Raw genomic sequence first — 900,695 nt, 5'->3', positions numbered from 1 at the left:
TCCAGATGTTTTTTGGCCTACAACTCCCATGATCCCTAGCTAGCAGGACCAGTGGTCAGGGATGATGGGAACTGTAGTCTCAAAACATCTGGAGGGCCAAGGTTGAAGAAGCCTGGCATAGAACATAGAAACATGAACAAAGGAGGTTTTCCTGCCTCAAGGAGGAGGAAGAGGGAGACAAGGATAAGGACAAGAATGTAGCAAATACACAGGCTCATCCCAAGACATCCTGCTGCCTAAGGAGGAACTGCAAGTGTGTGTGTGTGTGTGTGTGTGTGTGTGTGTGTGTGTACACACACAGAGATAGAGACACAGTTCCAAGGGGCATAGTATTCAAGACTGGCCAAGGCTTTGTTTTTTGGTGCCCAAGGCTAAAGAATCTCACAAGTATCTTTCCCTTAAAGTGAAAATACAACAATAACAAATTAAATAGCCAAAATAAATTCTGCCCTTCCATGACAACCCAAAATAAGCTCTGGAGGTGGCCGCCTCACTTTGCCTAATGGTAGAGCTGGACCTGTGAATGCGGCCACATAGTTATTATTACTATGGTGTGCATAATGAGAAAAGAGATTTCTAACGCCTAGTAAATGCAGGTCCAATCAGCCCCTGTGAGCAGAAGCCGAAATAACAATTGACAAAGATTCCTATTGTAAAAACCTCTTACGCCGCCCAGCTTGTGATTGCTGCTCAGCTAAGTTACGGCTGCTGCCCTTGGAATGACTGATTTCTCGACCGTTAGAGCAGATGCATAGAAGATGCTTCTTTACATTGGCTCTGCTATCCTTTGGGTAGAATTTCCACGGAGATTCTAGGAGTCCAGGTGGAACAGGGCTTAGGCCACATTCAAAAGCCAGAATCTTGGCTGGCATAAACTGGTGCAACTTCCTTGAAACCCAATCTAAAAAATACTTACAGATGCCAAATTTTCCATACATTTGTCTGTTTGCCCCTGCTCCCTGCCACACCCCCCCAGCTCTTTCCTCACCTTAGCAGGCAAGTGCTCTCTAAGGAGCTTTTCTAACATAGAAGATGAGTAAGTTATCACACGAAATCCCTGAAAAGAGCCTCAAGCATTCCAACATCCTATTTTCCTGTTGGGTCTCTTCAGTGCAGAACCATAGGATTCCTTGGAAGATTATCAAAGGTTCCACAATTAGCAGGTGGAAAACCTTCCCACCTATCTTCTTTGGAAATATACCACCATGGGGAAATCTTGGACATGCTCTGTTCCTTTATTAAATTTGTGCCCTGGGCTTCCAGAGGGCAGCAATCAAACATGTAGCGAAACAACAGCTTGTATCCGACGTTGCCCTAAGTAACTGCTCTGTCAGTGCAAGGAATTTCCACTTGCACATTGGAACTGACTCCCCGCACCCCCATGCAACCCCTCAATCTGTTCTAGGGCTTCCCCCCAAAAAACCCACCTGGACAATATTTGGGAAGTGTGCAGGGGGAGTAGAGACGGGGGAAAGTCCTGTTGCACAAGCATAACTCCTTGTGCTGACAGGACGATTACTTAGCACAACATTGGAAAGAAGCCAACACAATTAAAAAGGAAGCACTCTCAGTCCATGGAGGGCATCAAGAAGCCCCAAATGTCCTTGTGAGCATCCCATATGAGCTGTGGGTAGCATAGGACCCTCCCGAGAAGCCACAGGGTTCCATATTGATCAGGTAAAGATTCAGACAGGGGAGGGTTCTCCACAGGCAGAGGCTTTGAAAATCACTGCCCTAAGTGCCCACCAATGTCCTTTGCCAATGTGTATATTAGGAAATTTCTACCTAGAATCTGCGTTATGAGTATCAACATGCAAAGATTATCCATGTTTCCTTAAATGTGCGTGCTTGCCAATTGCTTCTTCTCACCATGTGTACATGCAGTGGAAATCCCATACATACGACTGGCAAATGTGTATGATCCATAAACAGGTTTCCTGCACACCCTGACATGGAAGGGTTTTCCAGGTATGGATTTTGTAATGTGTTCAAGCAAGCAGTGTTTGTGATTGTGGATGATTGTGGTGATTGTGGATGCGTAGCGCTCTCTGATTCCAAGTAAGTGCAAAATGTGCAATTTGGGGCTCTGTGTTTAATTGTACTCTGGCTTTGGTTACTCAAACCTGGGGGTCGGAAGGGGGGCAACAGAAATGAAAATCTATAGCCCTTTACGAAAGAAAGCCGGAATTCTGCTTTAAAAGGAACAAAAGCAATAATGGCAGAAAGCAAACCCAACTGCACATCTCTATTCAGTAGTAAGTTTCAATGAGCTGAATAAATCTTCCCCACGGAGAAGTGTGCAGAATGGGAATGGGAAACCACGACACACCAAATGTCAGACTGCAGCTCCCATAATTCCTGATCGCAGGCCAAGCTGGCTGGGACTGATGGGGGTTGAAGTCCAAACGTCTGAAGGGAAGAAACCATGTTGGGCAAGGCCGCTCTAGAGAGAGAGAGAGAGATGTCTTACTCTTTACTTATCCCTGTCCATAGGATCATGACATTGGGGTGTGGGGAATCACCCACTGAATTTTTTAGCAGAAAACCGTTCCTGGGCCTACATCTGTAGCCAGCTGCTGAATAAAGCTGCAGACCAATGTACTGTTTTGCATGAGTATTTATGCTGGCTTTTGTAAATGAGGCCAATTATAGTGGAAACAACTTTTTAAAAAGATAAGCTGTGCAGTTTCACATATTAATCCATCTGTGGCCCTGAGGCTAATGCAACAAACTGTCCAAGTCCAGAAGTCTCAGTGACTTTTAATTAGGAATGCCATACGTGGAACATTTGCAGAACTAGCCTTCCTTTGATTGTTGATTAAAAGCCCACTCTGCAAATGTTTCTACATCTGTAGGGGGAGTCTTTTTAAAAAGAAAGAAAGAAAGAAAGATCTCAAGCAGCTTTTTTCCATCCTGGCCATGTTGTCTTGTGCTGATGGGAGTTGTAGTAGGAAGGCCCCAGGTTGGGGAAACTGTTCCAGAACTGAGCACCTGCCAAGGATCAGCAGATAGGGAGGTAAATAGCTCATGATTAGTCAGGGTTGATAAATGCACATTAAGAAGAAATTCTTTAACTGTTCTTTCCAGTTAAATCCCACATTTTGCTCCAAAGAGCTCAAGGTGGCATACACAGATTTCCCCTTCTGCACAACAACCCTGTGAGGAAGCTTAGACTGAGAGAAGGTGACTGGCCCAAGGTCTGCCAGCGAGCTTCATGGCTGAGTGGGCTCTGAGCTCCTGCTCTCCCACAAATGGGGAACCTGTGACACACACACACACACCCCGGATGCTGCTAGATTAAAACTCCCATCCTCCCTGACCACTGGCCATGCCGAGAGGAGGCTGATGCGAACCAAGTCCAAAAAAACACATGGTGGGTCGCAGGAATTGCTCTTTTTAGTGCATATGTGTTGTCACTGTCACGTGGCACGTGTGAGAGCCAATGTGGTGTAGTGGTTAAGAGCGGTGGACTCGTAATCTGGTGAACTGGGTTTGATTCTCCGTTTCTCCACATGCAGCTGCTAGGTGACCTTGGGCTAGTCATACTTCTCTGAAGTCTCTCAGCCTCACTCACCTCACAGAGTGTTTGTTGTGGGGGAGGAAGGGAAAAGGAGATTGTTAGCTGCTTTGAGACTCCTTAGGGTAGTGATAAAGCGGGATATCAAATCCAAACTCTTCCAAACTGTCATTCTAAAGCCGTGGTGTAGGAGAAGATCATTGGAGAGCCACTGGTCAGCCAGGCAGAGAAACGCAAAGCCTCTGCCCCAAGGTGCTGGAGCCACTGAGGAGATTGATAGCATAAGTGAAATGTGTACACTGTAAGCGCTCCGACTCAGAAAACAAATGGCCTTCCACGCATTCCTTGGTGCTGAACGTTTAGCCAGCTTTGGCAAAGCTTCGTGGAAAACAGTGGAGCCACAAAAGGGTCACAGGCTGCCAGCTCTGCAGGCAAGGGGTGGCATAACTGGGCTCCTGAGCCCCACAGGGGTGCTGCAGGAAGCATGTACAATGGTACCTCGGGTTACATACGCTTCAGGTTACATATGCTTCAGGTTGCAGACTCTGCTAACCCAGAAATAATACCTCGGGTTAAGGACTTTGCTTCAGGGTGAGAACAGAAATCGTGCTCCGGCGGCACGGCAGCAGCGGGAGGCCCCATTAGCTAAAGTGGTGCTTCAGGTTAAGAACAGTTTCAGGTTAAGAACGGATCTCCGGAACGAATTAAGGTCTTAACCCGAGGTACCACTGTAGTTGGTCAAAGGAACTGTGGACTCCAAAAGGTTGAAATCTTCTGCAATAAACAAACAAGCAGAGTGAGGCCTACCTGAGTACTTCATGGCTGCTTGACTACTACCAGCTTGTGTGGAAAGTGAGTCAGTTGTAAGTAAAGCAGGGGATGCTACTATTTCTGATTCTGGCATGTTAGACTTGCTAAAAAAACTTGTCTTCCTGACAGAGCAATAATGTGTGTTGCTGCTTGAGCTAGTTATGAGCTGGTTGCTGTCTGGCTTCTTTGTAATATTTTCTCTCTCCCCAGGGTTTAACTGAGGTGGCTGTAAATGGCCTATCACCAGCCCATCCCTAGTTCCCTTAGTGTAGGCTGTTAGCAGCCGGTCATTTGGGTTACTAATAGACAACTGGCTGAGTCAGGCCAAATGTGTAAGCAGTGATCTCTCTCTCTTGAGAGATCCACCATCAAGATCCAGCAACATCCATTTACATGCTGCCACCATACACTTTGCTTTATCAGTTTTAGCCAGGACACAATATTTGTAAGCTCCCAGAGATACGAAGGGGTGCCATTTTTATGGACGATGCGAGAGAAAGATAATCATTTGAGGTTGCATTTATTGCACTTAGATTTTGTCTCCCCCCCCCCCAAAAAAATTCTGAATGGAAGATGTTCACATTCTACTGCAAAAACAGGGAAGTGCTGCAAGCTGAAACTTTGACTTCTGCAATTCAGACTATGTAGCTAAAAGAAATTTCTCCACAGAATTTGCCTGAGGCTGCTCTTCCTAGCCAACAAATAGATCCTCACATGAAATAATGGTAGATTGTTTAAACCAGTGTTTCCCAGGTATGTGGGCCCAAGCTGAGAAATAAATACAAATATCCTGCAGTGTAGTAGATCTTACTCATAGGTCTTCCTCTTGATCTGAGCATAGCTCAGGAATCCTTGTGCTTTGACCTGCCGCTGACCCACTGCAGATCCAGATCAGTTGCTCAGTTATCCCACTTCCTGTTGGTATCGACAGGACACCGGTCACCATGCCAGGGACTGGAGTTGTGGTCTACACAGTGCTAAAGATAGGCACCCTTAACAGCCTGAGTTATATTTAGCGTTTTAGCTGTGCTGTAATAGACTCCCTCACTCTCTCCGGCTGAAGCACAAAGTGGAACTCACGACTCTCATTCAGTCCTAGAGTTTCACGTGGATGAGCCAACCTCCCTTGTCCCACACACAGGTGCCCAAGATTCTTAGGGATCGACAGTCCAGATCGTTGGACTTGATGGCGCAAACTGCTACACAAGGAGCCGTGTTAGCCGTACCAGGATGTTTCAGTGGATGCTGCTGCTGCTGAAAGAAGTACAAAGTGAATCTTAAGCACTCACCACCTTTGATGCTGCATCTCTGCAGCAGCATATACAGCCAAAAATGACAGGTGAGCTGTAGGTCATGCTCAAGCCTATATCCTGGGGCCATCTGCAACATTGGAAATTCCTCCAGAGTTTTGTGGATTGAGCTGGGTCCCAGCTATTTACTTAGGCTTCAATCCTAACTATGTCTGCTCAGAAGTCAGGCCCATTGAATTCAATAGGGCTTACTCCCCAGGCAAGTGGGGCTAGGATTGCAAGCTTTTATCCATTCTTTCCCTATGGAATTCGTAGTGGCTTTAATCAAGCACCCCGGTGGCCTCACATCCAGGCACTGCTCAGGACCAAAGACCTTTAGATCGTCAGCAGTTGAGTCTTGTTCAAACTGTTCTACATGCCATACTCATCCTCTTTTTTTGGGGGGGGGGAATGTGGGTCACAACAACTAGCAGATTCCAGTATATCTGTAACTTTGTGGGACAGGTTTTTTTTAGCCTTGGCCACTGGTGAGGTTGGTCTACTTTGGCAAATGTGGCACTGCCCTCAACCAGCTCCTGCCTGGCTCCTTTCTTACAACCAGAGGATGCCTTCTGCTGTCATTGACTCTGGTGCCACCTACTGTTGGCCTCCTGCCCTATTATTCCCAGTCACCAGTCCCCTCTTGCCTTAGCCCAGAGATGACCAGGTGGTCATGTGTTAATTGACGGAAGAGAAAGGGGAAGTCTCTCCCCTCTGCGACTCTCTTGCTACTTCTGTAGACCTTCATTGTTGTCATTATTATTATAATTTATGAATTGCTTTGTGTCATGGCAATGTGTGTACACACACACACACACACACACACACACACACAGTTTTTAAATGAGTACAAAAGGCCAGGGGGTGGGAGAGGGGTAGTTTCTCTTTTGTTTTATTGCTGAAATCCAACAGGAGAAATTTTTTTTTTACTGAAGGTAGTTTAAAAAGCAATACAAAATGAACACCAAAAACACAGATTCAGTTGGACAAGTTTCTTGAAACAAACAAGCAAAATGTATTCAATTGTTTCCAGAAAATACAGAGAGTTATAGCTGGCAGTGTGGTCTGTTACCACATAACCTGTTTCGCCTTTCCTGTATTTGTAATTCTGACACTGGCTGGAAGGCACACTTGATTTAAACAAAAACTTCTTGCCCCTTATCAGTTTGGGCACCAGGGGCACAAAAGAGGCTCACGAGTGGCACGTCATGCGTCAGGCATTTAGAGAACGCTCTTAGAGAAGGTTATCAGATTGAATTGATCAGCCTGGGAATTTCTGAAGTATTGTCCTGTCTGGGGCTGCAGTTGCTCACTTGAACTTTATGCAGTTATTGCGCAAGCCATGTATAATGAGCATACACTGTCTCGGTGAGGCAAGACATCTCTTTGGAGAACCTCCCTCTATAAATGAAGCGCTATAGCTTCTTCTGCATCATGTGGCTGCTCTGTAATGATCAGCCAGCGCAGGCTGATTGCTCAAGGACGAAGCACACTACTGTTGCTGCTGGTGGTGGTTTTTTAAAGAGCCATTCTTTACCAGGTCCTGTGCTTATCTGGGAAGAGCTAACTTTTGGGTTTGTCCCTGCCTGCCCCCAGAACTGTAAGATTTATTAGCTGCTGCAAATGGACAATTCTTCCTAATTGAGATATCATCCTCACCATCCTCATTTCAAAAGTAACTACGTACTTCCCACTTTCTACTTTTTTATTTAAAAAATGCATATCAAAAGAATTTGAAATCCAGCATTAGAAATGCAATCTTGATACGGTATGATGAACATTTCTCTCTCTGAAGTTTTGTACCCTGGTCTGTGACATTTTGTGTTCAATTTAAGGTACTTTAAAAAATGGGTTTCCTTATTAAATTTCATATTTAAGCTAAAGAGCATGGTGGAGGTGGGAGTTCACTGGGTGATATTAAACAAAGTTTTGTGCAGAGTAGACACACTGAAATTAGTGGACCTAAGTTTGCCATGTTCATTCATTTCAGTGGGTCTACTCTGAGTAAAGCTTCATTGCATGCTAGCCATTGTGTTCCTCTTTCAAGCAAAATTGTTAGGGACTTCCATTGTAATTTACAGCCATGCCATGCAACTGGATAATTTTAGATTCTGGATGTTAATAAGGCAAAGTGTGGTGACTGACTTGGGTGGCAGATTCCCCCCCCCCCTTTGTTCCTGACACAGTTCTTCACTGACCTCTTTTTCCCTGGGGGAGAGGGTATGTGTGTGTGTGCCATTTTGTGGTTTGCTTCAGGTGCCAAAACATATTTGGCTGGCCCTGTGGGGGCCATCCTACTGAATGGGGCCCTGGACTGCCACCCCAATGTCCTACGTACCACTGGCAATATAAGCTTGACAGCTTGTGGAGGCCTGGGAGAAATGAATAGCTCAGATGTATGCTTGATAGCTCAGTTGGTTAGTGTGTGGTGCTGATAATACCAAGGTACGTAGGTTCGATCCCTGTATGGGACAGCTGCATATTCCTGCATTGCAGGGGGTTGAAATAGATGGTCTTCAGCATCCCTCCCAACCCTACAATTCTATGATTTATGAACATAGGATGCCACAAACTCTACTGCCCCAGCTAAACAGACTGCTGCTCTGTAGTGGGGAAAACAATAGTCTCCTGACGAAGTGTCTCTGGCACAGAAAGCTCATCCTGCACATTTTCCAGGTCCAAGCTGGTACATTGGCCATGTCCTTTTAGAAAAATCAAGAACAAGCTTGTCATCTTGCCCCAGTTTAATTATTTTACATGTCACAAGACCAGCCTCGGGAGTCTTCATGTTGAGGCAACTGGCCTTCAGTTTTTTGATGTGTTGATTTAAACAATATCTGAGTGTTTTAGCTCACTTCCCACCAGTGCCTCACAAGATTCTACCTGCAAAGCCCATGAGGTGTAGAAACATAGCCCCCTCCCCAATAAAACAGAACAAAGGTGTGTATGGTTGGGATGGAGGAGGCTTGCTTATGTTCTGCCAGCCTGCAGTGTGACCAGTCTTCTCAGTTGTGGTCACATCCATACCCAGACTGATTGAGAAGAGCTCTCTCTGCAAGGTACAACCTGCATCAGAGTTACAGGAATCAGCAAGAGGCCAGGCAACTTCCCCAAGAGCGTGTATATGGCTAAAGAGGCAAGAACTGTCCCTGGCCAGGCTGTTGCGCTCTCAACCCTTAAATGAGAGGTGGGGAAGCCATGGCTTTCCCTGGACTATCCAGTCCTACAATCCCAGCTGGGGCTGGTAGGAGTTGGAGTCTAAGGAGGGTTGGTGGGCACCAACTCCTCGCACCCAATGCAGAGAAAGAGGCAGATGGAACCGTTTTACCTTTACCACGAGGAGCCCATGGCACTAGTCCTGAAGATGCGAATACTGCAACGTGTGTGGGGTGCATGCCATGCAAACAAGGTTTCATCAGAGTTGGCAAAGGGACCTTCTGTCTTTCCTACTAACAAACTAATGGCAAAGCATCTCCCCTGCCCATTGACTCCGTTCCAAATTAAAAGCCTCCTGACTACGTGACCCTTAGCCCTGATGGGGTCCAGGCGACAGCTGGAGGCTCCTGACTCCGAAGGCTTCGGCGCTCTCCGCCTCCTCCTCCTCCCTTTTGCGTAGGAGGGGCGGGGGCGGCTCCCCCTCCCTCCAGGCCCCTCCCACGGCGCCCTGCTTAAGGGCCGGGGTCCGGGCGCCCTTAAAGGGACAGGCTGCGGAAGAGGACCTTGGTGGGACGCCAAGCTCTGGGCTGGGGAGCAGGGAAGAGCGTGGGCTCGAGGCGCGGCGGGTAGCAGAGCATGGCAGGAGCGGCGGGAAGAAGGAGGGGAGGTGGGCAGCCGAAGGGCACAGGCGAGCTCCTGCCGGCTGGAGCTTGGGGAGAAGAAGGGAGGCAGCGGCGGCTGAGCGTCGGGGGAGCGCGGGCGGTGCGCCGAGCACGGGCGGGCTCCTCCGGCCACTCCGCCGATTAGCTCGCAGGTGTGATACGCGCGGGGATCCGTCTGGCTTCTCCCGGTCCAACCCTGGGTGCGTGCTGGGGGCTTTAGAGCCGACGAGGCACCCTCTGCCTCTTCGGGCCGCCTATGGGCGCCGCACGTGGGGACACCTCGGTCTTCCGACGGCGCCGCTTCTTTAAAGGAGAGGTTGCCCTGCGCGTCCTTTCTGGGGAAGGGGCGCGATCGAGAGGCGGACCGAGGCCACCGGGCGAGCGGAGGCCAAGGCCACTCGCCCGCTTCCCGCCCCTAGCGCCCTCCCTCTCCCTAAACTGGGAGCGGTGCCCGCGCAGACGGAGCGAGGCAGCTTTAATCGGAGCCACCTGTCCCCCTCCTGGGACTCGCTGGCCCAGCGCCTAGGCGCCAAGTTGCAGGAGGGTTCAGGCCGGGTTAGAGGGGAGGGGAGGGGATGGCAGCCCGGGCGGCCCCGCGCGCACGGAAGGACATCTGCCCGATCTTTGTGCCAGCGCCCTGCGCAGCCTTGCTGCTGTCTAAGATCCGCTCCGCCGTCCCGCCCGCCTCCTCCTCCTCCCCCTCGGCCGCGGAGATGGAGAAGAGCCGCGGAGGGCGATGAAGCGGGCGGGAAGGAGGCACTTGCTGGCATCCCGGGCGCGCGGCCGTCTCGCCTCCTCCAAGGGCGACCCTCGACGGAGGGCAAGTCCTCCGCCTTGCTAGTCGCCGCCGCCGCCGCCGGCTGCCCAAGTTGGATCTCGCCACCTCCCTCGCTCCAAAGCCGTTGGGATCCCTCGGTCCCGTCCCCCCCGTCCCCACTCCTTGCAAGGATACGCTGGTGACCCCCGCCAGGCAGCCACGGAGAGCCCTTCGCGCCACTCGTCTGGCTCCGTGGTGGCGACAGGGAAGGCGGGAGAGGACGCGCGGAAGAAGGAGCCGAGGGTCGCTTATGCCTCGCCCAGCCAGCCGCCAGAGGGTTGGCGAGCGGACAGGGGGGCCGACCCCCGACAGCACCCCCCTCTTCCCGAGACCGCGAGGAGCCCAGACGTGCCCCGGAGACCAGGGGATGCAGCCCTCCGCCGCCGCACTTGCCCTCTAGTAAGTAGCCCCGGTTTGTTTACTTCTCCCTCCGCCGCCGCCGCCGCCGCCGCCGCAGCAGCAACAGCGGCGTCTGGCTAGTAAGTAACCCGAGAGGCGCCCATCCCGCTGCCACCTTGTCAATGTCACGCCTGGAGTTGTTCCTGGAGGGCTTTGCGCAGCGCCAAGTCCGTGGCGCTTTCCCCAAGTTCTGCACCCCCAAGGAAGAACTCGCCCCCCCTTCTAAAAACAACTCCCTTTCCTTGCTATCCCCCTCTCTCGCCTTCACACTGAAAGCAGCTCCCATCCACCCACCCTCCGGGTCGTGTTGGGAACGTTTCCACGAAACACCAAGCTTGGCTTGGTTGGAAGGCAAGAGAGTTTGGTTGGTGTGTGTGTATGTGTGTGTGTGTGTTTTGGCGCTCGCTTGTTCTCCCCTCCTAAATCGCCGAGTGTCGGTATTTTTACATCCCCCCCCACCCCCCTTCCAGCACCTTGCGTAACATCGCATCAGGCAGGACACTTTGCATTTATTTTTGGTTAATCCATATGCGACCTTTTTAAGCTGCATTTTTTTGCCTCGCTCCCTCCCTTCTTCCTTCTTGCGTGTCTGAGCCGGAGCCCGGCAGGGAGGGAGTCTTGTCCCGGTGACAAAAGGTCCTCTCTCCCTCTCCCCCCCCCCCCCCCATGTTCCTCCTGGGCTTCTGGCATTTGTCTACAAACGATTAGGGTTCTAATTGGTATTGATAACGCTCTTCCTCCCTCCCGCCCCGTCTCCAACTGTTGCTGCGGGAGGAGCAAAGGGGAGAAAGGGGGAAATTACATAAGAATGCTATGAATAATACGGTTTCTACTAATAAGGCGGACATACATTAGAGCATCGGGGTCTTAGAGGAAAGGTAGCTGTTGGGAGCGAAGTTTTTTTTGGGGTGTGTGTGTGGCGATTATTCATGCGCATCCGGAAGTTTGGGGGGGGGGGAGAGAGAGGGAGACCTTTTGGGGGTAGAGGAACAAAAAGTCAGACAGGATAATGGGGCAGAGTGTGGCATGTCATGGAAGTACCTTCTTCAGGGGAAGAATTACATCACCATCATCTTCTCCCCTCCTCAAGTATCCTTGGAAGCGCTACAGAAGTAGATTCTCCTGAATCTCTCCCCCTGTTCCTTTTTCTCCTTCTGTTCTGTAATCTCAGTTTTCCACTTTGTCCTCTGTATATCAACAACGTGCACTATTCCCTGCTACCCAGTTCTAACTAACTTTCCTCCCTTCCTTTAGTTATATTCTCTTAAACTTGGCGGTGGGGTTGTTTCCTGGAATGGGATCATTATAAGGCAAGTGATCCTTCTAGCCCAGTTAAAAGACATCAGAATCTCAATTGTGGAGGAGGGAAACCTGTGCTTCACTCCATCCTCAAATTTAGGATTTTTAAAAGTTTGTAGCTTTGGTTAGTGCAGTGCAGTGGTTAGATTATGGGGCTAGGACCTGGGAGACCAGGGTTCAAATCACAACCCAGCCAAGTTGGGCATCCTTGGGCCAGTCACTGTCTCTCAGCCTAACCTACTTAACAGGGTTGTTGTGAGGATAAAATAGAAAGGTGGGGGGCAACTCCCTTGAGCTTATTTTCAACACATAACAGTAGTAAATAAACAAAATATAACTCTCACACAGATAACAGGTAGATTTAAACGTACAGATATTTTAAGGAATTTTCATTATCCACAAAATTAAGGGGAGTTAAAATAATTTCCACTGACAGTTGTGTGTGTTACCTGGAGATACGTTTTGGGAGGAGAGGAAGGTGATAGTAAAGTGAGGTTTATAAATAAGGCCGTTTTGTTCTCCATAACCACCTGCCATGACTTGATATGAGTGGCGAGAAAGAAACTGAATCTAAAATGAAATATTCTCCAGGTTGGTTGGATATATATATTTTTTAAGGGGGGGGGGGATCATACCATTAAAAAGAAAAGAAAAGAACAACAAATCATACCATCAAGTGAAAAACTGAAAACTGAAACCTTAACATGGGAGAAAAAAGCAGAGTTAAAACCTTCTTTCATATATTAAAGATGCATTAAAAGCTATGCAGAATCGGAATGTTTTCACCCGCAGCCTGACCGCTGTCAGGGATGGGGTTAGTCTCACCGCCTTTGGAATTAGAAACTGGAAACTCTGCTCCTACTGGAGGTGAAGAGGGAGCACCCAGGAGGTTCTCTTCTGCAAGCTCCATGGATATACAAGGGAAGGATCTGTTCAGTTTCCATTCATTTCCACTGGAACTCTTTGCTGCTGTTCTTGGGGTTTTCCTTCTTCTCTTCCACCTTTCTCTGTGTACTCTTTAGCAATCCACAATGTGTGTGTGTGTGTGTGTGTTGGCCAATGCAGCACCAACAAAATTCACTGTTTACGGCAGCACCAACAAAATACGGCTGCAACAGGTTTGCCTATGTATATTATAAAACAATATGCTTGAAAGGTGTTCCCTACAAACGGAGCTTTGCATGCAAAATGTTGGGAGCTGTGATAAGGTAGATGTTCTTCCTCTTCTTCCTCCTCCTGGGAAAGAGAAATACGCAGTACTGGATTTTGAGGGCTTTCTCAAGAAGCCATCAGCCTTCACTTTCCTTGAGCTCCACAGAGGTGAAAATGTTGCCCTTCCATTGCGTCCAATAGCAAAAAATCTCTCCGACTTCAGGACCAAGGCCCAAATCTGCTCCCACATTTCGTAAGGTGGCAGTGGGGACATAGGCCAAGATTTGCTTCCACCTGAATTTATTCCCTGCACCCATGGCCTCTGCCTTGTTTGAAGAGGGAATGTAGTAGCTCTGAAATGCCTTGGGGTTGACCACCCTCAGCATAGCAGCAGTGACTTCCCAATCCTTTCGGCTCATAATCTCCCTTTTAAATAATTTTCCTAAATAAGTACTTATGTGATGCTTATTTAGAGGGCTTTAGGAAATATGGATTAAAGAGGCTGTTTTTTCCTCCCTCTTTTTAATACATTTTTAAAAAGTACAGTCAGAGCAGGGGGTGGGGGGTGGCATGCAGGAAAACTGGACAAGCAGGCAGGGAAGCAGGATCGAACCATCACCAACTGCTCTTCCTGCTACGTATTTCCTGGGGAAAGAAGAGAGAAAGGCAGCATTGGTGGTGTTCTGTGTAGCCACAGCTTGAAATTGACAGAGGGAAAACATAGCACAGGAGTCTGTACTTGCTTACAACTCTCATTCTTGAAAGATTTCCTTGGATCTTTCTCGTTCCCTTGTAGTTTGGCAAGACTTGGATCACTTGACATACCAGTAAAAAAACCAAGTATATTTGAATTTAGCACATTCGGAGCCTCTTGGTCCCTTTTCCATCCATTCTGTGCTCTGGGTTGAAACAGCATCATCGTGGAGAGTCATCTCTGAGACACAGGGGTGATTGGAACTGCTTGATTCCAGCTGTAGCCTGAGATTGGTGCATCAAGCCTAGATAGTTACTGACTTTATACATTTCCTCAGTAGTTCATCTTTGGGTTCTGTTTTGCCGCATTCCCTTCGCCCCACAACAGGGAGGAATATCTTACAATTCTGAATTGCTGGTCCTCTCTCAGCTCTTCATATCTGCCGTTCAAATTTACTGTCCACATTCTCCTGCCCTTGACATTACTGAAATGCTACTAAACATTTCAGGTCTCGGCCTTTGGAAGAGTTAAACAAACACAATTCTGTTTACGCTCACTAAGTGCCATCCTTGCAACAATCTCCAAATCACTTTAGCTCCAGACACTTGTGACTTCTTCAGCCTTCGTCACACTTTTCAGAGCTAGGCAGGGCTTTTTTCCAGCCAAGACTCAATTTTGGCACCTCTCAGTGGGCGCCATTCCCATTATAAGAGAATAAGGGGGTGTTTATGTCGAGTTTCAGCACCTCCTTTTCTAGAAAAATAGCAGTCATCCTGTGTCCGTGGCGTGGTTCTGTCCCCAACAGAATGCTTCAGAGAAATTGCTTGTCTCGCAGCTCCTCTGTGAAATGGCTACATTGCATGTAGGTTGTGTCAATGGATCCCAATACAAATGCAGGGAGATTAACAAGTGAGTGGAAAGCTGGAGAAAGATCTAATTGGATTTATGGAAAGCAAACCAGTGAAACCTGATCACAACCACCCACCTGCAGCAATATTGTTGTGCTTGTGCTTCCTCTGTACAGTGGTACCTTGGGTTACATACGCTTCAGGTTACAGACGCTTCAGGTTACAGAGTCTGCTAACCCAGAAATAGTACCTCGAGTTAAGAACTTTGCTTCAGGATGAGAACAGAAATTGCGCAGCGGCAGCAGGAGGCCCCATTAGCTAAAGTGATACCTCAGGTTAAGAACAATTTCAGGTTAATAACAGACCTCCAGAACGAATTAAGTTCTTACCTGAAGTACCACTGTACAGTGGTACCTCAGGTTACAGACGCTTCAGGTTACATACGCTTCAGGTTACAGACTCTGCTAACCCAGAAATAGTACCTCGGGTTAAGAACTATGCTTCAGGATGAGAACAGAAATCGTGCTCTGGCGGCGCGGCAGCAGCAGGAGGCCCCATTAGCTAAAGTGGTGCTTCAGGTTAAGAACGGTTTCAGGTTAAGAACGGACCTCCGGAATGAATTAAGTACTTAACCCGAGGTACCACTGTAGTTGAATATTGCACAGCTCCATGCAGGTAATTGTGACGGGACAATCTGGAAAAGATGCTGTGTCTATGTGGGCAGGTAGCTTTTTCATGGGTCTCGCAACTTCCTATTGCTGCTGCTGTGCAGTGCATTGTAGCTGCCCATTGTTGTGTCAGTTAAACAGACCGGCATGCTAATGGAAATACCGTTTTTTACATAACCACCCCTTGGAAGATATTAATTCAGTTAATGACTTTTCTCTTTTGCAAACAGTGGAGGCTATCAGTGGGGGTAGTTTTTACTTGTTTTATGGTGTGTTTGTAAATTGCCTTGAGATGTGTGTAAAAGGCAATCAATAAATTAATGTGTGTAAAAGGCAATCAATAAATTAATAAATGATGATGATAGATAAGAATAACAGAAGCCTTAGCTGGCAGTATCTGCAGCTGTTCACAAGTACTGAATATACTTTCCCACAAGTTCCCTCTGCATTTGCTTGATCAGGGATATTAACACATCAAAATGATTTTCACGTGAGAGAGGCGCTTCCCGCATGGAAGCTGCTTACATAATTCCTGTGAGTAGTTCATCAGCTGTGATGAATGCTTGGTGGCTATTTTGATACAGGTATGTTCAGCAGGAAGCCACAACTGACGGTGCAGTGGAATAGATGCATTGTCACATTCATATTTGACAAACTGCACATGGCACTCATAAAGTTTCCTAGGCAGAAGTGATCTCCATGTTAATACCTTTTTTCTGAATTGCCTTTGATCAGGAACCCCCAGCCTTTTGGGGCCTGGGAGACACATCTGAAATCGAAGAAACTGCCATGGGCACCTCAAAATACCCATTTTGCAGAAGGAAAACTGACTAATCAGGAAACAAATGCCAAACAACAGGCAAGCACCTATACTCCCAAAATAAAAAAAGATAAAAAGCTGCCTTCCAAAAAGCATTCCCCCCAAACAAACAAAATACATATTTTAAAGTAAAAAATAAGAAGGAGCAGTGGAAACCTTGGTGGACACCAAGGGATGTCTGAGGGCACAATGGTGCCTATGAGTGCCATGCTGGGGACTATCGTCTTAAATCTTTATGTCCCATTCTCTTGGTATCTCTGCCAAGAAAATGTGTGGCAGGTGGTTACTGGGGACAGGGCCTTTTCATTGGTGGCACCCTAGCTATGGAATGCTGTCCTCATAGAGGCTTGCCTGGCATTCACTTTGTGGTCTTTTGGGCACCAGGTGAAAACTTCTTTTTATTTCTTTTGCAGGTTTTTAAAATTTTAAAACCTGCTTGGAATATCTTCTGGTGTTGCTTGAGAGTAGTTCTCTACTAATTCTAATCTCTGCTGCTGGAGTTTTTATGCTTCAGCATTGTTGTTTTTTATTAGATGTCTTACCTGCCCTTCATCACAAGTTCCCAGGGCAAGCTGCAACAGTGTAAAACAACAACATTGGAACCAGCTAAATTGCTAAAACAATTAGAAGCATAGAGGGGTGCCCTAAAATACAGGTATATAGTGTGTCAAAGGCCAGGGCAGGAAATATTACTACTACTACTACTACTACTACTACTACTTCACCCACCTGGCTGGGTTTCTCCAGCCACTCTGGGCAGCTTACAGCATATCTAAAAACATCAAGCATTAAAAATCTCACAATACAGGGCTGCCTTCAGATGTCTTCTAAAAGTTGTGTACTTCTTTATCTCCTTGACACCTAAAGGGAGGGCGTTCCACAGGGAGGGCGCCACTACCAAGAAGGTACATGTTTAGTATACAACTGAACTGATTTGCCTTAGTGTGTCATCTCAACCAGGCGTGAGGCCTGTCTCTGCTCCAGACAAGCCAATAATTATAACCAAGGTTTTGTTCACCATTTACAGCTTGTGGTCTGTCTGGAATGAGACAAACCTTGAACCCAGGTTCAGATAACATTCAAAGCAAAACCATGGCTTTGCTTGCGGGAGTGCAGCAACAGCAGCAGGATCAGAGGAACAGCAAAATAGCCACAATCTCCTCTCCAGCAGCTTGTGCATTTGTGCTAAGCCATGGTTTGGCTTCACATCACTTGTCTCTGACTGAATATGTCGTTGGACCCTGACTCTTAAGCAAATAACATTTTCTTGGCAAAGATGACTTCTCAACAGAAAAGAGGCTTCTTTCACCTGTCCAGTTGGAGGAAGTAAAACTTCAGAATATTATCCTTGGCTAACTAGACTGCCTTTTAAGCAGGCAACAATTCTTATTTCAGGGCAGGTCTGTGTATGGAGCAGAATGAAGTGGCAGAGTCCTGCAGTTTTAGAAGTGACTGTACCACTCCAGTTTGCATAGGGTGGTGGTGGGGGACATGATTGGATGCCCGCATTTAGAAAGGAAGAAAGCAAAAGCCCTCGCAAGTTACTTTGCTATTTAAAACTGCCCTAGGAATAAGCTGGGCTGTGTAAACTTGATTTTTAAATTGTATATGGCGGGAGGGGCGGGACATTCACAAATGTACTCTGAAACAGTGCAATCACTTATACCATCTTGTTCTGCTGTACTTGTTGATTGAGCCTCATTCACACAACAGCTGTGTGTGCCTGGCTCGCATTTGTTTTCCTCCCCGACCCCCTTGGAATGAAGAACTGAGATTGTATGATTGACTCGCCTGTGGCTGATTTGTGATTTGAGCCCGGGCTGCAGATCCCAAGCCAGCTGCTGCCTTTACGTGATGGGTTTTGGAAATGCTGAGGAAGATGGATGCCCTGTGAAGTTGCGGGGGGGGGGGAAGGGTTTGGAGTTATTTCCATGAGCTGGGCTAGCCATGAGGACCCAGCGGTATGGATGCAACACTGATCACAACTGCTTCTCTGTATTAACTGTATCAGTTAGGTTCCCCTTTGTGCTTCTAATCTCAGAATGACAGGAAGACCTAATATCCCTATTGTATAAGAATCTCTGTGTGAAACTTAAATGGGCTACCACCCCCTGTGCCCACATGAGTGGGAGAGAGGATTATTCCATGCAGCAGGAAAATGTCTCAGCCTTTTCTCACTCCTTACAGAATGCTGTGATGTCACAGCATTCCGTAAGGATTGGGGCAAGGGATGTGACGTTCTCTTGCATGAATTGGTCCCGAGTCTTTTCTCCCACTTATGTAAGTGTTTTCTTGAGGGGTAAGACACATCCTACAAGAGAGGATGAATCCTTTTTCAGTTCTACCTCTCTTTCAAATCAGAACCAGTGAAGGCAGTGAAGGTCCTGTGCGGGTGCCTGGAGGCGGTTGGAGGATGGATGGCAGCTAATGGATTGAGGTTGAATCCTGACAAGACAGAAGTACTGTTCTTGGGGGAGAGGGGGCGGGCTGGTGCGGAGGACTCCCTGGTCCTGAATGGGGCAACTGGTCCCCTGAAGGACCAGGTGCGCAGCCTGGGAGTCATTCTGGACTCACAGCTGTCCATGGAGGCGCAGGTCAATTCTGTATCCAGGACGGCTGTGTAGCAGCTCCATCTGGTACACAGGCTAAGACCCTACCTGCCCGTGGACTGTCTCACCAGAGTGGTGCATGCTCTAGTTATCTCCCGCTTGGACTACTGCAATGCACTCTATGTGGGGGCTACCTTTGAAGGTGACCCGGAAACGACAATTAATCCAGAATGCAGCAGCTAGACTGGTGATGGGGGCAGCCGCCGAGACCATATAACACCGGTCTTGGAAGACCTTCATTGGCTCCCAGTATGTTTCCAAGCACAATTCAAAGTGTTGCTGTTGACCTTTAAAGCCCTAAACAGCCTTGGCCCAGTATACCTGAAGGAGCGTCTCCACCCCTATCGTTCTGCCCGGATGCTGAGGTCCAATGCCGAGGGCCTTCTGGCGGTTCCCTCACTACGAGAAGCAAACCTACAGGGAACCAGGCAGAGGGCCTTCTAGGTAGTGTCACACACCCTGTGGAACCACCTCCCATCATATGTCAAGGAAATAAACAATTACCTGACTTTTAGAAGACACCTGAAGGCAGCCCTGTTTAGGGAAGTTTTTACTGTGTGACATTTTAATGTATCTTTAATCTTTGTTGGAAGCCACCCAGAGTGGTGGGGGAAACCCAGCCAGATGGGCGGGGTACAAATAATAAATTATTATAATATCATTATTATTGTTGGTATCTATCTGTCTCAAGAGACCATGGAGAGCACCTCCAGGGATGAAGTCAAATCGCTGCATTAGCACCAAAGTGACCTCCCCTAGGCACAAGCCTGGGCAGTGTGTATGGAGGTCCTGGGCTGTCCAGACAACAAGACCCTCCTCTTGGCCTCAGCCATGTGATTCAAAGGAAAGCAGGGCAATATGCTTGGCACCAGCTTGGCTGCAGGAGTTGCCAGAAGAAGGCATACAAGACACCATCAACCATCTTAGGGACTCCCCTCTGGATTTGTGAAGGGTTTTACTCCTTAGCCCTTTCTACTCCCAAAGATATCCTGCAAGGCAGCAGAGGTTTAGGATCCTAGATGGGCTACCTTTCCAGGTTGATGAACCCCTTCTGTCCCTCACTTCTCTCTACAGCACATTCAGAAACCTCCTTCTTGACTGTTGGGTCCAGTATTGGTCTCATCCGCTCAATCGGCCACATCTTCGCAAGTCCCTAACTCAAACCCCAATGGGTTTGAGACCCATTGGCTACCCTCACCTGGTTTAGCCGGTCAGTTGAAGCCATTTCCAAGGTGTGGCCACTGTCCTATACTGACAGCTTCTAGGAGCCACAGGTGAGAGCTGAGTACAGGGTGGGGTCCAAAGATGGACAAACCACCCGAGAAGGAGCACAACATGTCCCCCACTAGCAGTATTACACTTCCCCTAACACCCCCTACACTTTTTCTTTTTTCTTTTTTTTAATAATTTTTATTAACAGTTTTGTTTAAATTACAATGCCAATAAACAATACAATATAACATCTCTTGACATAGATCTCTTCACTTCTTTGGACTCCCTCACATCTCCCGCTCCTGCGTTCCTGTTTATGAATTTTTTTCCAGCAAATTTATCCCCTTATTTCTATTCTTATTATCTAGTTTTCCAATGTTATATCTCTGATTTTAACTATCCTTTATTCAATTCTTAAAGAATTTAAATATAACCTACAACTTCCAAATTTTTTATCCTTTCTTAAATTTAGCTTATCTTCATAATTCACTTCATCTAGCTTAATGGTGCCAAGTTGTTTATACTCTCGCATCCTTCTTAACATTCATACAATTTACAATATTTTTGTAGATAAATCTTGAATTTCTTCCAATCTTCTTCCACCGTCTCTTCTCCCAGGTCTCGGATTCTGCCAGTCATCTCAGCCAGTTCCATATAGTCTATCAGTTGCATCTGCCATTCTTCCAGTCACCCCCTACACTTTTTCAGTAGGGAGCCAGATTTGACTGGTGCTGTTGTGAGTTGGTTTGGGTTGGTTCGGTTTTGCCCAAACGACTGCAAAAAGAAATGTCCTCGTTTTGTCTGTTGTATGGACTAATCCAGCCTTAAAGGTGGGGCCAAAGTGAGTAAAGGACGATGATTTGACTAGGGTCTGGAGTTTAGGTATGCTTGTTTACTTACACTCAGTGAAAGAATTGTCGTCTCTCTGCTGGTATATCAAAGGGAGAAAAACAGAGGGAGGGGGGGCTTGGTGCTTCTAGTGCTACTTTTGGTCCCATCTTTGTTCGAAAGGGGTTGTTGCTGATCGAAAGAAGTAGATCAGTTTGTGCCTTGCTACTAGTCAAGAGGACATAGGTGGCACTGTGGTCTAAACCACAGAGCCTAGGGCTTGCCAATCAGAAGGTTGGCGGTTCGAATCCCCGTGATGGGTTGAGCTCCTGTTGCTCGGTCCCAGCTCCTGCCAACCTAGCAGTTCGAAAACACGTCAAAGTGCAAGTAGATAAATAGGTACCGCTCTGGCGGGAAGGTAAACGGCGTTTCCGTGCACTGCTCTGGTTCGCCAGAAGCAGCTTAGTCATGCTGGCCAGATGACCTGGAAGCTGTACGCCGGCTCCCTCGGCCAGTAAAGTGAGATGAGCACCGCAACTCTAGAGTCGTCCGCGACTGGACCTAATGGTCAGGGGTCCCTTTACCCTTTACCTTTACAGTGGTGCCTCGCAAGACGAAATTAATCCGTTCCGCAAGTTTTTTCGTCTAGCGAATTTTTCGTCTTGCGAAGCACGGTTTCCCATAGGAATGCATTGAAAATCAATTAATGCGTTCCTAGGGAGACCGCCTTCAGACCAGATCCGGGGACACTCTGTCCCCGGACCTCTTCTGAAGGCTGGCGGGGGGAGAAGGACTTTTCTCCCCACCGCCAGCCTTCAGAACAGCCTTCTGAAGGCTGGCGGTGGGAAGAAAAGCCCTTCTCCCGCCGCCAGCCTTCAGAAGAGTTCCTGCAGGGCTGCCTAGGCTGCAGATAGCAGCCTGCTGCCCGGTGCGAGGGACGCTCTGAAGCAGAGCGCCCCTCGCGCGGGGCAGACATTCACAGCTTGGGGAGCCCTGTGGGGAACTCTTCTGAAGGCTGGAGGTGGGAGAAGGGCTTTTCTTCCCACCGCCAGCCTTCAGAACACCCTTCTGAATGTTGGCGGTGGGGAGGAAAACCTTCCTCCCACCGCAAGCCCCGGGAACAGAAGAGAATCGCTGCACGCCTTCTCCTCTGTTCCTGGACCTGTCCTGAAGGCTTGCGGTGGGAGGAGGGCTTTCCTCCCCACCGCCAACATTCAGAAGGCTGTTCTGAAGGTTGGCGGTGGGGAGGAAAAACCCTCCTCCCACCGCAAGCCCCGGGAACAGAGGAGAATCGCTGCGCGCCTTCTCCTCTGTTCCCGGACCTCCCACCGCAAGCCTTCAGGACAGGTGCTGCGCTTCCCCGCTGTCCCCGGAGATTTCCCTATGGGCTTTCGTCTTGCGAAGCAAGCCCATAGGGAAATTCGTCTTGCGAAGCCGCTAAAAAATCGGAAAACCCTTTCGTCTTGCGGGTTTTTCGTTTAGCGAGGCATTCGTCTTGCGGGGCACCACTGTATTAGTCAAGAGGGTAAGTGGGTCCTGCAATGAGACATTGCAGTGTGGTACACACCTGTTCAGGGTGCCAGACCACTTGCTCCATTCCATTCCTCCCTCTCCCCCAGCTTTCCATTACTAAGAATCCTGTGGTCGCTGAGCATGTTCTGTTCTCAGTGGTCCATTTGGGAGATTTCTCTCCCCTTTATCTTCCCCTCAGTAGTGGCAGGGTGGAGTTTCAGAGCTGCCCTCTTCGCACTACCAGTGCTGCAGTTTACCTGGGATTAGGGTGGTGTGGTGGTGAGGTTGAGGCTGCACGGGTGCCCTGGTATAGCCATGTCTGTGTTCCTCCTGTCCATGTGCCCACACAATCCTGACCTTGCAGCCACCCTGCCCATCTCCATCTAGGTCAGCTTCATTGATGATGACTGTGTCGGGAGGGAGGCTCCACAGTGCAGCCACACAAGCTGCTACTGCTTTCCCCTAAATGTATTTCATATTTCTCCAAACCCCGAGGCTTATCCCAGACATGCCGACACCTCTCTTCTGTTTCTCGGCAGTCCCATTTGGGCTGCATAGCTGATGGCGCTCAGCACTAGAGTTTGTTTTTTATGAGATTTATAAACCTGCCCATCACCAAATGGTCCCAGGACAGGGTGCATACATTATTAAAATCAAATTAAATGCAATCTAGGCAGAAACGTACCCGCCATCTAAAACATTAAACCTACTGCAAGTGATGGACAAAGTTTGCCTGCTTTTGCTTGGGATGTCCTTAAACCGTGGAGTGTTGTCAGAACTTCAGGACCTCCCCTGAACTGGCCCAACAGAGAACTTTTCCAGGGGTTTATTAGACCAGGTGAATGTTGTGATCTCCATTATCTGCTTCTCACTTATCTGAACTTATTTATTATTCCATAGTCTATGTTGTCCATGAGCTCCTTATAAGTGTTGTTGCTACAACACTTCAAACTTTTCATATTCACAAATTCTGGATGTCCTTCAGAATGTCTGGGTGTCAAGAGAACATTGTGTCAAGCAAGTGTTATTACCACACTTTCCAGTGCATTTCCCCATCACTTTCTTTATTGCCAAAAAGCCAGTTTAGGACAGTGGGGTTTGTTACGCAAGAGCAGCAAATCAACTTTGAGTGTGCTTGTCTGGATTTTCTGCAATGTGATTGAATTCCCCTTGAGCCCAGCACCATCAGAACTGAAGAATTCAGAGCCATCAGTTTGTTTGGAGTTCCAAAAACAAACACACAACAAGCTCAAAGTCCTGCTACACAAACCAGGTTACTCTCCCCTTGCCAGCTTTCTTAATTTCAGGGGAAGTCACTTCATTGTTGCCACTGCTAAACATATGTGAATCAGAAATCCTAGCTGATCTACCTCAAATTACCCAGGGATCTACCACTAGATCATGATCTCCCTTCTGCCTACCCCTAGTCTACAGAACAGAAGATATATATACTGGTTAAGCAGTAATTCCTCTCCCTGTGGAATATTGGGGCTGGTAGTGTTCTGTAGGTGGGTATTTAGAACTTCTAATGGAATTTTTGCACACTGTGAATCCCAGGATTCTTTGGGAGGAGGCAGCTATCACAGTTCAGCTATGAATGGGCAGTTCAGCTAATATAAAGTCAATCTCTGTATGTAATGTAGATGTTGCCCGCAGGCTCGTGAAGGATGTCTCCGCAAGCTTTGCTTTTCATAATGCTCCTGAGGGGGAGAATTGGGGAAGGCACTTTCACAGATCAGGGGTGTCCCCTTTGAATAAGACAATGGGTGCTATTGAGATTCGGAGTGCCTGTGACATTGCGTTGCAAGCTCAAGGTGTTCCAACTGGGTGTGAATTGCATCCCAGTGCATTGTAGAGCCAGTGCTCTTGAATCAGAAAACAAGGCATCAACCCTTGTCTCGGAGGTGCCCTTTCCCCAGGTTCTGACCACTTGTTGTCAATCATGGCACTCTGGTGCTCTGCAAGCAGAGCTGAAGGGTTCTTCTGGCTGGATTTCCAAAGTCCCAGCAATGTACTGACCTCAATTTAATTCTGTATTTAGAAATGGAGATGGCATCCTCGTTCTCTTTATCCTGTCCTTGGCTGTTTTGTGTGTGTGTGTGTGTGTGTGTGTGTGTTGCAACTTGGCACTTAAGGAGATGCTACTGTTTAGCCCTGGAATAGTGTGTATTTTAGAGCTAGGTGAATTGATCTTTGCATTTGCCCTTAAGAAGTCGCCTCTTTTGTGTTTTATTTTTTGCAGGTTAAGGGGCTGCTGTGAGATACAGGGGACAGTGAGATGAGGAAAGAGGTGAACAATCTGGCCCCAGCCCAGCAAAGCACTCAAGTATGATTATTAACATTATGCTTGTGAATAATCCCATTGAAGTCTGTGCTTAGTTTAAGCACATGCGTAAGTGCTTTGCTGGATAGGAACCAGGGTGCGCTGTACCTTAGAGCAAGGTCAAAGAGTTACAGTGCACCTTTAGCGAATTTCACAAGGGCGACCCTTTTTGGTCTGTATGAACCAGTCATTTATTATTAGTATTTTATTTGAAGAATTCGATTTATAAAAAGGTAGAGTGACCAAAAAAAGAAAGACAAAAGTGAGTGAGAATGATAAAAAAAAAAGGGGGGGGATACTCTGTTACATTTCCATACATTAGTATATAGATGTTTATAATCTTTTTATCCTAATACACACATAGTTATTGATAACCAAATATATTCTGTGTAAACTCATTCCAAATATCATTGTATTTATCCAAAGAGAGTCTGCATCTATAAGCTGCCCATTCATATGTTGCCAATATTGTCATGTTGTCAAGTCATTGATTAAGGGGAATTGTATCTTTATGCTTCTAATTCATCTGTATCTGCCTCTTGGCCACCATTAGGACGTAAGGAATCCATTTTCATTTTTGGGCACACTGCAATATCGCAGCCCCCCCAAAACCAACTTTTTTTAGGGCGAGTTCTCAGCATGAAATTGTGCACTTAAAATGGCCACTGTACTCTTGCAGGGGGAAATGGGATGTTCCTGTTTTTCGGGACACTTGTGGTGTATGCACACACACACAAACACCCGCCCACCCCCATAGCTCAAATGACATTTCATGTATGATATGTTCAGGGGATCATAACATTACTTTTGTTGTTCATTTCTGGTTTTCAATCTATCTCTCTGGCTCTGGATCTTCATCTTAGCATTGGGTAGCGAACTTGATGTTATGAAGGAACCATGGAGTTTCCAACCTCCTTTTCACTGTCTAACATTAATATGCTCAAACCACCTTGCTCTGGTGAGCAACCTGGCTGCTGAATTCTGCACTAGCTGAAGTTTCTGAACCATCTTCAGAGGCAGCCCTATTCTTCTTCTTCTTCTTTGGTCATGACTCATAGTCGAGTAAGATTGTCTTCCATAAACATGGTTTTAACAATGAGTCGTAAGGGACTGTGGAGGCCAATTCTGGATCCACACATTCTTCCACAGTGGGGACATTGGTTTCCTGGCAGGAGTTGATCACGGTGTGGATTTGCCAAGCATGCCTCCCTCTTAGCACATTTCTCCCTTACTTCCTGAGTTGCGTCCTGAGTGTCTTCAAAGCCCATGACACCTTTGGTAAAGGCTGTTCTCCAGTTGGAGCGCTTGCAGGCAAGCGTTTCCCAGTTGTTGGTGTTTATACTACATATTTTAAAAATTTCCCTTGAAACAGTCTTTAAACCTCTTTTGTTGAACACCAGCATTAGGCTTCCCATTTTTAAATTTAGAATAGAGTAGTTGCTTTGGAAGACAATAATCAGGCATCCACACAACATGACCAGTCCAACGAAGTTGATGTTGAAGAATCATTGCTTCAACACTGGTGATCTTTGCTTCTTCTAGTACAATGGTATTAGTTTGCTTGTCTTCCCAAGTGATGTTTAAAATTTTTCAGAGACACCGTTGATAGAATCTTTCAAGGAGTTGGAGATGGCGTTTATAAGTGGTCCATGTTTCACAAGCATACAGTAAGGTTGGTAGTACAATAGCTTTGTAAACAAGCATTTTGGTTTCCCTGCGAATGTCCCAGACCTCAAACACTCTGCACTTCAATCGGGAGAAAACCACGAAAGACCAAAGTCTGTCCCTGCTTCTGTGATACTTGAACGTTGGCTCTTCTTCTGTTAAAGATTAAGTCCTGGTATCAAGCAGGCCGGTTCTGGTGTGCATAACTCTTCTCACTAGACAGAGGTAGCCTTGAAGCTGAAGATGGAGCCACAAAGCAGCTGAAGCATGATGCAGGAGTTTCTGTAGTGTTAGTGGTGCATCAAATCTGATACAGAAGAAACCTATTAGCCTCTATGGGGAGAAAGTGCTGCCTACAGTGTGTTTAAATGTCCTTGAAGTGAAATTAAAATGGGCGAATCTTGGATTTAAGAGACTCTGGGCCTCTTTTTTGGGGTGTTTTTTTAAACTGGTCTCAGGTAGTTGATGCCATAATCACCATGAATTATTGATCACAGGGCTAAAAATACTTGGAAATTCACAGCAATGAATAGAAGAGCCTTTCCTACCAGCCTGGCCCAGCCCAGGCAGGGAGGCTGGAGTGTGTAAACTTGAGTATGTCATGTTACGATGCCTTCACAAATTTGATGCAGTCACAATAACCGCGAATGTCAGCTCTGAGAAGGTATCAGGTGTCTGTTTGTATTGGCTTCAATGCCTTCTCCATTTCCCCATGCTGAGGTTGAGGAGGATCGGGCAGGCACTAGGACCTAGGAACTACCTCCTAGCTTAAGACGCTTGAGAAACTGGCCCAGGATAGTAGCATCATTTAGGTCCCACCTTTTCTCCTTGCTGAGAGCCAAATATTTCACTGCCCCTTGCTTCTGCGACCCCAATACAACTCCTATACGTCCCCGTGGCAGGCCCCCTTTTGCCCCATATGTGCTGAGGACCGACATGTCTTATGCTCATGCAATGTGGCAAGAAATATGAAGCCTGCATTGTAATAGCACTGATACGCATCACATTTCCGGCTGGCAGAATGGGAGGTCTCTGTTCACAGAATCTGGATCCTCCCTTTTCTTAAGTCAGATGCTTCTAATTTGTTGTTGTTTAGTCATGTCCGACTCTTCGTGACCCCATGGACCAGAGCACGCCAGTCCCTCCTGTCTTCCACTGCCTCCCGCAGTTTGGTCAAACTCAAGTTGGTAGCTTCGAGAACACTATCCAACCATCTCGTCCTCTGTCGCCCCCTTCTCCTTGTGCCCTCCATCTTTCCCAACATCAGGGTCTTTTCCAGGGAGTCTTCTCTTCTCATGAGGTGGCCAAAGTATTGGAGTCTCAGCTTCAGGATCTGTCCTTCCAGTGAGCACTCAGGGCTGATTTCCTTAAGAATGGAGAGGTTTGATCTTCTTGCAGTCCATGGGACTCTCAATGCTTCTAATAACAAGGGATTATGTACACAAGGGTAGCTGCGGCTGGAAGCCCTACAACCCTCGCCAAGGGTAGGAACCGCCTGTAGCTGTTTGGTGCACAAGCCTAGGCCATCAGGGCTAGCCCAAAACATTTTGCCGCCTGAGTCGCGAAGGACAAGATGGAGCTCCCCCTCCTCCATTCGTTGTACAAAGGCCAACCAGATGGACGGTTAACTCTTAATTCAATGTCCGTGTTGAGACAGCATCCTTTGCCACACCTGAGGGCAGCAAGTTAACATGGTGAACAGGGCAGCCACCTTACGTGGCTTAGTCCTGTAACAGAGGGGAATGTCTGGTGGTTCAGAAGGAATAGCTGGGGAGGAGGCAGCTGCTATTGCCACCAAAGCCCTCAGCGGCCTCACTCTGCATCTGAAAGGGTGTGAAGGAGGGTGGCACATCAAACAGGCTACAGTTTACTGTAATTCTAATTCCTGTTCCTAGTGAATTAATAAGGACCTTGATGTACTACTGAATTGTCCTGGCTGTTTTCTCCTTTGGGTTCCCCACTTAGGCCTTAAAAGCCTATCCTCTTTTCTTTCTTTTTTTTCCTGTGCAAAAAATGCATACTTGATGAATACTTGAGTACTGAGCCTTTTATTATCAAATTTTCATTAAAGGTTTTCTGCGTAAAATACAGGAAAATTCAAACTAATCTAAAGGGGTGGGGGTGGGGAATGAAAGAGCAGAAGTAAAGAGAAAAGAATAGAAAGGAGAGGGGGGGGTGACGTTAAAAAGAATACAGAGCCCTCTGTCAACAATACATTTTAACTTTTATTCTATGTCATGAGGGTGGACCCTCCCAGCTCTCACCTGGGATCCTCACCGTCTTCTGCCTAATCTCCCACCTTGAAATACCTTCTTTTTAAAAGCCTATCCTCAATGCTAGGCCATCCATGTTGTTTTCCTTTTAGGAAGCAGCCTTATCTCAGGTTGAAGACTCTTTGGCCATCTGGCCCAATCTTGTCTCATCTGACCTACGGGACCTCTCTTAGGATCTCAGACAATGAGGCCTACCTGCTATCTCCCCTAATCCTCCTAACTAGAGATACCAGCAACTGAACTGGCTGTCTTCTGCATCCAACACATGTGGTCTACCACCGAGTTATGGCCCTTCCTTGGTGTCAAGTATGAAGGTGGGGGAGGCCTACCTGAAATGCTTAAAGGTCTCTTATTTTCTATTTGCCTGGCTGGTTCCTAAAAAATCATAATGAGGGGAGGGAACAAAAGAGGCGAAGTTGGCCTTACATTAGGGTTGTCCATCTCTTTGCTTTACCTTGGACATTTAACAGCAGCCAGACTGAGGACACCATTTAGGGAGAAGGAGCTTGGGGGCAGACACTTCTGGTCTTCAGCCTGCATGTGATAATTCCTCAGGAATATCCATGTCTCTTGTCACGAAGTATTCTAATTGATTTTCGTCGCAATTTATTAAAGCCAAAAAGAGTGAAAGGAAAGGAGGAAGTGCGGAAAAGAAAGAAAAGCCCATCAGCTCACATTCGCAATGCAATAACCATCAGTTCATCCGTCTTAGTTTACACATAAAGCTCGATCTATGTCATCCAAATGCTCAGATATGTATCCAAGTGAAGTTAGCCTTTATAAAAAGTGGTTTGAAATGCAGCAAGGGCATTGAGGTCTTCTGATAGCAGGCATTTAGCCTTGCAGGTTTGAAGTAGAAATCTCTTAGCGGCCCATAATGGTTCTCATCACCCTTTTTCATTGTTATGAAGTATACAAGTAACAAAAACAAATGCTCTTTGAAAGATTCCAGATATAGGCTCCAAGAGCAGATCTTCAAACCTTGCACTTACTGTAACAACTTCATGGTGAGTATCGGCACCTATTTTTCTAGAAAAAAAAGCACTGGTTATATTAGATACAAAGTCTACAGCAAGGATAACTAACCTGTTGCCCTCCAGAGGTTGGGCTAAAACTCCCATCATCCCTAATGAGCCAGGGGTGCAAAGATCCACCTGGCACGCACCTCCCCGGTTGCCCAGTCCCAGGCATGCAGGAGGGCGGAGCCAGCCGACCGCCTGCCTCGGCGTCTCGCTCGCTCAGTCGCCCCCGAACTCATGGCACAGAGCTTCCCGCAGCAGAAGAGCCCACTGTGGCGCTCTGACCGATGGGCAGGCTCTTCCTCGGAGTCTCGGGCCCCGGACTCTCGGGCTGGCACCCCTGAGAGCCCGGCGCCCGGGTGCCCCACACCCTTAGTGCCTGTGGGTGAGACGGCCCTGCTGTCATGTTTTGAACACGCATATGATAAACAGAATGCACCGGGGTACGGCGGACAGGTTTGCCCTCCCCTCATTTCCTCCTTCCCAACTTTCGCACATTCATCCATTATATGTACATGGAGCCTATATGCATGCAGGATTGCATGACTTGGAGACTTAAGCACCAACCAAGCACCCTGATTGCACCTCCTTGTGTATATAACTTGCGGAGATGTAGACTCTGTGCATACAGAGCTGATGAATGCATGCGGCTGGGAGTGTATGTGTGTGTGTTTGTGTTTGCAATCCTCCTTCCTCTCATTGTGTTCGTTGCACACTGCTCTAAACCAGTGTTTAAACATGCCACATTTAAGCCAGAGATGATCCTCACATTTCAGCAGAGGTGCAAATCTTGAGTATGCAAAGCACCCTACAAATCTTAGGCCAAACACAGCCAACCCTTTAATTGACACACCTGAATGTTTTCTATGGTGTGTGTATGGGACAGGGGATCAGATATCAAATCCCTAGAGAACTTCAGGGAGTCTCTAGTGCATTCCCACGTTAGGATTGACCCACTTGCATTGGTGTTATTCCTCCCCCCCCCCCATTGTTTAGTCTGCTCATCAGAAGTCCCCCATCCATAATATATATTTGGTCTCTTCCTCTCTTCAAAGTAACATGGAATGGCTGCATTGCTATAATTTGCAACAGCACAGAGTGCTTTCCTGATTTGTGCCCCCTGGGATACGCTGAGGATGATACCTTTCCGTGGAGATAGGCAGCCATGTGATTGTCATCATTAATCCCTGCTCTCCAGGCTGCATATGGATGAACATGTTTTGAGAAGAGTTATAACGCCAGTCGCATTGTGATGGATTTATTGGCTTTGTTACTTACCAAAGGAGGCCCTGCCATGAGGCGAGGCGAGGCGGCTGCCTCAGGCAGATGATTTCCGGAATTGCTAATGGTGGCCGTGTGGGGAGATAGACAGATTGGGCCCATCCAGGACCATAAGGTGGTGCTGTGCAAACCTCATCGAAAGTCATTTCTATGGGACTTGTCCAGAAGAATTTTCTAGTAGAGTGGGTGACATAGTATTTTGTGTGTGTGATGTATTCCTCTCTAGAAAACAACAGAGAAAGACAGCGTGCAGGAGGGAAATCTGATATTGCACTCATTCACTCGCCACACACACCCAACTTAAATGCATTAATTCATGCTCTGTGCATAGAACTTACTGTGCATGTAAAAGAAAAGGATTTACTGCGCATGCATTGTGCACAGAACCAGATAATTTTGTTTAGTGCACAGGTTTGAATTAAGGGATGGGACCCCATCTAGCGTTGCCGTATTTTGAAGAGCAAAAAAGAGGAGACATTTGCTGACTTAACTATGGATCGCTAGGATGACACTACCCATGAAAAAGAGGACATGTCCTGGAAAAAGAGGACATATGGCAACCCTACCATGGACATGAATCTTACTCTCCTACTTCCGCACGTTCCTTCTTCCTCGGTTGTTATTTGAAAAGGGCTTCTACTTTTCTACCATGTTGCATCCTGCTCTTCCTCTAAGAAGCAGCCCGGTTCAGCAGACCTGAGATTATCCCGTTCTCTGCCCCCGTCCCAAATATATGAATAGTGAACATTTTCTATAGTGCTTATATAGCAGCCCCATCCATGCAGAAAGGGACAGAATCGACAGGCTTGAAGGCTATACAAACTTAACTAAGAGCAAGTCCCATGAAACTCAATGACGCATACTTTGGACATGCATAGGGAATGTGCTGTGAGTTCCTTCGTACTGGAAGGAAATGCCATAAGCAGACTCTCTTAATCACCTCTGCTGGAACAGCATCAGAGGTAATTATCTCCAGTACAATCATTGCAGTTGGTATTAATAGTCGAAAGAACACTTGGGGTGGGGCAGAGAGCACTTTTTATGCACACCATTACAGATGTGAAGTTGGGTTATATCACCCCATTCATCATTTTTAGCAGTTGCTCACATTTTAGGAGATCTGCCCCGCAATATGAAGCAAATGTACTGTGAAAAGCGTTTACCCAGATTTTTTTCTTTTAATTGTCGCAAAGCAATTTCTCCTTCAATTATAATTGAAAATAGGAATTTTAACATGAATACTTGGAGGTGCCATTTGGTGAAAGAACACAGAATTATCTGGGTTTCCCATCATTCCTGGCATCCCCAAAGATCTCAGATTGCAATGTTGAGAAAGACCTTTGCCTGAGACCTTGCAGAGTAGACAATATCGCAGGGCTGGTGGGCATCTTACCCTCCCGATTTTGCTGGCATTCCTGACTATTGGCTATGCCGGCTGGGCTGATGGGAGATGCTTAGTCCTGCCACACCTGGAGAGCCCACAGGTTAGCTACCCCAATACTTAGGTTAGCTACCTGCAATACTGAGTGGTTTGACTCTGTGCAAGACAGATTTCATTCATAGGATGAATCACCGACGGTGTATTCTGCACTTTGATTGAATTACTCCATGTGCCACAGCTCTGTACTTAAATAATAGAAGAATTAAAAGTGGTATGGTTTGCATCCCCTAAAGCAGGCATGTCCAAAGTCCATTTTGGGGGCCTAATCCTGCCCGCTGGTCGATTTAATCTAGCCCCTGTGGCAGTATATCTCATGGGGTAAAATCAACGTGAGAATCAATTGTTCCAGAAACAGAGAAGTTGTTTCAGGAATCATCAGAAGACTGAGATTGTTTTTTTCCTATGCAAGAACATTTTCTGAGGGAGCTGTTCTTTGGACATGCGCAGTGTGACAGGAAGTACTGATAACAACGGTTCTATGTACAGTGGTACCTCGGGTTACATACGCTTCAGGTTACATACGCTTCAGGTTACAGACTCCGCTAACCCAGAAATATTACCTCGGGTTAAGAACTTTGCTTCAGGATGAGAACAGAAATCGTTCTCCGGCGGCGCAGCAGCAGCAGGAGGCCCCATTAGCTAAAGTGGTGCTTCAGGTTAAGAACAGTTTAAGGTTAAGAACGGACCTCCAGAATGAATTAAGTACTTAACCTGAGGTACCACTGTAATTTGTAGCTTGTTGTAAGTCTCTTGCTTGTGCTTTGTGGGGAGAGAAGTAGAGAGAGAGTGTCTTGGACTCTTGTTGGACTCTTTAAGTACGCCTTTACCATGGTACTGGTGAATGATTGTATATATATATTTGCTACCAATACGCTTTTATACCTGTCAAGTAAACTTCTACACTTGACTGAATCTTTATGGCATCCATGAGTGTTTATTGCCTACTGTGTGTACCTTCAACCCCAAGGAAGGAGTTGCGTTGAGATGTAACTCTGCTGAATATGGATACTGGCACACATGCATAGGGAAAGTGATGCTGGACCCAATCCTTCTAAATCATCCATCAGAGGTTGATGGGTTGATCCATCAATTACTGTATTTTTCGCCCTATAGGACGCACTTTTTCCTCTCCAAAAATGAAGGGGAAATGTGTGTGCGTCCTATGGGGCAAATGCAGGCTTTCGCTGAAGACTGGAGAGTGAGAGGGGTCGGTGCGCACCGACCCCTCTCGCTCTCCAGGCTTCAGGAAGCTTTCCGCAAGCCTTGGGAGCCCGCGGGAGTTCCCGCTGGGCTCCCTAGGCTTGCGGATAGCAGCCTGCATCCCAAAGCCCAGGGCGCGCTGAGCAGCGCGGCCCGGGCTTCAGGCAGATATCCGCAAGCCTGGGGAGCTCACGGGAGTTCCCGCCGGGCTCCCAAGGCTTGCGGATAGCAGCCTGTTCTGGGGGCTGGGGTCGGGGGAAGCTCGGGCTTCCCCCGCCCCAGCCCCGCACCTGGGGGGGGGGGATTTTTTTCCTTTATTTCCCCCCCTCCCCAAAACTAGGTGCGCCCTATGGGCTGGTGCGCCCTATAGGGCGAAAAATATGGTAGTTTACACAGTTCCCCTGGCAGGGGTCTTAATGCAGGCCTGCAGCAGTGTTTCATTTAAGACAGATGAAGTCTGGGGTCTGGGCACTTAAGAAAACAGTGCAAAAGTTAAGGGGATAGTGCACAGTACATGAAGAGTACAATGCAGATGACAATATGTTTGGCTTCACTAATGCAGGGAATGGCTGGGCAGTTTATAATACGCCAGATTCAAAAGCACCCCTGCTAGAATATGGTTTGAGCCCAGCCTAGTTCCAGAGAATGATCTTCTGAGAGTGTGTGCATGACCTGCTAGTATCCATCTTCGGAATAGAAATTGGGCATGGTGGGCAGGTGCTGAGGATTGTGTTGGGAGGCGCCAGGAGTGCAAATACCCTGGGCCCTGCCAGTGCCCTGTTTCCTCCAGTTGCTTTTTCAGCTAAGTGCTTGCATCTGTCTAAATGGAGCCCAGCAGGCAAAGGTCCGCCCAGCAAGGGATGTTCTCCCCACAAAGCAGCGCCGTATTTGGAAATCCAGTTTTTAATTACAGTTGGTGCTTCCAAGACTCCTGCTGGCAGCTGACATCTTGCAGCAAAAAGAGAGGAAGAGGGATGGAGAGGAAACCAGGATTAGTGACGGCAAGAGAGCAGGAGCCCAGGGCAAAACTGATTCCCGCCCTCTTCCAACCCCGTTAATGCTTTGGTTATCATTGGCCAAGTTTTTGCCATTAAATTTTTGCATTTCCTTTTCCAAATGCTAACATTTGCACTTGGGGCATCAAGCTGGTGTTAGCATTGGGGTGGAATGGAATTTTGTTCAGTGAACGTTGGGCCTGCCAACTTGCTCACTGGCCCTCTTCCTCCTCCTCCTCCTCCTGCTGCTGCTTCTGTGCCTTTAAACTGTAACCTTGCATGTAGAAATTCAGCCCATGAGGTTTTCCTGGCACAGAGAGGAATTGTTTGGGACAGGTTTTGCTTGCTTAAATTTCTGCATGCAAGTCTGTTGTAAAAGACACAAGAACCAGAGCCAATAAAATAAATAAAATTCTGCATCTCAGGGATGGGGGTGTGTGTATTACATATGTCTACAACACACACTGCAATGTAGTGTGTGTTTATGTACGTCTGTTGGCAATATTTTCCTGAGAGGTTTCCTGTATCTTGATGGGGGGAAGGTTCACCTGCTGATTTTCTTCCTACTATGTCACTTTTGAAGATACAGAAAGCTTCCACGGTGGTGGTGGGGGGGGAATGACATACCTAATCAACTTGGATGGCTTTGAGAGTGGTTGTGGGAAATTAGGATGAGGAATATGGTTTGGTAGCCTCCCAAAACTTATAAAGATGGATGGAAGAACAATGTTTAATGGCTGGATACAAACTCCATTCAAAGTAAAAATCTATGGTAATCACTCTTATTAGAGTTTTAAAATGGTATGATGTACTACGTTCTTAATAATTTTTGTGATTTGCTTTGAATTTATAAAATGTTTAGAAAGATGGGTCATTATAGATATGTGTAAATATAATGAATAAAACCTAAATAGCCAGGAATGAAATGGTTGTAATGTGTGTGAGGGCGGTATTCAGCTAACTTTTTTTAATATTTAGAACAGACCCATTAAAATTCATAAACATGACTACTTTGTCATGTTTATTAGGAGTCCATTAGGTCCATTAGGAGTAAAACCTAGTTGAAAACCACCCAGTTTTTCTCACAGCTGAGTTAAATCACAATGGCAGAAGCTGAGAACAGCCAAATGAGGGAGTTGACGCCTCACCTGTTGGATCTTGTGTGGAGAGCAGGGAGGTTAAAAAGAAGTTTTTCAAGTTTCCCCATTCTGTGGGCTGTATGTTGAGAACACCTGTCTGAGCTACACATAGGATTTCATCCTAAGGACCAAAAAAAACCCCAGGTAATGTAGCACATTCTGGTAAAATCCCTCAGTGGGATGGAAGCCAGCAGAATTCCTCTCAGTCCTTGTAGCTTGGGTAGTATGACATTGATGCTCTGCATATGTGCTTAGAAGTAGGTCCTCTCAAATGAGTTTGCAAAGAGGCCACTTTGGCAAAGAGGCAAGGTAGTAATTGGATGAGGCAGCAGAGCTCAACCTTTTCAGACCTGGGACCCACCTTTAGCTTAACCATGCATTTGGGAACCTGCTAGCTTGCTTCCTTATTAATTTATTTTACCAAAAATGTGTATGGTGTTAGTGCCACTGTTTGGACTTTACCTTAGTTCAGGTTGTAACCCAGGCTTGGTTCCTAATAATAATAATAATAATAATAATAATAATAATTTATTTGTACCCCACCCATTTGGCTGGGTTTCCCTAGCCACTCTGGGCGGCTTCAAACAAGCATTAAAAATACATCAAAATGTCACACATTAAAAACTTCCCAACCTTCTGCTGCACGAAGATCAGTCTTATTAAATGGTTTAGTAACTCACACAGTTTCAGAAAAGTGCAAGGCTCACAGCTAGATTTCATAACTGCTCGTCTTGGGTTTCTGCGGTCTGTTGAAGCAGTTGAATTGGAGCTGGGACACCAAGCTAGAGCAGTTTCATTTGGTTTGGCCATTTCTATGTCACTCAAAGCCATTTTGGAAAAGGGAACTGAAGGGACCTTTTTGAGGCAGCTGAGAAAGTTGAGCAGAGAGGGCTCTTCAAGCTGCTGGCTGCGACAGGGGCCTTGTCCCCATTTGCTGGCAGTAGAGCTGGGGAACCTGTGGCTCTGCAGATGTTGTTGGCCTCCAACTCACATCGGCCCCAGGCAGCATGACACAACTGCCAGGGGCAATGGGAGTCCAGCCATATCTGCAGGGCCATGGGTCCCTCACTATCCTATGCTGACCAATGGGCAGCCCTATGGCTTGCAATTATTGCAAGAAACATTGATGTATTATGGCGTGAACGTGTGGCGGTGTGAAATGGATATGCATGCCTGTTGAAGCATCGCTATGCTAATCAAGTTTCCCAGACACTCGTAAAGGTGCTTTTAAAAGATGCATGTGCATGCATCTTTTATTTCTGCGCTTTACGCACTTGCAGGGGAAAACACTAGCAAAAGGGCAGGTGTTTCACGCAGCCATCCAAATGAGTAGCCCGGCTCTAAGTGAAGCCAATGGAATTTGAGTGGGATTGTGCTAAGGATTGGGGCGTGGGGACAAGGCTAGCTTTAGGGACCGCTCCCAAACCTGTGTGTCTTTTCCCCTGTAGCATTCCTTCCCAAGACCTGCTGTTTTAACTGCTGCCTCATCCAAAGAAGTAGTTAGAGCTAATTTCTTTCCCTTGAAGTGTTTTAAATTTTTTATTATTACCGCTGGTACTTAATCTTTGAGTTGATGGAACTGAAGGTGCCTATCAGGCTGTGAAATAATTTTTTTAAAAGAAGAAGAAATGAAATGGTGAAGACAGGCTGCGTTGCGGCAGCTCACAGCCAAGGGACAGCAGGAGTCATAAGACCAGGAGGATGGGCAGCAGGGGGAGTGACAATATTGCTCCCCAACATCATTTAAAAAAATAAAAAATTGCTCAAGGACACTCGGAGACTGAACTGCTATGGAACCAAGGGCAATGTGGAAGGAAAGAAGAAGAGGGTTTTTATTAACTGCTCAGGAAATAGAGGCAAAATAACTGGGGAGTCATGGAGCAGATTTCCTTTGTGGCTGGAGGGGGGAAAACAGAGAGAATGTTTAATTTGCAGGGGCACTTTATAACCCAGTTTTAGAACTCTAGTGGGGCACCATTTTCTCTCTGGGCACTTCCAGGTGACCTGTCTATCAAGCATTCATCCTGATTTGTTTTTAGAGTGATTAGACAGTGGCAGCCATTATATAATGAGCCTTTGTTCTGATTTGTTTAGGTAGAATTGCGTCAAAATAAGTGTGGATCCCCCACTTTTCGGTGCATTTCCCCCTCACTTTCCTTATCGGAAAAGTAGATGGGGGGAAATAGATGGGAAAGACCTCCCGATCAACTGTAATTGTGCAATCTGAATTTACTGGTATGTGACTGGTATTTGCCACCCAGCCCTACCGTTGGGTAAAGTGAGGTAACTGCCTCAGACAGCAGGTGCAGAGAGATGGGAGCCATTACATCCCCTTGGCTGCTCCTTCCAGGCCTTCTATTTTTTTCTCCACAGAGATGGATCTTTCCATATCAAGTGATCCAACGTTTTTAACTCTTTTGCCTTGGCGAATCATATTCATTTTATTAATCACTTTTTAAAATGTTTTTAAAAATGTTGGGACGCGGGTGGTGCTGTGGGTTAAACCACAGAGCCTAGGACTTGCCGATCAGAAGGTCGGCGGTTCAAATCCCCACGAGGGGGTGAGCTCCCATTGCTCGGTCCCTGCTCTGCCAACCTAGCAGTTCGAAAGCACGTCAAAGTGCAAGTAGATAAATAGGTACCACTCCGGTGGGAAGGTAAACGGCGTTTCCGTGTGCTGCTCTGGTTTGCCAGAAGTGGCTTAGTCATGCTGGCCACATGACCCGGAAGCTGTGCGCCGGCTCCCTCGGCCAATAAAGCGAGATGAGCGCCGTAACCCCAGAGTCGGTCACGACTGGACCTAATGGTCAGGAGTCCCTTTACCTTTACCTTTAAAATGTTAAATTTTGTAACTTAAAAATTACAGTAAGTTGTATCATATTAAAAAGCCCATGACATTTTGAAGAAATTGGTGTTTTTAGTTTTGACACATCTCCATTTTGGGTGAGCTTTTAAGGTTTTTGTGTAGCCTGGCAAGGCCAAAATGGTCCTTGTTTTTTTGTGTTTTTTTGGAAATTTCAAACCCTCATAACTCACAAACGGGATGGGGAAAAGAGTAAAATGTTAGTTTTAGTTATGATCATTCAACAAGTGTACAAATTTTTTAGAAAATTGGATAATATGAGGTAAAAAAAGTTGCATCACTTGATATTTACGCTACATGGCCTGCCTTCCCCCCGCCCCCAAACTAGTCTGCTGCCTCAGCAGTGTAAGTTTAGTGTCATTTCAAAGAAGAAAATTTTATTTTATGTTTTAGTACTGTTTTTATTTTGAATTACACAGGAGGCACCATACTCTTTTCAGGGCTTAGGTTCTCAACCTGTGGGTCCCCAGATGTTGTTGGACTACAACTCCCATCATCCCTGAGCTCTGGCCTTGCTAGCTAGGGGTGATGGGAGTTGTAGTTCAACAACATCTGGGGACCCACAGGTTGAGAAAGGCTGGTTTAGGGCCTCTGAAGGCCTTAATCTGGCCCTGTGCCTCAGGTACTGTGGAAGACATAATATCATCACTAGTGGGGAAGTCAGGCTCTACTGCCAGTCTGGATGACTTCTGTATGTGAAGAGGGGAGGGGGGTGCCTTTTGTTCATTACCTCAGGTAGCAAAATGTTTCGGGTGGCCCTTTCCTTTCCTCCCTTCTGCTTTGAGGGAGAGCTGCCCCAGCTGAGAGAAGCCTTTTCCCTAACTTCTCCATATTGTTCCCAGTCATTCTTTATTAGCACCAACATCCATCTCAACATTTTTCATTTCTGCACCTGTAATTTTCTTTCACCTGGGAAGTACGGTGTGCCATAGAATTTCACCGAATTACACTTTACAGTGGTACCTCAGGTTACAGACGCTTCAGGTTACAGACGCTTCAGGTTACAGACTCTGCTAACCCAGAAATAGTAACTCGGGTCAAGAACTTTACCTCAGGATGAGAACAGAAATCGTGCTCCGGTGGTGTGGCAGCTAATGGGAGCCCCATTAGCTAAAGTGGTGCTTCAGGTTAAGAACAGTTTAAGGTTAAGAATGGACCTCCAGAAAGAATTAAGTTCTTAACCCGAGGTACCACTGTATAGGCTCGGGGGGGGGGGGAGTGAGAGAGCAATTTCTTAGACTGAGAATCAGAAGAAGGGAAACTGAGAGAGGGTGGAGGGAAAACCTATGTGATGCCAGAGCAGAAAGTTCGTCCTTACTGCACCGAGGTGGTATTTTCTGTATCGGGGTGGCTAATGTGTTGTTGTTGTTTTTAGCCTAAGAGCCACATTCACTTTTGGCTAACCCTCCAAGGGCCACTTGCTAGGGGACAAAAGTGTGTGTGACTGGCCACACTCTCTCATGCACAGGGCACACTCGCAGAGAGATGTGTGCTGATCAGTGTTGTGTTATGGCTCCCTCTCCACTCATCAAAAGATCAGTTCATAACTGTTCCACCCTCTTCATCTCAAAATTCAGGTGCATCCTGGAGGAGTGGAAGGGGTAAATGTATAAATAGTATGTGGGGTGTATATCTGCTTTGGATGAAGCCCAAATATCACCCTGAAGTGGGCTGCTCTGCAAGTATTCAGACCTCCTCCAAAGCAAAGTAGGTCTTATAATTTGGGGTGGTTCAAAGTGAAGTGATCAGCTCTCCAAGCTTGAGACCCACCCACTTAGGGTGTTTGGACACTTTTCTGGTCAATGGGATATCTTTCTGAACCTCCCACAAGCTCCCCATAAAATGAGAATGCTAGGGAGGCAGGAAGGAAAGTGGGTTTTGTGTGAGTGAGTCAGTGTCATTTTGTGACTGACAGCTATAGCTTCCAACTAGGGCTTGACTTTGCCAGGGTTCTCCAGTTGCAATTGGAGGGGATGATTACTCTTCTAGGAGCCGCAAAGTTGAAACAGTTTGAATTGTTGGTGGTAGTGTTTTGCTTGTGTGACCTTATTCCAGTCCAGACCAAAGCTTTCTTGAAATCAATCCTATTCTTGCATCCTAATTCCTCTTGACACTTGCAGTTGTTTGTTTATGCCTGAGTGCTAGCAATTAGGCAAGTCACTTCCTTTCCCCCTCCCCTTTCCATCCCATTCTGACCCTAGTTGCATTTGGCTGAAGTCAGGGAATTAAACACTGGGATGTCTGTGAATCTTTGGAGAACACCAATCTGAAATTTGGCAGGTTTTCACCCCTTCAGAAGCAGCTACACTACCTGTAAGTTTAATCCAATTCTGGCAAAAAGGTTTTTAAAAAAACCCATTTTTTTTTTTAGCCATTTCTTGATTTCTTCATTATAGTCAATGAAGAGACACATGAAGCTTTGGAAAACCAAAGCCACCCTTCACTGTAGATCTGAAGCAAAGCAGGTCTCATCCGAAATGGTCCGAAGCAGAGCAGTCCCTTACCCAAAGCAGATTTGCGAAGCATAACCCAATTAAATTGCCCTTGATGAAGCATAGACTTGGCTTGAGGAAGGGCAGTTTTCTTCCACTTGTGCTAACAAAGATCTTGCTTTGAGAGTATCCACTGTTAGGGTAAGATGTGCTGATCTTCCAATTCATGCAGCAGAAGGGGGAGAGAGATCCAGAACATTGTGCGACTGGCGGTTGCTGGCAGGGATGCCAATGAGTGTTGAATTTACAGTGATGATTTACAGTGCAGATGACTGATGGAATGGGAGAGTCTTCCCTCTTAAATATTTGATTGTCAGCTATACAAAGCGCCAAGCAATTTAGCCTCGAGCCTTTTGCATTGGAGTTTTTTTGCTGCTTCTTCTTTTTGCCTCTGTCTATCCTGTGTGTTAGAAGAGTCATTATTCTAACCAAAACAGGAACATAGGGAGCTGCCTTATAGTGAGCCCAGACCATTAGTCAGTACCGACTGCACTGGCTGGCAGCAGCTGTCTAGGGTTTCAGGCAGATTCACCTGGAGATTCCAGGGACTGAACCTGGGATGTTTTGCCTGCCAACCCTATGTGCCCTATAAAATATACCAAAGAAGAAGAATAAAAATGGAGATCACTGCAGTGAATGTTTTAAAAAGGAAATATATAATACACGAGCAGAGATTGAATGACGCTAAGAAATCAAAGAGACCCATTAGGAAAAAGCTAGAACGAGGAAGCATTGGGAAATGGCCACTGGGTGGCAGCAGAGGGAAATTTGGGTTGAGGAAAGTGTAGAAGTGGCTGGGATTAAAGCAGGGATGGGGAAACTTGTGGCTTGGCAGAGGCTGCAGGAGTCCATCTCCCATCAGCCCCAGACAGCGTGGCCAGGGGTGATGGGCTTTGTAGCCTTGTTAAGTTCTGGAGGGCCACAGATTCCTCACTCCACCCCCCCCCCCGGATGAAAGGGCGTCCAGGATGACGGAAGGAAATTTACCCGAGTGTGGATGTTTGGGAAGAACAGGGTTGTGATTGGAGAGGAGCTTAGTGGCAAGAGAAAAGGTGGAAATAGGTTCAGAAAGGGTAAAGGATTGTGAGAATGGATTGACTGCAAGGCTGGGGGGTGGGATCTGGGGAAGGAGGGAGAGTGAAAGCTGGGGGCAGGCTGATAAAGAGATGGGGTGGAGGTTAGCTGGAGAGCTGATCTGACAGAGGGAATGGGTGAAGGAGGTGCGGTTGGGTTTGGAGGGAAGAAAGCATGGCACCAAATGTGCCTATATTAATGGGTGGGAGGAATAAATCAACCTGTCGCTTTATTGCTCAGGGGCCACTTCACACGGGTCTTCCCCTAAATTGTTCTTTTTTAAAATGTGCAACTAAAAATGCAAAGCATGCACACAGCAAGCAGGTGTTCAAAAGTGGCACATCGTGCAGACAAGCTTGTTGGAAGGCTGGGATTGGCTCCCTTGTCTCCCATACGCTCGGTGGCTGGCCCACGTTGGTGGCTAAACAGCTGTGTGCGGTTGACTTTAGATCTGCTGGCAAAACAGCATCTTTTAATGCCTCCCTCCAGCTCTCCTTCTGGATCCTTTGTCGCTGTCCTTTTCCGACCGATGTTTCTTTTGTCCTGGGTTGCAGGCAATCCATGGTGGACATGGGCAGAGCTCTGACAAACACCCTGGTGCTGTCCATGGTGCTGGGCTGTTCAGCTGTCCTAATGGATGACTCGCTGCCAAGCTCCGGGGAACCAGTGGTAACGGTGGCCGTGGTTTTCGGGGGCTCTTCCTACCCCGTCCACATCCGCAGCCGGCTGACGCACCAAAGCTTCCTGGATATGCCTCTGGAGATCCACCCGGTCACCGTAGTAGTGAACGACACCAACCCCAGGACTCTCTTGACCCAAATCTGCAACATGCTGTCCAGCACGAAAATTCACGGGATCGTCTTTGAGGACAACATTGGCACAGAAGCCGTGGCGCAGATTCTGGACTTCATCTCGTCCCAGACCAACGTCCCCATCATTAGCATCAGTGGAGGATCTGCTGTGGTCCTAACACCCAAGGTGAAAAAACCTTTTCTTTATTTTGGGAGACTGGGGGTGAATGCAGTACACCATTCATAAATGTTTCGGGTTATAGCAGTGGATAGTCACTAAGAACCTGACTCCTATCAGCAAAATATATAACTGCCCATGACAGTCGTAGTAAACAAAAAGAAAGTACTCTGAGCACGTGCAGTTAATATTTTGAACTCGCTTCTCATTGCATTTTGCTCGTTTCCTAAATTGAGGCAGGCAACATCTCTCAACCTAACCTACTTTGCATGGCTATTGTGAAGATATAGAAGGAGGAATAAAGCTGGTGCAAAAGGGAACTTAGTGCTTGTATCCTAAGCATCAAAGTTTGCTTCCTTTAACCACAGTGATGTGTCATTGCACTATACAGTTTCGTATTTTTTTCCTGGGTACCCCACCCCTGCATTTTAGTACAGTTCTAAGGTTTCAACTAGTCTTAGTCTAGCCTAGTTATTGCTTTTTTTCACCGATGCATAATCCCTATCTTCAGTTGCACTCCAGAAGGAGTTGCTTTAGGCCTGTAGCCACAGTGGAGTGGGTGAGGTGCTGTGAAAAGAAGAGGGTTGTACATATATATATATATATATATATATATATATATATATATATCTATTTTAGTTTTATAGGTAAAATACTAAGGAGTCAGTATTTTCCCTAACTTCTCAGTTTAAAGCAGCAACAATACTGGCTCCTACTTTATAGTGTTCTGCCCCAACTGCAAAACCATTAAGATCTGCCGGGATTTTTAAATGTTACAGAATAATGTTTATTTTTATTAATAACATGTTAAAATTATTGTTGATTTTATACCGCTCTCTTATAAACTTAGGCTCTCTTAGAAACTTAATATCTGTTTGTTTTGCCTTGATACTGGCCCCATTGCCATCAACCTTTTTGCTCCTTCCTCACAAGACAGTCAAGGCTATAATCCTGCACTCACTTACCTGGGTGCAAACCCCATGAAACACAAAGAGACCTACTTTGAGTAGCCATGTAGACCATTGTATTGTTTAGTTAACTATACAGTGAATTCGTCATGACTGCCTGGACTTCAGCTTACCTGCGGTGTGGTAGCATTTGCAGAAAATACCTTGCAAAGAATACCATATCTCAGGTGAAACCACCAGAGCAAAGAAGCACAAAGTAGCTTCCTGTCCCTCTCTGCTTGCCACCACACCCTTTCTGAACCTGCTCCAAAGGATTGGGGGAACCCCCAAAACAGATTTAGTGGGACTTGCAGGGAGATGAGAGGGAGGGGACATTGCGCTGTGCAGCCAGAAGTCCTTGCACTGGCAGTGCTACTTGTCTGGATACCACCCATTCTGTATGGCTGTATGGTCCATCTCTCTCTCTAGGAAAAGTCTAAGGCTAGACGTTTGGGAAAATTATATAATAGAAGAAGTATTTGTGTTCTAAACAGGTTACTCTCATCCACTTGTAATGTGAATATTAATTCCCAATATGTTGCCAAATGTCTCATACACCATACAAGCAAAGTTAGGCTGTAGCAGTTCTATTACAGTTCCATTTCCCTAAGCCTGTTGCTACTGTTTTTATGGCCAAAGGCTATCAGGGGTCAGCAAACTTTTTCAGCAAGGGGCCCTCAGTCCCTCAGACTTTGTGGGGGGCCAGACTATATTTTTTTGGGGGAAATGAACGAATTCCTGTGCCCCACAAATAAACCAGAGGTGCATTTAAAATAAAAGCACACATTCTACTCATGTCAAAACACCGGGCAGGCCCCATAAATAACCCAGAGATGCATTTTAAATAAAAGGACACATTCTACTCATGTAAAAACATGCTGATTCCTGGACCGTCCTTGGGCCGGATTTAGAAGGTGATTGGGCCGGATCCAGCCCCCAGGCCTTAGTTTGCCTATCCATGGCTATGAGCTAATAGTTACCAGCATGTGGAGGGACAGGGTCCAGGGTCCTGATAATCTGTGTTGTATTCTCCTGTCCCTGAATGACCAGGAACTGTTGTTGTCGCTTTAGAGACCAATGATCCAACCAACCATTTATTTGTTAGCTGCTGCTAAAACTGCCTTGGTCAGGAAATGGAAATCAGATAAACTTCCTTTGATTATGGAGTGCCTACTGAAAACCTTCCGTACTGCTGAAATAGGGAAAAATGGACTGTCTCGCTTCGTAATGAGGGGAGGAAGCTGAGTGGCCAATGACTCTGTCAATATGTGGTGTCCGTTTATCGATTTCTGGACCAATTGTTGTAAGCAAGTCCCAACAAGTTATTGTGCAGAGAATGCTAATGTTGAGGAGAGGCTAGTGGGAAGGAAAGCAAAATGCCATCTGTTCTGCATCCGTCCCAAAGCCATTGGGATGTAGCTCAGATGGGCGATGTAGCTCAGGGTGGAATCCAGTCCCATGTTTCACCCCAGCATTTACCTCTTAAATCACCAGCTCAGAGCACGTGCAAGTTCAGCGCAGTGGTTGCTGTAGGGCACCCTGATTCCTTACAGGTGGGCTGTGCGCTGTGTAATTATTTTTGGCTTGCCTGCCTGTCACAGGATGTCAGCGACGGTTACTGTCACCTGCTCACGGGGAAATTTCTCTGAGCCTCGTTCTATGGCAGCACAACTTACATAAGACCAATATCATGTGTGATACTTACCTTGAGGGGTGGGGGAAGCCTTTAGGACATGATTAGGAACAATAAGGACCACCTTGGATCAGCCTCCTCACCTTCGCCATGCTCCATTAGTGCTCATTCCCCTGGCAACATGTGCTCCATAAAGCAATTCATGGAAATGTCCATCGCTGGCCACTAACAAGTTCTTGCTCTCCAGTCAAAAAGGGCCTCTGGGTTATTGACAGGAACTTGCTGCTAGGTCTCACCAAATTAAAGCCATGATTTCTAGAAGAGCTAGTAGGGCGATGTCTCATCATGCAGAAGCTGATCCCTGTGGTGGCTGCAAGCAGTTCCATCCATACCAGCCTATCTGTTACATGATGTAACAGTGGCAGAGGGAGAGCCCTGGTGGATCTTGCCACCACAAACCCACCCAAGCATGAGTCCGTGACAGTGGGGTGATAGCTATCGCCTGCATTTCCAGAGGAGCATCTTACCACATGGAAGTGAACATCAGAGGAAGGGGCCAGTCTATGATTCAGTAAGATCATTTTAGTCTCTGAATTTCATGGTCTCAGGGTGGGGTGCTCCTTTAGATGGTAAAATGTATTCCTTCACTTCAACTTGTGGTCAGCCCCACCCTGATGCATTTGGTATTCCTCCTGCTTGTTTTGCTAAATGGGGGGGGGGGGTTTGAACTTCTGCCCCAAAGGCCTCCCCCAATGGCATCACTGAAAGCCCACTTCCTGGCCAGGTGTTCAATTTTGTTAAACAAGTGCATATTCCTCTCATTTGAAGACCAACTCTGTCCCAGGTTGAGTTCAGTCTCCTGCTCCTCATATAATAGTGGTGGAAACAGGTGACACATCATTCGCTAACTGTTGTTGCATTGGAGTGAGGAAATAGCACCGTGCAATGAGATCATGACACATATTTCAATGGCTATAGATTGAAGGTGAAGGAAAGCGAGATTAACACAGGGGTTGCCATTTTGGGAAGCCACCCCCCACCATGTACTTTTCCACCTCTGTTCCACCCTATCAGCACACACACACACACACACGGCAGGAGCCCAATCAGATGCAACGGAACTGTTGTTCACATGTCCACTGCAAGAAAGTTGTGTGTGTGTGTGTGTGTGTGTGTGTGTGTAAGCAAAGAGGGTCAGCGGGTTGAACCTTCACCCATCCTCTGTGTTTCCTGGTTGCCTTGTTTGTTCCAGTTCCTGTCTCTGTTTCTGTTGGTCCAGGTTCCAGAGGTAAACCTGGAATTGGTGTGTGTGTGAGAGACTGAAACAGTGGGCTACAGCCAAGTAAGGCAAAGGAGGCAAAAGGGCTCAGTGCTCATGTCCTGCATGATCCTGTTGCTGCTAAAGGCTCCCCGCTCTCAACCCCAAAGTTAAGCGTACATGGGAACAGGCACACGAAAAGAAATATGCCTCCCACCATCAATGGTGGGCTATCATGGCTGAGGGGACAGTGTGAGCACGACAGCCCTGCTAACTGATTTAGCAACTGAGGTGCTCTCCATGGTGCTGAACTTTGTGCTCTACTGGGAAGGCCTTAAAACACACAGAGAGAGCCATTATTTCCAGTGTTTCTGACAGTAACCCAGATCGGTGCCTCCCAACTTGCTAGCTGTTCACACAAGGCTTTCCAGCACGTTGATCCACACGGTCCCTTTGCTTACCACTGTTCAAAGGTAGTGTAAGAGAAAGGCTGTGGTAGTCTTGTCATGTCTGTAGTGAGCAGGAAGAGAAGAGGAGAAGCTCCAGAATGGACGTTGGTTATAACGTTGGTTGAGCTGCCTAATGTGTTTCCACAGTGTTTCCTCGGGGCCAAGAACAACAGGAGAAGTTCATTTAGAGCATTAGCATATTGCATCCCCTCCCTCCTTGCCAACCTCCTTCCATGTTGTGCGTCAGCAGCAGGTCACAAGTAAATGCTGCATGGATTACACACACGCGGCGACCTTTCTGAGCACCCAGGGCTTGCACGTTGAAGGAGAGGACGAGAAATGCTTTAATGCATGTGAAAGCATGCTCACCTCCCCCCCCCCGTCTAATTTATTTAAAATAAACTAAAATAATGTGAGCACTTCCTTCAAAATGACACCAAGGCACAATCAAGCTCTTAAAAAGAGCGGGGGGGGGGGATGCTAATCACTGTTCCTCCCCACCCTTTAGCTAAACACCAAGTAATCATTTATATAGTTTCCATTTATAGCAATGCAAAAAAGAAGGTTACGCTGTTTCACCCTTCTCAACTGGATCTGATCAACAATTGAAATTTTGTTTTTCTATAAGCAGAATATTTTCATTTCAAGTGTTTTAATTCACTGATGCAAACACTGATCTCATAGGAATGCTGGCTCATTTTTATATTTTAGCATAGCATTTGAATACATTAAGGCATGATTATGGGGTTGCGTTTTGCAGCACAAATGTTGACTTTCTTGGGGACATTATAAATTGGGGTGGTCCTCCAGATGACCGTGCAGAATGAGGCTGATGGGAGCTGGAGTCCAGCATCATCTAGAGGGCCACAGGCACCCACTCCCTATCATAAATAATCATCACCAACAGCTTGTTTCAGAATCAGTTCCATGTTTTTGAGCTTTATTGGAGTACTCTTAGGGGAAACTTGTTCGTTTTCACATCATATTGTTGGCGTTCTAGTTTTGCTGTCACATTTGCAGTAATGAAGTAGCACCTTCTGTTTTCATTAGCCGCATTTAGATTTAATGCTAATGTATGGCTTAGCATTACGTGCATGAGTGCCTCGCTTGTTCACTTCCTCCTCCCTGCCATCGTCTCCAGCGTGGCCACAAGGAGGAGATCGGAAGCTTTCGCTTCCATTTTAAATAAACTGGAGCTTTGCATTACAGCTGAACCTTAAGGTAAAGGGACCCCTGACCATTAGGTCCAGTCATGGCCGACTCTGGGGTTGCGGCGCTCATCTCGCTTTATTGGCTGAGGGAGCCGGCGTACAGCTTCCGGGTCATGTGGCCAGCATGACTAAGCCACTTCTGGTGAACCAGAGCAGCACACAGAAACACCATTTACCTTCTGATTCAGTGTTCCTACCCCACCATTCTGCTGATGTACACCTCTGGATCAAGGAGTCTTCTGTCAGTAGAGGGGGCATGACCCTTAAGCCAGGGAAGCTTCAAGGAAGAAACCTTTGTTGAAAGCTAGATCTCCCCTTCCCCCATGGCAAGATAGTCTTCAAAATAGCCCCTGTGGTGGTATCTGAGAGATGGAAAGACCACATTCACTGGAACTCCAGGAGCTAAATGGTGAGCAGCTATCCAGGTTGTTTGGTCTTCTCTCTCTCCCCTCCCCTCAGGGCAAGATGGTATGGTCCTTAGGTAGTGGAAGTTGGGGGAGGGAAAGGCAAGGAGCAGAATGTCACCTACTGCCAAACTAGTGGTTTTAATGTTCTTTAGAGTGCTCATTTTTCAGGGGAGATCTTTCTTCAAGGTCCTAACTGATTTAGGTTTGATCTTGGCAATCTGTTTTCCTCATTTTCATCCAATCTTCGCTGCTGCTGCTGTCCTGGGATTATATACCTCTCTGAAACCCATTTGTTTTCTCCTTGCTCTTTCACTTGACAACCCCTATACCTCTGCTGCAACCTCAGATTCCAAGGCAGGCCAGGTCCTCTTCAACCCACATTGACTATCTCAATTTGCCTACTAAATCTTTCCTATGTGGTTTTGTCTGGAACTGCTTTGCATCCCTTTAGAAAACAATTATTTGGAAACTGCAGCAAAAAAATCTTGCTGAGTTTCCAAGTGAGTTTCTTCCAAAAAAAATAACAGAACACCTCTCCAACTCCAAACTATTTTGTAAATGTTTTAAAGATAAATACCAATCAGTTAATCTTGTCCTTAAGAGGGCCAGGCTGAGCCAAAGAGGGAGATTAGACAAATGAAAAATTCAGATGGATATCCAGCAAATACTGACTGAAAAACAAGAGTATTCAACAAAGTCAATTCTCCATGTGATTTCCCCCCTCCCCCTTTGTGTTTTAATACTTCAAGGTTTGGTTCGGCTTTTAAAATAGAAACATACACAGAGGGCAAGAATGAACTCACTGACTGTTTAGGCTGATTGACTTGGCTAGGAAAATTTTGACCCTGCCAAATGTTGACTCAAATGAGCTTAAGTTCCCAAATGAAAATACTCTGGACCAGGCACAGGCAAAGTCAGCCCTCCAGGTGTTTTGGGACTACAACTCCCATCATCCCTAGCTAACAGGACCAGTGGTCAGGGATGATGGGAATTGTAGTCTCAAAACATCTGGAGGGCTGAGTTTGCCTATGCCTGCTCCGGACCATGTTTCATTTGTGGATTGCGACATTCTCCATTGCTTTGTAAAACGGGATGTTCTGGAAATTGTGTTGTAGGTGGCGGAGCAACTGAGTCTTTTGAAAGTTATTGCTCTGTGAGTATGTATGGGTGTGTGCATTTGCCCAGATAGCAAGAGAATCAAATGTTCATGTAGGAAACAAGAACAGACCAGGAATAGCCATTAGGAACTGGGGATGAAAGAGACCACTTGTAACAGCTGGCCCAGGCAAAGAGCAGCTGAGGCAGAACAGGAAATAAGTGCCAGAAGTGATGACACATCTTCTGCCTCTATATGTCATCATATAAAGATTGACTAATTGAGTTCCACAATAGACTTGCAGATTTTAATGGTGGGGTGTGTGCTTCCTGTTTTAAAATCGGAGAGCTCTGAGCTACAGAGAGAGTTCTGCTGATGCACCCGGGCTTATGCAGCAAGCAGGTGGCAAATCTGGAAGCAAAAGGAAGGTTTTGCACCTCACAGGTCGTATTAAATTGGGAAAGGGTGAGTGTTGAGAACAAGAGTGGCCATCAAGCCTGCTATTCAAGGTCTGTGAAAATAGCTAAGAAGTCAGTAATGACGGACTATTTATTTACTTTATTTTTAAAACTATTCATGTACCCCCTGTTACTAATCCATCTCTCTTCCCCTTTCCTAGGAGGCTGGCTCTGCCTTTCTACAGCTGGGTGTCTCAATTGAGCAGCAAATACAGGTGATCTTCAAAGTCCTGGAGGAATATGACTGGAGCTCCTTTGCCATTATCACCAGCCTATATCCTGGATACAGTGTCTTCTTGGATGTGATACGGTCCTTCACAGATGCCAGCTACTTTGGCTGGGAAATCCAAGATGTCCTCACCTTTGAGATGTCCCAGGATGGGAGCAACTCCAAGATCCAAAGGTTGCTGCGTCAGCTAGATGCTCAGGTGATGATTGTGTACTGTTCGCGAGAGGAGGCGGAATACCTCTTTCAAGTAGCAGAACAGGCTGGTTTGATTGGACCTGGCTATATCTGGATTGTGCCTAGCCTGACCGTGGGGAACATGGATGTCCCACCTGCCTCTTTCCCAATTGGCCTCATCAGTGTGGTCACGGAGAGCTGGAAAATGAGCCTGAGGCAAAAGGTCCGGGATGGTGTGGCTATCATCGCCCTCGGAGCAGAGAGCTATTTTAGGACCCATGGCTACCTTCCCATAGTGGGTAGAGACTGCAACAACAAGACACCTTCAAGTATACCCACAAACAACACCTTCTACAGGTCAGCCCGGGCAACAGCCTATTAATTAACACGATTTAAACCCTGTTGGCTACTGGTGTGCATCAGAAATTAGAATTTGATTTGCAGCAACCATTTGTAAGGAAGATTTTGTGCCTTGGTAGAGAGACTTTGGTTTTCATACACTTGAGAATTCTGCCATTTTTTGCAATCATAATCCTGCATTATGGCCCATTTTCTACAAATGAAATCTCCAGCTTATTTCACATTCCATTCCATTTTAAACAGGCATGGCTCCCCCCAGGTAATTCTGGGAGCTGTAGTTAAGTGTGCTGAGAGTTGTTAGCAGAGTCCTATCCCCGCCACAGAACTACAATTCTCAGAGTGATATAACTAACAGTGTCTCTTCACAGGGAACTCTGGGAATTGTAGCACAACAGTAAAGCTCACCCAAGAGTCATTGCGCTAGCAGACAAAGGATTTTGGATACCACCCCCTTTGATATTTTGAAGCTCTTTGCTATTCTTCTTTCTGTCATTTGAGCCGATCGCCATAGTTTCAAGTGGGTTGTGTGGTCACTGGTACAGCAGTGAAGAATGAGAGAGGGTGGGAGGGAGAAAGAAAGAGAGCCGAGGAAGGCTCAACTGTTGTGAGTCAAGGGATGGCAAAAATCTAAAGTATGAAGAAAGCTAACTGAGTGAAACAGTTTTTAATTTCCCGGTTTTAATGAACAGTTCTGGAGTGTGACACTCAATAATTGAGCAACGGCTTTAACTTGGGAGTTATGTAAATCTTGGGCTTTGCTACTAATGGGTACTTGCACAACCTTCAAGTCACTCCGTGGGTATAAATAATAGACAAATAAATGGGACTGGTGCTGGTGGAGCAGCCTGAAGTTCATAACCTTGGAAGTATTAGATGTGGATGAGGGAGTCGGCTAGAAGGCAGCAGGGCAAGCGCAGGAGCCTTTAAGGAGGGAAGGATGATGAACCTGGATACATCCAATGAAGCTGAATCTTGGAAGATTCGGGGCAGACAAAAGAGCATCACAAAGCAGATCACTGTGGAATTTGCTCCCACAAGGGGCAGTGATAGCCACCAACTTGGATGGCTAAGAGGATTGGACAAAACCATGGAGGTTTAGTCTGTCAAGGCCACTAGACATAGCATGTTCTGCTTCCACTGTTGGAGGCAGTGATGCAGCGGCGGAGAAAGCCGATCAAGCTCCTGGGGCAGCTCATGTGCCCTGCACCCAGGGGTGGGGCCAGCCACCTGCAGGGGCGGGGCGAGCAGGGGCAGGATGCTCCGCGGGGTCTCTGAGGAGTCTGCCTGCCTCCTCCCACTCAGCCGCCCTACAACTGAGGGGGAGGCAGCAGGCAGACTGTTTTGGGCAGCGCGGAGCCTGCGGGCGCCCAAGCTACTGCGTCACTCCAGGAGAGATGCATGGCTCAAGTGCGCTGCAGGCCCCGCGGTGAGTGCCGCCTGGCATTTTGTCACCCCCTTCAGTGGTGACACCCGGGGCGTAGAGTTGTAGAGTTGGAAGGGGTCCTGAGGGTCATCTAGCCCAATCCTCTGCAGTGTAGGAATCTGAACCCACAACATGAAACCATACCAGATCCTGGTCTGCTTTGCAAATGTGCTCGCATTTTTATTGCTGCCATGTGCTCTCCCCATAAGACCACCTGCGAGAAAGCTTTTCTACTAAATTCTTTCTAATTCACCCTTGCATCTCTTGGGGAAAGCAATGTCTGAGCTCATAGGGAGGCGTAGGCATTTTCGGTAAAATGCACTTTAACCATCTTGCTCTGAACTGATGAGGTCTGGGTGGTTGTTGCAAGGTCAGCATGTGAGAGAGACGGAAGGGGAAATGTTTTCTCTCAAAGGAAGACAAATGGGGCACATTGCACTGATGAAATGGGGGGACTTCTTGCTTGCCCTTTCCCTCCTGGCAACATCAAAGTGCTTTTTGTTTCCTCCCGACAGGCATTTGCTCAACGTGACGTGGGAAAACAGGGACTTCTCCTTCAATGACGATGGCTTCCTGGTGAGGCCCACCTTGGTGGTGATCTCATTGAACCGGCATCGGCTCTGGGAGATGGTGAGGGCTCCTTTTTATTTTTCTGGGCAGCCTTCTCTGTGAGTGGAGGCACAGTCTCCCTTCCTGCCAGTGTAGTGTAGTGGTTAAGAGCAGTAGACTCGTAATCTGGTGAACCGGATTTGCGTCTCCGCTCCTCCACATGCAGCTGCTGGGTGACCTTGGGCTAGTCACACTTCCCTGAAGTCTCTCAGCCCCACTCACCTCACAGAGTGTTTGTTGTGGGGGAGGAAGGGAAAGGAGATTGTTAGCCGCTTTGAGACTCCTTCAGGTAGTGATAAAGCAGGATATCAAATCCAAACTCTTCTTCATCTTCTTCTTCTGCAGGAGGGTCTACCCACCATTCAAGCTCCAGGCTCTCCTGCTTTAAGAGTTTTAGGGTGACACATACCAGTGCTTGTGGAGGGGAGGAAGGGAAGGAGAAAATCAATGAAAGAGGGGTCTTGGCTTTAAACCAGGAGCCAAAGGCAACCCTCCAAGTCTCTCTATACCTAGACCTCAGAACTCCCCCTAAGCCACAATCCTCACTTTCCCCAAGTGTTTTTTACTTGGCTGAAATGTTCCCTTGAACTCTGATATTGCTTCTTGCTTGTCTGAATGGAGGATCATATGTGTGTGTGTGTGTGTGTGTGTGTGTGCAGAAACTGCAAAATTTGCACCCATTGCTCCACCCACTTTTGTCTCTGGCCCCGCTCCCTGCTGGTATGGGACCCTCAGAATCTTGCCCAGAAGGGACTGTGGCCCTTGGGCTGCAAAAAGAGTTCCCTGCCTCTGCTTTAAACCAAAGAATGACTTGGAAGCCCCCAAGTTCTGCTTCCTGTTGCCTTTCTCAGTTGTGCTTTGTGCTCCTCCCGGCTCCTGCCATCGAGGTGATGACTTAACTGAATGATTAAAAGCTGAAAACGACGCTTTCTTCAGGATCTGCATGGCAATCCAATTTCATTTCATAAACAAATGGAAGCACCATGAAATGAAATGAAATTTGGGATTCATTTATTCAGTGTTACACAACTAATTTATTTAATTTGTGGCGCCTTGGTAATGTATCACATGCTACGGGGCGCATAGCTCAGTTGGAGAAAGAGGGCGGCAATGCCCTTGTTTGCGCGAGATTACTTTGTAGTTTCGTTCGTGTGGAATTGAATTAAAAAACAGAACTGGACAAATTATGTGAAGGCAAATTGGCTTAAGTGAGTTGCAGATCAGAGATGAGGGCAACTGCGAAGCTTGTCAATCAGTTGCGTTCATCAGAAGTTGAAAACAAATTGGAACCCTTGTGGCAGGTGTGGCTAACCCACGGCCCTCCAGATGTTATACTCCAACATCAGTCAGCCCCAGCTAGCATGACATGGGGTTGGGGTGATGGGGGTTACAGTCCAACAGTATCTAGAGGCCCACAGGTTAGCTGGCTTATGGGATTAAACCACTGATATCCAGTGTCCTCCCTCAAGTATACAATAGGAGCTCTCCAAAATGCTGCACAATAGTGAAGGGAAATTTAAGTAACTTGATTCCCGTGAATTCCAATACAGAGTGACTTGATCCACACCTCCTGGACTGGAACATAATTACCTTCATATTTTGCACTTCTATGAACTTTTTGATACAGTTCTTGACTCGGAGAAAAGTACCAAAATGCATTAAAAGGGAATATTTTAAGATAAAGTGCAATTAGAAATGTGTGTATTGAGATAAAACAGAATTTAAATAGGGTGGGGTGGTGTTTTTTTTTGAGAATAGGTATTATAAATTGAATATTCTTTTTTAAGCCACAGTTTAATGTGGAAACAGAATATAGAGCAGAGTTGTGACCGAACACATGCAAAATTGGCATGGAGCAGAAATAGACTTACCCATCTCTACCTCAGAGGGAGAAAGGGCAAAAGATAGAACAAAGTTCTGTTTTTAGATGGTTTGATATCCTGCTATAGACACTGAACGTTAATTCCCCACCAGTATTTACATTTTGTGTGAGACTCTTCATTCTTTTGTCTAGTCCACAGGTCAAGTCCTACTGTTAGCCAGAGTGAGGCGGCCCCCTCAGGCAGATGATTTTGCGTGTCGGGAAAGGAAATTGTTAGTTGTTCCATTTATTATTGGGGCATTTTTATGGTCTGGGATAGGGGAAAAGTCCTTGTCAGTTTCCTGCCTCAGGTGTAAAATAACTTAATTGGCCTCGGATACTGTGCTGCTTGGGGTAGAAAGGGCACCATTTTCTGCAAAATGTCACAGGGACATGCAAAGCTACCTTATACTGAGTCAGATCATTGGTCCATCTAGTTCAGTACTGTCAAAACTGACTGGCTGTGGCTTTCCAGATTTCCAGATGGGAACCTGAAGATTCCAGCATCTTAGATTGGCCCTGTATAGTCAGGATTATAGTCAGGATTAATTTTGGGTTGTCCACGATTATTGGCTTCATTTATCCTTGCATGGTTTTACCGGTTAGAAATGCTCCATAGAATCATAGAATCATAGAGTTGGAAGAGACCACAAGGGCCATCGAGTCCAACCCCCTGCCAAGCAGGAAACACCATCAGAGCACTCCTGACATATGGTTGTCAGCCTCTGCTTAAAGACCTCCAAAGAAGGAGACTCCACCACACTCCTTGACAGCAAATTCCACTGTCGAACAGCTCTTACTGTCAGGAAGTTCTTCCTAATGTTTAGGTGGAATCTTTTTTCTTGTAGTTTGGAACCATTGCTCCATGTCCGCTTCTCTGGAGCAGCAGAAAACAACCTTTTTCCCTCCTCTATGTGACATCCTTTTATATATTTGAACATGGCTATCATATCACCCCTTAACCTCCTCTTCTCCAGGCTAAACATGCCCAGCTCCCTTAGCCGTTCTTCATAAGGCATCGTTTCCAGGCCTTTGACCATTTTGGTTGCCCTCCTCTGGACACGTTCCAGTTTGTCAGTGTCCTTCTTGAACTGTGGTGCCCAGAACTGGACACAGTACTCCAGGTGAGGTCTGACCAGAGCAGAATACAGTGGCACTATTACTTCCCTTGATCTAGATGCAATACTCCTATTGATGCAATACTCCAGTAAGTGTAGGCTCTTGAACAGTGCCATAGGCCCAGTTTTGTGTCAGAATGTTCCAGAATCTGCCATTCCCCTGGCCTTATTAGCACGTTCTGGCAATTAGACTGTGCTGGGGGTCCATGCATGCAACCAAATCCTACTGCTGATTGGAGAACTGGCATTGTCTCCCTGCTCCATGGTTGGACGTTTTAAGCATTTGAGACTGGGCCATTATTTTCTCTCTTCAGAAGTGGCGAAACCTAAGGGAGGAAAATAGAGCCAGTTGCTTGTGATGGCCAAGTGTGTGTGTGTGTGTGTGTGTGTGTGTGTGTGTGTGTGATTATTCTATCCGACAAACATGTGTTACTAAATATTTCTGGTTGGGTTTTCTATTCTTTTTGGAAGAGTGCCATAAGTACTTTGGCCGAGATGAAAGCTACCAGTGGAATAATATTAGTGTTAATTAAGTCAACCCTGCTGTTTGAGTAAATGTTTTCCATTGACACTTTCCCTTTATGATATGACTGGTTTGGGCTGTTAAAATGCTCTCTCGTGTATCATAGCAATTATTACTATTGCTTTGCCAATACTTCTCTTAAGAAACCAAGAGTACAATGCTATAAACATAGTCGATACAACTGCATTTGCAGTGTTAGGATGGACTTGTCCTAATATTCTCTCATTGAAGGTATTGAGGGAACTGCCAAAAAGCATATAAAGAGAACACATCTATCTTTTCAAACAACAATAAGCCTTTATCCCATCCATCCTAGTTTGCTGCATTCCTTTTGTGTTTCTAAGAGCAAAATCAAGTTTGAAAGGTATAGTTTGAATTCACCAAGTCTGCATACATACCATACATTTAAAGTCTGTTCCCCACCCACCAAAAGGAATATTGGGAACTGCAGTTTACCCCTTGTGGAGTCACAGTTCGTAACAAACTACTGTTTCTAGAATTCTTTTGAGCTGTGGGTGGGAGAATGTGCTAAATGTGCTTTAAATGTATGGTGTGTACACAGCCTTAAACCTGCATGCCTCAGATTAAACATGGCAACTTCAGAATTTAGATAACTACATTCTATAATTTCATTCTAAAAATTCATTTTTTGAGAAGGGATGCATAAATAAATAGTTTTCAGTTGATAATGTTCAAGTTTCAGTAGTGAAAGTAGCCAAAATGCTAAGTGTGTAAAAATGTACACTATATGATTTTTCAATGCTAAGTGTGTAAAAATGTACACTATATGATTTTTCAATGAAATTTGGTTTAAATGGCCTGGCTTTAAAATGTGGCACATCCGATGAATTGGTTGTTGCTATCTGAGCCTACCAGGATGCTGAGATAATCTCTGGAGGTCCTAATTTGGTGCCCCAATTGATATAGATATGGTGGGCTGGTCACTGAGGAGGACAGGCTTTTATGATGCTTTGCTGGTGTCATTTCAACATCAGTTGAAAAAACTTTTTCATTCCTGCAGACGTTTTAGCTCAAGGATAATTTAGGGGTCAAGTTGCTCACAATGTACTTGGGGTGAGCTTTGTGAACCCTGAGACTCATCTTTCTGAGCAGGTCTTGGCAACATCTCTAATGTCAAGTGATTCATGCTTGACTTGGACCACACTTCGATCTTATCAATTTATTGCAAAGCTTTTGTTGTCACAGTATATAAATAGACATAAAAATAAACTCTAATAAAAATGTAATTTCAGTAAGATCACAATAACTTGAGTAGATTTTAAAAATTCAGAATCCTAGCCACCACCACCCCTTTTTGCATTTTATGGAAAGCAACAACTCTGTGCCATTGCATTCTTTCCCTTTTTGCAACTTTGATCTAGCAAGGTTTTGACCCATCATTCCTTGAGATACCCAGGATTGGTTTCTGTAATAATCACCTTTGGGATGATTACAGAACTATAAAAGAGCAAGAGCTTTTTAGTGGAGTGGTCCTTTTAATCCATGTCATGGGAATCTCCTTACTCATGGATACGAGGTTTGATTTCTCCAGGGAAGTACAGTTGTACCTTGGTTTTTGAACAGCTTAGTCCCTGAACGTTTTGGTTCCCGAACGCCGCAAACCCGGAATTGACTGTTCCAATTTGCAAGCTATTTTTGGAAGCCAAATGTTCGACGGGGCTTCCGCGGCTTCTGATTGGCTGCAGGAGCTTCCTGGAGCTAATCAGAAGCCACACTTTGGTTTTCAAACATTTTGGAAGTCGAATGGACTTCTGGAACAGATTCTCTTCAACTTCCGATGTATGACTGTAGTTCACATTCTAGCCTCCAAGCTTCCTGGGGAGTGTGATATCCAGCTAAGTAACAGGTTGACCACGGAGAGCTCAGATGAGGAGCAGCAGACCTAGAGTTAACAGTGGGGCCATAGAGTGTGCTCTGTCTGGTTACTGGAGCCAGATAGCTGTCCCAGAGCAAAAGAAAATCTCTCCACACAATGCTCTGTTTAAAACCTAAGTTCCTCTTGCCTGGAGTTATAGCTAGTTTGTGTTCAATCTCTGTAAATAAATAAGAGCCTCTATAGCCAATTGCTGCCGGGACATTTCAAAATCTGGCTCATTTGAAACTAATATCACAAATTCTATTTCCAAAATGACTGTTATCTCCTGAAGTCAGTTGCAGCGGGAGTGTGGTCCCCCCCCCCACAAAAAAATCATCTCCATTCAATCAGGGAAACAGAAATAAAACATCTGTCTTCTGTATCCATACAAAACATACTGAATGCTAACTGCCCTTCCAATTGCTCTGTTGGCTTGTCATCAAGTTGCTTGGCAAATTGTTCTAGGTTGGGACTGCCTGGAAGCTGCCAATCTCTGCCGCCTCCCCAGTCAGGGCAGAGGCTGCCAGCAGCATGCATTTCCTGTGCCCCGGGGGCCTGTGTTGACTTCTGGGTCCGTTTCACGGAGTTTGGTTTCCTAGGAGCTGCACAGAGACCTGGCTCTGTCCTATGTTCTCCTCCCCTGTCAGTCTTATAGTCATTTGCAGCAGAAATTTCCTGCTGACAACAGGCTATTTAGGACGGCACAGCCGGGGTGTCAAAGGTGTGTACATGGCTGAGGGCCTCGTTTTGCTTGGTTCAAACTGTGTCCCTTGCTTTCTGCCCATTGCACAGGTGGGGAAATGGGAGAAGGGCATCATCCACATGAAATACCCGGTGTGGCCACGTTACGGATCCTTCCTGCAGCCCATGGCTGACAGCCACCACCTCACAGTAGCCACCCTGGAGGAACGGCCCTTTGTCATTGTGGAGAAGACGGACCCAACCACTGGAGTGTGTGTCCGCAACACCGTCCCCTGCCGGGAACAGGCCAACCACACAAAGAGGTAAATAGGAAGGCAGTTAAGGGGTGGGGGACTGCAACAAGGATTTCTGGAACACACTTAGCACAAGTCTATATTTAGGGTTGGTTTGTGGATATGGGGTGCCTTTTGAGCATTGAGCTCCCTGCTGCCTCCCCCCGCTGGCCAACTCCCCAGCATAACCCTGCAGCAGGGTTGACCAACATGGCGCCTTTCCATTGCTGCTAGTCTACAAGCTCCTGACCATCAGCCACAATGTCTAGGACTGATGGGAGTGGATGTCCACCAACCTCTGGAGGAAGCCATGTGGGCCCCCTCTGCCCCATAGGCCTTCCCATTGTAGCTGAAATAGGGCAGTATCCCAACTCCTGCATCTCTATAGCTCAGATATTTCCACTTGTGCAGTGGGACATCCCATGCCCTCCCTAAAATTGCTTTGGAGGGTTGGGGAAACCCCTGGAACAGATTTAAGGGGCACATGGGAGAGTGGGTGGTGGTTTGGAGTGGGAACCTTTGCACTGACAGGACTTATTGTTGCTTTGAGAACAGCCCGCAGGGTTCTTTCTTTCTTAACAAAGGGTTCGTGTTGTGGGCCGCTGTCATTCACCTTTATGCCTTCTTTCTCATCATAAAGAATATTCAGCAAGGCAGCCATGATCATGTTTGAATTCAGTGGCTTGATCAGATGGCCAGATGTGGAACTCAAATGTCCACATTTTTGGAGAATTCATAAAGGGGTTGATAACCCTTTGCATAATAACCTTTGGCAAGATGTTGGAACCTGATCTTAAATCCCCAAAAATTGGTATTTACAAACTTCCCAAAATCAAAGGGCTTTCTTACAGGGAAAGATCGAAGAATGAGTTCCTTGAACATTCTGAATGATATATTGCCAGGAGCAGTAAAGCCAATTGATATTACTTCTGTAGATTATTTGTATTATGATGGCTGTTCTATGAGAGCAATGATCACATTTAGAGACCAGAACCTGGCCAAGTTTATTTACAGATCAAGATATATATTTTTAAAGGCCCAGATAAAAATTCTCAGATTTTTTGAAAACAAGGCACCACTGAATCCCCTTTTGGAAGCTAAGCACGCAAACCCTAGTAAGGAGAAACAACCTCCCAAAACCTGGCCTGGTCTCCAGAAACAAGTGCCTCAAAAACTAAAAAGGAAAGATGCTCACCTGCAAGACCCGCGATTTCAAGTGAACGAAGACGAGGACCTCTTCTCCGTGGAAGAAAATACCTTAATCAGGCAATTTTGCCAATTTCCATCTCTAATACAAACTGAAATATTAGAAAGATTAGATATGCTAAGAATTAAGCTGGCCGGGGGAGATATGAATAAGGAAATCAATGTGGACGCCCATAAAAAGGACCAGACTTCCTTTAATCTGAACCCTATACAAGAACAAAACCCGGCAGCCTGTCGGCCACGTTACCTTCAGACAATTGCTGAGATTAATCTACCTTTAATCAAGGAAGCCCAGCACACCGAAGAGAACGCTACGCCACCTCCAATAAGGAGAACCATCCCCAAGGTGAACTCACCAGGCTCTTGGGACAAGCTGAGGTACCTAGATGAGGCAGAATTAGGCCACAATCAGGTACCGGAAGAACACCTACGGAAAGAGATAACACACTTCAAAGGCTTGGTGACCACTAATGTCAGTACTCAACATTCACCAGCCGAAATTATAGAACATTTGGCCAGTTTGCCATGCACGGAGAACAATGGGCCGGCTCATAAAAGAGTAATCCCTAAAAGTTCCTTGGGAAACAATTGACAAAGATCAGACTAGAGGCAAACACCAGCCGGTTCCCTATCTCTGCGGAAATTCGACACCATTAGAAATAAACAGGCTCAACCCTTACCCACAAATCAAGCAAAAGTAGCTCTTTCCCTGAAAGGCGCATTCAATCCACCCCAGAGCCTTAAAATTGTCTCCTGGAATGTTAACGGCTGGGCGACAAAACAAAGGGATCCTGAGGCAATAAACTTCATCTCTTCTTTTGACATTGTGTGCCTCCAAGAGACCTGGTCCCAACAAAGTATCGCTCTCCCAAATTATTGTTCCTTTAGCTCCTGTGCTCGCAAACTAGCTAACAGGGGTCGCCCTCAAGTTGGCCTCGCCTGTCTTATTTCAACCAGCTTATCCCTCACTATCTGTGAGGAACTTAAATCTTCCCCTTACTTTCTCACTATAAAGATCCACCTTCCAAAGACCAAAAGCCCATGGTTGATAACTACAGTATATCTGCCTCCAGCAATTAATGATTCCGACCGTAATGAAAGGTGGTCTGAACTTTCGTCTTGGCTCCATGATCTTCAAACAACTAACCCAGGACTTCCTCAAATCCTCTTAGGCGACTTTAACGCAAGAATAGGTCCCAACGACGACGCTATATTATCTTCCGCAGCACTCCTGGACAATCCCCTGCAGCCCCCCTGGGGAAACAGATGCTCTCTTGATCCCATAACAAATGCGTCGGGGAGGCTGATGGCCCAATTGGCCATCGAAAACGATCTTTGCATTGCAAATGGCAACGTTACTCCCTTGTCCTCGCAGCAGTTAATGTGCATCTCTTCCCGGGGAACCAGTGTTGTCAACTACATTCTATTGACGCCGGAGCTATTCTCAATCTCTACAAAAATGGAAGTGGCTGAATATTTTGGTGGTGACCACCTTCCATTGACTCTATTGTTAAACCTAATAGAGCCATTCTCAGTCCCCTCAAACTATAGTTCCACAGCACAAAGCTACCCTGTATACAAAACAAATAAATGGACAAGCCTCAGCTCCTCTCTTGCCCTGGACATACAAAAATCATTTGATATGCTTGCAGTTCCTTCTGACTCAATTCTGCCCGCTGACCAATACCGGAAATTAATTGATGCTTTTTCAACAACTTACATAACCACCACCTCGCCTATCCACCAACGCCTCTTCTCTGAATCACCTTGGTTTGACAAGGAATGTAAAGTCCTAAGAAGGCGAATTAGGAAAATGGTCAGAATCATCAAATTTTCCAACGACCCCAAACCTGTGCAGAGCTTCTAGATATTAAAAGGACATACAGAAACATGATTCATTGCAAGAAACAGCAACACATCCTTGAGGCTTGGTCCACTCTTCGTTCGGCTGTAGAGAGGCATGACTCCCGCTCCTTCTGGCGCTTAGTTAGGCCTTCGGCACCATTCAATTCAGCTACCCTGATTTCCGCTGACGAATGGATCGCCTATTATTCAGCCAGTTTCGCTTCTCCAAATCATCTTACAGATCACCTTCAATCCCCGTTGGACCTCTGTTCCTGTTCTCTTAGTACCACCTCCTCAGTAAATTTTACTTCAACCCGCATTTTCAACATCATAATGTCCATGCGAAGGAATAAGGCCCCCGGCCCAGACATGGTCCCGTTGGACCTTTTCCTGACTGATCCTCTTTGGTGGAGTGAACAGCTGACTCCTGTATTCACCGCTATCTCTTCCGCCCTAGACATCCCCGACTCCTGGAGAGAAGCTACAATAGTTCCGATTTTCAAAGACGGCCAGCCAAACACCCCTAGGAACTATTGCCCCATCAGTTTACTATCTATTCCGGGGAAAATATTTGCCGCTGTTTTACTGGAAGAACTCCTTTCATGGGTACATGAGAGAAACATTCTACCGCCAGAACAGATTGGCTTCCGGAAGTCAGCATCAACCATGGACCACTGTCTAACTCTTTATCACCTTGCCAGTAAATACACTGCACCAAGGCAAGACCACCTGTTTGCCGCTTTCATGGACCTGGAGGCCGCCTTTGATTCCATTCCTAGGCAAAGATTATGGTCCAAACTCGCCCATCTGGGAATTGATCTGCACCTCCTCTCCCTAATTATTTCCCTTTATTCAAACACCACAGCTCGCATTCGAATTGATCCCAACGGCTCCCTTACCACTTCATTTCCAACGGCCAGGGGCATCCGACAAGGTTGTCTCTTGGCCCCTTTATTGTTTAATCTTTATCTTCATGATGCTCTAAGTATCCTCCTCACCTAGCAGGCCACCCCGTTGCTTCCCTTTTCTATGCAGATGATGCCGTCATCTTATCCAGAACAGCTGCGGACCTAGCAAATGCAGTTAATGCATTTATCGCCTATTGTAAGGCGGAAGCTCTTAATATTAATTATAAAAAATCGAAAGTCCTCCACTTCACTCGTTCCCGTAAACTCAAGCTGGAGCCGCTTAAGATCACAGGTGGCTACTTAGAAAAGGTAAAAGCCTTTAAATATCTAGGCTTAATATTTACCTATAATCTCTCCTGGACCACCCATCTACAATCTGCCTCTCTTGCTGCAACCACGACCTCTAATGCCATTGTCCGATTTTATCATCAGAAGGGCGGCAAACACCTTCCAGCAGCAATTCAAATATTTAATGCCAAAGTTGTCCCTAAATTATTATATGGCTGCGAAGTATGGACTACAGCAATATCAGGTAACTTGGATCGCCCACTTCACATGTTTCTGAGATCTCTTTCCGGTGTCCCGAGATGTGTCTCAGGTGCAGCCCTACGACTTGAGTTCGCCCAGCCCTCAATTGTAAAACGAGCATGGAGTCGAGCCATTTCCTATAGCTCCCACCTACTAGCATCGGATGCTCGAATGAGAGGTGGTTTCTCCAATCTGATCTTAAGAGATATTCATAATTCTCCTTGGAAAACTACAATTAATCTCAAATTCCGCTCTCTTCTCAATTTGAACCGCAAAACTGTTTTTAACTTAGAGTATATTAGTCCGGCGGCCCTACCTCTAATCAAAAAGAAACTACAGCAACTTGACTTCTCTAACACAGCTTCCCATGCAAGAGGGCCGTGTTCAGGCTTAGCCCTAGCTATTCCACCCCCTGAAGGGATCCCTCTATACTGCTTCACAATTCCTTCGGAGGCTAAGCGAAGGGCCTTTACCTGTGCCCGTCTCAACTGTTTTCCTACAGCGGTTCTGTCGGGTCGTTACTCCAGAGTTTCCATCGCAAATAGAACATGCACCTGCAATGACACGGCTCTGGAGACTATGGAACATGTAATGCTCTTCTGTCCCAACTGGACAGAAGAAAGATCTCGGTTTCTAACTCCTCTCGTGAACAAGCTTCATCTCCCAATCCAGCCTTGGATAGTGTCCCTTCTTCTGCAGGATTCTGACTGTTGGATTACCGAGATGACAGCTAATTTCCTGCTTAGTGTGATGAAGAGGAAAGCGGCACCAACTTCTTCTTTAATATCACAGATGTAATCGATATGCCGCACAATCGAATCTGTTTTTGTATTCTCAGTCACTCGATGTTTTAAATCCCCCGTTACTTTTGTTATCCCCATTTTTTTCAAAGTATTTGCCCAGGACGATATCCACTTTTATCTCCCCACCCCTATTCCATGTTGTTATTTCTATGTATATTATGCTATGGCCACATGGCTAATGCAATAAAATCGAATTAGTAACCTTTGGAGTTGCTTCTTCAATGGCATGAACATTCCAGCAGGGTCTGTGGTTGAGCTGGTGGCACCTTATACAACAGACTCAATTCTTGTTGCCCTGGTGTTCTCTGTACCAATCCTCTGCCATGTGCTGACAAGCCCTTCAGCTGCTATGTTCATATTTATTTATTTCCCTCCCTCCCTCCCTCCCTCTACCCTCAGGTCTCGGGGCCATAGCTGTCAACTTTTCCCTTTTCTTGCGAGGAATCCTATTCAGAATAAGGGAATTTCCCTTTTAAAAAGGGAAACATTGACAGCTATGCTCAGGGCGCTTCACAGGATAAAATCAGAATATAAAACCACAAAATACACAACCAAAATAAAAACAACAACCCAATAATCACACACACACACACACACACCATTTTAAAAGGGCACAGTAGTCTTTGGATGAGGTGCTTGCACTTCAAATAGCTTAGTTGCGAGTAGGGCTTGGCGATATCTGGTTTTCAGCATTGCGATATATCACCAGCTAAACATTGCACTATGCCAATATATCGCAATGTCTATAATAAGGATGGGAACTATGTAGAAGCAAACACGAGTCTACCAACTCAAATAATCCCAGCATCATAAGCCGTAGATGCTGAAAGTTCAGCTTAAGCCTATTCAAAGTTTCTTGGCTCCTCAATATAAACTGGACAAGCATATCATGTTTGAAGCAGTCTGCCTGGCACTGACTTGCTTGCCCACCCACCACTCCTGCTGACCCCAAACCACAGAAACGACCCTCTGACTTTGTATGGATGTCTGAAATGGGGAAGGGCTGTACCCTTTGCTGGCTCTGTGTGAAGCAAGAAGATCAAACTTGTCATACCCTCTGCAGTCTCCAGAGCAGATCAGAGCCTGTGACTCTCTTTTCTGTATCTGTGGGAAACATAATTAACTTTCCAAGAAAAAAGGTGGCTGCGTGTGTCCGAGAGAGGCAAGCCATCTGAAGCATAGAGGGGCAAGAAGATGGACAAATTCACTGGTGTGCCGACTGTCTTTTGATTCAGTTGCAAAGCTGAGAGGAAGCTGCTGGGAGTCTTCTTTTTATATGATGCCTTCCTTCATCCTTCTTGACTCTGAGTGTGTGAGTGATAAAGTTACCCTTCCTGCTGCCTGCCCAAGGAATATGAGAATCTGCCCCAGCCAGGGCCCCAGTGAAGTGTGCTCAATATCCAGAACCACAAAAGAAGCACATCAGGACTTGACATATTTTAATTTACATCACACAATTAATTGAATTTGCATAAAAATTACACAAACATGATGGATGCTGGGCCACTGGCTGGAGGAATCGTTGCCGTTAGTTTGAAATGCCATTTGTTTGCTTCCCAGGGTGGCACTAGAAGTGGGAGTCATCTTGATGGATGAAAATGATTATCAGTCAATGGAGATCTCAGAGGTTTTTTTTTTTTTTTTTTTTTTTTTACTTCTGAAAAATTTAGCAGGGAAAACAGAGAAGTTACCTTGAGTGTTCCTGGCTGGCTGAGTCTTGGGAATCAGAGCATTCTTATTGTTTCTTTTCTTTCTCCGTTGTTTTTTTTTTTTAAATTACTGTTATATTTTAAAATAAATATAGAAATAACAAAAAAGAGAAAACAACTTGTATGCAAATCTCAATGCATCATAGTTACATCTGCTATGTATCATATCCTTACAGTGAGTAAGGCAATTTTAAGAACCAGGTAGTCAGAAATTAAGATAAACCTCCGTTTTGCTAAATGATAGCAAGATTATCAAATGAGATTATTTTTGTGTTTACTTTAAATTATCTTCTCCTTCCATAATAAGGGTCACTGTGTTTTTAATAGTTGCATAACAAAGTCGAATTCAGTTCAGCGCAGCTTTTCCTATCATTGCATTGGAAAATCTTCACTTGCTGACTTTCTCTTGGACTTGCAGCTTTCAAAGACAAAGAAACTAAAAATGCTGGCAACTGTAGTGTAGCAAGGATCCCAGTGAGAAATGCTGCTTCCTCTAAACCAGTGTTTCCCAAACTTGGGTCTCCTGCTGTTTTTGGACTACAGCTCCCATCAACCCTAGCTATCAAGACCAGTGGTCAGGGATGATGGGAGTTGTAGTCCCAAAAAACATCTGGAGGGACGAGTTTGCCTATGCCTGCACTAGGTGATACTTTAAATTGTAGTCCAAAAACAGTGGGAGACCCAAGTTAGGGAAACACTGCTCCAAACAGAGGTGGGGAACGTGTGTCCTGCTCCCAGCAGCAGCATCCTCCCCTCCAACTTCTATGTCTATAAAGGTAGCATTTCCCCAGCAGGCTACCTGGTGAGCTGGCCCATCAATTACACTTCCAGGACTGCATACATGTGGTGACCCAGCAAGCAGACTCTCAAGGCTGTGGCTGCTCCTTGGAGGCAACTAGCTGGAAAGGTGGTCATGGCAGTCGGTCTGCCGCACGCCCCCACCGAGACCTAACCTGAAAAGTCTGCCCATAGTTATTAATCACCTGCCTGTTGCCGACCTCTGCAGTCCTCTGATCAAAGTTGTGTCAGCCAACCTGCTGGGCGAAGAAGCAAGCTACTTTCCCCAGCTCAATAAATGTAGGTTAAAAACTATCGGAAGGCTTTTGCAGAAACACAGATTCTGAAACTAACTACCAATGGGCAGTATATTCACAAGCACCCTGGGGAAAAATGTGGTTTGGCAAGCCAGTTTTGAACATATGAAGCTGCCTTGTAGTGTGCCCATCCATATTGTCATCTGTTTATTTATTGGAAACATTTCTATGCAATATTTAAAGGTAAAGACCTTCTCTGTGAAATGAAACAAAAAAAAATGCAATTAAGGAAAATGACAGCATTCAAATATTTCAAATTTCAATAAAGAGTAACCTAGTTTTTTTTCTACTCTGACCGGCAATAACTAAGGCTGTCTTCTTCAATCTGGTGCCCTCCAGCTGGTGCTGGACTCCACCTCCCATCAGCCCCAGAGAGTGTGGGCAGTGGTCGGGGATGATGGGAGCTAGAGTGCCACAACATCTGGAAGGCCCCAGAGTTGGGGAAGGCCAAGGCCTCTCCTAGCCTGATTACTTGTTACCTTTTAGCTGGAGACGGTTAGGATTTGGACCTGAAACCTTCAGGGAAACCCCATTCTCTCCCAGTGAGCATTGCCCACTATGTGTTGTTGGCTGAATTGTCCTACCAGGCAGAAAAGTGTTGTCCCCATGCTTGCTTTTCTGGGGTTTGTAACCAGGTGCAGAAATGTGGCAAGATTCTATTTCCCTGTCACCAGTTAGAATTAAGCAGATGGCCTGTGCGCCAAGTTGCCATGTGGGGAATGCTCACCTGCATCCACGGCCTGAGATCAAGTGATGTTGCTGGTGGTGGCAGCAGCCACAGCAGTGGAGCACCCCTTTCCTTCCCTGTCCTTTTGAGCAGAGAGGAGGCGAGGACAATTCCCTTGGAGATCAGATCAGTACAAAAGGAACGAGTGAGGTGCCGACACTCTGATGTGTCTGGCTCTGACGTGCAAACTGGCTGTGAGCAAGTGAGACTTCAGCTATCATTTCCAACAACAACAAGTACAATCTTTTAAGCAAGTCTAGTTTTAAGGTGGAACCTAAGGGTTGTTGTTTTTTGTTTTACCAGGCCTGTATCAAATGCTTTCTTGTCAGAGCCAGAACCCCTAATCTTTCCTCTCTTTTCCTGGAGTGGTCTCTGACTGGATGTTTTTTCCAGACTGTTTAGAAGACTGCTCATCTCCCCGCATCCCACTGTGGTGTGCAGAGTTTCCCAGACGTGATTAGCATTTTTTCTAGTGCTAAGGATAGCATGTCCCCTTCCTTAGGAGTTGAGCAAAGATTGCCAGACACCCTATTTCCCCCTCTGCCCACTTCCTCTTGAGCTAGGAGGCATCCCTTCCATGAAGCTTCTTGTAATCAGTTACTCCTCCCTTCCTCCCTGCCTGCTGTCACCTCTCCCTCTTGCATGCATGTGTGTCTTGCCCTCCCCCAACCTTTAAGAAGGAAAAGGATTGCACATACTCAAGGGTGAAGGAACATTTCTGCAGACGGGACTTCAGCAAATTTGCAAAAAAACTGTCTGCTGTTTTTCTTTGGGACAGTAAGTGGAAATGAGCAGGGCTAGTAGCCCTCATTTGTTGTTGTTGTTTAGTCGTGTCCGACTCTTCGTGACCCCATGGACCAGAGCACGCTAGGCACTCCTGTCTTCCACTGCCTCCCGCAGTTTGGTCAGACTCATGCTGGTAGTTTCGAGAACACTGTCCAACCATCTCGTCCTCTGTCGTCCCCTTCTCCTTGTGCCCTTCATCTTTCCCAACATCAGGGTCTTTTCCAGGGAGTCTTCTCCTCATGAGGTGGCCAAAGTATTGGAGCCTCAGCCCTCATAGAGATGGGTATTTTGGAATCTGCTTTCTATAACTATCAAACCTAGTTGCGTGCCTCTTATCACTCATTCGACCTAGACACCTTGACTATGTGTGCAGCCCAGCTAGGCTGCGTGGGGCTCCAGAATGCCAGAACCTCACAGGTGCTTAGAGGGCAATGGCATGGGACAGAACATGCTGACAGCTGTGTACTTCGTGAGAGCATTTGCATGCAAAGTTGACTTCAGTAATCACCATCACACACAGAGAGAGGAAGAGAGAGAGAGAGAGAGAGAGAGAGAGAGAGAGAGAGGGGTTTGCGAGATAGGAAAGGTGGGAGCATCAGCCTCTCTTGCCACTGATAAAGTTATATTGCAAAAATTGTATGATTGGGATGTGGCTGGCTGCCACCCCCAAATGACTGGGTTCTAGCCCCTCTGAGAAAAGAGTGATGGAGCCAGTCGCTATAGTGTTGCTCTGAGTAAACAGGGAAGGGGCCAGGGAGTTACGCTTAAGAGATCATTGGAGAGCCCCAGCATGGCCACAATGCAGGAGGCAAAGGACTACTAAGCATGTCCTATGTGTGTGTTTTTAATATATCCTTCTTTCAGTGGAGAAGAACCAATGGATCCCTATACCAAGCTCTGCTGCAAAGGCTTTTGCATTGATATTCTAAAGAAGCTGGCCAAGACAGTGAAGTTCTCCTATGACCTCTACCTGGTGACAAATGGGAAACATGGGAAAATAGTTGATGGCTTCTGGAATGGCATGATCGGAGAGGTAAGGAAATACGCGAAGGTTGCATTTTCCTAGGAAAGTCTCTGCAACACCTGTATAGCGAGTAGCAGAGAAGTCATTGGATGTGCAAGATCTGGGACTCTCCTGATGCCTCTGTTAGAGTACTGTTTCCCAGACTCATTTTTGGACAACAACTCCCATCATCCCTAGCTAGTAAGACTAGTAGTCAGGGAAGATGGGAATTGTAGTCCGAAAACAGCTGGAGACCCAAGTTTGAGGAAAAAACTGTGTTAAAATGAGAATGGATATAGAGTTGGATCAATCCTTCTTCCCAGAGAATTTTAGGAATTGTAGCTGTTGGAGGGGAATAGGGGTCTCCTAGCAGCTCCCAGCATGCTTAACAAATTATGGCTCCCAGAAGGACTGTTTCCAGTGGTATCATAGTGCTGTAATGTCTGGTGTGAATGTGGCCTCTGTACATCATTTGTTAGAAAAGTTGGTTCCATGGGTTCAGTTTACATTTCTCTAGCTGTTGATCATACATTTTAAACCCCGTCCGTATTTAGATGCCATTTGCAGCATGGATGTTAACAGCCACATCCAGAAAAATCACATGGTGCAGTCCTCCCAGGACTGTTCCTATTCACAATACAAACTGGGGTGGGGAGAGCTATAAGACAGAGCTATTCTGCCTGGCTTTCAATTTGAATTTAGCCTGATCTTTTATTCCCCTTCCTTTCCTCCCCCTCCCCTTTTTATGAAGATTAGCCATTCTGGGATCCCACAGCTAATTCTCCCCCGGTCTCCTCGCTGGCCCAAATAGGTCTAATTTAGCCAGCTAGCCCTGGTGATCATCTAATGTTTATTGGATAGATTTCCCCCCTAAATTGATTTTTGAATTCTGAATTTATTGTCATTCATGTTTTATACTGCATTTCATGCTGTTTTTTCTTGCATCAATTAAGTGTTTTAAATTTGTTGTTAGCCGCCCTGAGCCCGGTTTTCTGAACTGGGAAGGGCGGGGTATAAATAAAAAATTATTTATTTATTTGTATTATATGTAGGAACACTTATGTCACAAATGTCCTGTGAAACAGGAAGGAAGGTTCTAGCCTCCCCTTCTTCCTTATGCCCTTTGTGTGCGGCAGGAGATCTTCAGGTAGAGCAGAAATCAAACGTACAGCTTGGCCAGTGCTGTCATGTCAGAATTTGCAACCAGGGAGAGTCAGTTTTATCTGACCTGTTAGAAAAGGGATGGAAAAATATTGACACATTACACCAGGCACAGCTTTGGTGTGCTCCAGCTGCTTTGGATCAGCCCGGTAAGGAGCCATAAATCCATCTGAACTGGCTGAGTCACCAGAGCAGCACTAAGTGGCCACTGTGTGTGCTGGCAAATACAGCTAAGCAGCCCTAAGAGGGGGGGAAGGCAGTCATTGGCAGCAATGAAATTGGGAGTGGGGTATTAGGCACGCAGCCCCGAATTCTAGCTTGAACGCTCGCTGTTTCTCCATAAGTAGAAACTATTCTCGCTCCAGGATTCCAGCTATTAAAATTTTCCACTAGAGAAAATGGGACAAGACTTCAGAAGAACCGGGAAGCACCTGTGATCTGAAGCTGCCTCAGAAACACATGGCGGGAACAGTTTTTCAAGCGAATCTTTCTGAACTTTCAGTATTGCTAGCTATGGGTATTGTTAGACTTGAGGGGTTTAAGATGCAATGGGAAAAACGAAACAAAACAAACAATTACAGATTGGCAGATACTCATGTTGGAATATTTACAACTACCAAAACTGATGGGAAGAGTTAGAGGAGTATTGAACCAGAAAATATTTGGAGAATATTTAAGGATTATATAAGATCATATTGTACCAACCACACCATATTAGCAGAACTTGAGTGATACTTGTAAACACAACAAATACTGTTTGTGGAGTTGTTGTTTAGTCATTTAGTTGTGTCCGACTCTTCGTGACCCCATGGACCAGAGAACGCCAGGCACTTCTGTCTTCCACTGCCTCCCGCAGTTTGGTCAAACTCATGCTGGTAGCTTCGAGAACACTATCCAACCATCTCGTCCTCTGTCGTCCCCTTCTCCTTGTGCCCTCCATCTTTCCCAACATCAGAGTCTTTTCCAGGGAGTCTTCTCTTCTCATGAGGTGGCCAAAGTGTTGGAGCCTCAGCTTCACGATCTGTCCTTCCAGTGAGCACTCAGGGCTGATTTCCTTAAGAATGGATAGGTTTGATCTTCTTGCAGTCCATGGGACTCTCAAGAGTCTCCTCCAGCACCATAATTCAAAAGCATCAATTCTTTGGCGACCAGCCTTTTTTATGGTCCAGCTCTCACTTCCATTTGTGGAGTAGATGGGAACAATATTAAAGAATATAAAACTGTGCAGAAAAAACGACAGTATAAACAGTACAATGAGAATGATTGGAAGACTCGTTTTGTCAGAAGTCTTTTATTTAAGTATTTTGTCAGAAGTCTTTTATTTAAGTGTTTATTTAAGTATTAGGAATGTTTTTTATGCACGTAAATCTGCTTTTTCTGCTTTCTTTTTTCTGTATTTTCTTTTTTCTTAATTGTTTTTTCTTTAATTTTCTTTTTGTAGTATGAGATTGTAAATTCTTTCTAAATTCTTTGTATATGTGTGTAATTTAAATTAATAAAGATTTTTTTTTTAAAAAAAAAGATGCAGTGGGGTGGGGAGGAACCTCCACAAGGTATTGAATTTAGCAAGTTGTGGCATAATGTTGCTGGCCCTATTCAGCCTCTTCTCAACCCTTGCCTTTTGGGGTGGGCCAAGAAGGAAGCAGGATCGGCGGCAGCAGCACCACCAGCACAGACCGTGTGCAAATGGGGGAGGAGCCAGTTGAGGCAGAGCCGGCCCTACCATGCCACAAGGGGGAAGTGGCCCTGCTTAAGGTGTCCCCCCGTGGGAGGATAGATGAAGGCAGGGTGTGCAAACGATACAGTGAGGCTTTCTTATTGGCTGCAGTTGTGGAGGGTCTCCATTTGAACTCCAGACTGAGAAATGTCTTGGGCTGCCACTGTCTTTTGCTGAGGGAGGAAAGGATTACTGCTCAGACAAGTTGCAGATTATAGCAGGGTCCACACTTGAGATTGAACTGAAGGTTGCAGGTTCAATTGTTGTAGATCCTGAACTTTTGAATTGGCACGAATTTTCATCCCGCCTTAACTACCCCAGCCCTGCATTTACAGCCTCATTTCCTCACTGCCACTATTTGGCTCTAATGCTTTCTTTGCCTTAGGTCTTTCTCCATCATCAACATCATCGTCTGTTGCAGGCAGTGTGTGCTGTGAATGTGAGTCTCTGTGCTGCGAGAGTTTGGGGTCATGTCATTCATTCATTCACAGGGCTATTACTGACTCACCCGCAGTTAGCTGCCCCCTCTGACCTGACTCGCCACCAGCTCCCCTGGTTCTGGGGAGAAGCATCTGAGCCTGGTCGAAAGGATCCCTACACTAAGTGGTCTCGAGAGCAGAGGCTGTGCAGGCGGGGAGTACAAAGAACCTTTATATAGCCACAGCAATGTCATTTCTCCTGCCTAGGTCGCAAGAGTGGAACAAAGCATAATCAGATGTTCCCAAGGCAGACAGAGCAATATTAAAGACAAGATGATATTTCTGACAGGAAGGGTAGAAGGACAGTGAACCTGACATCCATATAAAAATGCTGTGCAAACAGAAGTTTGGTGTCTTGGGAGGGAGGGTGCGCACTGCCAACTTACTATGGGCCATGAGGACAAGGAGCCAACGCAGACAATGCTAGGCATTTTGCACGTGGAAATCTGCCATATTTGGGAGGCATCTATGTTAGAACCATTCCCCCTTATTCTTTAGTTTCCTATAGCCAATAGTGTGTTTGTGTGATCTGTCTGTTGCCCTGTCCCAGCTCCTGCCAACCCAGCAGTTTGAAAGCACACCAGTGCAAGTAGATGAATAGGTACCGCTACGGCGGGAAGGTAAACAGTATTTCCGTGTGCTCTGGCTTCCGTCATGGTGTTCCATTGCGCCAGAAGCGGTTTAGTCATGCTGGCCACATGACCTGGAAAGCTGTCTGTGGACAAACGCCGGCTCCCTCGGCCTGGAAGCGAGATGAGCGCCACAACCCCATAGTCGCCTTTGACTGGACTTAACCGTCCAGGGGTCCTTTACCTTTACCACTAGTACATTCATGCAGATAGGTTGTCCAGGGAGCAATTCTATATACATTTCCTTAGGGCAGTGGTTCTCAACCTGTGGGCCCCCAGATGTTGTTGGACTACAACTCCCATCATTCCTAGCCAGCATGACCAGTGGTCAGGGATGATGGGAGTTGTAGTCCAACAACGTCTGGGGACCCACAGGTTGAGAACCACTGCCTTAGGGTAAGTCCCACTGTGTTCAGTGAGGCTTACTCCTATAGGAAGCTGCCTTATCCGTGTCAGACCATTGGTCCATCTAATTCAGTGACTGACAGTGGTTCTCCAAGGTGATTTCAGGCAGGCTTCTTTGCCAGCCCTACTTGGAGAGCCAATAGGGATTTAACCTGGGATATTTTGCATGCAAAGCGGATGATACCACTGAGCTATGGCCCTTGTCAGACGTGTGTGTATAAGGTTGCAGCCTCTTCCGCTTGTTAGAGATGCATCACAAGATAGGGAAAGGATCAATGAGTGCAAGATGCTCTGCTCAGTTTGTGTGCAGCTGGCTCTGCTGTGGTGTTTTGTGTGCGCGTGGTGGTGGGGATTTATTCCTGTCGTTTCATTCTTTTCTAGGTGTATTACAAGCGAGCAGACATGGCCATTGGGTCCCTCACCATCAATGAGGAGCGCTCACAAATTGTGGATTTCTCTGTGCCCTTTGTGGAGACCGGCATCAGCGTCATGGTAGCAAGAAGCAATGGGACCGTCTCGCCTTCTGCTTTTCTAGGTATGAGCTAATGCCGATAGCACTGAATAAGAGGGACTTGCTATAAGTTGTTGCTGCAGAATGGGGTGCCCTTGTTCACTGTTTCAGCCAGCCATGCCTTTTGCCATCATATTCTGTTCCTTTCTCTCTCCCCCCCCCCCGCCACCCACAAGTGTCCTGTAGCCACTGAACATACTCGTTCTTCATTTGGCTTTGAGGTGCTGCTGGTGGTGGAGTCCCGTCCCGTCCCCGTCCCCTCCAAGTTTATTTTTAAAGATGTATTGTGCTTCTATAAACCTCAGTGCCCCCCGCTCCAGGCTTCTATTGCCTCCTCCCTGTGTGCAGATGATGCTGTTTTGGCTGTACAGTAGAACCTCTACTTACAACTGCCTCTACTTGGGCCCAATCCAAGTTGTGACTGCAGCAAACCCGGAAGTAAATACTGGGTTTGCCGCGATTTGCGCATGCGCAGAAGCAGCTGCCACCGTCTGCACAGGAACGTGCTGCCGCCAAATGCACTTGTGCACAACGGCACTTCTACCAGCGACCCGGATCGACTTACGGATGGACCTCTGGAACTGATTACTTCTGTAAGTAGAGGTTCCACTGTATAAGGATTGGCCCTCACCTCCAATCATCACAAATAGATGAGAGGGTTTGCTGATAATGTGTGCTAGGGAGAATTGAGCACTTTTATAACTGCCTAGATATTTGGGGTGCTAACATTCAATTGTGGCTGTGCATAATGCTACCCGATTTCAATTTTCAAGCTGAAAACTATGATTTGTGGGAGAATAGAAATACTTCCAAAAGGAACACTTCGCATGACCGGTCGATTTCATAACATTGTTTGGTGTTGTTTCCCTTGGTTAATGTTGAATCTAAGCTGTTTTTTCATTGGCTGATTGTGGAAGCGGTGATATGGGTGATTCCCAACAGTTGGGGAGCATGTAATGAACATGTAATGAGTGACATCAAACGATAAATTTCTAATGAGATGATGCAACCGAGGGCAGGTAAAGGTTGTGGAGGGAGTGGAGAAGAAGAGAGGACAATGTAAATTGTAAAAGAATGGAGCCTCAACTTCAAAAAGAGGGGCGTTTATCGTTTCAAAAGTTCTTATAAAATGCTGTGCCGCTTTGCCTTGAACCAGAAAATTGGGCAACCAATTAAGAGATTAATGAATTGGGCTGATACAAACAGGAAAGAACTGAGAGAACAGAGGCTGTGGGTGACCTGGGAAGATCTTGTCATGAAGTGATAGCTTGAGAAGTTAAGGTGAGCAGTAGGTAAAAGAACAATGAGCATGAAATAATGTGTTGCTTTGGGAACTGACAGGAAAAGTCACATGTTTGGAAATGCTAAAGGGAAAGGGTATCAAGGAAGGTTGGCAGCAAAGAGATACCATCAGATGTACAGTTGCCAGCGATTCCCCTTCCAACACCAAGGAAATATAGCAGGGCTCGGAAGAGGCTGAGCTGTCAAGATATATGATATTAATTACACCCCCTTATCTATTAACATGAGTTTATTCCATCAGTGGAGGAAACTAGCTTAGTCTGGCATGATTTGTTCTTAACAAATTCATGCTGATCTCTGGTAATCACCCTGTGTTGTCCTAGAGTCTTAGAGATGTATTGCTTCATTATCTGTTCTGATATGTTTCCAGAGACTTAAAGCGCCAGTACATCCTCTCGTGTCCCTTTCGTTTCTTTTGGAAAAATTTGACCTTTTCCCAGTGGAGTCTCATTCACCTTTCAAAATCTGCTGATAGACCAGAGTTCTCCAGAGAGATTGTAGAAACTTCATTGTGATCTTCTCAAAGGCCCTCAGCAACATTTGACACACACACCCCAGCTCCCACACTGCCTTCCCAAAGCCAGGTAAACAAGGCGCTGGGCTTTGGGAAGAAGGCATGAGGGCTCTGACATGGTCCTAGATCTCTCCCACCAACCTCCCAAAGCCTGGTTAGTGATCTCCCAGATTTGGGAAGGAGATGGGAGGGCTCTCGGATCCTGTCAGAGCCTTGCAACCCCTTCCCAAAGCCTGGTGCCTCACTTAGTCAGCTTTAGAAAGGCAGTGCAAGGGCGTGTTTCAAATTTGGGCCTTGTGGTGTGTGGCCTGCAGGTTCTGTGTTGAAGTGTTCTTGCGGCGCACTTGGTATGAAAAGTTGGGCTGCCCAGCTGCAGAGCAAAGCAGTAAAGCAAGTTCATCAACGGTTTTATAGTGTACTCAGTGCTTCTTGGATGAAATGTACTGTAGGATAAAAATTTATTGCTCTAATGATGTCTCCTGACTGATGGGCGCTCTGTTGATGCATTGCTACCAAATGCATCAATTACTTGGTGGCGTCCATAGAGTAGTTTGGGACAGATACAGTGTGGGAGGCGGCACTTAAGTTTTAAACTTGCGTGTTGGATTAGCAGCGTTAAGAGTTCATTTCCTACTTAAAGTATCATTTTTTTTATCATGGGCCAATTAGCTTGCTAGCACTCCCCTCTGGCAAGCTCTTTCATCTGTTTAGTGCTGGATAGCTTGAGAATTGTGCTGAAGCCAGCCGTATAGCTTCAGTTTATACTGCACCCGTGGTTCCCAGAATCTCCCGTGTCCTTCCTTTTGTTTATTGTGGTCTAAATTCCTTACATCATCCCCACACTGTAGAAAGTCTAGCATAATACGGTCTCTGCATATTAAATATAGCAGCCCTTGGTGGTGGCGACTGTTTTATTGGGTAATTTGCTTGCAACCCCTGTTTACAAGGATGTGGATGTATTGTTATGGCTATTAACCAGCCATTCCTTTGTCGGGGAGATGGCTGGTTAATAGCCTAGGATAGCTGGTAGTTGTCTTTTAATGGGAGCTAATCATTAGGCAGACTCCTGATGTAGAGATCTCTCCAAAAAAGTTTCAAATAGAGGATGGCTTGGAAAGTGAAGTTATCTCCCTTCCTGCAGCCAAAGCTGGTGTAAGGTGCATGTGTGTAGCGAGATAGAGTCAGTCTGCATGGAATTGCAATTGTCTTTCCATATGCCAGGCAGTGGTCTAAACCACTGAGCCTTTTGGGCTTGCCAATCAGAAGGTCGGCAGTTCGAATCCCTGCAATGGAGTGAGCTCCCATTGCTCTGTTCCAGCTCCTGCCAACCTAGCAGTTTGAAAGCACGCTAGTGCAAGTAGATAAACAGGTACCACTACGGCAGGGAGGTAAACAATGTCTCTGTGCGCTCTGGTTTCCATCACGGTGTTCTGTTGCGCTAGAAGCGGTTTAGTCATGCTGGCCACATGACCCCGAAAATTGACTGTGGACCAACGCTGGCTCCCTTGGCCTGAAAGCAAGTTGAGCACTGCATCCCATAGTCGCCTTTGACTGGACTTAACCGTCCAGGAGTCCTATACCTTTTACCTTTTGACTATGTTCCTGCGTCTGTCTAGATTACACTGTGTTCCCCCTATGTTAGTAGCCGCAATGTAGCTCAGTGGTCAGGGAAGGAGCAGGCCATTTGTTTACTTTTCCTCCCAATCAGATTTGTTTGTGTGTGTGTGTGTGTTTAATCACTTTTTTTAAATGCTCCTGCTCAAGTACTTCAGTAATATCAAATAATCTTTTGAAGCATTTTAAAGTCAAATAGAGGGGCAGAGGCATAAAAATGGTAGCAGTACCGCAGCAATAGAGTTCTGATTGCACGAAAGGATGATTGTAGGTGCGCTTGAACACATCATAGGCTCATTTGAAACGGCGGCTGCACATACACAATGATGATGATGATAATTTTACTATTTGTATTCCGCCCATCTGACTGGGTTGCCCCAGCCACTCTGCGCAATTTCCAGCATATACAGAAACATAATAAAACATAGAGATATTAAAAGCTCCCCTATACAGTGGTACCTTGGGTTAAGAACTTAATTCGTTCCGGAGGTCTGTTCTTAACCTGAAACTGTTCTTAACCTGAAGCACCACTTTAGCTAATGGGGTCTGCCACTGCACCGCTGTCGTGCGATTTCTGTTCTCATCCTGAAGCAAAGTTCTTAACCCAAGGTACTATTTCTGGGTTAGCGGAGTCTGTAACGTGAAGTGTCTGTAACCTGAAGCGTCTGTAACCCGAAGTACGACTATACCATACATCTAAAACAGGTGACTTCCTTGAAGAATGATGGGAAATGGTAGCTTACACCTCACAGAGCTACAGGCCCCCAGCACCCTCAACAAACTACAGTCCCAGGGTTCTTTGGGGAATGTCATGTGCTTTAAATGTATGGTGTGTGTGCAGCCAATGAAGTGCAGGCCCCTTGGGCAGGGGCAGAGCCTGCTGCCACATGGTCACCTCCATGAGTTGTGTTGTTTATCCATGGGTGTGTCATAGCTGAAAAGGGCTTTCTCCTTTTCCCACTTGGGAGTTGAAAGATATGGACAAAACCAGACGCTTTGGTTCTAGCTTGTTATATCGCAGAATTTATTGTTTGCCCTCGAAGGAAGGGATGCATTTCCTTCCACTCTACGGAGCTCCCTTGGAAACGAATTGCTCAGTGCCAGGTGAGGACACTGACTTCTCATAGGCTCCCATTAAAGCCCCTCCGAGGCAGGCAGGGCTTCCTGAGATGCTGCCCCTCCTCCTTCCTGTTGTGAAACAAAAGCTGTCACTTCCTTTCTTGTGTTTCTCTGGCACCAACCGTCATCTATGCCGAAAGCTGAAGGCACTAAAATAAACAACCAAATAAACAACAGGGAGGCAGAATTATCGCTGCAATCAGTCGAGGGGGGTCATATCAGGCTCTCTCTTGGAACGGCAAACACATAATTACGGAAACAAAAGGGAATCTTTGTTGAAGATTAGTGAAAACAATATCCATTGGGAAGATAAATTAATGTAGCTATGCATCTGCAAGAGCCTTGCGTGAAATATTACCGTAGCTTTTTAGCTATGTTGAGTGAGTGCTGGCAAATGTTTATGTGCAAGAAAGGTGGTAGCCTGTCTTCTGTCAGTTGCTGGATCTGAAAAAGAGGCACACGTATTACGTTACACGAGTTAGCACCTCGCAGTATGGTGCTGAGCAAGTGAGCTACATCTTCCGGGCGTGGGGTGGGGGGGATCCAACGTCACGCTGTTGTACTTTGGAAAGCTTTGAAATGCCATCCTTGATGCACAACAGCTGTGTTTTGCCTTTTGACACGGCAAGTGATTGATTGGTCTAGTATTTCAAATAGAAGCTTGTTTAACAGTCGGGGGGAATCTATTACACCTCATGAGAGAGGAGCCGTTTCGCAGAAAGGCAGGCAGTGGCTGATTCCTGGGGAAGTGGAGATTTGTTGAGTCCACTAGAGGATCAAGTGCAAGTTCAGTTTAAAGGAGCATCCAGTACTCCTAGGGAGAAAAGCAGTAGCACACCGATGGCATACGCTTAGCAGGGAGTAAGTGCATTCGGAAATCAAGAGGGTACCATTTTGCCTACTGTTTTACAGGTGGGGATCGCTGCCCAAAGGCACAAGTACTATCAAAAACCCATCCGGCAGGGATTTGGAAAGTTGATAGTATTGACCAACAGATGTGCATTTGCTCAGTGAACCAGCATCATCCCATGGCTCTGAGCCGAGTTCCCTTGTGCCTTCAGTGTGGGTGGAAGCAGCCCATTGCATGCCTGGTCCACAGCTAGAATATTAAAATGGAATAGAGGCAGGAAGCTGTTTTTTAAGGGCAGTAGTGGCTGGTGGAATGGAGCAGCATTGCTTACCATTGCAGAGGGTGCCGCTGGTAACTGAGATGGGGGAGGCAGTGGGGTGGCTGGCATGATGTGGGTGCAGTGCTGGAGCCTGTCCATTTGCTCCAACTTTGCTCCAGCCTCCATGCCAGCTCCCCTCTGGTAGTGACCTCTGCCAGCCTTTACTGGTTAAGGGTAAGCGTGGCATGTAGAAGTGTACAGTGGTACCTTGGGTTAAGTACTTAATTCGTTCCGGAGGTCCGTTCTTAACCTGAAACTGTTTTTAACCTGAGGTACCACTTTAGCTAATGGGGCCTCCCGCTGCTGCCACGCTGCCGAAGCACGATTTCTGTTCTCATCCTGAAGCAAAGTTCTTAACCCGAGGTACTATTTCTGGGTTAGCAGAGTCTATAACCTGAAGCGTATGTAACCTGAGGTTCCACTGTACCCCACTTTAGAGGAATATGTACTTTATTTTATTTTTTTAAAAAAAGAGGAGAGGGCTTGTCAGAAACCTCTCTCGGAACCTCTTACTTACCGTTCAGAAAAATAAAAGATTCAGACATTTTAAAAATTCCTCTAGGACAAAGACACTTCTCTGATCTGAATTTTAAAAAAACACACACACATGCACAAAAACCTGGGAGATTCTACATGCCAGATCCTCTTAGCATCACAGAACAGAGTGGCTGCCTCTTGCATTCACAGTCCCCCTGGTACACAGTAATTACCTGTACTATAGTTATCATATAACATGTGTGTGTGTGTGTGTGTGTGTGTGTGTACCCACACATTTTGGACTGGGAACCTGAAGTGATCATCTCTAAAGCCTTTCGGAAGCCATAGAAATACTGGAGCAACTCAAAACAAAAAAGGCTCTTAAGAATGGGGAGAACATAAAGGCAAGAAGAGGGAGCTACCTGCTCCCATCTAACCATCTGGATGAAGGGCAGGGTGGTGGGGGCAAAACTAAGCCCAGAGAAAATTAGGGGCCATTCCTGCTGTTGTTCTTGGATTCCCACCCAGCGCTGCTTTCTTTTCTGGATCTTCTCTCTTTCTCATCTGCCTCAACATGCTAATGAAATGCATCTGATGCCATCAGATAAAGTTTTTGTCCTCCTTGACAGGGAAGGACAAGCTGACAAATGGGCCTCGGTTGCTGTATTTTGAGGACCTGAATTAATCCCATCCTTCAGTCTGCCCTTTAACGCTGGAGCTCTATCTCTCAGTCTGCTGCTGTCGTCAGACAACTGCTTGGGCTCTCTGTTTGCTCCTCTTCCCCTCCTCTCCCCCCTGTGTTGCTCTCTTCCTCAGTGTGGTCACGTCCACACGGCTCCTGCTTAGAGGAAGAGATGTGGTGTCTCAGCACAAGCCAGTCCTCGCAGTATACGCAAGCAGGGGAACCTCGGCCTCAGCTGGCATTCCCCCAACCTCATCCCACACTGAGTGATAACCAAAAGAGCAGCAGAGTATGTGCATCTGGCTTCCTCCACCTCCGACCCTTTAAAAGCAGCTTTGCGGGCACCTAGGGCCCTACAGGACGCGGGTGGCGCTGTGGGTAAAACCTCAGCGCCTAGGGCTTGCCGATCGCATGGTCGGCGGTTCGAATCCCCGCGGCGGGGTGAGCTCCCGTCTTTCGGTCCCAGCTCCTGCCCACCTAGCAGTTCAAAAGCACCCCTAAGTGCAAGTAGATAAATAGGTACCGCTTTATAGCGGGAAGGTAAACGGGGTTTCCGTGTGCTGCACTGGCTCGCCAGAGCAGCTTTATCACGCTGGCCACGTGACCCGGAAGTGTCTCCGGACAGCGCTGGCCCCCGGCCTCTTAAATGAGATGGGCGCACAACCCTAGAGTTGGACACGACTGGCCCGTACGGGCAGGGGTACCTTTACCTTTAGGGCCCTACAGAGGGACACGGGTGGTGCTGTGGGTTAAACCACAGAGCCTAGGACTTGCCAGTCAGAAGGTCGGTGGTTCGAATCCCCGCGACGGGGTGAGCTCCCGTTGCTCGGTCCCTGCTCCTGCCAACCTAGCAGTTCGAAAGCACGAAGTGCAAGTAGATAAATAGGTACCACTCCGGCGGGAAGGTAAAGGGCGTTTCTGTGTGCTGCTCTGGTTTGCCAGAAGCAGCTTAGTCATGCTGGCCACATGACCCAGAAGCTGAACACCGGCTCCCTTGGCCAATAAAGCGAGATGAGCGCCGCAACCCCCGAGTTAGCCACAACTGGCTAGGGCCCTACAGGACGCGGGTGGCACTGTGGGTCAGGGGTCCTTTTACCTTTACTAGGGCCCTGCAGATGTTGTTGGACTGTAGCTGCCATCCTCCCTGACCATGCTGGTTGGGGCTGAAGGGAACTTGTTTATTTGCAGATATTTCTGTCCTCCAACATGAAGGGGGGGGGGGAATGGTGGTGAAGAGCATACAATCAACAAGGAAGTTACATTAATAAAAGTTCCAAATGCATCACAGATTAATACATCGGCACAGCTGGATCACCCATCAGAGGAATTCTGAGTGAACAGAGGAGTTTTAAGCAGGTGCCTAAATGTCAGGAGATGCCTGCCTGGTGTTCATTTGAGAGCACACACCAAAGGGGAGATGCCGCCATTTCAAAGACCCTGGATCTTTGTGGACTTAAGACAAAGCTCAGGAGCAAATGGCACTACAGTGGTACCTCAGGTTAAGAGCTTAATTCGTTCTGGAGATCTGTTCTTAACCTGAAACTGTTCTTAACCTGAGGTACCACTTTAGCTAATGGGGCCTCCCGCGGCTGCCATGCGATTTCTGTTCTCATCCTGAGGTAAAGTTCTTAACCCGAGGTACTATTTCTGGGTTAGGGGAGTCTGTAACCTGAAGCGTCTGTAACCCGAGGTACCACTGTACTAAGGAGTGTCTCTCTCGAGAATTGAGGTGTCCAGGCAGGATTACAAGGTAACTTGATCCCAAGCTGTTTAGGGCTATATGGTAATAGTAAGACCTTAATGACGGCACATTCTGAGGAAGCTCTACAGAGACTTGTCCACCATTTTGCCCAAGCCTGCAGGGAGTTCAGTCTTACCATCAGCCTGATGACCTCCAACATCCTGGGTCTGGATATCACCAGTAATAATAATAATAATAATAATAATAATAATAATAAATTTTTTTATTTATATCCCGCCCTCCCTAGCCGAAGCCGGGCTCAGGGCGGCTAACAACAATAAAACACTACAAAAGTACAGCACAAACAACACTCTAAAATCATTCATTATAAAATTGCTGACCACACACTCAAGGTGGTAGATGAGTTTGTCTGCTTGGGTTCCACCCTAACCAGCATCCTCTCCATTGACACTGAGCTGGACAAGCATATTGGCGGTACAGCTACGGTAATGGCTCACCTCTCCAAAAGGGGATGGGTGAATGCGATACTAATGTCTCATACTGTGATGAAGGTCTGCCAGGCTTGAGTGCTGAACATGCTGCTTCATGAAAGTGAGTTGTGGGCAACTTACAACTTCCAGGAACGATGCCTCAGTGTGCTGCATCAGGAGGATTTTGGGAAGAAGAATATTTTTTGTCACTACACCACCTGTGTGCAGTGAAATTAAATGACCCCCCCCCCATACACTCAGTCTTGTTCGCGCTCTGTGTGCTTGTCGGAATTGTCAATTGCACCACTATTTTTTTCCATTCAGCAGCCCAACAGCCCACGGATAAAAACTGTTCTTTAACCTGTTGGTGTGGCTGACTATATTTCTGTATCTCCTGCCCAAAGAGGTGCTGGCCAGGGTGTGAGTTGTTCCTAAGAATTTTCCTTGCTCTCCTGAGACAGTGGTCTCCCACAATGTCATCTAGTGAACTCCGGGGACAGCCCATGATATCATGTGCTGTATTCACCACCATATCAAATGGCAGGACAGAATTCCAGACAAATGTGTGCTCTCCCGAGCCCAGCATGTTCGCACTCCTGTCCCAGTGACATCTACATTGGCTTGGTCATGTCCACAGAATGGAATCCCCAAAGACATGCTCTACGGGGAGCTGGCTTCAGGCACCAAGCCCGTTGGCAGACCAACGCTGTGTTACAAAGATGTCTGCAAACGCGGCAGCGTCAACCATGGGAATCCCAATCGCAGTGCCTGGAGACGGCCAGTCAGGTCGTGCATCCTTACCAGTGACCAGAGGAGGAATGTTTGGTGGGAGGAGCGCAGACAGAAGAAACGGCATGGTGCCTCTGCAGCAGCACAACTGGATGCCTTCACCTGCCCCAGCTGCAACAAAACATGTCTCTCCCCTATCGGTCTCTACAGCCACAGCAGGCGCTGTAACCTTCCAACGAACAGTTGGACTTCACCCCCAAAGGAGCACTCCTCCATTGTCTCCCGAGATAGACAGATGCCAGCAACTTAGTGTTTTTTACCTTGGTGTTTTTGCATCCAGTCACGAGTCCAATTGCTGCATCGCCACGCCTAATGGGGAGCCTGTGTCTCTCCATATGCTGCTGGACTTTGACTCCCATTGGCAGGGCCAACAGTCGGGGTTGATGGGAGTTGTAGTCCGGTAATCTCTGGAAGGCCACAGTTCCCTCACTGCTGACCAAGCACTGATGAAAAAGACATTGAGAACACTGGTTAACCTGTGGCAAAGACACAGGGAAACCATTAATCAAGCCACCTGCATGCACTCACTTCTCTTTTGACTCTCCTGGTGCGCAGAAACAGGTTCTCTCACCCAGGGGCAGAAACAGCTTCTTTCTCCGACTGCAGGTCACAGGCAAAAGTGTTCATTAAACCCATTTTCCAATAACCAGAGCCTGAAAAGCAGGGCAGGGGGAGAGCCGAATCCTACAAAACTTACACGCACAACTCAGGGATGTTGTAGTCCACTGACATCTGGGAGACTACAGGTTCTCCACTCCTGCTTTAGAACTAGGTGGAAAATGTAGTAGCTACAGCTTCATTTGTTTCTTCTCTGCCCTTTACAACCTTTTCATGCCCCCCCTCCATGCTGGACCTGCAGGGCAGGGGGCTTCCGATGCAACTTTTTCAGTCCTTAAAGAGGTAGAGCAAATCACCAGGTTGTAACCTTGCAACTGATCTTCTTGTAATACGTGCGTGTGCATCAAAAATTCATAAACGAAATAGAAGAGTTACATCAGAGTAATTACTAACAGAATGAGATGCCTTTATAATATGTTTTTCCTCTTTCTGTGTAATTAAGCACATCTGTAAGATGCGCCAGAAGCTTGGAGATTTCCTGTATACTTCATCATCGTATTACAATTTGTACTTATAGTTTCCCTCCCACTATCTGCATAAGGAATTTGATAAATATTGCTGCCCCAAAATTACCTTTAAAGACATTGTGGTGGATTTTGTTTTTCTTTCTTTGCTCACAAAATACCAGCCCCGGATGGGAAAATATTTCATACACTGAAGCAACTGGTCACGGGGTTGGTATTTCCCATTATTCTCTGCCTCAGCCCGGCAAAGCACATTCTGTTCATACACCTTGGTGTGCAAAACCGCATTTGACAGGTGAAGGGAAAACCATATTAATTTTTCTCTTCTGATAAAGGCAGACAAGTAGCTTTGGGGTGTGTTGTGTTGAAAAATATCCCGTTGACTTGAGAGCCTGTTCATTCTTACAGCTTTAAAATGTGGCTTAGGGTTCCTAAATGCTCCTGAAAATGCTTCAACCTTAGTTTTGGGAATAGTAATATTTACTGACAGTCCTGCACAGTGGGCCCATCTTCCTAACACCCCCCCCACCCTTCACAGAAGAGATTTTCTCACCAAGAGGTTACCTTGCAGAGAAACATTGAAGCTTTTGGTTCAATAGAGATTTTCAAGTAAAGACTACCATTCCATTATGCTTCAGAGGGGGAAATAAATAAAGATCTGGCCTAATTTGGAACTATTATTATTATTATTATTACTATTTTGTATTAAATTTGTATTCTGCCCTTAATCAAAGATCCCAGGGTGGTTCACAACAGAAAAATACTGAATGAGAATACAAAATGCACAATAAAACAAAGACAGAAACAAACCCCAAACTCACCTTCCACAAATACATTTAAAAAACCATTGAATGTTAATCAGCCGAATACCTGGTTGAAGAGAAACATTTTCACCTGGTGCCTAAAGGTGAAGGAGGTAAGCCTCCTTGGGGAGAGCATTTCACACAGAGGAAGCCACTGTAGAAAAGGCCTGTTCTTTTTTTTTTTGCCACTCTCCAGACCTCTCTTGGAGGTGGCACACAAAGAAGGGCCTTAGATGATGATCGCAGGGTCTGGGTCCGTTCATATGGGGAGAGGATTCCCGCTGACTCTCTAGGACATACCTGATGGACATTAGTTGCACACTCTATGGTATCTGCTGCAACCAATGAATGCAGCAAATGGGTGCTTTAGTTGAGATTCCAGCATTGCAGGGGGTTGGACTAGATGACCCTTGGGATCCCTTCCAACACTGATTCTATAAGAGGCACACACAACCACCAAATTTCTTACTCATGTCTGTCTACTGACAGCACTGGGGAGAGAGAAAATAAATGTCCTGTAGAGATGGGGAATGAACAGCCTTTTCCAGCTTGATAAGGACATCTTCCAAGGTCTTGGGTGTCACCTTAATTTCCTTTGCTTTGTTGTCAGAACCATTGCTGTGGATGATGCAAGTGTTTGTGTGGTGTGGTGCTATGGAAAGGTTACATAAATTTTAGTGAAGTTGACTCTTTAAGCACCTATCACCAGGGGTAGTTGTACTACTCTAATTCTTTCCATACCTGATGCTTCTCTCCCTGCTAAATGAAAGGGCCTCCAGTAGAAGACTCTGCCTGCCTCCCTGTCTTCATTCAGATATTTAATGAACTCGCATAGATTGGGGACAGAGTTTCCCCCCGCCCCCATTGAGTACCTAGGGCAACAGCAGCAGCATATTGTCTTAAAACAGCTCCTGTGTCTCTTGGGCTGTAATTGGGTGCAGAGGAATGGTAGGAGGAACCAGCTGGGGGACCCTCAAGGGAAGAAGACTCAGCGCCAGGGGATTGGTGGTGGGATGATGATGAGTGGTCAAAAGGAGAAGACTGGGAGTAGGAGGCTTTGGAAGCTAAAGAGGCAACAAGGCTAAGTGAGCTGGGAGAATCTGTGTCAGAGGGAAGTCCAGGATCAGAGGCAGAAGCTGAAGCAGGCGAGTGGGATGAGGGAGGACAAGAGGCAGAGAGATGAGTCAAGCTGGTGTCTTGTTCTCCTGCTGTGAAAAGCTCCCCTCCCTCCTTGTCTACAAGAACTAGAAGGGGCATGAAAAGGGTGGAGGAGAGGTTGGCTTCACACCGGCGCAGTCTCTGATTGCTTGGAAAAAGCCCTGGAGAGGAGGGAACTTTGATGACTGTGGGTAGACAGGGACTTTCGGTCTCAGCACATGATCCATGGGGCTAAGCTGCTGTGCTCATTAGGCCTGACACTGCACCAAGTCTGTGCAGACTGTGTTCTGACTAATGAAGACTCAACTCCAGCTTGAGCTGTGTTATTTACTGCTGGCCTACTCATAATATGGGCTCTTGTAAGTCCTGCATGGTGTTTGATACTGGTGCTGGGGTGCACTTCAACAGTGCCACCACAGCAGCCAATATGTACCCATACCTGTTATCAGCATTGCTACACACACAATCACCGTTCTTTCCATTTTCAGTGCTCAGACTGACACTGAAAGGGAGTCAGGAAGCTCAGGGGAATCCCACTTCACAGAAGTATTTAGAGAAAAAAGAGAGAAGAGTGGGGAGCCCCACAAAACAGCCCAAGGGGGACCAAGCATACTCAGAGGCCACTGAATGATGACAGACTGTTTGGTTTGGGGAGAGGAGGAGAGGATGAAAATGAGTCTTCCTCTCTGTAATGTTTCGTTGCAGGTCTCACAGGTTCTCTGTGCTTCTGACGTTTGGGGTGTTAATGTAGCCATAGCAGAATCAAACCATGGAGAAGAGGGTGGCAATATTGGGGAGGGTGTGGCGGGTTGTCTGGTGCAGTGAATGGAAGCACTCCCTGCTGCAACAATTCATTGCAAATCACACTCGCAACTCCTTTTGTCACACGCAAAGAATGAGCACAATAGAGGTGCATTTCACAGCATATGTTGTTGACTTCAGCAGGCATTGAATTCAAGTCTCCCACTGTCTATCAGACCATCTTTTCTCTCTATCAATGGGCAGGGAGGGGGTGTTTGTAGCATCAATGGGTGACTCTTAAACTGTCACTTGCCCTGGGCTGACTGGCTTCCTCTTGTCTTCTAGAACCCTACAGTCCAGCCGTGTGGGTGATGATGTTTGTGATGTGTCTCACTGTCGTTGCCATCACAGTCTTCATGTTTGAATATTTCAGCCCTGTTGGATACAACCAGAATTTAACCAGTGGCAAAAGTAAGTAAGTTTCCAAAATTGCACACAGCAAGTGAGCCTTAATTTTTTGGTGGGGGCAAAGACAAAAAGCAGGATGTAATAAGCGTGAGCCACCCTGCTATTATACACGCCACATTTAAACAGTTGCAAAAGATAAACAATTCTCAGCATCTCATCGAAAGCATTGACCTTTGGAAAGAGAGCCCGTGGCAATCTCCAGCAGGTGGGATTTCTCTGCCTCCCCACCACAAGAGTCCCATGGCATTCCAGTTTCTGGTGTAAGGATTCCTCCATTTATTTACGGTACTTACTTTAGTTATGGCATTTCCAGACATCTCCTTTACCCAGCAAAACCAGGGTGCAGTACAGCACTCTGTGGCGACCCAACGATATTTATTTCTTTATGGTCGCCATCTTTTTCACACCACCAGCACCGATAACATTTCCATGTGCACACATAAACCCCAAACAAGAGAACGGAAATGTGGCAAATGAGACTGGTAAAGATCTCTGTCAAAATATGTGCCGTTGTTAAATATTTAAGACCTGCCAGACATTTTCTGCAGTTCGTGACAAAATCTGGAAAAACAACCCTTTAGATTTTAGGAGAGCAAACTGAAAAGCACCCAAAATGCCCATTTTGAGTCCCCTGCTGTGGGGAGAGAGAGACCCAGTAGCCTTTCAAGCAAACTATACGAACACTGGCAGGCCTCCCTGTCCTGTTTATTTACATGTGCATAGATGGACCAGGTGTAAAAGCAAACAGGGCTCCTGTGCCTTTAAAAAAGATGCACGGAAGGGAACATGTCAATGCAGATTTTCTCACCTCTGCATGACAAAGCTGCAGAAATTCTGGCTTCTTTGCAGCTATGGAAGACACCAGATTGCATCTGGTAGTCAGCACATGCGAAGGCTGTTTAGAGACAGTGCCCTGCCTTGACTCCTTCCTGTAGGATATAGTGCCTTTGGATCTCTTCCGAATCAGTCTAGAGGGTACCAAGGAAGCCCTCCTGATCACCTAGGAGCTGGTCCTTAAGTGTTCCTCCTGCAAGGGCAGCAGCCTTAGGTCAGTCTGTCCTGGGCTCCTGTGCAAGGAAACAAATGCATCCATTGCAGGCTGATCCGATCCAGCTCTGAGTCATGTCAGCATCTTTTGTGTCTGAACTGTCAACAGCTGGCCGGATCAGCCAGCCTGATTTGTAGGCTCGCCTGTAAACTCCGTGAGCGGCTCCTCCTGTTAACAGCTTCCGCGTCTTAAGTGAGCTGGGCAGAAGATTTCTCACAGCTGCTTGGAGAAGCTGTCAGCCCCAGGCCAATCCTACCATCCCTGCCCTTGATAAATGCTCATTAAAACTTACACATCCTGACATGTGGGGAATGAAAAGGCTCCTTGGGTGCTGAGAGATAGGTCCCACCCCCCCACACACCCTCCAGCCACCTTTGGCTAGCCTTTTCTCCGGGAGAGCTCCCCAAATGCCACTGTCCCACGACCTCTGAGAATTTGCTGCTGAAGGTGGATCAAACAAAGGTAAAAGATGCTGGAAGTCAGGAGGAGACTGGTAGCTACAAGGAGAGAATAGCCTGGAATAAAAATATACAACCTATTTTTAGCTTTCATCATCCAACTCTGTAAAAAAAACACCAAACCTCTGGCAGAGTGTGAGTGGCTGGTACCCTGCTGCTTCCTTCCTTCCTCTCACTGGAAGCTGCCTTTGAACCATTCTAAACATTCTGGGTTTCTGATTTTAGGGTGGGTTTTTTTCTGTTCTTTGGCTTGTTTGTTCAGTATTGTTGCATTCTTAATTTAGAAATGGCAGCAGAATCTCATAACTGCAAACAGGAGAGAAATGGAAATATGAAGAACTCGCAAACATTCCTAACTGTGCCACTGTCCCTCCTTTGGCCTCATTATTACCATGACAAGGGACTGATGTCAATGTCCCCCACCTTCAAATCACCTTCTTCCTGCTGGGTCAAGAAAACAAGGTCCAGAGTGTGGCCTGCCATGTGCGTTGGACTGGTGACATGTTGGGACAGCTCCATGGTTGTCAATGGCGGCCATGAAGTCCTGAGATATCCCAGAACCAGCTGCCTTGGCATGGATGTTGAAGTCTCCCAGAACCAGCAGTCTGGGACTCCTCAGCACTGCCCCTGAGACCAGCTCTGTCAGCTCAGGCATGGAGACTGCTGGGCAGCGAGGCGGGCGGTAAACCAGCAGAATCCCTAATCTGTCCTGATTGCCCAATGCCAGGAACACACACTCTAGATCCCTGTAACTGGACAGAGAGCCTGGAGATAGAGAATCTCTATAGACCACAGCAACTCCCTCTCTGACCCTTGAGTCTGGCCTGATGCTGTACTGAGTACCCAGGTGGGCACAGCTGGGTGAGACCAACTCCACCCTGTTCACCCACCCAGGTTTTTCAGTGATACATTCCAGATCAGCCTCCTCATCCATAATCAGATCATGGATGAGGGAGATTTTATTCTGGCATTCAACAGCAGCAGTCACATACCCGAGGGCTGACTGATATGACAATCACAATTCCCCAGGTTGGAGGGGGGACGGGTACACGGCAGTCACCAACTGCCTGTGCTGTGTGCCCCTCATGCAGCTTGCCCCTCCTCCCACGACATGCCTCCCCCTGCCCAGAACTGCTGTAATTGGGCCTCCCCCTGCTCTCCCCCGCTCCTCTCCTCCCAGGCACATCGAAAAAAATGCCCTTTAAAACAGTTTAAAAAACAATTTAAAAGGATATAAAAGAAGAAGCCCTTTCTGCTGAGCAGCAGCAGCAGCCCTTATAAAAACCTATCAAGCCCTGCCCTGGGCCAGGTGGAGAGAGGCAGGAGCAGGGCCCTCTGGCTCTCAGCAGGGTGGTCCTAGAAAGTCTGAGATCTGCTTAAGTGAAGCCCCACATTAATTGTTTGGGTTTTGAAGCTTTCCCCTGTAGTCATAGGGTCTAGAAACTTATAAACAATAAATGATGAAGATTCTCAGAATTCTCAATAGATTATACTGGAAAGGCACTCCAAGTAAGATCGTGGTGCTTATTTGGGTCTTCTTCAATGTCATTTCCCAGGCAAGCTCTGCTGCTAATCTGCCAGCATTCTCAATACTGTGTCTGAGTTGAGCAATAAAAAGGTTGCAGCAATTGTTGCAATCCAACAAAGGTCAAACAGATTATGAGGTCTCTTAAGTACACTGTTGGGTTCTGGGTTGCCCTGGTTCTCTCCTTCTTGACCTTCTGCTTGTCAAACTCTGCTGTGCCTGCATCTTTAAATACAAGTGCATGTCTTTGCTTAACAAGTGGAAGAAGCAATCCCTTCCCAAAGCAAATCCTGCTCACATGATGAGCCTTAGCAGAAATGGCGGCCAGAAATATTTCAGCAGAGATCTCCAAAGTAAATAAAATGCACGTGTTTTACTTCCAAAAGCTTACAATGAACGAAAATGGCTTATTTCTAGCAGGCAAAACCTGCTGCCTACAAATCGCTTTCCCTTCCATCTTTTCTAGAATCTGGGGGGCCTTCCTTCACTATTGGCAAATCCGTCTGGCTGCTCTGGGCTCTGGTTTTCAACAACTCCGTTCCTATTGAAAACCCCAAAGGGACTACAAGTAAAATCATGGTGCTCATCTGGGCTTTCTTCGCCGTCATCTTCCTGGCCAGCTACACTGCTAATCTGGCAGCTTTCATGATCCAAGAGCAATACATTGATACTGTCTCTGGGCTCAGCGATAAGAAGGTGAGGAATGCTTGAGCAATGGTGGCAAAGGGAATGAATGTCAAGTGCTTAGGCCATGAGTGCAACATTTTGTAGCTTGGAATATCCCAGAAGGAAGATGGGCTAGTGCTCACTGAATGGCAGGACATAAACTCAAGTTGGTTTCATTTGCTGGCTTTGATAAGCAGCTAGAGGAACCCAAAAGATAGCTTTTGGTTACCAAGGAAAGTTAAGCCCACACAAAAGTTTCCTTTTCTGTGCCCACCTTTGCATCTGTAAGGCTGAAGATAACTCAATGGAGCTGCTTTTTTACTCCCAAAGTTTCTGACCTCTGTATTACTGACTCCCAAGACACTGTTGCAACATGGGCTATAAACTGAAATAAGTAAATGTAGAAAATTATGTAGAAAATTATGCTAAAATGGTGGTACTGAAGTACACACTCAGGTTGCCTCCAGACTGTCAGTTTTATACAGTGGTTAGAGTGTTGGACCAGGATTTTGGAGACCAGGGTTCAAATCTCCACTCTGCCATGAAGGTCACTCAGAGACCTTGGTCAAATCACTCCTTCTCGGCCTAACCTGCATCACAGGATTGTTCGCGAGGGTAATATGGGGGGGGGGGGAGGAGAACTATGTGTGCCATCTTGAGCTTCTTTGAGCAAAGATGGGTTACAATGCAATACATTAAATAAATAAAAACTTTTTGTAGGAGGGATTTAAGCACATACCTAAAATTTAGGTTTGCAGCCATTCAAGTGGATTAAAGGGCTCTGTCACCCTGGTGCAACAAACCTGTTTTTTTTTTTTAAAGGATCAGTTTTTTTGTGGTTTGGAAAGTGGCAAGGAAATGCATTGAAAACTGTGGGATGAACAGTTGATTTAATGGGAAGACATATAACCACTGTACAAACAAATCAGGAGGAATCCATGATGAAGGCTGATGGTTGTATAACCTCCCCACTACTAAATTGGAACAAGTGCCCAGTAAGGGCCAGGTCTAACCTCCAACTAAGCTTTGTGCAAGCAACTCAGGGTTGAACACTCAATAGTTAGGTTGGAGGAGCCCAGAGACCTTTCTGAAATGCGCATCAAGTCTGAATAGAGGGATGCTGTTTCCATTCTGGATCTGGCAACAGACTTGTCTTTGTGGTGTCCTTCCCAGTTTCAAAGGCCTCAGGAGCAGTACCCCCCATTCCGGTTTGGAACAGTTCCCAATGGCAGCACCGAGAGGAACATTCGGAGCAACTACCATGACATGCACTCGCACATGGTGAAGTACAACCAGCGCTCGGTGGAGGATGCCTTGATCAGCCTCAAAATGGGGTAGGTTGCTGCATTTCCCCATAAGAAAGAGCAGCGTGCAAGAAGGCCTCAAGGTATCTGTGCCACATTGAGTTCATTCATGGCCAGCCCTAGCAAATATAACAGGATAAGTAAATATACTGGCATATACTTCAATAATGACGTTGAAGTTGGTTGTTGGAACTGGCCCATTTCAGCTTCTGGTTCTTGTTTTCTGTTTGCTTGTGAGCCTCTGCTTCATTGATGACAGACTCAGGAAAACATTCTGATCACTTTTGTGAATGTTCCTGTATGCCTCTCACACAGATTGACACTATGGCATGCTGCATTTCTGAACACTTCCTTGGGGTATTCGCAGGACTGGCCACCATGTCAAAAATGGGCAGCCCATAGCAACTTGATCAGGTCACCATCCTATGAACAGGATCTTTATTGACTGAAGTTTCTCTACACGCTTGATGCTGTGTGAGATTAAACCATAAAGAAGCTCTCTGCTAATGATGACTATGTTTCAGTATCCTGTCACATAGCTGGCTTACTCTCTGAGAGAGTGTTGACTTAAGTTCCTGGTTCTCACTGTGAATCCCTTCTCTCAGTCAGACTCCACAAACATGTGAACTGGGTATCTATATTCTGTTCAAACATGATTATGTTTATTCTGGGTGGAAGTTTGCTTACTGCTGTTGTGAGGTAAATGTCACAGATGGAGTTCTGGCCATGAGACGCCCAAGTATCTTGTTTTCAGACTTTTCTAACAATCTGGATGTTTTGGACAAAATAAAAGAAAAAAAATTCCTTCCAGTAATTTTCTTTTATTTTGTTTTGACTATGGCAGACCAACACGGCTACCTATCTGTAACTGGATGTTTTGGAGTATGTGTGTATCACATGTAAGGTTCCTGTCTTTACATGTAATGCAAAATTTAACAATTTTGATACCCCGGTAAGCTGCTAGGTCAATCAAAACAATGATTCTCAAGCATCTTTATAGAGGTTTCCTTTGGTGCGTGATGGGTGCGCTTCACAGCGAATGCTGGTTTCACTCCTGTAGATGTAGCTAACAAGCCTCAAAATATTTAGTGCCTCCTAATTTTAGCAACAGAAGTCTCCACGTTTCCAGATTTTGAATGTATTACTCATTAGTAGGAGAGTCTTCTCTCTGCTACTAGCCTCTAAGTCATTCTCTAATTTCATTTGCTCCATTCCTTTCATTCACCCCTCTGTTGCTATCCTTTGATCTGTTGACCTCTTGTTGTCCTTTTTAAAAGGCAACTTGCACAGCACAATGAAGCTTGAGTGTGATGTGGTCTTCTAAAACTAAGGGAGTAAAAGCAGTGCAAGTTGACTGCTCTGTTGTTTATGACAGTGGGGTAATGCTTGCTTTCCCCCAAGGCCATACTTTCGATATGGAGAAAATGATTGCCCCCCCCCCCCAATCACTCAAACTGTGAGATTTTGCAGCTGGGAAAAATGTGATTTATCTTCCAAACTATTACAGTTGTGGCTGCCCTGGAGAATATGCTAGATACCACCATTTTGTGAACTTTTTTTTTTTACATGAATTGTTTGAATAGTGTGCAGTCCCCATCTTCACTGTTAAGAGAGGCACAAGTTGTTTCTGAAAAATGGCAAGCAAGAAGATGACATATGCTGCCTTCTCCTGCCCCTTGATTGCACTGCAAGACTAGGTTACTCTCAGCGTAACACTTTTTCCATTGGATTGAAGCTTCCAGGACTGTCCTACAAATATGGTCAAGCCCACAGATGAGAACAGCTTCTCTTGCTTTCTTGCATCATTTTATAGCCTGGCACTTGGCACTGTGTGACCTTCTAGCTTACCAACACCCCCCCCCCCAGTGTGGCTTTTGTAGTTGCTGTCCCTTAATTTTTTTCCCTCTCTCTCCATCTCTCTCTCTCTGCTTGATTCCAGAAAGCTGGATGCATTTATATATGATGCCGCGGTGCTCAACTACATGGCGGGCAAGGATGAGGGTTGCAAGCTGGTGACCATTGGCAGCGGGAAAGTCTTTGCCACCACCGGCTATGGCATTGCCCTTCAGAAGGACTCCAAGTGGAAGAGGCCAATTGATTTAGCCCTCCTACAATTCCTGGGAGATGGTAAGTAGTTCTCTTTCTCCTCCCCGCAAACACACTTTGCTTCCTCATCCTCAGGGGTAGTTACCAGTAGTCTCCTATGTATTTTTCTCCAAGGGGTCACAGAACAAGAAAACCTCTGTCTTAGCAGGTTGCGGGGGGACGGGGGACGGGACACCTGGCCACAACTGCCTCACAAACAAAAAGCAGAACCCTACTTAATCTTTATTCCCTCTCTCCTCTTTCCACTTTCTCATCCACCCCTCCATGTTCCCTGGCACAATCACAACAGTTCTGTGTTTATTTAAAATTGTATTTATTTTGAAGTGTGAAGGTGTTAAACCCGTCCCCCCCCCAAAAAAAAAACTTCCAACAGCCTGTCAGAACCTCAGACCCTGAGGGGCAAAAGAGGCAGAAGGATGGCCACCCCCTCACAAGTCCCTCACCCTCCCTCCCTCCATTATAGCAGTTGCTTTAAAAGGCATTTTCACATGCAAATAATAACTGGAGGATAAACTGGAATTTAAATTGAAGCTGCAATTTTAAACATGTTTACTCGAAAGCTAAGGCCACATTCCTAACCATGCCTACTGTCTTCAGTAGGGCTTGCTCCCAATTAAATGGGGTTAGGAGTGCAGCCCTACACCATCAAAATTAGTACAATTATATGATGTTTGTGGATGGGATCATTTATCCCATGTGGGACAAACTTTGCCCCCCCCCATGCATTTTGCTCCTATTGTGTCTCCTCCAATATATATTTTTTCCTCGTGTTGTTGCTGGCCAGACCCCCGTTTATATTACAGTTGCTGCATGTATTTAGGCCTCGGTTGTCTCCTTGACCCAATTTCCTGACCACCATGTGGCAATGCCTCCCGTCGGTTCTGTCTTGCTGGCTGCTTCGCCCCAGGGTGCTAGGACCACTGTATGCTCGGATTCTGGCTCTCTCCACTGAGCCACCAGCCTGTCACCAGAATTCCTTTCTGGCCATTAGGGAGAATTCTGAGAAGGTTTCAGAGCGCTGTTCCTCCCTGCCACACCGTTTGGTAGTCCACATTAAATCAAGCACAATGTCTCCTTGTCAGGTGTCTGGGAAGTTATCTCGCCTTGAAATCACTCTCTCTTCCCTTCAGTAGGAAATAAAGCTCTCTTGTCACTCTGGAGACCTTAACAAGTGATCTGTGTGCAAAAATGTTTAGTTTTTTTAAAAAAATGTGTGCAGGGTTGGGGGAGTTCAGATGGAAGTGTTTTAAGGAAATGTCGAACATAATGGGGGATCAGAGAGCCAGAAAAGGAGACAGGCTATGAGGAAAGGAGAGGAAAAGGGAAGGTCTGTACACTTATACGTATGATCAATGACAAATATGCTGTTATATGAACAAAAGCAAGTAAGGTTAAAGTACACACCAGAGAGTCCCTTTAATGAGTTCCTGTCACAGTCTTGACTTGTTGTCTCTTCTCTGAACACTGCTTCTTGTGTTTTAAAGCAGAGAGGTGTTCAGTGGTGGGGCGACAGTGAGGAGCATGGGGTGAATATCCCAAATGTGGACTCTGGCCTGGGTGGAGACCATACCTTCTGGCCTGATTAAGGAAATGCACTCTGCACTTGTACACAGGAGCTTTATATATTGGGGTGACCCACGTGGTCCCTTCCAACTCTACAGTTCTAGGATTATACTATAAGGCCCATGAAGCTGGTAAGCTTAAATTTAAGCTCTGTTGTCAGGGGAAAGGTTTTTCCATGGTATAGACCTCCAGAAATGCTTAGTCCTATGGAAGGTCGTGGGAACACAGGACATTTTACTTGAGTAGCCATGGGTATTTTGGCTGAGGTGGGCAATGAATACTACAAGCCAAAAATAATCTAAATTTCTTCAGGTTCAACTATCTGTGATGCAGCTAGCTGTGATGTCAATCGGAGGAGATCCCTTTGCTAGGATTTGACTGTCTTCCCTTCTTGTTATTTGTTTCTCAGGTGAAACACAGAAGCTGGAGACTGTGTGGTTGTCAGGGATCTGCCAGAATGAGAAGAATGAGGTGATGAGCAGCAAGCTGGACATTGACAACATGGCAGGCGTCTTCTACATGCTGCTGGTGGCCATGGGGCTGAGCCTGCTCGTCTTTGCCTGGGAACACCTGGTCTACTGGAAGCTGAGACATTCTGTACCCAAGTCTCACAAGCTGGATTTCCTTCTGGCTATAAGCAGGGTAAGGATGCCATGTAGATATGTAGTCCTATGTACATACCCCTTCGATATTATTCCTAATGTGACACATAGACAGTTTATTCTTCCAAGCCACTGGTCATATTTGAACAGAGGGCTTAAACCACAGTGTTGCCCTACATGCATAAGTACAAAAGAAGGAACCAGTGCAAAGTGATAGCTCAAGCATTCCCCTCTCCTCCCCTGCAGTTGGGAGGTGGACTAAGCCAAGAATTCAGTTTCACTTTGCCTGACTCCTGGTCTGTCCCCACGTTCATACCAGGAACAGTTAAAAACAATCTATTATTCACTTTCAAAACAAGGGTTATGCAGGTGGCTTAAATGAATTAGTTTTTATTTATTATATTTCTATGCTGCTTTTCATTCAAATAAATCCCAAAGCAGCTTACAAACAAAAAATAATCTTAACATTACAGATACCGTATTTTTCGCCCTATAGGACGCACTTTTTCCCCTCCTGAAATGAAGGGGAAATCTGGGTGCGTCCTATGGGGCGAATACAGGCTTTCGCTGAAGCTTGGAGAGCGAGAGGGGTCATGCGCACCAACCCCTCTCGCTCTCCAGGCTTCAGGAAGACATCTGCAGCCTAGGCAGCCCTGTGGGAGGTCCCGCAGGGATGTCTAGGCTGTGGATAGCAGCCTGCTTTCCGGAGCGTCGGGCGCCCTGAAAGCAGAGTGCCCGGCGATTCGGGAACACATCCGCAGCATGGGGAGCCCTGCGGGAGTTCCCCACAAGGCTCCCGACGCTGCGGATAGCAGCCTGCCACCCGGCGGGCGGGGCGCCCTGAAGCAGAGCGCCCCGCGCGCCGGACAGACATCTGCAGTGTGGAGAGCCCTGCAGGAGTTCCCTGCAGGGCTCCCCACGCTGCAGATAGCAGCCTGCCGCCCAGACAGACATCGGCCAGCCCCACAAGCTTGGGGGACAGCAGGGAGGCGCAGCGCCGCCATCCTGCTGTTCCCCAACCTGGTTCGGTTTCCCCAACCTGCTTTTGGGGGGGAAATAAAGGAAAAAAATTTTCCCTTTATTTCCCCCCAAAAAAACTTGGTGCGTCCTATGGGACGGAACATCCTATGGGACGAAAAATACGGTAATCACAAATACAACATAAATCTCATAGAATAACAAATCATCCGTAGAACATTTGCAATCTATAAAATTTACAAATCAACAACTAATAAGCTAAACATCACAATTCAAGCCAGTCACATTATATGATTAACAAACCAATACAGCATTTAGAATCCATAATACAATGTTAACAACATTAACAAAAAAAACCAAAAATAAGCTGAACACATTCTCCACACATACAGGTTCCATGGACAGCTTCCAGTCTTCCTCATGCCAACCTGAAATTTTAAATTTGAAAATGTATTTTTATGGAAATTAGTTTTTCCATACATGGTTCTGGAGGAATGATATCAACCAGTTTTGGTGGTTACAGCTAACAAAGGAGGCAGAGTGTAAACACAGAAACCACCTCTGCCCTGCACCGATTTTCTTTAGGGCCACCTGGGCCTTGTTAACAAAGAGTGCTCAAACCAGGCACAACCTTCTGCTAGGAACTCAGCTTTGGATAATGAACAACGCTGCCCACAGCTGCCTGCCCCTGCTCCTTCTGAGCAGGGTATTAGCTCTTAGGCAGCCAAAATTCTTTCAGGTCAAAAATGCAACATGTGGACAGGGCAGGCTCAAGAAAGCCTTCCATAGTCAACCTGCCTGAGGATAAAGCAACAAGTGTGCTGTTCCTCATGTACACTGAAGGAGCCGCCTTATCAGTATTTGTAGCCCAGTCATGACCCACTTCCCTAGTACTGGTAAGACAGAGCAAGGCTTTCTGTGACAGGTTCGTGAAGCAATTTGTAGAGGACTGCATCACTGCTGCTTAATTTGTGTGAAATGTATTTGAAATTAAACCAATCAAAAACCAATCTTTTCCCAATTAGAAATTTACTGGAGAAAAGACCAGGAAATTGATTTGCCTGTTCCTGGTTCTACTGCATTTACATTTCAAGGCTGCACCGTCTGCTCCAACATAAAAAACTTTAACTGTTTCCGGCCAGTGCCTCACCTGATCAAAGTAATAGGTGTTTAAAACTATTTACTGTTGAGCGGAAGCAAGAGAGAGAGATTTGTTCCTACATAATCTGGATTGATATCTAGTATCAGAATAGGCCTCTTTCTCATTACAGGGCCTTTTATTGTCACCTCTGTCCTCAATCTGTTCTTAACTTTAAAATGTTAGTTACTGTATATACTTGAGTATAAGCCGACTTTTCAGCACATTTTTTATGCTGAAAAAGCCCCCCTCGGCTTATACTCGAATGAGAAAGGAGCCCGTTCTCACCGCTGGTCCCACTGCCGCTGCTGCCCGTCTCTCGCGGTTGGGAGAGGTGCTGCCCTGTGCTGCGCCTCTCCCAACCGTGGCTCCTATGCCTGCTCCTGCGAGCGGCAGAGGCGGCGGCAGAGGGACGAGTGGCCCGAAAGCAGTCTTTTGGGCTGCTCCTTCCTCCTCCGCTACCGCTGCTGCAACCACCACCAGGTTTGTGGTGTGGTGAACCAGCTTATACTTGAGTCAATAAGTTTTCCCGGTTTTTTTGCTAAAATTAGGTGCCTTGGCTTATATTCGGGTTGGCTTATACCCGAGTACCGTATTTTTCGCCCTATAGGACGCACCGGCCCATAGGACGCACCTAGTTTTCAGGGGGGGGGGAATCAAGTAAAAAAATATGCTCTCCCCCCCCCCGCAGCTCTGGACCTTCTCCCTGCTTTTGTGGGAGGTGGCGGAATTCCCCCATCTCCTGCAAAAGCCCGCAGGAGGGAGAAGGGACTGACTTGGCCAGTCAGTCCCTTCTCCCTCGTCGGGGAAAAGCCCCCAAGAGCGGCACGCTCTTTAAAGGGTGCGCGACTCTTGCAGGCTTTTCTAGAAGGTGGGGGAATTCCACCCCCCCCCCGTAGAAAAGCCAGCAGAAGCCACGGAGCCCCTTTAAAGAGCACACGGCTTTTGCGGGAGGTGGGGGAATTCCCCCATCTCCCGCAAAAGCCCACAGGAGGGTTGGAGAGTAGCGGGAAGGCGTCGTGCGCCTTCCTGCTGCCCCCCATCCTCTGGGGCTGGCGATGGGGGAAGCGCTGCTTTCCCCACCGCCAGCCTCAAAGAGCAGACTCTCCTGGCTTCAGCGGAAGCAATGCGTAGCCTCCGGAGCGCAGGCTTCGGAGGCTTCGCATTGCTATCGCTGAAGCCAAGGAGCCTGCATTCGCCCCATAAGACGCACACACATTTCCCATTCATTTTTGGAGGGGGGAAAGTGTGTCTTATAGGGCGAAAAATACGGTATATACGGTATTTAATCTTGTCGAATGCCATCACCTTGAGGGCCCTTAAGAGTAATGGGACATAATTATTATTATTACTCAAATTTATTATTTATATGCCACCCATCTGACTGGCTCCCAACAAAAGACAATAAAAACACAATACAGCACCTGCTGGGAGGGGTATCCCACAGGGTAGGCGCCACTACTGAAAAGACCCTCTGCCCAGTTCCCTATAACCTCACCTCTCACAATGAGGGAAACACCAGAAGGCCCTTGGAGCTGGACCTCAGTGTCCGGGCTGGATGGTGGGGGTGGAGACGCTCCTCCAGGTGTACTGGGCTGAAGTTCAGATAACGAGGATTCAGAAAGTGTAGGATCTTTAAACCTGAGGGATGGAAAGCAGGAGATAAACATATGAAATAAAATTAATCTAGTACAGTGTTTCTCAAATGTGTAAGCTTGATACATTTTAACAGAATTACTTCACCTCCAAGAAACAAAATGGGAAACTTGCGATATTTCATAGAAAACAGTACATGGCAATTGGAGACTGGAATGCCAGGGAGTTGGATCTGTGAATGCTAGAGTGCCTGGGGGGTCAGACATGAGCAACCTCCTGGACAACCCGACTTGGTCAGCAGAAAAGGAGGAAACGTGTTTCTTATCAACCCTGTTTGGTGACCCAGCCAAGCTTATAATGGAATCCTGATCTTCCACCCAAGTTCTGAAACTACTTCAGAAGATTAAAAAATGCCCCACCCACACCTCACCTAAACAGTTTTAGCAGAAAAAGAATGCTTCTTGGTACAGTGGTACCTCGGGTTACATACGCTTCAGGCTACAGACTCCGCTAACCCAGAAATATTTCCTCGGGTTAAGAACTTTGCTTCAGGATGAGAACAGAAATCGTGCTCCGGTGGCACCGCAACAGCAGGAGGCCCCATTAGCTAAAGTGGTGCTTCAGGTTAAGAACAGTCTCAGGTTAAGAATGGACCTCCGGAACAAATTAAGTTCTTAACCTGAGGTACCACTGTATTTCCTTTGAATGGCTGAAGCACTTGGTTTGCTTACCCAAGTATCTTGTTGCTTAAACATTTTGAACATTCTCCCAGTTCACTCAGAAAAATGTGGTCATTCAGTATTTGTAATGTCTGTCCTGCATGACCTTGAACATTAAGCCAACCTGCCCTCTCCACCCTCCAGCTCATCCCCTTTCCAATACATGCCTACATAGTCACTGCCTTCCCTCTTCTCTTTCTTTCCAGGGCATTTACAGCTGTTTCAATGGAGTCCAGAATCTGGAGAGCCCTGCCCGCGTCCACAAACCAGACGTCACTGCTAACTCTGCTCAAGCCAACGTGTTGAAGATGCTACAGGCCGCCAAGAACATGGTGTCGACAGCCAGTGTGGGGAACTCCCTGGAGAACGCCACACGCACCATTGAGAACTGGTCAAACAGGAGCGAAAACCTCCAAACCACCTTCTCCCTAAGGACTCCTCAGCTTGTTGTGCAGAACACCAGTGGGCCTACCAGGCCAGCTCATGCCTCCGATGCAGCAGCAGCTGAGAGGCTTGGGAGGTCTCTCCCACAATCCCTCTCTCCGCTCCAGCAGTCTTTGGGGCCAGCCAGTGAAAACTGGAGAGGGACACTAGAGCAGCCGCAGATTCTTCATCCGCTGAAGTTCCGAGGCAGCTATTCTGAGGACAAGGTGCTCCCCGGTTCCACTGTGAACAGCTCCCCCCACTACATGGTAAGACCCACACCTCAGACCCATGTCAGAAACCACGTGCCACTTGGAAACCACCTTAGTGCTGCTCCCCACTCCCCAGTAGGAACTGCTAGGGAGCTTCCTCTACCTGAGCATAAGCATAAGCTGGCCTTGGCCAGAGGGCACACCAAGGAGAAATTCCACCACCAGAACGTTCACCTGGTGTACGGAGAAGGTGGTGACGACAGCTCAGCCCAGGTGGAGCGGCTGGCTTCCACTTCCGAGAAGCGAAAGGAGTTGGAGAGCCACTTTCCGCCTCATGCCTGTGTCCACAATTCCTTCCCCAAAGCTAACAGGACTTGCAGACCCTTTCTGTACAAAGATTCTGACTCAATAGAGCTAAGGAGAGAGAAGCCGAGCCACAGAGCTAATCTCTCGAGGTCCGGCTGGGAGCAGGAGAGACCCCAGTCTCTAGGCCTGTGGAAACATCATGGGAAGTCCTCAGCCTATGGGGATGTGCCAGACCTCTTCCCCAAAGCTGGCCGGGCTCCAAAAACAATGTCAGTGCCTGGAACGCATTCCTACCCTCCCGGTGCCCTTAGGCCGAGTTATACATGCAATAGGAAATGTGTGGAGGCCAACGGCTTACCTTGGAAGGACCAGCGGCTGCTGCATTCGCAGTCCACGAGGCTCCCCTCGTACCGGGAGGCCTGCCTACACAACAGCTCAGGCGTGCACAAGGCTTCTTCCACGGTGGTGCACAAGCAGTATGCCTACATGAACTCGTACACAAACCTGCCTATCTACTGGGGGCGCCTTTACCCAGGCTCCCCGCACCTGTGCGAACAGTCCAGTGCCACCCAGCACAGCTTCAGCCGAGCTCCCTGGTCGCCTTGCAGCAGGGACTTCCTGGTCCACCAGGATGGCCAGAGGACCATGTACTTTGGTAGCACCTACAGAGACTACAGGGACCGCAGCAGGGTGGACCCGACGTTTCTTCAGATGGTCAATACTGAGCGGAGAGACTTCCTGAGCACCCAGAGGATGCACAGCCCTTACGCAGGAAGATCGTGGAGGCGAATCTCTAGCCTAGAGTCTGAAGTCTGATGGGGGAAGATGCTGGGGCTCTTGATGCTCGATTGGAGATTGCAGAGAAGCAGCTCATCCAGGAGGGCAAGAGACAAGGCCTTCCAAGCCTGCGTTCTGCGTCTCCCTGTTAAGCTGGTATCAGCAGAAAGTTCTTTGTCTCTTCACTACTACCACCCCGGATCAACGTAAGAGCAAGTGACCTTTCTCCATCCTCTAATGGACCAAAACGCAAAGCGGGAGCAGCTGAAGGCACTTTATTGACTGATTCCAAAGTCTTCCATTGCTGGGCACTGGGATGCCCTCACTCGCATACAAGACGACTCTCTCATGGTGGTGATTCACAGTCATGCTGCCTCTGTGGATAGCTTATGAAGCATCAGTTGCAGTGTCAACCATCTACATTTCAGTGCCAGTTTATTGTTCAGAGCATGGCTGTCTGTGACACAGTGGGAAATGCCCAACAGCCTCCTATTAAACAAATAAACAAAATGATTAGTACTATCTTGCTTTCCCATAATGCACTGATATAAATGGAGACTGTATAGAGGACTGAACAGGGGGCATAGTATGATATTTTTAGTGTTCTACATTACTTTCTGGATCTTCGTAAAGAGCCCAAAATGCCAAATGGAGGTTATTAAATACACACTTCTTAAAATGTATTCACACACCCTTCCTTTCTCATTCTTTCTTTTTGGCCACATTGACAAAGGTTGCCTTCTTCAACCTCCCTTGAGTCAAATGCACCAGGACATGAGACATCCCTAGATGTTACCTTCATAGCTCTCTCTCTCTCCCCCCCCAAGCCCCACCAGGAGAAGAAGGGTGTGTGAGGTGGGGCGGGGGTTGCATTTGCCATTTTAGTTCAAGGCAGAGGATCCTTGGCTTGGATCCTTGGCTAGATAAGGCGGCAACAGTAGATGAGTGTGGGGGCATGCACCAAACTCTCCTCTCCTTGCCATCGCTGCTGAATTCACATTAGACTGGGACCTAGGTCCTAAAAACACACCTTTAGCAATAGACTACCATCACTGCACCAAGGCCTCATCTGCACTATGAATTAAAAGCAGTAGCATACCACTTTAAACAGACATTACAACTGGGACTTGGCAAATCTTGTGATTAGAATGAGACTAGACAGCATTACTTAGAGCTCTTATCCATCTTCACAGAGTTTTTGAAATCTTTTTGGTCCAACTTAGAATTATAGAAAGGGACCCCAAGGTCACTCATAGGACACAGGAAGCTTCCTTATACAGAGTCAGTTCCTTCTTGTCTACACCAGTGGTTCCCAATTGAAGTCCGGGGACCCCTGGGGGTCTGCCTCCCCCCAACTATTTTTTGTCATTTTTGCATGGTAATATCACAAATTTTATGGTCTGGTTTTTTTTAGTATACCTAAAATCCTTTGCTTATTAGGGGCTACCCCAAATTTTGTTCAAAAAATTGCTTTGCAGACGTAACTACAATAGAATTATTAAATTTTCAAAAGTAGGGGGTCCTCAGTCATTAGCTAATTGGGAAGCACTGGTCTGCACTGATTGGCAGCAACTGTCTAGGGTTTCAGACAAGAAGTGTCCTTCTCCCTACTTGGGGACTTAACGTGGCTCCTTCTGCATGCCAAGCAGATGCTCTGCCCTAAGCTACTGCTTTCCCTGTTCAAAAATTCTGAACCACATGCTAATACTTGAAAATGAGTGATGCAATTTAACTGGGACTAGCATCCGTGAAAGTATGCAGGACTGTGAGTGAATTTCAATTTGTTGGGTGGGGTTATCAATTGTTAGGTTTTCAGTTCTGCACAATAACCTGGTCTCCCAGATCCATTAAATGAAGACTGGCCAGCCTGCCCTGGGTAGCCTTTCATGCCTGTTGGAAGTGCTCTCAAGTTATACATTCCGTATGTAATTCGGGCAATTTGTAACCCTATTGCCTATGTCTGCTCCATGGTGTCTTGAATTGTAGTGAGCTCCCTTCCCAGGCAAGGTCCTGCGGGTGCACTCAAGAGCTGAGGATCAAAATATAACCTTACATTGAGCCGGCTGAAAGATATGCCTTGTAGTCCCTATCCTAGCCAACTATAAAGCTTCAAGTACCTGAAGTGCTGATTACTGAATCCAAGTTTACTCTGGTCCTTTTTCAGGCAACTGATAACAACGAGGCTCAGACAGCCATCTAGTCAGCCTACACTGCCAGTTGTGTAGTTCAGGCTTTCGTGTGCCTCCCCAACCCCAAATGATAGGTGCACAGGGACTGGTTTATAGCATTGTTTTGACTTCTGCTCGTAGCAAGCTTTGCAAACCATAAAGCCAACTATTAAAAGCATCATAGTCAAGGAAAAGGCAGCATGTTCCCTTCTGAGCAGTTCCTTTGATCAAGTGGGGACCATCAGAAACGACGCCTGTAGCATCCTGCTTCTCATTTAGAGATAGTTTGTTTGCAACCCCCTGGGATTCTACTGTCATGGATAGATCTCATAAATTGGCCATTTTCCATAGGAAAATATGACATGCAGATCTTGGAGATAGTAGGGCTGAGCAACACCTGGCTTTCAACACTGCAATATATCACCAAATAAACATCGTGATATATTGATATATCACAATGTCTGAAATAAGGATGGTGCTGGTTATCAACTTCATGATTATCAGTATAATACAGTGTTTAGCTGGTGATATATCACAATGTTTGATATAAGGATGAAGCAATGTAGAGGCATTGCCCGGCTTCACAGTTTCCCCCCCAATGTGATTTTTGCACAGCACACGTGCCCACACACACATCATGATTTGCAATATATTGCCAGGTCAAAAAATATGAAACTGAAATCATAATATGGATTGAAACTGGTTTTGGACAATATATTGATATACTGTCCAGGTACTAGTGGTGAAACAAATCTGTGTCCTCCATGGAGGATCCTGCAGCCCTCATTGCCAAGACCCATTTCCAGCAAACAGGAGAAGTAAAGAGTGATCTTTCACATGGCATTACAAAAGCAGCACAAACATGCACTAGCAGTGGGCAAGTCAGGTCTCTACCAGAGCCTGTCAATTATATATTCATAAGCAAAGCAACCCCACCAGCTTCCTATGAGTCTTACAATATTCACCTTGAGGCTACATGAGATGATAATCACTTCTGAAGATAATGAAATATATATCTTTTTTTAAAAAGTTCAATTTCTTTTGAAAATGGGCTACTAGCCTAATATTTGGAAAATATCACAGCTCAGCAATGCCCCTGCCTAGCCTTCCCCACCCTCAGCAAACTTGGCAGCATGAAAGTTGAGCTGTTTTAACAGAAACCGGAGGAAATGCATTTAATTTAGCTCCAGTCTGTTTTAAGAAGAGAGAGAGAGAGAGAGAAGAGACCTTTGATATTTTGCCTGTTCATTTCATTTTTTTTGAGATTCATTCACTTTGTCTCATTACAGTCACAGTAGGATCAAAGGCCTCCTGAGGAGCCATCACCTAACTGCTAATTTTTCACTTAACACCACAAGATAGCTAGGGGTTGGTGTGACTAATGCACTGCCTTCATTTGACTTCACTCTCAGAGTTGCCTCCTTTCCAAACTGGGAGTGCACAACGCCTGCTAAATACCTGGGACAAAGTGCCATGGAGGGTGCAATGAAGTTCATTAAGACTGAAGAGCTGAACTGCTTTTCTTTCTGCTGGAGGGGAGTCATTTCAGGTTTGGTTTGGGGGGAGAACTCCCCCCTCCCTCTTTTCATGTTTTAATGAAGCATAATGACCATAACTCACAATACCTAGGTGCCAAACAAGCGGAATAATAATAATAATAATAATAATAATAATAATAATAATATTTCATTTATACCCAGACCTCCCTGGCCAAGGCCAGGCTTAGGGCGGCTAACACTGAATATAAATTACAATAAAACATAATAAAAAAAAAACCTCAATTAAAATACAGCTTAAAATGCAGCCTCATTTTAGTAGTAGCCCATAAATCAAGACCATAAAGGGAGGAAACATCAGATATTCACCCGAGCCAGCTGTCCATGCTGGTCCTACATGGGCCAGCAAAAAAGCCAAGGGAAAATTTATATACCAAATCCCACATAAGGGGTCAGAGTGAGTGCAAGCCAAAGGCCGGGTGGAACAGCTCCGTCTTGCAGGCCCTGCGGAAAGATGTCAAATCCCGCAGGGCCATGGTCTCTTGTGGTGACAGAGTATTCCATCAAGTCAGGGCCAGTACTGAAAAGGCCCTGGCCCTAGTTGAGACCAACTGAACCTCCTTGAGGCTCGGGACCTCCAAAGTGTTGTTATTGTGTCGCACCCTGTATGAAAAAAGAAAAAGTAGTGGCAACACACCCAATATAAAGCAAGGACAGTGGGTAAACACTGGGCATCTAAGTTTGAAACATAAGAAATAAAATCCTACCAGATGATATAGAAGTATTCTGGGTCCTCCACATCTCTGGAGACCCGCAATTTAGTAGCCAAAGTCAGTAAGTTCTTATTCCACAAAGGTTTTCAAAATGGCGCCCTGCACAGAAGGGTGGCCATGACAGATGACAGCAGAGGAGGCCAACAGGGGTAGGAGACAGATCTGCTGCCTCTGTCAGGTACGCAGCAGCAATTATTTGGTTCTGAGCCACTATGTGATACTTTAAATAAGGGGTGTCCAACAGGTCCTGAACCCCCCCAAAACGGGACGTTCCTCCCTAACAACTTTGACCTGAACTGCCCCCCCAAAAGGGGTAGATCACTGTCAGTTTTTAATTGTGTGAGTAGATCGCAGTTTCTTGGAAGTTGGCTGTCCCTGCTTTAAATCATTCAAGTGAGAATTTTCTGTGTGCAAGAGGATGGGCAGAACCTTTGCATCCATGTCACACTATTTGTTTGTTTGTTTGTTTGTTTCTACTACTACTATTATTCCTGGTCTTTTTGTATCGACTGAAACAAGTGCACAGCTGAAAACAATTTAGAGCTGCTTCTGGCATGATGCTTCCTAACTTGCACAATATAATGGCTAATCCCTAACACTAGGGAAGGAGCTATACTTCAGGAATATCCAGATGAGAATCTGACACTGACAACCACCCACACCCACCCACCCACAGTGGCAAAACACCTAGAGCTTCCCTGCTGTTTCTTGCACCAAGGCACCCCATATTTAAAAGTTAAAGATTTGAAAGTTGCCTGTAAATATGCAGTGGCCATGAGCTCAGATCTGACCATCTCCTTTTTTTCCAAGTTGCAAACTTCCTCAGCTGGGGTTGGGGAGGCTCACTAAGCACTTCTGACCATCCAGCCAATTCCTATGCTGCACTTGAGAGAGCAAGGGCAGTGCTTGTTGTTATCCTAACCAATGCCACAGTTCATGAATTACAGTAAAATGAAATTAGCCTGGACAATTAACTTACAGTGAAATACTGTCAATACTGGCACTGAAATACTGTCAAGGGAATACCAGTGAAATACTGTCAGTGAAATACTGTCAATACTGACACTGAAATACTGTCAAGGGAATACCAGGCCTCCAGGGTTGATGGAATTATCCCCACCAAAATCAAGCACACTCTTAATAAGAAGAATAGTAGTAATAGCTACAGTGTGCTGCAAATAGACTTCAACATGCCATTCTTCTGCCTCACCTAGGGATGGTTAGATTCCATGTCCATCCTGGCTCCACTTCCACTGAAACATTAATTCCATCTGCGTCAGCATCCATTGCAGGCACCAAGATGTCCAAACCTGAAAAGAAAACACAAACACAAATAGCACCCAATTAAACCAGCCTCTGGAATAATTGCTCAAAACCTGCCCAGCTGCAGCCATAAAACACAAGCCAAACAATGGAATAAAGGGGAAATTTCTTGGGGCTAAAAGTGAGAAGGCAGCAGAGGAGTTTACACTAGAGTAGTAAATCTGTGCTTGGTCTATGCCACTTCATGCTACAAGCAGGGACTACCCTTAGTGAATGCTGCTCTGGACAAAAAATTCCTGCACATGGAAAAGTAGCATGTCAGGGAAACAAGCTAGTAGCATGTCAGGGAAACAAGCTAGACAAGAACTCTTCTCGCTGGTATCAAGTTTTCTATATGGAGGATGTTGTTGTTGTTAGCAGAGCAGAATGAACCCCCCCTAAAATGGTACAGGTCAGAACCTAATTTTACAGCTTCAGAACTTGCTAGGCTAGAGACAAGAAAAGGTGAGAGGATAAAATGTAGTATTTCTGATACCCTAGACAGAATTTAATACAGCAAAATACTCTGGTGCATTAGCAGTGCCAACCAAGTCAGATTATAGCTCATTGCTTCCCTGGAATACAAATGGGAAACAATTTAAAAAACAAACATTTAGAGGGTTTTCTTAAGCTGCCCCCTCCCCAAAATCACACTGGAAATGTTTGCAAGCATTTTATACCTTGCTCAAGAAGATCCTTTGTTCAAACCATGAGCACCCGGGGTCCAAATAACCTTTAAGCCTCAAATAAAAGGATTGCCCTAGCCTGGGGCTTTTGTTTCTTTGGGTAGCTAAGCCCTATGACCAGGTCAGAAGCTGCTTTTAACCCCCCCCCCCAAACTGCAAAAGTAGTTTGCTGATTGGCATTGGGGTGTGTGCTTCTCATGAGAAACAGGTCTTCAGTCTCCTTCAGGTTCCTGGCTCTTTGGTCCTAGCAGGGTAAGGCAAGTTGCCCAGGACTGCATGTACCCTTGAATTTGGTTACCAAATTCAAAAGCTACAAATACACAAAGCTAGAAGTTACATGTTGGCTAACATGGCTGTACATTTGTATTTTCCTTTTCTGTTAAGCAGTCCTCCAGCCACATCTCTTTGGTATGAACATGTGGGTGTGGGTGTGAGATATCTAGATATCACTCACACTCACACTCAACCACACACACACACACACACACACACACACACACACACCCCATTTCCCTAAATTAGTTTGCTTACCTTCTGAGTAGTCATGTTTTGTTAAGGTGAGAGAATAAAATGTAATATTTCTGGTATTTCCTAGACAGAATTTAAAACAGCAAACCGGGACGTCACAGACTGCTTGGACACAGAGGAATGGGGGGAGGAACCAGCTGGGGAACCCCCAGGGGAAGAAGGCTCAGAGCCAGGGGAGTGGTGGTGGGACAAAGATGAGTGGCCAGAGGGAGAAAAGGGAGGAAGTGTCAAAAGCTGAAGAGGTAACAGGGCTTAGTGAGCTGGAAGAGTCTGTGACAGAAAGAAGTCCAGAATCAGAGGCAGAAGCTGAAGCAGGAGAGGAGGGAGGCCAAGAGGCAGAGATGAGTGCGGCTGTTGAAGAGGCACAAGTGTCTCCCTCTCCCACTGCGACAAGCTCTCCTCCTCTCTGGACTCCCAGGCCCAGAAGAGGCATAAAGAGGCAGAGGAGAAGTCAGCTTCATGCAGGCACAGTCTCAGATTGCTTGGGAAAAACCCTGGAGAGGATGGGACTTAGGCAGCTGTGGGGAGCCAGGGACCTTCAGTCTCAGCAACTGCTTCATGGGGGCAAGACCTGCCAGAGATGTGTTGCTATGCAAATTAGGCCTGGCACTCCTGTGCAGATCCTGTTTTTGGTAATAAATAGTTAACTCCAACTGGCTTGGTTGATTTCCTGTCACTGGAGATGCTAGGGATTGACCCTGGGATCTTCTGCCTGGAAAGCAGATACTCTACCATGGTACCACTCTACCTTTTCTATAGCCTATCCTGTGACATCTTGTTTAATCGGTACTAGCATCCATAGCTGCAGGAAGCCAAACCACTTTTATGTTCCCCCCACCTTAAAAGAAAACACACACACAATGCACAGGTGCACACCTGAGTCATGGAGCCCGGGGCATGCTGTAGTAAAACAGGACAGAAGACCTTTAAAATCCCAGAGCCAACACTGCAAAGGGCTTAATGGTGCGACAGGGCAACGTCCAGTTTGCCACATGCAAACTCTCAGCAGCGTTGCCAATCGCTCCCGGAGAAGGAGGGGCATGTGGGGAGGTGAGATAACAGGATCAGGGCTGCCCACGATGCCGTTGTCTTCTGAACAAGCAGCTTTGGCAGAGAGAGCAAGAGGGGCTGCTGGTCTGGACAGCCGGCTCAGAGGGTATTACAATAATCAATCCTCGTGGTCACAAGGGCAGGACTTGCTGTCACAGTGTCGTCATGGGATAAATGAGGGCACAGCTGGAGCAGATTGCAGGGCCTGGCAAGGAAAGCTCGCGGCCACGTGTGACACGTTGTGGGCTCTGCCTGCAAAAGGGCACAGGGAAATGTGATGCTGAGAGGAACTGATTCTCCCACGAGTCAAAATACCAATAGGCAGCGCGGGGATACCGTCAGCTAAAAAGGAAGGAAGGAAGGAAGGAAGGAAGGAAGGAAGGAAGGAAGGAAGGAAGGAAGGAAGGAAGGAAGGGTGCCGGGGAACTCTGGGCAGGAGCTGGAACTCTGGGCAGTTGAGGGGAATTTGGGACATTATCTTTACTACAGATTGCATGACGACATCCAGAATCTTGCATACACATGCATGCACACATGCACCCACTTATCTAGCATAAGATGGATTTTATTTCTGGAAATGCAGGAACGTGTTACTACGGTGTGTAAAATACGTCAGCACTGCACTCTAATCCTGCCCAAACGGCTTTCTGCGCTTTGCCATGCTGCAATCATAAACATATTTCCTCAGGATAAGTCCTCCTGAAATGAACTACATTAAATTATTATTGTTGGTGGGCGGTTTGGGGGGGCAGGCGGGTTAGATTTGCTTGTTTGTTTATGCCAGGCATAAACACTCCTCGTTTTCCTGTCCCTCTTGCTTCCCACTTCCTTCCTCTGTCAAACACAACAGTGTGTCAGAGCTCGTGTAAGCATGGAGGAGCTCCAAACAGAACTGGCAGCCCAAAGATTTAAATGTGCAAGGATGTTTGCATGATAAATCAGAGGAGAAGGTTAAGGCTGCTTCGTTCTTCGCAGAGTACATCTATAACATTTTCTTCCTCTGCCGATGCTACAGGAGTGCTCCCTTGGTTAGGTGACAAGGGGGAAGTGAATAATAAAAGTGACAGAAATAGAAATGCAGAGGGAAGAGATCTCAGAGGCTGAAATTTATTATGTATTTATTTAAAGCATTTTTACCCTGTTCTTCAGCTGAAAAGTCTCCCAGAGTGGGTGACATAAGATCAATAAAAACAAAATAGAAAAATAAATAAGGCAGCTGCTGCTCACAGATTTCCAACCTAAAAATACAGCAATGAAAGGAAAAGGGAAGAGGAAAACAAGGAAACTCAGAAACCTGTTCTTGAAACTATCAATAATCAGCTGGAATGGAGAGTTCAGGGAGAGAAAAAACCAAAGGAGTCAGTCTTCAGCCCTGCTTCTCTTCCCTGCCTTTGCTCTGCAGCTTGTTGTAATGGGTGCTAATAGATGACAGTTGAAGGAGGCAGGAGCCAATGGAGCTGATCTGTCAGCAGAATGGATGGACACAAACCTACCCTCTTTTTGTAAACTGCTTTGAGGTTTTCCTTTACAATCATGCGGTATATAAATGTTATGAAATAAGTAAAACAGCTCTGGAAGTCTATTCAGAAAAAAAGAGCAGACAATGTCTCGAATCTTTACATTTCTTCCATGCACAGAACAGAGTTTAAAATCACCCTCTCCTTTATGTGGATGGAGGAAAGAAGGCACTTTTGGCAGACGCCTTCTAAAGAGGCATTTCTGTGCCTGCCCATCATTCAAAGACTCCCGTCATCTTACCGACATGTGCACTCCTGCTACCTTGTTTCACTTTTCACTTTTGTCACCTTATGCCATTCTCACAGTACTATAAATATTCAGATATTGTGGTAAATAAAGCAAGCATATGGGCTGAATTCATTCATCCAAATCAAGGAACCCGATATGAACCATTTAGGGTATGAACAGGAGTTGTTGCATATTTTGTCTAAGGAAATCAAACCTGAATGACACCCCCTCACGTATGCACACCTCACAAGGCATTTAACAGATGTATCGGCCAGTGCACTGAATGCTAATTCAGTCATCTGTCTTGCCCTCCCCCTCTGTGTTATTATGCAATGGGCAAGCAGTGTGTATTTATTTTTTTTAAAGATCAACATGTTAATTCAACTTAAAGTCTTGTTCCTCACTGTAGTTTTGTTTTAAGGACACAACTAATAGCTTTTAAAAGTTGAAAACCTGGAAGGGTAGTCTTGTGATGTCACCCAAAGCCCACAAATCAGTACCACTCACAGCCCCATCAAGTTCAAATGGAAAGAGCAGGTTCTCTAAACTTATGAAAGAATGGCACTTCCGACCCAAATTTGGTGGTTGTGCTGCCACAATGGAACTTGCAGACAGTAACAGCAGCTCAACAGTGGAGCAGACTCCCTTGGGAGGCGGGGCACGCTCCTTCCTTGGAGGTGTTTAGACAGAGGTTGGATGGCCAGCAGTCAGGTATGATCCACTTCAAATTCCTGCACTGAAGGGGGTTGGACTAGATGACCCTTGGGGTCCCTTCCAACTGGACAATTCTCATTCTGAAATCTTGTAGGCAACCTGATTTTGTGCATAGCAGGATGCAGAAGATAAAACTGGAACAAAGTTTCCCAAGAAACAAAAATAAATACATAAAATAAAAATAGTAGATTGTAGCAGCGCAGCCAGCTTTCTGAAATGCTAATAAACACTGAGCAGGGCAGATCAACAGGCTTGGCTGCAAATTAAACCATGTGGAAGTGTCATTTCATTGGGAAATAGCTTATTCCCTTGTGCCACTCAAAAGCTCTGCCCAGGGATAATATTGAGAGCAAGGGAGCCTTGGGGGAATAAGAGTTGAGGATGACAGAGTGGGAGGCATTTGATCTCTTTGTAATGGGGGAAAGCAGCTTTCAGAGAGCTGTCTTCTGAAAGAAGTTGAAACGTGGGAACCACCTACTCTTAACAAGGCACTTCTGGGTCTGTGCATATCACATGTTTTGGTCCCTGGCTCCCATAATATTCAGTACAGTAATTATCTCGTGTGTTTATCCTGAAGGGGATCAAGGTATTTCCTCCGCCAGCCTAGAAGCATTTGATCCACTGAGAAGTCAGGCAGCAACTTGTGTTTCTGAGGAAGAATCCGCATCCCAGTCAGAGGCACAATCAGACTGTCCACCCATTGCCAGAATTACAGTACAGCGTGATCCTGTAGATGCCTAGCACTCTGAAGGAAGAAGCCCCTTTGTAGTCCCTCTTAAACACCTGGGTCAGTGGGAGTAGAGCACTTCAGCCTTGGTTGTTCAGATGATATATCTCACAGGCAAGAGGACCATTAGGCATAGGAGCCAACTCCCTGGGTGCCTGAGCACCCACCAAATTCCCCATGAAGGGGCCGGGCACCCACAAATTTTGGTGCCAGGGCCATGCATGCTGCATGCACCCATGGCCCTGGGCAACCACAGTTGTGGGGCCAAGCTGGCACTCCTGCAACCAGAGTAGGGGTACTTCCTTGTCCTTTCCTAAAGTTGGCTGCCTGTATCTTGTCATAACTGTCTATGACTCAGAGACACAGTAGGGAGGCTTCTGTCCGTGTCACAGTATTTGTCAGTAATAGCCCACCTGCAATCTGAAAAGTGAAGGAGGCTTAGGATGGTAACCATTTCTTAATAAAAGAAATAATCTGAATGTATTCAGAAATAGCAGCAACAACAAACCCTTCATAGTATTACTGCTACAACACTGCTTTTCTTTCTCATAATCTTTGTGCATGTTCTACTATAGTAACATGCTAGGGAACTGAAAATAAAATCTAATCTGCCGGTGAAACACTTACAAATGTCCACTATATTTTTGGTTTGTGCTCTAATCCATCATTCTGTCACAGACAAAGAAAATCATTACCCAAAAAGGGTGGGGGAAGCACACAAACTCATGGCCCTTGTATTTTTATTTTTTATTTTAAAAAACCCCCAAATTCCAAATATAAAGCAAACAAAGGCCCAAATCCTGCCATGCAGCTCAGGAAGGACTGCAAAATCTGGAATACAAAATCCAGCTTGCTGTAAGATAAGGTCCAAAAAGGGAGAAACAAGTCCTGCTTGCACCTCTATTGATGCTACTAACTCACCAAGATCCCTTCCCAGAATGCAAAAGGAGCTCAAGCAATGGAGCAAACAGCTTTGGACAAGCTTTGGTCTCTCAGTGACCTGGTTTGCATGTAACACTATGGCATGGTGTGAACGAACAAGTGCACAGTGCTCAGCAAAAAAAAATCATGGCTGCTTTGCTCTTCCTCTCCCCTGCTGCCACCACATTGTTTTGGTGAAGGGTTAACATCCGAACCCGGGCTCATGGTTTGTCTCACTCCAAACAAACCGTGAGGCATAACCAAGAACTGTTCTTGGCTCACCACTCATGGTTTGTAGCCCAGTAGCCTGGCAGCAGCCACAGGGGGAGAAGAGAAAAGCAGCTTTCTCACTGTGGACTGGCAGGCGTGCTCATTCCTGCTAAACCATCGTTTGGTTACATGCTGGTGAGGGCACTCTGAAAGGAGCCTATGGGGAGCTTATCCATGCACAAGCTTCCTCTGTGGCTGGTTTCACAATGTGGGTGGTGGAGGTGGAATAGATTCCCACAGAAAGAGGCACTGCAGGGCTGTTTGATTATGCCTTCTGCATTGATCCTGCTTGCTAGGTCCAAAGATAATAGCAGCAATTAGTCACAGCACCTGTCTGGTTGTTGTTGTTTAGTCGTTTAGTCATGTCTGACTCTTCGTGACCCCATGGACCAGAGCACGTCAGGCACTCCAGTCTTCCACTGCCTCCCGCAGCTTGGTCAAACTCATGTTGGTAGCTTCGAGAACACTATCCAACCATCTCGTCCTCTGTCGTCCCCTTCTCCTTGTGCCCTCAATCTTTCCCAACATCAGGATCTTTTCCAGGGAGTCTTCTCTTCTCATGAGGTGGCCAAAGTAGTGGAGTCTCAGCTTCAGGATCTGTCCTTCCAGTGAGAACTCAGGGCTGATTTCCTTAAGAATGGATAGGTTTGATCGTCTTGCAGTCCATGGGAGTCTCAAGAGTCTCCTCCAGCACCATAATTCAAAAGCATCAATTCTTCGGCGATCAGCCTTCTTTATGGTCCAGCTCTCGCTTTAATACATCGCTACGGGGAAAACCATAGCTTTAACTATACGGACCTTTGTCGGCAAGGTGATGTCTCTGCTTTTTAGGATGCTGTCTAGGTTTGTCATTGCTTTTCTCCCAAGAAGCAGGAGTCTTTTAATTTCATGACTGCTGTCACCATCTGCAGTGATCATGTAGCCCAAGAAAGTAAAATCTCTCACTGCCTCCTGGTATAATGGCTAAATCAGGGCTTCATGCATGCACTCCACACCTTTTATCTACCATAAGAGATGTTCTGGGTTTGATGAAGCCAGCAGAGATGGGGAAAAGCACTGGAGGAAGGAGGCCAGCAGCTGTTCCAAACAGGGTGACCAACTGTCAAGGACAACAGGGTTCCACTGCCTTCATGAGCTGTGCAGAAGCAGAAATTTTAGCAGGTGCAGCCTCTCTCATTTTTGCACAATAAGCCACACGTGCTGAAATTCTGGTCCTACAACAGATATTCAGGTTAGAGGAGCCCTAGCTGCTTCTTCTTTTTGCACTTGACAACCTTCAGCCAAGCAGAGATCAAGGGATCAAGCAGAGTTGCCAAATCAAAGCCAAATCAAAACCTACTGTTTGTGAATGCTTTCTTGACACTGCATTTTCACATAAGGGTCTGCTTCCTTAATGTTGCCAGATCAACACCCACCCACCCCTGGGAGGCTCCACTGCTTTTAAGAAGTGGCAGCAGACTTGTGTTTCCCCTTCTCTGCCTCTCTTAAAAGGAGCCCTCTCGAGATCTGTTCTTGGCAATCTTATTCTTCCAAGGATCCCAGCCCTGGATAAGCTTGGGCAGCCTGCTGTCACTCCTTGCACTGGCTGCTCAGAGCAGGAGTTCATCTCTCCCAACGCAATGCACTCTCCTCTGCCATCTCCTCCCCCCCCCCCAGCCAAATATCTCAAAAGGCACTTCCGCCATCATGGTGACATTTGGCTTCGCAGCCTGATGGCTTAATTGTTCTTTATTCATCAGCACAATTTTGTTTTAATTGCTCATATGCCACCTTCCAGAGCATCGCAGAGAGGGTGAGGCAGATGGGGGCTTTATAAATAAAGCAGGCAAATAATATGCAATGACATCTTCCAGTTTTGAAAAGCCAGGGAGGGCTGGATGTTTTCTAGGCCAGAGAAGATGACTGACTCAGGAACTTAGGAGGTGGCCCTGATGGCGGAGATGAAGGACAGCATCATCAACTCAATACCGGTGTCCTTGATCTAGTATTAGCACTTGAAAGTACGTTGCAGGCATGAGATTCCCTTGCTCTGATGCTGCAAAGCACTTAAACTCATGCTCAAATCCTCTAGATGAAAAAGAGTTCCAATCATGTGCTTAAAGTTAAGTACTTGCTTGGCTGAAGTGCTTCTTAATGCATCTTCTATCGCAGATTCTGTCCTGGCCTGGCAGGGGGCAGATTGGCTGAGCTGATAACTCAGTATCTCTACCTAGTTACCAGCATGGCAAAGCTGGATAGATATCTACACAAAGGACCTCAAAGAGCAGGGTGGGATGATACTCAGCTCCAAAGACACAATGTGCGAGCGTTCAGAGAAGCAAGTATGTTCAATAATCAAAGCAAATATGCTGTAAGACAGCAATGGGGTGGGGTGGGGAGAGAGTCTGCAGTATCATCCAGAGTCTGCAGATGATAACTGACATCCACTCACTGAAATTGACATGACAACTGAGTACAGATGGCACAAAATTGGTCGTACATTAGGCCAATTGGTAGCCAGTGTCAAATGTGTGATAATATCATAAATATCATAAACTCGGGAGAATATAATCAACAGAGAGGTGATCAATGGAACTGTTTCTGAATCACCCCTGCATTTTATTTTACTCCAAAAGACATGGGGGGTGGGGAGAGAGAAGAGAAAGAGCAGGAAGATCTACAAACCACACATGTTGCTTGCTGCCCTTCACAATCAAAGCCAGAAACTGACCTGTCAGGATAGTGAAATTAAAGGGAAACAATGCATTTCATAGAATCATAGAATTGGAAGGGACCTCAAGAGTCATCTAGTTCAACCCCCTGCAATGCAGGAGTTCTCTAATTGCTCTTCTCAGCTCAAAGCAAAGACCCTGGATAGCTCAGTTGGGTAGTGTGAGGTACCGCTAATGCCAAGGTTGCAGGTTCGATCCCCGTATGGGACAACTGCATATTCCTGCATTGCAGGGGGTTGGACTAGCTGATCCTCAGGGTCCCTTCCAACTCTACAATTCTATGATTCTATGAATCAACAGGACTTCTTGTTGTTGCATCTGTAGGATACTTCCAAATGAGTCTCGAAAGTATGTTTTATGTCTCCCGGGCTTAGATGCTGTGAGGATCAGTTTTGCCACCAGCTCAGTGCAAGTGACCACCTGCAGCATACAGGCGCTGTTCAGCTCAGAAACGGCAGCAGTGCAAAACAGAACAGTATTTAATTCCTGGGCATCAGCCCAGAGTCAGGGGCTGAAAGCCTGAACACTAGAGATAGCAATGCACTGCTGCCCCTAGCTGCAACCCAATGGCTGTGCATTCTGGCAGGGAGTGGGGAAATGGTCCTTTCCATCACACAGCCTCCTCTCAAATGGAGCAGGGGGAGGGGTGCATATTGCTCATTATGTTTTTGGGGGCTCCCCCCACCTTTTGCATTTAGGAAGACAACAGGCCCGCTGTGGCAGCAAGGGCGTGAAGACCCCAAAACATGGGGGGGGGGGGCGGCTGGGCTCCTTTGCATACCTTGTTTATATGTTGCTGGAGGCTGCTGTAGAAACTTATTTCCCATTCCTCCTGTCTTTGCCAGTGTATGATAATGGTAATACTTATCTGTCAGGCAGTTATGTGAGCCAAGGGCCACTTTCCCAGAGCTAGAGTGAGATCTACAGCCAACAGACCAGGATGTAGGGAAACAGAGCAAGATGAGTGGAAGGTTTGACCCAGACTGGATGCACCATACATTTAAAAGCACAGGACTTTCCCCATAGAATCCTGGGAAATGTAGTCTACCTTCACAGAGCTACAATTCCCAGCACCCCTAACAAACTATGCACCCTAATGGCAATCTGCACACATGCCCTGTATCTTAGAATATTTTAAAGAACACTTGCAATCAAAACCTTATAGAGGTATATATTACTTCCTTTTTAAAGTGCCACAAGTCTACCATCATGCTACCCCTGCTGGAATTTATCATCTTCTGCCAAAGCAGTTTAACTCCCAGGGAAGCCGCAATTCACATCCAGGCATTTTAAGTGGACAACTCTGGAGAGATATATTGAACGTAAAAGATTTCTAATTTTCAGAAAGCAGTCACAGCTGGTAACCAGACTGGTTATTTTCTATTCTTCATCAACAAGGGATCTGCTAAAGCAAACCCCTCTTGCAGCTGCAGTATCAAAAATACTCACTTCCTTCCACTTTCATAATATATTCTAGTATGCACAATTTGGCTTTCCTTGTTGCAAAATTGTGTTGCGGAATTTGCAGAGCAGAATTTGCCACCAGTTTGCGCATGCACCTGTAGTGGAAGCTCTCCAATGGATGAGACACACAGAGAGAGCTTTCTAAGCTCACTTGCTACAAGGATTCTCTGCTACCACTCTCTGGCACCAGCAAGTTTTAGATGCAATAGTCTGCCGTGGCTGGTCTGAACCTGCCGTGTCAAACCAGACTTTCAGGAGAATCTCTCCAAGGAGCCCCGAAGCACAGCTGCCATTGTCATTATAACCCCAGCAGAAAAGCAAATGGAAGTCAATCTTCACTTGTAAGTGTTTGAGTGAAATAGATGAGAGTTTGGGGGATGGCGAGAGGGGGGTGGAGATGGTACTCTCCAGCTCTGCCAATAAACATGCAAGTTGTTGCAGCACTTTCCTCTCTCCCCCCTCACTCCTGCAGTTGGGGAAGGTGGTGGAAGAACATCTCATAACCTCAATTATTATAAACTGGCCTGTCACAAGGAATGGGGGGAGAAAGGCGTATTTGAAAAATGAAATTGGGCCAGAGACATTCATCACAATCAAATTAAAGAAATGTGGTGCTGGAAACAAAATGCTTGTCATAAGGAAGGCACCGGTTTTGCTCACTTCGGAAAGTGAGCTTGGGAATGTAAAACCAAGCAAACTACAGTAGAAAATGCCTTGATTAAAGAAAGCTCACCTGCCCATAACCACCTCCCCAGCTGTAACCTTTTCTGGTTTCCATAATGGGTTTCCTGCACATATAATCATGCAGTTAATTTGGTCTGTCGAAATGCCACCAGGCATTCGCTACCAACAAGCAATCATCATAAATCTATCAGCCCGTGGTGGGGTGGGGGGAAACACCATCGCAACATCAGGGTCCCTTATGTGGGTGGACTCACCCACCACTGCAGCAGTTTCCCCACAAGTAGGGCTTAAATCACCTTTGTACTTTCACACACTACTGATAAGAGAGTATTGTCCCATCGCCAGTTTGCAACCCTGAAATTTCACCACTTGAAAACTCAGATGTGCTGCAGGAATATAGTGGTACCTCGGGTTAAGAACTTAATTTGTTCCGGAGGTCTGCTCTTAACCTCAAACTGTTCTTAACCTGAAGCACCACTTTAGCTAATGGTGCCGCTGCACCACACCACCAGAGCATGATTTCTGTTCTCATCCTGAAGCAAAGTTTTTAACCCGAGGTACTATTTCTGGGTTAGCGGAGTCTGTAACCTGAAGCGTCTGTAACCTGAAGTGTATGTAACCCGAGGTACCACTGTATCTTATATAAATTGATGAATCAGTAACTAAGGTGAAAACCAAAATCTTGACCTTCTGGTCCAATTTCAGTGTGCTGCCCCCTCACCACACTGGCTACCTCTGTGTGCATCAACATGCAGCCTGTCATTTAATTGTTGTCGTAATAATTCAGTTCTAGAAGATGCCAACTGCTTTTCCTTTCCCCAGATTTATGGGCATTATGGGGCATACCACACCTCTTAAACATGCAGGCAGCTTTGTAGAAGTGAGTCATAGAGATAGCCTGGTGTTCAAAGGGCTCTGCTATTTATGAGAGCAGCGTTGTTTGATGAGGAAGGTGTTGGGATGTTGCTTTTTGAAAAAAAGAATGGGTGCACCTGACCTGCACTTGCAGAAGCGACTGCAGAAGTAAAGAGGCAGCAAAAACGTAAGGCAGCTTTTGAGGACTCTTGCCATTTGCACAAGAACAGAAAGACCCACTCGACTAGAAGCACTAACAATGTCATTAGCACAGTGCAGCAACTTTGCATCACTCACATTTACCAGATGTCATCATGTACAGAAAGTGCTTCAGGATATGCCTTCCCATTTCGTTTCCCCATATCTCCTGGGTAATGCATCATTCTCCTCCCTCTCACTGCACCAGCGGAAGGCAGTTTGCGTTCTTTTCCCGTCCCTTCACTCTCCTGAGCAGTCAAACCTACATCCTATCTAAGGCATCTGGGTCCCTCTTGGATGCCAGCTCTCCCTCCCTCCCATTTCCACCCCTTTGGAGCCCTCCTGCTTCAACATGCTTTTTGCTACCCCCCCTCCCACCCCTTTGTCTTCTTTTCAGCTCCTGCTAAAACCATCTCTTCCTCTCCTAGCTCCTACCCTGCCTTTGCAGATGAAGATGAGCTGGGTAAATATTAGGATGGGAGGAGCTGCCAGTTTCAGTTTTCTCAGTTTCTCATTTTTCCAATGGTAAATTCAGTTCTCCACATTCCTCCAGCAATTTGAAATTGTGTGGGGTTTTTGTTTTTTTTAAATCCTCCTTTCAGTGTGAATTTCTCCTAAGGAAGAAATGTTTGTATGCAGCTTTGACTAACGTACACATTTTATCAAGCAACACAAACCAATCAATGAATTTTTATATGTTATTTTCACTCATATGTTTGTTTTTATGCACCCTTTCCCCTAAGATATGCATTTTTGTGAACACTGGCTGGAGAACTGCATCACAGAATTTGGGAAAGTGTAAATTTTGAAGGATGCCTGAGTTTTGGTTCTTGTGTTGTTTCAGAAAGTGCAAATTTGATAGATGTGGCTTTAAATGTGAATTTAATTGAACTTATCCCCCATCCTTAGTTAGTATGGCATAACAGAAAAACACTCATCTATGGACACACAGGGGGGGGGGGGGGAGAAAGAGACTGACTGGCTGGCTTACCATGGATGCATGTAAAGTATCTTGCATGGGGCAGATATGATGGATTATTTCACCTGGTATATTTTCCCCTACCTGCATTTTAAGATTTGAGTAAGAAAGGAGACAAAATCGTTAAGCTCAAAACTATCACTTTTCCCAGTGAATGTTCATTTTAAATACTTGCAAAAGCTCTTCAGCTGTTAAAGGTAATCAAACAACTCTGCCCCACAAAAAGTACAATGGGGTGGATATTCCAGTCTGCAAGTATAAGGATCCCCCATGTGAGCTGACTCCTCCTTTCGCCCCCCCCCCCAGCAGCAGCACTTAAACCATCCCTTATGTACACTGATGGAGATGTCCTCTCCACTGATTTGCAGCACAGGGTAACTGAAAGGCTGTGGAACGTGAACAGAATTGAGGCATGGCTCTACTCAAGATGGGCAACGTGCCCACTTCAAATTCTGCTTGCAACAACTGAAGCAGGCGAGAGGACAGTCACAGAGTTATAGACCGTGCTTTGAATTCTTGCCCCATCCCTAGAATCAAAACACACACACATCTTCACAATATCCGAGGGTGAGTTTGATCAAGTCAGAGCTAAGCTAATGAGACCAGTTTGGGGATTAGGTTAGGGATTAGTCTATATGAGCTTTGTGACCTCTTTGTTCCTATTAAAAGAGCCAGATGAGTCTGTTTGTGGTGTTTCCTTTCAGGAAAGCTCCCTGTGCCACACAAATCTTCTGTTCTAGAACTAAAAACACCAGCACTGAAAGCGACTGAAGAGTTAAATTAAAAAACGAGAGTATTGCAGAATGAGATATGCAGAAATGACAGCCTCCCTCCTATGGCTGATAGTCCCAAGAGTCAAGAGGGCAAACCCAGACAATTTAACTTCAAAAGGTCTTCTGATATCTCCTCTGCTTGAATTTCTAAGCTAATCAGCCAGACGGCAGAATACGGAGGCAGAGGCAAAGTCGGCTCCTCTTTCCCCTGCTGCAAATATATTCGCACACAACCCAGTGCCTTGCTCAGCCCAACCGTAGCACCATTCTGTTCTGGATGAGCACCCCACCTGCACCCTGCAGCGCTTGCAATCAGCCAACCTGGAGAAATGCTTGCTTAATACCAGTCCATTGCATCATTGCATCAGTCCTGCTAAGAGCTTCTGATTGGCCAGGCCCATAACACTGACAGATTGGGGGCATGTGACCTTAGCATTGATAAGGAGCAAGCAATTTTCTGTCCCAGCTAAGAAAATAATGAAGAGGGAGGGAAGGAGGGAAGTGCACATGGATCTGGTGCGGAATTTTCTCCAGAGATAGCTCTATCTTTCATGCTTAAGAAAAAAGACTCCCTAATCTGGAAATGTTAACCTAGGTAAGTTGTGGTGTACTATTGAACCAGCTCCCTTGATACCTCATTCTGGCTCCTCTGAGACCTCTTTCAAATTATGCTCAAATGACATCAGCTCTTTTTTAGAGAAAGAGAAAGGGATCATCCATATGTTTCTGGGAGAAACGCTGTTCAGGATCAACATACAGCTGCCAACAGGGATCCCTGGAACTTCAGAGGTCCCAGGGAGTTTAGGAAAATGGGAACACGCTGAAAAGCCTTTCGTGACTTTAGAATCACAGAAGTCCAAAGCAGGACTCTGTTCTAGATTTGATTTTTCCTCTTCTAGTTTCCTGTTTCTAAGAAGAAACAAGGGGCTCAAATTGTCTTGTGCAAATTCCAACTATCACCCCCAAACCACTGCGGAAGCAGCTCAGAGTCCAAGCGGCACATAAGGAGGTTTTCCCGTTTTAAGCCACACTCGCTGGGTGACACATTCTAGCAGCCACTCTTAAACAGGGGAGCATCGGACACCATGACATATGCTATCCTTTTACTGACAATCACTTGCTGCCCTTCCACAGAGCTTCTTAAAAAATAAACGCTCACATGCCATGCTCTGAAAACATTAATTAAGCCTCTCAGCACCCCTGCATGGAAGGTGTTATTATCAGACACCTCACAGATGGCATGAAGAGGGTAAGTGAGTTTCCCAAAGTCAAACAGCAAGGCAGATGTATCAAGGAAGAACAAAAACAGGAGCCACTGTGAAATGTGATAAATATTGCAACCCTAACCAGCTCTCTTCTAAAAAGAGCAGTATCAGAAATGCAGCAGCCGTGCCTGTCATGGAAGAACTCCTGCTACCCTCTGTCATACCGAATCAAGAACTGCTGGAAAAGTTCCTTTTAAAAAAAAACTCCACACAACAACTTTACTTACACTTTGACATCCAGCACTACTGGGAAAAGACAGACTTGAAAAGCAAGCTTGGAACTCTGTTAATTAGGAGACTGAGCGCACACATTTATAAAAGGATCTTCGAAGACGGGCTTTTATCTGATGCCTGAGATACAGCCTGCTTGGTCTGTGCTTGGGATTTTTGTCCTCCTCTGAGGCTAGGGGAGAGACAGCTGTAGTCGCTGACTAAGGACAATCCACACATTCACAAATGTAGGGGTTTGAGAAGCATTTAGCTACCTAACACAAATCCTATTTGGGATGCAAAACCAGGTTTGACTCTCAAGCGAATCTTGCTTCAAAACTCCTCAATCACTTAAGGCAGCAATGGGGAAGCAGTGGTCTTCCAGCATCTTTTAGCTATTGACCACAGTCAATCCAGCAACATCTGGATGCCCACTGGTTCCCCATCCCTGCCTTAAGGAGAAAGGGGATTACCCTGTTCCACACACATCCCTCTCCCAAGCAGTGAGGGAATTCAAGGCAATCTTTTTTAAAAAGAGGTTTATTTAGTTGGTGGGGAGGAGGGAGAAAGAACTCAGAGACATGCTATATTTATTACAACCTGCTTAACAGTGGCTCAGCTGAGTCAGGCATTAAAGGCTAGAAGCAAAGAACCCACAGGTGGCTGATGCTTAGGGTACTTTCAAAGGAAAACACACACTTCATAGGACACCAGGTGCCGTAACACAGTGCTTCCGTTTATGCAGCGCAGAAAACATGCAGCTTTTAAAGGAGCAGATTCCACCCTATCTTTCTGCCAAATTATCAAAAGGAAATAAGGCAGAGAGAATAGTGTGTTATAATGGTGTGAATTAAAAATAAATTAAACAAATAAAAGAGAAAATGCTTCTGGCAATGCTGACAGTGCATCAAAAAAGCAAAGAACAGGTGGTTTGGGAAGCGAGTAAAGTGGTAATGCGGGGCTTTTTTATACAGTAAGGTGTGTACCAAAGAAAGATAAAGAGAGCCGAAAAAACAAGAAATCTTACAAGAAATCAAAAGAAAAGAAAAAGCATTAATAAATTCCCCACGAAAAGAGATAGTGAAATAGGACATTAAGTTATTGCAAATGCAATATTCAATGATAATAAATTAGGAAACACAATGGGAAATTTAATATTTGGAACAGAAGCAATTTGAACAGGCTAACAAGCCAGGGAAACTAATAGCTTGGGAAATAAAGAAAAAACAAGAAAAAACCTGAATTAATAAAATAAATATTAAAACACTTGGTTTCTTGAGCACAAGAATGTGGCTACTAACATTCAAACCACATTTTATTTTAGGTGGGGAAAGATGGGTCTATCTGAAGAACCATCTTGCCTTGGGGAGAAGGGAGAAGAAGCAAGGAGAGCTTTTCCTAAGAAAACATGTTGTCTTTTCTCTTCTTTTCTAATGGTGCTTATTGTTGTAATAACCTAAAGCAAGCAGTTTTGTGAGGTCCTCCTGAAAAGTGGTATAAAAATACTCTTAATAAACAAATAAATCTGGATTTGTTTCACCAAGCACATATTCCTAGAGCTGTCGCTAGAGATCCGTAAGTGTTCTTCCTCTTAGCAAACTGGCCAGAAAGTAAATATTTGAAATATCCTCAACTGGTCTCCACCCTGCAGGTTGATGGAAGAACCAGGCTGGCTAGGACTATGAAGAGCAGGTTGTTGCTCAAAAGAAGAGTCTGACAGGATTAGACCAAAGAGCTATCTAGACTAGAATCCTGTTTTCTACAGTGGTCATCCAAATGCCTTTGGAAAGCCCACAAGCAGGATGTGAGAGCAACAGCCCTCTCCCATGTAGTTTCTCAGGAACTGGTATTCAGAAGTCTGGAGATAGCATATAGCAGTGGTGGCGAACCTTTTGGAGACCGAGTGCCCAAACTGCAACCCCAAACCTACTAATTTATCACAAAGTGCCAACCTGGCAATTAAATATGGGATAATAATTATGGTAATATACCATAATAAAATGAGCTGGGGTAGGGATGCCCCGAGTTGTTGAGCTTTTTTGGGGGGGGCATTGCCCAGAGTTTTTTTTTTGGGGGGGGGATTGCCAAGACTTGTAGATCTTTTTCTTGGATCACAGTTGTGGTTTTTTTGGGCGGAGAAAAACACTCACACGAATTACAAATGCTTCCTATGGCATGCGGAGCAGAAACAACACATAGAGCTTTTGTGGGGGCATTGCCCAGAGTTTTTTGGGGGGATTACCAAGACTAGCAGAGCTTTTTAGAGTGGCTTGGATCACAGGTGTTTTTTTTTTTTGGGGGGGGGGGAACACTCACAAGCATTATAAACACTTTCTCTGGAGCAGAAACAACACAGTTTCAAGAATCACAGGCAGCAACCAGTCAACGAAAACCCTTGACAAACCCACCAATCACACAAACTACAACCTGCTGGCTGCAAAAAATCCCACCAATCTCGGGGGGGGGGGCGGGGAGGCAGGAATACAGCTGCTTTGGGGAGATAAACTGCCTCTAAGCTGCTGCCAGTGGGGAGCGAGCAGTTTACTCATGAGGTGGCATGGGGGGAAGCGGCTGCCCAATTTGAAATCCCCAAACAATGGCATTGCTGGCGTGATGGCGTGTGCCAACAGAGAGGGCTCTGCATGGCTCACTCTGGCACCCGTGCCATAGGTTCGCCACCACTGGCATATAGCCATCATATATAACGCTACTGGTAACCTAACCCTCCATGAATTTGTTCAATCACTTTTGAAGATATGTAAACTGGTGGCCCTTGCAACATCCTGCTGTAGCCAATTCCATCTTTTAAGTATGTACAGCACTTATAATATTGGTTTTTTTAATATTGGTTTCCATGTGTCTAAAATCTGTAATCATCACTCTTCCCTTGCCATTGACCCTGAGGGCAATTCATAAAACCCATTTTCAAATTCATTTGATTGAGACTCCAGTACCTGAGAAAATGAACTCTCCCCTCCCCACCAGTTGGTCTTTGTAATAATTCATTAACAATAAAGAAACTGGAAAAGTATTTTTTCAGGGGGTGGGGGAAGCTATGCTACCCCGCAGATACAATGAACAGAAAGATCAGAATGTTTGCTGGGTAATGAAACCCTCAGCTCCCCCGAGACACCGATTTTTATAGCCAGAACATAATCATCTTGTGGAGATCGAAAAGGGTAGTTTAGAGTAATGATGACTAATGCCCAAGGATCTATGGATTTAAGGGCAGAGATTTTAAGCTAGCCACAGATACAAAATCCCTAGATGGAGCAAGAAACAGATACCCATATTGCTTAGGTTTCCACTGCTCTATGTATGTTCAGCAGGGCACGTTCAGTGGGTCTATTACCAAAATGAGGGTACCTAGGTTTACAACTCTAGACCAGTACCTTTTTGTGTACCCTCAAAAACCTTGATGTCCCCTTGCTGCCTCCCTTTTGTGCAGGAATGGGGCTGTTTTTGGCGACCAAAGAATCCGTACTTGAGCAATGAGTTCACTCATTATTATATTATAATTATTTCAATATAACAATAATTAATAGTGATTAGACCAGAAAGCCTTTAAGCTGCCACAAGTCTGTTGTTTTTGCTGCAACAGACTAACAGGGCTACACCGCTGGAAATTTGTTTTTGTGGAAAAAGAGCAAAACCCAAGATTTCCAAACAGCCTGCAAATGGTTGCAAAGCAGCAAGAGAAGAATAAAAGGAATGATGAGAATCAGCACGGAAGTCAAAGATGAGCTGAGATGAAAACAAGTTATGCAGGGGCCTCAAGGGGCACACAGGGAAAGTTTAATTTGATGTGCAAGGAGATTGCTTTAGAAATTATTCACTGTATTTTGCTTTCACAGGATATTACACATTGCAAGCAACTTTGGATTAAACCTAAAGTGGAGACTAATTCAATTTTTGAACTTCAAAAATCAAAACCTAAACCTCCTATAGGACGAGTCAACCTCTCATTTTCATCATGCAAAAATGCTGATGATGGTCACAATATTTTTGAATGATTTTGCTGTATTTTAATAACTGGTAATTTGCAAGTTTTAAACTTTTAATTCAGGAATTCCCAGCACTAAAATCTTGCTGACTGCATTTGAGCTGATGCTAGGCACTAGAGAAATCCTTTAATCAATGGAAATTTTTCAGAGACCTCAGAGAATCCAAGTAAGTAGATGCAAAAACAGACTGCAAAATTCTGACTGACTTTCATGAAGCCCTTTAACACCTTGTTTGCATCTGCTTAATAAAACTGTATCCCACAGTTCTTTGAACCAGGGACTGGTTTGAACTCATCACAAGCTAGGAATAAAAGAAGCAAAATACATTCCCACTAGAAGCAAAAATCCTCACTGCAAATTTGGCAACACCTTTGAGTTTTGCATCAGATAAATTCATTAGGTGTATATTTTTCTAAACTCAAATCAGATAGTACCAGAGGTGGGAAAACAAATAAGCCTGGATATGCAGATGGACACACCAGAAAGCAGTTGCATGATTTGGCAACTGATGGTCAGCAGGGCATTTCTTCCAGCTGGTCACTCCTTCCCTCCTTCTGTGCTTGTTGAAGCTCTTACCCTGATTCCAAAACTACAATGTACACTAGAAAACACTTCTGAGTCACTCTCAAACTGGCAATAGCGAAAGTGTTTGCAACATTTTCTGCAACACTCCTAATGTTGTCTCAGCAACAATCCTAATGACTTTATTGCTCAAGGCCATCATATAGCACACATGAAATGAAAAGAAAGGGGAAATTACAAAAAAAAAGTTTTCATTTTAGTTGAACCGTTTCCCAAGCACTTACCATTGGGCGATGGCATCATGTCTTTGGCAATTTGGGCTTGCTACTGAAGGCAAGGACTTAAATTGGTTTAATGGGCCATGGGCAGGCCTCTTGCCTCCTTGGAAGAAGCTCACAGCAAGGGGAAGGTCAGACAGGCAGCAGATACAAGGCACTAGCTTGCCCTCTCCCTGCCAGAAAAGGACAATCATCTCCAGCTGAAGTTGAAGCATATTCTGTTCTCTGCCATCAGCCAGGGGACTAAGGGCAGCTGGGTTGTGGGTGTGTATTTCTACTTAAAGACAGGAAGGCCCACCTGTCCACATCAGGTGATACTGCTGAGGCTAAGTAACTTGCAAGAACTGGTAAGTGAATTAGCTTCCTTTACTTTCCCCTTTCCCTTTTAAATCATGGCTGTTAGATTGCAAGCCTTTAAATTTTGTAATCATTTAGCAAAATTGTTATGGCATAAACTTTCATGGACTGGAATCCACTTTATCAGATGTATGAACACAGATTAACCTTTAAGGTGCTAAAAGACTCTTTGCAAGATGACAACAACAGCCATAGCCATTCCCCGTTCCCAGGGAACTGTAGTTCTGCAAGCGTGAGGGCCATCTAACACTGAATTATCAGCACCCTCACCAAACTAATTCCCAGGATTCCTTAGGTGAAGCCATGATACTTAACACTGGTACAAAAAAACAGATATGTTTACAGCAGAGCTAGGGTGAGCTTACTGCGCATATGTAGGGCAGCCAAAACAACATGAGGTGACTATTTCAGGATTAGAAGCAACAGGCAAAGGTCTTATTAAAAAATAAGGACAATAATTTTAAACAAAATGTTTCCATGAGCCAAATATTCTTTCAATAAGGTCTCTCTGACAGTCTCTCTTAGCAGCTTAGAGTCTACTTAGAACAATTGCCTAAAGCTAACTTTAATTGGAGGAATATCATGGGGTGGGGGTGAATGTTTGCATTATAATCAGGAGTCACTGGACAATTGGAAGGTACCAGCTGACCTTGTTCAAAAATGGAAATTTCTATCAAGTATGCTGCTTAAGTGACTTAGAGCCTATTTGCATATGCAAAGAACTAATTAAAGCACGGCTTGAAAAAAGGAGACTCCCTACCCATGAATATAGATGCCACTGGAGCCAAAAGCTGTTTTGCTTGGAAATAGTTTGATGAACTCAGAGAACCATAGATCCTGGGTCAGCGCTCCAAAATGAGATCAAAGTCACTATTATTAGATAGCACTTAAGAGATTTCTAGAGGACCCACCTTTCCTTTACTAGACATTGGCTCTCATCAGACCCTACCTACCCCAAATCACACTTCCCACCTGACCACTGGTGCTTAGAAAACTAAGAAGAATGATTTCCATGGTGGGAATGGCAATTTTTGCTAATCCTAATTCTGTTACATTGGGAGAAGTTTCTACAAAACTTTCAGATGGATAAAGTGATACCAGTTTGTAACGGAAAATCTGACCTACAAGCCCAAGATAGGAACTGTTCAACTGGATCTGCCCCCACTGCCTAGCGCTGCCCTTGTCAACCAATGTGTTGAAAAAGGATTGGGATTATAAAGGTTATCCATTACGCAGTCAGCAGGCAGGCGATTTGGTACCAGGAGTGATAGTCATTTTCAGAAATGCATATGTCTGAATGTGCAAAGCAGCACTTTAAGAGTTGCAAACTTTCTCTACTGCCAAGGTGGCTGCGACTGATGATCATACAGCCTTGACCTAGTTTTTAGGCCACCACCTTCACGGCTTCTCTCCCTGCCCCCCACTGCATAGATTTGCTCCTCGTCCCCAGAAGCAGGTGTTATAAGGTAAAAGGTGGCATCACGCCAGGACTACCCTCTACCACTTGGCAGTACATCCTAGACTTCCATCCATCTTCTACTTTAACTGGCACTGTGTAATTAACTGTCAACCCACCTCTTTTCCCTTAGTAAGAGAGGCTGCCATAGTCACATCTAGGGTACAGAAGAGGAAGCTCTGATGGTGGCAGCTTAAAGTTTTCACTGCTGTTCTTTATTAACCAAAAGTTGAAAGGTTTATAAAGCGGCTCAACAGACAGCAATGTGACTGTAACCACAACTTGCTTTGGCCATTATTAAAGTGTGATTAAAAGCTTGTCAGATTAATATTATTGATTAAAAATTAGAGATCTGCAGAAGATCTATAAATGATCTGCCATAGGGGAAGATGGCAAACCTAGAGAACGTAAATCTCTGGTTTCCAGAGGGCACTGAGGGCAGATCCATACCATATATTTAAAACATATCCAACACATATTAGCACACATGACTCCCTCCCCCCCCCCAAGAATCCTGGGAACTGTAGTTTTCGCTCAGAGCTCCTTACAAAACTACAGTTCTCAGGATTCTTTCACATTTGACTGCATAATGCTTTGATTTCCTTTTGTTTTCTGATGTTGTCAACACTATTCCTCCACTGAGGTTTGTCCCCATGAACATTTTTCCCTTGTAACTGATGCTGGCAGCATGGAAACACTGCATGTAAATATAGAACCAGATCCTAAGTTCCTGTTGCCTAGGATTGCCATTTGTCCAGAATTTCCCAGACATGTCTGGGATTCATTTGTCACTTGTCATGTCTGGGTGGAATTTCTGAAGATTGGGAAAACCCTGGCGTATAGCAACCCATGTTGGAAGTGTTGATTTTTTGGTGAATTTCCTAAAAAAAAATTTTTTTTTAAATAGCTGAGCAACTTTGGAAAAAAGAGAAAAGGTTCAACAACTTTTGTGTCTGGATTTTCACTTTTTGAAATATGGCAATCCTATTGTTGCCAGAATTTTACTGGGAGATTTCAGGAGTAAATACATAAGCAGCCTTTCACTGAGTCACACTGAAATGTTACGTTAATATGGGAGAGTTAACCATTAGCTTCTCATGAGGCTGCATTCTAAATGGTAACAGTGAGGATTCCCAACTCTGTTAGCCATGAGAAATGAAGCAGGGAGTTCTTCCTCCCCAGAATAACTAATTGAAAATAAGAGTGCGAATCTGCAAATCGCCTGAATGAAAGTGACAAAAGTTGCTGCCATCTGGAGTCTGGTCAGTGGGCTGTGCTCAATGACTTTGAGATGTCATTCAGGTTCTTACTGGAGCATCAACATTCCAAAACCTCACAGCTGGTATCCTCAGTAGAAATGGGGAGAAAATAAATAGGATAGGGATGAAGCTAATTTCCCTCCTCCTTTGACTCCAACTCTCATAAATACATACAGCTAGAGACACAGTGCTAACTGCAGAACACAATGGCAGGGATTCAGAGTTGAAAATGCATAATGGGGTTGGCACAAACTGACTCCCATGCCCTCTTCTCCCCACGGGAGTCTTCCAGCCTCCCAAAAAAGGCTTGCAAAGTTGCCTTCACCCGATTTTCAGCGATATACCTTTCCCGTGACATAGTCTACCCCATTAAGCAAGGGGAGAACAGGGAGATCTACTTGTGCCAGCACCATTCTAACCCTGATAGAATGTGTCAAAACTCTCTTTTTCCTTGCAAGAAAAGCCTACCCACACACCTGCCATGTGGCAGAAGGGAATAGCAGCATACATATCAAAGGGGGGGGGGATTATGTGCAGTGGGAGCCAACCGATTCTGTTCATTCTATCTTTGTTATCTGGATTAGCACCTGTGCTGGCAGGATGAATCGGGCTCCTTCCTGAAGCAGATGGACTAGTCAGAGTTTGTGGCAGGGACTTGTCCAAAAGAACACTGCACATATGTACACAGATCTTCCCACCTCACACCAAGTGTTGGGCACACCCTCTTGATTAGACAGGCCATTTTTCTTCTAAGCATCTGGGCACCAGCAAATCTTATTGCTGTGTCAGAAGAGATTTTGCCACACACGAATGCATCATTGACACACGAAGGCAGACTCCAGTCATTAGCCGCTGAAAGAAGCTGCCCTGCATTCAGGGTCCTTGTCACACGGCAATAAGAAATGAGCTGCTTGTTCAAAAGTAATGGTTCTATAGGGGCAGAAAAAATGAGGGCCGCCTAGGAAGAGGAGATAAATACAAATGCCTTGCCTCAAACTGTGGCATTTTACAGTACGACCCTGGTCTGCGAGTAAGTTGTTTTAAAAAAACGCTTCTCTAAGATCTGGTCTATACAGTGGTACCTATACTTAATTCATTCTGGAGGTCCGTTCTTAACCTGAAACTGTTCTTAACCTGAAGCTCCACTTTAGCTAATGGGGAGTCCTGCTGCTGCTGCGCCACAGGCGTGCGATTCCTGTTCTCATCCTGAAGCAAAGTTCTTAACCTGAGGTACTATTTCTGGGTTAGTGGGGTCTGTAACCTGAAGCGTATGTAACCTGAGGCATATGTAACCCGAGGTACCACTGTACAAACATCAGCTAGAAGCGGTGAGGTGAGCTGCACCATGCCAGGCTACACATAGGGGGCATTCACACACTATTTGGGGGGGAGATTTTTCAAATGCAAAGCCACCCTGTAAATTCTCTGACACCCTCAACACATTACAAACTTCTATCCCAGCCCTCTCTTCACTATTGCCAGTGGTGTGGTTTTTCAACTTGCAGGAAGCTTTTTAAATATTCAAACTTGTGACCCCACTCTGCAATGATGCAGTCCATTATACTAGATGCTGCTCAATTGGTGCTAACCCATGACAGGGCCTCTTTGGTGGCAGTTCCCCATTACGGAAGACCCTCTTTGGTGAGGTGCTCCATCTCCCACATTATTGACATTCAGGAGGGATTTTAAAACATTCTTGTTCAACCAGGCATTTAATGGCTGAGAGGTATTATTCCTGGCAATTTTAAATTATTAGCTCTGAGGGTATGTGACTGCTTTCAAATGTTTTTAGATGTTCTTGTCATTATAAATGTGTTATAATTAAGTTTTGAACTGTACTGCTTTACTACATTGTTTGCTGCCCTTGGCTCCTTTGGGAAAAGGCCCGGATATTTAAAAAACAACAACAAAAATCCAGTAAGACAGACTAGCATTCTATCACTTGCTTAGTTAGACCATTTGCTTTGAGCCATCTAGTTCACTAGATAGGATTGTACAAGGCTTATCTGCATGCTGTGGTGGGTGGTTTTCAAAATATGCAATATACTGGGCACTTTATCTTATGAATTCCCAATCCAAATGAGACATGTATTTTTCAACTAGACACAGAGAACTAGGCCGAAAGAGCAGTCTGTTCTGTTGTGTATAACCACTGAACATAGTCTGATGCTTTAAGTAAAAGTTCAACTCTTGGCTGTATTAACTTTTTAAGCAGATCAAATCGAGCAGTCAGGGACCTCTTCAGGGCTATTTACATGGGACTTTAATCAATTTGCTAAGTGTTTTACAATCCTTATATTATTATTTTTAAAAAGAAAATCCTATGAGAAAGAGTTATTCATCCAATTTTACAGATAGGGATCCAAAATATGAGAGTGAATGGTTTGTCCTAAGCTACCTAGGGATTTTTTTTTTAAAGAACTGACTAGAGACTGGACTCACTGAGCCATGCTGACATTTGACATTTTTCTACTTCCAGAAGCTTCACTGCAACTAGTATAACACTACAGGTGAAGCTCATGATTCCCCCCGAAGGCCTCTTCTCAAAGTCTGTTTCTCAAACCTGATGCCCCTTTTCCAACTGTCTCACTTTTAAGGGTGGCTCTTTCTCCTCATGGTCTTTGAAGTGTAGAAAGACAAGGGATTTAAGCTCCAGTGGCACTTTGATTTCAGATTTACAGTCCACTTCCCTAATAAATCCCATACCACACTTTAATTCCTGAGGGAAAGAACGTGTGAGCCACAGAAGGAGAAAGTAGAAACTGTTTATTTCCATCATAAAGATGCCTTTTAATATTTTAACATAAATCAAGCTGTGCTTTATGATGATAATAAATTTACCAGAAGAAACTTCATTTGCTGCCTGAGGCAGCAAAATGATTCAATTTGTTTAGTTTTTAAGCACAAGGAAATGTAATTGAGTCGGGTAAGGTACAGCTGTTTTAATTGACTTTTCGGAGAACACCTAGTGCTACAGGAAGGAGGAGGCTAATATGGAGGGACAAGAGAAGACAAGGATTACTCCACGAGCTGCTGCCAGCATGGATGCCCCCCTCCCCTTTGCTACTTCTGCCAACTGATCCGTCAACAGAAACTAATTCAAGATACACTGCCTTAATGTATGCAGGAAAAGGCCAAACCACAACAGATGCATAATCTGCATTTATTTCTTTATGCCTTTCTGAAAAATAATTACATACAGGGACAAGCTGAGGACACAGAGCAGCAAAGTGCCATAGTGAAGAATTGTTACATTTTAATAGGCAATTAAAAATATTGTCTCATGTTAAACCAGATGGGAGAAGGTATCAGCCACTGCATCATATTCAGCCAGGTTGAGCCCTGGATTCATAGAATCGTAGTGTTGGAAGGGATCCCAAGGGTCCTCTAGTCTAACCCCGAGATGCAGGAATCTCAGCTAAAGCATCCATGACAGATGGCCATGCAACCTCTGCTTAAAAACCTCCAAGGAATGAGAGACTCTACCACCACCCCATCCCTTGGGGTTCTTGTAATAGTGCCAGTAAAATAAACACACACACAAACATACATTTTATCCATCTTGGTCAATCTCAATCTCTCTCATGTTTTAAGGCATATTGTGATACTAGCATCAAACTTTCCCTCCTCTTGTAGGGCTTTCACCATTAATTGAGGTAGACACCTCCACTGCTCACATACTGAAGGCACCTGGGAAGGTACATCAATACAAATCCATCAGAAAACAGGAAAGGAAGTTCTTCAAGGTGAGAGAGGAATGGAAGGTACTACTGCCAAGCCATTTCAAAAGTGCTCTTCCTATTCATGCAGAGAGAAAAGTCATCCCTGACTGTCAAGTTTCTTTTGAAATCAAAGAGGAAATTTCACATTTTATAACCTTTGGAGCAACATAAAGGAGAAAAGATATAATCTAAGCCAAAAGGGCACATAATGCCACATGGGATTTAGATAAAAGGGGAAGGGAGAAATCCCAAACGACAACGTATAGCTGAGCTGGTGGGGATGGGGAGGCTGTCCAAAGGACACATTTCTTGTGCAATACAGGCAATTAGCATAATTGTGCTTTGTAGTACACCTTCGACAAGATGGAAAACAGAACTGCTAAAGTAGTAGAAGTCCCAGAATAGGCTTGCTGTTTGGCTGTAACCTTAGCAATTTGTCCAGCTTTAGCTTTCTGTGAAACCCAGTGCTTTCTGTTCTTCTGAGATGGCTCGTGGAGAAAATGAAAAGGTGTGTCACAAGAGAAGAAACCTCTTTGAAGATTGCAGGTGAAGATGTGCATTAAGTGACCCATATTATCTTGAAAGTCAAAAGCACAGAAAAATTCAGTGAACGCTCCATGGGGCTGAAGTAGACATAGTGCTTGCATTATTCAGCACCTTCTGTATTGTTGGCATCAGTCTGTCTCAAGAGGCAATGGGTCTCTCTTGGGGTGAAATCAAACTGTTAGAGAATTAAACCACCTGCTGCTGATGCAGAGAACCATAACTCATAACTGCTGCCTCCCATATTGTTTTAGCTGCAGTAACAGCACCAGTGTCCTCCCAGGGTGGGGGGCAAGCCTGGGCAGTGTGTATGAAGGTCCCAGGCTGCCCCCGCTCGGCCTCACTGATGTGGTCCAAAGGAAAGCAGAGCAATACGTTTGGCACCAGCTTGGCTGCAGGGGTTGTTGGAGGGAGGCATACAAAATGTCATCCAACAGCCTTAGGGACTCCACTTCAGATTTGTGTAGGGTTTCCTCTTCAGGCTTATCTTCTCCCGAAGATGTCCTGCACTGCAGCAGCTAAGCAGATTCTACAGCCAGCCAAAGAAGAGAAGATTGCCACAGTGCAATTTCCATACATTTATAGGTCATTTCTCAGGTACATGCATTCTGCTGCAAAAATGCCAGCAGTGATACTATCCTTGCCTGTCTCATATTGCATAAGGTCAGGCTGGGCCTCCATGCGACAGCTCTGTTTTCTCACTTCCAGTCTGACAAGAGTCTTATAACAGTGATGAGAAAGAGTGACAGAAGGAATCAGTTGTTAAACTTCTGAACCAATTGTGGCAGGACGGTTCCCATTTCAAATGGATTGTGCACATAGAATCTTAAAATCTGTAATTTTGTTTCCCCTCAACCTGGGCACTGTGTAATTCCTTACCAATTCACTCAGAGACAGTTCTCAGAAACCTGGTGTCAAAGGAGCAGCATCAGCTATCTGCAAGCTTTCAGGTTGTATAGGTGACTCTGATGCACCAGCAAGGACTGCCAAGTACAGCTTGAGATGAAGAAGAGAGGGATGTCATCAGGTTTTATTGTGCCTGGAGCAAACTCCCCCTAGTCGGCAAACATAGCTTTATGCAACATATCAAGGACTTTTGTTATCTATGAATAGAGTTGTGTTACAAAATTTGCTGTGTTTGTTTTTAACACACCTTCCAACAATCTGTTTTTTTGCAGCAAAACCAATTTGATTTTTATAATTATACTTGATAGTAATTTTATTTTTTAAAAAACCACTGAATTTCTTAACTCACTTTGATGAAATGTCAAATTTAATATCACAGCTACACCAGGATGGAAAAGGCAAGTATAATCCGGGGGTTTGGAAGATGAAATTTAATAATAGAAAAAGCAGTTTAAACATATTTGAAGTGAAAAGAGTTGAATTTCCCTCATATTAAAACCTTTGTGACCCATGACCCCTCCTAAGCTCTGCAATCTCCTAAATGCTTTTTGTGATTTCATCACAGAATGATGGTCAGTACTCCTTGTCGGCAAAGATCCCACAGTCCGAACTACATGCAATTAGAAGCAGACCTGTGTCTTTAAATCCAGACCTTTCCCCATCATGTATAAAGCAGGGAGGTGGAGGATGAGGATAATTTAAAGATCAAAAGGGATGTGCAGGTGAAGAGAGAAGCTTCCCTGCAGATTTCCCTACCAGGAGTCTCTCACACTGACTTACTTCTGATATAGCAGCGTGGCCAAGGGAAAAGTGACATTAGGGGACAGAGTACAGGGAAATAAGGCACAGGCAAGGAAGGAGTTAATAGCCCCCCTTCCAATCTGCATTTCTTTTATGTTTAACATAAGACCCCCTCACACACATCTCTTAGATTTACCTGTGGCAGACCCAGGTTTCAAAGCACAGTACTAGTCAGATGTAGCTTAAATTTACATAAACTGAAAAAGAGGTCATGTTGAAGGCAAAGTGGTGGGAACCTTAAAAACAACCACCATGAACCTGGGATGAGGTGGGAGATTAATTTTTAGTGAGCGGGAGTGAATTCTCTTGGCAATTTAGTGTGCTTTGGGAAGTAATGATTGCCTTTATATTCAAACAGAAAACAATGGCTTCATGAATGTCTCTTGCTTTAGCTTCCCCTCATGATTTTATTCTCTCTGGTAACACTTACTCATATGATTTCTTCATAAAGACACGGTTAGGGGCTGCCCTCCACATCTGGCAACACGCAGGTGAGGTGCTAGGAAATGAGAACTGTGCTTCTTTTACATGTTACCCATCCAGCAAGTAATTAGTACCTTCGTGCCTGCGATGGAGAGTGCTGCAGTCAGGGCCTGCCCTGCTGCCTCAGGACTGGTGTGAAACAGAGGACCACGGTGATGCTGAAGCGACTCAGCAGCAAAAAAGAACTGTGGAAACAGGCTTTCCCTTCAATGCTTCATGAAATAAGGCTTTGGTGGCACCCACCCAGACTTAACCGCAACCTCCTTTTCACCCTCTGCATAGAATCAAGTATGGAGGGGATTGGGCATTACATACAGAAAACACAAAAGCGAACAGAAGCAAAATGCTCACCAGATGAAAAGTATTCATTTAAATCCACAGTAACATCTATGCATCTGATCCCACATTACATGCAGCAAGGCAGATGTGTGCTGGAAAGACTGTAACAGAAATGGAGGAAACAACAGTAGTGTTGGAGTGGGAAGAATCTACCCCTGGGCATTTTCTCCCTCATTTTTTTCAGTGTAGGCTGACCCCACGGCATGGAACATTTCAATGAAATCTGATTCAACTAGTTGTGTCCATCTTTCTCTTGATTCTTCCCTGTTAGTTGAGGAAAAAGGAGAGTCACCTCAGGGGACATGAGAATGATAAGGAATCATTGCTTGCTTTCATTGGCTGCTTGCTTGACTGGTTTCAGCAAGGCTCACCCCTCCATCACTCTTGAGGGAGAGATGCATATCTGACAGCCTCTGACATATCATAGGACAAGAGAGGAAGACAGTTTGTATGGGAATCTGTGATCAAGGCAAATATAGAGAGATGCTGTGCGGCCACAGCAGCCTGGTAGAGTGACCACACTCAAAGTTTTATACTTTGAAGGGGAAAATCTGAATTAAGAACAGAACCCGACAAGCAGCACTGAACCCAAAATTGATAAAGTGAGCACCAAGCTCAAGACGGTATTAGCAGGTTCTTAGGAGGTGCAAGATCAGAAGAAGTCTCAGAAGTCACCTCCAGTTTCTTTGATAACAAACGGCATCGTTCCATCATTAGAGCTTAGTTTCACTCAATATGATATTTGCAGTCACAAACAGAAAGCAAAAAAGTCCCCAGAGTAGGACAAACCCAATCCAGAATGTGTGCCGGAAAGGGGACAAATGTTTATTGAGTGTGCCATTTCCAAAGATCAGCTGAGTGTCTTTTCGGCTGCAATATGCTAAGAAAGCAGGGATGATATACTGGATCCCATTCCCAGCATAGGCTCCAGTAATGCCCACCAAGGACTCCAAATCGTGGGTGCAGAAAGCCACGATAATGGGGGGAATGAGTGTAATGATTGGGAAAAAAATCCTATCTACTACCCAAGGGTAGGTTCCCCCTTCCCGGTGGAAGAGCGTCTTCCAATTGTTCCTCAGAGTCACGGCAATTATAGGAAAGTTGGTGCTGATGGTGAAGACAGGAAAGAGGCCCAGGAAGTAGCGGATAACGGCGATATTGACAATGTCACAGCTGGTGAAGTTGAGCGTATACATATCCATGAGAGTCCCGTTCTTGAAGCAGTAGATAGCAGTGAAGGACAAGAGGCTGTAGAAACCCAGGATTAAGGTGTAATCCAGCAGGACCAACTTGTTAACGTGTTTCTTCTTGGAGATGGGAGTGATGAGAGATGGCAGCGAGTGCTGGCACATGAAGGAATAAACGCACACCCCAAAGAGATTGCGGATCCCTGAGAGTTGCGCTAAAGGAGGGTGACCTTCCCCTTTCCCTTTGGAAATCCGGAGAAGGGCTATAATTATCATGACGACAAATGCTGGAAGACAAGGGGTGGGGAAGGAGAGAGAAAAAGAACATGTTGAAGTCAGAGCAGAAGCTATACACACAAAAACATATATTTCCTCCTCTAATCTCTGTGCTAAAAGGGACGCAGGTGGCGCTGTGGGTTAAAGCCTCAGCGCCTAGGACTTGCCGATCGAAAGGTCGGCGGTTCGAATCCCTGCGGCGGGGTGCGCTCCCGCTGCTCGGTCCCAGCGCCTGCCAACCTAGCAGTTCGAAAGCACCTCCGGGTGCAAGTAGATAAATAGGGACCGCTTACCAGCGGGAAGGTAAACGGCATTTCCGTGTGCGGCTCTGGCTCGCCAGAGCAGCGATGTCACGCTGGCCACGTGACCCGGAAGTGTCTCCGGACAGCGCTGGCCCCTGGCCTCTTAAGTGAGATGGGCGCACAACCCCAGAGTCTGTCAAGACTGGCCCGTACGGGCAGGGGTACCTTTACCTTTACCTTTAATCTCTGTGCTGGATCACTACAGTCTATAGTGCAAGTGATAAGGGGACGAGGACACTTGCTTCCCTGGAGAAAGCAGCGCTGCATACAAAGAAAAGATCTACAAGGAGATAAATACGTGTGTTCAGCACCAGGCTGTACACTGTGGGTGGGGACTCCAATACAAAAGTACAGTTGGCTATCTTTGAAACAGGGTTATCCAGCAATCACACTTTCTCTCAGGGGCATCTGCCTCGTAGGAAATGGGTTTGACCCATCACAGCTGCTGCTTGAGTCCTCAAAGAAATATAAAATAAAACTGTTGTCTTTGAACTCAACACCTTCTCTTTACCCCAGGGTCCCCAGTCTCATTCATGTTAGTAAAAGTGCACTGAAGACATTTCCTAGCATGAGCATGTACCACTTTGGTGGAAAGGGCATTTGAAAGATTGCTTCTCGGCAGCACAGGAGCGCACAAGCGACAATGCTCATGCCCTTTGGTTTTCACAGCATTTGTTTGAGGAGAGTGGGACTGTATTTTACATAAATGACACAGACAGGAATATTTGCAACTGGCTTATATTTAAATTTAGGGTATTTGTAAATAACACATTGACATTGTTCTGCATAAGAAACAGCCAAACAAGCTGCCTGGGACTAATCTCAATTGGGAGAAGGTCTAACAGGGACTGAAAAGAAAGCACTGAAAATTGGAGTTGAAATGCAGGCATAAAGCACACACTTAAAGGTAAAGGTAAAGGTACCCCTGCCCGTACGGGCCAGTCGTGTCCGACTCTAGGGTTGTGCGCCCATCTCACTTAAGAGGCCGGGGGCCAGCACTGTCCGGAGACACTTCCGGGTCACGTGGCCAGCGTGACGAAGCCGCTCTGGCGAGCCAGCACCAGCACAGCACACGGAAACGCCGTTTACCTTCCCGCTAGAAAGCGGTACCTATTTATCTACTTGCACTTAGGGGTGCTTTCGAACTGCTAGGTGGGCAGGAGCTAGGACCGAAAGACGGGAGCTCACCCCGCCGTGGGGATTCGAACCGCCAACCATGCGATCGGCAAGCCCTAGGCGCTGAGGTTTTACCCACAGCGCCACTTACTTGACATTTACTACAACAGCAACATATAATGCTGTTTATTTGCTTGCCGAAAGAAGATTTGCTGGGGCAAGGCAAAGCAGGTCTAATGTCATATATTAAATGTTAGTGATAGTAACAAAAACAGTTTTACTGAGCTAAAATAAAGAATAAATAGGGCCCTCAGATGTGCTTGAACAGGAAGTTGAGCATTATGATGAAGGGCACAAGGACCTTCAGTTTGAAGATTTGTTCCTTGACCACTGGGCACTCCATTCAGCTCCATTATGTTTCCTAAAACTCTAATGAATTAACTAATAGGAGTGTGGGATCTTCTTCTCAATCAACTTGGTCCAAATATGCCCCACCCCTTCTCAGTGACATTGTGACTGATCCATTAGAGCAATTAGTGTGCTGCCCACCAATTTCAGTCTGCCACCACCACCTTAAGCCTGTCTTCTTTCTTGGCTCCAGTCCAGGGGGTGGCCCTGGCTGCTGGCTGCCTCCTCCATCTCAGAGTTGCCTTTGCAGAACTTTGTAGGAAGGGGGTTAGGGACAAATCTTAGTTGGCTTTAACTGTCTTTGGCTCTGCTCTACCTACTGTTGTTCTCCCTGACTTCCACCCTACCAGTCTTAATGGGCACCAGCGGCCACTGCCATTTAGTAAATTTCTGCTTAAGTTTCATTTCTGTTAAATTAATTTTTCTCTCCAGTCTCAGTTTCTTATGCTGACCTCTTGAACCTTGCGATCATAACAGCCTCTAAAACAGAAAGCAACCATTTTACAAACCCAAACCTGAACTGGTTGAAAAAAATTAGTTCATTCATTAGCCCCTCATCATTTTGATTGCTAACTTTTTTCTTGTGTAGGTTACAGCCCTTCATGATAGTGTTCCAGAACAGGGGCATCATTGGAGGGGGCAGGGGGCCAAGCCCCCCCTCCAATTTTCAAGGAGGGGGCCAGGCAACCTCTAAATTCCATGGTGACCGTGTGCACACCATGTACACATGCTGCACAACATGTTGACATCACTTGCACATGCTGCTCACAACACGTCAGCATGTTGCGCAGCATGTGGAAATGACTCAGCGAGTCGCACGGAAGATGCACATGGCGGGCGGCACCAGCCCCCTCAATCACGGGGGCAAGCCAGCATGCTTGTTCCAGAGACTGGCCATTTTGTGCTTGAAAGGGGAACGTCTCCTGCTCCCTGCTTCAACTTGGTGTATTCAGTGGGGAGAGTGGCTGCTTAGGATAACAAATGGGCCAAGATGGGCTGTTTTGGCATTTGTACAAACTGTCTTTAGCTGTGGCTGAGAAACAGAAGCCCCAAACCAATTAATCAGATACTGTAACACACAGAATGCTAATGCACACTTCCACTGCACAGAACATTTAAAGCCATTTAAAAAGACGGACTTTGACAGCACAGCAACCAAGAGAGGAGACACAGGGACTAAAAACTAGGGTGACTACCAGAAAACACCCAATTAACTGGCCACTCACAAAAACCCAGCTAAATCCAGATTTTACAGCAATGCTTGGGCTTATGGAACAAATGCTAGGGGGCTCTCAATTAAATCGACAAGCTGCACATTCTGAAAGGCCCTATAACAGTAGCTACAAAAAGGAAGACAGTCCCCCTGTAAATTGAGTAGTGACTTATATTGCCTATGAGTATTATGGGATCAAACCTAAGATACAATATTCAGTAAATTCAAGTGCACTTCGAGTCATGTGTTCCCTCCATTGTAGCTGCCTATGCAGAACCACAAGATCACTCATTGTACCAGGGGCACATATGCTTCCCAGCATCCAACGTAACTCTATCTATATAAAAGCAGTCAACTGTCATGAAAAGCAGGCCTAACATGTCAAAACCTATTTTGTTTTCCAGTTCATCATTTGAATACTGACATGCTCACAGAAAAATCTTATAGACAATATATTTCAAGGACTCCACTTTTTTATACCCAAAGCAACAAGAACTGAACAATTTATACAGGTTGCTCTCATCCTACCACCATTTCTTGTACTGCTTGGTGATCACCATTAAGTGTCTGGAGAGTCCTCATAAAGAGAAGCTTCTTTGCGGCAAAGCATCACCAGATTGCCACAATTTTTCAAGGATCTGCTTTCATCAGACCACACCTGGAATATTATATCCAGTTCTAGGCACCACAAATTAAAAAGGATATTGGCAAGTTGGAATGTGTGCAGAGGAGAGCAACCAAGATTATCAAGGGTCTGGAAACCAAGCCTTATGAGGAATGGTCGATGGAGCTGGGTATATTTAACATGGAAAAGAGGAGACTGAGAAGACATATGCTAGCCATCTTCAAATATCTCAAGGTCCGTCACATGGAAGACTGAAAAGAAGTTGAGATTGAGATTATCAATACTATAAAGAGAAAATAGGAACCTTGAATAAATAGTGTTTTACATATATAATAAAAGATAGCTCAAAGGGTGGAATTTTAAGGCATGCGGGCCTTCCAGTTACAAGTCTATCTCTATCCACTGGACCAGACAGGCTTTCAGTGCATATTACTATCATGATGAGGTGGAGGAGGATTCATTAAATTTCTATACTGCCCTTCCTCCAAGGATCACAGAGCAGTTTAAAATATAAAAACACATAACATAGTAACAATCAAAAATAACCGCCATGAGATGTTCTGTACAGCAGAAGCTGTTAGAAACCATTTGCCACCTCTTTGTTTACTGGAGAATTTCCTTTAATTATCTGTCTTGAAGACACACAAAAAGGGGGGGGGGGACCAAAGATTCATCATAAAGCAGCTGGAACTGCTCCTTATATCTCTTCTATCAATGACAAATACAGAAAAACTACAAACCACCACAGCAAAGGTACAAAGCGCTTCAAGTCATCTAGAACCTGCCCAAGGACACCAAATATTCTCAACAGAGTTTAAGAGAATTGTGAGCTCGGACATTCTGACAGGAACAAAGGAACAAGAGAGCAGGAGTGACATGGAAGAGACAGCTCTCAAGAAAGAACAAGCAAGGCAGGTTATTCTTCTCAGAAAAAGCAAGCAGAAGATATCCAGATCTTTCTCTTTGGGGAAAATAATTTGACTTGTGGTGTCCAGTCCTGTATCTCTGCCATAGCTTAACTATATTTAACTGCAAGACCTCTGCACCTCTTCCCCTGCAGAGAGAGAAGCAGTAAATCTCTACTATCTCTGCTCAATCAAGGGTGAAGATCTGACCTATTTCCTTGCCAAGTTCCTTTATCAGGTACAGGCTGCTCATTTAACCCATTCTTTTCCACACCAGAAGCAGCATGTACTTTAAGGAATGCAAGCCACTCTTAGTATTTACTCATTCATGTGTGTCCTGCTCTTCAGCCCAGTGTCTCAGAGAGCTCATACAAAATCAACCTGCAAGCCCACAAGCTAACAAAACAGTGCTCGCCAACCGGGGGCCATATGCCTCCCTGGGGCCCCCCATGATATTCCAAGGGGGCCACAGGCAGAAATTGGATAAATGGTGGGCCATGGCATGAGACTAGGGAGCTACAGAGGGAAGTGAGAAGTGAAAAAAACAGAGAAGTGACTGAGAAAAGAAAACAAAGATGTAGAGTGAACAGAGAAGTGACTGTGCTTCCCAATGAATGGAGCACCATGCACACTTTGCGGCAACATTGCTTCCGTTTCCTTCTCCCTCCCACTTCCGCACACCAATGCTGTGCGGCTGCAGCAGTGCTAAGTGTGCAGGGTGCTGTCTCTCCATGCATTCATGCAAGTATTACTGCACAAAGAGATACGTTGCTGAATGCAAGAGTTACTCAGCCTCACGCGAAATCACCTTTATATAATGGACAGAGGTGATCTTTGGTTATTCCTCACAGCAATAGAGGAATATAAAAAAGCTTGTTTCTGGTCATCAAGCCCAAGGGTAACACTGATCGAGAAATACTTACATTTTTTAATGTAATTCTTTTCGTATAAATGATAAGAATTATAAATAAAATGCGTTCTATTTACAAACAAAACATTTAAATAGGAAGGAGCTGACCTTTCAGCGAAGCTATCGGCATGAACCCCATAGACTTTCCCACACCCACACTTTCCAGACTCTTGAATTTAATGCCTTTTATGTCAGCTGGTATGTCTCTGCATACTCCACTAAGGAAAACAGGTAGCTGCTTGCTAGTCAGGGGGACCCTGCAAGGGCACATTTTTCATTCCAAACCTGCTTCAGGAGTCAGTCCAACATGCCATCCCTGTGCCGCATGGGATGTGATGGTTTTACAAGCCAGAGACCAACAGGTACACAAACATCAAGTCATGGTGGAATAAGAGCTTGGCTATTTCTCCTTTCTGAACCGGCAGGTGCTTTAAGGGTAGCCTACACTGCGAAAAGCTGACCTGATTTTGCCTTCCTGTAGAGAACTAATCCTGTGAATTGGTCGATTTCTCTCACCCTTTTTAAAAAAGCAAGTTATTTTTGTGATGAAAGTGCAAGGCCTGGTCTGCTGACTACTGAATTCAGTGAAATGACCTCTTCTTCCCATCCCACACTGGATATTTAAGGAGTATCATCTTACTTTCTGGGTAAGATGATGGGTACTTTTGAAATTCAGGCACCTTCTCCATTATGGAAGATTGTAACGTTGCAAAGCTATCAATAGTTATGCAACACATATACAGATTGTCCTTTATGAGAACTGTACCAGCACTTGGAATAATAAGTTATTTTTCCTTTTTCAGCAGAGATCTGATCTGCCTTCCTAAATCATACGCTTTCAGCCGAGTTTCTTATTTTGAAGTACATGGAATTTTTTCAATGCACATTGCACAAAGATCTGGTGAAGTTCAACACTCGAAAGCTATCCTGGCAGATCTATTTTCCTAGTCAAGGGGATATAGGAGGACATCCCTTTCCCTTGTGCTGCTGGAACTGTACAGCTAAACATTCACAGACTAGATTTATCTTCCTGTCCCTATGTGGCAGCAAGATGAAGACAAAGCTCCAAAACCCAGTTATGTCCAGCGATAAATCAAAACGAAGAGAGGGTGATAGTCTGTAACAGATAGCTCCTGATAGACCAGGAGGGAAGATGGTTTTGTGGGCATATGTGAAGCTCCACGTATCTGTATTCATGTAACGAAGGCAATGAGGATGAATACAACAACTCAAATGCTCTGGTAGTCTAAAGCAGAAGGGGAACCTCAGACCTGGAAGCCCTCCAGGTCTCTCTTATCTGGCTTCTGGGTTTCTCAAGGCCACACCTCACCAGCCCTGTTTTATACCTTCCTTGAGTGTTTTCCTGGTTGAAATGCTCAAGCTTTGATAATGTCTCTTGCCTGCCTGGATAGAGATGGTGTGTGCACTTATCAGCCTACTATACAAAGGTAATGTTCAAATTAATTGCTCCGTCCACTTCTGTCTCTGGTCATTATCTGCCACTGCGGCTCCTAGAAGGGAATATGGCCCGCAGGCTGAAAGGGGTTCCACATTCCTGCTCTAAGCGATGCCCTTTATTCCAGCATTGGCTTTCTCAGCTGCTCAGCTCCTGCTCAAATAAAGGTCTCTTACAGCTAAAGAACATCAGTGGCCAAGTTTACCTTTTCCACAGAGATACCAGAGACACGGACAATGTGCCAGAAATGGAGACATCTGATAAAGGAGAATAAGAAGCAAAGGCAAAATATGTGGTAGTCAAACTTGTTAAAATTATAATATGGTTTTATTATTGTCACTAATTACTAAAAAAAAATTCCCCCAGTGCACAGCCCACTTAGCACTATTTACAGCTGCAAAATGAAAAATAAAGCAATACTACCCCCATCTATTTAGGCTCATTTATCATTACTGAATAGTTACCTTCATCATTTTATAGTGGTACCTCGGGTTAAGTACTTAATTCGTTCCAGAGGTCCGTTCTTAACCCGAAACTGTTCTTAACCTGAAGCACCACTTTAGCTAATGGGGCCTCCCGCTGCTGCTGCGCCGCCAGAGCACGATTTCTGTTCTTATCCTGAAGCAAAGTTCTTAACCCGAGGTACTATTTCTGGGTTAGCGGAGTCTGTAACCTGAAGCGTATGTAACCCAAGGTACCACTGTATTTAGAAAAGTGAGTGTAAGAAGCCAGGTTTTGTGAAAACAAGGGCTGATCAAAATTTCTCTGGAACTACACATGGCTCCTGGATAGTTGAGGACAGACCCTCATGAGGCATTTGTGGAAACACAAGAGAGAAAAAGTAGTGGAGGTGATGAATGGAGAGAAACCACATAAGGCAAAATATAGGGAATGAGGATTATGTTTTAAAGACAGCTCTTCTTCCTAAGAGCTCAGTTTGGTAGTTTAGTCTCACACCCCTGTGCGGTGGCTTAGTCACAGAAAATGTGATTTGCCCAGTGAGCTGCAGTACTGGGAGTCCTACTTCAAGCATTGGAATCCCTAACCTATTCATACATAAGCCACATGAACATAACCAACCTTTGATATGGATAACAAAGGATGTTGTGTTGTGCTACTGTTTAGAGAACTAAAATAGATCCTGGTGCAATTCTGCAAATGGAAATAGGATGGTTATTTCCATTCCCTATTCTCTCACTGGCAAACACATGCTGTAATGATCAAGATGATATGAAAGGGCAACAGTTGCTAATTTGGGATGTTCTCAGGCTGGTCTGTGACCCTTGAAGGAAGCGAAAGGCCTCTGAATGCACTTCTCAAGACTTTCTCAGAGCATGTAGCCAACATGTCCTTGAAAGTCACAACCTCCTTAGAGTAGCACCTTAAAGACCAACTAAGTTAGTTCTTGGTATGAGCTTTCGTGTGCATGCACACTTCTTCAGATACCTGAAGAAGTTATCTGAAGAAGTGTGCATGCACACGAAAGCTCATACCAAGAACTAACTTAGTTGGTCTTTAAGGTGCTACTGGAAGGAATTTTTTTGTTTTGTTTTGACTATGGCAGACCAACACGGCTACCTATCTGTAACTGAACCTCCTTAGAGTTGTTAAAATGAGGATCTCTGGCAAGTCTATACAACATTACCAACTGGGAAATCAGCAGGAGCACAAATCCCCAACAAAAAGAAATGCAAATTCTGCAAAGACAACATTGGTATCATGAATTGACGCATAATGGCAGGATCATGTTGAGGCAACTTATATAATAAATTTATACATGTTTTACTGAAGTATTAACACATTCTGTGCCACACGGAAAAGTGTTGAGGGGGTCTCAAACCAAGGTTTCCAAGAGTCAGTGTTCCAATGCCCTTTATCCTCAACAATTCTGCAGTGTCAAAGCTAGTGTCTTACTGCCTGAGCCAGCTGCCACCCCTGCCTTGGGTTCTGAATTTTTGTTAATGAAAATGTTTGTAAGCTGGAGTCATGAAGGATCTGGTATATGCTGGCAAGCAGCTTTGCCTTGCTTGCTTGCAACCTACCCAGTCACAGAGAAAGGGAGGGTGAAAAGCAGCACCACCGCTGCTGATACCTATACCTAAAAAACAAAAAATAGGCAGGGTAAAGAGAAGAGTGAAGAACCAGGAGTGGAAATGGAGTGACCGGGGAGGGGAGGCACTGGAAGACCCTCTCAAACCTGGTGGTGCCTCCAATAATGTCAACTGTCTCTCCAAGTCAATTAGGTCACACCAAGCCCCCAAAAGCCCTTGCAGCCTTGTCAGTACAAGCTGCCTGTCTAGGCATCTGGTCTCCTGATCATAACTTGTTTGCCTTTGGCCCTTCAACCCCTGGAATTCTTCTTTCTGCCTGGCTCAAACTCATTTGCCTTAGACCCTACTATACTTGATCTGATGCCTGAGACAAAGCCCATCTGCAGCCCACCTCAGAGTCAGGGAAAGGCCCGACACATACCATTATTAAATATGATGTCTTCATGTAGTTGTTTTTTTAAAAAGGATCTACAAAGAAGTCACAGTCTATCTATTTTTTTTTAAAAAAAATTTATTAAGAGTTTTTTAATACAATAAACGGAGAAAAACAGCATAATCAAAGAAAAAACAAAAAAAAGAACAAACATAAAATTTATCATCATATAATAGCCAACTTTCCTTCATTTTTTGGACTTCCTCACGCCTTTCGCTCCTACTTTCCAAATTTATAAAACTTTAATCAGCAATTTATCTCCTTATTTCCATTCTTATTGTACACATTTCCAATGTTTTGTCCCAAACTTTGAATATTTTTATCTAAATCTTAGATATCTAATTTTACCATAATCTTTATTCAAAATTTATTTTTCTCATAAACTTCACTCAGTCTCATAGTCTTTTAACCAATCTTTATGGTGCCCTGTTATTTTCTAATCCCTCATCCTTCTTAACACTCATATAATTTACAATGTTTTTGTAAGTAATCCTTGAATTTCTTCCAATCCTCTTCCACTGCTTCCTCTCCCAGGTCTTGGATTCTGCCAATCATTTCTGCTAGCTCCATATAGTCCATCAGTTGCATCTGCCATTCTTCCAGTGTGGGCAAATCTTGAGTTTTCCAGTATTTAGCGACGAGTATCCTTGCTGCTGTTGTTGCATACATAAAAAATGTTCGATCATTCTTTAACACCCTCTGGCCAACAATGCCCAAAAGGAAGGCCTCTGGTTTCTTGGGGAAGGTATACTTGAATACCTTTTTCAGCTCATTATATATCATTTCCCAGAAAGCCTTAACCTTAGGGCAAGTCCACCAGAGGTGAAAGAACGTTCCTTCAGTTTCCTTACATTTCCAACACTTATTGTCTGACAGGTGATATATTTTTGCAAGCTTGACTGGGATCATGTACCACCTATATATCATTTTCATAACATTTTCTTTCAAGGCATTACATGCCGTAAATTTCATACCGGTGGTCCATAACTTTTCCCAGTCAGCAAACATGATGTTATACCCAATGTCCTGTGCCCACTTTATCATAGCTGATTTAACCGTTTCATCCTGTGTATTCCACCTCAGCAACAAGTTATACATTCTTGAAAGTACCTTAGTCTTAGGTTCTAACAGTTCTGTTTCGTTTCGATTTTTCCACCTGGAATCCTAACTTTTTATCCAATTTAAAAGCCTCTTTAATCTGGGTGGAGGAAGACTGGAAGAAATTCAAGGACTATCTACAAAAATATTGTAAATTGTATGATTGCTAAGAAAGATGTAAGATTAGCAAAAACATGGCTTCAACGAACTAGTTATAAAGAATATAAATTTAAATTTAATCGGAAGATGAAAAGATAAATTTGGGATAATTAATATTTTATGATTAAGCCTCAATAAGAGTATGTTAAATCCCAAAATTTGAGATATTAAATATTGGAAAATTATATTATATGATTTAAATCAAGTTAATAATTTGCTGGTAAAATTTATGTTTAGAAAGCAGGAACAAGAGATGTGAGGAAGTCCAAAGTTGAGACTGAAATGTGGATAATGGAAAATATTATGTTATTATGAATGTCTTTTATTGGTTATACAAAATTTAATAAATATTATTAAAAAAAAAAAGCCTCTTTAATCTGAGCATAATGTAACCAATCTCGCACTTTATCTTTTAGTTTCTCCATACTCTGCAATCTCCAATTGTCTCCATCTCTTTCTAATATTTCCCAGTACTTCGGCCATTTGACCTCCATATTGGGTCTTTTCACAGCTTTAGCTTCCATAGGTGAAAGCCACCTTGGGGTCTTGTTTTCTAATAAGTCTTTATATTTTGTCCAGACATTAAACACTGCTTTCCTTACAATATGGTTCTTAAAATTCTTGTGAATCTTAACCTTGTCATACCACAAATATGCATGCCATCCAAAAGCATTATTAAATCCTTCCAAATCTAAAACATCAGTGTTTTCAAGAAGCAGCCAGTCTTTCAGCCAGCAAAAAGCTGCTGATTCGTAGTACAACCTTAAGTCTTGCAGGGCAAACCCCCCTCTTTCTTTAGCATCAGTTAATATTTTAAACTTTATTCTTGGCTTTTTGCCCTGCCAGACAAATTTAGAGATATCTCTTTGCCACCTCCCGAAACACTCCATTTTATCCACAATCTGTAAAGTCTGAAATAAAAACAGCATCCTTGGCAGTACATTCATTTTTATAGCAGCAATTCGGCCCAACAAGGAAAGTTTCAGTCTTGACCAACTTTCTAAATCTCTCTTAATTTCTGACCAGCACTTTTCATAATTGTCCTTAAATAAATTCAGATTTTTTGCTGTTATGTTCACCCCTAGGTATTTTACTTTCTTAACCACGTTTAACTCTGTCTCCTTCTGAAACCTTTCTGACTCTGAAACTGTCAAATTTTTCTCCAATACCTTAGTTTTTTGCTTATTTAATTTAAAACCCGCCACCCGACCAAAGTCTTGAACTAATTGTAATGCCCTTTTCGTACTAGATTCTGGCTCCTGTAGGGTCAAAACTAGGTTATCTGCAAAAGCCTTAAGTTTGTATTGTTTCGCTCCGACCTGAATCCCTTCCACCAACCGGTCCCCTCTAATCATATTTAAGAGCACCTCCAGGACCAAAATGAATAACAAAGGGGAAATTGGGCAACCTTGTCGTGTTCCTTTTTCAATTTTAAACTCTTCTGTCACCACATTGTTAACTATCAATTTAGCCTTTTGTTCTGAATATATTGCGTCTATCCCATTTTCAAATCCCCGTCCCACTCCCATCCCTTCCAGATTTTTCTTCATAAACTTCCAAGAAATGTTGTCAAAGGCCTTCTCCGCATCTATAAATATTAACACTGCTCTAGTATTAATATTCGTTTGTAATAGTTCCAAAATGTCAATAATGTTCCTTGTATTAGCAAATAAATATCTTCCTGGGAGAAAGCCTGCCTGGTCTTTATGGATCACTTCGCTTAACACCTTTTTAAGTCTATTTGCTAGGATGTCTGCAAAAATTTTGTAATCCACATTTAAAAGGGAGATGGGACGGTAATTCTTGAGTTGTGTCTTTTCCAATTCTGATTTAGGTATCAATGTGATGAAAGCTTCTTTCCACGTTTCCGGTGCTTTCTTCCCCTCCATAATCTCATTGCAAACCTCCATTAATGGATATATTAAGTAGTCTTTCAATATCTTGTAGTATTTGGAGGTAAGCCCATCTGGCCCTGGAGATTTGTCCAGTTGCATATTCTGGATGGCAACTTCAATCTCTTGTCGTGTTATTTTACCGTTCAGGATTAATCTGTTTTCTTGAGACAACCTTGGTAGTCCATTTTTTCTCAAAAATTGTTCTATCTCCACCTCATTTTGCGGCCCTTGAGTGTATAGTTGTTTGAAATATCTCTGGAAGCACTTCCTAATCTCGACAGGGTTCTGAATATTTCTTCCTTCAATCTCTAAGTTGGTGATCGTGTTTAATTTTTGTCTCTTTTCCAACTGCCATGCTAGCAATTTTCCACACTTATTTGCCGAGTTGAATGATCTTTGTTTCATTAATTTAATTTTCCACTCCACCTCCTGATTTATCAATTTGGAGTATTGTGCTTGATAAAATTTAATTTCTTTCAAAATCTCCTTTGACTTCGGTTTCGATCTTAACTTCTTCTCACATTCTTTAATTTTCTCCAAAATCTTATCTTTTCTCTCATTTTGTGCTCTTTTCTTTACAGCATTCTGTTGTATCAGAAACCCCCTCATAACCGCCTTACTTGCATCCCAGATAATTCTTTTTTCCACCTTGGTGTTCAAGTTTATCTCTAAGTAGTCCTTCAAGACTTTTTGGGCCTTTTTAATAATCTCCTGGTCTCTAAACAAGTTGTCGTTCATCTTCCATCTAAAGGAGCCGGTTGGGATTAATCTCATGTCCATCTTTACGGCATTATGGTCGGAGCAGGTCTTTGGGCAGATTTCCACTTTTCTCGTCTTAGGTGCCAGGCCTCTAGTTATCCATATTTGGTCGATTCTTGTCCATGTCAGTTGGGCTTCAGAAAAGAATGTTCCCTCTCTTCCCAGGGGGTTCTTTGTCCTCCAGATATCAATCAAATCCATATTGTCAGTCAGTTCAAAAAAAGTTTTAGGTAGTCTGCCATCTTTTGTCACATTTTGGCTTTGGGACTTATCCATGTTGGTTGACGCCACCCCATTCATATCGCCCATCATAATGATGTTGTCATAGTCCAGATAATCCAGCATTATCTCATGCAGCTTCTTGTAAAATTCCGATTTCCCCTCATTAGGTGCATAAATTTCTAATATCAAAAACTTTTCTCCTTGGTTTTGTATCTCAATTGCCAAAATTCTTCCTTGCTCATCTTTAAATAAAAATTTTGGTGAAAGGCTCTCCTTTGCATATATCACCACTCCTCTTTTCTTAACTCGATCCGACGAAATAAATTCTTGTCCTAATCTTTTGTTTATTAACACTTTCCTATGGAGCCTAGTCACATGTGTTTCTTGCAAACAAATAATGTCCAATTGTTCTTATCTCAATATATGAAATATTCTTCTCCTTTTCTCCGGGGAATTACAGCTATTAATATTCCAGCTCAGAAGTTGCAGAGACATCCTGAACAAATCTGTTATTGCTCTGGTGGTGGTGTCTTCTTCTCCGAGTCCTCAGGTCCCAATGGTGCAGGTACTGATGATGGTCCAGACCCTGAAGGTCTCTCAATCCCTTTCTGAAGGTTCTCTCCGTAGGTACTCAAAAATTTGTCTTTGTCCTCGGCTGTTTTAATTTTAACCTTCTTCCCTCTGAATGTAAAGGATAATCCTTGGGGAAATTCCCACCTAAAAACAATTGAGTTGCTCCTCAGCAGTTTCACTAACTCAATATAGGTGGATCTAAGGTCCAAAAGTTGTTTTGGGATGTCTTTGTAAATTTCAACTGTTTTATCCGAAATATCCAGTGACTTTCCGTAATGTAGGCCTAGTATTTTGTCTCTTTCCTCCTTAGATCTCAAAGTAATCAAACAATCTCTGGGCCTGTCCTTCCTTGCTACTTTTCCAAGCCTAAAAGCAGTCACAATTTTAAAATCCTTTTCTTTCTCCAAGGGCCAAAACTTGGAAAATTCTTTTGTCAGGAACTCAATTAAATTCCCTTGTTCCAGTTCTGGTATAGACCTTAATCTCAAATTATTCTCCCGATTCCGCAGTTCAATCATAGACAAATACGCCTGCTGTTCACCAACCAGTTTATGCAGTGGTTTTACCTCTTGTTCTAATTCTTCAACTTTTTGGCTGGCTTCCTCAGCCAATTTGCGGTTTTCTGCGGTGGTCTCAAATAACTTTGCAATTGATTGGGTATTCAAAGCGACTTGTTCAGTTAATTTATTTACACTGGCTGTATTTTGTTCAATCTTAGCCGTTTGTTCATCCGCTTTCTTGTCCAGAGCTTCCAATTTTTCAAAGATTTTCTCTAGTACTGAGCCAGATGCTCCTGCAGCCATATCTTCCGGTAACTGCTCAATTTCTTCTTCTTCTGCTAACAAAACAGTAGGAACAGATGATCTACGTGGCTGTGAAGTTAAGTTTAAGGTTGTTTGTCTAGCTTTCGCTTTAGCCGCTCTTGTTCTCCCGGTGCCACTCATTCCAGTTTTGTCTACAAGTCAAGGTCAAACTGAGTTGTTCCCATGAGAATCCAGCAGCCCAGAGAGTAAACAGTCAAATAGGAGGAAAGGAAATAGAAAGTAAAGTCACATACAACTATAATCCAAAGGCCTCTAGGGGGAGTTCAAGTATGTCTTAAGGGAAAAGGCCAAATTGTTAAAATCCAGTTATTTTCCACAGTCCAAAATTAGTTTCCAAAGAACCTTCAATTCTTGTAGTTAGCAGAGTTGGTTTAAGGAGCACTACAATGTCTCAGCAAGTGCCAGAAAAGATGTTTCAATGTAGCAAATCCAAAGAGACTCAGATTGATACAAGCTCAAATTACAAAGTATCAAAGTCTGCACTCTGACAGTTCTATTGCTCAGGCAGATCCACTACCTGGGTTTCTCAATAAAGTTGTAAATTCCATGGGAAAAAGTAAAACACAGTCCATAAAAGAAAAGGTCATTTAAAAAAAAAAAGTTAAATCCCGATTTGGCAAAAAGCAACTTCAATGGATGCACAGATTAGTTGTTTTTAACGCCTCTTCACAGGCTCCAGGCATCAAAGTCTTTTTGCTTTAAATCTTAAGTAGCAGCGGAAGATGGACTTCCTGTTTACGTCTCCCGCTTTCAGCCAAATTTATAGCAATTTATTTTCCAATTCTTATTGTCTTTTGTTACTCACGGGTTGTTGCTTTTCAAAGTTAGATGTTTCCAGGAAGAAAGGTCAGCGCTCACCGACAGCAGCTATGCGGCTCCGCTCCGCGGGAATAGCGATCGACTCACAGCGCCGCGATACCCCCTCCACGTTTGGAGACCTCTTACGAAGTCCCTTCGCCGTTTCGGGGGGCGCTTCTGGCGCCCGCCGAGTCCCACGGCCACAGGCTCTTGCTGCCTGTGGTTTTTCGGTGCGGGTCTCCGCTTCGCCGTAGCGGACGACCTGTTTCCGCGGAGCTCCCCCTTCACAAGAAGAAGAGGGCAGCCATTGCCGTTCGCGCTGCCTCCGGAAGTCCCAGAAGTCACAGTCTATCTAAGGTAGTAGTCAGGAAAAGAAAGCCAAGGTTTCCTGCTCAAGGTGCTCTAAAAGCATGTTCTAAAAGAAGATTTGCCTACACAATATGACCAGGCCTTTAACACATGAGAGCAGCAAGGAAGGCACATAATGTCTTTTTCTTCCCTGCCCCTTTCCTGGAACAAAGAGAAAATCTGAAGGGGAACTCAAGAGTGATGAAGACTTCCTCTTGCAAGACCTGCTGTGAGGAAAACAAATGCTGTCTGCCCAACTTGACCCAGAAGATGTTGATTTTAGAGAAGTGGACAACTCTGCTACAGGGAACTGTTCTTCTGGCCAGATGTGGAATGAATATGTATGAGCCTATATCTAAACATTGGTACTTAGGGAAAGCCTGGAAGCCTGGGGATATTAAAAATTCCATTTGTGGCAGAAAGATAAGGACACGGATCTCCACAGGGAACACGGAAAAGTTAGTTTAGCTTTCCCAAGCTCATCAGTATTGTTTGACAGAAAGTGTGAAGTTTTTCGGAATGAGTGCTCCTGTCACACATAAAGCAAGTGTAGGCCAACAGAGGCTTCAGACCACCAAGAAGAAATCAACAACATCAGGGACTGAAATGTTAAGTTTTTCTATGGAGTCTTGCACTGGTCACTACTAGATCATTCTGCCTTCATGCTAATTGTTTGTTCTTATGCTGACAATTGTTGGAGGATGTTTATACTTTTGGGTTATGTGTCCTGGTTTGTGAAACCTCATTCAAAACTATACCTAAATATCAAATGGCACTCCTATACAATTACGTTCCATTTTCATAAATGTAATGTTCATGTTACTTGCGGAGCTAAAATGTGTTGGCTCTTGTTCTGCTGATCTGGAATCTAGCAGTTATTCTGGGCAATTTGACTATATCTAATTGTTTCAATGCTGACTTTCAGTTCTAAGCATTATTGGTCAAGCACATCAAGCAACGTTTCAGCAACTGTGGATAACTATGCTAGGTATCTGCAAGGCAACAAAGTCAAGAGCAATTTTATATGACTGTATCTGCGACTGGACTTAACTGTCAGGGGTCCTTTACCTTTACCTTTTTATATACACTCTCAGATAGAAACGGAAAAGGATCTTGTGGCACTTTAAGGACTAACACATTTGGTCCAGACTACAGTTCACATCATCAAGTGTTATCCTGACTTCCACACATGGTTGGTGAGGGAATTACCGACATTGAGGTCAGAGGGAAATGAAATGCAGAAAAGGACAGTGATAATTACATAATTTGCTATGAACATCCACAAACCAGTTATTGATAACATAAACATATTGACACTACTAAGCTTTAATATGTGTACTGTGATAAAAATCATTTGTCTCAATTCAATTCATAATAAATCTCTTAATATGCTATAATTCACCTATGGACTGAATCAAGATAAAGGATATTTAACTTGCTGACAAAAGCAAAGATTTTATATTGTGATATGTTAAGGTCTACAGTTAATTAAACACAGTAGAATTCAACATCCTGCTTTTACGATCTTTCTGTATATGCAAGCATTACAGTTTGCCAGATCCCACTACTTTTCCCTCATATGTGCTGAGGGTTCTCTCAACCCCCACAGAGCCAATTTTTGGGAGTTGCATGGAAGGAGGAAAAGAAGTACTGTTGCACAAGTGGAAGTATCCTGTCCATAATCATTACTATTTATTTCCCTCCATCCTCACTGTTAACACTTCCCACCATCACCATGTGTATAAGTACCTCTAACTCTTTCCATGTGCCACAAAGCTCTTAGTTGGTTCTGCTGCAACAGAGTAATAAAAGACTACTACTCTGGAAATTCTTGGCCAGAAAAGCTCTCTAATTGCATGCAACAGGAGATATACACAGAACAGGAGGTGTAAATTGAGGTCTCCCATTTCCCAGCAACTCAGTTATTCTACCTTCCCCAGAGCCATACATTCTTTAAGCTCAAAGCCTTGAGCAACACTGATCAAATGCCACTAGAAGGCATGAATGACACTTTCAGTTTTCACTTCTCCAAGTAATGCAGAGCAGATGAGAGCATGAAATTCTGCCCCACCATCTTGACAGAATAGGAGGTGCCCATAGTCCATTCCTTCCCTCAATCTACTTAGAACTATTTGTTTAAGCAAGCACTGTGTCAAGAGTTTTGACACATTTCTGGCAGAGCTATCCATCAGTCCTAGCTGATGGCGTGACAGAACTTTCCTCCCAAAGCGGAGAATCAATACGCCAGCGCATAATGATAATGAATCACCCTCTTGCAGTACATGCCTCTTGCTTTGTTCCTCATCGAAAAAGTATCAGGATAGACTCTTAGGAGGAGGAAGCACCAGGAGGAAAACAGGAGGAGGAAGAGGAGAGGATATTGCAGTCCCTCTGAAGGTGGGAGAGGCTTCAGGGGCAGATTCTTCCTCTCACAGTTGCACATGCTCCTAGACAGTTGTCGTCAAGATCCCTTAGTACAGTAGTACCTCGGGTTAAGTACTTAATTTGTTCCAGAGGTCCATTCTTAACCTGAAACTGTTCTTAACCTGAAGCACCACTTTAGCTAATGGGGCCTCCTGCTGCCGCCATGCCGCCGGAGCATGATTTCTGTTCTCATCCTGAAGCAAAGTTCTTAACCCAAGGTACTATTTCTAGGTTAGCGGAGTCTGTAACCTGAAGCGTATGTAACCTGAAGTGTATGTAACCCGAGGTACCACTGTATAAGCAAAGGCTTGTAAAATGTTAGGATGATGGCCTAGAGACCCAGCAAAACACTGGCACTGAGAGGTTCTGAGGTAAGATTCAAGAGAAAAGCAAACAGAGGGTAAATGATGGACAATACTGAAACACTAGTATTAGTCTAACACACCAAGATTAAAAAAGAAGTATATTGTAAGCCACATTGATTTCAGTTCCCCTTAATTTCAAGTAATCATGTCTTTGATCAACTTTTTTAAATTTTCCAGAAGGAACAGGAAAAACAATAGTCTTGTGGCACCTTAAAGACTAACAAATTCATTCCGGTGCAACTTTCATGGATTGTTGTTTTTTGTTTTAAGTTATTTAACAATTCTCCTGCAGGTGGCACCGTCTTCTTCTTCACATTTATTTGAGCCATAGGCTTCATTCTATGCAAGCTTTCGTAAAATTTATTACATATTCCAGTACACAACAGTGGCAAGAATAACAAACTATAAGAACTGCAATGTCTGAAATACATCATTAATATATCACTCTTAGGAAAAAGAACTCAACAGAAATGACAAAGAAGTTCAGAATGTGAGCAGGCTCTGGAAAAAAGTGTCCCCAAAAGAGGACACAGGAGCAATGTGGAGGGTCAGCCTGTAAGGAGATAGGGAAGACCAAGCAAGATATAGGGAGGCATTATAGTCTTATAAAAAAAGACTGCAGGCACCTAGTCAGCAAAATGGGAATGCTGTTTTGCCTAATTTATTCTCATCCTGTAGACAGCAAAACTCCACAATTTGGGGGCACTAGCATAACTATGTACTTGCTACGCTGCTCAATTTCAACTAAATGTACTTTATGAAATTCACTTATGTCGCCCCATGAGAAAAAGGATGATATCTTATCCCTCAAACTGAGTATGACAGAATACTGTGCATTTAGGTGGTAAAGATGTGTAAGTACTGGGAAAGGGCCCACACTGCTGTAGCAGCTAGAAATGTTTTTTAAGCTTAAGAACAAGGAACAAGGTGAAACAGCATAACTTTAAACTTTTTCCTACATTTATGCACCATTCTGAGCTATGGCAGTGCAGGTGCCCTGCCGCATTGTTGTTGCTATAGTCTTCTGGCTACCGCTTAGAGGTATTTTTAGAAGTACACTTCACAATGCCTTGCTCTGAGAAAGGCTCCTTGGGCCTTTCCTCAGGTGCTAGAGCAAGAGAGGAGGAGGGTGTGGGTGTTGGAGAGGCTCAGTATGCAGCTGGGTGAATGGTAGTGGCAAAGACAGCAATAATGAGAGTGGAGAAATATGAGAGTGGAGCAACAATGAGGCATGGGAGCAACAGTCCATGCTTGTTAACCTAACCACATTTGCCTGCTGCCTGAGACAATGGTTTCAATGTGCCTCATTATAGCACCAGCTCTGCCAATGTATATTTGGACAGAACTTGGGCATGTCATGAACAAGATGTAAATCTTACATAACAAGAAAACTTCTCGAATTTGGTGGGTCTAGTATCCAATGAAGCACCACAATTTCCTAGAACTGCCTGGGCAACAAAATACTTGTCAGGGAACTACCATCAGGGCCGGAGGGAGAGAGCGGGCTCCAGAGGGATTCCAGAGAGCGTCCCAGGATGGGGAGAGGCAGCCATCTTCTGGGGAAGGGAATCAGCGTAGCACCAGTGGAGAAGGGGGGCAGATGGGGGAATCAGCGAGGCGGTCCCATGACTCCTTGCCGGGGACCAGCAGGGAGAGTAAGGGTCCTCCGCTGCCCACACCCTCCTTGCACAGAAGGCTTCCGCGCAGGGAGAGTAGGAGGAGACTAGGCGTCAAAGAGCTTCTTTGCTGGAAGAAGTTCAAGAAACGCTCACTGACGGATTCTGCCAGCGACTGAGACAGCCACAGGCAAGTGGCTGTCCGGACAGAAGAGGTTCACTCAGGCAACTCAGCCAGGTGTGGCGCCGGTTTACGCACGAGCAACCCCTAGAACCATTACAATACTCTACTACAGATATTAAGGCATGTTGGGTTACTCCTCCTTTCTACCCTGGATGTAGCACAAAATTGAAATAAAGAGTTGCTCTGAATGCCACAGCTAAACATAACTGAAGTGGCCCATGCAAATGGCACAACTTTCACTTCCAGTCTGGGGGGGAAACACTCTTCTTAAACACTCATTTTATCTAGCAAGATCTTCAACAGCCAGATACAGCACTCTATATCATTCTTGATTTTTTATCTGAAACTAACAAGGGACTAAGACTCAAAACGGCACCACTTTACCTCACCCCACACCCCCAACAGACGGTGCTAAAAACTAGTTCTTCAGCAGATGTTTCACAAAGAGATGAGATTGTGGAGAAGCATGGTATTTCAACTTTGTCGTTGTAAATATATTTTCTTCTCCCTTCTAAGTGCATTATTTATCCACTATACAGCTGTTCTTGTCCTCCCTTAAAAGAAACAAAGAAAATGCACTTTTACAAACTTGGTGAGATAAGGACGTCACTTGAATACCCTTAAAACAAACATGAAATGGCTTGTGGCTCAGAATTTTACCCATCCTACCTGTACAGTGTGTAAAACAGACTCGAAAGAGCAAGAAGTCTGAATGAGCCTATCGTAAACTGTCACAGTAAGCTCAGCCTTTTATCAGAAGAAGAGTGCCTGTCTAGAGGGGAAGGATGCTGACATACTAATCTCACTGCAGGAGACTGGAAATAGCAAGAGTTTTTAAACCTCTGTACAAGCCGTGGCTCTAAAAAATTGAAGTATTCCCCCAGTCCCCTTTCACAATTAGCAATTGTCAAATTTTAGGAGTGGGAACAAAACTAGTTCAGAGATGGAATCTCTGGATGAATTTACATTTTAATTTAAAAACAGCAGCAGGACAGCCATACTACTGTATGGAATTATGAATCTATGCAGCCGCTCAGAAAAAGAGGGTTCTTTTGTTTTGTTTTGGCTAATTGCTCATCTTAGAGAAGGCAAATGGTAACAGATGAACCACCACAGAAGAAAATCACATGCATTTTAGGTATTTCTTCTAAGTAAGAATTGAGCAACACTAGAGAGAGGCTCTCTGGAAATGCAGAACTAATTTCTTTCACTTGTGTAGCAAACTAATGCATCATATGCTTTACCATATTTTTCGCTCTATAGGACGCACTTTTTCCCCTCCAAAAATGAAGGGGAAATGTGTGTGCATCCTATGGAGCGAATGCAGGCTTCAGGCAGCTATCCGCAAGCCTTCGGAGCACAGCAGGAGTTCCTGCTGCGCTCGGAAGGCTTGCGGATAGCTGCCTGTTCTGGGGGCTGGGGTCGGGGGAAGCTCGGGCTTCTCCCGTCCCCAGCCCCGCGGCTAAAAACGAAGACAAGACAGCCAGCGGGATCCATCCTGCTCGCTGTCTTGGCTTCTTTGCTCTTTGGGGCTGGGGAGGGGAATAATTTTTCTTTTCTTTATTTTCCCCCCTAAAAACTAGGTGCGCCCTATGGTCCGGTGCGCCTTATGGAGCGAAAAATACGGTAAATAAAACAAAAAGAGGAGCAGCTCACTGGATCTTCTCAAGATCAGGGGAAATGAACACATCATTAAGTGACTATCCAAAGTTCAAACCTAGAAGCATCACACTCAGTGTTGCTTGGGAATTCTAAGAAAACAAAAAATCAGTACAGTTTTGAAACCAGTGGTTAAAATCAGGACAGTCCTGAAAGGTTTATTCTACCATCTTATTTCAAAATGGTGTTCAACTGTATCCATAAAGACAAAAACCTCTTGATGTCAGGAACCACCATGCAAAATTGGGTTATAATACCCAGTTTTCATTCTTATCCCAAGTTCAAGCACCACTACTGTCTAAAACATTTATCAACAGATTATATAAATTGTTAAATGTGTACAAATAATGGGAACCATACTGCAGAAAGGGCCTCTTTTGAAAACCATTCCACATGCTACTTCTCCATCAGAGGCACCGCTTAATCTGAGCATTTTTTCCAGTTGTATGTATGTAGGGAATCTGCCACTAGTATTGATTTCCTAATCTATTCACTAGTGAAACAAGGCATACTGTATCGACACAACCATTTTCTTAAAAATAACTTTCCAAAATTCTGTATTGGAAAGCAATTGAATGAGAGTCAAAGGATAAAAATAAAAAACATGCATAGATGTGCAAAGCAGAACTCTCCAGTTTTATTGTCAGTTTTTCTGCAGTGTTTCTATAGGACCTAGATGCACCTATCTTTGAATAAATATACCTACAATTGTTCAAAGCTACTTACTCCCAAGTAAGTGGGCAAAAGATTTCAGCCTCCATCTTTTGTGTGGTCTTATCTGTTAGAAGAGCAGAAATCCAGGCACTACCTTTCTGAAGTGTTTGTGACAGCCCATGGAAGAAGACTGCACAAAGGACTAACATGCTAATTTTCCTGAAATGAGTAAATTTGAGGGCACCACTGAAAGAAAACTAGACTGAGAAACTGAAAGCAAGCACTCTGGGGAATTTGCAGAAGGCATAATTATTAAAATATAACAACATCCAATAATAGCAGATATAGCATCTGTAACAAACTGAACAAAACCTGCTCCTGACTGAGGGCTAGCTGGGTAAACTCTTCAGCATTGGCTCTGCAGCCTGCTAGGAGTCTCATACTGTAACAAGTTGCAATTAAATGCCTTAGCTGCTAACAAAGTCAATGTTTAATGATGAATTCTTCCACACTGTTGTGTTTTTCCTATGATCTCTAGCCCTTAATATATGCTTCCCAACACATGAAGTACAAACTAATTGATTGACCAATTAAACATTCTACAATGCTGGATGGAAAAAATGAGGCACTGCATGCCGGGCTCTAGGCCAAGGGTGGCTAAACTATGCCCCCCCCCAATGTTGCTGAACCATAATTCCTGGTCATAAACTGACTGGGGTTGCTGTGAGCTGCAGCTCAACCACATCTGGAAAGCCACAGCTTTGCCACCAGTGTGTAAGATGACCTATCCATTGTATTTGTTGTGAAGATCAGAAAAGTATGTGCCATGATATCCTATCATCATGTATACCTGAAGTTGCTCTGAACATCAAAGAAGGATTTGTGTGATGGTGGCAGCCTGAAAAGTATGTTTCAGATAACTACATTTAGAATACCATTATACATAGTTCACAGTAGATCTAGGCGGCATGTCGTTTATACAAAAAACAGGATGAGCAACAGATCATACTCTGCCCTCTCAATATGATTTTTGAAAGGGGTTGTAAAAGAACTAATATAAGCTACTGCCTGTCAGCTATTTTTCAGCATGTCAGTTCATCACAAAATTAACATGAAGCCTCAGACAGAGGATTGTTGTTAAATTAAAACTGAACAGAGGCAAGATCCACTGCTTTCCAGGTGCATTTGAAGCTACTGGTTTTACCTACAAAGCCCTAAATGGTTTGGGGCTAGGATATCTCAAGAACTGCTTCCTCCCATAATAACTCACTTGTCACCTGCGGCCATCATCGGAAGCCCTATTGCTTGTTCTGTTGAGAGAGACATGTCTTGCAGTGATAGGAGACAGAGCTTCTTCAGTGGCAGCACTGTGGTCATGAAACTCTGAGACAGGTTTACTTGTCCCCATCTTTACTGGTTTGTAGGGAGGTGGTGGTTATTTTTATCCAAACAAGCTGTGGGAGTTGTTGTTGTTGTTATATCTTCCTCTCTTGAGGCTGCTTTTTAAATAAGTGGTGGGGCTAAAATTTTCCTGTTCACAGTTTTAGAAGGCCGCTTGAAGGCTAAAAAATAGTATATATATATTTTGTAAATACATAAATCCCCAGTCATACAGGAAGTATTGTTATCCAATTACCCACTGAGAAATCTACACAGAGAGCAATTTGGCAATAATTTCCATGTAACATTTGTTCTTACAGTAAGCAACAGTATATCTTATTGCCAAATCTGTCTACACCATTGCAACCTACACACATTACTTTCCGACCTTCCTTCTTTGACAATGGGAACACAGCCTTCTTTTTTAATGAAAGCCCTTTAAGCATTAATTTTGGGAAAAACACACTACCAGCAAGAATACACAACCTTCATAAGAAAAATAAAAATTGTGCTGTTGTCTGGCAAAAAGGAATAATATCACACTGCATAAGTAGTTCCCTCCAGCTTATGAAACAGAATTATAGACAAGCACAGAAGACCAAGCTCAATATAGGCAAAATACAACTTCACCTTTATGTGTTCCAGGTCTTAAGAATGGCTTTATTAAGATTTGATCAAGAGTTGATCTATCCAGTCTAAAAATGCAGTCGGCTCAGGTTGGTGGATGATAGCACAGGCAATGAATAGAAAACTCCCGTGCGATCATTCATTCACAAAACAAAATAAAAGAAAAAAATTCCTTCCAGTAGCACCTTAAAGACCAACTAAGTTAGTTCTAGGTATGAGCTTTCATGTGCATGCACACTTCTTCAGATACACTGAAACAGAAGTCACCAGACCCTTCTATATAGTGAGAAGGTGGGGAGGGGTATTACTCAGAAGGGTGGTGGGAATGGGTGATTGGCAGATAGCTGTGATGAGCCTGTTGACGACTCTTAACGACTGCAATAGGTCTTACAGGAAAAAGCAAGGGGTGAGAAGGTGACAGGAAAAAGCAAGGGGTGAGAAGGTGTTACCTATCTGTAACATTCATTCACAGATATTCCTGGGAGCAGATGTTACCCCAAACCAAACCAGTTTACTGAGGCTGCATGCAGCCTCCATGGCTGTTTGTCATGCACATGTGCACACACAAAGAGGCAACACTGGAACTAGTTTAGACCAGCCATGTGGTCAGGTTCATCTGGGAGCAGATTCATAATTGGGACATCTTGGCTCTGAGACCAGATAATATCCAGCAATCCAACCAAGACTCTGTCCTATTGTCTGGGCCATATTAGCTTAAAATAACTGCGCGCGTACACACACACACACACACACACACAACTCCATCAAGGTCCAACAGAAAGGTTCAGGTACCTCATTTAGCTTCCCAAGGCAGTTGCGGAGATGGGAGGGAAAGTTGAACTGAAGGAGTAGAAGAGCAACAGGGAAGTTAGAGAGGTAAGAGACCATTTAAATAAGTTTTAGCAGTAACAAGCACACACTGAATGAATTGGTGGACTAGATATTTGGGAATCTTGTGGGCACTGGAGCTGACAATGGGATTCAACCAAAAGGAAACAAATTTGGAGGACAATGAAGTTATTTTGGAGGACAAGCACTATACAATAAGGATGTGTGAATTAATCTGGATGTGTGGTAAAGCAGCTGGAGAGACAAAGAGCAAAAGGACCTCATTGATTACTCAATGAACAGTGGGTTAGAAATTCTTTTAATAAAATAAACAATAATTATTAAAGTGGGAAACAGATAAACAGAGAAGTGGTAGAAGAACTTTTTAATGAATATGAAGTACAAGTTATTTCTTTTATCAATGTTTATGGTCAGATTATTTAAGAATTAACTAGGCATGTTAATAAATGTGTTCAGTTTGTATTTTAATGCAAACCTACCTGATTTGCACTTCTTGAACCAATGCATGAGGTGAAACACAACTATTTATTGAATTCTGTGATCCAGTAATACATTCATCACTGCTGCCTTGGGATCATCTCTGAGTAAAAAGCTACATTAGCTTATCTGAAACTCTTTAAGATCTTGACACCATTTTCTGTGCTAAGAAGAGCCAACTTACATAACATTATTTCAGTTTTATGAAGTGACACAAATTATATTACGTATATATAGTTGAATGACACATTTGCTTCTTATACACAGATCTGCTTCTGCTAGTAATGGAGCAAGGTAAGGCATTGAGGACGCAGGTGGCGCTGTGGGTTAAAGCCTCAGCGCCTAGGACTTGCCGATCGAAAGGTCGGCGGTTCGAATCCCTGCGGTGGGGTGCGCTCCCGCTGCTCGGTCCCAGCGCCTGCCAACCTAGCAGTTCGAAAGCACCTCCGGGTGTAAGTAGATAAATAGGGACCGCTTACCAGCGGGAAGGTAAACGGCGTTTCCGTGTGCGACTCTGGCTCACCAGAGCAGCGATGTCACGCTGGCCACGTGGCCCGGAAGTGTCTCCGGACAGCGCTGGCCCCTGGCCTCTTAAGTGAGATGGGCGCACAACCCCAGAGTCTGTCAAGACTGGCCCGTACGGGCAGGGGTACCTTTACCTTTACCTTAATCTTATGCAACCACTCCTTCTGGCCTCTAACACATCACCAGGCATTGTCTGCAAGCTTTCGCACATACTGCTTTAGCTAACAGCAATATAACAGGGCCATAGCTAGGCTTATTTTCAATAATTCTATTAACGCACTTGCCAGAGTGGCAGAATTACTGAGGCTAGAATGCGTTTTAATATGAAAACAAGATCAGCATTTTGAAAATATTTTTTAAATGAATGCATGAAAAGGGATCCCTAGAGGAGTCAATATGGATCCAGGCATCTGCATTGAGAGGAGCTTTTATCTGGAGCTTGCTCCACTTCAGGTAATGTGTCCCAGTGCCCTTCTTCCTCTTATTTGTTATGACAAGGAGTTTGCTACATCATGCCAGCCTTTGTTTCCAGACCATGCCCAAAAGGCTAACAGATTCTACCTCATCTGTCGGGAGCTGCTGACTTTATCACACTTGTTTTCTGAAGCCCTAGGTGATTTCAAATATTTCTTATGCCATATTGTTGGCCTGATGTTTCAGTAGGTGGCTGTCTTCAAAACAAAGGGACTACCACTGAAAAATGCAGGTCCCCAAGATGATCTTCATATGTAGCATTGTTGTCAAGATCACTCTGCTCTATGGTCATCTTAATTTAGGATACACCTGAAGCAGAACAGACTAATGTCCGCCAGCCTGAATGAAACCACTGAGCACAGCAAGGCAACTCCTGTGCCAGGCATACTGTGTGCCAGATTTTAAAAATCATAGTTTACTAAGGTGAGTCGGCTCCCTCAAATTTATTGCTCCATTATAAAGAGATTCTTATCTCTGATTTGCCAAGTTCATTGTGCCACAAAGAGAATTAACCAAACTAAGCAGAGGGAGAAGGCTACAGTGTAATGTAATCCTGTAAGTAGCAGAAACAAAAAAATAGATGCATGCCTGTTAACAGTACAAAATACTAATTAGGATCTGTCTGCCTAACACAAAGAGTTTGGCATGAAAGCTCAAGGGTGCTTCCAGAAACACCTTTGGCACCACTGCCTTGTAATGAGCCAGGAAATGCTATCTGTGCTCTTGAGTCCAAGTGGATGGAGTCTGCAAAACAGGGGTGGGGAGGCGAGTTCATTTGCTTAAGTTAAGGCCAGTGAGAGAGTTGTTAACAGCAAATAACTCTGTTTCCAAGCTGAGAAAGGATTGCTCTTCAAACTCATATTACCACTTAATAAGATCGCCACTTGCTCCAATGAGCATGGAATTCGCAAAGCTTGTGTGTGCTCAGACAATAACAGGAAGATATTAGGTGCTGGTAAGAATCTGAACCCACTGCTGCCCTGCATAAACAGATACTGCCCTGGATGACAACAGCTCTGACTTTTCAATAAGATCACTAAGCTCTTATTTTCCTTCTTCTCTCAAAAAAAATTCACTGAAAATCATATGCACTGAATAGTCAGTAAGGCATTGCCATAGTCATTAAATTTTACATGGGGGCAGCTTATCTTCCACTGGCCTTGAACAGGAATTAAACTAATGAACAGGTTTCTCCCTACATTGTGCCCAAACTGTTCTCACCTTTCTCATCTTCACCAAGCACTCAGAGGCAAAGCCTGGCTTGTGTACTAAGGTTTCATTATCTTACAACTTCAGGAAAGACAGTTGTCAGGTTTTCAAAGAGACAGGATGAGATCAGCATGATATATTTACACACTACACAGAGTGAAAGTTGAGTGATCAGCCCTGGATCAGTGACCTGAGAAGGAATTACGTTTTCATTCCTAATACCACTTAATGAGATCACCATTTCCAGCAAGGAAGCCAGAGCCTACAAAGATTTTATATGGTCAGGGTAAAAATGGTGTGATAAGGACAGTGAAGGCTGGTTCATTAGGGCTACTGGGGCACAGCCCTCCCACTGAGTATGTCAAGGAGTTTTAAAACATTTCCTCCCCCAAATCTCAAATCCACACACACTTTCCTGTTCCCCACACATTTTATGCCTCCTTGGACTTAGAGGCATTTCTGCCAATCTCCTGTTCTCTGGCCAATCAGCTTTCTGCATCACTCAGCCAATCCTAAACCCGAATACAGCTATGGCAAAGAGGTCCCTCCCATGGATCTCTAAGCAACAAAACCAGGGGTCAGCAAACTTTTTCAGCAGGGGGCCAGTCCACTGTCCTTCAGACTATATGAAAAAAAAATATGAACGAGTTCCTACGCCCCACAAATAACCCAGAGATGCATTTTAAATAAAAGCACACATTCTGCTCATGTAAAAACATGCTGATTCCTCGACCGTCCGTGGGCCAGATTTATAAGGTGATTGGGCTGAATCCGGCCCCTAGTTTGCCTACTCATGAACAAAACCATGTGATTGATTGGCGTGCCTGATCAGACAACCCACTTTGAAGGCTTCTACTTCATCTATTGTTATGAGAACTATATGGCACAGCCACTATAGCAGATATGGAAGGAGTCAAAACTGCTTCAGACACAGCCCCATGTGGGTAGCTTTAACTTATATCATAATCATTCATCTGTTCTGAGCATACACAGAGCTGAAGACTCTTCAGTACTTGTTGACTGAGCGCTCTTGCTTTTTGCATTTGTCTTTGATTGCCTTTTTGTGTAAAGTGAGCACCACTGGATACAAAATGAATCTCTTGTTTGTAAAACAAATGCTGTTCTTGCTTATACCATTTTTGTTTCATGGATAGGGACATTGGGAGGACTTGATCCATGATCCATCCATAACAATGGGATTAGAATCTCACTACCACTCCAGCCACCTACTCTGCAGTGAAGACTAAAGGCAAAGGTAAAGGGACCCCTGACAATTAGGTCCAGTAGTGGCCGACTCTGGGGTTGCGGCACTCATCTCGCTTTATTGGCGGAGGGAGCCGACGTCCAGCTTCCGGGTCATGCGGCCAGCATGACTAAGCCGCTTCTGGCAAACCAGAGCAGCGCACGAAAATTCTCTTTTAAAAGGTAATGTAGCTGCCAAATAGGTGATGATTTCTCTTTAAATTCCCAATAAAGAGTTAATGGTGCATGATCAGGATTAAACATCGTATCTATTTCTGCTTTTACAACAGACTTGAAAAATGATGTTACAAAAGTGTAATAAAAAGACCTATGAACGCTAGAATAATAAGTGCAGTCCCTTTTGTTAGGGTGATAATATCACCAAATACCCAGCCAACCATTTTTAAAAGATAACTGGGATATTATTAGCATGTCCTGTGTTTGTTGATCTGTCTAATCTTGGGCTCAATACCTCATTAAAGTCTTCTTCCTATATGTATGCTGCCTGCAACAAATGTATCCCAAACCTTAATTAGATTCATGAAAAACTGCTTTCGGCCGTGTGAGGCGCATAAACACATACAAATGTAGCTTCAAATTCAATTACACCTTTAAATAAAATGCATCTATCTTTCTATACTGCGGTTCCCTCTTTACTCATGAAGTTTATTATTCTCTCTAGGTTTCCAAGATGTCTAGCAATTGCAGCAACAAACCCTAGTCTCCTGGCTAAGAATCAGAGAGGTTCATGACATACAAACTAACAATTGCAGCCTGGCCAAGGGAGATACAAAGGCTAGCAATGCAGCAATTTTTGCACTGTTGGCAGTCTTGCCTATCAGCTACCATCTCACTTGCATGAAAAACTACTCATTGAAAGCAGTCTAATGACATGACTATTGTAAGATCAGAGGAGGAACTCACAATGATATCATGATTTGTAATGTGTGTGCAGCACAGCAGTTGTTCATGGACTTACCTATCCACCTCATGAGTGATGTCAGGATCTGAAGATACTTTGTTTTCTGCACATTAAAAAAGGTGAATGGGCCCAAGAGGATGGTAAATGCTGCCTGAAATAAGGAACAAACAAAAAGTCAAGAAAATAATGGAGTTAAAAGCAAACTCACTATGTACAACTCACATAAATTGTCTCAATTACTGATAATCATTCTTTTGTTTTAAAATGAAAACAAACCTTTTTCACAGTCAAACCATTTGACTGACATCTGACTAGGGCAGAATTAGAACATTTGTGAAATTTTGGTTCATAAATATTTGCTATGACTGCTACGTAGCTCTACAAAATATTTATTTTCCATTCTTTGCCCATATTCTGTTTAGGCTTGCATACTTGTTCTTGCTAACCTATTTAGTACTCTCTAGATTTTAATAAAAGATACTGTAATGTCAATATTAAACACCCCATACAAAGAATACATCATGGGGGGGGGAGAATTAGCATATAATTAACAAAAAATGATGAGCAAATCAGTATAAATTTAGGGAAGGTGCTAAAACATCCAAAATTATTCCTGGTTGACCCCTCTACAGGTATCGAAAGTGAACAGAAGATTCCCACTTCTAAATGGTTGTTCATTCTTCTTCAATTTGTAACAGAGACCAAACTTGTTAAGTCGAACATTACACACACACACACACACACACACACACAGTTTTGTTTTCCATCTCTTCACATCCCCATTTTTGCCAGCACAACTATGCTTTACATCACTTCAACTTCCTCTTCTTGTGGACTCTCTTCAAATAACCCAACAGAAGAGCCAGTATATTGAATGCTGTCAGATTCTCTACCATTATAGTTGTTGTTATGTTACTGAAAAAAAGTTGTAGTGGCTACCAGGCCCCTGGGTTGGGGGAGAGAGAGGCTGTATCCAATCATGACCACAATATTGAACGGGAACATTGGCCACAACAAAAAATCACCCCAAGCTAGTCTTTGCCCTGTAATACTAGTATGTGGTGCCCCCTGAGGCAAATAATCAGCTAGGGAGGGGAGGAGAAGGCAATGATTTCTCATTCAGAAAGATGTCCCAGTAAGATTCTAGTCTCCCCTCACCTGTTACTGAACTTTTATTTTAAAAAACAGCCGGAGACCCAATTTCAGATCCCCCTAACACATGTCTTGTCTCTTCACTGAAAAGATTTATCCAGACCATTTTAATTTTTCAGTGTGACAAACAAAAGGGCATCATGTCAGCCCTCAAACTGCCAGATTTTCAATATTTCACATTACTAATATAGATTCTCTTCAATTTTATGGGTGTCAAGGACGATTTTTTATATTAAAGGTTACAAATTGAGACACACTTTGTCTTAATAGATATTGCAATTTATTTTGTGTAATTATATCAATGTTCTGTTCCCATTTTTTTTTTAAGGAACAGTAAAGCTGATTCTGCAAAGCAGTTTGTTAAAAGCACATAATAAAACTGCTGGGAAAAGTCCTATAGATCCATTACACTGATAGTCTAATAACTCAAATAGTTAGAGCACTATTAAATGTCAACCTTTCTTTAAAATGTCTAATTTGTAAATATTGATAAAATATTGGAAGATTAATTTTAGACCCAATTTCCATTTATTTCTACTGTCTAGACAAGCAATATTTTTTTCTTCTCTTGTTCATTCAAAATTTGTAAATAAAACACCAAAACAAGGAAAGTTAGTATTATTGTAATCACCTATAATGGCAAGATAAAGAGACTAAGAAAGAGGCAGAATTTATCCAACAGTTAAAGGGCAAGTTAACCTTAGCTGCAATCCTGATTCTACATGTCAGTTCTTTATTAATTCCTATATAAAGCTGGTAGTCAGTGAGCCTGTTCAGTCTCATTCCAATGAAAGCCATTAATATTTTTCAAAGCTCTCAGAAGTTCCCAACGGTGCAACAATACCGAAGCTTTGTAATACAGTTCAATATTTCAAAATCTTCGCTCTCCATTTATTTTGTGAGAAACTCATTATTTGCCATATGAGATGCTTTTATTAATCACAGTCCATCAGTCAGTAGTGCTGACTGCTTAATGAAATGAAATTTGGGGATAACATTTTTATATATACAAATTTTCCTGTCCATAAAATACCCCCTATGTTCTTACAACAAACATCCACTTATCAAAATTCAAAATATTTTGTATAAGTAAAGTTACTAATTTATAAAGTTCTGGGGGAGAAAGCCATTTGGACCATTGAATTTGCATTGTTCTGCACTTCTGACGGTTATATACACATAATATAATAGACTTCAATCTACTGGACTAGATTTTGTCAGTGGTATGATTTGAAACTTCCTGCAACATTATTCCACCAATCATAATTTGATGAGTTATGCTTTGTTGAAGCAAGTATGTTGTCCATGGGAGAATATGAAAAATGTGGTCCAAAGTAAAATGTTAAAATATTTAATGGTTCCATCTTTAAACTGCTTTATGAATATCTGATAGTTTTCCCTTTACTGAAGTCACCTATTCAAATACATAGCCATTACCTAACTCAGATGAGTTAGGTTATTACTATTACTATTCTTAATTTTTAAACACTTGCAAAAACAAAACAAAACAAAACAAAAAAACAACAACACCAGGGTATGGTAAAGTATGCCACAGAATGACAGAATCCAACTTTCAGGTTTTAAATTTCAATATATTTTAATTAATATATAACACACACACATCATATAATCAAGTCACCTTCTTGAAAAGCATCTATTTCTGTAATATGCTTTCCAAAGAAAGATTTATGAGAGTCATTTCATAGACATTCTAAAATATATATTTTTATATCTGGGATAACATCTGAGGAAAATTGTATCTTCCCTAGGGATTCAAACTATAAAAAATATTTTTTTCTAATCTCTCGTGCATCCTTTTCTCTCTCTGGGACTGCTTCCATATGTTCCTGATTTATCTAATAATCTCACACCTGTAATTCTAATGCATCTCTTGGATGAATATTTTGTTTGTCTTCATTTTCTTTATTTAGTTAAGATATTTTCGCCTTTCAAATTAGAGCATCAAGTCCATCAACGGTAAAACAATTATTATTCAGTTTCCTAATTATTTTAATCCACTAATTCATTAAAGGGATTCTTCATTATAATAAATCAGCTAATTCGTTAAAAATTGAGCCTCATATTACAAATGAAATAACAATCATTTGCATGAAATCAATAATTAACCAGTTCATTAAGCCCAATTACTTAATTCAGTTCTTTCTGCACATTTAAGTTTTATCAAATTTTAATCTCATTTTTCTTCAGAGTCATAGTTGATCATAATAGCAAATGTTTCACTATTTCACTGATTTATCCAATTATATGTTCTTCTATATGCTAATTTTTGCATGTTCTGATTGCAGGATAGTTCACAAAGCTAAAAAGAACAATGACATCATAACATCTAATTTAGTACTCCTGCCTTGATTGAGAATCCTTAAAAATAAAATAAAGAATTAGCAGTATGCCTCTATAATGGCACCCCAGCTTCCCTGGGTCCTGTGCTGGGCCGGGTGAAGGAGTTCCAGCCAAGACATCATGTATAACCCTCTGCTTATCCACCCTTCCTGTTAAACTCTCAGTACCACCAAGCAAAAGTATTTTTCTATAAGGCTTCCTTTTACCAATCAACCTAAAAATTCCCTTGTGTCTCCTTGAGAACACCTGCAGGTAGCATGGAACTTAGCTTAGACATGGGGTGGTTTTCAAATAACATAGACGTTTTATGAATTAAGACTTGAGGTTTGCTAAAATAGTTCTTAGGGAAAACAAGCTTATAAGCATTTCTGTTTTGACGCACCAGTTATACAATTTCTTATGTGGCTGCACTAGAACGTTTCCTGTGACTGGTTAGTGTATTTCAACAGTATCAACTGATACTATTGATACAAAATGACTGATAATTTTGTATCAACTTAAAAATGTTATAAAAGTGACACTGAAAAGAGCGGGTTGTTTGGAATGCAATATTTACTATTATTTTACATTATTTATATCGTAATGCCACCCGATCTGGTGAGGGGACCCTTCCCCTCTGTACTGTATTTAAGCCATGATACTGAGGGCTTTTGAAGGGCAATAAGACCTGCATCAGCAGCTGACATGTGCAAGATGCTGAGGAAGAGACTTACCATCATCACCCTCTCTGACATTTGCCTTTCGATGCTGTCAGTCTCCCCTGGAGGAGAGATATGGGAGCCAGCTGTATGTCATCTACCCCTCTCCTCTGAATTGTATTTAAGTCAGGCTCCTTGGAGTGCAGCAAGACCAGTACCAAAAACTTTATTGTTAACTCTTGTTTTTCTTTGAATTTACATATTTAAGCCTAGATAATTACTGTTGAACTTGTTCTGTGTTTGCCAAATTGTTGATTTTTATCATTTTTTAATTTACTGGCATGTTTTGTATTTTGTATATTTGTATTTCCAATGCTCTGTATTTCGATGTTTGGACATTTGCTGTAAGCCGCTTTAGGCACAGCTCATTTAATCAATGATTTTTTGAGATGTATTACTCTTATTGTGTTGTGAGCCACTAAGGGCACATTTATGCAAGAAAATAGCCTGCTAATTAAAACAACCAACCAGACAGCTATGACCTACTGCTGACAGTAAAGTTCTCCATTTGCTGCTTCAGAAAATAGCTCCTCCTCTACGCCAGCCCTCTTTCTGCAGATCCCAGTGGGAGGCAATGGGACCAGTGGCTGAAAACTACTGGTCTAAAAGCAATGTGAGGATGTGAACAGGCTCAGATAAATATCCTGAAGCTGTCTTTTGAAAACCTGCCCATTCAGAGACCCTTGACAAAATGCAGCATTAGAAGCCAAGAATAATATTTAATCTATGCAATTTTCCTTCACCGCCCAGGCAATACAACAGGATCAGAGAAAATGCACAACATGTGAAGGAGCTGTGACCTCTTTATGCTGATTTGCTATCACCGGGGAATGAAGTACTACTCCACCAAAAGTCTCTAATTAACCAAGCTATATAATAATGAGAAGAGGGCTTTAAAGAACACTCAAAGAATGTCAAGAGGTTTGATATGTGGGTGAGCGTGGACTGAGCTAAGTGAAATAGAATCCTATCCCAGAGGGATTATTTTTATTGGCAAGGGAAAAGGGTGGGGGAAAGATTACTAATAAAGAGATACATTGATCCATTCAGCTTATGTTTTCTTTTCTGTTCCCTGTATCAAAGTTCTAAATATAATGAATAAGTGAAAACTTCCGTAACTATGCTTGCACAATTAGAATTAAAGTGGAAAGTGTTATGGGACGAAAGCATACATCTAATGGGCTGTATTTCTGTTTTAATTTGTTTTACCTAGCTGCAGTAGCTGATGGCACAGTATGTATGTCTTATTTACCTGACTTCCCTCTGGCGAAGGCACTGCCTATCAGGATGGAGAGATGGGGGGGGGGGCCGAGAATGAGGATGTGATAAGGTCAGCACCAGCTGGATCAAAGGATTGGTTCTACTTGCATGCTAGTACTGCACTGACCTCACCACTGCGTCCTCCTACCCCCATGAAGCAGTGACTCAGCAAGAAGGAGGTCAGGTAAGTGGTACAGCCCCACAATACAATTCACTACTGCCCAGCAACAATTCAATGTCAAAGCATGGTAGCTTGGGGAATCAGTGACAAACAGACATGGAGACTGAAGTTAACACTTAGGTTGTCGCAGCAGAAGCACTTTGGTTGTCCCCTCCCATTCACGCCTGGTTTAGAGGCAATCTAGAAGCAATACTAGCACAATATGCTCAACTGCAGTTAAGATTCTCATATGCTTCCCTTTCTCACTGTTCTATTAACAATGATTATTTGGTGCACCCCAAAACACATGACCACAGCAAGTAGATCGAAAAGTTGCATCAGTACCAAAAGAAGAGCAGCCATCTTTTAAATCTGGAAGTTATTATTCAGTTCCCAGCCCTTCTTCCTTAGGAACACACAGTCAAACAATTAACACAACCCCCTTCAAAAAGAGATGATTAGCTCATACATCAAAAAGAGCTGAAACAAAGAGACAGACAAGGGATGTGGATAATTAAGGAACAGGTGTTCTCTGCAAATTAGAACACACCAGAACCAACTGGCAAAAACAGCACCTTGGCCCAGCAGAAGGAAGGACGGAGAATCCCCAATGGACGAGGTGACAGGGTTGGAATCCTGTAATTGCCTCAGATCAATTGTTGCTTCAGGGTGCAAAGGCCTGTCTGGAAAGCCTAGTTTACAGACATATTTGCAGCAGCAAACTCAGAGAAAACTGCTGCCTGATCAGTTGCTATGAGGGTAGATGTCAGAAGGGTTTTAAAGTAAACCCTTCTGAGACAGTTTTGTAATCTTACTTGCACATGGTTATAAATTCTCAATCACCACCATATCCTTGTTGAATGGTTTCTTTAAATGTAAAGGTTCATCATTGTTCCACCTAATGTGTATGTCTTTAAGGGGCCAGAGCAAGGGCCAGAGCAAGATAACGAGACCCAGCTTTACAGCTGTGAAACATAGCAGGTGCTGCCGAGTTGCATTGATTAAGGTGTGTCAGCATTTGCATGTAGTATATAAGGAGCAGCACCTAGCTCTCCCATTACCCTGGGGGTTGGGTTGGTGGTTGGGTCTGGTTTGTTGTTAATGTATTTAGTGTATAAGGAGTTTTTGTTTTTTGTAATTAAAACCTTGCTTAAGTTATTTTTGAGTCCCTTTCTTTTTAATGCATGATCTCCCCAGCAAGCTCTCTGCAGCGCTACCATACTGCAAATAGCCAACATCTTTGGTTATGGGCCCAGCTGCTGAGTGGATGACTGCATATTTTTGGACTCTGAGAAAGGTTTGAAAACTCCTTCTCCTGTTAGTGTAGTTTTTGTGGGTCTGGAAGATTTCCAGAATGGTTGACCGGGTTCCTGAAGCTGAGAAGGCTCTGGTCTTCCCACAGCTAACAGATGAGAACTATAGTTTATGGTCTTTTCGGGTGGAGGCGCTTTTGACCTCTAGGGAAGTATGGACCTATGTAACTGAAGACCCTCCTGACCCTGTAACTAATGCTTGGTCGAAAGGAGATGCTAAAGCCAGGGCGATAATTAATTTGGCAGTCAGCGACCAGCAAGTAGTTTATATAAGAAATAAGAAAACTGCCAAAGAAATGTGGGACAGTCTTGCAGCAGTGCATGTTAGAAAGGAGTCAGCGTCTGCATTGACGTTTTTCAAGCAGCTGTACCAGACGAAGTTGCAGCCTGGTGGTGATTTGGCAGCACACTTGAGACGTCTGGAGGCAATACGTGGCGACTTAATTCGAAGGGACATGGACATACCTGATATTCAGTATGTTTTTATCATTCTTTGTTCCCTTAATGAGGACTTTGATGGTACAGCTAGCCAGATATCTGCCATCCCACCAGCACAATTAACTGTGGAAGGGGTGACGGCAAGATTAATGGGCGAGTTGGATAGAAGGGAGGCTTGTGCCATAAGCACTCCTATTTCCAGAAGTAATGAGGAATGCCATATGCAACCTTTTGGTGATGCGACTGCATTTAAAGCTGCAAAGCGTTGTTGGTTCTGCAATAAGCAAGGACATTTTGCAAAGGACTGCAGATCCAAAAGAAAGCAAAGTACTCCTAAGCCTGTTTCTGCTCGTCAGTCACGGTTGTCATCTCAGCAGCCAACATCGCACCGTAAAGACAGAAATGAGCCGCGAGCTTTTCATGCTCGGACTGCAGATCATAAAAGAATTAAAGGTGCCAAGTGGAATTCTTTTATTGTGGACTCAGGAGCTTCTCACCACGTTTGCAACAATCGAGGCTTGTTTATTTCTTTCGAAGAGGAAATTGGTAATGTACATTTAGCCAATTCACAAGTCTTGCAGTCACTTGGCAGAGGTACTGTTAATCTTGACTCTTTAAATATTACAATAGCGAACTGCATTTACTGCCCATCAGTGGACAATTTATTATCAGTAAGGTGTTTTGCTCGTCAAGGCATAAGTGTGCGTTTCTTAAATTCAATGTGTGAGTTTTTTGAGGGGAACAAACGTCTATTGTATGCCCGGGACTCTGATGGTTTATATAGACTGTATTTTCGCACCTACTCCCAATCGCCTATAAATTGCAGAGCAGCACAGTCAAGCCAGGGGTTGAGGAATGTAAGGCCACATTCTGGGTGTGTCCATGAGGCGCACAGAATTCTGGGACACTTGAATTTTGCTGATGTAATTAGGACGAAGAATATTGTTAACGGCCTCAACTTAAAACCATGTAAATTCTTTATGCAATGTTTATCCTGTTGCAAGAATAAGATTAAGGTTGCACGCAAGGGTAGATGCTCAGATAGGAAAGTAACTGAGCCATTTGAGCGTGTACATTGTGACTTAGTTGGGCCACTCCCACCATCATTAGGAGGTTCAAAGTACTGGCTCACTCTCATAGACCAGTATAGTAGATATTGTTGGACTTATGCAATAGCTGACAAGTCCCAAGCATTTGAGAAGTACAAAGTTTTTTGCAACTGGGTAAAAACGCACTTTAACAAACCAATTAAGAACCTGTTTTCTGACCGGGGTGGGGAATTTGTTTCTGAGGATTTTGAGAAATTCCTGGAAGCGCAGGGGACTACTCATGAGTTATCTTGCCCCCGAAGTCCCTGGCAAAATGGGCTTGTTGAAGTTGTGCAGCGTGATCTGCAAGCAGGGGTCAAAACTTATCTGCACGATGCTAATCTGCCCAAAGACTTTTGGGCTGAAGCGCTTAATGCATTTTGTTATGTTAGAAATCGCAGTTATCATTCTGGTTTAGATGTCACCCCCTATGAGAAGCTGTTTAAAAAACGCCCTAATCTGAAATACCTACGCATTTGGGGTTCAGATGTAATTATGCATTACCCCGCTAAGCAGAAACTGGGTGAGCGTAGTGTTCAGGGAAAATTAATGGGCTACCAGCAGGGGGCGTACAGAATTTACATACCAGCAACTGGCAAATTTCATATTACCAGAAGCATGATACAAACTGTAAATTGGAATGGAGTTGCTGTTTTCCAAGATACTGACGGTATAGATAGTACTGAGGAAGAAGAGGAAGAAGCAGCAGCAGCAGGAAATGGTGATTCTGAATTAATGGAAAAAGACAAAAAGCCTGTTGAATCTGATAATTTGTTTGATGATTTAAAGTCACAGGCACCTGAGGGGAGGTTAGATTCTCTTGATTTTTCTGACCGTGAGCTTAGCCTACAGGCACCTCTTCAGTCTGACAATGATGATTTACAACCTGAAACTAGTGGTTCCCTTAGTCCTATTAAGTCTGAGGAGTCTGACTCTCCTTCCGGACTGAGACGATCAGATAGAAAGAGGCAGAAGCCACAACGATTTGCAGATGAATATTTTAATACTGTGTGTGCCAATAAGGCGGTTTTTGAGCCAAAAAGCTACAATGATGTTCAGAATTTACCTAAGCACCAAGCTGCAAATTGGTATAAAGCTATGAACTCTGAGATAGCTTCTTTAAAAGAGCATAACACTTGGTCTCTTGTACCACAAACCCCAGATATGAGACTTATTGATTCAAAATGGGTTTATAGAGTTAAAATGAATGACAAAAATGAAGTTGTAAGGTACAAAGCAAGATTAGTTGCTAAGGGTTTTCAACAAATTCCAGGCGAAGATTATGATTTGTGTTATTCACCAAGTGTAAAATATGAAACAGTTAAGCTTTTGTTAAAAGATGCATCACAACGTGGACATTCTGTTTATCACCTAGATATAAAAACTGCATATTTGTTTGCAGATTTAAAAGAACAAATTTTTATGCGTGTCCCTGAAGGCATAGACGCCGCTGAAGGTTTGGTATGCAAATTAAATAAATCCCTTTATGGTCTGCACCAAAGTGGAAGGAATTGGCACCAAACTTTAGCAAAAGAATTGCTGGATATTGGTTTTTCACAAGGAAAGGCAGACAATTGTGTGTTTATAAAGGAAGGGGCAAACTCTGTAACAAAAATATGTGTGTATGTAGATGACGTGTTAATTTCTACAAAAACTAAACAGGAATATGAAGAGGTAGTTTCACAGTTACAGAAGAAATTTGATGTGGTGGAATTAGGCATAGCTAAAAATTACTTATCAATGCAAATTGAGCAAGGCAAAAATGGATCTTTTCTGGTTCATCAAACTGCAAAAATTGATGACCTTGTTGAAATGCTACGTTTAGAAAATGCAAATGGGAAGGAAACGCCTATGGTGTGTGGTTTCACCTTTACAGGTGAAGATAAGCCATTCTCTAATAAAACTCTGTATCGTTCTGCCATAGGCAAGCTAAATTTCATTCAAAGAATCTCAAGACCAGATATAACTTATGCTTTTCACTTTCTGGCAAAATTTGTGGAAAAGCCTACTACACAATGTTTCTCTGCTCTTAAGAGAGTGGTAATGTACCTTAAACATACCAAACATTATAAGTTGCAGTTTACGTCAAGTATTGACAAAGGTTTTGAAATTTTCTGTGATGCATCTCATGCAGTGGAACAAAATAATTGCAGGGGTGTGTCTGGTATGGTGTTTTGTTATAACGGTTGTCCATTTGAATGGAAGTCCCAGACACAAACCATTATTTGTCTCTCCACAACCGAGAGTGAATTATGTGCATGCGTTCAGGCCACTCGTGATGTAGAATGGTATCTGCAAGTATTTGCAGACCTACAGATGCAAGTAACACTACCAGTAAAAGTTTACCTTGATTCCCAGAGTGGACTCGCTATCCTATGTTCAGAAACCAATACGCAGCGCACCAGAGTCTTAAGATTACGTTTGCAGTTTGTAAAGAAACTAATTGCTGACGAAATGATTGTATTTGAATATGTCCCAGGTGATAATCAAATTGCAGACATCTTTACAAAAGCACTTCCAAAGGTTACACATGAAAAACATGTACAAAGTATGCTTTATGTTTTTGTTCCACAATGATGAACCGCAGGGGAAATGTTGAATGGTTTCTTTAAATGTAAAGGTTCATCATTGTTCCACCTAATGTGTATGTCTTTAAGGGGCCAGAGCAAGGGCCAGAGCAAGATAACGAGACCCAGCTTTACAGCTGTGAAACATAGCAGGTGCTGCCGAGTTGCATTGATTAAGGTGTGTCAGCATTTGCATGTAGTATATAAGGAGCAGCACCTAGCTCTCCCATTACCCTGGGGGTTGGGTTGGTGGTTGGGTCTGGTTTGTTGTTAATGTATTTAGTGTATAAGGAGTTTTTGTTTTTTGTAATTAAAACCTTGCTTAAGTTATTTTTGAGTCCCTTTCTTTTTAATGCATGATCTCCCCAGCAAGCTCTCTGCAGCGCTACCATACTGCAAATAGCCAACAATCCTCTCCCACTGATCAGCTTCAGAGTACATCTTCAAATACACCCTCTCCTTCACTCAGTTGATTATCACAGAGAAATAACATATAAATCATTGTACCTGAACTATGGATCTATTTCCCAATCCCTTTGATTAAGAAAATATATATTTTGCTTCTAATGAGTCCCAAATTGAGCCAAAAGGCATGATGAATTTGCTTCTCTAACTGTCCAGTCCCCAAGATAAGGATAATCAGAGAGGAGGTAGAAATGTTTAAACATTTTTTTCAAAAGGGGTTCATGTCACTAACTGCCATTAGCAGGCACAGTGGAGCTATGTCTGTCATAAACCAGCAAAAAGTACAGTCCCAAAATAAAGTTCTCACATGCAGGGAGATTGACGAATGAACCACAGGTAACAATTAAAACCATTTCCTAAGGAATGATTGTTAGTTTTGCAATAAAATACACTGTGAATAGTTCACAAATAGGAAGACCAGCATAATTTTTATTTCAGAAACAGAAATATTCTAAAAGTAAGACTTTTGCATCCTGCTATCAGGGAAATGAAAAGCAAATGAACTTTAATTATCTCGTGTTAAAAAGCAAATCATTAGTGTATGAAAACCTAGGGTTTGTCCACACTTTCAATTGTCCTGATGCTTTCTCCCTGGAAAACCCACTGTTTACTGTGGCATCAGAGCAAATTTCAATCAGGTTTTCTATGGATTGATGTTTGCTCCGATTTAGCACTAAAGAATAGGTTCTCTAGGGGAAAGCAGCAGGGAAAAGGCAAAACTGCTTGGACCCATGCCTAGAAAGCATAGGGCAAGCAGAAAACCACTTGGATGTGTGCTTTGTAGGCACAGGACAAGCAGAAGTATGGACAATAAAAACTAAATAAAAAAGAAGTGTGGATGAGCCCTTATAAAAAGGTAAAGGACCCCTGGATAGTTAAGTCCAGTCAAAGGCGACTATGGGGTTGCGGCGCTCATACAGCAACTCTGATCATGAAAAGAAATAATAATTTACAGGATGTGCATTATACTCATGGACAGAAGTAGGCCACACTCCTATTTAAGGTAGGTTGCAGCAATGACATAATTAGCATCTTGTGTCTAATGATTTAGGCTGCAATCCTAACCCTACTTACCTAGGAGTAAGCCCCACTGAATTCAATAAGACTTCTGAGTTGACGTGGTTAGGACTGGGCTGTAAAGAAAGAAAACAAAGAAAGGGTGGCCAGATGCAGATATGGGCAGCTCCCCTGCACTTTTACAATTTACATGGAAGAGGGAATTTCAAAAGAAGTGGGTTTTCTCATCTTCTGTACTCCCTTCTGTATTCTTAAGATGCAACTGAGCATCTTAGAGAGAAAAAAAGGAAGACAGCAATATATAATTAAAAATAAAAGTTTATCTCCAAGTAGTAGTCAAAGATGGGTCCAAGGTCTGAAGGGGTTCAAGAATATTGAGGTGGAGTCAAAAGTCAAGGATCCTGTTCATGGTTGGGTTCCTGACATGACTTAAGGTTTTAACTTCACTTTTTCTTCAGAAAAAGAATATATTTTGTCTGCACTAGCTCAATAAATATTAAGCATCAAACCTTTCAAGCTATAAAGCTGTAGCTAAACTCACAGAATCCTAGTTGGCACTTCAAGAGTTCTGGAATTGGCAGCTTACATCCCAAGCTACCTATTTTAGAAATATCTAAGGCATTTATCACCCTGCCTGCTAAGCTTTAGCAAATTAACCTGAGGCGGAACAAACAGGCAAATCTTCAAATTGGAGCACATTACTTAACCCTGGTGGTTTACAACTGACAACAATCGATTCAGAAGAAAGGTTCATATCAAACTGAACAAGATAAGAAATTATGCCTGCTTTTCAATCATGAGCCGCATATCCATTTATTACATCCTTTGCTGTTAGCAAGGAGAATATTTTTAAACCAAGATCAAGCAAGGCAGTTATTCTTATCTACAGGAAAACTCCTATAAGCTCTATTCATTGCTCTCTCTCTCTTGAGCAGGAGTGGGGAACTTCTAACCCATGGGCCTACCAGGGCCTCCTATTTGGCCCATGACATTGGTTTGGCCCAAAGCACACCCACACACCCTTCACATGAAATCATATGTCAAGGCACAGGTAAACCAGCAGGCCAATTTAAAAGGAAGACTCAGGAATGAATTCTAAAATGAACTCCTAAATCTTTCTTTCCAGCTGTAGCTTGAATGTAAGCTAAGGCTGAAAAAGAAGAAACTCATAATCTGGAGTGCATGCAGAGTGCACTCCTAATTCTTCTTGTGCATGCCATGGATTCAAAGTCACATCACCTGACACCAGGTAATGGAAGCCCCTTCCCCACTCTAAGTGACCTGCAGAATGTAGGCCATTTTGAATCCTGCTCACCAAGCAGGATCCAGTTTCTCACCCCTGCTCCAGAATGACAAACATTGATCAAAGGCTACTGAAGTAACCAACTAGAAGCTCTGCACTAAAATGAAGAAGTCAGTTTCCTTATAAGTATCTTGCATATGAAACTAGACCAACCCAGCACACAATAGAGTGAGATGGCAACAGTTTTGTATCTTTTGCTGAATATTTTGTTTCCAATCAGAGTTAGTAGCTAGGTGATCCAGGAGGCAGAGGAGGAGGAGGAAGAAACACAGTTTACCGTATTTTTCGCCCCATAGGACTCACTTTTTCCCCTCCAAAAATGAAGGGGAAATCTGGGTGCGTCCTATGGGGCGAATGCAGGCTTTCGGCGAAGCCTGGAGAGCGAGAGGGATCGGTGCACACCGACCCCTCTCGCTCTCCAGGCTTCGCGGACCTCTCCGCAAGCAGCGGGAGCGCTCCCGCTGCTTGCGGAGAGTTGCCTGCGTGCTGAAGCCTGCGCGCGCTGAGCTCAGCGCGTCCAGGCTTCACGGACCTCTCCACAAGCAGCGGGAGCACTCCCGCTGCTTGCGGAGAGTTGCTTGCATGCTGAAGCCTGTGCACGCTGAGCTCAGCGCGTCCAGGCTTCGCGGACCTCTCAGCAAGCAGCGGGAGCCAGCGCTGGGCTCCTACAGCTTGCAGAGAGCTGCCTGTTTGGGGGCTGGGGTCGGGGGAAGCTTGGGCGGGCCTCCCCCGCCCCAGCCCCGCACCTGGGGGGGGGAATAATTTTTTCCCTTTATTTCCCCCCCAAAAAACTAGGTGCGCCTTATGGGACAGTGCGTCCTATAGGGCGAAAAATACGGTATCTCTCTAAATTGCCTCCAGGCTAGTGAGAGAATGAGCAGCAGGCCAGCTTACAGAGCTGGAAAAGTGTTGACGTACTAAAGTCTGTTATTACCTCCCAAAGTCAACATTCGTTTACGTGCCTGTACCAGAATTCAGAATCTCACCTTCTGCATCTGTTGCCATCAATATTTTAAATTACATTCTTTTATTAGATAACAATATAATATCTTGGGCTCAGCTGAACGATCTTGCTGCAAACACCAAGACTAGGCAGTTAGTAATAGAATTCCAGACATAAAATGTTTAAAGGGTTACATTACAAGTATGTAGTTTACTTATTCTTCCAATCTAAAATTCAGTTCTCAACCCTTCCGCAGCAATTAGTGGTTTGTTTTTATTTTTTAAAAATTTCATGAAAATTCAACAGTCTTTTAGTGTGAATTTTTATTAACGCATTTCTGTATGCAATTTCCCCTAATATGCTGTATTTTTGTATGTTATTTACACTAATACATGCATTTATATGCACACTTAATCTTAGTTTATGTTTTCTGTACACCTTATTTGGCTGCAGAATTGCATTGCAAAATTCAGAGAGGTACAAATTTTGAGTGAAGGCTGTGTTTTAGTTTCACATATGCTTTCAGAGAATGCAGATTTGCTAAGTTTACCTTTAAATACGAACTGAATCAAATTTATCCACCAACCCTACCTACTCTTACCAATGAAATGTGGTTATTTTTAAACAGCCCTTTTTCCATACAAGAGCAGTATAGAGTCTCACATTTTTCCAATGTCATTTAATTGTGTGGGGGATGGAGAAATACTACTGCCTGCACTGGCAAGGCTACTGCCTGGCCTACAGCTGCGAGGTGTGGGGCAGTAAAAACCAAACGTGTACTTTAAGGAGCAGAAAAACAGAATGTCCTTCAATAGAGGATAAATAACAGCTCTGCTGAAGATCTCTTCGACAAAGGACATTAAAATGTTGTGATAGCTTTGAAGGTTGAATAAGATCCTTGGTAGAAGTGTAAGCAATAATAAAGCCAGTAAGCAAAGTTATGTTGCTGACAGAGGCAATCATCTTAGATTTTTTTAAACTGCCCATTCTGCAAACTGACCCAGAGTTCACAAGGTAGCTAACAGCCTAAGTAACAAGCTCTGGAGTTAGTTGCTGGTAAGCACTAGGCCATTTAGGGAGGTACTAACATGCTTCAAATCACAATAAAAGTGTTTCAATCGCCTTATAAACAATTTCAAGTATAGCGCTTCTATTTACTGCTCCAAAAACTAGTCATCACTGCTGGTTTAGTCTATCTGTTTTCAGCCTGTAAGGCCATTAGCAATAGCTGGTGGAGTAATTTTATGACAAAACCCCCAGCAACTACTGTCCTTATGCCCCCATTACAGAAGCTGTGAACACTGCAACGGCATCGCACACATTGATATTACAACCAATCAATTGCAAATATCAGGAGCAGAAAAGGGGCCCAGGTCCCCTCTTGATCTGATGGCCAACACTCCCTTGAACACTCCTTCCTGAACCTTGCATGCCATCTGTCTTGTCTTTGCAGTTTGACAGTTGACATGCTTCTCCCTCTCATATGAATTCTGATCTTCAGCAAAAGCACCAGATGGCTCTTGAGCTAAAATCTAAGCTTTATCCTTCACAGTTTTATGATACAAATCACAGGAAACAGAAGATTCCATCCGCTTGGGCAGCACTCTCCAAAAACCTTTGGAAGGCTTAAATTATAAAAATTAAAAGATATGATAGCTGTTATGATGCTGATATCTAAGAAAATAGCATGTCAATTTTGTAATTTGCAAGTTATTGAAGATGCTTTTAAAAATGAAAAAAAAAAAGACAAAGTAAATGTGCTTCACCAAGAAGGCTCAGATGCAAGCTGGATTTTAAATGGCATTTTTGCTGAATAGCGAAATAAATAATCAGAAATCAATTTTCTCGATTCCATTGTACATACTGCATGGTTTATGATACAATTGTCTTATTCCATGCTTAGCTACACTTAAAAACACCTATTCAGCATTATGATGATTATAATTCTTAGGCTCAAAAGTGACAAATGTTTTTGTTAACTTTCGAAATAGGTATAAATAGGGCTACCAATTAATTTCTGAACCTTTAGAATATGTATCCTATGCATATAAAGGATTTAAAAGTAATTAAAATTTTGGAATTGAACCCAGTACCAAGAGCTAGGGAAACATACTCCTGCCTTGATTTAAAAAGCTTGTTGTAAGGATTAGATTGCTAATCTAATCAACCTAGCCTCAGCTTCTTCTTTCTTTCCAATGAAAGAAGGGGACAAAAACTGAATCATTTGAAGATAATGAACTGCTGTGTTCATTCACAGTTAAGGAATGCTCACATTAGTGCAATATTATGATGAAAGAATGAATTGTCTTTGTCAACTATGTCATCTTTGCTAAGAAACCAAAAGACCAGCTTTTATCAAGGCCTGATATAGTTTAACAAAAATTATTAAACTTAGTGAGTTGCATCCTGTTTCTCCCTTGCTATGTTTAAAAGACCCAGAATATTTTTCAGAAAGCAATTTGACAAAAGGAATGTGGTTCCTAGCACTAATAGAACAAAGTCATAGCAAACAGCAAGCTTGCATCTATAGTGCAAATATGCTTCCATTGTCATTTTTTACGTGTGTGTGTAGAAATACAGACACTGCCAATTTTCTAAGGTGACTGTTTAATTCTTCATTGCCTGAGTATTTATGGTGCAGTATCTTGTAATCACTTTAGCGCCTCCTTGGCTTCCAACCTTCTCCATTCTGTATCTTCTAATTACATCAACACAGAGGGGGAAGGGAAGAAAAGCAAATGACTACAAGAAAACAGCTGAAATGTGCCAAACTGCTTCTACTGTACAGAGCAACACATGGGGGTGTTTTTGTTTCTTTCTATGTTACATATTTTTGTGTTTTTATATTGTAAGTCGCTCTGAGATCCTCAGATGAAAGGTAGTATGGAAATTTAATGAATAATAACAATATCCTAAGTCTGCTCTGCAAGAGTTGTATTTGCTCTCAAAAGATGACAAAATGTTTCTCTAAAGTTTGCATCAGCAGTGGACTAAAGGTAATAATTAATTCAATGAATATATGAGTTTGCCCCACAGGTAGTGAAACTACAGGGAAGGATATTGGTTTTGCTATTTAAGTGCAATTTCTTGGTTTTTAGGACTGTGTGTGTGTCTTCCAACTTTGTACCTCAGCTTCACACATCCCTATCACAAATATCAGTATGGCCAATGATTTATCTGTATTGTTTATTTGGGTTGAGATAATTCCCTGGTTCTTTTGTCTGAACATGCAGTGGTGCATGTGCTACGGTGGAACTAGCCAGCTACCTTGTGTTGCTGTTACTTACCTAGGCAGGGCTGAGGCAAGGCAGAAAAGTAGTGATGTTGGGGCCACACACTTGTAGTGGCAAGAGCACTGGACTGACATTGATATTCCCCCTGGTGCCCTTATGTGGCCCCAATAGGGCCACTGCCTGCCCAAACAAACACCAGCAATGTCAGTGCCACTGGTCTGAACCCAAGCTAGACCATGCCACTGGCAGGGATGGAATCCAAATCTGCCACTGCCATTAGAATTGCAAAATGAATTGAATGTGACTTATTGATGAGCACTTGTACAATAAGCATTCGGGAGAAAAAACTAAATTTGTGTCCCCCCCCCCCAAATTATTTTATGATTACTAACATACATTGTCAAGTACAGATCTCACAAAGTTTAGGTGTCGGTTTTCTTCATCACTGAGGGTACAGTGTATTTACCACACACAGTAAGTTTAGACAACTCAATAAACTCTGCTCCCCAAAAGGAAGCCTTCACAGGCTTATCCCATTATTTGGCTGGTGAACAGCTGCTCCCTTGGGACAGAAATTATTTTGTTTGGTAGCTCAGCACTCTCACAGTCCTCAGGGTCTGCATGTATCAAGACCATTTAAGTATTCATCTATTTTTCATCCTACTCTCCTCTCCAACCTCACTTTGAGGGCACAATACCTGTGAAGTTGGCTCCATATCTTTTAGTATTCCACAAGGAGGTTAAGACAGCAATACCTCAATGTGTTTTTAACTGCTAGCTCTTTTATTTAGTTTGCTGCTTTTATTCTAATTTATTTTTTGCTTTCAGGTTTTATTTTGTTTGCCTGATTGTTTTATTATTCTAATATAATTTAACTGTAGGCTGCTTTGAAATCCCTTTTTTAAACATAGGTGTATGGGAATCCAGTAAAATAAAGAAGCACCTCTGTCGATATAGTTACTGTACTGCAAAAGTTTAAGACAGTGGTTTTCAACCAGTGTGCTACAGCACCCTGGGGTGCGTGAATGATGGTCGGGGTGCTGTAGGCAACACTGGCCTCTGTCCCTCATTCGTTCCCTCCATCCTCTAATGCCCTCCCAAAGGCTTGCAGCAGCCCTGGCTATAAGCTCCACAGGCGAATGGTGCCTCTGGGAGGCACCTCCTCTTTGGGGCAGGGGGGACAGCTCAGAGACTGGGGCTGCCCAGAGGACTCCCAAAGAGGGGAGACAGGAGAGGAGGCTGAGGGAACACTTCACAAGGGAGGGTGTTTGCAAAAGGGTGAGAGGCTGCCAGCTCTGCAGGCAAGGGGTGACATAACTGGGCTCCTGAACCCCACAAGGGTGCCTTAGAAAGAATGTAGTTGGTTAAGGGAGCCATGGACTCAAAAAGGGTGAAAACCTCTGGTTTAAGTGTATAAGCTGTAAGCCTCCAATTCAAATCTCATCTTAGCCATGACACACAAGTAAGAAGGCAAAAGGGATATAAACAGTTATTCTGATTTCCATGAATTCAAAATCCTTGAAGGTTTAACAGCTGAGTACCCTTTTAATGCCAAAATTGTGTCACTTCTTTTCTTTTCAAAAAGAAAGGTTTGAAGTCACATAACACAAGCTTTTCAGATTTATTATTACTATAATGTGAAATAGCAACTTAATTTTGGAATGGAAGAAGGATCAATTCCAAGGAACCATGAGAAGTGAATACAATTAGTTGTTAACAGAGAGAACATTAAATTCAAAGACCTGGCAAACCAATGTAATATCAACTAAGAAAAATTTTCAGTAACTGCAGCTTCTTGCCCCGTTTGACATTATTGAATGTACCAAAATTCTCTCATGCACTCAAATATTAAAACCAGAGTAGACCTGTCCTCATTTGCCTCCAGTCACTCAAATGAGATGCCCATGAAGAACTGTAGATATTCTTTAATCTAAAGTGCTGGGAGATAGTACCCACACTTTTTAAAAAATAAAGCCCCCCCCAATAAACCTGATCTCAGACATATAGAATATGTGCAGCCCCATCAAAACAGTTAATTTCATCTAAAGCACTTGCTTCATAAGACTCATTGCTATAATACACAATTACCCTCTTTTGGCTAATCTAGATATACTTTGACGTCACCAAATTCTTTTAAGGACAGCAAATCTTTGTTGAAAGGCTGCCACACTGTGGTTTAGCAAGGCAAACTTTCAGTATATGTTCCCAACTGCTGCAGCTGAGCTGCAGCCAGTGGCGTAGCGTGGGTTGTCAGCACCCGGGGCAAGGCAAGTAATTTGCGCCCCCTAACCCGTGGATTTGCCCTAACCCCAGATGTTGCGCCCGGTGCGGCCGGCCCCCCCTGCACCCCCCATGCTACGCCACTGGCTGCAGCTCTTTGGACTGGATTGCCTCTTAAGTAAGTAGTCAAACTATGCCCCTTGGCATAGCAATGCAAGACAAATATTTGTTCTCTGTATAGGCCATGATTATGGTGTTTGGAATGGGACAGCTGATTGCAAAAGCCCTTTCTTAAGACCATTCCTCCAGAAAAGCTCAGAGTCAGAATGAGTGACAGCATAATCCAGGCTTCAATTAAAAAGAATAGAAAAATTTCACATCATGAAGTACAGAGACATCTCTGTACAAAGAACACATTCAGGTCCAGTGTGTTATCGATCTCTCTGTAAAGAGAGACAAGCTAATCCTTTAAAGCCAGCAGTTTCTATTTTCCTGAAGTCTCCCTTCAATGTAGATCCAAGGATCAGTTCCCACCCTGGAGCACTAAGGTACCTGAGCTTTCTGTTGTCCCAACACAACAGTGTCATCAAGAAGCAAACAACAAATCAAATCATCCCCTCAGAAGCTGATTCTAAAGGACCCTGAGGTTTTACTTGCAGAACAAGGAGGAGAGGAAATCTGCACTATCTCAGCTATGTCAAATTAAGCAAAAGCTCAAACAGGTCATTTGTCTGTCTACAACGTTGGGTTCAGGCTGGAAATAATAGGCTGAAAGAAAAATGCTATAAAATAGTAGGACTGAGTTGTCTTTGAAAAGCAGGCAATTGACAGAATGAATTTACCAAGTTAATGGAAGACTAATGGCCCTGAAAGAAGGGAATGTCATATTAACAGGCCTGCATGCTAAGTTCTACACCAAGAAGTAAGGTACTGCATTCTTCTACTATCAGAGGGTGAGAGAATAATAATTACAGAATCACATGGATGGTGATCCCAGTGTTTGGAGCAACCTGGGCTTGCAAAGTGCAATCAAGCAGATTTCTCAAAGCTAATGTGGTTGAAGCAAGTGACAACTCATCAGTTTCTCAAAATCATGGTATGGGCAAAGAAAACCAGTTAGTTGTGGGCATTTAGCTCATTACTTAAAGTATTTTTCACTCCATAAGACACACTTTTTTCTTCCTAAAAAGTAAGGGGAAATGTCTGTGCATGTTATGGAGTGAATGCGTGGTCCCTGGAGCTGAATTGCTCAGGGGCAAAAAGCAGATCATGCCTTTTTTTTAAAAAAAAAAAAAAAGAGGGAATTGGGTGTTGAAACAAAGCCCAAGTGATCAGAAGCGAGATAAGGGACGCTAGCAATAAAGGAGACTGCTTGGGAAGAGGGAGGTAAAGATAGCAAACTTGCAAGGAGAAGAGACAGGAAGACTAAATCAATGAGGAGAGAAATTAGAAGAAAAGGAGGAGCAAAAATCTGCTCCGGCTAAGGAAAAGACACTAAGGCAAACAAGAGGGAAGGGAGTGTTGAAAGGAAGCAGCTGATCAGGAGAGAGATAAGGGACGCTAGGGAGGCTGCCTGGGAGGGGGGAGGTAAAAGCCCATGGTTCCTCATTCACCCCAAATTCACCATCAGATCACACAGCATGTCCATGGCTACAGCCTGCACCAAAAAAATCACGCAACCACTGTTTCCTGGGGTCGCAATGACACAAAAACGTGGTTACAAAGCATGGATCACATGGATCCTCAGGATTTTTGCATTGGATCAGCCCAAATTCACCATCAGATCACATAGCATGTCCATGGCTACAGCCTGCACCAAAAAAATCACGCACCCACTGTTGCATGGGGCCGCAATGGTGCAAAAACGTGGCTACAAAGCATGGATCCACATGGATTCTCAGGATTTTTGCACTGGGCTACCCCAAACTCACCGTCAAATCACATGTCTGTGGCCATAGCATGAACCACAAAAATCATACACCTACTGTTTCGTTCAGAATATATTTTTTTCTTGTTTTCCTCTAAAAACTAGGTGCGCCTTATGGTCAGGTGTGTCTTATGGAGCGAAAAATATCCTTTCATGCCTAAATTCCATTTTGGGGGCCGGTCAATTTAATCCTGCCCCCATGGCAGTATATGTCCTGGGTAAAATCCCCAAATCCCCCCCCCCAAAAAAAAGCTCAACAATTTTGGGGTAAAACTGTAAAAATAGCTCAACAACTTCAAACCTAAAAAAAGCTTAATAACTTTGGTTGGCATGCATGTTCACTTCATCAAATCTGGCCCTCTTTGAAAAAAGTTTGGGCACCCCTGCCTTACGACATTCATGCCTCTCACACCTGCTCTAGTCAAAATTGTATCAAGATGTGTGCATACACTTCCCTCAACTCCACGTTACTTTGTGCAGTTATGCTAGAACTTCTATTTCCAAAACTTTTGTAAATCTGCAATTATTAAAAGGCAACAAACAAAGAGCACTTTCAAGGCTTAAGCATGCCTAAACTAGAGTCAACAACCAGTCAAGTGAACCATCAAATACTGTAAACTGACCAGTCAAGTGATGCTTATTTAACTATCACAAAAAAACTGTTAAATATTATCTGAAGCCAAGACTACCAACGTGTTACAAAGTGGTTGCTTCTCTGTGTACTTCATTATGGTGTCATTTTTGGGCAAGGTCAGGAATGAGGGCTGCTTGTCACCTAGCCCACAAGCATTTTTTTGGTGGTTTTATTGAAACTGATCAGGTAAAGCTGAAATTTGGTCAGATGCTCGTCTGGTCCCCTTAACTCAATACATAAATAACAACCACTGGCAGAGTTGCAAGGGCCACACAATTCAAAATGGTGGTTTGCAGGTGTGTTTTTTAAATTGTGATTTTGCAGTTATGAACATTAAACAGGATTCACTACTTTCCAGGCCAAACTCAGTGCAAATACAAGAGAACACATACTGATGTGTACATGCAAATATCCATATAAATTAACATGAAGCATAACTACCGGCATTATCTTAACTAATTATAAGGCCCTTGCAACTCTGATGATCTCTGGCATTTAATGACAACAGAATGAAAATCTATGCCAACACAACAGAATTGATTATACATACAATTCATTGTTTCAGGATGCATGCTGGCCGCCACCTTGCACTGCAAGACCCATGCAACTCTGACAATACAGTGGTACCTCTGGATGCAAACAGGATCCATTCCGGAACCCGTTCACATCCTGAAGCGAACATAACACACAACTGCGCTTCTGGTTTTGCCGCTTCCGCACATGACATCATTTTGAGCGTCTGCGCATGCGGCGAAACCCGGAAGTAACATGCTCCGTTACTTCCGGGTCGCGACAGAGCACAACCCGAAAATGCTTAACTTGAAGCGTATTCATCCTGAGGTATGACTGTACACAGAAAAGATTTGCTCAGAGACAAGAACAAATGGACAAGGCTCCCAAAAGAGGGTTTCCTGCATGTTTTCTGTTATAAAAATGCCCATAAGATGTTACTGAGCTGCAGCATAAATATGCTACATCTTTTGCTCTCACTGATCGCTATGGTCTAAACCTATATTTGATACTAGGTGGGTCCCTATCCTGATCATGGTGCTCCAGTGTATATGAATCCTTTAAATATGTTTTCATACAATGAAAGTACCTGGCATATTCAGCTTTGGTATCTCAATAGAGAAGACTCCTTTGAATGTATAAGGCAGCCTCTGTTCTCTTCATATCAAAAAATTTTTGTGTGTGTATGAACTGCTCAGAGCCAGATGGGATAGCTGCTATAAAATCCGTCCCTGTGGACAAACTTCATTCAACCAGCCTTGCCCTCTGCACAAAGGCCATTTGGGTTAAATAGTGATAATAACCATACCAATTAGTATTAACATGCAAGGAAGACAGACTGCCTTTAGAGGCTTGTACTTGTATAAAGCAAAGAGGGGGAAAGGAAATTTTACAAGTCTGTAAGCAAACAAGGAGAGACCAGACATACAAAAGTAACTAAACTAAACAATGACACCCTGACTAAGGAAGCCTGCTAGAGTCTTCTTTGTCTCTCAGATTGTACCATTTCTAAGTACAGTACCAGTATTTTCATGCATTCCTATGGCCCCATTATTTTCCCCGCCCCTGCAGAAAGCTCTACAGAACCCAATGACCTGGGTGGAGTGAGCACGTTTCTGCAATTCTATCTGTTTTTCTAGAATCCATATAAACCTCCACCATCTCACTTTCACCAGGGCTGGTTTGTGTGAAAGGGTTGGTTGTACTGGCATCAACAGGAGTTGATGAAGGGAAGGACTGGTTGGCTGGGAGATCTTTCACAGCTTTTCATCGCAACCCAGAGATCTTCACACAACTGTTACTGGTTTGCAGATGTGCACCAGGAGATCTGCACACATCCAGCACACATGGATGTTGCTGGGATGAGGTGACCCAGAAAGAACAACAAGTTTAGAAGGGGGGCTCAAATGTCAGAGACATTTGGGAAACATTTGCCCCCTAAAAAAAATAAATACGAAAAAACAACAACCAAGCACACTTCTTACTCTCTACCAGTTCAGGCATAACGAATGTGATTTCCATAAGTTCAATCAGAGCTTCAGTATAGAAAGCTAGATACACCAACCATAGTGAGAAACTATGTAATCATAGTTTCTCATGTCCAATGCCCAGGTGGTGGCTAGGGCCATGGCACAACCCTCCGGTGACTCTAGGGGAAAGCTTCCAGTTGATTCACATCAACAAGCTCCCCCTACAGGTTGTTAACCCTTGTGTGACTCCCTGCAGAGCAGGCAGGAGTCAAGCATAGTCTGTTCGGATCCAACGCCTAAGCCAATATCAGTCACATTCTGTAAACAATAAAGTTGTGGCCTTTTTTAGCCCATTAACCTAAAATACTTGTGTCCACGTGTCTTATTTCATCACAAAGAGGGAGCAGGGCATCGACTTGCAACAGAAAAGTTGTGGTAAACTATGGTTGCTCCATGATCCGGGGCAACATCTAAATCCTTGGCAGCCTTACTGCTTGATCTCAAGAAACTATATATTAACAAGCTTGTGATCAAACAGGTGGGTCATAAAATTTGTAGGTTCTTCCCAAAGAGTGGACTGTGTGCATGTTCTAGAAACAGACCTATCTATCGATCTGCAATAAGAATGGGGCCATAAGCCTGGAAGTGTTTGGTCCCACATATTGCTGCTCCACAGCGCATCCTGAAGTTTATGGTGCAGAGCACCTGTACCTAGTTGAGGGCTGTACTCCAGATGGTGTGTGTGTGTGTGTGTGTGTGTGAGAGAGAGAGAGAGAGAGAGAGAGAGAGAGAGATATCACTCAGTGACGTGCTGGGAGACAGTCGTGGGAACCATGAAAAAGAAACACATGGTGAAGACACTGATGGCAGTCTGCAGGTGTATTTCTGTCCTGGGAGTGTCAGGCAGGAAGCACCCTACTGAGACGAAAATAATGAGCAAAATGCTTCTCTAATGAATAGTGCAGTTCAGCTTTGGTGCTTTCTGATTACATTTTGAATCTAAATGGTTCTTATGGGCCGAGGATTGCCTCTTTATCAGACGGGCGGGGCTAAACTTGCTCAGTATTCCAATCAGTTTCAGGTTAGGGTGACATTGTCCCTTTCTGAAGAGAATCAGTAAGTGCTTGCGAGCCCTCATTTTATTCACTGCACTAGCATGTGTCCAACTGGGATAATCTCCATTAAACCATCTGTGCTCCCATCTTCGCTCAGCCTGCACCCGCTGGGCTCCCTGTAACGCTGCAGCATCTGTGAACCTGTATGCACAGATACCAGTTCCTGTCCTGATTAGCTAAACAGTCTCAGCCCAAACCCTAAAAGAACAGATGTACCAGAACGTCTCAAAACAGCACAAAGCCAGGAGGGAGAGAGTGCCTTCTGCAAAGCCTATTTCCAAACCAGTATTATCCTCCCCTGCCTTGGGAGCTTCAGTCATTTTCCGTCTGTGCCCTGAAGGTAGATGAACAGCAGAGGGGGAAAGCAAAGCTGTTTGGGTGGAGAGCAGAGGTGATGCTTGCAATTATTGTGCTGCATCCTGGCTCCAACCCTCTGGATGGCTACTTATTGCTCCAGTTAAAACTGTCTCTATTCTAGCAATATGAGTGCTATTGCACATCTGTAATCCATGGAATGTATAAAATAATGTACAGTACACACATAGTTTCATTATTACGGTGAAAGCACAAATCAAAACCAGCTTATGCAGAATACAAGTGGCTCACTTTATTCAGAAACATGTAGCAAAGATCTGGGTGTGGCATTTCAAAAGATATGATTGAGCTACCAAACAACTAGTCTATATCCTTTTTAGACCCAGAACATGGTTTATGAAAATTCGGGGATCTTTAGATAAGATATCAAAGCATGGCTTTGGCAATACATAAGAAAGCCATGCTCTAGCTTTCACCTGATCAGAACCATTCAGTTACTTCTTCTATGGGGCAAACTTTTGTCAGCATTATATTCAAACTGACAAACTATGGATTGCACCTACAAACCAGTATTGCAAACCAGCTTCTAATCATGTTTCAAACTGTGGCTTGCACTAAAAAAGGAATTCAACTGGAACATGCAGAAGGGTATGTAAGGAACAATGAAGCCATGCAAACCTTTCTTGTTACAGGACAATTAAGAGAATCATATCATGTTGGCTTTAGAGGATGAGACTCAGCTACCAGAAAACAATGTGAGACTGTAAGTTATTTGCTTAAACCATGAACATTTCACATTACCATGGTACTGGGTGAAATATAATTGTCACCCAAGCTCCTAGCTGAATTACAAATAACATATTGATAATGTACCATGAATGAATAGTTCAACTTCAAAACCCTTCTGTTGTCTTCCAAAATAACAGAAGCAGAGCAGAGCCTCAAATAACATAACGGGGCTGCGGGGTGGGGTGGCGGAGAGACTGATTTAAGCATTTCAACAACATTTTCCATTGCCTGTTTATTTTGCAAGGCTGTACTTTCAGAGGTAATTTACAAGAGAGATGAGGTAACAGTAAAATTTGTGCAGGACGAAGGTTAACGCAGGCCCCACAGACTGTGTGCAGACAGTGTAGCCATTTAGGTGTGCTGGAGTCTGCAGAGCAATATTAAAAATGCTGCACAGGCAGGCAACTCATCAGAGAGCAACTTAATCTGTCTAAATATTCTCATTACGTACATGGCATTCAACTTCCATTCTTGAAGCACGGGAACAGAGACCATTTCCAGAGGACTTTTGGGACATTAAACCATGAAACAGGACTTTATGTCAGTCATTCACTCCTCCTCTTTCCCAGCTCCGAGATACAGTGTTTGAAAGTTATTACTGCACTGAAAGGGAGGGGAGTAAAGACAAACAGGGACATCGGGAGGGAGACAGAAGGCTTTTCTAGGATGAAAATTGCCCAATTAATCCAGTATCAGTGGATACCACTGATTTGTTTTAAAACTGCAAATAATTCTAAGGATGCAAAGATCTTGTGGCATTTCTTTTCCATTTTATTGGCTGCATTATTATTAATATTTATTTAATTTATATACTGCCTTTCATCAGACGATCACAGGGTGGTTTACAGTACATAAAGAGAAAAATACATAATCCAAACAGATGAGGAAAATGCATAAAATGTAAAATTCAAATAATCTATCACAGTGTCATTTGGAATTCTAAAGGTCACAGGGAGCAATGGAGAGAATACACAGAAAGAGAGAATACAAATTCCACAGTCCTTAATAAACCTGTAATTTCAGATGGAAGTTAAATTTATCTTAGACTACACAGTATACTAGGAAGGAAGGAAATCACATCAGACTCAATGGAATATCAAAGTACTTTAGCATTGGTCTTTCAATATTTCTCTCTCCCCATACTGGAATTAGCTTGCTTAAAAGGCTCTATTACTTTCTACACAACAGATTCAATGGAAGAAGTTCAAAAAATATGAGAGCTGCTGTTGGAAAATGCTTTAGAAAGCAAGTTATCTTCTGCAAATGTTCAGTCCATAAACAAACTTACATGCACAAAAAGGTGAATGGTCAATGCATATACTTTGATGTTTTTTCCCTTCTACTTTTGATTTATTTTATCATAGAATCATTGAATTGTAGAGTTTGAAAGGATTCTGGGGATCATCTAGTCTAACCCCCAAAATGCAGGATTCTCCACTAAAGCATCCATGACAGATAGCTATCTAACCTCTGGCACGACTTGTTTTTAAGAAACCCATGATGATTCTTAGTAATCACAGCTCACAGACAGACCATTTAATTATCTGTTCTAGAACCTTTCCTGGTATCGGTGTCAAGCTGACCAGTCAGTAGTTACCAGAGTCTTCTTTTTCATTTTGTTTTTTGTAGATGGGGACAACATTTGCTCGCCTCCAGTCTGCAGGGACCTCACCTGTTTCCCAAGAATTCTCAAACATTGTACAAAGAGGCTCAGAGATTACATCTGCAAGCTCCTTTCGTATCTTTGGCTGCAGCTCATCAAGCCCTGGATATGTGAATTAATTTATAGTAACTAGGTGTTCCCTTACCACCTCGTTTCCTACTTAAATAATCACATTTATTTTAATTTATGTAAGCTGCCTTGAGTAGAGCAGACATATTATAAAAAAAATGCAGACTGAAAATAATTCAAGAATTTAGCCAAGCTTTGAGGTCCATCCCTACATACTCTCACTTTCTGCATAAACATATCTCAATAGCCTCATGACAGGGCTTCCAAGTCTGCTATTTTTAGATGTGGTCCTCCATGCCATCCAACAAGCAGTCAACCGAGTCTCCATACAAACATGGATGAAACCTCAGTAACAGCCCACTATAAGCAACTGCTGCCAGTTTAAAAATGAGTGCGTTTATAAGTCATTTCATGTATCAAAGTGCTTTCTAGATCAGAGCTAACATCTTTCTTTCTTTCTTTCTTTCTTTCTTTCTTTCTTTCTTTCTTTCTTAGGGTTGGGGGAAGAGAAGTATTGCTGCTCATGCCACTGTTAGTTTAAATTTAAAAGATGTCCAGAGCACCTTCTGTCTCTATCACTCAGCTGCCTCTTTAACTTCTTCTCCCCATTTCCCTAGCAACCCCACCTTCCCAGCCCCATGTTGTGCTCAGGTCCTGTCTCTGGACTTCTTTTAAGCATCTGGTTGACCACTGCGAGTACTAGATACTGGAGCAGATGGACCATTGGCCTGATTCAGCAGGCTCTTCTTAAGTTCCTATGTGTCAGACCCAAGGCCCATCTCCAAAGCAGTTGTGGGGTTTGCTGGGGTAGAGTAATCTGAACAGTCTAAGTGACATGGCAGAGACATTGAAAATGACAGAAGAAAGACAAATTCAGAGTAAAGCACCTATTGCTGATCTACAGTTTACCAGCTCTTCCGATTATTCTTCCACATTCATTTAGCGATGTGCTAGACACTACATAGAATACAGAAATGACAACCAGGCTATGTGACACTGGTAAATTTGAACTGACACTTTGATCTACTAAAAGAGAAAGAATCAATGCTGCTAGGGACTGACAAATAATAAAGTATTGTTCAAATCCAAAACAAAGACACCAAAATTGTGTCATAGAATTTGCACACCCAGAGCAATAAACCTTCTGTTTCTACAAAAGTCACAATATTATTATTTTTTAAATCTCTGGCTTTATGAATTACAGGTGCAATAAATGGGAGGTACAGGCAGTAATTAATGCATGTCTGCCTTTCCTGATGAGCTCCTTCTGGTGGGTCAGAGTTATTGAAATTCATTGAGAAAATCTTCAATCATGCAGAAATTCTGAAGAAATAGGCCTAGACGCAATTTAATAAAGCAATAATATTTCTTTTAAATAATTAACCAGGCTGTGACATTTGCTAATATTCCTAAGGCCTAACTCCTGCTTCAACATTATTACTGGGTGGTGGCGGGGGGGAGGAGAAGTGTGCTGCTCAGGGAACTGATCCAGTAGGCACTCACAAAAACCCCAACATGTACATGCACAGTCAAATGAAAACTGAATGTATTGCTCTGGGTCACTTCCTCATTGCCAGCAGTTATGTTTACCTTCAGCCTTCAACTGCAATATTTATTTTTATCCATAACTCTAGTTCCACAGGACTTTGGTTGGTTTTATTGTTCAGTAAGAGAGAATTCCTTTAATTTACTTGTCCTTGCCCCCCACTTCCTATCCCAATTATTATTATTTTGTGGCTAGATGCAATCAGCTATCTGCCACTTATGTCAAAGCAAGTTCCTTTGACAAGGATGCTTTAAAACATGCAGTTTCTATCACAGAACAGAGAAAATTCTATTGGAATTTAGTAGTATATTGAAATACTACTAAAAAAAAGGCTAATAAAAGGTCAATTAAAAAAGAACCGTTTCCTGATAAAGAGGCATTTGTGAGGAATCTGCCTACATATAAGACACAGAACTACATAAACGCTTGAAGCATTCACAAGTAAAAGGCATCTAATCTTGTGCACATACACGTACCATGAAATTGAAAGAAAACAAGGATTAAGATTCTTCAGAGTGATTTCTGATACAAACTATAAATTCTTGTAAGATTATCATCATTTCACCAGCAATGCAGCTGCTTATTGCAACACACAGAAAAAGCAGCAAAGCAGGAGGAAAACTATTGGGGGGAATCTAAGTGAGCAACTAAACAGGACATCATACTGTAAGTACAGCCAGAATTCACAACATGGCAGCAATGTCAAATTCATTTTTGTTTCGCAGCACAGTGAACAAGAACCCATTCACTGTTGGATGGACTGCTTTTCAAGACAAGAATGACAAACCTTGAAGGCTACTAAGTCCATCTTCAACATTTGGGTAACAAGTGTCCAGCAGGAAAAGGAGAGGGAAGGGGCTATCAGCAAGAGTAGATGGCTATCACCAATAAAATTTAAATCAAACAAAGTCATATTTAGGGTAGACCCACTGAAACCTATAGGTGGCATTCTATGATGTCTGCTTGTTTGAGCAATGGGACTTCTGGCATGTTTTCAACCCCTACAGCCCCCAACCCTGCAAAGCAGATTCCGGGTGTAAGAAAGGAAGGAGAAACCCCATTGCATACATGAATGCCTGCTTGTGCTACATTTGATCTCACTCAGCAGTTCACAGATTTCAATGGGTATGACTAATACTGGGTATCACCCTTAGCATGTAAGCATCCCTTCAGAATCAGTTATTTAATTAAGGATGTAAAATTCCCCCAGGCGCAGGAGATACTCACCAGATAAATTCTATAAGCATCAATCCTTCTGATTGGTCCCCAACACTTGTCTGTGTCATTATACTTAGTACCATCTTCAACACTGCATGAATGATTGCCCGTCACACTACTGACAAGAGGGAGAAGCAAAAGCAGACCACAGTTAATGCACCTGTGCATGGGCATAGCAGCTGCCCCTCATTAAAAACACTTAATTAATTGAGGTTCTCCCCATCCATAAATCCTGGCTACACCCATGCACCTATGCAAACCCCAGCCACCATTCCTCCCCACACTTTTTTAAAGGATGATGGAGAATTTCCCCTTACACAGCACACACCATGTGGAGTCTCGGTCAATCAAGAACTCCACATTCTTCAACACTGTACCTTATAGATTTGGCATGTAAGGTATATGTAGACATTTTTAAAAATAGAAGTGTTTCTTGATTAAAGAAATAGTAGTCATTTAATCATATAACTTGTAATTCATTGATTAAAGCCAGATTAGTTTGTGTATGAATCAACAACAGTATTGAAGAAAAGGCTATTTTTGTATCAGGCTCCTAGTCTTAGAATACCCATTCCCGGCTGTGTGGGATAGAAGGGGGAATGTATGTTCTATAGTGGCACCTGTCATTCATGCTTTTTGTAAATACAGGCACAAAAATTATTTTAGACCATTGTAAAATCTGCTGCCCAATTAGTCAGCAGCACCTTCTGATAATCTAGTCTAAGAATCAATCAAGTAAGCATTGCAGCCCTATAAAGAAGTAACTCACAAATTAGCCCCTAGACCTAGTTTTTGTCAATATGCTAAGCACTGTCAAATTACATCAGAACAATGTAACCCACTCTGGAAAATTAGTTTGAAGTGTGAGGTAGAAATACTTTAAATTTATTAATTACAACCAGCAAGTCAATCTTCTGCCAGAACTATCAATGTGAAATGGTTATGCAATCCTCCGACATTTCAGCAAGAAACTGCTGCTTGCAAAATATTGCCACCGAAAGCACACTCACCAGGTCACCTGCATGAGAGAAACTGGGACAGCAGCTGCATATATCGCCAAATCACCATAGAGGTAGATGATTATGCAGAAATAGAACAAGTTGACTCCCACTGTAAATAAAGGGAATAGTAAACATAGGTTTAGACTAGACCAGTCTGTTCCTGTAGTTTCACTTTTTACACCAGGATCTATCTAGGAACCTGTTGTGGATCACCACTTCAACTTGCTGTGCTGCAAAAAGGCTTCTGGGGAAAACATTTCACGACTCTATTGGCAACACCTTGTTCATTTCACCTAGTAGAATGATCTTCATTTGTAAAAAAAATCAGCCCTACCAATTGCTAGGACAGTGTTCCTGAGGGGCAGTCCAGTTGTTTAAGACTAACGTAACTGTATAAGCATGCATTTTCAACATTATTAAAATATTTGTATACTGTATTTTCATAAAAGATAACAAAACCATTTACAACAATTATAATACAATAAAAACCACACACAAATTAAAACAGTTCTCCATCTCACTATTAGGGGAAATGTTTCTTAACTGTCTTCATAAACCTAGCAACAGAGAAGTTTTCAGCAAACATTTGAAACATTAGTATAGAATGTGCCTGCTGAATCTCTAAGGCTCAGTTCTGTGTCTACGTCAAATGCGCCTCACCATCTCACATAATGCTCTTACATATGATCTCAGTGATTGCACTGAAATAAAAGGGTCAAGGTGGTCCCTGAGGCACCCTGGACCTATGGTGTTGAGCCCTTCATCAATTAATAAAAAAAGGTAAAGGACCCCTGACAGTTAAGTCCAGTCGTGAACGACTCTGGGGTTGCAGCGCTCACCTCGCTTTTCTGGCTGAGGGAGCTGGTGTTTGTATGCAGACAGACTAAGCCACTTCTGGTGAAAATCAGAGCAGTGCACGGAAACGCCATTTACCTTCCCGCCAGAGCAGTACCTATTTATCTACTTGCACTTTGACGTGCTTTCGAACTGCTCGGTTGGCAGGAGCTGGGACCGAGCAACGGGAGCTCACCCCGTTGCGGGGATTCGAACTGCCGACCTTTTGATTGGCAAGCCCTGATGATGAGCAGCCCATGCAGATATTTCTGTACCAGCTAGAGCTTCTGAGCTAGGCCTAGGGGCAAGCTCAGATACAGTGCATTGTGTAATGTAAGAGCACAAACAAGGTGCTTAAAACCAGCCATTATCACACAGCAAACAATGGTAACCAATATTAGTCAGAAGGAAGGTATTTTGAAAAGATGACTTGGCCTTTCCTGCTTCAGACTTCCTTACCCTGCAGATATGTAATCAAATGCCTGCATTAACCTAACCAGTTCTATAGTAGCTCCATTTAAAAACCAGGTGCAATTCTACTTCCACAAAGTTTGCATCTCATAAAACAGAAGTGCTGAACCTCATACCCAGGGGCCAAGAATGCCTCCCACCAAGCCACTATACCTGGCTATTTTCATGTGACACCCCCTCCCCTGCCATGTCCCTCACAGACTCTGCTTTGGCTCCCTCCTTGAGTGCTTTGGCGTGGCTGGAATGTGACATTTAACAGTGCCTTTTCTGGCCTAGCTGGAGGGCATACAGGCATGTGAGTGAGCGTAAATTAACCTAATGTATACAAGTAAAATGCGACCCCCAGACTGAAAAATATTCTCCACCCCGCCATAAAATGTTACCTATCCTATATTCCGTTTTATCAAGGAAAATATTCACTGCCACCATACCCTTGCTCTAGAGGACGCAGGTGAGACAGACTTTATAGTTTCACAGACAAAAAGAATTACCGGGAGGCAAACAAACTCTGCTTTGATGAGTAGAAATCAATAAGGATAAAGAGATGCCAAAATGCACCAGCTTGACTTAAAAGAAATAGAACTGAATGCCTCAATCTGAACAGATTTCATTTCCAAAGGCCGCTGAGACAAGGAAACAAAACATGCATTGTTTCATATAAAAGGAGAGAAGACAGGAATATTGTAAGAAAGCAAAAAATAAAGGAGCTTGACAGGAATACTAATCTAGTCTAGAATTTTGGTGCACAACTTCTAACTGCACATTACACTAGCAGCTCCACCATACAAAATGCTTCAGCTGTTATGGTGGAGTGTTTTATGATGCAATCTAACACAGGATTTTGAGCTTGGCAACAGAACAGAGCATATATTGAGACCTAAATTGTTGTGGCACCACTGCTACTAAAAAAATAGAAGCTTTAGAGCAATTCACAGCTGTGCTTTATGACAGTACGAGGCCTACTCCCCTTCAGGAGTCTCAAAGCAGCTAACATTCTCCTTTCCCTTCCTCCCCCACAACAAACACTCTGTGAGGTGAGTGGGGCTGAGAGACTTCAAAGAAGTGTGACTAGCCCAAGGTCACCCAGCAGCTGCATGTGGAGGAGCGGAGACGTGAACCTGGTTCCCCAGATTACAAGACTACCGCTCTTAACCACTACACCACACTGGCTCTCAACTTTAGGTGTGGCCATCTGTGAGGAGAGCAGAAGTGCCTTGCCATTCCTATTCTGAGTTTCTTTGTGTCATCCAAAGAATTTCCCTGTGACAGATCCCAGATGACCTAAAGGACAGCCCCCCTCATGTTTAGCCATTTAAAAGAGAACCAAAGTCTCCAGAAAGATCCATATGATCACCATTTTTTATTTCTTCCCCTACAGTGAGATATATGAACTACAGGTGCAAATATCTGTGGGGGAGATATGAGAATTCTGCTTTGAACACAAGGGAGAACTCACATGTCCTGGAAGTTACAATGTCAAAGCCTTAACACAAATTCATATCTCAAAAAACATGTGAAAAGAAAACAGTGCAAACCAGTTTGCAGTAACCTTCTGACCAAGGGAGGGAAATAATTTGTTAAGTAAAGAAAACAATTATTCACTACACCAGAAGTGAGGAACCTGTAGCCCTTCAGATGCTGGCTGACTATAACTCCCATCAACACTGGCAATAGTAGCTCAGGCTGATGGGAGTTGGAGTCCAAAAACACTACATCAATAACTGACTACAAGGAGAGGATCGCAAAAGACTGCAGCCGAAAATATTTTTCCTATATTCAGAAAGACATTCATAGTGCCTTTAATTCATCACAGAGCCTCCGGAAGAGTACACATTTCATATTGGGAAAGATTGAGAAATGAGATCACAGCTATTCCTTACATTTAAATAGGAGTATCTCAGCATTACTTGGATAAATGGGACAGAAGAAAAAGGGTGAAGAAAGCTTAACAAAATTAGGTGTCCTCATATCATATCCAATATGTATGTACATCAGTGCAGTGAGTCGTGCCGTCATTTATCCACAGTAGTGACTCCAAAATTAGGTCCACAGCTAGTTTTTCATAATACAAAGTGACACCAAGTCCAACACAGCAATCCTAACCATGTTTTCTCAGAAATAAGATGCAATAGGTTTAATGGAGCTTACTCCCAAATAACTGTGTAAAGGATAGCAGCTTTAAGTGTCACATCCAGAATGTCAAATTTAAGTAAATATCAAACAAAATAAAATATGGAAATTATACTCACTTTACACAACTTTTTATTTACCAACAAATATAGGTAAATAAAAAAAAAACAGAAAAGATATAGTATATACTTTTTTCAGCATCAGTAAAAAGACATATGACATTTGGGCTTCATGGAATGCTAGCAAGCAAAGGAAAATTCTGTCTTAAGAGATGCGAGATCTTTCTTTTAAAGTGTTGACATCTATGGAGAAAAAGCTGAAAGGAAGCATGCTTTAACAAATGCTTGAAAAGGTCACCACAACTCAAGAGATTGGTTTCCCCAAATGATTATCAATCAATGCCTAAACAGTACCTTGTAAATGAACACGGTAAAAGGACACAGTGAAGGGGGTGGAAGGAAGAATTGCTATTATTCACTGTTGCCATCAGACCAACAGGTATGGTTCCCAAGCTGCTAGGTCACTTGACTACAACCCTCTTACATCTAATTTACACTAGGAACTCTGTAGAAAACAAAAGTTGAATGTACTGCTTTCATTTGTTTGGCAAAATAAAGGCCTGTGCCTTAGCCACAGTGGCTCAGAGCATTTAAAATATTCAGATAATCTGTATTTTAAATATTTTAAAGCTTCTAACAATTTGAAACCACAACATTTTAACCAATCCTGTTGTCCTCTGCAGAACATCTCAGACCCATTTCTATGTTGTTTATTCAAGGCACAGATCTCAGCTGAGGATTTGGGGTGAAAGCACCACCCAATAGCCTCCACCCTCTCCACCTACAGATAGACGTTAGTGTTGTTTCTGTTTTATAAACTGCCACCAACCTTCATTGATCAATGCTTTCATTACTGGACACAAAACAGGAAGATCAATGACTTCCTGCAAGGATGGTACATGATGTATGTGCCTTGAATCCATTATTACAATAAATGACTTCTGGATCCCTGATAAAGAGCACCCAGCTATCCTTCAGAATAGATTCCCTTCACAGCCAGAGGCCCTTTTTTCTCCTTAGAGTTAAGACTGCAAATCTATTCCCTACAGAAAGCAGACAAGTCAGAGGTGGAAGATTTATACACAGCTCAACTCAACTCACAGCTCAAGATTGCAGATCCAGAGCATGTCAAATTGTTAAGATAGTCAAGGGAAATGAGCAAAGAATACAGTGAAAACAAGGATTTTGCTTTTAACAGGCCAATAACTCTCAAAAGAAGGTATAACAGAGCCACAACACATCTTCACCTAGCCATGAAACTCTGAAAGCCTTATTCATTGACTGTACTGCATAAATCTCATGACCCTAATAGCAAACCTGCCAGGTTGCGGTCGGGGTGTAACATTAGCATACAGTCACTGTGCAGACTTGTTTGGGGGTTCAAATAAAACAACATAATACACAGAATGGGGCAGTAAGAAGTTCTCCCTTAAGAGCAAATAATTGCTATAGTTCACTGAAGAATGCATGTGCAAATTCTGATTATGCTTAACTGCAGTAAGCCTGGTTGAGTTCTGAAGGGATGGGATTAGGGAATTAAGACAGTTGAAAAGATCTGGCACTTCAGAGGGGAGGCGAAGACATCCAAACCAACTGGAGGAGAAAGGCTTCTACACAAACCAGACAAGCTGCCCAGAAACAAAGATGAATAGATGAAGCAAGAACAGGAGATGTATGGTAGTAAACAGAAACCATTAATGTAATAATAATAATAATAATAATAATAATAATAATAATAATAATTTATTTATACCCCGCCCATCTGGCTGCGTTTCCCTGGCCACTCTGGGCAGCTTCCAACAGAATATTAAAATACAATAGTCTATTAAACATTAAAAGCTTCCCTAAAAAGGGCTGCCTTCAGATGTCTTCTAAAAGTCTGGTAGTTGTTTTTCTCTTTGACATCTGGTGGGAGGGCGTTCCATAGGGCGGGCGCCACTACCGAGAAGGCCCTTTGCCTGGTTCCCTGTAACTTGGCTTCTCGCAGCGAGGAACTGCCAGAAGGCCCTCGGCACTGGACCTCAGTGTCTGGGCAGAATGATGGGGCCTACTTGGTGCCTTTAAAATAGGGTTGGGGAACCTGTGGCCCTCCATACATTGCTGAACTCTCATCTGCCATTGGTCCCAGCTAGCATGGCCAGTGATTAGGGATTTGGGGAGTAGTACTAAAACACCATCCAGAGGGCACAGGTTGTCCAACTCTGCTTTAAAATGAAGGGGCTCTTCAAGCCTAGTATCAAAATATCTTGCCTATCAAATGATCTGTGGGATCTGCAACCTCTTAAAATTACCTGAGAAGTTTGGGGAAATGGCTCTCTATGGAAATCCTCACTACCACCTATCTGAAGGAGATCAAGTGACTCGAGCAACTTCTAAAAGGGGCCACAATAGTGTGCTGATTGAAACCGAAGAGAGTCTGGCCAATCAGAATGCCCTGTCTTTCAAAATCAATCTCTAGGATTTAAACACTAAGCTGGTCACTCTAATACAGGCATAGGCAAATTCGGCCCTCCAGATATTTTGGGACTACAACTCCCACCATCCCTAGCTAACAGGACTCGTGTTCAGGAATGATGGGAACTGTAGCCCCAAATTATCTGGAGGGCCGAATTTGCCTATGTCTGCTGTAATACATGTTTAATTAAACCTTGGCTTTCAGCTCATCCATAAAAGTTGTGTGTACAAAAACAGTCTGCCAAAATGCACAGCTAATTTTCTTGACATGTCAAGGATCTGTGATCCATCAAAAAGTTCATCTTCCTGTACTATCCAAATTTGCATAAATTGATGACTTACTGTTGCATTACAGTTATGACAAGGAAAGAGATGCAGCAGAGGTAAGAAAATGAGAATGATATCAGACCTAAAGGGCACAAATGGAGGCTACAGGTTTAAGATCAAAATCCATTTCAAGATCTTTCACAGACACCATCCACACATTTTAAAACTTTCTGGACAACTTTTCTTGATACAGAAACTAGTTGTTTTATAGAGCTCAGAGATCCTCAGAAAGCTAACTTCCATTACTGTCAAGGTACTTGTGGATCTGTGAAACCTGCATGATGCTTTCAAAACTCTGAGCACCAAGATGTCACTTTAACATATAACATATAAGATGTCACTTAATACATAAGACAGAACAGAAGCAAAGATCATGGAAATACAGGTATCCATGACTTTGAGGGGGGGCCTTCTTTCACCAAACCTCCTGTAATTATTCAATATTCACATTCTCTCATCTAAAAGAAGGAACTTGACAGCATGGTCTACTTATGGTAAAGGGAAAACTAAAGAATGAAGGTTTTGTGTGAATTACAAGTTGAATAATTAAATAATTAAATAATATTCAACTACTACTGTTCTGAATTCACACATGTGACCTGAGCACCCTCTGCTGGGTGAAGTTATCCATCACAGCAATTAAAACAGAATGCTAGCATACCATTCAAGGCAAGCGGTTCATATCTCTAGCAGTTCAATCTGGGCTAAGTATTTAAATGAATCTGTAATTGGGCTGAATCTTTACAACCTACCCACTCACTAGGATGTCACTCACAGGTTTATTTTATCTGTACTGCTCTCAACAAGCCTCATTAACACCAAACCCAAAACCAAGTTCCTTCTGTCATATTGAAATACACCCAACAGTAAAAAAATTTTTATAGTAGCTAGCTCCAGTTCCCAAACCCTAACTCCTATGTCAAGTAGCTCTACCACTGCTTAAGAACTTCAGTGGTTTCTTTGAGAATGAAAGAGTGCAAAAGTGCAAGCAGGATGCAATTTAAATTACTATTTGCTTTTATCCAGGATGAGGAGTACAGCACATTAGGGATATGGAAAATGTTCAGCACCTTTAACAGTACTGCAAAAATTGTTACCTGGAGCACAATACATATTAGTAAACATTTTGAGACTATTTAATACGGCATTTATGTACAGCAAAGTTCTTCAGCTGACTATCTTTCTACTGCCAGTCCAGATGTGTTATATTCATTTCTTTAAAAAAATTCAAGCCTTATCAAAGATAATTATTTACACTCTGAGACAGAAAGATAGATTAGTGTCACATGTCAATCTTTTCTTTAAAACTACAAGCACTTAAAACTTTATTTTAAGTGAGACTATGTCTCTCGAAGCCAAAATACATGAACACACAGACAAGATGGTACCTGTTTCTCCACCTCCAGACATAATTAGTAGCCAGGAGAAGTAGGTATTCAGTATCTCAAGCAGATTTGAGACCACAAAAAGCCTTAAATATCCCTATTTAAAAGAAGTTATATATTCACATGGGGTGGGGTGTCAAACTTGGCATTTAGGCTTTAGGAACCATTCAGAAACACTCTGGAAAAGTGGGTGATTCCTATTATGGTTCGCACATGTAGTTTTCACTTGAAACTGTCATTCCTCAAGGAAAACACCAACTACTAAGAGATTCTGACAAAAGCTAGGTTAAATAAAAAACAACCAAATATACATAAGCCTTCGTGGCTTGGAGGTAGTTACCTTTATTGAAGAACATGGATGCCATCTGACCCATCTCCACCCTTTCAGTGATTTCAAAAACGTTAGGTGCTCCTCGTCTCTCTGCAGGGTTAGAGGGAAGGAAACTCTTAGCCTACATCTCAAAGATGGGTCCCGCTCAAGCCACAACCTGTTCTCTCTCCATCTTGCTCAGACATGTAAATTAACACTTTCCTGTGTTGCTTATAACAATAATTGCCTGCAGGAGACCAGAAAAGGAAACTTTATAACAGTTGAGATTTCCCTCCCCCCTACAAATTAGGTACTGTACATGCAAGGCAGAAGGACAAATAAAACTCTGCAAACTATTACATTTGGGATTTTACTTGCAAGGCTATAGGTTGTTGTAAGTTAAGATGCTGGCTCAGAGTTAACATTTTGGTCTGAAAGGAAACTCACAAATGATTTCATATAAAAAAGATTCAGGTGGTTTTCAGTTGTACATTTTGTGTCACTGAAACCCTGTGGAAGCAAGGCTAGGGAGAAAACAGGGTTGCCAGTGGCTTGATACCTTGATACCTTGATAAACTAATTTTCTTGAATTGTAAAAATGCTAGTATTGTGTTTCTCAGAAAGCTACTACATGTGCATGTGTATACAAGACACAGGGAAAGTAGGCTGTGTCTAACTTTCTCATTTGTTCTCTGCACTGAAGAGCAACTCATAGGAGTGAGAAAAGTTTCTTGCTAGATACTTACGAAGAGATAGGATAGGTCGTGTCTCTGATCGCTCGTAGCCTTCAGGAAGAAGAACATCACTATCAGAAACGCCAGATGAAGAATCCTCATCATCATCCTAGAAGAGTAAGAAATAAGCATAAGTGTTCAAAATATAGAATAATTTCAGAATTCTGACAAGAAACAGAATGTCAAAAGGTAAAAAAGAGGAGTCTTTACTTGCTGGAAAAAAGACTAAACCTCTCCAGCCGAAAGCCTTCTGGCATGCTTATAGCTTCAGCTGGTCCACCAAAAGGCTGAGCATCCATCCCAGTGCCAGGGACAAAATGGCTAAGTTTGTGATGAGTCAAGCTTTGCAACATGGTGCAGAATCTACAGCCAGATTTTAAGGTAAACACGTAACAAATGAAATGAAAACAGATCTGCTCCACTGAGATTTTATAGCAATGAAGAAAAATAATTAGCAACCAAATGAAATGCCATACAAACCTTGTGCTTTTCCATTCTCTTCCAACGAAGCTGGGCATTTGCAGCAGCCATGGCCTCCATTACAAAAGTTGTGGTCATGTAGCTGGCGGGAAAATGGTAAAAGTACCAGTTGGTTAATAACAATGGGTTGCAATATTCCATCCCCACCTACACAGTCTTTAACCTATATATTCTAAGGTGCAAAGTGTAAACAAAATTGGGGATTAAGGGCATGATTGTACACAGTATGGGCAGTCACACAATTGTTGTTGTTGCATCTGTCCTGTTTATGTATAAAGCATGGAAGAGATTCTAATTTTTGTATCAAAAGAGTCAAATGGGTTTGGAGAGCTGGTCTTATTCTCCCCATGCTGCACTGCTGCAGACACTTCTATTTTCCTGTCCTCCATCATTTCAGGGACTTTTCCACTAGAATCCAGTTCACTTATGGTACTGTGGCTGGGCTGAGTTGGACAAAAAGTGTGTAAAGTGATGGAGTGCAGAAATGTAAGACAAATTAGGAGGGAGGCTCAGCTCCCCTTACTGGAGGACTCATCTAATGTTAAAGAAATGCTCTCTACCCTGTTCTCTGTTCATGAATGGTGTAGACACTTGAAAAAGAACAATTGCTTGCTCCCCCATAATGTCTGGACATTTTCTTAGCAGTATGGCAAAAGAAAATTAACATGAGCAAAGACTCTCATGCATGGCAGCATTGAAGAAAGCAGAAAGACTAGTGCACAAGTGTTGCATCTACCAGGAGCATATTCTGAACAACCTTAACTGAAATGAAAAAAGCTGCATAAATTCATGTCTCTGTTCTTATGTTACTCCCATTCATTTTAATGGAATTCCTGCTGAACAAATCTTGGTGGATTATATCCCCAAATGTCAAGAATTACAGAACTGAATCTAACTGGAGTAATAAATTATAGGATAAGCACATTTCATAGGACATCTCACTATACATCAATTACACCAGGATGATCATGGGCAGTCATGGGGGACAATTCCGCTATCTATAATAAGGTGCAACATGGTAGCTGTAAGAGATTTAGTGCCTTGGATGGAAGGTGCAGCTAAGGTGCATGGGACTAAAAAGCTTTGGTCGCCATGATGAGTGTGTGGCGCTTCTTCTTCTACTTGATCTCTAGGTGACTTTCAAAACCAGTGACCGTGGTATCCTGCTGGGCCGGTGATGTGGAATGGGTATCAGAAGCACTATGCCACAGTGGTTCCATTTCTATTTGGGTCATAAGCAGAGACCAGCATCGGAAGAATGTTCCACTGTTATGTTATTTGCCATCTATATGAAGCCATTGGGATCAGTCATTAGGCAATTTGAGGCAAGGTGTCATTACCATGCTGATAACCAGTTATATTTTTCTATTGCATCTCAATCAGGAAAGGCAGACCTGGACCAATGCCTGGACACAGTAGTGGGCTGGATGAGGGCCAATAAATAATCTGAACAAGGTAAGAACATAAGAAAAGCCCTGCTGCATCAGACCAATGGCCCACCTAGTCCAGCATCCTGCTCTCCCAGTGCCAACCAGATGCTTTAAGGAAGTCTGCAAGCAGCACTCGCACACAAAAACATTTTCCTCTTCTATGGTTTCCAGCAACTCCACTGACCTTGGAGGCAAATTATAGCCATCATGGCTAGTAGCAACTGATAGCCTTGAATTTGTCTAATTATCTTTTAAAGGCATCCAAGTTGGTGGCCGTAACTGCCCCTTGTTAGAATGAATTCCATATTTAACTATGCACTGTTTGGAGAAATACATTGTTTTGCCTGTTCTGAATAGTCCGACATTCAGCTTCATTGCATACTATATGTTTATTTTTTTCTACAAACTGTTTTGAGATACATAGTGCAAAGTGGGGCAAAATTATTTAAATAAACAAATAAGATACTGACAGAACTATATCAGTCTAAAAGACTGATCACTTGGGTACCCAAATGCACTCAAAGACCTAATGCTGGACAGAGTTAGAGGAACCACTTAAAAGATTTAAAAAGTGAAGGACTGAAAACATTTTCCAAGAGCTGCCAGGAAGATAGCTGAGAGCAAGTGATCAATCAGTTGTCCCCATTCCCCATTACCATTTGCTTTGTTGATCTTATAAATGAATTGCCATTACCCCAGTTAGATGACCATGTTAAGGTTTCTCTCTCATTTTTACTAAAAACTACAATCAATCTTATTTAAACCACAAAAATTGTTTCTTACTGCTTCACCAACTGAACTCATTTATCAAGTTTGAATAAGAAATTAGTTTTGCTAGGATTAGAGCACAGCAGCAACATCCAGAGGCCTGGATAATTTCCCCTATGTTCTTTTACTACACTGAGCATTCTCCAGAGGATATTAGGGAGCCAGAAGTGCAAAACAGAGGAATGGAAGGATCAGGGTAAAAAAATCTCAAACGACTTGGCACCAGTGGGCAGCATTTCAAGGCTGATACAAAATATATACAGTAATTGCAAACCAACCCATATCCCAACAGCATCAAGAAATGAATTGGAAAAGAAATCAAAGCATGAGACAGAGAATGCTACAGGCAGGCTTCAAGGTTCTGAAATAATCTCTTTTACAAAGCCTCAGAAGCAATTCAGTCACTGGTACTGCAAGGATTTATGCTTCCCATCCAACAGAACTTACACTTTTATAATGCCTTTCCTTCCACAGATGTTAAGCAATTTATAAGATTATGTCTCAACATGAAAGCAATCCAGTCTCAACCCAGGGTAAAAGGGCAATGGAAGAGAGTATCCCTGTCCAATGTTGAAAGGCAATACTTTTACAATGGAACAGTAAAGTACATAAAATAACTGCAACAAATTAAAGCAGCAGGCACATTCACCGGAAGCCCACAAAATTTAGGCTGGCCTTGGTAGATAACCATTAGTTGTGTCACCAGCAATCCCTCTGCAACAGAGGAGACTGGGTCAGTTTTTTTTACTTCTCATCAAGTTTTAGAGAGCATCTTGCTTCTTCTGTCCATCCCCAAAGCATGCTGCAACAAATATGCAAGACTGACCCCTCCTTATGCAATTTCCTGGGTGTCAGATTTCAAAGGAAGGATACAGTCTGTTTCTCCCAATTGCAGTAAAGGTAAAGGTACCCCTGACCGTTAGGTCCAGTAGCGGATGACTCTGGGCTTGAGTGCTCATCTCGCTCTATAGGCCGAGGGAGTCAACATTTGTCTGCAGACAGCTTCCGGGTCATATGGCCAGCATGACTAAACCGCTTCTGGAGAACCAGAGCAGCGCATGGAAACACCACTTACCTTCCCGCTGGAGTGGTATCTATTTATCTACTTGCACTTGATGTGCTTTTGAACTGCTAGGTGGGCAGGAGCTGGGACCGAACAACAGGAGCTCACCCCGTCGCGGGGATTCGAACTGCCAACCTTCCAATCGGCAAGCCCTAGGCTCTGTGGTTTAGACCACAGCGCCACCCGCATCACAATTGCAGTAAGTGCACCCCTTTCCCAGTGGAAACACAAGGGGGGGGGAAATGGTCTCTCAAATCTTGGACATACAGAAGGAGGTCACCCAAGAGAGACTTGTGGTCCCTACAGATCAGCTGACTTTTGTGGATCCCTGACATTCAGGATAGTAGATTATCAATTAAGATGATACACACACACTTTTTATTTTATTTTTAAATTTAAAGCAAGGTTTTACCTTTAATCAGAAAAATGACACCTTAGTATTGTGGAGCATATGCTACACACTATCAGCTAATAATCAGCTTTATATATTGGTTCTCAGAAGCTAAAGGGAAAGGACATAACAAACAAGTTTTCTGCACACCAGGGTAGCTGCTCCTGCCCAGGAGCCTGAATTTAATAACCTAAACCAACCAACCAAACAAAAAAAACCAAGAAAAGCTTAGCTAGACACAATTCAGCTCACCCAATAGTGGTAAGGAGGCAGAAATACCCTCACCACCACCTCAAAAGTCTGCAACTGGCCTCTATATTGTGCTTGGTCAGATTCACAAATCTTTTTTCTAATTGTGCTCAAGATACCTAGCAACCCATTTCAGATCATCCAGCTACTGAATAAATCATGCTCCTATGAAGCCTGGGAGGAAGATGCCAAGGAGCAAGCCTGGCAGTAGTCCCTGTTAACCTCCTATTCTACAACCAAAGTTGTTTTGATGAGGTTTGACTTTTGCAATGTTAAAGTTTCATCAGCTTTTCACTACTATTAACAAACATAATTCCTCTAAGGAGCAAAAGACAATCCTAATCCATGAGAGATAACAACATCAAGTGTGAGGAAACGTAAAAGAGCAAAGTCCTTTTGACTTGGCCACAGACAGAAAACTCAGAAATGGGATAGAAGGAAGAGAGAACTCTCTTTCGTACCATCTTAAATGGGCAGGTATCCAGTAATTTCTGGTATCCGTGAGACAGATGCTAGGCCTCACTGGATAAAATTCAGACTGTACCCAGATTGCTACTCTACACGTGGCAGGAAGCTAGAGCAAGTTCTGCTCCCTGTCCATCCAAGCATCACCTGTCTTGCCTCTGATGCTATTGTACATAACGTTCAAACAGGGTGTTCACATTTAATGTGCCACATGTATGGGCTCAGAATGTGCAATAAATGTCCAATGTCTGACCACAGAACTCGAGCAAATGCACCCCATATTAGAACACCTATGTATGGATGTAAGGTGGCAATGGAGGCAAGGGCTGATGTGCCAAATAGGCAGGGAGGAAAGTGCATTCTTACTCTTCAGCACATGTGGGGGAATGAACTAGGTAAGAATACTGTCTGATCTGCCTTATGTAAAACACTCCCTCAAGGCCAAGGCACAACTTTCTTATTGAAACCACAATGGCTGGGTGACAAATGGACTGTATTACTTAGATACAAGTGACACCTTTGGGATTTACAAGTTCCCAGTAGATTGTTAATGGAAACTGACATGCAGAAAACTCTTACCTCATGAACCCCAAGAACATTATTAGGATGAGGCTGACAAGCCAACCAGCAGTGGCAAAGGCCTTTGGCATAGTCAGAGCTCCAGTCCCAACTATGAGATTGAACATGTAAACCAGGCCAACCTGCAATTAAAGAAATCATAAATGTTAAAATCATGTGACTGTTTTAGTTGTTAAAAAAGACTCTTTGGCTAGCAATCCCAAAATGGCCAGAAAGCAGCAGCCTCCATAGACAATCCAAACCAACATGGCTACTATAATGGTGCAATTTTATAGAAAATATTATCGTCTCAGTAGAGAAATGCTTTTTAGCTCATACTTACACAGTTAGGTAGTGTTTAATGTTTGGCCTTAGAAATATTAACAGTTTTTTTTTTAAAGGAAAAACACCTATGCAAACCCTCTGCAAACCACAACTTTCCAATAGCCCAATAGTTTATTTCTTGTTTTCCCAACCTAAGCCTTCAGGATGAGGGAGATTACAGATAAAATCTCCTTCTCCACATAGCAAGAGTTAAGCAGAAAGACCAGACATGCTGGTGAAAGGACATAGCCTCAAAACATCATGTGAGTTGTATCAGTGACTGTCCCTACCCTATGACACGAAGCCCTTTACTCAAGTCATGAAGTTCTCTCACTTGCCATGTTTCTAACTCCAAAGGAAAGATTCTCTGAAACTAAAGGTGTTGCAAAGAGGCTGAGGTTTTTTTATAGGGGGAAGGGTGGTACAGTTACTCAACTTCACCCATGAGGAGCCAATATAGGATGTGAGGTATTAAAGGAGCATTCCACAGCTTGCCAACTATTAGCCAAACAGGAGTCTGACAAGTAATTTTCCTCCCAAGTATATTTAGCAGTGAAGCAGATGGAAATTTTCCCTTATTGGGACACCAGAGGAATCTTGTTAACGAATGGGAATATCTGCATGACAAGCTTGTTGACAGTAAAATCAACCCTTAAGAAGAGCTATTCTGAATTAGTTCCTGCCTCAATTCTTACATTTAAATGGCAGGCTAAGACCAGGCATTATTCTTGTTTATTGAAGAACATTACATTAATAGTAACAGCAAAAGAAATTTGCTCTTTTGTTTAGTAAAAACCTACTTGCCTTCCTACAGTACAAAGTGCTAAAATGGAACTACCTCAAGGGGCTCAGATTCCACAATTTCTATTTTAAATCTGCTTTATCCTGTAGGTTCAACACTGGCTCTATCTGCAGCAAAAACAAGAGTCATTACTATTTGTGGGGCAGTGCCCTCATAACTAAAACAGTTCTGTATTAAAACGTAGCATGAAGAACTCATGTATGAATAGATTTGGTAAGTCAGAACCACAATGGGTAATTAAGGTAGCAGCTCAGTGACAGATGACAATATCTGAATGTAAAAGACTCCAGATTCAAACCCTAGCATCTCCAAGTAGAGCTGGGAAAGATTTCTTCTTGAAACCCTGGAGAGCAACTACTAGCCAATTCAGACAACACCGAAGCAGATGAACTAATGGCCACACTCAGTATACAGCTGCTTCCTATGGGCCCTGGGCACTAGCAGGAAAATAATTTAAACTTATTAAAATCATGTGTCATCTAAGATACAGTATCCATTAGACTTGAAATGCAAGAAAGTAGTGCAGGGAGGATGAGAGAAAGAGCACCACTGATGGCTACCTTCCCCTTATTAAAATGCCCATTATCAGAAGACAACCATCTACCTGGAATTCATGTCCACTGTCAAACACACAATTTTTAAACCAAACGTAACCATAAATAAAATTACCTTAAGAACAGGGAATGTATACAGTTTATAAACCAAATGCTCATGGCAGAAGTTCTGAACTACAAATGCATCCTTCAGAGACCTTTTATGCGTAGCCATTCACTTCTCTTTGAGAGAACAAGGTCCTCCTGTACTTACTGGCATCTGAACAGCAAATGCATCTTTTGACTGCTTTCCCAGAGGATGAAACAGTAGATGTCAGTTTGCAAAGCGATTTTTTTTAACTCGTTGGGCAGAACTGTCATTCCCTGCATACACCACCTCCTGGCTCTAGGCCTTAATTGGTTCTGCACACGAAGCCTTTGAGGAGAGAAACCTTGGAGGTTTTCTTTGACTCTGATTAAAAAGAACAGTATAGGGAGGGAAGATTTATTTCAGATACTGATAGAATCATATTTCGGGCCCTCCAAAAATGAGACAAGTACCATTTTTATGCTCAACAGCCTGAAGATTTCTGCAATGCTATAATTTTCAATCTGTAAGGTACTTGGTAATTTAACATCTTGGGAGTCTATTTTTCCCCTTGATGATTCAGATCAATCTTCCTTGGACTAAATGTACCAGCAAGCATCACTATCCGATTAATGTCTTCTCAAAAATCACTTGCAATCAGAAAACCACCACTCATGAGGATAGCTTTGACAGAGAGCTATGATGGGTTATATATTAGAAAGGAGGACAGAGTCCACTGGTATGCCATAAAAGGGCATCATAGGATGCAGCTTCAGCAACTCTCAACTCTTGTGTATGTATGTGCACTGCTTTCAAAGCCTCTTTGTTCATCTCAATTTTTATATTAAGAAAATACTTTCCTGATGTTTTAACCACTTGTTGCTGCAAGATGGCAGCAACAAGAATTCCAACTATGGAAACAGAACAGAGCCTATTGGGGCAAGCACAGCCCATGAGCTATTTAAGAAAGCTACACAAATTTTAAAAACCTTTGTCCCCTGTGTTGCAGAATGCCTCTGCACTGACTGATGTAAACATGCACCCAGGAATCTTTTGCACATTCTTTGTGCACATGTCTTTTTACTGTTACATAAAGCGGTCTAGACTGTAAGAGAATGTGTCACTGCCCTAAAGACTTCACAACCAGAAAAGTATAATCATGTATTTAGTATGCTTGCACATTGCTCTTCCCTGAAGAGCCTTTTACATATGGCTTCCAGATAGCCTTCCATTCAGTGAAATTACAGGACAACACCTGTTCAGCTTCACAGAAGAACAGCCTGGTGTAACTTTGCACAACTACATCACTATATGGCACAAGTCTGAAAACTGCTTTGAAGGTGCCAAGTTGTAACCAATGCTGTCCTCCTTTACATGGAAGGTTCTTTGTTCCCATACAGGCATCTGCAGACAAAAAAGGGAGGTGATTTTTGCAAATTTCCCCTTTCTTCACCATACTGTGTCAGAGGATCTTCCAATTCCCTAGAAAAGATGGGGAGGGGAGCCCTCCCCCTCTTCTTCCCCCAACCTTATACTGTATACAACACTAATGTCTCATATCAAATGTAACTAATCTGTAGAAAGGACTTTAGAACTTGAAAAAAGAAACAATGTGCGTACTTTTATAAACCAAGAAATTCTTTAATAAAAAATATTTTTTAAAAAAATAGATGGGGAGGGTATGAAGGTGATAGCAGCACAAAAACGGAACTAATGAAAATCACCTCCAACTGTTCATGGAATCCTCTGCTGGATCAAAGAGACTTCCATGACTGGAAGGACAGCATGGGATAAAATTCGCCACATCTAATTTCTGGCTAGTCTATCCACTACCCAAATTACTTAGTTCCTCTTGCCTCTGATATTTGGGATTCTTTTCCCTCTTGTTAGTATTATATCTATCATAATCTAACATATGTTGAAGCAACCTTATTCGCTGATGCAGCTTTAGTGCAATTACACACTTTGAATATTCACTAGAGACTCAATAGAGGGTATTTGGCAAGGTTTGCTAAGCATCAAAGCATGTTTAAAAACGCAAGTCAGATAAGCTTTTAGAGCATGTGTGGGTGAAAAGAGCAAGCAAGTCCTTGTATTAGAAAAGTTTCCTGAGTTTTTTCCAAATGTATTGTAACACAAGTATAAAATGCCTATCACAATTTAAAATCAAAACAAGAACGTGGGGGGGGGGGCGACCATGAAGAAACAGGAGCAGGAAATACAGAGAATAACTGTGCTGCTTGTCTCCAGCAAGAGACTGTAGTAATGCTAAATACTCACGTAAGGTGAGTACAGCTCTCCTGTATCAGTAATGCCTCCAGCCATGTTGAAGCCAATGGGAGATGTCAGTTCCTTTTGATCCAACCACTGTTAACCTGAAAGAAATTTTATCAGCTGTTTACAGGAGTCAACAAAGCAAGCGGTAACTGCAGTTCATCACTGTGAATTAATGCAAGTCTAGTAGTATTGCTGCCTGCCTTCTCTGGAAAGAAAAGTAAACAGATTCCCCCAAATCAGCTAGTTTGAATTTGAAATCAGAATTCTTCACTTGCATTGCAAATTGCATAATTCTCACTAAAGTCCATAATCCTTTTAGAGAATCTAGTGAAATACCAGCCACATCAAAAACAAGGATCAAAACTAAGGTTCCCCTGTCACTCTAAAAGTATAAAATCTAGCCAGATGATATAGTAACACACTTTAAGGAATTTCATTTAGAATGAATGGATTATAATCACTAAGGGGGAAATAGATTTAAGATCTTTTATTTAAATTAAGTCACTTACTTTACAATTTACACATCTCCTGAACAAGCATTCATGACAATTGATTGCTAACAATTAAATATAATTGTTAGATGTTTTACTTGAAGGCTACAGTTACAATCATATGCATAGTTATTTGAAAGTGCAACTGAACCAAGTGGGACTTAGTTGAAAGGAAGCCTGCTAAGTCTGGTGCTTTCCATAAATTTTGTACTGGGAGTTATGGCCTAAATATTTGGACAGCACCAGGTTGGTGAAAGCTGTGTTATAGGGGTTCAAAACTTTCTGGCAGCCTTATCCTCCATGAATTTTTTAAAGCCACCCAAGTTGGGGGCCATCAGTGCTTTCTGTGGGAGTGAATTCTATACTTTAACTATGTGCTGTGTAGAGAGTAACTTTCTTTTCTCTAAACAAAATAAAAGAAAAAAATTCCTTCCAGTAGCACCTTAAAGACCAACTAAGTTAGTTCTAGGTATGAGCTTTCGTGTGCATGCACACTTCTTCAGATACACACTTCTTCTTTTCTCTGTCCTGAATCCTCCAATATTCAGCTTTAGTAGATGTCCACAAATTCTAGTGTTAGAAGTATATAAAATTATGTATGACATGGAGAACTCCTATCATGTTGCCTCTTACCTTTGCTCTATACTAAAAAGCCCTGAATGCTTCAACCTTTCCTCAGACGAGAGGTGCTCCATCCCCTTCATCATTTTGGTTGCCCTTTTCTGAACCTTTTCCAACTCCACAATATTGTTTAAGTGGTGAGGCAACCCAAACTGTACATGCTATTCCAAATGCAGCTGCAACAGAACTTGAAAGCTTACTTTTTGTGGCATTTTTATTGGCCCTAATAAAATCTCCACCCAAACAGAATTATAGTATGCTACTGGAGCAAGGCTTAAATAGGCAGGAAAGCCTCACAGTCTACACAGACCTTTTACAACAATGAGGAAAACACTATCCTTAACATGCTAATAGCGCTAATCCGCTAAGCCGTCAATGGGCTTGCTCCGCAAGACGAAAAAACCGCTAGACGAAGAGAATTGCGGAACAGATTCTTTTCGTCTTGCGAGGCACCACTGTATAAGCAGTAAAGCTTGGGATGAAGTGGTTGAGCTGCTGTTCTGTTGCTCCCTGCAATGGGTTAGGATTGCTTCATCAGTTATTTGATGCACAAGACTACAAGGCGCAGACAAAGCAAATGTTAAGGAATGATATTTGGAGTCAGTGTCATGCCAGAAAGCCTGATTCAAATATAATGACAAAGTAAAATCCGCAGATGTAAACTGTCCACTTAGATAGTTGGGGTGGGTGGGTGGAATACCACTTGTATTTTTGCTCACTGGCCTAAAGGCCATAGGTGAGCAGAACCTCTATAAAGGCATGTGAATGGGTGGGGAAGGGGGATTGGTTTCCATACTAACAAAAGAGGAAGTAAGAATGTTTCCTTCACAATCAGCAAATAAATGTAGCAAGTAAGCATAGTGGAGATGAATCACTTCATCCTTTCTTCACCATTCTGCATATTATTAGTCTGCTAATAGGAGGGGCTGCCCCTCCTCCACAGCCTGCCTGGAAAAGCACCTCACTAGCCTCTTAGTAGGTTAATAAGAACATCTGCAGCTTAGTAATTTTTGTAGCCTTATTTACAAGGCTGTGTTTCATCCTAAAAAAAGACTGGAAACTACCAGCTTCCGCTTTACTTCAGAGGCTTCTTACTCCACCAGTACACTATGCAGCTGCCCCTCCCCCCATAAAGTAAAAAATAAAAATACTCAAAGTAGAAATTGTAGGGAGATTTTGACAGATTTTTTTTCTGAGCACTTGGGGTCAAAAGAAAGCACTTTAAAGCAACGGTTGTTGGGACATTTCATTCCAAATCTGCTAGACAGAGCCAGCCAGCCAGAGGATGACAGGTGGGTGTCCTGCCACCCACCCCCACAACATAAATCCTGGCTACGCCCATGGAGAGAGATGCACCCACAAGCAATTGCATGGACATTTCCCTCTCCCCATATATGCGTCTGTGAATTCACACACGCACACGTGTACTGGGTCTCCGAGCAGATACAGACAACCGCGTGACCACCGCCTGCACCTGATAGGCAGCAGATCTTCCTCGCTGTTTGGGAAGATGCTCACGCCGAGCGGAGGAGGCACTTCTGTAGTCCTCTGCGCGGTCTCCTTCAGGGGGGAACAGCCCAGAGACAGGCAGAACAGTCACACACAGCCTGCGCCTATTTAAAAGCCTCCTCCGGAGAGCCACGGGAGAAGAAGCGTCGTCGGGAATGCCACGTCTTCCCCGCCAACCCTTTCCCCGACCCGCCTCAGGCCGCCAGCCCGCTTCCCCTTCTGTCGCCACACAGAACTTCGCCCCGCCGCCACCACCGGAGCCCGCTCTGCCACCCACTCAAAAAATACCTCCTCACAACAAGCCTCATTACCCGCCACGCCGGCGCTCCTCGCTCGGCTCCACGGCAACGTCCGGCCCAGCAACTCCCAACCGTCGTTTTCCCTCATTACCGGCGCGAGCAAGGGGAACCCGCCGACGGCGCACGCGCGCAAGCGGAGTCGCTGAGGGAGGGTAGGCGGGGCAGTGGGGAGGGAGGGAAACAGCGCTTCGACGCCAAGCAAAAAGCCGCCAACAGCCGAGCTTTCCGCGCGCGTGACCACGACTTCTGGAATCGCTTTCTACGCCGATTGGTCCCGTCTCTTGAAGGCACGTGACCACGGGGGCGGGGTGTGTGGCTGTATGCGTCGGTCGGTGGTTGGGAAAGACGCTGGTCGGATTGAGACTCGGCGGCTACCGTAGCGCGACCGGGAAGGAGAGTTTGGCCACTGCGCGTGCGTGCGTGCAGCTTGTGTTGGGATGGTAGAGGAGCGAGGTAAATAGGCGCTCGCGTGGCTTTGGGTGGGTTTAAGGTGGAGCTTGTCTTTCTTTCTCTGGTTCAGGTGTAGATTGCGGCCAAATGCTGCCTGTCTGGAGATTAGGAGTAGTATGTCGGGGAAGATCTCTTGCGAAAGTGGCTCCCTGATTGAAGCCTCTTCAGTGTTGCCTCTGGAGAAGTTACATGCAAAGTCTAATTCCTTTTTTTTTTGTAACTCGCTTTGAGGTTTGTTGGTTTTCTTTAAGTGGTGTATAAATGTTATGGAATAAATTCCATGCAGTGCGCAAGCAAAATTGTGGAATTTATTTCCAGGGAATGCTGTCGGTGTGGTTGCACCCGGACACTCAACCACCTCCACCTCCTCATCCTCCTGTTTTAACTTCTGAATCCTGGGTGTCAATTATGAACTGCTGTAATTATCCTGTGTTTCAATCACAGTGTAGCAAATGCTTTATAGCTGCATGACTAAGTAGTCCGGACCTCCTTTGCAGTTGCTTCATAATTCTTGTACTACCACTGTAGTTTTTTTCTTTGTTATTAAACATTGTACCATTTCTAGTGGGGGTGGGGCAAAGAGAAATATTAAATAAGTAGGGTTTTCTTGCAGTTCTTCTGCTTCAAGATACTCTCAGCAATTATTTTGGTCAAATTACAGATTATATCTCTCACAAATGAACCATGGTAAACGACATCTTATGTACACAAATATATTGCAGCTGCCCTTTAAATTGTGTATCTTACACTTTATTGTATATAATTGGACCGATTGTATATTAAAATTGATATGTATGATTCCTCTGTATAGCATTGTTATATTTTGCTCTCATTTGTTGTTCATTCTTATTTCAAATCTGAACCAATAACATTTATTTTGAAAAAGTGTATCACTAACATAATCTTGTTTGTTTCAGGCTTGGAGCTATGAGAATTAACCAGAATACTGTACTGCAGGGAAAGAGGGTGACCCTGGTGCCATATACCTCTGCTCATGTACCCAAGTATGAAACAGATACTTTGCCAAATCTCCAGTTGGGGGGGGGCATTGACTTTAGAGGTCTGGAATGTTAAGTCATCTTTACATATTTCTTTGCAAAATATTTTTTTATATATGTGTGTTTGTAATATGTGTTTGTTAATTTGCATTCCAAGTGGAACAAACAGATAAACTGCTTGAGCCATAAGCACTGTAGTTACCTGTAACTGCTCTGATCTGCAAGTATTAATGGATCAGTTTATTGATATTAATTGGGCATATATGCAAAAGTTGTGGGGGATTTTAACTTTTCTTTTTTAAGAAAATTCAAATTTTCACATATGTTCATAGGAATATTTTTGATAACACCTCCTACATTTTGAGATAACAAAACTGCAGGTATGTCCAGGTCTGAAATATGCACAGGTGGGCAAAATCAATCATCTGTGCTTGGGGGTTGGGGGGGATGATGGTAATGGTAACCTCTTGTCTAGACTACCAAGAACTTATCACTGCTGTCTGGAGCATGTTTACTGAGATGTACATTCCACTGAGTGTGGTGGAGCTTACTCCTAAACTAGTATGCATTAAGATTACAGCCTTAATTTTTAACTCTGCAGGCATTTGGAAACCTCATTTGTAAGCAGTAAGAACAACATATTTGGGAATTATTAGAAATGGACATATTTACTGCTTATTGGTAATATATCTGACATTACTACATGAGAGATATGTGTATATGGAAGGCAGGGCCTGGGGCACCCTCTCAGTAAAGATCAGGAATAGAGCTTGTATTTTGTCCTAAATACATTAACTCCAGGTGCAGCTCCCATCCCCCATTCAATAGCAGCCTAAATACAAGTGGAATGAGAGTTAAACCTTGGTGAACCCAGCCATTAAGAATCATGTCTTCTGTCTGTGCGGTGCCTATTTCATGTTGTGAAAAGATAAAATAGAATCTTGGTATTAGTTTACCTGGACCAGTCATTTCATGCCTCAAATGGGTTCATGGTGGAGCTCTTGTTTACCATTCCAACAGAACATAGTAGGCAATGTTCTGAAGAGGAATATATTCCCTCTCTGGATTTTCTCACCAGGTACCATGAGTGGATGAAGTCTGAAGAGCTGCAGCGTCTGACTGCATCAGAGCCATTAAGCCTTGAGCAGGAATATGAGATGCAGCGCAGTTGGCGGGAAGATGCAGACAGTGAGATTTTTGAACATTTGTCAGGATTTGAAGATGGGGGTAGCGAGCACATATGTTTCCCAGTTTATTTAAAGGTCCATTCATATAAAAGTGATTCTCCCATGTTAAAACTTCAGCTGCTGATCAGTTCAACATGGTAATAACTAATACTGATAATTTGGACTGTGTAGAAATAGATGGCAACTTTATTCTGAGCAAAATTAAATCTTGGAAGGTACTCCGGGCCAAAACCGCAGAATACACAAGTACCTAAGAATCACATAGGTAAAGATAAAGGGACCCCTGACCATTAGGTCCAGTTGTGACCGACTCTGGGGTTGCGGCGCTCATCTCACTTTATTGGCCGAGGGAGCCAGCGTCATGTGGCCAGCATGACTAAGCTGCTTCTGGCGAACCAGAGCAGCGACGGAAACGCCATTTACCTTCCTGCCGGAGTGGTACCTATTTATCTACTTGCACTTTGACGTGCTTTCAAACTGCTAGGTTGGCAGGAACAGGGACCGAGCAACGGGAGCTCACCCCGTCGCGCAGATTCGAACCGTTGACCTTCTGATTGGCAAGCTCTAGGCTCTGTGGTTTAACCCACAGTGCCACCTGCGTCCCTATGAAGAATCACATACCAGCTACCTAAACATGGTATCTATAGTTATCCACACTTAGATAACTTTCCATGCAATGTCCTCTGGATGCTGTGGAAGTTCTGCTCTTTAGCCCAATACCTGTGGTTAGGTACACAAGAACTGAACTATAACACCCTTCTTACTTATGGCTACCACATAAAAATTCAGATGGGCCTTTTTTTATTTCCTGCGAGGGGAGCGGAATAGGCCCACCAAACACTTGCCCATTTGGTTTGACCCAAATTGACATTAGGTGAGATTAAATTCTCTCCAGAGTTCTGTATTTTCCTAAGGGCTTGAGGGACAGGAAAAGAGTTGCATTGGCTTTTGCACCCAGCCTGAAGCAAGAGAGCTCTTATTCCAAGTCAAGGAGGAAGCTTTTTACAACGTGCTGGTTGCCATTAATTACTGCATTAGTTGACCCTGGTTTCATTTAAAATGGTTTTAAATGTTCTCCATTGGGCCTTCTTCTTTTTTAAAAAATTCCCCAGAATGCACATTCATAGTGCTTGACACAGATAAGTGGTCTAAGCAGACAACCACAGAGGAAGACTGCATGGTGGGCGATGTGAACTTGTTCCTCACAGACAGTGAAGATCCAACACTCGGAGAGATCGAAATCATGATTGCAGGTAACCTAACGCTTCTGGGCCCATCAATATTTCAGCCTTTAGCAAGTTACTTCAAAAGATTGTCTCTTCAGCAGAAGTGACCAAAGCCAACAAAAAATAAAATAGGTTATAAACAAACATCCTGTGCACAAATGTCTGGCACAACTATTGCAACCTGACCTAGCGTCATTCCTTGGTAAGTCAGTGCAAGCTGCCAGGGTTGTATTTTGTCCTGAATTTTTCAGAAATGAAGCCTAAATCTTAGTAAATGTGCAAGAAAGGAGCCTCTTCTTCTTTTTTCTGCCCCTATCCCTGTATCCCTTTAGCCTGATTGATCTTTCTGTAAAAAAATAATGTTGCATATCTTGTACCTTCTGGTCTTAAAAAAGTGCCTAGAATTAGGAAGATTTTAGGGTGCGTGAGAGATACCCATTCCAAATTCTAAACCCTCTTGTTGGCCAAAGGTTCCCCACCCTTCTTCTAGATGAACCTGGAAACAGATAGAGTTCTTAATTCTCCCCTGCTCCTCTCTTTCAGAGGCCAGCTATCGTGGCAGAGGATTTGGCAAGGAAGCCACTCTGATCATGATGTCCTATGGTAAGAGTGTCTGGCGTGAAGTTGGAAAGTGTTGGAGGTGCTGCATATGCATGGAGGAATAACTTCCGTGTACATCAATAGCGGTAGAAGATTTCCATTCCAAGACTTTGAAATTCTGCCATAGAGTTTTAAGATACCTTGCCAATGAGTTTACTTTTCTGCTTATACTTGGAACACAGAGCCTTCAATCGCCTATAATAGTAGAAACATAGGAAGCTGCCTTGTACCGAGCAAGCTCATCACTTCGTCTCACTTAGTATTATCAACACTTGCTAACAGTGGCTCTCAAGGGTTTCAGACATTTCCAACCTTACCTGGAGATGCCAGGGAGAGAAAATGGGACATACTGCATGCAGAACATGTGATCAACCTTCCCAAATGAAATTGACAAGAGTAGAGACAGTAGCTTATTTCTAATCTTCTATCCTGTAGGAATGACTCGCCTGGGACTAAACACCTTTGAAGCTAAAATTGGATTGGAAAATGAAGCCAGTATTGGCATGTTCAAAAAGATTCATTTCAAGGAGGTGCGCTAATAAGTATTCCTCATGTAGCAGAACCATCTTTAGTTGACTCTGTATTTGTGGCAGACCCTAAAGTTAACTTGGATTATTATCTTGTGCACTCTCTAGGTGGGAGTAAATGTCGTCTTCCACGAAGTAACACTCAGACTGATTGTGGATGAGCAAGAAAGGCAGTGGCTGCTTGAGCAAACCAGCCACGTGGATGAACAATTTTACAATGTAACGAAGCTACAGAATCGAGTTTGTGACAGCTAATGAGGCTTAGCTCTCTTTATACGGACTCCAGAAGCATGGGATCTCTGCCTCCAAACTGCATCATGGCCTGGATCTATGGTGTTAGGGACCAACCACTGGAGTAGAAAATGCTGCAGGCTCTGTACTGGGTCAGCAGTCAACTTGACTTGCTGTTGCCCATCATACTTTTGTAATGTCTACTGCAACTAGAACAAACTATCATCTTAGGGAAATGGTTGCTATTGGTGAAAATGGCAAAGTGTGATGTATATAGAGCGAACTGAATGTGTTTGGGCTGCAGTGCTACTAAGGGACAGGAAAGTTAAGCTTGTCTCCTCTGTTACAAACTGACAGTCTCATCATTGCCTTACTAGGGTCCTTGATTAGGGCCTGTTTCTACCAAAAACAAACTACAAACTACTCTTATTCCAAGGGAGGGTTAATCAGCAGCAGTCCTAAAACCAGGTGGTTAATGTTTGGTTGAACTGAAGTACTAAATGGGCTTCTCTCAAAGCATTGCAGGCTCCCATACAGCCTCTCAGTTATTCAATGAGACAGCTCTTTTCTCACTGGCACACACCAGGAAGTTTGTATGTTTCTCTTTACTAAGATGAAATGTGAAAACACAAAACGTGTATACTCTTTTCTCTCACTGCCAGTATCTTTTCTGGGCTCAGGTCTTGCTGTGTGTGTGCCCCCCCCCCCATTTGCAGAAGTATAACAGATGTAAGCCTACGATGAAGGGTTCATTACCGGTGATACCGTTATCTCCTGTATGTGAAACTAGTTACAGGAACTTGATGAAAAATGCTGATTGCATTGTGCTATTACAAATGCTCCATCTGCACAAGCATAGCCCCTTCCTCTATGCTGTTCTGGAAGTCCTTGCCCCCAAACCCCAAGCCAATGTCAAGGAGAGAAGGGGGGGGAGGCCCCTTTGTGCAAGGCTTCTGCTGGCTCCTGCCCTCAGAGGCTAATGAAGGACTTGGTAGTAAGCATAGTATGTTGGACGTATGTACTGTTTTAATACAGACATGACAAGTTCTCAAAGGCTGTGATTACAGATGTATTTTTGCAGCAACTTCAAGAATGTAATGCTTAATGTAGCTAGCTAGAAGTTCTGCTCCCTTAGACTGTCCCATAGAATACTGACACACACACATCCTCTAACCAGACAAGCAAGAGGCATTAAAGAATGCATTTCAGTCAGGCAGAAATATACAGGAGTGCAGCAGGGCCAGGGAGGGTGGGGAGTTGGTAAGGATGATGTGGCTTGGAGAGAGTTTGAAAAGCCTGATAAAGAGGCCTGGAGGCTGCATTTGGGCCCTTGTCCTGAGGTTGCCCATGCCTGTCCTAAAGCCTTCCTTGCAGGTATTTCATTCCAAACAGTAGTACAAAAATACAGTAGGATTGCACAAAGCTACTGTGCTAGATTGTAAATAATGTACAGTGGTACCTCGGGTTAAGTACTTAATTCGTTCCGGAGGTCTGTTCTTAACCTGAAACTGTTCTTAACCTGAAGCACCACTTTAGCTAATGGGGCCTCCTGCTGCCGCTGTGCCGCCACTGCACGATTTCTGTTCTCATCCTGAAGCAAAGTTCTTAACCCGAGGTACTATTTCTGGGTTAGGGGAGTCTGTAACCTGAAGCGTATGTAACCCGAGGTACCACTGTAATACACTACAAAGTACTTTACATGCACCATTATAATTCTAATTTTCCTGTGCAGAAAACTTAAGGCGTTCTAGGCAGAGTTCACCCAATCTGTAGTACCCTGAAAGACAGCAAAGGTAAGGAGGTTAATCTGGACCCTACTTCTCCAGTGAGTTGCATTTTGTGAGTGAAGCACGAGGAGGGAAAACAAACGGGTACCGGCTCTTTTGCTTAGTTAAACCCACCCAGAGGTTGTCTACATGTCACCTGTTCCTTCGGTCTGCCATGCTCTCCTCTTTAAAGGGATCTGTCTCTGAAGCACGTCGCAACACGGATATCCCTGCCCTTCCTCACTCCTGGGTCTCTTTTTGAACAAATGGGCCGGCCAGGGAAGAGTGCTTCGGAAGATGTGGCCTGAAGCTGGAGGGTTGCCCACCAGAACCTTGTATCGAGTTGAGCTTTGCTGAGATACAGTATCTGCTGGGTGCTGCTTGCCCCCTTCAGTGGCACTGCAGCTGGAAATCCTGACATGGTGAGCTCTGAGCCTGGCTAAGGCAGACTCTGAGAAGGTGCTGTAAGTTCTCGGCAGCCCTAAGCTGGTTCTTGAGGCGAGTGTTGCTACCTTTTCCATGGGATGGCTTTTCTGCCCCTTCTTCTTTTTCTTGCAAATTCTCCTCTGAGTCTCCTCTAAGCTGGTCTCAAGATGGCACACATCCTCCATCAGCTTTAGGACCCTGTCAAAGCCGTCCAGGAGATCGTTGACTGCGGATGGTAGGTGCTCCAGGTAAAAGTCTACATTGCAAGGATCAGGGGTGGGGCTCTCAGGAAGCACCTGCTCTTCAGAGCTGAAGGAAGAAATGGTTGCAGTAGCACAGTGAAAGTTGGTGCCCGGAGAAGGAAGGCGAGAAGGTTTGGAGTTTCCAGAAGAGTGGGAAATCAGGGAGTCCATCCCTTCAAATTTCACCTTGTGGCGAAACTGAAAGGCAAAGAGGTCAAAATCTGTTTCAAACTCTTTTTCCTGTTGTCTGGGAAAACTAATTCAGCCATCATGGGGACAAGCTAGGCTGCCATTCTTTATATAGATTGTGCTGTGAGATATAGAGAAAGGTCTCAAAACTGATTCTGAAATCAAGCTTACAGAGTTATCATACTCAAGTCTATTTAGAGGAGAACAGCTCATACAAAAGAGACATTCAGATGGTCATCACATTTATGTAAACAGCTGTTTACAGCTGGGAAGCTGCTATGCATTAATAGTTCAACCCTGTGAAGCTGCCTTCATGTGGCTTGTATTGCAAGTTACCACCACATCATAAGTGGTGATAGAGCAAGCATAGAATAGCACCACAGAGCAGCCACATTCTCACTTTCCATCTCTTCCCCTTGAGACAGGACTGTGCGGAAGAGTGCTGTATTCCCCATTCCCTTTTCCTTCCTTTCTTTTCTCCCCACCCACCACCTCTATTGCTTTGGGTGTTTTTTCTCGCTTACCTCTTTGGTTTTGCTGAGTCCTAGCCACAGCTTCAACCTTTTCACCAAAAACTCAATCATCTCGTAATCCTGAGGCTCAATAGCTGGATGGTAGATCTCAGAATGGACAGTACGGTAACTGTTAAGGACAGAGGCACAAAGGAAGCTCTGCACCATCCAGAGCACACCAGCTCCAAAGCTTAGGATGTATGTTGTCCCCAGGATAGGGGAAACTTGCATCAAAGACTGGAGGAAAGTGATCTTCCCACAGAGAGTGGAAAGCAGAGCTGAAAAGGCACAAGGGAGTGTCCTGAACTCTTCCACAGTTGAAGAGAAGGCCTGAACAATGAAGAAGAAAAGAAAAAGGTTGTGGAGATAATATATATATATATATATATATACACACACACACACACACACATATATATATATACATACATATATACACATATATGTATATATATATACATATATATATGGTAGGATCAGTGTTTCCCCTCCTCCCCCTATTTTGGGGTGGGCAGGAGAAACCTTAGAATAGCATGCATCATTTCCCCATGCACTGACTTCTCATTCTCATTCTCCCTCACCCCATTCTTTTTATAACCTACTAAACAGCCACACTTGGCACAGATGAGAAGGAAGAAGAGGAAGATGAGTTTGATAGCCACTAGCTCCCTCAAGGCATGCTGGAGGGTTTTCCCAAACACAGACCATCTCCGGACAAAGCGCAGCTGTTGCACCATCTAGAAAGAAAAAGAAGAAGCAGCTAGTTCAGAGACTTGCCTCTTTGAAGGGAAGAAGCCGTTGAGAACACTTTCTCTGTTCCCTTATCACAGGAAGAGAGCCAAGGAATATTATCGCAAGGCTACATCAAGATAACAAACAGCAGCCATCGTCACAACCATAAGCTTCGGTCAAGGGAAGCAGCTCTAATGCTTGGTGTCATAGTCCAATAAATGAGAACCTCAAAGGGAAGATTCTCAAAACTAGAGAAGTCATTTTAGCTAATAAGGCCTGGCTGTTGGTTTGGAATATAAATGTTGAGTGTCACATCAGTAAGAGGAGTGAAAATATTGTGGGTACAGCCACCTGAGTTTCTTGTATATGTGAAGGACCTATGGAAGTTGGCTGCTTCAATTTAAGGACATAAAGGCTTCTTTTGGACAAACAGCAATACTGTTTGTTGGAAATTCCCACCCACGGAAATTCTCAGCTCCCCTGCTGTCTTTCCTGCTGACTTCACAGCCGAAGCTTTGGGCAGCCTTTATTTATCTGCTCTGTGTGTTCCTTCATTGTTCATTAAGGAAACAAGAGGCAGCAACAAAGCTCTAATTCGAATACAACCAAGCTTGGATGGAGCAGATGGGTCTCCCTGTGCAGATTCATTAGGCAGCACATGGAAAGGAATGGCACCAAGATTATCCCTCGGTAGCAGCTTCAATGACAATTATAAGGTCATTACAGCATCATTTAAGAGGCATGTTAACAAGAACCTATGCATCATTGTGATTGTTAATAGATCTGGCTCGGTGCTTTCCAAAATAGACATTTTGCTATGCACGAAGGGGACCATTTTAATAAATATTCTCTTTTATAAGAGATGGAAGATGTATTCTGAAATTGTTAACCAAGTGGTTGTGGCCAAGAGGAGAGAAGGATGTGTCACAGTGAAGGGAAAATACATGGTCATGCTTGCTCAGGTGTCGAAATTCAAACAAAGGCTGCAATCAGTGGCACTGTTTGTGGGTGGCCTCTGGGGCCCAACTCTCAGCTCTCTGCAGTGAGCTTTATATCTCCTTTTTCCTTTCCCTGTTTGTTTTATTTATTTATTTATTTATTTATTTATTTATTTGTTAACAATATTTTTACTTTGCTTGCAGGGAGGCATCCATGCCTATAAATTGTTATGTGCTAATTTGTGTTGATCTGTATCTGAAATCTTTTAAGTACCTCGCAATTTTCCTGGCTACCATCCTGGAAATAGTTATTTCTGGGATTGTCCTGCTGACTTAAAAAGGGACAACATTAGGTTCTACATTACAGGACTGCAGCCAGAGTTGCCAACCAGTCTTTCTGGTTTGGGGGAGAAAATTAACCATTTCGTCTATCTATATAAAGCCAACTCCCAACTTTCCATTTCGCATTATGAGGAAACAGAACCCAAAGTGGAGCTATGTAGTGAACGAGCAGATTCAATTCTCAATAAGTAGGGACAGCTTAATCCCCATATTAAAACCAGTTTGTGGGGGGGGGGTGTCCCTCCCACATATTTAGAAATAAAAAAATTGGTTGTATTTAGTTTTACAGTAGCAGGTCTGATAGAACAGTGTGTTGTTGCCTTAGATTGCTATTAACAGTTTGTGTATATGCACACTGTCTCTAAACTCTGGGAGAAATAAAGAGGACAGTCACGTCATAAAGATCATCTTCTTCACCAGCTTCACCAAATTCTGGTTCATTTCCAGGCTATGTTCAAAGTGCTGGCCATTAACCTTTGACTTTTGGTTAATGGGAACACATAACTGGGTCTCTCTATTGTCACATCTCGGCCATGGAACAGCCTGCCCTAGAATATCTATTGGCTTCCTCCCAAAGAACATTTCATTCCAAACTAAACTAACTTTGGGTGGCTGGCTGTTTTATGGTGCTTTCTGCCTGACTTCCACTTTAAAAATATTTTATTGATATTATCATTATCATTTATTAAAGATAATAATAATATAAGATACATAAAACAAGCATAAAATATACAGGCAACCCCCATTTGTGTGGGGATTGTGGTCCAGGTCATCGTGTGCAATGGAGGAATGCACATAAGCCAATCCCAGCTTCTGTTTGGATCCCAGAATGTGCTGTTATTGGCCTGGCCCTCTGGTGCGAGTTCAGAGCACTGGACCAAAAGATGTTCGCTCTGGTGCAAGCCAGCTCTGGCACGACCCTGCTGATAAGCACCAGATCGGAAGGAGCACCGCCCCTCCTGACATCCCAATTTGGGGCACAAAAATGTTGTAGGGTATGCATTCATGTGTGTGCTGGATGGAGATGGCCTTGGGAAGATTTCTGTTCCCCCTCTGCTCTTCCTCACCTTCAGCATGGTGATCGTCAGCAGCAGGGCACAGAGGATGGCTTCTATGCGAGCCAGCACTGCCACTTCGTAAAAGCTGGTGAAAGCCTGGCGGTGCTTCTGGGAATGCAGCAAGCGTGCCTTTGCTAAATGGTTGTTGGTGAAGTGCAAGGCAGCAACAGTGATGGAAATCAGGGCCAGGAGCAGCCGGAAGCGACTGTAGTTCTGCCACGGGTATGGCGCCTTTTCCGGAGGTGTGAAGGACAGCTTTGGTAGGACAAAAGCTCCACTGAAGAGAAGCAGGCTTATCTGCAGCAGAGAAGGAAAAGCCACAGGTTTTTTTTCTTTCTAAATTGTTGGATTCCTTGCCTCCAGATAAGCTGGAAGTTGCTGTCATGGCCCAAAATGACTGGATCCAGTATAGTAATACATCTTTGAATCCTAACAAGGTTAGTGCCAGGCTATCTGAGATACCACCTCCTCCCATATGAACCTACCCATAAGATTTTTATCTTCTTCCGAGACCCCTTTTTATGCCTAAATTGACTGAGGAATCCCATTTTTTGCCATCTTAAAGAGAAGGTTGGCGTCCGTCAGGTATGATTTGTAGGACACCTATATAATATATTAGGTATTTGTTTAGAACAGTTTCCCAAATCTGGAGCTCCAGCTGTTTTTGGACTACAATTCCCACCACCCCTGACCACTGGTCCTGCTAGCTAGGGATGATGGGAGTTGTAGTCCAAAAACAGCTGGGGACCCAAGTTTGGGAAACACTAGTTTGGAAGGTATTGAAGGCCCGGTTCTATGAGTATGTGTGACATAGTAGTCAATGTGATATACTAGGATTGGAGAGATTTAAGTTCAAATCATTGCTCAGCTGTAAAGCTCACTCAGTGATCTCTCTCAACCTAACCTACCTCACAGGGTTGTTGTGGGAGGAGGAAACCTTGTTGACTGCCCCAACCTCCTTGAAGGAAGGAGATATTATAAATGTAATAAATATATTAAAATAAATAAATAGCGACCCCAAGCCTACAGGAGAGGAAGATGTGATGTGTATGTACTTTTGCCACGCCACACTGTGTCCTGAGTTCCCTTGCACCAAGAAGTAGCCCCAGAGTGCGCTTTTCAATGCAGCATACCTACCATCATGACAAGGCGAAGGTCCACATTGTCACCTGACTTTAACATTGGGAAGGGGAATATCGACATTGAAGCAATTGCCGGCCTGTCTGACGGAAACTCAAACAGGAGCATCACAGTCACATACAGATTGACATCAGCATTGTACTGAGTGAACTCAACAAGTAGAGCTTTACTCCTGTCATGAAAAGGATGCAGAGGAGAGAGATCTATGAATATCAAGTTGAGGAACAAGCTATAGAGAAATGTTTTTTTTTGCTAACAGGTAGAAATTGGATTTTGGAATATGGTGATATAAAACTGGTTAGATTCCCCACCCTTGAAGGGTTTTGACAGACAGGGTCCGGAAACTGAGAGGGAGAGGTTCCTTTTCCCTGACCACCACCATCCCAGAGGGAAGATGACAGTATAAACAGTAACATCAGGCATACTACATATCACACTACTTTACACTTAGGACACATCCACATGACACATTTCATCCAGTTTCAGACCTGGCTAAGTGTCACGGCTTTCAATTGAGTCCTGAGAACAAGCTAACAACCTCCTTCCCTTGCAAAGCAAGAGCAAAAGCCCAAAAGGGAAATGATTTTGTTTCTATGGGAAGACTTGAGTTTCAAACAAAAACAAAAGTCTTGAGCAGCTTGCCTTTTGTGAGCCCAGTTGCTTGCTTGTAGGTCATGCAATATCCTCTGAGCTTCTGCAGAGGTGTTCCCAAGCTCCTTTGCGCAGCCATCTTTCGCATGGTAAAATCCTGCATGACCCCAGATCCAAAACCTGCCAACAGAGCCACATTAAAGGAACATGAATTTAAGAGTGTCAGAATGCCTTGGGAGCAATGTAAGCCTCCTCTCTTTTCTCCTGTGGCCTTTTCTAATTCCCTTTGGAACATCTTCTACCACATCCTTGCACTTGGAACAGTCAATTCAAGCTAAAGTACAGTCAAACTGCAAAGCAATGACCTGACCACATGACGAAGTTAGTGTAATGGGTTTATTTTTTAACATACATTTGCAAGCAAAGCTTTGGTCATAATTGATGATTAATTATTTAATTTCAATACCACGTAATATATTAAAGAATGTCTCTAAGCAGTGTACAGGAAACTGAAGCAACAACGGACAACTTAAAAGATTGCAAAAACACACAGTTACATATCGACATGTTACATTAATACAAAGTTGCAAATACATAATAATCGATATCAAGTCATTTTCCTTCTGACACACCCTCCCTCTGGGCCTCCAGGTTCTCAGTCCAACAGACTCTCAGCTCACCCACAAAAGTCTCACAATGAGAAGAATTCCTGGAAACAGTGGACATTACCCTAGTCTCTTACTCTAGACTTGCTTTTCATGGTCAGCCCCAAGATGCATAGTACGTCCTCAGGCTGTGTCCCATTCAGATGCCCTCTCCACACTCAGGTCCAGGTCCAGCAGGTTTTGTTGAGTTTCCCTGGGGTTCCAAAGGATGGGAAAGGGCCCCCCTTCCACCCGCAGCTCTTTCTTCACCCTCTGTCTCTCCTCCTCCTCAGCCTTCTTAAATGATAACTGCCCAATCCACAGAGACATCCACGTGTGACATTGGCATTCACACAACTGGTTCAACCTGTGGCAGCCTGTCTGGGAGTCAGCACAGAGAGACTGAAAGCTGTCACGTGCTGATAGGGGTTGTGAGAAAGGGTCCTCAGAAGAGAAATAAGAAGGAGCTACAAGGGAGAAACCCAGAGGTAAGCATCCCCACATCAATTCATACCTAACAGAAGTGTGCTCAGTTGCGTCAGGGCATGCATTTTTATTTGTATCCCTAGGAGCTTCTGATCTGGACCCAGACAAGCAGCACAGAGGACAGGGGCAGCTGGCAGTACTGAAGTGGTATATCTGAGATGCAATTCCAGGCTGGGGAAGTCCTAGGAGGCACAGAAAAATGTACAGGCAAAGCTTTTTTTTATTATTTTAAAGAATCTCAGATGCCACTTGCTAGATATTATGCCTTTCAACATGTACAAGTGATTTTCTACAAGTTCACACTCTCCAACTTAGTAGCCCAACCTATATTCACCCTATTTCTCCTTTAAACCCCTGGCATATGTTTGGGGGTAACCTTATTGCAGTCCCACAAAAGTCCCTCCCACTAGTTCAGGTTTAATGTACAGTACATGTCACCTTGGGGCTTCTCTCAGATCCGGGTTACATTTCCTTCCCCCCCCCCCCCCGCATCCCAGCTCACTTTCATATTTTTAGGGCTTCGTCTGAATGTTCCCAATTTCCTCTTTTCATTGTTTGTCAAATGTGTCCATAAAACCAAGCCTGACTACATGAGCTCTTCTGAAGTCTCAACCCTGACATTTTTTAAAAAACCAACTTCGTTATTTTGTTTGTTCATTTGTTCTCTTCTTTTGGCCAGACACAATCTCTTACTGCCTGTTTGTCACTTTACCACCCAAGAGAAAAAGGTGATTGTAGAAGAATTCACACCTAGATCCATCATTTGGCTTGCGGTGGAGCTTTGTAGCTGCAGCTGAGGCACTCCTACTATTGTCAGCTTTGTGTTGCCATAAAGGTATTTCAGTAGCACTGTGTCAATCCATTCCAATGTGTCGGAGTAGCTACAAAATAAGCAAAAGGAGAGAAAAAGGACCAGTGCAGTTCTTCAACCAAGTGGCCTGTTTTTAAAGCAAATCACAGTAAAGAATTCCTTTGCAATCCTAGAATTCTCTGACAATGAAATCCATCCCTTTGTAAATCAAGAAAAACTTTAATAAAAATACATTTATAAAAAATCCATCCCTGCTACAAAAATGCGGGTGAGACGAAATAAACTGATTGCGACTGAACACATACTGGAAAGTTGTTATATAGGAAATAAAATTTCTTGCCACCCCTGTATGATGATTTCACCCATCAATGGACTAAGGAATCCATCTGTGGGTGCAGCCAGCCAGTTCCAGTTTGCCTTTACAAGGAGGTATTCGCCACAAGACCCAGAGGAACACTGAGAACAACCTGTGGACTCCCCTTGGCCTTCAACCATCAGGGATTTGAGGCTGCTCTGGTCTCTGAGAGTCTTAACATGAACAAGGCTCAGGGTGAAATAACTAGGGCAGGAGTCACTTAATGAACATTGTCCATGGAAGCCATGTGCAAGGGAATTTCCCCCATGCCCCACAAAACTGGCCCAGGAGGGTGTCAGAAGAACCTCCAGAACAACACACAGCTGGGGTAGAGGAGTGATCATTCTGAAATACTTGCATGGACAATGTTCAATACAGTGTGTCATTAAATTGCCAGATGAATAATGAATGTTCATTTTAGGGTGCCACACAATGATTTTACTGTAACAGCCTAGTACAGCAATGTTCCAGTCAAGAATTCAGTGACCCTTCCTTGCTGGAGAGCCTTCAAGCACTTGCTGGGTAGAAATCTCTCAGGGATCCTCTGTCTTCCCAAACGGAGCAAGGTTTGGACTAGGCAGCCTGACAAGGCCACCTCAGCTCTTATGATCCTATGACTACAAGAAGATGGAAATGCTGCATTGTTTTTCTATTTTATCTCAGCTTGCAGGATGCATTTGCAGCAGGGTTTTTTTTTTGGGGGGGGGGTTAGTAGCACTTTTACAATTTGAAGAACTTTTTAAAAATGTAAGGTGCTTTGTGTTAGAATGCCTTCAAGCACTTTGGAGAAAAAACAGCACACACTACAGTACAACAACTGCTCTAGTGTGAATATACTCTATGTAGCATCTGGCAACAATGACTGACACAGACAGAAATCTGGCAAGATGGACAAGCAGTTGGGCCATGTCTGATTGTATTTGCAGCTTTGTTCGAAGACAACTTACTTGTTCTTTGACACATTTGACTATTTGGTCATGTGGCATCTTCCTGAAATATAATTTTTATTATATTTCTCTAGAGATGGTGAGCTGCCTCCTCTGTCCATGTCCCCCCCCCCCTCTCTCTGGAGAGCTCACCTGCGCACAGAAGTGAAGTTCAGTCCTTTGTCGTTTGTCACAGAGATGGCCTGTTTGACAGCAGCATGCAGGAGGTGGACGTTGTTGTCATGGAAGCATCTCTGGTAATTGATGGTCAGCACCACCAGAAAGAACAGCATATGAGTGAGGCAGTTCTGGAGAGGAGGAGGTGGGAGAAGAAAGCAACAAAAGTGATGGAGCATGAACAGGGATGTCAAGTACTGCCAATAAGAGAGTGATCAAAAACCAGACTGCAAAGAGGTGAAAACCCCAGCAATCGCTAATGTGCATTTATTATTTAAACATAGAAAGATGTAATGCTTTCCTACTACCTAACACTACCATTGGGTGACATCAACAACAAAATTAAGGTTGCATTACTATTTATTATTATTTTTTTTCATCATTCTTTTTATTAATTAATTCCACAAAAGAAAATAAAAAACTAACACACATATATATAAAAAAAATCAATATACAAAAAGTAAAAAAAAGGATTTACAAAAAGAAAAAAAGCGAAGTGTTTATCAAGGATTGGGGAAAGTATGTGGATTATCTGGAATGTATTAGTGAGGGACCAACAACGCTAAAGGGATTTAGAGACGCACTGTGAAAGACAAAGAGTTATTGTTTAAAGCAAACAGGAGACAGAGATAGGTTTAACGACAATAATAAGCAGAGAAACGTGTGAATTTGATTACTGCTTCGAAAGATTTATGGACAAGCTGAAGGAAGTCTCGAAAGGGATGTATATGTAATAATGTTAATGGGCAAATCACAAGTTTATGTATTTCTTATTTCTTACTATTTATTATTATTATTTATTTAAAACACTTTTATGCCACCCTTAAATTCGATTTCCGTGTCGTTTAAAGTACAAATCAATATTGGTCTGATCAGTTCAAATCCAGCCAGGCAGAAATTATCCATAGAATGGAATATCCTATCCTATAAAACCAGTCCAGAACAGCAGCAGGATAACTAACTTCACTGAAGCCCTGGTCCAGCCATATGAACTTGTCCCTGTGCAAGACAAGTCGCTAATGTTTAGGTCAATGCCACAATCTTATTGGACAAACGTTTTTCAAAGAGTTGAAGGTGCTACACATCAAAGCAGCCTTTGCCAGCCTGGTGCCCTCCAGATGTTTGCTGCTACAAACTCCCATCAGCCCTAACCAGCATCCCTATGTAATGCCAGGGCTAGTGGGAGTTGTAGTTCAAAACATCTGGAGGGCTCCAGGCTATCAAAGGCCAAGTTACATCCAGGATTGCTCTTGAGATGGACAGTTATTTCTTTTGCCCTGTTATCATCTCTGGTCAAACTGGTTTGGCAGAGCTTAGGGGCACCACAAGAAATCTACATACCTGTTTGAATCACTGATGCACTGCCATCCTAACTTTCAACTTCAAATTATAATCGGTCTCCAACCTTAGCTGCCGTTATCAATAAAGTTGAAATTTAAATCTGTTCTGACACCTAGTGGTCAAAGAAAATCCTCACACTTGCAATCTCGTTTTTTCTAATTCACTGATCATCACCAACTTGTGGGTCAGGGACCAGGCCCACTGTTTGGTTGTAGCCTGATGTAAACTGAGAACACAAAATACATAATAAACCAAAAACAAATCAATAACCCCCCGCCCACAAACACACTCCTCTTACCTTGATTGCCACTACCTCTGGCCACTGAGAGAACAGGATACAGCACTAGATCTGATCTAGGAGGGGTCTTCCTGTGTCCTTAGGAATCTTCTTCCTCTAGCCATCTTTATTCATTGCTCCATTGCTTAGAGCGGCCTCGGTCCAGTATAGCGTATCCACCCCCATTGTTCTACCCGGACACTGAGGTCCAGCACCGAGGGCCTCCTGGCAGTTCCCTCGCTGTGAGAAGCCAAGTTACAGGGAACCAGGCAGAGGGCCTTCTCAGTAGTGGCACCCGCCCTGTGGAACACCCTCCCAGCAGATGTCAAAGAGAACAACAACTACCAGACTTTTAGAAGACATCTGAAGGCAGTTCTATTTAGGGAAGCTTTTAATGTTTGATGCATTACTGTATTTTAATATTTTGTTGGAAGCCGCTCAGAGTGGCTGGGGAAGCCCAGCCAGATGGGCGGGGTATAAATAATAAATTATTATTATTATTATTATTATTATTAGAGCGTCATTGCTTAGAGCCTAACTGAATGTTCTATCAATTGCACCATTCTTCTTTCCCACCTCCATCATTTGTGCGGTTCCTCAAGCCACCCATTGCAACATTTTGCACAAGGGAAGAAGTCACTTACCCACATCAACCCTTTGAGAGCTCGGACTTTCTTGGCCTCTTCCTTGGCCTGCAGCAGCCCATAACCACAGGGCACGCGCACCTTCCCAACTCGTTCGGGCATCTGCTTAACCAAGGGCTTCCCCACCAGTCCATCAGCTTCGTTCTCCACTGGCTTGCTGATGAGAGCGGCATGCAGAGCCCCAAAGAGCACCTGAGAAAGCAGGTATATTCTCAAAGGCATTGCTGGAAGGGCAGAGGAAGCTGTCTTCTGCCAAGTCAGCCCATTTAGTTAAGCACTGTCAACACTAATTGGTGCCAGCTTGCCAGTGTTGCACCCCAAACCCCCACCTACCAAGAGTCTTTCAATCCCTGGAGATGCCAGGGAATCCTAGTACAGTGGTACCCTGGGTTACAGACACTTCAGGTTACAGACTCCGCTAACCCAGAAATAGTACCTCAGGTTAAGAACTTTGCTTCAGGATGAGAACAGAAATCGTGCTCCGGCGGCACAGCGGCAGCAGGAGGCCCCATTAGCTAAAGTGGTGCTTCAGGTTAAGAACAGTTTCAGGTTAAGATCGGACCTCCAGAACGAATTAAGTTCTTGACCCAAGGTACCACTGTACAGAAAGTGTTAATTCAATACACAAAGCTGTTCTTTCAAGATTTCATTGGCCTTCTCTCTAGACCTATGAGTGGATATCATGGCACTTCTTGACTCTGACCAAGAATATACTTCACGGGCAGCCTTTCTGCTGATTTCTTTTTTTTAAATTCACTAGTTTTTCTTCCCAGCCTTTTATTAGCAGGCCAGTTGTACAAATAGCCCTTACTTTGGTTTAGAGGGAAACTACACATTAAATTGAAAAGTCATTAGATTTCCCATAAGCAGGGGAGGGGGATTTTGGTCAGGAACATATAGAATGGGAAAGAGACTGTTAAATGCACATCCTTCCCAGTGCCACTGCTTAATCTAGGAACTATCTCATTAAAAAGAAAGCATTAAAACATCACAGATCTCCCACATCATGCATAGTTTGGCCAACTGTGTCTTAAAAGAACTTAAAGGCTTACAGGCTGATTACAGAGTTGTTTGCAATAACCCTTTTTTGGTTTAAACATTATCTATACAGTGGTACCTTGGTTCCCAAACACCGAAAACCTGGAAGTAAGTGTTCCAGTTTTCGAACGTCTTTCAGAAGCCGAACGTCCGATGTGACTGTCGGCTATTGTTTCCGGGGCACCTGCACCAATCAGAAGCTGTGCCTTGGTTTTTGAACATTTCGGAAGTCAAATGGACTTCCGGAATGGATTAAGTTTGGTGCTTTTGTTTTTGCTATTTATTTTGCGTTTTTGTTTTTGAGGCTTTTTAGGTTAATTTGTTTTTGTGACTGGGTGGTACCCAGTTCAGCTACTGATTGATTGATTGATTGATTGATTGTGTGACTACAGAAATGGATAAAAGCCCCCCATCCAAACAATGACCATCATCGGTACAGGTAAGATTATTTTGTTTAATTTTAATTTTTAATCATCTACAATACTGTCTTATTTATTTTACAGTACATTGATTATTGCTTTCATTTTATGGATCAATGGTCTAGTTACATAGTAAAATTCATGTTAAATTGCTGTTTTAGGGGGTTGTTTGTAAAAGTCTGGAATGGATTAATCTGTTTTGCATTACTTTCTATGGGAAAGCGCGCCTTGGTTTTGGAACACTTTGGTTTTGGAACAGACTTCCGGAATTTGAGAACCTTCCTTAAGTTTGAGAACCAAGGTACCACTGTAAACATATAGCAGGTGTGACCGTTGAGAAAATTCCAGCAGTGCCAATGAATTCTGTTGTGCTATTACCTTCATTGGCTCCAAAAAGATGAAAGATGTGGTGAAAGCAAAGGCAGAGGAGATCAGCCACATCAAGGCAGTGTGGTCAAGGAAGGAGGAGCCATATAAGATATTGATGGAGAAACAGCCAGCAAGCAGCAAGAAGATGGCTACGTAGATAGCTGGGAGCATCCTGGCAGGGAAGAGCCATTCCTGAGGTCTTCGGGGCACCCCTAAAATGAAGACAACCAAGCACCTGGAGTTACATCCCTTTTATTTGGAAGAATCCCAGGATCCTTCCTCTTCTCAAGAGCTATGATTTCATCTGTATGAAAGCAGCCATGGGCATTTCTATCTCTTTTAGGTCAACACGGCATTCATCTATTATATCAATCCATCTGAGCAGGGCAAAATTACCCTTGCTCCAAGTACTTCTAAGCCCTGTATCGCCTCCTCCTAACCGGAAAATGCACCTTGCCCAATTTAAGAAAGCAATCTCATCCTCAATGTGTCATGGTCCATAAGGGGACATCACTCAAGTGAGACAATATTCATTCTGCATTTCCACTTTAAAGTGTCCAATTTATTTATTTTTAAAAAAGAAACAAATAATATTCCAAAACAATGTATATAGCATAAACACACAGTGTCCAACAGTATTAACGCCAGTGTGTTCCCAACAAAATAAAATCAAAACAATAAAATCATGTAAAATCACAAAAGAGAAAACAATAATATACTACTTTGGGAAAGCATATACAGTTGTACCTTGGTTGTCGAACTTAATCCGTTCCGGGAGTCTGTTCAACTCCTGGAACTGTTCGAAAACCAAAGCGTGGCTTCCGATTGGCTGCACGTGCTTCCTGCACTCAATTGGAAGCCACGTTGGACATTCGGCTTCTGAAAAATGTTTGCAAACCGGAACACTCACTTTCGGGTTTGCAGCATTCAGGAGCCAAAACATTCAAGTACCAACGCATTCAAGAACCAAGGTACGACTTTATGATTACAGAAACTCAAAGCAACCTCCTACCATTTATCTGCTTTTTACTTTAACAGTATGCATAAATAAAATTGTTTTTGCTGAAAGAAATTATGGAAAGGGGCAGATCTCTGAGGAGAGTATTCCAAAGTCTAGATGCAACAACAGAAAGGGTTAAGTTGTCAGGGGTAAAATTTGACCAGGATCAAGCACTGCAACATCCTATCCTTTGTCAGCCCTTAAGAGTGCCATGAAAATGGCATGTCTTTTTGTTGCACAGGAGTCCAGGCATTATCTTCACCTGGTCAATGAATTACGTGAAAAGAAAAACAGACTCTGTTTCTTCCCCCCGCCACCCCTGCATTAGTTAAAAGGTAAAGGTAAAGGGACCCCTGACCATTAGGTCCAGTCATGGCCGGCTCTGGGGTTGCAGTTCTCATCTTGCTTTATTGGCTGAGGGAGCCGGCGTACAGCTTCCGGATCATGTGGCCAGCATGACTAAGCCGCTTCTGGCGAATCAGAGCAGCACACGGAAACGCCGTTTACCTTCCCACTGGAGTGGTACCTATTTATCTACTTGCACTTTGACGTGCTTTCAAACTGCTAGGTTGGCAGGAGTAGGGACGGAGCAACGGGAGCTCACCCCGTGGTGGGGATTTGAACCGCCGACCTTCTGATCGGCAAGTCCTAGGCTCTGGGGTTTAACCCACAGCACCACCCGCGTCCCATCCTGCATTAGTTAATCCAGAATAATTACTATGCCCCAACTCAGAATAAAATTCTGATTCTGCCTTTAAGCAACTGTGCAAAAGGTGGGAGAAGCAATTTAGCTGCCTTGATCATATGTACAAAAGAGAAATTAAAGTGTGCTAAGGGAAATCTAATCTATGTTAAGTCATATTACAGGTGCCCCCTGTCCCAGCACTGAGGCTCCCATAATACAAGTCTATGAGGACATATCCCATTAGTGTTCACACATACCAATCCGGGTAGAAAGCGAGGAAACAGTAGCAGGCGGAAGTTCCAGGTCAGAAAAGAAAGCGCTGCCAATATTGGTCATAGCAGAGACGTAAGAGAACGACTTCCGTAGTAAGCCCCAGCTGCTTCCATGCTGCACAATCCCATCGGACCAGCCACTATTAGAACTTTCCATTCTGCCAGCCAAGGGAACAAAAGAAGAATGTGCCAGAATTAGAGGAGAAGGATGTGTCTCAGCCACCAGGGAAGGTACAACAACACATAGGAGCCATTTCAGAAGGGGGGGGGGGGCTACAGGCAGCTCACAGCCCTGTCCAGGCTAGGCTGGAACAGACATGTCTAATTTTCAGGCTAATGCAGGCTTGCTGCTATTGCACCAGGATGAGTCTGAACTTAGGGTCGAATAATATGTGTAATATAATATAATATAATAATAATGATATATAGAGTTTTAATTCTATAAACGATCAGATCGTGAAGCTGAGGCTCCAATACTTTGGCCACCTCATGAGAAGAGAAGACTCCCTGGAAAAGACCCTGATGTTGGGAAAGATGGAGGGCACAAGGAGAAGGGGACGACAGAGGACGAGATGGTTGGATAGTGTTATCGAAGCTACCAGCATGAGTTTGACCAAACTGCGGGAGGCAGTGGAAGACAGAAGTGCCTGGCGTGCTCTGGTCCATGGGGTCACGAAGAGTCGGACACGACTAAATGACTAAACAACAACAATTCTATCAATGTTTCCCTGTTGTTTAATTATTATTTTCTGGTTTTGGTGGTTTTTATTTGGTGGTATAAATAAATATATAATAATACTTTAAATATATTATTTTTTAATAATAATAATAATCAGGCTTAGCTTGTTCAGACTTCACTTTGAGATACACTGTGCTTGGGGTGCAGTTACATGCAATCTAAGTGCAGCAGAATCAGTTTGAACACAGCCTCTCTGCCTAGAAAAGCAATGCCTCAAACCACTTTCACCACATATTTGTCTGTTTCCATTAACCAAAATATGCTTTTTTAACTGAAAACAACCCAAATGGGAATGAATGACTATATTTATGTGTATAACTCAATTGATCGAGATATTAATTATTATGAGTTTGGGCTGTCCATTCATTTACTTTCTTAAAGGCCTTGTTCCCTCCGCCCCTGCGAGCCCCCATCTCTTGAGTTGAATGGCTGCTCAAGGCAGCAGCAGACCAGGCAACATACCCATCATAGATGAGATCTGCTTCAACTTGAGGTGAAAACCGGCCACTGTCAGATGTGACACAGTCAGAGATGTTCTCCTGAGTTCTGTCAACAGCACAGTTGAGCAAACCTTCCGCTGTGGGGACAATAAGAAAAACTGAAGTTATAAAGTAGGCTCTACTGCTAAGCCTTCATGCAGCTAAGCTTCCTTTTCACCTTCCCAACCCCATTTCTGAAGCCAATTCTCTCACCTATTTTGCAGCCCTGCTTTGCACTCCCCTTTCCACCTTCATCCCTATGTCCATTCCTCCTACCGCACAGTACAACTACTAACCACCTTTTTCATTACAAATCCTCCAATGGCGGGTCAGCGTGATGACAGCCTTACATTTTTATGTATAGAGGAAGAAGTAGCTCATTATGAGGGAGGCCAACTTTCAAAGTTCCTTTTCAGAATCAAAATAGCATAAAAAGCAAACAAACAAGTGTACCCTAAACCAGCTAGAAATTGCTTTCACTTATGATTGGCCCAAATTTATCAGTAAAAGGATGCAGTGCAATCCTACACATGTTTACTCAACAGCGAGCCCTGCTGTGAGTATTACTTAGGATTTGCAGCCTAGGTTTGGTTCATTTTTTTACCACTGCCAAACTTTTACTCATAAACAGGAGCGAATCTATGTGTGAGAGAGATTGAGTGCAAGGGAGACATAGTAGGGAAAATGTGGTAGGAGATTACCAGAGTGATGGCCACAGCTTGACCTCCTACTGTCCTCAGAATCTCTGAATGAAAAGGACAGGGGGTCATCATCAGAACTGGACATGGAGTCAATTCCCAACTTTGCCATTGCCTTCTTCCTCTTGAGAATCCGATTTCCATTCATCAGGGGGTCAGAGTTCAAAAGGTCAGGAATATCAAAGATGCTGTTGCATGAAGGCCATTCATTGGCAGCCCTGCAGATTTTTGAAAAGGCACCTGAGTAAGGTCCGAACCTTGGCCAGTAGGAAGCTCACACCTTGTTTAACTAGTTGAGGATGCTTCAACTGTAGCTAGATAATCTGAAACAGACTTTCACATCCCTGACCATTGCCCCTTCTGGCTGGGGCTGATGAGAGAGCCAGCAACCAACATCATCGGTAGGAACTGGGTTAGGGAAGGGTGTTCTAGGGTGAGAAAAGATTCTTGTGCCTCAAGAGTCTGCTCAGACAAACCTACCAAAGCCAGGATGCTACTATAGCTAAATGATTGGATATGCCAGCAAAAATCCAAGGTTCCACTCAACTAAGAAGGTTGTTGGATAGCTGTAAGCAAAGTCATAATTTCTCAGGGTTGTTTTGTGGCTAACTCACCACTAAGGGCCAAACTAAATGTGAGATTTATTATATGCTTTGTCCCAATGCGTGCGCACCCACCCACATGAGATGAAGCAACATCATGGGAGAGCTGTTTTTAGGACCAAGGTGAAACTGTCATTCTCCCTTGCTATTTTTGCTATTGCCATGCAGTATTGTAACAATACCTGTCGTTGCCTATGAAGTTCTTCTGGTTGGAAACTGGCTTTCTACTAAAGAGGGATTCCTGTAAAGGACAAAATAAAACAAATAAAAATGGTCAAATGGGAGGGAAATACCAAGTATGGATGCCACATAAAACCAAGAAATGTAAACCTCAAAGGAACCTTCATGCCGATTACCATTCAGGGTATATAAGTAAACTAATCTCTCTGCTACTATGTCATATTGAACAGAAGTCAAACTGAGGGTGACTAGATGAAATAGATGACAGGGCACCACCTTTTATAGTTATGTAGATCATAAAATAAAGGTGGATACTGTTTTTCTTTACTCCTGCAAATGTTATCACACGACCTGAAGAATTTATTCCAGCAAAGCAGCTCTTTTAAGATGGAAGTGGCTGACAAAGGCATCACAACAAAGAATTTTATTTTGTAAAAAAAAGAAGAAGAAGCAGCTTTGAAAATGCAATATGTCCTCTAGATATCCTTGGTAGCCAAATTCCTTGCAGTGGGATGAGGAGGCGGGAGTTTAAACCAGGAAATCCAAACCTCTCCTCAACTACAAGCTCACTAGCTGGTCTTAGGTAAGCCACAGTTTCTCAGACTCAGCTCCTGCATTTGCAACATGGGGGTGATGATGATGTTGATGATGATGATAAGAAACAAGCAATCAAACTACCTCACAGGGTTCTTGTACAGACAATCAAGATAATATATGCATAGCACTTTGAACATTATATATCGATATAAATGCTTTTTAAAACAATAGCTCAAGCCTGGGGAGGTTGCTGGTTGGTTACAGGATCTCATGCAAGTTCAGCATTTGGCTGTTCCATATAACACTGTGGAAATTCTTTCTATTGCCACTATGAGGCCCACAGAATAGCTCTACTCACACTGCCAACAGAATCCATATCCACAATGGACTCCATTCTTCCAGGGACAGATAAGAAGGAGGAGCTACCCAAGTTAGAGCAGTCAAGAGACACATCCATCTCCACAGTCTGGCAGTCCTGAGCAGGCGGGTCAGGATCTTCTATTACAATCTGTTGGACAGAGGGGACATGTTCACACACCCTAACCAAACATTCAGTGGGGCCTTTGTCCTGCTGCCACCCACTTGGAAGGCTGGTGCTCCACTCAGCACTTGCTTGGCAATTTCTAATTCATTTCACAATGTAAAGGAAACGATTCATGACTCAGCGGTCCCTTCCATCTCTAACATTCTATAGCATTTGTATTCTTCCCATTCTTATCAGTTATGTCTGTTTTTCTGGCTTTCCTTCCTCGGTTCCTGGTTAGCTTTCTCTCCATGTTGCCTTTATGATTGAAGGAGGTACCTTACTGCGTGTTTTCCGGAAGAGAAAACTGAAGAGTAGTTGTATTGGGTAAACCACGACTGCTGCAGTTATTCCAACCACAATGCTCTCTGCAGTCAAAGAAATCTGTCTTCCAACAGGATAGCTGCAGGGGGGAAAATGTAGATTTAGCCATTTAGCCAGAACCTAGAGTAAGTGAGCAATGATCTGAATAGTGTCATATTTTATGTGGAGTCCTTTCTGAGGGCACAGTTTTTAGACCACACACACAAACATGATATCAATGCATCAGATGGTCAGAGCTCGAAAGGAGCCATCTGATTATAACAATACAGCTAAAGCATCTCACTCTCCTCTCCCCCAGGCATCCTGGGAACTGTAGTTTGTTAAGATGCTGGGAACTGTAGCTCTTTGAGCTCTTTGGCCAAAGGTCTAACAACAACAACAACAACAATTTATTATTTATACCCTGCCCATCTGGCTGGGTTTCCCCAGCCACTCTGGGCAGATTCCAACAAAATACACTGGTACCTCGGGTAAAGAACTTAATTTGTTCTGGAGGTCCGTTCTTAACCTGAAACTGTTCTTAACCTGAGGTACCACTTTAGCTAATGGGGCCTCCTGCTGCTGTCACGCCGCCACCATGCGATTTCTTTTCTCATCCTGAAGCAAAGTTATTAACCTGAGGTACTATTTCTGGGTTAGTGAAGTCTGTAACCTGAAGCATCTGTAACCTAAGTGTCTGTAACCCGAGGTACCACTGTACTAAAATACAATAATTCATCGAATAGTAAAAGCTTCCCTAAACAGGGATTCCTTCAGATGTCTTCCAAAAGTCATATAGTTGTTAATTTCTTTGACATCTGGTGGGAGGGCGTTCCAGAGGGCGGGTGCCACTACCGAGAAGGCCCTCTGCCTGGTTCCCTGTAACTTCGCTTCCCCCAGTGAGGGAACCGCCAGAAGGCCCTTGGCGCTGGACCTCAGTGTTGGGGCAGAACGATGGGGGTGGAGATGCTCTTTCAAGTATACTGGGCCGAGGCCATCCCCCACCCCATGATTTGGGGGGAAGAGAGAGTCATGTGTTTTAAATGGATGGTGTGTCAGTAACATTCCATTGAGCTCATCCTTCCTTTCTGCTTGCACCTGTTGCGCATTCCCTCCCTTGCTCCCCGATATGCTCACCTGTGGCCCTTAACTCCAACTGCACCATACCAGACGGCGCACGTAGCTAGGAAGAGCTGAACCATGAGCAGGCAGCAAGTGAGCCTCTGTACCCGGGTAAAGCGGCTGTTAGGAGGACGGCTCCAAACAGAAAGCCAGATGTGCCAGTCGGAAAACCCAAGGTGCATCTGTGCAGGGAAAATTCGGGAAAAGCATCTCAGTTCCTGTGGACCTGTAAACAATAACAGAAACCAAATTCACTGCCTTCTAGTTGCTGCCAACAGCATCTCTTCATGCTGAACCATCCTTATTTCCTCTAGCCAGCATCACCGCTGTCATAATTATTTAACTACTGGACTTGTCACTAATTTTGGGCACCTGTTGCCTTGTCAGTGGTGCACAAAACTTTTCATATATGAAAAATTGAAGAATATCATGCAAAATGTCACAGTGTTTTTCACAGAAACATCCCCCCCCCCCGCCCGACCTTTTTCATTTACTCAGGCCTTTGTTAATTAAATAGACCCCTATGGTGGTGCCCATCCTTTAATGGATTGGTTAGGACTTGTCCTTATTAATATGTTATTGGATGAGCATTTTGTGTATTTTTGCATTCATTGTTTAAACTTTTCCAGTTTTAATTGTGTTATCTGCAGCATTTTATCCTGTTAAATCATTCTAAGAGTCTCCCCCTTTTGTATAAAGTGACCAACAAAATTAATAAACAATAAAAACACAAATAATAATAAAAACATTCCAGTTCTGCAAAACCCCCATTTTTTATTTTATTTTGTGAGGGAAAGGAAAGTTTGGCTGGGATTAAAGCCCCCACCCAGGCTCTAGGGACAAGAATAGCTTCTGAGGCAGGCTGAGGTCTAGCGATAAAGAGGCCACAAGTCACCATGTGATTGATGAATAGATGCAACAGACTGAGAAAAAGGAAGTAATTTAATTACAAGGAAACTCAGAAGGGAGGGATTTGAGGAAGTCAACCAAGATGTTTAAAAGGTTGGATTTGTGAAGAATTAAGTTTGTTGTTATTGTTTATCTGTTTATTGTTCCCTTCCCCCCTTTCTTTTTCTTTTTTTGTTTTTGTGTATCATTTGCTTTGTGGTTTGTGTTATCATTGTGGGAAATCCAATAAAAAAAATATTTTAAAAAAAGAGAAAGAGGAAGTAAAGTGAATGAGAAAGCGCTCCAAGAAAGTAGTTCAGACAAAGAAGAAAATGAGTATGTGCGTCAAAACAGATTTGGCTTTAAAACGGGGTGGGGGCAAGGTGCCCACATGGTTGGCTCCCATGATTGGTCTCTGCCCTGTTAGGCTTACCTGTTAGCAGTGGCAGACTCTGGGAATCCACAAACCATCTAAATTACCCACAATCCCCCTCAATGGTGCAATGATTCTCAGAACCAGCTGCAGCCAAGAGAGTGGGTGGTCCCAGCAGCTGCTCGAGGGTGCTGATGCTGCTCTTAATATTAAGAAACTGCCCGGTGTTCAAGGCAAGATATACGCTATGTCAACTCATCACTACAGTCGTTCCTTGGTTTTCGAACAGCTTAGTTCTCAAACGTTTTGGCTCCCAAACGTCGCAAACCGGAAGTAAGTGTTTTGGTTTGTGAACTATTTTTGGAAGCCGCATGTTCAATGGGGCTTCCGATTGGCTGCAGGACCTTCCTGTAGCCTATCAGAAGCTGCGCTTTGGTTTCCAAATGTTTTGGAAGTTGAACGGACTTCCAGAATGGATTCTGTTAGACTTCCAAGGTACAACTGTATAGTACTTTGCTCTGGAAATGGCAACTGTTTTTGTAAACTGCTTTGAGGGTTCTTTTTTTTACAATCAAGCGGTGTATAAATTTTATGAAATAAATAAACGAGGGCCAAGAAGGGTGGACTAATGTAGGATACCAGAGACTTGATATCCCATACTGGTTTGAACTACCCAGCCAATTTTCTAGTCCCGTAGTTACCAATACCTATGAAAACTGCAGTGCTCAGGACACTATTCCCACAGGCTATCAACTCACATGCTGCAAGGACCTCTTTTTCCACCATTCCCTCATTCTTTTCATTTTCCACAGACAGCCAGTCCTCCACTAGGAAGAAGTACATATTGTCTGTCTGCTTGTCCCATACAATAACGTGCTGCAGGTACCAAGAGGGGTCCAGACCTGGTCATAAAGAAAGATGGTGAAGCGAACAACTTCCAAACAACTAGCTGAATGACAACTGTTCAGGACTGTGGCAACAGGGGGCACCAGACCACACAAATGGGTGGGTGCCCAGAGATGGGCTCCGAGAAACTTTGCTTCTCCCTGGTCCCTTTTGATTGGTTTTTTTTTTTTTTTTATTTAGTTTGCAGTTAAGGAGGAAAGAACTTAATCCCCAGTCCTGGTTCAGAAACCACACCAAGCCAAACTTTGGCATAGCACAGCGCAGCAGCTGAAGGGAACAGGGAAGAGCATAGCAATTGTGAACTCCTCTCTGGGGTCCTTTATGTTCACACAGCTTGGCTTAGCACAGTGGTTCTCAGACTTATTTCTCTGGGTCACACTTTAATATAAATTTGCTTGTGCCACACTGAATTTTTTATTGATAAGAAATACATTTCAAAACACAGCTAGTATCCTCAGTATCACTTGACGCTCCTGCTCTCATTTTGAAGATATCTATCCATATTCTGCAAATAAAAAAAAAATTCTTTGATACTACACTATACAGAAATGTTTAAATGTTTCTTTGATTGTCCTTGAATCTTCTTGCCACATTTGTGGTCTTCTCCCTTTGAGAACCACTGGGTTATAGTGTAAGCAATTTATGGCAAGCAATACTACAACATTTGATGATGGAAATAAACTTAACAAATTCATGGAAGGAAGATCTATTAAAGGCTATCAGGCTGCACAGACACCATTCATTTAAAGCACATGACTTCCTCCATAGAATCCTGTGAGTTTATCCCTCAAGGAGCTACAATTCCCAGCACTTTTAACAAACAAAATTCCCAGGATTCTTTGGGGGAAGTCGTGTGCTTTAAATTTATGGTGTGCATGCAGTCTTATGCTGAATCGTTACATGAAGCAGAAGGCCAGACTCAGGGACAAATAACCAGGGAAAGCCAACACCATCACAACCTGCTTGTGAACACTCAAAGGTACCTGGCTACCTAGAAATTCTGCAGTCCATAGCAAATTCCAAGACTGGGCTTTCTGGACTGTGGGCACCTTGCTTTTTGCTCTGCAGTGTAATGTAGTGGTTAGCTCATGGGTAGGCAAACTAAGGCCCGGGGGCTGGATCTGGCCCAAACACCTTCTAAATCTGGCCCGCAGACGGTCCGGGAATCAGCATGTTTTTACATGAGTAGAATATACAGTGGTACCTCTGGCTGCAAACGGGATCCATTCCTGAGGCCCGTTCACAACTTGAAAAGAACACAACCCGCATCTGCGCACACACATGATGTCATTTTTGCGCATCTGTGCATACGCAAGCGGTGAAACCCGGAAGTAACAGTTTCTGGTACTTGCGGGTTGCCGCGGAACACAACCTGAAAACACGCAACCTGAAGCAAGTGTAACATGAGGTATGACTGTATTCTTTTATTTATAATGCATCTCTGGGTTATTTGTGGGGCCTGCCTGGTGTTTTTACATGAGTAGAATGTGTGCTTTTATTTAAAATGCACCTCTAGGTTATTTGTGGGGCATAGGAATTAGTTCATTTTTTTTTTCCAAAATATAGTCCGGCCCTGCTGAAAAAGATTGCTGACCCCTGGGTTAGAGTGTTGGACGAGAACTGGGGAGACCTATCCACTATGGGAGGCAGGGGAATCATGCACATTGCCCCTGAACTCCTACGAGGAAAGGTAGAACATAAATGTATTTTAAAAATTTAAAAGCACAAAAAGAGCATTGATTGTCAAGTCATACCCGTGTTATCATGCCAGACGTGGATCTTCCAAATCTCTCCTAGGTTTGCATCCGTTTCTATTTGGAAAATATCCTGGCTGTTTCTCTGGAAGGCCCAGCCCTTGTCCAGGTGGCGAGAGCCGCTTTTGTTCAGCCCATATAATCGGATCCCTATATGGGCTGTGGTACCTTCAAAAGATGTGCAGCATAGCGGAAGGTAATGTTAAATTAAACTCCTGTGAATCTTTAGCTCTTTACAACAAAGGGTCTCGTAGCACCTTAAAGACAAACAAATTTCTCAGGAGTGAGTGGAAGGTGCAAATACCAGGGGAAAGGGCGAGTACGGAAGCATGTTCAATGGTGAAACGGGCTGTCAGAACAATACCCTGACTCTTCCCATCCATACCTGAGCCTCTTTTCCAGCCTGTCTTCACTATCAGCCAGTACTTGTACCGTCCAGGCTGACCACACCGAGGGATGATCCCTACCCGAGTGATGTCAATGTCGTCCAGCTTGTGGGATATCAATGCTATCCCCAGGTAAATGGAGAAAAGGACGGTGCAAGTGATCAGTGCCAAGGGACTCTGCCAGGAATGCTTCCTCTGAAAAAAATAAAGCAGACTGGGATTGGTGTGCATAGCGGGGGAGGAGGGGAAGGCTCCAGGTTAACCAACCAGTGGATAAACTGTGGTTCTCTGCTATACACACACACACACACACACACACACACAGACAATTTCAACATATCAAAACATATCATATTCATTATTTTTTCCCTCCCCCCCACCTCCCCAACGAACCCTCCCCCCCCAAGACTTCTCTCAGTTCCTCTCTCTGATTTCTCAACACATATTGTTCTCTGCATACTGTAATATTGTATAAATCCTTATATTATCTATCTACTATATTAACCATCAATAAATTTGTGTAGGTTTATTCAAAACCTGCCAAGGAGTCCGGTTCATTTTGTTGTCTTTTTAGATAGTTTCATTATTCTTTGAAGTCACAGTTGTCCTTATCTCGAAGTTTGTATGTCAGTTCAGCCAGTTCTGCATAGACCTTTATTGATATATTTGGGCACTTAATATACCACTCACATTTAAACAAATCTCTACATGGTTTACACACCACACAATTCAACAGGAGTGAAATGCACCGCACCATCCTGCCCCCCCCCCAAGCCATCCCTTGCTTTGCTGATCTCACATTAAAGCCAAGCAGATGATGCTTTTTACCCATACTCTAAAGGAGACAAGGCTTTCTGTTTCCAAGTCATTGTGGACCATGCATTACAATATATCAGGCCACAAAAGCTGCAACGTAACTGTTTGTTTTCTGCTACTCTAATAGGCTGCACATATGTTTGATCTTCCAAGCTCCACTATTGTTGTTGTTGTTGTTGTTGTTGTTGTTGTTGTTGTTGTTGTTGTTATTATTATTAAATGTATCCTGCAGGTGTTTTATTTAATTCTTCCTTTGGATTAGTGTGCTTCACTGGTTATCCTAATGGATGTTACGTCACTTCATGCTTGACTCCTGAAGTTTGTTGTGTTTTGGGAAAACTGATTAAACAGCTTGTGATGCGCACACAACTCATACCAGCCACAGGTGGTAGCTCACGGGTACCACAGGTAGTAGCACCACAGGTAGTACCACGAGTAAAGAATATATAAAATCCTGGGCATTTTGGCTTGCCTGCCTGAGACTGCCAAAACAGCATTTGGTGGGTCTCTCTATACATGGCTGGAGCCTAATATTCAGTGGGGAGGATCCCAAGTAGCGCAGGCCTGGAATATCCTCCCCATTAGGGCCATGCATATCTCAAGGAGATCAATGTTAACAAGATGTTGCCCACCGGCTGATGGGAGTCTTGCCCACTCATCTTCCCTCTGCATGCTAAACTGAAAAGGAAGTTCTTACCGGAGGCAAGAAGACAACACTGTGAAGAGGCACAAAGAGGCTACCCCCAAAGACAGTGAGATGCTCCGTCAGGCAGACAATCTCCTTGGGGCTGGTGGCAGCTGTTGGGGTCACTCCATCTGCACTCCACTGCATGCTGGGAAAATGGAAGTACTGGCAAAGGCTGGCAAAAACAGAGACGCTGGCACGGACGGGGGAATGGCAGAAGCGACTAGTGATGTTGATGTAGTATTCCTGATGAGTCGCACTGAGATGGTGACTGGATGGAAGAGGTCAATAGCCACAAAATTAGTACAAGTGCATAACAGCTACCTCTGGATTAACTAACACTACAGGGAATGTAAATAATCACTGCAGTTTTGATCAGAGGGGACAAGGAGCACTGCCCCAAGGAGAACATGCTTTCATGTCCTTTGAATGCTCGATATGAGACAAGTATCTGCTCAGAAGCAGGACCAGATTTAGGTTCGATGAAGCCCTAAGCTACTGAAGGTATATGTCCAGCTGTCCTTTATCAACAACAAATTGTCGCTGTTTTTTGTGTTGAAGATACGCTATGTGGTAATTTATGGACCTAATAGGTATCTAAAGCCATTTGCACATAACAAAATATGTATTTTATCAAAGCAATTGTTGAACTGAAATACAATTACAGGATCAGGTTTAAGGTGCTGCTTTTAACCTTTAAAGCCCTATACGGCCTAGGACCCTCGTACCTACGGGACGGCCTCTTCTGGTATTCCCCATGGAGGACCTTACAGTCTACAAATAACAACACCCTGAAGATCCCGAGCCCCAGGGAGATTAGACTGACCTTGACCAGAGCCAGGGCCTTTTCGGTCGTGGCCCTGGCCTGGTGGAATGCTCTCTCACAAGAGAACAGGGCCGCAAGGAGATTTGACATCTTTTCGCAGGGCCTGCAAGACAGAACTGTTCTGCCAGGCCAGGGTTCAGTCTGACTCATTATCTCTTTGTATGAACAACTACAAAGGAGGTTTCCCAGCCCACTCACAGGTCCTTCTAATATCAATGGAAATAGTTGGTCCTGGCAAGTATTAACAGCTTTCAATTTTAACTTGAGGATGGCCATTTGTCCAGTCTCCCCACTTTGGCTCGAGGGTTCAACAGTGACAGCAGCTCAAGGAATTGGGAATGGGAACAGCCTCAGGGTCAGACATGCTAGGTCCATGAATAACCATAGTTTAGAGGTCCCGGGCCCTAAGGAAGTCACATTATCCTCCACCAGGGGCAGGGCCTTTTCAGTGATGACTCCGACCTGGTGGAATGCTCTGTCCCATGAGACTAGGGCCCTTCAGGATTTAACCTCCTTCTGTTGGGCCTGTAAGAAAGAGCTATTTTGCCTGGCCTTTAATTTGAATTCAGCCTGATCTTTTATTTCCCCTTTCTTCCCTCCCCCTCCCCTTTTATGAAGATCACCCACTCTGAGACCCCACAGCTAATTCTCCCCTGACCTCCTCGCTGGCCCAAGTAGGACCAATTCAGCCAGCTAGCCCTGGGGATTATTTAATTGATTTTTGATTTTCATTGTTATTCATGTTTTTATAGTGTATTTTATGCTGCTTTTATAATTAAGTGTTTTAAAGTGTTTTAAATTTGTTGTTTTCCACCCTGAGCCCAGTTTTTGAACCAGGAAGGGCAGGGTATAAATAAAAAATATTATTATTATTACTATTATTATTATTAGAGAATTTGAGAGAGAAAAGGGGTGTCTGGATAGGCAAACAACACTTACAGAGGAGAAATTAAGAGGGTGACGTCCCTATTGCGGTTTTCCTCCAGACCATTAGAAAAGGCAATTTCCTCCTTCAAGGTGTAGTGGAACTCACTGGGAGATGGAGAATTATGTCCGTAAAGATAAAGGGAGGGAACCTTCTCCTGGCTGAAACCAAAGCCTGGGAAGAAAGGATAGGATCGTTTCAGTCCACTTGCACAAGCTAGAGAAAATTAAGTATGAAAGGAGAGATAAAACAGGTTTGGAAGAGGAAGTGCCACATTGCTGCTCACCAATGGAGTATAAGGACATTGTGAAAAAAACTCCTGAGTCTCACTTACCTGAGCATTCTCCACTATTCCCCTCCAACTTTTCGCTGCCACACTTACCCTTCATCACAGTGAAACTGACATGGACGTGTGTCCCTGTCACGTTGCTGCCTGATGCAACTTTCACAGTGAAGTTAACAGAATCTCCCGGTGGGATGACCAGTAGTGTTTGGGGCAAGTCTTGCAGCTTCTGCTGTCCAGCAGGTAATCGCAGGCTGATGGCTCTCTCCTTAGGCAGGTTGGCAACTGAGATCGGCACTCCTGCTGGAGTGGTGAACTCCAGAAGCGCAAGGCGGGTGGAAATGGCAGAGTTGGTGTAGTAGTTGAAAGGGAAGGGGTTGATGGCAAGGTCCATGGTGACCTGCACCACCTCCTGGCTTTCTGCCAGCTGTTTGGCAAGCGTCCTGGGCACAGAGAAGAGGCACTCCGCAGAGGGGATCGTGCACAGCAAATTGCTGACATCCGCCCTTTTCCCCCGAACGTGGATATCAGAGACGGAGAGCGACAGAGTCTCCTCATTCAGCACTCGGGACTTCATCAAGGACCTCATCAGAGCACGAGTGAGATTGAAAGCCAAGGAGACCCAATTCCTGAGGGTTGGTTCCTTCGACACGCGGTCGTTCGCCACCATGTGCAGTCTCGTGTCTTCAGTAGTTAACATTATTCCTAGGAGCAACATGATAACATATCAAGAGATGCAGTCCTTTATAGCTGCTCACTCCTATACCTGTTTTCACAATCTCCCTTCAAGGGATTATGTTTGCTTAATGACCTGAGAGAAGGGCCCACTCACAGTAGGTTTTCATTGTGTCTTGAAATATGCTTGGAGTCGAGAGTGGATTTCATGCTCTTTATTCAGCTCATAGTGGTGAGGAAGAATGGAAGTTCCCTCAGAATGTCTGCTTTATATACATTATTTACACAATGGGCCCCACGTGATTGGCCAATTCCAGGATTCTCCTGTAGGCCAATCAGGTTGCGGATTCACTTCCACCTGGAGCTGGATTGGGTGGCTCCTGTGGACCAATCAGACTGCTGCGTCCTGAATCCTATTGTTCTAGCACCAATCAGACTGCTGCATTCTGAATCCTATTGTTCTAGAACCAATCAGACTGTTGCATTTTGGATCCTATTCAACTCAGTACATAACAGTCTTCTCTGACAAGTCTGCCAGAAAAGGTAGCTTTTCTTCATACCAACTGCACATAAATAATAATAAAAAAATAAGGAAAACAAGAAAGGCCAGAATTCTTTAAGTAGCTCCCAGAAATCCATGTGCATATGGTCCGGCAAGAGGCCATTGTTCACTGTTGCTATGTAATGTAATGATACGACTTAGGTATTTGACTTTTTGGAGTCAGCCCTTGGCATTGATAAGGAAAACAGATGCTTATCCTTTCTTTAAGGGGCAGCGTGAGAACAAAGGCAAAGGATAAAAGGAAGCCATGGGAGAAATTTCTTATTAAGAGTTGGTAGAAGAATAAGTTGTTTATACACAACAGAAATATAATTTGGGAATACAGTGGTACCTCTGGGTGCGAATGGGATCTGTTCCGGAGGCCCGTTTGCAACATGAATAGAATGCAACCCGCAGCAGCGCATCTGCGCACGTGTGGGTTGCGATTCACCACTTCTGCGCATGCCCGTGATGTTATTTTGCACCTCTGCACATGCGCGAGCGGCAAAACCCAGAAGTAACCCTTTCCAGTACTTCCGGGTCGCCACAGGACGCAACCTGAAAAAACATATCATGAAGCAAACGTAACATGAGGTATGACTGTATTCTTGGAAAGAAGCCACACCAGGAGGAAGTTCTGTCCACTTTTTTCCTTCTGCACTATTATGAACAATTTGATGAGTAGAGGGGAAGACAGGCCATGGGTATAATGTAGCTTGGCCTGAGGTTTTATTAACCTACAAAGCCCACCCTAGTCCTTTAGGTTTGTGGTGCCATTTTAAAAATCTAAATAAAGGAAGCCAGCAAGTTGTTTTGCTTCTGTTGGCTGCAGGGGCTAGAAAGGGGAGGACCAGGGGCAGGAGTGGAGACAGAGATTGAATCACAGCTCCAGTACAGCCCAAGTGCTACCCCGTAGTTATGGCAGTCATCTGCCCTTTGTTGCCTACCCAGGATTGCCAAGATGCTGTTGCCAGCGGAGGCGGGGGTTTCGTGACCTTCTTTTGTCTCGCTGTGGATAACTTGGATCATTCTCTTGGCAGCTTCCAGCATTTGGGTACGAGATCCAAGGCTGAGCTCTTCTGGGAATGCCTGGTGTTGCAGGGGGGAAAGAGGACTTATTCACTGCTTGCCCAAACACACAATTGCTCTCTTTGAAAGGACACATCAAGTGAGCCCCCCGCTCCCCCAGACCCCATTAGTTTCCTTCCATCACTCAGAATGATTTGTTTGTTTGTTGCATACTAAAATAAATCAATCAATAAGGCTCTAGGCATCTTACAAATGGGGTTGTATCCCATGGGACTTCCCCTTCCTCTCTTTCTCTGCTCGTGAAATCTGCTCTGGTCCCCCAGCTCAGTGTGTGTCAATGTGTATGTGTGTGCAAGTGTGCAAGTGTGCAAGTGTGCAAGTGAGAGGAGAAGAGGGGAGAAGTTGCATTGCACAAGCAGAAGTCTGCTGCATGAGCAGAATGGCAGCACTCGCAACAACCAAGAAAGATAAGATGCTGCGGGAGGCAGATGGTTGCTCTTACTCTGAGTGATAATTTTTTCTCTTCTGCTTAAGGAAAGAGAGAAAGCTCCTGAGATGGACAATGGCATGTCAAAACTAACAGCTCAGCTTTAGCTAGCGAGGGAGGGAGGGAGAAGAAATTCAGTATTTAAAGCTGAATCCATCAAATCCACACTTTCTAGAACAATATGCAAACTGAAACACAAATGTCCTAAATTCACTTATCCAAATTTTGTGATGCACTTCTCCAAAGAGTGTTTACAAAAATGGATATCTATGGGGAAAGTGTACATAAACCTGAATATGTCTCTGAAAACAAGATATGAAACTGCATTAAATTAGGGAATACATCTTGCAAAAATGTGCAGAGTCAAAACTACATATATAAATGTGTTTACTGGGAGAAATTCACACTAAGGGCTAATCCGGACTGCCTCTTGCCTCTCTGCTTTCCTCTGGGGAAATCCACTCTTTAGCACTCAGCTGGAGCAAACAGCAATTGTCAGCTGGGATAGCTCAGTCAGTAAAACATAAGACACTCAAGGTTTTAGGTTCAGGCCCCACGTTGCGCAAAAGATTCCAGGGACTAGGTGAGTCTGGTGGTCCCTTCCAACTCTACAATTCCATGACTCTATGTTCTAATTTAGAGCTAAAGAGTGGGGTTTTCCTGAGGGGGTCAAGCGGAAAACCACTCAGCCTCATGCTTTCTAGGCATGGGGCAAGCAGAAGTGTTTCTGAGACCCTAAGATACAGAGGAATTATCATGCATCACTTTCTGCAGGATTTGGGGATATATCACAAAACGCTGCAGAATGTGAAAAACCTGAATTTAAGATTGGGAAACCAACAGATCCTTTTATATCACTAGCTCTAGCACAGATTTATTGGGGAGGGGATTACTATGAAAGGACAGCAAATAGTCAGCTAATCAGCTTATTGTTATATTTACTGCCATTTGGATTTTTTGCCGCAGGGTCCCAAATATTGTGGGCCATCATTGCAACACCTTCTCTGACTCCAACAGAGCAATGACAAAACATCTACTGGAGGAGTCCTACCACACAAGCCCTCAGTGCAGCGCTAAGCTGAGCAACATCCTTCACACTGGAGATATTCAGGGAGGCCAGAGCGGCTGTGACATTGCTGCGGATGGAGATGCGGTCCCTCAGCTCCTTCATGCTATACCCTCTTCCAAAGTCCTGGGGGGAAAAAACATGTGACCAAATCACCTCTGCTGGGACAGAATACTGCCAAAAAGAAAAAGAAAACCTGCCCAAATGGGGATGATACATATTTTTAAAAGTGCTTTTTATTATTAATTATATTTTCATATCACCCTTCCTCCCCAAAGGATATCAGGGCAAAGTAGAACATGGCCCGACAAAACTTGAATAATTCAGTCGACAGTGAAGATACAAAAAACAACACGCCAGCCAATTTCCATATCACAACCTCATTCACTGTGGGGCGCCAAGTTCACTCCATCCCCGCAAAGCTAGGGCGAGTGTGTCTTCGGCTGGCACCTAAGTGTTAACAAAGAAACGGGCAAGTGCAAACGGAGGGAGTGCCACAACTGGGGTGTCACGGTGGAGAGCACCCTTTTTCCTAACTCTGCACAACAGATTCTAGCTGTGGATGGGACTGTGAGCAGGGCCTCCCTTGAGAATCTCAAGTTCCTGGGTGTGCAGGCATTGTTAACCTGTACGCAGATATAAAGCGTTCTCCCACACCAGCAAGTGCTTACGTGATTCAGCAGGCTTATGAGAGCCAAGGAGTACGGAATCACCTCCTGTGGGTTTCCTTGCTGGACCACACCCCACAGCTCCGACTGGCTCTTCTTCTTCAACCAGCTGGTTATGGTGTTGAATCCTGAAGGGAGTTCAGGCATGGTGAGAGTCAGGGTTCTGAAAGGGAGAGCGGACAGAATTTGCAAATACACTTTTAAGTGCAAACACACTTTGCAAGCATCCCTCCCTCCTCCCTGCCCGTGCAAGCCCCACTTGGAAAGGTTTTGCTACCATCCTCAAGTACTGAATGCCATAAAGGTAAAGGTAAAAGGACCCCTGACCATTAGGTCCAGTCGTGACTGACTCTGGGGTTGCGTCGCTCATCTCGCTTTATTGACCGAGGGAGCCGGGGTACAGCTTCCAGGTCATGTGGCCAGCATGACTAAGCCGATTCTAGCGAACCAGAGCAGCACATGGAAATGCCGTTTAGCTTCCCGCTGGAGCAGTACCTATTTATCTACTTGCACTTCGTGCTTTCAAACTGCTAGGTTGGCAGGAGCTGGGACCGAGCAATGGGAGCTCACCCTGTGGTGGGGATTAGAACCGCCGACCTTCTGATTGGCAAGCCCTAGGCTCTGTGGTTTAACCCACAGTGCCACCCGCGTCCCTCTGAATGCAATAGTAACCTCATAATCAGGAACTGTCCTCAAGGAAGTAACACAATGACTGCAGCTTTAATCTCTCTCCAGGTAGAAATAAGTCTTGCAAAAGCAACGCTGTCTGCCAGTGGCAGTGCTGTGCTGCCTCCATCTTGACAGCAGCATCACTGCCGTTTCCTAGAACAGTACAGGGGGCAGATGCTAGCAAGGTTAGGGCTGTGTGGGTGTGCTGGAGGGAATGCCAGATTGGCTCTGCTTGTGCATCAAGGCACCCCCGGCTTTGCCACCCTCCCCCCATACTGTCCTGGCAAGTGGCAATGATTCCACTGTTAGGACAGCAGCACAGCACAGCACAGCATGATGTCTTCTCCTGCCTGTTCTTTTTTTCTTCCTGAGTCCCTGGAAGTACAAGGCACAGAGATCTCCTGCTTGGCCCATCCCAAAGAGGTCCCACATTTACTGGTTCAATGCCAAGGTCTTTGCTCCCCGTGAATCCTCCAGCTCAACTAGGATGTTGACGCTGGATTGATTGCCAAGAGCGCCTGAGGGCAGGAAGATGCTGAAGGCAGACTTGACCCCTCGGTACAGGCAGGAGTTCCAACAATGGCTGCTGTGAGGGGAGCACATTTCGGCAGTCAGGGTGTAGATCAGCTGCTGCTGCTGCGTTGGGCTGCTGTCCTCATCCATCCAACCTGAAAGAGTCAGAGCAGGAGATGCAGAAGGATATCGGATGGAGGAGGCATAAAGGTATACATCACTTCAGCTTGGTCACATGAGAATATGAATCAATCTGGCTCCAACACAGCTGTATATGCCTGAGCCATGAATGAATCCCATGCAATGCTAGTCTATGTCTATACTCACACACATATACATACGTAAGTTACTGTCTAGTGGTCTGGCAGGCAAAATTACACATGACCCAGGTACCTACGGAGCCTAAGTGACAAGACTGCCCTCCCTGCCTGCAGCTTCCACAAAAGTGGAGCTCAAACAGTTTCCAAAGGACAGCTCCTTGAGATGTAGCTGTTCCAGTTCTTTAACGGCACTGAGATCCCCACTGGGGAAATCTTGTTGCGTTACTTACCCATGCACTGAAATCTAACCGGTGTCTCCAAGATGTAGATATCGTTTTCCGGTCTCAGAATGCAGAGCCCTCCCCTGGGTGGGTGGTTTGGGGTGAGGGTGATGCCGGCTTCCCCCCAGAGCTGTCCTCTAGGCTGAGTGACCAAAACGGTGAAAGTGTAGTTCACTCCATCCTGCAGGACCCCCTGCCTGATCACCAGGTCCCGATTGGAGTCCCCAGTGGAAGTGGTCACATTGTCCAAGGTCAAAGGCTGGCCATCAGAACTCCAAGCTCTCCAGCTGTACTGCAAGGGCCAGACAGCACAGATCACGATACATCAGAATGGCGCCTCTTTCTAAGCGCAACTAAACCCCTGCTGCTCTATAGCCCTGGAATCAGAAGAGAGCATCTCACCAGCGTTCCATTGTCGCAGCTTTCGCACCATCCAGACAGCGTGACATGGATGCTGCTGCTGACCTCGTAGCTTGACAAAGCACTGCAGGAACGGCACTCCAGGGTCACAGGCAGGATCTGGCTAGATGTGATCGAAACCTGCTGGTGGACACCCGAGTCAATATTAAAGTCAGCCCCAAATCAAGACACAGCAGGCTAGTTGGTACAAATGGAGCAACGCGACCCTACAGAAGAGGAGCAAGATGTCCAGCAATGGAGGAGTCCCTTGGACCTCTCCCAGGCAACGTAACAGAACTGTGGTGGAGGGTCCGTCAGAATGTGGACAAAAGCCAGTAGAGTGTCTAGGGGGTTTGCTCATACTGCACTTGTCCTTGAGCGCTAAATCCTAACATTTGGTCTCGACTGGGCTTGCCAGTTTCATAGCAAGCATATGTACATTTGAGTGTTATTCCAGGGCTCGGTGCTTTCCTTGCCATTTGGCATCCCTACGTACATTGTGTTTCTTTGTCAAAGAGAAAAGAAGAGGTCATTCAGCAAGGCAGTCTTTGATCTATGTCTTTGATACAAGAAGACAGGAACTAACTGTCCAAGTCAGCTGGGAGGGATCACTCCCCTTCAGGAACTCCCTAGTGTAGCTGAGGGGGCTGGATGGAGCGGCTTGCATTGAGACTGTGTTCTGTGGAAAGAAAGAAAAAGCTCTGTTTTTAAGCAGAACTTTCTCTTTCTTTCTTTCTTTCTTTCTTTCTTTCTTTCTTTCTTTCTTTCTTTCTTTCCAGAGGAAGTGTTTTGACTACAAGGCACTTTTACGCAGAGGGTAAAATGTTTCACTTTTAGGAGCATTTCCCCCTCAGCAAACTCTTCAAAAAGACTCCCTATAAGCAACCATCAGCGACTGCCACATACTTGTCCTGCCCTACATGTTCACTGTGTCTGTCTGTCTGTGTCCATCTGTTTCTGTCAATTTATATGTGGGGAAGTCAGAGAGGCCACATGAGACTAGAGAAGGTAAGAAAGCCAAGCTCACCGTCTGTGTCACCCAACCAGGATCTTTGCCAGGCTTCCTCACAGTAAGGTTGAAGTGGTAAGTTGCTCCTGGATTCAGCACGGTGTGTGGGACAATCACTCTGTCCCGGCCTGCCATAGCAGGGAAGCCACATAAAGTTGTGGACACATTAGGTGCCTGTGGCAGAGAGAAGTTCAGTTAAGGGCCTTTTGAATTAACTGTTTCAGCCTCTGATGCTGAAATTGAGGCTGCCGGGGGGGGGGAGTGTAAGGGCCCTGGTGAAATCTTATGAAACAACAGACTTTTGAAAGCTAGCATACAATTAAAGTAGAAAGTTGTGAGAGCTGAGCCTGGCCTTATGTTCTGAAGTACCTGGAGGCTCTTCCTCCCAGGTTCTCTGTCCCAGTGCCATGGTCCTCTGTCTACCCTTACCCAAAAGTTAGGACAACTCTGCAGGCCCCTGTAAAGTGAGGCTCAGTCTTCTCCCTCATACAAAAGAAGTGAGAATGGACAAGGGGAATGCTCTCCTGGTATAACAGCTTTTAAAGGGCAGGAAAGCAAAGGAAACAAAACAAAACAGGTTCTAGGCAGGTAAAGCCATAGCTCCAAATGCAAAATGAACTGGGAGCATACTCAAAGTGCACTGTTGTTTCTTCATTTCCAGCTGCTAGAAATTTGGTGCCTTCTGAATTTGACATAGAGAGGCACCAAATTCACAAAGTGCTGAATTCAAGCCATGGCTGCAAAGTTTGAATTACCAAGCAACATGTGATGGCAGGTGACTGACAGGTGGGCAACTCCTCCCACCTGTCAAAGTGGCCTCTGGGGAATCGGTCGCTTCTGGATTTGGTCCTCCAGCAGAATCCTGTTTCACCACCCCTGCATTAAAGTCTTCATATAAAGGAAACCCCACCTTTTCAGGTTATGCTTTTCATTAGTTAATCAGCACCAGGGTTTCCCAAACTTTTTGGACTACAACTCGCATCATCCCTAGCTAGCAGGGTCAGGTGGGAATTGTAGTTCAAAAACAGCTGGAGACCCTAGTTTGGGAAACCCTGGTCTAAACAATGTGTCTTATTGCTGCCATTCCAGGTCCTCTTCTTACCTCCAGTTGACAGTCCCAGTGGTACGCCAGAGAGGAGTTCCCACCCTTCTCCACATCAGGGTCATATGACTTGCTTCCATCTAGAACCAGATCCATTTTGGCTGTCCCTCTCCTCCAGGATCCTCCTTGGATGACTGGAACTAGCTTGCTGGAAAGCACAGTCAAGTCGCTGCAAGCCATCTGGGCCAAGGGTGTGTTCTCCAGAGAAATAGTGAAAAGCAGGCAGTGAGGACCAACGTCCAGGGAGAGCTTGGGGAGCACAAGGCGAGGAGTTAGCACATCTACATGCGGTAATGAGACTGCATCGGTCTTGGACAGAGTATCACAGTTGCAGCTGCGAAATATCTCCCACCGATACAACGCCCGGTAGGCTGTGCATTGTTTCAAGTCCACATCAGCCTCAAAGTAGGTGGTGTAAGATTTGGAGATCACAGAGAGAGGCTCAACCAGCTTCAGAGTAGGGCTTTCACAGAGCAGCTGCTGCACAGTTACTTTTGACTGGGCCAAGACAAAACTGACGTTGTTGTAGACTCTCACTTCTACCAAGAAATCACCAGCTTGGCGATATTTGTGAAATACTCTCTGATCTCCTTCACTGGCAAAGGTTTCGGGTGAGTCCCCAAAATTCCACTCCATGTGAAGGTTGCTGCCGCTAACTGCTATCACATCAAATGTCACGATTTGATTGACAAATGTCCTGGAGCCATTGCTGGACAGGTCTACAGTCACTACCGGCACCTCTAACGTTCTTACCACCAGGAGAGTGTCTGCACAGAAAGCATTGGTGGCCTCAATCAGAATGGTCAAATTGTCTTTGCCAGAGGGGGTATATGTCACCTGCTGGCCCGTGACATTATGGTCGGGCAGCCCAGGGAGCCGAAATGCCCAGGAGAAAGCAATGTTCTCTCCAGCTTGCACGGCTGCTCGGAGTGTAAGTTCTTTGTTGGCTTCCAGAATGGGCGGGCAATCATCTAAGAGATGCAGCCCCTTCACCTTCTCCAAGACCTTCACCGTGACAGTATCTGTCTGATTACTAACATTGTTGTAAGCAGATGCCAGCACCTGGTGGTCGCCTTTCACTGGAAAAGGAAAGTGGAAGATCCCCGCAGGGTTATCCACCTGAATCCCCAGCAAGGGGAAGTAGAGGGCAAAGGTCACTCGCGAGCCCTTCAACACACGGAGTGTAAAAGTAACCTCATCATCTGTGCACACTGTCCTCTTGTCCACTGTCACAGCCAGTCCAGCCACAGGGTCTTGGATGGAGATGGCACCCAGAGCTGTACTCTCACTAATGTCATTCCAGACCCGCAGAAACACTCCGTAGTCTCCAAACTGCTCAAATCTGTGAGAGATGTTCTGCCCATGGGAGAGGATCAGCTTCTCCTCTTCCCCCCTCTGTAGCTGCCATTCCCATGCAAGGTCAGATCCTGCATCCACCACGCCCAGAAGCTCTACTGAGGTGCCTGACTTCAGGAGGAAGGGCCGCATGATTCCTGCCATGCTGAAATTTGCCCCAGAAACAGGTTCCTGCACTCTGAGTTCTGTGGAGCCATTGCTGAATCCCAGGGCATTGTAGACTGTGACAAAGACACGCTTGGAGCCCAGGGTGTTATAGATGTGCGAAAGGGAGGGTGTGGTGGTAAGCAGCAGCTGTGCATCCTCCTGCACCTTCCACTGATAAAGGAGATCGGTTCCCGACACCACAGAAATGTTCAGGTCCACTGGCTTTCCTACTGCAACATTATCAGTGGCCGATTGAACCTTCACACCATGAACTCTCTCCAAGACTTCCAGGGTAAGGCTGGTGGTGACTTCACCCAGTGCATTCCCAGCCTTCACCTCCACCAGGAGCTCCCCACTTGTATTGGGGCAGAATAAGAACAACTGTCCTTCAGAAGTAAACAGCGGATGCTTTCCTTTCAAAGCTGCCCAATGGAAGGTGACATTGGAGCCCTGAGCAACCTCGCTGGAGAGAGAGAAGGCTTCCGCAACAGCCACATACTTGTCCTGCACTACATGTTCACTGTGGATTTGCACCCCTTGGACTCTTTCCTGGACCTCTACGGTGACGTTTGCCTTCTCCATGCTCACAGCATTCTCAGCTACGGCAAACACCACAAAGGTGCCAAGAGTGGGGAAAGTGTGAGTGAAAATGGCCGCTCCCTCTTGGAATCCAGTTGTTTCACCAACAGCCCAGCGATAGCGAACACGATCCCCTGCAGCTAAAGAAGATCTGAAGGTGACTTCCTGCCCAGCCTCACTCACTGGTTGCTCAGCATGTAGAGTCAACAGCTTGACTGGAGTAAGCACAGTCATGGTGAGTGTCGCTGTCCTGTGACTGACCAGATTCTCACCCACCACCGCGATGGTAAAATCTCCTGCTTTCTTATAGGTGTGGGGGGCTCTTTGACCCACCTGATGAGGTGAGGCGTCTCCAAAGTCCCACTGAAATGCGGCTGTAGTGTCCCAGCTGACTTCAGCCACAAAGTCGTAGGGAGTGCCCACAGCTAGGAAGATGCCCGTTTCACCGCTATGGTGAATGGAGATGGTATTAATGGCCTGCTGAGCTGTGATATTTACCGAGGCGTTTTGTTGGCTGACCATGTTCCACACAGTCACAGTTACCATATACAACCCAGCCTCCAAGTACACAAATGTGATTTCTGGAGTTTTGGAAGGCACTGGGTCTTCACCGATGCCAAAATCCCAGTGGTACCTGTACTGGTGCTGAGGGTCGGGTCCTGGATCTACTTCAGCCAAGAAGGAAAGCGGTTCCTCTAAGGCTACAGCAGACATTGGAGCCAATAGCTTAACTGAGCTGATTTTGTCCTCTACACAAACGGCTAGTTGATGGGAAGCGCTGCTCATTGTGCCATAGACAGTCAGATTCACCTGGTAATTCCCAGCCGCCATGTAGCTGTGAAGGACCGTGGGGTCTCCATGACGAACAGTGGGAGGGCGGCCATCTTGGAAATCCCAGCAGAACATAACCCCTTTAACTGGCCCTGTCACAAAAGCTTGGAAGCGGGCCAGCTCCCCACTGGAGAGACAACTAGGAGCCAGGATGCTGCTAATACGCAGTTCGTAAATGTTGGCTATGGTGGATGCCTCGGTATAGGCCGCAGCACTGTGAACTGTCACTGTTATTGTGTATTTTCCTTCAGCAGCAAAAATGTGAGAAACAACACCGTGTGACAGATTTCTGTAGATGGATCCATCTCCCATGTCGAAAGACCACCTGACATCTGTGCCAGAGGTAACTGTGGCATTGACAACAGTGACTGAACCGAGTTCACCGGGCCCACTGCACACTATGTGCAGGCCCATAATTCCTTCCCTGACAGACACCGATGCCCATGATGTTATGTCACTGAGATTGTTATTGACTCTTAGGGTCACATTATAAATCCCAGCCTTTTCAAAGGAATAGCGCACAGTAGAATTTGGTCCCTCCTGTACAGGTGACCCATCACCAAAGTTCCAGGAATACCATATGCCATAGAGGGAAGGAGAAACCAAGGCCTCAAACTGAGTAACCTCTTTAACCAACGGAGAAGCTGGACTGGGCAGTATGGTCACCAGGGTTATGGGAATGACAGCACAGACTCTGGCCACTTGGTGAACTTGCTCATACTTGTTGAGGGCTTCAGCTCTAACAGTGTAGTCACCTACAGAAATAACAATGAGTACGTATCACTCAGGAGTGGTAATAATTTTAAATCTAACCCTAGAAAAACCACAAAAGCTGTTGAGGTAGATTGAAGTGATTGGCAGGTGACAGCCAATTTAGGTGCAGGGGCCTCAGGTTCCCCGCGGCTGCCACACAGCAGGAAAGCTCCTTCCTCACTTTACAATGCACCTCATTAGCTTTGCTTCCCTTCCCATATGTGTGTTCCTGTCTTGGTCTCAATCTCCTATGATGCTTTTGCCTCACCTGTTCTCTTCTGGTTTCCTAGATTTCAACCTGCTGGTTCTTAGTCAGCCTATCCTGGCACCTATTTTCCCACACCATTTTTAACCTCTCCCCACATAGCTCTCTCAGCTGCTATCTTCTCATCCATCTATTCTCCTCCTCTTCATTTCAGGGAGAAAGGCGTGACTTGAAGCTCCTTGAGCTCCCTAAGTTATCTCCTAGTATCAAACCCATTTTCCCACCTGGCTGAATAAAGGCATGGGTCACCCTTGCTGACACTTGAACTCGTTCTGTCTGTGGATCTGGTCGTGGCAGCTGAGCATCGTAAGGAGGAGCCAGGTTGGTCTCTGCCTCTGGGCTGCCATCACCAAAATTCCACCTGCAAACAGAAATACAGACCACAAATAATGTATTGGATATACTGCGGGCAACCGACAGAGGTCACAATGAGAGCGGCAGTGTTTCCTAAAGCGTCTGCACAGAGTGACAATTTGGCACAGAATTTCTACCAGTGATGCCTGTTGACCTGCCTTTCCATGAACAAAGGAAATCTGAAGGGAGACTCCAGCATGAAACTCTCTGAATTACATTTTATCAGGAATTCAGTTCTATCATCTGTGACTTGAATGAGATTTTTATCACACTATATGTGTTTGCTAACTTACCAAGGCCAGGAAGTTTCTGTTATCACCAACACAGCTATCCTAATTGCCACTTTAACTGTTTTATTAGATGTGATTATTACTCTACATTCTTTTTGCAATTTGCTTCCCTTTGATCTCAGTGTTCTCCATTCCCATCCACTTGTGTCCACAGGCCAAACAACACAGGGGAACCCGTATATTCCCTGTTAATTAGGGATTATACTTCTTGTTGCTGGTGAATTGGATTCTGGCCCATAAATCCATAGCAAATTTGTTAGTCGCCAAGATGCCGCAAGACTCTTTTGTTGGTTTTGTTGATCTGGAGTACTGAAAACAAGACCCAGAAAGTTCACCCTATCTCTGCCTGAGATTGGACTGGACTCAGCAAAGGCAATGATAAATTCCTTCCCAGAGTTTCTTCTGTGCCCCTTATCACATCACCCCCTCTGGTACATCTCCCACATTACCTATCACCACCTTTAAAGGTAAAGGTAAAGGTACCCCTGCCCGTACGGGCCAGTCTTGACAGACTCTGGGGTTGTGCGCCCATCTCACTTAAGAGGCCAGGGGCCAGCGCTGTCCGGAGACACTTCCGGGTCACGTGGCCAGCGTGACATCGCTGCTCTGGCGAGCCAGAGCCGCACACGGAAACGCCGTTTACCTTCCCGCTGGTAAGCGGTCCCTATTTATCTACTTGCACCCGGAGGTGCTTTCGAACTGCTAGGTTGGCAGGCGCTGGGACCGAGCAGCGGGAGCGCACCCCGCCGCAGGGATTCGAACCGCCGACCTTTCGATCGGCAAGCCCTAGGCGCTGAGGCTTTAACCCACAGCGCCACCTGCGTCCCCTCACCACCTTTAGCCCCTGCCAAAAATTCTGTTTTCCGCAAGATGGATACGATGTTTGCTGCCAAAGGTCTTGAAGTCAAGCAATTTGCAAGTCCTGGTTGCACAATTTGTTATTTCAACACCCCAAATGTCTTTTCGCTGTATTTATTCCTTTTCCAAAAGCCATCTCTGGCATGGTAGTTCTTGCTTGTGGGGTACACTAAAGTGGGGACATTACAGGTACCAACAGAGCAGGTAACTCCAGGGTACCTTGAGAGAGCAGGGTGTTGAATTAGAGTACAGTGGTACCTCAGATTAAGAATTTAAGTCATTCTGGAGGTCTGTTCTTAACCTGAAACTGTTCTTAACCTGAAGCACCACTTTAGCTAATGGGGCCTCTCACTGCCGCCGCGCCACTGCTGCACAATTTCTGTTCTCATCCTGAAGCAAAGTTCTTAACCCGAGGTAATATTTCTGGGTTAGCGGAGTCTGTAACCTGAAGCGTATGTAACTTGAAGCGTATGTGTCAGAGCTGCCCGAGGTCCCAGCTCACAAAGGACCAACGCCAGTTCTTGTTATATACAAAAGTCTTTATTGAAGATCAGTTTCGATTTCAAAGCCGCGGCGCGCAGCTCTACGTCTTGGAGTCTAGACCGCTGATGCTCCGTCTGAATCTCCACCCCCCAGACACCAGTTTAAGACTAGCCTTGCTCCACCTCTTCCTTTGCTCTTTCCTCCTCTGGGTCCACCTGTCCGCTGGGGTCTTGCCCTTTCTAGACTCTTCTGACGCTGAGTCCCCTGAGTCTTCCCCCTCCCTCCGGCGGGCTTTAGGACCTGGTTCCCAATCCGGGTTACCTGCTGTGCCACGTGCCTGTACATTTGAACTTGGCGCAAGCGCCCAGCCGGCAACCTTCCTCCTAACCGTTACACTGCTCCTGTCACTGCCTCCCCCTTCAGAGAGGCTAGCTGGACCTGACTTCCCCTCCGTTCCCTCACCCTGCGATGGAGGCGTGGCCAGCCCTGATTCATCTTCTCTCCCTGCTGGAGGAGAAGCTGGTCCTGATACATGGGACTCTTCCCCCCCACTACGCTCTGGTGGAGGAGCTGGTCCTGATCTCTCGCTGCTGCTTTGGGAGTCCCCGCTGGCCCCTTGCTTCTGGTGTGTCCCCCCTGGGACCCCCCTTGCCCTGGCCGTCGGCGCCCCCCTCTGGGAATCTTCTGATTCGCTGGAGAAGCTTATGGAATCTCTCGGGCCACTCTCATACTCCCCTACGCTGCCCTCAGATTCTTCCCCTTCGCTCTCCATTTTCTCTCTCCCCTGTGCCTCTGCTCCTGAGCCCCTGACAGTATGTAACCTGAGGATACCACTGTATCCTTTTTAAAAAAATTAAGTTCAGTGATTCTCCCAGGCACTGTCATGTTCTGACTCTGACTTATAGTTCGATCAGAAAGCAGCTTTCTCCAGAGCAGATGAACTGGTTATTCTGATTATTGTTCGTCTGCATTCCCCTGAAATAGGTGACTTGTCTTGCTTACATTATTTTAAGCAATTTGCTTTGCTGGCCCCTGTAACACCCCCCATTTTAGTGTACCCAGTGGTGGTCTGCTGTGATCTGAATTGGACTGTTGCCCTGCAACAGCCTGGTTCTTGGGTATCTTCTATGCCTCGTGGTTCATTTTCTACTAAACCAGTGTGGCTTTCATGCACAGACAAAGTCACAGATGCAGTTTACTACACCTCCTGAACATCACCGAATGTGCCAAAAAAGAGGGAAGGGGGGAGTACTATGAATTGTCATATATTTAGGGGAAGATACCAGGTCAGACTGTTTGTGCATCTATGCATAGGATGAGACTGAGTTGGTAGCTGCTAACTGAGCCATTACATGAGTTAGCGATTCTATACTAAAAGCTAAATTGGGATGAATTTAGCAGAAGTGTTTGTAAGTCAGCTCAAATGAGGGGTTTTTCTGCAGAAAATGATGGTGTGAATTGGCCTTGAGTAGATACACTGGCTGTTCCCAAAGAGCTCTTCCCTAAGATTGTGTGTTCCTTGCAACTTGGATTTCGGTGATGGGCAATCACTTGAAAGCACCTATCCAGACTTCCTTGCCTTGCTTCTTACCTCACCATGACATCCACGGCAGTGTCTACTTCCACCCTGAATATCATAGTCTGGGGAACATCGACTTCCACAATTCCAGGGAGTCCCAGCAATACAGGGTGAGCCAAGGGGTTCATGGCTTCAGCTATGAGCATCAGTTCCAAAGATTTGAAGCTCACTGGGTTCTTTGCTGTCAACTATGAACAAAGAGGAGAAAACCAAGAAACCTTTGATCCCAAACCAAATAAACCACCCAAATCCCATAAGTCACTGAAGCATCTTCTGATAATGCTCATAGCAGCTCAGCTATCCATTTGCTTCTGTAAGGTAAAGGTAAAGGGACCCCTGATTATTAGGTCCAGTTGTGACCGACTGGGGTTGTGGCGCTCATCTCGCTTTATTGGCTGAGGGAGCCGGCGTACAGCTTCCGGGTCATGTGGCCACTTCTGGTGAACCAGAGCAGCGCACGGAAACACCGTTTACCTTGCCGCCAGAGTGGTACCTATTTATCTACTTGCACTTTGACGTGCTTTCGAACTGCTAGGTTGGCAGGAGCAGGGACCGAGCAACGGGAGCTCGCCCTGTCGCGGGGATTTGAACCGCCGACCTTCTGATCGGCAAGCCCAAAGCTCTGTGGTTGAACCCACAGCACCATCCGCGTCCCTTATTTGCTTCTGTAGAGAGAGACAAAAGAGAACAGCTTGAGTCAGGAAGTCCCTGGCTCAAAAGAACTCACAGAGAAGCTGGAGGCAAGCCCCTCTCTCTGTTATGTTACAGTCTCTCCCCCCCCCCCCGCCTCACGTCCTCACCTTTCTAGTCTTGGTTCAATTTGCTTACATCAGTTTGTAATTTTTTAAAAAAATCAATTCATGCAAGAGTGCACACAGTTTCATTACATATATTCATTTTTGTATGCAATTTTCACATTCTGACATGTAATGTCTCCTAATAAACTGGACTACCTTATAGAGCTGTTGTATGAAATACTGAGATAACAGATATAAATTGCTGTACAAATACTACTTCTATTCCTTGAAATGCCCACATGTGCAATGCTCTACTATGGGGTTGCTGTTATTGCTGTTGTTGTTGTTGAATGGCTTTGGTTTCTCACCTTTAACTTATACGTAGCAGGTCTCTTAAATGTGACACTGTAGCTCTGACCATTGTAGGCAAACATATCCATGTTATCAATCACCCAGGTGTAAGAGACAGAGGACCCCTGGCTGATCTCAGCAGTAAATACCTGGTTAAAGCAAAGAAGTTGCACGATGAGAATAACCCATATATGGGCTATAATGGCTGAACTTTGGGCTAAGTATTGGGGAGCAGTAAATGAGTCTGGGTCTGGGTAGGATACTTCAGTGACCTGGGACTGAGGGGTCTGTGCACTGCCTAACACTCCAATAACTCAAGATCATGACTGCATTGTTTCCTAGTTCAGAGGTACAGTCCTTGCCAATTCTGCAAAGCCACAAAAATCAGTATAGGGTATGCATCTATGTACAATATATTTTTTTCATATAAGAATAGCTAGCTGTGCCCTGGGGTCACTCCAAAAACAATGGCAACCAGTTCTTCTGTAGCTTACTGATTGGAAAGATGCCTCTTTCATTTGCAGTTTTCCCCCTTGTGATGTTGTTGCTGGGGACTGTTTGGTTAACTGAAACGGCCAGAGTATCAGAAGGTCCCTGGACCACTATCCTCAAAACATGACACCAGACATCCCTCACATAAAACAAAGAGTTAACTTTGGAAGGAACATCATAACCCACCTGTGACACATCCACTAGCATCCGGCATGGTCCAGGAGGCACCACCCTGAGTCCATCAATGGCATCATGTGACTGGATCTTCACAGACAACTTCTGGGCACTGACCTCATTGGAAACAAGGATGTCTAAGATCTCCTCCTCTCTTGGTTTATCCATGACAAGCTTCACCGAGGAGAACCAGGTGTCTGTGGTCTCTCTGTAGCAGGAGGGGACACGCAGCACAATCCCTGCTGGGCAAGCGGCCACAAACGGCACCCCAGCCATGTCCACCGGGGACATCCAGTTAGCCACAGCCTTGCAGCCGGAGGTGATCTTGACGACCAGGAAAATCTCCTGCTTTGTGGGTATGTTGAGCTTTCCGCTGAGTGGTGTGGGGTAGATAAGCTGCAGATCGCTGACTTTTGACTGCACTTGCACTGAGCAGCTGGCCTGTAAGCTGCTGACAGCATTTCTCACTGTGGCGGTGTAGGTGTAGGTGTAGGTACCAGACTCCAGCCTTTGGGCCAGCATTGGAGGGTTTGCCAAGCTCTTCATTGCTTGAGCAAAGGTCACTCGTAGGTCACAAAGCATGCTGTCCACCCAGGTGGGGTTGGGCGGCCCAGGGATACCTCCTTCCCACCAGCCCTCCTTCATGAGGCTGATGTAACTCTGTCGCCAAGGGGAATCTGTGTGGGGATGGCACTGCAGGAACGAGCCCCTATCAGCGCTGTGCTGTATCCCTATGATGTCACCCGGATGGACAAAGATCTCTTCTTCTGGCAGGAGAACCTGAAACGCACAGACAGCTGAAGCTAATCAGAATCATTGGGAGGCAGCCTCCATTTAAAGTACACACACCTGGTCTTCATTCAACTCCTTCCTACAGTTGTGCACAAGAAGCAGAACAGTGTACCAGGAAGTAATGCTAATCCATATAAAACATCACAAGACCACCACAATCTGACCTTTTAACATATGTAGTGGAACTGTAAGGTATTAAAAGAATTCTGGGAAATGATATATAATGAATTGAAAAAACTGTTTAAAATAATGTTTGTTTTTTTAAAAAAAACCAGAAGCCTTTTTGTTAGGAATTGTAGGTGTAGAATTACCGAAGGAGCAGAAAAGACTGTTCATGTACACAATGACAGCCTCCAGGATGCTGGTAGGCCTGGAAAGAAGACAACATCCCTACCAGATTGGAATGGCAGACCAAACTGTTGGACTATGCAGAAATAGCAAAAATGACCGGGAAAATCAGAAATCAGGAAGATCAAAATTTCAACAAAGAATGGGGGGAGACCACTGTAAACATTTGAACTCTTTCACAGGTTTAAAATAACTCTTGTAATGTAACAATGACTTTGGACACAATGGGCAACTTTAAAAATTGGAGTGTCTTAAAATGTGTAGTAGAAAAGTTTAAGTAAAGAACCCATGGAGAGGTAGAGGGAAGTCTAAAGATTTGGAAGAATCTTGTTTATTTGTTTTTATCTATGATTTTGAATGTAAACATTAATTTGTAAAAACCAAATAAAATTTTTAAAAGACCACCAAAATCTGAGCAGCACGTATCGGACTGAAAACAGGGGTGCCATGTAGCTCCTCCTTATGACTCATTTGTAAAAGCGGATCTGAACAAAAACATTTTGCATGGCTGCCGAAATAGCAAGGTGGGCCAGGCTAAAAAGAGGCTCCCAAGGTGAAGAGGTCCCATGACCTGGGAGCTATCACAGCAAGTGTTTTCCATGTGGAACCGCAGAACCACTTCCTGTATACCTAAGGCAAAACAAGATATGTGAAGAACCTCAAAGCATAGAGCAAACATTGAACTAAAGACAAGGGTAAGGCTTGTTTACAACCCCAAGGCAACTCCTGAATACACTTACGTGAATGTGGGTGTTTTCATTGCTGAGGGCGAGCAATAAAGGCAGATCAGCCACTATGGAATAGAATGGCGAAGCCCCTTTGTACCGCGGAGGGTATGGGAATGGCTGGGTGTGAGCAGTTGTGTTCTCAAAGGCATATGAGCTGCAAGGGCTGGAGATGTTCAGGCAACGATCCTTCAAAGGGCACCACTGTTGCCCACTTGGGCATTCACCCATGGCATTGCAGAGTGGCTCAGAGTGACAGCAGGCAAAAGGTGAATGAAGCCGTTTGCACCCTGAGGAACAAATAAAAGGGCACTGAATCGCACAAAAGATACAAAACCAAAAAGCCAGATGTCATTTCTATTTTAGGAGTGTGCATCAGCTCTGTAACATAAAGGTAAAGGGACCCCTGACCATTAGGTCCAGTCGTGGCTGACTCTGGGGTTGTGGCGCTCATCTTGCTTTACTGGCTGAGGGAGCCAGCATACAGCTTCTGGGTCATGTGGCCAGCATGACTAAGCTGCTTCTGGTGAACCAGAGCAGCGCATGGAAACGCTGTTTACCTTCCCGCCGGAGTGGTACCTATTTATCTACTTGCACTTTGATGTGCTTTCGAACTGCTAGGTTGGCAGGAGCAGGGACCAAGCAATGGGAGCTCACCCCGTCGCGGGGATTCGAACCGCCAACCTTCTGATCGGCAAGTCCTAGGCTCTGTGGTTTAACCCACAGCGCCACCCGTGTCTGTACGGGGGCTCAAATAACAAGGCAAATTGGGATGATTTGCAAATCTTTCCCCCTCCCAAGCTGATGTCCAAAAGTCGCATGTTGCCCTATCACTCTGTTCTTTCTAAGCTTCTCTTTATCTTATAGCTCTATTTTTTCCTATATTTTTTGTTTCTCCAGGTCTGTGGACTTTGCAGTAAGTGGGGCTGCCCAAAGTTTTGCCAGTGGCACACTGAAGACTGAGCATTTTTTGCTAAAGCGGTTTTTAAAAAACGAAGAAGTTAAAAACTTCATTTAAGGGTTTTCTTTAAAATCCTATCTTGTTCTGCTTTAAAACAAAAGACAGAGCTCTCAGGCAGTTTTACAGATGGTCTCATGCTGTCAAGCCTATCAGAGGAAACAATCAGTCACTGGAAAGCAAAGACCAATGCAAAGCTGCAAAGTTTTTTGAAATGTGCAGGGGAGAATACACCTGGCCACATCTTAGTTATTTTAAAGAAAGAGCAAGAGGCAAACATGCTCCCTCCTCATTATGGGGGAAAGTGAATCACTTTTATTTACCCCACAAAAAGCCCCTGGACCAATCTGTTGGCAATTTGGCAGGTTCACTGCACTCTGGAGGGACTACTCTGCCAGTAAGTGTCATCTACCTTGGTGAAAAACAGGGGGAAGTTATAACATTTTATATTATCTATGGTAGCAGATGGGGAATACAGAGTTTTATTTTTTAAAAGGGTAGTTCAGAACCTAAATTAGAGATCAAAGCAGAGAGAGTACAGAATGACTTAGAAACAGATCAATATCGTTTTAAACCACGCAGATATACAGATGCAAGGTGAATGTTTGGGCCCACGCACACACTCTTATCAAATTTATTACTGTGATCAGCATATGCAAAGGTTGTAATTTAAGTACTGCATTTTAGAAGAAATTAGTGCGACTGGAAGGCAATTCCAATTACAAAAATGAATTAAATGGTGGAATTAACAAATGGGGGGGGAGAACTGTAAAAAATCTGCAGCAAAGCCATTTTCCTCAGCTGAAAACAAGATGTTGTTAGAGAGAAATGGCAACTTATTTTTTAATTAAACTGCTTTAAAGAATAAAGACAGAATCTGTTATTCTTTGACCTAAGGGATTGCAAGGAAGGGAGCAGAAGGGGTTTCTCCCTTACCTGGTGGAATCAAATGTTGACTGGGACTGCAATATGGACGAAAAATCTGGAAACGGGCCTGGATTGGCTTATTTGTTGCTTGCATAGCAAAGTCTAGGGAGGCGACTGTTCCATTGTGGCTGAACCAGAGGCCTGGAAAGAGCATCAGCTGCAAGACAAAAGCAAGTCAAGGGTAGCTGGGGGGCAGTTTAAGATGGGTAGAGGGTTTAGGGCCTACAGTGAACATACTGAGCAACAATGGCGCCACAGTTGGTTTTTTTTACATATGAGGTAAGCTACAAGAGACACATCAGATTTGGAAATCAGGGTTTCCCATGAACTTCTAATATTGGGCTTTCTGGGCAATTTTCTACTTACATAGATGTTGGATTGTATAATGCTGAGATCACTGTCAAAAAGCAGCAGATTTCTCAAGGTCCCTCAGCAACATCTTGTGGAATAGAATATGTATTTGAAGCATGAAAACAAATCAGCCCTGGAAATACATTACCTCCACTTTGCTGCCCCCTAAGAAAGGAGCTGCTTTTCTGGTGCTGACATTCTTCACTTCATAGATAGTGCTAAACCTTGGCATTCCCGTCAGGAAGAAGTTTGGGCTTGGAAGCGCAGCTGTAATCACAGAGCACATAAAAAGGAAGTAACAATGCAGTCCTATAACATCCAATAGCGAGGCAGGGTGAGGCTGTGTTGCTCTGCTGGCTTCCCAACACTGCCTGTTGCTGCTGCTTACCAAGAGGGTGTGGGGAGCTCAGAATATAGCAAGCAGGGTTAGAAGCTAGACTTGGCTGGCCTCTTGGCAGACCCTGCTTTCCGCTTCCTTTCAGCTCTCTCCTATTTCCTTTTTGTGTCCACCTTCTTCACCATTCAGCACTTCCTCATCAGCAGGAGCTCGCATTCAGTTTCATCATTCTTCCCACATCATGGACTAGAAGGCTCGTTTTCAACCCCTTGCAGGAGGAATTATTCTAGTCCATTACAGATGACCCATCAGTCTCTAGAGCAAGTTCACTGAGGTTTTTTTCAACACAACCTGCATCTGTCCTATACTGTGTCTCCTAGGCTGTGTCTCCTAAGCTGCCCATCTTTCCCTATTCTCTGCTCCTTGGTTTCCTCCACCAAGTTACCAACTCTGTCATCTCATGACTGCAAAGTTTTCTTATCGACCTTCGAAAAGAGATTTCATCACAAGGATTTTGAAAGTCCAAGTCTCTAAGGCTAATGGGATTGCCCCTTACAACTTTGCTCCAAGCTTCCTGAACAGATTAGAACTACCTGGTTGTCTTTCTCAGCTTCCTTCTAATGAATCCTCCTCTTTTGAGAGGAGTGATCTCATTCGATGAATAATAAAGATCAGCCTATTCATGTTTGTTTCTGCATTTATTGTTTAATTTATATACCACCTCACATCAAAATAGGCTTCTAATCTGTTTGCAAAGTACATAAGCTGGTTACACAGACATTACAATATAGACACCCACAATGAAAATACACAGTAATACCACCCCATCAAAACATTTGCCAAAAAAAAAAACTCCATTAAAATAACAGAACACAAACTAGAATGCCTCCAGTACCTCCAATTGTCTTTTCACAGATGAATGGTGATTTCTCAGAGCATGGGTTACATCTCCAGTACCCTTTTGAATCCGCTAGAAACATCTTCACACACATTTCCTTCCCTCCCTCGGGTCGGCCTGAGGACATCCAGTTCTGGAATGTATCTGAGAGGCCCCCGTCAACCCAGCGCATCGACCCAGAGGAGCCAAGGTCATGCAATCCAATCCAAACGGTGCCAGCACTGCTAAGAAAGACAAGGAAAGGCAATAACTCTGGTAACACCACAGACTGGGCCAATATTTGGAGACAGAACAGGATGAAGCCAGTGGTTTTCAACCAGTGTGCCGTGGCACCCTAGGGTGACTTGAATGATGGTCAGGGCAGGCAACACTGGCCTGTGTCCCTCTTTCCTTCCCTCCCTCCTCAGGGAAGGGAATGGACAAACAAGTCGCAGGCCCCTGTGGGGCAGTGTGATGAGGAACCTCTATTTGGGGCAGGAGGGGCAGCTCAGAGACCAGGGGTGGCAGCAGTGGCTGCCCAGAAGACTCCAAGGAGAGGGGAGAGGAGGCTGAGGAAACATTCCACAAGGGAGGGTGTTTGAAAAAAGGTGAGAGGCTGCCAGTTCTTCAGGCAAGGGGTGACATAACTGGGCTCCTGAGCCCTACAGGGGTGCTGCAGAAAGAATATAGTTGATCACGGGAGCCGTGGACTCAAAAAGGTTGAAAACCTCTGGGATGAAGCCATTGATCGTTGTCATGCTGCTTGACATTTCATTGTTTAGCTTGATTGCACTATACTTGCCTGATGCTAAGGCAGTCTGAGAATATTTTGAACAAACAAGAAACAAACAAGCTATGGTTGGTTTAAATAACCCTCATACTAACTTTATGTAAACAGCCGAACCATGGCTCATTGCTAAGCAAAATGCAGTTTGATCAGCAAGCAGACAAGTGTATCGGCTTCAAGTAAAGAGGATCAGAAACAGGATTGATTAATCTGTCCCTTTTGGTTCTCTGTTTCTCATTTTTTCAATCAATTTCAGGTCTTCACAGTACTGCATATTTTTTTTTTGTTTTTTGTTTAAATACCCTCACAAAAGTTCTTCAGCATATTGGTGCATGTTTTTGTTAATAAACACATTTTTGTATGCAGTTTTGAAATACACATATTTTTGCAAGTAATTTTCTGTAATATACTGCATTTTTGCCTGTTACTTTCACTAATAATTGAATCTATAGGCACACTTTACCATAAAATACATTTTGGTACACGTAACATTGTTGGAGAATGGCACTGAAAAATAAGGAGAAAGGTGAATTTCACAGGATGGTTGTGTTCTGGTTGTGAATTAAGTAGGTTCACCTTTAAATATGAACTAAATCCAGTTGTCCTCAGTCCTTATGCACAACCCAACATGCTCATCCCTCGGGCCAGCTATTGCCACCACCTGTCTGTACCAGTGTCCATTCCTTGGCCTAGTAAACATACTTGGGAGGGAGGCAGCCATGCTCAGTCTGTGGAAAGCAGCTTCCGCAGTTGCCACCATCTTCATTTCCTGGAGTGGTACCATGGTGGCACAAGAGGGAGGACAGAGGCCATCTTGCCCGGGGCGACCTCAAAACTTGGCATCAGCCCTGGCAGCTAATCTGAGCATTAGTTGCTGCTCATGGATGTACAATTGTATGTTGGACCTTCTGGACCAACTGAGCTTGTGCAGCAGCTGGGACGATGGAATAAAAACTTGCCTGCAATATCTTTGCTTATATTTATTTTAAGAAATAATCAAACAGCTGCAAAAACACCCTTCTCACCACTCCACACTCCCCCAGCAGAATACAAAGCATTTGGTCAGCTTAAATACAGTTTTCAAAATAACCAGTTACCCTGTCACATCGCTGCATTTGGTGCAGCAGGTAAACTCCACCTCTAATTAGTTACATTATTAAGATACAGGTGTGCTGAAATGTCGATAGCTCACAGGTGTGCTGCCATGCAAATCACTATTACAAACACATACCACTGAGTAGCACTATTGACCACACCAATGTCAAGAAAAACCAACATGGTATGGTCTGTTGGACCATCTAATCTCCAGGTGAATGGTTTTAGAAAGTATTTCAGAGACCTGGATCACGCATGCCATATTACAATACAACAAACCTTCTGTCCCTGGGGCAGGGTAGTCTAAAAAAGGTAAAGGGAACCCTGACTGTTAGGTCCAGTCGCGGATGACTCTGGGGTTGCGGTGCTCATCTCGCTTTACTAGCCGAGGGAGCCAGCGTACAGCTTCAGGGTCATGTGGCCAGCATGACTAAGCCGCTTCTGGCGAAGCAGAGCAGCGCAGGGAAACGCCGTTTACCTTCCCGCCAGAGCGGTACCTATTTATCTACTTGCACTTTGACGTGCTTTTGAACTGCTATGTTGACAGGAGCAGGGACCGAGCAATGGGAGCTTACCCCGTCGCGGGGATTCGAACCGCCGAATTTCTGATCGGCAAGTCCTAGGCTCTGTGGTTTAGACCACAGCACCACCCGTGTCCCTGGCAGGGCAGTCTATGCATTAAAAAAAAGAAAGAAAATCCTTATGATGCATGGAGTTGGGAAACGTTTACAAATGAGGCACATGCTAAAGTTACTTACTTAGAAAAAGATTTCTGGAGGTAGCTCTGTACCTCCAGGGACCTCACCACCACCAGGTCTCCTCCAGGCACACCCTGGCAGAGCTTCCTGGCATCCTGCCATGTCTCCTTTGTCTCACCAAGCCAGTAACAGTTCAAGTTCTGCAAATTGATTTGTCCACCTCGTGGGCAAGAGGAAGTATCTGAATTAAAACAACAACAACAACCACTCAAGCTTAAGAGAACACCAGAACATGCTGTCTTGAATTGCAGAAGCCTCACGTATTTTTAATGCTATAAGCATTTTTTAAAATAAAATAAAAAGTTGGGCTTTTTCTTTCTGTTGGTGAAGAACATCTAATATAGTATGACAAGGGTATTTGTTTTAATATTATATACAGTATTGGAATAGAGATTTCTAATGCGAGACCATATTGATAGCAAAACCTAGGCCCCCAAGACAGCTAAAGTAGTTTACAACTCAGCCGTTGAAAACAATAAAATAAATTAGTCATCTCTGATTTAAGACCCATTGCTACAAACACCATTTTGATTTTGGTAGGAGCAATTAATTCCATCCTACACAGGCGTTATAGATTCATAGAATTATAGAGTTGGAAAATGACCCTGAGGATCATCTAATCCAAGCTGAATATGCTGCAGTCTCATGCAGAGATTGAACCGGCAACCTTGGTGTTATCAGCACCACACTCTAACCAACTGAGCTATCCTTAAGCGGAAGCTATATCATGAGGTCCTTCAGAACGAAAGGAGCCCTTGACAGAGCCCATGTTTGGAATTCTAATCTGCAGAAAGCAGATCTGGCAACACCAAGCCTGAGCACCAATATCCCATCCCTAAGAATGCATGCAGGATTAAAAAAAAAAAAAGTTTAAAGAAGAAGTTACAACCCTTCATTAATAATTGTTTTTGTATAATGGACACACACTTTTCCTCACAAACCCAACTATCTTGGCAACAACAGGAGGCTAGTTGGCAGCCCGCTTGAAAAACTCGTTGTCGTGACAACCCTAAACAAAGTCTGATCTGTTGCTGACCCCATAAATCCTCCCAACTATACAAATCAATTTTTAAAGGCTCCCCACAGCTCTCCTTTAGGTGCTGGCATTCAGGTGTCCAGAGAAGGGCTTTGTTTGGGTCTTTCAGCCCTCCCAAATGCTGCCCAGTAAACTTTGTTACTGTTTCTATGGAGCCTGGCTTTCAGTTTCTGCCATCTTTTTCCAAACGAGAAGGGGAAGAGGGTGGTTTATAAACAGGTATTCTACGGTGGGTAGCTGTCTCAAGAGGAGAAGCATTAACAGTGCAGGCCTATGTGTGTCCGCTCAGAAATAAGAGCTATTACGTTCAATGAGACCTGCTCTCAGGTAAACATATTGGAGTGAATGGTTGGGTGGGTTTTAAACAAGATTTGAAATCAGGGTTTGAAGTAAATTTACAGGCCCTTCCTAAGGGGGAAGCTGAATAGTGCTATTAACTGGGACCAGCATCAATGCTGATCTAACACTGAACCATGGTTAATTCTGGGAAGAGGATGGAGCACACATGCACATGACCAACTCCCAATTGCTTAACCAGGGTGTTAAGAAACATGGCAGTGTTACTGCTGACCATGTCAAAGAAGCTTCTTAAAGGTGAACACAGAAAGCAAAGTTTTGGGCCTGACAGGCAAGGATGCTCAGACTTTCCTTACATCTACAAGGAGCATCCACACAATGTCTTTTAATTGTGGCTAATTCATTCAGACTGATAATATCTCCTCACCCTCTTCTGACAAATACTAACAAAGATCAGCTTCACCCTTCTGCTCTTTAGAGTATGATCTCTGAAACGTATACAAAACAGCTGCATTAACCATGCCCTGTGTATTTTAAGGATGGATTCTCCACGCTTTTTAGTGCTTCTTGACGGGAATGAGTTTGAGCATGCGTGAATGAGTTCTACATGAATCCTTCTCTTTTAAGAATAATTTGCCTGGAGCATTTTTCCATAGTCAAAATGGGTTGGTAATTGCTTTAAAGCGCCATTTCTAACCAAAACGACCCCTTCTAACCATCCTGATCTAGTGAACAGAAGGGTGGTTAAATCATGCTGAAAACTGACTAACGCATGCTAAGAGATCTAGCCTTGTCATCCCACTGCAGCTATGCTTTTCCAACACAGAACTCCCACCTTGTAGAAACACTGCTTCGCCTACCTGTGTCCCCTTTGCCCAGCAGTAGGAACAACAGCCACCATGGTCGAAATCCCTGGGATGCCATCCTCAGCAGAATCTTGGGGGTGGGGTGGGGAAGAGGGGAAATGCTGCAGCTCTAGGTGAGGTTAGCAGCTGACTTCTCACCTTCTGTCCACCATCACAGCATCCAGGCTGAGACAATGGCAACCTTAAGAGTGACCCCTCTCACACTCATAGCATCAGACGGACCCGACAGTGCTGTGTGCCTTCTGAGATCAATGGCTGATATTGCTGGCTGCCTCGTGCTGCTTCCCTGGCATCCTGCCTCCTCTCTGGTCTTTTTATAAGGGCTCTGCTGCTCTACAACTCTCTCTCTCCCAGGGGGAAAAATGCCTTTTTTCTAGCTGCCCCCTAGTCTCCCTGGTTACACATCTGCTGTTCCCCTTCAGCCTTCTGTAAACTGACAAGTTCGCTTTCTCTAGAGCCTCTGCTCTGCTGCCTTGTCCCTCTTCCTTCCATTTTCCTAATATCCTAACATGAAGTCCAGGTGTCCCCATCATGCTTGCAATAACCTCTCTTCCCGCAAGGTCAGTTTCTCTCACAGACATGCTTCAGATCCTGCAAGATTCCAAAGGTTTGGTGGAGCCACTTTAAGCCAGCTTTAGAGCCAGTGTGGTGCAGTGGTTAAGAGCAGTAGACTCGTAATCTGGTGAACCAGGTTCGCATCTCCGCTCCTCCACATGCAGCTGCTCGGTGACCTTGGGCTAGTCACACTTCTCTGAAGTCTCTCAGCCCCACTCACCTCACAGAGTGTTTGTTGTGGGGGAGGAAGGGAAAGGAGAATGTTAGCCGCTTAGAGACTCCTTCGGGTAGTGATAAAGCGGGATATCAAATCCAAACTCTTCTTCTTCTTCCACATCACCTTAACTCCAGCTCCACCCTTATCCACACTTAAATAACCTTGATCCACTTCAGATTGTCTCCACCATAAATCCTGCACCTTTTGTTAGGGGCCATATACTACTTATTTGCTCTGATCTCCATTTTAGACAGCTTCCAACTTTGCATAACATTTAGGAGAACACTTCCCTTGAGGTTGGTACCAAAATTTTAATACCTTGGAAGCTTTATTCAAAAATACACCCTTGACAAACATACCATGGTCTTCCGCTTCCACAAGGGTAGGGAACCTTCAACCTGCAGACTTAGTTAGGCCTGACATAGGTCCCAGTTTGGCCCAGGAGGCCATTCCCACCCCACCCCCACCCCACCCTCCTGCCCCACAATGGACATCAGATAGTGATGACAGGTGATTAACAAGTGGACAGGACTCACCCTCCTTTCAAAAGAGCCCACCGAAGGTGGGGTAAGCCAGAATCCAGCACACCAGGATGGAGGGGATGGCACGCTACTTAAAGCATCCATGCTTAAGTCTACCTTTGACTCAAAATAATGGCCAGCTTCCCCACCCACCCAAGTGGGACACAGACAGACATCTCTCTGCAGAATCACTTATCTCACCAAGAAGTTCCTGGCCTCCTGGATCCTTCATTTTCCAGATGACAGGCAGATCAGTACCTTCTTGGACATGGATCCAGATGTCTATGTTGTTCTGGTGTCTTACCACAACCTTTGGACACTTAAGGATTACTGCTTTCACGGGCAGGACCACGTGAATAGTAGCTCTGTGGAACAGACTCTTTCCAGCAGTCAGGGCCTCAACCATCACCATATAGGTACCAGGAAGATACGCATGTAACACTCTTGGGTTTGTGGTGCTGAGACCTCCATCACCTCCATCTCCAAAGTCCCAGATGTACAGAATGCCAGGCAGTGAGATATTGGCAGCGAATTCAACAAGTTGCCCATGGTGTGGCCGTGTGGTGAATGAGAGTTTCACCTAAACAGAAAGAGCAGGTAGGAAGGTTTGACTCAGGTTTAATTTCCCTTCCTCCAACCCAAAGCATAAATAGGATGCAGGTATAATTTCACGTGGGTTAAACCACAGAACCTAGGGCTTGCCGATCAGAAGGTCAGCGGTTCAAATCCCCGTGACGGGGTGAACTCCTGTTGCTTGGTCCCTGCTCCTGCCAACCTAGCAGTTCAAAAGCACCTCAAAGTGCAAGTAGATAAATAGGTACCGCTCTGGCGGGAAGGTAAATGGCGTTTCCGTGTGCTGCTCTGGTTCGCCAGAAGCAGCTTAGTCATGCTGGCCACATGACCTGGAAGCCGTACGCCGGCTCCCTCGGCCAATAAAGCGAGATGAGCGCCGCAACCCCAGAGTCGGCCACGACTGGACCTAATGGTCAGGGGTCCCTTTACCTTTACCTTATAATTTCATGAGAAGGGGATAATGTCCCTCACTCATTAATAACATCAGGTTATTCCTAATTCCTGCAGCTTGTACAGCACTCAGCTAGAGGCTGTGCAGATGATAACATTTTGGGTAGTATGAAGAGGAGATCCAGATCAAAGGAGTGCTGTACATTAACTGTAACTGTTCTCATAGTACTGCAGCAACAAAAGGTACAGAAGTCCTGTTTTGGATGAAGCATATTTGCCAAATGTCTGCAGCAATTAAAGACTCAAAGACACTTTTGAAGACCAGGCATTCCAGAACAAGCATGGACTGGTTACAGTCTTGCATGGCCTACTTAATTTTTCAAAAAAATTAAACTCCCTGTAATGGTCCAGCAATGAGTTTTAAATTTACAAAGTACAATACAATACAATACAATACAATACAATACAATACAATACAATAAATAGAAGAAACAATAAAAAAATATGAATATGAGTATTTAATGTACTGAATGAGCCATCTCCCATCTTCAGCCACAAATCCGTACAAACACACTGTGGACCATCTGAACAAAGCACAATTTGGGAGCCCCTGTTCTAACTCTAAAATCAGTGACTGGGTTTGGGAGAGACAAGGTGTCCAGCTTACGTTTATGGAGATCAAGGAAGAGGAACTGTTTTAGAACTTGAGCTTGCACTGCCAATTTTAAAGTGGCCTTTGCCCCTCACCACTGACTCTTTTTATTTTCCATCACTGGCAGGGGCGGCTTCCATTTCCCAGGACCCTTTACAAACCCTCTAGAAATTCCCTCACCATCTGATGTGAATATGTGAAGTTGCTGAGTTAGAGACCACTAGCCCATCAAGCCTAGTTTTGTCATGTCTGATTGGCAGCAACTCAAGTTCACTAAGGTCCCATTTCTCTCATCTGAGATCCTTCATTAAGCTAGAGATGACAGGGATTGAACCTGTTGTAGAGAAAGGACGTGCTCTGCCAAGAATCTGCTCATCACCAGCATCACTTAGTAAAGAAGGAGTAGCTAACCTGTGGCCCTCCAGATGTTGCTGGACTACAGCTCCCATCGTTTCCTGAGCACTGGGCTATCCTGGAGTCCAACAACATCTGGAGGGACACAGATTCCCCATTCTTGTAGGGAAGTAATGAACTGGATTTCCTAACCACAATTCCCAAACACGAAATTGGGCAGAAATGCTATTAGAAGTGATTCCATTACCTGAATTGGGTATGCAGCATGGATGACTGTTTTATTGCACACTTGGCTCTGGATTTCATTGGAGCACACCTTCCCACAGTCCACCTCCGCTTCACTGCCTAAAGATCCACATAGGCAACGATCCAAAAAATCCATTGCATAATAGGTGTACCCTTTGCTATAGCAGAGTTCAAGGCAGGACTTCTGTGTGTGGATACCAGTTGAAAGGTAAGAATAGTGCAGGACTGCATCACTCCTGGTCAGGGTGTCCTTCACACAGGAGATAAAATCAACAGCTGGGAAGGGAGGAAGAGAAAACGCACAGTAAATGTTTGAACCACTTATGGAAAGATGCTTGAAAAACTCTGTTTCGGTTTCTGTTTGCACAGCTTTGTTTGTTTACACTTTACAAACTATTCCAGCAAAACAGGCAAGAAAGCTCTCCCCATTTTGCAGAGTGAACACTGAGATGGATGCAGACACAAGCAGAGTCCTGCTGAATCAGTCCAGAAGCAACTTTCTGTTCTTGCAGTAGCCAGTCAAATGCCTTTGGGAAGCCCAGAAGTGGGACCTGAGAGCAAAAGCACTCCCCTGCTTGTGATTGCCAGCGGCGGATATTGAGGCAAGTTGCTTTTGACATTAGCGTGCTGTACTACTGAGCTAGGTTTTCTCCTGAAGTAGAAGGCCGGAGTCCAACAGAACTGTCCACAACCTCAACAAGACTCCAGCTCCAGGATACTTTGGGCAAAGTGATATGAAACTGATATAAATATGTAGTGTAGATAGGGCTGCCTCAGACAACAGTCATTTCCAATTTGAGTCTCTGTAGTGGGACTGGGGAACCTCTGCCCTTCCAGAGGTTGCTGAATGACAACGACAACTCCCATCATCTTTGCCCATTGGCCATTCTGTCTGGGGCTGAAGGGAGTTTGAGTACAACAAGATTCAGAGGACACCAGGTTCCTCACCAGGACCACAGCTCTTGTCAGTAGCTTGTTTTGTTTTGGTTTATTTTACAATGCAGATTTTGTGAGAGTAGGCAGACATCTGATAGACTAACAGTGCACGTCTAACCACAGTGTTGGCTTTTACAGAGGAGGAGAAGAAAGCTACTGACACGCAGGGCTTTGGATGAAACTAAACTCCCTTCACCAGCAATCCGAGGGGTGGGAACCCCCAACAATCACATATTAGATGGATTCCTGCAACAGCTACATCCATAAGGCACATCTGAGATGCTCCACAGGGCCCCGAGGTGAAAGAAGAAGAAAAAGCATTGAAGGTGACAACAAACTCTTCCATCTGGCTGGCCAAAAAGGTATTTTACTCACTGTGGGTCAGTGATAAGAGATCCAGTGGTTTGGCGCTGCCAGCAGTGGCTTCCGGGATGCATCGGAGCAATTCTGTGTTGCTTATGAGAACGTGCCTCTCTTGTGCCCACGTCATCAACCAGCGTAAGGAACAGTCATATGAGAAACTGTTGGAGATGAGGTTGCTGTCAGGAAGAAGGGGAAGGAATTAGGGCAAGAAAGTCAGTCACCTACCTCAGGCTGTATGGCAAACCTGCTGCCACAAAACACACATACCCCCCCAAAAGAGAGCGGTTGCCAGCGCATTAACTCTGCTCCTTTAACTTCCACACCATTTCAACAGATCATTGTTTAAAGCAATCAGAAAATCTCTGTGTTTACTTTGTCTGTGTAAATAATTCAGTAGGTGAGATGCATTCAGTGACTGCTGTCTAAGGATAAATGATCATATTGGTACCAAAGCCCCAAATCTTCAATAAGTCCACTCGCTTGTGTATTTGCCATTTGGTAATATTCCTTTTAACAATATCTAAATGTGGGGTGAGACACAAGTGCCCCTGGTGGGCCTAGAGAAATCCTCCACCCTAAAATGGAAAAGAAAGCAAGATCTCCACCTTTGAACAGGGCACCACCAAGTCTCTGTTCAAAGCTTTTTAAACAGTGGGCTATATCAAGATGAATATATGTTTGCTGTTCCGTAGGTACAAGTGACACCCGCAACAAAAAGCTGCAGTACAAGGAATGCTACTGTTCAAGATCCCTGCCAGCGTTGCCCTTTTCCCAAAATACCCCACTCCGTTTTTGTACTTCTGCAGACCTTGGGCTTCCCCTGAGCCTGAAAATACCTCCCTCTCATGCATGGCTAATGTTGTTAGACTGCAACTCCCATCATCATGGACCACTGGCCCTGCTGGCTAGGAGTGATGGGACCAGTGTCCAACAACACCTGGATGACCACAAGCTCCTCACCACTGAGCTAAACCTATCAAGGCAACTACTAATAAGGGAACAAATCTGCTTGACATCTTTCTGTAATGACGCCACCAGGGAACCACTAGCTTTCCAGATGTGGCTGGCGGCCATCATACCTGGTCATTGGCCATTATCTGGCAGGCCAAAGGGTTTCCGCATGTGGTTTTAGGCAGGGTGTGAGGGGTAGGTAAAGGGGGAAGATTCATAGAAGAGATCGTGCCAGAAAACGGTACGTACAGAGTCCTCAGTTTGCCCAGGTAGTGGAAGGCTCCCTCCTCAGTGGTGTGGATGCAGTTGAAGCTCAGGTCCCTGCAGAATTTAGAGCACAAAGAAATGTTGGAAGAAATTGCAAGGTCCAGAGAAAGTGTCCATCAGCGAGAAGCAGCATGATGATAATCAGAAAACTTCAAGTCCTGTTTCTTGGTGCAGTAAACTCCAAAAGAGAGTTACTGTGACTGAGTACACACAGTGCCTTTAAAGAACACACACACACCTCAAAGAATTCTGGGCACTGTAGTTTGTCCTGCACAGAGTTACAATTCCCAGCAACCCTTAACAAACTACTAACAACCAGAATTTAGACATTCTGCTAGCCGCCAGATTTTGTAATTAAGACTAAATTGGAAAATCATTTCTATGATTGCAAACCTACCAAGTTCATTTCAAACTCTACAGTTTGGACTTTATTATTATAAGTAGGTGTGTGGAACCTGTAGCCCTCCAGGTATTACTGGACTTCTATCAGCCCCAGCAGGAGCCCCCAGTGGGAAGGGGCGAGGCAGTGGGGAGGCTGGCATAGTGTGAATGAACCAGCACCTGCACTGAGCCAATCTCCCCACCAGCTGTTTCCCTGAGCCTCAGCCAGTGTGACCAATGTTCAGGGATAATAATCCAACAACATCTGGAAAGCAACAGCCTAGGCACCCTGGATTATAGAAGCTGAAAAGGAAAGTGGTTTTTTTTGGTGCATATTGACATTTCTTGGGTATTTATAATCCCCATATTCACACAGTTGGAATGGGGACAGTAATCTTGGGATTTCACAAATAGGGATGGTGTGGCAAGTGATTTGCAGCACTATGCTGGAGGAGTTATGTGCAGGAATTCACTTACAATGCTTGGATGTTGGGGTACCCAGCAAGCTCCTCTCTTCGGACTATGCTCAGGCGGTTATGTGAAAGATCACTGCATTCAAAACCAAGAGTGACATTTGTTAACAGCATCTCACAAGCCATGTCTGGCAAACAGCAGTTTGGTTCAATACGGTAACATGCCACATTGTTCTCCATGGTGATCAGTTCACGATGCAAACTGGCTCCCTATTGCTGAGGCATTCCTTCCTATTCTTAACATAATATGAGCCCCAGGTGTTCACTTAGGTATGATGAAGAGAGACTGTCAGCCGTGCAGATGTATGAGAATCATCTTATTAGTATCATATAAAAGCTGGGAGGCTAGGCAGCTCAAGCAGGACAAAGTGGAATTCGCGCAAGCAACATGGGCATGTGAAACAAGCCCTGCAATGTCAAGACATAGTCCTGCCTTAAGAGAACTTTAAACCAGGCCTCGGTCCTGTATACCTGGATCTCAGTGTCCTGGCTGAACGATGGGGGTGGAGATGATCCACCCCCATCGTTCAGCCAGGACACTGAGATCCAGTGCTGAGGGCCTTCTGGCGGTTCCCTCATTGCAGGAAGTGAGGAATGCCCTGTGGAATGCCCTCCCATCAGATGTCAAGGAAATAAGCAGCTGAAGGCAGCCCTGTTTATTTAATGCTGTATTGTTTTTAACACTTGATTGGGAGCTGCCCAGAGTGGCTGGGGAAACTCAGCCAGATGGGCGGGGTATAAATAATAACTTATTATTATATTATAAAATGCTGCATGGATGTGATTGTGCTGGTAACCCAAACTGTAAATCACACAGCATCCCAGATCATCACAACTGTACTGAAATCCTCCTTTGACTTTGATTCTGGCCCTGTACATGTGATTAAAGGTAAAGGTACCCCTGCCCATACGGGCCAGTCTTGACAGACTCTGGGGTTGTGCGCCCATCTCACTTAAGAGGCCAGGGGCCAGCGCTGTCCGGAGACACTTCCGGGTCACGTGGCCAGCGTGACATCGCTGCTCTGGCGATCCAGAGCCGCACACGGAAACGCCGTTTACCTTCCCGCTGGTAAGCGGTCCCTATTTATCTACTTGCACCCGGAGGTGCTTTTCGAACTGCTAGGTTGGCAGGCGCTGGGACCGAGCAGCGGGCGCGCACTCCACCGCAGGGATTCGAACCGCCGACCTTTCGATCGGCAAGTCCTAGGCGCTGAGGCTTTAACCCACAGCGCCACCTGATTACAGACCTATAAATGAGAAGATGTGGGATTCCCTTGTGAGGTACACATCGGGGCTTTGTACACCCTTTCAAGGGTGGTTGCTCGGTGGTAATTTGCCTCAAAAAAATAACGATGGCTGTTTTCTTCCCGGTCCCTTTCCCTGAGGGCTCTGTGCCTTGAGCCAAGGGGTCAGGAGCCAACACATGCAGTCAGAGGAGCAAGCATTCTTTGGCAAGCTCCTAGGGTCAGCTCCATCTGACCCAAACATTCTCGCAATGCTTACTCCCATGAGACGGCACCACTCAGCACCAGTGAACATGCTTCAGCTCCCTCCCTGTGAGTCATCACAGGCTCTCAGGGAATGGAGAATCTACTACAATCTCTAAAGCATCCCCCCCTCCATACACACTGGATATCGCTGAGTAAAACCATCCCAGCAGCTTACTTACAGGATTGTTTTGTTCAGTGAGCAGGGATCTTCTGACGGGATTTCCAGCAACCCCAGATGAGAGCAGTTCACCGTTGTGACTGTGCAGGCACACTTTGCTGGGCACAGGACTGCCAAGGCCTCTTCCTTCTCCTGTTGGCATCTGGCTCTTAGCGACAAGGTCACCCTCTTCATTCCTCCAAAGCTCTCTGAAACCTGGTGCCTTTCCTTTTCCCTCAGCCCCTGGCTTCGGCCTTTCCAAGGATCTACTACCTTGCATTTAGCAGAGGTCCACTGCTTGAGTGGCTTTGCCTTAGCTCCTGTTTCCCCTGCTGCTGATGGTGCAGCACTGTCCCCTGGAAATGTTGACATTTCACCTGTGCAGAGACTACAAAGCAGTAGGGCCACACAGAGGAGGGCACTGGAATGGCAGAAGATAGCCCTGTGGTCAGGCGGCCTACTCACTACTGTTTCTTTGGAAGGCCAGAGCTTAGTTTGTGTGGTGAAGCAGTGCAAACCCATGGTGAGCAAAACCAAACAGTGCAGAAGGAACACAACGCCCAGCGTTTTTCAGATCTGCCCCACTGCTGCCAAGCTACTATTTCCAAAGTATTTCTGGCTTAATTCGCAATGCAAACAAAAAGCCTTGCTTCCTCAAACCAATGGTCTCTCTAGTTCCCTGCCCTGTTTCTCAGGTAGGGTGATATATTGGATGGCACTAAGTTAACTAAGCAGAAGGAGGAAATCAAACAAAGGATCACTTTGCTGTAATTTGATTTCTTAGGAAATCCATGTAGAGAAGGCTATTAGATTTACAGTAATTTTTACCTTCCTGTTGGCCACAAATGTACTTTGCTACTTTGCTCTTTTCAAATTTCTGCCAGGTGGATTTTCTATAGCCCTCCACTGCACAAATGTGTTTAATCTCACTCTCTGCTTCAAATCATTTTTAACAGAAGCAGGAGATAAGAGGCAGGGAAGGAAGTCAAGCAAGTCGCAATGAGTTTACTATAAATACGACCAAGTTGTGCCCAAAGCATGGCAGGTGCCTCGGAATAGCCACTTCATCATATCCAGACCCATGTAGCTCCTTCTCATCTACAAAAACGATGGCTGTGTTGGCATACATTCAGCAGTGCCACAAGTTGCACACTCCTTGCAAAGAGTCTTTTCACCACCTGGCATACCACGTCACTGGGATCGAAGGAAGCACTGCCATGAAGGACAAATGTGGCAAACGGTATGTCACATTAGTGAATTCACAAAGTGAATTAGCTGAGACTGCCTTCCAGCCTGCTGACCCTGTTCAGCTCACAAAAGCAACAAGAGAGGAAGCTGTGATCCAGCTTGACTGCTCCATTTACTTCGAAAAAATGAGGAGAAATTGTTATCTCCCCCACAAAGTGTGTGTGTGGGGGGGACAACTTCTAATGCTGTTTGTTGACTTTTCATCAGCTCAGGAGTTTAGATTAAGGGAGTCCTGCTATGCACAGGTGCTCACACCCACCAACTTATACCTTATAAATCCTTTTTCTTCCTCATCACCTCCCTTCCCCAACCGCTGTCATCCGTTGTCCTCAGTTGGCATGGCAGCATTATTGCCATCCTGCAGTTAAGCCCAGAAATTATATTGCATTCCTTCGATGCGTTGTCCTGGTGCTCTAGTTTAAAAGAAAAGAGCCTTCCAAGAATTAAAAGCACACTTTGAATCCTCCATCTAGACTTTGCTTGGCTACATAGTGGAGATGGCCTGGCTGCTTCCTGACTTGCAGCAATTCCCAGGGAAGGTCAGCAAGTCCTGTAGGAGGTTGTTCCTGATGTGCCGGCTTTGCTGTCCAGGTTGGAGCTGTGCAGTGGCTGACGATGAGCCAAAAGCCTTTCCTCGCACAACTGCAGGCTGCTTTCTTTCCATCAGCACTCCCTCTCTTTATCCACCCCCCCCCCACAGCGGGGGCCTCTCAGAAACTCCTATATGCTTTGTCCAGCTACTTTCAGAGCAGCCAGCGAGAGCTTCCAAGAGAAGTGTAGCCTATTCACTCCCCTGCTTAGCATCTCTCCCTCCCTAACAAGCAGACAAGCAGTTTCCAGCATGCAGAGCTGGCAGAGAGGGAAGAGGCAGGGGAATTTGAAAAGATTCATTGCACGGGGAAAAATTCCTTGATGTGTTTGAGACTTGACCTTGCACTCGCTGGCCTGAGGATATCATTGAAATCTAAGGAGCCTACATCTAAGCAGCAGGTGTGCAGAAGATTGCACCACCGTCCTCTTAGCCGACAAGTTACTTTTACCTACAAAAGACAGAAGTTTAGGGCAGGGATGAGGAGCCTCAGGCCAAGGAATGTGGCCCTCCAAACTTCCTTCAGTGTTTTTCCCTAGCTAGAATGTGTCTTTGAACTCTGATCATGCCTCTCACTTGCCTTGATGGAATGAATATAGAGGGGGTTGGTTGTGTGTATGTGTCCAAACTAGCCTGCTGTACAAAGGTGAAATTTGTATTAATTACTCCACCCATGTTTGCCTCTGGTCTTGCCTACCCGTTGGCATGCAGTTCCCAGAAGATGGCACCTGGGCTGCAAAAATGTTCCCCATCCCTGGGTTTAGGAAGGGCCATTTTTAAAGTTGTGAATGAAGCCAAATGGTTCACAACCACTCTTTGGCTGTGTACATGCACAGTGCCAGCTTAAATCACAGCTAAGATTCCCCCCCCCCCCCAAAATTGTGGAAAAACACATCAAAATGCAGTATTTCATAAGAAATAACAGGACAGGTACAGGAGAACTATGGATTGTGGCTAATGTCAGAAATAGGCCACTTCCCAAACTAGCAGTGAGACTGCACTGGTTGCAGAGTAAACAGGAGTGTGTACACAGCCTCTAACAGTGCAAATGTGTGTGTGTGTGGACTTGAGAGTCAGTGGGACTTGCTCTCAAGTAAATATGAATAGCATAAAAATACTTCCACATGTAGGATTTATTGAGGGGTGTCAGGCACAACAATTCATTTTCCTAGCACCTGACGCTTGCCGCCCTCACAAGGACCAGGCTGACCTAAGAACATTTGCATAATATACACAAGAATTTCTACAGTAGTTAAAATCGTTAGCAGGATTGGAATATCACTTGTAGTTTAAGGGTGAATTCTGGACACAATGGAGATGTAAAAGATTTGGATCATCATAAAAGATGCAGAAGGAAATAATAGGACTGACAAAGGGGAGGACGGAAGTCCAGGAGATTCCTTGGAATCTTGTTTTTATCATTTATGTTTGATATATCTCTGTAAATTTTTAATTTGTAAAACCAAATAAATAAATTTATATGGAAAACAGAATTTCTACAGTCATGGGTTGTGTTGCAGAAGGAAATGATGTTAAAGCTCTGGGGTGTGCCTCCTCTTACTACTTACTGGCTATTTTTGCTTTTTAAGAAACGGGTGCTTGGAGACTTAGGGAACTTAAGCAGGAAAAAAATTATAATTTTACAACAAAATTGGTAAAACGAACGCTGTGTTGGGAAATAGAATGCTTTCAAGAAAGTGTGGTTGGTGTGTGTGTGTGTGTGTGTGTGTGTGTGTGTGTGTGTGTTTTCACTCACTCACTCACTCAGTGGTTGTCACAGGCTTCCAATTCTGAACAAGATGTTAAATAAACAACTTAAGATTTTCTCCAGAAAATCTATCCCCCCCCCTCAGGCTGAGACCCAAGTAAAGTGTTCCCTCACAACTCCATTTCTCCTGCCTCAAATTCAGCTTCCCAATTCTCACTTGTCTGTATACTATTAAAAGGCACTATCTTTCACTCTAAGCTTAGAGGGTTCTTTTTCTGGCTGTAGATATTTCCTCAGGGCAAATTACACACACACACAGCTCAGAAGCTATACTCTTATCCCTCTTGAACCCCAAGAACCAAAAACTCTCAGCTGCCTTTTCTTTTTCCCTCACAAAGTGCTTGTCTCCACCCCCTTCTGGCTAGCTGTACCCACAGCCAATCAGAACGAGGCTCCGGCCCAGTACTTTGTAAGCTACATCACTCTGGTGGGATTCCACAGCACTGCACCACCAACCAGCCTCTGGTCTACTTGGCACTTTCCGTCACAGCAATCCTCAGGAATAGGAAAATGGCCCTGGACAGTTAATGCTCTCACCCCTGTGCACCCTCTCCTGCTTAGCAGAGTCCTGTGAGCTCCCTGGAGTGAGATGCTTGCTAACCGAAGACTCAGAACATCCCCACTAAACTGGGCTTGTCCTGGCTCACTAAACTGAAGCAGCAGCAAATTGCAGAAACAGATATTTAATTGGGTAAATAGCAACCCCAAATGGCTACAAATCCAGATAAGAAACAGGTTTGTAGAGGCAGTAGGGAGCAATCTGTTTGTACCAGGCTGAATAGGCTCACTTGTTGATGCCATCTCCTGACCCAGAAGCGAATTCCCTAAAAAAAATCCAACACTGCTGCTATACTCAGGTCCCACAGTTAGTGGCCTGGAAAGCCCATTTGTTATGTTTCTGCAACCAGTAGATTTGGGAACCACCAAAGATTCCTTACTCCTGAGAGCCGGTGTGGTGTAGTGGTTAGGAGCAATGGACTCGTAATCTGGTGAACCAGGTTCGCGTCTCCGCTCCTCCACATGCAGCTGCTGGGTGACCTTGGGCTAGTCACACTTCTTTGAAGTCTCTCAGCCCCACTCACCTCACAGAGTGTTTGTTGTCAGAGAGGAAGGGAAAGGAGAATGTTAGCCGCTTTGAGACTCCTTCGGGTAGTGATAAAGCGGGATATCAAATCCAAACTCTTCTTCTTCTTCTCCTCCACATCTACTTGCATTTGCCAAAATGCCAGTCGAGGATGGCTTCCCCCAAAAGAATCTTGAGAAGTAGAGTTTCCCCAGGAAGTGGGATTGACTGTTCAACCACTCTGAGAATTTCAGCTCTGTGCAGGGAAAAAAATGGTCTTCTAACAACTCTCAGCACCCTTAACAAACTACAGTTCCCAGAATTCTTTGCAGGGAGCCACGGTGGTTTAAAGTGGTACGATACTGCTTTCAGTGCATAGTATCAAAGAGGCCTTTATAAATATGGGCCAAGCATGTGCCACAAGGTGGCAGCCGTGGAGCAAGATAGGTGTTCCAGCTCCCAGGAGGTGCTACTTTAAGGCAAGGGGAGGACAAATAATGCCATGATTAATGACTAATTTATATATATATAAAATATGAAAGCAGCTGCAAAATATTTGGGGCACACAAAAAAGTCTCAAAGAGATGCTTGAAAGTCAAAAGCAAGGATGCCTGCTTCATCTCTGCTGGAAGAGTGCTCCACAGCATGGGACTTGCAAAACAAAGTACCTAGCAGACCAACTTCCAGAGCACAGAGACCAAGCCAAGACTGAAGATCTTCTGTGGAAACCCTGTTGGTCACTCTGTGGCTAGTGGACTGTCACTTGGCGACAATATGTGAGTGGGATTTCTTCATGGAACAATGCTGAATTGCCATTTGTTCTGATTCAGTGTTAAGGAGCAAGTTTTTGTGGGGAAAGCAGCACTGGGTAAAAAGAAAAACAGCGCTTGGACACTGCTTTAAAGCGCAGACCTGTGCCTAGAAAGCAAGGGGCAAAAAGTGGTATGAGCCGTAAGTTGGGTGCATTAATTTCAGTAGGTCTACTTTGAGTAAAACTTAGTAGACCACCATCCAGAGTTACCCTGTCTACTTATCAATAAAACATCCCTCAGGACTGCCCAGCTCCCTCACTAAATGTCAGCCAGCCAGTCCAATTTTATTGTTGGGCGAGTGGTTAAAAAGACTACAGATGCAGTTAAGAGACAACACCACCCTAGATCAACACAGCAAGAATACAAATGGTTTGCCCCACGCCAAAACAAACCAATGCATTGCACTTGCAGATTGAAAGTCCACAAAACTTATCCATAAGATTGCACAGACTACATCATCTGAGGAACATGACCCTTATAGGTTTTCCCTGCTGCAAGTTACGCAGCTTTCGGGACAATCCTATGCACATTCCATTACTCAAAAAGAAGTTCCACTGTCTTCAGTGGGGCTTACATGCAGGTAGAGCATGCACAGGAATGTAGGCTTTGTTGGGAGCACTCTGTGTATACTTTTGTCCAGTCAAATCCATCAAGGATCTTTGTGCTTTTTGTTCTACGGTTTATTCGCACCCATTGAAAGCCATCTGTCTTGCTGTGCTTAATCTGGCAGAAATGCATTTTAACCCCCAATGTATATAAAACCCTGATGGGCATCTACAAATAGAGATCATCTGCTTCTGGAACAAGGGCTTTTGGCTACTCTCTACAGAGAGCTTTTCTCCTGATCAAAATAGCAGCAATGGGGGGGGGGGGCAGAAAACCCAGATTGGGGCCACGGATGTTAGGGGGGAAATTGTTAAACCCAGTCTTCCCTGCTGCACTCATGATATGGATTCAAATATGGAAATTATCAACGGGACAAGGGAAATGGATTTTCCGTGCCCTAATGGTGGCCAAGAGATTGATATTGAGGAACTGGAAAAATAAAGATATGATACCCTTCAATCAACTGACTCGTGATATGACATCACTGGCAGTTTATGAACTGACTGTTTACAGGCACAGACTCTGTATGGATAAAATACGATAACATTTGGAATGAGTTTATACAAAATGTAGCATGCTATTAACATTTGCATTAGCACTAGGACAATAACACTATTCCACTTTGTACAGGAATGTATGGGAATATCGTATATTGCTCTTTTTTGCATATTTTCGCTTTTAATAAGTAGCCTTGTTGTTTTTCTCCCTCTCACTTTCCCTTTTTTCTGTATCACTCTTATTTCTTTTAACTGAAACCACCTTAATAAAATATAAATGATAGGGATTCAAATATGCACACTGATGCTATTTATGTTTTATTTTAAAATGATACAATTACTAATTATTAATTGCTTGTAATCATTAAAATTATATTGTTAACCGTAATAACTTATTGTGTGATTATTGCCACATTTGTTATGGCCCCAAAGAGAACTGTCAAACTTTGTTGTTGTTTTTAAAGAATGTACGGTACCTATTGCCTCTCCACCCACCTATAGTGGACTCTCAATATATGCCAGGTCTCTCAGCCCTTTTGCACCACAGAGTTGCATTTATCTATAGTTGGCCAGCCATCATTGTTCAGTGGGGCGGCCACATTCCTAGATGGGGCATTTTGCGGGGAGGTGCCTACAAAGCATCTTGTGACGCCAATAGAGTTGTGACAGCTTGTAACCGATGCCTCTCATATTGTCTTTAGGAGCAAGCATCCCACACTAAGACTCTCTCCGTGCTGCAGGGGGAACGCACTAGAATGATCAGTGGAGCTTACGGGAAGAGTTCTCTGGGGAGCTATCCCAGTCAGGGAGAGATTATAGAGCTGATATAGCCAACCTCCCTCCCCTTTCCTAACCATGGGGATTACAGCGCTTTAATAATCCACAGACATTATTAACCCATGGAAAGGCTGGCTGGGCCCCCTCCAGCCCCTGCTGTTTTTGTGACTGAAGCTAATCACCCTGGGATTAGCATTCTCAAGCAATTATTCTGCATCACGTATAAATTTCATCTACAAAATCAAAGGCAGAAAGGGTAAAATGATCCCGTTTTGTCGTTATGAGCTAGGTGGACCAATGGTACATATAGAAAGCTGACCATTGGTCCATCAAGCATGGTCTGGCAGCAGCACTCCATGGTTTTCTGATTGGATCCGCCCCCCCCCCCAGTCTACTTGGGAGATGCCAGGAATTGAACCCAGAACTTTCTTCAGGAAAAACTGATGCTCTACCACTTTGCTATGACCCTTCCCTGAATAGAATCGTAGAGTTGGAAGGGACCTTGAGGATCATGTAGTCCAACTCTCTGCAAATATGCAATTGTACCGTACGGGGATTGAACCTGCCTCGGTACAAGGGAGCTTCCTTGTGCTTCGACAGCAGGGAAAGGCTAGCCAGTCTGAAGCATTCTCATCTGGACCAGTTGAAGAGTATTGGTTTGCTTCCACCTTCTGCAGAGATATTCGAACCTTTCAGCTTACTAAAGGACTCTCCTAAACTGTGACTCTCAGCTGGGAATGAGGATAGGAACCTCTTGGAGTAGTTTTTAGTCTTTTGGACTAAAACTTCCCATCAACCCCAGCTAGCACAGCCACGGTGTAGCTCAAAACATCTGAAGGACACCATTACAGAATGAAAATCCCCTTGAAGGTAAAAGAGACAAGTGGCCACCACCAAAAGGTCTGTCACCACTTGCAGAGGATGGAGGAATTGGAAAATGGGCCTCAGGAAGATCTTAAAGAGGCAAGTTGATGTGAAAGTAGCACTGGCATTTTGAATTCTGCTAAGGAACAGACCTAAGGGACACAGGTGGCGCTGTGGGTTAAACCACAGAGCCTAGGACTTGCCGATCAGAAGGTTGGCGGTTTGAATCCCAGCAACGGGGTGAGCTCCCGTTCCTCTGTCCCTGCTCCTGCCACCTAGCAGTTCAAAAGCACGTCAAAGTGAAAGTAGATAAATAGGTACCACTCCGGCGGGAAGGTAAACAGCATTTCTGTGCGCTGCTCTGGTTTGCCAGAAGCGGCTTAGTCATGCTGGCCACATGACCCAGAAGCTGTACTCCGGCTCCCTCGGCCAATAAAGCGAGATGAGCGTTGCAACCCCAGTGTTGTCCGTGACTGGACCTAATGGTCAGGGGTCCCTTTACCTTTAAGGAACAGACCAGGTGAAGCTTTTTAAACAATGGTCAGGAAAGGTTGTGCTACTGGTTTCTCCCCCCTCTTCTCTGTGTGCTTAAAGTGCTGCCTTTTAACATTGCCAAATGCTGTGTGGATTTGTTTTAACTTACTTCCTAGCATCCTTCCTGTACATAGTATTGTTCCCCACTTCTGGCTCCGGGAGCAAACAAATGTAGGGTGCCTTTGGGCACCAGCCTCACAGTGTGTCCTGAGAAATCACTGGGTCAGCACTTTGTAACTGGAATGCTCTCTATTTTACGGCTTCATCTGTAGCAAAAGGGAAGACCTGGCTCTGAACTGTGGTAGGCTCCACTGCAGCTTCACACACTTGAATCGGGGTTAGACAGTGGCAGAGAGAAATTGCTGTTCACAATCGGGAACCTGCAGTGATACTTGGGGGGGGGGGGGAAACACACACACTAGCAATTTTATAAAACTCGCACCTATATGGCCTGCAGTAATTTATTTCCTAAAACATCCAAGCTGTTAAAAGTATTCTACAAATCGTCCCTTCCCCCTCCCCTTTTTTAAAGGTGCCAATGAGAATTTTGCTTGGTTGGTGCTTTTATTTTATATTTTCAGTCATTTATTAGCCATGCATAGCACAGAATTAGCCATTCGGTCTCCGGAGCAGAACATGTTGATGCTTTCAGCAACTCACAAGTGGCCTCTTGGCAAATTTGCTTTATGGTCTAACCCACTGTGCACTCTTTGCAACTGTACGAACTTACCTGCCAGTTCTGCCGATTAGGCAGCCTTTTGGAATTGCCAGTTGCTCTGATTCAGTGGTAAAACATAGGTTTTCCCGGGGAAGGTGTGGGACACACACACACACGGAAAACCCAGACCTGTTTCCTAAAAATGCAGCACAAAGGAAGTGTGGAAGAACCCTGAGTTTCTTATTATTATAATAATTTATTATTACGGTCAGAGACCAGCTTGAGCCTAATTTTCCTGGGTAACAGCTGCTCTTGAGCTCAATGCACGGCATTTTACAGCCCACTGGGTTCTCTTTGTACAAATTTCTTGTTGTTATTAAAGAAAGAAAGCTAGTCAAGTTCTACAGAAGCTGCTGGTTCTTCTCTGTACAGCAACAAACAGGTTCTCAGCTGCAACAAAGGAGCAGCAGTGTAAAAGATTCAATAGCCACTGCGGCTCTCAAGAAACCCACTGCTTTTAAATCAGTTGGCGATCCCACAAATGCAAATCTGCCTCTGGACAAAACAACTCCATGCCCCCCAGTGAGCACATGAGAAAAACGGGGGGCACGGGATTGGGTGGGTAAGACAGACCCCCCCCCCCCCGGGTGCATTTCCTTGCCAAGGCTTTTCCTAATGGCCACCCTAACGATATGGCTTCGGCCTGAAATGCATGGCTGTTGCAACAGCGAAACTGTGCATGCCTTCCCCCAGGGGAGGAAAAAGTGTTGCAAAAGCAAAACAAGCTTCTTAGGAAGGGCAGGATATAAACTGAAATAAGAACGGTGGTGCCGATTGTGATTGCTGTGCTTGGAGATTGGTATAGATTCCAACCCACTCTCAGAAACATCCCCACTCTCCATCTCCACCCTGACCTGCACAAATGGACATCGTAAGTTGAACCAATAAAGATTCTGCTGGAGGGTCGGGTGGTGGCATTATTGTACTGGAGTTCATCCTGTTGACATGAACCAGCTCCTGGTAATGAATTGAGAGCTATGGAGAGCAAGGCTGGAAGGCCAGGAGGGGTTGACCGCTCACATGCTGTGCTGAGCTTTCCCACAAGGCTCTGGAACTTTACAAAGATATAAACATAAAATAAGCACACGCACACACAAAATCAAGGTGACTTTTTTCCTTCTGGTAAACAGGGTTCTTTTTTTTTTCTTCTTCTTCTCTTGCATTTTTCATAACAAACAATCAAGGAAAACAAGAACAAAACACATCCGTAGAGGAGGAATAATTTCCATAACATACACAACAGACAGAGGAGAAAGAGAGCTATAATTAGAAAACATTCCAGAAAATGAAACAGTTTATATATAAACTGTTAATTAAGCATTATCATAAAAAAACCAACCCTGATTGGCTCCATCTCCAGGAATGAGAGTTGAAGACAGGATATTATTTCCTGGCTGCTTTCAGTTGCTGTATTAGACCAGAAGATTCCCCCCTCTCAGCCAAAACAAGAACCACACCACCCCCCACAGGATTCCAGTCAGAGCAGTTTCCAAGGGTTCCGTCTTACCATCAGAAAGCTTTGAAATACATACAGGAAGTGGTGCAACAAGTTCATGGGTCTTGCCCCATAGATAATTTTACCATTGATTGCTTTAAAGAAAATTCTTTTTAAAAATAAAAATAAAAATGGAGTGTCAGGGACAGACATTCCAGTCAAAGGAAAACGGTTCCTTGTGAAGAGGAGAGGACGTGTGCTCACAACCCCCACCCAATGGCTGTTGGAAGTCAAAATTAGGGTTTTAAGCACTCAAATTTAATGAAAGGCTCAAGTCAGCTTCCAATAGGGTATCTCTGCGATGAGAACCTACATGGGGCTATTGGTTTTAGGTGGCTGGTTTCAGATACCATTTTGAATTTAGGAAGGGCTAAGCACCACAAGTTTTTCTCCTCAATCCCCAACCCTGGCAACCTCAAAAACCTTATTGTGAACATGTGTTTCCCACAAAAAATCCAATTGAATTGGGGGGTGGGGAGAGAACAAAAGATCAGCATGTTTCTCCTCAGACCTAGCGGGCCATAGTACGCTCTCCCTCCACCCCCTCCATGGTCTCAATATGGACACCCCATTAGTTTCAGGCTCACAGAAACCCTCACCACAAACTCACATGGAACTTACTCAGCTATTGGTAGACAGTGTATAAAAGTGTCTCGTCATTCTCTTTTTTAAAAAATATAATTGCTTCTCCAGAATTGTGCAGGAGTAGTCATGATGCCATTTTGTTTTTCTTCAGATTACAGAGGACAGTGTAAGATCCTGCCCCTGTTCCCCTGGCAAAGAGAGGGGAAGAGGGGAGTGGGTGGGTGGGTGGAGGGAATAAACCCCTCCTCCAGGGGGGGGGAATGGAGGGGCAGGAGAAAAAGCTGGCCAGGTTGGCTGGGCCTTGCCCCTGCACCACCTCCTCCCGTCTTGCGGGATGGGATACTTCACAGGTTGCTGAAGAGTTCGTTTTTCTTGCTCCAGTCCATCTGCGGCGCCCTTTTGCTGGTGCGTTTTTGGTGAGCTCGTTCCTTGGCCACCGCCAGCGGGATGTCCAAGTCAAGAACTGGGTCGGATACGGAGCTGCGCTTCTCTCCCTTCTCTTGAGAGTTGAGCTGCAGGGGTGACTGGGCAGCAAAGAGAAAAAGCAAGAATAAGTTGGCCAAGAGGAATCGCTGCGGACCCCACCTAAGCTTCCACGTACAACTCAAGGCCAAGGCACCCAAAGTTTTTTTCCACACAAGTTTCTGGTTTCCTACCACTATTGCTAACAGGGTTGTTGTTGTTGTTGTTGTTAAATTAAGAGCATTAGATTGGATCAGGCCAACGGGGGCCCATCAAGGCTCAGCATCCTGCTCTCACAATGGCCAACCCAGTGCCTCTGTGAAGGGTGAAGGCCACAAGCAAGACCTAAATGCAACAGCCATCCTCCCAGTCTGTGATTCCTAGAAACTGGCATTCAGAGGCATGTTGCCTCCCAACAGTGGAGGCACAACGTATTTAATAGAATGACAATTAAATTGTGTTGTTTTTTAAATTAATTTTTTTATTGACGTTTTTATCTCTACAAAATAACAGAAATAATAATAAGCTGTGCGTCCTAGCCATCCCAACTGCACCTCCCCCTCCCCCCACATACACACCCAAGTCAGAAAGGAGTATCATGCCACAACTAGTTAAAAGCTAGAGTAAGGAGGGGGTGGACACGAAAGGTCTGCGTTGAAATAAGTAGGTCCAATAATTTACACTTGGTTGCCTGGCAGAATTAAAAGTGGACCAGCCATGCATATTCTGCTCCAGTCGCCAATGAGGAAATCTTGTCCAATGATGTGAATTTCCATACACACACACACACACACACACACACACACACACACACACTGGCTCTCTCACTTGACCTAGATCTAGCAAAAGTTCCAGAAAACCTCTAACCCGCTGCTCTGGTTAAGGGCCTGCAGGTGTCCTTCCAAGTGCTCAATGAAACATGTAGTTCGCAAAAGTCACAGGATATATAAGCCCAATGTAGATGGTTGCGTGGAGTGTTATGTTCAGCGTCTCACAAGAATTCTCAGGGAGAGAAGGCCACAGAACTGTTCCAGAGAAGGGACTGATGTAATTCAGTGTCGATCATTTGTTCTGTATTTAATTATGTTCATATGTTGCAATTAAAGCTTGTGTTTTCACAGGCTGTTGGGCTAGATAGGGCAAGAACTGGATGTACACCCAACAAAGGTGATTAGAAAAGTTCTGCTGGAGGCCTTGCCTTCTTTTCTGATCCTTCCCGCACATGTTACCTGAGCACTGCTTGGCTAGAGAAGACTCCCCTGTCCCAGATTCTATGCTGCACAACAGACAGAGCAACCCAACACAAGCTCCTAACAGAAACCAATGGGATTTGCATTTAACTCTGCGGTTTGGTATGCCTAAATCTCACTGAAATTACTAAATGGAACTTGGTGTGTGTGTGTGTGTTGTGTTGCGTATGCAAAACTTTTGACTGGACCTACTTTGATTCATATGAATGCTGAGGAGAGTGTTTAGTTTCTTGTTTTCTCCTTTTACCCCTTTGCTTGAAGACCGCCCTTCACCAAATTGTCCCATATTAAAACCCTAACATTAAAAACCACAGGCCTCACACAGTAACAGAACTAACAGAGGAGTGATGAAGCGGGCGACTGTTGACAGAGAGCCCTCCTACACAAACCCGACACTTGAGGCTGCAACATTGCACAACAGCAAACAAGGAAAGGTGTCTCTGGACCCATTAACGTGAACAGGGTTCATTTTGCAGGATCAGTCCCTGCTCCTCCTTCCTTTCCCTCCCCTCTCCATACACCGACCTCATATATGCTGCAATGGCGTTGTCTCCAGCTGCCATGTCCAGGGCACTTTTCTAAGAGACCAGCAGCACAGCCTGGCTTGCAACACAGGCCCTTGTGCATAACTCTATTGACCCACCAGCCTTTTGTGTGTTCATATGAAGTCTAGTTTGCCTGGAATTAGCAGCAATATGTCCCTCCCTTTGGGTTCCTTGCAAATGGCCAGTAGGACATCTGTTTCTATAAAGGAAGCCATCAGAATTCAACATCTTTGACTAGAAACGTGTCTGGTTTTTTTAACTGAGAGGCTGACATTTCTTCCAATTAAACCCCTGTGTTGCAAACAAATATCAGTAGTATCCAAAGGCAACACGATGACCAAATGCAACAATGCGATGTCAATATAAACTCTCTATACAATCTATACAGAACATTGAACAATATGAAGTATATGAAATATGCACTCTCTGCAAAACCAAATAAACAGAAATCTTCTAAATCTCTGAAAGTATAAAGAGTTTATATTGACATCGCATTGTTGCATTTGGTCATTGTGTTGCCTTTGGATACTACTGACATTTCTTCCAGGCAGCCAGCATCACAATTGCTTCAGGGTCAAATTATACGTTATTCCAACTTTAGAAAAAACGCTTAATGGTGTCACATTGAGGGTAATATCCAATGTTTATCATACTCAGAGGAGAATCATGGAGGGGTGGTGGTAATCATTGAATGGACTTATAAGGACACTTTTTTCAATGGGCCAACTTTGGGCAGGGGTAATGAACCCAGCATCTCCAGGTGCCATTACACCTGTGAAGGCTTCCAGTGGTGCCCCTGGGCAAGTGCCCCAGACTCTGAGCTTTCATTCTTTATTTTAGTAAAGTTTACTTTCCTTAAAAGCTTCTAGCCTTCCTAAAAAAGAAAGTTATGGGGTGAAAAGTGCAGGCACTTTCTAAGCGATTTCTGTGAAATGAATGTGAATGTGCGTGTGGCCACCTTGGATATTTTTCCTGGTATTGAGGAATGCTCTCCGTTATTAGAGAGCAACAGAAAGAGAAGCCACCCAGGCCCCCAAGCTTATACGATCCTCCTTATCTGGATCAGGGCCCTGCCCGTTTCCTCCCCAGAATTGCTCTCCCTGGCAGCTGTTTGGCATCTTTGGAGCAAGCAGCAAATGCATGAGGGTCCTCATTTGGTCTGGGGCCCTGCACAGCCTTTCCCCTTCAAAATAGTAAGTGGCAGCATTAAGTATGCTTTAGAAAAAAAAAGTACGAACAAAATATGCAGTTTTGTCCTTAAGCAGATTTGATACAGAGCGCCTGGATTATAATTCAGCCATTTAATTAAAAACTGGACATGGTTCCAGTCAGGGACGCTAAACATTCATTACTTGCTTTGTAGAAATTGAGGCATCTGCCCATTTGAAAATGGGAACACTAAAGACCAGGGCAAATTGCTGTTGTTGCCAGGCAAACTAGATTTTTACAGCACAAAATGACTGGCCCCACAGGGGAGCAGAAAGAATGGTAAAGCTCTGAAAGTTTGCAAAATGGTTCTCTAATGCACAAACTGGAACTTCTCTAATTAATTTTGCTGGTCTTTGGCAAAGGAAAACTCTGTAGAGAATCTGGACTCTTAACTACATTGTGAGCAGGACTCAAGTATAAACCATACCTTTAAGATTTCTGTATTGAAAGTGGATTTAAAGGGCTGTGCTGCCCTCAGATGCACTTAAAAGCACACACAGACTTTTTGCAGTTTGGAAAGCGATGGGGAAATGCACCGAAAAGTGTGGGATGAACAAATGAATAATGAGGAATTCATGGAAACACCCTGCAGCAAAATCAGGATGAATACTCAATGAACAGAGGGGGCTCTATGCCTGTACCACATGTTTAGGACTCCCCATTTCTGGGGTTTCCTCCCTTTGTGCCCAGGCTGCTTTCATACCTCATTGTGAGGTTCGTTCAGAATCTGAGAAGGAGACACCGGCTCAGGGCTTGAAGGACTTTCCAAGACAGGCTCAGGCTGGTCATCTCTGATGATCTCCTACAACAGGGAAGGGAAGAGAAACTTGAAACAAAAAAGGGGGCAATCGCTATATAAATAACACGCTGCATTTATTTATTTGTAAATCGTTATAAAGTAGAACTCACTGCATCACTTCCCTGAATTCCCCCCCCCCGCCCAATTCTAGTCAGTTCCACACATTTTTGTGCAGAAGAAAACATTCCTCCTCCTCCTACCCCCTTTGGCATGATTTAGGGAATGCTGCCATCATAAGCTGCATACGGCTGCTTCACAGCTCAGGCCTCTGGGACAGTGTGCAAGACCGGCTCTCAAACATACCCAGAGCTGATGGGTACATCACAACTGGCCCTCCCTCCCTCTAATGCACCAGTTGCATATTTCAGGGGCAGTGGGAGCAGCTCTGGTTTTAGGGAAGAAGCTCCAAAGCCACATGACAGGATTCTCCAGAGGGTCACAACTGTCAGGAGAACCCAACAAAAGAAGCCTGGGAAGACTCTTCCTAAAACTGGGGAGAACCCAATGTTCTCAAAATGGCCTCTTCTCCTCAGTGACCAGAGACCAGGACCTACAAGTGCTGATTTATCTCAGCCTGCCCCTTCCTTGGAGGGAACCAGAGAAATAAGGAGTATGAGGAAACCCACTTCTAAGCACATAATCTGTTGACAGACCGCAGGCTGATAAGCCTGCTCTGGGCATCCTCCAGCCTCTTTATCCCTGAGAAGGATTAAATGCCAGCTGTGTTCTTTCTCTAACAAGAGGGGGGTGGAGTATAAGGAAGAAACCACAGCAAACTACTCCCTATCCATTGTCAGAGGCAGTGTGCCTCTGAACAGCTGCTGCTGCTGGGAAGGGCTCCCCCATAGGTATCTAGTTGACCACGGAGAGAACAGACTGAAGGGGTAGGTCAAGTCCGGCAACCTAAGGCCCATGGGCCACAAGCAGCCCACGGGGTCGTTTAACCAGCCCACGAGCCGCCCCTGAACTGAGCCACCCACTTGGTGAGTCCCCGTGTGCTGTGGTAAACCAGTGCGGCGTGGGGACTCGCTTCAACGGCCCGGAAATCGCGTCTGCGCAGACGTAGACACTGGAAATCACGGGCGTGCACGATCATGCATGCGCGTGATCCAGCCCACAGAGTGATCTCTGCTGGAGTGAACCAGCCCAAGCAGCGTGAACCTTGCCGACCCCTGGGCTAGGTGAATGGGCCTTTAGTCTGATCCAGCAAGGCTCTTATAATGTTCTCCATATCTTTTCAGATATCAGCTACTTTCCATCATTACAATGCAATTCAGTGTATTTGTTTCCACCAGAGTTGGTCAACTGTCCTGCTTTTTTTCTCAGAAGACGAAGGAGCAGCAGCTTTCCGGACATTCCATGTGAGATTTATTCATTTTTTTTTTTTTTTTTTTAAAAAGGACAAGAGGCACATGGACTTAAACTGAAAGGAAAGCTGCACATTTCTGGCTGCTTTTGAAGCTACACTGATAAAGGAAGCGGCATTTGCACTACTTGGGGACAGAGCAGAATACCATGCGCTTCTCTGTCAATGCAAGAATATAAAAAAGGAATCCGGCCCTTCGCAGCAACATAAAAGTGTTTCTGTTTTGCTCCAAGTCAGGTAGCATCTTAAGACGGCCTTTATCACCTCCATTAAGCAACAGTGTAAGCAATTACACCATCACTCTCGTGAGCAAATTTTCAGTGACAGCATCACAGCTAACTTATCTGCATGCAAAATATGGGGTGTGGGCTCTTCCACATCCCACTTTCTGAGATGTCTCTGTGACAATATAGTGCTATCTTGAGACACCCATGTTCATAAAGTGGCAAATAAAAAGGGCACCCCTTGCATGAAACCAGCTCCAAAGGAAAAGACCCATGGGCAGATAGCGATCTGGACGATGTCTACTGAAGAAGAAGAAAATACATGAAGGTGTGGCTAGGAATCCATCATTTGAGATCCAACTGAATCCTAGTGTTAATCCTCTGCAAAAGCAGTAGTTAGGTACTGAGGGTTGAAATCTACTTTCCTCTTGAGAAAATGGGTGCATGCTCACCTGTGGCAAACTGACAGGCTGCATGCAAGCCAGCAAACAGAAAGCTATCAACAGCCACTGAATGGTGCCAATAACCCCCCAGTAGGGAAAGCTGATTAGCAGCTGATGCTGAGTCGGCCTGCGCTGGAAGAGCAGGTTTCCTTTCATGTTTATGCCAAGCAAAGATGAGATGACAAGATATAAGTTATGACAGCCGCGTAGGAAAGTGGTTTTGCATGAAGAACATCTGGAGATATCAGATGAAACTGGTTTAAATGTTGAGCAAGAGAGCTTAAAGCCAGATGAGCAGGACTGAGAAGTGACTGAAGGCAGCATGGAAGCAGATAGGTCCTTCTTATTCCCAAGCTGAGAAAATTCTCTGCATTCAGTTGGCACAACTGCTGCCTGACATCCCCGTTCAATGGCTCTGGTCAAATGCAACACTAAACCTTGATTCTCAAACTGTTAAGCACTTCTACCTCACATTCTCCCATTCCAAGTCTTTCCATTTTAGTCTAACCACATTTTAGGGTATTATCCAAACCCTAAACTGCAGTTAAGATTAACCATGGTCATGGAAAGCAAAGCCAGCTTCATGAACCTGGTTTATTCTCACTAACCATAGTTAGATGAACCATGGTTTGCCCTGGTTTGAATGATAGCAAGTTGCAGTTAAATCAGAAATAGAAGCAAGAGTTTCTGAGCGCCTCTTCAAGGCTATGATGGAAGAGAGGGCACCATAAGAGCCAGGGCAGGCGGTTGTAGGCTAGCTTTGTGCTTGTAACACTAAATTGTGGTTCAGCAGCATATGCAAACCAGCCTGGTTACAGCAAGATGCTAAATTCAAATGAGGATTCCGATAATTTTTGCATCACCCCAGCAGACAGGCATGCAGGACATAAGACTCACGCTGGGAGAAAGATTGCAATGGGCAGGGAAGAAAGGTTGTCCACAGTTCTGGAAGCCAGATACACTTGTGCTTCAGAGCACTTTATACTTGCAAGTTTGCACCAAAAAACACGTTTAAACAATTAACACCCTCCTGCACCCCATAGAAGCGGGATTTATTTATTTACGATGCAATGCAGTCAGGCTGCTTCTTCCCAACTGCCGTTCAGACCTACCGGGTAGACAAGTTGCATGACATCTCTCTATCTGGTTTAAGCTTTAGCCTGGGAACATCCTCACTCAGCCCCCTTAATGTATATTTGAAATCCCTGCCTCCTGCCCTCCCGTCTTTTGAGGTTCCTAATGAGGCTTCCTCTTCACTCTGGGTTTAATTAGGTTTTGTTTTTTCAAAGCAGACTGGAAGTAACACGGCCTTTTGAAACAGCGGCCCCCACTGCGAGAGATTCCACCCACAGGGTGAAGAATGGGCCATTCTGTTCTATGACAAGAGGCAGGCCCAGGAAATTGAGCGACGTGTCTGCAAGGGCTTTGCCCTCCCCTCCTCCACTGAGAGGTCAAGCTCTGCTTGGCGGCATCAAGGCAGGCTGCAAGGCACTCCTAGCAGCATCAAGAGGGAATGGCTTATACTTCCGCTATGGAAGGCAGCTAAGGGCCTGAAGCGATGGACAGAAGGCAGATTAGGAAGCTGCCTCGTAATGTTGGCCCATCCTGCTTAGTACTGTCCACCCCAACAGTCAGCACCTCTCCAGGGTTTCAGGAAGGAATCGTTGACGGCCCTACCTGGACATGAACCTGGGAACTTTTGCACTCAAAACCATGTGCTCTACAACTGAGCTATGAGCCGTAAAAGGGGGACTTGCAGGAGATGAGCAAAGGGTTTCTAGCTTCCAGCTGTTTTAACAGAAGGAGCAGCTGAAAAAATCCCCCCCCCAGCACCAGGTTAAAAGGTAACGGTAAAGGTACCCCTGACCATTAGGTCCAGTGGCGGACAACTCTGGGGTTGCATACTCATCTCGTTATATAGGCTGAGGGAGCCGGCTTTTGTCTGCAGACAGCTTCTGGGTCATGTGGCCAGCATGACTAAGCTGCTTCTGGCAAACCAGAGCAGCGCACGGAAACGCCGTTTACCTTTCCGCCGGAGTGGTACCTATTTATCTACTTGCACTTTGACGTGCTTTCAAACTGCTAGGTTGGCAGGAGCTGGGACCAAACAACGGGAGCTCACCCCATCGCGGGGATTCAAACCGCCGACCTTCCGGATCGGCAAGCCCTAGGGCTCTGTGGTTTACACCACAGCGCCAACCGTGTCCCTATCCCCAGGTTAGATTGCTGGAAAATAATGCTTTGGCGGAGCAGGGGGTGGGGAGAGAAACCAGGCATGTGCAAAAGGCCCTATAGGCTTGGTTCTGGTGCTGATTGCAAAACGCCCCAGCTGAGACAAGAGGCATCTTGTTTCTTGCATCTTAGCATAAAAACCTTATCCTGAAAGGAGAGCCTGCTACCCTGGAGTCTGTGCAACACCCCCGGTGTACAAGCACTGGGAAGCTGCATCCAGTTTGCAGCTTCTTAGCCCACGCAGGCCCAGTGGGCCGAATAGATGCCAGGAAAATCTGTATACACAGTTTTGGTGCTTCTTCCCTTACACGTGCACACCCAGCAAACCTGTACTGTTGAAAGGGGCCTTCACATAACATAAGAGACCATCAATGAACCATGCACTTGGCATAACCTTTACCTTCTCCACATCACCATTGGCAACTGGTTCTGGCAAGGGACCTGGAGGGGAACAAAACAACAACAACGATATGCAGTTAGTGACGTTTCTTTCTTTCTTTTTAGTTTTTTATTTATACTTGTCAGGGGCTCAGGAGCAGGAGCACAGGGAAGAGGGGAGATGGAGAGCGAAGGGGAAGAATCTGAGGGCAGCGTAGGGGAAGATGACAGTGGCCCGAGAGATTCCATGAGCCTCTCCAGCGAATCGGAAGATTCACAGAAGGGGGCTCCGATGGCCAGGGCAAGGGGGGTCCCGGGAGGGACGCACCAGAAGCTAGGGGCCAGCAGCGACTCCCAAAGCAGCAGCTGGAGATCGGGACCAGTTTCCCCACCAGAGCGTAGCGGGGGGGGGGGAAGAGTCCCATGAGTCAGGGCTGACCACGCCCCTATCGCTGAGTGAGGGAACGGAGGGGAAGTCAGATCCAGCTAGCCCCCCCGAAGGGGGAAGCAGTGACAGGAGCAGTGTAACGGTCAGGAGGAAGGTGGCCGGGTGGGCGCGCGCACCAAGTTCAAATGTACAGGCGCGCGGGACAGCAGGGAGCTCGGATTGGGAGCCAGGTCCTAAAGCACGCCGGAGGCAGGGGGAAGAATCCGGGGACTCTTCAGCATCAGAAGAGTCCAGAAAGGGCAACACCCCGGCGGGCAGACGGACCCAGAGGAGGAAAGAACAACGGAAGAGGTGGAGTAAGGCTAGAGTCTTAAACTGGTGTCTAGGGGGAGGAGACTCAGACGGAACTTCGGCGGTCTAGGGTTTAAGACGTAGAGCTGCGCGCTACGGCTTTGGAATGGAAACTGAACTTCAATAAAGACTTTTGTATATAACCACGACCTGGCGTTGGTCCTCTGTGAGCTGGGACCTTGGGCAGCTCTGACAGTAAGTTCCGTCTCACAAAAAAACCTTCGCAGCGTGAGTTGACGCAGCGAGGGGCAAGACTTGGTGTTTTGCGAGCTCACGAAGATCGGGAAGGATGGCTACAGAGGAGAAATTGGCAGCCCTGCAAGAAGCAGTCACGAGGCTTTCCATGGAAGTAGCATCATCCAGGAAGAGAGAGGAGGAATCAGCCGCGTTCTGCCAGGATCTGCAAACCAGGTTGGAAATTTTGAGAAAGGAGGGGCTACCAGGTGCCAAGCTGGAGGGGATTGGCCTCGGAAAGAGGGGGGGGCAGCCTCGTGTCTCATTTTGATGGGAGCCTGCAGCAGTATGCAAACTTCAGAGCAGACGTAGTGTTCACGCTCAAGTTGCTTCAGAAAGACTTTAGAGATGAGGAGGAGAAAGTGGGGTTCATAATAACTCATCTGCATGGAGAAGCTAAAGCGTGGCTGCACAATCTTTGGCGCGACAATGATCCCGCCCTCCAAAATTCAGATGCCTTTATTATGGCTATGGACGCTTGTTTTCAATCTGCAGTGGATGTGGACGTTGCCAGGAGGGAAATGCATGGATTGAAACAAGGCAAAGCCACTGTGAGACATTATCACTCCCGCTTTTTTGCGTTGGTTAATGCGCTGGGATGGGAAAAGGACTCAGCTGCCGTCCGAGACCTGTTCTGGGAAGGGCTGAATGGGGCGGTGAAAGATGAAATTGCGAGGGGGGAGAGGCCCAAGAGCACCACGGAAGTCGTCCAAAGAGCGCTGGCGATAGGGGTGCGTCTGGAAGACCGCCCGTGGAGCAAGGATGAAGGGCGTTGGGGATGCACACTAGCCAGATCACCTCCTTTCTTACCCAGAGAGACAGCGCGCACCCAGTCCACACCTCCACTGGGAGGGGGAGAAGAGCCGATGGAGATAGGTGGTGCCAGGGCTCAGACAGCCACCAGAGCCCCAACACCGGGAGCAGTCAAGGCGAAGCCTTCTAGAGGGAGCAGGAAGTGTTACATCTGCGACAGTGCACAGCACATGGCCAAAGAGTGTCCCCAGAGGCTCCACAAGCACACCGCCTATGGTGATGCGAATTGGGAATCACCGCGAAGTCTTCGGCGGTCTAGGGTTTAAGAGGTAGAGCTGCGCGCTACGGCTTTGGAATGGAAACTGAACTTCAATAAAGACTTTTGTATATAACCACGACCTGGCGTTGGTCCTCTGTGAGCTGGGACCTTGGGCAGCTCTGACAATACTTTTCAAAGTTATACATTTCATTAGTTTTACAATCAATTTAACATTTCAAAATTTGACTCCCTTCCCCCTCTTTCTGCAGTTCCTTAATTTTTTTATGTCTTCTGCATATCCAAGTTCATTTAACTTGCTCATTTAATTATCTACTATATACTCTCTCTCTCTCTCTTATAAAACTGCAGGTTATTACAATAATCCTGCTAATGTTTTCATCTGTTTACAATTTATCTGTAAATATTCAATAAACCATTTCCATTCTTTTATAAAAAGTCTGCTATCTTGATTTCTTATTCTTCCGGTAAGTTTTGCCATTTCTGCATATTCCATAAGTTTTTTTGTATCCATTCTTCTTTTACTGGTACTTCTGCTTCTTTCTACTTTGGGGCAAGTAACGTTCTTGCTGCTGTAGTAGCATACATGAATAAATTTCTATACGATTTAGGTAGTTTTGCCCCTATAATTCCTAAAAGAAAAGTTTCTGGTAGCGACGTTTGTTTCTTTTAATTGGATTTCTATAACCCAAAAGGGTGGGCTTTGCTAGCTGGCCTGACCCCTTGTCTGACTGCCAGCAGCCAGGGAGATAAGCTAGGCAGCCGCTACTGTTGTCTCCCAGTTCTGTCACAGCAGCCCAGCCCCAAGAAGAACCCTTGTTATTCACAGCTGCGGTAGCCCATTTCCCCCATGGCAACTTCCTGTCCGGTCACTGTATGGGTGGGGTATGAACACCCAAACCACCCAGTCATGTGGCTGGTTTGGCAGCCGGGTGGGAAAAGCAAACACAATTGCTCCTACCCACAGAGTTATTATCTACTTTTCTTTTTTTAACTTGGCTTCCCTCCAAGGAGCCCAGTCCACAGTACCAGCTCTATCATATCCTCACAACAGCCCTTTGTGGTAGGGCTAGACCAAGAGAGAGAGGGATGTGTGAAGGAGTGCCTGGCCCAAGGTAGACCGGTGAGCTTGATAGGTAAGTGGAATTTGAACTTTTGATCTCCCCAGTCCTGGTCCGAGCAGTCCTGGTCCACTAGATCACACCAATTCTCAGCGGTACTCATGGCAGCTATGTGGAACTGCTGCACAGGGAAGCTGTTTCCACATGGCTGCGGAAAAGAACCACCCCGCTCGCTCCAGTTTGTTTACAGGAGCCCAGTTTCCGACTGATCGCTGTGTCTTTGCTTGGGGTGGAGCAAAGCAGATGGGCGCATTGCAAGGGGAGGAGGTGCAAGAAGACATGTACTGTACACCCAAAGTTCTGGGTTCAATCCTTGTCGACTCCTGGTGGAGCTGGAGCCAGGGAAAGGAGCCAAACAGCAGCTATAGAACTACTCTGCTTAGCTGCTAATGCAGTTGTGTGAAGTAGGGAAAAAACTGATTGCAAGTCACCAGGTTCAATTCTCAGCTCAGCTAGTGTGCTTTAAAAACAAGCACCAAACCCTTCTGTAAGGGACACACATGCACAAACTAACCTTGCCTCGGAGCAGTTTACATGTGCTACAAACTCTAGGGTCTTTGCGGTCACACACCTCTATCACCAAGACCCCGGCAATTAACTGCTCCTGCCAAACTTTTTTCCTGCAATAATTCCCATTATTCATTATCCCGTTATTGCCTTTGTGTTATAACAACGATCCACGTGATGCAAGCCCTGAATAACCTTGTGTACCTGCTGCTACTGTTAATATTGATTAACTAATACTGTACCTGCTCTTCTGCTCTGCTTTAAGCTCAGATTTCCTCAAGCTGGTGCCTGCCCTTCTACAAATATGATAAAACAGTGGGCTTCAAAAGAACTGAAAACGAAAGGTTTTCCCAGGGCTCATAATCTAAGTGCTGCATTTAAAAGTTTAAGTTCATGGTGAAAATACAGACAGTATGGTCAGGGTGTTTTATTATGGCCAGGGTGGGTGTTTTTGCAGAGCACACAAGACTGCAAACTCAGAACTGGAGTAAGATGACTAAAGAGCTGTTTTAAAAGCAGAACAAGCCCATTCTGAACTGCAGTCGTACCATGGAAGTTGAATGGAATCCATTCTGGAAGTCCGTTCGAATTCCAGAATGTTCAGAAACCAAACTGTGGCTTCTGATTGGCTACAGGAAGCTCTTGCAGCCAATCAGAAACTCTGGAAGCCCCGTCGGGCGTTCGGGTTCTAAAGAACATTCGCAAACCGGATCACTTCTGGGTTTGCAGCGTTTGGGAACCAAAACATCCGAGTTCCAAGGTGTTCAGGATCCAAGGTACAACTGTATAGAGTTGGAAGGGTCCAATCCCCTGCAATGCAAGAATCCCTGACAGATGGTCATCCAACCTCTGCTTAAAGGCCTCCAAGGAAGGAGAGTCCACCACCTCCCAAGGGAGTCCATTTCAATGTTGAACAGCTCTTGCTGTCAGAGAGTTCATGTCAAAAGGATTCACAGAGCAGAGGGAACTCTTTGTCCCTTTGACCTCCCCATCTCCTCCACTCCATCCTAGATTCTCTGCTATTCCGAGGAGCCATTGACAAATATATGTGTACACCTGCTGAAGCACTAACTATAGCACCAACAATAGGCTATTTTGGTGAGAAATATGGGAGGTTAATAGGATTAATTAAGAGATTCCAGACAGCTTCCTCCCCGCTTCCTTGTTGCACGGCTCCCGGGAGACCTCGCAAATTAATCACTCAAGCAGCACTCAGACCCACCCACCCATCCCCACAGGGGTTCCTGCAGCAGGTCCTGGAGGCTTGAGAGCCTGTTGTTGCATAACGAATGCTCGGCTGGTAACACACTGCAAGAAGGAAGGTCACGTCTGGGCCTTTGGCAAGCTCTTGCAAACAAGTCCATTTCACAGCTGAGCATGCAAGTGCTTTCCATCAGGTGGAAACCTATGCAGCACAGAGGTCAGGCTTGGATCCAATGGAGCATATAACGGGCAGAGCCCAGTTCATAGGCATACACAGTGCCTTGCAAACATTCTCCAGGCTGCATTCTCAGCACAGAGCGAGACAATTGGTCAGTCTAAATTAGCATTATCCGCACTAATGGACTGTGGCTTTCCAGAATTTCAGACAAGGCAGTATTTCCCAGCCTTATCTGGGGATGTCAGAAATTGAACCGGAGATCTTTTGCATGCAAACCAAGCTGTACCTTTTCCCAAAAGCGCACCATGCTTTCCAGGGATAATGCTTAGAAAGACTCCATCTATACAACTGCTTAGTTTTTGGTAGTTACGCAAACAAAGAATTCTAAGGTCACCGTTACAAACCTATGCATCTCTAGCCTCTTGAAGACCTGCAAACAGGTTACAGGTAAAGGTAAAAGGACCCCTGACCATTAGGTCCAGTCATGACCGATTCTGGGGTTGCGGCGCTCACCTCGCTTTATTGGCCGAGGGAGCCAGCGTACAGTTTCCAGGTCATGTGGCCAGCATGACTAAGCCGCTTCTGGCGAACCAGAGCAGCGCAAGGAAACGCCGTTTACCTTCCCGCCGGAGCAGTACCTATTTATCTACTTGCACTTTGAGGTGCTTTCGAACTGCTAGGTTGGCAGGAGCAGGGACCGAGCAACAGGAGCTCACCCCGTCGCGGGGATTCAAACCGCCGACCTTCTAATCGGCAAGCCCTAGGCTCTGTGGTTTAACCCACAGCGCCACCCGTGTCCCTCATCTCTAGCCTCTTGAAGACCTGCAAACAGGTTAGAGGGTTTTATATGTGTGAGTGTGTGTGTGTGTGTGTGTGTGTGCGCGCACACACAGTGCCTTTGTATGCCTTCTCTGTTCTGAGATTTTGAAGCAGTATAGCAGAGATGAGGGAACCTGTCGCCCTCCAGAATTTGCTGGACTCCATCAGCCCTGACCATTTGGTGAAAGGAGCTGGAGTCTACCATCATCTGGAGCTGCACATCATTCCCGTACAAAGTCATGGTATACATTAAGATTCAGGTTCAATCACCCACCTGTACCTCTAATTAAATGCTCTCAGGTTGCAGAGAGATGAAAGATTTCCCCCACCCCATTTCCTTTCCAAATAGAGGGCACAAACAAGAAGGCAATCGTCCCCATTTGAACCTGCCCGGATGCCAGCACCTTTCTTCTGAAGCCATTCTCCAGGAATGCCGCCTTCAGAAGCTAAGAAGCTGGTGACCAGAGGAAGAGCCTTTCAAATGTAGAATCCCCCTCTTCCAGCACACTTCCCCCAGGAACAAGCCAAGACATCATTTACAAAGCCCTTTTGAATTTGCTGCAGAACAATACCATACTGACCCGCCTGCTGCTGTAATTGTGTTTTAATTCAGGTCGTATTTAATTAGTCTTTTAAAAAATGCTGCATAAAATGCCCTGGACATTTTATTTAAACAGAAAGGTGGAGATTCAAATACTGATTTTAAGTGAAATAATCCACCCCAAACTGAAGCTGCTGGCTTTTAATACATGCTAGGTCCATCTACCGTGGCATTATTGTTTGCAGACCGCTTTAATCACAGGGAAACAACTCTTGGAAAAAGCTTCTCCACCATCATGTGGCCACCCACCCCTTTGTTAAAAACCCTCAATTTCGCTATCCAAAACAACAATGAGCAGCCCTGATTAGATCACACCAATCCTTAGGCCTATTCCTGCCAGAATGGGTGCCTCACCTTTCAGATGTGCTTCAGAAGGGATGACATTGCACTTCTTGAAAAACTCGTCCGCTAAGCTATCCACCACTAGCAGCTCAGTCTCATCTCCACCAGATCTTATGGCCGAAACGACGTCCGAGTGTTGCTTGCCTTCCATGCACACCCCATTCACCTGCAAGGAATGCAATGCATTTCTGAGATTAGATAAAGCAACAGGTGGTCTGGTAGGTGGAAAGAAAAGCTGTCACCTTAGACCAGGAGTGGGCAACCTTCTTGACACTGAAGGCCATGTGCATCAGTAGGTGGGCTGTCTGGGGAAGCCTGGGACATGCGCTGGACTTGTGGTTAACAGGGTCACACACTTACACTCATGACAAATGGGGGGGGGGAGGAGAAAGAACATGCTTGGGGGTTACAGCTTCCCATGCACCACCCTACCCATCACAAACCATGCTCCCCCCAGTGCACCAGAGATATGGAGAGACAACTTGAAGGTCCTTCAAGAGTCAGACTACCCACGTGTGTTTCAGGAGAACTTGCTCATCATTTTATGGAAGAGCCCCCATAGGCTCTCAAGGGACTCACCCAGAAGACATTTTTTGAGCATGCATCCCAATTTGCTTGCTCAAAGCTTACACGGAGGTTAGACTATATCGGTCTTCATTGACTATTTGTTCAGATTTGTTTGTGGGGAGGTTATACAACAGCAAGTGTTCACCCTGATTTGGTTGCGGGGTGTTTATACGTCTTCCCGTTACGTTCATTCTAAACTTTTCACTTGCCTTCATTTTCCTAACTTCAAAAAGGTTTCTCTCTCTCTCTCTCTCTCTCTCTCTCTCTCTCTCTCTCTTTTAAAAAAGTGAATTCCTTGCACTAAGGCGACAGAGGACTTTAACCCACTTTCACTGCTCAAACCTAATTTTCCAGGATGGGCTTGAATTGCTCCCGCAAAACACTGACGGTCTGGAGGCACAGTCTGAGAACTGCAAATACCAAAAGTACAACCCAGTCACGCCTGGCTTCGCCAGGGTGTGTGGGTTGCAGGACCACGCTGTGCATTCCAGGATGGAGACAAACTCCTTCAGTGTTTAAAAACCTTTTGATAAGGACTATCAAACCAGAAAGTACGCAAACCACTCCATGATCAAAAGGGGTGCCACTAGAACAATTGAGCTTCCTGAGCACTTTGAGTAGCATACGAATCAGGAACGAAGGCGGGACCATTGATATTTGGGGCTTGGGAGAAGCTCAGCACTGGCCTGTATTAACTCTCTACCATTATCCCCATCACCAGAAGGTTCAACAAAGACGGAAATGTGGCTACAGGAGTCTGCTGCAGATTATTTTATCATTCAAAACCACAAGGCCTGAAGTTCCTATGCGATTCGAAACGTTGTATTCCAAACATTTTGACCTAGAGCATGAAGCCAACCAGAGCCACATCCTGGTTTGTTATCATTGGAGACCAGTACATTGCCATGACACAGCAGGTAGGTCGAGGGGGTGGCTGGGTTGCAGCAGCAGCAGCAGCAGCAGCAGGAACAAAGTAGATTTGCACAGAGACCAGAATACCAATTCCATGTCCACTGTGTGCAATCCTCCTTCTTGCATACTGGAACAAGTGATGTGTTGAAAGAGCAAGCTACAGTCAAGCAATGTAACTGAGATCATAGAATTGTAGTGTTGGAAGGGAACCCGAGAGTCACCTGGTCCAACCCCCTGGCAAATAGACATTATGTTATGACAACTGCAACCTAGATTTATAAGGCACCTAGCTTATATATATATATGAGTTTCTAACACTGGTTCGTGCCCTGTCAAGAAGAGGCAGTTGTTCTCCATCCTCCATGTTCATGAAGGTACCAGCCCAGGTCTCCTCCAGAGTGATGAAGCAACCCACCAATGCTCTCCCCACCATACCTGAAAGGCGGAAGCAGAAGTCGCACAACCAAGGCACCCATGCGCTTGGGCCTCATTGTGTCCGACCTCCACTGTCAGAGCCAGCAAGCCTCTGAATACCAGATCCTAGGAATCACCAGTAGGGAGAGGGGCTGCTGCGCTTAGGTCCTGCTTGCAGGCCTCCCCATAGGCAATTGGTTAGCCAATGTGAGAACAGGATGCTAGACTTGTTGGTTCCCTGTTGGCCGGAGGGTTCCCACTTTTAAAGAATTAACTGGGGTAGCAATGGATAAGACGGGAGGGGAGAACAGCCCGTCACCAATCAACAGATGGTGGGGCTGACCACATGGATATTTACCAGCCAAAACACTGTCCACACAAACTTCTGGTGTAACGTGCAATGCTGGCTTCACCCGTGGACACAGCAATGGGGCTAGGGAGGAAGCAAGATGGCCATTTAGAGCAGCAACCGGTTTGTCAGAGGGAAGAAGAATCTTCTACAAACAACACACAGACAACAGCTTTCCAGGCAGCCTCCCTGTCAGTTTGTACACAACGTCACGTGCCTGGTGTGCAGGCCTGTCATCTAGCCTGTGTGCATCTCTGGCCACACAAACCTGGCAGCTTTGCTTGTGCAATCCTGTGCTAATCGCTTCAGGGAAATCTGATTTTAATGAGGTTTTGCTGGCTTCTCTGCTAATCCCTGAACGGCTCCGGCATGAAAGATCTGGCTGTAATTGGTGCCAGGGCAACTAATACATTTGTCTTCCTCTAGTTCAGCAGTTCACAAGCCTTTTAGTGAAACGACCCAATGATGGAACTCTTATTTGTATTCAAGGCGCACCGTCTCACAACTTGATCCAAAAAACCCCACCAAAACCCTTTTCCGCCAATAGATTCTCAGCCCACTGCACTGCTTGCAATATCTCTCCTTTGCTCCTTAAAAAAAGGGCCTGTCGGTTTGGATTTGAGCCAAAACGACCAATATCCAAATACTAACAAGACCGAAGGAGACATTTTATTTGGTGCAGAGAGTGAACACTGAATGCACAATTTCTTAGTTACTTTTGACCACTCCTTCCTTCCTTCCTTCCTTCCTTCCTTCCTTCCTTCCTTCCTTCCTTTCTTCCTTCCTGTGCCTCCCCATAGAACATGTCAGATTTCATTTCATGAAATGTATATACCGCTTGATTCTAAAAACAAAACAGAGCTCCAAGTGATTTACAAAAACAAATGTGGAAGCTCCTCGGGGCAGGGACCTATTTTGTTTGGTGGTGCTTTAATTAAAATGAGAGCAGCTAGGAATCCACAAGACTCTGAGCAAGAAACATGGAACTGAAGCTGCTGCATCAGCCAGGTGGGCCCTGTTACCAGGGAAGAGAGAGAGAGTGGTGGTACCATGCTAAAATAATCCTTTTGCATCAGTCCACACTGACACACTGCTGCCCATGACTCTCCACACTCTGAAGTCCCAGAATAGTAGCTGTACAACCCCCCCCCCACCTTAATGTCAAAGTAAAGGCCTTTGAGAAAGAAACACAAGAATTACACATACCTAAGGCAGGTTAAACTGCCAAGTTACGTGCGTGGGGAAAAATGGAGGAGGGGTGCGCAGATCTGTAAAACCAGAATGGCTTTCAAGTTGGGAGATGAGAGCTGAACTCCTTGATTTTTGACGGCATTTAGGTTTAATTTAAAAAGTGGGTGTGCAGGGAGAGAAGAGAATTTGGAAAAACACTGCACTAGCTGCCCTGCTACTATCTCAACCTGGATCACAAGCTACATTTATAGCCAACTCACAAACAGCTAGGTCACTCTAATTTTGCTAATTCCCCTATGGCAACCCCTATGAAACTCCATTAGCTCTTTGGTTTGCTGAACAATTATGGAAGGAAACTCCACCGCACCACTATACAGGGAAGGTGACACGGGAGCTCTGGTTGCAATGGCCACACGTGAAAATTGAGACACATCCAGTTCCAATGTAAGAAACCATCATTTGTTGTTATGATGACCACAAACCTCTGACTCGCATGCTCCCAACTCCTCCTTTGTCTGTGAGAGGAGAAGACTGCAGAAGCTTTTGCAGTTTTCGGCAGCACCCAGAAACCAGGGAACCATGGCCTATCCACTCAAAAAAGGATAAAACCACTGCTTGACACCCTGGTTCCATTTTAACTAACCATGGTTAGAACAAACTACAATTCAGAGTTGGGACATGACACAAAGCTGTAGTTTATCCCAAAGCAGAAGTTTTCAATCTCCTCTTGTGTACTGAGGAGGAAGATAAGAGGGAAGCATGCAAGTCAGTGGCCCACCACAGTTGGCTTTTGTAGCACACCATGGTTTGTTACACCTGAACAGAGCCATATAGTTACAGGTCACAAAGGAGTGAGAAGTCACCCCAAGGATTTCAGTCATGCCAGTCTGTTTGCTAGGTGACTTATTTCCACCCCACTACAAGGGACCTTGTTTGGGGCCTGTGCACATCTCACCCCCACCCCGTATACCTCTATAATGCGGTCTTGAGGCAGGAGTCCCGAGGCTTCGGCTGGCGAATCTGGATCCACCGCTCGTACATACTGGCCCGGCTTGGCCTTGTCGCTGTGGAGGTTGAATCCATACCCATTGGGGCCCTTCTTCATCCGGCAGAGGCGAGGCCGCAACTCTTTCTAAAGGGGAGAAACACAAGAAGCATTGAGACTGCAGTTTGTGGTCATTTCTCCATCTTACTCTCAACTTCTCCATTGATCTCTTTCCAAATTGTATAGCCAGGACCACCTGGAGACAGAAATGCAGATTTTTAAAGTGTGACTTGCCATCCATAACTCTGGGTCTGCAGAGGATTACCAGTGCAGCTCTGGCTAGCTAGCCTGGCTTTTGTATCCTAGGGTCACACTGAAACCAGTGAGACCAGGAATGTTACCCTCTCTCCCCCCCCCCCCAACTGCATGATATCTAGGGCAATAGTGCCTCATACCAAATGTAAACAAGCTGTGAAAGTCTATAAATGGAAAAATGAAGGTGCTATATGTACTTTTCCCTATTTGTTTTGTAACGCAAGAAAATCTCTAATAAAAATCAGTTAAAAAAAATACTGTGCCCCTTAACTGACCTGTTTTGCCGAATACCCATACGAAACAGCAAGAGAGCTAATGCTTTAAATAATGAAACCCTGTCATTCCCCATATACATCCATATATATTTGTACAAAGGATTAGCAACCCAAACAAGAGTGTTTACTGGGAACTTTAATATCCACAACAACAGATGGTAGAAGAACACCCAACCCACCCATTATTCATTTATTTGACTCGTTGGGCACCCTGCCTCTTTGAGTGGAGATAGGAAAGCTGGGCAGTGATGGAAGAACACATCATTCACAGCCATTGCCCACACTGAGGAGGAGCTGGCACACCCAGCAGCTGGCACAACTTCACCCTCCTCAAACAAGGAAGCCAAGTCCATGACGAAGCTTCTTTGGGAAGTGGAACATCCAGTAATTGCAACATATCCCTGCAGACATACAGGGCAGAATCCACAGCCACCCTCAATCACCTCACTCTTCAATATGGTGTGCTCAAAGGACACCCATTTCTGCAACTCGTGTGGTGCCTCTCAGTTGGCCTATGATCAAATAAGCATGTCAGATGCTCCCCTCACTGCCATGTCTCTTTTTAGCAAACAGCTAGGTGGATCTACCACCTGATTCCTATGTCTGCCTATGAGCTACTGTAAAACCCATCTTCCTCCGCTGCTCATGCTGGTACAATGTTTCCCCCCAGTTATGGAGCTCTAGAAAAAGAAGGCACCCCGCCCTAATATTTAGTCTTATATTTTTATTTATTTCTTGACCGCCTTCACCCGATGATCCCAGGGCAGGATTCCGCATAAAAACACAATGTTAGAAACCAATTTAGAACAACCAGGCAGTGATCTTCCTACGCAAAGGAACAGAAAAGAAAGACTAGACTATTCTGGGGAGGAGATAAAGGAACTCTACCCGTTAAAAGTTTCCAGGTTGATGTTAGAATTTCTTCTGCAAGCCGCTTTGGTATTTTATATGAGCGAGAAACCAATGCTGCTATTCATTATCAGATTTAAGACTGTGAAAGCTCTATACTGAATACACTGTGGGAGGAGACTTTTAAGTGACTTTTTTCAAAGCTGGGAAACACATGTGGACCATCATGTCAGAAATGTGGTATAGGAGTTGAGGGCAAGCTTCAATTTAAACAGCTGCCCCTTACTCTGGAAGAGTTAAGAGGGGTGGGGGACCTGTGGACTCCTCCAGCTATTGCAAGACTTCCATCAGCTCCAGCTGACGTGGCCAATGGCCAGGTAATGAGGAGAGTCCAGCAACACCTAGAGAGCTGTCACTGGTTATTCATGCCTGTTCCAGGAATTCAAAGGATATAAGCAGATGGAGCTTCCTTTGGAATTTTCTCCTTAGGATAGATATTGACATGTGCTGAAACACCCAATTCCTCAGCCATTTACAGCACATGAACTTGTCTCAGAAGCTTTAGCCATGAGGGCACACTGACCCACAACCTTTCCAACATGTGTCCTCCACAGACTTGGCCGGGAGCGAATCTTCTCATGCATTGCTTGCCAGATGACGAAACACACAAGCATTCCTCAAATTATACTACAGCCTCTGATGCATGCTGAGGGTTTTGAACGAAACCCCAAGTTTTAAGATTTGCATTTGCCAGAACAGCTTGTTTGGTATGCAAGGAGGCAGGGTGGGTTATAGCTATGATTTAGAGCTGCAGTGTCTCTTTCCTAACCCCGTCCAAACTTTTCCTGCGAACCTACTGCTCAAGGAGGCACCCTGTGGATCCTGTTGCTGGAAGAACTCTGTTTATGATGAGTGGGTTTGGGGAAAGGGAGGGTCGGGTCATCCCCCTTCCTCCAGTGAAAGAACCCGCTTGACTTCGTTTCCCAATTATGGTTCAAATCTTAAGAAAACATTTCATCACAGAATGCATAAAGGCGAAAGTTCTGGGAAGTCTGACGTAAGGACAAATAGACAGAAAACAGAAGATCACTGCACCAACACACCACCAAGGGTAGCAAACAGAGTACAAGAATTGCACATCATCCATCAGACAGAAAGATGGAGGAATGTATTGGGGGTCCCACGTTGGCAACCATCAAGGGGGTGAGTGGAATCCTCCTAGAGATCAAAGCCTTTGTTCCTCAAAGGACCACAGAATACAGTATGCCATCGCTCCCCTCTTAATAGACCGGCTATTTTAGTTGGCAGTCACTTGCCTCTAGGGTCCCCACTTTTAAATTCCCAATGGCTCACGTGCTGTTACTTTAAATAAGAGTAAGAATCAGCTCGATAAGAGAAAATGCCCCCGGTTACAAGCACTTTTTAATGCAAGCCAAGAGCAGGGCTGGGCAATATTAGGTTTTCAACATCGCAGTGTATCACCAGCCAAACATTGTGGTTTGGCGATATACCACGATGTTGAAAAAAGCTGCGTTGGTCCTGGCCCTTGAGGCGCTGGGTGAAACTGCCACAGCTCTCACCATGGGAGCTGGGACTCTTTCACCCCAGCGCCTTGCAGGTCGGGGCCAATGCCCAAGCCCGCTGCTCAGCTGGGGGGGGGGAGGATCCCGCCTGACAGCTGAGCAAGCCAGACCACTCCCCAAGATGGAGGGAGCCCTGCAATGGAGCCTAACAGCCTCCGTTAGCAGGGCTCCTTTGTCAGTGAGCCAGTGGCAAGTCTAGGGCTCCATTGCCTGGCTGAGGTGAGGGCAGCTGTGCTCTCCTCAGCCAAGCATTTTAAAGACATGGAGGAAGGAACAAGCTGTATCAGCGCCTCACCAATGCAGCCTATTTCTCGCTCTGCACTAGGTGCTGGAGGGACTCAGGAGTGGCGGCGGTTTTAACAGCGATATACTGCTGAGTGAAACCGCCATCGCGGTTAGCCCCTCATAGCGATATATTGTTCTATTGCCCAGACCTACTCAAGAGCAGGCTTCTCTCCAAAATTCTGCCACCTTCCACAATTTTCCCTTCTGTGGAAATCTGAAGTGCCCTCCTATGCAAGAAACAGCCCTGTTTAAAATGGCCCTTGCAATGAGAATCTGGGCACTGGATATCAAACAGCTGTACTGTTTTCAGTTATGGCTGTGAAATAAACCCCTAATCCCGCCTCCCTTGCAGCTCCTTAAAAAAAAGAAGACATTCTTCTCATAACTCTCCTCCTCCTCCTCCTCCTCCCTGAACGCAAGCTCATCAGGGATGAGTTCAGAAGCCTCTTTTCTCCATATTTCCCAGGACTGGATTGCAGAGTACAACTTGCACACCATGCAGAATTGTCACCATGAATTTGTTTAGTCTATGGTTTCCAATAAAAAGGAATGAGCCTTCTATCTCTCTCCTCCTGCTTTCCTCCCCCTTTTCAGCATCACTCATTACAACTACCCAGCTCAGAAACCAGAGACACCTTTCTAGCAACTGGGGGGGGTGGAATACACTTTCATTTCTACTGTGTACTTTTTTGAAGTTTAGCTAAATTAAGGGAACGGTTTGGCAGCTGAACCAAGCTCTTCCCTTGCCTGTATGCCTCTAGCCCTCTGCCCCATGCACAAAACACATGGCTGTCGGTGCACCCTCCTTCCCTTGCTTCTGCACTCAAGACATTCTCATGTTCTGCCCTCTACTACTTCCTTAACTCAGTTTCTCACCATTGCAGGGGGCAGCCTATAAGAAAAGCACCTCATCTCCATTTAGCACCAATGCATTTTGGAAGAAATTCCAGAGGAAAAATAACCACAGATATTTGCGTTTAAGAAAATGTGTTCTGTGCCACATTCTGTCTATGCTAGTTATAGCAAGAACTTTAGCTATGCAACCAATTGTAGCTTTTTGGCATGGCCATAAGGAAAGGCCTGAAGGTTTTTATGAAGAATTGGCAGGCAGTTCCTTAAGATACCTACTCCCAGGTGCACCGTGTCCTGCTAGCACAGACATGTGTACAGTACAAAAACCCACAAAAACAGGCACATGCCGATAAATATACACCCCCCCCGAAACATTCCTCCTTTGAAATAACACCACCCCCGCCTCACAAAAACAAAACAAAACAAAACAGGCCTCTGAATATTATCCCCCCACCTACACCAGCAGCTTTCCAGAATTCTGCTACCCAATTCTATATAGTGGGTAGGTTGGCTCTAAGAGTCCAAGGGCAAAACAGTGTACGAATTTGTGTCTAAGGGTGCTAATGTGAGCATGCACACAAATAATTCTGTCAACCGACGTTCCCCTTTTATTTACAGTCTGGTCTCTCAGAGCCAAGCAGGCAAAATAATCTAAACATGCCTCATATTAAAATAAATCCAATGCAAGCAATGTATTGAAGTGCTTAGAGCAGAGGGGAGGAGCCCCCAGCCCAAATTTGGCTCAGCACAGATCTCCAAGTTGGCCCGTGGTGCTGCTTCCTCAAAACCACAGGCAGTTGCCCCAAACTTGATGTCATATGTGATGCTAGCTTCAGGCAGGTAGAGAAACAGCTGGAGCATCTGCAGAATAGAGTTCTCTGTGTGGAACACTATTACACTCTGCTTGGCCCTTGGGAAGCACAGAGCCCAGGGCTTGCAAAGCCACAGTGTTTCCCAACAGCCGAGCTGGCTGCTGGGTATTTGGGAAGCGCCATGTAAAGGCCAAGCACAGCTATTGCCTTAATGAAAAGAAAAGCAAAACTGGGGATTCCCAAAGCGACAAGGCAGATGATCCGTTTCCCAGAAGAGTTTTAGCAAATGCCAAGACAATCTCTTCTGTTTTAACACGCTTGAACTGAATAAGGCATTCCACTGCTGTGTATACCCTGCAGCTTTGAAAGAACATTCCTAAGCATATGCTTTTCCAATCAAACATTTATGGGAAGTGTAGTTTACCCCTGAGTCACAATTCTCAGCAACCCGTAACAAACAACAGCACCTAGAATTCTTTTAGGGCAAGAATGTGCTTTGGGTGTTTCAAGGCATTGGGTGCATACAGGACAATGGTCCATCTAGATCTGCATCATATACTTTAGCGTTCCTCAACCCTCCACATGCTGCCTGGACTACAGCTCCCAACTTAACTGACCATTAGCCATGCTGGTAGGAATTTGAGTCCAGCAACACCTGCAGGGCAACCAGTTAAGGAAGGCTGGTCTGCACTGACTGGCAGCAGCTCTCCAAAGTTTCAGAAAAGAGACGCCAGGGGTTGAAACAGATCCCTTCCTGCATGCAATGCATGCGCTCTACCCACGAGCTATAGCTCTACTCTTGCATGTAGTTATTTACAACAGAACCAGTTAATTCTCATCTGGGTTATGTAGGCCACAATGCCTCTGATTTTCCAAGTGAGGAACTGAGGCAAGGAGCCCATTATAGTGGGCTGGCAAAGGCCACCCAACATGCCTTTGCAAGTTGGGATTTAAATGTACACCACTGGTTTTCAGCAAGAAGACAGCCATTACTCTGCTTGACACAGGGGCCATCAATCACCTTCCCAACTTTTTCCAGCTCTGTGCCATTTTGTACAAAGCCTCAAATATTTATACATAAAAAACCCAAGCACTTAGGAAGTCACGCCCCTGACAGCGCAATTACAAATTGCACATGATCTCAATTTGCATGGGAATGCAAAGGTGAGCAATCCCTAAAAGCAGTGCTAATGGAAAAACTGAAGGATGACACTGGGCCACGGGGAGGAATGTTTACAGCTTGAACCTGGCTCTGTTTAGTCTCCATTTACTGCTTTGGAGCCATTGTTTTACGGTGAAGGAAAGCAGGCAGTCGCCAGCACTTGCAGGCATGGGGCATCTGGAGCTGGGTTATCCAAGCCAAAACCATCCATGAGCCAGCTAGCAAAAGAAACTCTGGGCAGTTTCAGACTGAAACTTCTAAGGCTAAACACATTAAACCAGAAAAACAGCTTTGTGCAGAGCTTTCAGGCTGATCTTCATTGTGGGTTCCAGTCCCATAACCCCTAGTCAGACTTGGTTACAAGCAGACTAGTGACCCAAATGGTTGACTTGCATTCACTACCATGCAATTTATTGAGGACTCTGGAATCAGATGGAATGAAAGGGATGGAAAGAAGCAGGACCTAAGGATGAAAATTTCAGCAGGGTATGTTACCTTTCCATCTTGGGAGGCAGCATCTCCTGCCCCCTTAACCCACAGAATCGTAGAACTGAAGGGTTGGAAGGGACCCCGAGAGTCATCTAGTCCAACCCTCTGCAATGCAGGAATCTCAACTAGATCATACGTGACAGGTGGCCATCCAACCTCTGCTTTGAAACCTACAAGGAAGGAGAATCTGCCACCTCTAATGGAATTCTGCTCCACTGTCAAACAGTTCTTACTGTCAAAAAGTTCTTCTTGATGCTTAGTCGGAATTTCAGATACAGCATTTAGCAGCCAGTACCTGCAGATGTGGGTGGCGCTGTGGGTTAAACCACAGAGCCTAGGGCTTGCCAATCAGAAGGTTGGCGGTTCGAATCCCCGCGATGGTCCCAGCTCCTGCCCACTTAGCAGTTCAAAAGCACGTCAAAGTGCAAGTAGATGAATAGGCACCACTCCGGTGGGAAGGTAAATGGCGTTTCCGTGCGCTGCTCTGGTTCGCCAGAAGCGGCTTAGTCATGCTGGCCACATGACCTGGAAACTGTACGCTGTCTCCCTCGGCCAGTAAAGCGAGATGAGTGCCACAACCCCAGAGTCGTCTGCGACTGGACCTAACGGTCAGTGATCCCTTTACCTTTACCTGCAGATTAAACATCCCTTTGAAACAAACAAACAAAGTATTTTTAAATGTCACTAATAGACTTGTGCAATGCCATTTTGTGCATAATGGGGGTGGGGACTTGCCCAACTCAGCATCCCACCTCCACCCAAAGTTTCTTCAGTGGAAGAATGTTAAGGAGAGCAATGCACAGTTAACTTTCCCTAGCTCACGGCTGCACCTTATGGCTAGGCTAGGCTCTGTCCAACCTGTCCTGTTCCCCTCTTACACCCAAGCACTGCATGGCACAGGCAGCTCAATCCTATCCATGAGTCACCACTGAAGTCAGTGAGACTTACTCCTGGGTAGAGGGGCTGTGGACAAAAGGTAGCCTCTCTGCACAATTCTTGCACTGTTAGTATGAAGAACTATTTGGGCAGGAATGTGCCTGCCAGCCCACACAAAGTCTACTTTATTAAAGGAAGGAAAGCAGCATAAACTTGCATTGTGGTTACTTGCTAAAGAGAGGTGGGAAGGCAGCTTCCGCCAGTGAGCAGGCTATCAGCAGCCTCAGTGCAGAACACTATGGTAATCATACCTGCCCACTTAACTTCCTGGCTGCCAATGACAGCAGAAAAGCAAAAGGGCCAATTCTTGCAACCATTGGGTTTGCGGTTGCCATCTGGCACAGATGAGGCTGCCTGCATCCTGTCCATCACCGATTACACAAAGCCACAAAGTCACATGTTCCATAATGCTTTTTAATGCACTCTACTGCAAGTTTCAGCTGTTAAACATGTTTGCACTGATGCACAAGCCTTCAGAATTTGCTCGTGCAGGGCCCACATACAAATGTCAGGCCATGGGCAGAGACCATACACACAGCTGAATTTCAAACAGAATTTTTACCTGGCCTGACATTTGTTGGCCTTAATTATCAAGTTTCTATGGAAAAACCGAAGAAAGAAACTGCCTAGCTTCTGACTTAAAGCTTAAAGGTAAAGGTAAAGGTACCCCTGCCCGTACGGGCCAGTCTTGACAGACTCTGGGGTTGTGCGCCCATCTCACTTAAGAGGCCAGGGGCCAGCGCTGTCCGGAGACACTTCCGGGTCACGTGGCCAGCGTGACATCGCTGCTCTGGCAAGCCAGAGCTGCACACGGAAACGCCGTTTACCTTCCCCGCTGGTAAGCGGTCCCTATTTATCTACTTGCACCCGGAGGTGCTTTCGAACTGCTAGGTTGGCAGGCGCTGGGACCGAGCAGCGGGAGCGCACCCCGCCGCAGGGATTCGAACCGCCGACCTTTTGATCGGCAAGTCCTAGGCGCTGAGGCTTTAACCCACAGCACCACCTGCGTCCCCGACTTAAAGCTTACTGACATGTTAATAGAATTGTCCAAGCTCTGCAGAACAGTAAGGGCAGACAATCACCACAGCCACACCCAAAGTGAAACAATCAAATCCTATTGCCTGGTTATGTTCCAGAGACTCAACTGCTAACCAGTGTTAGTACCTCAGATATATAAGCTAATTGCCAAATGGCTCCTTAAACCTAGGTTATGGTTGCCACAATGGAATATCTAGGTGTCATCCCCCCCCACCCCCAGTTGAAATATTAGTATTATTAAGAATAAGAACAATTTCATTTCTATACTGCTTTATATTTCAAAGAACAAATCTCAAAGCAGTTTACAACACATTAAAACACTGAATAAAACAATCCAGAATACAGTGGACCCTCTGGATACAAACTTAATTCTTTCCGGGGGTCCGTTCACACCCCCAAAATAATGTAAACGGAGGTGCGCTTCTGTGCACGCACGCGGTGCGATTGAGCGCTTCTGCACATGCGCGCGTGGTGAAACCCGGAAGTATACACTTCTGGGTTTGCTGTGGCCGTAACCTGAAGATTCTGTATTCAGAGGGGTACATAAGTAGAGGTACGACTGTAAAACAAATTCAAGCTACTGGGAAATTATTTCAGATCCTTCTCTAAGCGACATTTTGCTTCCCCCAGTCACCAGCCTGGCATCCAGAAATCTCTCAAGTGGTTGCAACTGGACCTATGCCAGTTGCAAAATGCGCTTGGTGCCTGGCTAATTTCTAACACTGTTCCCAACACATTCAACACTGGCTGATTTTTTAACGTTTGCTGTAATCCACACGGAGAAGGTGTTCCAAAGCCTTGGTGCAGCCCACAAAGCAGCCCTTTGTCTCTGATACCCACTTGCTTGGTCATGCAAGGACAATGGCACAGCAAACTAGGATGGCAAAGCTGATCTGAAAAGCCCTGGCAGGTTGCTATGGGGGCAAGTGGTGCTTCAGGTAACCATACCCAAGACCATTTAAAGACTTAAAGGCCAAACCTTCCATTATAAATTAAGCCCAGAAATGGACAGGTAATCAAATGAAGCCGGAACAAATCGGGCTTCCATATTTTGGGCCAAGTTACACTTCCGAACAGTTTTTAAAGGCAGCCTCACGGAGAACACATTGCATAAGTCTAGTCTGGGAGTAAACAAAACATAGATAACTAATGTCTTCAAGAAAGAACTAAGTTGTTGAATCAACCAAAGCTGATAAAAACCACCAGGGTCCAAGTGTGTGGCCCAAGCAGCACACTTGCTCCTACGAGGGCAGTACAGCCCCATCCAAAGTAGAATGAATACCACTTTTTGATACTAGCCAAAATTCCTGGCAGGGACGCAGGTGGCGCTGTGGGTTAAAGCCTCAGCGCCTAGGACTTGCCGATCGAAAGGTCAGCGGTTCGAATCCCTGCGGCGGGGTGCGCTCCCGCTGCTCGGTCCCAGCGCCTGCCAACCTAGCAGTTCGAAAGCACCTCCAGGTGCAAGTAGATAAATAGGGACCACTTACCAGCGGGAAGGTAAACGGCGTTTCCGTGTGCGGCTCTGGCTCGCCAGAGCAGCGATGTCACGCTGGCCACGTGACCCGGAAGTGTCTCCGGACAGCGCTGGCCCCTGGCCTCTTAAGTGAGATGGGCGCACAACCCCAGAGTCTGGGCAGGGGTACCTTTACCTTTACCTTTAAAATTCCTGGCAAGCCAACAGTAAGGTAAAGGTAAAGGTACCCCTGCCCATACGGGCCAGTCTTGACAGACTCTGGGGTTGTGCGCTCATCTCACTCTAGAGGCCGGGAGCCAGCGCTGTCCGCAGACACTTCCAGGTCACGTGGCCAGCGTGACGAAGCTGCTCTGGTGAGCCAGAGCCGCACACGGAAACACTGTTTACCTTCCCGCTGGTAAGCGGTCCCTATTTATCTACTTGCACCCGGAGGTGCTTTCGAACTGCTAGGTTGGCAGGCGCTGGGACCGAGCAGCGGGAGCGCACCCCGCCGCAGGGATTCGAACCGCCGACCTTTCGATCGGCAAGTCCTAGGCGCTGAGGCTTTAACCCACAGCGCCACCTGCGTCCCTTAAGCCAACAGTACTTCTCTCTTATCTGGGTTTCCTTTCATTTGATCTCTATTTGCTGGGTGCTGCTACCCTCCTGCTTTCCTATAATGCAACACGTCACCCAAAGAATGGATGACCCACTTGACCTTCCACTGCAGAGTCCACTTCGTCTTCTGTTCTTCCCTTTTTAATTCCGGGTACATATTGACTTTTGATTAAAGGGCTTCTTTGGAAAACTTGAGCTCTCCAAGAGAGACCTTGCTGACAAGGCTGATCTTTGACAAGGATTTTGAGCCAAAATAGTCATCATTGCTAGTAAAGGCACAATTCAGAGGGTTGAAAGGCTATTTTAAATCTAGATAAGCACTAACATTTCATGCACAAGAACCTTTCCTTCATTCTAGGAAACCCCATGCCTAGGATTCCCCAATGTGACACCCAGGGTTCCAGCAGACACCCCCCTCTGACACCCACAAAGGACACCTGCTACTCTCAGTTAAAAAACACTGAGAGGGATATTTTTGATTGTTTCATAGTGGATGGTCTGGTATTTCTGTGTGCTTTACTTGTTCCATAGGTATTTTGTCTGGTTTTTTGCAGGGAGAGGGTTCTGAGCATTGTCAGCTTTTCTTCTGTGAAACGGGTATTTTGTGGTGCCCCTGACAGTCCATTTTGGCTTGTAAATATTTCTTTACAGTGCTTTTTAGCATACAGTGGTACCTCTAGTTAAGAACTTAATTCGTTCCGGAGGTCCGTTCTTAACCTGAAACTGTTCTTAACCTGAAGCACCACTTTAGCTAATGGGGCCTCTTGCTGCTGCCGCGCTGCCAGAGCATGATTTGTGTTCTCACCCTGAAGCAAAGTTCTTAACCCGAGGTAATATTTCTGGGTTAGCAGAGTCTGTAACCTGAAGTTTCAGTAACCCAAGGTACCACTGTATTACATTGTTGTATTGTACTGCAATATTTTATTGCAAGCCACCCCAATAACTTATTGAAAGAAAAGAGTATTAATCACTACTGTCCAGAGTGGCTAGACATGGCTTCACCTAGCTTGAAACCACCTACTATCAAGACCCAGAAACATTTAGTGTTTCTGTCCCCATGCATACTCCCGGCTCCTCAAGCACACAGGTTAAATGCACGGAGCACACATCTCAATTGTTTGCTTGCGTCACAGCAAGGCTTATCTAGGATAGTTCTTCCTCGAACTGCATATAGGTTGTTTAGACTATCACAATCCCCTGCCAGGATGATAACCTCCTACAGCTCCTCCTTTCTATTGTTCATTAATGAGTTGTACTCATTATGCTATCAGACGAGTCATAAGCAATCCCTTTTTCAATACTATTTGCACCTGCAAATGTTCTGGGGTTGTCACACTGCTTCATTTCCTGTCAGGGCATTTCTTCTGCTGAAATCCTGCAACTTTTTCCTCACACCACAAATGTTCTGAGTGTTTCTCATCTCACTTTTGTTGAGCTACACACAGCCCCTCTAATGCAGCAGCACTGGGGGGAAAGCATAGCAGAACTAAGAAGGCAGAACGAACCCACCTTAAATGCACCATTATGTTGTGCCGAGAACATGCTGCAGAATGCACAAGCTCAATAAAACAACGCTCTGAGGGAAACGGCGTTGGCTCCTCGCCTTGTGGCACTAATCTCACTAGGATAACGCGGCTCTCTTGAGTGATGCAAAGGGACAAGAGAATGGCTGAGCCAGACAAGTCCCTACAGAAAACGGGATCTCCGGCACAAGGACTCCGTTCTCTCTGCTGTGCAGTCACGTGACTTTTGAGAGAGGGATTCAGGCACGCTGGCTCAGTTTCAGGCCTTGGGCCTAACTCCACCTTCAGTCTTCAATAGCGACAATAACTTTAGAGCATGGGGAGGGAGCTCAACATTCAAAAGCTCCACTTCATTGCCAAGCCAGATGTTCCTGCTTTCAAGATGTTAGTGTTTCCTCTGTAACCAGCCTCCTCCCCCCCCCCCTCAAACACACAAAGTCTCAGCAGTCTCTGTGCCTTTTGGGGGTTTAATCCAAAAACCTGATTTATTCCCCTGTGTTTATAAGGGGAAACTGAAATTAATAACAGAATTGTTTAACCTGGATGGTTAAGTCCAGTCAAAGGCGACTATGGGGTTGCGGCGCTCATCTCGCTTTCAGGCTGAGGGAGCCAGTGTTTGTCCATCGACAGCTTTCCGGATCATTTGGCCAGCATGACTAAACCGCTTCTGGCGCAATGGGACACCATGATGGAAACCAGAGTGCACAGAAACACCATTTACTTTCTTGTCACAGCAGTACCTATGTATCTACGTGCACTGGTGTGCTTTCGAACTGCTAGGGACAGAGCAACGGGAGCTCACTCTGTCTTGGGGATTCGAACCGCCAACCTTCTGATCGGCAAGCCCAAGAGGGGGTTGGACTAGATGATCCTCAGGGTCCCTTCTAACTCTACAGTTCTATGCTTCTATGAATAAGCACCAGGATTGGGAAGCACCGGGGCCACAGATATTTTAAAGCTAAGCCTCTCAAACCTGCAGTATTCATAATTTACTAAGTACACACTAAACCAAGAATCTAACCTTGTGAGTGCAGCTTTAACACACCCTGTGAACACAGCTCAGGCGAATAAGCCCAATGAGATGTTATTTATACAGAACATTCTGAATTAAGACAATGGAAACCTACCACTCACACCCTCATACATTTCGTGTCCTTGATCAGAAAGTAAGAACTAACCTGCTCCAGCTTAAATTGTTTATTCAACCACCCTGGGACCCGTGCCAAGCTTTGCAAACACCCAATGCAAGGAGAACTACTTTTGTTAACAGGAATAGAGCTGCTCAAATCTGCTGTATGGCTTCCCACAGGTGGCTGTGCATGAGATAAGGAGGGAAAAGGCAGACAAACAGGAGGAACAGATACAAGAGACTGGATCCTTCTGAAGGATCAAAGAGCTGCAACATCTGTCCAAGGAGAGCAGTCAAAAAAGACAGCAGTCACCTTGCTTTATCCAAAATAATTCACAGATGAATCCAAGGAAGCAGTTACTTAAGCCGCCATTTTACATTTCCCATCATGTATATTGACAGAGTCAGAATAGGTTACTGTGGGAAATAGCGATCTAGCACAGGGCTGATGATGGCCGGCCAAGCACACATGTCAGAAGGTGTTAATGGCAGGCCAGCTTATCCTCTCGGTTGTACTTTCATGTCAGAATGTGCCCTCTTTGTAAACACACAGTCAGAGGTGAAGCTGTTGATTTGAGATAACTCTCAGTTACCTAGCCTCTCTGATGACCCTGGGACTCCTTATCATGTAAGCAGGCTCAGGAAAGTGCTTATGTGGAAGTATCACTTTCATTGTGTAGAACTGGGGATCAGTTACACACAGACCACAATAGGGAACAAAGCGAGATGTTTCAGGCTGCATCCATGCTGGGGCTCTGACGTTTAAAAACATACGGAAATGTAAAGGTTGCAACTCTACCATGTCAAGACGATAGTATTTAGCACGGGGGGGGGGAGCCCTAATCAAGAGAAATGAAGCCCCTAAAATGCCTCTCCTCTTCTAGGCTGTGCACTGACTCAGGAGTGATATTTTGATTTTTTTTAAAAAATGTGGAAGCATAAAGCATGCTAATTATGTAACTGCATGCAGATGCATTCAGATTTCCAGCATTTATTCCAGTTACAGAATATGTATTTCTTGGCACAGACTCTGCAATGCTTTTAGTATAGAAATTTAACTACATTATTGTGAAAACTAAAACAGCTCAGTCAATAGAACACAATACTCTTTAATCTCAGGGTTGTGGGTTCAAGCCCCACACTGGGGGCATTGCAGGGGGTTGGACTGGATGACCCTTGTGGTCCCTTCAAACTCTACAATTCTATGATTCTGTAAGCATGGTGACTCAATCTGTGCCTTTGGGCAATATCCAAAAAAGACAAGCGGCCAGCAGGCAGTCAGATAAAACTTAGCTTTTAACGCCAAGTCATTGTGTTAGATCACTCAAGCCTGTTCAAGATTTCCACCAGGCACATCTGCTGGGAAACACTTTTCAGTTCCCCACCTGTACTTTTTAATCCCAGGTGAAGAAGACCAGGAATGTTTAAGACTTTTCCAAGGGAAGAGTTCAATGTCCTCCATTCTCTCTGATCCCTGTTTTCAAAGGCAGGGAGGAAGTCAGTAGTAAATGCATTCTCTTCTCCACCCATCCCCTGCTATTTTTCACCCACACTGGAATCTCACCAACTGCAGACCAGACAAATATGCCATTTAAATACTAGGAGGAAAGATTAAGGGACTCAGGAAGTTGGCTGGTTGGCAGGGGTGAGGAGGTCAGTAGAGCTTGAGGCACAATGGCAGGTGAGGAGGTTTCAGGTCAGGATGCTACATGAGTTGCTATTAAGTGCAGAGAAAGAAGTGTGTGGGATGCGCTTAAGAAACTCACAACAACCTATTGCATCAACTGCAGGAATGCAAAAGCCGAGCTACAGAAAGCTAGCAACTAACTTGCTCCTCCAAACTTCTCAAACAAAGACAGGCTCTTCTCACCGTACAAATTTACATAAAGCAGCTAGAGTTGGTACCAAAGTACAGGTAAGCCTCAGCATCCTGCTAACAGGCCTGTTCTCCTGTTGCAACAGCTGTGCTCTCTGTTTTGCCCAGTCACCAGAAATTTAGCTAAACACTGTCATGCCATGCAAATAAAGCTACTGGTTCTTTTGAGGCCACAACAATATTTGAGGCCGCAACAAAGCTGAAGGGCTAAATTTGCTTGCTGAGGAACATGTTGTTCTGTGTGCTCCCTTTGAAAACTTATATTGTGATACGATTTAGCCAACTCCTCCATGGTCAATTTGTCAAAGGTGTGAAAGACACACAATTCTCTGCTAATAAAGGCTGGGAAGCCCTCAAGGGTTTTGAAGGCAGATCATTGAGTAAGAACAACCTGACCCAGCTGGGGAGCTTTTACAAAGCAGCAATGATCACCCTGGATTTTATGGGGAACAATACACAGCTTGGTTGAAAACAAGAGGATCAGAGTAGATATATTAAGTGTTTCTTAGTGAGGAAGCAGCCACCTTGAGCCAGGCACTGTTTCTTCTGAAGTTGCTATAAATAAACTAAACTCCAGGCCCCATCTGGGAGCCACACAGAACTTCGTGCAGGTTATCAGGATACTATAAAAATTTTTTTATATATAAGCAGCAGATAAAAGCCATAAAAAAGCATATTGAAATAATGAGTTAAGACAAGTGATTTTAAGGGATATTCATTATATAAACATATATTCATTATGTTCATTATCTGGTCTAAAATGAAATCTGAGTTTAGTATAAATATGCTAAATCCAACATTTCTCTTAAAACTGAATTCAGGATCCTCTAACAAAAGGCTTACCAAACCTTTTGGACCAGCGGGCACATTTTGAAATACTGTGGGTGCCAGTCGCAAAATGGCTGCCATGAAGTGGGTGCATATTTGTATTTTCATACTAGGAAAGTTTAAACCTACTGAATTTCTGCCTACCATGGAGCTCTTAAATACAGCGGTACCTCGATTATGCTTCAGGTTACATACGCTTCAGGTTACAGACTCCGCTAACCCAGAAATAGTGCTTCAGGTTAAGAACTTTGCTTCAGGATAGGAACAGAAATCGGGCTCCGGCAGTGCAGCAGCAGCAGCAGGAGGCCCCATTAGCTAAAGTGGTGCTTCAGGTTAAGAACAGTTTCAGGTTAAAAACGGACCTCCAGAACGAATTAAGTACTTAACTTGAGGTACCACTGTACACGCAAGAACCCTCCCTTCCAATGCCAAACCTTAAACCAAAACATAGGCTGCCATCCTATGTTCTCTTACATGGGAGTAAGCCCCATTAAACACGAAGAGACTTACTTCTGAATAGACATGTATACAATTGTGATGCAAGTCAACCATATGGTACAATAGGTTTTGGCTCCTGCACAGTAGGAGACATGCCCAAGCCTCTTTGTTTTTACATGAGCTGGGGGGACATTCTTAAACATCCATCCATCCATCTTGTGTAATAGTATTTGGAGAAAATAACCATGTAGCCTGCAAGTCAGTTTGGACTCACAGCTGTCCATGGAGGCACAGGTCAATTCTGTGTCCAGGGCAGCTGTCTACCAGCTCCATCTGATAGGTTATCTGGACTACTGCAATGAGCTCCATGTGGGGCTACCTTTGAAGGTGACTCAGAAACTACAATTAAACCAGAATGCAGCAACTAGACTGGTGACTGGAAGCAGCTGCCGAGACCACGTAACACCGGTCCCAAAAGATCCACAATGGCTCCCAATACGTTTCTGAGCACAATTCAAAGTATTGGTTCTGACCTTTAAAGCCCTAAACAGTATTGGCCCAATATACCTGAAGGAGCGTCTCCACCCCCATCGTTCAGCCCGGAAACTGAGGTCCAGCACTGAAGGCCTTCTGGTGGTTCCCTCACTGTGCGTAGTGAAGCTACAGGGAACCAGGCAGAAGACCTTCTCAGTAGTGGCGCCCGCCCTGTGGAACACCCTCCCATCAGATGTTAAGGAGAAGAGTAATTATATAACATTTAAGAAACATCTAAAGGCAGCCCTTTATAGGGAAGCTTTTTAAGGTTTAATGTTTTACCATGTTTTTATATATGCTGGAAACTACCCAGAGTGGCTGGGGCAACCCAGTCAGATGAACAGGGTACAAATTATATCTGAACTCAGAAGAACCTACCACAAGAAAGACACATCTGCAACAGAAAGAGACAGGCTACAGAGATTCGAAGAGCCAGAAAACAAGGCAGAAGCAGGAAAAGTGCATGAAAAGGGAGGAGAAAACAGCAGCTCTTTAGGACGCCAGGGATTCCTAATGCCCTGTGTTCCAACAAGTCACTCATCACTCACAGCTCTGAGTCACTCATTGGCTGAAAACACTGACAGGAGTTTAGCAGACATCACTTAGAAGGATATGTGCATATTTTGCTTCACAACTTTCTTTACAGGAAATCTGGAGACTTTAAAAAAATGAATGCTTGGGGGTGCCAATGAAGACCTTCTCAAGTACCATGGCATACATGGGCAGTGCATAGGGAACCCCTGCTCTGACACATAGGGAGGGAAATAACAAACTTTTTATTAAGAAATGGTTTATTGAATACCTACGAACAAACCACAAACAGATCAAGACATTAGCGGGACTATTGTAAAAGCTTGCAGTTTCTAAAAAGTAACAGATAAAAAAAAAGAATAGGTTGAAACAATTTGGGATATGCAGGAAAGACAAAAACAATGTTAAGGAACCGCAGAAAGAGGGGGGAGAGAAGTCAAGATTTAAAATGACAGAATTACCGTTGATTGATTTGTGAAATGTTTTCTTTGTTATAACTGAAAACCATAAATAAATATTAAAAAAAAAAAACAGGGAGGGGGGGTGGAGACAGGAGAGAACAAATAAAAAGTCTGCTATTCTTTGCACGCAGGGGGCATATTTCAAGGCAAGCTTTATAAATATCATCCCATAGCTCATGTTTGTTGTATTTATTGCCACCATTTATGACTATCAAACAAAGTTGACATTTACTTTCCATCTCATGGTGAAACATACACTGCTTTTGCCAGCAATTATTTACCAGCTTGGCTTCTGATAAAATCCGGAGCAACAGATTGTGAGGCAGCCCTGTACTCGGTCGTGGCCCCTTGTCCTCAACGGAGTGATCTTCCTAAGCACTAAAAATAAATTAATTCCACTTCACAATTGCTCCCTTGCCTCTAAGCCATGTGCACTGCATGCCCAGACATTGTGGTGGTGTAAAAGGCTTTCTTTAGTTGCAAAACCAGTATGTTTCTAATCCAGCTATTATGCCCGCTTGTTCAGGAAATGCACGATTTACAAAAAGGGCAAGGATTTAACCAGGTGTTTTCTCAGAGCATATTTAGACAGGTTCACTTCCAGTTTGAAAGCAATGCTAGGTAACTGGGCTCCAAACTTTTTATTATTATTAATCCTTTGAGAATGTTTAATTTTTTGCTCACAGTTTTGCGTGAATCAGGGCTGCAGCCCACACTATTCATGGCTTTGCTTGCAATTCCATTTGCAGCCTAGGTGGAACTTAAACAGCTATTAGAAGTCACCCCAGAACTAGCCCTACTAAACATCTTCCAAGATAATTGTTATAAAAGTTCAGCAGCCCCAGGAACGCCTGCAACTCCGTCTTGTTCTTTGGGGTGGGGGCCTGCTGGATAGTGCGGATCTTGGATGTGGTCGGGTGAAGGCCGGAGGCATCGATAAGATAGCCCAGGAACTCTACCTGTGGAATGGCGATCTGGCACTTTTCCCTCTTTACCTTGAGCCCAGCCTCTTGGAACCTGGTCAGCACAGCACGGAGGCGCTCGAACAGCTGCTGGTGTGAGTCTGCAGACACCAAGACGTCATCAAAATATGGTACCACGCCCTGAAGCCCTTGCAGGAGACACTCCATAAGGCTTTGGAAGATCCCAGGAGCCACACTCACCCCGAACTGCAACCGGCGGCAACGGAATGCCCCCCGGTGGGTGACGATCGTCTGGGCTTCAGCAGTGGCATCATCGACGGGCAGTTGTTGATAGGCTTGGGCAAGGTCCAGCTTAGCGAAGACCTTACCCTCACCCAGGGAATGCAGCAGGTGTTGGACAACAAGAACCGGATAAGCGTGCTGCTGAAGTGCCTTGTTGATCGTGCACTTGTAGTCAGCGCAGATTCTCACTGACCCATCTGGCTTGACAGGCGTGACGATGGGGGTTTCCCACTTGGCGTGGTCAACCGGCTCCAAAACTCCTTGGGCGATCAGTTTGTCCAGTTGTTCGTCCACCTTAGCCTTGAGAGCAAAGGGAACCCGGCGTGGCTTTAGCTTGATGGGGGCGACTTGTGGATCAAGGCTAAAGGAGATGGGCGTACCTGTATATTGCCCCAAGGTGCCGTCGAAAACCTCGGCAAAGTCTTTGACGAGACCCTCAGTCTCTGCGTTATAGAGATGCAGTTGATGCCGGTGACTTCCAGGCCGAGGGCATCAAACCAGTCTAGCCCTAGGAGGCTTGGCCGCTGACCTTCGACCACCACCAACCGGAGCAGGCCCGAAAAATCCTTGAAGGCAATCCAGAACCGGCCAACGCCTACCACGGGAATGTCATTTCCCTGGTAGTCTCTCAGGTGTATGCGGTGAGAGTCGAGTTGCCTTTTGGACACTCTGGGTACCAGTCTTTTGATGGTGCTCCATGACACGATGGACAGGGCAGACCCGGTGTCGATCTCCATGTCACATGGAGCTCCTTCAATGAGCACCGTGACGTTCAGCTTGCGTCGCGTAGGCGAGTCGGTTTGGCCAATCGTGGTTCCAGACGGGCAGCGGCAGTTGGTGAGAGCGAAACAACTTTCCTTGGCAGACTGGAGTGAAGACTTGGACTTGCGAGTCGATGAAGGGGGGGTGTCAGACGGAGCCGATCGGCAGACCTTAGCGATGTGGCCCCTTCTGGAACACTTCCTACAGATGGCGTCTCTGAATCGACACTTGGCACGGGAATGGTTGCCTCCGCAGCCGGCACATTCCGGTTGGCCCTTGGACTTCTGTTGGAACTTCCTGCGCTCCCGCTTTGTCTGGTGCACATCATCGTCTTCACTGGAGGATGCCTCATCACTGCGGGCTTCTTCATGATGCACCGGAACTGGCTCCCTAGCAAGACGCGGGCTGCTGGACTTGCGGATCTCCTGGGCGGAGCGTTCAGCAGCTTCTGAGGCCACAGCCTCCTCAATGGCTTTCTGTAGCGTGAGGTCTGGCTTGGCGAGGAGACGCCGTTGCAGATGGATGTCCCGGACCCTGCCGACGATTCGATCCATCAGGGCATCGTCTAAGTCTCGGAACTCACAGTGCATTGCAGCCTGTCGCAGGGCGGTGGTGTAGTTGTTGATTGACTCCCCCTCTGCCTGGTTCCGGTGGTAGAACGCATGGCGGGCAGCAATCTTGGACGGCTTTGGTGCGTAGTGGTTGCGGAGCTTCTCTTGGATCGTGTCCCATGGTGTTGCCTGGACTGCTTCAGGCGCAACCAATGCTCGGGCCATCTCAAACACCTCAGGCCCACAGAGGCTGAGGAATAGGCCCCGCTTGTGATCCTTTGATACTGCTGTCAGCTCGTTGGCTTGGAGGTAGCAGTCAAACCGAGCGAGGTAGGAGTCCCATGATTCAGAGGCTGGCGCAAACAGCGGTAGAGGCACAAGTGAAGCCATGATTCTGATGCCGGTGTGAAGGGTGATGGATGGAACACAGTGCTCTTAGCCAGAACAGTCAGCTCTGAATTGGTTCTGTGCAGTGATTTCGCTCAGTGATTTCGCTCAGTGATTTAGCTCAGTGATTCAGCTCAGTTCAGAGGCTGGCCGCATCTGGCTGTGCTCTGATGTCCATCTATCCCATCCTCGTCGCCAGTGTTAAGTTGTGGGTTGACATAGCAGACGACACAGCGATTTCTCCAAGTAGCTCTTTATTTTGTAAGCTGGAATAGAACTGACTGCAAACAGCTCAGCCGGCCTGCTTTTATAGGCAGCCGGCTGTCAACATTGTAGCAACAACAGCCCAGCGTTTCCCGCCTAAAATAACTGACGTGGACCTGAGTGAAAACTATCTACAGACCTGAGTGAAAACTATATACAGTATTCCCCTGCTGGCCCAGGGTGAAACTTCACTACATAACAATAATAATGCTCACACACACTATAAAGAGCTCATAACCTACCTACTCTCAGCAGCCAGAAACAACATAGCCAGACACTGGAGAAACCTGTCAGGAGTAAACATGGGCCAATGGTATCAAACTATATGGGAAACAGCCTTATTAGAAAAATTAAGCAATAGACTGAATGAAACTGTCACGGGGACAAATAGAATATATGCCTTCATTCCAGTATGGCTCCCCTTTATCACATACACAGCCCAACAAGGCAACAAGAACTCACCGACAGCATTTGAATCAATATGGCTGACCTGGCCCAACAACCCCCACCGCCATGAACAAATCTAACTGCAGCCAACTAAAGATAACCAACCATGCCCTAGGCTCCCCCAACCTCTCTCACTACCAAGAAAAATGTATGTGTGTATACATAAAATATATATAAAAAAGGTAAAGGTAAGGGACCCCTGAGAGTTTAGTCCAGTCGCAGATGACTCTGGGGTTGCGGGCTCATCTCGCTTTACTGGCTGAGGGAGCCGACGTTTGTCCACAAACAGTTTTTCCGGGTCATGTGGCCAGCATGACTAAGCCGCTTCTGGCACAACACGACACCGAAACCAGAGCAGCGCACAAAAACGCTGTTTACCTTCCCGCCAGAGCGGTACCTATTTATCTACTTGCACTTTTTTTGGCGTGCTTTCAAAATGCTAGGTTGGCAAAAGCTGGGACCAAGCAACGGGAGCTCACCCCGTCGCGGGGATTCGAACTGCTGACCTTCTGATTGGCAAACCCAAGGGGCTCAGTGGTTTAGACCACAGCGCCACCTGCGTCCCTTAATACATGTACATATAAAATAGATGAATTCGTGAACCTGCTTAAGTGACACTGGCATAAAACCCCACAAATATACTAAATATTACCACCCCAGTCCCCTCTCCCCCACCTTATACAGAATAAGGTGGGGGAGAGGGGACTGGGGTGGTAATATTTCTCACATCAAATGTAAAAAAGGACTATACGACTTGAGAAAAGACAATGCACATTTTTTGTGAACCATGAAAATCTTTAGTATTTTTTTTAAAAAAGCCTGAAGCTTAGTCAGCCATGCACTTATTCCAAAGACTAGGAAAGCTGCAATATGCATTAATGCTGATCACACACAAAAAATCCATACTACTTGTACAAAGCAGCCACAAGAGGAATATGCAATAAACGTTATTCTGATGAAGTGATGCCTGTTGGGCAGTAAGAAACGTTGACACAAGGTTTGCCCCACTCTCTCCTTCCCTTGATCCAGATTTGTTCTTAGCACAGCTATTTAGGTCACCCAGAAGAAAGAAGCAGAAGCTCAGGGCATTGAGACCTACTTCCAACAAGATCTCCCCTGAGCTTCCTTTGGGACACTGTGTCCCAGAATCTCTCTTCCCAAACTCCACTTGTAGTTGCTCTTGGCTCTCTCTTTCTAAAATAAAATTTGCTTTTGTGACAAAAAAGTAAACACATATAACTAGCATATAGTTAAGAGCATTGCTTGTATCTTTGTTTTACTGTAAAATATTTGTTCTTCTTTACGTATGACCAGAATTACCTTTCTTTGTTTATGCTGGCATCTTATACAGCCATTACACATAGGCTGTGTGTGGCCTATGGTTATCAGTTATGTTCCTTTAGTGCTACGTATTTAATTAAGAAATACCATGCTACTTAACATTTTCCTTCTGCCTTTTGAAAAATTGTTCCTGTCCTTCACCTTCTGTGTCAGTTTTTCCATCAACATAATTGTCCCAAGTTGTCTCCTAACTATTGACCTTCCAGTTATCCTCAAGCATGCTGCTGATATTAATAATTTTAATAAGCCTTTTCTTGTAACATTTTTTACTTCCGTCATCAAAGATGGATAACACCATCCTGGACTCTTAATTAGTACCTGACCTGTTATAAGTGCCATTTTGTAAAAGGTTACCACGCATCCTGAGAATTCCTGCATCTTCTCACCTGACCACCACATATGAAAATACCGTATTTTTTGCACCATAACACTCACTTTTTTCCTCCTAGAAAGTAAGGGGCAATGCCTGTGCGTGTTATGGAGTGAATGCCTGTGGGTGGCGGGCGGGATCTGCTGCAGTCGTGAGCAGAGGATCCATGGTTCCCCTTCCTTCCCTCCTCCGTGGCTCGCTTTGAAACAGCAAAGAGGGAGAGAAGAGCCGCGGAGTGGGGAGGAGAGAGGGACAGAGAGCCTGCTTCTTTAAAGGAACAAAGCGGGAGAGGAGAGGAGCCGCTTACACGAGTGTAAGTGGCTCCTGTCCGGTTGGTTCCTTTAAAGCAAGCAGGCTCTCTGTTCCTCTCTCCTCCCCACTCAGCTTGCTAAATAGCAGCAAAGTTTTTCAGCTCGCTAGCGGGGAGGAGGGAGAAAAGCAGAGCCTGCTTGCTTTAAAGGAGCAAAGTGGAAGAGGAGAGGAGCCTTCTCCCCTTATACCCCTCCTCTCCTGCATTATTAGCAGCATCCTTCTCCACACACCCCATGCATGCTCCTTGTCCCTTGACTGCTTTTCCTTCCCTCCCCACTTAAAACGTGGTTACAAAGCATGGATCCACATGTGTCCTCAGGATTTTTGCATTGGGCTACTCCAAACTCACTGTCAGATCACATGTCTATGGCCACAGCATGAACCACAAAAATCATATATCCACTGTTTCGTTTAGAATATTTTTTTTCTTGTTTTCCTCCTCTGAAAACTACGTGCGTGTTATGGTCTGGTGCGTGTTATAGAGCGAAAAATACGGTAGGTATCTGCCCGTCCACAGCCTCTCCAGCATAGTGGGCTATTTGTACTTGAAATCTTGCTAAGAGTGCAGGGAATCAGGCACCATCAATGAATAACTTGAAATGGGATTAAGTTCCAGATTTTGTTCCACTTTATGGGGTCAATTTTAACCTGTAAGTGCTGTTCCCACAGTTCAATGTACAAGTGGATTTTTTGCAGCAAAATCTTGAGAATTTCAGATAAGAGTTTTAAAATTAGCTGTTTTTCAGGGAACCAATGAACCTAATTATCCTAGTTCCCCCACTTCATGGTCTGATCTCGGTTTTAAATAAACAAGCAAAACCATCACAGAAACAGAAACAGAAGGAGTCCAATGGCTCAAAGGGTCAGTGCATCTGGCTGTTAACCAGAAGGTTGGTGGTATGAGCCCGCCAAAGGACAGCTGTGGGCAGGATTCCTGTACTGCAGGGGGTTGGACTGGATGACCCTCAGGGTCCTTTCCAACTCTGCAATTCTAGGATTAAAATTTCCAGAGCCTGCAGCACCCAAAAGGAATTTAACCAGACTCTAAAATTGTCACACAGGTGGAAGTCTCTGTTGGCCACAGATGCGGCCTTCCAGTGACCTTAAAATGTTATTTTGCTGAATGCAGTCCTTCTCATTCCAGAACTTCTTCCCCTCTAGTGTACAGTGGAACCTTGGTTTTCAAACGTAATCTGTTCCGGAAGACTGTTTGAATTTCGAAACGTTCAAAAACCGAGAACTTGATACAGAAACCTCCAAACGGAAAAATTAATATGAAAAACTATGGCGTTCGAGTTCTGAATCATTCGTCAACGGAGACGTTTAGAAACCGAGGTTCCGCTGTACTAGGAAACAAGTTTCATCTTCTAGGTGTTGGTTAAATTCTGACACTTATTTTTATTTACATTGAAAAATTTACAAGATAATACACACATTTAAAACTTGGGCTAACAAGTATTACCGACCCTCCCCAACCCCAATGCTGCATACTGATGGAACATGGGACTCCGCTCTATGATGAGTTCTACAAAATAAAAAACATACAACACACACAAATTTTAAAGTGTGAATTAAACGCCAATTAATTCAGGGACCTCAGGCCTGGCAGGGCAGGTGCGACACTCTAGGCCGCTCACTCTATGGCACTCTATGGCACTTGGAACTTTCCCTAGGTCACACATTCCCTTCTCTGGCATAGTTTTGCACTCAGCTCGTTTTAGCCTGACTGGAATGTGTCCTTGAACTTGAATAATCCTTCTTGCTTGCCCGGATGGAGGGTGGTGTGGCATGCAGAAAGGTAAAATTGACATTCATCGATCTGCTCTTTTATGCTTCTGGCCCCGCCTATTGCTGGCATACAGTCCTGGAGGTGATGGAAAAGGTTCCCCAATTCCGCAGCAGAATGATGCCTTCGCTTGGGGGAGGGGAGGGAGGGACAGGGAGACCAAGGCCAAAAGCCTCCATCCTCCAGCTCCACTCCCCAGCTGACCGAGCTGTCAGTCACCTACCACAACACCCTGGCAGAGAAATGCTTCCAGCTTGTTAAGCAAATAAAGGCCAAGTCCAACCCCACAGAGTAAATAGGACTCTGACACATTCAAATATCTCAGCTGGAGAGCAGGACCTGGAGCCTCATCATTAACTCCAGCAGGAAAGTGGACTTTAAAGCCTGGAGAAAGTGTCTTGCTCCCCAGATAAGCAGCTGACAAAAGCATTTGCTCAGCTGGCACACTGCACAGTCGCTTTCTGGTTCACGGCCTGGCCCAGGTGCACAGCTCAAACCGAAAATGCCTGTGCTAAACTGAAGGCGTATGGTCCACTAAAAATGGTTAGAGAAATGGAACTCTGAATGGCCAGAGCTGACAGTTCATCCACAGAAGGAAGTGTGAAATTATGCAAGTATGTGAGGATATATTTTTGGCTTGCTGGATACCTTCATTAAATACTGGGGCTGCCAAATTCACAGCTTCAGCAGAAATAACCTATTTCACATGAGACCCAAGAGCATCAATTAACAGCAATAGGGTAGCTCTCTCAACATGGATGTGCTCTCTTTGATAGAAGCTTCTGAGATTTCTCTTTCACTTAGAATACTCTCCACAAAGTAAGCCCAAGTTCTCCACCTGCTTATTTCTCACATAGTAGACTTAAGGCATGGATGAGATGCACCTTTCTCTGCCCAAGGGCCACAGTCAATTCTAGGCAACTTTCCAAGGGGCCACGTGCTATTTGTGGGTGGGACCAGAAGCAAAAGTGGACAGAGCAACAAATGTGAATTGCACTTTTGTATTGGAGGCTAGCTCCCATATATTCTCCAACTAGAGAAGCAAAGGGCATTAATGGAGTTCCAAAACACTCAAGGAAGGTTAATAGCAGGGCCAGTGGGGGGCTTGGCATGGAGAGTGTTTCAAGGGCCCCAAGGCAATCTGGTTCTAACAGTTGTTGCTTTCTGCAGAATTGGTAACTTTCGGACAAGGAAAAGAGCAGAAGACGACTAAAAATGGAGAAAGAGATGCAAAGGGCAGCAGCCCTGATCATCAGAAACACTATACAGACATTTCCAAGTTGTGTGGAATAGCTTTTGACACTGGAGCCAGGATTTACAAAACAGCAAATTCTGCTCTGCATAGCATATACTGTGCTGGCGAACGGCTGGGAGCAGACTACACATTGTTTCCCTGAACTCAGTTGCACTTGAAGTGGATAGCGAAGGAGGTTCTCCATTGCGCTCCAAGTGTGTTGACCCTCTGCAATTTCCCCCACTGAGGGTAACTTGACTGCATCATTTGTGGTAGATTGCAAAATTCACTCCAGCGCAGCTCTACACACCCAACTATTTCAGCATAACCCTGAGAGTCCGCACCCAAGAGAGTTGAGAAATCACAAGCTCCACAGCTTCAGCTCCACAGCTCCAATTCTTCTTTTCACTCTACTGCGAAGCAGAGCTCAAACAATTGCCTGCGGGTGGGTTGGAGGGAAGAGCTCAAGCAAGCTCCCTTCATTCGATTTTGGTCCCAAGAATTCCAGTTCATTTGCTCAGTTGCAATTACCAATAACATCTAGAGTATCGAGCAGGGGAATAACCTTAAGACTGCCTTAAGATCTGAGAACATGACACATCCTCCTTGGATAAGTACAGATCCTCCTTACTGAGAGGTTGTCATAGCCTTAAAAGTGACTCCACAGGGATATCAACCAGTTTATGCCTGCCTCCCATGTCTTCTTGCCACCACCTCTCACACTCTGATAAGTTCAAGTCATTGAGGCAAACCCTGAGGAAAGGTTGGATGAGGAGGTCCCCAATTGCAGGCTGTAATAGTCCAGTCAGTAGAGCATGAGACTCTTAATCTCAGTGTTATGGGTTTGAGCCCCACGTTGGGCAAAAGATTCCTGCACTGCAGGGGGTTGGACTATACCTGAAGGAGCATCTCCACCCCCACCCCCCATCGTTCCGCCCAGACACTGAGGTCCAGTGCCGAGGGCCTTCTGGCAGTTCCCTCACTGCAAAAAGCCAAGCTACAGGGAACCAAGCAGAGGGCCTTCTCGGTAGTGGCACCCGCCCTGTGGAACGCCCTCCCACCAGATGTCAAAGAGAACAACTACTACCAGACTTTTAGAAGACATCTGAAGGCAGCCTTGTTTAGGGAAGCTTTTAATGTTTAATAGATTATTGTATTTTAATATTCTGTTGGAAGCTGCCCAGAGTGGCTGGGGAAACCCAGCCAGATGGGCGGGGTATAAATAATAAATTATTATTATTATTAGATGACCCACGTGGTGCCTTCCAACTCTACAATTCTATGATTCTAAGGTGACAACGCAGGTAATATGGCCCTGCAGGTAATAGTGGAGGTAACTGATTAGTCCTGAGGCAATCCTGCATGCCCACAAGAAGCTGCACAAAAACTTGGGTGGTTCATCCCTGAAACTTTATTATGATTACTAGTACTGCTACTTCTATTACTACTGTAGTCATCCAGATACTGATGTTGTTGAAATTCAAGCAGTCCAACTGAATTTGCACAAAATTCGGTTTCAGCTAAGCAAACTCGCAAAACCATGCAACTCACATGGCAGCTGAGGAGGAGTTTAAGCCACTAGCCAAGAACCACAAGCCACTGTGTGCTATGGGCTCAGCTCAAAATAAGCTGAGAAATGAATTTGGGCAGGAAGGGAAGTGTGCAGATAATGAGTTCCCAGAGGGGTTGCTGTGAACTGCACAGTAACGAGCCTCATGGCCCAATAAGAGATGTACTTTCTGTTTGCATGAAGGGCAGGAACTGAGAGCATGAACTTTAGGCTACCTTTAGGCACTGAAGTCTTGTTAGCACTTAACAGTTAAAGTTTTATGACAACACCTTTAACTGTCACCTTGACTGAAGAAACGATGTCCTGCAATCATTTGTCTATTACAAGGCTTTGCAGGGAACAAGAACCCGGAACTAAGGCTGTTACTTTGCTGTTTCATTTCAAAAGGCCTTATTGAGCAGTTTATTGAAACATATTTAGTTTCAAACAACAACTTGGAAAGCTAAGAAGAGGTCAGGTAGCACCCTAACCAGAATCACATGCCAACAGGAGAAGGGGGCTTTTCCAAGAAGTCTTGGATTCAATGTCCACACTCTCACCAGTACCTGCCCTTAAAGCTACAAATCAGTTTTCCCCAAGTTTGTACCCTGCCTTTCAGATGCTGTTGGACCTCTACTCCCAGCATGCTCAACGGACAGGCATGATGGGAGTCAAAGTCCAACAACATCTGGAAGGCCCCAGATTTGGGGAGGCTGCTTCAAACCATGATTGCCCAGCCTCAGCTGTCACAGGAGCCACATCCCCACATTAAGCAAATGTTCTCCCAAAATCGCAATGTCTCCAATGAGGAGGATGCAGGAGGGGTATAAGGTACAGCTCAGTTCTAAGTAAAGGTGGAGGGAATAAAGTCTCACTAAGTTCATTGGAACTTCCCAAGAACACATGTACTGTATAAGATTTCAGCCCCAGCCAACACCTTCAAACCACTAATCATTCCCTCTGCCCTTTCTTTGGACGCTGGAGGAAGAAATTCTGATCTCTTCTTCAGGATTCTAGAACAAACAGAAAAGGACGAACTTAGGACAGGGGGCCTTCTACCACCTGGAGTGCTTTATATCTCTGCAATAAGCAAAGCCATTTTTCTTTACCCTTCATGAAAATACACACACACACACACACACACACACACACACGACCTACCCTCCCTAGGACTGTTGCAAGCTGGGGGGGGGGGAGAGAGAGAGAGATGATTCCTAGGGAATGATTAACAGGCTACCAGATTAACATGGTAGAGAATTTTGTGCAAATTCAGCCATTCTGCCTTGGTAACATTTTCCTTACAAGCACTGCGATCCGAACTTGGACCCTTAATCAAAGCATTTTGCTGGAGGCATTCCACCCACGTCTTCCCAAGAAGGATATCTGTACCAGAGAGGATCCTTTTCCATCCCTCCACCCATCATTAATAGATGGTGGGGGGTGAAGTACAAGATCTTTATAAATGACTCGCGCCAGATAAGGACTTCTATCTTAAACTACCCCTAATTAACACAATCCCTCTTATGGAAAGTCCTCATAGGAAGTCATCCTTCTGGCTAGAAGGACAAAAGGCTTGCTGACAGAGGATTTTGGGAAATACAAAACCGAAATTCACTATTAACTATTTGCCTTCTGCACTGATTAAAAGGGTACACATGAGCAGTGATAAATCTAGGAACCGTATATGCTAAAAGTTACAAGCTAAATGCAGCATCAGTTCCTCAGCTGAATTTGTTTTGAATAAACTACTATTTAAAAGAAGCAAAGTTCTGCCTTTACTGAAGCGCCTGATTTGTTTTTTGTTTACATTTAAGCCCTCCATGAGCTTTTCCATTATAGTGCAGCTATGCCAATTAAGCATGCTTCAAACTGAAGCAAGTCAGCTAAGACTGATTTCCCACTTTTCCAACAAAACCAAGGAATCCATGCTACTTAGAAGGATATGGCTCAGAGTTTAAACTCAACATGAAACTGGCTAAAGAGTGAACCACCAGATGCAACATCACATCACCAATTTAATAAGATTATTCCCAAAGCAGAACCTGAAGACATCCCCTCCTCTACATTATTATTCAGTTTAATCCCATCCTTCTTATATGCTGAGCATGGAGAACCTGTGGCCCTTCATATGTTGATGGACACCAGCTCCCATCGTCCCCGGCCAACATGGTCAATAGTCAAGGATGATGGAAACTTTAGAGTACAACATCTGGAGGGCCACATGTTCCCCACAGCTGGACTCTTCTCCTTTCCGCCATTTTAGCCTCAAAAGAATTATCAGGTAGGTTGGGCTGAGAGATAGTGACTGATCCAAGATCACCCAAAGAGTTTCATGGCCAGTGTTCAAAACCAGCCAGGCGCCAGGCATGTTTTGCTACTGGTGCAGGTCTAATAGCGACTATGTGGAGATTTCTCAGTACCAGGATGGCAACCACAGTTTTAAAACTTTTGCCTTAATCCATAGTTAATACCATTTCCATTTCCACTGTGTGTGTTTTTCCTACTTGCATACTGGGACAAGTGAACTGTTGTAAGACCAAGTTGCAGTCAAGCAACTTAGTGGAAATCATAGAAATGTAGCGTTGGGAGAGATCCTGAGGGTCATTTAGTCCCAAATTGCCTGGTGAATAGATATTCAATTTTGGAGACCACAACCTAGATTCCAGGAGCTATTTGGTGCTGACTGGTTTACAGTATATACCTGAGTTTCTAACACTGTATCATGGCCAAGGGAGAATTTGCACCTGGGTCTCTCTGGTCCTAGTCTGACACTCTATAAACCACTATTCCACACTGGCTTTCATTAGCCTTTAAGTTGAAACGCCCCCCCCCACCCCCCCATACCTTACTCTTGCCAGAGAGGTTTCCCCTCCTGCCACAAAAAACCATGGCAAGCCTAGTTTCTTTCTAACAGTGGAAAAATTCAACCATGCTCTGTGCCTGCCACTCCTAACATGGAGATCAGAAGGCAGCATCAATGTTCTAGGTTAAAGTCCAATAAGGAGAACGATTAACAAAACTGCATATAATCATAAACTGAAGAGGGCAAGAAGTGATGGCTTAGCACTGACAGCAAAGTCCATTGCCCCTTTTCCATCACTGCCCTTAAGATCACCTCCAGCACAAACAGCATCTTATAGAGTTGGAGCATTTAATTAAGAATGCCACACAAAAATCCCTCCAACTCTGCCTACAGGACTCACTCCAGCGTTAACAAAGTGAAAGATATCTTCAAGCAACACTTCAGGGCTTTGGTCAGAAGTCCACAGGATGAGATAGGAGACGTTCAGACTTCTACATTGGATGTAGTGGGGAGGGGTGTAGCAGTCTTCCTGCTATCATTGTTAAAAACAAATGTGAATCCATACCCCACATGAAGGCCACTGTGAGTGCTTATCAGAGGATGCACCAGCAACTCAAATAAGCACAAAACCTGCAGTAGTGATTAGTGTGTCGGACTAGGACAGGGGCCAGCAAACTTTTTCAGCAGGGGGTTGGTCCACTGTCCCTCAGACCTTGTGGGGGGCCTGACTATATTTTTTGGGGGGAAATGGAATTCCTATGCTCCACAAATAACCCAGAGATGCATTTTATATAAAAGGACACATTCTACTCAGGTAAAAACATGCTGATTCCCGGACCGTCCTCGGGCCGGATTTAGAAGGTGATTGGGCTGGATCCAGCCCCCGGGCCTTAGTTTGCCTACCCATGGACAAGGACTTGAGAAACCCGGGTTCAAACCCCTGGGCCAGTCACAGTCTCTTCAGCCTAATTTACCTCACAGGGTTGTTGTGAGGATAAAATGGTGAGGAAGAGGCTACCTTGAGCTCCTTTGAGGAAAGGTGGAACATAAATGCAATAAGTAAGTAAGTAAATCACATGCATTGCACTTAATATCTGGATGTTTTACTATTCAAGACAGCACCATTGCCCCTCCTCCCCTTTTTTGCATGCCTGATATCTTATTAAGAGTTCTGGAGAGCTTGAACCCTTACTCGCTGTTTTGCTACATTGTGGCTGATCTTAAAAATGGGGGACCTTTCACCCTCCACCAAAGAAAGCTTACATCCAGCAAACAGGAGATGCCGAGCAGCCTGGGTTCTTCTTTATCTCCTTGTTGCTGCTGATTAAATAGTGCAAATGTTTGCGCAAATTTACTACCTTAGTTTAGCCCTTTAGCAGCAGACCTCAAAAGCATCTTATGACCCCACCTGGGAATCAACAGAGACAGCTTTTATAAGGAAAGCAGGATAACAGATTAGCACCTCAAAGGCACAGTACAGGAAGGGAACATTTTAGGTAAATGTAGTTCTCACAGGGTTATTTAGCAGAAATTCATTAACAAGATTCAAGGTTATTAAAGGGCACAGCTTGAAAGGAGATTTCCTTCCTCTATTCAGAGGCATGCTAATGGGGAGTGTTCCAGATCTTGCACTAATCCATTACTCTATTAACAAAGAGCATTCTCACAACTGTCAACAGGGGTGTCACCACTTCCGCAGAACTATTCTCAGAGACCTGCTCCCAATATATCAATGGGAGGATCTAAAAAAACAGCTGCTTTAAGAAAGTCTGGCTAAAGGAGAGTTGAGGTTTAATGAGCTCGTTCGGAGGGGGCATCATGAACACAGCTCTCTGTCTGCCCCACTATTAAGTAAATATTTTGTCTTACAAAAATAGAGCCTTGAATTTCAATATTCAGCTGACACAGCTACTCAAGGAAATGTCATTTGAGGAAGTCTCTGAGCAACCACAGGCCATTCTGCTCAACAGTAGCCTGGGCAAGAACTTTTCCTTTGACAATCTTCTATTCTAAGCCCCATGAATTAAGAGCACAATGCAGCCTTTGCAGAGCCTCACCAAGGGCTCTAGTTTTAGCTTTTTAATATGAAAAGAGAGCAGAAATCAAGGCAATGCACAGTTCTCAAATATTCCCTCTCTCTCTCTGCTCTCCTATGTGAAAGTAGCCCATGTCTCAAGACAGCCTTAATATAGAGAACAGTCAGCAGCTCATAATTCATCACTATAACTGTGAAATCTTTAACAAGTTACACTCCTGCCCTTCATCCATAAAAATATTTAGACTGAGCAGTGATCGTAAAATCCCTCCAGGTGATAAAAATCAAGCTTCTTCAATTTAGTTAAGTACAAATGTTCACAGGATAGCATATTCAAGCAGCAGTCATTCTTCACAGAAAGTTTGACTATACAAAGAGGACGCAGGGGCCCTGTATTGCAAAGGAAGATGAATACTATTCACTGGGACACTGTACACAACCCTAGTGTTGGGCAACGCACACTGACAGCCAGTCTATTTTCTGAGCTCTGCATGCATTTCTGAGCAAATGGCAGTTCTGCTCTAACTATAGGTGATACCCAATTATTAGTCATGCTAAGGGCAGATCCATTAACTTAAGTCCATTGGTTTCAATGGGTCCACCCAGAGAATGACTAATGTTGGGTATCACCCATCTGCCACCCATCACAGATAACTGATCCCAGGGTGATTCACCATTATTAAAAATACAAACCATGATTTGGTGCTATGTGGTCAAGCCCCATGTTTGGGCACTCCAATTTCCCCACCGCTTATACAGTTGTACCTTGGAAGTCGAACCGAATCCGTTCCGGAAGTATGTTCGACTTCCAAAACGTTCGAAAACCAAAGTGCGGCTTCTGATTGGCTACAGGGAGCTCCTGCAGCCAATCGGAAGCTGCGGAAGCCCGGTGGGACATTCGGTTTCCAAAAATAGTTTGCAAACTGGAACAGTCACTTCCATGTGTGCAACGTTCAGGAGCCAAAACGTTCAGGAATTAAGCTGTTCGACTTCCAAGGTATGACTGTGTTATATTTGTGAACTGTCTACACCATGGAGAATTGCTTATGGAAATGTACTCCCATGGAAAACAAAGTTGATGATGTGCTGCAATTGCCCCCTTGGAATAATTCAGTGAATTATCTCTAGCTACTCCACAAAGCAGGAGTGGGGAACCTTCAGCCCTCCAGATATGGCTGAACGGCAATGTCCATCACAAGCATGCCCAGTGCGGCCAGGGATGGGAGCTGTGGTTCAGCAGAATCTGGAGGGCCAGAGGTTCTCCACACCTGCCTCACAGACTAGGCTCCAGTTATTTGTACTTCAACCACTGGTTAAAACTAAGGCCCGGGGGCCAGATACGGCCCAATCACCTTATAAATCTGGCCCGCGGATGGACCAGGAATCAGCATGTTTTTACATGAGTAGAATGTGTGCTTTTATTTAAAATGCATCTCTGGGTTATATGTGGGGCATAGGAATTCGTTTTTTTTCTCCCCCCCCCAAAAAAAAATATAGTCCAGCCCGCCTTGTGGTCTGAGGGACAGTGGACCGGCCCCCTTCTGAAAAAGTTTGCTGATCCCTGGGTTAAAAGGTAACTTCATGCAGCTTGTGAGCTATAATCAAAACACAGAAGAATACACATATTTACAGAATGTATTTACCCCCAACTAGCATAGCAGTTGCATAAACATGTGGTGCTCTTACAAGTGTGGCACTTTGAGATGTAATCTGAACACTTGGGAGTTGAGAGTCAAACAAGCAGCTTAATATCCTCAAGGAATGTGTGGATGACCCAAGTCAGTCACTTGTACCTGTTTTAATGACTGACAGCTTTCCATCAAGCACATGAGAAAGTCTTGCTGTACCATGGATGCCTGAATTCCTGCCTTTGTGTATCCTCCCTCTATGGCAGGTGTGGGGAACCTTTGTCCCTCCAACTACTCTTGAACTACAACTCCCATCATCCCTGGCTATGCTTGCTGTGGCTGATGGGAGTTGTAGTTCACCAACATCTGGAACATCTGGAGGGACAAAGGTTCCACACATCTGCTCTATGGTGCTGTCCCTCAGACCCTGTGGGGGGCTGGACTATATTTTTTTTTTGGGGGGGGGATGAACGAATTCCTATGCCCCACAAATAACCCAGAGATGCACTTTAAATAAAAGGCACACATTCTACTCATGTAAAAACACCAGGCAGGCCCCACAAATAACCCAGAGATGCATTTTAAATAAAAGGACACATTTTACTCAGGTAAAAACACGCTGATTCCTGGACTGTCCGTGGGCTGGATTTAGAAGGCAACTGGGCCGCATCCAGCTCCTGGGCCTTAGTTTGCCTACCCAGGTTTAGACAAATGCATGGAGGACACAGCTATCGAGGGCTACATGCCACAACAGCTATGCTACTCCTCCTGCCAGAGGCCTATGAAAAGCTGTTGCTGGGAATTAAAGGGTATGTATTTCTATAAACTGAATAAATAAAAATAATGTGTTTGTGGGAAGGGGGCAGTATTGTTTCATTGTTGTTTTTTCTTTTAACTATTTGCTTGTGTTTTTACCTTGATTTTATTATGTGAACCGCCCTGAGGCCTTGTGATGAAGGGAGGTATACAAATTTAATAAAATGAATAAAATAATAAAGAAATAGGAGGGCAGAGCTCTTCTGCTTGGGTCCTCCTTGCACAGGGATCTGGTTAGCTAACATATGAACAGGATACTAGACTGGCCTCATCCAGCAGCCATCTTCTTATGGCATACAGTAGTAATATGTGCCTTGCCAGTACGTGCCATTGCTCCAGAGGCCTGGCGTCTTGCCACCCTACCCGCTTCCAGAACCCTGAAGGTATAATCCCAGAGTTCAAGGCAAGAAGGTGTCCATGCACCAGCTCCCCACCACAGCAATAAACCTTTCAGTGAGCAGATTGAGAATTTCCCCCAAGACTTTTATTCCTGCAATTAGTGTCAACCTCCCATGCAATGCAAATATTACTTTTTTATGTGCCAGGGCTCAACCACAGAAACTGCTTTCGACACAAGGGCTGAAACCTGGAATATGTATAAGGGAGTTACCATTGACCTAACTGCAGTCTAATTGTTGATTTCATTACCGATTCTCAGCCAACTACTCCAACATTTAAATGCTGCTGCTGCTGCTGTAACATCCTTAATAGCGGCTACCATTTTATTTTGCAGGCTTGGCACTCAGTGCAAGGCAGGAAGTGAATTAAATAAAAATAATCACTTTAGAGCCTTTGCAAAGCTCCTCTCACAACTGCAGCTTGTCTCCACACACTTGTTTAATATACTATACGCTGAAATCCAATATGGCTGCTCCATTCATGGAATGGTTCCTGATCCAGTAGAGAACTTCTATAATGTAAGAAAAGGCGGTCGGGGTGTGTGTGATTTTGGCTGAATCTCCTTCCACCTGCACCTGTCTCCCCACAATGTCACCTTCCTCAATGTTCGGGGTGGGGGTGGTTGTCTCCCAACCCTCTGAAACATATTTGCCTAGGCCTGCCATGGAAATGAAGAATCAGCCAAAATCACATCACCCTTTTCTTACATGTGCCATTCAGTAAGTGGAACAGCAGCACTGGCTTTCACCTATTTTCATTTTTGTTAACCCGCTGCTACACCACAGGGTCTCCCATCCAAGTTTTACTTCATTAAAAACACATTTGTTCAAAAGTTACACTTCAGCTTTGTCCACTGCCATAATACCTCAGAACGATCACTCCAATCCTCAATCCTTCGTCACTATATTGTTGGGTTCCTATTAAAGGGTATCTGGTGAGCCAACTACTGATCTGGTTTACAAGTAGTTAGGTCCACACCTGCTTAGCTGATCAAACCATTTCCTGGGCCTGGTTCCCCACACACTTGCAGAGCAGGCTACCCCTAAGGCACAAGGCAAAACATCTGCACTGCTCCGACACAGCAAAGCCCCTCTCTTTTTGGAGAAGTTAAGAACTGACTGAAAAACCAGGTGTGGTGAAAGAAAAATCACACACCCACACACCCAACTGCACCACAGATTTCTATGCAGCTATATATTCAACAAGTCCAGAGATTGACAAATTTCAGGCTATGTATTCATGGTAGGCAGCTTTCATAATCTTCTGTTTTTGACTAGTATCCTGGAGTTCCAGGTGCAAAATGCAGGAGGGGGGATACAGAATTAAGAATCAGGTACCTTTGAGGACGGGACGCGGGTGGCGCTGTGGGTAAAAGCCTCAGCGCCTAGGGCTTGCCGATCGAAAGGTCGGCGGTTCGAATCCCCGTGGCGGGGAGCGCTCCCGTTGCTCGGTCCCAGCGCCTGCCAACCTAGCAGTTCGAAAGCACCCCCGGGTGCAAGTAGATAAATAGGGACCGCTTACTGGCGGGAAGGTAAACGGCGTTTCCGTGTGCTGCGCTGGCTCACCAGATGCAGCTTTGTCACGCTGGCCACGTGACCCAGAAGTGTCTCCGGACAGCGCTGGCCCACGGCCTCTTAAGTGAGATGGGCGCACAACCCTAGAGTCTGTCAAGACTGGCCCGTACGGGCAGGGGTACCTTTACCTTTACGGACATTTCTCAGCCCAGGAATTGAACAAGAGTTCACAGTCCTGTCACACAAAAATCCACTCCTCGTTTTCCCTCCCCCACTTCAAACTCTCCTCAAGTCAGCAGCCTAAATTAAGGGTGGGGGAAGAGAGCATGAGAAAGCCTTTTAGTTGTTGCTCCTGTTAAACCACAGGCAGTCAAAAACACTTGCTAATCTACCACTGGCTCCCAGAACTACCTTCTGAGCACTTCTGATAACAGTGGGCAAGTTTGGAGAAATAACTATTTCAGATGTCCTAGGGATAGAAATGTTTCTCCACCAATGTCACCAATGTCATACAAAAGCTTCTTAAAATCACTCCAAAGCAAATAAATATCCCCCCCCCCCAATGTTCCAGTTCTTGTATATTCAGTTCCAGTTCTTAATGGCCTCTTCTCTTCTCATTCTACTGCTGATCCTTTGCCAAGTCTGATATAAAAATGCTTAACAGCACCATCCTAAGTTCAGTAGAGTTTGCTTACCAGTTAAGTGTGCTCAGCAGTGCAAATTCTGTATCTTTATTTCTACTATCAAATACAGTGGTTTAGTATTATTATGACTATTTCCATTTTACACACACACTAAACTGAAGGCGACAGGTAAATAGCAACTTCCTCAAGGCTGCATGGAAGGCCCACAGGAGAAGCACATCTAGGATCCTCCTCCCAGATCCAAGGCTACCTTTTAAGCCACTGGACCATTTTGACTCTGGTTTGAACCTGCCCTGTGGACAAAGGGCTGCTGCAGAGCAGCTTTGAGCTACAATCATTAGGACCTTGCTCATTTATGTTAGTAGATCATCCTCCAGTGAAAATATAGATAGCTTTGTAATATTTTATAAATGGTGAGAGGAAAATATCCAATAAGTGAAAACAAGGGGAACAGATGAATGCTAGTTTCTCCATACCAACTAGCACTCGATTAATTATACAATTAAATATTCACTGATCAGGCCTTCAAGGCAAGATGTTATTGGCTTAGCCTGTAATCTGAAGCCCAGATACTTGGGAGGAAGCCCCACTGAATTCAATAGGACTTACTTCTGAGTAGACGTCTTTAGGATTGCACCACTAGTTAATTAATTTTGTTGTGGCTGTGCAGGACTAACTAAAATGTGCTCGCTAACTAAATTTCGGGGGTGTTTCAACATTTAAAGTGTTGAATTTTGTGTTTTGTATTGTTGTTCAGCGTGCTGTGCTTCCTGCAATGTGGGATTATCTTTACAAAAGGAAAAGGGATTGAAAAGATTACATGCATAAATAGTTATCCCATCTTATCCTAAAAGGTTCAGAATGGGTGCAGCAAGTATGGTTCCTTTATTTAGTAATATTTTTCAACAGGCATTAGATTCCCTCACTTGAGTTACGGGGGGGGGGGGGGGGGGAGTGTGAGAAAAAGCAGCAGAGTGAGATAAAGGCCACAATCCTATATTCACTTGTTAGGGAGTAAGCCCAGCTGAATACAATGGTGCTTACTACCAAGTAGGTAAGTACAGGATTGTGCTGTAAGCCACAAGCAAAAAAATGCATATAGCAATATCAAAATTATTCTAAGATAATCTTCCCCTAACTAATGCCCCCTAGGTGTATTTGGTGGACTGCAATTCCCATCATCCCTGACCATTGGCCATGGCTTCTGGGTCTGATGGGGGAGGGATAGTCCAAAAAACCTGCAGGGCCCCAGGTTGGGGAAGCCTGCTCAAAGAGTGATTTACAAAAAGAAAGAAACAAAGAAAAAGAAAATGTTTCATCTGAAGCCAAGATTGTCGTCTGCAGTGAACCTCTGCATGTACGGAGGAAATGACAGTTTTGCTGCGCTACCATAAGAAAAACCACAGTTCAGGTTTATACCAGAAAACGAATTTGAACAAGTCGAAGAGTAGCAGCAAATACTGGGAAGGTTCTTTCTGCTTCACTGATCTAACGCTAGAACAGAACGAGAAGAAATTTACCACCACCCCAAATGAAAGTCTGGCACTGCTTTTTAAAGGAACACCTTGAACTTGCTCAATTACACTAGATTACAGGAGTGCCCAGTTTCCTGCCCACTGGATACCACCAGAATATTTTTGACTAGAGTCCCTTGCAGAAGACTTATTTTTCTGCCTCTGGCAGAGGACATACTGCAAGGCGTCTAATATTTGGAGGGGTGGGTTTTTTGTTTTGTAACCCATCTCTCTGTTTAGCTCTCAGTAATTCTCTGCAAGCCAAGACTCAGCAGCATTCCGGACTCATGTGGGTGCCAGCAGGGCTGGCATTCAGATCACACACAGCGGAAGCGACCCAGCTTTCAAGAGGTCACATTTCATAATGAGAGAGGGAGGAGGAAGGGAGAGGGAGAAAGCAGAGCCGAGTTATTCATCAGCACCCAAAGAAAAGTTAGCTGAATCACACCAAAGAAATCTTCGGGAGATGGGAAGGAAATACTGTAGTCTGGTTTTTCAGCCTATTTATCCATCAGGAAATACATAATATAAATACGCAAAGAAGCCAGTAGCTGCATCTATACAAGGAGTTACAGCCAGGCTGCAATCCTAACCGCTTTCCTGAGAGTAAGCCCCCTGAATGGAACTTGTGAGTAGGCACAGTTAGGATTGGAGCCCGTTTCCCTATGTTTAAGAGACTGTTTCCCCCCCCCCCGACCCGAATCCATCCCAGGTCGTTGTATGCGTTAGGGTCGCCACCACCCACCCAGCCACGGCAGCGAGAAAGCCTGTAAGAGCGAAGCGACAGGCAGAAATTCAGCTGGTGCAGCGCGGTTCCGCCGACCGCGAAAAACGCCTCGGGCGTTGCGAGAGGAGCACCCATTCAAACTTTCTTGCCGGTGCATTAACGGGGAGACCCTCACCGGTTGAACTTCTGCCTGCCACTCCGTTGTTTAAAAGACGATTATCTCCCATCACACAGCCTCTGTGCTTTTAAAGCTATCCCCCCCCCCGTATCTCCTCCTGCTTCTCCCAGCCTCCTTCCCCCGCTTCCCTTCCCACCCCCCTGGGGCTTTCCTCAGCCCCTCTTTCCCGGGAGTGACCTAGATTCTCACCCGCTGGGCAGCGTGGTTCGCCTCCCCCTCCTCCCCGCCCGCTTTCTTCTTCTTATCTTCCTCCGCCACGTCCGGCTCCCGCTGCGCAGCCTCCCGCGGCTCCTGGCCGCCGCTCTTCGCCTCCTCCAACTTCTCGTCGGGAAGCCCCCGGACCAGGTCTTCGGTGCACTCGAGGCCCAGCTTCTGCAGCCGCTCGTCCGTCGCGGAGTCCACCACCAGCAGACGCACGGAGCCCGGCGAGCCTCGGATGCGGTTCACCACCTGCTGGTGGCTCTCCTTCTCCACGTTGTCGCCGTTCACCTCCACCAGGCGGTCCCCGGCCCGCAGCCCGGACTTCTCGGCCGGGGAATCGGGCTCCACCAGCCGGATGAACTGGCCCACTTTGCCTTTCTCCCCGTGCAGGTGGAAGCCGTAGCCGTTCGGCCCCTTCTCCGGGCAGCACAGCCGGGGCAGAAGCTCGCTCCCTCCCCCGTTGTCCATCATGCTCTCCGTCCCTTAAGGCTGCTCGGACGCCCCGGGAAGAAACTCGACGGCAGGCGAGTTGTGCAGAGTTGCCTGCAAAGTGCGATAATAGTCCCGGGCAGCAGATCCCTAAAGGACGGGCCTGGGGAACTTCGGAGCAGCAGCAGGTGTTCCCCGGGGCGGGCCCGGAACGCTCTGCGGGCAATAGGATGCTGATTGCGAGTGTAACAAATAGGCGCCGCTCCGCCAATCGCAGCTTTACTCGGGGTCTGAGCATTCCAGAACCTGTCATTGAGATTTTACCAAGGGGGCGGGCGCAGCTCCCAGAAGGGTCTATTTTGAACCAATGAGATTCGGGGAAAGGAGGAGCGAATACGCCCTGGGAACGCCCCTCGAAGGCAAAGATAGGATCGGAAAGCTGGAATATGCAAATAGGAAAAAGAGGCAGCTCCGCCCCTTCCTTCTTCTTTAGTTATCTTGAGCGCGCAAAAATAAAATAAAATGGTTTTTTTTCCTCTCTCCTCTCGCCCAGGAAGGCGGAATGTTACGAAGTGGCAAAAAAACCGAGACTTCTGTAGGGGTTGGGCGCTTCCTTCCATTGGGCCTGAATTATATTAAAAGGACAAGGCTGGAGTGATATGAGCAATCAAAACTTCATCTTGGCGTGTGTGTTTTCACTATAGACTTGTAGGAGAGGAGACGGAGGTTCCTGGAAGGGAAACACACACACACACACACATCAAGGAAGTAAATTCATAGGCCCCCTGAGTATGCACCTACTCAGTTTTTAAAAAATAATTGTGACCCTCACGGTCCACTTGCATTTGGATTATAGCTTCGTGTAATCTGCTCAGTCGCCAATTAGCTGAGTGGCTTTAGCAAGCCGGTAGAAGCATTCCCCGCCCGCTTTTCAGCGCAGGACGCAAGAGAAAGGGAGGAGGCCAGTCGCTCCAAAATCTGAAATAATTAGGCATGCATTAGGTTGTTTTGCATGTTATATCGGTTAAACCCGGGACTGCCTCCGAGTTAGATCACATTGACACAATATGTTTAAAGCACTCATACCTTTTAACGGCTATGGCTTCCCCCCAAATAATACAGTACTGAGAACTGTAGCTAGTTAAAACAAAATTAAAAAATAATTCCTTCCAGTAGCACCTTAGAGACCAACTCAGATACACAGTGTATCTGAAGAAGTGTGCATGCACACGAAAGCTCCTACCAATAAGGAACTTGGTCTCTTAAGGTGCTACAGGAAGGAATTTTATTTTATTTTATTTCGACTACGGCAGACCAACACTGCTACCTACCTGTAACTGTAGCTGGTTAAGTTTGCTGGAAATTGTAGCACTGTGAAGGGTTTCCTGTCAACTCTCATCACCCTTAACAAACTATAGTTCCCAGGAACGCCATGACAGTTAAAGTGGACTAATAGTGAAGGCATGGTGTGGCTGGCAATCCCTAATGGGCGAACATGTCTTTGCAAACACAGACTTGTATCTTTGTTGTATTCTTAAATAGCTAAGGCAGGGAGGGGAAATCTCAACCCCCCCCCCCGCCCCGTTGCTGGACTCCTGTTCCTATCAGCCCCATCAGTATGACCAATGATGAGGGATGATGGGAGTCGTAGTCCAATAACATCTTTCAGGCCACAGGTTTCTAGTTCCTGGTTTAATATGTGAAGAAGGGAGAACCCATTGTGCAGACTATGAGGGCGCAGGGAAAGAGGAAAGGCACATGCTGCTCTCTAAGCAGACTGCAATTTCTCCAGCTGATCATCAGCACTGGAAGTTTCGTTCAAAGGGAAGTGGAAGTACTAGCATAAGAGTTTGGCACTGTTGTTGCTGTGCCATCAGTGCTGATCCTACATGGTCATTGTGGACTGGCAGCAACCATCCCTCTGCTGCATAGTCCCTCTGTGACATGGTTTGTGGGTGTCAGAACCAGGGCAGTTGGTTCCTGCCTACATGGAGCCCTGAGCTCCTTTGCCTTCAGCCCACTTACAGCATGGTCCCAGGGTTTCTCCAGATGACCTGTTTACTGAGCACTCACCCTTATTTGCTTGCACAAAGCTTATGCAGAGGTTAGACTATCTCCAGTCTCTGCTGAGCATCTGTGTGATCTCTTTGTGGAGAGGTTCTACAACAATGAGCACTCAACCTGATTTCATCCTGATCTGCTTGCATTTACGTATACGTCTTACTGATAACTGTATGATCACCCAACACTGTTCAGTGTATTTCCCTCTCACTTCCCTAACCATAAAAAGTCAGTTGTTGTTGTTGTTGTTGTTGTTGTTGTTGTTGTTTTAAAAAAAGGTAGAAGTGTTTCACTATAATTGCACAAACCTAAATTTCTGGTGTGGGCTTGAATCCGTCACACAAAATACAAGCAAGTCTGGAGGCTCGATGAAACGGGCCGTAGTTTCTCCCACATTGCATTTGTGCAGCAAGCATATGACACTCCCTTTTGGGGCTCACAGCAACACATTTGATGCAAAAGGTTTGTGCAGATTTTGGATGTAACTGGTATAAATAAAAGCACTGAGCATCTGGTGTTATGTCTGTGGGAGGAATTCAACACAGCACTAAGCAGATCTCTCCATCAGGACAAGCATGGTCTGCCCACTCCTCCTGCCCCCACGTGCTGTTCCAGGGGCTCTCCAAACTCTCCCCCTGCCAGTCTGGGGGGGTGCAGCGGGAGGATGAGGGAAAAGCCCTGCTGAGCTAGACATGCTTGCTCAGGCCGACACTGGCTGGCGGACTTTGTTAGCTGGATCCGGCCCTGTATGTTTTCATTTCCCTTTAAGGGAGAAGCAGGAAACATTCACAGAAATTTTGCATAGAGGCAGCAGAGTTTCCTTGAGAATCTTTTGTTTGTTTACTTTGCATACTTGCCAGGAGCTTGTATATATCTTGTTATTTTGCTGACCGTGTGTGTGCTTGTTTCCAGGCTGTAAGAAAAAGAATTTACAATAGCTGCCACACATTGCAGTATAAAGCTGACTAAGCAGCAAACAAAAGGCATGTGTGTGTGTGCAGCAAGGGAAAGAGAAAGAGAGACACAAAGAAAGAGAGACTGAACAATTATATATAACAATTTGTGGCTGGAGTCCAAAGACCCTGTTGGATTTAAGCAGGGAAGCATAATAACAGTCCTTAAGGCTGCATTCCTAGCTGCAGCAGCCTAAGTCCCATAGAACTTGGTAGACACGCACAAGACTACATTGTAACTTTGTTTTAAAAGTTCAGAAGAATGCCATAGGATTTGGTGGGTGAGGCCAAGCTAGGTCTTATGAACCCAGGGCTACAGAATTTTCTTGATTAAGGCTAATCTGCGGGTGGGGAACCATTTTCAGCCATAGATCCGCATTCCCTTCTGGGCAACTTTCCAGCTCCCACATGTCAAGGTGGGCAGGACATGAGGCAAAAACAAACAATTGGACTGTTCCTTTTCTTCAGTAGGCTAGTTTCTACACACTCACACCGGTCTACCCTCCACCCAGACAGCAGGCATCATCACAGCCGCAAGGACAGTTTGCCACCAGGAAAAAGCACCCAATGAGGCTAAAAAAGCATGGACAGTGAGGGGTGTGGCATTAGGACAGCCCCAAGGGCCACATAAAAAGGTCTGGAGGGCCTGAGGTTATGCATCCCTGGACTAATCAGCTGCCTAGACAAGTGGGTCAAAATGGGGTCCCTGATTAAATGGACCACCAACTGAACTGAAGTAGTTTTTAATGCAAGTACTGTACTTTCAAAAATTGTGGCACTGCTCCATAGGAGCCAACTCCTAGGGGACAAGGTTCCTCCAGCCCCCACCCCATAAAATATTTGAAGGGGCCAGGTTCCCCCCCACCCCAGTTGATGGGCATTGCCATCCAAATGGTGTTTGTGTGTGCCGCATCTTATGATTGATTATGCAGGGCGGGGCTTATCTCTCCCCCCCAATATAATATTTTATTCAGGATGGCACCCTTGCATTGCCCCTAGAGGTGGAGATGTCTTTGCTACAATTAGGCCTTATGCAGCAGAAGTGTGCATTATCAAAAAAACAACAACACAAAAGTAGGCCTGTTTCTCCAGAATCATTATTTTATTTGAATGTCAATTAATCAATTTAAAATGCTACTAATGTAGTTGATCGGCCAAATGTGGTGACAGCTCAACAACTCTAACCCTCCTATAATGCTTGTGCAAAAGGAAGTTTTAAAAACAAAAGAATAAGAAGCTGGTAGCAGATGTACCTTTGTCATACAGAAATCTCTGTGGGCAAATGAAATGTGATTGCCATACATAAGGAATTGTGCATATCGCAAGAAATAAGACTTGAGCCTTCCAGTGGTTTGGAAATGCGCCCTTTGGTTTAAAATGTCAGGGAAACTGGGTCACCCCCTACCCTTCTACCTGCTCTAGTTATTTCCTTCTACAGTATTTTAAGAGGAGCAACATCTGCTGGACATGGAGGAAATGCTGCAGCTGAATGTAAATGGAAACCATATAGAATTCAAAGGCAAGACTTGTTTGTGGAATTGAAGGGAGGTCTTTCCAATACAACCACGTAGTCCTTTCAACCACCAGGGTGGCTTTGCACATTACATTTCTGTGGTCGTATGCAAAGCATTTTATATGTACCATAAGACCGTTATGTAACAAATGTCTGTGACTGCAAAGACACAATTTCTTTTTCCTGAATTAAATTGGAAAGCACACATCAGTAGCTGGTAACTTTTGAGCTGGCCACCAGAGCTGCCTCTTTCACCACCAGGCTGGTGCACACAATGTTTAGCTCCAATCTGGGAAATGATTTACCTCTTCATACACAACAACAGCAGACCTGGCCAGTTGGGGGATTTCTTGACAGGAGGCAATTCTAGTAATTTTTTATTTACTTATTTAAAAGCATTTCTTCATGGCTTAATATTCAACATCACTAACCAGTGTAGAAAGATACAAGAAAACTAGCAGAACGGTACCATAAAAACAGAGTTAAAATCAGAAATCTAGTTGCATCAGGGTCCAGTCTTACAAGTCATTTAAAGCCTGGGCAAAGTGGTACATCTTTACAATCTGAAACTACTGTAATGATGGATGATGCTTCCTGCACAGCCGATTCCAGAATGTGGGCTAATGGCAGGAAATGCCTGCTTTTGGGTCACAATTCTGTGACAATTATGTCGGGTGCAATGCCATGAGTTAAGTTTCCCCAGATGATCAAAGTAGTGTTACAGGTTTATGCAGGGGCAGTCCGTCCTTCTGGTAACCTGGTCCTTAGTTGTTTAAGGCTGTTATTATGTTAGTAACAAGACCATGAACATGGCTAGGAAACTACCTAATTGGTGGCCAGTGAAACACCTTCAGGTCAGGTCCTCCACTCAGCAGCTTGGCTGCTGCATTATTCACCTGCCTCAACTTCCAGACCTTTAAAACAGCTTTCTGTTAACAGCTCACCTGGTAGAATTCCACACAGGTGAGCTGGCTGGTTGTGGAGAGGATAGCTTGGCACTAATCAGGTATCATTCCAGCATCACATAAAGTGATGCTGGTGGCTGTTTCTAAGCACATAGGCTGAATGCTTTTGCATCATCAGTGAGTAATCATACAGCTGGGCTATCTAATTTAGGATTAAGGGGTATGAGATGTGACTTGAGCCTCAGGGTCTCTCTGTAGGAACTACTCCCAGGAGGCACATTCCAACAGGGCTATGCTGAAGGAAGGATAATATTTTTAATACCCCCCAGTGTACCAAAGTGGTGCTGAGTCAGAAACATGAACCATCCCTCTGAACGAACAAGAAGTCAGGTCCAGTGGTTGTAGCAAAGAGCTGCAGCAATCACCCAAAGCCTAGGCAACTCTTAGTGTGCTTTCTACAGTACAGTGGTACTTCAGTTTACAAACTTAATCTGTTCCGGAAGTCCGTTCTTAAACCGAAACCGTTCTTAAACCAAGGCACGCTTTCCCTGATGAGGCCTCCTGCTGCCAGTGCCCTTCCACCGTTTGGATTCTGTTCTTAGACTGAGGTAAAGTTCTCAAACCGGGACACTATTTCCAGTTTTGCAAAGTTTGTAAACCAAATCGTTCTTAAACAGGACTGTTCTTAAACCGAGGTAGCACTGTGCAGTAATGAGGAATGAAGTGTAACTTGGAACCTTAACTATCATCAGTGGGATGGGGGTTGCATTTGCTATAATTCTACCGTACCACCTGAACAGGGATCACTCAACAGCTCTTGGTGAGGTAAAGAAGGGTCAACATCTCAGCTGAAGAACAGAAATGCATTTTCTGAGAGTCACAGCTTGCGTCTCCCTCAGTCCGGCAGCAACAGCAGCAATTCTGTTGGTGGGATGATAAAGGTATTTGGAGAATGCTGGAGTCTGCAATATGAGAACAGGAGGAGGAGGAGATTGTGGGTTTTAATTTAACAGATTATGTTTACTCCCCCCCCCCATCACCTTTGGACTATGAAACATTTCGTGAAACTCCCGAGGGCGCCTTGTGCCTCCAGCTTCTCCCACACCCACTGAGCATGGCAGCAATAAGGCGTAGCGTCTCTCCCTTGCTGTTGCAGTTCTCTGTGTTATTATCACAGAGTTTGATGAGACATGCAAGCAGCTCGATTGCATATGTGTTGGCTGGGAAGCAAGTCTCACGGTGTCCAGCAGGACTTTCTCCTGTGAGCATAGAGTTGCAGTCATAAACGTCAGTTCTATCGCTCCTGCTAACAGCAGGCTCAGGTGGTGGAGTGCTGATAGTATTGTAGCCAAAACAGGACCACTGAGAGACAGGGGAGGGATGTACAGTGGTACCTTGGGTTACAGATGCTTCAGGTTACAGACTCCGCTAACCCAGAAATAGTACCTCGGGTTAAGAACTTTGCTTCAGGATGAGAACAGAAATTGTGCAGTGGCGTCGCGGCGGCAGTGGGAGGCCCCATTAGCTAAAGTGGTGCTTCAGGTTGAGAACAGTTTCAGGTTAAGAACAGACCTCCAGAACAAATTAAGTTCTTAACCCGAGGTACCACTGTATTGAACCCTTGGGTTTTCATGAGTTTATATAGAATGTAAAAATAAAGAAAAGCAGGTCAGTGAGAACTGGGCATGCTCAGTTGCTGCAGAATGTTGTCAGATGGAAAAGAAAACCCAGAAACATAACAGAATACAGTATTCTAGAACAGGCTGGCAGGCTGAAAGCCTGAACCAGAGTACTATTATTACTAAGGATACAATGCAATATTTTACTTTCTGAATTCAGTGGGATAGTGCAATGTATTTGCAGAGTAAAGAAAATTGTTCCCTTGAAGGACCAGACACACACATTGACTCTCTCCAACATACTGATGTTTAATTCTGTTAACTTGCAACCAGAAATCCATAAATAGCAGCCAAGACAAAAAGTGTCACTATATGTCAAACCATGTGCTCAAGAGTAGGAAATTCTCTGTTTAGAAATGTTTTTGCAGCAGAGAAAGCTACACATACAGGCTCGGAGACCTGGCATGGTGCCATAGTCAGCATCGGAGATGTTGAACTTCAGAACTAAAATGGCAAACTTTCTGGAACTCTGTGCAGAAGGAAGTAATAAGCAAAAACATATGAAATGCTTTTTTAAGGCTGTTTATTGCTAGCTAACATAATAAAGTGGCAAACTAGAGTCGTTTCAGTTGTTCACAAGAGGTTAATGTCCTGGTGCAATTCAGTGGAGGAAGTTTTTCTGTCAATAATGGTAAAATCAGAACCTAGAAAGAAGAAGTAAAAATACAGTACAGTCCTAAACGGAGAGTCAGCTTTTTATTGAGACCTTGGGTAAAATTTATTCACAGGCTCAGGCTGGTTTCCCACAGGTTGGCCACTGCAAGAACAGGATCCGGGAGTAGATTGGTCTGATCCAGGAAGTTACAAGTACTCATGAACTGAAAAAAAAGGATAGCCATTCTGGGAGCAGGGCTGTGAAAAAAGGTCAAAATATTTGCCCATGCAGAATGAGGGCAAGCACTGTCCGTATTCAGATGTTACTCTGAGGTGTCATCACATAGGTGCCCTGAACAATATTGTTATTGTGGAACAGCAAAATATACATTTATACTTCATATATATATATATATATATATATATATACACACACATATATACACACACTGTATATAAGGGTACCTCGGGTTACAGATGCTTCAGGTTACAGACTCTGCTAACCCAGAAATAGTACCTCGGGTTAAGAACTTTGCTTCAGGATGAGAACAGAAATCGTGCGGCGGTGGCGGCAGCAGGAGGCCCCATTAGCTAAAGTGGTGCTTCAGGTTAAGAACAGTTTCAGGTTAAGAACGGACCTCCGGAACGAATTAAGTACTTAACCCGAGGTACCACTGTAATGGTATTGTCGTGGTATTGCCAATAAGCATGCCACACCAACTAAAGCATGGTTACAGAACAGTTGGCAGACAGGCAGAGGAGTTAGCAAGCTTTGTAGGTGGAAAGCGGCCCAGGAGAGCTGTTTAATGGAGGAAAGAGATGCTTCAAAGAGCAGTTCTGCAAACAGCTCTGTAGAGCGCCTCTGCCGCTCAGTTAAATGCAGCTGCATCGAGGTTTGCATCTTTTGTTCCATTTGCTTTTTACAAATATGTAGAACTTTCCCATTTCCCCTCCCCCTCCATTCTTTAGGAGAACGGCTGCTGAGATTCATGGGATCCTGTGGGCCCACGGGAGTGCAGGAACAAGACATTTAAAACAATAGGCAGGCCTGGATTGAACAGGAAGCGACCAAGGAGTAGGCCTTGGGATGCACCACCTAAGTCATCCACTTACAGTACTAGCTCCAACAAATAGAGCACAGCAAATAGTTTTCATTTATATGTTAAGCTGGCGGTACTGAACTGTTTCCAGGATTGCATTAACATTTTGGTTTTTTGACCTCCCGTAAAAAATTAAGGTGATTGTAATATTGATACCCCATAAGTCACTAAACACGAAACTTTTAAGTATCAAACTTACGTTATTGGCAACAAAAGGGGGAACAGAATGCTTTAAGTAACATGTTTTACATCTTCTGCATTGACTCAATTTTTCACTAATCTTCTAGAATGTTCTGAACCTTTGTAGAATCATGTGGAGATGTCCAGAATTCCTTCGTCCTTCCATTTTTCTCTAGCCTCCTAGAATGTTCTCAGCCAGATTTTCTTGTGCAGTTGTAAAAGGCTATTTATATCATTCTTAACAAACGGAGGAGAAGGTGCTGAAGGAGCTTCTCCCCGGAGGTGACAATTGGTCTTGCAATTATGGTGTTAAAAAAAAATACCCATGATATCAAAACATGGATAGGTTGGGCTGAATCAGGAAATGGTACTGAGACAATGAAACATTCAAATGCTCTATTACATATTCTTTGTTTTTCATTTTATGCCTTTGGACGGTCAATGACTCTGATATTGGTAGAAGTATTTGCATTATGTACAGATACAGAAAGGAAATGCAGTGCCCACACAAACAAAGTCGGGAGCGTGTGTTTCACTGCTCCAACTTAAAACCACAAATTTTTACTATGAATCATCCAGTAGACACTAGACTCTTTATTAACCTAAAAGCAAAGCTACGAGGAAGTTGTGCACGAGTAATTTGAACCATCCATGGAGTGGGTCGAGACTAAGTTAGTTGAACTTAGCTCCTGTTGAAACCAATGGGACTGAAGTTATGAATATCCTGTCCCACTGAATTTTAGTAGGATACAAACCCAACCAAGGTCATCTGGATCTACACCTTTATTTCTTCCTGCTTTCTTCTTTCTAGGGCCACAGCGATGAATGATGCATAGGCTTTTAAAAACTGAATGATCAAGCTGTTTTTAGCAGCTGCTGCTGAAATCAGAGCATAGGTTCACCTAGCTGAGGACAGCCTACTCCCAACAAGCAATGGAGCCTCAGGGTCACAAAGGTCATTGCTAACCTTGCTATTAGAGATTCTTCAACTGGGTATGCTAAGACCAGGGGTGACTAACCTGTTGGCCCTCCAGATATTGTTGGTCTCTCATTCACTTTAGCCCCAGCCAGTGGGGCCAGTGATCTGGGGGAAAGATGCAGTCAGCAAGATGAAGGTGGTATGGTTTGGAGGTTCCTGGGTTTGGGGACTGGGTGACTGACTTCTTTCTGGAAGGTCTTGCATAGTCTAGGTGTGCTCCTTGATTCCACCTTGTCACTGGAGGCCCAAGTAGCCACAGCGGCACAGTGCCCATTTTCCGCTCTGGCTTGTTTACCAGCTATGGCTATTCCTGAATAAGGTTAGCTTAGCCACAGTGTTCCATGCACCAGGAACATGGACAATTATAATGTGCTCTGCATGGGGCTGTCCTGTGGTGCAGAATCCACCCCGAGATTGTTCTGGAAATAATTTTGTTGGTTTTTAAAGATGTGTAGCATAATAACGTTTTGGAATAAACATTTTGCCATCAACACCACCACCATCATCATAATGGAGTCCAAGAACATATGGAGGCCCAGTGATTAGCCACCCCTGAAATACAGATTGAATGTAGGATTCTCTGAATGCAAAACATGTCCCTGATAGAATGGGAGGTAGCTAGATTGTTTAAATTCTGAGGATTCGTGTGATTTTGGTTGTATTTTGATTAATGGCCTATCACATCCACTGAATGCAAGATAGCCTCTGCTTACAAATTACAGTGGTACCTCGGGTTACATACGCTTCAGGTTACAGACTCCGCTAACCCAGAAATAGTACCTCGGGTTAAGGACTTTGCTTCAGGATGAGAACAGAAATCGTGCTCCGGCGGCGTGGCAGCAGCAGGAGGCCCCATTAGCTAAAGTGGTGCTTCAGGTTAAGAACAGTTTCAGGTTAAGAATGGACCTCCGGAACGAATTAAGTACTTAACCCGAGGTACCACTGTACTAAGTAGGTGGGGCTCAAGCAGGAGAGGGATAGTATGAAACCATGGGATGGGATGTCTCTCTCTACATATTCCTGTAGTGTCTGGTTTGTCCCTTACGGAATGATGGGATGCCACATTATAATTGAGAACCAACCACAGAAATATAGACACAACACGTAGGCTAATAACTGTTAAAGCATATATAACAGAATAATGATATCATTCAAAAAGTCTAATAGATTTATTTCTACTTTTTGGATGATATAATTATTCTATTATATATGCTTTAACAGTTATTAGCCTACGTGTTGTGTCTATATTTCTGTGATTGGCATTATAATTGAGGAGCTTTAGAAATGGAGAAATGGGGGGGGGGGTCCTCTTTCTACAAATAAATACAAGTTGAGACAAATTCCTCCCAAGAAGATTCCGTTTAGGGTAGACTTGATGCTCCCATCCAGCCGTCACTGTAAAGGCAATTGTCCCGCTTCCTCAGGAGTCTACCGCCTTGAGGGTGGTCGGTAAGAATGGTCTCCACATGCAGAGATCGAAAAGGGCAAGCAAAACTAAGGGCTTTACGTTTTGTTTTTTAGAACATGGAAACAAAATTCTGTTTAACTCGTGTATCTCTACGGAGGTGTCTTTTTGGCTGTGTGTATGCATCAGGTGTGTAAAAATAAACAACTTACCAAGGGCATAATAGCATCCCCTGTATTTAATGCCTACCTTGTCAAGCAACTAGCTGGCCACAACATTCATGGGCTGCACTTGGTAGATTGTGAGTTGCAGAGGCCGGGTATAAATCAATTAGGAGGAAGCTGCTAGCCAGCTAAAAAGGTGCTCCTACTGCCTTACAAACAAAGGTGGATCTTTGGTTGGAAGAAAAATAATAACGCATGAGCAGCCCCTAAAGCAGACAATAATTTTCCTGCAACTTTCCTCCCAATGGCTTCATTGTGCTTTTTCCTTGACATATTTACAGTCATTACTTTGAAGCTTTCTGGTGCAAAGTCCACTTTACTACCTTCAGCCCTAAATTAAACGATGGGTTAGGCTCCCAAGGACAGCATAGGATCAGCCAGCTCTGAGTCTGGGCCATGGCACCACTGTTTTTACTCTACACGGAGCACCAAAGAAGGGGTTGTGGGACATCCCCCACTCCTTCCAGGTTAAGGGGGCATTACTGAGGGTGCCTTCCTTGACACCCCCCCCAATAAAAATATGGGCACTAGCGCTGTTGGTAGGCTGTGTATGCCACCAAGGGAATGAATCAAAGGGCCTTGCAGAGAAGCAGCTCTTTCATGGGGCTAACAATCTCCATTTATTCCCAAGGTACTGACTGAGTCTGCCTCCAGCAGCAGCATGTAACCAACATGGCTGGCCATGGAGAATTCTTGTCTAGTCCAGTGGCAATCCACACCGATTTAGGAACCCACGTTTTATAGAAGAGGACCGAAGGGGATGGGGAATGGGGAAATCAACTTATACGTTGCCTTTGGGGTGATTAGCAACAACGACAGCCACGTTCCAAATGCAGAAACCAAAACGTGAGAACCCAGACACGAGAAATTCTTCAACAGCCTAAGGGTTTGTGCCACATCAATTTAAACGCAACATACACCAGTGAAATATTTCCAGAAAGCAGAGCTAAGGAAATATGAGCATGATGCATGTAGCGAGAAGACAGGTTAGGCTGCATTGCATAGAATATAGCAAAAGTGCTCAGCATACTAAAATCCTATTGAAATCAAGTAAGGCTGCAGTCCACTCAGGGCTTATCCACAGTTGTCTTTTGCCCTGCTCATTCCAGGCATAGGTCTGTGCTTTAAAGCTCTGTGACTAAGCACTCTTGGGTTTGTGGGTTTTTTTTTTTTTTGCTCCAGAGCTTTCCACAAGAAAACCCACTTACCGCACAACCAATGGAAATTTGGGTTTCCCGCAGATTGCTGTTTGCTCCGATTGAGCTTTCAAGGGTGAGTTTTCGCAGGGGACGCTCTGAAGCAAAAAAAAAGGATGCAGAGCTTTAAAGCATGGGCCATGCCTAGAATGCGCAGAGGAAAGGGAAGTGCGGAATATATCCCATTCACTAGGAATATATCCCATTGAACTGAGTGGCACACACTTCAAAACGAACATGCATATGGCCAGGCCTTAACCGCACACAGAGATCTTTGGATCGCATAGGAATCTAGGAACATAAGAATCACAACTATTGCTTTGTGTGGATTTGCTGCTTTTGTTGTCTATGGCTATATTTGAGCTACAAGAGCACTCTTCTTATATGAATAAGGCAGGGGGAGGGCTCCAGTTCCCGTCGTCCCCACCCAGTAAGAGCAATGGCTGGGGACGACAGGAGCTGTAATCGACCAACATCTGGAAAGCCCCAGATTCCTTATCTCCGCTGTAAGGCATGATTCCTGAAAACACCTCTGCATCACACTGGTGGAGACTTCTGACACCATGCCGCATGGAATGGTGGGACTTTGTACAAGATGGACAAGTATTGCATGGGCCCAAATATAGATCTCCGGGGGCTTATTCTTTCAGCCACGCTGCTTGGCTGGTATGAATTTGTGCAAGGGAGCTTGCTTCTCTCCCAGAAACCCAGGCCTGCTTGCAAGAAAGAAATTGAAGGAGCCTAGGGTGGGGGGAATCACCATATAATGCTCCACCACTTTCCAAAGCAGACAGCCTCTGAAGTAGCCAACTTGTGTGTCTGAACGGAGCAGCCCTGGCCAACCTGGTGACCTGCTGGACTGAAACTCTCAGCGGCTGAGGCTGATGGGAGTTGTAGTTCAAGACATTTGCAGGGCACTGGGTTGGCCAAGGCTGGAACAGAGGGAGACAACTTTTCTCCCCATTCTGCTGCGCTGCCTTTCAACTTACTGGGCTTCACTTTGGCAGAGGATCTTGGTTTGACCGGAACGAAAAGCAGAGTCGAGCTTTCTAAAGCTTTCCTTTGTTTCTAGCCAGTAACAGATATATTTGCGCAGAGCGATTTCTCTTCTAAACCAACCAGGGTCGGCAGCATTTTCCTGACATAACAGGCACACTAGGAATAATACTTGGATCCCTCAGTCCTTTCCTTGGGGCAGAGGGAGGAAGGGAGGAGAAGGAAGGCAGCCCTGACTGCAGGATCTTTGGGTGTGGGCAGCAGGAAAGAGCCAGAGGTCAAAGGAAATGTGTCTACTTTTTCTTTACTGGACACTCCTGCTAGTTTCATTTTAACGTCTAAAGCGTCACCTTTCTAGGGGAAGCAAAAGGGTTGCAGTCTCTCTCCCCCCCCCCCCGCCAGTCATGTCACTGCTATTAAATTAACCCTTTAGCTCAGCCGGACCTCATCCAAAACGCTCCTACGGACGTTGCCAAAGGACACCTCCCTCTGCGCAGATCCTGCTTCTGCATCTGAAGTCAACCTAGCTCAGTCCTGCTGGCCTGGGAGAGGTGGCCCTGTCTAAATAAGTCATGATGCTCTGTCCAGGAATCTTGAGTCCAGGCCAATTCCTTGCAAAGACTAGGCCTGGGCAATATTACAGATCCTGACCAGCTCCACTGTGAGCACAGGTCGGCCGGTCCTGGACTCGAGTGCATTTGGCCTTTGAAGTAACAGTTTGCACATAACCACACACTCACTCACTCTCTCTCTCTCTCTCTCTCTCACACACCCCCTCCTTCACGCAAGCCTGCAAGCGCACATACACCCGCAACAGCAGGCATGACCTCATTTAGAACCTGGAAACGGTATTCTCTAAAAAGGATTGTCTTTGGAGAGCGTCCGCAACACAGCTCCTCAGCTCCTGCCCGGCATTGCTGCCAAGGTGCCAGTTCTGCTTCTTGACCTCTTTTGCTGTGCACTTGGCTTCCCTTGTGTCCTCCTCCTCCTCCTCCTCCTTGTCCCTCAAAGGAAGGCACAGCAGCTGCTCCTCTTCTTCTGAGACTCTATATAGTCGTGGATTTGGAACCGGGGCTCCTCTGGCTGCTTGACGGCTCGTTGCTTGAGCTCTCTGGAAGCGTAGGAGCAAAAAAAACCACCACTCAGGGGCTGTTTCCGCCGAAGGGTCCCTCCCTGCCCAGAGAAACAAGCAACTTGGCCTGTGGAAGCCTCGCATCAGATAAGAACAAAGGGCAATGCCTTCCACTGAGCCAGACAATTGGTCCATCGAGCTCAGTTCTGGAGGACTTGAGACGCTCTCCAGGGTTTCAGACCAGCCCTGCCTGGAGGTGCCAGCGATTGGACCTGCGACTTGCCACTGAGCTTGCAAGTCATCCCTTGATTTACGGATGTCAATGGCAGTCTAATGGGGTGACTGGCCACATCACTGGCACAGAATATCACAAGGTGCTCCTGGCAGTGACATCACTGATGTATACCAAGGTGTCTGTGTGTACAGGCAGGCAAAAGGGAGGTTGGGGTGGTTTGGACACACCAGTGGAAGCACAGGATTGGCTCCGCTGCTGTATCTACACCTCCCTGACCTTATCCCTGGTACCCAGCAGCGATGCCATTGTTGGCCAGGACTGCAGCAGTGCCCTGGCTGCTCCTGCTGTTGGGATATGCTAGACCAACCTTCCCCACCCCAACCTGACTCCTGGCTCATGTCATTGGACTACAACTCCCATCATTCCTGACCATCGTTCACGTTGACCATTCTGATGGGAGTTGGCGTCCAACAGCATCTGGGGTGCACCAGTCTGAGGAATGCTGCTCTAGACCACAGAAATGAATGCCACCTCAGTCCACTTGGCCAACATATTGCGATAGGAATTTTGAGGTCTTAGATATATGGTAATGTTCATAAGTGTACCAACCAACCACGTACATAGATCAGCACAGGAAGACCGACCTGGAACCATTTTGATTCCTAAACTGAGCAAATGTTTTCTCTGCAAGGTCAAAGTGGGAAACCTCCCATTGTCTCTTTCCTCACAAATCCTGTCTTAAGGGCACATTTAAGATATGAATAGGGTGTGAGCCTGTGACCTGGCCCAGGAACTAAGTATTTATCATTACAAAAGACTGGCCAGGCTCCCCAGGCAATCCAATCAAGTAAGCAGGGTATCCAATCAAGTAACCTGCCAGACAGGAGATAAGCAATGACAGGAGAAAAACAACATTCAAATTTCTGTTTTAAGACCGCCTTTTCTGTGACGTAGGTATGATGTATCTGAGGGGTGGTCTTAGGTTACACCCCTTCTGTGATGTATGTATGATGTTTCTGGGGATGGTCTTGATCTACAGGGTGGCAATTTTAAAAGTCTTTATAAGGCCTTGCGTGCCATTGTTCTGGGTTCCTCCTCTCTCCTGCGGGTGAGGGGAGCACCCTGTTGCAACAGTTCAATAAAGATCAAGCTTACTAGCTGCTTTGCTTCTCAGTATTCTCTGGTTGGCCTCTGTTATTCTCTCCTACCAATAGGGAACCTATGTAAGGACTCTATATGGGCTCTTGGATGAGGGAAAAGGGCAATTTTTGTTTACAACAACATCTCATGGCAGAACGTGATAATCTGACAGCAAGGTGGTCTGTTTCTCTCTTATTGCTACCTGCTAATTCCAGGAAGCAGAAGCAAACTGACTACAGCCTGTTACTCACTTTGCAATGGCCAGAAACGCCAGCTCCACGTTCATGCCAGTCTTTGCACTGGTCTCCATGAAAGGCACTCCATATTCCTGAGGAGAAAGTGCATAAATATTCAGGAGATCTTGCAAGCAAACCTGGTAAATCCTTGCCGTGGAGAATTCCACCCCCCGCCCTTTTATTTAATTCAAAGTTGTATCCCGCTTCCCTAGCAACTCAATGGTAGCAACAACAGAAGCTAGCAAACGTTAACAGACGCTATAGCCATATTGGCAGCGCACTAGAATATAAAGGCAAACGAACAAATTCGTCACACAGTTAACTCGATCCGAACATAGTGATTCAAAATATCAGAAATGATTGAACACGAGCCCTTTGCCAGCTGCCATGCTCTGTCTGGGAAGGGGCTTCTTCAGCCAGTGCAGCAGTTGCACACTTCCAAGCAGCGAGATATTTCTTATTGTGTACTCTCGGCTTCTTTTCACCCTCAAAGAGAAAAATCAATCACTTCTATGTTGTTTCTGGAGGGAAGGGGAGGCAAGGGAACCTTGGAGTCTACCTCCCCCCCTCCGAACTTTCACCTTAAAGGGTGTGGGTGTGTTTGGGTATATCGCATTTTAGTGAACTGTCTCTTTAAGAAGCTGGCTCAGCACCACAGGGTCCACACCGGCAATTCAGTCCGAGGCACAAGTGGTTCTTGCATTAGTTCACTCACCCTGGCTAATGATTCCCCATCTTCTGTTCTTATCACTCTCTCACTGCTCACATCAGCCTGCCAACAAAAGGGAAGATATTCAAGAAGAGATAGGATCAGAAGAGTGGCCAACAGATCAAACCTCTAGGAAACTGGCTGCCTCTTGGGATCTTTTGATGGGAAGTGCCCTCCTGGTGGATTCTATTATTTGGATAAATCAATAAATGGCAGTTGGACATGGCCACCCCAGAAGAGTAGTGACTTCTTCACCTGAGTAGGTCTTACCTCCAACAGAAGTGTCCTCTCTGATCTTAATATCTATGGCTTTGATATACTAGACCACCTCCCTCCCTGCAGAAACAATACAATAAGCTAGTATTACTCCAACTTGGGTTCCCCAACTATTGTTGGACTACAACTCCCATCATCCCTGACTGCTAGGGATGATGGGAGTTGTAGTCCAACATCAGCCAGAGACCCCGGTTTGAGAAACACTGCTAAGCACAGCAGCAGCAGCAGCCCAAGGAGGCTTCTTCTCATGCCACTGAAGTCAGGGTTAGGTCCAGTGGGCAGAGACAATTACACAGATCCCTGCCGCCCAGAGGGACAGGAGGGAAAGAAATCTAGGAATAACTCATGTGACCAGCCCAGCACACACAGTTCTTGTGGCAAGGGAAGAAGCCACTCAGAAGGGGATCCTGTGCTGCTGCTGCTGCTGCTGCTGCAATATCTGGGAGGAGTGGCTTGGCTGGGAGATGTGCCGCTGTGGACCTGACCTCTTGGCAGCAGTGCCATTGCTGGGTACAGGGATGGTGTGGGGCAGGGTGGTGGCGAAGTCAGCATGGTGGAGAAGAGAGCCCAGTGCTCCTGCTGGTGCATCCAAACTTCCTGCTTCCCTGACTCCACACCGTCCTGGTACCCGATAGTGATGCTGCTGCCGGGAGGCCAGGTGTGTGGTCCGCTGACATCTGGCAAGCTTGCCTGACATGCAAAGGCTTGCCTAGTGCTGACTCCGCCAAAAGAAGGCGATGCTGACATGAGGGCTGATGCTTCTGCTTGTTTCAAAAGGTACAGGTGCACTTTTGTGAAAAATTAACCAATAATGATAAAACTGATTTATGTCTGCAGCACATGAGCACCTATGTGACACACAATATGCCCAGAGTCATTTTTGGATCGTCCCTTTGCAGAGATGGAATCCATATAGTCAGACATAGGATTTTCAAAGAACTTTGGATGTCCGTATGTTCCTTAGTGTCTTTCAGATAAAGTGAGTGATGGCCTGCTGAATAGCCTCCAGTGTTGGGCGCCCTCTGCTGGCTGGTCTTGGCCAGGAAGGCCAAGAATGCATACAAACACAACAGTAGCTACAGTGGATGCTTGGTTTGCAAACATGATCCGTGCAGGATGCACGTTCGCAACCCGCAGCATCCGCATCCGCAGCCTGCAGCGCCGCATCTGCGCACGCATGGGTTGTGATCTGCCACTTCTGCGCATGCGCAAAGTGCGATTTAGCGCTTCTGTGCATGTGCGAGCGCTGAAACCCATAAGTAACCTGTTCTGGTACTTCCAGGTTTCGGCGTGTCCGTATCCCGAAAACGCGTAACCTGAAGCGTCTGTAACCTGAGGTATGACTGTACATGCAAAGGTGTCTCATGTATGCTTTACAGTACAGTGGTGCCCCGCAAGACGAACGCCTCGCAAGATGGAAAACCCGCTAGACGAAAGGGTTTTCCGTTTTGGAGGCGCTTCGCAAAACGAATTTCCCTATGGGCTTGCTTCGCAAGACGAAATGTCTTGCGAGTTTTTCTGACTTTTTTTCCCTTCCCCCCCTTTTTCTAAGCCGCTAAGCCGCTTATCAGCTGATCCGCTAAGCCGCTAATCCGCTAAAAGCCGCTAAGCCGCTAATAGCGCTAATCCGCTAATCCGTCAATGGGCTTGCTTTGCAAGACGAAAAAACCGCTAGACGAAGAGAATCGCAGAACGGATTCTTTTCGTCTTGCGAGGCACCACTGTATTCCATTTCTTGTTTCCCCTCCTCTCTATATTTAATTGCATGCTTTAACCTCGTCATAAAGGGAGCTTCTGTACCCAATCCATCATCATCATCACAATTAAAAATTGTATACCTGTAGATCTCGGGGCAATTCACAGCAATAAAATCGCAATATAAAAAGCACAAAATACATAATAAAATTAAAAACAAAGATGACCCAATAATCCCCGCCCCCATTCCACAACACATTTTAAAAGGTCATTATATTAAAAAGGGCACTAAAATATCGGCCATTTTCTGTCTGTTGGTTATTTTATCTAACAGCCCCTCTTTATCTAATGGATTCAGGAAATGTTACATTTCGGAAGTACACTTTTAAGTCCAATTCACAAAATAATTTTGACATGCTATCATGTGGTTTGCTGTTCCGGCGGTGATTCTTCCACCTGCCCTGAAGTCATCCTCTGCTTACTTAACTAGGAATACAGGCAGCAGAGCTACATACAATGTCTTCCAGAAGCACTTCTAAGTGAGAACAGGTTTACTTACAAATCTAAAATTTCCCACTGACCAGAATCAAAGATAAGCAAAATAAATAATAACGTTAATTTCTATACCACCCTTCACCTGAGGGTGATATAGTTTACAATATAAAAACAAAAAATGCACAGTTGGGTGATTTAAAACAGTCTCCACCATCCTGGTGTCCTAAATCTGTTTTGGACCACAACTGCCATCAGTTCCACATCAGCTCTACTTCCCAGCAGTCTCTCTCCATTCCACATAATAAAAATTCCCAAAAGTATCTCAATCCTTGCTCAAAATCCAGAGCCATCTTGTATGCATCTTGGTGCTGTATACATTTGGGCTCTGCACAGAAGCATGGCAGGGCCTGCATTTAACAGCCTTTTGGCCCCCACTGTTAAGAAGATTGAGTTTGGGTGTGTGTTTGTTTTTGGTGCTGTGCCAATAGCTGCCAATTTAAGATGCCGCTTGATGCATCAAATAATAATAATAATAATAATAATAATAATAATAATTTATTATTTATACCCCAGCCACTCTGGGCAGCTTCCAACAGAACACTAAAATACAATAATCTATTAAACATTAAAAGCTTCCCTAAACAGGGCTGCCTTCAGATGTCTTCTAAAAGTCTGGTAGTTGTTTTTCTCTTTGACATCTGGTGGGAGGGCGTTCCACAGGGCGGGTGCCACTACCGAGAAGGCCCTCAGCCTGGTTCCCTGTAACTTGGCTTCTCACAGTGAGGGAACCGCCAGAAGGCCCTCGGCGTGGACCTCAGTGTCTTGGCAGAACGATGGGGCTTTCACCACAACAACTTGTGCTAAATGCTACAGGGCTCTTTTATTCTTCATCTCTTACTGGATTAGATACAGAAATCCAATCGCACCTCTGCCACTGAGACTGCTGGGAAGAGCAAACACAGAGTGAGGGATGGCTGCAGAAAGGCTCCCAGTGCATGTGGAAGAAAGAAGCCTCTTCACGGTGCTTAAGAAAAGCAAGTGCTGGAGGGAGTTATCAAAAACCAAGAGGTGCCAGGATAAAGAATTCCTCCAATTATGTGCTGACCACAGAAGAAGACTGTGCAAAGCACGCTAGGAGGAGATAGCTCAGAGTCTAGGGGAAAAACGGGGGAACTATTTGCGAAACCAAGAGCAGGTCTGCATCACCTGTCAGGAAATGACACACACCTTGTTGCCTAGCAACATAATGACCACATCCTTTTGGGCATATTCGTGTATCTCTGTGAGCCAGGCCTGTAAGAGGGGGGTGGGGAAAGGGAAAGAGGGAGAAGAGAGAAAGTTTAGTGTGGTGTGTCATGTCGTGAGGCAAAGCACTGCGTTCAAAAAACGAGACACGGGGCAATGGGAGTTCCATGGGGCCTTAACATTTGACATAATATCAACAGGTCACACACCACTCATCATGGTCTAGACAAAATAAAAAAATTCCTTCCAGTAGCACCTTAAAAAGTAAAGGTAAAGGGACCCCTGCCCATTAGGTCCAGTTGTGGCCGACTCTGGGGTTGCGGCACTCATCTCGCTTTATTGGCCAAGGGAGCTGGCATACAGCTTCTGGGTCATGTGGCCAGCATGACTAAGCCGCTTCTGGTGAACCAGAGCAGCGCACGGAAACGCCGTTTACCTTCCCGTCAGAGTGGTACCTATTTATCTACATGAACTTTGACGTGCATTCAAACTGCTAGGTTGGCAGGAGCAGGGACCGAGCAATGGGAGCTCACCACATCGCGGGGATTCGAACCGCCGACCTTCTGATCGGCAAGTCCTAGGCTCTGTGGTTTAACCCACAGCACCACACATGAAAGCTCATACCAATAACAAACTTAGTTGGTCTCTAAGGTGCTACTGGAAGGAATTCTTTTAATTTGTTTCGACTACGGCAGACCAACACGGCTACCTACCTGTAACTAGAACCATGGTCTAGAGTCTCTTAAGTGGCTGGACCACCATCATGATAAGTGGATTCAGGCTGCAGTTCCATAAGTGCTTACCTGGGAGTAAGCCCCATGAAACATGCATAGCTTGCACTGTAGCCTTTATTTTAGTCCCCTGTCTGGACCATGCAGACAGATGTGTTGAGGGAGGAGGGCTTTGCTTAAAGAAGTGGGGCAAAGTAAGGTTGCCCTCAGCGGCATTCCTCCATCCTAACCAATACATCAGGGGTAGTAAAGCCAATGCCATACTGTCCTATCTTACATTGTAAGACCAAGCTTGGATTTAGCGCCACTGGTGACCCCTAAGTCAAGGGGGGAGGCATCTCTAGCTCACGGGCCCACCAAGGGTTCAAATTTGGCTCGCAAAGCAATTTCAAGCCACACCCACCTGCTGCACAGCTGTCATCACGTGGCTACAATGCACAATCTGGAGCTGATAGTCCATTGGTAGGGGAAAACAGGTAGAGGCGAAGCCTGCCAAGTTGGCTCCATGAATGAGCTCCATGCAGGGAAAAGCCTAACGCACCTTATGCCTGGGCTGCATGCGGTGCTTTGAAGTCCCTGTTTGGGACTTCAAAGCACCCAATCACCTGCCATAAGGCGATTTGACCCATGATGCTGGGATCTGATAAGGATCTGGGCCATGGAGCCAAAAAGGTCCCCCACTCTCCTGCCTGAATCCCTATACCCCACCTTCAAGCAACTCTAAGTATGTGTAACAGAAACAAATGCATATCTTTCCACTGCTTGCCCCACTCTCCTTTCTCCTGTCCTCGTTCCTCAGCTCCCCTATATAAAATTGAGACTGCAAGCTCCCGAATCAGGTTCCTAAAGAATTACCAGCTTTTCAACTGCAGCTATGCTTTGCTCAGCCCTTTGATGTGCAGGTGATAAAGTTTTGTCTCCTCGCTGTGAAAAGATCCTGTTGTTTTCTGCACATCAAACTGTGGGGCTGATACAAAAGCAGCCCAGGCTGGGATTTCCCTTTCCTTTTCTGGCTAGCTGGCAACCCTGAGCTCTTATCTTGATGCTTTGATGAGTAGAGGAAGGTCTGGGCAAGTCGGGATAAGCAAGGGCTGTGGGATCATCATACTTTAGCACCGGATTACGTGGTTCAAATGCAGATGTTAAACACCCACCCGGATATTATCAAAGGACATTTTGCTGGTGATGTCATAGAGGAGGAGGAGTGCTGCAAGAAAAAAAAGAAAAATGTTTGTTTCCCTCCCCCAAAATGATCATGTTTTATTCCAGGTCAAACCACTGGTCTGCGTATCCCAGTATATTATATTCATTTTATAAATTTATACACCGCTTCATTGTAAAAAGGACCTCAAAGTGGTTCACAAAGAGACTCTGGGGACAGCGAACCTGCCACCCTCCAGATGTTGTCAGACTCCAGCTTCCATGAATCCCTGTCAGTGTAGCCAATGGTCGGGTCTGATGGGGGCTGGACTCAAGGACAGTTTCCCCACCCCTTTTTTATAATAATTTTTATTAGTTTTCAACTACAGTCCAATAATTGCCTCATTATAACAATGCCAAATGATAATACAATTACTAATACCAATCATTCATATAGCAAATTATATAATTTAGGTGTGTCCCATTCCCTGCCCCGGTGTGCTAGAATTGATGGTTTGGTGATTTTCTTTAGTTCTGCGTTCCAAAAGCTTATTAATTTATTTTTTAAAAAATAATTTTTATTGTTTTTCTTTTCTCATAATAATTATTCAGTATCATCATTTAACATCTATTTTTTGCATTTCCCCCTCCCTGTTGACTACCCCCGACTTCCATTTCTGGTTTGTTACAGCAAATGTTACATTCTGCTGTTTATCCAAAAGATTATTAATTTCAATTACACTCCACTCAAGATAACAATCCCTTACACAACAACTGTAATATGAACAACTTTCATTAATATGAACAAATCATTAAATGATTTACGAAACTACAAGTGTGGCACTCAAACTAAATCCTTATTCTTCCTGTGTGTGGCAATTGTTCTGTCCATCATGGACAGGGCAAATGCAGATTCCTCACTCCTGGTATACTCTGGTATACTCTGATTGGCAGTGACTTGATTGGCAGTGACACATTCCCAGCCTTGCTGCCTGCGATTCTTTTAATGGAAAATTACAGGGTCACATTTTACAGCCGAATTGCGAGCTGCGCCATAATAATAATAGCATTATTATTGGATTCTAGCAACGAAGAGCTGCTCTGCTAAGAATACCAGCTGCGGTGCAAGACACCCAACTGGAGGACATACCCTGTGCGTCTCTGTAGTAAGCATGAGTCACGCTTCGGAACCGCTCCTGGCCTGCTGTGTCCCAGATCTGCAACAAGGCAAAGTCGGTAAATCACGAGAAAGACCTTCACGATATTGCATGAGCAGGAACCCCAATGCCAAGCGAGTGGCAGCGCAGCGGGAAAACACACATACACAAACGAAGCAAAACGGTAAGGAACGGAACAGAAATTTTCACAGATAAGGTCTGGATGGTTCCTTGCAAGGAGAGGGTTCTGCTGGGTTCTATCTAGTGGAACTCTGCAGGGTACTATGTCCTATAAAACCTGCATATAGGGCCAGATGTACACTCAGGTAGATGAATCAAAACCAAGAAATTAAACTGAGACAGTGATGAAATTGGATGGTATGTAATCTGACCAACCTGTGGCCAGAGCTGTTGGATTGCAGCTCCCATCACCCACAACTATTTGCCACGCTCACTGGGGCTGATCGAGGGTTGTGGGGCCCACAGGTACTTGTTTTAAAAGTTGTGTTTTATTTGTGGTCTCTGCTTCGGTCATGTTTTATACAATGTATTATTTAATATGACATTGTGATTTTCAATTGCAGAGAGAAACAGGGCTTTCCCCATGGTGCCCTGGCTGAGGGACGCCTTAAGGTAAAGGTAAAGGTACCCCTGCCCGTACGGGCCAGTCTTGACAGACTCTGGGGTTGGTGCGCCCATCTCACTCAAGAGGCCGGGGGCCAGCGCTGTCCGGAGACACTTCCGGGTCACATGGCCAGCGTGACAAAGCTGCATCTGGCGAGCCAGCGCAGCACACGGAAACGCCGTTTACCTTCCCGCCAGTAAGCGGTCCCTATTTATCTACTTGCACCCGGGGGTGCTTTCGAACTGCTAGGTTGGCAGGCGCTGGGACCGAGCAGCGGGAGCGCACCCCGCCGCGGGGATTCGAACCGCCGACCTTCCGATCGGCAAGCCCTAGGCGCTGAGGCTTTTACCCACAGCGCCACCCGGAGGGACGCCTTAGATAAATGCAATAAAAGGTCAGTGGGCAGAGAATAATATATCAGGAATCATTGGGTACCCAAACAACGGCATAATGAGAATTCATAAAACAATAATACACGTAAAGGGCTGGCACGGAGGCTGTACTCCGGCAGGGACAAACACCAACCCATGTGCATGCCAAAATCCCTCTAACTTATTTGGAAGAAGTTCAGGTGATAGGCAACATCAGTGTAATTTCAAGAGACCTACCTGCAGCTTCACCTTCACACCATCCACGGTCACCACTTTGTTCTGAAAGAAAAAAAAATAATAAAAATAAAACCACACTAGTGTATAAAGCGGAATAAATGGCAGGAACTAGAAAGTCTGCTCTGCCTTTGCCTTTAGATACAGGAATCTTTACAGACAGTGGCGTAGTGTGAGGGGTGCAGGGGGGGCCGGCCGCACCGGGCGCAACATCTGGGGGGTAGGGTTAGGGGGCACAAATCCACGGGTTAGGGGGCGCAAATTACTTGCCTTGCCCCGGGTGCTGACAACCCACGCTACGCCACTGTTTACAGATGCACCTAATGGTCATCAGAAGGGGAGTTGCTCCAGGATAGATACCAGTTTTCAAAAGTTTAAAAGACAGATAAATGTTTCACAGGAACAGACACAGTGACTCTAATCCCTATACCACACTGACTCTCTGGCGGTTATTGCTTTGATTGGCTGGGAGGTTTGATCAGCAGGGTGAATCATTCTTGCCACTAGCTGCGCCCCCATTGTTCAGTGCCCCATTGAATGACCTTGCTACGGCATAAGGCAAACTGAGTTGCATTCTTCCCACTAAGCACAGGACCAACACGATGAAGAACAGGCTAACCATCTCATTCGTTATCGTTATCCCAAGTCCACCAGTTGTCATTTCTTATAAACTTAGGAATGGGGAACCCTTGCCCTTCCAGATGCATGACCATTGGCCATGCTGGTTGAGGCTCATGGGATTTGTAGTTCAACAACATCCTGAAGGCTGCAAGTTCCCCGTCCCACTTATATACGTTAGGGAAGTGTAGAACAACGCATTAACCCCAACGCATTAACCCAGTTAATATCAATTGCTTCCATCAAACTACTGTTGGTGCTTATTTGTAACTCCTGAGGATGGGAAAAATCTGCTAAAAAACAGTAGAATCATAGGAGAGTTGGAAACTCCCTGAGGGTCATTAGTCCAACCCCCTGCAGTACAGGAATCTCTACATGTGGTCCCCCATTCAGTTTGAAACCACACTAGACCCTGCTTAGCAGTTTTATTGCTGCGCCACCAATCATGCTGTGTGAAAAGTATCTTGTAAATTTGATGGGTGGAATAAAGAAGAAGAAGAAGAAGAAGAAGAAGAAGAAGAAGAAGAAGAGGAGGAGTTTGGATTTGATATCCCGCTTTATCACTACCCTAAGGAGTCTCAAAGCGGCTAACATTCTCCTTTCCCTTCCTCCCCCACAACAAACACTCTGTGAGGTGAGTGGGGCTGAGAGACTTCAGAGAAGTGTGACTAGCCCAAGGTCACCCAGCAGCTGCGTGTGGAGGAGCAGGGAATCGAACCCGGTTCACCAGATTAGGAGTCCACCGCTCTTAACCACTACACCACACTGGCTCTCAGTATGCCACAGTGGCATATGGCACATCCTAGAAGGGGCCATATCAACAAAAAGTCTCACATCCAGGCCACATATTCTGGGGGAGAGGAATGCCCAGATTCCTGGTGCCTGATACCATTGCATTGAGATCTGGGGTCAGGAGGATACATTACTGTGCAATGGAAACAAGCCAGCAAGCATATCTGATCAGTTTATCTGCAGATGAACGGCACATTTGCTCGCCTGCCACTGTCGCCTTAACTGAGGCTATGATAAGGAAACCGCCCTGCCGTTTGGTGTGGGAAGCTTTCTACGCAGCTAGCCCAGCTACAACGTTCCCAGTGGCCCCGAGTGAACCAGATCCATTCTGGCCCAGATGAGCAGCAGCCACTGAGAACAATGCAGTCCTGCACCGGAAAAGCTGGGTGAGAACAGTTCTCCGTAGTCATTGGAAATAATAGAAGCAAACCATTAGGGCTCAGCATGCTGCTTTAAGTGGTTCTTGAGTCCTGTAAGAGATGTTTGGTCACAAGGTATTCTCTGCTTTCTCTTTCTTGCATTAACAATGATCAGTGATATAAGGCCACCAACGGATTCCCCTCTGCGTTGCTCGCATTAGGGTTACAAGGCAAATCTGGGGCTGACAATCATCTTCTAAAATGCAGCTCCTTCTCTAAAACAGCATAGATCCAGATGCTTGCAGTCTTGCACTGTAGCACTCGTGCGTCTATATTATAGTCACGTGCTATTGGAAAGCAGCCATAGATTAGGCAGACAGGGCCTGACTTCATGTTATGGGGACTGATGCAACCCCAGCCTCATCCAAGCAGAAATTCACAGTGACATTTGCTAAACGAGTCTCACGTTTCTTTTACCCAATGCTCCTGGAGAGTTGCGTGGGAGTCCGCAACAGCCACACATCCTCCGTGACACAGATTTAGCCCCCAGAGGATGGCATGAAAAGATCTCCCCCTACTTAAGCAGAATCAGAACCCGAACATTGTTCGGGGTGTGAAGTAGCACTGAGACAACTTTCCAAATCACTGTCTCTTCTTTGAGCTCATCCACACTTCCGCTTGCTCCGGACGCAAAGGCAAAAACTGCTTGGACCCAAGTCTAGGAAGCACAGGAATGGAAAACTGCTTGGACTCATGCTTTCTAGGCTTGAGAGAAGTGGAAGTGTGAAGCCTTGCAAGGCCAACATTATGGATGGCTCTGATATCTCATTCCTCATAATGCAAAACAAAATAAAAAAATTCCTTCCTCATAATGCGTTCCATAAAATGTGGAGATGGGTCATCGCTCAGTGGCCGAGCATCTGCCTCGCGTGCAGAAGGTCTTGGGTTCAATCCCCGACATCTCCCCTGCCTGAACGCCCCGTCCCCAAGAACAGCTGCCAGTCACTGTAGACAGACTAAGCTATATGGGCCAACCGCTTGATTCAGTACAGTGATACCTCGGGTTACAAACGCTTCGGGTTACAAACGCTTCAGGTTACAGACTCCCCTAACCCAGATATAGTACCTCGGGTTAAGAACTTTACCTCAGGATGAGAACAGAAATCATTCTCCGGCGGCAGCGGGAGGCCCCATTAGCTAAAGTGGTACCTCAGGTTAAGAATGGTTTCAGGTTAAGAACGGACCTCCATAATGAATTAAGTTCTTAACCCGAGGCACCACTGTACAAGGCACCTTTGTATGTTCTATGTTTCTAAATGTCGTGATAATACAAACTGATGATAGCAATCCCAGGAGAAGTGAGAATGAGAAAGAGCACATTTCTGAGGAATGGTAATGGGAAGCACCCCCCTAGTCATCATATGCATGGGCCTAGCCAGGATTTATGTTGGGGGGTGCACACTGCTGCTGCCCAGGACGGCTGCTGGGAGCCTGAAGGGCCCTGCCCTGCCTCTCGCCACCTGGCTTGGGTCGGGGCCTGACAGGCTCCATAAAGGACTGTTGCTGCTCAACAGAGAGGGCTCCTTTTTAAAATTGTTTTTATTTTTTTTATCTATGTCATTTTAAATTGTAGTTGATATTAATGTTGTATTTTTAGTTTTAGATTTTATGATTTATGTGGAAATTGTTTTCCATTTGGTTGTGTAACTTCTGATGTGTTTTATTTATTGTGTATGACTTTTGTTATGTTGGTAATTATGTAAATCTTGCCATGTTGTAAGCCGCCTTGAGCATTGTTTTAACTATGGAAAGGTGACATACAAATAGAAAGATGATGATGAAGATGAAGATGATGATGACATCCACCTGCCACCATCCTCTGCCTGGCTCTGTCTTACTCCCAACAGATTTGGAATGAAATGTCTCAACAACAGTTGTTTCAAAGTACTTTCTTTTGACCCAGAAAAATCTGTCAAAACCTTTCTACAATTTCTACTTTTGGTTAAGTATTTACTTGATTTAGGGAAGGGGCTGTTGCACCCCCTGTCCGTCCCCTGGCTACACCCATGTGCACGTGCTTGTTAACAAGAGTTTACATTTGCTTATTTATTTATTTGCTTATTTATTTATTTATTTAAACAAACCCCCGCCCATCTGGCTGGGTTCCCCCAGCCACTCTGGGCGGCTTCCAACAAAATATTAAAAAATACAATAAAACATCAGACATTAAAAACTTCCCTAACCAGGGCTGCCTTTTTGCACGTTCAGAAAGCAGTGTGCCTCCAAACTGCTTAAGGGCTCTATAATTTAACAGAAGAAGGGGGTGAATGGGCCTGATGAAGGAGAGCTTCTCCCCTCAGAGTGTTGTAGTGGCAGGAAAGGTTGCTGCCCCCTCCCATAGATCCATTAGAGGCACCAGATCAAGGTACAGGAATCCTATGCCATGTGGAATAGGACAAATGTATGGCTTGCTCATGCAATATTTAGGCAATGTGGTAGTTGGCAATTGTTTCCATATGATTCGGGTCCCAGGTTACAACACGGATGTATTCAAGCATTGACTCTGCCAGATAGTATGGGTTCTTTGTAATGTCAGGCAGGTGTCACCAGCACCCAAGGAACATGCAAAACTGGTAGCACAATGCGACAACAAATTGTCACTGTTTTTTGTGTTGAATATATGCTATATGCTAATTTATGGACCTAATAGGTATCTACACATAACAAAATGTGTATTTTATCAAAGTTATTGTTGATACAATTAAGAACAAGTATATTAATAGTAAAACACAATTATGAAGTAGTATATTTTTGGGGGGCCCCCAAGAGAGTGGGGCCCTAAGCTATAGCTTGTTTAGCTTATACAGTGGTACCTTGGGTTACATACGCTTCAGGTTACATACGCTTCAGGTTACAGACTCTGCTAACCCAGAAATAGTGCTTCAGGTTAAGAACTTTGCTTCAGGATGAGAACAGAAATCGTGCTCCGGCGGTGCGGCAGCAGCAGGAGGCCCCATTAGCTAAAGTGGTGCTTCAGGTTAAGAACAGTTTCAGGTTAAGAACGGACCTCCGGAACGAATTAAGTACTTAACCCGAGGTACCACTGTACGTCAATCTGGCACTGAAACTAAACATTACCCTAGTTGGAAAGAATGAATGCTTTGAACACATAATACGATGACCTGCCTTACCAACGGAGGGTTCTGTGGATCTAAAAAACACTTGTGTACATTAACTTGAGTTGGTCCAGTAAAGCTTTATGCCGTGTCTACTTTGGCCCTTATTTTACCCTTTGCCTGCCCTGTTCTCATCTCAGGGCTGAGCTCCACATCGTGTTAATTGTGTGGCTTGCAGCTACATGTCAGGGAATTTAAAACAACAACATTTTGATCCTAGGTGCAGGGGGCTCAACATTCCATTGGGACTGCAACATAGAGCAGGGGTCAGCAAACTTACTGTGCCTCGGGCTGGTGTCTCCAGCGCCGATTGCACGGCGGGTCGGAGTGCGTGCCCATACACGTGCGCACATGCTATTTCTGGTGCACTTCCGGGTTTGATGAGCATCGGAAATGCGCATGTGCATGGGCCTCCTCCGACCTGGATGTGCACAGGAAATAACGCTTGCACATGCGCAAATAAGGCTTGTACATGTGCAAATAATGCTTGCACATGCACACAAGCTATTTCCAGTGCTCCTCTGACCCGTGCAGCACAGTGCCAGTAAGAGCAGCGGGTGGCAGGGGTCGCTGCGGGTTGGATAAACGAGTCCCTCAGGCCTTATCCAGTCCGCGGGCCTTAGTTTGGGGACCCCTGACATAGAGGGAATGGGGTGTTTCCTCCCCAGCTACTTTCCTAGTGGAAATCCCCTACCTGCTTTGCAATTGGTCCTAATGGGACTAATGAGCTATGCATTTCCATCACTACCAGCAGTGTGTGTGACAGAATGGTAGGGGTAGCACTTTTAATTGGGATCATAGCTGAGGAGGAAAGGGTTAGAGAACCCCTCCCTGCATGCTACAACCCCAGTCACATAAGATTACATTAAAAAAAAAAATCTATGCAATTAACATAATCTCAGTAGGGGCAGCCATTCCCTGCGCTGTAACAGAAGCATCTCTCTGCATTCGTTGGCAGCTGTAGTGCTCTCACCCGGAAGTCTATGCCGACAGTGGCTATGAAGGTCCCAGAGAGGAAGGCCCCGTCTTTGAACTGGATGAGGAAGCAGGTTTTCCCCACGCCTGAATCTCCAAGCAGCATCACCTACAACATGGGGTGCAAAAGCCCATTAATAGTGCAAGGGACAGCACATACCTTCGGTGGGAGCTGGGAAGTCGATGGGAAATGGAGGAGTAGGAGGAAGAGCTGAGTGCTCTGAGGTCCAGGGCCTGGGAAGGGATGCCAAGCTCAAGCAAACACAAGAGCAGGCTGCTCTTTGCTGTTTCAAGAGTCAGATTCACTTCCTGGCTGATTGCTTGGCTCCTGGTGTTACATAACGGGCCAATGCCCTATTGTTTGAAGACCTATTTGAAGTTCCACTTAAATAAGCTTCCCCCCTGGATTGCTAGATGGTGGGGAAATCTAATCTAGGAGGTCAGCCAACAGCAGCAAAACAATCATAGGAAAAACTTAATCTTCACTCTTGTGTTAGCTCCCCCATCAGACTTCTCCGGGTCAGCCTTACAATGTTGACAGTGGCTATTCCTCAACATGGGACACATGCAACAGAATGCTGTCAGCTCCTTGAAACCTGTTTGCTTCCCTCCTGCCTTAATGCTACTGCTATCCATTCTTAAGGAAATCAGCCCCGAGTGCTCACTGGAAGAACAGATCCTGAAGCTGAGGCTCCAATACTTTGGCCACCTCATGAGAAGAGAAGACTCCCTGGAAAAGACCCTGAAGTTGGGAAAGATTGAGGGCACAAGGAAAAGGGGACGACAGAGGACGAGATGGTTGGACAGTGTTCTTGAAGCTACAAACATGAGTTTGACCAAACTGTGGGAGGCAGTGGAAGACAGGAGTGCCTGGTGTGCTCTGGTCCATGGGGTCACGAAGAGTCGGACACAACTAAACGACTAAACCACAACAACAAAGCTTGCAAGCGATGGTCTGGGGCTTTATGATCAAGCCATGGTCCCTCTGGGTTCACTGTAGGAGGCAGTATGGCTCTAAATACCATCTGCTGGGAGTGACAGGTGGGCAGAGTGCTGTTGCATTTAGGACTAACTTCTGGGCTTCTCACAAGCATCTGGAAGACCACTTTGAGAAGAGGATGTTGCGCTAGATGTACATTGCCCTGATCTAACAGGATCTTCTCATGACCTCCCAAGAGGTCCTAAGAAGTCTTCCTACCTTCCATGCTGTCTCAAGAACTGTGCATTGGGACGTGTAATCTTCTGCCTGTAGGCGAGCAATCTTGAGGGGCACCAAGCCCACAGTTCTCTGGAGTTCCAGGCCTCTCTTGCACATTTGTAATCATCTCTTCTTTCTCAGGATGACTAGAAGGTTATAAACCCTCTTCCCTGACTGGTTGCCCTCATTTCCATGACTTCTACTACTTTGCCACTGTTTCCCCTCTCCTGACCAAGAGAGATGGTCTGGCCTGGAGCCACTCCAGCTGCCAGCTGTTACTGCAACTGCTTATTCTACGGGCAGAACACTTTGTCTCATTATATTCAAGCTGCAAGCCACATGCTCCAGTTTCTGCCTTTGCTCAGCCATCTATCCATCTTAGGGATACAGGAGATCTTTGGTTCAATACCTGGAATCTCTTGGTAGGGCTGGGTCCTGCAGACCCACTTCCAGTCACTGTAGACCAGGACTTCCAAAACTTGGGTCCCCAGCTGTTTTTGGACTACAACTCCCACCACCCCTAGCTAGCAGGACCAGTAGTCAGGGATGATAGGAATTGTAGTCCAAAAACAGCTGAAGACCCAAGTTGGGGAAACTCTTCTGTACTGAGCTAAAGGCAGCTCCCTATTTTCTTTATATTCACCCTCTGGAAAGTCTTTAGGAAACTTCTTTTACAGAGATAGAACCAAATATGAACAACCGATGCAGCTGTGCAGGGCCACATGTTTAACTTTGGTTTTGAATATTCTGCATTTTTTTATCGCAGACAACAAGGCTGTGTGAGGCTTACCTCCATATAAACTGTCCATAGGACCCAATATTTTGGGGTGGACAGTTTACCCAAGACATATCTGTGATTTCAAAGAAATTCCCTACTAGGGTCAGTGCTGCTGCTCCTACTACACTCCTAGGGTTTGTTCATTGCCTTAAGCAAGCAAGATTTCCCCCATCATGAGCAAACACAGTCTCTGTAAGCTCCAAGCCTTTGTAAACCCCTCACGTAATCTGCAATGGCCCAGCTAGAAAACAGCATCTGCATCTCAGGTCTTCTTTGGCTGGAGCCAGATTTGTCATTGATATATATGAGCAGGCTGTGATTAGGGTCTCAAGTCTGTTTACAGCAAATAGTCCCTTCGCTCTCTTCCCCTTTGTCTGTAGAATGTCCCCTAAAAGTCACTGTGGCTATAAATGCACATAGGCTCCACCAGGGCTCACAGAGGCTCCACTATGGCTTGAGGATCTCCCAGATAAACACCTGAGAGGTACCATTACAGCACTTTACCCAGGTGATACGTGTCATGAGCTAACTCTGTTTGATCTGGGACTAGCCCCCCCCCCCAAGCCGCCTCACCCATGTTGCCAGATAGCTGAGCAAACACGCAAGCCAGCATTCACTCCTCCTAAGCAAACAGACCTCAGCTTAGAAGTCCTGGTTTTGTTGGCAGCTCTGGGTCCATTTTCTACACTGGGGAGAGGAAGGTGTTATCTGAGCTGTTTCTGAGAAACAAAGAGGAGTCTTCCTTGTGGCATCTTTAAAACTTATTTCCCAAGGGGGGTAGCTGGCTAGTCTGATGAAGCAGAAGCAGAAGCAGAAGAAGAAGAAGAAGAGGAGGAGGAGGAGGAGGAGGAGAACAGAAAAAAGTATTGTCTCTCCTTAAAGACTAACAAATTTTATTATGGCATAATGGGCTGCAGTCCATGAAAGCTTATGCTATAATAAAATCTGTTAGTTTTTAAAGTGACACAAAACTCTCTGTTGTTAAAGACTGATAGTGATAATATCATCATCATCATCACCACCACCACTTTTCTTCCACAGGGTTCAAAGAGGCATACAAAGTTCTCCTCCTTCCTGTTTCATCCTCTCAACAACCTTGTGAAGTAGGCTAGCCAGCCTTTCTCAACCTGTGGGTCCCCAGACGTTGTTGAACTACAACTCCCATTACCCCAGCTAGCAAGGCCAGAGCTCAGGGATGATGGGAGTTGTAGTCCAACAACATCTGGGGACCCACAGGTTGAGAACTGCTGAGCTAGACTGAGAGACAGTGCCTGGCCCAAGGTTCCTCACTTTCACGTCTGAGTGGGGATTTGAACCCAGGTCTTCCCAGGTCCTACTGCACCACCCTATCGTAAGCTTTCATGGACTACAGCCCAGTTTTCATTGCGTTCCCAATGTAACAAACAAGAGGTGCACCCCCCCACCCTACCCCGGAATGTGTCCTTTGAAAAATGTTGATCAGCAAGTGCTTATCCCCCTATAAAGAATGGTTCTGCCAGTCTACTCTGAGATAACAGCAATCTCTTTTCTGTCACTAGGAGACAAGCCTACGATCAGATATGTCAGCAGCCCTTGCAGGAAAAGCAAACAATGAGGTCAAGACTTTTGAAGTGTCTTCCGAGCTGCTCCTATTCCAAATGGATACAGCCCCGTTCCCCAAGGCACAGATTTCCACCATGAGTTAAAAAGTAGGAGGCCTGCTTCACATTTACACATTGCAGAATCTATGAGGAAGACTTGTCCTTGGGGGAGCCAAACCCATGGGGAGCCAAAGAGGGAAAACCACCCGAAAGGTTTGAGGTCACTAGCGTGTGGGTTGGTGTAGCTCAGTGCGAACCAGAGAGTTTCAAGGAAGTTCAGAGGTTGCCTGAAGTAGAAGCCAGGAAATGGCAAGAGGCAATGCAGAAGGAAATGAGCTCAATGGAGTCTCTAAGTGTGTTCTCCATCATGACACTACCAACAGGCAAGCAGGCTGTGAGCAGCCACTGGGTTTACCGTCTTAAACCCACAGCAACTGGAGAACCACAGTACAAGGCTAGACTGGTAGCCAGAGGGTTCACGCAGCCAATACATCAGCACATGCTGTGTTTTACTCTGCTACAGTCCGGAGAAGCTGAGAGGCAGCAGACGTGTACCGGACCTCATATACTCCACAAAACCCCTTCCGTTTTTATGCTTATTGGAAGGAAGCAAGTCCCAGAGCACCAACTTGTGCAGAGAAGGATGTATGCAGAGAGTTGGGTTGGAAGCTGTCATCATTTTGCTGTCTCTGTAACACAGGGGTCGCCAGTTTGGTGCCTGTGGGCATACATGTGCTTGCAGAGGCCTTTCCTGGTGCCCACAGTGCCCCCCTCCATTAGACTTGAAAGAAGCAATAGGTTGTGGTGCATGTCTGGTTGCAGTGTGTGGTTCTTCAGCTTGCAAATGTGCAAATACCTGTAGAAGGTCAGGGAGATGGGAATCTGGGTGAGTGTTGGGGTTTGCATTGTCAGGCATCTGCCAGGGCCTGACAATGGATCCTCCAGGGATCCTTGACCTTGCTTCTACTCCTTTGTGCCACGGCCTGTTCGGCTGCCCTCTCCAAGCAAGTGAGCAGCAACAGCAGCAAGTCACTGGCCATGAGAAGTGATCACACAGAATCAAAGAACTGCAGAGTTGGGACTGTGTGGATCAGTGGAGAAGCCCAGCCAGATGGACGGGGTACTAGCCCAACCCCTGCGACCCAGGATTATTATTATTTTGCCCAAGCTGGGGTTCAAACACACAACCCTGAGATTAAGAGTCGCATGCTCTACAGACTGAGCTATCCCATGAAGTGGCTCTTTGCATGGCTCCCACTACTGGTGGGACTGGTGGGGCAGGAGACAGGGCAACAGTGAGACTAAGGAGACAGCTGGCAGGTAGTGCCTTGACTGGGTGTAAGAAGGCAGCCAGGCAGGTGGGGAGCAGGTGGGAATGACCTCCGCATTCAAAAGAGCTCCAGCTTACTAGAGGCTCACCCGAATCCCCAGATGACAGAAGACCTGGGCCTTGCCAGGCTTGCAAGGCAGGCTATTCATCAGCCTTCCAATGCTACCGTTTTTCATAATGAGAGTGGCTTGTCAGTGGCATCCTGTGAAGGTGAAAAGACAGAACTTCCATTCCCCCCGTTAGCTCTTCATGGTTCAAAGCTGGCTTTGTACGAAATTGACAGCAAAGACCAAGCTGGACACCTGCAAAGAACTCCTTGGAAAGCCACACTGAAAAGCTTTGACCAGCGCCCGAATCTGCTACCAGAGTATACAGCTGGCTCTGATTATTTCTGTTAGCAGTGTTCCTCAACTGGGTGCTGGGATGAGGAAAGCTAATCTACAGTTAACTACAGCGGCTAAAGAGCTCAGCAGTTTACCCCAGTGACCTCGCAGGGAGCATGTTCTCTTCATCACTGCAGCAGAGAGGTTTCCCAGAGCTCACACCCCTGGGCTGGGGAGAGCCATGAAAAAGCTGCATTTGAGGAAGCTAACCCCTTTGCCGTGCATAAAGCTTTCTCTCTCTCTGCTTTCATTCTGAGAGATGCGTCTCCTGACCCACCTCCCCACAAAGCCCACTTTTAGCAGCTTCCTCTGAGTGCGGTTTGAATAGGAACTGCTCTGTTGAAGGAAAGGAGAACACTGCATTGCTGTGTCAGGGAGATTCATTTTAAGTTGCTCAAGAACGAGAAGCTGACAAGCACCCCAACCTATAAACAACCTGCTATGATGTCTAAATGGAGACAGGGTTTCGCCTCAGTCAGAGACTGGCAAGGCCTCTGCAATCAAGGCTTAGAAGCCTAGAAACCAACCAGTGGCTGTTTTCAGTGTCATTTGCAAGCTCAGCCACCTTTGCTGACAGAGTGGTGGAAGTCGGGTGACAGGCTTCCAGGCTGGAAAAGCAGCACCTGTTGAACTTCTGCCACCTGTGCAGGTGTTACAACTTTTAGCAGGCAAAAGGTACAGGAGCTAGGGTACTCCTTTGTGCAGACTGGCAGTTGATTCTTACTGGCAGTGGAGCAGAGTTCTCCCTCATCCACCTGAGGGCAGCAGGACAGGCCATGTAGCTCAAACAGCACTGCCTGCTCTCTGCCCTATAGCATCTAGACCTGAGGCAGCCACCTCACTGGAGATCCTAAAGTCACCGCTTCGTTTTTAGAATGCAGGAAGCAGAGTGCCTTTGAGCACATGCAAATTTACTTTCCTGGTCCCCAAATGGCTACAAGCAACCTCCACACATCTGGGATGTCTTTCTAAGCAGGGCTGAGTCCCTTCGGCACCTTTCACTTTAGAAGCTGGCGGGGGGGGGGCAAGAAAGGCCCCCCACTCTTTGCCCAGGGATGCTGGCAGAGTGGGACCCAGGCAGGAGAGTTTCAGAGCTGGAACGGACCAGTGAATAGAGGAAACTTAAAACTACGTCCCGGAGAGAGTGGGCACGCCATGTGCGCCACTACGAAGGCGGTGGAGCCCCCCTCCCCTCCGGCAGCCCCCTCCCCTTCCCTCCCCGCCACACCCACTCGCGCCCCCTGGCGCCCAACCCGAGCAGGCTCCGACCTTGCCGGCGACGTCGTAACTCCCGCCCAGGGAAGCGGCTTTTCTCAACAGCGGAGGCGCGGGGGTCCCGTTGCGCGCGGGAGGGGCGCCTGCCCCGTTGCTGATCATGGTGGCTTCAGTCCCCGGCCGGGCAGCGAGCAGGAACTACCTGCGAGAGGCTGGCCAGCTCCGGCCACGCTGCTTGTGCTGCTGCTGCCGCCGCCGCCGCCGCCGCCCCTCCCCGGCTGCCCGCAGAACCGCCCCTTTCCAAGCCCCGAAGTGGCGGCCGTTGCGCGCAGGAAGGAACCGACGGGGCGAGTTCCAAAGCGGCTCACGGGACAGGGCCGGAGCCTTCACCCCGCCCAAGGCCTGCCGTCGTAGGATTTACTAACTTTACGCACACGTTTTGTCTACCTCCCTTGTTAAGGACCGGGCAGCGGGGTAACTGCTGAGAGTGGCTCGGGGAGACGCCCCCTTTCCCACGCTTCTTTCCAAATAGACCCCGTGAGTGGGAACTCTACGGACCTAGGGTCATTCCTGGCCCTTGAATTCTGCATCACCAAGAATGATTGGAATAAGCATCACTGTCTGGCACACTTGCTAAAGATCCAAAGTTCCCGAGCAACTGGATCCTGAGATTGAATGTGTTGGGTGATTCCCCATTCTAAGATCAATTGATTTCCGTGAAACTAAGCAGCATTTAAAACACAAAGCCTCTTCCATCTAAAATCCACAGAGGCACATCTTTTCCATCAGTTTGACCTCTGATCTCTACGGATTTTTTATTTTAAAGACTTTGGTTACATGCAGCATGACATTTAAACAATATCTGAGAAAGAGTAAATTTGATTCCAAATGAATTCTCAGATTTCATTCAAATCTTCTCTAATCTGAGGAAATCCAGTAACAGAACAAAGTGTGTGTGTTTCTGGAACTGCCAGGAATTCCTTGCTCAATTTGCACAGCAGTAAGGGATCGCCTTACCTAAACAACATCCTTATCTAACATCTCTTAAGTGAAGTTCTTTTCTTTGTACAAAATCATGCTCATAGGAATTGCGGAACACAAGGCCTCTGGCTAGAGCTAAAGGCATTTTATTCTACCCAAATATGACCAAATCTGCAGCTGGTGGAAATCAATTCTAGATTTATGATCAGAACAACCCCTTTATTCCCCTCCCCATCCTCACCAGGCTGACTGAGAAGAAGATTCCTTGGGTGGAAATTGCTTTATATTTTCAGATCCCTGGGATTAAACAGAAACTGGAGATTGCCTGAGACAACTCTGGGGCAACAGGTCTCCAGAAAACTCTTTTATTAAACCTGTTAACCATTTTGTAGTTCCTTGGAAAAGAACATGATAAAATGCTTGCAGTGTAATAAAATAAGATGAATATGAAAATAGTCAATGCACCAAAAGAGACATAATTCAGCTCTGTGAGGTCACAAAATCATGAAAGGTGCTAAGTCATGAAAGAGTTTTACTGCTCCCTGGGAATTTTGTGGGTGGGTCAGTAATGGATCATTTCTCCCCAGTGTTTGTTCTGTTGTTTCAGCTGCTCTAACAATGTCTACATTAAAGAGGAAATAGTGGCTTGCCAGTAGCATGCTATTGCCTTTTTGTCAAATAAGAACCCCGTCTTTACCTGTACAGTGGTACCTTGGATTACATACGCTTCAGGTTACAGACTCTGCTAACCCAGAAATATTACCTTGGGTTAAGAACTTTGCTTCAGGATGAGAACAGAAATCCTGCTCTGGCGGCACGGCAGCAGCAGGAGGCCCCATTAGCTAAAGTGGTGTTTCAGGCTAAGAACAGTTTCAGATTAAGAACGGACCTCCGGAACGAATTAAGTACTTAACCCAAGGTACCACTGTATCTATTTATGTATTGATTTTCTCAGTTCTCATTCATGATATGCAGATGCTTCAATTTTTGATACAGCCAGAGAAGGAAGGGAGCTACATACAAATACTGAAAGCTTTAACTTTCTTTCCAATAAAATAAAAAAAATACTTTTAAAATATTAATTTAAAATCTGCACATGTTTCATTGAAATGATAGAATATGCAAGCGCCACATTCCTTCCATGGGAATTTTCAAATTATGGTTTTATCACGTTTGTGTACTTGCCCTTCTTCCAAGGAACTCAGTTTTATACATAAGGCAGTTCCATGTTACCCACTCAACTGCTCCGTATGAAAAAGTGAGTGACTCATCCTGTTAACTGAGTGAATATTTAAACAGAGGTCTCCTCTGTCAAACTCTAATGCTTTGTTCATCATACCAACCTGGCCCCTAGTTTGGCAATTCAATGAATGCCCCAACCATCTTAACTCCCACAGAGGACATACAGAGAGAATAGCATTTTCTTTCCTATATTGGAGAATCCTATATTGAGCTAAGTGGCCACGGGTGGCTAACCGGTGATCCTCAAGCTATTGTTGGACTCCAACTCAAATCATGGCCAATGGTTAGTCATCTGTAGCCCACAGTATCTGGAGGGCAGTCAGTTAGCCACCTCTGCCATAGGCAGATCCACATGGACTATGTATTTTGTACCATTGTTCTTATGAAACTCCACCCTTACTCTTAAAGGGACAGCAACCAGGAGGAGATCATCTTCTTTGAGAACTACTAGGTTAAGTAGTAGACAAGCTTCAACTGTACCTCCCACCAAGAGGCTGATGAAAGATCAAAAACTCTGGAGCGTGTATTATTTTTAAATACTATTACTTTAAAATAAAATAGTGTTATTTTTAAAAACAACAACCTTCAATCCTATTTCTCTCTCCAAACAGACTCAAGACAGGTAACAAACAGTAAAACAAACAGGATAAAAACAAACATAATCCCTTTTTAAAAAAACTCTAACACATACCCAAATTAATAAGTCAACAGTATACTTAACTAATAATTCTGTCAGTTGCAGTTCCGCCTCTCAACCTCCTCTATACTAAAAGGGCAACAATGAGACTAAGGTGGAAGCAGAGAAGCCAGGGCAACCCCCTGGACTGGTTGTAAGGCAGGTAGCCTTGGAGAAGTTTAGACTTAGGTGGGTGGGGCAGTGCCTCACTGGCAAATTGGGCCCTATTGGCAACTCTGTGGGTTTCCAAGCGATATCATTCTGGCGTTCTTAGAGCTGCCTATATTTGGTTTTTCAGATTAAAGTTTTGCAAACACATATCCAACATACAACATAAAAACAAGATTCCAAATAATCACCTGGACTTCCCTCCTCCCCTTTGTGGGTCCTATTTTTAGCCATTTCCTCCTGCAACTTTTATATTATAATAATCCAAAACTCTTACATCTTCATTATGTCCAAAATTCACAATTAAACGACAGTGGTACCTCGGGTTACAGATGTTTCAGGTTACAGACGCTTCAGGTTACAGACTCCACTAACCCAGAAATTGTACCTTGGGTTAAGAACTTTGCTTCAGGATAAGAACAGAAATCATGTGGCGGCAGCGGGAGACCCTATTAGCTAAAGTGGTGCTTCAGGTTAAGAACAGTTTCAGGTTAAGAACGGACCTCCAGAACGAATTAAGTACTTAACCCGAGGTACCACTGTACAAGTGTTATTCCAATCCTACTAACAATTTTAGCTGTTTACAATGGTTCTTAAGATAAATTATAAGTTTCCCCCACTCCTTAGGGAGAAGAACATGCCCTTCTACTAGTTCCAAGATTATTGCAGAGCTCCTGTGAAGTAGCCCCACACTTAATCTCATGTTTGACTAGGAATCAGAACCCATACATAGTTCTCTAAAACCAGATCAGCTTAGACTTGTTTGCAGATCTGCCTCCTAACAATTTAGATCTTGTTGTGCAAATGAGAAGTTGCAACGCAGAAGGTCCCGTTGGGTTTCTTAGGTTATGTGACTGTCAAAAGTAAATCCATTTAAATAAATAAATAAGCAGGGAGAAACTATGTGCAGTTCAAAGTGACAGTGCCCTCCTATACGTCTCCTCAGAAGGAAGTCCCACCGGGTTCAATGGGCCTTACTCTCATGTAGGAATGCAGTTTAAGGTTTTTTTCCTAAGTGTGCAGCAATGCCCTGTCCTTTATCCAGAAAGTAAATGGTGCGTGGAAACATAAGGAGATGGCACACACAGATATGTTCCATTCACTCATTTATTTACTTATTTTTGCTTGTCCGAGCTACTCTCCAGGTCTCCAAGACCTTATATTTAGCCCTGATTCCCCACTACCCTTCACTAGAAGAACCTGTATTTCTGGTCTCTGTACCAATGCCGCAGAAAATATTCGAGAAATGTAAAATTCATCAGATCAGGAAAACTGAATGTAGATTATAGTTCCTTTGGCACGGGGTGTTTGAAACACCCAAAATGAGTGAAGGCTTCTCATAGGCGTTTCGCAAGTGGCAATGATGAAGGAATCCACAATGCAGAGAAAAATCTATGGTCTTCGCACTGAGCCTGCAAATTGTTTTCTTGCAGTTTCATGAGAGAATAGTAACTTTCTGCTCCTGAAACCTGTGCAGCCAAGCAGGTGCTGAGTTTTGCCCAAAGGCTTCGTAACCCTGATACGGAGTATGGCAAAACTCTTTCCTTTGCAGGGCAGGACAGCTGAAAGTGAGAAGGTACAAGGAGTAACATTTTCTCTTTGCCAGTTCAAGGCATCGGGGTTGAAGGCCACATGAGGTTACCAATGGCTCCTAGCCATGATGGCTTGGCTCTGCCCCTACAGTTCAAGGCAGTAATGCTTCTGAATATCAGTTGCTAGAAACCACAGTGAGGGGGTGTCTTTGTGCACAAATCCTGCTTGTGGGTTTCCCGCTTGAAGGAGCGTCTCCACCCCATCGTTCTGCCCGGACACTGAGGTCCAGTGCCGAGGGCCTTCTGGCGGTTCCCTCACTGCAAGAAGTCAAGTTACAGGGAACCAGGCAGAGGGCCTTCTCGGTAGTGGCACCTGCCCTGTGGAACGCCCTCCCACCAGATGTCAAAGAGGAAAACAACTACCAGACTTTGAGAAGACATCTGAAGGCAGCCCTGTTTAGGGAAGCTTTGAATGTTTAATAGGTTATTGTATTTTAATATTCTGTTGGAAGCCACCCAGAGTGGCTGGGGAAACCCAGCCAGATGGGCAGGGTATAAATAATAAATTATTATTATTATTATTATTATTATTATTATTATTATTATTACAGGCATCTGGTTGGCACTGTAACCACATGGGCTATTGGACTGATCCAGCAGGCTCTTGATGCACCATGACTGGAAGGGGACGGGTTTTCTTCTTTGCCTTAGGCGGTAAAATGTCTCGGGCTGGCTCAGGATTGTGAACAAATTAAATTGCGATTCTTGACATAGGAACTCAATGGTTCTGGAATGTGGCTCAGGACTGAATATGGATAAATGGCAAAGAGCTGCCCTTAAGAAAGAGTTTTTTATTTTATTCCCCCCCACTAGATATCCTTTATGAGAGCAAGCAGCCGGTGTTTAAAATTCCACCAAGCCCTCTCCCCTAGTATTTATTTGGTTTAGCTGTTGAAAGATCTTTAGTGTGGTTTTCCAAGTAGCTATTAACAACAACAACAATTTCTTTATACCCCGCCCATCTGGCTAGGTTTCCTCAGCCACTCTGGGCAGCTACCAACAGAATATTAAAATACAATAGTCCATCAAACATTCAAAGCTTCCCTAAACAGGGCTGCCTTCAGATGTCTTCTAAAAGTCTGGTAGTTGTTTTCCTCTTTGACATCTGGTGGGAGGGCGTTCCACAGGGCAGGTGCCACCACCGAGAAGGCCCTCTTTTCCATTACATGCATCTCCTTCTCCCCATCTTATCTCCACAACAACCCTGGGAGGAAGGCTAGGCTGAGAGGATACAACTGGCCCAAGAGCGCCTATGGCGCAACTCTAATTAATATTAGGAAGCTTCTTGGCTTACAACAAATGGGGTGAGCCATGGGAGTCTTCTAGCTGTGTCAGATAAAAAGGGAAATTGCCTTCATGGTAAAAGAAACCTCTAAGAGCCCTGCCAACTTCATTTTTAATTGTGCTTTAAAAAAACCCACAGATTTAATCTCTTGCAGGCGTGGGGAGTGAAAGCGTGGCAGTGAGCATTTTGAATTATAGGCATGTTTAGAACAAACGCTGCTAAGACCAGTAAATATTTAAGGAAAAAACATTCTGTACTGCTGAAAGCTTCCTTGACAGTACAGTGCCTTTTATTCCAGAGACGTGTGATTTATTAGATTTTGGGGCTTGTGGGTTGGCTCATTGCCTTTTTACTGGCTGAAAAACACTTATTTTTATTTTACCGCCTGCTCTCTACAATCAGCAAGAGAGGCTCTTTTCTGTGTCCCACATAGTGTGGATGGTAGCAAGGGACAGGCTGATTTTATTTTATTCTTTGAATATTTTGAATATTTTAAATAGTTGCTTTCAATTGTTTTTACCAATAATTTTATCGTTTTATTCTTTTTTGTAAACCACTTTTTTTAAAAAAACAATCAAGCGGTGTATAAATTTTATGAAATGAATGAATGAATGAATAATACCTTCAAACAAGTTGAAAACGCAATTCTCAAGATCAAACCTTTTTTGCCTAAAAGTGCCACAAGGGGGCAGGCTTGCGCTTCAGAGCTTCTCAGAATTTATCCAGTACTGCATATTTTGATAGCCAGTACTGCATATTTTGATAGCCAACTCATTCTGGGAGCAGGGAACCTCATGTAAGCCAAACATCCTCCTCCTCACACTAGAGGAAGATATCAGCAGCCTTGGGGGAAGTCTAAGGTTTGCAGAGTTTACTAAAACAAATTAGAGGCAAAAACGCCCCAATGACAGCTGAACATGTTTAGTAGCTGCTGAACAATGACTAATTGGGGCTGGAAGGAAAACCTGGGGGATGGGGGGGGGGGGTTAAGAAAATTAAATGGAGTTTTCCTGAAAAGGGCACAGTTGGCTGGCATCCTGAAAAGGAGCACTCCACACATTTTCTTCCAGGTCCTGTGTGTTTGTTGACTATCTCAAATAGCAGCACTTCTGCAGAAATGAGTCATGGTCCTTTAAAAAGTAACAAATTAATCAATTCAATTAATAGTGACAACAGTTTTTGCATTCTACCATAACTTTTTCCAAAAATGTTCTTCCACAGGGGAAAAATATTTTTGCCCAAATCACCCCTCCCTCTAGCAAGCAATCTAATGGTACATTTGTTGCAAATTACTCTGCTGATTTCATTCCCTTCACTCAGCCAGAAAGGGGAAAGGTCTCTTCTTTGTTAGGTAAAGGTAAAGGGACCCCTGACCGTTAGGTCCAGTCGTGGCCGACTCTGGGGTTGTGGCGCTCATCTTGCTTTATTGGCCGAGGGAGCCGGCGTACAGCTTCCGGGTCATGCGGCCAGCATGACTAAGCCGCTTCTGGTGAACTAGAACAGCACACAGAAACACCGTTTACCTTCCCACCAGAGCGGTACCTATTTATCTACTTGCACTTTGACGTGCTTTCGAACTGCTAGGTTGGCAAGAGCAGGGATCGAGCAACGGGAGCTCACCCCGTTGCGGGGATTCGAACCGCCAACCTTCTGATTGGCAAGCCCTAGGCTCTGTGGTTTAACCCACAGCGCCACCCGCGTCCTCCTCTCCTTTGTTACTTTTCATCAAACAGTAAGACAAGCAGTGGGTAAAGGTTATGAGATAGCCATTTATAATTAACAATCCTGGAGTGACTCCCGTGACCATATCAAACAAGAAAATACGACACATACCATATTTGGAATCTGGGTGACCATAACAGAAGAAATCACCTACAAGTGGATTGTGAACATGGAACATTTACACCATTATGGGAAGTGGTGCCAGGGATGGTGGCCTTCAACACATAGGCCCAAAAAGCAGTTCCCCCTGGCCTGGTGCCTTCCAGATGTTTTGGACCACATCTCCCATCAGCCTCAGTCAGCGTAGCCAACGGTCAAGGATGGAGGGACATGCAGCCCAAAACATCTGGATGGAAGGACACCAGGAAATGCTACTCATGTCATGTCACACATGCCCCTGGTTTTTTAAGAGGCCTTCTTCTAAAAACTGTGGGATAGGAGAGCCTACAGTTATGAGGGATTTCACAGCAGTGGTGTAACTTGGGTTGCTAGCACCCGGGGCTGGGAGGGAGGGAAACAGAGTACACATGCACATTCAACTATCTAACAGCATCCGCATCACCCAGGAGATTGCAACCAGGAGATAATAAAAGAATAGTTGTTCCGTTGTCTGGAAATGTCACTTCCTGGTTTGCATGAAGAAGCTGTTTTCAACGGAGCCCAGCGATGTTATTGAGGCAGCACCAGGTGTTGAAACTTTCCACCCCTAACCATTTTTGGCGCCCCTGTGGCCCTACCCCACGCTATGCCACTGTTTCCCAGAGCAACACAAGAAGTGCCACCATCGTGGGCTGTAGAAGAGGAAGGTTACAGACCTGGCTGGTGTGCTGTGCTGTGCAGGGTGCCTCTGGGATGGGGCGATGTTTGCTCACAAGCAGCCGATGGAGCCCAAGGCTGAGTGGAATCCATCCAGGCAGGAGAGAAGGAAAGGCAGGAAGCAAAAGGCACGGACAAGGCGAGGAGGCAGGGCAAGGCAAGGCAAGGCAGGCAGGCAAGCTAGGACCACAAGGCAGGAACACGGTGTGAGCAGCGGTTAAGCAGGACTCCTCAAAGGGCCAAGGGCTACCAGGAGATAGCAGGAAGCTGACACATGACTTGACTCTAGCCAATCAGGGGCAGAGGGAGATGGCCCTCCGTCGCCCTTTCCTTCTCTGTCTCCCAATTCTTTCCCCCCAAGCCAGACCCAAGTGGTGACACATAGAGCAGCCGTGTTCTGGCCTAGGAAATGTTTGGCCTTTTCCTCAAGTCCTCTCCTGGGTCTGATGCCTGCCATGAAGGGCCACTGTACCTGTCACTCAGTGGCAAAAGATAATAATAATAATAAATTTTATTCATACCCCACCCTCCCCAGCCAAGACCAGGCTCAGAGGACCTAACACCAGGTGTAAAAACAACTGATTAAAATTCAACTCAAAAACAAGATTTAAATAAGATCAAAAGATGAAAGCCATTTATGTGCAACTAAGTGTGTGTGTGTGTGTGTGTGTGTGCGCGCACATCCAAAAAATGTACCTAGCTATGAGGGCCCAGGTACATCTCTGTGGTTGTTTCATTCCTTGCTCATGGTAAATGGGTCATCTGGCTCATTTGGAATAAAAAATTTATTTATTTATTTATTTATTTATTTATTTATTTATTTATTTCCCTGCCCATTTGGCTGGGTTTCCCCAGCACCTCTGGGTGCCTTCCAACACATATAAAAACATAATAAATTGTCAAGCATTAAAAACTGTGGGGTGTTTTTAATGTCTCTTTAAAAAAAAATATTAATGATAGGCAGGCCTCAGATTGTCTTCTTCTCCCCTAGGGGTCTCTTCGGAAAGTGAACTGCCTTGAGTAGTGGATGGTTCAGTAGTTCAGACTTTGAAAAGCCTAAGCTTACAGACCTCCCAAGTGTCCCTATTTTCCAGGGACAGTCCGGGATTTACAAAAGCCACCCCGGTTTCTGTTTTGATATTGGAATGTCCCACTTTCCCTTAGGACATCCTTCTTTTCATTGGGTAAATGTTGGAGGGTATGATAGGACGTCCCTATATTCATCGGAGACATGTTGGAGGGCCTGGAGTTATGAAACCACTGAGTCAAGGAGATATGTACTGTATTTTTCGCCCTATAGGACACACTTTTTCCCCTCCAAAAATGAAGGGGAAATGTGTGTGCGTCCTATGGGGTGAATGCAGGCTTTCGCTGAAGCATGGAGAGCCCCACCGCCAGCCCCGCAAGCTCGGGGGACAGCGGGGAGGTGCAACGTCTCCCGACGTGGTTTGGATGCTGGCGGCGGGCTTCCGCTGCCCCAGCCCTGCATGCTCCCAGAGCAGGCTTCGCGCAGCTCTCCGCAAGCTGTGGGAGCCCGGCGCGACTTCGCCCCAGCCCCGCGCCTGGGGAAAAATAATAATTTCCCCCCCTTAATCCCCCCCCCCAAATCTAGGTGTGTCCTATGGGCCGGTGCGTCCTATAGGGCGAAAAATACGGTAACTATACAACCTTCAAAAGACATCTGAAGACAGCCATGTCCTGGAAAGTTTTTTTTTTAATGTTCAAAGTTTTAATACATTTTTACATATGTTGGTAGCTGCCCTGAGTGACTGGGGCAATCCAGTCAGATGGGTGGGATATAATAATAGTAATAATAATAATAATAATAATAATAATAATAATAGAATAAAGTAAAGGTAAAGAGACCCCTGACCATTAGGTCCAGTCGTGACCGACTCTGGGGGTACGACGCTCATCTCGCTTTATTGGCTGAGGGAGCCGGTGTACAGCTTCCGGGTCATGTGGTCAGCATGACTAAGCCGCTTCTGGTGAACCAGAGCAGCGCACAGAAACGCCGTTTACCTTCCCACCGGAGCGGAACCTCTTTATCTACTTGCACTTTTGACGTGCTTTCGAACTGCTAGGTTGGCAGGAGCTGGGACCGAGCAACAGGAGCTCAACCCATCATGGGGATTCGAACCGCCAACCTTCTGATCACCAAGTCCTAGGCTCTGTGGTTTAACCCACAGTGCCACCCGTGTCCCTAATAATAGAATAGGACATCCCTATTTTTATCAGAGAAATGTTGGAGCTTATCCTGCCGGTTTTAGAGTTGGTCACTCATCCTTCTCAGACAGGTTGACAGGAGGGAGATTTTTGTGCGTGCACACACACACACACACACACGGAAACAACATATAAAGCAGGTCACAGGGTGGTTGTTGTGCATCATGGGTGCCTGGGGTGAAGACACATTCCAGCTATCCACACATTTCAGGGTGGGAAGCAATGGCTGGCAAAGGGGCATAAATGTGCCTTCTGCCCTGTTTATCCCAGTCACTGGCAGAGCTTTGCATACGTCAGCACTGCTCTTATCACTTAGTTTTGCTAGGTGTGTTATTAAAGAACACCTTGTGTGTGGGACACGCCATCGCGGCTCAGACATGGTGTTGCTGCAAGATACCAAACAATGAAAAACAACGACGAGGGTGCTTTTTTGGGGGGGAGGCATGGCCTGTACTGAATACATCGTGGCAGGAGCAGAAATAAGGCAATTAGGAAACCATTTAGCAAAAATAATATGTACTTGAGGGGGCTTACACATGGCATGTGCATAAAAATCCAGGCTGCTGCTTCCGTTAAGGAAAAGGAGATTTACAAGGGGGCAATTTTTTGTAGATGTTTCTGCATGTGTGTGTGTGTGTGAGAGAGAAAGTGGAACAATTTTTAGCTGCTTAATGGAACTTCCCTTCCCTTCTCACCCGCACTTCCTTTGAATTTCCTCCAGACAGCTGGGGGGTTGGGTAGGGTGGCTGAGCAGGGGAAGGAGGCGGCGCTCCATTGCGCACAAGTGGAAGTTGTTCCATGCATGTAATGACTTAAAGGAAGGTAAAGGGACCCCTGACCGTTAGGTCCAGTCGTGGCCGACTCTGGGGTTGCGGTGCTCATCTCGCTTTACTGACCGAGGGAGCTTCCGGGTTATGTGGCCAGTATGACTAAGCCGCTTCTGGCGAACCACAGCAGCACACGGAAACGCCGTTTACCTTCCCGCCAGAGCGGTACCTATTTATCTACTTGCACTTCGTGCTTTCAAACTGCTAGGTGGGCAGGAGCAGGGACCGAGCAACAGGAGCTCACCCTGTCGCGGGGATTCAAACCACCGACCTTCTGATCGGCAAGCACTAGGCTCAGTGGTTTAGACCACAGCGCCACCTGCGGCCCTATTTAATGACTTGGTCAGATACAACCCCCAGTTCCTGTTCCCCCAACACACAGAGGGCTGTTTGTCTTCTTGTGGGGCTCCAGGTAGATATTTGCAGGGGTAAATATGCACCTGGGGGGGTGCATATTGGGGGGGAAGCAGTTTGCGGGTGGCAATTGCAGTGGGAAAGGGCTGGGCAATGGGTAGGGTTAAGCAGCCCTTTCAGCAGTAGAAGTATCCATCGAAAGTTTCCTTAGGTCTGAGACTGAATGGCCTTCCTTTCACCTATTCTCTGGCAAGAGACCTTGAAATATACTCAGAGTCGCAAAGTGATTTCATGCTCTTTATTCAGCTCATAGTGGTGAGGAGGAATGGAAGTCCCCTCGAAGTATCTGCTTTATATACATTATTTACACAATGGGCTGCACATGATTGGCTAATTCCGGAATTCTACTGTAAGCCAATCAGGTTGTGGATTCACTTCAATCTGGAGCATGACTGGGTGGTTCCTGCCAACCAATCATACTGCTGCATTGTTCTAGGACCAATCAGACTGCTGCATTCTGAATCCTATTGTTCTAGGACCAATCAGACTGCTGCCTTTTGGATCCTATTGTTCTAGGACCAATCAAACTGCTGCAGTTTGGATCCTATTTGACTCAGTACATAACACCCCTCCCCTCTAAGTTCCAGTCCTGCCCGGGAGGTCGCATTCATAGTCCTCAAGGTACGCTGGCGGCCTACGTGTGCGTTGCGGCCTGGGGTGTTCCCTGGTCCGGGGTTCAGGTTCTGGCTCGTGTTCCAAGGATGCTGGCTGTGATGGGGCTGTTTGGTCTGGCGCAACCGGCTCGCTCAGTCGTGGTTCTGGTTCCGGTGTCCTTTCAGCCTCACGGGTCCTCTCTGTATTTACTGATTCTGCCTCTCCTGCTGGCCCCTGCTGCTCTATGGGCCTCACTGCCCCACTGTTCCCTTGGGACTCCTCTGACCTGTCCTCCTCCTCCTGGTTTTCTCCCGGGAATCGTCGGCGTATCTGGTCGCAGTGGCGGCGCCAGCATTGCCCCCCATCTGTTAGCACCTCGTACGACACGGGGCCAGTGACCCTGGTGACTGTGGCGGGTACCCATGCAGGGCCTGCCCCAAAATTCTTTGCGTACACTGGGTCCTGGGCCTCGAAGGTCCGGGGGTTCCTGCCTTCCCCCACCACTACCTCATCCTGAGCTCTATCGGGGTGAAGGCGGTCCAATCTGATTGCAAGGCGCCGACCCATTAGTAGTTCAGCGGGGCTCCTGCCAGTTGTTGAGCTGGGGGTGCTGTGCTGTGCTAGAAGGAATGTGGCAAGGCGGTACTCCCAATCCCCTTGCGTCATGCGGCGAAGGGTTTCCTTGGTGGTCCGCACCATGCGTTCTGCTTGGCCATTGGTGGCAGGGTGGAATGGCGCCGAACGGATGTGGCGGATGGCGTTCTGCGCTGTGAAGGTTTGGAATTCTCCTGACGTAAATGCAGTCCCGTTGTCTGAGACGAGAGTGTCAGGGAGCCCGTGGGTAGCAAACAGCCTGCGTAGTACCCGGATGGCTGCGGACGTAGAAGTGGACGGTACCAGTGCGACTTCCAGCCATTTGGTGTAGGAGTCCACCACTATGAAGAATGTTTTCCCCTGAAAGGGGCCAGCGAAGTCCACATGCAGTCGTGACCATGGTGCTCGGGCGGACTCCCAGGACTGGACTGGGGCCCTTGGGGGATCTGGGCGGGATTCTTGGCAGGCCTGGCAGTGTTTGACCCAGGCCTCTATCTCTCCGTCAATCCCCGGCCACCACACATAACTCCTGGCAAGGGCCTTCATTCTTACTACCCCAGGGTGTGTCTCGTGTAGGGCTGTGAGGACCCTTTTTCGGAGGGGCTGGGGAACAACGACCCTGCTTCCCCATAACAGGCACCCCTTGTGGGCCGACAGTTCATGTTTGCGGGTTGTGTAGCCGGCGAATTCTGGCCCGGGGCTGCTGCTGGGCCATCCCCTCCACACCCAGTCCAGGACCCGGGAGATGACCCTATCTTTCTTGGAATGGTGTGCAACTTCTTGTGCCTGAATGGGGCGGTCAGGAAGCAGCTCCAGGCTCATAACCTCTTGTGCAGGTGCTGGGTCAGGGCCTGTTTCCGGTAGTGGCAGCCTGCTGAGGGCGTCCGCATGGCCCATCGCCTTCCCAGGGCGGTGAATCAGTGCATACTGGTAGCTGGTAAGGAAAATTGACCACCTGAGGACGCGAGGAGACAGCACTTGGGGGGTCTGCTTTTCGGGGGCAAACAAGCCAAGCAACGGTTTGTGGTCAGTCACCACGGTGAAGGGCCGCCCGTACAAGAAATCATGGAATTTTTTAACTCCCTTCACGATTGCCAGACCCTCCTTGTCAATTTGTGAGTAGTTCCGCTCAGTTGCGTTGAGTGTCTGGGAAAAGTATGCCACCGGTACCTCTCTTCCATCTGGGAGTTGGTGTCCCAGGACAGCGCCAATGCCATAGGGTGAGGCGTCGCATGCTAGCACCACCGGCAGCCTCTCGTCAAAGTGTGCCAAGACCGAGTTTGAGACAAGCAAGTCCTTGACTGCCTGGAATGCGGCCTCCTGGCGCTGGCCCCACACCCAAGGGGCCCGCTTGTCCAGGAGTCTGTGTAGGGGCTCCGCTACCGCCGCCTTGTGGGGAAGGAAGGAATGGTAAAAGTTCAATAGTCCCAAGAAGGCCTGAAGTTCAGTCTTGTTCTTGGGCGCTGGGGCATCACAAATGGCCCGTACCTTGTCCCCAGTCGGGTGGACCCCTTCTGCGTCCACCATAAATCCCAGAAAGTCCACCTGGGGCACTCCTAGTAGACATTTTTCCCGCTTCACCTTGAGACCTGCTGTCTGGAAACGGTGCAGAACGGTGCGGAGGCGGTCCTCAAACTCCTCTGGTGTGGGCCCGGCAATCAACACATCATCGAAGAAGGGGGTGACGCCAGGAATCCCTTTAAGGAGAGAGTCCATTAGATTCTGGAATATGCCTGGTGCCACGCTGACACCGAATTGCAGCCGCTTTACCCTGAATGCTCCTCTGTGCGTCACAATCGTCTGTGCCTCTGCTGTGGCCTCATCTACTGGCAGCTGTTGATATGCTTGGGCCAAGTCCAGCTTGCCAAAAATTTTCGACCCAGCCAGGGTGGCAAGGACATGGCTGACCACTGGCACTGGGTATGCATGGGCCGTGAGGGCCTTGTTTATAGTACATTTGTAGTCTGCGCAGATGCGGACTGAACCATTAGGCTTGACAGGTGTGACGATTGGGGTTTCCCAGGGGGCATTAGGCACCGGTTCCAGCACTCCTTGCTCCATGAGCCGGTCCAATTCCTCATCTATACGGGGTTTCAGGGCGAACGGGACCCGGCGGGCCTTGAGCCTGACCGGTCGTACTGCGGGGTCAAGCTGTAGAGCAATGGGGGGGCCCGTATACTGTCCCAATTTCCCATCGAAAACCCCCGGAAATTCCTTGCATATGGCGTCCACGTCCACTTGTAAGCTAGTGTGGTTCACCCCGGTGACAGCTAGCCCCAGTGGTCCAAACCATGACAATCCCAGTAGGCTAATGTAGGGGCCCTTGACCACAAGTAAGTCCAGTTGCCGCGTCCGCCCTCGGTATTGCACCCTGAAGGTCCCCACCCCCATTGTGGGGACCTTACGTTTCTGGAAGTCCCGGAGGGTGAATGGGGCCGGCCTGAGTTTGGGACCCCCAGTAGGACACAGTTTCCTTAAGGTCCTTGCCGAGATTATGGATAGAGTTGAACCCGTGTCAAGCTCCATGCGGCATGGGGCCCCCTCTATCTGTACCTCTACATAAATTTTTTCTACGTTGGGGTGGGGCAACTGGTATACCTGGAAGTCCGTGAGCTCCGTCGAGTTGCCTTGGTGCGTTGGGCCCCGGGACCTGGGGTTCTTGGATTGGTCATCTGATGCCTGGCATCGGGTGGGCCGAGCCCGACACACCCGGGCGATGTGTCCCACTTTTCTGCACTGCCTGCACTCTGCGTTGCGGAAACGGCAGGTCCTCCTCTCGTGACTTTCTCCACAGCTTGCGCAGTTCCCTCCTTCTCGTCGAGGCAGCTGTGGTATGTGGGCTGCTTGAGTGCGCTGCTGTACTCGGTGCACCTCCTCCCTGTCAGATCCTGAGTCGTCGGTGAGGTCTTCGTGGTGGACCCTCGGTTGGGATGGCTGGCTCGGCCGTGCCTCTTGCGTCGACCTCTCGGCAGCTTCCGTTGCCAGGGCCTCCTCCAGAGCGACCTGGAACGTTAGGTTCTTCTTAGCGTAGAGGCGTCGTTGCAGCTTCTCATCCCTCAGGCCACCGACGAGGCGGTCACGAAGCATGTTCTCCAGCTCTGAGAAGTTGCAGAACCGGGCGGCTTGGCGGAGAGAGGTCACAAACCCAGTTATGGTTTCCCCAGGGGCTTGCCGCTTTGCATAGAAGGCATTTCGACGAGCTACCACTGAGGGCTGTGGCGAAAAGTGCCCCTTCAGCTGTTCCATTATTGTTTTGTATGGAACAGTAGCAACGTCTTCAGGCGCAAGGAGAGCCCGGGCGATTTCAAATGTCTCCTCTCCGCAAACGCTGAAGAATATTGCCCTCTTCTTGGCGTCTTCTTCATCGGTGACCCCTTTGGCTTCTAGGAGGAAGGTGAAACGGGAGGCGTACGCTTCCCAGTCTCCGGATGCTGGGTTGAACGGCGAGAAGCTGCTGTCGGTTGCCATTCTGAGTTCCTTGTGTCCCGGAGCTGAAGCCTGGATACACGGTGCGAGGCAGCGGTGCGGCAGGTGGCGGTGCTGCGGTGCTGTGTGTGGCAGTCAGCTCAGCGGGATCCCACCTTCGTCGCCAGTGAAATATACTCAGAGTCGCAAAGTGATTTCATGCTCTTTATTCAGCTCATAGTGGTGAGGAGGAATGGAAGTCCCCTCGAAGTATCTGCTTTATATACATTATTTACACAATGGGCTGCACATGATTGGCTAATTCCGGAATTCTACTGTAAGCCAATCAGGTTGTGGATTCACTTCAATCTGGAGCATGACTGGGTGGTTCCTGCCAACCAATCATACTGCTGCATTGTTCTAGGACCAATCAGACTGCTGCATTCTGAATCCTATTGTTCTAGGACCAATCAGACTGCTGCCTTTTGGATCCTATTGTTCTAGGACCAATCAAACTGCTGCAGTTTGGATCCTATTTGACTCAGTACATAACAGACCTCCTCTTTTAGGGGAAGGGTCACAGCTCAGTGGCAGAGCATCCGCTCTGGATGCAGAAGGTCCCAGGTCGAATCCTGGCATCTCTAAATAGGACTGGGAGAGATTCCTGCCTAATTTGCTAGACAGCTGCTGTCAGTCCATCTGCAATACTGAGCGTGAGAGACCAATGGCTCAGTATAAAGCAGCTTCCTCTGTCCTCTGCTGCTGGGCTCCATTTCTCTCTCTGTAATTTTACACAGACGATGCCAGAGCGAGGGCTAAAGACCCATCTGTCCACCCAGGCATTTGTGAGGGTTTGTGAGTGGTATCTGACTGGTCTGCTATGGATTATAATGCATGCCATTGTATTTTCATGTGCTGATTTTATTGGAATGGCATTGCACGTATTGCTTTGTTGTGTGCCTCCCTAGTATTACTGATGAGGAGTGGTACAGAAACATTTTCAATAAATAAACACACACACAAATTTTAAATAAACAAGTGTTTGTGTGTGTGTGTGTTGGTGCCTAAGGCAGAAAATGTATCTGATGCTCTCAATGGTAAACATATAATAACAGACAAAATAATTGACAATGTGCTGCACTTTGGTGGTACTACACACACACACACACACACACACACACACACACACCCTTGCATAGCAATAAGGCAAGTGGAAGTCCTATCAGTGCTAATTCTTTTTCTTCTGTTTCATTAGTAGTGGCTGACGATGGATAGGGGAAGAATTGGACAGAAACTTTCCAATGTTTATTACTGTCCTTTCCATGGGGTCAACTACCTGTGCTGAGATTGGGTTAATCTAGGCTGTGTGCTCTGACTGGCTGGCAGCTTGGAAGGACTCCTCCTCCATGTTTCTAATGGATCTAGGAAGAGCCTCATGAGGCACCAACTTCATCAGCTGCAGTGGTGGCAACAGGGGTGAGAGGAAAGGAATGGAGAAAAGGAAGGATAATAGCAGGAACAGCACAGGATTCTAGGACTGGGTGAGGGATGGTGTAGAGAACCAGACACTTCTGTCCAGGACAGCCATAGATTTGGTATGCTGAGCAGGTTCTGGGTCCTACCACTAACTTCTGTTGGTACAACTCCCATCATCCCTGGCCACTGACCCTTCTGGCTGAGGCTATTGGGAAGTGGAGTCTAATAATACCCATAAAAGGTAAAGGAGCCCTGACAGTTAAGTCCAGTCGCGGACGACTCTGGGATTGCGGCGCTCATCTCGCTTTACTGGCCAAGGGAGCTGGCGTTTGTCCGCAAACAGATTTTCCAGGTCCTGTGGCCAGCATGACTAAGCCGCTTTTGGTGAAACCAGAGCAGCACATAGAAATGCTGTTTACCTTCCCACCGGAGCGGTACCTATTTATCTACTTGCACTTTGACGTGCTTTCGAACTGCTAGGTTGGCAGGAGCAGGGACCGAGCAACGGGAGCTCACCCTGATGCGGGGATTCAAACCGCCCATCTTCCAATCGGCAAGCCCTAGGCTCTGTGGTTTAACCCACAGCTCTGTGGTTTAACCCATAGGACCACAGATTTCTCACCCCCAATGTAGTGATATCTGGAACCCCATAAATAGGTGTAACATCCTGGTGTTTAGGCCAGTTTCCTGATGATGCAGTCTTCGATTTAATTTGCTACCACCATCTGCTGGGCTTCATTGCACAGAAAGCCAGATGTCAGTACTTGTACAGTGGTACCTCGGGTTACATACGCTTCAGGTTACAGACTCCGCTAACCCAGAAATAGTGCTTCAGGTTAAGAACTTTGCTTCAGGATGAGAACAGAAATCGTGCTCTGGCAGCGCGGCAGCAGCAGGATGCCCCATTAGCTAAAGCAGTGCTTCAGGTTAAGAACAGTTTCAGGTTAAGTACAGACCTCTGTAACAAATTAAGTACTTAACCCGAGGTACCACTGTATAGTAAAGGTCTGCCCTCATGTAAGTAACCATTCTCAAACATGCCTAGAGTAGCCAAGTGGCCCTTACGGTAAATCCGATGCCCACAGTTGCAGAAAAGGAGCCTGGTATGAACTTGCCCTGGTCAAACTGAACCAGCAGTGATGTCTTCCCAACTCCGCTGTCTCCAACCAGGATAGTCTGTGGGAATCAGACCAAAAAAAATCAGGTTAGCATCCGAATTAAAAGGGCCGAGGCCCCATTTCTCTGTTCTCAGTGTACAAATGCTGGCAGCAGATTAATTGGTAACTTTGTAATACTGGAGAGACGTGGTTAGACATGGGTTTGAGAGTATGACACCCACAGGAATATTTCAGGGGGAGAAGCAAAGTAAATACAGCCGTACCTTGGTTTTCGAACAGCTTAGTTCTCGAACGCTTTGGCTCCCGAACGTCGCAAACCCAGAAGTGAGTGTTCCAGTTTGCGAACATTCTTTCGGAAGCCGAACGTCCGACGGGGATTCTGCGGCTTCCAATTGGCTACAGGAGCTTCCCATAGCCAATCAGAACCCGCGCTTTGGTTTTCGAATGTTTTGGAAGTCAAACGGACTTCATTCAACTTCCAAGGCACGAATGTACTCCAAACAAATAAATGCACATAATTGACATCTAAGAACAGGCCCTTCATTTCTGATAAATCAGCTGACGTTGCAGCAGTGAGTCCTGGGTAGACCTGGCCTCTGAGAACCTTGTGTTCCAAGTTTCTCTCATTTCTCAGTGGGGTAGATCAGCAGTCCAGCAACAGGAAGACCTAGCATCCAAACAAAGTATTTCAACGTACCACTGCAGCCCTCAATCCTGTCCTTGGCTCCCTTCACCTGTTTGAGCCCTTCATTAATTGCACTGCATCTACAACCAGCTTCATAGCCCAGCCCCACCTGTTCTTCCATTAAAAAACAAAACAAAAAACCTTTGACAAAATTGCAGACGGAGAGTACAAGATTTCAGTCACGCTGACACTTCTGCTTTTTGCTTCCGACAGCATTATGAGAAAATGAAACTGCTGCAATGGCCAGGGCAGGCGAAGGGAATCAGGAAGAAAGCAGAAGCAGAAGAAGAAGCCTATTCACCCTAACTCAAGTGGATGGGGAGGGGGGAAAAAAGCACCGTAAAAGAGAAGTAGCCCTGCATTCAAAAGAGCAGGCGCAGAAGAAAGGAGATCATGCAAGTCTGCGGCGATGGTCAGCATGCGGCAATGGCACTTCATTCTGGGAATGTTATTCTTCAGCCTAAAAGGTGAGTGGTTTGTGTCTGCCTGTTTACCCTGAGCGGTCAGGGACATACAGGGTAAGATGGGAATTGGGGGTAAGCGTGTGATAATTTCTGCAATTTAGAGGCAGCCTGACCCATACACAAGAAATATGTGCCTTCAGAGTTTGCCTTCTGGCAAGATGCAAGGAGTTGCAGCAATGCAAAAGAGCCAGTTTTGCACTGGCTCCATAGCTTAAATTTATGGAGTGTGGAGTGGAATTTCAGAATTTAATGCATTCTGCCAATACCTTCAGGGCAGTGGGGGAGGGGGCTGTTAGGAAGGAAGCTGTGTGGACACAGACTAATTTCTGTGGAGTAAAGAGAGCAATTCTCCCCTTGTCACAAGCTGCCCATCCCTAGTGTGGAGAGAGTCTCTCTCTCCACACCAGGAATAGGCAGCTTGTGACAAGGGGGGAATTGCCCTCATTACGCTGCAGAAATTGGTGTCGTTGACACAGGGCAGAAGAGATTGTACCCTCAGCACAACCATTTCTGCTTGCCTGGTGGAACAACCTGTCCTCTCCGTCCCCTGCACGCTGTTCCGTGGTTCCCCCAGCCACCCGCCCTGAGCCAGTTTGGGGATGAGGCACGCAAAGGAGGGAGAGGAGGGAAAGCCCTGCTGCACTACTAGAAGTCCTTGGGTGGATCCAGCCCACTGAACTATCAGATGTGCCCAGCAGCCCCTACAGCTTTGTCTCCTAAGCTGGTTGGGGGAAACGAAGTGCTCTGCCTGGTCTTTTAGAGGACCATCTCTAAATAGCAGTGCTTTATCTCCTGTTCTTGGCGCTGATGAATGACCTGTGCAAAGGAAAGGCAGCATTTCCAGGCACCCCAACCTCAGCGCTGGTTTGGGAAAGGATGGAAATGCTTTTTGTGTGTGCATGTGTGTGCATGCCTGTCTCTGCTTGTGTGCAAGAGTGAGCAACTGTGTGAGTGTAAGATATTGCAGTGCAGTTTCTTGTGGGGAATGTGCATGTGCAAGAAGTGTGTGTGTGTGTGTGTGTGTGTGTGAGTGAGAGAGAGAGAGAGAGAGAGAGATTTGTAAGTACACTGTATGTTTAGTGTACATGCATGTGTTAGCATGTGCACATCCATTAAGCGATGTCTACCGTTGGCATGTGGCATTTGCAAAGTTGGCTATCAATAAAGGTTCTGGGCCCAAAGGGTTAACCACCCTAGATCTAAAAAAATGAAGTTTAACACTCATTTTCTTTTCAATATGAAGATGAAGAATTTCCCAACAATTCACATGATCACCACCTCCTGTCAAATCCTAGCGGCTGAGGGGTCTTCACTCCCCCCATAAAACAGTTGATGGGCATTGCCATTCAAATATGTGTGTGCTTGTGTGTGTGTGTGTGTGCGTATTCATTGTGTCATGTGATCGATTATGTGGGGCGGGGCTTTCCTGTCCCCCATATTTTATTCAAGTTGGTTGGCACACACACCCCGTAGCAGTGACTTTAGTGTATACAATCAATTCATCAATCATAGACCCCAATATGAATGATTTAGTAACTGCACCTTCCCTGGCCTGATCAGATCCCCCTCACTCGCTTGTTTATTGCCTCCATACCCAAAGATAGCAGAAGTCAGGGGCCAACACAGTTCCTGCTCAACTAGTAAAAAGAGCAGCAGATTTAAGCCTTGCAGCGGGGATAGGGGAAACCTGTGGCCCTCCAGAAGCTGCTGTTAACTCCCAACATTAAGTACCATGAACTGACATGCCAGAAGAATAGAGGTGGGGTGGGGTGGATTATTGGAGTTCTGATCCAGCCACGAAGATGTGTAGAGTAATTTTATATTTTTTCTGTGATACCAGAAGGGTAACATTGGAGAGCTAACGCCTCACTCCAGGTTTATTCTGCTTTTCAGGTTGCATGTCTGATCTGACTGGTCCTGAAGCACTGAGTGGATTTTTGGGCAGGTCACTCTCTGTGAGATGCAAATATGATGTTGGGTTTAGGAAACATGTAAAATATTGGTGCAAAGGAAGTTCATGGAGCCATTGTATAACAGTTGTTCAGACGACAGGATCCGAAGAAGAAAAGACGGCTAGCAGACTTTTTATAAAGGATAATCATTCTCGTTTGGAATTCACAGTCAGACTGGAGAACCTCACACAGGAAGATGCTGGGATTTACTGGTGTGGCATATCAAAAGCTGGCTATGATCCTGGATTCCCTGTAAATATTACTGTTCTCCCAGGTGAGTCCTGTTTCCAAGCTCCATAGGAAACTCAAAAGCCAAATACAGCTAAAAGGGGAAGAAAACCTCAGAGGGGAACTACGTTCTGTGCACATTAACCCCAAAGGTGATTACTCCTTGGTAAGCATGCATAGACTTGCAAATATAAAGGAGAGTTGCTACTTTAAAAAATGACAGGCAGTGGATATTTTGATCATTTCTCGCTTTCCAGAATGAGGTTATTTTATCCTTTAAGCAAGGAAATAATGCTAACAGAAACAAATTTTGTTTTATGTTGTTGCCAGCTGAGATGGCCCAGTTGGTAGACAGTGAGTCCCTTAATCTCAGGTGCACATTGGGCAAAAAGATTCCTGCATTGCAAGGAATTGGACAACTCTACAATTTTATGATGCAGGTACAGTCAAACCTCAGTTGTTGAACTTAATCCGTTTCAGAAGACTGTTCAGCAACCGAGGATCAAAGGGCGGTCAGCAAAGTCAATAGGGAAAAAAGGAAAAAAAACTCCCCAGAGAAAATCATTTGAAAACTGGAGCAGTTACTTCTGGGTTTTTGGCATTTGGGAGTCAAAACGTACGATAATGGATGCGTTTAGGAGCCGAGGTTTGACTGTATAACATTCACATTAAGCAAATCTATGCTTGCAGAATTGTCTCCCGCCATAGATTATCTGCCAGCAAGGCTGCCTGAACTGACTGGAATGAATTCAAAATCTCAAAGGACATGCCTGCAACACAGTTGATTCCCAGGTTGACTGTACAGCAGCCCCATGTCAGCACATGAGAAAACCAACGCCACACTTAGGATTTCCCATCTCAAGTAAAAGTGTCATAGAATCATAGAATCATAGAATCATAGAGTTGGAAGAGACCACAAGGGCCATCGAGTCCAACCCCCTGTCAAGCAGGAAACACCATCAGAGCACTCCTGACATATGGTTGTCAAGCCTCTGCTTAAAGACCTCCAAAGAAGGAGACTCCACCACACTCCTTGGCAGCAAATTCCACTGTCGAACAGCTCTTACTGTCAGGAAGTTCTTCCTAATGTTTAGGTGGAATCTTCTTTCTTGTAGTTTGGATCCATTGCTCTGTGTCCGCTTCTCTGGAGCAGCAGAAAACAACCTTTCTCCCTCCTCTATGTGACATCCTTTTATATATTTGAACATGGCTATCATATCACCCCTTAACCTCCTCTTCTCCAGGCTAAACATGCCTAGCTCCCTTAGCCGTTCCTCATAAGGCATCATTTCTAGGCCTTTGACCATTTTGGTTGCCCTCCTCTGGGCACTTTCCAGTTTGTCAGTGTCCTTCTTGAAGTGTGGTGCCCAGAACTGGACACAGTACTCCAGGTGAGGTCTGACCAGAGCAGAATACAGTGGCACTATTACTTCCCTTGATCTAGATGCTATACTCCTATTGATGCAGCCCAGAATTGCATTGGCTTTTTTAGCTGCTGCGTCACACTGTTGGCTCATATCAAGTTTGTGGTCAACCAAGACTCCTAGATCCTTTTCACATGTACTGCTCTCAAGCCAGGTGTCACCCATCTTGTATTTGTGCCTCTCTTTTTTTTTTTTTTTTTTTTTGCCCAAGTGCAATACTTTACATTTCTCCCTGTTAAAATTCATCTTGTTTGTTTTGGCCCAGGTCTCTAATCTGTCAAGGTCGTTTTGAAGTGTGATCCTGTCCTCTGGGGTGTTAGCCACCCCTCCCAGTTTGGTGTCATCTGCAAATTTGATCAGGATGCCCTTGAGTCCATCATCCAAGTCGTTGATAAAGATGTTGAATAAGACCAGGCCCAAGACAGAACCCTGTGGCACCCCACTAGTCACTCTTCTCCAGGATGAAGAGGAACCATTGATGAGCACCCTTTGAGTTCGGTCGGTCAGCCAGTTACAAATCCACTGAGTGGTAGCATAGTCAAGACCGCATTTTACCAGCTTCTTTACAAGAATATCAAACTGGGAGGAAATGTGCTTGGATAATTCCTACTAGAATTATCTACCCAAGTTGTTCCCTGTCACTCTGTGATAAAAGTGACCCTGAAGCCATTTGTATACCCCATAATAAAATGAATCAGGGCAACATGGATATTTAAAATAAATAAATTAAAACCTGCCACTAAAATTTGGGATCCCATCAGATCTCACAATTTCTGTGCTATGCTACAACAGGCATCTAGTTATTCACGGGGTGTTATATAGCACTGATCTCTCACGAAAAAGCTCACAGCATCTTACCTTTGTTTAAAAACATTTGTTCACACTCGCAGCACTTTCTTTACCACAGTGTAAAGGTAAAGGTAAAGGGACCCCTGACCATTAGGTCCCGTCGCGGACGACTCTGGGGTTGCGGCGCTCATCTCGCTTTCTTGGCTGAGGGAGCCGGCATACAGCTTCCAGGTCATGTGGCCAGCATGACTAAGCCACTTCTGGCGAACCAGAGCAGCACACAGAAACGCTGTTTAGCTTCCCGCCAGAGCGGTACCTATTTATCTACTTGCACTTTGATGTGCTTTCAAACTGCCAGGTGGGCAGGAGCAGGGACCGAGCAACAGGAGCTCACCCCATTATGGGGATTCGAACCGCCGACCTTCTGATCGGCAAGTCCTAGGCTCTGTGGTTTAACCCACAGCGCCACCCACATCCCTTACTACAGTGTAGAGTGAACCTATTGCTCCTGTATGGTAGCTTGAGAAAATGCTTTCTATTACATTGCAAGATTGATTCAGCAACAACTTGGTAAGGAGGGGAGGGGGACTTGGCTTTTGACTGCCCAGTGGATACCAGGCTTCCAGATGACCTGTTTACAGAGCATTCATCCTGATGTGCTTTCAGGGAGATTGGATGACCCTGGCTATTTGATGAGAATTCATTCCGATTTGTTCGCAGAGGGGTTAGATGGCATCGTGTCAAAGCGAGCGCCATCCCACACTTTCCAATTGCATTTTGCCATCACTTTTCCTCATTCCAAAAAGGCAGATCCTTTGGGAGGCAGATTTGTTGCACATGGCCTCCCAGTCAACTATCACTGCGCAACCTTACGTTTGTGCATATGTGATTAAATCCCACCCCAAAATAGTGACTGCCTGGAAGCATCCACAGTCAAGAGGAAGCGTAAATAAGACGTTAGTGGTTGAAACAATGTCCTGTTCTATTTTCAGACGGTGGGATTTTTTTACTATGGTATGTGCGTCTTGCCAAGATTGTGGAATGTACTGCGAGGCATCATAGTGAAATTCGTTGTAATACAGCTCCTCCTCTGTAGCACAAATATAACTCTGTCAGAAAGGAAGCTCCTTAATTTGTAAGATGCACTAGCTCAGTAGTTCATTTACCAGGCTAAAGTTGAATAGAATTTCCCAGAAATGGAGCAACATGGGCGAGAAAGGGAAGTCTGGGGGAATCCCAGTGCTTTGAAGTCACAAGCAGCTGAGTAAGATGTTGCGGAGAGAAGCATCTCTCTTATGCTGTGGCTTCAAGGTGGTGTGTGTGTGTGTGTATTGCCTGCCCTGTGTCCTCCTTCTTTGCAAATCTCAAGTGAAGGAGCACAACATTTGAGACTGGTTTTTGGGGTGTGCTTTTTGGAACTAACAGCCCAGCCCCACTCCCAATGTTCTCTGATGGTTGCTGGTAGGAATATTGTGTACCATGTGCACTAAGACATAGCACTGGTAGCATTCAGTGGAATATTCACAGACAGCTAACCTACTGACCGGGTGTCTTGTTTCCCCCCTTATTGGTAAGCAGCTGCAGAGATCTCCACATCTGATCAGAGCAACATCTCCGGGGGAAAGGTTTTAGGCCTCCTTACCCCTAGGTCCCATTTCATGGATACAAATATGCTCTCCAGAAGCTGCTCTTAAACCTTGTGGAAGTTAATGAGAGTGATTCACTGTGGGCTCTTCCACACTTCTCTTTGTCCTGCAATTTCTTCCTTTTGGTCTTTTCTTTTGTCCTACTGTTTCCCCAGGAAAACCCACTGAGGACTCACTTCTGCTTGTCTTGTGCCTAAAAAGCACAGGTTTGGCCTTTGCCCTGCAGCTTTCTCCTGGGAAAAACAGCCCTCTTTAGTGCTAAACCGGAACAAAGACAATCTGTGGAAAATCCAGTTGCCATTTGTTCTGATTCAGCACTAAAGATCGGGTTTCCCCAGGAGGAACAGCAGGGCAAGCTGAGGTGGGGAGTAAGCCCTGAATTGGAACAAAAGTCGATCTGCAGAAAACCCCAATTGACATTTGCTCTGGTTCAGTGGTAACTACCACGTTTTCCCTGGAAAAGCAGTGGGACAAAAGAGAGACCTTTCACACCCATGTCCAGAAGTCACCAATCAAACAGAAATGCAGATGAGCCCTGTGAATCAGGCAAAATGCTCATGATTTGGTAAACATTTTGAGGGGGGAGGGGAATGATTTCAGCCTGCTTCTAGCAGCAGACTGACCTGATCCAATATTTGCAGACTTACTTACTACTCAGAATGCAGTTCCCAGGAAGATTACGCATGTCTGTGGATTTTGCAATTTCATTTTGGTGCACTAAACGTGCACATAAAAAGTTAGTTTCCAAGTTAAAAATGACTGTGTACTAAAACATGCATTTTGCATTGAAATGCATTGGAAAAAATGTGTATTTTTCACAAAAAAAGCCCATATAGAATGCATACGTTTTAAATGTGGACTTCTCTTCCACTCCTTCAAAAGATCTGCACAAAATGGCATGGAGCAGGACTATAACTGAGCACCAGCTAAACTGAAACAGGATGGAATTAGGCTGCTGAGTCCATCCTTAATTCCCCCCTACGCTTCCTCCCTCAAACTACTTCAGATGCTGCATGCCTCTCAAAGATAATATTCTACAAAGAAGTGAAAAGTGACCTATGTGCAAATTTAGATATTAAGCTTGCCCTCAAAATTCAAACAACATTCCAGCTGTTGAGAGAGGAGAACAACTGTATATTAGTGATCACAATGCAGAGCCTTTTCTGTCACATTCTCCAGTTCCCTGTGGCAGGTAGACTTAACAAAAAATCCTGAATGTTTTCCTAATCACAGGTGACTCATGAAGTTTTGTTTTGTCGACACTTGCCGATTTTATTAATGGTGCTGCGTTTTTTGTTGTTCCATTTTTTTCATGTTAATTTAAAAATTAACTATAGTTTAATATATTTTTTAGAACACTTTCACAAACCAACCAACCCACAAGCAAACAAACGCACAAGCTCTCTCAGTGTTGCAGAATGCCACAGAATATAAAATGCAGAAAAATAAAATAAAGGCACATTCGCGCCAGCTAGCCATTTATGTGAAGGAAACGAGTGGTTTAGATGCTGCAAGGGGAAGGAAGCAGCAGAACATACTGAGCAGCTGCAGCCACAGTAGAAGAACAGACAGCTTTCCTGGAGCTGAGTTTGTTTGCATAAAACTGGTTGGAAAGGGCTGTGAAGCAGCCATGCAGCAAGAAACCTAAAGAGTTATTAGGTGTGCCTGAAACACTTCTCTTTGTTTCTGGTGAGCAACTCATATTTCCCCCTCCACGACATACTGTTTTATTAAATATTAATATTCTTTTCATGATATCTATTTAACATTATTTTTTTAAAAAACAAGAACACCAGAATTGCTTTCATCAGTGCCTTTTTTAAAAGACACCGAAAGTACTGGGGCAGAATGTACATTTGAAGCTCCTCCCTGCCTTTTCCTTCTCACAGCACCTTGTGGCCCTCCATGCCTGGGGGCCCCTCTGAGAAGGTGAGCACTGGCGGAGGAATGGGGGGGTGGGGGGTGCAGTCCGCCCCGGGTTTCATCCCTGGGGGGGGTGACATTGCTCTGCCACCCCTGGGACACTGGCCCCGCGGGCAGCTAGCTCCGCCCCTGGGTGCACAGCATGTGTGCCGCTCCGGGTGCCAGAGCAGCTAGTCCCGCCTCTGAAGGCAAGGAGCGTGGCAAGGAGCGAATGAGCTTTCTCAGTGGGATTTCCTCTTTTGCGGAATGCGCTCCTCAGGAAAACATGCCTGTGGCACAACACATTGGATAAGACATTCCTGTTTGCTCAGAATTTTTAACTTAAGATTGCACAGCAATATAATTTGTCGCCTCTTTGTGCTCATCTCTTAGTAGAGTTGAGTAGGACCCCTCCTTGTTGTTATTAAATTATCATTATCATTATCATTATCATTATCATTATCATTATCATCATCATCATCATCATCATCATCTGTTACAGTGGTACCTCAGGTTACATACGCTTCAGGTTACAGACTCCGCTAACCCAGAAATAGTACCTCGGGTTAAGAACTTTGCTTCAAGATGAGAACAAAAATCGCACGGCGGCAGCAGGAGGCTCCATTAGCTAAAGTGATACTTCAGGTTAAGAACAGTTTCAGGTTAAGAACAGACCTCCAGAATGAATTAAGTACTTAACCAGAGGTACCACTGTAGTCACTTTATCTTGCTCAAGGCAACTCAGAGCGACTTACAACCAAAAAAATATATATCTAGCCAGTTTGCATTGCATGAAGTGCAATAATAAAAGGTATGTCACAAAATCGGTTGGCACAGGGTGTCCGTGTGGGTAGGAAGCGCCTTTAAGATACAACCTCTCACCTCAAGAGATTTGACTTCTAGAGCTCTGCAGGTTGCTAAGGTTGTTCAGTTGTTGTTGACTTAACGACTTTTGGAATCTTTATTTTATGGTATTTCATTCTGTGTATTTAGTTTGAAATTATTCAGAGGATGTTTGATATACTATATATTTGTTAGTCACTTAGGAAAGTTTTGGGTTTTTTTTTTGTAGAAACAATGAATAAATGCAATAAATAATGACAGTAGCTACTCAGAAGAAAGCCCTCACTGAGTCTCTGCCCACTTACCTGGGAGTAAACTTCCCTGAATTCAGTGGGACTTACTTCTGTGTACATATGATTGCAGTGTTAATGAAACTTATCCACTGTTGTATATTTCTCATATTTATGATTACTCCAAGATTATATTTTCTATTGGCATCTTGTGTTGAGTAAGAACGCAATGCATGAAAACTGGCACTAACTGATAGAATTCCAAACTACCCCCCCCCCTTTGGCCTAATGTCCCTAGTGTTACTTTTCCGTGCAGAAGGAGAGGGTTGTGAGTGTTGTTTACTCTGTTCTTTTCAGGTCCTTACTCTGGATTACCCATCATCAGTAATAGTACAGTGAGTGGACCCGTGGGTGGGTCATTATCTGTCATATGCCGTTATTCAAAAGCATATGAATCCTATCTGAAATTCTGGTGCAAGGATCTGAATTACCTGTGCAAGAAAATTATTGAAACAACAGAATCATCTTCCCTAGTGAAACAGGACAGATTCTCTATCAATGACAATCGTAGCCTCTGCCTATTTACAATTATTACAGAGAACCTGACTCTGGAGGATATTGGGCCATATCGGTGTGGGATAAATATACCACTTGGGTTTGAGGATTATTTTCCAGTCACTGTGGTTGTCTTGCAAGGTAAGTTCTTGCCCTGACTTTTTGAGACAGATTGGAAGTCAATATTCATGTTAGTACAAAAAACAAGGGCTACATGTTATAAGCTAAAAAGCAAAAAGTAGACAAAAGGCTGATTCAAAAATTTAATTTATGTGAATAGTAGTGTTTTGGGCATCAAATGCTCATGAGCCAAAAACAGATGGGGTAGCTAGCATAAAGCACCCAATTCTAAATGCATCCTTCATCATTGTACATATATATTGCATAAAGGGGACCAGGAAAGATTTTCTTTAGTGAGGCTTGTATGGTCATAAGATTGCAATATGTATATACACTGATGAAGGATGTATTTGAAAACAGGTGCTTTATGCTAGCTACCCTGTCTGTTTTTTGCTCATTGGTATTTCATGCTGAAAACACTCATATTCATGTTAGGGCATTGGGTACCAGAGGAGGGGGCCCAAGAACTGGCCCTCCCCGCTTTTCCATTGCTATTCTCTGGATACAATGATTTTGCCTGCAGTCGATGGTAGCAGTGGCTCAGGGCATTGATCCCACCTTAGTAGTACAGCTGGTTCAAATGTTCAGGAAAAGGACATTTTGCATTCATCCCAGACCAACAGGCAGGAACTGCAGAGAACTAGGAGGCTGTAGAAGCCTATGTCGTGTGAGGATGAACAACCTAAGAATGGAAATATACTTTGCAATCCAAAAAAATTAAGTACTTGTCACACAACAAGCAACATCCTTTCCCTGCAATCTCAGATTACTGGAATTGCCCGAATGCTGGGGAGCTACAGCTAGGCCAGGAAGGTGGCGGCAGATATGAGGAACACCTGTCGCTCTGTTTCCCCAGGAAGTTCTCTTGCTTTCATTTTGAAGTTCTTGTACAATTCCTCACCTACCAAGCCATAGAAAAGCAAACCTCAGTTGACCACAACTGTGTGTCAGACACATGACCATGGAAAGAGCTCTGCGGTCATAGTTGGAACACATATTGAATGTGGGAACATTGACATTTGCCTTCTGTCTTATGCAATCGGTATGGGAAACTACTTTACGTTACGAACTCCCAGACCAAGTTGGTCCTTGCTCAATAAATATATGTTGAAACAGTTCACAACAATTTGTTTCATGTCGTCTACTCTTCATATTTGAATTCATATTGAGGGTGACAATTGCTCATGCATACCCTCCAACTGTCCCTGTTGTAAAGGAACATTCCTGGATTTAAAGAAGTCATCCCGGCTTCTGATTGGATCCCGGAATGTCCCAGGGATAAGTCAGGGCTTGAAGCCAGTGCTGGCACTTGCTGTGGTGCTGCGCTCTTCCGTGAGTCAGCTGACTACGGCCACACTCTGGCATCCCTATTTTCATCAGGGGAATGCCAACATTGCTCTAATCTACCACCACTTCCCTCACTTCTGTACCAGCTTCCCTGTAGAGCTTTCTGTCCATTGTGCTTTTTTGATTTTGACTTCAAGCATTGCAGTACATGTGGTTACTAGGCCCCGTGATGGGCAAGGATTACAGGTGTTTTGTTTTTTCTTCTTCCTTATCCTTCTGTTCTACCACTCTGAGGCTGGTGCCAGCATGAAGGTAGGTTACCTGACTCCGCTTTACCTGTGAGGCTGAGATCTGAGTCAGGCAACCTCATGCAAACAGTTGGTTGTGTGTAATATCAGAGGTTGCACAAGATTCTCCTCGCAATACTGTTCTTACCACAGAAGAGGAACAGCGAACTCATGCTGGTCCTCAGCTCCAGCCACTACACCACTCACATCAGTAAATGGTTGAAGTAAGCAGCTATTTGCACAGGAAAGAAAGCTGATGTATCATCTAACCAGGGCTCCTTCCAAACTAAGCTATTTTATGGTCAGGATTCAAACACAGACCAGGAAATTTAGGTGGCACAACCATAGTGAGTTTCATGTTTCTCTGCAACAAATCCACTCTCCCGGCAATTTGACTTTTTGCAGGAAAGAAAATGCACTAGAAAGTGTGCAGTAACACTTAATTTGACTTGACGTCACACAACTTCCCTGCAAAGGATTACGAATGACTGCTCAATGAACAGCTGACATTGTATAAACTCCTTGCAAAGTTTATGCAAACAGATTGGGATGAATGTTCGACTAATTGGCCATCTGGAAGTGGCCTGGCTCTTAGAAAATGAGTGAGGCTCGGTTTCAATGATGACAGATGTAGGCGGCCGACCAGAGGAACTGGTGGACTCATGATGCCTTCACACATGCACTCTTGATTGTACAATATAATGGTATATACATATAGAGAGATAGGATGAAGTCTGTGTTTTTGTCTCTGTTTTAGAGCCTCTCACTACTACAGCAGCAGCGGCAGCAGTAACTACCAGAGGCCCAGACTCTGAACCACCAGGGTAAGGACTCACACAGAACAACAGATGTCTGTCAAAATGCTGGTGTAGGGAAATCTAAGACGTGGAGCTCTTCATTTCCATTTGTGGTTTCCAGCTTCTGTTTGCTTCTGCTGTGACACAGTGCTGCTTTGTGTAAGGAGCAAAAGGCTAGCTAACCACTGAGCAGCCCATGTGAAGTATTTCACATGTTATGTTAATTCTGACACGGAACAGAAAACATTTGTTCTCCTAATTGCCAATTGGGGATTTGGGCAGGATACTTTCAGAACAGGGGTGAAGAACCAATGATCCTCCAGATGTTGTTGGACTACAGTGGTGCAGTAGTTAGGGTGTTGGACTAGGGGCCAGGAAGACCAGGGTTCAAAACCCCACTGAGGGATGAAGCTCAGTGGATGTCCTTGAGCCAGTCGCATTCCTCACACCATTGTTTGAAGATAAAATCGGGAGTCAAGAGCCATGGATTCCACCTTGAGCACCTTGGAGGAAAGTGGGATCTAAGGTAATAACTAAATTATTTTCAACATCCCTGATCATTGGCAATGCTGGCCAATGGGAACTGAAGTATAACAATATCAGGAGGACCACTGGTTTCTCCATCCCTGATGTAGAAGGAAAGAGATCTGCAAGATGAAGGGAGAAGGGGCATTGGAGATGTCAGCTCCCAGTCATGCAGCAGCAAAAGTAGGGAGTGGAGTTTATCCTTCCCCTTTATCACAAACTGAAGGGGTTTCTCTCCTGCGGAGGAAGATTCAGAGCTTCCAAATTCTATCCAGCAAGGTCCCATTCACATTGCAGAGCTACGTGCCAAAGAACAAGCAGCAACCAACGCACCATGTCTCACATACTTCCTGCCTTTTTCATATCCCAGCCTTTTCATCACAATCCTGTTGCCGGTTATTTTTCTGGTGCTGGTGGTGCTCTTAGTAGCAGCCTTGCTGCTAATGCGGAGCCTGAAGAAGCAAAAAGGTGAGTGGATGTGTGCAGGAAGTCCCTGCATTTTATCTTTCCTGTCTCATCCTTTCTGTCTCTCCCTACCTTTCCATCTCCCACGCCTCTCCACTGTCATTTCTGGTTTCCTCCATATTTTCAGGTCATTTGAACTTTGCGTGACCTCAGACTCCTGAAATCTGGTTACGCGTCTGTTAAAAACTAACTGAAGACCTCCAGTGCAACCCTGTATATGATCTATCCTACCGGGCTGGCATTGGAGTGGGGCGTCATTGTTTTCTGCACTTTTTTAAGGTAAAGGGACCCCTGACCATTAGGTTCTGTCATAACCGACTCTGGGGTTGTGGCGCTCATCTCACTTTACTGCCGAGGGAGCCGGTGTACAGCTTCCGGGTCATGTGGCCAGCATGACTAAGCCGCTTCTGACGAACCAGAGCAGTGCAAGGAAACGCCATTTACCCCACAGTGCCACCCACGTCCCTCTGCAGTTTTTTACTTGGTTGTAAATTGCTTTGGGACTTTTTTTTTAGTGGGCAGCAATACACAAATTTAATAAGCTTAATCTAACACAGTGGTGTGGGACGCAGGTGGCGCTGTGGGTTAAACCACAGAGCCTAGTACTTGCTGATCAGAAGGTTGGTGGTTCGAATCCCTGTGACGGGGTCAGCTCCTGTTGTTCAGTCCCAGCTCTTGCCAACCTAGCAGTTCAAAAGCACATCAAATGCAAGCAGATAAATAGGTACTGCTCTGGTGGAAAGGTAAACGGTGTTTCTGTGCGCTGCTCTGGTTCGCCAGAAGCGGCTCAGTCATGCTGGCCACATGACCTGGAAGCTGTATGCTGGCTCCCTCGGCCAATAAAGCGAGATGAGCGCCGCAACCCCAGAGTCGGCCACGACTGGACCTAACGGTCAGGGGTCCCTTTACCTTTACCTTTAACACAGTGGTGTGGAATCTCTTAATTTTTAAACTGAGTATTATACTGCTGTTCAAAGCCCACCCCGGTCTCCATTACAATGAAGGGCCTGCTCAAAATATTTTAAATAAGTGAACAGATGTTTCCTTTGGCTGAACTTGTATACAGTCATAACTACAGTTAATATATTTCTCCAGCTATAGCCACTCAATGCAGCTTTAATTGCCCCAATATCACACCCAGGAGCTACTTATGGAGGCCTTGAAAATTGTTTTATTTGTGGCTACCTAAAAGTAGCAGTACAGAAGAGCAGGCGGCAGAAGTGAAACTTCCTGAAAAAATAAACTGGGTTTCTAAAGCACGTTGCTGTTTAGGTGATGCTGTGCTGAGGCAGAGGAAGGAGGTGGAAGAACAGAACAGCCCCTTCATGCAGAACATCTGCCTCAACCCAGGCCAATACAGAAGTTGGATTAGGAGGGCTGAGGAAATCTGTACCCACTTTCCACAGCCAGCTACCCACATCTCCTTTGAGAACATTTCCTTCCTGCTATGTGAAGATACTGTGGAGATGCTCATTCTTTCCAAATGCTTGTTTTCCTATTTCCCTGACCTGCTTTTAAAATGAAATGGGGAAAAATAGTTTTAAGACACTGATGTGACATTGCAACCTATTTGCTATCTTTTCAGCTGCCAAAGCATGTGGGGATATCCTCCTGTCTACGGTAAGTGGCAAAAGGACTTCGCCCTTCCCTTCCCTTCCCTTCCCTTCCCTTCCCTTCTCTTCCCTTCCCTTCCCCTCCCCTCCTCTCCTCACTTTTGCCTCCAACCTCAGCAGGCTTGCTGAACCAAATTCTTGCCCTTCCCAGAATGCTAAGAGTAGTTTCAGGGAAGAGTCACTTTAAAAGGCCACTTCCCTTGACCCACGCTGATCCACTCCCAGGACATCCTGTTACAACTTCTGTGGAACTCGGTACAATAGGGTACCATTTTCTTTCAGGTAGCATACTGTGGTGCTATACTCAGACAGTTCTTGCACCTGTTGTGAACTAAGATTGCAGGCGATAGTTCCGTGTGCGTTTTTTTGGCCACATGCAAATGTATTGGGGAAACATATCCTAAGATAATGCTACAGATACAAAGGGGTATGGGGGTGGGGTCTGCTCAAAGATACCAAATGGGACACCGTGTTGTTTTTGGTTTAATTTCAGGCTCCTAATCGTGCAGAAGGCAATACTTCTGGTAGAACTGAGAAGCCAAAGCAGAGACCTCACCACAAGCCAGCTCCGCCCAGCTCCCACCAAGCAACAAACCACACAGAAGAAGTGGAATATGCAACTGTGATGAAAGCTTCGACTTCTGCTTCTCAGCCAGAGGTTCTTCCCATGAGTAGAAAATTTGCCAATGCTTTTTGCTCTTTTTATATCCCACCTTTGATCTCCATGCATGTTAAGGGGGCAGCGCCTAAAACGTATATCGTTTTTGAGCACATCACAAAGAAGGTAGTTTTGGAAAAAAATCCTGTTGCTTTGTGCAACTGATTTTCCTGAGTTAGTGATTCACAAAGAACCCTGGGGAAATGCATACACCATAAATTACAGCTCAGACCACCACCACCACGTAATAGGCTTTTCAAAATATATGCTTCTGTTTGTAGTTTAAAATGGGTCTTAGTTCATTTTGGTCTGCATTAAGTCTGGCAATGCCAGGACTGCATAAATAATGGGCAAGATCCACACGAGCTCTCTTAGGTCCAGTGCAGGAGCACGTCAGTTACTATGCATGTGCCCGAAAGTGTGACTGTCACTGCTCATATTGGACTTTAAGACACATTCTGTTATCCTTAAGTCACAATGTGGTGCTGCCGTTAACAGAGGTTTTTCCATGATGCAGCAAACTCCCAAAAGAGTGGGCCAAAGCAAATTTGGGTGGATGTTGGTTGCAACTCCAGGCATTCCCCACCATCCCTTTGGGTCTTTCCTCTTCTGAAGCATCGCTGTTGGCCAAAGCTAGACATGGGATGCTGAGTGGAATGAACTTCCATGGCATAGCACTCCCTCATGGCAGGGAGATCCTGCATGTTTACTTTCTGTACCACAGCAGTGATGTCTAGACTCTCCAAGCCACTACTAGCAAATTCTGCCCAAGTACAATCTTGCAATATGTTAGGCAAACCAAGAGTGTGTGCACTTGTGTTGCATGTTATTATGGGATTATCCTGCCCTTCCTCCAAGGAGCAGGATCTGTGATGGGCTCCGAGAGGCTTGTGGGCTGACTGTCGTTTGAGAGCCTGCCTCCCTGCTCCCTGCCCCCCCCCCCCCCCAGTTTTCTGGGGCTTGGGTTTGACTCTCCCCAGTCCAAATCGAACACACTGCCCATTATAACAGGGGTGGAGAACCTGTTTTAGCTGGAGGCCCACATTCCCTTCTGCACAAACTACTTGCGAATTTTACCTTGTTTCTACACACACTGAGCACACCCCCCTTGCACACCTTCAACCAGGGAAGCAAGAGGCATAATCAGAGTTCACAGACATATTCCAGCCAGGCAAAAACACTCAACGAGAATGCAAAGCTTAGCCAGTAAGTGGTGTGGCCTGGGGACAGTCCCAAGGGCCAAAAAGAGAGGTGTGGAGGGCCACATTTGGCCCCTGGGGCTGAGGTTCTCCACCCCTCCACTACACGACACTGTCTCCTTGCACCCTGCAATGCTTTCTCTTCTTGCAATAGTCCCTGCTTCCTTGACCAGTGCTGTTTTTTTCTTCTTCTCACTTTCTAGGTTCCTACTACTACAGAACAGGTGTCCTATGCTTCCTTAAGTTTCCAAGGTCCAGTTGAAGAAGCTACGTACGCCAATATGTAGTAGGCACCCAGGCCAAATCCTGATAACTATCAAGTACTGTGGACTGAAAAGGAAAAATAGTTGGGACCTTCCTCGTGGGACACTTTCCCTTTCTGCTCCTCTCCCCCTCCAATAATGGACTGCTGCAACACCTTGTCACTTATAGTGGTGTGACTGGACTCCACACACTTGATCCCCAGTGGCCTGTGATGAGTTGTAGCTGATCCTTACCACTGCAGGAACCTCGGAAGAAAGCTACAGTCAAGAAGCCATGTTAAACTAAGCCTGCCTGCCTGCCTCAAAGTAGCAGTCTAATAAGCTGTGATGTTTTCATAGGTCCCTGACAGGGATGGAACATTCTCATGCTCGAGTTCTTTCCTAACGCCATTCCATTTTTGTGCTTTTTAAAAAATAAAAAAAACTACAGAAAATTATTTAAATGTTTTATCACAAAATAATATTTAAACACATTCTGTTTCATTGCAAACATCTGGAATCCTAAAGTACACATTTAAAAAGCCTGTGAATTTTTTTAAATTATAAACCAAGAACTGGATCGCAAAATCTGAAGAAGTGCAAAATCTATGGGGCGATCTGGATGACGCAGATCAGATCAAGTTGCATTGAAATCAGACTTCTCAAGCATCCCTTGCTCTCCACACCATTTCTGTTACATCAATGAGTTTTACGTTCTGCCATGATATTGTACGACCGCTGCTGTGTGCTTGCCTGTGAGTCCATTGCTATATGTCAGGTACGTTTGATATCAAGAGCCAATGAAGTATCACAAGCTGTTTGGAATCTGTGTGCATTTCTGCATGATTGTTACTGCGGTGCTTATTCGAAACTTAAGAACTGCTGTTGGGAAATTCTCCTGGGATGGGTGCAAATAAGAAACAGGACACAAGTGGTTTCTGATAGTGAGATGAACCAATCAAATGCTAAAGTCTGGAGTGGGGAGGAGAAGAGGATATGCTCAGCCTGGAGGCTCAGAACAGTTCATTGGTGGGTGCTTGCTGGCTGGGGGATTGGCCTGTCTGCAGAGAAAGTGGAAGTATCCAGGCACTATTGCCCAAGAGGCGGTTTGGAAATATCCATGGCGGCGTGAGCTTGAATTTCCTTCTGTAATTGGGAACAGATACTCTCTTAAGTTGCTCCTCACTTGAAGAGGACGCTGGATCTTGTGAATGGCCCCAGGAGTTCTCATTAAAGCAGGCAAAACTGAACCAGCAGAATACTGAATTCTTAAAGAGCCAGGTCTCCCTCCTCAGGCAATTCTATGGACACCTCTTCCTTATGCGTATCCTTTTAAAAGCATATTGCATTTCCATACTTTGCTTACTGAAAACATCCCTCTTGCTGCTTAACATAGGAGGCACTAATGGTGCAATCTTCTATGCGTATGCACCCAGAAATAAGTCCTATAGTCTTCACACTCGAGTACAAGGGTAGCCAATGTGGTACCCTCCATGTACTACAACTCCCATCATCCCTCCCCATTGACCATGCTGCCTGAGGCTTATGGGAATTTGTAGTCCAGCATCTGGAGGGCACCTGTAAGCTATCCCAGCCCAAAGTAAGCGCGCCAGGACTGCAGGAGGCTGCTGCTACCAATGACAAGCTGGGTTTGGACCTTCAGAACTCGCTCCACATGGTCCTGTAGCCTACCCTGCAGTATTGAACTCACACTCCCATTTCCCTAATCATCACAGAGAAAAACAAAATTAAGGCTATTACACACTTACCTGGGAGTGTGTTATTTAATTTAGTAGACATGTATACAATTGCCCTGCGCAGTTGCCTATTCCAGCCAGAGGTGAAAACGAAATTACGAGTTCTCAAATGCAATAGAAGCATTACATCGGCTTCAAAGGTGGAAAGAAGCAATGATCCTGACTAGGGAAGAATGGCAAGCCAAACCATTGGATTATGCCGAAATGGCTAAACTAACTGGGAGACTCAGGAATCAAGAAGATAAAGACTTTCAGTTGTGTCCCTCTCTAGGTGTACAATTGAAAGTCTTTATCTTCTTGATTCCTGAGTCTCCCGGTATGGCTCCCCTTTATCACATACACAGCCCCACAAGACAATGACAATAATCCACCAACAGCATACAAATCAATATGGCTAACACCCACCCACCCCACTCACACATGAAAACAAAGACCACCACAGCCAATCACAAGCAAGCAACCACACCCTAGGCCAACCCCAACCTCTCTCATCACCAAAGGAACACAAGTGAACAGCAGAGAACCTGCACAAGCAACACTGACACCAAACCCTACGTACATCAAGCAAAATAGAAACATCGCCGCCTGACCCCACCCCCACTCATCATCCCCCCCTCCACCTTTTCTTCCTAATGTCTCAACAAATGAAACTGATTTGTAAAAATGTTACATGGAAAAAATACAAGAGAGAGACATTACACATACTTCTGTAAATCAAGAAAATATTTAATAAAAATACAAAAAAAGAAGAAGATATAGACTTTTAAAAATAATGGGGAAATTTTATAACCTATCTAGGAGACCATTGTAAACAAATTAAAACATTACAAGTGATTTTTAAAGTCCAGCTAAAGTTACAAAGTTTATGCATAATTAAGAAAAAAGAAAATTATGGAAACTGCATTGATGTGTAGACTTGGAAAAATAGTTATTAGGATCCATGTAAGATTGGGGGGGGGGGGGAGTCAAGAGATTAAGAGAATCTCACGAAAGTATATAAATTTGTAAAAATCAATAAAAATATTTTTTAAAAATTAAAAAAGAATCATTACACCAGCTTCTTTCCTCCGTCCTTTTTTTCTACAAGAAACAAAACCCCATTGAGCCATTTTTCTAATCCAGGGGCTCCTCTGGATTACCTATTTATTGAGCACGTGCCCAATTTGTTTTCACAAAATTTGTGGGAAGATGATAGATCCACTGTTTATTGGGCTTTTGTTCTGATGGCAGACATGAGATGGCATCACATTAAGCAATTTTACTGCACTTTCCAGTGTACTTTGCCATCATTTTCTTACTGCAAAAACTCGGGGGGGGGGGAAGGGGAGTTTCACTTTTTTGCAGACAGGAACCATACTGACTGGGGCTGATGGGAATTGTAGTGTGGCCATATCTTTAGGGCCACAGGTTCCCCACCACCAAAAGAAGTAAAGACCTCTGGAAAACAATGCATAGTAGCAGGATACAGGCAGTGGTTGCATGCACCCAGCCTATACCTTCAAAGCACATTCAAAACGCAGCCTTTCCCTCAAAGAATTCTAGGCACTATAGTTTACCCCTCACAGAGTTAGAATTCCCAGCAACACTCAACAAAATACAATGCCCAGAATTCTTTGAGGGAAATGGTGTGCTTCAAATGTTCTTTAAACAGTATAATGTGCACATAGCCAATGTTTGCGTGGACAGGCAGAGTCCCCCCAACCCCAAGGCGACCCCCGAGCGGAATAATGATTCAAGACAACGTGCTATGGGATTAAAATTGACCACAACTTTATTAAATGTCAGGTGCAGGGAGACCTTGGCTCAGGCATTGGGCGTTTATCCTTCCCAGTCCCCACCTGTGGATCTGGGGGACACCAGGGTTATCCAGAATGTGTGGGGATTGGGCTGGCTCCGGAGAACATATGTTCAAGCAGAGAGCCCGCCCCCTGTTTTGCCGCCCTTGGAGGGGAGAACAATGACAACCTCTCAGCATAGGGCCAATGCCTCCCCTCAAGACCCCTTTAACAGGGAACCCTGGGATCACCGCCGCAAGGGGGGCGTGGGTCACCACTTCACACACACCCCCATTTAAGAAAAAAAAATCCTTCCAGTAGCACCTTAAAGACCAACTAAGTTAGTTCTTAGTATGAGCTTTCGTGTGCATGCACACTTCTTCAGATACCATTTAAGAAGATAGACTAAAGGATTCTGCCCAAGGCCTGAAACTGCCAAAGTTGTGACGTTTTGCTACAGGAAAGGCAAAACCTGCCAATGCAGGAAAATTCCTTTCCGGCCCTTCAACAGCGACCCTGACGTAGCAGTAGTACCTGTGGAGAAGAGTTTAACCTGCAAGAGAAGACTTAACTGAGGGAGGGCAGGGTGGGAGAAGCTATGGAGCCAACTGACACTTAGCAGGTAAGATTCACCTTCTGTTGTGTGGGCAGGGTGGTCCCTCTCCTTACCTGGCCACTCCCCTGGCAACACCTCCCCAGGCAGGATTGGGTGATCGGCTGAGGTATGTGGTGACCTCCAGGTATCCAGCCTGGGGAGGATGAAGCCAGCCCAAATTACCAGGAGCTGCACTGGGATCTGGGGGGCTGCGTGCGACCACACAAAAGGCACCCCCCATTTGATGTGGGGAGCAGTCATTCTGTGTGGGCTGTCATTCATTGGTGCCAAGGTGTCCAAGAAAAGAGGAAGAGAGGAACTACAGCTTGGCTCTTTGTTCTCTCCCACATCTATTCAAATGTGTGGTGATTTTTCAGCCAAGAAGAAAGGGATCGCGTCACAGGAGGGACTTGATATTTGCGTTTTCCTCTATGCAACACATTGTTGCACTTTCAAGAGGACTGATTAAAATCAACAGGCTGCTCTCCAGCTGTATTGATAAGAGCTGGAAAATATTCCGCAGCTACTCTGAATGGTGTGGGGTTCAATCTCCCATTATTTACCTGCAGTTCACTTAAACGATCTGGATCACTATGTCACCAGGGTGGCTTTCAATATTCTGTTCCTTAAATATTAATCAAAACCATTAGCTCTCAAATGAATGGAAATTGCATGCATGCAGGGCTCATAAGTTCTTTGGAAGAGATGGGAAACCAAACATCAATAGTATATTTATATTTGGCCCATGCATACACTATTAGCCGGCATAATGACTTAATAGTAGGTGGCTTGTTGTACTAGCATTAAAGCAGCATCCAATATAATTCCTCTGAACGGAAAAGATAGGTAGGCAGATGGCAGCTCCCAAATATATTACATTGGAATAACTGCTACTCACATCCTTGTTTGGCTTGACAGCAAGCAATCGGCATAAACCCCACAAGGGATTTATATGAGCCAATTCTGGGTTTCAGATTTCCCCCTATACTTCTGACAAAGTAACCCTGACAAATTCAGAGTTTACATGTCTAAGAATTGCCACCTCTAACAGTGTGTTCCCAAAAGGTATAAATTTAATCCCTCGGAAATGGGCTGGGAAACTGACCATGGCCAAAGACAGAACATAAAGGTTGTGTGACTTAGGCCTGCAAACAGGTTCTGATGCAAAATAGAGCAATTAGGTTTTTCTGCCTCTGTTTTGGAAGACATTTCCCATCTGCAGAATGTTGCCATCATAACCCTCCCTGCCTGTAGACTCCCAACTGGGTTTATTACTCCCAAGTGCTCCACAGACATTATATGAGTGAAGCTCACAAAGCCCTGAAATGTAGGCCAGTTTTATCTACATGCATGGATGGTTCAATCAACAATGGCTCATTTAAGCCACTCCTGCAGGGATGGGGGACCTGTGGCCCTCCAGCTGTTGCTGGGACTACAACATCTATCATCCCTAAATACCAAGGTTTCAGACACAAAATCTCTCCCAGTCTTACCTGGAGATGCGGTACATTGAACTTGGACTTCTGTGTGGAAGGAAGATGTTCTGTCACTGAGATACAAACTTTCCCCTAAAGAGAAAGCTAGCTACTTCTTTGACCTTCTCGCTGTGGGGTGTGAAACACAGAGCAGTCAAATACAACATTCCTAGAGTGGACAAGTTTAGACATGAAGAGGGATGTTTGTCCAGACAGTAGATAAACTTCCTGTTTCCTCCTGGGCTGGGACAAACTTCCTCTAAATGTGACCAGAGGTGGGCATGACCTCACCTGTGCAGGTAACAAAAGCACAGGGCTGGTCACAACACCTCTCTCTTCTCCATTTTGCTTTCATCAGCCTGAGATGCTCTCTTGGCCAAGAGAGGACAAAGGAACTATCTCCTTATGGGATAGATTCCAAGTGTATATATTTTGTTACTTAAGTCTGCCTTCTGGGATCCATCTGTGAACAGAATGTGTGAGTAAACTATTTATACCTTTTATACAAGACTGTCATGTCTATTCCTTTTAGGAGGGAATAAAGGGGAATTACCAGGAAACTTATTTTAGAAACTTAAGCAAGCCTGGCAAACCTATCTGCTGTGTAAGTTTAAAAGGGGAATGTTACTCTGTTAAATTATAGAACTTGTTAACGCAAGTTGGAAAGGATATAATTAAACAATATATCCTTTCCTGCCTCCCTGAACATTCCCACACTCACCCCGTACCTCCAGCATGTCCCAATATCTGCCTCCACCCTCTTTTATTCCATTACCATGTGGGTGTACCAGTTTCAGCATTTTCAAGTTATGCCCATGTAAAAGATTTAGTAGCAATCCTATCCACATTTAGCTCATGTACCTCAAAGACAGAACCGCACTGATATTTCCCAAATTCTCCAGCTTAATTGGACTATAGATCAGATTATTTGATGTCCAGTCATGGATGTCAGTTCACAGTCTTCCTTGTTCTCAGCTTCACAAATTCCCATTTTGACATAATCATCCAGTGTCAACATGCACATTTTACATTGCTACCAAATCCCAGAAACCCTGTATTTGGGGACAGCATTGTTATGGGTTTCCCATGTGGTTGCTATGAATAGGCCTAGCACTCTGGGTTTGCATTAAGGCAAGAAACCTTTTCCTTCTGCCCAGAGCTACATTGCCTCAAGGGTAACCTGTCAGCAGGATTGAATCAGTAGTGGGTGTCAAAGGCAATGCCTGGCCAGAGTCTTGTACTTGACAGTGGAATGCTAATAGCCCAGGAGAGTCTCTCTGTAGGAGCTAATTGTTAGACAATTGTTTCTTGGTACAGAGAGCTTGGAGCATCCTGAATTACAGAGAAACCTCCGAGATTCTGGGAGGTGACATACTCAGCTACCCAGTAAAGACTAATTGTGTGCATGTGTGCATGCAGATGTAAGGCAGACCCTCCAAGTGTCCCTATTTTCCAGGGACAGTCCCAGATTTAAAGAAGCCATCATGGTTTCTGATTTGACCCCCCAGAATGTCCCACTTTTCCTTAGGGCATCCCTATTTTCGTTGGAGAAATGTTGGAAGCTATGGAGTTATGCGACCCTCTCAGTTGAGGAGATAACTATAAAACCTTTAGAAGATATTGGAAGACAGCCCTGTATAGGCAAATTGGTTTTAATGTTTAATGTTTTATTATGTTTTTATATATGTTGGAAACTGCCCAGAGTGGCTGGGGCAACAGAGCCAGATGGACAAGGTATAAAGAATAAAATTATTATTGAATTGGACATTCCTATTTTCATCGGAGAAATGTTGGAGGGTATGGTAAAGGAACAGAAGAGAAACTGCAGTTTTGAGACCAAGTTAACCTGGGAGAGATACACAGAGAGGGATGAGCTGATTTAAGGGTTCTGTAAGGGATGCGGGTGGCGCTGTGGGTTAAATCACAGAGCCTAGGACTTGCCGATCAGAATGTCAGCGGTTTGATTCCCCAAGACGGGGTGAGCTCCCGTTGCTCGGTCCCTGCTCCTGCCAACCTAGCAGTTCAAAAGCACACCAAAAAGTGCAAGTAGATAAATAGGTACTGCTCTGGCGGGAAGGTAAACGGTGTTTCCATGTGCTGCTCTAGTTCACCAGAAGTGGCTTAGTCATGCTGGCCACATGACCCGGAAGCTGTACACCGGCTCCCTCAGCCAATAAAGCGAGATGAGCGCCGCAACCCCAGAGTCGGTCATGACTGGACCTAATGGTCAGGGGTCCCTTTACCTTTTTAAGGTAATAGGAGATGGGAAGGGAGTGTTGCTGTCCCTCTGAAGAGAATTTGTTGCTGGAGTGTTAAGCTGTCTGCCTTTGCCTATGCTCAGCCTGCATATTTGTAAATAAACTCATACAAATCCAGATCATGGTATATGTTGCCTCCCCTTCAGGAACTCCACATTAATCATAGTAGTGGTTTTTTGTGTGCTTGTATATTTTTTAATTTTTAATTTTTTAAACTGTTTTAAACTATTTTAAATTGTTGTAATCTGCCCTGGAACCTTAGGGTGGGTGATAAATTAAAATCCTCCTCCTATTTTTCTGGGCAGCGCTGGTGCAGAATCCCAGCCCTTCTTAGGACTGACACCAAGCCCAAGATAGAAAAATCCAGGTCATTGCACACAGACTCATGTAGGATTGTGGCACTGTCACAGTCTCCCTGCAGGACAAATACACAAACATTTCCACACAGTTTCATTATTACATACAGTATAGCTCTCTCGGTAATTTTGTCTTCTCCCCCTACAAGAATATAGAGTTGCAAAATTGAACACATGAAGCCACCTTTGGTAAGCAGAAAGTAACATACAGTGCTAACCACAACCTTTGGTTGAACTTCGTTATATTATTCAGAATTTTATTTTTATCACCGAATCATGCAGTTCAGTCAGGTTTTTCAGCTGCAAACTGCAGTTTCTCCAGAAGAAGGAAGAAAGGGAGATGCTAGGAGGGAACGTACAATCTAGCCTGCATTTCTTCAAATGTCTTAAGACATATCCGCTTCCTCATATTCTCAAGGTGGTTTACAAAATGAAGAACACAATTAAAATGGAAAAGCAAAAAGAAAAACCCACAATGAACTAAAAGGGCACAAAATAATAACGTTCTAACTTTAGGTGTTGACACGATTTTACCACCATCTTTTAAAATGCTTGGGGAGATGTTGCAAGGGGAAGAAGAGCTGATCAATAGTAAGGTATCCTTTAATTGGAAAGGGCTGTTGCTCTGCAGTAGAGAAGATACTGGCCACCAGATAGTCCAGCTTGGAATATGTTCTGATTTGCTTTGACTAATGCAGTGGTTCCCAACCTATTTTTGGCCATGCCCCACCTAAGCATCTCTAAAATCCTGACCCCCCTACCCCCATGACATATAATTCTTATTATTCAAAAAGGGAACTATTCATGTGGAGGAAGCCTAAAAGGCCATTATCTGTTAATAACTCATTCTGGAATTGCACCCCTTAAAAATCAAATTGCCCCCCTGTGGGGCACATGCCCCATATTGGGAATCACGGGACTAACGGTTAGGCATTTACCGGTATGTATTTATTCAGTAACTATATAGGCTACCCTTCACTATGAACTTACAAGGCAGTATCTAGTAAAGGTAAAGGTACCCCTGCCCGTTCGGGCCAGTCATGCCAGACTCTAGGGTTGTGTACTCATCTCACTCTATAGGCCGGGAGCCAGCGCTGTCCGGAAGCACTTCTGGGTCACATGGCCAGTGTGACAAGCTGCATCTGGCGAGCCAGTGCAGCACACGGAACGCCATTTACCTTCCTGCTGGTAAGCAGTCCCTATTTCTCTACTTGCACCCGGGGGTGCTTTCGAACTGCTAGGTTGGCAGGAGCTGGGACCGAACGACGGGAGCGCACCCCGCCGCGGGGATTCAAACCGCCGACCATGCGATCGGCAAGTCCTAGGCGCTGAGGTTTTACCCACAGCGCCACAAAATGCAATAAAAGTCAAATGCAACACAAATGACACAACAGTAAAAGCAGCACCCATAAAATCACCAGAATCACAAAACTGAGCAGAGCCATAGTCCCATTCTTCTCCATTCTACACAATAACATCCACGTAGCTGGCAACATAGTGAGATATCCCACCTCATCTCACCTGACCTATAAAAAAAAACCAGTGCTACCCCGGAAGCATTCGTTCCTGGTTTCCTGCTGCACATTGCCCAGGATCCTAACATTAAGTCCCACCAAATGAAGTTGGCATCAGAAGTTTCCATTTGATTGGGCCACATGCTTGGAGTTTGTTCCCAGTTTGCTCGTGAAACATAAGCCCTTCAGTGTGCTCTGCTCACCTACCGTTCTTGCAAGCTCATTTGCACTGTAATAGGCAAGGAAAAAAGTGAAGGGAAAGTTGCTGGAAATCGAGCAGGAACTTGCACTTAAATAAAATGCATGCACCAGAATATATAGCATACAGTGGAACCCAGCAGCAGTATTTCCATTCGGCCAATTCCCAGAGGACAAGAGTGTTCTTTTAATCCTAGAGTTTCTTTGGCACTGGGTATAAAGCTGCTGAACCTGAATTCCTTAGTCCTGGGAGCTGCACTGCCAGTTTCACTGCAGGGTTGAGCCAGCTTTGTGATATCAAATCATTATAAGTATTCCTTTCCCAGTTATGCTCCAACACGAGCACTTTCCTCGCTGGTACCAAGACACTAGAATTTATAACCCATTTACAACAAATACACGAAGCACAGAAAAATGGCAGGTCCAATGCAGGCTGATGGGGCCTCCATACAGAAGAACTTGCAAGTGGCAGGTAGATTCAGTTGCGCTCCTGACAGCCACTGCATTGATCCCCATAGGAAACACTGCTTGTCCAAATAGGCTAGCTATATTAGTGAAGAGTTATACCACTGACCTACCACCTCGGAACCATGCACTGTGCAATGGACCACCCAGAGGAAGATGAGGCTCTAGATCTGTTTGTGGGCGAAGAACTACTAAGACCTTCTTCAGGATCATCTGGCTGGAGGACACAACTCTACCACCGTCCTCTAATTCAGAGGGTGAGTCTCCCACAGCGCCCATCTCACCAGACCCAGAGAACCTGAAGACTGCAAAAAAGAGAGAAAAAGACGAGGACCCTTTAATAACCAACACCTCCAAAGGAGGTGGGACTCACTACATGAGAAATCCAGTCAACTCATATAAGGCTCCAGCTACATCTAGGTGCTTACAGAGATAACCGTTTGCACAGCTTCAAAGACAGTAATTTGTATAGACAGGAGTATAGGACTTTGTGAGCTCTCCAAGGTCCTGCACGTACCTTGAATTCCTGCCAACACAGAGCAGACACTTTTAGGCTTCCCCTGTGAGGACAGTAATAGTGGCAACTTCCTGTTCCACTTCCTGTTTGGGCATTGCCATTGCTGGAGAAACTTGCCTTCCAAAAGTGTGTCAAGTCCCACTTGTTCTCCAAAATGGGGCATTTCACTCAGCTGTTTTGTGGGCTTTGCAGAAATGCAGAAATGTTAACAAGAAGCCTACAGCATATCCACATCAAGTTTCTCTTTTTTTTACAGCTCACTTCTCCATACAAAGCACTCCTCAGCACAGGAGCTGGTTAAATCAGGAGCAGAAGCTGCACCCCACATCAATGCTGCATCAGTTTTTAAAAAAGGAGTCTCTCATTAATTATCAAATGTGAAAGCAATTTGAAGAGGGTGGAGAGGACAGAGAAACTTAGAAGGTTTTCCCATCTTATATTTTCCTTCACTCACAGTTTGAAACCTCCCCTCCTCCCCTTAATAGGGTCCCAGGGGCAGCCACCACTATTGAAAAGACAATGTGCCAAATACTAAGGAAATATTCCTAGGAGTAAAGCAATTGAAACCAGGTTTGTGCAGTTCATAATCTGTTTACCAAATTGAGTATTATGAAGGATTTGCTGTTGACTCAGGATATTTCCACATTTCATTTGCCTGCAGAGCATGAAACAGAGTTTGCTTGCTTTGTTAGTTTTTCTAAAGGTCTCCTCCTCCTCACCTAAAGTCACCTCTATGCTGGTCTACCCTGCTTTCTTCTGCTCTCTGACTCTGGACCTTGTTGAGTGGATGAACATAACCCAGGGTGGGGAACCTGTGGCCTTTCAGATATTGATGGACTACAGCTCCCATCATTCCTGACTAGCAGCTATCCTGGCTGGGGCTGATGGGAGCTGGAGTCTGATAATATCTGGGAGGCCATGGGTTCCTCATCCCTACAAGAAGGTCCCGTGTTTCCTTATTTCCACCTTGCTTGTCTTCAAAAGACATTGGGTAGTTATTAACATACCAAAGCAGCTGTTGCCCTTCTTCCTATAGTGCCCCTTTATATTCCATTTATAGGAGCAACTTCTACTTTAACTCTTTCCATGGTGGTGGTAGCATTTTTCTTTCACAAGCAACTGTTACCATTTGCACCTTCAGGAAACCCTACCAGTTTGGGTAGTGCCTTCTACGTGAGATCCAAATACAAAATCACTCACCTACTAGTGGTTCCCAGTGTGGCTAACATTTTGGGTCACCCAGAAGACAATTTGGAGACATGACAATTCTAAAGAAAACAATCAGCAGCATAGTTGGTGCTACACCACTACAGGCTTACAACATGACTGAAGAATCTTCCATACAAAACAACAGCAACATCCTCCTCCACACAGGAAATGATGTCAGGAAGAATTATAGTCTAGCGCTCTCCCCAACATCATTGCCATACTTATGTTAATATGTGGACAGCTTTCTTTATTCATTTTTGTATCTAGAATGGAACATTCAAATCATGTGGGCCTCCACCTGCAATCTGAAGTGGTACAGTCCAGACACATGCTTACTTTCTCTGTGAGGGTCCGATCCGATTTGACACCTGTAACTGTATCTCTCGCATTTTTTAACTGATAAATTCATCTGCAGGAGAACTAGATTTGTACTGGGGCTGTTGATTGTAGCACTGGGTGAACATTTTTAACCATTCTCCTCCCCCCTCCCATGCCATTTCCCTGATATGAATTGCCTGCCCCCAGAGCTAATATTTGCTCCATGCGCGGGGGGGGGGGGGGTACCTGTAATTCTACCTCTCCTATCAGCAAATTGGGACAGGGAGTTAATGAGTCAAATGGAAAATCAGTGAAAAGGGGGGGGGAGTAGCCCTAGTCTAAATACCACCCTCACTCAGGTGGCTTCATTTAGCATTTAAAAAAAATCAAAAAAATCACAGAAGATATGATTATGGGTTTCCCAATGTCACTTCTAGTTGGCCCAGAGAACTAGGCCAACATTACAATGAGCTGACAGCTAGACTGCCGGTGCTCATCCAACTTCATCAGAAGGCAGGGGGAACGATAAACGAAGCCTTAAAAGTTTGGTACTCCTGTAATTGGTCTGACAAGCTTCTGACAAGGTGCAGGCTTCAATAACCCATTTATACCAAGACTTATAGGGCTGATGTAGCCACAAGAGGGAAGATGAGCCAGACAATGAAAGGAAGCAATTGAATTTCAAGACAACAACCAGTTTTCAGAGAAGTCCAGGTCATTAAACGTACACATGTGCACTGGGGTTTGACTTCAGGTGGTATACAAGAGCCCCACCATCTCCTTGATTATAATAACCTTGAAAAGCTCTCCAAAGGAATATTTTAAAAGTGTCTAAACCTTGCTTCTGTTTCTTTCAAACAAAGGATTGAACTGAACTGATGCTTCTGTCCTAGAGGCAGACCAACCCACAGAAAGAACATGTCACACAGCAAACAAGTTATCACCTAAATTTTAAAGCATGTAATTGTCAAGGAAGCTGATGGGGGGCAGACGACACCACAGGAGTGCGCGCGCGCACACACACACACACTAATAGTGGGTTGCATCCCATTAAGTTTTTTCTTAGCATAGACTGACTGAAATTAATAGACCTAAGATAGAATAAACCCATTGAAATTAATGAACATGCCTGAGTAGAACTAACACAAGATACAACCCAGTATTTTCACATATCACAGAACTTTCCCAACACTGGACTTCATGAGTCAATATTTTAAATATTTAAAACTCAGTAAAATATTATAGACACACACACACACTCACACACACACCCTGTCACTCTGGCTGCCTGGGGCTGATGGGAGCTGGAAGGGTATGGGTGTTCCACCCTGCCATAAACCATCACTCATTGCTAATGAAAATCCAAGGAAACTGAAGTCATCATTCCAGTATACCTGAAGGAGCGTCTCCACCCCCATCGTTCTGCCCCGACACTGAGGTCCAGTGCAGAGGGCCTTCTAGCGGTTCCCTCGCTGCGAGAAGCCAAGTTACAGGGAACCAGGCAGAGAGCCTTCTTGGTAGTGGCACCCACCCTGTGGAACACCCTCCCACCAGATGTCAAAGAGAACAACAACTACCAGACTTTTAGAAGACATCTGAAGGCAGACCTGTTTAGGGAAGCTTTTAATGTTTAATAGGTTATTGTATTTTAATATTCTGTTGGAAGCTGCCCAGAGTGGCTGGGGAAATCTAGCCAGATGGGTGGGCTATAAATAATAAATCATCATCATCATCATCATCATCATCATCAGGGATATCGCCATGGAGTGTGATGCATGCAAAAACAGGTCCACCACAAGGCCCTCCAAATCGGCTGTTGCTTCTGTTCAGTCAGGCACTGCAGCAGTACCACTTAGAACCAGGAACCATGAGCATGATGTTGATGTGGTGACAAATTCCTACACCAGCAGCAATAGCCACCTCAACATCCATGGCAATCTTATTGGAAGCTGCAAGTTTGCCTGCCTGGAATTTTGATTTATTTATTTTTATCACCAACTGGGGACAAGGGAAACAAGGCAGCCTGGCAATCCACCTGGGTCACAAACACCCAAACCGCAGAGAGCATTTAAAGATTCAAACTCATCATCAATACATCCCAAGAGCTAATCTTATGGAAGCAGCAGCCACACACCTTAAATACATAGGACTGGATGATGGGAATAGGTACAAATGGATGCATTTGGAAGCAATAACTTACTACTGATCAAGAACCCTGCATGGCTGAAATATGCAGCCATCAAACCCATTAAGTTGAGTTAATAGAGGTGAAGCCTTATTAAATTCAGGAACTATTAGAGTCGTAAGGAATAAGTGGCTTAAGGACTGCAGGCTATTAGAGAAAGAGAGAGAGAGAGAGAGAGAGAGAGAGAGAGAGAGAGAGAGAGAGAGACTATAGAAATATACAGAACACAAGGATGACAGAGACACAGCAATCCTGTTATCCAGAATAGAAGCTGCCCAGGCACTATAAGAGAGGAAGAGAGGGCTTCCACCCAAAAGACTCTGATTGCAGGGTGGAACCACATAGTTCACATGACAGGTTCCCAAAAACTCCCCTTAGGGTCCGTTTTAGACAACACACCCTATTTCTCTTTAAATTCAATGATTGTTTGTATCTCCTCTTCAAATTATCCTAATTAGTCCTTGGAAATAAACAAGGGGCTTAACTAACAGTTGTTGTTCAACAGCTGTGTTGTGTCAACAACACAGTAGACAAAAACAGTTCCATTCCCTGTAATTTGCTGGCAAATTGGAAGTTTCTTGCAGTGCTGTTCTTCATGGGGTTCTATAAATAAGCCACAGCCTGGCATTAATGTCCCATCACGTTCAGGACTCGTTCTCGCCATCTTTTGGGCTCTCCAAACATTGCAGATATTTACTTGGATAGTTCAAGAGGGAGCTCGGAGGAGCTGCTATATGAAAATATGCAAGCTTGAGACCAGAGTCCTTTTTTAAAAAAGACAGTGCACAAATCATGGTTTAGTTTCCACAGCTGATTTCCATTTGATGGATCTGGTTTAAACTTCCCTCCCCTCCCCTATAAAAGTGTATGCAATTGCAATGAATTTACATGCAGCACCAAATTCTCTCCTGTCTCTTTTACTTGCTCTCCTTAAGAACTCTACAGTTTTTGTTGGGGTTCTTTTTAACCATAAGAAGATCCCTGATGGATCAGACCAAAGACCCATCTTGTCCAACATTCTGTTCCCACAGTGGCCAACCAGATGCCTCTGGGACGCTCACAAGCCGGATGTGAAACACTTCCTGTCCCATACATTCAACTTCTAAAGCACCAGGCATAAACGATAAAGATCACATTGAATAAGCCTCCGTCCCTCTCCTTTGTACCATAGCGTTCTGTCTCCTTGATGTTGTTTCATGCAGTGGTTCCAATTTTAACTCTTTCTCTGCTCTGCCCTACGTCCTACAACTACCCCCCCCCCACAGAACACATCTGTACCTTGTGCAGAAGGTCCTCATTGTAGTAAGTGCTGCTTTGGATGCCAGTCCCATTGGCACCCATCCCCGAGTAGTCATAAGGGCTGCCAGCCCCGCTCTGATATCCCCAGTACGTCTCCATTTCTCTTCTCCAGGCTAATTTTATTGCGTCAATGCTAAAAGCGCCGGCTCCGGGCCAGACCTCAATGCAGCAAGCGAGCGCAGCAGTTCTCCGGACTCAAGCCCGCTACATTTTCCTCCTCTCCCGGAGAAGGAAAAGGTGCGAAAGAAACGCATCTAAAGAGAGCTCGCCCTGAAGTGAAGCTAGGCTAGAGGTAGGGGAGGCGGCGGCGTGCGGGAGGGAGGGAGGGGGGCGGTTGTTGACGATCTGGGTTTCCTGGGACTGCGAAGTGCTGAGCAAGCGAGAACCTTGCAGCTTTTACTGATCCATAAAGCTGCAGCGCCTGGACAGAGTTTCAGCACCAATGCCAGCTCCGGCAGCACCAGAAGACCGGAATCTCCTCGGCCAAGGAGCACCACGAAGACCTCTCCACCGCACCCGCTCTAAGCACAGATCAGCACTAAGGACAGCACCCGCAATACCTGGGAGACTAAGCCGTCAGCTACATCCGCGGCGAGCCCCACCCAACAGATATTAATGCATTGTAATAAAGGTTTTTGACGTCGTCCCTTTAAGTGCCCAAACTTGAATAAACACTCTGCTTTTCCTCTTACATCACACTGCCCCCTGGTTCCTTTTCCGGCACTACCAGCAACTTTCAAACTTATCACTGCGGATTTCAGAAGAAACCAAAGGAGTGAATGTGTCTGAGAACGTCCAGCTACAGTTTTCGATCATATACGGTGTAAAATCTGGCAAGATTTTTCGCCCCCAACAGCTTTCAATATCCTTCTTTCCTCCAGGTGCGGACAGCCTCTTTGCCGCTGTCAGATGCTCATGGGAACTGATTTTATCATTGATGCAAGCAGAGCCACACAACTCTGGAAAGGAAGATGTAGCACAGATTCCTAAATAAAAGTGAGCTGCCAGAGGCAATCATTCACTGAGAAGGTGCTTGGAGCTTTTGTTCCAGTTTGCCTCTAGTTTACATTTCAAAGGGGGGAAGGTAGAGTCTTACTTGAGCGATTCCCTTTAGATACCAGAAACAGATTCCACTGGATACAGTATTAGGTAAAGGTAAAGGGACCCCTGACCATTAGCTCCAATCGTGACCGACTCTGGGGTTGTGGTGCTCATCTCGTTTTATTGGCCGAGGGAGCCGGCGTACAGCTAGAATGACTAAGCCGCTTCTGGTGAACCAGAGCAGCGCACAGAAACACTGTTTACCTTCCCACCAGAGAGGTACCTATTTATCTACTTGCACCTAGACATGCTTTCGAACTGCTAGGTTGGCAGGAGCAGGGACTGAGCAACGGGAGCTCATCCCGTCGAGGGGATTCGAACCGCGACCTTCTGATCAGCAAGTCCTAGGCTTTGTGGTTTAACCCACAGTGCCACCCGCGTCCCTGGATACCCACTGGATATTAGGTAAAGGTAAAGGTAAAGGTACCCCTGCCCGTACGGGCCAGTCTTGCCAGACTCTAGGGTTGTGCGCTCATCTCACTCTATAGGCCGGGGGCCAGCACTGTCCGCAGACACTTCCGGGTCACGTGGCCAGCGTGACAAGCTGCATCTGGCGAGCCAGCGCAGCACACGGAATGCCGTTTACCTTCCTGCTGGTAAGCGGTCCCTATTTATCTACTTGCACCTGAAGGTGCTTTCGAACTGCTAGGTTGGCAGGCGCTGGGACCGAATGACGGGAGCGCACCCCGCCGCGGGGATTCGAACCGCCGACCTGACGATCGGCAAGTCCTAGGCGCTGAGGCTTTAACCCACAGCGCCACCTGCGTCCCTCCACTGGATATTAAGAGACGTTAAATCAAGCATTCAAATACACAACCAATAATATGGATGCCTTTTGTTTGCCAGGCAAATTCAGAACCTGAAGCAAAATTGACCGCCATAATTATTATTAAACACAATGCAAAAAGCAACAATTTTCCAAACTTTGTTTCACTGGGAAATTCCAAGACAGTAATTGACAGTCGTTGCCCTCAGATCTCTGCCTGAGTAAGGACCGAAACTCCCAAGAAAAAGGAATGACTGACTAGGTAATGCTGAGAGACGGTGTGGTGTAGTGGTCAAAGTGTTGGATAGGGACTGGGCAGACCATGGTTCAAATGCCAGCCTGGCCATAAACCTTGGGCCTCTTCCTGTCTCTCAGTCTTCCTCTCAGGGTGGTTGTCAGGATAATATTAAGAAAAGGGAGAACCATGCATGTGACCCAGAGCACCTTTGAGAAATGGCATGATTCTATTTATTTATTGCAAGTAGCTCAAGCTGCTGCACATGGTTCTCCCCCTCAATTTGCACCACAAAACCCTTTAAGGTAAGTTAGGGCTGAGAGGACGGGACTGGCCCACCCAGTGAGCTTCATGGCCAAGTGGGGATTTGATCCCTAGTCTCCCAGGTCCTAGTCCAACACTCTAACCACTATACCACACTGCCTAAATGTAATAAAACAATAAATAAGATGTAAGATGCAGTGAACAGGATATAGGTCATACAAGCTGCTGCTTGAGTTTTGGAATACGTAGTATGACAAGTAGATTTAATTCCTCTTTTAGAAGGTAAGGGTGGAATTGATTCTGCTGTTGGTATTTCTTTTCCAAAATCTGGGCATGACTTAAGGCGGCAACTTTCTTTACACACAATTATTCTTCCTAGTATGAGACAGAATGACCACATGTTTGAGGTAACTGTGCCTATCCCTAACAATATCTTGGAGCATCAAGCTATTTTTCTCTTTTTTAAAAAGGAATGTTGCTGGAAAGAAATGTTCAGTGCATTTATCCAGATCTTGGTTATTTTTCTAAATTATGTTGTTAAATCACAGGGATGCTTATGTCAGTTTACAGTCAAAGAGAAGAGTTTATCCATATATCTGGTCAGGAGGAAAATGGGAAAAGGGGAAGTTCCAGAGCTAGCCCTTTAAAAGGCCAATTTCCATTTAAATTAGATGGAATACAGTGGTACCTCAGGTTAAGTACTTAATTCGTTCTGAAGCTCCGCTCTTAACCTGAAACTGTTCTTAACCTGAAGCACCACTTTAGCTAATGGGGCCTCCTGCTGCCACTGCACTGCCAGAGCACGATTTCTGTTCTCATCTTGAAGCAAAGTTCTGGGTTAGTGGAGTCTGTAACCTGAAGCGTATGTAACCTGAAGTGTATGTAACCTGAGGTACCACTGTACTGATTATTTACAGAGCCCTTATAATACTTAATTGGGGTGGGGTGTTTGCAAACATACAAGCAGAGCATATTGGAAGCAAGCAGTTTCTTATAGCAGAGAGTACAACCACTATTTATGTACAATTCCACCTGGCTTGCTAATGCTCAGAACAAAGTCTCTTTCTGACAATCACCTCCAGCTCTGCAGGATTTCATTATGCTACCCAAGAGAGTGAAACAAAATGGGACCATCATTTGTGCCATAGATTTGGCAGCACAGACAGGATAAGTATGGATTAGCCGTCACAGGGAAAGGAGCCAACAATAGCGAGCCCCAAAGGACAGGTAAAAAAAGGTAATGTCCAGTCAAAGGTGACTATGGGGTAGCGGTGCTCATCTTGCTTTCAGGCTGAGGGAGCCAGCATTTGTCCACAGACAGCTTTCCGGGTCATGTGGCCAGCATGACTAATCCACTTCTGGCGCAACAGAACGTGACGGAAACCAGAGCGCATGGAAATGCCTTTTACCTTCCCTACCTATTTATCTACTTGCACCGGCGAGCTTTCGAACTGCTAGGTTGGCAGGAGCTGGGACAGAGCAAGGGGAGCTCACCCTGTCACGGGGATTTGAACCGCTGACCTTCCAATCAGCAAGACCAAGAGGCTCAGTGGTTTAGACCACAGCGCCACCTGCATCCCTCCCAAAGGACAACGATGAGATAAAGCCCTGCTGAAAACTAATCGTGGCCTGAAATCTTGCCAAGCCTACACACTGGAAGTGTGTAGTTAACAGTTGTCAGGGACTCAGCGGGAGCGCAGGGAGGAGAGGAGATGGAAAGCGAGGGGGAGCAATCCGAGGGCAGCGTAGGAGAATATGACAGCAGCCCGATAGATTCCATGAGCCTCTCCAGCGAATCGGAAGATTCACAGAAGGGGGCGCCGATGGGCAGGGCAAGGGGCGACCCAAGGGGGACACCCCAGAAGCAAGGGGCCAGCGGGGACTCCCAGAGCAGCAGTTGCAAATCAGGACCAGCTTCCCCACCAGAGCGTAGTGGGGGGGAGGAGTCCCAGGTGTCAGAGCCCACATATGCACCACCAGCGAGAGAAGATGAGTCAGGGTGGACCACGCCTCCATCGGAGAGCGAGTTAACGGTTAAGAGGAAAGTTGCAGGCTGGGCGCGCGCGCCAAGTTCAAAGGTACAGGCGAGTGGCACAGAAGGTAGCCCGGATAGGGAACCAGGTCCTAAAGCCCGCCGGAAGGAGGGGCAAGAATCGTCAGGGTCAGCGTCAGAGGAGTCCAGGAAGGATGAGACCCTAGCGGGCAGGAGGGCCCAGAGGAGAAAGGAATTTAGGAAGAGGTGGAGCAAAGCGAGAGTCTTAAACTGGTGTGGAGGGGGAGGAGACTCAGACAGGACTTCGCCGGTCTAAGGTCGAGACGTAGAGCTGCACGCTGCGGCTTTAAAATGGAGACTGAATCTCAATAAAGACTTTTGTACATAACTACAGCCTAGCGTTGGTCCTCTGTGAGCTGGGACCTGGAGGCAGCTCTGACAACAGTGAATGATAGTCTTCTTTTGGCCAGGCTGCACCCCTCTGGTTTTATATGGCCTGTGAAACTATGGAAGAAATGCTCCAGGTTTTTATTAGATCTGCTATAAAGCATCTAGAACTGCATGTCCTACTCAAGCTATGGACACACACAGTTTTCTATTAGGGCACTCACAGAACTGATCTCTTTCCTAATCGTTGCTAGCAATGCTTGACCTTCAGACCAATGAAGTGCACTGAAAGGATATTTTTAGTCAACTGTGTGCCTCCAAGGGGTCTCCCTTATGGTAGCTAGTTATGTCAGCTTTCCAGCTATGATGCTGGAACATTTGACAGGTTGGTATAGACCAAGGAGTTAAAATAAAACCCCCACAGTATCTTAACGTTTTGTTTCAAAAGGCAGCAGGGACAATTTTATCAGAATACTAAACAAGTAAACATTAAATGTGTGACTTTCTGGAATGTCTCTCCCTGGGAGACCTGTTCCCTGCCTTGCAGGCCTTTTCCCACCTGGACTGGGAGGGTGGGTCCAGACTGACTCCAGCTACAAAAGCTGAGACTGCTGAACAGACTCTTGGGCTGGAGTGCTATTTGGGGGGGGGGGAGTTGTTGCTGTTGTTTTTTGGGCTATCTTTATTTTAGATCTTGTTATTTATGTGGAAATTGATCAGTTTAGTTGTGTATTTTTAATGCTTTATTGTTTGTGACTACTTTTGTTATGTTGTAGTTATGCTTTTCATACTGTAAGCTGCCTTGAGCTTTGCTTGAACTATGGAAAGGCAGCATACAAATAAAATTATGTATGCATGCATGCAAATATGTATGTATAAAAAACAACATTGCAGAGGTAGGCGTGACCACTTCTGTGTACTCTCCAACTCTATAGCTGGTGCTGCTTCCATTCAACCTCCAGTTTCTATCACCTGGACCAGTTTAGTAAGCGTATTATAATGGGAGATCACATTCTAGGACTGCCAACTTTAAACTGACCTCGCTCCTGTGTCTTCACTAGTGAGCCAGTGTGCTGAAATTAAGTCAGTGAAGCTGCCCCCATAACCTCATCTGCAAAAAGCATCACCTGCTAAATTTCTGCCTGTCAGATTTCTTTTAAAAACAGGCAATCCAATGAACTGGGTGTTGGAACTAGTGTGTGTTGTCTCAACTTGATGCCCTACAGATATTTTGGACAACATCTCCCTCTAGCCCGATACTTATGGTCCAAAATATCCATAGGACACCAAGTTGGCAAAGGCTGATTTGATGCACTAGTCTTTGCTCAAAACGTCTCCCCTTGTGAACATGTCCTGTACTTCTGTTCTGCCTTCTGCTTCTGGGAAACAGATTAGGCCGCCAAAGACTTTACAGTCTTACTTGAGGATGTAGAATTATTTCAGTTGCTTATTGGCACAGACCTACATATCCTGCTTAGCTAGTCAGGCATCTGTACATGAGTGCAGTTTCCCACATCCTCTTTTAAAACCAGTTACTGGTATCTTGTGACAAAATACAAACTCTCTTCGGTTTCTAATTTGTTTTCATGAACAAGGACTTAAAAGTGGAATGGCAAATGAGCCAACCGAGGGGAACTGAGGCCACGTGAAATTAGCTCCTCAATTACACTTATTTTTCCATTACGTAAGACATGCCATTTTTCTGAAGGGACAGGACTTCATGGCACTTTCTTGCTCGTGTAGCTGACTCAGGTTCTTTGCAATAGTTACTGTTAGGAGGATTGCAGGCAATGTAAGAAAACAGATCATTTCTACTTGCCCCATCTAGAGCACAACTATAGTTGTGCAGGTGAAGGTTGCCCTTCCTATAGGATTGAGGCTACTGAGAATCAAAGAAGTTACGCTATACCAAAAGGCAATCCTGTCTACGATGGAAAGAGACTTTCCCTTTCAGCACTTCTTTCGTATGGCAATTAACAGTCTCTGGGTGTGTAACCACGTCCTGCTTAACTCTGCATAGGGTGCTTTGTTGTTGTGGGAAGTGGTGCACTGCTGGTGTTAACCATAATTCACATTTGCCCTTCTGGGTTTTTTTTTTTAATGAAATATTGCATTTTGATGTGCTCCCCTCTCCCAACTTAGCTTTGCTCTGAAGAGTAACCTAGCTGTGTTTTAAGTCAGTAACATGTCAGCCCAAAATATTGCTGCTCAAGATGAGGAGCAAGATGGCAGTACCCAACTTCATTTTGCACCTATAAGTCAATGCCTGGAAGCCAGTTTTTGCTTCAGCACTGTTGATGGGACAGTGTCCCCAACCACACCAGAGGGTGGCAGGCTAATTTTGATGGGCCCAGGGCAGACAGTGTGGGAAGGGCAGGGCAGCCCTGCCATCCAACAGAGCAGAAAGCAAAGGGGTTCAAGGGGAACGGCAGAAAGGCTGCTGCTCCCCCCCCCACATTCCAATATTTGCCACCTGAGGCCACCCCCTTACTCTGCCCAATGGTAGAGCTGGCATAGTCTAATAATTTCAGCATGGTCTAATAATGTTTTATATGCTGCCCTTTACCAAAAGATCCCAGGGTGGTGGACAACATTGGTGTACATCCACATGACAATGGCAGCTGAAATCATTAGCTTGTGTGTTCTCATTGGCATGAGATGGGAAGCGGAACACAGACACACAGACACACACAAAAACTATACTTTGTAGTCTGCATGGAAGTGCCTTTGAAAGCCTCCTGGCAAAACAGGCTTCGCAATGTAGCCTTCATAGCAAAGCCTGCATGCACAATTCCAAATCCGACAAGGGAATCTCCCTTACTGGATTAGGGCAAATTATGTTTACAAGCGGTTTCTTTTTTAAAGTTATAGATCACCTTAGCATGAATTGATCTTTTTAAAAATTAAATCACACAGTACTATAAGGCAAGGCTTAGGTTTATATTTTATTTATACACAGGGCTCTTTTCTAAGTTACCTTCCCCCATCCTCATGCATGCCAATTCCGAGAACCATTTCTACATCCGTGAACTTCTAGCTCAATGACTGTTCCTGGCCAAGTTAATTATGCCTGCCTTTTTTCTCCGCTCTCTCTCCAGTGGCATAACTGCTTGGATCAGGAGAGTGGTCTCAGCAGCAAATGTAGCACAAAGTGAAAGGATGGTAGCAAGCAGGGAAGAAGAAAGGCTCTATAATTTCCTAAGACTGAGCTGCTATTTTAGTCAGCTGTAAAACTCTCCTTCCATCAGGGGAAGATGTATGGAGATGACAAGCAGCAGAAACCCAACAACCAGCAACCGGAAATGAGAATTAAGAACTAGGGAGTCCCGTAAAATGCAAGGCTAGGAGGGCCTAACCATTTAATAACCAGCCTTGACATTTCCATTTAAACATAGATTTGATTGACACCAAGAAAATAAACAGGCACACAGAGAGCCATCCTATGCATTACACAGAATGGGAAGGTAGCATTCTGGGCTGGGCCACTTCAGGTGAAGGTTTTTAAAAATTATTTTTGAGAATGCATCAAATGAAATTCTGTGCACAATGCAAGCCAGAACCTCAGGGAAGAAGATTTTGCACAGTCCTCTCCTTTATCTGCCAGTTTACTGAGTGCTTGACCAAACTGCGGGAGGCAGTGGAAGACAGGGGTGCCTGGCGTGCTCTGGTCCATGGAGTCACGAAGAGTCGGACATGACTAAACAACAACAACTGTGTGCTGTGAGCTCATGGGGGCAGTCGGGGGGGCAGGGGTCAGCTCCCCCCCCCAAATCAATCCAAATCTGAGGTTCTGCACCCCACACCCCAACAAAAATCCTGGCTACGTCAATGTGTGAGCTTATGACACAGCTAATGTTCAAAACACACTCACACACACTTGCATTACAAAGTGGTAGAGTCAGAATCCCATCACCCATAGAACTATGATAAAATAAAGACAATCCATTCATTCCACAGCAAACCTTCCAGAATTGGTAGAAACATGTCTATTTTTCTTTTCTCCTTTCAAATGTCTAGAAGAGTGAGCCATTAACATCCCAGACCCTGAAACCTTGTCTTGTTTTATTTTCCACCCTGCTGCCAAAGTTTGTGAGGTCTGTCCTAAGCAGATTTAATGGATCAGCAAGTCGTCTTACTGAGAGATCAGACCCTCTCTGTGTCTGCATTCTGATGCATAAAATAAGTAAACCCAAGCAAGAAATGATTGGATGACAGGCCACTGGCTTATGACATCATGATTTGCAGGAGCAGGTACACCTATCCTGGTGACCTGGGTCCACCACACAGCAGCAAATGAAGTCATAGGGTGGTGAAGAAGTAGAATGGACTATGCCATTTCAGACTGCAGGTGAATGGTGACATTTTTAAATGTTCTACTACAGTGGTACCTCAGGTTAAGTACTTAATTCATTCTGGAGGTCTGTTCTTAACCTGAAACTATTCTTAACCTGAAGCACCACTTTAGCTAATGGGGCCTCCTGCTGCTGCCATGCTGCTGGAGCATGGTTTCTGTTCTCATCCTGAAGCAAAGTTCTTAACCTGAGGTACTATTTCTGGGTTAGCGGAGTCTGTAACCTGAAGCGTATGTAACCTGAAGCGTATGTAACCTGAGGTACCACTGTACATTTAAATTGGATCTCTTTCTCCTGCTAATTTTTAAAGTCTGAAAGGCAACTCAGCTCCTTCCCCCAGACTTAGTGAGATGCATGTGGTATCCCTTCGTCTACTACTTCCAGAGTCACCTGAACAGTCTGTCCCTTCATAACATCTGAAACCAACTTGAACTTGCACCCTGATTTTCAAGGAAACTCAGCCACCAGCTCCCTCCCCACGCTGTGACATCCATCTTGCATCATATTGGCCAATAGTAAACGCCTTTAAAATCTTCATTCGGGGGACCTCGTGTTTGGCAGATCAAGAGAGTGACTGTTGTTATGTGGGTGGCAATAACTTTAAAGTGACCTCATTGTGAATTTTAAGAAACCATCTGAATTCCCTGGACTCTCACTCTTGTCATGAGCATTCATGTTTGGCTATTTATAGAAAACCCCTCAGAACGGCACTGAAATATTCATTTATTTCTACCCATGCAAACTCCAACAGAGTAAAATGCGAAATCAGACGCATAGCAAAAGAATACAGCACACAACGATTCCTTATTTAAAACAGAAGATAGCTGTATATTATAGCCTGCATTAAGAGCTACAAAATCAATGCACACACATCTGAGAGCACAGTCTGGACATCTTCAAGTTCAGCAGTGGCTGACACTACATTATGTTTCCCCCTGTTAGTGAAGGCTTAAGGTCAGGATTGGCTAACCTGTGGTCCTTCAAGTGTAGTTGGACTACAACCCCCCTCAGCTTTGACCATTGGCCATGCTGGCTGGGACTAATGGGAGAAGGAGCCCATTCTCTGGAGCTCCCCAGACCACCACAAACTAAAACAGCACACCAGCTAGACAAGAAATTCATTGTCTCTTTATGGTTTTCCTATTAAGGCACTGGGTTGGGGAAGACTTGGTACAGAAAGTTTCCCTTCATTCTAAGGTTCCTGAGTGCATTTTCCTCTGTGTTTTACACTAAAACAAATTGATCAGGAGTGTGCCTTCTGGCTCAGAGGAGAGGAAGGGAAGGAGAGGTGCCCACAACCCCAAGGATAAATTTGGCCCAGTAGCATTAACAACAGTTGAGAATAAAATGGAAGAATGCACATGTCATTATTACGAGGCTGTAATTCCGTTTGGGAAGCACAGAATAAGCAAACAGGGCTTGGCAATAAAACAAGTAATTAATTTGCATCATGTCAGCGCAACTGCTTTGAAAGTAATGAAACGTTGTGTATCTGCACCATCTGAGGAGCTGGCTGAAATGCAAAAATCTTGTTAAATTTAGACAACCTTTGACTAATAGGAAAATGCAACAGATACAATCTCTGTTGGAGACCCATTGAACACAAGCTGTTCCTGCGTCTCTAGTCTCTCCATCACCTGAGATTTCTCACTGGCGCCAAGGTCCTTATGAAGTAATCCAGTTAGCTAAATAAATGCTACACAGCTGAAATCAATGACAAGCAGCATCCCTTCCCAGCGCAATGCCTTTCCTTTGAGTATGGATGAACAAGCAATGCTTACTGTGCTTACCATTGTTTTCATTGGTCAGCAAATATATACGCAAAAACATTTAACTATTTATCAGCTTATATTGGACAACTCGGCATCTGAAAACAATAAAGGGCAATTAATAGACAATACCAATTCTGTTTTACAAGAGTTGTGGTGGCAGAACAAGGCGTGCTTTGAATTAGCTAGAACTGGGAAGCTCAGGATAGAGACAGGTTGCTATTGCCCACAAAACAGCAGGTCAAACTCAAAGCACTCTGCTTATTAGGTCTCTGTACCATCAGAGCGGGACGCGGGTGGCGCTGTGGGTTAAACCACAGAGCCTAGGACTTGCCGATCAGAAGGTCGGCGGTTTGAATCCCCGTGATGGGGTGAGCTCCCGTTGCTCGCTCACTGCTCCTGCCAACCTAGCAGTTCGAAAGCATGTCAAGTGCAAGTAGATAAATAGGTACCGCTCCGGTGGGAAGGTAAATGGCGTTTCTGTGCACTGCTCTGGTTCATCAGAAGCGGCTTAGTCATGCTGGCCACATGACCCGGAAGCTGTATGCCGGCTCCCTCAGCCAATAAAGCAAGATGAGCGCCGCAACCCCAGAGTCGGCCATGACTGGACCTAATGGTCAGGGGTCCCTTTACCTTTACCATCAGAGCAGTCAGTAATAAGGGAAGCCGATTTCCCAAATGACCACTAGAGGTCAGCCATGTGGCAGAAGTTCGCTACGGCCATACATAGCCTTTAAAAGCTAGCCTGTAATCTGAACTGTCAGTACTTTGTACAAGGAATTTGAGAGCATAGAGGGAAATTTAGGTTTGCTCAATCAATTAAATTGGCTTTAAGTGCTCTGTTGCCCTGGTGCAGCAAACCTGCTTTAACCCCCCCCCAGCCCCCCCATGCAATGGAAACTGTGGGCTGAACGAATTATTAACAGGAAGATGTATAAACACTGTATGCTCATTGTCATGGCAAGTCCCCGCAAACAAATCAGAACAAATACTCAGTAAAGACTGGGCAGGCACCAACCCGAATGTAAGTTTTGTGCAAGCAAATCAGGATGAATTCCCAATACAGTGGTACCTCGGGTTAAGTACTTAATTTGTTACGGAGGTCTGTTCTTAACCTGAAGCACCACTTTAGCTAATGGGGCCTCCTGCAGCCACTGCGCCACCGGAGCACAATTTCTGTTCTCATCCTGAAGCAAAGTTTTTAACCTGAAGCACTATTTCTGGGTTAGCGGAGTCTGTAACCTGAAGCATATGTAACCTGAAGCGTATGTAACCTGAGGTACCACTGTAAACAGGTTTTGTGGAACAGCCCTAGATGCAGTCAAGCTAAAAGGCAGCATGAATTCCAGCTGTTTCTTATGGCTCCTGCTTGATATGGCTGATTAGTTTCTGTTTGGTTCCTTGGCATGAGAGAAGAACAGAACCTATGAACTCATTCACTAGCCTTCTGGTTCCAGATCCTGAGAATCCTCCTGTACATTAAGGTGTAATACAACAACAGCAACCTGCTATGTTACTGGCAAAATGCTTTTCAAGGACTGCCTAATGAATGGGAATAGGTGGGAGCTATCCAGGGCCTTCGACAGCAAACCTGATCTGCAAAAACCAGCAAGTGAAGCTTTTCACACTGCCCTAGATGCCAACTCCCTGGGGTTCCTAAGCACCCACAAAATTCCCCATGAAGAGTCTGGGCACCCACAAATTTAAAGGCACGTCAATGGCAGAGGCTTCGATAGTTGGTGCTAGCCAAACAAAACCTTCTCTCTGGTGGTTTAGGAGCAGGGATTCAATTCTGAAAGGGGGGGACTCACTACTTTTGAATAAATATGCTGGCAGTGCTGCAAACTGTCAGAACGATCAGCACCTTCGAGACAGAAGATGCAAAAGCCAAGCTGCGTTCCATCTGCAGCTAGAGCTTCTCAAAGTCTACATCGGGATGCCTCAAACATTGGACGGCTGGAAGGCTTGGCCGCGGCAGCAGAAGCAATCAGGAGCAGGGAGCCGAGCACGCCTCCCTGCCCCAGCGGGAAGCTGTTCCCGCTCACAACCCCTCCCCTGGTGGAGGAGGAGAGGCCTTGTCTATGTACCAAGACTGGCAGAGAGCTGCCTAAAGTTTCACACAGGGAATCTCTCCCAGCCCTACCTGGAGATGCTGGGAACTGAACCTGGGACCTTCTGCATTTAAAGCAGCAGCTCTCCCTCTGAGCCATGGTCCTTCCTTACAACAGGGCTGAGAAGAACCCTGTGGCCTTCCATAAGATATGGGACTTCAGCAACCATCATCTGCAGCCATTGCATCCATAAGAGCCACGGATCCCGCAGCCTTGACTTACAGTACTGGTAGGCAGCTTGGAGGATGTTTGCCAGACAGAAGGAACCCCCAGAGGAGGAAAGGGCAAGAGCATTTCACTCACTCATTCTTGCTGCTATTGTGCAATCGGTGAAATCAGGTCAGTTTTCTTGAGCAGCAGCAGAAAAAGTGCTGGGGGCTGAGTATAAGCAACCCTTAGCTGGATGCTTCTTTGAAGTGCCAATGATCTCATTTGTCACCAACAGCAACTGTGCGATCTTGTTTCTAGCTACTAAAGAGGTTTGTCTTCCAGAAGTGTGAAAGCACAGTGGGTGAGCGACTGGGGGAATTGGATTTTCTCTGTCCTGAGTTTGGGCTGCATTCAGGAGGTTCATTTGGTATAAGGAGAATCGTAAAATTGTAGAGTTTGAAAGGGGTGATCATCTGGTCCAGGGGTCCCCAACTAAGACCGCAGGCCAGATAAGGCCTGAGGGACTCGTTTATCTGGACCACGGCGACCCCCGCTGCCGCCGCCTGCTTTTACCGGCACTGCGCTGCACGGCTGCCCACTTCCAGGTCGGAGCTTGTGCACATGCGTTATTTCCGGTGCACATCCGGGTCGGAGAAGGCCCGTGCACATGCGCACAAGCTATTTCCGGTGCTCCTCCGACCCGGAAGTGCACCAGAAATAGTGTGTGTGCACATGTATGGGCATGCACTCCTCCGGCCCGCCACACAATCGGTGCTGGAGACACCGGCCCAAGGCGCGGTAAGCTGATGACCCCTGATCTAGTCCAACACCCTGAAGAAAAACCTGTACAACTCATTCATTCTTCTGTGCCATAGCTCAGTTGGTTAGAGCATGGTGCTGATAAGGCCAAGGTTGCAGGTTCGATGGGACAGCTGCATATTCCTGCATCGCATGGAGTTGGACTAGATGATCCTCAGGATCCTTTCCAGCTCCAGCATTCTATGATTTTGTGATTGATTCACAGTGGTACCTCAGCTTACATACGCTTCAGGTTACATATGCTTCAGGTTACAGACTCCGCTAACATAGAAATATTACCTCGGGTTAAGAACCTTGCTTCAGGATGAGAACAGAAATTGTGCTCCGGCGGCGCAGCAGCAGCAGGAGGACCCATTAGCTAAAGTGGTGCTTCAGGTTGAGAACAGTTTCAGGTTAAGAACAGACCTCCAGAACGAATTAAGTTCTTAACCCGAGGTACCACTGTCTTGCAGGGACGCAGGTGGCGCTGTGGGTTAAAGCCTCAGCGCCTAGGACTTGCCGATCGAAAGGTCGGCGGTTCGAATCCCTGCGGCGGGGTGCGCTCCCGCTGCTCGGTCCCAGCGCCTGCCAACCTAGTAGTTCGAAAGCACCTCCGGGTGCAAGTAGATAAATAGGGACCGCTTACCAGTGGGAAGGTAAACGGCGTTTCCGTGTGCGGCTCTGGCTCGCCAGAGCAGCGATGTCACGCTGGCCACGTGACCCGGAAGTGTCTCCGGACAGTGCTGGCCCCTGGCCTCTTAAGTGAGATGGGCGCACAACCCCAGAGTCTGTCAAGACTGGCCCGTACGGGCAGGGGTACCTTTACCTTTACCTTTTTACCACTGTCTTGCATTTGTACACCACCTTTCTGCTAAGGAGCTCAACGTGGCTCACGTGGTTCTCTTCCTCCTCATTTTATCCTCACAACACCCCTGAGGTTTTCATATGGAAAATCTTTATTTTTAAAAAAGAAGTCTCTAACAAGTATCAGACATACAACCTGTGTTTAAAAATCTCCAAGAGAGTTACAAAACCGCTAACAGGCCTAAGAAAAAGGCCATTAACAAGAATAGCAGGGAATATTTAGAGTTCTCACAGGAAAAAAATTACAAATGATTTTATACAATTCTTTATCTTGTGGGTCAGCTGCAGCCATTTCTGGATACGACTGATCTTGCCATCTTTATGCATGCTCTAGGCACTTCGAAATTAGATTAATTACAACATACTTTCCAGGAGACTGCCTTTGAGAAACGTTTATAAACACTGGGGCAAAACAACACTGCTAATGGAAGCCTGGTCTTTTGTCCATACAACAGCAGTATTACATTAGCTGTGCTGGCTCCCCAGTTCTTTGGGGGTTCAGTTCAAAGTGCTGGTTATCACCTTTCAATTCCTTAGACGTTTGAGGCCAGGGGAGTTAAAATACCAGCTCCTCACACATGAATTTTCGTGCCTCCCTCCCTAAGCCAAGCAGAAGCTACCCGAGCTTTGGAAAGTAGGCCCCAAGCCTCTGACAAGATGCTGAAGCCCTTCTGCTTCCCTCCCAAAGCTGGGATATGCCATTTTGGACCAACCGGGGGTGCAGCATACAGCCAGGCCTAGGATAGCCCGTTGTGGGTGGACTTAGTTGCAAGTGGGTTTATGACCATATTGTTCAACATGATCTGAAGGCCATGAGGTGAACATGCTCCTTTATAACATAGTTTGGCAAATGTTTGTTTTTGTTTTTTTAAACTGACCCTCTGATTTAGATCACCTTTTCCATAAATACAGATATATGAGGCAGCTTGAACTGACCCAAGTTAATAAAATCTTGTGCCACACACCTCATCCCACCAGCATTTTCTGACAGCCACCAAACTTTAATCACATTTATAGCCCACATGTCTTCTAGGGAACTCAGGGTAGAATCATAGAATCATAGAATCATAGAGTTGGAAGAGACCACAAGGGCCATTGAGTCCAACCCCCTGCCAAGCAGGAAACACCATCAGAGCACTCCTGACATATGGTTGTCAAGCCTCTGCTTAAAGACCTCCAAAGAAGGAGACTCCACCACACTCCTTGGCAGCAAATTCCACTGTCGAACAGCTCTTACTGTCAGGAAGTTCTTCCTAATGTTTAGGTGGAATCTTCTTTCTTGTAGTCTTGTAGGGTAGGTCATCCTATTTTATCATCCCTCAACCCTGAGAGGTAACTTAAGCCAGTGGTGGCTTGGTCCAAACGGAGAGCTGTAAGAATCTGTCCTGGGCCCATTGTTGTTCAATATCTTTATAAATGACTTTGATGAAGGTCTGACTTTGATGAAGGTTAAACCACAGAGCTTGCCAATCAGAAGGTCGGTGGTTCGAATCCCCGCGACAGGGTGAGCTCCCGTTGCTTGGTCCCTGCTCCTACCCACCTAACAGTTTGAAAGCACGTCAAAGTGCAAGTAGATAAATAGGTACCGCTCCGGAGGGAAGGTAAACGGTGTTTCCGTGCACTGCTCTGGTTTGCCAGAAGCAGCTTAGTCATGCTGGCCACATGACCCAGAAGCTGTACGCCAGCTCCCTTGGCCAGTAAAGCAAGATGAGCACCGCAACCCCAGAGTCGTCCGTGACTGGACCTAATGGTCAGGGGTCCCTTTACCTTTACCTATTTATTGCTTATGACTTTTGTTATGTTGGTAATTATGTAAATCTTGTCATGTTATAAGCCGTCTTGAGCATTGTTTTAACTATAGAAAGACGGCATACAAATAAAATGATGGTGATGATGATGATGATGATGAAGAAGAAATTGAGGGGATGCTCATCTAATCTGAAGATGGCAAACCGGGAGGAGCAGCTAATACCACAGAGGACAGAATCGGAATTCAAAAAGACCTTAACAGATTGGAGAACTGGGACTAAACTAAAAAAATGTACTTCAATAGGGACAAAAGCAAGGTTCCTACACTTAGATAGGAATATCTAGCTGCACAAATATAAGATGGGGGGGGCACCTGGCTTGCCGATAGTACAGTGGTACTGCTGGTTAAGAACTTAATTCGTTCCAGAGGTCCGTTCTTAACCTGAAACTGTTCTTAACCTGAAGCCTCCTGCTGCCACTGCGCCGCTGCTACATGACTTCTGTTCTCATCCTGAAGCAAAGTTCTTAACCCGAGGTAATATTTCTGGGTAAGCGAAGTCTGTAACCTGAAGAGTATGTAACCCGAGGTACCACTGTACAAGTAAAAAGGATCTAGGGGTCCTAATAGACCACAAGCTTAGCATGAGTCAACAATGTGAAGCAGCAGCAAAAAAATCCTAATTGCCCTACCTGGTGGCGAGTCCTGCTGGTACATACAGCATGTCTAGTCCAAAGCCCAGCAGAGGTTGGGTGGAGAGGTTGCGTCCGGCTATGGCAGAAGCCAAGGCAGCAAGCAGGATAGATCACGCTCGCTATTTTGGCTTCGCCTTTAGCCCCGTGCAGCCTCCCCTGGCTGGAGAGGCTACACAAGGCTAAAGAGGAAGCCAAGGATGGATCCCACTCGCTGTCTTGGCTTCTTTGCTCTTTGGGACTGGGGGAAAAAATAATCCCCCCCCCCTTGATTTCCCCCTCTAAAAACTAGGTGCATCCTGTGGTCCGGTGCGTCCTATAGTGCGAAAAATACGGTAAATGATAACTCATCAGAGGCAACTAGAGTTGCAGATGGCAGCAAAATATCTGTGAAAGGAAGAGGAGCAGGTTTGCTCAAGTGTGTTGCAGGTAGAAATACTGTTTGTAATGAAGTGAGAGCAGTCGTTTACTTGCTCAAATTAACAAATAAAAAAGTTTCAAGAATTTACATGCTAGATTAAAATTGATTAATTCGTTGAGAAGGGGATTGTAAGAAAAACACTGGGGCCTAATTTGAATAGTAGAGTGCCTGGTAGGCAATATCATCTCCTAATTTGAATAGTAGAGTGCCTGGTGGGCAATATCATCCTTTATTTCCACACTGTGACTGCAGACCAAATGACTCGCCAGGAGAGCTGTGAGATTCAGGTGAGGATCAGATGCCTTGTCAATCCCAGCAGGTATATAACAGGAAGACCGTCCTGGCCAGGTCTGCATCCAAGTATGAGTGCCAGGGGTTGGAAAAGCCAGGATCATGGAGATCTGGTGGTGTTTTCCCAGTAGCATTTTATACTTTGAGAACATCCTTTAAAGAAATAAATTATCCTGCATTTAGCATAATACATTGGGTGTAGATACAGGCACAATTAAGTACTTTTATAAATAGAAGAACAATGGGAAAGAAAGGGAACAAATTTGCCGCTTTGGTGTGCCTGGAGAATAATTAAGTGTGTTAATTGTGCGCAGTGACAAATGCATTCCAATAACTTCGTTATGAACTGTTATCATACAACATGCTGCTGAGAAGCTCTTAACCTGGTAAACTGTTCCTCAATGTTTTCAGCCTGCAAAGGCATCTGCAAATAAAATTGCATTTTATTATGGGTTCTCACCTCCATCCTTTATTTGCCTTGCCTCTCTGTTCTTGCTTGAGTGCCAAACTGCTGATTGTAACCTCCTTGGGTCAGGGAACTATCATTTGTGCTTATGCTCCGTGAAGTGCAGCCAGTGCTCTAGAACAGTGTTTCCCAACCTTGGGCCTCCAGATGTTTTTGGCCTACAACTCCCATCATCCCTAGCTAGCAAGACCAGTGGTCAGGGATGATGGGAATTGTAGTTCAAAAACAGCTGGAGGCCCAAGGTTGGGAAACACTGCTCTAGAAACAAATAGTATGAGGAATGAGAAACAAGCTATGTTAATATTTGTGGATGCAGAAAAGGCCTTCGACAATATATCTTGGGATTTTATGTTAAAAAATTTAGAATATATGGAGGTGGGGAAGGAATTCCTCAATGGAATAAAGACAATATATACTGAACAGAAAGCTAAGTTAATTGTTAACAACGTGATTACGGAGGAAATAGGGATAACCAAGGGTACACGACAAGGGTGTCCACTTTCGCCACTGTTATTCATCATGGTCCTGGAAGTCTTTCTAAAATCTATAAGGGAAAATGAGGTAATAAAAGGGGTTACAGTAGGCCGGAATGAATATAAGGTTAAAGCCTTTGCCGATGATCTGGTTCTAACGGTGGAAGAACCTTTGGAAATCGTTAAAAACATACTTATAGAGGTGGAAAGATTTGGTCAAGTGGCAGGATTTATATTGAACAAGAAAAAGACTAAAATAATTGCTAAGAATATGGATCAAGATATGATAGTAACAATGCAACAATAAATAGGTATAGAAGTGGTGAAGAAGGTGAAATATTTGGGTATTTGGATAACCCCTAAGAATATTGATTTGTATCAGAATAATTATATACCAGTGTGGAATGGAATAAAGAAAGATCTGGCGGTGTGGGGACGAATGAAGTTATTGCTGTGGGGAAGGATTTCATCGATAAAGATGAGCGTACTGCCAAAATTGTTATTTTTGTTTCAGACAATTCCAATAATCAAAGGGACTGTGACCTTTAAAGAATGGCAAAGAGTAATTTCAAGGTATATCTGGCAGGGTAAGAAGCCAATAATTCAATTTAAATTACTAACAGATGCTAAAGAAAGAGGAGGCTTCGCCCTGCCAGACCTGAAATTATATTATGAAGCTTCATGTCTCTGTTGGTTAAAGGAATGGGTAAAATTAGAAAACACAGAGTTGTTAGATATAGAAGGATTTGATAACAGATTTGGGTGGCACGCATATTTATGGTCTGAAAAGAAGAAAATCCATAAAGGTTTTGAGAACCACATTTTCCGAAGATCGTTGATAGAAATATGGGATAGGTATAAAAGCCTACTAGAACCAAAAACTCCACACTGGTTATCTCCATTAGAGGTTATGAGAGTTAAAAAAATCAAAATGAGAAGGAATTGGATTACATATGGAAATCTGATTGTTAAGGAAGGGGGGAAATGGAAAATGAAACCCTATGAAGAAGTAAAAGAGTACGTATATGATTGGTTGCATTATTTTCAAATAAATGAAATGTTTAAAAAGGATCTTAAGGAATATGGATTTGTAAAGAAAGATTCAAAATTTCAAACAGAAATAATAAATAATGAATACAAAATTCTATCTAAAATGTATAAGATATTGCTGGAATGGCATACAAAGGATGAAGAAGTTAAATCTGTTATGATACAATGGGCCAGAGATTTTGGATATAATATACAATTGGATTAAACTATGGAATAAAAATATTAAATTTACCGCATACTGCGTTAAAGGAAAATGTTATGAAAATGATTTACAGATGGTATATTACACTGGTAAAACTTGCAAAAATGTATAAAACATGCAAGAAATGTTGGAAATGTAAAGAAAAGGATGGCACTTTTTACCATATGTGGTGGGAATGTAAGAAAGTGAAGAGCTTCTGGGAATTGATATATAATGAATTGAAAAAAATGTTGAAATATACATTTGTTAAGAAACCAGAGGCCTTTCTTTTAGGAATTATAGGAAATGAAATAAATAGAAAGGATTGTAAACTTTTCCAATATGCAGTAACAGCGGCAAGAATATTACTGGCCCAGAAATGGAAACATGAACAAGTACCAACATTGGAGGAGTGGAGAATGAAACTGATGGACTATGCAGAACTTGATAAACTGACAGGGAAGATCAGATATCTACGAGATCAAAAGTTCATCGAGGACTGGGGAAAGCTAGTGGAGTATTCGGAATGTATAAGTGATAACGAAATAACGTTAGTGGCATTTAAAGAAGCTCTGTAAAAACCTAAGAAATATTGTAAGAAAGAAAAACAGGTGTGGAAGGGTATGTTAAAAGGCAATTGAAAATTTAGGAAATGTGTAATTAAAAAGTTTAATTCGGATGATTGTCAGAGAGGCTGAAGGAAGTCCAAAAACGAGAAAATTTGTTAAAGTTGTAATGTGGTGCGATATGTATTTTTCTGGATGAAAATTAATAAAAATATTATATATAAAAAAGAAACAAATAGTAGGATTTTAAACCCCTTTGATCTCAAGGGGAGGGATTGCAGCACACATTCAACTCTCCCATTTTAAATAAATGTGCTTAAATGCACTTGACTGTTGCCATATCCAATCTAATAATGGCAAATGGGCTAAGCAGAACCCCTAATGATATTTCCTGCATTATTTCTTTGCAAATTGCAATTTGGTTCAAAACCATCATGCTTCTCAGCAGGCATGAGATGTATTTGCATGAGCCAAGGTTTCCTTTATTTTTTAAAATGTGGCTCCTCGTATTACACACACTGCTCTGCTGTCCATCCCTTTATCTTCCTGCAATTCTTATTGCACTTGAGAGCTCCTATCCAGTAGTGTCACAAAGGATTCATGTCTATGCGTGCGTGTGCTTGGAGATGTTTCCTTAACGTCCTTCCAAATTTCTGCATGAAGTCTAATTGCATCGCCTTCAAGCAACGTTCTGAGCACTGACCCAAATAGTTTTATGCATTTTATTTCCACCAGATGAACAGCCATTTCAGTGATTAGCATGATGCTTAAGCACGAGCTGCCCCCCCTCCAAATCTAAAGATTCCTTTTCTCCAAAAAAAAAAAAAAAAAGGAAAAAAATTGAAAACCCCAGACTGCAATTCATGGTGGTTAAGACATGTGTCCTTTGGTGACATTGAGCTGGGTTCAACAATGAAGAGGTCAGTTTACAGCTGTTTTGAAGGTATAATATGATTGCAAAAAGCAGAGGCAGAAGGGAATCAGCAAGTATCGTATTCAGACTGTAAATTAAGGCAGAGGCGACTAATCTGAGTCACACAGGATATTGCTGGACTTCAATGTCCATCATCCTACACCATGGGCCCCATTGACTGGGGCTGATGGGAGACATGGGCGTAGCTAGAATTTTTGTTGGGAGGGGGCCACCCAAAGTTGTTTAGCTTTGCTCTCTTCTTTAAGGAAATCAGGGGATAAATTCAATTCAGTTCACATTTAAAGATGAATCTATCAAATTTGCACTTCCCCCAAACAATATGAGTTCCCATACGCAGGCATCCTTCAAAATTCACACATCTGTGAATGTTGCAATGCAGTTCTCTGATCAAACAATGTTTACCAAAGCACATATATTAAGGGAAAGTGTGCGCGGGAAATGAAAATATTAGTGAAAAGGGCACAGTAAATATATTCTATTAGGGTAAATTGTTTGAAAGCATCTGAACGTTAGTTAAAATTGCATACAAAAATGTTTATTAGGAGAAACTCACACTGAAAGGATTAATTTCTTCCAAGTTTTCCTTAAAAAGAAATGGTGACTTGCTGCAGAAATGTGGAGAACTGAATTTAAGTGAAGAGGTTATTATAGAGGTATATAACATGATGCATGGTGTGAAGAAAGCAGAAAGAGAAGAGATTTTTCTCCCTCTCATATACTACTCGAACCCAGGGTCACTTGGTGAATCTGAATGTGGCAGACACAGGACAAAGAAAAGAAAGCATTTCTTTTCACCCTGCATAGTTAAAATATTCAATTTGCTCCAGGAAGAAGCAGTGATGGCCACCAATGGGTGTCTTTAAGAGAGGAATAAGCAAATGCATGGAGGATAAGACTGTTAATGGCTGCTAGCTATGATGGTTATGTTCCACCTCCACTGTCACAGGCAGTATATCCCCGAAGACCAGTGGGCTGGGAATCATGAGAAGAGTGCTGTTATGTTCAGTGTGGTGTTCAGAGCCAGTGTGGTGTAGTGGTTAAGAGAGGTAGTCTCATAATCTGGTGAACCAGGTTTGCTTCCCCACTCCTCCCCATGCAGCTGCTGGGTGACCTTGGGCCAGTCACACTTCTTTGAAGTCTCTCAGCCCCACTCTGCAGCAGCGAACTGGGCTACCTTCTGATGATGCTGGCCCGCCCAGCCATTTTAGGCTTCCGTGGCATGGTCCAGTTGCTGGCTCTGTTTAGTCTGGAGATGTGCTGGTGGACCTCCAAGCTTCAACAAATGTGAAGTGCTGTGGTACATACAAGTAGCATGAGCAAGACATCCTGCAGATACAGTTAGAGAGTTACTGTTGATAATGCAAGCATCCTGAAACATGGCAAGCTGCCTTAGATGGAGTCACAATAAGCTGTAAGACCCACATATATGAAAATATAAAGTACTTCAAAGAACAAACATACTGAAAAGCACAATCAACAATACAAAAAGGACAATGAACTATAGATTTGATTTGACCATTGAGACTTTTTCAAAGATGTCCACTTAGCCCTGAGTTATTGAGAAAGGATATTAACCCAGAATGACGCTTCGTGTATCTGATAAAGTGGATCATGGTCCACAAAAGCTCACAGTGGTTTATTGGGTTTGTTGCAGCAGACGGTTATGGCTACTACCCCTCTGAGAACTTTAAAAATCTGGGTACTTCTCCATTCTTACTATGACATTGCAGGGCCTCACGTCTCTCCTTCATAGGAGATTAATCATCATGTATTTTCATAAATTGCGCAAGACCTGGTGAGTTCTCCTCCCCTTAGTGAAAAACCACCTTCTTTGACAAGGCAGGAGAGAAATGCCACAGACGACTAGACAGCAAGATTGGCGTTGAGAGATGCAATTAAAACAAGCTCCCAGAAGCTGAAAAACTAATTTCCCCCCTGCGAAATAACTTACCTGAACAGAGGACAAGGACAATGGAACTGTTTCGTGGTCTGATTTGGACTATTTTCCAAGGTGAGAACTAGAGGTGTGGAATAAGTTGGGCTTTCCACTGGGTGCATTCTGCTGGGGAAGATGCAGGCTCAGGAATCCCCATCTTTCCTCTCCCCCTTCATTCTTTTGGTCAATGATAAAAATCTTGAAATCAAGGCTTGCGCAGAAATCTGCGGAGCTCAAGAACCAAGGATAAAATGCTTGCTCTTGAGCTTTCCACCCCAGAAATAAGCAATCAGAGATACTTGCATAATTGAAAAAGTGATTAGTATGGGGATTTTAAATGTTTGTTTGTTTAATGGATTTATATCCCACCTTTTTCTCCAAGGAGCTCAATGTGGTGTAGATGGTCCCCCCCCCCCCATTTAATCATCACAACAACCTTATGAGGCAAAATGAGGTAAGCTAGGCTCAGAGGCAATGACTGGTCCAAGGTCATCCCGTGAGCTTCATGGCTGAATGGGAATTTGAGCATGAGACTGGGCCATTTCTGTGGTGGCTCCCCATTTGTGGAAAGCTCTCCCCAGGCGCTTGTCTGGCACCCTCATTGCATATCTTTAAGCACCAAAAGAAAGCCTCTCCCAGGCCTTTGGCTAATTAATCCATCTATGACCTTTTAAACGTGTGGACGCATGGGTGGGTTGCTTTGTTTGTTAACATGTTATGTATTTCTCTGTTTTTATGCTGTTTTATGCTGTTTTATGCCCTGTTGTCCTCAGATGAAGGGAGGTATATACCGGTAAATTCAATATACAGTGGTACCTTGGTTTTCGAACGTAATCGTTCTGGAAGACCGTTCAAGTTCCGAAACATTCAAAAACTGAAAACTCAGTACAGAAGCCTCAAAACAGAAAACTCAATATGGAAGCCACATTTCATGTTCGACTTCTGAGGCCCGTTCAAAAACTGAAGCACTTACTTCCAGGTTTACAGCGTTTGAAAACCGAAATGTTTGTCAATGGACACATTCGAAAACCGAGGTACCACTGTATAAAATCATAAAAGAACATAGTCTCCAGCTTATTGTGTTCTGTCACATTCACACCATATATTTACAGCACTCTTATACCACTTGATGAGTTATGGAGAATGCCATGAAATGTGGTTTGTTAAGGGTGCTGACCTCACATACCTACAATTCCCAGCACCCTTAGCAAACTATAGTTCCCAGGGTTCTCCATGAAAAGAGTGTTATAAATGTGTGGTTGATGTAACTGAAGCCTTAGCAATATTCAGGATGGTTCCCCCTAATGCATAACCATTAAAGCAACAGATTTTGAGGCAAGCAATATGGCTCCATCCATTTTGGAACAGACGTTTTTGTGTGTAATAGCTCTGAATATGCTTAACGTCTGATTTGTTCTGAGTGAAAAGTATTTTCTTTCTCTTTCTCTTTTTCGCAGTTTGTTGGACACTGGAAGGCCCTGAAAAAGTCACTGCACCTCTTGGTGGCTCACTGTCTGTCCAGTGTAAATATGGAAAGGAGGATGAAAAATCTGTCAAATACTGGTGCAAAGAAGAAGATTTGACCCTCTGTTCTAGTAGCCACACTGTCCGTACAACTAGGATGGAGGCAGAGGGGATGAATGACAGAATATCCATTAAAGACAACCACACATTCCATAAATTCACTGTGACCATGGAAAACCTCACTAATGAAGATGCTGGGACATATATCTGTGGGGTAGAGAGAGCATATAACATCTGGCACCCAGTGGAAGTTATCATTACAGGTATACTTCCCCACTGCTGCATTTACTCTTATAGGGAGAGGGCCATTGTGTCTACAAAAGAAGCTAATGCACTCCAGCAGAGCCATTCCTTCCATGAGGCAGGGGGAGGCATCTGCCTCAGGTTGCAGATTCTGAGGGGCGGGAAGTGGCTAGAAATGTGTGCCAGCTCAGTGCCCTAGGATGCAGTGGAAGACGCTGTTCCGTCACCAGGGCTACAAGTCTGGTCAGATTTTGCGCATAGAATGTGGAATGCGCCATCTTGTCCTTCACCTTAGGCGGCAAAATGGCTTGGGCCACTCCAGACTCTAGCTTCCTAAAGCTGGAATTGTGTGATGGTTTGATACGGGTTGAACTCAGAACCTTGAGAATGGCACCTTTCTTTCTAAACGAGAACATGCTTCTGGCCCTTGAGAGCTACAGAGATAGATTTGAAGGTGTCTGGGTAATGGTGGTGACATCTCAGAAGTGGGGAGAGTAGCAAGCCTTGGAAGAATCCATAGGAATCTAGGACTATCGGCTTGACTAGCAAAAGCAAAGTCAATCCCACCAAGTATGTGGGGTGTGTATATTGGTTGAAGCATGCAGTCTTTTTGGCGAACAATTTTACTTGCTTTGGCCCATCATTTTACATAGGCAGGTTCAGCTGCTGTCTATGTTTTGATCACTTAGGCTAAGCCTTTTTTATTTTCGAAGACATTTGATAGGTGACCGGTGCTTGTTGTTCTTATTGACTGCTCTTTCCAGTTTCGTATAATCTGAGGGCTGGATTCAGCTAAATAGCTGTTCTAGTGGGAGCCAGCACAAGAAGTCCCCCTACTAAAACAGGGCTTTCCTCCCTCCCCTACCCATGACCCCCTCCACATCACCCCTGGGGTCAGTAGAGGGTGGGTCACCCCATCAGTCAAGCAGACATGCTTGCATTGGTGTATCAATCTCCTTAAACTCTACTTTGGGCTTCACCCTAAGGCTTGATTTTACTGCTGGTAAGCTTTTAAATGCAAAGGGTTTATTTGTAAACTGCTTCGAATACTATTTTATAACAAGAAAGCAGTATGTTGTTGTTTAGTCGTTTAGTCATGTCTGACTCTTCGTGACCCCATGGACCAGAGCACGCCAGGCGTTCCTGTCTTCCACTGCCTCCCACAATTTAGTCAAACTCATGCTGGTAGCTTCGAGAACACTGTCCAACCATCTCGTCCTCTGTCGTCCCCTTCTCCTTGTGCCCTCCATCTTTCCCAACATCAGGGTCTTTTCCAGGGAGTCTTCTCTTCTCATGGGGTGGCCAAAGTATTGGAGCCTCAGCTTCACGATCTGTCCTTCCAGTGAGCACTCAGGGCTGATTTCCTTAAGAATGGATAGGTTTGATCTTCTTGCAGTCCATCTTGAGAGTCCCCTCCAGCACCAGGAAAGCAGTATATGAATGTTTAAATGACACACATGCAACTTTTGCAGGTTTGCCACAAGCTCTGATGGATCAGGGCACAGGTCTAGCATTCAGTTGCCTCTTCATTTAGTGTTTTCCTTTTATTTCATATTGCATGGCTGGCTCTGAGTAGCATCAGCTTGCAGACCATTTGAACCCACACCAAAATCTCCTGTTAAAAAAATAAATCTGAAAAGATGAATAAATTTCCCAGGTTAGGATTTGACTGTGCATGTTTTTCACCCCCCTGCAGATTCTGTTCCTTCAACCCATTTTGGACGCATGGAACAAGCAACAGAAGAGCCAGCTGTATCTCCCATAGATCCTGAAAGGTGCCATAACCCTTTACACCCCGTATGTTCCAGGGAGGACTTCCAGTGTAGCCTATTATAATAGCTGGGTGCCAAGTCCAGCTGAATGCCAAGTCTAATTGTAGTGAAGAGCCAGGGGCCATCTTTCCCACCCATGGCAAAAATGTTATGCATATTCATTCATTCTGCTTCTAATCTACCTTTCTTTTTCTTTTCTTTTTTATCTGCCAGCACATATCTCTTTTTTCTCAACATTACAAATTTTTAAAATTTACAAACACCAAATTCAAAATCCATATTCATTTTCTAACATAAGCCTATTACATAGATTACCTAAATTAAAATATATCTAATTGCTCTAAGCTTCCTGTTGTAAATACAATGCAATTAACAAATTATATTATAAATGATATTATAGATTCCCATATACCCCTCACTCCCCTTCACCCATGTGTGATCTCAATATTTTACTTCTTCCATCTTGTTGTGTTGTTTCTAATCTACCTTTCTACGACAACAAAAAAGCCTCAAGGCAAGATAGAAATAAAATTAATGCACATTTAATTCATGCTCATACTGCTTACATGTGTCATTATGGCAGTGAATAAGAAAGAAAGAAAGAAAGAAAGAAAGAAAGAAAGAAAGAAAGAAACTAGTGGAACATTTCTCTCTTTAGAACCCAGCCTAGCAACACCGATTTCCTGCTCCTGGTCATGTGGAAAATCCCCGTCTTCCTAGCTATGATGGCCGCCGTGGTTTGGGTGCATGTATGGTACAGAAAGACCAGAGGAAGCTCCAACCCCAAGGATCCAGAGACTGAAGAAGAGCTTTAAGGTATCCCATCTAAGGGTAACCAACTCTCACTGATGACTCAGTTGTGTCATTAATTTCCAGATTTCCAGGGATGTTGTGAGAAAGTGAGAAGGTGGGAGGTCTACCTGGTAGTTGCATACTTTGGCTCTGCCAACACTGATACCCAAGAGATAATTTACAAATCCAGGATCCTATTAAGAAACTAGTAAGGCCTTTGCTGCTGCAGTTAACAAAATTTATTTTTCCCTATTCCTCCTCTCAGTACTTGGCCAATGGGGTTTTTTATTATCCTAAATCAAGTCAGGTTACTCACACTCCAAAGGCCTCTTTCACAAATTATTGCACAGCCCAAATCCATGTTTTCCAGATGCTGCAGAGAAATGTTTCTGATTGCAGATCCCTGGCAAATTACTAGCACAACACACCAAAGGTGACCACATGTGTTAGACAAGCATGTGCAGGTGTGATGTGTTTACAAAGCACATGTAAAATGTTTTGCATTTTGCCTGAAAAATGTATGGAACAGCCTGGAACGTTGGGTGGTTTTATACCACCAAGCTCTGCTTTCTTCTGATATTATTACCTACCTAATTATCCAGAGTCAAAACCAGATAGTAGTCCCACAAATAACTTCTATGTTGTTCCTCCTTCAAACTAATTTTAACCCCTGATTTTTTCTGTACGAACAAGAGGTTTTTCTTGGGATAAGCAATGACACCAAGTCCAAGATAAGAAAGAGGAACCCAACAAAACACCACAGCTCAGGTGCTGCTACTTTAATGTGGAATCTTTTCTTGTTGCTTTTCTGTAGCTGATGAACCATCTCTTTCTTAGCCTAGGAGTCGATCAAGGCATGAGCAGCATCCTCCCAGTTCCATGCACAGAAATTCAGTGACCACCTGCAGGAGGAAGCTTTCTTCTCATTTCTCAAAGCAGAAGGCTTTGACCTAAAACGCACTATGGAACTGTGACCTCTTGGTTGGTTCAGAGCCCTCAGAAACTTGTGCGGTGGTGGAGCAGGAGTGAACACTCTCTACAGCAGCCCTATCATTGCTGAACTCCTTTTCCCACAGCTGTGTCTTGTGCCTTCACTGTACAGTTTCCACTGAATGCTGAGGTTTCACCTCATTATCCAAGCCTTTGATATTTGATGTGTCTATTTTTTTTAGGACCCACCCAATTCTTGCAATTTGTTTTTAACTGTCTTCAAGGTTGTGTTTTAAACTGAGACCCTCTCTAGGATCTTAGCACGAGGGGCAAGTAATAAACCAAAGCAATCAGAACAATACGAGAGGAAAGCAAAGCCTCAGCTCATCATAATTCTCCTTCATCAAACATGGGCAAAAAAATACTAAAATATTGAATAGCTTGGCTGGCCTGCTGATTGACCACGGGGGCAGCTCAGCTCTAAGCTGTCCCTGTTTTAGGCAAGCCTGCCTTTTTGCTCAAGGAAGCTGTGCCAGCCAAACAGCTGCCTCCTAGCTTGCCATCCAGCCGGCACTCCTTACTTGGTTCTGAGAGTCAAGCCAGATCATCTGGCTGCCCTAACACTCTTCCCCAGTGTCTCACGGTGTAACTCCTCTATCTTCTTTCAGAATGATTTCTTCCTGCACTCCTGGTCGACTTATCAAGTTGTGACAATGACAAATTAGCCAAACACAGAGAGACCCATTAAAATTCCTTCCTTGCCCGAATAAATACCTGAGAAGTCGGGGAAGGAATACATATAAAAAGGCGTGTGTGGCTTGGCCTAGCTGAGAACCCCAAGTGCTGATCTGTAGGGGCAGAGCTGGGTTTAACCAGCCCAGCTTCCAACACTTTCTGCCCAGACAGAAGAGGATGGATTTGCACCGTTGATACACCCAGACCCAGTGTCTGCTCCTCGAGGCCCTGCAAATTGCCCTCACCTGGTGACATGGGCATATCCAGTATTTATTTTTTGGGGGGGCAGGCAGAACCTCAGTTTGCTATATATTTTTTATTGATGGGGGGCAGCTGCCCCTCCCTGCCCCCTCCCCTTGGTGAGCTGCTGCTGAGGCAGAGGGGCCTCCTGCAAATTAACAACAGCCTTTAAAGAAACATTTGGGATGCAGGTGGCACTGTGGGTTAAACCACAGAGCCTAGGACTTGCCGATCAGAAGGTCGGCGGTTCAAATCCCCGCGATGGGATGAGCTCCCATTGCTTGGCCCCAGCTCCTGCCAACCAAGCAGTTCGAAAGCACATCAAAGTGCAAGTAGATAAATAGGTACTGCTCCGGCAGGAAGGTAAATGGCATTTTCGTGCACTGCTCTGGTTCGCCAGAAGTGGCTTAGTCATGCTGGCCACATGACCTAGAAGCTGTACACCGGCTCCCTTGGCCAGTAAAGCGAGATGAGCGCCGCAACCCCAGAGTCAGTCACGACTGGACCAAATGGTATGGGGTCCCTTTACCTTTTACTATGTTCTTTTAAGATTTTATACAGTGGTACCTTGGTTTTCAAACATTTCTGTTGACAAACATTTCGGTTTTCGAACGCCGTAAACCTGGAAGTAAGTGCTTCAGTTGTCGAACGAGCCTCAGAAGTCGAACATGAAATGTGGCTTCCATATTGAGTTTTCTGTTTTGAGGCTTCCATACTGAGCTTTCAGTTTTCGAACGTTTCGGAGCGCCACAACCCCAGAGTCGGCCACGACTGGACCTAATGGTCAGGGGTCCCTTTACCTTTACCTTATAGAAACATTGTCAATACATTTTAGCATAACCAGCCAGGAAGGCCGTTTGCTGCTGCATTAACAGTAATTATTTACCTATTCTTCTTTGTCCAGACTAAATCCTTTATAGCCTATCAAAGCATCAACTGATTTGCAAAAGGTATTCTTCAATTTCAAGGTTGATCCTGGAGCTCTTTTGCCTTCTGGTGTTCCTTCCAAAAATGTGTTATGGGTTTCTTTAATAAATGTGTATGGATTTAAAACACACACACACACACACACACACACACACACACACACACACTCTACACCAAAAGTCCTCAGACAGCTTTCCTTTCTTCAGCTATTGGCCCTTAGCTCTGTCGACTATCATCTATACAGAACAGGATCCATACCTGTATGCATATGGGGCACCACGCAAAGAGATGTCTGGTCCTTGTTTGCTTCTGGGATGGTTGGAAGGAGGGTGGGAGAGACATAAATGAAGTTGTGAAAGAGGTGCAAATTAGCAAAATTTGGCATATGCCCAGTGACTAAAGCCTTACTCATTAAAAAAATGGTGTTTCTTGCAGTGAAAATGCATAAAAGGCAACTTGCCATGAGGTGTGTGGGAGGCTAAAATAAAGAAGTGTAATTCCTGCAATGTCATGTGGTATCAGTCGTTCAAAGCTATAGACAGGCAGGACCACTTTAGACTGGGGAAATCTTCTCGCTGAAGGAGCTTGAACTTTGCAACTCACATCAGCCAGAAACATCTGGACATTTGTTGACAGTGGCAAGAGTTATCATAGCTAGGAAGTGGAAGGGGCAAGCTGAATATGAAATGAAGGAATGGTATAGGCAAGTGTGGCAATTAATGATAAGTTGATGTGTGCTATTAAATCAAGAAGGGGAATGTGGAAGAGAAATGATGTTGAGGAAATATGGAAAATACTTGTGGAATTCGTATTGTTAAAACAGAAAGGGGTCAAACCATCTCAAGAAGTGTTGAATTTTTGGAAAGTTGGATAATTATGATAAATAATGGTTTTGGAGTGGGGAGCACATTTTTATTTGTATTAATACTTTAAGAAATAATAAGAATAATTTGGGGAGGAAAAACACATTTGGACATTCAGACACAACAGAACCAATACATATGAAAAGCTGAAGATTGCTAAAAAAAATAATTTAACTATGTGTGCTTAACCTCTAAGCCAAGAGTAGCCAACTCAGTTACCTCCAGAAGTTGTTGGACTCCAACTCCCATCAGCACCAGCCAGCATGGCCACTGTTCAGGGATGATGGGAGTTGTAGTCCATTAACATCTGGAGGCCTATTTAAGATCTTCCAGTAGCTCATGAAAGGACAGGTGAGCTCAGAGATGTTTCTGAAAGAGAAGGTTTTTTTAGCCACAAAGGTTGAAAAATCCAGATTTCCCTTTCTTGTTCAGCAGAAATCACACACTCTGCACTAAACTGGTGTAGTTAGAAGCGTACAGAGTCGTCTAGTGGTGGTATAATAGATTTGCAATCAAAGTTAACATGGACTGAAGGGTGAATTCTAGACACTGAAAACTGTGGGATGAACAAATGATTAAAGGGAGGGGTGTGCATAAACTCAGAATGAACACTCATTGTTGTATAATAACCACCCTGTAAATCAACCAGAAGTGGGACGCAGGTGGCACTGTGGGTTAAAGCCTCAGCGCCTAGGGCTTGCCGATCGAAAGGTCGGCGGTTCGAATCCCTGCGGTGGGGTGCGCTCCCGCTGCTCGGTCCCAGCGCCTGCCAACCTAGCAGTTCGAAAGCACCTCCGGGTGCAAGTAGCTAAATAGGGACCGCTTACCAGCGGGAAGGTAAACGGCGTTTCCGTGTGCGGCTCTGGCTCGCCAGAGCAGCAATGTCACGCTGGCCACGTGACCCGGAAGTGTCTCCGGACAGCGCTGGCCCCTGGCCTCTTAAGTGAGATGGGCGCACAACCCCAGAGTCTGTCAAGACTGGCCCGTACGGGCAGGGGTACCTTTACCTTTACCTTTTTAAATCAACCAGAAAGAATAGTCAGTTAAGACTGAACATCATCTAACTACAGTGATACCTCGGGTTAAGAACTTAATTCGTTCCGGAGGTCCGTTCTTCACCTGAAACTGTTCTTAACCTGAAGCTCCACTTTAGCTAATGGGGCCTCCCACTGCCGCTGTGCTGCCACCATGCAATCTCTGTTCTCATCCTGAAGCAAAGTTCTTAACCCGAGGTACTATTTCTGGGTTAGCGGAGTCTGTAACCTGAAGCATCTGTAACCCGAGGTACCACTGTACCAGATAAGCTTTGTGCATGCAAATCTGGATGACTGATGGATGAACAGCATGTCTGAAGATACCCTGCAAAGAATAGAAGAGAGATAGGAAGTTTGGTAAGAAAGTTAGTACAGATACAAAGGGGAGGGGGAGAGAGAAAGAATAACAAAGAGTCTTGTGGCACCTTAAAAACTAACAGTGAATTGTGTGATTATCATATATGTGCTTTCTGTATCTTATTTACTTCTGACCTCACTGTTTACAGTTCCCATATACATATATACTTGAAGCTGAGTCTATGTTCTTGCAACTTCATGTATCTGGTGAGGTGAACTGCAGTCCACGGAAGCTTGCACTGTGGTAAATTGGTTAGGGTCATATTAAGCTAAATCGTTGCACTAGCAGAAACCAGTGCAATGATTCCCCTTAGCAGTGGTGTAGCATGGGAGGGCCACAGGGGCGGGTGCCCCAGTTGCAAAATTGTATGGGGTGCAAACTTTCAACGCCTGGTGCTGCCTCAATACAGCTGTGTGCTTCCATCGCTGGGCTCCATTGAAAACTACTTCTTCGTGTGAACTATGTAACTCTTCTTTTCTTATCTCTGGGTGACGTGGACGCCTTTAGGCCGTTGAATGCACATGCGTACTCCGTTTCCCTCCTTCCCATCCCACCACGAGAGCCCGGGCGCTGGTATAGCATGCTATGCCACTGCCCTTTAGCGCAACAGGGCTTCCCCCCCACTCTCCTCCCTCACAGCCCCCCCAAACTGCTCCAGAGGGTCGGGAGAACCCCCCAGAACAGCATAAAGTGGGAGGAGAGGGGAGGTGGTTTCATCAGGCAAGCAGAAAAAATTGCACTAATTGAATGGTCTCCCTAGCACTACTTTGAATACAACCCTTAGTCTTTTGAAGTTGTCACAAGACAACTTCATTGGTTTTGCTGCAAATAACTAAAATGGCTACCCCACTGGGGAAAGACAGAAGAGGATGTCAAGTTCTAAATGTTAGCAATGATGCTTCCAAGCCAGAGCTTAAAACAAAAAGAAAATTATCAGATTTCCCCAAGAATGTAAAAAGCCAGGGAATTAATATGGTTGACATTTATATACCAACAATGTTGTGTGGATGTTTTATGCCTGCATGAGGAGCACAGATCCCACATTGAACAGATACCTGGAAGCACCCAGAAAGGTATTTATACTGACAGCAGAAGAGAAATAAATATAAATGCAGATGATGCAAGAGCGTTGTCATAATTCTTAAAATGGCACTCACAGGAAGTTAAACAGATTAAAAAAAAGACAGAAAGAAAATGTGCATGTCAAAGAGAGAAAGATGACAAAGGAGAACAATATTGTGCTGAAGTGGAGCATATTCAAAGAATACAGTAAAGGGTTTAGTTATATTGGGGGCTGTTTCTAGAAGAAAGGCTAAGGAAATTGCTGAGTCTAGCCCTAGAAAAGGCAATTGCAGTTAGGCAGAGGCAATGCTTTTTTTCTTCCCCCTCACTCTCATTGCTAGGATGTTCTATCGTAAATTGTTTTGAGACACAGAACTATCTCCGCCCGGCTGGTTGTCATTACAATAGGCTGGTTGTACAAAACAACAGTGTGGGAAAAGACATGGGAGGAAGCCAAAGGAAATGATGAAGCAATGTGAAGAAAGAAGAAGCAAGAATTGTTTGCCTCCATGACAGGCAATATTTGCAGATAATTTTTTTTAAGTGTCCCAAAGAGAAGTGAGATGTGGGAAGCGAGCAGCTGTCTAGACCAGACGATGCAGCCACTGTCCTTGCTCGGCCTGGTATTCCTCCTGCCAGGTAAGATGGTTGTTTTTATTTTACCACTTCCAAATTTAATCAAAGGTTAGCTTGCCTGTGAGTGAGAGTTGCTAGCTACAACTAATTACAGTGGTACCTCGGGTGACAAACGCTTCAGGTTACAGATGCTTCAGGTTACAGACTCCGCTAACCCAGACATAGTACCTTGGGTTAAGAACTTTGCTTCAGGATGAGAACAGAAATCATGCAGCGGCAGTGGGAGGCCCCATTAGCTAAAGTGATGCTTCAGGTTAAGAACAGTTTCAGGTTAAGAACGAACCTCTAGAACGAATTAAGTTCTTAACCCGAGGTACCACTGTACAGCTTTCATAATGAACGCTGTCTGTTATTGCAGGTCAACACTGTAGACCATGGGTCAGCAAACTAAGGCCCTGGGCCAGATCCGGCCCAGTTGCTTTCTGGACCTGGCCCGCAGATGGTCTGGGAATTGCCGTGTGGTTCAGCGTGGATCTGATCGTTGGGCTGCACCATTTCCCCCTCCTCTCCCTCACACCGCGGTGGCGCCTCCTCCCTCCCTCCTCCTGGCTTATCCCCGCCCTGCCTAGAGCAGAGAGAAAGGGGGCGGGGCTTTGTTGGTGCCAGCAGCAGCAGCATAAGTGAGCGCTTGAGCAGCCACCATTGTAAGCTGGCTGAATTCGGGGTTTGTTGCTGCCAGTGGCGGAGCTTCATGCTCCCGCGATAGCACCACACTGGGATTGCACTGCCGGGTGCGAAGCGCTTCCCCTGCACTACTCTTCCTCCGCCAGTGGTTGCTGCCAGCCCCTCTCCGGAGCCCTTTCGTGCGCAGCTCATCATTCCGCTTCCGCCAGCCCCTGCCGCTCGCAAGACATAGGTAAGTAGCCACCAGGGCTTGTCCATTCATTCATTTCCCCCCAAAAAAAATTAGTCCGGCCCCCCACAAGGTTTGAGGGACAGTGGACTGGACCCCTGCTGAAAAATTTTGCTTGCCCCTGCTGTAGACTCTGGTGCCAACTGATAGGCTTTCATATTAGAAGTGGGAATGGGGTGGATGCAGAAAGGATGGGAGAAGCTTGAACAGTCACAATTAAGCCATACCTAACTAATCTTACTGGGACGCGGGTGGCGCTGTGGGTTAAACGACAGAGCCTAGGACTTGCTGATCAGAAGGTCAGTGGTTCGAATCCCCGCGACGGGGTGAGTTCCCATTGCTCGGTCCCAACTCCTGCCAACCTAGAAGTTCGAAAGCACGTCAAAGTGCAAGTAGATAAATAGGTACCGCTCCGGCGGGAAGGTAAACAGCGTTTCCATGCGCTGCTCTGGTTCGCCAGAAGCGGCTTAGTCATGCTGGTCACATGACCCAGAAGCTGTACACCGGCTCCCTCGGCCAATAAAGTGAGATGAGCGCCGCAACCCCAGAGTCGGCCACGACTGGACCTAATGGTGAGGGGTCCCTTTACCTTTAACTAATCTTAATGAATAGAGGCAGCTTTATGGTTTGTGGGGCCCTATGCACAGACCTTTGGCGGGAGGCTATCATTCAGCCAAATAAATGTGACTATGTCAAAATTAGAGATGTATGAGAAGATAACAATGGAATTTAGGAAAAAGGAGGGGGTGATGATAAAGCCTCTGCACCGGGCCTCCCCACCCTGACCAGCTTTGGAATTTAGACACACACACCCAGAGTTGCTGGGGAGAAGAAAGATTGTAACCTAGCCTGCTTCTTTTTGTTCTTCAGGATGTTTCTCTGACTTGACCATCCTCAAGATGCACGCAATCCTGGGAGGATTGGCGTCTGTGGAATGCAGATATGATGAACGGTATAAGGGAAACCCAAAATACTGGTGCAAAGAAATGAGCAAAACATCCTGTGACAAAATTGTCGAGACTTCAGGTTCAGAAGAGCCAGTGAGGAAAGGCAGAGTCTCCATCAGAGACAACCATTCATTAAACCAATTCACAGTGACAATTGATGAGCTGACCAACAGTGATACCGGCATGTACAAATGTGGCATGATTGTGCAGGGAGGTTCGGATCTGATGGTTCCAGTCAATGTGACAGGTAGGTTAATGAGTCCCCCTGCTCTGATTTTAGCCCAGGAAGCTGAATCACAGCTGAAGTGATGGTGAGAATAGAGAGAAGGAGAGGACTGCTTTTCCCCATTGGACTGAAGGAGCGTCTCCAACCCCATCATTCTGCCCAGACCCTGAGGTCCAGTGCCGAGGGCCTTCTGGCAGTTCCCCCGCTGCAAGAAGCCAAGTTACAGGGAAACCAGGCAGAGGGCCTTCTCGGTAGTGGCACCTGCCTTGTGAAACACCCTCCCACTAGATGTCAAAGAGATAAACAACTACCAGACTTTTAGAAGACATCTGAAGGCAGCCCTGTTTAGGGAAGCTTTTAATGTTTGACGGACTATTGTATTTTAATATTTTGTTGGAAGCCGCCCAGAGTGGCTGGGGAAACGCAGCCAGATGGGTTGGGTATAAATAATAAATTGTTGTTGTTGTTGTTGTTGTTGTTGTTGTTGTTGTTGTTGTTGTTAATAATCAATAATTGTTGTAGGACAGCCTTCTCCAGCCCTAACATTCAATTGGTTTCATTCAATTGGTTTGATTGTTCTCCAGCAGCCTTCCTTGGTTCTCAGTCCCCAGAGATGGATGGACTACAGTGCTCCAATCCTTGACCTGGCTGGAGATGATGAGGGTCATTGTCCAACAACATCAGGGGACCCATGCATGATGGGAGCATTAGGGCTGTCCAAGGGACCCAACCGTTTAATGCAACTTCAGAACATATGGAAATATTATGCTTTGCCTAAAGTTGTATTAAGCCAAATGTCACCATCGAAACAGGTCACAAGATTCTGTGTTTTTCCTTTCCTCATTCTTTTTTAAAAACTGAAAGTCTAAAGGATTGTTTCTAAGTTGGAAATGAAAGTGTTACTAAGAGTCTCTTCCCATACCTCCATCCAATTTCCTTTGTAGCTTCTGCTTTTTTATGTTTGCCTTCATGCTCAAAATTTCTGAAGAATATGAGCATAGCTGTCAACCGTCCCTTATTTGGCAGGAAAGTCCCTTATCTCAGCGCTGTGTCCCGCTGCTGTCCCTTATTGATGGTGTCCCTTAAATTTCCCGGGTTTCAAAGGAAGCAGCTCCTCTCCCTCCCTCCCTCCCTGCCAGCCAGCCAGGGAGGCTCCAACTGTGTTGCTTGGCTGCGTTGCTCATCCAATAAGGAGTCTAAGAACAACTGGGGGGTGGAGCTTGCATGCCTTGTGCTGATAAAATCGGCCGCATTGCCTGGGAACTTGCCTTTGCTCAGCACTTCCCAGCGGAGAGGTGACGGTGGTTTTCCTTGCTACATCCCCTTTGCCGGGTTGCTGCGCTGTGGGAACCACCACTTGACACTTCGTTTGGCTTCTGGCTGGGCTTTCTGCCTTTGGCTCGGAGGGGCTCAGAAGCTGAACATACCTGTGCTTGGAAAATCCCTTATTTTGGCTGCTTATTTTCGAGGCTGCTGGTCCCTTATTTTCAAATCTGTAAGTTGACAACTATGAATATGAGTGACCCAGGCAGTATCGTATCTTCATCCCATTAAAGCTCTCTTTTTTTTCCAGTTAATACCTTCCTTATATTGTTTTTCACCTGATCAAACACATGTTAATTGTCTACAGCTTCCTTAAGTAGGAGTCATGTTGGCTTCAGACAAATCCTATATGCGTTGGCCACTCCTGTATAAACTATAGCCCAGGGGTCAGCAACCTAAGATCCATGGGTCACAAGCAGCCCATGGGGTCGTTTAACCAGCCCATGAGCCGCCCCCAAACTGAGCCGCCCCCTCAGCAAGTCCCTGTGCGCTGCGCTAAACCATCACAGTGCAGCTCAGGGACTCACTTCCACGGCGTCGGAAATTGTGTGTGTGCAGACACAGATGCCAGAAATCACAGGCCCATGCACGATCCAGCCCACAGAGGGATCTCCACTGGAGTGAACTGGCTCAGGTGAGGTAAACCTTGCCGACCCCTGCTGTAGGCCATGCAAGATAGAGATTGGAGAATGGATTGTTCTGGAAAGACTGAATGTAGAGGGAAACTTAATCCATTGATTTGAGTGACAGCAAGATTCATCTATTCAGGCTGAGATCAGGTTTATATCACTCACAGACTTACTGTGGAGCAGCCCAATTTCACACCTTTGTCTTCCATTCTTCTTCTTTCTATATTAGAAACTACCAGAGGACCAGAAGACACCTTTCACAAGGATATCAGTTCTATCAGGTGCGTGAACTTCCTTCACAGCATGTCCTGGTTTGAGCCACTCTCTCCCTTCTGACTTGTCTATGTGTTCTGCTTCCCAGAGGAACAGAATCATTTATTTATTCGTGAATGAGATTCCAATTATGAACCTCTTCCCCAAAAATATCTGAACGCAATTTCACAGCAAAAATATCAGCAATAAAAACAATAAAGAACAATTCTATATGTAAAAAGCAAACCCAATACAGATGCGGACAGGAATAAAGATCTCCAGTTTAAAGACTGCAATTGAATGTCTGCAATCTCCTGCTACTATATATATATATATATATATATATATATATATATATATATATAGTATAGTATACACACACACCTTTGTGCTTACACATGCAGGTTGTGGAGCCCCTGCTAACAAATTGGTACAAGGTGGTAAATCTTAAAATAGTTAATTTAGTGTAACACACACACAATAAGCTGACATATCCAAAGAAAAACAAAACATTTTCCTATCTGAAATCTTTCCCACCTTCATGCAGTTTTTACTGAGTCTCTTCAGGTAAATTGGAGACACCTAAGAGAAACCTAAGATTACGGCGAACTGTTCTTGTGCACTGAACAACTTAAAGATAAAGGGACCCCTGACCATTAGGTCCAGTCATAACCGACTTTGGGGTTGCGGCACTCATCTCGCTTTATTCGCCGAGGGTGCCGGCGTACAGCTTCTGGGTCATGTGGCCAGCATGACTAAGCCGCTTCTGGCGAACCAGAGCAGCGCATGGAAACGCCATTTACCTTCCTGCCGGAGCGGTACCTATTTATTTGCTTGCACTTTGACGTGCTTTTGAACTGCTAGGTAGGCAGGAGCAGGGACCGAGCAACGGGAGCTCACCCTGTTGTGGGGATTCAAACCGCCAACCTTTTGATTGGCAAGTCCTAGGCTCTGTGGTTTAACCCACAGCGCCACCCAAATCCCGCTTCAGGTAAATGGGAGACCCTAACACATTAAACTAACAAAACAAAACAAAAACAATTTAAAACACATCAAATAATTTCAATATCTTATCTTTCATGCACTTATTTCCGCGACCTCCTCTCACCTCCCTTTTTGTATTCCACTTCTATTAATTGTTTCAGCAATTCCTTTCCATCTTCCTCTGTTTTCTATCCTATATTCATCTTAACACATTCTAACCTTAACCTTTTTTTCTTCCTTTGCTTTTTTTTTTTTAAAAAAATTTCATTTTCACAGTTTACCAACATTTTAGGATGCTAAACAAAATTCTTACAAATTCAATTTACATTTCCCTCGCCTTGCCTCCCCTCCTTTCTGAGGTTACTTAATTTGTATCTTTTTGTTACTGCATATCCAATTTGAATCTGTTTATTAATTTTCTCTTATCTTCCTATTTGATTATTTCTTACTGCGCAGGTTTATATCATCCGGCTAATGTTTTAATTCCTTTGGCATATTCTTGCTTCTTTCCTATTTATCTTCTTTAGATTAGTTTGTTTTTTGTCGTCTTTTATGTTGAAAACTCTCAATAAAAACAAAAACTTCCATAGCACTCTACTTCATGATGCTCTACCCACAGTGATGCTCCACTTAGGCTTTATTTACAGTCCTTCCTTCCTCCCCTTCTCCTTATTTCCTTCCCTACAAGCCATGCTTGTTTTTGTTTTCCAGAGTAGTCAGAACCCTGAAATAGCCTCAGAGCATATTCTCCAAGAGAAGGGTCACTCTATTTTGGACTAGCTAAAAAGGGTTTCTCAGGAAACCATGATAAAATTTGTAAAATGAGATGAGAGACAGGAAGGAGGAATTTCTTAGCCTCCAGGAGGCTCCTTTAGATTATTTGGGTTCTGTCGGTCAAGGGAGACTAGCAGCGGCCAGTCATCTGTCAGTCCCCTGATTGTCATTCTGCACAGATACCTTTTTATTGCTAATGATCATCAATCCTTACTCTGTGTGGATCTTGAAGGCATAAAGCAGAGGTCAGCAACCTTTTTCAGCTGTGGGCCGGTCCACCTTCCCTCAGACCATGTGGTGGGCCGGACTATATTTTTTGGGGGGAAATGAACGAATTCCTATGCCACCAAAATAACCCAGAGATGCATTTTAAATAAAAGGAGACATTTTACTCATGTAAAAACACCAGGCAGACCCCACAAATAACCCAGAGATGCATTTTAAATAAAAGGACACATTCTACTCATGTAAAAACACGCTGATTCCCGGACAGTCCGCAGGCCAGATTGAGAAGGCGATTGAGCCACATCCGGCCCCTGGGCCTTAGGTTGCTTACCCCTGGCATAAAGTAAGGGACAGAGTTTGTACAATAAGCCCCCAACTCAGTAAGCCATAGCTACAAAGCATCTAGGTGTATGCTATTCAGAGCCACAAAGCTTCTTGTGAGAGAATGGGGGGATATTGCATCGCGATCTACTCCAGTGAGGATAATATTCTGTTTCTCCAATGCAGATACCTGGTCTACATGTCCTTCCTGGTTTCAATTGCCTTGAAAGTCCCCATCTTCCTGGGTATGATCCTTGCAATTATCTGGATGCGCAGTAAGAAGACATAGCCCTCTGAGGAGGTGACATCAGAAGGACCACTGTGAGAACTATCACCATTTCCTATCTGGACAATGACTCAACCCAACAAGAAAAGAGGAAACAAACTATGCAAGAAGGCATTTTTCTCAGCTTGTTCCGTTGTCATTCTGCTGTTTCCTCAACTTCTGCATCTGCAAGTACCAGGGTCCAAAGAAGCCATCCAGCCTCAAAGTCACTGTGAAGTCATTTGTCTACTCTGAAACAGAGATCAGTCAGTGTCTTGATTCCCCGGACCCCTTTTGCTGACAATCATTTCATTTTATCAGTTTCACTTGGAAATTTTATTACATGTGTTTGTTTGTTTGTTTTTTGAGTGTGCGTGCTGGTGGCATTTATATTATAGTAGTCTCTCTATATAATAAAAAATCCATTGGAGGATTTGTAATACTATATCACAATCCTGGCTTTTCACAAAACCAGGGTGGAGGAAGAGAGCAAAATGAAGGCAGGTTACACAACAACAGTGGCCATGGAATGGGAATGAGAAGGGAGAGACACAGAGAGGAAAAATTATGATTTAAATCAATGGCAGAAGTTTGAGCAAAGCAGGGATGGAGGCATACTGAGAGGGAGAGAGAGGGAATTATAAGCAATGGCAGAGGTTTGGGTAGGGTGAACAGGGGAAGACACTGAGGGGAAGTGGCAGTTTAAAACAAGGTTTGAGTACAGTTTTGTACTTAATTCGTTCCAGAGGTCCGTTTTTAACCTGAAACTGTTCTTAACCTGAAGCACCACTTTAGCTAATGGGGTCTCCCACTGCTGCTGTGCCACCGCTGCACGATTTCTGTTCTCATCCTGAAGCAAAGTTCTTAACCCGAGGTACTATTTCTGGGTTAGCGGAGTCTGTAACCTGAAGCATATGTAACCCGAGGTACCACTGTACAGAGAGAAGGGAGTTTAGAAATGTTGTTTTTAACTGGGTTTTCTTGATAATTTTAATGTTTTGTTTTATATTTTCAAAAACCACTTAGGTTTTCTCACAATCAAATGTGTGTGTGTGTGTGTGTGTGTGTGTGTGTGTAAAATAAATAAATAAACATTCAGCCTGCAAGTTCTTGTGATTTGCTTATGGGGTGTTTATAATCATCCAGTTCAAGGCCAGAGCGTGATGTTCTGCTGCTAGAGGCAAAAACCAAATTGCCATCCCCTGTGACCCCTAACTTCTCGCTGCCACTGGGCACCCACCACCTAGCACTCGCCACTGTCAGATGCATGCCTCCTCCTCCTAGTATTCCACTGCTGTGGCCACATCTCCCCAATGCATATATCAAAAACTGCTATTGCTACATATACTGGCGAGAGCCAGTGTGGTGTAGTGGTTAAGAGCCGTAGACTCGTAATCTGGTGAACCGGGTTCACGTCTCCGCTCCTCCACATGCAGCTGCTGGGTGACCTTGGGCTAGTCACACTTCTTCGAAGTCTCTCAGCCCCACTCACCTCACAGAGTGTTTGTTGTGGGGGAGGAAGGGAAAGGAGAATGTTAGCCGCTTTGAGACTCCTTCGGGTAGTGATAAAGCGGGATATCAAATCCAAACTCTTCTCTTCTTCTTCTATATAAAATGTTGTGATGATTATAGTCCTTCTATGCACATTTGCAGTTATTCCCAGTGGGGCGATGTGCCTTGATCAGATTGGGCAGTGAGCTGTGTTGGCAAAAAGGAGGAGATACATTTCCTCAGCTGTCATCACAACCCTGGAGAAGATAAACAAGAGGGGAGTTCAGAGAACCCCCTCATAGTTGGAAAGAATATGTGAGGGTGTCATGAGGACACATGAACAAAAGTAAAACCCTACTAGGATCAGACCAATGGCACATCTAATCCACCCCTGGAGTACTGTGTCCAGTTCTGGATGCCACAATTTAAGAAGGATATTGATAAGCTGGAATGGGTGCAGAGGAGGGCAACCAAAATGATCAAGAGTCTGGAAACCAAGCCTTCCAACGAGCATTTAAAGGAGCTGGTTATGTTTAGCCTAGAAAAGAGGAGACTGAGAGGAGATATGATAGCCATCTTCAAATATCTAAAGGGCTGTCACATGGAAGATGGAGCAAGCTTGTTTTCTCCTGCTCCATAAGATAGGACTCGAACCAATGGCTTCATCCTACAGAAAAGGAGATTCTGACTAAACACCAGGAAGAACTTTCAGACTGTAAGAGCTGTATAACAGTGGAAAGAGCTAACAGAGCTTTCCTTTACAGTGGTACCTTGGGTTAAGAACTTAATTCGTTCTGGAGGTCTGTTCTTAACCTGAAACTGTTCTTAACCTGAGGTACCACTTTAGCTAATGGTACCTCCCACTGCCACCGCACCGCCACCACACGATTTCTGTTCTCATTCTGAAGCAAAGTTCTTAACCCAAGATAATATTTCTGGGTTAGCGGAGTCTGTAACCTGAAGCGTCTGTAACCCAAGGTACCTCTGTAGTTAGAAACAAGGACTTTTCAGTCCTCCACTGGGACTTATGACATGTTGTAATATTCTGTAGAAACTGTCATGATCCTACTTCCCCCTATGATTCAAAGGGCAATTCAAGGTGATCAGGCTAGAATGTGTGTGGTTTTTTTTAAAGGATAAGATATGTTAATGTAGAATAAGCCTCCTCAATACCTATTAACTATTGTAGTAAAAATGGAACCTCCCTATACAGTGGCAGTATATCCCTGAGTACCTAATGCTGAACAATGAATATTACTTCCATTCCTCCTTGTGAAGAGGCATCTGGCTGCCTGCTCCTGATCCAGTACCATCTAACCAGGCGGAGCATCTGGTATTATTAGAAACATGCTAACTTTTGAACTTTCCAGAGGCATCTGATTGGCCACTCTTGGAAAGAGAGCTTGACGGACACTTGGCCCAATCCATCGAAGCTGCTCTTCCTTTTCCCATTCCGCCTGTGCATGCCATAAAAGCAGAACTACACTAACCACAGTCTTGCGCATCAAACATACAACATAGAAGCCTTCCTATTTCCACTTTTCGAAGCTCTGCCTCATGATCCGCTTCATTTAGCCAGAGATTATTCCAGCAGTTGGATTCCAACACATTGTGGTGCCCCTCTTCCTCCACCGTGAGCTTCCTGAGAGACTTTGGCTACTCTCCAGCTCCCTCTGGCTTGAACAGAGAAAACAGCAGGACCATGAGGCTCTGGAGGACTTTGACGCTCCTGATCTGGGGGCTGCTTCCAGGTAAGGGACAGAGAAAGGTGGTCGTTGTGAAGCAAGACTCCATAAAGGGACGTGTGCTGTGTATGCCAATAAAAGGTGGGATCAGAGGCAGGGGAAGGCATGGCTTCCCTGCAGCTCCAGTCTATGCACGCTGCCATTATTGCCAGATTCCTTAGCCTGAAACTGTTCTTAACCTGAGGTACCACTTTAGCTAATGGGGCCTCCCGCTGCCGTTGCACGATTTCTGTTCCCATCATGAAGCAAAGTTCTTAACTCGAGGTACTATTTCTGGGTTAGCGGAGTCTGTAACCTGAAGCATCTGTAACCTGAAGCGTCTGTAACCCAAGGTACCACTGTATCTGCCTACTCTGCCTTAGCTGTTGCCTCCACATTATGCTTTCTAATTTTCTTTATGGCTGTCTGGTATACAGGCAACAACCAATTTACGCGCAACAATTGGACCCAAATCGCAGCTACACAGAAGTGGCTGGAAATGGGACGGTATGGCTGGTGGAACAGGGTATAATGGGAAGGAACAAGCTGATGAATGCCCTACCATCGTGCATGATGAACCAGAACGCAAAAATCGGTGGTTGCCTGTACTTTAATAAAAATTAAAAAGCTTTTTCAATGAAAGTCCTGGGTGCCTGCTGATGGGAGTCCTGGCTTCCAGTGACAGGAATGGATTCAAGGGAGTACTCCCAAAATTATCCTTCAGAGGGTGTGCAACCCCATGCAGAACTGATTGAACACTACCTGTCCCATCTGAGCAACAACATTATTAACATTATCTCTTTTCTTCTCTGGTTACTGGTCACACAAACAGCCATTAAGAAATCTCTTCCTATGCATCCTTAGTGCCAAGGCCACAGTTCTCATCCAGATACAGGGATGTGTAATTTTATATTTTTCTGGTATACGAGAGGGATATTAGTTGGAGAGGTGGTGCCTCATTCCAGGTTCATTCTGTTTTCCAGGTTGCATGTCTGTTCTGATTGGTCCTGAAGCACTGGGTGGATTTCTAGGCAAGTCTCTTTCTGTGATGTGCAGATATGAATATTGGTATCAGACATATAAAAAATATTGGTGCAAAGGAAGCTCATGGAACAAATGTAGTGTAGTTGTTCAGACTACAGGATCTGAGGAAGAAGTGAAAGCTGGCAGAATGTCTATCAAGGACAATCATACTGATTTGGAATTCACAGTCAGAATGGAGAGCCTCACACAGCAAGATGCTGGGATTTACTGGTGTGGCATAAAGAAAAGAGGCTATGATCCTGGATTCCGGATACATATTACTGTTCTCCCAGGTGAGTCCCGTTTCCAAGCTCTACAGGCAAATCAAAAGCCAAACACAGCTAAAAGGGGAAGAAAACATCAGAGAGGGAATAAGCGTGACCGGGTGGCGCTGTGGGTTAAACCACAGAGCCTAGGACTTGCCGATCAGAAGGTCGGCGGTTCGAATCCCCGTGACGGGGTTAGCTCCTGTTGCTCAGTCCCTGCTCCTGCCAACCTAGCAGTTCGAAAGCACATCAAAGTGCAAGTAGATCAATAGGTACCGCTCTGGTGGGAAGGTAAACAGTGTTTCCGTGTGCTAATCTGGTTCGCCAGAAGCAGCTTAGTCATGCTGGCCACATGACCCGGAAGCTGTACGCTGGCTCCCTTGGCCAATAAAGCGAGATGAGCGCCGCAACCCAGAGTCGGCCATGACTGGACCTAATGGTCAGGAGTCCCTTTACCTTTTCCTTATGCACATTAACCCAAAAGGGGCTTACTCCCAGGTAAGTGTGCAAAGACTTGCAACGATAAGGAGAGGTGCTACTTCTATACTTTAAAAAACAGATAGGAAGTGAATAATTTGATAATTTTTCTTTTTCCAAAAGGATATTATATTGCCCGTTAAGCAGGTAAATAATAGTAAATGAAACAAGGCTTGCTTTTTGTGGCTTCATGATGCAGATGTAAAATTGACATTAGGGAAACCTATGTTTGCAGAATTGTCTCCTGCCACAGATTCCCCTGCAAGCACGGTTGCCTGAATGGACTGGAATAGAGTTCAAAATCCCAAAGGACATGCCTGCAATGCAGCAGATCCTCAGGCTGACTTTGCAGTAGCCCCATATTAGCCCATGAGGAAACCCATGACAGGTTTTGGATTTCTCCAATCCCAAGTAAAAGTGTCAACTTGGGAGGAAATGTTGTGCTTGGAGGCAGGGAAACAGATCTCCCTCTTGAATTACCTGCCCAAGAAGTTGTTTCATGTCACCGGCTTGTTCTAAGGGTGCCTCTGAACCGAACTATGGGGTACAGGGCCAGCCTGCCTATGTGGGCAAGGTGAGGCCATCACCTCAGGTGCCAGATCCAGGCCTGAGGAACTCACTGCCTCCTCCACTATTGCACCCTCCCTGCCCATGCTATGCTCACATTGCTGCCACAGCATCCTCACCACACCCGGGATAGGGGTGCAGCTAAGGCATCACGGCAGGGGCCCGGATCTGGAAAGAGTGGTGGTTGGAGGAGGGGAGGCAATGAGGCCTTTTGCCTCAAGTGGCAAGACACCCTGGACTGGCCCTGCTTGCTATGGATTGAGGCAACTGAAAAGTCCAAACCAAATATATTTAAAAGACAAAACCGAACTAAACTGTGTGATCCCAACAAACCTCATAAAATCTCTGTCGCACTGCAGCAGACATTTTGTTTCTCCTGAGGTGTGCTTCATCACTAGCCTCTCACAAATATGTTCTCACCTTCTTGTTTTTGTTCAGCAACATCGGTTCAGCTGTGTACTTTCTTTACAACAAGTGTGGGTTGAATATACCCAGAACACCCCATGCCTCGCAGCACACCCACATTACACACCCCACAAGCACCCCAAATTCTTCTTCTTTGGTGATCACTTGTAGCCAAGTAAGATTGTCTTCCATAAACACGGTTTTAACAGTGAGTCCGTAAGTGACTGTGGAGGCCAATTCTGGATCCACATGTCCTTCCACAGTGGGGACAAAGGTTTCTGGGCAGCAGTTGATCACGGTGAGGGTTTCCTCTTAGCACATTTCTCCCTTTCGTCCTGAATTTGAGCATCTTCAAAGCCTATGACACCTTTGGTAAAGGCTGTTCTCCAACTGGAGCATTCGCAGGCCAGTGTTTCCCAGTTGTCAGTGTTTATACCACATTTTTAAAGATTTGCCTTGAAGAGAGTCTTTAAACCTCTTTTGTTGACCACCAGCATTAAGCTTTCCATTTTTTAAGTTTGGAATAGAGAAGTTGCTTTGGAAGACGATCATCAGGCATCTGCACAACATGACCAATCCAACAAAGCTGATGTTGAAGAATCATTGCTTTGACACTGGTGATCTTTGCTTCTTCCAGTACAAGATACATATCACCAGAAGCAGAGCTGAGGCCATGAGCAGCCAAAAAACACAAACATGCCGTTCCAAACACCACAGAACAAGCCCACAGGGATACTGGTCACAGGAATGACTCCAGAGACAGACATCAGATACTGCTTCCACCACCTCTCCTATGTTCCTAGGTGTTTGTGGGGCTGTTTGGAGGGCTGCAGGAGAACTGAGTGTGCTCAGAACCAGCAGGTCTGGGTGGATCCAGATGGGCCTAGCCAATGCCCTGCCGTGGGCTGCATTAACTTCTGTGGCAAATTTCTTAAAAGCAGATCACAGCTTGTTTCCTGAAGCTGCCCTCGTGCATTTGGGAGCATGAACTTATTCGCCAGTTCTCTCTTCACATTTTCTGAAGTTCTCGGTCTCTTCAGTGTCTCTTCCACAACTGCTGCTGATACTGTCCATTTCTTGCCCTCTCTGGTCCCCTCCTCAGATCCAGAAGAAACAACAGCAATTAGCATCCAGCCAGACCTTGATCTCTCCCTAAACGCTACTGACAACACGTAAGTCTTGAGATTCCCTCTGTGTAAACACGTGAGATCATTGATATGTGGGCTCAGCAACCTCTAAAAGCTTTTAATGTCTCTTTTTCTCCCCTTCGCCCTGCAAGTACAACCCACCTCCGGGCAATATCTCTGAAACTAACCTCCCATGGTTGAGATGTCAAATGCAATGGGAACAAGGGTTTAATCTACATACATATTAAAAAATGCTGTGAAAATGCTTTAAAAAAAAAAACATTTTGAAAAATAAAATGACTTTTGCATAGCTTACTCTCGCCATCTAGTGTCACATTTGTATATGGCAAATCACAACACATTAAAACGTTTTATTTGCAGCTGCACAGCTGAATCCAGGATCTCTTTAAAAATTCATTGCCAAATGGAAAAATGAGCTGTGAGATGGAGTGCTAAGTGCATTGGCTGGCAGACTCTGTATGGTGCCATTACCAAAGGTAAGGCCAGCAAGGCCTGCTATCGGCATGTTGTGTCTGCCAGCAGTAACACTTGGCAACCCATCTCAGTGGCTGGCACAGGCATCATGGCTTGGACATTCAAGTGATGAGTACCAGAACTTTCCCCATCAGGTGGGCAGGGAATAATATAAATAATAATAATAATATTAATTCTGTTTCTTTGATGCAGATACCTGATTTATGTGCTTTTCACCTTGAAAACCCTTATCCTCCTGGGTCTGGGCATTGTAATTATCTGGATGCATAGAAGACAATTAGAAGAGATCTTCAGCTGCCATGTGGCAAGAAAATGCTGGACAGCAATCCCATAGCGACCAATGTAACTGTTGTTAAGTTTCTTTACATAATATATTGTGTTTTAGCTAACACTGTTTTGTAACTCTAGTTGACATTAAACTATTTGCGTACCAACCGGCTTCATCTTCCCCAAAAAAGTACAATAAAAGGTATGCCACAGATTGTTTAGAGCTTTCCTTTTAACAATGTTTTAAAAGATGTGGCCAATCTACTGGATTTGCAATCTCAGTAATTTATCTGTAATTTGGATAGTCCATCTGCAGCAAGATTCAGAGAGCTACTTTTCATAGGCAAGTGTGACTTATTGAAATGTTTATTGGAAACTGTCGAGGGAAATGTTTTCTGGCAAATTACCTGTGACCAATATAAGAAGTGAGAATTCCTTGTGGGAAGTTGCAATTTCCATGGGAATTTGACTTTGATATGTTTATTTTGAACCCAACATTTGTCATCATTTGCAGGGATGGCAAATGTCAATAAAGTTCCTTAAAGAGAGAGAGAGAGAGAGAGAGAGAGAGAGAGAGAGCTGAACATCATATTGCCATCATTCGGCAAACCAATTTTCTTTTTAGTTTCTCTGTCCTTGAAACTTAAAATAATAAAGTTGGCAACTGACACCAACACTTCAGTATAGTACCTTTTTCTCCTTCTGCACTTTCTTTCAAGATACTCAAAGTTCCCCTCAGGACATTATTCCCTGTGACTAGGGTGCTTATTTTTTAAAAAGTGGGAATTGCAAACCATGGCAGAAGTTTGGGCAGAGAACAGGGGTCAACACTGAGGCGAAGTGGCAGTTTAAACCAAGGTTTGGGTACAGTAAGAAGGCAGTTTGGGAAAGTTATTTTTTACTAGGTTTTATTAATAACTTAAATGTTCTGTTTTATATTTTGGAAAACCACTTAGATTTTCTTACAATCAACAATACATGTTTTTTGTAAAATAAACACGTAAACATTCAGCCTGCAACTTCTTGTGATTTGCTTATGGGATGTTTATAATTGTACAGTTCATGTCCAGTGCGGGATGTTCTGCTGCTAGAGGCAAAAAACCCAGTGCCACCTCCTGTGACCCCTACTCTTCACTGCCACTGTTAGATGATCGCCTCCTCCTCCTAGTCTTCCATTGCTGTGGCCACATTCCACCCCACCCCCCATGCATATATCAAATACTGTTATTGACACATATAAACTGTCATGATTATTATACCCCTTCAACATATGTTTGCGCTTGCTCCCAGTGAGGGGATGCCCCTTGATCGGACTGGTCATGGAGGCTAATTTCTCTGAATAAACACATTTTTGTATGCAATTCGAACAATTTTTTGCGAGCAAATTCTCCTAACATAATTCATTCTTCTATGTTATTTTCACTAACGTATTTTCACATTTCCCTCTAATATATACATTTTTGTAAGCACTATATGATCGGAGGACTGCAGCACAGAATTCAGAGAAATGTAAATGCTCATTTGTGGACTTTCCAGAGACATTTCTCTGACTGGACACCCTCAGAATGCTGAACTTGCAGGTCCAAGCATGGTGCTCCCCATACCCCAACCCATATAAATAAGAGACCAATAAGACTGGTTTTGGGTCAAAACAGGCCACAACTTTATTGAATACAGATGAAAGAGGTTTGGCTTGGGCATGGGGCAACTGAAATACTTCCGGCCCACCTGCTGGAAGTGATGCGTGGTCAATCCAGGCGGGGGTTCCTAAGACTTACATCAAATAGGGTGACCCCCCCCCAAGGGACTGCTGTTTGGGGGAGTTCCTTTTGCCCTAGCCCTGCCTGGGCAGGCAAACGTGGCCACTCATCCCAGATCCCTTTAACGGGATACCTCAGTGTTTGGAGGAGCAGGCAGAGACTACAACCTCCCCTCCACCCAAGACAAAGGATTGGTCCAATGTCCAACCAGTTGTGACAATTGCTATGAGGAAGGCAAAACCACCGGGTCAGAGCCAATTAACCCGGTGGGCAAATTCATATCTGGCCACTTAAAGGACGGCAACCACCGTAGTCGCAGCAAAGTCCTTGGCCATCAGCTTAAACCAAGGGTAGGAGGGCGGGAAAACCCAATAAAGGAACGTACAGGTAGTGCCCTAGGTGCGAGCTGCTTAAGTGGGCAAGGGGTGGAACCGAGGGAAGCCTTCCTGCCCTGTTTGCTCCGCCCCCTGGCACAGCCCAAGAACCAGCCTGCATCCCCATTCACCAAAGCAGGCTGCAGGCTAGGATCCAGTTCCTGATAGGTGGTGGGGGCATAAGTTCATCAGGAAGGGCACGGCAGTTCCAGTTCTCCCATCAGGGCCCCAGTGGAGCCTCCACCGTCCTGCCACAACGCCACACCAAGATGGGTGAATGGACTTGATGGACACTTGGCGCGACCCATTGAAGCTGCTCTTTCTCTTTCCGTTCTGCTTGTGCAGGACATAAAAGCAGAACAACACTAACCACAGTCTTGCCCATCAAACATGCAATATAGAAGCCTTCCTACTTTCACTTTCCGAAGCTCTGCTTCATTTAGCCGGAGCTTATTCTGGCAATTGGAGCCCCTCTTTTCCGCGTGAGCTTCCTGGGAGACTTTGGCTTCCCTCCAGGTCCCTTGAGCGGGGAAGACAACAGCACCATGAGCCTCTGGAGGAACTGGATGCTCCTCACCTGGGTGCTGCTTCCAGGTAAGGAAAAGAGAAAGATGGTAGTGAAGACACAAGTACTGAATTACAAAAAAAGACTTCATAAAGGGACGTGAGCTGTGTGTGGCAAGAGAGGGTAGGATCAGAGGCAGGGGAGGGCATGGCTTCTCTGCAGTTCCAGTCAATGCATGCTGCCATAGTTGAAGAATGCTATTGCCATATTCCTTAGGAAGAGAGTTTGCCCATGTGCACATAATGTTCAATGTTGCTGAAGAGCTACCACACTGCTTACTGATTTGCTCAGTCTATGAGGACTTAAGAGCAGACTTGTTCCAATATTTAAACCTCTCAGTTGAGAGATGGATTTGGTACCTTATTAACTTTTTATTAGGGCCCATGCTTGCACAGATGTGAACAGCGCTCACTTCCACAATGGGCCCCTGACCCTAAAGTGTGCTACAGTATTGGTGCTTTGTTTCCCAACCCAAGATTGTTGCTGTATATGTCCTTGGTTGGTCAGTGGCCATTTCATATGGCTGTGGTTTGCCATCATGTTATCCGTTTGGAGAGTCACTCCCTCCCCGCATCCCTCCCAGATCTGACCATGCTTCAAAAGGAAGTTAGAATTCAGGGGCAGGGTCTTTGAAGCTGAAAAAGCGGCTCTTGGTGCTGGGAATGTGGTCTGTATGGATGCAGTAACCTATGAATCAACAAGCGACATGAGGTGTGTGTAATTTTATATTTTTCCATGATATTAGTTGGAGAGCTAATACCTCACTCCAGGTTTATTCTGCTTTTCAGGCTGCATGTCTGATCTGACTGGTCCTGAAGCACTGAGTGGATTTTTGGGCAGGTCACTCTCTGTGAGATGCAAATATGATGCTGGGTTTAGGAAACATGTAAAATATTGGTGCAAAGGAAGTTCATGGAGCCATTGTATAGTAGTTGTTCAGACGACAGGATCCGAAGAAGAAAAGACGGCTAGCAGACTTTTTATAAAGGATAATCATTCTCGTTTGGAATTCAGAGTCAGACTGGAGAACCTCACACAGGAAGATACTGGGATTTACTGGTGTGGCATATCAAGAGCTGGCTATGATCCTGGATTCCCTGTAAATATTACTGTTCTCCCAGGTGAGTCCTGTTTCCAAGTTATACAGGAAACTCAAAAGAAGGAATAAATGTGACCTTGTGCACATTATCCCCAAAGGTGCTTACTGCTGGGTAAGTGTACACAGACTTGCAAAGATAATGTCACACCCCCCCCAGGATGTCACCGGGGCAGACCACCCCACTGTGCACCCCCTTCCGACGCCACTAAGCATGCCAGAACTGCCCCCCTCCCAGGTCCAGGCAGGCACTGAGAGTAAGAGAACAGAAAGCTCAGAGGCAGAAAGCACAGATCAGCCAACGTAGGGATGACATAATAGGAGAGATGGAGGAGATGGGACTTTACTCAGAGCAACGCCATTATCCAAGAGGTGGCATTATGCATCTCTCTCTGTGAATATTGAATAAATTACCTTGGTAAGAACTTCTTGTTTCCCCCCATTTCTGGCTGCCAGCAGTGAAGGAGGTTCCCTGTAGCCTGACAACACCAGCAACATGGTGTCAACCTGATTGACTCCAATGAATCTCTTTCTTTCCCCCAGAGACATGGCGACTGACTGGTCCAGTTGAAGTGCATGGATATGAAGGGAAATTTCTCTCTCTGCGCTGCCGTTATCAACAAACCTTTGAAGATAACACTAAGAGCTGGTGCAAAATGAAAGAAGGCATATTTTTGTCTTCATGCGAAAGTTTAATATCATCAGATGGAAAGGTGAACATGGGCAGAGTCTCCCTCAGAGAGAATAAGAAAGAGCACTACTTTCAAGTGACCATGGACAGTTTGAATCTGGATGATTCCGGTGTTTATTACTGTGTTATAGAACGTCTCTTGTCCAATATCAGACACAGGGTGAACGTGACAGTTTCTCCAGGTAAATGCTCCTCCTCCTCCTCCCCTCCTCCTCCTCCTCTCGTTTATAATGATAGAAATGCAGGAATGAGGAAAGAAAAAAATCTCCAGTACATCAATTGTGTTCACAGCAATTGTGAAATAGTTGTTCAGACAGGATCTGAAGAAGAAAGGACTGCTAGCAGAGTTTTTATCAAGGATAATCATTCTCGTTTGGAATTCAGAGTCAGACTGGAGAACTTCACACAGCAAGATACTGGGATTTAGTGGTGTGGTATAGAAAGAACTGACTCTGGTGTTGGTTTCCCTGTAAATAATACTGTTCTCCCAGGTGAGTCCCATTTCCAAGCACCACAGGAAACTCAAAAGACGGAATAAATGTGATCTTATGCACATTAACCCCAAAGGTGCTTACTGCTGGGTAAATGTGCACAGAATTGCAAAGATAAGGAGAGTTCCTTCTTCTATACTTTAAATATATATATATATATAGGAAGTGAATACAGTATTGTGATAATTTTTCTCTTTCCAAAAGGATATTATATTGCCCGTTAAGCAGGTAAATAATGGAAAATGAAACAAGGCTTGTATTACGTTGCTGCATGATGCTGGTGTAAAATTCACATTAGGGAAAACTATGCTTGCAGAATTGTCTCCTGTCACCGATTCCCCTGTCAGCAAGTTCAAAATCCCAAGGGACATAATAAAATAATGGGCGGCTTCCAACAGGGTATACAAAAACACAGCAGCAGCAGCAGAATAGAATATCACACATTAAAAGTACCCTGATATAGGTCTGCCTTCAGATGTTTACGGAAGATCATATAATTATTTATCTCTTTGACATCTTACTGGAGGGTGTTCCACAGGGTGGGTGCCACTACTGAGAAGGCCCTCTACCTGCTTCCCTGTAATTTAACATCTCACAATGAGGAAACCCCCCAGAAGGCCCTTGGATCTAGACCTCAGTGTTTGGGCTGAACAATGGGGGCAGAACCACTCCTTCAGGTATACTGGGCCAAAGTCATTACTTTGAATTGTGCTCAGAAACACACTGGGAGCCAATGTAGGTCTTGTAGCGCAGTGAAGTCAAAACACAGGGTCAAAATTCACAGTAAAAAAAACCTTTACTGAGGCAAACAGACTTCTTTACAAACACTGTACCAACAATAATGGAAGAGAGCAACGTAAAAAGTAGTAAAGAGCACACTGAGCCCATGTATTTATCCTTCCTGGCTCCATGTTACTTCCTGTAATTGAAACAATATTTGTATAAGGAACGAGTCAGCTAGAAGAATGAATCTTCACTTTTCAGCATTTTCCAGCACTTTACTGCTTCTGTTCTCAAAGGCCTTTGTCACATGACAGGTTTTTTCAGGATAGATGTTATACAGTATAGTCCCAGCAGCCGCTCCCAGTCACCAGTCTGGCAGCCACATTCTGCATTAATTGTAGCTTCTGAGTCACCGTGAGCGCATTGCAGTGGTCCAAGCGGGAGATAACCAAAGAATGCACGACTCTGGCAAGACAGTCTGCAGGCAGGTAGGGTCTCAGTCAGCCTGGCTCGCTTTTATGAGCCAGAATAGGCAAGGGTCGAGGAGACAGGTTTCACTTGTCCAGGCACACTGTCTACCTCCTCAGAGGTAATCAGGTTGAAATTGATCTTATACAACTTGACTAGACAGAATGCTGAAACTCTCCCATGCCAGCCCTGCTACCACAGTGGCACCTACCTCTTTCTGAATCTGGGCGATTTTATCTGCAAAAAGCTTTGCAAAATCTTTGCAGGAGATTTTGGAGTCCTTCTTGGACTCTGATGGCAATGGTGGTTCTGTTAGACTACAAACCACCTAAGAGTCTCCTGGAACTGCTTTCCGCAGATGCCGTAGAGATGGTGAAAAGGGTCTTCTTTGCCATCGCTATTGCGATTTGGTAGGCTCTGCAATGAGCTCTAACCTATGTTCAGTCCAATTTAGGACATGTTTTCCCCCACCAGCACCCTAGTCCTCTCAGAGATCGTTTCATCACCTTCAGCCCTTGGGAAAACCACACGGTCATCCCAGCTCCATGCAATCGGAGAGGGCACTTCAGAATTAACAGTCTATAACTCTGGTTAACTAGACATTCCAGTGGGCCACCAGAGTATCAGCCGAGAGGCCATCAACATGGGATAATGTATCCCCTACCCAGTGTTTTTTTTCCTGGGGGGACGCAGGCATACACATAAACATTTTGTGAATCTTTGTACAGTACTTTTATCCATTTAGCTACTGTATTTATTTCTCCCAATTTGAACTATAAAATGGTGATTTCTTGAGTCAAAATGAGAGTACCCCTAAACATTTTTAAAGGGGGAAAAATGCAGTGCCCCTATCACTTTTTTGAAGCCATTTGGATCCGTTAAGTGGCAGAGGCAGACCATTCAAATTGGTCTCACCTCCCTGCAGATGGGAAGGGTTGCGGAGAAGTCTAGTTGTACCAGGAAGTGATCTGATCTGACCATTGGGCACTTGTTTTGTTTGACTGGAACTCTCCCTTATTTGCCGGTCCCTCTTCACATTTTCTGAAGTTCTTGGTCTCTTCAGTGTCTGAAACTGTCCATTTCCTCATCTTTGTTCAGCTTCCTCCTCAGATTCAGAAGAAACAACAGCAATTAGCTGGCAGTCAGAACCTAATCTCTTTCTAATAACTACCAAACAAGAACAAACAACCAAACAATCCACCCCAGATTCCTCCGTGGATTCAGAAGAAACAACAGCAATTAGCTGGCAGTCAGAACCTGATCTCTTTCTAATAACTACCAAACAAGAACAAACAACCAAACAATCCACCCCAGATTCCTCCGTGGATTCAGAAGAAACAACAGCAATTAGCTGGCAGTCAGAACCTGATCTCTTTCTAATAACTACCAAACAAGAACAAACAACCAACCAATCAGGCTTCAGCCCTATTCCAACAGAGTAAGTATTGAGATTCCCTTTGTGTAAACATGTGATATCACTGATATTTTGGCTCAGCAACCTCTAAAAGGTTTTCATGCTGCCACCTCCTGGTGGCTAGCAAGGCCTGTTTTCCTTGTTTGTAATTCATTTTTTAAATAAAGTTTTCAATTATACAGTTTCCACAAATAAAACAACCACCTACAAAATAATACATCAACTTCCCTTCTTCTCCTTCCGTGGGACTTTTAAGTTTCCCATTCTTACTGCCTATTTTATTCCAACCAACCAATTTCTCCTCCTTTTCATATTACCTCAATCAAAATCAGACTGTTGAATTAATCCTGCTTCGTGTTTTCACTTTCTTGCAATTATATGTAAATACTCCACAAAAACTTTCCATTCCTGTTTATAAACTTGATCATCTTGTTCTCTGACCCTGCTGGTTATGCCTTCTAACTCTGCACATTCCATCATTTTTAGTTGCCATTCCTCCTAGTTTTCCTATATTCCTGAAGTCGTGTCCCTGGGAGGAGGCACTGCCACTACAAGCAAGGAAGGAGGCAGGTGCAGCACCCAGATGCCACCCTTGAGTGCCATTAGAGTCGATTCCCTCAGAAAGGCTCATGGGAGCACCGGCTGTGGTGTGTTAATCCACAAAGCTTCTATATTAGAGAATGGTGGGAAATAGTCCTGTTTTCTTCTATTAGCAATTATATATCTGCTGAGAGTGGCTGGGGAAACCCAGTCGAATGGGTGGTGTATTATGATTATGATTCTGTTTCATTTATACAGATACCTGATTTATGGGCTTTTCGCCTTGAAAACCCTTATCTTCCTGGGTCTGGTCATTGCAATTATCTGGATGCATAGAAGATACAATCAGAAGAGACCTTCAAATGCTGTACAGTAATGCCATAGTGACCAATGTAACTGTTGTTACGCTTCTTTACATAATATATTGTTTTAGCTAATGCTGTTATAACTCCAGTATTCAAACTATTTGTGTCTTAATAGGCATGATCTTCCCTAAAAAAGAGCAATAAAATGTATGCCACAGGTTATTTAGATGCTTTCCTTTTAAGTGTGTTTTAAAAGATGTAGCCAATCTACTAGATTTGCAATCTGAATCATTTATCTGTAACTTGGACAACCCATCTGCAGCAAATTACAATGAGAGCTAGTTTTCATGGGCAAGTGCCACATTTTGTAATGTGTTATGTACTGAGTCAAATAGGATCCAAACTGCAGCAGTCTGATTGGTCCTAGAACAATAGGATCCAAAAGGCAGCAGTCTGATTGGTCCTAGAACAATAGGATTCAGAATGCAGCAGTCTGATTGGTCCTAGAACAATGCAGCAGTATGATTGGTTGGCAGGAACCACCCAATCATGCTCCAGATTGAAGTGAATCCACAACCTGATTGGCTTACAGTAGAATTCCGGAATTAGCCAATCATGTGCAGCCCATTGTGTAAATAATGTATATAAAGCAGATACTTTGAGGGGACATTCATTCCTCCTCACCACTATGAGCTGAATAAAGAGCATGAAATCACTTTGCGACTCTGAGTATATTTCATAATGTTTATTGGAAACTAGGGAAGGGGGGGGGTGTTTTCTGGCAAATTACCTGTGACCAATGCAACAAATTACAATTCATTGACCTCTACAAACTGATTCAAAGCAAGACACTCTTCATCTAACCCTTTAAAACGCATTCACAAGTTTCAGATCAGCACCGAGTCCCATCTCTATGGGAATTTGGTCTTTATTTGCTTATTTTGAACCCAACATGTATCGTTTGCAGGGAAGGCAAATGTCAACAAAGTTCATTTTTTAAAAAAAAAACAAAAGAGTTGGATTTCATACTCATGAACATCATATTGCCATCTCTTGGCCAACCAATTTTCTTTTCAGTGTGTCTTTCCTTCAAGTGGAACAATAACAAAGCTGCAAACTGACACCAGTACTTCAGTACACTACATTTTTCTTCTGAGCTTTATTTCTGAATATTCAGTTCTCAGTTGAAAGGAATAGTGTCCCTATGAGGTTTAAAAAAATATCATGTACATGTTGCACTCAAGATGGCTCTGAACCTTTTATAGGGTTATACTATTCCCTGAAACAATGTAAAAGACCTTTAGGTCCCGCAGCAATTTTTTGTATTGTTGTATGGCAACAATAAATATATCTAAACATAACACTGCTAATAGAGCAGGGTCAAAAACCAGTGCGGGCTCCTATAAAGCCAAACCACATGGCTCCATAACCTGAACAATGGATTGGTACATGTTTCCTTGTCTCTGGGCCTCAGAGAAGTAAACCCCCTACACTTAGCCCTTCCTCACCAGAACATTAACGGCACTGAGGGACTTCTGGCCTCCTCCTCCAGACTTAAGGTTTTTTATTTTATTTTACGCAAAACATTTAACTCAAGAAAGGACAAGTATAGTAAGCGGGACTACACACACACACACACACACACACACACACACACACACACACCATTCCTCCTAGACACTGGCAGGACTTGGCCAGGAAGGGGGAGAAATTGCTAGTTGTTGCAAATCACAAGCCAAACGGTAAAGCTGCCACCACCTCCTTTCCTGGACCACCCTCGAGTGGGGTTCAAGGAGGGGAACCCCCCTTCAATATTTACTGGATTTGCCCAGCCCTGAGTCACTTTACCGTGACGCAGACAGAAATTCAACAGGTAGGTGTCCAAACGGTAAGCACTAGTTTAGCTTCCCCGAGCAAAGGCACAGAGTACAAAATACAAAAAGTCCTTTTCCACATTTATTGAAAAGGCCACTCGAAAAGTTGCACATCTCTTAGAAGGTTACAAACAAAAAATAAAAACATTGTAAAGTATGACTAGCTAAAACCATACTCACACAGCAACAATAGTTCAAGACACAGCAGAGTCCTTTCACTGGTCAAACACCCTCAGGTGAAGTACCAAGGCCCTTTGCATCTGAATTCCTAAATCCTTTATCCTTGAAAACCCATGTGGAGGACAGGTTAGGGACCAATCATTTCTTCAAGTTAATTACCAATTTACCAATGGCTGTACCAATGGCTGTATACCCGCCCACCTGTGGGGAAGGGAGGGCGGATACTCCTGATTGTCAGGAGACCAGCACAGCTGAACTTTGTTTAGACTCAGAGACCATAAGATCAAAAGGCTCTTCCTCCGTTCCCAGGCCTCTCTTACTGTACCAGGCTCCTAAGTTGTAAATTACTTGATAACCTCCTGTGCCTTTTTACAACCCTATCCACACTCAGGCCCCCAGCTGTGCCAGGGTCTGCAAATCAGATAACATCTCATCCTGCCTAGGGTCAAGATGTACCAGTAATTGACTCACACTTCTAGAGACAGAGAGTTTTACTTTTAAAGAGACCAAACACGCATTCCCCATAAGGCCACACTCTTATCTCTCCCACAATGCCTCACTCCTGCGTGAACCAGCGTTTGACATACCAAGATTTCCCAACTTCACTACAACAAGAAGATCTAATGAAGTTTTCCTTAAGAGCGGACACACCACTGCTTCCTTCAGCTCCCCTGGGAATGTCCCCGTGCCAAGGGACAAATTGATAATTTCAACCAGGGGGATCCGTTCAATGTCAGGGCATGCTCTAATCAGCCAAGACGGGCACGGGTCAAGGGGGCAAGTGGTGGGGGCAGGCAGCTCAGAGGAATCTATCCACATCAGCAGGGAGTATCCGATCGAAATGGCCCAACCCTGGAGCCGAAGACAGTGTTCAAACGGAATGTTTACCTTTATCTTTGTAGCTCTGTAAAGAAGAGGACTTGGGCAGGCCAGCTTTCAAGCAGGGCTCCTGTCACTGCCCCACAGCCTCAAGGCATGGATGGGCAGGCCTGAGGATACTTCTTGCAAGTAGATCACAGTTTTATGCCCTGAAAACGCCCCCAAGGCACTGCATTCGGGGGTATGAACTATGGAACACTAATCCTCCATTTCCAGTTTCTCAATGACTTGACCTCCTCAAGGCCATGAGTTTCCACAGGATGACAAAGCACTATGTGAGGAGAAATTTCATATTATTGCTCAAGAGCTCATCACCATCAATTACCTCAGTTCCTGTGCGAAATACGTCAGCCATTTTGGAAAGTGCAAACAGCTCACCCGCAACAGTTGACACTATTCATCAATTATTTTTAGTCCCCTTCTTAGATATAGAAGAAGAATTAGCAATAACTGAACAACCAGACCTTGCTCCCTCTATAAATATGACTGGCAAAGCACAACTGAGCATTCTGACTCCCTGTTTGTAACTATACGAGCACCTTGCTGTGTGCTGACAGTCAGAGTAATTTCCAATTATACCATTTTCACAATGTAACAGGGGAATGTAGAAAATTGATGTCTCTGATAGTGCTTGAAAACTCATTGTTTCTATTTTGGAGGAGTTAAGCTCCTAGTCCCCATGGCTGAGGCAAAACTGCAAGTGGGGAAACCCAGCCAGGTGGTTGTATATTATTATTATTATTATTATTATTATTATTATTATTATTATTATTTCTTCCAGTTGCTGAGAAAAGAGGATGCTTAGTGGGGCTTTTGTTGGCCAATATCCTGCATAGTCTAGCACTTTCTACAGTCCTCATCTCCACATCTTTCCCTACATAGGTCATGCATACTGAGCCTTTTCCACACATGCTTTGTCAACTAAGCTGCAATTTCCAATATCTTTTTCATGATCTGCCATTCTTCATTAACGGGATAATAAATTTTGTGCTGCTCAATATCGTCAAGTCTGGCCTCCCTTCAGTTATATATCATTGGTGGTCCCAGAAATGATTTCTCTCTCATACATCTGAAACGCATCCTACATATTTTTGACCTGGGTGCTTTATCATTGCTTTAAAACTGCAGCCCAGCCGCCGCTTTATCTTTGCATATGCAGCACTTTTTCATTAGCGAATGGTGGGAAATAGCTTTGTTTTCTTCTATTTTCTCTCCTGTTGCTGTGCTGCAGATATCTTATTTATAGGTACTTCCTGGTTCCGATCAGCCTGAAAACGCCCTTCTTCCTGTTTCTGCTTTTTGCAATTATCTGGATGCATAGGAGACACAACCGGAAGAGAGCTTCAGCTCCCACACTTCCTGCCGCACAACTCACTTGTAACCACGCCGTCTCTTTGTGTATCACAGGGAATTAAACCGTATGATGGTGGGGGAACGGGGAGCAGAAAGCTCTCTAATGAGGTGACACCACCATGAGAGAACTTTGGCTACTGCATCAAACTGTCCACTGTGAGGACAGGATGTCGGACCTGACTAGCTCAGTTGGTTAGAGTGCAGCACTGATAATGCCACAGTTGCAGGTTCAATCCCCGTATGGGACAGTTGCATATACCTGCATTGCAGGGAGTTGGACTAGATGATCCTCAGGATCCCTTCCAACTCTACAATTCTAAGACCAGATGGGCCACTGGCCTTCTGATTCACTAGGGCTGTTTTCATGTTCTTATGGGACAATACTGTGCATCTTCTCTTGCTTATCACAGCCCAGTTGTAACTACACTAGGTCATAGTATTGGTTAAAGTCATTCCGGTCCACTGAAATGCATTTACATTATTCTCCTCAGCTAGCATGTGTATTTCTTAATATAAAGGGGGGAGGGAATACACTAACCACAGCTGCTTGCATACTAAGGATTGCAGAAGAGAAGCTGTCCTTTCCCCCTATTTCTGAAGAAGGCTGAGCACTTCCGCTTTCAGGGGCGGGGGTTAAGTTATGGCCAGTGAGCTTTGAAGATTGTCTTTCTTGCCAGAAACTTGTGAGAGTATCTTGAGGCCTCTGGGAGAGACTGGTTACCTTTTACCTCCCTCCAACTTTAGCAGAGGAGAGAAGCAGAATCATGAAACCGTTGAGGATGTTGTCTCTCCTGGGCTGGGTGCTAATTTCAGGTAAAGAAGAGAAAAATGCTACGTCAAGGCCACAGATCTTGAAGCATAAGGAGGAAGTCTGCCAAAATGCATGGGATGTCACTACTGAAAGTCCGGAGGTAGAAGACTTGAGAGACAAATGGTGGAAAGCGAAAGGTAAACATGCTATTTCTGTTGCAAACTGGCATAGCAATCTTTTGCATGTGCATATACCCATATAACTACTTTGGAATCTTATTGTGTATATGTAAGCATATGACCACCATGACATGATGCCCTGATTTGTGGTTGGATGCTGGCACAAGTAGCTGAATTGGTTGGCATGCCCATTTTCAAAAATTCATTGTTTTTCCCTATGAATTCGAAAAACTGTTTGGTGCCATGCTTAGGGGCAAAGACGCTCATCTCAGAATATAGTTGCACATTGCAAGACAAACATTGCCAAACTTCAAACCAACATCTCACTATGACAATTCTAAAGTTTCCACACCGTGGGAAAATATACTGGTAAATATCCATGGTTGCAAAGTGTGTGTGTGTGTGTGTGTGTGTGTGTCACAGTAAAGAGACTATCCAATAATACAATAATGCCCGAAACTAGAACTTCTATACTAAATGATGCAGCCTGAACAACCTTTTCATTTTAATGCAGATACTTTGGTACCCTCTTACTAATATCCACAAGCTGGTTTGCCCAAAGGCGCTTGGTGGGCCAGAGCCTCTCACAGGGGCTATGGGGAGAACAATTTTGTGAATGCTTGTTGCAGAGACGTGGAAATACTTGTCTTGTAATGAATGTCCTGGCTTGGCTGCCATGCTGCACACCTTTCAAGGACTAGACTGAGGAGCAATGGTAGAGACTGCCCCCCCTCCTCTTGCACTTCCCAGAGAAGAGGGAGACAGTATAGATTTAGAACAGTGGCTTGCAGAAGGTTACAGTTCAGAGGCTGCAGAGGGGAGAAGCTGGGAAATATTGGGAGAGGAGCAGGAGGAAGAAGAAGCACCACCAGGGGAGAGACAGCTGACAGACTCAGTGTCTTTGGAAAGCATGCCAGACCCTCCCTCTCCCAGGTCCAGGTGGGCTCTGAGAGTAGGAGAACAGAAAGCTCAGAGGCAGAAAGCACAGATCAGCTGATAACATATAATAGGAGAGAGAGAGGGAGTGGGATTTTACTCAGAGCAGCGCCATTATCCAAGATATCTCTCTCTGTGAATATTGAATAAATTACCTTGGTAAGAACTTCTTGTTTTCCCCATTTCTGACTGCCAGCCATGAGGGAGGGGGATTAGATTCCCTGTAGCCTGACAACACCAGCAACATGATGTCAACCTGATTGACTCCAATGAATGATTCTCTTTCTTTCCCCCAGAGACATGGCAACTGACTGGTCCAGTTGAAGTGCATGGATATGAAGGGAAATCTCTCTCTTTGTGCTGCCATTATCAACAAGCTTTTGAAAATAACACTAAGATTTGGTGCAAAATAAAAGAAGGCTTATTGTCAGATTCCTGCAAAACTTTAATATCATCAGATGGAAAGGTGAACATGGGCAGAGTCTCCCTCAGAGAGAATAAGAAAGAGTACTACTTTCAAGTGACCATGGACAATTTGAATCTGGATGATTCCGGTGTTTATCGCTGTGTTATAAATCGTCCATACCATTTCTATAATATCAGACACAGGGTGAACGTGGCAGTTTCTCCAGGTAAATGCTGCTTCTCCTCCTCCTCTCCTTGTTTGTAATGATAGAAATGCAGGAATGAGGAAATGGAGAAAGAAAAGATCTCCAGAACATCAATGAGTAGATGAAATCCTTCTCTTCATGCAGTAAAATACAGAATGTTGTTGATACAGCAGAGGAACTATGACCACATATTTTATTGATTCTTTTTTGTTTTTTGTCCTTTGCCCCCACCCCTCACCCCCCTCAGATCCAGAAGAAAAGTTATCAACTACAGAAACACCGGAATTTATCACCGTAGTAAAGTCTACCCACAGCCCAGATCCTACAGAGTGAGTATTTGGGTTCCTTTTCTATAACCTTGTGAGGGGCTTTCTATGTGGGACCCACTTTTAATCTCCCCCTTTTGTCGCTGACCACTGAAATATAAGATTTCTGCAGCTAATCTCTCCCAGATTAACTGGGGAATAGATGCCTGTGAATATCTGTCCAAAATATGGTATTTATACTGATGTAATGGACAGCAGATGTTTCCCAGAGGGAGCTGTGGTACTGGGCACTTTTGAGAATACTAGGTCTGAAGAAACTGCTACAACTTTTTGATTTTCATGTTGCTGCCCGGTGCTATTGTTTGAACAGAAATTAGCTATGGTTTTTACTATTCCATGCTTGCAGGATTGGGAACACCTCCACTTCTATGACTTGCAGACTGATGGAGTAGAGCATTTTTGCAACCCCCTGAAGGAACTTAGAAACTGGGACTGGCTTAATCTGCATGATCTGGTGTCTCTTGACAGTCCCTTCAGTATCTGCTCTTGCGGGGGTTATGTTTGCAAGAATTATGACTGAGCAACAACAGCAACAAAAGACACAAGTATGTGTATGTCTAAAAGGGATGCGGGTGGCGCTGCGGGTTAAACCACAGAGCCTAGGACTTGCTGATCAGAAGGTCGGCGGTTCGAATCCCCGCGACGGGGTGAGCTCCCGTTGCTCGGTCCCTACTCCTGCCAACCTAGCAGTTCAAAAGCACGTCAAAGTGCAAGTAGATAAATAGGTACTGCTCCGGCGGGAAGGTAAACAGTGTTTCCATGTGCTGCTCTGGTTCACCAGAAGTGGCTTAGTCATGCTGGCCACATGACCCGGAAGCTGCATGCCGGCTCCCTCGGCCAATAAAGCGAGATGAGCACCGCAACCCCAGAGTCCGTCACGACTGGACCTAATGGTCAGGGGTCCCTTTACCTTTACATGTATGTCTATAACCCAAGAGCCCACATAAAAAACGTAAATCATTAAAATACAAAAGGTTTGGTTAGCTAGAAATTTGTTTCCAAAACTTTCCGACTTATCCTCAATTGCTGTGACGTTGAACGGGTGGGAGCCACCCACCACAAACCCCTTTCCAAGGCCATTAATTACAACTGAAGCAATTCATAAATTAATTACAGTATTGCTGTTAATGATCAGTAACAAATTACATCATAAGGTACATGACTAAAATAAACCTTATCTGTTGGGGAATCATGTATATAATGTTAGACTCTCCAATCTGATTGACTTTTGGGGGGTTTGCTCCCATTTTAACATCTCTGAAAAAGAGCAGTGCAGACCTCTGTGCACATTATCCATATCATCTTCTGTTTTCATCCTGGGTCAACATGACAATCTGGGCCAGCCCGGATGACGATGGTAATTTTGAAGGCGTTTCAATCACATCGAAATATTTGCTTGGATTCTTGCAAAAGAAAATCCCTTCCCTGTGTATCATTTTTGGGGAGGGAGGAGGAATCAGAGATTGACAGCACAACCCTGTGCATGTCTAAGGTTGGATTGAGTTCAGCGAGACTGACTCCCAAGTAGATATGCTGAAGAATCAAGAAAATAAACAAGTGGAACAAAGTTGCATATTATGTAAGAAGGATGTATTTTTTAAATGAAATGGCCATTGTTGAAATGGCTAATGGAAATATGTGACATTTGACATTCTATTTTTTTCTTTTGCCAGGACCCCCCCAGAATCAAAGCTCTACATTTTGATATATAGTATCATTCCACTATTTATTCTTGTCTTACTTGCAACTGTGGTGCTGCTTGTGATGTCAAGGAAGAAGAAAACAGGTCAGAGTGATGCTGTATTCTTTGTTTATTCCTGAGCATGCTTCCTTCCTACTTGAATTTTATTCCGCATAAATCTAACACAAGAACTCTGTTAAACAATTCACCTCTGAATGTCACCTGTTTCTAAAACAAAGAGGCAACAATCCTCTGCACACATACTGTATTTTTCTGTGTATAAGACTAGGGTTTTCCCCTAAAAAATAATGTCAAAAATTTGGGGGTGTCTTAAACACAGATAGATCTCCCCCCATTTTCTTAAATTTGAGTCCCCAAAAATAGGGGGTGTCTTATAGATGGAAAAATATGGTACTTAGGAGTAAGCTTCATTGGACACAGGAGAACCTGCTTCCAAGTCTACAGAGCCTCCAACTGGGATTGGGGGAAACCACATGACAGCAGGAGGTATTCAACTAAATTTTCATGCTGGTGACATGAGACTCCTCTTCCACCACTGGTCCCCTTGCTGCCCCCAAATCTGTTCTGGAAGAGTGGGGGGAAGCCCCAGAACAGATTTAGGGCGTGTGCAGGGGAAGAATGTTCTGTTGCACAAAGATAAATACTTGTTCTGATTGAGTCCTTAGAACTAGCTTAGATACAACCCATTGAGAGGGTGCAATATGAAGAAAACAGAGACTCAAACAAATATTAAGGCCCAAGCTTCTTGGAATCTTAAGAGAGGCCTGAGTGACAGGGAGCAAACTGAGAAGCCACATGGCTGGCAGTAGTGATTAGCAATATTTCAGGCTCTGTGGTCGTAGGGCTGCAAATCTATGCACACGTACCTTGGAATAAGCCCACTGAACTCAATGGGACTTGCTTCTGAGTACATAGGCCTAGGATTATTTGTCTGTTTGTTTATTATTTATATACCACCCTTCATCCAAAGATCTCAGGAAGATTAATAAATAAAAGCACAGGATAAATATTCAGTATAATTTCCAGTAGGTGTAATTCCAGTGCAGAATTTCAGTCAAGCAGATTTTTCTTACCACCTAACCTGTTGCTGCAGTTGCTTAGTTTGACCTACCTGATTTCCAATTGATGCATCCATTTCAGAATCACATTTTCAGAGAAAAGAGGAGCTAAATCTACCAGAAAGGGTAAGGCAAAAATCTCACATCACTCCATGATAACATTTTTTTTATTAATATTATTTATAAAATAAATATTTATATACCACTATGTCATGAAAAATACATGAAAGTGGTTTGCCGCAATACACAAGGCACATTAATGCAATCACAATAAGTAGCACCAGAACAGTCTAAAATTCTTATTTCTGAGAAGTGGAATAGTAGTACAGAGGAGCAATGGGGAAGATCTTCAGATGTGGTGAAAGTCAGTTTTAAAATACCACAATGTGATATCATAGCTGTGGGTTAACCAGCTTCATATACCAAACATGCTTAAGTCTACTTAATACATGAAGGGGTTAATAGCATAGAGCAGAGTTTTCCAACCTGTGTCGCATCGGCTACAGTGTATTATGCAAATACTCCCCGTGCTCCTCCCAGGGCTAGAAAGGGGTGAGTCTAACCTCCGGTTTGCTAGAGAAACTGAATTACTGTGTTGCAAAATGATACATGTCTAAAAAGTGTGTCACCAACATGAAAAGTCTTGAAAGCTCTGTCATAGAGTAAGTAAGCTGTCCTGCCAGCTTTAGCCAAGTCCACTTCCCCTCATCTTGGGAGGAACTGGAAGTCTTTGTTCCCTCCTCGGTCTACCTGAGAAGCTCAACATGTGAAGAGGTTCCAAGCTGGTTGCTCCAGCTCCAACCGCATGACTCTCATCAGCCATTCCTGATAACTTTCACCACTTTGGAACTAAACTAAATTTAGCCTGCACAACTTTTTCTGAATGCTGTATGGGTAGGCACATGAATCAGACCTTTGAACAGTTTGTAAGTAAGCAAATGTTTAACTTACCAAACATGTGATCTTTTCCTATGCTGGGAGAAGAGGGAACTCACAAGGGCATATTTTAAAGGTCTAACCATTTATATTTCCATGCTGCATATTTTGTGATTTTAACTCTCTGCTGGCACTCAGGAGTTCTTCTTTATATACCTCTTTTCCCTTGACCACCAGCAACAGTGCATCTGCTAATACAGCCAAGATTTCAGCATACATTAGGCCTCATTCTTGAAAAGTTTGTTCTTGGTGGCATGTTTGCAATTTGGCTGGCTGGCAGAAATCTTACTGAGTACCAAGTTAGGGTCATGTCAGATGAGTAAAGCTCCCCTTCTGTGACTTGTTTTCAAAAGTGTGTTTACCTCCCCTCTCACAGATGCCTACCCACAATACTGAAGATACTCAGAATGAGAACACCATTTCTGACCAGCCCCCAGACCATAATGAGACGGGACTCTACAGGATTGTTAAGGTCCTTCCTGAAAATGACTATGAAGAGATTCACTGCCAGAAAAAGGTAGGAAGAAAATGAATGCTGTAACCAGCATCTTTATTAGCCACTGCCATCTGTTTGCGCCAGTATGGGCCTTCGGTCTCATTCAGCAGGGCTCTTACCTACAGACTGCCTGAGGCTTGTTGTATACTTGTTAGCATTTCTAATCTAATTCTCTTTCAGACTTCAGAGGAGCAAGATGAGGTGTCTTATGCCAGCCTGGATATTTCAGATCATCATGGTCACGTCTACAACAACATAAATCTCTCCAGGCCAGCCCACCCAGAGACACCTGCTCAGGAGGTCTTTTATACAGAGGTGAAGCCTGACCATTAAATATATATATCCAAAAGTGCACTGTCTCTCAGTGCACTGTCATGTGGGTTTTATTATCCAGGCTCCAGACCACTTCTCTAGCTCAGAGACCCTTCCCCTTTAAAAGAGTAACTTGCAATAAAATGAGGTTGAATCACTGCTCTGCTTCAACAAAACCAGCTGCTGGGGAACGGGAAAATGACAGCAGATCCTACTCTTACAGTAAAAGGAAAATGATGGATCTGCATTAGCTGCAACCACATACAGTGAGAAAGCATATGCCAGAGAGGTAAATATAATTTGAGCAGGGAGGGAGGCTTTAATGTACCTTAATGCATGACTGTATGCTGTTTATTTGCAGAATACCTTCCCCAGAAAGATTTGCCTGCTGCAGCAATTTGGGCACCAGGTGCTTTTTATCCCAGGCCTTTTAATTTCAATTATATGCTTCAGTAGTGTATTAGGTCTGGACCCAAACTGATTACTCCTTGCTGGGTGTGGTGGTGTTTTCCAGCTAGTGCTTATACAGTGGTACCTCTGGTTACGTACTTAATTCATTCCAGAGGTCCGTTCTTAACCTGAAACTGTTCTTAACCTGAAGCACCACTTTAGCTAATGGGGCCTCCCGCTGTTGCCGCGCCGCGGCCGCACTATTTCTGTTCTTATCCTGAATCAAAGTTCTTAACCCAAGGTACTATTTCTGGGTTAGCGGAGTCTGTAACCTGAAGTGTCTGTAACCTGAAGTGTATGTAACCCGAGGTACCACTGTATTTATTATATACTGGTTTTGATATTTTTATGTCGGTTTCTGAGTTATTTGTATTGAGGTTATTTAACTGACCCAAATGCGTTTTTGTATTTGATTGCCTTCTGTACGCCACCCAGAGGACATTGTTCGATCAGCTGTTCAGAAAACTGAGAATAAAACAATAACAATAATTTGTATCCTAGAACATGAATCTGCAGCATTAATTATAGGCTCTCCCGTTTAAAAAGAAACGCATTTCTGCTTCTTGTGGCTACACAGCAAAGTTTGACACGGAGAAGCTTGGAAATCAACAAAGGACCTTGGGCAGGAGTTCTGGTAGTCAAAAGGAAAATATTATAGAAAGTCCACTTGGGTGATAGGTAACCAGATGATCTGAAAACCTGCAATCAACGTAACTCGTGAGATGCCCGCAACTGCTGAAGAAATGCACTCTGTGAATAGGCCTGCTCAGATATATTCTCACACACTTTGCCACTGGAAAACCAGAGGCGATGTTTTATTCCATCTGCCTTGCCTTGATTCTGCTCTCGTAATCCAAAAAGAAAGAAGTCATCTCAGTAGATTTTGAAGGATTGGAGCATATATTCTTTCTGGGCATCAGAGACCTTATCAAGTGACTCCAAGGCTTTGGAACATTCTCTGCGAAGGAGGAAGGAGAGCCAGGGAGAATGCAAAAGAAAAGGAAGGTAAATAAAGACTCCCTTTGGGGGACGCCATATTTTTGAATCCGTTACTAGGATTATCCTGCCAGTTAGTAAATTACCTACCCCCAGAGAAAACACTCCCCCCCCCACACTCCCCCCCCCCTTTGCAATGTTCACTTGCCTCTGTAGCATTTTGCATGGGGAACCTGATGCTGAACTAAGAATCCCCATGTCAGGAATTCAAGTGCCCAGTTCCAGGAACCCAAGAGACACATTTTTAGCATACTCCATTTGCACCTGTGACTCCTTGTTATGCCCACCACATCCACACATCCAAATTCTCTACAAACTAGGTCGCTTTCAAACCAGCTATGACTCCAGCTTGCAATGGGCATTGAACTGGCAGGCTGAGGGACATCAGGCAGGGACTTGGCCTACGTCTGCCACCAGCCAGCTCAAGCCAAAGGAGGAAACTGCAGGAAGGACCAGAGAAGGAAATCTCCGTTCAACAAGATGTGCAGGCAGATGAGAATGCTTCCTGGCTTATAAGATGCTCCCTGATCAAGCTTGCCGAAGGTTCTGAGCAACTAAGAAACCTACTCTAGCTGGTTACAGAATGCCTCTGCTTCAACTTTTACTTTACAGGGGCTGCTTCTGGGATTTTTACCCCTCACCACTTATTCCCTTCTTCCTGCCTCTTAGGAAATTGCTGCTCTGATACGGCCTTCAAACAGACCTGCTCTCAGGGAGTTGCATCAGGCATGGCTTTTACTTTATTGTGCACCCTTTAATGTGCATCATAGGGATGCAGGTGGTGCTGTGGTTTAAACCACAGAGCCTAGGGCTTGCCGATCGGAAGGTCGGCGGTTCGAATCCCCGCGACGGGGTGAGTTCCCGTTGTTCGGTCCCAGCTTCTGCCCACCTAGCAGTTCAAAAGCATGTCAAGTGCAAGTAGATAAATAGGTACCGCTCCAGTGGGAAGGTAAACGGCGTTTCCGTGTGCTGCTCTGGTTCACCAGAAGCAGCTTAGTCATGCTGGCCACATGACCCGGAAGCTGTACGCAGGCTCCCTTGGCCTATAGAGCGAGATGAGCGCCACAACCCCAGAGTCATCCACGACTAGACCTAATGGTCAGGGGTACCTTTACCTTTAATGTGCATCATACCTGGCGAGAATCCCTTGTGTCTGTGCTTTCTTCACAAGGCTCTTCCTCACATGCATGTTGTCCATCCCCAGAGTGGAAAATGCCCTGACAACCTGAGAGGAGTATGTGGGGAAACACTCAATTTACTGATGAGCAAAAGAGACACAGGCAGCCTCACAGAAGGTTCCATCCTACATGCCTCTGAGCTGCCCTGGTACCAACCTGTATGCGGACATCCTCACAGGTGTCTAGCTCCAGCATTTCCAACATGGCAAAGAACAAATTCTTATTGCGAATGCCAAGGACACCCTAGTGAGAGGCAGAGGAATGAAGTGTCACTTATATAAAGCAAAACAAGATGCAGAAAGGTTTCTCAAATTGGCATTTTATTCTTTTTTAAAAAAATATTAATACTTTTCAGATATATACATTTACAATCATTGTGACATTTTAAAACTTGACTTCCTTCCCCCCCCTTTCTGCAGTTCCTTTATTTTTAATATCTTCTGCATATCCAAATTAACTTACTCATTTATTTATCTTCTTTAAATATATATTTTATTCTTAATGGTGTGCCACAACATTTAATCTGGCCATCTTTCATGATCAGAGAGCACTTTTCTTCTCACAATAATAGATGGACACATGAATTATTATTATTTTTTATTATTATTTATTGATTTTTTAAAAATTTATATACCGCCCCATACCCGGAGATCTCAGTACCACATGTATCTGAGGAGCTTCATTTCCCTAAGCAAATCTACACACAAATGTATAATCTACAAACAGGAAGAGTTAAGGGTAAACAAACAGAAATTAAATATGCGCAAGACAGAACTGCTATTGGCCAGGAAGACTACCATTCCATTGGATAGGATGTTGACCTAGAAACCTGGGAGTACTCCTGGACCACACCTTGTTATAAGATACTTTGGTCCAATAGCCTTTTGTCCAGCTTCAGCTGGGGCTCCAGTGGGGCTTATTCCTGGTACAGTCAGACTGGCTGATTCTAATTGTGCAGCCTGAATTTGTTGCTATGTTACTGAATACCAGAAATTGTGACAGTCCGGAAGTGCCTATATGTCTTGCAAGTATTTCTGAATGTTCTCAAGAGCTTTAGGCCCAATAATTTCTTGGGAAAGGCAGACCCAGCCACACTCACACATGCCTTGGCCATACAACTCACTTCCAAATTAGATGACTTCCAAATGCTCTGAGTTCCTGCCCACGAAAAGTGTTCAGAAACCTCAGCTGGTGCAAAACATAGCTATCAAGAAGGTCGGCTGGCGTCAGTTTTGTAGAGTACATTACACTCTGGTGTTATGTGAGTTGCTCCAGCTTCCCATTCTTTTCTGGGCACACTTCAAAGTTCTGGTTATTAACAACAAAGCCCAAAATGGCTTGGGATCAGGAATCTCTGAGTTTGCATATGTTCATCACTGGAGACCATGTTCTGTGCCCCTTTGCTTTCAGAGCAGCCTTCCCCAACCGGGCACCTTCCAGGTTTCTGGGCTACATACAACTCCCATCAGCTCTAGCCAATAGTCAGGAGTGGTGAGAATTGCAGTGCAAACCAGCTGGAAGGCACCAGGTTGGCAAAAGGTGATTCAGAGACTTGGCTGCCTGGGGCATGTGGGGCTTAGGAATGTGATGGTTATGGACTTTCCTCCTTTGGGAAGTCCAGCCAGTCTCTCACCTTGGCCTTTAGGTGAGTAGTGAAGACATTCTTGGGGCTCTGGAATTATTGTAACAGTTTAATCCCAAAGGCAAGCATGCAGCTTACTATGGGCAATATCTGATTTGTGTCTCTTCGCTGTTGGAAGTCAGTAGAGTGGGGAGAGGGAGGGAAACAGCCTTCCTTCTTATTCAGCTGGTGGATATCTTCCATCAGCAGAGTTTCTCCAGTTGAACACTAATCTATGTATCCTTGCATACAGTGCTCCCCCCCCCCCCGAAAAATAGGTGCCAGCGTTCCCCATGAAGTTGTTACAGTAAGTGCCACACTTTTTAACAACAACAAAAAGAGGCGCCCATATTGAGTACACTTGAGTACCTCCTGAAAAAAAGCACTGCTTGCGTAATAATAATAATAATAATAATAATAATGCACATTTTGTGATTGCAAGCTAACAGCTCCAAGGCTATGTGACTAAACATGAAGTGTGACTTACTAATGCAATCACAGCCTTCTTTCGGATCTCATCTTTGTCATCCCTTAGCTGCCTATGGACAAAAAAGGAGGCATTTACTGACATTTCAGAGGAGAAGGAGAAAAATGTTCATATCCATAAGATTCCCCCCCTCCCCCTAAAAAGAGATATTGGTTCCACTGTGATATTATTTCTCAACAATTTGAAAGAACCCTTTTCAAATATGCCCTTCTCAGTTCAACCAAAGCGATATCCTCCTGATGCAAACTTCCCATACCTGGATGAGAGATGCCAGAGAATAAGACTGCAGTTCAAAGTGCACTTATTTGGGAATGAGTTAGTGAGGTTTAGTTCTCATTAAACATGCATAGGATCAGGTTACAAGGCTGTGTACAGATGGATGTTTGGGTGGGGTTGGGTGGGGGACAACAGCAACAAGTGTCCTATTTCACGGCTTCCTTTGCACTAGCCTTGAATCAACTTAATCTCAGGGTCTTGGGTTCGAGCCCCATGTTGGGCAAAAAGACTCCTACACTGCAGGGGGTTGGACTAGATGACCCTCATGGTCCCTTACAGCTCTATGATTCTGATCCTGTGAAAGGCAGTAGTTTACAGTGCAATCCTCGCCAAGGGCTTGTTCACACTTCTGCTTGTGCCATGCCTAGAAAGCATGGGTTCTGAGCAATTTTCCCCTTGCCCTTCTCCTTTCCCAGGGAAAGCCCACTCTTTAGCAATAGGTGGGAACAAATGGCAATCTGGGGGAAACCCAAAATGCTGCCTGCTCCAGTTGAGCACTAAAAAGCAGGGGAGGGAAGCAGCTGAGACACAAGAGGAAGTGTGGATAAGCCACATGCCTGCTCAGATGTAAATCCTATTGAATTCAATGTGGTTTAGTTCTAAATATGTGGGGTTAAGACTGCAACCCCAGTAACTCTGCAAATATAATGGATAAGGGCAGAGCCCTGTTACTGGCCTAAAGAGTCCTGTTTGATCTGTTTTGTTTTTCCCCCTAATTCCACATTGCAGCAGCCTCTTCCCATGGAGCAAAGATGACTAGATTGCACGTAGCCTCTGGCCTAGTCTATTTCAATCTCTAACAGAAAAATGAGTACTTCCCCTCCTCTATTTTTCATTTGCTTCAGGAGCACATATGTGGCAAACCACCCCTCCTTTCACATAGCTTCACTGTATGGCAAAACCACACATTACAATACAGTGGTACCTCAGGTTACAGACGCTTCAGGTTACTGACTCTGCTAACCCAGAAATAGGGTTAAGAACTTTACTTCAGGATGAGAACAGAAATTGTGCGGTGGCGGTGCGGCGGCAGCAGGAGGCCCCATTAGCTAAAGTGGTACCTCAGAACAGTTTCAGGTTAAGAACAGACCTCCAGAACGAATTAAATTCTTAACTTGAGGTACCACTGTAAACCTATTTTCTTAAAAGCATGTTTGAGCTGAAAAAGCAGCCACGGGACTCCAATCTGAAATATGTTATGTAACTAGAGTGTGGGTTCACACCAATGTCTTGCCAAATTTCATGTGTCATGGGTTGAAAGGAAGTTGAGTGTAGCCATCACTCTTCCTGCAGTTCGGCAGATGTGGTGGGATTTCTGTAGGCGGGTTGTGAGGTTCCCCTCCACCACTTCAGTTCTGTGCAAGCAAGCCTCAGGACCACTCCTGCTCGTTATCTGTTTAATAAATGTGCTCTAGGAGTCTGCTGTGACGCATGGTTAGCACAAGAGGTTTTCAGTCATATGAATAGATGCAAAAGGGAGCTTGGGACAGTATACCTGAAGGAGCGTCTCCACCCCCTTCGTTCAGCCTGGACATTGAGTTCCAGCTTCAAGGGCCTTATGGCGGTTCCCTCACTGCAAGAAGTGAAGTTACATGGAACCAGGCAGAAGGCCTTCTCAGTAGTGGCGCCTGCCCTGTGATATGCCCTCCTATCAGATGTCAAGAGAATAAACAACTATCTGACATTTAGAAGACATCTGAAGGCAGCCCTGTTTAGGGAAGTTTTTAATGTTTGAAGTTTTATTCTGTTTTTAATATTCTGTTGGGAGCTGCCGAGAGTGGCTGGGGAAACCCAGCTGGATGGTCATGGTATAAATATCATCATCATCACCATCACCATCACCATCATCTGCTGCAATATTCAGATCATGCTTCAGTAGGGTAGTTTTGGCTTTTTTTCTAGATTAAAGTACTACAAAAAGCTGCTAAACTAGTTTGAGATGAGACCACAGTGGGTCAAGATTTTTTTTAAAAAAATGTGTGCGTACTGAAGAAACGACAGCTCTACAATATTGTCTAAGCCACTTTGCAGCCTACTCCAGCAGCTCAGCCAAGGATTTTTGTTTCCCAGAAAAGCCAGTGGTCTGCACAATCCATGCCTCTTCTCCTTCAGGGAGATTCCTCCTCTGTCTCTGAATGGGACTCGCTCTGTCTCTCAGCATCTACCTCTCCTTCCCAGGGGTGGAGGAAGGGGGGGCAGGTCACCTCGGGTGTCACCACTGGGGGGTGTGTGAAAAAATGTCAGGTGGCACTCACCGCGGGGCCTGCAGCGCGCCCAAGCCACGCGTCTCTCCTGGGAGTAACTCGGTGGCTTGGCTGCCCACAGGCTCCGTGCTGCTTCCACTCGCAGTTGTAGGGTGGCTGAGTGGGAGGAAGCAGGCAGACTCCTCAGAGGCCCCACAGACTGTCCTACCCCGGCTCAGCTCGCCCCACGGTTGGCTAGCCCCGCCCCTGGGCACAGGGCATGCGCGCCGCCCCAGGGGCCCACTCGGCTTGCTCCACCGCTGCTCCTTCCAACTGGGAATTGCCTTTAAAGGTGTATAAGTCCTGCAGTAACTTTGTTATAATATTTTTTAAAAACTCTCTAATAATCATCTGCATGCAGCTTAAGACAATACGAGATTTCATGAGCCTTAAGAATGTGGATTCTAGTCCATGAAATTATGGTTCAAATGCTGGTTTCTGTAAAGTGTGTGGGCGGGTGCAGCCCTATAGCTCCTTTTGCACCCAGGTTGCATACACACAATACAATTAAAGCACCCCCTTCCAGAATCCTGGGAACTGCAGTTTAGCAGTTACAAGCAGCTACAATTTCCAGAACCCTTAACAAAATTCCAGTTCCCGGGTTTTTTGGGAGGGGGAAAATGTGCTTTTACGGGGTGAACACAGCCTCACACCAGGTGGCACTTTCTGCAGTTTGACCCCTGCAGTTGAGAAGTGTGAAAGTTGCAGCCACCTTTAGGGTCTCTCTCACTGAAGGAAAAAAATGGAATATACATTGAATCGTTGCCTTATCTTGCAGCTTACTTCTCCACTATGTCCCAGACTCGCTTCTTTATGTTCAGTTCTTCAACAGTTGAGGCAACAGCCTGCCTCACAACCTGGGTGAAGGATGAGACACAAACCTGATATTGGCATCTAGGAATTCTGCTTTTATACCTGTTGTTACCTTGAACCCACACCATTAACCATAGTGTCAGAGCTGCCTCCAGGTCCCAGCTCACAGAGGACCAACGCTAGGCTGTAGTTATGTACAAAAGTCTTTATTGCGATTCGGTTTCCATTTTAAAGCCGCAGCGTGCAGCTCTACGTCTCGACCTTAGACCGGCGAAGTCCCGTCTGAGTCTCCTCCCCTTCCACACCAGTTTAAGACTCTCGCTTTGCTCCACCTCTTCCTAAGTTCCTTTCTCCTCTGGGCCCTCCTGCCCGCTAGGGTCTCATCCTTCCTGGACTCCTCTGACGCTGACCCTGACGATTCTTGCCCCTCCTTCCGGCGGGCTTTAGGACCTGGTTCCCTATCCGGGCTACCTTCTGTGCCGCTCGCCTGTACCTTTGAACTTGGCGCGCGCGCCCAGCCTGCAACTTTCCTCTTGACCGTTCCCTCGCTCTCCGATGGAGGCGTGGTCAACCCTGACTCATCTTCTCTCGCTGGTGGTGAATATGTGGGCTCTGACACCTGGAACTCCTCCCCCCCACTGCGCTCTGGTGGGGAAGCTGGTCCTGATTTCCAACTGCTGCTCTGGGAGTCCCCGCTGGCCCCTTGCTTCTGGGGTGTCCCCCTTGGGTCGCCCCTTGCCCTGCCCATTGGCGCCCCCTTCTGTGAATCTTCCGATTCGCTGGAGAGGCTCATGGAATCTATCGGGCTGCTGTCATATTCTCCTACGCTGCCCTCGGATTGCTCCCCCTCGCTTTCCATCTCCTCTCCTCCCTGCGCTCCCGCTGAGTCCCTGACACATAGTTTCTCAGTTTGAATTCTGTGGATAACTCAGGCTGTGTACACATTGCTGTTTACTTCAACCCCAGTGTGCTCCCACCACTGGTATTTGAAGCAAAGTGCACATTATGTTAGCCACAATCCATATGTATTCTGTAGTTTCTTGAGAAATACTTGTGTGTGACGCACTTGCCCTCAAACTAGCTTCTATATGATTAAAAAACATAAGCTGAGGTGCGTACATTTTTGACATCCGTTGCTTAGGCACAGATGGCATCTGAATGGAATAGGACATGATGGAGAACTAGAGAATTTGGGTATTTTAAAAGGCAAGGCAGAACTAGTTCGCAAAACTGAAAAACCAAAGGGACAGCTTTGAAAAGTTCAACATCACCAGAAAAGGTTCCTCGGACAACTTCTCCAGAAGCACATTGAACACTTCCTCCTCCAAGCCTTCCTCTTGGATGATTTCGAGCCCTATGGTGGCCAGCAGTCTTGCAGCGTCAACGCGATGCTGAGGGTAAAGAGGCAAAAAAGAGGACATAAACCATCCATTTAACAAACCTCATGTGCTTGTGGTATTTCAACAGACTGTCCCTTCAACCTGCTCTTTGTTCTGCCACTCTTTATTCCACTATTCACAAGTCCCCACCACTTCTTTTCTAGTTATGTTTTACTGATTTTCAAAGCTTACAAAAGCTGTTACAACACAAAGAAAAAGAAGAAGAAACTTAAAGGGGTAAACAAAATAAACTTCATAGGATATAGGAAAAGTTAAAAGCTTTTGTTCATGATGCCCGTCCAAAGGCATGCATCGTCAAAGGCAGGCAAGATCCATGTTAGCTAAAGGTAAAGGGACCCTTGACCATTAGGTCCAGTCGTGACCGACTCTGGGGTTGAGGCGCTCATCTCGCTTTATTGGCCGAGGGAGCCGGCATACAGCTTCCAAGTCATGTGGCCAGCATGACTAAGCTGCTTCTGGCGAGCAGTGCACAGAAACGCCATTTACCTTCCCGCCAGAGTGGTACCTATTTATCTACTTGCACTTTGATGTGCTTTTGAACTGCTAGGTTGGCAGGAGCAGGGACCGAGCAACGGGAGCTCACCCCGTCACGGGGATTTGAACCGCTGACTTTTTGATCAGCAAGTCCTAGGCTCTGTGGTTTAACCCACAGCGCCACCTGCATCCCTAAGATCCATGTTACTTTGTGCTTATATGAAAAATAAAAATCTACTTATTTATTTTTTCCTTCTAGCCCGTTAACTCTAAAGACAGTTTCCCCATACCACCTCTTCTTCTCAAGCTGCATCTGCAACACAGACAAAACTTTTGAGAACATGAACAAATGGAACAATGGAAGGAGGGAAATCCAGTGATAGGAAGTCATTGAAAAAAAGAATACAATACTTGTAACCCAATCCCATGCATATTGTTCTCAGAAACGAACCTGATTTTTCTCAGAAACAAATCTCTAATTGAGGGTGCATGAAGATGGTGGTCTTAGCTGTTTCTGCACTTTGCATAGATCACAATTCTTGCGGCATCAAATGCAAACCCGTGATTCAATCATGCATCTTGGGCTGTTCCCATAACATTCTAGGAAGGTGATTTCAAGTTCAGTGGGGATTCTCTTAGGCTAAATATGCCCCTTTGTTGTTGTTTAAAAAGGAAATCATGTTCAAGGAGTTCTGGGAGAAGCACTAGCCTAAAGAACTGGAGAATGCAAACATGCTTGGTGCCTTGGACAAATCCCCATGTACTAACAGCAAGTGAAGTTGCACAGATCCAATTATAACATGTAGAACTGAGCAGTTTCAGGAAAAATAGAGGCATGGTGTCTCAGCCTAAAGCAGGGTTGAGAACTCTGTAGTGTCCCTCCAGATGTTTTTAGACTACAGCTGCCGTAATCCTTGACCATTGGTCGTGCTGTTGAGGCTGATGGGAGCTGAACATCTGGAGGGCCAACCGTTTCCCATCTCTGGTTTAAATCTGCCTCAAACTGACATTCTATCAGCCCCCACAAGGGTAGTGATGTTAGTAGGTTGTAGCAAAAACCATAAGGTCTTGTAACTTAACTTAAAAACTAACACATGTGTTATGGATGAAGTAGACTCTAGCCCAGAAAAGCTTGTGCTTTATATATATCGTGATATATTTGTTAGCTTTGAGGGACTACAAGACTGTTTGTTGCTTTTGTGATAGGAGCAGCAATGCCCCTATCCCCTGACATTTCAGTAGAGATAACACACACATTTCTGAGGCCGTTCCATTGAGATTATTATTTGAAATGATCCAGAACTGTGCAGGAAAAACAAGTTCCAGACATAAACCCTTGGGAAGGGGTCCCACTGAACCCACAGCAGGGGTAGGCAACCTAAGGCCTGTGGGCTGGATGCGGCCCAATCACCTTCTCAATCCGGCCCATGGACGGTCTGGGAATCAGCGTGTTTTTACATGAGTAGAATGTGTCCTTTTATTTAAAATGCATCTCTGGGTTATTTGTGGGGCATAGGAATTTGTTCATATTCTTTTTCCAAAATATAGTCCGGCCCACCACATGGTCTGAGGGATGGTGGGCCAGCGCACAGCTGAAAAAGGTTGCTGACCCCTGACCCCCTGGAACTTATTTCTGAGTAAATATAGATAAATAGAATCATTCTGTAAGATAGCTAAACAGAGAGAGAGAAGCTCAGACAAATCTATATACCAGCAAAGGACCTATTCAGCCAAATTCATCCATGAAAAAGCATGTAGAGAGAAAATAGTAAGCAAATTTTTGGATCCATGGACGAGCAAAAGAGTGGAAGGGAAATTCAGCCAAAATTGAGATACAGTGGTACCTCTGGTTACATACGCTTCAGGTTACAGACTCTGCTAACCCAGAAATATTACCTCGGGTTAAGAACTTTGTTTCAGGATTTGAACAGAAATCGTGCAGCAGCAGGAGGCCCCATTAGCTAAATTGGTGCTTCAGATTAAGAACAGTTTCAGGTTAAGTATGGACCTCCGGAACGAATTAAGTACTTAACCCGAGGTACCACTGTACTGGCTCAATACCACAGAAAGGGTTCTACAGAACAAAATTTGCTCACCTTGTACAAAGGAGAATGCTGAAGCTGGTCAGTAACAGTTTTGATAACTACAGGGTCCACTATGGCCATCTGCTTTACCAGCATGACCAAAGCCTAGAAGAGGAAGACATGGATGGAGTGAGAGCAGGTGTTCAAAGTGGGGTAAGGTGTGGGGGAGAGGAAGACAATTTGGGCTTCATGCCAAGAAGTCTCGTTTAACTAAATAATATTAAAGGTAGCATTAAAATAATACAACAGTCCCTTAACTACTCCTGACAAACTGTAGGAAAGGAGATCCCAAAACAACTCAATGCAATTGCCCAACTCTTCTCCCGACGGCGTATTAGGAATCTGATCTTCTAGAGTTTAAATCCTTTCAACTGAATCCTAAAGCTGTGTCTTTTCCTTCTTGCCTTTTTAAAACAAACCAGGTTTTAAAAAGTAAGCTTCTAGCTTCCATGGAGAATGTGCAAATGTACAAATAAATGATATATGGTCAATGAGGTATTAGAAAAAGCTAAGCACCCCATCACCATAGCTCTACAGCAGTGTTTCCCAAACGTGGGTCTCCAGCTTTTTTTCATTCTACAATTCCCATCATCCCTGACCACTGGTCTTGCTTGCTAGGGATGATGGGAGTTGTAGTCCACAAACAGCTGGAGACAAAAGGCTGGGAAACACTGCTCTACAGCCTAAATCTGATTCCCTCCTCTCGCACTGACTCCTGTGCCACAGCTGCTTTTATCTCTGTTGTAGATTAAGGGAGATTGAGCCCCGTGTCGCCCAATGCCTTGACCAGTTTGCGCAAAGGTCTTCATCCACTATTGGGTACAGCCACAGTACAGATCTGAGCTAAATGTTCTTGATTATGCATAGCAGATTTCTCCCATCTCAGGGCCATGACTAGCTAAGGAAAAGGGAAGCAAACTGGGGAAGGTGGCTGATAAATGTGCATTTTTATATTCTCTTAAATAGGGGGAATGAGCAATAACTGCAACTTCGCCCTCTGGCCTGTGAGAAGGTAGAATACATAACAAGTTTCGTTTCTCCTTTCCCCTGTGATTATCCTGGGGCAAATATTTCCCAGGGACTCACTTCATAGAGGTATTCGGACCACAAAGCACAACTCAGATCTCTCTGTCCATTTATGTAACAGCCCCACCTGAATTTTCCTCTGACAGTCGTCCTGGGACAAGCACATGAACATAGTCTCTTGTGCGATTGGATTATACTTGTCCAGGTACCCTAAGCAAAGGGCTGCGTCGAATGTTATGCTGTCCATGGGATCTTGTAGGTTCACCAACCGTCGCAGATTTCGGATTAAACTGGACCGGGCACCTATCCAATACCACTAGGGAAAGAGAGCAGCTGCATTAGGTGCAACAGTGATCTGAAAGCTGTTTAAATAGGCCCAGAAAGAGAAGAGACTGGCAGAGGACATGTCTATCTGTAATACAGCCCCACATATTACCTCAAGTTCAGGTGTCATTGACCATGCCTGCAGGGATACCTTCAACGCACTCAGTGTATCTTCTCTCCGATTCAGACTCGCATCCTTTAGGTGTCTAATTAGCATTTTCACTACAGAGGTATCTAGGCAACCTGCTCCAGAGAATCAAGAGGCAGTGATCAAAGGGGAAAGCAAAACTCCCAGGAAGTTTTATTTAATTACCGGCAGTATTTGCCACCCCTTAACTGAAGTTCTCTGCGGGCATACATAAACATATTCAAAATAAAAACGCAAAGCAATAAAAATACAATTAGATAAAAGATAAACAAATTAATTCAAGCACAAGAGTTCAGTGACAATGGAGGGGAAGCACATTACAAGGCAAAACAATTCTAGACAGAATATTTCTTTCCCTTTAAAAGCAGAAATACCAAACCGACACCTGCCTGCCAGCTTGAGAGGACGGATGTTGATACTCTTTAGCAAACAAAAAGTGAAAGTAGGCTGCTTATTATTATGATGGGTTATTAATACTTCAGATATTCCAGGCTGAGCTGCGGTATCCAAAAGAAGTTTGTAAGGCTCAACCTTGGTTCAAATCTTGCTTACAGATGTGGTTTCGGTCTTCAAAGGCATTCTGAAAAAGATAACTGGGCAATCTGCAGCCTGTGTGTTTATCTGAAAACAAATTCTACTAATTTCAGTTGGACTTACTCCCAGTTCAAGGATTCATTCCTTAATCTTACTCTGAAGTCCATCAGGAAATAGAAGTCTCCAATTCAATCAAAGTCCATGTGTGTCTAAAAAATTTGGCCAGCGGTTCTGAGCAATCAAAACATTCAAATCCAACAGAAAGTCATCTGAAATATCAGCCCACACAGGAATCTCAAATGGTTATATCCCTGTAATAGAGTGGACCGGAAGTCACCTTTTACAATTCTGCCACAAGCATGAAATGTGCAAAAGAAAGCTGAGAGGGAGGAAAAAACCCTCCTCTGCTTGCATGTGGCAAGGCCTATAATACACGAGAATTGCTATAAATGCACCAAGGAGCATTCCTCTGTGACTAATAATAGAAAATTAGCCACCCCAGAAGGAAGAAGGAAGAAAAGAGCTCAAGTCCATCTAACTCTGGTTTGTTTTTCTGTCCAAACCGGGGCATGGTCAGCGCTAACTATGGCTGTCCAAACAAGTTGGCTTCAAACTGTGCTGAGCGATCTTGTGTTGTGTAGATAATGATGAGAGGCGAAATGTCACTCACCTAGCAAAGCCAGCGACCGGGCTGCTTCATACTGCAAAGGCAAGCTGTTGCATTCCTGGAACTGAGAGAATAAGTACTAATGGCAGGCCAGCTGGAAACCATTTACTTATACGTGCATGAACATCTAAGCATATCACAGGTGCACAGAACAGAAGTGGAAGGGTTCGAAAGCCCAAAGCCAAGCACCCTGCCTGCCTGCCCACTCACCAGGGCTCAGCTCAATCCAAGATTGTATATATACCATAAGCACAGAGGAGGCACGTGAAAAGCTAATACCTATAAATTAATTGTGAATGGTCATATGCTGCACGGTAAGGCAAATTCCCTCCAGCCCCAACAAGTTCTTAATATGGTAGGAAAACTTTCCCCAGTAATAACTACGGTGAGTCTTGCTCCAGACCACAGTTACAAGAGGCTCTATATCTAACCTCAGAAGAGTCACACACATACCCATTTCCCTTGTGGGCTATGCCATTGCCAACGGTGAGATATGATGACTTAGCAGGGTGGGACACGGGTGGCACTGTGGGTTAAACCACAGAGCCTAGGGCTTCCCAATCAGAAGGTCGGCGGTTCGAATCCCCGCGGTGGGGTGAGCTCCCGTTGCTCGGTCCCAGCTCCTGCCAACCTAGCAGTTTGAAAGCACCTCAAAGTGCAAGTAGATAAATAGGGACCGCTCCAGTGGGAAGGTAAATGGCGTTTCCGTGTGCTGCTCTGGTTCGCCAGAGGCGGCTTAGTCATGCTGGCCACATGACCCGGAAGCTGTACGCCGGCTCCCTCGGCCAATAAAGTGAGATGAGTGCCACAACCCCAGAGTCGTCCACGACTGGACCTAACAGGCAGGGGTCCCATTACCTTTACCTAACTAGATGTTACAGGAGATGCAGGGCTGCCACTGACCCACATCCCTCCATGTGTATCACCAGAAACAGCTGTTAAAGGAAATGCATAACGAGATGCCACCACATTCAAGAATTCACTGCCCCTGCATGTAACAGTTAGTGAACTGGCATGTGGTGTGTGTCACACAATGATATCACGTTCCCATCACACTCCTCCCTCCCAGATGCTACTGAGTATGAGGGAGATTCATACCAGCACTAGCCAAATGCCCCATTTAGTATCTAGTTAGAAAAGTCTGCAAATGCCCATCACAAGATGACAAGAGTCCATGGGGATTCTACTTACAGTTTTAAAAAGTGCAGATGTGACAGATTCCTCAGCAACCCCGAGTTGTCCAAGGGCCTAGGAAGACAGACAGAGAAATCAGAATAATCACTAGGATGGCCTCTCCCAATTCCTGCAGGAAACTGCAGAGAAATTTGTTTCTGCCTTGAAAAATATAAATGCACTACAAACTACAAGACTGCTTTCTGGAGAGGCTTTGAAAAGGCACACAGCTGACCCGCACTCGATTGCTTTCTCTGGTCCACCACATCTTCAAACAAAAGGCATTCATCACCCACTATAGTGGTACCTCAGGTTACATACGCTTCAGGTTACAGACTCCACTAACCCAGAAATATTACCTCAGGTTAAGAACTTTGCTTCAGGATGAGAACAGAAATCGTGCTCTGGCAGCATGGCAGCAGCAGGAGGCCCATTAGCTAAATTGGTGCTTCAGGTTAAGAACAGTTTCAGGTTAAGAACGGACCTCCGGAACGAATTAAGTACTTAACCCGAGGTACCACTGTATTTGTTAGTATTTCACGCCTCCGATGCTGCAGATGAGATTGGTGTAAATCACATGCCTGCCTGGGAAGAGTGTGGGAACGGAAGACAGTCTTATCTCTTCTGCTGTATCTACTATTGTACTGTACTTTTGCTTTTACTTGTTCCTGCCTGTTTCCTCTCGGAGCTGGAGAGAGAAGATGCCATGAATCCTTTGTCTGTACATAGTGTGTGAATAAATACATAATGAGCTCTACGATGTCTCATGCTTCTTGCTGTGTTATGCTAGATTAGTGTGCATATATCATTTGATATATGTCACTGAAGCACACTGGAGAAGAAGGGTAATGCCTTTTCCAGAGCTGCGCATACTGAAGGGCGCTTGGAGTTTGGGGCTGCAGAGGCATCCCCCAGGGCGTTTTCCAAGACTATTGCCCCTACCATAAACAAGTTGAGCTGTTCCCATCCACCTGGAACAGGTGCAAGGTAAGGCAAGTCGCTACTTCGAAGTTTCCTGCTTTAGCTGAAAGGACTTCTGGGGAAGCACAACATGGGCAGAGAGTCTAGAGGCCAGCCAAACCTTTGCTCTATTTCTGCTGTGTCACTTCTATAGCTTGTTGTTGTTGTTGTTTAGTCGTTTAGTCATTTAGTCGTGTCTGACTCTTCATGACCCCATGGACCAGAGCACGCCAGGCACTTCTGTCTTCCACTGCCTCCCGCAGTTTGGTCAAACTCATGCTGGTAGCTTCACGAACACTATCCGACCATCTCGTCCTCTGTCGCCCCCTTCTCCTTGTGCCCTCCATCTTTCCCAACATCAGGGTCTTTTCCAGGGAGTCTTCTCTTCTCATGAGGTGGCCAAAGTATTGGAGTCTCAGCTTCAGGATCTGTCCTTCCAGTGAGCACTCAGGGCTGAGTTCCTTAAGAATGGATAGATTTGATCTTCTTGCAGTCCATGGGACTCTCAAGAGTCTCCTCCAGCACCATAATTCAAAAGCATCAATTCTTTGGCGATCAGCCTTCTTTATAGTCCAGCTTTCACTTTCATACATCACTACTGTGAAAACCATAGCTTTTACTATACGGATCTTTGTCGGCAAGGTATATATATATATAGAAGTATATATATACTTCTATAGCTTAACAAAATTTAAAGAAGCAAACACACAATTAACAGTGGCTTTACCAGATGTTACCACGCCTGTAAAAGCCTCAGTGCCTAGGGCTTGCTGATCGAAAGGTCGGCGGTTCGAATCCCTGCGGCGGGGTGCGCTCCCGCTGCTCGGTCCCAGCGCCTGCCAACCTAGCAGTTCGAAAGCACCTCCGGGTGCAAGTAGATAAATAGGGACCGCTTACCAGCGGGAAGGTAAACGGCGTTTCCGTGTGCGGCTCTGGCTTGCCAGAGCAGCGATGTCACGCTGGCCACGTGACCTGGAAGTGTCTCCGGACAGCGCTGGCCCCTGGCCTCTTAAGTGAGATGGGCGCACAACCCCAGAGTCTGTCAAGACTGGCCCGTACGGGCAGGGGTACCTTTACCTTTACCTTTACCACGCCTACGCTGGCAATTTAGTGTAACACACAAACATGGCCAATAGTTGAAGGTCCTTGCTTCCCCAATAATGGTCTTTGCCACCTCTGTATTCCTCCAAACCAGTTTTCCGAACTTGACCCAGAATAAATACCGTAAATAAGCATCCCTAAGGTACGCAGAACTCTGTATAGCAGGAAAAAGGTTACTAGGAATCTGCTTTATAATGAGTTGGACCACTGGTCCATGTAGCTCAGTATTTTCTATACTGATTGGCAGAGGTTTTCTGGGGTTTCAAAGAGGAGACATTCTGAGTCTTTCCTGGAGATGAGAGGGACTGAACTTGGGAGCTTCTGAAGATTTGTTATCAATGAGCAATGGCCCTTTCCTAGAAGGTCTACACATTTGATAGGCACATGGATCTGAATTTTTACATGGGACCGCAGTGTCTTTCCATGGGAAATACAGTGGTACCTCGGTTTTCAAGTGTCTTGGAAGCCGAACATTTCAATTTTCGAACATCGAAAACCCGGTAGTAATTGCTTCCATTTTTGAACGAGCCTCAGAAGTCGAACGGCTTCCACTGCATGTTTTCCAATTTTTCCAATTGAACTTGCAGCCAGCCCTTTGCGCCTCAGTTTTCGAACATTTCGGAAGTCAAACGGTCTTCCGGAACGGATTACGTTCGAGAATCGAGGTACCACTGTAATTCCTTACTGCTAATGTAAAAAGGAAGGGCCTGCTGGATCAGGCCAATGACCCATCTTGTCCAGCATCCTGTTCTCGAAGAGATGTTCATGGGAAACCTGCAAGCCAGACCTGAGAACATGACCAATCTCCCTGCCCGCACTTTCCAGCAACTGATACACAGAAGCATACTGTGTCTGACTGGAGACAGCCATGATGGCTAGCAGCCCTTGGTTGCCTTATCCTGCACGAATTTATCTAATTTTCTTTTAAAGTCATCCAAGCTGGTGGCCATCATCAGTGAGTTCCAAAGTTTAACCAGTAAAAGGACTTAATCTGCAATATGATTTCTGAGCCAGAATCTTGGCACGCTTTTAAAATTCTGATAAACTTAGCTTTGTTGCTTTTTGTTGTGTTTCTTTTAAAAGCAGATATCGCTCATTTATTAAAGGAAATCTGGAAGGGGAGAACAACAACAACAACAACAAGCCTTTCGAAAGGCTTTGCCAAGCTCAAAAATAAACAGATAAGAAGTCTTAACTTTACCTGAGCTGCATAGAGTTGCTCAAGTTCCACAGGAGAATCTAAATAGTTTATGAGAGCCTGCAAGCACACAAAATAAAAATTACATACACACACAAACACACACACACACACACACACAGAGAGAGAGAGAGAGAGAGAGAGAGAGAGAGATATGTATTAAAAGTGTTAAAATTCCTATGATGTATTACAACTCTCTTGTAAACGGTGCTAAAAAGCTTTTGCCAACTTGCTTTGTCTGGCTAGCCGCACCGTTAATTCCCACTAAGGCCAGTGAGTTTTAACTGATCTTCTAGTGCCATTTAGGGAGATAAAGAGTTAGTGAGTACACCTCTGTCATGGATTCATGGTGTGACATTAATCATGGCCTCTTTGCCTCAGTCCTGCACCTGTAAAATGGAAATAATAGCAACACTTCATAATGCATAGGATTGTTGCGATGGTAGAAAATAAATAAAAGGGCTGTCTTAGTGATAGGTAGTCAAGTCCCACTGACAGTAGTGAGCCATGTAAATGAATTCAGCCTTCACAAAAAGAGCCTTCTTTACAGATAAGAGTATGAAGCAAACAAGAAGAGCTCCCCATAACCATCAAACAATATAAATTGCACCATGTGTCCATCTGAATGGGATGAAGAATGGGCCTCCTCCATGTTTGCCAATTTACATATTTCAAACTGGCAATGAGGCACACACAACAAAACTTTCCTCATCCCTGCCCTGATCTATGAGTAAAAAGCATGCAACAATTAATCTACAATTAATTCTTAAATCCGTTCTTGGCAGATGTCCCTGTTGCAAACCATAACCTTTGGCTTCTGACCTTGAGCCTTTCAGGATTCAAATTTTCCTTCTCACTGAAGTCCTCTTTCTCTTTAATCCTTGCTAACTTGACATACTTGGAGAGGGAAAAGTCAGACCTGAGCAAGAGAAAAGACACCGTAATGGGCTGTTTAAAATTTGGTTAATGCACTTGCTTAGCACTGCAGGAATAAAAACGAGCAAAGGAATCTAGTGCAATACAAATCCACACTGTACAAGAAAGTCCTTCAATTGCACTGGGGAGATGCAGTTTTTTCATTACTTTGATTGTACTATGAAGGCAGAAGATTCTCAAAACGTGGGGTAACTCTGATGTTCATGTCAGGCAAACTGCACATGGGACAGACAGAAATATCTCCCTGGAAGAGGAAGGAGGCTGTGTTAATCATTAACCAGCCAGAGGGCCTTCTTGGCAGTGGCACCCTCCCTGTGGAACACCCTCCCATCAGATGTCAAGGAGATAAAGATCTGCACAACTTTTAGAAGACATCTGAAGGCTGAAAACATTGGGATGTTTTCAATGTTGAACATTTTATTATGTTTTTACAGTGCTTTTTTCTGGGGGGGGCGCAGGGGTACGCATGTACCCCTAAACATTTTGTGAATCTAAGTTTGGCCTCATTGAGGGGCAGTATTTCAATATGAGTAGGAAAAGGAGAGTACCCCTAAACATTTCTTTAAGAAAAGAAGCACTGTGTTTTTATATGTCCTGGAAGCCACCCAGAGTGGCTAGGGAAACCCAACCAGATGGGCAGGGTAGAAATAATAAAAATTATTATTATTATTTCAAAATGTAGTAAATAACAACCACTGCATGCCAGCACATGCAAACCACCACGTCAATTAGCCCTAAAGGCAAGTAGGCACTGCAATAACTGTAGACCCTCCAAGGGTCCCTATTTTCCATTTCACCAATGAAAAGAGGGACATCCTAAGAAAAAGTGGGACATTCCAGGATGAAATCAGAAATGGGGATGGCTTCTCTAAATCAGGGACATCCCTGGAAAATAGGGACACTTGGAGGGTCTGGTATGTAACTGTTCATTTCCCAAGCTGATGAGACATGAGAGATTGTTTTAAAAAATGCAAGTGGCTTGCAAACACCTGGGCAATACTGAACATATGAAATTTAACTCTGAAAAACGCATACAATATACTTGTATGTGAATCATCCTCCCTGCCCCCAGTGTATTTGGTGCATTAAATAATAAAATTTTGGTGCATTAAATAATAAAACGTTGGTGCATTAAATAATAAAATTTTGTTCCATTGCTATTCATGTCTGAGAGGCCAGCTGAATCCAAAAGGCGGATGAAATCAGTGAGGTGAGTCCCACACAGGCAGTTCAATTTGCTCTGCTAAAGGGCAATTTCAGCACCTAAAAAGTCTCAGATTCACTCGGTAGACAAAGATGAACAAACTGTGATATGCTATTACCACCTACTGGATACTGGAGGAAGCAGACAAACACAGCTGTATGTGAAACTCCCTGTCCAAAGAAGTTAAGATTATTTTCTTTTGTTGGCTTGTTCCTTTCATTATTCTGTTAACTTACATTTATAAGACAATCAGGTTGGTCTAAGAGAGAATTTCTATTTTGTTTTGCCAATATCTTGCAAATATATTTACCGGATATCTTTACTCAAGTATCTTTCCTGAAGACTACAAAGGGCCAAAAAATGGTGTTGTTTTTAACTGTGTATTTTGCATTCTTTCTGCATTTGCACTCTTGCTTTTATTTGCAGTATTGTTTGATCTACTTTGTTTTTGTTTGGACCAAGCAACCCTATACAGTCAGTTTAACACCAGTGTTAGCACCAGCATAGAATAGCCTGAATCCTTTGCGCTCCAAGGAGCAAAGCTTGGAAATTTAACTTAAAGGAGTATTCATTTATTACTTCAAGTCAGGCCTGTAGACTTAGAAACTCGGTGTCCTATATCTTACCTTTTCTTCAGAGCCTTTTTCTTCTGCTTTTCCAGCTTCTTCCGATACGGGCATTGCTTATTCAAGCTAGCTGCATCAGGCTGCTCAACTATTCTGGGCTGGACAAAGGTGACCACGGGCTGGAACGTTCTCCATTCTGAAGGAGAACACGGGTAAGTTACACGAGGAATCTGAGGACGAAAAATATTCAATTCAATTCAATTTCCTTTATTCGACCGATAGTCAGAAATAAAACACAGAAATAAAACACAATACAGAATTATAAACTAAAACATCATAGGGGTACATGAATAAGGTAGGGCCACAGTACTAAACCTCTCACAGATAACCCACATCAAGGCATTCAATTGTATGTTTCCGACGCTTGAGTGCCAGGAAAAGGAATTTAGCCACTGACAAAGTTGTTTTCCTAGAAGACTTATTTAGCAGATATGCTGTCTGCTTTCCTGCTTTGTCGGGGACTAAGCTGGGGTAAGTATGGGGTTATAATTACAGATAGGTAGCCGTGTTGGTCTGCCATAGTCAAAACAAAAAAAATTCCTTCCAGTAGCACCTTAAAGACCAACTAAGTTAGTTCTTGGTATGAGCTTTCGTGTGCATGCACACTTCTTCAGATACCAGCATAGAATTCTTCAGGTATCTGAAGAAGTGTGCATGCACACGAAAGCTCATACCAAGAACTAACTTAGTTGGTCTTTAAGGTGCTACTGGAAGGAATTTTTTTTGTTTTGACTATGGGGTTATAAGATACTGTCTTAAATCGTTGTAGAAGGGACAGCTCAGTAAAATGTGCTCTGTGGATTCTACCTCACCCAACGCACAATGGCATAATCTCTGGTCATATGGGACTCCTCCATATCTTCCCTTCAGAACCGCCGAGTCAAGAACATTCAGCCTAGCCGCGGTAACTAGTCTGCGGTATTCCACGTAGTGGATATCCGCCAGGTAGTGAGCTGGAGCAGCTCGGTACATCTGCTCCCCCAGAAACAGCCCAGGCTTCACACGGGCTATGTCCTCCTGTCTCGCAATATCCCTTAATCTTTGGGCGATCACCGCCTTTGCGTGGCTATACGTCATGGACTCTATATAAAGGGAGGACAACCCGCACTTCTGCACTTCCTCCACTATCTCCCCTTCCCAAGGAGATTTAAAGTTATCCCTCAGAATCAAGGGGGCCAAACCCACCGGTCTGAAACAAAGCTTAAGCCAAAGCCATAACTTCGCTTTCAGGGCCACATACCTAAAGGCTTGGCAACCGGTTCCAATCTCATGATCGCACCTGCCACGGAGGGGGGGATCCTGAGTATGGCCCTGAGGAATTGGGTTTGGATATATTCCAATTTTTCAAAGTCCCTACGTGAGCCCAAGGCAATGCCCACCAGTAGGAGAGGGAGGACTTTCATTTTAAAGAGTCGCAAGGCAACTTTGACAGTTTGTGCCTGTTTCTTGGAGTACAGGGTTCTAATCACCAAGGCTGCTTTCGATGCGTTCGAGGCTATGTATTCTCTGTGCGCCAAGAAGGACCTATTTGATCTAACAACCTGACCCAGGTATTTGAAGCAACTGACCTGCTCTAAAGGAATACCATTAATTGACCATAAATTAGGTTTCGGTCGAGCGGCAAAGACCATTATTTTGGTCTTGGCATAATTTAGTTGGAGCTCATGATGGGTCTCATATTCATGAAGAGCTCGAAGCATCCTCCTTAATCCAGTGGGGGAGGTAGCTAATAGGGCGGCATCGTCCGCATACAGCAGGACATTCAAAGCTCGTCCTGCCAGTTTTGGTGGATGGAAATCAGTATTTGCCATATGCACCACTAGCGAATTAATATAGAAATTAAACAGAGCAGGGGCAAGCAAACAGCCCTGTCTTACCCCCCTAGTGGTGGCAACCGGATTGGAGACTAGCCCCTTGCTATCTAGCCTAATCCTCAGGAAGGTATTAGTATGCAAATTAATAATCAGCAGGAGAAGGCGGCGGTCGATAGATGTCGCTGCCAATTTTGCCCATAGCTGGTTCCTGGGAATTAGATCAAAGGCCTGCTTAAAGTCTATAAAGGCGACGTGGAGGGCTTTTAGGCCATTGTCAGCATACTTGGTGGCCAAGTGATTTAGGATTAAGATTTGGTCTGTTGTTGATCTTCCAGGGCGGAAACCCGCCTGTTCCTCTGCGATGATGTTGTTGCTTTCCATCCAGGTCGTTAATTTGTTAAGTAGAAATCTTGAATAGATCTTCCCGATAACATTTAGCAGGCTAATTGGTCTAAAATTGGCCGGGTCTGTGCGCGGCCCTTTCTTGTGGATTAACACAATCAGTGCAGAGTTCCAGCTTGGAGGAAATTGTGCTGTTTTGTTTATGTAAGTAAAAAGAGCTGCTAAGGGTGGACACCACCAATCCTTATTGGCTTTAATAACGTCTATGGAGATAAGATCGTCTCCGGGTGCCTTGCCCGCCTCAAATTGGCCTATAAGTGTTTCCACTTCAGAGCAGGTAACAGGATCCCACTCAGGCAAGGGGGCCAATTCTATCCTTCCTCCGCTGGCAGCGTGAGCTGCATATAAATTGGAGAAGAAGCTTTCCCAGGTGTCAGCTGAAATTTGGGGTTCTATCCTTAACCACGGTCTACCCAGGTATTGAGAAATTTGGTGCCAAAAGGAGGAGGGATTTCTATTTTCTGCAGCTTTTAGAAGGTTGTTCCAATCATTTCCTTCTGCCGCAAGCTTCTTTTCCTTTAATAGTGCTTTATACCTTCTCTTGAGGTTCATAAGGTGACTGCTAGGTGCGGGGTCATTTGATGCCCTATATGCCAAGAATTCATTATATAGGTTGTTCTTGAAGTGTCTACATTCCTCGTCAAACCACTTTTTATGAGAGAAATGGTTACTATTCATTACCGAGGCCTTAGTCAACGAAGGTTTTAGCAGTTCTACTAACTTGTCATATATTGGCAGTGGCTCAACTGCCTGGACAAGGGAGTCCCTTGTCTCTTGCAGTTGGTCAGACCAAAGGAGTTCATTTATCCGTTGAGCCAAATTGTCGGTCCATTTTAAGGCAGTGGGCCTCATCTGAAGCTGGTTATTTGTAATAGGCACACAGGAATAGGTAGCCAATTCTCCATCCAGGGTCAGAGAGAGTTCTAATGGAAAATGGTCACTTTCCAGCCTCGTTACCACCCTAAAGTTGGAAATTTTGGGAATTAGGTCTACTGATGTCCAAATAAAATCTATGGTAGAGGCTCGGGAGCCTGACCAGAAAGTAAATTCGGCAGGGTAATCAGAACTGAGAGCTCCGTTTAGAAGGTGAAAATTAAGAGCCATCAAAGTTTGTCTACATTTAAAACCTGCGTATGTAGCAACACTGTCTTTAAAATTCCTGGGTAAAAGGTCAGAGGTTAAAATGGGTAGTGGGGGATATTTATTATATTTAGCAAATAATGATTTATCAGAGTGAGACAATCGGCCATTGAAATCTCCTGCAACTAGAAAGGTGGCTTCAGGATATTTCTCTAGGAGAGTTTCAAGAGTCAGTTGAATTCCCCTCCATCTTTGGTCCACCAGGTTTTTCTTGTAGGTTGGGTGCAAATAAACATTAATCACCACAAACACTTCCTCCACTGTTTGTAGCTTTACACCCAGCATGGATGACGACTGGATGTCGATTTGTTCCACCTGCAGATTTAAAGCCAAAGAAACTAAGGTAGCCAGACCACCTTGTGGTCTACCAGGTGATAGTGAGTTCTGTTGTGCATTCAGGTAGAAGCCCTTATACCCTGATAAGGAGAAGCCCTCACAAGCCCCAGGTCTCTTGCAGTAAAGGAATATGACTGCCTTTTATGTAGGCGACGAAGGATGGGTCCATCAGCTTAGGTTTAATGCCAGCTACATTCCAGGATAAGAAAGTAAGTGATCTCCTGGTCACCCCTTCGAGTCATGCCGGGCCTTGCGGAACCGGCACGGCAGAATCCACCTGGGAATGCGTGCGGCGAGGGGGGGCAATAGGCTGGAAGAAGGAAGTAATTGTAGCTTGCTTACCCGGCAATTTCCAAACACCACTTACCGCAGCAGCAGCAGCCATGGATTGAGGCTTAATTTTTGGTGGCTGCGGGGATGGGTTCTGGTGCACAGGGGTATCACTTAACGACAGGTCCATAGACTCTGCATTTAAGGTATGCTCTAAAATTGAGAGGGGTGGGCCTTTTGGGTCAGCGGTTGCTGTAGGGAACATGCAGTGTAAGGCAGGTGGAAGACATCCTTTTCGGTTTGCCTCCAAAAGAGCATTCAGTCTTGCCACAGCTTCCGAGTTTGACCAGAGGGTTGTCGAATCTTTCACTATATCCTGCCCAGGCTTGACATCCCGAGGCCGTGTACAGCCAGGTTGCCGATCAAAGGTCGTTAAAACGGGTTCCACTTGGGCTTGTGTAGACTGCTCTTCAACTGGTGAGGAATTCATCTTATTTATCTGAACATGATCTTCTGAGTTACGGAGACAGAGTAACCACTCATCCAGTCTGTCCGTTATCTCTGTTCGCTCCAGTTTTGGCAATTGGGAGAAGGATAGAAGTAACTCACGCTCCGTAGAATTCTCCAGATGTATAGCCTTTGTCAGTGGAGGCAGGGGGGGGGGTCAGTCCAGCTAATTAGATCTGCGGCCAGGGGAGTTGGAGTCGTGGCAATTGGCGAACCCTCAGACTTGTCTGCTTTCTTTTTGAGCAGGCAGTTTGGTAAGAGGGGGCAGATCTTGGTATTGGTGAAGACTCTTGTAGCAAGGATTCCATAATTAATTAGAAGGCTTCTTGAGGACATAATAAGTACAGGGAGCTTTTTGGTTTTAAAGGAGAGCAGCACTCTCTGCCTCTGAGGTCTGCTGCTGATATGGTCAAAATGCTAGGGATTACCCCCAGGAGCTCCGCTAGGTGTCTCCTTATATCACTCTTATAATGCCAGTTTATCACCTTGCCTCTAAAGGGGCAAACCGTTAAGCAGATTTTAGTAGCTTGCAGCAGCAGTTTGTAAGGAGGTGCATAGTGTTGTTCCTTCTTATTCTGCTCACTTTGCTCACTTTTCTGATTGCCAACGACTTGAGAAATTGTAGAGGAGGTGTGAGGTAAAACGGGTGCTCTGGACAATTGTATGGATTTCATCTCAGGTGATACATCAGGGGAACTGTCTTTACCTGTTAGGGATACAAGCGAGATAATCTTCTCCAAGGATCCTCGGATGTCTTTTATGTATTTAAAGATACAGTCCACTGTTTTAGCAACTAGGTCTAGAGTAGTCGAGTGTTCAAATAGTATCTCATCAATACAACTTTCACGGGCTCTAGTGCAGTCATACATGTGGATACCAGTATTATTATTGCTTGCAGGTTTAATAGGCAGGTTATCGAAAGGTTCTTTTGCAATGGTTTCCTCGTCATTCATCTCTGCTAGGAGTGAGAAAGAGTTTGAAACCGGAATATTAAAGATACCCTTTGTACTTTCAGATTCACTAAATTTTGTTTGTTTAGCAAGAGGCAGGCATCTCAGTTCCTCTGTGGCGTCTAAATCTCTGGAATCTCTGGTACGTTTCCCAGTTCCTCTCCCAAGAACAGGGCTGTATAATTGCTTAGTCATTTCTCTCTTCATGCAGCCGCCCCAAGTTTCAGGGTCAATTGTTGTCTCCTCGATAGAAAGAGGCGTCCTCCTACTTACTAATTAACACTAAAACTAAAACTAAAAACTAAAAACTAAGGTTAAAAGTTAATAGGTTTCTATACTCATTAAAAACAAATTTGAAGGATAAAAGATAAAAATAAGTCAGAGAGCTCACATTCACGCTGACTAAGTGCCGTTCGCCATCTTGGAAATCCCAACGAAAAATATTAAAACACTAAGGCTACTACAGGAAAGAAGCAAAGCAATCTTATTGTCAGAAACAGATTTCCCTTAATTAGACACATGTCTGGGAAACACACTTATGGGAAGAATTCAGCATAGCTCTAAGTGGTGTATGCATGCACACATTGAGACTTCCCTCCCCATTCTGCTTTGCCCCACTGTTCTGGAGGTTCCCCCATCCTTTCAGAGAAGATTGAGGGGATGTGGATGGCTGCAGTCCCATCGCACAAGCAGATCACATTCCTCACACACAACCACATTGGAAGCACCTTCTTTCCCTCAAAGAATTCTGGGATCTCTGGTCTGTGAAGGATTGCTGAGTTTAACTCTTTGAAGGGCAAACTACAATGGCCAGAATTCTTTGAGGGAAAGAAGGTGCTTTTTAATGTGCTTAAAAGTTAAAGTGTGTACACAGCCTTAGCCTTTGCTATGGCCACATGCCTCAGAACGGTCAGGGGAAAAACAATGCTGTCCAGGGTTGTAAAGAGAATAATTGGGTGTACTCTTCCCACCTTGGATCAAATCAATGCTTCCAGGTGCCATAAGAAAGCTGCAGAGATAATGCAGGATAGTGGAAGTGATCCCTGGAAATGATCTCTTTCACCTTCTGCCTTCTGGAAGAAGGTACAGGGTTATAAAGACTAGGACTAGCAGCCTGAGAAACAGTTTCTATTCAAATGTGATTTTGGCTTTAAACGCAGTGTAAGGTAGTCTCTATGGGAATATATTGTATTTAATTATGGGGTATCAGAGTTTTTAGGGGGCTAACCAGGCCGGAATAGCTGGGATAGCAGGCTTGTTGGTTTTTGAATGTCTGGTGTAGATTTTTTCAATTTCGTTGTTCTGTATGGGACAATGACAATAAAGATTATAGTATCATATAATGCTTATACCAAAGTACAAGACCACTTGTAGGCTTTTTCTCTCTTCTAACCAATATACAAGGGCGGACTTTGGTAATATGGCGCCCTGGGAAAGGACAAAATTTGGTGCCCCCCTAACTTTGAGTAGGTACCCATATAAATATAGGCTTTTATTACTATTTTTTTGTGGTGCCTTGGTTTGGCACTCTGTGCAGGGGAACTGCCTGCATGGCCCTAACTCCAGCGCTGTAAATATTTCAGAATGCCGCTGCCTATTCCTGGATGGTAAGCTTTTCCTTGCTCGCCCTGCTTGAACCTGTGGTTCCGTAAGCTCCAGACTGGGCATTCTTCAACAACAACAACAACAATAACACAAATTCTTCACTGAGACCTGAGTCATTCAGTAGAGCCAGCCATACTTAAAAATGAAAACACGCCTCTGCTATCCTTGTGCGATGTTTCGCCACATGTTGCAGAACTCACTTCTGTTTATTTTTTTTAGAAAGCGGCATTCATCATTTGGATGGGGAGGGTATGTGTGGAGGAAAACTGTAAATATTGCCAGTGAGTATGTCTTCCTATGTGGCACATGATTTCTGAAGAGCAGCAGCTCCAGAGTTCCTTCAAGGTTCTGGGATGGGACAAGGTGCAGCAGCAGAAAAGAGGAACGATGTGTAAAGAGCATTTGTCGTTTGTGTATAATTAATACGCATTCATGCAGTGACTACCATGCTTGGATATAAATACAAATCAAGCTGGTAGAACCAAAGAAACTTAAAACAAAGCAGGCTGGGAAAGTTACAGAATACCAACCAGTCTTCCGTTTTCTCAAAACAGGCAAGGCTTGATGCAAGCAGGGAGACAGTAGATGGTTAACAAGTGTGTGCCTATCACAGGAAAAGAATTCTTGGACATGATTGCAGGCACAGCTAGGTAAAAAGAATTATGCATTCCAAACATGCACGTAGGAAGGCAGGCCATTCAGAGCCAGGATTGGAAGGTGGATTTTGCCCCCTCTGCCAGATTGTTTCCAAGTGCAATGTTTTATTTTTCCCCCATAGGAGAAATTGATAGCCATCTGCTTTCATGGAGGGACGTAAAAAGCTGCTGTGACTGTTCCAAAGCAGTCAAAATCCCTGGTGTCTAGGCTGAGGGTAAAGTTTTGCCTCCTTGAGGTTGTTGCAGATTTGCAGCCTATGTACAGTGGTACCTCGGGTTACATGCGCTTCAGGTTACAGACTCTGCTAACCCAGAAATAGTACCTCAGGTTAAGAACTTTGCTTCAGGATGAGAACAGAAACTGTGCTCCGGCAGCGCGGCAGCAGCAGGAGGCCCCATTAGCTAAAGTGGTGCTTCAGGTTAAGAACAGTGTCAGGTTAAGAACGGACCTCCGGAATGAATTAAGTACTTAACCCGAGGTATCACTGTACTTTGTTCAGTGCAGAACACAAAAGCCACTGAGAAGGGGGGGGGCTTATTTACATAGCCCCACCCCTTCATCAGCATAACTCCACCCTCGGAGCCACTTCATGCCAAGAGTTGGAAAGGATATTTCAAAATGGCTTTTTACGGATAAGGATCATGGGGCTCCAGCTATGACCTGGTGAACGGAGCTTCTTGGCATCGTGGACCGGACAGGCTTTCCAGTTCCTAAAAGGAGGAAAGCAGAGGAAAGCCCATCACTAGGCAGAGGAGTATGTTACTTTGTTGGTAGTCAACTTTTTATCTGTTTAACACCAATGTTATTGTGCTGCAGCACAACAAAACCAGGACAAAACAAGAACAAAACAAAACAAACTTTGAATGGTGTTAAAAGTTACAGGACATGCACTGTTGTGTGGACTCTGTAAAAAAATGTATACTAGAGAAGCAGATATCCTACAATAAACACCCTTCTGGCAGCACCCTAAGGCAGAAATCCTATGTCCCCTTAGGGCCAAACTTGAACCATGTGTTTTTTAAACATGCTTTTGTCTACTATAAAGGCAAGGGTGGGAGATAAACTTGCACAGAGGGTGAGAGAAAAATCCATGGAGCTGGACCGGGGGGGGGGGGGGGCGGAATAACAAAACTTTCAAGCCCATGTCAATTCCATTCAGGAACTTTACAAATCTGAAAAGTTTGTGGGTGACTCTGTTGCTTGGTATGAGTTGTGGGCAAAAATGAGCCTTACTGAACTACAGTGGTACCTCGAGCTACAAACACCTCAGGTTACAAACGCTTTGGGTTACAAACTCCGCTAACCTGGAAGAGTTACCTCGAGTTGAGAACTTTGCCCCAGGATGAGAACGGAAATCGTGTGCCGGCGGCGCAGTGGCAGCAGGAGGACTCATTAGCGAAAGCACGCCTCCAGTTAAGAACAGTTTCAGGTTAAGAACGGAACGGAATTCAGGTTAAGAACAGAACGGAATTAAGTTCGTAACTAGAGGTACCACTGTATTGGACCACACTAAACTGTTCCCTTGTATTAAAATGACCAAGAGGCTCCACGGTTTAGACCACAGTGCCACCCTTGTCTCAACCATGCAAAGGACCCACAGCCTCCAAGGCCTGCTCCTTCTCCAGGCCTGAAATCACTGTCTATTTGCCTCCACTCTCCAAGCACACAGGCAATTACCAGAATGAGATGGAACATCCTCTCGCCTTGTACAGTATGGACTCAGAAGAAGACAGGCAGCAAATGATTGTGCAGTGGGAGTGCTCTGCTGGCAAGGAGGAAAGGGACCCACACTTGAAGGGAAGAATCTGGCCTGAAGCCTGGATCTAGCAGCTACCAGTTCACACAATAATAAAGGATACCATCAACATCACATTATTTCCTGAAGTTCTAACTCACCGTTGTCCTGTATTATCTCAATCATAGAGCTCCATGATAACTTTTGAGGCACTTTGACACCGCAAGTGTTCTCTGGGAGCATTTTTGTCCCACCCATTTTTGTCCCTTTTTACTGCAAGCCTGGCTTTGATCACTTCAGAAGTTGATGGAAGACAGATATTTCAGCCAACACCTGGTGGTTCATGAGGACTCATTGTTCTTGAGCTCGGAGTGAGTGATGTCATAAACCACTACTATGATTAGGCCTTTGTTTTACATACCCCCAAACATAACCTCAGAAGTGAGAGTGATTCAATTCCAGGTATTTCTTCAGCCTGATAATGATCATCTCAATCTGTTTCAATATGGTTTCTGACTGCTTTGGGGATCCAAGACTGTCCTGATGGATGATCCACCCCAGACCCTCCAAGTGTCCCTATTTTCCAGTGATAGTCCTGGATTTACAGAAGCCGTATCGGTTTCAGATTTGATTCTGGAATGTCCTGCTTTTCCTCAGGACTTCCCTGTTTTCATGGGAGAAATATTGGCAGGTATGGAGCTATGTGATGCCTGAGCCAAAGAGATAAGTAACTATACAACCTTTAGAAGACATTAAACATTGATATTTAATGTTTTGTTGTGTTTTTTATATATGTTGGAAGCCAACCAGAGTGGCTGGGGCAACCCAGACAGATGGGTGGTATATAAATAATAAAATTGTTGTTGTTGTTGAACAGGATGTCCCTACAGTGGTACCTCAGGTTAAGTACTTAATTCGTTCCGGAGGTCCGTACTTAACCTGAAACTGTTCTTAACCTGAAGCACCACTTTAGCTAATGGGGCCTCCTGCTGCCGCCGCGCTGCCGGAGCACGATTTCTGTTCTCAACCTGAAGCAAAGTTCTTAACCTGAAGCACTATTTCTGAGTTAGCGGAGTATGTAACCTGAAGCGCATGTAACCTGAAGCATATGTAACCTGAGGTACCACTGTATTTCCATCAGAAAAATGTTGGAGGGTATGCTATCCCAGAAGCTGGACAGGAGTAGGAGCATCCCTATTGGTTCTGCTGACTCTCTTACCAGCTTTCAATACCATTGGCCACTGCATGCTCTGTGCCAGCAGAGATAGGAATTGAAGGCATTGTTTTATAGTGGTTCTAATCCACCTTGGAGAGTAGGTTTCAGGTGGTGATAGCGGCTTACTGTTTGACACGATGGCCTTTGGCTTAGTGAGTTCCACAGAGTTTCATCTTGTCCCTCATCTTGTTTAACATCTTCATGAAACCATTGGGATGGTGTCATTGGAAGGGAAAGCCCTGCCAGCCTTCTCATGTCTTCAGGAGCTCTAGTCCTTTCCTGAGACAACTTCCTGCTTCAGAAGCTGGTGAAGCTAAAGGGGGTATACTGCATACATATTTCTAATAAGTGAATGAAAAATTAATGTACCAGCCATCCCAGTGAAATCCCAGCAAGAACCATGATACTAGTATACGGTAAGTGATTTAAGGAACTGGGACACAGAATCTTTCAGAGCCATTTTGTATGTACTACAGTGGTTTGGTTGGAGGTTGTTATTTGGAGTTCTCAAAACAGCAATGTCATATTAGATTTATTTATGCTGGAACAGAATCCCCAAGTTGCTTTTGAAACATAAAGTGTGTGGCAGAAAATACAGGGAGGGGTCTTGGAGTGAGTTATTAAAAAATAAATAGCAGCACAGTGGTACCTCGAGGCCCCCTAGATTTAGAGGCCTGAGTTGTCCTGCCCTCACATGAAGTTTTGGGTTTGCAATTTTGGGAGAGGGGAGACTGCCTGCTGGGGAGCGGGAGGGCTGGCGAGGGGCCCCCTAGATTCAGAGGCCCTAGGCTTCAGCCTACTTAGCCTAGACATAAATCCGGCACTGCCTAGCCTCATGGGATGCCACAAAAGTGTTGGGCAGCAGCCATTTTTTGTCCGCAACAAACAGAAAAACCATTGCGATCTTGCAACGCACTAAAGCAGTGGGTACCTTGTTAGACATTTCCCCCTGAGCACCTGGCCCTAGTTTTATTTGATTCACTGCATGGGGCTCTTGAACGTTCAGGTGAACCCAAGGAGGAATTTGTTCATATTAATTCCGACAAGGGAGTTCTGAAAACAAAACTGTATCTTGAATCTATATATATACTCCTGTTTTGCTGTTTACAGGCCATTAAACTGCAAAGGGAACAATGCCAGAGGCCTTGTTGCTTTATGTAATCCTGATTATAACAGAATGGAAACCCGGTGTAAACAAACCTGAAAACCTATATAATTTTTTTGTACATTAAACCTCTGGAGGATATTCTGCTTAATGTAAGAAGCTGCCTTAGACCAAGTCAGACCAGTAATCTAGCCAGATCAGTATCTTCTTCACTGATTGGCAGTGGCCCTCCAGAGTTTCAGAGATGGGACAGTCCTATCCCTACATGGAGAAGCTGGAGATTGAACATTTTTCATGCAATGCAGCGGCTCTAACACTGAGCCACAGCCCCTCCTTTCGTGACTAGTTTGCGCAAATTGTGGAACTTGAGTTAAAATGCTTTTTAAGCCCAGAACTGAAAGAGTACCTTTAAACTAACCTGCAGTAAAAAGGTAAAGGTACCCCTGCCCATACGGGCCAGTCTTGACAGACTCTGGGGTTGTGCGCCCATCTCACTTAAGAGGCCAGGGGCCAGCGCTGTCCAGAGACACTTCCGGGTCACGTGGCCAGCGTGACATCGCTGCTCTGGCGAGCCAGAGCCGTACACGGAAACGCCGTTTACCTTCCCGCTGGTAAGCGGTCCCTATTTATCTACTTGCACCCGGAGGTGCTTTCGAACTGCTAGGTTGGCAGGCGCTGGGACCGAGCAGCAGGAGCGCACCCCGCCGCAGGGATTCGAACCGCCGACCTTTCGATCGGCAAGTCCTAGGCGCTGAGGCTTTAACCCACAGCGCCACCTGCGTCCCAACCTGCAGTATACATAGTCATATTAATGGTGAGTGAGTGTGGTAGAGCCCTAATGTGTAATTTTGTCACTGACCAGAAGGAGAAAAAGTGGCATATTCTGCTTTGACACTGTGAGATATCACACTGCTCAGAGCCAGCTGGCATCTCTGCAGCATGATCAGCCACAAGAAAAGCTGGAAATGATGTGTAGGTGTCTACATGGTGGGGCTGGGCAGAGAAATCCTAAGAACAACTTTTAATCTAGGGTTAAAGTCAGAGAGGCAGTGGAAAGGGTGGTGGATCCTGTGACCCTAGATCAGGATAGGAATTCAGAGAGGGTCTTCATACCTGACCTGCCAGCAGGTATATGGAAGTTCCATGTCCTACTGTCTTCCAGACCTGCCTTACCTGCTGGCCTGCAGCCAAGGCTGGTGGGCTGATGTTAATTCCATCCTCACAAACCATCTCTAACCGTTACAGTACTTGCCTATGGAGACATATTGCCTACCAGAATCTGATAGCATGGGGTGCTGAGGGACCTGAGCATTAGAGCCATGCTGTGCTGCCAGTGTCGCACGGAGTTTGGTACTCCTTGTTAGTCCTGACAGCCTCATGAATGGAGATATGATAGCACTCTTCAAATACCTGAAGCGACGTTACATGTTAGAGAACAAAGAGCTGCCCCAACGGGAAAAACTAGGGGCCCCTCTAGACTGGTGTTTTACTGTGGGTAGACTCTGCAACTTTCTCTTGACGCAACAGTGTGTTAGAAGTGGATTTTTTGCTGTATGACAGGCTCAAAGCTTCTGAAGGTGCAAATAGTACTGGAAGTAGAATCGCCTTGATAGCACATATAAGCGCAAATCATCAGGAACGCGCAATACATTGGTTGTCTGGAGGGGTCCTAGGTCTAATGGATTTAAGTTAGGGGGGGTAAGATTTTGGTTGAGCATTAAGGGAAACCTCATAATGCAAAGGGCAATTTGACAATGGACCCAATTACCGAGATAGGTGATCGTGTGCTCTTCCTTGCAGGAGGCCTTTTGCAAAGGCAGGGCTATACTGTACTATCTCGTGGGGCTGCTCCAGACCTGGGTTTCCAGCAGGGGGCTTGGAATAGATGACCTACAAGACCTCTTCCAACTCAAGGAGAAGAGATTAAAAATGAAAACAGCACTGTGCAAAACCAGTGTTGCTGAAAGGCTGTTTAACACAAAGCTTCAGGCAAACAATGTACTCACACAAGTACTTGCAACCAGTGATTCATCATTATATAAAGCACTTAGTCTGAAGACAGACAGAAGATTTTAAGAGAGTGGTATGAAAGAAGAATTGCTTCCTAAGGAGTATACATAAATATTTCTTACACCTCTAGCTGCAATTCCTCTTTCATGCAATACACCCCCCCCATATCTGTCCATCTTCTCCAGCCTGACTGCTGACCCTCTTAGTACATTACATCTAATAATAGCCTAGCCACCCATTGCTCATGTGCATCTGATGCTGGGGCAGGGTGCTAGGTCAGCACCTGACAAAGGAATAATGGTCAAAAGTCTGTCTCTGCAAGGAATGTGGAAAAGTTGGCTTCTAAAGATAACAGACAAAGGATGCTTTGCTCAAAGAGTTCAGCCTGTCTTTTCCTTGCAGGCTTAAATAACATAAATGATAACGATAACAGCATTTTGCATTTGTATCGTGCTTTGGAGAGTGCTCAAACACTTCACATATATTATTTTGTAAGCTTGTAAAGTAGATTCTGTGTTTTTATTCCCATATTGCAGATGGGAGACTGAGGCACTGTGCATTAAAACAGTTTATGCTGCAATCATAATATACCTGAGAGTAATCCCTGCTGAACTCAGTGCAATTTACATCTGAGTAGAAATGCATAGGATTGCACTGAGTTCCATGCAGAGTAGATCTCTGATATCTAAGTCATCCAGTGTCTTAGGCTACAATCCTCACTGCATCTACTCAGAAGTAAGTCCTGCTTAATGGTGTTTAGTCCCAAGTATGGGTATAGGGCTGCAGCCTTAGCCCCAATGCTACACCAGCTTTCTGAACAGTGGTACCTTGGTTTAAGAACAGTCCTCTTTATGAACAATTCGGTTTACAAACTCCACAAATCTGGAAGTAGTGTCCAGTAGAACTTTACCTCAGTCTAAGAACGCAATCCAAACAGTGGAAGGGCACGGGCAGCAGGAGGCTTCATTAGGGAAAGCGTGCCTCGGTTTAAGAATGGTTTCAGTTTAAGAACGGACTTCTGGAATGGATTAAGTTCATAAACCGAGGTACCACTGTACTCTGGTTTAGTTCATTTGGAGCTCATTGCCGTAGATGCCTCACTGTCTTACCATACCTGGGTATCTTCTGCACTAGCCTATGATTTGCAGATTTTGGTTAAGCTGTAGAGCCTTGGCAAACAGAACTAACACAATAGCAAGCCCAGGCTCATGGCCTGAATTGCCATAAAAACACTGAAGCCAACACAGCATTTTTAATCTGTCGGTCAGATCTGAGCATTCATTTCCTTTGAGAGCTCTTTGGAAGGCTCCAAATGATGGCCTCTGAAAACTTCAGTGAACTGTGACTGACATTGAATAATTTACTTAATTCATAATTCACAGTTCATTAATTCATAATGTGTAATCAATTAATTTTTGACTTCTCAATTCATAATGTGTCATTTGTAGGGAGCTCTCCCAGTATCCACTGTTTGATCGAACGGGTACAGTTCAAGATGTGGTACTTGGTCTTCAGTCTACAAAAAAAAAAGCAACACCCACTCCTCAGAGCTGGCCTCCCGCTTTATGATCCACGCTGTGCCATACCTGCAGCACGATCAAAATATGTTTGAGATTCTTGGCTTCATTTTTCAGTGAGGTTGTAACCCTGTGTCTGTACAGACTGCAAAGCAAGGCTTCACGTGACAGAATGTTCCTCCAGACAAAATAACCCACAACTCTTCTCATAGAAAACTATGTTGGCGGAAAAGTTTCTAGCTTTATCTTCTCCCTGGCTTTCTTTATGCAGAATACACACACACACATATATGGCTGGTACAATAAAAATAGAAGGCTGAGTATACTTTTAAACATAGAATAAAATAAAACCCATTACTGTCATGTGTGTGATGAATCTTAAAGGGGAATAATACACATTACTGAATCTACCAAATCCACTGATAAGCAGAGAGAGGTGGCAGGGTATCTATATTATCATTATATTGTATGGCGAGTCTTAAATCATGTGAACCCTTGGCTGAAGCCATCGGTCCAGATATAATTTTACAGCCTCACTGAGAATTCGCTCAACTTCAGTTGCCCAACATATATCAGGATTCCTTACTGCAGCTCAAACATAAGGAAACTTATGAGGCCTGTTCAGCAACTATTGTGCTATCACAACAGCTTAGAGACCAAGAAGGAATCCAGTTTAGCCTGCTTCAGGTACAGGTATACATTTGGATTTATCCTCAAGAAAAATGGGTGAGGGATAAAAAGGTTCAGAGAGGCTTCCAGATATAATTCTCCTTGATCAAGGATGGGGCAATTCTGCCTCAGCAAGGATTATTTAAATAACCTCAAGGATAAATGCAGTAAAATTGTTCACAAGAAAAGAGGAGGTGTCAGGGACATAAAACAAGAGAGCTTTAGGGATCCTGTAGCCCAGGGATAGTCAACATGGTGCCCTCCAGGTGTTGTGGGGCAACATCTCCCATCAGCTCCAGCCAGTACAGTCCATGATCAGTCTTAAGACCTAGAAATCTAGAAATCCTTTCTTTCCTATCATGCCTTTACTTGGTAGCTTTATCACAGGGGCAGCCAATGTGGTGTCCTCCATAAATCATTGGACAACCATTTCCATCACTCCTGACCGTTTGGAAATGCTGAAGGGGGCTGAAGGGAAGTCAACAACATCACGTATTGGTGGTCTCTGCTTTATCAGAACCTGGTTTTAAGTCACAACTGAAGTACTGGTGTTAAGTTAACCGTCCCAAGGCCTAGAAGTCTTTATGTAACAAAAGGAAAATCTTGAACTTGACTCAGTAACAAATCAGGACTTGCCGCCCCCCAAGGCAGCAAAGAATCAAGATGACAGTAGAATGGTAATTGTTTATATGAAGGCCGCAATATGAAGTAGACATAGAAACACTTCTATGAAGTGATTTTAATGGGTCTATTCTGACTTCACCAACCCATAGATCTTAATGAAGTAAAGTGCACCTAACTGCTGGATCGTGGCCCCAAACTATAACCTGAATAAAATGCATAGGGAGGAAATGAGCAGAAAGGTAGGATGTGGAGGTAACCTTCCAACAAACAGCATTTGAGAGTGGAAATTATTAAATTGTGTGTGTCTCAATCTAACCAACAGGGAATAAAACTGCTGGAAGAGGGTTGACAAACACACTTTGCAGCTTTGCAACATGGAAGTGGGCAACTGGAGAGGCACCCTGGCTCACTCCTGCCCGCAGTATTTCTCTGGGCTGGAGAAACATATCAATTTCCCCCTGGTCCTTTCCATAAGCAGCACACCATTTTCATACCACATGGAAATAGCTGCACCAGACTCACCCCCGTACATATATCAGGAAGCCCATTCAGTAGTAGGCCCAACCAACCCCAACCTTTGGATGAAACTGAAAACCCGTTGAGTGACCAAAACACTGAACCAGTGTCTTATTTCCTGGTATTCCCCTGGAAAATCACTGCCCTTATTCAGTCTGCCTGTTTCCACTGCTTTCCAGCAACCTATCCCAGGGATGGAGAATTGTGACCTGCCTTTGTTCTTCTCCCTATGGGCCATGCTTCCTGAGCTGATGGAAGTTGGGAGTCCCAACAACCTCTAAGAAGCTGAGGTAATTTAAATCTGCAATTATATCTTTTGTATGTGTTTCTCTCTCTCTCCCCCCCCCCCCCCCATTCTACCTTTTATCTCTCGGAAACCCCTTTGAGGTGTTTTGCGTTGTTTGGGGGGGTTTTTTACACCAAGCAGTGTATAAATAAAAATTAATAAATAAAGGGCCACACATTTCTCATCCGGGTCGTCCGTGTCGCTGAATGTTGTTTGAACTGCAGCCCCCCCCCCCCCGCCGCCGCCCCAATACTCTTAGCACAGCCAGAATGTGGGCATTCTTCAATGTTGTGTTTGTGTTTTAAGCGAAAGTGCAAAGGGCTAGTTTGCTAAACGCTGTGCACGGAGGCGAAGAGGAGCGTTGAAAACAGGCTCTCACTTCAAAGGCAAAGAAAAGAAAGATTCTACAACCTGAAAAAAGAGACAAGGCATGTACTTTTTTCCAAACCAAGAAAATCTTTAATAAAAAAAAATATTTAAACACACACACACGTAGCAACTGTGGGAGGAGAGAGAGAGGATCCTTTCTTAAGCTGCTGCACTTGCAGCGTCCTCTGCAAGACAGGCGAGCGCCCCCAGGCGCCCCGCAGCAGCCACCCCTCTTTCCCGCCCCCGAGTTCTGCAGCGACGCCTTAAAAAGCTCCAGGGCGCTTGTGCAGCTTCTCGCTTCTCTCGCCGCCGGTGCGGGTGCTCGGCGCCTACCACGCCGTGCGTGCTCGCTCCCGCGGTTTGCAGGGCTCTCTCGACTCCGCCGCCCTCTTTCTTTCTTTCCCTCCCTCCTCCCTCCTTCCTTCCTCCCTTCTCTCTGCCTCTCTCTGTCTCTTTCCTCCCCCCCTCCTCCCTCCCTCTCCCTCTCCCTTGGAATGAAGATGGTGGCCAGCGTCCGGGTGCAGAAGCTGGTCCGCCGCTACAAGCTGGCGATCGCCACGGCGCTGGCCATCCTGCTTATCCAGGGCCTGGTGGTGTGGAGCTTCAGCAACCTGGAGGAAGAGGACCAGGGAGAGGTAAAGGCAAGGCAGGGCAGGGCAAGGGGCCGGCGCCTGCCTCCCGCGACGGCGGCGGAGGGCGAGCCAAAGGGGTCTGGGCAGAGCCCCCGGGGTCACGGAGAAACCGGCGTCGGGCGGCCAGGGAGCGCCGAGGGCGGAGCGGTGCCCAGAGCCGGCCAGGGTGGCTTCTGCTCCGGGGATGGCGGGTCGGGTCAATCCGCCGCCCGAGGGCGCGCGAGGGATTTAAGGGTGGCGGTGATGGTGCTCTTTGGAACATCAGGGTGACACGGAAGGCATGCACACAGAGAGAGATGTATGCCCAGATATATATATGTAAAAAAAATTTACGTACAGATATATATGCACACACACACATATATATAATGTTGGTTTCGGGAGCAAGGCGAGTAGCCCCGGGCCCGTGGTTGGTACCTCGCCGCGGACGGGTTGTGCTATGGGGGGGCTACGTGAAACTACTACCAAGTGGCGGCAAGGTCGGGACGGCTGCGCGCGTTTGTGGCGCTGGGTACCTCGGGTGGGGTGCGACGGCAAGGCCTGCGTACAGGTAATGTTTCGATTTGAAACCTCTCTTAGGCAGAGAGGGTGCCTCGGAGGTAGTGGGTTGATGCATCAGGTTTTTTTGGGGTCAGCTCAGTTTGTGTGAACGCTTGCTCCGAAGTTTAGGGGCTGGGTGCAGCGGCGCTCACTTCCCCAAGTTAGTTGCGGCTTAACTCTGGAAGGCGTGTTGCGAAGTTGATCGAAGCTGATACTTGGGCATGAGGGGTGGCTGCATGTGTAAGGGGTGTTTGCTGTGGAGACATGCCATATACTGTATGCCTTTAGTGTGCTCATTACTTGGTATTACTTGGTATGGTGGTACCTCGGGTTACATACGCTTCAGGTTACATATGCTTCAGGTTACAGACTCCGCTAACCCAGAAATAATACCTCGGGTTAAGAACTTTGCTTCAGGATGCGAACAGAAAAAGTTCTCCAGTGGTGCGCCGGCAGCGGGAGGCCCCATTAGCTAAAGTGGTGCTTCAGGTTAAGAACGGTTTCAGGTTAAGAACGGGCCTCTGGAACAAATTAAGTACTTAACCCGAGGTACCACTGTATTGCAGTTTAGAGTATGGCATCTATTGGCCAGATGACACATTTTGCTGGGGGAGGGGGGAGAATGTAGGAAGGGCCCTGCTGGATCAGACCAAGTGTCCATCAAGTCCAGCGCCTCCTATCAGAGGCCATGCATCGGCTTTCAGGGGAGACTTTATGCCACCATTTGCCATTAAGCAGTGCCCACTTTACTGTATTTGGGAGGTGTAACACAGCAGAATACAGAGATAGTGGAATGAGAAATACCTGGGGAAGTTTGCAGGCTGCTGTATCTTACAATATTGGCTTACGTCACTTTGAATCGCTCATTGAAGCAGATGCTACCACTAAGTGAGCGGTTTGTGTGTAGTAGAGAATCACCATGTGAATCTGATTGTTTTCACCATGGGATGATAAAAGCAGTTTCAACTTTCAGTCTTCATAGTTTGAATGGGCTGAGCTGCTGCATGCAAAGCAGCTCAGCACATGGTAACAGGCACTGCATGGAGCTACTTAAGATCAACCCCTGCATAGCCGTTGTAGGATCCTGACCTTTAGAAGTGAGGATGGACAACTTAAAGGTAAAGGTAAAGGTACCCCTGCCCGTATGGGCCAGTCTTGACAGACTCTGGGGTTGTGCGCCCATCTCACTCAAGAGGCCGAGGGCCAGCGCTGTCCGGAGACACTTCCGGGTCACGTGGCCAGCGTGACATCGCTGCTCTGGCGAGCCAGAGCCGCACACGGAAACGCCGTTTACCTTCCCGCCAGTAAGCGGTCCCTATTTATCTACTTGCACCCGGGGGTGCTTTCGAACTGCTAGGTTGGCAGGCGCTGGGACCGAGCAGCGGGAGCGCACCCCGCCGCGGGGATTCGAACTGCTGACCTTTTGATCGGCAAGCCCTAGGCGCTGAGGCTTTTACCCACAGCGCCACCCGCGTCCCTATGGACAACTTAGTTCATACCAATAATTACTTTGGAAATGGGAGAGGCAGAAATCAGTTCTCTCTTGTCTGTACAAACCTGGAGGAATGGGGAGATGCCAGGCTTTGGCCAATAGCAAAACAAAGAGAGTGTGACACACCTATTTGTGCACGTGACCATGCTTTCAAAGCTTGAGTCGGTTTGGTTTTTTCCCTTCTCTGTCAAATCAGGTTTGAAATGTACCCAACCTCTTACTTCTCTGCTTGGTTTTATTTTTTTTACCCTCTGATCTGGACACACATTGAACTGTTTCCAGAGTAGGTCTGCATTTCCTCCTCAAGTTTACTGAAGAAGTAAATTTGAATGTTATAGAAGTGACCACTTGGTTACGTATGAAGGAACTGAAACACCGCAAAGCTCAACCATTCTGCGGTTCCTGTGGTGTCTGACTTAGCATCGTGTTCCTCCACCCTGATTTTATGCTTTTTCATTTATTGCAGGGCTAGGCAATTAGTGGCCTTGTATTTGTTGTAGGATTCCAGTTTTCATCAGCCCCAACCAGCATGGCCAGTGGTCAGGGATGATGGGAATGAGAATGGTCACAGTTTCCTCACCCCTGGTCTAATGCTTGTAAATACGGTACTTTTGAACACCTGAAGAAGTTGGATTGCTTCAGGCTAAGATAGTGAACCCTTTAGTTACTCATACAAATTTGCATTGTTTGAAGTGCTTTTTCTGACGTTCTTGATCATCTTTAGGGAGGCTTTTCCCACTGGAATTTTCAGCTCCCTAAGTCTGCTGGCGCAGAACATCTGCTTTGTATCTTGAGCTAGATTTGCTGCTTTTATGTAAGAAACAGCTTACTGTGGCAGAGGCGGTCTGTCTGGATTAGATAGACTAGATCCCTCCTGTCTCTACCACACACTTCTGGCATAGTGCATGCAACGGGAGATCTATTTTCACTCCCTGGTTTGGGAAATCGGATGTTATGGGCATCTTAATAATATGTTCTCTAAAAACAGAAAGGCAAAGATCTTCTGAAACTCTCCACCCTTGTCCATTTATAGTCTGTAGTTGGCTGCCTGGTCTCCTGCTGTTTGCCTCCAATTCTGCGAAAAAGGGGGGAAATATAATTGGCATTTTTGTACAGAGGACAGGGCATCCACCCAATGCATTGTGTGAGAACACGAGCCCATTAACAAGTTTAGCGAAGCTGAGTGCAGCATCCTTTCATATATGTGCATGCTGCTTCCTGGCTGATCGCAACTGGACAAGCCATAGTACCAAGACATAAATAAATGTCGGAATCCTTTCCACAAGAATCTCTGCCATTACGATGTCTGCCTGATTCTGCAAATGCAGTAGAGCCTTGGTCTTCTACAGTGAGAGATCAGGTGTTGAATAAGGTAGACTCACACTATATGGCCATTGAAGTGTTTCATTGAGGAGATGGGGATGTGTGGCTTTTGCTTGACCCTATAGGCAGCAGTGTGAATTTGGGACCAGTTTATGTGTTCAAGAAGAATCACACAGTAGAGCTGTCTTGGAGCTGCCGCTTCAGAAGGGTAGCCAAGAAGTTTTCTCCATGCCACATTTTTCGTGGCTGGGGAGTTCTTGACATAGAGGAGCTTTCGGTCACTTCATGATCCCCACCCCACCCCCAGCCGCCAGCTGCATTCTGAAGTGGTACAAACCCAGTGATAAATTTGCAAGAAGATTTTATCAAATGACAACTTGTCAGCATTCATTTACTGCTGTTTGTGTAAAATAGCCATAAAATGAATTCTACCCTGACATGTAACTTTAATCAATTACAAGCAAAATATTTGAATAGCCTATTGACAGCTTCTGCAAAATTAACTGTCCAATTGCCCCATAATAGGCAGTGCAGTCTTTTATACAAGCCTGCACAGAAGCACGTCCCATCCACTCTGGTAAATGAGTATAGATTCACAGCCTGAATTAACTCTAAAACAACAACTACAATCTTTCATGAGCAGACATGCATTTAAAGCCCAGTTATGACACCTGGTTTGAGTTTATAATTCACTGGCCTTTTTCCTCCAAAGTGCCACTGACTTTATTATGAAGTTGTAGCAATGATGTGCTCTGATTTTAAATGCCGCAAAATCAGTCCCTCTCCTGAGACCTTTGATCTGGGGTTTCTTTTCATGGTGTGCGGAAGCACTGTTGCAGCCTGCAGCTCTATTTTGTCTTCCCAGAAGAGATGGTTAAATTTACCCACTGGACTGTCTAGCTTCTGCTTAAAGCAGCTGCTTCTGGCTCTGGTTCTGTTTTTGGAAAGCTCCCCTTTGATCGCTGCTTCCTTTTTGCCTGCCTTCCTAACTTTTTGAGGTTCAGGTTATTTCAGAGCAAGCATTATCACAAGATGATAGGTTGCTGCTAAGTATGTAGGGGGAGTGGGGAGACCCAAAAGATTCCTACTAAAGAATCAATTCAAAATCTGAGCAGGGTCAACTGGTCTTAACTGTGGGCCATGTTTTTCACTGAAAAAGATCTAGATGTTGCAGCAATGGACATTGGGACAAGAAGCGGAGACTGCTCTTTTCAAAGAACAATTCTTTAAAGGATGTTTCTCTCTATATTATATAAAAACCCAGGCTTCAGCACGATGGGCTGAATTGAAAAGGAAGCATCTTTTGTCAGTGTTAGAAGGGTGACATTTTCTTACTTTCATCTTAGCAGTTCATAACAATAAAAATGTCTCTCTCCAAAGCAGAGGTGAAGTAAAGGTAGATGCAGCTATTTATTGTCAGGACTGAATATGTTGTTCTTCTTGTTGCTTGGGCATGTTTTTTTGTGCATGCTCTGGGGGATAAATAGAAACCTGTCTATTGTTTGGATGAAAGCTAAACAAAAATGTCCAAATGACCCAAGACTGCAATCTGTCACCAGGTGACAGACTTTTAAGTACTTTTAAACACAGAAGAACACTGTTAGCCTCTGGAACTCGGGGGCCACTTCACACATTTCACAATTTCTATGTGTGCAAAGCACATTCATATGTGATTACAGCATATATGCATTGAGAAGCTGTAGCCTGTTACATGCATGTGTGATTATCATAAGTAGTGGGCTATGCATTTTATACATGGCGTGACGTGGCTCATACAATGCCAAAAAATAGGAGTGCTGGTAAAAATTGATGTAATTAGACCCAGAATAATCACTGTGCTGGTGTCTGTTAGTCACAAAATAAGGAAGTCCAAAAACCACAGTCATGCTGAAAGTATGGAATCTAACACTTTGGTTGCATGCAACAGCACTTGGAGGCAAAATTCTGATCCCAAGCTTCAATTTGTAAGAGCTGCGTGGCAGGGTTTTAGATGCCAGTAGCAAAGTGGTACATTTCCAGTTCCTAGTGGCCAGCATCAATTTTGAGTAGCTACCTACCTATGATTTTTCCCAGCCCTGCAATAGGAAGGAAAATCCTCTGCTTACCTTGTCTCTCCTCCTTCTTATGTACTCCCATTACTAGGTCAGAGTGCTTATTCCTATTTCCTGAGCGCTAAAACCCTCCTAGGAGCTGTTGCACACAAGGGGCAAGAGAGGCCTCTTTATAAGAGGAAGAAGTGCTGCCGATTTTGTCATGGGGCTTGCAGGCCACTTAAAGCAGCTTGATGGGCCTGGTCTGTAAGGTAAAAAGGTAAAGGACCCCATAACAGTTAAGTCCAGTCAAAGGCTACTATGGGGTGCGGTGCTCATCTCGCTTCAGTCTGAGGGAGCCGGTGTTTGTCCACAGACAGCTTTCTGGGTCATGTGGCCAGCATGACTAAACCGCTTCTGGTGCAACAGAACAAAGTGACAGAAGCAAGAGTGCACGGAAACGCCTTTTACCTTCCCGCCGCAGCAGTACCTATTTATCTACTTGCACCGATGTGCTTTCAAACTGCTAGGTTGGCAGGAGCTGGGACAGAGCAATGGGAGCTCATCCCATCATGTGGATTCGAATCGTTGGCCTTCCGATCGGAAAGCCCAAGAGGCTCAGTGGTTTAGACCACAGCACCACCCTTGTCCCTTGCCTGTTCTGTGCCGTAGGTTCATCATCCCAGCCCCTGCTCCAAAACCAGCCTGGCTTATTTCCACCCCCCCTTTACCTATCCCCAGTCTCTACTAATGTACTTCTGTTGTGGGTACCACTTGCATCTCTTATTTTCTTCCCCAGGCTGCATCATTCTTTTTTAAATCCCAGGTTGTTGTTTCTTTAAAAAAAATCATAGTGGATCTTAATCTCTTGCTGTTTTGGTTGTATTTGGGTATGTTCCACTTTTGCCCCAAAACTCATGAAGAGTATCTCTGGCTTTCTCCACTGTCTCTGGATGGGAGCTGTAGTCAAACAAACATCCAAAGGGTGCCATATTGGTTACCGCTTTGTTAGAAGGTAGCTGACCGATTGAGCCCTACATGCATGTTTGGTAACAGAGTACCAACAAACCTATTTTGATGTTGAGTGGTCAAATCCACAATAAAGTAATTTCAAAGAACTGTGAAAATTTGGGCTGTGACTTGCGGCGACTCAGGCAATGTGGCAGAGTACCACATGGATGCAGAAGACAGCCTGTTTTGTATATCTCCTGGAAGTATGGGATGTTTTGAGAGCTCCCGTTGGTTTTACCAGCAAGCGCAAATGGCGGAGATGAAGCAACATGGGGACGAGAATCTGGAAATATAAGAGCGCCTGTCCCGACGAGCAGCGGGGAATCCATGCAAACAGAGACTTTGCCAAAAAGTTCTGCCGAAGTGTTAAACAGAAGTTGGGAGTAATTTATTTTCCTTCCTCCGTGGGTCGAACAGAAGGGATTGCTCTGGCACCGTGCAGCAATTAGGAGCCACTGAGTTCATTAACTGGCAGCTGAAGGAAGGAGAGGGAGAAGAGGGATGCCTTCTCACCTGTCACAGGCTAGATTAAGAGCTCCTTCTGGGAGAGATGGATCTGCCAGCAACAGCCACCAGTTAGGAGGCCCGTTCTTAATGCTCAGCCGTGCACATTGTGGAAGGGGGGAGCAGCAGACAGGTGTTCTGGCAGCCTGTCTCGCCTTCCTTGTCTCGTCACTCTCTCTTTCTCTTCCAGGATGTGCAAGGTGAGGAAAACGTATTTGTCTCTAGGGGTGTCTTCATTTGGAAGTACGATGCAGTGGGCTTGACTGTGGGAGGGCAATGTGCTGGAAAGGAGCAGAGACACTTGCCTCCGTGCTGCTGGGAGTTCAGCTCTCCGAGTAAACAAAACCCCTTTGCTCCAGAGAGGGCAGGCAGGCAGGGAGAAAATATCCTGGGCTGCAGACTTCTGAAGCATGTGTTCCTCCGAAGATTGAAGGCAAGCACCATCCTTTTCCAAAAGGATGCAAGCATTTCCTTCCTCACGGAGGTGCCTGGCTGCCCCTGGCAGGATGTTTGTATCTGAGTAGAGAGCAAAACTTCAGTTGTTTGCCAGCCTCCCTCCTCAGCTCTCACCTTCATAGTGGAAAAAACAGATTTATAAGTCCCTGAACAGATGGCTTTGCCTGGTGACTAATGAGCTGTTATCTCTGCCCGTTCTGGCCTCTCTCTCTCTCTCTCTCTCTCTCTCTCTCTCTCTCTCGGATGCATGCTTGAAAAGGAAACCAGGGGAAGTTGTGGGTTTTTTCTTTTTCCAAAAGGACTTTGCTTGTGTTTAGTCTGTTCCAAACAAAAAACCAGAACTGCTGGTAAAAAAGCATGGCAGAAGTTGACTGATTGGGTTGATTGCTAACCAGCAAGGCATATGTGGAAATCAGAAAAGCTAGTTAGTGTGAAAGCCCTGAGTCCAGGTTGGTCAGCATCCTATTATTATAATTTCTTAATATACCAACATTACTGCTTCTGCAGTACATTCATCTAGGGGTGATTCCAGAATTACAGTTGCTTTGGAGGTCCCCACAAAAGTCAGACTTGCTGTAATAAGTAAAGGATGGAAATCCACTGGAGAGTGTGGAGTGTGGCTTTGACACAATGTCAAAATGAAAATGAATTTCAATAGGGACAGATGTAATGTTCTGCACTTAGGAAGGAAGAATCAGCTGCACAAATATAGGATGGGGGACACCTGGCTTACTAGCAGCATGTGCGAAAAGGGTCTAGGGGTCTTGGTGGACCACAAGCTTAACATGAGTCAACGGTGTGATGCAGCAGCAAAAAAGCAAAGCTAGTGCTATTCTGGGACGCAGGTGGCGCTGTGGGTTAAAGCCTCAGCGCCTAGGGCTTGCTGATTGAAAGGTCGGCGGTTCGAATCCTTGCGGCGGGGTGCGCTCCCGCTGCTCGGTCCCAGCGCCTGCCAACCTAGCAGTTCGAAAGCACCTCCAGGTGCAAGTAGATAAATAGGGACCGCTTACCAGCGGGAAGGTAAACGGCGTTTCCGTGTGCAGCTCTGGCTCGCCAGAGCAGCGATGTCACGCTGGCCACGTGACCCGGAAGTGTCTCCGGACAGCGCTGGCCCCTGGCCTCTTAAGTGAGATGGGCGCACAACCCCAGAGTCTGTCAAGACTGGCCCGTACAGGCAGGGGTACCTTTACCTTTACCTTTAGTGCTATTCTAGGCGGCATCAACAGAAATATGGTGTCCAGATCAAGGGAAGGAATAGTACCACTCAATTTTGTCTTGATCAGACCACACTTGGAATACTGTGTCCAGTTCTGGGCTCCACAATTTAAGAAGGATGTTGACAAGTTGGAACGTGTGCAGAGGAGGGCAACCAAGATGATCAAGGGTCTGGAAACTAAGCCTTATGAGGAGTGCTTGAAGGAGCTGGATATGTTTAGCCTGGGAAAGAGGAGACTGAGAGGAGATAGGATAGCCATATTCAAATATCTTAAGGCCTGTCACATGGAAGAGGGATGCCTTGTCACATGTTTGTTTTCTCCTGCTCTTTAGGGTAAGACTTGAGGCAATGGCTTCAAGGTAGAAGAAAGGAGATTCTGACTAATCATTCAGAAAAACTTTCTGACAGTAAGAGCTGTTCGGCAGTGGAAAGACTATCACAAGAGGTGGTGGACTCTCCTTCCTGGGAGGTTTTTAAGCAGAGGTTGGATGGCCATCAGTCATTGATGCTTTAGCTGAGATTCCTGCATTGCAGGGGGATGGACTAGATGGCCCTTGGGTACCTTCCATCTCTCCCCTCCTCCCCCCCCCTCTCAAAATCAGGCTGAATTCTCAATAAACATGTCACCCTAAGTTGGTTGATTTTCTCCCAGCCTTTCATTGGCTGGACTCCATTGGGGGTGCATTTCAGGACCTGTGAGTTTTAAGACCACCCCAACCATCTGGTTATTGAGAGGGGGATTCCTTTAGGGGCCCCATTTCCTTGCCCTCCAATACAGATTGGCCACCTGTGGAACCAAATACCCCAGCTGGGCCTTAGCAGTAGGACTCCCTCCCTTATAAAGCTCTCCGTGTTAGCAGTTATCAAGAAATTGAGGGTTGTGTAGCAACCAAAGAGTCCTGACCCTTGGTCCACTGTGCCTCCCTTGGCTACAGGATTACAGTGTGTGCTACACAAACAGGGAAGCGTAACCAGCTCAATATCTTACCACCTTGACTTCCAAGTAGTCATTTAGGGGTAAGCGGGATGAATTCAGCCATCCCACACACGTCCAAAGTGCAGTCTTTAAGAACACTGTCTGCCATCCTAACCAGTTATTCAGTGTAACATTAACTAAGGTTATGGGAAATAATTGTATTCATTCCCTGGTCCTGCTGATGATTCACATCTAAAATGACACTGCTTCTGAAGCTGCGTTCATGTGAACTGACTTGCCTGAGGGTTTATTCCAGTTTAGCATCCTTGCTTTTGCAAGTGTTTGCATCGCTTCAGAGTGGGGAGGGTGTATTTCATGCGAAAGCAGTTGCTGGAGAAGTCATGTTTGGTTTTAAAGAGACTTGACACGTTCAAGTAATGCGCTCTGATTTTTACACATGAATGTTGTGTACGTAGCGCTTGAAGTACTTCAGAGTTGACCCTTTGATGATAGTCCTAGAGATTGCCTCCCCCAGATTTCACTTTAAGCATTTTGTCTTTGTATGGTCGAGGAACACCTCCAAGCAGAGCACAACGTGTGGGTCACTCTGCAGTAAGAAACCATGGGGAAATAACACATGGGGCACTTGAGTTAAACTGGAGCATTGGGGTGGCAGATGGGCAGAAGAAATTTGGTGAAGGAAACCAACATGTATAAAATGAGCAACCTCTTTAGATATGCATTTGGGAGAGTTTAAAAAAAAAAAGTATGAAATGAGTCATAGTGGTTTGGGAAAGGAAGAGGTATTTGATCACTCCTTGCTTGTTCTGATCTGTGGTTTTCTCAGTACTGAAACAGCCAGCCCTGGGTAATGCAGAGAGACAGGAACTTGGCCCAAATGGCAGAGAAGTTTTTACTTTCTAATACAGTGGTACCTCGGGTTACATACACTTCAGGTTACAGACTCCGCTAACCCAGAAATAGTACCTCGGGTTAAGAACTTTGCTTCCGGATGAGAAAAGAAATCGTGCTCTGGAGGCACAGCAACAGCAGGAGGCCCATTAGCTAAAGCGGTGCTTCAGGTTAAGAACAGTTTCAGGTTAAGAATGGACCTCTGGAACAAATTAAGTACTTAATCTGAGGTACCACTGTACGGGGATGGGGACCTTTGGCCCTCCAGATGTTTCTGGGCTGCAACTCCCATCATTCCTGATGACTGGCCACCTGGCTGGGAGTTGGGAGTCCATACAACAACATCTGACAAGCAACAGGTTCCCCATCCTTAGTCTAACCTAAAGGATCGTGTGCAGCCATGCTGCTATGCCATATACAAGAAAATTGACAAATAGAGGGGGACCAATACTGTAATGGAGAGCATCTGACTTGTTTCGCTGGCTACCATGGTAATTTCCCACAGCCAGGCTTCCCCTGCATCAAAAAATAGCCTCTTTCCCTCTCTCATACTTCGTTTCTGCAAGGATGATTACTTAATAGAAGCTATTTAGTTTCAATCAGGTTCAACTGACTTATTGTGATGAGGAAATCCCCCCCCCCCCCGTTTTGGGGGGATAATTCTGCAACCCAAGTTATAAATTCAGAACTGATCGCAAGGTCACTTCAAAGGCATGTTAAATTAATCATCTCTTAGGAGATAGCAAATTGTGTGAGAGAGAGACTGTCACACTCATTGTCCCTGCAGTCATAATGCACTTCCTTCCAGATGGGTAAGTGTGTGGAAAAGTGACTGTTTTAAGAAACATTCACCATCTTCATGGCTGGTAGGTCCCCTTTCATACTTCTGTGTGTCAGTAGCAGTTAAATGCCACCTGGAAAGCAGAGCTTCAAAACTCCCACCCCCCTTCCCTACTCTCTTGTTGTCCCCTGACCACCTGCTTTGTATAACATCTTGCCTGACGGAAGACTTTGCCACTACTTTTGGTGACATTTTGGTCGGTCCTCACAAAGGCGCTGCCCCAAAATGAATGTTGGGAGTTCTTTCTTAGGAGCTAGCATGACCGCCCCTGCTTTGTGTAAAAAGTGAGGAACTTTTCCTGGAGATGGTGGGCATCAGAAAGGATGGCCCATCTGGGGTAACTGCTGTCTGCTATGACTCTGGTCTGGTTGTTAATTATTTACGGCAGGAGTGGGGAAACTGGTCCTCTAGATCAGGGGTGAGGAACCTGTGGCTCTCCGGAAGCTGCTGAATTACAACTCCCATCATCCCAGGCCATTGGCTGTGCTTACTGGGGCTGATGAGAGTCGTAGTTCTGCAACATCCAATGTGCCAAAGGTCCTCACTCCTGCTCTTGATAGCGTTGGACATAGTAACTATTGTGGTGTCCTCCAGAATAATAATAATAATAATAATAATAATAATAATAATAATAATAATAATACTCCACCCATCTGTCTGGGTTTTCCCAGCTACTCTGGGTGGCTTCCAACAAAATATTACAATACACTAATCCGTCAAACATTAAAAGCTTCCCTGCCCCTATGTGCACTGAGATAGCTCAATTGGTTTGAGCTTGGTGGTGATAACACCAGGGTCTCAGGTTCAGGCCCCGTATGGGACAGCTATATATTCCTGAATTGCAGGAGTTTGGACTAGATTAGTGGTTTCCAATCAATGTGCTTTGGCACCCTCGGGTGCCTTGAATGATGGTCGGGGTGCCGCTGGCAGTACTGGCCTCTGTCCCTCTTTCCTTCCCTCCCCCTTCAGATGCCCTGTCACGTCTCTGCCTCCCAAAGGCTTGCACAGCTGTTAGTTGCAGCAGCCCTGACTACAAGGTCTGCAGGCAAATGGTGCCTCTGGGGCTGGTCAGGGGGTGCTGGGTGCCAGGAGCTGAGGCGGCCTTGGAGTAAGCAAGCAAGTGGGCGAGGGAGCCCAGCCAGCCAGTCCACCAGCCCTTGCTGTTGGGAATGGACAGACAAGTCCCAGGCCCCTGTGGGGCAGTGTGAGGAGGCACCTCTTTTGGGGGCAGGGGGGCAGCCCAGAGACTGGGGTGGCAGCAGTGGCTGCCCAGAGGACTCACAAGGAGAGGGGAGAGGAGGTTGAGGAAACACTCCACAAGGGAGGGTGTTTGAAAAGGAGTGAGATGCTGCCAACTCTGCAAGCAAGGGGTGATGTAACTGGGTTCCTGAGCCCCACAGGGGTGTCGCAGAAAGAACTTAGTTGGCCAAGGGAGCCATTGACTGAAAAAGGTTGAAAACCTCTGGACTAGATGATCCTTCCAACTTGGCAGTTCTGTTATTCTATCTAGCTGCTCAGCTTGGTTGAACGTAGAGCGTGGTCATAATCGACCTTTCACTTTCCTAATAATAATAATAATAATAATAATTTATTATTTATACCCCACCCATCTGGCTGGGCTTCCCTAGCCACTCTGGGCAGCTTCCAACAAAATGTTAAAATACAGTAATGCATCAAACATCAAAAGCTTCCCTAAACATCCTAGTTACAGATAGGTAGCCGTGTTGGTCTGCCATAGTCAAAACAAAATAAAAAAATTCCTTCCAGTAGCACCCTAAAGACCAACTAAGTTAGTTCTTGGTATGAGCTTTCGTGTGCATGCACACTTCTTCAGATACCAGTATCTGAAGAAGTGTGCATGCACACGAAAGCTCATACCAAGAACTAACTTAGTTGGTCTTTAAGGTGCTACTGGAAGGAATTTTTTTTATTTTGTTTTGACTAAACATCCTAGTGATTTTTCTGATGGAAATTCTCTCATCCTTTTGGGAGAAACACCTAACAACTAAATGTCTGCGGGAGGAAATTTCAGTCAAAGCTCCCTGTGTGAAAGGATGCTCATACTCCTTCAGGTGAGGAGGGGTTTTGTTTTGTTTTTGTCAGAGATAGCTCAGCTTGGCATGTTAGAATCTACCAAGGTATTGCTAAACCAGTCAGACAGCTCTGCTGTCTCTTAAATTACTTTTACAAGCCTGCGCCTGCGAACCAACATGGGCAGCTGGGTGGGGATTGGGGGGAGAACAGCACAGCTTCTCAGTGCCTCAATGTGTCTGGAAGCTGGATGTGGGTGAGCCAATTAAACCGTTGAGTTCAGGCATGAGGAAGACGGCATACTGAGCATTCTTTCTTTAAAGCAAAAGAAGCAGCCTTGACTAGCCTCATCCAGCTTGGGTGCTTTGCAAGCTGTGCAAACATAATGCAGAAGGGGGTGGATGGGAGGAGGAGGAACTTTGTGGGGAGGGCAAGTCACCTTTGCCCCTCTTGTCTTGAATGCATTTGCTGCCTCATGTCTCATACGCCGAATGGAGCAGGGTGCCTTTCTGCAGATCCACCTACAAGTTCTGCTGGGTACAGTCCATTTCACTTCTGAGAAGTTTGCCTTGTTGTGGAAGAGAACGCAGTTTGTTCTTGTTTTGGAAAAAAGAAAAGAAACACAACTAAAGAAAGAAGAAGCTTGCTCTCATAATGGAAAGGGAGAAATGCATACTTGCCAGAGAAAAAAATGGATTGAGGAACAATAGAAATGTTCTTGAAATGGATGGTTGTTACGGTGGGGGAGCAAACAGTTATATTTATATAGATATATTCTTTTTTAAAGGACTAATGTGGTTTTGTGGATAAGCACCTGTATTTTAACCCACAACGAAAGCAGATTAAAACAACAACAACCATAGGGAAGGAGGACTGGAGGGGGGGGGATTGTTTTTGCCTGCTAATAGTTATCTAAAATCAGCTAAGCTTAATCATTCTGTCTGAACTCAGCTGCTGAGTGCCAATAGGACGGTAGCCAGAATTATGGAGCCAAGGAGAAACAAGAGGAGAGGAATACACACTCTGGGGCACTCCCAAGGTTTGCAGAAGTAGGAAAATGTTTAGGAAGAGAGAGAGAGAGAGAGCACATGGGGTCAAAAAATGGCGGCAGTGTGGACTGAGCATGCTCGGTGTCCACAGAATGCTGAGTGCTTGTTGGGGAGGGGAGGAAAACTGGGGGAGGCAGAATGGAATGGAGTGAAGAATTCCAATCAATGAAAAGCTGTAGAGCAGGGAAGGAGGACTTGTGCCCTCCCAAGTTGGGCTACCAAGTCCTGTCAACTCAACCAGCACGATCAGCGATCAGTTGCAGTGGTAGTACAGTGGTACCTCGGGTTACATACGCTTCGGGTTACATACGCTTCAGGTTACAGACTCCACTAACCCAGAAATAGTACCTCGGGTTAAGAACTTTGCTTCAGGATGAGAACAGAAATCGTGCTCCGGCAGCGGGAGGCCCCATTAGCTAAAGTGGTTACGTTTCAGGTTAAGAACGGACCTCTGGAACGAATTAAGTTCTTAACCTGAGGCACCACTGTAGTAGTACCAACAACATCTGGAGGGTCACAGGTTCCTATGCAGTCCTATGTCCATTTACATGGTTTTTATTCCTATTAAACAAGGTGGGTCTTCCTTTGGAGTAAAACATATATAGGGTGGCAGAGAAGGTAGATTTTTTTCTTTAGAATTGTAAATGTATGCCTCTTGCAAGATTCTGTGAATCTAATGTTTCTCTTGACACAAACCTGATTTACTATACATATAGATGAACATGCCATAAATAGAGAAATACGTTTGTTTGTTTATTTATTTGTTTTTGCTCTTACACCTCGCCTTTCTTTCAAGGACACCAAGGTGGTGTATATGCCCCCCCCCCCATCCCTGGTCTTTTTATCCTTGCAGCAATCCTGTGAGGTAGGTTCAGCTGGGGGAAAGAGTAACAGGTAAATCCATCTAGCTTCATAGCTGAGTGGTGATCTGAATCCAGGTTTCCCTAGCTCTACTCTGAAATTACACTGCACCAGCTGTCTTTGTTACTGTCTGTGTAACTATCGCCCGCATCTGCACTGTACATTTTAAGCAGTATTATACCGCTTTGAAACAGTCATGGCTTCTCCCAAAGAATCCCAGGAACTGGGAATTCACCTTAAAAAGGTAAAGCAACCCCTGACCATTAGGTCCAGTCGTGGCCGACTCTGGGGTTGCGGCGCTCATCTCGCTTTATTGGCTGAGGGAGCCGGTGTACAGCTTCCGGGACTGGCGAGCCAGAGCAGCACACAGAAACACTGTTTACCTTCCCGCTGGAGCGGTACCTATTTATCTACTTGCACTTTGACATGCTTTCAAACTGCTAGGTTGGTAGGAGCTGGGACTGAGCAACGGGAGCTCACCCCGTCGCAGGGATTCGAACTGCCGACCTTCTGATCAGCAAGTCCTAGGCTCTGTGGTTTAACCCACAGCGCCACCTGCATCCCTATATTTACACAGCTACAATTCCCAGAGTTCCCTGGGAAGATGAATTGATGCATGTATGTACTCTTGTACATTAATTAAAAAGCTTGTCTCCTTTAGAAAATGGCAAGGGTGCTGATAACTTTCATTTTTAATGCTGCAAAGTAGCTTGGAGATGAACCTTGAAGTTAATTCTTCTTTTCCTCTTTTATTTTTATTCTGCGTGTGTGTGTGATTGAAACGGGAGAAGGGACGGCAGAAGAAGGCCCAGCTGCTTCAGAACGGGGAAGGGTCCAAGGATTTGGACAGCTCGGCAGGCCGCAGGGGCAGCTTGAGCCGGAAGCATGGGCGATGGAAGAGCCATCCGGACAACCCCGGAGTCCTAGTGGCCAAAGTGGTGAGAGCGGTTACGGGGAAGCACAAGCCCGGGCGCCGGTTCCCCGTCTACTTGGACTCCTCAAGCCAAAGGAACCTGACGGAGCTCAGAGGGGATGCCCAGCTAGCCGTCTTCCAGCACGGGGACACGGGCAGCGTGGAAGGGGCACCCCAGCCCACAGAGAACAACTTCACTCCCAAGTGTGAGATCGCCGGCAAGGACGCCTTGTCTGCGTTAGCCAGAGCCAGCAGCAAACAGTGCCAGCAGGAGATAGCCAACGTGGTGTGCCTGCACCAAGCCGGGAACCTTATGCCGCGCTCCGTACCCCGGCAGTGCCAGCTTTCAGGTGAGACCTGAATTCACCTTTGCAGCACAGTTTCCGCTTTGCAGAGAGGATGCTTCTTCGGTGCTATGTGGTTCTCTTGTCTCAGGGTAGAGACATTTACCCTCTGCAGGCACCAACGCAGTCGCTGAGCAGACCATTGCCCCATAGATACGATGGAAGCAGCCTCCCACTGAGTGAGAGCATGGGTCTGTACACTTTGACTAGCAACGGAACAAACCACAGGTCTTTCCCAACCTAGATGCTTGGAATCCTTTTTAGCTGGAGACAACTTGAGGCCTCCTGTGTGCAAATCAGCTGTCTTGCCACTGCACTATGGCCAAAGAGAGAAGTTGACAATCCCCTTAATTAAATGGGGCATGGGCCATGTACCGTATTTTTCCTTCTATGACACGCAGATTTTTTCTCCTAAAAAGGAAGGGGAAATGTCTGTGCGTGTTATTGAGTGAATGAGTGGTCCCTGGAGCCAAATGGCGCGAGGGGAGGCAAAAAAAATCAGGCAAAAATCAAATCGCGCGTCTTGGAGAAGGGAAACCTGAAAAGAGGAAGCGGCTGCTTTCCTGCATACTGCCTCAGGGTCTTACTGCCAACCCATCTCTGTTTCCTTGCTGTGTTTGCTCAGACGGAACAAAGAGCAGGGAAAGCCCCTCCCCTCCAGGCAAACAGAGGGGAAAGCAGAGTGTCGTCTCTGTGCTCCGTGCTGCTGAAAATATGCAGGAGGGAGGGAGGGAGAGAGAGAGAGAGAGAGAGAGCTGGCTGGCTTGGGTGGGTAGGTGAGGGAAAACTTTTGCCTTCCTTTCCTCCCTCCCGTTATACCCCTCTCCTGCATTCTTAGCCAGCTGCTTCTCTGCACACCCCTCTCGTGCTCCTTGTCCGTTCTGTGTTTTTCCTTCCCTCCCCACTTAAAATGTGGTTAAAAAGCATGGATCTACATGGATCCTCAGGATCTTTGCATTCGGTCACCCCAAATTCACCATCAGATCACATAGCATGTCCATGGCTACAGCCTGCCCCCCAAAAATCACGCACCCACTGTTGCCTGGGGCTGCAATGGTGCAAAAACGTGGTTAAAAAGCATGGATCTACATGGATCCTCAGGATCTTTGCATTCGGTCACCCCAAATTCACCATCAGATCACATAGCATGTCCATGGCTACAGCCTGCCCCCCAAAAATCACGCACCCACTGTTGCCTGGGGCTGCAATGGTGCAAAAACGTGGTTACAAAGCATGGGTCTACATGGATCCTCAGGATCTTTGCATTGGGTCACCCCAAATTCTTCATCAGATCACATGTCTGTGGCCCCAGCATGAAGCACAAAAATGATACATCCACTGTTTCATTCAGAATGTTTTTTCCCTTGTTTTCCTCCTCTAAAAACGATGTGCGTGTTATGGTCAGGTGCATGTTATAGAGCGAAAAATACGGTAATTTGGGAAGGGCTGTACTAGCTCAGGAGTGGAGCATCTGCTTTGCATTCTGAAGGTCCCAGGTTCGATCCCTGGCTGGTTTTTACCCAGACTTAGGTCTGATTTGCACACAGAAAAAGATGGTTGTGCCCTTTTTTTTTTTTTGCCTTCCTCAGTGCTGGGTTGCACATTTATTTCTGATATGTTGCAGCTGCAAGTTGGATGACAGTATAAATGTGCTGCTTTAGGTTATTCTTCCACCCTGTATTTCTGAGATCAGGGTAGGAATGCAGCTTTTCTTCTGACCTCAAGGTCATTTGGCCTCAGGAGCTTGTGCACTAGCTCCTCTTCACTCCCCCTTCCTGCTCAGATAACCTTGAGTCCATCTGCAATCCCTTCTGATCTCTGCAGGGAAAGTCAGCCCCATTATCCAGTGGGATGAAAGCCGAATGCTCCACGCCTCTGTGAGCAAGCCAGTTCGGATTGCCTACATGCTGGTCGTTCACGGGCGAGCCATCCGTCAGCTGAAGCGCTTCATCAAGGCTGTGTATCACCAGCAACATTTCTTCTACATCCATGTGGACAAGGTAAAGCAGGTGGCCTCCCGGCCTGTGCTAATACAGCTTGGCACTAAGAGGAGAGAGGGAGGCGGGAGGAATGGCACAAACCAAGAGTCCACAGATCTCCTTGCTAGGTCGCCTGGAGAAATTGTGTCTTGCCCTCTGCACAACACTCCCTGCTGTACAGCCCAGAGACTGCCACCCCTTCCCCTGAGTTCTCTCTGGGCACTGTGAAAGATTCTCTCCCTTGTCTTATCTCTGCTGGCTTTACTGATAGGGAGACGTGTCACTCCTGCCTTCATTGAAGCGTGTTGCCAAAAAAATTTATGTATGCAACTAATGCGGCCTGTGTTTTGTTAGCCCCAAAATGGAAAAGGAGTGAGGTCCCAACTAAAGAAGAATGGCAACTTAAGCTGATGGAATATGTGCAGCTTGCAGACTTAACATATAGAATAAGAGAACAAGAAGAACATACGTTTAGAGAAGATTGAAAAATGGTTCATTGAATGTATGGGGGGAGATTGTGTACACTTGAAAACGTTGGCAGCATTAAGATAAATTCAACAGTGTAAATAAGTTTTGATGGATGTAATAATGGAATACTGAATGTTTTGGTTTATGTAAAATATGCAGGGACTTATGATATGCAAAATGAACCATGGAAAGAGAAGAAGGGAAGTCATTGATATTTTAAGGATGTTTAAATGAGTATTCTAAATTGTAAAACAGAAAATTTAAATTTATGTGTGTGTGTGTGTGTGTGTGTGTGTGTGTGTGTGTGTGTGTGTGTAGATAGATAGATAGATAGTCCATTGCAAGATCCCTTGCCTTAGGTCCCCTGGCACAAACAAAGGGAAATGTTAGAGGTGTGTGCAATCATAAAGGAGCAGAAATCTTGCAAATGAAAGCAGACACTGTCACGTTTCTTCCAAGGTCCTCCCAGAATAGCAAGGTGCACTACTACACATTTTTCAAAGAGCTCCTTCTAGGAAGGAAGGAATGGACCAAATGAAGCAATGCTCCTCCCCCTGGGACTCAAACTTGGTTCTGTCCCCTTTCAGCGCTCCACCTACCTGCACCGCGAAGTGGTGGAGTTGGCCCAGCACTATCCCAACATCCGGGTCACCCCTTGGCGCATGGTCACTATCTGGGGTGGCGCCAGCTTGCTGAAGATGTACCTGCGCAGCATGAAAGACTTGCTGGAGATGGCGGACTGGGCCTGGGACTACTTCATCAACTTGAGTGCCACAGACTACCCTACCAGGTTCGTTGTGGGGAGAGCGGGCGTGGGAGGAAGCAGAACAGGGAATTACCTGCAAGGTCAGCTGAGGCTTTGACTACTCAAACACCATGGCTTAGAGTTGGAGGCTCCTCACCTTCTATAGCCTCGCCTGAGCAGTTGGTGGGAGAGAGTTTGCATGTTGGAAAATGGGGAAGAAGGCAAGCAGGATGCCACATCTTGAGGGAGGCAAGACAAGGCAAACACCCTTTTAATAAATTAGGGAGACTGAGTGAAGGAGACCCAGTAATGGGAATAGAGTAGGGTTTGGCTAGGATGCAGGGCAATTAACCCAGATTTTCAGATCTTGGCTGCTTCTGCAGGTTTCTGAAACAAAATCACTTCTCTGAGTGTTGGAGGCGTGAATTGTTGCGTTTGTGCAAAACAACTGTTGACTTTAAATGAGACACTGAGAACAGTGGAACTGCCATACTATTCAGGGCCAGGAATATAGGGAGCTGTTTTGTGCAGTGGTACCTCCGGTTGCAGGCGGGATCCATTCCAGAGCTCCGGTCGGATCTTGAAGTGTGCATATCTGGAGGTGCCACTTCTGTGCATTTGCACGGTGCGGTTTAGCGCTTCTGCACATGCGCACGGTTCGTAGAGCACTTCTGTGCATGTGTGCACGGCGAAACCCAGACAAATACTTCCGGGTTTGCCGCATACGTATGCCGAAGGATCCGTAACCGGAGGTGAACGTAAGTAGAGGTACCACTGTACTGACTATTGGTCCATTTAGTTCAGTATTCTCTACATCTACTGGCAACGGCTCCCCAGGATTATAGGTGGGATCTCTACCTGCCTTGCCTGGAGATTCTAAGGATTGAACCTGAGACCTTCTGGTCCAGGGTCCTTCAGCTGCAGCGACTAGCCTGTCTGGAAACAGTTTGTACCAGATGTTTTAAGAGCGGGGGGAAAAATTGGTGTAGCACCCCTGCTGTCATTTTTATACAAAGTGTTTGTTACTTGGCACATCTGGGTCTCTTGGGTTCGAGGCAGCAGCCCTTGCAAACTTTTCATGATTAACTTCTGCAACAAACTTAGGGGAAAGTGCTCCCCTTTGCGACTCTTTTTATGATGGAGGAGAGACAGTCCATTAGTTCTTTTAACAATTCTGAATGTTATTTCCCCTATACTTGATTTAGACAGTAGCTGACCACAAATAATAACTCGGTTTTTTACTTTTGCATTGGGCCGCAATGGAGTTTCTGCTCTTCAAAGAATACCTTGAGAGCTTAAAAGCTGCCACTTTTTTATCCATTAACAAAGAGCCTGACAAGTCTCAAACTGCCCTGATCCTTTACTCTTAAACATTGCACCACTGAAGTGTGTGGGCTTCACCAGTTAGTTCTTTCCTCTTTTGCCCAGGCAGATTCATATTACTAGACAAAGGCTTTCCAAAAGACACTGGATGGCTTCATTACCAAAACATAAGCGCTGCATTCTCTCTTCTTGCAGAAGCTGCGTCGTATTTCCTGTCCTGCTGTTCTCTTTTTGAAAATTCATATACATCATAGAGTGATAGAGTTGAAAGGGAACCCAAGGCGGGTGGGATGAGTGCAGGGCTTTTGCCATGAGGGGAACTTGGTGAAACAGGGATTTCGATAATGTGGGAAGAAGCCGGACATATACTGTTGTGTGCAGGCTCTCTTCAGACAGATGCAGATAGGTTGGGGCAGCACTTTCCCCTCCCCACTTCATCGTACTGTAATTGACTTATCTGAAAAACCCTCTAGTCTTGCCACTGAACCCCTGCTTTGGTTGTTTTAATTCTTCCTTTGAATTGCTGCCACCTGCAGGACCAACGAGGAGCTGGTGACGTTCCTGTCGAAACACCGAGACAAGAATTTCCTGAAGTCTCATGGCCGAGATAATGCCAGGTAATTCCCTCGATTGAGGACAGCATGGGGAGGAGGTTAAAAATGAACCGTGAGTGGGGTAGAGGTGGTGGTGAGAATGAGGGTTTGCCCAAAGGTTTGGAAAAGTTAAAGGAATCTTTATTGGGCCTTCTGCTGGAACGAAAACTGTGTGTTCAATATGTTCCCGATTGCTGTCCTCCCACTGCTCCCATCACAACTCTAGCCGCAACCCAAAACAACGGAAATCCATTGCGGTGCAAAGGTTGTAGATAAGATGTTTCTGGTGTAAGTGAATAATCTGAAAACTCCTCATAGTCTTCTACTCAGTTTATCTTTGTGTGTTTTCTTTTGGCAACTCTGCTGCCAGTTTCATTTGCTGCCTGACTGCTGCCTAAGAGGCTCCTCCTATACCTTGAAGGGAAAGTGTTGGCAGAATCATGGTAACTGTGGAAGCCTCTTTCCTGAACAGGAGTGACTGTTCTGCAACTTTCCAGCTGTTGACCTCTAGCTCCCACTAGCCCCAGCCAGCATTATTATTGTTGTTGTTGTTATTCGTTTAATTTCTATACCGCTGTATATTTTTAAAGAAAAAGCCTCAAAACGGCTTGCAACACATTAAAACAGCAAATAAAACAATCCAGAAGAAAACATTGCTGAAGAAAGTCAAATACAGTCATTCCTCGGAAGTTGAACAGAATCCATCCCGGAAGTCTGTTCGACTTCCACAACGTTCGGAAACCAAAGCGTGTTTTCAGATTGGCTGCATGAAGCTCCTGCAGCCAATTAGAAGCCCCGTTGGACGTTCGGCTTCCAAAAATAGTTCGCAAACCGGAACACGCACTTCCGGGTTTGCGGCATTCAGGATCCAAAACATTCAAGAACTAAGCTGTTCGAAAACCAAGGTATGACTGTATAAAGTATACATTCCAAGTAATGTATTTTAACAGGAAACTAAATTAGTCTCGTAAAAGATTTCAAAATATTAAAAGATTTCAGAATAAAACATGGCAAAGAAGGTCAGCTACAGAATGTGCATTTAATGCAGCAAAGTAAACAACAAAATCTTAAACATTTCCAAAGAAAGCTTTACTAAAAGAAGTCAAATATTAAAATGCGCATTAAAAACAGCAAAACTGAGAATGGAATAAAATATAAGCATCGGGCATATCTGCTGCCCTTGCTGCCAATCCTGCCAATGGTGGTTCATGGTGGGTGGAAGCTCAGGCTCAATGGCTTCTGTTTGCACTAAGAGGTAGGCCAGAGCTTGAGCAAAGGTCAAGGGAGACTGGAGTTGTAGTCCCAGGAAGGAAGTTCCCCACCAATGATCTAGTACAGTGGTTTTCAACCAATGTGCCATGGCACCCTGGGGTGCCTTGAAATGGTAGTCAGGGGTGCCACAAGCAACACTGGCTTCTGTCCCTCTCTCCTTCCCTCCCTTCTCTGATGCCATCTCACGTCTCTGCCTCCCAAAGACTTGCCTAGCTGTTTGTTGCTGCAGCCCTGGTGACAAGCTCTGCAAACAAATGGTGCCTCTGGGGCTGGCCATGGGGTGCTTCCCAGACTGCTGTGGGGCAGTGTGAGGAGGCACCTCTCTTTGGGGCAGGGAGGGGGAGAAGCTCAGAGACCAGGGGCTGCTGCCTAGAGGACTCCCAAGGAGAGGGGAGAAGAGAAGAACACTCCACAAGGGAGGGTGTTCGAAAAAGGGTGAAGGGCTGCTGGTTCTGCAGGCAAGGGGCGACATAATTGGGCTCCTGAGCCCCACAGGGGTGCCAAAGAAAGTATGTAGTTGGTCAAGGGAGCCGTGGTTGAAAACCTCTGATATAGTAGATGACCAGAGCCAGGCTGATGTCTCTCCAGAAAACCAAAGAGGCTGTTACTTGATGAAAAGCGCTGCTAGTGATGAATTAAGCAAAGCAAATGTAATTATGCAGAATGTTTGGAGTTTCCTGGCTGTGGAACCCGGAGTTAAGAGTATAGCATTCTACAGAACCCTTCTTGCTCTGATCTTAATGCAGAAAACTCCACGTTGCTTTCTAGTGAATCTGAGGCATTCATCCCTGCACAGGTTCATCAAGAAGCAGGGCCTAGACAGACTTTTCCACGAATGCGACTCTCACATGTGGCGGCTGGGCGAACGGCAGATCCCAGAGGGCATCGTGGTGGACGGCGGCTCGGATTGGTTCGCCCTCACTCGAAGCTTTGTGGAATACGTGGTCTATACCAGTGACCGGCTGGTCTCCCAGCTACGGCAGTTCTACACCTACACGCTTCTCCCAGCGGAGGTGGGTTGGCTGGCATCTCCAATCGTGTTCCTCCCCAGTTAGTTTGGTGTTGAGGGGGGTTGCCATGTTGCTCACTGTGGTTCTTCTTCCTCCTTCCTTCCCTCTTCTCTCTCTCTCTGTTTACAGTCCTTCTTCCACACTGTCCTGGAGAACAGCCACGCCTGTGAGACCCTTGTAGACAACAACCTCCGGGTGACAAACTGGAACCGCAAGCTGGGCTGCAAATGCCAGTATAAACACATAGTGGACTGGTGCGGCTGCTCCCCGAATGACTTCAAGCCACAGGACTTCCTGCGGCTACAGGTGCCCCAAGCGTTCCCCCTTTTCTCCCTCCCTCCCTCCCTCTCTTTCTCCTGCAATTAGGTTTCACTCCTGCTCTCAAGAGTTGATTTGTCTCCCCTATTCCTCTTCTGGGATGCGGGTGGTGCTGTGGGTTAAACCACAGAGCCTAGGACTTGCTGATCAAGAAGGTTGGCGGTTTGAATCCCCGCGACAGGGTGAGCGCCCGTTGCTTGGTCCCTGCTCCTGCCAACCTAGCAGTTCGAAAGCATATCAAAAGTGCAAGTAGATAAATAGGTACTGCTCTGGCGGGAAGGTAAACTGCGTTTCCGTGCGCTGCTCTGGTTCGCCAGAAGCAGCTTAGTCATGCTGGCCACATGACCTGGAAGCTGTACGCCGGCTCCCTTGGCCAATAAAGCGAGATGAGCGCCGCAACCCCAGAGTCGGCCACGACTGGACCTAATGGTCAGGGATCCCTTTACCTTTACCTTTTATTCCTCTTCAGTAGTAATCAAAGTAACTCAGCTTCTCTCCCATCCATGGGCTTCATTGTACTGGTTGCTCTGAATTAGTACTTCTAAAGTGGTGCTGCTTACTGCCACTGTTGTATCGGGTGCTGTAGAGAGGACACAGCTCTCATCTAGAGTGCTTGTAGCAGCACTGCGGTCCTAACTTGGCCGACCACACCCCTCCAGTTGGCCTGCGAACGGTGTTAGAAACGCAGATATATAAGCTAGGTGCCAAATGGCTCCTTTAACCAAGGTTACAGTCACCAAAACAGAGTGCAGAGTTGCCATTTGGGGGGCCCAGGCGGCTGGAAAGTCATATTTTTCAATATGACTTTTTGGTTCCTAAAATTCGTTCTGACTGTGCAGATAAAATATAATGGACAAAATTCTGCAGGATCTGTTGCTAGTGTGTGAAAACAATCCAAGATCCAAGGAACCTAAGATATTCACCTCCAGATGATGGAGACCTCGGGCATTATCCTGGCACCTGGGCATCTTCACTTGGTCAGAAGTGACCAATAATTTCGAATGCTGCATGCGAGCCCCTTTCTAGCACCCCTTTTTGCCTCTGGCCCTGCCTACCATTGGAATGCAATCTCTGGAGCCAAGACTGACAGTGCATGGTGAAGAGAGCATCTAATTGAGATGGGAAGGTGAAACTTTGGGTGGTTTGGTTTTTTAAAAGCGAAAAAGGAGAGGGGCTAAATTGTGGAGGGTTGCTGCAAGCACAGGGAGCGGCATGGTAGATGGTTATTTAAAGAGAGGTGGGGGTGGGGAAGGAAACATTGAGAGTGACAGAAAGTGAGCTTGAGGGGAATGAAGGGCATGTGCGGGCAGGTGGAGAGCTTTCATGCTGAGGACTTGAACCTTGTAATTGGCATGAAGTATGAGAGGAAGCTAGTGCAGGGGCACAAGGAGAAGGGGGTGGCACAGAATTTAAATGTGAGAGTGGATTACACAAGTTCAGAGGCCTTGACCAGCATCCAACATCAGAGGCAGAATTAATCTCTGGTGACCTTACCGTAACACGATGCTCCTGTTGAGTGTCTCAAAAACTGACCCTGCAAGTTTGGCTCCCTTCTGATGGGCCTGTTCAGAGCCTACGAGCCGAACTGGTGCAGCAGCGACCTGAATAAGCAAAGTGAAAGGTGAGGTCGTGGGGTTAACAATGACTTCGGGGTTGTGCCTCCTGGCTGAAAATGTTAATTGAAGTCAGTTTCTATAGCTGTTTTACAAAGACTGCTTCCTGGTAGGACCCTGGAACTTGCGGTCTTTGCGGTTAACAGGTTCAAGCAGGAGTTAGGACCTCGTGGGTGTACCTACTGACCTAAATCTCTGAAGGCTCAGATCCAGATGCAGTCTTGGGTTATGCAGCAACAGCAGCACATTGAAGACTGACTCCCCACCACCTCTTTAAAAGGGCTTCTTAAACATTTTGCCCAATCACCCACTCTTCAAAAAAAAAGAAGACAGAATTCTGCAACCTGGCAGGGTTCCTAGAAACCCAAATTGTATCAGCGATAGGGTACAGGGGTATGGATTTTGTATTCACCGCCACCTTTCACATGGAATCTTTGTGTGAGGGTCAAGTAAAGGAGATTTATTTGGTTAGATTTCCTCCGCTTCTCCCCCCCCCCATTGTCCTCTCCTCGTAGTCTTATTTCTAGCATCTGCACATTGCAGATTTGAGCCTGAATCATGTTGTAAAACACACACCCTCCTCCTCACAATGTCTGTGTGTCTTTTCAGCAAATCTCCAGACCCACCTTCTTTGCCAGGAAGTTCGAATCCACGATCAACCAGGAGGTGCTGGAGATCTTGGACTCGCATCTCTACGGTAACTACCCACCTAACACACCAGCCCTCAAGGCCTATTGGGAGAGTGTCTATGACCGTGTGGATGGGCTGAGTGGGCTCAGCGACGTCACCCTGACTGTGTACACATCCTTCTCCAGGCTGGGGCTGCGGAAAGTGACATCTGCGCAGGCACAGAAAGAGGAGAAGCTTTGCAGGTAATTTGGGTCAATTGACTGAGGATAATAATAATAATAGTAGGGACTTACATTCTGTGGCCAGTTAGGAGAGCTTTTGTCTGCAGATTCCTGGGCCACCTTCTTCTTGGCTTGACTCTCTGCTCCCACAGCAGCATGTGGCACTCTGCGCCTTTGGAGGTGGGCCAAACATCAACGGCAGTATGTCTCTGAAGGCCAGTTGTTGGGAATTGCAAGTGGTGAGCGTGCCTACAGTGGCTAGAGCCACTGTAAGAACAGGTTGCTGGACTAGATAGCAGGAGCAAGCAGGAAACCCGAAGGTTCAAGCCCTGGTATCTCCTTTCAAAAGGTCCTCAGGGTAGTATTGTCAGTTTGCATTTACAGAAAGTATTGATCTGATGTGCAGAGATATTTCCTATTCTTAATTCAGGAGGGTTCTGGAAGCTTCTCTGTGTGAAAGAAGCAAGCAGAAGGTTCCTGGAGTTTGGGTTATACCTTCAGAGAAGCTGAGTGCAGCTGGCTTAAACTGGTTCTGTTATCTCTTCTGCCAAGGTCATGCTGACTATAAAAAGAGGCCAGAAGGAGCCTGAGTTCCACCCTTCTCTTTCTATCTCTTTCCCTTCTGGTGTGGTGTTGTGTATGCTTAGTGTTAAGGTTTAGACTTATTATAAGTTTCTGTAAGTTTGCAGCAACTGAATTTCTTATGGACAGTGCCAATCCTGAATGTATTGGATTTATGACTATTATGCTCATTTGCCTTCAGAAGCAGTAAAGCTCTGCTGGATGAAATATAATTGCCTCTGGTCTACTTTTTTGGGAATCCTGCAACGTGTTTTAAGTTTTACTCTGCTAACTATACATTGGAATCTACTCTGGATCAGTATTGAGTAGAATTCCATGACAAGTATGACTGGAGAAGGGCAATGAAAATAGACAGTACTGAGTTAGACAGATCATATGTTTATGAGTTAGACAGATCATCAATACAGTGGGTGTCCAGGGAAGTGAGAGGCACAAGGGGACAGGTAAGGTCTCATCAGCTGATGGCCTGCAGGAAAACAGGATCAGTCTGATAGTTCTCCTGGATTAAAAGGTGTAGGACTAGTGTCTGTGTCTTCTGACTCTGAGTAGTTACTATGGCTGTTTTGAGAGCCAGGGGAGCAGACGGGTTAAGAAACAGAACTACAAATCAGGAAGTGTGTACCAAATGGGGAAGCAGTGTTGTCCAAATTAGGCCTGCAGACTTGGAGGTTTGCCACTTTACCTCGAAATGCAAATGTTAGCTTGCTCTTCTTTGCTTCCTCTCTCTAGGTTTGAGCCACAGGGCTTCCCGTCCAGTGTGCACCTGTACTTCTACGATGACCATTTCCAGGGCTACTTGGTGACTCAGGAAGTACAAAACCCTGTGTCGCAGCAGGTGGAGTCTCTGGAAATGTGGGTGATGCCCCGAGGGACTCTCAAGCTAGCAGGCCGCAGCAGGCAGGCCAACCGTCTGCAGAACCTTGAGGTAGGCTTCCTGCTTCCTGTTGGTGGTCCTTCCTGGCTCAAAACTGTCAACTTGAAGATGGGGAGATACAAAAAAGAAGTTAGTTTCTGTCTCGGGAACATTCCAGTCTTAAAAAAGAAGGGTAGGCCGAGACCATGGGTGGGTTGATTCTGCTGAGTAAGCGCCAGAGTGCACTGTAGCCTCAGGGTTTGCAGCAGCTTCAGGTCGTTCATTATAGGGGAAGTCCTTTCTTCAAAAGGTTGCAGCCTCGTCCAGTAATTTACCAACAGTCAACTTCCATTGGATGCCCTTGAGTTCTAGTATTATAAGAGAGAAAGGAAAAACTTTACTCTGTCTGCTTTCTCTATACCCTGTATAATTTTATACACCTTTAATATATACAGAGGTTCAACTGCAACAGTCAGACTTCTAAAAAGTCATAGATAGGAAAGGCAGCTTAATCAAATCAGCACAAGAGGTGATAATAAGATGGGCTGCCCCTCTCGTCCTCTGGGTCCCTCCCTCATCTTCCTTCCTCACAGGAAGCAACAGTCAGTCACACTAATTTCTTCTGTGAGTGTCTTTCTGCTGCAGTTGTGCAGATGGATAAAAGCGGCACACAGAAAATGCTTTGAAAAAATTAATGTTACACACACACACACACACACACACACACACACACACCCTCTTCTCAGAACAACAGCAACAACAAAAGATACAAATATTGTAAGCTTTCCTCATAGGGAAGTTCTTGCACCCCTTTGATTGTTTTGGTTGCCCATTTCTGGAAAATATTCCAGTGTCTTTTGGTCTGTTGTAAACTTCTTAGTACAGTCATACCTTGGGTTACAAGGTGCTTCAGGTTGCGTTTTTTCAGGTTACGGACCCTCCGAAACCCAGAAGTACTGGAATGGGTTACTTCCGGGTTTCGGCGGACACGCATGTGCAGAGGCGCTAAATCACACTTTGTGCATGCACAGAAGCACCGAATCGCAACCCGTGCGTGTGCAGTTGCGCCGCTGCGGGTTGTGAATGCTGCGGGTTGCAAAAGTGCATCCTGCATGGATCACGTTCACAACCTGAACGTCTACTGTACAACCATTGTTGGCCCAAGCCCTCGCTTTTGGGCAGGTTCTAAGTGTTATATCTGGCTGTTGTAGAGTCTACCATAGCATGATGAAAAACGAGTTTATTAATTATCCCATAGTGTGTATGTGGTGTTTCCCATTCTGAGTGTTCCTCTCCTTCCCTCCCGCAGGTAGGTACCGAGTGGGACCCAAAAGAGAGGATCTTCCGCAATTTTGGTGGCTTGATTGGACCTTTTGATGAGCCGGTGGCCATGCAGAAATGGGCCCGGGGCCCCAACCTCACAGCCACCGTCGTTTGGATTGACCCCACCTATGTCATTGCCACCTCCTACGACATTGCAGTGGATGCAGAGGCAGAATTCACGCAGTACAAGCCTCCCCTCAACCGGCCTCTTCGCCCAGGTGTGTGGACCATCCGACTCCTCCAGTTCTGGGAGCCCCTGGGTGAGAGCCAGTTCCTGGTTGTCCCACAGACCTTCAACCGCAAGCAGCCTCTCAGGAAAGGTGAGGGGGGGAGCTAAGGGGGGGGGAGGGAACTGTTGCTTTGCAGTTCCCAAACAAAAGCATACACTCCAGCCCATGCTAGCTTTGTGCTGAGTGTCCCTGTGTGATACTCCTGTTTCTAAATCCACACTTGTCTCATTCAAGCATTGCATTTGTGGCAGTGCACAAAAAACATAATATTCGTGTAGGCCGTCAGAAGACGGTTTTGACTTCACGGTTCTTTTCTTTGGGCCAGTCTGCAGTTGCGCTCTCCGTGTCCTCTTGAGGTGGTTCTCAATCAGCCTTCTCACATTTATACTTGTGATTTTAAATCTCTGCAGCACGGGGTAATATGCACTGCACAAACCTGAACCTGGTCAAAGGGTTCTGCAGTGCAGTCCTAAAGCACATTTATTTGAAAGTCTTTTGAGGAAACTTACTCCCAAGTAAGCATTAATAGGATTGCAGCCCTAGAATTTCAGTGAAGGGGTGACACGTGACAGTGGCAAGAACAGCCAGGGGTACCTCCCACCACCCAAAAGTCATTGTGCATGGTACCTCTGAACATGCACAGTTTGGTTTTAGGGGAATGTTAGTAGAGCCTGTGATGGCTGCCTCCATTTCCTGTAGGATGGACAGCTTGGCCCCCTAAAAGCCAATGAACTGAGGTGGTGGTCCAGACATGAGGTATACAGCATATCTTAACAGCTTATGCACACTCTGGCACCTCTCTCATCCCTTTATTTTTGCTGCATGTGCCTCTGTGGAATTACTTGCACAGCCTGAGCCTACCCATGCTGCATGCTGCTTTTTGAGTGAGCTTGCACAGGGTTTTATTGAAAAGTATGTATATGGAACAAAGGGAGAAGGAAGTCAGGGCCTTCTTTTGTATTTTAAGCAAGCAACTCGGCACCCCCGGGATTTCAGGAAATCAGCTCTCTGTTATCCACCACAATTGCTGGCTGGGGAGTCGGGGAGGGGGTAAACAATTTGGGGAAAAGGAAGAGGCTGCCAGGGAACGTTCTCTCTCAGCGCAACACGCTGAGGCGAGTAGCGAAAACGTGGGAGGCTGGTGGAAGGGTAGAGCAGCAGGCACTGGAGGAAGGGAATTGGTGAGGCAAAAGGAGGGGGGAGAACCCATGGATCCCATTGTGCTCCTTGTCAAGAGGGGGGAAAGGAAGCCACTTGAGTCGGGAGAGTGAGCAGTTAGACTGTGTGCAAGTGGCAGTGGCTCTAGCAACACAGGAGCTTTCTTAAGCAAGGAAACATGCACACAAAACGTGGCTCAGCTGGAGGTGAGCTGAGCCCTTCCTTCCCTCTCCACCAGCAGAGGGGGACAAGGCAGGCAAGCCGGTTCGCCCACCACCACCTGACTGCTGGTCTGAGAGACCAGGCAAAGTGTAGGGCAGCTGCCACTGCTACTGTCCCACCCAAGATACAGTGCACCCCCTGCCCACGGCGGTAGGCAGACCAACCTTCTGTTTGTTGCAACTGCAACAAGTAAGGCAGGCCAGCTTCCTGTAAGAAGTGATGGCGTTGCACTGCTTCTGTGCTCAGCTTCAAGGCAGCTTTGGTTGCTTCTGCCTTGCCATCGGCTTTGCTGCTTCACCGTTCTTCCTGACTCCTTCCTGTCCAATTAGAAGACAGACAGAAAGTGAAGCAGTTCAGTGGAGGCAAATGAGGGAAGAAGAAGAGTTTGGATTTGATATCCCGCCTTTCACTCCCTTTAAGGAGTCTCAAAGCGGCTAACAATCTCCTTTCCCTTCCTCCCCCACAACAAACACTCTGTGAGGTGAGTGGGGCTGAGAGACTTCAGAGAAGTGTGACTGGCCCAAGGTCACCCAGCAGCTGCATGTGGAGGAGCGGAGACGCGAACCCGGTTCCCCAGATTACGAGACTACCGCTCTTAACCACTACACCACACTGGAGGGAGGGGCAATGCAACTTAATGCTGATTTTCTTTCCTTGCTTTTTCTGGCCTTGGTGGCCTGTCCCACCTAGAGACAGGCTATACAGTGGTACCTCGGGTTAAGTACTTAATTCGTTCCAGGGGTCCATTCTTAACCTGAAACTGTTCTTAAACTGAAGCACCACTTTAGCTAATGGGGCGTCCTGCTGCACCGCGCCGCCGGAGCATGATTTCTGTTCTCAACCTGAAGCAAAGTTCTTAACCCGAGGTACTATCTCTGGGTTAGCAGAGTCTGTAACCTGAAGCGTATGTAACCTGAAGCATATGTAACCCAAGGTACCACTGGATCTTGCCCAGGGGTCAGAAGGCTAGCCCCTCAGTGCCATAATCCAGTTCGGTTAGGGAGAAAGCGGTCAGCAGTCTGCCAGCTAAGGCAAGCAGCACTGTTTGCTTTTCCTCAATAAGGAGCCGGCAAGAGCAGGAACCGAACATCAGTGGTGGCCGGTGCTGTGGTTCACTGGGTGGCTGCCAAGTTGTGGCGAAAGGCGTCCCCGACTTTACCTTTCTTTTCCAGGAGGTAGCCGGGGGCCGCAGGCTCCCCACAGAGAGCACCATGCAGGTAAAAGGTAAAGGTACCCCTGCCCATACGGGCTAGTCTTGACAGACTCTGGGGTTGTGCGCCCATCTCACTTAAGAGGCCGGGGGCCAGCGCTGTCCGGAGACACTTCCGGGTCACGTGGCCAGCGTGACATCGCTGCTCTGGCGAGGCAGAGCCGCACACGGAAACGCCGTTTACCTTCCCGCTGGTAAGCGGTCCCTATTTATCTACTTGCACCCGGAGGTGCTTTCGAACTGCTAGGTTGGCAGGCGCTGGGACCGAGCAGCGGGAGCGCACCCCGCCGCAGGGATTCGAACCGCTGACCTTTCGATCGGCAAGCCCTAGGCGCTGAGGCTTTAACCCACAGCGCCAGGTACCTAGCTGCTAAATGGGTGGCCCTCCTAGTTGCCAATGGCATGAGGGACAAGCATCCGTTCTGCACCTGTGAGCAGTGACCACCTCTCTCTGGCTGCTCCCACCTGAAGTCATGCTGTGAGCACCTGCAGCACTGCCTAGCTCAGGCATAGGCAGACTTGGCCCTCCAGATGTTTTGGGACTACAAATCCCATCATTCCTAGCTAACAGGACCAGTGGTCAGGGATGATGGGAGTTGTAGCCCCAAGACATCTGGAGGGACAAGTTTGCCTGTGCCTGGCCTAGCTACCTGCCTCACTGCCCACCAGTGTTGAGGATGCGGAATGGATCAGAAATATGGCAGGCCCCCTTTTTTATTGACTTGCTCCTGAAGAGGCTCCAGTTTAGCATTCCCTTGATCTCTTGAGCCAGGACTCCCGTTTTTAAGCACTGTGCTGTTTCAATGGGATCGTTTAATTTTGGGTGTTTGTACTTTAATAACCGTGCAATTGTTTTTAAACTAGGAAACTGCTCAGAAACATGTTTTGGCGTTAACGCTGTATGTAAACCAATGCAGTAATAGTAATTAATCAGGCCAGGTGGTATCCAGGGCTAGTCCTAGTTGGTGGTGGAGGTGGGGAAATCCACTGAAGTTAATGGATGTGACTAACTTGGTTCATTATTTTCAGTGTGCATCTGCTCCTGAGTAGGACCAGCACTGGATTCCCTAAAATAAAAAACCAATGATAATAAATTACAGTGGTACCTCTGGTTACGTACTTAATTCGTTCTGGAGGTCCGTTCTTAACCTGAAACTGTTCTTAACTTGAAGCACCACTGTAGCTAATGGGGCTTCCCGCTGCTGCTGCGCCGCTGGAGCACAATCTCTGTTCTCATCCTGAAGCAAAGTTCTTAACCCAAGGTACTATTTCTGGGTTAGCAGAGTCTGTAACCTGAAGTGTATGTAACCCGAGGTACCACTGTAATGTATTATTATGAGCCTAGAGCAGGTATGGGGAACCTTTTGCCCTCCAGATGTTGCTTGACCAAAAGTCCCATCATCGTTGGCCGTTGGTCATGCTGGAGCAACACCTGGTTCCCCACACCTGACCTAGAGAAAAGGTTAGCCCAAAGCCTGCTTCGTTGGAGGGATTTGCGGTGCACTTGGGCCTGTGTGTGCCCCCAGCTAACTGCCTTTCCCTGTTGTGTTCCGTCCCAGATGATGGCAAGTGGCTTCACGCTGGACCTCCTCGAAATGAGTACATGGAGCAGAACTTCCAGGGCCTGGCTGGGATCTTGAGCCTCCCCCGCTTGGACGAAACAGGACGAGCCTCCCACCGGCACACGCAGCTCATTGGCAAGGCTCTTGAGAACTGGACAGACAGCAGCATCGGCAGCTTCTGGTCGGTGGCTGCCCTCTGCGTGGCAAGCCCCTCCAGCTGCTCCACCCTGGAGCTCTGTAGCAAAACCTCCTGGAGCTCGCTTTCCCCAGACCCCAAGTCAGAACTGGGGGCCATCAAGCCCAACGGGCGGCTGAGGTAGCAGGGGCCGCCGGCAGCACATTGTTGGGATCAAGGAAGCATCCCCTCGTGGCAGGGTGTGGGGTTGGGCGCACAGGCCCCCTCCTCTCCGCAGGGCAAATGCTCGAGACTTCGTCATCCTTTGAAAATGTACCATCCTCACGTGAACGGGATCTTCTCCAGCAGAGCAGGAAACTCTTATTGGCTGTCGGCAGCGCAAAGGTGGTGTGGAGGCATAGGCCCCGCCCACCCGTTCTCAGGATTGGCTGGAGAGACGGTGAAGCGGATAGGGGAGGGGCTACCTGTATTTACACGAGTCCCGAGCATTGGAAGCTCTCTTTCTAGTCTGGCAGGTGAGCTCTCAGCTTCCTGGCTGCAGCGCACCTGAGCCGGCGTGCCCTCCTCACCTCTGGGTGATGCTCTGCAAGATCCAGGACTCTTTGTTCCCAAATGGTTGCTGGCAGAGGATTCTGGGAAATGGCCAGATGGGGGTAGATGGGGGAATGCAGGCAACCAGGCCGTCACTTTAACCGGGTCTGTGTCTTCTGAGCAGCTGTGCCTGGCTTGGCAGACCTGTTTCTCATCTCCCAAACCCATCCTTTTAGTTCTTATTTTTTTACAAATGTGTTATGTATATATGAGACGAAAGTGCAATAGCGACGGCGGTCATCCTGCCCCTCTGCCTCTAGAGGTGGGGTGGGGAGCATTTCAGTGTTCCCATTGTCTTCTTCTTACACTGTAACATGATTTTTGTCCTCCTTGCTGATTCCGGTAGGGGTGAGGAGAGGGTGGAACATTTGTGTTTCCCTCCTAGCAGTGCTAGGAGCTTAGATCTTGCTGCTGACGTTGGAGAGAGCTTCTCTCTTTTTATTTTTTCATTTTCATTTTTATTTTTTGCAGCTCAGAGCTGCCTACCCTCCTGGTTGGAAGCAAGGAAGGGATTTGTCCCCTCTGGCAGCCGTGCCAAGGCTCCCCCTGAATGGAGCTGCCCACTGTGCCAAACCACCACCTGCCAGTACCCCATTGTACATTGCCTCATTCTCAAGCCTTGCCATCTACCTTCCCTATTCCCCTTCTCCCTTTGGCTTGAAATCTGGCTGTGTTTTGCGTCTTGGTGGCACATTGCAGAGCTAGCTAAATGGCCCAGCCTGTCCCATCCAAAGGGCCTTATTAAGCCAGGTTTATTAAGGTTTATTATAAAGTCAAGGTTGTCTTGACATCTGATGCAAGGCAGGAAATCCCTTCATTTGTTTTCTGAATGAATTTTCTTGTCTCTGGATATTTGTTACCCCTGGTACCACTGCCAGAATGGATAGTCAACTCTGACCTACATCCTCTCCCTCCCCCAGTGTGTCAACTGTTTAATGTGGATTTTCCCCCCTTTCCTTTTTTTTTAACATTGTCAAATCAGGCAGCATCGTTTGTGACCACACACACACACACACACACACACACACACACACACACAACCTACACCTACTTTGAATGGCTAATTTAGCCCTCTGAAGCTGTATACTTCCCAGCCAAAAACAGTGTTCCCATGCACAGGGAGTGACCTTAATTCTGTACTGAATGTTGTCTGATGTCCAGTCTTATTTCTTATCCTGATCTGATCTTTCAACCATATCCCAGTTCCTGAGTAAACCACCCCCAGTTGAACTGGGGACACCAATGTCTGGGACCCCTTAATGGTTGCTGTTGAAATAGAAGTGTTAAGACAAAATAGTCTGCTTTGGAGAGTCTCTCTCTCTCTCTCTCTCTCTCTCTCTCTCTCTCTCTCTCTCACACACACACACACACACACACACACACACACACCATCTCTCTCTCTTTTGTTTTGTTTTAAGTGTGCCATATCAGAAAGAACACACAGACGACTTGACATGATGAGGAGCTGTTGATGCTGCCTCTGGAAAACCTCTTTAGGAGGTGGCCGAAACGGACTTGAGGTGCAGAGTTTTGATATAGTCTCAGTAAGATGTTTGGAAAGTTCTGATCTCAGGGGTTATTTGGTCTGAGCCTTTCAAGGCAGTTAACTTCCCTGCATTTCTTCAAAACGTTCTGCTTCTTTTCTTTATTTTGTTCTTGGATTGGAAGTGCAGATCACAAATGACCTCTGTTTGTTCGTTTGTTTGTTTGTTTTTTAAAAAAAGTTCTTTGATTTCAAGAGCTGTGCTGGTGCTAAAAAGAATCTTTGAAAATGGAAGATTTTTTTGTGAGTGGGGTTTGCCAGACCCATAGCACACAGATTCTTCTTTGGCCTGAGCTCCTAGCAGGGCTCATTGCCCACCCCTACACCCAGGGCACAACCTTCTCCGTTTCCAGCGATACAGTGTGATGTTGGGGTACCTTTGTCTGGAAAAGGGACTCATAAAGCGTGTTGTGCGTTCTGAGCCAAGGGGGTGAACTAGGCAGGGCTTGAATTGAAACCTGTTCCAAAGAATGAGTGCTGAAAGCTTTGTGTTGGAAGCATTATGTTAAAAGTTGTCTTAAATATGCAACACAAATATATCTATATCTCTACGGTGTGAAGAGTGAATTCTTGCAGCTGGCTGCCTTTCGTTTCGTTTCAGATTGGACAGATATGATTAATAGAATTTACACCCCATCACTCATCACAATTGATCTTGGAGCCACTCACTTCTCCGGTGCATTCAAGAAACGTAACATTGGTTCCTTGGGTGGCCTGACCAAAAGAGTCTGCCAGCACCAGACTGAGATGTTTGGAGAAAAAAGGCCAGGGGCCAAAGTCAGCTGCCTTAGCGCTCCAGCATCTTGCATCAGCTGGTGGCGCAGGAAACCCAGTTGCTGCCTCCGACTTGATCCCTTTGAACTCCAGGCAAACACTGTGGCTGAGAATTGAGTTGGGGGGATGCAGTCTGTGCAAGATTTCCTCCCCTTTCTCCTACTGCCTATGACCTCTCCCTAGCTGGAGTATTTGACTGTTCTTGTTGCCAATTCTTCACGTACACCATTTACTCACGTTCCACACCTGGGAGCGTGTAACTCCTTTAGCAAATACCATGCCAACCAAGATGATTCAAGTCCAATTTGCATTCTATATTCTGCATGCACAAATTGGATTCCTGAGCATTTGCAATTTTGAAAGGTGTGTGTGTGTGTGTGTGTGTGTGTATGTGTGTGTAGAATCCCCTAGACCAGGGTTTCCCAGCTGTTTTTTTTTTTTTTTGGACTACAACTCCCATCATCCCTAGCTAGCAGAACCAGTGGTTGGGCATGATGGGAATTGTAGTCCAAAAACAGCTGGAGACCCAAGTTTGGGAAACAGCCATAAGTTTTAAGCCTTGTAGTGAAACTTGCTAGCTCAGAGCACAGCCTTATAAGATGGGAGTGTTAACAGCATAGAATCAACAAAATTATAGTAATGAAACAAGTATAGAATAATACATCATATTCAGATGATCAGCTTTAAAACCTTGGGAGCATGCAGCACTACTAAGAAGGTCTTCAAGGATCTAGGTGTCCAGGCAGGGATTTATGAGGCAAGGGGTAACCTGATCTGGAGTTCTTCAGGGCTTTATATGTCAATAACAAGATGATAAACTTGGCCCGATATCATATTGACAACCATAAATAAACAAATTCTAGCCCTAACATACATATGAGGGGAGAAAGTGCATGCAAGATATTTGCAAATTTTATTCATACCCACATCACTAATTCTGTGGGGTCTCTGGTGTGCTACATCATCACGGCGTTGCCAGGTACTGTATGAAGTCCTTATCCCTGCCTTGCAAAAGAACTGAATGAATTAATCTTTGCAAAGCGTTCAGAGGCCCCTTTGCACAAAAATTGGTATAGCACTGTCAGGCGTGATTAACCTTGCCATATTTCCCTTTATTACCAACCTGTGCACTGCTGCACTCCGGGGTGCGAAGTGAGGCTGCCCACGCTCTGATATTATAATCATCTTTTAATGAGTCTAATGAGAGCTGATCGAGTAAATGTGGCACTTTTCCAAGCCATTCAGCAAAGAGATTTTTATAACGGCACCAAGGAGACTACTTCCATTTATTGGTAAATGGGGGGGGGGCGGGCGGGGAGTGTTAAACAAAACCAGCTTATGCTTTGGGGCCATATTTTTCTAGCTGCTGTGTATGCAAAAGTACACAGCTGTTGGGTTCTTTAACGCTGTAGCTGCTGCACAAGGTCTGCCTATATAACCACATTGGTTTCATTCTTTGGGGCTAATGTAGTAAAAAATCCTCTCAATCAAGGTTGGTCAGCTGGTGTTGGTGGTGAGCAAAAGACCCAAAGCTTGGTTTTTGGTGGGCTATCACCACCTGATGCCATTTTGGTCCTTCACGTGCTCTGCAAGGCTCTCACTGCAAGGAAAGACAATGCCTTGTCATTCAAATGGAAGCTGGTGAGATTGGCATCTGAATCTTAGTTCAACATGAGTGAGGGGACAGGATCCTCCACTCACTGAAGGCAGCGGGCTAAATTAAGTGGCACAGGGTAGTTCTGTCATCCAGCATCTGCTGCCTGAGATAACTCCCTTACCCTGCCTAATAGTAGAGCCGGCTCTGAACCTCTTACACACACACACACACACACACACACACACACAAAAGCTGTGACCTCTGATACCTGCCAAGTGCCAAGAAGTAAGAATCTTAAGATTTCTTCTTTGCAAATGCGAGCATCCTTCACAGTTTGAGGATGAGCACTCTAAAATCTGTAGAAGACAATGGCCCCTGCTTTGTATCACAGGAGAGTTGATGGTATCGTGGATGATATGGTTATCAGCAATAGGATTCACTGAACTTCATAAAAGGTGTAGTCTGCTTCTGATTCAAGTAACGTATGCTGTTGGTCTTTATTTCAGTTTTGGGAGGGGCACAAATACAGTGGTACCTCGGGTTAAGTACTTAATTCGTTCCGGAGGTTCGTTCATAAGCTGAAACTGTTCTTAACCTGAAGCACCACTTTAGCTAATGGGGACTCCTGCTGCCGCTGTGCCGCCGTAGCACAGTTTCTGTTCTCATCCTGAAGCAAAGTTCTTAACCCAAGGTACTATTTCTGGGTTAGTGGAGTCTGTAACCTGAAGTGTATGTGACCCGAGGTACCACTGTAGAACAATTACAAATGATTGCCGTAGCTGAAAAGTGTGTACTGGCTGTGTTGCAATCTCTTCACCATGCCTTCAGTGTGCAAGCAAGAGTTGCTTTCTAAAGGCCTGGTTCTAGAAAAATGGTCATTCTACCTTGTCCAATAATGGTGAGGTCTAAAGAATTTCCCAGTTGTGCTTTGCTGGACTGCCCTTTTCTTATCTGCACAAGCAAGTTGAAGTTTCTTGCACTGTAGAACAGTGTTTCTGAAATTTGGGTCTCTAGCTCGTTTTTTTGGACTAGAATTCCCATCATCCCTAGCTAGCAGGGCCAGTGGTCAGGGATGATGGGAATTGTAGTCCAAAAGCAGCTGGAGACCCAAGTTGGGGAAACACTGCTATAGAAGGTCCTTTGAAGGAATCTTCTTCTGTAAAGCAAACAAACATCTGGAGGGGGAAGGGTCCTGTCCCTCGATAAACAGTTGAACCAGCAGAGGGAGCTTCATGTAGAGTCACTTTTGAGCAGCCTTTTTACATTCTGCAAAGCAGCATTGTGAGGGAGGTGTCAAGTGAAAGGTTATTATAGTGCGATACTTGAACACAAGGGTAGGCACTTAGCATGATGAATGAGCCTTCTGCATTTTCAGAACCTATGAGATGTTAAGGCCCAGCGCGTACTCACCTGCCAAACTCTCAGCTAGTGGGAGGTCTTCAGTTGTAACTCAGAGGAATTCGTCTGCCGCCAAAGCTGCAAATGACTTATTAACTAGAGTTAGTTAACTAGTACGGACTGTTTGTTCCTGCTGTCAATGCTGCTCCCTAACTTCAGACACTGAATGATACTAAGAATTAATATGCTATGGAGTGTTTTGAATTGATTCCTTTGTATCAACCCTGTAAAGAAGTTTATTAATACAAGCAATGTAAAGAGAGGAGGGATTTAACTAAAGTAGGGATTGGGAATTTAATTAAAATATATATTTATTAAATTTTCAATTTTTACAAATTCTTTTAAAATACAATTCTTTTAAAATGCAATCTGAACAACTCTCATATCTGTTGACTTCCCACCCACCTCTTTCACGGTGTTTTGGACATGTTAAAACGTTTGCAGGATCTGAAGTATAGCAACAGATGAGAATTTGTAGTTTAATAATGCAGAGTTAATGTATATAATGGATGAAAATAACTAACGCAGCAGAATTCACTCTCATCCACCCTCTGGTGGTGCTGATTTAGGAATGGCCGCTGTTCTCGTCACCCATAAACATGCACGGAAAGAATAGGGAAAACGTCAAGACTTTTTTAAAAAACGCAATTGTGTTGGTGAGGCAGCCATGCAGGAACGAAACCTCTGCCGCCGCTTCCTCACCTGGGTCTGCAGAGCTGAATAAGAGGTATACTCCGGCCTCAGGTGTCCTTTCGGGTCAAGTTGGAAGCTGCCTCTCCCAAAAGCGTTACAACAAGGGGGGAGACCAATCTGATGCCATCCATCCATCCATCGGCCGGTCGAGCGCTTAGAAAATTTCAGGTGCTTCACAAGTGAGCAGCAACAACAACAACTGCTATGAGATCTTTGGAAAACACTTTAACGCAGACTCTCTTCTTAATCGTCGATTTAAATAAAATTCCTCTTGCCCGCGTAGCTTTGTTTCTCAGGACGCCTAAAGCTCGGGGGTAGGGGGATATCAGGGGAAACTATTACGATGCGCGATAAAAACCCATTGACAATGGAACGCCGGAGGAAGCGCGTTACTTTCGCTTCTCCCCCCCCCCCCGCCCCGTTCCTCCCCACGTGCACAGTTACCATGACGACCGCCGACACAATGTTGCATCCGGAGAAGGTAGCTCTTTTCACTTCCCACCAATGGAGGCCCAGAGCGTTGCCTCCGCGACCAATCAGAAGCGGAACCCGGGAGATCGGCGCAGGAAGGCGGTAGAGGGTGCAAAGATCTCCCCGCGGGGCTGGAAGGGGAGCCGTGCGGGTCGCAAAATCCGAGCGAGGGGGTGGTTGTTGTTGCTGCTGCTGCTGCTGCTGTTGCTGCTTTTGTTGCTTCGGTTTGCTTTTGGAGGAGAAAGCCCTTTGCACTTCCCGGCCCCACCTCGGATGGGCTTTGCAAGGCGCACGTGCAACTCGGCTGGGCCCGGGATGCCGGAGGGAAGCGGCCAGGCCCAGGAAAAGCTCCGCAACCTTTCTGGAGGCTCCGATCGAGGGGAAGCAACTGGATCTTTAAGCCGGCGCTTTTGAATTCTCTCCAGGGGGAGCCTATGGAGTGTGCAGACCGCGCTGCTGCTGCTGCTGCAACCCTCGTTTTGCGGGGGGAGCGTCTCCGAAGCCAGGTATCTGCCGAAGGAGCCGAGCCAAGCTCTCCCCCTGGCGCGCTCACCTTTGGAACAGCTTATCTGCCCTAAGGGAGACCGAGGACGGAAAGTGCAAAAAATTACTCCAGAACCAAGCAGCCCAGCGCTGGAAGGAAGAGGAGAGAGCTCGGAGCCGCCTCCCTCCGGGTTCCGGAGAGCTTACTGCCCCGAGAGTGCGATGCTAACCCCGGGAGCGATGCAAAGAGGAGCAGGAGGGGAGCGATAAGTTAGGAGCGCACGAAGCCAGTCATTGGCCGGACCGGGATCGAACCCGAGGAGAAGCCAGAAGGAACCGGACTGGGCTGCACGGGCTCCGTCGTGGCGGGGGGGGGGTCCAAAGCTAACGGAACTGGAGGGCTGGTGAATTCGCCGGCGGGGACTGGATTCGGGCGGATTCCCCTCCTCCATGTGGAGCCACCAAGCTGGAAGGGATCTCGCAGTCGACCAGAGTTGAGCCAGCCGAGCGAGGCGCTGCCACACCCGCCCACCGCCCCTGTTCCCATGGATAGCAGCGTCGTGGCGATTATCATAGCCACCAGTGAGTCCTTGCATGGCTTTCTCTCGCCTTTAAATCGGGATGGATGCTGGGAGTTGTGGGGGGTCCTCTCCCCCCCCCCCAAATGAGACTGCCTCCCCCTGCTTGGTTAAGTCCCTGGCGTTATACTTCGCTGAATGCACACACATAATGTGGTTTTGGTTTGGCACCTAGACACTGTTTATGGCCCCTTCAGGGAAACTGGTAGATTCAAGTGCTTGGGACCTGGTTGTTTATATTACAGGCAGGTACTGGGCAAAGTCTTAGCCTTGCAGAGGCAGCTGCAGGTTTCTGCAAGTCACAGCTTTTGTGGCTGAAAGGGTGATTTCCTGCTGTGAATGCTAACTTAGGTTATGTTCTCAGGGATGCTAACTTAGCTTCTGGCTTGGCATCCCTCTACATTGTGGATGTTGACCTCCTGCCCTTCGTGTGGGTTACTGGAGGAGATGAACTATTAGGGAGCTCTGTTAGCATTGGCATGGCTCCAGGGATTGGAAGGGCTGGTTCAGTGCATCAGGAGCCCTTTTGACACTCCCACAGAGCTGTAAGGAGCATGTAAGGATAATGTTCAAATCAGGATGGTGGAATCCTGTTTATGTATTTGAATTTCCTGTGGTTCCTTTTCTTCAGTATGTTTGAGTAGAAGTTCAGCAGAGAATGATGCAAGCAGAATGGTACAGCTTATCAGAGGAACTTAAACTGGCACAGAAATATAGAAGCTTTGGAGAGCCACTAACAAAGGTTTCTGTGAAGTCAAAAAACTTGCATACAGTGCTTCTTTCTATACTAAGCAGCTGAACTAATGAAAGGTATCACTTTTTCCTGTTTTGGCTTTCGATTGGATAAAAATATTCTAAGAGGTTTCCTACAAGAATTACAGCTCCAAGCTCTTTTGTGAGCAAAATACTGGTTGGAATTTGAAGAAGCATCTGGGATCACCTGCTAGAGAGACATGATTGATGACTGTCAATCACCTGCTCCCCATTTCCATATTGTTGTGCCCGTTTTTTTGGATGTGAGAGGGATACGTATTTTGTTAAATAAGCCTTGGAGTTTCATAGTGTGACCTGTGCCCTCCTCTGAGGTCTGAAGGCTTGTGTCTTCCACCCACATAGTAAACTGCCCATTGTAGATCATTATCAAGGCTCTCCAAAGATGCCTGCAGAGAAGGATATCCTTCATATTATTCAGGCAAAAAGTACAGCAGCCTATCTGGAAGCATTGCAAAAAATATTAGTCAATATGCATTCTCCCATTTTCCACCCAAAGACGCCCAAGCTGGTTAGCAACAGTAAAATCAAAATACAAAATCAAGTATTGAAAACAGCATCAATTAAATAAATGATGAGGCAAACAAAAATGACATATACAATTAGCCAGTTTGACTATAAAAACGGCTACCAGAACAGGCATGTTTTCAAAAGGCAGCAAATGATAATTAAAAATGGCTCCAAGGGCCAGGCTGCTCTCCCAGGGCAGAGAGTTGTATAGCCCAAGTGAAAACTGCTGTATTCCTGTCCAACATGCCTCACGTACAGGTGAGAGACACAGAATATGAAGTATAGAATTTTAAAAAGCCTTTCCCATCCAAAGCAAAGATTAGACCAGCAATTCCCTTTATGAAACTGTTGGGAGTCAGAGTGATGAAATAAATTGGCCGTGTTGTCTGTATACCAGCAAGAGAGAGCAAGATTTGTTTATTTGTCAGTGGAAGCATCGTTCATTGCATCCCTGTTACTTTTCCTTGTTTGGAAAAATCTGGTGTTCCAAATGAAAATAAGAAAAGGCTTTTTTAAACCAGGGATGGGAATCTAATGGGCTTCCAGTTGTTGTTGGGTGACAAGCTCCACTGACTTAAATAGACGTAAGTCCAGCAAATTCAGCACAGATGAGAAGCTCCCTCCTCTGCTCAGTTCTGCTGACTCCACATGGTAGAATAAGGACAATTTCCCACCTGCAGACAAGATTGTTCTCTCAAGATCTAATCTAGTTATAACTCAGGCTGCTGCATGCATGATCCCTGATCCAGCATGCCTAAACCAGAATATGTTAAAAGCCCCCCAAAATTAATATATGTTGGAGGTGCCAGGGCTTTTTGAACAATGGCCCTCAAATTTGCAGATCAAATTCTTCCGCATTAGCTTCTGAACAGCCATGTTCTGATAAAGCAGGTGGAAACACAACAGAATGATATTTAAACTTGATTTCTCTTGCATAATCACCTATGTTCAGCAGAGCTACTTGGAAGTAAGTTGTTAGTCTGAGGGCTGCAAAGTAGACACGCTTGGACTTTTCAGGGTGGTTTTTGTTGTTGCAAAAATGAGTGGATTACCATCTTAAGTGAAATAAGGAAATATTACCATCTGGCTGTCATTGGAAAGCAGAAATATGAGGAATGTGAAAAGAGATTAAGGTCGCAATCCCAAACCTGTTTTTACTCCAATCCTATTAAAACCAGTAGGGCTAATCTGAAGTCAGTATGTGGTGGAATTGCAGGCTCCTGGGACCCAAGGTCCTCCAGTGGTTTAATTGCTGCTGTTTTCGTTGGATTTTTTGCTAGTTGCCAAATTTCCCTAGTGTCATTCAGCTGTTTGTTGAGGGCTTACCTCTTGCTAAGCGCCTCCAGAGTAGAATAAAGGCAGGTCCTGCCCACAGGTTTATGTTCTAAGAATATGTGATACAAAGGAAGAAGGCAAGGCAGGGATTAACGGGGAGAGAGGAAAGCACTAAAGAAAATCCCAGAGGGAATAAGGACTTTAAAAAATCCCACAAAAACCTATTCGAGAGAAATGGAAAATGTAACTACACAGAGAGAGAGATTTTGTGGGGTTGGGGGCTTTTTATTATCCTAAGCTAAATTCCAACACACCTTGGAAACTGGACACATCCAAACCATGTGTGTCGTGTCAGGAGAAACCAACTCCATTCTGCTTCTCTGTGTCAGTTTTGCATTTTGTGCCCCAATAGTTTCTGTTGGCTAGACTAAAAATGTACCCCAAATACCTGACTCCTTTAGGAATCCTTTGGAATTCCCTCCCCAAAAAAAGTTATTTTTGGTTTTCAATACTCTGTATGGGCACTTAAAACTGCTCTCCTGGATCAGTTTTATTGCATCTTTACCGTAGCACATGACATTGGCTGCAGTAAAAGAATACTCAAATAATAGCAGTTCATTTGAAATGTTTGTGATTTTCTTTAGTTCCAGGTGGTTGTTTTTTTTGGGGGGGGGACTGTGCCAGGGCTGGGTGGGACTGGAAGTGAGAAGTGGCTGAAATTTGGGAACGGTGCTTAATACTATGTAGGTGACACAGTATCCCAGAAGGACTGTGTTGAAGGTCTGCATCTGCATCTGTATTTTATTTTTTAGTGGTGGGTGTTGAAAATGGGGCAGTGAGACAGGTTTAATGCTTGAGAAACTAGCAACAGGCTAGCTGCATAGTACTCTAGGGAAAGCCAACCACGTTTTACAGTTTACCTCAAATCACCCAGATTAGATTGTGCTACAAGCAGTAGGGCCGTGGTGGCACAATAGCAGAGGCAACGTACGATAAGGAGGAAGTGCTTGGAAAGTTTATACAAGTGAGCTGCATACCCAAGGGAGCACCATATCTGCTATTGCTGGGTACCTGTTAAGGGGTAAAGGTAAGGTCTAAACCACTGAGCCTCTTGGGCTTGCCGATCAGAAGGTCAGTGGTTCGAATCCCCGCTATGGGGTGAGCTCCTGTTGCTCTGCCCCAGCTCTTGCCAACCTAGCAGTTTGAAAGCACACCAGTGCAAGTAGATAAATAGGTACCGTTGCGGCGAGAAAGTAAACGGCGTTTCCGTGCACTCTGGTTTCCATCACGGTGTTCCGTTGCGCCAGAAGTGGTTTGGTTGTGCTGGCCACATGACCCAGAAAGTTGTCTGTGGACAAATGCTGGTTCCCTCGGCCTGAAAGCGAGATGTGCGCCGCAACCTCATAGTTGCCTTGGACTGGACTTAACCATCCAGGGGTCCTATACCTTTACCTTAAGGGGCAATTGGACCAGGGGGTGGAATCTCAGGTTCTGCTTGCGGGCTTCCCATGGGCAGCTGGTTGCCTGTAGTGATAACTGGATGCTGAATTTATTTATATTTCTACTAGCTTAGTACCAAATCTGTGCATGGCCCTTTACAGAGAAGAAGTTTGACATGCCCATCTCCGATGGGACTTACGAGCTTAAGGCTAGATTGTCATGACCTATGAGGAGAAACCTTGTTCGTGTTTCATGTCATAGATACCTTGCTTAAGAGACATATAGGCAACTGCCAGCCTCTTAAAATTAGCTATATTTCTATTCTTCCTGAATAGAAAGCTTTCACATTCCTAAATGTGCAGAGATTTGGTTGAACAAGAGTATCACTCTCAAACTACTGGTCTCCAGCCAGTACTACTCTGTGATTCTCTTTAAAAAAACACACACCCAACAACAACTCGCCTACCAACATAGATTGATTCTGGCCGTGTAAATGTGACAAGTTACTAGTCCACAAGCATGCTTCACAGCCTACCTTTCCCATAGATACATGTGGCATATTTATGGCTTTATTTGATTAAAAATAGCAGTTTCTCTTATCAGTTCACAGAAGCTTCTTTACCTAGTCAGAATGGAAACCATTTTTACTTGCCATAGGTGCCTGTTTACAAGCTTGGTCAAATAAAAGAATTCATTGACCATCTTTGCATTTCTTAGTGGTGCTGGAATGCCACCAAATCTTAGACCATAAACCGCATTGTTGTGTCTGCCCCGAGGCAGATCGCAACCCGATTCAGTTTGCTATATCTGCATTGGTGTGTTTTGCTTGTTTTTTAAGAACTGGGCACCTGTTTCGGTCTGCCAAGGGCTGGAATCTCAGTTATGAGAGAAAAGTTGGGACAATTAGGAAGGCTTGAAAAGTGTGCTTTTGGCAGCTCCTGTTTCCAGTCTTCTCCAGGAGCATTTGAGTACCTGTTTCTGTCATTCGTAATTCCATTGTGGCCATGTAGATTCCCAGAGTCACTGCTCCTAGCTAGGGATGAACTCGGTTAGGATGCCAGAGGGCACTAAATCGGTGGCTCTCTCCTGCCCCCATTGCCTTTAGCCTTGCAGAGTGTACATTTCCTGGAGACTTCAGCCAGGATGTGAAGCCTGAGGCCTAGTCCCAGGCTGTGTGGAACACCCTCACCCGTGTTTCCCCTTTTCTCTTCCTCGACAGCAGTTTCTTCCTCCATCTTCATCGTGGCCATTTTGGTGCTGCTGCTGCTTTTGTACCACCGGGACCCTCTGTGCTGCCAGTTCCTGTGCTCTTGCCGTTTCTTCCAGAGCCCCAGTCAGTATGTGAGTATCTCCACCTCCCTCTTCCCTGCTGTTTCACTAGGCCTTGCATCCGAATGCACCCACCTGCCCACCCACCACATTTCTTTCTGCTCCGGCTGGGATGGAAGGAACCAAGGCACCCGCCCAGCTCAGCCTTCCATAGGGTCCCTTTACAGGTTTGTACAGAATGGCCTCGGGGTTTAGGCATTATTATGATTATTATAATTCGTTGCTTACTCCTGGCTGGAGAGCAGCTCAAGGCCTATTTGCAGTTCTCTCCTGCTGGGTTATAGTGTTTACTCACCAAGACACTCCCTGACTCCCCGCTTCCTTCCCACTCTCTTCCACCAACAAAGCCCTTTCACCTGAGCGTGTCGCCAATGGGCGGCTTTTGAGCAGGGCTTGTGCTGTCGGGGGGCACGTTATTGAATTTTGAGAGCACGAGAAGGCAGCACCAGGAGTGACGCAGGTCGCCAGGGCGATGGTGATATCCCCCTGCGCCTAAGAGAACTGCACTCCTCCTTAACTCTCTGGCACACTTCTTTCTTTCTTTCTTTCTTTCTTTCTTTCTTTCTTTCTTTATTTCTTTCTCTCTCTCTCTCTCTCTCTCTCTCTCTCTCTTTCTCTCTTTCTTTTTTGGCAATGATGGATCACAGCAGGGAGTGCTACTGTAAGACACGGGTAAAATACAGACAATGCCACTCTTGGTTGCTGGTATCCTGGCAACCAGCATTATACTTTGCACAGCTCACGATTGGAGACAGCCACAGAAAGAACATTTCCCCCTATTTTTCTTCACTCACTCACTCACTCACAGTCACAAACCCTCCTCTCTCTTATGCGCGCGCACACACACACACACACACACACACACACACAAGCTTTTTTGATGACTGCTGTTTGAGGAGCACCTGAGCAACTTCATGGCATTTCTCTCCCCACCCCACCATGCATTAGACATTTGAAAGACCAAAAAACCTGGGCAGCCTGTGTATACTTTCCCCCTTGCAGGTTCAGACCACCAAAGGCCTATCTAGTCCAGCACCCTGTTTCTCCCTACGACCAGCCAGAGAGTGGCCTCTTGAGAAGCCCCCAAACAGAGCATGAGAGCAACAGCCCTCTCTCTCCCCAAACATGTTCCTTAGCAACTGGTATTCAGAGGTTCCCTTCAGCGAGGAACAAATCCCTTTATTCGTTTACATTTGTACTTCCGCATATTCACATATGAAATTGCTTGTGGTAAAAAGTGCAGTTTGGCCACCAGAAGCAGTGAAGACGGCTCACTTAACTCTTCTGGAAAGGAACCATCAGGGGTGACTTTCAGGTAATTCCTGGCAGGTAGCAGGAATTCCTTTACAGGATGCATGTTGATGTAGATATAGCCACGTGGCAAAAGCAGGAGAAATCCCACAGTGCTTGTAGTCCAGAACCCAACATAGATTGGAGGGTGGCAGCAAAGACTCAGAATTGCTTTGAAGTAACAGAAATGTGCCATGTCCCTAGTACGGCCAAGAGGGCTGTGACAAGGGTTTCCTCAGCCCAAAAAGTTTTGTGTATCACGTTCATGTTCAGGGACAATTGAAATGCTTTCCTAATAAAAGCTTGTGTTTTGGGGTCCAGGTGTCACATCATGAAATCAGGCCAGAATTTAGGAATGCTCAATTCAAGTCATGTCAAGATGACATGTTTGATGGGTGTGGTCTCTCCTGATTTTTGCTGGAGGAATTGCAACTTTCCAGTTGCGGTATCCCCTCCAGTTGGGAACTTTCCTTTTGTTTTCTCGAGACTGCCATGCCACTACCCTTGTGGCACAGGAGGCGACACAGTTTGAGTTGATGGGCACCAGGAACGGCTAAGGGAGCTGGGCATGTTTAGCCTGGAGAAGAGGAGGTTAAGGGGTATGTTTAGCCTGGAGAAGAGGAGGTTAAGGGGTGATATGATAGCCATGTTCAAATATATAAAAGGATGTCACATAGAGGAGGGAGAAAGGTTGTTTTCTGCTGCTCCAGAGAAGCGGACACGGAGCAGTGGCTCCAAACTACAAGAAAGAAGATTCCACCTAAACATTAGGAAGAACTTCCTGACAGTAAGAGCTGTTCGACAGTGGAATTTGCTGCCAAGGAGTGTGGTGGAGTCTCCTTCTTTGGAGGTCTTTAAGCAGAGGCTTGACAACCATATGTCAGGAGTGCTCTGATGGTGTTTCCTGCTTGGCAGGGAGTTGGACTCGATGGCCCTTGTGGTCTCTTTCAACTCTATGATTCTATGATTCTAGGTGCAAGAGCCTCTTAAAAGTTTGCTGCATGGTGCTTGCGTGGGAAAGTGATCATTTCTGGCCTCCAGCCATGCGGCCTCCACTATCCCAGATTACTGTGTATAACATGTGTGCATGCAGGTTATCATACGGTGGCAACCTGCTGTCAAAACACTGCCCTGCCCAGTTCGCCACACTACCACAAAGGCTTCTGCAAGTGCGTCAGTGGTCCCACGCAAGTGGAATCTTTGGGTGTGTGGGTGGAAGCGAAGCGATTGGCTAAGTGTTGTGCAGCAGCACACGTAGATCTGCTGGGGAGAGCTCAGGGCCATGTGCCAGATTGGCAAGTCCTACCGAGGCAACGCCCGAGCCTTGTTTGCTTGCGGCTCACCTTTCGGATCCCAGGTTCGGATTTCAGAGCTTCGGGAGCTGGTGCTACGTTTTGCTTGCTCCACCTGTGGAGGCTTAGCTTGAACAATGGAGGTAATTTCTCAGAGGCTCCATTGCAAGAAACCAGAAGGGAAGGGAGAAGAAAGTGAAATGCAAAACGGACCCTTGGAAACTCACATCCCGCTTTCCACAAGAATATGATACGTCGTACTGGCGGACGTGTATATAAATTGCAGTTTGCTGACCCATCACGTCCCTCTTTCCTTGCCCAAAGATGTTAATTTTCCCCAGAGGAAAGGGATTATATCTGGAGGCAGGTCTGGGCTCATTTAAGTGCTACACCAGACATTTGCAAATCATTGAATTTCCCCTAGGCTCTCAATAAGGCCAATATTGATGTACAGTGGTACCTCGGGTTACAGACACTTCAGGTTACAGACTCCACTAACCCAGAAATAGTACCTTGGGTTATGAACTTTACTTCAGGATGAGAGCAGAAATCGTGCAGCGGCGGCAGCGGGCGGCCCCATTAGCTAAAGTGGTACCTCAGGTTAAGAACAGTTTCAGGTTAAGAACGGACCTCCAGAACGAATTAAGTTCTTAACCCGAGGTACCACTATAGTATAATCACTCCTCTCAAGTGAGCCCATGGTGTCCCCCCCCCCCCCCCGTGATTCCATTCAACCTGTTCCTTCTCTCTTTGGGTTTCTCTGCTCCCTTCTTGCTGTTACTTGTGATGGATCTCTTTGTGGCTCTGCCTTCTGTGCCCTTTTGCAGGTGTTTGCTTAGTAGCAACTCTCTGAGTCCAAAGGTAGAGGGAGGAAGAGCTGAGATTGTACCCTGTACTGCAAAGGCCTTCAGCTGCGCATCCTGGATGTTGCTGGACCATACAACTACCTTGGCCGAGCTGGCTGGGGCTGATGCGAACTGTAGTCTTAACAACACCTTTGAAGAACGCTGCTGTCTCCCCTTCCTTTGGGAGGTGGGCTGGCACCAGCGAGGACTTCCTGTTGTTATCAAAACACGCCTCTCTAGGAGAAGCAGTGTGTAGAGCTCAGGCATAGAGTGGGAGGTCTGGGAAAGACCAGCGCTAGGGATTTCTGTAGATGATTCACTCTTATCTACAACCAAGTGGCTTTTATCACTGCTTCAGGCCTAATGTCAGAATCCCATATACCAGCGGTTGAGATGCTTTACTGCCGCCACCTAGGTGAATCATTATGTACACAGACAACATCCTATGCTAGTGGGAAGGATGTTTCAGCTGCTGCAGTTAAATAGCCCAAATAACCAAGGTGGCTCACACACCAAAACAAACAAACAGACATGGTGCTGTAAGGTGCTGGATTACATATCAGAGGCTAGCAACAGACAGGAGGTAGATTGGGATCTGCTGGGGTAGTTTGCAGTCTGTTGACAATAGTTTCCTACGCTGAAATATTTACAGGCAGCAACAACGAAAAAGGCTTACCCACTGCCACCCGCTTTCCCTTTAAAATTAGGCTGAGGAAAAGCTTGGGAGGAAATGAAGGGCTTTTGTGTTTGTGAAAGGGACAGCAAGTTCAGTTCCTGCCCTGAAAACAAGTTGGCTGTGCCTCAGGTGCATGGTGTTCTTTTAAGTTTCTTCCCCCATCAGCCACAACTTTGCACTTGGGTGGTTTCTCAGGTTTTTAGTAAAAAAGATGGTAGATTCCTCAAGCCAGGAGCTCCTCCCTCATTCCTTCCTGAGAGGATGGAAGCCATCCCTGGCGTCCTCTGCCCAGGCATAACTTTCTGTTGCTCTCTGAGGCCTCTTCACGGACCAGGATTGATATAATTTTGCCATATACCAAAAGCTGGAGTTCCTACCTGGGTTTAGCTAGGAAAGTGTAGCTTGCTGGGAAGCTCTTGGCTCTAGAAAACTGCGCACTGAAGAGTGATTCAACGACAGCATCTGTCGGAGAAAAAAACAGCTTGTGAGCGTTTGTTTTCAGAGGTGAGACTTTTCAGTCAGCGCTCTTGTCACATGAACACGAAGAGGCTTCAGCTAATTGAGATTTGCAGTCATTCCGCTTCTGTGAAACACATGAGGTCCAGAAAGGCAGCTTAGAAATACTTTAAAATAAAAAATTAAATAAGCACGGGGCTCTGGACAGGGTGGTTTGATGTCAAGGCCTTTCTGCCACCCTGACTCCTAGGAGGAGGCACGGCCATTTTGTTTATGACCCCAAGCCAGTGACTGATCTTGAGGCACAAGCTTTGGCCACGAGGAGCCTGTGACCTTCCAGGTGTTGTTACTTTTGATCTGCTCAATGGAACACATTGCCAGCTTGCTGAACACGCACCCTGGAGTTGCCCAAGAGGAAAGCTCGGCTTGTATTTTAACCTTCCTCCCTTTCTTTCGCACCACGCAGGATTGCCCCCCTCCCTACTTCAGCAGCAACCAGCGTCTGGTGGGACCACCATCGGGGACGCCGCGTCTGGAAAGCGCAGCTGAAAACCCTGGCGTCCAGGTGAGGGGGAGACTTTCCTTCCTGAAAGTTTGGGCGAATCACCTGTAAAAGGAGTGTGACCTGCGCAGGAGAAGGGGGCTTGATTCAGGAGGCCAGCCAAACACCAGGGAGGGAGTTGGAACAGCTGATGATGGATCCCAAGGGGTTGTCCCCTCTAGGCAAGAGGTTGGGTCTATGAGGAGGTGGAATCAGGGAGAAAAAGCACCAGGTCCATGGGCCTGGTGGTTGTGGAAACCCCTGGGCAAGGGGCACGAGCCTCAGCAAGTGCCTTGTTGTGCCAGCACTTGTTGAACAAAGCATTGCTGGCATATTCTCTGTTCCAAGAACAAGGCTTCCACAGACCCACCATTTTCACAGTGTGGCTTTTATGGCTTTGCATGCATGCAAATAACACATTTCGACACCCAAAGAGGGAAGCATGGAGAGTATTGTGCCGCATGCGAGAACTGGCACCGTTTTGCTTTCTTCCGAAGGCTGCTTCTCCCATTATAGGCGAGCGGCGGATTTTTGTCGTCAAGCCAATTCCTAAAAAGTAAAGTGGGAAGGCAACAACGGACGAGCCCCCGAGCTGGGTGTATAATTCGGGTGCACTTGTTAATGGTGTCCCTCTGTGCATCTAGGGAGATGAGCTGTTCTGTGTCGGACCCCCCAGCAGCTACCAGCTCCCACCGTGGGAGCAGCCGCGGCTGCCGAGCTACGAGAGCGTGCGGAAGAAGGATCGCCAGCGGGAGATCCACCAGATGATTGCCGAAAGGTTCGGCTTGTGGGCGGAGATCTCCCCAGAGGTAAGCAATCTTCAGCAAAATAATAATAATAATAAAACAACAACCTTCCACCCTACCACTATCTTAGGGTATAGAATTATCCCGCTGGCAGGTCTCTAATTATAGAACTTGCCCGGAGGTTCCTCCTCCTCCTCCTGATACCTTGAGACCTGGCTCTATCTTTCCAATGGCATTTTTATCTTGGAAGGAACACAGTGTTCCAGGAGGCTCCAGTGCTAAGCCACTTGTTTACATTCCTTCTGGCTAATGATTCATCCTGTATCTTTTGGAAAGAAGTGCTTCTATCTTCCACAAGGAGCCAAAACAGACACGGTGGCAGCTAGGGATAAAGCCTCTGAGGCAGTGCAAAGTGCCTTGCCATGCCCCTGGCACTGTAGGAGCTGTTCTGTTGCTGCCTGCCAAGGTCACAGGAGGGTTCTCAGACCAGAGGGCCCTCTGCCCAGGATCCCCTTTAACCTGGAGCTAGGAATATAGGAAACCTCAGGCCCAGAGACCCCAATGTGGCCCTCCAAACGTCTCTGTCTGGCCCCCAGGACTCTGCCCAGACCACGCAGGTCCTTGCTTTGCACCCTTTTTGAGTGTTTCTGCCTGGCTGGAATGTGTCCTTCCACTCTGATAATGCCTCTTTCTTGCCTGGATGGAGGGTAGACAAGTGCGCAGAAACTTGCCTACTGCACAAGAGCAAGATTTACACCCGCTGCTTTGCCCCTTTTGGCCTCTGGCTCCATCTGCCGCTGCTGCCATGTGGCCCTCGGAAGATTACCCAGAAGGAAATGATGTTTTTGGATGTAAAAAGGTTCCCTGTGTCTGCTGTAGCCAAGCAGTGATTCCCCCCCCCCCCCACTCCCGAGACATAATGGAGGAAGCATCAGTGCTTGTACATGCATCCTGTTGTTCTCTCCGCTCACACGTTTTGTGTGTGTAGTGCTTCAAAAGTCTGCTAAACTTATTTGACCAAAGATTTTTATAGTGTACGTGCCTCTCCCCCCTCTCCCAAGGTAGGGTAGGCTGAGACACTGTGACTGGCCCAGGGTCACCCCGTGAGTTTCATGGCTGAGCGGGGATTTGAACCCGGGTTTCCCAGGTCCCAGGCCAGCACTCTGACCAGTATACCACCCTGGCTCTCCAGATGAGGATGGGACAAATGAAACCAATGCTTTACACCACAGGAAACCTCTATGAAACACAAAGCCAGTTCTTTTTTTTAAAAAAAAAAACCCTACAACTTCCACAGCTTAAAACACTCTGAAGCCCATTTCAAACAGGTTTAAATTCACAGTGAAGAGTATAGAGTAGTTTGAAAAGACAAAATAATTTTGCTTGTTGGATGCTGGTGTTCCACTCAAATGGCAGCTATACTTGGTGTGTGTGAATTAGCTTTGGCTCCTCTAAGGATGAATAACAGTAATAATAGTAGTAAAAAATAAAATAAAATAATAAAAATAAATAATAAAATAAAATAAAATCTTTATACCCCTCCCATCTGGCTGGGTTGCCCCAGCTACTCTGGGCAGCTTCCAACACATATAAAAACTTAATAACAGAATATTAAAACCTTCCTGATACAGTGTTGCCTTTGGATGTCTCCTAAAAGTTGTGTAGTTCTTTAGCTCCTTGACATCTGGTGGGAGGGCGTTCCACAGGGAGGGTGCCACTGCCGAGAAGGCCCTCTTCCTGGTTCCCTGTAACCTCACTTTTCGCACTGAGGGGACGGGCAGAAGGCCTTCAGTGCCAGACCTCAGTGTCCAGGCTGAATGACGGGGGAGGTGGAGATGCTCCTTCAGGTATACTGGGCGGAGGCAGTTTACAAACTCAGCTGGGTTGTAAATGTCATTGAACTGGGGGGGGGGGGGGGGGAGAGATTTATCATATTTCTGAGTAGCCATGTAGAAGACTCAAGCTTTGCTGTTGATTCTTCTAATGGACTTGAGCCTTACAAGTACTCTATCAAAGGAGCAATAATGGTAGTCAGCACTCTCGCAACCACTTACCATTTATATTGCATACTTAAAGTGCTTTCAGCAGATAGGTGAGCCTTCATAACAACCCGCAGTCTAGATAAGGAGAGGCCCAGAGCGGATAAGCAGGGGCACGTGTTGCAATGAACGTTACAAGCTGATCTTTGTACTTGGATCGCACATCTGCCCTCGGACAGTATTCATGATTTTTCGTTCTCCATCTTTTCCCTGCCTGATTTTAAGATTTGTTTTCCCTGGGCTCTGAACCCTGAGAGGTGGGTAGGCAAAGGATGGTTTCTGAGTTTCATTGGGATGCTCACCACCCTGGTAGTATGACAAGGTAGAGTAGGAAATAAACAATTGCCTGACTTTCAAAAGACACATGGGCAGCATGTAAATAAGTTGTTGTTGGCTCTGTGTCCATGTGTTAGGACAGAAAAATGGCTTCCTTAAATAAAGGCACAGAAAGGAATTTCCACCCTGCAGATCAGGTAGCCTAAACAACTTTAGGCCATCAAAACCACACCTGGCTCAGACTAGGGTAGGGCAGCCAATGCATATTTTATGTTGTGTGTATACTGTTTGAGAGACAGACAGAAAACCTACAAAGTTGCCATATTTATATATTGAAGGAAAAACAACAACACAGACATAACCAAGTGCAAGGCCAGTGAGAGACTGCATGCGTCCTTTGTCTTTAATTTCATTGCCGGCATTATCGTACTATATTTAACTTTTGACCTACAGATATTTCTAGTCTTAGTGCAAAGGTAGGTGCAAGGTTGGTCAGAATCTACAGGTAGATCTCTGGCTCATTTGTAATCCAGGCCACTGTTTTAACATGTGGCTTTAGCATATGGCTCTGTCCCTATTTTGGAGCATGTTCTCCCCGTGTGCCTGTGGCCTCTCGGTTTATCTATTAAGTGTTGCCTGTGGCACATGAAATTCTGCCTCAGTAGAATTCTACCTTTCTACAACCTCCAGGGTCCCTTGTTTCCAGTTATCCTGCAATTAATTAGATGACCTCAAGAAAATTGGGCATCCTCTATCACAATATCGCAAGCCGTGGTTGAAGCCGAGCCTGCAAAGTTTAAACCAGCCACCACCAGTCTGGTACAGTGGTACAGTGGTGCCCCGCAAGACGAACGCCTCGCAAGACGGAAAACCCGCTAGATGAAAGGGTTTTCCGTTTTGGAGGCGCTTCGCAAAACGAATTTCCCTATGGGCTTGCTTCGCAAGACGAAAATGTCTTGCGAGTTCCTGCGGGTTTTTTCCCCTTCCCCCCCCCCCCCTTTTCCTAAGCTGCTTATCAGCTGATCCGCTGATAAGCCGCTTAACAGCTGATCGCTAAAAGCTGCTAAACCGCTAATAGCACTAATCCGCTAAGCTGTCAATGGGCTTGCTTCGCAAGACGAAAAAACCGCTATACGAAGAGCCTCACGGAATGGATTAATTTCGTCTTGCGAGGCACCACTGTACCTTGGGTTAAGTACTTAATTCGTTCCAGAGGTCTGTTCTTAACCTGAAACTATTCTTAACCTGAAGCACCACTTTAGCTAATGGGGCCTCCTGCTGCCGCTGTGCCGTCGGAGCACGATTTCTGTTCTCATCCTGAAGCAAAGTTCTTAACCCGAGGTACTATTTCTGGGTTAGCGGAGTCTGTAACCTGAAGCGTATGTAACCTGAAGCGTATGTAACCCGAGGTACCACTGTACTTTCTTCATGTTCAGGACTTCAGCCCCTGCCAGCTGTGATGCAAGCAATTAATCTGATTAATTGATGGAAAACTTCTTTATCTACAAAAAGGCACCCCCCCCCCCCGTTAAATAGGCAGCAGTTCCCACCTCCCAACAATATATTTTTGATTCAAGTACATATAAAGATTACAAGATATGAACACAGGAAGCTTCCTTATGCTGAGTCAGACCATTGGCCCATCTCACTCAGCATCTCCCACACTGACTGGCAGCAGTTTCTCCCGGATTTCAGGCAGGGAGCCTCTCCCAGTCCCTTCTTTCCAGCCAGGGTTTGAACTTGGGACCTTCTATATGCAAGGCAGATATGCTCTACCTCTGCGTTATGGCAAGCGCCATCTTATAAGAGGCACTTGCCCTTTTCTGCTCTTAGGACGGGGTGTCTCTTCTAAGAAAAGGTCTGGAATGGCACCTGCGTGCCTCTTCTAAAAAGAAGGTATGGTTCTAACTTTTAAACTGTTGGGAGGAATTCAGCGCTGCACTATTAACAAACCTGTGGCCCCCGAAAGTAACTTTTCTGATGCAGGAAAGATAAGAAAAGCACACAGAGCTCTACTTTTCAGATCTTTGCACCCAGGACAGAATGTGCCAGGAAAGAAAAAGGCCCTAGAGTCAAAATCCATAGCTTGTGCAGCACACAAAAAACAACTCCCTGATAGCTTTTTTGGAATAAATCAGAAATAAAAGAACCAATTGAATGCAATTAAAGCTCAATATGAATATTTAATACAATCTATATGTACCAGAGAACCAGTGTGGCATAAGGTCAGAGTGTTGGACTGGGACCTGGGAGAGGAGGGCTTGAATCCCCACTTTTACAAAAATTTTAGAAATTAACAAACCTGTCTGCTCAAGTATCTCAGCTTGTCAGATGGAACAATCCCCCCTCTCCTCCCTCTATGTGCTGTGGGGGTGTCTTTTGACACCTCCTCCAAGCCACCGAAGGGGAGGGGTGCAGGGGAAGACAGGAGAAGCCCTGTTGCGCAAGCATAAATCACTGTAAAGCCTTCCAACGGCTCAGGAGCGCCAACCTCACGGACCGCCTCTTTCCATATGAACCTGCCCAGACCCTGAGATCATCTTCTGAGGCCCTTCTTCATGTGCCTCCTCCTTGAGAGGTCCGGAGGGTGGCAACATGAGAACAGGCCTTCTCTGCAGTGGCTCCCTGTCTGTGGAATGGTCTCCCCAGGGAAGCTAACCTGGTGCCATCATTATACACCTTTAGGCGCCAAGCAAAAACGTTCCTTTTTAACCAGGCCTTTGGTTCATCCAATTTACATCCTATGCCCTTTTAAAATGTAGGGTTTTTTTGGGAGGGGTGGAGAGGGACTATTGGGTTGTTGTTTTTATTTTTATTAGATATTTTGCGAACCGCCCTGAGACCCCCTGGGTATAGGGCGGTATATAAATTCAACAGCAACAACAACAGGGCTCTCTCCTTAGGTGAATCCCACCTCTTTTAGGCTGCAATCCTTTGTCCACTTGCCTCAGAGTAAGCCTGTTAAATCACTAGGACTTACTCCTGGGCAGACCTGTCTAGGATTGCACCGTTAACCAGTCAATCTGTGGCCTTCCAAACTAGGGGACGGTGTGGGGATGTGCACGTGTTATTGTTTTCGTTCGTTACTACATTGCGCATTTTTGTGCTTTTTATATTGTCAACTGCCGCGTTATTTTCGGGTGAAGGGCGCTATAGAAATTTAGTAAATTTAATAAACAGTGTAACCTGTATATGCCTGCTCAGAGGAGCTGTAGCCTTAAATACATACCATTAAATAACCTATTAATGAAATAATCAAGTAAAAATACAGTCGTAGCTCGGCTCCTGAACACCTTGGGAGTCGAACATTCCGGCTCACGAACCATTGAAAACCAAAAGCGAGTGTTCTGGTTTTCGAACTTTTTTTGGAAACCGAACATCTGGTGCAGCTTCCGCTATTGTTTCTGGCGCACCTGCGCAATCGGAAACTGACCGGAAGCCGCGCCTTGGGTTTCTGAACGTTTCGGAAGTCGACTGTAATACTAAAACATATTTAAAAATTGACTCTGTTTTATCTCTCTCCCCTGCCCCCCACAAAGGCCTTTTTTTTTATAAAAAAAGAATGTAAGGAATAGCTTAAAGGTCAGGTGTGTGATCAGGCTCACAGCAGGGAAGTGAGTTGGTGTTCTTGTGTTAGAATATCCTTTTCTAGGAAGGCTACTCTTTTACTGTTAAAACCTGGATGGAAGCAACTTCTAACCACCGTGAATATTTTCATTTGTTCATTTTTTTTTATAAGATATTTATTAAAGTTTTCAAAAGTAATACAATATAAAAACAAAAAGAAAAGAAACATCAAAAATACAAAAATACAAAAATAAAAACAATTAAAAAACACATAGAGTTTTCATTTAATTAATTTCTTTTAACTTATTTTCCCGACCTACTCATATCTCCCTTTCTTATATTGCAATTCAAATTATCAGTTCAGCAAATCCTCACCATTAGTTTTTACTTATTTTAAAACCTTATTTTCCATTTCTCTTAAACATTACAGCTGGAAACCACTTAATTTCTATCCAACATCATTCTAACATTCGTTAATTTTACAATATTTCCGCAAATAGTCTTCCAGTCTTCTTCCGCCGACTCTTCTCCCTGGTCTCGGATTCTGCCGGTCATTTCTGCCAGTCCCATATAGTCTATCATCTTCATCTGCCATTCTTCCAGAGTGGGTAGATCTTGTGTCTTCCAATATTTTGCGATAAGTATTCTTGCTGCTGTTGTTGCATATATAAAAAAAGTTCTATCCTTCTTTGGCACCAATTGGCCAACCATGCCTAGAAGAAAGGCCTCTGGTTTCTTCAAGAAGGTATATTTAAATACCTTTTTCATTTCATTATAAATCATTTCCCAGAAAGCCTTAATCCTTGGGCACGTCCACCAAAGGTGAAAGAATGTACCTTCAGTCTCTTTACACTTCCAACATTTATTATCGGGCAAATGATAAATTTTTGCAAGCTTGACTGGGATCATGTACCACCTGTAAATCATTTTCATAATATTCTCTCTTAAGGCATTACATGCCGTAAATTTCATACCGTGAATATTTTCATTTGTTCATTTACCCCTGAGCAAAAGCAAAAGCAAGCTGGTGAACCTGGGCAGAGGCCCCAGTGACAGTTGCTGCTCTTCAGCAGTGAAGCAAACCAGAGACTGCTCTGGATTGAAGTGATCTCAGCAGAAAACCAGAGAACTTAAAGGGCTGGGGAAGAAAACTGCCCATCTGATAATGAGGATTGCTGCAAGTCTTCTGCATCCTGGTTCTCTAGGATGTTTGGAGAGTGGGAGGTTACGTAACTGAAAGAGGAGTAGCTTTCGGCAGAGGGACTGAAAAGGATGCGAGACCCGAAATGCTTGTTTCTAACAATGCACAAGTGCTTTGGTGGCAGAACTGCTGGGTCAATGGGGCATCGGATATAATAATAATAATAATAATAATAATAATAATAATAATAATAATAATAATAAAAATAAAAAATATTTATACCCCGCCCTTCCCGGTTCAGAAAACCGGGCTCACTACAAATTTAAAACACTTAATTGATGCAACAAAAAACAGCATAAAATACAGTATAAAACATAAATAACAAATTCTGAATTCAAAAATCAATTTAGGGAGGAAATCCATCCAATATGAAGGCTGCTATAGCTGTTTGTGGTGGATGATGACCCGTGCTCTGAAAAGCGTGGTCAAAATGAAAGGGTTCAGGAGCTCAGACCAGATTTCATAAAATCATATGCAAACTTTTACTAAAACAAAACTCCACAAGTGAGGGGGAAACTCCAAATAATGACACAGATTAACATAGCTCAGAAGGTAAGAAAGCAGCAAAACTAACTTATCCAGGTAATTAACATAAACGCCTACACCTAAATCTCAATAGGCTGAGCAGCAGAACAAGATGCTTTCAAAAGCCCAAAAACCTGCTTGGCTGGCTACCGAGAACTCCCAGCAACCCAGGTTTTATGAGAACTTAGACCATGGGTCTAATTAACTTGTGACACCGGCCTTGAAACCTTAACGGGAGACAGCTGTATGTCAGCTCATTATTTCTGAGGTTCTAACCCATTCCCGTAAACCAGAGCCGCTACCACCACAGCCCTGCTTTTAACAGGGCCTGGGATTTGGGAGACCCTAATTCAAGTCCCCACTTGGCCATGAAGCTCACTGCGGGAGCTGGGACCAGTTGTTGTCTCTCGGCCAAATCTACCTCACACGGTTGGTTAGGAGGATAAAATGGCGGCATGCGTCTGAACTCCTTGGAGGAGAGGCAGGACATAGAATCTAATACAGTGGTACCTCGGGTTACAGAAGCTTCAGGTTACAGACTCCGCTAACCCAGAAATAGTACTTAAGGTTAAGAACTTTGCTTCAGGATGAGAACAGAAATCGCACGGCGACGGCAGCGGAAGGCCCCATTAGCTAAAGTGGTACCTCAGGTTAAGAACAGTTTCAGGTTAAGAATGGACCTCCAGAACGAATTAAGTTCTTAACCTGAGGTACCACTGTAGTATGAACAAACAGTGCAGCTCTTTGTCAGCATTGCATTGGGAGACACCGTGGAAGCGAATCAGCTCAGCTTCTGCCTCAGGAGCACACCTGTGGGCCGTGAATTGTGCGATGCAGTTGCATAAGGGGTGAGGCTCGTGGGACACAAGCTCACTGGTGTATGGACATTGGGCAGGGTAGGTGTGGTGGAGGCTGGTGAGTGAAGCTGGCACAATAACTGAGCATTGGCACACATGCCGGGGAAAAACATTTGCATAGGCCAAAGCGGGCAGAGCCGTTTGTGGTTCTCTCGGGAGGTGGTATAACAAGCTGCTTCTTATTTTTTTACAGTTACCGCCACCCTACGAGCAAGCCCTGAGGTACCCTGCAACTTTACCAGGAACTGGAGCGGGTTCGGAGTTGTCAGCTGGACAGAGCTTGCCAGACATGCTGCAAGCTTCGCCAACTTACCATGCTCAGAGGAACACTTCAGTGTAGGCTGCAGGTTGGGTCTGTCCCCCCAGCCCACTCCTGTGTCCGGGACAATGCCAGAGTTTGGGGTATGGGTTTCACCTGCACAGCAGCAGCCTGCCAAACCTTTCCAGGTGCAAAAGGAACTGGGTGGAACTCTCCAGAGCCGACACAAAGCCAAGGGTTTTTTTTGTTCCCCTTTCCTTTTCTTACTAGTATTACAGTATTGAGATCAAATGCTAGGAGATCGCCAGCTCTTTCTGGAACTGAGCCCGAGGACGGCTGGACAGTGCTGTGTACACCACTTGGGGGAAGCTGTGGTGTCTCTCTTTTGAAGTATCCAAGGCCGGAGGAGTTTTGAAGAGACTAGATCTAGGAACTCCTAAACGGAATCAGTTACCTTCAGGGTTGCCTTTTTGCCCTAGGAATTGAAAAGCCACGTAGAAAACCCTATGGAGATTTCAGCCTGCAGGGTCAAACTTTGGACCAAGCCAGCGAGATGCTCCCCTTGTCATTTTTCAAGAGGCAGGCGCAACACTTCCTATTCAAAGGGCATCCTTGGAGGGAAACACCAGCAACCATTACATTAAAAAGAAAACAGTGGGAGCTGCCAAACTTGCAAAGTTGTTAAGCCTGAACAGGAGAAAGTTTCTTTTGTCTCTCTGGTTGTCTTAAGGAGTGTCGCTTATCAGGGATTGCAGCTTCAAGTGACAGAATGAATGTATTTTGCCTCCAGCTGTTTCTACTGATTCTCCGACAAATTCCAATGAGGATTTCTCTCTCTCTCTCTCCTTTTCTTTCAAATGCTGCAGGGCAGTTTTGCAAGTCCAAATAGGACAGCAGAAGGCAGGATCTGGAGCTTCTGCAGGGAATTCCCTCCCTTCTTGGGAGTCTGAAGCAGCCCAAGGTTTTAGGGGCCAAGCCATATAACCAAGAAAGGGTTACATGCAGAGACAAGAGGGATCTCCCCCAGGAGGGGAGGAAGGTGGTGATAACTGATAGCTATCACTCCTGTCATTGTTTACTCTACTTGATTGCTCTGTCAGTTCGACTCTTTGATTTTTGTTATCTGGATGGTTGTTGTTTTTTGTATTTGGCAAAGAGGCTTTTAAAATGTTCCTAATGCCATTGTTAAAACTGAAACAATCAGATCATGAAAAAAATAATGTTTTGGGGGCCTCCTTTCAGATTCCAACTTGGTGAATGTATTCAAATGCTTGGGGGGTGGTTAGCTAAATTCCATTGTGTGGAATTGAGAAGGTCAGCAGTGACTTGACTCTTTCGTTTCATACAGGTTCCAACCTATAATTATGGCGAGTGCAGACACACAACACTGAGGCTGAATACACATTATTTTATTCTAGAATCCATGGAGACTGAGTTCTTTTTCCTCCCCTATGAACTCCCCACACTAGCTAGCTAGCTACGTTGCGTATTTTGTCAAGTGCTACTTGACAAACTAGTTTAAATTCCAGAAATAAAAGCTCACTGCAGATCAATTCTGCATTATTACCATTGGAAAACAGATGTAGGCACAAGGGAACTTCCCTCCCTTTCCACACAGTCCAAATCTCCTTGGGCACCCACCCACCCCCAACCCTCTACTGCAGATATCGGCAGTGCAGAAGGTGCACAGAGGCTGAGGAAGTTCTGTTGTGTTGCCAAAGACATCCCCAGTGGCGTAGCGTGGGGGGTGCAGGTGGGGCTGGCCGCACCGGGCGCAACATCTGGGGGTTAGGGTTAGGGGCCGCAAATCCACAGGTTAGGGGGCGCAAATCCACAGGTTAGGGGGCGCAAATTACTTGCCTTGCCCCGGGTGCTGACAACCCACGCTACGCCACTGGACATCCCATGTGAGCATCGATTTTGGTGGATTCAACCTCACATCTACTGCGTTCATGCATGCATTGCATCATCTATTTTCCCTTTCCTTGCTAGGTTTTTGTTTTTTCCAAATGCTGGTGTTTCCTGTGTATATGGCTACATGGTTTCAGATGGTAGCATTCCCCTCCCACCTGGAGGGAGCTGCTACATCCCAGATTTTAAAAAAAGAATGGATTAAATCCCCAAAAAATAAATGCGCAGGAGGCAAAAGCAAACTGAGGGACACAACCAGACACACAGGGCAGGCTAGAGCATGAAAGGGCAGCCTGCGGCACTCCTGGCTAGGAGCAGAATGGCCCAGGCGTCTCCCTAAAGCATTGCGTCAAGTCTGCCCTCCTGACTGTGCTAACAGCTGCTTCCCAGCTCAGTAGGCCAGAGTTTTTTAAAAAACCAAACCACAGCAAGGCCACTAGTCCTGCATATTTATAGTAAAGGTAAAGGACCCCTAGATGGTTAAGTCCACTCAAAGCTGACTATGGGGTGCGGCACTTATCTCGCTTTCAGGCCGAGGGAGCTGGCATTTGTCCACAGACAGCTTTCCGGGTCATGTGGACAGCATGACTAAACCGCTTCTGGCGCAACGGGACACCGTGACGGAAACCAGAGTGCACGGAAACACCGTTTACCTTCCCGCCGCAGCGGTACCTATTTATCTACTTGCACTGGCATGCTTTCGAACTGCTAGGTTGGCAGGAGCTGGGACAAAGCTCACCACTGTCTTGTGGATTTGAACCTCTGACCTCCTGATCGGCAAGCCCAAGAGGCTCAGTGGTTTAGACCCCAGTGCCACCCGCTCCCACTATATTTGTGGTAGCCAATGCTGGAAGGACAAGGCTACAGATGCAGGGCTTGATAAGTGTCAAAGCCAGCGCCACTGCAGAAGCATTTCAAAGTAATGAACCCCGGAAACAGAAATCAACTCTGAATCAGCAACAGATACTACAAAAACATCCAATGTCTGATTGCTTTGTGTAAGCTGAGCACAGCGGCTGCAGCCTAACCCTCTGTGCTTCTGGGCCCCAATGTGTGCTACTGCATCATGGACCAGGAGTATTTTGGGGAGATGCTGCAGCTACTTTGCCCAGTGGGTCTACACATGTTCCACTGCTGCCCTTCTGCACCCACCCTCCCAATAAGTTTGCTATGCAGGTGGAGAAGAACAGCCATCAGGATGGGGGTGGGGGGCATTGGGGGAGGTTGTAGCAGAGGGCTCATTGCCCATGCCCTCCATCAAACCACTCCCGTGTTGAAATATTAGGAGAAATAATTGCATGTGCATTTATAGACGTTCAGGCTGCTGTGTGAAATCTTCTGAGAATTGCCAGAGTAACACTTTCATGTTCAGAACCTGACTCCAATCCAGCCCATCAAAATCCTCCCATTACGTTAGAGCTAATCATATGAAAACATCGGCTTGAATTAGCTCTCCTGGTAAGATGATAGAACTGCCCATTTATTTTGGAAAAGAAATTTCAACAACATCCCCTTTGTTGAGAATACATTCCAGGTGCCTAGAATGTATTGAGCAGCCAACCACAGGTGACCGAGCAGGAGAAGTCCATTCAGAACCACAGCAGTGTTTTCAGACCTGTTTATATCTGGGCTCGGATAAAGCTGGCTGGTTTCTTGCTGTCGTCCAGGAGACCTCAAAAGTCTCAGAGCATCTCGACCAACTTGAAACTCCCCACCTCTTTAGTGGGAACGACGTTGATGAAAGTTTTGTACAGCACAGCCCCTTTGGGTAACTGGCAGATCACCTCTGTGCTTTCCTTGCTGCCGGGACGCGGCACGTAGACTTCCTTCGTGTATCGCACAATCCCGTCTTCGAGCGCGTAGAGCGAATTGTTGCGGCCAATTCCCACCTATTAGCAGGTGAACAGGGGGAAAATTAAAAGAGGAGAAAAGTTTAAGACTCTGGAGCAGAGCAGTGATGCCCAGTGGTACATGGTAGCACCTTGGTGTGTTTTGGTACATAGGTAACTAAACTCATGGCTCTGCTCATGTGAGAAAGGCTGTTTGCATAGCCACTGGGTGTCTGATGACAGAGCTGCCATGAAGACGGAAGCCACGGCATACGACAATAATGCTTCATGACCATATAAGACTTATTAAACTGCTGGCTGGCTACTCCCATTCACTTTTCCCATTGGATCTGTCACCCCACTTGGCTTGCTCCTATGAAAATACAGATGGGCAAAAAGTAGATCGCTGGATGATCTGCAATAAGCATTTATGGCTCTCAAGTGCTGAACAACAGCAAAACCAAAAGGCTTCATCCACTTCCTATTAGAAATGCTTCTAATTATTTGATTTATTGCCTGCCCTTCGCCCTAAGATCCCAGGGCAGGTCACAACAATTTAAAAGACCACATCAAAAACCGATTAAAGCTATTTAATAGCTGGGCTATTAAATTTGGCCAGAAGTTCTCTGATTCAGATTTGTGTTTTTATATGCAGGGCATTGCAGTGTTTGTGCTCTGCTGCAAAACCACCATTTTACACCTGACTCCCTCAGTCAACTTTCAGCCATGATTTTGCATCTGGCTCTGATTGGTGGATGTCAGGGTGCTCAGTAGAAAAGGGAACAGATACGGTAGTCGAGGATGGGGGAAACTGCATCCCTCCAGATGTTGTTGGAACACCCATCAGCCTGCATTGCCAATTATCAGGGATAACGGGAGTTGATGGGCCACAGGTTCCCCATCTCTGACACCTGCCTATGCACCTGCTGTAAAGCACTAGATACGGGGCTGGCCAAACCTCACCTGCTCATAAGTGATTTCAACACGCCTACAGTAAGTTCAGGTCACCTGAGACTTGGGTTTGGCTTCATTGGGATTTGGGATTATGTGTTACACTATTCTGCCCAGGTATTTCCTGGCATGGTTTGGGAGCTCTGCAAATAGACCTTTCTTTTAAAAAGAAAAATGTTTGAAATATTGCAAGTTGTGCTGTGCAGCAAACAGAACTCCCCTGTCTTACCACACTGTGAGCTGTGAAGTGCTCTCCCGCTACAGTGTAATTTGCCCATTTATTTTTAGATCCATGACTGAACAATGTTTTCCCAATGTACCCGAGACATTCAGGTGCGCGAAGCTGAACTATATTGTTCATTGAATCCAAATGTCACTTAAAACAGGGTTGCAAAAGCTTTACTTTTGGAAGTGAGAGCTGTTTCAACTAAGAAGGCTCCAATATCTTCTTGTTAGAATAAGCAACTCCCCTGGAAGCCTTCAAGAGAAGGTTAGTATAAAGAAACTTGGCTCATTTCAGGATAATGAAGAATGAAAAAGGAAGCAGGAAGTTTGCTGAAGGTGGAGCAGAACAAGCAAAGTCTCAATTATAAACACTCTTGGGAATAGCAAAAAGAATAACTTACGTGAGCCCCCGGGTGCCAGCGAATCACCCGCTGTGTCGCCAATGTGTTGCCGGCGTGGACAAACTTTCCTGCAAAAGGTGTTAAGAGGAAGCAATGAAGTGAAGAAATCGGCTTCCGTGATGAAAGCAGGCAAGCTGAATAGGAATTGCTCCATGGAACAAAAACTAGTCTCATTTCTTAGGAAGGAATGCCCATTTCAGATGATGCAAGATCACATAAATTAGAAAACCTGTCTCGGTCTCTCTCTCACTCACACAGAGGCTTCCTTTAGCATTCTCTCCAAACGACTTTTAATACTTCTGCAAACCCTGTGCTTATCCTAAGGATGTCAATACCTGGGAGTAATGGCGACACAGCACTATCCATGCACGTCCCCTGCTAGGTGTTGCCGAACTGCAACTCCCATTAGCTTCAGCAAACATGGCCAAATGGTCAGAGATGACAAGAGCTGTAATTCAGCAACACCTGGAGGGCCACAGGTTTTAGAATCATGGAATTGCAGAGTTGGAAGGGAACCCTGAGGGTCATCTAGTCCAACCCCCTGCCTTTTGCCTAACACGGGGCTCAAACCGCAATCCTGAGAGTCCTGTGTTCTACCAAATGAGCTCGCTACACCTTGTGCACGTGCAATGTAACACATGCAATGTAAACTGGGCGGTGCATTCCACTTCACTTATTGAGGCTCTCCCTTGCTGCATAACTCCTGAATTTGCATCCCAAAGAGAATTAATATCTATGCACAAATTTCAGTTAGCAGTACTGTGTGCTTCCAAGCCGGCAAGAATCCTGTTGTTGGTTGGTACAATTCTGCCACCTACTGGCCAGTCTTGCCAACGCACATCAGTAGTATACAGTGGTGCCTCGCAAGACAAAAAGAATCCGTTCCGCGATTCTCTTCGTCTAGCGGTTTTTTCGTCTTGCGAAGCAAGCCCATTGACGGCTTAGCGGATTAGCGCTATTAGCGGCTTATCGGATAAGCGGCTTAGAAAAAAGGGGGGGAAAGGGGGAAAAAAACACAGGAACTCGCAAGACGTTTTCGTCTTGCGAAGCAAGCCCATAGGAAATTTGTTTTGCGAAGCACCTCCAAAACGGAAAACTCTTTCGTCTAGCGAGTTTTCCGTCTTGCGAGGCATTCATCTTGTGGGGCACCACTGTATGCCTTCTTGAAAGCATCCCTGTGCAGCCAGGCAGCTGGCAGCAAGAAAAATAAGCTAACAGGCAGCTGCAAAAAGAGCCAAGGGACTTACCGTCCGTTACTTTAACTCCATAACTTTTCCCAGGACTTTTCCCCCCAAGATTTTTGGAGCTGCCTCCACTCTTCTTAGATGCAAACCTCACTGTGACTGCACTCAGGGGGGAAATAGGCAAAACTGTGGAGAGAGAGAGAGAGAGAGAAATGAAAAACTCATCAAAGGGGGGCGGGGAATATAAACTGACAATTATTTAAACTGAGAAAGAAACCTCACACCAGCCACTGAATACTAAAGTGTTTTGCGTTCTTTGAAAGTTGAGAGAGGGTGGGTTGGGGAGAACTGGTCAGTGTTGCGGTGACGACCATGAGCTGTGAGCCAGCAGTCCCCAGTTCAAACTGCAACTCAATTATGAGCACTCTGGGTGACCTTTTTATTTTTTAGATGCAGAGCCAAATAACTGCTGGCTTTTGTACTACCAAAGGAAGAAGAGCTGTTTTGTTTTTTGCAGGCTATATATTAAATGCCTGTGTGTGTGTGTGTGTGTGTGTGTGTGTGTGTGTGTGTATATAGGTTATTGGAACAGTTTTTAAAGACTGTCACATGTTGTAGACAAGGATGTTTGAACCAGTGGTGTTAGTAGAGCAGAGATGAAATACCACCAAGATTATTTCACAGCAGGAATGGTGATTTCATCTGCTGGGCTGCTGTTTGCCAATCCTGCATGCTAAATGTTTATTTCAGAGAGAAACCCATCAAATAAACTAAACAGAGGAAGAAGCAGGTTACATTAGCATTCACAGCTACTGGTTACACTGCACTTTTATTTTATTTTATTTTTTAAACCTGAAGTCTCTTTAAAATGGTCAACTAAAATGTCACAAAATAGCAAGCAAGCTTCTGAGTCCACCAGAAGCGTTCATCAGTGCCTGGGAAAGGACTTTAAAAAGGGAGTGTATCCCAAATAGAGGGGTACATTGTGCTAACTGGGAACACCCTCTCCTTAGAGGCACAGAATCCAGGATGGCTGAGAAGTAGATGTCACACGTTGCATAATTTTGTTGGATCCAGTCTTTAATGTTTACCAATATTTGGCATACAAGTGGTTCTTTCTTCAATGAAAAAGCGGCTTATCTAAAAGAACGGCCCATAAACACAAAGCCATTTCAAGTCAGCAATACTAACACTCCTTTTTGCAGGGCACTTCATTTGATTTATTTGCGTACAATTAGCAACCATTTCCTTTTCATTTCTGAAGTTTCCTGTTCAGTTGCCTAACTGGCACAAATCTAACTTCTTAGAAAAACGTAGGATTAAGCGCTGTGAATCCCAAGCACTCATTTGTAAGCGCCAATGAATTCAATGATGATAATAATTTTATCATTTTATATTCTGTCCATTTGGCTGGGTTTCCTAAGCCACTCTAGGCAGCTTAGAGCACATATAAAATCACCGTAAAGCATCAAGAATTATAAACGTCCCAATACAGGGCTGTCTTTAGATGTCTTCTAAAAGTTCTGTAGTTCTTTATCTCGACATCTGAAAGGCGGGTGTTCCACAGGGAGGGTGCCCCTACCGAGAAGGCCCTCTGCCCGGTTAGGCCAGGCCTATTCTATTTTCCCGGGTGTAATGCATGGGGAAATAAAACAGGCCTGTCCTGAAGATTTCTTAATACAAACCCATCCATGAATGCATACATACAGATCCGTGGTTCCCAATTATGGGGCACATGCCCCACAGGGGGGCAATTTTATTTTTAAGGGGGGGGATTCAAGAATGAGTTATTAACAGTGAATGGCCTTTTACGCTTCTTCCAGGTGATAGTTCACCTTTTGAATAATAAAAATTATATGTCACGGGGGACGGGCATCCGGATTTTAGAGACGCTTAGGTAGGGATTCAATTTAGCCATACTGCCCTGCCTATTAAGAGGGCTGTATTGAAAAGGGGTTGCCCATTCTTTTATTAATGAATTACTCCATTAGCTCAGGGCCGGAGCCAGGGCTGGATTTAGGTTTGATGAGGCCCTAAACTATTAAAGGTAATGGGGCCCTTTATATGCCCAGCTGTCCTTTGTCAACAATCAATTGTTGCTGTTTTTTGTGTTGAATATATGCTATATGGTAATTTATGGACCTAATACATGGGTATGCAAACTAAGGCCCGGGGGCCGGATTTGGTCCAATCCCCATCTAAATCTGGCCCGCAGTTGGTCCAGGAATCAGTGTGTTTTTACATGAGTAGAATGTGTCCTTTTATTCAAAATGCATCTCTGGGTTATTTGTGGGGCCTGCCTGGTGTTTTTACATGAGTAGAATGTGTGTTTTTATTTAAAATGCATCTCCGGGGTATTTGTGGGGCATAGGAATTCGTTCATTGTTTTTCAAATTATAGTCCGGCCCCCAACAAGGTCTGAGGGACAGTGGACCGGCCCCCTGCTGAAAAAGTTTGCTGACCCCTGACCTAATAGGTATCATAAGCGCCTACACAACACAAAACACTGTTGCTGTATGAAGGTTTTATTTGTTTTTTATCTTATATTATGGAAATGTCCATCCAGGTTTTTTTTTTTCCTTTAAATTTTTTTGGGGGCCCCCAAGAGAGTCGTGTCCTAAACTATAGCTTGTTTAGCTTACAGGTAAATCCGGCACTGGGCGGAGTGAAGAGATGATAAAATCTCCCAACCACCTCCCACCAGGATGCGAACAGACAAAACTGCCCAAACCCTCAACAGGCAAAACGTCACCAAAGGGTGGGTGGGAGGGAGAGAAGGAAGGAAGGATATTAAAACGGCCGGGGGGGGGGGGAGGGAGAAGAGTAATACCCAATTCTGAACAGGAAACCCTCCCAGTGCAGTGCAGTGCAATGCAATGCAATATCCCAATGCAATAATATAATATAATATAATATAATATAATATAATATAATATAATATAATATAATATAATATAATATAATATAATTAATATAATATAATATAATATAATATAATATAATATAATATAATATAATATAATATAATAATATAATAAAATAAAATAAAAGTCCCTTTCCCAGGCTACGAGCTTTTGCAGTCACTTTTGCGTTTGCAGCAATTGCGGCGATGCGGCATGTTTTGCACCAGGCGCCTCCCGCCTGCCCGTCTCTTGCACGCGTCTCGATCTCTCCCCACCCCAGCACCCCGTTTCCCGGGACTTGACCCCTTCCCAGGCCCCCTCCGCCCGCCACTCACGTTGCCCTCCGGAGCCCAGAGCCCAAGGCAAGAGCCTGCCCAGCAGCGCCGCCATTTGACCTTCGCCGCCGCCTCCCGGTTGGCAATCCGTCCGGCTCCGCCTTGCGCGGCTTCCGGATCCGGGGCTGGCGGGGAGAAGCGCCGCGTTTGAATGAGGCTCCGATTCCCGGGCTCCATCCCAACTGCTGCGGGCCAGGAATAGGAGGAGGAGGAGGAGGAGGAGAGAGGCTGCTTCTGTTTCTGAGCCGAGAGAGAGAGAGAGGTACCCTTCCTCCCTTTCCAAAGAGGCTGGGGGTGGTGGGTTGAGGGGGAGGAAGGCGCTCTGCACGGGCTCAGAAGCACTTTCCTCCTAGCTTCTCGCTCAGCATTCCAGGGACTCAACTGTTGAAAAACGAGTCTCCGGGGATGAAATTCAGACCGACCCCAAGGTGGGCTGACACGGTGGGTCCTCTGAAGGCGCCCCCGCCCAGGACACACGGGGGGTTCTTGCTTGCTTGCTTACCTTTCTATGCCGCTTTTCGTTCCCGGTGAATCGCAAAGCGGCTTACAAATCAAGAAAAAACCATTGCAGGACATCACAGACACAACATAGATAGAATAATGAACAAAATAATCAACAAAACCATTCAGATGCCAAGGAGATAAAAGAATTACACAACTTTTAGGAGACATCTGACGGCAGCGCTGCATCGGGAGGTTTTTAAACGCTTGATGGTTTCATTATGTTTTTAGATATGCTGTAAGCCGCCCAGAGTGGCTGGGGAAACCCAGCCAGATCAGCGATCCTTAAATAATAATAATAATAATTTGTGATCTATAAAGCACCAGTAACAAAACAACTAAAAAAAAATAAGCTAAGCAGCACAATTGCAATAAAAGTCATAGATTCACAAAGTACTGCAGCTTTCGTTACCTGTTTTAGTTTGTTGGTGTTTTTAGTAATTTATGGTGTGGTTTTCTTGTATTGTTTAAAACATGCTATTGTACACCTCTTTGAGCAGGCTGGCCCTGAAAGTGGGCTTATAAATCATGAAATAAATAAAAAACATAAAGGGTTTTGTTTTGTTTTGTTTTTTAAATTCAGTAATACATCATGAAAGGAGGTGGGGGGAGTGTAATGTCCAGGCCTGTGGCTTTCAATATTACTATCGTTGATACTACAGTATTTGCTCTTTCACATTCTGCGGCAACCATATGGAGTGGCAGTCAGTACTCACCCCCTTCATGTGCTACCTAGCTGCTGGGGCCAGGTAGCCCCAGATGTTTGGGTCTGTGGGTGTTTTCCTCTCTTCTCTCCCAAGCACCTGCACAGTCTACAGCTCTTGATTCTTCCTGCTGGAAGGGGAACCTCATCAAGCTCCCAGGGCAGCCATTGCCAACCTAGGACCCTCCAGATCTTTTGGACTACAATGCCCATCAGCCTCAGCCAGATGATGGGAATTGTAGTCCAAGATGTCTGGATTACCCCAAGTTGGCAAAGGCTGCTGTGGGGGAATGATGATGCCCAATGTCTGCTTCTCGTGCCTAAGAGGTTGCAACTGTTGTCGTTTCGACTAAATCTTGGCGCTTTTTTCCCTCAGGCGGTCTCCATTTCCCTGGCACTCTGCTCATCACGTGAGGCTGAACACCATGTCCCCAGAGTTGGGGGACAGTGATGATGAGGAGCTGCCAACCTTTGATTTCCTGAAGCAGCAGCCTCCAAGCATAAAAAGCGTTGTCCAAACTCCTCCTCTAGAAGAGAATGTGGTTGTGCTCTGCAGCTCAGACTCGGAAGATTCGTCCGTGGCCTCTCCTGCCTGGAAAAAACCACGTGGCAGCCAGGATTCGGCCAGGGCTCCCACTTGTCTGAAAGCGATAGTGCAGCTCAGCAGCGAGAGTGAGGAGGAAGTTATTCCCTTGGCTGAAAGGCTCAAGAGGAAGCTTTTGACGTCTGAGCCTTCCTCCGCTTGTCCTTCGTATACTAGGATCCGGGAACTGAGCAAGCGAGAATCCGCTGGAGGAAATGGACTCTGCTCCATTGATGAGAAAGCGGTCACAGATTGCGGGCGGCTGTCGCAGCTACCCAGATGCCAAGGAACCCAGGGAAGGGCTGTACCCAGTATATGGGAACTGTCAGATAGCGACCAGGAACTGGATCCATTGGATCCCAAGAAACAGACTGTGCTTTGCCCGACTGTTTGTGTCTCTGACCGCTTGGTTCAAAATGGCAGCTGTCAGGCGGCAGAGGAAAGCCTGAAACCTTTGCCTCTTCAGAGGAAAACAAAGCGCAACCAGGAGGAACTGGGCAAAGCCCGGCAGAGGACAAATGAGCGGGAAACCCAGAAGATGCTGCAGCAGCAGGAAAGAGAGAGGAGGAAGGCCCTTGCTAACCGGTGGAAGGCCCAGAGGCCAGAAGAGTGTCTGAAACACATCCAAGCAGTCCTAGATCCAGGTACTGCCCCTTCACTTTTAGCTCTGCTGGGTGTTAACTGCCTGCCCTCCCAATGGACCCATGTCCTGGAGCCGGCCCTACCATTTGGCGGAGCGTGGCAGCTCATGCAAGGGGTGTGTTGGGAAACAGAGCTGTTGCAAGCCCCACAGTTTGCTCGGAGTCACCTGAGGATCTTCAGCAAGAGAAATGTATTGAACTGGCCCTGCAGCTGATCTCTGTCCTCTCCTTAGGTCTATTACAGATTGAAGGTGGCGGGCTGGTGCTTACCGCTCTGCAGGCAATGGAGTGCAGCTGTGTGATTGAGAGTCAAGTTGTTCCTTGCAGTATCACCTGGAGAAGGAAAACTGGACTAGGTCAGGTAGGATTGCATTTCCTCAAAGGCTTCCCCCCTTTTTTCCCTTGTCTCTAGTGCTGAAGTCATAGTGGGAGGCAGTTGAACTGTTACTGAGCTATCCCTGTGGTGATCTCCCTGATAGCACATCCTTTCCCACCCACCTTTCTGGTGCTTGTCGCGTACATTTAACGCCATTTCCGGCAATATCCCCCACGTTACCTGAGCAAATATGCCAAGAGTTATCAGTTTGTTTGCTAGAGCCTTGTGGAACATACAATTTTGCAATCAAAGGAGGTCTGTTGCATTATATGAGCAGTGCGGCAACGAATTCCTCTAGAAACCTTTCAGTGACCATCAAGCTTTCTGATTTGGTAGCTAGAAAAAGATCTCCAGGACCTCCCCATTTTTGGTCTCCCAACATACCTCTCTTCGTTGCCCACAAACTTGCCCACACTCTGTAGCCAGAATTAGGCCCGTTTAACAAATATTCTTCACTCCCATTCGTTGGTTATTTCTCTCCTTCAAGAATTTGGCTTCCTCATTCTGGAGCATACATAGCAGTTTATACATCCCTTGTTTCTTTTTAATAGCAATAGCCCTCTCCTTTGTACTGTCCCACCTTAAATGTTTGTTTGTTCCTCTAGGCTGAAGAAGACAACTGGACAGAAGAACCCAACCTTCTAGTCCTAGTTCTGCTAGAAGAATTTGTTGCTATGATCCATAACAATAAACAGGTGAGGTCACTCACGATGTAGTGTCTTAACTGCTACCCAAGTAGCAGCTTGCACCATCTATTTAAAAACAATCTATCAGTGTTCAGGCTTGAGGCCTAGTGAGTCCTCCAGGCCTCTCTGCCGAGCCCGTGTGATCAAGTGCCTTTGCTTGGTTGTGATGTGTACTTGAACTCTGATAATACCACTTGCTTTCTGGATGGAGGGATGTGCGTGTTTGTGTGTAGGAACCTCTGGTTTTGGCAGGGCTGGAATGTAGCCTCCTGGGTGGCTGGGGCAACCCAGCCAGATGGGCAGGGTATCACTAATAAAATAATAATAATAATAATAATAATTATTATTATTATTATTATTATTATTATTATTATTATTATTATTTTATTATATAGATGTAAGAGACACACTCACCCACTTCTGCCTCTTTCCCTGCCCACCATTGGAATGGTTCCCAACAAGATATTACAGTCCTTGAGCTGGAAAAGGTTCAACACCCTTGGCATATAGGAGGAGGCCCAGGCATTGTTTCATTCTGAAAAACTGGGGAGTGCATGAACCTGAAACTTCAGCTGTACATATGGGTTTGTCCGGAGAGAGAATGTGAGCCTTATAACGCCAATTGGAGGTGGTGGTTTCTTTGTTGTTTTAATTTTGGTCCAGGAATATATAGTCTCTGTTTTCTTGTATGTGTCTTGCCCCCAGGTTAGCATGGAAGGGCCCACTGAGACTCTACAGAGCTTTGCGGCAAACATCATGAAGAAAACCCCTGGGAAGACTCTGGCCCTGGCTGTAGTAGAACTAGAAAAATATTTCAGGTTAGAATGTTGCTGAAATTTCCGAATGCTGCCTCCCCACTGTGAACGGTCATGGCAATAGGCTCCTCAGTATCCCCCAGTCTCTAAGTCACAGGAAAAGCCATGCAAACTGGTACAGCAAACACTGGTTTGCATCATCTGAGCAGAGCAGCATACGCAGACATGCAGTGCCTACCGGACCTTTCTCAGTGGTGCTGTCTGTGGTTGCAGGGCATATATATTTTACCACTGGGAATGCCAATTTTTAGCAATGCAAATAGTTGTTACCGCCAACGCAGGCTGTTCATTTGTTCTTTGTCCTCTCAGTTCTCACAAGCTTAAGTCGCGGAAGAAACTGCAGCAAGCATTGCAGAGTGGCAGTGAGGCCCAGGAGCAGAGCAAACAGAGGAATCGGAGAGGAAAGGCAAATTCCATCCCAAACCTGTCGAGACTGGACGTGGAAGAAGTGAGTGAGCATGGAGTCAGTGTCCCATGTGTTGCTTTTTCGTTTTGCTTCTTCCTCCAGAGTAAATTCTACCCTGCCCAGGCACTTGGCTGATGAGTAAATACTATCATGCTGTGATGTCTCTGATGATGGAGACTATTATTAATCACCAGGAGGGTGCAGGAGATGCCAGAGACTCGTATCCCAAAGCTAAGCTGCCTTTCTCACCATCATCCTTTGCCTTTGCAGGGTTTGGTGGCTCTGCAGCTTCAGACGGGTATCCAAGTTCGACTCCTCGAAAGTTGGAAGGAGTTTGCCGACTTTGCCAGTACGTTCACCAAGGCTGTGGCAGAAGCTCCATTCAAGTGAGTGAGCAAACACTTCTCTGAGCACATCTCAGCAGCTTCGCTTTCTGGTGTGCCGCTGGGTTATGTGGGCACTGGGCTCTCTCCCGAGTGCTGTGCCTTCTGGTGGAATCTAAAATACTGATTTTTGCCATGGGGCCCATTTCCTGGCCTGATTGGGTCTAACTGGCATCTCAAGGGTCAGTATGGTACGCAGGAATTCCCATCTGGCTCAATCTCCCATTTAGCACCTGTTGCCTTAGTTTCAGATACTACTTGAGAAGCGTTTGTTGATTCCTGCCAGGATTGGGGTTTCTCCTGCAAGGATTTGTTCCATTCCGCTGCCAGTAGTGGTCTCCAATCCTCTACGTCTGGCAGTCCCATTCTCCAAATTCCTGCCTCAAACACCACCATCTTTGGCCTTCACATTAGAGGAAAGTGAGGGCCAGGAATTTCCACTGCAGCCTGACAGTGTGTTTCCTGCAGTATTTTAAGTGCACTTTGTATTTGAAACACGTAGTGAGCATACCTGGCAGCTAGAAAGAGTCTCTGGATATGTTACAGGAGAGAGAGTTGTCAGACCCATGGTAGAAACTTGACAATTTTTCTCCTGCTGTAACATGCGAAGCAGGCTCAATTCCTTGAAGTGACTGACACACTCAGTTTGTGTACTTTAAAGCTCTTGATTTCAATGCTTTTTAATATCCTTGGTATTTGGAAAGACCTGACAGTGTTTGCGCAAGGTGCTGAGATTCTGAAAGAAGAGCTCATTTCAATGTTCAGATGGAAATGTGAAAACAAACACCTTCTAATGTGTGCTTGACACATGGAAAGACTTACTCTTGGTATGAGAACTTCCTTTCCTTGCTTTCTGCTGTGGACAGATAATTTCCTTACAAAGGGTGAACACAAGCGCTAGATGCAATACACCCATAACTTTGTTCTGTTGTGTTTTTCGTTCACGTCATTTGCAGAAGGGAACGAGATAAAACCAGCTTCTCCTTCTGCCTAGAGGGAGACTGGATCGGGGGGATGAAGGTGGACCGCTTTGGAAAGGGACTGCTGCAAGTTTGGAAGAGGCAGATCCAGCAGTTTAACCGGGTCAGCCTAGAGACAGCCAATGCCATCGTGGCCAAATACCCATCTCCTCTCCTTCTGAAACAGGTATGCTCTTCTGCTGCCAAAGGAATACTGTATTCTAGGTTGTGAGCGTTCTGTGCATGGGCACACACTCAAGATTCTGTGAAAATACACAGCTAGTCTGTATTCAGCACAGAAACTCAGATCTTGGAAGCAATTATACATTGGTAACTTTAACTTAAAATAGCTTATTCTGTATCTAGAATTTAGGCATTGTATAGTACAGGCTACCCAGTCTTGTGCTAAATGTAATTGATGTTGGAAGTTGCTTGCAACAGTTCAAGCCTGAATTATGTCCCACTATGTTTAATAATGGGATTTACTTCCAGGTCAGCCTGCACAGGATTGTGGCCTCAGTAACTAACCAGAGATGTGACTCGATACATCTGCAGCGGGTTTTACCTCCACTGCTGGGGAGACAGTGTGCTTTCAAATACCAGTTGTTGGGATTCACAATTCACAGTTGCACTTGGGTCCTGCCAGAGTGAGAATAGGGTGCTGAACTAGATGGACCCCTGGTCTGACCCAGTACTGAACCTGAGAAAAGCAGCTGCTTCTGGGCTAGGCTCTCTTCTGGTTTTCCTCCCTCACATCAGCCACATATTGCCCAATCTGTGATACAGATTGTTCTTTGAAAATGGCACAGGCAAAGATTCCACTGAAGGATACGTAGATGTGTTTTGATGGAACACATCAATGCGTCAAGAGGTTCATGCAATGTACCCAGCTCTTTGCAGAAGCAATTCAAGAGCACATTTCTGTCCATGTTTATGTAGTGGACTTACTCCCTTGTCTATATGCAGCCCCTGTGCTTCAGTGAATCTGCCCTCCTGCCTTAGAACGGGATATCCAGTATGATGCAGAGAGTCCTGTTAGACGTCTGTTCACTCCACCACTGAACTGCTCTCATGATCAGGAAAGCATTCTGAACATTAACCAAACTTTGCATTCCTTTTACTATAAAGCTACTACTACTGTTCTCAGTGGAGACGGTGACTCGTTACACCTTTTTTTAAAAAACCAAAACAACAACAACAAAGTATTTCTCTCCAGATATCCCATTTTGCATTTTTGAAGCTGATCTGTTTTCCTTTCCAGCGGCCCTTGCCGAGTTGTCTCTTTGTTGCCATCTGCCTACTTCTCCAGTTTTGTTTTCAAGGTTCTTTTTATTTAGATTTTCCCATAATACAGTAAAATTACAACTACAGAAGATACAAATTGAGTAAGCGAAATTACAAAGTCCTCTCTTAATTAAAAGTAATTCTTGGCCCTTACCACCCACAGAGGACAGTAGCTCCTCCCAGCCTCTCACCCTGAGAGACCGACATCCCTGTCTGTAACTCAGGAGTCCTCCATCAAATCTCCACCATCCCCCAAGAGTATACAACTTCTCCCAGTTTTTTTCAGTCTCTCAGTAACAGAACTGCTCACGCTGTATTCAGTGGGCTTGGGGAGTGGCTGATTGCCACTTGAGTTATTTGCATGGCTGTGCAAAGCCTTGCTCATAGGAAACCTGTAACCGTGATGGTGGGGAGGAGAGCAGGCAATGGGAGGCTTTGGCTAGGAGTAACTAGCTAAAGGATCAATCGGCCAACTGCTCTCTTATCGAGACTACAAACTTACTATGGGAAGTGCAATTATCCAAAGTCGCAAAACTGCCCCAGCAACGGGATTGTAGGTGGATAAATCATCTCTTGGGGAAAAAGTGAATGTAACTTCAGGCTGGCTATATTGGCCAGCTGCTCTATGGCACATACTTGGCTTCTTTAGTAAACCAATCTTAGACTGATTCGGCAAGTTTATTCATATATCGCATTTTGTGATGTGTAACGTTCTTTCTGTGTTACATTTAGGCCTATGACACCCGCCCTTCTCTACAGGAGCGGCACAACCTCCTCGCAGAGATACCTGTCCGCCGTGGCGATGGGGTGACAGCTACTACAAGGCGGGTTGGCCCAGAGTTATCCAAACGGATTTATCTGCAGATGACTTCCCATAACCCTGACCTTTCCCTGGATGCTACTGGGTGATGCTGAACTATGTATTTTAAGTAAGAACTTCATTCAAATCTTTTTTTTAATAGCGGGAAGAAATGTTAAAACTAAACGTTTTTTTAAAATACCAAATGTGTCGCTGCTTGGCACCCGGAAAGGACTCCTACTTTTCCCCCTTTATTCCTGCAACAGTCCTTATTAGGCAATCAAGTATTTCTTGGCTAACCAGGAATGATTGAGTTGTAGTTCTTTTATCAATCTTGGAAAGAAAACCCAGGCACAACCCCTGCCACTCTGCATCTACCCCCTTACTACTCAGGATAGACAAGGATGCTAAAGAGGAGATGGGCAGTGCTTGTTCTACACCAACGTTATTCAGAAATTTGTCAAATTAATTTTAAACGTTGCTAAAGAGGCTGGGCTTCAACAACTCTGACTTGAACGTAAGAGGTGCCCATGTGCCAAAATAGAAACAGAATATTGATTTACTCATAGCTATGTCCTATTCGTTCAATATTTTTTAATTTTTGTTGTTATAAGAACCTAAATCTCCTTAAAAGCACAAACTATGTAACGGATGTCTATTTGACTAGAGCTGTGCATGTGGGTTATGTAACTTTACATATTAAATGCTTTACGGGAATTTGCCACAGGAAAGAAATCTCAAGTTGCATCTCCACCACTCTCAGCTACCTAAAAGTCCTCTAATCCCTCTTTCCTTGCTGTCCTGGGATGTCGTCAGTGACTTCAAATCCCGCTTCAAGGCCCACTTTTTCCATGAAGCCTTTTTTGTGCAATCCCCTTGTCCATATGCCCCACCTGAACCAAGTCTCTCATTTTAAGTTAGCAGAATCTCACCCTTCTTCCTCCCTGCTTACCCCACCTCCACTTTCATCTGCTGTTTCTCCTGTGACTAATTTTAACTTGCAAGCTCTCAGCCCAGGAGGGACTTGCGCTCTGTAAAGCACATGCCCATTGATAGTGCTATATAGCTATTGATTCAATTACACTACTAGCAGATGCTAGAGCTCTGCTTCTCCTCTGGTTTTTTAGACTCTGCACAAATTACTTCCATTCTGATCTTACGTGTATTTACTCGGGACGTTTCACTGGATTTGGTGGGGTTTTACCCTAGGGAGGCTGCTGGGTTTGCCAGATATAATCTAGGAGGTAATTTCAACAGCTGGTAAAACTGTTAGTTACAGTAGTGGAAGCTGCCTGAGCAAGAGAGGTACTCGTGCTCTAAGCTGACCCAGCAGGACACTGAAGGGTAGCAGGCAGGATCTGTGCGCCACACTAGATCCTTTGCACAATGGCAGAGGATAAGGCAAATGTGTTGCTTATTCACTACCTGCTCAAACAAGCAAATGGGGAAAGTACAGTTGAGTAGAGAACTTTCTCAGGTAACTCGCACTAAGGAATAACGTCGTATGTTCAGGAGCACAGACCGTCAAGCTAAGATACAACAGGAAAAAGCACTTAGGCACAAAGACACAGAAACTGCACCCGGTTTGTTTGTTTTTAACCAATTCAAAAATGTAAAAAGCAAAAAATATATATAATGAAATGACGTGTTAATTGCTAAACCTTGGGTGCAGATTTCACAATACTTTGATAAAACTTCCATTGGCTGGTATACAAATATCTGGGGAGAGAAGAATTAGGTATTGGCAGATGTGGATGTAGATATGCGTTTTCGAAAAACAGCATACCTTAGGTAGGTTGTCTTTACATTCCACAACCACCAGTTTCCACCTACAAATCCAACATCAAGCTGCTTAGAAAAATTACATATGCTTATATGAAAGCTAACCTTAACCATGACTCCACTCTCCCCTGAATGAATACATTCAGTCCTCCTAGATACAGTAGTTGTTTCCAAAGTGAGCACGTATTTGCTATAGCAGTAACACTCAAAGACAACATATACAAAAACTTCTTAAGATGACAAAAATAGGTATCACTTCTCATAGCAAGGCTGCTACTAAGGGCACTGTCTCTCCTCGCTTGCATACAGACCAGCAAGTCTGTATTTTGCAGCCCAGGAAAGGATCCACTATAGAGTAAGGGAATGGCAATAAATTCTGATTTACTGCAGGAACTGCAGTCGAAGCAAAGCGACCCGGGCAAGTGGTTTGGCGCTGTTTGAACTTTGGCCACCAAACCCAGCGTTGAATGGCTGAAGGCAATTTCCACCAGAGCTTAATTCCATAGGAATCCTGGCTGCGCTGATGCAAAAAAACCAGCAGGAGGTGGTACTGGCAAGGGGAAGAGTCCTTCAGGACTGCTGGGTGTTCGGCTGCAGTACGTTCCGAAGGATTTCGCGGCTTTGCAAAAGGGACAGCGCCTCCTCATAGAGCATGTTCACACGGACGCATACGGGCTGGTGCTGCAGCTCTGTAACCTTACAGACAGCCAGAGTACTCAGGGCACTAAGCAGCAGGAACAGCAGCATCTTCAATAGGACTCTGGACCAGGACCGTTTGTGCTGGGGTGGGTGGGATGGATGGGAAAGCAAGGCCTCTGCAGAAACAAAGAACGGGCAAAGAATGAGAATTTATTTATTATGCTTTAACAGGCAACTCCACAAGCTCTGTAAATGCAGGCAACATCCTTAATAGTAGCAGAGGCTACTGTTGGCATCTAAATGATGCCCAAACATGGTTTGGGTTTGCCTTAACCATTAACCAGGCGACAACGCAAAGTTTGCAAGATCTAACAACAACAATTCAATCTCTTACCCACTCTTCCCATAAGTTCCCAGGGCAGTTGTACAACATTATAAAAACACTTTAAAATCAGTTAAAACAATTTACAATCATAAGAATGGGTGTGTGTGTGTGTACATTTTAAAAATAAATCCCAGGTGTTAAAGGCTGCAAGGTACAGAAGTGTGGCTTCAACATACAACAAAAGCTATACAATGAAGGCACCAGGCGCAACTCTGTGGGGAGGGAGTTCTAAAGCATAAGGGCTGCTATAGAAAATGCCCTCTCCCAGCAGCCACCCTGCCAAAAAAAAAAAAAGACATCAGAGGGTGTCAGAATGACCAAGAGGGCCCTTTCTGTTTATTTTAACACCCAGAGGGAGTTCTGTAAGGAAGGAGGCGTTCTTTCAGATATTTGGAACCTGGGTCATTTAGGGCTTTAAACACCAATGCGAGCACTTTGAATTGGGCTCCAAAAGGAACAGGAAGCCAAAGCAAGGCTTTCAGAACAGGATATACGTCAACTCTAAAAGGAACTCTAGCAGCTGCATTTGGAGTTTTTTGAAGTTTGTGAGTCATCTTCAAGAGCAGTCCCGTGTAAAGGCCATTGCAATGATCCAATCTGGAAGTTACCAGAGCATGGGGGTGTAGTGGGGAAATCATGTCTGTCCAAAAGGGACCCTTGCTGGCAAACTAGCCTGGGCTCAAAATAAACATTCCTAGTCCCCGAGGCCCACTGAGCCTCTGGTAGCAAAGTTGGAACCAGGAGTACCCCCAAGCTACAGACCTGCTCCTTTGCCAATTTATGAAGTTTAATTAAGGTAAGTTTTGTAAGGTTTTTTTTTTAAAAAAACCAAAGCTATCTGCTCTTGGTTTCCGTTATTCATCCCTCTCACACATACTATTTAATATAATAATAATAATAAAAACTTACTTGGATTCTCGTCTTTTTCTTTCCTTGATTGTTTTGCCATTTCCTGCTTTACCGCTCTCATAGCATCATACTCCCGCCTTCGCCGTTCTTTCTCTTCAGCCTTTTCCCGCTTCCGGAGTTCCCTCTCTTGGGCTTCCCTCACTCGCTGCTCTGCTTCACGCTTCTTCTCCAGCTCTGAGTATACCATACAAACAGAAAATGTTCATACGCTCTAGAAAACACTTCCATCGTTTACTTCTGCATCTGGTACAATAATGTGGCCGTGGTTGCTGCCCTGACCCGCCCAAAGGAGGAGAGCTGCAGATGCAAGGTGCTTGAAGAATCTCCTGTGTTTTGCACCCTGTAAGCCCTACTGCCATGCTGAACGTAATACTGTCGTACCTTGGTTGACGAACGCCTTAGCAGTCGAACATTTTGACTCCCAAACACCGCAAACCCGAAAGTGAACATTCTTTTGGAAGCCAAACATCCGGCGGGGCTTCTGATTGGCTGCAGAAAGTTCCTGCATCCAATCAGAAGCCGCACCTTGGAAGTCAAATGGACTTCTGGAACGGATTCCGTTCAGCTTCCAAGGTACGACTGTACAGGGAGTAAGTACATCCAGTACAGGCAGCAGTTTCTCTTCACTGATCACAACAGGAAAATATTAAATGCATCACCGGTTCAGTGTGCTAAGAGAAGTACCGTAATACCAAAGAATCATTTAGGGACTGTGACCAAAGGTACTGCCTGTTGTTTAAATGTGCTAAAAGGTTGTGTAGCACCAGATTACTGATTGGGATTATGAACCATCTTACACCTGAACGGCAGAAGTGGCACCTGGGAAATTTTGGTTGAGTTCATTAGTGTTGTGGAGGGTTACACCCAAAATGCAAGTGTTGGAGGGACAAGCAAGGGGGATGAAATACATAGTTCTCCCCAATCACATGTGAAACGGGGGATCCAATCACAAGATCATGTGACACGTGGCTGAGGAGTGCTAAACTCCCCCTCTGTTTTCCATTATTTTCCCCAGGGTCTGCTCTCTTGTGGTATCGGGGTTTGGCTATGAAGAAGCTGCAGGGTGGCAGGCACTGAGCAAGGACAGGAGTTCACCTCTCCTAAATCCAGACACACTTTTGCTCCAAAGCTCAGACCTCTCCCTGCCACCCTCCACTTTGCATACGAACTGGGTCTGACCTGGGTTTAAACCAACATCTGCCTCTGAAACTGTTTATTCTGTTTAAAAGGATAGGATAGGCATAGAGAGATAGAATGGCCTTGAAGATAATCTAATCCAATTTCTGGGCAATGACGACATGGCTTCAAATAGACTGGATGATAATGTGCCTACGAAAGTACAGCAAATGGAAAGCTGGAAGAACCACAACTCATAACAGCAGAAATGATTCCAGGATAATGCTCGTAATATGTACAAGTCTCCATTTCAATTACATTATTTTTTTAATGCAAGACTAAGTATAAACTTGGTGACAGAGAACTGATTCATGTGATCATTTCTAAGGTGAAGGGTCATCACAGGTTAATCATTTCCCCTCCCCGACGGCCACATGATAATTCTTGTGAAATGGGCTCCCGGCAGTTGGTTAGGGGGAGATACTGAGGGTGGAATTTAGTGGGGCTTGTGTGTAGGGAATGTGGTCCACTTGTCGCAACAAGACTTCCCCCTCCTCCCCATGCATGCCACCCAAACATGTTCTGGGGGTTCCTCCAGACCCCCAGAGCAGATTTATGGGGCATGGAAAGAGAACTAGGGTTACTAAGCGTACCTCGCTCTAACTGTAGTTTTCGTTCCTTCTCACGATCCAGCTCAGACTGGATGGCCCTCATATGCTGCAGTACCTTTTGAGATTCAAGACGTGTGATTAGCTTTCACAATTACAAGAAGCAGGGAGAAGCCACAACCAGCATAAGGGATGTACAGTGGTACCTTGGTTCTTGAACCTAATCCATTCTGGGAGTCCGTTTGACTCCCAAAACTGTTCGAAAACCAAGGCATGGCTTCTGATTGGCTGCAGGAGCTTCCTGCACTCAAGTGGAAGCCACGTCGGATGTTTGGCTTCCAAAAAATGTTCGCAAACCAGAACGCTTACTTCCGGGTTTGCAGCATTTGGAAGCTGATTTGTTCAGCAACTAAGCCGTTCAAGAACCAAGGTACCACTGTAACAGCATCTTATTTAATATACAACCAAGGCAAACTAAGGAAAGACGTTTATGAAAGTTCAGTTGATTTGGCCAACCTGCCTTTGAGAAGAGCGGTCTTTCTGACCAGTTATACAGAATTAGAAAATTCAAGTGCTGTGTGGTCCTGCGCCCTCGTTCCCCAAAGACAGGACCAATCCTATCAAAAACAAGGGATGTCTGCAGAGCTAATTCCAGATGAATGAAGCAAGCCAGCACAGGGCACCAACCCCTAAAAACTAGCAACAAGTTAATTGCTAATACATGGCCTTTCAAAAAAGGGAGTTTCCTCTCTGTTTGCTCTTGAATACCAGTGAGTAAAAATGGCAGATGTAGTATTCAGATTAGCAACCTAACAACAACACATACATCTCTTCCCATACCCAAAACACCATCCTGAACATAGATACCAGTGCAACAGTGTACTACTCTGATTACCCTAATGCTTGCATGTAAAAATATGTGTTCCAAATTCCTCCCATGTTGCCCACTACAAGCTCTGAGCCAATTTGGTATTTCTAGTCCAAATGTATATAGCAGTGTTTTATTAGATATATATATATATAGATATATATATATAGATATATATATATAGATATAGGCCTCAAAATGGGAATGCAGATTTTATTTGTGCATTTCTTTTTAGGTTTAGAGTTTATTTTTTTATCTTTGGTTTATGACGCAAATTGAGCCTTTGACTGGGATGCATAAAAATTCATGAGAGAATAAATACAAATAGTCAGCCGAATAGATAAGGAAAGTAACAGAGAATAAATTGCTTTACCCTGGTGGCAGCCTGTTTACATTGCTTTTCATCCAAGCAATCTCCAGCTACCTTCGCCAGGGCAGCCTCCAGAGGGTTGTCCTTCAGATCCAGCCACTTCAGGTTCTGAAAAAGGGAAACGCAGAGAAAAAGAGACCAAATCATTTGTCATGATTTTCTCTTTTTGGAAAAAAAACAAGTTTATTAACTCCCCCCCCCCCAAGTTTAACAAAAACCAGCAAAACAAAAAGACGGAATGGAAAATTATGTCCAGGTATATTGGGAAGCCAGGTAAGCAACTCCACCAACTGCTATTGGTTTAACCCCTGGAAAGCATGGCAAGAAAATGAAAGAAGGGATAAGGATTCCCAGGACTACTGCTTGAGTGAAATACACAGTGCATGCTTGTTTGCCATTACTTTTTTTCATTCACGGGGAACCCCATGGAACACAGATTGAGAAATGCTGTTCTAACAGATCAAACCATGAATAGACAGCCATTCAATACTATCACACATGGAGAGGTAGATCAATTTTGCCAAGAGCTTGCTCAAACTACCAAGGTTTCTCCAGAGCCAGCAGCTGCATAAATGGCAATAAAGATTTGAACTTTCACCTCTCTGCCACCAGGAACATTTGATTTCCACTAGGGAAGTAAACCTCAGATAAATCTCAAAAATGTTGTGAGCTGAAGCTCAATGTCTTTCTTAATGCACGAGCTGGAGAGTGAAAACGTTACCTTGAGCTGTGCAAAACTGACTGGCAAGGTAACCAATCGATTGTTCAGAAGGTCCAGGTGTTGCAAGTTGACCAAGCGACCAAAGTCCGAAGGCAGTTGCTGAAGCTGGTTTTTACTAAGGTCCAATTTCACCAGGTGGGTCAAGCTGCAGAATTCTGACTGCAACCAAAAAACACAAGTGAAATAGAGTCCAACCACCTTCTTAACCCAAAGCTGAGCAGTTACAGATACGGTTAAGGATTTCCAAAGACCTACGGCAGCCCAGTCTCTCACCCAAGCTATTCACGTGAAGGAGCCATTCCCTCTAATCTTAGGCCTGCAAGTAAAGGAAGATACACACAAAGCATCTTCTAAGGGAAAAGAGACAACAAACCATTGTTCCTTCAGTTCTACCCTTTCACCGCAAAGCCCCTTAGTATCAATCTCTCCCCAACACCCTGGTAGAGAGACCTGTAACTCAAAGATATGCATCATTACTCTAGCTATTTATCCATTTTGAGATGAAAGTATCCGCCATCAAAACTTGTATCTGCTCTCTGAAAGTAAGTAGCTGTACTTGCATCTATCTTTTACAATAAGTCATTGGCCAAAATTGCCCTTCTAGTGACTGTGGCATCAACATTCACTCTTACTAGGGGATATGAGAACTGCAGCTATTACTACATTAGGTGCTATGTATAAAAAATGTATACAGTCTCACCCTCTTAAGTAGTATGAACGTTAATAAATAATAATGCAATCTCATCCTACACTTAAGTACAGTCCACCTTCTGCATTAAAGAGTAGGATGAGATTGTATTATAATACATGTTTCTATATAAAAAGTTTGTAGATAGGATACAGTTGAAACTTACTGGCAAAGTAGTAAGGTTGTTACAGGACAAATCTAAAATGGTAGCCTTGGAAAGCCCCGCCTGAAAAAGAATCAAAGAAGCAATTTAGCAGTGAAATCCTATGCTTGTTTCCTCAGAAGCAAGTCCTGCCTTGACCAATGGGGCTTAACTTCCTAGCATGTGTAGTTAGGATTGTAACATAGATCTACAATACACCTTTTAAAAGTGACTATTGGCATATGAAATGTTAGTATCCCATCATGGACCTTTATTCTAGAAATGGGAGTTTTCAGAAGTCTACATCTGCCACAATATGGATCAAACTCCCACAACTTCAATTAACTAAATTAGCTATATTACCTAAATGCTTCTTTATCATACATACACTTCCATGTTGATGCTGATTTAAATATTTCATTACAAGGTTTGTCAAATGAATTAGGAACAAATTATTTTTGTCTTTTAAGTAGACTGGTTGTCCTGCTAGCTAAAGCTTTCTGCCTACATGGCCATTATCAATTTGTTTCCTATTTTCCAAAGGTGGGGGGAACGGGATCCAAAATTGCTACCTGCTTACAATCCATTCACCACGGCAAGCATCCCTTTATTTCTGGTGAAGACCGAAACCAGCTGCACTTTGGTGAAGCGGTATGATTGATCCCAATGACCATCCATTTTTGGCTGGTCACAGAGACCCTGCTAGTTGAAAGCATATTTTTAAAGTACATATTAAAATTCTGGCGGAGCAACAGATTAACCAGTTTACCATTTTACAAGAGCCTGTACGTTTATGCAGGCTACAAAGTATTACAGAATTATCTGGCTTATTCTACAGAGATACCAACCAGTTCTTTCACTGGCACCTCATTCAGGTCACACAAGCTCAAGTCCAACTCATTGCCCTCCAGTTTGTCTTTTAGATTCACTCCTTTTCCTCCAGATTTTGCCATAATCTTCAATACAGCAGTCTCCCAACGAGCCTGGTGAATACCCTTGTGTTCCTAGAGAGATAAAAAGATTAAGGCTACACACTCACTGGTAAGCAAGCCCCACAGTGTTTACTATGGTTAGCTTCACACTATATGAAGATTGGGACACTCTTAAGCAGTGCACCCAATTCTCAATAATAAAGAAACAGGTCAAAATTATTATTATTTTAATTGCCAGTGGGAAATGGTTGAGGTGGCGTGACTTTCCTGCTCAGGTGGAAAGTACAGGTTAAAAGGAGGTATAGGTCAAAAGGAGAGAGGGTCACAATGGCGCTCAGTTGCCTTTGGACCATTGCCAAGACTATTGAAATTTACACGAAGCAGCAGAGGAAGGATTTGCAGTATAGTCTGTGGCGCACAGGTTGGAGACCTTGCACTTGACGTTTGAGACTGTAAAGAGATCCACTTGACCATAGTAGAAGACCTCCTCATCATTAACATAATTGCAACAGACACCAACCAACATGTGGAAGGTGAACCCTGACCACAGCATAAATTAAATACTGCAAGATCCCCCATAGTTGTGTACCATGCATCATTATACCACACCTGGGAGGGGACCCTTTAGTGAGGGCCACAGCACCCAATGTCAAACCAGTGGGCAGTTTTCTCCCTCACCACATTTCCCCATATGAATGAATGGCCACTTGGATGGTAAAGTCCAAATGAGTGCACTTAGGAATATCACTGAAAATGGAGGCACTGTAACTCCAGCCACACAGAATCAACCCTGCCAGCTCCCAAGCCCTGCCTGCGGTTTCCTTTTTTGGGAGGACAGAGCAAAACATGAGGATGTGGTGCTCACAGACAAATCAATTTATAATTGCATCAACACCTTTTCTCTGACTTCCCTCATAAGAGGCTCTCTGCGCCTTACCCAATATCGTTGACATGCACAGAAATCTGGCAGGTGGCTTTCCTCCCCCACATCATCTGCATCTCCACAGTGGGGAAAATCACACCTGTTTCCATCTCTAGCAGACAACGAAATGTTTAAATGCAGAGAGCCAATGTCAGCAAGAAATAAAAAGCCGTGGGGCGGGGGCCCCATGCCTAGGCTAACAACTCCTCCTGGCCAACTCAATGTGCCAAGGGTGAAACTGGGGCAAAGAAGTCACACCTCCACTCTCCCCACCTAGGGTTGCTACCTTTGTTCTAGCAAAATACAGGGCAGGGCAACTTTTTTTTCCATCTGGTGCTGAAGTGACTTCAAAGCAATCCATTACAATCTGTTGCAGCCTAACAGGTTGGCCCCTCTGGAATCTGTCACACTTGCACACACGGATTTGCAAATCTGTGCTTGGCTCCCTAGACCAGTGTTTCCCAACCTTGGGTCTCCAGCTGTTTTTGGACTACAACTCCCATCATCCCTTGCTAGCAAGACCAATGGTCAGGGATGATGGGAATTGTAGTCCAACAGCAGCTGGAGACCCAAGGTTGGGAAACACTGCCCTAGACCTTTCACACACCATTTCAAACACGTGCATTTGGGGGGGGGGGAGAGAGAGAAGACCTGATATACTGGACAAAACTCTTTGATCAATACAGGACGCAGAATTTTTTCGGGATAATCCTGAATTTTTATATGGGATAATCCTGCATTGTAATAGGACAGGTGGCGACCCTACTGCCCCATTCCACCATCTTTGCCCTTTGGACCTCTCGCAAGAGACTCCCCCTGCACACGCGGCAGACACGTTTCCCACCCCGCCAGCTCCGGCGCAGGGGCGGGATACGCCCGCGTGGCTCCCACGGTCAGCAGCCTCGCCTCGCTCTGCCTCCGCCTCCCTCTATGCCGTCCAGCACGGCAGGCAAGCAATGTGGGCGTGGGGCTCAGACACGCACATTACGGGGCTGCTGCACTGAAAAGAGCGAAAGAAAAAGGGCGCGAAGGGAGGCGTCCCCAAAACTCAGCGGGCAGCCAGGGGGTGTCCCGTCTAGGAATCCCCCCTCCCTCCCGCTATCCTTTCACCTCACTCACCTCGCCCCCGCCCCTCCAGCGGAACTGCTGACGCTCTCCTGCCCGTGCCAGCCACTTCCGCACCCGCCTCCTCTCGGAGCGCCTTCCCCGGGAACCAGCGAGAGAAGCCGGCGAGAGCGCCTCGCGGAAGTCGGGTGGGGAAAGGCGCGATAGCGGCCTCTGGAGGCTGACAGAGGTAATAAGCTTAGGAGGTCTCGCTAGGCAGGTAAAACAGGTAAGGATTAAGAAGAGTGGACGCGGGGAGCCAAGTTTGCTACCGCCGTTGTCGGGGTGAGGGGAAGAGTTGTGGTAGGTTGGTGCCTAATTGTGATACATACACACCCACCCCTACACCCACCACTGCTTAATTAAATAAAAAAGAAAAACCAGAAGCACCTTCTTCGGCAACTTGAGTGCCCCTTTTCAACTTAAGAGCAAATATGCTGGTCCAGATATGTTGTGCACGATGCGAAACCAGCTGCAGTATTGAAAGAAAGGCAGAAACTTGTCATTTACCACAGTCTTCTGCCTTTTCGTCTATTATTATTGTTATTAGTGCTTTCCCCTCTAGAAAAATAGGTGCCGGTACTCAAGAGGAAGTTGTTACAGTATGTGCCACACTTTTTAACCACAAAAAGAGGTACCAGTATTGCGTGCCCTGGGGAAAAAGCACTTATTATTATTATTATTATTATTATTTACTAAATTTGTATACTGCCCTATACTTGCAGGTCTCAGGTGTTTGCAACATAAAATCACATTATTAAAACACAAAATACATAACAAAATCAACCCAATAAGTGTCCTCCTCCCCAACACATTTTATAATAGGGCATTGGATGTCAATCAGCCAAAAGCCTGGTTAAAGGGCAACATTTTTGCCTGGCGCCTAAAGGTGTATAATGAAGACACCAGACAAAACATTGGCACGAAGTGAGTGGGGTAGGGAGCAAAACACATCTCTTTCAAAGGGTGCATGCTTTGTTCAGAATCAGCCCCATGGAATTCAGTAGGATTTATTCCCAGCAAGCATCAGGGCCGGCCTGCCCGTGAGGTGGGATGAAGCAGCTGCCTAAATTGGTGGGATCCCATGGGGCAGTGCTCCCTTAGGTGCCCCACCTGCTCCTGCTGCCACTGGGGTTGCACAGCTGTCACTTCTGGCGACATCTCACTGGAAGCCACTGCTGCTGTGTGACCCCAATAAGTGTGGCTTTTGGGGTGACACCTTCCTGTTTCACATCAGGTGACAAAACAGAATGGGCCGCTCCTGGCAAGCAAATCCAAGATCAGGCTGCTTATTCATCAGTCACTCTTCCTCTCACAAATCTCTAACTTGTATATGGATTCGCACAAGGGAGAGTTGAAAGAAAGAGGAGCCTACTGCGTTCATGGTGGATTGCTTTTCATTCATGACACAAAGCAGTCTCCACAGTAGTTTCCAGTTTTTATGGACTCATAAAAACTGAACCATAAGTGGTTTACAGTGGCTTTTGGTGGCTTTTCTGGTTCATTGTGTGGCTCATTTCCTACCATGAAAAATCTGCTTCCAGACCTTTCTGAGTTATGTAATACTACCTAAAACATTACAATATTTACTGAGACAGAAGTGTTAAGCTCCTTGCTGTCTACAAAGCAAAGGCTGTGACATCGCTGTGAATTGATTCAGGAAAGAAGGCTAAAGGTAAAAGGACCCCTGACCATTAGGTCCAGTCATGACCAGCTCTGGGGTTGCGGCGCTCATCTCGCTTTATTGGCCAAGGGAGCCGGCGTACAGCTTCTGGGTCATGTGGCCAGCATGACTAAGCCGCTTCTGGTGAACCAGAGCAGTGCACAGAAACGCCGTTTACCTTCCCACCAGAGCAGTACCTATTTATCTACTTGCACTTGACGTGCTTTTGAACTGCTAGGTGGGCAGGAGCTGGGACCAAGCAATGGGAGCTCACCCTGTTGCGGGGATTCAAACCGCCGACCTTCTGATCGGCAAGTCCTAGGCTCTGTCGTTTAACCCACAGCGCCACCCGCATCCCATTTGTAAGGCTAGAGATGACCTAATTTGTCCTCTTTCACCGAAGGGCTTTCACTATCCAAACTTGACATATCCTCTGAATTAGCGTACCAACCAGAAGAATGCAGGAGGAGATACAAGTAGTAGAAAAATGATAACACAATTGATTCAGAAGCCAGTCATGGACAGCCATACCAATCTGCTCTGGGGCCCAGTACAGTGGTACCTCAGGTTGCAGACGCTTCAGGTTACAGACGCTTCAGGTTACAGACGCTTCAGGTTACAGACTCCGTTAACCCTCAGGTTAAGAACTTTGCTTCAGGATGAGAACAGAAATCACACGGCAGTGGGGCGGCGGCAGCGGGAGGCCCCATTAGCTAAAGTGGTACCTCAGGTTGAGAACAGTTTCAGGTTAAGAATGGACCTCCAGAACAAATTAAGTTCTTAACCCGAGGTATCACTGTACTTTCACAGACAGCTGTAATTTGCCAGACCCTGAGCTTGGCAGCATCCCCAAGCCCTTTAATATGTCCACTGTTTTTCACAGTTCATTAGAAGTTTCACTGAACAGCCGGATTCTTTCTGCAGGAATGGCTAATAGAGGACACAAGATTCTTCATGCACTAAGTCATAGATGTTCAGAATAACTGGCATTTTAAAAAATCAAGGGCTTTAGAGATGCAGAACACACATGCTGTTATTTTATAAGGATGTGGATTAGGAAGGCAGGGCAAGAGCAGAGGAACAAATATGTTTCCTGAAAGTTTAATTCAAGAGGCAGATCTGTTGTTAGCATTTGTCTGTCTTGGGAGACAATGGAGTGCGCCTTTGGGGTGAAGTCAAACCACTGGAGAATCACAGCGCCTGCTGAGGCTGTGGAAAACCCAGTAACTCGCAACTGCTGCCTCCTGTGTTGTTTTTGCTGCATTAGCAGCGTCAAAGTGACCTCTCTGGTGTGCAAACCTGGGTAGTGTGTATGGCAGAGGTCCTAGGCTAGAGGCATGATCACATGCCACACTCCCCTAGTCACCTCTTGGCCTCATCCAGCATGGCCCTTATGTTTTATGAATCCATGGAAACATTTAAAATGCCGCTCTGTCAATTCTACTGGTGCTCCTTTGACACACTTGGCTGCCAGTCCTTCAGTTTGTGAGAGTCACTCAGGAAATTCCCCTACTTTGAATGGCTGTTAATGTGTAACTCATAGAATGCTTTCTGAGTGTGAATGGGCCATTTGATCCTTGATCTGTGTTGCCATAATTACTAATTTTTATTTTATTATTACACAGCACAGTCCTGTGCTCATGCAGAAGTAAATCCCATTGTGTGCATTGGTGGTTACAATCTAGTTAGTTTGTATTTATTATTTCCGCCTTCAGCTGCTTGAGACAGCTTAAGTCACAACTAGCCAAGGACGTGCCCTTCAGACAGTTTTGACTACAACTCCATGCCTGTTGGCTATGTTGGCTGGGGCTTGATGGAAGTTGAATTCCCACAACACCTGGAACACATTGCATTATCCACCCTGGGCTTAAGCTGCTGGAGCATTGAAAGTTGTAAAATATACCAACAGGTTTGGCTCCAGTCTAGGCTATTTGTGGATGGAACTCTAACCACAAGGTCCTCTGCTGGAGGAAAAAGTGGGAAGTGATTTCCCCCACTTCCTCACCTGCCCATGTTCTCTGAATAGCTGGTTCAGAGGTTTGATCCCTCTTTAACAGCATGGGATGTGATGCTGGGGACTCGAGGGAAAGATTGGCAAGGATCACCTTCCCACCTTCATCTAACAGTGCTTTTGCACTGGTACATGTGCCAATTGAACAGGTATTGAAAGGTTCATCTGCTGAGAGGTTCATTCATGCTGGTAACCAGTGCTTTTTTCTGGGGGTACTCAAGGGTACACAGTATCAGCACTTTTTAAAAGAAGAAGAAGAAGAAGAAGAAGAAGAAGAAGAAGAAGAAGAAGAAGAAGAAGAGCAGCACTGGTTAAAAGTGTGGCACTTACTGTAACATCTTTATGGTGAATGCCAGCACCATTTTTCTAGAAGAAAAGCACTGCTGGTGACCATTCAATAAAACAGGACTAGGGAACTTGTAGTTCAGCAACCAGTGTTTGAAACTCTCGTCGTTCTAGGCATATTTTGCGATAGGGAATTTCATTAAAGTGAGCAGTTTCTGAGCTCTGGGCGCAGTACTGCACCTAAGATTTCAGAATAAAACTGCAGAGTGTAAGGACAGGAGGACCTTTTTCTGCCTCCCCACTTCCAGCTACTCTCTGGAGACTGGAGAAGAGACCCCCTTAAGAATATTAGGGGGCTAGGCAGGGGAAGGACTAGACCGTGTGAATAATGAACATGTAACATTTTAGCTGCAGTTCATTCATTTTCAGCTTTGTGTTCTTGTTATAAGAAAGCACCCTAGACATTCCGTTGTTGCTCCCATAAGCTAGGTTTAAGGTGCCATTCAGCTCCTACCTTTCATATCTCAGTTTCTAATGCTGCCAGCAACATATGGAGGGCCACAATTCCCATCATCCTTGACTATTGGCTAGGCTGGATAGGGTTGATGGAATTTGGAGTCTAGCAATATCTGAATGGCCGTTGGAGGGTAAGGATCAAATGAATTGCACATCCACACATCTAGTAAGACAGTTGCATGTGCTACCATATTCTTAAAACAAAAAAATTCCTTCCAGTAGCACCTTAAAGACCAACTAAGTCAGTTCTTGGTATGAGCTTTCGTGTGCATGCACACTTCTTCAGATACACAGTGTGCATGCACACGAAAGCTCATACCAAGAACTGACTTAGTTGGTCTTTAAGGTGCTACTGGAAGGAATTTTTTTGTTTTGACTATGGCAGACCAACACGGCTACCTATCTGTAACATGTTCTTAAAGTTTACTTCCAACCCACAGTTTAATGCGTTCTGTACTTGGGTCTGTATTGTTGTGACAATATACTGAGGCAATTATCACTTTTATAATTTGGACATATATCTACACACCATTTGTCCCATAAGGCTTGATGCTTTCTATGTCTCTTTAGGTTACAGCACTAAGCAATAACTGTCAGCTGTCTTAATTCTTTTTTTTTTAGTATGCAGGTAGTGGGGTACTTTTAAGAACAGAAAGCAAAGGTGGCAGACTTGGTCCATCTGAGAGAGGGGGGAAAACACAGTTTGTCTATTATCTTTATTAGGACCAACCAAAATGTCACAAAACTGTGGCAAACTTTTAGGTTCTCCAGAATTCTTCATATTATTACATGCCACCCGAATCTCTGAGCTATGAGAGATTCCAGGCACTTACTCAAGGTCTGGTTTCCTTGGTATGAGGGACAGCAGAGACTTTGGTGTTTTTAGGTTATATGGTTTATTTACACATATATACAACTGGAGCTTAAGGTGGAACGACTCACAGCATTAACACCCCAAAATATCTTGCTTATCCCATAGTCACAGCTTTGGATTCCAGCATAAATCAATCATGCCTCTTGTCTCTCTAGCTTCTGCCTGCTTCTAGCTGAACTCTCTCACACTGTTGGCTATTGTCCTTCCAGCTCCCTGCCAGGAGCTGGGCTCCTCCTTGCAGCCCAGCTCATTATTTTTTCCCTTTTCTTTTTTTTGGATGGTGATCATGGTGCTTAGCTAAAGTAGATTTAACCCTTGCTGGATTCAGGACTCCAAGAAGTCGAAGGGTCTCAAAGCCTTATGCAGACTACCTCCCACCCCCCCCAAAAAAAAACCCCAACAATTTTACACAAAGCAAGAGGAAGGGGAAATTAAGAAAACAAAAATAAATAAGTACAAAAAATAGGCTAGAAGTTGTAGCCTTGAGGTCAGCTTGTAGACTATGTCCTAAAATGGAGACCGCAGGCTGAATGTGTCCCAGGAGATACAGCTATTAAGTTGTGTGTCTCTTCTGCTTTGTTATTTTGAACTTCTCTTTTCATGTGTGTCTCATGATATAATGAGCTTTCCAATATTTTAATAAAGGCTTCCACCTTTATGCAGACACAATCTGCGTAAACAAACACGTTTCATCTTAAGCAGACCAGAGCTGGGAGGGCCAATCCTGCTCAACATGCAACCCTGGAAAAGCTGCTTGGCTTCAGTTTGTGCAGGGTGCTTTTGCTGAACGTGGAATACTGAACACTCTTCTGACAGCTCTTAAGCTGAAAAAAGGATAGGCACTTTAATGATTTAGCTATTAATTCATGGATGTATTTGTATAACACCCTCCCATGAAATACCAGGTTGGTGCACTTTAGGTTTAGTGTGTTTCATTTTCTAATACTTCACTATGGAAACTATATAGGACTGTTCTTCATATCTATGAAATCAAACAGTGGAATTGCTGATTCAAATAAAAAACAAACAGATCGTGGTTGTTGTAACAGTCCGTGGACTCTGCTTCAGGCAGCTTGAGTGGTGTCAGAGGGGAAAGAATGTGCTTTACAGGCAGGAGGGGGGCATGCAGCCCTATAGGGTGTTCTGAGATACAGTACAGTGGTACCTCAGGTTAAGTACTTAATTCGTTCTGGAGGTCCGTTCTTAACCTGAAACTGTTCTTAACCTGAAGCACCACTTTAGCTAATGGGGCTTCCTGCTGCCACCGCACCACCGGAGCACGATTTCTGTTCTCATCCTGAAGCAAAGTTCTTAACCTGAGGTACTATTTCTGGGTTAGTGGAGTGTGTAACCTGAAGTGTCTGTAACCTGAAGCATCTGTAACCTGAGGTACCACTGTATATGGTTGCTAGAGCCCTGAGCCCCACATCTTGTTGAGGTAACTATCTCAAAACTTCTCAAAACTTCATAGAAATTACAGCACAGTGCATGCCCTGCCAAACTAGTAGGTACTTTCACACCCTTATGGTGTGCCTGTCGAAAACACCACCCCACAAACAAAGCGGAACTTGAACAATATATGGGGGGCGGAGGAGTGCAGAGTCAGTCAGATTGTAGCTTTCTCCTCTCCCGAAATGCGAGAGGCTCCTTCTGCTTTCAAGCGATGCCTTATTAGACCGAAGGCTGCGCTGAGAGAGCGAGCTGCGGGCGAAAGAACCTCTCGCTCGCCTTCCCAGCCTCGCCTCGCCTCGCCGTCCTCCGCGCTGGGCGACGAAGTTTTTCAGCGGCACCTAAGGGGCTTCTTCCAGCCGCCTCCTTCTTCCCCGCCCGCCTCCACTTCCTTCTCCCTAACGAGGCTGCGGGAGGTGCTGCAGCCGGGCGGGCTGAGCGCCGTCAGCGCCGCCCCGTTTGCCTCCCATTCCCTCCCACCCGCCAGCTCCCCCCCTCCTCCTCGCTGCTCCCGGCGGGCCGGCGGCTCTTCCCCTGCCCGAGGGAGAGGCAACTGCAAGCAGCGGGGCTGTGGCGGGGGCTGCGCCTCTGCTGGGAGAGGGGGCCCATGGCTTCTACCACCGGCCTGCTGAAGAGAGTCGCCCGGGAGGGTTGGGCAGTGCTGGTGGCTCGAACTGGCCTCCGGGGCATTCATCGGGTCAGGTACAGGGGGCCAAAGGAACAGATGCTCTGGGGTGAACGGGGCACCCCAAGAAATGGGGTGGGGGGCTGGAGGCCGGCGCGGGCTGGGGAACCCATAGGTTTTCACTTTCTTTTTAAGGGTCAAATAACTTGGGGTGCTATATTTGGAGCTGTTGCGCTCTCCCTCCTCGGGGCTGGAGAGAAGAGGGTGATAGGAATGCAAAGGGGCTGCCAGGGTCGATTTGCGCTTGCCAGAGAAAAGTTGGGATGAAGGTATTTTGAGGACACGGGGTGGGCGGGAGTGGTGCGCTGCGGGGAGGGGAGGAAGTGGCAATATATACGGTATATATATATCCGGACATAAATTAGGGGGTGTTATGCCAAGAGGCCATTGATTCAGGCGTAGGTTAGTGCAGCAGAGGCTTGAACGGAAGCAAAGCAAGTGATGAGAAGTGAAAAGAGTTCAGGGGAAGATACTTTGGGCAGATTCAAACTTTTGGGGATTTTTTTTTGGTGTGGGTTGTTTTGTGTGGTTGTGTGTGTTTGCAAGTGTCTTCTGCAACAAGTCCCTGATGCAATAGTAGTGAATTTATATACCACATCGACACATGCATCATTTTTAAAAAGTTGTTCTGGGATGCTTCCCCATGTTACTGCATTATTGCTGTCCAGAAGGGCACTTCTGCATGACAGCACAACAAAAGGGGAACTAAACAAACAAACAAACCAGAACATTTGTGGTTTCAAAAGTTACAGGATTTCAGAGGAGGGTGACCAAGATAATGAAGGGTCTGGAAATCAAGCCTTGTGAGGAACAGTTGAGGGAGTTGGGTACGTTTTGTCTAGTAAAGAGGAGTCTTGAGAGATGATAGCCATCTTCAAATATCTCAAGGGCTGTCATATGGAAGATGGAGTAAGCTTGATTTCTCCTGCTTTGGAGGCCAGTGGCCTCAAGTGACAAGGAAGGAGATTCTGACTAGACATCAGGAAGACCTTTTTGACAGTAAGAGATGTTCAACAGTGAAACAGACTCCCAACGGGAGGTGGTGGACTCTCCTTCCTTGGAGGTTTCTAAGCAGAGGCTGGATGGCCATCTGTCATGCATGATTTAGCTGAAATTCCGGCATTGCAGGGGGTTAGACTAGATGACCCTCAGGGTCCCTTCCAACTCCACAATTCTATGATTCTATGATGTAAGGCAACCTGTTTAGGCACCATGCTCTCTCTCGTGTGTGTGTGTGTGTGTGTGTTTGAGAGGGGGGGGGAAATATCCTGCTTCCCCTCTTTCAGTGTTTTACTCTCCCCACCCTCTAAAAAAAATCCCTGTGGACACCCGTGCTCCCTTTTTGCCTTGTGATTCAAACTGCCATAGACTTGGTGGGAAAGGGGCAGTCAAAGCACAAAAGAGCAGCATGATTTCAACTGGTGCACAAAAGAGAACACAAGTAGGGTGAATTTGAGTAATGTGACCCTTGCGTAATACATCTCCGTTCCCAGAGGGCCATCTGCATAACTCTGGATTTTCTTCCTTTCCCCTCTGATTTCCATGGGGATGGTGTTGGAATATAGAGCAGAAATACTCACCTTGGGTCAACTGGTATAAAGGGTGGTTAGAACACTCAGGCTATGTTTGTGATGCCCCTGGGTTATATTTCAACGCCATGATTACATCTGGATTTAATTACTTTTTAAAAATGATGCCTCGAGTCAGTGGGCCAGTGTGGTGTAGTGGTTAAGAGCGGTAGACTCATAATCTGGTGAACCGGGTTCACTTCCCCGCTCCTCCACATGCAGCTGCTGGGTGACCTTGGGCTAGTCACACTTCTCTGAAGTCTCTCAGCCTGTTTGTTGGGGGGGGGGAGGAGATTGTTAGCCACTTTGAGACTCCTTCGGGTAGTGATAAAGCGGGATATCAAATCCAAACTCCTCCTCCTCCTCCTCCTCCTCTTCTTCTTCTTCTTCGAGTCCTGAACTACTTTTCTTGCAATCATCAAGCCTAGTTTTCATGGGAGACCTTCGTATTTCTGGGCTCAGCTGCCATCTTCATATTGTACCGAGGTCTGCATTTCCCATCACATCCTGCTTTTGCAGCCAGAGTTCCCATGCTGTTCTTGGCTCATTTGCTGATATCAGAGGTAATTTTGGCAAATATTGCCTAAGGGAATGCATGTGCTTTGGGGTCAGCAGTTTCACTAGAAAGTGAACTCTGCTTTCTTTACTAGTAAGTTTATCTGCTCAGTGGGTATCTCTGTCAACGTACAAAGTAACTGATTCAACACACCTTTTAAAGACATTTACATTGTTGTCCTTCCAAGTTTTTGAGCTGAAATGATAATGCAAATTAGAAGTACAGGGTCTAAACTAGTAAACTCCACAGCCCAGCATTATGCTTCCAAGGGCTCTTTTGGGCTGATTTTCTCCCCACAGAATAAACAGGATTGCTAATAAAATGTCATACTTGCCTTATAGAATCATAGAATCGTAGCATTGGAAAGGATCCAAGCGTCATCTAGTCCAAGCCCCTGCAATGCAGGAATCTCAGCTAAAGCATCCATGACAGATGGCCATCCAACCTCGGCTTAAAAACATTCAAAGTAGGAGAGTCCACCATCTTTTGTGGGAGTCTGTTCCACTGTCAAACAGCTCTTACTGACAAAAAGTTTTTCTGAATGTTTAGTCAGAATCTCCTTTTTGGAACTTGAAGCCATTGGTTCGAGTCCTACCCCCCAGAGCAGGAGAAAACAAGCATGTTCCTTCTTTCATGTGACAGCCCTTAAGATATTTGAAGAGGGCAAACATATCTCCTCTCAGTCTCCTCTTTTCCAGCTAAACAAGCCCAACTCCTTCAAGCACTCCTTGTAAGGCTTAGTTTCCAGACCCTTGATCACCTTGGTTTCCCTCCTCTGCACACGTTCCAGCTTGTCAACATCTGCCAATGCAGTTCTGGGCTGCATCAATAGGAGTATAGCATCTAGATCAAGGGAAGTAATAGTGCCACTGTATTCTGCTCTGGTCAGACCTCACCTGGAGTACTGTGTCCAGTTCTGGGCACCACAGTTCAAGAAGGACACTGACAAACTGGAACGTGTCCAGAGGAGGGCAACCAAAATGGTCAAAGTCCTGGAAACGATGCCTTATGAGGAACGGCTAAGGGAGCTGGGCATGTTTAGCCTGGAGAAGAGGAGGTTAAGGGGTGATATGATAGCCATGTTCAAATATATAAAAGGATGTCACATAGAGGAGGGAGAAAGGTTGTTTTCTGCTGCTCCAGAGAAGCAGACACGGAGCAATGGCTCCAAACTACAAGAAAGAGGATTCCACCTAAACATTAGGAAGAACTTCCTGACAGTAAGAGCTGTTCGACAGTGGAATTTGCTGCCAAGGAGTGTGGTGGAGTCTCCTTCTTTGGAGGTCTTTAAGCAGAGGCTTGACAACCATATGTCAGGAGTGCTCTGATGGTGTTTCCTGCTTGGCAGGGGGTTAGACTCGATGGCCCTTGTGGTCTCTTCCAACTCTATGATTCTATGATTCTTAAATTGTGGAGCCCAGAACTGGACACAGTATTCCAGATGTGGTCTAACCAAGGCAGAACAGAATGGTACTATTACTTCCCTTGATCTGGACACTATACTTCTGTTGATGCAGCCTAGAATACCATTAGCTTTTTTTCTATGATCATCATGCTTTTTGTCCCTTTCCTCCATTGAAACAATTTGTCATTCTACCTCTCCCACTCCAGCAAAGTTTGACAAATATTTTATAACCCTGCTGTAAATGATGCTGCTGGAGAAGCAAAAATCTGAGTATATCATTACCCACAAATCTTGACCACTCCACCTCCCATGTTGCAAACTGAGATGTATGCATATTAGACACCAGTTCTTGCTTGGTTGTGTTGGATCTAGGTGGCTTTTGGTATCAGACTCACATCCTTGGGGTTAGTAACCCCTGAAATACAACTTTTTTCACCTATTAAATTTTCCTTGTTATTCCTACTGCTAAATTGACTGGAACCCTGCTCTGTTTCACATTGTCTTGTCCTATAGGCCAGGGGAACCAATGCAATGCTCTCTAGATGTTGGAGGACTCCAGGTTCCCAGAAAGGATGGCTGATGACGGGAGTTGTAATTCAAAATAACAGGATGTAAAATACACAGATAATCAGGAAGAACAACTTTCTTCGTCTGTTTTCACCAGCTCCTTCTAAATCCTGCTTTATTTGCACTTTCCCTACTGTAAGAGTTTTGCCACTGTGCCAGGTCTAAACATTGCCAGTTACTAGCTGTTCCTTTGGATCTAAATCTCCATGGAAACTTCAGAAGAAGGGGAATGTCAGTCTTCTCATATTTGCTTAGTGCCCAGCCTTCAGAAGATGTTGCATCTCTTGCACAAAGAATCAGCAAACCTTTAGAGTTTTGCAGAGCCTCTGAAAGCCTCTTTTCCTTATTTGATAGAAGTAGTTCACTGCTTTGGGTGTTCCATATTGGGGTGCAAAGCAGCTTACATTTTTTATGGCAACAGTTGCATTATTCGCCCATTATCCCCTTTTCATCTGCATCTCTGACAGCTTTAAAAAGAACCTGGGAGTCATGCTTGTTCCTGGTCCTACAGTTGCCAAGAACAGGATTTTGGGCATGGAAGAATTGAAGCTACCAAGGCAATTGTGTCAAAACACACATTAATCTTATAGCAGAAGTGGAAGTTTTGTTTCCACAGAAGAGCTTGATCAGATTCATAGGCTGTATTCGCATGCAGTGTTGCACTAGGTCAGTGCTATGTGGAGGGCCTCTGGGAGTGAAAGTGTTGGGCTTGCAGGCTCCTCCTACTTCCCTCACTTTCTCCCTTGAAGGCGGTAGGAGGATTTCTGCAGAGCTGAGTTTCACTTTCAAAGAATCTAATCTTGATGTTACATATATGTGCTGACGGGTCGGCTCGTTCCTAAAGAAGGCAGCCATGTGACATTGAATTGGCCTGCTGTCATTAAAGTTGTCAGTTCCTCAGCCAGCTTCCAGATTGGTGCAGCAAACACCCATGAAACATACGAAGTAAATACTATGCTGTAATTTTAAAAGAAATATTTATTTGGGGAGTGGGTTGCGTTGCTGGAGGAGGTATTTGTAGCCTGGGAATGTTCCTGGATGTGACATTTTATCTGTTGGGCAAATGGCAACATATCAGTTCCTTTAAGTGAAGGAGCAATAATTTTGTGTGTGTATGTGTGAAGGTCCTTTCTATTTTTATTTATTTAGTTTGTTAATTTTACATCCTGCCTTTCTTCCCCAAGGAGTTTGAGGAATTGATTTGCCAATTTTAGAGTGTTGTATTTCTAGGCAGCTTCTGGTCCTCCAGATGTCATTAGACTACAACAGGAAGGCCATAGCTCATCTGTTTTGCATGCAGAAGGTCTCAGTTTCAATCCGCGGCCTCTCTAGGTGGGGCTGGGAGAGACACCCTGCCTGAAACCCTGGAGAGCTACTATCCTCATTGAGCTGGGTGGACCCAATTGTCTGTCTCAGTAGAAAGCAGCTTCTTCTTCTGCTAACTCCATCATTCTAGACCATTGGTCATGATGGTTGGGGCAAAGTGAGAATGTGCCACCCCACTGCCAATACTTCCTTTACCTGGGTTGTGCAGCAGTGCTGAAAAGCGGCACCCACCACCGGTGGTGGGTTCCAGCAACATTTGTGAAATTTCATGATATTTCGCCGCAAGCTAAGGGGTAGCAGTGTGCCCTTGAGGGCACCACCTCTCAGATTTCTGCCACCTGAGGTGGCTGCCTCACTCTGCCTCATGGGCAGGCTGGCACTTTCAACAGCATTTGGAAGGCCACAGGCTAGCTACCCCCTCTTCTAGGGCATGTGTAGTGACTGGTGAGATATGAGGTTGGTAGCTTCGAAATTTGGTGGTTTTGTTTGTGCGGACAGGTGTGCTATTGTACTAGCAAGAAACAGCTTCTTACCTTCTCTCAGCTTCTCCCAGTGTGTTTCCTGGGAACTGAAAACTCATAAATTATAGGTCTGTTTTCCTGCAAAATCTTACCAGCTCTATTTACATAACCTGCTCAGCAATTTCCCAATAAAAAAAAGGATAATCCTATTGAACATTTGCCTGCTGGTTTATACCTTTCTCTGTTTGTTCTCTTTTTTCTTGATCAGCTCCATTCTGCCATAGCAGCAATATTATGGCTTGAAATGTAATAAAAGTGGGTAACCTGTGCAACTGCACGAAATGGAAGATTAGGAATACGAGGTTTTGCCCTTCTTTACTGCCCTAACCTTCCCCCACAATGAGTTCCATTGTAACAGGAATAATTCCCCTCTGTTCTGCATTTAAGACAGACATAACCTTTTTTAGAGTAGTAGGACTGATTTTGGACATGCATTCTGCTCTTGCAAAACGAACACACCTTTTCCTGTCTAGGTTTTCAGTTTCTGTTCTTCAGGTTTTCAGAAAAAAGCCCATGGTTGGATGTGCCAATTGGTGAATGTCTATGATGTCATTAAGACACTTCCTTCATTGGCCAGAATTGTTTCATAACTCTTTTAACACCCACCCACCTATATCTATTGTTAAATAAGGACAAACATAGAAATGAACAAATGCACATGTATTACTTGCATTTATTTATTTTGTTCAAAATTGCACTTCAGTCATATGGAGAAGGGAAGGATTGATGGCTGACCCAGCATCTCATGCAGTGAAATGTAGTTTGTCACACAAATTATAATGCTAGAAGGAAACTGAACTCACATTGGAGGCAGGTAGACTTAAACCGACAAGGGGAAGAGTTGCCATTTATTTATTCAGACATTCATTCATCTTAAACATTTATTTACCATCTCTCCTGAGTTTCTGAGATGATCTATGTGGCTAATAACCACCAAAATTTAGAAGTACAGTATATGCATATAGTATAAAAATAAACAGAGCAGCAGAGAAAAGCACAGTTTGGCAGATAAAAGGAGCAGCAGTTAAAAACCATAGTTTTGTAGAAGAAATCCCCAATAAACCCCAAGGCCTAAGGACAGAATCCTAAACTGAAGATCTACCACAAATGGGGGCTGTAGGGGCACTTACATTGTGATGCAAAGCTATAGGATAGGAGCACATGCTTTTGAGTTCTGTGGGCCCCCTCTGTGTGTTGGTAGCATGTGGGTGTTGTTACAAGCACAGTCCCTGAGGAAATGGCTAGTGTTTTCCTTACGCTTTTCAATGTTCTGTGTTGTGATTTCCCCCCACTCCTAGGCTGAGCTTGCATGAGATACTGTACTTTCAGCTGTTATCCTGGTACTATTCTGGTAGATCTCCTCCCTGAGCATAAAACTAGATAAATAAATAGTCTCCACTGTTTACTGACCTGGTATCTACCTTTAACTTAAACATGCATGTGGGGCCCATTTCTTTCTTTCTTTCTTTCTTTCTTTCTTTCTTTCTTTCTTTCTTACCTAGGTGGCAGTGCTACAGCTGCGCCCCATCTTAGATCAGGCTGAGACCTAGTAGGGGGTCCTGCCTGACCCACCAGCTGAAGGCCAGTAGGATTCTCTGTTGAACTAGGAGTCAAATTACCGTATTTTTCGCTCTATAAGACGCACCAGACCACAAGACGCACCTAGTTTTTGGAGGAGGAAAACAAGAAAAAAAATATTCTGAATCTCAGAAGCCAGAACAGCAAGAGGGATTGCTGCACAGTGAAAGCAGCAATCCCTCTTGCTGTTCTGGCTTCTGGGATAGCTGCACAGCCTGCATTCGCTCCATAAGACGCACACACAATTCCCCTTACGTTTTAGGAGGGAAAAAGTGAGTCTTATAGAGCAAAAAATACGGTATTCCATCCCTGGTTATGTCTGGTTATATTTAAGGAACAGGCAAGTAGTTCTGAGGAATAGAAACCTAGAACATCTACGATTTTAGATTATCATTTTTAGTTCCACATTCAAATAACATTTTTCTCCCCTGACTTTTCGTTGTGAAACAGTGATAAAGTTTGCAGCAGCAAATATTTCTGTGCACCACTGAAAGTTCTCCATATGCTGTGACTAGCACACATAGGTTGATGATAATTCTTATGGTTTGTTTTTTCCTCCCTTTGACTATATCAAAGAAGACCATGCACCCTAACTCTTTCTTCTTCCGGCTGTGAACAACATTGCCCCTTGCAATTTCTGCATCTCATCTGTTCTCTTGACAGTTCTCTACAAACCGATGCACCCCCTGCCACACCTATAGCAAGCAAAAGCTATCTCCATGGGGTGACAGACATTCCGCTTCTCGGGAAAACTGTGGATCAGTGCCTGGAAGAGACAACCCACCGGTGTCCTGATCGAGAAGCCTTGGTGTTCCCTCTAGAAGGGATTCGGAAGACGTTTGCGCAGTTGAGACAAGATGTAGGTGGCTCACAATTCCTTTGTTACTGAATCTAGGGATATGCACAATGTATTTAAAGCATTTAACCCTGCTCCACAGCTAAAAGCGGTTTCCAGAGTGGCTTACAAAAATCAGCACTAAGACATATTGATAAGATAGCCTATACTTTAAAAGGCCTTTGAAGCATTAGCTTCCAGATGACCCAAAATGGAAAGATTTTTTTTTTTGCCAATTAATTTTTATTGCTTTTCAGGTTTTTTTAGCTAATTGCCATCAAATTAATTCAAGTTTAATACAAATTTAAAAGGCCCCACTGGCTTGATATTTCACTACTCACCCTTATTTACTGCTCAGTATTGCATACATTTCCAAGTTATATTTAGAAAAATGTAACATATTTTAGCATTTTATCCTTATTCCCCCCCTTCTTTCAAAAATGCAAAGATTTAACAAAAACCAGGTTATATGACTTTGTGGGCGTAATTCAACATAGTGTAAGGAGATCATTTTGTCAGTGCAAGCATTTCTGTTGGCCCAACTGAACAATCTCCCCTTTCTAGGGGTTTTCCTGACCCTCCTCCCCAAAAAGGAAAAAACCAAATAGCTGTAAATAAAATAAAATTTAAAAAACCTGTCAGAATAAAAGCTGTCTACAATACCAAACAGCTGCATTTCTAAAGACTCTATCTAGCATGTCTGGAAGCTGCCTCTGCTGTCCAAAAAGACCTTTCCAAAATTCCATATGTTTTGAGGGTTTGTTGACGGTGGTGAGAAGACCATTCTGCACATGGTCAAAGATAATAGCCTTCATTTTTCACGGTTCTTCGAATTGAATTTTAGAACTGAATATGGCTTTTGGGTTTTAGGCATTGGTAAAGCTTTTTGTTCAAGGAGAGCACAGAAAATCTCAAGTTGGTTGTAAGAAGGTGAAGGGCTTCTGGGAAATGATATATAATGAGATGAAAAAGATGTTGAAATATATGTTTGTTAAGAAACCAGAGGCTTTTCTTTTAGGAATAGTAGGAAATGAAATAAATAGAATGGACTGTAAACTTTTCCAATATGCAGTAACAGCAGCGAGAATATTATTGGCCCAAAGATGGAAACAGGAACAACTGCCGACGCTCGAAGAATGGAGAATGAAACTGATAGAGCATGCTGAACTGGACAAACTAACAGGAAAGATCAGATATATACGAGATCAAAAGTTCATTGAAGACTGGGGAAAATTTTCAGACTATCTGAAGTGTGCATGTGATGAGCAAATAACGCTAGTGGGATTTCAAGAAGTTCTGTAAATGATAGAGGACTATTGTATTGATGAAAACTAAGTGTGTGAAGGTTTATAAAATGCTATATAAAATTAGGAAATGTGTATTTAAAAAATTTGAATAATGGATGATTGTCAGAGAGGTTGAAGGAAGTCTAAAAGAGAAAATATGTGATAAATTTAGATTGGATACCATAAATGTATGTTGGAAAATTTAATAAAAAATTTTTTAAAAAAGAAAATCTCAAGTTGGTCCATTTTAACCCTAAGCAATAATTGGAACCCTCATAACCCATATAATTGAAAGTTACAATGTCTGGGGCATCTTGGTCTGCCCTTGAGAGCAGTTTGGAATCTTCAGCTGTCCAGAATGTGCTAGCCTGCTTAGGTAGTATTTGCTTTTTATGAGTTCTACTAGTTACTAGTTTGCTGCAGAGTTAAATTCAAGGCCTTGCCGCTCACCTTTAAAGCCCTTCTGGGCCACACTGATCCTTGAGCAAGCAACATTTTGTGTGTGAGTTCCTTTCCATTCTTTGAGTTCTGAGGGTGAAAATCTTATGGTAGTTCCTGCAAACTCTTATTTCTCTGGGATGGCCCCCGAGCACTGGAATCATTTACGAAAGTTGATGCAACAAACAGTGGCGTAGCGTGGGGGGACAGGGGGGGCCGGCCGCACCGGGCACAACATCTGGGGGGGGGGCGCACTCGCACTCGCAGCTCTCTGCCCCTACCTGGCTCACTCAGGGTTAGGGGGCGCAAATTACTTGCCTTGCCCCGGGTGCTGACAACCCACGCTACGCCACTGGCCACAAATTCTGGGAAATGGTCCACTGAAACACGCTGTCAATACCTTTTCTCTCCTTTTTTATGCTGTAATGCCAGGTTTACCTGACCCTGTTTTAATTTCTCCTAACCATTTATTGTTGTCGTGATTTTATGGGTGCTTTATTTTTTCTTAAGCCGTAAGCTGATTTGAGAGCAGTTGCTGAAAAGCAAGTCTCTAAAGCTGCCTGGAAATAAATAAATAACAAGTATCCTAAAAGTAAGATGGACTTAATTGTTCCAGATGATGATGATCAAAGCTTGGATAAGTTTTCCAGAGTGGGACTGAGCAGCTACTGAAAGCATCTGTCTGCAACGCTTTGAAGGTGATCTCATGCATGTTTACTCAGAAATTAGTTCCACTGTACTTTAGTGGGACTTAACTCCTCATTAAATGCATGGGATTTTTGGGTGCAAGGCTCAGACTAGCTAAAGCTTTATAAGCTATTTAGAACTGGGGCTGGGAAGCTGTGGTCCTCCTGATGTCGTGGAACTCCAGTCCTCATCAGGCCCAGCAACTGTGGCCAATTGTTAGAGGGGCTGGGAATTATAGACCAGCAACATCTGAAGTTAGGACATTAATGTTTTAATGCTGCTTGTAGCGCTTTTCATCATACATCAGTTAATCTCAGGTTGTTTTCACTCGTTCTGCTTAGGGCCAATCTAATTGTGATGTAGAAGTGTGTGGGTGCCTTTCTTCCATCTTTCGTTTTCCCCTACAATGGAGCAGAGCAATGATAGTGTCCAGTTAATTTTCACCACTCCACAGCCCTCACCCAAATCCCTCCCCGCTCTCTTACTATTAGGAGGGGGAAACATGCAGGCACAAACCCAGTTCCAGTATGTTCTGGTCTCTGTGGCTTATGGTAGCTTTGCAGGACCTTTGTATTCTGTATTATCATACATAGTCCTGGTCAGGTACCAACGGGGCTGCTTCTAGCAAAGAAAAAAGACATAGAGAGCGGAATATCTACTGCTCTCATGTCACATTTTACCTTGAACCTCTCTTGGGCATGTCAAAATCAGATATGTAAATTTAAATGTGGCTTGTGTCAGTTTTATTAAACAATTCAAGACTTTATCATGAAGTTAAAATAACAATCCAGTAAGAAATATGAAATAAAATAATAAAAATGAGGTGGAAACTGTTGATTTGATTGACATCCTATGCCCTTTTAAAATTTGGGGGGGGGGGTTTGGGTGGGGGGAGGTTATTGGGTTGTTTTTATTTTGATTATGTATTTTGTGGTTTTATATTTTGATTTTATTCTGCGAACCGCCCTGAGACCTCCGGGTATAGGGCGGTATATAAATTCAATAAATAATAATAAAAGTAATACCAAACAAACAAACAAAATAAACAAAATCCAGTACTCATAGCCATTACCCTTAAAATAAAATACATTCTTAAGAGTCTACACAGCGAATTAAATGGTAGAATCCTATGAGCTTTTAAATCAATTGGTGGCCCTCCAGAAAGGTGAATTTCCTTCAGAACATAGGTGTTTGGTCTGAATGCAACCAACACACCATCTTCTGATTAGGAGGAAACTTGTTTGATGCTCTTTAACCATCTTGCCTTGGGAGATGAACATACCGGCTGCCGCCATATTCCTTTCCTTTAGCTTTTTAGATTCTTCTGTGTCGTCAGTGCACAGAGTGGAACGTTCATCTCACATGCTCCATCATTTCCTACCTGCCTAGCTCAATCTGCTGAGAAGGGTTTTCTCTCTCTCTCCTATTCTCTAGGTAGTACAGGCAGCACAAGGACTTCTGGCCCTTGGTTTGAAAAAGGGTGACAGGCTGGGAATGTGGGGTCCCAACAAGTACGAATGGGTCCTAATGCAATTTGCCACGGCGCAAGCAGGAATCATCCTGGTAAGTTCCTTCTTATGAACAGCTGAGAGGCTTGGTGGCTGGTTAAGGAAAAATCCAAGAACTCCCTAGACGGACGTCATGCTGGGGAAGAGAACTTGTACAGTGGTACCTCGGGTTACATATGCTTCAGGTTACATACGCTTCAAGTTACACACTCCGCTAACCCAGAAATAGTGCTTCAGGTTAAGAACTTTGCTTCAGGATAAGAACAGAAATCGGGCTCCGGCGGTGCGGCAGCAGCAGGAGGCCCCATTAGCTAAAGTGGTGCTTCAGGTTAAGAACAGTTTCAGGTTAAGAACAGACCTCCGGAACGAATTAAGTACTTAACCTGAGGTACCACTGTATATTTAAAGAACACGAGCTTGTATATTTAAAGAACACGAGCTTGTATATTTAAAGAACACAAGCTTGTATATTTAAAGAACATTCACAATACCATTCAGTATCGACGCAATTGCACACACCTTTAAGGTTAGTGTATAAAAGTGTTTGGATTTGGATTTTGGCACAAAGTAACTACTCTTACTGTATGATTGGGAATCATCTATCTTGTCTGGCTGAAGAATTTTGTAGAATTCAGAAGGTGTTTTTTAAAAAAATAACAAATATCCTTTGGTTTAATGAAAGTTGTATTTTATCTAAGACCCAATAGACTCATCTTGCAAATATTGGCAGAATGGGGAGTTCTTTCTCCTGCACTAGCTGGAGGGTTTGTGGTGACATTGCACTGCATATTTTGTATTTGTTTTCTGTTTTGGTATTAGTGGAGTACAAGCCAGGAGATGCTTGCCTGGCAGGTGGTATATAAATATTTTAAATAAATAAATAAATATTACATTGGGAAACAGTGGCAACTTGTGTTAGGAAATACTCTCCTGTTTCCACTAAGTGACAATTAATTAAAACTCAAGAGTGGTTTAGCCCCGGTTTGTATTCTTCATTCTCTGAAACCGATACTAGGAGACCTCTGACCTCTCAACACACACGATCACTCTTTAGCAGTACATGGTTAAGAAGCTGTATCTCTGATTAATTTAATTCTCATCTCTTATCATTTCCAGGTGTCTGTGAACCCAGCGTATCAATCCCAAGAGCTGGAGTTTGTGGTGAAGAAGGTACGACAAGGCCTGTTGTGGTCAGCACTGCTTGTTTTCATCCACAGCGCTTTCTGAAAACGCTTGAAGCTCTGGGAATGCATTGATTAAGTTAGAGGTTGATTTGGAGGAAAGTATAGAAAAAGGCAGCCCAAACAATAATTTGGGAATGGCTAATGGGTTTGGAGCTTTGGTTTAGAGGAAAAGCTGACTGAAGAGAATGGGGGCTGTATGTTTTTCTCTCATAATACTGACACGTGTGGTTGTTGAATCAGGTTAATTGGCATTTGATTGAGGGCAGGCACAAACAAAAAGTTGTCCCTGTCCCCCCAAATCAGAATGAACTGATGGATTTTGTTACTACGAGCTGAGATGATTTTTTAAAAAAATATAAGACCAATACCTAGATGCTAAAATTGAGCATTTATGTTCATGGACTGTATTTTCTTATATTATATTTATATCCAATGGTTACTCCAAGGAGCTCGATGTGACATACATGGTTTTTCTTTGTTTTGTTTTTGCTTCTCTCAACATTTCCTAATCAACATAGTCTCCCTCTATGGCAATTATCGCTGACTTAAGCCATTCAACTTTCTTATCCCTAATAATGAGGGATTAAAGCTATTAAGTTTCTTGTGAAAAAAATTAATCCTTGCCCAGATTAAGAGGCCTCTTGTACTTACCTTTCTGGTTTAGCTTTGGAGCTAAATCATTAAAATACCATGGGAGGTGAAATACAAAAGCTGTAGTAGGTGATTCTACTTCTTGCTTGCTCTCGCTATGGGAAAAAGTTTGGAAGCAATAAGACAAGCTTATCTGGCACTAGTGGCCTTGCACAATGCTGTTTCAGCTTGCAAATGTTTCTTGCTTGTTGGTTTGCAGTTCTTACTGCTCTTATTTTTCCTATGTGTTTGTTTCCTTCCTCGTTGGCCGACACTATGAGAACATCTTCGTAATGTTCTTAAGAGTAACTTCCACTGAATTCAGCGGGATGTATTTTCAGTGCTCTTTCAAAGGATCAACCTTTGAGGCTGCTTTCTGTGCACACTAACTTGGAAATGAGTCTCATTAAGGGCTGGCCTTGCGGTCGCAAAACTCAGAGTATACCTGCCTCAAACAGGCATATGGAAATGGCCATCTGCCTGCATTTTGGGCACACAGACTGGATCTCCTTCATTCCAGAAGACATGATTGAGAGGCTCTTGGTGTCCACAGGTCACCCACGGCATAGGTGCAGTTGTAAAGTGGAGGGTATAAAGATGCCACTGTATTATTAAAAGTAGAAAAGAGTATCCCAGTGAAGTCTTGATAATTTAATTTACTGTTGCAATGCTGCTGGAGCATACAGTAAGGCATTTTATTCTTTGTGTTAGCTGTTTTGAGGGTTTTGGGGGTGTTGTTTTTTTACAATCAAGTGGTGTATCATTTTAAATAAGTAGATAGGAAGGGGTAAGGTAAAGGTAAAGGGACCCCTGACCATTAGGTCCAGTCGTGGCCGACTCTGGGTTTGCGACGCTCATCTCACTTTATTGGCCGAGGGAGCCGGCGTAGAGCTTCCGGGTCATGTGGCCAGCATGACTATGCTGCTTCTGGCAAACCAGAGCAGCGTACGGAAATGCCGTTTACCTTCCCACCGGAGCGGTACCTATTTATCTACTTGCACTTTGACGTGCTTTCAAACTGCTAGGTTGGCAGGAGCAGGGACCGAGCAATGGGAGCTCACCCCGTCACAGGGATTCGAACTGCTGACCTTCTAATCGGCAAGTCCTAGGCTCTGTAGTTTAACCCACAGCGCCACCCGCGTCCCTATAGGAAGGGGCAGGGGTATGCAAAAGTTCACCTAGAGCAGTAAAAGACAGAACAAAAGCATGCTGGCTGATGCTGAAAAGACTGGTGTGGTTCAAAACACCTGGAATGGCTGCTCTTTTGCACAGGTTGCCTTGTGTCCCATTTGCTTCATCCTTACGTGTATCTCTCTAGGTTGGCTGCAAAGCACTGGTGTTCCCTACACAGTTCAAATCACAGAAGTACTATGAGATCTTGAAGCAAGTGTGCCCTGAGTTGGAACATTCTAATCCAGGAGCATTACAGAGCAAGAAGTAAGTGTTCACTGAGCATTTGCTCATTAGTCTCCTCCAAGGCCCGATTCTAAACACTGTTTTCATATTGATAAAGTGCCCAGATAAATACCCACACAATCAATCAAAGGATCCACAAGATCAAGAGCGGGAGGGGCTTTCAGATTTTTTATTACATTGGAGCACACCATAAGGAAAACACGATGATGAGTTTAAGGACCGGTTCAGTTCTTTCACTTTTTCACCCCTTGTGTCAGGGGCTGGACTGAGGAGGAATGGTGGGGACCGCCCCCCGCCTTCTCCTGAACCTTCCCGAGAACAGGAGGACAGTATAGATTTATAACAGTGGGTTGCAAAAGGGCATAGTTCAGAGGCTGCAGAGGGGATAAGCTGGAAAATTTTGGAAGAGGAACAGCAGGAAGAAGCACCAGGGGAGCGACAGCTGACAGACTCAGTGTCTTTGGAAAGCATTCCTGACCCCCCACCCCCCCAGGACCAGGCGTGCATTGAGGGTAGTAAAACAGAGAGCTCAGAGGCAGAAAACTCAGATGAGCCGACGCAGGGGACGTAAAATAGGAGAGATGTAATGGGGTGCGACTTGACTTGGAGCAATGCCATTTTTTAAGGGAAGACTGCATTCCTTCATCTCTTTCTGTGAATATTAATAAATTACGTGGTAAGAACTTTTAATTGTTTCTCTGCTTCTTGGCTGTTACCATCGGAGGGATCGGATTCCCTGAAACCTGACACTTTGCCACATTCCTTAGGATAGGGGAAGCTGTGGCTTTCCAGATGTTGTTGGACTCCCAACTCCCATCAGTCCCAGCCAGCAAAGCCAAAGTTCAGAGATGGTGAGGACTGTGGTCCAACAAAATGTGGAGGCACCCCTCTCCTCTGTCTCTTTGTAGCTGCCTGAGGCAATGAGTACCAGGACTATGTGAAGCTCTCTACACTAAAGTCAAGCCGTTGTCCCACTTAACCCACCATGGTTTTGTGACTGGCACTCCAAGGTCTCAGGCTGACATCCAGTGAAAGGATTTCAAGTAGCAGGAAAGATGTTCCAAACAGTTATTATGGGCCCTCCTTGAGAGCAGCCTGAATACTCACAAGCTGTATTCATGCACGTTCCCAATTTTCTGTTGGACCCCTTTGATTTTTTAGACATTTCAAAACCACTTAAAATATATACCCGATTTGCAAAAAATGCCTGACAAAACTTAATGAACAGTAATAAGTTCATTTTCTGCAACAATACTTTTTGTTGATGCAGTAACATTGAAGAATACAAGGGCCAAAGGATCGCCATTAACCATGCAGTGTAGTTGTACCCTCTCATACATATGTATAATTAATGGATTAGTTTATTTATTGCAATGGTTTGCCAGTGCCGGACCTTAAAAAACCACTCCTCTGTTCCTTTGGGGAAAGGGACATAGTTCAGCTCTATAAGACGCACCAGACCATAAGACGCACCTAGTTTTTGGAGGAGGAAAACAAGGAAAAAAAATATTCTGAATCTCAGAAGCCAGAACAGCAAGAGGGATCGCTGCGCAGTGAAAGCAGCAATCCCTCTTGCTGTTCTGGCTTCTGTGATAGCTACGCAGCCTGCATTCGTTCCATAAGACGCACACACTTTCCGCCTTACTTTATAGGAGTGAAAAGTGAGTCTTATAAAGCAAAAAATATAGTACCTGCTTTGCATGCAGAAGGTTTCAAGTTCAACTCACGGCATCTCCAGGTAGGGCTCAGAAAAGCTCCCTGCCTGAAACCCTGGAGAGCTGCTGCCAGTCTGTATAGACAAGACTGAGTTAGATGGACCAGTGGCCTGGCTCAATATCAGGCAGTTTCCTGTGCGTCTTTCCCCACCTCCCAAGTATTCTGCCAGCAGGATCTGCATCTGCCGGAGTCCTGTGGCTTTTATGCATATATGGTGTCATAAAGCCAAGTGGAATTACTGGTAGACTTAGTGGATTATGGTCTTCATAACAGGATCCAGACCAAGCTGCTTTTTGTGTAACCTTTATTGCTGGAACAGAAAAGGTGATTTGCTGTGACATGGGCAGTTCCTGCCAAGGAAGGTTGAGGGGCCAATCTACGTGTGTCTGATGCATAGGCATTTGGCATGGATGACCTTTGGAACCACAGCCAGTATGTTAAAAACTATTTCTCAGTCTCCAAACATTCATGGAAAGATAAGAGACCCGCCAACCCCACGTAGTCTGTTCTGGTCTCTTATCTGTGGATCCAACCTGCTGCCAACTCCACTTTTAGAATATCCTAAAATTCTTTAGCAAGCTCTCTTCAGCACAAAACCACAGTGGCCCTGTGTTAATACCATATGAGTCAATTGTGGAACCTGAATAATGAAAACGTTACGAAATTACTAAACCATCAATTTGTTTTGGTTTTTTTTTGTCAAAACAGCAGCCATGGGTGGAATTGAAGCCCAGTTAAATTTAGAGGGATTGTATAAAACTGTTCAGAATATTCATTCATCAAACATCCTTCTCAGCTTCTGGAGGCAGGGGGAAAAACTGGTCCATATACTTTATCTGGAGCTTATTCCCTGAACTTGTACCGTGGCAAACTATACTCCGCTTTCCCCTGTTACTGAGCACACCTTCCTTTTTTTGTATCAGGTTACCAGAGCTTTCTGTTGTAATCACCTCAGACTCCAAGTTGCCCGGTGCATTCTCAATGAACGATGTGATGCAGGCCGGAGACAGCAGACACAAGAAGCAACTAGAGGAAATACAGAAGACGCTGGACTGCAAAGAACCTATCAACATCCAGTTCACTTCAGTGAGTACCAAATGTGCTTTTTCTAGTGTTCAAATAATGCAGCCTGCAGTGGCCAGGAAACAGGAATATTCTGTACCAAAGAAGCCAAGATCTGAAGCTTGGAATCACTTGTACAGAAATGGCTGCCTACATTTGCAGGAATTTGTTTTCTGGGGATTGTGAAAAATAATGGTGTTTTTTTTTTGGGGGGGGGGGGATCCAAAATACTTTGATAATGCCTGATAGAAAACAAGGAAAAGCTAGTGTGTATGGTAGTACTGTATTATGATCAAAAGGATTAGTAATTATGAGAAGGAAGAAGTGACATAGAAGTTCTAGCTTCCTGACCACTTCCAGTGCCTGTCCAAATTTCCATTTCCTTTCAAATTTCATGGGTTAGAATAACATAAGAAACCTGCTTGATGAGACCAAAGGCCCATTTAGTCTAGCATCCTGTTTTCTCGGGTGAAGTATATGCTGGTGGCCAGCCGGTAGGCAGGCAGGCAGGCAGGCAAAGCATATTTTACGTACCATCACGCTTTAGAGCAGGGATGGGGAACAAACAGCCTTCCAGATATTGCTGGACTCCCAACTCCCACCAGCCCCAGCCAGCATGAGCAATAGCCAGGGATGATGGATGTTGTAGTCCAACAACATCTAGGGACCCAAGATCGAGAAAGGCTGTTCTAGGCCACAAATGGGGAAGCTAGTGTGTTTTTTCAGCAACATCTGGGGGACCACAGGCTGCCCATCCATGTCATAGCATTTCAGCAATTTATGCATTGCATCTGAAGTCTTATAATTAGCCCATGACTGTGGGATAGGGTGAGGTCTAAAGGAGCTAGTAAAACATCTCTTTCCTTCAGGGAACAACAGGAAGCCCTAAAGGAGCTACCCTTTCTCACCACAACATTGTGAACAATGCATTCCTCATTGGATTAAGACTGAGAGTTCAAGATGGGGTGAGTCATCTCAGTCTATTGGTTAATGTTGAGCATGCAGACACTAACTGTATGGAATCGTGTCCCCTAAGTAATGAGTGAGGGCTATTTGGGTTGTGTGGGTGTGTGTGATGGTGGTAATGTAGAATTATACGTCATTGTCCCTCCTAGTTTCTCAGCTTTTCAGATACAGTGGTGCCTCGCAAGACGAAATTAATCCGTTCCGTGAGGCTCTTCGTATAGCGGTTTTTTCGTCTTGCGAAGCAAGCCCATTGACAGCTTAGCAGATTAGCGCTATTAGCGGTTTAGCGGCTTTTAGCGATCAGCTGTTAAGCGGCTTATCAGCAGATCAGCTGATAAGCGGCTTAGCGGCTTAGGAAAAGGGGGGGAAAACCCGCAGGAACTCGCAAGACATTTTCGTCTTGCGAAGCAAGCCCATAGGGAAATTCGTTTTGCGAAGCGCCTCCAAAACGGAAAACCCTTTCGTCTAGCGGGTTTTCCGTCTTGCGAGGCGTTTGTCTTGTGGGGCACCACTGTACACTTTTCAAGATCTTTGCTAGAAATTTAATGACTAGTAACTTCATTTTTTTTAAAAAAAGTGCAAGGATCAATACTGTGTATTTGCCACCAGATTCTCAATTTCTAGGCTCCCTGTTTATATACTTAACCTGAATGTGGCACATTCATATCCTGTATTAGTTAGAGGTTGTCTAATTCTATGTGAATGTTCTAGTCTAAGAGTGGATATTACTTGATGGTTAGAAATTTTAAAGCTACATACACTTTCCTCACAGTCACACATTGTCCCACCTGTTATGTAGTGAAGTTTCACCCTGGGCCAGCAGGGGGATACTGTATATAGTTTTCACTCAGGTCTGTAGATAGTTTTCACTCAGGTCCACGTCAGTTATTTTAGGCGGGAACTCTGGGCTGTTGTTGCTACAATGTTGACAGCCGGCTGCCTATAAAAGCAGGCCGGCTGAGCTGTTTGCAGTGAGTTCTATTCCAGCTTACGAAATAAAGAGCTACTTGGAGAAATCACTGTGTCGTCTGCTATGTCAACCCTGCTGTGGGTGGAGCCTCTGCAAGTGGAGTGGTCTGAGTCTGTGGTAAGTCTGGCAGACCCTCTGAAGTGGCTTGGTTCGGCTCCACGCTGGCAGTTTGCGAGGGAGGTGTAGGTGGGGCCTCGCCATCTGTACGTGTCTCTTCTGGAGCCGAACCAAGCCGCTTCAGAGGGTCTGCCAGACTTACCACAGACTCAGACCACTCCACTTGCGGAGGCTCCACCCACAGCACCACCCATTCATCCCTCTGGTCTCTGTGACAATGAACTGTAAGCAAAGTTAGAGCCAGCACTGGAAGGCAAGTGCATCGCTGTCTTTGTTTGCCTTGACCCTAGAATGCCCGCTGCTGCCTCCCTGTCCCTCTCTACCACTGCCTGGGGTCTGTGGCAGGCTGCGTGCTGATGGCTATTCATGGCGTCTGTCTTGTCTTCCCGTCTCTAAGCTTTGATGCAAAAGCAGCACTGAAGGCCCTGGACCATGAAAAGTAAGAGTCCGTCTTAAGCTTAGTTCTAGGAAGAATTAGCTGTCTATTAATACAGGCCATACTGGGGTGTATGGGGTGTTAGGGGGGGGTCATGGGGGGTCTGGTGGGGGGGGTCATATTGTGCTCCTTCTGGGGAGGTTTGTCCATCTTTGGTCCCCACCCTGCACTTTGCTTGCGCCTGTGACTCCTAGAAGCTGTCAGCAGGGACAGCAGCCACACCCTGGGAAATGGCTTCGACTAGCTGGCTAAGCCAGGTGAGGGTAGCCGATGAGTCTCAAACTCTTGGTGAGTTAGCGGCTTCTCTTGCATTGAAAGATGAGATCCGGTGGACTGACCAATTATGGCTCCAACATTCAAGAAGGCAATTTCTGCATGTGGTGTAGAGGGAAGTGAGGGAATGTTATTGGGAGAACACAACACATACTAAACATTACAGCACACTGCCTTCTTCAGGAGCAAAGAGAATGTGGCAATTCATTTATGTTGCTTTGAAGGAATCACTGTAATTGAAACGGATATATTTTTGCCTCTGAAGAACGTATATGCAGAAACAGACTGGGCATGTTTCTATTCCACAACAGAATTTCCCCACTTTGAGCATCATTTTGAGCTTTTTAAAAATTGGGTGGTTGGTTAGGGCTGCTATTAAAACGACTGCCCCTCTGAATTTTTTTTTTTGGGGGGGGCACTTTCATGTTTCACAAAAATCTGCTTTTTTTGCTTTGCGCTGACTAAACACTTGACAGCTTGGTGTTGGTTTCATAATGTTGGAAACCCCAGTGCCAGGTGGTTGAGGATTTTTCAGGAGCTTCTGGTAACCCATGAAGCTGGGGAGCCTTCTTTCATGTGGAGTTAGGCAACGGGGGATAATGCATACATACAGCATTTGTGCACATTTTGTTTTCTTTGCATTGGAAAAAGAATTCCCCATGGTTCCAAGGAAAGGATTCTTAAGCTTGGAGATAAAGACAAACTTGAGCTTTCATACCTGCAGTCTGAATCAGGTGGAGGAAGCAGTTGCCATGCTCCTGCCTTCGTTTTAGCAACCTGCAATTCTTTGTCTTTATTTGAAGATGTACCCATGTTCATGGCACTCCAACCATGTTCATAGATATGCTAGCTCAACCTGACTTTGCCAGCTACAACCTTTCAGCTCTTCGGGGTGGTAAGTATAAGAACCCAAATGTAAGCATGTTTAAATGAGGTTTATCAGCCCCACATTTTTTAAAAAAAATGCTAATGGATGCCTTTTAAATATAAACTTTAAACGGAATCAAATGTATTTGCATCAATTTGCATATACCACAGCCTTTTAAAGGTACTGAAATAAGTGTTAGATGGCTTGCAATCTACTTTTAAAATATGCTATTATATGGGTTACAACAAAATGTTGTCTTCAATATTTTATTTTTTTCATTCCCCATTACAGTAACATGCTTTTTAAAAAGCATGCCTTTAATTCACCATTTAATCATTTCAGGCTTGCCCTCATCTGTTAAAATTAACCCCAGTCAGCATAAGTTCTTAATTATTCAACCAAAGCTTGCAGCTCTTGTTTAAACTAATTTCCTCAAAAAATGAGCCAGCTTGTCTCCATTTTTAAAGAGGAATTGGCTCATTTCTAGGTTAATTGCGGGGGGGGGGGCACTGCTGCTGTTGCTGGTTGATCTTGCCCATTCCTTCCCCAAACTCAAATATTTTGAGGTAAGCATTCTCATGGGTTTGATCCAGCAGCACAGACATACACCTAGGGATCATTCCTCCCTTCAACCTGGTGACACTTTCAAGAGCAGCAAAATGTTAATAACAATTATTGGAGTATATTAGTGAACCGCTAAATCATGTTATGTTTATCCTCATGCATGAGCAATCCATCAAGCACACCTTCCTTTTTATTGCTTAATAATCTGAAAGTTTGCGGGGGGGGGAGGTGTTTGCTATTTCTGTTACTGAAGTAGCACAAGGTAGACAATACATTGGTTTTCCATTTTTTTTTAAAAAAAAATCTGCATCCACCAGTGTGTGGCAGCAGAGGCCAGGCAGACTGCAAATATTGAGTGGAAGGGATTCCAAACCAAGTATCTGCAAATAAAAATACAAGTAATGTATGGAATTACACTGTTTGGATTCACACAAACTATACTCACATGTTTTGCTACTGTCTGCTCTGTCAAAATCTCGGCTGATTTGTGAAGCGTCAGGGTTAATAAGGGAATAATAATGATGATGATGATGATGATGATGTATGTAGCCATTGTCATGACTTGCTTTGTAAATTTGCAGTGTCCTTTAGGCAACTTCTCAAGGTATGCATTTTTGTCTTTCAGGAGTCATTGCAGGTTCGCCAGTTCCCCCTGAGGTCATGAAGAAGATCATCAACAACATGAACATGCGGGAGATAGTGGTGAGTCACCCTTAATCTTTGGGTTGTGAAGGTTCCTCTGTTGCAGGAGTGGGCAACCTCAGCTCAGGGGGTCAAATGCAGTCCTCTGAGCCTCTGTGTCTGACCCTTGGAGACTCTGCCCCAGCCATCCCATCTCCTGGCCACACCTATCGCTGTCACCCTCGCTCTACATCCTCCTGGAATGCTTTTGCCTGGCTGGGATGCCTTCTAGAAGCTTGATAATGCCTCTTGACTGCCTGCATGGAGAGATGGTTGGTGCAGAAGCCTCTGTTTTGTTGCATGGTTGGGATGTATCCTGCTGTGCAAAGGTTAGAGTCATAGATGTTATTTCACCCACTTTTGTTTCTGATCCCACCCACTTTTTTGGCCTCTTGCACTGCCCACCCTTGGCATGAAAGGCTACCCTTGGAAGGCTGTCCACAAGAAAACATGGTTGTTTGGAGATATATATAGCTAGAACATGATTACATGAATTTTCATTTCGAAAATTCCCATTGAATGTGGAAATTGACATGGCTGAATTGGGAAATAAAGGTGTAAGGGACCCCTGACCATTAGGTCCAGTCGTGATGAACTCTGGGGTTGCGGCGCTCATCTCGCTTTATCGGCCAAGGGAGCCGGCGTACAACTTCCGGGTCATGTGGCCAGCATGACTAAGCCGCTTCTGGCAAACCAGAGCAGCGCACGGAAACACTGTTTACCTTCCCGCCGGAGCGGTACCTATTTATCTACTTGCACTTTTTGGTGTGCTTTTGAACTGCTAGGTTGGCAGGAGCAGGGACTGAGCAACAGGAGCTCACCCGACCTTCTGATTGGCAAGCCCTAGGCTCTGTGGTTTAACCCACAGAGCCACCTGCGTCCCTAACTACAGGTGTAGCTGGCCTTTAAAGGGATGCATGAGATGGAAGGGGGGGAAATCTGCCGTTCTAGATCACTGGAAGAATATGGGTAATGGCGTTTCTTGGTGTTGAACAAACCTGTAACCCAAGTCAAGCCCTGTTGTGTGTGTTTATCGTTTTGCATGGCTGCATCACATGTTGTTCTTAAAGGAAAGGGCCTTTCTCAGAAGTTTGTTCCTTTGATGTTCATTCTGATGCATAGCTGGTCAATTTTTTGGCACTCATATTGTAAAATGGATCATGTGCACACTCTCTCCCCTTGTGCCGGCAGAGCTATGGATATTAGTGAAGGAGCTTTGGCGATGGGGTTAAACAAGGGGAGCTGCCAGGCAGCTTCTTGCAAAGCTTTCTAAGAAGATCTCACGTACAGCCCTGTGCATTGCTGGTATTAGGTAATATACAAGACTGTGGTGCCGTATTGTTTGGGCCCCTTGGGACATATTTGTGATACTTGCGCACGTTTCAGGTTGCATGGCTGGGCATAAGGCTGTGCTCCCATGTCGTTTTTGTGACTGCACAGTCTCCAGTGTGCCAGCTTTTCAGTGCTGGAAAGAGCCAGCTATTTGAAAACAGTGAAGTTAGGGACTCCTGCATCTATGATTGTGGCCTGTGCTTATTTTCTGCAACAACACCAAAAGTAGAGCTCTGGAAGGCTGCAGTTAATGATCCTGGATGAAGAGAAGGGTCTCAGAAAAGATGCTGTGCAGACTATATATCAGGCCCTCCAGACATTTTGGTCTCCAACTCCCATCAGCCCCACTCTACATGGCCAGGGTCCAAGGATAATGGAAGCTATAGTCCAGCAACATCAACGGGGGTGGGGAGCACCCTTGCTGTACTGATACCAGAGACCATATTTTGAGTGTCCTCAGGGGCAAGGTGTTTGTCAAGAGTTTTCAGCCTATGGGATTGCTCTTGTAGCAACAGCAGGGTCGCAACGCATATCATTCAGTAGTGTCTATCGAGCCGTTATTGACAGACCTCAGTTTCTGACTCATGGAAGACACATAAAAATGCATTAAAACTTGGTCACTTCATCTTTGCAGCAATAGCTTTATATAGAAGTTGTACATAAGAAAATATATAATTTGTTTTCTACATAAGAGTAAGAGGATCTTGGTGTTTTTTTCTTGTTTTCTTCTTTAAAAAATCCTCCTTGGAGTCATTTACACTCAGTAACAGAGGAATAAATATTATATATTTATATAAACCTTCAGGATTAAAAAAAAAGGAGTTAAATTGAAATTGTCGTACGGTAAAATCCATGGTGATAAGCCACAGTCATCTTGCTGCAAACAGCTATATGTTTTATGTCATAGGGTGGATGGAGGAATCTTTTTTCAGAATGGCAGGTGAGAATCCCTTTCTGTCCTCGTCCCCCTATCACCCCCACCCATTTTATATACGCACACCTTATGATATCTTGTTGTTCTAGGACTGTGGGTTTCAGTCTTCCCTAAGAGAAACCTCCTCTGTTTCATTGTCTGCCAATGAACCCCTGTGATTCGGCTCAAGAGCCTTGCATGCAGAAAGGATTCTGGGGCGCAATCTCCATTTGCAAGGCATGCCGTCCAAATCCATTAGGCTTTGTCATTGCTCAACGTGAACCGAGTGTGCAGCCTAGAAGCCACCCAAGAACCCCTCTTGGATCTGCATACTGACTAGGAGGATCAGTAATGGTGGGCAATAGCCAAGTTGCCTTTTGGGGAACGGTTGTGTGTGTGATTAGAAAATCAGTAATTGAGGAACCAGTCCCTGCCTCCCCCAAGTAAAAAAAGGGCTTCGCTTCCAATGAACCCTAGATTTCTGTTCAGTCTGATCAGCCTAGAGAGGAAAATCTGCTGTTATTTTCATGGTGACCAGCTAGTCCACCCATACTGCTACAACTGCAGTCCTCAGTACAGATTCACTGTGGTAGCGCCTCAAACAGGAGAGATGCTCCATCTCTTATGAGCTGAACCTGGAGAGTTATACTGCATATGTTATATAGGTAGATTCTGGAGATCCCAGCTCAAAGACGTCCAATAAATCCATTGTTGCCACTCATGTATGGTTGAAGGGCAAGTTGTGAAATCCTTACCACAAAAATGGTAAGGATAACTTTGTTACCAGAGTCTGATGGCCTTCTTGCCCTATTTGCATGGGGGTGAGAGAATCTGTCTATACCAGGATTAAAGACCCAAATCATTGTCCCTGTTTTATATAGTCCCAGGATTGCACTCATGTTTCCGCAAAGCATAGGGCAAGGATGTTCTTTGGTTTGTTTTTCTACACAGAGTATCTAGATGGAATTGAATATAATAGTCCATTGGTTCTACATTTGGCAGTTCAAATGGGATATCAAACATCAAATGCCAAATTCTTGAATGACTGGGCATTGCAAAGGGCAGAACAACCATTGCAGCCCTCTAGTTGGTGGTTCAGTCTCTTTCTTACATTGAACTGGTTGGGAGGGAAACAGCAGTCTGTGGCCATATTTGCACTTATGAAATCAATATTTTAACTGCTCACCCTAAAGAATATTGGCATGTGTGGGTGCTGAGAATTCCCCATTGGAGATCCCTAGAACCCCTCACCGGTGTCTTAAGCTTTCCTGCATTGGGAAAGCTGATTCGTAAACCAGTTCAGATGTGTAATATAGATGGAGCTGGGAATTGCTCACATGTCACTGGTGCTCAATCCCTTTCCCACCCCATGCCTTATTTCCAGCAATCTTCCAGCATTTGTCCCATTGCTTCTCTCCTATTGACAACCACCACCCAGGTGGCATCCATGCCAAATATCAAAAGATGGCAATGCAACCTTTGCATTCAGAATAACCCCCCCAAAAAACGTTCCTCACAGTATAGGCCACACACCGAATTCATGCTCTCATGCTGGTAGACTTTAAGGTTCTGCTCAAGTACAAAGTTTCCAATGCAAAATCAGGGATTCATTGGGTTGGGGATGTGGAGAAACTTTTAATGTTCTCTGTTAACTCCCATCCTGTTAGAAGGCAAATCCCAGAGACAAACTGAGTAGCTGAATGGCATCAAGAAAGAGGGCTGTGTACTTTACCAGCAGGATCTAGTTTAGCTGTGTCTTAGCACTGTCATGCATAAGTTTAGGTTTTGTCTTTTGTTAACAACTAAATCTTTTAAAATAATAGATATAATAACAGAGGGGGGGGGGAAATGAAATGGTGGATTCCACTCTGCGATCTTCATATAGCAAGAGGTGGTAGCTACCAGATATATGTTTCTTGAAGGGGTGGAGCTGCTTGGGGATGAAGGGCTTGGATGGAGTCAGTAGTTTTCTGATTGGTTGAAGCAGCCAGTCACCTGGACCAGCTTTCCTGGGTCCTGGGAGGGCAGGGAAGAAGAAAGAAAGAAATACCTCCATAAACCTAAAAAGTATTCTGAGCAGATCAAGCACAATAATAATTATGCTTAACATTTGTATGGCGCTTTCACATTTTCAGAGCACCTCGCGTGCTTAATCCTCACAACAACTCTGCAAGGCAAGTTAGCTTTACCACCACCCCATATTGCAGGTGGAGGGACTGAGGCTGGACATGAGTGTCTTGCCCAGGATGATTTAGTGAGTTCCTGGCAGAACGCCCTGATCAGTACCTCCAGCAAATTTCAAAAGTTCTGTAGAGTGACCATTTTAAAACAGAGATGACTCAAACAGGATAACTTTCCATGGAAAAACACGCACCTCTGGCCAGGCAATAAAACATGCTCTGGTACATTCAGGAGGCAGGAGCTCAGCTGGGTTTAGCTAATAGATGAGTTGACATAGCGTCAGGGTATAGACAGACATAGCCAGCAGCTTAGCTTTGGAACAAGATTCTCTCATCTGTCGCTTTCTGTTTCTCACTCGTTCCCCTGGACTCCTTTCCCCTGCCCAAACCTTTGGCAACAAGAAACTATGTTGTTTCCAACCTCCCTTCTCTGAACTGCATCCATCTCTGACTACTGGGATGCCATGTTCTGGGACACGGGGTCCTTGTATGTAATGCAAATGTATGTGTTTTGTAAGGTATTGGACTTTTGACAACTATACAAAATGAAGCCTTCTGTTGAGACACAGAACAGGAACAGGCTGGGTGCCTATGCTGCCAGCTTATGTAATTATGCCCTGCCAGTGGGCCTCAGGTAGAAGGGGCTTCCATTCAAAGAAGCCTATGGAACAGCTTTGCTGCTGACACTACCAGTAACAGAGAGCTAGGCATTAGTTCTGTCTAGGCTAGAGCAACATGGCAGGCTCTCCCATTCTGAAAAACGGCACAACACTGTGAATCAGGACCTCACTCGCCTCACTTTCTCTGGTTGCAAATATACGTGGGCAGACAGACACTGGTGCTAGAAAATGTGTCACCTGTTTGATACTATGGGTGTGGTCTCATAATATTTTATGGGGTAATTTTGGGTGTGATCAGGTGAAGCCCATGTGGGAAGGGTTCTCTGAAAGGCATCTTAAATATAAAACAGGAGAGGGGGGAACAATTGCCTGCTTAATGGCGACTTCCCTTCTTGGACCTCTTCGTGGGGACCTTGCAACCGCGGAGTGCAGAGGTATCTCTGATCTGCTGTCCTCGAGCTGAAGAGGGCGATGCGCAGGCTGCATCAGGGCGTGATCGAGTGGATTCCAGCCACCTACAGAAGAAAAAGCAAATTCTCATGGTCAGAACACTGTGGTTGTCAGGGTAGATCTCCTGAGTGAGATTTACCAAACTCATGCCTTGTACTGGCAAGGATTCATTAGCTAACCAGTACATCTTATCTATATCTATCTATCATCTATCTCTATCATCTGTCTATCTAGCTATCTGTCTGTCTATCTATATCTATCTATCTATCTATCTATCTATCTATCTATCTATCTATCATCTATCATCTATCATCTATCATCTATCTATCTATCTATCATCTATCTATCTATCTATCTATCTATCTATCTATCTATCTATCATCTATCTATCTATCTATCTATCATCTATCTATCTATCTATCTATCTATCTATCTATCTATCTATCATCTATCATCTATCCACAAACACACATACACAAGAGTGGACTAGGGGAGTCATTGCACCCATGAGATATAGAACAAAGTGTTCTTTTACCTGCGCAGAGGTGCTAGCTGACAGGAACAGTGCCAAGGGTTGTTTGACAGGGTGAGGCTCTCAAGACGGCCGAAAGGGAAGTTCCTAGGAAGACTGGACAGTTTGTTGTTCTCAATGTGAACAGTCTTCAGTGTGGTTACGCCAGCAAATGCTTTATCTGAAAGCTGAAGCACAGGCACATGTGTCAATCATCAGGCAACCAGCAGGGAAAGGAGAAGCTTATCCTTTGGGCCTAGTTGACAAATCAGTTTTTTTGCTGGCAGTACATTTTGAGTTGCTGTGGATACTTTTGGGCTTTCCGTCGGCATCTGGTTGGACACTGTAAGTACAGGATGCTGGAATGGATGTACCTTTGGGTCAGATCCAACAAGGCTCTTCTTCTGTTTCTATGACTCCAACCCAAAGTCCAGCAGCCACTCTTAAGTGACACCCATTCTCTTTCTGTATTTCTCTCCAGCAGTGATCAGTGTTTCAGGGATCAATATCAGGGTGGGGTATATAGTGTGGAATGCCCATTAGATTTTTACACCTAAACTATGAATTTTGCCATAAGTATCCCTCCTCCTCCTCCTCCTCCTCCTCCAACTATAGCAGGCTTTAGGACCAAATCAAATTGCATGATGCTGAGTTTTGTGTAGTCTATCCCCATTAAAAGAATAAATCCCCCTCTCCTCTTTCTGGTGGCTTTCCTCATGAGATAAGAAAGAAAGATGCAGCCATTTCAGGGGAAAAAAAACTTCTAGAAGGGAAAAGGTTAACAAGCCTTCCCCAGCACCACCAGTGTGCGTCTTCTACTTTAAACTTCTTCAGCTGTATTTTGTAAAAGACAAAAACAGGGACAGACTACACATGGTTGAGCCTCATGTTTAGTTTCCTTCCCTGCAGCATGAATCTTCCTGAGCTCTGGAGAAGAGCAAAGGGTAGAAGGAGGACCACCTTAGTATTTGTCTTCATACTTTAGGGTCACTGAATTTAAGCTCTTGGAATCTGAAACCATGACTCTACAGGCATGTGTAGAGTACAAGGCTGTTCTCTGAGTAGAAGAGACATGGATCACCTTTTTTTGGAGGTTACGTGTCCCATATTATTTAAAAGATATGTGTGTTCCGACAACCTCCATCGCTCTCCCTGCCTCCAGCTTCTTTCTAGACATCTCTTCATTTCCAAACGAGCAAAGAGATTATTTGGCTTTTCATAGTTGAAATCCTTTCTGGCACCCGGTTGCCACATTCATGGAGAGGAGTATTTGTGGAGACTCAAGGGCCTGTAGACTTTGGCAGAACCCGGTGGACTCTCAATGGAAAGTTACACTTGGCATTCAAGCACAGTAGAAATAGCAAGGCAGATTTCCAGTGACTCAAGATTCCTCTCCCCTTTCTCTTTTTCCTGACCGGGATGCTGCATAATGTGTACATTTATGCCATATATAGGTTTGCTTGGAGATTACAGCTCTTTCACAGAATCATGAGACGGTAAAGAGCTAAAGCAGTTATTTCTCGGCCTAGTTGTCGTCGTTGCTCCTTGCTTGGCTTGGAAAAATTCCCATGCACACAAACCCAATAACATAAACTTCCTTGGAGACTACTAATTTAGGTTCAAAACATCTACCAGTGGTTACAACAATGTTCTCCCCACTACCACTCCCCTTACTCCCTTTCAGGGAAATGAAAAGAATATATACTAAGCCTGGATAAAATTACAAGTCATTGCAGTGTTTCCACAACATGTCACAAGAATCAACTAATCGTTGAATAAATTCCTCTTCAGACCATCAATGAATGAATCCCAGAAGATTCTCCTTGAGTTGTTGGCAGGGCTCTTTTTCACATGAGATGTGAAGGCAAGCATCTCATCTCAAAGAGCTGTATATATTTGAAGGAGATGTGCTTTATTCTAGAGGGCTTTGCAGTTCACCACCAGATGTTGTAATTCTTGCTCCTCTGTGTAGTGGTGTTATGCACCCACTCTTAGATATTGTACCTCCTGGTGCTGAGTTTGTGCTGGAGTTGTCTAGTGTAGCTATTGTCTGAAAGGATGAGATGAGACGTGAGTGTTTATATAGGATACTTCCTGTTCATTCCCTTTTTTCTTTTAGTTGTGGCAGGGATTAAATCATCTTTTGAATTTGTGATCTTCCCAGGGAAGGTGTAGCTCTGTTTGGTTGCTCATTGAGAAGTCCATCGACCCATTCCAAAAGGTTGCATTGTCATCTATGGTATTTGCCAGCTGAGCCTTGGCTGGTTGATACTCTGGCCTGGAAACCTAACTATTACTAAATGCCTAGTTCTGCTATCTGCTTGCAGAAACTTCTAATGTTGAAACTACATGTAAAAGTGTTGTGTTCATTACGTTGACTACTGAAATGGCAAATTCTCAGCTTTTAGAAGCTTTGTTTAGAATTCATGTTAAGGGTACCAATGTGTGCCAGTAAGCAAACCATATGGGATTGCTAAACGAAAGGAGAACCAAAGGCCACAGCACAGTAATTAAGGTGGGCGAGGAGAAGAGAGTTAAGGGAGCTGGAGAAAGGGAAGTGGGCATGGATCCCCTTCTCAGCAGTAATGCTGGCATGGGGGAAGGATCCACAGCATCAGCTTCTTTCATCTGGCTTGGTTCTTCCCATGTCACCCAACAGAACCCATGAAGAGGAGTATGTGAAACTGCATAGATGGGATTAGACTAGGTTTACGTATATACAGGTAGACTGAAGAAGCAAGAAGCACTGAGGGGCCACACAGGTGGAAGGGAGATTTTGATTAGGCTGCAGCATGTGTACAAAACTTTGTCTGAGACCCTCCTTTCCTGTGGAGCTTTGCTGAAGTTCCAGCCTTCGAAGGGGATCAGTGAGTATCATCCATTCACGAGCCAGATGGCAAAAGACATAGCTGGTTTATGGTGCTGTGGACAGCTCCCTTGTGGACTTCTCCTTTCTGGATTAGATACCATCCTTTTTGGATAGGAAATACATGTAACTGTCAAATAGTAATCCAGTTGCTGGTATAACTGAACTTCAAACCGTGAGCCAGGATTCTGGACTGGTGAAAATCACCATTGTGTGTCTTTGAGTTTATACAATTCATTCAACAATCCAAACCCCATTGTTCTTTTAGGTACTGTATACTGTATTCTGCTCGGGTAAAGCCCAGCAGAGTTCCACTACTACTTCAAGTGGTTGTTTTGTTTTTTAAAAGTGTGTCACAAGATAACACCTTTATGGTAACATGTATGCAATTCTGAGGCTCTTGAATACTGTTGTAATTTGGAAATTGAAAAGCTCTTTCATCAAGAGGACTTCACATTGCTCCAGTCCTGAATAATTTGCCAGTTGTCAATCCCCATCCCTGAAAACTCCCTCCTCCCTCTCTGCCACCACCACCTGCTTGATAACTTTGCATCTTGGGGTGAATCTTGCTCCTTCAGGTGAATCTGTTTGTTCACCGTTCATCCTGATATGTTTGCACAAAGCTTACATGGAGCTTAGACTGTGTCTGGTATTTACTGAGTATTCATTCTGATTTGTGTACAAGGCTTATATGACAATGAGCATTTCTCCGGATTTGTTTCTTGGGTGTTTACATGACTTCCTGTTAATCGTTTTTTTCACCCCACTTTCTCAATGCATAATCTATGATGCCTTCAGACTGTCCCTGTCCACACTGCAAAAAGTTCATTTAAAAAATGTGGATTTGTGCTTTAATCTATTTTAGTTGCACAGACCTGAAGATCTAGTACGCAATTGAATCTCCAACCCCCCCCCCCCCAGTGAAATGTTGACAGTCGGTAGATACCCTGTATTAGCTCTGTGCTCTGGGTGATTTTCTTTTCTGTGTAAAATGTGTATTTAATTTTGTTTGCCAACACTCTGTCATTCACAGAGCTTTATTGCCGGGGGGGGGGGGGGGGGAGACGGTTCATGTTGCTGTATCCCTTAGCATCTCTTTGAGGGTCACTGTTTTGGTGCTGATTCACCTGGATAACCTCAGCATGGGTACATAGCATGGCTGGAAACTTCCCTCCTTGTTCACCTGGAAGCCTTCCATGATCCTTCTGCTTCTGTTTGATGTGGTCACTCCCCCCCCCCCACCTGGGACATGCTCCATCTAGTGTGATGTCACTGCTGCCTCCTGTTTATGAAAAGCACCTCAAGCATGATGCTTCAGCCTCTGGGACATGACTCATTTGCCGAGAAGAAGAGGAGTATTTTGCTGCATTACCTGAATGTCCCTCTAGCTCTCTTGATAGGAACAGAGTGCCTTTGTGGAGCGCTGTGAGGGTTTCTCTTGAGAGATAGTTAATAAACAAACCCTTCTTTATGAAGTGTAAGGTTGGAGAGAGGCAAAGATGCAAAAGTCCTCATGTGTGCTCAGTCTACCTGACTGCAGAGCACTCACCAGTCACTGACGTTAGCCTCCACTTCTGCGGTGGTCACTGCATTCACTTACTCGTTCCAATAACAGGCCATCAGTCTGGTGTCTAGGAACAGAGCTTCACTCTCCCTTTTGCAAACAGCAAGCATAGGGGTGCCAGCCTTTTGCCTCCAGTACTCTGTCCCAGCCTTCCCCAAGATGGTGCCCTCCATACGTGGTTGGACAATGGAAGTTGTCCATAAGGCTGCTGGGAGTTGTAATCCAATATAATCTGGAGGGCACCAGGTTGGGGAAGACCTAGTCTCTGCCTGTCAATCACTCTCACTATACAAACTGACACAGCCTTTGCATCCTTCATTTTGGAGGACAGGCACCATGACCATGGCTGTTATTATTCAATATTGTTTAGTTTGAAAGCATTGCAGGCTCCATGTAGAACCATGAAGCCTCCAGGTTACAGGGCTTATAAACAGATGAGATGAAGGCAAGAGGGGGAGGAATTTCAAATGAGTAACTAGAACAGATAATGGACAGGGAGGGAGGTAGTGGAAATTTGAACAGAGATGCAGAAAAACATTTGTTTCCATTCAGGAGCAACCTGAAGGAGGAAAGGGCCCCATGGCTTGATGGACAGAAAACTGGCTGTTAGGAAATGATTCCAGAACAACTTATTTCAAATTTAGGAGCGTGAAATGCAAATAATAAATCTATCACCTTTTATCATTATTTTGCATTTTCACTACCATCTGAAGTGTTTTTTTGCTAACGATTTGCTTCTGAAGTTGAGTGCTGTGAGTTGTTAGGAAGCCTCTCCCAGAGCTACAGTTCTGAGCACCCTTAACAAACTACAGTTCCCATGATTCCTTGGGAGGGGGGGAGCCATGACTGTTAAAAGAGTATATTTAATATATGGCATGGATGTGACCCTAACTATGATGACAAACAGGGGAGAGGGTGTGTGTAGGGAGTCCTGTCCTTTTCACATCCCACTTACCCATTGCCCACCATCGTTGAGGAATTTGCTTTAAAGGGGGATGACCTGTAGGGATGGGCAAATCTGCCCACTTCATTTTCTCTCAAATTTTCATTTTTCTGATCTTGAGTTCCATTTACCCTATGTCCACATCAGTTTGGGATTATTTTTTTAAAGCCTGCACATTCCTAATAAACTACACATTTTTGCAAGCAGTTTCCCCTGATATAATACACTTTTGTACATTATTTTCACTAATGCACACTTATTTGTGTGCCCTTTCCTGTAAATATATGAAGGAGCATCTCCACCCCCATCGTTCAGCCCAGACACTGAGATCCAGCGCCGAGGGCCTTCTGGCGGTTCCCTCACTGCGAGAAGTGAGGTTACAGGGAACCAGGCAGAGGGCCTTCTCGGTAGTGGCGCCCGCCCTGTGGAACACCCTCCCTTCAGATGTGAAGGAAATAAGCAGCTATCCTATCTTTAAAAGACATCTGAAGGCAGCCCTGTTTAGGGAAGTTTTTAATATTTAATGATGTACTGTTTTTAACATTTGATTGGGAGCTGCCCAAGTGGCTGGGGAGACTCAGCCAGATGGGCGGGGTATGTATAAACAAACAAACAAACAAACAAACAAACAAACAAACAAACAAACAAACAAATGTTATTGTTATTTGGATGGAGAACTGCATCACTGAATTTGGTGACGTGCACATCTTGAAGGGTAGCTGCATTTTGATTGGCTCAAGAAGTGGGAATTAGGTGGATTCCCATTAAAATGTGAACCAAACTAATTCCTCCCCTGCCCCCATCCATAGCAGCCAGTCACGTTTTTCCAAACCTGGTGTTGCCCCCTTCTTCTCCCCCAACTAAACATGCCTTCCAGGCTCCTGAGAAGAAGGTAGCAAATGCTTTCACCTTCCCTACCAAGAAACTATGCTCAGGGAGGGATAACTGTCAGCCCCCCCCCCATCTGAATCTAGCTTATGCTTTGAAACATGCTGCCTCTTCTCCAAATCACCCAGGAGGCTGTGGCAAACCACTGGATTTACTTTCAGGCTGTGTGGCTTTCCTTCCCCCATCAATGTTGTTCCCAAATGTAGCATTTGTCTTTCCTCTTTCGGAATGAATTATAATGTTAAAAGGTGCACTGCAAACACACCACTGGAAGCAGAGGGATTGAAACCTGCTTCCTGCCGCTCATTTCCCCTGCATGTGGAGTGAAAGCAGGATGTGCATCCCAAACGGTATCCCACTTATTTTGCCCCATACAGTGGTACCTTGGGTTAAGAACTTAATTCGTTCTTAACCTGAAGCACCACTTTAGCTAATGGGGCCTCCCACTGCGGCTGCGCCACCAGAGCACGATTTCTGTTCTCATCCTGAAGCAAAGTTCTTAACCCGAGGTACTATTTCTGGGTTAGCGGAGTCTGTAACCTGAAGCGTATGTAACCAGAGGTACCACTGTATAACTGTGATGGGAGCGACTGAGAACCCAGCCAGCCCTTACTTCTGTTTTTTAACTGTGCTTTAGGCACGAGTGTGGCAGAACAGAAAGAGACTGCGTTTGAAAAGTCTGCATTAGAAGTGTTTGCAAACATCGTGGTGGCTGGGGGTATGCAGTGGTACCTTGGGTTACAGATGCTTCAGGTTACAGACTCCGCTAACCCAGAAATAGTACCTCGGGTTAAGAACTTTGCTTCAGGATGAGAACAGAAATCGCACGGTAGCGACAGCGGGAGGCCCCATTAGCTAAAGTGGTAGTTCAGGTTAAGAACAGTTTCAGGTTAAGAACGGACATCTGGAACAAATTAAGTTCTTAACCTGAGGTGGCTCTGTATATGGAAGGCAACAATGCCTCCGAAAGGCAAAGGTTGCTTTCCCCGCAGAAGTGAAGGGGAACAATTCATTCATATGTAAAGAAGTGATGCACCTGGTAGTCTCAGCCACTGAGAATAAACTCATGGCTTGATGGCTCACCTGGGGTGGCTAACCTTGTTTGTCACCCTTGCCCTTGGGCAGCCCTTCAGCACCTGCATGCCAACAGTGGGTGTGGCCACCTTGCACCCTCACTTTGCACACACAGACAGCCCCCCTCCTCCACTGATCCATGCAGATCAGCTGAGGGCAATGGGGTCGTCACCCTCTCCCTGCTCATCAAATGATTGATCCAATGACCAAGGAGGGTGCTGGGCTAGGTGCAGAAGTTAAATCCTCTCTGTCCAACCCAGTATAGTGCCTTACTTTAATTTCTGTTTCCTTTTTGGTGCTGGCAAAGTGGGGAGCGGGTGCAGGGAGTGGGCAGAAAACTGTGTGGGGAGCTACATTAATGTCCCACTGCTGTTGCTAGAACGGGGTGGAATTTGGGTGAGAGCGAATATTTTGAATGGGTAAGATCTAGGGAGGGAGAGGGAAATTTCTGTGGAGCACTTACCTTTTCTAGGCCCATGTTGTCCAGGCTGAGTGTCTCCATGTAGCGCCCAAAGGACTGGAAGGCTAAATCCGGGATGATCTTCATGGGGTTGTTTGAGAGTTTCAGGTCCTCCACCACTCTCAGTTTGCTCATGGCAGCCCCAGGGTAGCTGGTCAGATGGTTCTTATCCAGGTGGAATATGGCTAGGTTCTCCACATCGTCCAGGGCCGCAGGATGGATGGAGTTGATAGAGTTGTTCGAGAGATAGAGCCAGCGGAGATCCTTGGTCCCATGGAAGGCTCCTGCTCTCAACTCTCGGAGCTTGTTGCTGCCTAGCTGCAGGATGAAAAGGTTGATCATTGGAGAGAGGAGTCCCTTGGGCAGGTCTGGGATCTTGTTGTGGTCTAGGTAGAGGTAGGTGAGCTCCGTCAGGTCATCGAAGGCTCCCATCTTTATGACGCTGATGTCATTGTTGGACAAGTAAAGGTAGACCAGCTGCTTCAGGCCCCGGAAGGCTCCGCTGGAGATCTCTTTGATGTGAGAGTGCTGGAGGTGGAGAGAGACGAGGTTCTTCATCTCCCTGAAACCGTTGGTCGGCAGGACAGGGAAGTTGTTCCTCTGCAGGTTGAGGAGACGTGTCTGCTCAGCTACCTTGGGGATCCTTCTCAGCCCAACGTTGTCACAGATGACATGCTGGAGGTCTCCCCCGTGGCAGTGGCAGTTCTGAGGACATGCCTGGAGAACTGGCAGGAGGCATAGCAGCAAGCCGAAGAGCTTGAGTACGAAGCCTGACCGGTCCATGTCCACAGAGCTGCAGTGGATGTGCAGGGAGAAGCAGTGGCAGCAAGAGGAGAAGGAGGAGGAGGAGGGAGAAGGTGGAAGGGAGAGTGAGCATGCAGCAAGCTGAACACAGCCCTATTTATAATGTTATTAAAAAACAAAATCCCTTCCCACTAACCGCAGCCAGCAGCCAGACTCTGACTTGGAAGCAACTGGCTTCAGGAACTTGGTGTGACTTTAACCCCTTGGCACCAAGCACAGAGGGATCCTCCTTCCTTCTCCTCTTCTTAACTTTGATGATGCAGGGAGTGCTTCCCCTGCTAACAAATCACCATGGGGAACAGTGTTTGTATGTCTGTTGCTGAAAATTCTTGTCCTTCCCTGAACCATGCGTGCAGGGAAATAGAACCATATCTAAGGGGATCTTCAGATGTGCTGAGGGGGATGTTCTCCTTGTTGCCTTCTAATCAGTAGCTGATAGGAAAGGCATGCCAGGGTAACTAACATGGAAGCAATCTGAATTCCTCCCCTGCCCAGTTCACACGGCATCTTTTGGGCTATTCCATTGAATATACATTGTCTACTGTGGATGCAATCCATCTTCCCCCCTGCCTCCCCTCCATCTGGCTTACCTAGAGCTCAGAGGTCTACATCCTTTATTTGTTGTTTTTCACTATTCACAATAATAATAATGCAAGTAACAAATAGCCTCGCAGCTAAATTGTTGGCTGAACTTGGCAGTTACGTAATACAACAACACCACAAACTGGCTTATAAGTATAAAACCAAATTTACTAGAATAATAACTAGAATAGAGATGGGCTATAACCATTCAAACAACAAACATACTAAGGTGCCATGTGCAAGACAAAGCCTGGAGATACTGTAAACACGGAGTGGATAAATGTACAACTCTATCTTAACAAGTTATATGTGCAGTAAACGTTATACAGACTGGATAAATGAACCGTTCAACAAGTAGTGTAAGTCGAATCACAGAACGGCAACCCCGTGCTGCCACAACAGCCAGGGTAGCACACTGGAGAATATGAAAAAGTTTTTCAAAGCTGTTTTTCAAAGATTGAACTGGATGAGATGTTCTTCAATGGGTCTTGAGTTGGAAACACAAAGCCGTATGTATGGATCATTCAAGGGAGGGCAAATCAAAGCCACCACCCTGTTGAGAATAACGCAAGTGGGCAAAATGAGACCTGTTCTCCAGATATATTACAGGTTTCGCTACACGCTTCATCAGTCCGAAAAGCTTCATGATACAAAATAGCACTCCAATTACAATGTGTGGTGAACCATACAAATTAGAAAATATCAGTCTCATACTGTACCTTACCCAGTCATACAAAACGGTTTGCTCAGGATAAAGAAAGTATTCACAGGCACATATAGTGTTCAGACTCATAACAAGCAGTTAAATACAATACAGGTGTATAGAATCATTCATCACATAGTGTTGGACTCAAACTCCCATCAGCCCCAGCCAGCATGGTCTGTGATCAGGGTTGATGGGATCTAGAGCCTGATAACCTCTGGAAAACTTAATAAAACTCAATTTAGAAAACAGTAAAAGCACCATCAGTAAAACTAAGTTCAAGTGGCAGTACTTAAAAATACCCTCTAGAAGAGAGCAGAAATTGGACTAGGCAACCTCCCTGGAGCAAGGTTTGGTGCCAATGCAGGAAAGTCTCTGTTCCTTGTGTCCAGTCTCCAGACTTCAAATGATGGAAGGACACAGAACAAAGTCTCATTGGATGATATTCATGGTTGGGCAACTTCATATCACTGGAGACAGTGCTTAAGATACGCTGGTCCCAAATCGTTTCAGGCTTTAAAAGTCAAAAGTAGCACTTTGCCTAAAAGCAAATTGACAAACAGTTTAGATGGTATTCTATCACAGTTGCACGCTCCAATCTGTCACTTGTAGTTCATGTTCTGGCAGCTGTATTCTCGTCTGGCAGAAGCTTCCAAGCTGTCTTCGAAGGCATTACCATATAGATCGTACTACGGTATCACCTTGCCAACAAAGGCCCGTATAGTTAAAGCTATGGTTTTCCCAGTAGTGATGTATGGAAGTGAGAGCTGGACCATAAAGAAGGCTGATCACTGAAGAATTGATGCTTTTGAATTATGGTGCTGGAGGAGACTCTTGAGAGTCCCATGGACTGCAAGAAGATCAAACCTATCCATTCTTAAGGAAATCAGCCCTGAGTGCTCACTGGAAGGACAGATCCTGAAGCTGAGACTCCAATACTTTGGCCACCTCATGAGAAGAGAAGACTCCCTGGAAAGGACCCTGATGTTGGGAAAGATGAAGAGCACAAGGAGAAGGGGACGACAGAGGACGAGATGGCTGGACAATGTTCTTGAAGCTACCAGCATGAGTTTGACCAAAATGCGGGAGACAGTAGAAGACAGGAGTGCCTGGTGTGCTCTGGTCCATGGGGTCATGAAGAGTCAGACAAGACTAAACAACAACGGTAGGCTAACCTGGAGCTGATTGAGGCATAAATAATGGCTAGATCTGACTTCCCGAAGAAAAGGTGTGGCTGGTGTTTAAGACAGAGCTGGTAAAAGGCATCCCTAGCCACAGCTTGGTCATCTAGGAGTAAGGTTGGGTTCAGTAGTACTTCTAAGCTACAAACCTGGGAGTGCCATCCCATCTACTCATAAACCACCTGCAGTAGAGATCCTGGCACATTAGGCTAGTGAGAGGGGAGTGGAGAGTGGAGAGATGTGGAGTTCCCTTCCCTGCACATGTTTAGCAAAAGTGGAGGCAGAGAATAGAGCACATAGTATCTGTGCACTTGAAAGGCCAGCACAGAGACACAGCACGATGTGAAGAAGTACCCAAGAACCCCAGGCCTTGGTCCTCTGCCAAGTGGGGACAGGACGGGGGGTGGGAGTAGAGGGAGAGAGAGACTACGACCACAGAGGAGTTGAGGGCAGAGGCTGGAAATGGAACATTTTGAGCTGGTTTCTCGCCAGATGCCGTTGGCTGTAGCAAACAACTAAGACCTGAGCATATACAACTGTGAGCTTGTTGAGGCTTCCACCGCTGGAGCTGGCTACAAAAGCCATGCTGGCTGGGGTGTTTACGGAGGCGAGACAGTCTCAAGAAAGGGAGGAAATCCAAGGACTGGCTTAGGACACAGAGGGGGGATTATTCACAAGGATGCCTGGCTTTTTCCATTGTTGAAAGGAGGTATTGCGGCGCATGCGGCGCAGGGCTGTTATGCACACTGGCCAGATCTCTTGTTTTGCAGAGGTACATTTCAAAGGGACTTTGTAACTGAAGTTGGAGAGCTTTTTTTGCACCTTGGGGTGTGTGCGTTGATTTTGGGTCATAATTCCAGGCAACTTTTACTACTGCCAAATGAACTGTGCAACATTATTTTTTGACAACTTCCCATGAAGTTCTCTCAGAAGTGAAGAACTGGGAAGGTGGTGAACTCACTCCTGTGATGCCCAGTGTCCTGTGCTGTCTATAATGCATAGCCCAGCACTCACCTGAGTTCTCAGCTTCGTTCTTTTACCTGCCTGGAGCTCTGGCTTCCCGGTGTGTCCTGTTCTTCCACCCCTCCCACTGCAAATGTCCAGCTCTGTTTGCTTCCACTACCTTTGCATTCTGGACATGCTCTGAACTTCATTCCTCTTTCTAGTGCGCTTCTGGCCTCCCATTGTTCCCTTCAGTGTAGTCTACCATAGGGCTGGGCGATATATGGTTTTCAGCATCGCAATGTATTGCTATATCACAGTTTCTAAAATAAGGATGGAACTATGTAGAGGTGAACAGTAAGACTGGGCGATACCTGGTTTTCAACATCATTATATATCACCAGCTAGACATCACAATATACTGATATATCACAATGTCTGAAATAAAGGTGGAGCTTTGTCGGGGCATTGTCTGGCTTCACAGTTTTCGCACATTGTGATTTTTGCTTAACACACACACACACACACACATCATGATTCGCAATATATTGCCAGGTCAAAAATGATGAAACCGATAGCGCAATATGGACTTCAAACCGGTTTTAGATGATATATCACCCAGCCCTAAATGATATATTGCCTAGTCTACAGTTGTAGCCAACAAATTCTGGAAGGCACCCTCTGCAAAAACGACACTGCCAGCATGGATTGCCATGTGTCCAGATTTTCCTGGACATTTTTGCGATTTGCACCCAGCCTCTGCTTCCGACTGCAGTATTCCGGATATGTCTGAGAAATTCCGGACATATGGCAACCCTATTAACATAGGCATATGATTGCACTCTGCATGGCTCACCTTGTGGCACTGCAGAGATTAAACAAGACCCACATGTTTTCTATTCAGAACATATCAAGCAAGGCACAAAGGCTGTAATGGCAGTATTTACCAGGAGATGCTTTTTCAGTCCCCTTGCAACCCTACTGACTTTAAAATTTAGCAAAATGGAAACTCTTTTCTCCTGGAAGTTTTTTGGGCTCTCCTGCTGCTTTGATGTGGGTAAGCTTCTGCAGGAGCTTTGGTAGAAGGGGAAAATCAGTAAGAGCCCATTATGGGATGGCCTTAAATGGAATCACCTCTGGACTCTCTGTTGTCTGAAGCCTGAACTTCTTAGTGGCACTCACTCCAGCGGGATTTAGTGTTTGCCTACTAACTTTCACAGTTCTTTACCAGGGATGAGTAAGAGCTGGGCAAAAAGCAGGCAGTGATTCTTCTCACAAGGCTCACAGTTTACCTAGTTCATGCCAGTGTCTCCTGGGTGGCATGCGGTCAGGAAGTGACAATGGCTCCTGTGTCAATTCTCCTTCTGCACCAGGGCAACAAACACATCGCTTTCACTGGACCTCTATTCAGTCCTCTTGCTTGGAGGCTCCCATGGGGCCTGGACCAGCCGGATGGTCTCAGAAGAGGCAGGATTATCCCGCAATCCCCTCCTTCTTAATTGATTAACAGTTCTGCAAACATTCCCTGCCATAGAAGTGCGTGAATCAAGTGGCCAATAATTTACGAAGGTCAGACTCCCTGCTGCCTCTCCGCAGAGGCTCTTGTGGGGTAAGCAAATAAATGCACCATTTTCAAATCAGTATAAATATAGACCTTAGTGGCATCATAGCTCAGGACTGTTTTGGTCCTCCTAGTTTTTTATGTAGATGGTCCACTTTCCCCCTCACTTTTTTTTTAAAGCACACCCTTACGTTTCATTAAAATTAACACATGTGTGACACCCGCCCCCAGTGATACATTGCAACATGGTTTGCAAATAGCAAAAGTCTGAATTCAGCACATGGTGCAAATCAAAATTCATGACTGAAGCCACTAGGTTATTATTTATTAAATCTGCATGCCGCCCTTCATCCGTAGATCTCAGGGCAGTTTGCAACACAAAATGGCACCATAAGAAACACAAAATAAAGGTAAAGGTAAAGGGACCCCTGACCATTAGGTCCAGTCGTGGCCGACTCTGGGGTTGCGGCGCTCATCTCGCTTCTGGGTCATGTGGCCAGCATGACTAAGCCGCTTCTGGCGAACCAGAGCAGCACACAGAAATGCTGTTTACCTTCCCGCCAGAGTGATACCTATTTATCTACTTGTACTTTGAGGTGCTTTTGAACTGCTAGGTTGGCAGGAGCAGGGACCGAGCAACAGGCACTCACCCCGTCACGGGAATTCGAACCACTGACCTTCTGATCGGCAAGTCCTACGTAATAAAAATAAAAACAAAAACAAAAACAAACTAATAATTCCTCCTCCCACAACACATTGTTTCACCCATAAGTTCTAATGATGATAACAGAAGAAATGATTTCAAGACAAATGCCTGCTGCTAGGATAAATGAGTGCCATAGAAAAAGCGGGTGAGGAGAGAGAGAACTGGTCTACCTGTCTTTTCCGTGCACTTGCCCTTACTGTTTTTCTGAACTCTGGGATAACCCTCCCAGTCTCAGACAAATGGATTAGTTGCTTAGCGAGGGCATCTATGAAGGCATGGATAAAACAGCAAGTTAATGTCACATACTTTTCTGCAACGGCTGCCAAGCGGCACTTCTGAAGCTCACGTAGGAGCTGGAGAAATACTTACGAACCACAAGAATGCTAATCATTCTGGAAAGTAGATTTAGCTCCAAGCCACCAATACAGAAGAATAACAGGAGGTTGGTTTTCAGCATGGTAGAAAAACAGCCCGAGATCTTCAGTGGTCTGGCCAGGTCCAGTGGGTTGATATCTTTCACATGATGTGTATGAAGACAGGGCCATTTGCTGAAAAAAGAAACCCTTTTGATGATGCAGGTTCTTTTCAGGCAAAACTCTGTATGTAGCAGGGCTGGATTAGCCATTAAGAAAAATAAGCACGTGCTTAGGTGTCAGGGAACTGCCATCGGAGCCAGAGGGAGAGGGAGGGCTCCAGAGGGATTACGGAGAGCATCCCAGGAGGGAGAGAAGCAGCCCATCTTTTGGGGAAGGAAATCAGCGTAGCACCAGTGGAGAAGGGGGGCAGATGGGGGAATCGGCGAGGTGGCCCCATGACTCCTTGCCGGAGACCAGCAGGGAGAGCACAGGTCCTCTGCTGCCCACACTCTCCCTGCGCAGAAGGCTTCCGCGCAGGGAGAGTAGGCGGAGACTAGGCGTCAAAGAGCTTCTTTGCTGGAAGAAGTTCAAGAAACGCCCACTGACGGATTCTGCCAGCGACTGAGACAGCCACGGGTGAGTGGCTGTCTGGACAGAATAGGGTTCACCCAGGTAACTCAGCCAGGTGTGGCGACGACTTACGCACAAGCAACCCCTAGAACCATTACATTAGGGCATCAGGGGAAAGGAAGCACCACAGAAATTTTCCATTGCCAGATTTTCAACATTAATAGTCAAATATTGCTCAGCTTGAGCGTTCATTTTCTCAGTTGAAGTATATAAAAAATCCCAACAGAGCAACTATGCAGCAAGGTAGACCGGAGGCCTTATCTCTACTAAGTATAGAAGCAGATGTGTTATGTAAGTTTAGTTCTGATCAAAGACTTTGCAATTAGAAAACGTAGAAGATTTTTTTTCAAATGTAAATAAAGTGGAAGTATACAAAAACAAATATTTTCCATCTTACTGTAGGTTTTGATTCATTTCAAAAAACAACATTTTGTTTTATGCTTTATTGATGTTTATCTTTTGAATTAGATCTATAAGGAGGCACCAAAAAAATTTAAGTGCTTTGGGCCTCTAATGGCCTTAATTCGGCCAAGGTATGCAGATGTAAATGAGACGTAGAGCTGTGTGTCATCAGCATATTGCTGACAATGTACTCCAAAACTCTAGATTACCCCACTCAGCAGTTTCATGTAGTTGTTAAACAGCATGGGGGATAAAAGTGAACCATGAGGAATCCCACATTGAAGGCTCCACGGGGCTGAAGAACATTCCCCAAGCAACACCCTATGGAAACAACCACGCAGATAGGATTAAAACCACTGCAAAGCGGTGCCACCAACCCCTAAATCAGACAGTCACTCCAGAAGGATACCAAGGTCAATGGTACCAAAGCCGCTGAGAGGTCAAGAATTAACAAGGACACATTCCCCCTGTCTCTCTCCTGACTGAGATCATCAGGCAAGGTGACCAAAGCAGTTTCTGTGCTAAACTGAGCCTAAACCCCAATTGAAATAGGGAGAGAGAGAAAATCCCTAGAACCCACACGCTGAGCGGGGGTTGCCCAGCAAGCAAGGTGGAGAGTTTAAAAGCATTTCTCATGCTGGATAATCTGGTGTGAAATGAGCTTTCAGCTCCCTGGCTTGTTTGGGGGACAAGGCCCACTCAATGTGCCGGCTCTCGGAGCCTAGGGGTGCTCCTGAGAGATTTTGTGGGAACTTTGATGGCCCCATGAGATCTTGTGAGAGCATCCCAGAGCCAACGCACAGAGTGGGCCTTGCCCCCCAAGAAAGGTGGAGAGCATGGAGAAGGCTCTTCCATGGAGCCTCCTGATTCAGAGACAGTCTACCACCAGATACCTGGTCCTGGGGGATGTACACAAGATTCAGAGCTATGGTCCTCATGACCTGCTTGGGGCATCTCATGTGGGAAATGCAGTGCTGGACAATATGGGCTTCTGGTCTCATCCTGCAGGGCTGCACTGAATGTTCTTAACTGCACAGTCGTTCGTTCCTCCAGTGGTTTCTACAACTGCATAAAAGGAAACATAGACAGAATTTCTTGGGTGCATTCAGGGAAATAGGCCAGGATGCAAAGTAAGCAAACCTTGTTGCTACTTTACATTACAGTGGTACCTCGGGTTACAGACGCTTCAGGTTACAGACGCTTCAGGTTACAGACTCTGCTAATCCAGAAATAGTTCCGCGGGTTAAGAACTTTGCTTAAGGATGACAACAGAAATCGTGCGGTAGCAGCGCGGCGGCAGCGGGAGGCCCCATTAGCTAAAGTGGTACCTCAGGTTAAGAATGGTTTCAGGTTAAGAACGGACCTCCAGAATGAATTAAGTTCTTAACCCGAGGTACCACTGTACAACTGACATTATTTATTTCTGGGACTTAATGACCCACCAGGTTTAGCTCCAGAACCTGTTTTCACTGCTTGGGCTCAGCTGTAGGACATACGAAGAAAGAACAATATAAATAGAAAATGCCCCTGAGCATGCGCAGATGGTTTTCCCTCTGATATTAGGAGGAAGGGCTTCTAGGTCAGACAGTGTAGGTTTGAGCCCTGCCAACCTTCTCTCTGCAGGGTCTGCATACCATTATCCACAGTAATCCAAATTAGCCCTTCCAAATATAGGATTGAAGACATATAGGACTTTGTCCTGGGGCTTTGCACGTACCCAGACCCCGAACGGGACAGAGCTATGTGCCAGTTTCTTCCAAGTAGACAAGGACAAAAAATGTTGGGGGAAACGGGGAGCATTATGCCAAGGGAGGATCCGGAAAGAACATTGGTGTTGATTTCAAGTCTAGACAGAATACCCAGTGTTATTAGAGGGATAATTAAATCCATCTCACAGGGCAAGAGGGGACAGGACCGGTAGACGGCTCTTTCACTCCAAGTACTTCCGTTGGTTTATTATTTTATTCCCCCGTCTGCCACATTGTCTTTGAAGTTCAAAAATTACTCTTGTTTCCTAGCCAGGTCTACCCTTTTCTCTTAAGCCAATATCACTTTATTTTCGCCCTGGTATTTTGAAAGGACTTGAAACGTGGCTCTTAATAGAAATGTTGTTTGTGTCAGGCTGGCATAATGCAAGCCTGGTAATAAAGGTTGACATCTCCTCTACAGCCAGCAGGAGGAGGGCAACACTTTGCAGTACAAATGTTAGGAAATCGTGGCAACACATTCATGTACTATCTGTGATAGTTGGTTGAGTGACGAAGGGAGCCATCATGATGGAGAACTGTCATCATCTTTGGGCCACACTCACTTCTTTCTGCTCAACTCAGGTCTCCGGTCAAACAGGGTTTTTGTAGCATTTTAAGCACTTCTGAGCTTCCAGATACTTTTCTCTGCAACGGAAGTTGTCATTCTGGCTACTACTTTTCCAATTTTGATTTGCAACCACACAATACCTCTTCTACTAAAAAATGGCTAGCAGGGATGGGTCCTTTTTCATTGCTGTTCTGTAAGGAGAGAGGCACTCAGTCCCACATGGCACAATTGGGGAGACACACCTGGCAGCCTGTTCCCCCTGAAAAATACCATTGCTTTACATCTGTGCCTGCTGTTAGAGCAAGGTGGTGCCTGCACTTTGCCTATTTCAGTGATCAAAGTCCAGAGGCAGTGGCAGCTCAGGAGTGCCGCTGTGCATTTGTGTATGTGTTGCAGTTGCTCACAGTTAAATCTTTCCCTGTACCCCTGTCCTCTGCTATTAGCTTGAAATACCTTCCGCATGTAACACGTTTAAGAGTGTGTGTGTGTGTGTGTGTGTGTGTGTGTGTGTCTTTGGATATTTCACAGCACACTCTTTCTCATGCTTGGCTGTCAGGGGCTGGACTGAGGAGGAATGGTGGAGGCCTCCCCTCCCCCCTTCTCCTGAACCTTCCCGAGAACAGTATAGATTTAGAACGGTGGTTTGCAGAGACTGCATAAGGGAAAAGCTGGGAAATACAGTGGATGCTCGGGTTGCGAACGTGATCCATGCAGGTTGCACGTTCGCAACCCGCAGCGTTTGCAACCTGCGTCTGCATGTCTGCGCATGTGCAGGTTGCGATTCGGCGCTTCTGCGCATGTGCAAAGCGCGATTTAGCACTTCTGCACATGCGTGACTGCCGAAACCAGGAAGTAACCCGTTCCGGTACTTCCGGGTTTCGGCGGTCTGCAACCCGAAAAGACGCAACCTGAAGCGGCTGTAATCCAAGGTATGACTGTATTGGAAGAGGAACAGCAGGAAGAAGAAACACTGGGGGCGAGACAGCTGACAGACTCAATGTCTTTGGAGAGCATTCCTGAGCCCCCCTCTCCCAAGACTAGGCATGCATTAAGAGTAGTAGTACAGAAAGCTCAGAGACAGAAATCCCAGATCAGCCGGCATAGGAATGACGTAGGATAAGAGAGACGGAGGGGGTGGGGCTTTACTTGGAGCAATGCCATTGTTGAATAAGGACTACCTTCCTTTGTCTCTCTCTGTGAATACTGGATAAATTACGTGGTAAGAACTCTTTGTGTTTATCTGCTTCTTTGGATGCCACCAGGGGAGGGATAGGATTCCCTGAACCTGGACATTAGTAGACTTGGCAGCAAACTTGAAATTCAGAAGCAGATTTTAATCTTTGCTTTACCCTTTGGCCATTTGCTTCTTCTTGCTAACTCATAGGACATCTTGACCGCACTGTAACCATGCAGCTCGCTACCTGTGACCAACAGTATCCCAAGCCTGTGAGTAATGTGTCTCCTTCTCGCACCAAGGAGTAGCTTGGGGAGTATCTTTGCTTCCTCTGAATTCAAGGTGTCTATCACATTAAGACTGGTAGAATAGCCCTTCACTGGGGATAGTGTAAAAACAGGCTACACTTCCAGTATCATCAATAGTAAATTACCCCTTAGATATCCCTGGAGGAGTTTTCTGCCAGCGCAAACACAGAGTGAGAGAGCCAATAATAAAACCCAGGCACCCCGATGAATAGCCCTGCCCAGTAAATCAAGGTTCCTCCAAATTGCCCCTTTCTGAGTCTCCAGAAATGTTTATTTCATTCTATTTTGAAGACTGGCTTACACTGGCTAGTGTTTAAACAACATTAGCAGCCGAGGTTTTATAGCAGTGTTTAGATTCAAATAGTTCTGCTAATATGTTTCTTATTCCCAGTTTAGCCCAGGGCTCTGCATTCCCTAAGAAAGAGGCACTTGTCACCAAAAATAAATTGCATGCCTGCAATATTCAGAACGATTCTTGGTAAATCCACTAAATGAGATGATCCATTTGCCAAATAGTTGCGGTTTGAAATTATTTTCAGCCGACTATGTGATTATCTTCTCTATGACCTCTTTTGAACTAAAGGGGTTCCAAGGATTTCTCCAAATGTTACCCTAGCGCACAAATGATACATGAGCTTAATTTTAGGCACCAGAAGAATGCTGCACCTATAGCTTAGGACTGTACAACTTTTTAAAAACACGTCAAGTGAATCTGAAATAGGGGCTTTGCAAGATCAGGCATGGTCAAAGGAAGTCTTAGAGTACTTGTGAATTCATCCTTAAAATGTCTCTCCAGAAATACTGCTTCTTGGTGACCTGTTTACTGAGCGTTCATCCTGATTTGTTTTCACAAAGTTAGCCAAGAGGTATTAGGATGTTGGCCATTTATTCAGCACTCATTCCGATATCATAGAATCATAGAATCATAGAGTTGGATATGCTTGCAGGGAGGTTATGTGACATTGCCTCAAGCAGTTGTTCGGTCCCATTCGCTTTTAGCAGACTTTCCTATCAGTCGCCCTTCTGTGCCCTGTATCTGGATGAGAACAAAGACCTATCGAGGCTAGCGTCCTGTTTTTTTAATCATGGCTAGTCAGGTTTCTGTATGCTCTCGCATGACACATGACCAGTGGTCCATCTGGTTCAGTATTTACTCTGACGCAGCAGCTTCTCCGTGGTTGCAGCCATCTATGAAGGAATGAAGTGGGAACACTCAGGTACAAGTATGGGATACCTTACTAATCCATAGTTTATGGCTTTAGGTTTTTTATGAATGTGGAGACCCACAATCAGGACATGAGGGCAGGAGTCCTCTTAACGTTACAGGTGGCAACCATTTTGCGCCCTTTCAACTGATGTGCAACGGCTGACGGATGGTTTGTTTTGGACCCGGAAGAGGATGGAATGAGGCATAATGGGGCAAAGTGGGCTTATGCATGCTCCGTTGGTGCACAAATGCCCACAACACAACCCCCATGCAAACTGGGAGTTGCCTGTACTTGATCCTTCCTTCCCATGAGATACCTCCTTTCCGCTCCTTGCTGGGAAACAAATTGTGCAACGATCCAAATATACCGAGAGGTGGGTGCAGATTAAGCTGGTGCATGCAAACTTACATTGATGATTTGTTTTGCTTGAATAGCGTAGACTATAGTGGGGCAAAATAAATTGCAGTTCCCTGAAAGACGGTCGCTTCACAACTTCCCTGATATGGTGTTGTCTGCTGCAGATGGGAGCTTTTGCCCATAACAGTTTAGCACTTCTTCTGCATTGGTTTAGTTTCTCTCTCAGCTGCTTTGTTTCCTTTGTGTTTTGCAGGTTGCATATGGAACCACAGAGAATAGTCCTGTCACCTTCATGGGGTTCCCTCAAGACAACATTGCCCAGAAAACAGAGACTGTGGGATGTATTTTCCCACATACAGAGGTGACTGATTCCCTTTGTTGGTGTAAACTGGGGAAAATAGGTGAAATTGCACTAAGTGCTTGGCCCGTGTCTTGAGCCGTCCATCCCCCATACCTGAATTCTGTTCAGAATTCTGTTTATTTCCTGGGGTAAAATCCTAAAAAAAACCCTCAACAACTTTGGGGTAAAATCCTAAGAAAAGCTCAGCAACTTCAATCCTAAAAAAAGGTTCACAACTTTGGTCGGCCCTTTGGTCGGCCCTCGCGGCCCTTCACTTCATCAAATCTGGCCCTCTTTGAAAAAAGTTTGGACACCACTGGAGCATGACCCATCCTCCCTTTCTTTAAGGAATGTGTGTAAGTGCAGAGACAAGTACAAAGCCAAGGCTGCATTCAGCAGCATTGGCAGGAGTGTGAGATATTCACTGAGGAGAGGTTTTCCTCAGTGCAAGGTCATAGTGGAGAAGCTGATGGTTACATGTTCAGTATAGCATGAAGATCTAGCAAGGTAAAGTGCTAGTGGATCTCTCTGTGTATTCGTATGTTTACAAGGCTTACTTCTAAGACCAGAGGAACTGTATTATGGTAGATTAGTTCATGATGGACCAGCACCTCTTAAAGTTTATGTAGCTAGTGTGTTTATGCTTGTCTTGTCTCATGAGGCAACAAGCACTCTAAGCTGAACCAAGTGGGAAAGGAGTTGTCTTAACTGGGAACTCTGGAAAAGAATGACTGCGGTGGTACCTTGGGTTACATATGCTTCAGGTTACATACGCTTCAGGTTACAGACTCCGCTAACCCAGAAATAATGCTTCAGGTTAAGAACTTTGCTTCAGGATGAGAACAGAAATCGTGCTCCGGCGGCGCAGTGGCAGAAGGAGGCCCCATTAGCTAAAGTGGTGCTTCAGGTTAAGAACAGTTTAAGGTTGAGTACGGACCTCCGGAACGAATTAAGTACTTAACCTGAGGTACCACTGTACTGGAAAGAAGGAAGACTCTGATGTTCTGCTGAAAGACTCTGTTAATCACAACACTTTTGCTGTATCTTCTGTTGTCACACCCTCACAGTCTCTAACCTGAACATGCTTCTGTTCAACTGATCTCTTTTATTATTCCACTCCATGCCACCATTAATGTTTCTGTTTCCTCTGTATTAACAGGCAAAAATTGAGGATCCTGAGACAGGGGAAATTATCCCACTTAACAGCCCAGGAGAACTTCAGGTCCGAGGTTACTGCGTCATGCTAGGGTACTGGGCAGACCCCAACAAAACCAATGAAGTGATGGATGATGAGAAATGGTACAAGACCGGGTACGTTGGGGAAGAAGCCATTTGTTCATTAGGATAATCCTTGGGAAGCCAATAGGATCGAGTAGGTGGAAGGCTGGATGGAGAATCTATTCAGGGCCATAAGCTGCCTTTTAGCAAGTCAGTATCTCGTCATGTCAGTCACCCTAACTGGGCAAATGAGGACAAAAATGACCTATTGCATAAAATTTGTACAGGGCTGAATTTGAGATAATGGGGTTGGGCAGCTTCACCTGATGGGGAATGGCAGACAAGCAACATGTCCACCCCTAGGCTTAAGTCTTACTCAACACTCAATAGCAAACTTGTTTCATACACAGGCATGGAGTTGTAGGGGAGCCACTCTCCCATGGTGCCATCCCCTTGTGACTCTTTCCCACCAGATCACCGCCCTCCTCAATGGTGGGATGGTGATCTGTTGGGAAAAACCCATACAATCAATGACACATAGCTGCATTATCCATTAATCTGCTGCTGCTCCCACGTGGGATAGATAGCTCCATGGAGAGGGAGCTGCCTCAAATTTCCGGGTGTGCATGAAGGGAGCCTTTGTTCCCTGGCATATGATATCTCACTACGTCATGTCTTGCCACATTGCAGAATCTGGTTATTCAGAATTCACAGAATACTGCTTGTGATCTCTTGCTTATGCAAGTACAGAGGACTAGCTGCTAAAAAAACAAGCTGAAAAGGGAACATTTGGGCTGAAACTCAACATTGCTCTAAGCTGACTGTTCCATCAGCGCAACCATTTGTGTTTGTCACATGGAACAATCTCCCTTCTCTTCTCCCAGTACCCTGTTCTGGGGGTACTCCTGACCTGCCAAAACCATTTTGGAGGAGTTGTGTGGGGAGGAGATGGGCAGAAAGTCCCATTGTACTAGTGGGATTTTGTGCTGGTTCCTGCTTGCCCAACTGTTTAATTGAATCTGGTCTTGGGCACCTAAGCATTTATCATATCAGGCATCCCCAAACTCGGCCCTTCAGATGTTTTTTGGGACTACAACTCCCATCATCCCTAGCTAACAGGACCAGTGGTCAGGGATGATGGGAACTGTAGTCCCAAAACACCTGGAGGGCCGAGTCTGGGGATGCCTGTATCATATGTATGGTGCAACAACAGCTTTTGGAACAGTTGTGTACAGTTCTGGTCTCCTCGAAAATGATATTTTAGACTTGGAAAAGGTTCAGAAGAGGGAATCAAAACAAAACAAAAAATGATCAAAGGGATGGAACAACTCCCCTATGAGGAAAGGTTAGAGCATTTAGGGCCTTTTAGTTCAGAGAAAAAGCGAGCAAGAGGAGATATGATTAAAGCGTGTAAAATTACATAGGACACAAGAGCCTGGTGTTGCACTAGGTGTGTCCCTGGCCTGCTCCAGCAGGCTCTTCTTCTGTTCTCCAGTGGAGCATCTAGCAACATGGTAAGGTCAGGGTAGAATGACTGTGGTATCCTTCCAGGGACATGGCTATTCTTGATGAGTACGGCTACTGCAAGATAGTAGGCCGCTGCAAAGACATGATCATCCGAGGAGGAGAGAACATATACCCAGCAGAGCTCGAGCAATTCCTACATACCCATCCCAAGATTCAAGAGGTGCAGGTGAGAAAAATGGTGAGGTGGGACATGGGAACAGGCCCTCCAATCCTCTGGTTTGGCTATGTGCTGGACCCAAGGATAACTCATAAACCACGGTCCAGGACCAGTCCAGAATCCAAAGGTTCCACTGGGAGTCGGTCCAACAGGGCCAAGGCAGGACATGAGGCAGGGAACCAGGCAAGGACAGGGGCAGGATCTAGCATACAGCAAAGTTGCTCCCGTAACCTGGGGCGGGGTCCGACAGCCTTTTATCATTGTTGGGGTAGTAGCCGGTCCTGATCCCCCGGCGACTCACCTCCCTGTTTTGCCTGAAGGCGAGCACTCCTCCTGCGAGTACTCAGGTCTCTCCTTCTCTCAGACTTTAGTCTCTGCAGCTCAGGAGATGTTGGTGGGTTACTAGACCCAGGGGCCGCCTCAGCCTCCCCTGACCAAACCGGTAGTGGAGCAGCTGTAAGTGATGGCTCAGCTGAAGTCAACGAGGTAATCACCGCATCTGGAGCCAGGGAAGGCTCAGGCCCCTGGCTTGGCTCTGTTTGTTGCAGGGGAACCTGTGCAGACTGGGACTCTTCAGGATCAGGCCCCAGACTTGGTTTAGATAATGCCTGAGGCAAAGGATCCGGTGCAGACTGAGTCTCCTCTGGTTCCAAGTCCGAGCCCGAATCCCAGGCCATCACAGGCTAAATACTTAAGGCTGAATGTGCGACAAATGCCATGTGGCTCCAGCGCCATTTAGGGAAATGAGTTCGCTTGTGGGTTTCCCACAGGAACCTGGTTGGCCACTGTTTGAGAACAGGACGCTGAACTAGATGGGTTGTTGGCCTGACCCAGCAGGGTCAAGAACCCCAGTAAGTTGGGTGGGCCCCATGATCAACTTTCCCCTTCTCTTTCACTCAGGTAGTTGGCGTGAAAGACGAGCGAATGGGAGAGGAGATCTGTGCCAGCATCAGAGTGAAAGCTGGAGAAGAGTGCACAGTAGAAGAAGTCAAGGCATTTTGCAAAGGGAAGGTAGGAGCTTCGAGATGGGTGGCTGTGTCCTGCTTTTTCCCACCCAATAAAAAGAAAGAGCAAGCTCTCCAGTGGTGAGGTTCTGTCAAGGGCTGCTTCCAGATGGGTGGTTCCTAGCTCAGCCCAATCATTGCTCTTCCGTTGTAAGCTATACGTGGAATTGCAATCGATGTCCAACACTATCAGGAGGATTGTGCTTTTCGAGGTGTGCATTCCACTATGTTCTGTATACATCCATGGGGGCATGGCACAGCTGCTGTGGGTAGGGCCATTTGAACCTCAGCACACATCCACTATAAGTGGTGCTAAAAGCATCTACAGTCGTACCTTGGTTCTCGAATGTTTTGGCTCCTGAACGATTGAAGCCCAGAAGTGACTGTTCTGGTTTTCAAACATTCTTTTGGAAGCTGAATGTCTGACGGAGCTTCTGCGGCTTCTGATTGGCTGCAGGAGCTTCCTGCTGCCAATCAGAAGCCGTGCTTTGGTTTTTGAATGCTTTGGAACGACTGTACGCTTGTCACATTTGGGCTGCTCTTCTGTTCTTCTGAAAAAAACAACTGGGCTTTCTGTAGTCTGAGGAAAGACGGAAGGTCCGTATGATAGGATGACAGCCTCAGGTGGATGCTTCATAAAAAGTGACTGAATAAGCATGGCAGTTCCACACTAAATGCCTAATGTGGAAGCTCCCACTGTCTTAATATCAGTTGGGGATATGGCTTTAGATAAAATGCAGTTTTGTATTCCATGTTGGAGAGGCACTTGCTCTGAGTCCTGCTCAAGCAGGGAACAGCAAGCCCGCTGTATAAAGATTGAGTCAGTCCACAGCCATTGGCTTTTCTTTTGCAGATCGCTCACTTCAAGATCCCTCGGTACATAGTGTTTGTGAAGGATTTCCCGCTCACCGTCTCGGGCAAGGTGAGTGGCAGTCCAAAGGCTTTTGCTTGCTTAGCCCCAATAGGTTGCATGGTGCTTTGCGGAGTGCAGGAAGATCCCTGCCTCGAGGAACTTGCAAACTAAACCAGTTACAGTGGAATCACAGAGGAGGGGAAGAGGACATAGTGTAAACAGGGAAGAAGTGTGTACAGTTGCTTGAGTTACATGGGCTTGGCCTAGTTACAGACTACTGGGTATGGAACTAGTAGATGGGTGGGCCACAAGTGGGTTTTGAAGAGGAATTTGAAGACGTAGGAGTGGTGGCATCTAGGAGGCAGTGACTAGCATATGAAGGGCAGCAGGTAATAGAAGGTGGGATTTTTTGAGGGAGGTTGAGACTTTTAGGTGATGGAGAATGGTGGAGTCCAGGGAGTGAAGATCATAAGGGGAGACATATCAGGATGATAAGATAAAGGGGGAAAGGACTTGGAGAGTTTTGAAGGAAAGGAGAAGAATGAATCCAGGAGAAGATGGGAAGTCAGGGTAGGGTCTTAAGGAGTAGCATTGCATCATCAGAGCAAGGAGAGACAAGTGAATGACTTTGGCAGCAGAGTTCTGGGTAGAGGTGAGGGGTCCAAAGTGAGGCAACAAAGAGAGAGAGAGCACTTTATGGTAGCCTAAATGAGAGATGGCCATAGGCATGGACCAAAATATTTGCAGAGGGACGACCAGTATGTTTGCAATGCTGTAACCAATCCCTTCCTTCTTTCCTCCCTGTTCCAATCTTAGATTCAGAAATACAAACTGAGGGAGCGAATGGAGAAGCATCTTCAGCTTTGAACCCAACAACCCAACGCAACCCAAAATTAACATTTCTTCTGCCAACTTTTATACTTCAGCTTTCTAAGCCGTTAAGAGAGCTGGCAACCTGCCTTAAGATAGCAATCACCAGCCTGCCTTAAGATGTTTTAGTCAGGCCTACTTAAAATAACGTGGGGGTTTTTTCTAATAAATAAAAAATCTGTTTCTTTAGCAGAGATTACTTCTTTGTATTAAGAAATTCCACCTCACTTTGTTAAAAATACAAAACATGTTTGTATGTCTGGGGATGGTATCCAGAAATACGATTTCCTCCTAGTAAGGAGGACTGTAAGGGAATTCCCATTGCTCCTTGTGACCAGAGCACATCATGGAAAAGACATACCGGTAGTCCTGCCTTTCCCTCTACTGCATCCTGTGCAGTTCTTTTATTAGAAATTGTAGTTTTGGAGGAATAGTGGTGAGTGCAAAGGATGCCAGGGTGCTGAAAATTAAGTCCCATGTAGGAACATTAAGAGGGGGCGCGGGTGGCGCTGTGGGTAAAAGCCTCAGCGCCTAGGGCTTGCCAATCGAAAGGTCAGCGGTTCGAATCCCCGCGGCGGGGTGCGCTCCCGCTGCTCGGTCCCAGCGCCTGCCAACCTAGCAGTTCGAAAGCACCCCCGGGTGCAAGTAGATAAATAGGGACCACTTACTGGTGGGAAGGTAAACAGCGTTTCCGTGTGCTGCGCTGGCTCGCCAGATGCAGCTTTGTCACGCTGGCCACGTGACCCGGAAGTGTCTCCGGACAGCGCTGGCCCCCGGCCTCTTGAGTGAGATGGGCGCACAACCCCAGAGTCTGTCAAGACTGGCCCGTACGGGCAGGGGTACCTTTACCTTTACCTAGGAACATTAAGAGCTATCGTGTTGCAAATTACGAGCCAAAAGAAGGGGAAAGTACTTTCTAGCAGTCAGAAAGGCTACATGGGAAGAAGAGCATAGTCACCTGAAACATGCTCATATTGGATTTGTAGGAGCAAATCTGTTAATTTTGGCACTTTTGCATTGTGATTCTCTTTTGGACGTCCTGTTGTTTCATTTTCTGCCATAATAGGCTAATAGGCTATGGTGATTGAGCCTCTTGTCTTCTCATTAGTCAGGTCATCCACACACACCAAAAGTGTCTGGAGCAACTTGCCTGAGAAGGGTGGTGAACCTCATGTATCAAGGAGTAAGGGGTGAGATTTGCTTGATCACTTGTCTACCTTTTGGTAACTGAAATGGAGCACCGTTTATTGGACTCCCAGGGATTAGCCAGATGTGATCAGGCTCTCTCAGGTTTGTTTGTGTTTTCATTTTAGAGTAGCTAACAGTCGGGCATCTTTATTGAGAGCTAGATTGGGACTGTAGTTCTGAGAGAGGACCATTCTGTGCCTCCCCCCCCTCCCAATTTAAATTGCTCTTCCCTCACTGTGGTAACTGTATGCTTTCCCCTATAGGGAAATTAGCAGCTAACACACACACACGCCTCTATGATTGCAATTACGTTTTTCTTTTTTAAATATGAGTGATCCTGATTTCCCATGTCACATCTTACACAGGTACAATTTGTTTATTGCTGTAAGCTGCTGTGAGCTGCATTTTGTTAAAAAGGTGACTGATAAGTTTAATTCATAATAATCTTCAGTGATTTAAAAAAAAAAGAAAAATAGGTCCAGTACTCATCATGATATTGTTACATTAAGTGCCACACTTTCTAACAAAAAGGTGCTGGTACTGCATACTCTTGAGTAAAGGTAAAGGTACCCCTGACTATTAGGTCCAGTCACGGGCGACTCTGGGGTTGCGGCGCTCATCTCGCTCTATAGGCCGAGGGAGCCGGCGTACAGCTTCCGGGTCATGTGGCCAGCATGACTAAGCCGCTTCTGGCGAACCAGAGCAGCACACGGAAATGCCGTTTACCTTCCCGCCAGAGCGGTACCTATTTATCTACTTGCACTTTGACGTGCTTTTGAACTGCTAGGTGGGCAGGAGCTGGGACTGAACAACGGGAGCTCACCCCATCGCAGGGATTTGAACCACTGACTTTCTGATCGGCAAGCACTAGGCTCTGTGGTTTAGACCACAGCGCCACCCGCATCCCCTTATACTCTTGAGTACCCTCTTTTAAAAAAGCATTGCTAATACAGTGGTACCTCGGGTTACATACACTTCAGGTTATGTACATTTCAGGTTACAGACTCTGCTAACCCAGAAATAGTACCTCAGGTTAAGAACTTTGCTTCAGCATGAGAACAGAAATCGCATGGCGGCAGCAGCAGGAGGCCCCATTAGCTAAAGTGGTACCTCGGGTTAAGAACTGTTTCAGGTTAAGAATGGACCTCCAGAACGAATTAAGTACGTAACCAGAGGTAAGGTAAAGGTAAAGGTACCCCTGCCCGTACGGGCCAGTCTTGACAGACTCTGGGGTTGTGCGCCCATCTCACTTAAGAGGCCAGGGGCCAGCGCTGTCCGGAGACACTTCCGGGTCACGTGGCCAGCGTGACATCGCTGCTCTGGCGAGCCAGAGCCGCACACGGAAACGCCATTTACCTTCCCGCTGGTAAGCGGTCCCTATTTATCTACTTGCACCCGGAGGTGCTTTCGAACTGCTAGGTTGGCAGGCGCTGGGACCGAGCAGCGGGAGCGCACCCCGCCGCAGGGATTCGAACCACCGACCTTTCGATCGGCAAGCCCTAGGCGCTGAGGCTTTAACCCACAGCACCATCTGCGTCCCATGTAACCAGAGGTACCACTGTAATAATAATAATGGCCACATATTTAATTCAAGACAACACCGTTGTGACCGAAAGGGAAAGCAAGAGCAGATTTCTGTGGCTTTAGAGGTATAAATCAACCCAAGCCTTCTGCCCATGGAGGAAATACCTGGATCAAGAGGCGTGAGAGCATTAGAAAAGGACTTGGGAGCTGAGCTCTTTCATCACTTCCACGGCAACCAACTCCCTGCTATGGACTGGAGGAGGTAGTTCCTCTTTCCAGTTCTTTTGAGTGCAAGCCATGAAGTTGAATCTTCCCACACATTAGATTTCTCATCTGCTTTATTTCCGATTCAAAACAGGTATTGATGCCATAGAAATTCAAAACTTCAAATCCTACAAGTTGGAATGCATCTAGGATGTGTTTGCTTTTACGGGAGCTTTATTAGGGCACCTCCCAACCATGATACTGAACCGCAGAAGTTGGTGCGTAACACTTTTCTTTTCTGGCTGCAGCTCCCCACGCCAGCAGAATTTGATCTTGGTTCTGTTTTGTTATAAAGCTACTACTCTTCCTCCTCGCCTTCGATGACCTACCCTGAACTTTTCCTTCTTTTACTCTGTGGCTGCACGTAACACCGTGATTTCACTATGCTTTCTGAATGGTCTTACGTACTGCATTATAGCACTGGTGGGTATTGCAGTATGTAGCTGGTTTCCAAACAAATTAAGTGAAGTATGCAGTGGAATTCCCTCTCTCCCTTTATCTAATAGAAGAAGACCCCCAGGGGAAGTTTGAGATCAGTCCTTAGCAATGAAGATGTGACTCCTTGTCACAGAGCGACTTCAGAAGCAAAATGAAACATGGAAGTTGTTCTTCATCTCTTAAAGAAACAGCCAGAGTTTTCTCAGGAAAAGAGGAATGTGGTCAGGATGTGTCTCCTCCGTAACTTTTCTGGCTCTCCCAGCTGAAGCGTGGTTTCTGCCCATGGAAGCAGAACACAAGGGGCCTCCATATGTTGCTTTGTTGCTGAAAGAAAACAGAATCCAGGTCAGGTCAAGAAAGAGTTTCATTATGAGAGCCAGTGTGGTGTAGTGGTTAAGAGCGGTAGATTCGGAATCTGGTGAACCGGGTTCGCTTCCCCGCTCCTCCACATGCAGCTGCTGGGTGACCTTGGGCCAGTCACACTTCTCTGAAGTCTCTCAGCCCCACTCACCTCACAGAGTGTTTGTTGTGGGGGAGGAAGGGAAAGGAGAATGTTAGCCGCTTTGAGACTCCTTCGGGTAGTGATAAAGCGGGATATCAAATCCAAACTCTTCTCTTCTTCTATGTGAATGTTTGATGTCATAATTAGTTTGAGACTAGGGGATGAGAAGGGAAATAAGATCCCTCCCACAGATGTCAAATGGATGGGCCTTTTGCCTCTTGACAACAACTATCACCTTTAGCACACAAAGGGTGCTACTACACTTTCCAGTGGCGCTCACTGGACCTCAACATTGCCAGCTGTTTCTTTTCTGTTATGTCTCCACTATAGATAAAATGTAAAGGGAAGGTAAAGGACCCCTGGACGGTTAAGTCCAGTCAAAGGCGACTATTGGGTTGCAGCGCTCATCTCGCTTTCAGGCCAAGGGAACCAACATTTGTCCACAGGCAGCTTTCCGGGTCATGTGGCCAGCATGACTATACCGCTTCTGGCGCAACAGGACACCGTGACAGAAACCAGAGCGCATGGAAATGCCTTTTACCTTCCTGTCGCAGCAGTACCTATTTACCTGGAGTGATTAAGAGCCCTGTTACGGCCCATCAAACGCGCAAGAAACATGTGCTAACTACGGTATTTAAAAATTAAAAATACACCATAGATTTTCCCAGCCCACATATGAAATATGCACACGTTTCATTGTCCTTTAAATGCAATATGAAATTATCTCACAAGAAGACTTTAGTTGCCATTTTAAGCTTAACAGCCGTGTGCCACAGATGCACAAAATATACTTACATTGTGATAGGCCCCACTACTGGATTCCGCAACACAGGACAATGCCCAGCTTCTTTGATGGGAAAGGAAGTTAGGAGTTGGGGTGAAACCCTGGAAGAAATCCCAAAAAAACTGGAATGAAATAAGGGTATGCTGCTTCTCTAGTCTTAATCAGTTTGGGAGGAATTTGGCAATGGGAACAGCTGGAGATGCTGTGAGATAATTATGTCAGACCTCACATTATTAACTCTTTAATAACACTGCTTTTTTAAAAAAGTAGAGGTGGGAAAAGGATGCAGAAAAGTACAACCAAAATTATTAATTAATGTTGGCGGATGGAGCAACTTACCTTTGAGGAAAGGTTGCAATGTTTGAGGTGTTTTTAGTTTAGATAAAAGGCAAGTAAGAGCCTCAAAAGCATGGTTACGTCACACTTTGCCTGCAGAGCTGGCAGCCCCTCACCCCTTTTCAACCACCCTCCCTTGTGGGGTGTTCCTTCAGCCTCTTCTCCCCTCTCCTTGGGAGTCCTCCAGGCAGCTGGTCTCTGAGCTGCCCCCACCCCAAAGAGAGGTGCCTCCCAGAGACACCATTCACCTAGGGAGCTTGTAGCCAGGGCTGCTGCAACAAACAGCCGTGTAAGTCTTTGGGAGGCAGTGGCGCGAGAGGGCATCAGAGGAGGGAGGGAAGGAAAGGGGGGCAGAGACCAGTGTTGCCTTGCGGCACCCCTGACCATCATTCAAGGCACCCCAGGGTGTCACAGCACACTGGTTGAAAACCACTGCAGTAGACCTTGTCTTACACACTTACCTTGCCAAGTAAAAAGTTACTATACGAGACATGTTTTGACCCTGTTATTGGGCCACATTGCCAGAGTGAAACTCTCCTATGATTTCTCAATAATCCCCTTTCCCTCCAATTAGCTCTTTCTTTGTACAGCTTTCCCACTTGCCCATACCAGGGTGTTTGTAAAGAACAAAAATTGCATGCATCAGATTGCAACCAGTGAAGTTCCTTTGAGAGTAGACCCAATGAAACAAATAAACCTATGTTGGTCGTGTACAGTATATTAATAGGCTTCAATGGATCTACTTTGAGTAGTTCTAGCATTAGCTACCATCCGCACAGCCTTAATCCCCTGTTGTCGCGATGACCTCTACCCCCTCAGCAAATGCAAAGATACAAACCTTCCACAGCTTCATGGACAGCACGTTCAGTATCAGGACAGACATCATGAAAAATAGCATGAAGCACAAGGACTCCACAAGGTTTCCCTTCATCTTGGTTTGCCTGTGTTTGTCTCTTCCTCCCTCCCTCTCTTTATAAAGGTTGCCAGACAAGGGGGAAATCCTCATTGCCAGGCCACAGTGATTTCAATGCGTGTCATCACTCTGTGTTTCGGGAACCCCCTGGGTCCTGTCACCTAAGAACTTCCTTTCTATTTCTGCAGCAGAAGCACTTTCTTTTTGATGTGTCTTTTGAATCGGGTGACATTGAGACCACATCCTGAAGGAATGGAAAATTCTCATATAAGGGAACTGGTTTCCTTTCCATTAACTGTGCTAGTGTGACACACACACCCCCAGATGTGGTAGGAAGATAGCAGGCCTATCAGAGTTTCTGGGATTCACTGAACCCCTGCAGGCTCTGACGGATACATTAATTAGGAAATAAAACTTATTAGCCATAAATCTCTTCCTCTTTTTAAAAAATATTGCCTGCAAAATGCCTCCACGCCACACATGCAAACACAGCTGCTCCCCCCAAAACAAGCTAGGCTTCTTGGAAGTGTATTGACCATTGCATTATGTATAGACATTTACACAAGCTTAGAGAGCAAGATGGATGGTTAACCCTGAGAATAGCGGAATAGTGTTTCAGTGGAGATCCCCCAATGCTCTAACAGCAGCACTAGCATCTAGTTTCAGTTCCATAGAAACTGTTGCCTGCATGGATGCCACGTTTGTGTGATTTCCCAACAGAGATGAGTGCAGAGCAAGGAGCTATTGGCAGTCGTCATGGGCTTGTACACAAAGGCTTTCCCTCTTTTATGCTGCTGAATGTTCCTTCAGGCATCCTTCGCTTATTAACCCTGGTTTCCCCTGAAGTCTCATGCACATGCACAACTCTGCCTAACCTGTCCAAACATTCTCTTCTAGTCATGGCCTTTTCCTGTCCTTTTCTCCCATCCAGTGAGAGAGGAAAGGGATGCGGGGGGTGTGTGTCATCACTGAGGGGAGGGGGGGTGACAAAATGACAAAAAGATGAGTTTTTAAAAATAATTTTTAAAAATTGGGCTCACGAAACTTTTTAGTTCAGTCAACAAATGTAACAAAATGCGGCTGGCACTAGGCACCACACGGCGGGGCCGGGCACTTACCACGGGGCCTGCAGTGTGCCCAAGCCACGCGTCTCTCTCGGGAGTGACATGGTGGCTTACAGGCCTACAGGCTCCGCGCTGCCTGAAGCAGCAGCGTGGGACTTGCGTCTGCCCACCACCTCTCCCTCAACCACCCTACAGCTGAGGGGGAGGCAGCGGAGAGGCTCCATGCAGCACACCCCACCCCCAGTTGCAGGATGCACACGCCACACCAAGCACCCAAGCATCTAGCTATGCCGCTGCACCCATCTCAAATTATCCAACCTCACTTTTCCTTTCCCTCTTCTGCTCTGTTTCCTTTTTACCTTGGATCAGGCGCCACAGCCCCCACTCCACCTTTCTCCCAGGAAAAGCATGATGCCTTCAGCACCCAAAGTGAAACAAAGGTATTAGAGAAAACATGCACATCTCTGTCTCTCTCTGTAAGGTACACAAACCTGAATGCTCTTCCTCAATTGTAATTGGGACTTTAAAGTACAGTACAGTGGTGCCCCGCAAGATGAATGCCTCACAAGACGAAAAACCCGCTAGATGAAAGGGTTTTCCGTTTTGGAGGTGCTTCGCAAGACGAATTTCCCTATGGGCTTGCTTCGCAAGACGAAAATGTCTTGCGAGTTTTTCCGACTCCCCCCCCCCCTTTTCTAAGCTGCTAAGCCGCTTATCCGCTAAAAGCCACTAAGATGTTAATAGCGCTAATCCGCTAATGGGCTTGCTTCGCAAGACGAAAAAACCGCTAGACGAAAAGACTCGCGGAACGGATTCTTTTCGTCTTGTGAGGCACCACTGTATTAAAATAAGATTTGAGTAAGACCAGAAGCCAGGCAGTTTGTGTATTTGTGTGTGACGCTAACTAGCCTCTCATTTGCTTGATCTTTTGTTGCCATGGTTGGGAGTCTTCTGAAATACTAAGAGGCATCCGATATCGTTGGGTTGTACTCTTAAGGAGTGTATTAGCTACCAAGTGACCCCACTACCTCCAGAAAGCATAGGTGTGCCATCTGCTGTCTAGCTGCTGGAACTGTAGTCATTTCAAAGGCTTACGCATTATACCACAGACGTTGACCCACCAATTTAAGGTACTTCATGTGCTTTATATAACACAGAGGTGTCCCAAACTTTTTTCAAAGAGGGCCAGACTTGATGAAGTGAAGGGCCGTGGGGGCCAACCAAAGTTGTTGACGTTTTTTTTAGTCCCCCGAAACAGACTTTGGACATGCCTGATATAACATAACCTACATATTGATTCAACTAAAATTAAAAAGTGCCCGGAGTAAATAACTCCATGCCCTAGGGCATTTCAAAGGTCTTGTTATTAGGTTTTTATTCTGTTTTATTCTGTTTTTCCTAGGTGTGTCCTGTTTCACAGGTTAATGAGGGGAAAGGGGGGGGGGGGAGGGTGAAGTGCCAAGGCAATGGAGAAAATTGTCCATGGCTGTGTATACAACATACATTGAAAGCATGTTGACATCCCGCAAAGAACCCTGGGGACTAGTTTCTTAAGGGTGCTGAATGTCTGTAAGCAGTACATTTCCTGGGATTCTTTGGGGAAAGCCACGTGCTTTGCTTGTTTCCATGATACCCACCGCCTGTCGCTATCAGACACTTCAGCAACCAGTTCAGGGGCTCTCCATTTCCAAAAAGCCAAACCAGAAGTTTCATAAAAGCGTTGAGGGTCTATATTTGTACTGAAAACCCTGCTCCAGATTTATATGAGATAACACACACACCTGCATATGCATCGATCTATAGAATTCCACTCATCTTCCAAGCAGTTTTGCGCAGCCTATGTAGTCCCTACCGCCCCCCACTTCCTCTTCCTCTCCCGCAAATTTAGATTCTCCCAACCCCCCTTTGAGGCGGGTCAGGCTAAGAAATAGTAATAACGGTTGTCCCCAGGTCTAGCGCTGACACGCCAACCAACTCATCTCGGGGTTACCGCTCGATGAGTGCTGAAAACTATAAAGCGCACTCTGCACATGCTTAGTGAGCTGCACTTCCGTTAACCGCCATTCTGCGAGTTCTCATGCTAGATCCTTGCAGAGAAGGGGCCGGGGTTTTTTTATTATAAAAAACCGCATTATTTATTTATTTATTACTGTGCAAAGCAACGTGGGCCAGAGAAGCTCCAGCGGAGCCCAGCCTCTCTCGCCCCCCGCCCTCCTCGTCGCTAGGGGCGGATTCTCGTCGCCTCCGCAAGTCAGGTGGCGGAAGAGCAGCGCGGAGCGGCATGGGCGCCCTTGGCAAGCTCAGGGCTGCGCTCCCGGCTGGCCTAAGGGCAGTCCGGCCGCCAGAGAGGCTCTTCGGAGGCGCCTCCGCCGCGCAGCTCCGCCCTCGGCCTCCCGCTCCGGAAGCGGCGGCGACCGCCGCGCTCTACGTCCACGTGAGTCCGGCGAGAAGCGGAACGCGACCCACCGCGCGCGAGAGGGAGGAAAAAAAACATTTTATGCGCTTGCGCACGCCGGCTTCCCCGCGAGCGTTGTAAAACGGAATTTTGCGCATGCGTACCGCGAAGTAAAGCTCCTCCTCCTTTTCCTGAGGCGCTGAGTAACTCCCGCCAAATCGACTGCTGGGGATACCTTCCACACACCCCTTTTAGTAAAGTGCGCATGTGCCGTTCCTTAGGCGTTCTCTGAGTCCGGAAGGAGGGTTTGCCCTGTTTCCTTTGCAGGCCTCTTTCCCTCACCTCCCGTGCGCTTGCGTGGGGTCTGAACTGGTGAAAGTACAGTACGCTTCCTCGACGGAGCGGTTCTCACTCTGCGCATGCGCATGATGGTGATAATGTGTCTTACATTCTCCCCCCCCCAACAAAAGCCCCCTCCCCCTTACTGAGGACTTGCATGTGTTTTCCAATCACAACACAGATGGTTATGACTCAACGAGAGTTGCACCATAACTGAGGAGGAAAATACTACGGACAGATCAGATACATAGAGATTTATCTACCTCATCTAGTTTCTAAGAAGTGTATAATGGATTCTGCTCAGCCAAAAGCCCAATAGACTTCCTCTGAAACAGAAATACGTAGCAACATGGCATTTTACCCCAGACTAAGCACACCTCTCTCATAGTTGACAGTCTTTCCTTGCCTTCACTCTTCCATGTCTGCCTTTGTCCTTTTTCTGTCTACTTAAGAGACAAACTACACATCATTAACACGACAGGTTGTTGCTTCCTGAGCAGTATGGTTTGATTTTCAACTGAGGGGGGGGGGTTATATGAATGCTCCTACATGTTAAAAACAACAAAAACCTACCCAATGCATCAGGAAGAATATATGTAGCACATCCCCATGAGTAATTGGGTTATTTTTGGAGGCCCTCTTCAGGAAAGAGTCCTGGAAAACCACCTGTGCTGACTTTCTGTGAATTGGTATTAAAATACCATTCTTCTCTTGCTCTTCCCCACGTAATTCCATATTTGTGTTTGGAACCACAACTGATTTTATTTCAGAACAAGTTCATGCTGGGGCGTTGCCATAGCAAGTGTAGAAGGCTAGGTTGCCTTGTGCTACACTTCCTCCAGCAATCATCCTCTTCCCAAGCATAATTCATAATGCAATACTAACCATATCTCCACAGAAGGAAGTCCTATTGAATGCAATGCTGCTTACCCTCAGGTTAAATTTCCCACATAACTCCTTTGTAGAGTCCTCTCTTAAACATTTCACCTGCCCAAAAATATACGGACTGAAAGACATGATGGTCACGATGACTGGAAAGCCTTTGAAGTTTAGCCAAAGCTAGAGATAGAGCATCTTTATGAAATAAAACGGGTTTGTGGTTGTTTTTTTACTTGGGCTGGCATTTATTGGCTGAGATTAAACTGTTGAGTAGGACTAAGTCTATAGTGCAATAAGTATATTTGTATTCTGAATCTACCATGTTTATAAAACATGCTGGTGGTCACTGTGTGCCTTTGGGGTAGAATGAGTGCAGAGTTAAATATTTTGCATTCCAAGCCATTTTATTGATTGCCCCTCTTGGTAGATAGAAGTGTTACAGGCTTTGGTCTGGCAAGATGTTGACGATAGCAGGACACAGCAGGGTGAAGGTACCAGAAAGTGTGTTAGGTCTTAACAAATAAGAATTCTATTGTTTTCTTTGTCTCTTAGTGGCCCTACTGTGAGAAACGCTGCAGCTACTGCAACTTCAACAAGTACATTCCCCGAAATCTTGATGAGCAGAAAATGAGGAACTGTCTTGTTCAGGAGGCCCAGACCCTGATCCAACTCAGCCAAGTCAAGAGGTTAGTATAGTGGAAGATGAGGGGGAGGTTTTGAACAGTCAGGATTTACAGTCAGGGAACTTTGGAAGGAAAGGGAAAGAGATGAGTTTTACAACAAAGCCAGCAGCTGCTCTTGCGTTGGGGATTTTAGTGATTTGGAATAAGCCCAATATATTCAGTACAGATGCTCTTTACCATTAGAGGACAGTGGCTTTTGTGAAATCCTACAGAGGTTTGAAGTCTTTCTGATCAGTGGGAACATTATGTTGTATATTTGTTAAGTGGCTTGTAAACTGCTATAGGAAGATTTGTTTATTTTATTGAAAAGCAGTAGACAAAAAAAAGGCAATGAGATGTATGGCTGAGACGTATATTGCTCAACACTGTGGGTTCCTCAGATATGTCCCTTTCACCCTCTCCTTGGTTTTGCAGAATCACATCAGTGTTCTTTGGTGGAGGGACGCCAAGCCTGGCCAACCCGCTCACCATTGCTGCTGTCCTGGACACTGTCTCCCAGTGTGCCCATTTAGCAGAAGGCACTGAGGTTACACTGGAAGCCAATCCCACTTCAGCAGATGCCTCATGCCTGGCTGAGTTCCAGAAAGCTGGTGTCAATCGCCTCTCCATTGGTGTCCAGGTGAGGTGACGGGTCCATTGCTTTCAGGGCTGTATTAATCTGTGCTGATCCAGTTACAATATTCCTTTTGGGAGAAGTTTCTAAAAAGCATTTATGGAAATGTTTGGCAGCTTGCATTTGTCAAAAATGGTTGAGCTTGCCACTCTATTTATCAGCATCTCTCTTCCTCCCCTTTCCTGCCCATAGTATGCCAGAAACAGCAAACAGTTACTTATGGAATAAATATCTCAGAATAGTCCAGGATAACCACCAATCTGACCTGTGAGAAATTCCTTTCCTGTTACTATTTTTCTGCATCCACAATTTTAAAAGTAAGAGTTAAATTTGGCAAGGGAGAAAGCAAACAACAAGCTGGGGATCAGTGTGAGATTTCAGTCAGGGAAGGAGTTAAAACACAACCCCCCCCCCCAATGTATTTCAAAGGGGAGAGGGAGGAAATGGGAAATCTCTTGCACAAACTGTTTTTTTGGCCACCAGACTCTTCACATTTTGCTCCCATTGGTTCTTGCTTGCACCTGACATTCAAAAATCTTCATGCTCTAATAGTGTTTTCACTTTTGCCTTACTCATATCTCTTTCCCAACACTTGCACTTCTTCTTCTCCTGATAAATGAGGCAAATATACTCATGTTTTCCCGTCCTCATCAACAGTCACTTAATAATACTGAACTGAAACTCCTTGGAAGGAACCACACATCTTGTGACGCTCTACGAACTTTAGAAGAAGCCAAGAAACTCTTTGCAGGCCGTACTTCCATTGACCTCATATTTGGACTCCCGGGTCAGACCAATGCATCGTGGATCCAGGGTCTGGAGGAAATGCTCACTGTGTGTGATGACCACATCTCTCTCTACCAGCTTACACTGGAGAGGGGAACTTCGCTTTTCAAGCAAGTCCACCAGGGCTCCCTGCCCATGCCTGATCCGGATGTAGTATCAGAGATGTACGAGTGCTCCCGGCATGTTTTGCAAAATTCAGGTTTCCATCAGTACGAGGTCTCCAATTTCGCTAGGAATGTAAGTCTGTTACTTTGCCTAGAACCTCTGCTATATAGCTTAAATCAGGAGTGGGGACCTTACTCAGCCCAAGGGCAGCATCCAAACATTGTGAATCTTTCCCACACACCAATTCATACACACCAATGTCACCCACTTCCGTCCATTCTCATGTATAATACAGACCATACCAATACCCATTCATGTTTGTTTTCTCCCCGCCCCAACACACACACTCTGACCACACCTCCAAATAATTAGGCTTGAAAAAGCATTGGAGTTGCAGTCTCCACAAAGATCTCACTCTCACACACACATATACAACAGCTAAGCTTGAAAACAGCTTCCCATTGGAGTCATTGGGAGACTTTTTTCAACACAATTGCCACAGGTGGAGGGTAACTGGGGTTGGTGGTCATAGCTGCTAAGGGAAAGGTTAACCTTCTCCCTCTGTGCTGGCGCACACACACACAGAGAGAGAGAGAGAGAGAGAGAGAGAGAGTTTTCAAGCCTGACAAGCAAGAAGAACTTTTTTCAGTGTGGGGGTTGCTGGATATGGTTAACCCTTCCCTCTTCAGTTGCAACCACTCCAAAAAAACCACAAAACAATCCCCCCAAACCGAGGGGATATGCAGAGAAGCACCCATGGGTCTCATCCAGTCTTCAGATGGATTGGTGGCGGGGTTCCTCTGGCCTAAGCAGAAGGGAATAGACAAAATAATTTCAGATAATGAAATAAGCTTGCTTGCTTGCTTGTGTATGTGTAGGAAAGAAAGAGAAGAATATCATTCAGCTACAGAAGTGAAGCAAACATGCTCTGAGGATGCCTTCTTAGCAAAGAACAGACAGAGCATGTTATGGAAGGCAGTAGGCACAGGCTGAGACCGATAGTCAGAAGGCTTAGTTCCCATCCCAAGAGAGAGCTTTAAATCTGAGCTTTCCGCTTTCTCACAAAACTTGAATGCTGGATCCACTGAGTTGCTGAGCGTCCTCAGGAGTCAGTCGCTAAAGGGTGCCCAGCATGGTGTAACACTGGACTACCTATTCCTTAGTGGTTATGCTGTTCTGTTTCTTTTTCCCCTGCAGGGGGCACTTAGTGCCCACAACCTGTCCTATTGGCAAGGGAGCCAATATATCGGGATTGGACCAGGTGAGCATTGCTTGGGGAGAAGAGAGGGGCCAGCCGCTTCCCAATCTGGGCTCTCCAAAGTGCTTTTCAGATGGCACCATTTTAGCTGTGCTTCATGTTAGACACGAGTTGTTGGGGAATGATGGCCCCAGCCATCTGATGGCTGGGCAGTTATGCACATTTGCTTCCCATACCCTCTAGAGACAAAGAATTAAGTCACAGCCCTGGCTGCCTCTTTCCTAGGAGCCCATGGGAGATTTGTGCCATGGGGAGATGGCAAGGTCCATCGGGAGGCCAGGATACAGACTTTGGAGCCAGATGTATGGATGAAGGAGGTGTTGGCCGTTGGGCACGGGACCCGGAAGCGGACTGAACTCAGCAAACTGGATATGTAAGCAGAAAGGGAGGCGAGGAGGCAGTTTTATCCCCATGTACTTGAGTAGAATTCCTTCAAACCATGGTAATGCAGCGGGAACACCTTGGATTCAAGTTTTGACTTGACCACGAACTCAGTAGTTGCCCATAGGCATGCCATGACTGCTTAGGCCCCCATCTGCAATAGGGGAATACTAAGACCTACATTACATTGCTGTTAGGATTTCTGAGAAAATCCATGTGAAATGCTTTGAACACTAACTAAGAAGGGGGAGGGGAGGATTTTCAGCTCAAGGGCCTCATTCCCTCAAGTCAATCTTTTAGGGTGGCAGTGGTGGGTGGGCCAGAGGCAAGGAATGGATGGAGCCACAGTGACTCTTATCTTTGATATGATGGCTACATTTCAGCTGTGGAGAATCCAGAGGCTTCTATGCATACTCATCTCTCCACCCCTCAACTGGGTCAGGGTTTCCCAAACTTGGGGCTCCAGCTGCTTTTGGACTACAGTTCACATCATCCCCGGCCACTGGTCCTGGTAGCTGGGGATGATGAGAATAGTAGTCCAACAACAGCTGGAGACCTAAGTTTGGGAAACTGATCTAAGCAAATACGTTTTAAAATATATATAATGCTTGAAATAGCAGGTGAAGTTGGTTCAGAGCATGTGTCCTCTCTCTAGGCCAGGCATAGCCAAACTTGGCCCTCTAGATGTTTTGGGACTACAACTCCCATCATCCCTAGCTAACAGGACCAATGGTCAGGGATGATGGGAACTGTAGTCCCAAAACAGCTGGAGGGCCAAGTTTGGCCATGCCTGGTCTAAGCTAATCTGCTACAGTTGCTAGGAATGGTGTGTGCAGAAAAAGCTGTACAGGTTTCTGGTGACTATTCCTAGGTTGCTAGAGAGTTCTATGTCCTTGTGTTATGTTACCCTGTGACTGTCTCCTTTGCAGACTGGAAGAGGTTCTGATGTTGGGGCTTCGTATGGATATAGGAATTACACACAAGGTGAGGTGGGATTGTGCCAGCAACTGCACTTGCGGCTAACTGGGTGGGACTGAAATTTTCAGTGCCCTAACTCCAGAGCTTTTGGCAGAAATGGCCTATTACTTCCTCTTTTTCTGAACTTTCTCTGTCTTTTCCACAAGGTACTCAGCAGGTAGAATCAAAAGAATTAAAGAGAAATGAGTGGCCAAGAAGCAAAATACGTGACCAGCACCAGTGGTTTGAATCTGCTTTTAAAAGATTGGATTTTTACCCCTTTTGGAGAAAGCTTTGAAAAACCTGCTGGTTGTGGCTGCTAAATGAATGAAAGCTGGAAATAACCTTTGTGGGATTTCCACTGGCCATGAGGTTCTCAGTTTTAGGAACTGCAGATTTTCCCCGCCCTCGGTTTATTTTCCTTAAAACACACATTGTTGCTTTCAGTGGTCCAACAAGGAGAGAATTAGCTGTTGCCTAAAGCAACCCCCAGGGACGTGGGTGGCGCTGTGGTCTAAACCACTGAGCCTAGGGCTTGCCGATCGGAAGGTTGGTGGTTTGAATCCCCACAATGGGGTTAGCTCCCGATGCTTGGTCCCAGTTCCTGCCAACCTAGCAGTTCGAAAGCACGCCAAAGTGCAAGTAGATAAATAGGTACCACTCCGGCGGGAAGGTAAACGGCTTTTCTGTGCACTGCTCTGGTTTCGCCAGAAGTGGCTTAGTCATGCTTGCCACATGACCTGGAAAAACTGTATGCGGACAAATGGCGGCTCCCTCGGCCAGTAAAGCGAGATGAGCACCGCAACCCCAGAGTTGTTAGCGACTGGACTTAACTGTCAGGGGTCCTTTGCCTTTACTTTAAAGCAACCCCCTTCACCTTTCTCTCTCTCCAACTTTTATTCAGAGTTATATTTGTTTCCTTGCATCTATCAGCAGCATCCAGTTATGCACACCGGGAGCAGGAAAGAAAAGGAAAATAACATGGTTATATCTGACCAAAAGCATTACTAGGGTGGGGGAAAACAACTCAACACAGAGCTTCTCAATTTGGCAGCAGTGCTGTGTCAGGCATCTTGTTGAGTAGTACCGTAAGCTACACCAGGAACTGGGACCATGGGGCTCTCCAGATGTTCTTGGGACTCCAACTCCCATCAATCCCAGCCAACATGGCTGGTGGTCCGAGATGATGGGAGCCAAGTTCAACATCGGGAGGGTCATGTTTCCCATTCCTGCCCTAAATCTTCACCCTTCCAACAAAGACAAAAACGGTGAAGTCAAGCTTTGAAAATCAAACCGATTCAAGCTTGCCAAATTGCTTAGCACATTTTGGTTACGGTAGAAATCTAGAAACCGCTAGACTTGTATAAAACCATTGTTGTGTACTGGTATTTTATGTACCTTTATACTATATCATTTCATATTTGAAACTACACTATTTCTGTACTTAAACGTTGTGTTTATTTTAAAACTATCGCACTTATACGTTGTGTTTAAATTTACTATTAGTTTAACACTGGTATTCTTAGCAGAATATACACGTTTTTCTCCTCTACTCTCGAGTAGGCATTACTCCCAACGATGGCTTGTTGCCAACAATATAAAAGGGGTGTTGGGATTCAAATATGGGTTTGCCACCAAACTAGCATCTAGATTCTGTTTTAGCAACTGGCATGGCCGCTTAGTTACTGACCTTCATTACAAAGATCAACCTAGGATTTCAGAAAGATATGCTAGCTTGAATGCTGGTTGCCAAGGACAGAAGGGGAAAAAAGGAAAAAATATATTTTATTTTTTTTTACATATGTACATTGCTTCTTGTCTTTTGGTGTTAGGAGTCTCCAAAGGTAGCCAGAAAATAAATACCATAAAAAACCAATTTACAACAACTCATAAAACTCATAAATTATATACTTCAAGCAATATGTAGAGCTGGGTTGCACATAATACAAACTATGGCTTAGTGCAAATGGAGAAATCAGAGTCATTTTGCTGCTGCTGCTTCCGTCTTGCTGCTGCCGTCGCACTGCTGTGAGCCAAGCCATGCCTTGGCTTAGGGTGTCATCTGAACCCAGGCTTGAGGTTTGTGTCGCTCCAGTCAAGCCATGAGCTGTAACTATGGGGTGTTCTGGGTTTATAGCTTGTAATTTGTCTGGAGCAGGCAAACCCAAAGCCTAGGTTAAGACAACATGCTTAGCCAAGGGAAGGCTTAGCTCACAGCAGCGCAGCAGGGGGAGGAGCGCTCTCCAGGAACAATCACACTAAGCCATGGTTTGTTTGGTGTAGTGTTATATGCAAACTTGATAGCAGAATGGGAGGCTGGGGGGGGGGGGGAGTTACTGCACTTCCTGAAAATTTCTAGGGAGCTAGAGCATCCTTGAGGATGTGCCGCAAGAGAATAGGTCTAACTTCTTGGGAACACCAGTTTAAACTCTGGTGGCGGAGGGGAGCAACCAGAGCAGGGCCCCATCATATGGTCTTAAAAGTATATGAGAGGCTGAGGAATTCATTGCGAGGACTTTATAATTGACATTTGGAAGTCGCATTCCCCCCCACCTCCCACTCATTAGTGTTCTGATAGGACATCAACTGCAAAGCAACACCCATCCTAGCAGCATTTCTTCTCTACAGCACTGGCAGCAATTTGCCCCTGACCTCAGCCTGTGGGATGCATTTGGAGAATCGGAGGAAGTGAAAGAGCTGGAGGAGGGCGGTCTGCTGCTTCTAGACGACAAGTAAGGGGCCCCTACGGGTTCATCATGTTTCTCTGTGAAGAAAGATGCTGTTGTCTGCTGTGGAAGATTAATCCATGTCCTTGTCGGTGGGGATTGGTTTTTTTTTGCAGGGGACTTAGGTGTTCTTGGAGAGGCCTGGCTGTGTTGGATTCTCTGCTGCTGACACTTCTCAACCAGTTCCAGAAAGCCTGGGTGGAAAGAGAAAAAACGTTCAATCAAACCTGAAGTCCCTACTTAGGTTCCTTAAGAAGTAAAGGATCGCAGGTAGGGCAGGACACTAGGGATTAGGAATGTTCCAACCTTGTGCACTGACTCACACTACCATCTGGGGATAGTAATTTAGCCATCTTGATCTCATTTTCTCCACCTACTAAAGCTGGGATAATGACCATGAGCCTTGCAGATGAAATACACGTTATGGAACCACAGCATTCTCATGATGTTAGTAGCAAGGAGGGTAAAACAAGGCAACAAAATGGAATGCAGGGCATTGATCCGTACAGGGTAGGGCCCACATCCTCAGGTGACATGCCCTGATGGCGTCACTAATCACTGGTCCAACAGGCTGAACGAGTAACTTTCTACATATTATTATTATTATTATTATTATTATTATTATTAATACCCCACCCATCTGGCTGGGTTTCCCCAGCCACTCTGGGCGGCTTCCAACAAAAGACTAAAATACAATAACCTATTAAACATTGAAAGCTTCCCTAAACAGAGCTGCCTTTGGATGTCTTCTAAAAGTTTGGTAGTTATTTTTCTCTTTGACATCTGATGGGAGGGCGTTCCACAGGGTGGGTGCCACTACCGAGAAGGCCCTCTGCCTGGTTCCCTGTAACTTGGCATCTTGCAGCGAGGGAACCGCCAGAAGGCCCTCGGCGCTGGACCTCAGTGTCTGGGCAAAACGATGGAGGTGGAGACGCTCCTTTAGGTATACTGGACCAAGGCCGTTTAGGGCTTTAAAGGTCAGCACCAACACTTTGAATTGTGCTCGGAAACGTACTGGGAGCCAGTGTAGGTCTCAGTGGCCGCTCCCAGGCACCAGTCTAGCTGCCATTGTCTATTAAACCATGGCTAAAAGCACAGTGCAAACTTATACTTCAGTGGTAGGATGACTATATTTCAGGGGTGATTTAAATTCAGAAAGTATGTTGCTGCAGGAGGTTGGCTAGATGAGCTTCAAGTTACTTACTAGATATAATTTTGGTTGTGTGTGAAGATTACAGTCGCACATTTTGAGAACCGTGGTGGAATTCAAATGACTCCAGCTAATTTATTTGACAAATGAAATAAATTAAAGAGTTCAGTTAGGTTTTACACACATTATATACAAACTGCCATGCATGGACTCTGGACAGCAGGAAACGTGCTCCATTTTGCATTTACTGGCTAACACAGTAACACAGAGACCGGTGAAAATAATAATAAAAAAGTAAACAGAAACGTGACATGTCTTTTCTGCTCAGGTTCATCCACTGGGAAGGTGGGGTGTGCAAAGGTGTGTCAGCTAACTTGATGCACACTGTGCTGATTGGCTGGCCTCCTATGATGTCACCAGGAAACTTCCTTGTGCTCATTCCCTGGAGCAATACTGCACTGTTTTTTTGAAGGCAATGAAGGGAAGGGTGAACACATGAACAGGACAGTTTGGAAAAATAAATTAAAAAGGACAGCTGACCTGAAGCATGCTGGAAGTACAAGACTAATTGCTGAGCCAGTATCTGATTTGCTGATGTGCACATAAGTTGTTTTGGGCTCACCCAACAGCTGAAGACCATATCAAGCTCTCTTATACTGTTTAATTTTATTCTTAAAAGCACACAAACAACCTAACTTTTAAAACATCAATAAAATTCAGTTCCAGAGACTAACAGGCTCTTTTTAAATATTATGCCTGGAGCTTTTGCACCTTAACTGTAAAAATAATTTAAGATATGTAAAATAATATGGCAGTAGCATGGAAAGACCTGGAATCAAAGCAACATTATGCAGCTTAAAGTTCATCTCACCAACCTGGTGAAAAGTTCTTACTTAGTGTGTGGGGGTTTTTTTTTTTGCCAAAATTGAATAATATTCCTGAGGTGAAACTACTTTAATGCTGCATTTTAAGGGAACAAGCCTAGCAATCTCCTGTGCTGTTGGTTTTCTTGCCGCAGGACAGGCTTTAAAAATAATTTCTTGTAAGCCACACAGGAAATTTGTTGCAGGGTGAGATTTAGATCCTAAATAAAACAGACTTGTAAGTGGGGTAACTACACCAAACACAGCTTCACTAAACATGCAAAAAGTTTGTGAGTTTTGCAACTTGGTACAATTGCATGGAGGTAAATGGGCTGCTAGGTCATTTCCAAATCAGGGGTTTGTGTGTGTGTATAATCTCTCTCATGAAAAACTGCCTCTTCTTTCCAAATGCAGGGAGAGAGACAAACACACTCACATCTAAGGGCTGATTAAAATCAGTAAAGCAATTAAAGCTTATTACAATCACTCTGGGAGGCAAGAGTAAACTATTAGGGCAGGAATTAAACTTAAAGTGGAATAATTACAGCTTTAATTGCAGCTTCTTTTTACGCTGGATTGCCATCTACACTAGTGTGCACATACGGTAACTTTTTAATAGATTTACTATGACTAATATTTAATATTTGCCATTCTCCTCCTTGCAGTAGCTAAGCTATAGAATCTGCAATGTAAATAGGACAAGCAGACACATTCCCTGCCCGCCAGCTTATAATTTAAAATAGACATGTGAGGAAAAGGAGAGATAAGGACATAAAATATAGGAGATATGGGCTGAGTTGGAGCGGGGTTCAGAAGAGAAGCGGGGGAGTTCTAATAGAAAAAAAGTACATTTCAGAGAGAGGATCTGGAAGATGGCATAGTGTGGATTTTGGTGGGAAGGGAATTCAATTAATAACAATGGGGGGGGGGCAGATATGGCAAAGCACATAGAAGCCAAAATTGAACAGGAGAACAGAACCAGGAGAAGTAATGTGGGAAAGAAAAAAGAGGAGGCAAAAGGGTTGACAAATTAAAAGGGGAAATGGCTGTATAAGAGAAGTTTATATGAACAAGGCAGCCAGTTAAAGATGGGAAAATAGGAACAATGTGGTCAAAACCATGGGAAGAAAGAACAAGCCCAAGAGCCATAGGATATATCTGCATAGCAAATAGTTGAGGGTTGCCTTTAGCTTGTGCTAGACTCCTTCAGTTGGCTAAATGGACAGTATGGTGTTGCCTCTTCAGCAACATGGTTGTATGGCAAAGACATACTGCACGAAATTACAATTGCAGTCTAGGAACACATCTATTACTCACATCCTTCCCAAAGCAAGTTTGGAACCTGTTGAGGCAGCAATAGCTTTGCAACAGGAGAGCACCTTATGACCTCGTGCCTCTGTTATTTGAATCGCAAAGCATATTTAGACCTCACTGGTAAATTAGATTTGACGAAATGATTTTGAAATTTAGGCTGGAATCCTGAACACACTTGCCTGGCAGAGATTCAAACTGAAATCACCGAGATTTGCTTCTGACTAAACATGGTCAAGATTTAACTGAAAGCAAGGAAGGAAAGAAGGGAACATGTTTTCAGATAATCCCCTGAAAACAACTTTCTATTATATGAGCAAGGAAATGTGTGTACAGTTAAACTGGATGAGCCAAAGGAGCATGCCATCATTTGAATGCTTGGACATTCTAGTTATAAAATACAAAATAATTTGTCCCATATGGAATTTGATGCAGGGGACCTGTGTGGTCTGGTTTAAAAGAAGAAGAAAAGAAATGGCCAACATACAATGATTTCCCCTCTAACAAACAGTTTATGACCTTCCCCCCCCCCCCTTTTGCCATTTTAGTTTCTCTTCCCCCCCCCCTTAAAAAAGAGAAAATATTATAGGCATTTTGACATACATGCTTTGGTCCCCTCCCTCCCCAAAACACCATAATTTGCCAAAAACCAATGACAGCAGGCAGCAAAGTGTTCAAGCCTCCCACACCTGTATTTTTAAAGCCACCTGCACAATTAACAATTGTTAATTCTTTAAATGCAGTATCACTTGCTTTGGCCATTATTATTATTATTATTTTGCATATGATAATTGCTAGTAAGGTAGCAGAACTCTTATCCTAAAGCAAATGTTTATTCTCAAATAGGGGGGAGGGGCAGATATTTTTGAGGGGAGGGGTGTCCTCCCAGTCCAGTTCTTCCTTGTAGCATTTCCTACCTAGGATTTTATTTTGCAACTGTCAGGAGCTCACTGGGCGTCTCCTGCAACACTTACGTTTTTACATCACTTGGTAAACATGTAAACTAATGGGACTTTTCCTGTCACCGTCATATCCGAGTTTATGGAGAAACAAGCCTGCCTCAATGGAGTAGGCGGGGAAAACAATGGAATAAGTACCAAAACCCCCGAACTGCGGTGGCGACACCACTTGCTCGCGTATTTGCATCCATGCGGGGACGGCGCACCCTCTGCTACTTCCCATTTTTAGAAGGTGAAAAGGAAGGGGAATTTGCTCAAGAGTTGGAGGCGGCCGATTGGGTGTTTCTGGGGTTCAGAAAGGGCATCCTATTCTACCGCTCCTCTTGCAACTGGAGCCTTGGTGTGTGAACTCGCCACTGGCAGAGGTAAATAAATAATAATAATAATAATAATAATAATAATAATAATAATATTTACAGCCTTCCCATCTGGCTGGGTTTCCCCAGCCACTCTGGGCGGCTTCCAACAGAACACTAAAATACAAAAACCTATTAAACATTAAAAGCTTCCCTGCCTTCAGATGTCTTCTAAAAGTTTGGTAGCTATTTTTCTCTTTGACATCTGGTGGGAGAGGAGGCGGCTGCGCATCAAAAACAGCAGCAGCAGAAAAGAGATGGTGTTAAGCACAAGGTCTGACCTCGCTCCGGGATGACTGTGGGCAGGATTCATGCGCTACAGGGGTTAGACTAGATGAGACCTGGGGGTCCCTTCCAACGCTATGATTCACAAATGAAACAGGAAGGCAAGCAGGGAGCCACTACCTAGCAGGCATTGCCGCGCAACACAGCGGGTGCTTTTTCCTTGGTGCCAACCCGAGCCTATGCAGCAAAGTGCGGCTCACAGCAGCTCAACGCGCTTCCGCAGCTGATCTGCAAAACCTGCTCAGCGAGGCACGCGCGGCGCGACTCTCGCCGCACGCGCGCCCCACCTATTGCCAAGGGGTTTTGCACGGCTGCGCCGGCGCGCGCGGAATACGGCACCGGCGCGCCGAGCCTTGCGCATGCGTCCGGGGACCCGGGCTTTCTCACACCCTTCCATCGGCGTGTGTGGGCGCGGCTCTCCGCTGCCTAATTGGTCCCCGCGAGTCCCGCCTGGGGGAGGAGAGAGGGGAGGAGCTGCCGCCGCCGCCAGCCGGGCTGTTAGAGGAAAAGTCGTTGCCGTGGAGACGGGAACGCTGCGGGCGGCACGCGCGCGCCTGCTTTTGCGGGGAAAGTAGCGGTTCCCGCGGGTGGCGAGAGCTGGAGGGAGCCTGGGCATAATGAACAAGCCGGGAAAGAAGGACTCGCGCACCAGTAAAACGCCCCCCGGTAGGAAAGGGAATAATAATAATAATAATAATAATAATAATAATACTCCGCCCATCTGGCTGGGTTTCCCATCAGCCTTGGGAAGGAAGCCGCCTTGCATTAAGCTCGTCATGGAGAGAGCACTTAATTTAAAAACAAAAACAAAAGGTGCCCACAGGAGGAGTTTGCAGGGCGCTCTAGAGCCATTTTTCATACCACAGCGAAGGTGGAGGCAGGGGTGCGAAACTTGACTAAGATAGGGGGGTGGCGGGGCAGGTAAGCCCCACCCTGCATAATCGATCACATGACATGGCGCACACACACCAGTTGGATGGCAGTGCCCATCAACTTTGCCGGGGTGGGGGGCTCTGCCCCTTCAAATATTTTATTGTGGGCCTCGAAGTTGGATTCTGTGGGACGGAGGGGGTGAGAGGTGGGGGCTTATAGCTGGTAAGAGACTGGTATTGAACGTTTAGGAACTGCTGTCTCTGACCTTAGAAGTTGTATACAGTGGTACCTCGGGTTACAGACGCTTCAGGTTACAGACTCCACTAACCCAGAAATAGTACCTTGGGTTAAGAACTTTGCTTTAGGATGAGAACAGAAATCGTGCTCCAGCAGCGCAGTGGCAGCAGGAGGCCCCATTAGCTAAAGTGCTTCAGGTTAAGAACAGTTTCAGGTTAAGAATGGACCTCCAGAACGAATTAAGTTCTTAACCCGAGATACCACTGTATTCAAGCAACATAGTTGCCTTCCCGCTGTTGACCCGTAATGACTGGCAGTCAGGGGTACAAACAGCTGAACTTGGAGTTGCCAGGGATTGAACCTGGGACCTTATGCACTATAACCTTCATTATCGCTGCACCTTTCTATAAGTTCTACAGGTTCCAGGGTTAAGTGTTTGCTCAAACTAAGCCACTTGCAGCTGGGGCATATCCTGGCAGAAGCTCCAGAGATCTCAGTCCCGGGATCACCATATTCACAGAGGCAGAAAGCGGCAACAAAAGGGTAGTAGAGTCAAGCACAGTAAGAGAACAGGGTCTGATTCTCCTGTGAGAGATCTTAACCGGGGTGTGTGAGCGCGGGGGCCGTCATTCAAGTGGCCTTTCAGTTGGCGGTTACAGTAATTCTTGACAGTAGAAAGAAAGTCCTTCTGCACTTTGTGTGGAATTAATTTACAGAATTCGCTGCCACGAGAAGTGGCAATGATCACTGGCTTGGTTGGCTTTAAAAGGGGAGTCAACCAACATGCAGAGGATAGGTCTGTGGCAGAAGTGTGTGGCTTCCATCAGGTCTCTGTGTAGAAAGAGATGTACTTCTTGAATAAGGCATAAACTTTCCTGTAAGGGAGCACAGAAATGCAGCGCTTAAATGTGTCATATGGTGATCAACTTCACCATGTTTTTGTACAAAGCAGCTGCGAAAAGCTGGGGCGCATGGAGGATTAACACAAGGAACCCTTTCTTTTCTCTGATTGTCCTGAGAAGTTGGAATGCTTTGCCTAGGAAATGCGGGAGGATATGAATCCATGGCTTAAAGGTGGATTAAATAACCTGGCTTGTTTTGAAGCTCTAAGCCATAGTTTCTGGGTTTGTCCATAACAGAAAGCTGCTGATAAAGTGCTGGGTCCTGGTTTGTTCCAGGCATAGGCAAATTCCAGCCCTTCAGATGTTTGAGACTACAGTTCCCATCATCGCTGACCACTGGTCCTGTTAGCTAGGGATGATGGGAATTGTAGTCCCAAACATCTGCAGGGCTGGTGTTTGCTTATGCCTGGTTCAGCCGTTCATGCAAAGGGGGAATTGAAGTGGCCAGGAAGAGTCTCCCAGCATCCCACATACAGCTCATGCATATTCTTGGCTTGTTGGGTAGTAGTGTGACCTGTATCTGGACTGAAGCCAGAATGTTGTATAATTCCAATATACACTGGGGATGGAGCAATGTTTTTTCTTTGCCCTGTGATTCTACCGAACTTTAAACGATGTTTTCAAATTGATGAGTGAAATGGAATTTTTGTAGAAAACGAAGGAATTGTGTTTCAGAAAAGAAGAGGCAAAAAACATATGAGCAGCCTTCCTCGCCGGTTCAAGAAGAGCCGGAACCTGTGAGCTGTGTATTGCAAGGAGATGAAATCCAGGCTCTAGCCATCAAGTTGGAAGACTTGGAAAAGGTGGGTGTAGGATGTCAGCGGTCTTTGTGGAAAGCTAGGGCAGCTTCCTAGTGGTGCAGCAATCAAACTGCTAGCACATTAGTGAAGCCAAGCAGGGTCTTGTGTGGTTTCAAATTGGATGCAGAACTGTGTGTTGAGATTCCTGCACTGCATGGTGTTGGACTACTTTCCAACTCTACGATTCCTTCTTCGTTTTTCTCTCCTAAGAATTTCTTTTACCACCTGAACGTGTAAAAATGTTGCCATGGATCCCAGTTTCATGTTTCACTCTAGTGATCATTTCATTGGGGCTGTGTTTTGTTTCGGTAGCTCCGTACTGCACAACTGCCTCAAGAAGAGAAAGAGAAAGAGAAAATTCCTGTGACCAAGAAGTATCTCATTCGCAAATCCAAGCCCCAAGAAGTAGGGAAGAAGTCATATTTCCTGGTTGCTTATCCAACTACTTCAGATGAAACCAAGAAATCACTGCAATATTCTGGTATAGTCAACCTTCAGTTTTTATTTCAGAATGAGCATGCTAGTTATTGGAAATTCCTGAATAGTTGTTGGAAGTTGTTTTGTTGCTTTTTTAAAAAATGCTCTGAGGTTCGACCTATACAATGGGTCTGATCTATGATTTATTGTTTTGCTGTCTTTGTTGTAGGTCTAGAAGAACCAGTTGTTGATAACTTTGGATATATCCTCCCCCATAGCATATTAGGAACTCTCCAGGAATTCAAGCAAGAAGCTACAAAAAGAGGACAGGATCAGGTTGGTTTCAGCTGATGTATGTAGTATTATTTTGCGGGTTGATTGAGCAGGCATCCCTCAAGGACCTTTTTATGCCAGCAGGACCATGTAGCTGTTTAAACTTTCTAAGCCTGCCATTTTACTGGTGATTTTGTCTGACTTCCTCCATTATATACCGGTATATATATATAGAGAGAGAGACAGACAGACCTACTTTTATCCAATGCAGCACTAAGTAAGCATCCCATCAGAGCGAAGATTTATGCTTTTGGAACAGGACGATCTCATTCTGTCCCATGTGCCTCGCACCTTCCTCAAATCTGCTCTGGAGGGTTGGGGGGAACCCCCTAGAGCAGATTTATAGGTTGCTTAGGAGGGTGGGAAGTCCTGTTACACAAGCTTAAAACCTAGCACTGATGGGACACTTTCAGATTGGATACAAGTCATGAATATCTTTGTGCATGCCCAGAACAGAAAAAGGCAGGGGAAGGACTCATTGAGGTGAGCGACATCACTCACCTACTTCTGCTCCAGATACATTCCATCAGGCTCTGCCCGCTGGTGTAGATGATGAGTGGCAGAATGGCAATGATGGTAGAGAATGGGACTCCTAATCTCAGGGTCGTGGGTTTGAACCCCACATTGGGCAAAAGATTCCTGCATTTCAGGGGGTTAGACTGGATCCTCCTCATGGCCCCTTCCAATTCTATAATTAAAAAAAAAACTTTAAAAAAATTAAAAATTCTTAGTTAATAATACTAATACTAATAATAAAAATAATTTATTTGTACCCCGTCCATCTGGCAAGGTTTCCCCAGCTACTCTGGGCAGCTTCCAACAAAGATTTAAAATGCATTAAAATGTCACACATTAAAAATTTCCCTAAAGAGGGCTGCCTTCAGATGTCTTCTAAATTTCAGGTAGTTGTTTATCTCTTTGACATCTGATGGGAGGGCATTGTCTCTCTTTTCAAGTTGTGTTTCCTACAGATCAGTTACATTTGTTGTGAGACATTAGTGTTGCTTGCAGTATTAGGTTGGGAAGGAAAGGGGGGAGGGGGGAATGGTGGGTGGGTGGGGTGGCAATGCTTCTATTCTTCTGCTCAGTGTTTGTGTGGGGTTTCATGTCAGTGTCACTTGTGTGGGTTCTCTTTCTATTCGCTTGTTATATTGCCTTGGTGGCGAGAGACGCTGGGGGCGGCCTAGGGTGCGGTTGGTTGCCTTTGGTTGGCTGTAGTGAGATTTGTTTAGTTGTGTGAGGGGGGTGGGTTTTGGGGTCAGGTTAGCCATATTGATTCGTATGCTGTCGGCGGATTCTTGTTGTTGTCTTCCTGGGCTATGTACGTGATAAAGGGGAACTGTACCGGGGTGAAGGCCAACTCTACAATTCTATGATTGTGACTGAAAAATCTGGGCTATCACATGCCCGATAAACATCCAGGAAAATCTGGATGCAGCCAACCTGTTTGCAATATAAGGCTTCTGTCTGGAATTGCCTGGAGTTATGTGTTAATTAGTGATAAAGTTTGCGGTCACACAAACTTTTAATATGATTAATAAAAAGTGGGTGCATTGCATGAGGTCAGTATCTTGCCTATTTGAGGGTTGTTGTTTTTTTGGCTGTTGTGCCCTATACAGTGGTACCTCGGGTTACAGACGCTTCATGTTACAGACTCCGCTAACCCAGAAATAGTAACTCGGGTTAAGAACTTTGCTTCAGGATGAGAACAGAAATCGTGTGGTGGTGGCATGGCAGCAGCGGAGGCCCCATTAGCTAAAGTGGTACCTCAGGTTAAGAACAGTTTCAGGTTAAGAACGGACCTCCAGAACAAATTAAGTTCTTAAACCAAGGTACCACTGTATGGGAATTAAAACCTGTGCCACTGTTTTTGTCCCCCCCCCCCCCAGGTAGCAAGACTAGTTCCTGATGAATTACTTCATGGAGCGTCAGTCCCACTTTTGGGGAGGTTCAGAGGGAAGCGCGAGGAAGAAAAGAAAAGCGCCCCGTCGCCTTCGCAGCAGCACATGGCCCTTCAGAACTGGAACCGCAACATGATGCTCAGGAGGATGCAGCAGAAAAGGCTGTGTGGTAAATAAAGTATTGCAGCAAGCAAGTTGCAGGCGTTCCCAAATAAACCTAGATGCACCCATGTTAGTGATGGTGGCTGATGGCACTCACTCCAGTGCTGACAAGTGCCTTTTCTATCTTTGACTGGAGGGGAGGTTTTAAGTAAGGGAGACAGTGTGGTGTAGTGGGTAGAGGACTGGGCTAGGAGCAAATTCCCGCTCGGCCATCAAGCTCATTGGGCGTGACTTTTGGGGCCGGTCACTTTCTGTCAGCCTAACCTACCTCACGGACTTGTTATGAGGATAAAATTGAGAGTTTTTTGGGGGCGGGGAAGAAGAGATGTGCACGCCACCTTCTGAGCTCCTTGGAGAAAAGGTGGGGTGTATATTCTGAAATGAATAATAAGTGATTGTAAGTGTGGAGCTATAACCCAGAGCATAGAGCACGTGCCATGTGGATTTCCTAGACCTTGGGACTGGCCTACAGCACGAGAACAACTGTCTGCCTGTTTGTTTTGTTTTTAGAATGTCTCCACAAATCGGAAAGCAAGTTGCTGATGAACTTTGCAGAGAGTTACAGAAAAATCCAGGAGCAGCGTACGCTAATTGACCGCAGCCTCCCTTTTCTGTACCTCGGAAAGGTGACTGTTCTTGATAGCTTACTTTGGGTGACGTTTGAGGAGACTTGTGACAAATTCCACGTCTGCGTAGTTAAGCGTGTTTTGCACACGCACCCTCGAAGTACAGTGGTACCTCGGGTTACATACGCTTCAGGTTACACACTCCGCTAACCCAGAAATAGTGCTTCAGGATAAGAACAGGAATCGGGCTCCTGCGGCACAGCAGCAGCAGGAGGCCCTATTAGCTAAAGTGGTGCTTCAGGTTAAGAACAGTTTCAGGTTAAGAACGGACCTCCGGAACGAATTAAGTACGTAACCCGAGGTACCACTGTATTTGGGGGTGGGGGGTGGAATGCAAGTTAGTCAGCTGGGCTTGAACCATTGCTCCAAATGCATCCCCGCAAATGGTAAGATTAAGGTGTTGAATATGGATGTCGAAGGCAAATGTTTAGCTGTAGCAAACCTTTGCAGCAGCACGTGTGATTTGTCTGGAGCAAGGCAAACTATGAGCCTTGAGTCAAATAGCCAGACTAAGGCAAACTGTGGCTTAGCTCACGGCAAGTGCAGCAGGGAGGGAGGAGAAAACAATACAGTCACAGCCTCCTCTCCAGGAACTTGCAGGCTTGTACATTCATGCAAAGTCATGGTTTGGCTCAGCATTGCATGAGAACCTTGTTGTTACTTTTTAGCTTCAGAACGGTAAGATCGGCAGGTGGGAAAGGCACAAGAACTCTGCAGTATTTTCTGTAACGTAAACAAAAATAATTAACATTCAGTCAACATTTTATTTCTGTTTCAACATGCAAACATTAAGTCACCATTTAGCTGTTACTAATATCTACTTCATCAGATTTGTCATATGCCTTGGTGCCTTTTCATGTCACTGATTTTGAACTTTCATTGGCTGTTTTGCTTTGAGTGTTTCTGTGTGTGATTTTAAAAAAAGTAAACTAGAAATGCAGGGTCATAAATACAGAGATAATATCAAAGCAGGGTTGGATGGAGAGTAATTACAGATAACAAGAAGAGGTCAGGAGGTCACTTTGGTCATCCTTAAACCGAGCAGCTCTTCATAATCCTGAGTCGTATCCTTACCTTGTGTTCTTATTTCCCCCGCGTTGTACCCACATTTTATCCTGTGTCGCAAAACCAAACCAAAGCTATGTGACCTTCTGCTTTCTTTCCTAGGGCTTCAATGTAGGGACTGAATTCTGGAACCAGCCTGTGCTCATTGGAGATGAGGTTAATGGACTGGCGGTGACAATGGGCCAAAGCGAGCTTGGCTTCCCAGAAGAAGTCACTCACATCGGCAAACCTCGCAGCATCTGGAAGGAGATGGGTGAGGCACCATGAGCCTATCAGGCTATCCGGGGGGGGGGGGGGGGTTGCCAAGGATGACTTAAAAGGGGTAGAGTCATTTCCTGTTGCTTTGCTGCAAATGTGATCTTGCAGTCATCCTGCATTTGGGCAGTAACACAGCATCCACCTGCAGCACTGTTTGCCGTCAGGCCCTAATAAGGACTACTGAGATGGTAGATACCAAAAAATTCTGGAGACCGCTTATCTGCATTGACATAATGTCCCAACTTTTCCCAGCTAGGATTAATATTAAGCAGGTGTGTACAGGCAACAGAATAGAGCAGGCATAGGCAACTTTTGGCCCTCCAGATGTTTTGGACTACAATTCCCATCATCCCTGACCACAGGTCCTGTTAGCTAGGGATCATGGGAGTTGTAGGCCAAAACATCTGGAGGGCTGAAGGGTGCCTATTCCTGGAATAGTGCAACTTGTACAGCACGTTGGCGACAGATATTCACACAGTTGTTCAAAAATAATTTTACACCATTTATCAAATATGTGTGAAAGAGACAGTTACTTACAAAGTGCCATGAAAACTTACAAACTACCGATACCTAAAATAAAGTGAACTTGCAATATCAGATTTTACTAGGTTCTTACAAATTCTTGACTCAGTTTTTCATTTTTTCTTGTTTTTTAAATAAGTTCAAAAAGATTCAAGAAAAGGGTAAGTTCAACGTTGTTCCGGGTAGCTGTGAGGTGCTGATGGAGCAGCATATGAAGTAATAAAGAAGACAGGATGCCAGCGTTCTATCCCTGTTTCGCCTTAGCAGTCCAAGAAATTGTCTCTGGCGGATAGCACACTCCCTGAGCACAGTTTTCTGGGCTTCTTCAGTTGTCTTGTGCCATTGATGCATCTACTAGTGCTAAATATCTTTAAAGAGACAATTTCTTGGCTTAAGCATACAAGACTGAATAGCCAACCCCAACAAATTGGCCCCACCGGGGGCGAAACAGCAGCCTCTCAACTGCATGGACTGCCCTCCCCCCAAAGTCTGAAAGCAAAACCCAAATGCTAGATTCCTGTAGAGGAAAATGATCGCAGCATGCTGTTAGGTGCCACCACATCTGAGTGCTTTCCCCCCATTGCTGATTATCTCATATGAGGTTGTGCAGGGAGGGGTTGTATGTTTGTACCCAGAAAAGCCATAGAAATCTCCAAGCTGCTTGGGAGCTAGATTTTCTGTTCAGATTAGCTTGAATCAGTCAGAAACTGCTGTAGCTAAGCTCGCAGCTTGGCATTCATGAGGACACTTTCTATTGAGAAACCTTAAAGCTCAGTTACTAGACCTGTTGGTGTATATATCTGTGGGTCACATTTGGGTGTTCCCCACAGGTACCAGACCTTCAAAATACCTCAGTTTCCATCGCACCTGGGAGAAGAGTCTCTTTCTGAAGCAGCGGCGAAACGAGTTAAAGGATATCTTAGAAAAGCTGGATTTTTACAACCCGGTATGGTGACAATAATTTCAATGTGCAAGGCTATTCATACGAGGCCAAAGTATAACTTCTCGGTAGCTTTCCCTTTGTCTGTAATGTGAATTGTGTTTAGATATTCTGATTTCCCTTTTAAACAATAGAAACAAAGCCAACACAAATCACAGCACATTTTCTCCCCCTACCCCGTTTCCCTTGAGTTAAGGACCTGGATGGCCTGGAAGTTGTAAGCAAAAATCACCCATACACTAGTGTAACGGCAGAGAGTCTGTCATCCTTAGCAGAAGAAGAAGAAGAAGCAGAAGCAGAAGAAGCAGAAGAAACTAGAGAATTTCCTGAAGAAAAACACTGGTTAGTAACGTTTGGCTGAGGGCAGGTGGATGAGAGGCCTGGAACAAAGCCTGACAGCATGGTTTCTCCAAACCCATATTTCCCATAAAACATTCATTCTGGAGCAGCAGGTATTTGCAGGGCAGGGGAATTAGTGAGTGCAAGTGACCGCTTAACCTTTTTCCCACCCTCCAATTCTTCTATGCAACACCCTCCCCATTTTATTTTACTTTACCCACTCAGGCTCTGAAACCCAAAGTGAGTTGAGGCTTGGCTCTCTTCTTCTTCTTTTGATGACATGCCTTATATATCTCCATATTTGATTTAAAGTGTGTACCCCTCCAGCAGTGGCCTGCACGCAATAATTCTTCATTTAAGAAAACTCTTAAGTTAATGAGTTTTTGGTTAGCAAGAGGAGAAATTACCAATCGGAGACAAAAAAGAAAAGACTAAATCTTGCTGAGCTATGTAATTGACCTTGAATGATTTTCATTTTCATTTTATTTTTTTGCTGTATTTATTAGGGACCCATTAGCAAAGTACCCAGATGTGGTTTCAGCACCAGTGTTGGGCCCGTCTCTGAAGTTCTGCGAACAACCAGCTCGCTGGATCAACACCACTTCTGAAGAGGTGCGGGGGGGGGGGGACTTGTTGTGGTTGGCATCTGTCTGTCTCGGGAGTTCTCCTTTGGGGGTGAAGTCAAACCGTTGGAAGGTTATTGCACTTGCTGGGGCTGCAACTGCTGCCTCCTGCATTGTTCTTGCTGCGTTTGCAGTACCAAAGTGACCTCTCCGCATCACAAGCCCTGGGCAGTGTGGATGGATGTCCTGGGCTGCCCAGACGGCAAGACCCCTCCCTCAGCCTCGCTGATGTGGTCCAAAGCAAAGCAAAGCAATATATTTCACACCGGCTTGGCTGCAGGAGTTGCCAGAGGAGGCGTAAAAGATGCCACCCAGCTGCCTTAAGGACTCCACTCCCGATTTGTGTCCGTCTTACTGCTTAGCCTTTTCTTCTCCCAAAGGTGTCCTGCAAAGCAGTGAGCGGTTTACTCCCAAAGCCTTTCTCACGAATGAGTACCGCCTCAAGTCAGCGGAGGTTTAGGGTCAGAGCTTTCCTTCTCCTAGATCGGGGGTCAGCAAACTTTTTCAGCAGGGGGCCGGTCCACTGTCCCTCAGACCTTGTGGGGGGCCGGACTATATTTTTTGGGGGGGAGGGGGTGGAAATGAACGAATTCCTATGCCCCACAAATAACGCAGAGATGCACTTTAAATTAAAGTACACATTCTACTCATGTAAAAACACGCTGATTCCCGGACCGTCCACGGGCTGTATTGAGAAGGCGATTGGGCCGGATCTGGCCCCCGAGCCTTAGTTTGCCTACCCATGTCCTAGAAGGGCTACCTTTCCAGGTTGATGAGCCCCATCTGCCCCTCAATTTCCTCTACAGCACATGCAGAAACTGCCTTCTTGACCGTTGGACCCGCTGTTGGTCTCATTCGCTTAATCGCACGCAGGAGATACAAGAAGTCCCTAACTCCCCAAGGGTTTAAGACCCATCGGCTACCCTCACCTGGTCTAGCTGACCAGTTTAAGCTGTTTTCTGGGGTGTGTTCACTTGTTGCGTGCTGACAGCTTCTAGGAGCCGTAGGTACGAGGGCAGGAAAGAGGTAAGCTAGGTTTTAAAATCGTCCCCAAATCTATGCTGCCCTCCAGATATTAGTGGGCTCCAACTCCCATCAATCACAATCTGCATGGCTAAGGGTGAGGGATGATGGGAGCTGTAGTGCACAATGTTTAAAGGGCACCTTGTTAGCCGCTCCTGCTCTAGCCTTGTGTCTTGTTTCCATTCAGTTTGTAATCATGTAGGGATACCTAATGATGCAACAAAAGCTGCCTTCCAAGGCAGATCCTTTCCATGTGCTTTGAAGAATGTTCAAAATGTTCATGGGTGTCACATTTTCTGGGTTTTCGTTTGCTGAAAGAGATGTAACAGAATCAGGAAGCGGCACTGGCTTTGGCCCTGAGCTGGTAAAGTTTTTTTTGGGGGGTGGGGGGCAGTGTGTTAATCCCAGGCAAAACGTGACCATTTCTAGCATCCTTGCGTTCTGTTTCCTTTCGGCCCAATAGGGTGAAGTTGGCATCGCTGCCCGGGTCACCTTTGAAATTCTAATAGGTGAGAAAGCTGAATCTCTGCTCACTGTGAGCAATGACGGCACGGCTGCCATCTGGTACGATTGGCGAAGGCTACCTCAACCCTTTAGCTTTCAAGAGAAAAAAAGGAAAGACATGCAGAATTTTTACTTCAACACCAGATCAGGTGGGTGATTCCTCCTCCCGTTCCCGGTCGACATTTGCAGCATTGATAAAAATGCCAAGTGCAGGCAGACAGGCAGGACAACCTCCTTAGGAGGTTGAATTGAGCATAACGGTTCTGATCTCAAGTATAAATTTGATCATCTTTGTTCCCTGGTGGTAGCTAGCAGGTAATCTTAGCTGCTTAAAGAGGAAGAGCGGCCAAGGGTGGAATTCAATGTTGTGATCTTATAGTCATTCATTCTGTGCAAGCATAACTCCCCTACTCCCCCTCTCCCCTGTGCACTATTCTAGGGTTTCTCCCAACCCACCCAGAGCTAATTTCTGGGTGTGCAAGAAGGGCAGGGGAAAGCCCCATTGTGCAAATGGAAGTCCTTGCACTGGGCTTCTAACCGTGCTTGTTAGGTGACTCCCGCCCTCCACCCATTCTATTTGCATGTGGTACTTCTGTGGCCGGGACGTGGGTGGCACTGTGGGTTAAACCACAGAGCCTAGGACTTGCCAATCAGAAGGTCGGCGGTTCGAATCCCCGCGACAGGGTGGGCTCCCGTTGCTCGGTCCCTGCTCCTGCCAACCTAGCAGTTCGAAAGCACGTCAAAAGGGCAAGTAGATAAATAGGTACCACTCCGGTGGGAAGGTAAACAGCATTTCCGTGCGCTGCTCTGGTTCACCAGAAGTAGCTTAGTCTTGCTGGCCACATGACCTGGAAGCTGTACGCCGGCTCCCTCGGCCAGTAAAGCGAGATGAGCGCCGCAACCCCAGAGTCGTCCGTGACTGGACCTAATGGTCAGGGGTCCCTTTACCTTTACGTCTGTGGCCAGGCATTGAGGCAAAGGGGATCCTCCTGGGTGCCAAATGAAGAAAAGCTGTTGTAGAGTCACATGGGTGGGCTTCAACCAGATGGTTAGGATACTGACCATTTGTTCCTAGAGCCTAGTGTCAAAAGTTTGCAGTCGGTTGGATGTGTTTTGTCCAAGGCCAGGTCATTATGCACTGACTAAAGTGATTCTGCTGAACTCTGCCTAATACATTCCAGTCCAAGGAGCGTGGTATGTATGAGACAAAATTAACAGGAAGGCTGACAACAGAGGGTGAAGATTATATGGAGTATTCTGGCAAAAGGCCACCTAATAAACTGAAATCATTGTCTTCCTTCTGTTCCCCCTTGGGCCATTTTGCGCTCTACACAATGACAAAGGCATGCTTAGTGGCACCTCTACATGAAATAGGGGGCTGTGGCCATCCTACATAATAATAATAATAATTTATTATTTATACCCCGCCCATCTGGCTGCGTCTCCCCAGCCACTACATGCGCTTGTATAATTCATACTGCAGCAAACACATGTTTTTTTGCAAGCCCCTGTTACATCCTTGCAAAAGCCTTGAGGACTCTTGCTTGTTGATAGATGGGGAAATGAATCTGAAAATATGTGAATGAAAACTAAAGCAATGTGTAAAACTGCTGTCAGAGGAGTTGCCTTGCCAGTGGAAACTGCAATGCATCCCCGTTCCCTTCTGTTCCTGTTAGGCGTTATCCTACCTAGAGAAACCAGGAAGTTTTCTTTCATCTTCAAGGCGATAAATGCAGGCATCTTCACGGAGTCCTGGGAGTTTGGCACCCGTCCTGTGTTGTTAGGAGGTGCTATGTTGCAAGTGACCCTGTGGGGAATTGCTGTGTATGAAGATATATCAGCTGATCTCAGGAACGAGATAGAGGTAATCAAACAGGGGCTATGAACATTGTGGGTTATCGGGTGTTCTAAGGTTAGATGTCTTTTGTGAGATGAGTAGGCTTGAGCACACATTCTGTTTGCCCACGGGGAAAGATACCTTCCTTGTCATGGTCACACGGATGAAAGAATGCCGTCGGGGATTTCTGTAGAGCAGGGTTGGTTAGCCTGTGACCCTCCAGATGTTGCTGGAAACTACGGCTCCCATCATTCCTGACCGTTGGCCATATTGGCTGGTCTGAGGGAAGTTGAGTCCATCACCACCAAGTCCATCACTATCACGGAAACATTCAGGACTATGCCTCTCTTCCGTAGTGTACAGTTTTCATGCAAGCCTGCAGTTCTCACATGTTACCCTAGATCTTTTGACATTAAGACCTGATTGTGCTCCAGATTCTGGCACCCCCAGAGTTAAAAAAAAGCGCACTTTATTGTATCGGGGGGAGAGTGAAGGGCTGTGCTTGCCTGATGGGCTTCCTGGTTGCTGAGGTAAAAAGCATCAACTTTTGCCCAACTTCGGCTTAAAAATTAAAAACAAGAACAAAGACTTCCAATCCTGGCAGGAAAGGTTTGTCCTCAATCTCTTGAGAAGTGGTTTCTAAAAATACATCTTCATCTTGCCCTCCAGTTTGGTGGGGGAGAAATAGATCAAGCTATCTTTGGGGCTTTTCTGGAAGGAACCTCAGACCACTGAAACTTCTTGATTAGTTAATGTGTGGAGGCAGCAGCAGCAAGGAAGGAGTGACATTTTGGGTGATCTTATCTTGGCTTTGCACTCCCAGGAGGAGATTACATTTACAAGTGATAAGAGAAGGTGGCAAAGATCTGCAGTGAAGGAGACAGTGATCAAAGGGCTCAGCATGAGCAGTTGCAGCTCAGCTTGCTGGTGTTCCCTGACTGACTATAATGGACGGTTCCCTTCTTGACTCTCCAGGCCAAAGCAGAACTTCCAGCCAGGACCAGGGAGACCAGAGTTTAAACCTCCACGCATTCATGAGTGACCTTGAGCCACTCACTCTTTTACAGTGACCTTGTGAGGCTGGCTGGGCAGAGATGCTCAAACAGAAGGGCCTTAGCCCTTGTTCATCTGGGCAGTGGCAGAGGGCAGAGTTTCCTTCCTCTTTGCTTCTGCCGCCCTGAGGCGACATTGCATGTTTATGTATTTTTCTCTTGTGTGCCTCAGCAAGAGGAATGTGCATACTCAAACTTTCATGTGCTTTTCTTGGAAATCGCAGGAAGAGCTAGAAGCCCGGGAAGTTGCTGTCATAGTGGAAGAGAATCTGAAGGACCTGCTTGATCGAATCCGTGTGCCAGAGCGACCGCGGTCTCCTCATGATGCGTATGTCACAGAGGAAGAGCTGTTCCACAGAATGAACCCAGAGGTATCTTTCTGCTTTGGAGTGAGAGGGTGCTGTTGGTTTTTTATGGGTCAGGATGTCAGGAATCAGCTTTAGGGTTCATGTGCTGCACTGTTGAACTGTCCCTATTTAGAAATGCATGCCACAGAGTTACATGGTACTTACTCCTATCTAAGTGCATACAGGACTGTTGGCTTAGTCACCGAGGCCTGGAGGATGCGGCTCAATGTCACTTTAAAAACCGAGACTGGCCGGTGGGAAGTTAGCTTTGAAACGGAGCATTTTCTTCATTACTAGAGGTAAATGGAGCAGGAAAGGAATAACTCTTTGGCAAGATAGGAACAGACTTTTAACAACATTCCTCATTGTATTTCTGTTGCCTAAAGGCTAGAAGGAAGAGTTTTGAACTTTGAAGGGATTGTGGATTTTAGTGACACAGTCCCCCTCCCCTAAGAGGAGCTGTAGCCGCTGTTTCCAGAACTTACCCAGCATACTCTCAGTCTGTAAAGCATGAGACTCTTAAATCTCGGGGTTGTCCATTCAAGCCCCACGTTGGGCAAAAGATTTCTGCATTTCAAGGGGTTGATGACCCTCGTGGTCCCTTCCAGCTCTACAATTCTGTGATTCTATACTCCTCCTGTCAGGTGATTTCAGGGAAGACGCTAGGCCAGGATGTCGTTTAACAAAGGAACAGCTTTATTGTAAGAGAACAGCATGATTCACTGCCACAGCTGGACGCAGAGCCACCTATAGTTGAAGCAGCAATCGTTAACGCTACATCACAACTCCCATGGCAGATCTGGGAGCCATTTTTAATTTATTTATATGGGGCTGGCATATCAAGTTCTATCCTAAAATGGTATTTCTACATCATGGAATCCATCGGAATCTGTTTAAGTATGTTAATATCATAGCGTATTTAATCCTTCCTTGCTGTCCTTATCTTCTGAATACCAGTTGTTGGGCCTTGCAAGTAGGGAGGGTGCCCTTGTTTTGGGGTCCTGCTTGTTGGGGTTCCCACGAGCATCTGGTTGGCTATGGTGAGAACAGAGTGATGGACCAGAGGGGCTTTTCTTACATTCTTCCGTTATCTTCTCTCGCTTTCAGTTGTACTACCAGCACCAAGTGGTAAAGGAGCTCTATGAGCTGTGGAATAAACTCATGAATCCTCCATACGAGGAGGAGATGAGGAAAAGCATTGCTACCCAAGAAGAAGCCTCTCTACCCAAGAGTGGTGGGGAGTCTCGGCAGAAGAGTCCCGACGAATTGCCCCGTAAGAGTGTATCCCCAGATGATTCGTCGGTGAGGAAGTCCATGGTGGAGGACCTGGCCGGCGAGCTGAGTAGGTCTGATGTGGAGGACGTCAACCGAATGGAGGACATCAACCGAGTGGAGTGGAATCTGTCCATCTTTGATTTTAAACAGGTGCTTGATTCGGGTGTTCCTTACTTCTCCTGGCTCTGCCCTGCTCCTAGAAAGCCTCGTTCTCTTTATCAACATATCCAAACATTTCGTTTATTGAAGGCAGCTAGATTGAAAGAAGAATCGGGAGTTGTGTCTAGGACTGAGACACTGGAATGTGGTGTGTACAAACATGCCGTCTTAAGACGCTTGCACGAGTAACCCCGGAAGAGCAATGCATCGTTAGTTCTATTTCCTAGTGATTGTCTTTATTTTCCAAGCCAGCTTCCAGAGATCCAGCCCACTTCAATGCTATTATCTTCATTAGAAACTCAAATGCAAATATGGCTTTTCATATGTTTAGTCCCATGTCATTTTTTTAAGGTGGATGCCAAAAGGGAGAATCCCTGTATCCAGCAAATGCAGATCTTGTGGTTCAGGCATTCAGTAAAGGGATGCGGGTGGCGCTGTGGTCTAAGCCACTGAGCCTCTTGGGCTTGCTGATCAGAAGGTCAGCGGTTCGAATCTCCGCGACGGTGTGAGCTCCCGTTGCTCTGTCCTAGCTCCTGCCAACCTGGCAGTTCAAAAGCACGCCAGTGCAAGTAGATAGGTACCGTTGTGGCAGGAAGGTAACGGCTTTTCCGTGCGCTCTGATTTCCATCACATTGTTCCGTTGTGCTAGAAGTGGATTAGTCATTCTGGCCACATGACCCAGAAAGCTGTCTGTGGACAAACACTGGCTCCCCCGGCCTGAAAGCGAGATGAGTGCTGCAACCCCATAGTCACCTTTAACTGGACTTAACCATCCAGGGGTCCTTTACCTTTTACCTTTATTTCCCATGGACAGGGGAGTGTTGGAGGTGTGGAAGCATTACAAGGCTGAGGCCAGCTATTAACTTTCACAGAGGCTGCTAGAGGTGGGGCAGCTCTTTTGCCCAAATTTTTCATTCTACCGGGCCTGGTGATCTTGGTCTGGCCATGGATAGCCAGGAACATTTGGTGTTACTAAACCGAGAAATGTTGGCTGTGATTTCTCTCTCGTTAGACTTTGCTGACAATCCCCGAGGAAGAGGAACGAGAAGCTGCCCTGGCCCAGCTCAATAAAGCAGCCTTGGAGCTTTGTTATCCACCAGTGATGCCTCAGACAGACCTCCTTTACCAAATATGGTATGTTGTGGGTGCTTGTAAAGCAGGAATGGAGGACCCTGTGGCCCTTGAGATGTTGCTGAAATCCAACTCCCATCAACCCCAGCTAGCATGGCCAGTGGCAAGGGAGAACGGGAGCTGGAGTTCAGCAACATCTGGAAGGTCAAAGGCTCCCCATAACTGCTGTAAAGGATTAATTTTGTCCACCAGACACCTTACGCTAGCTGACTGGTAACATTGTCAGCCAAATTAGAATTGAAGAACGGTTGAAGGAGCTGGGTATGTTTAGCCCGGAAAAGAGGAGACTGAGAGGAGATCCGATAGCCATCTTCAAATATCTCAAGGACTGCCACACGGAAGAGGGAACAAGCTTGTTTTCTCCTGCTTGGGAGGGAAGGACATGATCCAGTGGCTTCAAGTTACAAGAAAGGAGATTCCAACTAAACGTAAGAAGAACTTTCTGACAGTAAGAGCTGCTCTACAATGGAATGTTTTCCTTTGGGAGGTTGTGGACTCTCCTTCCTTGGATGTTTTTAAGCAGAGGTGGTATGGCCATCTGCCATGGATGCTTTAGCTGAGATTCCTGCATTGCAGGGGGTTGGACTAGATGACCCTTGGGGTCCCCCAGTTCTACGTTTCTGTTATCGCCTGCAGAAGCAAACCCAAAAGCTATGTAGAGTAGAGAAGAAGCTGGGGCTCCCAACAGGTGGGTTGTTAAGAGGAGGAAAGGTATTTTGGGGTGCTGGGTGGCTCACAGTTGTCTTCGTTCTTAAGCCAATTCTAGATGCAATTGGGTTTGTTTATTTATTCCACAGTCCCTTCTTCCAAGGAGTTCAGGGAAGCATGTATTGCTCTTCTCCTTCCTCCATTTCCTGCCCCTTGCAACAACCTTCTTGATCAGCCTGACAGATGGTGACTGGCCCCGGGTCATTGACTTGAGCTGGGTAGTTAGTTAGACTGAGCTGATGGTAGTTGGAATGTGACAACACTTGGAGCTTTCTTTTCCTGCCTTGTCGCATTAACATGGGGCAGCTCCTGCTAGTTTCAGGCTGACTTTGGTTCTGAAGGTGGAGAAAAACCATTGAAAAACAGGTAGCAACGTTCTGTTGCTTTCTCAGGCCCCTCCTCCTCCTCAGACTTAAATTAGTTCCTTTTTCATTGCAGTTTCCAGTTGTGGCGTGAAGTGATTGATGGTCTGGTGAGCCGTTCACTGGTGCTCAGGTCGCTGCTTGGTATGCCTGAGAAGGATACTTACGTAGAAATGGTTCCAGAGGAAGTAGGTGAGCTATTGTGTCAATGGAGGAGATCTTTCTGTGGAGCTTGGCAGAGTCTGGAGAGGCCAGGAGTGCAGCCTGCCAATCCAGCTATGTAGTTAATGACCTCCTCGTGCTATGATGGAATGCCAGTGGCACTGTGGTCTAATCCACTGAGCCTCTTGGGCTTGTTGATCAGAAGGTTGGAGGTTTGAATTCCCGCAACCGTTGCTCTGTCCCAGCTCCTGTCGACCTAGCAGTTCAAAAGCATGGCAGTGCAAGTAGATAAACAGCTACCAGCAGGAATGTAAATGGTGTTTCCATGCGCTCTGGCTTTAACCGTCCAGGGCTCCTTTACCTTTTACCATGTTAGGTTGTCATGCCAGTGTTGTCGTCAATTTCATTTCTATGATGCTTTATATTTTTAAGGAAAACATCTTAGAGTGGTTTACAACCTACATCAAAACATCAAATGAAACAATCAAGGATAAAACATTGCTGAAGAAAGTAAAATATAAAGTATACATTATATATACAGCGGTACCTCGCAAGACGAAATTAATTCGTTCTGCGAGTTTTTTCGTCTTGCGGTTTTTTCGTCTTGCGAAGCACGGATTTTGGAAAAGCTTCAAAAATCACCAAAGTCTTCAAAAACCTCAAAAAAGGCTACCACACCGCGTGCTATGAGTTGCTCCTCGAAGTCAAGTCGCAACTGCACCCCCTGAATGCACGGTTTTAAGAAAAAGGAAACGAACTTGCAAGACGTTTTCGTCTTGCAAAGCAAGACCATAGGGAAATTCGTCTTGCGAAGCAACTCAAAAAATGAAAAACTCTTTCGTCTTGCGGGTTTTTCGTCTTACGAAGCATTCGTCTTGCGAGGTACCACTGTATATATTAAGGTTACCAGATTTTTTTCAATGAATCTGGGGACACTTTTCAACTTCAATGGATTTTGTATGGGAACTGATCTGTAAATCCGGGGACTTTCCCCAGGAAACGGGGACGTCTGGTAACACACACACACACATATGTAATTTCAAGAGAAAAAGGAAAAATTTCCACATATACACTTCAATACATTGTTTTGTTTTATCGACTTCCCATCCCATTTTCCATGGTGATTTTATTTTCTCTCCTTTTACTGCACCCTATCTTCTATCTCTTATATCAAAACAATATTATAGTAAGTCCTAATTTTTTTCTGTGGCTCATGCTTCAAATCCTGCTTGCAAGTTCATCATACCATAATATTTTTAAAAATAATAATAATTATATTTCCCGGCGTTTTGACTAAGCTCATGTGTAGTATCTGTTCTTAAAAAACAGATACTACACTTGATCTTAGTCAAAAGGCTGGGAAATATTATTATTTAAAGAAACATTATAGTATATATTATACTATATAGTATAGTATAGTATAGTATAGTATAGTATAGTATAGTATAGTATAATATAGTATAGTATAGTATAGTATAGTATAGTATAGTATAGTATAGTATAGTATAGTATAGTATAGTATAGTATATATTCAAAGCAGCATAATTAACAGGAAACTAAAAGTTTAGCATGAATGAGCAACCAAGTAGGCTCTTGGAGAGGAGATTGCAGCTGTTTTGTTCCTCCCCAGTCGTTTTGCTGCTGAACTAAGCCATGGTTTGTTGTAGTGCATCATTTGAACTTGGGTTTAGCTTTCTTCAAACAGATCACAAGTAGGTCAGCTGAGCTCAGTAGCGAAATGACCAGGGATGAGCAAAGCATTTGCAGTCTCTGCTCCGGAAGCCTGCATGTTCGTGTGTTCATGCTAAGCCATGGTTTGGTTTAGGGTGATGTGTAAATGATGTTTGTTGAACAGGATCTCAGATGTTCCTGACTTTTCAGAGCTTGGTACTAGTTACCTGGCAAGAAAAGTAGATGACGGTGACCAGTGAAATAATGGAAAGTTGTCACTTCTAGTCTAAAGAGGGTTCAGTTTAGCAAAACTACTCTGTTTTCTGCGCAGTTGAGGTGAAGCCAGTTACCGTGAAGACAGGGAAAGAGGACCGGAAACTTCAGAAAGAAGACAAGAAGGCTGCAAAGGAAAAAGACAAAGAAAAAGCGAAAGCGGCCAAAGAGGTACATAGCTGGACTCTTGTAAGATAAGAATGCTGGAAACGAAGGACTTGGTTCCGAGGAAATATTTGAAAAGGATTTTGGAGCTTCTGAACAGAGCTGCCTCTTTGCTGTGAAAGGGCGGCTTCCTTCGGACATGCAACTTGCTGGGAAATACACATGAGAAGACGTGCATGTGACGTATGTCCTCGGCTTGCTCCGAGCTCTCTCTATAGTCTGTATCATACCTGTGTTTTTTCTAAACAGGAACGTCCAAAAAGCACGAAAGCCAAATTGAAAGAAGAGAGAAAAGCAAGAGGTTCCACAAAGGAGACAAAGGAGTCTGTCTCTGCGTCACAGGAAGCTGCAGGGTCAGAGGCCCAAGAAGCTCACCAAGAACAAGTGGACCCAATCCTGCAGGAAAAGTACCACGAGAAACTTTATGTTGAAGTAAGTCGGTGTGCCCACTGCTGTCACCTTTTGTCCATTTCCTCACTGCTTTAGCCAAAGTTCTGAACCCTGTTATTTGTAGGTATGTACTGTTAATGCAGGTGGCGCTGTGGTCTAAACCACAGAGCCTAGGGCTTGCCGATCAGAAGGTTGGTGGTTCAAATCCCCGCAACGTGGTTAGCTCCCGATGCTCGGTCCCAGCTCCTGCCAACTTAGCAGTTTGAAAACACATCAAAGTGCAAGTAGATAAATAGGTACCACTCCAGCAGAAGGTAAACGGTGTTTCCGTTTGCTGCTCTGGTTCACCAGAAGTGGCTTAGTCATGCTGGCCACAGGACCCGGAAAAACTGTCTGCGGACAAACGTCGGCTCCCTCAGCCAGTAAAGTGATATGAGCACCGCAACCCCAGAGTCGTCCACGACTGGACTTAATGGTCAGGGGTCCCTTTACTGTTGAAACTAGTGGGCCTTGCTTCTGAACAAATGTGCCTAGGATGAGGCTGCTTGCCATCGTCTCCCAGTTGCCTTTTCATTTTGTGCCATCTTTTCAACATACGGCAATTGATGTCAGGCTTAGAACTTGCTGTGCATTTGTGACAGACAGGCAACTGTTTAATCTGGGCTCCTGAGATGAAAGTTAAAACTTCTCTATAATGGGTCCTTCATGCATGCATTGCTTTTGAAACGGGTACCTTCTCCGCAAGTTCAGAGTGACTTTTTCATTTGCTTCCTCAAGCTGATCTAGCAGAGTTATCTTCTTTGATAACACAGAGGCCAGGCATTAGGGAGAAATAGCGTCTCCAGCAGTCCTGAAATACGAATCAGTTCTCCCCACTGACTTCTTCTCAGTACTCAGGCAGACTTGAGACTTGATAGACCGATGGAATAATTACACTTTTTGTCTCCTAACAGCATAGGGCCAGGCAGCAAAGAAATTTGGGTAGGGCTGCTATTCTGGAATAAACTCAGCCAGAACCATAACATTTTAATACAATCTATGGCCTTTTAAACTGGGGGGCAATTGTTTTTTGTTTTTTCTTATATTCTAAATGAAGGGTGGTATAGAAATTTAATAATAAAAATACAGTCATACCTTGGATCCCGAACGCTCTGGAACTCGGATGTTTTGGCTCCTGAACGCTGCAAACCTGGAAGTAAGTGTTCCGGTTTGCAAACGTTCTTTGGAACCCAAACATCTGCGGGTTCTGATTGGCTGCAAGAGCTTGAGAGACTCCTGCCTGACATCCTGGAGAGCTGCTGCCGGTTGGTTTAGACAGAACTGAGCTAGATAGGCTAATGATCTGATAAGGCAGCTTCCTCTGTTCCTAAAATCCTATCCATGTCTACTGAGCCACACTTGAGTATGCAGTGGGCAAGTGGGCATTTCATGGCCATCTAATTCCTGCCACTTCTCACCCTTGATCTTAGCTTAGGAGGGCAGGCTAGACCAGCACCTGAGGGCCATTCCAGGATCTCCCAGGACAGCCAGCAGGCATGATAACCTGCCTTCAACTTCCACTAGCCAAAAGAATATATGGGGTTGCATCTTCTTCACCTGAGCAGGTCAAACATGAGAGAGAAAACGTGGGACAGAGAGTTCTTCCCAAAATTTTATGAAGCACTTAACCTGTTGACATGACAATTCCCCCCTTGCCTCTAAATGCACAGTCCTCTTTTGCACCTGTGTGAGGCAAGGTTTCAGCCTTTCCTCAGCCTACTGAAAAGAAAGATGGGCAGCAGGTTACAGCACAGTCCTAATATCTACTCCGAAGTCCTGTTGAATTCAGTGGGCCTTATTCCCAAGTTTGGTGAGGCTAGGACTACAGCTTTACATGTACCCCAAATAGTATATGTTTATATCATGGGTAGGCAAACTAAGGCCCAGGTGCCGGATCCGGCCCAATCGCCTTCTAAATCCAGGAATCAGCATGTTTTTACATGAGTAGAATGTGTCCTTTTATTTAAAATGCATCTCTGGGTTATTTGTGGGACATAGGAATTCGTTCACACACTCCCCCCAAAATATAGTCTGGCCCCCCACAAGGTCTGAGGGACAGTGGACCAGCCCCCTGCTGAAAAAGTTTGCTGACCCCTGGTTTATATGTTTGTAGCTTCCTCAGCCATTACACTAATGGAACAAAGAGGCTTTAGGAGCTGTTGGGATTGCTCCAATTTGTCACTGATGATGGAATTCTGCAGCAGTAATATAGAGGGTTATCCTCAGTTGCAGTTGGTCATTAAGGCTGCATTCCTAGACCCATGTACCGTATTTTTCGCTCTATAACACGCACCTGACCATAACACGCACGTAGTTTTTAGAGGAGGAAAACAAGAAAAAAATATTCTAAACGAAACAGTGGATGTATGATTTTTGTGGTTCATGCTGTGGCCACAGACGTGATCTGACGGTGAGTTTGGGGTAGCCCAATGCAAAAATCCTGAGGATCCATGCTTTGTAACCACGTTTTTGCGCCATTGCAGCCCCATGAAACAGTGTGTGTGTGTGTGTGTGTGTTTTGGTGCAGGCCGTAGCCATGGATATGCTATGTGATCTGATGGTGAACTTGGGGTGACCCAGTGCAAAAATCCTGAGGATCCATGTGGATCCGTGCTTTGTAACCACGTTTTAAGTGGGGAGAGAAGGAAAAGCATTCAAGGGACAAGGAGCACGCGTGGGGTGTGTGGAGAAGGATGCTGCTAATAATGCAGGAGAGGGGTTTAAGGGAAGAAGGAACACGCATGGGGTGTGTGGATATCGATGCTGCTAATGATGCAGGAGAGGGGTCTATGGGGAGAAGGAACACATGTGGGGTGTGTGGAGAAGGATGCTGCTAATGATGCAGGAGAGGGGTTTAAGGGGAGAAGGAGCTCGTGTGGGGTGTGTGGAAAAGGAGCTTTTCGGGGAGCTGAGCGGGGAGGGGGGAGGGAAAGAGCACTGTTGCTTTAAAGGAGCCAACCGGACAGCAGCCACTTACAGCAGTGTAAGCAGCTCCTTTCCTCTCCCGCTTTGCTCCTTCTCTCCCTCTTTGCTGCTTTACACAGCTAATGGCAAATCCCCTACAACCCAAGTCCTGCTCAGCGGATCAGCTGAGACGCTGGGAGAATCGTAATTTCCCCCTCTCCCTCATCCCATGCCCTCCTGTCCCCAGCAGCCTTTTTTTTTTTTTTTTGAAACGGATTTGTAAAAATGTTACATGGAGGAAAAAAAAATACGAGGCATTACACTCACACTGTAAAACAAGAAAACCCTAAATAACCTTTTTACTGGTTTTCACTGCGCTTGTGGCTCAGAGCCTTCCTGTGCCCTGCCGTCCCTCTGCAGCCTCATTGCTCCATTTAGAGAGCACATGGACCTTTGCTAGCTGAGGCTGCAGCAGCTGTTGCTGGCTACGCGGCGCTTTTTCTGGCTCACTATGGCTCCCGTCTATCCCTCCTCCCGTGTAAGCGGCTGCTGCCCACTTTGCTGCCATGGCTCTCCTTCCTCCCCCTCCTCCTGGCTGTAAAGCAAGCAAAGCTAGAGCCACGCAAAGCGGGACAGAAGCCCTGCAAGCGGCTCCCGCTTTGCTTGACTGACGGCAGCCATGGCTCCAGTCGAGTGCATTCGCTCCGTAACACGCACAGGCATTTTCCCTTACTTTCTAGGAGCAAAAAAGTGCGTGTTTTGGAGCGAAAATTACGGTATCTGAGAGCAAGCCCCACAGAGCACTCAGTGGGGCATACTTCTGAACAGACATGTACTGTACAGGGTTTCTCTGTTGAAGGCTGAAAAATGCCTCTCTCACACAAAGAGAATGTTTGTTATGGGATACCTACAAACACAAAAAAACCACCTGAGAAAAAGCATATTTGACTGTCTGTTCATGTGTACCTTTCTACTGGGACTTTGCTGTCCACATTTTTGTCCTGAAAGTTTTTTTGACTCCTGTTCTTAGGTTTATGGACTGCTGGATTCAATGGTGAGCAGAATGCTTTCCCTCTTTGAAGTGCTGAAGAAGGATCCCTTAGAAAAGAAGAACAAGCCACCTTTTGTCTAAATACTACTGATTTCATAATGAAATGATAATAATAATAATAAACCCTGTTTATATATGCTGTGCCAGAGCAGTTTCCTTTTGTTTATAAAGCTGCCAATTGTTTAAATAGACATGAGGGCTAATCTGCACAATTAACTCTGCCACAGTTGGCTGGCACTACTCGTTTCTCTGTACTCTGCTGTGTATAACCCTGTCGAAAATTTCGGGGTGTAATTAAGGGCAATCCACAGTATGGCAAGGTTTTCAGACCAGTGCTATGACTGGCTTCATACATTAACAACGACATGATTGAACCCAGGGGTAGATCATAACAACTTGTTGTTGTTGTTGTTGTTGTTGTTGTTGTTGTTGTTGTTGTTATTCACCATCAAGTTCCCTCTTCCTCATAAAAACAGATTTCAGGCAGCTACTTCTATATGCATTGCAGAGCCCTGGATTATGATTGTTGGAGCCTGCAGAGCTCCATCAATGCTATAGTAGCCTGTTTACAGACAAGGGCTTTTCAGAAGCTTGGGAGTGGAATTGTTCAGCTATGGTGCTTCTCCCCCGCCCTGGCAAGGAAATGCCCTATCAAGCTGGTTTTGTAGTTCTTCAAGCAAAAGCCCTAAACTCATACCCACCAAGCAGCATGGCCAGCCCTCCTGTGATAATGTGCAAGGATCTGCTGAGGCCATGTCTCTGGTCATTCCCATGGGACCACTAGCAATGAGCGGCCATCTGGGAAATCTAGAAACTTAGTTGGCTACTGCCACTTTGGACTACATCAACATGATGAGAAATGTGGAATATAAATGCAATGAGTAAATGCCAACTTTTGAATGCTTGCAGGAGATGCTGTGCACTGCATTTTGCTGTACTGAAAACATTCATGGGTGAATGGGCCACTTATAGAGAATAAATGCCTCTCCTATAGCAAAGGCCCCCAATCCCCGTTTCATCTAAAGCCTGGGACTGGCACTATCGGCAAGGGGGAACCCTTATTGCGCCTGTAAGTCCTGTGCCAAGTGTGCATCCCATATCTCAAGCCACCTGCTAAATTGCCGACTTTGCTGCACTTCAGGCAGTATCTGGGTGAAAGCCCAAACTCAAACTCCCAGCAGTTCTTCTGCTTGGATCAAGGCATTTGGGAGGTCCCAACCTGGATTGTGCTGGACAAGCTTTTGCCTTTGTATGCTGTTAAGGAAACTCTGGCACCAAGTGTTCCAAATCGAATTCCCTGAGATGACTGCCTCACCTTCCTTGCATTGGTCTTGCTGAGTCTTTACGTCCGCTCTCTCTAGATGTTTGCTGTCCCCTGATCCTTTTAATGTGAGGTGCCAGGGATTAAGCCTGGGACTTCTCGGGTGCAAAAGTTGGAAGCATGGTCCTCCCCGCCTGAGTTAGTGAAGGGGAATATTTGGCCCTCTGGAAATTTGTCAGACTCCAGTCCCCCTTCATCCCTCCTTGTTAGCCTTTCTATATGGATGTGATGAGAGATGGCGTCCAAGGAACATCTGAAGGGCCTCAGGGGCACTTGTGGGAGCTGCTGGTGAAGGGCAGGTGATCATTATCATTATCGATCCAATTTCTTTGATGAGAAGGTCGACACAAACCCCCACCCATCACAGCACACCCAGTACCCTCCTCCCTCCCGGTTCTCCACAGCAGGTGGATGAATGGCTTGTTCTCTGCTCCCCCTCCATCCCAGAAGGAGAATCATAGAATCATTTGAATGGTAGAGTTGGAAGGGGGTCCCAAGGATCATCTAGTCCAACCCCCTACAATGCAGGATTCTCAGGGGTTTTTATTATTATTATTATTATCCCGGAGAACACCAGAACTGTCAGATAGAAAAGAGGCGAACAAATCTGTTGCTGATTCAAACATATAGTACAAAGAGTGGAGTGGAGGCGGCAGCTCGATGAGGAGGAAGAGGATGACAGCCGTCATCCCCGCCTCCTACTCACTACTTGTCAGTGACTCTTTGGGGAGGGGGTGAAGGTGGGGGTCGTGTCCCCCCCTCCGCGAACAAACACGTCGTCGGTGCTGTCAAAATCTTTTTGAAGGGAGGTGGGGAGCGGGCGAAAGGACAGCCCTTGGGTCACGCCGCCGTTTTGCTGTCTAGGCAAACCAAACAAAGCCCCGGGGGGCCCGGCGGTGGCAGCGCTCCAGCTCTGGGACGGCAGGGACCGAGCCTAGTCCTGGGCTTGTTAACGCTTCTGCCTCCCTCGGCCCTTCTCTCCCACATCGCCCGTCGCCGCCTTGGCACGCCTGCCTGGCGGTGCCCGCCGCCCGAAGGGGTTAAGCCAGTGAGTCACTGCCTCTCTGCTTTCATAATCCCTGCCTCTCTCTCTCTGTGTCTCTCTCCTGCGTCTCCCTCCAAGCGGGGTCGCCGAGAAGACTTCGGAGAGTGCCTGTCGTCGACGTCGCGGGCCTGAAGCGGTTAACCAGAGCCGGCGTGGCGGCAGCAGCAGCAGCAGCAGCAGCGAGCCTGCCTCCTCGCTCCCTGGCTCAGTCCCTCCTGCTTTGCGCGCGCCTGGTGTCCTGTGGAAACTGAAGCAGACCTGCCCAGCAAGCCGAGCAACTTTTTGCTCCCCCCCCCCCCATCCCGGCTCCCCGCCTTGCTCTCTTTTAAACGCCGGGCTGGCGAGGAGGACGAGAGACTCGCTCTGCAGCTGAGGGAAGACCAGGCGCAAACACACACAAACGCCGAGGCTGATTGCGCGCCGTCGCCGCTGCGTCGTGCGCCCCTGCGAGGCAAAGCTCCTGTTCCTCTCCTGGGTGGACTCGCAAAGGTGAGAGGAGGAGGAGGAGCAGCAGGATGGAGGGACGGCTTCGCTTTCCCGCTGGATGGATTTAGGGACAGGGTGGCGGGGAGAGGAGGCTGGAAGGCACCACCGAGCAGAGCGCCTGCCTGATCCGGTCGTCTGAGGGGAAAGGCACCTGAAGGGGGTTGAGGATGGCAGCCGCCGCAGCAGCACCAGCCGACTGCGGACACCGCTGCTGAGGGAGAGCTTGGCGGCGGCGGCGGCAGGAGGAGGAAGAGAAGGACACGCGCACAGCAGCAGCAGCGGCGCCTGAGGTAAGGACGCTCGCCTCAGGACTGCCCAGCGGGAAAGGACGAGCCGGGTGAATGGTCGCCCTGCGCTTTTCCTCGACGGGCGGCAGTGCGGACCCCTCTGCAGTGGGGAGGATGGCGCTGGGTGGGGGGCGGCAGAGAGAGGAGGCTCAGCCTCGAAAAGGTAGCCCGGAGGAGGAGGAGGAGGAGGAAGTGGGGGGGGGGGGGGAGGAGGAAAGTTCTGGACGCCGAGCGCGCTTTCCTGACTGCAGTGAAGCCCGCTTTGATTGTCATCGCGAGTTTGGCAAAGCCGAGTTGCTGCCCCCGCTGGGCTCCTCGCACTGCGCCGCCGCCGCCGCCGCCTGCTGAAGTTTCCTGGTCCGCAGAAGGGTGGGGTGGCGAGCAGGGAGACCTGGCTTAAAAGCGGGGGGTGCCTTTGGTTTTTGTGCGCGCGAGGGAGAGGGAGAGATCCCCTTTTCCTTACCCCGATGCAGGAGGAGGAGGAGGAGGAGGTTACCCAGTCTGTGCTCTGCACCCCCCTGTCTCTCCCCCCCTCCCCCTCCCCTCTCTCGCCACCTGCATGCTCCAGCGCCCTGCAGGTCGCGCGCCTTTGGATGGGTTGGATCGGGCCTCTGCCAGAGAGCAGCTGCCGCCTCCGAACTCCCCAGGATTTCTTCAAGGTGTGTGTAGGCGCGCGCGCGTGTTCGCGCACACGGACACCCCCGCGCACACCTTTCCTTCTCTCTCTCTCTCTCTCTCTCTCTCTCTTCTTCCCTTCCCCCTCTCTGGCACTCGCTCGCTCGCTCGCACAGGGACTAGGGATCGTAGGAAGATTCAGCAGGATTATGTAATGCCGGCTGCTTTGGCTAGCTAGCGGTGCTGGAAAGGGCTGCCTGCCGCCTGGTCGCGCGAGCGAGAAAGGGGGTAAGTCAGTGCCAGGCTTGGGGGTCCCGAAACACTTGGGTGGAAGGCAGGACACACAGACAGACAGACAGACAGACAGACAGACAGACAGACAGACGGAGCACCAAAGACACTTCTACTGGGGAGATTCGCCCTCCTCCCACCCAGCGCTTTGATGAATCAAATCAGGCTCTGAAAGTTTCCTCTCAGGTCCTGTCGCCAACCCGGCGCCCCATTTCAATCTTTTGCCCACCCCGCTTTATTAAAGCTCACGTCCCTTCTATCCCACTCAGATTGGTCCTTTTCTTTCCCAGGTCGGATTAAGGTTCAGATTATGCTTTCGTTGTATTAAAGAGGGGAGTGGGACTGTTTCACTGGCTACTTGCCTTCTTCACTATTCGCCAACCAGGTATCCTCCAGATGATTTTGAATACAGTACAACTTTTTCCAGCTCCATAGTTGTGGTCCAAACCACTCAGAGAGAGGACTACTAAGAAGACTCCCTGTTACTTTTCTGTAGCATCTCTGGCAACTCCACACCAGACAGAGACTCACTCCCTGGGCAGAGTTATTAGGCCAGAGCTCAATGGCTAAGCCGAGCACCGCTTTGTATGCAGAACCCCTCAAATTCAGACCCTGGAAATCCTGGAGCGCCTTTGCCAGTCAGTGCAGGCAACACTAAGCTAGATGGCAGCTTCTTATGTTCCCAAATATTAGAAAAATTAAGAGAGGTGTGTTGTTATTGTTGTCGTTTTGTTTTTGCAATCAAGCGGCATATAAATCTTATGAAATAAATAAATTTAATAAACTGCATCAGAGAGAAAAGAGGGTCAGCTGTAGAGCAGGATGTTTGAAATGGATGGCCTGTGACCCTCTTTCCCTGCAGCCTCCTGCAGTGCAGTCCATCCTTCAGGGTCTTGATTTTGGAGAACTTGCTTCCTCCATCCCCTCGCATAGCCATTTGGTGCCCCATCTCTTTCATTCCACAACAGAGTTTTGCTTCTTCCCTCCCTCTATTGTAATTGCATAGTTGAATCAGTGCTTGCCTCACTTTACAGAGTGGCACAAACAAAAGGAAAAACAAAAACAGAACAAGAGGGCTGGTTTCTGCCCTGATGAGTTTACAGTTTTATACTTTTCCAGCTTATTGGGATGGACAACTAAGGGGGAGGTAGGAAAGGGAGAGGCAAATGTAACAAGGGGTGGACCTGTGCAAATGTTACCCCCCCCCCCCATCTTACCATCTTTCCTCCATTCAGATTTTTCCCCTTGCTATCTCTGGAGTTGGAGTATTTCTTATTGTCCCTGGAAATGAAACACAGAATGCACCCTGCTACTAGTAATAATACTTATATGCAGTTTAGAGGGTGTTGTGGAAACCCAGCAGGGATGATGATGGGTCCAGTCTAGTAGGAAGTTCTCCTGACCAAGCCCTGTTGCCTGGGAGCTGTGCAAGAGCTGTGCCGTGCCTGGTTTGTTGCAGGCAGCAGCAGCCTGGGAAACCTTGGATGACCATACAGCCGGGGGGGGGGGGTTGTCTTGCTGCAGTGTAGGCTCAGGTGGTTCTTCTTCTGGAATGTGTCACTTAACCTAAGTTTAGGACTTTGGGCATTCCCTGGGCAGTGAGTGCCAGCCCTCCTTCGCATGCCCTCCCCACCTGACCATTTCTTTCCGTCAAGGTCACTGCAGTAATTTCATATGTAGCTGCCTGGTGCTGCTGTCTTATCTATCGCATGGTTTCTGTTTCCCTCTCTTTGTGTTCCTGGGGATATTGTGTTCGATAAAACTTACTTCTCTTAACACTCTTGGCAGCTCTTCAAACACAAACACTCTCTGCTCTCTTTTCCCTCTCCTCCCAACCGGGGCTGAAACAGAGACGTCTGAACCCTGAGGGTCATGAGCTTTCCCACAAAACCACTTCCCACCCACCCACCCTTCTCCCTCCACAGCCTCAGATGTGGTGAGGATGAGGCACTCTGCACATGCTCAAGGACACAGGAAGAGAGGACGATTGCCCGTGTTCTGGGGCCATGCCCTGACCTACGCAATGAAAAGCACGCTGTGCAACTAGGCCAGGTGAGCAGGGTCGTATTAGGCCCTGCCTCCGAGCTCCCAAGAGATTTTTCTTTCTACACGTTGTGATTGAAAAATGCCCGGGACGTTTCTTTAATGGGTGTCTTTCACAGCCTTAATTAAAGCAGTTGCCTGAGTCTGACCCTGGAGCTCCTCTGGAGGTTGGAGCCAGGTGTTTGCTAGAAAGGAATGTCCTCCTGACCCAAGACTTATGTTTGAGGGACGCTTTCATCAGCACGAACTTAGTGTTTGCTAGAGGAGGAGGAGGAAGAGAAGGAGCAGCAGCAGCGGGAGTTTTCATAAGACGGAACCTTATCTGTAACCTTGTCAAAGCCAGAAGGAGAATGTTGGTATCTGGAGTTCGCACATAATCTGCTGCATTGGCCCACCCAAGGCCGCTGCCCCCACATGCCACCATGTTCCCTTCCATCTGTGCCGCCTTTGTAGGCCACAAAGATCCCTGAACTGCAATCAGCTTGCAGCCAAGTTGGCTCCTATGGCTTTCAAGGGCTTCTCCAGCTCATTTGCTTTCCCCTTGTGGCTCCCCACTATGGCTCAGGCTTCACCACATCATAAGAACCTAAGAAATCCCCACTGAGTCAGACCAAAGGCCCATCTAGTCCAACACTCCCTTCATGCGGTGGCCTGCAGGAAGGCCATAAGTGGGATTTCAGTTGCTCTCTCCACTTGGGATTCCCAGCCACTGGTATTCAGAGGTCCCTTGACAGTGGAGGTGGAGCATGACCATTTTGGCTTGTAGCCGCTCATCATAGACTCATAGAATTGCAGACTTGGAAGTGACCCTGAGGATCATCTAGTCTAACCCCCTGCAATACAGGAATGAATAAGCAGCTGCCCCAATATGGGGATTGAACCTGCAACCATGGTGTTATCAGCACTGCACTCTAACCAACTGAGCTATCAAGGCAAAATAGCCTTATCCCTCCATGAGACTCTCTGTGCTCCAGTCTCTCTCCCTCCCTCTCTCTCTCTCTCTCTCTCTCTCTCTCTCTCTCTCACACACACACACACACACACTGCTGGCCACCCCAGCCTTCTGAATTCTGCTCACCCTGCCACCAGTTCTCAGTGTCGCTTGTTCTTCTGCCCCATGTCAGCAACATCTCCTTGCCCTTGCTGCTCTGTAGAGCACATGCTTTTTGTACAAATGGTCCCAGGTTCAAACACTGGTTTTTTGTCTGTTTTTAAAGGATCCAGTGGCAGAGGAGGGAAGGTGGCCCTCCATGCCCCTCCAGACTCTCCCTAGCCACATTTTGCTTGGGATGTTGTTGTTTTTTTTGCCTGGCTTGAACTCTGAAAACATCCCTTGTCTGAATAGGAGCTAGGGTATGGGGGTGTAGAAACCAGCCTACTGTACAAAGGTAAAACTTAACAGTTATTGCTCTGCCCTGCCTCTGGCCCTATGTCCCTGCTGGCTGTCAGAATGGAGTGTGGCCCTCAGGCTGAATAAGGGTCCCCACCCCTCTGGTAGCAGATGATGTGCAAGACCCTTATCTGCCCTGAAATGGACCCTGCTAGGCCAGTCAGCTATAGACAATGCTAGGCCAGACAGACACATCGTTTGACCTGCTGTGAGGCCTCATGATATTCTTGTCTACAACACCTCCTTCTCCAGTTCCCTTCTTCAGTCACAACCAATGGGGCCCCTGGATTCCCCTTCCCCTGATTTTTTTGGGTCGGCCACCACACGCCGCCACCGACATGACCCACTGCCACACCACCTCAGCTTTAAAATCAGGTTGCTCTATGTTTCTCAGTCCAGACACAGAAGAGTGGTATTACAGTCCTCGGGGTACTACTACCACTACTAATTCTTATTATTTAATTTGTAACCTCGCCCATCTAACTGGGTTGTCCCAGCCACTCTGGGCGGCTTCCTGCATATACAAAAATACAATAAAACATTAAATATTAAGAAAGCTTCCCTATACAGCGCTGCCTTCAGGTGTCTTCTAAAGGTTGTGTAGTTCTTTATCTCCTTGACATCTGAGGGGAGGATGGTCCACAGGGAGGGTGCCACTACCAAGAAGGCCCTCTGCCTCATTCCCTGTAACTTCGCTTCTAGCTGTGAAGGAACTGCCAGAAGGCCGTTGGAGCTGGACCTCAGTGTCTGGGCTGAACGATGGATGTCTAGACATAGCTCTCTCTCTCTCTCTCACACACACACTATAGTCACAAAGCACCTCAGAAACCCAGATTTTACAACCTAACATGCTGACCGCTCGATTAGCCATCATCTGCTGTGTGCTGTCTCGTCCTGGCCACTGGTATGCCAGTCCAGGCAGTGGTCCACCTATTTGGCTTCAGTGCAGGTCAGCTTGGTCCGGGTGGCTGCAGTGTCCTTTCCCATAGCCTCCTTTTTAAGTTACAATGGAATGGCACGTTCCTTTCACCCCCTCTGTGAGTTGCTGTGCTTGGCTGCAGTCATTTTCCTGGCGCTCAAGCTCCACTCAAAATCTAAAAACAGTAAGTGGGTTGGATTGTGCAGAGCAATCAATACAGGGAAATGTCTTGAAAGAAACTCTGCAAGCCGTACGCAGGCAGTCTCTAGATTCTCTCTTCCTGACTCACTTGTCAGGGATGCTTACCGTCACCAGGGTGGAGAAGGATGACAGCTTGTTCCTCACCTAGAAAAGTGGACACAGTCAGGTCATGCTTACTGCAAAGGGTGGAGCTGTTCCTCTAGAGAGGAGTAGGATATATGAGTCATTCTGTTGGTTTGAGGAGCCATGCACAAACTTCCCGGGCGTGTGTTTTATGGGTATGCATTTCCAGTCAGGGGGGGGGGAAACGGAGGTTGTAAGGGAAGGTTGAATTTTGACTCCAATGAGAAGGCAAAAGATGAAATCAAGGTGGTGATGAAGCAACTGCATTTCAGAGACCCTTCTCTCCAGGGGGCTTTAATTTAGGAAGTAAACAGGGTTGGGATGATCTGTCCCCAGCCAGTCCAGTCCTTGGTGGCTTGCTTTGGATCTCTTTACAGCAACCCTGATGACAAACGTTGCTAGGCTGGTCAGTGCCCTACATTTGGGAACAACAACAAAAAAGAAAGAAAAAGAAATCCAGATTTCTTAAAACTCTTTTGAGTGTTCCGCAGCATTTCATTTTAGGATGTTGGCAGGAATTTAAAATATGTGGCAAAGGGTAGATTTGAAACTGAAGGGCAGATGATGTCACTCTGTTTCTGGTGGCTGGAGTTTTGGGTTTTGCAAAACTGCTGCAGCATTTCTTAAACGTCATGATTTCACATTGTGCAAATGATTCACCCTGAAGTGTGTTCATGGGAGAGATAATGGAGCCATGAATCAGTCAATGGGTTTTGCTTCGTTACTGAGACTCTGATTGATTGACAAGCTATAAACAGGGAGGAAAGTTTCCTGACGCCATATTGAAGATTCTGCCTTCCTTCGGTGTGGCATGTCACATGCGTGGCCTGTCTGAGCCATCCAAATCAGGGCTACATCCACACCATCCATTTAAAACACTCTCATGACCACTCTTAATTGCTCCCCTCAAATAATCCTGGGAACTGGGAGCTACAATTCCCACCACCCATAAAAAACCGCTACAGGATTCTTGGGGGAGAGCCGTATGTTTTAAATAGATGGACCTGGGATTGTCTCTTGGCCTGTGGCTCAATGAACTACTCTAGCATTTTTTCAGACTTTTCAAGGGGCCATGTCCCACATCCATGTGTTGGCTGAGGAATCCTTGCATTTTGTAGAAGAGTGTGGGACACATTCTAGGGTGCTCAACCACATTCACACAAAACCTCTGGCTTGCCCTGCTGGGCTCCATGAAAAGTGCTTGCGGTTCCAAACTGTCAATATTTTCAGGCAACAAAAGCTGATTGGGGAAACAAACCCACTCCCCCAAAATATTGGACTTGGTGCAATAAGGATGAGAATAAGTGATGGGAAAATGCACTGGGGAAAATACTTGATGCAACATAATGGCCACTTATTTAGTTGGAGGTGGGTGGCCGTTGTGGCCCATTGCGTCAGGCTCCAAGACCCCTGGGAGCAAAGTTCATCCAAGTGGTCGGCATTTGGGTAATCCCCTGGCTGGCCACATGGCGCACTGGGAGTTCCCGCTGGCCAGCAATTTGAATTCTGGCCAATTTGGCCAGGCCTTGGGTACTGGGGCCTGGGAGCGGACTGCAGCATAGTAGTAGTCTTCGCTCCCACCCACTCCTAGCCATTAAAAACCACCAGCAACTGTCCTCCCCGCCTCAGTGACTATCTCCTGCCACACCACTCTTTCATAACAAATAGCCAGTGAAGCGTTTTAGCAACGATTAAAACATTGATTAAAAATAAAATGATGGCAGAGTCTTAAAATGGAACCCACCACAATAGTTATCACAAATGTGTGTTGAGCGACACATGGTCCCACCTACAAGAGCTACATCACACCTGCTGGTGGAGTCGGAACACGAGCACAGTGCTCCTGGTAGTTTGGTGCATCATGTGCAATCCCACTCATAGCTTAAAATGGAAAGGAATGATTGGATAGCACTAGGAGCCACCCGTCTGGAAGCAGCCTACGGCTGCTTGGTGATGCTGAGTCACAGGCAGCAGTTTCTTGTCATTTGGTCCACGATAACGATGACATGAATTTTCTATTGATTTCGTTAGAATCCCAGTACTGATCTCCAGGTTTTGAAGGGGACTTGTGCAGGACACACTCCCTCCTCCCCAAGGTTCCTATAAGCTGCTCCTGGGTCTCCATTTGGTCCTCATTATTGCTACCACCACCTGCTTACTGAGCAGGTTGAGAGCCAAACAAGCATGCAGGCAGCGGTATCTCCTAAGGAGTGGAGGAGTAGGGTAAGAGGCAGGTGAGTAAGCAGGTTGCAATGGCGAACAGGAGGATGACCAGGGAGCTATGGTCAGCCAGGCGCTTACAAGAGTGTTGACTCCTGACCATGCTCACCCTTGCTGGTTTCAATGGGAACTCAAGTGTGAAGTATGCAAAAATAGGTGTGGGTTTATTTGTTGGCATTGGGTGTGTGTGTGGAAAAGGCAACTAAACATTTTCCCCATTCATCCCTGCCTTCTTTGTGGCCTGTTGATAAGTCAGCAACACAGAGAAAGAAAGAGGAAAAAGCAGGGCAAGTGAAGTTAGAGGTAAAGGGGGAGATTTGTTTGTGAAATTTGAATGAATCTCTCATGGATTCAAGTAGGACAAGTCCCAGATGAGAGCATCCCAAGCAAATGAAGGGTTTTGTGCATCTCTCACTCCCCTCTTCTCCATCCATTCCCTCACTCTTCTTATTGTGTGATAGATTATTAGCCTACTGGCAAGGAATTTTCTCCTCTTTTTAAAGTATTGTACAGCACCTAGTCATTTTAGGCTCTTTATAAATAAAATGTGATGACATGGATTTTTTTCATCGCAGTTCTGTATTTTGCAGGGCTTTATCTTAAGATTTTACATAACATTCTTGCATTTTTGGTGGTAGTTTTAAAAGATATTTTGTAACCCATCATGAGCCCCCACGAGAGAGAAACCTTGGTAATTAACTCACTCTAGATACTAGTTCTTTAGCCTTTTTAAATCAGATTTGATATTTAATTTTGAAGCTGAATTTCCTTAGGGAAATTCAGCCACAAGGTGTTTTGCTCTGAATGATCCGAGTTAGATTTGGAAAGTAAAAAGTCATGTGATGCATGCTACATAATGCACACTCCTATGCTCAGTGGCGTATTAGATGCTGAACAGTTGGTTGCAATGGACGGAGTCCAGCTTGGTTATTGGATATTTTGGATGCCTACCCCAATCCAACTCTTTCTGAAAATCATATTGGTTCTGATCCAGCTCTGGGGTTGCAGCAAGATGCTTCACATGTGAATTAGCAGCCCTATTTGTATCAAAAGGTAGAATCCAGTCAATTCTGCGGGACCTGGATGAACATTGCAATGCAAATGGTTTTGTTCACCCACACTTGCATCATTTGTATTTTACACACAGATGGATACATTTTGCTTGGTCAGGGGGATTATTTCTCTGTCGCTGTATTTGTTTTAACTGTGAACCGCAAACAATCATAAACCTCCAAAGTTTGGAATACAGTGGTACCTCAGGTTAAGTACTTAATTCGTTCCGGAGGTCCGTACTTAACCTGAAATTGTTCTTAACCTGAAGCACCACTTTAGCTAATGGGGCCTCCTGCTGCTGCCGTGCAGCCGGAGCCCGATTTCTGTTCTTATCCTGAAGCAAAGTTCTTAACCTGAAGCACTATTTCTGGGTTAGCGGAATCTGTAACCTGAAGCGTATGTAACCTGAAACGTATGTAACCCGAGGTACCACTGTAGTTATGATTGCAAATGGGTCTCACTCTCCCCATCTCTTTTTCCAAAGAGATTGCTTTAATTGCAACACAAAACTTCTGTTGCAAATAGCCCACCAAGCCAACAGATGTGTCAGTTGTTACAGAATAGCAGAATAAGGTGGGGCTGCCCATTTAGTTCTTCATTTTACTGAACCTGGTTGTAGTTTGCAACTCGGAGAGGTTGGGGCAGTCACTTAGTTTGCAGCTACCTAATTCTGCAGCTTTAAGAGATGCAACCAGCTGTTCTGGTTGCTCAGCCACTATAATTTATTTCTGGCTGGGAGTTGTTCCCTGTAGGGCATCCTAGACCCAGGGGCCAAATTTGGCCTCCAGACTTTTCTGTCTGCCTCTCAAAACTCCCCTAGGCCACACTTCTCACTGGCCCTTTCACCCCCTCATACATTGGCTCTGTATGAGGGGAAGAAAATCTGCCTCTGTAGGTAAATGAATATTCTGATTTACATGTATTGATTTACTGGTCAAAGCCTTTATCTGCCCCACCTGCAATAAAACATGTCTGTCCCATTTGCAGGGTTGACTTTACCCCTGGAGGTGCACTCTTCCATAGTCTCCTGAGACAGACGGATGCCAACAAATCTATTGGCTGACATGAACTGGTCAACAGCCCTAATGCATATCTCATTGCCTTTTTTTCCAGATCAACCTGAAGAATCACCATCTTTCTAATTGATTACACCAAGGTTTTGATTCTCTTTCTGGGTTCCAGTCCAGCCATTCCTTTCTGCAAGCCGAGATCTTCCTCCAGGGCTCAACCATGACTACTTCTGCCTTGCGCCGGCAGGTGAAAAACATTGTGCACAATTACTCTGAGGCAGAGATCAAGGTGCGCGAGGCCACCTCCAATGACCCCTGGGGCCCCCCGAGCTCCTTGATGTCCGAGATTGCAGACCTGACCTTCAACACCGTGGCATTTGCCGAGGTCATGACCATGATCTGGAGGCGGCTGAACGACAGTGGCAAGAACTGGCGCCATGTCTACAAGGCGCTGACTCTTCTGGACTACCTCATCAAAACTGGCTCAGAGAAGGTGGCTCACCAGTGCCGGGAGAACCTGTACACCATCCAGACCTTAAAGGAGTTCCAGTACATAGACCGCGATGGCAAGGACCAGGGCATCAATGTCCGGGAAAAGGTAAAGCAAGTGATGGGCTTGCTGAAGGATGAGGAGAGACTGAAGCAGGAGAGAGCCTACGCCCTGAAAACCAAAGAGCGGATGTCTCTCGAAGGCATGGGGATTAGCAGCAGCAACAGCCAGCAGCTTGCCTATGGGCGGCGGGCATCACAGTACGGAGAAGACTACGGCAGGTCGAGAGAGTCTCCGTCCTCCTTTAATTGTGAGTAGTGCAGTGTGTCATGGGTGAGCTGCCTTGTCTATGGTGGATCAAGATGTGTGGCTGCATTTCTGACCACCACCCTTGCCAGTGGAGCGGTCTGCATGAATGCCTCGTATCATCTGTGAATGGTCTTGGTTTCCCAGGTGGGGAGTTGTTGGGGCACCTGGTCGTGTGGGTGGAACAGAATACGTATGTGTGCGGTTTTCAAGATACGCATTCCGGAGAAGGTATTCTACGTTTCCCCTATGATCGAATAAGGAAAGTTGGCAGGACCATTCCTGCCATTACTTAGCATTGCAGTTGGGAAGTAAAGGGCAGCTGGGTGGAATGGATAAGAAAGAATTTGGATTTGATATCCCGCTTTATCACTACCCGAAGGAGTCTCAAAGCGGCTAACATTCTCCTTTCCCTTCCTCTCTGACAACAAACACTCTGTGAGGTGAGTAGGGCTGAAATACTTCAAAGAAGTGTGACTAGCCCAAGGTCACCCAGCAGCTGCATGTGGAGGAGCGGGGAAGCGAACCTGGTTCACCAGATTACAAGTCTACCGCTCTTAACCACTACACCACACTGGCTCTCGTGAAGAGCCCATGAAGAGAAACCATGAGCTGTGCAGAGTGCAGAAATTCTTCTTGACATTTCTGCCTTCAGAATCTCTGGAAGCTCCAACCAATTTCCTTGCTGCTTTCCAAGTTCCAAGCAGAACCTTCATTCATAGCTGTGAAGACAGAACTTGGGAGAAGTTGCAGGGAGAAATAGGATTAGGTGGAAGATTGTAAGTGCTGTGTTACGATGCCTGCTGTAGGTAGTACAGGGGCATTTACATTACAACAGGTGTTGGGAACCTGTGGCTTTAGTTGTATTACCGCTCCCTTCATCCCTGACTATTGGCCGTGTTGTCTGGGGCTGATGGGAGTTGGAGCCCAACAACATCCAAAGGACAGATTCCCCACCCATGCATTATGCAGTTCTTAAAAAGAAGATTCTCCTATGGAAATGACATGCAATGCACAGGCAGATAATCAAGTCGCATGATAGTGCTAAACAGTAATTGGCATCAGATTTTAAAAGCATGCACATTACACATATGCTATCACTACACATTACAATCTACAAATGGGTTTCGTGTTAACTCCTACAAAGAGGTGCCTTGGATTTAAGAATTTTGTAAAGGGGTCCTTGGGGGCCAATCTACATAATAGATTTCCACCTTGGCATTACCTATGCCTCAGTGGTCTGAGATTGAAATTCATATCACTGCAGCAACAGGGGTGACCAGTCTCTTGATGCAGGTAGGGCAAGTATAAGAATGAGATTGGGGTGATTGTTGCCTCTGTGTATTAAGACCTGGGCATGCAGAACCAGCTATATGAAGCTGTTTCTAGGGTCCTCTGTTCTGTATGTAGAACCTGAAGCTCTCCAGATGTTGCTGGACTACCAGTCCCATCACTCCCAACCATTGGCCGTGCTGGCTGAGGCTGATGGGAACTGGAGTCCAAACACATCTGAAGGGGAACAGGTACCCAATCCTTGGAGACCACCAACCTTTTGGCCTCCACATTTCTGCCCACATTATTTTTCAGCCCAGCACATTTAACTGATATGCAAACAAGCTATGCAGATAGGTGAATTGGAATTAGAGCAGGTGGTGATGTGATTTTAAAAAATAAATACAGAAGGATATGTTTATCTTGGAGGATTCCAATTCTTGGAATTTTTGCTAGCTAGTTGCTGTTACAACTTCAACTTTAGAGTCAAAACTTTAGTTTTCAAAGGATATGTCTATGATGCAAAGCAAGTACCCCTCGTTCAATGGAGCTTCCTGTCAGTTCAATTGGATTGCCATTGGATTGCCATCTGAGGGTGTGATTTTATTCCTGCTTATCTGGGAATAAGCCCCATTCAACATAGTGGGATTTACAAGGTAGGATTCTGCTTTAAGTCTATAATATTATTATCTATATAGATAATACGTATAGATAATAATAATTTTTAAAAATCTCAACAACTTTGGCTTCAATGACAATGGGTAGATCACTGTCAGTTTTTTTATACTGTGAGTAGATCGCAGTCTTTTGGGAGTTGGACAGCCCTGATATAGATGACTCCTTTGACTTCACTGTGCATGAGACAAAGTGACACACGCACACACACCCACCACTGGTAGAGACACCTGCCTGAAACTCTGGAGAGCTGCCGCTTGGCAGTGTAGCCTGACTTAGGGACGTAGTGTTCAGATTCCCACTAGTGGAGCCTGTACAAGGACTTCCACAAGCCCCCTCTCTTCTTCTCCCCCACAAATTAGCTCCAGGGGGCAGGGGGCAGTCAAGAGAACCGGCAGGAACTGCACAGAGGGAGAAGAGGCGAGATTGTTCCACCAGACAAGCAGAAATGCTTGTATCTCCTTAGTTGCAATGTTGAATTCCTCCCATTGGAACCTGCCTATAATAGCTGGATCATATAGTCCCTTGGTCGCTGTCCTGGTACATCAGGATTCCTTAACATAGGCAGCCAGCAACATACTTTTGCTACTCTTGTCATCCTCAAGAAGGATGATGCTGTGGAAACACAACAGGAACCTTCAAGTTCCTAGAGCAGAATGCAATTGCGCACAAAAGGGCTCCTCTTCCTCCGGCTCTTCCCATTGCCCCTCATATGAACATAGGAATATGAAAAGCTGCCTTGTGCCGAGTCAATCCATTGGTCCACAATGACTGGCACCGACTCATAGAACTGTAGAAGTGTAGAGTTGGAAGGGACCCTCAGGAACATCTAGTCCAACCCCCTGTAATGCAAGAATATGCAGCCGTCCCATACAGGGATCAAACCTGCAACCTTGGCATTATTGGCACCATGCTCTAACCCACTGAGCTATCCAGTCACCAGGGTTTCAGACAGGGTGTCTCTCCCACCCCTACCTGGAGATGCCACGGACTGAACCTGGACCCTTCTGTGTGTGCATTACAGATGTTCCATTAATGAGGTATAACCTTTCCCCTGGACCAGCAGTTTAATAACTTGGACCTGCAGTCTAAAATCATGAACTTAACCTGCAAAAGGAGGGGAAGGGGGTAGAATGGGAAAGGCCATTTGTTGCAAAACCCAGGCAAATGTCAGATTCTGGAATGGCTATGGACCATGTTCAGCAGCCCCCAGCTGGGCTCCATCCCATTTGCAGCATTAATTCATCTCTTTCTTGTCCCTCAGCCTCTTCCTCATCCCCTCGGTTCAATTCTGACCTGGAGCAGGCAAGGCCACAGACGACTGGAGAGGAGGAGCTCCAGCTCCAACTTGCCCTGGCCATGAGTCGAGAAGAGGCAGAGAAGGTAATGTTTCAGCTTCCTTCTAGGTCCTGTTTTAAACCAGGGGTTTAAATAAGGGGTGAAGTAGCTGGGTCTGGACTCCCAACATGCACCATCACTGACCAGTTGGCTGGGGCTGATGATGGTTAGAGCTCAACAATATCTCCAGGGCCACATGTCCCCATCCTCTAAATCAGTGAAAAACTACCAGTAAGAAAGTCATGTTAGAGATTTGTGGATGCTTCCCACTGCTGTAAGTGCGGCTCTCATCTCTTATTGGCTGCTCCATGTAAGCCTCATCAGCTCAGGACATCATGATGGGTATTTATTGCTTTGTTGATTTAGCATTCTTATACTGCGGGCACATATTCACCTTTTGACGGTAGACTCGAGTGTGCTTTAAATCAGGAAGATAAAGCTATTATAGACGAAGCGGCAGCCTGTACCTTCCATCTTCCCTTCTTCATGATGAAGGTCCTTTAAGGCTCATATTTAATGAAATTAAAAGGACTAGGACTCCAATCCTATGTGCCCTTGTTTTGAGAGTTAAGTCAATCTCAGTTGGAGTAATTTTGTGTAGCTTGTACTGCATTTTGGAGCTTTGTGTGGTCTGGGAGCAATGCACCTGACACGGAAAGGAATGGCTATTACAATGGGTCAGTGCTTCATGGATTGCAGCAGTGATCTTATATGTAGGAATCTCTCACTTAGGCTTTCAATGTTGTTAACTGTGCCTGCTGTTTTTTTCATGGCAGCTATCAACAGCCAGCTATTTCTCTTAGGCACTGTAAATGGCAGGGACAGAACATAGCCCACTATGAACTATGTAGGTCTTTTGGATACTGGTTGAGGCTCAATGTAGCATTTAGCTGCTGCAGGAGTGCCTCCTACATAGCACTTCTGGATACTTCACAGGGAAAGGGAATACACACTTCCTTTTCATTGTGTTTTGCGCTCTGCAATATGGAGGTTCAACGAAGGACTTCACTCACCACCTTGCAGCTAAATCAAATGTTGCATTTTCACATTCGGTTTCCAGAGCTTCTCCTAATGCCCACTCCTCTTGCCTCTGCAATTCATCTGAGCAAGTTCTCCTTTGGACGTTAGAAAGAAGCACTGACAGAGAAGCGATCTGCCATTTTGACTGGTGGTGCTTCTTAAGCTCTGAATCTGCTCTTTTGGTTTTGCTTAATTTAAAATGACTTTCACCGTTGCAGTCCAGCGACCTAGTCCCTTTGTACGCTTTCCACGAGCAGCCTTCCTATCAGCTGATCTGCTTCTCCCTTTCGAGGTAGCCCAAGCATTTGTTTACATGCACCAAACACAAGATTAGCTCTGAGGGCCTTTCTTATGTCAAGTGACACGAGTAGTGACATTGGAGAAGCATGAAGGTGGCAAGGGAAAGACTGCCTTAGTCTTGAAAAGTTGGCTGAAGGGGCTGGGATCCCACACTTAACAGCTTACATGCTTCTCTCAAGCTTTGAATGAAAGTATCTCACCAGCATATTCTTGTGAAGACCTGTTTCCTTGAAAAAGCACATAAGCTATACACAGTATACACAGTGTGTCTTTACCACACACGTTGCTAAAGCCAGCTCACATCCTAGTCTCTTAGGGAGCCTAATTATCACTTCTCCATTGGGCACACTTTGAATGTATTGCTTCGTGGGCAAAAATGTCCATGGATATTCTTCTTGTAACAATAATCTTCATCTTAGCCATGCTAAGATGTAACAATAACTCAACATGGATTTTGGATGTCGGCCCTGAGAAGTATCTTCATGGGAAACTTGGCACAAGCCTTTAATCTGAATCTACATTATTTTAAATGAAGCCATCTCACAGAGTAATCGAGAACAGACCACCATCTACTGCATTTCATTTTAATAATAATATATTGCTCCCTGGGCTTGATGGATATATGGCCATTGTTTGCTTACTTAGGGGAATGGCTTGATAGCTAAGAGAAGCTCTAGGAGAAATCGGTCAATGTCAACATCACTTCTCTCTGTCAGCATAGCTAGTTGAAAGGCTGGGGAACAGCTCCTGTGTCAGCATGGCATTCTGGGAACAGGATTCCTAGAATTTCTGAGAGATAACTTTTGAAGGCAACCCCCCATCCCAATACAGTGGTGCCTCGGGTTAAGTACTTACTTCGTTCCGGAGGTCCGATCTTAACCTGAAACTGTTCTTAACCTGAAGCACCACTTTAGCTAATGGAGCCTCCCGCTGCTGCCACGCAATTTCTGTTCTCACCCTGAAGCAAAGTTCTTAACCCGAGATACTATTTCTGGGTTAGCGGAGTCTGTAACCTGAAGCATATTTAACCTGAAGCGTATGTAACCCGAGGTACCACTGTATAGTCCTTCTGTTCCCATAGAAGAGTTCCACAGGTCTTTTGGACCTACTCTAATTTGGTGAATGATTTGCCCAATTATCCATGAGCTTCACTGAGGAAAATGGAACCCAAGCCTTAAGAGACAGCTTATCAATTCATTTGCTGAGCAGGAGCGCCATCTCAGAGATGAGATTCGGAAATTAAAGAATTGGAGGGCAAAGAAACTGAACTAGAGTGGGAGAGAGCTTGTTTATCAGGGTTGCTTTATGAGCACTGAGCACAATGAAATGAAGTGTCCTAAAGGGTGGGTTTGTGTTTGGGGGTAAAGACCCCCTACAAAGTTCACTGAATGAAAGGAGTGCTCACTGCCCATCACTGTGGATCAGCCAAATTCACTGGACTGAATAGAAGATTGACCAAGAGACCCTCAAAGTGTGTGGTGCAAATTATAATTTGTTCCTGAACAGGAGCCCTGAACGGCTGCTTTCTTCACTCTTGCCCAATATATTTCTTTTTGCCACAGCAGCAAAGTGATTCTAGTTCTGTCTCCGTCTTTCTCCCTGCTAAGTTCTACAAGGGCAACACTGAGAGGAAGCTGGTAGCCAGCGCCAACCCGCTGAACTGGTTTTAAGAAGGCAGGCAGATGGTGGCTTTTTGTGGGCAGACTGAGTTTGTTGGTACAATGTCCCATTTGCCCCAATAGATTAGCCCCATTGAACCCCTTTGTTTCCTATGGCGTTCAGGAACAGTCAGAAAATATTTACTCTTGAGAACCACCTCTCTAGGATGGTCATGAGTCCTACTTTGCATCCTCTATTTGAAAGGCTGTTAGAGGATAGTCCTTTACTTGAAGGATCCCTCTGTTTGAGGTCTGGTCCAAGAATGTTTAAAGACGAGGAACAACAAAAAGGGAGACCAGGGGGTTAGGCACTGTCCATCAACTGTGAACACCTGGGCAGTAAACTCAATAGGTACCCAGGTCACCCGGCCATAGTCTTCCCTGATATGTGAGATGCGTGGAGCTGGATTCAGCTGGCAAGTCTTGCCAGTGCAAGGCCGCACATTGACTTCTGCTAGTGCAATGTGGCTCCCCCCCCCCACAAATTGGTTTGGCAGGGGAATCAGGAGAACCCCACATGCGGGGAGGAGAGGGCAGATCGTTCCATCAGGCAAGCAGAAAATGTTTGCACTGACAGAGCAGTCTCCTTAGCTCTAAGATGAATTCCTCCCATTATATATCTATTGAACTCTTACAGTAATTGTTTCTAAATTTCTATCAATGCATATAACTCACTGCATCCAATTTTATCTAATTCCATGTCCTTTTGTTTTGGTGGTGTTTGTCGATATATATATATTTACTGGTGGTCACCCTGCACCACACATGACTATAATAAAGTATGGAGACTGCAAGTGCTGTAAATTTAATACCTACAATGTTTTGTCCAGTTTCACATATTCTGGACCTGTGCAGAGCTGCTTCCAACTATTATGTGAGATTGGAAATGCAAAATGGGAAGCATCCCTTAAAGGTGTGAGATTTCCGAGGGCGAAGGGTGTCTGGTCTGGAGCAAGAGAACTCTCGGAATCTCAGCTCTCAGAATTTCCACCACTGTGAAGAAGCCAGGCAGGGGAGGAAGGGAAGGCTATTTGCGTCCTTAACAAACTTGCACAGCCAAGTGGAAGTGACAGCATTCTCACCTACCTGGGCCATCCTCTGTCATGCAGAGTAATGTTCTTCCTCTGCTCCTGAAAGTAAGGATCTTTAAGTCTCACTGAATCATGCCTGCAGTGTGCCCTTTTATGCTTGGATACACCAGACTCCATTTGTGCACTTCACGGAAGTGCCAACTAAACAGTCTCCTACCTTTCTAGCTAAGGAGACCTTGGGGCTTGCTACTGTGTGTTCCTTGATGAGTAATGGAGATGAAATTCAAAGATGGCAATGTATTGTCTTTCGCAATTCCTCTAATAATAATAATAATAATAATAATTTATTATTTGTACCCCGCTCATCTGGCTGGGTCTCCCCAGCCACTCTGGGCGGCTTCCATAAAAACCAAAAATACACTAAAATATCACAGATTAAAAACTTCCCTGAACAGGGCTGCCTTAAGATGTCTTCTGAATGTCAGGTAGTTATTTATTGCTTTGACATCTGATGGGAGGGCGTTCCACAGGGCAGGCGCCACGACCGAGAAGGCCCTCTGCCTGGTTCCCTGTAGCTTTGCTTCTCGCAATGAGGGAACCGCCAGAAGGCCCTCGGCACTGGACCTCAGCGTCCGGGCAGAACGATGAAGGTGGAGACGCTCCTTCAGGTATACTGGGCCGAGGCCGTTTAGGGCTTTAAAGGTGCTCGGAATTGTGCTCGGAAATGTACTGGGAGCCAATGTAGGTCTTTCAAGACCGGTGTTATGTGGTCTCGGCGGCCGCCCCCAGTCACCAGTCTAGCTGCCACATTCTGGATTAGTTGTAGTTTCCGAGTCACCTTCAAAGGTAGCCCCACGTAGAGCGCATTGCAGTAGTCCAAGCGGGAGATAACTAGAGCATGCACCACTCTGGCGAGACAGTCCGCAGGCAGGTAGGGTCTCAGCCTGCGTACCAGGTGGAGTTGGTAGACAGCTGCCCTGGATACAGAATTGACCTGCGCCTCCATGGACAGCTGTGAGTCCAAAATGACTCCCAGGCTGCGCACCTGGTCCTTCAGGGGCACAGTTACCCTATTCAGGACCAGGGAGTCCTCCACACCATCACTTTCTGAACACGGCCCAGGAGGAAGGAGCGAAACCACTGTATAACAGTGCCCCCAGCTCCCAGCCCCTCTAGACGGTCCAGAAGGATGTTATGGTTGATTGTATCAAAGGCCGCTGAGAGATCCAGCAGAACTAGGAAACAACTCTCACCTTTGTCCCTAGCTCGCCGGAGATCATCAACCAGCGCGACCAAGGCAGTTTCAGTCCCATGATGAGGCCTGAATCCCGATTGGAAGGGATCCAAATGGTCCGCATCCTCCAGGCGTGCCTGGAGTTGTTCAGCAACCACGCGCTCAATCACCTTGCCCAAGAAAGGAAGATTTGAGACTGGGCGATAGTTGGCCATACTGGCCGGGTCTAAAGATGTTTTTTTAAGAAGCGGTTTAATGACCGCCTCTTTCAGCGGATCTGGGAATGTTCCCTCACAGAGGGAAGCATTCACCACCCCGCAGAGCCCATCGCCCAGCCCTTCCCGGCTTGCTTTTATTAGCCAGGATGGGCAAGGATCCAGGAGACAGGTGGTTGGTTTCACGCGTCCAAGCAGCCTGTCCACATCCTCGGGGGTAACGGATTGAAATTTATTCCATGCAACTTGACCAGACAGAGCTCTAGCACTCTCCCGCCCCGGCACTGCTCCCACGGTGGTGTCTAGCTCCTTCCGAATATGAGTGATTTTATCTGCAAAAAACTTTGCAAAATCGTTGCAGGAGATCTTGGGGTCTTTACAAGGCCCCGGTGGTAAAGGTGGTTCCGTTAAATTACGAACCACCTGAAAGAGTCTCCTGCTACTATTTTCTGCAGATGCAATAGAGGTGGTGAAGAAAGTCTTCTTCGCCGTCGCTATCGCCACTTGGTAGGCTCGATGTTGAGCTCTAACCTGTGTCCGGTCAGATTCGGAGTGAGTTTTTTGCCACCGACGCTCTAGCCGTCTCAGCGATTGTTTCATCGCCCTCAGCTCCGAAGAAAACCACGGAGCTGTCCGGGCTCCATGCAATCGGAGAGGGCGCTTCGGAGCCAGACAGTCGATAGCCCTGGTTAACTCCGCATTCCAGCGGGCCACCAGGGAATCAGCTGAAAGGCCATCAACATGGGATAAAGCATCCCCTACCACTCTCTGGAAACCATTTGGATCCATTAAGTGGCGGGGGCGGACCATCCGAATTGGTCCCACCTCCCTGCAGAGGGGAAGGGTCGCGGAGAAGTCCAGTTGCACCAGGAAGTGCAAGAGGTTCAAGGATGTGTAAATGGGGGCTCGTTCCTTTTTTCACCCTCACAACAACCCCGCAGGGTGGGTCAGGCTAAAATATGGTGACACGGACAGCTAGTTCAGACACTAGTTTAACAGCAGAGTCTCCTTAGTCATGTAAGGGCTGGTTGCTACACCACATGGACTCCTGTCTCACTCTCATGTTAACTTCCCTGAGTACCACCACCTTCAGTCTGTGCAATGCAGGTGGGATTATGGGAAGATGAGGGAGAAGTTCTACCAAGTCCCCAAATTTTGAGCAATTGAACATGCTAGGGGTGCTACAAAGTATCAGTTTCACAGCTGGCAGTGCTCAAGGTGGGGGAACTGGCAAAAAAACAAGAACACCTCCCCAAAATTAATGACTATGGGGAGGTGTCAAAAGGCACCATGGGGCCCACGAGTGCTACGTTGGGGACCTCAGGGATATTCTCAGGCCAATAGTTGGTTTCAGCATGTGGGACCTTTTCTTACTTTATCCCCCTTCCCCTTCTTATTAACCTCCAGTGGGGGAGACACTTGTGTTGGTCTTTGTGATAACAACTCTAAACTTACTAGAGGGGGGCTTAATTGATAGGCGACATAACCAGTCCATTCCCAAACAACAACAACAACAACAACAACAACAACAACACAAATACAAATAATATCTCAAAAATTAATTCCTCTAAAGCAAGAGTCCACCTTTGGGGTAACAGTGCTGTCCTTCTTCCAGGCCAGTCAGTCAGTCAGTCCCTGCCCCAATAGGGATCCAGAAGGAGGGAAAAACAGAATGGGTGGTGGGTCAGTGGGTCAGTGTGAGGGTGTGGCTAAAGTATCGGAAGAGCTGTAGTAACAATCAGGGCTTAATCCCTTTAACCTGGAAAAGGATGGCTAACCCTTCCATTCTGTGATGCAGCAAAATGACTAGGCCGCCCCACAGTATAATCATGAGGATGCAGTCATATCCTTCTAATTGTTTTAATTGTTAGGTGCAGAGTTGGAAAACAGGCCAGTGATACCTAATGGCAGCTATAACCCTTTGTTCTCTCCTACACAGCAATTTCTGTTTTCATACTGGGGATGACAAATGAAACTCACACATGCACATTTAGCATGATGTGTTCTATTATTATCCCGCCCCCTCCAAAGTCACTCACCTTCCCCTTTTCCTCCTTAGAGTAGACTCGCTTTTGCTCCTTTCTTACCTCCAGAAGCCCTCCTTTCGTTTCCCTGATACTTAGTTTGGGGGCTGATTTATATTTGTTGGGAAACACAATTGTGCCGACACACATACTGATGAATTCTGTTCGCTGTAAGGTTTTTTTCTTTACTTAAAAGCTCAGCTAACCTCTTATGCCTTGTATCTAGGGATTGGTTCACTCCCTGTTTTGTACATTATACTGGCAGAGCTCCATTCTGAATAGGTGCTGACTCTATTGTGGCTCCCCAGCATTCTGCAGCCCCTGTGCCAGTGGAGATTCCTTGGGGTGAGCATTAAGGCTCAGGCCATCCTCATACTGATCTCATAGTTTTCATATCACCTGTTCCCACCACAACTCACCAGGGGCCCTGCGATGGTGTTCACATCGGTGTCAGGGCTCTGTAGCATTGTGGGTTGGATCACTGGACTGATAAAGAGTGGACTGAAGGCTTGTTCACACATCCCACTGAACACAGCTACAAGGTGCCTCTACACAAGCACATGTGTTTGTGTGAAAGTGTGTATGTTTGTTGATCTGTACAGCTCACCTATTGAACACATAGGTTGAATGTTACATGCAGGTTATTGCACGAGTGCAAGGCTCAACTGCTTGTGTACACAGATGGTACACTTGTTGAACGCAGTGTGCGAACACCCTTGAGAAGTCCTGTACTAAATTGCATTATTACTGTGTGCTTCACCTGGAGTTAAGCCAAGGGTTTGTTCCTGCCAGCAAATGTCCCTACTACAAAGCTAGACTGTTTCCTAGTTGGTGAAGGATTTGAAGGGTTCCACACCCTGCCCCCCCCCCAGTGTAAGAAAACAGACAAGGAAACACATCATTTTTAGTACCATTGCCTTCACTACCTGTGCTTTCCAGTCAATAATGAGCCCAAATTAGCTGCCAGCTGGCAAGTTAGCTACAAGCTGTCTACCAGTTGGCAGTATGCTAGAATGACTGCCTAGGGGCGATCATGTTAGGCACGGGCATTCTGAGAGCTTAAAGTTTGCACATGACTGCATTGTGCTTCTCCACAAGTAACTAGTTTGGACTTGTTGCCTTTGTATCACCTGTATTGGGTAGACATTTCTCAGTAGTTAAAGGCTGAAACAGCTCAGCTGTGTGTGATGAAGGAGTTTTCATGAAAACAAAATAGGTTGGGGTGGTTGGGAGTGCAGGATTATAGACAGTAAAGAAAAACCGTAAGGTGGGATAGCACATTCACCTCCTGCATTGTCTAGTTCCTGTAGTTTACTGTATTATTAGCTTTGTGCTCACGTTTCTTTATTGCAACATAAGCATCCCCTTAAGGGACGCGGGTGGCGCTGTGGGTTAAACAGCTTTACTAGGGTCAACAAGACCCAACCCATACTTGATGTGCCTTTCAACGCGCTCTCTTGCTCTCTCTCTCAAATGCTCAGGTTTCGGAGAGTGGCAGGAAAATTCTGCTTCCCATTCAAAACTTGCATCCAATATCACTGTGTATTCATGTCCCATCTTGATTTGTGTATTCTACTTCTGGGGTTTCTTTTAATACGGGAATTTGTATCTCAAAATACATAGCAGGCTTAGCAGTACATCACTTGAATATAAAGGTAAAGGTAAAGGTACCCCTGCCCATACGGGCCAGTCTTGACAGACTCTGGGGTTGTGCGCCCATCTCACTCAAGAGGCCAGGGGCCAGCGCTGTCCGCAGACACTTCCGGGTCACGTGGCCAGCGTGACATCGCTGCTCTGGCGAGCCAGAGCCACACACGGAAACGCCATTTACCTTCCCGCTGGTAAGCGGTCCCTATTTATCTACTTGCACCCAGAGGTGCTTTCGAACTGCTAGGTTGGCAGGCGCTGGGACCAAGCAGCGGGAGCGCACCCCGCCGCAGGGATTCGAACCGCCGACCTTTCGATCGGCAAGTCCTAGGCGCTGAGGCTTTAACCCACGGGACATATTATGCAGTGCCTTAGTTTTTCCTGGGTCCCTTATTCCTGCTTTGTTCATCACAATTATTATTATTTAAATCAGAATGGGAAGCAATTACATATGCAAATGTAGTAATTTTGGAATGCAGAAATATCCACATTGTATTTAGCAATGTTTAAAGAAGGCCTGTTTAAACCTGTGCGCAACTCTGGAGTCATTTTAAAAAGTCACTAAATCTTCCCCTGCAACACCTTGCTAAATAGGGAAAAGAGCAACATTCACCAGGAACAAGGAACCCCAGTTACGTACAGTATGCAGGGTTGCAATGTGAAAAGCTCACCGAGTTCCTTGAAACATTCTGTGCTGGGCCAACAATGAAACAATACATTAAGGAACACATGACCAAGGACAGTTTTTTCCCCAATGGCAGTGATTCTGGTATGGTCACAGCCCAAGTCAAAAGAAAGGAGATGACTGATGGTTTTGTTCGGTGGAGGAACATCTAGGTCAGCTAGCACTGGGATCTTGTTTTTCCCCTTTTTAACTACTATTTGTGTTTGCGTAGGAGTTGCCAGGGGCAGAGATCAGACAGTTTCTTGGGTGAGATTTGGAACACAATGGCTGACATAGACATCTTTGCTTGCACCATAATGCTGGTTGGCTGAATTGGCGGGATGTGCCTTTCTAATGGATGTGGAGACCTGTATCCTTACCTGGAACCACCTTTTCCCCACACTCAGCTAGAACCAGAGTGGGGCCAAAGACAATAAGTTCTGTGAAGCATTTGGCAAATTAAAAGCATGAGATCAATGATTGCTGCTTGTAACAGTCTTTCTCGAGGCAGCGTTAACTATGGTGCCTGAAGGGGCCGTGTCTCTGCAAGGAATGGTGATGACTGTTGTTTGTATTGCCACAAAAGTGTGATTGTGCTTTCCCCCATTATTAGGGTAACAAAGCAGCCGTCCCTGCTGGTGCCACCGTCTGTTTGCTTGCTGATCAGCCTCCTTGTAGGGAACTGGGTTTTGGAACGACTCTTGATAAGCTTCAGCCCGAAGAAAGGACAGAAGGGTCATAGCAGCCAGCAAGGCAAGCTCTCAGGTTACATTACCTTGGGAAGCCAGCCAGCTTGCTAAAAGTCCATACAAAAACCAAAGCTGTAGGCAGGCACCAGGGTTAAAAAAGAAAAAGAAAGCTGTAGAAAGTCGTTGGGTGCAACATGACAAGCTGTTGGTGCATTATTGTTAATTGTAGATTGAGATCTTGGCGTTATAGGTCTGTGCAAGGTTACTGGGATTGTTTTCTTATATGTAGGTGTTTGCACTTGAGTGGTCTAGTAGGGCAAAGGAAAGCTTTCTGGCTTTGTAGGAAATGCACAAAAACCTCCCTGCTGCCATGGCAGTGCTCCCGCAGAAAAAAACCATCCATTGATGAACACATATAATGGGAATGGTGAACTTGTGGACTTAAGAGATGCTGTTGTTGGACTCCAGCTTCCATCAACCTCAGCCAGCACTGCCTATGGTCAGGGATGATGGGAGTTGTAGCCTAGCAACATCTCTAGAGGACCACTTGTTCCGCATCCCAGCCACAGAACCATCAGTAGCCTACTGCAACTTCTTTGCAAAACATTTTGCAGATAAACTGAGTCACATCTGCCATGACTTGGATGTCACATTGAGCTCAGTGTCCTGCCACTGCTACTCAAGGTTGCTTGGATGAGCTTCCGTTGATTTCACTTGAGGTACTGAGCAGATGAGGTACTGAGACATTTCTGGGACAGAAGCAGAACATGGGTTGTAGCCAATGCTGCTGTTCTGCTCATACAATAGGATTTCCCCTTCCTTTTCTTCCCCCTGCATCCCAGACACAGTCAAGATGTGCTCCAGAGAGTTAGGGGACCCTCTGGAGCAGAATTCTGGGGCATACAGACCAGGAGGAGGAGAGGAGGAAGAAGTTCTGTTTCATGAGCAGGGCACAGCAGGCTCAGCACTGAATACAACCCTATGCCTCTTCAGTTATTGACCTTCCTGGCAGAAGGTGACCAGCTAAGGAAGGCTGGCCAGTCTGAATGGCAGAAGAGTGAATACTGCTTTTAGGGTTTCTGTCTCAAATGAGGAAATGATTCATCTCCTGCTGGGAAGCGGGGGGGGGGGGGGGAGCCCCAATAGACCTGGCTGACCTTGGGTAACTGTAGGCCAGTCTTTAACCTTTACCTATTGTAAAGTATCCGGACAATTGTAATCAAAGGGTAGTGTAGAAATCTTTAACAAATTAAATGAAAGTAACTCCTGCCATTTCAGGGCAAGGACTTGAGAGATTAGTATCTGGAGAACTTGGCTGAAATGTCTGTTGGCTGAGGAAATGCCAGTGCTTGATTAGGATCACACACATCCATAAGGTTCATAGTTTGAGGATGCTCCTAGATTCTCAGGTGGTGGCCATGAATCAGAGTGCCAGCTCTAGTTAGTTCACCATCTGCACCTCCTATGACTGAAATATAGAAACCTAGCTGCTCTCATTCATGTCCTGGTGACGGTTGCTTTTATTTAGTTACTGTTTTATGGATTTATTTGGATGCTTGTATTTTTAATGTTTGGGCAGCAGCTGCTTTTTATTATTATTTTTTTGCTGAGAGGTGATTTAGCATTATTGTAAGCAAGCCATGTGTAAATATATGGGTGTGGGTGGAAAGAAATAGAAGCAAGGGTTGGAGGGGAGGGACTGCAAACTTTGTGAAAGAATAGGCATTAAAGATTTGTGGGATGGGTATCTAAATGGGCAAAGCTAGTTGAACAGTTGCATGGCTGGATTCAAAGCCATCTTGCTCTTTGATTATAAAGGGTAAGGGGGTGGGTTTGGAAGGTTGTGACCCAGAAATGAATGACTGAATCCAAAGCCCTGGAGCAGGAACAAACTTTTACCCCATTCTCCTTCATTGTCAGCAGCCACTTCCTCCAGTCTCCAGCACAGATGAAGACTTGCAATTACAGATAGCGCTTACCCTGAGCAAACAGGAGCATGAGAAGGTATCCCAAACCCAGGTGGTGAAAGGGCACTTTTAACTTTCCTCTTCTTGAATTCACGCCTCTTTAAGTGGGAAAGCTTTTGGCCTAAGCTTGGTGGCTCCTTTCTGAGACAATGCTGCTATCTCCAGAAGAGTCTAGAAATTCTGTACATCTTGTTCCGTTTGCCACAGGCCTCAGAGTTGGTATTTCCAGAAAATATCCATGTGGTCCTCACGGTTCTGAAAGAAATATTGACTCACATAGGAGATAGTTTCAGAGACTTGGGAACTCAAGACTGGGTATCTCTGGATAACTCTGATCAGTTGTGGAAATTTGTCGAAACCCAACATTTGAAAATCAGTCCAAGGATGGTGAAATTGCCTCTTTTCACATTGATAATGAAACACCAAACATAATCCAAAGCATATCTTCTTGAAAATAAGCCCCATGGGGCTCAATGGGGCTTATTTCCAAGTAAGTATATGTAAAATTGCAACTGGCCCTTGGACTCAAAACCTTCTCACTTTTCTTTTTAAGATGAAAGAATTCTAGACCCACCCTCCCCCAATTCCTACCTCACGCCCAGCTATGTCCGCTTCTTTCTGCCTTCTGGGTCTTTTCTGGCTGGTATTTTTTAAATATAACTTACATTGTTCTAAAAACTAACTGTTCCTAACAGAGAACAGTTTAACATGGGGTATAGAAGTATGGAAATGGAAAGGGCAGTTGCCACGCTTACCTAAATGATGGCCATGACCAGTATGAAATAATCTTTCATTTTTCTTGTATTCAGCTCATACCCCGTTGGCTGTTCATTTTGATTACAGGAAGTGAGGGCATGGCAAGGAGAAAACTCACTACTGCAGAGGGCATTGGAAGAAAGTCACCAGGGTGTGGAAGAAGAAGAAGAAGAAAAGACCAAGAAAAGTCAGGTAGGAGGCACCAGCTGCTTGGTTATATTGTGGTGGACATACATAAATACTTGCTTTGGTGTGTGCCATTTTGTATTCCACCTGTGCTAGCCCCATTGATCTCTCTGAAGTATCTACGGTGGCTGCTGCTTCAGATGGAATTGCAAATTGGTAATCCTGGGGCTGAAGTCCTTCCCACTCACTGCTGGTTACAGAGTGAGAATTTGTCCTGAGAGTTGCCCCTAAAATTAACAGTCAAACTGAAGAAAACTGGTCAGTTGCTCATACTCCATTTACAGTGGTACTTCAGGTTACAGACCCTTCAGGTTACAGATGCTTCGGGTTACAGATTCAGCTAACCCAGAAATAGTACCTCAGGTTAAGAACTTTACCTCAGGATGAGAACAGAAATCTTGCGGTGGCAGCAGGAGGCCCCATTAGCTAAAGTGGTACCTCAGGTTAAGAACAGTTTCAGGTTAAGAATGGACCACCGGAACGAATTAAGTTCTTAACCCGAGGTACCACTGTATTCTGGAGCCAAGTCCACTGGTGGTTTTCATTCATCTGTTTATTGCACATAGATCCTGCTACACTCAGAAGAGCTTACATGAGGTACCAATGCTTCTTCCATGCATTGGTGTTAGCTCTAACAATCCAACAGCATCAAGCAATTAAGAGACCATTCACACACTCATAGCCTGGAATCTTGTGTAGAATTTTACTTTCTAAAGCTCTTAAGGGAGGGAGAAATTGCAACACCATGCCTCGGGAGAGTAGAGGGAAGCCCTCTGCTTTTTTGATAGCTTCCAAACCTGTACAGTCTTGGTGCAGTTTGAAGTGCACATGTTCTTGGGATCTCTAGGTCCTAATACACTTTATCCCTTTGTATCTTTCCAGTCTTCTGTGCTGGAGCTGGCAGACATTTTTGGACCGGCACCGATCACTTCTACCCACACTTCAGCTGACCCATGGGATATTCCAGGTGGGGGCAACAATCGATCTGTTGAGGTTTGGAATCATGATGCAGCCTTCTCTCCTCCAGCTCTGTCCTTGTCTACTTCTTGGGAGCATAACAGTAAGGATCTTTGCAGCCTCTTTCTTCTTTCTCCATTCCACCCACACACCTCTCCCATTCCACCCATGCTTTCAGCCAGCTTGGGCAAATGTTAACCCATTGTTTGCTATGGTTACTGGAGGGTTACTGGAGGGGTAGGCAGATTTTTCTCTTTAAACATGTTAATTATTACTACAAGCAGGTGCCATCTTGGAAGATGGGACTTTCTCTCCTGCCCCCACCTTGTGTCTCACGCTTGGGATGTTCCTTCTACAATAGTCCCTTTTGGGTCATATATGTCCATCATCTAAACATGTTCCCCACTCTTCAAAACACGTTGATGTGCAGACTTGTGCACATTTAATCAATTACCATATTTTTCACTCTATAAGACGCACCAGACCAGTTTTTGAAGGAGGAAAACAAGGAAAAAAATATTCTGAATCTCAGAAGGCAGAACAGCAAGAGGGATCACTGCGCCGCGAAAGCAGCAATCCCACTTGCTGTTCTGGCTTCTGGGATAGCTGCGCAGCCTGCATTCGCTCCATAAGACACACACACATTTCCCCTTACCTTTTAGGAGGGAAAAAGTGAGTCTTATAGAGCAAAAAATACGGTAATTCTCATGCAACTGATCAACTAAGATTTCTTAAACCAGGTAACATCTCTAATGCTGTACCCATTCATCTGCTTCTAGTTTCATCAATACTCGTTCTTTATTTATTCCTTTTTCATTTTCCCTGTCCACATTCTGTCTTCATTTTGTTTCCCTTGACACTCCTTTCTCCCCCTCCAGATACCAAGTCCACTGTGGAATCGACAGGAACATCCTGGGGCCCCACGGCAGACCCTTGGGTGCCCGTATCTTCAGGGGATGCTCTAAGTAAGACAGCATGTTCTACCAATCAAGCCTCTCCAGGGCCCTGGAACCTTCCTCATGCCTCTTCCTCCTCTGCTTCCTCTTCTGATCCGTGGGGGGTCAAATCCCTGCCTTCAAGTGTCTCTTCTTCGGACCCCTGGGGAAAGTCCTCACCCCCTGCACTAGTTCCTGCAGGCACTGCTTCTGCTGCTGACCCTTGGGGAGGCACTGTGGAGAAGTCTTCCATGTCTGGTAAGAGAAGCTGTTTTTCACTTGTAGTCCTCAATGCCACCTAATCTGTAGAATTGTCTGGTTTCCCATTCCTTCCTTCAAAACTGCCAGCTGCAATTTCCCCAACTCTCTTGCTTTATGTGAGCCATGTCATGTGCTGTTTATCTACTCAGCTAGGGTGAGAAGCGGGACGCGGGTGGCCCTGTGGGTTAAACCACAGAGCCTAGAACTTGCCGATCAGAAGGTTGGCGGTTCGAATCCCCGTGACAGGGTGAGCTCCCGTTGCTCGGTCCCTGCTCCTGCCAAGTGAGATGAGCGCCGCAACCCCAGAGACGGCCACGACTGGACCTAATGGTCAGGGGTGTCTTTACCTTTACCTAGGGTGAGAAGCAGATCTCTCCAGGTGAGTACCCCAGTGGCAAACCATAGGAGAGAGCCTAGAAGCACATGTAATAGAGATGGGACCAGCAGCTATCGTGCCAGGTTGTGCATGTGTATCTCTTTCATCTATTGACACGAGAGAGTTCCATGTGCAGCTTCATGTAGCGTCAGCAGCAGGACCACCTCTTCCCCGCTGCTGCTGATTGGCTCCCAGTTCCAAGCAACAAACTGATGATGGAGGGAGAGGATAAGCACATTCCCGGCCACCACTTTTCGAGAGCTCCCAAAGGGAATGCCTGTGGGAACTCTTTCCCCTGTTCTTGGTTTTCATTGGGAAGGACAACGTTGGGGATTTATTGTTAGCCCTGCTTTCCCCGAACTCAGCAGTGGTGTTGAGATAGGGTGGACAGAGCCAGTCCTACTCACTTAAAAGGGGGTAGGCCCAACTCATTTAGCGCCCCCTCCCCTAAGCTTTCTTTCTGTCTTCAACTCCTCCATAGGCAGTGCTGCTTTTGACTTGTTTGCAAAACTACCTGAAAACATGGATCAGCCAGAACATGACAGTTCTGGGAAATCCAACAGCCCAGTAGGTAAGTGAAAGGGACAGGTCCTCCATATGCACTTTCAGGCATCATTTTGATCCTATAATTTTGACGGCTGCCATAGAGGTAAATTTCACACATACTACTTTTCTTTTCCCACTTCTTTTGTTTCATAGTATGCATCCTGCTGGAAAATAAGTCCATGGCTTTGCCCTTGCTTACACCTATCATGTTTTGATGATTAGTTCTAGTCTTAAAGCTTCAGAGCAGCTTTCCCCAACCTGGTGCCCTCCAGATGTGTTGGGCTCCCATTCTCATAATCCCTGATTATTGGCCACAGGGCCTGGGGTTGATTGGAATTGTAGTCCAAAAAATCTGGATGGCACAAGGTTGGGGAAAGCTGCTCTAGAGTTTCCATTCTGGTCTGATTTCCCACATTGGCAGTGAGTAGGACTAGAGATGGCAAACATTAGGAGCTCCTAAGATGGATTTTTTTTAAAAAAATGTCCATGTTCAAAGGTTATATTAGAATGCTTTACCCACAAAAGGTTTCTAGCAGCAATCCCAATTTGCAGTAGAGTTTGGGAGGGAGCGAAACGCCTTAGAGAAGAAGCTTTAAAGTGGGACTTGAACAATGAGACAGCAACAAATGTGTGGTAAAGGAAGGCAGCGCTGAGCATTAGGACAATTATGTAAGCAATGCTTTATACTTTGAGCAATGACACATCCACAGCAGCAATGCTTATTGTTATGGGCAGCAGCCTTCCAGGGGCATTTAGGCACATATCTTTCCCTATTCTGGAAATTAAGTTGCTTTTAACTGGAGATTGAACTGGTAGGTTGTACACCTGCTAATGTAAGTCACACACACCCCTCTCCTAAAGATGTACGGAAGTGCATCTTTGGAAATGGTGGAATCTTAAGTATAAAGGATTGTGGCAGAATGCAGCGTGAAATAGATTCCATGTCCAATGTGCTTGTTTTAGCCTTTTTCAAGCCCTAAATGGTTTCATCAATCTGGTGCCTCCCCCAGATGTTGTTGGACTACAACTCCTATTATCCCTGACCACTGGCTATGCTGGTTGGCTGGAGCTGATGAGAGTAGTAGTCCAAAAGACCTCAAGACCACCGACTTGTGGAAGGCTGACCTAGAGGATTCCTCCTCCTGCAGGAGCCTGATTGGCCCTTCTTAGGCCCTTCTCCAAATGTTATGATCATCAACTGGTGCCTCACCTTTGGGATACCTTCTCAAGAGAGATTTGCTTGGTGCCATTCTCTTTCTCTTTCTGATGTCAACTTAACACCTTTGTATTTGTCCAGTCCTTGTAGTTATATTAGAATGCATAAGAATCTTTGAGATGGAGTTTTATTGTTGCTCTGGCCCAACTAAGCAGGCATGCTAGCGGAAGCTAATGCAAGGTTTCCCACTAGGGCAATAAGGCTTCCCCATCTCCTCTCCTCACAACTCCCCCAAATCCATTCAGGAGGTTAAGGAGAAGCTGTGCAGGGGGAGGAGAGGGATCATTCTATTTGGGAAACAGAAATGCTTGCACTGACAGAATGATCAGACACACACAACTGAGTTATTCCATTTGCTTTCTGTTTTTGTGTTTCCACTGTAGTGATTTTTTTTTATTATATCAAGCTATTGTTTTCATTCATTTCATCTTTTTTATCATTAGCCACTCTGAGAACTTCATCTGAAGATGAGCCAATACAGTACATCTAAAAAAGGACTGAATAATTAATTGATTAAATGAGAACCCAGCAGGAAATGTGGGGCAAACCATGGAGTATCTCAGTGAAAAGGAACAGAAATAACACATCCTCCCTCTCTCTCTCTTATTGTTGGTAGATGTGGACCTGTTTGGTGACCTTATTCCAAGCACGAAAGAGAATGGAGTCAAGAATAAGGACGTTTTTGATATTGCAGGTTTAGGAGACTCTCTTCCTGATTCAAAGAAGGAGAAGAAAGACAGCAAAACGCCAGAGGCCTTTCTTGGCCCAAATGCCTCTTCTCTGGTTAATCTGGACTCCTTGGTCACAGCCCCTCAGAACCTGATGTCTCGTAATCCATTTCTGGCAGGTAGGCCTTATAGGCAGAATAGATCAATTAGCAATTCTGTCCCACAGTTTTGCCCAGAGTTTTGTAACGTGGCTGGCCCTACCATTAGGCCAACTGGGGTGGCAGTTGCCCCAGGCAGCAGATGGGAGGTAGTGTTCATATGATGGACAGAACCGTGTGTGTCACATGGCTGCCCTACACTCCTGGAGCTAGCCTACTGACCTCAGGTGCAGTAGAAGATGCTTTCTTATTGCCAGTCTAATCAGTTTGGTCAGTGTTTATATATGGAATGGGGGGGGGCTCCATCTTACCATTTGCTTCAGGCAGCAACATGCCTTGTCTCAATCTTGTTTGGTGCCCACATTTGATTGCACTCAGCCTAGCACATTAGTTCCCCATTGTACAGTCCGCTCCCTAACGCCTGCCACACAGAGCTGCTATTCTTCCTCCTCTCCTCTTTTTACTGGGCCCATTTCTTCACTGAAACCAGTCCTTGTCAGAAATTTCAGACTTCTTCCATACTGGGCATGTTGGTATTTGCCAGTTGCCGTGATTGGTGCTCAGGCCTTCTCTGCTTTTGACTCCAAAACTTGGAACTCAAAATATGTGGCAAAATGGGAACCCTCAGCAACACGTTTCCACACTTTCCTTATTTAACATTAGAGTGTTTGGGTCACATGGTTGTAGATACTGCCATATTTGTGAGCATTTTTAAAAAACGGGGAGGGGAGCTTCACTTCCTTGGCCTCTGACCTTTGGAATGTTGTACTGATGGCTTCTCTCCCTCCCTCTCCTTCTTCCAGGTCTCAGCACACCTTCTCCCACCAACCCATTCAACGTCATGGACCAGCCCAAACCAACTCTCAACCAGATGCGGACCAGCTCCCCAGTGCCCACTATAGCTATGGGGATGACCATGAACTCCATGACCTACAGTGCTTCACTCCCTCTCCCACTCAGCAGCATCCCACCAGCAATGGCCCTCCCGGCCTCCATGAGTGCCTTCCCTCAGACTGGAGCAGGGCCTTTCCCAGAGCTACCTGGCAACTTGCCTCAACCTCTCCTACCACTGTCTGGCTCAGGTCCCCCGCCACTACCTTCTCAAGGCGGTATGAACCCTTTCCTCTGAGAAGACTCTTGTTGGTGTCATGCAAACTGTTCTCTTGCTCCTTCTCCAGCTGCTATGGAAAACCTCCCATGCAAAATGGCTTTGTGGGCACATTAGTTTTGATGGGGGTGGGGGGAAACGTCTCCCTGGAAACTCTTCTCTAGTTTTTGCCTAAGCCAAAGAGATTCATAAGCAAGAATCTCCTTGTTTGGTGGCCTACAGAAGAACCAATCGCTCCATCATGTTGAACATTGCCTGGAGTCTGCTGCCTCTGATGGAGAACTGGGACATCCCTGCCACTAGCTGGCCTTGTTTTGATGGGTACCCAGGAGATGGGAGATCTTTTAAGAAGGGCTTGAGTTTTCAAGGGTCTTCATTCTCCAGTGCTTTTATGTTGGTACACACAGAGGCTAGGATAAAATAAAAATTAACTCATGGAAGATTGTCCCTTCAGAGGGAAGGGAATCAAATTATTTCGTAACCTGCATGGAAAACACAAAAACGTTTTGCCAAGGCTTGCAGTGGCACTGCGTGCATGACAGTCTCACTTCTGGAAATCAGGATAGGTCAGCAAGTATAGCACTTTTATACATTAGAGGAGGAAATCCAATTTCTTTTTCCACAGTCACTTTCACTGGGTCCCTTAATGAAGGGCAGTCTCTTCCTCAGTTGCTCTTGTCCTCCAGTTACACTATGGGGGGGGGGGGAGAATACATATATTCAGAAGTCTGCAACTAGAAAACCTTCCTGACTGTAAAAATAAGCAGCAGCAGCAGCAAGACCAACTGCACACACATTCTTCTTTGTGCACCCTTCATTCTGCTTACAATTTTTGGAGCAAAGTTGATACGTTTTGAGACTGGTTATGGGAAGGAGGCGTAACAGCATCAAGAACAACAGCCTGACCACTGGAAGTCTGGCCCAACCTCTTCTGGCTTCTAATTCTTGAGTAGCAAATTTGCCCAAATTACTAGCCGGGCTAGAAACTTGCCTTGTAAAAAAAAAAAGCTCCTGAACTTGGATGCTCAGGATTCTGAAGAAGCATTACACTTTGCACTAGGAGAGCACAATTCTCAGTCTGTTTCTGCCCAGATGTTCCTTCATTCCAAATCTGATGTCTCTGCCACTTGCGTTTCTGCCTCCTTCAGTCCAAACGACGTTTTCCTTTGACCCCTCAGTAATCATTTGAGGAATCCAGTTTCTCCTTTGTTATCATCATGGACAACCTCTTAGTTATATGCTTGATCACAGACTTTTGTTGCTGTCCCCAGCGCCTACCTCTCAAGCCACAAACACAAAAACATGGGATACCTGCGACTGAGGGGCACTCCAGAAAGTGCAGATTCCACAGTGGAAAAGGGTGTTTGAATGAACTTTGCGAAACTCACGAGGAAGTTCTGGACTGCTTTAATGGAGGCAAATGATGGAGGTCATTGTTTGAATATGATGTCGGGAATCCTGACTCCGTGATGATAAAACTTTATTATTGTGCTTGATGGCCTTGGAGCATTTCATTTTGGGGCTTAAACTTGCTTTAAAAACTCAAGAGAGAGAGAGAGATAAATGTATTAATAGGTGCGTTATCTTCAATTCAGCCAACCTCTCCTTCCAAGCTAGAATGGCAGAGACAGAGTGTATGTACAGCATGAAGTTAAATCCCAGTTACCAACTGTGTCTTAATCTAGGATTTCAGCATGCCAATACAAGATTCATCTGCAGGACAAGATGTTTGTGGAGCACTGATCCAGCTAGAATAAGCTTGAGGTGGGATGTGAATAGGGGGCCAGGCATGGAGAGCATTGTGGTACAATCATTGAAGTTTTGTTGCCTATGCTTAAGCAATCACCATACCAATACAACTTTTCTGGCTATAATGGAACATAAAGAGGGGGGAGGGAAATAAGTCAATAAAAAGTTCAAATATGCTTGAGGTTTCACACTTCATAATGGATTTCTTTTCTGTTAAATCACCTTCCTTCTCTTCAGGTTTGATCAAAGGGGTCTCAACTAAGGTTGCAAACTTTTCGAAGGAAAAGAGTGGCTTGTGGGGAGGAGGTGTCCTGCTGTCTTTTAATAGCCCGACTATTTACTTCTTTTATGCCTGCACACTGCCTTTATTGGCAGCTGCTTCAGTTACATCTTTGTTTGAAAACTAGGGTTTCGTCTTTCCAGCTATACAGGCCACTCAATTCAGAGCCAGGCCAAAGCTCTTCGGTCTTAGTATAAATGGACAATTGCCATGACATGAAATCACCATTCAAATATGGTTATGTGACAACAGTACAAAGACAATTCAGAGTGTAAGCAATGTCCCTTGCCCTCACTCTCAACAGGCAAACATTTTCCCACCTGCATGCAACTCCTTGTGAGCTTTGCTGACTATTCACTGTTGGAGAGAGCATGATAATGCAGTAGCTGGACCTCCAGGCTGTTTTGAAATGCCTTGACGGTGCAAATGTCCTTATGCTAATTAATAACTAGAATCCATGGTACACCATGTGATCAAAAACAGGAAGATTTTTTAGCTGCTTGAGCAGTCTTCTTTAGCAACCTGTGTTGACAAACAAGATTGTAGTCTAGTGGAGTTATTTGCTAACTGCAGGAAGTTGAGTCCTTTCCGAGCTGAAATGGATGAAAGCTGCTAACTCAAGTTCAAAACAAATCAGCATACCTCTTGTTTGCCATGTTAAGGCAACAAGCTAGATGTGTGCTGATTTGTTTTGAATTGCATTTGAGCGGCCTGGGTTTCTGCAGTCCATGCTAAAAAGAAGAATATTCAGCACTGGTCTATAGTTCCCCTTGAGATGAATGTAATGGAAAATTCACTGATGTTCTTGCTGGCAAATTAAAACCATTTACAGTCTTGCATGGCTGCATTCCCTGGGCATTTGTTTATTGCTTGCCAGCACAGGTAATGAGAGGGCATCACCTAGATCTTCCCCTGGGCAACAATTAACATGCTCTGACACTCTTTGGTTTAAAAGCAATCTCAAAAACAGGATTCTCTTTAATGCCTGCTACGGTTATTTCATTTACATTGGGTCAGGAAGACACAGGTTGCTTCTATGCCAGGGCCCATTAGCGTGGCCTTCTATAATGCTTCATTAGGAAGTATTGGTTAGCAAAAGAACTCTGCAATGTTAATTAAAAGTTACCTACTTGTAGCTTCTGGTCATTTTATTGTTTGTTCAGGTTGCTGTAGGAGAATATTGGTGATGAAACACAAAACAAAATAAAACAGAGATTCTATTAATGGTAATGAAGGGGTATCAGTAATCCTGCTGCTGTGCTTAAGAAGATGCAATAACACAGGCAGAAGTTTCAAGCAAGCTGTTAATTACAAGCACAGGAGCCCAAAAAAGTCTCACTATAACTTTGGCTGTCCACACTGGACAGGTTTGCACTACAATGGCATTTTGATGCAAAATGCCCCTCACCCCAACCACCCATAATACCAGTTGCTGGGACTCACAAGTGTGGAGAGTGCTGCTCTGATCTTTCTCTTAACCTATTTTGGAAGGGCCCAAATACAGTGATTAAAATAAAATAATCTCTTAGCTCAGTCACAAGAGAAGTCCTTTCCGTTTGACTCCAGCTATTGAACTTCGTAATGTTTCCAAAGAAACTTGGTTTTTTAAAACCATTCATTCACAATATTTAAATAATAGGTTTGATGAACCCATTACTCAGCATTGAAACGTCTACATGTGTCACTGTATGCCATGAGGTATGTATACTATGCTAGTAGAAAGGTATCTCATCTTTTCTAAGAGCATCATTATAGCAATGTAGTCTAGATTTGCATTGGAAATGGTTGCTGTAAAGTAAGCCGAGTGATAACCAGCAACAAGGCAGGGATGGGAGCCTGTGGCACTTCAAATGTTGTTGGACTACAGCTCACATCAACACCAGCCAGCATGGCCAATGGTCAGGGACAATAGACATTGTAGTCCAACATCTCGTGAGCCACAGGTTCCCCCCACCCCCTGCTCTAAGGGCAAGATAAACGTAATCAAAATGCAGAGAGTTGTTGGAAGGTTCATAAGGATATCACAAATCACTGCTGCAAGAGGCTTAGAAATGAAGGTTGAGAAAGGAATGGGGAATATTTGTTTCCCCAGATCTTCTTGACTCTAGCTCCCTTCATCTCCAGCCAGCATGCTCAGTTGTCAGAGATGACGGGGATTGCAGTTTAACAACATTTGGAGGGCCACAGATGGCCCACCCTGATATAAAGCAACAATAGTGATGTGGGACAGAGGAGGATCTGTTTTAGGCTATCTCTTGAGAAGTTAATGAATTATAACCCAATTATCAACGGGGGTTTGTGACTGGTTGCTATTCTGATTTTGTGAAAGCTTTTATCATAAATGATATCTGACAAGTACCATGCCCCTCCACAATTTGATAGTAGCTTCAATTCAATATAGTAGCTTGGAAAGTGCCATTTAAAATTAAAACAAGCGAACAAACCTTTAGGTAGATGAGATTCGAGTATTTCAGTTAGATTTGTTTCTGCCCAGGCATAGGAAAAAATCAGACTAAATTCCCAGTTTCAAATGGGCATGGGTGGGATTTAAATCTGATCATTAAGATGCTGACACACAAGTTTGCGGGTAAGTATATTCACTGACTTGGCAGTTCCCCAGCCAATATGCTTCATGTCTTTTATATGCTGACAGTATATAAAGCTCATATTCTGTGCCACCACTCTGAAACTTCAGAAAAGCCTGCAGAGATTGGCTCCATCAGAGCTGCTGTTTTCATTAATGTATCTAACTGAAAAATGCATAGGGCGTTAAGGAATTTGCTGCCCCAAGAAGCAGTGACGGCCACTAATTTAGAAGGGAAATAGACAATTTAATGAACATTTAGGCTATCAATGGCTATTAGCCATGATGTAGATAGGTACATGCTACCTTCAGTCAGGACCAGAGTCAACATGCCTCTGAATACCAGTCCCTGGGGAACAGTTGTGGGACAAGCCCCCCCATATTCTCTTTTTGGGCTTTCCAGGTGCATCGTCCTGGTTGGCCACTGTGGGAAACAAGAAGCTCAGCTAGATGGTCTGATCCAGCAGGCTTTTCTGAAGTGGCTTGCCTCCCTGCTTTTTCCAGCACCAAGCACCATTTTTATTTGGACGGGTAGAAGCGGCGAGGGTGCTGTCTTCCTCCCTTTTCTGGCCCCCAAGGGCATTTTAAGGCAGGGGGTTAGAAGCAGTGATGTGGATGTGGTCCCTACTTGCTTCATAGGCTGTTTTTTGCATTTTGATTTATACCATATTGGCCCGAATATAAGCCATACCTGCAAATAAGCCGCACCTTTAAAACTCAAGAAAAAAAAAGACAGTATCCAAATATAAGCTGATTCGTTAGAATTGTGTCGTATGCTGGTGGTCCTAGGAGCTATGCGCTGCTGTGGCGCCTGCCATCTTGCCTCACCAGAAGTCCTGTAAAAGCCAATTTTTGTAAGGTTGTGAATTTAAGCCGCACTTTTAACTTTTCATGGTTGGAATTTGGGAAAAAAAGTATGGCTCATATTCAGGCCAATACGGTAATAGGTGATAGGGAACAGCAAAAGGGATGCCTGCAGCCCTTGCCTTGTAGGTTGCCTTGCCTTCTTGTCCTACCCGGTTAATAATAATAATAATAATAATAATAATAGCCTCCAGGCAGCTCAAGATGGCCTACATGGTTCTCCCCCTCTCCAGTATATTATCCTGGAAACAATCCTTTGAACCAGGTTAGGCTGAAAGACAGTGAGTGGCCCAAAATCGACCATATCCAACCAATAAATTGCTTTGTTCTATAGGAGCAGTGGCGTAGCGTGGGGGGTGCAGGGGGGGGCGGCCGCACCGGGCGCAACATCTGGGGTTAGGGCAAATCCACGGGTTAGGGGGCGCAAATCCACGGGTTAGGGGGCGCAAATTACTTGCCTTGCCCCGGGTGCTGACAACCCATGCTACGCCACTGTATAGGAAAACCAGTACTGTACTCCCAGTTTTGTTTTGAGCCACACCCTCATGGCAGCCATTTTGTGTCAAGCCACCCGCCTTGTGGCAGCCATTTTGTGACCAGTGCGCATGACATTCTCTCAACATTCCAAATATGCCACTGGGCCGAATAAAAGTTGGGTGACCTCTGTGAAGGCAATAATAATAAAGTTGCTACCATATAACTGTTCTGCTAAGAGTTTGGTGGCAAAGGAAGTTTGTCAAGTACAATTTTGCCTACTGGAAGTGTTAAGAGCCATCTGCTTTCCTCTCCCACACATCACATTATAAAAAAGTATTTATTTAAACATGCTACAGTATAACTGTTCTATTTGTAAAAATTCTTAGTGGCTTACAAAGGGAAACAAATACACCCCCAAATGAATTCAAAAATACATTTGTAAGAAGAAAAAGAACAAGAAGAAAACAGTGTGAAAAAGCCACCAAAGGTTTACCTAAATAAAAATAGCATATATAGAAGCCAATTGTCTCAATCCATGGTAACGTGGACAGTGAAGCAGACAGAAGCTTGAAAAAAGACTGCAGTCCTGTGCACTCTCTACCACTTGCAAAATAAGCTACATGAAATGCAGTAGGATTTACTTCTAAGTAGACATGGATAGGTGGGAACTGTGTGCCTAACTTCAGGTTTCCAAAAGGTTTCATGTTCATCATCTCAATAATCTTTAAAACAGCCTCGCATGGTAGGTCAGTAGAATATCCTCACCCTAAGCAGCCATGGCTTACCTAAGCTCCTGAAATCTGAATTTGTAGTAGAGGTTTATCAAAGATTTGAACAGCTCAATTCAAGCTGAAACTGTTTTTGAGGGGAAATGCCTCAAAATGCAGTGTTGCGTAAGAAATAGCAGGACAGATATGGATTGTGGCTAAAATCATGTGTAAACTAGCAGTGAGTGTACTGGATGCAGAATAAACCAGATTGTGTACACAACTGAAGTCCCACTGAATTCAATGCTTACTTCTGAATAGACAAGTATGAGATTGCAGTTAATTTGTGTGATAATTATATTGGTTGTGGCTTTCATATTGTTCTTAGTTTTGCTCAGACAGGGATTATTTCCGTTCGTTGCTGTTTTTAAAATTCTTCCAGTCACTTCGATTTCCTATCTGGACCAGCTGTTGCCTCAGCAATCCGGTTTATGCCCCTCCTTGAAATATGCTGACTTAAATTTGCATTTTATTCTTTTTGCAGGATAGAAATCAGGCTTTTGTTGCTGCTCTTCTATAGACGACACAGAGACATAATTAAGTCTAGCCTCGTGTCACAAGACTACTCCTCCCAACCCCAAAAATCTATATATAAGAAAAACAAGCCCGTCTTTCTATCCTCCCCGGGAAACCCTCCTCCAGCAGCTGCCTCTGCAACAAAGTACTTTGTCTCCTACCATCTTATTAAAAAGTTCTAGAAAAAAATAACTTTTTACTCTCATGGGCATCTCTGCCAGCTTCACCCCCCCCCCCCGCATGCACAAATAGTAAGTCAATGATCAAAAGTCAACTAGGCACCCGAGGAGGTTAATATGCTGAATACGTTTCCTGGGCCTTGGATGAACTTCCTCTCCCGGTTCAAACCAGAGTCACACCCGTTCCCTGACCCTTGCTCTGGCTGGCGTTTCTTGCACGGCTACCCGAGGATCCGGAAAAACTCGGCCGTCCCTCCCACCCCCCAAGCCCGGCTACCGAGAGAGCCAGGCTCCTCCTCCCTGGGCAAGCGGCGCTGCCTGCCTCTGCCCGCCAAACCCGCTCCGGGGGATCCCTTTCAGCGCCGCCCTTCGTTGCCCAGCAGCGGGGCCATGATCTCCGCCCCGGTCGCGCTCTTGCGCCGCGCTGGGGGCCGCCTGCTGCTCCGCCGGGCTGGGCTCAGCCGAACCTCCTGGGCTCGCAGGTACCGGGCCGTGCAGGCGAGCGACGCCGCTTTCCCACCCTCTCGGCCTCGGGGGACTTCTAGATCCGGATTGGCGACGTGCTGGTGTTTGTTTACATGCAGATAGCAGCAGCCCAGCTGGCTGGCTGGCGTCTCCGGGTCTGTTTTGGCTCCCTCCCTGCCCTGGGTGACTCCGCAGGGGAGCTTCGGCCGCCCCAAATAGCCTTTGCATGGGGGCGGGGGACGGAACTGAACAGGCTTGGCTGCTGCGGATTGCACTGCACGTTGGCGTTGCTTGGCCCAATGCATTTAGCCCTACGGGGGAAGCGGTGGCGATGTGGTTTCGCTTTGGGGCGCCACAACTATAGAAGAGCATGGCATGTGCAGAGCCCTCTTCTCCGCCCTCCTCGTCCCGCCCCCCTGCAGACATAGACGGCGAGCTTCGCTTACTCACACTCAGACCCCCCTTCCTCCCTTGTAAGTAGGACAGGGGCGGGAGCCAGTGGCCCTCTGTTAGTGTTGTTTGGACTACAGCTCCCATCATCCCCTCCTCACACCATTGCCATGGGGCTGATGGGAGTTGAAGTCAGGCAGCGTCCGGCAGGCACCAGGTCCCCCAGTCCTGCAAATAGAGGAGGTTTGAGCAAAACGGCGCTTTTGAATTTCTGCTCGACCCTTCAGTATTTTTCCTGAGGGGCTCCATGGCTGGTTTCCTGTCTGGTTCTGCTTCTTGTTGCAGTTTTCGTTTGCTCTGCCGTGCTCTACTGCAGATTTATCCGCCGGTCTAACTATTAGAGCGCAGAGAACATTCAGTTTCTCTTTCCGCCGTCGCGCTTCATTGCATTGTTGGTGTTGTTGTTGTGACGTGGGGTTTGTGATTTCAGCTCTCTTGACATAATATGCTGGAGACAGTTCTCTAGTAACACTTCTTTATTAAAGCAACAAAACTAAGACCTGAGGAGGGGAGAGCTACATTTATAGGGACAGGGAACTAGCTAGAAGGGATACATTTTGGAGGGAACAATAACAGGCAATCACAGTCCTGCCTTTTGGAGGCAACCAATAAGACAGAGGATCCAAATACAGCAGCTTAAATGAACCAATAGTAGCTGTACCCTCTGGAACCAAAAGGCAGTTACTTTACCCTAGTGCAATTACAGACAATAATAATACAGATATAAAATCCTTTGACTCAATACACAACACCCCTCCCCCCTTAGTGAGCACAGCAGACGTAATCTCTCAGGTACTGTGGGGTCCTACAACTTCTACTTGATCTCCTGACAACAGGTGTTGCCGATTCTGGATTGGGTGCCACCTGTGGTAGGGGGGCTGCTATAGGGGTTTCGTCAGGAACAGATGGAGTCCCAGACATCTCAGGGTCCCCTACCTGTACCTCGTCATCCTGAGGACTAGCAGACCCTGGTTCATTTGATGAAGCCCCTGGTGATTGCACCTCTGGGCCATTTTCACTCTGGTCTTGCAGCTCTGCGTCGTTAGCCAGGGATGAATTATCAGACTCCTCCCTGCTGAGCGCCCGGCGCCTCAGCTGATCTATATGTCTCTTCCAAACTTGCCCATTTTCCAAGGTCACATAATAGGACACAGGTCCACTAGCCCGGGTGACCACACCAGCCACCCACCGCGAACCTCGTGAATAGTTCCTCACCCAGACCAGATCTTCAGGGGCGAAATACCTTGTTGTGTCAGTCTCAGCCTGGGGGTTTGCTCTTGAATTACGGTTTGGCATTTTATCCGGGTGGACATAATCCAGCACCATTACCAATCTTCTACCCAAGAGCAGCTCAGCTGGCGACTTGCCCGTCGCAGTACACGGCGTCGCATGCTGCAAAAATAACATTCGCGCGATGCGAGCTGACCAGTTACCCTCCATTAAGCGCGCAATGGATTCTTTGGCTGTTCTTACCATGCGCTCCGCCTGCCCATTGGAGGATGGGTGAAAGGGCGCGGATGTGACCCCTCTTATGAAGTTATCAGCCAAGAATGCCCTGAATTCTTGGGATACAAAAGCTGCCCCATTATCTGATACAATGGTCTCAGGTAACCCGTGGGTTGCAAACAGCTGCCTCAACACCTTGATTACGGCAGCTGATGCCATGCTAGGGACCATCGCCACTTCTAACCATTTGGAATATGCATCGACGATAACCAAAAAGACCTTCCCCTGGAATGGCCCAGCAAAATCTAAGTGCAGCCAGCTCCAGGGAGATCTGGACTGCTCCCACCAGTGAATTGGTGCTCTGGCCACTTCTGGCCGCACCTCTTGGCATGCCTTGCATGTTCGTACCCATTGTTCTATGTTCTGGTCCATTCCAGGCCACCACACATAACATCGGGCTAGCGACTTCATCCTGACCATTCCCGGGTGTCCCATGTGAAGCGTCTCAAGAACCCTGTTTCTCAGTGGTGCTGGGATGATCACCCTATCTCCCCACAGGAGACAACCCTTATGCATGGATAACTCGTGCTGCCTTGTCGCATAAGGCCTGAATTTGTCTTCATGCGGACCACCTGGCCACCCCCTCCCCACCCAAGTGAGCACATGGGAGAGAACAGCATCTTTCCTTGTTTTCTCAGCAATATCAGTAGCCGTTACAGGAGCCCCCAGAAGTGTTTCCAGCATCATTATGTGCTCCGCTGGAGCAGGATCCTCATTGCTCCCGCCAGGAAGGGGCAATCGACTCAGCGCATCAGCGTGGCACAACCGTTTCCCCGGCACATGGGTCAAGGTGTACTGGAACCCGTTCAGGAATATAGACCAACGCAACATTCTGGGGGAGAGAATTTGTGGCGTTTGTTTGTTCGGGTTGAACAACCCCAACAGTGGTTTGTGGTCCGTTTCAATGGAGAAATGACGACCGTACACATAATCATGGAACTTTTTGATTCCTGCCACAATTGCAAGCGCCTCTTTGTCAATTTGAGCATAGTTGCGCTCCGTGGGCGACAACGTACGGGAATAGAAAGAGATGGGCTTTTCCGACCCATCCGGTTCCCTATGACTCAGCACCGCCCCCAGGCCGTATTGAGAGGCATCACATGCCAGGACCAGCGGCTTCGATTCATCATAATGAGCCAGGACGCTCTTGCTACTCAGCATTCCTCGCAAGGAGTCAAAAGCCTTCTGCTGCTCCTGCCCCCATCGCCACACATTCTTTTTCTGCAACAGTCTATGTAATGGTTCAGCTACCGAAGCTTTCTGGGGTAAGAATGAATGATAAAAGTTAATAAGTCCCAGGAATGACTGCAACTCCGTCTTGTTCTGTGGTCGTGGTGCCTCGATGATGGCCTTAACCTTAGCATCTGTGGGGTGGATGCCTGATGCATCAATTTTAAACCCCAAGAATTCCACAGTTGGCACCCCAAAACTGCATTTTTCCTTTTTTAGTTGCAACCCCGCCTCCTTGAACTTGAGCAACACTGCACGGACACGCGCAACCAGTTCCTGTGGGTCTTTTCCAGCAATCAAAACGTCATCAAAAAATGGCAAGACCCCCGGCAGACCTCTTAACAGGCGTTCCATGAGCCCTTGAAAAATCCCTGGGGCCACACAAACTCCAAATTGTAATCTGTTAACTCTGAACGCCCCTTTATGTGTGACAATAGTCTGTGCTTCCGCTGATTGTGGGATTACTGGCAGCTGTTGGTAAGCTTGTGCCAGGTCAATTTTGGCGAACACCTTGCCCCCAGCCAGTTTAGCCAACAGATGTGATACAACTGGAATGGGGTATGAGTTTCCCCTGAGTGCCTTATTGATAGTACATTTGTAATCAGCACAGATCCTGACTTCCCCATTTGCTTTAAGGGGCGTGACGATTGGAGTCTCCCACTTAGCAGAGTCCACGGGTGAGAGAACTCCCTGCTTGACCAATTTATCCAGCTCTGCTTCGATCTTGGGTTGCAGCGCAAATGGCACTCGCCTTGGTTTGAGTCGGATTGGGGCCACCCCAGGGTCCAATTTGAAGTCAACTGGGGGCCCTTTATAACAACCCAGTTTTCCATTAAAGAGACCAGCAAATTCTTTGCATAAAGCCTCGCTCATCTCAGGGCAGGTTTGGATTGAATTAAGCCCTGATATACTCAGTCCCAGGGCAGGGAACCAGTCAGTGCTCAGGAGACTGGGGCGACTGCCCTTCACAATCACCAGTTTGAGTACCGCCTGTTTGTCCCGGAACTGTACTCTCACGGCACACATTCCCATGACATGGATGCGGCCCGCTGAGTATGACTGCAAAGTTGCCGGGAAGGGCTCCAGAGGGGGCAACTTACCCCTGGGGAAGAATGTCCTCACGGTCTGGTCCGACACGATAGTGAATCCCGATCCGGAGTCCACCTCCATGTCGCACAGCTGACCCTCAATCTTCACCTTGACGTGTGCCTTGCCTTGCGCTGGAAACTGCACGACCCTCCCGTTGATCTCCATTACGTAGTGGCAGTCCTTTAGAACATGGTTTGCTGTGGGCAGTCTGCGATGCTCCAGTCTAGGTGCTCCTGTCGCTCCCAACGCCGCTGATCTACAGACCCTGGCGATGTGACCTGTCTTTCCGCACGTCCGGCACATAGCATCCCGGAAACGACAACTCTTCCGCTCATGGTTTCCGCCACAACCAGGGCACCTGCCTCGGTGATCTTTGTGCACTGTGCAGGCCTGACGCACTGACTCGACCCCACGGACTGGGCTCTGGCTCGGAGTAGCCTCTAGCTCGTCCATGGCATGCGCAGCTTCTATCTGTGGCTTAGGGGCCCTGCAACTGGCATCAAGCTCCTCTCTTTCATAATTCTCCGTGGCGGTGGCCTTCTTCAAGGCTGAAGCAAGGGTAACCTCTTCTTTAGCCACAATGCGTCTTCTGGCTTTCTTGCTGCTCAGACCACTGACAAACCGATCCAGGAGAGTCTCTTCCAGATCTTGGAAGTCACAGTGCTGAGCGAGCTTCCGCAGTTCAGCTAGAAATGCAGATACAGACTCCCCAGCACGCTGCTGCCTCTTATGAAACTCCATCCGCCGGGCCATCTTGGTCTCAGTAGGCGCTAGATGGCTTGTTAGGCAGGCAAGAATATCTTTGAGAGATGTCTCACTTAGCTTCGCTGGGGCAAGCAATGCCTTGGCCAGCTTGAAGGTCTCAGGCCCACAGTAGTTCAGGAATGTGGCCCTTCTTTTGCTGGCATCGGTGATCCCTTGAGCCACTGCGAAGAACTCGAAGCGTTCGACATAGTCTTCCCACGTGTGGGGCTCTGATGGTGGAAGGGCTCCAATACCCTTGGACTCTCCATTGTCCTGTGGGCAGGGTCGTCTTCTCAGCTGGCCAGTGAGTCTTGTTCTTAGCTACAATCCGGACTCTGAGGCAGGGCTGCGTTTAACCGCTCCTCAGCATTCCGGATCCCATCCTCGTCGCCAGTTGTTGTGACGTGGGGTTTGTGATTTCAGCTCTCTTGACATAATATGCTGGAGACAGTTCTCTAGTAACACTTCTTTATTAAAGCAACAAAACTAAGACCTGAGGAGGGGAGAGCTACATTTATAGGGACAGGGAACTAGCTAGAAGGGATACATTTTGGAGGGAACAATAACAGGCAATCACAGTCCTGCCTTTTGGAGGCAACCAATAAGACAGAGGATCCAAATATAGCAGCTTAAATGAACCAATAGTAGCTGTACCCTCTGGAACCAAAAGGCAGTTACTTTACCCTAATGCAATTACAGACAATAATAATACAGATATAAAATCCTTTGACTCAATACACAACATTGTGTTTACAGTTCCTGCTGCTCCCAGATCTCTAGCCACACCTACCTATCGCTTAGAGTGCCTGCAATATGACACTTGGATCTTGTGCTATACATCCACTGCACTCCTTCCTATGACACATTTACACATGTTCTGAAGGAATATAGTTACTAGAGACTGTTGCTCTCCCTAAGTGGCCAGCTTAATCACTTGGAGAGAGTGGAGTACTGCAGAGGTTTCACCCTAAGATGGCTAGTTTCCACCGTTTTTTAATACCTTCAGCTCAACCTCTTCATTATGTGGCACAGCCTTGATTGGAGATATTTTCGGGACCGCAAAGCTGACTTGGAAATTTTTCAGGATTCCAAGATCTTTGTATCATCTTTCACACACCCCTCCCTCTTGACCTCAGAATTGCAAGGCCTTTTTTGGTTATGTAACTCAAAGGTCATGGTCTCTGTCATCCATGGGGCCTTTAGGATCTAGGCAAATGGACGCAACTGTGCAGGAACATGCAGTTTCATCTCCCAATTTTAATCTGATGATTTGCCTAAATCAAAGTCCTGTTTATAGCTACCAGTCAATGGAACTTGCTTTTCCTGACTTTGGTAATTTTGCAGAGCTACCTTTCCCAAGATTCACCCATTCTTCTCTCATTCGTACAAATTTTATCGATTACATTAAAGACAGAAATACTATAAAGAATTAACAGTATGCATGAATATATTCCACACCCATTTTGCAAAATAATATGTAACTTAATACAGTATAGTCTGTGATGCAGGTGTATCCCTAACCATACATTCAGATGAAGACACCTGTTTGTTAAGTGCACAAGGTCCTTTTTAAAAAGGTGTATACATGTAAAACACCTGAGGTTTAGACCTAAAACATGACACATATAGCCTTAAGATACATCCTATGAGATATATAATGTAGTGTTGAGTCTCCCGAAATACTTTAAAACTGTCGCTGTATTTGCTTCATTCCTTTCAAAGGAGCTGAACTGAAGCTTTTCCAAGACTGCGCTTGCTCCACCCTCTGCAGGAAAAGTGAATCCTGATTGGTTAGACACAAATCACGTTTCCGGAATGTGGGTGGAGTCAACAATATTTTGAAAATCCGCATCTCTGGTGTGGTTTCCTTGTGATGGCAAGGGTAACCAAGTGACTTTAAGGAAGAGACGAGAGAGGCTTCCCGATCAAATTTTAAATAGAAGCAACAGTAGGGAGTCTGCAAGGCGTTTTCTACTTATCCGTGTTTAACAGAACTATGATTGTTCTGAAATGTGAGATCTATTTACATTAAGTGAAGCTGTGCTGCTTTAGAAATAACGGATATCTGAATATGAGAGATGTGTGGCAGCTTTAAAGAGGAGACAGCTTGATGTCGTAGTCCAGTTTGGTTGTGTACCTTCAATTTCCTGTGGGGCTGTTTGCTCTTAGAACTCTCCTTTAGATCTCAACTGTAGCTTCAGGAACTGGCACCTGAATTTGCTTTGCTGTCTTCATCCCTCTCCATTCCCTTTTCCTTTTGTACTGTGCCTATTAGACTGTGAGCCTGTGGACAGGAATAGTCTTACCTTTTAATCTCTGCACAATGCTTTTAAACACAGTGTAAGTGATAATGAATACTTTAGAATCAAGACATTCCTGGGCCAAGGAATTATGAGCATGTGGCCTATTGCGAGTGCATTATAGTAACATACGACAGAGATAATAATTTGGAGAAAATGTATACATTGGCGGAAAGCTTGGGAGCAATAAAGAGGAGATGTGTTTGTGGAAGGTCTTGTAAATAAAGGCGAGGGAGGGAGGGAGGATGGATGAGGTATAACTGAAGGCTGTGAATGGCACATGGCAGTGGCTCAGTAGGGCTTCAGGGAAGAGATACTCTTAGCTCTACCTGCAGGTGCCAGGACTTCTGCATGTCTTGGGCTATAGCCAAAGTTTGCTCCAATCAACCAAAGCTGGTAAAAAAAAAAAAAGGTAAAGGACCCCTGGACAGTTAAGTCCAGTCAAAGATGACTATGAGGTTGCGGCTCTCATCTCGCTTTCAGGCTGAGAGAGCCGGCGTTTGTCCACAGACAGCTTTCTAGGTCATGTGGCCAGCATGACTAAACCACTTCTGGTGCAATGGAACACTGTGATGGAAACCAAAGCGCATGGAAACGCCGTTTACCTTCCTGCCGCAGCAGTACCTATTTACTTACTTGCGCTGGTGTGCTTTCGAACTGCTAGGTTGGCAGAAGCTAGGACTTAGCAACGGGAGGTCACTCCATAACAGGGATTTGAACCGCCGACCTTCCGATTGGCAAGCCCAAGAGGCTCAGTGATTTAGACCACAGCACTACCCGCGTCCCTTTTACCAAAGCTGGTATTGTGAACCTAACATAAGAAAATCCCTGTCGTGCAGCAGCTGAATCACTGGACAAGGAGAGACGCTTTTCTTTCAGCTTTGGCGCAGCTCCCTCACAACCACAACAACACTTGCTGCCATAGGCCTCCTCCAGGAGGGAGCTCCACCCCAAGAGAGGTTCTGTGCCTGAAGTCAACAGGCATGGTATACCTTGGGATTGGCAGCAGGCCCCTGAGGATAGCCCCAGGCTTCAGTTTCATTGCTCGCAGTCCTAGGCTTGCTTCTTCAGACAGAGAAGCCTACATTGTTTACTAATATAATGCAGACCCGAGTCTGTGCAGATGCTGATCTCATTGAGAGGTGTGTCGGCCTCACAGACAGGCCTGGCACTGGAGCTAATCCAGATCTTAGCGCTATGGGGATTAGCCTAGCTAATAGCCTTCTGTCTGTGTTTGGTGTTGCAGATCTATACAACTGAGAGCAGCCTTGGCCATGGCCACGGGAGGGAAGGGCAGCCAGTCTAGCACTGCTCGTCCCACGAACCGTCTGATCTACGAGAAGTCTCCTTACCTCCTTCAGCATGCCCATAACCCTGTTGACTGGTAAGAGATGCTTTCTTTTCATGGGCTGAGAGGAGGGAGGCATGTTGGGTGGACTTTAGGAAAAACAAACTCGGAATTTCATGGATGCTTTTCTGCAGGAAATAGAGCCTTCCTTTCCCACTCTCAACTGCTCCCAAGCCTCCTATTCTCCACCTCATTTCGCCTTTGCTTCTACATGGTGCTGTATGACCTCTTTCTGTCTCCCCCTAAACAGACTGTTTCCAGGAAGCTTCTTCCTTAACACTTTCTGTAGTCTACTGAAACAAAACTTAGGAATGTAGAGCCAAAACACCTAGCTGATCTCCTAGCATGTTAGGGGGGGCTGTTACTGCTGAGGATCATTTGGCAGAAGACTAGCTATACTTACTTAGGATTGTTGGTTTTGACAATGCTTACTACCCCCTAAACAGATTTTTGAAAACTTAATTCTTCTTCTTCTTCTTCTTGGTATGATTTTTCCATTGTTTGAATGATCTTTTATGCGACTCAGTCCTTGCTGCTGCTATTTTGAGTTCCGGTTACCATTGTCCTTAAAAAAAAAATGTATATGATGATCTCTCTTACTGTACACTACGCTGAGTACATCTTCTTATAGGGCATAACTGAAACGAATGGATACACAACTAATAAGTGAGTTATGTGACGTTTGTTTGGCTTTGGGCACTGACTTCCTACCCTGAGCTGAGTACACAAACTTACAATGCTACTGAAGATCAGAAACATGTTTGTGCTTTATTTTTCAAGGCTTAAGCTCCGTCTCTGACTGCACTGAAACTGTTAAAACATGGCTTAGTAAGCCTTTTTGCCCGCTCACGAAACCTCATGGCTCCTGCCCTTGTGAGAAGGGATTTGTGGGCAGAAGGCTTGTTCCAACTTGGTTGAGATGTGAGCATCCACACCTGCCCCATGTTCTGCAATACTTCTGCAGTTTTGACTATGGAACTAGAGCCTCTAAATCTGCTGTTGTACAACATGATTCCCCCCAAAGTGCTTGCAGAATAGAAGTGAGATGCTTCCTATAGTTGTTCAACACCCAGGAGCTACATCTAATTTCTAGCGGTCCATGGGGATTTAAAACCAACAATCCTAAGTAAGTATAGCTAGTCTTCTGCCAAATGATCCTCAGCAGTAACAGCCCCCCCTAACATGCTAGGAGATCAGCTAGGTGTTTTGGCCTCCACAGCTGGGTGTGTCTATAGGTAAATGGTAAAGGTAAAAGACCCCCGGACAGCTAAGTCCAGTCAAAGGTGACTGTGGGGTTGCGGTGCTCATCTCGCTTTTCAGGCCGAGTGAGCCGGTGTTGGTCCGCAGAAAGTTTTCCAGGTCATGTGGCCAGCATGACTAAATTGCTTCTGGTGCAACGGAGCACCGTGATGGAAACCAGAGCACATGGAAACACTGTTTACTTTCTCGCCGCAGCAGTACCTATTTATCTACTTGTACTGGTGTGCTTTCAAACTGCTAGGTTGGCAGAAGCTAGGACAGAGCAACAGGAGCTCACCCCGTCACAGGGATTTGAACCGCTAACCTTCCAATCAGCAAGCCCAAGAGGCTCAGTGGTTTAGACCACAGCGCCACCTGCGTCCCTTCTGGGGTGTGGTAATAGCAGTGTAGCAAACACATCATCTATAGACATAGTGGCAACTGAAAAGGCCTTGTGTGTAATGGGAAGGATCAGGGTTTAATCAATGAACTGCTTAATATCAACTGCTTGCATGAAATATAGGCATATTGATTTGAGTGATTATAAACATAAATCCTGGCATATTTTTCCTCTTTCTCTTCCCCTCAGGTATCCTTGGGGTCAGGAAGCCTTTGATAAAGCAAAGAGAGAAGATAAGCTGATATTTCTATCTGGTAACAAATGAACTTCTTCGTTTTATGCTACCCCTACATGCACATTTACGACTTTAAAAAGCACATGCACATATCTGTGAGTTCTTAAAAGCATAGAGAAGAATGTCTCCTTCTCCTTCTCCTTCTCCTTCTCCTCATTTTAATTTTATTCCATTCTTCAGCTGAAAACGCTCCCGAGTGACTTACATACAAATGAAAAAGCAACAGTGAGGAAACAACCCCTGCTTTCAAGCTTAAAAGACACGACATGAAAAGAAAAAGGGATGGGGAGGGAGAAGGGGAAAACAAGCAGACTCTGGCACCAGCTCTGATAGTTACAGTTCTTGTAGCAACCAGCTGGCATGGAGGCTGCCCAGGTAGCCTGGCAGAATGGCTATGGCTAGGTTTCAGCTGAGGAACAGTCAAAGGCAGCTGGTCTCTCAGCAGGGCCCATGAAATAGCCTTGCTTCCCTCCTCTCCATCTGCTGCAGCCTGAGAGGACGGCTGCTGCGCAGTGACAATGCTTACTTGAAAACTGCTTGAAACATGAAACAAATGTTTGCGCTTGGAGGAATAAATATCGTCCAAATTGGGTCCTCATCTGCTGGGCGCTCCCTTGCTTTCAATGAGCTGCTTTCTGGGAGAAGGCGGGGCAGTATTTTTCCTGGCCTTGTAGTTTGCATCTGCAAAAGAAGAGCACAGGAAATACTTGTGAGGATAAGCTACTCAGCCTACCTACCTTGTGAAGCTCATAAATTTACTAGTGGAGGAGCAGATCCGGTATCTGGGAATTGCTCCAATTTGAGTTTCAAGCAGATGGGGATTTGGAGCTTGGGTACATGTTAGAGTAATACTGGGAGTCTTGGATTTCTTCTTTTAAGCAATTCTAACAGCACAGGGCTATGCATGTTTACTCAAAAATAAGTGTGCAGAGGAGTGGAATCTAAAAATATTTCTTTCCCTCCCTTGACCTCCTCCTGCTTTTTGAATTTACATTATAAGCAACTTAACTTATAGAAGTTTACTATAGTATGGGGATAACCTTCCAAGTATTATGACTATAACTCCCATAATCCCTTGCCATTGGCACTGCTGACTGGGAATAATGGGAATTATAGCTCAACGACATCTGGAGGTCACCACATTGGCTACGTCTCCTATAGAAACATCTGCTTAGACATTCTCAGTTGCTTGTTCTTCTATTTCCCAGGCTAGAAGTGTTCTAGTTACGTTCTTCCAAAAGGTCACTTTGCTGGGGTTTAGAAGCCTTGCATCGTTTATAGCCAACATTGAGCCATGAAAGGGCAGCTCTCCGTTTGGTCTCATGTTTGTACATGCAGGTCCCACTAGCAAAATGCTTGTTATAGGAAAATTCACTTATCCAAACATGAGGAATTAGTGCTCAAACTTTGCTACACACACTGCAGATTCAGATATCCAAACAGCTGGAAGTGCGTGTAGTACGTGCAGTGCGTGCAATTAAGCAGCCTTAAATAAACATTACCTTTTGGGTTTTGCTGGTACATGGCAGCTGTTTTGCCAGAAACTATGGTTGGGAAGGAAGGGGGAGAGATCAGACAAAATAAGGGAGCATTTTCCCCTTCCATAATTGCCTTTTGCAAGCTTTCAGAGGTTTTCTCCTCATTTTGGGGTCAAAATTCTGTGGCTCACAATGCATTAGAAATTTCCCCTTAGGAATAAATGGAAATCATCCATTCGTTAGACAGATGCTCGCCTAACAATCAATTTATTGAGAATGCATTGTGTTTGGATAGCAAAACCTGTGTGCTTTTTGCTAAAGCAGGCACTACCAGTGTGGTGTCCTTCAGACGAGGTCATACTACAACTCTCTTCTGCCCCAGTCAGCAAGTCTGTTGATGGGGATGATGGGAGTTGTAGTACACCAAGGTTGGCTAGCTCTTTCTTAAAGCCAACTCCTTGTCCTAGCCTGCTGAGTTGCTTGAATTATATACTCTTCTGTTTTGACTTTTCTTGGCCCCCACCCCTCCCTGGGTACAGCAGGGCCTTCTCCTTCGGCGAGCCTTTCTTAAACCGCCGGCGTTTGTTTTCAGTTGGCTACTCGACCTGCCATTGGTGCCACGTGATGGAGCAGGAATCCTTCCAGAATGAAGAAATTGGCCAGATCCTGAACGACAACTTTGTGTGCATCAAGGTGGATCGGGAGGAGCGGCCGGATGTTGATAAAGTCTACATGGCCTTTGTGCAGGTGGGGAGCAGGAACGAGTATAGCAAATGGAAAACGACTGTTGCTCCTAGACTGTTGAAGGGAGTCATATCTTTTTTTTTTCCTCCTGCAGGCAACCAGCAGTGGTGGAGGTTGGCCCATGAGTGTGTGGCTAACACCTGATCTCAAACCATTTGTAGGCGGGACCTATTTCCCTCCCGAGGATGGAATTTACCAGGTTGGCTTTCGGACCGTTCTGCTTCGCATCCTAGAGCAGGTATGGAGTCCGGCATCCTAGGTCATGGCATAGGTTGAGGTCATCACTGGAGCAGTACACCGGGGACCACACTGTACTCGTTCCCATAGTGTCAGGCATCAGGGAATCCGATCCTCCCATGGTAGGCTGCTGGGAATAGATAAGACAGGAAAAGTTCTTACCAATATCTTTTATTCAATATTCACAGAGAGAGGCTTAGAAATGCAGCCTCTTGGAGTAATGGGTGTTGCTCTGAGTAAATCTCCACCTCCCCGTTCTCTCCACTTCCTCAGTCGTCAACAGCACAACCCACCTTACAGTGGCCGCTTAGGGTCATTTGTCTCCAAGCCCTTTGCTCTCCTACTTTCATATATATATATATATATTTCTTTTACTTTTTTTAACATATCATTTTCAACAGTAATTAAACATACTTTTACATCTTATACAATTTTTTTGACTTCCATCAATCATGTCTGAAAATTTTCTCACATTCACTATTACCTTTAAATCTCGTAACTAATATCTCTATTCTTTCCCTACTTTGCAATATTTCATATACTTCTCCTTACAAAACTTCTTGTAGTCCTACTAGCGTAATTTATTGATTACAGTTGCTTTTCAAATAGTTCGTATATTTCTTCCAATCTTCTGTAAATCTCTGGTCCTGCAGGTTTCAAATCCTTCCTGTCATTTTGTCTAATTCTGTGTAGTCCATTAATTTTGTCTGCCATTCTTCTTTCGTCAGAATTTCTTCTTGCTTCCATTTCTGGGCTAATTTGCTCTCCTACTTTCAATGCCCACTGGGTTCTGGGAGAAGGGGGGCGGGTATGGAATGCTTTCTAGTGATAACGTGTCAGCCAGCTGCTCCGGCTCTGCCTCCTCCTCTCCCATTATTTCCCAACTTTGCTCTTCATCTGCCTCTGAGCTATGACCTCTGGAAAACCACTGTTGTAAATCTATACTTCATCTGCCTCTGAGCTATGACCTCCGGAAAACCACTGTTGTAAATCTATACTGTCTTCCTCTTCTCTGGTAGGTTCAGCTTGGGGAGGCGGTCTTCACCACTCCTCCTCTGTCCAGTCCCTGACTCATAGTGGCTTGTGTGCTGGGGCAAAGCCCCAGAGCTGTCCTCCTGATGCTGGCACCACTGTGCTTCATCGGTTCAGGGTGACACCAGCAGAGCCCAATCAGACACCCCACCCCCCGTGCATCTGTGCAACCCCGTCCTTGCCCCTGCCTTGCCCAAGTCCCACTCAGGTAAGCTGCAGTGGTGTCAGGAGAGTGGCAGTGCCCCAAACATGAGAGCTAGTGTGGTGTAGTGGTTAAGAGCGGTAGACTCGTAATCTGGTGAACCGGGTTCGCTTCCCCGCTCCTCCACATGCAGCTGCTGGGTGACCTTGGGCTAGTCACACTTCTTTGAAGTCTCTCAGCCTCACTTACCTCACAGAGTGTTTGTTGTGGGGAGGAAGGGAAAGGAGAATGTTAGCCGCTTTGAGACTCCTTTGGGTAGTGATAAAGCGGGATATCAAATCCAAACTCCTCTTCTTCTTCTCTTCATATCATCCACTTCTGGCTGGGACTGAACTTTTCGTCTAAAGGCTTTTTAGAGCAGGGGATGTGAACTGATTTTGTCACTTGGGGGCGAGTATTCAGGGCAAGATGAATTAGGGAGAGAGAACTTGGTTAATAGGAATTGGTTAATGTCACATTTGACCAACATGGATAGAATTTGCTATGGGGTAATTACAATTGGGCATTAACAATGTTTTTCTCGTTTACAGTCTAGTGTGTGCCTGATGGAAGCATCTGGGAACCTAGTTTTAATGAACAATACGTTGGCAAACGTTTTTGTGGCTAAAAGTGTATAAGCAGACATTTTGGGGCCTGTTCTGTGATGCTTCCGTCGTGTGGCAGTGGCAACTGTAATACCTGAGAACCATTCAGGGCCTTGTTCACGCGAGTGGGAAAATGTGGACTCCTAGAGAAGAGAAACAGCCCTTCTGCCACTGTACTGAGTTATACCAAGCCACACTGCTTTTGATATTTGAAAACTCCTTTAAAATGGCGGGTGGGAAATGATTGGCACTTTTTTGGGGGGGACGAGATAGGTCGTTGTGTGAGGCAAAAGGTGTGAGTGAATACTAGCAAAATGATGACTTGACTTTTTCCTTTTGCCTACCTCCCCAGTGGAAGCGGAATAAAACTAGCCTTATGGAAAACAGCCAGAAAATCCTGTCTGCGCTGTTAGCCAGGACTGATGTTGGTGCTCGCGGGGAGGAAGCACCCCCATCTTCAAAGGAGGTGATGAGCAGGTGCTTCCAGCAGCTGTCAGAGTCTTATGATGAAGAATATGGTGGATTCTCGGAGTCTCCCAAATTCCCTACTCCAGGTTAGTCTAAGATCTTCCTGTCAAGCTATCTGAGTAGCTCAGGGATGTGTGGCTCTCCTGATGTTGTTGGACTCCAACTCCCATCAGTCCCAAGCCAGCAATTGCCTGTGGTCACAGGAATGATGGGAGTTGGAGTCCAGGAACACCTGCAAAGCGATTCCCCATCGTAGCCATAAGAGGAGGCAGCGCTGCATAAACAATTGACCAGGGCTCATTACTTTCCTGCTTATTTGTATCCTAGTCAACATGAATTTCCTCTTCGCTTACTGGGCTCATCATCGGTCAACTACTGAAGGGGCTCGGGCACTGCAGATGGCCCTGCACACCCTCAAGATGATGGCCTATGGCGGGGTTCATGATCACATTGCCCAGGTATGAAGGGGTGGGGGCAGTGTGAGTTGAGTGGTTTCATGATTTTCACAAGGGGACTTTCATCCGTGTGCCATTCTCCATTCCTTGACATACAAGTTCTGTGTCCATCCACCTGCCTGATTTTGCTCATCACTCCATATTCTTTTTCAACTACCCACTTTCAGAGAAAGGAAGATCTGAGAAAAGGTAATAACAGATGCAGTGTTGCCGTGTAAAACTAAAAAAATGCCCGGAAATGGCTGTAAAGTGCTGCTGGAAATAGATGTAAAGTGTTGCATCTTTCTGAGTTACAGAGGTGTACCCAAGAGATTCTTGGGTTTAACAGCAGGCAGTATTTTACTGAAGAAACTGGTCCAATTCAAAGTCATTTTATATATTTCATCCCATTCATTTGTGTAGGGTCAACTTGGTTATAAACACCATTACCCAACAATTTTTAGATCCCTCTGTTTGTGTGTGTGTGTGTGGTTTATTTTAAAGCTGAATTCCAAGATACACCCAAACTAAATCATGTTCAGTCAGATTCTAGCAAGGTATAGAAAGGATAATCTTCTGGAAATCTTTCCAAGGGACAGAGGTGTATCTGCAGCAGGCCCGGTTGTGCATGGCCTGCTCCAGCTTTCACTTGTATCTAGCAGTAAGTGGTGCATAAGGTTCCACGTGATCCCCTCCTCCCTTGTGGATTATCGACATTGTGGCAGTTCTCCTGTGGATGAGCATCACACCACTTCAGGCTTGGTTGTTCTCGGTGGCTTCAAATCACCACCAGGTCCATTGACCCCTTTGCTGGATACCTTAGTCCAGCGGTTCTCAACCTGTGGGTCCCCAGATGTTGTTGGACTACAACTCTCATCATCCCTGAGCTCTGGCCTTGCTAGCTAGGGGTGATGGGAGTTGTAGTTCAACAACATCTGGGGACCCACAGGTTGATAAAGGCTGCCCTAGTCTGTTGAATTGAGAGTTCTCTGCCCCTCTCCCAGGCATGGGATACCTGACCACAGTTACAACTGGGCAGAAGTGACGAGACGTTTCTTCCCCTCTCTCTGCCGCAGGGGTTCCATCGCTACTCCACTGACCAGCGCTGGCACGTGCCTCACTTTGAAAAGATGCTGTACGATCAGGGGCAGCTGGCAGCAGCCTACGCCAAGGCATTCCAGGTACTTCCTCAGCTCAGATTTTTGCCTCAATGATACCTTGCAGTCCCCTCCTTATTAGTTAAGGCCAGAGGAAACAGCACTCATCTCGGCAAAAGAGGCAGGCAGGAAGCAGAGCATGATGATGCTGGGATGATGACGCTGCTGTGCCAGCACCAGGGGGCAGCATTGTTGGGCACCTGCTGAGGTTCACAGTCAACCACCAGTGTTTCCTGGCTCTGCTGGCCCTCTGCTGTAATTCACTTGCCCTCTCTGAGCGTGGCAAAAGCAAGAAGGCAGAGAAGAAAGCTCCTTCTTCCAGCGCAGTGATTTAGTTGAATCCGGCCCTCGCTTCTTAACCTCCTCACATTTTCGGCCTATCGCTGAGATGACATGGAGGTACAGTGGTACCTTGGGTTAAGTACTTAATTCATTCTAGAGGTCCGTTCTTAACCAGAAACTGTTCTTAACCTGAAGCACCACTTTAGCTAATGGGGCCTCCTGCTACCGCCGTGCCGCTGGAGCACGATTTCTGTTCTCATCCTGAAGCAACGTTCTTAACCCGAGGTACTATTTCTGGGTTAGCGGAGTGTGTAACCTGAAGCATATGTAACCTGAAGCGTATGTAACCCGAGGTACCACTGTAAATGTGATTCGCCGGCCGAAAAGCAGGAGGTTTGGTGGGAAGAATACAAACACTGGGCTTCTTGGGCCTGATTCCCGCATCCAGGGACTCGTGCCTTCATGCAGAGGAGAGGAAAGGGAGTCGTTTGTTGTTGTTTTTTGTAGGCCATCTATGGCAACAGAGGGAGAGGATGACACTTGGTGGTGGGCAGGCGGGGGGTGGTGAGGGTCCACGCCTTCCTTTCTTCCTGTAGCTGTTCTTGGCAGTTACATGGCACCTCAGATGCGTTAACAAAAACTGAGAGCGGAGTGTTAATGAAAAGTTGGGCTTTGTGGAACAGGCGGAGCTTTACAGAGGGTTGTTGCGGGGGGGGGGAGAGCAGGGAAGAGAGAAGCGAGACATGGTTCACATGGGCAAAGGCTGCTAATGTTTGCACTGTGGCAAGGATGCTCCGAGATGGAAATAATTTGCTGCCCCTCCCAGGGAATCTCAGGCGCCTGCCTCTCTCAGTGCTGCTTTCCACACAACAGTTCCACAAGCAAGTCCAGCCACCGCTGTGCTCCTCTTCCTTAGAAATTGGGACGGAGAGCACTTGACCATGGAGAGAAGGTTCCATTTTGTTTTATCCAAGGGGAGCCTTGGTGCTGGAGGAGGACGGAGCTGGGCAAGCCACACACAACTTGCCATGCGCACCCTAAGCTAGCCTGCTGCCCTTGGGTGTAACACCTTGCCGTGTTGCCAGTATAGAAGGTTCAGCTGCCAGTCCAGCCGGCTTCTGTACGTGAAATTGTGGGGAGATGCCATCTTGCCCCTCAGGCTGCAGAATGCCTGTGGGCCCAAATAGCAGTTTCTCTTCTGGAGCAAGTAGCACCTTGCAAGGGGGCAGGGAGGATATTTGTCGGGAAAGCAGAGTGATGATGTGTTTGCAGGAGTGGGGTGCATTAAATCAATTTGCTCTCTGGGCCTGATCCAGACTGAGAGGGCCCATGTCTGCTTCTTTCTTTCTTTCTTTCTTTCTTTCTTTCTTTCTTTCTTTCTGAGGAGAAATGAATCAATACGACCATACATGTAATACGTTGCCTAGGATGGTCCTGAGGGAGTCAGCTGTTGGGAGTCACTAAGCTTTCAAACGGTGCCGAGACAAAAACTTATATCTCTCAGTGAATATGTGGCTTAGCTGAGGCAGAGGGTTTCCCCCACTAGTTTTGGGAATGCTGAGTGTGTAAGGAAATGAACTACTTGGATCCTTAAAAAATAATAATCTTGGTATGGTTTCTGAGGATTACAAGTTAAGGGTCTCACCATATAAGCCTAATGATGTGCCTTCTGGTTTTACTGTGTCTGACTTGGCACATTTTATATACTCTCGGTCTCTTTGTGTTTATAATTTAAGCAGAAGCATAAACAACTATGCCTGTTTGGGGGTTTAAAATTCCATTATAACATTTTTTGGATTTATAGTAGTGAATAAATTTTAAGGAGCAATTTCAAGGGGAGGTCTAGTCTTGCAGCATTAGAGTTTCTGGACATTTAATAGCCAAGCTGAATTTTGGCAGGCACAGTGTTTTGGGCTCCTGTGGGACTGTGATGTTACAAGCTGGGCCAACTGAAATGTTCTCTTCTGCATACCTGTTAAAGATACAGTGCTCCAGTATTGAAGGCTGGCCATCCCTCCTTTAAATGGAAGTAGCGATGCCTTTTCATTCCTGCACTGTCTCCTGTGATGCATATGATACTGTCTGCAACTCCCCACCCCTGTTTCCCTCCTGCATCATGCCTACAGCTAATTCCTCTCTGTTTATGTTGAAGGCAGGGCCTTCTCTCTGGTGGCACCTTCCCTGCAGAATAGCCTCCCGGGAGAGTTTTGCCAGGTTTGTTCTGTCAGAGCTCTATAGAGAGTTGTAAAAATATTGTTGTGTGCACCCTAATCTCTGAGCAATGAGAGACTCCAGGGAGTTTGCTTGCCTTGGAATGAAGGCTGCTAGAGACACTGGTGCCTTTAGGATGTATGGCTTTATATGCACAGATATACAACCTGATCATAAGATGGTAGGGCTCACAGCACTAACTCTTCAAACAGATACTGCTTCCTCAATAGATTTCTGCCCTCCACTCCAAAGCTGTAGCTTAGCTTTCAGCACAGATAGCCTCTGTGTCTTTTCAGCTCCCAGTTCCAGAGCAGACTAGACTAAAACTATTGGACTATTGTTTTCCTACCTGCTAAAGGATGTGGCTCCCAGACAGGTGTTGGTGGGAGAGATTAACCTCTCTCGAAAGAGCATCACTAGTTAGTTGTCTCTATGGCAACATATCTGTCCTTCACCAACTTTTTAGACATGTAAATGGATGCCTAACAGACTTGCCCAGGCCCATTACCTTAACAAAGAGACTGGTTTGGTCAGTCCCTTCTGCTACAAATTCCCATCTTACAAAGCCACAGGCTTGGTTGGGCACAAAGGCATAGTCAAAACCAGCCCCCCATCTTATAACAACATTGTTCATTCTTCCAGGCTTTTGTAGGGAGGAGGAATGTCTCATTGATTCTGGCGCATATATTTTAGCTGTGTCGTAACATGTTTTGTGAGTTTCTAAGTCGTTTAAATCTATTTATAGTCTACAGATGCAGTGCTGTGTACTGTTGATTTTAATTGCAAGAGACTTGGAGGGCTCTTGAGGCACACTGGCCAGAGCCACCTCCAGGGGGTAAATTCCTATGTAGACACCTCTGAGAGCATGCTGGGCACTGTGTAAGAGTTGCTACTGATGTGGTCATGGCTGGAGGTGAGAGCTTTCATGCTGAGCCAGTCTCCCCCTCCACACTAATTTAAATTGCTCATTACCGGGCTCCCCAGATTTCAACAGTTTGAACAGGATTTGCAGCTGTGGAATCCACAAGGGCTTTGAAGCCAGAAAACTACCCATCTGCTGCTTCTCCCTTCCGATGATTGGCTTCCCTGTATCCTGAAATAATCTTGGGTAGCCCCATTTCACATCCGATCATCTGCTTCTGGCACTGGGATAGCAACCCTTCAACTTATTCACCTTTTAAAGAAAGCAGCTTTGAGAGAAATTTACGTAAAGGTGGGAGTTGTGTCCATCTGTCCCAAATTCTGCAACTGGAAAGCCGAAATCCTATAAGAATAAATCTTACAGATCAGACAAATAGGAACAGGCAGGTGTAAAGTTCTGGGGTTAGTCCTGCTATGAAATTCAAGTTCTTGCATATCATTATTGGGTTGTTGCTGGGGGTTTTTAGCAAGGGATCGGTGTGGCATTTGGGGCCAGGTTGTGTACAAATTGGACTGGAAATCCATACGGACAGGTATCAGTTGCAGGTCCATCAGCTGCACTTATTTTGTTGTTGTTTGTTTCTGAGCTTATAGCAGGGACGTGTTTGCACGCAACGTACATCTTAGCAGAGCCAAGAAGAGGGCATGTGTCCCTCACAACCAGTGTGTTTCATTTATTTGCTAGGCAACAGCTGCCCCAATGCACTGGGGGCTGAATGACCTGGGCGTGAATACTCCTCAGTATTCAACAGTTCTGCTGCACAGAGATTGTTGAGACTGCATTGAGTAGTGTTGAGATGCCAATCTAAACTGTATCTACTGATTCCAGCAGTGATGTGTGTATGTGTATTGTGGTCCAGAGATGGGGCCCAAGCTAATCCCATTGTGGGTTAACATCTTGTGCCATCCTTCTCTCCCCACCTACCACATTTGATCTTTAAATCGTAAGCTCCCTTTCCCTTTTCCCCACCCCCCAATTACGTTATCTTTGGAATGCAATCTTCCTTGTGTCTTAAAACAGATCTCTGGGGATGAATTCTTTGCAGACATAGTTGCAGACATTCTGCTCTACGTTTCCCGGGATCTGAGTGATGGGGTAAGCTATCATCTCAGGGTCTTGTCTTGCTGCTGTTAAATGTGGGTTGGACTTTGAGTCACCGACATCCATGTGGAACTGTTGCAACAGCAGCAGGTTCAGTCCTTGAGTGTAAATATCATAGCTTTAGCACATCCTCCCACCAAGCCAATCCAGAGCCTTTCCTCATTGTTCCTGTTCATTTTTCCTGGGGCAAAGCTGGACTTGCTTGGGATCTACGCTTAATGATGTACCCTCTGATAGGCTTAAACAGGATAATTTCTTTCAATGTTAAAAATGTCCATGATGGGTTATAAAAGGACTTCAAACAAAAAGACTTCTAATACCCTTAAAGCAATAATCGCTGCAAGGGCCAAACCACATGTTACGTGCAAATTCTGACAGCTGCTTTGGGTGAGGGTGTGATGGACAGGGGAAGGGTTAAGCTTCCTCACCTCTGTTGCTTCTCTGATTCAAATTACTCCTCCCCCAAGCTGCTTTGCCTAGAAAAAGCAGCTGCTGGAATTTTACTATACAGGCGTGTGTATCAGGTGTAAGATAAAGGTAAAGGGACCCCTGACCATTAGGTCCAGTTGTGACCGACTCTGGGGTTGCGACGCTCATCTCGCTTTATTGGCCAAGGGAGCCGGCATACAGCTTCCGGGTCATGTGGCCAGCATGACTAAGCCGCTTCTGGCGAACCAGAGCAGCGCACGGAAATGCCGTTTACCTTCCCGCTGGAGCAGTACCTATTTATCTACTTGCACTTTGACATGCTTTCGAACTGCTAGGTTGGCAGGAGCAGGGACTGAGCAATGGGAGCTCACCCCATCGCAGGGATTTGAACCGCCGACCTTCTGATTGGCAAGTCCTAGGCTCTGTGGTTTAACCCACAGCGCCGTTGCTAAAAAAGTATTCTCAAAGGGGATTTCCAGGAGAGCAGCTGTTTTAATCTGCTGTAGCAAAGGCAGCACAGAATCCCCTAGTACCTTAATTCCATGCTTTGGGACAGGATCATGACAGTGAAAGTAACTAGACTTTCTTAATTGGACCATTCCCAGATAGGCTTTCACTAGGTTGATGATGCCATCACTGGTGTATTCCACCTGTGTGTCTGCTATAAGTGGTGCTTTGTTTTTCAGTCTGGGGGGTTCTACAGTGCAGAGGATGCGGATTCCTACCCCACAGTCCAGTCAACAGAGAAGCAAGAGGGTGCATTCTGTGTGTGGACAGCTGAGGAGATCCGGTGGAACCTGCCAGACCCCATTGAAGGGATCCCAGAGGAAAAGACCATGGCAGATGTCTTCATGCATCACTATGGAGTTAAAGAGGACGGCAATGTGAATCCAATGAAGGTGCAGTGGGAGAGAAGGCACAACCTGGGTGGGAATTATTGTGCTTCCCATCAGTCCCGATGTCACTGGCACTGCCCAATACGTGCCTGTGATGCTTGGGAAACTCCAATTTTTCCTCTGCTGGTGGTAGGATGAGCACTTTGCCTGACTCATAGATGAGGAGCTATTGAGGCTTTCCAACTTCAGGCAGCCTATAGATCTTGGAATTCAAAATGCTTACCAGCAGTCTCTAGACCCGAATTCTTCTTACATCAGGCACCAACCCGAAGAGCTGGTGTGAAGCAGGGGCTTCATTAATGATGTGGGACAGCAGAGGATTTCACTCCCTGGAAGATCTGATATTGCATGTCCTGTTCACATCCTTCTTCCCCTTAGCATGCTAACCCCTAAAGATGGTAATCTGTCTAGTAACATTTGGTTATGCGTCTTGGCATTGCATACGAAACACTACTTACATTTCAGATAAGTGAGTTACAGTTATCAATAACTACTCATGACTGCCAGGAATCGATCCTCCCCTGGCTTTCCTCCCCCTGGAACACAAGCTCACTCCAGGTCACTTGGACTGCTCTGCTCCCTTTGGCTCCAGCCTCCCAGCTGCCCCTTAGAAAAGGAAGTGGGAAGAGGCTGCAGGCAGCCTGGCCAACAGGGCCTGGTTGGGGCTCTTTGGCTAGGTCTACAACCTGTGTTTTCAGTCTTTTGCTTGCTTGACTTCTTTGCCTTGCAATTCTGCCTGATCCTCACCCCCCAGCCCCCAATTATTCTTAGAAGAGGGGAAAAAGTCCCAGTGGCCCCATTGGAAGCTCCCCATTCCCTGCTAAGCCATAAGAGGAGGGGACATGGTGGTCTTGATTCAAAGGCACTGTGGGACACATCTTGCCTCCTTGTCACTGAGTTAGATCAATATTCTTCAACTATTTTATTTTACTTTATACCGAGAAAGATAAGACACAAAAAAAGAAGAAGAAACAAGAAATAGTACCCATGTAAAATGACAAAAAAATATACTGTGTACATTACAAAATAATAATAATGGGGAAATTGTTATTGTAGTTAACCAGACCTTAATCTGTTATGGTATTTGTAAAAACGAATTCCAAATATCATTAAATTTATTCATCTTTTTAACCCCAACTTTCAACATGGGATCCTCTTTTAATTTCCCCTGTATATGCCTTTCCTTTTTGGCTTTCTTTTGTGTCTAGTTTCCTCCTTTCCCCCCCTACCTGCCTCTGGCTCCTCCTGCCAAACCAAAGTTACCAAGGGAGGAAAAAGGAACAATTCAATGGGATGGGCATTAGAGGCGCAACTCATTCTACGTTGCCCCAGTTACTGGCCTCAACTCACCAGTGAGTTAGAGTAATCCCAATGGCAGGGCCTGCTAGGGATGCTAACCCAAGTCTCACTTGGAGAGTATGCCGTCCCTTCCTGTTCTCCATTGTTGGGTTTTCCTTTCAGGACCCTCATAACGAGCTAAAAGGGAAAAACGTCCTGATTGTGCAGTATTCCCTGGAGCTCACAGCGGCCCGCTTTGGACTGCAGCTGGAGCAGCTGAAGACGCTGCTTGCTAAAGGCAAGGAGAAGCTCTCCAAGGCTCGTTGCCTGCGACCACGGCCCCACCTGGACACCAAGATGCTGGCGTCCTGGAACGGTGAGGTTGCTCTTGCGCTGAGCTCACTGCCATGCATTCACATGCAATTGGCTGCACAGAGGTTGAGTGAATGGGTGGGAACACACAGGCAGTATATTAGCTTAAAATAAATTCTTCCATGATGCAAGCTGCTGAGCAGATATGCCCTGATGTTGGAGGGACGGTTGCTGATAGGAGCAAAACTGCCTACTGTTTCTTCCTTATTCTCTTGCCCTTGATGTATACTCTCCACCCAAGAAGGTAGCTCTAGAGTCTAGACTCTAGACTGAGGAAAGGACCACAATTTTTCCTGAAACTCTTCTCCCCATTTTTCAGCAGGGGGCAGCAGAACCTTTCTCCTGTTTCCCCTCACAGGCGCTTTGAAATAATCTTCCTTTAACCTGTGCAGCTGCGGCATTACCCTTGACTTTTCACATTCTATAAAAGGGGGCGTCCCTGTCTGTTATGGAATAAAAGATACACAGACATACAGCGGGGGGGGGGGGGGGGGGAGAAGTAGAGAAACATGCCAGCCTCTTGGGAGAGAATGTGTGTATGTGCTCAAGAAAGTGGTTCCAGAATTCACAGAATTCTCCTTTCGGAAATTGTCTTGTGCTTTCCGCTCGGAAGAGTGTGCTTATTTATTTATTTAAAAAACAAAACATGGAGGGAGAAATGGCTTTCAGAGCTGTGGAGACTGGCTGGCTGGTTATCTGCGGCTCAGGGCAGATATTTTGCCAGCTGACATCTTCCACGGAGGCAATATGAGGGAAATGTTTGGCCTCTCCTTCCAAATCCATCATCATCATCATCATCATCATCATCATTATGGATGGGGTAGAAGGATGATGCATTTTTTCACCACGGGGTACCATGACTGTGCACTTGGTGCTAAGTCAGGCCCTGGAGAACGATTGCCTGCCTTCATTCACCCATCTTGGGAGCTGCCATTTTGGTGAGAAAGTGACTTGGGCCTGTTAGCAGCATGTCACACCACGCCAGCCTTCCGCATCTGCTGAATATCAGTGAAACACATTCTCTTCGTCAAACACATTTGAGGGGTGGCAGTCGAGCCCGAGGCCACGTTGGTGCCGCTGCGACACACTGACTCTGCCTCCCTTCCTCTCCCAGGGCTGATGATTTCCGGCTTTGCTCAGAGTGGGGCCATCTTGGGCAAGCGGGAATACACCGACAGGGCCGTACGCGCTGCTTCCTTCCTCCGGCACCACATGTTCAGCGCCGTCACCGGGAAGCTGCTCAGAAGCTGCTACCGGGGCCAAGGAAACACGGTGGAGAAGAGGTATGCGTCCAGCGATGACAGGCAAGCCTGTAAAGAGGGGGCAGGAGGGGCCCAGGGCTCTTTGGGTAGGCGGCACGGGGGCAAAGGCACGTAGCTCAGCCCCCGTGCCGAAACCAGCATCGCCACAGGCAAGGCACTGGGATTGGTTCCACCACTGGGTCTCCTCAACCCCAGTGCTGAGCCTCTGTTTCTCCTGAGGGGAGAAAAGCTGTGAGATTCTGCGATCACGTTCTGCAACCGACAGAATTTCCAGGGCAAAATGGAGAGAGACTTCAGCGTTCCCTAGAGCTCATTGCTTTATTTCCCCTGGCCCTTCGCTGCTGCCCTTGCCTCTTTCCTCAACTTCTTCCTCCACCTTGGCCCAAGTAGTGGGTTCAACGTTCTTGTACTAGCGTGGGAAAACTGAATAATTTAGGCTCAGGATTACTTAAGGACTTCCATACCCTGTACAACCCAAGTCAGTCACCAAGATAATCAGGGGGAGCACTGTTTCTGGTTGCCTATGGGCCAGAGTTGTGCCTTCATGTTATGGGCCCAGTTCTGTGGAACTCCCTCCCACAAGAAGTTAGGCAGGCACCATCCCTACTGAGTTTTAGGCACCAGCTCAAAACCATTTTATTTCAGGAGGCCTTTGCACCCAGAAGGCTTCTCAGATGTTTTACGGGTCTCTTCTATTTTAGATTTTAAATTCTTGACGTTTAAATTTTTTGAGGTTTCATTCATGTTTTAAATTGTGTATATTTTGTTGTTGTAAGCCGCTTGAGACCTCCCTGGTGAAAAGCAGCCTGTAATTTTTTAAAAAATAAATGAAGGCTTCTGCAAAATAAATAAACAATAATTTCCCTCACCACCCCCCAAAATTATGCTACTTTCCTCATCTTAATAAATAAGCGGTGTTTAAAATCAAGTCTGCTGGCAACGCAAATATTGCGTGCAGAAATTTAGTTACTGTAGTTCTCGCAATGCTGAACATGAAATTGGGAGTTTTCACTCTGGAAGGACCTTTATCACATGAATCCAGACCTTTGGCTCTGACCTTAACGCTGCAGGTGCAATCACTTCGTTCCATTGAGCAAAGTGGCAAAATTCCCACCGCTATTAATTAATGGCTCTGGATTGCAACCGGAATGAGCAGGGGAGGACGTGATCTTCATAGCAATAAGCAGAGCTTCTGTCTTCACAGCCGCCTGTGCTTTGGCTCCTTTCCGAGTCACTGGGTGGCCTGTTAAAAAGTGTCTACATATGTTTACTAACAAATAGGCATTTAGTGCTAATGCTAAATATAAGAACTCAGTGTTTACGCAGTGACCTTGTTTGCACATAACACTAAGGCAATCCATGGCTTTATTCAAATGCTTGGGCTTCTGGATTGCGGATGAGCTAAGCCATGGTTTGGCCTTGGGCTGTCGTCTGAACCTGGGCTTGTGGTTTGCCTCACTCCACCCAAACTATGAGCTGTATCCAAGGTTTGCTTTTGTTTTACAGCTCCTAGTTTGTCTAGAAGAGGCAAACCATGAGCCTGGGGTTAGGCAATATGCTAAACCAAACCATAGCACAGCAGGCACAGGATTAAAGGTGCGTCCACATTTCTCTGAGCCATAGTTTGGCTTGGTGTTACGTGCCAACTGAGCCGTAAGTGCTTCAAAGCAGAGTTTCTCAACCTTGGGTCCCCAGCTGTTGTTGGGACTACAATTCCCATCATCCCTAGTGGCCAGGGAACACTGGGAGTTGTAGTCCAAGAACAGCTAGGGACCCAAGGTTGAGAAACTCTGCTTTAAAGCGCCCATATCCCATATCCCTTTGCAAAAACTTTGTAAAGCATGCTGAGTATTAATACCCTGATGTTACGGACGGTCGGCTGGTGCTGAAAGTGGCTTAAAAAGGAGCCCTGCTGCTTCAGACCAAAGGTCCATCTAGTCCAGTGTTTCCCAAACTTGGGTCACCAGCTATTTTTCTGGACTACATTTCCCATCATCCCTGGCCACTGGTTTTGCTAGCTAGGGATGATGGGAGTTGTAGTCCGAGAACAGTTGGCAACCAAAGTTTGGGAAACCTTGATCTAGTCCACCATCCTGTTTCCCACAGTGGCCCACCAGAGGCCTCTGCGAAGCGAGGGCAAAAGCTGTCTCCTGCTGTTGCTCCCTGGCAAATTGGTAGAGAGAGGCCTAAGGAAGCATGCTCCAGGCCAGCCAGCTGAGCCCATGTTTCAGCTGGGGACTTCCAGGCTCTGGATCATCACATGGCACCAGACCCCTTGTATCCAACAGGAGAAGCACAGACATGAATTCCACAAGGAGAAGCATGTTTGTGTGAAGATTAAGGACAGGTGCAAAGGAATGTAATGTAAGATATGTGCTTTAGAGAAATAATACATACAGTACAGTCATACCTCATGTTACGTTTGCTTCAGGTTGCGTGTTTTCAGGTTGTGTCCCGCGGCAACCCGGAAGTACCAGAAAGGGTTACTTCCGGGGTTCGCCGCTTGTGCATGCGCAGAAGCACAAAATGATGTCACGTGCATGCGCAGAAGCGGCGAATCGCGGCACGCGCAGAAGCGGGTTGCGTTCTTTTCAGGTTGTGAACGGGCCTCCAGAACGGATCCTGTTTGCAACCAGAGGTACCACTGTATATGGCAGTAGATAAAAGATTTGAATGGAAACAGCATGGAAGTAAGGCTGGACAGTCTTAAGGGAATATCGTGTTTAAATTGAATTGAATTTGTTAAATGGTTTGAAAACTAATTAAAAATTATGGAAAAAAGGAAAGATTTGGGCAGGTGCATGTACGCTAGCCGGCCCAGAACACAGGCATATGTGTCACAGCTTGAGCTTCCACCAAGGGAACCCCCTTCCCTGCCATCCCTGAGAAACAAAGCCAATCCCTGGAGGGGGCGGTTCCTGCAACCCCCCTTGGCATTCCTGGCACCGGCGCCTTCTGCCAGGTGGCAAACGGATCTCAAGCCTTTGGCAACAGAAGCTTCGGAAGGTCTCCCGCCTCCCGGTTCCAAGCAAAACCCTCATCCCTGACTTACTCTTTCCAGGAGCCTGCTCTCCTCTTGAGCAAACACAAACGAAGCTCGTGTCAATAGAGATTAAGACAGTCGGGGAAAGTATGTGCGAGAGTGTGTGATTTGCTTGGCTACTTAATGCTAATAGTGCCTTTCCGCTGCATGTCAAGCTGATCTTTGCTTAACTGGTTGGCAAATTGAGGTGGCAGGAGAAAGGCAATGGGGAGGGTGATCCTGTGTGCTGAAATGACATTTGCACCTACCTTTTTGAGTGTCGGGGCTCGTTCCAGCAGCAGAGTAATTTACTTTCCCCTGTCTGCACAGCCTCTTCAGTTGGGGTTGAAGTACGGTTCTTCCTCTTTGCCCGTGAGGCTGAGAAGAACAGTGGTAGAGCAGCTTCATTGAAAGCAGCAAGGTTCCTAGGTTCAATACCTCGTATGCCCAGGAGAGGCTGGGAAAGACTCCCAGCCTGAGAGCCCAGAAAGGTGCTGCCAGCCCGTGCAGGCAATACTGATGTCGGTGGACCCCACTTGTTCTAACTCGGTAGAAGGCTTCCTTCCTAGGTTTCTGTGTAACATATTGGGTGCTCATATGTCCTGAGTAAAGGAAACATAGAATCATAGAGTTTTAGAGTTGGAAGGGACCCCAGGGGTTGCCTAGTCTAGCCCCCTGCAGTACAGGAATCTCAGCTGAAGCACCAGCTTTATGGAGGACTCTATAATAATAATAATTTATTATTTATACCCCGCCCATCTGGTTGGGTTTCCCTGGCCACTCTGGGCAGCTTCCAACAGACTATTAAAATACAATAACCTATTAAACATTAAAAACTTCCCTTCAGATGTCTTCTAAAAGTCTGGTAGTTGTTGTTCTCTTTGACATCTGGTGGGAGGGCATTCCACAGGGCGGGTGCCACTACCAAGATGGCCCTCTGCCTGGTTCCCTGTAACTTGGCTTCTTGCAGTGAGGGAACCGCCAGAAGGCCCTCGGCACTAGACTTCAGTGGCCGGGCAGAATGATGGGAGTGGAGGCGCTCCTTCAGGTATACTGGACCGAGGCTGTTTAGGGCTTTAAAGGTCAGCACCAACACTTTGAATTATGCTCAGAAACGTACTGGCAGCCTACCTCTGAAAGGGCTTTGCTACCCCACTGTTTCTGACTGGGAAGGCAGAAGCCTCTACGCAAAGGATGGGGGACTCGTGACCCTCTGTATGTTGTTGGACTACGATTCCCGTCACCCCTCGCCACTGGCCAGGGCAGTCCAATAGATTCCCCTCCAGTGTTCTTTAACTGGCTATGCTGTCTTTCTCAAACATTGCAGGCGAAACAAAAGAAAGAGCATTAAAAACCAACCATGTATTTTTAAAGTATTATTAGCCATGCTGGCTGTGGGGTGGGGATGGCAGGTCTTAGCTAAGATAATACATTGGGATAGCGTGAGAGTGGATGCCCTCCACCTGCCGTGCCCATTATGTTAGTTAAAGAACAAACTTATTTTAAGACGACGCGGCTCCATTGCATTCTTGTGGCCCTGTGCAGCTCCATCCATGGCTTCCTGGAGGACTACGTCTTTGTCATCCAAGCGCTCTTTGACCTTTACGAGGCCTCGCTGGACCCGAACTGGTTGGAGTGGGCTGTGCAGCTGCAGCACAAGCAGGACGAGCTCTTCTGGGATCCAAAGGGTTTTGCCTATTTCTCCACGGAGGCTGGCGACCCTTCCTTGCTCCTGCGCATGAAGGATGGTACGTGTTTCCCCTCAGAGACGAGACCGTCAGGCATGCAAACCCCCCCCCCCCCGAGTGGATGAGCAAGAGCCTTAATCAAATATCCGGGTTTTTCCTTTAAAAAATATTTTATTAATGTATGGATCGCTTTCTGACAAACATACCATAAAACAGCTGACGCTCTCACTTATGGAAATAGGTTCAACAGCAATACAGTGGTTCCTCGGGTTACATACGCTTCAGGTTACAGACTCCGCTAACCCAGAAATAGTGCTTCAGGTTTAGAACTTTGCTTCAGGATGAGAACAGAAATCGTGCTCCGGCTGCACAGCGGCAGCAGGAGGCCCCATTAGCTAAAGTGGTGCTTCAGGTTAAGAACAGTTTCAGGTTAAGAACAGACCTCCAGAACGAACTAAGTTCTTAACCCGAGGTACCACTGTACAGTGGAAAAGGCCATTTCATCCAGCTAGGTATAACTTTAAAAGAGTTTGAGTTTCATATGGAAATTCTGACAGGTCCTTTCCTGGTGTTGCCAGTGCCTATGCTTGAAAACAAATAAGCAAACTGTAAAACGAGTCTCTGTGCTTGGTATAAGCCCACATCCATCTCCTGAGGCTAACGTGAAGCCTTGCCTAAGGGAAATGTCTCCTCAATCCACAACCCCACCTCTTGCCCCACTTTCCAGCCTTCAAAGATACAAGCGCTGGAGTTTCAAGCCTGGTACGTGGGTTGGTGCAGAGATGTGCATCAGCCGAGCATCTCTCTGCCTGCGGTAGACACACACTCTGAGAAGGCACCACAGGCCTGGTGGTTCAGCCCGCTTGCCTTGTGCATTTATCACACTGCGGCCTCTCTATGTCACTTTAGCATGCTCACAACCTACAGGCTGTCGGTGTTCAGCGCTGAGTGGGGCAACCTGATTTGCAGCATATATGTACACGGTGGGTGAGGTTCAGAGGCTGGCTGTTGGCTTAGCTTCTCTGACATCGCAGATTGGGAGGGCAGCCTGGGAGCGATTGCCCAACAGCTAAGAGGGACATGGGAGACAGGACCACTTGCCTGTTAAGGTCAGAAAGCAACCGCTTTAAAGTTAGGCCAGGATGTAATAACCCTGTCTTGTGCCTGTTTGCTTGGCAATAAGTCACACTTAATTCAGAGGTATTTACTTCTAAGTACCTGCGTAAAATGGGACGCGGGTGGCGCTGTGGGTTAAACCACAGAGCCTAGGACTTGCCGACCAGAAGATCGGCGGTTCGAATCCCTGCTGTGGTGTAGTGGTTAAGAGCGGTAGACGCGTAATCTGGGGAACCGGGTTCACGTCTCCGCTCCTCCACATGCAGCTGCTGGGTGACCTTGGGCTAGTCACACTTCTCTGAAGTCTCTCAGCCTCACTCACCTCACAGAGTGTTTGTTGTGGGGGAGGAAGGGAAAGGAGAATGTTAGCCGCTTTGAGACTCCTTCGGGTAGTGATAAAGCGGGATATCAAATCCAAACTCTTCTTCTTCTTCTGCCACGGGGTGAGCGCCCGTTGCTCAGTCCCTGCTCCTGCCAACCTAGCAGTTCGAAAGCACGTCAAAGTGCAAGTAGATAAATAGGTACCAGTCCGGCGGGAAGGTAAATGGCATTTCCATGTGCTGCTCTGGTTTGCCAGAAGAGGCTTAGTCACGCTGACCACATGACTCAGAAGCTGTACACTGGCTCCCTCGGCCAATAAAGCGAGATAAGCGCCGCAGCCCCAGAGTCGGTCATGACTGGACCTAATGGTCAGGGGTCCCTTTACCTTTACCTTACCTGTGCAAAGGGTCACAGATTTCATATTGTCCCAGAGCTTCTGAAATGCCACTTAGCAGGGTTGCAAATCAGCTCTGGGGTTTCAGAGCCTCAAGTTCAAACGCCCTTGGCCACGGACAAGCTGGTGACCCCTGCTCCTTTATGGCCTGTGAATTTGCAAGCAGAAAGCTCATGCGCTCTGGGTGACTTGACTACTGTTTCTCCTGCCCCACACTTTCAGATCAAGACGGCGCAGAGCCCTGCCCCAACTCTATTGCTGTTACTAACCTTCTGCGGGCAGCCAGCTACACCGGCCACAAGGAATGGGTGAAGAAAGCGGGGCAGATCCTGGCTGCCTTCTCGGAGAGGCTGCTGAAAATCCCTGTGGTCCTCCCGGAGATGGCCCGATCCGCTGCAGCCTTCCACCGGACCCTGAAGCAGGTAACTTTTTGGGCTCCTCCTTAATGTTAAGGGGTGGGGGGATCCTCTGGCATTCCCCAGCCTCTACTCCACAGGAAGATAGCCAGAGGAGATTGCCAGCATCCTTGCTCCCCCTTCCAAAGTGGCTAAAGTCAGGGTGGAAAGGGGAGACCATTCTCCCTACCCGCCCGGTTCCCACCATTTAACACCCCCGGCCATTTCTCCCTCCTTTGGCCTGAGCCAGCAGGGATGTTCCCATATTTTTTTAGTTCATAGGATCAAGAGAGTTGGACCCAACTAGTCCAGCCCCCTGCAATGCGGGAATATGCAGCTATTCATACAGAGATTGAACCTGCAACCTTAGCATTATCAGCACCACGCCGTAACCAACTGAGCTATCCAGTCTTTTGCCCTTCAAGAGAAGAACTTCAATACAGTCATACCTCATGTTACGTCTGCTTCATGTTACGTTCTTTCAGGTTACGTCCCGCGGCGACCCGGAAGTACCAGAAAAGGTTACTTCTGTGTTTCGCTGCTCGCGCATGCGCACAAAAATGACATCACGCACATGCGCAGAAGCGGCGAATCGCAACCCGCGCGTATGCACATGCACCGCTGTGGGTTGCACTCTTTTCATGTTGCAAAAGGGCCTCTGGAACGGATCCCATTTGCAACCAGAGGTACCACTGTATATATATTCTGGGCTGGATCAGCCAGCCCAGTTTGTATACCGTCTTTCTATATCACTGCACACAAGGCAGTTTACAAGCTGAAGAAACTACCAAATGTACAACAAAGATCGCATACCTTAGAACAATCTGATCCAATAATATAAACGTAACCTTAAAATAAAGTGTGTACGGGGGGAAGGGTGGAGCGGGAGGGTCCCTTGGCCTTTGTTTTGGCTTTTCTCCTACTGGGAGTTGGTTGGATCCCTCCTGAGTCTTTTATCGGTTGAAAGGTTTGAGGCATTCAGCCCAGAAATACAACAGGCCCCTTGCGCATGCACACTGAGAGAGTCACCTGCGATGGGCCCTGGGAGACCCATGGCAACATGTTTCACTACTGCTTGTGAGCAGAGTATAGTTCATCGTTTTCTGCAGAGGTGTTTTCCCACCTGTTTTGTTTTCTTTGCTCTTTAAAGAAGTATTTGGAGCACATCCTTAATTCTGCTTTATTCTCTGGGCAGGTTGTTATCTGTGGTGACCCAGCAGGAGAAGACACCAGAGAGCTGCTGCACTGCTATTATTCCACGTACACTCCAAACAGGGTAAGACCCACCAGCGGACAGCTGGTTCCTCCCTCTTTTGTGCTTCTTCTGGGTCTTCTGGCCCAGGTGTTTTCACTTTCAGGATGTCGGTGACCGGGATGAAAGTGACCTTCACAAAGTCAAGGCCAGTAAAGGGGAGGTCCCAGAAGGAGCAGGTCCTTAGAGCAACAAAGAGCCACAAGATTCTTCACTAGGTCAGGTCTGATGGGCAAACTGATGGATGGTTAGAGAGAGGCAAAGCAGGGTCAGCGGCCGTACATATGTTGCTGGACCGCAGCCTCAATCAACCCCAGCAAGCATGACCAATGGCCAGGGATTATGGGAGTTGTTGTTATGGAGGGCCTGAGGTTTCCTGCACCTGAAGTTGAATAAATATATTAGAAGATGGGTAGGCAAACTAAGGCCTGGGGGCCGGATCTGGCCCAATCACCTTCTAAATCTGGCCCATGGACAGTCCAGGAATCAGCGTGTTTTTACAAGAGTAAAATGTGTGCTTTTATTTAAAATGCATCTCTGGGTTATTTGCGGGGCATAGGAATTCATCCCCCCCAAAAAAAAAATAGTCGGGCCCCCCCACAAGGTCTGAGGGACAGTGGACCAGCCCCCTGCTGAAGAAAATTGCTGACCCCTGTATTAGAAGATTCGGGATTTGGGGGGGGGGGGCAGAATAACACTCTGGTGCAGAGAACTCATCCACTTAATGCCACTCGTGGAAATTTTACATCATTGGAGGGGCACCAAGAAAAGTACAGTATGTAGGTGGCATGATAGGGTCTCGTACTTAGCCTTGGTGGAAGTCACACAAGACACGTTTGATGTAGACCTTTTATTTCATACATCAGTTCAAAACCAGAGGGGCCCAGGCTTTCTGGTTTTCAAATGTATTTTTGGAGAGGTTATTTGGCTTGATGCAATCAAGGTGAACAGTATGTTGAGGGGTGATATTTGAAATCCGTACAGCGATGTCCATTTCTTTGTACAAGATCAGTCAGTACCCTAGTATTATCTCTTCAAATGTGTGGCAAACGTAGCTATTATGGCTGTCTAGCCTACAACCTGTGTTTGTATGTCTGTGTTGGATTCTTTTGTTACCAGTAAAAAATTAATGTTTGTAAAAAGGGGGGCGGGAATCGGGGGAGGGGGCAGGCTGGATACAGGCTGGCTGACCATAGGGATCAAGATGGCAGGGTGTATGACTGATGCCAACAACCCAAGGAAGTGCTGTGTTTGGTTGACAGAAATGGCAGGGGATGTTGTCGCTGGCTTGCCCACAAGAGCTCCAGTCCCCTAGTTTGAAGACTATAAGAAGAATGAGCACTCAAGACAATGTGATTTATTTCTTAGCCAACGTGCTAGCCTGCAGACCCATGTATGAGATGTAAAGCCCCACCCCAGAGTGGCTCTCTTCAGAGCTATCAACCAGGCACCTATTTGGTCTGCTTACCAAAGCAGCCTGCTTAGAGTAACTGCCTTTAATTCCTTGCACCCCCAGACAACCCTTGTGAAACTGCCCAGTGTTAGAAACTGAGAAATGAAAGCTCGGAGCTCAATGGCACCTTAAACCTAGGTTATGGGCACAGCAACGGAATGTCTAGGCATGCTTTATAATAACAAGAATACAAAGCTGAAAATGAATGAACTGCAGCTAAAATATTATGTTCGTTTTTCACATGGTCTGCTCCTTCCCCTGCCCACCCCACTAATATTCTTAAGAGGGTCTCTTCTCTAGTCTTCAGAGAGTAGCTGGAAGTGGGGAGGCAGGAAAAGGTCCTCCTTTCCTTCTACACTGCAGTTTTAATTTGATATCTTAGATGCAGTACTGTACCCAGAGCTCAGAAACTGCTCACGCTAATGAAATTCCCTGTCACAAAATGCGCCTAGAACAATGGGAGTTTCGAACATTGAAGCTGCCATCAACTTAATAAGGAGGGTCAGATTCTGTGACCAGTAGATGTTGCAGAAACGAAGGCAAAGGGTTGCACTGTTAGTTACGGATTTTAGATGTTTCTCCCTCCGGGATTGGGTTTCTGGAGGTCACTGAAAAACACAGAGACTCCTGGAAGTGGGGACTGCAGAAGCTCTGTCTCCACCACATAGCTGTTTTGCCGCGTCCTGCTGTGCTCTACAAGCTGTGCCTCTTGGCAGAATCCTTTAAGGACTGTGTGAAAACTGGCAAACGCTGAAACGTCTGCAAAGGCAGCGAACATTTCTGAAGCTGAATTTGTGCACTCCATGAAGCTATTTGTTAGGCAATCGAGGGAGAGACACACACAAGTCAAAATTTGCCTGCCTTCGGATTGGGGTGTAGCACTCTGCTTGATCTGTAGGCTCCAAGCAAAGCTGCTTGCCTTGACTACCGTGGGATGAAATCCTTGCAGTATGAAGAAGGCCTTGGGTTGTTTATGTCTCTTTGCTTCTCTCTGTTCTTCTTCTCCTTGATCTCCTTGCCCTCTTGCCTTTGTTGGATAAATTCTACCTCCCAGACACTCCCTTCCAGCTCGCTTCCCCTTCTTTCTCCAAGGTAAAGGCTGCGGTGTCTCATACTGCAGGGGCTGCTTTCACCTAACAGTGGCAACATCAGCAGCTTTGTCTTTTGGCCCCTGCCTGGGAGGCAGGTTGTTCCGACGCCTGCCACATATGCTTTAGCATGGGGTTCTCAGCACTTCCTCTCTGGGGGGCTAAGCACACATTGCTGTGGCCTGCGTCTCGCCCAGCTGTCATCCTTGGATTGCCCACGCATCTGGAGTCATAAAGCTGACACAGATTCCATGCAGAAAAATGTCCTCTTTTCCTTAGCAAAATGGACGGTTTGGATGACAACAGGCAGGCTGTTGACTGCAGAGTTTACCGTATTTTTCGCACCATAGGGCGCACTGGACCATAGGGTGCACCCAGTTTTTTTGGGGGAAAATAAAGGGGAAAAAATTATTCCCCCCCCAGGCGTGGGGCTGGGACGGGGGAAGCTCGAGCTTCCCCCGACCCCAGGCCCGAAACAGGCAAGTCTCCGCAAGCCGTGGGAGCGCTCCCGCTGCTTGCGGAGAGGTCCGCGAAGCCTGGACGCGCTGAGCTCAGCGCACGCAGGCTTCAGCATGCAGGCAAGTCTCCGCAAGCAGCGGGAGCCCAGCGCTGTCCCCCGAGTCTGCGAGGCTGGCGACGGGGAGGAGCAGGCTTTTCCCCCCGCCAGCCTTCTAGCCAAGTCGGGGGACAGCGGGAAGGGCGTGCTGCACCTCTCCCCTGTCCCCCGAGTCTGCGAGGCTGGCGACGGGGAGGAGCAGGCTTTTCCCCCCGCCAGCCTTCTAGCCAAGTCGGGGGACAGTGAGAAGGGCGCACTGCGCCTCTCCCCTGTCCCCCGAGTTTGCGGGGCTGGCGACGGGGAGGAGCCGGCTTCTCCCCCCCGCCAGCCTTCTAGCCAAGTCAGGGGACAGCGGGAAGGGCGCGCTGCGCCTCTCCCCTGTCCCCCGAGTTTGCGGGGCTGGCGACGGGGAGGAGCCGGCTTCTCCCCCCCCCCCCCGCCACCAGCCTTTTAGCCAAGTCGGGGGACAGTGGGAAGGGCGCGCTGCGCCTCTCCCCTGTCCCCCGAGTTTGCGGGGCTGGCGACAGGGAGGAGCTGGCTTCTCCCCCCGCCAGCCTTCTAACCAAGTTGGGGGACAGCGGGATGGCGGCGTTCCGCCTCCCCGCTGTCCCCCAAGCTTGTGGGGCTGGCGGTGGGGCTCTCCTGAAGCCTGGAGAGCGAGAGGGATAGGTGCGCACCGACCCCTCTCGCGCTCCAGGCTTCAGCGAAAGCCTGCATTCGCACCATAGGACGCACACACATTTCCCCTTCATTTGTGGAGGGGAAAAAGTGCGTCCTATGGTGCGAAAAATACGGTATTTCCCTCCTCTGGAGAGAGGATACATGAGAGTGGTGGTTAAATGCATTGTTGTTGTTTAGTCGTTTAGTCGTGTCCTACTCTTCGTGACCCCATGGACCAGAGCACGCCAGGCACTCCTGTGTTCCACTGCCTCCCGCTTGGGCTTTTGATTGCAGAGGCTTTTTTATTTAATACCAGTTAGGGTGTCCCAGGATATGTCAGTCTGTTTCTTTGTGCTTCAGGTTTGCCAGTGTCTTGGTTTCTTCTGTGGGCCAGATTCTGCTTGAAGAAAGCTCTGCTCCAGCAGCTTGGGATAAATCCTGCAATGTTGCTGTCAGTTGCTTTGGCTGCATTATTTGGAGCATCTCGTCATTCCATTTTATTTTGCCTGCCAGTGACGTGCAGCAGGGGGAGGAAAAGAGGTGATAAGGGTGTCAGCTGTTTGGGGCAGTGGAATTGCTGGGGACAGATGGAGAGCAGGGGAGATACTGGGATCCCTGAAAAGAGGCAAGGGGACTGAGCAGCTGGACATCTCAGAAAGCCATGCTTTGCGCCAGATTCGTAGGCACAACCCAGCTCTCCCCTTTTGCCAAATGCTTTACTCTGCACCCAAAAAAGTGTCAATTTTTTTGCCTCTTTTGGGGTTGAAGGGAGGAACATCAGTGAAGCTTTCATGCAGCAGAGGCTTGTCACTTATTTAAGTCTACGGTGGGGAACTGGATCCGACCAATGGGATAGATCCTTATCCCCACCACCTCCCGCAGGCCACGTTTGACTGGAAGGTGAGGCTATGAAAGCCCAGCTGATAGTTGGCACAGGCCAAATGGCCAGGCCTGGTAGACTACATTAGGCCCGTGGGCCAGGGGTTTCCCACCTGTGCCTTAAGACTTCATGACGCGATGGGGTGCTGAGGTGTTTGTGTGTTTTGCTAAAAACAACCCTTGTGCTGATTCCATCCCATAGCCTCCTGGGCTGCCCACACTCCCCAAAAGCCCTTGGGAGGACCTCCAAGCGTGGGAGCGCCTGAGACAGGGCTTCCTGTACAGTGGTGCCTCGCAAGACGAAAATAATCCGTTCCGCGAGTCTCTTCGTCTTGCGGTTTTTTCGTCTTGCGAAGCATCCCTATTAGCGGCTTGGCGGATTAGCGCTATTAGCGGCTTAGCGGCTATTAGCGGCTTAGAAAAAGGGGGGGGGGAGGGAAAAAACTCGCAAGACGTTTTCGTCTTGCGAATCAAGCCCATAGGGAAATTCGTCTTGTGCAGCGCCTTGAAAAACAGAAAACCCTTTCGTCTAGCGGGTTTTTCGTCTTGCGAGGCATTCGTCTTGCGGGGCACCACTGTATCTATAATGTGGCTCTGAGGATCTCCACAGGCAGATTCCAGTGCTGCTCTTACTTTGAGGTCCTCCCCAGAGCTTTTAGGAATGCAGCAGAAGGATTATTTTTATGTGAACACATAGGCACACTCCTTGGCCAGCTTTTAACACTATGAAGCCTTAACATGAGTGACAAACCCCCAGAAGTCCCCTCAACTTCCTGTATTTTCAAGGCTGATTTATTTTTGCCTGAGTAAACCATGAGGGTGGCGGTGGGGAGATGTATCAGCAGAGCTTTAGTATCTCGATTCCTCCTATATTTTAGTGTGTGGCCTATAAGGTGGCATCTCAGGTCCCTGCTTATGGGCTTCCCAGGATGCTGTTGTGCTCAGGTACTGCCTTTGGTCTTGCCTTAGGCATCAGGTTGACGACCGTGAGAACAGGATATCACATTAGATGGACCTTTGGACTGATCCAGCAGGACTCTTACGTTTTGATGGCAGCTGGCTCTTCCAGCAGCTGTCACGTTTGCTAGGCTGCATCCTGCCTCCTTATGACTGATACCTTCCTTACTGAAGAACATGCCACGTTGAATGAAACTGGGATGGAGAAAGATTGGGGAAGCTAGTGGTTGTGTGAGTTTGCCTGATGTTGGGTCTCCTCCGCAAGTGGCAATAAGCAGTCAAAGGGTCAGAAATTCATAAGCAAGCCATAGAAACCCGTGACCCTGCCTGCTTGAGACCTGTTTACTTCTATTGAGTTATATGTTCACGGGCATTTGACTTATTGTACTAGGGAGCTATATACCAAGGTGTTGGTGTCAGGAACTTTCGTCCCCAGTCTCTACATGGAGCAGTACATATAGAATTTTGAAAACCTTACAGACACCTGAGACCTTTTGGCTCTTTTCTGTGTGCTTCCTTATAGGGGTGTTCAAAGTGTGAGAAGAACAAAACATTTGAAATTGCCTTAAGGCCCACAGATCTGGAGATGTGTCTGCAGTTGCGTAACAATCTGCCTTCACAGTTGCTCTCCCTTTGCCACTCAAGCCTCAGAACCAATCATAACAATACAATTCCCACAAAATCGGGAGTTAACGCCACAGCTTCACCCGCTGCCACAATACCAATCCTTTCCAAAACAGACAGACCAAATCAATCCCTGCTGATGGACTTGAACCAATCATGGCTTCTTGAGCCAATCGCATCCTTTATGCACGTTCGCAACCCACAGCGTTCGCAACCCGCGTCTGCACATGTGCGGGTTGCAATTTAGCACTTCTGCACATGCGCGACTGCCAAAACCCAGAAGTAACCCATTCCGGTACTTCCGGGTTTCGGTGGTCCGCAACCCGAAAAACGCAACCTGAAGTGGCTGTAATCCGTGGTATGACTGTACAGTGGTACCTTGGTTCTCAACCTTAATCTGTTCTGGAAGTCCATTCCAAAACCAAAGCGTTCCAAAACCAAGGCGCACTTTCCCATAGAAAGTAATGCAAACTGAATTAATCTGTTCCAGACTTTTAAAAACAACTCCTAAAATAGCAATTTAACATGAATTTTACTATCTAGCAATACCATAAAAGAAAACAATAAACAATGTTCTGCAGTCACACAATCAATCAATCAGTAGCTGAACTGGGTTCCAAAAACAACAAAAAAGAGCCGCAAAAACAAAAACGCAAAATAAATAGCAAAAACAGACAGACCTCAGTGTAACACTCAAAATGGAAGTGTGGCCCTCAAATTGGAAGCGTAGCACTCAAAATAGAGCATGTTTGGCTTCCAAAAAAAGTTCACAAACTGGAACACTTACTTCCTGGTTTGCAGTGTTTGGGTTCCAAGTTGTTTGAGTACCAAGGCGTTTGAGAACCAAGGTACCACTGTACTATACAAAAAGAATACAATACAAATGTGTGTGAGGGCGTAAGAAGAGGCCTGCTGAGTCAGGCCCAAGGCCCACCTCGTCTGGCATCCTGTTCTCACAAAGGCCAAGCCGATGCCCATAGGAGGCCCGAGAGAGCAGGATTCGAACACAAGAGCGTTCTCCCCGCTCGTGATTCCCTGCAACTGGCGCCCAGAAGCATACTGTCTTCAGGACTGGAGGGAGAACATAGCCATTGTGACTAGTAGCCATCAAAATACCTTATCCTCCGCAAGGGAGATAAAGAGAAAGAACAGTGCTATTCTAAGATAGGCTTCCAGGAGCTGTCCAGCACAAGTGACTGGGAAATGTGGTCTGAAGTAGCTGCTCTTGCGCTGAATGTTGGGCTCTCTCAGGCATCGCTGGGGCTGAGGAGCAAATCCTGTCCTGCCCTGTACCTGGAGCTGTTTGCTGCTGCCCTGTCCCCGCCTCTGCTGCTGCTGCTCCACCTCTCCCTTTGCCTTGGCGGAGAAGGATTAAAAGCACTGACCCACTTTGGAGCTTTGAAAGCGCCGTGTCGGCAGCGGGGAGCCGAGCCCGCTGTTGCCAGTGCTAATAAATTACTCCCTTTCCCAACAGCTGTATCAGCTTTTTGTTCCCTGCAACCTGTACGTGTTCTGGGAGGGGCCCCAAGATAGATGATGAACCAGCGGAGGAGGCCTCTCGGAAGGGGAGCATGATCAAATCAAACAGCATGGAAATTAAATTCCATTCTCACCGTTTAATTCAATTTACTCTTAACTGCAGCAAAGAGCTTTGGAAGGGAAAGCTGTGATTGTCAGCAGCTCTTTCTCTATTTGTCTTCCATATAACGAATAGGGTGAGGGAAGGGGATGTTGCCCTCCCCTCCCTTGAGTATTTTCCCTGGATGGCTGGACCTTTGGGGGGACGAACCCCCACTTCACTCTGTGGTCATTGACTCTCATTTCCTCCCCTGGCTGCTTCAGGGACATGCTGCCACCACCTGCTGGCTGTCCAGAGGAGCAGCAGTGACTTGGTTGTGAAAGAAAGATCAGCCCAAATTGCTTACTCAAAAGTCATAAACAACGTGCAGTCAGCCCGCCCACCCACCCACGAAACATAACATAGAAGCTTCGGATGGTGGGTTGCACTGGCAGCGGACTCCACAACATGCGGCTGAATCGCGTGCAGGATTGAAACATGCCTGCAATGAATCAGAAGATTAAGCAAGGTTGTGTGATCACAGTGAGACTTGGGCCAAGGCACGTCACTCTAAACAACTGCATGTGCAGAGATGAAGCGCTTCCTAGGTTTTTGTGCCACTAAATGGACAACTTGGGATCTCCAGTGGTGCTACATGCGATCACCACCTGGCTTACCTTTGTCATGCAAGTCTGACCTTGGAATCAGCCAGTGGCTCACTCAGTGTGGTGTAGTGGTTAAGAGCGGTAGACTCGTAATCTGGTGAACTGGGTTCACGTCTCCACTCCTCCACATGCAGCTGCTGGGTGACCTTGGGCTAGTCATACTTCTCTGAAGTCTCTCAGCCCCACACACCTCACAGAGTGTTTGTTGTGGGGGAGGAAGGGAAAGGAGAATGTTAGCCGCTTTGAGACTCCTTTGGGTAGTGATAAAGCGGGATATCCAATCCAAACTCTTCTTCTTCTTCTCTCTGCAGGTTACCCCTCTTTCTTCCACCACTGTCTGGTTTAAATAAGACCCTCTCTCCAACAGCTTCTCTTGGCATATCTGCCTCCTCTGTGGGGCTTCTGAGATTCCCTCTGGTATAGTCCTACTTTTGGGGGAGACTATGGGTGGAAGGATCTTGTCTGTGATGATCCCTGGCTTTTTTCTTCATAACGTGTTCTCCATCCTTTTGAGTACCTCCACATCATAGGCTCCCACCCACCCCTGCTACTGAATTTGAGTTCAGACCTGGGAACTTCTCAGAGGGCATCATCTAGCTCTCCATTTGCATGGTCAACGTTTTCACCATATTGTCCAATCAACATAGCATAAAGGAATCATCATAAGAATACAATTGGATCAGACCAATGGTCCCTCTAATCCAGTATGCTGTCTCCTGATGTGGCCAACCAGATGAGCCCAAGAAGCCTGCAAGCAGAGCAAAATGTAGACAAGTCATCTCCACCTTCTTCTCTCCCCTCCCACAACCCCCTCAACATTCCTCAGAAGTGCATAGTTCAATCATTGCCAACAGAGGGAAAAATACAGATGCCACGAACTCTTCGTTTCCCAGTTTTTGTAGTAATTTGGTGTAGCGGCCAAGAATACCAGCATTGGGACCATCCTCAGTAATAGCACAAGAAAAGATAGAACCAGGGCACAGATTCCTTCAGGCGAAGAGGAAACTAGTTCTAACTGATCTGGGTAAAGGCTTGGCTCAGAATGGAATCCCCCAGGATTTTCATGCACATCACAAACTCAGCCCCGTGTCTGGCCTCTTCACTGCTGATTTCATTTTGTGGCAATTCAGCAGCCTAAAGGACACAACAACAGTTGGGTACCAAGTCACTGTCTATGTTGCTAACTGCCCACGTGCCACCAGGTAGCCACGTTGGCCTGAATTTCAATGTTCAAGTAGGAAGAGTGTAAACAAAAATACTGGGAATGGGATGGCATTCGGGAGTGATGCTCGGGCTCACGAGCAATCAAAGTGAGCAACTGGAACTACACAATGGGGCAGTTTGAAAGTATTTGAGGCATGCTGAGAACTTTGGCCGGCTTAGCATTACAGAATACCACAGGGTGGTGACCCCAAAACAGGTTTTTTCTGCCATTGCCCCCTGCACTCTGGAATGCCCTTCCCTCTGTGTCAGGGAACTGCCATCAGCTGAGAGGTGAGAGTGGAAGGGCAGTTGTGTTATAGGGAACCTCCGAAAGTCTTGCGAAGCAGTTCCTCCTCTGGTGAGGAGGAAACCCCCACCCCCAGTGGGGAGGAGGTGTTGGGACCAGAGCCTCAACACCGACCCTGAGCAAGTTGGAGAGGAGGGAAGTACCCCTTTGCCAGCACCCACTCTGCGCAGTAGGTTTTGGCGCAGGGAGGGGAGGAGAAGTTTGGGGGTCACACGACTGTTATGCTGGGGGAGGTACAAGGACCGACCACTCCCAGATTCTGCTAGCGACTGAGCCAGACATGAACTTGCGATGCTCTTCACTGTAAATAGTTTGCACTAATAATAAAGCCTGGAAAAGACAGGTCGGAGTCTTGCCTGTTTGCTCTCGAGCAATCACACCACTATCTGACACTCTGCCTTATGCGAAACACCCCCCAGAAGTTGCTTCAGACATCTTGTAAAGTCTTATCTTATTGCCCGGGCTTTCCCTGACCCATAGAATTGGATGCTCTTATTTCTAGATCTCTGGTGTTTTTAAAATCTCTGTTCTTATAATACTGTTTTTTACGACTGCATTTATGGTTGCACTAACTTAGAGATTTTAAAGGTTAAGCGGTTGAGAAATGCCTTTAAATATATAAATAAACGAACTGAGCTGTCCCGCTATTCCAGTGTCATTAGGTGCTACCCTGTCTGGGATAGGTGACTGAACACTTTCCAGCAAAGCCTGTGAACGAAGGTGGGTGAAAGTGTAACCTGAGGCAAGGGAACGGCATAAAAAGAGAGGTGGCGCAGCAGCAGTCTAGGAAGAACTGATCCTCCTTTTGTGCACAGGCTGCAGTGCAAATTTAGGAAGATGTCTTCATTTTCTTTTTGCAGCTCCATTGATATTTTTGTTTTCCTTTTCTTGCATGTGATGAGGCAGCCCTGACTCACTTCCCCCCGGAGATGCGCTTGCTTGTGTAGGCAAGTCTAACAGATATATATCAGCATGTTACTTGACATCCTTACTTGCACCGTAGGAGCAAGGTGCTGGTGGCTAAGCCTGCCCGGGTGAATGTAATTGATTTGGTCATTATAGTAATTAATGCCTCGACAAACAATGTAGCAGCATCCTGCTAGGAGTGGAAAGAAAACAGTCATTTCTAAGGTGGAAAGGAGAAGTCAACTTTGCTTTAGATACCCTGTGTTGGAAAGATGACTGGATTTTTTTTCTTCGCTGGGACAGCATGGGAGGGTGGAACTGCATGGCACACCTCAGCCTTGTGTCCTCAAAGCCCAGCTGTTGCATCTCCTCTGCAGATTGGGAACAGGAAGGGATGACGTCCGCCAGTGAAGTGGCAGGTGCAAAGTGAGCACTGAGCCTTTTTGTCACCTGAGATGGTGGTTTTCTGCCCCTACCTGCATACTTCATTAAAATTGCACTCATCAGGCCCCCAATTGGCAGATGGGGAGGCATGCCCAGGCTTTGAAGTGAAATACAATTTGTTATTCCACTCCCTTGGGACTGCCAGAGGTCTTCCTGACCAGGGGTGCAGCTCTCTATCCTTTTGACGTGCTGGGTGTGGATGGTCCAAGCCCAGGGTTTCTAGATGTCATGTAAAAAAACATTTGGGACAGAAATGTTGGTGTAGGGGACTTCACGACTTCTCCAGCTTGAGAAAAATACAAAATCAATGAAAACAATTAAAATGGAGGCTCAAGTGGCCTCAGCAGCATGAAGTGCCTTCCATTGGCTTGAGCTGGTGGCCCAGCTATGCCCCTATCTGGCCTGAGATAGCCTAATTTCTGTTGTCTGTTCCTTGGTAGTCTGTAGGTTGGATTACTGCAGTACACGGGGCTGAAACCTCAGCTGGTGCAGAACTCAGTAGCCCGGTTGCTGACAAAATAAAAGAAGCCTGACACGTCAAAAGAAACATCTATTATACATATAGAAGAGTCAAGCCCCATGCTGTACTATATTTTTGCAGTATGGATTTTTAAACATATTTAAGATCAACATATTTTTACAGTCATATGCACTGTTGTATGTATTTGTTTATGCGGCAGATTACTTTAGGAAACCTGTAGCGTACATGTGTATGTTATCTGAATAATAAAGCCACTTCCGCCTTAAGGTGGAGGTGGGGTTGCGGGCTTCACGGCCCCTCCACATGCCCAGGGGGTGGGAGGCCAGCCCCTGCACGATTGGGGGATTCCTGGCTGCGTCACCTCCTGGCCAGTCAATTGGGTTGCTCTGGGGGTGTGGCCTGCCCCTTAAAGGCAGGACGCAGCCGGGGATCTCCCATCTTCGTCCGCTTCCATCTGCTCTGGTTTTTCCCACCCTCCCACCCTTCAAGGTTTTCGTTCTTTGACCTTGCTATGGACTTCAGTTGGTTGCTGTGGAGGGGCCTGGTAGGAATTTATCCACTTGGCAAATTGGCGCCAGCCACTTGGTTTTTGCCTACCTCGTAGCAAATTGCCACAACTTCCTGGGTATTGGCGGTTAGGCATTGTTATTGTTCTGTAGATAGAAGAGGGGAGGTAGCGCCATCACCTGCCCCGCATATTGAAGGGTAGTCCGTTAAAGGATTCTGGGGAGCGTGGCCCTGTTCGAAGCTTGGGGAGGTGAGGGCCTAAGGCACGCCCCCTATCGGTTACCCCAGGGGAGCTCCTAGTTGATGTGCATCAGCAGGACTTCCCCTACTGGTGGTTAACCCTTCCCGGACTTCAAGGGCTGGAGTCAGATATAGTCAGTTAGGTCCAATGCCTAAGCCAATACCGCTCATCACCTGTAACCAATAAAGGTGTGGCCTTTTTTAGCCTATTAACCTTAATAATTGTGTCATGTGTCATTATTCTACCTGGGGGGTGGGGAACTCACCACGCAATGCATATTGCATGTGAGAATGGTTTGTATTTTTAGTGGAACTGGTGGTGGTGGGTGCTTGCTTCCCATTTAGATTCAGGAGTTAGATGGGAATTGGGGGGGGGGGAATCCATGCAGAGGATCATGAGCCAACAGTGTGACGCGGCAGCTAAAAATGCCAATGCAATTCTGGGCTGCATCAATAGGAGTATAGCATCTAGATCAAGGAAGTAATAGTGCCACTGTATTCTGCTCTGGTCAGACCTCACCTGGAGTACTGTGTCCAGTTCTGGGCACCACAGTTCAAGAAGGACACTGACAAACTGGAACGTGTCCAGAGGAGGGCAACCAAAATGGTCAAAGTCCTGGAAACGATGCCTTATGAAGAACGGCTAAGGGAGCTGGGCATGTTTAGCCTGGAGAAGAGGAGGTTAAGGGGTGATATGATAGCCATGTTCAAATATATAAAAGGATGTCACATAGAGGAGGGAGAAAGGTTGTTTTCTGCTGCTCCAGAGAAGCGGACACGGAGCAATGGATCCAAACTACAAGAAAGAAGATTCCACCTAAACATTAGGAAGAACTTCCTGACAGTAAGAGCTGTTCGACAGTGGAATTTGCTGTCAAGGAGTGTGGTGGAGTCTCCTTCTTTGGAGGTCTTTAAGCAGAGGCTTGACAACCATATGTCAGGAGTGCTCTGATGGTGTTTCCTGCTTGGCAGGGAGTTGGACTTGATGGCCCTTATGGTCTCTTCCAACTGTATGATTCTATGATTCTATGATTCACATAAGCTTAACGGAGATTTTTAGGCAGTTCCATTCCTAGCTCTTTCTCCTGGCTTGGGCCCCTCTGCTCTGATTTCTGGGCTCAGCCCTTGATGCCTGGCTCATCTCCGACAGCTGCCTACTCCTGAGCCTTGGCAGAAAACGGCATGTTTTGTTTCCCTTGAAAAGTGCCTCATGTTTGGGGTGATTTTTGACATCATTTGTAAGACAGATGCGTGTTGCTTGGCAGTGCTGCTCTCCTCGCTGCCATTCTTCCCTCTCCTTTTCCCTCACAGCCCCATGGCCTCGCTTGCCACCATCCTAATGGTCACGGTGACCCAAGCCCATGATGATCTCATGGACACTGGCGAACAAAACCACTCGGGTCACCCGTCACCACAGCCAATCAGATTAAAGGTCGGCGTGACAGCAAACGAAGCTGAGGTCTGTGAGGGCAAAGAAGAATGAAAATGGCGCTGAGGAGAAGCCGCCGCCAAGGGAATAAAAATGTGCTGAACAACATTGAAACAACGTGAATAATCTGTCAGAGGATTTCTTTCCCCTCTGCACACAATAATTTGCTTTGCTGCGTGGCTTTGCTACTTCAAAAGTGTATATTGAAATTCGGGGGAGTTCAGTGCCTCTCTATTCCAGATGGGATGTGTCCTTCCGAATGACAGGATTTGAGGGTGTCCCACTGTTGGAAAGGGAATGCCGTGTCACACCCCATTCTAACACCAAAATGAAAAAGGCAGGCAGTGGGCAGCTTCAGGCTGGAGTTTGCTTTCTGGTTTATTATTCCCTGCCCTGCTAATGGCCTATGGGTAATTATGAAGGATTTCATTATCTCCTTTGTCCACCAAGTGCTAATGCTCTGGCTTTCCTTTATCCTGCCTGAGCAAGAGGACCTCAGGGAGGCTGCAAAAAAAATGAATTAATGAATTTCTGATTGGACATGAATTGGTAATTAATCACCCCTGGAATTCAAGATAAAGCCAATGAGAGAGAGTGACAGTTTATAAAAAAGAAAAGAAAGACAAACGCGGCCAGTTTGTGCAGGGTGGGGATTTGTGTGTCCGTTATCACTCTTGAAGATGCTCTGAATGCACCAGGGAGGTCAGGTGGGCGAAACAGGTGGAATCTTTACCAAGGTTCCTCTTCCTGGTTTAGGTGGATCCAAGTACAATAAAATAGATAGTCTGTGTTGTATAGGAGAATCCTTTGGGGGTGGGATGAAGGGGGCTCTGCCACTTCCCAAGGAGTAGATGAAACTGACAGCCATCTTGAGCCAGGAATTTGCCAACATATGGAGGGGAGATAGTGGGAAAGCAAAGGGTGAGTGGCATGGGGAGCCACTGAAGGCATTGGAGCTCATCTAGGGCATCTTTGGGATGCTGGGGAATGTTTATTTGTACGAAGTAACATTTTCTGGCGTGCAGTTGACCAGGCACTTATGGTCAGGAATTCTCCCTTACTCAGAAGCTGCATCAGGTTTTATGCATGGTAGATGCTGGCTGAAAAAGAGAGGCATTTTGACATAGATATAGATATGGTTTGAGGCGACATATGCAATTGCCGACTTGGGGAGCGAAGGGTTGCAGTCTTACCTGTAAACAGATGTTGCGCGTTTTAAGGCACTTGCTGCAACCAAGTGGGAAATGAATTAGTATTAAGTGTGCCTTGGCACATGCTAGCGTGGCCATCTTTGGACGAGACCTGTTTGGTGGCTTCCCTGAATGGCTTTCCCAGACAGGGGAAAGTTAACAGCTCCATGTCAGACACCGGGTGCACTGGATTGGCCCCTCTGATGGCAACTGACTTCCCAGCCTAGGAGGACTATGGGCTCTGGTGTGAAATAGTCCATAATCACCTCTGACTAGCATTCCCAGTGGCTCAGGAAGTTGGTGTCTCTTCCATAAGATCCCAGTTTGAGCTCAGCAGTGCATCACAGAAATGACATATTTGCCTTTACCCCAGGGTGCTGATGTGGGCAATACTGTTTATAGGAGGTTTGGGTACCCTCTGTTTCATATCCTCCATGTGTATGAGAGTGTGTGCACATGGTCTCGCTTTCACACAGTCCAGAGAAGCTTTTTTTCTCTTTCTATGTGACTGATAATGTGATAATTTCACCACACTGATGATTTCACCCTTTCCTGTTCATTTCCTTCTTCCCTTATAAATCAATCGCTCTGTGTGTGTGTGTGTGTGTGTGTGTGTGTGTGTGTGAGAGAGAGAGAGAGAGAGAGAGAGAGAGAGAGAGAAGGGTCCATTGTCCTGTAATGACAGAAGTATTTAGTGTATCTTCTGCCCTGTTTCATTTCAGCACACCCTGCCCTGTTTTACACCTTGAACAAAGGTAGACGATCCTTGCGCTTGACAAGCTTCATCCCCAATGCACTTTCCATTAACGCCCAGGACCCAGGGGAGCTAATAATAATTTCTGTATTGTAAAAATTAATTAGTGCTGCAGCCATTCATTTCTCAGGCATGATTAGAGTGTTCCTAACAGGGGTGACCCAATGCGACAGGAGCTGCAGCAGCTTTGATCTGGCCTAGAAAACACCCCAAGAGCCCACTTTGAAATGTTTGTGGAGAGAAAAATCAGAACAGGGAGAAGGACGCTGGGGCATTTTCCAGGAGCGAAATGAATATAATGAAAAGGAGGCCCTAAACAGAATGAGGACTGGCAAGCAGAGGAGAGCCTTGCGCTAAGGAAAGGGCGTTTAGATAGGCAGTCAGGTGTAGCCAAGTTACAGTGCGCATATAATGACAAGGGAAAAGATGGGGGAGGAAAACACCTAGGCATTTAAAAGGCAAGGGAGAAAAATGCAAGAGGTGAACAGGCTAGCAATTGTTAGTTTCTGTTTGCCACTGAGCAGTGCTTTGGAGTCACAAGGCTCTGTTTACATTCCAGAGACATTCCAGGCTGTTGGAAGTCTCACGGAAGACCGGAGACGGATGTGACATTACTGGTTAATATTCCTTTGTTTGTTTCAGTTGCTCTCTGCTTTCATAGAGAAAGGATGTTTCTTTTCTGTCTGCGTAGTGAAAAATAAAACTCTTTAGCCATGTAGCCATAAATCTCATCACTTCCCTGTGCTGGAAACTCTGCTGAACGGGAATGTGCCTGAGGCTTCATCAAATTATCGTCGGAGGCGATTCCGAAGGACTCGACCGGAGGAAGATGAACTTTATCAGCTCGACGGAACGCAGATTCCAACAGGAATGTGCATGGGGATTGGATGCTTAAGAATGGGCCTTAAGAGACACACACACGGATAGCAAAGGGGTGGAGTCCAACCTTAGCAAAGAAGGTGACAATATCAGTTCTAAAGGCAAGGCTGAGAATGGACACTGAGGCCACAACCCTGGCTGCTGTCACAGACAGAGCAGTACAGTGGCATAATATCACAATAATGCCAGTCCTTCCATGCTACCATGCATGTCTCAAAGGCTAGTAGTGGGGAGGGTGTGGTTTGGGTGAATGACACAGTGTGGAGCCTCCAGGTTTCATGCACATCAAAGCGCTTTAAGTCTTAGCAATAGCCCAACTATTTCTTGAAATGCTGGGAACAGGAGACTGTAGAAGAGAGAATGAAGATGTCCGGGTGCCTGTTTTGTGGGGGTGGGACCTCTTTGTGTGGAGAAAAAGAGGGAAGGGGCTACCACACCTGGTGGGGCAGCTTGTCTGCCCATTTCCCACTCTGCACTGGCATGCTTGACACCCTCTGGCCAATCAGCTACTGATGCATACTGAGAAGGTGCACCTTCCCTTTGGACCACTATGGGCTTATATTACAACAGGCCCAACTAGGAGGCAACTAGCACTTCCCCTGTCTCCCCACCTGACTATGGGCAATAAGGCCCTGGGTATCAAAAGGAAAGGTTCTGCTCCTGGTCATCCTGAGCATCTCTGTACAATAGAATACCAAGAGCAATTTTTAAGAGGTTGGGAGAAGCAAGGCAGTCCATTTTGAACACATTCCAAGGAAAACCTAATCTATCAGCTATAATAGTTTAATGGAACCTCCATGTTCAGAGAACGTTGCCAGGGATATACAGATGGGAAGAGGTGATTCTTGCTTTTGGGTTTCCTGGAGGCTTCTGGCCGGATGCACTTGCTGCCTCCTCAGTCTGTTCCAGCAGGGTTCTTCCTATTCTGGAGCCACCTGTGTGATGCTCACAAGCACCAGTGGGCCCATTAGTCCTTTCTGTGCCACCCATGAAAGGTCTGCATAAACACCCCTTGAAAAAAAATCCTGCAATCCCCTGTTCACTGTTCCTGCTCAGTTTCTGTTTGGACAGGTTCGGCTTTTCATATATATATATCTCCATTTTTTATATTTACATGCAAGGCAACACCTTAAACATGCCCACATTTCATTGGATGCCAGGAATGGGGGACCCGTGCTTCCTTCCATTCTGAACCTCTATTCTCTCTGTGAGTGAGCATGGCATTGCCTGGTGCCTCCCCTCCCACCCCCGGCTGATGTTGAGGAGGGGATGCCTGACCTATTTTGTGGTCATTTTTTGGGCTCTTTTTGATGTGGCAGACGTTGTGTGTTATGCCATTCCCCTATACAGTGGTACCTCGGGTTACAGATGCATCAGGTTACAGATGCTTCAGGTTACAGACTCCACTAACCCAGAAATAGTACCTCGGGTTAAGAACTTTGCTTCAGGATGAGAACAGAAATCGCGTGGCGGCAGCGGGAGGCCCCATTAGCTAAAGTGGTACCTCAGGTTAAGAACAGTTTCAGGTTAAGAACGGACCTCTGGAACGAATTAAGTTCTTAACCAGAAGTACCACTGTAACAGTGAAGTCGTGTTATGCCACACCCCCATGGCAGACATTCCTCAAATTGACATGTGTGCCCATTGGCCCAAAAGGGTTGATGTCCCCTCTTCTAAAGTGTCAGCCATTTCTCCTCAATTTGTTCTGGGTGCTTTTAAGTGGTGGGGGTGGGGGGTCGGGGGAGGCAGGCCCAGAGTTGCTCAAAAGTCCCTGTCAATCACTTCCAGTGTTCAACAGTCATAATGCCTCAGCAAGAGCTGCTGTGATGGGCTTCTGTGCTGAAGGCAGCATGAGAGGTGACACAGGCATTTTGAGTGAATGAGAAAAAAACCTAGTGATACAAAGCCGACACATTCAAGGCATAGTTACAGGTAGGTAGCCGTGTTGGTCTGCCATAGTTGGGGGAAAAAAAATCCTTTCAGTAGCACCTTAGAGACCAACTAAGTTTGTTATTGGTATGAGCTTCCGTGTGCACGCACACTTCTTCAGATACACTGAAACATTCAAAGCACGGGTGAGAAGAAGCCGATTCAAGGCCTCATCATCCCCTCCCTGTTCCCCCGGAGGATGCTTCAGGTGGACCAAGTTCTTAGGAGCTTTCTATTTCAGTTTGGCTTTCGTGTGGCTGGTGCCAGCCTCCATTTCATCGTGGGATCTCCCTGTTCTCCATTTATGTGATCAGTGAATTCTGACCCTCTGGGAGCTACACATTCAGGATGCGTCAGGAAAGGCCCCCTCCACATATGCTCAGCTCCCTACTTGGTGCGCACAGCCACTTTCACTAATGCTAAATGTGCAGCTGTGCGGGGAGCATGACCCAGGCTTGCATTGGTGTGGGAAGGACCCACCGGCCACACTTGTACCTCGTCACATGACATTGAATGCACAGCAGGGTTCATCTGGACATTTCCCCATGCAACTAATTTGTGTCAGACTCATTCTTTGGGTTGGGGGAGAGAGAGAGAGAGAGAGAGAGAGAGAGAGAGAGAGAGAGAATGGCCTGCTATTTAGCCACTTGTGCCAGCCTGACATTCAGCTCCTCGCAGGATCTTGCTGCAATCCGGCACCAAGGGAGCAGCGCTGGCTAGAATTTGGGCTAGGCCTGGGCTCAAGCTCCAGATCCTACGTGCAGGAAGCTGGCATGCTGTAAAAGTGATTAATGCAGTTTGAGTTCAATTAGAGCGGCGTGTTTGAAGCCTGCTGGGCAAGCGGGGGTGGCAGCAGCATGATTCTGTTGATCACAGCTTAGTTGTGGCACAGATGGGGCTGAACGGGGAGAGGGTGGCAGGAGGAGGGGAGGGGAAAACACAGGCTCTCTTCCCCGCAAACGGCTTCACAGCGCACTGCGCAGCCCCAAGTCCCCAGTGACAAGGAGTTGGACAAGGAGAGACTTGCTTAAATAAGTCGCACCTGCACAGCTCCTCATGTCCAGGACACACACGAGCCAGTCAGGATGCTGTGGGCTTGTTTACGCAGCCAGGCTGCTGGGTTGTTAACGGAAGGTGTCATTTCTGGTTTGCTAATCAGGGTAACAGTTTCTCCCCGGGCTTCATTTCACGAATCTCGGTTTGTCACCACGGATCTGGGTGTGACAAACTCAGGGTGGGCTCCTGCCCTCGGTACCTTAGGCAAGAGACAGGTGTAACACACCTTGGATAGTCTGTATTACAAATAGGATATTCTGCTCCTCCACATTTCTTCGCAGCAGGCTTGGTAGAGAGACTGTAGTATTGCTTACACTGCGTATTCCCCTGAGTTGTCAACAGGACAGAGGGAGAAGCTGCTGATTCTTCCATGTTTTCTTTTCATGCAATGTCAGAATTTTTCCAGAATGACTGGAGAGGATCTAGAAGGAATCTGATCGAAATGCCTGCACAGAGAGGCAGGACCCACCATCCCAAATACAGTGGTACCTTGGGTTACATACGCTTCAGGTTATATACGCTTCAGGTTACAGACCCCGCTAACCCAGAAATAGTACCTCGGGTTAAGAACTTTGCTTCAGGATGAGAACAGAAATCATGCTCCAGTGGCGCGGCAGCAGCAGGAGGCCCCATTAGCTAAAGTGATGCTTCAGGTTAAGAACAGTTTCAGGTTAAGAACGGACCTCCGGAACGAATTAAGTACTTAACCCGAGGTACCACTGTATTCTTATCGGAGTTGCTTACACACAAGCTGTTCAGTCTGGAGTTACCATCCTTGGTTCACTTAGATTTTATGCAGAATCCATATGCATTCCAGTGTTTTCTGTGTTCCTGCTCTCTGCATATATGATTTTAGGCTACTGTTTTCACTTGCAGCACCAGCCTGTTGGGTGTGTGCAGCCAAATCACAACTGAGACCTTTTAGGGCTGCTCAGTATTTAAGTAGAAGTTTCCTCCTAGTGGCTTCTGCCTCCAGTTGCTTTCTGTTCAGCACATCCTTCTCCCCATAATCACTTCTTGTTCCCTTGGTGGGGGGTGGGGGGAAGCAGGCTTTAATTACTGGCTTTTATTTTTCTGGTCACTTTTTTAACTGTAAAAGGGTGTAATTTTGCAATTCAGAAAAAGAAAGGAAAATAATGAAAGGAAACCAGTCATTTAAGTCCCCGTCCCCCCCAAAATAGACTGACCAAGAGGCAGTTAATCAGTGATGTTGCAAGCAGGGAGCTTGGAATTAAAGTTGAAGGGGACATTTGCTGAATGGGGACAACTTCTGAGTAAACATTATAGACAGAGCTTAGCAATGGAGAGGGGCATTTTGGATAATATAGCACTACATGGTCTTGTAGAATGGCCACCTTAATTGTGCTTCCAATTGATTTTGAGCCCTAGTTTGCCAGCAACCCAGACAAATCCATATAATCAAGATTATAATGTGTCACAAGCAGGAGAGGCCAAGGTGTGCCATTCCAGAGATACCGATGGAGCAAAGAAAAAACGCCCCGGAGAGTTAATTTCTAAACATATATTTTAAAAATATCTATATGGCGCTTTTCTTGGCAAAGCCCAAGCAAAGCAACTTACAAGCAGTAAAAACTACAAGTATGAAAAGCCCCCCAATATTGCTAAAACTTAGAATAAAACAAATTTGCGAAGTCGAAAACAAACCCAGACATCCAGTAATATTTAACTTAGTTGACCCAGATGGCTCCCAGAAGCCACATGTGCTGCACATGTCAGAAAACTGCAGGCAGGGCAGGGGGAATGGGAGGACCGATGGAATGAGCCACCAGTTTAACCCTGGGTCTCTGAAACATTGCTGGATATTTGAGCAAGGCCCCGGTGCCTAGGAAAGGGAGCAGGTTGCGTCGTCTTTAACACTCACTTTAGCCTGTGTGTCTTCCTTGTTGTCTCTCCCATTTCAGGTGCTGATTCTTGCAGACGGGGACACCAAGGGGTTCCTGTACCATCACCTTGGCTTCCTCTCCTCTCTGGAGAAGAAAGATGGAAAAGCCACAGCTTACCTTTGCGAGAACTTTGCCTGCTCCTTGCCCGTCACCTCCAGCCAGGAGCTACGCCGCCTGCTGCTGCCCTGAGCTGCCTCCCTTGGTGGCCCTTGCGCTTCAGTGGACATGAGAAGAGAGAGCCCTGCTTGGACCTCGCAATAAAGTCTCCTTTGAATAAAGCCAGGTTGAATAAAGCCAGGTTGGGCCCACTTCAACCCGCCTGTTTCCATTTGAAAACATCTTCCCCCTATGTTCAGTAGTGGTCAAGTTTGTTTGCTGTTAGGGGCAACCAGTTCGCAGGGCTGGGGAACCTTGTGGGTCGCCCAGCGGTTGTTGTATTCCAACTCCCATCAGCCCCAGCCAGTGGGTCAGGGATGATGGGAGCTGGATCCAGCAGCATCTAGTGGTCCACAGCCTCTCCTTCTCAGCTGCAGGGTTTACTTTTAGACTTGCAGAGGAAGCTCAGCAAGGCCCTAACTTTCCTCACAGCTCAGGTTATGATGGGCAAAGGGCCGTCTTGCCAGTGAGACACCCCAGGCTGTTTCAGGCACTGTTGTGGAGCGACGCTCACTGTATATTTTGTTAAGCTACCTTGAAGATGGAGGCCTGACCTTGCATATGTTAGTGTGGATGGGTGAAGTAAAGCACACGGTCCAAGATTCCAAATGGTGTACATGGTACATAATTAGAGGAGACAATATGGCTGCATAGCCTCAAGTTTAATCCCATAAGGTAGAATCCATAGTTTGGCCTTCATTTTTAATAAAGCAAGTTTCTAGCTCTCATATATTTGAAGGGGAAAACAAAAACGGACAGTGTTTTCTTGTTTATATACGCAAATGTTCCCTTGGGCAACAAGGGCACTGCTCCCTTCCCCATAAACTGGCATGTACGGCATTCCTTTCCCAGCTTGCCAATACTTACTTCACCAGTCCAGGAGCTGCCGGTAAATCTCCGAAATTCATTGTAAATATGCTTCACAGCTCTAATCAGTTGGGAGAAAACACATGTATATTGGTTAGCTTAACTGCCACTTTTTGCAGAATTTGGGGCTGTTAAGTTTATAAACCGTGCCTCTCTCTTCGTTTGCACACTCTGAAATTAAAGACTTGCGGGTTTGCTTCCCTGTGCTCTGTGGAGTATAGCAGGAAGAGAACCATCTCTCTGAGCTGGCGAGCATTGGCATCTGTGATTGGGACATGCAAGGAAGAGGCTGTCTGCAAATGGCATCGCTGACAAGCCTCTCTTTCTCCTGGGAATTTAAACCTTCTGCTTTCTGCACTTCCTTTCCTGTGCTTAAGCTTCTGGTCTCCAGTGGTTCAACATGGGGTCACGTTATATGATTCAAGAAGGCACCTCTCAACACCAGCGAGTTGTGCTGTCAGGGAAGGTGGGGAGCGCTGCTGATGGTGTTTTTCAGTGTAACAAGATAATTGACTTCTAATGAAAAGCCACATTGCTATGCCTTTGGACGGGCAATTCTCTTAAGTGCCGTGGAGGCCATTGCAAGTTGCCAACTCCCCACTGGTGACGAGGAGACATTTCAACCAGAAATCCTAGAAATAGAGCCAGAACAGACTGACACCTGAAGCCAAGAAGCTCTGCTCTTGGGCAGACTGGCATTTGCTTCTGCTCTGGCTGCTCCCTATGGCCGCACCAGGGCAGCACAGGCTGAATTATTCAACATGCTCTCCTTCTGTTGTGAAGCTGGATGTGCCCTTCAAACCACAGTGCTCTCCCCCCTCTTGAATCTTGTATCGGGTGTGCAGGAGTCACCAGGAGTCAGTCTGCCTGTGTCACATGAATGAGGTGTGCTGTGTGTGATGGGTGGTGGGCACTGAGCGTCACTTTCTGGAGTGAAACTGGCTATTTTGGGATGCTTTCAGCCCAGTGCAGAACTGCTCCATGTTAAAGACCTTGTTGGAAACGTGGAGTTCATCTGAGTTGATTTCTGACAGTCTGAACATTTTCGTCTCTGTTCAATGTGCAATAGCTGCTCAGTTAGAGAGCAGTTTTGCAGGAGTAGGGACCTTGTGGCCATCCACATGCTGTTGGAATACAGCTCCCATCATCCCCAGCCATTGTGATGCTAGCTAGGGCTGATGGGAGTTGGAGTAAAATAAATCTGATGGGCCAAAGATTCTCTTTTCCCTGTAGTAGGGCTACCTCCACATCGTCCCACATTTGAGGGAAGGGACTTTCCAAGACACATAAGCCCCCTATTCAGCAGAGCATTAGCTAAATTAGACCAATTTCCATATGGAAGGACCCCTATTTGGTTATGATATTTGGCCCAGCTCTACCTCTCCCTTGTGTAATTTAGGGTTGCCATATTTCAAAAAGTAAAAACTAGGACATCTTGAAAATGGTTGAGCTTTTTTATTATTATTAATTTTTATTAGTTTTCCAAATTTTAACAAATTAATCCAAATTATTTAAATTTAATACAATTTATTTTATTTTTTAAAAATAGATTTCCTGCTCCTGTTACAAACATATGTCCAACTGCTTCCTGATGTTGCCACTTCATTCTTTAATTGTTGAGTTTTTTTTAAGGAAACCCCTGAAATGGTTGAGCCTAAGATCCAGGACAAAGTGCCACCTTTTGGAAATTCCCCAAGACAATTACACCTTTGAAATCCCAGTAATGTCCAGACTTAGTGGACCTAGTGTAATTGGGTAGTTCTATGTGGTTACGTCCTCTCAAGTACAGTATTAATCTTGAAGCAAGGGCAGAATGGTTAAATCCCCTCTGGGACTGAGCACCTAATTCAGGATTCTTTGTTTTAGAGATAGTTGACAGCAGCTACAGCAGGGGTGTGCAACTCGCAGCCCTAGGTCATACTTCCTCATAACCCTTGATTTAATTTCATGTAGGGACGCGGGTGGCGCTGTCGTCTAAACCACAGAGCCTAGGGCTTGTTGATCAGAAGGTCAGTGGTTCGAATCCCCGCAATGGGGTCAGCTCCCAGCTCCTGCCAACCTAGCAGTTCGAAAGCATGTCAAGTACAAGTAGATAAATAGGTACCGCTACGATGGGAAGGTAAACGGTGTTTCCGTGCGCTGCTCTGGTTCGCTTAGTCATGCTGGCCACATGACCCAGAAGCTGTCTGCAGACAAATGCTGGCTCCCTTGGCCTATAGAGCAAGATGAGCGCGCAACCCCAGAGTTGTCCGTGACTGGACCTAACGGTCAGGGTTACCTTTACCTTTACCTTTAGGTGGCAATGAGGGGGAAGTAGCAGGAAAAGGGTGGTAGGAAGAGCTATGAGTGGCAGGAAGAGAAAATGTATGGTCCCACCAAGTGCTATTTTTCTAGAAAAAAAGGGTGCCAGAACTCACCACGAACACCTCCCTTGTTCTCTTATAATGGCAATGGCACCCACTTGAGAGGTGCTGGGAAAAAGCCCTGGTCCCACCCACCAGCAGCAGCTGGCAGCCCCCAACAAAAGTATCACAAGATAAAGCCCACCCTTGCGCTATGGAGTGCAGCAGAAACAACAGTTTGGTGTCACAGGAGACCCCATGGGAACAATCTGGCTTTTCTAAGTCCATCTTTAGCAGCCTGCTAATTAATACCTGGCCTATCCCTTGAAATCCATCAAATTTGGGGCGAGATCTACAACCACAATTTGTTTCTGGTGCAACACTGTCTGGTGGATCTCCAGCTGGAGCACTGCCAGTCCTGTAAGGCCTCTGGTATTTTGAACTCTGCCAGTATTGGCAGGTACCAGGCTGCCAGCCAGCCAGGACCCAGGGAAGCTTTTGCACGGGACAGAAAAGGTCCCCAGGAACAAGGAACGTGGGATTCTGTGGAGCAGAAGAGCTGGCTGTGCTGTGACAGTGATGGATGGGTTTAGTTATGGGGTCTCCTGACCCTGCTGCTGTTCCTAGCAGTAAATTAGATAATGGCACTTCCAGACCTGATAGAAACAGTTTCGTCCTGTGCTGTACTAGCTCCCTCATTAGTTTTGCTTTGTGACAAGGGGATCAACGCCTCTCCCCCCACCCCCAGCCAGAGGATCTGGGATTGTTCTTGCCAGTGTATATACCTGCGATGAAGTGCAAGACGGGATGCGGAGACAGGCTGCGCTGTCAGCAGGGCTGATGGTGGGACCAGACCACGGCACTTGAATAAAGAAAGCTTTATCTCACCCTTGGAGGAGCAGCATACTTCGCAGCGGGAATGCAAGCTGTGTGTTTCTGTGTCTGAGCTTATACACAAGCACAGAGATAACAAGAGGGAAATAGGTAGCCCGTTAGTGGGTTTATTTTACCCCCATAGCCTTTTTAGAGCAGACTCCAATAGTCATAGAATTGCAGAGTTGGAAGGGACCCCAAGGGTCATCTAGTCCAACCCCCCTGCAATGCAGGAATGTCTGCCATTTATCTTCAGCTGCAAGTCCACATTCCTTTCTGGGCAGCCACATGCTGCGGTGCACAGGATAGGGTGGCAATACCTCTTCAGCTTCCTCCTCCTTAGTGTCAGTGTGACCCTTGTAGAAATCACCTTGGAAGGGGTATCACGGGCCAGGAGTCAGCTTCGCCTGCTGAACAGCAGCCTGAAGGGGGAGGAGTGACTCCACCTGCAGCTGATCAGCCTTCAAGGACACAAAGGAGGAGGAGGCGCAGATGAGAACCAGCTGGCTTCAGCCTTCTTAAGCAGAGCTTCCAGCAGCAGTTAGAAGCTGGTAGCAATGCTTCTAGTTCCTGGCCCTACTTTGCTGCTTCCTGCTCGTCTTGACCTCTGACCCTATGATCACTGGATTCCCTGACCACGTGGGTTGCTGTTCACCTGCTCCTAGGACTGGACCTGACTTCGGATGATGACTCGGCCTCCAGGCAAGTACACTTCAGAGACTCTTCTGGTTGGCTGGCCTCCCACTCCACTGAGCTCTTCCTGTTGTTGCTCAGTAATGAGGCTATGACAAGGGCATGGGGGACAAAACTAGAATTATTTGGTTTTGTCTCTTATTGGCTGTGGCTCCACCTGGTGTCTGAGCTCCCTGCCTTCTGACCTGCCATTTCTAGTGGGCACCAGCCACCACTGAACTGTCTGTGTCTCTCTGTGTAAACACAGGACAGTCTAGAAGGGTTTTGATTGCTGGCCTGTTGGCCTGTTCCCCTGACACCACTTATGAGTACAAACTGTGGTAACACATGGAAGCGCCAGAACATTCCTTGTCCTTGTTTCCATGGGTTGTTCCTTTCTTCCAAACCATCCCAGCTACAAAGAGTGTCGAGCATGTTCCTTGTTAAAAAGTTCACAGCCTCCATAGAACACGATGGGTGTCCTCTATTTCGGTCTTCTCTGCTTCAAATTAATTGTGAAGTTTCGGGTCGGCCCTTCTGGTTCTGCTCCTGAGAACTCCACAGGCCTCTTTCAAGTAAATGCATACAAGACAGTTGCTGGCCTGTTCCATTAGGCCAGAAATAGCCTTGTTTTCCCTGAGAAGTTCTGCCCAGTTATATGAAAGCAATTAACATGGTTTGTCCCAACCCTTCATTTTAAGAGTCCTGTTTCCTTCCGTTTTCTTCCCAATAGTAAACATTTTTCATTACCTTGGCACTTTTATTGAGTGGTCATCAGTGACCAGTGCCGAAGTGGAAACCACAAAGCTCTGTTTGTTTGTTTTGCGATGCTGTGCGTTTTAATAAAGAAAGAGCATGCTTTCTGAACAGCAGATAGGAAATGGGGATATTTTATAAGGAAACAGGTAATTGGAAACTACTAAATGAAACAGCCCTGAGTATAACTTGTGCTTCTTCAGTTTAAGTGCAGCCATTTTACCAGGACAGTCCAGCGTGTCTCCTGCTTGTAAAAGAAGGGAGGGAATTGCTCTGCGATATGACTAGGAAACCTCATGCTCGCCCGATGTTGGACTACAACTCCCACCATCTCTGACCATTGCCCATGCTGGCAGGGGGTGATGGGAGTTGGAGTACAGTAATGGCCTCAGGTTCTCTTATGCCTGGCTAATGGTTACATATGAGAAGTGGCTAAACTTAGTGTTTGCTAATATTGTTTGATGTGTAATCGAGATGCATTTAAGTCGGTCACTATGGCAAGTGCCACCTCTTAAAGCTATAGCTGACATAATGTGGTTGTATGCCAGTGCTTGGATGGACCAGACGTTGCAGTAAAATGGGAATAATGCAACAATGTCATGGTACTTGAGAATCCCAGGTGCTATTTACATTATAGCTTGGGTAATGCAGTAATTTCTGAGAGTGCTGTCATTTTTCAGGTGATGTACAACGGCATATGATGAACATCTTGCCAATTTTCCTTTCTTTAACAGGCTGGTACGGCCCATAACAATAAGGTGTCAATGCAACTGAGAGGTGACATGTGGTTCTCTGACAATCATGTTTCTATCTATCACAAGAAGCCACAGCCAAGGAAAATAGGTGGGACTTCAAATGCCGCATATTAGCAGTCACACTTCCAGGTTCCTCCGTTTCTCTTCCCCAACGTTTGTGATGTTCTAAACCAGGCACAAGCAACCTTTGGCCCGCCAGATGTTTTGGCCTACAACACTCATGATCCCTAGTGAACATGACGAGTAGTAAAGGATGATGGGAATTGTAATCCAAAACATCTGGAGGGCCGAAGGTTGCCTATGCCTGTTCTAAACCAATCTTAGGATTTCAGCAGAGTGTTCTGACTCCTAACTTGGGATCATGAGACTACATAGCAAAGTCATCGTGCCTCCCAGCAGGACAGTCTATGAAAAGAGCAATGGCAGGAGAGTTGGAAATCTCTGGTGCTGGCATGCAAGTTATTTTTACTACACGGAGATTAGGAAAGTGGATTCCTTTCACATGGCATCCTCTCTGTCTGGGCAAAAGTTGAAATAGCATCTCCAATGACAGGGCAAACGTACGGTAGAATGGAAATATTTTTCCTTACTCGCTCCAAGATTTTCTGTTTATGGCTTGAGATGCCTTGGTGTATCTCTCTAATGTTCTCAAGCTCTGCTTTGAAAGGAGCTATGAAACGCTCCCCCCCTTCACTCACAACCCCCCTCTCGTCACCCTTTAATGAGTGGCTGCTGCAATCTGGAAGTTTGCCTCAACTGGGGGAAGTGAGCATTTGGTAGTGTGTGTTGCCAGCTGGTTGTATCCACCGCTTTCCAAGGGGATATTCCAGGAATCAAGGAGAGGCAGCCAGGAGAAATGTATTTGAAGTTGGTGAGGAATTTTGCACCTCATCTTTATGAATATTTTCTTGGTTTCTGGAGAAAGAGGAGGAGGAGAGGTGGGAGGGTGGGGAGACCAATATATGTATTTTATGAATCCAGCCTGAAAGTGTGGGCTGTGTGGGGGACTGGTCCTGCTTAATTTCGATACCAGCACACCTTCCAAACCTTTCCTCTTTGGGGGCCATGTTGCTGCACTTCAGCTACAATTTGCTGAATGTAAGGTGCTGGAAATTGCCAGACGGGTTCTGAAAATTGTCTTTCGGCAGCAGTCAATGGGAAAGGGGTTATTGGTTGCCAGACAGCCTCGTTCCCCACTTGGATTCGCTAGTTTTCTTTTGTGCTCATAGGAAGTGCTTCATGTGAGACTTGGTTGCTTCAGTCGGACTCCAGTGCCTCCCTTTGTGCGCCAGAGAGTGCAAAGCTACCTAGCGACAAGACTATAGATCCTTGAAGGGAAGATCGGGGAAGTGTGACAATAGCCGAAGTGAAAGACCCATTTAATTACAACAAATTGCATTTACACTGAAGATCTGTGAAGGTACCGCCAGGCACTGATCCCTGAAACTGAAACCCCTTTAGAACTCAGTTCACCAGCTGCGACTTAAAAGCAAACAGTTGAAGGGCTGTTTTTTAAGGTGTTGTTTTTATATGTATTTTATTATAAGCTGCCTGTTGGGCTCAGATAGGGTGAGATATAAATATGGTTGGTTGATAAGCAGAAATTCATTGGGTAGCCTTTAGCCAAGCCGCCCTGCTCTCGTCTTACACTATCTGTAATATGGGTATAATATTAGCACTGGCCTAGCATGCAAGGTTATTAAAATGGTTGTTGAGATAACCACACATGTAAAAAGTGCCTTATGAATCCTACCTTATTATTTATCATGTATATTTTATTACTCCTCAAGGGATGGATGTCCAAAATGTATTTGGTAACCATTTCTATCATTCAAACCTCAGGTGTTTGAACTGGGTGGCTGTGACTGGCTAGACATCAGACAAATGCATCTAAGCCAAACTGAAATAAAGGCTTTGGTGGATGATGAAAAGGCACTTCATGAGAGAAGGGGTTTCGTGTTTTGTTGGTTTCATTTTGTTTTTGGACATATTTGTTACTCTAATAATAATAATAAAATCCACAGGGGTTATAAAATAGCAGGTAATTCACACACAATTAAGGCTAGCAAAGAAACATAACAAAATATGAGACAAAAACAAACCACAGCTTGACAGAGGGTTGGCCCTTTAAGAATCTAAGTTCCTCACAAAAGGGCGGAGCCCGGGAGAGGTAGTTGGGGAGCAGAGGCTTGAAAGGGCTCAGTCTGCTTTCCGCCTTTGTCAGAGAAAGTGGCTTGCTTTGAGCTCTCCAGGGTCCTGTAACTCCTGATCCACCTCGTCCTCGAGGCTCTGGCACCAGAGCAGGACAACAAGGATGGTAAGCAGGAGATAATAAAGAGGAATAAGTGGCTAGCAGGAGGCATTGAGGAAGGCTAGCCTGAGGGCACCGAAATGACAGTGGTTTAGGTTCAAGGTGACAACACTAGAAAACCTCCAGTGCTTTCTGGAACACCTTTCTCTGCTTCGCTGTGGTGACTGGTCCTGGGAGCAACTTCTACTGCACGGGTAACTCACCTGAGATTCCAAACAAAAGGGGACCACAGTTCATCTCCGCCCCCTCACTTTTTACTTAATTCAAACCACAAAATTTGTGCACAATTGACCTATTAAGATGAATCAGATATGGATCTAAAAATCTTTTCAAAAAATTAGTGCTTGGATCGACTACGTTTGGTTCACCACTGTATGGAACACAATTGTTTAAAATGATATCTGACTGAAGACTGAGGCCTCTTTCTTCTGAATTTTTACTCTGAAACACAAAATGTTTCTTGTATGTTTACAAGGGGACTTTTAAAGGCAGGATTGATTTATTCCTACAGGAGAACAAAATGTATATAAAAAAGGAGTATGGCCTCCGTGAGCAAATGGACTGAAAAATCCTTCTGCCCTACAAACTCCTGAGAATGAGCAGGGAGGATTAGGTGTGCAGCAGAGTCTTAAGAGGACATGAGGTGCCACCAACCCCTTTCTTTCATTATCAAAGACTCCCTTTTCCTCCCCACCGCAGCTCAGTCCAATTAAAACTGACAGCTTGTTTACAGGGGATGGAAGAGAAGGCACAGAGTACAACAGGACACAGAAAGGAGAGAATTCAACAGCTCAGCATGCTGGGAGAAACTATTTCTATTTGAGAAATCTCAACATCATGTTCTGGGACCAGCATCCTTGCAGCTGCTACTGGGTGCCTGACTTCTGAGGCTTCCCACATGGCCCCAGGACGTTTAGAAACCAGGGAAGATGTAGATTCCAACACCCCATTTGCTCTTGTTTTTGGCTGTCAGGCAGAAGCACCACTAGCTGAGGGCATTATTTTTGAAGAGAATGTGCCACAGCCAGGATTGCAACAGTGCGCAACTGCCACAAAGTGAAATTAGCAGGCCTTCTTAAATAACTTGAGGCTACTGGGAGATCTAATTCATTAATGCTTGGGTTGCCCACTTTCAGAGCAGCTTCAAAAACAGACATGTTTACACCAGTTGCATTAACACCTCGTCATAAGCACAAAAACCCACAACTTCCACAATTAAGGGAGACACTAAAGGTGAGCAAAATTACAGCTTGTGCTTCTGGAGGAGAAGTTCACATGATTGATTCAGCATAATCTGAAAACAAACAAAATCAATAGGTTCATCACAAGGAATGATTGCCTGTATTGGCATTTACACTCTCTTATCACACTTTCTACTGTAAATAGATTTAAAATCCACTTTTTCATAGCCTCCAAATGGATACAGGACAAGTTCCACTGTTAGCCAGCATTCCTTCATTCAGGGCAGAATGTTTTCCTTTTCTGGACTTTCAAAACAGCGGCTTGAGAACAGGAATCCCAAAACTCCCTTAAACTAGCTCAATATGAAGCCATAGGAAGGAAATCTGAAAGCTCAGAAACTTGAAAGCAATCTTCCTGAGGAAATGTTAGCTCAGCCACACCGCAACAGACCTATCCAAAACCCCAGGCACCACACAGGGATGCTTTGGGCACAGAAGTACATAATGAAGTTACCAGATATTGGCAAAAAACCCATCTTTGACAGCTATCGCAGGGCTATCCAGCCACACACCTGAGTTCACTCGACCCAATATACTTCCACTGTAGAATGACAGAGCTGGAGGAGGACTTTGCTTAGGACAACTGTGTGTGACAATCAGTTGCCTATGCTAAGCTCTGATTGTTATGTCGTAATGACCCTGAGGTGGGAGCTGACAGAACATTGGTGCATTTGGGTCAGAAAGCTGGTTCATCCCACCTACAACTGCAGGAATGCCATAAGTCTCTGCCACATCCCTTGGGAGATTTGCAATGTGCCAAGTCTGTAGCTGCAGGTTAGAAATGGGAAAAGTTCTCACCTCTGGTCCCAGGAGGTGAAATGTGGAGCAAACCTCCGAGGCACAGGCCTGATCCTTCCTTGGTTTGCTCCCCACCAGCCCCTACTGCACTGCAGAGGCTCCCACTTAAAATTTAATTGGTTTGCAGATTTGAAATGAAAGGAATGTATGTTAAGACAGAAGACTGTTTCAAGGTCTCTCTCTCTCTCTCTCTCTCTCTCTCTCTCTCTCACACACACACACACACACACACACACACACACACACTATACAGGAGCAGAGCCTCTATTTTAAAGGAATAAAATATGAAGTGTGCAGGAAATCTGCAAAGAGGAAAGAAGAGCCCAGAGGAAAAACAAAATAACCAGCATAGGAAATGAGTGGCCTATCTACAAAGCCCTTGCAAAGAAAGGAATCAATCTGCTACAGCCCCTGGGGATGCAACGCCTTGCCTTAGCTCAATTGTATAACATGCTTGATTGTTTTTCTCCACCTCCAACCAGAGAGGTAAAGGCCTCTCTGTGTGTTAACCTTGGAGCCAGGTCCACAGCCACTTCCAAAGTCGAGCTGTCGGGTGAAGCCCAGAGGGAGATGTCAGGGAGAGGGATTCCTGGTGCTAAAGGAAGCGTTACTTCCCTCCCAGGGCCCTGCTCTGGAGCAAGGCGACGAAGGCCGCTTGCTGGAGATGCTGGAATTGTCTAGGACACCGCTGTGAGCAGGGGTGCATCAGCAGAGCAGTGCAAGCAGCATAGCCCAAAATATTAGGAAGCTCTCGCTCTTACCTGGAGGGAGGGCTGCTTGGTTGAGAGCTGTGTAAGAGGCAAGGGCATTCCCTGGGCTCCGTTTGGCAGCTGCTGACTCTGCTGGCATCCTAGCAGGTTCATCCCTTGTGGTGAGCCAGGAGGTGTCAAACCGTCCTGCTGTCATGCTTCCCTGCCGGCTCCTGGATTTGCGGCCTGGACTGAGACGATGGCCCTAGAGAGCCACAGCCCAAGATCCTTTAAAAAGTTATAAGCCATTAACACCCCCCCCACACACCCCCACACACGCTTTCTGTCCTCGTTACATTTCCTGCCAGCAACTCGCCCATCTCCCTGCAAATTACGTTGATTTGCTGAAACTGTTGTTTTCCACCCCTTGCTTGTCTGCACAATTAATTTAAAGTTTTTTTGACAGCCTCAGTGCACGGACATGACAAGATGCAGCGAGGTGAAAAGTTTCCGCTCGGTGACTCACTCACTCGCTGATTGTGTTCTCTGGTTCCTCCTCCTGAGAACTGTGGTCACTGCCGTGTCCTACAGTCCCAGCATCTGGAACGGCGGGACATTGGCAGATCTGCCCAAAAGGCAAATTCTACCTCACGGACCCTTTGTCTGTTTCAAAGCCGGAAGGAAAGGGTTGAACCACCCATGGTTTGAGTGCTCAGTGACCAGGTTGGGACCAGTTTGGATCATTTAAGAACCCAACAGCAAAACCAGGGATTAATAATAGTGCAATAATATTTATTTATACCCTGCCCTCCCAGACCGAGATGTGGCTCAGGGCAGCTAACACCAAATATATAATACATTAAAAACACAATCAAATAGAAGAAGACGCCTTTAACCCAATATGGCTCCCCTTTATCACACACACAGCCCAACAAGACAATGACAAAAATCCACCAACAGCATACAAATCAATATGGCTCACCTGATCCAAAACACCCACCCACCCCACTCATACATGAAAACAAAGATCACCACAGCCAACCACAAATGAACAACCACACCCTAGGCCAACCCCAACCTCTCTCACCACCAAAGGAACACAAGTAAACAGCAGAGAACCTGCACAAGCAACGCTGGCACCAAACCCCACATATATTAAGGAAAATAGAAACATCGCCACCTGACCCCACCCCCGCTCATATTCCCCCCTCCACCTCTCTCCCCCTTTTCTTCCTGATGTCTCAACAAATGAAACCAATTTGTAAAAAAAAGTTACATCAAACGATTAGATTTAAAATACAATTCGAAATCACATTTAAAATCAAAATAAAATTAAGTGGGAACCCACAAATCATAACTGTAGGAGTAAGGAATTAAATGTTCACCAGGCCCGGCCACCTGTGCTGGTCCCATATGGGCCGATAGAAAGAACCAAGGAGGCCACTTACATACAGGGTCCCATAGAAAGAAGGGGGTCAGACGTTGCCCAGAACAAAGGCCCAGTGGAATAGCTCTGTCTTGCAGGCCCTGCGGAAATATGTCAAATCCCTCAGGGCCCTGGTCTCTTGTGACAGAGCATTCCACCAGACTGAAAAGGCTCTGGCCCTGGTCGAGGCCAGTCTAACCTCCTTGAGGCCCAGGACCTCCAAAGTATTATTGTTTGTGGACCATTTGTGGAGCCAGAAATAACAATATTTCTTCAAATGATGTAGTCTCACCTCCATGGCATATGGCTATGGCAACCCACCAGTGGAGACCTGGGCTTGGCTTGGGTTTCAGAGTTGGTCTCACAATATGAGTTAATTCCTTACTGTCCCCAGTGTTCAAGAACACTGTTGAGAAGCCCACAAGGTCTCCACAAATTTAAATGGCCCTAATGTGGGACTATAATATGTTCCCAGTTCTGTCTGTGAGGCTACTTGCAGGACTTTGAGGACTCAAGTTCCTGGACCTCAGTGATGAGCCTTTTCTTCCTCAAACCCATCTTTCCTCCCTCCACAAACTTGCATCATTTTTCTGCTGACACCGCTAGATAAATATGAAAAGGTTATGTTGTCCTAGAATCCCATCCTCTCCACTTGGGATGCTTTAAGTCCACTTGGCCCTTTAGACACCCCCCTGGTCTTCTCCCCAGTATTCCCTGGCTAGAGATCAAGCAACTTAAGCCAGGCTGCTGCACCTCTTTCTCTTTTTTTCCTGGTCAGTGTGACTTGAACTGGGGAATTACTGTCTAGCCAAAAGACCACAAAACCACACATATCATTTAAAACAAAGATTTTGCTCAACATCCGGAAAAACACCAATAACCACATTCTATTAACAGTATATGAGCAAATTAGGAGAATTAAAATGTGAGAGAAACACTTCCAAAGAATGCCTTTGACCAGCTTTGTCTGGTACACCAGCTGTGGATCTGGATTAGGATAGCCTGGCCACTGTGGTCCATGCAGTGTTAACCTTGAGGCAGAATTACTGCAGTGGGTCTGATCTGGGGGTGGATCTTGGGCCTGGGGCAGAAGCTCCAGCCAGTGCTGTGTGCAGTGCCTCAGCTGCTGATGGAGGCAGTTGGCTGACGCCATGTCACACCCCTCCTAAAACATCTGCACTGGCTGTCCATAACGCATCTGAGGCAGGTTCAAGGCTCCTGTGTTAATTTTAACATGCAAAGTCCTGACCAACTTTGGTCTGGGATCTGAGCTATTATATCCCAACTTGATCGCTAAGATCATCCAGAGGAGTGCTGACACAGAGCTTTGACTGGCTTCAACCAAAAGTTGGGCATTTGGTGTTGCCGGCCCCAGACTGTGCAAATACTCTTCCAGCAGACATTTGGCAAGCTTCTTCACTGCTAATTTTCAGGTCTCTTGAAGACCTTTTTATGCCAACAAGCCTATTCAGTTGTTTAGAATTTTGTGAGACGAGCCAGTCCCTTTAATGGTTATTTACACAGAATCATAGAATTGTAGAGTTGGAAGGGGGCATGAGGATTATCTAGTCCAGGCCTGTCCAACCGGTCAATCGCGATCTACTGTTCAATCGCGTGTCCCTGGTGGATCGTGTGATCTCCTGCGATTGACCAAAAACCAAAAAGAAAAAAGCTCTTCCCCTAAAAAAAGCTCAGCAACTCCGGTCAATCCAATGGGTAGATCATTGCATCATTGTCAGTTTATTTATAGTGGGAGTGGATCGTAGTCTCTTGGAAGTTGGACACTCCTGATCTAGTCCAACTCCCTGCAATGCAGGAATCTTTCACTCAACGTGGGGCTCGAACCCACAACCTTGGGATTACAGAGTCTCATACTGTACCAACTGAGCTATCCAGCCTCCATTACTGTTCAATGGCATTTTTTGTTTCGTTGTCCTTGCCATGAGTCACTGACCTGATCTTATTTTCCCACCTACAATCGGAAGTGATGCAGGTGAGAATTCTACCCTGTATTTCTGCAATGTCATTATGCAAGTCATTCCATTGATTCATCTTCTAGCTTATTACTGTTGACACTGACCAGCAGCAGCTCTCCAGGGTTTCCGGTAGCAGTCTTCCCCGGTTTTACCTGAAGACACCAGGGATCAAACCCTTTGCCTGTGAAGCACATGCTCTACCACTGAGCTGGAGCCCTTCCACACAATAGTCAGCAAATCCTGAAAACTGGATCTGATGAAAGTCCTCCCTATCCAATCGTGTCATCTGAGGCACTGATTTGGGCTTTCTGGTTGGTTGCAGTAAATGAAGCTTTGTGTCTAATTTGCCAATTAATATTCCATGGAAAAGCCAACACCGTCTGATCAGCAGCTGGTTCTGGGAATCTTGGCTTTTTATCTTGGTCGTATTGATGTTACATCAATGGGCAATGGGGACTTTGAAATCTGTTTGTGATGTTGGAGCCACAGGGGAGAACTAAACAAAGCGAGAGAGAGGGAGACAGAACACAGTAAGCAAGGAAGACAAGCAGGGTAAATATCGTGGAGAACATACGTGCAGCAATGGAAATTTTCAGACACTGTGTTTAGCTCATTATGTCGGCCCCCATCACTGCAAAGTGAATGAGCAGTCCCGAGAGTATTGCTCCTGTACTGATACCACATTGCAGTAAAATATCTGTGGGTTTACCTTATTTCCTTACACTACTTGACAGCCACCAGTAGCATGAGCATGTGTGTGGGCTTCATGCCACAGTTCTTATTTCTAGCCATCAAATAATCGCAGAAAAGAGATCCCATTTGCCAGCGCATTGAGTTGTTATTCCTGCTCTCTTCTCTCTGGCCCCTGGAATGGCTACAGTGCATTTTACAGAATTACCATACCTGCAGTTATGGGTATGTATTTCCCCACTGCCCTTGCACACGAACTTCCCATTTCATTGTGTGTGTATTGGTAACATCCCGCTCAGACACAGACCTGCAAAGCCTGGACCTGTGCCTAGAAATGCAGCACAAAAGGAAGCAGGGCTAAGTCCCAAGATGTTAGAATTCCTGCTCCGTGTTTGCAGTCATGGGATTTTTGTCTATCACATGACAGTGTACGTTTTGACTCCACAGAGTGGGAAGTGACGGAGACAGGATATTTGTGTTACTGTGTTCCGTGAAGTGGGACTATTGTCCTTTGTTCTTTCTCTTTGCTGTCTGATGCTAGAGAGAGAGGGAGCCATGTTGCAGTGCTCCGTGTGTGTTTATATGTTAATAAAGTAGATTAGCCCAAATGCTGAGTTGCTGAGGTCTGTTATGCAAGCTGCGAAGACTCTGTGGATCCCTAAGTGTGCCAGTGTCTGTTGGCATCGGTTGCTGCGATGTTCGGGCTGAAGAAAGCTTTTGAAGCTCCTGAACCATCGACCAGGAGGGAAAGATGCCAGTCTGGCATGTGTCTCTGTCAGGGTCCTACTCGAGTGTAGGACGAGCTCCTCACATGGGAAATGTGTGCCTTCTTGTGGAGATCCCCCCCTGGATCTGTTTCCTACAGATCTCCCTGGAGCTTGAGCTTCCTGTTTGGTATTGCAAAGCCCTTTGTCCAGGAGACCACTGTGGTTTGTGGGTACCCTGTGCTGCCTCGATTCCCCCTACGCAGAGTCAGCAGGTTGCTTGCTCCACACAAGGCTATATGCATCTTCTGCTTTCCAAAGGAGGTGAGAAAATGCACTCAGGCAAAATAAGCTGCCTGCAGGAGGAAGCCCATGGCTTAATGAGCTCCTTTCTCTCTGCCTTCTCCTTCCCAGAGTAGCTGTCACTACCAGGCGCGGGGAATAAAGAGACTCAAGGTGCCTCCAGAGGACTGGTGATGAGGGAGGAGGAAGTCGGGAGGTAAAAGAAAGCCAAGCAGATTTCTTTGTTGACTTTTCCATCGCACTTTGTGCTCACATACTGATCACAGGTCTCCGGCGTGAAGGCCTGCTTTTGCTTTTCTCATTTTCCTGCCATACTGTCAGTCTTTTCTTCTCCCAGGGATGGCTCTGGAGGTGCCGAGTCTTTTTCCCAGCAAGGGAAGGCTGTGCTGTGAAGTTGTCGCTGTGCTTCCGCCACCAGATCTCTTATTACAGAGCCGTTGTCAAAAACAAAGGACATTATGTGTGTGGTGTGTGTGTGTGCTTGTACAAATCATTTGGTTTATTCTCAGTCATTTTACAGCCACTACAGCATCAGACCCGCCTGAACCAGAATGTTATTTTGCATATTTCCACAATGCATTGTGGGAGAGAGAGCTAAAACGCTTCCAAAACTACCTTGCGCTGCTGTTTGTGCTGTTCATTGGTGCATCGTCTGACTTCTGATGCTTTAATTAGTGCTTTTAATGGGCTTTCGTGGCTTAGAACCGTAATGCTAAACAAGCCCTTCTCTCAAATCGCGAAAGAGAGGATAAACACTCGATTAGCCCTGTTGTAAACAGCAACCAGAGACACTTTTATTGGCAGTGGAGGGGAATTCAGCCTCGTTTCTCACACTGTGTATCTAACTAAGAGTCATAGGAAGGAAGACCCAAATGGGAATAAAGTAATTTACAATGGCGGTAGGCAACCCACATTTAATATGTGGATATTTCCTCTGTACTGTGTAACATGCCACAATTATTCGTTACAAAATAGACCTAGAATGGTCCTTTATAGGTACAGCTGGGGCAGAGTTTGTGATAAGTTATGGGGCCAGATAGCTCACAGGAACATCGTTGCACACAGGCTAGATACCTCTGAATACCACTCTTTTGGGATAAACAACAAGGGAAGACTGTTCTGCCCCCGCCAGTGCCTCTATTTGTGAGATTTCCAGAAGGATCCAGCTGGCTGCTGGCGGAAACAGAATGTTGAACTAGATGGACTCTTGGTCTGATCAAGCAAGGCAGAACTTCTGTTCTGATGCCATTTGTGTGGTGGGCGAGTGGATGAGTACATGATATATATATATATATATATATAAGAGAATCCTTAGCCACCCACGACTTAAGTTGATGTCTTGCACAGGTTTTATACCTTGTTCCTGGCAAAAAGGACACAGTAGGTGGGATCTGAAATACACTCAAAGAATTGTAGAGTTGGAAGGGACCACGAGGGTCATCTAGCCCAACCCCCTGCAAGGGAGGAATCTTTTTATACCACAAACCAGCAAAGAGGTAGCACAGTTGGTAGAGCATGAGACTCTTAACCTCAGGTTCGCAGGTTTGAGCGTCACATTGGGCAGAAGATTCTTGCATTGCAGGGGGCTGAACTAGAAGTCCCTTGTGGTCCCTTTCAACTCTACAATTTTGTGATTAAGTATCATGCTCTACCGACTGAGCTATCATAATCATAATCATCATGACCATCAGCTTTGCCCTTCTCTGTCCACTTTGTCCTCTGTTTTTCTCTTCCCTTTTAAAAAGTGTTGCATCCTCAACGCTGCAGTTCATTCCCATGTTTGCTATTAGAAGTTTGTCCGATACAGTTTCTGGTCTAAGGCCTAGATCAGAAACTGTATGGGACAAACTTCTAAAGGCAAACATGGGAATGAACCGTAGCATCGAGGATGCAACACTTTTTTATATGTATCGAAGGCAAATCCTTTCTTACCAAGCCAAGTTACAGGGAACCAGGCAGAGGGCCTTCTCGGTAGTGGCGCCCACCCTGTGGAACGCCCTCCCACCACATGTCAAAGAGAACAACTACCAGACTTTTAGAAGACATCTGAAGGCAGCCCTGTTTAGGGAAGCTTTTAATGTTTGATGCATTACTGTATTTTAATATTTTGTTGAAAGCTGCCCAGAGTGCCTGGGGAAGCCCAGCCAGATGGGCGGGGTATAAATAATAATAAATAAATAATAAATTATTATTATTATATTACTCCTCCTCTCCAAATCTACATACTAAGTTAATCAATCCAAGGTTAAGAGATGCATACAGGGTCCCTTTGACTTCTTTCAGGGTTTCCCAGCTACATTTTTTAAAAAATAAATCTTAATTTCACATACATGCTCATGGGGGTCTGAACTGGCAGTGACTGACAAGGTACAAGACCCTGGGGTCTTACTGGAGAGCTCAGTGAAGATGTTGACCCCATGCGTGGCACCCATGAAGATGGCAAATTCTGTGCCAGGGATCATTAGGAAAGGAATTGAGAACGAAGCTGCTGATATCGTAATGCTATTATAGAAATCTATGGTGCAACTGCATTTGGAACACGGGTGTGCCATTCTGGAAAAGTTCCAGAAAATGGTCCATCTATTCCAGCATCATTTTCTCACAGTGGCCAACCAGACGCCTGTGGGAAACTCGTGAACAGGACAGTATCCATCTCATGCTCTGTTAATTTGTCTACTCCTCTTTCAAAGCCATCCAAATTGGTGGCCATCACTGCCTCCTGTGGCAGGGAGTTCCATAGTTATCTATGCGCTGCATTTTAAATAAAGGAATGTTATCCCAAATACATATGTCTGGGACATATTTTTATTATTAAAATAGATACACCGCCCGCCCACCAAAAGTCAGTTTTGCTTATTTGAAAATAGTTGCTTACTTTGTCTTCTAATTCTTCAAACACAAATGGTCATGTATTATTACCAAGCTCTTATTTAATATTCTATGACTGGCTCGAGGAACTGTACTGCCAAAGAGCCAACCTTAACCTCAGTCATTCCTGAGTAATTATTGTGTTTTAGCTCAGCTTCTTGTTTTCTTTTCTTTCCCCAGTGATCAGTTCTTTCTTTACTGTGGTTTAAATGAATAGCCTTAATTGTGTCCATCACTGAGCATCAACAAAATGAAAAATAACTATTTGCAGGGAAAACGCTTTCTAACCTCAAAGGTGCTCTCTTCCTTGGTGGTTTTAATGCTAATCTTTATATTCATCCTCATTGTCATACTCTTCATCTTCCTCCTCCTTTTTCAATGGATTTCTGGAAATCTGCTGAACTATTCCAGGACAAGAAGCAGTCCTCTGGAGGGGAGACTCTGAGTTTGCACGGACAATATCCAAACGAGACTGATGTTCTGTTTGATTAAAGCGAACTCCGAAACATCTCTAGGTTTTCATTCTCATCAATATTTTGTATAGTTTGGTAGGCAGCAGTGTAAATTTCTAAGGCTTTGCAACTCAGCTTCTTGTTTTTAATAGGAAGCTTCTCAAAGTCTACGAGGGTTGCATAACCTCTTCTTATTCTCTCTCTCTCTCTGTGTCTCCCCATTCCGGTAACCTATTGCAACCAGAATCTGAGTCTGAGGTGGGGAGATCAGCACCTTAGTTCGTGAGACTTGGCCTCCTAGTTTACACAAACCCCAGAGAGCTGAAGCTACTGTGTGTTGACAATACAGAGCTGGATGGGCCATGGATCTGATCCACTAACTTCCCATACTGTATTCCTATTTGGGGTGGGGGCATGGCTCCTAGCTGCCTGTCCTAGTGTGTATCCTGCAGCCTTAGTGATCTTGAGCGAAAGCAGCTGCTTTTGCTGCAAAAGGTCACAAATTCAATCCCCGGCATCTCCAGTTAAAACAATGGCAGGTTGCAGGTGGTGGTGATGATGATGATAATAATAATAATAATAATAATAATAATAATAATAATAATTTATTATTTATACCCCGCCCATCTGGCTGGGCTTCCCCAGCCACTCTGGGCAGCTTCCAAAAAAAATACAAAAATACTGTATTTCAGATGTCTTCTAAAAGTCTGGTAGTTGTTGTTCTCTTTGACATCTGATGGGATGGCGTTCCACAGGGCGGGTGCCACTACCGAGAAGGCCCTCTGCCTGGTTCCCTGTAACTTGGCTTCTCACAGTGAGGGAACCGCCAGAAGGCCCTTGGTGCTGGACCTCAGTGTCCGGGTAGAACGATGGGGGTGGAGACGCTCCTTCAGGTATACCGAACCGAGGCCATTTAGGGCTTTAAAGGTCAGCACCAACACTTTGAATTGTGCTCGGAAACGTACTGGAAGCCAATGTAGGTCTTTCAAGACTGGTGTTATATGGTCTCGGCGGCCGCCCCCAGTCACCAGTCCAGCTGCCGCATTCTGGATTAGTTGTAGTTTCTGGGTCACCTTCAAAGGTAGCCCCACAGAGAGCGCATTGCAGTAGTCCAAGCGGGAGATAACAAGAGCATGCACCACTCTGGCGAGGCAGTCCGCAGGCAGATAGGGTCTCAGCCTACGTTCCAGATGGAGCTGGTAAACAGCTGCCCTGGACACAGATTTGACCTGTGCCTCCATGGACAGCTGTGAGTCCAAAATGACTCCCAGGCTGCGCACCTGGTCCTTCAGGGGCACAGTTATCCCATTCAGGACCAGGGAATCCTCTACACCTGCCCGCCTCCTGTCCCCCCAAAACAGTACTTCTGTCTTGTCAGGATTCAACCTCAATCTGTTAGCTGCCATCCATCCTCCAACTGCCTCCAGACACTCACACAGGACCTTCACCGCCTTCACTGGTTCTGATTTAAAAGAGAGGTAGAGCTGGGTATCATCCGCATACTGATGAACACCCAGGCCAAACCCCAAGACAAGAAAGACTCCTTTTCTGCCTGAGACCCTGAAGAGGTTCTGCCACAGAGTAGCTGATGTGGCGATCACACAGGGTCCCCGGACGTTTCACCGTCTATTGATCCCTGTGCCACCACTTTATTTCTCACTGCCACCACCCAGGCCCTACCTGGTACAATACTGAGTCCAGTCAGGTTTAAATTGGAACATAAACTTCTGCTTATTTATTGCAGTTTAACAAGCGTGTGGTTTCATAAATGCCAGTGGCGTAGCGTGGGGGGTGCAGGGGGGGCCAGCCACACCGGGCGCAACATCTGGGGGTAGGGTTAGGGGGCGCAAATCCACGGGTTAGGGGGTGCAAATTACTTGCCTTGCCCCGGGTGCTGACAACCCACGCTACGCCACTGATAAATGCTATCGGTCAATTACAATCATGGGGTGCCTATCCAGACCTATAACTTCTGCTACCTGCTCTCACTCACTAAACCACCTCTCAGATATTTACTTGTCTTCCTAGCTCCTAACTGTTCCTGACTCAGCTTATTTCGCTACACTAACTCAACCTACCCACATACTCTATCCCAATTCACTCCCACTCCAACCAACCACCCAACTCCCAGCGAACTCCCCCTTTGCCCCTCCCAGAGCTGGTTTTATAGTCCCTCTGACTCCACCCCCCTGGGTTCTGATTGGGTAACTTGTTTAACTATTTCACCTCCAGCACTCTCATATGTTAACGTCACAGAGGGGAGGTTGTAGCTCCATGGCAGAGTATCTGCTTTGCGTGCAGAAGATCCCAGGGTCAATCTCTTGCATCTCCAGGTCAGGTGGGGAATCCCTGGAGAACTCCTGCCAACCAGTGTAGATCCTGAGCGAGATGAACTAGCAGCTTGCCTGTGAACAAGGCAAGGTTCACTTCCTGCCCAACTTGGTGATGTTGAGAAGTTGTTCAAAACGTCTGTTTGCAACCCACTGCACACCTGAGTTCTTCCTTATCTCTTCTGGGTTTATGATTGAAATTGGGCACACGCAGCGGAACTAACACCCCCAACTATCTCTTTTGGACTGGGAAATGAAATTGCTTTGGCGGCGTTCCTGCCCTTCTCAAGGAATCGCCATCTGATTACATGGCAGTGATTAAACGCTCCCTGAAAGCAGGTGCCGGTTGCCACTTGCTTTTCCGTGGGAATTTGTCCCAGAGCCCACAACAAGGGAGGGGAAAAAACAAAACAAAACCGTGTGTTTTCTGTGTCTGATTGCAGCTACACAACACGGCTCAAAAGCGGAAGAGCAGGCGCATTTCTAGGCAAGCTCTAGGGGGAAACGGCAGTGAATAATTTTGGCACATAAGTCTGACGTGCGCAGCCAAGAAGAAACAAAACACTAAGATGATCGTGTCAAATAATTGATGAAAAATTCCATTTCTTCACTTTTATCTTTGCTGCTTCCATTTGATCCATGACAGCGCTGCTCAGAATGCACCATTGACAGGCAAGAGTAAATCACAAGAGTGGAGTGATGAACAGAACAACCCGACACTCTTTCTCAGTCTACCGGACTGGGGTGGGTGCACTGCATTAGGCAGAAGCATCCCTCTGCCCGGCTCTCCCAGCTATGCCAGCTGCCCAATACATGGCCAGGTAGGATCCCCACTCTAGGGCAGGCATGGGGAATTTTTATCAACCCAAGCATGTCACTAGTGGTAAAGTAAAGGTAAAGGGGCCCCTGACCATTTGGTCCAGTCGTGACTGACTCTGGGGTTGTGGTGCTCATCTCGCTTTATTGGCCGAGGGAGCCAGCGTACAGCTTCTGGGTCATATGGCCAGCATGACTAAGCTGCTTCTGGCGAACCAGAGCAGCGCACGGAAACGTCATTTACCTTCCTGCCAGAGCAGTACCTATTTATCTACTTTCACTTTGACGTGCTTTCGAACTGGTAGGTTGGCAGGAGCAGGGACCAAACAACGGGAGCTCACCCCATTGCGGGGATTCGAACCACTGACCTTCCGATCAGCAAGCCCTAGGCTCTGTGGTTTAACCCACAGTGCCACCCGCGTCCCATCACTGGTGGTAAGCAAGGGAAAAATAGATAGAGCAATGGATGTGACCCCAACCTTTGTACAGTGGACTACATTTCAGCCACACAGAAATCAAAGGTTTCAACTAACACCCCACCCCCGATCTCTCTGTTCAAGCAAGCAAGAAGCACAATCAGAGTACAAACATGCTATCCAGCACTCGAGAGAGGAGTAAGGCCTGTGGATGAGGTGTGGGCTGGGCAGAGGCACGGAGGGGTGCATCTGGCCCCCAGGCCTGAGGTGTATATTTTCAGTGCGAGTGGAAATCCCTGTTGGAGGAGCACACTTGACCTTGGCTGATCGCCAAAGAATGGATGCTTTTGAATTATGGTGCTGGCGGAGACTCTTGAGAGTCCCATGGACTGCAAGATCAAACCTCTCCATTCTGAAGGAAATCAGTCCTGAGTGCTCACTGGAAGGACAGATCCTGAAGTTGAGGCTCTACTACTTTGGCCACCTCATGAGAAGAGAAGACTCCCTGGAAAAGACCCTGATGCTGGGAAAGATGGAGGGCACAAGGAGAAGGGGACAACAGAGGACAAGATGATTGGACAGTGTTCTCAAAGCTACCAGCATGAGTTTGACCAAACTGCGGGAGGCAGTGGAAGACAGGAGTGCCTGGCGTGCTCTGGTCCATGGGGTCATGAAGAGTTGGACACAATGCCCCTTCCGACCTTCAGGAGGAGGGGGGGTTGTGGGATCACGACCCCGCCCACACTCTGCGAGGCTGGCGTCAGCCTCGCAGGAGACAGGGATTCACCCAATTAGCATACCCTGTGGCGCCAGCCAATTGGCTGGCGGCAGGGGCGGGCCTTCCTAGGGCCACTTAAGGTCAGGGCAGCCCCTGGCTCACCCCCTTTCTTCCCTGGAGACGACGCAGTTTCCCACCCACCCGCCCTTTAGGTTTTGCCACTGACCTTGCTATGGGCTTCGGCTGGTCGCCGCAAGGGGCCTGGTAGGAGTTTTTCCATTTGGCTAATTGGCTGGTTTTGTGAGCCACTTGGTTTTTTCGCCTACCTCGTAGCAAATCGTCACAACTCCCTCGGTTTTGGCGGTAGGCATTGGCCGGGGTATTATCATGCAGATGAGGTTGGGGGGGAGGAACGCCATCACCTCCCCCAATGCTTGAAGGGTAGTTCGTTAAAGGACTCCGAGGGGCGACGCCTCGTCCGAAACCTACGGAGGCTAGGGCCTAAAGCGCGCCCCCGAGCGGTAACCCCTTGGGGAGCGCCTAGGGATATGCATCTCGGGTGGCTCCCTCTGTTGGTGTTTAACCCTTCCCGGTCAGACCGGATAGTCGGTTAGGGCCAATGCCTAAAGCCAATACCCTTCTTTCCTGTAATCAATAAAGTTGTGGCCATTTTCGCCCATTAACCTAAAACTCTGTGTCCGTTGTCTTCATTTATTCCACCTGTGGGGGGGAGGGAATAGCCACACAACTAAACACCAACAACACAGTTTGGAAAATAAGAAAACTGTGTTTATTGCAGGTGATCAGTGTTGTTTAGGGAAGATCCCTCATTCTAGCTGACTGAGGTGGAGCTGTAAAGATGTGAGATAGCCAGTCTCATATAACCAACATAAAGGTAAAGGGACCCCTGACTGTTACGTCCAGTTGTGGCCGACTCTGGGGTTGTGGCGCTCATCTCGCTTTACTGGCTGAGGGAGCCGGCATACAGCTTCCGGGTCATGTGGCCAGCATGACTAAGCCACTTCTGGTGAACCAGAGCAGCGCATGGAAACGCCGTTTACCTTCCCACTGGAGCAGTGCCTATTATCTACTTGCACTTTGACGTGCTTTCGAACTGGTAGGTTGGCAGGAGCAGAGACCGAGCAACGGGAGCTCACCCCGTCGCGGGGATTCAAACTGCCAACCTTCTGATTGGCAATCCCAAGAGGCTCAGTGGTTTAGACCACAGCGCTACCCGAGTCCTATAACCAACATACTTAAGTCTAATTAATGCATGAAGGGGTTAATACCAGAGAGTAAGCTGTCCTGCCAGGCTTAGCTAAGTCCACTTTCCCCCACCTAGGGAGGAGCTAGTTAGCAAGCGTTTGTTCTCCCCCAGTTTACATGTGACCTTCATTGTGTGAAGAGCTCTGAGCTGCTTATTCCAGCCACATAGCTTTAACAAGCATCTCTTGAGTTCCTCTACCAATACATTAGGAACTTTAACCACTTCATAATTAAGTTAAGTTTTACGGCCTGTGCAACTTTCCTGAAGCACATGAACCTGGCCATTGAAGAGTTTGTAAGTAAACCATTTTTAACTTACAAAACATGGTCTTTTTCTTATGCTGGGGGAAGAGGGAAACTTTGGAAAGATACCTTTTAAGGGCACATTTTGGAACTCACTTAGAAGGGCAAGTTTTAAAGCTTTTACAGCTTATATTTCCATGCTTTACTTTGCTGCACATTTTATGATTTTAAATATCTGCTGGGGTTCTCTCACCAAAGAGCAATTGTCCCAAACTTGGATCTTGGCATCCAGGAATTTTACATTTCTATATTTTGCTTTACACCAACAAAAGAGTCCTACTAGCTCTTTCATCTTAGCATGAGAGTGGCATGGAGAAGAAGTGAGGTCAAGTTATCAACCCTAAATGTACCAGTCTGACACTGAAGGAAGATCAATAGGTCAGCACAAAGAGTGCAGTCTAGGAAGCTTGGAGTTTCCACTCTATGTACCCTTTTCATGCAGATATATCAACTACCAGTGCAAGCCAAGTTTCACTCTGACACTTCCAACCACAGCACCATAGAAGAGAATGGAAACTGTGAAAAGAAG

The 900,695-nt window shown here is 45.6% G+C and overlaps 23 protein-coding genes and 9 long non-coding RNA genes across 63 annotated transcripts; 15 read left to right on the top strand and 17 right to left on the bottom strand.

The window, feature by feature from the left end:
• Positions 1–9,296: 9,296 nt before the first annotated feature.
• GRIN2C (glutamate ionotropic receptor NMDA type subunit 2C) lies at positions 9,297–105,337 on the top strand. 2 transcript variants are annotated; one of them, XM_079967369.1, is made up of 13 exons: positions 9,297–9,586; positions 42,612–43,035; positions 50,647–51,245; positions 53,187–53,301; positions 59,451–59,662; positions 70,103–70,271; positions 75,014–75,167; positions 89,111–89,236; positions 92,731–92,960; positions 94,104–94,264; positions 96,174–96,361; positions 98,313–98,545; positions 103,143–105,337. In XM_079967369.1, exons 2-13 carry the CDS (start codon positions 42,619–42,621, stop codon positions 104,691–104,693), a joined length of 4,155 nt encoding a protein of 1,384 aa, XP_079823495.1. In that variant the 5' UTR covers positions 9,297–9,586; positions 42,612–42,618; the 3' UTR covers positions 104,694–105,337. The 2 variants fall into 2 exon arrangements, with proteins under 2 accessions (XP_079823495.1, XP_079823494.1); XM_079967368.1 differs by having other exon boundaries at positions 9,297–10,650.
• On the bottom strand, positions 99,702–104,372 carry LOC307211165. Its single transcript, XR_013836329.1, has 3 exons — positions 104,236–104,372; positions 102,120–102,262; positions 99,702–99,911 (listed from the first exon to the last, which is right to left on the bottom strand). It is a non-coding gene; the product is annotated as an uncharacterized lncRNA (long non-coding RNA).
• Positions 105,338–137,197: 31,860 nt separating the features above from the next.
• On the bottom strand, positions 137,198–226,691 carry TMEM104 (transmembrane protein 104). Its single transcript, XM_079967428.1, has 10 exons — positions 226,548–226,691; positions 223,619–223,713; positions 219,613–219,734; positions 214,668–214,749; positions 214,200–214,296; positions 213,484–213,564; positions 205,493–205,592; positions 204,492–204,600; positions 173,067–173,160; positions 137,198–142,318 (listed from the first exon to the last, which is right to left on the bottom strand). Exons 2-10 carry the CDS (start codon positions 223,661–223,663, stop codon positions 141,558–141,560), a joined length of 1,491 nt encoding a protein of 496 aa, XP_079823554.1. The 5' UTR covers positions 223,664–223,713; positions 226,548–226,691; the 3' UTR covers positions 137,198–141,557.
• A 231-nt stretch (positions 226,692–226,922) lies between these two features.
• On the top strand, positions 226,923–232,409 carry NAT9 (N-acetyltransferase 9). 3 transcript variants are annotated; one of them, XM_079967488.1, is made up of 7 exons: positions 226,923–226,988; positions 227,903–227,989; positions 229,062–229,171; positions 230,283–230,423; positions 230,940–230,999; positions 231,432–231,526; positions 231,632–232,409. In XM_079967488.1, exons 2-7 carry the CDS (start codon positions 227,913–227,915, stop codon positions 231,776–231,778), a joined length of 630 nt encoding a protein of 209 aa, XP_079823614.1. In that variant the 5' UTR covers positions 226,923–226,988; positions 227,903–227,912; the 3' UTR covers positions 231,779–232,409. The 3 variants fall into 3 exon arrangements, with proteins under 3 accessions (XP_079823614.1, XP_079823616.1, XP_079823615.1); XM_079967490.1 differs by having other exon boundaries at positions 226,966–227,014; XM_079967489.1 differs by lacking the exon at positions 226,923–226,988 and adding an exon at positions 227,024–227,216.
• A 349-nt stretch (positions 232,410–232,758) lies between these two features.
• Positions 232,759–239,275, bottom strand: LOC307211125 (polycystin-1-like). Its single transcript, XM_079967422.1, has 5 exons — positions 239,097–239,275; positions 237,969–238,256; positions 235,492–235,626; positions 234,902–235,219; positions 232,759–234,386 (listed from the first exon to the last, which is right to left on the bottom strand). The coding sequence occupies exons 1-5, from the start codon at positions 239,205–239,207 to the stop codon at positions 233,667–233,669; spliced, it is 1,572 nt and encodes a 523-aa protein (XP_079823548.1). The 5' UTR covers positions 239,208–239,275; the 3' UTR covers positions 232,759–233,666.
• A 354-nt stretch (positions 239,276–239,629) lies between these two features.
• On the bottom strand, positions 239,630–300,794 carry LOC307211101 (polycystin-1-like; the record flags this gene model as incomplete). 3 transcript variants are annotated; one of them, XM_079967351.1, is made up of 42 exons in its annotated part: positions 298,810–300,788; positions 297,145–297,216; positions 296,269–296,340; positions 295,081–295,244; positions 293,771–294,045; positions 291,756–292,134; positions 288,063–288,243; positions 285,441–285,667; positions 284,357–284,475; positions 283,867–284,014; positions 281,988–282,262; positions 280,120–280,887; positions 279,459–279,590; positions 278,366–278,541; positions 275,014–275,150; positions 270,859–274,526; positions 269,775–269,930; positions 268,751–268,888; positions 268,358–268,640; positions 267,731–267,962; positions 266,629–266,788; positions 265,943–266,083; positions 264,323–264,464; positions 262,259–262,864; positions 261,891–262,050; positions 260,138–260,396; positions 258,624–258,819; positions 258,239–258,406; positions 256,337–256,480; positions 254,333–254,543; positions 253,172–253,295; positions 252,728–252,877; positions 251,835–251,893; positions 251,054–251,268; positions 250,336–250,450; positions 249,120–249,292; positions 247,187–247,389; positions 245,352–245,543; positions 243,066–243,220; positions 241,571–241,701; positions 240,849–241,002; positions 239,630–239,870 (listed from the first exon to the last, which is right to left on the bottom strand). In XM_079967351.1, exons 1-42 carry the CDS (start codon positions 299,307–299,309, stop codon positions 239,630–239,632), a joined length of 12,201 nt encoding a protein of 4,066 aa, XP_079823477.1. In that variant the 5' UTR covers positions 299,310–300,788. The 3 variants fall into 3 exon arrangements, 2 of the variants coding, with proteins under 2 accessions (XP_079823477.1, XP_079823478.1); XR_013836297.1 differs by lacking the exons at positions 239,630–239,870; positions 240,849–241,002; positions 241,571–241,701; positions 243,066–243,220; positions 249,120–249,292 and having other exon boundaries at positions 245,419–245,543; positions 298,810–300,792; XM_079967352.1 differs by lacking the exons at positions 239,630–239,870; positions 240,849–241,002; positions 241,571–241,701; ... (3 more) ...; positions 249,120–249,292; positions 250,336–250,450 and having other exon boundaries at positions 251,120–251,290; positions 298,810–300,794.
• On the top strand, positions 273,078–275,027 carry LOC307211172. Its single transcript, XR_013836336.1, has 3 exons — positions 273,078–273,175; positions 274,023–274,114; positions 274,944–275,027. It is a non-coding gene; the product is annotated as an uncharacterized lncRNA (long non-coding RNA).
• Positions 300,795–305,349: 4,555 nt separating the features above from the next.
• LOC307211173 lies at positions 305,350–307,644 on the bottom strand. The gene is made up of 2 exons (XR_013836337.1): positions 307,529–307,644; positions 305,350–307,163 (listed from the first exon to the last, which is right to left on the bottom strand). It is a non-coding gene; the product is annotated as an uncharacterized lncRNA (long non-coding RNA).
• A 1,718-nt stretch (positions 307,645–309,362) lies between these two features.
• NHERF1 (NHERF family PDZ scaffold protein 1) lies at positions 309,363–371,831 on the bottom strand. The gene is made up of 6 exons (XM_079967473.1): positions 371,086–371,831; positions 330,429–330,590; positions 326,038–326,191; positions 319,274–319,314; positions 314,513–314,611; positions 309,363–310,867 (listed from the first exon to the last, which is right to left on the bottom strand). The coding sequence occupies exons 1-6, from the start codon at positions 371,566–371,568 to the stop codon at positions 310,688–310,690; spliced, it is 1,119 nt and encodes a 372-aa protein (XP_079823599.1). The 5' UTR covers positions 371,569–371,831; the 3' UTR covers positions 309,363–310,687.
• Positions 314,750–318,679, bottom strand: LOC307211171. Its single transcript, XR_013836335.1, has 2 exons — positions 317,265–318,679; positions 314,750–317,230 (listed from the first exon to the last, which is right to left on the bottom strand). It is a non-coding gene; the product is annotated as an uncharacterized lncRNA (long non-coding RNA).
• A 9,084-nt stretch (positions 371,832–380,915) lies between the features above and the next one.
• Positions 380,916–586,386, bottom strand: LOC307211175. Its single transcript, XR_013836339.1, has 2 exons — positions 586,249–586,386; positions 380,916–382,218 (listed from the first exon to the last, which is right to left on the bottom strand). It is a non-coding gene; the product is annotated as an uncharacterized lncRNA (long non-coding RNA).
• RAB37 (RAB37, member RAS oncogene family) lies at positions 384,007–462,390 on the bottom strand. 4 transcript variants are annotated; one of them, XM_079967487.1, is made up of 10 exons: positions 462,024–462,390; positions 428,160–428,270; positions 402,591–402,701; positions 396,676–396,717; positions 395,436–395,502; positions 394,300–394,352; positions 392,397–392,462; positions 388,710–388,766; positions 388,010–388,086; positions 384,007–386,422 (listed from the first exon to the last, which is right to left on the bottom strand). In XM_079967487.1, exons 1-10 carry the CDS (start codon positions 462,141–462,143, stop codon positions 386,317–386,319), a joined length of 810 nt encoding a protein of 269 aa, XP_079823613.1. In that variant the 5' UTR covers positions 462,144–462,390; the 3' UTR covers positions 384,007–386,316. The 4 variants fall into 4 exon arrangements, with proteins under 4 accessions (XP_079823613.1, XP_079823610.1, XP_079823611.1 ...); XM_079967484.1 differs by lacking the exon at positions 402,591–402,701; XM_079967485.1 differs by lacking the exons at positions 428,160–428,270; positions 462,024–462,390 and adding an exon at positions 409,131–409,932.
• CD300LF (CD300 molecule like family member f) lies at positions 428,993–448,132 on the top strand. Of its 2 annotated transcripts, XM_079967470.1 has the most exons (8): positions 428,993–429,364; positions 431,255–431,587; positions 438,733–439,071; positions 441,382–441,448; positions 442,317–442,414; positions 443,997–444,031; positions 444,518–444,682; positions 446,085–448,132. In XM_079967470.1, exons 1-8 carry the CDS (start codon positions 429,307–429,309, stop codon positions 446,166–446,168), a joined length of 1,179 nt encoding a protein of 392 aa, XP_079823596.1. In that variant the 5' UTR covers positions 428,993–429,306; the 3' UTR covers positions 446,169–448,132. The 2 variants fall into 2 exon arrangements, with proteins under 2 accessions (XP_079823596.1, XP_079823597.1); XM_079967471.1 differs by lacking the exon at positions 438,733–439,071 and having other exon boundaries at positions 429,055–429,364.
• On the top strand, positions 496,479–504,612 carry LOC307211157 (CMRF35-like molecule 5). Its single transcript, XM_079967498.1, has 4 exons — positions 496,479–496,710; positions 498,431–498,754; positions 500,915–500,966; positions 503,428–504,612. Exons 1-4 carry the CDS (start codon positions 496,635–496,637, stop codon positions 503,528–503,530), a joined length of 555 nt encoding a protein of 184 aa, XP_079823624.1. The 5' UTR covers positions 496,479–496,634; the 3' UTR covers positions 503,531–504,612.
• LOC307211143 (uncharacterized protein) lies at positions 513,956–520,000 on the top strand. Its single transcript, XM_079967472.1, has 5 exons — positions 513,956–514,076; positions 514,836–515,168; positions 515,687–516,016; positions 518,615–518,954; positions 519,729–520,000. Exons 1-5 carry the CDS (start codon positions 514,028–514,030, stop codon positions 519,844–519,846), a joined length of 1,170 nt encoding a protein of 389 aa, XP_079823598.1. The 5' UTR covers positions 513,956–514,027; the 3' UTR covers positions 519,847–520,000.
• LOC307211145 (uncharacterized protein) lies at positions 522,051–542,101 on the top strand. Of its 2 annotated transcripts, XM_079967474.1 has the most exons (8): positions 522,051–525,009; positions 526,224–526,559; positions 526,786–526,867; positions 528,538–528,650; positions 529,707–529,750; positions 530,937–531,077; positions 531,237–531,371; positions 541,566–542,101. In XM_079967474.1, exons 1-8 carry the CDS (start codon positions 524,826–524,828, stop codon positions 541,641–541,643), a joined length of 1,113 nt encoding a protein of 370 aa, XP_079823600.1. In that variant the 5' UTR covers positions 522,051–524,825; the 3' UTR covers positions 541,644–542,101. The 2 variants fall into 2 exon arrangements, with proteins under 2 accessions (XP_079823600.1, XP_079823601.1); XM_079967475.1 differs by lacking the exon at positions 541,566–542,101 and having other exon boundaries at positions 522,054–525,009; positions 531,237–532,313.
• HEATR9 (HEAT repeat containing 9) lies at positions 532,592–563,397 on the bottom strand. 4 transcript variants are annotated; one of them, XM_079967424.1, is made up of 16 exons: positions 562,865–563,393; positions 561,629–561,678; positions 553,288–553,457; positions 551,344–551,440; positions 550,525–550,581; positions 547,281–547,337; positions 546,093–546,153; positions 544,853–544,983; positions 544,544–544,732; positions 543,403–543,495; positions 540,704–540,823; positions 539,403–539,476; positions 536,101–536,152; positions 534,149–534,235; positions 533,948–534,039; positions 532,592–532,776 (listed from the first exon to the last, which is right to left on the bottom strand). In XM_079967424.1, the coding sequence occupies exons 1-16, from the start codon at positions 562,959–562,961 to the stop codon at positions 532,692–532,694; spliced, it is 1,512 nt and encodes a 503-aa protein (XP_079823550.1). In that variant the 5' UTR covers positions 562,962–563,393; the 3' UTR covers positions 532,592–532,691. The 4 variants fall into 4 exon arrangements, with proteins under 4 accessions (XP_079823550.1, XP_079823551.1, XP_079823552.1 ...); XM_079967425.1 differs by lacking the exon at positions 561,629–561,678 and having other exon boundaries at positions 553,288–553,423; positions 562,865–563,397; XM_079967426.1 differs by lacking the exon at positions 540,704–540,823 and having other exon boundaries at positions 562,865–563,396.
• XYLT2 (xylosyltransferase 2) lies at positions 571,353–608,219 on the top strand. 3 transcript variants are annotated; one of them, XM_079967388.1, is made up of 11 exons: positions 571,353–571,650; positions 587,618–588,092; positions 589,911–590,086; positions 591,121–591,323; positions 593,138–593,218; positions 595,263–595,479; positions 595,606–595,782; positions 598,017–598,279; positions 599,570–599,765; positions 601,003–601,234; positions 605,396–608,219. In XM_079967388.1, the coding sequence occupies exons 1-11, from the start codon at positions 571,510–571,512 to the stop codon at positions 605,716–605,718; spliced, it is 2,484 nt and encodes an 827-aa protein (XP_079823514.1). In that variant the 5' UTR covers positions 571,353–571,509; the 3' UTR covers positions 605,719–608,219. The 3 variants fall into 3 exon arrangements, with proteins under 3 accessions (XP_079823514.1, XP_079823512.1, XP_079823513.1); XM_079967386.1 differs by having other exon boundaries at positions 571,360–571,650; positions 601,003–601,336; XM_079967387.1 differs by having other exon boundaries at positions 571,361–571,650; positions 587,621–588,092; positions 601,003–601,336.
• Positions 608,220–612,569: 4,350 nt separating this feature from the next.
• LOC307211156 (uncharacterized protein) lies at positions 612,570–634,977 on the top strand. 2 transcript variants are annotated; one of them, XM_079967497.1, is made up of 5 exons: positions 612,570–613,666; positions 618,881–618,999; positions 624,013–624,111; positions 624,732–624,896; positions 633,492–634,977. In XM_079967497.1, exons 1-5 carry the CDS (start codon positions 613,630–613,632, stop codon positions 633,636–633,638), a joined length of 567 nt encoding a protein of 188 aa, XP_079823623.1. In that variant the 5' UTR covers positions 612,570–613,629; the 3' UTR covers positions 633,639–634,977. The 2 variants fall into 2 exon arrangements, with proteins under 2 accessions (XP_079823623.1, XP_079823622.1); XM_079967496.1 differs by having other exon boundaries at positions 612,573–613,666; positions 618,878–618,999.
• Positions 634,978–636,927: 1,950 nt separating this feature from the next.
• On the bottom strand, positions 636,928–643,424 carry MRPL27 (mitochondrial ribosomal protein L27). Its single transcript, XM_079967504.1, has 4 exons — positions 643,297–643,424; positions 640,122–640,244; positions 638,875–638,942; positions 636,928–637,357 (listed from the first exon to the last, which is right to left on the bottom strand). Exons 1-4 carry the CDS (start codon positions 643,349–643,351, stop codon positions 637,151–637,153), a joined length of 453 nt encoding a protein of 150 aa, XP_079823630.1. The 5' UTR covers positions 643,352–643,424; the 3' UTR covers positions 636,928–637,150.
• Positions 643,425–643,427: 3 nt separating this feature from the next.
• On the top strand, positions 643,428–652,167 carry EME1 (essential meiotic structure-specific endonuclease 1). 2 transcript variants are annotated; one of them, XM_079967418.1, is made up of 9 exons: positions 643,428–643,558; positions 644,877–645,727; positions 645,958–646,085; positions 646,706–646,795; positions 647,492–647,604; positions 647,911–648,049; positions 648,278–648,393; positions 649,347–649,536; positions 651,366–652,167. In XM_079967418.1, exons 2-9 carry the CDS (start codon positions 644,926–644,928, stop codon positions 651,540–651,542), a joined length of 1,755 nt encoding a protein of 584 aa, XP_079823544.1. In that variant the 5' UTR covers positions 643,428–643,558; positions 644,877–644,925; the 3' UTR covers positions 651,543–652,167. The 2 variants fall into 2 exon arrangements, with proteins under 2 accessions (XP_079823544.1, XP_079823543.1); XM_079967417.1 differs by lacking the exon at positions 643,428–643,558 and adding an exon at positions 643,719–643,737.
• Positions 652,168–653,007: 840 nt separating this feature from the next.
• On the bottom strand, positions 653,008–662,718 carry LRRC59 (leucine rich repeat containing 59). Of its 2 annotated transcripts, none has more exons than XM_079967480.1 (8): positions 662,634–662,718; positions 660,509–660,664; positions 659,685–659,744; positions 658,831–658,989; positions 658,113–658,217; positions 656,917–656,989; positions 655,148–655,321; positions 653,008–654,029 (listed from the first exon to the last, which is right to left on the bottom strand). In XM_079967480.1, the coding sequence occupies exons 2-8, from the start codon at positions 660,611–660,613 to the stop codon at positions 653,785–653,787; spliced, it is 921 nt and encodes a 306-aa protein (XP_079823606.1). In that variant the 5' UTR covers positions 660,614–660,664; positions 662,634–662,718; the 3' UTR covers positions 653,008–653,784. The 2 variants fall into 2 exon arrangements, with proteins under 2 accessions (XP_079823606.1, XP_079823607.1); XM_079967481.1 differs by lacking the exon at positions 662,634–662,718 and adding an exon at positions 662,312–662,606.
• A 6,883-nt stretch (positions 662,719–669,601) lies between these two features.
• Positions 669,602–726,448, top strand: ACSF2 (acyl-CoA synthetase family member 2; the record flags this gene model as incomplete). Its single annotated transcript, XM_079967394.1, is given in 17 exon segments — positions 669,602–669,706; positions 669,709–670,118; positions 678,286–678,485; positions 682,307–682,431; positions 683,493–683,546; positions 685,509–685,627; positions 688,246–688,408; positions 689,254–689,349; positions 690,728–690,876; positions 691,950–692,041; positions 693,204–693,280; positions 720,544–720,651; positions 721,790–721,941; positions 723,400–723,541; positions 724,433–724,543; positions 725,390–725,458; positions 726,206–726,448. Coding segments are annotated over 17 exon segments (2,223 nt in total). The 3' UTR covers positions 726,257–726,448.
• Positions 697,120–708,183, bottom strand: CHAD (chondroadherin). The gene is made up of 4 exons (XM_079967478.1): positions 707,064–708,183; positions 699,290–699,453; positions 698,674–698,819; positions 697,120–697,520 (listed from the first exon to the last, which is right to left on the bottom strand). The coding sequence occupies exons 1-3, from the start codon at positions 707,841–707,843 to the stop codon at positions 698,678–698,680; spliced, it is 1,086 nt and encodes a 361-aa protein (XP_079823604.1). The 5' UTR covers positions 707,844–708,183; the 3' UTR covers positions 697,120–697,520; positions 698,674–698,677.
• A 2,843-nt stretch (positions 726,449–729,291) lies between the features above and the next one.
• On the bottom strand, positions 729,292–733,135 carry LOC307211161. Its single transcript, XR_013836313.1, has 3 exons — positions 732,134–733,135; positions 730,971–731,060; positions 729,292–729,997 (listed from the first exon to the last, which is right to left on the bottom strand). It is a non-coding gene; the product is annotated as an uncharacterized lncRNA (long non-coding RNA).
• Positions 733,136–735,446: 2,311 nt separating this feature from the next.
• Positions 735,447–745,850, top strand: RSAD1 (radical S-adenosyl methionine domain containing 1). 3 transcript variants are annotated; one of them, XM_079967454.1, is made up of 9 exons: positions 735,447–735,706; positions 737,438–737,571; positions 737,983–738,187; positions 738,839–739,204; positions 740,270–740,333; positions 740,556–740,703; positions 741,641–741,695; positions 744,297–744,400; positions 744,511–745,850. In XM_079967454.1, the coding sequence occupies exons 1-9, from the start codon at positions 735,554–735,556 to the stop codon at positions 744,623–744,625; spliced, it is 1,344 nt and encodes a 447-aa protein (XP_079823580.1). In that variant the 5' UTR covers positions 735,447–735,553; the 3' UTR covers positions 744,626–745,850. The 3 variants fall into 3 exon arrangements, with proteins under 3 accessions (XP_079823580.1, XP_079823581.1, XP_079823582.1); XM_079967455.1 differs by lacking the exon at positions 735,447–735,706 and adding an exon at positions 735,856–736,098; XM_079967456.1 differs by lacking the exon at positions 735,447–735,706 and adding an exon at positions 736,977–737,098.
• A 3,953-nt stretch (positions 745,851–749,803) lies between these two features.
• MYCBPAP (MYCBP associated protein) lies at positions 749,804–774,508 on the top strand. Its single transcript, XM_079967380.1, has 19 exons — positions 749,804–749,984; positions 752,006–752,133; positions 752,443–752,611; positions 752,777–752,883; positions 754,770–754,950; positions 755,454–755,569; positions 756,737–756,887; positions 758,245–758,360; positions 758,551–758,696; positions 759,200–759,305; positions 760,803–760,992; positions 762,520–762,707; positions 763,957–764,103; positions 765,187–765,504; positions 766,526–766,647; positions 767,791–767,906; positions 769,879–769,991; positions 770,235–770,417; positions 774,349–774,508. The coding sequence occupies exons 1-19, from the start codon at positions 749,936–749,938 to the stop codon at positions 774,448–774,450; spliced, it is 2,748 nt and encodes a 915-aa protein (XP_079823506.1). The 5' UTR covers positions 749,804–749,935; the 3' UTR covers positions 774,451–774,508.
• LOC307211174 lies at positions 772,435–774,342 on the bottom strand. Its single transcript, XR_013836338.1, has 2 exons — positions 774,123–774,342; positions 772,435–772,667 (listed from the first exon to the last, which is right to left on the bottom strand). It is a non-coding gene; the product is annotated as an uncharacterized lncRNA (long non-coding RNA).
• Positions 774,509–776,619: 2,111 nt separating the features above from the next.
• Positions 776,620–812,995, top strand: EPN3 (epsin 3). Of its 8 annotated transcripts, none has more exons than XM_079967409.1 (10): positions 776,625–777,511; positions 787,477–788,173; positions 791,381–791,499; positions 803,857–803,940; positions 804,747–804,851; positions 805,728–805,905; positions 806,681–806,995; positions 807,856–807,945; positions 809,831–809,983; positions 810,766–812,995. In XM_079967409.1, the coding sequence occupies exons 2-10, from the start codon at positions 787,594–787,596 to the stop codon at positions 811,089–811,091; spliced, it is 1,950 nt and encodes a 649-aa protein (XP_079823535.1). In that variant the 5' UTR covers positions 776,625–777,511; positions 787,477–787,593; the 3' UTR covers positions 811,092–812,995. The 8 variants fall into 8 exon arrangements, with proteins under 8 accessions (XP_079823539.1, XP_079823537.1, XP_079823535.1 ...); XM_079967407.1 differs by having other exon boundaries at positions 776,632–777,224; positions 809,753–809,983; XM_079967406.1 differs by having other exon boundaries at positions 776,632–777,511; positions 809,753–809,983.
• LOC307211170 lies at positions 812,462–819,308 on the bottom strand. The gene is made up of 4 exons (XR_013836334.1): positions 819,065–819,308; positions 818,043–818,305; positions 816,670–816,818; positions 812,462–814,266 (listed from the first exon to the last, which is right to left on the bottom strand). It is a non-coding gene; the product is annotated as an uncharacterized lncRNA (long non-coding RNA).
• Positions 818,574–874,774, top strand: SPATA20 (spermatogenesis associated 20). Of its 5 annotated transcripts, none has more exons than XM_079967381.1 (16): positions 818,574–818,968; positions 827,517–827,654; positions 829,447–829,511; positions 831,563–831,717; positions 831,809–831,952; positions 834,122–834,323; positions 834,565–834,695; positions 835,748–835,852; positions 840,264–840,338; positions 841,460–841,672; positions 843,131–843,323; positions 844,434–844,602; positions 849,149–849,351; positions 851,345–851,544; positions 852,713–852,793; positions 874,457–874,774. In XM_079967381.1, the coding sequence occupies exons 1-16, from the start codon at positions 818,604–818,606 to the stop codon at positions 874,625–874,627; spliced, it is 2,610 nt and encodes an 869-aa protein (XP_079823507.1). In that variant the 5' UTR covers positions 818,574–818,603; the 3' UTR covers positions 874,628–874,774. The 5 variants fall into 5 exon arrangements, with proteins under 5 accessions (XP_079823507.1, XP_079823511.1, XP_079823510.1 ...); XM_079967385.1 differs by having other exon boundaries at positions 818,885–818,984; XM_079967384.1 differs by lacking the exon at positions 818,574–818,968 and adding an exon at positions 818,982–819,106.
• Positions 874,775–883,946: 9,172 nt separating this feature from the next.
• On the bottom strand, positions 883,947–885,196 carry LOC307211169. Its single transcript, XR_013836333.1, has 2 exons — positions 884,924–885,196; positions 883,947–884,464 (listed from the first exon to the last, which is right to left on the bottom strand). It is a non-coding gene; the product is annotated as an uncharacterized lncRNA (long non-coding RNA).
• Between the last annotated feature and the right edge of the window lie 15,499 nt (positions 885,197–900,695).

This window comes from Podarcis cretensis, assembly GCF_951804945.1.
Source record: "Podarcis cretensis genome assembly, chromosome: 2".
NCBI lineage: Eukaryota > Metazoa > Chordata > Lepidosauria > Squamata > Lacertidae > Podarcis > Podarcis cretensis.
This window is presented reverse-complemented; position numbering and strand designations above follow the sequence as displayed.

What these genes read in the sequence shown, in the direction of transcription:
- MRPL27 (XM_079967504.1), bottom strand. Translation starts at nt 643,351, where the DNA reads ATGGCGGCGCTGCTGGGCAGGCTCTTGCCTTGGGCTCTGGGCTCCGGA. An exon ending in TCTGGGCTCCGGAGGGCAAC is followed by an intron (nt 640,245 to 643,296) that starts GTGAGTGGCGGG and finishes CTCTCTCCACAG; the next exon opens with TTTTGCCTATTTCCCCCCTG. An exon ending in GCTGGCACCCGGGGGCTCAC is followed by an intron (nt 637,358 to 638,874) that starts GTAAGTTATTCT and finishes ACCTGCTAATAG; the next exon opens with GTGGGAATTGGCCGCAACAA.
- LOC307211143 (XM_079967472.1), top strand. Translation starts at nt 514,028, where the DNA reads ATGAGCCTCTGGAGGAACTGGATGCTCCTCACCTGGGTGCTGCTTCCA. An exon ending in CACCTGGGTGCTGCTTCCAG is followed by an intron (nt 514,077 to 514,835) that starts GTAAGGAAAAGA and finishes TCTGCTTTTCAG; the next exon opens with GCTGCATGTCTGATCTGACT. An exon ending in GAACGTGACAGTTTCTCCAG is followed by an intron (nt 516,017 to 518,614) that starts GTAAATGCTCCT and finishes ATCTTTGTTCAG; the next exon opens with CTTCCTCCTCAGATTCAGAA.
- LRRC59 (XM_079967480.1), bottom strand. Translation starts at nt 660,613, where the DNA reads ATGGCAAAATCTGGAGGAAAAGGAGTGAATCTAAAAGACAAACTGGAG. An exon ending in ACAACCTTACTACTTTGCCA is followed by an intron (nt 658,990 to 659,684) that starts GTAAGTTTCAAC and finishes TTTTGGTTGCAG; the next exon opens with TCAGAATTCTGCAGCTTGAC. An exon ending in TCAGTTTTGCACAGCTCAAG is followed by an intron (nt 658,218 to 658,830) that starts GTAACGTTTTCA and finishes TCCCTTTTTCAG; the next exon opens with AACCTGAAGTGGCTGGATCT.
- XYLT2 (XM_079967386.1), top strand. Translation starts at nt 571,510, where the DNA reads ATGAAGATGGTGGCCAGCGTCCGGGTGCAGAAGCTGGTCCGCCGCTAC. An exon ending in CATGGCCGAGATAATGCCAG is followed by an intron (nt 593,219 to 595,262) that starts GTAATTCCCTCG and finishes ATCCCTGCACAG; the next exon opens with GTTCATCAAGAAGCAGGGCC. An exon ending in ACCGTCTGCAGAACCTTGAG is followed by an intron (nt 599,766 to 601,002) that starts GTAGGCTTCCTG and finishes TCCCTCCCGCAG; the next exon opens with GTAGGTACCGAGTGGGACCC.
- CD300LF (XM_079967470.1), top strand. Translation starts at nt 429,307, where the DNA reads ATGGTCAGCATGCGGCAATGGCACTTCATTCTGGGAATGTTATTCTTC. An exon ending in CACTGTGGTTGTCTTGCAAG is followed by an intron (nt 439,072 to 441,381) that starts GTAAGTTCTTGC and finishes TCTCTGTTTTAG; the next exon opens with AGCCTCTCACTACTACAGCA. An exon ending in GGGATATCCTCCTGTCTACG is followed by an intron (nt 444,032 to 444,517) that starts GTAAGTGGCAAA and finishes GTTTAATTTCAG; the next exon opens with GCTCCTAATCGTGCAGAAGG.
- NHERF1 (XM_079967473.1), bottom strand. Translation starts at nt 371,568, where the DNA reads ATGATGGACAACGGGGGAGGGAGCGAGCTTCTGCCCCGGCTGTGCTGC. An exon ending in CTCAAGACCGCATTATAGAG is followed by an intron (nt 326,192 to 330,428) that starts GTATACGGGGTG and finishes CATTCCTTGCAG; the next exon opens with GTGAATGGGGTGTGCATGGA. An exon ending in TTCTGAAGCACATCTGAAAG is followed by an intron (nt 319,315 to 326,037) that starts GTGAGGCACCCA and finishes GTTCCCCTCCAG; the next exon opens with GTCCCTTGCCAGAACCAGTT.
- CHAD (XM_079967478.1), bottom strand. Translation starts at nt 707,843, where the DNA reads ATGGACCGGTCAGGCTTCGTACTCAAGCTCTTCGGCTTGCTGCTATGC. An exon ending in ACAACATGGGCCTAGAAAAG is followed by an intron (nt 699,454 to 707,063) that starts GTAAGTGCTCCA and finishes CCTGTGCTTCAG; the next exon opens with CTTTCAGATAAAGCATTTGC. An exon ending in CAGCTAGCACCTCTGCGCAG is followed by an intron (nt 698,820 to 699,289) that starts GTAAAAGAACAC and finishes TTTCTTCTGTAG; the next exon opens with GTGGCTGGAATCCACTCGAT.
- LOC307211145 (XM_079967474.1), top strand. Translation starts at nt 524,826, where the DNA reads ATGAAACCGTTGAGGATGTTGTCTCTCCTGGGCTGGGTGCTAATTTCA. An exon ending in CACAGCCCAGATCCTACAGA is followed by an intron (nt 526,868 to 528,537) that starts GTGAGTATTTGG and finishes TTCTTTTGCCAG; the next exon opens with GACCCCCCCAGAATCAAAGC. An exon ending in AGCTAAATCTACCAGAAAGG is followed by an intron (nt 529,751 to 530,936) that starts GTAAGGCAAAAA and finishes CCCCTCTCACAG; the next exon opens with ATGCCTACCCACAATACTGA.
- RAB37 (XM_079967487.1), bottom strand. Translation starts at nt 462,143, where the DNA reads ATGGAGACGTACTGGGGATATCAGAGCGGGGCTGGCAGCCCTTATGAC. An exon ending in CTGTGGGCATCGGATTTACC is followed by an intron (nt 402,702 to 428,159) that starts GTAAGGGCCACT and finishes CCCATGTTGTAG; the next exon opens with GTGATGCTGCTTGGAGATTC. An exon ending in TTATGTTGCTAGGCAACAAG is followed by an intron (nt 388,767 to 392,396) that starts GTGTGTGTCATT and finishes TTTTGTTGGCAG; the next exon opens with GCTGATGTGAGCAGTGAGAG.
- EME1 (XM_079967418.1), top strand. Translation starts at nt 644,926, where the DNA reads ATGTCCCCAGAGTTGGGGGACAGTGATGATGAGGAGCTGCCAACCTTT. An exon ending in CGAGACTGGACGTGGAAGAA is followed by an intron (nt 648,050 to 648,277) that starts GTGAGTGAGCAT and finishes TTGCCTTTGCAG; the next exon opens with GGTTTGGTGGCTCTGCAGCT. An exon ending in CTCCTCTCCTTCTGAAACAG is followed by an intron (nt 649,537 to 651,365) that starts GTATGCTCTTCT and finishes TGTTACATTTAG; the next exon opens with GCCTATGACACCCGCCCTTC.
- LOC307211156 (XM_079967496.1), top strand. Translation starts at nt 613,630, where the DNA reads ATGGATAGCAGCGTCGTGGCGATTATCATAGCCACCA. An exon ending in CTGAAAACCCTGGCGTCCAG is followed by an intron (nt 624,112 to 624,731) that starts GTGAGGGGGAGA and finishes CTGTGCATCTAG; the next exon opens with GGAGATGAGCTGTTCTGTGT. An exon ending in GGGCGGAGATCTCCCCAGAG is followed by an intron (nt 624,897 to 633,491) that starts GTAAGCAATCTT and finishes ATTTTTTTACAG; the next exon opens with TTACCGCCACCCTACGAGCA.
- NAT9 (XM_079967488.1), top strand. Translation starts at nt 227,913, where the DNA reads ATGAGAATTAACCAGAATACTGTACTGCAGGGAAAGAGGGTGACCCTG. An exon ending in ACCTCTGCTCATGTACCCAA is followed by an intron (nt 227,990 to 229,061) that starts GTATGAAACAGA and finishes TTTTCTCACCAG; the next exon opens with GTACCATGAGTGGATGAAGT. An exon ending in GATCGAAATCATGATTGCAG is followed by an intron (nt 230,424 to 230,939) that starts GTAACCTAACGC and finishes CCTCTCTTTCAG; the next exon opens with AGGCCAGCTATCGTGGCAGA.
- RSAD1 (XM_079967454.1), top strand. Translation starts at nt 735,554, where the DNA reads ATGGGCGCCCTTGGCAAGCTCAGGGCTGCGCTCCCGGCTGGCCTAAGG. An exon ending in TCTCCAATTTCGCTAGGAAT is followed by an intron (nt 739,205 to 740,269) that starts GTAAGTCTGTTA and finishes TTTCCCCTGCAG; the next exon opens with GGGGCACTTAGTGCCCACAA. An exon ending in ATATATCGGGATTGGACCAG is followed by an intron (nt 740,334 to 740,555) that starts GTGAGCATTGCT and finishes CCTCTTTCCTAG; the next exon opens with GAGCCCATGGGAGATTTGTG.
- MYCBPAP (XM_079967380.1), top strand. Translation starts at nt 749,936, where the DNA reads ATGAACAAGCCGGGAAAGAAGGACTCGCGCACCAGTAAAACGCCCCCC. An exon ending in TCCACAGAATGAACCCAGAG is followed by an intron (nt 764,104 to 765,186) that starts GTATCTTTCTGC and finishes TCTCGCTTTCAG; the next exon opens with TTGTACTACCAGCACCAAGT. An exon ending in GACCTCCTTTACCAAATATG is followed by an intron (nt 766,648 to 767,790) that starts GTATGTTGTGGG and finishes TTTTCATTGCAG; the next exon opens with TTTCCAGTTGTGGCGTGAAG.
- SPATA20 (XM_079967381.1), top strand. Translation starts at nt 818,604, where the DNA reads ATGCTGAATACGTTTCCTGGGCCTTGGATGAACTTCCTCTCCCGGTTC. An exon ending in TCTACATGGCCTTTGTGCAG is followed by an intron (nt 831,718 to 831,808) that starts GTGGGGAGCAGG and finishes TTCCTCCTGCAG; the next exon opens with GCAACCAGCAGTGGTGGAGG. An exon ending in CCCGGGATCTGAGTGATGGG is followed by an intron (nt 840,339 to 841,459) that starts GTAAGCTATCAT and finishes TTTGTTTTTCAG; the next exon opens with TCTGGGGGGTTCTACAGTGC.
- GRIN2C (XM_079967369.1), top strand. Translation starts at nt 42,619, where the DNA reads ATGGTGGACATGGGCAGAGCTCTGACAAACACCCTGGTGCTGTCCATG. An exon ending in GGCATCGGCTCTGGGAGATG is followed by an intron (nt 53,302 to 59,450) that starts GTGAGGGCTCCT and finishes CCCATTGCACAG; the next exon opens with GTGGGGAAATGGGAGAAGGG. An exon ending in CTCGCCTTCTGCTTTTCTAG is followed by an intron (nt 75,168 to 89,110) that starts GTATGAGCTAAT and finishes CTTGTCTTCTAG; the next exon opens with AACCCTACAGTCCAGCCGTG.
- LOC307211157 (XM_079967498.1), top strand. Translation starts at nt 496,635, where the DNA reads ATGTGGGAAGCGAGCAGCTGTCTAGACCAGACGATGCAGCCACTGTCC. An exon ending in CCTGGTATTCCTCCTGCCAG is followed by an intron (nt 496,711 to 498,430) that starts GTAAGATGGTTG and finishes TTTGTTCTTCAG; the next exon opens with GATGTTTCTCTGACTTGACC. An exon ending in GGTTCCAGTCAATGTGACAG is followed by an intron (nt 498,755 to 500,914) that starts GTAGGTTAATGA and finishes TTTCTATATTAG; the next exon opens with AAACTACCAGAGGACCAGAA.
- HEATR9 (XM_079967424.1), bottom strand. Translation starts at nt 562,961, where the DNA reads ATGGGTGGGACAAAAATGCTCCCAGAGAACACTTGCGGTGTCAAAGTG. An exon ending in CAATGACACCTGAACTTGAG is followed by an intron (nt 544,733 to 544,852) that starts GTAATATGTGGG and finishes CTCTTTCCCTAG; the next exon opens with TGGTATTGGATAGGTGCCCG. An exon ending in GTGAGGATGTCCGCATACAG is followed by an intron (nt 534,040 to 534,148) that starts GTTGGTACCAGG and finishes TACTCCTCTCAG; the next exon opens with GTTGTCAGGGCATTTTCCAC.
- TMEM104 (XM_079967428.1), bottom strand. Translation starts at nt 223,663, where the DNA reads ATGGCTGGAGGCATTACTGATACAGGAGAGCTGTACTCACCTTAC. An exon ending in GAGAGCTGTACTCACCTTAC is followed by an intron (nt 219,735 to 223,618) that starts GTGAGTATTTAG and finishes CTTTAATTGCAG; the next exon opens with GTTGGCCTGGTTTACATGTT. An exon ending in ATGCTTATAGAATTTATCTG is followed by an intron (nt 173,161 to 204,491) that starts GTGAGTATCTCC and finishes TCCTTATTTCAG; the next exon opens with GCAGCATTTACCATCCTCTT.
- EPN3 (XM_079967407.1), top strand. Translation starts at nt 787,594, where the DNA reads ATGACTACTTCTGCCTTGCGCCGGCAGGTGAAAAACATTGTGCACAAT. An exon ending in AAAAGACCAAGAAAAGTCAG is followed by an intron (nt 804,852 to 805,727) that starts GTAGGAGGCACC and finishes GTATCTTTCCAG; the next exon opens with TCTTCTGTGCTGGAGCTGGC. An exon ending in GGAGAAGTCTTCCATGTCTG is followed by an intron (nt 806,996 to 807,855) that starts GTAAGAGAAGCT and finishes ACTCCTCCATAG; the next exon opens with GCAGTGCTGCTTTTGACTTG.
- LOC307211125 (XM_079967422.1), bottom strand. Translation starts at nt 239,207, where the DNA reads ATGCTCCTGTTTGAGTTTCCGTCAGACAGGCCGGCAATTGCTTCAATG. An exon ending in ACCTTCGCCTTGTCATGATG is followed by an intron (nt 238,257 to 239,096) that starts GTAGGTATGCTG and finishes TCTCTGCTGCAG; the next exon opens with ATAAGCCTGCTTCTCTTCAG. An exon ending in GTGCCAAGTGTGGCTGTTTA is followed by an intron (nt 235,220 to 235,491) that starts GTAGGTTATAAA and finishes TTCATTGTTCAG; the next exon opens with GCCTTCTCTTCAACTGTGGA.